This window comes from Triturus cristatus, chromosome 9 (genome assembly GCF_964204655.1).
Source record: "Triturus cristatus chromosome 9, aTriCri1.1, whole genome shotgun sequence".
NCBI lineage: Eukaryota > Metazoa > Chordata > Amphibia > Caudata > Salamandridae > Triturus > Triturus cristatus.
In genome coordinates, this window is record NC_140592.1 from 960,747,116 (window position 1) to 961,900,548 (window position 1,153,433).

General features: G+C 46.4%; 1 protein-coding gene across 1 annotated transcript; it reads left to right on the top strand.

The window, feature by feature from the left end:
• Positions 1–92,151: 92,151 nt before the first annotated feature.
• LOC146799152 (zinc-binding protein A33-like) lies at positions 92,152–622,564 on the top strand. Its single transcript, XM_085628053.1, has 10 exons — positions 92,152–92,193; positions 171,733–171,909; positions 219,743–219,817; positions 272,138–272,304; positions 272,587–273,033; positions 347,841–347,936; positions 384,916–385,149; positions 499,704–499,726; positions 593,973–594,100; positions 622,026–622,564. Exons 2-10 carry the CDS (start codon positions 171,780–171,782, stop codon positions 622,562–622,564), a joined length of 1,839 nt encoding a protein of 612 aa, XP_085484179.1. The 5' UTR covers positions 92,152–92,193; positions 171,733–171,779.
• The last annotated feature ends 530,869 nt before the right edge of the window (positions 622,565–1,153,433 follow it).

Genomic DNA, 1,153,433 nt, shown 5'->3' on the forward strand with positions numbered 1-1,153,433 from the left:
ACGGCGAGTACGCCTATGCCACAGTGTTTGAAAAAAAGTATGTGTCGCATTAGCCATCCCTGGACAAGTGTTTCGAGGTAGTTACCTCTCGTCAGCAGGGAGTAGGTAAGTGTAAAGGGGTGCCGCGTGGACTGCCAATAACGTAAAAACAGGTAGAGTACCTCTCATGGCGCGCAGGTGCTGGTCCAGAGCTCGTCAGCCCAAATGGCTCAAGGGAGCCTTTATATAACAAATGCGACACATACTTTTCTATACACACCGTGGCATAGGCGTACTCGCCGGGGAACAACCTTTACAACGCAACTTTTACAACGCACTACACTTACAATGAATTTTTTACAACGCAACATCCATTACAACGCAGGACACTACAACGCAGGACACTACAACGCATTTTTAAAAACTACCTTTACAACGCATTCTATTACAACGCATACTACCTTTACAACGCATACCATTACAACGCATAATATTACATTAAAACCCCTACACTATCCAACACTTACCCTACTGTTGCACCCCCTGGAGTTAGAATAGTAATTTTTACCCCTATACTATCCAACACTTTCCCTACTGTTGCACCCCCTGGAGTTAGAATAGTAATGTTTACCTCTATACTATCCAACACTTACCCTACTGTTGCACCCCCTGGAGTTAGAATAGTAATTTTTACCCCTATACTATCCAACACTTACCCTACTGTTGCACCCCCTGGAGTTAGAATAGTAATTTTTACCCCTATACTATCCAACACTTACCCTACTGTTGCACCCCCTGGAGTTAGAATAGTAATTTTTTACCCCTATACTATCCAACACTTTCCCTACTGTTTCACCCCCTGGAGTTAGAATAGTAATTCTTACCCCTATACTATCCAACACTTTCCCTACTGTTGCACCCCCTGGAGTTAGAATAGTAATTTTTACCCCTATACTATCCAACACTTTCCCTACTGTTGCACCCCCTGGAGTTAGAATAGTAATTTTTACCCCTATACTATCCAACACTTTCCCTACTGTTGCACCCCCTGGAGTTAGAATAGTAATTTTTACCCCTATACTATCCAACACTTACCCTACTGTTGCACCCCCTGGAGTTAGAATAGTAATTTTTACCCCTATACTATCCAACACTTTCCCTACTGTTGCACCCCCTGGAGTTAGAATAGTAATTTTTACCCCTATACTATCCAACACTTTCCCTACTGTTGCACCCCCTGGAGTTAGAATAGTAATTTTTACCCCTATACTATCCAACGCTTTCCCTACTGTTGCACCCCCTGGAGTTAGAATAGTAATTTTTACCCCTATACTATCCAATACTTACCCTACTGTTGCACCCCCTGGAGTTAGAAAAGTAATTTTTACCCCTATACTATCTAATACTTACCTTAAATGCAATTTAATATTATGCGTTGTAATGGTATGCGTTGTAAAGGTAGTATGCGTTGTAATGGAATGCGTTGTAAAGGTAGTTTTAAAAAATGCGTTGTAGTGTCATGCTATGTAATGGAATGCGTTGTAATGGATTTTGCGTTGTAAAAAATGCGTTGTAAGTGCATGCGTTGTAAAAGTGTGCGTTGTAACGACATACATCCGTACTCGCCGTCGCCACTACATTGACCACAGTTCCTTGGGGCAAATTGCTGGTGTGACGAGCAGAGTGCGACCAACTCGATTTGATTTATTTACGGCTCCCTTGAGCCAACGGGCTGACGAGCCTTGGACCTGCACCTGCGCGCCATGAGAGGTACTCTACCTGTTTTAATTACTTTTTGGCAGTCCACGCGGCACCCCTATACACTTACCTGCTCCCTGCTGACGAGAGGCAACTACCTAGAAACACGTGTCCAGGGATGGCTAATGCGACACACTTTTCTATACACACCGTGGCATAGGCGTACTCGCCATCACCACTACATTGACCACACTTCCTTGGGGCAACTTGCTGGTGTGACGAGCAGAGTGCGACCAACTGTATTTGATTTATTTACGGCTCCCTTGAGCCAACGGGCTGACGAGCCTTGGACCTGCACCTGCGCGCCATGAGAGGTACTCTACCTGTTTTAATTACTTTTTGGCAGTCCACGCGGCACCCCTATACACTTACCTGCTCCCTGCTGACGAGAGGCAACTACCTCGAAACACGTGTCCAGGGATGGCTAATGCGACACATACTTTTCTATACACACCGTGGCATAGGCGTACTCGCCGTCGCCACTACATTGACCACAGTTCCTTGGGGCAACTTGCTGGTGTGACGAGCAGAGTGCAACCAATTGTATTTGATTTATTTACGGCTCCCTTGAGCCAACGGGCTGACGAGCCTTGGACCTGCACCTGCGCGCCATGAGAGGTACTCTACCTGTTTTAATTACTTTTTGGCAGTCCACGCAGCACCCCTATACACTTACCTGCTCCCTGCTGACGAGAGGCAACTACCTCGAAACACGTGTCCAGGGATGGCTAATGCGACACATGCTTTTCTATACACACCGTGGCATAGGCGTACTCGCCGTCGCCACTACATTGACCACAGTTCCTTGGGGCAACTTGTTGGTGTGACGAGCAGAGTGCGACCAACTGTATTTGATTTATTTACGGCTCCCTTGAGCCAACGGGCTGACGAGCCTTGGACCTGCACCTGCGCGCCATGAGAGGTACTCTACCTGTTTTAATTACTTTTTGGCAGTCCACGCGGCACCCCTATACACTTACCTGCTTCCTGCTGACGAGAGGCAACTACCTCGAAACACGTGTCCAGGGATGGCTAATGCGACACATACTTTTCCATACACACCGTGGCATAGGCGTACTCGCCGTCGCCACTACATTGACCACAGTTCCTTGGGGCAACTTGCTGGTGTGACGAGCAGAGTGCGACCAACTGTATTTGATTTATTTACGGCTCCCTTGAGCCAACGGGCTGACGAGCCTTGGACCTGCACCTGCGCGCCATGAGAGGTATTCCACCTGTTTTAATTACTTTTTGGCAGTCCACGCGGCACCACTATACACTTACCTGCTCCCTGCTGACGAGAGGCAACTACCTCGAAACACGTGTCCAGGGATGGCTAATGCGACACATACTTTTCTATACACACCGTGGCATAGGCGTACTCGCCGTCGCCACTACATTGACCACAGTTCCTTGGGGCAACTTGCTGGTGTGACGAGCAGAGTGCGACCAACTGTATTTGATTTATTTACGGCTCCCTTGAGCCAACGGGCTGACGAGCCTTGGACCTGCACCTGCGCGCCATGAGAGGTACTCTACCTGTTTTAATTACTTTTTGGCAGTCCACGCGGCATCCCTATACACTTACCTGCTCCCTGCTGACGAGAGGCAACTACCTCGAAACACGTGTCCAGGGATGGCTAATGCGACACATACTTTTCTATACACACCGTGGCATAGGCGTACTCGCCGTCGCCACTACATTGACCACAGTTCCTTGGGGCAACGTGCTGGTGTGACGAGCAGAGTGCGACCAACTGTATTTGATTTATTTACGGCTCCCTTGAGCCAACGGGCTGACGAGCCTTGGACCTGCACCTGCGCGCCATGAGAGGTACTCTACCTGTTTTAATTACTTTTTGGCAGTCCACGCGGCACCCCTATAAACTTACCTGCTCCCTGCTGACGATAGGCAACTACCTCGAAACACGTGTCCAGGGATGGCTAATGCGACACATACTTTTCTATACACACCGTGGCATAGGCGTACTCGCCGTCGCCACTACATTGACCACAGTTCCTTGGGGCAACTTGCTGGTGTGACGAGCAGAGTGCGACCAACTGTGTTTGACTTATTTACGGCTCCCTGAGCCAATGGCCTGACGAGCCTTGGACCTGCACCTGCGCGCCATGAGAGGTACTCTACCTGTTTTAATTACTTTTTGGCAGTCCACGCGGCACCCTATACACTTACCTGCTCCCTGCTGACGAGAGGCAACTACCTCGAAACACGTGTCCAGGGATGGCTAATGCGACACATACTTTTCTATACACACCGTGGCATAGGCGTACTCGCCGTCGCCACTACATTGACCACAGTTCCTTGGGGCAACTTGCTGGTGTGACGAGCAGAGTGCGACCAACCGTATTTGATTGATTTATGGCTCCCTTGAGCCAACGGGCTGACGAGCCTTGGACCTGCACCTGCGCGCCATGAGAGGTACTCTACCTGTTTTCATTACTTTTTAGCAGTCCACGCGTCACCCCTATACACTTACCTGCTGACGAGAAGCAACTACCTCGAAACACGTGTCCAGGGATGGCTAATGCGACACATACTTTTCTATACACACCGTGGCATAGGCGTACTCGCCGTCGCCACTACATTGACCACAGTTCCTTGGGGCAACTTGCTGGTGTGACGAGCAGAGTGAGACCAACTGTATTTGATTTATTTACGGCTCCCTTGAGCCAACGGGCTGACGAGCCTTGGACCTGCACCTGCGCGCCATGAGAGGTACTCTACCTGTTTTAATTACTTTTTGGCAGTCCACGCGGCACCCTATACACTTACCTGCTTCCTGCTGACGAGAGGAAACTACCTCGAAACACGTGTCCAGGGATGGCTAATGCGACACATACTTTCTATACACACCGTGGCATAGGCGTACTCGCCGTCGCCACTACATTGACCACAGTTCCTTGGGGCAACTTGCTGGTGTGACGAGCAGAGTGCAACCATCTGTATTTGATTTATTTTCGGCTCCCTTGAGCCAACGGGCTGACGAGCCTTGGACCTGCACCTGCGCGCCATGAGAGGTACTCTACCTGTTTTAATTACTTTTTGGCAGTCCACGCGGCACCCCTATACACTTACCTGCTCCCTGCTGACGAGAGGCAACTACCTCGAAACACGTGTCCAGGGATGGCTAATGCGACACATACTTTTCTATACACACCGTGGCATAGGCGTACTCGCCGTCGCCACTACATTGACCACAGTTCCTTGGGGCAACTTGCTGGTGTGACGAGCAGAGTGCGACCAACTGTATTTGAAGGCCCATTTTGTGTACTTTCCTGGGAGCCATTCACATCTCTTTTCAGGTTCAGCAGGTTGACAGGTGAAAGTTGGGGATTAACTGAAAAGGCTACCAGAGGCATTCGGCAGAAAAAATATTGACTTTGTAAAGTCACTATTTCTTAAATAGTTATACAAAGTTTGACATTAAGTTCGATTTTGTTTAACTATAAAAATTAGTGTTTGAAGAATGTTCCTACCTAGTTCCTATCTGATGTTAGCTTTACTAAGTGTAATAAAGTCAATCCAGTGTTTTCTAAGTCACAGCGAATAACAGGGTTTGGGTTTTTTTCACTGTAAGGAAATGTAAAAACATTCAATACATATGTCCTGCTTTTAAATACTATGCACCCTGCCTTAGTGCTGGTAAGGTACACTTTAGGGGTGACTTACTACTATTAAAAAGAACGTTTAGGCCTGTTAAAAGTCCGATTTTAAGAGGCAGAAATGGCAGTTTTAAAATTGCCCGGCTAGGCTGCTGTGGCATGCTTCACATGGTCACCTTAGTGGTGGCACATTAAGGTCTGCCGCCCACTAGTAACATTTATTTACAGATCCTGGGCACATGAGGTACCATTTCAGTGACATAACGAAACCTGAGGGGACCTACCTGAATGGTACATGGAGGGGCCCTCCTCCAGACTCAATCAGGAGCTCTCAGGTCAGGGTACTTTGCTGAGGGGTCCCCTGGAGCTCTGGGGGCTCCTGCAACGTGGGGGCCACAGGGGCCTATGTTAAACCTCTGAACCATATACTAGGGATTTTTATGTTTATAGATAAATGTGCCAACTATGGATTTTAACCATATCAACAGGCTTTTACAGATTAAAGTGCATACATTGGTGCCTGGTCAGCAGTGTCCCAGTGAACAAAGTTCATAAAACTAACAGCATCGGTCCATAAAAATGGAGTTGATCAAGTAGAAAGTGCTTTTTGGTTTTTTAACAAAAACCTATTACAAAAATTGTTCTACCCTTTGGGCTTCTGTCAAAAACATTCAGCAATTTCCGATTATATGAGTCTAGCTACTAGTGGCGGCTCGCAGAGGTAATGCTGTGGGGCGGTGATGCGGGCGGGGTGGGGGGGTAGTGGAGTCCGACATAGGATGACAAAGATTAAAGTAAATAAATAAATAAAACCACTTATCTTGCGCTTGCCGCATCGCTGAGTCAGCGATGCAGTGAGTGCAAGGTAAGTGGTTTTATTAATTTATTTACTTTAATCTTTGCCATCGTATGTCGAACTCCACTACCCCACCGCCCCTCCCCCGTCCTGCCTCACCGCACCACAGCATTACCTGTACAAGCGGCAACTGCGAGCTACACCAAAACTTCCAAATGCATTTCCCCATCAAGGGCCTCATCACAAGTTCCTTGGAATTAAGGTGCAGGTATAGAAGGGGTGGGTAGCATGACCTATTCTCTATTCCAGTCAAAATCACAGCACCCTAATCTGGGCATTAGTAGTTATTTGCCACAGAATGGAGAATAACTCAGGGACAGAGGAATATTGGTTCTAATTCTGTATATTGTTTAAGCCTGGGCAAAGCACTACGCTACGCTTGCGTAGTTTCCGAAGTTCGTGCTACTTCGCACTACGCGAACTGCACGTAGCACAGTGCGAACACGCGTAGCGTAGTGTTGCGTAGTGCTGCGGTCATTTTTTGCTTGCTCGCGGTCCTCAACATCAAGTTGGCGACCGCGAGCAAGCAAAATGACATCCCGGCGAGCCTTTTTCCTTGTTCGCGATCAGCAACTTCAAGTTGGCGATCGCGAGCATGGAAAATAAACCTCCCGGCGAGATTCCCAACGCGAGGAGGTCAGGTTTCTCATTGCGAGTGGTCGCGTATGCTCGCGACCGCTCGCGATGAGAAACTACCAGTTCGCGTTGAGAAAGCTGAAGCTCGAGTAAAAATCTACTCGAGCAGCAGAAAACTACAGCTCGCACTGTGCAAGATGCCATTTTCAATGATTGCACAGTGCCGGTTGCTTGTCCGCACTGTGCAATCATTGAAAACGAAATCTGGCACAGTGCGAACAAGGTACTACGCAGTTTGCGAAGTGCTACGCGTAGCTCGCGTAGTGCGAACTTCACTTTGCGTAGCTTCGCGAAGTGCTACTTCGCGAACTACGCCCAGGCCTATTGTTCCCACTTCCAACAGAAATAACAGGTGCAGATCAGCACTTTCACCTCCTCTGCAGAAAATATGTTAAATGGTGCTGAAGCTATTTTCAGGGAGGCGGAATGCACGGGTGAGGGGAGGTTGAGTAGATGAGTGGAGAGCCAGGGGGCAGCTTTGGGATGTCACATGTTGTGCAGCAGAATGGCATGCAGGGCAGGGTACAAGAGTGTATGCAGCCCCACTGTAAAGCACAAGTCTCTGGGCCCAGGATTTTCAGGTCTATTATTGTCAGAAACTGTGATCGTAGGCCCAGAAGCACTGTAATTAAACATCAGAATGGCATAGAGGGCACAATGACAAGTATCAGAGTAAAATATTTCACATAAAGCATGCAATGTTGCACTCATTATAAAACAATGCAACATTTGCACTTCTTGTATTTAACGGAATTAACTATTCTTTATTTTTGGACTTACTCAGGCACAATATGGGTTAGTTTTGATTACATGATGTATATTTTTATTATTCCACTAGGAAGAACTGTAACATTAAATAATTATGAATGAGAATTATAAATGCTGTTATGAGAAGTGTTTTCTAAGTAACACTAATTTGCATGACTAATTAAGCAAACCATTTTCATGCCACAAAAGGAATCATTATTCCCACCATGTTTGAGTAGCATGCAACTATGTAATGATTTTTCGAGCTGCCAGCAAAGCTTTCCCTGTCCATCATTTGTGGACATTCATGTGGTCCGGGTGAAGGTATTACCTAATTATTACTAACTTAATACCTAAAATCCAGCAATCAGCAACTGAAAGGATACCAGTTAACCTTTGCAAATTTTCTCCCACTGCACTACTTATGGGGCAATGCTTTTACTAACTAACGTTTGATCAATTTGAGTTAGAAACATTTTTAAATGGAGAATCATGTGATGCATGTGGTACATTTCTTAAGACTTAAGGTAACAAAACAGATACAATCTAACTTACAGTGGGTGGAGGAGTGTGCAATATATTCCTTTGCTTACCTTTCAGCATACGCCATTCCTTTATGCTCAAAATTCACCTCTGTGCTGAAACAATTCTCACCTACTCATTCCTAATTGTAACAGAGAGGTATTTGTAAGGCTCCATCTCCTCAAGGCTCAGTGTGTTAACTGCTTTCAGGTCTCCTTGTTAAAGGCCAGATTTATCAAGTTGTTGCGTTGCCCTTGCGTCATGCAAGGCAGCACAAGGGAGACGCAAAACCTAGGTGAGATCAAGGCACGCCAACCCACCTTGCATTGCCGTGAGAGACTTGATAAATCAGGAGTAATACAAGGCAGCGCAAATCACTGCCTCGCGTTAATCTGCCTCAAAAAGGCTTTCCATGGTTGAGTGTGAGGTTGCCAGATTCCACCCATGGATTTTGGCGTATTCCCAGATTTACCATTAGTGGTAGACCTGGGAATGAGTCAAACGGCTACGCCTACCCAGTTGATGTGTAACAAGGAGAAATATCTTTATTTCTCCTTGTTTTGAGGCAAATGCCACTGAGGATTGTTTTTGTACAGGCAGGTGCCCCGTCCTGCCCAAAAAGAATCCTGGGGTTAACGCTTCGAGGCCAGCAAGCGTGGACGCTGTGCAGTTTTTACCTGGCTCCTGGGGAACTTGCGAGTGACTCCTGCGCTGTGTGGACGCCGTGTGGACGCCTGGTTCCCCTGCCGCCTCGCGCCACCTGAGGCTGCAGCAGGGTGGAACCACAAGCCCCAGCATTCCCCTTTGCCCCGCCCACTTCCGCCGGACTACGCGCCCGGAGGTGCTACTTATTCAGAAGCTCCCTCGGTGGAGCGGGGGGTTAACGCTTCGAGGCCAGCAAGCGTGGACGCTGTGCAGTTTTTACCTGGCTCCTGGGGAACTTGCGAGTGACTCCTGCGCTGTGTGGACGCCGTGTGGACGCCTGGTTCCCCTGCCGCCTCGCGCCACCTGAGGCTGCAGCAGGGTGGAACCACAAGCCCCAGCATGCCCCTTTGCCCCGCCCACTTCCGCCGGACTACGCGCCCGGAGGCGCTACTTATTCAGAAGCTCCCTCCGTGTCGTGGGATCGCGCGTGGGTCGGCGCCGGGAGAAGCCCGGGACAAGGGCGGGACCGTCTGTGGCCGTCAGGGGCCGGAAGAGGCCGGGCTGGGCTACCCCCCTTAGTTGTTAACATCTGGACTTCGCTAAATACACTGAAGTAATCAGGGTGCTTTAATTTTGTTGTGGCTCTACGACACCTCGCTGTATGTTGTGGATGTTGAGGTGTTGCGTTACGCTATTTAGGTCTGTGCCCGCATATGTTATATACGTGTTCTTGTGATGTGTAGTTGGCCTCTGTTCCCTGCACATAAAGGTCCTAGGAATATAGTATTAGCTAATAAGCATTCAATTCCAAGGCATTTCACCACGGTATATAACAACTTTTAATTTGTATTTAACTTTTATATTGGTGGTATCATTTCATAGTAAGTGCTATTTTAAACGGTTGCTACTGTTTTAGAAATGTTATTATATTATTTTGATTTTCATTTTTGGGCAGCATGTCTAAAACGACTGGGACCCCTCGTTCAACTGTGTCTACACTTGATAATTATTTAGTCAAAGTCGTAGACAAAATCAACAAGGAACGCAGACTATCCCTAGGTTTGACTAGCAATCGTAGTCCTGAGACTACAAGCCAACTAGTTTCGGTCGAGATACATTCATTTGATGACAGCCAAGCATCGGTACTTACAGTTTCCCCATCGAGGGTGGGTGTTTGTGTAACAGAGTCTACTCCGGTTCCCTTGCCTGATATCGATTTGCCCATGGATTCTGATATTAGCAAGTCTCCTAATGTCACTGTAGTTTCAACCCCTGTACCCCCTAAAACACATAGAGTGCTAAGATCAGGCTTACATGTTAACAGATATGTTCAACCCTAAAAGGGGGGCCGCAAAAGCAAAAAGAACACAGTCACTAATGTCGGCTCCCCTGAGCATACCTGTCCAGACATTGGAGATAACCCTACCCAAATGATCCTAGCACCAGCTCAGCTCGACATGTTAATCGGTATGATTGATAGCAAGCTAGACAAAATTATCATACCGCTCTTAGATAAACTCGAGGCTGTATCCAGGGAAGTGAACAGATTGGGTGAACTGGTGCAACAGGGATTTAAATCCCATAACAGCTCCCCATCGATCGCTGCGGAGGGGGAGACCGGGGATTTAATGGGCCAACTTGTGCATCAATCTAAAACCTTAAAAAGTACCGGTCAAACATGCATGGGTTCTATTTTTCCCACTCAGTTAACTAAAGGGATTATTCCAAGTAATGATCGGCGGGGGTTTGCTGGTAATGCTACACAATGCGCCCCCGGGGATACATCTAGTGCTACTCCAGCTAACGGTGCCCCGACTAATATAATTACTCATGACACGGGGAACACGAATAGGTCTTCAAGAAGAGGGAGGTTTAATGATAATCGCCTCCCCCAACCTAATCTGCCACCCGACTGCGCACCTTATGTGGCAGTTTTGACCAACGTGCCAGTTATCAGACAGGACGGGCCTAATTGTACTGTGGAATCCCATGATTCCCTTAAGAATAAAACTGTGGCTTGGCTCAACCGTGAATGCGGTTTTCCTGTGGCTATGGCGGATCAGACTCTGGTTACCACCAGAACAAATTGGATTGGAATGTCCCCTAAAAACATTCCTGGTGATTGTGTTATCATAAATTTTAGTAACCCTCACCTAGCAATGACAGCTCTGATTCGCGCCACGTCCCGTCCCAGCACTGACCAGGGTATCGTACTCCGTCCCCTTGGCTTTTTCTATAGGCAACATATTGAGCACCTCCCATTGCAGCGGAGGGGAGGGATAATGAGGGGAGACGAGGGCCTTAGTCTGTTAAACACCGAGGTAGCTACTGCTAACCGTTATCAATGCCTCAGTGGATTGGACCAAAATGATTGACAGGAGAAGGGTGCTGCCCCAGGCCCTACAGAAGAACCTCCAGGGAACCTAGGCTTGTTGACAATTGGCCCGAAAATTTGTTTATCAGGGTTGGTGGCGGAAATCCCTGTAGTCTGTCTGCCCCTAGCCGTAATGGGAAATATACCGGATAACCCTGTGTCAGAAGACGAGATTTTAAATGTTGCCCCTTCTCAACAGGATAGCTTTGGTATAAATTTGGGGACAGGTACCCACACCTCATCTGAGTGTTACATTGTAAGTTGGAACATTGCTGGGATCCGATCAAAAACAGATAGTCTGGGGTGGATGGAATTCTTGGATCTTTTTGACATTATTTGTTTACAGGAAACTTGGTGTACTGATTTTAAAGGTTATAGTGGTTTTAACTCATACCAGCTTCCTGCTATTGGCTCGGTTTCAGGTAGAGCCAAGGGAGGTCTACTTGTTTTGATTTCAGTTAAAGCCCCTTTATCAGTTATTAATTATGTACAAGTTGGGGTTTATTCCCAGATTTTATGGCTGCAAATAAAAGGAGGTAGGAACATTCTTTTAATTAATTTTTACAATAATTGTTTTAATGACTCCAGGGATCAGCCGGTCAAAGACCTCTCCAAAGCACTAGAAGAGTTGTATAAGGACTCCAATGAAGTCTTTGATTTGCTCCTGGTAGGGGATTTTAATATTATCACCTGCCCTTTCTCTGAAGATAATGTTTGCGGATTAGTGGACGCTCACGAGGATGGGATTCTCCATTTTAAACACAATTATTATGGAGATGCCCTAAATAATTTCCTCGCCTCATATAATATGCACATTATGGATAACGAGAAAAATGCACAAGGGGATACTTGTCCCACCTTTTCAGGCCGGGGTATGAACTCTGTAATAGATTTTATCTGCATTTCCACGGGCCTGGAGGTTTTGCTCACGGCCCCAAAGGTAATAGATATTCAATTAAGTGACCACAACTGCCTGGTAGTAAAGGCTAAGTTGTGGGAAAAGGATGATGTTAGTATCCCGGGCCGCATTATTAATAGTATAGAGGCAGAGCGCCCTAATGGTATAAGACTCAGGTGGAAGGGGGATAAGGCAGACATTACGTCTGATTCCATCATAACCAGTTCCCTGGTACATATTACCGCGATTCTCGAAGATAATTTATGTACTTCTTCCTCAATTGAACATTTTATTAGTATTAATGCGGCCATTAACCTAAAACTCACAGGTACCCGTAAACATAAAGAGGACCAACCGCGGGGCTGGTTTAATTCAGCTTGCACCTCGGCCCTGAGGGTGCTGAAATCTGTTCTATCTGTCAAACCCAGAGATAAGGGACTGGTCATAGATCTAAGAGCCAGATACAGCGAAACCCTTAAAAATAGGAAAGTGGAACTTCGGCAAGAGGCCTGGGAAAATTTGTCCATGGCAGCTGAACTGAACAATTGTTCCCTATTCTGGAAAACTGTCAACTCCCCATTTCTTAAAGACGACAAAATTCCAGAACTAACTTCCTATGTTATGCAGGCGGATTGGATTACGCACTTTTCTAAAATTTTCCAGCCTGATGGTGGAGCGCAAATTTCAGGGAAACAATGGCCGCATATCCCATTAAATTTTACGGTTCAAGAGGTTTTAGACAGTATACGGGACAGTAAGGGGGGGAAAGCACAAGGCCCAGATGGGGTCCCAATTGATGTGTATAAATTGGTCCCAGAAATTTGGGGGCCTCTGCTTACTAATATTTTTAACGCAGCTGTCAGAAATAAGATGCCCCCGACATGGGAAGAATCCATTTTAATCCCAATATTCAAGAAAGGTAATCGCGGGGAAGCCAAGAATTACCGACCAATCTCCCTGTTGGACTCTTCTGTTAAAGTCATGAGCCGAGTGCTCATGGTGAGATTGGAGGAATGGGCCGAAGAAAATGGCATCTTAGCCGAGAGCCAGTTTGGCTTTAGGAAGGGTTACGGAACGATAGAGCAATGTTTAAATTTAGAACTGCTGGTTGGTAAATATACCCTGGCAAAGACTGGCACTATTTACCTTTGCTTTGCGGATCTCAGTAGTGCTTTTGATCTGGTGGACCACGGCATTCTTTGGGAAAAGCTGTTAGAAATGGGGGCCCCAGAGGGTATTATCTTCTTTCTCGCACGCCTATATTCTAAATTAAGAGCCTGTGTCCGTTTTGGGTCACAAGGCGAATGTACACCTATGTTTAAGATTGGGCGTGGAATTCGTCAGGGTTGCGTGCTAGCCCCATTGCTTTTCATTCTTTTTATCAATGAAATTGAATCCTTCCTTAAATCTCTGGCAGTGGATGCTCCCAAAATTAATAATGAATATGTTCCCGTGTTACTCTACGCGGATGACGCGGTTTTAATTTCACGTACACCATACGGTCTTCAATTGCTGTTGGATGGTTTTATGCAATTTATCAAAAGCAGAAAGCTAGTTTTAAACAAATCCAAAACCTATGTTATGGAATGCGGCCATAGGATTGGAAAGAAACAACCCTCTTTTTTCATAGAGGGTCAAAAGCTCCAGGTTGTTGATAACTTTTCATATTTGGGGGTTACCTTTTCAAATAAAAACACCTGGGCAATTGAACTTAAGAATGTACGGTCTAAAATGGCCAGGAGTGCCTTTGGTATTTTTACTATGGCCACCAAATTAGGAGACAGGCGGATAAACGACATGCTGAAAATGTATCAGTCACGGTGTGTCTCAATTGCATTGTACGGAGCAGGCATATGGGGCTATGCCCCGGCAGGTTCTCTTCAGGTTGAAGAGAACGTATTTTTGAAAAAACTTTTGTGTCTGCCAAGCTCTGTCTCGAACACCTTAGTGCATAACGAATTGGGTATTTGCCATCTCTCCGATTTGACCCCCCTTAGACCTTTGCTCCTATGGCGCTCCATTTGGATTAAAGAAGAGACTTCCTTGTGTAGAGCTATCATTTCTGACTGTCTTACTTTGGACCATTTTATAAGGATTCCGTGGTTGAAGTATGTTATTGATAGCTTTCGGGTGGTCTTTAACATCGACATCCTAGCGGATCATCACGGGGCAGATATGTTGTCTAAAACTGATCTCAAGCAGTGTTTTTTACAACAGGCTGCTATTAAGAGACATCAGAACAGCTCCAATCTTTCATCTTATACCTTTTATCATGATTTAAATGAAGTTGTGGGCTTTCAACCCTATCTGTCTCAAATAACTTGGAAGGCACATCGGTTTGTGTTGACCAGATTTAGAATGGGAGTTGTCCACAACCTTGTTGCCTTCCCGATTATGAATTTACATCCTGTTGGTCCATGTTTATGTGATAACTCCACCTCCCAAAGCACTGTGCACTTTCTTCTGCTTTGTCAATTGTATAAACACTTCCGGATAGCTTATCTGAAACCCTTGTTTTTAAAATTTGAAGTCAGAACTATACGTGACTGTATGTGTCTACTTTTTAATTTACATCATCCGGTAGTATGTTTTTATACGGCTACTTTTCTTCTTAAATCCATTAATGCTAGGAAAAGTATGCTTTTTTAAATGTTTTTTTTTTTTTATCCTGATGAATTTTTCTGCCTCTGTATTTATAACACATTTTTGTTGTATTGTGTGCTTTTATGAACTTACTTAATGTTCGAATAAAGGCTTATGAAACAAAAAAAATGAATCCTGCCTACAATGCAGGCACATTTGCATCATGACGCAAAGTTGACTGTGCTTGGCTCTAGGCAGCCAAAAGTGCTCCAGCGCTAGGAAAGGACAGGAATGTGCTGTATAATGATAAATATGGCACATTCCTACCCTTTCACGCAGTGCAGCAAAGTGGCATCCTTCGCTGCACTGTGTGAAAAAAATTATAACTACATAAGCCTGAATGGATAAGCGCCATTGTCATTGTTTTGTTTTTTCACAATAAAATGATGACACACACTACATAGGTCGGCTTTAAAAATAATGGCTACATTATAATTTTATCTATGTAATTAAAACATTTGAGGAGTGCAAAAGAGGAGTTGGAAGATATTTTTACTTTGCCCTTTCAAATGCATTGCATTTTCCAGCATGGAACTCAGCTCTTGTGCATGTCCTGTTCATCAAAGGCTTAGTAAGAGGGGGAATGAATCACCCGGGGGCCGACTCTTTCTGTGGATGCTCTTTGTTTTCTTGGAAAATAGAGACAGATGCTCAAGTGCTATATTTTCTTCATTTGTTGCAGGAGGATTAACTACATTGGCAAAATTGTCTATTGCCAACAGTGGCTGCTGTGGGTTATATTATATATATAAATTACGAAATGAAAGCAGAGTGAATCGAATTCTTTTTGCTATGTTTGTGTTCAAATGTGAAGAAGGGGAGAGATTACAAGATGCTGCAGCCTAAGTGGTGAAGAGGAGCCGGCACACGCCCGCGGTCAGTCACAGGCCTTATCTAGGCGGTGGCTAGGCAAGGGAGCCAGAAAGCCACTGGGAAGGCAGGATATTTTCATCCCAGGGGCTCAGGAATGACTGGGTATAAGCCTCTAGACAGGTCAGAATGTCCAACATCAAGTCACATCCAGACAAAGAATGGAACACAGTAGACATAGGCAGAATATGTTGCACATTAAAATGGAAGCTTTTGGGGGTCAAGTATTGGGAGGCAAAATCATTTCTTACCAGCACCAGAAGGTGTGAACAGATCGGTTGTACTTATCTTTCACTGCTCAAACGGCGTAATCATTTACTGGTTGCCAGTTTCAGTCCACATCGTTTTGACACAGCCATACCAGTTTCTTTGGACCTTGTTTTAGGTACTCAACCAAAAACTATTTCCAGAGTCCGCAAGATATAACATGCTATTCCGAAGATCACAAAATGTGTCAAGCAGCTGTCCTTGGACTTAGGTTCACAACACTAAGTTTATTTAATTTTATCTTCGGTGGCAGTGATGAAGCATGCCCATTCACATACTTAACAACTGTTTCTGCATATCAAGACCCCCTTCTTACCTCTGATCAGCCTGTTTTCTATCAATCGATGCTTATCGGCCTACCATCTGTACTGCCTACACTTGGACCAACATTGTTGTTCTCTCCCATTCCCTCTGAACCTTCCTCCACTCTTTGATCAAGTTAACAGAAGCTAAATGTCTCCCACTTTTGCTCTCCTGGGTCTTTTGACTGCCACAGCTGGCTTTTAAAACAGCAACTATTCCAGTCACATGAATGTTGGCACCTACTCGAACCTGCCTTCCACAGTCTGCTTCCAAACCTGGAGCTCAGAGTGAGAGAATGCCACTACCATTCAGGAGGGATTTCTCTTTCAAACGAGAGAGAGAGAGAGAGAGAGAGATACCTACAGTCTTGCAATGACCTGCTATTGCTCTGTTGGGTACCTGACCCCTGGCAATTGAGTGCCACCAAAAGCACATGGGTACCATCTGTCTAAAGATTTTGTCAACCTGTCAGAAGTATGGCCATTAAAAGCATATTCTGAATATTATTAACATTATTTACCTACATTCCCAGAACAGTGGTGACTGGAAAAATGTTGCCCATCCTCGGAATTATGCAGCTCAGCTTTGGCATAATGGTGGAAATCCATGCATATTGTTGGCATCCTTGACATGTTGTATATTATTGACCCGGGCATAACGCTAGAAAATGTCTGCATATTTTGGATATCATTGTTATGATGATGCCCACATTTGTAATAATGCAGGGCAGAGTTAGCATTGTGGAAAGCATCTGGAACAAATGATGGCCCTAGGATTATGATTGTGGTTACTGACACAGTGGTCATCTTGCACAATATGGAAGCCATCTCCGGTAAAAAGGTGACTCAAGCAAAATGGTGCTAATGCCGTGACATACTGAACGCATCTTTGGCATTTGGAGTACTATTCGTGGAATGAGGAGGGGAAGTCCCAGTCATGGCATTCCTCCCATAAAACTGAAGGATTATGTCTGAAACCTATTAAACATTTTGTGGTTTCTACTATTCGTGGAATGAGGAGGGGAAGTCTCAGTCATGGCATTCCTCCCATAAAACTGAAGGATTATGTCTGAAACCTATTAAACATTTTGTGGTTTCTATAAATAGTTCCTGCCTATTCAAAGAAAATCTTATTTAATATTTCTGTTAAGTTCACTTATTAAGGGAAGGGAATGCGTCACATGCTGCATGCAATGCAGTGTTAGGTATGTCATCATTAGGGCAAGTGGCTAACTACGCAAAAACAAGGAGGTACAGTCTTCAGCTTCGAAGGCTTGACCTTTCTGAACCCCCATTTGTCCTTTGTACAATAGGGCCCAATCATACTTACAATTAGATGGATCCCCACTGGAGCAGAAGGAAGGGAGTTTTTTTGAGCCCTGATGGCTAACATAGCAGATGGCCCGCTGACGAAACCGTGAAGTTCTAAGCATGAAGTTCAAGATGGCGGCTACGAGAATGACTGTGAGGAGAGAGGGCAACCACCAGTGAGGAAAGACCTGATTGCAAGGCACAGATGACCCAAGATGACATGGGAATAAGAGAGTGACATGACCTGCTTTAGGAGGATCACAAGCAGAGCAGTGTTTTGAGACGGCGACTGAACCACTTACGAAGCATGCAATCAAAACATTCAGGAAATATTTGGGAGGGCGGGGTCACCTCTAGTATTTAGTGATCAAAATTCCCTTTCTATCACATTGTCCTGTCCGAAATCGTGTTCTCGGGCTATAGCCATAGGGGATATGAATATCCTTCCGAGCAGCGATGGCCTCAGGCTAGCATGGAAGTCTGCCAGTCTAAATGATGTACAAAGTAGGCTCTGTATAGATCATTTGGGCATGTTCTACGATTGCCTGAGGCTGACTTATAACTCACGAGTAGCGTGGATTCTTTTGTTGCTCTAGGGCACAACATAAAAATGTATCATGAAGCCAATAACAACTATCAAGCCAGTTGCCCAGATGTGTGTAGGGAGGCTGCCACCTGCATAGTGATCTTAGGGCAACCCCTCAGGACTCGGTGGCAGTGGCCTCTTGTAGAAGATCCTACAAACTAGCTCTTCATAAAGGAAGGTGGAACGTAGGGAGGACGTTTGGTCCACCAGAAATGCTGGGTTGTTTTGGTATGCCATTAATAACAACAAACTATTTAAAACCAACTCCAATCTTATGTGTGCCAACATTAGTGCAGATATTTGGGTGGGCCACTTTAAATAAGTATGCCCAATTTAGTCACCTGGGAGACAGACATTGGTTTGCACTCTTTTCCACTGGATATTGATTTTCATTGGTTGAAGTAGCAAAGTCATTCATGAAAGTCTCCTGCAAAAAGCCCTGGGGCCTGATGGAGTACCCATGGATTTATATAAGTTGAAGGTGGAAGCGTGGGCACCATTTCAAACAAATGTTGCCAATTGAGCCAGTGAGACCAGCCAGCATTAAACCATTATTGGCACCGCCTGTAAAAAGGGAACAGGGCATACCCTTGCTGTTACAGGCCGATATCCCTTCTGGACTATTCAGTGAAGTTCATTGGCAGGGTTAGTCTCAACCGAATTATGTCATGGGTCAGAGACAGTCATATTTTCTCTGATGTTCAATATGGCTTTGGATATGGCCTGGGCATTCAAGAGCAGTGTCTCAATTTATATCTTTTAATCAACAACGATACCTCGGCCACAAGGGGCCCCTTTTTCCTTGCCTTAATGGATCTGGTCTGCGCCTTTGATAGCGTAGTCAGACCAAAATTATGGGACACGCTGGGGTCAATGAGGATCTATAGTACTGGTGTGGTGTCTGGTTTACGTGTCCTTCATTTTGACCTCAACGCCTCAGTTCAATTTGGGCTAAATGGTGAATGTACTGAGAGCCTTGACCTGGGTCGAGGGGTCCGACAGGACTGCGTCCAAGCCCCAGTCCTATTTCTTTTTTATATTAATGGCCTTGGCTCAGCCCTGGCTGACAAGGGAAGGGACATGCCAACCATAAATGGCCACTGTGTCCCTGTCCTTACACATGCAGATAATGCGGTCCTAATGTCCCGAACACTGGCCTCCAGTTTCAGTTGGAACCTTCTGCTGGTTTCATTGATGGTTTGGGCTTGAACACAAATCTAGCCAAAACTTTTGTTATGTCCTGAGGTGCAAATATCCTAAAATATAGATGTCTCGCTATTCGGCAAATCCCTATTTTAAGAACAAACCTGCTGCTCCCATTGCAGAGATTTATACAAAGAAGTGTGTGACCATCTTTACTTCTGGCACCGTGGGGGTTCGAAACTGTTTAACATTTGCAGGACGAGGAAAACAGAGTATGTAGGCGCATCTGGGTGTATCGCCAATGTCGCCAGCATATTATGTTCATGGGGAACTTGGTCTATCGTATATACAGACGGTGTTAATCGGGCCGGGGGCTGATGTTATGGTGCTCCATTTGGCAAAACCTGGATGCTTCCCTGAATAAGGAGATCATCAGGGGGTGGCTTTCACATGATAAGGGTCTCCATATTACCTGACTCAAGCATGTTAGGGACACCTGCATCACGCTAGGTAGACCCAACATCTTTTCCTCGCCTGCTGACCTCGCTGCCAGGGTCAAATCTGGCTTAAATCCAGCTTTGGTGAACTCAGAAGAATGGAAAGAGAACTGTCAGAGCTGAGGAAGCCTGCCAAGTGGCACAATCCACTTCAGGGCTGGAGCCATACCTGGCTAAGGCCCTGAACGCCTGGGACAGGGCGCATTTATCCGGATTTAGGTTGGCCCAGATCAGATGCCAGCTTTCATTTCCCCTGGGCCAGTTTGTACTGACGTTTATCCTGGACTGTCCCTGTGATGAGCACTCTTTGCAAGCCATGGCACATTTCGTTTTCTTGGAGGTTTTATCATAGCTACACAAGAACGTTTTTCTTTTCATTTCTTAGGGGCACTACATTTTCTCGACATATCCCGGCACTGCTATACTTACAGATGCTCCCCACACCTGAGCTCTGAGCAGGTGTGGTCACCTTTCTCAAACACGTGCTGCGGTACAGACACTCACTATTGTTTTAGCTGTCTGAATTTTCCTGCTAACTTACTGCTTACATTAAATGTGCTAACCCATTTTTAAGAACCATAGTTTTTTCCTTTGCCTGTTCATTTTCTGTGAGTTCTCTATCAATGTACTGCTCTTTTTGCCTTGTTGGTTTGCTGATGCATAATTTCATGCTGCTGAGACATGGTGACTGGCCAGTATGAATTATGGTTTCTGCCTACTTGTGTGGTCATCGACACCAACCTTGCACACTACACTTTCGTGGATGGTGCACGTTTCATGTACTGACTTTTTGTTAAGTATTTTGATACAATTTGAAACTGTTTGTTTTTATAATCTTTAATGCATTTTATGTGTTTGTGCTTTTATGAGTTGCACACACATATGCACCGAATAAAGCTATTGATCGATTAAACTCCCTATGATCTGGCACCTTTGTTTTAGTCCTTAACATATCCTAGTTATGCATGCTCCCCAAAAGGAGGTCTCTAGTCCTAGCAGACCCATCCACCTACAGACCAATCTTGAAGGGTCTATTCCATGGAAAACTGATTGAACGATCAGAGTTAACTTAGTTCTGCAACTACCATAAAGAAAACACCTTTGTCTCTGATCAACAAACTGGGATCTGCCCTAGAAGAGACACAGAATCTGCTCTAAACTCTATGTAGAACGTTAAATACAATAGTAGACAAGGCTGGAGTCATAATACTTCTACTTGATCTGTCCACCGCATATGACACAGTCCACCACCACGTTTCATAAAGAGAAGTACCCCTCTACATTATAGGGCACAGGGTATAACAATCATCCAACAAACTATGCTCCCCTTACAGCTAAAATTCGACCCAAAGTTATCTTATAACAGTACAAACAAATGTTTTTAAAAATTATAATCAGATGGGCATTACAAAATACTTGTATATTAATGAAGATCAAAAATACAGAATTTATTTTTGTGTCAATAATCCCCATAAAACATTCCAACATACTTTTTCATATCATAGCACAAGTATATATTATAAAAATGCCATATAAAAAATCATTTACTCTCATACCAATACAATTAATCACAGGATTCACAATAAATACACTTCAAAAATAATAATGAGAGTCTGAACTGTTGACCTGGCATTGCAGTCGGGCTATAGACTCACCCCTCAACTTCAGGACAAGGTATAACAAAAGCTTCCATGTCTCTTAAGTAATGTTTTCCATAATAAACTGATAAAAAAACAACAGCACAACAAAACCTTTTTTGTATTACACCGCTCATAAACTAAAAACCTAGCATATCGATAGGGCATTAGTGGTCCAAAAAAGTATTTTACTATTTGAATTTATATTTATGCATTTTAGAACATTCTCTTAACTTTCTGTTGTCTTATTTATTCACCCCATATATGTTAGAGAATCGATATGGTATAGTCAATAAGCCTGTCATCCACTGCAGATTGACTGATTTATAAAAACATACTCTAATGTATTCAGCCGTGCAGCTACATTCATGTGTTGTTCTATGGATCAATGAGATCTGTAACACACTTATTGGACCTCTGGTTTCCTATATTAGGGATCTTGCAACTTTAACATATCATTTTCTATACCTTAACAATCCGTGCTGTTTGGGGCATCATTACAACTCTCTATTTGGATGGGTTCTATGATAACTCCTATTCCCTAATGACTAGTCCATGAATTACGGGGCGATACTATAAAATGTGCACTTCAATTTCTGTTACCGAAGTCAAACAATACCACCTATTATTGCATTTTATCCTTAATAATCCCTTACAAGTGGCTTAAAAGTATTATACACATTTTGGTTGACCTAAACTCATTGTGCCCTCATGTCAATAAGAAAACTTTTTTGTTGCTATATAAAATCTTTGATTAGTCAGCTTCGGCAGTGTATCGCTTTGTTTCAAGCTGTGGTAATAATCCCATATCAATATCTAGTGCTTGAAATATAAACATAACATTTTAGTGCTTCCATTCTCCAGGGTTGCTACATTTGAAGAGCCTATCATGGAACACAATGGTTTGTTAGGAAAGGCGTCTCAACATTAACCTGGGTACATGTCCCCAATGTGCTCACAGCTTCATTAGCCACCGTCTTTTGTGTCAACACGATTTTGCAAGTAGCTTCAAGCAGCTGAATTCATATCTCTGGTTGCCACTTCTATGCAAATGAAAATTCGTCCCTGCAAAATAGAAATAAATTGTTCTTTTCCTATCCCCAAATCAAACAAGGAATGTCCAGTCCACCACCACTTCATCCCCAAGAGACCACTCTTTCAAGTAATTTTGAGTTGAGGCTTATGTTAAGGCTCAGTCATTACTAAAGCCCCCCTTGATGTCTACCTCACATAATATTGGATCTCAAATACTTTATCCTAACGTGCTACAACTATGTAAAAGATGCTTAGAGCATATTAAAGCTGAAAATTCCAAAAGAACTTGACAGCTCACAACTACACCACTGTCTCTGAGTGGCTGGCCAATTGATGCTGAAGAACCACACTAAAATTCATTTTAAATTAAATAGACATCCAAATAAGCAGCAGCTAGATCTTCCAAAGCTCACGATCTGGCACCAGGAACCTGGTTTACCGACCTAGACAAAAGGAGAAACTTGGGATTGCAGTTGTTCATCTGTAGGCCAAGACTAAACCATGTCAATAAATGTACTTTCTACATCATGTGCACTTTTTAGAGGAATTTTCTGGCATCGGGATTCCTGTTGAAGCTCCAGGCTACCTCCATCCTCATTCTGTCACAGCTTAACCAGGCAAACTGCCTCTATGTGTAGCCAAATTCTCCTAGCTACAACGATTACAAAGGGTTCAGAATGCAATAACAAGACAACTTTTACACATTCGTCTGGCTTTTCACTATCAGATCGTCAACTTTTAAAGACCTTGTGCATTACTCGTAAACCATCCAAGGCAAATCCTAGTTTTTATACAGGTATAGACCAGAACCAATCACTGTGTTGTAGATTGACACCCCACCGGACTTCCTCCCCTTACAAAAACAAAAGCGTTGGAGGAATCTCCTTCTCTATACAAATTTTAAAACTTTGAAACTTTCTTCCAGCAAAAATTAGAAACTAAAACCGCTGGGAATGCAAGAAGGCAGTGTATACTCCATTCTTCCCAAGCTGAAGCCGCAAAACCTAGACCTTACAATATGGACAATGACTCACCAAAATGTGAGGGGTTGCAGAAGTGAAATCACATGACCATTCACACCCTTGATACCAAAGGAAGTGACATCATATTACCCTTCAACCAGTGATGTAACAGAAACTGATGCCACAAGACGGGCATTATCAAAGAAGTGACATCATTGATGTTAAGAACTGAGCAAATAGTGCTGGGTCACTACGAAAGCATTTTAAGGAAGCAGAGAAATGTCTGCTTTAGTCACAATCTATTTATTATTTAACTAGAGTGCCGCCAAGTTATGTCAGGGGTCCAACCATCACCTACTAAGGTAATACTATCATATGCTATTATAGCCTAAAATGCCTATTGTATGCTCATACATTAATCAACATTGCCCTCCTCCCATAGCAGCATGTTTCTGCAATTCATGGAATTCATAATGCAAATATTCTAGTATCTAAATCTTGCATTGTTTTGATGTAAATCTGCTGCCTTTGGAATTGATGACAATAAAATAACTGTATGGTATGTAATGTATCATTTAATAATGCGAATAAATAATAATATTGAGACTGTATAAAAGAACACAAGCTACTAAAGGCTATTTCAGGCTCAATGGAATTAAGAAAGCTAATGAAGCATGTAGCAGAACTTTGGAAAGTACACGCCAACAATCAACATCTCTGTGATTGCATTCCCAAGTGTATACCCAACCACCAATGTCCAGTGCAACCTCATTATGTGCTGTCTCAGTCTCCAGTACTTTTGCTCCAGAAACTTTTTTCCACATCCATAAAGGCAAGGAATCTCAAAAGGACCTCTTCACTTTTGTGAATGGGACTTAGGCATAGACTTAGTTCGCGGAGTTTTGCTACAAGGAACTCCGCGAAGTTACAAAAAGCTTTGATAAGTTCGGCGAGTGGCAGAGTGCAGTGCGAACTGCAGTTTGTGCTGGTATTCCTGCAGCTTGGGTAGAAATTCTACCCGAGCAGCAGCTCGCGCTTGCAAACTTACCGTTCGCGATCGCGAGCGGAGAAAAAACTCCCCTGCACATCACAAAGCAGAGTTTTCTGCACTCCGCGGAATACAGAGTGCAGGAAACTCCGCAAACTCCGCGAACGGAGCGAAGTTCACCGCCCAAGCTTAGCTAGTACCCCCTTTGCGAAGTTGGTAACTTTTCAGTGGTTTGCGACTAATTGCAGTTGTAAACCATTGATGCATTGCACGCCACACTGCAATTTGGAAAGGGATGCCTTAAACAGGCCAATTCCATGCTATGATTCAGTATCCATTTCTTAACCCATTTTGCAATTTGGTAACCCTACGCAAAATGGGTTTCTCCTGCATTGCACCCAAGGCATGGAACGACTTCCCTCAACACATCAGAGCCTCATCCTCAATTCTTGAGCTGAAGACCTGGCTCTTCATATAAACTCCTTGGGGACCACACACCTACAGATCAGCCCAAGCAACTGGATATCCTCTCGTTTAGAGTGCACTATACAAATCATAACATAACATACCATAACACACCATTGCATAACAAAAAGGTATTCCTCATACGCAAACCCTGTGATTTTACTAATCACAGGGTTTGTCACTACAAAATTACATGGTGCATCTCACCAGTAGTCTCTACTTGTTTCCATATGGTTTACATTTGTAGCACTTTGAAAGTTCAAACGGACACTTGTGTTATGAATCTGAAAATATTAATGTTACAATGCAAAGCATTAAGAAGACGAATTTCTGTGGATAGTACCCTTTTTGAGGACACGCAGCATATGTTAATCATTGATATGTCTTCCATGAAGTTTCGTCATCCAGAAACTGTAAGCTGGGGTACCATCAACCAGTCAACTGTTGAAACACAATTATAAGGCTTTTTCGAAAGAAACAGGCATTGGCAAAGACAACTGGGCTCCCTATGTGAGAGCTATTTACTTTGCCAATGTCTTTTAGCCATGTTGTACAGCATCGTCGGTGCTCTCTAGCATGGCTACAATTTAGTGGCGTATAATAGGGTGGTACAAAGCAGAGTGGCGTACAGGACAGTAGAGTAGAGTGGAGGGGTACGGCAAAGAGTGATGTGGAGTGGCATGGGGTAGAGTGTATAGGGTAGAGTGGCACTGAGTTCAGTAGAGTAGCATACAGTAGAGTGGAGTAGCATGGAGGCATACATTAGAGTGGTGTAGAGTGGAGAGGAGTAGAGTAAGGTAGCACAGAGTGGCATGGAGTGGCGTTGAGTGGTGTAGAGTGGCATTGTTTGGACTGCTGTGAAGTGGTATAGAGCAGAGCAGCATAGAGGAGAATGGCATAGAGTAGAGCAAAATTTCATGGAGTAGAGTGGCGTGGAGTGGCGAAGAGTAGAGTGGGGTGGTGTGAAGTAGAGTGGAGCCACGTAGAGTGGGGCAGAGTGGAGTAGAATGTCATAGAGTGGAGTAGATTGACATGGAGTAGAGTGGAGTGGCAAAGAGTAGAGTGGCAATGTGTGGAGTAGAGTGGAGTTGTTTAGAGTGGCATTCAAAAAATGGCTTAGAATAGAGTGACAGAGTTTAGTGGCATAGAGTGGGGTGAAGTGAAGTACAGTGTGCGAGTGGCATGGAGTAGAGTGGCATACAGTGGAAAGGCATAGAGTTGAGAGGTGTAGAGTGAAGTGGTATAGAGTGGCATAGTGTAGATTGGTGTGGCATACAGCGGAGTGGTGTAGAGCAGAATGGCTTAAAGTAGAGTGGCATAGAGTGGAATGGTATAGAGTTGTGTGGCACAGACTGGCATAGAGTGGTGTTGAGTGAAGTGAAATAGAGTAGGGTGGCGTAGAGAGATATAGAGTGGAGTGGAGTAGAGAGGCCTAGAGTGGAGTGTTTTGGAGTGGCAAAGAGTAGAATGGTGTGGCAAAGATTAGAGTGGCATAGAGTACAGTGGAGTTGAGCAGAGTGGTATGGAGTAGAGTGGTGTAAAGAAGAGTATCATGGCATAGAGTAGTGTGAACTGGCATAAAATAGAGTGAAGAGGCATAAAGCTGAATGCTTAGAATAGAGCAGCATAAATGAGAGCGGCATAGAGTAGAGTGGTGTACAGTGGAGTGGGGTGGCTTAGAGCGGCATAGAGTAGCGTAGAGCGGTGTAAGGTGGAGTGGCATAGAGTGGAAGTGAGTGAAATGGCATAGTGTATAGTGACAAAGAGTGGAGTGGTGTAGAGTGGAGCAGAGTCACGTAGAGAGGAGTGGCACAGAGTGAAGTGGCATAGAACATAGAACAGAGTGGAGTGGCATAGAATGGTGCAGTTGTAGGTTTAAGTAACTAAAGCGTCAATAAAGCAATTTACTATTGGTAGTGAAAGCACTGTTTAGATTTCATATATGTTTCACACTCTGACTTTTTCCTGAATTCTCGATGCCATGCTTCTTCCTCTTACCAAATTAGCTTGGCCTTATCTGAATCTTTAAATTTGGGTTAGTGAAAAACATTGTGCACCTTTAGGAACAACTGCATAGAAGGCACATACAGCTGCAAAGGCTTGCGGTTACTGTTTACTGGCTACTTCTTAGGAGGCCAACATATATTTCATAGCCTCTAGGAATATGAAAAAAGTAATGGGCTCTAATGCTTGACTTAATCTCAGTCATTGGTAATTACACTATCCAGCCTTACCTGGCAGAGCTACAATGAGCAGTCCCTCTACCTCAAATCATAAAACAACCACCTAATCTGTGTAGCTTAGTATATACCATGCCCAGTGAACACCAGCACCCACAATGACTTCTCTTCCTAGCAAGGCGATGGGCCAGTTTTGGCCAACTATAGTACTAAGGCCAAAATTCAAACAGAATTACCTGAAGGTGCTCAGCCTTTTTACATTTTCCCACTTTTCTTTATATAAGTGAAATAAGGCACACATTAGAATTGAAAGTAGTTCACACAGAATCGCACAATTGTGTTGAGGGAGAATGCAACGTTATGCTTATTATTCTATAACAAACAGTAACTTACAACCATACCACATCTCCTCCCTGCACACTCAGGACCCTTTCAATCACCAGAAACTCACTATTATATTTGCTCATAGAACCCTTGATAAACCTCCATCAACCAGAAGTCAACCAGTAGCTGTGCCCAGAGGAACTGCAGTCCCTGTCCTGTGTGGCCAAAGGTTGGGTATTGCCCCATGTAGCATCGTAACCACACACCATAGTTTCAACATTTTTCTAAATGTTCCCTGCTATTGCAAATGAGTCAAGATAAGGCTAACCAGGATGTAGAGGGATTTATCAAGGATTGGACAATTGTGTTCAGTAAGGAGCTATTATTACAGCTACCTCTGTTCCGCTGGTCATACCATTTACAATTGCAGAAATACCTAAGTAATAGTATCCCTGCCACAAATATTACTTATAGACCTTAAAAACAGAAATGATACACAAGGCACTATATAAAGACACATGTAATATGATGACTAACCCTTATGTTCATGACCTACCCTGTGTGGATGGACTGAGACCTGGCCTGGCATGATCAAAACCCTTTCACAGCTGTCCCATTCAATTTTGCCTTGGTTATCATCATTGCCAGACCAAGGCAGCTTCTCTAACTTTAAAGCATTTTTATGGCACACACATAACAAAAGAGAGCACAGTACCATAAGAGTGACCACACTCTTTTAAGAACCGTGAAGTAAAGGCCAGCTTAAGCTATTTCCAGCAGGTTATGGCTTTCTATTTTCTAAACTCGTAATGAGCCCCTTAATGAGCCCACTGCGCCCTCAGAAGGGGGCCTTCAAATTTCAAGTAACTTTTCTTTGTTATCTTTAGTTTACCTGGTGGGCCTGGATAAGCAGGCACCAGGGAACACAGCACAATGCAGGACCGTCACAATACTGTATTCAGAGTTCACCTGCTGAAGTTGACGGGCACATGGCTCAGTTTTCTCACAGAGATACAGAGGATGTCTGAGGCTCATGGGAGCCCTGTTTAACTTAAATTCTTTACACTTCTTTTGTGATCTCTGAGGCCAGGGGTCGAAAGAGCAGTAACAGGGGTCACAAGAAGCAAGCCAGGGCTCACAACTGCGACCCTTGACAACCCATCAATGAAATCCATTATTTACAATGGATGCTCCTTTCCTGCTCCTACATACAATTTGCAAGGCATATTCTACTGCTGGTCACATAACGGCTGTTCCCCTGCCCAGTCTTGAGTGGACCCCTGAGAGCACCTGTAAAACCTTTAGAATACCTGTCCGTATGACTTGCTTCTGTGCCCTCCTGAACCTGAATGGACTCTTCCGACATAAACTATGTCTAATGTACTTGATGCCAGTCCATGTGTATTGCTCCCTGCAGATCATAGTTGCAATTCTAAGGCATATACAAAGAATTCTAGATAACAGCTACTCTTTTGCCACTCCTGGGTGGACTTGTCAGATGTATATTATGACTGGTTACATTATGGTCCTTTCTCTGCCGTATGTCCGCTTCAGAGCATATATATATAGATTTATAGATAGGTAACAGGGAATTATGAGGAAGGTCACAGAGGCGTTCTGATTGACAAGAGTGATGTCACTCAGAACCCCATGGTGAAAAACATCCCCGTAATGTACTTTTTCCTCATATATAATTTTGTGATATGTATGGCCCCCAAAATCATCTAACCCTGCCTTCAACTGTTGCGCAATGGTAGAGGAGTAATGGAGGAGCCCTGTATAACATGGCCTCAACTATATATCTCTGTTCCAAGGGTTAAAAAATTATCATCCTTGACCAACCCCAACCAGCTTCCCTAACTTTCTCCCCCCTCCTGCTGCTGTGCTTTCTGTCAAACCTCGCCAACATCGGACTGAAACAACTCATCACCACACCAACCCACAAGGCAGGACACACCCTCGACCCCATCTTTGCAGGAGGAAACAGCATCCACTTTAATCACACCACGCAACCCCCATTGACCGACCACCACTGCGTACACTTCCTCATCGAAAAACCCAAGCCACTCAAACCCGCTCCGCCCCCACGAAGGAACTGGAGCAGAGTCATCGAAGAGCAACTCAACTTCATCCTCTACCCCAACGCCCCTACTGCTGCAACTGACGCCAACCTCACAGCCACGGAATTCCACACATGGATCTCCAACTGCATAGACAAGCTTGTTCCTCTACGCAACTCCGACAGACAGCGCCCCAGGAAAGCCATCTGGTTCACCACCGACCTCCAAGAAGCCACACACACTTGCAGACGCCTGGAAAAGAACTGGAGAAACAGCAAGACACCAGAAAACTACACCACCTATAAGGATACCATGACGGAATACCACCAACGCATCAGAACCACCAAAAGGACCTTCATCCACAACAAAATCCTCCCCAACACCAGCAACTCCTAGGAACTCTTCAGAGTCATCCAGGAATTCACCACCCCTTCCCAGGACCTCTGTGACAAGCTCGGATCCTACTTCCACCTGAAGATCAAACACCTCTACAACAACTTCAACGACCATACGCCTGACTCCGCACCATCCTGCCCTCTGGCAACGCCAGCCAGCCCACCATCTCCTCCTGGACACCAATCACGACCGAAGAGACCGCCTCGACCATGAAAGGCATCCACTCAGGGGCCCCCACAATCCCCTGCCCACCGCACTTCTACCACAGGGCCACCATTGCGCCCGAACTACAATGCACCATCAACACAACCTTCGAGACCAGCACCTTCCCCGACGACTGGAAATGCGCAGAAGTCAGGCCCCTGCTCAAGAAGCCCTCAGCAGATCCAACGGATCTCAAGAACTACCAGCCCATCTCGCGCCTCCCCTTTGAGGTGAAAGTCGCCGAGAAGACCATCAACACAGAACTGACAAGGTTCATCGAAGACAACGCCATCCTTGACCCCTCTCAATCCGGATTCCGCAGCAACCACAGCACCAAAACCAGCCTATTCCCTGCCACAGATGACATCCGCACCCTCCCTGACCAGGGCACACCGCAGCCCTGATTCTGCTCGACCTGTCAGCAGCATTCAACACCGTCTCCCACCGCACACTCGCCACCAGACTACACGACGCAGGCATACAAGAGACTTTCGGGTGATTTGTGCGCTTTATAAATGCCCCTTGATTTGATTTGATACGATACAAGGAACCGCCCTCGACTGGATCCGATCGTTCCTCACCGGCAGAAGCCAAAAGACCAGACTGCCACTCTTCCTCTCCGAACCCATGGAAATCAACAGCAGAGTCCACCAGGGATCATCACTCAGCCCAAGCCTTTTCAACATCTACATGGGCCCCCTCGCAGCCATCGTCCGACAGCATGGCCTCAACATAGTACCCTACGCCTACGACACCCAGCTCATCCTCTCCTTCACCAAGGACCCCACCACCACCAGACTCAATTTCCAGGAAGGAATGCAGGATGTCGCAGCCTGGATCAGCAACAACTGCCTAAAGATCAACTCGGAGAAGACAGAAGTCCTCGTCCTTGGAACCTCCACACCGGCATGGATAACATCTGGTGGCCCGCCACTTTCAGCAGCCCACCGACCCCCACAGACCACGCCAGAAACCTCGACATCGTACTCAACTCCTCCCTCTCCATAAACCGACAGGTTAACGCCGTCGCCTCTAGCTACTTCAACACCTTCTGCATCCTTTGCAAGACTTTCAAATGGATCTCCCCCCTGAGTCAAGGAAGACAGTCACCCACGTACTCATTACCAGCAGGCTGGACTACGGAAACGCCCTCTACGCTGGCATAAACCAGTCTCTACTCCGCAAGCTACAGATGATACAGAACACCGCCGCCAGACTCGTCCTCGGTATCCCTCGACACAATCACATCAGCCAGCACCTACGGAAGCCCCACTGGCTCCCCGTCGAGAAGAGAGTCACTTTCAAGATACTCACCCACGTCTACAAATGCCTACACAACGCCGGGCCCCAATACCTCAACACCAGAATCACCCTCCACGTACCCAAAATAAACCACCCATCAGCCAACCTCGTCCTCATCGAAACCTCACGCATCTGCAGAGCCAAAGAAGAGGGAAGATCCTTCTCCTACATCACGCCCAAGACCTGGAAAGAGCTCCCAATCGACATTAGACGTGCCCCCTCCCTGAACACCTTCAGGAAGGCTCTCACGACCTGGCTTTTCGACTGAATGGAACTACTATCCTCCCCCCAGCGCCTTGAGACCCTCAGGGGTGAGTAGTGCACTTACAATTCCCTGATTGATTGATTGAAAGCAGACAAGCAGAGCTGTTCTGACAGGCTCTCAGAGAACCCCTGTCAGCCTGGCCTGGATGGAATTTCTGATGTAGCAACAGCGGTTAACATGTTTTGTTATAAACTGCTGCTACGACATAGCAGTGGGTTATGAGATTCAGAAACTGATATAAATGAAAGAGGCTCTCTATGAGAGCCATACATAAAAATACAGTTACATTTTAAAGAGTCGAATTGTGATCAGTAAGGCTCAGTCCTATGACTTGTTGTACAATGAACACTCCAATAGGTTGTTCCTGTGCCACTCTTGCATGAACCCCTGATATCATATCCTATGGCAGGCAATATAATACCCATTCCCATGAGTTGCTTCCAGTTTCTCCAGGTGGACTACACAGAGCATTTACCGTGGCGGGATGTATTATTACCCAGTCTTATAGGTGGTCTATTTTGTTCCTGGGTGTGGATTTCCCAGAGCACATGCATGGCTGGCTGTATTATTACTGATTCCTGTTGGTTGATGGCTGGCTGCATCATTTCTAAGTCTTATTGGCTGTCACTTTTGCTCCCGGGTTTGGACTACCCAGGGCATATGAATGGCTGGCTTTATTATTATTGATTCCTATTTATTGATCCCTTCTGCTCCTGGGTTGAATTCCTGAGCATATACTACAGCTAGTCTGTGACAGCAGTTTCTTTCTATGTACAGAGATGATCCCTGGGCTGGTAGTCATCTCCACAGTGTCCATCAGGGTAGTGGATGTAATTCCTCTGCCACCCTTACAGATGGCGTACTGTAACTGTAAATCAGGCCCCTTGTCTTCTAAGATGTTGGAGCACATTGTTTGATCTCTTTTGTTTTTAAAGTGCTTCAGTTCCACAACTTATCAAAAAAGAAACAACATAGGACAAAAGTGTAAAGAAGCATTGTCACAGCCTCTAGGTCTGGTGTTGTCTGTCAGGCTTATGGCTTTGTGAAAGCTTTTTTTGTTCTTTCGTGGGTTTTGTAAAATGCTATTGTTGAGGAAGTTACAGTGCCCTCGTCAGTCTAAAAAACATTGGGGAAAAAGCAAAGATTTTGGGGGGTCTAAAAAAAAACACATTGCCATAGTGGTCCCTGGCACTAAAAGGTACTACTTTGTTTGTGAATGTTGTTACTCACAATAAAGTTAGCCAATGGCTGAAGTGAGATGACCCCATGATGTATGCTACGTTGGGCAGAACAAAACACCATAACAGATGAATGGATGAAGAGGGCTGGCTGAAAGCAGTGAGTATATTATTTCATATAATTTTAGTAAAATTCTTGGCTAATGCCAGACCCCAAAAAACGTCTTTTGTAATCTGATTTCAAGAGAACAATTACAAAAATATAGTCTAGTGTCATAAATTATTCGTACGACAATGCTCTATGGATTTAAAACATATGCTCCATATTGAGTAGACTTCAGATCTAAAATGGTGATCCTGATGGATACATTCAGACTTTTATCTTTCTGAGGTAGGTTTTCGGTGATATAGGGACCAAGTGCTGCGACATAAAGTAGGAAAGGGGGAATTGAAATCAGAAAAAGAATGAGTGTCTGATTGTGTCTGCCTGTTCTTGTTATATCTACTCCTGCATTTGTTCCCCTGCTGTCCTGCTTGCCACTGAATTTGTTGAATGCCTTTAACTTTTTGAGGGCTACTACTGTCATCTACTGGATATGCCTGCCTGTGGCAAATCCTGTTAGGCAAACGTCTGTAACACAACCAGGGATAGGTCCTTGAATAAGAAGTGGGGAGACTAACCAAGTTAGGCAGTATGCAAGTGACATGTCAAATGACACCACGGCGAGTGACATCACACGTGGCATCATAAAAAGTACAGAAAGAGCAGAAAGTACATCACATCTCATGCCTTACAGGAAGTGACTTCACAGGAAGTGACATCAGACATATGTTTAGTAGTTCTATCACAAGTACATTTGAGCACATTACAAGAATTAGCAAGTGAGATTTTGCGTTGGGCTTGTGTCAAAAAAATAAACACAAGGAGATGATGTACGGATTGCTGAAACTTTTCAAACACTCACCCCCAGTCACAGGTCTGGGTTGAATACATCATCATTCTTTAGCTCACTTTGCCACCCCAGTTCAGACACAGCTATATGCAAATCAGTCTTGACCCTGTGCCTTATGGGAACAGTCCAGGACAAACTGCCAAGCAATGTCGTCCCTTAACCAGAAACAAGTATCCTGGGATAGCTCAGTTGTTTGGAGCAGGATCTCTGGGTAGACTGAGAGACAGCTTGCCCATGTGAATGCTGTATATAAAATGTAAGTGTAACATGAAGCACACCTCTGTTGCCTGAAGCAAGAACCACTACAATCAGATTCTCATAGTGCAAACAAATGTGGCAATTGCTAGAATTGTGTCTGTGGAGCAGCAGTAAAGAGTAGCAGCAGCCCTTTCCTTCTGTAGGAACTGCATCACTGTGTCAGGTCTTTCTAACTCCTGTGCCATCAAAGTAGTCCAAGGGCTATCAAATTCAGTATAACTCTGAGCATAATAGGTGACCAATACAAAAGCGTTACTCAAGGAAAACACACCTCTTGTGCACAACATGCCACATTGATTCAATGTGTACATCACACTTTTTATTGAAATTACTACAGACATTTCAGAATGACCTTTACAGAGAATGTAGTAATTCTCACAGAAGGCGGTCTGAAGAAACTGGTAACAAAAGACACATTTTATCAAGCACATTGCCTACCAAAGGTTTAACACTAATACATTTTAGTGCTTTTGACACTGTATGTGCTGTGGGTCTAAGGAGAGAATTCAAAGCTTGTTGTTATAATGTAAGTTATTACGAGACACTATTTCAGTTTTCTTTCGAAGTGACATAGTCACAGGACAAAGCACTACCTTTGTGGCTTACTGCATAGGTAAAGCTAAATTATGCATTCCAAAGGAGAACTGCTCAATGTGGCATGCTAACAACAACTATGTTATGTCTGTGATAATGCAGATTCATGGCAGGGCAAATGACATTTTATACTAATGCCAACTGAGTGGTATTCAGTTTATTTCTGTAGGAATGAACGATGAATCAGGAATCAAGCCTGTCACTTGCCAGTCATACACCCCATCCAGGTGTGTTAACCCACTAAGCTCAGTTTTGTATGACTTATGCATGAGTGCATCCTATAACAGGCATATGTTGCAACATCCTGATGCGAAGACAGTAAAGATACCTTTGGCCAACAATCGGGCAAGAGCGCCTTTCTTGACATTTAATAATAAAGACTTAATGAGCACGTTATCCTGCCAGGAAGGAACTGTCCGAGAATTGGCAAAAAGGGCCGTTTTGAAATAACTTTACGAAAACTTGTTTAATGTGGTTTGTACTGAAATCAGTTCAAACTGCTAGTTACTTCATTTCTCTCAACCCCTCCTTTAAAGTTCTGTATAAGTAGTCTATAAACATCGTCAAATCCAAAAAAACATATTTTTCCTAACAGTATTGGGTTTGTCCAATATGTATAAAATACACTGTTTGTCACTATTTTGTTGTAATGGTTCTGAGGATGAGACAGCTCCCAATACTTTGAAGTATTAGCTCCTCCTCCATTGCTTACTGTGTCAGCACCCCCAAAGTTCTGTTCTAGTTGCGCCCCTGCCTCCAAACAATAAGAAACACAACCAAGTATGCTATTGAGAGGTTACTTTGACTTCAGTCAATGAGAATCCCAAGAAGCAAAAAAGGCTCCAGAACCTGAAAGTGCTTGGGACAAACATATGGGGGGAATAAGACGTGCAAGTATTCTGCACATAATATAACATACAGGTCTAGCCAGGTTAGTCCGTACAACCACACTGATGGTTACGGACAGACTTGGTGAGTTGCATGGACAGCACCAGTGTTTTGGTGTCTCCACACAATGAATCCAAACGTGCCCACGCCACCCTGACGTGCTCTTTTCCGCGTGTTAGTGCTGTCCCAGGCACAGAGAGGCACGTGGCGCTCGGGGCTTGGCTGAAGTGGTTAACACTTGAACAGTGACCTACCAGTCTCTGGCAATGTAAAGACACTCACCATGGAAATGTAGTGAAGCAGCACTGAAATTACTCTTCTTTATGGAGAGTAGCATGATTGATTAAATAGAGTAGAAACTATGAAAACCATAGAAACCTACACATTCCTATGGCTTCCGTAGGAAAATATAATAACTTACCCACCCTAGATAGGGTAGGGAGACTGTTTATGACCCGGCATGCTAGCCAACAGAAACCTAACGAGTCCGCCACCTGTAATGTAAAGGGCGAAGTATAAGTTCTGCAGGGCAGGTGAACTACCAGTTGTAAGAGGATGCTAAAAACATCAGCATGGAATCAGACATTGGGACTGACCATTGTGCTAAAAATGGGGACATGCAAGAAAACAGCAAAAAGGCAGCACGGAAAAGGTGAATCCATCTCGTTAAGAAAAGACAAGTTAAGGCTACTTCAAAAATGTAATGCAGGGGCTTGGGATTGGTTTATGGTGTGTGTGTTTCCCTTATCCGAAAAGAAATACATAATAGAACAATAAAGCTAAGAGTGGTGCTTTGTCGAGAATGGCTTCCACAATATGCCAGAGGTATAACACTGGAGCATATCAGAGGAATACATCTTGCTCACATTTGTTTGCAATAACACAGAGAGGCAAGGGATTGTATCCCAGGGGAGCAGCAGCAGAACATTGCAGGCATTACCATTAAGCGAGGTACGGTAGCAGGCAGCCGTAGGGCACCGCCTAGTGCTGCTGTGAAAATTCCAATACATGAGTATTTCAGAAGCAAAAAGATATACTTGCCTTGAGCACACTAAATCATTGCCCTCTTCCTGCAGCTAAACATAAAAATGTGAACTCTTACAAAAGTTCCGATTTTTGTCCAGCATACATCTCAAAAACAGTCAATGATGAGGGGCTTAGAAATTAACATGGTGAGAATTTCATGTCAGGTTTGTACTTGCATGGGACACTGAGGGGTGGTCATCGGGAGGAGATCTGAAAAGTTCTCAGACTCAAAAATGCTGCAAGTAATTAAAAACAGAAACACCCGAACTTGATTAGTTTTAAAGCGTTTTAACATCCCATTACAAGAGTGTCAACCTATTCCTCCAAAGTGTCTGTCTCGGAGGGGCTAGACTAGTACCACTTAAAAGACATACCGGGTGTCTTGCTCTGTGCACACCCGTGGCACAGTGTGGTTGCTGGCCCAGCCAAGGTGAAGTGTGTACCACACTCAAGATGATCTGGACCACTTACAGCTGCACTTTCCCCTGCAGTTCACCCTGACACCCCTTACTTGCTGAACACAGGACGAATGTAGACTGTGATGATCTTCTCGCTTTTGGATGTACCATCAAATGGACACCCTTGAGTAGGAAATTATCAGAAGTAGAGGGCAATAGCTCAGGATAAATCTGATGGAGCTGCCAACTTTATTAAGGCCAGAGTGTGCTGATTTTGACCCACATGTACATGGTGGCAATAAATGTTGCACACAAGAACGTACCTGAACATTCCTATTCTTTTGACAAATTGTGGGGTTGGAGACATAACAAATATGGTAACATTTATTTAGCTGAAACCAATTTGGATCAAAACAAAATAATAAGGTTGCCCCGTTTGCCAACTTCGCTGTTCCCCTGCCACATTTATAGGCTGAGGAATTAGTGGGTTCCTACGAGTGGTGGCTGGATGTGGAAAGACACCTAGAGGCCATTGGTCTCTCTGCCACTGAGCCATTGTGACGCGGCAACAATTGTCCCACCCCGTTGAATTTTCAATTGTTTATCAGGCATGAGAGCACAAAAAGGGGTATGGTGGTCCTGGGTGGGGAAAACAATCAATGTCTCTGAAGTGCAGGAAAAAAAGAGTCTGATTGTCTGGGCCATTGTTTTTCTGAAACAAATTCCACCACCATACCTACATAAAATAGGTTGCAGGGGCATTTTATTAGATATACCACATTCTCACTGTTGTAGTTCGCTAGGTTTTAAGGACCCATGGTCTGTCTATGTGTATGTCGACTGTTCGAGAGCTTCCACGCGAGAGCACTGAGAAAGAATCTCCTGGTGGGTCAGTTCCTCCGCGTGAGGAGGAACTGTTCATCGCTAGAAACATACAACTGCAACAGTGAGAATGTGGTATATCTAATAAAATGCCCCTGCAACCTATTTTAAGTAGGTATGACACTCCGTAAAGTCAAAACAAGAATCAGTGAACACCGGAGCACTATCAGGTGCAAAAAGAAAAACACAAAATGAATACAACATTTCTTGGAGCTAGGAAACTGTGACAAAGACCTAGAGTGGGTAGTTTTGGAGAAAATGCACCCTAGCATCCCAAATATACAAAGGAAATTACACATTCGTGATCAGAGATGGGTTTACCGCCTGAAATCATATGATCAGGGTCTGAATGACGAAATCCCATGGCTCCACATGGTCTAAAACGTCTTGAAGCAGACAGAAGGATTGCCCCCTGGTAAAATACATGACATGACCCACTGGACTGTATATGTTTATTTGCCTCTATGACATCCTCACCACATATAATATTCAGTCCGTTTGGAGGATTTAAGGCTCTGCAGCATCTTAGCATCAACTACAGAAATATAAACCCTTTTTCTCTCCACCACACAATAGGGTGCTGTGTTATCCCAGGACTCTGGCACTTCATATGTCCGCGGATTGTAGCACATCCCCATAGTCCTTACAGCTATTTAAGGTGTATTTTCCCCTCCCTTTCTAAAAACATCTGGCTAGTGAGCCTATATTAATGTGGAAGTTCATTTCCGTTTCCACGACAATTGCATATTTTTCAAAGTGTTCCCCTCCGGCTGCACTACACATGCGCACCTTGCACTGAGGACTCTAGCTTTCCCAGTGCATACGCGGAACCAGGAACACTCAGCTGGTTGCTGCGAGCACGCATGATCGCTGTGGCCCTCTCTCTCACTATGATACGCCTCCAGGCAGCGAAAACAGTGTTTCCCTCGCGTTTGACACAGCGACTTTTGGGGCTCCGCAAACCAGTTGATTCAGCAGAGCATCATGAAGCGCTACAACATTACAATGGCGATCGATCACAGGTGCAGCTCATTTAACCACTTGAGAGGCGCCCGCCCGTACTTTAATCATTCAATTACCAGTATATATACCTATATATATACCTATATATATAGCGGGGAAGCATCGAGGACGGATGATAGGAGCACCGCGAGAGATGCACCTTGAGGCAGTAAGGGGTTGCATGGATGCCTGATTAACAAACTGGGAGCTATTTTCTCCATAGTCTGTTTGTTTGAATGAATGCTTCATTGTAATCTTGCACAAATACATGTTTTATTTACTTTTGCTTTGTGATCTCTTTCCAACCTGGTCTTTAGAGAGTGACTACAGGGGTCCCTCAAATCCTCCCTTCCCATGGGACATCAATACCCCTCACCCTGGGTAAGAATGCGAGCTGGTCTCACATCTGTTTTTATCTTTTGAGCACCACATATGTATCGATACGCGTGCTCTCAACCACATGCGCCTCAATGTACTCCACGCATGTTTTCAGTCTGATTCTTTCCTTGCCAGTGTGAGTCAAATTTTTCTCTTATGCTGAGTTATATTTATCTTTACAGGTTTTTCTGAAATTTGATGGTAGAGTTGGACCAAGGTCAACCTACCCAAGTGGATTAATCTTAGTCTCTTAGAGACAACATAGCAGCCCTTTTCTATCACGCCCTGATGAATGCCATGGACCCTCCTGGCCGATACGGCAGAAACATGTTGGCAACACGGTTGGAGATGGGGTACTAATTCCCCCAGTCCCCACTTTTAGATTTTAATACCAAGCACATTCTGCATTATTAAAGTTCCCTTGCAGTCATTTGCATCGGTTTTTAACATCACTCACTCACTTTCTTAGCACGGGCCCCCACTTTGTTATAGACATGCCTCCCTGTCTCCCGGTGTAGGCCCGCTCTTTAACAAATGCAGTTTTAAAAGAGCGAGGACTGCCGATGATGAAGCATGACACCAGGTGGTGTGTGAGGACAGTCCTTACATTTTTTTGATATGTCCAACACCACATAACTTATCGGCATAGTGAGCCTCATATCTCACTAAGAATCAAACACCTAGTCAGGGTAGCTTCTTGTTGTGTGATACATGTGAATTGGAGGCCAACTTCCCCTGACTGCCCCGTAACCTCTTGTTCCCTCCCCTTTTGAACAAAAGAGTTTTTGTGCATATATGCACTCTCAAGTAGCCACGTTCATCAAAAGGGTCTCACAATTGGTTGACCCTTGAAAAAAATCCTGCTTCTAATGTCACCAAAAATACAGTTGATGGGAGAATCTCCAGTACTGAAGCAGGACTGCCAAGCTTACTGGGGTGGAAAGCATAAAGGGCTGTCCAGGAATTGTATAAGTGCAGGGCAGCCCAGCTTCTGACAGCCATGCAGAACAGTTTGATCCCAATAAAAAGCATCATGAAAGTTTTGATTCTCTTGCAAAAGCCATATATTTTCCAAAGCTTTGACAAGTAATATGTGAAGACTGAGAAAAAAACACTATGCAACTTCGCACACCACCAGCTTGTAGGGGAGTGTTCAAGACAATCCTGCAAGATGAGCCACTAACTAGGAAAAATTGCACTCTCATGGTCTGAATTCAAATACAACTTTCCATCATCCCAGAAGCCTGTATAAGGTGATGCACTTCAGCAAACTATCTAAAAAAGCTATGCAGGCTGTAACTGGTTTTGATGGAAGCCTTACCCACATTCCTCATGATCACACACTTAGGGGTAGTCCACTAGAACCAGAATGTATCTACCTCATTCTCTTAAAATATTCACAGACCAAATAAATCTTCAACTCATTTTTCCACCGCCTAAGTGGTATATGTACGGGAGATAAAATCTGCTGCACAATTTACATATTATTTCTGCCAGAAAGGGGCACATAGACCTTCAACGCACCTTCCAAATATGTATTGATATCTGGCCACTATTAAGTAATTCATTCCAGGTTTGGTAATATTGTGTCTAACATGCCTTACATGAGTTCACTTCACATTATACTCTGTTATGATAAACTGGGTTATTATTTGACTTGGGTGTGAGCCCTGGTCAAGCAGCGACCACACTCCTTGCCAGGGTAAGGCACAAGCAAACCCCAAATTAACCTGTGTTCAAACCCCTGATATCTTGACACGGAGCAGTCAGGCTTAACTTAGAGGCAATGTGTAAGGTATTTGTGCAACATCTCAAATAGTAAAACAGTGAAAATACCACGTAAAAAGAATGCACGCCACTTTAGAAAAATAGAGCTTAATTTAATAGCTAAAACTAGAGCAAAATTACAAAAAAAACGCAGCTTTCTTAAACTGCCTGGAACAGATCAAAATCAAAAGTTCAGGCCAACCTCGATGGAGCTTGGGTCAGATACAGTCCCAGATTAGTCCCGTTGATGGTTTACCTTCTCAAGTTTTGTGCCAGAGTCCCATTGGAGAGGGTCGCAGGGTGCAAGGAGAGTGTCAAGGGCAGTGGTCGGCATGGCACAAAGAGCAGGCTGGGCGTCGGGAGGGGTAGGCTTGTGCTTTGCGGTGGCCAACGATGCTTGCTGTGCAAACAGATGGGCTGCTGGCAACTCACACTGAATTTCAGTGCAAGCAGCATGTTCTCGGTGCAAACGTGCCTGTTCGTGGTCATAAAGAGCCCAAAAGCTTAATTTCAATAGCCCATGAGCCACACCACAGGTCCAGTATCTGAGAGGCACTACTTGGTGGTAAGGAACATGCAGCAGCTGGGCTAAGGAGCTGTTGGGGAGCCTTTTATGTCCCTGAGGCCCAGATCATGAGGCCAGCAAACTAGCCGCTGGAGTCACTCTGGGGTCATGGATTCAAGATGAAGTTAGAGGTCCAGTTCTTCTTCAACAAGCAAGAGGGCAGCAGGTCAGCATCGCAGGGCAACAACTCCTTTAGAGCAGCAGTCCAGCAGAGTGTCAGTCTTTGTAGCAGCAGCACAACAGTCCTTTCTGTTAGAGTATCCACAGGTCCAGAAGGATACTGAAAAGTTGGTGTCAGATTCTTTTTTTATACACAGTTGTGCCTTTGGATTGGGGAGAACCTTATAGTGGCATGTCTCTAAAGTGCACAAATGCCCTGCTTTTCTTGGCCCTAGCTCCAGGCTGACTACAGGAGGTAAGAAGCCCTTTGTGTGGAGGCATAACACATCCAATTCAAGTGTGAGTAGGGCTGTGCCCAGCTCCTACTTTTCAATCCTGCCAGTGATAGCCCATCCAGTCACAACCAAACTCTCCATTGTGTGTGGCTGTCTAGGAGGAATAGGCAAACCCCAAACTACACTCAATTGTGTTTACCTAAGACAGGCTGCAGGCACCAAATGGCTAAGGCAAGAAAATGGCAACTTTCTAAAAGTGGCTTTTTCACAATTGCAACTTAAAATCCGACTTCACCATAAGTTAGGATTTTAAATTGTGATTCCAGAAATATCAAACATGAAGTGATTACCTATTCCCATTTGGAAATTACATATATATAATATAATAAAGTAACTCCAATGTTATCCTATTAGAGAGGTAGGCTTTGCAGTAGTAAAAACAAATGTAAAGGGTTTTCACTAGCAGGACATGTAAAACTCAAAATCACATGTTCTACTTTTCAAATATGCTGCAACATGCCCTTGGGGCTTTCCAAGGCCTACCTTAGGGTTGACTGATGTATTTCAAAAGGAAGGTTTGGACCTGTCATAAGGTTTACTTTGCCAGGCTGAAATAGCAGTTTAAACTACACACACACACGCTCAGCAATGGCAGACGTGAGAAATGTTTAAAGGGCTACTTGAGTGGGTGACACAATCAGTGCTACAGACCTACTAGTAGCATTTAATTTACAGGCCATGGGCAGATGTATCACCACTTTACTAGGGACGTACATGAAATTAAATATGCCAATTGAGTATAAACAAATGTTATCATGTTTTCAGCAGAGAGCACAAGCAATTTAGCACTGGTTATTGTAAAATGCACAGAATCCTAAGTTCAACAAAAACGAATTCAAGAAAAGGTAGAGGGCAAAGGCAAACATTTGGGGGATAACCCTGCAGAATGGGCAAGTCCAACATCTGTCAAGGAACTGTAGTGAACATGATTGCTTCCCCCTTAACAAGTTACCTCCCGACCAGTGAAATGCAATCAAATCTAGTTACATTTTTGTGGTTGTGGGCTCCCCGTTAACCACAGGTCACCAGCAGATCGTCCTTCTTTTCCAAGATCGTTACAATCTGCGCCATATATTACCCTGAAAAAAAACCTAAATAATACCTGCCTTACCATCACAATCTGTGAAAGCCACAACTATCTCACTATTAATAGCAGCCACATTAGAAGCTTTCCATGTTTAACATTGAACTTTTTTAAGGTTGTCGCAAAGCTAATATATTTCTTAATGCTGTCAAAAATATTTGGGTTCTTCACAGCATGCCACATAGTGCCCTTTATTTCTAAGTCTAAGTAGTTGTTCCTTCTTATGGAAACTATCAATAAACTATCCCCAGAAGGAAACTGATTGTTAGTTGACTTGGTGAAGCATGCAGTGCGAAAAAAATCGTTATACCTTGATTTTTAGGTTACGCCTGCACAGCACTTGCCATGTGCTTGAGAAATCTACTGTTTTTAATATAAACTTTAAAAGGATTTTCATCACATCTCCTCCATTTCCTTGCTTCTCATCGATTCCTGAGCACGTCACTTACCTCTACTCCATTTCTATTGGCTGTAGCATATTTTCCTGCAAAAATGCTTGTTACTCGTCTACTTCTCTTATCAGTTTCCCACCACTGAAATACTGTTAGCATCTGCTTTGGTGGAACTATATTTTCCTAACGTTTTGCCTTTTACTCTTGCAGCCTATTTATATAACAATTTGTCACTGGGAGAAATTAAGTGATTTGCCTAGAATCACTGGGGCATATTTTAAAGAACGTGTGATAATCATCGCAAAAGTAACTTAACGCAACCTACAACATTGCAGTCTACCTCAGGAAATGTACTCCGTGTTAACCATGTATTCACAACACGGCGGTACCATGCGATATTCACCAGATAACGCGTCAAATGGGCGCGTAAAAATCAATGCCATGCCGCAAAAATGCAAAACACGAACGCAAAAAAAGCTGCGATGAGGCCAAGCATAATACAAAAAGCTGCGAAAAACAGCTACAGGACTGCAAATCCCACGCGTCCGGCGGGAAAATGCACTATAAAAGCACAAAAACACACCAGAAACAACAAAAAGTGGCAGCACCATGGATGCACCCTGAGCAAGCGCAGAGGCCAACGCGAACCCCACAGACCACCAGCAAGGTACAACGGGGAAGGCCAGGGAGAAGAGGAAGAGGAAGATGGGGTGCAGTCTGCAGCAACACATGACCAGCGTCACGGAGGTGACAGAACACTACCAGCAACTGTCCCACAATCAGACTACATGGAATGCAGCTGGAGTGTCGAGGAAGCCAATGGAGGAGGTCAAGAGGCGCTGGCATGACGTGAAAACCTAAACCTGGCACAAACCCGCCGCCAACAGGAAGGCAGCAATGGCGACAGGAGGTGGGAGTCCTGTGTCACAGGAGGAAATGGAGGAAATGGAGGCCAGTCATCAGTGTGGAGACAGTGCAAGGAGTTGGGAGTACGGACACAGCTCGAGAGGACCTGACACAACAACAACTGGGTGAGTAACAACCAGGGACTGGGGGACGGGGGGAGATGGGCACAATGGCACACATGCACAATCAAGTATAGCACAATGCACACCCACAATGACCCAGGATAATGTCCCTCATCCCTGTGGCACACTGCAGCACACACACATTGCAATCACAGCACATCCCATGACAATGTGGCACAAAGTGCAACACCGACACTGCAGAACAGGGGACACAACTGGGTCCACTCATGAGCAGAAACAGGCCAATCACATTGGACAGTGCAGGGAACTGTGAGATGCATATGCATGGTTACAACCTCACATCCGTCATGTAGTCCGAATGTCCACTCTCCCCCCCAAATTAACAGCACCGCCCAAAGTCACAATATACATTGTCACACAGTCTGCATGTAAACAAGAACAATGCACACACATAAATGTCAACACAATGTCAACATGCATCTCCCCTTCACATTGCAGAGGGACACACAACACTTCCAGCAGAGCACAGAAGACCACACATCAGTGATGCCAGAGACGACCACCACACCTCCGACACCAACGCCCTACAACAGCTCATGGACTTCTCAGACAACCCTCCCCCAGGAACAGGCAGCCAAGCTACATAGAGAAGACCCCAGACCTTGCACAGACCACACAGCAGGAAGCACCCGCCACAATGGCTGGCTCCCAACACTTCACCGAGGCACACATTGCATTCCAATGCCAGGTGTCAGAATGCCAAAAGGGGTTGGCCGGACAGGTACGGGTGTGGTCCAAACCCATGAAACACAAACAAGACCACATGTGTGGTTGTCTAAGTCCCATCAGGGACCACCTACACCCCACAAAGGAGACCCACACCGCGACAGATACACATGCATGTGCACATGTCCTGCAATGAACCACGCCCAGAGACACGGAATCATCATTCACACCCCGACGCAGGACCTCCGTAAGACGGCCCAGTCCACTCCTCATCCGCATTGAGTGGCTGACAAAGCTACAACCCAAGGTCTTACCCGCTGCCTGCGGTAACATGTCTGCATCCGCTGTACACAGCACAATGTAATGTCGTAGGGCAAGGGCCCTCATGCATACAACAAGACCACAGGGACACACGCATATGTCACGTTGAACTGGCTACGGGCAAGTGCGCCTGGCCCCTTTATTGGCAGGGCCGCATGTGTAGTGACGCCTCTGCTGGATGTCTGTGGGGTAAGTTCAAGCCAGCCCACATGGAGTGATTGGTGCTGGCAATAACTTGAACAGTGGACACAAGTGCAATGGAAACAGAAAACACCTGCATAACAGAGTCAACTGCTGAGCAATATGGAGGGAGCCGGAGCAAGGACAGCGGTCACCCAACAGTCAAACAGAAGTGTCCATGAGCTGCAGTGCACTGAGGTTGGGGCACTAGAGATGAGCGCACTCATTTGAAGAAATTGCTAGGATTGTGTCGGGTTAGTCCTGATGAGATGCAACTTCCTCATCAACGTCGCAGGTCTCCCACTCTGCCTGAGGTGCAATTGCTGCACAACCTCTCCACAGCACAAAACTCAATCAGTAAAGGTCCATGGGTTGCGATGCACTGAGTCAGTGGCACCTGGAGTGCTGAGCAGGGGATCAGGAAGATGATGGCATCCACAGCAGGCCTGAGCAACTCCGTTAGTCTGCCAGTACCACTGTTTCGACTCTGGCAGATGGTGGATGGAGTTGGCCCTTGCAATGGTGGTGTGTGCCTCCTGCGGTGATGCGATGTCTGGGCTGGTCAGGACTCGATTTGATGTGTGAGGCCTGGTAGTCCCCAGTTGAGGCCGGAGGCAGCGGGCAGAGCAGGGCCCCATGCACATGGCGTCGATGACCCCAAGACCACCGTCACAGAGGTCATCCAATATTCATTCAGACAGGGTCCCTGACATGAGCTGCACAGAGTTAGTGGCCCGGGATGCACAGCTGTCGGCATAGGCACCCCACCATGGGACAGTGACTTGCAGTGCACTGAGGTAGGGACACACGGACTGGGCGTGTCCTCGTCAATGTCCGAGGTGAATGTGGCAAAGGGTTGCGGGGGACAGTGGAAGGTGTCCTCCAGGGCATGATGCAGAGGCCTGATGTTATCCGGAAGCAGCAAATGGAGGAGTGGAAAGCAACAGCCTCGTTGCCACTACCAATTTGGTGACAGCCACATGAGAATGAAAACTACCCCCTAGTTCATAGACTCAGACTGCACCAATGTACAACCAGAGAGTGTCCATGAATGTCGGGGAACATACTAACAGGCACATGCATCAATGTCAAAACCGGTCGCAAACAGGCAGATTCTCAGAATCTGCCCCTTTGCGACCGGTATTTTTGCATTTGGGATGCATCATCCCAAATGCACAAATCATAACTTAAGGAATCTCTAAATTCCGATTCATTAAATTGCGATTGCATTTAAGGAATCCCAAATTGAGATTCCTTAAATGCAATGCATGAAAGTGAAAAAATTAGCGATTTCGCTGATAAGGGGAGCAAATTACCATGAAGTTGAATTTCATGGTAATTTGCAAAAACTTTGAAAAAAGCACTTTTGTGCATTTTTCAAAGTTTCATGTTGCGCACACACATGCCCTTAGAGCATGTGTGTGTGCAACATATGTGCACAGATCAATTTCAGGGGTGCAATAGGGTGTCATTTTGACACCCTTGCACCCTTGAAATTGCATGAGCAATTTGCGAGTACCTACTGGTACTCGCAAATTGCTCATGCAATCTCCAATTAATTCCTATGGGTCTGGAGGCCCATAGGAATGAATGGGACGGCATTCCTTAATTGCGACTCGCAATTTGCGAGTCGCAATTAAGGAATTTGTAGGAATCGCTATTTTTATAGCGATTCCTACATGCATAGGCTTTTGCAATTCCTTAATTGCGATTCCTTAAAAATCGCAATTAAGGAATCGCAAAAGTCTTTGTTGATGCATGTGCCAGTTAGTGGCACCAGGGCTGGGAGTGGGTGCTGTCTGCGATGATGCCTGTGCACTGATATGAACTCCGCCATTGCAAAATCAAGACTCTGTGACCTACAGGACCGCAGTGTAGGCCGGAGGTAGCGGTCAGCATTGGCCCACAGCCACGTGTCGTTGGCTCGCGATGCACAGAGTTAGTGACACCAGGGCAGTTGTCGGTAGTGTTCGATCACCTCCGTAATGATGATCCTATTTCCTCCGGACTGCAATGCATCATCCTCTTATGCCTCTCCTTGCGTGCAATGATATGTATTCTGCCTTTAAATAATCAATGTCCTGTTCGAATTCTGTGACCTACTTGTGCGCAGTGTAGGCCAAGAGCAGTAGTCCGTGTAGGCCCACTGACGCACAGACTTGGTGGCACCACATCGAAGGGAGTATAGTGACATAAACTCTGCCTTAAATAATGTTCACTGCCATGGATGGTGTAATCAAGACTCGGTTCCAAATGTGTGACCTACTTGTCTGCTGTGCATGCTGGTGGAGTACGTCAACGAGTAAGGAGTACAGCGGCCTGTGTTGCGGAGGCCGTGATGGACTGAGGTGGCTGCCACAGTCGCAGGCCTCGGGCTTGGAGATTGCACTGGCACGTGGTGGGCCCCCTTCGACACACGCCGGGGCCGGCAGGTGGGCATTGAGGCCTGGGTGCGCAGGGGCGGACAGGACTGGTTCGGGGACCAGCGCCCTGGGGTGCAGCAGGCACACAGGATCACTGGCAACTCCGCTCACGGCATTGGCCTTGTGGCGGGGTGAGAGGCTCCGCCCTGACAGAGACGTTGGACATTCCCGATGAGGCCCACGCCCAGAGTTACGTGCCTTTTATTCACACCCCTACGCTGGCATGTCGTACGCCGGGCCAGCCCACTCCGCTCACGCTTACGGGGGGTACGAAACAAGCTACATTTCTGCGATCTTCCCCACTGGCTGGGGTAACATGGTTGCGTCCACTGTCCACTACACTCCAAACACCAGCAGTCTGTGTCATCATGGATGTGTGTCATCTGCATACTGCAGTCTGGCCAGCACATCCACGCCACACTTGGCATTGTGTACAGTCTCATTCATGGGTCGGTTGCCTCCTTCGCACATGCCTGGTCCCCACCTCTTCCGACATTCTGCTATTGTGTGGCTGAGGTGCCATGCCGTTGATGGCTAAAGTACATGGCTGGCCCAGGTTCCCACAGTGAGTTGTACTGTCGTGTCTGGTGGGTGTGCATATTGTATGTGAGTTTGTGACGTGTGCATTCCCAGTGTTGTGAGTTGCATGATTGTGGAGTTAAGGTGTGTGGTGTGGGCATGCGGTATTGACCAATGAGCAGTGCATTTCTGTGTTTGGAATCCTGGTGGCGCAGGTTGATGATGGACTGTTGGAAGGTGTAGGAATCATGCACACTGCCAGGGTGGTTTGCGGCGGCATTGGTGGAGATTCCCAGGTGGTCCACTATTGCCTGCACATTGGTGGGATACGTGCGCTTTCTGTTGCGCTTCTTGTGTGCAGTGTTGCCAGGGGCCACTAGTAGGACATGTGTGCAGTCAATTGCCCCCTGACACGTGCGGGAAGTCAGCTGTGACGTATCCACCTTGCTTGGTCTCCGGCTCTTCCTGCGCAGTGTGTGGGAAGTATAGATAGTGGGGTACCAAGCTGATGGTGTCATCTATGACCGTTGTGAGGGACTTAGATTGCCCTGGCTGTGTGACTCCTCCATCTCAGGCGATGTTGGTTGGAGGGTACAAGAGGCGAGCACCTGCAGCACGGCCAGCAGCTTTGTCTGAGGTGGGATGTTGGTTGTCTGCTGTGTTGGTACCGTCAGCCTGTGGGCAATGGTGGTCAGGATGTGGTAGAGGGTTGTCCCTTTGGGTATGTAGTGGCTAATGACATTCTCTGGTGTTAGGTCTGTGTGGTTGGTGCATTTTGGAAGGGTCGCTGTCTTTGTCTGCGCTGCCTCAGTATTGGTCGGGGGGGAGGTGGGTGTCTGGGGTGGTGGGGTGGTGATGGGAGTGGTGCGTGTTGTGGCCCTCTTGGGTGTCCCGCACGCATGTTCAGTGGCTCCATGGCACCTGTTGTTCTTCAGGTGTGGGTCTGGGCTGTGCTCCCTTTTGTAGTGCAGGCTGCCGTCCGACTTTGCACCAGGTCAGAGCAGGTGTTAGTTTCCTGCTGCTAACGTGCCTTATTGAATGTTTTGTGATCTTATCGCCGATCCGTCTGGTCGTTGAGAATGTTGTGAAGTGGTGTTGTCGCAGCTTTTTGCACGGGAACGCCTAATCTGCATCTCATTAGCGATAGTTGCCGGGGTCATCTGTGGCGATGTTTTTTGCGGCTGCTATCGCGGGTAAACTGGTGTTATGGAGGGTTGACACCAGCTTGTGAATGGGCCAATATGTTTATCGCAACTTTGGGTGCGATAAAGTGCTATTAACTCGGCGATAGCTCCTTGAGAATATGGCCCATAGGATGTTGCCCGGAGCACTAAGACTCGACCGGGATTCCCACCACTGGAGTCAACAGCTCTGGCCACTGCACCACATCCTCTCCACTGCTGTGTTATATTTCAGGGAGCTATTATCTTCTTCCAGACAAAGATTGATGAAAACAGCTCTTTATTCAATACATAGGCGAAACCGATTCATTAGCAATGCTTGTTTTATGCTGGAACTGTTTTTCATGTAACCAGTCAACAGGTTATTTTGGCCTTTTAATTTGTTCTGTACAGCTGCACTGTTTCCACTTTACCCGGTGTGTTTCCAATGGTCACATTAGGGTGGGCATAACATCCATGGAAGGCCGTCGCATCTAGTAGAGGTTAGCACTATAGATGTGTCGGGTAGGGGATAAAGGAACAAGTGCTGCGAGGATCCCCACCCAAGTAGGCAATTGATTGTCATGTGACTCGGTGAAGCGTGCTGTGTGAAAACAATTTTTATACCTTGATTTCTCAGTGCTGGAACGGTTTTTCATGTAATCGGTCAATGTGTTAAATTGACATTTTAATTTGTTTTGTACTGTTGCACTGCTTTGTCTTTACCTGGTGTGGTTGCATCAGGTTGAGAAGAGGATCCATGGGAGCAGTAAGGGCCATCCCATCTAGTAGTGGTTTGCGCTCTAGATGTGTCAGGGAAGAGATAAAAGAATGAGTATTGTGCAGACGCACTACTGGTGACAAAATCACGTCAAAGGCAAGCTTGTCTGCACCCGTCTGCACCTGATCTATGCTCAGTGCCAGGAAACCTTGTCCTCTGGACTCCAACAGGTACTCTGCTGCTGACCTACATAACCTAGACCCTGGTCGCATCAAAAACTGCTGCCTCATGTCTCCCTAATCCACAGCGGGACTGTTCCCTGTCTCCACTGTTGCTCCACCTCCACTCCAGGAATGAACCCCTCCGCAGGATCCTGCACTTTGCCATCCTTGCATCAACACCAGACCTCTCTGCAAACATGCCACCAAAGTCGGAGACATCATCTCCACCCTCACCCCCAACATGACCTTCATTACAGAGACCTGGCTCACCCCCGCATTGACCCCAGACATCACCATGGCAACACCCATGGCAACAAGATGAAACACTGCACCAACCAACATGGAGGTGGTATTACCATCATACACAAGGAATCGATCAACTGCACCATCACCAGCAACAAAATCAAACAGATCATGGAACACATGAATTTCCAGCACCCCACTGACGATAGCACCAGCATGAAAGGCACATTTGCATACAGACCGCCAAGACCACGGACCGGACTCAGCATTTCCATCGCTGAATTCATCACCCTGCTCACCATTGAACAGAACACTATGTATTCCTGAGAGGCCTCAACTTCCACTTGGCAGCCCTATGGCACTACCTCCACCGACCTCCTGGAAAGATTAGACAACATCAGAATCAATATCAACAACACCTCAGAACTCACCTGGTTGAACCACTCCATTGTACACTTCAACCTCACCGAAGCTGCCCGCACCAACCACAACAGCCACAGCGCCCCCTTCCGCAGCTGGTCCAAGGTCACCCAACAACAATGGACAGATGCCCTCAGCACCACACATCTCAAAGACACCACCAACATAGATCAGGTAGTACAGAACTTCAACAACTGGATAACTAGCACTGCCGACCTAGTCACCCCAACAACACTAGTCAAGACACACAGACCCTCCAAACAAGCCAGATGGTACACAAAGGAACTCAGCAGGTGCAAACAACTGGAAAGAAGATGGCGCACCAGCAGGAACCTTACCGACCGAGCCTCCTTCAAAACAGCCCTCAATGACTACCACCACAAGATCAAAGCTGTAAAGAAGAAGGCCCTGACAAACCAAGCGCCAACCAAGCCAAGGAACTCTTCACCATCATCAGAGAGTTCCCCTGACCGTCCACCACTGAAAACGTGATCCTCACCTCACAGGAACTTTGCAACGCCCTCGCTGATCAATCCAAAAACAAGATAGCAACTATCTACAAAAACTTCGATCCCCAGCCCTCCAAACTCCTCAGCTTCCCATCGACCACCACCGCAGACCACCCAATCACCACATGAGTACAACTCAGCACACCGAACAACACTACTCTGACGACCTCAATTCACTTGGGATTACCTACCAACCCCTGCCCCACTGACTCTTCAACCTCATAAGAGACAAGATCAGTCACCAACTCCCCACCATCCTAAATGCTTCAATAACCGCAGCCACCTTTCCAGACACCTGGACACACGCCGAGGTTGGACCCCTCCTCAAGAAACCCTAGGCAGACCCCAGTGAGCTCCAGAACTACCATCCCATCTCTCTTCTTCAGTTCCCGGCCAAAGTCCTGGAGAAGGCTATCAACCGCCAACTCACCGGACACCTGTAAAAAAAATAACCTGCTGGACCCTTCCCAATCAGGCTTCAGAACCACAGCACAGAGACAGCTCTAATCGCAACAACCGATGACATGTATACCCTAGTCAACAACTGAGAATTAGCCGACTGATTCTGGTTGACCTCTCAGCAGCCTTCGACACAGTCTCCCACCACACACTTGTCGATCGATCTCCCATCCAGATTGGTATCACAGATGATGCGCTCAGATGGATGGCATCCTTTCTCATGGATTGCACACAGAGAGGCCACCTCCCTCCCTTCACATCGCAACCTAAGCACACCATCAGCGGTGTTCCCCAAGGCTCAACCCAACCTTGTTCAACATCTACATAACACCACTCGCAGACATCATCAAAGAGCACAGCATCAGCATCTTCTCCTATCTTGTCTCACCCAACCCCACCACTACAAAGACCAACTTCCGCAACTTTATGAAGAGCATCTCAGCCTGGATGAAAGACAGCTGCCTGACCCTCAAAACAGACAAAACTAAAGTCCTGATCTTCTGGAAACACATCGCCCTCTGGAACGACTCCTGGTAGCTGTCGGAACTCAGATACACCCCCACATTGAAAGACCATGCCCGCAACCTCAGCATCATTCTCAACAGTGAACTCTCCATGAAATATCAGGTCAACGCCGTCTCCTCAGCCTGCTTCACCCCGTTCAACATGCTCTGCAACATTTTCAAGTGTCTCCCTACCAGCACCAGGAAGACGGTAATGCAGGCCCTCATTATCAGGCACCACCACCAAACTCATGCAAAGACTCCAGACTTTCCAGAATGCAGCCGACAGACTGATCCTCAACCTGCCCAAAAGAACCCACATCACCCAGCACCCGAAGAACCTCCAGTGGCTCCCGGTCCAGAAGAGATGCCATTTCAAGCTCCTGACCCATGCCTACAAAGCCCTGCATGATCAAGGACCCACCTATATGAACAGCCACCTGCACTTTCCACTGACCCACCAGGAACCTTAACTCTGCTCTCCTTGCCCTTGCACAGATCTCTCGCATATGCTGCTGTCGCACTGGAGGGCACTCCTTCTCCCATCTTTCCACCAAAGCCTGGAACAACCTCCCCATCCGCACCACTCCCTCGCTGACCCACTTCAGGGAAAAGCTCATGACCTAGCTCTTCGACTGAAAGCGCCTGTATATCCTCTCGGATGGCAAGTGGTGCTCTACAAAAAAAACCGATTGATTGGTGCACTGCTGTTGCGCCATCCATGCCTGTCCACACTTGGCTGGGGACAGAGTCAAGGCATTATGCAAGTTTACGGTTATATTCAGCGGCATAATTGTAGAGCTGGAATATGTTAAAGTGCTACATCCCCTTCTGAGGTCTTACAAATACTTAACACCATGGGATTACAGAAACACCGTGTGATTGGGCCTAGTGGTCCTGGGATAGGGCCTTGAGTGGAAATAATTTAGGAGAGAACACTGAGGATTTTGCAACTACGAGATCATTGGTAAAACACAGTCTAGAAAGTATTGTCTTCTGTGCATCCCGATGTCCTACTATTAACAGCAACCTGGTTCACACACACGTTGTGCATGGCTGCCAAGGTGTCAGATTACTTATGTGTGACATTTTCAGAATATCACTGTAATTATGAGTGACATTCATCAACAGTGAGTGACACTTTCTCAAGCAACAGAGATGAGGGAAACATATAAATATCAGAAATTACACCCATTTGAGCGATGAGAAACTCTAAGAAGATCTTCAAACTGCTGCAAAGCACCAGAAATGGAAGGGCAGTCCTAGTCAACAGGTGCCAAAAGCAATTCCACACACTTCTGCTTTCTCCCATGCACATATCTCTTCTAAACATCAACTCTCTTCTTCAAAACGCCCTCATACACTTGCAAATCTCCTCTCATCCTACATTTTACACCTGCTTGCAGTGCAGTACCGTAGATAATTGATGCCGCTGTCTCCAGTGTAAAATTGCCAGTCTATGCTACATCTTACCAGAGTGATCATTAAATCCAAACGCCTTCCTGTAAACCAATATTATAAGAAGAGTGGCGGGGGACCCAAAAAGTATGCTGCACCTATACCGTAATATTCCACGGTGTTTGTTTACAGTTCCCAAAGTGTACATTCTGCTGTTTGCACTCCATGTAAGCACCGTCTGCCAAGAGATGCCACAATAAACTGGGGAAAATTAATTAATATAAACAACAGACGTGCACCACATATACAACAAATACGAATGATTCATCACTCTAGAGTCGATAAGGTGATTTGTCTTTTTCTTTATTGTCTTTTTTGAAAGATTACTTCACATGTCTACAGCAAAAAAAGTCATCCAACGTGATTCGTCCATATAAAAATGGACTTCTTCATGACACAACAGGAATAAGAAGTTTCGTTGTATGGTTCAGTCTTGCACCAAGTGCAATAAGTCTACTAGAACGTCAATCCAGATATGAATATTCTTAATATGTTACATCAAGGTATTATGAACAGAAAAAAAATCTCTTCCATCACATGTTCCATTGTCCGTGTGCACTAGATTATTTTTTCTCAAGTAGATTGAAGAAAATGGGGCAAGTCCACCCAAAATGAAGAACTTCATTTGGTGCTGTTCAGAAAACCAAAAAGAACACCCTCAATAATATGTGATAATACATTTAATGGGAGAACAGCAGCACTTCTGAGTAGCGAATAGGTACTGTTGATAATAAGTGCCAGCACTTTTTCTATGTTTCCATTTAAAGTTCTGCCTGTAACATTTCATAAGTATACATCACCTGTCCAACCACAGACATCACTCTGTCAGCACTGATTGCTTGCCCCTTCTGGATAGGCAGCATACCAACTGTCTGGACTACCGTGTTCTGCTAAGTTGCCAATCGCCTGAACTGATGTGTGGTACTTGGCATGGCTGGCTGTGAGTGTCGATTTTAGAGGCACTGCCAGAAGGATACTCATTTTTGAATGGCAAACCCCACAAAAGGTAAAGAAGGGGATAGAGTGGAGGTGGTTTTAAAGAAAATCATGGAATGCTAAAAAAGTACAGATTACCCCAATTGATGACTAGAACTAATGCTCTTTAATCTGATGCATGAGGTTGTTTTGAATTTCCTAGTGGTCAATCCGTTTCCATATTGCAGGGCGATTTCTGTTACTCTTACAAATTGATATGCTCATTGATAATTGATTATATTTATTTAATATAATTTATATTGATTATTATGGGTGACTTTAACTACTGGGCATAGGATAGTGATTCCTTCAAAGAAAGCTCACAATGTATGGAGCTCATGACCTCTATGAGATTGATGCAACATAAAAATTGACCTGCCCATTAAAAGGGCCACGTCCTTGATCAAGTGTGGACCTTTGAGTGTGTGGTGGGCAACTGCATCATTGAAAAATGTGCCTGGTCTAATCACCACATTTTACAATTTGATCTATCCATCCCTGGTACTAAGAGGAACTGAACACAGATGCCCAGAACTATTAGAGAATGGGGAACATGGATAAGGAGGAAAAAGGTGGAGATGTAAGAGACGTTTTTAAAATGATATAAATAAATACGTCCCCTCCTTTTATAATTTGTTGAATAATACCGGACAGAGATTGCCCCCTATATAAAAAAGGTTTGTAAGAAAAAAGGCGTTCCCCGCCTTGATTAACTTAAATGAAACCAAGCATGAGTTAAGACAGTTTGAGTGGAAATGGGGCTTAACCTAAGCAACTGAGCTAAAAGAGATGCATAAGAAAGGTTGATTGAACTACAAAAACCTGATTATTCAAGTTATGCAGGATTTTATTTCTAGCAGGATTTGCGAAGTCCACAAACCACAGATTATGCAGGATCTCTCCCCAACCAATAGGATCAGTCATACAGTGACTACTTCACAATCTTGCTGCAATGATTTTAACAAGTTTTTGTATGGAGAAGATATGTTTTATTAGAGAATTTATTATAGATAGTCTTTTAATTAACTATACAGAACCGGTCGAGGTGACTGATACTAAGGCCATATTAGATAATTATGCCCCCTTGAAGGAAGACTCGCTAATATGGCTGATGGCCAAAATAAAATCAGGGTCGCCTAATGATCCCTGCCCTCCTAGAATTATGCAGGTTATAGCCCCTGCATGAACTGAGCCACTCATCTTGGGGCTCAACACATCCGTGCAGTCAGAAATAGTACCTGACATGTTTAAGAAAGCTGCAGTTGTTCCTCTACTGAAAGGGCCAAAGGACGATCCCAATATATTGAAAAACAATAGGCCTATGTCTCTACTGCCTTCCAGCGCTAAATGTTTCGAGTCCCTTTAGCACAGGAATTAGATATCCATATGCAGATCTCGAATTTCTTGCATTCTCAACAAGCAGGTTTCCACCCTAAACACAACATGGAAACCGTTGTAGTTTCAGTAATTGATGACCTAATGAAGGACTTGGATAGAGGAAAAGTTATGTTCTATTCTTGCTTGATCTGTTGGCGGCCTTTGAAACGGTTGGTCATGGGATACTACTTCATTGTATCCGGGCAATGGGCATTTCTGGAATAGCGTATGAATGGCTAAGCACTTTCATCTAACATAACTCAAGCAGTGCATCTAGCACTATTGATAGCCCTTGAGGTGAATGTCGACTGTAAAGTGCCTCAAGGTTCAGCTCTCTCAATTTATTTGTTTAACATCTGCATACAGCCACTGATAATGGAACTAGCCAGAAGAGGGTGCCACATTTTTAGTTATGCATATTACTGCCAGATCTTACTATGCTTAGAGAGAGAGGAGATGTCTCAACTCCACTTCCAACACTCTATGCGGTTCATCTGCGGGTGGATGAAGGTGAACCTTTTAAAGCTAAATGTGGAAAAGGCAAAAATTGTAGCCTTCATCAGTTACCCAGGACTCTAGTGAGAGCTTCATTGGCCCAGGATAATAGGCCTGCCTCCAACACCTAATGTGGCCGTTAAATTTTTGAGCATAATAATTGATCGTAAATTATCCCTGCGACCGCAAATTAACCATGTGTTCTTGAAAGGGGTATTCACCCTTTGGATAGCAAGGAAACTTACTTAATACCTCTCCTCAGAAACCATGAAAACAAGCATGTCAGCAATGATTGGAGGAGGAATTGATTATGCTAACAGAATTTATCTGAGATTACCAGACTGTGACCTAAGATCTCTACAGATACTTCAAGGCCCCTTACAAATCACACCTTGCCCTGCTGCTAAAACAATTGCATTGGTTACCAGTAACACAGTGAATTCAATTTAAAGTCGGCTGCTGAGTCCTTAAGGCTATTCATGGCTTAGCCCCGGACCCTCTAATTAAGCGCATGTTAAGATACATCCTGTTCAGGACTCATGTCCATCTACGACCAATCTTCTAGCGATACCTAGGTTATGAAAAGCTAGAATAGGAGGTTGCAGATTTTCAGTTTTGGCCCCCAAAGCATGGAATTCACTTCAGACCTCTGTTTGGACAACAACATCACTAGAACATTTTAGATGGGAGTTGAAAATGTGGCTATTTGAGAACGCCTTTGGTTTCTAAATATAGCAGCTGACAGAACACATGTAATGTCTCCTTCTGAGGGCTAGCGCCATGAAACCTGTGGGTGAACATGCACTTTATAAGTCAGCATAACCATATCTCAGAGCAGTATTCTGACAGGCAGAAAAAATGTAACCTTATTTGATGCTAACTTTTAGGTTTAGAGACATTAAGAATAGCATGGATAGCACTCTTCCTCCGCCTAACACAATCAAGTCAGATGCTTTACCAGCAACACATTATTTACCCTTAATGACATATGCACTGAAACCAACTTCCCTCGCCCATGCCAATAAAGTTGAAAATCTGGTCATCATACCATTTATAGTAATGCAAGTCTATTGGTTGTGGCCACGTCTCTAATGTTCTTCAATCTCCATGCAAAATATTATTATAGCTACATAGGCCAATAAGAGGTGCCAGCACAAGAGTGGATCAATACATTCAATCACCTCACATTAAAGTCTAAATTTACTAAGGGTCTAGTGGGAACTTCTGCGGTGCTGCACAATTTTAAAAGGAGCAGGATGGCTTTCGTAAATGTAAGTGAATTAGGGCAATTCTTTGTGTATTATATCCTATGCCACTTGTAAAATGTGGATGGGATTTTCGTCGCGTTTGTAATGGAGTAACCCATCTTTCAAACGCTAAATAAGGAGGTGGTGGGGAGATAGGTACTTAGTGTGGGAAGAGGACACAACAGAATCTGCACTAGGTTATCTGCTCTAGATTCCTTGGATCATGAGGGGGGACTTCCAGGTCATGACTGGCAGCAGTACTTTGTAAACAATTCACTTTACTGAGAAAGGTGTCTGGCACCTTCTTGTGTTGTATATGCTCCTTCACTGTCGCTATTAGTTTGTTCACTGCAGCATCTGTTTTTCACATTTGTTTTATTCCTTATCTGCTTCCTCATTTGCCTGACATTTGTCTGAACTTCAACCTTCTTAAAGATTTCGACCTGGCTTGGGTTACTCTGTTAATCTCCTGCTTCCATTTACCTTTCGTCCAGGTATGCTTTCAACCTGGAGTTCATAATTTCTGATATCATCTTACTTACATTGGCTTGGATTCACCATGGCCCACCTAAGGCTGAAGTAATGAGCATAAATATGGTTATTTTTCCTATTTATTTCCTCTTTACATCTGTAGTGCATTCGGCAGCACACATACAAAGAGGAAACAGCCTCCAATGATAGCTTTTGTGCAGGAATATCAACCTTCCTGAACAAACAATATCCTGACCATAAGGCAGGCACCCTTGCACTCTAGTGCAAGAGTGCACGCGTTGGCACTAGGCAGCACAAATTGTGCCAGCGGAAGAAAGTAGCAGAACTGCACCATTTATTTAAACATATAACACAGTTCTGCTTTCTCCCTTTCATTTAACGCAGCAACTGTACTTGCTGTGCTGCAGTGCATGAACTCTTTATAAAAATGCTCCCAAATGGAATAGATTACATTTTATGTTCAATATTTATGTTGCCTTTTTAAGGGTTCTTCTCCTCCCACCTTGCCTATAATGCTTATACAGTGCATGAATTCTTTATAAAAATGCTCCCAAATGTAATAGACAACATTTTATGTTCAATATTTATGTTGGCTTTTTAAGAATTCTTCTCCTCCCACCTTGCCTATAATGCTTATACAATATACTTTTCGTGACATATCTATATTCAACTCACACAGACACAAACAAGAGTACATACACACATGCACGCACACACATCAAACCCCCCTCTACTCACCAGAACTCCAAACTCTCCTATTTCCCTTCTCTCTCCTTAGCTCTAAATAATTGATACAAAAATTTGCATTTAGTAATTACCTATTAGTCCTGTCATAAGTATCCAAGCGAATTGAAGTGAATGATTGTTCTCACAAACAAATTTGAGTCTCACAGCTGCAAGTAACACATGGCCCACTTTAATCTAGAATAGTGACAAAATTGATTAAAGTAGCTAAGGAGGTAAGAGGTTTGACTTCCTCAAGATAACTTGGATACCGTGGTCTCGTTAGACCGGATTACTCCAGACGAAATCCACTAGTATTTTGTGTGCCTTCACGGAATGTACATGGCTTTTCACCATTTGGTTTCCCACAAGAGGAGAAAATGTTTTGTATGGACCTCCTACCAAAGGGAATATGTGGTAATGGGGATCCATGAACACAGAACCGAAATTTTGTAATGCAGCAGATGATTCGTACATTAAGCTAGGCATCTTTAAAATCTAATAACCCCTTTCTCGATCTTAAAGTTCAGCTTTTTCAGAAACAGTTTCACTTTTTTAGGGACAGCATCAGGTAAGCATACCAACTAGGCCTGGTAACGGTTGCAATGAATTACCATTTACCCTTCAAAACAATCCTTCTTCTCGTTGCATTACATATTAAGTCTTTGATTGAGGTACATAATGATAGCATCTTTCTGGTGTTCAAGGAGATGGCTTGTGAGGACTCACTGAATTCCAATGATAGTAGTTTTCCATGATCTGCAGATGCAAATAGTCTGTTGCAAATTGTTTCCATGTTGGCATGACATGAGAAATGCAATCTGCCTGCCTGAGAATGGCATGGTGCTATGCAGGGTTTGGGAAGACACACTTAGGAAATACAAACAAAGCCATGTTGTTTCACAAAATACTACAATCCAGCCCTCTGGGTCGAACGACATGACTCAGAGAATACATTTATCTTATCTATCACGTTCTTAAAAAGATCTTGAGTGTGATGACTAAGCAAACTTATTCAGAAGCATGGAAGGCACGGCAAGAGTAATCTATTTGCATTCTGAAACCTACATGGTCTCATCTACAGGTGCCTGATGACTGAGATTATTGACCCAAAAGCTGATAATGGAACCCTACGGACATCAAACCTGACTCTATCTGGTCAGATAAACAGGATCGGGAACCCATCCATACCGTTGTGGATTCCTTCCTAACCACAGGTTTCTGTGCAATGTTTATTTGACCATGACCTACGGCCTCACTCCAGCTTTCCTATTTCTTATCCTATCTCTTCTCATTAATTTATACAACTTTGCTTACATGGAGGTACCACAGAAGTCCCTTTTGAGCTTCTGTATGGGCACCCAGTGAGAGAATCTCTCAGTTCGGTCAAGGAAGGATGGGGGACAGCTCCCAGGAAAACTCCCCAGGATGTATTTCGCTACATACTGGCCTTCAGGAACCAAACTTCATGGTTCAGGAAACTCGCTAAGGCAAACCTGGGAGCAAGGCAGGAGGAGATGCAAAGCTAGTGGGACCGGAATGCCACAATGGTGGAGTTTCAGCCTGGCCAGAATAAGTGGGTCATGGCTCCAGTCGAAATTTGTGCCTCGCAGGACAAGTGGACTGGACCTTTTGAGGTGGTAGAGCTCAAAGGTAATGTCACCTACCTGGTGAATTTGCAGACTCTCAGGCACACTTTGAGGGTCCTCCATGTAAGCCGCCTCAAGCATCACTTTGAGAAGTCCGAAGTGAGCATGCTCTTGACGACAGATGATGGGGTGGAATCGAGAGTGAACCTCTCCCTTACCTCCTGTCTATTAAGGACAACTATGGGTCAGTGGAAGGTGTGATCCTCTCCTCTGCATTGACCCCAGAGCAGCAAAGTCACTGTCACCAATTGTGGGAGCAGTTCGCCACGCTGTTCTCCCTGACCCCAGGTGTTACTCCCTGATGTACGCATGACGTGGACACTGGTGACAGCCCTCCTGTGAAACAAAAGATTTACAGGTTGACTGACCGGGTCAGAACCAACATCAACGAGGAGGTCTCTAATATATTGGTGTTAGGGGTGATAGAGCCCTCCCAACAGTCCTTGGGCCAGCCCAGTGGTCTTGGTCCCAAATGCTGCTGCACCTGTTGCTACTCCTGAACTGCGGTTCTGCGTGGACTACCCTGAGCTCAAACATGTCACCAGGACTGACGCGCACCCCCTCCCCAGAGCTGATGAGCTCATTGATTGGTTGGGAGCTGCAAAGTTCCTCAGCACGTTTGATTTTCCGTCTGGGTACTGGCAGATTGCCTTAACCAAGAGGACCAAGGAGAGGTCAGCATTTTCAACCCAACAGGGGCACTACCAGATTCGGGTGATGCCCTTTGTGTTGAGAATGCCCCTGACACCTTTCAGAGGTTGGTCAACCAGGTGTTGGCTGGCCTGGAGGATTTCAGTGCCACCTAACTGGACGGCATTGCAGTGTTCAGTTCCAGCTGGGAAGAACACTTGCAGCAACTCTGGGAAGTGTTGAAGGCTCTGCAGAGGGCAGGCCTCACGGTCAAGGCCAGTAAGTGAAAGATTGGGCAGGGATCTGTGGTGTACTTAGCACACCAGGCATGAAGTGGCCATGTGGCCCCCCTACAGCCTAAGATTGACAACATTCTGGCTTCGGAGCCCCCCAAGACCCAGACAGAGGTGACAGCCTTTTTAGGTCTCACTGGATACTATTGGAGGTTTGTCAAGGGCTATGGCACCATTGTTGCCCCCTTGACAGAGCTGACTTCCAGGAAGCAGTCCAGGAAGGTGATCTAGACTGATGCCTGCCAGAAAGCTTTTGATGCCCTGAAGGCAGCCACGTGCATGGCGCCCATACTCAAGGCTTCCGACTTCTCCAAGGAATTCGTAGTGCAGACTGACGCTTCAGAGCATGGTGTGGGAGTGGTGCTCTCACAACTGAACGATGAGGGCCTAACCAGCCTGTCGTCTTTCTTAGCACGAGACTACTCTCCAGGGAACAGAGATGGAGTGCCATTGAGCGAGAAGTTTTTTCTGGGGTCTGGGCACTGAAGAAGCTGAGACCCTAACCTAGTTTGGGACTCACTCCTGAGTTCAGACAGACAACAGGCCCCTCAGATGGTTGATACAGATGAGGGGTGAGAACCCAAAACTGCTGAGGTGGTCCATCTCTCTACAGGTAGAGCACCGCCCTGGCACAGAACATGCCAATGCTGATGGTCTGTCCAGGTATTTCCGCCTTAGTGAAGAAACTCCAAGGAGGTTGGGTAGTTCTCCCTACTTTCAGCTGGAGGGGACATGTGTGAAACCTGGCATCTTTTGGCATGTTTACCCTGTTTTTTTGCTTTCTGATCTCCTGGTTTTTAGTCTCTTTTGCTGGTTCAGTGTTTCAGCACACCTTCTCACTGCTGTCCAGTGTTGAAGTGCAAGTGCTCCTATTGTAAATCGTATTATGGATTGGTGTTTCCATGTTCGGCATATTTGATTTACTGGTATGTCCCTAGTAAAGTGCACTGAGAGCGCCAGGACCAGTAAACCCACACGAGCAGCCATTCACAGGGTTTTCAGACCTGCCACTGTAGTGTCTGCAAGCAGTTTTTACTGCCATCTCCACTTGGCAAGTGCACTCACTTGCCAAGCCCTAACCTTCCCTTTTATCACATGACAGTCACCCCTAAGGTAGGCAGAAGGTACCCCTATGGGCAAGGTGCAGTGTATTTTAAAGGTAGGACATGTAGGGGTGTGTGTGACATGTCCTGATGGTGAAATACGGTATATTTCGTTTTTCACTGTTGAAACGCTATCTGTCCCATAGGATGGAATGGGGAATACTCTGTAACATTTAACGAGTATATCTTCCCATTGGGACAAGTTAGGGAAATGGAGTTCAGTATGCCTTAACTCAGAAGGTAGAAATGCATCTTTTAGTGAAGATGATTTTTATGTTCTGTGTTTGAAAACAACACTTTTAGAAAGTAGGTATTTTGTTGCTTAGCCATCCTGTGTGCCTCTCCTGTGTTGTGGATTGACAGTCTAGCTTTGGAGTGACAGGAGCTGGGGATGTGCATTCTCTTCAGACAGCCACTGGGGGGAGGGTCGAGGTGTGTACTGCCTTTCCTGGATGAGTCAGGGTGGGGCAGAATAAACCTGGGCTGCATTCAGAGTAGTGGGAGGAGATTTCCTTGCATCTGAATGGGCCTAGTCTGCCTTGGACAATGCTGTCGCCACCTCCTACCGGGAAGCTGGGCAAGAGAGGACCACAATGGTTTGGAGTGAGCACAGGCACTCTCTGCCCAAGAGAACAAAGAGAAATGCTGTATAAATAGTGGGACCCAGACCCCAGGACTTGAGATCTCGCTTGGATCAAGGACACTGCCAAGAAGAAGAGCTGGAACAACTGCCAGGAGGAGTATGGCCCCTTTGCTGTGTTGTTGCTTTGTTGGGTTGGCCTGCAGTTGCTGCTTCTGCCTTGGGCAAATAAAGGACTCGACTGAACGTTCTTTACTTGTTGCTGAGTATCTCCATGGGCTTGAAATAGAGCTTGCCTCCTGTTCATGATGTGTCAGGGACAGCAAAGACGTCACCTACTTTTGGGTACCACCTCTTGAACCGTGAGTTTCAGCTGCTACAGAGGGAGAAAGCAGGTGACATTTTTGCTGGCTCCGTGTCCTGAAGGCACTTCAGAGCGCACCGCCGTACTTTGCACCACAACCCTGGTCTCACCGACCACAGCTGGCGCCACCGAGCCACTGCTTGCACTGTGACTTGTGGGTACTGCACTCTGCACCGCCTCGCTTCACTCCCCCACCCTGGTCTCACGGACGACGTCGCCTGCCCACTGACCTCAACACCCGTGACAGCACCGTGGTTTGGGGGCACCGCTTGTAAGTCACACGATGCACCGCCCCATCCCCCAAAGGTACTGGCAACAAGTCAGCTGACACTCAAGCCGGGCTGCACCAACACAGTCAGCTGTATCTGTTGGATTTTGTTCTTTTCAGCACTGTGGTAGCCCTGGAAGGAGTTATCAACCTCAAGGAACTGCATTTTAAAGACATTCATGCAAAGTGCACATTTTTGATTACAGCATGTTGGCTTTTCATCATTTTGGTCTTGTTTGCACAGATAATATTTGTATTTTTCTAAAACTGGTATAAAAAACTGTAGTGTTTTTACTGTACTACTGTTGGTTATGTGCGAATGCTTTACACACTGCCTCGGAGATAAGCCTGACTGCTCATGCCAAGCTACCAAGGGGGTGAGCAGGGGTTATTTTAGGAGTGTATCCCCCTTATCCTGACTAGAAGGAGGGTCCCAATTTGGACAAATTTGCAATTACCAGCTAGAGACCCCCATTTCTAACATGGTGCCTCCCCAGTCCTGAACCCTTCGGAAGTGGGCCTAAGGTGCTTCCTCTATGCCAGCCTCCAAGGATCCAACGGAACAGACGAATCTCCTCGGTTGCGCGCCACAACCCAGAGCAGAATTGATGTATCACTGCTGCTGCATATATTGGTACAGCCCATGAAGACCCACACTCCATCCCAGCCCACCGCCCGATCGGAATCGCTGCTACGCAGAGCACCCTCGGCAAAGGCCCTCACATCCCTTGTTGGTGGCAGCCTCGAAGAATCGGTGGCTGCATCGCAGCCTCCCAGCTCCTCAGAACTGATACATCACCCCGACTGTCCTCGCTGCTAGACTTCACATTGCAAGCCCTCGTTGATGGGCAATCCCGACGACACAGGTACTCGCACCACAGCTTTGCGGCACATCCGAACCGAAGAATCTTTGACCCGGATCCTCACACTGCTCCACAAACCAACATTTATTGTACTTTGTTCAGTGTGCTTAACTGGTTCCCTGTAACTGGCCCACGCTCCATCACAGTTGGCCTGAATTAGTGACTTAGTCCCGGTCCGGCATGACCAATTATCCACAGTGGTGCTTTTTTTGACTAAAATCTTTAAAGCTGATTAACTTCGGATTTACTGATTGGATTTCTGTGGTTTTGGACTTGTTTCATATATTGAAAGTTACTTTGTTTTCCTAAATTAACGTGGGATTGTTTTGTGGTGTGTCTTCACTGTGTTACTGTTTGAAGCATTGCAAAAATACTTTACACATTGCCTCTGAGTTAAGCCTGACTGCTCTATGCCAAGCTACCTGAGGGCTGGGCACAGGTTAATTTAGAGTTTGCTTTTGATTTCACTCTCATAAGGATTGAGGTTACTGCTTGAGAAGGTTTTCACCCCCCTCTATCAGTAACCTGATTTCTTACAGGTATGAAGATTATTGAAATAATGCTTGAAATTTTCACTTTTATTTTCTCATATATGTTTTATTACAGGTTTGTATGTGTACTATTCATTGGCCCACCTTTCCTACTCACTATTCCGGAAGACAGTGATAGTAGAGACGGTAATTTTGAATTCAGCATTAAAATGTGCCATGATGACAAAATTAGCCATTACATTAACATATGTATGTCAATAAATTTTATTTAAGTATTGAACCATCTGGTGCAAAATGTGGGAGATTTAGAAAACACATGTATTTGTTTTGAATATATTGTAATAGCTGACAACGTTGCTTGGCTATTGCTATCTTGTCTGCACACTTTCAACAAAGACTGGTTTGTCTATGGATCTATGTAGCACCTCTTTCAAGCTTGTCGTCACTAAGTGGGGATTCTTAACAAAGCGAGCTCAGAATCTAGAATTTACTTTCTTGTATAGGTATTCAAAGTTATTCTATACTCTTCCCACAAACTATGAACCTGCAGCATTATCAGATTTTGAGTTTCTGTCATGTGCCTTCCGCTTGATGTGTTTATGAAGAAAACCTATAAAACAATAATGTAAAAGATGGGGGTTACCACTACATGTTCATTAAAAACAGGGCAAATTCTTGCCTCTTTGCCTTGCGATATCTCATTTACCTTTTTTTTATAAACATGACCAGCCATTCAAGTCGGTGAACAAGCAGCTATTTTTCTTCTATACTCTCTGAAGACAACAGTACCAATGGAACCCCTGCTAATTTATTTCTCTGAGTCAAAATATAAACATTAACTTAGTTTTGGTCTAAAACTTGATTATATAAATGTTCATGGTGCAGCTTTCTGAGCCTGCAGAAGACTATAACATGTTTCATGGTTTATTTGATTTAACTTCAAATTATTCTTGTTGTCTTGAATTCATTCTCAATGGTCTAGTTTGCTTTTGTGATGGATTAGATCCTATTTGGATATTTCATTAATTGACGTCTTAAGGGTTGGATGTGTGTTTTAATACATTTAAAGGAACCTCTGTATATATTTCATTACCCAAGGTTTGATTATTATAGAACACAAGATAGGCAAAGGCCACTTTTGGGGAAGGGTGTTAAAGAGACTATTGGTGCTGGATGTTTATTTGCATTGATTCGTTGAAGGCAGTGCAGGAGCAATTTAGAGATTATAGGTATGAAGAGCCAATAGAGGTAAGTCTTTTCATGCTGCTATGATAATAGTAGCTATTGTTTTGTTCTTAGATCTTATTAGAGATATTAGCTTAATGGAGTTGCAGCCCACACCCATGAAGGATTGATGCTGTGCATGTGTTGTCTTGTATCCTAGGCTTTCAAGGAGTAAAGTTTCTTACTTCTGAAGCCTCTTTTGCCACCACATTATAACAGAATGTTGGAGATAGGAGGTTAATTAGATGTTTCCTTTGTAAGACAAACACCCCAGTATAAACTTTTGATGTAAAGACCATAAGCCCTGACTTCATCTTGAGCAGGCTGAGACTCCATTTTCTTTATTGTTCCATAATCATCCGCATATCTCCCCTTGACGCAGATGTCATCTGTCCCTATATTTCCAAGAACCTGTGAAAGTGTCAAGTTACTCAAACAATGACATTGATAAGACACCTGAATGTGACCTAAGTCTGTAATTGGTGTCTAGTTATCTCTATTTCGAGGTTAGACAAGGACAATAGCCAAAACATTGAAGTCTAAATTGATTTGTTTTCATGTTATTTGTTTAGAAGAATGCATCTTTTTTTTAACGGAGTTTAATATAGCTCGAACTTGACCCAGAGGTTTCAGCGCGCTTTACACAAGCACCAGTTGTGTTATTTGAGGACACATTTTAATTTTTGTTAGGCATGTAGAGATTAAGTGATTTTCCCAGAATCACAGGATGTTGCGCTTCTTTGCAGAGCCTGGCACCCGGTTCCCCAGATTGGATGTCAACTGCCCTAGCTGTTAGGCTGCATCCTCTCCCCTATCTTTGACTTGCATCTTGAAGCACTTTGGTTATGCCAGAAATTCCTAAGGTTACGACAGAAATTCCAACGTTAGAAAGGTACAGTATAAATCTTCTTAACTACTTGTGAGGAGAGGTGTCCGTGCCACAACTCTTGCAAGATACTTCCAGATAAGAACTCAATTGTAGCATATGAGGAGGTCAGCCAACTGACCACTGGAGTCAACTTCTTTGACCTGAGTACAAGTGAAAGCACGGCCAGCTTTTCAGGTCTCCTCACAGGTCTCAACAGCAGGTGCACTCCTTCTTTTGTCTTCAACAGGTCAAGTGTGTTCTGAAGAGGGTACTCAGTGGTGAGACATTTATGTCTCACACTAGCTTGTGGGTGGGGTGACTTTTGTCCCCTTCCTAACTAAAAGTGAAAAGTTCACATGGGGTGACTCTATCCACATTTGCAGCAGTTCCTGTGTGTTCTATTGCAAACAGTCTGTTAATGCTCCTCTCAGCCTAAATACAAGATGGTGTAATCCTTCTTCCTTGGCGCAGAGCTGTATGCCACCCCAGGTGTATGGTCCCTCCTGTGGGGGTAGCTCCTCTCTCACTAGGACTGATGCCTGCCAGAACGGGGGAACAAATAAGGGCCCTACCCATATGTCAGCATAACATTTGGTTGAGACAAAGTAGGGCTCTTTAAAGTTAATCAAGTTCCTGGGCATAGACCAGATGGTCCACCAACCAGAGGAACAGAACACCTACCTGCACCCAGGGCTGTTGCCCCAGCTCTGAAATAGGTTCTCACCTCATCAAGGGGGCTATTCAGCTCCCGGGAGACAGTTGGAACTCATGCAAATGGGTCTCTGAGGCTTAAGACAGGAGAAAGTCAACTTTCCAAAAGTACATTTTCCAACATATTTATTACAAATCTGATTTTACCAGTGTATTAGGCTTATAATACATGTATTTAAAAGTCCAAGCATGAAATGTATAGCTGTCTCCTAGCTGGAGATAAAATGATCAGATATGATACTGTATTCCTAATATTTTCCTATCTATATATATTCCTAGCTCGAGTGTGTGAGCAGGGTATAATATGTTTTCATTCCCTTCTGCAAAATAGACTGAAGCGTGTGAGAATGCTGAACGTCTGTCTCCACAGCATGTCACCATTGTAAAGGAGCATTTTTATTAAAGCAGGTGTTGGATTCTCTTCTAAACAATTGAAATCTTTTTTTTCCAAATTTTATGTAACTCTCAAAACTCACTGCTTTTCCTAATCGCCCACTGTGTCATGCAGAAAATGGGTTTTACTATGTCCGAGAACGACTAGTTCTTGTTAAGTGATGGTCAGTCAGTGTGTGAGTGACCCAGAGTGATAGCATACACAAGTGAGTATGTGAGATTGGTAAGAGTCGACCACTGATGGCAAGACAATGATTCTGCAATTGCCTTTAGACATGTGAACTCGCACTACTGCTCTCTTTAAGCAGCACATGTCAACGGCAGCAAAATGAAGAGACAGTAAATAGTTCTGACCTTCACAAATAATGTCCTTATAGATTATATTCAGCCTCCACGATTCCCACCTTTCTCATCTGTACAGACAGTACCTATAATATTTACTCCAGAATGCTAAAGCAAGTAATTGTTTTAAGGGTCAGGAAACTGAGTTCTCCCTCACTTTGTACTGTCTATAAACAATTCAGCTGTCCACCGTATGATCCTATGTGATTTGGATGATATTCTGGCTGGAAAATAAGAAGTAGTATATACTACCACTGTCATGGCTTAGCCATAGCTCAACTCACCCTTGATGCAAGCATTTTTCAGGATTTTTGAAGGATATCTTGCTTTGCAACTTGATGTATTTTTAAACTTTACAAGCTTCACCATAGGCAATACTTTAAAAACATGCAGACAAAAAGAGTCAGTTTAGGTGGCCCGTTGCCGTAGTGGTAAAATGATATAGTTGACACTCGGAGCCACCAGCAGCAGACGGTAAATTGCACCTGCACTCTGCAATTGCTCAATGTGGCAAGTTTAGTCTTCCAAGGGGCAGAACCTCCGCTGCGGGGAATCACCAGTGGGTGGCTACTGTAGTCACTGAAGGATAAGGGATGTCATGAGGGTTATATTTCATGACTTTACCAGTGAAGTTGTTAATTTGCCCACTCCTAAATTGCATATCTCTGCTCATTGAAGGTAGGATAATACTTTTTTTCTGTTAGTGTATGCTGCTTCTCAGTGCTATCAGCTTTAGAAGGCAGGAGAACTGGAGACATAACCTACACCCCCAAACCGACCACACAGGGAACTCCCCTTGTCAAAACATTTCTCCAAGGCCTAGTAAACTCCGAGACATGTGGGCAATCCTTGTAACACACAGCCTCAGGAACCAGGTACTTCTATTTATGCTTTGTCCCTAAGGGAGTAGTGAGGGCGAGAATGTCAGTGCTTACTCTTGAAAGTATGTGAACGGTAGAACATTTGAGTACAGATAACACTTCAGTGGGGTGGTGCACTATGACTATATATTTTCAGGCAGTGCTATAACTTTATTTAAAACAAAAGACTTTTATGCTTTAAGGTTTAAACGAGTACCAGCATAATGTTTGTGTTCAGCCTCACACTAAGTTATTTTCACCATTATAAATATGGATGATCTGGCTTTCCAAATAAGCAGGGGCCCTTGTACACATTCACAATGTCTGCAAATGCAGATTAAACAGTCATCTTGTACAAGCGCAGTGTCTGGTCTGCAGACCATAGACATGAATTTTGGGTGAGTAATACTTTACAGGAGGACATATTTTTTGAGGGCTTAATATTTTTTAGAGGGCGTGCCGGTACTTGTTAGATCTTTGTGTGCTCTTTTGATTCACACATATTTCTACAGATAGCCATGTGTGATTGTGATTCCGACATACATACTCTGTTTCTGGCCATGTGTGCCTCAGATGCCTTTAGTCAGAGTTCCTTTTGATGGAAGGCAGCCTGCAGTGCGATAGTATATGTAGGAAGGTGGAGTATTATGTGATAATGCTGGGTGGGCTTCATCCGTGCAATACTCTAACAGACTCCAAAGATGGTCCTTGGATTCACAATAATAAATCCTTAGCTCAGTCCTTGTAGAGTGGCAAAAAGCAGTCAGCTTTACTAGAGGAACATGTATTAGGCATTTCAGAGTAACAACATGGATGATAAGTAATTGACACGACTCGCTATAAATGCGACACCAATTTAGAAAAACAAAGTATGTTTTTATCTTAATTTAGACACCCTAAAAGTAATAACTGCAGCAAGACCCTCGTAATCCTGTTTTATTCAACAAATCATGCAGTTGCATGGACTCTCCTTGGCCATCACTTCTGATGATGGGCTGCAATCCATTTCACAATTGTGGCGTGGTCTTTACACATCATTGGATATTGATGCTTGACTTATACACTTACTAACTCTATCTGAGAAGGGCTGAGGTTCGCAAAGGCCTATGATGTGCTTTGAGTTCACAATGTTCTGTGGTGTTTGTCCTCAAGTGTCCTGATTAGTGTAACTCCATCTAGCTATGAGATCGGTCCAAATCTGTTGTATGCCTGGCCTATGGTAGTGCTGCCATTCTTTTTTTTTTTTTTTTTTGAAACCGTTTATTACAAAATTAAAAAAATATACAAAGATGGGCCTACAACCTTCAGGCCGGCCGCTAGCAAACAGGAGCATATGGTACAAACAATAGCGCGCATGCTGCGGCAAAGGGAAATGCACAGGAGTTAGCAGCGTTGATAGCCACACCATCCGGACCCCACATAACGGTTTCTTTTTGATATAAATAACAACAGGAAACAAATCCACAAGGCAACCCACAATCGGAAACAGCAGCATGTGCTCCCCTAGAAGGGGGACCCTACCAATCCATAGGAGTATCAAGGGGGGGAAAAGGTCAGGACAGGGACTAGGTGGACTCAGTGCCCGGTACCGGGGCGATAAACCGGCTAAGGGGACGGGGCCGGAGACGGATCGGGCAATAACGGCGGGGTACAGATTCCCCCGTGGTAGGCATTCCAGGGGCCCCATACTTTCACCCATGTCCCAGGCTTACCTCTCGCAACATACACCACCTTTTCCCGAAACATGCACCAGTCCATGTTGTCCTTCCAGGCCGAGACAGTCGGCGACCTCTGGGAACCCCACAGTTGGGCGATGTCGCGTTTGGCCACCATATATCCCAGAGTCACCCACCACGTCTGTGGCGCCGAGTAGTCGGTTGGTTCCCACACATTCAGAAGGCATCTCCTCGCTTCAGGCAGCAGCGACACACGCGTAACCACCGGCAGGACCTCATGCACACCACGCCAGAATCGCTCCACCTCCGGGCAGTCCCACAAAATATGAAGAAAGGTCCCCAAAGAACCACACCCACGCTTACACAGCCCGTCCACAGCATAGCCCATACGCAATAGCCTCGCCCCCGTGATGTAGACCCTATGGAGTATCTTGAGCTGGACGAAGCGAAGGCGGGCCGGTATGGCCACCTCTTTCGGGGAGGCCACCGCAGAGACCCAGTCCTCGTCGTCCAGCTCCAATCCGTCGGCAACCCATGCCTCACGAAGGCTAGTTAGCAATCCCGCGCGGTCATTAATAAGTTTTTTATAGATTAGTGAAATCGTGCTTTCCGGTACATGTCCATCTAGCACTCTGTCCTCCAGAGGGGAATACTCCGGGATGGAGGCAACATCCGGGAAGACGGAGCATAGCGCATGACGGATCTGCATATACCGAAAGTACTCCCTGTCCTGCAACTGGAATTCCGTCTGCAGCATCTCGAACGCTTTGAATCCCCCCCTAGTCCAGAGATCACCCACCCTGCTGATGCCTATCATGTCCCACCTCTCGAAGCCCTTCGAAGTCCACAGGGTGCCCAACTGCTCAGATGCGTATAGTGGCGACGCCCGGGTCAAACGATATTTCCACCCCATCGCTACATTAGCCGCGTGCCACACTCGTACCATGACACGCGTGGGGCCCGTCAGACGTGCGTCGAGCGAGCTGGAGTAAAGCGCTCGGTTATAATCACCACCCGGCAGTAACATCTTATCCATTTCAAAGGCCGGGTTTAGAGCGGGCCCGTACAGGCCGTGATTAATCGCAGCCAGCTGGGAGGCCCAATAATACCGTTTGATATCCGGGAGGGCAATCCCCCCGTCATACCACGGGAGCGTCAGCTTCGCCAGGGCGATACGCGGTCTCCCTTCCCAGAACAGGCGGCGTTGCAAACTCTCCACTTCGCGGAAGTAGCGCGCCGGGACGACGTCCATTGTGTTCTGCAGAGCGTACAGGAAACGCGGCAGCGACATCATCTTAAACAATGCCGCCCGGCCGAGCGGCGAGAGCGGCAAGCGCCTCCAACATGCGACATCCTCCTTCAGGCGCTGGAGGGGGGGGAAGCAAGTTCTGACTATATCGGGCCTCCGCGTCCAGGGTAATGAAGACACCCAGGTACCTAAATCCCCACGGGGCGATCTGGATAGGACAGCCCCGCGGAAGGACAGGAGCCTCCCCGGAGAGAACATACACGCACGATTTAGCCCAGTTGATGACAAGGCCGGAGTTATGGCCAAATGAATGCAGTACGTCAACCAGTACTATCAGTGATTTACGTGGGGAAGCCAGGTACAGGAGAATGTCATCAGCGTATAGGGATACGCGGTCCTCATACTCGGGGGTCCAGCGGAGACCACGGATAGAAGGATGCCACCGCAGCCACTCCGCCAGGGGCTCCAAGGCGAGCGCGAAAAGGAGCGGCGATAACGGGCAGCCCTGCCGCGTGCCTCTGCCCAGCTCGAACGGAGCCGATACTCTACCGTTCACGACCACCTGTGCCAGCGGGCCAGAGTACAACAATTTAACCCAACTGATAAACCCAGGGCCAAACCCAAATTTCGCGAGCGTCGCCCAAATATATGGCCATTCCAGTGTGTCAAACGCCATAGTGGCGTCCAAGGACGCCAAGATGGCCGGCTCCCGTATGTACGGGACACGTGCGAGCACCCCATGCAAACGCCGCAGGTTAAGCGCTGTGTTGCGATGGGGGATGAAGCCGGACTGATCCTGGTGAATCAAGTCACACACTACGCCGACCAGCCGATTGGCCAACACTTTGGCAAGAATTTTGGGCTCCGCATTCAATAGCGAAATGGGCCGATAGGATGTGACTCGGTCCCGCGGCCTCCAATCGTTGTGGATAACCACAATTGTAGCCAGACGCTGGTCTAGCGGGAGGGAACCCGTCGAGTGGGCCGCAAGGAACATAGCACGGAGATGTGGTGCCAGCGTATCCGGTCGCAGTTTATACAACTCGATGGGAAGACCATTAGGACCCATGGCCTTGCCGGAAGCGACCGAGCGTATGGCGAGGGCAATTTCTTCAGAAGTTGGAGCGGCGTCCAACGACACTCTGTCCTCCTCCGAAAGGGAAGGCAGCGCGATATCTCTGAGCAGGGCATGGGAATCCTCTTCAGAGCGGGAGGACACCGGGGAATACACCCCACGGAAATAGTCTGCAAAGCAAGAAACAATTTCTTCCGGTTCAGTGACACACACACCATTCTGTTTCTCAATCAAAGGGACGACTCGACTCGCTCTCTCCTTTTTGTCCAGCCACGCAATCAATTTACCAGCCTTATCACCCACATCATACAGTCTCCCCTGTTGCTCTCTACTGAGGCCCCTGGCCGCCTCCGTGACGAGGGCCTTATAGGCCGCTTGCTTGAGTCGGAGAACATGTAATTTATCATCCGTCACCCCACATTCTAGATCACCCTCCAACTCGGTTATCTCAGCTTCAACACGGGTCACCTCCTCCTGCTCGCGCATCCGGGAGTGGGAAATAAGGGACAGGGCCTCTCCCCGGAGTACCGTCTTGAACGCCTCCCACAGTGAGACCGCCGATGACACAGACCCCACATTCTCGTCAAAGTAGCGCTTAAGGGATTTAACCAGCTCCGCGCGAATGGTGGGGTCACGCAGGTACCAGGGATTAATCGGGACCACCCTACCCTCTCCCCTCGGAAGAATATCAAAGCGCAACAAGAGCGGGGAGTGGTCCGAGATACCCCGTGCCAAATGGCTCACCTCTCCCACCCTCCCCACATGAGCCGCCGGAACCAGGACATAATCTAGCCGTGAGAGACTACCATGAGCCCCGGAATGGAAGGTGTACTGTAGCTGCGTGGGATGTTTCAAACGCCAACAATCCACCAGCCCCAAGGTATCCAAGAGGCCAGGCAACCACGCCTGGGCCCGGGGGAGATCCCTAGGGGGGTGATGGTCCACAGTTCCGGAAACCACAGCATTAAAATCCCCCCCCACCACTAGAATCCCCTCCGGAAGGCCAAGGAGGAGGCGCCCCAGGTCCGCAAAGGTGGTCGTCTGCAGCCCCGGCGGGACATATACTGACACAAAAACGACCACTCTGCCCTCCATTCTGCCCACCAAAACCGTGTAACGTCCCCTGTCGTCATGGAGCTCCTCATCAATCTCCAACGGGAGCGAGTTCTTAACCATAATGCCCACACCCCTTGAACCAGACGTGAAGCCCGAATGGGCCACAAGGCGGTAGCCCCGTCGATTCATAGCACGAAAGGAGTTGCCAATGAGGTGTGTCTCCTGCAGAAAAACTATATCGGGCGAAATTCGCTTCAAGAACTGCAGGACCACACCTCGTTTTATCCTGTCCCCCAGTCCATTAACATTCCAGGACAACAAACTCAGTCCCCTACCCCCATCATAAACAGAAGCCATCACTCGTCCCCCAGAGAGCACTTTAGAGATAACACAATGATACATTTGCCTTGTGGTGTAAACGAACAACACCCCACCCCCAACCCACCCGCCCCAACAAAACTCCCCCCTCCCTGCACCCCTGCATGAGCCCGGACAGCCCCCCCAACTTGCAGTGTGCCTGTCGCCCCTATATAATGAAACTAGCTAGACCCCCTAGAGGAGGAAAGAGTACCCCTTCCAGACCCCACACAACCTCCATGGGAGAGGAAAAAACAAAGACAGAAGCTTGGTCGAAAGTGGCATCATAGTCGTCCAGAGTGAGGACCAATATCAACCCCTCAGTCCCGATCCAGTGGGCCGTCTCCTCCCGCCGCCCCCCCCCCCGCCATCTCGATCACGATCCCCAGACAGAGTGTCCAGCCAGTCTCCGACCGCTTCGGGACGATCAAAAAAGTGCGTGCGACCATCCACCTCCACTCGCAGCTTGGCCGGGAAGAGCATGGCATATTTTAGGTTCATGTCCCGAAGTCGGCGCTTGACGCCCAGGAAGCTCAGTCTCTGCTTTTGGACCGCTTGGGTAAAATCAGGGTAAAAGTTCACCTCCATATTTTCCAGCTTAATCGGCCCTTGCAGTCTGGAGGCTTGCAAGATCGCGTCCCTGTCCCGAAAGTTAAAAATCCGGGCAATGAGAGGTCGCGGAGGGGCTCCGACCTTCGGCCTTCCCCCGGGAACTCTGTGGGCCCTCTCCACGGCAAAAAATTTACTCAGTCCCCGAGGCTGGAGATGGGTAGCGATCAGGTCTTCCACAAATAGATCCGCCGCCGCTTCCTCCCGTCCCTCGGGTACCCCAATGATGCGGATGTTGTTCCTCCGGGCCCGACTCTCGGAATCTTCAAGGCGACGATCCATAAGTGCACTCGCCTGACGAAGTCGGCGCACCTCCGTTTGTAGGGCGTAAGGCCCGATGCGGTTTGGGCCAAAGAATCAACCCGGTCGTTGGTCTTGGAGAGATCAGCCCTCACCAGGCCAACATCCACGAGGACCGCGTCGATCTTATGTGCCAGGGTATCGAACCGCTGGCCCACCGAGGCCTTCATCTCGGCAATGGCGCCCATGACGTCTTGCAGAGTCAGATCCGTGGGCAAGTCAGAAGGGCCCTCAGAGGACTTGTGTGGTCCGCCAGGAGATCCCTTCTGGAGGGTATAGCGGTCCATGATGTTGGCCTGATGTACGGCGCCACGCCGGGTCGACTTGGTCTTTGATCGATCTCCATCTTGTTTCGTGGCCATCGCCACAGTTCTCACACTCGCACCAGCGACGCCGTAGAGGGCAGGCAATCGGGGCCACGAGCTCCGGGGGGGGGCCACCCCAGATCGGCGGGGTGGGTCACAGCCGGCAGGCAGGGTCCCCCAGCGAGGCCACACCAACACAAAGAGCTCCGCGATCTCACTCGCAGAGAAGGCGAGGGGATGCGAAAGTGAAAGCGAAAGTGCGGGGTACGCGACTCGCCAGGCCCAGCCCGCCGTTGTTGTTCACTTTGCCACCAGGTCACCCCCCAGCGCAAATCCGGGGTCCGGCGAGGAGAAGGCCGCAAACTTCAATCGGTGCTCACTCCGGCACCCGAGGTCCGATTTGAGAACGGGAAACGGGTACCACCTCAGCTCAGGCTCACCAACACAGTCCCCTCAACCGAGGCAGGATGAATACAGGATAAATGTAGGAGGTTGTGGAGGTCCTCGGGAGCCTCGCACCTACGCGGCCATCTTGGTTGCGCGCTAGGCTCCTCCTCCAGTGCTGCCATTCTTGAATGCATAATTTAGTGGACACTAACTCTTGTTTGGCAGCTCAGTAATTCCGCTCTGTCAGCAATAATCTTATGATAAAATTGGGAACTGGGTGCATGTGTTGTTCTGTTGTGCTATCACGTTGTGACAAAATATCACCCACAGCTACCGGGGAGGTATCCGCCTCCCTGGGAGAAGACTGCGTGGGGTCTGGATGTCTGAGTGCGGGGGCCATGATGCAATTCTCACTAACTAAGTGAAATACATCATTGGCCTCCTGGGACCATTCAGAAGGTACATTCTTTCTATCAAATTTGTCCACAAGAGAATGCTCTGTCTCATGCTCAGAAAGCACGTTATTATAGCAATGCATCCGACATTAACGAGATCCCAAGCTGACTAGATGGAGGGACCAGTCAATAGAGGGATTGTGAAACTGAAGCCAAGGGAGCCCTAAAATAGTAGCAAAGGTAAGTGTGTCAATGAGGTCAAATGTCGAGGTCTCAGTATGCCATTTCTCACATACTAAGGATAGCGGAGTAGTTTGGTATATAATCATCCCAGAAGAGAGCCTGGAGCCATCTACGTCTCTAATGGGCTCTTGTGCACTCCTAACCCATGGAATATGTAAAGAACTGGCCAAGGCTAGATCTAAAAAATGTACAAGCATGGGTAAAATATACCTCTGTTGGTGTGCAATGATAAGGGTAAGTAGTATTGTTAAATGCTGCAGAACTTTGTGTGAGATATTAGCCACGTAGATGGGGTTCGGTTCAAGAATCATACCCGACTGAGTGACCCATATGCTAAATGGAAACTTTAGTTTCTTGTGCATTGTGTCAGAAGTAAAGATGCTAGCCTTTCGATTTTCTTTCAGTTTAGCAAAACATTCTTGTGCAACATGCCCTCTTTCACTGCAATACAATCAAAGATTTAATTTATTTTTAGTTTCTTCATACTGCGGTCAAAGGACCACACAAACCCTCAATCTACATGGGTTTTGTGTGATCCTCTTTCTTAGAGTATGACTCTTTTCACTCAGACCAAACTACTGGCAGTCTGGGCTCCTCTCAGGAATGTTCCATTAAACTATGGACAAGCCTGACAACTAATTTAATGAACTCTGAACAACTCTGAACAATCTGAAGGTACATCTACAATGTGCACCAGGAAATCATTTGAGTCATCCACTAACCCCTTATGAAACAGGGGAGTCCTATTTTCCTCTGGCCACTGGGTTTCCGTAACTAGCCTACATAAAGCAGTAATGTAGGTAAGGAGGTTGTTACTATCCTGAAAGAGTTTTAGCAACTCATTTTCACTGGCCTGGACAAACATGTTCATAGCAAAGAGGCAACACATCACCTCCTTAAACCTTTCAATATCATGCAAAATAAGGTCATTACTTTCAATGAGTGGAATAGCCCAACCAGCAGCTGTACCCCCGGGATAGGATATGATCAATTTCTTCAGTCGGGCCAAGGGCCCTTGTACTGCAGCAGTAACTGTGACAGTAACAGGATTAGCATTTCCAATAGTGGAGGTGCTTTTTAGGTTTGCCAAATCGCTAAAGTGTGGGTGTGGTGGAATGGGACGTGTGCTCTTGGTAACCGCCCCAGTCCCCACCTCAAATGACTATGGTGAAGGGCAAGAGTGACACCTGACCAACTCATCCTTAAGCGACTGATTTTCCTGCAGCAAAGACTGAACATCTTACTGTACATTCCTTAAAGCCCTTATTGACTTCAAAACAGTTGAGTGTCCTATGGAAGGCCTGGGCAAGGTCCTGAACTTGTATTGGGTGATCCTTGTCATCTGGGCAGTGGAAGCATGCAAGGCTTGGCCTTCTGTCATGCACTAATGTGGTTCGAACTGCCGAAACGAAACTGGAGCCGATGCTGGACCTACTTTCCCACCCAAAGGCAATGCAAGTCGAGAAACCGAAACCTTAGAACTCGCACTGTCCTTCTGGAAAAATAGGGGTTGGTGTAAAACAAGGAAAGAGAGACTTGCGGTACTGGATCTAATAAGCAGCTGTGCGACTCTGCGCAAAAGGAGTGGTCAATTCTGAGACCTTCTAAGTTTGCAAGGTAAATGTGCACTGGACCAGAACCTCTAGCTTTGCATGAGGCAATGCACTGGAAGTAACAATAGGAGGCAGTTACCATCCATGCACCTACAAGTCTTTACATACAATAAACTCGTATTAACTTTAGTTACTCAAACTTACAAGTTTCAGCAGCAGCTCGACATAAGAGCAGAAGTACCAAAATCCTAGATTGCAGTTTAGCATTCCTAGGAATACACTTCAAAAATAGATTGGAGTTACTGGCACCACTAGGAATAAACTTGAAACACAGATTGGAGTTATTGGCACTCCTAGAGATAAACCTGAAGCACAGGTGAAAGCGACTTGAGCTCCTAAGGATACAGTTGGGAGCAACAGGTTGGAGTGGCTTGCACTCCTAGGGATACACTCAGAACACAGGGTGGGATACAATGTTGATGTATAAATCAAAGACTCTGAAATGCTTTCTCTTGGGACTACTGTTCATCACAGTACCACCGGACTAAAGTCTTAAATCCTTGAGTGGTGACAGTTCTAACATCAAGGTTGTAGGGAGGGTCCAGGGTATAAACACACTAGAAGCGCTGGAGTGATTCACAGGGAGGAAAAGTCTATAGTCTTTGAAGACAGGAATACTTAGGCCAATTTTACTACTGTCGGAGTTCCTCAACTTGTCCTAAGTTTGAAGACGATCTCAAAAGCCTTGACTCAGAGATGCGGGAGGTCTGGGGTAGCTGAGCAGGAGGAGTGAGGAGGAAGACGTTGAAGGAGCAAGTGCCACAGGAACCACTGGTTTGGGTGGACTTGAAGGTGACTGGGGTGCTTCTTAGTTCCGGAAGGATTGTTCAAGTTAGAAGCGTGTTCCTCAGGGAGCAAGTCCAAGCCGCAATTCTGGTTCGGGTAGGGTTTATATACCCGCTCGAAGGATCTATGAATATAGCTAGATCACGTGCATCACGTGGGGCACATGGCCGTCTGGAAGGTTCTCAACCTTGGGGAAAACACGTGTTAGTACACTCTCTATGACCATACAGAATGAGCAGGTGCAACTTGTTGATCAGAACAAAATAAAATAAACTAATGTATAATTTTTGCTCAAACATGCATAGTGGAAAACAACACCAAACCCCTATTAATAGGAAGAGCAAGGCTTGCCATTGGCTCACAGGATTCTGGGGAGGATTGCAGGGACTCAATAGAAAACCCCACCAAGGCCCTAGGAACAGCAAGAGTAGTTAGGGAAGTGGGGGCATGCTTTCAGGGGTTGAATCGTTATGGAAATTATGGGTGCTGGGAAATTATCGGTCATGAGGGTGCTGGGGAAGCACCAGTCATGAGGGTGCTGGAGAAACATTAGCCATGAAAAAAGCTGGGGGTGCATCAATCATCAGTGAGCTGGGGGAACACTAGCCATGAGGAATGCTGGGGGTGCATCAGTCATGAGGGAATCGATGACACACTAGCCATGAAGGATGCTGTGGGTGCATCAGTCATGGGGAGTGTTGTGGGAACACTGGTCATGAGGATGACGGGGAAGCATTAGTCAGGAATATCATAGCGTGCATAGGGCACCATAGGTTAAAGGAGGGGTCTCCAACCGTTTCTGTAATAATAGCTAATTATGGTCAATGAAAAGCATCCCAAGCTACTAATACTGTTAGAGATGTAATAGTTACCTCATCAGACAAGACTACTCTAGGGGCTTCCAGATGCAAAAATAACAAGCAGTGATCATTGAATAACATTGCAAACTGGGCGTTCACAAAAACATGCTCTTTTCAGCACTTCCACTGCTTCGATCATCTTCAAACTCACTGGGACACTAGTTCCAGTGATTCCCAACAATCTCAGCAAGGATTACAAAACTCCATCCACTGGAACGGGGACGAATTTTCACCCAAACATGCCCCCCCACAAACCCACGAAAACACCCCAAAATCAGCCAAATCTGGAAACCTTCCCAACACCATTATGCACGAACCTGAATCGGGCCCTGAGCCCTAGACTCCGGGAACCCTACCAAATTTGAACCCTAAGCCCTAGAAAATCAGCCCAAAACCCAAAAACATGCCCTAAACCCTAAACACCACCCCAAATACCTACAACCTAACCCTAAACCCTAGACACTGCCCCTGAACCCTAAACACCAACACTCAACACCCAAAACACCCCAATCCCTAGCCCGCAGCCCTAAACCCCAAAACACCAGCTACCCTTCCCAAACCCCTAACACACAATCCCTACAACCTTCTTGTCCCTGGTGTTATCCTTCTTTTGCCAGGCACAAAGTTCCCGCTGGAATAAATGGTGAGCAGTTTCCAGGCTCTAAAAGACCTAAAATATTAAGAAAGGGCCATTTTTTTTTTTTCTGCATATTTATATAGCGCGAAGTCGACCCGAAGGTATTGGAGCGCTTTACATAGCACTGTATTTACATTTCACATTCAGGTACGGGGAGATTAGGTGATTTGCCCAGAATCACAGTATGTGGACACGACCTCGAGGCTCGAACCCTGGTTTCCTGAACCAGAGGCGGCAGCGTAGCCGACGGACCTAACCAATCAGGCAGGTCAGGAGCAGTACTTGAACAATGTGGGTGCTCTGACCAGGTTTTTCTTGTTTAAACTTGAGTTTAGCTTCTTAGAGTAGAACATCCCATAATATCCAGGGAACTGAGGATATAAGTCTCCAGGACTTTGACAGGGCAGTGCAAACATTATTAGACTCATAGAAGGGATGCTTGCAGCAGAAGGGAGAAGCTTGCAGCAGAAGGAGAGGGGGCAGTGGACTACAAGCCCCAACAACATTGCCAGCAGCAGGCCGGCAACCCAAGTCATTTCCGTGCCAGGAGGTGCATAACCTCTGTTGCGTTCTCCCACTCAGTGCTTTAAATGGGAAATTAGAAGTGCCGGTGCTCACTAAGACTGGGTATGTGTTTAGGGGCGTATCTGGGCGTGTCTGTGAGCCAGGAATTTAATAATAGCCACATAGGTAAATGCTGATTGTCGTGTAAAGCGCTTAAATGCCCATGGGCCAAATTCGCGCAAAATCAAACTGCCTCCTTACATAAGAGACGTGGCAAGCATCAGCTTCTATGTCATAGGTGCAGAGCCTAATTTTTGGCAGTTTGATATTGCACGAATTTGGGCCATGGGCATTTAAGCGATTTACATGCAATCAGAACATCTGCATTAAAGCTTACTTTTTTAAGATCCCTGGTTAAGGGAGTTCTCCAGAACCACAGAATGATGAGCGGACAGCGGGATTCGACCGACCCTGGTTCTTCAGTTCCACTCTCGGCACCTCTGAACATATCCTCATTCTTGTTGGGATGCCAATGAGAACCAGAGCTGCAACTAGAGTCAAATTTCAAGGGGGGGGGCGTAATCTCTCAGCAATAGACAGCAGAGATGCAGGGGCTCACGAAGGAGTGAGAAATAACAAAGCCTCGTTAAAAAGCAATTGGTCTTCTAAAGACGTGTGAAGTACTCGGGTGCGGCTGTGTTCGCACCCAGTAAGCTGTCTCATCCCGGGCTGCCACACGACGGGGGAGGGTGGGTGGGGTGTCTGAAACCCTTTGATCCCAATGGGCTTGCTCGCCTGATGAGAACCTAACACTGCAGGAGCAACCCAGCGCAGACATACACAGGCTGTTGCCAGCCAGAGCAGCACCTCAACACGCACCATCTGTTGCACGTACCAGTACTTCAGGGCCTGAGCCCTGCTGCTTCATGGAGTACCGGTACTCTCTTTACCCGAAAATAAGTTCCGGTACTCAGGGGGAGAAAATGGAGAAGTGCCGGTACTCAGTACCGGTGAGTACCGGCCCATTTAAAGCACTGCTCACACTGTGAAGGATGTGTGTGGGCCGTGCACAGGGCAAAGCCCAGGGCAAGGGCAGGACCATCTGCGCCCATTATATTCCGGAAGAGGCCTGACTGGGTTACCCTCCTGAGAACTGCTTTCCTGGTCTTACAAGGTACTGTGCGCTTCTGAGTGGCTATCATAGTGCCTCCCTTTTTATGTCCATCTAGCGGGCCGGAGGATATTTATCTTTTATTGAGTGTTGATTGGAAATGGGTTAAAGGAATGTTGTTGCTGACAGCGGGGTTGGAGAGGGACAGGCAAAAACCAACAAGGAAACGCAGGTGCAAAAGAACGTTGGGGGCAATTGTGTGCTTGACCGTATTGACAATTTACTGGAAGAGTGTGAGCAGTGCTTTAAATGGGAAAAAATAAGTGCCGGTACTCAGTGCTTTAAATGGGAAAGAATAAGTGTGGGTACTCATTAAATTGAGAGAGGGTCGTGGCTAGTAGGCGGGGTTAGAGGCGGAGTTAGACATGATACATGTTGTCCTCGCATTGTCCTGGAGAGTGGTCTCACACTTTCCATATGTGCAGATTACAAACCCTGAATGAGTCAAGCCATCAACAGTACTTTTAGCACTTTCAGGCTAATAATTAATGTGCTCTAGGATGAGAGAGACTCTGGCACTTACACCGGTTGCGCAACAGAACAAAATATGTGAGAAATGTATCAATTCAAACAAAATGTGTTAACTTCTAATACAAAATGAAGGTGAAACACCAAATGTTCATGATTTCTTGTTTTGTAATATTTGCAGCTTCCTCATATCATAATATTTCTAATGTACCTACTTGGTTGCATCTGGAGCAATCCTTAAATATTCAAGTGTGCACACAAACAAGCATTCCACGCATTTCTTTTCAAATACCTCCTGATTCTGTTCCTCCCAAACACACACTCTCTGTTTTCACATCTCTAAGCTCGAGATCCCTCTCGCACTCACCTCTCTACCGTTAGTAGCTAATTCTGTTCCACTCTCGTTACCCCAACTGCATCCTATCACTCTCTCTCATCACTGTTTCTATTTCTAATGTGCCCTCTCCGTGCCTCTCTACCTCTTTCCATAACCGTCTGGATGTCTTTCTTATCTCTGTACGTGCTTACCCTTTCTGCCTCTCCCTTTTCCTACTTTAAATTCTCTGCTCCTTCCCCCTCACTCTTCACCTTCACACACCCCCATTTACCCCCCTCTCCCCTCGGCAGTAGACCCTACGGCCGGAGAGCTTGCACTGGCAGGCAGTGAACACTGCAGGGTTCCGAGTATGTGCAGAGTCCAGCAGGGTAGAGGTCATGGGGAAGAACAATACTGGCCTCCAATGGGAAGGTTAGTGACCTTCCCCACCTTGCCTGTGCACCAGGGAGGCTTTAAGCCATCTTCATCACCTCATCCCCGCCCTTCATGGACTCAATGTCCCAGCGGGCGGGGTGCAATCGCAGGGACAAGTAAGTCATGAAAAAGACAGTCAGACTCCAGTGGGGGGCCAAGGGGTGAAAATGGCCCATTCCTCCACGGACCCAGCATCGATGCCTGGCTCCATCTGGGTAGGAAGGGAGAAGAGGCCCTCTTGCCCCTGCGCAGGCCTCCAGGCAAATAATACATACGGCAATGCTCAACATGCTGCCAAACAAACGGCACGCAGCTGACCCTCAGGCACCAGTCCAGCGCCCACCTTATTAATCTGACCCCGAGTACCGGTACTCTCCTTGACAGTGGAGAAGTGCCGGTACTCGGCTCGGTAAATTTAAGAAGTGCCGGTACTCAGTACCGGTAAGTACCGGCCTATTTAAAGCACTGAGTGTGAGGAAATTCTAGACCCCAGCTATAGCCCGGTATGTACCCCTTTCATGCACAAGTCATAGAGTACAAAAACGCATCCCCTCTATGTTCAGGAAACACAATACACAAAGCAGTAGGCCTAAACAATCAATGCTACTTGTTACTGTGACAGCAAATTCAGTTACTCCTACACTTCACGACTCATCCGAAATGGACCTTATTTTTAATAATATATTTACACCCCTCCAATGTTTGGCTGATGACTCGACAGGCACTGAGCGAGGGGAGGTGGCGATATGTGTTGGGAATGCAAGGGGTGACCCAGTTCCCATTGGGATAGCCCCGCTTGACTCTAATGACCTGCTGATCATTAGCGACCTGGGAGATGAAGTTAATGTGCAGAGATCCCGAACAGGAGAACTCACAGGGCAGGTCAAGCTTATTTTTGCAAGAGGTGGGGGAGACACCAAGCAGTATACTCAGATCAGCAATCTACCCGATAAAGGACCACTTCCTGCCCATGCAGTGTCTTGGCATTCCCCCCCTAGAGTTGCCCCTGTATGCAGTAAGTGTAGTTATTCTGAAGTCACCTCACACAGGGAGCCCCCGGCAACCAGAATAGTGCAACCACACAGAGGAGGGTCATCATATGCTAATGTCCATTTGCCTAGGAGCCACATGGGTCCTAAACCAATGGTACAGGAGGGCCAAGATCTGCCGGCCCTTAAAAGCATTTTCATGATTAATGTGCCTAAAGTTGCCACCCACCAGAGCCATGAAGGAGAGAATTCCCTTATAAATAAAACAATTCACTGGATCCGCCACGTGGGAGGTTGCAGATCAGTGATAAGGGAAGATATTCTGTGAGCTAGAAGGCTTACCTGCCTCAAAAATCCTATGGATTGTATTGAATTGTGTTTGACAGATGGGAAGTTGGCCCATAATTTAATTTCCTTGGAAGCCATATTTCCATCCCCCAAACCTCAAAGCCCTCTGTTTCCCAGCATCCATCCTCTTGCTTCATATTAAGGACAATAATCTACCCTAGCAGCCAAAAATTGACTGCAGGTCCGAGTCGGTCGTTCGCCCTTAGAGCTTCCATCGGTTCTCCCTCCAAAAGGCAACCCTCTCATTCCAATACATAGCTAGTTGGATACGGGTAGCACTGAAACCATCTTGAACCAACAAACCTTGTCCAAAAGGGTCTTAGTTGCCACCAATCTTGAGACGTCTACAGGAGTATCATTTCCAAGCCTTTCACAGTTCTATGTTCAGGAACGAAGTCTACAGGCTATATCTAGATCCGCCTCCGAGTGCTTTCCTGAAGCCTCATGTACGCTCCAAATGGTGTTGTGGAATGTGGCTGGGGTAAGGACAAAAATGGCCCTTCCACATTGGATCAACTACATCGGAACTCTCCATATCTGTATTCTACAGGAAAGCTGGAGCACAATCCCCATACATGTCCCAGGCTACGTAACGTACTAAGGACCCGCATGTTCCAATAAACCAGGGTCTACCGCTTGGGGTCTGTTAATTGAGGTTAGTATTGCGCTACACTATATAATTTGCGAGCTGCCCACCAACAGCCCGTTCTCATAGGCTTCCAACTTAAAGGCAAGAATGGTGCCTTTCTTGACATCTATAATGTATATGCCAGAGGAACTGGGGGGGTAGGAGGTCTGCTACTTTACAAGAAATCGAAGAACTCCTGGACGAGAGGGCCCCATTGTGCCATGCCTGTTTTTTTGAGCAGCTGGCCAAATGCTTTATTGATACCTCACGACCTGTAAAAACTAGCCAATCTGTAAGATCCCAGTATGCACGATTTAATCGCAAGTGCAGGCACCTTAAACAGCAATTATCCTTGGCTCTTAGGTCGAAGAACACTCTCATAGTGAGAAGGTCTTATAAGTTAGCCCAAACGAGAGCCAGAAGGGAGTGGGACGATGGGACGATAATTAGTGGAGGTTAATTGGGGAGGCATGCACCTGCAAAGACACGAAAAAGTTCTGCTTGCTAGTTACGGGGGGGGGGGGGGGGACAACAGTCATAATTGGTCAAGCTATATTTTGACTTAATCTAATGTAGTAGCTGAGGGTGCCAGCATACCAACTTCTTGGAAGGGAGCAAAGGTAATCCCTATATTTAACAAGCATTGGCATAGCCAATAGGTCTAGCTTTTGGGACCTTATAAGTATTTAGTTATGCAGCACAATATCCTTTGTGCAACAACATAAACTGTTGCATGGCTAAGCACTTATAAGGTCCCAAAGGCGAGACCTATTGGCTATGCCAATGCTTGTTTGTACAGCAGAGTGGTCCAGCAGCAATCTGCTGCTGTTGGGCCTTTAACATTTTTGTTTTTTTTATTAAATGAGATATGGAGGTGGGTGACAGAAAGTGATGTGTAGGGTAGTGGAGAGAGCGGAGACAGTATACAGTGGGAGGTATTCCCACTGTATACTGTTTTTGTTGAGATGCCAACTGTTGGTGTTTTGTGGGAGCAGATAGGATTTACAGATGGTGCTCAGCGGGAGTGCTGTCTCCACATTTGTGGCTGCTTCTGACGCGAGCCAGGCAGAACTAAAGAAAGGTGCGCTGCCAGTATTATTCAAGTTAAAGCGATGTTATAAGCGGCATCTCGTGAACCAAGCCACACAGAACAAAAGCAAGGTGCGTGGCGATAATAAAGTTAAAGCACAGCATTGCGTGCTGCCAAAAATTCTATTTTAGTTAAATAAAGGTTGAGTTGGGCGCGCCGCCCAAATGAGACCAAAAGCCCTGCCGTCATGTTAAAGATGAAGCACGGTGTGCAGCGATGTTCAAATAAAACAGATTGGTTTAATCCAGGCACTCTTACTGAGCAGTACATGCTAAGGAGGAAACATGTAGCTGTCGTTAGATACCAGTTGTTGCTATTGGGTGGAAGTGGATAAGATTTCCGGCTGGTGCTTATCGGGAGTTCTGGCTCCACGTTTGTGGCTGCTGCTATAAGGGGCATCTTCTGACGAGAGCTGTGCAGAACCAAAGAAAGGTGCGTGGACGCCGTTATTAAAGATTAAGTGCGGCATGGCGCGCTGCCAAAAATAAAACATAGATTGTTTTAATCCAGGCACTCTCACTAAGCAGCGTATGCTAAGGTGGAAGTGTGTAGCTGTCTTCCTGCTGCTATAAGCGGCATCTCCTGACGCGAGCTGTGCAGAATCAAAGAAAGGCGTTGCCACTATTATTGAAGTTAAAGCAGTGCTGTAAGTCGCATCCCTTGACGTGACACATGCAGAACAAAAAGGCGCACGGCTCCCATTATTAAAGTGGAAGCATGTCAAGGCCTACTGCTAAAAAACACAAGCATTGGCCCCGCGGCAGTAAAAGTAACGCCGCGCAGCCGTGAAAGCGAAAGTCATCGCGATCACTCTGAAAGCGAAAGTGATCGCAATCGCGATGACGTGCTAAAGCACACTAGGGATGCACGCGTGCGCGTGAAAGGAAGCTGGTGGCCGCTTTGGTAGCACTTTCAAAAGCAGATACTAAATGTCTCGGCCAGACCAGCACATGCGCTGGATCAGGCGAGACCTAAAAAGGACGATAGATCTCTACCTTCTAATTAAAGACCTATTAGTCGTATTGACCTTATTCAAAAGGTGTTCTCTTGAGCACCTTTAGCTAAATTTCAGGACTGGATTATGGAGAATGACATCTTAACTGCCTACCAAGCTGGCTTCGGGCAAAAGTTGGGTAGCATTGATCAGGTATTTTGTTTTCTTCTCTTGTCTTGGAAGACAGTGCTTATAAGCCAAGGGAACCTCTATGTAGCATTCATTGATTTAAAGACCACCCTCGACCTCATCCCAACGAACAAGTTATGGCAAGTTTGAAAAGATATGGGGCTACCTTCAGGGATTTTATCTCAAGTCTTTTGTCTCCATGAGTTAAACTACGCCAGGGTGCGTTGGGGCGGACAAGGCCAGCTGAATAGTGTTGTACAGTTTTTATCACAGACCCCGGCTGATGCCCCTAAGCTGGAGGGCGGGGGGAATTGTGACGCTCCTCTTTGCAGATGATATGTTGTAAGTATCTAAATCACCAGGAGGGCTCTAGTTGCTCCTAAATCGTTTTATGGACTTCTGTGACAAGCGAGGTTTAGGGGTCAACACGTCAAAGATGAAGCTTCTATGAATGAATCCTCACAAATCTTATCGAGGGAAACTACCCCTTGGAGGTGTTGCATTTGAAAGGGTGAGTACTTTCAACTACCTGGGCATTACACTTTTAGAAGATATTTTTGGGAAGTCCCATATGTCTAAATCTACCATGAAGCATTGGAAAATAGCAGGTATCTTGACTAACTAACATAGCACCTCATTTAGTAAACCTGTGGAAGCCGCTCTTCAGATTTATGAGTCAAAAGCTGTAGGCGCAGCCCTTTATGGAGCTGAACTGTGGGGTTTTGAAAGGTTGGATGATCTCTCTAAGTCTGAAAAATTTTTGTTTAGGTGCTTGCTCTCACTCCCCGGAGTACCCCTCTCCATCCATTGAGGCTAGATCTGGGCAGGTATCCCCATTGCAGAAAATGCCAAGCTATGTATGTTATTGTTCTGGCAGTGCATTAGATCCACCCGAGCTGCTTTTTTATGAGAACCGCCTTGGGAAAGTTAGTGCATTGGACACATATAACAAGATAGGCTGGATAAGAAATGTGAAACGCCTACTGGCTGCAATTTGGTTGGAGGGACATTGGGAAGCCAGGGACCCGTCACTGCTTCCTAGTAAAGATCACGTAAAAATACATTATTGGGACTGGGTTCGCTAGGCCATCCGTCGTGGGGACGCCTAACAATGGAGTTCATGGATTTCAAATTGATTCGTTCCCTTGAACCTTATTTAGATATTATTTAGTCACCGTTAGATTGAAAAAACTCTATATGCAGTTCAGGTTTGGTACTCTTCCTTTCAATTCCCTTACAGGTACTTCGCACCACCTCCCTGCTACTTCCCCGTATAGCCCCAGTTGTACCTTAGTGATTGAGTCAACAGCCCATGTATTTTTTGTTTGCTCCACATACTCATTCCAGAGAGCTAAATGGCTCAAACCAATATGCAAACAGCTGGGTACACGTATTCATGGCGAAGGTCTCCGCATTCTCAGATCATACCCTTATTGTTAAGGAAATTATTTATAGGATTTTATCTGCAATGCACCTGAGAACTGTGGCAACATACCGGTCTATGTAGTTCTCTTAGGAGCAGGCCAAGGTTCGGCTTGTTTTGGCCTCCTTTGTGCACTAAATGGCCACTGTATACACCTATTGTATTGTTGATTAATATTTGACTGGTGTTTTATAATGCAATTAATGCTATTCCTAAAGTTTTTATTGTATTTATACGAGCTGCTTTACACCCTGTACTGTAGTACTACAACATTTTCTGCAAAGTGTAGTTTGTGAATCAGGTTGTAACTGTTATAAGTAAAGATGAACGTGATGAGTATGTGGTGATGATGGAGAGTGTTGAGCAGTGATGGGTAAGAATGTGACAGAGTGAGGGTGTGAAAGTGGTAAGTTTAAGTTCTTGCTTTTTGTTCCAAATATGGGGAGTGATTGACTGTAATGTACTGCGACATTTACATAGCGCTTACTACACCTATGTGGGTCACTGCAGCCCTCACCTAGATGGGAGCTTTGCCATGTAGGATGTGTGGTTAGAAGGGTGCTGCCTTTTTATTAATCCTGAAGGGTGCTGCCTTTTTATTTATCCTATGTGGGAAGTGTTTCCATGTTGTGCATGATGACCACCGGGGTGCGGTTATCGTGTTATGCAACAGGAACACTAGGCTTATTAGTGTGGCGGGTGAAGTGGTTTATGGGATTCAGTAAACTGGCACGTTTCAGCAGCTCTGCAGCTTCCTTCAGGATATTTCTTATGAGCATAGTCTACTTAGGTGGTTACTGCACAAGGCTGAACAACGTGATATTTTGTTTAAACTTTATGGCACTGAACAGGCCTGGTAGGACAGAGGAGTGGTGGGGAGATCTGCTGGGATGGGCTTTGTGACTATTATCCCATATCTGATTGTCACTGGGAGATGTAAAGTAGTGGTCATGGTATGTAGCTAGCTGGGAGCTGCAGTGGTGGATTAGATACGTCTTTCGATTGGCCAGCATTATTGGCTGATCTCGCAAATGATTCCATGACTGCTTTGCTGGTTGTGGATAGTTTATGGCCTAGTACTGTAGTGGGTGAGGGACAAGACCCGTATCAGATGAGTCCAATGTGAGTATAAGAGGCTTAAGCAGTGTAAGGCAGTTATTTTGCAGCATGGAAGAGATGCAATGGGCTGATAGCTGCTGAGTGTTATGGTATTAGAATTAGAAGACCTTCCACCTCACACTGTGGGGAGCTGAAATCACACATAGGCAGGAAAGACGAGCTGGACACCACTGCACAAAGTGACTTACCAGCTTGTCTTTGGAGGCAGTAAGTAGCCAATGTCCATTAAGAGGTGTGAAAACACCCAAGGATATCGGAGACAGCCTCAGTGTCCCTTCGCTTTTTTTGGGGGGGGGGGGGGGGGGTTGAGGTGATGCCGGGCTTGGTGGAGGGCAGAGTGCCTCTTAGGTAGATCTTTGCAATAGACCCCTCCCCTTCCTCACATGCTGACATTTATTTCTAAGTTGGCAGGTCCGAATTTGTGTGGGTAAGAAGGGTTGTAAAATAAATTGACATGATTATATAAGACTCGTGCAAGCCATAGCCCAGCCCTTCTTAAATAATGTGTTCATGAGTGATGGCGGGAATGGGTGCTTCTTTCTCTTTGCCTGTTTTATACAGTGCTGGGATAGAGTTGTAATGGTAAAGCAGAGATTTGGAAAACAGGGAAATTTCATTTGAAAGCTGTGACAGATCAGTACCTGCAGGGCGTGCCAGCCAGCTAGCGCCGAGACACAGACAGAACCTGAACGCAACGCGCAAGGAGTCTCGTCAACGCTGACAGACCAGCGTATAATAGATGCTATTGCCCTCGCCCCCCGATGGATTAAACACGCCTCTTTTCTTTCCGAGCATACGTAGAAGGGCAAGGGTTTGCTGCTGGGAGTCTGCATGTATAAGCCCGCCCCCCGTCCGCCACGTGACTACCCTGACTGGGTCTGCTAACTTTTGGGGCCTAGAAGGAGACGTTGGTTGGCTGTCACGTGTTTTTAAAGGTACGTTTATGTTATGTCTGAGGTGTTTTTTCTGTTTTTTCGCCAAAGTTGTGACGTACCAAAAAGATACGTTTTGCATTAGAGCTCATATATTTGCTAAACTTTGCAATCTGTGAAAACACGAATCTATGGTTTCCCGTGATTTTTTTGGGGGGGTTTAGCAGAAAGGTGAATCAGTCAAAATGGTAGCAGAAGACTTAATGAATTTGTGATAGTGTTGCAATTTAACCATGTTTTGTCTTTCGTTGGTTTAAATTATGCATAAAACAAGTCAAAGCAATATGTCATTGTAAGCATTGCTAAGCCAATAGGTCTCGCATGTGGGTGAACTAAGGGTTTTATAATTTTTTTTAGCCACGTTGTACTACAGTGCAGGTGCTGCGCAGCATGGCAAAAAAAACAAGCATTTGCAATGCAGTAGGCTTCGCATTTGCGAGAGTTTAAGCTATTGGCATTGTAAATGACAATGCCTTTTGTTTTTTTTTTTTAAACCAACACATAAATAAAAGACATAGTCATTTACAATGCAAATAGTTTAAACTCTCTCAAATGCGAGATCTATTGCATTGCATATGCTTGTTTTCGTTGCCTCCTTAGTCCTGTTTATCTGATTGTAAAACGAGTACTACAATCCCAAGACTCAAAGAAAAAGCATAGTCTGAAACTGGTTGTCACGAATGGACCTGGAAATTTGGCAGCTATGGCGGTCTGGACTTATCAAACAGGGGTGGGTTTTTGGCGTCATATCTTATTAAATGCAGCAAAACAATTGTTTATATATTTTTGCACAAACTTGACGCGTATTTAAGTTCTCTCATTACTGGTAGTCATTGAAAGGTCAGTTGCTATCATGTTAGCCGTCAGTTGTTAATCAAAGTGCAGCTATAGAAACTTTTAATGTGGTGAGACTGTACCCGATTTCATTAACTATCAAGAGGCTTTTATACAGAGCGGTTACCAAACCACACGAAATCAGGACGCCATCTTTCCACTCTTGTAGCCATAGTCCTCATTATGCTGCAGGCTGCATACCCGCTATTCACCTTGCCATAGTTGCTGTGCATTGAATGTTTCCCTTTTAGCCTCTGTGCACAAGTGCCAGAGAATGCCCATTCATTAATTAGTGCCCAGGTAACGGGAATTTTGCCATTGTGCGGCTGCAGCGTTTTTCGCATAATTATACCACGTATTTTATCGTTTGCTGCATTATTTGCAGTTTTTAACATAAAGATGAAACTGTTCAAACGCTACTAAAAGTACAGCGACATGTATTGCAGCGCAGTTGAAGACTCTGTGCAAAGCTTTACTGGTCACCCTCTGGTTTCTTATTGCTTAATTTTGGGGTTAAACTGGTACTAATGAGGTGCAACCAATGCCCAGGCAGTGTTAACAAGTGTAACAAGCATTTGCAATGCAATAGGTTTCGCATTTACGCGAGTTGAAGCTAATGGCATTGTACATGACAATTCCTTTTATTTACGTTTAAAAAACCAAAACATAAATAAAAAGCATTGTCATTTATAACGTGGCTGCCCGCGGCCCACGCAGGGGGCCCCTATAGGAGTGCGGCTGCCTTAGTGCCACATGAGGGCACACAGCGACAGTTTAGTGTTATGGGAACCCCCTAGGGTCCGGCATGCCACCGCGCCATTTCCGGCACGCGGTGAGCAGGTATAAGTTCCTCCCCTGCCCACCTGGCGCTCTCTTTCCTGACAATCCTGCATGCCATTTCCCTCATATATAGGGTTTTACCCTCCCCCAAAATTTGTAAGCACCGATTGGTTAGTGCCACGGTGCAATTTGGCTCATCAGGTGAGCAGGCAGCAGAGGGGCTGCCTGCCCTTAGATCGCCCGTAAGCTGAACATGATGTTGGCATATTTCGGTATGCAAATAAACCTGCAGCAATTTGCTCCACAAAAAGGTGTCTTGTGTATTTTTTTCATCAGGAGATTGCTATATGTGTGATGGGGAGTATATTGCCGATATTGGCATTATGCCAATAGCTCAAACTCGCGTAAATGCGAGACCTGTTGCATTGCAAATGCTATTCACTATTGCAAGGCTGAAAGCTACACACAGCTACAATCTTTATACCTGATGTCCTCTGCAATAGCGCCAAGTACGTGAGGTGTCCGTGGAAAGAGCTGCGCGGCAATGGGAGGCAGCCTCTGCCTTAACTGTGTGATTACGGTGGGCTGAAAGCCCCCACCTACCCATAGCCATGGCTGAAATTGTCCCAGGAGCCTCTAAATTACATTTGCGGGGGAAGGCTGGGTCGGAGCTACACGCATGCGCGCTCCATCCTGTGCCTCACGCTTTCACGTTGTGAAATCGGCATGGAGAGGGTTGTGAGGCCGCTTCGGCTGCCCTGGAAAGACCAGGATCCTAATGTGTGCGCAAAATAAAAGCCTAACAAAAGCAAGGCGCGGGAAGCTATTCTTAAAGCGTCCTTCACTGCAAAAAAAAAAATATATATATCTGTGTGTTTTGTTAAATTATTTTAAAAAGAAGATGCGCTGGCACCATTACTGATGTGCCACGTTGTAAGAAAAAAAAAACCATACAATGTTAACATAAACAGCACATCGTGCGTGCTTCTGCAGCTAAACAAAGAGCCCATTAATTAAGTAAATGGTCCAGTCCTCATGGGAGGTTACAAATGCAGACAAGGCGGTACTAAGGAGGGACTAACAAGCCTATTCATGAATCAAAAGCAAGCATTTACAAAGGAAAGTTACAGGAGCAATTTGAAAATATGGGCGTGAAATGGGCTGAACTCCTATTCCATACCTCAATATAGCATGCCTCGCAGAGCAGCGCGTGCACTGCTCAGGCTCGACATTAAAATGACAATATAATGAAGTATTACAATCATAACATGTGCCACAGAAATTGCCTTTTCTGGCTGTCTGCATCATTTGGCCTTTCCTTGCCGCCTAATTCCAGTGGCCCTGCAGCATAATTTGGCCCATCCCTGACGCATAAATCCAGTGGCCCTGGTTACTGTGCACATAATTCCTGCCTTGAAGTAACACGCCTCAGAATGCCTACCATAATTTTAGATGAGATGAGAAAGGATGCGTCAATCTACTGTTCTATAGCTCGTGAACGTACAGAGGCACTCTTTGGGCAATGCTGCGTGGACCTGGGCTGAAAAAAGCCTGTTTGCAGCGTAGGCCATTCCACTGACAGGGCTCTACTGGTGGACATGTGGCCATGCTTGTTCAGAGCTGTCTACAGCCATGCAAAGCCCTGCCCGGCCTTCTCCAGAAGGGACAAAGAAAAGGAATTCTAGGGTGTAGTCATACCAGTCCTGTGTGCCTCAGGCTATTAAGGGTGGGTCTGTGTTCTAGAAGCCGTATGTTCTATACCATATGTGTGGAGTTTTGTTGGTCCCGTAAACGGATTCAGACGTCATGGATCTGAATAATTTCCCTTAGGCCTTCGTGAAAGAATGGCAGACACAAATGTTCTCCCCTCACTGCTGGACTCTTAACACCCTATGTTTATTTCCATTCTTGTTGTAAACTTTTATGTTTCTTATATCTCAGCACTCTGAAGTTATCAGAATGCTCATGTTTAATTCACATGATCTGGACAAATTCACTTCCCCAAAGTCGCTGCTGCTCAAAGCCTTTCTTGAATTGTTCTATTCACATGAGTTTATAGGGGCTGCCCGGTCAATGATGTCATCACAGGGCTCAAACTCAAGCTGACGTCATCAAACAAAGGAGCTTTCTGGAATACATATCTTTATGATTGTTAGAAGTGCAGGATAAAGAGAACAGTGTGTTTTCCTTACACCAGATTGTACTTTTAAAGTGACATACAATGCAAAGATTGCTGTTCTCAGAAGTCATTCCGACCTCTGCCTAATATATAGAGAGAAGGACGTCAAACGTGACCGAAATTGTGGAGAGCTGATATTATATTGTATTTCTTTTCATTTAATTTGAGAGCCTTTTCATAGCTTGAGGCTTGCTGAGCGCTCTACATAGAACAGGAGTAGGTTGTGGCACTTGTCAGAGGTTGTGGGGGGCTGAAGTCTTTTCAGAAAGTTAGAAGTGGAGGGACTAGAGTCAGAGGTGTCCACATGGCTTTCTGAAATCCAGTGCCTATTGTAGCTTCAAGTGCAGGGGGGATCACTGTCCAGGGAAAGCTGATGGGCAGTGCTGCTCTAGGCCAGTTGGAAACACACCAGGGCTCAGCATACTTGAGTTTAAGAGACTATTCAGAAAAACACCTACTTACGTTATGTGCCAGCCTGCCTCAGGTCACAGCTATAAACCAATGCGGTGGTCCTTTCACATCAATAGGGAAGGCAAAATGTTGCAAATTAAGAAATATGTGAAAAAAAGACTAAGGAGGTAAATTTCCAAATTCAGAGATTTTCGCCAAAATAGAACGGAAGTGTTCCTTGTAGCTTTTCTGAACAAAAATGTCCAAAACTCTGTCACTGGAGGCATCATCAAATCCAGTAGGTTGGTGCTTGCTTTGGAACAGTTTGAAAAGCCACAAGATTTTGGGTTCTGTAAAATCTTTAGGAATTTGTGCTCTCTAAATCACCCAGAATCTAAAATCTGCCTAGCTTTATTTGTCCTTAATTCTGGTGGTTTAAATTCTGTCCTCATGTCTGGTACCTTTCTTAGGCTGCAGCTGGGGCCCGGGGGAGGGGGCATCATAGCTTAGGTCTCTGTCCTGCACAGTAAATGATATATGGATTTGCGCAGCGGAGGAAGGTAAACACAGAGGGCCAACCTTGAAATGGGATTTATTCTGGTTTTACTGGGGTGCCGACACACAAGAAACGAGCAGGAGTCACAGTAGCCGGAGGCAGCAGTAAAAAAAGCCCCAGTGACAGAACTGTGGCATTAAGAGGAGATGAGAGGAATAATATTACATTTGAATGTAAGCAGCTAGGCAACTGAAGCTAAACACTGACAAACAGTAACAGAGCAAGACACCAAAAAAAAATGGTCTCCCAAAGAACAGATAAAGAACAAAAGCATAATGAAACAGTACTAAGCCCCTACTCTGTGGGAGGAACAGATGAGAGAAAGGAGGGACAAAGAGGCAGAAGCAAGCAGGGATTTTTAAAGGGCACTGTCATGGACAAATAAAAAGCAATGGCAAGAAAGGTGATAGACTTGAAGCCCACAGACTGATTGCAGCAGGTCTCGAAGAGAGCTCATGCACTGTCTATCTCGACCTAAAAAAAGGGATATGATGCAGCCAACTCTGACTGTGAGGGCCAATGATCCTGTTTTTATAGTATGGGGTTATTCTCTACTTTGAGAAAAAAAATATATAATTTACGTCCAAGCTGGAGTTCACCATTTTGGCCCACATAAAGAGGCCATTCAAGGTTGGCCAGAGGTAAAAGGAGATGAGGGTTACATAATTGGATAGTATAATGTAGGCTTTCATTAAACAGTATTGTTCGGTATGGTATGTCATTTTATAGTATGTTATGCTGGGGGCTATTGTATGTTAAGGTACGGTCTGTTATTGCATTTTATGCTAAGGACTGTCATATTGTATGTTATGGTAGGGCCAATGGCATGGTATGTTGTGGTATTTTTTTTAATTGTATAATACGGTGTTCTTTGGTCTGGTTTTGTATAATATGGTATGATGTGGTATATGATGGTCTGTTTATTGTACAGTATATTATGTTATGGTGTGTTATTGAAGTGTACAACCTATGAATTGCTAACAGCACACATACACTTGCATTCAGGCAAGCACCTACACCACCATTTGATACAATTTAAAAACATGTAACTTATGTTGCCTTTCTCAAATTGGGTAGGAAGGCTGCATTACAAGGAATATGATCAAAAGGAGGATGTGTCGTAAACAAGTGCACGCTTGGTGAATGCTGCAACATGTAACTTTTTTAATATAGTTTTTTAATCCTCATACCACCGGAGGCCTCTGCAAGTCTCAAACCACTCGATCTATCCGCCCTGCAGTCTGCTGCATTCACCCAGGGTCACAACAAAGAACCGGACCATCGCCTCTTACAGCGCCTAGGTGAATTTTATTATTGGAATGCTTGACATATCCCTTGGTTCCTGTACCATTTTGAGAAAACAGCCCATATATCAGAGGGATGTCCAATTTCAGACCCCAGATCCGAGCGCCAAACCCAGTCACCCTAACCCAGTTGTCCACCTTCTGGGGTAACAGATCGGTCCTCACCTTGCAGAACTCCCTCCTTGCAGTGAGTACCAAGTAGAATAATAGCCCTCTCTGCTGACATCTCAGAAGTTTGTGTTATCTCATCAACTCTCAGGAGCGCCAGCATGGGGTTCATAGCAATCAACACACCAAAGATACCTTGCAAGATAAGTTCAATTCCTCCCCAATAGTGCTTTAACCCGGGACACTGAAGAACAGCATGGAAATCATTGGCTTCCACACAGCCACATCACTTACACTTAGGGGGAGGAAAAGGGGCAATCTTTGTGATTTTAGCAGGTGTCCTGTAAAGCAGAGTGATAGTAAAGAAATGGTTCCTCTTTAGATTCGCTGGTTTGACAACCAAGTACAAGAGCCTCAAAGAGTTACTCCAAGCCGGGTAGAGATCCATCTCTTGAAAGGCTCCTACCCAGACTAAGTAGGGAGGCGGTCTTCTTGCCCATGGTCAAGAACTTTCAATACCAAGCTACAACCTCCTTACTCTTAGCTCTTGCGTCGTGAAGCGGAAATTCCAAATCCCATTCGCACCTCATCTCCTGCTGGAAGTCTACGAACCAGGAAGATAGCTGTACAAATTCAAACCTGGACAGGCTATCTCCAACTTTTGCTTTTATGGCTTCCCATGGATGCAACCCCTCAGATTTATTTTTTTTGTAAACCTTTTTATTGGATTTCACAGTTTTTGTATAGGGAATATAACGGGTAATAGTATTTACCTAGCATAACATTCATTGTCAACATTTTCTGAATGGATAACTCCGTGTCCATGGAGGAGGGTGCCGCTCTTCGTATATGGGGCAGGCCTAGATGCATGCTTGTTTGGGGATGTCGGGGGGCCTTATGGAATAACCATTTCCCAGGAGCGAGTGTTGGACCTATGCTGTCTGTGTGTAACGGTGCGCGGGGACGATCCATATGTACAACCAAACTAGGGAGATATAACTCAGGGAAAAGGGGGCGGGGGATAGGGGCGTTGCTCCTCGCAGGGCCATAATCAGCAAGCGATGGTTTCCCATCAGCCCTAGCGGGGTGATCTACTCAGGGCGGTCAAGGGGGTGGCCTAGTACGGGGGGTCTTGTGGGCTTGTGAGGGTCGGGGTGTACTCGGACCAGACTCCATCTGGGTGGCCTGTGGAGTCGCAACCGGGGCGGCCTGTGTTTGTGCAAAGTTATGGAGGAGCAGTGACCATTCCATTGATGTGGGGTTTCGTTGCGTGTCGCGCGCCTCTTTCTGTCTGATGATGTCCTCCTCGGCCGTGCCCCACTTCTTACCCGTTCCCCACCATGCAGCTATTAGGTGACCGTCCGGTGAGCGCCTGTGCATTGTGATGCTTCGCTTTGCGAGGAGTATAGCTAGTAATGCAAACCGGTTCTCTACCATTCTCTGCTTGTGTCGCTTAAAGATAGCTAGGGCGCATGCCTCCCGAGTGGTGAGTCCTGCCAGGCCTGTGATCGTCTGTAGTGTTGTGTGCACTGTTGTCCAGAGTGCTTGCTGTGTGGGACAGGTCCAGAACATGTCGATGAATGGGGCTTCAGGGGTGTGGCAGCGGGGGCAGTCAAACTGTGTCGCTGGGAAGAAGCGCTTAAGCTGCGCCGGCGTGAGGTATGCACAGTGCAGAATGTTAAATTGGATATTTTTGAACCTTTGATTGCAGGACACTTTTTTGTGGTGTTCTAGTGCAATGTCATCAGATCTGCCCAGATGGTAATGCCAGGCCTCCTTAATGGGAGACTGAGACCGTCTTTCAAACATAGTGGGTTCCAGGAGAATCCCGTACTGGGGCGAAGTCAGAGTAATACCCTAATCCAAACATTCTGCTGCTCTTGTACCATAGAGATAACGCTGATCTCAAAACCTTTACACCAAGGTTCTTAAAAAATCTGGGGGCCCCAAACTTGTACAGGAAACCCACTTCGCTGAGTCCCCTCACCATTTCACTCTTATCAAGTTTTCCTAACAACATTTTCATTTTTTAAACTGGAATGCTGCGCAATACAAATTAAAATCAGGAAGAGCCAGGCCTCCCTTATCAAGCCTCTGTCTTAGATTTTCCAGGCCAGCCTGGCCCCCTTATCAATCCAGATGAAACTGACAACCTTTCCCTGGATCTTGTCGATGCTAGATTTGAAAAACGCCAGAAGAATACAATTGAAAAGATACATCAGCTTGGGAAAGACCTCCATCTTTATTAAATTCACGCGGCCATAAATTGTTAGTGGCAAGTTCTTCCACCTAACAAGAAGGCAATCTGTATCTCTAGCTACCCTTTGCAGATTATGCTGGGGTATTTCATCCACCCTATTTACAATTGAAATCCCCAGATATCTAATGCCAGGGCTAGTTCTCCCACTCCAGTCTTGGATATTCCTGCACATCACTTCAGTTTTGGAGGGATTTGCTAAATACCCAGAGAAGACCCCAAATTCTGCAACCAGGTGTTCTACTTTCGCAATAGTTAAAGCCGGGTCTGCCGTATGAATCAATAGGTCATCTGCATATAATGCGACCTTACTACTGTAGGATGAAGAGCTAAAAGGAACAACCTGGGGATCTGCTCTCAAAAGCTGTGCCAATGGCTCAATATAGATATCAAACAAGAGGGGTGACTGGGGTACCCCTTGAAGTGCTGAAACTAGGAGTCAATATACTATTAAGAAGAATCTTGGCCGATGCATCTGATAGTGCATCTGAAGGGTATATATGAATCCCAGGCCGAATCCCATAGCTCTCAGTACCTCCAACACACCGGATCGAATGCCTTGGCCGCATCTATTGCGATAATAGCCAAGGGGGCCAAGCAGTTTGTGGCAAGATCAGCTGTTGTGTCAACTCCTGAATTTGTCTCTTGGGAACAAAATCCTTCTAATCTAAGTGTATCAGATGTGGGGCAAACTTTGCCAATCTCCCTGCCAGAATGCTCATAAAGATTTTATAGTCTGCATTCAGCAGTGAGATTAGATGATAGGGTTCTTACCGGGTTTTAAAATCAGGACTATAGTGGCCTCTTTCCATGTACTAGGAATACGCCCTCCCTGCCGATAGATTGAATTAAACAGGCTCTACAGAACTACAGCCAGTTCTTAATTAGGAGTTTATACACTTCGGGCGGCAGAGCATCAGGGCCGGCAGCCTTCCCATTCTTACTCTGAGATGGGTAAGAACGGTTCTCTTCCTTGGTGATAGGAGCATCAAGCCCCTCCCTACCCTCAAGTGTCCGTCTTGGCAATTGTACCTTCTCCAGCCAAGCTTTAAGTGAGTCTTGATCTGGGTGAGCCTCCTTCGTATATAGTTTAGAGAATAGGGATATAAGGCAGGCTTGCATTTCTTCCATCTTATTAGTAACATTGCCCCTGGGGTTAACTGCCAGCTGTCTGATGAAATTCATGACCTATCAGCTCTGGCTTTCCATGCTAGTAATGCCCCTGTTTTCTCACCGTATTCAAAATTCTTCATATAGCCAGCTTGCCATTGCTTCCTACACTTCTGATCTAATTTGATCCTGAAATCCTGACTCACCTCTTCTAACTGCCTCAGTAACTGCTCCTTTCTAGCACTTGTGCGAGAGCACAGCCGCAACAGATCAGCCTTTAAAGATCCTACTTTGTCTTCCAGTCCCTTCATTTATAATCTTACGGTCTTTGTTTTAATATGCGCCAAATTCTGTAACACCCCTCTAATATATGCCTTGAAGGCATCCCAGATTACATCTGGGGAGGTGGACCCTATATTATCAAGAAAGAAGGTTGTACTTGCTCTCTTTAGTGCTTCCCCTACCTCTAAGTTAAAAAGAGTAGCTCTTTTTAGCATCCATTTAGGCCTCGGCAGTCCATTATACCCTTTTAACGACATATTGAATGCAGCATGATCAGAAATGTGGTCATTTAAGATGCTTATCGTTGTTATAGCATCCACTATGGTCGTATCAGAAAAGAAATAGTCTAACCTGGAGAAATATTCATACTTTTTGCTGTGGAAAGTAAAACCTTGACTGGCTCCAATCCTGTGACTCCAGACATCCAGTAGGGCCAAATAATACAGCATATTTTTAAGAGCCTGTCTTACATGGGGGCGTGGACATGTCTCTTCGGAGTAAACCTTTCCCATTTTGGATTGAGAAGGACATTAAAATCCCCCCCGATGAGAATTGGGAATGTAACCTCCATCAAATTCCATTCAAGATTATATAAATAGCGAGGTTCATCAATATTAGGCCCATAAAAGACCGCGCATACCAGCTTGGCGTCTCTACAACCAAGAGTTGCTACAATCCATCTCCCGGAGTTTTCAGTCTTAGAAGATTTTATAACACATCCAGCCCCCCTCCTAATCAAGATTGCTACATCTGTGCAATGCTCTATCTGCTCAGAAACCACAAAGTTCTCTATCCAATTTATTTATTATTTATTTAAGGAGCTTATAAAGCACACGGCTACCTCCAACGGGGGTGTCCCGGCGCTGTAGACTACATACAAGAAAAGGAGGAGTTAAGGTTTAGAGAACAGCCAGGTTTTTAATTTTTTACGAAAAAGAGTCTCAGAGGAAGGGAACCTCAGATCAAGGGATAAGGTGTTCCAGAGCTTAGCAGTCATGACTGTAAATGCTCTACCACCCATTCTAGATCGGCGGAAGCGGGGAACAGTAAGAAGGCGTAGAGAATTGGATCTCAAAGATCTGACAGATTGAGAGAGAACAAGTCTCTTTCTCACGTAATCCGGGCCAGACCCATTAAGGGCCCGGAAAGCAATAATCAGCATCTTGAACTGAATACGAAGAGAGATGGGAAGCCAGTGAAGCTTCTTACGGTAGGCCGCAATCGACTGCCGGTATGAAATGTTGCCAATCAGCCTAGCCGCAGCGTTCTGAACGATCTGAAGGCGTTCAATTAGATACAAGGGGGCACCGGCATAAAGGCTATTAGCATAGTCCAAGTGAGATGTAATCAACGCGTGAATGACTGTTCTACGGGCCTCCAAAGGCAGATAAGGAAAGATCTTTCTGATCATACACAGTTTTCCGAAACAGGCTGTGGTGACCTTATTAATCTGAGCTCTACAAGAAAGAGTGTTATCAAATTGAAAGCCCAGATTACGAGCAGATTGGCCAGGGATGGGAGGGGGGTTAAGCTCAGTTGGCCACCAAAGAATAGCAGGAGGGATAGTGTTCAGATTAAAAAATAGGACCTCCGTCTTGTCAGTGTTAAGTCGAAGATGATTGGAAGTCATCCAAGAACAAATATTGCTAAGACAATGGCGGAAACTGACAAAGCTGGAATCCGAATGATCTCTAAAAGAGAACATAAGCTGAGTATCATCAGCGTACGAGACCACACGGACCCCCCAAGACTCTACCACCTCAGCCAGGGGGGCAAGATAGACATTAAAAAATAGAGGGCTAAGAGCGGAGCCCTCCGATTCGAAGGGGTTAAGAAGAACCTTCTGGGATCGACCAGTAAGAAAGGAGGCAATCCAAGATAAGGCGGAGCCGCCCAACCCAATCTGTCTCAGACGATCCAGTAAGATAGCGTGAGACACCGTATCGAAAGCTGCAGATAGGTCGAGCAAGACCAGCATGGCCTCCTCGCCCCTATCTACAGACTCCCGAATCGTCTCGTCCCAATGACATTTAGAATGGAGAGCCCTACCCTCACTTGCAACTAAATTGGGTTCCTGTAATAAAATGACATGGGCCTGGCTTTCTTCCAGGTATCTCACTATTATACTCTACCTATGCTTCACCCTAAGACCGTTAACATTCCAAGATAAGATGGCTAGCTCATTAACTCCCCTCATCTAGGTAATTTGACATTGATACTGCACACAACTGCCACAACGCTATACTCGTATGGTATTGAGGATTTCTTTTTTTTTTTTTTAATTTCCCACTGCTTTCCACCCCGTGCCCTACCCCCATCCCATCCAACCCCCAAACCAAACCCCTTGCCCCCTCCATCCGCCCCCACCCTGGGGATCCCTAACTAGATTTTTAGGCATTAATGCCTAGTGGTCTTCTCTCAGAGGGAACCTGACATAATGGAAATGAGACCTATACCGGGTCCTGCTTTACCCATTGAGCCTACCCTTCCTAAGTCATATCAGGGACCTGCTCCTTTCTTAATTGTATCTTCCAGTCCATCTACTTCCTCAACCCATCGAAAGTTATACATGTGATTATTCTATATAATCCATAATGAAGCTGGGAATTTCAGCTGTGCTCTAGCCCCAAGTTTGTTTAGCTCCTTCATCCTCTTCCTCAGCTCCCACTGTCTCTGAGCGGTGGTATGGCAAACATCTGATCCTATAGAGAAAGAATAAGCACCTGTTGAGTAGGAGGCATCCCTTAGTGCCATGGTCAAAATCGCCTCCTTAACAGTATATGAGAGAAAATTGATTACGATTTTCCTTGGCTTATGCCTTCTGGGATTTCTTTTGAAGGGTTCTTGATGCACCCATTGGATTTCAGAGGCAAGATCGATATCTGGTCTATTTTTCAAGAGTGTGCCCTGCAACAATGAGACAACAAAGGCTGTGATATCCAAGTCCTCCATGGATTCAGGAACATTGAGAAGTCTAAGATTATTTCTACGAGAATGGTTTTGGACCCTTTTTAGGACTTCTCTCAGCTCCTTATTCTATTTGGTCAGGCGACTTACGCCTGCAGTATTCTCATCCATAGCCTGTTTCATATTCAACATTATGTGTTCCAGGACAACAGTTTGAGCAAGCTTCTGAGCTAAGGCTGCGCAGGAGGCCTGGATATCCACCTAGTTCTGTTCAGAGACCTTAAACCTGCTCCTCATCTTTTCTTTTAATCCCAGGAGAATAAAGGCCAAAGATTCCTTCACAACAGCCTCAGAACTCCTGGCATCCAACTTCTGCTGCCCCCCCCCCATATTCTGCCCATCCAGGGGTGTTAGGACTTCAAACCTGTTAGATGTTGGAACTGACACATGGAAAGAACTGTTAGGGCCAGCTGATAGACAATTTTGGGCCTCGGGATGGGACAGAACTTCTTAAATTGTCCTCTACAACTATATTGCCATTCTGTTCCATGCTATATGATTTCGGCTTATAGCTCCTCCTGCGCTGACCCAATAGTTAAAGCCAGAGATGCAAGGGCCTTGGAAAATGACTTTAGAGCGGGGGCGACTTTCACTTTAGATTGGGGCAATTTGCTTTGTCTGCCCCTGCCCCGCGGACTCTTACCAGTAGCAGCCTGTCCCGCTCTCTCCAATTTGGTAACAGAACCTCTCTCGCTCCTTGCCGGTGCAGACAGTGGTCTGTGGCCCTTGGTATGAGAAACTGTCTTAGGGGCTATCACTCCAAATAGGGGGGCCGACACTAACCGTGATATTGGGGTAATTGAGGTTCCCCTAATATGCAGAGTATATCTGCAAACTTCCCCCCAGGGTTGTCAGTCCTGGTTTGCAAACTATTCCCCTCTCCATAGACAGAGGAGACCGCCACGCCTCTATAGAATCCTCTCTAACCCAAAAGAAGTCCTCTAATCTCCATACCTTTTTCATAGTGGCTTTGCAGCAAACTTCTACCTCCTGGGGGCAAATAGGTTCCTGACCCCCAGGAAAACGCTGCTGCCAGCTCAACACCAACTCCAGCCGATCTCCGTCTTGTGCTGGCTCCACCTAGGCTGCCTGAATCAAGGCAGTGGCCTCCTGGCAGTGATGTAGCTCCTTCACGCTTTCCTCCAAACCAGAACCCACAGAGAGGAAGAGCTCCGCCTGCTGCAATCCCCATTGGCGACGTTGGTAACACAAACTCCTGGGCCCCCACCCAACAGAATCGGGAACCGCAAAGCTTGGAGACAACAGAGCTGGCAGATAAGGGTAGAAGAGGGACCCGTTCAATGAGGATTCCTCACTTCCCTCCAAGGAGACCACGACCGGTTTGAAGAAAACAAGCCCCAGCTAGGCCGGCAGAGATACAAGGGTTCGCTCTCCTGTAACAAAAGGTTAGAAGGAAGTTGGCACGGAAGCTGCAAAATACAAAGACAACGTTTATTAACCCTTAAGCGTGGTCCTACAACCTATACAACACTCTTCAGTATTGCATAGAGTAGTACAAAGAACTTGCGTACACGGTCCCCTTTTATACACAACAGAGGGGCTCATAAGTGGATGGATACATCATGAAGCAAGAAGTATTTCCTATTATGGACATTTTCGATACAGAACCAATATGTGGGCGGAGTAACCAATTTCCTGAGCCCGCGAAAACATGGTCAAGCAAGGACTAACTGATAACAGATGTGGTCAAGTCTGGGCATGCGCCAGGCGGACAAAGGAGCTATTTATAGACTGTTACTAGGCAGATTACAAGAGCAACTAGCGAGAAGGAAGGACTCTTCTCGTGCACCGCACGTGGAGACATGACAATACAAAATGGAGTCCAGACATTAGTCAACATAAGACAACAAACATTTCCTAACTAAGGAGAGTTAATGTCTTTAGTGAATGCTTAATCATATCGCTGTTTTAGTTTTCAACAGACGACCCTTTCAGCATTTACTGAAGACATTCGGCCTATTAGGATAATCATCAAATATGTCAATTTTCATCATCTCTTCCACCTCTTTGGTTAAATGTTTCTGATTGGTGACATTGGCGATAGTTTTCTTATCAGTAATACAAAATGACACACATAAAGTACAGAGTAAAGGACCACATTGGACACAGATGCAACAGGAAAACAGAACTGCTACAATAATACAGAGACCAGTTAAAACCTTCCATCCCCATGTAGTGATCAATGCCCAAAACCGTCCGGAAAAGGACCAAGTGCCATTTTCTGTATGGATCTCAGCCGCAATTTTATGCAATTTATTAATAGCATTATAAACTGATGGCGTATGATCAGGAATGAACACACAACAACTACTTCCAATAATTTTACATGCTCCACCTCTATCAGCTAACATAACATCTAATACCATGCGATTCTGCAATGCAACAATTCTAGTAATTTGTAATTCTTCCGTAAGATTCCCAAGAGCAGCAGCAGTTTGATTTGTCACAGCCTCTACAACTCTTGTCAATCTTCGAACCTTCCTACTATTTAGGGCAGCTCCAACAAAGAAAAACAATCCTAAGTTAAAATCAATATATTGTTGCAAACTCGTATCAGTTTGATCGACATCATCAATAGATAGAGTACGTCTATACCTATTTACAGTCACATTATTCAACAACTTCAAATCTTTATGATAAGATGCAGGTGCCAAGAATACAGGAGGTAATAAGAATGCTACATAACATACTCCAGACCAACCGGCTGGCAAACGATAATAACCTTTATTCCCACATACGAAGTATGTGTTATGGGATGCTAAGAAAGTACTGTTATTCAATCCATCAATGTTCAGGATAATGATACAGTCACTAACACCAACAGGAATATAACCCACACTCTGGATACACAGGTCCGCTTGAGCTTGTGCCACTTGAATCACAAATTGTTCCTTCCCTACAGTGTCTCTAGTGTTCGTGAAAATGTAGGGGATCGATTCATTGTCTGGTCGATACTCTTCCCATTCCCATATTGTCCCATTCGCTTGTGGATAGCCATCCTTATCTTGATGACATTCCCTATTAAGTCTAAAAAGTAATCGTCCCACTGTAGGTTTCCGTGTGGCAAAAAGCAAAGTGTACCATGCTCTACAGGAGCCATTATGAGAAAAAGGAAGAGGTATGAATGGCGTTCCTCCTTTCTTCTGATGAGCCGGCATCATACCACATATCCAACAGTTCGTAGCATTCGTAGCAACTTGGGTATGATGCAACATCTGGATGAAAGTGTTATTCAAATAAGACTGATGATGCTTCAGTTCTTGATACGGAAGGGTATAAAAGTAGTGCTCCTCAGGCACTGGAGTAGTCAAAACAAGCAACTCCCGGGCCGGAGTCACATCCTCAACAAACCATGTAGCTATACCCACAATAGCTACTGTAATAATAAAGCCTGTCGCGCAAAGAATCTTCTTCTTTTCCATCTCAGAGTAAAAAGTCAATATCTTCCTGGAACTAAAAGGTTGTCAGAACTCTTCCCCTTAGGCAGCGGTTGATTTCTTCACCAGCGGGCCAAGACGGGTGTCGCTACACTAATGCAGGGCTGATTCCCCCCCCCTTGCCTCATTGGCTCTCCGTTTCACTAACCTAAGGGCCGTTCTGACAACGTATCCGGATACAGAAAAGGAAAATCACTTCCTCGGTCGAAGATGATATCTCCCTCCTCCGGGGATCACTTGGTCCGGGAAGAGCTCCGCAGGGTCGTTTGGTTCCACGGCACGGCCTTTCCCCGCAGTCAGGATTTCTCGATGGTCGGTCAACACAGCAGGATCCACCAATCCAGACAGCACTTTACGACAGTGCAAGGAGTGGATCCAGTTCTTCCGATTGGAAACTCGCACAGCTGTCCTTGTTGCGAGCAGAACTTGCTCAGGGCCGACCCATCTTGGTTCCAGACTATTCGCCCTTTGGAAGGCTTTTACCATCACCAAGTCACCGGGTCGGAGGTTATGGCCTTCACCTGTGGACCGATCAGGGAGCGCTTCTCGAACCTGTTGATGAATAGAAACCAAATTATCCGTTAACTGTGCTAGATAATCACTCATCATTACACAAGGCACATCATACATTGGTTGTGGTTTTGGTGGGCCCCAAATATTCATTGGGCGCCCAAACACAGTTTCATAGGGCGTAAGACCAGTCCGAGAATGCGGTATCGATCTGATTGACAATAATGCCAGCGGTAAAGCGTCTGGCCAAGTCAAAGAAGTTGAAGCTTGAATCTTAGCAATTTTTAGCTTCAATGTACCGTTATATTTCTCAACCAGTCCCGCAGACTGCGGGTGAAACACCGCATGGAACTTCTGCGTTATGCCTAGTCCTTTCAGGACATACTTAATGACATCTGCTACAAAATGAGGCCTGTTATCACTCCACAGCAATCTGCAAACCCCATATCGAGGGAAAAACTCCTTCAATAGCATCTTTGCTGTAGTCATTGCAGTATTGTCTTTCGTAGGGTAGGCCTCCACCCATTTGCTGAAGGCACAAACCACTACTAGAACATACATACAGATTGTTACAGCGCTCAAGCTGAATGTAATCCATCTGCAGAACCTCAAAGGGTGCAGTGGGTGTCACAAACCCTCCTGCTGGAGTTCATGTACCCTTTCCTGGGTTATACCTCAGGCAAATCATACAGGTCTGCACTACCCTTTTTGCCGTACTAGCGATCTCCGGATGCTCCCAAACTCGTGTGAGTAATTTGACAATTGCGGAAGCACCGACATGCGCTAGTCCAAGTGCCATCTGGACCATAGGTTGTACGAAAGCAGTGGGTAACTTCCATTTATCCATCTGCTTACTTCTCCAACACCCTTCATCATCTAATTGTCCATCATTGGACCATTGCTCCCGCTCCTTATCGGAAGCGGTCCTCTGTATCTCCAGCACTTCTCTCCTGGCATCGTGCCATCTTTCTGTCTGTGACTTCACAACATACATTGCAGTAGCACCAGGCTGCATCGCAGTCTCTCGCGCCACCCGGTCTGCTAAAGCATTCCCTTCTCCAACTTTATCAACCACCTTCTTATGGGCACTGCATTTAACTATAGCAATCTTCTTTGGATATGTTAATGCAGTCAAGAGGTTATGAACTAACTCCCCATACATTATCTGGGTTCCATGTGACGTTAGAAACCCTCTCTCCTTCCAGAGTAAGCCAAAATCGCGCGCTACTCCGAAGGCATAGCGGCTATCTGTATAAACATTCACACGCAATCCTGCACTGAGCTCACACGCTCGTGTTAATGCTATCAGTTCCGCTGCTTGAGCTGATTTCTGCGGTATGCGTGCTGTCTCCACTATTCTTTGTAATGTGGTAATTGCATACGCTGCTGAAGTCGTACCATCTGGTAGCTTCAGGCATGATCCGTCGACCCACAGTTCTCCATCTACATCTGTAAAGGGCTTATCCTGGAGATCAATACGACCCTTTGTCTGTTCCTCAGTCACAAGAATACAGTCATGTGTTTCTCGTGCTTCAGGCTGAGTTTCCGGAAATGGCAACAATGTGGCTGGGTTTAACGTTACACACCTCTTTAACGTAATATGAGGAGCCAAAAGCGTCAACTCATTTCCCGTTAAACGGGCACTGGTCAAATGCTGCGTCTTTGTCTGATTAAGCAGGGCATCAACAGCATGGGGGACTAATACCAACAGTTTGTGAGATAACACAATTCCCTCACTTTGACGTATTGACACAGCTGTCGCCGCAACCGAGCGAAAACAACCAGGCAATGCTCGGGCAACAGGATCAAGTACAGCTGAAAAATATGCACAAGGGCGCTGCTTATCGCCGTGCATCTGCACTAAAACTGATAATGCACATCCATCTTTCTCATGCACATACAGTGAAAAGGGCTTCGTATAATCAGGAGTCCCTAACACTGGTGCTGAACAAATGGCCTGTCGCAATTGCTGAAATGCAATTTTACACTCATTTGACCAGGGAAGAGGAATTAGTGTGTCCTTTGTCAAAAGGGCTAACAATGGTTTAGCTATGTGTGAAAACCCCAATATCCATTGCCTACAAAAAGAAACAAGACCCAAAAATGCCCGCACGTCCTTCTGTGTGGAAGGCACTGGCGTGTCCAAAATTGCTTGAATACGATCTGGCGTGAGTGCACGCCCCTCCTTAGACAAAAGGTGACCCAAATAAGTCACCTTTGGTCTACAGAATTGCAATTTCTTCTTCGACACCTTGTGATTGTGAGATGCCAAAAAGGAAAGCAAGGATAACGTACTTTTCTCACACAGCTCAGGGGTGTCAGCCGCCAACAAGATGTCATCGACATATTGTATAAGGGCGACACCCTCGGGCAGAACAAAGGAATCCAATTGCCTTTTCAATGCTTGACTGTAAATGCTAGGGCTCTCTGTGTAGCCCTGGGGAACTCTACAAAATCTATAAGACCTATTGTTCAAAGTAAAACCAAAAAGGTATCGGCTATCGGGATGAATAGGGATCGAAAAGAAGGCATTTTTTAAATCAATAACTGAAAACGTGGTCGCCGTTGGCGGGACCAAAGTGAGCAACATCGTGATATCGGAAACCACTGGATACTGAGGTATCACAATCTTGTTCACTACCCTTAAATCAATGATAAACCGATAAACCCTGGCATCCGTATCCTTCTTCAAAATGGGTAAAATAGGACTATTGCAAACATTATAGGGAACTTCTTCCACTACCCCCACTTTAATCAAATCCTGCACAATCTGAATGAGTGCCTCCTCCCCCTCCTGGGAAATGTGATACTGAGGGAGGCGCGGTAACACCGCACCCTCCTGGACACTAATATGGACCGGTGGAATCACCATCTGTCCCACATCCGTATCCGAAGTAGCCCACAAAGAATGAGGGAGGGAAGCTAACACAGTATCCTCCACGACCACACACATCCGGTCAGTCATCGGGTGATTATCATTTAATATCACACGTACTCCAGCGGGGAAGCAGCGGATCGTAGCTCTGAAGTGCTTGAGCATATCAAGACCCATAATGTTATCAGGCGTGTTCGGGGCAAGCAGAAACGGACAGGGTACAGAAAAGTGGTCAACATGGAAGGGAAGGGGTCGAGAAAGAGGGCTTCGAGAGAGTGTACCATCAAACCCTACCGACGTAACCATTAAGCCAGATGGGGGAGCCCTCGGAACCACTTGTTTAGATAGTGCACTACGAGTAGCTCCGGTATCAACTAGGAACCGATCAGTAGACCCCAAAACACTTGCTGAAACATAAGGTACTTCAACTGATTCCAACCCCCATCCAACGCAATCCTATGCATGCTGTGAATCATAGTACCCAGGGCGGTCATTCCCAGTCATCTGATACTGATTTTGCCGATCAAATACGTTAGGTCTATCTCGTTGCTGCACGCTAGGCTCAAAACGAGCACGATCACTGGAATGCCCTCTGAAGTTCGAAAAGCCCCCTCTACCTCGCGGTAGTCCCTGGCCACGTCCCTGACGAGATGCATATAATGCCGGACATTCTCTGGCCCAATGGCCCGACTGTTTACAATACGCACATTGATTTCTACTAATATCTGATCGTCCGGAAGGGGGACCATAAGATCCTCCTCTACCTCTGTCGACACCTCGACGAGGCGGAACATATACTTGTGCTAACATCACCTTTGTTTTCAAATCTTTCGATTTCTTCTCCTCCTGCCCCTTCGCTTCTTGTTCCTGACGCTCATAATACTGAGCCATAGTCAAGAGGGATGCCGGAGACGAGGTGGACCAAGAACTTTCACTCGCTTTTAAACGAGCTGGTATTCCCGGTAATAAATTTGCCACATATTTATCCACAAAAAGGTGGCGACCCGTATCATCGGTAAGTGACTGTCCGCTGAAATCATGAAACGTCTCCTCAAAGCGCGTAAAGAAATCTGAGACTGATTCATCAACCTTCTGTTTACATGACGCTAACATATTCCAGTCAATCTTTTTAGGGGGAATAATCGTTTTCAACTTAGTCAAGATAGCAGCAGGAAGATCTAAAATAATCCGCGGTGGTTTTTGCGCGGGTTTTCTTTCCCTATCCTCATCCTCAATCTCAGACCACCTAGCCTTAAAAGCGGGAACATCATCCACCTTTCGCACAGATCTCCACATATCAGGTGGTAATATGAGTCCAAAGAACAAATCTATATCTGCTAAAGTCATAGTACAAGAATTCAAGGCCCCTTCAACCTCTTCATAAAAGGCCGCTGGGTTCTTGCGGGGGTCAGGCAATGCATTCTTTAATGCCATAACATCAGCCCTGTGCCAGGGAGTATAGACCCAATTATACACAAAATATCCCTTAGCATCGGCGGAAGTAGTATCCGAACTAGTTCCCGCTCCTTTAGGAGGAACATACAAAGGTGCCGCCTCTCGCATCGGTTTAGCATGCACTAGTTCGCTCTTATCTGAGTGGGAGGTAGATGGCTGGTCATCGCCGATACGTGGATTCGACTGCTCCTGTTCCCCTGCCTTTAGGCGCGCTCTCTCTTTAAGGTCACTCACTGCGTCCCGTAATGCAAACAGCCGTCGAACCGCATCAGGTGCCTTAGAGGGAGAAAAAACACCGTTACGCAATGCTTTAGCATCCAATACTACATCATCAGGCTCAAAAACTTCTGAATATTTCCGAAAGGCAGAAATCACTTCATCAGAAAAGGCGCCCAGAAAATACAACTTCTCCCTGTCCTGCCACTGTTCCAAAGAATCCAATAACTCAGTAAGGGATAACTTGCCCTTCAATGCACGAAGAGAAATTTTCCGAAGCTCACCCATACGATCAATTGATAACATAGACCGCGTGTCTACCGTATCCGAAACCACTCCAGAATCCTGTGATCTCGGGGCAGACGCGCCAGCATAAGGGGGCGGAGAACGATCTAATAAATAAAAATCATCTTCAAGATTAGTAAGGACAGGATAAAGTGGCTGGCGGACAGCATACTGACCCGAGACTTGCAACCTACGCTCTTTCTCCTGTCTCTCCGCCAGTTCCCTTTCCTCCCGACGCTTCGCTTCCTGTGCTCTCACATGATCATTTTTCCGTTGTTCTTTGTCAAACAGCGCTTTCTCACGTTTCTCTCGCTCACGCACTTCCTTCACCCATAACCGTACACATTCAAACATGTCTTGCCGAGCACGCCGTTTACACATACACTGCTCCACATACTCAATCTTACGCATATCAAACGATCCATACAAAGGCCATCGCAACTAAGGATCCTTTTTGGTGTATTTCCTCCACACTGTGCTGTACATTATAGAGGAAAGACCATGCTTCACATACATATCCCTATTAGGAGTCCCCTCTGGGGGGGCTGGAGCAGATTCCTCGAGATTTAACCGGTTTCCAAAACAGCAGCACCACTTACGGAGTGCGCTGAAAGCAGGCATGCTCAAAAATAATGCAGAATATGCAGTATTATCAAAAAAATGGCACTTAAACTTTGTGCCGCTCAAATTGTCACAGTTCCGGAGAAATATCTCCACATTACCTGCCTATATGTGTTGCAACGCATATATTCTCACAATAATCAATACAAAATATGACCGGTCATCACAAATCAAACTCAAATAGCCAACACAGGCTTCAAAACTCGGAGCAAGTACCGTACAACGGTTCTTACAAATCAAGAGTGTCCAGATTCCAACTGCCAAGTTCTACAATTCGCCCAAACGGCTATCGCAGCAAACCGACAGAAGAGATCTCAGTCGAGGACCGGCGCCACCCAGAAGGTCAGTTTGGAAGTGGAGGAAGAAAAACCTCGGGATGCCAGGGCTAAAAGACGCCGCTGGCAGTGATCACATCCCCGGTCAAATTCCTCACCTTCGCCACGACCAATCCTTCGAGCATCCGAGTCGCCGATGAGCCCCGCGTGACGGGCGCCAATTGAAGGAAACCAGCCCCAGCTAGGCCCGCAGAGATACAAGGGTTCGCTCTCCTGTAACAAAAGGTTAGAAGGAAGTTGGCACGGAAGCTGCAAAATACAATGACAAAGTTTATTAACCCTTAAGGGTGGTCCTACAACCTATACAACACTCTTCAGTATTGCATAGAGTAGTACAAAGAACTTGCGTACACGGTCCCCTTTTATACACAACAGAGGAGCTCATAAGTGGGTGGATACATCATGAAGCAAGAAGTATTTCCTATTATGGACATTTTCGATACAGAACCAATATGTGGGCGGAGTAACCAATTTCCTGAGCCCGTGAAAACATGGTCAAGCAAGGACTAACTGATAACAGATGTGGTCAAGTCTGGGCATGCGCCAGGCGGACAAAGGAGCTATTTATAGACTGTTACTAGGCAGATTACAAGAGTAACTAGCGAGAAGGAAGGACTCTTCTCGTGCACCGCACGTGGAGACATGACAATACAAAATGGAGTCCAGACATTAGTCAACATAAGACAACAAACATTTCCTAACTAAGGAGAGTTAATGTCTTTAGTGAATGCTTAATCATATCGCTGTTTTAGTTTTCAACAGGTTAGCTGATATATACTTTATAATAATGTAATAAATTGTGTTGTTATGCGGCTCAGAAAAGACTGGCCATAGAAAATCTACTTACTGCAAAGTGAAGTTTTGAAAAATCTGGAAAGCAAACAACAAGCAAGGGGAGCAATGGGCCCAAGACGAAAAAGCAAAACCAAGGAGTATTAAAGCAGGTAAAAACGACAGAGAGCAGTATAGGAGCATGTAAAAAGAACATACACACATTACACACTCACAAAAAAAGCTACAATACGATTGCAAGCAGCGCGGAAGAGCACTATTCAAGAAATTAATCGGGTTTATACTTGCTCCTGGGAAGAAAAAAAAAACAATGAGATGAAGTGATGCTGGAATGTTCAGGTTTGCTCACCAATGAAAAGGAATACAATGAGAGTTACAATAAGGCTAACCGCTGCAAAGTAATAGCCGGGCTAGAAGCCCCATTTTATAGATTAACTTTATTTTTATTTTTAGAAACACTAGGGTGCCCATCACGATCCTGTAAAAACCGGGTACGAACCGTCGGACGGAGCATATTCTCCGTCCGACGCGTACCCGGTCGTCAAAATATACAAACATGGAATTACGATTCGCACGGAAACACCATTTCCGTACGAATCGTACAAAACCCCGACCGACGAAAATAAACGTACAAATGCGATCCGGGAAAGCGCCGACGTGACGTCGGGACGCACGCAGCCTGCCATTCACGAACCAGGAATTACGATTCACACCGACGTCATCCCGCACGGTGAATATTTTCCGGCTGCCAAAAACTGCCGGGAAATCAGGACGACGCGAACAAGGAGTACCGGTACGCGATGGACAGACAGGACGACGCGAACAAGGAGTACCCGTACGCGACAGACAGAGATGGACCCGAACCTACGTGTCATCCCGGCCCTCATAGCAGTCGACCTCCTCTACAGGTTCCGACGCAGACGCCGCAGAAGGTCAGAACAACAAAGGGAGGGGAGAAAAGGGGGGGGGTGGCAGGACCAGGGCAGGCCACAAAACCCCCACCAAAGTCACACAGCACACATGCCCTGGACATACCTGACCCTCAGGCCCTGGTCACTAGGAGGGGGTGGGGGCGTGTCCAGCTAAGCCAGCGACCGCCACAATGGAAGTTCTTGACGACGCGAACCGGCAACACAACCAGACAGGTACGTCCCGTACCCACGCCTTAAGAGCGTGGGTACGAGTCGAACCACGCCCACACCTACGTCACCCCAACAATGGCGGGACGGCTCGTACCTACGTGGCAAAGGCCTGGGTACGGCCCGCACAAGCATCACATAGCGTGGGGACGGATATGTACGACCCGTACCCCCACCCGCGTACGTATGGAGCGTACCTCCACCGCAACAGTGTAAGTACGACCCGTACCCTCACCCGCGGACGTATGGAGCGTACCCCCCACCCCAACAGTGTAAGTACGACCTGTACCCTCACCCGCGGACGTATGGAGCGTACCCCCCACCCCAACAGTGTAAGTACGACCCGTACCCTCACCCGTGGACGTATGGAGCGTACCCCCCACCCCAACAGTGTAAGTACGACCCGTACCCTCACCCGCGGACGTATGGAGCGTACCCCCCACCCCAACAGTGTAAGTACGACCCGTACCCCCATGGAGCGAACCCACACACGTGTATGGACTAAGCGTACATATTGTTAAATAGGAGGGGTGTGTGCCAATCGCTCCCAGCAGTCCCCAGAGTCAGGAGGGGTGGGTGCCTATCACTCCCAGCAGTGCCCAGAGACAGGAGGGGTGTGTGCAGAGTCCTCCCAGCAGTGCCCAGACGCAGGAGGGGTGGGTGCCTATCACTCCCAGCAGTGCCCAGAGACAGGAGGGGTGTGTGCAGAGTCCTCCCAGCAGTGCCCAGAGGCAGGAGGGGTGTGTGCAGAGTCCTCCCAGCAGTGCCCAGAGGCAGGAGGGGTGTGTGCCTATCACTCCCAGCAGTGCCCAGAGACAGGAGGGGTGTGTGCAGAGTCCTCCCAGCAGTGCCCAGAGACAGGAGGGGTGTGTGCAGAGTCCTCATATCAGTGCCCAGAGACAGGAGGGGTGTGTGCAGAGGCCTCCCAGCAGTGCCCAGAGGCAGGAGGGGTGGGTGCCTATCACTCCCAGCTGTGCCCAGAGACAGGAGGGGTGTGTGCAGAGTTCTCCCAGCAGTGCCCAGAGACAGGAGGGGTGTGTGCAGAGTCCTCCCAGCAGTGCCCAGAGGCAGGAGGGGTGTGTGCAGAGTCCTCCCAGCAGTGCCCAGAGGCAGGAGGGGTGGGTGCCTATCACTCACAGCAGTGCCCAGAGACAGGAGGGGTGTGTGCAGAGTCCTCCCAGCAGTGCCCAGAGACAGGAGGGGTGTGTGCAGAGTCCTCCCAGCAGTGCCCAGAGACAGGAGGGATGTGTGCAGAGGCCTCCCAGCAGTGCCCAGAGTCAGGAGGGGTGGGTGCCTATCACTCCCAGCAGTGCCCAGAGACAGGAGGGGTGGGTGCCTATCACTCCCAGCAGTGCCCAGAGACAGGAGGGGTGGGTGCCTATCACTCCCAGCAGTGCCCAGAGACAGGAGGGGTGGGTGCCTATCACTCCCAGCAGTGCCCAGAGACAGGAGGGGTGTGTGCAGAGTCCTCCCAGCAGTGCCCAGACACAGGAGGGGTGTGTGCAGAGTCCTCCCAGCAGTGCCCAGAGACAGGAGGGGTGTGTGCAGAGGCCTCCCAGCAGTGCCCAGAGTCAGGAGGGGTGGGTGCCTATCACTCCCAGCAGTGCCCAGAGACAGGAGGGGTGGTTGCCTATCACTCCCAGCAGTGTCCAGAGACAGAAGGGGTGTGTGCAGAGTCCTCCCAGCAGTGCCCAGAGACAGGAGGGGTGTGTGCAGGGTCCTCCCAGCAGTGCCCAGAGACAGGAGGGGTGTGTGCAGAATCCTCCCAGCAGTGCCCAGAGGCAGGAGGGGTGGGTGCCTATCACTCCCAGCAGTGCCCAGAGACAGGAGGGGTGTGTGCAGAGTCCTCCCAGCAGTGCCCAGAGACAGGAGGGGTGTGTGCCTAACACTCACAGCAGTGCCCAGAGACAGGAGGGGTGTGTGTAGAGTCCTCCCAGCAGTGCCCAGAGGCAGGAGGGGTGGGTGCCTATCACTCCCAGCAGTGCCCAGAGACAGGAGGGGTGTGTGCAGAGTCCTCCCAGCAGTGCCCAGAGGCAGGAGGGGTGGGTGCCTATCACTCCCAGCAGTGTCCAGAGACAGGAGGGGTGTGTGCAGAGTCCTCCCAGCAGTGCCCAGAGACAGGAGGGGTGTGTGCAGAGGCCTCCCAGCAGTGCCCAGAGACAGGAGGGGTGTGTGCCTAACACTCACAGCAGTGCCCAGAGACAGGAGGGGTGTGCGCAGAGTCCTCCCAGCAGTGCCCAGAGGCAGGAGGGGTGGCTGCCTATCACTCCCAGCAGTGCCCAGTGACAGGAGGGGTGTGTGCAGAGTCCTCCCAGCAGTGCCCAGAGGCAGGAGGGGTGGGTGCCTATCACTCCCAGCAGTGCCCATGAAACGCAAAGGGTGGAGTAGCCACAGATACCATGCCCACAAATTTCAGTCAGGTGCACAAAGACCCTGCAGTACATGTACCACATGTGTGCGAGGCTCGGAGTATTCGCATGCATAGCGCAGAAAAGAATACATGTACACATGAAGTCATGTCAATAGTCCACATACACAAGTACAATGACTACCAAGAATGCCACGAATGATGCAGGTGGAGACATCGCTCAGCATGCATGTGCAAAGTAGAAGGAGTCCGTCACACACCCAGCTAATGTACACACAGCTCTGCGCTAAATATTGGGAACACCCTGCAGGGAAGATGGCAGGGTACACAGAGGAAGGAATACACCTTTGGACAATTTCACCATGCAGCAACTGCTTACATGAACACAGAAACCTAGCTAACACCGTGTGATGGCACACAGATCCTAGGGTCCCCCCTATGACCAGCACACTACTACATTTCCCACACAACCAACACATGATCACCACCCAAAATCATGTAGCAGCCCCACCAACAGCAATATCAGAAAAGCAGTAGTGTTCAAAGGAAACAAAAATGGCTTTAATCCGCATGATCAAAAATTGTATGTTCGTAGAAAGTTCAATATTTACAAAGCCCATAGGGCAGTCCAGAAATCACAGCTGGATGGGGGACACAGTGGGATGCGTGTCCCCTAGCTTGCCTGCACAGTTACATTCCGTCGTCTTCCACAAGGGTGAGGGCATCATGTGGGGGTGAAGAAACAGGCACCGCAGGGACAGGAGGGTGAAGGGTAGGCGTCGTGGGTGCAGGGATGGAGGACTCCACCACAGGGGGTGGGGCAGGGCCAAAGGCGGAGGCCAGGATCTCGCTGCACACCTTAGCAAGGTCCTCCAGGGAATCCCCTGCACCCGAAGGAACCACAGGCCCCAAGGAGGGGGGGGGGGTCAGAGGGATGGGTCGCAGCGCCACTGGGGGAGGGTGTAGACAGGGGGGGGGGAATCAACCACCCTGACCGAGCACTTCCTTGACCGCTTGGGTGGTGGCGTCACTGTGGGGCTCAGGGACAGAGCGGCCATGAAGGAGTCTTTGGGGGAGATGTGGCCAGGAGAGCTGAGGGGAGGGGATTTGGAGGGACTGGATTGGGTGGAATGCGGACTCCCACTCTGGCTGCGTGTCACACGTTTGCCTCCCGACCCAGTGGGTGTGCCTACTTCACCCTGTGTGTGCGTGTCAGGAGGTGTGCGGTGGACCTTCCCTGCTGGTGTGGTGCCTGTGTGTGATGTGGTGGGCGCATGCTGACGTCTGGGTGTACGTGGGACAGGCATGGGAGTGGGAAGTGTGGATGGGGCAGGGGTAGGGGGTGGGACGTAGGGCTGCAGGAGACCCACTGCTGCAGTCAGTGTCGAGTCTATCGACCTCAGCAAGCTGCGTTGGTCAGCCTGCGATGAATGAATGCCCTCCAAGTATGCCTCCATGTTGTTGAGGACCTGGCTGTGGCCATGGAGGACATTAAGGATCGCAGCCTGACCAACCTGCAACTGCCGCTGGATGTCCACAGACTCGGCATTGGCGGCAGCAGTGGAGACAGGGGCAGGGGGTGCGGTGCCTGGCAGGAAGGAGACATGTGGTGACCGGGCACGTTGGGAAGGGACACGAGCAAGTGGGAGGTGGCTAATGGCAATGGAGGGGGCGGGGCGAGATGTAGTGCCGCTGTCAGCTGCTGGTGCAGCCGCCGCCCACTCGGAGAGATCATCCTCGGACCCGTCAGCTTCATACTCTGTTGTGTCAGTCGACAGGTTCCCGGCTTCACTCTCCTCCGCCTCAGTCCCACTTGATGTGCCAGCCCCGATGTCACCGCTGGCACTGGTGCTCGGTCCCTCTGCTCCGTCTGTGCCCATGTCTCCCTCCGTGTCCCCCGACGATGCTGTGGGCAGGGTGAAGAGACAGAAATTAATCATACACCTGTATACATATGTCACATGAGTCCAATCTACATAGGTCACAGTGCATAGCCTGAAACAAAAGAAGAGTTACATCTACAAAACAAGGTACATATGTAGGGCATGCAAGACACAGTTGTTTGACCCACCATGCCACCGAAAAACTATGGAGAGCATGACACAATAGCAAATGAGATGGAATGGAATTTTGACTGAGGAGCACGGCCCTGGGGACAATCCAGCACTGCATCTGCACCACACAGCGTGGCAGGAAATAGGGATGAGCAGGGACCATATCCAGGAACAAGAGGCACATGCAGCATAGGTTAAACTGAAAACATGCCCACCATGACTGGCACACTGCACCTAGAGTGCATGTCCAGACAAACATCACACACTGGCCAGTCCTAGCAAGGAGATATCAGGTTGTGACATGAAGGCCATGGCCGCACCACCCACCCCCTACATGAGACTATTATTTGGAGACACAGGAAGCACTTACATCCCTTAGTCTGGGTTAAATACACATGGGATGCAACAAATCAAGGTTGCACACAAAATACCCAAGATGCGCCTGTCCAAATAATCATGTACAAATGGGCATCATCAGATGATTGTAACAAGACACACAGGCAATGTCCACCGTGAGTATGAACAAGGAAAATCAGGTCAGTCTGTACAGTGGACCCTTGTACTACATTTCACGTCAATATACATTTGGCCAGGGGACAATGGCACAGAGCACAACCTATGCTGTAGACACAGAGATTGTCAACATATTCAGATTACACACATGATACCTAGGAAAATATGCCCCTGGGGACAGTAGTGGCCACACAACTCCATGCTCCTGAATGGGAATGACTGCAACACACGCTACCATCCCCGCACTATGCGTACCGCACACTCATGCACATCATGTCACAGGCCACCACATAGGACATGCGTGCTGTAAGGCCTCACACTTGAGAGACTAACTCCCATGTCTGGACTCAGCATTAGTGCCAACTGACATGGAACCCACGGGGAACAACCTTTACAACGCAACTTTTACAACGCACTACACTTACAACGCATTTTTTACAACGCACAATCCATTACAACGCATGACATTACAACGCATGACACTACAACGCATTTTTAAAAACTACCTTTACAACACATTACATTACAACGCATACTACCATTACAACGCATACCATTACAACGCATAATATAGTAATTTTTACCCCTATACTATCCAACACTTACCCTACTATTGCACCCCCTGGAGTTAGAATAGTAATTTTTACCCCTATACTATCCAACACTTACCCTACTGTTGCACCCCCTGGAGTTAGAATAGCAATTTTTACCCCTATACTATCCAACACTTACCCTACTGTTGCACCCCCTGGAGTTAGAATAGTAATTTTTACCCCTATACTATCCAACACTTACCCTACTGTTGCACCCCCTGGAGTTAGAATAGTAATTTTTACCCCTATACTATCCAACACTTACCCTACTGTTGCACCCCCTGGAGTTAGAATAGTAATTTTTACCCCTATACTATCCAACACTTACCCTACTGTTGCACCCCCTGGAGTTAGAATAGTAATTTTTACCCCTATACTATCCAACACTTACCCTACTGTTGCACCCCCTGGAGTTAGAATAGTAATTTTTACCCCTATACTATCCAACACTTACCCTACTGTTGCACCCCCTGGAGTTAGAATAGTAATTTTTACCCCTATACTATCCAACACTTACCCTACTGTTGCACCCCCTGGAGTTAGAATAGTAATTTTTACCCCTATACTATCCAACACTTACCCTACTGTTGCACCCCCTGGAGTTAGAATAGTAATTTTTACCCCTATACTATCCAACACTTACCCTACTGTTGCACCCCCTGGAGTTAGAATAGTAATTTTTACCCCTATACTATCCAACACTTACCCTACTGTTGCACCCCTTGGAGTTAGAATAGTAATTTTTACCCCTATACTATCCAACATTTACCCTACTGTTGCACCCCCTGGAGTTAGAATAGTAATTTTTACCCCTATACTATCCAACACTTACCCTACTGTTGCACCCCCTAGAGTTAGAATAGTAATTTTTACCCCTATACTATCTAATACTTACCTTAAATGCAATTTAATATTATGCGTTGTAATGGTATGCGTTGTAAAGGTAGTATGCATTGTAATGGAAATGCGTTGTAAAGGTAGTTTTTAAAAATGCGTTGTAGTGTCCTGCGTTGTAATGTCATGCGTTGTAATGGATTGTGCGTTGTAAAAAATGCGTTGTAAGTGCATGCGTTGTAAAAGTGTGCGTTGTAACGACATACATCCGGAACCCACAAGACCAGAACTGGACAGGGCACAGGCAAGGTCCCAAAACATGTTACACACCACCCCCACACATGATGCTGCAGGCATTGTACACATGGAGAAGGTGCCAGGCTACATAACCTTGTGACGAAGTGACTTCACACAGACCAGGGAACACATTGCAAGGAGGGGAAGGGAGGCAGGAGAGCACTGCAATTCTGTGGGTAACAGGATCTGCACAGCACCATTAAACCCTGGCAGTGCATCCATGGAACAGTGCACTTACAAATGCTGGTGAAACACAACAAACACACATGTACCTACCCCCTTCCTGCTGCTGCATCTCCTGTAAGCGCCTGTCCAAGTCTGGAAATACCACCGCCAGCACACGCTTGTGGATGTGGGAGAGACGGCGGCGCCCGCGGTTCTTATGGCTCTCAGGTGAGTCCCCCAGCAGGACCCGTGCGATCCTCCGCGTCCAGCACCGGATATCCTGCCAGCGTTTCCTCACCTGGGACAGGCTCCGCCTCCGACCATCCGCACTCCTTACGGCACTTACGGCGGTCAGACAGATCTGCTCCTTGGCAGAGGCGCCTACCTGTGAGGATGAACAAGTGACACTACATCAATACACCTGCAACATGTCACAGAGACACATATGGGAACAAATTAGCTGGTTACAACAAGGCATGTCATGCAGCCAACGCATTGCACCTTTGCCATAGGGACATACTCCTCTGGGGAAGGGCAAAAGCAGTACGTGCCAGTGAAAGTACACAGGTGGAATGAGGGCAAAGACACAATCAATTATCAAGGCTCACACTGTGCATCACACCCACCCCTCCTGTCTCTGGGCACTGCTGGGAGGACTCTGCACACACCCCTCCTGTCTCTGGGCACTGCTGGGAGGACTCTGCACACACCCCTCCTGACTCTGGGCACTGCTGAAAGTGATAGGCACCCACCCCTCCTGTCCCTGGGCACTGCTGGGAGGACTCTGCACACACCCCTCCTGTCTCTGGGCACTGCTGGGAGGACTCTGCACACACCCCTCCTGACTCTGGGCACTGCTGGGAGGCCTCTGCACACACCCCTCCTGTCTCTGGGCACTGCTGGGAGTGATAGGCACCCACCCCTCCTGTCTCTGGGCACTGCTGGGAGGCCTCTGCACACACCCCTCCTGTCTCTGGGCACTGCTGGGAGACATCAGGCATTCCCCCCCCCTGGGACCCCCCCTACAGTACATAGCATGTGTGTCACACCTGGACACAATGGCAGAAGTCACAGTCACAAAAAAAGGGACACAGTCTGTGCTAGTAGCTCTGCACTCACCTGATACCCTGGTCCGCCCATACAGCAGGGGTACTGTGGGAGGATCACATCCAGCAATGCCAGGTTCTCCTCCAGGGTGAATGGCTGTGACCTCTCCACAGACCTTGACATGGTTCCAGGGAATCAGGAGCAGCAGCAGTGTGGTAGAATCAAAATATTTGCAGGCAAGTGCTCCCTCATGGGACCTGGCTGCCTTATATCTGCCTTGCTGGCCTGTTTCATGCACAGGAGTACAGAGTGATTGGTCACTCACATTTGCATCCTATGTTTCCTCCAATCCCTTCAAACCTAGCACAGTCAGTGGGTTCTTATTGTGTTTTTTTCTTCAGCATGATGTCAACCCCACAAACACATTGCAACAAAGTAGATTCATTCCAACTGACTTCTGCTCTGCACCTTCCAGAACAAATTCAAACTTAAAAATTGGTCTCCATGACAACCAGCATGCATGTAGGCCTTAATACTTGTCCCTCATGTGTCCCCTATGTAAAATTGAGCTTCACCCACAGGTACGGTGCGTTCCGGGCCCCTAGGGCACCCCAAATGCATAGCAACGGCCCGTACACGCGTGCGTACGTTCACTATCACCATGGGTGTCCTCGCGTATGCGTACTCGTACTGGTATGGCCCGTACACACGCCTGTACGCTCACTATCACTACGAGTACGCATACGCGAGGACACCCATAGTGATAGTGAACGTACAGGCGTGTGTACGGTCCGTACCACTATGGGTGTTCTCGCGTATGCGTACTCGTACTGGTACGGCCCGTACACACGCCTGTACGTGCACTATCACCATGGGTGTCCTCGCGTATGCGTACTCGTACTGGTACGGCCCGTACACACGCCTGTACGTTCACTATCACTACGAGTACGCATATGCGAGAACACCCATAGTGATAGTGAACGTACAGGCGTGTGTACGGTCCGTACCACTATGGGTGTTCTCGCGTATGCGTACTCGTACTGGTACGGCCCGTACACACGCCTGTACGTTCACTATCACTACGAGTACGCATACGCGAGAACACTCATAGTGGTACGGACCGTACACACGCCTGTACGTTCACTATCACTACGAGTACGCATACGCGAGAACACCCATAGTGGTACGGCCCGTACACACGCTTGTACGTTCACTATCACTACGAGTACGCATACGCGAGAACACCCATAGTGGTACAGACCGTACACACGCCTGTACGTTCACTATCACTACGAGTACGCATACGCGAGAACACCCATAGTGGTACGGACCGTACACACGCCTGTACGTTCACTACCACTACGAGTACGCATTCGCGAGAACACCCATAGTGGTACGGACCGTACACACGCCTGTACATTCACTATCACTACGAGTACGCATAGGCGAGGACACCCATAGTGATAGTGAACGTACAGGCGTGTGTACGGGCCGTACCAGTACGAGTACGCATACGCGAGGACACCCATGGTGATAGTGAACGTACAGGCGTGTGTACGGTCCGTACCACTATGGGTGTTCTCGCGTATGCGTACTTACTGACCGTACACATGCCTGTACGCTCACCATCACTATGGGTACACATACGGCAGCACTCCCATAGTGATATGGGAACGTACACAGGCACTCTTAGCAGCAGTACGGCGGTTTTCACACATCACAGTGGTGACAGGCAGCACGCAGGAAGGAATAGGGCGGACATACTTGTCCATGGATGGACATCAAGGCATTGTCTGGGCAGTACTACATGTGTGGGGCACAGGTGTGACAGGCTGTGATGTGGCACATTACTCCTGAGTCGAGAAGGCACCAGATGTATGATGAGATGTGTACAGATGTAATGTGTCACGGTGCAATGTGTGCCAGGCATGCCCTTGACTCCTTTGACATGTGTGCATGTCGTACTGCACACTTGGGATGACCGACAGTGGCATGGTACGGACACCAACACACGGAAGTGTCCCCTGATGCCCGGGACAGGGGTTACCACACCTGACTTGTCACTACCCACGGTGCACGATGTGACTATGTCATGTATGTGTGGGGGTTTCCCATTAGGTTGATGTTGGAGCACCCTCAAAAGCTGCAGCTGTTGCAGCAACCAACATGTGTCTGTGTGTAGATTGACATTGCACACTGTTCCGCACACAGTGCCACATGTGGTATCGGATGTGAGGTGCGTATGTATGCATGGGACACGGAGTAGCGTAACAAGGACATGTCTGCATCCTCTCTATGAATGTGTGGTGAGTCATGACATGTGCACCTTCATGGCAAGGTGTTTGGGCTGTTCTAGTGTAATGTCATGTGACCTGTGGCTCTAGTGTTCCGCTACCAGTCTCTGCAATCGACATCCTACTTCTGCTGATGTGTGGGTGTATGTCACTCCTGTCTTGCGTCTGGCTGTTCACTTGCACTGGGACACAGCTAATCCCATGCCATGCATGTGGAGGTTCTCAATCTCCGTGTGTAGCTGGGTCTTGGTAGGAGTGTCACCTGCCAGCCATACGTGTCCAGGGCATGTGGCACATACCTGACTCCGTATGTCGCATATGTGTATAGACAGATTAACATGTGCTCAGGACAAATTATTTGTTGTTGTGGTGCACTCACTCTTCCTTGTCACTTCCAAATTACTGCAGAGCGCCGCCTCTTCCCCGACCAATTCCGGACTTGGCTGCCATGCGGGAGAATGATTGTATCCGGTGCTACCGCTTCCCCCAACGGTTGATTCTGGATTTGACGGCGAGACTGGCACCACACCTGCAACCGCTGCACAGGTATCTTACGGCACTGACACCCAAGCTGAAGGTAATGGCAGCCCTACATTTTCTAGCCACGGGTACCTTTCAAAATACCATAGCTCATGTTGGTGGCAGGTCCTAGAGCATGTTCTGCCGTGTGCTGCATGATTTCTTAGAGGCCATGTTGATTCACCTGGATGACTTCATACATTTTCCTACCCCTGAAATGTTGACTGGGGTCAAGCGTGGATTCTATGCCCTGGGAGGGATGCCCCATGTCATTGGGTCCATAGATGGGACACATGTTGCTTTGGTACCACCACAGGCACAGGAGGTAGCGTACCGGAATCGCAAGCACTACCACTCCATCAATGCCCTTGTGGTGTGTCTGTCCAACATGGTGATTTCCCATGTCTGTGCTCGTTTTCCAGGATCAGCACACGATGCCTACATCATGAGGCGTAGCAGGGTGCCTGAAATGATGACGCAGCTGCGCAATGAACGAGCATGTGTTGTTGGTGGGTACAGTCTGTCTGTCCTGTATTTTGCGTAGACTTCCAGCACGACCGCTTCTCCTGTTCTAACGATGTCCATGTGCTTCCCATGTAGGGGACGCTGGCTATCCCAACATGCCATGGCTGATCACACCTCTCCGCAACCCCATCACGCCGGCCCAGCTCCGCTACAACACCGCCCATGGCCGGACAAGGCGAGTGATAGAGAGGACGTTTGGCCTGCTGAAGAGCCGATTCAGGTGCCTACACAAGACCGGCGGCGCACTCCCATATGCCCCGGCGAAGGTCTGCAAAATCTTCATGGTCTGCTGCATGCTGCACAACATGGCAGTTGAGAAAGCTGTGCCACTCATCCTGGATCAAGATGACGAGGACCATCCACCCGTGGAGGACGAAGGGCTTGGCAATGGGGCTAGTGATGTGGAGGATATGGAGCCGCAAGAGGACATCCGGACTCGGCTCATACGTGACTTCTTTGCTTAGTGGTGAGTACCAGTGTCTGAGTGTGCACGCATTGGTCCCCGTGTGGCATGTGTTGTGATGTGTGTCTCCACCTGCATGTATGGCACGTGAGTCAGAGGTGTGTGTGGGTGTGTCACTGGAGTGATGGTGCCAGTGATGGTTGTATTTCCCCAGTCATAATTGTGACCTAGCATGTTGTCATCCATACATGTGTCGAGTAAATGCACATGCAAGTGGCTGTGCTTTTTGTGGCTGACTTCTTGTGTGTCTCTCTTCCCCAGGTACTTGCGCATGCCGTCTGCTGCTTGCATTGTTGTGGCACTGCTATTCCTCATGGACACGTCATCGTGTGCTGACTCAGCGTTACAGGCACGGACACGTTTGGAAGTCTCCTTAGGGTAAGGGATGCATCAGGGGTGTATTGGGTGTGGCAGTTGTTCACGATGTATGCACACTGCCCCTGTCGATGTTTGGTTCCTCTGCAGCCATGTTGCATCCCCATGGTACACATGACATGCAGCTGGGTACACCTGAATAGATGGTCAGACTTGTTGACAGTCATCAGTGATGGGATAGTGGATTGTGATGATGGCATCAATGTGTATAACACTGCCCTCGGACACATACGGTTTGCATTGGCTTGACATGCTGTGGGACTTCCACATCAGCGGATCAATGGTGTATGGCAGGCTCTCCGTGAGCAGCTGTGGGTGTTTAGCTGTTAGCCGACACTTGTGTGCCAGTTCCATGGCTATCACGCATTTGTGCTGCAGAAGGGGGGTGCCAGTGTTGGACCCACATGTTACTCCACATGAAGTGTTCATGTGTACTTCAAGTTGCCTCTGCAATCCCGAAAACATGACTAATAAAGGTGTCCCTATGCCTCCAAGGTGCCTCTTCTCAGTCAATGCTGGTGTGTTGCCACGGTGCATCCAGCATGTCTGGCATGGTTTTCCCTGATAGTGGCTATGTGTCTATGTGTCGAGTAGCAAGATGCAAGCTGTGTGTGTGGGATGAGACTGTGTATTGTGCATGATGTTCATGACTGTGTGGGTATTGTGACATGTGCCATCCCCATGCATCCAACGTTGGCCAGGCCCCCATTATCTGCATCCACCGGACTCAAGCTTGCAGGACATGGTTCTGCCACCTGTCTACACATACCTGGGTGCCCCCCAGGACACTGGACATGATCCCTGACCTCTGCGTATGACTGTTGCTGTACACAATATGTCTGTCAGCACGGTTGTGCGGCCACCCCCTCAGCTGGTTGGGCCCATCACGGGTGTGTATGGTGCTCCATGTCTGTCTTGCCTAATACACTGTGACCCGTGTGTCCTGTGCCAGACTCAGGCCCCAGGGTGTGGATGGTTGAAGTCAAAAGAGAACTCAGGCATGTTTAGACTTTACAAGACACATGTATGGTAATAATGCAACCAGCAGGCATCTTCTCTTCATGGTGTGACTTTTTATTTTAGTGGGGGGGGGTGGGGTATGACATGAGGGGCTTTCCGGGTGTTTGGAATCCAAAGTTCAGTAGGAGAGTTGGTGTCCTTGCCATTTGAAATCCTCAGAGTCCATGCCACAGTCTTTGTCAACATTGGTCAGACAGTGACCAGCAAGGCCATGTGGCAGAGAATGTCTTTTGATGCTGTGCTGCTGTTGCTCCAGTGGGCCAGGTGCCAGGCCAGGTGTCCTGGGAGATGGTGCTGTAGCGCCGACCCTCACGGTCTTTTCCGTGGATGACCCGCCCTCCTGCGGGGACCCTCAGAAGCAGGCCGTGACGATGTTTGGGATGCTCCATCGGATGTTTCCTCCTCCTCCTCCTGATCCCTCCCTGTGGGGGGTGATGTTCTACGCCTTCTGGCACAGGGAGGGTTGCCCATGTTGTCGGCCATCCGACGGAGTGTATCGTGGATTCCCGTGTACACCGTCACGAGCTCAGCCTGTCCGTCCTCCATCCTCCGTTGGTGTTGCAGTAGACAGGCATGTAGCTCCGCATGTTGCTGGGCCTGCTGGGTCTTGATCCCCTCGAGGACGGACACAACCTGGGCCAGGCCCGTGGTGTCCTGCTGGTATGTGTCCAGGATGTTTCGGACATGGGAATATACCGGATCCCCAGCCAACTGGTCAGGCTGGCGCCTCCGCCGTCCTCCACTCCCACCACCCCTGCCTACTTGCACCTGGCCTGCCCTTGTGGGCACATCGGGTCTCCGGGACCTCTGAGGGGTGGCATTGGCGTTGTCGCCTGCCTCCTCCTGGGTGCCCGGGACACCGTGTCCCTCCTGGCCAGCCTGGCTTCTTTGTGGTGGTGGGGCAGGGATCCTGGGTGTCTCCTGGGATGTGGCAGGAGTGGGGGTGGTGGTTGGCCCCGTTGTACCTGACGCAGGTGCTGCAGGTCGTTGGACACCAGAGGGGCCAGGTTGGTCGGGGTCGTCCACAGAGTGGTGAGAGTCGTCGCTGCCGGTGGGATCGGCCTCCCGCAGAGCCGGGTCCTGTGAGTCTTCCCCCCAGTGTTGGGGGGTGAACCACGAGGTTGACCTGTGTGTGAGAGAGACAATGTTAATTTTGGTCCATGCAACATCCATGTTTCATCAGTTTCAAAGTTGGAACATTTCCTCTGGGAATTTGGATCTGTCTTGCATTCCACTCACAGTGCACTTGTCCATGGGTGTGTCCCTTGGGCACAGCTTTGGCGCCTTTAACTATGTGTGGCACAGTCTTACTTGCTGCGTCAAGTGTGACTGCAGTCAGCAGTGGAGTGGGCAGGTGTGGCGAGCCGTGCATTGGCGCCTTCCGTGTTGCACTGTACGTGGGCACATGAAGTAGTTACACACACTTCTATCATGCAGGTAGCTGTCGTTGTGCTCGTGCACAAGTTGTGACATGGCCCTGTGTTTTGCCATGGAGGAGAGGGGGGGTGCTGGCACTGGCCACCCTTGTCTACATGCACACAGTCCACCTGCTGACGAGCAGACATTCCCACACACCCCATGGCTGATTTGCTCTCCCTGTGTCTCCCTCCCTCTCTGTCCCCCTCTCCCTCCCTCTGTGTGTCAGCCTCCTCCCTCTGTCCGTCTCCCTGTGTCTCCCTCCCTCTCTGTCCCCCTCTCCCTCCCTCTCTGTCCCCCTCTCCCTCCCTCTGTGTGTCAGCCTCCTCCCTCTGTCCGTCTCCCTGTGTCTCCCTCCCTCTCTGTCCCCCTCTCCCTCCCTCTGTGTGTCAGCCTCCTCCCTCTATCCGTCTCCCTGTGTCTCCCTCCCTCTCTGTCCCCCTCTCCCTCCCTCTCTGTCCCCCTCTCCCTCCCTCTGTGTGTCAGCCTCCTCCCTCTGTCTGTCTCCCTGTGTCTCCCTCCCTCTCTGTCCCCCTCTCCCTCCCTCTCTATCCCCCTCTCCCTCCCTCTGTGTGTCACCCTCTGTCACCTCAGCCCAGCTTCCTGGGCACACACTGTTAGCAGATCTTTGAATGGCCCTTGGCTTGTTAATGTGAGTTTGTTTCTGATCTCCAGGCACCCATTGGGTGTAGTGTGTGTCTCTGCGCTGCTGCTGTGGTGGTGTGTGCTGCCACTCTTTCACAATGTTGGCTGTTCATTAGCTGCTTTCATGTGCAAAACAGTGCCTTCCCCCCCATGTGTTAATGCAATGCGTCCGCCATTTGCTGGCGAGTCTTTCCTGTGTGGGGACACACTGTTTGTCTGGCTGTGACCTAGGCCATATGGGCAGAGGGCATTGTTGTCTGCTTCTGAGTTGCACTATGTGATTTGTTGGGCCCACCCTCCCGCCATCCGGGTTACCGTGTCATGTGTTGGTGTCTTCTGTGGCCTGTGACTTGACATTGTCCAGCTGGGTGCATGGGGCATGGTGGCGCCAGTGGCATGTGCGTGTTCATGGAGTGTGGTTGAGTCATGCGATAGCTTGGGGTGGTTGCGTGCCTGTGTGTGAGTTTGGTTGTGGATGACGTTCCCCCCATGTGAGGTGCGTTGTTTGTGTACTCACCCGGGTCTCGGAGTCCTCCTAATCCTCCACCGGCAGTATGGCCATCACCCTCTCCTCCCAGGGATGGTAGTGTACGGGTCTGCGGGACGGCCCTCCTCCAGTGACGTTGGCCTGGTTGTGTTCATCCGTCATCTTGGCTCGGACCCTCCTCCGCAGATCGTACCACCTGGCTTGGCATTCCTGCTTGTTCCTTCTGGTGTCCGCAACAGCATTCACAGCATCGACGATGGTCTGCCACATGGCTGTTTTTTCTGAAATGCTGGTCTGTCTGACCAATGTTCCAAAGAGCTGTGGCTCGACTCTGAGGATTTCATCGACAAGGACCTCCAACTCTCAGTTACTGAACTTTGGATTCTTGTTAGTGGGCATGGTGAGGGGTGTGGGTGTGGATGGTGGGGGGGTGGGTGTGGATGGTTGTGGGTGTGTGGGTGTGGTTGTGCAGGTGTGTGTGTGAATGTGATGAGGGGGTGTTTGTGAAGGTGGTTGTGTGAAGGTGTGCAAGTGTAAGGTGTGGTGAAGCTTCTAGTTTGGTGCTGTAGGTTGTCTGTGGGGTCTGGCAGCAGTGAGTCTGTTGCAAAGGCTCATGGTTTGTGTGTGTGGGCCCTTTTTATTGGTCCATTGGTGGGTGTGGCTGTGTTTGAAGTTTGGGTGGGTGTGTTATAAGGAGTGGTGGTGTTTGGGGCCTCTGTTTGTTTTTGGCAGTTGCAGGTCAGTGAATGTGTTGTTTTAGTGGTTGTTGGACATGTTTAGTGGCTTTGTGCCATTCGAATGGTGTATTCTTGTGTTGTTTTGGTTTGTCCTGGTTGTGTACGTGCGTTTTTAGCGTGTGTACGGGGTGTACATGGGCCATTTTGTTGTACAGTGCTGTCCTTGTGTGTGGCTTGGTACGACTCGTACATGCGGTTGTGATGTTGGGGCCTGGGGTGCGCTCCGTACTTAGGAGGTTGTGGTGGGGGTACGACTCTGACGTACACGGGTGTACATACACGGGTGGGGGTACGACTCTAATGTACACGGGTGCACATACACGGGTGGGGGTACGACACTTACAGGGGTGTACATACACAGGGGGTACGACACGTACAGGGGTGTACATACACGGAGGGGTACGACACGTACAGGGGTGTACATACACGGGGGTACGACACGTACAGGGGTGTACATACACGGGGGGGTAGGACACATACACCGGTGTACATACACGGGGGTAGGACACGTACAGGGGTGTACATACACGGGGGGTACGACACATACAGGGGTGTACATACACAGGGGTACGACACGTACAGGGGTGTACATACACGGGGGGTACGACACGTACAGGGGTGTACATACACGGGGGGTATGTCACATACACGGGTGTACATACACGGGGGGTACAGGGGTGTACATACACGGGGGTACGACATGTACAGGGGTGTACATACACGGGGGTACGACACGTACAGGGGTGTACATACACGGGGGGTACGACACGTACAGGGGTGTACATACACGGGGGTACGACACGTACAGGGGTGTACATACACGGGGGTACGACACATACACGGGTGTACATACACGGGGGTATGACACGTACAGGGGTGTACATACACTGGGGTACGACACGTACAGGGGTGTACATACACAGGGGGTACGACACGTACAGGGGTGTACATACACGGAGGGGTACGACACGTACAGGGGTGTACATACACGGGGGTAGGACACGTACACCAGTGTACATACACGGGGGTACGACACGTACAGGGGTGTACATACACGGAGGGTACGACACGTACAGGGGTGTACATACACGGGGGTACGACACGTACAGGGGTGTACATACACGGGGGTACGACACGTACAGGGGTGTACATACACGGAGGGTACGACACGTACAGGGGTGTACATACACGGGGGTACGACACGTACAGGGGTGTACATACACGGGGGTACGACACGTACAGGGGTGTACATACACGGGGGGTACGACACGTACAGGGGTGTACATACACGGGGGGTACGACACATACACGGGTGTACATACACGGGGAGAACAGGGGTGTACATACACGGGGGTACGACCTGTACAGGGGTGTACATACACGGGGGGTACGACACGTACAGGGGTGTACATACACGGGGGTACGACACGTACAGTGGTGTACATACACAGGGGGTACGACACATATATGGGTGTATATACACGGGGGTACGACACGTACAGGGGTGTACATACACGGGGGTACAACACATACAGGGGTGTACATACACGGGTGGGGGTACGACACGTACAGGGGTGTACATACACGGGGGTACGACACGTAAAGGGGTGTACATACACGGGTGGGGGTACGACACGTACAGGGGTGTACATACACGGGGGTACGACACGTACACGGGGGTACATACACGGGTGGGGGTACGACACGTACAGGGGTGTACATACACGGGGGTAGGACACGTACAGGGGTGTACATACACGGGGTACGACACGTACAGGGGTGTACATACACGGGGGTACGACACGTACAGGGGTGTACATACACGGGGGTACGACACGTACAGGGGTGTACATACACGGGTGGGGGTACGACACGTACAGGGGTGTACATACACGGGGGTACGACACGTACACGGGGGTACATACACGGGGGGTACGACACGTACACGGGTGTACATACACGGAGGGGTACGACACGTACAGGGGTGTACATACACGGGGGTACGACACGTACAGGAGTGTACATACACGGGGGGTACAACACGTACACGGGTGTACATACACGGGGGTACGACACGTACACGGGTGTACATACACGGGTGGGGGTGTACATACACGGGGGGTACGTCTCGAACGTTAGGGGGCTGGGGGGAGTCTTTTGCGCGTATGCGGGCACATGTCTCCATGGTTGCTATGGGAGTTCGGTGCGGACGGTGTTTTTTCCATACGGTTGTAACATCGGACGCACGGGATGGATCGTGATTCCTCGGTCGGACTTCACTTTTCACATTTGTACGGTAAATCGTCCGAGGACGTGTCGGACACATTTTCCGACCCGAGGACGTGTGGGGAATAATTCCCAATGCGATTCGTATGGACTTTTTACCATGCGAATCGTGATTGGCAGTTTGTACGGCACTTGTACGATTCGTACGGTAAAAAGACCGGATACGAGTCGTACGGGGAATTTTTTTAACGGATCTTGATCGGCACCTAGATCTTTGCAGGCGGCAGCACATTTGCGCTGTCTCAAGCGAGGTTTGAAAATGAATAAACACTAAAATAGCTATCGACATAGATACGGCGATCAGATGGCTCCATGTCACCGGGGCACCACTTTTCCATTTCTGGACTTTACTTATACATATCATTGTTATCAGGCATGTTGTGCCAATAAAAATGAGTCAAAACTATAACTCCCTGAATGTACTGATAAGTTAGATCAGAACCTAGGACTGGAAAAGTTGTTTCCTTATGAGTTGACATCATCTTGTCGCCCTAGCTACCAACATAGTTATACATGCAACTGTAGAACAATCCCTGGAATATTCAGAACACAGTGGGCTGTGAGCACTTCTAATTTAGCTGTCCTGGTCTGATGTAAAGACAGTGTAACAATGCCTTTGGTAAAATATGGATGTTGTGGAAGATCTTCAACTGACTTCTAAGCAACACTAGAGAAACCATCACTCACACCCTAGTGAATAGCAAGTTGGAATAGGAACACCCTCTACGCTGTGATACCCAACCAACTCACCAGAAAGGTTCAAACCTCGGACAACTTGACAGACAGACTCATCCTCCCACAGAGAACTCACATCACACCACACCTCAGGGAGTTCCACTGTCTCCTGTTAAACAAACTCGCTCATACCAAACTCCTCACACTCACATTCAAGGCACTATACAACTTAGGATCCACCCACCTGTACAGTCAGATCTTTGTCCACCAACCATCCAGACTTTACAGGACTCCTACTCGCACACATTGCATGCACACACAGAACCAGATCAGGAGGACCAGCATTCTTATTATCATTCCTAAAGCATGAAATGACCTTCCACTCAACACCAGCGGATCCTCCTCTCTTCTTGAATTCTGCAAAAAGCTGAAGACTTGGCTTTTTAATTAACCAACCAACCATAGGCTGGGCTAGGCACACACACCGTGGATCACTGACAGAATATCGACAACAACAATATCAACCTACAGAAATATCAGGACATAAATATAGGTGTCAACAATATCGACCTCCTATCTTCATAATGGTAAGAAAAAAAATATCGAGAAAAAAAATTGTAAAAGATATCGATGTATAAAATATCATTTTTTTTATATGTATAACAAATATTGTTAAATTAAATAATACATTTAACTTAAAAGAAACTATTTAATTTTATTTGTAAATGTTAACAATTATAAGTAATAAATGTAATGTAAAAAAAATTAAACATACATATATAAAATGTAATATATATATATATTTACTTAAAAACAATGAATAGTTAATTTTAATTAATTTTAAAATGTTATAAATATATTAAACAATGATTAATATATATATATATATATATATATATATATACCTATATATACACACATACCTGTAACATAAAATTAATTAGCAAAATTATATCATATATAAAAATATTTAATATGTTTTAAACTTACATTTTGCACTACATTGAGGACAACACTAGACAAAGTGTCAGAGAGCAGAGGTGTAAAAATTACTATTCCCACTCCAGCAAGTGTAATAGTAGGGAAAGTGTTGGATAACGGAGAAGTAAAAATTACTATTCCTTCTCCAGCGAATGCAACAGTAGGGAAAGTGTTTGATAGCGGATAGGTAAAAAATACTATTCCCACTCCTGCGAATGTAGCAGTAGAGAAAGTGTTGGATAGCGAAGGATTACAATTTACTCTTTCAACTCCAACAAGCGCAACAGTAGGGAAAGTGTTGGATAGCAGAGGGGTAAAAATTAGTATTCCCACTCCAGTGAATACAATAGTAGGGAAAGTGTTGGATAGCGGAGGGGATAAAATGACTATTATCACTCCAGCGAGTGCAACAGTAGGGAAAGTGTTGGATAGCGGAGGGGATAAAATTACTATTCCCACTCTAGCGAGTGCAACAGTAGGGAAAGTGTTGGATAGCGGAGGGGTATACATTACTATTGCCACTCCTGCGAATGCAGCAGTAGGAAAAGTGTTGGATAGCAGAGGGGTAAAAATTACTATTCCCACTAAAGAAAATTCAAATTTAAAAACAAACAAAATATCAATTACAAAACAAAAGCTAATAAAGAACCAAAAAACAAAACATATAAATATAAAAAATTACAAAACATAGAAACATATTATAATGTTAAAAAAATCTTAAAATCGGAAAGATTATTGTCATTTTTTTTTAAATGTACAAACATATACATATTTTGCAATAGAAATTATGTACAATCAAAAACATTAATTATTACATAAGTATATTTTTTTACCTAACCTATAACACCACACAATTTAAAAGACACATCTAAATAAAAAGAAATAGTGTACCTTCATGATTAACACAAATATTTATCAATTAAACAAATATTATTCATTAAAAAACACATTAAAACAGATTAAATAAATTGTACCAACCAAACGTTACCCCTATAGAACCAAAATCCACAAAAAAAAACAATGACCCAAAAAATGTATCCAGTAATAAATTAATATTAATGATCAAGTAATGATTAATTCATTTAAACTAAATTAGTTTCTACCCTCTATCCCAATAAACACCACAACACACACCTTAAAATAATTACACAAATTTCATAACTAATTTTACATTAATCAATTAATATCAACTAACCACAAATCATTAATTAATTTAAAGAAATGTACTTCCCACCATTTACCACTGTAAACTCCACAACTTACTTTTACATAATTGCCATATTCAAATTGTAATTAATTACCTTTAATTAAATAATTAATTATTTATAAATACATTACCTCCCACCCTATTCCCCTATAAACCCTACCACCCATTTAAAAAAAATTGACTGAATGAACCTAATTAACAAATGATTAATTAATAACAATTAAACTAAATATAAATAATTATTAATAAATTAATTCCTACAGTTAACACTATTAAAATAAAATAAATATATATATAAAATATTAATAACTATATTAACATTAAATTACTTCCCGCCCTATTCCCCTATAAACCCACAAGCCGCTATAGACCTAAAACGCAAACTTTAATTAAAATATAATAACTACTCAAAAATTAACACATATATTAAAAAACAAAAGCAATACTTAGACAAAAAAAGGGAGCACATACATTTAAAATGAATACTAAAATACATAACACTAACTAAAAAAACGATATTTTTTATTTTTGCAAACAATATTAATGACTTCAATATTTGAAAAAACAATATTTCTTACCTTAAACTCAATATTCTTGACCACGATATTCTTGCTGTCGATATTTCTGTGTCTTGATATTTGAAAGTCGGCATTAATGCAAGTCGACATTTCCAATTCGATATTCTGCCTCTATACCCACACCGTTCAGATTGTGGAGACCCTCATGGGTAATAGTGCTGTTTACAAAAGCACATAATCATGGTTTCTATCATCTGTAGCTGGGGTCTAAACTATGGTTGCCAACTTTCAATTATCACTTCTCTGGAATCTTTGTGCATGTCAAGACACTGTGCCCGCAGAGACATGAGAAGTCTTTTGCTGAAGAGCAGGTTGTTTTGCTGCTGCTATTGCTGTGCTTTCAAGCTGCTATTTTGCACTTTATTGGTCCAGGTCTTCAGCTGAAACCAGCTCCTGGATTGAAGCTTACCTATTTGACTTATTTAAACTTTTAAACAATTTTACCTTTGCGCCGCTTGTTGCATTTTAGATGCTTTAATCTCCCGCTGCAGAGTCACTGCATGGACTGTGACTAGAGGGAAGGCCCCATTGGGTGCCTCATAAGTTAGATTCCCTGAGTGATGGATTTGTTCTGTGCCTCACCTTAGGGGCATAAACAGCCACCATTTTAGTTAGTGCACCCATTGTTTGCACGCCTGCCCGGTATTTAATGTGCGACAAAGGCGCACCAAAGCTAATCCCATCTGCGCCTCTCTGCTCCTGCGCAGGACCAGGGGTCAGGACGGTTCAGTCCGATGCAGAAAGAATAAGGTATTTGTTATCTGAACTATGCCTACTGAACAGCAGTGGAGGGAAACGCTGTGACCATGCCGGCACTCCCTGGTACTAATAGTTTGTTATGTGGATATGCAAATTGGATTTTCGGAATATAAAGTTTAGCAAGGCAAGTATTAACATTTTAAAAATAGATTTTAATGGTCAGGACTGGCAATTATATTTATTGAACTGCAGGTCTTTCCCTAAGCATAGTCCAGCAAAAGGGGAGGTGGAATTGCCATCATTTATAAAGAGGAGCTAATGATAAAGTTTGAGCCAGTAATGCTGCCAGATAGTGAATTTGCCACTTTTGCTTTTGAGCTTTCTCCTACTTGCACCCTGTTAGGGATTTTAATATATCGTCCTCCTGGTCCCGCTACTCAATTTATACAGGCTTATCTTGATATAGTTGTCACGAATAGTTCCATAACTGCAACTATATAGTGCTTGGAGACCTAAACCTCCACTTAGATAACACTGGATGTGAGATCTTGAACAACCTTTTGATGGATTTAGCAGCAATTCAACAATCCCAACGGGTTAAAGCCCCTACCCATAAACATGGCCACCTACTTGACCCCATATTTTCTAACATGGATGAATTAAGTACAGGAGATCTTTATGAGATTGGTCTGACCATAAAATATCACCATTCCAAATACGAATCCCTAACACTACTAAGTACTTTTACTAACAATTACTCAAAAGGAAACTGGGCTAAATTGGATATAAATGCCTGGGAAAATCTTCTAACTAATACCATCCCTGGTACATCAGACAACATAGATGACAAATATAATAGCTTTCATGAATGGATTAGAAATGCTGGAAATACACTAGCTCTTCTCAAACTGGGTGTCAGTCATTGGAAAGGAGTGAAAGCACCATGGTTTTCTCAAGAACTTCAAGAATTAAAAAAATGAGCTAAAAAGCTAATAAGAACATGGATAAAAAATCTATATCATAACTGAGAAGACGAACTATAAAATAGCAACAACAAATTACCACCTTGCCATTAGGAAGGCCAGAGTGGACTTTGTTGCCCTCAAATAAATAGTGCAGCCAGTTCCTCGAAGGAAATATTCAATGTGGTAAATAGCCTTATGAAACCTGCAACCAAGATAATTGGCCCACCTCCACCATAAATAAGATGCAACATGCTGGCTAATTGTTTTGTTGAAAAAGTATATACAATCTTCCTTTCATTAGGTAACGCTCACATCTCTAATAGGACTTAATTCACCCAACATGAAACATTGAGTTCATTTCCAGAAATTACTTCTTTGGATCATGCACCCCCTGATATTTTGCTAAAAGGAGGAAAAGTAGTAATCTCTGTACTGACGGATATGTTCAGCTGTTCACTCAGTCTAGGAACGTACCTTAAAAAATCAATTGGCTGATTCAGAAAAATGTCAGAATTATCGACCAATAGGTCTCTTGCTGGGAATTTGTAAAGCCCTAGGAAAATATGTTAATAAAAGTTTGTCTTCATATTTTAAAAACAATAATATTTTGCATCCGTCACAGATTTGCTTTCAGGCAGGGAATAGTACCGCAACTGCTCTTATTGCGTCCACAGAAGAGTTGAAGGCTGTCTTAGATCAGGGTGGAACTGCTGCGCTGATGCTGTTGGATCTCAGTGTGGCATTTGATCCAGTTTCACATCAGGTGTTAATCTCTAGGCTAAAAGAAAGCAGAATATCTGGATCTGCTCTCAAGTGTCTAAGGGGCCCATTACGTAATGGTAAACAGGACCGACTGCCAGTGTTGCGGCTGTCCCGCTATGCCAATTAGGATGCGCCTGCCACCCTGGTGGTCGCATCCTGCATATTATGCATTGCGGCAGGCGGTGCTGTCAGCAGCACCTGCCGCAATGCACAATATGCATGTTGTGCATTGGCATGCACAACGTGACAGGCACTGCATACGCCAATGCCCCAAGTGCAGTCAGAAACCCCCCCACCCCCACGGGGGCCCGCAGCGGGCCCCCAAAGTGATCACCGCATGCCTTTCCTTGGCGGAGTATCCGCCATGGAAAGGCCTCTAAAAATGCAAATCTTAATATGGATGGCCGTGCCTTCAAGGCACCTCCACCATATTGAAGGCCTTTTCCGCCCAGCCGGAAATCCGACCGGCAGAAAAGCGGCGGACGGTCTTTCTGTCCGCCGCGGCGCCCCTCGCCATTCTAATTTGACGGGGGTGCAATAGGAGCATGTGGTGGGTGGATTGCCACCGTCGGGCCGGCGGTGAGCTCCGCTGTCCCGGCGGTGGCGATCCGCCCAATCTGCTAATTCGCCACTAAGATCGTTCGTGTCTAACCGAACCTTCCAAGTTTGTGAAGGGACCACTGTGTCCAACACTTACTCACTCAAGTGTGGGATCCCTCACTAATGCTTCCTGATATATGTAATGGTGCGGAAGTCAGAACGTAGCCTTAATCTTAAGGTGGAAAAAACGAGGTGTTGGTGGTAGGGAACAACCTCTCGAGATGGATGGAAATTAACTTGCGTGATTCTCTTGGTAATCACCCCACTCAAAAATCTGAAGTCAAAAGCCTTGGCATGTGGATTGACAGCAAAATGACAATGGCGACTCAAGCAAAAAAAGTGGCTACTACTTGATTTGGCATATTAAGAGCTTTAAGAAAACGGGTTAGATGGCCATCAGAGACCTCTCATAGACAGGTAATACAAGGTCTCTTTATGTCTAGCCATGACTACGGGAACTCTTTTTATTTGGCTAGGCCAAAGTCTGATATAAAAGACTTCAAGTTATTTAAAATGTTGCAGCACAAATTCTTCTGAAAAAACCCAGGTGCCACTCTGTTACCACTGCCCTGGCAAGCCAGCATTGGCTGCCTGTACTCAAGAGGACAATTCAACAAAGGAGAATGGATCACTTGTCCTGTTGATACCAGGGTCTAGGGTTCTAACCGTCTAAAAAACCTTCATTCATGTGATAGCCGTAGGAGCGGTATACCTTGGTTGTCCGCATCAATCTGTTACATGAACAGCATCATCATAGGGTCTTAGCCGTGCTTGCTTCCACCTGGAGGATGACTAACTGGTTATTTACAGTAGTGATCAGAAATGATAAAGGTGAGAGTGAAGTGAAGTTAAAATTGTCTCCATCCTTCTGATTTGAATTTATTCTGTCATGGATAGAAGGGCTACTATTCTATAGTACCTGTTTGAGAAACGTTGGCGGTCAACATGATTAAGCCCCTTCAGTGCCCGTTTGGGTTGGAGGGCTTTCTTCAGGACCACAAGGTTGCAAGGCATGTTTTTGTGACATACAATGGGAAGTTCTTCACTTACCCTTCTTCTCAGTGCGTCAATTAATTCACTAGCTTGTTATGGGTCAATGGTACTGTTAGACCAGGCACCTTGGCGTGGGTATCGCTTCCTTTTTTTTGCTGGTGTTAGATGCTTTGGGCACTGTGCCACTGCTATCCAGTGCCACAGTGCAAGTGATCCCTGTTGTAAATCGATGTATGGATTAGTGATTCCATGATTGGCTGGTTTGGTTTATCTGTCAGACCCTAGTACAGTGCACCAGGAATGCCCAGGGCTGGTAATCCAAATGCTGCTGGTGGTTTTGCCGCACTGGTTGTGCCACCCAGAGAAGAAGCCTGTTAAAGTGTGTCTAAGGCTTGCCATTGCAGAGCCTGTGTGCAGTCTGGTACTGCCATGCTTGCTGACTGGGCAAGTGCACCCACTTGCCAGTCCCTAAACCTTCCCTTTTCTTCATATTAGTTACCCCTATGGAAGGCCCAAGGGCAGGGTGCATTGTAAGTATAAGGTAGGACATGCCCTGGTGTGTGTGGCATCTCCTAATAGTGAACTACAGCCATTTATGTTTTTCACTATTGCAAGGCTACCTGTTCCCCATAGGCCAGAATGGGCAGTTTGATTATTACATCTTATATTCCTAACTGACTCAGGGAACATGGTAGAAATTCGAATTTAGTATGCCTGAACTGATAAAATACATCTTTTAGTGAAGTTGGTTTTAACATTCTGTGTTTGAAAATAACACTTTTAGAAAGTAGGTATTTTCTTATCTAACCATCCAAACCTGCCTCTGCTAGGTTGTGTATTCCTTGTCTGGAGTTTGAGTGACAGGGGCTGGGGGATTCCAGGAGACAGGGTGAGTCAGGGCTAAATAGAGAGAGCTGCATCTAGATGGGTGGGAGGAGCTGCACCTGGGACCTGAATAGGGCTGTACCTTCCCTCCACAATGCTGACTTCACCTCCAGTGGTGCGTCTGATGTCTCTGCCCTGCTCTCTGAAAGGAAAGAAGGAGTCATGTAAACAAAGTGCTCCAGGACTGACCAGAACTGGTTTTGACTACGCAAAGGCCTCTCTGCCTTCAGAGAACAAAGAGCATCTGGGTATAAATATTGGGACCCAAACCCAAGAACTTTAGATCACTTTGGGAAACAAGAAGTAACCTTTGCTGAGGAGAGCAACCAGAGAGACTGAGGAGAGACTATCCCTAAGCTTGAGGGATTGACCTGCAGTGGTTGCCTGACTGCCAAAGAGAGGAGAAAAGGAACTTTGTGTACTTTATTCAAACTTGTGAAGGATCTCTAGGGCTTGAGAAAAGATCTTGCCTCCTGCTGAAGTCCCAGGGACAACAGACTTCACCCACCAGCTCCCCAAGAGTTCTTTGGAAGTGCCTGCTGTTTTGCGAGGCTTTCCGAGGGAATGAGTGTCGCAAGGAGCTGGAAGCGCGACTCACGAGCAAGAAGCGTGTCACCGCACTGCTGCTGTTGCTTCACAACGAGAAAGCGCCTCGCATCACCGGAGAAGAGGATCGACTTCGCATCAGATGCCGCTGCATTACTGGGAAGCGTGTCGCAGGGCCTCTTGTGGCTCGCATCGCTGCTGGAGCATCCCGCACCATCGGAGAAGAGGATCGACGTCGCAGCAGACACCGCCGCATCACTGAGAAGCGTGCCGCAGGGCCTGTTGCAGTCCGCATCGTGTCGCATCAAGAAAAGACACCATCTTTGTTTCATTGCACCGGATCTTCATCGCATCACGGCGTTGCATGCCGCATCACCACAGACGCGCAGTAAGTAACCGACGCATTACCTCCCCTCGCAGAGATGAACCGACGCATCCCCTACGCAGCAGTAGGGACCCAACACATCACCGTTCTTGCGTGTAAGGAACCAACACATCACCTTCCCTGCAACACTTTCGTTGTATTACGTTACGCATCTTAACGTACATGGAACTCAAAGTGTCGCATTTTAACATCTAAAGAGAACTAAGCTAATTCTACCATTTTAGGTACAGTATTGTGGATTTTTGTTGTTTGTGGTCTTGTGATAAGTCTATATAAAGAATATTTATTTTTTATATAAAACTTGTGTGGCTTCCATCTGTAGTGCTGTCACTTGGTTACTGTTTGTGTTCACAAATGCTTTACACACTGCATCTGATATAAGCCTGCCTGCTCGTGCCAAGCTGCCAAGGGGGTGAGCAGGGGTTATTTTAGGAGTGTACCCCCTTACCCTGACTAGACGCAAAGGTCCCTATTTGTCAAAGGTACCTACCTCTGCCAACTAGAGACCCCCAAATCTAACATTGGTGTTCAGCAGTGAGGATTTGGACTTGTACAGTGATTGGTGAACACTACTAGTGAGTGCAGACCAAAACGCGACCACATACCTTTGGTAGATTGTTTTTTCTGGGACTTTCTATTTTTGCAAAGAACTGCCAAGTTTAACCACCATGGAGAAAGCAGCATCCATAGCATCTGTTGATTATGATTGGGAAGAGGAGGAACTGGAATGCTACAATGTCAAGCAGCAGAAGCACTTTTGCAGGAGATAAAAAAATGCAATGACCGGTCTCTCCAAGAAGGATGAGTACCAGAAGGCGCTAAGGGCCTGGGTCGCAGCAAGAAGTACCCCTGAGGATGAGGAAGGGGTTGAGAATGCAGAGGAGCACCTGGGTTGGCCATTGGGTCCAGGGGGAGGAAAGCAACTTCCCCAATAGGTAGCAGTGTTTCTGCCAAAGGCCTTTCTCCAGAGGAGTTGGAGGACAGGGACAGATGTAGGATGCATGAGATGGAGCTGACCAAGCTCAAGTTAAGTGGGCTGTTTGAATTGGAGTTGCAAACTTGGAAGTTGGCCCTAGAAGAAAAGAGGACGTAGTTTGAGAAGAGTTTGAGGGAGATGGAATTGAAAGCCTGGAGCTTAGAAATTACTCCTTCTGGTGGCAGCACACCGTCAATGCCTGTGGCCTATGAGTTGGCCATCTCTTCCCACCGGGTCTCTGAGAAGGATTGGGGAGCAGGGTTGTGGGGGCGGTTCCTTAGTGAGGGGCGGGATACACTGTTAGACTGCCCTCTGACTGCCATCATTCTTACAGCCACATGAAGGAAGCATTGATGTCCAGGTGTGGGTTGACTCCTGAATTGTATAGACAGAGGTTTAGGAATTGCAAGAAGGTGTAGTCAAGTACCTGGGTAGAATATGTAACTTTCTTTTGCAGAGCATTGGATGGTTGGGTGAAGGGTAGCAAAGTGAATGATTTTGAGGGGCTCTTTGATTTAATTGCAAGGGAGCACTTGTCAAGTAATTGTTTTCCAGAGCTATGCCAGCATCTGATTGATAGTAGGCTGACTAATCCTAAAAAGCTTGCTGAGGAGGCGGACCGCTGGGCGAGTACCCAGGTCCACAAGGGTCATGTGGGAGACTCAGCCAAGAGTGGGCAGGGTCCCCAACAGAAGAGTTGGGGGGACAATGGTAAACAGAGGGAGTTCCATAATGGGCCCCAAAGTAATTCCCAAGGGAAACAAGGGAAAGGTTCCCAGCCTCCCCCTGAGAAGAAGCACAGGGCCCCGACAGGTAACCCTGTTCACAAGGGACCCCTGAAATGCTACAAGTGTGGAGAATTGGGCCATAAGTCTAATGATCCCCGGTGCCTACAGTTTGGAAAGACAGCACCCACTGGTACTGTGCCCCGGCAGATTGCGAGTGTAGCCCTGGGGGCGGAGATGGGTGTCCAAGGTGGGTGGGGGCCAGCGGAGATGTCCCTTGTCTCTTTAGGAGACTGTGAGGTCGTCCCCAGGACCCAGCTGCCTGATAATACTAAGAAGTACAGGCAGTGGGTAACCATCAATGGCCATAGAGTGGAGGCTCTCAGAGACACAGGAGCCAATGTGACAGCTGTCAAGCATCACCTGGTATCTCAAGAGCAGGTTGTCCCCAATGCATTCTATCCAATTGTTGCTGCTGACAACACAGAGAGCCACTGCAAGGTGGCTCAGGTTCCCTTTGAGTGGGGGGGTGGTCTCTGGTACTCTTCAGGTAGCTGTGAGGCCCGCCATGCCTGTTGATTGTTTGTTAGGGAACGATTTGGAGCGCTCACCTTGGAAGGAGGTTGAGCGGAGTGCTCATTTGGAGATGTTGGGTCTGCCTGACCGGGCGTGTGTCACCACACGGTCCATGGCAGCCAGTAGGGGTTCTCAAGAGGACCTGGAGCCTGAGAGGGAGGCCCAGGTGCCTGCCTTAAAGAGAAGAGGCAGGTGGCGCGGGGAACCGGCCCCCGAACATCCCACGGCCCAGGACGAGGTAGACCCTGAGGGGGATGCCCTGGAGCCTACCGAGGAACAGGTAGCTGAACTGGGAGACCTGCCTGAGCTGACCGATTGGCAGCAAGAAGGAGGTCCCTCCAGGGAGGAGTTCTGTGAGAAGCAGAACAAGTGCCCTTCTCTTGTGGGTTTGCGGCAGCAGGCTGCAAACCAGGCAGCAGGTGATCAATCTGGATCACATTGGATCTACGGGGAGAATGGTCTCCTGTATAGTGAGCCTAAGGTTGCTGAGCCTGGGTCGGCCCGTGTGCTGGTGGTAGCCCAGTGCTTCAGAGCCTTCCTACTGGGGCTGGCTCATGATGTGCCATTGGCAGGACATTTGGGGCAGGACAAGACCTTTGAGAGACTTGTCACCCACTTTTCTTGGCCCCAAATGTGCAAAAGTTCAGACACTCATTGCAGGACATGTCAGACTTGCCAGGCAAGTGGAAAGAGTGGGAGGAAGCAAAAGGCTCCTCTCCAGCCCTTCCCTGTGGTCAGCACCCCCTTTGAACAGGTGGGTATTGACATTGTGGGGCCACTGGACCACAATACAACAATGGGCAACAGGTTCATCCTGGTCTTGGTGGACCATGCGTCCCGGTACCTGGAAGCCATACCTCTGAGGACAGTGACAGTCCCCGTGGAGGGACGGCCACTGATGGGAAGTTTCTCACGAGTAGGATTACCTAGAGAGGTGGTGTCTGACTGAGGTACCAACTTCAGTTCTAAGTATATGAAGTCCTTTTGGCAGGAGTGTGGGATAACCTACAAGTTCACCACTCCTTACCACCCCCAAGGAAATGGGTTGGTTGAAAGGTTCAACTGAACCCTAAAAGGCATGATTATGGGCCTTGAGGAACCTATGAGGCATAAGTGGGACGTCCTCCTACCATGCCTGCTCTTTGCTTACCGTGAGGTGCCACATAAATCCCTAGGGTTCAGCCCCTTTGAGCTTCTCTATGGCCACCCCGTGAGAGGACCTCTGAGGATGTATATAGCTACATGCTTGCCTTCAGGAACCAGACTAGGCATTTCAGGCAACTCGCTGAGGCGAATCTGGAAGCCAGCCAGGAGGAGATGAAGCGGTGGTACGACCAGAATGTCACTCTGGTAGAGCTTCAGCCTGGTCAAAGTGTGGGTCATGGCCCCCGTGGATCCTTGTGCCCTCCAGGATAAGTGAACCAGACCATTTCAGGTGGTGGAGTGCAAGAGTCCAGTTACCTACTTGGTGGACTTTCGGTCTCCCAGGAGCCCCCTGCGGGTCCTGCATGTCAACCGCCTGAAGCCCCACTTGGAGAGGTCCGAAGTGGGCATGCTCTTAGCGACAGATGCTGGAATGGAGGAGGAGACTGAGCCTCTTCCTGACCTGCTGTTGGCGACAGAGCAAGATGGGTCAGTGGATGGTGTAAACCTCTCTTCCACCCTGACCCCTGAGCAACAGAATGACTGCCGCCAGTTGCTGGGACAGTGTTCTGATTTGTTGTCCCTGGTCCCCAGTGTCACTGATTGGTGCATCCATGATGTGGATACTGGAGCTAATACTCTTGTGAAGCACAAAACTTACAGGTTGACTGACAGGGTGAGAGCTTGCACTAAGGAGGAGGTCTCCAAAATGCTTGCGTTAGGGGTGATTGAGTCCTCTAACAGTTCTTGGGCCAGTCCAGTGGTCTTGGTCCCAAAGGCTGCCGCACCGGGTGCCAAGCCAGAACTCCGGTTCTTTGTGGACTACCGAGGGCTCAATTCAGTCACGAGGACTGACGCGCACCCCATCCCCAGAGCTGGTGAGCTCATAGATCGGCTAGGGGCTGCCCAGTACCTCAGCACGTTTGACTTAACCTCTGGCTACTGGCAGATCGCCTTGACTGATGGGGCAAGAGAGAGGCCAGCATTCTTCACACCAGATGGGCACTACCAGTTCCGGGTGATGCCCTTTGGGATGAAGAATGCCCCTGCCACCTTTCAGAGGTTGGTCAACCAGGTGCTGGCTGGACTGGAAGAGTTCAGTGTCGCCTACCTGGATGACATTGCAGTGTTCGGCGCCAGTTGGGAAGAACATCTGCGCCACCTCTGGGAAGTGTTGATGGCGCCGCGGAGGGCAGGCCTCATGATCCCGGTAAGTAAGTGCCAGATCGGGCAGGGTTCCATGGTGTACTTGGGAAACCAGGTTGGGAGCGGCCAGGTGGCGCCCCTACAGCCCAAGGTTGAAACCATCCTAGCTTGGGGACTCCCCAAAACCCAGACAGAGGTGAGAGCCTTTTTAGGGCTCACTGGGTTTTACAGGAGGTTTGTCAAGGGGTATGGCAGCATTGTTGCACCCTTGACAGCGCTGACTTCCAGGAAGCAGTGCAAGAAAGTGATTTGGACTGACACCTGTCAGAAAGCTTTTGAGGCCCTGAAAACTGCTATGTGCACGGCACCCATGCTCCTGGCACCCAACGTCTCCAGAGAGTTTATCGTTCAGACAGACGCTTTAGAGCATGGTGTGAGGGCTGTTTTGTCACAGATGAATGAGGAGGGCCTAGATCAACCCGTAGCCTTCATCAGTAGGAGGTTACTTCCTCGGGAACAGAGGTGGAGTGCTATTGAACGTGAGGCATTTGCTGTGGTCTGGGCACTGAAGAAGCTGAGACCATACCTGTTTGGGACTCACTTCTGGGTTCAGACAGACCACAGGCCCCTCAGATGGTTGATGCAGATGAGGGGTGAGAATAAAAAGCTGTTGAGGTGGTCCATTTCCCTACAGCGGATGGATTTCACGGTGAAACATCACCCTGGTACAGAGCACGCCAATGCTGATGGTCTGTCCAGGTTTTTCCGCCTTAGTGATGAGAACTCCCAGGAGGTAGGGTAGTTCTCCCCACATTTCAGCTGGAGGGGACACATGTTAGACCTGGCACCTTGGCGTGGGTCTCCCTTCTATTTTTTGCTGTTGCCTCATGTGTTTTTGCTGGTGTTAGATTCTTTGGGCACTGTGCCACTGCTATACAGTGCCACAGTGCAAGTGCTCCCTGTTGTAAATGTATGTATGGATTAGTGATTCCATGATTGGCTAGTTTGGTTTACCTGTCAGACCCTAGTACAGTGCACCAGGAGTGCCCAGGGCTGGTAATCCAAATGCTGCTGGTGGGCTTGCAGCACTGGTTGTGCCACCCACATAAGCAGCCTTTTAAAGTGTGTCTAAGGCTTGCCATTACAGAGCCTGTGTGTAGTCTGGTACTGCCATACTGACTGATCAAGTGCACTCACTTGCCAGTCCCTAAACCTTCCCTTTTCTTCATATTAGACACCCCTATAGTAGGCCCAAGGGCAGGGTGCATTGTAAGTATAAGGTAGGACATGCCCTGGTGTGTGTGGCATCTCCTAATAGTGAATTACAGCCATTTATGTTGTTCACTATTGCAAGGCTACCTGTTCCCCAGAGGCCAGAGTGGGCAGTTTGATTATTACATCTTATAATCCTATCTGACTCAGGGAACATGGTAGAAATTCGAGTTTAGTATGCCTGAATTCAAAATGATAAAATACATCTTTTAGTGGAGTTGGTTTTAACATTCTGTGTTTGAAAATACCACTTTTAGAAAGTAGGTATGTTGTTGTCTAACCATCCAAACCTGCCTCTGCTAGGTTGTGTATTCCTTGTCTGGAGTTTGAGTGACAGGGGCTGGGGGATTCCAGGAGACAGGGTGAGTCGGCACAGGGCTGAATAGAGAGATCTGCATCTAGATGGGTGAGAGGAGCTGCACCTGGGACTTGAATAGGGCTGTGCCTTCCCTCCACAATGCTGGCTCCACCTCCTGTGGTGCGTCTGATGTCTCTGCCATGCTCTCTGAAAGGAAAGAAGGAGTCATGTAAACAAAGTGCTCCAGGAATGACCAGAACTGGTTTGGACTAGGCAAAGGCCTCTCTGCCTTCAGAGAACAAAGAGAAACTGGGTATAAATATTGGGACCCAAACCCAAGAACTTTAGATCACTTTGGGAAACAAGAAGAAACCTTTGCTGAGGAGAGGAACCAGAGAGACTGAGGAGAGACTATCCCTAAGCTTGAGGGATTGGCATGCAGTGGTTGCCTGACTTCCAAAGAGAGGAGAAAAGGAACTTTGTGTACTTTATTCAAACTTGTGAAGGATCTCCAAGGGCTTGAGAAAAGAGCTTGCCTCCTGCTGAAGTCCCAGGGACAACAGACTTCACCCAGCAGCTCCCCAAGAGTTCTTTGGAAGTGCCTGCTGTTTTGCAAGGCTTTCCGAGGGACTGCGTGTCGCAAGGAGCTGGAAGCGTGACTCACGAGCAAGAAGCGTGTCTCCGCACTGCCGCTGGCGCTTCACAACGAGAAAATGCCTCGCATTGCCGGAGAAGAGGATCGACGTCGCATCAGATGCCACCGCATCACCAGGAAGCGTGTCGTAGGGCCTGTCATGGCCCAGAAGAACCGTTGAGTCATCGCAGGGTCCCCGAAGTGCCTCGGATCGCTGGAGAAGAGGATCAACGTCGCATCAGATGCCGCCGCATCACCGGGAAGCGTGCCGCAGGGCCTGTCGCGGTTCGCATCGTTGCCGGAGTGTCCCGCACCATCGGAGAAGAGGATTGACGTCACAGCAGACGCCGCCGCATCACCGTGAAGCGTGTTGCAGGGCCTGTCGCGGTCCGCATCGTGTTGCATCAAGAAAAGACGCCATCTTTGTTTCATTGCACCGGATCTTCATCGCATCATGGCGTTGCGTGCTGCATCGCCATGGAAGCGCAGTAAGAAACCGACACATCACCTCCCCTCGCAGAGAAGAACCAACGCATCCCCTACGCAGCAGTAGGGACCAGGCGCATCACCGTTCTTGCGTGTAAGGAACCGACGCTTCACCTTCCCTGCAACACTTTCGTTGTATTGCGTTACGCATCATAAGGTACATGGAACTTTAAGTTTCGCATTTTAACATCTAAAGAGAACTAAGCTAATTCTACCTTTTTAAGTACAGTATTGTGGATTCTTGTCGTTTGTGGTCTTATGATAAATCCATATAGAGAATACTTATTTTTGATATAAAACTTGTGTGGCATCCATCTGTAGTGTTGTCACTTGGTTACTGTATGTGTTCACAAATGCTTTACCCACTGCCTCTGAGATAAGCCTGTCTGCTTGTGCCAAGCTACCAAGGGGGTGAGCAGGGGTTATTTTAGGAGTGCACCCCCTTACCCTGACTAGACGCAAGGGTCCCTATTTGTCAAAGGTACCTACCACTGCCAACTAGAGACCCCCTAATCTAACAGGTACCTATAACTTTCTCGGGCAGTTTAGGCTCCCTCGGGGGATGGGCAGAGTGGATTCACTTCTCTGTGAAGTCTACGTTGCAGCTTGTGCTATCTCCATCTGTCGTGCTCCGGTCCGAAGAGGATACATTTTAAAGTACTGTGAATTGGCCCACAAAGCGATGCATTATAGAGGTCCTAAAATGATCCAAAATCTGCTCACTCTATACACTCCTGCAAGAATGTTGTGTTCTATTAATCAACATTTGCTCGCAGTACCCAGGTTAATGAGAACCAGGAGTGGCAGCAGATCTTTTGCCTTCCTAGTGCCTAGACTTTAGAATGAACTGCCTCTGAAGCTAAGGCTGACTACCTCTCAATTAGCTTTTAGGAAAATGCTTAAAACCTTCCTGTTTTAACTGTTTTCTCAGTTTCTCAGGCATTTCTCAGCGCCGGAAAGCCCTCAAGGGTAGCCAGGCACTTAAATATATATGAATAGAAAATAATGGCGGTAGGACTGTGAGTAGCGTAGCATGTTTTGGGAGTTTCATTCTGTGTATCCTTTCCTAAATCAAGTTATCTTAAAACATCCAATTTGTTTATCTCTTGAGTAAGAGTTGACTGCTTGCTATGCTACTTTGGAGAGACAAGTTTACAAAAAAATGGAGAGACAAGTTTACAAAATGACCAAACTTTTCATCTAAATGGATGGAATAGTCTTGAGCCTGGAAACAACAATGGTAAATAACAGTGTATACCATGAATTGTGTTCCTAACTAACCACAGTGGACTCAACCTTATTCTGAAAGTTCTTAATAAAGGGATGCTGGATAGAGACAAGGATCCAAATCTTAAAATATTTTAGATAATCCCCCATAATGTTTCCTTTATTAATCCTGTAACATAGGTATGATTGAAAGTGGAAATGTGCAAAGTAGATGATAGGCAATGTATCCACTCTTTATTTGTGTTTGTATTGTATGTGTACAGGCAGCATGTTTCGTCCATATTCCTGCCCTTATATGTTAAAAGGCCTTTATCAGGACTTTGGTGCACGCTCCCTGTCTAACACACTCCGACCATGCTGCTACATGAGGTAAAGCCTCTCATGCCTTAACCTTCTTTTTTTATTTGAAATCCCTAGTATGGGCTAACGAGATGTCTTGGCCATGGCGAGGGACACCCCCCTTTAGTCATGCCATGGCCAAGACATCTTGGAAACCTATACCTAGGGTTTCAAGTAAAAAAAGAAGATTAAGGTTTAAGACCCTTTGCCTCATCTAACTACTATTGGGCTCCTTACAAATGTCTGTAGGTATCCTAGATATTTGGATAGGTCACCTCACCCACTTATATTGTGGCATACTTCATCATAGGTGACCTATTCTCACCTTCCATGGTGTGGATAGGTCACCTATAATAAAGCATGTCACAATACAAGTCGGTGAGGTAACCTATCCAGATATCTAGGATACCTGTAAACCTTTAGAAGGAGTCCAATAGTAGTTGCTCTTCTATTCCCTAGCATTTATGGTGCTAGTGTTTGACAGTACGTTAGCACTTTGAAACTGATTTAACCCCTTAGCTTCTGTGCCTTTTCTCCTCCCCTTTTTGACTGTTTGGGGTAGTTCACACTTAGGGTTCCATAACTTTTTTCCTCATAAGGTATCCACGTCAAATTTGCATCTCTTTTTTCCAACATCCGGAGAAGTCTAAAGATACCTAGGGTTTGGGAATTCTCTTGGAAGGAACTGAACTAGCCAAAATATAGCTGCATTCTGTTCTGTTATGGACAAAATGGGAAAAAAGTGCTGTAGAAGAAAGCGTCTGTTTTGTTTTTCGTGCAAATGGCATTAACAAAGGATTTGTGGTGCTACAATCACCATCTTCCCAAATTTCAGGAACAAGCAGACTTGACTCAGAAAACCAAATTTCTTAACACAGTTTTGGCATTTTACTGGGAGATAGCCCTTTTCAAAAAGATTTTGTGCTGTCAACCTCCTTTCAGTTTGTGGTGGAAATGGGTGCGAAACCAATGGTGGATTCTAGAAAACTACATATTTCTAAAAACTAAACAAAAATCTGAATTCAGCAAGTGGTCATTTGTGTACATCCTTCAAGGTTTTCCTCTGAAACTTAACAGTTGAAATAAATAAATATTAAAAGTGAGTTCAAAATAAACAGCCATTTGTGTCTACGCTTTCATCTGTAACTTCTTCTTACTATGTCAGGCTTTCAAAACCATTAAACTGTTACATCTGCTGGACCCTTCCGGTGGTGGCGGGATATATAGGGCTTGAAGGTTCTCTAAGAACCAGAGGCAAGAGCCGAGCTGCTCCTTCCAGCCATTTATATTGTACATTATAAAGAATGGAAAAAGGGTATGAAGGAACACTCTGGATTTCTGAAATGTACAACAGATACTTAGTTAAGGAGCAGTGGTTGTTTGTACATCTCTGAATTTATGGGGACCCTTACTGGCATGTGTTTCAGGGGGCATTTTGTAAAATATCTTCTGTGTTACACACTTGCTTACATTTGAAAGGCACAAACATAGAGATATTCAATTGGTACTAACAAATGTTTTACTATGCTTTATTCCCACATATATCCCAATAGAAATGGTACCCTGCTTGTCTGGCTGGGCCTTGTGTCTGCAACACAAAACCCCCCAAAATGTGACCTAGGAGACATCATATTTCACCCAGCAGAATACTTGTTTTTTTTGCAGTGTGAGTAGCTGTGGATTTTGGGCCCTAGCTAGCAGACACCTTGTGAAACCCACCAAACCGGCACATTTATGAAACCTAGACCCCCGGGAAGTCCATGGTAGGTTGACATTTGTAACTCTCACCAGGTTTTTTTACCCAGAAACCCATACAAAGCTCAAACTTTACCCAAAAAAGCCACCATTTTCCTTGCATTTCAGTGAGAATAAGTCCTAAAATCAGCAGGCAGTTACAAAGTTTTTACCACCCAGCATTACCCCAAGTCTCCCGAGCAAAACAGTGCCTCGCTTCTGTGGGTAGGCCAAGTGCCCTCGACACGAAAGGGTGCCAAACACCACATAGACACATCACATTTTTCCACTGAAAAAATAAGTGTTTTTTGCCATGTGGGTGGCTGTGGATTTTTCGCCCAAGCTCAGATGGCACCTAGGGAAACCTAGCAAACCAGCACATTTTTTAAAGCAAGACTCTCGGGGGAGTCCATGGTGGGGTGCTTTGTGTGGCTTTCACTAGGTTTTTATACCCAGAATCCCTGCACAGCTCAAACTTTGCCAAAAAAACAAATTTTCCTTTCATTTCTGTGAGGACAACTCCTGGAACCTAATGGCAGCCGCAACTTTCCTACCACCTACATTCCCTGAAGTCTTCTGAGAATAATGGTACCTCACTTGTGTGGGTAGGCTAAGTGCCTGTGACACAAAAGGGCACCAGACACACACATCACATTTTTTTGCCGAAAAATGGTGTGCTTTTTGTAATGTGGGTAGCTGTGGATATTTGGCCCAACATAGCTGGCTCCTAGGGAAACCTACCATACAAGTACATTTTTGAAAAGTGTACATCCGGGGTAGTCCAGGATGGGTTTACTTGTGTAGGTCCCTCAAAGTTTTCTTATCCAGAATCCATAGCAAACCTCAAAGTTAGCTAAAAAGTCACATTTTCCACACTGTACTGGTCTGCAAAGGTGTTAGGCAGGGTTGTGTGCTAGCACCCACCCTATTTCCACTTTTTAATAATGATATTGCTTCCAATTTGCTACAACTGAAAGCTCATATTACATCTTTGGCAGGCTTTAAAACTCCGATCCTCTGATTTGCTGACGACATCGTCTTGATTTCCAAAACACCGTCAGGCCTCCAGAAACATTTGGATCACTTTAACGAGGTCTGTGTGGATTGGGGCCTCGAAAATAACACTTCAAAGACCAAGGTGATGTCCTTTAAGCAGCATAAATCTTTCAAGAGCAAATTAGTCCTTGGAGGAGACCCCCTAGAACAAGTAGATTTCTTTGTTTATCTTGGGGTTACCATTACAGAGGGTATGTCTTGGCATCCGCACATTAGCAAGGCCACCACCAGGTTAAAACAGATCTCTGGTGCAATATTTAAAGAGTTTTCAAAATCCTACTCTAATCCCATTTCTCCTGCACTGAAAATCTGCAAAGTCAAGGGTTTGAAGTACAGGGCTGAGCTGTGGGGTATCTTCAAACATGATGACATCGTAAAATCTGAGAACAAATTCATTAGGAACCTGATTTCCCTCCCAACCAACACTCTGTTATACCCACTGTTCTGTGATGAATGAGTTACTAGGGCCACGCATAAAATTCGCCTGCGGCCCTTATTGTACTGGAGGCGCCTGGGGACCACTCCCAAGCTCGCTCAATATGCTGATAGTTTGAAGGACGTTATGAAGGCTGACCAATTTAGTTCAACTCCATATCTCTCAAACATGAAGTCAGCCCTGTATTCATTACCACTCCATGATTTGTGGGACGAAGCAAATACATCTGTCTTTCTATCTAAGACTGATTTGAAAACGAAATATTGGTCATTTGTGGAGGCTGAGGATGTTCGGGAGTCAGCCGCTGCCAAGCTAACAAGTGATTACATGGACATTAAGTCATGCTGAGGGCTGGAATTATTCTGGAATGTAGTGACGGTTGAACTGCACCAAAAACTTTATTTTTATTTTCGTATAGGCACTCTACCCCTCAGGTTGTTTATATCAGGCTGGAAGGGCGAAGGAGATAGCACTTGTCCTATATGTGATCACAGGAAGGAAAGTGTAGCACATTTTATATTTTTTGCTCAGGCTAGTTATACCCCAGCACAAATGGTTGGCACTGATTTGTAGGTCATTAGGTGTACTGAACTATCAAGATGCCCTCTGTATTTTTAGATCAGAGTGTTCCATGCCAGTAGTTATCTCTATTGCTAAATATTTGGGTGCAATGTGGGTGCTATGCAAAAAAGCACTAGGTCGCTCTCTCCCTTGATAACGTTATTTCTGCGTGTCCCATCTGGACTGTATTGGGGAATCCTTTTAACATTTCATTTTCAATTATATGTTTTATTTTTATTAGTACATGTGAATAATTATACATATTTACATTTATATAAGTATTTAGGTACTAATGCATGTATCATACTATTTTAGACATATGTTGTCAGTTTGATGAATTGTACTTTTATGGCCCAGGTGGTCGAAATAAAGACTTTTGAACTGTACATTTGCCACACGTTTCTGTGTGGGAAGGTTGTGGGATCAGTGGGCTGGCACAAATTTCCTACCATCCAGTGTTCCGCTAGGTCTCTCAATAAAAATGCTTCCTCACTTGTAATGTGGCGATAATGACATGTATGGTAGGTGTAGTAATTAGTTGTGAATACGGCATCCGTGTTGGGAAACCTAGCAAACCCAGACATTTCTGAAAACTAAACACCCAGGGAAGTCCAGCGAGGTGAGGGTTGTGTGGATCCCTTTACATTTTCTTTCCCTGAATACCCTGCAAAGTTAAAATGCTGAATAGAAAACACTAATTTTCCTTGAATTTCTGAGACATTAACTACAGGAATGGTCAGGGATCCACAAACTTCCTGCCTCCCAGTGTTCCGCCACATGTCCCGATATAAATGCTACCCCACTTGTGTGCTTGGGCCTAGTGCCTACGACCGGAATGGATCCCACGGGTGTCAATGGTAGTCCTTGCATGAGGACTACTATTGATCCTGTTGTGATCCATGCCTGATGAGGGCATGAGGCCCAGGCACAAAAGTGGGGCAGCATTTTTATTGCCACAAGTAGGGTGATGCAGAGTGGTAGGAATTGTATGAATTCCTGTGGAGTCCATAAGTTTTCATCACAGAAATGGAAGGAAAATGTGTCATTTCAGTCAGTGTTTGATGTTTGTAGAGCATTGTGGATAAGTAAGCCTTGTGAGATCCATGCAAAGCACACCACTCCCTAGGTCTGTCTAGTGTGTGATTTGTCGATTTGCGTATGTGGAGCGTCAGCACGGCCTCAAATACCACACCTACTCCTATTGATTACCTCTCAACATAGCGATTTAGGGCCTTTTTGTTTCATTTTCTCTTGGGCCACCCTCACCAGTGGGCTACCATTGTTACCAGGAGTCATGTGGGAACTCAGGCTGGTAGGAAACCTATGGCTCCATGCAGATTTCAAGTCTTTCTGTCACAAAAATGTGATGAAAATGTGTTTCTTACCAAAGTTTGACGTTTGCAAGGACTTCTAGGTAATATTACCTGGTGAGAGCCAAGCAAGTCATGCACCCCTGGACTCCCCTGGGTATTTAGTTTTCAAAAATGTGCACATTTGCCTAGGTTCAGACTGAGCTAGGGCCCACAATTCACAGCTACCCATAATGACAAAAAAAACAATGAGTTCTTAGTAAGGACCATCTTACCACCACAGATAATTTGTTAAAGTTAATCCACCAGTTTGACTCCAGAAATACTGGCTTCAAAGCACAATTACTTATAAAAATTTGTTAATATTGAAACCAAGACTTCTGAAGGTAAGCCATAAAGCCACTTCAAGGCACCAACCACTTTATGGTCCATTCATACGCCATTCAATAACTGCACACTTTCATACTGCCAGTCTCTGGCCCATTTCAACTGATTAGTGCACTCCCATCAACGTACCGCTGCCATGCAAAGGTCCATCCCATTCTTACACCACTGGATGGAATCAGGTTGACAGCATTTTACTACCTGTCAAGTAATCGCCGCCTCCTTTCTGAACATTACCAAACACATGCCTAGTGAACCTTTTCTAATGGCTCCCATGACCACCACATAATGCTCATGTCTTGCATGTGTCTATAGCGCACTCACTATGGTAAATCCAACTACTTCCAGTTTGTGAATGCAATTTTTAGATGTCTGAATATGCCTCCAAGGTGTCATTCCTCGAAACTGAGTGAGTATACCTACCTTTAAAACTAAGAAAATCATCCTGGGGAACACTGACGAAGTTCCCTAAAGAGAACGTCATAAACTATGAAGAATGGTAGTTCTTGACACATAGGGCAGTCTGTCGGAACGTGGTATATGACCCATCCACTGCTATATACAGTGCTGTGACTGTACTGCACTTAAAACACAGCAAACTGAACCTCTACTAAGTTCTGACAGAGGAAGAACATGGCAAGTAGGTCAAACATTTTACCCATACTTGTAGCATTGGGTGCAAAGTTCTCTGTAATGGTATGATTTTTTTGTAAAACGCACTACCACCCGAAAGGGTATCCTGTCGCCAATGCTAGAGCAGTTATGGTTGGTCAATGGAGTGACCTAATCAAAGAGCCAAGTGTTCAGCTTCTTGTGGAATGCACTCATTTGTGAGATGGTGCATATGTGTAGAAGCAGCTCATTCAGCCATTTTGGAGCAATTATGAGAGGTTTCTTCTCATTGCTCTGCTTATGCTGAGCAAAGGTGTCTGGAAAGTTTCTGAGCTTGGGCAGTAGTCATGGACGAGACACCATCTTTGCTACTGGCTAAAAGACATCCTTTTAAAACACTATACTACGTAAAAGACAGATTTGTTGTTCCAAAACAGTCAGTGGGTGTGTGTGTTTGAGACGTGTGCAAGAGTAAATAAAGACAGTCACCTTATCTTATCATCTTTCCTAAATCTGCAGTTTCTTCAAAAACACTAATAAAGACAAAAAAGACACAGTATTACTACACCTTGCCACATACCCATCATCACAGGCTTTAGCACTGGTGGCACCCAGTGGAACAATCATTTTTAGTGCCCCACTCCCCTTCCCCATTACCTCCTCCTTGATTTCCCTCACTACCACCGGGCAAAAGTGCCCCTCATCTCTCCATAGCCTCTCTCTCAGATACACTTAATTGGCTTCACCAAAAGGAATGTATATCTACCCAAACAAACTCTTTTCTAGCAAAAGTAGGAATAGAGAATCAAAGTATAAAAAACTAAACATGGTAACTTATTTAATGCAGTTAGCATGCACCTCTTTGATAACAGTTTGTAACAGTTACTGTCCACCATGCAATAACAGTGCAGCCATAAAGGCTACCACCCAGCATGGGTTACTGACATCTGTCAGAGCGCAGAAGAACCATACCTTTAGCTTGTCACTGACAGGGGACAGGGCTAATTTACAGACTTCTTTGGGTTCAGGTTGCCTGTTTGCTGTTTTAGAATGGCAGGGTCACCACTTCTGGTAGAGAGCACCCTACCTCCACCCTCTTTTCTGCCCGCTGAGTAGACACCAACTCAAGCGGAACAGCTGCCTAACTGGTCAGGACTTCTTTGGCGAGGTAGGGCTTTCACCAGTGCCAACTTCACGGTTCTTCCCTACTGGTGTAGAACCTTCATGGTTCACTGGAACTGCCGCTTACAGTTGCCACCTCTCCGACACTTTCTCTTATTCTCTTTGTATTGGAGCTTACCTGCACTAGCTGCAAGTTCAGCCCCTCAGAATCCTTGGGGGAGGACTGGCTCTGGACCAGTACATCACCTTGGCTCAGTCCAACCTCTGGGTGGTCATTCCTAAGGAGACAGTCAAGGTGGGGGTATTTACTGCCAGCTCCCCTTCTCCAACTAAGGGACCCAGCTATTTTTAGGGGCACTAAAGCCATAGGCCTAACGGTGATCTCCCCCGGGAAAGCCTTAGCTCTTTTTTTTCTCACCTGGGATCTACTGGTTGGAGAGTACCAACTTGTCATGCACAACAGTGTGACTGGCACCGGGAAGTGGCTGTGATTCCATTTGGTGGAAGTGCTTACTCCCCTCTGGAATGCTCAGCTCATTTTTTGGGTCCACTTCCCAGTTAAAGGCTAGGGTGACCTTCTCATCTAGGGGACTTCCTTCTAAAGCTACACTGGGAACCCCTGCAGATGTACAAGTGGGTTTGTTTTTAGGACAACCGGGGTCCCTGGCTAGGTGCCCTGTCTTGTTAGAATTAAGCCATCAAGCATTCTGGGGGTTCTAGTTCTTATCCTAGTACCCATTTGTGGTTTGTTAGGTGTCTCTGGGCCCACCCTCGTGGGCAGGTTTTTGGGGGCCTTCAGGGGACTCCTTACATTTATCTTTTTTCAGACTGACACACTTTTTCTTCTGGGAGCTCTTTTTGGCATCTGTTTTCTGGTCTCCCCTACCATACTATTATTGCTCACTCTGGTTCTAACCCAATAATCAGCCTTTTTCCCCAACTCTTTGGGAGAGACTGGTCCCAGGTCTACTAGGTATTGATGCAACCACTCCTGGAAACAATTACTGAAAATATTTTCTTTCATAACTGAATTGCAAAGCCCTTCAAAGTAATTCACATGGTTACCTATTAACCAGCCACTTAGTGTTTTTAGTGAAAAGTCAACACATTCCACCCAGGACTGACTGTGGGTTTTTCGAGTCTCCCTGAAACATATTCCATACTCCCCAGTGGTGAGTCAAAAGCCCTCAATCATGGTACCCTTCATGAGGTCATAAGACTCTGCATCTTTCTCAGGTAATGCCAGGAGTCTAGCCCTGCATTTTCATGACAATAGTTCCCACAAGAGAGGAGCCCAATTCTTTCTGGCTACATTCCTTGCTACATAGGCTCTCTCTAATGCAGTGATCCTTTTGGTGATGCCATTATCCTCTGAATAGTTTGGGACAATCCCTTTGGGGAGCTTTGAGTTATAAGAACTTCCACTCCCCCTATTTATTTGTATGCTGCCACCAGAGATGGGTCCTAGGCCCAACTCTTATCTATCTTTCTCTATAGCTAGGAGTTGTACTTTTAGAGCTGCCCTCCTGGCTAGTCTTTCCAGAGCAAACTCTTCATTTTACAGTGATATTCTGTCTTGGGATGTCACACTGTCGCTACTATTGTCAGTGTTTTGAACTTCTGCAAGATCAGAGTCGTCTCCTCGTTGCTCTTTGGTAGTGTTTTACCCAGTCTTGAGGCCCTAGGTTTACACATGCCTCTAAACTGTTTCATGTTTAAGGCGAGGTAAGGTGTGAGGTTGAGTTTCTCAACCTGTACTACCGCCTCTGCTTATTATGTTTTACTAAGTTGGTAACCTTTTTTTGGAGAGGAAAAAAAAAACTAATAACATTGGTTTCCTAACTACAGTAAGGTTTGGTCTTTTATAACAGTAGTACTAAAAGGGAACTAACCAGGGCCCTGAAAATTATTTTAAAATTTGAAAAAATAGTCAGTTTATAAAAATACAATTTAACTAAAGGAAATTTCTGTATTTATTCCTGTGGTCAGTGGGCCAGCAAGCTCAAAGTCGTAGACCACACCGCTGGCCCACCAATGTAGGAAACTATCTCTCTGTACAGTGTACTAAAATGAAGTACACTATGTAGAGTCTAGGGAATCCCAAATGGGTATGCAGAGGGATAAGTAGATAATACTAACTCTCTTTTTGTGGTAGTGTGGGCGAGAGGTTAAGCTCATTAGAGGGTAGTGCTAAGCATTTTTTGTACTCACAGAGTTTATAAATAAGACACACACTCAAGAATAAATCTGAGACCAATTTGTAAAAAATAATGTTGATGTTTATATGATTTTTAAGACCAAGAGCACAGTTCTAAGTTAAGTACTTTCGGAGATGCGATTTTCCAAGGTTCGCTAAATATACCACTTCTAGGGCCTCATGTAGGTAGCTAAATACCGGTCGGTAACGGCCGAAATTCGGTAAATATGCCGTTACCGACCGGTATTTAGTCAAGTGAGATGTAGGAGGCCAAAAAACATTTTTCGGTAAATATGAAGCGGTAAATACCGATTCATAATCACCGAGTTCTAAAATACCGATTCATATTTACCGAATACATATTTACCGAATCGGTAAATATGAAGTGGTAAATATGAATCGGTAAATATGAAGTGGTAAATATGAAGTGGTAAAACTGAAAAAGACATGTAGGTAAATTCGGTAATTAAGAAATCCTTGAAATTTGGTAATTAAGAGTCGGTAATTAACACTGAGTGAAAGCAGGTGGTAAGCATCAACAGAGCATATAAGCAATCCCAAAATGCAACAGCGTGGACAACATGGCCGCTCTGTATGTCATTGCAAGGCGCCTACGTCTACAGGCAGCAGGTCTGAGGATATGGAGACGGGAGGAACGCATCTACAGACAGCGCATCACACTCTTCCAACTGACTGACGCAGAGATACATGAAAGGTACAGGCTACACCCCCAAACCATCATGGACCTGATAAGGGACCTGCACCCACTCCTGGACCAGCCAACAAGAAGGGCGCATGCCATACCACCACATGTGCAGGTGCTCTGCAGCCTACATCTACTGGCATCTGGCAGTTACCAGGGGGTGATAGCTGCGGTGGGCGGTGTATCCCAGAGTTGCCTGTCCCGTTTCTTCAGGAAGTTCCTGGATGCCATGATGCAGAGAATGCACCACTACATCAGCTTCCCAAACACACAGGCTGAACTGCAGAAAACTAAAACTGACTTTTATCACATGGCACAGTTCCCCCATGTCATTGGCTGTATTGATGGCACACACATCCCAATCTGCCCACCAGCTGCCACTGAGCACATCTACAGGAACAGAAAGTCCACCCACTCCATCAATGTGCAGGTAATCTGTGATGCAGGGAACATCATCACTGATATTGTAGCGAAGTTTCCTGGGAGCACCCACGACTCTTACATGTTCCAGAACAGTGGAATCCACACACGACTGCTTGCCGGAGAATTTGGAGAGGGATACCTGCTAGGTAAGTAACAGTGACGCCCCATGAAACCTGCAAATCATAGTGTATAGAGCCATGTGACTGATGGTTCCCTTTTACTCACCTAGGCGACAGTGCATATGCCTGCCGGTCATTCATCCAAACTCCCTACCTACACCCATCAACCCAGAGTGAGAGACGATATAACGTGGCACATAAATCTACACGCAATGTGGTGGAGCGCACGTTTGGACTACTGAAAAGCAGGTTCCGCTGCCTCCACAAGAGCGGAGGCGCACGCCAGTACACACCCATCAACTGCTGCAAAATCATTGCCACTTGTGCAATGCTGCACAACCTTGCCACGAAGAGAGGTACAGAGGTGGAACTAACAGATTTTGTGGACAACGAGGATGAGTCAGGCCAGCCAGAGGCCAACGCAGCTGGAGTGCCAACTGCAATAGATGGGAGAGAGAGACGGGCAGAGATCACATGCAACTATTTCTGAGTAAGTAAGGGGACACAGCCAGTTGTGGTATGTCATGACGTAGTTTTAATGCGGCACTACGCCATTACAACAAGATCAAGCCAATCTGGCAACATTGCATATTTACAAGGGGTAAGTCCAGGGTTACGTCACCCATTAGGAATTGGCTACGCAGGGCTGCATCAATGTTTGCGCACACGCGCTGCAGTGTGGGATGGCACGGATTGAGCATCCTCACTACTGCCAACCCCAAGCCGCCTGCTGCTCCTGCGTGTTTCTGGGACGGGGGGTGTGATGCTGCTCCTGCTGCTGGAGTCGATGCTCTCCGCAGCATCCCCTGCAGCAGTTGTGGCCGCCTGACTTGTTAATAGCACCTCAAGTGCACTTGTGACCTGCACCATCCCCCGAGACACGTCGCTGCAGCAGTGTGTCAGGCCCTCCTGCATCGACACAGAGCGCCGGCAGAGTAGAGAAGTGGCAGTTGCCAGACGGTTGAGTGCCCTGGTGTTAGTGTCCCTCCTCTGCTGTTCCCGGCGCCGTGCATCTATGTCAGCATCTAATTTGCTGCACAACAGCTGGATTGACTGGGACATGTCCCGAATGCCCGCTGCCATTTCACCCATCCCCACTGCCATTGTGCTGATGTTCTTGTCCATGTTGACAAAAGTTGATTTCATGCCCCGTATATGCCTCTGGACTGACATTATTAGCTATTGGACTCCTGAGGCGGAAGCCGGGAGAATGCATAACTTTGTCTTTTAAACATTTTAAAACTGTGATAACGTGTTTTTATCACCTCCCCTCCTACCTGCACTCCTGGGCTTCTCTTGAACAGCGCTCCTCGCTGCAACGACCCCTCACCTCCAGACGCCATTCTCGAGCGCGAGGCGCGCCACAGACACGCCCACTCTGTTGGCCACGCCCCTTTCAACTCCCCGCCTCACGACCATAAAGATGTGTCTTGGTAGGAAGCGCAGCGGACGAGCGCAGCGGGCGCGACGATTGCGCGCCGAAGGCAAGCCCGTCTGCGCCCGTCCGCGACCGACCGGGACTAGGGGCCTTACACTCTGCCCCACCTATCACCTACAGCCCGGACCTACTTCGCAGCTACCAGGGCCCCTGGCCCATCACGATCAGTACCAGCTCTCGCATCTCTGCTCTTGGCATAGCCTCCCTCTCTCCCCTCCCTCACCCTCCTCCTATTCTGGACACCCTGCCTACGACCTGTAGACCTGCTCCTCCGCCAAACCTTAAAACCATCACAGCTTTCTACCTCAACACCCGTTCTGCTGTTGCCCACTCACATGAACTCTCGGTTTTGCTGGACTTACAGGCCCCAGACCTCCTCTTCTTAACCGAGACCTGGTTCTGCGATGACTCCCTCCCTGCACTCCTATCCACCCTTCCAGCCTCCTACTACGCCCTCAGGGCTGACCGCCCTTCGGGCAGAGCCGGGGGCGGCGTGGCAGTCATCGCACGCACCGATTTCCCTTTTCAAATTCTCCCTCTACCTAACATTGCTACCACCGAATTCCTGGTGATTCGCACAGTATCCACCTCCCCTCCTCTCACCTGTTTCCTTACTTATCGTCCTCCTCAGTCCCCCCTGCAGTTTCTCCCAGATTTTTTGGAGGTCTTGGCCACCATTGCAATCAACAACTCCTCCATCCTGCTCCTCGGCGACTTTAACTTCTGGCCTTCCGATCCTGCCGAATGTCTGTCATCTAAGGATTTTTCCGAAACCCTCCTCTCCCTTAACTTCACTCCCCATGTTCACTCCCCCACTCACATCAAGGGTCACCAGCTTGACCAAATCTGGTCCCTGAACTGCCCTGTGGAATCCTTATCTATCTCCCCTTGCACCTGGTCCGACCATCATTTGATTTCATTTCTCCTTCCTATCCTTCCCCCAGCTATGCCCCCCCGACCCAAAAACACCTGGGTCCGATCATGGGGCCGGGTCAATCTTGAGAATCTCTCCTCTCTCCTTGCTGATTCTCTCCCGCCTCTTCAGGGCCTCACCACCTTCTCCCAGGCTGACGCTATAGACCAGTGGCTCTCCCGCAGCTGCGACTCCGTTGCCCCGCTCAAGCGCATCACCTCTAAACGCGACAAAGACGCCAACCGGTGGTTTAACCAAGAGCTTAAAGCCACCAAACTTATAGTTCGCCGCGCAGAGCGGGCTTGGAGGAGAAACTACTGCCCCACTTTGAAACTGGAATATATCAATATCCTTAACCAGTACAAAAAAAGCATCCTGGAGGCCAAAACAGCTTATTTCTCCTCCAAAATCCTAGCAGCGGAGACCCAGTCTAAGGAGATCTTCTCCATCGTTCACAACCTGGCATTCTCGGACAGAACTACGCTTAAACCTGCCCCGTCAAATGATCTCTGTCTTTCTCTTAATAATTATTTCATCCAGAAAATTATCACCATTAAGGCCAACATCCCCCCACCTCCCCCTTCTTTTTTGGATCCCCAATGTCCCCCTCCCAAAGGCAAACTAATCACCTTTCCCCCTATCACCCGGGAAAACCTGACTACATTGGTGCCTCTGATCAAATCTGGCTCCCCTCTTGATCCCTGTCCTGCCCATATCCTCCGCCACATCTTTGTCTCCTGTCCAGATCCCCCCCTTCACCTCCTCAATTGCTCCCTCGCGCAAGGCATAGTTCCTAGCCCATTGAAGTCTGCGGTAATTGTGCCCATCTTGAAAAAACCTGGGGCAGATCCTTCTGTCCCTGCCAATTTCCGCCCCATCTCCCTCTTGCCATTTCTAGCCAAGGTGCTCGAGCGCCACGTCACCTACGCCCTGAGCTCCTTTGTGGAGAAACATGGAGCCCTTGCCCCCCGCCAAGCTGGTTTCCGCCCCGCACACTCCACGGAGTCCGTGGTCATGTCGGTCCTCGACACCCTCAGGGAGGGTATGGACACCAATCATCACCAGGCCCTTGTGCTCCTCGACCTCTCAGCCGCCTTTGATACGGTGGACCACAATATCCTACTTTCCCGTGTCAGGGCGGCGGGGATCGAGGGGTCTGCCTTGGTCTGGTTGTCCTCCTTCCTGAGCGACCGCACCCAGGCTGTTCGCCTGGGTGACTTTACAGCGGACTTCCGGAAAGTCCAGTGCGGGGTTCCTCAAGGTTCATCTCTCTCCCCTCTTTTGTTTAATCTATATATCGCCCCTCTTATCTTCTCTCTCCAACAGATGGAGGTCGCCGTATTTAATTATGCGGATGACCTCCAGCTGGTCTTTGATCTCTCCTCTCCTTCTGCTGTCCTCAACTTTCAAACTGTCATGCTTTACATCAGGGACTGGATGGGCCACAATCACCTCAAACTTAACCCGGACAAAACCGAGTTGGTTTTGCCGGGCGGCTCATCCAGCCCCAGGTCCCCCCTTTGCTGGCCTCCCTCTCTTGGTTCTCCTCCTGTCCCCTCCTCCTCTGTTAAAACACTAGGCATCAAGCTCAATTCCCAACTCACCCTCCCCTCCCAGGTTAGCTCTGTGGTATCTTCCTCTTTCCTTTCACTGCGTACTATCCGCAAGGTGTCCCGCTTCTTTACTTTTTCCGCTCTCAAACTTATTATTCTGGCCATGGTGGTGTCCCGCCTGGACTACGGGAACGCCCTGTATGCCGGTATTCCTGCATACAGTTTGCGCCGCCTACAACAGATCCAAAACCAGGCGGCCCGCCTAGCCTTCATACTTCCCAAATTCCACCACTCCACCCCACTCCTGAAATCTCTCCACTGGCTCCCAGTGCGGGCTAGAATTCAATTCAAACTCGCATCCATCACTTTCCTGGCCCGATTGGACCTGGCACCTGCCTTCATCTCCTCTGAGATTGTTCCCTATGTCCCCTCTAGGGACCTACGTTCTTCTTCTCAGTCCCTCCTCACCATCCCTCGCTTCCGGAGAAAGAAGTGGGGCGGCTCCAAATTTGCCATTCTAGCACCAATCCTTTGGAATTCCCTTCCCCTTCATCTCCGGGCCATCACCCTCTATCCCCAATTCCGTAAAAGTCTTAAAACCTACCTATTCACTAAATCCTTTGAATAAATGCCCATCCCTCTCTCCCTGCTCTTAACCCTCAGTCCCCTCTAGCTACAGCGCCAAGAAACCGCCGGTATACGTGCGCTTTATAAGTGCTTTTAAACTCAAACTCAAACTCAAACATGACTGCCTTTGTTTGCAGGTGCTGTTGTTTTAACATGTTGCCCTCGAGCCCCGAGAAGATCCCATGGCTGTCAATGTTTGCTGGTGGACTCTGCACACGCGACCTGCGGCGCCGTCTTGCACCCGTCTGTTCTACCTGTGAGGTGTAGGGCACAGTGGCATGGCTCCCATCCTGGGGCATAGTAATTTGCTCCGGGCCCCTGCTGTCGTCAGACGAGGTGTCTAAGGCTTGCAGCCTGGCGGCAGCACGCCTCCTCAATCTCACACATGCAGACGGTGATGTGGCCGGTGACTCAAACATGAGTGGCGATGCTGGCTCTGGGTGAGGTGATGCTGGCTCTGGTTGAGGTGAGGCTGGCTCTGGTTGAGGTGAGGCTGGCTCTGGTTGAGGTGAGGCTGCCTGTGTTAGTGGTGCGGCTGCCTGTGGCACTGCTCCCTGGGCTGAACTTGTGCTGGCCAGTGCTGATCTGTGTGGCCGGTGTGCCCTCTCTCCTGCAGCATGTCCTGTCCTGCGCGATTTCACATCTGTGGACAGAAATGCCACATCTGCTCAGTGTACCTGAAGGGCTGCATTGCAAGCATCACATTAAAATCATGTTACACTCTCACATTGTCCTCTGCCTGCTTGTGGCTAATGTGTGTACCATGCCTTGTTGTCCTGTGCTATTTACTTCATGGTTGGGGGTTCCCTGACTACATCTCCCAGAATGCCTTGCCTGTCTGCACTAACACATGGACTGGAGTGGGATACACATTTCACAATGGGGGATGTGGGATAGGGGTAGGGGGGGCTACATTACTGTGCATTCGTCTTACCTTGTTGGGTGGCGGCTCTGGCAGAGCTGTCGGCATCCCCAAGGCCCACGACGCTCTCTTGCTCGATTGTGGCCTCCACCAGCTCCTCCAGTTCGGTGAGGGCAGGTGCCCTGTTGGTTCCACCCCCAGTCTGGCTGGCCTCCTTCTGGATTTCCCCCATCTTCCTCTTGGTTACAATCCTCAGGTCATACCAGCGCTTTTTGAGTACCTCTATGTCCCTGTGGGTCACTCCCACAGCATTGACCTGCGCCTGGATACCCAGCCAAATATTGCGCTTTTCTGCCTCAGGCACTTGCAGGGACTGCCTCCCAAACAGCTTCTGGTGCTGCTTCACCACCTCCTCCACCAGCACCTGGAGTTCCTTGGGGCTGAATTTTATCTTCCTCCTCCTTTCCCCTCCATCTCTCACTGTCCTCTGAATCGACATGATGTTTTTGTGCTGCACAAACAGGCACTGGCTCCCTGCCTCTCCTCTGCACTCCAAGCCTCTCCAGAGTCTGTTAATAGTGTGCACCTGCCTGGGTGTGGCCACTTCCTGGTTGGGTGGGGTGTGGTTGCACAGGATTGGCTGTTTCATCCAGTCATGTGATTTTTTTTTCCCGATTCGGTAAATACCGATTCGGTATTTACCGATTCGGTAAATAACACTTCGGTATTTACCGATTCGCTAAATACCACCTCGGCATTTACCGATTCGGTAAATTTCGATTCCTGAATACCGAATGTTACCGATTCGGTAAATATTACCGAATTATTACCTACATATAACTTACCGATTCTTAAATACCGATTCGGTACGGTTCGGTATTTAAGAATCGGTAATTTTTATTTACCTACATGAGGCCCCTAATGTGCAATTCCGCACCATAGGAAACAATGGCGAAAAAGCTGAAAATGGATAGAAATTCAAGCAATGCTTTCATGAAGTTTACCTTCTCTTTTTTGGTCTATGTCAGGACCAGGAGAAGTTTGGGATCATTACGGATTGGCCGGGAGCAGAGTGCCGAAGTCTTGGAAGCGGGTGCGCACACACAAAGTGGGGGGGGCACTTGAAAATGCACTGCACAGGGGGACTTACAATTAAGCCTGGGGGCTCATATGTTTCTAAAAAAGGTATCACCAGTGGATCCTTTTAAACCCTGTCAGTGTCCGACTGACGCATTGGGGAGGCGGTGCATGTGTTGGCCTTTGTCTGACACATGCAATTAAGGGGAAGAAAAAAAGCATCAAGGACACATTTGTAGACCAGGACTCACCATGGTTTTGATTCATACATTCAGGATTGTTTAAGGACAGGTAGCTCTTTCGACAGCTCTCCAGAGCTGAGCTTGCTCTTGAAACTGTATTATGTGGGACTATTCTGTGCTGCAGCTTTTCTTTAAATTGACACTTATTTTATAGCTGAGAGAGAATGTATTCAAAGAGTGAGATAGTGAGATCTGGGCTCTCTGCCAGAATGCTTGAGGTGTCCCAACTAGCAGCTGCTATCATTCTTGCCTTTTACTGTAGGGGAGTTAGCATGGAAATGCATACGATTGGCGCACTGCAATTTCTAGACAGAAGCCACAATTACTGGACATACCTCCAAAATGTAGGACTGTTGTTTACACACAACTAGGATGCCAAGGATAACATCTGGAGCATAATATATTGCATCAATTGAAGTGCATCAATGCTTTTCTTATAGCTTAGGTATTCCCTAGCCCAAAATGATGGGCACCCAATGCACATTGGTACCTCTCTCATCGCAGAGTCAAATGTAGCCTGCCCTTCTTACGACCATTACCTCTCCCATTTGCCACATGTACTTGTATGTTTTATTTTCTCCATAAATCTGAAAAAGCTGCCCAGTTCCCAAGCTGTGCAACCTCCTGAGACAATTCTGATGCTTTAACCAAAAGCTTTTAGCTTATTTGTACTTTTAGCTGCACTTTTATCATTATTAGTATAGGACTATAAGACATATCAAAATGCTAGGATTGTCTGAAGATAAGTATTGGCATATGTTGTACATCATCATGTGCACAATAAAGGTGGAAACCAGTTCTTAGCAGGATAGGGTCTGTGTATTGTTTAAATGGTTCTGTTAGTGATATTGTACTTCCATTTGAGACATTTTGTACATAGTATCATAAATACTGTTGATATGTTTTGTACTGCTGGTGCTAGATGAATTACACAACATTCATCTAATATGGGACCTCCTTTAATCCCCCTTTTGCTTCAAACAGGTCTCAGACTCTGTAGTCTCTGGTGGAGAAGTTTGAAGGAGCTAAACATGCATCAGCCTCCAGAAGAGGGAGCCATCTCTAATAGCACAGGAAGTCTAATGAGCCAGGAAGAGCCCAGATGGACAGTCCACATTGGAGAGCAATGTCTGTGTTTCAGACAGGAGGATGATACCTGGTGTGAGTACAGTAACAACTACAAAATCCTTTAAGTGACCATATGCAGAGACCGAAGTGAGCAGCATGCTCTGGGACCCCATGCCATTACTATTTGTGTTCTTGCAAAGGGCAGGCCTCTTTTTTCTTAACTAAACTGTACCATACTCTTATCGATATGCAAAAGAGATCTTATACATTTCATTTAGTTTATCCTACTTCTTTTATGCTTTATAGATAAAACTATTACTTGCATGCAGTGTATAAACATTTATTGAAAAATATATAATAGAGACGTTTCTCAAAACAAATTCCATGAGAAAAGTATATGCTTTTGTTTGCGTGACCAATGTTGACTTATAAATGTATTTATGTATAAAAGGAGAACCTTCTCAGCTGAAAAGTGGGGCGTTTGAACTGACTATCTTTTGTGTGGTATTCCCCCAGATATTTGCCTTCTTTAACTGAAACTGTTTTTGTTGGCCATAGTACTCTGCACACTTTACTCCTGCTAATCAGTGGTAAAGCGCATGTTCTCTCCCTTGTAAACATAGTAAAATTGGCATATACCTAATTTGAACCAGTAATGTACTTATAAGTCCCTAGTATATGGTTTTACAGGTACTTGGGCCTGTAACGTACATACTACAAGTAAGTTACAGCACTCATTGTGCCACCCACTATAGTAGCATTATAAAACATGTCTCGAGGCCCACCTTGAAGCTTTTGTGTGCAGTTTTAAACTACTGTTTCAACCCGGATAAATAAAACTTTTGGTACGCAAAAATCTTTTTTTAGTACTTATAAATCTCCCTTAAGGTAGGTCTTAAATGCCCATAGGGCAGGGTGCATGGTATTTAAAAATTAGAACATGTATATTTAATGTTTTATATGTCCTAGCAGTGACAAATCCCCCAAAGTTGTTGTTCACTGTTGCAAGACTGTGTCTCCTGTAGGAAACCACTGGGTTACATTGTAACAATTGAGAATGCTTAAGTTCAGTTTGGCAGCAGTTGAAAAATGATAAAGGACTCATTTTAGTAGTAATCTGCAATCGAAATTAATAATAGTCAGATTTCATATTACAATTTTGAAAATTATACTTTTAGAAAGGTGTCATTTTCTTGCCTAAGACAAATGTGCCTTTCTGCAAGTGCCCAGTATTACTTGACTGTTGAATGCCTTCCCTGTGCTGAGACATGAGTTGCTGACAGACAGTGGACAAAATGCTTTGATGTGGAGAGGTATTTTTCCTTCTTGTGCATGATGGCATGGTGGCTGTTCCCAGCTCCTTCCTGCACCTCACATTGTGTCTATCCTTTCACTTACAGAAGTAGTTCACACCTAGGCCTGCCTGAGCCTTCCATTGTCTTCCTATCAGCTTGTCTCAAACCGGTGTGAGGTGACAGATGCCCCATAACTGGTTTTGTGTTACGACATAGGAAGGTTTGCCCATTATTCTAGCCACACTTCTGGGTGGGCTTTGGACGCTCTGACCAGGGGAAGAGAAGGGTTATGCCATGTTGGAATAAGGTAAAGAGCTCGACTGTGGGATAGCTTACAGTTAAACACACAGGAAATGCTACAAAAGTGGGTAGGGTCACTCCTGGGGACTTTTACACCATTGGTTTGGGGAGTAGCCTGGAGTTTTCCCTATCCCTAGTCTGGCACTGATCATAAATGTGGCATCCCAAGTACTCTCATCTGAACATTCCTTGACCTGTGAAGAACCGGAAAAAGAACTGCTGTGCTCTCTGAAGAAACTAATGGAAGATTATACCTGCTTGCCATCAACTTAGAACCCTACAAGTTACTCCAAGGGTCAGTTGGCTGACCACCTGTTTCACCTACAAGGACACACCAAGCTTCCAGATGTCTTTCTTACACCTACCCAGCTAATTAATTCCAGCTGGACCTTCCATCGACTATGCTGTTTGCCTCTCCTAAAGTGATTCTTGAACCACAATTGCTGTCCCCATAGTCCTGGACCCTTGGCTGGTGTCAAAGTGTACTCCTCCTAAAGTGTCCTGAAATCTGGAACTTAAAAACTTTTTGCCAACTTTTTCCTCTGAGATCTGACAGGGGACCGGGAGCAACCTGAAGTTGCATTTGTTCTGTGCTATAGATTCAGGTTGTTCACTCTGCGTTCTTCTCTACAGCAGCAAATTCAATCCAGTGAGACTATGTGAAGAAGGGGTCTGACCACGTGAAGCCCTCTTTGTAAAAGGTCTGCAACATTGCCTGCTGGAACAATCCAAGCTCCAAAAAATTGAATAAAGGCCTGATTCTGAGTTTGGTGGTGTGGGAGCAGGCCACCACACCACCGCACTGCCAAACTCGATGGCCCACCAGATTAGGAGTTTTCTCCTGGTCTGGTGGGCAGTCCGGTGGCGGCACCGCGGCGGTGCCGTGCTAAGACACATATGTGAACCTTAGCAAGTCAGCGCAGTGGAAGTGCCAAAGCCCTTTGCTGCACACATGGACTGTAGGGTCCAAGCTGTGCAGGAACAGGGGGTTCATGCACACAGGGGAACACACCATGTGCCCCCCTGAATGCATCCCCAGACCTTGAGGCAACCGGGCCCTGTAGGGCCCCCTCTGTTTCCTCATTGCCACACTTTTGATGGCGGGCTCACTGCGATGAAGTTTTGCAGTGAGGGAATTCATAAAATACTTGGCCATGGCACCCCGCCAGAATATTGGGAGTCTCTGACCGCCACTCCACCACGGAGGGATCATGGACCCCTAGCGGTTGTGGCAGTCCAAGGGTGGTCTAACCACCAAACTCGTACTAGGGCGGTCGAGCCGCCAAACTCATAATCAAGTCCTAAGTCCGAACGTAGAAATCTCCACCTGATGAAGGCGAGAGAAGTATTTGGCCAGTTAGGGACCTTCTCTGGCTGCGAAATTCAAATTCAAAATTCAAATATCATCGTATTCACTGAGAACTTGTCCAGCAGATATCCGAGGACACGGAGGCCTCTTCGGCCACAGCCTGCTGTCTTGACCCACTTACTTCCATCCCAGAGGCTAAGTCTGAACGTAAAGCTTATCATGGGGACAAACCTGGTTCCAGTATCCGACCCACACTCCATTGTGGTTAGCCTTAAACCTTATCTTTGTCCTGGTGAAGTGCAACCAGATGATGCTGTTGGCTCTATTTTGAACCTTAAACTTTAAAAAATATATATCTTTGCTTCTATTTATTGGATTTTTGTGTTTTTGGTGTCATTTAATTTATTATAATATTCTCTATCTTTCTAAAATGATTTGGGATTTTGCTTGTGTTATGTTTTCACTTAATTACAGTTTGAGTGAGGCACAACTAACTCATTGCCTCTAAGTTGAGCCTGACTGCTTTTGTGCCAAGCTAGCAGAGGGTTAAGCACAGGATTATTTAATGACTTTTGTGGGTCATGCTTACAACGATTGTGATTAATTATGGAGGTGGAATCTCACCCTGTCAACTAATACTCCAGTTCTTACATTGGTATTTAAATACAGTGCTATGCCACAATATACTATTGTTTCAATCTAGGAAGACCCAAACACATCCCCTATATTTCAGCTTGCTTTGCCAGCTATAGGCTTGTTCGAAGGAATGGCAACAAAGAGGATCTGGCACAGCATTGTCTGATCAAAGAGACGAAGCAGAGGACAAATTTGTGAACTCAAGAAAAGGCTGAGGTACAGTAGAGGAGACAGATGGTACTCAGGGGAAAACAGAGGTAGGTGAAGATGGAAATGACAAGAAGGACCAGAGGGGGTGAAGAGAGATGTATAGTTAGGAGAAGCAATAGGGACTGGGAAAAATGGAGTTCATACAGATACAGAAAATTACTGAGGAAATAAACAAAGCTGGAAAAAGATAGTGTGATGAGGAAGAGGAAGTTCGAAGATGGCTGGAGATGTAGGTTTGAAGAGAGACACGAACTGATAAGAGATTGAGGGGAGACTAAGGAAAGAAAAGGAATGGATGAGGGACATCAAATGTGAAGAGAAACTAACTGGTGGAATGTCTGGAGCTGTGAAGAAAATGCTGCTGTACCCTTTTAGTCAGAAAGGGCCTAGTACAACTGTTGTACAACTCAATTGTTGTTTAATTTACGGATCTAAAAAACAAGAGATTTAAGGCACATAAAGTAAATTTAGGGATTTATTAATGCACTTTTGATTCATGCACATCCATTCATAGGGAAAAAAATCACCATTTGTGTTTTTCCTTTAAAAAGGATGTGGATCACTCACCCACAGTAGGTGGCAAGTTTCATCATGGGAGTTACTCCTGACCAGCAACTGGGGTTGCTAGATGCTTTCAACATGAGCTCTTCTGGACGAATTGTTTAAAACATTTGAAGAGCTTTATTATATGTGTTTATCTGATTTCTTCCAGGAGGTTTTAGATCAAGGATACAGACACATTTAGCTGTCTGTTAGAGACCTATGTTTCTAATATATTACATATACTAAGAGTGGCGTTTGGGTCAGCCCCTCCTCATAACTGACAAGTTAACTGTCTATCACTAATACCCCCCCTGATTCCATGGCTTTCCTCCCTATTCTTGTTCGTGTCTTTAAAATAGCACTTTGTTTAATAATATTTTGACTGGATGATCTATCCTTTCACATCTGATATCAGGCCCAGCTTTGCACCACATATAGTGCATATGAGGGATTATATTCTCTTCCACTACATCCCTCTTTCTCTACTCCAATTAGTAAAACGCCTTTCACCCAGCATCCACTTGATCATCTAGCCCCCTTATTAATTTTTTGCTGCTCACTGCAGCGTTGGTGGGTGGCAATTTGAAAACTTTTTTGACCATTCCAGATTGCCGTCTGCTTTCACTGTCGACATCTTGAAATACTATTTTGTGTTATATTTGACCAAATCCCATTCAAAGAAGGCTGCAGTGGATTCAAGTGCACCCATGCAGCCATATATGGACAGGATTTGTTTAAAAATAACAAACCTGAATTTAAAGAAGGCCACTACAGATATTCCCCCAAGCAGACCAGCCTGCTCTTCTTCAGTTGTACCTAATAGGTCCTACTTCCCAAGTCTACTATCTCCTCATATCTTGCCCACCCCTACCATCTTGCCAAAGGTCCTGGAGCTATGACTTCATCTCGGCTTCTACAGGATAATCTGCTTGAAGTGGGTCAATAGCTTTACTTTAGGGCTCTGTTTTTCTGCTCTTATTTAAGTATTGTGCCATCAGTAGGCTTGTTAATAATAGGTGGGTGACATTGTTTTCTATGGGCTCAGTAGCTAAAACCTTTTGAAAGTCATTTTTCTTAATAACTGTATGTTGGATTTTTGTTGTTTTGTTCTTCTTAAGTTTAGATAAAGATACTTTTTTTTTCTAAACTGGTATGGTGTCCATTTGTGGTGTTATCATTGTGTTACTGTGAGTGTTGGTACAAATACTTTACACATTGTCTTTGGGATAAGCCTGCCTGCTCGTGCCAAGCTACCAAGGGGGTGAGCATGGGCTATCTAGAGCGTGTATCTCCCTTACCTTGACTAGAAGCAAGGGTCCCTATTTGGACAAAGGTACCTACCTCTGCCAAATAGAGACCCCCATTTCTAACATGTAGGGGCCGATTCCGATCTCCCTTGGAAGGGCTACGAATGCGATCCGGCCAGAAAAAGTATGAGCCGTACGCGTGTTCTCCGCCCGACTCGTACAGCTGTACGAGCGAGCAAGTTCGATACGAGCAATGGGAAATTCGCCGACCGAATCGTTTCCGGGTCCGAACCGCTCCGTACGTCTCGTCCGTAACCAAACCGTGCCATACAATGGAGGCGATTTCCGACTGAGCCAGTATGATGCACGCGTCAGACAGACGGATCGAGCCGAAGTTTCCGGCTCTCAAAAGGTCAGGGAAGCTGCCTTTAAGGGTCTGCGTCGAAAGGCAGGTGACCCCCTGTCACCTGCCTTACTCGGACACTCGGACTCGGACACAGGGGGAGACCCAAAGGTCTCCCCAACACAGGCATGTACGGTGCGGATGGCACGATGCGTACCCACTGTTGGGGGCGCCTTTGTGCGAAACCTACCCATTCAGTCCCCATGTACATATAGTACGACCGGATCCCATTGACTTCTATGGGAGTCTGACCGAACCGAGTTCAGCAGCATGCGGCTGCATTGTACTCGCTCGGTCGGACTGCAGGAGTCCGGCTCGGTCGGAAAGCACTCCAGATCCAGCTCGTTCGAAGAGCTTTCCGACCCGGATCAGAATTGGCCCCTTAGTTTTATGTTTTGCATGCCTTAACAGTGAAAACACTATAAGTGTTTTTTCAGTGACAAGACTAGACTCCCACAGGCTAACACTGGTTTACCTTATAACAATTTGTTTAATTGATACATTCAGTATGAGAGAAGCTAAAGAAATACTTCTTTTAATCTGTCCTGTCTTATTTATGCCTGGCACCAGCAAGTGGGTGGGGGTGAGGCCTAGGCCTGCCCTGACCAATAAGGCAAAGGTTCCAGGAGCCAACCATACTCATTTTTGAGGGAGTGGCTGTTTGCCTTACTGCAACCAGTTCCAAAATTCCAGGTGTCAGGACAATTTCAAATTTGTGAAAGTCTTCGGCTGGGGGGCACGGAGTAGTGTCATAAAAAAATCATTATTGTCTTCCCACATCAAGCACTACATCCAGTTTGAAGCCGACACTGTAACCACAACAAACCCAGAAACAGAAATCTGTAAGCCAAAAGCAGGGCCCTCCAGCAACTAGGCAGAGGATATGGAAAAATTGGCATCCTGTTGGTCTCTTTCAAGTGTACCCGAGTGTTACATGCTGCTCAACAGACCTGCTAATCACTGTCTGAGCTACTGCTGGAGAGCTAATTTAACAGCTCCCTGGAGCTGCAGGTAGGAAGAGGTAATTTCCTAAAAGTTAATTTTCCTTATTATTTAATAAAAATCATACTTCACCATAAATTTGGATTTTCAATAACTATTTACATTTATGATTCCATTATTTTTTAGCTAGTCCCTTCCCGAGTTAGACGTGTTAGCATTTTAATCTGCAGTCTGGTGTTCTACGTAGGACAGGTAGGTCTGCTACAATGAAAATAGAATTTTGGGCCTTGTCACTGTAGGGACATGGTAATGGCAATTTTCAATATGTCCTAAGTTTAAATACCATGCATTCAACCTAGTGGGCCACAAGGACGTACATAGGGTTGACTTACTAATTCTTAAAAGGAAGGTTTTTACCTGTTACAAAGCATTATTTTCAGGGCAGATTTTATACTACAGCAATATATTATTAAAGAGGATTACCAGTGGATTAAACAAAATATTTCAATGCGTTTGCCAGCCAGTCGTGAGGAAACCGAGACTTGTAAACCATTAGTTTGGGCGTACTTTTTAATACAGACAATCAACTCTTTGTAGCCATACCTAACCAGGTTCAGGACGAACGCATTTTTACCATTGATAAGTTTCTCTAAAGGCTGGGTGGCAGGTGACCTTTTTGGCCCCTGTGAGTGTGACAGATTCTCAGGGCAGTCCCTGTTGCATGTCGTTATGTTTTGTAATTTTTACACTCTCCCTAGGAATAAGTACCTGATTTTGATCTTGAGGGAGGCCAAGTTTACCCAATTGAGGCCGGCCATGCTTTTCCTTGCAATGGTGGGCATCGTTCATACATATGTGAGTATGGGGCATTTTTGACCAGTGTAGTTAAGATGCGAGGTGCCTGGCCATAATTAATCTTGATTTCACTGGTCTAACTTGTACCTGCGGATAGACTGCCTTGTGTTTTATGAATTGTGTAATGTAATAAGGTATTAGCTGATAGTTTGAATCAACTCCTACTTTTGTCTTTTCTTTTGCACTGTGATACGTAAAATGTATGCATTTATTTTATTGTGTTTTTGTTGTGTTTTTTTATAATTTATGGTTATTTATTAGGCCAAATAAAGGAAACGGTTTCTTTCTACAGGAATCAGGCTACACAGGGTACGCCTGTAGTCATGTTGCACTGCCACTGTAGTTGATGGACTATAGTTGCTGCAGCTCAAATGTGGGATTTAACTTCCTGGCCCAGGGTGCACTTTTTACTCCATATGCTAGGGACTTACAGGCATGTTATATAAGCCAATCAGCAATAACCAATTTAACCATGTTGAAAGAGGGAACACAGCTACTTTACAACTGGTTAGCAGGAGTAAAGTGCATGGAATTCTGAAGCCAGCAAATATAGGGCCCAGCAAAAGGTGAAAAATCTGGGGTGACCATACAAAAAGTCAGATTTGCTGCACTTGTATGTTTTGATATGGTTGGGAAAACAGGAACAGTTAGTTTAATTAAACACTTCAGCCAGGAGTACAACCAACAAAAATGGGTCTGAGAACTGTCTCAAAGCGGGGGGCGGAGCTTGCCGAGGATCATGGCGGACGCGTGAGCGCGTAGCTCCCGGCATTATCCCTCACACGATCCTTCAAACTATCCTTCATAGCACAGCACTCTGGCGAATCTACGAGGGGATCTCTCCCCGCACCTGACTGTCTCGCCAGGGTGCTCCGGCGGAGTTCGACGGCGCCGTGAAGCGGCGGAACGGAGAGCGGTGCTTTGCCAAGCGAGCTGGGCCGTCATCCCCGGCCTGTCTTGAGATCCTCCCCAGTGTGCGTCGCCTGACGTGCGGTAACCAGCGAGGGGGAGGACCCGTTCGGCTGGGAACATCGTCCGCGGAGGAGCCCGAAGAGCTGGGGTGCGGACAGCACCAGAAGAGACACCAGAAAAGACACTGGAGGTGCGTGCACCTACGGAGGGTGGAGGCTGAGTGGCACGGGGTTTGCCCCCCCCCCCGAGTCGCGCCTCGGACTACCAGGCAGTGGCTGGCTGGCGCGTACGGAGCCCTCGCGTTCCTGGGCCCACAGGTGACCCCCCCCTGCTGCATCTGTGACTTGGCCTCCCCCGGCCCTTTGGGAGGAATACCGGGCAGGCGCTCCCTCGCACGCTGCACCCGCATTGGGGTGGTCCAGGCACCGGCTGCCGCGTGGCGGAGCTGGGCATCAAGGCAGACGTTTGGTGGGCCGGCGCTGGCGCCCTGGCTGCGGCCCTACTGTGAGCCCCGAGGAGCCCGGAGGGGCGTTGGTGAGACCCGGTGTGCGCTCCTGACGCCTGCCTGGCCTGTGGGGAGCACTCTGCAGGCCGTGACCGGTTGCCGCCTTTGGGGCGCCTGCACGGAACCGGACGGCGACACACGGCGTTGAGGAGCGGGGGGAGCCTTACAGAGGCGAGATTGCTGCTCCCCGGGGGAGGCGGCCGGGAGGTGCCCCCTCGACATCGGGCAGGAGCGGGGAGCTGGGAGCGGACACGTGACTTGGATTCGGGGGCCCTGGTCCTCTGGCAGTCCGGCCGCATCGGAAGGCCCTCCGGTCTGCACCTCGGTGGGGGGCGGCAGTGTCCCCTCCCGGCCTCGTGGGGGTCCCCCGGCGTAAGGGCTCTCGGACGGATACCGGGATCGGCCGCGGAGCGGTGGGACCCTCGGGGGTGCGGACCCCCGGAAGCAACATGGGCAAAGGTGACAAGACCCAGCCTAAGTTGTCCTTCGACCCTCGCAGGACGAAAGGGCCCGATACCGCGGCTCATGTGACGCCGCCCAGTGGAGCTGCTCAGGAGAACGCCATGTGTGCAGACATTAAAGAAATGTTGGCGACGATAGAAAAGGGGTTGCAGGGCAGCCTGGCAGAGATAGGCACCAAGATTGATGCGCTCTCCTATCGCATGGACTGCATGTCGGAGCGGGTGGACAAGAACTCGGAGCGACTGGACGAGTCCGAGAAAAGAATAACGCAGGTGGAGGAGGCGCAGACGGAATGGGACTCAGACCGCAAACAATTCCGTAAACTGCTCCAGGTCATCCAGGACAAGTCGGAGGACTTGGAGGCCCGCTCGAGGAGGTCTAACGTCCGAATCACGGGAGTGGCTGAGTCGACACACACGGGGCGGATGGAGCCCTTTGTGGAAAAGCTGCTCCGCACCCTGCTGGGAGAGGACGTGTTCTCGCCCATGTTCGTCGTAGAGAGGGCCCATCGCTCGCTGGGACCTCGCCCCAGGCCGGGCGCCCCCGCGAGACCCATCATAGCAAAGCTGCTGAATTACAGGGACAGAGACACCGCCCTGCGGGTAGCGAGAGAAATAGGGAAGTTGCAATTCGAGGGCATGGATATCTCCATCTACCCGGACTTCACGGCGAGGGTACAGGAGGAACGGAGGCAGTTCGCCCCCTATAAGAAACAACTACACGAACTAGGACTGGACTACGCAATGCTGTATCCGGCGAGGCTACGGATCAACAGGCAGGGCCATTCGCACTTCTTCACGGACCCGAGAGAACTGTAACGATCCTTGAAGGAATGGTCCAGGGGTCAACGGAGTGGCCCGCGGGACCGCGCGGACAATTGCACTGAGGCCCCTGGTCTGGAGGAGCAGGACTAGACGATACGCGCCGGCCTTCTCCTGTGGGCTGCCGCCCGGCGCAGGCCTGCGGTCTCTACCTGGGGGCAATCGGGGCCCTGAGAGTGGCTCGTCTCCTGGACCTGTGTGATGGCGGTGGAGGTGGCGACCGCCCTCGAGGACGCCGCGGCCGCTGCTGGGTGAGATCTTTCTGACTTGTGGAGGGTGCCTAAATGTTATGACACTGGACTTGGGGGGGCTTGGGGGGAGGGGGTTGACTTGCAATTGCCGACTGCTGTCAGCACTACCCTCAGGGGCTTAATAGTTGCGGGGTTCCCATAGGGGCACTCCCATCCCTATGCTGCGATAGTCTGTTTTCGAACTTGCTGGACGTTGAAATAGATGTCTATTCAAGGGCTCCCTGGGCCGGCCTAGTTTGTCTCGCTAGAAGGAGCTCTACGCCCCTGAGAGGATTGCGGAGGAGTCCCCTAGAACTATTGTACGAGGGACAACACTAGCTCGAGCTGCGCTGGCAAGTGAGGGTGCCGGTGCGGGGGGCACGCCTCTACAGTGGTGTCCTGAACGGTTGGGACACTCGATCCCCGGTGGCCGCTGCCCCAGCGCTGTTTAGCAAAGGTAGCCCCCTTGGGGGCAGGTTCGGGGAAGATACTATATGTTTGTTGTGAGCAGGGGAGGGGGGGTTGGGACGGGGTCCTGTCTGGCCAGGTTGGGGGTGGTCGGCTGTGGGAGGGGGGTTGGGCAGTTAGGGAGTTGTTTTGGTGGTGGGGACTGGGTAACGCACGATATGCTGAGAAAAGAGTCTTCTGCTTTGTTCTTGCGCGCCCGAAGTGTGATGTCGGGCGATGTCTGGTGGGTGGGGTCCCCCGCTGGGTCTCCCCCTGCGGAAACTATGATGTGTGAATGCAGTGATGCCTGAGCATGGAGAGATGAACGGTGACAGCGCCGAGGTAACCCTTAGAGCGCTTACATGGAATGTGAGAGGATTGAATGACTTTCGCAAATTGCGGAAGGTATTGAATTATTTCAATAGGCACCACATCGACTTGGCGCTCATGCAGGAGTCTCACCTCCCACTCACCAGTAAACTGTTATCCCACAAAGGGCTGGCGGGAAACAGCTTGGCGGCGGGCTTTACCTCGCACTCTAGAGGGGTGGTCACATGGGTAAACCCACGATCCAAATTGACGTTACAGAAGCTAGCCGTCGACCCGGACGGCCGCTAGTTGATCGCTCGGTGTGCCGGCAAAGGGCATAACCTCATTGTGGTCAATGTTTATGGCCCCAACTACGATACCCCAGAGTTCTACGCCGCGCTTGCCGCACAGTGCAGGTATTACGCGCAGGCCCACATGGTGTGGGGTGGCGACTTTAACTTCACATTTAATCCGACCTTGGATCGCTCCTCGGGGCGAGTCCGCCGCCCAGCGGCGGCCGCCGTGTACATGCAGGCGGAATTGACCAAACTCGACATGGTTGATATCTGGCGATATACGCATTACTCTGCGTATCACGATGTGCATACCAGAATTGACTATTGGCTGGCATCCCGGACGCTCTTGGCGGTCGTCAAGGGATGCGAGGTCTTACCTCGTACTCTATCGGACCACTCCCCCCTTCTCATGGTACTGGCTGCCCCGGTCAAGCGAATCCCGCCGTTCACGTGGCGGATGCCGCCCTACTCCCTGTTGGACGAGGCATATCGGGGGGAATTGGCGGACGAGATCGACGCTTTCTTCGCGACTAATCTGGGGTCCGTGCAGAGCTTCCAAACGGTCTGGGACTCGTTTAAGGCCTATATTCGCGGTGTGGCCATGGCCAAGCACTCCGGTGTTCTTAAATCTATACGGCGGCGCCTGGGGGCCCTGGAGACGCAAATAGCGCAGTTAGAGGAGCGCCATGGAGGGTCCATGGACCCCGAAGTGGCGGCCCAGATTCAGACACTGGTCTCAGAATACAACAGCGAGGCGGACAGGGAAGTGCAGCACATGGGCAACTACGCCACAGCTCGCACCTACGGGGAGAGCGAACGCCCGGGCTCCCTATTAGCGGAGATACTCCGTAACACTAGGCGGCCCCTGATTGTCGACGAACTGGTGACTGCATCCGGGACGGTAATTACCGACGAGGCAGGGATAGTAGAAGAATTCCGGGACTACTATGCTGGACTGTATACATCAAAGTCCTCCCAAATGGAAGAGGAAATAGACGACTACCTCAGTTATTTAAAAATGCCCTTCCTGTCTAATTCGCAGAGGGAATTTCTGGCGCTGCCAGTACAAAAGGACGAGATACTGGAGGCTCTAGGGAGCATGAGGGCGGGGACCGCCCCGGGCTCGGATGGGCTGATGGTGGCCTTTTACAAGGCTTTCCAGGATAAACTTCTCCCACACCTCATGGCCCTTTTCGACGATATATGCCAGGAGGGCAGCATGCCTGACTCGATGCGAGAGGCGCTGCTAGTCACTATTCTGAAACCTGGGAGACCCTCGAATCTGTGCGGCTCGTACAGGCTGCTTTCCCTGATAAATGTGGACGCCAAGCTGTATGCGAAGGTCCTTGCTACGCGCCTGGCGCTACTGGTGCCGGAGCTCGTGGCCCCGGAACAGGCGGGGTTCATTCCGTCCAGGAACCTTACATATAACATTCGCACAGTCCTGGGGGCCATGCAGCATGTGCACCCGGGGGGTAGGGCCTTGGCAATCTTCCTCGACATGGAGAAGGCGTTCGACTCCGTCGAGTGGCCCTTCATGGTGAGAGTCTTGAGGAAACTCGGGCTGGGAGAGCCCTTCCTGCAGATGGTGGGTGCGCTATATTTTAGACCCACTGCCAGGTTGCGCATAGGAGACCGAGTCACGGACGCCTTCGCGGTATCCAGGGGTACCCGGCAGGGATGCCCCCTTTCTCCCCTCTTATACGCTCTGGTGGCGGAACCGCTCGCGTGCGCAATAAGAGAGTATCACCAATTTGAGGGTATTAATTTTCCCTCCTACAGGATCTGCATTTCCACCTACGCGGATGATACGTTGCTATACGTCCGCAACCCGGAGGAGAATCTCACTTCCGTATTGAGGGAGGTGGTCCGGTTTGGGGCTCTCTCGGGCCTCCAGGTGAACTGGACCAAGTCGTTGGCATTCCCGCTGACTCCGGTCACAGTGCCGTTCCCAATGGAATATCCCCTGCAGTGGACAACTGACCCCGTTCGCTATTTGGGGATTCGGCTGCACAAGGACCCGGAGGTCCTACTCCGGGAAAACTACAAGGTGGCCTACTCCAACCTTGTCGACGATGTGGAGGTGTGGATTAAACTCCCCCTGTCGCTGATGGGCAGAGTGGCCGAGATTTTTGTTCCTCTTCACCAACATCCCCATCGTGCTCTCTAGGGCCTTCTTTGCGCAGGTGACTCAGACCCTAGTTCGGCTGGCCTGGGGCGGTAAGCAGCCTAGGGTGCAGTGGAAGGTGTTGACGCTCCCCTACGAGCTGGGAGGGCTTGGGGCCCCAGACCTGGAAAGGTATTACAGGATAGCGCAGGCGGCCCACCTGCATACGTGGGTGCACGCCACCACAGATATACCGCATGTGCGGATGGAACGGCTATTCGCGGACCCGCTCCCCCTCCCGGCGACTGTCTTCCAGCCGGTGGACCGCAGGGTGGGAACGTTGGACTCCCTTAAGGCCACGATCCACGCGTGGCACGCGATCCGGAGGGCGCAGGATTGCGATTTACTGTATTCCTTACTGACGCGAGTGGAGTGGGCGATCTGGCTCCCCCCACTGAGGGAAGCTGGGGTGAGACAGGCACTGGGCGCCTTGGGCATCGTCAAACTGGCGGACTTGTTTCAGGACGGGGTGGTTAGGACGTGGGAGCAGATTGGCTCGACCCGGCCTGGAGCTACCCCGCTCCAGCGCTTCCAATTCCACAGGATTCGTAGTGCACTGTCGGCCCTGTTGGGACCGGGCTTGGAAGAACCGCCAGAGGTCCCGGAACTTACCTATGTCATCAAAACGGAGGCGCCGGCCAAACTTGTTTCGACTCTCAAAAAGCTCGAGGATAAACACCGGGCGCCCGAGTGCTCGGCGGCGCGACGGGGGTGGCAGGCCGACCTTCAAATGGAAATAACGGACGAGATGTGGACCTACTGCTGTTCTAGCACCAAGAAGGTGTCGTTAAACGGTAGGCACAGACTGATACACTTTAAGTACTTGCAGCGGGTCTATTACACCCCAGAGAGACTACACAGGTACGGACTTCGCCCATCGGCAGAGTGCGAACGCTGCCATTTCCCGGTAGCAGATTTCATACATATGGCCTGGCACTGCCCGGGTATAGCCCGATTCTGGACGGCGGTGTTCCTGGAACTGAGCCTGATACTTGAAACATACATACAACCTAACCCAGCGCTGGCGCTGCTGGGATACTCCAGGCCTCTCCCGCTGGCGCTGAGACGCCTGACGGACATGGCGCTGTTAACGGCTCGGCGCGTTGTAGGGGCGTGCTGGATGAGGGGGCCGCTGCCCACTAAGAAACGCTGGGCCAGGGATATGCTGTACTGTTGCACGCAGGCGGAGACATATAGTGAATTACTGCCCCCGAAGAGCCGCCCCAAGAACTTTTGGGGGCTGTATAGAACATATCTGACCGCTGGGGCCGACGAGAGGGCGGGCCAGGGAGAGACGCAGGACGAAGGACCCAATGCACACAGCGAGTCGGAGGGCGGTGTGATACTGGATCGCACTCCTGTGGACGCATGACTGGACGGCGGGTTGGCGAGACTCTCTAGAGGCGCGCCTGTGAGTGGAGGGGGTAGCGGGGCATCATCCGGAGGTGTTTGGCATGCTTTGGGTGGGGATGTGTGGGAGACGGAAGACTACTGCAGGGTTGCCAGCAAACTGAGAGTGGAACACTGCCATACCTGCTCACTGCTAGATACAGGGACGGCAGATAAGGCTGTATGCAGATGTGAGAGGGAGGAGACGACGTGCGTGGGGTGGGTGGGATGGGAGGGGGGTTGTTGGGACTTGTTTTACAGGAACTCAGGGACTGGTTCAGGTTAGCAGGGAAGGAGGAAACTGGTGGGATTGCCCCACATACATGCTGGTCTGTAGCGGGGTCTGGGGGCTGGTGCAGCTACTGGTGTCAGCAGCAACTGAAATGGGATCACCTTGTGTGTAGATTCTCCTGAAACGCCGCCGGTCCTCCGGGATGTCGGCTAAATGGCCGTGTAAGTGACAACTGCGCCCCCCCTTTCCCCCCCCCCTGCAGCTCAGGGGAGGTAACGCATGGCTACGTGACTTTATGACGCTCTGACCTGTATGTTTACTTTTGGCCAATAAAGGTTTTTGAAAACTAAAAAAAAAAAAAAAAAAAAAAAAAAAGAACTGTCTCAAAGCACAATCAGTTTGTGTGAATTTATGTACAGTTTTGGGTACAATAAAAGGACATCCAGCATTCCTTGTTTGGAAGAAGTATGTGGGCCTTCTCTGTGAAGTCATAAATGAAAAAAGGGGTTTCTGGTAAATGCAGGTGGGCCTCGACCTTGCGTGGACCCAATGTGGGCCAGTGGGTAATGTGTCGAGAGTGCCAGGATGAGGGACGTGTGATCACTATGTGTACTGTGTCCTACATGGCTGTGTGTTCCTAACTCCATGTGGCATCTATCTTTATGGTGTTCGGGAATGCATGCACCTCTCTGGTCATGGGTGCTTTATTGGGGCCAATTTCCCTGGGCCATTGTGGTGTGGGATGGACCTGAGTTTCCGTTTGCGCTTTTGTGTGCCTGGGTTGCAGAGACTTCTTGGTCACGTATTTAAGAGAGCTGATGATGAGAGAATTTAACAATAGCGGTGTAATTTCATGTGTATATGTGAGTGTACCATAATAAGCATTAGCATAATAAGCATTAGCATTGTTTTTATCAAATTCAACATTCCCTCCTCTAGTTGAATTTTCAGGTACATTATCAAACCCACACTTCATGACAATCACGTTCAGTCCAGTCAGCCACTAGGCAGCCAGGTAAACCTATTAAGGTACCATTGCCTTCTCAGGGGCACCTCCCTCCTCACGCATGTCTCTTTTTAAGCGGTGCAATGCTTGGATGGCAAGAATCAGTGTCCCATTATCCTGGTAATTACCAGGGATAAATATACAGCAGGACGCACAGATCTTGGTACCCGCGACTCCCTCCATTGCGGTCATTATGTCAAACACATATCGATGTTGCTTCACCAGGAGGCGGATGGCTCTCAATTCTTCCTTGATTGCATTAAGTCTGAGCTCAGTACTGGTCATTATCTTGAGAAGTTCCCTCCTGGTTATCATTAACCAGTGGGCATTAGCTTTTGAAATAAGTGTCGGAAAACAGGCTGAATTTGTATGGATTGTTCTTGTACTGAGCCAAGCCAAAATATTAAGCATTTATTTTCTCTTGAGCCTGATGCAACAAAGTAATCTTCTTCCCTAGCGGGTGTTGATGCAATTCTGACAGATCTTATTCAGGAATGACCAAGGTCAGGGTGTGTGTGATAACGAGGGAGCAGCTGAGTGGAAGCGAACTTGCCGCATTGCTAGTAATAATACATCAGCGTGGAGGTGCCCCATTGCATGTCCGAAAAGTGCAGCACTGTACCACAATTCTCATTTGTCTGAAACACAAGGAATTCAGTTTGAGTTTCTGTACAATTAAGGTTTGCCTCTTCTACTTTACCCACGTATATTTGTTCACTTTAGTGTCCTATATTTCTGAGGTATCTATGCTGTTATCAACCCTTGCCTGCGAGACTCGTTTCCCCTTGCATCATCCAGGTTGATGGCCGTACATTGGATCTCCATGTCTCGGTCCCATTTGTTATTAAAGAAGACAACCCCAGAAATGCTAAAGATCACTCTGGGGCCACAGATAGACGCAGGAGTGGACGTGTTCATGCATTAGTGTGGTTATTTTTCTACCTCTAAGAATCTCTTTTCTAGAAAGCCTTGGGGCCGAACGATACCCTCCCCATAGTGACTCTCCTGCGCATCCTATGTAGCTCTGTTTGAATGTCACTAGGCTCGGTGAAAAGATACAATGCTGTGGGATTGGTCTTGTATTGGGTCAGATTCACTACAACTCTGTTGGGTTCTACTCTGTTGGGTTGTATCTTGGCCTTAATCCTACAGAGATATAGGTGGAGAAGGCATTTTGCTTGTTCGGGGGCTACCTCTTGGGACAGGTAAAGCCTATCTGCGCCTACTACATGCGGTATCAGCGAACAGATATAACATGACTTGGTTGTTTTCTTGGAGCCTAGGCTGATAAGGTATCCCAATAAAGTAATTCTAGGTCTGGGAAATGGGGGAAAAACAATAAATCAAGAGAAAAAAACTCTTGACCTCTATTGCTTTTATTATATCTAATTAGTTCTGACCTGGGAAACACTATACGATGAAAATACTTGGTAAAATCAAGTTTGAAAAAAAATGTTTTCAGACATTCTGTAGTTCAATTTGATATCATCAATAAATGTATTACTTTCATATATTCATTGATATTGCAATATTTGTTGTATCATTACTTCAACATGTAACACTTATTTGGCACCAACGATACAAAACAAACAAAAGATGATATTTAGAACACCCATCCTGCACTCATTCATACATATGACAAACATACTTATCATATAATCCTTATATAACGCATCTCAGCACAAACACACAAACAACGGAAAAGGTGATTCGCCTACATCCTTTGAGATGTTGTTGGCTGAGATCACCTTAAAAATGGTCAACCTCATATTTCGGTTTGGACATGTTTTGTCAAAACACCTTCTTCTGGGCCACACTATTTGAGGAAACTTCTAAAGCTGGCCAGAGGGGAGTAAGCTATAAAAGATATATAGATCGACCAGTCAGAACATGCATGGGACAATCACTTTTTAAATAATCTCACTTCATCTGGGGTGTTTCATAGATAAATCAAGTGCTGCAGAGCAAGTATAATAGAGCAACGACACCGTGCTGTCATGTAGTTCATATAAATCTATATAGGATCTGCGCGTTTAGACAACATAGACTGTGGGATTGGTATTCAAACTGATTCCAGACACCCCCAACGGGTATGTTCTTCTGTATACCAGCTAGATCACAGCGTCACTATAAAATCTTCTTACCAAGGAGAGAATAGTTCCTGGCACCTATTGAACATGACAACCCTGTCCCATCAGGGATCATGGAAACAGTACAGTACTTTTTTCTCAGTCACTCGTGCTCACTTTGTCTCAGAGAGATACACAGAATAAACGGTGGGGACTTTTTCAATAAGTATTTATTTATTGAACCAGCGTCATTCTAGGGTAAAATAGGTGTGCTGACACAACCATAAAACAAACCGATATAAATGATTATAAGCACCAACAGAGTAAATGGATGGTAGATTTCTACCATAGTGCTAAATACAATGAATATATGCACGCATATAAATGCATGACAATAATAATACATACTCATACGATACAACCCTAACTAGATGTACCTAAGTGTACCTATTATGTATGTAGGTTTAGAGCCAAGAATCCACCTAGGATGAACCCAACCCCATTACCTGAAATAAGAGACTGTGGAACCCCATCTTGTTCTCTAGATGGACACCCCACGAGAGATGTCAGACTACAGCGAGCTGAAGTGTTTCGTGCAGGAACCGCAGCGTCTCGCGTCAGTGTGTCAGCATGAAAGTCTTTCTCCTCTGCCTGCCCCAGCAAAGATATGGTGTATATATACCCCAAAGATACCCTCAGCGGTTCTACCTTTCTGTGTCATGTCGGCCGAGAATGACGAAAGGGATGACCCTTATACATAGTTATTATGCAGCAGAGGGTAATCCTGCTGTAATTCTGAGAATTCTTATGCACAATTAATAAGGCTAGTTTTCTGGGGAACCACACAATATTTTATGCAGTACCTAACTAGGTAAAAGGTCAATACCAAAAACAGGTATGTAGTACAATGGCAGGGCAAAATGTAGGTGAAAAGTTAAGTGACCACACATGCCTATATTGGGTTACATTACAAACCATAACAGTGCCATCCCAAACAAGATTGTGCCACCACAAAAAAAGGATAAAAGAATATTAAAGAATAAAAGCTAGAGAAAATGTAGCACCACTAACATCCACTGTTGTCACCTCTGTGGTCCATTCAAAGCCTACTGTGAACCATGGGCGTGGCTTGGCCAGCTGCAAGATGGCTGAACTTTAAGTCGGCTCTGCCGATAATCCGGGAAAATCCTGCGGACTCTCTGTGCTGTCCTCCGGCACCGGGTCATTCTGACTCACCTCACCTTGGGACGTCTATTGCTGCCTCCTTGGGCCCCATCTGTGCCGGCACATCGAGATCTGTGGCTGGGGCCTAGAGCGGAGTGCGCTCGGCCTGGGCTGTAGCGGTATCACCGATCCGCCATCCTGTCGCAGCGGACCCTTGCAGACATGGACATCTTGCCATAGCTGACCTGCTACGTTGACACTCTGGGGCCCGGTGAGTCGCTAATAGCGTAGGAGCCTTGCGGCGGGGCTGGGGGCGCACTCGCCATACAGTCAGACCCGGGCAGGCTCTCTGCGCAGGCGCCTCTCTCCCCCTCTCGGTGCCCGTCATCTCAACCTGTTTGCTCTGGGTTTCGCGACGCAGGCGGTGTGCCCCCTGCGACTCCTCACCGCTCGCCAGCTCTGCGGGTGCGTATTCCCGGCTGCCCCTGCCTGCTCCCAGCAGCCAAGATCGAAGCCTGCACCCTCGCTTCCTGCTGCTCCGGTCCTGCGCCCTGTGCCACGTCTGCTGCTCACACGGCCTGGCGCGGCCATCTACCCTCGTTCCTGCTTTGTGCTGGATTCTGCTGCCTGTCTCGCCGAACCCGCTCATCGTACATTTCCTCAAAAACTGGGATATTCCTTGCCGGGCTATGCTCCACGGTGGATCGCCAGAGCGGACGCTCTAATCCTCTATTCCGCCATACCCAGGACTCCTCTGCCTGCCTGATCACACCCCGGGCCCACTGTGCTTACTCACCTGCCTTATCTGGGTCTCCAGCACTGGGGTGCCTCCAGTTCTGTGGGGAGCCGGTGTGGATCCTTTTGCTTGGAGCCTGTTGGCTCACTCACTGGACTGTTCAACCCCCCAGCCTGGCCTGATCAGGCTCTGTAACGCACTGCATATACTCGCGGCTGCTGCACTCCTCCCTCCTTGGTCTCTCCCGCTGGCCTGGCGATGGGAACCTTCGGGGCAGCCCGGCTGACTGCGTGGCACCTCACTTGCTGTGAACTGCCTGGCGTGCCGGACTGCTACCACCTCTACCACCCTCACTGGCACACTCTCTCCACTTTAGCCTCACCTGCCAATCCCAGTCTCCTCATACGCTGCTTCCCTTGCTCCCTGGCCCCTGATCTGAAGGGCGCACCAGCATCGGACCATTGGGCGGACTGATCCAAAACAACCAAATCTTGCGTTTGACCAACGCAAATCATCGATGCAGAAGAGGACAGTCATGGAACCTGGCAAACTACCCACACAGCCCGGGCACGACTCCACACGCGAGGACGATCTCAAAGCCATAATGCTGGATTTGAGGTCCACTGTCACCGGCATCATCGCCCAGCTTGATCAACTCTCCGCCCGCTTGGACACTGTTAAGGCTTGGGTGGACTCTTATGACACGCAACTAACCCAGGATGAGACGAGGGTGTCCGATGCGGAGGACGCTGTCGCCTGGGATCACCACACACTCCAACAGATGGACAAGGTCTTGGAGCTTATTAAATACAAGAATGAGGATTTGGAGGCTCGCTCTCGCAGGAGCAACCTCCGAATCATGGGTGTGTCCGAATCCTCCAACATAGCCAAAATGGAGGATTTTGTCATACACCTGATCCGTGACCTATTTGGTGAGCTTCTTTCTCCGGTATTTATCGTTGAGTGGGCCCACTGCTCTCTGGGTCCCCGGCCCGCTCCTGGCCTTCCTGCCCGACCCATCATTGCCAAGCTTTTGAATTTCCGGGACCGGGACGCAGCCCTTCGCGCTGCCAGAGAGAAGGGAGAGATTTGTCACAAGGGAAACTCGATCTCTTTCTACCCTGATTATACAATGGCGGTCCAGGCTGCCCGGCGCGAGTTTCTGCCAGCCAAACGTCTGCTGCAAAAAAAACGACGTATCTTACTCTTTGGCATATCCAGCCAAGCTGCGCGTCCGTCACGGCTCGCAGGTGCACACTTTCCTGGAACCGAAGGCGGCTATGGCCTACGCCAAGAAACTTAACAAATCATAGCACTCCACTCCTTCCAATTCTCAGGCGACCGCGAATGGCGATCTCCGTGACAATGACTGATAACAACCCTTGCTCATGTACTCTGACCCGCCACCTCCACACTCCCTGACTCCTGGACATGGCTGATCCTCTCTGTTGGTGGTACTTTCACATAACCTACACTCACAGCTCTATCCCTCCCCCCCCCCCCTTTTTTTTATGCTGCATTGACAAACTTTTGTATGGTATATGCTATTTGTGAGGATGGCGGTCCTCGGGCCCTGAGGTGGTATATTGGGTTTCTCTATCAGCCATCCATTGTCCGCTTATACCCACGGCTTGGCCACCCTGTCCTAGCGGCAGGGGCATACGCTGCACTGAGCCACGTCTCTGTGGGATGATTCCCCTTTTTCCTAATTTCGTTTTTTCCCTTCCCAGTTGTTTGTTCCCTGGGTGGGTGGGGTTGGTCTCACAACCTAATTGGGGGGTTGATGTGGGTTTTGGGGGGTCCTTTGGGTTTTTTGTTGCCACTCCTTCGAAGCTCGTTGTTATGCTTGTATATTGACCTGCTTTGCATCGTGCCATTTGCTACACTGCTCTCTGTACTGCACATCATATCCTGCGCTCCTCAGATTCCTCTTTTGTACCTGGCCTTATCCGGCATTCACCCTCTCGACATAGCTCCATGACGGCCCCTACACTCTGGACTTAAAAAGTCCACAGCCTGAACGATCATCGGAAGAGCCGCCTGGTACATGCCCACCTCTTTCGCCACAAAGTTGACATCTGCTTCCTTCAGGAAACTCACTTGCTCACCGCCTCCAAGCTCCAGTCTCTACTCTAGTTACTCCCGCGGGGTGTCTATCCTTTTATGTAGAGGTCTCCCCTGGTGCACCTCTAAGGCCATTACCGATTCCTATGGGTGCTTTGTCATTCTGCTTGGTGACCTACTAGCCCAGCCCCTGATTCTCCCAGTGAATTAATGGCCCCAACTTGATGACCCCGACTTCCTTGCACGGGTATGGCGACACATTTCATCCCTGGGCCCCACCGCATTGCTCTGGGGGGGCGATTTCAACACCACCCCCTCAGCATCCCTGGATCGCTCTGGTCCCCGCGCTTTGCACCCACGTTCCACTTCTCTCTTGCGTTTCATCGTGGATGATTATTCCCTGTTGGATGCATGGCGCCATTCCCATCCGGCCGTGCGTGAATGCACCTGTGTCACGGGCACCTCTGGCTGCTGGTCCCGCTTGGACCTTTGAATAACCACTCGCGATGCCTATGCATGGGTAACCTCGGTTGAGCACATAGCGCATACTCTTTCAGACCATGCCCCCGTGAGCCTCTGCCTGCTCCCCCCAAGTGCCCCTAAGCGTATGTTCACTTGGCGCCTACCCCCCTACTCACTTTGCGACTCGGTGTTTTGTGCCGAGATTCAAACTGTGATAGAAAATTATTTCGTACTTAATGCCGGCTCAGTGGATTTGCCTTCCATTCTTTGGGAGGGTTTCAAGGTGGTGGTTCGGGGCGAATGTATCTTCACATAGTCTGGAGTTTTGCGATCTATCCGCGGCACACTCGAGCACCTTGAGGGTGAGATTAGGGCCCTCGATTCTCTGCCCTCTTCTAACCCCCTCCACGACACTCTTGCTTAGCTCCGAGGTAAAATCTCCGAATTTGAATAGGAGGCCGACAGGGAACTCTCCTTTCTGGGTAGGGAGGCACGGGCGCGCCGCTATGGTGAGGGTAACCGCCCTGGCAAGACCTTAGCCAACCTTTTGCAGCGGCCCCACGCTGCCTCCTACATTACGGCGCTGCGGGACGGGGGTCCGGAATGCACTACCTCTCCCACAGAGATCCTATCGCGGGTCACCGCTTTTTACACTCAACTTTACACCGCTGGGACTGCGCCATCACATGATCTCTTGGATCAATACTTCGATACCCTTGAGCTCCTCTGGCTGGGCAATAGCCCCCGGGAATTCCTTGACAAGCCCTTCTCTAGGGAAGAAATCCTTGCCCCCATTAATAGTCTGCCCGGGGGTAAGGCCCCTGGCTCGGACGGCTTGCCTGCTTCTTTCTATAAAACGTTTGCGCCCCTCCTTGCCCCTCATCTTGCCGCAATGTATAACAACTCCTTCGAGTCTGGCCACTTCCCTCCTTCACTCCGCCAGGCCCTGCTGACACTTCTCTTGAAACCAGACAAATCCCTTGAACTTATGGACTCCTATCGCCCCTTATCCCTCATCAATACTGACAATAAGATCTTCGCCAAGCTATTGGCCTCCCGCCTCATGCCCCTGATTGCCCACCCGGATCAATCCGGCTTTATACCTGGGCGCGCAACGTCGCATAACCTCAGCACGATCTTTGCTGTACTTCATCAGATCAACGCCGCCCTACCGGCCTTGGCAGCTCTTTTGGAAGCCAACAAGGCCTTCGATACTCTCAAATGGCCTTTCCTTTTCTACCTTCTGCCCCGTCTTGGCTTTAGCCCGGTTTTTCTGCACAAAATCCATCTCCTTTATACCCTCCTGGTGGCTCAGCTCCGAATCAACTGTCAAATTTCGGAACCCATTTGCGTCTCGAGAGGAACCAGGCAGGGGTGCCCACTGTCGCTCATGATTTTCGCTGTGGCCATGGAGCCCCTTGCTGCCCGGCTTCGGCAGCATCACACTCAGAGGGGCCTGGGATTCGCGGCCTGTGCTCTGGTAGTCTCCAGGTATGCGGACGATGTTACGCTTTATGTCCGTCATCCTCAGGAGAACCTCGGCCCCATAATCCATGAGGTGGTGCATTTCGGGGGTCTATCCGGCATTCAAGTTAATTGGAGTAAGTCCATCCTCTTCCCCTTGACGGATGCCACTGTCCCCTTCACCCCAGACCACCCTTTAATGTGGGCATCAGGACCCACCAGATATTTGGGCGTTTGGCTCAGTAGGGATGTGGATGAACTTTGGAAAGCCAATTTTGGTCGTGCGGTCTACTGGCTTGAGACCAAAATACCCTTCTGGCGGCGCCTACCTCTATCCTTGGTGGGGTGCATTGCCATCGCTAAGATGGTAGTGCTCCCGAAATTCTTATATTTATTTCTGAACGTGCCTGTTCCTCTCACTGCCCACTTCTTTTGTGCTCTCCGTTCCCTCATCATCTCCCTCGTCTGGGCAGGACGTCAGCCTAGGATAGTGTATGATATCCTCACGCTCCCCCTCGTGTGTGGTGGGATGGGAGCCCCGGATTTTAAACTATACGCCATTAGTGCTCAAGCCAGCTTCCTCCACCTCTGGGTGCATCAGACGCCTTTTCAACCTCACGTGGCAGTCAAAGCCGACTTGGCGGCCCCCCTGCCCCTACAGACTGCCATCTATGCTCCCTGCCAAACAACCACACGGAGAAATTGACACGGTGGAGACCCTGTGCTGGGCCTGGGACGGAAATACTCTGGCTCGAACTTGCTTTCTGCCAGTGCCATGCCTATCGCATATCACCCAGCGTTCCCCTCGCTGCACACGGCTGGAATGGTGAAACGCGCGGTTGACATGGGTTTGACCACCTTATCTGACCTCTACCCCAACGGTAGTTTTTTCTCGCTACCGGACGAATCTGGCCCAATGAATACACTGCTTTTTATCAGCTCTGGGCATCTTGTCGGGATTTACACTCCACATTCCCGCAGCCCCCCCTTTCGATGTCTGCCCTTGACCTGACATTAGGCTCTGAAGTTAGGCTCTCGGCTCTATGCCACCACGCTATCGGCCTCTTCAATATCTGCTGAGCGCGCCCGCATGGCCTGGGGCGAGGACCTGGGCATTAATCTCTGGCTGTACTGCTGTAAGCAGAATAAACGTTTATCTCCCAACTACCGCCTGCGCCTCATACATTTTAAATATTTGCACCGGCTGTATCTCTCCCCTGATCAGCTATTTAGAATGGGTCTGGTCCTTAGTGACAGCTACCTCCGGTGCTCGTCTTCTGCGGCAGACTTCTCTCACCTTGCTTGGCTGTGTCCTCTGGTTCCAACATACTGGCGCGATGTATGCTCTATCATTACAGAGATCACCTCTTCGCCTGTCCTGCCAGATCCCAAGACCTGCCTGCTCTGCCTGGTGAGGCATTGCCCTGACACCACCTGCCGACTCACGGCCATGCTGCTAGTTCTCGTGCGTCGCAGAGTTGCTATACATTGGGGTCGGAGGCCCGCACCCAAGGTGGATGCCTGGCTCGAGGATGCTGCACGATGTCAGACGCTCCTATCAGAATTCTGGGAACTGACGCCCGTTACAGGTCGGCCGCACGACATCTGGGCCCCCCTTGTTTCATACCTTCTCTGCCGGAGCGCCTCTCCCTTTGCAAACTCTTCCGCGCTCCCCTCCGGCACCCCGCCCGTGGCGGCTGCCGGTGCTGGTCCATAGGTCCTCCCACCTGCCTGCTGTCACCCTCCCGCGCTTTCTACACCTATATTCCGCCCCGTTTGATATTCCAGCTGCCCTCTCCTGCTCCACACCTTGTCATATGGACCTAAATCCCACAAAGTGCCGTTAATGTCTTCCTGACTCTGTGATGTTTATGACTGATGTGATGTTTCTAAGTGCGCCTATCATTTGCTGCAGTGCTATTTTATTACCTTGTAAGCTGATGTGCATGATTTTCAATAAAGCCTACTGTGACCCAAGATGCAATATATTTGATATCGCATAAATGAGGTATTATAATTTTATGGAAAACATCCAAAAAGGACAGCAAATAACCAAACCCTACTAAAACATGCACTTCCCAACCATTAATGCACATTTTTTGTCTCTGCAGTATGACCGTTTCCTCCCTGAGACTTCTAAAAAGCTCACTCATGCCAAAGAATCATTCTTTGGAGGAGGAATTCTTTTTTATGGTCATGATCATGTGTGCCTCCATTGTATATGAACAACATGAGCCAATTAAAAGATTTCCTGTCTTGCCCACTATGCAGAAAAGACAACAATAAAGCCTGAATCAAAACTCACTGGGGACTAATGCACTTAAATAGAAGCGATATGGTGGTGGAGACAGAAAGAGAGACAGATGTTTACCTATTATTGAAACTTCCCTTCAAGCAATGTCTTTATGTAATATTTTGATGAGTCATCCTCACTCGTGTTGAGTGTTTCCGTCTTTACCGGCAGTGATTTTCAGCAGAGCTAATAAAGGAAGTTCATGAGAGATAGATTCTACACAGCCTTTCAGATGAAGACACATAACTTGTATTATGCAAAATGCATGCAATGTGCAATGTGCTCCCCCAGTGGCACCAGGTATCTTGACTACACGCTTAGTCTCAAAACTTCTTTTTGGGCTAGCTAGCTTTGGGCTTCTTTTTGACGATCTTTTGGGTGCTTCTCTAGATCTCACATGATTGGTTTTCTTACTTTATCGGGAAAATGAAGATGGTCAGAAAGCCGTCCTGTGGCCTCCGTGGTGTTCCTTCAGAATGGTGTGTGTGGGGACTGGTATGTTGGCTGACTGTTTAGGCCTGGCAAGGTGGTGGACACATTCCCTGCTCTAACACCGTATGGAGCTGTGATGGAAATTTTGCAGACTCCCTTTCTCTCCCTGGCGTGTGGTCAGCTAGCCCTCCCCGGGGGATCAGGAACAGAGTGGGGCCTAGACTTCTGCGGGCACCCTGAGATGGCAGACTCTAGCAAGGATACCCGATTGACAAATCATACAGCAGTCCTGACTTCCTGAATGCAAGTAAAGGTTTGAATTCTCTAATATTGTCTCATTGGTCCTTCTTTTGAGTTTTGGTATGGTAAATTTGTGGGGTGTGCATTAGATGGATGGCTCAGTACTTGGAGTTGTGTCTTACTGTATGGTTAAGTTCTGTGTTTGTGTGCAAAGGCATTGCCTCCCCAGACAGCTGCTTCTCCCTGCCGTGGTTGGGCCCCAGTCCCTGTTGGGTAGGGTGCCCTGGCTGTGGCTGCTGTTGCCACGTGCCTGCCCAACTACCTGATCCCTGTAACTGTTACTTCATGCTATTCCCCCTGCCTCGAGGGGTTCTGTGTAGGGGACCCCTGTTACTGTGCCTAAGAATCCTGCACAACTGCGGTACTCCTTGATAAGGGGGCTATCCTTTTCCTCAGGCAGGACCAATTCATTCCTGTGTCCACTAGGACCCTGTAAGGTGCATTGTTCACAAGTACCATGACTGTTGGATCTTCCTCTGATCGGTCTAGGGTGCACAGAAGGGAATAGGTGCCTTGGGATGCTTCTTCCACTTTTGACATGGATTCCCGAATCTCACCCTTGTTTAGCTGGGCTTACCATGTAGCTTCATTCTCGTATCAAGACCAAACAGCTCACTGCTCGGTAGGGGACCCTCTGGTTCCCTTCATTGGTGGGTTGGTATATCTTTAAGGGTGGTTTCCTGGCACTGGGGAGAACACCTTCATACCCACATGTGGCGGGGGAGGTGTGGACACTTTGCTTATCGGTTGTGGGATGAGATTATCGGTCTGGGCCTCTTTGAAGATGGCCTAGAGCTCCAAAAAAGCCTCTCTCCTGTCCGTCTTATTTCCTGTGTATTTTGTGCGAACGTGTGTCTTTATGATTTTTATTATGTTGGTGTTAACGTTTCCCTTTACTGGCCTAAGAATCTTGTGTGCCTTAGTTTGTGCATGCCATTCATGGGAATACTTGTGAAGTGTTTTTGCATTTGTGGGGAATCTGGTTTGTGTGTGTTTTAGTGGTGACTCCATGATGATGCATTGAGAACTTTTTAAGGTGCAAATACACCCTATCTTAACGGTTTTTTTTGGGGGGGGGAGGGGTTCTTTTTTATTAAGCTATACTTTGGTTGTGGGAACTATTATACATGGTGATTGTTAGTAGTAAATACTACCTACTATGAGCTCAAATACTAACTAAGAATGCTTCAATATGTACAGTTCACAAACAGAAAATGCATATGAAGGGTTACAACCAAGGAGAAAGTGCAGTTTATAACATTTCATGATGAATTGGCTGAAAAACAGCAGACTTTACTGTGGTAAGAGATAGCGATTTGTGGGAGAATCGCAACACCTTCATGCAGCACAGTGAGACATTCACAAAACCCAATACTCAGACAAAATGCAATTGCATTAAATTACAAGCATCAACATATCTATGATACCACAACAACAAATACCTTGCATTAATTTCAACACTACAACAATAAAAAAACGGACAGAGAAAAAATTATGATCTTTGTCAAAAATACCTTTGCACGCTCCTAGCGCCTGCTATCCTGTGTCCAGGAGAAGCCCTGCGCAGTACATGGGACTAAGTGAGCCTGATAGTCTGTCAATATAGGCTCCGCACAAAGAAAGAAAACAATATTTTTGTGCTGAAAAAAAATGAAAAACATGATGAACTAGAGGTCCCTCTTGGTCAAACACAAGCTACACCTGATCTCCTTGATCCAAATATTTCCCTAATGTCTGAATTGCTCCCTGCTTCACACCCAGGGGCTTAGCGTACCATCTGTGTCACACCCAGCGGTTCAAGTGAACAACACCTCTCAGTACTTTTAGACACCACTAGTGTTTCAGGGACCAGTAGTACTGAAAAAACCCCTTTAAGATTGAGGTGCTGGTCCTATATCACACGCAGAGCACATATGCACCATCTGTGTCATGCCCAGCGGTCCAAGCAGTAACCGTGTATCACACTCAGGCGGCAAACGTACCATCTGTATCCTGCCAAGCGGTCCAAGTGGTAACCCTGTATCACACCCAGGGACAAGAGTACCATCTGTGTCACGGCCAGGTGTCCAAGCGACTACCAACATCACCCTTCCTAGCCTGTTGTCTATCGAAGAAAGGTGACCTCCGCCGGATCACCTCCAAGGCCGCCTTCCACCTACTCAGTTCAGACACATAAAGTGTGGCTAGTATTCCAGATTTCTATAAATGACAGGGCGCTCAGGTAAAATTTCTTGTGCTTCTTCCTAGTTTGCCATACGCCAAATTCTGGAGACTAAAGATCAGATGTGGTTTGTTACCCTTCTGACAGCGGCTTCAGAATGAAACTCGCCACATATTCAGCAGAACTTTCAATCAATTGCGGTGTCTGTCCACCTTCCTTGATGCACAGATGTGAATCCGTCCAGGCAGGGTCCTTCTCCTTCAGCTGCAGTTGGCCTTGAGGTATCAATCTCTCCTATCTGGCTCGCCAAAAGGTTGCTCAAATATGAATTTGCCTTGAAAAATCAAAGGCAAGAGGCAGTTGGCAAAACAGGAACAGTTTGTTTAATTAAACAAATGGGCTGGGAGTACAATCTACAGAGACGCGTCTGAGGACTGTCTCAAAGTGCAATCAATTTATGCAGGCCTATATACACTTTTGGGTACAATGAAAGTACATCAGGCAATCCTTTTTTAGAAGAAGTATGGGGTCCTTGTCTGTGGAGTCAGAAATTAACAGAAGGGGTTTCTGATAACAAATGCAAGTGGGCCTTGACCTTGCATGGACACAACGTGGGCCAGTGGGTAGTGTCTCCACATGTCCAGCATGAGGGGTGCTTGATCGCTGCATGTTCTGTGTGTGCTGTGTCCTGATTGGCTGTGTGTTCCTAACTTCATGTGGCATCTAACTTTATGGTGTTTGGGAATGCGTGCACCACTCTGGCCATGCGTGCTTTATTGGGGCCTATTTCCCTAGACCTTTGTGGTGTCACTGCGCTTAGCTGGGGGATGGACTTGAGCTGAGTTTCCTGTTTGCGAGTTTGTCTGCCGGTAACGTGCCTAACATCTTCAGCACACCCCTTCCCACCTTCCCCTCTGGATGTTAGCAAACAGACCAGCAGCAAATCAAACAAAATAACATAGTCCCAATACTGGGTCAAACGATTGAACTTCGGTCGACCAAACTGCATGTTAAACAAAAACATGACAAACTATCCGGAAACAAGTGCTTTCGCTTGAAGGGTAGGCTGTTAACGTGAGATATGTGTATACAATTTGCAGTGGGTGGATTAGCCTAGGACGGGCCAGGCCACAGAACTTTCCAATTGACATTACTATGCTGTCTCTCGGTATGTAGCACAGTCACAGAATATTTTACACTAGCCGGGACTCAACACTAATAAACAGATTAGCTCTTTTCGTCAGGCATGCATACAGTACCTGAAAGCTGAGGAGCCTTTCCCATCCTAAATAAACTATTTTTAACCCAATGGGTCATTACTTAGCTGTGTGGACACTGAGGGAAACCATGCTACCCTACCCCCGAGTCAGAATACACCTCCTCCGAGGGACTGGAACTAATAGGTGGGCGGGGGTCCGCAGAGCAGTTGCAGACCAGAGGGCCTCCTGTCTGCCCTCCAAGACTACCTGTCGAGAATGGGGACCAGTTGATGTGCTCTGTGTCGTAATTCCTTTCCTACGTCTTTGTGGAAGCTGCTGCTATTTCCGTTGTGATCTTTCAGGGCGCTCGGTGTTCAGAGTTCCAGGAAAATTCCTGTCTAGCCAGTCCCACGCACTCTGCGACATGTTGAAGAAGAAGGAACGTTGGTTGTGAATAACTTTCAACTTGGCCGGGAATAGAGGAGCAAATGTGAGGCCCGCTACTGGCCCAAGCCTTGACCTCCATAAATTAAATCGTTTGCGTTGGACTAGCAAGGGGAAATCAGGGAAAATTGAAATGTTTGCTTTGTTAAACTGTATCGGGCCCTTGTCAAGAGCTGCTTGCAACAATTGATCCCGGTCCCTATAGTTCCAGATCCTGGCCCGGATTGGTCTTAGGTTCGCTCCTGGTTTGGGCCTATGTGTGGGGACCCAATGGGCATCCTCCACTGTGAAGAGCGCAGACAGGCCTGTGGGAGCCTCACTGGTTTTAAGCCACTCCTCTATTAATGTTGTTGGGTGTGGGCCCTCCGACACCTCCGGGAGACCCACTATTCTGAGGTTGTTGCGTCTGGCCCTCCCTTCCGCATCATCAGCACAGGCCTGTAAGGATTCAATTTGTTGGCGCATATGTCGTATTTGCTCGTCATGTTCCTTTACCTGAAGTACCATGGTGTCCAGCATCTGCTAAGAGGACTTAACTTTATCTGCCAGTTTTCTATGATCATCTTTTATCAAGTTAAGTTCCACCGAGATAGTGCCCAATTGCTGTGCAATTGCAAATCTGGAGTCCCGTATCTCTTGTAAGATCATGTTCAGTATCAGTGGGCGGGGTAGTTGAGGCCCCATCTTCCGCCAGTCGAGAGTGCACAGATGAGGTTTCTGAGGACGGCAAGCGAGATCCAGCCCTCCCGGCCCCTACAGCTGTTTTTGTCTTCCCTCTGCCCATTGTCGCCGGTACATGGACTGTTGTCTGATGTGGATCATCACCACGTACACGTCTCCAGCACCAAGGGGGGAGCCCTGATTCTCGCCTATCCCAGACTCTGTGGCTCGGGTCCTTCAGGCACCCCCACGCCCTGCTTCCACAAACCATTCAGGCAGAGTTCGATTCAGCCCTCAGGTCCCTACCAGGCCTTGGTTACAATGGAGAAGAGGGTGGAGGTGGAGGGAAAGCCAGGGCCCAGTAGGGCTCCGGAATGGTTCCCGTGGGTGGCTCAGTCCTCTTTTGTCTGGTTCCTAGGGGGGAGAAGGGGATACATCTGCTGCACTCACCCCCCGGCTCTCGTGGACTGAAGGTGTGCTAGTAGCTTCAACCGCAGGGAGGAGGGCTCCTGGACCGCCACAGCCTAAGCTGCCAGGTTCGCAATGTTGAGGCCCATGGAATACCCTTCATGTTTCAATACCTCCGTCTCCACCGCACCGCAAGGAAGAAGACGGTGCAAATATAGGGAAGGATCGGGTCCAGAGGGCTCCAAATTGTGTCTCGTGGGGGCCTCTCAGTCCACCTCTATCCGGCGCACAGATCCACACATAGCTGCAAGCCCCCTCCCTGAGCGAGAGGAGAACTAGCCAGTCGCACTCACCGTCAAGGTCTTCACGGGGACAAGACCGTATTATAGGTCCCACATTGCAGGGGGGGGGCTCCTGGGTTGCCCCAATCAGAGCCGTGCGGGTCGCAGTATCGCGATTTGCGGAGTCCAGGGCACTTTATGGGGCTGCCACCTCCGCTGTAGTCGGTCGCGGTGTCCGATCCTGGTAGACTGGGTCAGAGGGGGAGGCGGTCAGTCCGGGGCCTCAGGTGCTTGTTACGGGAGTTGTCTCCTTCTGTTGCTTATCTAGGCCCACATCCGGGGTCCTCATGTGCATTCACACAGCCAGGAGGATGGCACCAGCCCAGCGAGGGGTCGCAGGCAAGTCCGCTGTCTCACATTTCACTCCCACAGCCCCGCCTCGGTCCGGGAGAGCTCCGAGTCTTCGGCTGTCGACAGCTTCGCCGGGCACCGCTCATGGAGGCCACTCTTGATATGTTCTTGTTTTAGGCGTCATCTGGCATTCCGGCAGCCTTTCGAGATGGCAGGGACAGCGGATGATTGCTCGGATTAGACGCCCCGGGCCCAGAGTACGTCGCTTATGCAACCACCATCTTGGACTGCTAGCCACGCCCCTCTAGGGTGGCACATTCTTAATGATGAAATTAATGCGTGTATGGCATTGCCATTTAGTGCTATGGAGGAGTTGTTCAATAACCAACCATCAATGGACAATAAACAACAATTGCATGTCACTGAAATGGTGAACAACTGCCGAACCACGTACATGTGTGCAGAAATGAGTGATACATTAGGAAGTCTCATAGCAGATAATTGTTTTGTAGAAAAAGGCCAGTAACATTGAGAAAGATTTGTTACTTTTAAGGTGATGAAGGTATTCCTCAAAATTCCACTGCTAACACACAGAAATTCCAAGAGTCTCAGCACACTTTGTAAGGTGTCATTCTGCTTTTTTTATCACATGATGTAGGTTTCCATGTTCCAAAGGTAGCACAATTCTATGTGACCAGCAAACAATGTTTCCTATTTTCTATAATGTCACATCTACAACTTGCAGTGTCCATTGTTTTCTAGCTTGCTCTTTCTAATCTTGCATCTGGCCAATAATATGCACATTGTGTAGATGCCATAAAGTCCAAATATGACACTTTGATTATCTTAAAACAATAAGCCGCACTCTACCTGTGGCAATATAATTCCCCAGTTGACACTCTCTTGCCTCAGCTAGCATACATTACTATTTTGCATAAAGCCACAAGTGTGTACAACCTGAGGATTTGGTTATGCTCCAGTGAACGCAAAGCATGATATTTACTAGCATCTGGCCCTTGGCTCACTAGGCAGAGTCATGGGTGGAGTGAGAGTCTCTGGTGTTGATAGAGTGAAAGAGACGACTCAGTGGCACTATGCAATCCACTGTCCAGTCTTCCGTCATCTTTGTGAGAATATGTTTAGCACAACTCTGACCCAAATGTTTCCACGCAACCTTACCCAGATATGTGTCCGGAAGGTTATCCTGATCAGAGCCACTGATTTCCTGATGGAAGGTAATCAGATTAGTACTGACTGAGACAGAGAGGTCACCCATCTGAGTCATATTAAACCCTGGGGCCTTTACCAAATCTGCTGATAAACTAAGCCTTCTAGAAGGAACATAGACCTATATCTTCCTTTTGTAGAAAAGAACGCTTGCCTTGTTCATTTCTTGGAACTCAACAGAAGATCATGGAGCTAATGTACTTCTTTTTTGCAACCCATTGTAACCTTTTAGTATTGACACATCATGAGCTTGGAGAAAAGTCTAATCACAGTCTAAACAACTCAATGATGGCCTGTATCGTCTGGGAGTCCTCCATATATGTACACATTATTTAAGGTCTCTAGTTGAAAAACACAGTCTTAACTGTGATGGTTGCTTGAGGAGCCAGAGTGAGTGCTTAATGTATACATAAACCCCAAAGTTGTGATAAATGATAATGAAATCAGCGTATCCATTGATCAGGTGATTTTGCAATGTGTTTGCATTGTAAACACAGAGAATCTACACCACTGCGTCCTAATGCCAATGGCATCAATAATAAAAATATGGTCAAGATGAAAATAAACATTCAATTTGTATTCCGTGCAGAGGTCTCTGCAATCTCTGCTGGGACAGAACACACAGCACCAGTGGTGCCTCACCCAGTGAGTTGATGTTAGGGAGTAAACTCAGGGTAACAAATCCCACATCTTCAAGATAAACTTTATCTTCATTTGCAGCTTGAATTACACCTAGTGATGCAACAAAGAAAGATAAAATAAGGTCATAAAAGTTCACTCTTCTTGCACTCCTCTTTGTCAAGTTGCCCTTATACAGGTTAGACGTAATCATTAACGTCAAGGTTTCAGTCGTCACCTGCATTACTAGATGACATTGTCCTCACCTGGTAGTCATCAAGTTCTGACACCTAGAGGTGTGGTCTTGCCGTGCTGCAAGACGGCCGAGCTCAAAATCCTGAATAATCCACACAATATGGGACCCATCCACCTGCGGCGCTGAGGGCACGTCACTCCATGTGCATTGAGGAGATCACAGATACAACAGCTGCCCCATCTTAACATTGAGCCTGGCATGTGCCCGCCGGAGATCGCTGGGCTGTGGCCGCGGCCTACCTGGTCATGTGTTGGTGACGTGGTGAACTAGTGGACACAGATAACTGAACCCCCAATCTTGGTGGGGGAAGGGCCCGCTGTGACTGGGCTATCATCCGGGGTGCTTCCCTGGATGTGCTTGACTGCCTCACCGAGCACCTGCACTAGGAGGTGGGCCCATGCCGCGAGAGGGAGGGGTGCTCCGGACGTGGCCCCGGGGTGCATGCCAGCCTCCCTACCCACAGCGCTATCGACGCAGCATCATCAGCCCTGCACAGCCCCCCCTTGGGGCACACCAACAAACCTTGCATCCGGGGGCCTCTGGGACACCAGGCAGCAATCTCAGTGAGGTGCTTGGGCTGGACTGCTCGCCGTAGCCTGTGGCCTTGCCTCACCTCCGCTAGCTTCTGCAATTTCTACATGCCTGCGTGGAGAGGGCCCCATCTCGGCGCTGTGCCCGGCGTGTGCCTGACAGGGATCACTGGGCTGCGACCTGACTGGTGCTGGGCTGGTGGCGTGGTGACCCAGTTGAAACAGACAACAACAGGTGCATCATGTCCGAGGGAGAGCCCAGCTGTGGCCAGGCGCTTGCCCGGACCATTTCCCCTTGATGCGCTGGACTGCTTCACCAAGGACCTGCCGTGAGAGGTGAGGCCATGCCGCAGCAGACATGGCCCCGGGGTGTGCGCCAACCCCCTGCTAGTAACGCAGTTGGTGCTGTACCACTCACCCTGCACTGCTCCCCCTTGGGGGGACATCAACACGCTTTGCGTCCCAGGTCCCTGGGTGTGCCTGGTGGCAGTCTTGGCGGGGTGCCTTGCTTGGATGGGTCACAGCGGCCTGTGGCCTTGCCTCACCTCTGCCATCATTGGCCTTTTCTACACGCCCACTTGGGGAGGGCTGCTCCCTCCCCCCTTCGCTTGTGTAATCCATCGCGGCTGGGAAGCTGCAGATTGAGGTCCCCGCGGTGGGGGTCCAGCGTCTCACCTTCCGGGGGGTTTGTGCCACCACATGGACTGTATGGCACCGCATGATGTACTTCATCAACATAGGCTCACAAAGCGGCAGACTGGACTGAGCTGAGCCTTGGTCCTACTGGGCATAACCATCGTCAAATTTGAAGTTGCACTTAGCCCCTGCACGGCCCCATACAAACTAGCGACAGGGCACTGTCCTAGGAAGCTCGCTTTCTCTAAAAACCATGCAGCCACCCTCTTCTCAGGGTTCCCCGGATTCTTGCTAGAGTGGAGAGCTGCCAAATCCTACCCTTCCTCTGCTATGGGGAAGCCAGAGGGTCGCCAATCCATGCTCTCTTTCGATAGGAAACGCAGTGTCAGACAAGTGGAGCCCGAGGCTGAAAAAAGCATTGCCTCTGTACCCTCAGAAGATGGTGATGATCAGGAACTGGACCTAAAAGAAATCCTGTTGGAAGTAAAGTCAAGTTTAAAGAACATTGACGCCAAACTAGAAATACTTACCTCTCGCCTCGACAAGGTGAAATATAGAGTAGGTGCCCATGACTCTCGACTTGACTATATGGAGTCTTGAGTATCTCAAGCAGAATACAACCAACCTGTTAATGGTGAACACCTCCTGTGTAGTGCTTGACCTCATCAAACAGAAAAATGAGGACCTTAAGGCTCGATAGAGGCGTAACAACCTCTGAGTCGTGGGAGTGCCGGAACCTGTGTCCATCTCGAAAATTGAGGATTTCATGGATTCCTTGCTACGTGACCTCTTTGGTGTGGACCGATCATCATTATTTATTGTTGAGAGGGCACACAGGTCGCTGGGGCCTCGACCACCTCCGGGAGCTCTACCTTGTCCGATATTGACTCGTCTGTTGAAGTACAAAGACTGCGACGAAGGTGACAATATATCATTTTATCCTGACTTCACCAGGGCGGTGCAGACGACCCGTCGGAACTTCCAACCTGCCAAATGCCTGTTGCAACAAGCCAACATAAAATATGCCATGTTGTACCCTGCCAAGCTCAGAGTGTCGCATGACGATAAAACGCACCACTTCACTCACCCGAAACAAGCCATCAAGCTCGCAAAGCAACAAGTCAGGTCACAACACTCCCAGGAGGCCTCGGCTCGATCTTCGACGGAAGCACTACTTAGTGACAATGATTAGCCCCAAGCCACTCTTCTTTCCTCCTCCGTTCACAGACTAAAAAGGTGCCTTGGTGTGCAGGAATGGACTCTCCTAAGACTATTGAATGCTTCGTTTTTCAAATATGCTGTTCTCTACTGTCACGGAGTGCCACCATAGCACCATGTTAATGCTCTATTTGAATACTCGTGCTCCAGTCGCACCTCTGTGGCTGAGGGTCTCCTTACCGTGGCTGATGCTCGGCCACCCAGCCTTTCTGGAGGGTAGTGAACTCTGAGATTCCGCTGCCCCAAGGGATAAATCCCAGTTGTTATGTTGTGGGTTAGGGTGTCACAACCTAAGTGGTGGATTGGTGTGGGTGGGGGGGGTGGGACAGGGAAGCGATGATTGTTGCGGGAAAGTTAAGTACTGTTAATTGCATAACTATGTTGTTGGCTTATTGGCATACGTACATACCACTTCCACTGTTGCACACGCAAGCAAGGGCACGGCACATACCATCACATACTCAATACGGAATCCTCCATGGAGGGCTGCCGCCTCCCCCCCAAAATAAGGATGAATAGGGCAGCTATGGTTAAACTTATCACATGGAACATAAGGGGTCAAAATGATGGCAGGAAGGTCCGTCTAGTTCATGCTAACCTGACCCAAAGTCGACATCTGCCAGCTTCAAGAAACTCACCCAGTCAGTAACACCCTGACTACCTCCCTCACCAAGGGCTGGGGACTACCCTATTCGTTCACATACCCCAACTATGCAAGAGGGATCTGCATCCTCATTCGTAGGGTCTAGCCTGGACCACCACCGATTGCACTTGCGACAGTGCAGGTCAATATATCATATTGATGGGCACACTATACAATCATTCTATAACCTTTGCTGCCGTCTACTGACCCAATGTGGACGACTCATTTCTTTGCCAGTGTTTGGCACGTAATAGCTGGTGCTGTCCCGCAGACAATACTCTGGTGCTACGACTTCAATGTTCCGCTAATAGACACACTGGACTGAACAGGTGGTTCCAGGCAACCCCACCCCCAATCCGCCTCGACTCTTACCATGATAATTACGGACAATCACCTCACGGACGTCTGGCGGGACGCGCACTGCAACACGTGCGAAGGCACATGTATTTCACTGCAACACGGGCCATGGTCCAGAATTGACTATTGGCTGGCAACTAGAGATATATTGCCCTGGCAGACAGCAGCTACCAACTTGCCGCACACTCTCTCAGACCACACCCCAGTGCAACTGGTCATTCAGCCCCGCATGCGATCCCCAACATATTGTCTTGATGATTTCCACAGGGCGCTCTCAGGGACTCGGTTTTTAAAGAGGAAATACATGCAGTTATTCTTGAGTACTTTCAACACAATACCGGTTCTGTCGACTCTCCAGCCGTGCTCTGGGACGCTTTCAAAGCGGTCATAAGCGGCTCCTGTATAGCCAAGCCACACGGTATCCTTAAATCTACCCGTGGGTCGATCTCGAAGCTCGAGGCCGAAATCTCCGCACTTGAAACCCTTTGTTACAGTTTAAATTTACCCAGGCACTCTGGCCAGCATACGCAAAAAGATGTCACGTTCCAAGAGAAGGCGCAGAGAGAAACGCTCTTTCTGGGAAAAGAAACCAAGGCTCACAGTTATGACGAGGAGGACCGCCTTGGCAAAACGCTGGCCAAACTGCTCCAGAAGCCTTGTGCCTCATCCTACATCTATAACCTTTTTGACTCTGAAGGCTTCTCTACGTTAGAACTTCTACAAATCATGGTTGATTACTTCTTCCATCTCTACTTCCCAGCACGTCCAGAACTTCAGGCTTATTTCGGCACCCGCTAATTAGTATGGCTATCAGATGCACAGCGGAGGTTCTTGGACTCCCCCCATCACTGCAGAAGAAATGCAACAGCAATCGCCAGTCTCCCCCCAAGTAGAGCCCCGGGTCTGGATGAGCTATCTGCCGCTTTCTACAAGGAATATTCTTCAATTTTAATTTCCAAACTCCTGGATGTCTATCAAGATGCCCTAAAGGTGGGCTCTCTCCCTCCAACAATGCGGGAGGCTGTCATCTTCATACTCCTTAAACCTGACAAACCAGCTAACCAATGCAACTCCTATCACCCCCTGTCGCTCATTAACATAGACAATAATATATTTGCCAAAGTATTGGCAGTAATGATCAGACTGGACCAATCCGGTTTTATACCAGGTAGATCCCCAGCCCATAACCTTAGAACCATGTTTGCAGTCATGCATTACTTGCACCCCGGCAGTGACCGCCCTGCTTGATGCCACAAAAGCTTTTGATACACTGGAATGAGAATACCTGTTCCCACTTCTGCGCCGATTGGGCTTGGGCCCCAACTTTATTGCACAGATTCGTCTTCTCTACACCCAGCCCACAACCCGAGTGCGTCTCAGTGGGCAACTGTCAGACCCTTTCCCGGTCAGAGGGGGAAAGCGACAAGGATGTCTGCATTTCCCTCTACTTTTCGTCATCGCAATGAAGCCCCTGGCAGCACAAATCCGTCAACATCACATGAATGGAGAGCTAAGCTTCACAACCCTTGGCCTTGTTATATCCTTATACAAGGACGATATTACTGTTTATGTTATTCGCCCCTAGACCAACCTTTCCCCACTTATCCGCGAAATCATACGCTTCGGGGGCTTTTCCGGAGTTCAGATTAACTGGGCTAAATCCATGTTATTCCCTTTAACGGACACCACGGCTCCTTTCACCATGGACCATCCGCTCCAGCGGGCCAGCGGACCAATTAAATACCTTGGCATCCTTGTGAGCAGAAATCTTGAGGAACTTTGGCATGCCAACTTTGGTAAAGCCATGGCCTGGCAGGAAGACCAAGTTTCACTAAGGTCCAGGCTCCTTCTGTCCATGGTGGGGTGGGTTGCCTTTGCGAAAATGGTGGTGCTGCCTAAATTCCTCTATCTTTTCGTGAATATTCCCATCCCACTAACACAAGCCTTTTTTAAAAGCCTCCGCTCGAACCTCATCACGCTGGTCTGGGCGGGCTAACAGCCGCACGTAAAATTCGATCTACTAATGCTGCCAAAATCACAAGGAGGGATGAGTGCACCAAACTTACAGCTTTATGCGTTGTGTGGCCAGGCATACTTTTTACACTACTGGACTCACCCCACACTCTTTCAACCACATGTCACGGGAGACACTGATCAGGTTTCCCCCTGGCCATTATATACAGCCTTGTTACTCTCATACAAACCACCTGCCTCAGAGATAGACACTCCACAATGCATGTGCTGAGCCTGGATCGGGATGGCACGACATGCAGGAATCTTACAGCTTTATGCCCCATCCTTCCCAGTGGTGAGGCATCCCCTGCTACCCCCTCTACACGACAGGGGTGCAAGCACTCATGCCAGCAAGCTAAGTATTCATAACTCTGCTGACCTCTACCCAGACAATCATTTCCTTGCCCCTTCAACACAGGCCACCGCTACGTGTACCCCCCTAGATGCCTTTTTGTATTACCTATTGCATGCAACATGTAGGTTGCTCTATGACACTTTCCCAGCCCCCCAAAAAACACTCCTAGGATAAGACTATATATACACGATGCCCTCACCCCGTAAGCTTATAACATCCCTATATAATAACATGCAGAGAACAGCACTGGCAGTGGCCACGCCAGCCCAGGATGCTTGGGTACGCAATCTCGCCTCCCCCCTTACAGACGCTCAATGGACTTTCTGCTGTGGTCAACTCCTTGCTGAGAGAGAGCCGACACTGCCTCTCTCCTCCTTCGCGCTACTTTCCTGATTTTGCTCTTTGCACGGATATTTTTAAAACCAAGCTAGTTTTCACTGCTGCTCATCCATTTTTAAAATTTTATTGTTGTATGTACTGTATTGCTGTGTGTCATTGACATTGGGGGAATTGAACCGGGGGGCTGAAATCTTTGTATTGTGTGTGCCGCCATTTTTTCTCCAGTTAGCGCTCTAGACGCTCTGGAGGCCTTAAAACAGGACGCTGCGCTAGCGCGCAGCGGACGCGCGCAGCTGTCGCGCCGTTGGCGTGCCGTTGGCGCGCCTAAGGCAAGCCCGTCTGCGTCCGTCAGCGTCCCGTCGGCGTCCGGTGCGGGGACCGCTGCATCTCCCGCAGGAATCAATGAGGGCGAGAGTGCAAACAGGCTGAAATACAGTAATGATTTCCTTACTAGGATTAGAAACCCAACACCTTGCTGCACTTCCATCAATCTAGCCTCGGCATCAGATAAGCTGTTTTGTAATGTTTGTAATTGGGAGGCAGCATCTTTAAACATTCAAAACACTACTGATGAAGGGAATGAACTCTCTCCCAGAACACTTCCTCCATTGAGTAATGTAACTAGAGAAAAACTTAAAGCTCTTCTTATTAACGCCAGATCCGTGAATAAGCATGAATTTCACTTATACGACCTTCTTGTGGAGGCCAAGCCGGATCTTTTATTTATCTCAGAAACATGGCTCCACGAAGGATCTAACCCCACCCTTGCGAACGCCATACCCCCGGACTACAAAATTATTAGGAAAGACCGAATTGGTAATAGAGGCGGGGGGTAGCTCTGTTATTCCAGTGAACGATCTTGAAGGAGCAGAGGGATTAGGGGTTTATCTTTCTATCTCTGCTCACCAGTCTGTCGCAGGAATGGTCATATATAGACCACCTGGGCCGGGTCGTTTTTTAGAATCTATTGGCCAGGCCACAGCATCTATTGCCACTAGATATACCCATTGTATGGTTCTAGGTGATTTCAATCTGCATTTTGACCGGAAAGAAGATCCGTAGGTCAAGATGCTATGTGAATCTTTAAATATTTTTAATATGGCTCCGCATGTGTTTACCCAAACGCATGACAAGGGACATATTTTAGACCAGATCTTCTCCACACACAACATTGAGTTAGATAATCCTCTACCGATTGCTTGGTCTGACCACTTCCTGCTTACCTTTTGGTTAAATATAGAGCGTCATAAGTCCTGCTCTCTGAGTACCAAACTACACAAGGTAATTAGATCTTTTAAGGCCATTACCCCCGACTCCCTAGCAGAAATAATAATTCATCATCCCATCCCTGTGGATGGACTTCTCGAGGATGCAGCATCCGCACTAGAAAACTGGCTTCACAATTGTACATTACACCTTGCCCCCCCCTAAGGTTCATAGGGTCGCACGGGGAAATCCCTCGGCTCCTTGGTTTGTAAATGCCTCGAGCGCTCATGGAGAAAAAGCTATGACTCTCAGAGCAAACTTAACTACAAACAGGCACTTAAAACACACTATTTGAAGGTCCGTAATGAGAAGAAAGTGTTCTGGCTAAAAAAATTGATTCCGCTAATAACTGTAGCAAAGAACTATTTAAGATAGTGAAAGATTTTGTGTCCCCAAACGCTACCCAGAGTCCTTTTACACCCACTCTAGAATGGACCGTGAGCATGGCTGAGTTCTTTCATGACAAGATTAAGTCCATTCAGGATTCTTTTGACCTATCCTCATGTCGAAACTTGGCCGACGTTCCGGACTCTATAGGTTGTGCCAGGGCGGACGCCCTTGTGGAGTTTCCACCTATATCTTTGGACACTTCCCTTACCATCTTGAGTGCGCTTAAATCCGGGTCGCCTGTAGATCCGTTCCCTGCCACAATAATAGCATCTGTCGCCGTGGTTTTAAATCCCGCCGCCAACCAAGTTATGAATTTCTCACTAGCCACTGGAAAAGTTCCAGCTAGATGGAAACAAGGTAAAATTCTCCCTCTTCTAAAGAAGCCTTCTGCTGATCCTGCCGTTGTCAGCAATTATAGGCCTATAACTCTGCTTCCTTTTTTTGCAAAAGCACTGGAAAAACATGTTAATGCAGTCATTACCAACTATATAGAAGCTACAAATGCCCTCCATCCTGTCAAAAACACCCTTGATAGAGGAGGAAAAGCCGTTTTAATACTGCTCGATCTCTCGGCTGCTTTTTATACCGTGCCCCATGATCGTCTCCTTCAGAGACTGAGGGAATGTGGTCTTGGCGGCACGGTTCTCAGCTGGTTTTCCTCCTTTCTGAACAATCGTCAACAATCCGTTTGGTCCCCACCTTTCTCTGCGGATATTCCCCAACGTAACGTTGGAGTACCTCAGGGCTCTGTGTTGAGCCCGACTCTTTTTAATATTTATATGGCTCCTCTGGCATCACTCACGGAAAAATTTGGTGCTAAGATTATAACTTACGCAGATGACTCACAACTCCTGTTCACATATGGAAAGGATGAACCTTTTAATGAAAGTGGAATTAATGAATGTCTGTCCAATATCTTTGGCTGGTTTCATCGGAATCAGCTATCTTGTAACTCGGCTAAAACCGAAATTATCTTCTTTGGACATACTCCGGGGGACGAATGGAAAAACTGGTGGCCCCAGGACCAACCGTCTCCTCCTAGCTCTGTCACCACTGTGAAAAATCTTGGCGTCTTATTAGACTCGGATCTTTCTATGAAGTCGCAGGTGAAATCTGTGACTGGTACGGGCTTCAGGCTCTTAAAAATGCTGAGAAATTTTCTCTCACTTCTGCCTCTGCCCCATAGACAGACGATAGTTCAAGCCTTAATTATTTCTAGATTGGACTATGCGAATGTCCTCTACCTGGGCATCCCGAAATATTTATTAAACCGCCTCCAGCTGGTTCAAAACGCAGCGGCCAGGGCTATCTTGATGGTCGGGCCTAGGACCCATTTAGCTAATCACCTAAAATCGTTACACTGGCTTCAAGTAAAAAACAGAATTCATTTTAAGGCATTGGTTCTAGCTTTCAAGGCCTTACACGACAGTGGAGCCTTGTATCTTAGAAAGAGAATCACTCCCTACTGTCCGGGCAGGACGCTAAGATCTTCTACACAACTGCTAGAGGTGCCTACATTTTTCTTAGCAAGGAAGGGAGGACGCTCCTTCCAGGTGATTGTAAGTAGATTATGGAACGCGCTCCCCTATGTTCTCAGAAGTGATCTTGAACTTCTTAGTTTCAGACGTCAACTTAAGACGTGGTTGTTCCATCAATAATCTCTTACCTGTAGGAACGATAGCTTGTCGGATCTCTCTCTTCTCGAGGTATTACTCCAGCGCCGGGACACTCTTTTTGAGTAGCCATGCGCTCTATAAATCCCCCATAACATAACATAACATAACATAACATAACATAACATAACATAACTCGAGATGCTATCTTTTAACTACAGGCTGCAAATTATTCATTTTAAATTTCTGCACCGCATATACTGAAACCTTGCACAAATACACTGAATGGGGCCGTCCCTAAACTCCCACTGCCAATGTTGTCATTCACCACTGGCGGACTTTTCCACCTTGCCTGGAAATGTCCCATGATTGCCGCCTACTGGGCAGACATTTTTGGCATAATAGGGAAGGTCGTGAGTGTTCTGGTGCCCCTTTCTCCACTGCTGGGGCTACTGGGATATGTGGAAGATATACCCCGTGAATCCCGTAAACTTACTGCTTTACTGCTTATACTTGCAAAGCGCAGAATTGTAATGAGCTGGGGTGGAACACAGCCACCACAAGCCCAAGATTGGATCACAGACATCACATATTGTCATGAATACTTATCCAAATATTGTGCCCTGATGCCCCGAAGACCCGCCCCTGGAACATCTGGGAACCTTTCACTGCCTACCTTCGCCTAACGGACAACCCCCCCATCGGCCTAGATAGTAATAATGAGGAGGGTCCACTCCATATAATACCTTCCAATGCGAGTCCAACAGGGCATGTCGATTGTCTATGATACTGTACCATACTGACTTGTGTGTATTGTGCTGTTGCACTTGGGAAAGAAGGGGTGCGGCCCCACTGAGGTTTAGATGCTGCATACATTTGTGTCGTGTTTACAACTGTATTCCTCTTGTAGGTGCACTGCCCAACTTGCAATTCTTCAATTCCATGCCTGTACATTGCCAACCGTTCATAAATAAAGGTTAAAAAAACTAAAGTACAGACCCTTACATTGTGAACACTGTGATTCGTCTCCAGTTGTAGAAAATCTGATTATTGTACAGTCTCAGAAGAATACACATCTGTTTAAGAAGATGCCTGTGAAGAGATCCCACTCAAACTGTTGCGGGTCTGAAAGAAGGGAGCGGACACAGTGTCGAGATAATGAGGGTTTATTTAATCCGAAACCGCGTTTCTTATGTAGGGCCAGTCTGTCAGCTTTACTGACGTAAATGACAGTGTGATTCATTTAGTATGACAGTCTTTCAGTCTTTCAATAGGCTTCCGTTGCGCTTTTTTCCTTCCCTTGAAACTCTTCGCGTTATAAGTTGGGCCCCTTGATCTCCGGCATGGAAAGAAAACCAGATGGTTGTACTCTTGCTGGTGCAGGGAAGGGAGTGAAGGAGCACCCAGAAAAAAGAAACCGTGACACATGTCTATGTATAAGTGAAAAACCAAATGTGATCGGGTCAGGGTGCAAGCAGGAGTAAATTGAGGGAATCGGGTTACTTCCCGGTGTTTTCCCTCCTCCCGACCCACCCTGAGAACCGCTCTCGTACCTAGGATAGCCACGCTCCTCCAGGAGCGTGGCTGGACAGTGCGCGGTGATGGCGGTTCTCTGGCTTCTTCGGGTCTTCCGCTGCCTTTTCCACCCGACTCGGCTCTTCCAGACACGGTGTTCTACTCTCTGCGGTGGCGTTCCTCGGCTCTCCTGCTTCTTCCTCGTGGGTGATGTCACACCCTGACGTTGGTGAGGTCCCCCTCCTTATTGGGCCCGATCTGTTTATGTCGTCAAGGGGGCGGTTCCTTTGAGAAAGGTTTCCCCAGTTAAAGGCACCACTACGACAATACGCCGCGGTTTCCAGCACGGGACAGGGTGACGTAGACCATTCGTCCTGCTGAAAGGAAATAAGAAGGGCGGAGCGGGGTGTCATAGACAAGCAGTCAGGATGTAGTTCATCTTCTACATATGAGGACCCTTCTTCCTTACACAAACCAATAAATGTTATTATTGTGGGCGAGAGAAAGATCCCTCCTCCGGCTAATGTATAGCTGCACCAGACTGTACCAGTGCTGCCTCTTCTGAAACAATGGCCCAAAAGAACTAGGAAATATATTTTAGATTTCCATACCGCTACTAACCATATGATCACATTTTGGTTTACCAATTTATTCAGGAGAATTACATGTTAAAATGATGCCATGCTCCTACTTGTGCCTATGATAGCAATAACATCTGCAACAATACAATGTCACAGGAACAATATACATTTATTGACCTTTATTTTGCCTAGTCTGTGATGTACTGTTTTGTTATTGTGACCTTTCAATAGACAAAGACCCTGCCTAGAATGCATTACCTGGTCAAGAGAAGGGCAATTTCCATTCATCTAGTACCTAGTTTTACCAATGAGATGGGACTACACCCCCGGGCGTAATTGCAATCTAACATCTCTAAGAGACACACAACAAGCCCACAGTTAAATACAAAATAAAAGCATCACACAAACATTCAGTACAGTTACCCCCCTGGCACAAACCAACGTTTTATGATTTGCAATAAGCTTTGCTCTTTTTATCACCAAAGGCATGTTGTAGCACTGATCTGACTTACAGTATTTTATTTTCTGGCCCAAAGTGTTGTAAAGATTGTACCAATTAAGAACCTACCACAGATCCTTTGAAAGTGAGTTCCCCCCTTGCTCTGTAGTCATTCTTTACATTATTAAGTGTAATTGAAATACTGAACAAACGACCTGCCAACTCTGTTGTCAAGTGGGGACCCCTGTTCCTCTTGTTTGGCTCAATGCCACAGTATATCTTCCAGTGCTCTACATATTAGATCAATTATATAGTGGTATTCCAAGAAGCAATGTAGAAATGGCATAGGGGTAGAGTAAAGTAAATAAAAACTACGTATTCAACAATTAGCACTATGCAGTGATTAACCCCTTCAGTGCCCATGACGAGCTGGACTCGTCATGGGCTGCGGTGGCGCTGTGCCCATGACGAGTCCAGCTCGTCATGAACTCCGCCCGCTAATGCAAGGCGCGGCACTGGGCGGGGAAAGGGGCGGGCACCGAAGGGGTTAAAGAGGCGGGAATATGATTGGTTAATGAATTAAATACATTTGTATGTGTTGTACTGCTGATTTAGGGACTACTTGCCAGCAGTGAACCACATATGTGCAGAATAACTAACTCTTGCATGTTTATGCACAATGGAAAATGGGCCTGTGCCTTTTGCACAAACACAACTTCTGTGTTCTTTGCAGCTTGCCATGCAGTACCACTGTGAGTTGTGTCCATGAGCTGCTTGTGTCATCCTTCTCTGTATTCATTGACCCTTTCACAGTTTATTTTCCAGAGAAGGAGGCCTCATGGTGATAGTGGTCTTCTTCTGGTAGCATGGAGGAAAACCTTCATACTGACTGCTATTTAAAGTAATAAAACGTTTCTTTCTTTCAGATTTTGCAACCATTACTGTGATTCGACGTAATGAGGTGGATGGAAAAGTGGATTTTTATGTACACTTTTCTGGATGTAAGTATTGTGCAAACGTGAGTGTATTTAAAGATGAGAATAGATCCTTCTGAATCATATAATGCCATATTGACAAATCTCCTTGAGCACCTACATTCAATATAAGTGTGCAAATACATCCATGTGTTCAATTATATACACAAGAGTATTAGCCTTAGTAGCTAATCTGATCAACCCTTTTTCTTATTGGGGCTCCCCTAAAATTGATTTGCTTTTCTCTGCCACATACACTATATCCTTGTCTTTCTGCCTTTGAAATTCTATTCCAAGTTTTGTGTTAAATATTTTTTATCAAGGCTCTTAAAGGGGCTAACAAAACATGCAATCACATATCTCTACACAAAACAACATTAGATCCTCATTAAACATTAGACATAATAGCTCTATACCACACCTGTACAACAGCTACTAATTATTCATAAAACATTTAGAAAAAGTTACACTTTTCATAAAACACCACTGGAGAACATAAATAATTCTTGTGCACATGGTACTTCCCAAGCTCTGGTAACATTCTTCCATGATATTCCATACTAAAATACATTAATGTAGGACATATAAGCAAAGAATAGACCTGATCATGCACCCAGAGACCACATAATATGGAATCTTCTCTTTCATACTGGTATACAGGTTCATTTCCCTACTTTATTTTAAGTGGCATATCCTCTTTGTGTTAGTTTGTCAAAACTCTATATGCCACATGACTATCCCTGTATTTCAGATTGATTTAAGGCAAATTCATTATAGATAAAACACAAACCAGGCCCAAATGCAAGATTTTTTGCCAATGCTTGAAATCAGAAAAGTGCTGCGGATCTTGTGAATTCATTTCAGATACCCCTAACATGGCTGAATCTGCACTTTCTTTAACTCAGAGCAAAGTCCAAATTATTTTTACACAATTCTAAATCATCATTCAGCCCAGTAGGAATTAGTGCTCCCAATATTACAAATGTTGAATGTAATATCCAGCACCAAGCTTTGAAATATGTACCACTAACTTGTTTGAATTCAATTCAAGCCCTCTTCTGTTGGTATTGACATGTATGGTATAGTCTGTCTACAACAAAGTACATTTTTTTTGACTTTTTCAAATTCTGTCAGTCTTCCTTTGAGGCTCACATTCTACCCATTACAAAAAAGTAGCTGGGACCATTGACTCATATGTTGTTTTAAAAGACAGTATATCTTGTTTCCCTACAACAGTTTAAGGGTGTGGATAATCTCTCCAAGGAAGACACATAGGGAACAAAGATGAGATTTAAAAAGTGAATTTATTCTCGGAACAGGAATCCAGCCCTCCACCAAACTAACTATCTCTCCCATCAAGCTGTCATGTTACCCTCTCCTTTAATCTAGAACATGGAACACCTTTGACATGGGCACCAGAAAGATGCAACAAAGGGTGGTGCAGTTGATTCAACATGAATTGTCTTGGTGTGTTTGAGTTACAGGTGGGGTCATATTTAAATTCTCTGATAATTCTGTTGATGCTTTCACTAATAATTGTAAAGGAATGATGCACAGAATCGGGGAATCTGAGTCCTAAATGACAGGGGCCTTGAATAAATAAAGAAAAGCTTTGAAGGACTACATTCAAAGTCAGAAATCATAAATGTGTGCTCACAATAAGGAATCATGACAGAAAGCAAAAAATTGTTAATTAGATTTTAAACCAGCACCAGTAAAGCATAAAAATAAAGACAATTATGAGAGGTCATACCATCAGGGAATCAGTCATAGCAAAATATAGTCCAGTAATAAACTAGCTTAAATCTACTCAATTCGTAAGTCAAAGGAAAGTAATCAACAAGAGGACTTCCACGCTGTCTGCCTCTGAAAAAAAGCAGTAGACAGGTCAACGTTGAAACCGCTCAGTTCAAAGCAAGGAAGTTCTAATTATGAAGTCAAATATCACTCAGATATGAGGGCTGCTTAGCATCAAAGCAAGGAAAATCCTTAAGCATGAATCAGACAAGCAGAAAGGTGAACCTGAACAAGGAACATGTGATGTATTGATGTCATCTCAAACTGTATGTCAAACCCAATAAAGATTGTTTAAAAACAAATAATGAATCGGACAAACGTATGTAGAAATGAGCAAACGTTTTGGAACACAGCCCAGAAAGGGCATATTTTATAGGTTAAGAGACGTGAAAGACAACGCTCTTGACATGGCATACAGTGGTATAATCATGCGGAACTAACAAAGATACATGACATAAACTCTTAAACATTGTACAAACTATGCTACATAAATGAAGTTACTTTAGCAAATGTCTAAAACATGAATAAATCTTAAATACCAAAATAAATGAAAAGACAGTTGTGGCATGGGCTGCAAATTCTTGAATATTGCAACATATGAGAACTTCTCGAGAGGGCTTCATATGGAAAATAATAAAAGTGATTCTGAGGGGGAGGATCAGTTTATGGACAGATTGCTGACAGAAGTCAGACGACTTTTATATAATGAGGCACATGTTCAAATGCAAGTGAAAGACATAAGTGCAGGAGAGCTGAGTATCGGGAGAGATGAGATGGTATCCAATTCAACTTCACAAAGTGAAACAAAAGTGGTGGATGTTAATCCAATAAAACTCAAAGAACAATTGGACACAATACCAGAAATGGGAACTCATAAAGAAAAAATGTCAATGCATAATAAAAATGAATTGGCATTTATGGCTGCAGAAGCATGAAGATGGGTTTTTGTACATTTGAGAAACTTGAGGAATTGGCTGAAGAATTAAAAATGGATTTGAAACAAAAGAGAATAAGGGAGTCATTTGAGAAAGGGTTGACTGAAAATTAATTATTGAATCACAATGCCAAACTTTGCAAGAAAATCTCTTAGAATTATTAGGTACTTTTAAAAAATGGGAGCATGTGATGAGGTATTGAGGAGAATCGGTGAAACCACCTGCTAAGCCTGGAGTATTGCAAAAGAGTAAAAAGAAGAAAATTGAGAGTGGGAGTGATTTAAAGTGTGAAGTGGTTGTTGAAAAAGAGTTTCTGATGAAAGACTTGCATGGAGGAGCTTATGTGCATGTACCTCGATCAATGAGTGATCTGTACGCATTTACAAAGAGTTTCCTGAAGCTCAGAGAGGAGCTCGAGAAGTGATATGCAGAGGGGTAGGATTGAAACCAATTACTTTGGACAGGTTTAGATACTTTATTTTCAATGGCTGTGCCTCAAGGTTTTTTTAACTGGGTGTAGGACATAGTACATTGGCCAAAAGAGAACCACAGAGAGAAGCCCTCATAATAAGCCTTCTTCGGTTGTTTGGAAAAATGTATTCGGGTTATTGAGCATTTCAAAACAAATTTTTCCCACAAATAAGTAACTTGTTTATAGATCATGAGAGTGACACAAGATTCAAGTGAATCAATGCATGCATATTATGTGAGATTGATGCATATTTGCCAACAATATAGTGGAATTCAAGATCATATGAAAATAGCATTTCTGGATTTGTTTCAGCTTTTCTTTTGGGATTGCATCCAAAAATTAGTTTGCATATTCAGTAAAGCAGGCCCAATGTTGGATGAAATATTGGCCTACGCGAAGTATTGTAGTGATTGTTGTTATGGTAAAAGGAAAATGACGAGATTGATGGTGTGTGTTAGTAATTGAGGTTTCTGGGTGGCAGAGTATACACCCTGTCCAAGCAGGAGCCACAATCCTAGTCAGGGTAAGTCAGATACACACCCTAAATAAGCCTGCGCTCACCCTCTGGTAGCTTGGGACAAAGCCGTTAAGCTTGACTTAAGGGGCAATGTGTAAAATATTTGTGCGCACTTTAATTACAGTAACACAGTGAAACCACAACAAAAAGACTCCACACCACTTTAGAACAATAGAGAAGATTTATCTGAGTAAAACAAGACCAAAACGTCAAAAAGTAAAACTTGAGATATGAATTTTTAAAGGCAAGATGCAAAAACTGTGCTTCGAAGTCACTAGCGGTCAAACAGTTACTGAGGTCAAGAGGGACCAGTAGAAATCCAGGGCCCGATTCACAGTAGTAATCTGAGATGAAAGTCTAACTTTATGACTTTCGGTATTCACAATGGGCATTTACTACTTCTAAAGTTAGACCTATGGTCTAAGTTAAGACCAAAAGTCTAACTTAGACCAAAAGTCTAACTTTACTACTACTACACAACGCTTTGCGTGGGGACAGGCATAGCCTTATTCAAGTGCAAGTGTCAGAGACACCAAACTCCAAATTTGTATTTACTCCTAATTAGAAATTACACTTACAAAGTGTGTAAGGCAATGCCAATGCCAACCTAGTGGAGAGAAAGGCCTAGCAGTAAATTAAGAACTAATTTAGGCATATTTCACTACCAGGACATATAACACTTAAAAGTACATGTCCTACTTTTAAAATAGACTGCATCGTGCCCATGGGTCTACCTAGGGCCTACCTTAGGGGTGTGTTACATGTAAAAAAAAAAAGAAGGTTTGGTCTTGGCAAGTAAGTTAACTTAAAAACTGTGTACACAGGCTTTGCAATTGCAGGCCTGAGCCATGTTTAACGGGCTACTGAAGTGGGTTGCACAATCAGTGCTGCAGGCTCATTCGCAGCATTTAATTTACAGGCCCTGGGCAAATATAGTGCACTTTACTAGGAACTTGTAAGTACATTAAATATGCCAATTGTGGTTAACCCAATGTTACCATGTTTGGAGTACAAAGCATATGCTATTTAGCACTGGTTAGCCGTGGTAAAGTGCCAGCATCCTAAAGCCAGCAAAAAAATTGAAGTCAGCAAAACAGGAGGTCAGGTGGCAAACGGTCGGTGGAAACCATGCCAAGGATGCCAGGTCCAACTGTGGCTCAGAAAACGTTTTTCAAAAAGGGTGGGCAAGGAGGTCTTCAGGCACCTGTCTTTGGTGTGCAGTAAGGGGATGCATGAGACAATGGTGTACAATTTGTGCATGGTGGAAATGGTGGTCCTTGTGGTAAAAGTAGAGGATTTACTAACAACATCAAAATATGAATAATATACAGATGAGAAATTGCCCTTGCCACATCTGTGGGAAAAATGAACACTGGAAACAAGATTGTGTGAATCAGATGGGACAGAATGGGATGCTGCAGAATGTGGCTCCATCTATACCGGCTTCAGTGCCGAACATGTGGAATTCAAGGCAGTTCACTTGAATATGCCTTTAGCTCCAGTAATGTAACAGTCCATGCAAAGGGATGTGTTGGATTTCCAACATAGTTTCGGATTTAAGAAAAAACGTTCAGTGATTAATGATAATTTTCCACAATTTGCAGGTACACTCATAGTTTTTACATGACCAAGTTTGTGATAGTAAAAGACACACAATTGATGGATGGAATGCAGAACAAATCAAAACATTCACCCCCAGTCAAAAGGTCTGGGTTAAGTCCAGCCCGAACTGCCAAGCCAAGTCTTCCCTGGACCAGAAACGAGCATCCTAGGACCGGTTTCAGGGTATCACCCTTCATCAGCCAGGATAGCTTGAATCCAGTGGCACAGGGAGCCCGAGACCCACGTCTGGGCATGCCCGGCGCACTTAGAGCGAGAAAGCGAAAGTCACACAATTGATGGACAGAATGCAGAACAAATCAAAACATTCACCCCCCCCAGTCAAAAGATCTGGGTTAAATCCATCAATCTTTTGCTCACCATTCCACCTCAGTTTGGACCTGACCATATGCAAATCAGTCTTGACCCTGTGCCTCATGGGAACAGTCCAGCCCGAACTGCCGAGCCAAGTCCTCCTTGGACCAGAAACAAGGTCCGGTTTCAGGGTATCAAACCTCATCAGCCAGGATAGCTTGAAGCCAGTGGCACAGTGAGCCCAGGACCCACGTCTGGGCATAACCGGCCCACAATGGATTTAGGCCCAGATCTCTGTACAGGGGTGAATGTACGGCATTGTTTTGCATTCTGTCCATCAATTGTTCTTCTTGCATTTGTCACCCCGAGTGGGACGGGTATGCCCAGACGTTTGTCCCGTGCTCTCCATGCCACTGGATTCAAGCTATCCTGGCTGATGAGGGGTGAAACCTTGAAACCGGTTCTAGGATGCTTGTTTCCAGTCCAGGGAAGACCTGGCTTGGGAGTTTGAGCTGGACTGTTCCCATTGGGCGCAGGATCAAGACTGATTTCATATGTCTGGGTCCAAACTGGAATGGCATGGTGAGCAAAAAAAACGATAGATTTAGGCCCAGATCTCTGTACCGGGGTGAATATATGGCATTGTTCTGCATTCTGTCCATCAATTGTTCTTTTTGCAAGTTTGGGACAGTGGCGTGTTTGAGGGTGCTGGAGGAACGCATGCTTAGTGCAGTTCTAAAGGTAGACCAAAACAGCCATTTTTAGGAAGAATAAGTAAAAGGCAATCCAGTATCATTTTTAATTGATACAGGTAGTTCCCGCTCCGTGGTTAGACCGGTGGAAACTTCCAACCTACCCCTCTTTGGTAAAGAAGTGCAAGTTGTAGGTATTTCAAATAAACAAGTGACTAATCGTTTGTCAGCTAATGTTCCAGCATAAAAAGCCATGAATTCATAATTAGTGACACAAGTCTAGTTGGCTTGTTGTAACACAATGACAGCTCAGACAGGTAACCGCTGTGGAGAGGTGAGGCGGGACAGGGTGATAATGAAGTTTGACATACGACATGGTAGTGGAAAGTAAGTAAGTAAATAAAACCATGTTGCAGGGATTCTGCTTATACACAGAACTATGCGTAGAACCCCAGGACCTCAGTGAATTGTGGTGTACCAGAAACTCACCTCAGAACCCAGAACCCAGTATCCGGCTAGCATAAGTGTCCCATTCGTTATCCGAGATTTAGCTCGGCGGTCCCAATGAAAAGACAACCCAGAACAAGCGACTCAGTATACTCTCAGTAATGGTGGGAATCGGAAATACCTGTTCGTATATTATTCTCACATCAGTCCACAACAATAATCAACAGAGACACGGTGTAAATAAAAAGAGTTTATTTTTATAGACCACGTGTCCTAAGATGCAGTACTTTGGCTAATACAAGCAGACAAATGATTAAAATCAAAACCATCAACATCGTTACAATACCATAGAATATAAAAGGGGTGATCATGTTATAATGACAGTGGATACTACCACCTTCCCTTTACTAAGAAGCTAATATTATTATTAGACTAGTAGAAGGTCTCTTAGGCTTGAATAGGGGACCCCATACCTCAAAGATCAGCTTAGTGAAATCACATCACAGGAGCATCAGGAGTCTTCTCGCAGGAAGGCTCGTCTTCGGTCTGAATAATAAACATGATGTCTGTGATATTAAAAGCACCAACTTTCAGGTATTTGCAGCTGCTCGTGTGTTATGACTAAATAGTGGGTCGATCAACCTAGAGTGGAAAACATGCATTGTCTAACAACTCAGACTGTTTGTCACATCATGTGCAGACCAAGGTCGCTGCACAGAGCTCGGGATGGTAACAACAGATTGCTTTCGTGTGAGGCAAAACTCGAGTCAGCAGTTTGTTTAAGCAATAACATGTGAACGCAGTGTCGTGCGCAAAAGCAGCAAGATGGCTTTCTAACCTCCAACGCGGTTATGCTAACTTAACAATGTATGTACGTATTAAGGGAGTCCTTACTACATGCCCCCTTGATCGAAGCACTACTTAGTATGCAAGAAAAGAGAGAACGCAGAGTTCAAGTGCGACAGAGCAGAACAAGGCGTATTCAATTTAAAAAACAATGGTCAGTTCAGGCAAAGTCCGAGTATGAAAAAACCAAAAGTGGAAAGAAAAAACAAAAAACCTCAAACGTGCAGTGGGGGTGAAAAAAATGAAAAAACGCCTCACCGGGCAGAAGTGCAGACGCACAGGGACTGTTCAAGACACGTGAGGAAAACACAGTGGACGATAGTTCACTCAATCCATGAAAGTATATGCAGCATATGTGGCCACTGCTTCCAGCAGAAAATCATTGGCACGGCCACTGAAGGTTTCAGCCATCCAGTTAATCAAAGAAAAGGAACATACATGTTCTTCCATTAGCGGAGCCTCTAGCACCATCAGAGGGCAACCAGCGTGTACTTCCAAATAACTCATATCCAAGAAGTCATATGCCGCTCTCGCGATGTCCCAATTACCCAGGATACCATGCGCCGCACCGCAGGCCATAATCCGAACACCAGAACAGGCGAACTCGTGAGACACTAAGGCCCTCATCAGTCGATCATAATCCGGGTCCGGAGACACCATGTTGGTTAAGCACAAATCCATAGGCCATTCAAAGGGACAATCTAGGCAGTGGAAGACAGGTTGCACGCAGGTGAAGTAGGAATACCGGAAGGATAATCCATATGCCAGGCTCAAAGTCGCCAATGGCAGGACGCCATAGTATTCAAGCATCCTGTCACGAAGAAGTTGCAGACGGGACAGGCTGTCGTGTGGCACAGAAAGAGCAGCCATTCCGTAGGATGAAAAGTAAAAGTAGCACACCTGCCACTAGCGCCAGAATTAACGGGACACCTCCAAAGACGCTCGAGAAAATAGAATGAAAAAATGCCGGAATCACACCAAAAATAGTTTGGAAAGAGGTCACGAGGCCCGAGCCCACAAGTTTAAAAAAATGAGCCAGGCCAGTCGTGGACGAGGCATTGAAAATTGTTTGGATCAAAGCTCCAAAATGCAGGGGGAGGTCAGTATTCAAAAGCGCCTGTACCTCAGTGCGCGTATTTGCTACGTGAAGGACAAATGTTTCCCGGGAGGAAGTCAATGGCACCTCCTTTTGGGACAATAGCGCTCTTATTCTGCTCATCTTGTTGAACTCTGCTTTCAAGGTTGGAATCGAAGGCCAGATGGAGGCATCCAGCCTCCCATGCGGGGGAGGAAACAGAACATTATTGCAGCAGACAACCCTCTGCGATACAGTTACTATATATGGGATTCCCACTAACATCCCGCAGCAAGCTTCATTATTTAAAATCAAATAACTACCGTTTGCAAGCAGCGTGAAAGATGGCGTAATCACTGGTACCGGGATACCTTTGAAGACGCAGGCCAAATTCGGGGCGTGTACATTACAAGCACCGTGCAACTGAATGTGCCTACATACAACAGAATGATCAGGTGTCGTTGTACATTCCTCACCCTTCAGATAAACCTCAGTACCGTCCCTTGTACATCTATACGTAAAGGGGAGGGACCCGACTTCATGTATGAAAGCGGTACCCAGCTGTTCATATCTACCCAGAGCATAGTGTTTCATACAAGAGGTAAACTTAAAAAGTGCGAACGGGAGAGTTATCAATCCATGTAATAGCTACACTGCTGAATCTACTTCCGCTACAGAGAAAGGTAACGGCTCCAACTTCTCAATATGTAACAAGGAATATGAAGCATCTTTCATGGACATGAACTGCTGTTTATCAGTAAGGTTAAAGGGAAGAAATAACGATGTTGTATTCAGATAGTCCCAAGGGACCTTCCCTGCCTTCAATGTTTGTAATGTCCATGCAAACTGCATAACAGAATGCAACTGGTTTTGACCATGATACAATACAGACATATCATCATGCACAATATCAACAATTGAAGAAACAATATTATCTAATGTATAAATTCGAGAAGAAAGAGTGCTAATGCTGTTATCAATAACTGCTAATACTTTTTCCATATTAGCCTGATCAATAGCTCTCAATCGTGAAGCTGCCTCAATTTGCGACAGTTTCCATACTTCGTTGTAAATAGCATACGCCCATCTTTTGGATCTGCCACCCACAGGACCTTTAACAAAATCATTCAAATCTATTTTGTCATGTAATTTTGATAAATGAACTTTGACAGATGCCAAGGTGGAATGTCGCAGCCAGGACTGACATAATTTCCCTACAGAGTACGTAGTTACTGTATGTGACGACTCAAACCGTGGGTCTACGCGTTCCTGAGTATACCCCGGTTTCAGTCCCAGAAAACGACGTTGACAGGCTTCAGAACTGCTTTGCCAAATTAACCATCCCTCACTTTTAAATTTCGAAATATTGAAAGATGAATTAGAAACTAATGACTGCAAAGCAGGAAGGGACAGATCTGTGTGGTTATCCCAATTTGGGTAAGCGCCCAGATCCGGCACAGAAGGCGAATTTAGTTTTTTAGAAGTGGCCAATCCGAAACAGGTGGTTTGGAAGATGGTTGAATTTAAAAACAACATATGATTTGGTACTAGACAGGCACGGTGTAAAGCTTCAGTCCCCTGAACCTGCCACGGTTTGGAAACCCAAACCGACTTAAGATCAATAGTAGCCTTCCATAGATCATAACCTTTGATTGACAACTCATCCATAAAGGACTTAGAATAAAGCAATTTGGTGTGTGTCAGTCTAACCTTGGAGGCAGACTCAGGCTTAACTTTAAAATAAAAGGATGCCGGGGCTGAAACACTGAAATCAGTAAAATAAGTAAACTTATCAACTAATGTATGTGAACTGCCAAACGAGGGGGTGGGACAGTGTTCCCATTGGGTAAAATTTACAAAATTTCTAAATGTATTCGCGTTATGCAGGAAGTGATTGCCATAATGTTGAAAACAATACTGTTCTGCATAATTAGCCGCATTTTCATACAAATCCTCAGCATCAAAAGCGGCATAATATTTCAAATCTGAAAACAGTGCCTCAATGGCGTGTACATCCCAATCATCAGAACGTATGTTCTGTTTAACCACATCACCCATAGAAACACGAAATACATTAGGTACATTAATGACCTCTGTAGGCCCATGAATCTGAAATTTAACTGCATCCCATGCGATTCCATCCATGACGGGCCAGGCAGTAATATTCACAAAAGTCTGGTCCCTTTTCATGATGTGGGACGAGGAGTGGGGGGCCAAAGTTCCATCGATAAGTCTAATTGTCGATCTCTCTTTGAGATAGTGGCCATCCACCAAACGGAAAAAAACTATAACAAATCCAATGGACATAAACAAAAAAATACTGAAAAGCAGCAACCAGATGTATGTCCAAGGGGCTATCAAAAAATGTCTCTTAAACCAGCTTACAAAAACAGCAATGTTCGATGGGGGAGTTGAGGGCAAAGAGTTAGTGTCAAAGGAGAAACGGGACTGGCCAAGTGCTGTAGATTGTAAAACAGGCGAGGGTCCACGTGTAGGATAAGCATACTCAGTATCTTCGGGCAAACCACCAGCCGGTGGTATCAACAAGGGATCAGTAACTGATTGCATCTCGATGGCAACATCAGACAAGGTGTTAGAAGCAGGAACCAACATTGAATTTCTTTGCATCGTCTGGCATGAAACTGCGGGAGTCATACTAAGAAGTATCGGCCACTCGCTGAAGTTTGACATTGTCAATAGAGATGTACCTGTTTTCTTTGCGACCAGGAAGTGGAGGTAAAATGACTGTTCTTGTACCCTGCACTCCAAGCACTGGAACTGGTGCACGATAAGAGGGGCCGAACTCCTTCTTGTTCTCCACCTTCTCACGGACCAGGTCTCCAACTCGGGGTAGCCAGCCGACTACCGGAATCTGAACCTCAGCTTCAGATGTGGAGGGCAAGTGTTCTTTCGAAAGAGAGTCTCTGGCTTCTTGTAGAGTCTGCAAAACAGCACAGTGATCATCAACGTCAAAGGGTGCGGTCGACGCCGCAATGTCTAGACCATCAAGGTCTGGAACAAACATTCTGATTCCGAAGAGCATCATGTACGGGGTCCGCCCACCCAGAGACCTTCTAGGGAGATTATTAAGTGCACGTTGGACGTTCTACAAATGGGCTAGCCAGTTCCGGCCTGTGCCTAAAACACGTGCTGTCAATGATTGCTTTAAGTCACGGTTCATTCGCTCCACCACACTATTACCCTCAGGTCGGTAGGGGGACGAAAATTTGACTAGGACCCCCAAATTTCTCATAGCCTCCTTGTAAGCCTTTGAGGCGAACACAGGGCCCTGATCAGAATGGAAGGTACCACACGCAAAAGTTCCCACAAAGACACGCAAATCCCTGATGACAGTCCGCGAGTCAGCACTCCTTTGTGGCCATACCCAAAGAAAACGTGTGCACGAATCCACTGCAACCAAGATATACTTGTACGCAGTATCAGAAGAAAAAGGACCGCAGTGATCTAAATAAACACAACCAAATGGCTTATTAGAGATGTACAGCTGTGTCTGTGGTGGGCGCGCAACAGTAGAAGGTTTAATCTGTTGGCAAATGTCACAATCAAGAACATATGCGCGCGCTTGTTTATATAAACCAAACCACCAGTAACGTTGTTGTAGCAGAGATATTGTAGCTGACACACCGGCGTGGGCTGACGCCAACCCCTCGTGCGCAGCTAGGATCAGTGCTGGTCTGCAGTCCGCGTTGGGAATAATTCTGTCACCAACGTCGTTAATCCTCACTAACGGGACGTTATCAGGACTTAAATGATAAATATAACGAGAGGGAAAACCCTTCGGGTAATCACTACCCTTCTCTGTAGCAGCAATAGCTGCCAAGATGTCATCATCAATCTTACTTTTGGATCTTGTAACTGCTGCCACTAAGTATGTAGCCACTGCTGTTTTCGCTGCCTCGTCAGCTAAGCTGTTGCTGACAGCATGGACACCAAGTCGTTGGTGACCAAGAGTGTGAATAACATTCACGAGAGGGAGACGTTCTTTAAAGTCTGCCACTCGAACCCAAAGCGTTTTATGCTTAATTGTGCTACCTTTCGTGTCTCGATAATCATTCTGAGACCAGAAGTGTAAATTGTCATTGTAGGACTGGACACAGTAGAAGGAGTCACTCACTATAAGAGTAGTGACTCGGGGATCAGCAAACTCCAGTGCAAGCACCAGAGCCCGAAGCTCCGCTAATTGCGCGGTACAATCACCCAATGACTGCGTATGCACTGCATCAGATTGGAATTCACCATTTACGAATGTACCTACGACAATTGCGCAAGCCGCTGAATAAGCGTGCTTTGATCCAATTGCGGGCTGCGCAGACCCGTCAGTGTATATGACACAATGGTATTCTTCGAGCGGGCGCAAAGACAGAGGTGCCGGATGAACGAATTCATACTGCAAGTACTCTTGAGTCTGTAATGAGGCATCAAAGATGTAAGTGACAACTGGCGACGTCAGTGTTGTGGCCCATTGTATCCACCGTGGATGCAAAGCTTTAGAATTTGGTACACTTGCCTTAGTCACTGCCTCTAAGGCAGGATATGGTGTTACAACCAGAATCTGTTTCCCATGCGACAGTGCGCGTTCCTTGAGGATCGCCATCTGCACAGCAGTCAGAACTTTTTCGACCGTGGAAAAACGTAATTCAGCAGAGGTGTACAAGTGGGATTTGTACGCAATGGGGACTGTATCGCCCTCATTAAACGTCAAATACGTGAACCCCACGGCGCCTGGTACTATTCTTATTACCAGGTTAGTGCGGTTATCACGTGTCAGCAAGTATTGTGAAGCAAGAAGGTCAGCCTGTAAAGACTGTAAAATTGCAGAGTGTTCTAGCTGCCAGCTAGACTTCGAAAACGAAGGTTGTACCAAGGCGTAAAGCGGCTTGATACGCTGGGCATAATCAGGAATGTACGTACGGCCGAAATTCAGAAAGCCCAGCAGAGATTGTAATTTCTTCAGTGTCGTAGGAGCACTTAAGCGTGCACACTTCTCCAGAAAGTGGGGGGCTAACCCCTTACCTTCATTGTTGAGCTCGTAGCCCAAAAACAACACCGTATATTCTGCGATGTGAGACTTCGCAAAATTGAATTTGTAGCCATAGTCAGCAAAACTCACGATAATATTGTCGACTCGAGACAGATGTGGCATCAGCTCATCATCCGTAAGATAGATATCGTCAACATAGGAGTATGCATCGGGGTCAATTCTTTCTAAGAGAGAAACCACGCGAGCAGAAAAGACGCCAGGGCTATTTTTGTAACCCATGGCTAATCTTGTAAACTGTTTTTGTTTGCCGCCCGAAGTAAACGCCGTCCACTGGCTACTCAGTGTGAAAAGGTTGTGGCTAAAAAAGCCATTGGAAATGTCAAGTGTCGTTTTAAACCGTTTACGCACGAGACTGTCGACTAAAGCCGAGCTATGTGTATTTTGTACCGCGCAGGTCCGGCAATGGGAGTTTAGGTGCCGGTAATCCAAAACTAAACGGTACGAGCCGTCAGGCTTCGTTACAGTGAATAAAGGGTTATTCATAGGGGACACACATGTTTCAATAACACCCTGATATTCCAATTGTTCAAGGATCGCCGCGACGTGGGGTCTAGCTTCACGACGCATGGGATATTGTGGTTGAGGCTGGGGCATAGACCGCAATGGAATCTCATGGCAGGGGGACAATCGGTCCCATCCCACCTGAGTACGATACACCGCCGGCGCAAGCGCAAGCGCCCACTCCCCAGCATACACTTCAGCTTGGTCCTTAGGCACTGTGTGCGCAAAGGACGGGAGGATTACTTCCTCCTCTCTAGGAGCCTCTAAAATGAAAGCTGGAGGCCAATCTGCCTCCGCTAGGAGGATATCATAGGTGGTGGTCAGATTATCCCAAAAAATCCCTTTTATTGTACGTTGTATGTCACCCTCAATTAATAAGACTATGTCATAAAGTCTGTCAGGGGGAGCCACTCTGGTGTCAGCTGTTTCAACAGTAACCAATATATCAGTTGCTGTCACCGCCAGAAATGGACGCAGAGCTTGACGGACTATGGTAATTTCCGCTGCGCTGTCCAGTAGCGTCAGCGCCCATGTCCGGTTCCGAAGCTGTGTCCGCACTATCTGAGGCATACCTTGCCGTCAGAGCCGCCACTTTCTTCTTCTGAAACGGGGGTCTTTGTCGTGCAAATTCGTCCTGCTTGCCTTTACCCTCAGTCTGTTGGGGTTTGTCACGCTGTTGTGGAGCACCCCGACCTTTACCACCACCTCCGCCACCGGACTGTGTAGCCGATGTTTCCTGTGAAGAACGAGGAGAACGCTGTTCAGAAACCTGAAATCTATCAGGAGACTTAATAGTAGCACGATCGCGCAGATCATAAGTGCGTTCACTACTTGACTGTACGGGAGAGGCAGGCCGAGAGCCCTGTTTCTGTTGCTGCTGCTTTCCCTGTTGTTTAAACCGCCAATTTTGTTTTGGAAAACTTGGTCGGTCGTCCTTACCAGAGGCTTCTGCCTTACCCTGCTGTTTTAGATCGGGATTTTTGATTACAGGCTTAACTCCTAAAGAGCTACGACCCAAATCCCGGTATGCCTCTGCGATTATTTTCGCAAATTCCTGCGGTTTGTCCTCTTCAGCAACTCGCTTCAGTTCATTACGAACCTGGAAATGCAAAGCATCACCCTTAAGGTTTCCCATTATCATGGTAGCCACCAGGTCAAATTGTCCGAGGAGCCGCATCCCTAATTCTATCGCAGACTCCGCACCATGGTTCTCTTGAACACGTTTGATAACTGAGGGCAGCTGCAACATAGACGGAGTGCCAAAGCACTGCGCGTACGTCGCTGCAAAGACCTTGCCCCAATTTACACAATCATCTATGTGGGGGACAAAGTCTTTAGGCAAACTAATGGTGAGGATCCTGTGTTTCTCCACAGGAGATGTATTCGGGTATACCGCTTCTATTTGGTCAAATTTTTCAGCAAGCCAAAAGGGGAAATCATCCCTAGTTTGGGGGCGCTTGCCCATAACAGAATTAACCATAACAGGACTAATGACCACCGCGTGGTGGTCAGTAGGCTGCCCCGCAACAGCAGGTGCCCCCGCCTGCACATTGCGCGACACGTACTGCACTAACGCCCTATATACCGTAATAAGGGCAGTGTGTAGTACACGCAACTCAGCCACCGTCACCGTGAGGTAACGGGGATGAGGCGTAAATCCGGCTAGTACCGGCCAAGTGGCCCCTGCAATTGATAAAGGGCCCATTCTTGGCGGTATAACCACATGGGGAAGGGCGCCATTAAACCAAATAAGATGCTGCCAAGCAGATATTGGTATTTCCTGTGTCCTATACGGTGTATAGTTCGCTGGCACGGCAGCGGCAGTGTAAGAATGAAAGGTATTATCATCCTCACTCACCGCCGGAATCGTCACCCAAGAGTAGAACAACTCATAGGGATGAGCCGCATCGGCTCCCACCACAAAGATGACGTTCATACCAGTGTCCGGCACCCCATACTGCGTCAAATGACGTTTCAGAGCTTCACGGCTATGCGCCGCAATATCCACCGACATTAGGACAACACACACTCGAAGCTATCAGTAGCACAAGGGTTCAATAACCTTTTTAATGATCAAGCTTGAAGGAACCTATATCAATAGAACTAGATAGGTTTAAATCCGTCAGACTTGTTATCCGGAAACAAGAATGAGGGTGTTGTGGACTAATACAAGCACTACTAAGGCGTTTCAACTCATAGACCAAACGTTAGGTGCGCCATGTTGCAGGGATTCTGCGTATACACAGAACTATGCGTAGAACCCCAGGACCTCAGTGAATTGTGGTGTACCAGAAACTCACCTCAGAACCCAGAACCCAGTATCCGGCTAGCATAAGTGTCCCATTCGTTATCCGAGATTTAGCTCGGCGGTCCCAATGAAAAGACAACCCAGAACAAGCGACTCAGTATACTCTCAGTAATGGTGGGAATCGGAAATACCTGTTCGTATATTATTCTCACATCAGTCCACAACAATAATCAACAGAGACACGGTGTAAATAAAAAGAGTTTATTTTTATAGACCACGTGTCCTAAGATGCAGTACTTTGGCTAATACAAGCAGACAAATGATTAAAATCAAAACCATCAACATCGTTACAATACCATAGAATATAAAAGGGGTGATCATGTTATAATGACAGTGGATACTACCACCTTCCCTTTACTAAGAAGCTAATATTATTATTAGACTAGTAGAAGGTCTCTTAGGCTTGAATAGGGGACCCCATACCTCAAAGATCAGCTTACTGAAATCACATCACAGGAGCATCAGGAGTCTTCTCGCAGGAAGGCTCGTCTTCGGTCTGAATAATAAACATGATGTCTGTGATATTAAAAGCACCAACTTTCAGGTATTTGCAGCTGCTCGTGTGTTATGACTAAATAGTGGGTCGATCAACCTAGAGTGGAAAACATGCATTGTCTAACAACTCAGACTGTTTGTCACATCATGTGCAGACCAAGGTCGCTGCGCAGAGCTCGGGATGGTAACAACAGATTGCTCTCGTGTGAGGCAAAACTCGAGTCAGCAGTTTGTTTAAGCAATAACATGTGAAGGCAGTGTCGTGCGCAAAAGCAGCAAGATGGCTTTCTAACCTCCAACGCGGTTATGCTAACTTAACAATGTATGTACGTATTAAGGGAGTCCTTACTACAACCACTTACCTTGCGTTCACCACATTGCTCACTCAGCGATGGGGGAATTCCAGGTAAGTGGTTTTATTTATTTATTCATTTACTTTACACTATCCCGTCGTATGTCGAACTCCATTACCACCCCGCCTCACCGGCCCACAGCGTTTACCAGTGCGAACCGCCACGGTTGAAACAAGATCTCTAACTTAAACTAAATTGTTGAATTCACTACACACTGGGAAGGTGTCTGTGTTCAGCAAAGGATGATGATTTTGAGTTTATAATAAAATGACAAGTATTAAAATGTTCCCAGTTCTCACAGAAGAAAAGACTTACCTCTAGATTTAAGGCTTCCTATTAATAGGAAGGTTAGGAATTTTTCACAGAAAGAAATTGGCTTGATTAAAAATGTAGAGTCAGTGCAAATCACCGTAAAACTGAATGCAATGCATCTCCGCACTTCCCAATACACGCTTACTCAGGAAGCACAAGAGGGGATTACCCTTGTAATTAGTAAATATTTGAGCAGGGCATTCTTAAAGAAGTATTAGGGAGCTCATATAATTCTCTGATCATATGACTAAAGAATTGTAGTGGAAGATAGATTATAGCACAGGAACTGTGCAAAATGAGTGAATCCGTGTTGCCTAGTGGTACTGAATCTTGCAGTAATATTGGTTTAGATTGCTGAATCCAAGCGGTTTACTGTTGTAGACTTGTGTCAAGCATTTTTCTCAATCCTTCTTCGTGAGTATAGTCGGTATATTCTTGCATTCAGATTCCAAAATAGAATCCGTGTTTGCTCTTGAATCTCATGAGGGTATAAGGAAAGTCCTTCAATGTTTTCCCAAGTCCAGCGGAAGGATTTGAAAAGTCTAAATTTGCCCTGTGACTCAGTGCTAGTCCAACACATTGATGACCTGTTGGTTGCAGCCAAAATGAAAGAGGTTTGTAGACTTGAAACAATTGATTTGTTGAATCATTTTGCCAAAAATGGTGCTAAGGTATCGAAATTACAGTACTGTCAGGAGGAAGTGATTTATTTGGGACTCCGAATTGAGAAGGGAGTAAGAAAGGTGGCCAAAGAACGTATTTGTGCAATTCTGAGAATAAACCTAACAACACAGAAAAGTGAAGATGCTTCAAGGTTGGTTGACTACTGCTATAAGTGGATTCCAAACCTTTCCCTAATTGCGAAGCCTTTACAGAGTCTAGCTCTCAATGATGTAAAGGGCTAGGTGCCTAGGAACAAGAAATGTGATTTGAGGGGCCAGGTGCTTTGAGGTAATACATAGAGTTCAGACCCAGTTTAGTTAGTGCCCCTGCACTAGAACGAACGATAAATTACAAGAAATAGTTTATTTATGTTGTCATGAAAGAGATGGGTGTGCACACAGGAGCACGGGGGATAAAGAGGCCCATTGCATATTTTTCGGCTACACTAGATGAAGTGGCCGCTGCACTTCCAGGAGGTGTGAAGAACATTGCGGCGACTTCTTTGGCAATTGTTCAAAGTGAGAAAATTGTGATGGGACACATACTCATTGTGCTGTCTCCACACTCATTGGAGACATTGCTGACATGTACTCAGCACCTTACAATCACTTAGCTAAGTATGAGCAGATTATTCTACATACAGAACATTTCAATTAAACACTGCAATGCCCTGAATCATCCTCCAACATTTTTACCATTGCCAAAGAAGGAACTTGATGATAAAATAGATTAAAGTGACCATGATTGTATTCATGTGACAGAGTTGTGTTGCAATCCAAGAATGAATATTTAAGATGTACCACCTGAATTGGCTTATATGATTTTATTTGTGGATGGTTTTTGTCTGAGAGAGCATTATTGCACACTTAGAGTAACAAATTGCACAGTAGCATATACTGTGGAAACATCACACTTGTGTGTATTGTACTTTCAGCACGAGGAGCAGAATTCTTAGCTATTAGAACAGCATTTTGCATAGCCAATGGATTGAGTGTTGCAATATATACATGATTGGTTTTGCTGGCATTAGGACTCTGTGCATTTTACCGCTCCTAACTAGTGCTAAAGTACTTGTGTTCTCTCCTTAAAACATTATACAATTGGCCTACAACTGATTGGTACATTTAATTTACTTGTAAGTCCCTAGTACATGGTACTACATGGTACCCAGGGCCTATAAAGTAAATGCTGCTAGTGGGCCTTTAGCACCCATTGTGCCACCCACTAAAGTAGCACTTTAAAACATGCTTCAGGCCTGCCATTGTAGTGTATTGTACATTTTAAACTGCCAATTCAACCTGTCAAAATAAACTTTCTACATTGCCTCATAGTGAAAGGCACCTAAATTAGTTTTTCATTACTGTAAGCCTACCCTTCCCATGGGATAACATTGGGTTACCCTATTACATTTAATAAGTGTTAACCCTGTGATTGGGGAAGACCCATTAGGATGGTTTAAAAGCACAGCAAGCCTTGAGGGTCGAAATGCCGACAAATTGAATTACATTGCCTGTACCCAACATAAAGTGTCTGGCAATCAGACAGTAAAGCAATATCCCATTGTCTTTGGCAAGTGAGACACAATCATCTCAGACAGGCGCACCAAAATATATATATATATATATATATATATATATATATATATATATATATATATATATATATATATATATATATATGCACCCAAACCATTCTCAGTACTTCCTTCCGGCGAACTGACAGAAACGGACCACCAAGACAAGTCAATGGCAAGGTTCTTTTATTATTCTTTGTTCCTCATCTATATATATATATCTCCCCATATCCCCATCCGGTTGCTCGTGTTAGGGCCACGGACCCGTGGAGGGTGGTGCCTACACCGGGAGAGCACCCGGTTGTCAAATTCCCAAAAATCCATATCGCAAAGCGAGGTAAATGCACTCTCAGGAAACAAGAAGTATATCAGGAAGTTCTTCCGCGCTACATGTTTCGGCAGTGTGAGCAAGGCGTAACTGCCGAAACGCGTAGCGTGGAAGCTAAATAAACTTTCTGAAATACTTGTCATTGTTTTCTGAGAGTGCATATACCTCGCTTTGTGATACGGATTTTTGTTTTGGGAATATATATATATATATATATATATATATATATATCACTTCACAGCAACTCGCAATACACTCCCGCTTGTGCGCGGAAATCACCAGTGCAGACCAACTTGTGCAGCATTATTTTTTTATTTCTCAATCTCCTCTTGTGTCAGGACGCGTTTCGGCCGTCCAAGCGGCCTTGATCACCTGTCATATGTCATTTCAGATGTCATCAGTGATGTCATCAGTGATGTCACTGGCCATGTCATGAGTGATGTAATATGTGACGTCATCAGCAGTGCATTGGGGGGGCGTGAGTTATAGTTAGCTGAACTAACTATAACAAGGGAATTTCTAGGGTTTTGTACGAGGGAAATGTCCAGCTAACTATAAAGCCCCTGAAACCTATGGTTTTTTCAGTGAATTTCTAAGGTTTTTTAAATGCCAATTCCTAACTATAACGCCCCTGAAACCTATGGTTTTTTCAGTGAATTTCAAAGGTTTTTTAAATGCTAATTTCTATCTATATCAGGCCTGAAACCTCTGGTTTTTTCAGTGAATTTCAAAGGTTTTCTAAATGACAATTTTGAATGTATTAATTGTTATACTGATTTTTTTTATATCGATTTACTACATTTTTTAAACTATTTATTTTTTAGATATATTTTAATTGCATTATAATTACATTATACATTACAATACAAAATATACATTCTCAGAATTAATTATTTTAGTTTAAATACTTGGCAAATAGGCAACAGACTTTTAAGTTCAGTAGTTACAGTTGTTGCAATGGGCAACACAATTTCAAACACAAAGCAACATTGAGCTCCATATGAATTTCTAGTTAAATGCAATTAGTTACTTTATGGATTACTTTTCTAACCACAAGACTGGATCCTAGATTCAGTCCTTGGACATCTCCTGTAAACAGTTGAGTAAAAGCGCTTTGGTTACAGTAGTGATTTTTAAGGAATATTATTGTATTTTAAAAGTTGACACTTAGAAACTTTTCCCCATAGAATCACCAATGTTATCCTATGGCAGAAAATTCACTTAGCAGGTAAGTAGTGTTATCGTTACTTTTTCTTACTCAGTGGTGGATCCTGGATCCGGCACTCACCAACCTCCTGTAAACAGTTGAAAGAATGTGTTTACGTCATACAGACGATTTTTTAGGAATATTTTTAGTTTGTGAAAATAGACACTTTGAAAATTTTCTGGTGAAAACCACACAATGGATTCCTATGGAAGGAAATACAAGTTACTGGTAAGTACGCTTAGAATTACTTTTCAAGGTCAGTGCTGGGCTAAAAGATGCAGCCCTGTGTTCTCTCCTGATAACAGGTGAGTAAATCGGAATTCGTAGTTCGGCTGATTTTAGAGGAATATTTGTACAATGGTGAAGGAAGGGGGAGGGGCCTGAGGTGACGTGTGCAAACACGCCCTGTGGCGCGTTTTAAGTTGGGGAATTAATTCCTCTACAATCCTGAGGTCCCCTGGGGGCCAACTAGCCCACCAGGTACCTCCAGTATGCGCCAGGGAGCTGCATTGCAGAGAGGTATTCAGAGGCCACGCCCCTTTTTACAAAACTCTGCAACACAGCTCCGTGGCGCTTACTGGAGGTACCTGGTGGGCTAGTTGGTCCCCAGGGACCCTCAGGATTGAAGAGGAATTCATTCCCCAACTTAAAAAGCGCCACAGGGCGTGTTTGCACAGTATCACCTCATGCCCCACCCCCTACCTTCACCACTGTGGAAACGCATCCGTGGCGCGTTTTAAGTTGGGAGATTAAGTCCCCTTGAATCCTGAGGTTCCCTGGTGGCCAACTAGCCCACCAGGTACCTCCAGTAAGCGCCAGGGAGCTACGTTGTAGAGAGGTGTAAAAAGGGGCGTGGCCTCATTACACCTCTCTGCAACGCAGCCCCCTGGCGCATACTGGAGGTTCCTGGTGGGCTAGTTGGCCCCCAGGGACCCCCAGTATTGAAGGGGAATTCGTTCCCCCTCTGCAAATGCGCCAGGGGGCGCGTTTGCAGAGTGATGAAAGGAGGGGGCGTGGCCTCCTCCCGATCCCGTTTTTTTAATATTTCTCCTTTTTCTTCTTTTTCTTATTTTTTGGCCCTGGGGACCCCAGCCCCCAGGGCCTGCCCCCAATTTGTTTTTTTTATTTTAAAAAAAAAAAATCGGGAAGGGGCCGTGTGGCCCCCCTCCCGAGGCCATAATTTTCCCCGGGGACCCCATCCCCCGGGGCATGGCCCTTTTTATTTATTTTTTATTTATGTAGGGGGCTGCCATCCACCGGGGCCGTTTTTTTAAAATTATTTTTTTAATTTATTTTTGGGAGGGGGGCCGCGTGGCCACCCTCCCGGGCCACTACTGGCCCTGGGGACCCCATCCCCCGGGGCCTGGCCTTCACGTTGGGGACCGTGGGGAGGGTCCCAATCCCCCCCCACGGCCCTGCCGGCTCCCCGCGTCCTGCGGGAGCCGGCATTGCTTTTCCACATGGGGAGCAGCTAACATGCTGCTCCCCGTGTGGCCTGGAAATCTGACTTCTGCTGGGAGCTTTTTCATGCCTTCGTTAAATGCTTCACCGATACCTCATACTAATCCAAAGAGTCCAGCTTGATTTCACTAGGTGGATACAGAGGGAGAATAAAGAGCTCAAGAAGAACAAAAACAAAAAACAAAAAAAAACTTCAAAAGCTCACACTCTGAAAATGCCAAGAGCAACTCAAGGTGCTCCTGTTGAAAGTTGTGCAAATCATGAAACAAATAAAGATAAAAGCAAGGCAAGTGGAAGAAATCTGAAAATGGAAGCTTGATACAAGCTGATTAGTCTGAAAGTGTGAGAAACAAAATGAGCATTGCAGAGACAGTTTGAAGAAAAATAGCAAAATCAGCTGAAACAGAACTGGTTCTGAACGACAGAGGCTCTGGAAATCTTGGTCAGGAAATCAATAAGAATAAGAGTGCCAAACAAGATGTATTTAGCTCCTGAATGGACACATTTGAAAAGAATGAACCATAAGAAAGAGTCACTGATCTGAGAGACTATGGATTTCTGTTGTAGGAACATCCATGAATAGACATGAACTTAGAATAAAGTTTTACAACATTGAATGATTTCTTACTAGAGTAATGGTACTAAAATTTTTAATCTTTGAAAACACATTTTTGATTTTTCATAGTGTGCCTGCATAACTGTCTGGCATTAGAGTTTTAGAGGCTTTTTCTTTATGCTCATATATTTTTTATAGTAATGCTCACTTTTGTGGGAAATTTATTATGTAGCTTAGGTATCCAACTGAAGATAGCTTTGAGTCTGTATTGAAATTTATTAACTGAACTACTGAATTATATGCATGTATCAGCTTGCATCACCCTATTTTGGAAAACTGAAATTACTTCATATTTTCTTACATTCTTGGATAATTTATTTTTGTAATTTTCGCAGCTTAGTTAGAGTTTTAGTTTAAAAAAAAAAGGTTTTATAGAAAGAAGATGGCTGCTTGCAAACAAAAATTTAGCTTGGCTCTAAAATATTTTTTATAATTTTTATTTTACTAGTTTTAGTTGACAGGTTAGTGAGTCCATATTATCTGATTGGGTGAGGTTCAAATAACAAAAATAGTTTTAAAAGCGAGGTTTGAAATGTTATTGTGGGAAGAAGAAAAGGTCCAGAAAAAAGATGGGAAATATTGTTCTTGACAACATCAAATTATGAGACTATGATGAAATAAAGGCCTTGGAGAAGACAACGTTGAATGGATGGATGGATGAGATTTTGTAGTGTAGTGTAAGGTAGTTTATGATGAGTTCCAAAGTTAAAGTGGAGAGCTATTAAAGGGATTTTTTTTTATTAGAAAGTAATGTTTATTTTATAACTAGGATGCACATGTAATTTACTTGGCCTTTGCCTTTTTGCACTGGCATCCATTTTAAGGTTGATGAAGAAAATGCAGTGTTTACAAATTGCATACATTTCATAGTGTTGTTTTCTTGTAAAATGTATTTATCTTTGTGCTTTGGAAGGAATCTATGTCAAGATGTTCTTGTTTGTTGCAATATTCAAGTCTTATTGCTACCTAAGCCACAACTGCATTTTAATTCATTTTAAAATGGCTTATTGCTTAGTTTGCTTCAACAGGACAATATAATTTCCCTTCTTTGTAGGCTAAGCTTATTTTATTTAGCAACATTTCTACAATATTGATTGGTTTTTGTCTACTATCTTTTGATAGTACAGCCCTATGATACCACTTCCCCCCCGTGTCAAGTGCATTGCGTTTCACACTATACAATGTGACATTTCTGGGATGTACCAGACCTTTTGATCATTTCTACTAATGCAGACTCTATGGTAGTCTGTTTATTTGATTTAGGACCAGTTTCTCCCTGGTGTGCATGTGTAGGTCCTGGCTTGCAAGTTTGGACTGGACTGTTCCCATTAGAGCGGGCTCAAGACTGATTTGCTAATATAGCTGGGTCCACACTGAGGTGGCATGGTGTACAAAATAACGATGGACTGGGATGCACCCCTGAATAATTTTTGGACTGAACTGTTCCCCTAAGAGCAGGGTCAAGACTGATTTGCTGATATAGCTGGGTCCAAACTGAGGTGGCATGTTGTGCAAAATAACAATGGACTGGAATGCACCCCTGAGTAATTACCAGTGGCTGAAATTAATTTAGGAATTCTACCCATTACTTTTTTGTATACTTCAGATGTCCATGGGGCCATCAGTCCAAGGTTTTCACTGACCGAGACCGAAAAGCCTCTATCGACAGTAACATGATGGTTCACCAGACTCTAAATAGTATGGGCAAGCCAGGAGTTGGTGGACGGAGCATTTCAGTCTGCCATAATCCAGATAAGCTTTATAGGTGTACCCCTAGTTCAAAATGTGATTGATGCATTTCTTTGACTCAGCTGTAGTAGGAGAATGTTTCAAAAATTGTGGTTTTTACCTGGTGTCAATGTGTTTTTGACCAGTCTGGCTGGGACCCCTTCTAATCAGGACCCCAGTCACTGTACTGTCTCCCTAAATTGGACTATGGTACTTTGGTACCTTCCTAATTGGTTAGCCATGTACTCTTCTAAGTCCCTGCTATATGGTACTAAGGTAGCCAGGACATAGGCATATACCTCTTCCCTTCCCTACTCCCCTCCCCTGCGATCGGGTTATCCCTTGACTCTTCATCTAGTTCCACCAATTACTCCCTGTCTCCTCCCCTGACCCCCCCCCACTCTCCAATAGGCTGCACCCACGGGAGGCACAGGTCGACCCTCTTCTCTTCCCCTCCCCTGTGCCCTCCCCTCCCATTCTTCCCCCCTCACAGTATGACCCCCCTCATCACTTCAGCCTTACCTCTAGCTAACATGCTCCTCGTCCAATCTGCACCGTCCCGGTACTCCATTCTCATCTCCTTCCCCCTATCCCTACCTGCCACCCCCCTTTTTAGTTCACCTCTCCTCCAGCCTTCTCCCCTAGTTAACTTTCCTTACGTTCCCCTTATTCCCTCCTCCTCTCCGCTTTTCTACCCCCTCCTCCCCTAGCTATGTACCCCGATTTCTCCACAAACCCATTGCATCTCTCTCCTTCCCCCCACTCCTGCAGCAATGCTGTGCTACCCCCTTTCCCCCCTTGGTAACCCTTTTCCTCCCTCGGGCCAAGCAGAACCACTTCCTTTCTTAAACTTTCCTATCTCCCAACCCCCCTCACTCTGCCAGATGCCCGCTCCCTCACAGCCACCTTACCTAGCTGACAGGACCTCTCCAACCCCCTCCCCTCTTTTCCTCCTAAACCTCCTTCATCCCTATGACTCCACACATTCCTCCCCTCTCCTTCCGCCCCACTGACTCGCTCCTCTCCTATCTCCCCCCAATTATGTCCTTAATTTCTATCCTTCTTGCAACACCAACAAAGACAACTCTCCTTCCACCTCTAGTGCACCAACTCCTGCTCTCATCCACCACCTTTCCCCACCTCTGACCCCTGTACCCCTACTCCCCTCCTGTTCCCCCACCTCTCCCTGCCTTCCACCGCCAAGTGCACCCCCTCCTGTTTCCATCGAGCCAGCAAACATGCCGTGCTCTGCCTTACTCTCTCTGGAAAAGAAACAAGGCTCTCTTATCACCTCCATCTCCCAACTTGAAGCTACCATTTCAGTTTTAAGCTCCAAGATTTCCACTTTTCCATACACCTCAATTCCTTTGGAAAACACTCACCTTCCCACGAGTTGCACCTCGCCCCCACACCCCATAATAGCCACGCATAACCTGTCATCTGCAAACATCGCAAACTCACACATGCCCTCGAACGCCCCCCTTCTTCCACTTTCATCTCCAAGTAACCCTACTATCTACACTATTCCGACCATCTCCTCTGTCAGAACCACTCATCCACCTAAACCCTCCCGAGAACCCTCGTATAAGTACAATATCCCCATCACCCCTCATATCCCAAGTGCCCACGTCACCAAACAGTCTCGACAGAGCTGCGCTGTATGCTCCACAACTGCAGATCTGCAATAAAACACAAACTTGAAATCTCCGATACCATCATCTTGCACAATATTGACATGCTCTTCCTCACAGAGACCTGGTTCAACGATACTTCTCACTCTAGATTTGATCTCCTATCACCCACAGGCTATTCTATATTTAGAAATGACAGAATTTACAAAGTTGGGGGAGGTGTTGCAGTCATCTTTAGAAACTCCCTTCAACTTAAGGCTTTTCCTAACAGCACCTTCCGCACTTTTGAATGCCTATCTCTTGAGCTTCAATTGCACCACCGCTCACCTCTCAGATTACATGCTATTTACCACCCGCCTGGTAGCAGCCCTTCGTTTATGGAGGAACTCACTGACTTCATCAGCGACCAATACTCGCAAAGTGACAATCAGATCTTCGTGGGTGACTTCAATGTCCACTGGGGATCGCTTTAAGACACCTCTGCGAATTTGCTGGCCACCTTCCTCTCTGCAAACGATCTTATCCAACACTGCACAGAAACAACACATTTTAAGGGCTCAATCCTGGACCTTGTTATTTCTAAAGCTACCCCGATTCATGTAGACTGGTCTGACCACCTCCTCATCCCATTCTCTTTTCACCTATCACACTCTATAACTCTCGGCCAACCTAAGAGGGCTACTTCCTGGTTCCGTGACACTAAAAATATTGACCTCGGTACCCTCTGTGATTCTGCTTTGCTATCACTTCCAAGGCTAGACCCGAACCTAGATGTTAACAAACTCACCTCCCAATGCCTCACAGTCCTTGCAGTCGAAATCAATAATGCCGCTCCTCTCCAAAGCAAAAAGATAAGGCCTACTCCCTCAGCACCTTGGTTCAACAAATCCCTCTATGAAGAAAGGAAGTACCTAAGAGTCCTTGAGAAACAATGGAGACAAGCGCCCTCCACCGATAATTTGGCCACGCTTCGTTCAGCAAGATCCAAGTACCACAAGCACATCTTCCTTGGAAAAGCTTCGCACTTCAGATCCCTCCTCGACTTAGCTAAAAATAGACCCAATAAACTTTTCGACCTCATCAAGAACCCAAACTGCTCTCCCCCAACCTCCAAGTTGGAGGATTCTACTAAGAAAGCAGCGGAATTTGCTATATTCTACGACGAAAAAGTAAAATCACTTGTAGATCAGGTCATTCATCCTACCCCTACAGAGGAGCGCAAATCCTTAACCATTTGGCAGAACTTTGACCCCATCTCTGAAGATGCCCTCCTCAAATGCATCCTCGAAACAAAGCCCTCCAACCATTCTCTTGACCCCATCCCTAGTGCCATTGCCATTGACTTCTATACCCATTCCCTTTCCTATTGGACCACTCTGGTCAACCTCTCCCTCTGTCAAGGCTCCTTTCCTGTTTCATTCAAAACTGGGCAGGTCACCCCTCTGCTTAAAAAACCCACCGCTGATGCGAACGACCTCAACAACTCCCGCCCCATCACTAACCTACCTTTTCTTGCGAAAATCACAGAAAGATGTGTAGCGAAACAACTCTCTCGTCATATCAAGGAAAATGATCTTCTTGACAACTCCCCGTCCGGCTTCATTCAAAACTGCAGCACTGAAACAGCCCTGCTGCAAATGATTGATGATGCGCTGCGGATACTCGATTTGGCAGAGTCTTGTCTTCTAATTCTCCTTGACCTTTCTGCAGCCTTTGACACTGTCAATCACAACACTCTCCTTAACACTCTTCAACAGAGAATGGGCATGGAGGGCACTGATCCTTAAATGGTTTGCCTCCTTCCTCTATGATAGATCCCAAATGATCAAAATAGCGAACAGTCTTTCATCTCTGGCGGTCGGTCAAGGTGTTCCTCAAGGCTCTATACTTGCACCCACATTGTTCAATCTCTATTTAGAACCATTGGGAAATCTCCTTAGTAAATCCGGGATCCACTATCATCTCCATGCGGACGACACTCAAATCTACCTTAAGGTGGCCTCCACTCACGATCTCTCCATCCTAAGCTCTACTCTCGACTCCATTCAAAACTGGATGTTAACTCATCAACTGATTCTGAATCCCTCCAAAACTGAATTCCTCCTCCTCTCCTCCTCACTTTCTCCTCCCCCGGTTCAATCATGGATGGATCAGATGAATCTCATTAACAATAAACCCATCATTGTCGACAGCGCAAAATCCCTTGGTGTCACACTCGACAAAAAACTCAATCTACTCTCCCACATCGATTCCATTACAAAGTCTGCTCGATACCAACTGCGCCTTCTTTGGGGGATTCGTCGCTTCTTCCCGGAGCAAGACCTTAAAACCCTGTTCCAATCACTGTTTCTCTCCAGGATGGACTACTGCAATTCTCTTCTTACTGGCCTCCCCAAATCCCACCTTACCCCACTTAAGTCTGTTCTCCATTCAGCAGCTCGTTTCATATATGGGGCCAAAAGAAGCGACCACATCACACCCATTTTATCCACCCTCCGTTGGCTCCATCGAGGCAAGATATATCTACAAGACTGCCTGTATCACCCACAAAGCCTTGCACTCCTCCTCCCCCTCGCTACCTGGCGAACAAACTGAAACTCTCTGGAGGCTCCACACCATCACGTAATGCAGAAAATGTATTGCTTGAACCTCCCACTTTCAAGAAGGAAAGATCGATGGCCCAATCCTTTTCAGGCAACGCGGTGAGAATCTGGAACTCACTTCCGCCTCAGCTCCGGACCACCACCTTTTCCCAGGTCTTCAAAACTGACCTCCAAGCTCTCCTCCTTCAAAGACACCTCCAAATTTAATTCACGCCCTCTATTATCTGAAGGAAGTCCTTCCATTTTAGGAAATTCTGTTCTCCATGCCTATAGAAGTGCCTTCCCAGTGTGTTCTTGTGTTTTGAGTGTCTGCAATTTACTGCAGTATTATACCTCTACTTGTACTTTGTACTCTTTTGTAACATGCACACATGTCACCTTTCCTTTTGTAATGTATCGTTTGCTACCTCTTGTATTTTGTTTGCTTTTGATACATGCACAACTGCCACCATTGCCTCATGTAAAGTAACGTTTGTTTTAGTGTTTTGAGTGTCTGCCATTTATTGCAGTATTTTACCTCTACTTGTACTTTGCATGCTTTTGTAACCTGCACACATGTCACTTTTTCCTTCTGCAACGTATCGTTTGTTACCTCTTGTATTTTGTTTGCTCTTGATACGTGCACACTTGTCACTATTGCCTCATGTAACATAACGTTTGCTTTTGTAACATGTTCACTTGTAATTTTCTCCTCATGTATCATTACTGTTCCTATTGTGAAGCGCTCTGACACCTTCGGGTAAAGTCTTCGCTATATAAAAATGCATTAAATAAAAAATAAAAATAGGCACACTAGGGGTCTCCCATGGGCTGTAGCATGTATTGTGGCACCCATGAGAGGCCACTCAAACTGTGACTACAGGCCTGCCATTGCAGCCTGTATGAGCTGGTGCTAGCACCACTCACACCAGATATAAATCACCCCTGAGGACACCCCCGCGCCGCACGGCCACCAGCTGCTGCGTGTGCCTTCCAGCCTCTGCTTCGCTGCCCCGGCTCCGCCGCGTGACCACGCCCCCTGACTTCGAGCGGCGTGGTCTCTGCTCGCTTCTTGCCCTGTGCCTCTGCCTCTGACTGTATTGTGATTTGTTTTTGTTGTTAACTTGTACTTTTGTCCCCCATTCTTGCCTGTGTTGCCAGTTCCTTCAGCCGCCCCGTCTCATCCCTCCCCGCTCCCCGCTTCCCGCCACCACCGCTGACCCCGCCCCTTTTTTCTTTCTGTACCCTCCCCGCTCCCGCCTCCCAGCTGCTCCGCCCACCCGCGCACTTCGCCATATATGGCGACCGTGCGAACGCGCAGCGTGCACGCGCAGCGGGCGCGCCGATTGTGCGCCGAAGGTGCGCCAAAGGTAAGCCCGTCTGCGCCCGTCCGTGCCTGGCCCGCGCCCAGCGCCCGAACCCCTGGCCCACGAGGACCCCGACCGACCCGCCTGACGTACACCGCCGCCACCCTCATCGCACTCAACACCGGCAGGACCCAGGGATGCTATCGAGCTACCCCGAAGCACACCCACGGGCCCTTCAGCTGCCTCGCCTGTAAGTTCACCTGTATCCGGACCTGCCCGGCACCAGCACCTGCCAAGCCGAACACCAGCAGCAACCACCTCAAGTGTATCCTGCTCAACACCCGCTCCATCCACAGACACGCCATCGAACTCTGGAACCTCCTAGACGCCACAGCCCCTGACGTTGCCTTCATCACGGAGACCTGGATGAACGCCTCCTCAGCACCCGACATCGCCATCGCCATCCCAGAAGGCTACAAGATCACCCGGAGGGACCGCAACGCCAACCAGGTGGGAGGAGGCATCGCCATCATCCACAAGAACACCATCCGCATCACGACCAGCACTGACAACACCCCACCCTCCGCCGAACACCTGCATTTCCAGATTCACACCGACCCGAAGACCACCCTCAGAGGCACCTTGATCTACCGACCTCCGGGACCACGCACTCAATTCAGCGAGGACATCGCCGACTTCGTCAGCCCGCACGCCCTCCCCTCCGCTGACTACATCCTCCTAGGGGACTTCAACTTCCACCTGGAGAACAACAACGACTGCAATACCAGCACCCTGCTCGACAACCTCGCCAACCTTGGACTCAAGCAGCTGGTATCCACACCCACCCACCTCGCCGGACACACACTCGACGCCATCTTCTCATCCAGCAAAGACATCGCCTTCAGCCACGCCACAGAACTCCACTGGACGGACCACAGATGCATCCACTTCACCTTCAGTAGAACGACGATCCACCACCACCAGCAACAGGTTGCCCGAAGAAGCTGGAACAAGATCACAGCCGACCAGCTCGCCGCTTCCCTGAGCCAGCACCCTCCGGCCAGCTCAGCGAACCCCAACCAGGCCGCCGACAACCTCTCGAAGTGGATCAGCAAATGCGCAGACGAACTCGCCCCTCTGAGGATCCCGCCCAGCAGACCCGGCAATAAGAGAGCCCCATGGTTCACCGACGAACTCAAGAGCTCCAAGAAGAACTGCCGAGCCCTCGAGAAAGCCTGGAGAAAGGAACCCACGCCGGACAACAGGACCACCCTCAAGCTCGCCACCCGGAAACACCACCAATTGATCCGCACCGCCAAGAAAACTGCATTCAAGGACCGGCTGGACAACAACGCACACAACTGCAAGGAACTCTTCAACATCGTGAAAGAGCTCTCCAACCCCAACGCCGGAAACAACGACATCACCCCATCGCAAGACCTCTGCAACTCCCTCGCCTCCTACTTCCACAACAAAATCACAGACATACACAACAGCTTCAGCACTCAACCGACGCACGCCACGACCACAGCAACGCCACCCACCACCACCTTCCCCGCCTGGACCCCAGTCAACACCGAAGACACCGTCCACATGATGAACTCCATCCACTCCGGATCTCCGACCGACCCCTGCCCTCACCACGTCTTCAACAAAGCCGACGCTGTCATCGCACCCCACCTGCGGGACATCATCAACACCTCATTCGACACCGCCACCTTCCCCGAGAGCTGGAAGCACGCCGAACTCAGCGCTCTACTCAAGAAACCCACAGCAGACCCCACCGAACTCAAGAATTACCGCCCCATCTCTCTACTCCCGTTTCCAGCCAAAGTCATCGAAAAGACCGTCAACAAACAGCTGGCCGCCTTCCTCGAGACGAACGGATCCCTCGACCCATCGCAGTCGGGATTCCGTGCCAACCACAGCACCGAGACCGCCCTCATCGCCGCCACTGACGACATCCGAGCCCTGATGGACAACGGAGAAACAGCGGCCCTCATCCTCCTAGACCTCTCCGCGGCCTTCGACACGGTCTGCCACCGCACCCTAGTGCAGCGCCTCAGCAACGTCGGAATCCAGGAGAAGGCACTGGGATGGATCGTCTCCTTCCTCGACGGAAGAACACAAAGAGTCCGCCTACCACCGTACAAGTCAGAGGCCACCGAAGTCATCTGCGGCGTCCCTCAAGGATCCTCGCTGAGCCCTACTCTCTTCAACGTCTACATGAGCCCCCTCGCGGCCATCGCACGCCAACACAACCTCAACATAATCTCCTACGCCGACGACACCCAGCTGATCCTCTCCCTGACTAACGACCCCGCCGCCGCCAGAGCCAACCTGCTCGAAGGGATGAGAGAGGTAGCCGAGTGGATGACGACGAGCCGCCTGAAACTGAACTCAGATAAGACGGAGGTCCTCATCCTGGGCTCCTCGCCCTCCGCCTGGGACGACTCCTGGTGGCCCCCCGCCCTAGGCCCCGCACCCAAACCGACGGACCACGCACGCAACCTGGGTTTCATCCTGGACTCCTCCCTCTCCATGACCAGGCAAGTCAACGCCGTCTCCTCGTCGTGCTTCAACATCCTGCGCATGCTTCGGAAGATCTTCTGGTGGATCCCCGCAGAGACCAGGAAGACCATCACCCAGGCCCTCGTCACCAGCCGACTGGACTACGGCAGCGCACTCTACGCCGGAACCACCGCCAAGATCCAGAAGAGACTCCAGCGCATCCAGAACGCCTCAGCCAGACTCCTCCTCGACATCCCACGACACAGCCACATCTCCGGACACCTAAGAGACCTGCACTGGCTCCCGGTCAACAAGAGAATCACCTTCCGCCTCCTTACCCACGCACACAAAGCTCTCCACGATCAAGGCCCGAGCTACCTCAACAACCGCATCAACTTCTACGCTCCCAAACGCCACCTCCGTTCTGCCAGCCACGCCCTCGCCGCCGTCCCACGCATCCGCAGAGCCACTACAGGAGGAAGGTCCTTCTCCTACCTGGCCGCCAAGACCTGGAACTCCCTCCCGGCCGACCTGCGCCTGACCCAAGACCACCCCTCCTTCAGGAAGAAGCTTAAGACCTGGCTGTTCGAGCACTAGCGGCACCCCCCCCCCCCCCCAGCGCCTTGAGACCCTACGGGTAGGTAGTGCGCTCTATAAATGTCTTGATTGATTGATTGAAGACAGGGTGCTTGGTCACAAGTGTGAGGGTGCCCTGCATGAGCTGGACACGCCCTACAAACCCAGGAGTCGATTCTCCAGGCTTTGTAAATGTGGTCAGCCATTTTATACATATAGTGGGCATCAAGTCAATTACTACGGGCCTGATTCACAAAGGTAAACTGAGATGAAGTCTAACTTTACGACTCTCTGTATTCACAAAGGGCATTTACAAGTAGTAAAGTTAGACTTTTGTCTCAGATAAACTTAAGTTTTGGTCTTAAGTTTATTTGAAACCAAAAAGTTAAACTTAAGACCAAAACTTAAGTTTAACTGAGACAAAAGTCTAACTTTGGTGAATACCGAAAGTCATAAAGTTAGACTTTCCTCTCAGTTTACCTTTGTGAATCGGGCCCTTGATGTCTAACTACATATTGGCTGCTCTGTAATCGGTAATGTTTGGTATCAAACATGTTGGAATCCTACTCTAACACCAATTCCAGTTTTGGGTATAGGATCCCATGTACTGGGGGGCTCTCCTAGGGAGCCCCCCTGTATTCCATGTACCAGCCATTCAGTGTCTAACAGCAAGCTAGTGCATTCTCCAGTTGAAACCAGTTAAGGGAGCCAGTGGCTTCCGCTCTGGCGTGAAACTGGACAAAAAACATGGGAGTGTCCTCCCCTCTGTCCAGCCCCTCCTTTGGGAGGGCCCCCTGAATCATCCCAACCCTTTACTTTGGGTACTTAAGGGCTTACCTGTGGGTCGCTCTTCAGAATTGTTGTCGGACAAGATTCAGATCCGGAACCACTTCATTTTCAACTGTCTGGGCACTTTGGACTTCGTTTCACTTCTCTTTGGGACCCGAGACTGCATCTGGAAGGCTCCAGCTGCTCCTTCGCTCGGAGTCCTGCCAGTCATCTGCATCATGTGTGCCTGTGCTCCATCCATGTTAGTCTACAGGCCTATGGCATCAAAGACACCTTCAGGAACCTCCCTTGGAGTCAATCCCCTGCTTCTGCCAGCATTGCAACTTAGCTGACCGGTCTGCTTCTCTTGATGTCCTCCAGACTTCGCAAAGCCCAGCAACACAGGTGGTGGTTCTGCAATTTCCTTGAGGCCTGCACTTTCTTCTCGCTGAGTTTGAGGCCAGTATCCATCATCAGAACTGCTGGAACAGAACCTCTGTGCACTGCATCAACTTGCTGTTGTGAGGCTTGTTGATACTCTTCCCCAAAGATCTTCGGGCTCCAAGAAGCTTCAGCCTCCAGCATCTCTTGCTACCAAGATCTTTGTCCTCACCGCATTCTCTGCACTGAGGGCTTGCATAATTGGTGAGCTGCTTGTACCGACACTGCACCTTCTTTGTTCTCATTGTCTGTTGCTGCTGTCAAGGCTTGTTGGTGCTCCCACCGGACACTGGCACCCTGGCTCTCGACTTCCGACGTGGGACAGCTCCTGAACAGCTCCTGGTCCCTACTAACCCTCCTGCATATTCTGTCATCAGTGGTCATTGGTCTTCCCAGCAGCTGCCGGCACTGGTAAGTGCGGTGGGGTGGTGGGGCAGGGCGCAGTAGGGGGGAAGACGACAGACAACGGAATAGGCATTATTTATTTAACTATACCTATTCTGTCATCTGTTGACTTTCACCCCTCCCGCCCTGCCCGTCCACCGCCTTTCCGCATTTACCTGTGCTGGGAGCCGATGGGTCTTCCGTGCCTCCTGGTCACTCCAGAGTGGTATAGACTCTATCCCCTCTGCTTGCAGGTACTCCTCTTCAAGAATCCACCCTTGGTTGCCACTGGACTCTTACACATTCTTCGCCAACGGCGTCTTCACTGAAGTTCTCCATTGTGGCCTACCGCGGTTTCTGACGTCACTTTGCACCTATGCACCTGTCTTCCCTGGTGTAGGTTTCCTGGTTCCTGGGGTATCCACGGGTGGAGTGACTCTCCAACCTTCCATCTTTCACAGGGTTTCTTCAGGGTCCTCAGACAAGGGTCCTTCTTCTTGAAAACTGCAACCGTAACTTCCCCATTGACTTGCATTGAGTAGGCAGCTGTGTTTCCAATCTGTACATGGCCTCTGTAGGGTTCCTGGGTACTTACCTTGGGTGGTTCCTTTGGTCCCCAGCTCTTCTAAATCTTCTCGGTCCAGTCTCAACTTTAGTCGTATTCCACTTTATTAGTATATGGTTTGGTCTTCCCCTGGAGACCACTGTGTACTTGTGCTACTTATCTGTTCTACTTTTTAAGTATTGTGTGTATTGTGATTATATCTCCTTGTAAGAGGTATACCAATATGTTAGTGAGTGTGTATAATAAATACATATTTTTATAACTACACTATGTGGTTCTCTTTCACTTAACCTGCACTATATGGTTAGTACTGGTAAAACCAGCTGCTTTACACTCCTGGACTGAGCCTGAAGTCTGTTCTCCACAGCTACCACTTGGAGAGCTTCCCATGGTTGTCTAAATCACTAAAATCACTTTAAGGGTTGACTGGATTAGTGCAGGGTGCTTCACTTAAATAAGTGTGCTCCATATACTAAGCCAGCCTCCTACATTGGTGTGCAGTGGTTGGGATCTAAGCCTGCACTGTTTTACTAGCTAATCTTGGTGTGGATTAAAGGAAAAACCACCACTAGCATTAGGCACATATTAAATATTTTTGTAGACAAGCAAGTTCTACTGAACTTTTAGATTGGTTGTTAAGAGTCTAGCACAACCCTTTCTCCAATCTTAGGAAAGTTTAGTTTTCACTAGGGTAGGTAGGTGCAACACCACACTACACCTTGACAACCATGTCTTAGTTATGGAACCCAGTGGGTCCCAACCCTCAAGTTACACTTGTCCGTAGTTCAAGGAACCAAGGACCCTGTGTGTTAGAGATTGGAGTCTCTAGTTGGCAATGGTTTGAACCTTTGTCCAAGATGGGACCCTTCCTTCTAGTCAGGATAAGGGAGTTACACTCCTAAAATAACCCCTGCTCAGCCCCTTGGTAGCTTGGCACAAGCAGTCAGGCTTATATCGGAGGCAGTATGTAAGGCATTTGCACATAACCAACAGTAATGCAGTGAAAACACTACAAAAGGACACCACACCAGTTTAGAAAGATATCCAATATTTTACTTATCCAAAACAATGCCCAAAACGGTAAGAATCCAACATACCAGTACTTAAAAATATATACTTTGCAAAATATCCTTAAAATTGCAGAAATATCTCAAAAACACAGTTCTTTTGAGACGGTAGCTCGGTCTGGGCTACTGCGAATGCTAAAAACAACAGAGTCTAACAGTTCCAGGCCTGCTAAAGCGTGAACAGACCAGTGAACTTTACCTTTCTTGTTGTGGCTGGCACGTTGGTGCGAGCCGGTCAGGGCAACCGTTGCGGTTGCATTGCAAAATGGAAGCGGTGCAGGGTGTGGTGCCTTCACGATGCGATGCAGGTAGTGGCTCCATAACAATCATGCAGACAGCGTTGGTAAGATCAAGGCTTCGGTGTGAGGTGAGGCGGTGCTCGATGCAGTGCTGGCAGGTTGCGGTTTCAGATGACCGAGCCGGTTAGCAGGAGCTGGTGTCAGTTGGCCCAGACTGCTGTGTGGGACGAGGCGGTGCGTTGTGAAACTTACAAGCGATGCCCCCAGCCGCGATGCGGTCACAGGTGTTGAAGTCAGCAGGCAGCGACGGCATCGGTGAGACCAGGGTGGCGAAGTGAAGTGAGGCAGTGCGGATTGCAGAGCCCACTGGTGACTGTGCAAGCAGTGGCTCGGGGTGGCAGTGTCGATCATCGTCGTCGGTGAGTCCAGGGTTGTGGTGCGAGATGCGACAGTGCCTTCTGTGGTGCCTTTAGGACACAGAGCCAGCAATAGAATCGGTGACAGAGTCGGTTGCTTTTCCCTTCTCTGTGGCACCTGAAACAGCTGTTCCAGAAGTGGTACCCAAAGGTTGGTAAAGTCTTTGCAGTCCCTGAGACTTCAGAACAGGAGGCAAGCTCTACTTCAAGCCGTTGGAGATACTCAGCAGAAGAAAAGAAAGTTCAGTCCAGTCCTTTCACTGCTCAAGGCAGAAGCAGCGACTGCAGGCCAACCCAACAAAGCAACAATACAGGAAAGTGGCAGTACTACTCCTGGCAGCTCTTCTTCTTGGCAGCTTCCTTGATTCCAGTGAGTTCTCTTGATGTCTTTGGTTTCACTGAGAATTCCAACAGGAGGCAAACTCTACTTCAAGCCCTTGGAGAAAACTCTAACAGCAGATTGATGAAATTGCACTCCACTCCTTTCTCTGCCCAAGAAAGAAGTAGCAAACAGTAGGCCAAGACAGCAATGCACGCCGCAAAGTGGCAGTTCCTCCTGATAGCTTTTCTGGCCCCTCTGCTTGGCAGGTTCCTTAGTTCAGCAGTAATCTAAAGTTCTGGAGTCTGGGCCCCAATATTTATACTCAGTTTCTCTTTGATCTTTCAGGCAAAGAGGCTCTGTGCTCAGTCCAAACCAATTCTGTCCTCTTCAGTCTAGCTTACGGGCAGGAGGTGGAGACGGCATTTTCCAAGGCAGACAGGCCTAGTCAGGTGCAAGGTAAATCTCCTCCCCCCACCCTAAATGCAGACCAGGTCTATTCAGGTGCTAGTGAAAACTCCTCCCCTCCCACTATTATGAATGCAGAACAGGACTATTCAGGTGCTAGTGAAAACTCCTCCCACTACTCTGAATGCAGCCCAGGTCTATTCAGCCCAGCCCTGACTCATTCAGGAAAGGCAGGACACACATCAACCCCCCCCCCCCCCCCACAGTTGCTGTCTGAAAGAATGCACATATACAGACCCTGTCACTCCAAACCCAGACAGTCAATCCACAAACCAGCAGAGGCACACAGGATGGCTAAGCAAGACAATACCCACTTTCTAAAAGTGGTATTTTCAAACCCACAATATAAATATAATCTTTACTAAAAGATGCATTTTTATATTCTGAGTTCAGGCATACTAAACTCCATCTTTCCATCTTGTCCCAATGGAAATTTATATTTATAAGATGTTATAAATAAATTCCCATTCTATTCTATGGTACAGATAGCCTTTCAATAGTGAAAATCAAAATACACTGTATTTCACTATCAGGACATGTCACACACCTCAGTACATGTCCGACCTTTCACAAATACCGCACCCTGGGTGGGTGGGGGGACGCGACCTTGGGCCTACCTTAGGGGTGTCTTACGTGTAGGAAAAGGGATGGTTAGGGCCTGGCAAGTGGGTGCACTTGCCAAGTCGACATGGCAGTCACAACTGCATGTAGACACTGCTGTGGCATGTCTGAGAACCCTTTGAAGTGCTGATTGTGTGAGTGGCACAAACAGTCCTGAAGGCCCACTAGCAGCATTTGCTTTACAGGCCCTGGGCAAACACAGTGCACTTTACTAGGGACTTACTAGTAAATCAAAAATGCCAATCATGGAAACACCAATCCATAATACCATTTACACAGGGAGCATATGCACTGTAGCACTGTATAGCAGTGGTAAAGTGCCCAGAGTTCAAAAACCAACAAAAATAGGGTCAAAAACAGGAGGCCAAAAAGCAAAAAGTCTGGGGGTAAACCCGCTGAAAAAGACAAGTCTAACACTGTGTACCTCTAGCCAATTTAAGAGAAGTTGTTACCTCACCCCTAAGCACCTCTTACAGCTGTGTATCTTAGATAACCTCCAGAATCCTGATAAGTCAGAAGAACCGGACAAAGTGGGTGGGGATGCTCCAGAAGATAGGTCAGGAGGGGTTGCCCCTAGTGACTTTAATTCTGAACATGGCCAGGAGGAGTTTGATGACTTCACCCTGGTGAACTCTGATCCCCAGGGAATAGTACAGATTGTACAGAGGGTGTCCCAAATGTACCTTGTGATATCCTCTTTACCTTGCAACCCCAGGCACAGCAACCAAATGAGATTGCAAATTGCAGCACTACAGCACCAAGACCGCATCCGACCCTGAGTACAGCATGCAAAGCTAATCAACGCAGAGCGCACCTGGCAAACGGTATCCTCGATAGTCAGGTAGATGTCAAACAAAATGTTAGCCAAATCAGAGAACACCTGGTGCTCTTTACAAACTTTAATTTGTAGTACATTTTGTAGAAGTGTAATAATACTCTGCCCCCAACTCAGAGTCTCCACACACAGAGATGTATGTTTTATTAATAAATGTGGGTGGACAGAATGGAATGGGGATTTCATATGATTAAAGGGGAAGAGATTAGGGAGCAGTAGGGAGAGCTTTCGGGAGGCTAAGGGAGTATTTAGAGAGGGACATTGACATTTTAGAGAGGTAGGACTACAGTAGGAGGGCCATGTGAAATAGAGAAACCTGACACATGTATGGTCCTCTGCACGTCTTGATAGACTTGGGGGGCTCAAATTGCAAGGGCAGTCCCCTCCAAATGGCAACACAAGCAACCCCAACACACTGTTGGCCCGATTGAACCCCAACCATGTGATATAGTTTGAGTACCATAGAACAGTGAGCACAGAACCAATTTTGGGATATCTGGCATTTAGGGTGTCTACTGCAACAAACAATGCAGTAGAAATAGTGAAGCCCAACTGCTAGACTAATCCCCTTCCAGATGGAACTACCTGCAATCTCATGCCAGTTATGGCCTCCAAAGGCTTCCTCAGTGAGGTGTAGTTTTCCTACAGTGGCACACTGAGCAAAAGACTAAGGTCTAGGCATACCCCTCCCACTTAGGTAGTCTACAGCAACAAACAAACAGGTGGTGAAAGGAATGCTTTAATTAATCTCATGCACTAGCAATTGCTTGGACCACATTCCATTCCATCATTTATAGCCCACGTTGCCACTTTAAACTCAAAACTGCCCTAGCAAGTCAGTCTTGGTCCTGTTCAACTAAGGGCAGTCCAGCCAAAACAGGGAGGCATTGCCCTTTCCAGATGGGAAGGCAAGGAATCCCAGTCCGGTTTCACCCTATTTAGGCCTTGTCACTGAAGTGTAGCTTGAGTCCTGTGGTAGAGTGAGCACAGACCCACATCTGGGTATACCCAGCACACTTAAGGTATCCCCTGAAACAAATAACAAAATATTTGAATTCATCTCCGCCACTGTTGATCGCTTTGTCTCTGTTCCAGTCCATGGAATGCCTAGCCTTAGGCCCTGTGCTCACTGTGTCATAGGACTCAAGCTATTCGTCACAGACGACACCTAAATAGGGCAAAACTGGTCTGGGGTTGCTTGTGTTCCCATTCGGAGGTGTCTTCGACTGGCAGCTCTGCTGGACTTATCCTAGCAGAGCAGGAGAATGGCTGATTTGCATATAACTAGTCTCTTTTAGAGTGAACAAAAAAAGATAGACTGGATTCCAGCTCAAGTGAATCCCAGTGCTGAGATCAATTCAAGCATTCTATGTATCACCTTGTAGTCTGTTGCAGTAGACTCCCAATGTGGACAGATATACCCAGACGTGAGTCCAATGCTCACACTGCTACATGACTTTAGTTATACATCACTGATGGGGCCTAGGTAGGCGGAATTCAATTTAAGGTTACTTGTGTTTCTGTTTCAACTAGACCTCACCTTGCAGTTCAGCTGAAATGTTTCTTATTTGAGCACGGACCAAGCTTTCTGTACATATGGCTTGTTTTTGTCTACAGAGCCACAATGGGGAAAACAATGGGTAGGAATTCAGTCCCAGGTCATTACTAGTCGCTGAGATGAATTCAGTCATTCCTTCCATCATCCTGTAGTTCACTACATTTTTAAGGTGGGAACAGGCTAATTATGTTCTTGGTTTAGTGGAGCATCGTTGGGACTGAACACAGATTTGATTACATTTCAGTACTTGCACAGTACACTGTATTTGTTATTTAATTTGTCCTCAGAGAGGGTCCACATATTAAATTAAACATAAGAAATCAAATAAAGTTAGCCCACCAACGATCATCACATCCCCGGTAGGCACCATTAATTACATTAATTCACATAGGGTAACATATACAGGAAGAAAATATGGTCGCCACCCCTAAATGTACCAATAAATCCATCAGTGACATGCAAATATTTGTCCCTAAGTCGTAAAGATTCCTTTCTTCCTTTATTTTTAAATGCAACAGCTTCCAGTTTGAAGTAGTGGTGCATTGTAACACCCGTGGTTCTCCAAGGTGCCTAAAGAGCTTCAAACTGAGGGAGCTTATTCTCAAATATACAAATGAGATACAAATAGTTAAAATCCACATATTTCACCCTTAGGATAAGGTCAGCCATTAATGTCCCAAGAGAGCCTCTTGATGTCTCCTCCCAGGTATCAGGGGTTGGAAAGTTCTCAGCTCTTTTGTAAAAAAGTAGCAGAATTCTTCAAGGAGAAGATTCTGATTTTCCTTTGATCACTATTAGCACGGTAGAATTGGAGATAGTGCGGTCTATCAGCAAGGAAGGTTAGCCCCTGAGCCTTCCTACTTTGATGACTTAGCCAGAGTCTCCCCGTTGATGCTGCCTAAAATTAAAATCTTGTTAGAGGGCATTGCATCAGGTTCTCCCAATGAACCTCATCCCCCCAGATACATGTGGCTTGTCCCTGATTTTATGACAGAAGCATTGGAGAAGATCTACAGGGACGTTCTAAACTCAGCGGGGTACCCCCAGGGTTGGAAAGAGGTGATTGTGGTTCTCTTAAAGAAAAAGTCAGAGGGAGACTCATGTGATTGAAGAAACTTCTACCCTATTTCATTATTACCTGCTTCTGCTAACATCTTGGAATTAGCTAAGTACTCACTGGATCAAGAACTTCCACACCCTTGCCAAAATGGATTCAGGAAAAATCATAGCAATGAATCAGCGCTCGTATCAACCTCTAATAATATTCGGAGACAAGTTGATCAGGGAGGGGCGGCAATCCTGGTTTTGCTCGATCTTTCAGCAGCCTTTGACAATATCTACGTCACTATTGCTGCAGAGGCTGCGACAGGCAGGGTTGAAGGGGGTGACTCTTAGACTGATGGAATCTTTTCTGTGTAATATAACTATCACAGTCAGCTGTGGAGAATTCAGAGCTCCCTTTTCAGCTTCCCTGTGGGGTTCCTCAGGGGTAATCCTTAAGCCCCACTTTATTTAACTTGTATGTTTCCCCTTTAGCAAAACTGGTACGTTCTTTTGAGTTCCAGGTATCTTCCTACACGGATGATACCCAAATCATTGTGTCTATAAATGATGCCTGGGATAAGGTGGCGGACAGGTTCAGAGCTTGTAACTAGGAGATCGGCAGTTGGATGAGGGACAACTGGCTGAAAATGAATGGGGAAAAAACTGAATTCTTGGTGTTTGGAGCTGATAGCTCCATCTGGACCAAACGTTGGTGGCCAGAAACAGCTGGAGCTCTCCCTACACCTGTGGTTGCGGCTACAAATCTGTGTGTGATTTTTGATAACACCTTGTCGTTCGACACCCAGATTAATAGATTGATGTGTTCTTACTTCTGGAGTATTGGCATTCTGAAGAAAATATTGCCTTTTCTTACAAAAGAGTTGAGGGTGTCAGTGGTCATTGCTCTTATCACCTCCCGTGTAGATTACTGCAACACCCTTTATTTCACTGCCAACGACATGCTTTAAAGAAGCTTAAAATGATCCAGAATGTTGACAAATGCCTGTTTCTGGGCATACCCAAGTTCTCAGTTAGGGAAAAACGGAGGTCTTTTCATTGGCTGCCAGTAAGGAAGCGGGTGCCCTTTAAAGCCCTCTGTTTGACTCATAAAGCCCTCCACTATCAGGGATCGAGTTATCTCGAATCAACGCTGAATTGCAATGTCCCGAAGAGACCACTTTGTTCAGCTGATCAGTATATGGTAACGGTTCCTCGGTGTAGAAAAGTTAGATGGGTGAAAAAACCTTTACTGTGGCAGCTGCCAGGCTCTGGATGCCCTTCCGGGTGCATATCAGGTGCCTTAGCTTGCACCTGTGGTTTTGCAGAGGTGAAAACTTGGCTTTCCCTAGGTTAATCCCTCTTTTAGGCGGGTGGTCTTTTTTTCCTACGGTTGCTGAGTTGCGTTCTTGTCTCCAGTCCTCCCTCTTTCATAGTGCGTTGATGCCTGACTGGTCTAATGCGCTTTATAAATGCTACAAATAGTAACAAGCCAGGGGCCTAACGTGGGTGGAGACAGGCTTCTCTATTCCTGTGCAATAAAAATTCTAGCAATAACGATGAAACAAATAAACCTGTCATATTATTGCAATGAGATATACTGGATGTATACCAAGCATAATATCCGATACATCCACGTCCACCTTATCCCCTACCCTATTAGAGAGCCAAAGGCAAATGTCATCATAATTGCCTTGGATTGTAGAGTAAACAGTGAACATATGAACGATATTTGCCACCAGAAGGGGACATTTAGTGCCGCAAATACTACCTGTATACTCACCCGCCCATTTAGCTAAACGCTCTGGTGTGTAATATAATATTGAGAAAGTTTTATACTGTTGCAGCTTCAGCCTGGTTGAGATTAATTGTGTAAAAGATGTAGTAAATGCTGATATGATCATGGGGAAATCAACCTCTTGTCCTAGGAACTAAAACCATTTATAACCCAGTATTTCCAGATCAGTTTCCCTGGCTTCAGTGAAACACATGTATAGCCTACAAATGCCAATCCTATCTGCTTCCTTAAACATTAATTCCAAAAAATGATGCCCTCTGACTATACTGTGTGATCACCTGACTAGGAAATCAAATATCTGGAGATACTTAAAAAAGCTTTTAGCCGGAAGTGCAAAATCCCCTGTACATCAGAAAAGGAGTGGATTATGTTGGCGGAGAAGTAGTGAACAACAGTTTTAAGGCCCAGGTGGATGGGGGCGTGGCCTAACACCAATGGAGTAAGCAGCTCTGTTAGGAGCTCTTCGCGGCTGGGCCCCATCTGGCACCATAGTGATCTCTTCCAACCCCGCAAGAGCCCGAATACTCTGCTGTGTACTGTCGGAAAGGAAGCTACTTATCAGGGGACTTCTGTGACGATTACACACTCCAAAATTGCTGATGACGGAGGGTCTGGATGGCGGTCTATGTACTAAGGTGACGGCGATTGGAAGCTGCAACTGAGGCACAAAAAAGCTTGGAGAGAACTGGGCCGCCTGAAAAGGTAGTGTGACCTACCTTGAGAAGGTGCTGCCCAGCGAGGGGCTGTGATGGCTGCAGCGGAGAGCGACGACGAGGGCTGGAGTGGAGAACCCCTGGGAGCATAGAGCGAGGCCCAAGACCTGGATGAGCCGAGTGCCCGAAAGCACCTGGTTGCGTCGGGCAGCGGATGACTGCTGTGCTGACTTCGGAGGCAGTGAACCGATCAGAGAGGAACCTGGACTTTGGAATACGCGTTGAGCCCTGAGTGGGGACCTGGGCGGAGATCGGTAACGAAGAAAGAGGACGAGAGCTGGAAACTGCAGCTGGGCTCGAGAGACCTTAACGGGAGATGCAATGACGTGAGACTCTGGATTGGGCCCACCCGTAGGTATGAGCGGGAAGCACTGAGAGCAAAGCTTGCGGCTGCTGTGGAATCTACCGCCCCAGCGATGATACTAGAGCAGCTGCGGCTATATCTGCTGTGAGCAGTGGCCTTGTTGGTGAGGGGGCCGGAGTCACAGAAGCTGGGCCCTGAGTGTGACACTGACAATTACTGATGGCCCTCAGCCAATGCCCCACGTGAGGCTTTTGCTGCTAGGTAGGGAAGAGGGAGCCCCTGCTGAGAAGGGCCCAACGTCACCGGGAGCCACATTAAGGGATCCTACTTGTCTACTACATATCACCTCTGAGATCCCCTCCCTTACTTTACAGCCAGCTGGAGAGAGGGAAAGGAGGCGTGTCCCCCACTTCCCCCCTGAATCGTTCTACCCGCCTCGAACATTGACTCGCCAGTGCATGTACAACCTCCGCCACTACCTGTCAATGGGGAGTCTCCACAGACCTGGGGACTACTGTGCCACCCCATGAAAGGCTGCAAGACTGGCACCACACTAGGAGACACTGAGGAGGACCGGTTGATATAGCCAGCTAGGGGGACAGGCAGAAATATGCAAGTGAATCCCCCCCCCCCTCAAATAACCAGCTCCACAACCTTGCAGATAAGTGCACTACCTGGGACAGACCTTTGGTCACCAATACACATAACCGAGTGAAACCCCTAAACCTAGTCGAGAGAACGGAATTGGAGATCAGCCCTATACACCAGAAGGTGCACGCCCAGGTCACAGCTTTCGGAAATAATGGGTAAATCTACCAGACAAAAAGAGCTAGATTAGGAGAAGCAGCGCACGGATATGGCTGCAGAGGCTGCTGCGACCACCCGTCTACGTCAAGGCCTACACTGCAGGATATACTGCAAGCCATCACTGCCTCCAGAGAAGCTTCAGAATTCAAAATCGACACCATCAGCACTGACCTTACCTTGCTTAAGGATGATCATAAGAAACTGGCGCAGAGAGTTACCACCATCGAACGAACGCTGGTAAAGCTCCACCCGATTATGACCACGATACAGACAAGGCTCAGAGTTATGAAAACCAAAGTACAAATTTTAGAGAATAGAGCAGAAGGTGCTGTAAATCGGTCATGCCGAAATAACATCCGGGTGCAGATACAGTACAGTACATGGAACAATGGTTGAGGAAGATTGTGGCCCGAGGGTCTCTCAGTGTTCTTTGCCCTAGAAAGGGTCCACCGTGTCTCAGCTAGACTTCCTCTGCTGGGAGCTCCCCCACAACCAATATTAGCGTGACTTCTGCACTTTAAAGATCGAGATTATATCCTGGCCCAGGTGCGTTAGAAAGAAGAGTTGACAATGCGACAGTGCGCATCTTCCCTGATTTCTCCAGGGAGGTCCAGAAAAGAAGAGCATCTTATCATGAGGTAAAGCAGAAGCTGCGACAGCTTGACCTTCAACACTCAAAGCTCTTTCCAGCAACACTGCGAGTAGTAACTCCTGATGGAGCACAGTTTTTTCAATCTCCGCAAGAAGCATGGGATTGGCTAAAAGCTCAGAAAGAACTGAAATCAGATTCAGAAGGGGGAGAATGGCTGTGGCACATCAGCAGAGCAGAAGGAATCAAACTCAACGAAGCCGACCTGTGCCATCCTGAGCTGAGGCCAGCCTGGGACGCCGGAGAGCAATGGAGTTGATAGCACAGCTAAGTGGGGGTCAGGCAGTTGGGAAGGCATCGGAGTGGGGTTCCGTTCCCCAGGACTCTGAATCCGACCCAGAATCAAATCCTTCTGAAAGTTCAAGCTTGGAGATGCTCAAGGTCACACCGGGCACAGCAGACGACATCATATAGGACATTGGGTATCCGGTCAGAGATGAATGAAGAACTATGACCATGAATGCAGCTAAACGGCTCGCGCACAAGAACAAAAGACATGTCTTGAGCACCCACCCTGAACAGTGTCCCACACTAATGAATACTCAAGCCGGATTAAGGCCTGGTCGCTGAGGGACTGTGCAGAGCACCCCTATATGCTGCAGAACATCATGGAAGTCCTTCCACATACTGTATTGCACATAAATATGGTTTGGGCGAGTAGCATGTTGCTGCCTGTCACGGGGTGGGAGAGTTGGGGCAGTTGGTTCTTGTTTTTTGGGATGGGGCATAGCGAGTCACACAAGAACATACATGAACCTAGTTAGGCCACTGTTAGAAGGGAAAGTACGCCTACACACCAAGGGCGACGGAGGCCCTTTCCTCATACCTAAAATGCACATGACTAGTAATCAGGGTTATACATGGAATGTCAGAGGTATGCATACCATGGAGAAATGATACAAGGTTTTCTCCTACCTACAGAGGAGAAGGGTGCATTTTGCACTATTACAGGAGACACACCTCACTGATAAAGAAGGGCAGGCATTGAGGAAATGATGGGAGTATTTCACCATATATTCTGCATATGCTAGGGGTGTACTCGTATAGATAGGAGCTAGGGTCCCCTTCCAACTTATAGACACTGTAATAGACACAGAGGGCAGATATATAGCAGTGAGGGGTCGGCTAGAGGGTAAGGAGATAATCCTGATAAATATATACGCCCCAAATACCGATCAAAACCTATTTTTCGTGACATTATCGTGATGCCTTGACCCACTACTGATAGAAGCTACATTAATTGGGGGAGACTTTAATTGCATTGCCGAAACCCTATTAAACCGCTCACACCCTCACTTATGGGACTCCCAGACAACCCACACGGCCAAAATGTTTACTAATTGGCAGCAGCAGTGGGGGTTGACAGACTCCTGGAGGCGCCTAAACCCACAGAGCTGAGATTACTCCTTTCTTTCGGGCCTCCACGAAGTCCATGTTGGACTAGATATGTTCCTCTCCTCACTGGATGTGCACGGCTTAGTCAGCACAATTGAATATTTGCAGTGTACTATCTTGGACCACAGCCAAGTGCTCCTGCAGTTGCAATGGGCGCACCCTAGACCTTCAATACCGACATGGAAACTTAAACCTGAGACATTGGAGGACCAGGTCTTTCGGGGAACTATTAGAACCAAAATTACTCAATATTTTGTTGATGATGCCGGGACGGTGTCAACCCCCTAAATAGAATGGGAGACCTTTAAAGCTGTGGTATGGGGCTACCGTATTGCTGAATCCAAATGGGTAGGACAAACCCTACTGACTGATGTGGAAAAGGCACAGGGGTGACTACGGAACATAGAGCTAACACGACCGGGTCACTCCGAGGTTCAGCAAGAACTTCTAGAGGCCAAAGAAGAGGTAGCAACACAAGTGGAGAGGCTTTTCTGTTTTGACTATAAGAACTACATAGACAAAACACATGCCGAAAGAGATAGGTGGTGATCTTTGATAGCATGGTTGGCTAACCCAACTAAAAGAGGTTCCCCAATTCTAGAGTTAGAAAATGAGGATGGCAGCAGAGTTTATACACAGGAAGGGATTAATGAGATATTTGCGGGGTACTGTTCAGCCTTATGCACTAACGTGTCCTCTACATGGCCACAGGAAGAGTGACCCAGGAGATGGCTGCCGCTATTAAGCATATGATGCACAATAAAACCCCAGGCACCGATGGGCTACCAGTGGAGTTTTATGCCACATATTCTGCTGAACTAATCCCTCACCTTGCGAAGCTGTACGAGGCAGCTAGCGAGACAGGCTCTCTCCCAGTCACTGCAAGAGAGGCTGTTATAGTCCCCTTACTGAAGCCTAATAAAGAGACCCATGACAAGACGGCCTACCACCCGTTATCAATGTTGAACATTCATGACAAAATTTTGAGCCGGATCCTCGCCACCCGGCTATGGCCCTTCATGGCCATGCTGGTACATGAGGACCAAGCTTGATTTATCCCAACTTGTAGCACAGCTGGCAATATCAGACACCTGCTTACTGTTCTGGAGGCAAACATGGAGTACCAGGAGGCAGTAACGATTTTCTCTGTCGACATAGAAAAAGCATAGAAAAAGCATTTGACAGCCCAGAGTGGACATACTTGTATGAAGTAATGGCGAACATGGGGCTGGGGAAAGGTTTATAAAATGGTTAAGACTATTATACACTGATCCTACGGCCAGGGTGCGTACGGGGCGGACCATCTCATGGGGGTGGCTGGTAAAACGGGGCACCAGACAAGGGAGTCCCCTCTCCCCCCTACTATTCGCCCTGGCCGTGGAGCCCCTAGCACTGGCGGCCAAAATAGTACAAGCATATCGAGGACTGAATGTAGGGCAAGTGCCCTGTCAAATAGCGCTTTATGCGGACAATCTGCTGTTGTTTTTAGCAGGGGGAGATGAGGATTTGGTGGGGGCCTGGACCCTACTGGGTAGATTTGGAGCCGTTTCAGGGCTTAATGTGATCTGGCAAAAGTCCTGGCTCTTCCCAGTGACGCAGACAGGGCGTCCCCCGGGGGACCTCGGAAGCTGGGAGTTCACATTTATCATACTTGGACGGATCTCTATGAGGGCAACATTGGAAGGGCTGTATGGGGCCTGAGAGCATCTATAGACTGCTGGCAGCCTTTGCCGCTTTCTGTAGCTGGCAGAATTTTGCTCCTCAAAAAGATGGTGCCTCCCCGCCAATTGTATTTCTTGAACACACTCCCACTGTGGATTCCCGTTACCTTTTTCAAGGACCTGAATTCCCATTTGCAGGCTTTTATCTGGGGCTTGGGCACAGTAGAGTTGCAACAAAGCAGCATCCAACAGGAGCGAAAGGTATGTCGGCTCCTGATTTTGAGTCCTACTATATAGCGGCACAACTACAAGTGGTTGGTATGAAACATAGCTCTGGAAAGATGAAAAGCAGAACATTTAGAAGCGACTACGCCGCCATTGCACAGACTTTTACAGATATTCCTAAGGGTGAGTAGGCCCAATGGGAAAGACCCCCAGGTGCTTAAGGTACAGGCTAGATGCTGGAGTCGGGGACTACAAAAAAATAGGAGTGAGGATCCTGTACTTGCCAGACATCCAATCAGATATGCAACATGCACTCCTGCACGGGGAAACTGGAGGGGCCTGGGAGCCTGGATGAAAGCTCGGGTGACAAAGATGGGTGACCTCTATAGAGACAATGTGCTCCTACTGTTCGAGGAATTCCACACTGAGTTTGGGTTACCACGGGGGCATTTCCTGTTGCAGAGGGTGCTCACAACAACAATACGGAAACAATGGAAGATGGGCTCTACAGAACCCTCATCCGAACAGACCTGTTACTACATAGCCTGCAAGTACCATTAAAGCTATCTCCTGCCTCTATGGAACACTTCATGCAGATGGGTTGCGCCCACTGGAGGCATTACGTCTCCAGTGGGAAGAGGACCTGGGTACCCCAATACCGACAAAGGACTGGGACAACATACAAACGGGGATAGCTAAGGTATTCAGAAATGCTCGTTTTGGCTGGTAAATGGTTATGTCCTCCATAGGGCCTACTTGACCCCTCAGTGCATAAGCAGATACTTTCAGGTGGAAGGAGCAGCTTATCCCCGCTGCGGTGAAGTACAAGCGCATGTTCTACATATGTTATGGGCATGTTTGCACCTACGGGAATACTGGGAGGGAGTGAAACGTATAGTAGGAGAGGTCATTGACAAGGCGATCCCTTGCTCCCCAGCTCATTGTCTACTAGGGTGGTTTCCCCACAGAGCAAAAAACAAAGTCACTAGCAAATTTCAGGATTTGGCTATGGTACTAGCGAAACATGAAATAACCAGGAACTGGAAATCAGTGGGGGGCCCAAAAGTGACTACCTGGAAGGTGGAGCTCCTAAAATGGGCAGAATGTGAGTGAAGAATTCTGATGAGGGAAGCTAAGAGAGGGCTGAGACATTGACATAGCCGTGGCCAGGGAGACCCCTACATGAGTTAACACATCTAGATCTGGAGACTCAGGAAGCGGATGGGGGGATGTATAGAGCATGACCTCACTCCATGGACACAATGTTAATAATGGGACTACCCCAGTAGCTGCTACTCATTCTAAACCCCATAGACTTATATATTGACCCAATACTATATAACCTTCTACACTGCACGCTAGCTTGGGAATGCATATAGGCCTACACGTTATGTCTACACACTTCAACGTTGCTGTGGAGAGCTTGTGGGTGGGAGGGGGGAAAGTTTGAAGTTATAATTCTATTGTTTATAGACTTAATGAACAGCTTGGATGATACTCGCAGTGAACAATCCTACAGTGCTTACGTCAGCAGACTCACTATGCACCGTTGAAATGTAATATTGTTTGTAGACTTAATGAACAGCTTGGATGATACTCCCTGTGAACAATCCTACAGTGCTTACGTCAGCAGACTCACTATGCACCGTTGAAATGTAATGATATTATTGTAAATGCTTAATAAAATATGTGTAAAAAAAAAAGGTTTTAAAGCCCAGTTTATGCAATATCTGACAAATAGAGTTGTGAAAAATGGGTGGTAACACTTATTTTTATACACTAATGTGTAGGGGTGGATTAATTAAAAATTATAGTTTTTTTTACCCCAATCAATCCAAATCGACCAAGTATCCTGCACCACCTTAAATCAAACCTGCTTGAAATAATTGGGCCAAATCTGAAAAAACAGGTGCACCACAGGTGTCTCCAAGCTAATTTCAAAAATATAAACTATTTAATAAATTAAATCTGCTAGTTGATGAACTTTTAGTCTTAGTACGTGGAATGAAAAGTACGTTTAAGCTGTTGGAAGCTATTTATTTTTCTTTGTTAGCACTGTGTATGTTGACATTGTGATCATATACTGTTCACTGTTACAGAAAAGCTGTTTTAACATTCTGACCACTTTCCCTCCATTGCTTTGCATGGTGTCTAATGTTTGCAGCTGATCCTGCTGTTGAACAATGGGTGGATGCGAGTTGTCTTGTGCCAACGAAATATGTGGATGACATCATCCCAATTGAGGGAGGCCAGAACATGATTGAACCATTGCATCCCAAGAAAAGAGTCATGGTGGTTCCAAAGCAAGCACTACATTTCTGCCTTCAGGAGGTAATAATGGACTATGAATAATGATGGGCCTTCAGACAAGGGTGAGTGAGTGTGGCAAAGTGGCTGAGGATGTAGTTGAACTGAAAGGTCTTGTCTTATTTTGTTCATTGAATGTCTTGATTCCACTCTATATCTTCTGAAACATTTTATCACTTTTGATCCCAGACGTCCCATGTTATTTACTATTTCATATTGCCTTTTGGCTTCAAGATTTTTAATGTTTGGTTGTGCATATGATGATTTTGAATTTCTTAACTGAGCTGTTTCTAATACTTTGAACAGCAACCGAAGGTGGCTATGCAGAAGAGAGAATCAAATAAAACCATAACATTACAGACAGAGAAGAGTGATGTCTCAGAGGTGGTCACATGTCCCATCTGCCAAAGATTTCTCAGAGATCCAGTACTACTTGAGTGTGGCCACAACATCTGTGGAGCATGCATTGGTAACATCTGGAGTTTCAAGGAAAACCTGTCTTGTCCCAAATGTGGAACAATTTTCAAAGAGAAAAAGATTACAAGCAACAGAGCCCTAGCCAATCTGATTCAGAAAATAGTGGTTTCCTGCCTGCAGCATGGTGATGAGCTTGCAGTTTGCAAAGAGCACAGAGAGAAGATGAAGCTTTTCTGCAAGGAGGATGGGGAGCTAGTCTGTGCCTTCTGCTGCAATTCCCGGAAGGAACCGTCCCGCACCTTTCTGCCAATAGACCAGGCAGTAGATATGTACAGAGTAAGTCTCCACTTAGATAAGATGTCCAGTTTGTGTACAATGTTGATCCTTTATTTGTGTGAAATGATTTTGTTGCTGGTTGCATCGTGCTAGGGACTGATCATTGGAGTGCAGTGCTTGGGTCTGCAGGATGATTTCATTTTCTAATGACACTGCGGTCAATGGCTGACAAGAAATGCCTCAAAAGGTCTCATTATACTTGGGGTGAAGATCATCTGTTTTTGACAGTTCTATCCAACTAACATTAACAGGTAATGGGCTTTTGCATATTCATTGACTGTAGGTGAGATGAATTCTCAACCCGTATATCTCTCTTGGCCAGAGTTATCCAACCAGTAGATTGTGAGCTACTGTAGCTCTCCAGCTACCTCTGAGTAGCTCACCTGTGTGCAGCCCAGCTTATTAAATTAGAAAGCTTTTGCTTAGTTGAATTAATATACATATAAAAAATGGACATTATACAACACTAATAATATTAGTAGCTCTCAATGCGTTTCATTGGACATAAGTACATCTCAGTACAGAAAAGGTTAGCGACCCCTGCACTAGGCACTAGCAGATTGTTTCCCATTCAGGACATATGTCCTAGTATTTTTTAAAAGAGGCATTTAATTTACCAGCGATGGGAGTGCCTGTTCATCAGTCAAATTCAATACCTAACATTTAAACAATGTTGATGATCTGTCTACAATTGGACAATGTGTCAAACAGAATTTTAATCAGGGTCCTTAATGCTTGTGGCAAATGTTTGTACTTTGGTCTAGTGTTTTCATCTTCCTGGAAGTATGGCTCATTGATGCAGAAGATGGCTGCACCCTGAACGAGCTCTCTGCCAGCTGCCCCGAACTCTCCCACCCTACTAGCCACAGGAAAGGAGATCCAGGAGTGTTGGTGTGGGTCCCAGAATTTCCTGCGGCGATTGGAGCTACCTTAGGGGTGCAGCAGGGCCTCCCCGTCAACACTAGAGGCTGTAGCCATGGTGAACCCAGTGCAAGAAAATGGTGGCAAACGCCGCTGCGCTGCCGCACCGATTGCTCACTATCAGATGATCCTGACTGATGGCACAAAGCAGCATCCCAGAGAGACCCGAAGCGAGACCCACGAGTGAGGAGGCCCCCTGTGTGGCGGAACACAGTGCCGGCAGCGAGCTGACTTGTGATGGCAGCAGGTTGTGGTGTGGCTGCTCTCCACATGCTGGGACACGGCGGCTCCCTAGGGAGCTGGTTAGGAGGCCTTGATCACACTGGACCCAATCAGAGGTCTAGCTGAATGTAATAGTAGGGCCCTGGGGTGGCCCGGGGCCACAGAGAACATGCTGGCCGATTACTGGAACATAAGCTGAGCCCGAATGCATGATGGTTGCCTTCCCACAATTGACCAATGTGTCCTGGCCTCCTGGGGCTCACCGTGGGACATAAAGGTAGGACGAGGGGATTAAATATAGCTCCGGCCCACACAGTGTCCCAGCCGAAGCTCCTTCATTATTTAACTGTCGCTCCCTTGGGATCAGTGGCCTGCTCTGCAGGGGCCTCAAGTCAGTGGGAACAGCGCTGGGTGTTTGAGGCCCATGCAGCACTTCCCTGCCTCGTGCGTCAGGGCCTGTGAGTGGACCACTGATGGTGTGGGGTTCCCCCAACCACAGAGCACTTATAATGGTAGTATAGTACTGTGCTATTGCCTGGAATGGGTCTGCATCGAGGTGACGACTGTATTCTGTGAACTGCAGATGGACCATCGCCAGACCTGCAGGCCTGGCCTACTTGTGCCCTCTGCCTCTGTGGGTCTCCATGCACACCTGCAAAACGAGTATTCTTTAGCCCTGGACTTCCCTGTGCTGCTTGGCAGTGTGTTTATTGGGGGGAGGGCTCTTTTGCCTGTGCGGCGGCTGCTCAGCTGGGCGACTGGTGCAGTGTACAGGCCCCCTTTGAAAGTAAGACCTTCAATGGGGAAATGACACATTAGCCCTGGCAGGACACCTATTATTTTTGCACCTGATGCATCCACAGAGTTTCGACCCTGTACCCGGTGGGCTGCTTCACTGGAGGACACCTCAGCTCACCATAGCCAGCCTCAACTTCCTTTTTCGGAGCCTCCTACCCAAAGCAGCCTTACTCCACTCATGTCTACGTGGTAAACCATCCATGAACTTTTCTGGTGCTAATCTGTACAACCATGAGACCAACCTGCGCCCATGCCCAAAGGTTAGAAGGACTTGTAGTAGATCATGCGTCTGTGGTTCCATCAGCTCAAAAACTCAGCATGGCCGCACCCACAGTCCCGTGCTTGAGGAACTGAGCACCAGGAATACCACTCTCCTTATCAATAAATCCGATGTATGAATAGTGCACTTGGTGCCCATTAAATGCGACGATCCCATACGGCTGAGGACACATCAACCCAACCAGGAAACAGGGGGAAGGCATACATCATCCAGGAGTCAAAACAATCTGCAGATATTGTAGGAAGTGTTTCGCTGTGGAATGAAACCATTCTGATGATGATGAACAAGTGTAGCAAGGTGGTTATGCAGCCACCCGCCAATATTATGCTCAGAATGATGTAGTCATTTAATATCAATAAAAGTCTACATACTCCCACTTCAGAGCATTCCCCATCGGCGTGGGCACCAAAATAATGAGGGCCCCCCATGTGGTAGCCAGCAGGTGCCCTACTTCAACGAGTATGCATAAAGTGCAGCAAGTCTAGGTGTCAAGTCTACAGCATAAGTCTTCTAGAAATCGGCATGCAGGCCGTCTTTACCAGGGGTTTTGCCCCCGAAAGGTCCGCTATGGTGACCTTGATCTTTTAGTCTAGGATGGGGCCTCCCAGGGATGTCCTGGTCCTCAACACCCAGTCATGGAAGCAAAGACCAACCCAAGAATCAATCTAGAACCTCAGCCGAGCATTCTGGCTGTGCGCCATACATGTCCTGGTAGAAAGTTGTGAAAAGTCAAGTATTTCATTCTGGTGTCCTTGACTGTGCTTTATTTGGGTAGTGGAATGATTACGCTGGTCTTCTCAGTTCAACTAGGCCAGCAGCATACCCGCCGGCTCTCCCTTCACTTGCGAGCTGTCTAGGTATTACCTCCAAGTGAGGGAACGCAGTTGCTTTGTGTCTACCGTAATCTCTGCCCTTTGCTCCAACAATGTAGGGTGCAATGCTGGGTCTGTAATAAGGGAGCTCTCAATGCCTGCCTGATCGTTTTCCAGTGCCCTAAGCAATCCCACTGACTGAGCAATGCAGAACCCCCAGACCACCAACTTAAATGCTCGCATTTGATGACCACATTCCCCATTGACCCCGCATTTTCATCAAAGTAGTCACTGACGATAGTCGCCAGAGGTTTTCTGAACGTGTGTTCTAATAGGAATGAGGTTGTAAGCCTCCATGTGGGTATTGCCAAGATATATCTCCCCCATGCCAACCCAAGCAGTACTGGATTTTGGTCAGAGAGCATGTGTGCTAAGTGTTCTACCCCGGTGACAGCCCTATGAATGACTGGACTGCTCAGTCAGACATCCAGCAAACATGCAGGTAAGAGACTGGGGAGTAATATGTGTATTCCTTCCGGCATACATGTCTGGCTCGCCAAGCGTCCGATAATCACCAGTGGGAGCACCACCCTCGGAACTCAGCCAATAGTGTTACCAAAGGAGAGTCCAGGAGGGGTGGAGTAGATTGGTCCAGGCCTGCAATGCTGGGTCTGCATAGATGTTAAAGTCTCCCCCCAGAAGTATTGGTGTTTCTGGTGCAAGCACCAACAGTGAATCATAGAATTGTGTTTGATTAATGTGTGCCTTGTATACACTGCCTAACATTAGCACAGCTCCATTGAGATGCCTCCTAATGAAGACGTACCTCCCTGCTCTATCAATACGTTCAGATGTGATGTCCAAAGACGTACCTGGCCTAATCCATATCAGGGTGCTGCGAGCATATGTTGAAAAGGTTGTGGGATATATCCGATCCCTCTATCTCTATTGCAAAGCGTCAAACTCCCTGCCAATAAGGTACGTCTCCTGCATAGGAGCAAAATCTACCTTTCTCTGCAGCAGAACTCATATCCTGCACATTCTAGCTAATGAGGGTGTAAGGTGCACTTTGCAACATAGTGATACATTATTTATAACCTCTCCAATTCCCCTCCTGTGCCGCCCAACACTGCATAAATGACACTCTTTGGATGATAAGTCCATTTCATTGAATTTTGTCCCTTGCCACCAGAGTCAAACATTCCCAACTCCCAAACCCCAGGACAATTTGGAAACAACCACCAGTTCAGAATCTATAAACCAAGCGTAAACATTTGTCAAAAATACAAGCATGTACAATGAACTCCACCATTAAAGAGGAGTTGGCAGGGGCTGGCTTTTAACTCCGCTCAGCCAGCAGTCCCCCACCCCCACCACAGAACAGTTAAGCACAAATACTTGTAGAGGCAGCATCTGGGAGAAATAGCAGACTGCCCATAGGGTTCTCCAGATTGCTGGCCTCTTGTACCAATACAGAAACCATGAGCGCAAGTAGGGAACATCTTGCAGGTAGTGCATAGGACGGGAATGTTCACAAGTACACACGCCGTTGCGCCACATCCTAGAGGTCATCCGCCATGCGGGGTGTGATCAGTGGTGGAGTTGGGTCAACATCCCGCTCTCCCTCCGAGTCCGTGTCAACCCAGCTTGATCCAGATGTAAATCTGCTGTCAGAATGTTCCAGTGCACCATAGGAGTTGGCAGTCTCAAGCGCCTCCTGTTGGCCACGTGTAGCCTGATCTTCGCAGTTGGTTACGGCATCTGCATCTATTCCTGTTCGACTGCGGGGTCTATGCTGTGAAGCTCCATTTGTACCTGCCCTATGTGTTTCGAGCCATTCCCAGGCAGGTGTAGGGCTATCAAAGAAGAAGGCATTGTCATCCACCATAAGTTTGAGCCCGGCTGGGAACAGTAGCATATAGTTGACATTTGGCTCTCTTAGTTCATTTTTCAATTCGGTGACTGAAGCTGCAGTCCAGACAGCCACTGCTAAGTAGTACACCTGAAATCTGCTCACCTCACGAGAACATTGAAAGATAAAACACCCTATCACGGTAGTGCAGCAGGCGTGCCACCACTTGGTACTGCATTCCCTCTCCAGAGCAAAGAATTTTGACAAGACCTGCGGGGCCACCGTCGTCTCAAGACGTGTCTCCAAATAGCTAATCATATCCGAGCCTTTCACCTTTTCTGACAGACCAACTATCTGCACATTATTCCACCGACTGCGGCCCTCACCATCCTCAGCGAGGGTATCGACCCTCCTATTGAGGTCACGCACTTGTGTCTCTTTGTGCATCTATTCTCGGAAGGACCTCGCGGTGGCTGCCTCAGTCTCTGCCACCCTGACTCTAAGTTTTCCTGTGGCCATCCCGGGTGTCATCCCAGCTGATAACCTGGGCCACCACAAACAACTCGATCTTCTGCTCCAGGAAAGTCTCTGGATTTGTTAATGGCCTGCAGAATCTCTGCTACTGTAATGTCAGCAGACTCCCCAAACATGGGCCTTCCAATGCTAGAACCCATGGTGGACACCCAAAGCGCTGCGGTTTGACCCATGGTGATAAGGGCCAGCCCCAGGTGGAGACGCCACCAGGGGTGCTGTTATAGAGTCATTCATATCCATTCAGAGCTACGGTTCTGAATTGTATCCATCCCTCACTATTTGAGAAGATTTCATTGCTTATGTACAACCTAACTGCTGACTTCAGCGTGTACATGGTTATAAGAAACTGCCTATGCCTGCCAGGTTATAAGTCTTGGTTTTACGTTTATGTTTGTTTCTTTCACTGTTACCTTCTATGCAAGGTTCGGCTTATAAATTGACACCCAACCGGGTTGGAGAATAGAGCATACTGAATTTTGTGATCCGGTTTTGGATGTCTCCACTGTTCCGTTATCTGTAGGAGTTGATGGTAGTAGGCATTGTTGATAAAGAAATGTTTAAAAAAAATTGTGTTTTCATCTTCCACTATTTTTTTCAGTATAACAAAAATTTGGAATGTGTGGATTATATTGATTTAATATGGTTTGATTAAAACTTTGATATGCACAACTCTGTGTCCTTTTCTATATATTTCCAGTGAATTTGCTAGTTGATTAAAAGTCTTTCAGAGAAGAAAATACTTCAAAGCCTCATGGCAGTGTAATTTATCTCTTGAGGGAATCTTTTAACATGCTATTGCCATAATGTAGTAAATAAGCTTGCCTTTAGTGGTTGGTATAAAAATGTAGTTCTACTGATAATGTTCCTGGCCAATTATTGTATACTGAGTAAGGACTAAACATTTGAGTCCTTCAGCACTCTGATTAGTTTGATATTTTTTACATTTTCTACATATATATTGTAATTTTCCAAAACTACTTCGGTAGGGGGTTCTTTTGAATTCTTTTTTCTTTATGGATCAATTATTTTTATTTATACTGCAGTAAAGTTGTAACACAGCAAAGCGCCTACAACCTCAAGGGGAGGGCAGCGTGCAAAGGCCAGATAGAAATATATACACAACGTCTTGCCTACAAACCTGGGGCCTACAGCGGTACTGAAGCAAATAACTATAAGAAAACATGATAACCCTGAGTACAGACACCCCACGCCTCTATCCCTTTATAAAGTATAGTTAAGTGGTCAGTGGTGGGATTCGGTCATGTCAAAAGTCAACAAGTGTTAGGGCCGGTGTCTCCGGGAGTTTAGGTGAAGGTAGTATTCAATGGGGATCAGATGAAGGCAGACAGCTGAAGTAATTTCAGGGAGGTTGGGCATGTCAGTTCACTGAATTCAGTAGACAGAAGGCGTATGAAGGGAGCCCACTCTATAGCACAGTTGTCTGCTCTCTGGTACACAGTTAACAACACCTTTTCCTTGCCCAGGAAGAACCAGAGTTTGTGTAACCAAGTTGTGTACAGTAAGAACCAGAGTTTTGTGTAACCAAGTTGTGTACTGAGGCTCTGGTCAGTTCCCCATAGAGCAATGATCACCTGATGTGCCACAACTAAAGCTAAAGCCACGTGCTTCTCTTGACGTGAGTGGAGTGGAAACGCCTGTGGATTGTGAAGCCCATGGATCATGTATGCTGGAAACTTAGGATAGAGGTCTCAAACACACCATCAATGTCATCTAGCACCTGTTCCTAGATGCCAGTAAGTGTTGGGCAGTGCCATAGAAGGTGGAGCAGCGAACCTGTCCCCCCACAACCCCTCCAGCATTCCTTAGAGCGCTTAGAGTTCCAGGAGCCAATTCATGCGGGGGTCAATTAACAGTAGGTCACAATTTTGTATGCTGTTTCTGTACTGGACATGTTGAGTGCAGAGTGGCGGGCTTTATGAAAAATGTCAGTCCATTCTGCATCAGAGAGTGTTCTACCACTTTCCTCTTCCCTCCTCCTCTGTCCCGCAGAGTGAGTGGAAGTCTCCCCTTGACTAAGGATGGTATACAATGCAATGATGAGTTGCCTGTCGTTTTTCCTATGTATCAACCATTTCTAGATAGGAGTCAAGGGTCTCTTTGAATGGGGCCGGGCGAAAGGCTTCATCATCCAGTGGCGAACCTAAAGATATTTGATACAGTCCGCTTCTTCTAGACCATAATCTCTTTTTAATTGGTCAAAGTGAGTTATCCCTTGAGGGTCAGACATGCAGCCTATCCGCTTACAGCCGCCATCGTACCATTGTCAGAACTGGTCGGGATGAAGCCCTGGAGTGAGCTCTAGATTATTGAGGATAGGTGTCATTGGAGAAGGGAAGGACGTTAACCATGCTTTGGTCACCACCGCATCTCATACTTGGAACATAGAGCTTGTGACCGGAGAAGAGTAGAGTCCTCGCACCCTATGCCTTGAAGGAGGACAGGGTTCTTTCCAGTTATGGAAGCCTGCTACTGCCTGGTCCATGGAGCACCAATGCTTCTCAGTGAGCTACCTCTTCCATTCTACTAAGAATCCTAGCCGTGAGGCTAGATGCTACTGCAGTAAGGAGTGCATTGCGAGGTGACCCTCATGTGTTGGATGATATATAGGATGCTTGTGGAGGCAAGGTTTCTCCCCCCAAACAAACCCATTGATATTGGCTTACATTGAACGAAGTGCATGGTGAGGCGGGGTCAGCAGTAGGGCTTGGAAAAGGTAAAGAATACCTGACAATGTGGTCATTTTAATGGCAGCAACACTGCCCAGCCAAGAGTGTCCCAGGCGTTCCTAGTTGTGAATATCCAAATGGATATGCTTGACTAACATGTTGTAATTAAGTGAAGTGGTTTTGGAAAAAGAATTCACTAGTTTGATCCCAAGGTAGGGGATAGAGTCAGAAGCTCAGTCAAATGGAAAATGGACACATAGGAAATTTTCAGCTGGGTTGAGACAGATAGATTGAAGATTTTCGAATTTTGCATGTTGACTTTGAAGCCAGAGAAGGTTCCAAATGTGGGGTTCCGTGGCCAAGGCAGGGAGGGAAATCTGTGGGTTTGAGATGGCCTGGAGCACATCATCGGCATAAAGGTTGATGAGGTGCTGTTCCCACCCAAACCAGATACCAGTGATATCTGGGTGTGGTCATATGTGTTGTACGCGGGGCTCCATATACATGGTAAAAAGTAGGGAGAGAGGGGACAGCCCTGTTGTGTCCCACGGCGGACAGGAAAAGGCTGTGATGACAGCCCATTGACATGCACCACTGCCCTAGAGGAGCTGTAGATGCTTTTAATCCATCAAAGGAACCTATCTCCAAAGCCAAGACGATCCAGGGTCCTAAAGAGGCAGGGCCAATGGACGCTATCAAATGCTTTCTCTGTGTCGATTACGAGGAGAAGTCTTCCTTTTGTGCCCTTAACACTTTGTCGAGCAGATGATAGATGCATCTAGTGTTATCTCCACCTTGGCACGCTGGTATGAAGCAGCCTGATCTGGGGAGATCAGTTTTGGCATGAGGGGGTTGAGGCAGTGGGGTAATATGCTTGTAAATAATTTGGCATCGAGGTTTAAGGGAGATATGAATCGAGTAAGGATTGGGGCTAATTCTTGGCAAAAAGGTTTTGTAAAATGTAGAGAGGAAACCATCTGGCCCTGGGACTCCATGAGCTTGAGACGACCTATGGCTGAGACTACCTCTTCAATGCGTGCAGGCTTGTCCAGGGAGTCAGCTGTGTTGTAAAGTGTACTGTCATAGGATATAGTGTTGTAGAGTCGAGCAGAATGGAATGTGGTACAGAGTAGTGGCGTACAGTGCAGTAGTTTACAGTCAAGTGGCATATAGTGGCGTGCCATAGAGTGGGGTAGAGTGGGATACCATAGAGTGGAGTGTTGTAGAGTGGAGTGACATATATAGAATTACTAATAGTGGAGTGACGAAGACTGGAGTGGTGTACAGTGTAGTGGGGTAGAGTGTAATAGTGTAGAGTGGAGTAGCGTAGAGTGTAGTGTTGGAGAGTTGAGTTATGTACAGTGGAATAACGTACACTGAAGTAGCATATAGTATAGGGGAATACAGTCGAATGGTGTAGATTTGAGGGTCATAGAAAAGAGTTGCATAGAGTTTAATAGCGTAGAGTAGATTGGTGTAGAGTGGAGTGGCTTGGAGTGTAGTCAAGTGGAGTGGCGTACAATGGATTAGCATAGAGTTTAGTGGCATATAGTGGAGTTATATAGAGTGGAGAGGCAGAGTGTAGGGTGGCATACAGTGTACTGTGGTAATTGAAACAGATGTAGTTTGAAAGTGTCCAAAAAGATGTAGATGGAATATACATCATGAGGTGTAAATATTAATGTTTGGTAGTATGTATGAATAGTGAAAGTAGTGAAAAGTTATAAGTTGTAAATGTAGTTGTATATTGTGGTCCAGTATACCCTGGTATGTTCGCAGTATGTGTGGTACATGCAGATGACAAGTCAGTATGTGATTGCCTAATGGCTCAATTCACCAAACGATAAATGGCAGCCATGTATATTTATCAAAGTTTTTGAGAGTTGTACAGTCTGTGTTTTGCTGTTTTGTAAGGTAGGGTCTTACATATAGCTAAGTAGTAGTTTTCTTTGTTGTTCACTATCACAACTTTATTGCCACTTTATTATAGTGGTAATAGGTAGAGAAATGTATTTATATTTTTCTATATATTTTTCTTTATATTTTTATAGCAGTGTAGGGAGAACTACACATTTTTTTTAAGTAGTGCAAACATTTGTAGATATTATCGTGCTACTTTGTACACTGTTTTGTGTAAATTTAAATATGTTAGAAATACAAAATACACTGTAGTACACTATGACCCTCGTTACGATGGCTGTCAGTCAGACCGCCGACTGCCATCGTATCGGGCAGGTGACTGTCTGACGATGAGTAGGCGTCCCACCTGCCCTATTAGGATATGACTGCCATGCAGGTGGCTGTAATGTGCTTTTTTCCACTGCTGCTTGTACTGCGGCCCAGGAAAAGGGTCGCAGCACAAGTCACTGTAGAAAAAGGCACTTTATGCACATCCATGCACGGTGAGCCCTTCTTAGGGCACCCAAAGTCTCTTTCTGTCTGTCTTTCCATGGCAGTCAGACTGGCAGGAAAAGACCGTTGGAAAGATACATCTTAATCCCTATGGCAGTGCCTGCACAGTCAGCGCCTCCATTGTAGAGATAGGAGTCCGACTGCCCCCAGATGGGATCTTGGATCGCCCACGACCTCTGCGATCTGACCGGCAGTATTTTAATCTGGCTGTTGGACCAATGCCCAGGATGTCGAGCAGACCGCCACCGATGCCCTGTCGGTGGCGGTCCAGCCACAATCATAAAGGCCCCCTATTTTGTAAAATATAGTGTAGTACTGTATATTTTAAATTTTTTGTAACATATTGATTTTTTTTTCTTTAAATGCACCAGTACTCCCAAGGCAGTACCGCAATACATTTTTTAAAAATATTTAGAAAATTATAAATATTTTTCCTACATATTACCACTTTAGTAAAGTGGTAATAGGTAGGAAGAAAATACCAAACTTAGGGCACATGCATCAAACTGAAAAATAGCGATTCCTAAATAGTGAAAATTAAAGATTCGCTATTTAGATATCGTTATTTCCAATGCATGACCATTTTAGCGCTTAATTAACAAATCGCTAAAATTTGCTATCGCAAATAGCGAGAACGCATCTGGGACGCGCAAACAGAGAAATACCTAATTGCGATCTCGCTAATTGTGAAATCGCAAATAGCGAAATTGCTATTAGCAGAATCGCAAATAGCGAGTCGCTTTTGATGCATGCTGATGACATCACAACCAGGATGTCATCCAGCCCATGCATCATTCAGTGCTCAGAGAGAGTGAGAGAAGGAGGCTGAGTGCAGGAGGAGAGCAGGGCAACCAACCTCTTTGCTTGCAGACCTGTCTATTGTGAAAAATGGATCTATCAGCATCAGGGGAGAGTGGATCAACCAGGAAATGCAAGCTAAGGCTCAGTGAGAGAGAAATTGAAAATCTCATTGAGAAGGTAGTTAAGAACCACAACAAGCTTTTTGGAAAACTGTCTCTCACGGTACCAGAGTCAGAGAAAAGGAAAATGTAGCTCATGATCCAGAATAAAGTGAATGCAGTGGGGGTCACCCACCGCACAATAGACAACCTGAAAAAAACGGTGGTACGACCTGCGCAGCCGTGCCAAGGGGAGGATTGCTGACAGGCTGAAGGAGGCCAAGAAGACTGGAGGAGGACCAGCAACACTGCCTGGGAATACACCCATGGAGAACCTGATCGAGTCCACACTCCAGCCTGAAGCTGTGGTGGGAGTGACCCAGTTGGATACATCCGAAGCAGCTATTCCATCACAATGTAAGATGCATGCAAGTGTCCATTCCAAGAGACATATTAAAATGTGCACATCACCTCACGTCAGCTTAAGTGTACAGAAACAAACTCCAGTCCACATTTTCCTCCCACACCCAAATGCATTATGGGAGTTACAGGCAGGTTGGTAGGCAAAGACACTATAAGAACGTAAAACACGTGAACACTGTGTGACAGTCACTGATTTAATGAGACCCAAATTATGCTTAATGTGACACAACATTACCCTTAAAACAATTTAACATTGCACTGTTTAACATCACAGATGCAGCAGTAGGAGAGTCTGAGGCCAGTGACTACGGAGACACACAGGAGACTCTGGCTGTGGCTGACATTGAAACACCTGTAGTCCCACAAATCACAGCCTGTGCCCCCCCCTGTACGCAGGGCCACAGTTGCACCACTGCAGACCATGGAAACTCATGATGAGCCTGAACCAGCTCCAGAAACAAGCCAGCCTCGAGGTACCCACCCAACGACACCCCAAGCACAGGTCCGGCACAGCACAATCCAAAGCCGGAGGCGCAGATCAAGGTCACGCTTTACACCGCAGGAAGACCAATGTACAAATGTCTGGGGTGGGCTGGAGGGCCAGATGCTCAGGGTGCAGGGCCTGCAGGAAAAACATATGAGGTCAATGCAGGCCCAACGCAGCAAGATGGCAAATAACTTTGCAGTGATGAGAGGTTGCGTAAGTGAACTCGTAACAGCTGTGGTAGAAGGCAACAGGAAGTCAAATGCGGCCATGCAGGAGCTGACCAGGGTGATGCAGGAGGGCCAAGTGACAGAGAGAAGACGGCATCGCCTGGTAATGCAGCGCTTACAAGGCTATACTCAATCGAACAATCGCCTGAGCACCAACACTGCACTGCAGTTGGTCCGTTGCCATGCAGATAGAGATGGGCCATTGTTGTGGGGATGTGGCCAAGGCTCTGGGCCAGGTAACCAATGCTGTGGAACAACTCCAGGCTGCCACTGCTGGGGGTAGCAATGTGACGGGGGAAGAGGGGAGTGAGGAGGCCTCCAGCCTCAGTAGCCTATCTGTGCCAGTCCCCACATGCAGGAGGTGCACCACTCAGAGCGCAACTCCCTCCGGAGCCTCCATGAGGAATGGAGATGATGCTGGCGATAGGCGTCTGGGGGTGCGTGGCAGGAAGAGATCGACAGGCATGTCCAGAGCAAATCAACCATGGTGAGGTAACCATTGACATAAGTCCTATAATCATGTCATTGTATTTTTTTGCTGCGTGCAGTCTCTGTGCTACTTGGCACCTGCTATGTGTGCATCAACACAACATGATTTAATGTTAGTAAATACAGTACAGTATTAACATGCTGTGTCGTATCTCATCATTTCTCACCTCAGAAATAATGTTGTGTGATTTCTGCACGTCTCCTTCGCCCTTCTGCTGAGCTTACCCCATGTGCTGGTTGTAGTTGTGGCCCCTGCTGGTTGTCCTCCTCAGGTCCACTATTGGTCAGCTCAATGGGTATACCTCTCCTGGTAGCAATATTGTGCAACATGGCACATGCAACCAAAAATCTGCAGCAGGTCTCGGGTCGGTACTGCAATGCTCCCCCAGTCTTGTGGAGGCTGCGAAAGCGACTTTTCATCAGCCCAAAGGTGCGTTCGATGACCTTTTGTGTGGCGATGTGCGCTGCATTGTACCTCTGCTCATTTGGGGTGGCTGGGTTGCGGTACGGGGTCAGTATGTAGTTTCGCATAGCATATGCGCTGTCACCTACAGGGTAGTGAACAAAGGGTTAGTGACAGTCATGCATTGCCATTTATGTTTACCAAGCAGATGTCCTTCGCCAAAATCGCCCCTGAGCAGGTCTGTATGCCACTGTGTCGAAATATGTAGGAGTAATGTGTGCTTCCAGGGTATTGAGCCATAATGTCTGTTATGATATGGTTAGCATTGCAGACTACTTGTATATTGAGTGAATGAAAGGATTTATGGTTCCTAAAAATGTATTTATTCACTGCTGGGGGACATATGGTAACAGGCGTACAATCTATGCATCCTATTACATGTGGAAACCAGGCTACCTGGTAGAAGTCCAGTTTTGGTCTTATTCAATTCCTGTGGGGTTGTGGGGAAGGTAATGTGGTTGTGGATCCTTGTCATCATGGCGTTCAGGAAAGAATTGAAGATGCGTGAAAGGGAACTTTATGACACACCTCCAGCAACAGCTACTACCCCCTGGAAACTGCCGGACTAAAGTAGGTGTAGGGAACATAGGACCTGCACATGAGTGGGGATGGCATGGGTTCTACGAGTGTGGCGATGCAATAGGGGTTCCAATTCTGCAATTAGGTCAAGGATCATGTCACCATTCAGCCTGTACTTGTTGTAGATTCCTCCATCTGTTTGTCCCAACAATGTGATGTGCACAAAAATCTCCTGTATTCTTCTTTGCTGGGCTCCTGCATGGAGCCTCATCCTCCTTGCCATCAGGTAGAGCGCTGCCATTGTGAAAGGTTCAGAGGCCTCCTGGGTCAGTTTAAGTAGGTTTCTGATAATTTGCTCCTGTATGGCTGTTTTACTCATGCTTACCACCTGATTGTGATCCTCCTTAAATTGCACTTGCAAAATAGCGAATTTCATGAAAGTCGCTAATTGCGAATTTTCATGCATGTGTTTGCGAGTCTTTAATTGTGAGTCGCAATTTAGAATTCGCAGTTTGAGATTTCACAAATAAGTAATTGCTAAATACCTGTTCGCAATATTTGCGATTCCTTATTTTAGCGAATTACATGGATTTTCTCAGATTTGGGTTCATGCATTGGGAGTAGATAAATTGCGCTCACAAACAGGCTTTTTTAGCGATTCACTTATTTTGCGAGCGCAATTTAGCTTGATGCATGTGCCTGTTAATACTTACCTAGATCTGAAAGCATATTGCAGAACACAGCCAAACTACCTCTAAAAACAACATGGCTGCTTAACTTTTGTCATTAGGCAATTACGTAATGACGTGCCAATGCTATTTTTCACACTGTACTTCTGAGAAATACTGACAACAGATGTCACTAAGTTAAAATGTCATATAACTCATAAAATACTTACCCTGCTTAGCTGCTGTACCCAAAAGATCAGCTGCGCACCTTGATGTCTAATCTTGCCGAATTACATGTACATCCATTTAGCCGTTCTGACAAAAAGTCTATGTAAAATGTATTTGGGTCAAAACCTGTTTTTAGTCCTCCCTTTTTTCTTTGCACCCGTGACCAATCCAAAGGAATGATAGGTCTAGAAAAATTCATGGAGATTCATCAAACTGGTGCAAAGTTATTATGGGGCAAAAATACAAGGAATTCAAATCTCTGGTAACCCTTACTATAACTACTTCAGAGTGGATACCAGCATTCTGATATATATATATATATATATATATATATATATATATATATATATATATATATATATATATATATACCAAGCGCATCCTTCCACTTCCCAGCGGGCGAGGAGGAAAAGCACATGGACACCAGACGTGCTTCACAGAGATTTATTCAGAAGTTAGTAACGGCGCGGCATGTCATTACGCGTTTCGGCCACCATATATGAATGAAATGGCGTCTGGTCAAATTGGGAAAGGCTGTCAAATCAGCTGAAACGCGTCTTTGAAAGACAGAACTGCTGATATTTTGGAATGATTTAAAAGCCAGAACTACCAACTACCAACAAGCTGGTATCAACAGATTAAAAAAGATCATCTGGATGCTACCAGAGCCCACTCAGAGAACCGTAGTCCAGGCATTGATCACTTCAAGGCTAGACTACGGAAATGCTCTCTATCTGGGTTCAAATAAGGAGGTGACTCATAGGCTGCAGATGGTCCAGAACTCCGCTGCAAGGTTACTTTGCTGGGTTCCTAGAGCCACCTCTATCTCTGGCCATCTACGAGATTTGCACTGGCTCAGGGTGGAGAACCGAATCAAGTTCGAAGCCCTGAGCTACATGTTTAAAATCAAAATAGGGGTTGCCCCTCAGTACTTGCAATCTCTGGTCCGCCTATATGTCCCTCCTCGAAATCTCCGCTCCGTAGCTGTTGCGCCTTATAAATTTAATAATAAATAAAAAATAAATAAATATAAACAGTGCCGCCAGAGATTCAACCCTCAATGTTTTGCTGTTGGTTATAAATTAAATGGCAGAATAAATACCTGCAATGAGTGCCGGATTTTTCCATATGAAAGGTGAAGTTGTTTGAATATATATATATTACTTATTTCCAAAGTATGTCACACATGAAATGGCACTCCAGGTAGCGTTTGCAGTACTTTAATTTTTGTTCAGCACTATGACAGGTCAAGACGTCAGATGCGTTTCGGAATTCTCAGCCTTTGTCACGACATCTGCATTTACAGAACAGTGATTGACACCTGTTGACAAAGCTGCCATGGGCAAAGTGTAATTATTATTTTGAAAAGGTCCTCAATGTGATTAGATTTATTATGTACATTTATTTATTTATTTAAAGTTTTATATAGCGCGAACATGACCCAGAATGGTATCAGAGTGCTTTACAAACGGTTTAAGTAGACAAAGAAACAACTAGGGGAGAGAAATTAGGGAAACAGTGGTACAAAATACAGCAGGTGCAAGATGAAATTGAGGAGGAACAAGGAAGCAGGTTGGGAGAGACCGACACGTAGGGCAATAAACTACAAGAACAAACAAGACAGTATACAGTAACTTAGCGGCAAGAGGAGCACAGCATCTAGTTCAACGCATTGTTCATTAATAGATTTTTGACTTCCCTTTTGAAGGCAAGTGTAGAGGGAATCCGTCTTGTTTCCACTGGGAGGGAGTTCCAGATTTTCGGGGTGATGCCAGAGAATGTACGATTGTATGTTTTAAGCTTATTAAATTTCTTGGGCTTGAGCAGCAGTGTTCCCGTGCTCCTTGTGGACCGGGAGACACCAGAGAGTTCCAGCTTGTTTGTCAGGTAGAGTGGGGTGTTGAAGTGTAGTGCCCTATGGGTCATACAAGCGATCTTTAGTTGTATCCTTGCTTCAAAGGAAGCCAATTGAGCAATTTCAGGTCCAGATAAATGTGGTTGTTCTACTTAGAACCCGTGATGAGTCTAGTAGCAGCATTTAGAGATGCTCTGATAGGTGCTAAACTGAGTTTCGGCAGACCGCAAAGAGTCACACTGCCGTATTCTAGTCTGGAGATGATTTAAAGTCATCATGGGGAAGGAGGGTTTGAGTTTCCTTAGGATGCAGAGTTGGAAGTTCACTCCTTTGGTCGATGATCTAATGTGGTCTTGCATGTTTAGGTTTTTGTCAAGCACAACTCCCAGTGATTTACTGGAGTCCACGATGTGAGGTGTGCAGTTGAGGGCTGTGAGGTTACAGAGGAATTTCGCCACTGTGGGAGTTTGCCTAGCCGGTGCAATGAGGAGGAATACCGTCTTGAGGGTGTTTAATTTGAGATGGTTTGAGGTGAGCCGGTTGAGGGTTTTGAGAAGGGTTCCATTGAGGGAGTTGATGTCTTTGGGGGAGGAGATTTTCATGTAGAGTTGGGTGTCGTCCGCTTACATATGATATTGGATGTTGGAGGCTTTAAGAATTAAAGTCAGTGGTTCAAGGAAAAGGTTGAAGAGTGTGGGGGAGAGTGAGGATCCTTGGGGACACCAAGTGTGCATGAACTTGGGTTGGAGAGAGACTGGTTGGATTTGACTCTTTGTGTTCTGTTGCTGAGGAAAGAGGAAAACCATTTAAGGACCGTGCCGGAGAGCCCCATCCTGCGTTCCAAGAGGGAGAGAAGATTGTCATGTTTGACAGTGTCAAAAGCCGATGAGAGATCGAGCAGAATTAAGAGACAGGCTTCATTTTGGTCGAGTAAAGTGAGAGCGTCATCCACAATGTGAGTGATTGCCGTTTCAGTGCTGTGGCCTGTGGGCAAGCCCGTTTAGAATAGGTCGAGAAGCTGGAATTACTCAATGTGTTTGCGTAGTTGTTCATGAACACATTCCTACAGATGTTTTGCCAGGGTGGGTATGTTTGTGATTGGACGGTAGTTGTCCAGGTCAACAGGGTCAGCCAAGGGTTTTTTGAGAATAGGAAGAACTAGGCCCGCCTTCAAGCAGTTCGGGATCTCACCTTGCAGAAGTGAGGCGTTGATGATCTTAGACCAGAGTGGAGCTAGTCAGCCAATCATTTCTTTGAAGAAGTTGGGGGGAAGGAGGTCATTGAAGTCATTTGAGGGTTTAAGGGTCGAGAGAGTATTGAGGATGGCAATGTCATTGAGGGGAGTGAATTGACTCCATGAGGCCTTGTTTTTGAGTGAGACATCAAGAGTTGAGGGCAGGGGTGTGGAGACCGAGGCGTCAGGAGAGGGCGAGAGAGTGAGTGCAGCAGACCTTAGGTCTGATTTGATTTTTTCAGTTTTTTCGAGGAAGAATTTAGCAACCACATTGCAGTCTGGTTGCGGGCGAGACGGGTGCTGAGATTGGGTAGAGGTGTTGTTGGATTGAGATTTAATGAGCTCAAAAAGTAGTTTCGGGCGAGTTTTGGCTATGTCAGGTTGGTATTTGAAGAAGTTGGCTTTCGCCATACTAATGTGTTTGTTGTATGTACTTGTTTTGAGTTTGTAGAGTTTTTAGAAGATCCGTGGAGGGAGAGGATCTCCACTTATGTTCAGCTAGTCTCAGACTGCGTCTGTCAGCATTTAAACTGTCATTGAACCACGGTTTGGAGTCTTGTATGGGAATTCTTTTTAGTTGAAGTGGGGCCGTATCATTCAAGGCAGATAGCAAGGTGTTGTTATAGAGTTCAGTGATGTCTTGAACGGCAGACATGTTAGAAGGGGCGGAAGGTAGAGATTACATCGCTGTGTGAGCTCACTGACGCTTGTGTTATGGAGCGGTCTTTTCCAATGTTTTAGTTTCACTGGTTGAGCAGTTTTGTGGATCCATCTTTCAAGTATCAGAAAGTTGATAAAATGATGGTCAGACCAGTCACAGGGGAGATGAATGTAGTTGGGGTTGGCAATGATGAGATCCAGTGTCGAGCCTAAGTTGTGAGTGGGGCTGTCGCAGGATTGGGTCAGCGATAGGTCAGTTAGAAAGTTTTTGAGGGATGCAACCGACTGATCGTTCGGGTCATTCCAGTGGACATTGAAGTCACCAAGAATGATCTGGAGGGAGTGACGGCCAAGGTTGGAGGAGATGGTTTCCATAACTTGTTCGATTAGATGGAGGTTATCACCTGGGGGGTGGTAGAAGATGTGAAGGCTGCAATATGGTCTGTGTGTGCTAGTGATATCTATGCATAGGTATTCACAGGAGGAGAGAGTAGTTGAGGGGGACTGTATTGCTGTGAGAGAGTTGAGGAAGATACAGGCTATGCCACCTCCCAATCTCTTAACTCTGTCGAGTCTGATAATGTTGTGACTAGAAGGGACTAGTAGGTCATGCACAGGGCCAGATGAGTCATTGAGCCAGGTTTCTGTGAGGATAAGGAGGTCCAGATCTTGGGCAAGGATGAGATCAGCAAGGTCTGTGGCATGTTTCACCGCTGATCTGCAGTTAAGTAACATGCGTTTCAGGTGTGGTTTGTGCAAGGTGTCTGTGTGCATGGGTTGTGTAGTGGGGATCTGCAAGAGGTTATTGATGTTTGAGGAATTGGCGTTCAGACTGGGCGCTCTATGGGGGTTGGGCGTAATGGTTTGGATGGGTACAGCGCTCCCATGTTTAGGGAGTGACGAGTTAGGTGCATTAAGTGATGTGATGGTTAGGATGGGTTCCGAATTCCCGTGTCTAGGGAGTGACGAGTTAGGTGAGTTAAGTGGGGCTGTTTTAGCATGGACTGCGCTGGCTGAGGGAGGAGAGGATTACTCAAGGCGGAGGAAGAGTATATCAGCTTCTAATTATGGCGAGGTGTATTCAAGGAGGAGGGAGAGAATATCAGGTTCTGAATAAGGATTTATGGATCTGGTAGGTCTAGATGGGGCGGTAGGGTCGGGAGTGGTGTTCGAGTGTGGGGCAGGGGGTTTCAAGAGGGTCAAATGTGGGATCTCATGTGCTGTCAAGGAGGCAGTGAGAGGGGGATCTCAATTGTGGCCATGTTGGGGAAGATATCAAGGGCTAGCTCTTGGGTGGTCTTAATGAGTTTGAGGATGACAGATTTGAGAGAACGCAGTTCATGGTTTATTTTCTTGAGCTTAGACGCAGGATCAGAGTGTGAGTTATGGGGCACGTGAAGTGGAGTAGGAGGGTGGGACAATGGGGAGGGCGGAGGGGGGATCAGGGAAGGTGAACAGGGGGTGTGGGAATTCCACTGATGGAGAGTTCCCTATCCGATGTAAGAGTGCGCGAGGTGAGTGGGTGATGTAAGGGAGGTTAGGGGAAGGGATGTTAAATGAGTTCCTGTTGGAAAGTGGGCAAGCCCGCTGTCTAATGAGGGAGTTATGAGGGCAAGGGCTAGTGGGAGCGGGGGTTGGGGAAGTGTTGGAGAGGTGGTCAGAACGAGGGCTAACAGATGCACTGTGATTATTGGCCCAAGTCTGGTCAGGTCGTGGCAATGTGGGTGAGTTGGGGACACCTGGGGTTGGAGGAGCTATGGTCCCGTGTGTGTTGATTGGGGTAGGGGAGGCAGTCCTAGGCTGTGGTCCATAAAAGAGGGATCCAGGATCTCCTGAGATGGGGTAAGGGTGAGATGCATATCTTTAACATTTAAAGATAGTGGCTGATTCTCAAGTGGGCGAGTAGCCCGTCATTTATGTTTGAGGAGATAAGGGTCATTGAAATATGACGTGTTCTGGAAATGCAGAGGTCATGACAAAGGCTGAGAGTGCAAAAACACTTTTGACATCTTCTCCTGCCATAGTGCTAAACAAAACATAAATGAATGCCGTTCAGTTCAAACTCTCTATAGCATTGTTTGGCCTGGCCAAGAGACACGCACAATTAATATATTTATATATATTATTACTACAACATTGGTGCGTTCCATCAGCACGCATCATTGGAAATCATCCGCACACTCCACCTTTTAGAAGAATGGCTTGGTATGATGAAAAACATTAGCCAGAGAGAGTATAGTTACTATGCCAAAATTAATAAAACTCATCGCTTTAGGGAAATATGGGGAGTTTTTGCAACGGAGTCAGTTCCATAGATAGTAAGGAGCATTTTAACGCCTCAGTATTAAAAAACACTTACTCTATGTTTTGATTATTGCTGGAGCACCTAGCAATAAACATTTTATTTACATTGCCACTTTATCAATAAGGATTGAGTTACTTATATGCCAAGGGAATTAGTGTCATTTCATTATGGTCATATAACTGCAATTGAAGGGCTGTAATGCAACATATTGCATGATTATAAAATATTACAGAATAAGGGCCTCATAACGAATCTTACAGTCTATGGACCACCAGACTTGCATGGGCTCGGTGGTGGTAGTCTTCTGACCACCCTATTACGACCAGGGCGGTCAGGCCTCCCTGGGACCACACGGCAGTCTTGAGGCAGCAATATGCTTGGTGGGACTGCAGCAGTCTCGCCTAGCATATTGCTGCCACAGGGGCGCGGTGGCAGTGGTCTTCTGACCACCCTATTACAACCAGGGCTTTGAGGCCACCCTGGAACCACACGGTGGTCTTTAGGCTGGTCAATATGCTCGGCAGGCCCGCCGCAGACTGGCCAAGCATATTACAAGTTTCCTCTCCGTCACGGTTTTCATGGAGGTGAGCCCATCATGAAAACTGTGGCAGAGAGGAAACAAAGGGGGCATTATTAGTGCACTTGCCAGTAATAATAATAAGATATTTGCAGTTACATTTTATTGGTTGGCATTGATAACATGCTGAATTCATCCCTTCTTTCTTGCTCTTAATATGTGTTAAAAGGAAATGTTTGATTCTTTCACTCGGAAATGAATTTAGTAACATGTATGAAAAATTGTGGAACATAATCCCTTTCATTTACTGCATCTTTTTCCAAAAACCTTCTTAGACAGAAAGTTTTGTTATTTGGATTATCCCTGTCTTCTCTGTCTATGGTATAGCAGTTCCTGTTTTTTTTTATTTGTATAAGCTGATGGAACACGTTGTACTTGGGTTTGGCCATGACGAAGCCTGGTATTGGGTGAAATGCATTGCCGCAAATAAATCTTTATAGGATGAACTGTGGAGTGTGAGATCTTCCTTGTAATAATTTAAAGTTCTTGGATTTTTCTTTATATATTACGGGCCCTGCATCCGTATGCTCTGCTTGCACCAGCCCCGCAAGTGTGGATGAGGCTGGTTTCTCTGCAGGGTTTCCCTTAAGATATATATATAAGTGTGTTTTTTAAATCTTGTATCCTATTGTGTATATGTTTATATTCAGTGAAAAAACCATAGGTTTCACACACGTTATAGTTAGGAATTAGCATTTAAAAAACCTTAGAAATTCAGTGAAAAAACCATAGGTTTCACACATGTTATAGTTAGCTGGACATTTTACTCGTAAAAAACCAATGAAATTGCCCCGTTATAGTTAGTTCAGCTAACTATAACTCGCGCGCCCGCAATGCACTGCTGATGACGTCACATATTACATCACTCATGACATGGTCAGTGACATCACTCATGACATCACTGATGACATCTCAAATGACATCACTGATGACATCACTGATGACATCATCCAGTGAATGTGTGTTATTCTGAAAATTACATATGTTTTATATATGTATATCTCAAGGTCGATGGAAGAATAAATGGGTATATAAGTGTCTAAATGGATGATTTGTTTTTGAAAAATTGATTGTGTAACTGACTGATTAAGTGTATCTCTCACTTTGTGTATAAGTGGCTGCATGGGTTGGTGAGTAGCTACATGGGTGTCTATATAGGTTATTAGTTGTTTTTTTGAGTATCAGTCTGAGTGTCTGTATGGTACGGTGGGGGGTATTACGTAGTGCATAGATGCATGAATGAGTGACTCACTGTTTGTATGTGTTGAAGACAGCATGTGTGCAGGACTGTATGGGTGGATGAGTGTGTGTATGGGTGTGTTAGTGAGTGAATGACTGTCTCAATAGTGTCTTCAGGAGTAACTACATATGTTTTAAACTAGTATATGTGAGTATTGGTGTATATATGTGAGTATATATGAGAGGGAGAGATTGAAAGAGTTCCTGTATGAATAAGTATGTGTATCTATAAGTGATTGTTTAAAAGACTAAGTATGTGTTAGTTTCCGTAGAAGTAAGTATGGTGGTGTGTGTATTACTGTATATGCAAGTAAATGTATGTTTTATTCTTTATTAGCATGAGTGACTATGTGTGTGAGTAACTCTATGGATGAGTGGCATTGTGTAACAGGATGTATAGATGTATGAGTACATATGATGAGTGAGTACATGTATGAGTGACTGTATAGGACTGTTGGTGAATGAGTGGATGAGTATGTGGATCTTAGAATTACTGAAGAGGTTGTTGTAACTGGTATTGGTATGTCCATTGTTTTGAAATTTTTAGTCTCTATTTTTGAATGTGTGTATCAAAGCTTATATTAAGGTGAGAGGAGGTCTGCCACTCTATCACAAGGATGATGTCATCAGTGATGTCATCAGTGATGTCATTTGAGATGTCATCAGTGATGTCATGAGTGATGTCACTGACCATGTCATGAGTGATGTAATATGTGACGTCATCAGCAGTGCATTGCGGGCGCGCGAGTTATAGTTAGCTGAACTAACTATAACGGGGCAATTTCATTGGTTTTTTACGAGTAAAATGTCCAGCTAACTATAACATGTGTGAAACCTATGGTTTTTTCACTGAATTTCTAAGGTTTTTTAAATGCTAATTCCTAACTATAACGTGTGTGAAACCTATGGTTTTTTCACTGAATTTCTAAGGTTTTTTAAATGCTAATTCCTAACTATAACGTGTGTGAAACCTATGGTTTTTTCAGTGAATTTCTAAGGTTTTTTAAATGCTAATTCCTAACTATAACGTGTGTGAAACCCATGTTTTTTTCAGTGAATTTGCAAGGTTTTTTAAATGCTATTTTTTGTTTTTTTTCTTCATTTTTTTCAAACATATTTTTAATTTAATTTTTTACCTTTTTTAAAGACTATGTTTTTTTTTTTATATTTATTAAATATTTATTTTATATAAATTTTTTAAAATAAACAAGTGACATTTATTTCCAGATTTTTTTTTTTTTTTTTTTTTTTTTTATAGTACGCGTACCGTAAGCTCACGGTAAGCGTACGGTTTACGCACCGTCCGTAATCTATCTACGCTGCTTGCGTATAGTTACGTACTTTGCGTAGCGCGCGTACTGCGCGTGGGACGCGTGCGCGCTTACGCAACACGCGCACGTTACGCGGAAGTGCCGGAAATGACTGTTATGCGCATGCGCGCAAGCGCGTGTCTTTTTTACGCGCACGCGTACTTTTTGCCGTAAGCGTACCGTAAGCGTACCGTAAGCGTACGGTAGGTCATGTGATCTTGAAACACAACTTTTGATTGGTTGAAACTACTTTCAGTTCTAGAACTCTCCTACACCACACCCATTCCCCTCATTTCTGCTTGTGATCCCTTGGGAGAAGGAGCTGGTTTGTCTTTGGGATACGATGGCAGAACAGCAGAGCTCTTCTGAGAGTGAGGCTAGCACCAGCAGCACTGTCTTGAGGCAGAGAGCGAGGAAAGTAAAACCTTCTTATGTTTGGGATTATTTTACTTTTCCAGAAGGCCAGCAAAAGGTGAATGCACCCTTAGTTACTTGCAAGCTGTGTCAGCGTGTACTTTCTAGAGGTAATCCTGACAGGAAGTATTCCTTTGGGAATCACACCATGATGAGGCACCTCAAGGATGTACACAAAAGGACACATGCTCAACTTTTTGGAGGTAACTCTTCAGAAAGACGAGCCAGTACATCCACAGCAGCTCAGCCTGGACCATCACCTGCAGAGCTTACTCCTTCTTCTGCAGCTCAGGTGAGCCCTTCATCTGTGGGGGGAGAATCTCCTTTTGCTGGCCCTCTGGAAATGAACCCTCGATTTCGGAAGGTTGATATTCATTGCACATTTTGTAAAGCTCTAATTTGTTATAGGGAGACCAGTGTTTCCCTAGTGAATAACAAAATAGATCAGCACATTTGTAGCTTTGAATGATTTTCCCATGGTTCCTTTCCTCTGTCCCTGCATGAACACAACGGTTCTTTTAAGAGCCAACCTTATCTTTCATCTTTTTTTTACTTTTTTTTAAAAAAACTTTTTTTTTTTTTTTTTACCGTACGCGTACGGTAAGCGTACCTTTTTTTTTATTTTTTAAAAAAAACACTAAAAATCATTTTTCACATTACAAGGTCCTTGAAAGACTACAATTATTACTATTGACTTACCATACTCACTGAAAAAAATATTTATTCATTTGTTTTTTTAAAAAATAGTTTTTAAAATGGTTGTAGTTTACGAAAATTTTCTATATCGATCTGAAAAAAAAGAAAAAAGTATTAATATCTTTAAACCATTTTCACCAGAGCAAGACGCAATACATTTCTGCCTATAATTCTTCTATGCACACAGAGTCATGTTTTCACATAAGTGCCAAAACGAAATTTCTTTGCCAATTTGAAAGCACACTTACTGCTCTTTTTTTTTTGGGCCAAGTGAAAATCTCTTTTTACACTTTGAAATCACTTTTACAGACTGACACATTCTGAAACCTTTTTTTTAAATTTATTTAAATGCACATGTCCAAGCTGTTTTTTTTTCAGACCACCACCGTGTGTATTCTCTGTGACTGCCTACACTCCAGCAGGGGCAACCAGCCTTAGTGATGCTGAATGTATTTGCATTACAGACTTAAACCTGAAAACCCCACTCGCTTCTAATTACTGTGCATGACTATACATGGCAAGCACATGGGTGTGTGCTAAGCCTCTGCTTCTTCCCCCAAAAATTCGCTCCTCTTTTCCATCTACTGCAACTGTGAAATCACCAGAGCAAGACGCAATAAATTTCTGCCTATAATTCTTCTATGCACACAGAGTCATGTGTTCACATTAGTGCCAAAACGAAATTTCTTTGCCAATTTGAAAGCACACTTACTGCTCTTTTTTTTTTGGGCCAAGTGAAAATCTCTTTTTACACTTTGAAATCACTTTTACAGACTGACACATTCTGAAACCTTTTTTTTAAATTTATTTAAATGCACATGTCCAAGCTGTTTTTTTTTCAGACCACCACCGTGTGTATTCTCTGTGACTGCCTACACTCCAGCAGGGGCAACCAGCCTTAGTGATGCTGAATGTATTTGCATTACAGACTTAAACCTGAAAACCCCACTCGCTTCTAATTACTGTGCATGACTATACATGGCAAGCACATGGGTGTGTGCTAAGCCTCTGCTTCTTCCCCCAAAAATTCGCTCCTCTTTTCCATCTACTGCAACTGTGAAATCACCAGAGCAAGACGCAATAAATTTCTGCCTATAATTCTTCTATGCACACAGAGTCATGTTTTCACATTAGTGCCAAAACGAAATTTCTTTGCCAATTTGAAAGCACACTTACTGCTCTTTTTTTTTTGGGCCAAGTGAAAATCTCTTTTTACACTTTGAAATCACTTTTACAGACTGACACATTCTGAAACCTTTTTTTTAAATTTATTTAAATGCACATGTCCAAGCTGTTTTTTTTTCAGACCACCACCGTGTGTATTCTCTGTGACTGCCTACACTCCAGCAGGAGCAACCAGCCTTAGTGATGCTGAATGTATTTGCATTACAGACTTAAACCTGAAAACCCCACTCGCTTCTAATTACTGTGCATGACTATACATGGCAAGCACATGGGTGTGTGCTAAGCCTCTGCTTCTTCCCCCAAAAATTCGCTCCTCTTTTCCTTCTACTGCAACTGTGAAATCACCAGAGCAAGACGCAATAAATTTCTGCCTATAATTCTTCTATGCACACAGAGTCATGTTTTCACATTAGTGCCAAAACGAAATTTCTTTGCCAATTTGAAAGCACACTTACTGCTCTTTTTTTTTTGGGCCAAGTAAAAATCTCTTTTTACACTTTGAAATCACTTTTACAGACTGACACATTCTGAAACCTTTTTTTAAATTTATTTAAATGCACATGTCCAAGCTGTTTTTTTTTTCAGACCACCACCGTGTGTATTCTCTGTGACTGCCTACACTCCAGCAGGGGCAACCAGCCTTAGTGATGCTGAATGTATTTGCATTACAGACTTAAACCTGAAAACCCCACTCGCTTCTAATTACTGTGCATGACTATACATGGCAAGCACATGGGTGTGTGCTAAGCCTCTGCTTCTTCCCCCAAAAATTCGCTCCTCTTTTCCATCTACTGCAACTGTGAAATCACCAGAGCAAGACGCAATACATTTCTGCCTATAATTCTTCTATGCACACAGAGTCATGTTTTCACATAAGTGCCAAAACGAAATTTCTTTGCCAATTTGAAAGCACACTTACTGCTCTTTTTTTTTCGGGCCAAGTGAAAATCTCTTTTTACACTTTGAAATCACTTTTACAGACTGACACATTCTGAAACCTTTTTTTTAAATTTATTTAAATGCACATGTCCAAGCTGTTTTTTTTTCAGACCACCACCGTGTGTATTCTCTGTGACTGCCTACACTCCAGCAGGGGCAACCAGCCTTAGTGATGCTGAATGTATTTGCATTACAGACTTAAACCTGAAAACCCCACTCGCTTCTAATTACTGTGCATGACTATACATGGCAAGCACATGGGTGTGTGCTAAGCCTCTGCTTCTTCCCCCAAAAATTCGCTCCTCTTTTCCATCTACTGCAACTGTGAAATCACCAGAGCAAGACGCAATACATTTCTGCCTATAATTCTTCTATGCACACAGAGTCATGTTTTCACATAAGTGCCAAAACGAAATTTCTTTGCCAATTTGAAAGCACACTTACTGCTCTTTTTTTTTCGGGCCAAGTGAAAATCTCTTTTTACACTTTGAAATCACTTTTACAGACTGACACATTCTGAAACCTTTTTTTAAAATTTATTTAAATGCACATGTCCAAGCTGTTTTTTTTTCAGACCACCACCGTGTGTATTCTCTGTGACTGCCTACACTCCAGCAGGGGCAACCAGCCTTAGTGATGCTGAATGTATTTGCATTACAGACTTAAACCTGAAAACCCCACTCGCTTCTAATTACTGTGCATGACTATACATGGCAAGCACATGGGTGTGTGCTAAGCCTCTGCTTCTTCCCCCAAAAATTCGCTCCTCTTTTCCATCTACTGCAACTGTGAAATCACCAGAGCAAGACGCAATACATTTCTGCCTATAATTCTTCTATGCACACAGAGTCATGTTTTCACATAAGTGCCAAAACGAAATTTCTTTGCCAATTTGAAAGCACACTTACTGCTCTTTTTTTTTTGGGCCAAGTGAAAATCTCTTTTTACACTTTGAAATCACTTTTACAGACTGACACATTCTGAAACCTTTTTTTTAAATTTATTTAAATGCACATGTCCAAGCTGTTTTTTTTTCAGACCACCACCGTGTGTATTCTCTGTGACTGCCTACACTCCAGCAGGAGCAACCAGCCTTAGTGATGCTGAATGTATTTGCATTACAGACTTAAACCTGAAAACCCCACTCGCTTCTAATTACTGTGCATGACTATACATGGCAAGCACATGGGTGTGTGCTAAGCCTCTGCTTCTTCCCCCAAAAATTCGCTCCTCTTTTCCTTCTACTGCAACTGTGAAATCACCAGAGCAAGACGCAATAAATTTCTGCCTATAATTCTTCTATGCACACAGAGTCATGTTTTCACATTAGTGCCAAAACGAAATTTCTTTGCCAATTTGAAAGCACACTTACTGCTCTTTTTTTTTCGGGCCAAGTGAAAATCTCTTTTTACACTTTGAAATCACTTTTACAGACTGACACATTCTGAAACCTTTTTTTAAATTTATTTAAATGCACATGTCCAAGCTGTTTTTTTTTTCAGACCACCACCGTGTGTATTCTCTGTGACTGCCTACACTCCAGCAGGGGCAACCAGCCTTAGTGATGCTGAATGTATTTGCATTACAGACTTAAACCTGAAAACCCCACTCGCTTCTAATTACTGTGCATGACTATACATGGCAAGCACATGGGTGTGTGCTAAGCCTCTGCTTCTTCCCCCAAAAATTCGCTCCTCTTTTCCATCTACTGCAACTGTGAAATCACCAGAGCAAGACGCAATACATTTCTGCCTATAATTCTTCTATGCACACAGAGTCATGTTTTCACATAAGTGCCAAAACGAAATTTCTTTGCCAATTTGAAAGCACACTTACTGCTCTTTTTTTTTCGGGCCAAGTGAAAATCTCTTTTTACACTTTGAAATCACTTTTACAGACTGACACATTCTGAAACCTTTTTTTTAAATTTATTTAAATGCACATGTCCAAGCTGTTTTTTTTTCAGACCACCACCGTGTGTATTCTCTGTGACTGCCTACACTCCAGCAGGGGCAACCAGCCTTAGTGATGCTGAATGTATTTGCATTACAGACTTAAACCTGAAAACCCCACTCGCTTCTAATTACTGTGCATGACTATACATGGCAAGCACATGGGTGTGTGCTAAGCCTCTGCTTCTTCCCCCAAAAATTCGCTCCTCTTTTCCATCTACTGCAACTGTGAAATCACCAGAGCAAGACGCAATACATTTCTGCCTATAATTCTTCTATGCACACAGAGTCATGTTTTCACATAAGTGCCAAAACGAAATTTCTTTGCCAATTTGAAAGCACACTTACTGCTCTTTTTTTTTTGGGCCAAGTGAAAATCTCTTTTTACACTTTGAAATCACTTTTACAGACTGACACATTCTGAAACCTTTTTTTTAAATTTATTTAAATGCACATGTCCAAGCTGTTTTTTTTTCAGACCACCACCGTGTGTATTCTCTGTGACTGCCTACACTCCAGCAGGGGCAACCAGCCTTAGTGATGCTGAATGTATTTGCATTACAGACTTAAACCTGAAAACCCCACTCGCTTCTAATTACTGTGCATGACTATACATGGCAAGCACATGGGTGTGTGCTAAGCCTCTGCTTCTTCCCCCAAAAATTCGCTCCTCTTTTCCATCTACTGCAACTGTGAAATCACCAGAGCAAGACGCAATACATTTCTGCCTATAATTCTTCTATGCACACAGAGTCATGTTTTCACATAAGTGCCAAAACGAAATTTCTTTGCCAATTTGAAAGCACACTTACTGCTCTTTTTTTTTTGGGCCAAGTGAAAATCTCTTTTACAGACTGACACATTATGAATCCACCATGTGTAACTACAACAAAAACAATTCCCATTTCTATTATTCATTTCTTAAGTTACCACATACATCCCCTCTCAAACTGTAAACTCACCTTTAAATTTAGTTAGTTGTGAAAGAAATGTGTCACTCAAACAGCAGATTATCAGAGCCAGGATCTCTGTTCTGTACACCTCTCTTCTCTCAGCAGAACCAGATAATGGCAAACTTTCCCTCTATTTTTCCACACATATACATGTAAGTTTCAAATCTCAGTGCTTCCCCCTTTTTTTCAAATGTAATGACACATTTCTATTGGTTGAAAACCAACCCTTTTCCAAAAGTACCCTGCCCCCAACTTGACTTCTGCCTAGTACCCTTCCCCCAACTTGACTTCTGCCTGCTACCATAGCAACAGCTCATGGAACACTGCTGTGTGCAGTTAGGTCAGAAGTTCGACACACAATGTTTCAATTCCACAGAGCAAGAGTGCTTGACTTTTCAATCCTAACTGCAAATCCATAGTACTGTTCTTTGGTTACACATTTTTTTGTACCAATACAAAACATGCTTCTATTAATTTTCACATACAGCCTAGTTTTTATTCTAGAATGGTATGAAACAGCCAATCAGTTCTTTTTGTTTTGTAAAAAATATGTATGCCTCCATTTCCAAACTGTCTTTATTTTCATATTGCCATTCTACTGAAAGACACCTCCTGAGTGCATCCAGTTCTCCTTTGAAGATGTTCACAGTGTGGATTGTAGGGCACAGCTATGTCTTCTGGAGTGAAAAGTTTGCAGAGAAAACAGATATGGTGAGAGACCTTGCTTTGCCAAATGTAGACATTAAATGGATTGGTCAGAGAGGGTTAAAGTGGCACCAATTGATGCCATTGGTGAAATCCTTCATGCAAATCCAACACCCTGACCTCATAATAGTGCACTGTGGTGGCAATGACCTAGGCACTTTGACTGGGGTAGGTCTGGAAATGCTTATGAAGGACACCTTTGCACAACTGTTTACACTTTTCCCTAAAACTGCCTTTGTGTTTTCCAACATATGCCAAAGGCAAAAATGGAACTGGTCCAATCATTTCTGTCCACAGATTGACAAAGCAAGAAAGCACGTCAACAAATCTGTTTCTGCTTTCCTCCGTGACTATGGTATGGGTGCCATTTACCACAACAACTTGCGTTACGACATGCAAGACATTTATACAGGAGATGGTGTGCACTTCAATGATGAAGGGAACAGAGTCTTCCTCTTGAACCTTAGACTCTGCATCGGTACTTACTTGTAAGTACCACTAAAAAAATGACTCCATAAACACAACAGCTCTTTTTAGAGCTCCCTAATTTCTAAACTCTTAAATCTGATTTTCATTTATTTATTTTTATTTTTTTTACCGTACGCTTACCGTGAGCTTACCGTACGCGTACCCCGTGATTTTTTTTAAAATCAATAAATGTTTTTTTTGTACTTTTCTGTCCTTCTTTGACCCCCTTACAATTGTTAGGGGGTCTGTAACTCTCCTCATTGCCCCCTTTCTTTGTTTTCACTCTTTTTTTTCAGAGTGAAATACACAAAATGGCGGCCGCCGCTTCCTGGTTTCGGCCGATTCGAATGTTTACTAAGATCTAAGAGCCAATCAGAATCGCGCTCGCGCACGCCACCGTACGCTTACCGTAAGCGTACGGTAAGCGTACCGTAAGCTGGCTCAGATATATATATTGATTTAAAGGCTATTTTCTCAGAATCTACTGAACAGATTTACACCAAACCTACAAAAGGCACTTCCTTGACCTAGGGACTACCTCTCTGCCAAATTTCTAGTAATTCTGTTCAGCCGTTCGGGCTGTAGGTCGTTCTAAAGGTCCTATGGAAAAATGCATGGGAAAAACGCGTTTTGGGACCCCCCTTTTATCTCAGCCCCCGCTTGACGGATCCCCCCGAGACTTTCAGGGTAGGAGCGGAGCGTAGCGCCCCACCTATTTTGAGAAATTCGCGAGGATTCGTCGACCGGCGCCAAAGTTATTCAAAATAGAATGTTGAGGTTTTCCTATGGAAACGTGGTCCTAACTATAACTACCTACTGGCGACCGCCAGTAGGTAATATACACACACATGTATAACTATATATATATATATATATATATATATATATTACCTACTGGCGGTCGCCAGTAGGTAGTTATAGTTAGGACCCTGTTTCCATAGGAAATCCGCAACATTCTATTTTGAATAACTTTGGCGCCGGTCGACGAATCCTCGCGAATTTCTCAAAATAGGTGGGGCGCTACGCTCCGCTCCTACCCTGAAAGTCTCGGGGGGATTCGTCAAGCGGGGGCTGAGATAAAAGGGGGGTCCCAAAACGCGTTTTTCCCATGCATTTTTCCATAGGACCTTTAGACAGGGCTACAGCCCGAACGGCTGAACAGAATTACTAGAAATTTGGCAGAGAGGTAGTCCTCACATCAAGGAAGTGCCTTTTGTAGGTTTGGTGTAAATCTGTTCAGTAGATTCTGAGAAAATAGCCTTTAAATCAATATATATATCTGAGCCAGCTTACGGTACGCTTACCGTAAGCTTACCGTACGCGTACGGTGGCGTGCGCGAGCGCGATTCTGATTAGCTGTTACATCTAAGTAAACATTCGAATCGGTCGAAACCAGGAAGCGGCGGCCGCCATTTTCTCTCTCGCACTCTGAGGGGGGGCTGTAAACAAAGGCAAAAAACATATAAAGGGGCTGTTTAGACAGCACCCATGCACATAGCCATGTTAGTTGAGTCCTCAAAGATCCCCCAAGGCCAAAAACGGTAAATTTTTATTTTTTGAAAATTTCGCCGATTACGCTTACCGTACGCGTACGGTGCGCTTACGCAAAAAATAAAAAAAAAAAAAACACTCTCTGTGCATGGCATATTATTGTCATCACTTACAAATTAAATTTAACAGATTACCTATCACAAGGAAGCGCATAATATGTCTTCCATGTGCGCACGGTGCGTAACGTGGGCACGCGGTGCGCGTAGCGCACTGCGTGCCCACCTTGCGTGTACGGCACTAACTGCGTAAAGTGGGCGCGCGGTGCGCGAAGCGCACCGCGTGCTCACTGTGCGCGCACAGTACGCGAAGCGCACCGTGCGCGCACGGAACGAACTGCGTTAAGTGGGCGTGCACGCCACGAATGGCGTAAAGTAACTTAGCATTTAAAAAAACGTACAAATTCACTGAAAAAACCATAGGTTTCACACACGTTATAGTTAGGAATTAGCATTTAAAAAACCTTGCTAATTCAATGAAAAAACCATAGGTTTCACACATGTTATAGTTAGCTGGAAATTTTACTGATAAAAAACCAATGAAATTCCCCCGTTATAGTTACTGTAGGCAACTATAACTCACGCGACCGCAATCCTCTGCTGATGACATATGTGTCTTCATGAAAAAAAAATATTTGTAATATATGTATAGCTAAAATTTAATGGAAGAAGACATGGGCAAATAAGTGTCTAAATACAGTATTAGCATCAGCAGAGGATTGCGGTCGCGTGAGTTATAGTTGCCTACAGTAACTATAACGGGAGAATTTCATTGGTTTTTTATCAGTAAAATTTCCAGCTAACTATAACATGTGTGAAACCTATGGTTTTTTCATTGAATTAGCAAGGTTTTTTAAATGCTAATTCCTAACTATAACGTGTGTGAAACCTATGGTTTTTTCAGTGAATATATATATATATATATATATATATTCCTCTGTTATAGTTAGTTCTACTTACTATAACTCACACGCCCGCAATCCACTTCTGATGACGTCACATATTACATCTACTAGAAGATGTCATCAGTGATGTCATCAGTGATGTCACTGACCATGTCATGAATGATTTAATATGTGACATAAGCAGTGGATTGCGGACGCGCAAGTTATAGTTAGTAGAACTAACTATAACGGAGGAATTTCAATGGTTTTGTACGAGTGAAATGTCCAGCTAACTATAACACCCCTGAAACCTATGTTTTTTTCAGTGAATTTCTAAGGTTTTTTAAATGCTAATTCCTAACTATAACATGTCTGAAACCTATGGTTTTTTCAGTGAATTTCAAAGGTTTTTTAAATGATATTTTTAAAATGTATTTCTTGTTCTAATTTTTTTTACATTCTTTAACTACATTTTTTTGATCTACTTATTTTTAAATAATTAAAAATATATAAAAAAAAAAAATATATATATTTTTATTATTTTGTATTCTTTTAAATATACTTATATTATTTTTTTATTGTTTTTTTTCTTTTGGAGTCGCGCACCCAACGCGTTAGAATCGTGCATCCGACGTGTAGAAGTCGTGCACCAAACGCGCTGTAGTCGCGCACCCTAGAGGTTGGTAGTCGTGCATCCAACGCGTGCACACCAGGGGGCCGCGCTGAGAGCCGCGCTGGATGTGCGACTCCTAATTTTACCGTAAAAAAAAAATAGCCCCTATCACTAATTTTTCTTATCCCCGGGGACCCCATCACCCGGGGCTTATAAAAAACGTTGGGGAGCCCCAACGCCCCCACGGTCCCAGACGGCTTCCCGCGTGCCTCGGGAGCTGGCATTGCTTTTCCACATGGGGAGCTGCTGACATGCAGCTCCCCGTGTGGAATAGCAATATGGTTTGTATTTTGAAAGAGAGAGCAGGTTTCCCTGCTCACTCTTTCAAAATCCAAACCAAGTTTGCTATGGGAGGGTGGGAGACTCCCACCCTCTCATTGCAAACAACAGTGTCCTGGGGGTGGGCACCCCAGGACACTGCAAGAGCCGTGTCCCCAGGGCCCTCGAGGGCTCCAGGAGGGGGGCCATGCAGCCCCCCTCCTTCAATACATAAAGCCCCGGGGGTGGTGGTCCCCGGAGCTTGGGGGAGCTGTTGAGCCCCCCCCCCCACAAATTATACTGGGAGGGGCTTTTGAGCCCCTCCCAAATTATTTTATAGCCCTGGGGGGGTGACGGTCCCCGGGGCTGGGGGGCCCCTCTGTGCCCCCTTTAAATTTAATAATATTGCCCCTGGGATTTAGCCCCCTTGGGGCTAATTATAAATAAGCTCCTTTTTTTTCCGGCAGGATCCGCGCACCCTGCGTGCACTTTGCGGTTTAAAAAAAATAAAAATAAAAAATTGGGGGGGCCCTGGGAGTCCTTCTGGGACCCCCTAAGCAGGTCTAGAGGGTCAGGGTATTTCTACCCTGCCCCCTTTATATGTTTTGCACACTTATTGCACAGACTTCTTCAGCCTCGCTTCTACCGAGGCACAAAATGGCTGCCAAGAGTTCCTGGTTTTGAATGTTGACAACCAGTTGACAGCCAATTAGCATTCAGCGCGTGATCGGGAGGGTGCGCTCAGGGTGCGCGGATCCAGCGCGGCCATAGATATATATGTACATTTAACTGTAATTTTCTCAGGAGCTACTGAACAGATTGACACCATTTAAGCAATAGTCACGAGTCTGAACTGAGGACTACCTCTTTGCCAAATTTGGTGTAATTCTGTTCAGCAGTTCGGGCTGTAGCTGCGGCTAAAGGTCCTATGGGAAATTGCATGGGGAAAACACCTTTTGGGACTCCCCTGTTTTCTCGGCCCCTGCTACACGAATCATCCCGAGACTTTCAGGATAGGAGCGGACCGGAGCTGGCCAAAAGTTTTGAAAATTTTGCGGAGATTCGTCAATCGGCACCAAAGTTATTGGGAATAGAATGTAGCGGATTTCCTATGGAAAATAGGTCCTAACTATAACTACCTACTGGCGACTGCCAGTAGGTAATAAATATACATACATACGTACATATACCCCAAACCATTAACACTTTTTTTTTTAAATGCCAATGTAATTACAAATAAAAAAGTCTACAACATAAAAAATTACAATTTACTAAAAATATATTACGTATTAAAACATTAATAATTATAAATAATATACTTTATTTTAAATACACAAAGCATAAAAATATGAATGTAAACAATATAAACTAAATTAACCAACTCTTCCCATAATACATATTCTATTCCCACTCCAATTTCTGCAACAGTAAATAAAGCATTGGACTTAGTAGGGAAAAAATTGACTATTCCCACTCCAGTCAATTCCACAGTAGGGAAAGTGTTGGATTGCGGAGGGGTAAAATGTACTATTCCCACTCCAGTCACTGCAAAAATAGGGAAAGTGTTGGATTACGGAGGGGTAAAATTTACTAATCACACTGCACTCTGTGCAACATTGAAAACAGACTAATTCACTTCAATAAAATAAAATATTTGCAAAACTAAACGATTTTTTAAAAATAAATATATATATATATCTATAAACGCAATTGTAAATGCTCATGTAAGTATTGAAACATGAACTGGAAGCTGTAACCTTATTTTGAGTAATCTTGAATTAACTTAATTGAAATCCTACGAGTAATTTGCGTTACAATATAAAATACCAAAATGAATTAAGCTTTTCAGTGCCCATAAATTGTGTTATGAGAATGTATTAATTATGCGCATTGGTTTTCTAAATAACGTCATTGCCATTTTCGTATATATGTTTCCTATATGTATACATATATTTCCATGCTAAGTATGTTTACTATGTCCATGAACATTTACCCCAATTTCTGGTGGAATTTGCTGTAAAAAAAATCACTTGAAAAAGGCTACACGCCGAAACGAGTCATCTTGATGCACAATAAAGGAATTGTGCAGTCTCTTGGTGTGCCGCTCCTTGTGTTCTTCATTTGAGGCTTAACTGAGGACTTTTGTGAATAGATTACGGCAGCTGTCTCCATCAGCTGGCACCATACATATTCTGAATTATTACATAATATTATTAGAACCAAACTATGGGCCTCATTATGATGTCGGTGGTAGTCCCACTGACATACAGGCTGTCGGTTGTACCACCACAGTACAATTCAGGCGGTTGGACGATAGAGTTTAAGGAAAACACCGCCGCCTCTGACAGGATCTAAGATCCCGTCATGGCGGTGGTCGGAATCGTATTCCTACCATTGCGGCGGTGCCTGCGCAGGCACCACTGTAGGGATTGCTGTTTCTTCCTGACTGCCTTTTCATGGCGTTCCGACCGCTATGAAAAGGCAGCGGGAAAGGGACTTTGAGGGCCCTAAGCAGGCCCCCTTAGGGGCACTCATAGTGCCCCCCACACGTCGATGCACTGTGTGCCCTCACATGGTGCATGAATGTGCACAAATTGCTACTACGGCTTGTGCTGCAGCCCTTTTTCTAGGGAGCAGCACAAGCTGCAGTAGAAAAAAAACACTTTCCGACAGCCACCACGGCAGTCAAATCTTAATTGGGCAGTCGAACCACTGCCACCTGCCTTTCAGGCAGTCCCGGACCACCGTGAGGGCAAGTGGGAAACGATTGCCTGGTATCATAATGATGCCCTATATTCTCAAACTATTAACAACCAACACATACAGGTGCCGATTCCGATCTGTTAAAAATAATTTGCGTACGACCCGTATCCGTATTTTTTTACGTACGAGTCGAACAAGTATCGTACAAACGGGCAAGTACGATTCGTACGTGAAAAATAACTACGAATAGCGTCGGGAAAAGTCTACGAGAGTGCGTCGGAAAGTTTTTACGTCCGAATATCGTCGGGAAAAGTGTACGAGAGTGAGCCGGACATTTTTACGTGCAAATCGTAAAACACAAGTCCGAGCGCGCAAGTACGATCCCGACCGTCCGTCCGAATACACAATCGCACGTAAAATGGCCCGTACGGAGCCAACGCAGTAGCACACATGTACACAGGTAAACTTATGCCCGTGTACGAGCCGTACAGCCCCCCCAAATATGTCAGCACCGTACACCACCCTGTCCGCACTGTACCCCAGCCCCGCAACTGTACGCGCCGTACCCCCCCTGTACGCGCCGTACCCCCCATGTACGCGCCTTACCCCCCCTGTCCGCACTGTACCTCAGCCCCGCACCTGTACGCACCGTACCCTCCCATGTACGCGCCTTCCCCCATGTACGCGCCTTACCCCAGCATGTACGCGCCGTACCTCCGCATGTACGCGCCGTACCCCAGGGCTGCACGTGTATGCACCGTACCCCAACTGCATGTACGCGCCCTCCCCCCCATGTACGCGCCTTACCCCCCATGTATGCGCCGTACCACAGGCCCGCACGTGTACGCACCGTACCCCCACCGCATGTTCGCACCTTACCCTCCCCATGTACGCGCCGTACCTCCACATGTACGCGCCGTACCCCAGGGCCGCACGTGTACGCACCGTACCCCCACCGCATGTACGCGCCCTCCCCCCATGTACGCGTCTTACCCCCCCATGTACGCGCTGTACCTCCGCATGTACGCGCCGCACCCCAGACCCGCACGTGTACGCACCGTACCCCCACCGCATGTACGCGCCTTACCCCCCATGTACGCGCCATACCTCCGCATGTACGCGCCGTACCCCAGGGCCGCACGTGTACGCACCGTACCCCCACCGCATGTACGCGCCGCACTCCAACACCGTACCCCAGCACCCTCACCCAGCATCGCGTATATACAGATCGCACCTACGCGAAAAAGACTCTTACAGAACCAGGACACTGTAAAAAAGCACAAGGGGGGTCAATTCGACTCGCACAACACCACAAAACACGTCTACATGACAAAATACATCTCAATGACTGACCTGGCACAGCCAAACAGGCAAACAGAGGCCCCAAATCACAACCACCTCTTATAACACACCCACCAAAATTCAAACACAGCCTCACCCAAAAATGGACCAATAAAAAGGCCCCACACACACAACCCATGAGCCTTTGCAACAGACCCACTGCTGCCAGACCCCACAGAGAAACAACTCCACATTACTCATACCTTCACTACACCTTCACTCACACACCTTCACACAACCTCCTCCACAAACATCCCCCTCTTCACATTCACACACACACACCATCACATTCACACCCACCCACCCACAACCATCCACACCCACACCCATACCCCACAGCATGCCCACAGACAAGAATCCAAAGTTCACAACGGCGGAGCTGGACCTCCTTGTCAACGAAGTCATCAGAGTCGAGCCACAGCTGTTTGGAACATTGGTCAGACAGACCAGCATAGCTGAAAAATCTGCCATGTGGCAGAGGATTGTCGATAAGGTGAATGCTGTTGCGCCCATCTGAAGGACCAGGCATGAATGCCAAGCCAGGTGGTACGATCTGCGCAGGGCGGTCAAGAGGAAAATGAACGAATAATATGCCCAGAGTAACATCACTGGAGGTGAGCCGCCCCGCAGACCCATACACTACCATCCCTGGGAGAAGAAGGTGATGGCCCTGCTACCGCCGGTGGGAGTACACGGAGACAAAGGAGTCGCAGAGCCTGGTGAGTACACAAACAACTTACGTAACATGGGGGCAATGGGGTCCACACCACATATACACCAAATGCACGCAACTTCCCCCAAGCACTCACCGCACACAACCACACTCAAAAACCACGCTCATGCCACTAACGTCTCCATGCACCCTTCACGAATCAAGGCAAGGTCATGTCCAAGGCTACAACAACCACAAACACAAGACTGGATGTCCGGGAGGCAGGGAGGGTGGGCCACACGCAACACATTGTGAAAATGAGAGGCAGACACCAATGCCCTCAGCCCATATGGCATAGGTACATACCCATGCACAATGCACAGGGACTGGCAAAGTACTGTCAAGGTAGCTGACACCTAGCCCTGCTGTATGCAGCACAAGGCCCTCCTGGGACCACTGTACACTCAAACACCAACTTCACAAGCACAGGTATCTAGCACAGGAACTCAAACTCACTGTCATGCCAGCATGCACCATGAGGGGACAGACACATCACCTGGGAGACCCAATGACAACTCACACTACACACCCCCCCCCCCCCTAACACAAGCACACAGCCCCGGGCAGGCAACAGATTTACACACTCCCACAATGGATATGTGACACAACAAGACCAATCCATAGGCAACTAAGCATCATAGCCAACAATCTACGTGGACATTGAGAGGAATGCTAGGCACATCCAACTACCTGGAGGAACTGTATCAACTTGAATATGTATGAAACATAGATGTCGCATGAAACGCCATTAACATTGTCTCTCTCTCACACAAAGGGCAACGTCGTCGATCTCCCCCCAACACTGGGGGGGAAGAATCACAGTCCCAGGCTCCGCGTGAAGATGATCCCACCGGCAGCGACGACTCTCACCACTCCGTGGATGACCCCGACCAACCTGGACCCTCTGGTGCCCAAGCCCCTGCAGCACCTGCGTCAGGTACATCTGTGCCAACCACCACCCCCATTCCTGCCACATCCCAGGACACACCCAGGAGCCCTGCTCGCACTGAACAACAGAGCCAGTCTGACCAGGAGGGACAAGGTTCTCCGGGCACCCAGGAGGAGGCAGGCAACCCTGCAAATGCCATCCCTCAGGGGTCCCGTAGACCCGATGTGCCCACAAGGGCAGGCCAGGCTCAAGTGGGCAGGGGTGGTGGGAGTGGAGGCAGGCGGAGGCGCGAACCTGACCAGCCAGCTCAGGACACCAGTATGTCACACATACGCAACATCCTGGACACATACCGGCGTGACACCAGAGGCATCAACCAGGTCGTGTCAAGACTCTCAGAGTAGGGGTGGGCGGAATTTGCGGAATTAACCTTCGCAAATTATCGCGAGAATGTTTAAAATTATCGCAAACAAGCAGAAATATCGCAAAGATGCGGAAGTTTTTTTCCGGCATGTTCGCGAGATTTTCTGCATGGTTGCGGGTCGCCAACTTACCCATGTGGTTGCTTGCGGGCGCGGCCATCTTGTTTTGAGTTGTTCTCGCGGTGCATGATCGCGAGAAGAAAGACGTGATCGCGCGACGCATGACGTCACTACGGGCGCGAACTGTCGCGAGACAGCGCAAATGGCTAAAAACAATACAACATCTCATGGAGAACGCGACCGGATCAAGAAAACTTGTCGGCGAACGCAGGGATTCAGGTAAGGCGATCGCGCGCGCGCGAGAATGTATCATTTTACAGCGCGAGCAAGAAACAAATTATCGCCAAGCTGCGGAAACCGGAATTTTTGACATTTTCGCGCTCTCCGCGGAACGCAAAAATGTCAAATTATCGCAATTTCCGCGAACGGAACGAAATTTTTGCCCAGGCCTATCTCAGAGATGCAGGGGACCCTCGATGAGATTAAGGACCTGCAGGTCGAGCATCATGCCAGTCATCAACAACACCAAGGACGGATGGAGGCAAGACTGGCTGAGCTCCTGGCGGTGCACAGGGACATGAGCCAATCACTCCGTCAGATCGCCCAAAGCATGGGCAACCCTCCCTGTGCCACCAGGCGTAGACCAGCACCAGACACAGGGTGGGAGGAGGAGGAGGAGGATTCGTCTGATGGAGCGTCCCAAACATCGTCAAGGCCTGCATCTGAGGGTCCCCGGAGGAAGGTGGGTCGTCCACGGAAAAGACCGTGAGATCAGCGGACCATCCACATCTCCCAGGTCACCTGGCCTGGCACCTGGCCCTCTGGCGCAACAGCAGCACCTCATCCAATGACATTCTCTGCCACATGGACTTGCTGGTCACAGTCTGACCAATGATGACCAACACTGTGCCCTGGACTCTGATGACCTCCAATGCCAAGGATACCATCTCCCCCTGTGAACTTTGGATTCTATTCCCCCGGTAGAGCCCATAATTCCATCTACCATAACACGTACCCCACCACAAATAAATATATTACTTTGGTCATGAGACGTTCCTGTCATTTTGCATTATTCAACAACATATGTGTGTGGAAATGTCAAACTATGCCTGAGTGTTGAACTAACTCCAGCCAACCATACCCTGGGATCAGAGTCTGGTACAGGACACACATGGGTCACAAGGTATCATTCAATGTAGGCATGGAGCACAACACACACCTGTGATGGCCTCCGGCTGCTGAGGGGGGGCTTGCTAAACTGTGTCGACAGACCTATTTGGGAGATTATCATCAAGGCGTAGAGGTCATGGCTCATGTGGAGGTTCCTGGGGAGGGAGTCCCAGGTATGTGTGGCCAGGTGGGAGACCAATGTCCTGTATGCTGGAGTACGGTGGATGTGAAGAACGGTGGCCAGGGCAAGGTTGGATGCACGTAGATGGCCCAACGGGATCTAGGATGACAGACGTACAAGGTTGGTTTGGGGTCGGGGTTGTGGACTGCGTCCTGAGTGTGGGTGGGGAGTGTGGAGGTCATCCTGCAGCAGACAGTGATCCATTGCAGCTATCTATGGTGGACGGTGAGGTGGCTGGGGTGCAGGGTGTTGAAGCTGAGGTGTGCAGATGCACCCTGGATGTGGACAAATTTCCTGGGAGTTTGGATGTACTTGCTCCGTAGAGGGCAGGGCAGTATTTGACACGCATGTTGTCATGGACCTGGGGGATGGTCTGTCTTTTCTTGGAGTGGATCTATCTGTGGATCATGTGCATAATGCAGAGGGTGTTGCAGCATGAGGTACAGATGCTGTGGACTAGCATGGCAAATGTGAGCGAGCCAAACATGAGGCACACCATCTTGTGTGTGTGGCCACTGGGTGCTTGTGCAGGGCTCTTGCGGGTGGGACACAAGCACTTGACCCAGCTGGAAGGGGACAATCCTCAGATGATCACCTCAGTCCTGTACAAGTCCAGCCTCAGGTGGCTCGTGTTCAGCCATTCATCAATGGATCTCATGCATACACGCGTGAGTACGTGCCTAGCACTATAGTTGGGGGTACCGTAGTGCCTAGTGATACGGCACATACTCACGCGTGTACAGGCCGTACACGCGTGGGTACGTGCCTTATCACTAGGCCCTACGGTACCCCCAACTATAGTGATAGGCACGTACTCACGCGTGTACGGGCCATACACGCGTGAGTACGTGCCTATCACTATAGTTGTGTTACCGTAGGCCCTAGTGAGATGGCACGTACTCACGCGTGTACGGCCCGTACACGCGTGAGTACGGCCCGTATCACTGTAGTGATGGTGCCCTAGGGGTACGTGTGAAACGAGCCGTACCTGTGTGGGGATTTAAGAATTACAATGGGGACACATGAGGGACAAGTATTAGGGCCTAAATGCATGCTGGTTGTCATGGATACCGAGTTTCAAGTTCAAAATTTTACATCATGTGGTCTGGAAAAAGCAGTTGGCCACATTATACATTGTTGCAAAGTGGTTGTTGACTTGACATGATGCTGCAAAATCGAAAGATGCTAAGGCTGTCACTGGTGTATGTTTAAAGGGATTGCAGGAAACGTAGGATGCAAATGAGTCTGACCAATCACTCTGTACTCCTTTAAATGAAATAGCCCAGCAAGGCAGATATAAGGCAGGCAGAACCCATGGGAGGGCACTTGCCTGCACAACATGTCAGTCGATACCACTGCTGCTGTATTGTCTCCCTCTGGCACCATGTCAAGGACTGTGGAGAGGGCCCAGCCTTTCACCCAGGAGGAGAACGAGGCCCTTCTGGATGTGATCCTCCCACGGTACCCCATGCTGGATGGTCGACCAGGGGAGCAGGTGAGTGCTGACTCCACTACCTTTGCCTGTGCACCTTTTTTGTGTCTGTCACTTCTGGCATTGTGTCCAGGTGTGACAGACATGCAATGTTGGTTGGAGTGGGTCCCAGGGGGGGGTGGATGGCTTATGTCTCTCATGCAGGGCTTGATGTAGTTCATGTGTGCACTCCTCACTTGCATTGTGCTTAATGTGACATTCACTGCATAGTGCATGGCACATTCAGCCAGCCTAATCCTCTTGGGCATTCTTGTTCAATTGTCCTGCGGTGATTCAGTGGTCACCCCGGTGTGACAGGTGACTGCACACACAGATGTGTGTGTGAGTTGAGTGGAGCTGTGGTGAGAGTGGTGAGAGTGTCCAAATGATGTGTACGCCCCCTGGACATTGATGTGTGTGAATGTTTCTTGTCATGTGGGTGAGTGTCTATGTGGAGTGTTGCACCACAGCTGCATGGAGGAGGCAACTGCTCAATCCATCTGATGTGAGAAGTAAGCTGTGCTGTGTGTCTGACTTGCTGAGCTAGCCCCACACCTGTGACCCCCCCCTGGCAGGTAGCACATGTGCAGAGTGAGTTTTGCATCCGCTGTTGCCAATGGCAGGTGATCGATGTGTGCATGTGTGTGTCTGTGTACTCTGCTGAGGTTTCGTCAGTGGCCTGGGGGATGTGACTGCTTTGCGGTGCTGTCCATCAACCTTGTGTTGCTTGGGATGCACAGTGTGTGCCATGATCAGGGATTGTTTCGCACCCCTCATGCCACCTGTGTACTTACTATGCCATGTAGTGCATTGGTGCGTCCCCAGTGGAAAAAGTACCTATGACTAAGGTGCTATTACTTGCCAGCATACTATGCCCTGTTCAACAAATACAAGATGTTCAAATGTGTGTCTCTGTGACATGGTGCAGGTGTAGTGATGTCCCACTTTGTCATCCTCACAGGTAACCACCTACCAGAAGGGGAAGATCTGGAAGGAGGCCGTCAAGGCCATTCAATCGGTGGAGGGTCGCAGTCGGCGCCTGCCACAAGTGAGGAAGAGATGGCAGAACATCCGGTGCTGGACCCGGAGGATCGCCCGGGTCATGCTGAAGGAGGAGGCTCCTCGCAAGCATGGCGGGCGCCGGCGCCTGACCCACCAGATGAAGCGTGTCCTGGCGGTGGTCTTCCCTGACCTGGATAGGCGGATACAGGAGTTACAGCAGCAGGAAGGGGGTAGGTACATGTGTGTTTGTTGTGTGTCGCCAGCTTTTGTAGCTGCTCAGTCGCCTGGATACACTGCCAGGCTATATATGTGCAGTGCATATCCTGTTCCCCCAAGTCAACCTGTGCTGTTCTTCCTCCCTTCCCCTCCTTGACATGTGTTACCTGGTCTGTGTGTTATCACTATTGCACATGGTCATCTAGGCTGCCAGTTAATCAAGGTGCACACTGTTTTCAGCATCATGTGTCGGGGTGGTCTGCCTGTGCCCTGTCCTGTTCAGTCATTTGGGGGTGCATAATTGTTGGCACTGATGCTGAATCTCAACATAGGAGTGTGAGGTTTCAAATGAACAGACTTGCAGCATGCATTACCAATGTTGTGGCCTCAGACATGATGTGCATGAGTGAGATATATGCATAGTGCCGGGACGGTTGCTCCTGTTACAGTCAGCTCATTCCAGGACCATGGAGCAGTGTGCCCACTACAGTCCCCTGACACAGCCTGCCCTCCTACTCATGTGTGTCATCCAAAACTGTGCATATTCACTGTGGGTTCAGCATGGCTCTGCCTCTGTGGCATTGTTCCCTGGCCTTGTTAGTATTTTTCACATGTGTGATACATTTGCCCACTGGACAGGGATACACCAGTTTGCTTGTGTATACTCACACTGGGCAGTGCCTGTGTGGCTATTCACAACAATCTGTTGATGTTTGTTTGTGACCAATATGTTTTGGCAGCCCTACTAGGTGATGTAGTGTTAATGAAGCTAGTTTTCAAGCACAGATATTGTAACCCTGAATAAGAGGTGTCACTTCTTGATCGGTATCAGTCACATTGACTCAGGTATGGGTGGGTGTGTGCGGGAGGGGCGTACAAGTTCAACCCTGATGTTTCATTTCCAGTTCTGACTTGTGTGTGATGATTCGCAGTACAGAAAGTCATCGTGCAGTGCCCCCGTGATGTTGGCCAGTGCTTAATGTTCGTGCTTCATTGCCTGTGTCAGTTTTTGACAATCATGTATCCTGCTTGTACATTTTTGGCACCTGTGTGTGGTTCAGATGCTACACAGTTGTGACTTTGTGTGCTGACATCTGTGGGTACATTCTGGCTTGCCATTCGGGGGAACCCACAGTACAGCTAGGCTTTTTTGCTAAACAATTGCAGGCCCATTAGCTTATGCATTGTCCTGGGTGTGGACATGTGTGCCACTCCAGATGACAGTCAGTAGGTCATATGTGTAGCCAACTGTGTGATGAGGTGACGGATAGCCATGTGACAAATGACATTATTCAAGTTGTTACTCAGAGAAAATGTCCATTGGCACTCACTACACCTGTCAACATGTCTCAATGTTTCATATGCTTGACCGTGCTGTTTTGTTGTGAAGGACAATGATGTGCCTGCATGACAGATGTCTCCCAAGGAAGTGCACAAGACACCACCTTTACACTTTCCAGGGACACGCTGGCACATTTTAAAGTAAGGCACAGTTTGAACAAAACTTGTTTGGACTTCATACATATACATGTTCCCACAGTGTGGTAGCATTTGGGTTAGTCCTTGGTTGTTGCTGATACCAACTTACGAGTGTCAAGTAACCAGACCACCGTGGTGCCATGTATATGTACTTACTGATACGCCATTTCTGCCTAACAGTGGCTGATTTGAATGAGTCTGGCAGCTCAGACAATGACTGTGTACATGTAGTTTGGTGTGCACCTCCTTGTGTGACTTCTGCTATACAGACACATGTGTGTTGTGTTCACAGAGTGCCACATTCACACATGCTAGACATGTCCATTGTGTAAAGGGTTGTGATTCTCCAGGAGTCAAAATGTATTTCTTTGGGGTGTCAAAAGTACTCACAGGTCTGAGTGTGGGGACACCTTTTGCATTGGCATGTGGTATTTGGCCTTGGGTGCGACAATACTGTTTGGTTCACAGTGAAGAAGAGGTGGCATGCCTTCATAGTATTGCTCTGCTCAACTGATCCCAGACACTAGCTTCTCATGATCTTGTGATTTCAAGTTATTTGCTGTTGTGTCCTAATTTTCATTGTTTCCAAGTGGCATGGTGGGTCAACCAACTGGGGAGTGCAGGGCTTACATATGTGGGGAGTATCCTAGATGTTACTCATGATGCCTTTCCTGATATGCACTGTTGCCTATTTTGTTTGGACTCATGTGTCAGATGTATACAGGTGACTGATTTTTTCCTGTCTCTTCACCTTGCCCACAGCATCATCGGAGGACACCGAGGGAGACACCGGCATGGACGTGGAGGAGGTATCGAGCAGTGGTGCCAGCACTGCTGAGGAGTCGGTGAAATCTAGTGGCACGGAGGGCGAGGGGAGTGAGGCGGAGGACCTGGAGGAGGGATCGAGCAGTGGTGCCACCACTGCTGAGGAGTCGGTGGAATCTAGTGGCACGGAGGGCGAGGGGAGTGAGGCGGAGGACCTGCCCAGTACCAACACTGACTACGAGGCAGACGGGTCCGAGGCTGAGCTCCCAGAGGGGGCGGAGGCTGCTCCCATAGCTGAAAGCAGCAGTACATCTCTCGCCGCCCCCTCCATTCCCATCACCGCCCTCCCACTTGCTCAGGTCCCTTCTGTCCGTGCTAGGCCACACCGTGTCTCCTTCGTGCCAGGCACCGCACCCCCTGCCCCTGTCCCCCCTGCTGCCCTCACTGCTGAGTATGTGGACATTCAGCGGCAGTTGCAAGTAGGGCAGACATCGATCCTGACTGTCCTCCATGGACACACCAGACTGCAGACCCAGATGGTGTCGTACATGGAGGGCATGTCATCAGCGATGTCTGACCAACGGATGTTGCTGAGGTCCCTGGACTCGTCACTGACGGCAGTAGTGAGTCACCTGCAGTGCTGCCTCCCCCCCTACCACTGCCCCATCCACAAGTCCCACACCCATGCCTGTCCCAAGCACACCAAGACATCCACACACACGCACCCCACCAGACACAAGCGGCACACCACCACGTAAGGGCAAGCGCACACCTCCTGACACGCACACTCAGGGGGAAGCAGGCACACCCACTGGGTCAGGGGCACACAGGCAGGCACGCAGCCACAGTCCTCGTCCACATGACTCACTCCCCAGTCCCTCCGATGTCACTCCCCTTGGCTCCCCTGCCCCAGATTCGGAGAAGGAGGCCTACTTTGCTGGGCAAGGCATCAGCCCCACTAGTTTACCTGGCCGGAAACGGTCAAGGCACTCCACGGGTAGGGAAGTTAAGTCCCCCAGCCTATCCACCATCTCCCCCAGTAGCGCTGCAACCCATCCCTCCGACCCCCCCCCCCTCCTTGGGGCCTGTTGTTTCTCCAGGTGCAGGGGAGACGCTTGAAGAACTGGCAGAAGTGTGCAGCGCCAAGCTCACCTCCACCTTTGGTGCTGCCCCACCCCCTGTGGTGGAGTCGTCCGTCCCTGCACCCACCACACCTATCCTTCCCCCTCCTGTCCCTGCGGTGCCTGGTCCTTCCCCACATGATGCCCCCCCCCCCAGTCGCTGAACCAGAGGTTTAGTATGTGCAGGCAAGCTAGGGGAGACGCGTGGCCATGTGTCCCCCCCAAGGACTTCATATCTGGACTGGCCATTGGCCTTTGTACATAGTGTTCTTTACTACATCTTATTTTTTCATGCTGAATAAAGCATTTTGTTTTCCGTTTTGAAAAGTCTTGCATTCCATGTATTGATGTTGATGCTGAGGCTCCAGGAGTTGGGGTTGTGGGAATGTGTTATGTTTCATGGACATGTTGTAGTCTGCATCTCATGGGGTGGAACCTGGTATCTGCGTGCCCTCACAAGGTCTCTGCAAAGAATCTTTGGTTGTGTCTGCTCTTTGTGTTTGGAGACATTGTCCCTAGGAGTGTTCCTTCCTCTGTGGCACCTGACATCTCCCCTGCAGAGAGTTGCACAATTGTTGTGTTGCCCTGTGTCTACATTTCCTTTGTTGGTGATGGATCCCTTCAACTCTGGCCATGCCTGCTCAGCAATGTCTCCGGCTGCATCGTCTGTGCCATCCTTGGTACTCACTGTACTTGTGTATAGAGTATTTTGCCATGCCTTCATGGATGAATTGTCCCTTTTCCGCACAATGCATGTGTGTAATCCCAGCCTAGTGCACATATGGTACTTGTTCTGCTGGGTATTTGAACACCTGGCTCACAATTGTGGGCATTGTATCTGTGGGAACTGCACCCAATTCCTTCCATGACAGACAACATCTTGGTGGCTGGCCCAGCACCTGCACATTCCTATCAGTCCTGGGATGTGCGTGGCAGTGTGTGTTCTCTTTGGCTCTCTTAGTTTATTAGGCAGTGAGATGACTATACAGTCTTGTGGCATGATCTCAGTGTTTGTATTGTGCTGCATCTGCCAGGGGTGGGTATGCATTTGTTATTTGTCCTCACGCCCACATGTGGTGTGTCATGCAGTGGGGGAAAGACATCCATCCTCCTGGGAGTGGGACACTGCTGTCAGTGATGTGTTGTTATTGCACTATCATCATTGTCCAGAGTTAGGGATACGTACATACACCCATGGAGTTGTGGTCATCTGATAATGATGTACACCCCCCATGTCTCTGTCCACTGCTGGGAGTCCTCTGCACCCACTCATATATGTCTGTCCACTGCTGGTATTCCTCTGCACCCACCCCCATGTCTCTGTCCACTTCTGGGAGTCCTCTGCACCCACCCCCATGTCTCTGTCCACTGCTGGGAGTCCTCTGCACCCACCCCATGTCTCTGTCCACTGCTGGGAGTCCTCTGCACCCACCCCCATGTCTCTGTCCACTGCTGGGAGTCCTCTGCACCCACCCCCATGTATCTGTCCACTGCTGGTATTCCTCGTACAGAAATGGTATTTCTGTGCGAATCGTACTTGCGAGTTTGTAAGGTGTTTTTCCCGGGTACGAGTCGGACGGAGGAAACGCTCCGTACGACCATTTGTTCCCGGGTTTTACAGGATCGGAATTGGCACCACAATGTTACTTATAATTAAAAAGCACAACACAATTAAAACATACACTAATACATTACAATTAAAAAACGATATTTGTAAATTAAAATGTTTTTCCTACACACCCTCTACCCATACAAAAACAACAGTATACATCCTCAAAAATATTTTATTTGTTATACAATTCAACATAATTATCAATTAAATAGTTAATTATAATAATAAATAATTGTTAATAAATTATAATTAATTTACTTCACACCTTCACTCCCTACAAAACCTACAACCCACACCTGAAATCTAGCTTTAAAAGGACTTCTACAATTAACATAAATAATTATGAATTAAATAATAATAATTAAAATCTAAAAATTAATTATAATTTTCTTTCCACCCTATACTCCTACAAAACACACTACCCACTACAGAAACTTAACTTAAAAAACAATTCATTATACAATCAACATAAATAATTATACATTAAATAATTAATAATAATTACAAATGAATTATGAAATAATTATAATTAATTTACTTCCCACCTTGTGCCCGTATAAATCCCACAACCCACTACAGTACTAAAAATGAAAAAAAAACTATTAAATGAAATTCAAATACTAAAACTTTAACAATATTTATACACATTTTTTTAACATATACAAATAAAATATATAGTAAAATACGTGAAATAATAAAAAAAAATCCCTATTATTAAACATGATAATTTTAACATTGATATTAATAACATAGATATTTTTGTAATCGATATTTACACTTTCTATACTTTCTGTAGGTTTTAACATCGGTACTGCATACCTTAAAATCAATCTTCTTGCCAACGATATTCTTGCGGACAGTGTTTCTGTATGACAATATTTCCAACTCCATATTTCTGTGGGTCGATATAAAATTTTCAATATTTTGTCTGAATACCGATTCACAGCACAGGGGGGCTTATTATTGGTCAAACATAGGGAGTCTGCAAAGAAGTTCAGTAAAATCATTGACACTTCCTCTCTATCCCCTGAGCTGGCTAATTATCTTTAATCTAGCTCCGTAGGGATGTTGGATCATTGGGAAGATAAACACCTAGGTAGTGATGAGTTGAGTGCCAGCTCTCTAATCTTCCTGAGTTATACCCAGCCCGACGCACTGTTGTGTGCCACAATAGGTGGGGGAGCAAAGAGGGGACCGGGAACCCTGATGTTCCTATTATTTTACTTGATGACACAGGGGAGGGCCGGGCTGTCTTGGATACCTCTCCGGCAGAAAGCAGCAGACCCTCCATGGGAGGTCCTCATTTTTATGAATCAATCTATCAGAATAATCCAGGTAACCAATCTTCTGGGAGTATTCTACGCAATCTGGAGGCCTCGTAAGATTTTGTATTTTCAGATGTTATGAATAATCTTGAGAGTCCTGTCCTCAATACTCTTGCTTTTAGAGAAGACCTTAGGTGGGTCTGATCATATAGCATCACTACTGACTCCTATACTTTGTGCCCTAGCACCTGCAGGCAGAAAACAGGATGCAGCATCTCAGACAGATCCCAAATTGAGACAAGAAATTTGATATCCTAAAACCTATGCCCCTCACTCAATCCAACAGAATGGCCGATACTAGCTTAGCTTCTAAAGGCATACCTAGGTTGCCTGTGCATCTGACAAAAGTAGCAAAGACTGGTGAAACCATCAATCCCCCAAACAATTATACTAGGTGCCCAGGGCCAGAAACCTCCTTTAGCATGGAAGATTGTGAGTTTGTGCCAAGAGTTGGTGCCCAGTGGTGCCCCGACTCTGCACTGTACAACCAGGAAATTTCCAGAATTACAAACTACCAACAACAAAAGTAGAGGCCCTACTGTACAACCTGTGGTTTGCAAAAAGAAGGACAAACTCAAAAAAAAACAAAAAAGATTGACCTTAATTTTCCTGTATACTCTTCAAAGTGGGTATTTTCCAACTCTAAGGGACTCAATAAGGATGGCTCATCCCAAAGAGATAGCCTGGCCAGTACAGATACTACAGAAAACGCTACTGCTCATGAACTACCTCCTGTTCACTCTCATAAGTTTATAAATGACACCTCCCCTACAAACAAAATAGTAATTCCCCGTTGAATGATGATGATCAGGGCCCAACACGAAACATGTGAAACTTCTCGTTATGCAACCTAAAAGGAGAAGGACATTTAAGAGGGAACATCACCTTACAAAAGGAGTTGCTGAGGCCATTCAGTCAGTGGAACCTGAACAATCCCTAAGCAGAGTCCGGGTTCCAGTCTCATAGGGGCCCCTGGCCCAGCAACAAATCTCAACCCTCTGGCACCAATGTTTGCAAGGCCGGGAAGCATTGTAGGAGGTCAATTTGCAAAATGGACTCTCTGTCAGATAGTAATGTTTATGTAACTGACCGGAAAGCAACAGAATGCTGCCTGGAATTTATTGACATCTTCCCAGATATCCGCTCTGCAAAGCCCCTAAACAGATTTAGACTGTTAACTCTTTTCGATGCTATCAGCAATCTGGGTTAGGCTCAAGAAGGAACACTGTATATTCTTCAAAGCTCAGTCACATAGACAATTTCCATATTATGGGGGATGGATGTTCTGCCTTGTCCAGGTCTCGATCGAGAGGGTGATGTTACATCAGAACTTAATCAGGCACAAACAGCACCTTCGACTACAATCGCTTCTTGAACCATAAGTTATCAGCTCGGGTGATGAAGAGCAACTTACCAACCACAAACAGAGTAACTCACGGGAACCTGCACATTATAGCGTGCAGTAATTCCAGGACAATCAAGTTATTTAACCCTGAGTTCAGAGACATCGAGGCAGAGTGCAGAAATTGGTCATGGATAGCAGCAGTTCTGGCTCCCTGCCCTAGAGAGCTTACCAGGGGAAACCTTAGCTGAGTACAGATGACTTCGCCCTCTGTGTTTGCTTCCCTGACCCAAACGGGGTCTCTCAAAGTGTAATGAGTAGGGTTGGCAATGACTACTTGCATGTTTTATCTTGGAACATTTTGGGCCTGTCCAGCAAAACAGAGGAGGAGGACTGGATGGAGTTCAATGAGAAGTTTTCCATATGCTGTTTCCAGGAACCATGGGCCCTTGAGGGGGTAAGTGTAAATGGGTTCCTTGATAACTCTTTCCAGGCTGCTAAAACCAAGAAGGTGAGGCACTTGCGGGGGGGTTGAAGGGGTTACTGAGTGGGTGTTTAGCAAATTGAAATGTAGAATAGAGCAACTGGGGGTAGCTAAACTGTCACCCAAATCTCAGCATGTGAGGATTTGGCTTATGGGCCTGGAAGGTGATGTGGTTGACATACCGTATGTTTAACCTGTCCCAGGATGATTGTTTCCGGTCCAGGAAAGACATGGTTTGGCAGTTCGGGCTGGACTGTTCCCATGAGGCACAGGGTCAGACTGATTTGCATATGGTCATGTCTGAACTGGGATAGCGGAGTGAGCTAAAGAATGATGATGGATTAAACCCAGATCAGTTGACTGGGGTTGAGTGCTTGCAATGTTCAACACTCCAGCCATCATCTCCTTTGGTTTTGCTTTGTTTGCCCTAAGTTGGCAGGGTACACCCAGACGTGAGTCCCATGCTCCCTTTGCCACTGGATTGAAGCTAGCCTTGCTGATGACGGCTGATTAGCCAGAAATTGGTCCCAGGATGCTTGTTTCCGGTCCAGGGAAGTCATGGCTTGGCAGTTCGGGCTGGACTGTTCCCATGAGGCACAGGGTCTGACTGATTTGCATATGGCCATGTCTGAACTGGTGTGGCGGAGTGAGCTAAAGAATGATGATGGATTAAACACAGATCAGTTGACTGGGGATGGGTGCTTGCAATGTTCAACACTCCATCCATCATCCCCTTTGGTTTTGCTTTGTTCACCTTAAGTTGGCAGGGTATGCCCAGGCGTGGGTCCCTTGCTCACTTTGCCACTGGATTCAAGCTAACCTGGCTGATGTTGGCTGATTAGCCAGAAACCGGTCCTAGGATGCATGTTTCCGATCCAGGGAAGACACGGCTTGGCAGTTCGGGCTGGACTGTTCCCATGAGTCACAGGGTGAGACTGATTTGCATATGGCCATGTCTTAACTGGGGTGGTGGAGTGAGCTAAAGAATGATGATGGATTAAACCCAGATCAGTTGACTGGGGTTTAGTGCTTGCAATGTTCAACACTCCATCCATCATCCCCTTTGGCTTTGCTTTAAAATGAAGGGAGTCATCTCCTCTGCCATAGTACAGCATCACTCCAGTCCAGAGAGTGAATTGTTATTCCGAGAGTGCAGGGGTGTGTATAAACACCTTATAAAAACTAATACATTGCTACATCAATTAGCTCTCTGGGAGGAACTGAGGGGGGCCTCACATGGTAAGATACTATAAGGTTCTGGGAATTGGTAACACGGGTTGAGAAGGGGACAGTAAACATCATAGAAACCCATGTTGGTCCAGTGGCGTGGATTTGGCATTTTAGTACTCAATATGGCACTAACCCCATAGGACCATCTGGTGCTAAGCCACCCTAGGAGAGCTCTTGTATTGGTCCCCATGCAATCGACTTTCTGGTACCCGAGGTCTAGAGAGCACTAAAAGATATGAAGAGACACAAGCCTCCACGCCCTGACTTAGTGCCTATTGATATTTATTGTGAGGAGCCCCACTTGCGGGCCAGCAGCCTTACAAAATTGTTTAATGCAGCACTAGCCGGCAATGCCATGCCCCCTTCATGATGCTCTGCCATCACTGTGCCATTCTACAAGAATGGGCAATTGCGATAGACCATCCAACTACCATCTGATCTCCCTTCTGGATGGGCCGGGCAAAGTGTTAGCAGAAAGTCCTGCTTAATCACCTCCAGGGATGGATAGATGCCCATAATATCTTGACAGAAGTCCAAGCTGGCTTTCAGCCGCGAATAGGCACCATCGACCATGCACTCAGATTATATGTGATTGCCTATTAATTTGCGATAGTTAGGAAGTCATCACTGGCGATGAAAAGGTTACTTTTGTTTCATTTGTTGATATTCAGTTTGTAAATCTGTTCAACTATTGGTTAAGTAGTGTCAATGATTATCTTTTGATTTTGAGGAAAAAGTCTGTATGATACGTAGTATCAAGATCTGCTCATTCAATGTCTCGGGACTTAATTGCAGTAATAAAAGGCGGAGAATAGCTGCAGAAATACGATATATTCGACCTGATATTGTATGTCTACAAGAGACTCACTTATCTTGGGATAAAAGGACACTTATAGCAGACCTGGGTTATATGCTGATTGTTGCTTCTCAACAAACTAACAATACTAGAGGTGTTATGATTCTTTCTAGAACTGGATACTGCACGGTGGGCCGTAAACTAGCGGATAAATGGGGTAGGTGGGCTATATCAGAAATTACAGTATCTGGAATGGCTTTCACCATTTGTACAATATATGGTTCCAATTTAGATGAGGCCGAAGTTTTGCAGCAATTAAATATTGAACTTGCCGATTGGAAAACTCCGCTAATTATATGTGGAGATCTCAATATTCATCTGAATACCTGTGAGTTAATGGCTGGTCTAGAACATTATAATGGACGTAAACCACGAGTATTTAAGGCCTTATATGATTTAGTAATTGATCACGGTTTGATTGATATATGGAGTAAATGGTATTCTACTCTCCCGGGATATACTTTTTATTCTGCACCCCATAAGAAACTTGTCCGGCTAGATTATTTTTTCACGTCTTCAATTATACAACATCAGACTAAGATACAAACCTTCCCCAGAGTTACTTCGGATCATTCTCCTATATTACTTGAATGTTTTATTTTAAGGGACTTTAGAAACATAAGGAGCTTTTCATTTGATAGGAAGCTGTGCTTAGACGAACAATATAGAATTTACATGATGGAATGGATGACAGAATTCTTTAAAATTAATTTAGGTACCGCTCACATCTCAATACTTTGGGACACTTTCAAGGCCTGTTTTAGAGGAGAAGCTATAAATTTTGGTTTATATAATCAAAATAAATTACGGTCTCAAATGGGGGAGTTTTATGAATCACTAAAGGTTGCAGAAGTAGATCTCGCTAAAGCAATAAAGATACCGGACAATGTATCACAGATTACTGTAGTAGAAGCAAAAATTGCACAATGCAAGGCGACTATAACCGGGGTCTGGGCGGAAGAGATTGCTCGGAAATATTTAGTAAACAAAAGACATATTCATGAATATGGTGAATCCATAGGTCGCTCATTAGCGTTAAGATTAAAAATGAAAGTAACCTCTCGACTGATCTCTAAATTACAGGATCAATCCGGGATAGCACGAGAATCACCAATGGCTATATTAGATATTTTTCAACAATTCTATTCTGAACTTTATACTCAGCAGTCAAAGTCTACTGTAGTTCAAATTCCGGATGCCTGTATATTAAATCAACTAACTAAAATAGAGGCAGAAGTTCTGGATAGCCCCTTCACTATGGCAGAACTAGAGATTGCTGTTAAGAGCATTCCGAATGGTAAAGCTGCCGGCCCAGATTGCATTCCGGGGGAAGTTTATAAATGCTTTTTTAAGTCATTGAGGTGTGTGATGCTAGAAAAATTCAGGAGCGTTACAACAAACAAATGATGGACGGAATGCTGACAATGCATACATTCTCCCCCAGTCAAGAGATCTGGGTTAAATCCATCGTTCTTTTGCCCATTACACCACCCCAGTTCAGACATGGCCATATGCAAATCAGTCTTGACCCTGTGCCTCATGGGAACAGTCCAGCCCGAACTGCCAAGCCATGTCTTCCCTGGACCGGAATCAAGCATCCTAGGACCGGTTTCTGGCTATTAGCCGTCATCAGCCAGGATAGCTTGACTCCAGTGGCGTAGTGAGCACGGGTCCCACATCTGGGAATACCCATCCCACTTAGGGCGAAAAGCGTTACTACAAACAAATGATGGACGGAATGCTGACAATGCATACATTCTCCCCCAGTCAAGAGATCTGGGTTAAATCCATCGTTCTTTTGCCCACTACACCACCCCAGTTCAGACATGGCCATATGCAAATCAGTCTTGACCCTGTGCCTCATGGGAACAGTCCAGCCCGAACTGCCAAGCCATGTCTTCCCTGGACCGGAATCAAGCATCCTAGGACCGGTTTCTGGCTATCAGCCGTCATCAGCCAGGATAGGTTGACTCCAGTGGCGTAGTGAGCACGGGTCCCACGTCTGGGAATACCCATCCCACTTAGGGCGAAAAGCGTTACAACAAACAAATGATGGACGGAATGCTGACAATGCATACATTCTCCCCCAGTCAAGAGATCTGGGTTAAATCCATCGTTCTTTTGCCCACTACACCACCCCAGTTCAGACATGGCCATATGCAAATCAGTCTTGACCCTGTGCCTCATGGGAACAGTCCAGCCCGAACTGCCAAGCCATGTCTTCCATGGACCGGAATCAAGCATCCTAGGACCGGTTTCTGGCTATCAGCCGTCATCAGCCAGGATAGCTTGACTCCAGTGGCGTAGTGAGCACGGGTCCCACGTCTGGGAATACCCATCCCACTTAGGGCGAAAAGCGTTACAACAAACAAATGATGGACGGAATGCTGACAATGCATACATTCTCCCCCAGTCAAGAGATCTGGTTTAAATCCATCGTTCTTTTGCCCACTACACCACCCCAGTTCAGACATGGCCATATGCAAATCAGTCTTGACCCTGTGCCTCATGGGAACAGTCCAGCCCGAACTGCCAAGCCATGTCTTCCCTGGACCGGAATCAAGCATCCTAGGACCGGTTTCTGGCTATCAGCCGTCATCAGCCAGGATAGCTTGACTCCAGTGGCGTAGTGAGCACGGGTCCCACGTCTGGGAATACCCATCCCACTTAGGGCGAAAAGCGTTACAACAAACAAATGATGGACGGAATGCTGACAATGCATACATTCACCCCCAGTCAAGAGATCTGGGTTAAATCCATCGTTCTTTTGCCCATTACACCACCCCAGTTCAGACATGGCCATATGCAAATCAGTCTTGACCCTGTGCCTCATGGGAACAGTCCAGCCCGAACTGCCAAGCCATGTCTTCCCTGGACCGGAATCAAGCATCCTAGGACCGGTTTCTGGCTATTGGCCGTCATCAGCCAGGATAGCTTGACTCCAGTGGCGTAGTGAGCACGGGTCCCACGTCTGGGAATACCCATCCCACTTAGGGCGAAAAGCGTTACAACAAACAAATGATGGACGGAATGCTGACAATGCATACATTCTCCCCCAGTCAAGAGATCTGGGTTAAATCCATCGTTCTTTTGCCCACTACACGACCCCAGTTCAGACATGGCCATATGCAAATCAGTCTTGACCCTGTGCCTCATGGGAACAGTCCAGCCCGAACTGCCAAGCCATGTCTTCCATGGACCGGAATCAAGCATCCTAGGACCGGTTTCTGGCTATCAGCCGTCATCAGCCAGGATAGCTTGACTCCAGTGGCGTAGTGAGCACGGGTCCCACGTCTGGGAGTACCCATCCCACTTAGGGCGAAAAGCGTTACAACAAACAAATGATGGACGGAATGCTGACAATGCATACATTCTCCCCCAGTCAAGAGATCTGGGTTAAATCCATCGTTCTTTTGCCCACTACACCACCCCAGTTCAGACATGGCCATATGCAAATCAGTCCTGACCCTGTGCCTCATGGGAACAGTCCAGCCCAAACTGCCAAGCCATGTCTTCCCTGGACCGGAATCAAGCATCCTAGGACCGGTTTCTGGCTATTAGCCGTCATCAGCCAGGATAGCTTGACTCCAGTGGCGTAGTGAGCACGGGTCCCACGTCTGGGAATACCCATCCCACTTAGGGCGAAAAGCGTTACAACAAACAAATGATGGACGGAATGCTGACAATGCATACATTCTCCCCCAGTCAAGAGATCTGGGTTAAATCCATCGTTCTTTTGCCCACTACACCACCCCAGTTCAGACATGGCCATATGCAAATCAGTCTTGACCCTGTGCCTCATGGGAACAGTCCAGCCCGAACTGCCAAGCCATGTCTTCACTGGACCGGAATCAAGCATCCTAGGACCGGTTTCTGGCTATCAGCCGTCATCAGCCAGGATAGCTTGACTCCAGTGGCGTAGTGAGCACGGGTCCTACGTCTGGGAATACCCATCCCACTTAGGGCAAAAAGCGTTACAACAAACAAATGATGGACGGAATGCTGACAATGCATACATTCTCCCCCAGTCAAGAGATCTGGGTTAAATCCATCGTTCTTTTGCCCACTACACCACCCCAGTTCAGACATGGCCATATGCAAATCAGTCTTGACCCTGTGCCTCATGGGAACAGTCCAGCCCGAACTGCCAAGCCATGTCTTCCCTGGACCGGAATCAAGCATCCTAGGACCGGTTTCTGGCTATCAGCCGTCATCAGCCAGGATAGCTTGACTCCAGTGGCGTAGTGAGCACGGGTCCCACGTCTGGGAATACCCATCCCACTTAGGGCGAAAAGCGTTACAACAAACAAATGATGGACGGAATGCTGACAATGCATACATTCTCCCCCAGTCAAGAGATTTGGGTTAAATCCATCGTTCTTTTGCCCACTACACCACCCCAGTTCAGACATGGCCATATGCAAATCAGTCTTGACCCTGTGCCTCATGGGAACAGTCCAGCCCGAACTGCCAAGCCATGTCTTCCCTGGACCGGAATCAAGCATCCTAGGATGGCACAAACTGGAACTGCCCCAAATACATGGAATAAAGCATCAATAGTCGTGTTCAGTAAAAAGGGGAAACCACCAGAGCTACCTGGCTCTTATCGACCAATATCTTTGCTTAACTGTGACAGTAAGCTTTATTCTAAAATGATCTCGAACCGTTTATCCAAAGTCATTTCGTCATTAGTAACAACTACTCAGCACGGTTTTATACCTAAAAGAGGAACGGTCTCTCATATCAATAAGGTTATAACCCTATTTGATATTGCAGAAGTGGAAAAGAGGGACTTGGCATTGATACTGCTCGACGCGGAAAAAGCTTTTGACCGTGTAGAGTGGGATTATTTATGGGAAGTGATGAGAAGAATGGGATGGGAAAGCTTTTTTAACTGCAATTCAAGTTCTATATAAAACTCCTAATGCGAGAATCACTGCTATGGGCCTTAAATCCGATAAGATTAACATCACTAGAGGGACACGACAAGGGTGCCCTTGTTCACCTTTGCTTTTTGCGCTGTATATTCATTCTTTTATCATTAGTCTACAAAATTCGCTTCATATTAAACCGTTTGTAGCTTCAGGTGTCTCTCATTCTGTATTTGCATATGCAGACGACATCGCAATAACGACAACTGATCCTAGGGAAGCAATAGTCGAGATCGAATTTTTAGCCAGAACTTTTGGAGCTATATCAGGGTATAAACTAAATTCTGCAAAAACCCAAATATTATGTACAAAAAGCATACAGTTCTACGAATCTCGTGTAACAGAAGAGGTTACTTATTTAGGCATTAAAATCAGAACTCAAATGTCAGAGATAATTGACAGTAATTGGAAAGAGATCATACTTCAAATCAGACAATCGTTAGATAGATGGAGTCGACTTCAACTATCAATAATAGGTAGAGGAAATATCATTAAGATGAGTGTTCTCGCCAAAATTTTATATCTATTTCGTAGTATTCCACTTGAATTTTCTCACAAACAATTACAGCAATTACAAATTGTTTGTGGAAAATTCTTCTGGGCTCCGGGTAGAGTTCGAAGAGGTATGAAATGGTTAACATTACCAGAAGAAAGAGGTGGACGAAGCTTGCCTGATTTTTTAAGTTACTATTATGTTTGCTTTTTGCAGAAAATGAGTTATATTTTGACAGGTGACCCCCCGAAAAATGACGCGGAAGCTCCCTCTATTTTTTTTTTAATGTTGGGAGAGCATGCTAAAGGGTGTTTATTAAAGGAATTGGAGGGTCACTATTACAAGCACACTCGCTTTAAGGTATTGTCTTCAGCGTTTAGAGTATGGAGAAATATTAAGAAATTGATTAATTTTGGTAAAATCTCATATTACACACCTTTCGACGCGGATAAAGTACTCCCCTCAGTTTTCTGGGACAATAACGCAAAAATCTGGGTCAAAAAAGGGATCTCCAAAATTGGGGATTTATACGACAATAAAGCAATATTTTTAACATATGCTGAATTGGTAGAGAAATATCAGCTATCTCAATCCTCATTCTTTAAGTATCTTCAAGTTCGAGATTTTTGTTTTAAAAATCAGACTGCGGCATCTTCTAATAATATATTAGAAGGGATTCGTCTTCAAAAAAGGATTGCTCCACTTTATCAGGCTTTGATGGAATATAGACATGATGATATTCAAAAATATAATCAGTATTGGATAAAACATTTGGGAGACCCTCAAATTGATATATCTGAATCTTTAATATTGTCAAAAGAGATCTGTCTTGCCGCTAACCTAAAAGCTCAAGTCTATAAGACACTTTTTAGGCTATATTATACTCCTAAACGTATGGCAAATTGGGGAAACAAATATGATGGGAAATGTTTTCGATGTGGGGATTCAGAAGCTGATATGGCGCATATTTATTTTTACTGTATAAAACTTTCTCATTTTTTTAAGAGAATTGAATCATTTGTGTCGCTGCTACTGGCATGTCCTTTCAAAATTTCGCCTACACTTATGTTACTGGGAATTGGTCAAAAAACAGATAGACACTTAGTAGATCATAAGTATTTTTTATTTCTTGCAATGACTGTGGCACGATTATGTATTGCTTCAGAATGGTTATCATCTGATGCTCCAACTTTTGAAATTTGGAGATCCAAGCTGTATCGTATTTATGAAATTGAGTGGAATTTGTATGCATTGAGGGGAGCCCGGAAAAAACGTATTGGTCTATTAATTTGGGGAGCGTTAACAAATTTCTTAGAGAATGGTTGAATTTGGAAACAAGGGATTTATTTAGTAATTAAGTTTTGTATCCTTTTAATCAATGTTACTTTTCACTGCCAAAATGTCTACGTGATGTATTAATTTAAATGAACTGTCATGGATAATAAAAAAATATATAAAAAAAAAAAAGACCATCCAACTACCATCTGATCTCCCTTCTGGATGGGCCGGGCAAAGTGTTAGGAGAAAGTCCTGCTTAATCACCTCCAGGGATGGATAGATGCCCATAATATCTTGACAGAAGTCCAAGCTGGCTTTCAGCCGCGAATAGGCACCATCGACCATGCACTCAGATTATATGTGATTGCCTATTAATTTGCGATAGTTAGGAAGTCATCACTTTATCTTACATTTATAGATCTGAAAGCAGCTTTCGATTTAGTTGATATAGAGAAGCTATGGAGATCCCTGGTAGCTCCATGAGTAGATTCAATACTGGCGACGGCTATAAAGGCTCTCCACACTAGTAATATGTCCAGAATCAGGTATGGCCCAGGTGGGGAATGTGCTGAACCTTTCCAGGTTGAGAAGGGTGTTCGGCAAGGGTGCGTGCTGGCACCTTTACGTTTTAGTCTCTTTTTGAATGATGTAGCAGAATACTTAAATGAAAGACCCTTTAGCTGTCTCTGATATAGCTGGAAAAGGGGTGCTGTTACTACTTTATGTGTTTGATGCGGTATTGATGGTGTGAACAAAAAATGCCACTCATAGGCTATTAAAGTACTTTGAGAGATGCTGTGCCAAGTAGTCTCTGACTATTAATGGTAGCTAAACAAAGATTATAATATTAAGGCCATCTCCTAGTTTTAAGCAGAACCCCACAATTGAAAGTGTACCTTTAGAAATCGTCAAGCAGTTTGCCTACTTAAGTATCCGCTTTTCATGAAACTTATATTGGAGTAACTATGTGCAGAAGTCAATCTTAGTCCTGCAACACATGGCAGGTGCGGTACTGACATTTAGGCATGAGCCTGTGCCAGAAGAATTAGTGTCATTTTGCAAATATACAAGTAAAGAGCAGCTGCACTCTATGGGGTGGCGCTCTGGGGATATGCGAATGTGTGATCACTTCAAGTGGCTGAGCACAACTTCCTAAGAACTCTGCTGAGGTTGGGGCTTGGTACCCCCTTAGTGTTCTTTATGCGGAGCAAAAATGACAACCATGAGCGTAGGGGAAGTACATGGTCGTCTAATGTACAGAATATCTTAAACGTTCTAGGAATGGAATCCCTGTTGGCAGTCCCCTTTAAAACTAGGCAGGATACTGCTGATCTAATTAAAGAATGATAAAACATATATATGCAGACAAATAAGAGCCTGGGTTGAGGCCAGGGTCTATTGCATGCAATTATTTTAATAACACCGATGCTTCACCCACATTGAGTAGTCAGATGTGTTTTAGCCTGAATTAGAGAGAACGATGTACATAAAAAACAGGGGCCATATTGCAGAAGTGCCCCAGGGGAGCAACAGGGGTTTGCTCTTACATTGCGTGCTCCCAGGGCACATTGGTATCACAGAAGGGGCCTCAGAAGGCCTTTCCTCATTTGCATGGGGGCATGGCCCCATGCAAATGAGATAATCCGTTTGCCTCAGAACCTGCACCATATTATGGATGGGTCGTAGAGGTAAAAGAAGCTCTCAGGAGGTGCACTCTCAGTGCTCCCCCTGATTTCAGCCCTTTGGAGGGGAGAAAGGGGGTCCCATGGATCCCCCTGACATCTACTTGCAGACGAGTGCAGTCACTTACTGCACCCACCTGCAAGGGGGTCTCTAATCCCTTTAAAAGTGCAGGAGGGTTGCGGCCTGCACTGTGAAAATACAGAGCGGTTTCAAAGCAGCAGCTCTGTTTTTTGAGTTCGCTGCTGCCTTCGGGGCAGAGCATTCCATGTAATAGGGCGCACTTTCCCTGTTTGTACCTGGCGCATCTGTCTTAAGGTATGCCGGACGCAAACAAGGAAAGTGCGCTCTTTACATAATATGGGCTCCAGGTTGGGTATCTTGCCGACCGGCGACTACCTAACCTGAATCTTCAGGCTTGCTGCTGGATCTAAGTGCTGTGATTGTAGTTTTGGTGGGATAGATAATTCAACCCATTTTTTCCTGTTCTGAAGTAAATATGATTCCACCTGACGGTGATGGCTTCTCTCCCTCTTCAAATCTTATGAAGTTAGATGTGCTAAGTGGACAATGGCACTGTGCATTAGGTCGGATGATATGTACGTGGACCGTGGTTAATTCAGTAGCATCATTTCTATGGGTTGCGTGGCCTTGTCTGAGAGGACTGTCCACAGCGCTAGGGATGAGTTCAGCTTGATAAGATGCTCTGCATGCTCTGTATCATGTGCTGTGCGGCTAGCCCTGGTTCATACCGTGTAAATTACATAATCTGTATGCGTCCCCAGTGTTTTGGTTGCTGTTTTTAGTGGGATGGTAAAGTGTTTTATTCCAGGCACTTCGACTTTTATATATTTCATGAATTGATGATTGCTATGTTGGAATGCAATGCTGTGTCTAATTGTGATTGGGTTTTCCAGCATATTGCACTTAACGTGTTGTTAAGAAATGTGTGCTGTATTAATAGTGCTCTTAACCGCAGTTGTAACCACTGTATGGTTAAGAGCTGAAACAATAAACTTTGACTTTGATGTTAACGTTTAGGGCCAAACTTCATGTATTTGGTGCAGAGCAGACCAGCAAAGTCTGGAATGTGGCCAGGATGATGATAGTTAACTGATAATAATTCAAGGTTTCCGTTCGCTACTTTGAGGACCAAGCTACAGGCAACATTAGGTTTCAAACAAGACCTCATATCACGACTACATACAACATACAGAAAGGGACTTTGGGTCAGCCATCATCAGTCATTGGCCTGATTGTATTAGTCGCCTTTCAGCCTTGGCTTGCTTGGTTTCTGTGATGTGTTTGGATTTTCACAGATGTTTACAGATCCCCATTAGTAAGTAAGTAAGTAAGTAATTTATTATGCATAATTAATTAAAATCATTGCATATGGTAATCATACAAAAAAGAAGCACAATTTCTTAGTAATAAAACTTCTGTACATTTAAATTAAAAGAAATACTTTTCTTAAGATCAGAGAGTGTTATACAATTATAAAAAGGAACAGTTAATTCTTAAAACGTGCAAGTAAGAGAAATTTGCAAATCATCCGAAGACTAATCGCTGTTTCATTAAACTGATAGCAAATCTAATTGGATATTTAATCTTTTCTCTGTAATATCCAAAAATTTTGTAAGGCGACAGTTTAATTGAGTTACAGTTGGATTAAAACATAGAAGTATTGCTTGTCTGCAGGTCCTCACACCATGCTGAATAAAAAACGGTTTTAATAAGGATACCCTTATGTCCTTCAGTTTTTCACATATACAGATGATGTGGGTAATGTTCTCTTCACCTAGTCCACATAATCTACATTCATTGTTATGTCCGGTTCGTTTCCATGGCGGTAATAATGCTTTTATAGGTCCAACCCCCAATCTTAACTTCAGGAATTTTTGTTTTATATGTATCCTTATTCCTAAATTTAAATAGGATTGAGGGTTGCTATTCTTATAATTGCTTATAACTGTCCATCCATGAGTACATTTTGACAATGTTTCCTTATCCAGTGCGAGGGAGATACTCTTTGTTGTTTTTGTCACTAGTTTTTTAAAAACATTGTGGGATACTGAAGTGTTCCATAAGTTCTCTAGGCTCAGTTTCTTAATTGCATCTATAAGGTATTTATTAAATGGGGATTTATTATTCCGAGTTAGTTCTATCCATAAAAGGTCATTCAAAGTGCCTTTTTCGGCAGGTCTGATTTTGTGCCATGTTTTTACGTAGGATCCCATTCGCTCCACTGTTTGGTTTTGTACACCAAATTCCAGTCGAAGTTGGGCTGGAGAGACATATCTTGGAAGCTGGAATATCACACGATATGCTTTAGTTATGATATTGTTTAACGGTAAAGCGTCTCTCCCTCTCATTTGGTTACTCCCGTATGAGATTGTAGGCTGAAATTTGGCTCTCAAAATTTTTAAGAAAGGTTCAAGGGAGAGATTCGGTAATTAATTCTTCAGTGGTTTGAGTGTCAGGCAGGATGTCATACCTTTTTTCTTTAGGGACTCCAGCTGTGGTTTACACGAGTTGTTGTGATCCAGGAGGATCCCCAGATATTTGTAAGTGGTGGCTTGTTGTATTCTATGCCCATCCAGGTACCATTTTGGCGAGGATTTTTTATGGTAATTCACTACCATAATTTTGGTTTTTGAATTATTTATATTTAAGATATTTCTTTTTGAAAATCTATCAGTTGTGTCCAAAAGGCGTTGTAAGCCAATAGGGGTGCGGCTAATTAAAACTAGGTCATCGGCATAAAGCAGGTTTGTCAAGGTTTTTCCTCCTAATGATGGACTATGAGATGAACATTTATCCAGTTCTTCTTCCATTAGTAAGCACGAATGACGTAGTTCCTCTGTATGTTGCATGGTGTTAATTGCAGCTCCACTTACTTCGCTCTGCAGGAGCACATTTTGAGATGGAACTAGGGCTGTAGGGAAAACAGTGCACAAAATATTGAGGAAATAGTAAATGCAGCAGCAGCACGGGAGCACTGTTTAAATTGTAAAGGAAAAGGTGCTCTCCATCAACGCTCGACAACATAATTCTCCGGAAGTGATTTTGATTGCAGCATGATGGATTTCTTCGTCTTCAATTCTGCAGTTGCCCACTCTATCTGGCTTTTTGTCATTAGGGCAGATGTAAAGTCCAAATCACTAGCCACCCCCTCACACTTTTTAGAGTGCAATATTCAAACCCACAGCATTTACACACGTGTAGGTTGCCGCTGCTATGTACAGACTTTTCTGGTATATTACCAAAATTCAAAATGGCTGCTTTAGGCATGTGCGGTTATTGTTCATACATGTGGAATAACATTAAAGATGCGGTAGGGGGGCATTGTGTTGCCAGACTTTGGGGCATATTTACAAAGAAGTGACGGAGCACTGCGTTAGCCTTCTTGGCTTAACACTGCTTCGCCACTTCTGAAACGCAGGGCTCCACTGTTTTTACAACAATATGGTGCCACCCTGCGTTTCTCCCTCCACCTGCGCTAATTACAGCTGCCTAGTGCCAACGCAGGCATCCTTGCACTATAGTGCAAGGGTGCTTGCGTTGGGGGAAATGATTGTTTATGTGCAGGAAGGTGTCGTTTCCTGCACATAAACAATATTAAATGGCGATTTGTAACTTGTATGTGTGCTGTTTTGTGCAGCACACATAGAAGTTGCAACTCGTCATTTTTAAACTGAATAATCATGCATGGCATTTTCCTGTTTCTATATGTGCTGCACAATGAAGCACACATAGAAATAGCAAAAACAAGGAGAAATAAAGCATTTCTTCTCTTTGCGCCACACTAAGACAAATTAATTTTGGCGCTGCCCCATATTTACAGCACCCTTGTAAATATGGGTCAGCGTGAAAATCAATGGTTGTTGTGGTGGAATGCCCACCACAACACCCATTGCCCACCCATTTCACGCTATGTATAGCGTGAAAGTGTGTCTTATTTACAAGGTAGCATTAAGCCACGTTAAGTGGCTTATCTGAAAGAAACACGTTAGTTAGACCCCTCACCTTAGAATGTCCCCAGGCGTCGGGCTGGATCCGGAAAGATTTTTTGTCAGCAATACCCTTGCGCGTTGCTAGGCGTCGTCTGCGGCTCCGCGTCTGTCGTCGGCGTCGTGATCGCCGGGATGACGTCGTCGGAGTACTTAGACGCCGTCTTTGCGTGCTGGCGTCAGTTCTTTCTTCCACGCCAGTAAGCGCCGATCCGGGAAGGGCATACCCTTTTAGTCACTTTTTGACTAAACCTTTTTGAAATCTTTTGGTTTCATTTTCAGTCGACCTCGACTCTGGTGCCGATAGGGATGCCTGGCTTCAAAGCTTGTGACGCCTGTCACCGACTGATGTCGGTCATGGATCACCACCGCCGGTGTCTGTATTGCCTTGGGGCCGACCACGATGCAGAGTCGTGCCTGGACTACTGGGCCATGACTTCGAAGGCTAGGCGGGAGCGGTCCCGCAAGCTGCTCGAGTTCCGGCAGTCGGCTCTGTGCCGCTCAAGGTCCCGATCGAGGAGGAGGTCATGGGACCGGTCACGGAGCGCAGTCATCACTGCTCGTATGGGTCAAAGTCTTTGCGCTCAGGTAAGTCGAAGCACAGCAAGAAGTCAAAGAGGCGACATCGCTCTTCTGGCTCCCCTCGCCGGGCGCGCGACTCGGCTGAGGGTTCGAGTGGCACCACCCGCGCGGCTCCGTCGGAGCCGCAGGAGTCCCATCCTCCGGTCCCTGGGTCTGACGCGACTCCGGCGGAGATCAGGGACTTCCTCGTGGCCATGAGGAGCCTGGCTCCGCCGTCTGCCTGTGCGCCTTCGGGCCCTGCAGGCTCGACTGGGAGCCCTAGCGAGCCGGCGGCTCTGGCCCCGGCGCCGTCATCGACTCCGGTCCCGACGCCGCAGGCCCCCGCGGGATCCAGGCCTGGATCTCGGTCGGTGCCGGTCGACCTCACGAACCCTCCGCCGGCAACGACCCCTCCGTTGCCGCCCCCGGCGCCGCCTTCGGACAACACCGTTCCCCAGTTTAGTCCCGGGCCCGGCGTCGGAGCGGTGCCGCCCAGCGCCGTACCCGACGACGATGAGTGACAGGTTCATCTTCCGCCCGGCTCCGATCCTTCCACCTGTGTACCAGGAATCGGATGACGGAGACGACTGGGAGGGGTCTGAGGACCCTCTGGCATGGCAGAGCCAGTTATCTCAGGACTGGGTAGACGAACTGGGGAATGCCAGTGGTCTTGATACCTCCACTGACACTGGCTTCATCTCTCCTCCGTCCGTGGCTTCGGAGGAAGGTGCTACATTTTCTGTGGTGCTGCGCAAGGTGGCCGAAGCCCTTGGGCTGGAGCTGCCTGCTGTGGCCGTGAGGACTAATCTCCTCACTGAAGTTCTTCAACCGTCAGCAAGCTCCTCGGAGCCTCTGCTGCAGTTCAATGAAGCACTGGTTGACGTTCTGAAGGGCACCTGATCCAAACCCTCCACAGTTCCTCCTGTGGGCCGGAACATGGCCCGAAGCCATCGCCCTGCACTGGGTGACCCCAGTTTTCTGTCAAAGCACCCCACGCCAGAGAGCCTGGTTATCCAGGCCTCTACCTCCCAGACCTCCTTCCCGTCTGCCCCCCCGGATCGGGAATCCAAAAGGTTGGAACAGTTTGGGAAGAAACTGTTCTCCTCCCTTAGTTTGGGGTTGCGGTCTATCAACACCGTGTGCCTTTTGGACCGTTACTCCCACTCCCTGTGGGATACGGTGGAGGACGTGCTGCCCCAGTGTCCGCAGGAGGCCCGGACACGGCTCGCCCAGGCTCTTGCCGAGGGGCGGGAAGCGGCATGGCATGTAGTCCTATGTGGACTAGACACAACGGACTCGCTGGGCAGGGCAATGGCGATCACGGTGGCGATTCGTCGCCACGCCTGGCTGAGGTCCACGAGTTTCTCCGGGGATGTCCAGAGCACCCTCATGGACATGCCCTTCGATGACAGTCGCCTTTTTGGCAACAAAGCGGATAGTGCGCTGGAGCGCTTTAAGGACTCCAGGGCTACGGCTAAGTCCTTGGGCTTCTCGGCCCGCGCCCGCAGACTTCTGCTTTTCGTCCCTTTCATGGCCAAGGAAGGGGCGCTCCCTCACGTCCGTCTAGCCACAGGCCGCAGAACCAGCTTCAACGTGGTCGCGGACGTGGAATCCACCGCGGCGGAGCAGGGGGACAACGAGCCGGTCCGTCCACATCTACCCCGGCAGCATCCGCCTCAAAGCCCTCCTAGGCTGTGCTTTCAGGCCCATTCCACGCCAGTGGGAGGCAGAGTTCGCCATCACCTGCTCCACTGGTGTATTATCACATAGGACCAGTGGGTGCTGCATATCGTCCGAAGGGGCTACTCCCTCCCCTTCGAGGCAACCCCTCCAGCCATGCCACCGCAGAACCACCGCTTGTCGGGGGATCACTTGCAACTTCTGCAGGAGGAAGTTACGGCCCTCTTGGCCAAGGGGGCCATTGAGTGTGTTCCTGGCCCAGAAGTAGGTCGGGGTTGTTACTCCCACTACTTTCTGGTCCCCAAAAAGGGCAAAGGGGGCCTACGCCCTATCTTGGACTTCAGGAGCGTCAACGCCTTCCTCCGGAAGGAGAAATTCAAGATGCTCACCTTAGCTCAGGTTCTGGCTGCCCTAGACCTTGAAGACTGGATGGTAGCGTTGGACTTGCAGGACGCTTATTTCCACATCCCCGTCCTGCCGGCCCACCGGCGTTACCTGCGGTTCACGGTAGGCCACGACCATTTTCAATTTACCGTGCTCCCCTTCGGCCTCACCAGTGCCCCTCGGGTGTTCACGAAAGTGATGGTGGTGGTCGCAGCTCACCTGCGCAGATTAGGGGTTCCAGTCTTCCCCTATCTCGACGGCTGGTTATTGAAGGCTTGTTGAAGGCGGGCTCGCCCCAGGCAGTTGTCTCCCACCTCCAGACTATGGCCGACCTCTTGCATTTGCTGGGGTTCTCCATCAATGTGCCGAAGTCGCATCTGAGTCCCTCCCAGAAGCTTCTCTTCATCGGAGCGGTTCTAGACTCGGCGCGGTTCCGGGTCTATCCTCCGGAACAGCGGGTCCAGGATATTCAGGCTCTGATTCCCATCTTTCGGCCTGGGCTTCTAGGTCTGATGGCCTTCTGCATCCTGTTGGTGCATCACGCCAGATGACGGATACGGGCTCTGCAGTGGGACCTGAAGTTTCAGTGGACCCAGCATCGGGGTAACCTGTCCGACCATGTCTTGATCTCGGAGGGCACTGCAAGTCAATTGCAGTGGTGGCTCAAGGACCGCGATTGGGTCAGTGGCAGATCCCTCTCCCTACCCCAACCGGAGCAGGTGGTAGTGATGGATGCATCCCTCCTGGGATGGGGTAGCCACATGGGAGAGGCGGAGATCAGAGGCCTCTGGTCTCTGGCGGAGTCCCGGCTCCATATCAGCCTTCTGGAGCTGAGGGCGATACGACTTGCACTGAAGGCATTCCTTCCCTCTGTCCGGAGAAGTGTAGTGCAGGTGTTCACGGACAACACCACCGCCATGTGGTATTGCAACAAACAGGGCGGGGTGGACCCTTTGTCAGGAGGCTCTGCGCCTCTGGACATGGCTGGAACATCAGGGCATCACCCTGGTGGTTCAACATCTGGCGGGCTCTCTGAACGCCAGAGCAGACGAACTCAGCCGCCGGTGCATGATGGATCACGAATGGCATCTAAACTCGGACGTGGCGCAAGGCCTCTTTCAGCAGTGGGGAGAGCCTTTGTTAGATCTATTCGCCACCAAAGAGAAAGCGCAATGTCAGCAGTTCTGCGCGTTGGAGTTTCCAAGACGGCACTCGCTCGGAGACGCTTTTCGTCGCGAGTGGAGTTGTGGTCTGTTGTACGCCTTTCTGTCTATACCACTTCTGCCCAGAGTGCTGAAGAATATCAGGCGCGACCGGGCCCAAGTCATCCTGGTGGCTCCGGATTGGGCACGAAGATACTGGTATCCCGAGCTACTCAGTCTATCGCTCGATCCCCCGATCTGACTGCCTCTTCAGGAGGACCTTCTGTTGCAGCAGCAGGGGATGGTCCTCCACCCGAACCTGTCCAGCCTCTACCTCCATGCGTGGAGATTGAGCGGCGGCAGTTGATGCCATTTGACTTGCCTCCAGAAGTCTGTAATGTTATTCTGGCAGCCAGGCGTCCCTCCACAAAATCGGTATATGCCTGCAGGTGGAACAAATTTGTGGCATGGTGCACAGCAAAGGCTGTGGATCCCCTTTCCGCCCCTCTTTCTGAGGTTCTCCTCTTTCTTCTTTCCCTGACCCAGCAGGGCTCTGCTCTGGGCACCCTTAAGGGTTATCTTTCAGCTATTTCTGCTTTCTTACGACTTCCTGATCAGCCTTCTCTTTTCAAATCCCCTGTTGTTTCTCGATTCTTTAAGGGCATTACTCACATGTTTCCTCCTGTCCCTTTCGTAATGCCTCAGTGGGATTTGAATCTGGTATTGACCTATCTGATGTGCGCTCCCTTTGAGCCACTTCATAATTGTCCCCTTCGTCTTCTGACTCTCAAGACTGCTTTCCTGGTTGCCATCACCTCTGCTAGAAGGGTGAGTGAGCTCCAGGCTCTCTCTTCTAAGCCTCCTTTCCTTTCTGTCCATCTGGACAAAGTTGTTCTCAGGACTTGTCCTTCCTTTCTCCCTAAGGTGGTAACTGCCTTTCACATCGGCCAGTCTGCTACACTGCCCACCTTCTTTCCACCTCCGCATCCCTCAAAAGAGGAAGAGAGACTCCACTGTCTTTCTATCTGGACCGCACCAAACCGTTCCGGGTGGACGACCAACTCTTTGTTGGCTACGTGGGAGCTAATAAGGGGCGGGCGGAGCACAAGCGAACCATCTCTTGGTGGGTCGTTTTGTGTATCAAGGCCTGTTATTCCTTAGCTAAAAAGGAACCTCCTGTAGGGCTGAGGGCCCATTCCACTCGGGCCACAGCGGCGACCAATGCCCTGGGCCGGGGAATCCCCTTGCAGGACATTTGTCAGGCAGCAACGTGGGCCTCGCTGCACACGTTTGCCAAGCATTATTGCCTGGACAGCCAAGTCCGGAGAGACGGCTTCTTTGGCCGTTCTGTTCTCCAGGACTTTCTGGTGTGATCTTGGTTCTCAGACCCACCACCGGGGTTGGTATTGCTGGGGTATCTATTCTAAGGTGAGGAATCTAACTAACGTGTTTCTTTCAGATGAACAAATTAATTACCTTCGGTAACGATATATCTGTAAGAAACATTAGTTAGTTAGATTCCTCACCCATCCTCCCCGTTCTGCGAACCGATATCTAGGGTTGAGGCCATCCCTTTCAGGACCCTAGAATTTTTGGCACCAGTGTCGGTCTCTTGCATGGCTCTGCGTTCCTGGCGCGGAAAGCTATGTACAAGAACTGACGTCAGCGCGCGAGGGCGGCATCTAAGTACTCCGACGTCATCCCGGCGATCACGACACCGACGACGGACGCGGAGCCGCAGACGACGCCTAGCGACACGCAAGGGTATTGCTGACGAAAAATCTTTCCGGATCCAGCCTGACGCCTGGGGATATTCTAAGGTGAGGAATCTAACTAACTAATGTTTCTTACAGATATATCGTTACCGAAGGTAAGTAACTTGTTCAACACTGCTTTGTAAATAAGGCAAAGCCCGTATCGCAACAGGAAATTTTTAAAAAGTGACTTTCCTGCAGCGATAGGGGCTTGTAAATATGCCTCCCTGTTCCATGTGCGACACTCCAGGCACCTTATATTTGTAGCGGCTTCACCCTAGAGGCTGCTTCATGGCAAGCCAGTGAGTTCTCCTTTTGGACCTCCTTACCATTGCCATTTTCGCATCAGCACTAGAGTTGGGATGGCCGCTCTGCAGGTGAGAACTCCAGTTGATATTTGCTTTGCCCTTGCGTCCAAAGATGCACACCATGGGTCCACTAAACGAACACTAACAAAGCCAAAAGGTCTGACTTGTCACTGAAAATGCAAGCCAGGCATTTATGAAATCTTATTGTTCTTCCCTTGGGTAATCCTAGATGTCTGATGCTTACCTAATGGTGCCACTGAACTGAAAACTGCATGTCACACATGACGCACAACATAGAAGAGGCATGTCTGGGGTTGCTTGCGTTCCCTTACTGAGAGAACATAGTCTTGCCATTCTGTTTGTATTGTGTCTGTTGGGATTGGGCAGAGACTAATTTGTGTAAGAACTGTCCCTGCTTGTAGGTCCACAGAGAGCAAAAAATGAAGAACATAATATGACGCAGAGTAATTACCAGAGGCTGGGGTTCAGCGTTCGAACCATCACTTTGTTCTTTGGTAGTGCGCTTATCCCCTTACTCGTATCCTCAAGTCCCTCATTACACAATTATTTTGAGTTATTTTGCAAATATTGTACTTAGTCTGAGAGGTAGTTATAACTGCAATCAACAGAATTACTCTATTGTGGCCTCCTTTGACAAGCCTCCTAATGAGTCAACTGAAAAACGCCTCTTCTTATGTTCTTCCTCTCTACAAATGTATTGAAATGTTACAATATACATCACCCCTTGAGCTATGTAAATGTGCTTCACTGCTCACCCAGGGATTGGTTAAATCCAGTTATTAACACTGCCAATGAAAATGTATGAGGCAAAGTTACATTTGTTTTATTTATGTGGATCCTTTGCCCATTATTCGTTCTGAAAAGCTAACTGGATTTGTTGAGTCGATGGGACCAGCAATAGTCATTGTTTGTACTCTCAGTCCATGAGCCCCAGGAACTGGACATCTCTGTGCCCTTTATAAGGGGATTTACAGTCCTTTCAGTCCACCCAAGCTCTATATACACACACACCGATAAAATAAGATGAAATTAAATTCTCCAGACTCAAAAGTCAATGTGGATATTCCACCTTATGGATGCCACTGGGCTATAATATACTGTTCTTGATCTTAGTGGGTAATACTGAATTTTGACTTCACTTGACAGGACCACCACAGGATATACAATCCACAGCAGTATCTGTCACCGAACATCCTTAGGTAATGTTCTAGTCATTTTACTACATGTGAAGACAACTTCATTGATTCATGGAAAATCCCATTGTTTTAGTAAATAAAAGTACTGCTTGTTGATGGAAAATTTGTTTCCAGGAGCATATTTAATGGCTGTAATGTTTTGGCAGTGGCATTTGGACTGAATGGGAAGTGAATAAAAATGAATTTTAAAGGAAGTTTTGTTGACATTTGTAGGCACAGCTGAATGCTGCTGCACCTCGTGTGAAATCTCAGCTGGCAGAGCTACGCTCTTTGACAGCACAACAAGAACAGAAGATCTCGGAGCATAAGGTGAGTTTCATCAATTTGGTTTACATAATTATAACACAAGAACACTTTTAAACACATTAGACCTCTCATAATAGGATTGAAATGCAATGATGGATACAAATGCAACTCATTAGCCTCTATATGGCTCAAGTTATTCCATACCTGTGGAGTGGCAGAAATTGGTTTTCTTTAAAAAAAAAGAAATCTATTTTGCTTTGTGAATTTATTGTCATTTTACAAAATATTCACTGTTTCTACAGATGTGTCTTTTGTATTCCACATTTTCTTTCTATGTGTACTGCACAGCCAAGCCTATAGCAAGGTCCAGTCGCTCACTTATAGACCTACTATATCTAGGACCCTGTTTTATCATACCTATCCATACTCCTGGTGCAGTATTTATGGAAATAGGACAGCAAGTATGACCGCCATGAGACCGTCAAAGATCAGATATTAAATGTGCACCTTCGGTTGCCAGCAGGCTACATGGAGAGGATGCCATATTATTGTGCTAAGCAAGCCTTCCAATATCTTGTATCTGATAGAGACATCTAGCCACAGATTCCTTAACTTAGAATATATATCCCCAGGCGTCAGGCTGGATCCTGAATTTTTTTGTGCACTAGGGGATGGCGCCACACAACCCCGCCCTGACTTACATGACGTCAGCGAGGTCATATAAGTCCCTCCCGGCGTGCTGACGTCAGTTTCCTTTTTTTCCGCCTGCAACGCGGATCCGGAGTAAGCGGTTCCTCTGGCCTGTTTTCAGGCCCTTTTTCGACGCTTCACGTCTGGAACAGTGTGTGATGCCTTCAGGTTTTAAAACTTGTACTTCCTGTTCACGGCAAATGTCCGTGACGGACCCACATCTTATCTGTATGTGGTGTCTGGGCGAGCATCACGACTCCACGGACTGCGACGCCTGCCAACACCTCAAGCCGAAGTCCCGGCGGGAGCACCGGATGAAGCTTCTTTCAGCATGGCTGACCGGTCGGAGTCGTCTCGTCCCCCAGTCTCAACGCCGGCGGGCCTCTACTTTCCAGTTCCGCTGTCGATCACCCTCTGGGGCCCCGGACCGTCGTTAGCCACTTATTGGTAAGTCGCGGCGCATGTCGCCGAGGTCCTCAACCTCACTTTCATCTGTTGTCGGGGGCACTGGTTCCCGGAACATTCTGGACGTGCGCCCCCGACAGTCGCCCCCATCTATCCGCCCTATCCGGGTGCGAGGGTGACTTGGACCCAGATGGAGGCCTATGCCGCAGCTCTGCAGGTCTCCCTTAGGTCCTCTCCCGTCCCTGAGGCGTCCTCTGGGCCTCCGCTACTTGCGGGGTCCCTGACGGACTCACCGGTGGGTTCTCTCCCAGTGCTAAATGAGCCCTTGCCCTCCAGGGACGTCAGAGATGTCTTGTCGTCAGGGCGCAGCCCGGCTGGGTCCCCCTCTATGATCCATATGGTGTCGTCAAGGTGCAGCCCGGCTGGGTCCCCCTCTACGACCCATAGCACCCCTGCCGCGCCTCATAGTCCCGTGGGGCTCCCTGTGGCGTCGCAGGTGGTTGCTGGTGCTCAAAGCCTTACTTCGAGCACGCCTCGGCCTTCCTGGCAGGCGGCCACCTATCCGGAGCCAGGGTCGGCGCTGTTCCAGCGCCGTAAACTCGCCTCCCGGACTCCGCCGCCGCTTCTATCTTCGGAGTCGGCGCCAGGGTGGCGCCGGAGGCTTGCCTCCCTGGCTCTGGCGCCATCTCCTTCTTCAGAAGGGGAGCTTGTCATGGATTTGGCACTAGACGGGGCTCGATCGGCGCCGACTGAAGTCGTTTTGGTGCCGCATCGACGCCCGATTGTTGACTCTTCTCCGGAAGCATCTGGAGAGCGTTTGGCGTCGACTTCATGCCCGGCGACGCCAGATGTTTTCTTGCCTCTGCCCCCCTTAGAATATGTGGACCCCGCAGGATCCCCGCCTCCTCAGGAGCCCCCAGACCCGGCAGGCTCCTCGCCTCCTCAAGGGCACCATTAGGACCCTCATTCGTCAATGGGGCTCCCCTCAGTTGGGCATTGGTCGCACCCTCAGTGTCTTGGGAGGGTTAGCTTACAGCTCTCACCTACAGATGAGCTGCTGTCCCCTCCACGGAGGGCTACCGAGTCTGGAGCGGCTTTTCTGAGAGTAGTCTTCTTGGCCACTCGGATTTCGCAAATGCAACCCCCTTCAGCACCCTTGTCTGTGGACCCTCTACTTGATGTCATTCACCGTGGGTCAGGGAATGTGGAGCCGCTTCTGCACTTTGAAGCGTCTCTTAACGATGCCCTTTTGGGTACCTGGGTTCGGCCGGCTTCCGGTGATCCGGTGGCTCATTCTGTCTTGCACCGCCACCATCCTGCTCCACATGATCCACTTTGCTTATTTGTGCATTCTGACGTGCAGGGGTTTGTTTTGCAAACTGTCTTCCCTTCCTTGCCCCGGCTAATGCTTACTCCCTCCCGGGAGTCCAGATGGCTTGAGTCATGGGGTCGGAACATCTTTGCCTCCACTAGTGCTGCCCTACGGTCACTAAATACAGTGTGTGTCCTGGCTCGGGCTAGCTCTGCCCTGTGGAACTCTGCAGAGTCTCTGCTCTCCGCCACCACTGAAGGCGCTCGTGTTGACCTCCTTCATCTTCTCCGGGATGGCCGTGACCTTGCTGAGTTTACGATCCGCTCGGCCTTGGATACTGCTGATTCATTAGGCCGGGCTATGGCTGGTTCAGTTGCCTTGCGGTGCCATGCTTGGATGCGGGATAGCGTCTTCCCGGAGAATATCCAGGAGCAACTTGTTGATTTACCCTTTGAAGGGGTTTTGTTGTTTTATGCTCACGCTGAATCAGCTGTTCAGCGCCTCCTTGCGGGCTTTCGCCCTTCCCCTTAGGCCTGTATTCCTCAGGCGTTTGTTCTGGGATGGTACCTTTTCATTTACCTTCCTTTAGATGTGTTATGTGTTTTAGGCTGGCAGTAAGCCTCAGGTCTTCCTTTCGCATGGTCGGGGGTAGTTACCCTTTTATTTAGCATCCTTTGGATGCATTATGCGTTTTGAGCTGGCAGTTAGCCTACTGTGGCAGTGTTCCACAGATTGTTGTGCCTGGTCCTCTGACTGTGGGTTGCCCTAAGATATGTTCCCCATGTTGGGGTGTGCATACTCCGTGTGGGGTACTTGTATGCTATTATATAGCTCTGCTTTATATCAACTGGGCCTAAGGGATCCCTTGGACTCTATATGTCACCTGGTGCTCTTATCTGCCGTTGTACAGTGTTTAATGTTGTGCCTTGGCGCCTCTTCTATACGTCATGGGTCATCTTGCTTATTTTCCTCATTCTCCTCCTTGGGAGGTTTTCAAGGTGTTTATCACGCTTTCAGTGCGGCTACCGTCTGCCATTAATGCACTAGGTGTGTTCCTGTGCAACCATGTTGTATAGTCGTGGCCCGTTTACCCGTCTTTGTTATATATATATATAAGATCCATGGGTACTCTTCGTCCTATGTCTTTACTTCTCTTCGAGGCTGCAAGGTCTGGTCCAATGTCTCCATGTGTCAGGGAGCTTTTCAGTGATACATACAAATTGCCAATGAGGTCCCTTTTTGCGTTCCACTTACTGGGGTGGGTCCCCAGTTTTACACTGCTCCCTTCTCATTGTTCAGATACTGAATGTTATATCTCTTTCTGGACAAGGGTTACTTTCCTTCCAGTTGGAGGGTGTGTTCTAGAATTTTGATATTCTTCCTCTGTTTCTACGCCTTGGCACTTTGGTGCCTCTGCTGTCCCTTCCTTCGGATGTGCCTCCTTCATTGGGTATCACCCTATATTATATCAGCTGGGCATGCGGGACGGCTCTTCTGATGTCAGTCGTCCTAGGTCTACACCCTGCATATCTGTATTTCGTGTGTTGGTTCTCACCTTAGTCTTCAAGCTGCCTGGTCGGGCAGTCTTATGCTTATTTTAGCTATGCCACCTTGTGGTCTCTGTGACTGTTTGCTCTCTGCATGTTTCTGTGGTGGCCCGCACCAGCGTGCTTCAGATTAGTTACTGTTCGGCCCTGTCCCCCCTTTGGGACTGGGTGTGCACTTGGCGTGTTTCTTGTTTCCACCTGCGCTTCGAAAAGCATGAATTCTACCTCTTGACCTTTGGTTCTTGGCTGTGGCCTCTCCGACCTTCCTTCCGTGAACTAGCCTGGTAGGCTCTGGTTGCATCTCTTCATGTTTCTTCTCAACCTTTAGTAGGGGTTCACATAGTGCGCTATTAAGCTGAGAGTGGCCCTTTTTCCTCTCTCTCTTTCTTTTATTCTGGTATATGGCTGGTGCAGTTTCTATCTCTCATGCTTGTACAGCTATGGTCTAGCGCCATTCTGGCACTTTTACGGATGTCAGCATCCCGTTATCTCTAGCTCTTCCGAGCTAGTTGGGTTGCTGTCAGGCTGTTCCGCCACAGCCTCCCCCATTGTCCGTCATTCTGTTGCCGGCTCAAGTGCTTGGCTCTTTTTGTTGTTCTGTCACAGACCCACCTCCCCCGTGGGGTATGGCTGTGGTATCTATTCTAAGTTAAGGAATCTGCGGCTAGATATCTCTATCAGATGTACAAGTTACTTACCTTCGGTAACGATGTATCTGGTAGAGACGTTGTCTAGCCGCAGATTCCTTAACGCCCACCCAGCCTCCCCGTTCTGTGATGACCTTACCAAGTGTGGTTCTCCACTGGCCTCTTTCAGTTACCATTGTTTTTTCTCTCACGGGTGCTCACATTGTTGCGTCCCTTTGAGAATTGCCATATACAGCTGACTCTCTCCAAGGGGTTTCTTCCTGTAAAATGGTTCACTTTCACCAGGAGATTCATCTTCTTTTTCTTTTCTTCTCCTGCTGCCTTCCCTCCCTCCCACCTTCTCTATTGGGTCAGGGTTCTGGTCTCATCTACAGTCATCCTTTGGGTATATGTTGACCTCTGTCTCAGACCTCCAATACTATAAGGGCAGTGCCAGTCTTTATACCTTCCTGCAGTGGACTGTTGTTCTCTCTGTGCTCCGTTCTTGCTGGACAACACAGTTTCACATGGTAATGGCAGTCTATTTCTGTCTGTTGAGATATTCTTCCCTTGTTGCACTTGGGGAAGGGTCTAAGCTTAGCTTGCGGGGCTCTTTCTCGCAGCTTTTTCACTTATATGTGGGCAGTGTCTAATTCTGTCTTTTACGATGGTGTCTTGCACCACCCTCCTTCTTCATTCATGGATTTTCATTCCTCACACACTGTTCCCATACTTTCACAGTTTTTTGTTGGTGGCTCTGCGTTGTGCTGTGGAAAAGTTTCTCTGAAGAAAACTGACATCAGCTCGCTGGGAGGGACTTATATGACCTCGCTGACGTCACATACGTGGACGACGTCAGGGCGGGGTCGTGTTGCTCCGTCCCCCGGCGGGCAGAGGTGCTGCTGCAAAAAAAAATCCGGATCAAGTCTGATGCCTGTGGATATTCTAAGTGAAGGGATCTGCGGATAGACAACGTCTCTACCAGATACATCATTACCGAAGGTAAGAAACTCGTAAATCCAGAAGAGGGAAACAGCCCTCAGTTGAGGCATAACTTCTAAAGGAAAGGTAGGAGAAGGCTCAAAGAGATTCAATATGCTCTCCAATGTTTGTCTGTCAATAAGTTATCTGCAACTACACCACAACCTTCCAGTTGTGGATATATGCTAGAGCCACTGTTTTGAGTATAGTATGTTGATCTAGACTTCTCTTTTTTTAGCAATGGCTGTACCTCTGCCTGTATTTAGACATGTTGTATACAGAAAGCTTTTCCAATACATCAGTATTATATGTATGACAGAGCCATCCTTTGAGTTAACATTTCAAAAAGTTAGTTCTTAAACTGTAGTTATTTTCAATACAAAAAATATCAAGCCTACATATTGATTCCACATTTGAAGCAGACAATTTGTGTGCTGAAGTTAGGAAAATCGTTGCAATATTTGAAAATGCTGCCTTTTAGTTTTTTGGAAGGCACAGTTATGTGAGAGTTAATGCACATTCTGGTAATTTTTCCTTCGAGCGGTGGAATATTCCTCTTCATTTGGATGTTTTTTTTTCTTTTCTATCCATAAGGGCAGCAGTGCAGAAATGTACAGTCTGCCAGAGAGTTTGCTATTATGAGGAGGATGGAAATTATTTGAATGTTCTGTTTAACAGTTGTAAAACACCAGTGTTTCTTGAAAACGTGTCAAAAAGGAAGACAACACAGTTTTGTAACTTTCATTGTTGAAAAAATATTTATCAATGTTAAGCCTTTGAGTGACCTGCTGTAGTAATTCTTTTAGGTCCTTTACAGGTGTGATTGCTTAGCAGGTACCGGTAGGCCTTGAGCGTCTCTTTGCATTCTGGTCATTGTGGTAATTTTTACCTGAATTCTAATTTCTAAGAATACAATTGATGTGCTGTATCACACAAGAGCACAAATGTTTTTAGTGAAGTATTGTGTTTCTCCATTAAATGTAAGGATTTCAGTTTTATTGTCTAGCAGTTCTCTAAAGGACCTGTCTTGCTGAGTTCACAGTAACTAAACTCTCGCCTAGATCCTCTTGCTCTAAACCCGCACATACAGGCAAAGTCAACTGGAGAGGTACAAGCAAGATATGTCCTGTATTTCATGCAAGTTTATCCAAAATAGTTCAAACAATCATACAAGAATGCTCCTCCAAAGATGACTTGTATCCAATCACAAAGCGGCCGGTGTGTTTTGCTTTTAACAAAGAGCTTCATCAGAGCTGTAAATTACAGTAAAAAAGAGAAATATCAGTCGAGAGGAACAGACTGAGGAGAACGGAGGGGGCTTGACGGGGCAGAAGGTTCCCGGTGACTGAACATTGCGATGACACTTCAATACTTGGGTTCGATGTTTCTATTCAGTGCCTTATTCTTATATGCCCGGGGGTTGTGGGGTGCTTAGTGAGACTCTTTCCTCCTCTGGGGTTTCTTTTTGTAGGTTAGTCAATGGTAGGGCGACAGGCACACTGCAAGTTGGGGGGCTACATGGGCTCATGCAGGGGTGCAGGGAGGGGGGAGTTGTAACGGGAATGTTGGTGGGGGGGGTTGGGGAATGTTTGAATGTTTTACAAGGCAACGTAATGCTATATGACTGGTGGTTGGGGTCGTGTTCTCTGGGGGGAGGGGGTTGTGCGCGAGGCTGGGATGGGGGTAGGGGATTGGGAGTACTCTCATGGAATGTGAATGGATTGGGGGACAGGATCAAACGTGGGGTAGTGGTGCAGTTTTTGAAACGGCTCTCGCCAGACATTGTCTTTCTGCAGGAAACGCATCTAATTTGGAATTCTTGCCATGCTATGAATAGGCGGGGATATCGTCTCGCCGTTCACTCCGGTTTCACTTCTGGATCGAGGGGGGTGGGCATCTTGGTTAGAGCCTCTCTCCCGCTGGAGGTGGACGATATAATCCATGATGACAGGGGGCGGTATGCTGCACTCGTAGGACGGTGGGAGGGCAGAACTGTCGCGCTGGTTTCTGTGTATGTCCCACCAGGACTGCAGACTGTAACATTTGCTGATTTAGGGCGCGTGGTCCTGGGACTCCCGGGGGGGGTTCTGGTGATGGGGGGCGATTTTAATTCTGTTGTATCCGGTAGAGCGGATCGTCACCCTCCCAGGGATCTCCCTGGGGCGCAGACCTGGCTGAGTGGGTTTATAGATACCCTCGGACTTATAGACTGCTGGAGATTACTGCAACCGGGACAGGCGCAATACACTTTCCACTCAGGGGCTCATGGAAGTCTATCGAGACTTGATTATGTCCTTATGCCGGCGGCCCAAGCTGCGATGGTTAGGGAAGTAAGACAACTGGCCCAGGGTATTTCTGACCACTCCCCACTACTGTTGCATATGAAGGTCGCCCCCGGGGTTGAGGGGAGGGTAGCGCCGATTAACCCTTGGTACCTGCATAATCCTAAAATCCGGGCGGAACTGGTTAAGTCTCTCGAACACGATTTTAATGAAAATGTGGGGTCAATATCATCTGCTGTCTCATTGTGGGAAGCCTTCAAAACGGTGATCCGTGGGCAAGCCCTTTCCCTAATTTCCCACACCAAGAAAAGCAAGATTGAGGAGGTGGTTCGCCTTGAGAATGAAATAGCTGAGTTGGAAGGGGACCTGGAGCGGGGTGTTATGAATGATAAGTTGCACGTTCTCAGTCTCAAGCAGCTGGACTATAGAGCGTTGGTCACTGATGCTGCCAAGGTGATGAGTAGAGAGCAACAAGGGCACTTATACGATGTGGGGAATAAGCCTGGAAAGTTGATTGCATGGTTGGACAAGAAAGAGAGAGCGAGTCGAGTGGTACCGGTCATTGAGAGAGCGGATGGCGCGCGTGTGACTGACCCTGTGGAAATTGTTGAATGTTTCGCGGATTATTTCCGCGAAGTATACTCCCCAGTCTCGGATCGCTCTGAGGATGACTCTCAACTACTGCTGAGAGATATTGCTCTGCCGTCTTTGTCAGAGGAGGATAGGATACTGCTGGACGCGACGTTGTCGCCTGATGAGATTGCTTTGGCCATTCGCTCGGTCGCTTCCGGCAAGGCCATGGGTCCTAATGGCCTTCCCATCGAACTGTATAAACTGCGTCCGGACAAGATGGCGCCTCATCTACGTGCAATGTTCCTTGAAGCACGAGAAGTGGGCTCCCTCCCCTATGATCAGTGTCTTGCCACAATAGTCGTGATTCACAAGGAGGGATAGTCGTGGGATCGATGTATCTCTTATCGACCAATCTCACTGTTGAATGCGGAGCCCAAATTTCTAGCTAAGGTTTTAGCTAATCGTCTGATTAGGGTCGTTGGCGACTTGATCCATCCGGATCAGTCTGGTTTCATACCTCACCGTAACACGGCGCTGAACCTGAGGCATCTCCATGGAGTGCTCGCCAGAGCGGCGCACATACGTGAGCCGGCCATTTTGGCGTCTCTGGACGCGACAATGGCGTTTGACACTTTAGAATGGCGGTATCTTTGGGCGGCATTCGCGAAATTCGGTTTTGGCCCTGGGTTTATCGGTTGGGTGAAGTTGTTGTATGATGAACCACTGGCTCAGGTGGTAGTGAATGGCAGAGTGTCGACACCCTTTGTGTTGGGAAGAGGCACGCGGCAGGGTTGTCCATTGTCGCCTCTTCTCTTCGCACTCGCCTTGGAGCCTCTGGCTGCCTGGCTCCGATGGGAGCCCTCATTGCGGGGCATTCAGTGGATGCCTGAATTTGAGGACCGCATCTCTCTTTACGCGGATGACATTCTCCTGTATCTCACATCTCCCCGGCAGTCTTTACTTGTATTAGTCGATGTTCTAAACTCATTTGGTCGTAACTCCGGCTTGGTCATTAACTGGACTAAGTCATGCGTCTACGTTCTCTCGGGTGATGCTCCTCTCCTCCCGCGTGGCTGCCCTATCCAGATTTCGCAATCGGGGTTTAAATATTTGGGAGTCTTCATAACATTAGACCCTGTGGCCCGTTACAAGCGGAATTTGCTCCCCCCCACTTCAGCGACTAAAAGCTGACGTTTTGGGTTGGCGACGGCTTCCGCTTTCCCCGCTCGGACGTGCGGCGTTGTTTAAAATGATGTCACTACCACGATTCCTGTATGCACTACAAAACACGCTAGACGTTATACCGGCCCGCTATTTCCGTGAGGTGGAGAGTTTGCAGAGGCAATTGTTCTGGGACGGGCGATCGCGAATCGCTCTCACAAAATTGACACTCCCTTGGTATGATGGGGGTATTGCACTCCCCGATATCAAGCGATATTATTGGGCGTCCCAATTGGCGGCGGTGAATCACGGGATGTACGGACCGGCCCTGAACCCGGCGTTTGCGATGGATAAAATGTTATTGCCTGGTGGGGATTACAATAGGGCACTTTATTCAAAGTCTCCTGGTGTGCAGTTGACAGGCCCAACAAAGATAGCCGTACGTGTATGGCATGCTGCGATGGGATGGAAGGACCGCCTGACTCGAGCGACCCCGCTGTATGCTTCAGAAAGGGTGGGCTGTTTGTGGAAAACAAAAGGATTTGAGAAATGGGATATGATTGGCATATGTAAGGTGAGTGATTTTTGGGTGAAAGGGAAGTTTAAAACGTTTGACATGCTGAAAGCGGAATACAAGCTGAACGATAGGGAGTACTTCCGGTATGCGCAGGTCCGCCATGCGTTGTGTTCGGTTTTTCCTGATGCTACCGCTATCCCGGAATATTCCCCATTGGAGGACAGGGTGCTAGATGGCTACGTGCCTGACAGCACAATCTCCTTGATTTATAAAAAGCTTATCAACGACCGGGCGGACCTGTTGACCCACCTGAGGGAGGTTTGGGTAGCTGACGGTTTGGTATTAGACGATGAGGACTGGGTATCGGCGGTGGCCTCCCCGAGGGAGGTGGCAATTCCGGCTCGCCTTCGGCTCGTACAATTGAAGATACTCCATAGAGTGTATATCACTGGACTCCGCCTGATGCGCATGGGTCTCTCCGTGGATGGTCTGTGTAAGCGTGGCTGTGGTTTGCTGGGTACCTTCCTTCACGTCATATGGGAATGTCCTGAGGTGGCTCGCTTTTGGAGTCGGGTGCATGCGGTAATGGAAGAGGTCACCCACGTTGCTCTGTTACCAGAGGCTAGAAGGTGTCTGCTGAACGTGTGGGAGCCAAATGATTATGATGTGGCGCAGACGCAGTGGGCGGCTCTGGGGAATATGGTGGCTAAACGCGACATCGCACAGTTATGGGGTTCTCAGAGGTCACCCATGATCTCGGTATGGAAGGAGAATATGGACTGGTGCATGTTTAGAGAAAAGACGGTGTATGTGGCGAGAGGCAAACCCCGGAAATGGTCTAAGGTGTGGGGCGCGTGGAATTCTAATCGCGGAGACATCTGCGCCCCTCCTCTCGCGATAGTATCGTAGGCTCCTTTGTCCCCCTAGCTGAAGATTCCTAATTTGCTATGTCATGAGTATGTTACAGTTTGATTTTTCTCCACTCCCGGGCCCCCCCCCCTCCGCTGTCGCATACCATTCATGATTACTATATGGGGGGGACTTTCTTACCCCGGGAGCACATCCTGATACTTATAATTTCTATTGCCTTGTTTGTGTGAACTGTTTATAAGTTTTATATTAAAATTTAAACTGTTTCGATATTGGTATTCGAATACAACTGCAGCCTTCTCTTAGAGTGCGGACGGGCTAACGGGATCCTTTGATTGACATGTCTGTATATCGATGATCTAACTCTTCTCGTACTACTTAGTGGCCGGCCCAAGTGGTTGTAGGCCCATGTCTGTAACTCTTTGAAGTCAAATAAAGGTTTCTTTATAATAAAAAAAACAAAAAAAAAGACATATTTTATACATCGCTCATCCTTCAATCTAAAATATGGACACAAAATGCATCTCTCAAATTACACAAACTGCGTGTACCCACTAATTGGTTTACACAGTGGGGCAATTCTACCACAATAAATGCATAGAACTTATACACTCATCATATAATTTTTTTCCCGTTATTTATTACACACAATTAGCTAATTAGAAAACCTGAGTGTCACTCATCAGAAGAGAGAAATATTGGCAAAAGAGCATGTGCAGTAATCATTTGGCAAAGTTTTCTCTTCCTAGAGCCATAAATTGCACTGAACATTATGTCATCACACCATCCAATATTTATGTTCAGCAGATTTACCTCCTGTCACACTAATCATATTATCACTCATTTAGCCTATATAAACATACCAATTTAATTTGGGAATTCACCCATTCAACATCAGCTGTTCATGTGTTATTCTGAATCAATTATACATATTGCAGAGACACCATTCATTTACACAACATAACAAGCCTATTTACACAGTGGTGAATTCACAAGTCATCCGCTATTGTTGCATGCTCCCTTATTAGACTGTACTGTACAAGCAGATATTGTACATTGTTTATATCTAAAAATCTAATATCAAAACACATGATTCCTAATGATAATATAAAGCCTAAAATGCTTACCTACCATCAGTCAATATTGGTGTATTCTCACTCAAGAGTCCCAAGATATAAAGTGCTCATAAGTCTGTAAAATTGATTTCATGTTTAAAAAGTATATAATAAAGATAAGCTCTCTGTTTGCACACCCAGTTGCCAATTGTTAAACACACAGTCATTTGTAATTATAATTGACCAAGAAACATCCGCAAATCTATATCCAAACAGCTATCTCATAAGTTTGCTGTTTCCCAGTTGATAATATACTTTTACGCCAAAATGTATAGTACCAAGGCTAATAAAGTAGCAGCTATATCACTGTAACCACCCAATGTTCCAATCAGACATAATAAAGGTAGGAAGCCATCTAACATAAATACAACCAGCAGGCACATTTGTCAAGAAGAACTGATGTTTCTAAGCACATAATATATCATGAGCTAAAGATTTAACATTCCAGGTATTACTCTGTACAAACACAATATTGACTAATGTCTCAACCCTATACATTCTCCCAGACACCCAGTGGACGTGACTTTGTGACAGCAATGTTTCATCCACAACAGAGCATTAATTTATCCCACATGTCTCTAAATATCTAAAAGTATGTTTATAGCATTTTGTAGCATTTTGAATGGCCACTATATTGGATATGCCATTTACTCACTACACAAATGAATCGGAGGCCCATTGTGTCTCATACTTAGGTTAAACAAACAAAATTGCAGATGATTCAAGATCACTATTTTAGTTTGATAAAGAAAAACAAAAAAAGTATGGAGACACAATAATGACTAGCCTGATTAATAACCCTCATATAGACAAATTATTTCACGATCTATATTTATTTTTCAATGTGTAAAAAATGAAAATTGGATTTTATCTTGAGTGAATCTAAATGCTGTCAGTCATGACTGTCAGGCTGATAGCTGTTTGGATTAAAAGGTAGGGGATTAAAAAAAGAAAATAATTTTAGTTAAGAGGCATAAACAGCAGCAGATATGCACAACGTTGATACAAAAAAAATGCATGTTTTCCTAAAGGTGCAATGAGTTATAATTTGTGGGTGTTTATATCATTACAACCTATCAGGCATTCACGCATGAGTGCACATTTTTGGTTATTTGGTTAAATAAATGGAGAAATATACTAGTTTCAACTTCATTTTTTCACAAAACCCACGATAAATATGGATAAATATCAATGAAATTAGCAAAAAATAAATATGGATAAGTACCGGTGAAAATGTCAAAGAAATATATTCCATAGAACCAGGAGCCCAAATATAATTAAACTACCTTTAATTAATTCTAAACATGGCATTTGATCATTGTTAATGTACTATAGAAATGTGTTGGTTTTTTTTAACTTTAGATGGTAAATATTATTTTGTATAAACGTCAGAAAAATAATTTTTATTGAATATAATATATTTAATTTAATATATTTGCAAGAATTAAAAACGTGATTCTCAGTTAAAAAATTACTACTTTAGCTACTTTTGTTTTGTTCTACGTTTGAAATAAATACATACAATTAATTTACATTCATTTTTTACAAGAAAAATATTTTTTTCTAGTTTATTATATAGTTTAGTAAACATGTATTTTTCCCTATGCTTTAACATAAGGAGATCGCCACCTCAACTGAGGTATCTCCCTACTTATTAATGTCTAGGGAAGAGTAAGAAAAAGTTTATTTACAAAAACAAAATTGTGAAAATATTTTTATGGTAAATGCATAATGCATTTTTTTGTATTAAATGTCAAACAAAACGTAGGAGAAAAATAAAAAGAAATGCTATTCAGCACTATAACTTAGTTTTGAACTAAATCTATAATTTAATATATTAAATAAAATTCCCACCAAAAGTAAAAAAAACATGTTTTATTATGCATTACTACCACTAAAAGTGATTTACAGAATGTATTAAAGTAATATAGTTATATCTTGACAAACATGAATTTTACCTTATTTTATAAATTCAAAAAACTTAAAAATATTTTGTAATGAAATCATCAATGTTTTAGTTTAAGATATTTTTGTTAACATTATTTTATATTAGTAACAATTTCAAATAATGTAATTCAATTCAACATTATTTCCTATGGGGTTTTATTTTAAGGCACTACCTCCTTTAGTTTCTAGGGTACCAGTGGCTGCCATATGTGGTGCCTGCCTTAATGCAGCTCTGTTTTGGAGCTGTCTACTACCTTATTGGGTCTCTTTTGGCTGTATGAACTTTAGAAGTGCAGTTTATTAATTAATCAATTAATAATGTCAATCAATAAACTCCACCTTAACTCTGTAAACCCCTCCTTGCTCCTCTCTATATCCCTCCCATTTAGTAGAAAGTGTACCCCTTTTTCCCACCACATCCCTTGGACCCCCCACATTTACTACTTAGGGCCCGATAGCGATGTCAGAAAGACCGGAGTCAGTCCGACATGGCTTTGGAATTGGAACCAAACGACCTCCTGTCATCGGTTTCAGCCCAGCTATAAGGATGGGACCAAACCCTGTTAGGTGGCAATCCTATACTTTGCTATGAGAGCATGCATTCTGAATGGAATGCATGCTCTCATAGCGAAGAGCAGTGGTGCATTCCAAGGTGCCTGCCACCGGGTGCAGGGATCAACATGCCCCCTAGCTGCCATTCGGCAGCCTTGCACCCATGGGGGTCCTGCTTGGGGCCCCCAAAGACAGTTTCCCAATGCCATTCTGTGTTGGAAAGGCCAACAAGGAAAGGCAGTGGGGAACTGCCATTGTAATCCCTTGGCCGGAAAGAGCCGGCCGAGGGATTGCTGAAGGCCTTCTGGATGGGTTCCGTCGTCAGCAATTTGGAACTCCTGTTTGTAATAAATTCCAACCGACTCCATCAAAATGGGTTGGTTGGAAATTAATTACAAACAGTAGATTATGATGCAGTAAGGATGGCTCCGACTGAGGGTCGGAGCCCTTCCTTACCGCATCGTAATCGGGCCCTAAGTAAAATTACATATGTAAATATCCCTCCTTAGGAAGGATAGGAGAGGTGGAAGTGGACAGTTACACTCATAAGTTTGTAAATAGCATTTGGTGTAACATTTGAAGTACTATTATAGTTCCATTACACACACTATGAAATGGAGTTTGTGACTAGTCCCTTGATAACTCCAGTCATGAAAGTTGTTTTACTTGATTTTACCACTGTGCGACTCATAAGTCATTTTTATTGTTATAAGTTAATAAAAACTGTCACAATATTTCCAAATGCTGCATATTATAAAAAGGAAATTATTAGAATTCAATCATTTGTATGTTTTACCAATTTTCCAAGACATTTAATTTCCACTTCAATTATTAGTTTCATAGAATAATATTTAACAATCAACAAATTAAATATAAAATCATACTGTACTAGACAAGTATTTAGGTTTGTGTTGCATTAAACTTGTCGCTTTAACTACAAGTGCAATCTAAGTGGCATTGTGCATATGCATATCATTGTTTTATTACTACTAATTGTACAGAAATGCTACATAATAGGCACGATTACACACGTGTTAGTTTACAAACTACATATATATTTTGAATATAGGATAGTAGACTCTATGGTCCTTTCGTGACAGAGGACGGGACTCCCTCAAGGATTTAAGGCCAGAGACCTGCCAACTCCACCACCACCCCGGCAGTCGCTGCCTCCAAACCCTTTTAGTGTACCCTCACAATATCACGGGCAACAAGTTGGCAGCAGGCTTTTTTGGCAAGACAAGCCATAGAGAATGTGCTGACATCAGAAGTAGGTTGTGTTTGCTATTCCTGCTACTTTCTGGTGCTGAAGATAGAGGCCTCTGCATAATGCTAGGTCTGCACCTTCTCATCTACTTCCTGAAAAAAGAGACATTCAAAATGCTCATGTGCCTCTGGTCCTATCGGCCCTGGATCTTGGATACTGGATGGTGGTGCTGCATTTGCATCACACATATTTCCAAATACCAGACCTGCCAGCACACACACGTTACTGACGGTTCACAGTGGGCTAGGAGCACCTTCAGTTCTATGCGGACCCCTTTGGCCTTACCCATGTCTCTCAAGTGATCACAGAGGTGATGGCTGTAGTTGCAGCCCATCTGCGGATGTCAGGGGTTCCATCCTTCCCCTACCTCGACAACTGGCTGATGGCTCATCCCAAGCAATCGTCCCTCACCTTGTGACTACGGCAAGCCTCCGGCATTCGCTGGTGTCATATCTGACTCCCTCTCAGATGCTCCCATTCATCGGCTCCATTGTGGACAAGGAGCAGTTCTGCCCGACCCTCTGCAGCAGCAAGTCCAGAATATTCAGGCTATGATTCAGAGGTTTCAGCCTCTATCCCGGATTTTGGTGAGACTGACTCTGAGGCTTCTGATTATTTTGGTTTTCTGCATCTTGCAGGTAAAGCATGCCCCCTGGCATATGCAAGCTCTGCACAGGGATTCGAAGTACCAGTGGGCACTGCATCAGAAGAATACTGACCTGGTCAAGATATCGGAGGGGATTGCAAAAGATCTGCAATTGTGGCTAACAGACTGTGTTTAGGGCAGTAGAGACCATTCTCCCTTCCCTGCTCATATCTCACAGTGGTGACACATATCACTCATGGGTTGGGGCAGCTATTGGGAAAGAATGAGATTAGAGGAACGCTGGTCTGCGGTATAGTCTCAGCTCTACATCAACTTGATGAAGTTGAGAGCGATTCATTTGGCATTGAAAGCTTTCCTCCAATCCAGCACGGGTAAGCTTGTTCAGGTGATCATGTACAGCACTGCCGCCACGTGCTACTGCAACAAACATGCTGGACTGGGTAGTGGGCCCTGTGCCAGGAGGCCCTGTGCCTCTGGACATGGCTGGTCTGTCATTTTCCTGGCCGTACAACACCTTGTGGGCACTCTGAACATTAATGCAGATGATCTCAGCCATTAATTCCTTGCGGATCACAAATGGCATATACATCCGAAGTTGATGCAGGGTCTCTTCTGCGACTGGGAAGAACCTTAGTTAGATTTGTTCACCACTGCAAAGAAACTGTGATGCCAGCTCTACTGTGCTCAGGGACCCTTTTTTGTCTCAAGTGTGACACGGGATTCCTGTATGTCTATCTGTCGATACTACTCCTACACTGAGTACTGAAGAAGATCAGAACGGACTGGGACCAAATCATCCTAGTGTCTCATGATAAGGCATGGAGAGTATGGTATCCCAAACTCCTGAGCAAGAGCATCAGACGCTGATGAGGCTGCCTCTCTGGGGCTATCTGTCGCAACAACATTGCAGGGCCCTACATTGCAATCAGCTCATACTACACCTTCATGCATGGAGATTGAGATGCAGCAGATGAGAGTCTTGGATATACCTCCAAGTCTGTGAGGTCATCTTGGCATCCAGGCTTCCATTAATAAAGATCATATATGCCTTTCTTTGGAACAATTTTGTGGTTCTGTGCACAGTGAAACTTATTGATATTCTATATGCACCCTTGCCCAAAGTATTGTTGTTTGTTCTATTCTTTTGACCATATCAGCTTTCTAGCATTTGCCGGATCAACCCTTACTGTTCAAGCCATCTCTTGTGACACGTTTCTTGAAAGATCTTCAAAACATGTTTCCTCCAAGACATTTTGGTATGGCGAACCCGTTCTTTTACCTTAAAGTCACTGCAGGTGGGGGGAGTGGCTAACTGGCAGCCAAGATGGTCGCAAGAGAATAGAGCATGAGCAACTAATCCCCCTAAATCCGGCGTATTAATCCATTTCTGCCACAAGACATAGTAGTGCCTGTGAGCCCCAGCCTATTGTGAGGCTCTGGACTGAAGACAACACGGCCCGCCGCTCCGACTCGAAAAATCGGGCCAGGGATTGGGGTGCGCAAATGCATGGCGGGAGGAGCCCCGCGGCCGTTGGAGATCGAGACGGCTGGAGTATACGGCAAGAGGGTCGTCGGAAGGCCCTGCAGAGGTGGGATGCTGCTCTGCTGTTTCTCTTCCTCCCTCCTCCTTGCCTCTACTGCAGTCAAAATCTCACCAACAGCACGATGCATACGTGGTCTAGCGCTGAGCGCAGGCTGATCGAGTTTGGTCAGGCAGTGGGTGCGGCGTTGACAAGCAGAGGCCCAGGTCCCCAGACCTTACACAGGAACCCGCAGGAGCGGCGGAGGATCCGAGGAGCCACACCACTTATGTGCAACCACCCCAACCCCACCCCCCCCATGAAATAAGCAAACTCTGGCCAAAGTGTGTTGTGTGACCAGTGGAGCCCAGGAGTGGACAGAGTAGATAGAGGCACCTGTTTCCGCCCCTGAGACACTCTCTAATGTCGGCCCAGCGTGGGAGCACCTTTAGATGGGAGTGATTACTGTAAGAGCCGCTGTGACGCACCTGGACATTGGAGGGCCGGTATTGGAACTCCCAGAAGGCAGCTATTTCGAAATCGGCTGTGCAGAAAGGTGTGTGAGTGCCCTGGTCTTGAGAGGTGGATAGAGGGGGGGAGGGTAAAATACATTCCCTTAGTCTTTTAGAGGAACTGGAGCATACCCCGACGGGAGTATTACATGGGGATTCCATCCACGGCCACATAGCAACCACGGCTTAAAGTCAAAGATGTGCAGAAGAGATCGCAGAACTGTGAGTCCTGAAACAATGGCGACACAGAAGGATCTAAAGCTGTCACACCGAACAAAGCTGGACAAATATGCACTTTCTGAGGCAGAGGTGGCAGTAGGAAGCAATGAAACGCATGGTACCAGACAGCAAGTGGTGGATGGTGCCTGAGCGCTACAAGTTATCATGGAGGCCATGCAAGGAGTGCGCTCGACCCTAGAAACCAAAATAGACTCGGTCACAACCGAAGTGACACTAATACGTGAAGACCTGCGAAATTTAGGGGAACGAGTGAAAACCACTGAAGGCTCGGTCACCACACTGCAGCAATCTACCAAAACATTGGAGATAACGGTTAAAAAACTTCAAATGACAACTGCGGAATTGGAGGCCCTGCTAGAAGACTGCAAAGAATGCAGCATTTTGCGAATGTGCCGGAGAAGGCAGAGGGCCAGGCCATGGACATGTTTGTGGAAGCCCTGGTCCAGAGTCATCTACAACCCCGTGCTCTCTCCCGCTACTTTTCAGTTGAGCGTGTCCACCAGGTGCCAGGATGGCCTCCGAAACCGGATGCACCCCCTTATCCCATCCTGGCAAGAACCTTTAATCATAGGGGCAGAGACATAATTTTGCAGACAGCCCGCACGGCCCCCCTCTGTTAAAGTTTGAGAACTCCACAATAACTTTCTTCCCGGATTTCATGGTAAAGGTACAAAGAATGTGACGTTCTTGGAGGTAAATCGTACACTTCGGGATAAAGACATTAAATATGCAATGCTCTTCCTGGCCAAGCTGAGAGGTGGCGGAGGGGAAGTCGTGTTTTTTTGTAACCCCGGAGGAGGCCTGGGTGTGGATGGAGGGGTGGAGAACCCCTGGAGGCCACAGGCCTAATTCTCAGAGACGCACACAGAGTCATGAGTGTCGTCCAGATAGCCGTGGGCACATAGACAGATTGCAAAAGGAAACATACCGATAAAGCTATGCCACGTCGAGACTCTCAAGACAATCACTGAAATAAGACTTGTTCTAATGGTTCCGGATGGCCTCTTCTGGTTTGTAATGAGTGTAATAGAGGCTATCAAATATATTAATATTTTGCGGTGGAGCTGTGCGGTAAGATGTTAGTCAGTATTGTCCATGATCACCATTATACGGCATGATGCTTATAATTTGTTAGACTATAAGTAAGATTCTAATAGCGCTTAGTTAAATATTGTTTAATGGGCTTAACTGGTAGAAGACTGGGGGGGAGTAAGTTGATTGGCTAGGAACCATCTAAGCTGCGTTCCCCGACGCTGTGCTCAATGGGTAATGGGATACAGGCACTCTGCATAGTTGGAGGGGGGGCAGTTCTAAGTCCATATTGCAGGGAGGCAGGAAGGGGGGTCGAAATGGGTTTTTATGTAAGGAAGAGTTACAGAGTTGTTAAATTTTTACAGTGGAATTTTGCAGAAACTGTTTGCAGTGCATGGTTTAGATAGACACCATTGGAAAGACGAACAGTCTCACGAGTGTTCAGTGAGTTTGACGCAATGCCATTGAATGGTCCACAGGGTGGGGGGCGTGATGAGTTGGTCACAATCCCCTGTGTCCACAAAGAACACCCTCAGAAGCAGCTAGATGCCTGTTGACCCGATGTTAGCTCCACCACCCTGCAATTTTAAGATAATCTCGTGGAAAGTAAATGGGGTGGAGGACAGAATTAAGTGAGGCGCAGTCTTGCAATACCTGAAGCTTCAGGCCCCTGACGTGGTATTGTTGTAAGAGACTCACATACAAGGGACCTCCTATTGTGCTTTAATCAATCAATCAATCAATCAAAGCATTTGTATAGCGCGCTACTCACCCGTAGGGTCTCAAGGCGCTTGGGGGGGGGGGGGCGCTACTGCTCGAACAGCCAGGTCTTGAGTTGCTTCCTGAAGGAGAGGTGGTCTTGGGTCAGGCGGAGGTGGATGGGGAGGGAGTTCCACGTCTTGGCAGCCAGGTAGGAGAAGGATCTTCCTCCTGTTGTGGCTCTTCGGATGCGGGGGACAGCGGCGAGGGCGTGGCTGGTTGATCGAAGCTGGCGGGTGGGGGTGTAGAAGGTCAAGCGGTCGTTGAGGTATCTTGGGCCTTGGTTGTGGAGAGCTTTGTGTGCGTGGGTGAGGAGTCTGAACGTGATTCTCTTGCTGACGGGGAGCCAGTGCAGGTCTCTCAGATGTGCGGAGATGTGGCTGTGTCGGGGGATGTCCAGGATGAGTCGTGCTGAGGCGTTCTGGATGCGCTGGAGTCGTTTCTCGAGTTTGGCTGTGGTTCCGGCGTAGAGGAAGTTGCCGTAGTCCAGTCGGCTGGTGACGAGGGCCTGGGTGACCGTCTTCCTGGTTTCGGTGGGTATCCACTGGAAGATCTTCCGTAGCATGCATAGGATGTTGAAACATGATGCGGAGACGGCGTTGACTTGTCTGGTCATGGAGAGGGAGGAGTCCAGGACGAAGCCGAGGTTGCGTGCGTGTTCTGTTGGTTTGGGTGCGCTGCCAAGGGCAGGGGGCCACCAGGAGTCGTCCCAGGCAGAGGGTGACGATCCCAGGATGAGGACTTCCGTCTTGTCTGAGTTCAGTTTCAGGCGGCTGTTCATCATCCACTCGGCTACGTCTTTCATCCCTTCGTGTAGGCTGGTTCTGGCGGTGGCGGGGTCGTTGGTGAGGGAGAGGATCAGCTGGGTGTCGTCAGCGTAGGAGATGATGTTGAGGTTGTGTCGGCGTGCGATGGCTGCGAGGGGGCTCATGTAGACGTTGAAGAGGGTGGGGCTGAGCGATGATCCCTGTGGTACGCCGCAGATGACTTCGGTGGCCTCGGATCTGAACGGGGGGAGGCGGACTCTCTGTGTTCTTCCGGCGAGGAAGGAGATGATCCATTCCATTGCCTTCTCCTGGATGCCGATGTTGTTGAGGCGCTGCACTAGTGTGCGGTGGCAGACCGTGTCGAACGCCGCGGAGAGGTCCAGGAGGATGAGGGCTGCGGTTTCCCCGTTGTCGAGTAGAGCTCCGATGTCGTCGGTGGCTGCGATGAGGGCGGACTCGGTGCTGTGGTTGGGCCGGAAGCCTGACTGCGAGTGGTCGAGGGATCCGTTCGTCTCGAGGAAGGCGGCCAGTTGTCTGTTGACGGTCTTCTCGATGACTTTGGCCGGAAAGGGAAGGAGCGAGATGGGACGGTAGTTTTTGAGGTCGGTGGGGTCAGCCGATGGTTTCTTCAGTAGGGCGTTGAGTTCGGCGTGTTTCCAGCTCTCTGGGAAGGTGGCGGTGTCGAAGGAGGCGTTGATGATGTCCCGCAGGTGGGGTGCGATGACGGAGTCGGCCTTGTTGAAGACGTGGTGAGGGCAGGGGTCGGTTGGAGATCCTGAGTGGATGGAGTTCATCGTGAGGATGGTGTCTTCGGTGTTGACCGGGGTCCAGGCGCGGAGGGTGGTGATGGGGGGCGTTGTCCCGGTTGTAGGGTGCGATGGCTGTGTGCTGAAACTGTTGTGTATGTCTGCGATCTTGCTGTGGAAGAATGAGGCGAGCGAGTTGCAGAGGTCTTGCAAGGGCGTGATGTCGTTGTTTCCGCCACTAGGGTTTGAGAGCTCTTTGACGATGTTGAAGAGTTCCTTGCTGTTGCGGGCGTTGTTGTCCAGTCGTTCCTTGAATGCGGATTGTTTGGTGGTGTGGATCAGCTGGTGGTGCCTTCGAGTGGCGAGCTTGAGGGTGGTCATGTTGTCTGTAGTTGGGACTCTGCGCCAGGCTTTCTCGAGGGCCCGGCAGTTCTTCTTGGAGCTCTTGAGTTCGTCGGTGAACCAGGATGCTTTCTTGGTGCCGGGTCTGGCGGGGGGGGGTCTTCTGAGGAGCGAGGTCGTCTGCGCAGTTGCTGATCCATCTCGTGAGGTTGTTGGTGGCTTGGTTGGGGTTCGCTGATCTGGCGGGGGGGTTCTGGCTCAGGGATGTGGTGAGCTGGTCGGCAGAGATCTTGTTCCAGCTTCTGCGGGGGACCAGTTGCGGGTGGTGGTGGGTCGTGGTCCTTCTGAAGCAGAAGTGGACGCAGCTGTGGTCTGTCCAGTGGAGTCCGGTGGTGTGGCTGAAGGCGATGTCCTTGCTGGAGGTGAAGACGGGGTCAAGCGTGTGGCCGGCGTAGTGGGTGGGGGTGGTCACCAGTTGCTTGAGTCCGAGGTTGGCGAGGTTGTCCAGCAGGGTGGTGGTGTTGCGGTCATTGTTGTTCTCAGGTGGAAGTTGAGGTCCCCGAGGAGGATGTAGTCAGCGGAGGGGAGGGCGTGCGGGCTGATGAAGTCGGCGATGTCTTCGCTGAATTGTGTGCGGGGTCCTGGGAGTCTGTAGATGAGGGTGCCTCTGAGTGTGGTCTTGGGGTCGGTGTGGATCTGGAAGTGAAGATGTTCGGCGGCTGTGAGGGTGTCGTCGGAGTTGGTCGTGATGCGGATGGTGTTCTTGTGGACGATGGCGATGCCTCCTCCTGTCCGATTGACGCGGTCCCTCTGGGTAGTCTTGTCTCCGGCCGGGATGGCGATGGCGATGTCGGGCGCTGAGGAGGCGTTCATCCATGTCTCTGTGAGGTAGGCGATGTCTGCGGAAGTTGCTTCGATCATGTTCCTGAGTTCCCCGGCGTGTCTGTGGACGGAGCGGGTGTTGAGTAGGATGCACTTCAGGTGGTTGCTGCTGGTGCTTGGCGTGGTGGGGGCGGTGCGGGTCCGGAGGCAGGTGAAATTGCAGGATTGGCAGGTGAAGGGTCCGTGGGTGCGGTTTGGGGCCGCTCGGTAGCAGCCGGGGATTCGGCCGGTGTTGAGTGCAATGAGGGTGGCAGCGTCGTAGGTCTGGCGGGTGGGCTGACTTCTGCGGGGGCCAGGGGTTCTGGCGCTGGGCGCGGGCCAGGCGCGGACGGGCGCAGACGGGCTTGCCTTTGGCGCGGCCGCTGCGCGCGTCCGCTGCGCGGCCGCTTCGCGGCCTCCATAAGAGCGGGAGAGGGAGGGAGGAGCAGCTGGGAGGTGGGAGCAGGGCGGCCAATTGGGTGCGAGGGGGCGGGGCTGGCGGGACGCAGCGGCGGGAGAACGGGCGGCGCTGGGTGAAGGCGGCGAAACCAGGGATACAGAAGGAAAATGGGGGCAGAATCAGGGAACAGAATGTACGAATACAGATAGGAACCAAGCACTCGGGGTACAGAAGGCAACGGGGATCGCAGGCACACTCGGGGTACAGAAGGCAACGGGGGTCGCAGGCACACTCGGGGTACAGAAGGCAACGGGGGTCGCAGGCACACTCGGGGTACAGAAGGCAACGGGGGTCGCAGGCACGCTCGGGGTAGAGAAGGCCACGGGGCGGGGAGTCACGGAGGAGGCAGGACGCAAGGCTGAGGACTGCAGCGGAGGGCAGCGAGGATGGAATTCACACTGGAGCCGTGAGGCGGTGCGGGGAGCGACCTGCCTGGCGAGCAGGGTCAGAGGTCGCTCTCTCTACCGCTTCGCGGCCTCCATAAGAGCGGGAGAGGGAGGGAGGAGCAGCTGGGAGGTGGGAGCGGGGTGGCCAATGGGGTGCGAGGGGGCGGGGCCGGCGGGACGCAGCGGCGGGAGAACGGGCGGCGCTGGGTGAAGGCGGCGAAACCAGGGATACAGAAGGAAAATGGGGCAGAATCAGGGCATAGAATGTACGAATACAGATAGGAACCAAGCACTCGGGGTACAGAAGGCAACGGGGATCGCAGGCACACTCGGGTTACAGAAGGCAACGGGGGTCACAGGCACACTCGGGGTACAGAAGGCAACGGGGGTCGCAGGCACACTCGGGGTAGAGAAGGCAACGGGGCGGGGAGTCACGGAGGAGGCAGGACGCAAGGCTGAGGACTGCAGCGGAGGGCAGCGCGGATGGAATTCACACTGGAGCCGTGAGGTGGTGCGGGGAGCGACCTGCCTGGCGAGCAGGGTCAGAGGTCGCTCTCTCTACCGCTTCGCGGCCTCCTTAAGAGCGGGAGAGGGAGGGAGGAGCAGCTGGGAGGTGGGAGCGGGGCGGCCAATGGGGTGCGAGGGGGCGGGGCCGGCGGGACGCAGCGGCGGGAGAACGGGCGGCGCTGGGTGAAGGCGGCGACGCCAGGGATACAGAAGGAAAATGGGGGCAGAATCAGGGCACAGAATGTACGAATACAGATAGGAACCAAGCACTTGGGGTACAGAAGGCAACGGGGATCGCAGTCACACTCGGGGTACAGAAGGCAACGGGGGTCGCAGGCACACTCGGGGTACAGAAGGCAACGGGGGTCGCAGGCACACTCGGGGTAGAGAAGGCCACGGGGCGGGGAGTCACGGAGGAGGCAGGACGCAAGGCTGAGGACTGCAGCGGAGGGCAGCGAGGGTGGAATTCACACTGGAGCCGTGAGGCGGTGCGGGGAGCGACCTGCCTGGCGAGCAGGGTCAGAGGTCGCTCCTTTAAATAGATGGGGATATAAGCTGGTTGCCATGCTGGTTACACCAGAGGTTCAAGGGGGGTGGGTATTCTCCACTGCAAATCATTCCCTTTCAAGTGCAAACTGTGAAACATGATGCTTTGGGTAGGTTTGTGACCCTGACAGGATACTGGGAGGGCAGGTCAATAAATATTACGTCTCTCTATGTACCACCTAGACTACATTCATCTGCCCGATTTAGGGTCGCACATATTTAATCTGCCCGAGGGCGACCTGTTAATAGGAGGAGACTGTAATGCAGCCCTCAACGGGGACCTGGATAGAAAACCACTAAAACAAAGAGAAGCCTCTGGGAAAGCCTAGAAGAATTTCTGAGAGCGATGGGTCTAGTGGATGTCTGGAGAGCCTATAATCCCTCCACCACACTTTCCACTTTGGGGCACTTGGAAGTCTGTCCCTTATAGACTATATTTTTGGAGGAGCTGGCCAACTCCCAATGTTCAATGATGTTGACTTTCTCCTGCGGGATATCTCCGATCATTCTCCAATGATTGCATGTTATGGCTAAGGCCCCTCCACCAAGCGATAACAGATGGTACTTCATCCCTGGTATCTAAAGATACCGACTATACGCGAAGGTCTGATTGAGGCGACCTCAAATTATTTCAAGGAAACTGAAGGATCAGTAGACTCAGCCCAAACAATGTTGGAAGCGTACAAGACAGTCATCAGGGGGCACAGAGTCTCTATGATGGCATGTCATAAAAAAACAACTGATGGAGGTAGAAAAAGACATTAGCAAGCTAGAGCACAAACTAACTCTGTGAGACTCCCGAGACATTACACATAGGTTGCAGATTAAACAGAAGGAATACAGAGACATTGCTGAAGAGGCGGCTAAAGCGCATTACCGAGCCACCTAACATCAGGTATACAAGGTTGGTGACAGGGCAAGTAAGTTATTAGCATGGTTGGACAGGTGAGAAAAAGCCACTAGATGGGTGTTTGAAATTAACTCAGAAGAAGGGACATTAATTAGAGACAGGCAAGGGATAGCGGAAGCCTTTGCAGAATATTTCTAACAGATCTATACCCCAACAGGGGCTTCCAATTACACTGGGGCACGGGAGTTGTTTGCCACCCTTGCTCTTCCCTTTCTAGAGAATACAGATAGAGATGGTCTAGAATATGACTTGACAGACAAAGAAGTGGTGCGGGTGATTGGGGCGCTACAATCTGGGAAGGCAATGGGCCCGAGTGGCCTACAAATTGAATTGTATAAACTAAATGCATCCACAGTCGCCCCGTATCTGGTGAAGATGTACGAGGAGAGTGTGGCCAACGGTATCCTGCCTGAAAGTCAGAGAATGGCCAATATCGTAGTTATACATAAAAATGTGAAGCCCCCTGAACATTGTGGATCCTACTGGCCCATATTCTTTTTAAATCCAGAGGTACAAATACTGGCCAAAAGTCTGGCTACATGTTTGTCCCCCCTACTTAACAAATTGATCCACCCAGAATAATCCGGCTTTATGCCTGGTAGAAATACCGCACCCAATATGCAACATCTCAGTGGTGTTCTGGGCAGGGCAAGGGCTTTTAGAGAAGAGGCGGTGATAATGTCCCTAGATGCCAAAATGGCATTTGACATGATCAAATGGTCTTTTCTGTTCGCCGTGCTGGAGCGATTGGGATTTGGGGGGAAGTACTTGTCGTGGTTGCACCTTCTCCACTCTGAGCCCCTTGCAAGAGTGACAGTGAATGGTGGACAGTCATCAATTTTTAAATTACAGAGGGGGACGCGACAGGGCTGCCCACTTTCTCCACCAATATTTGCATTGGTAATAGAACCCTTGGCAGTCTGGATCAGAAGAAATCCCCTCATCAGGGGATTTAATTGGACAGAGGAATGGGAGAGAGTTTCCTTTATGCTGATGATATTTTGCTTTATCTGGCCAAACCATATTCCTCAATACATATAGTGTTACACATATTTACTCTTTTCCAAAAGTACTCAGGGTACACTATTAACTGGGATAAGTCACTCATATATGTTCTGAGTGGGAAGGGCACAAACCTTGAGTTGTGCAGTTGTGGGAGGGCACAAACCTTGAGTTGTGCAGCTAGGAGATTAACCAATGGGTTCGGGTACCTGGGGATCTACTTCACTGCGAGCCCAACAGTGTTTTACGATACAAATTTGGCATCCCCACTATGGGGACTGCAGGAAGACGTGCAACATTGGAAGACCCTGCCTCTCACGTTATTGGGTAAGGCTTCCCTGTACAAAATAAGGGCACTTCCCCAGTTCGTCTACATCCTGCAAAACATGCCATATCTTGTGCCAGCCAAGTATTTTCAATCCATAGAATCAGATATAATGGAATAATGGTATCCCTCGTATAGCACTTACCAAACTTATGAAAAGCTGGTACGATGGGGGAAAAGCCCTCTCGGCAATTCAGAATTACTATTGGGCATCTCAATTGATAGTCACAAATCATTGGGTACACTGGCCACAAATAGTACCTGCCTACAGGATGGACAGACAATATGACCCCAGGAAATTACTTGAGAGCAATCTATGGGGAGAGAAAGAATGCACCAAGACACACACCAACCTCAACCACTATCACTTTATGGCATGCGGCTTCAACTGCGCTGGGGTGGAAAAACAAATTAACACAAGCCACTCCACTCTTGAAGTCAAACCAACTAGGGTTGCTAGCCAAATATCTGAGGTTTGATAAATGGGACCTAATTGGCCTTTCTAGGATTGGTGATCTCTGGGCAGGGGGAAAGTTGGTCCCCTTCAGTGACCCTGCATAGGGACTACAAACTAGGGGAAGGAGACACTTTTCGATACCTTCAGGCTTGCAGCGTGTTGGAAAAGGCAGACCTCAAAGTTACTGAACTCCCGGTCTCCTCACCCTTGGAGGATAGTGTGAAATTCAAGAAGAGTTCACAAGGGCATTTGAATATCACAGGGAAACGTTGTAATCTTCAAAGATCTTTATTATGCTTGACAGCAATTGACCTCAGCCACAGCTCACACTGTCGGTGCCCGCCGTCTCCTCGCAGGGAGCTTGACTTAGAACCTTCGGTGCAGCAACATTCTAAAGCATCTCAAGAAGGGTAAGAACATTATGACCCAGAGGGGAGTGGTGCGGCAAAAGGACAGTCCTCTCCTAAAACAGAAGGTACCACACATCCCCCTCCTCTACAATTAAAACAGAAGAGAATTAGCAAGGCATAGAACAGGAAAACTCTGGATTACTTATCAACGTACTGTTCCAAAAATTTGGGAAGACAGGCGAGTGAGTGTTGATCTTCCCAGCAGCAGTTGACTCTCAAGACATGGCAGAATCCAGCTTGCCTGACTACACACTTTTAGGTGTGTCCCCATGTGCTGTGGGAACATTGAAACTCTCCACTCTGCCCAGATTCCAGATTTGCCCATCCTGAGTCTTGACAGCATTTCTGAACAGTTTCACAATTCTTATGAACTCTGACCAGCTCAGTCTCCCTATCGGGGCTCTGATCTTAACTAGGTCACCTGCTTTGAATCAAATCTCTTTTACTGCATGAGTTTTGTCAAACCTCCTCTTCCTATCCGCCATGGCCTTCCTTTCTCTGTCCCTCCATGGTGTCTTATTTTGGTTACAGTGGTCCACCCCTTGTACTATTTCATCCACCCTGGTACCAATCTAGAGTTGGGTTTTATAGCTCTCAATAGCTCAAATGGTGTCATTCCCGTGGTTTGATGGGGAGTTAGCCTGTAGGCCTCCAGACGTTTGAAAACCTCATCTTTCCAGTGCAACCCACTGGCCTTAGCTAACTGGATGCTATCTTTGATGGTCTTGTTGAATCTTTCAGCCATCCCGTTGCTCTGAGGATGGTAGAGAGCACACAACTTGTGTTTGATCCCATTGCACTCAAGGAATTCCCTCAAACTTTTAGAGCAGAGCTGTACCCCATTATCCGTCAGAATGCTGCTGGGTAGACGCTCATGAAGGAACACCTCCAGTAGACACTCGATGACTGACTTAGTTGTGATTTCTGGCACAAACTTTACCTCAGGCCACTTGGAGTATAAATCCATGAGTACTAGTATGTATGGAGTTCGTTTTCCCCTGTTAATGATCCGACTATATCAAAAAGCTACATCAGCCCACGGACCTTACGCTGGTGACCTGCAATGCATGGGAGGTGTGTGTTGTTTAAGTACCTTATCACCGGCGGAGCATGATACATACTCTCTTACTTTACTCTCTATCTCCAAATCCATATTTGGTCACCAATAATCCAGGCATAAGCTCTGCTTAGGTTTGGTAATGCCCAGGTGGCCCTCATGAGTCAAGTTGACCAGAACCTCTCTCAAGTTTCCTGGAGGAACTAACTTTGCACCACTGAAGAGACAATTGTCCATGGCAGAAAGCTCATCTCTGACCATCCGGTATGGCCTGAGAGACTCTTCCCTTTTGTCTAGATGAGACCAGCCAACCTTGATCTTCTCACATACTCTTTGAAGAAGCACATTTGCACTCAACTCCTCCTTCCATCGTTGTTCATCCACCGCCCCTTGAGTGATGACACACACGTTCTCACTCCTCATCTCATTGTCCTCCACACCTTGCCTGTTTTCATCCTTGATCCCTACAGGAGTTTCTTCCAAAAGCCGCGAGAAACAGCGGCTAAATTCCTCACCCCTGGTACATATTCAACCCCAAATTTGTATTCTTGTAGGCTCACTACCCACCTCCTGATCCATCCTGCTCGAGATGGCATCCAACCCTTTCTTGGCAAAGACTGTGACCAGGGGTTTATGGTCTGTCCTTACGTTAAACTTAGTCCCCCCACAAAATCTCTGAACTTGTTAGTGGCCCAATGTACAGCAAGAGCCTCTTTCTCGATAACCGAGTAGTTGTACTCTGCCTGGCGTAGGGAACGAGAGGCAAACGCTATGGTCTCTCCCCCCATTTCACCTTCTTGGGTCAGAACCACACCCAACCCTCTGGAGCTAGCTTTAGTAGTTAGGATGGTCCTCCTACCGGGAACAAAAGCTTTAAGATTAGGTGCCTCGGCCAGTGCTTTCTTAGTGTCATCGAACTCCCTTTGGCATGCCTCACTCCAGTCAAACATTACCCCTTTCCTGAGAAGATTACAAATCTGATAGGTGCGTCTGGCAAAGTTCTGAACAAATTTACTGTAAAATTCAATCAACCCCATAAAGTACTTGATCTCCTCTTTGCTTATGGGAGGGGTTATATTAAGGATGGTGTTTTGCAACTCTGTCTTGGGAAGAACCCCTTCCTCCGTTACCTTATGTCCCAGAAGTTCTATTTCTGAGCACCCAATCCTACATTTCTCCCTCTTCACGGTAAGGCCTTCCTCTAGGAATCTCCCTAGGACTTGTCTGGGCTTACGTTCATGCTGTGTGTTGTCTTCTCCAAAGATCAGAACATCATCCTGGTAGCATAGAACTCCCGGAATCCCCTGTAGAAGGTTGCTCATGATCCTTTGGAAGATGGCTGCGGCCAAAACAAGTCCAAAAAGGCATACATTTGAATTTGTAGGCCCCCATAAGTGTGACAAACGCTGTGAGGTCTTGTGACTCTGGGTGTAGTCTGACCTGATAATAGGCTGATGTTAGGTCACGAGTAGAGAAGACCTTGGCACCAGCTAGTCTGCTCTCCATTTGAGAGATGTTGGGGAGGGGAAACTTGTCTACACTCACCTCTCTGTTTAGCGCCTATGCATAAGCGCACCGCCCCATCTCCTTTCTTAGCTACTACTATGGGTGCCAATCACTCCTTGCCTCCACCGGTTCGTTCACTCCCAAACAACACAGTTTCTCCAATTCCTCTCTCACAGGTTCCTGCATGGAGATAGGCAGACTTCTGACCTTGGCTGTCACTGGTTTTGCGTTCTCTTTGACTCTGATTTTGTGCGCATAGTTTTTAAGACAAATGCAAAAAGAACAATTGATGGACAGAATGTAGAACAATGACATACATTCACCCCATTACAGAGATCAAGGCCTAAATCCATTGTTGATATGCTCACCATGCCATTCCAGTTTGAACCCAGCCATATGCAAATCAGTCTTAACCCGGCGCCCTCCCTGGACTGGAAAGAAGCATCCTAGGACCGGTTTCGGGCTTTCAGCCCTCATCAGCCAGGATAGCTTGACTCCAGTAGCATGGAGAGCACTGGACTCACGTCTGGGCATACCCGTCCCACTCGGGGTGACAAATGCAAAAAGAACAATTGATGGACAGAATGCAGAACAATGTCATACATTCACCCCAGTAAAGATATCTGGGCCTAAATCCATTGTTTTGTTGCTCACCATGCCATTACAGTTTGGACCCAGCCATATGCAAATCAGTTTTGACCCTGCGCCCAATGGGAACAGTACAGCCCGAACTGCCATGCCAGGTCCTCCCTGGACTGGAAACAAGCATCCTAGGACCGGTTTAGGGCTTTCAGCCATCATCAGCCAGAATAGCTTGACTTCAGTGGCATGTAGAGTACCGGACCCAGATCTGGGCATACCTGTCCCACTCAGGGTGGCAAAAGAATGATGGATTTAACCCAGATCTCTTGACTGGGAGGACCTGGTTTGGCAGTTCGGTCTGGACTGTTCCCATGAGGCACAGTGTCAAGACTGATTTGCATATGGCTGGGTCTAAAGTGGGGTGGCATGGTGAGCAAAAGAACAATGGATTTAACCCAGATCTCTTGACTGGGGGTGAATGTATGATTTATTCAGAATTCCGTCCATCATTTGTTTGTGTAGCTCTTTTCACCCTAAGTGGGATGGGTATGCCCAGACATGGGTCCCTTGCTCACTGATTACAAGGAAAAGCGATGTAGTGCACACCATTTTTTCCATGTCTTTAACTTCAAGGTACTCGTGTCAATGGTTTGAACTGTTTGCGTGCAGCCTGGAAAGCGTGATCTACCCTGGCACCACGCACTAATGAAATCTCAGGGCTGGAGCGAGGTTTCACTCCTTTTTCATCCACACTGCATCCTCCATAATTATCACAAATGTACCAAAAGCTTGTCCATATACAAAAACAATTTAATTCCTTTGCTTATTTCTTTCTCATTTCATATGCGTGACACTAATGTGTTCCAAAGTTTCTCATGCAGCAGATATGCCAATCCAGGCTTTTTTCTGGAGCATGAAAGAAAACATAAATCAACCTCAGTCATCAATCCTATAATACTCAATGCATTTTGGTCTGTTAATAGCCCTTCTTCAGGGGTTCACTACAAGTAAAAAACATTGTCATTAGATTAAATATTCAGACCTCTATGCATGCAAATGTAATACTTGTAACATTGTGCACAGAACTAATACCATGTTTTGCAACTGACCTGTAACCAGCGTGTCCCTCTAAAAGCGTAACAGCACGCTACGAAAATGTACCTGAACAAGCCCACCAAACTCCCATCACCCTGCAATGTTTTACCTCCCTGTTTACGTTTGAAATTGCCAAGACATTCCCCCTCAACTAGTGTTCACACCTCCTTCTAATTACACAATGCCTGCGTATAAAAACAACATAAACGTACTCTTGTGGCTTCATGACCTCTTTCAGTGTGAACTTCTTCCCGACACAGTCTTCTCCTTTGAAACAGTGTTCCATTCGCTCATAACCTCCCCCTTTTTTCGCTCTTATGGCGTTGCTCAACCCTCAAAATCAACCAATCGCAACAACCAAACTACTTCGGTACCTACTCCTGATGACTACCAACCCCATGATTCCCTGCTTCTATCACTTAATTAAACCAAACCTACTACTCTCTCAATTATACGTGATTTCACTAACCCGTTCCCGGTTGGCAGAACCTCCCCAAGCAACTCAATAAAATACCCCGCCCTTCCTGCTGATGTTATCTAACATGCCAATTCTTCGATATTACAAATCTTATTTGCAAACTTGAAAATGTTGTTAAACGTATTTTACAACGTTCAAAAATAAAAGTATAATGTCACTTGATATTGGTATATACATAGACCAAAATTGAAAGTAATATGTCACTTAATATTGGTATATACATAGTCCCAGAATAAATCTGTCTATTTAATTATGTAACAAAGTTCCTTAACTTCCATTCCTGGGATGTGATGGTATTATATCGTCTCACATGTGAATTAGTTTCCATGTTATCTTCTTTGCAGATGATCCTATGGGTGCATGGACAAGCTTTTGTTATATTTGTGATAATTATGGACGATGCTGTGCGTCTGGAAAAGGAGTGAAACCTCCTGATATCCCTTGCTCACTGTGCCACTGGATTCAAACTAGCCTGGCTGATGAAGGGTAATACCCAGAAACAGATCCCAGGATGCTTGTTTCCGGTCCAGGGAGGACCTGGCTTTGCAGTTCGGTCTGGACTGTTCCCATGAGGCACAGGGTCAAGACTGATTTGCATATGGCTGGGTCTAAAGTGGGGTGGCATGGTGAGCAAAGGAACAATGGAATTAACCCAGATCTCTTGACTAGGGATGAATGTATGATTTATTCAGCATTCCGCCCATCATTTGTTTGTGTAGCATAGTTCTTAAGAGAGCCCAAATGTTCTGAGAACACCTCTTTGAACTCATCTTCAATTACCCCACATGTTTTGCCCACCTCTTGTACCAAAGTTTGTGGGTTCTTATTTGGATTGAGATAGATGCCCAGACCCTTCTGTGCTTGCCACCCCAGTATGTTGTCTCATTTACTTGACACATAGACCTTGGTTACAGCAACTCTATCCTTATAGCCAACCGTACCCCAAAAGAAACCTCTCATATGTATGGGTTGACCACCATAGCCCCCCAGCCTGACATCCATTCTTTGGAGTTTCAACTTGCCTCTTGACACCTTCTCAAATTCCTCTGCGAAAATAATGGTCAGTTTGGAGCAAGAGTCAAACATGGTTTCAATCTCTGTAAATAAAATAAACTTCCACTAGATCGAGTCGTTGTTCATTTACTGGCCTGTGGAAGTGACAACATGTTCTTTCAAGTGTCATAAGGTAGAAGGTGAGTCTTGTTCACAGACAGACACCTTGGTTCACATGAAAGGGTTGAAAGTACCTAAGCACACTGTCAGGTGAATGTAGACTCCACGAAGAAAGCGAGAGCAGAAAAGGGGAAAATTTGTGCTTCTTAGGGGGCGAATGTAACCCCCACCTTTCAAAAGTACATTCCGGCTCAAAGTAAACTCGCTGTGCCAGTCAGAGTGACCGTCAAGATCTTCTGAGACCCAAACAGATGCAAAGCTGTGCCAGTCAGCGCAACCATCACTCCCTCGATGCAAGGTATAGTGTGAAGGACGCCTCACCAAATGACGCAAAATGGAATGCTGTGCAAGTCAGGTTGACCGGCCAGTGCTTTCTCCACACCACTGCTCTAAAAACACAGAGAGGAGACAAACTGAATGTAGAGGTATCCTCAAAACCCTGTTTCCTGTTCTGTGGAGCATCTATTTTCCAAAATGACCCGGCAGTTCAGGCAACCGCTTCCAGCTGTATTAAATGCCCAATACCCAAAACTCTTTTCTCCTCAGAATGCTCTCTCCTCATTCCACTTAAAAGCTATCACTGGGCTCCAAAACAGCAGCGGGAATGCAAGCTGAAAGGATGGACTACAGCAGCGCTCAGAAACAGGTGCCGAGAGGAAAAGCTGTTTAAATAGAATAGCGTAGCAGAGAATGGAGAGTGAGGCACTACAAAATACCTGCCATTTACTAAGCATTCTCCGTCATGCGACAACCGGGTTTTCCTTGTAGTGCTGATTTTTTAACCATTGACAGTTCAAATTAAAAAAATCGCGCAAAAGTTACGAAGTATATATCCAATTTCACAGTAGTGAAGGGCACTTTGGAATTTTTTCACGGTGCCGCAGCCCTCAAACAGCCATGAAAACGGCACAGGGCTCTAGGGTACTTACTCCAGGTACCACAGCCAGCCTTCCACTCTGCAGTGAGTTGATATGTCTCACTCATAGTACAGCCGCACACACAGACAGCCTCACAATCACCAGGGGCTCCTCCATAATTACTCACGGCCCGCAGCCTCACAATCTTTAGAGATCGAAGTTCCTCGCTTGTTGAGGTCAAAATCCGCTGTCACATGAACTTTCCTGTGCCCGTCCTCAGTCGCCAGCGTGAAATTCAAGAAGAGTTCACAAGGGCATGTGAATATCACAGGGAAATGTTGTAATCTTCAAAGATCTTTATTATGCTTGACAGCGATTGACCTCAGCCACAGCTCACACCGCTGGTGTCCGCCTTCTCCTCGCAGGGAGCTCGACTTAGATCCTATGATGCGGCAACATTCTAAAGCATCTCAAGAAGGGTAAGAACATTATGACCCGGAGGGTAGGGCTGCCTCAAAAGGACAGTCATCCCCTAAAACAGAAGATAAAACAGATAGGCTGTTAGATGCTATATGAAGGAGAAGGCGATATCGCTGACATATAGGAAGATATTAAATAACACACCTGACAAACTGGAGAAAGTACACTCCAAATGGGCAGAGGATGTAGGGGATATGAGTGGAGGAGAGTGGCAAGAGGTGCTGGCATCCCCCGGGAATTGGCGATACGTTCCTGATTCAAATTGATCCAATTAAAGATTTTACATATAGCATACTACACTAGTATAGCACTAGTTAAAATGGGTACACTAAATTATCTGTTGTGCCCGAGGGGCTGTGGTCATGTGGAAAAGTTTATACATCAGTTGTGGGATTGTCCAGTTCTTAGAGTTTACTGATATAAAGTACCATTGAGTATGCTGACAATCTGTGGGAAAACAGTGGAGGTCTCACCCAGGTGGTGCCTCCTCAACATGTGGGATGCTACAGGCCTTACAGTGATGGGGATAACCTGAGTCTCCCTTGGATGTATGGTAGCTAAGCACAACATTGCGAGGACCTGGAGGGGAGTAACTGGGCCTAAATCCCAGGATTGGGAGACAGATATGGATTGGTGCATGTAGGCAGAAAGAGTGGTTTATGAAGGAAGTGGTTGCTTACAGAAATGGTCCATGATTTGGGGGGAATGGAACAAAAGTAAAGGGATGATATGCATGCCGATTGATGGCCCTTCCAACCCCGAGGACAAATAAGGGTGGAAGAGGATGTTGAAACTTACATGAAAACAACAGGATTGTGTAATGTAAACTTCAGAGCTGTACCCATGCACTGGATTACATTGATGTTGAATGGAAATGTACTGCAATTGTTCATTAATAAAAATAATACAAAATAAAACAAGTCACTGCAAGCCCTTAGTATCTACACACTGGTCAGTCAGCTTCCGGCATGGCTCTGTGCTTCTGGCAGGGAAATAGTCACAGAAAGAAACCAATATTGGTGCGCAGTGGTGGCACCTATATAAGCATTGAGCATGTCACTTCCGGCATGGCTGACCCAGAGCTAATCGGCACAACCTTCCGGCAGAGGTACTGCTCAGGATTTTCTGGATGTAGTCTGATGCCTGGGAAATATTCTAAGGTAAGGAATCTGCGGCTAAAGAGAGTCTCTACCAGATAAGGAGTTAATGAAAGGTAAGTAACTTGTTCTTAATAAATACTAGTCTTGCTATGTTAAAAACAAAATCAATAACAGTTCAAATAAATAAAACTTAACAAAGTTGTTCTATAAAAGCTGTAGTAGCTTAATATGACTGAAAGTTCGAGAAAAAAACTTTTTATAACTGACTGGGAGTGAGGTGTCAACTGTTGCACCTTGCAGAGTTCTGGACAAGAGGAACTTCTAAGCATTTTATAATAATATTTCTAGTGTAGGCATACATGGTGATTTGTAGAGAATAATATAAAAAGTGGAAACTTTGAAGAGCAATGCTATATAATAGATAATATGGAATAATAATCCAGTAGTATTCAAAGCTGATGTGGCCATCTTTTATTCCAGACAACTCTCTCAGATATGAAAGGGCATATTTCAGAAGAGTTTAGCAAGCTCCATGCTTTCCTGCATGACAGAGAGAAGGACTGGATACAACAGCTCAACGAAGAAGGCAATGCCATTCTAAAGGAGATGGAAGAGTACCTGCACAAAGTAAGGGAAGAGCTTCAGGACATGGAGAAGACACTCCTTACCTTAGAGTCTAAGCTGGAGCAGCAAGATGCTACGCTCTTCCTCAAGGTTAGAAGTAGTCTATATACAAAGTGCATAACAGATGTCCGCTATGCCTGTTAATGTTTGGATTGTATTCACTTTCATCTTTCACAGCTCGATCTCGGTCCCTTTAAGTTATGTACTCGGCTTTAAACTTTCTTTTCATATCTATATATTTATTCATCTTTAGTTTTCTTTGCCTTATGTGTTTCTCTCTTGTTTTGTATATTTTGATTGAGCTCCATCAATGCCCTAACTTCAGGGATTCACAAACAATCATCCCAAGGAGTCCTTGAGGTACTTTTTGCTCACAATGTAGGGTCAAATCAGTACTAATGTAGGAATCACCAATTCAAATGCAATAATGTAAATAACTGTTTAAAGCAAGATTGATATTTAAGACTAAAACTTAATAACATATTACTACTCAAAGTACAGGAGTGAAAATGGGAAAAATAAAAGTAGACAATTGTTTTGTGATACAAATATAGAATAGGACTTTAACAGTTTATAGTATCTTCTTAACAGCGGTGAAGAGTGAATATCCATCCAATGTGTTGATCTTCACAAGAGTTATTACATCTGGCAAAAAAACAGGGTACAAGCGAAGGGTCCAGAGTACACCATCCTACTGTTCTCTGGTTCAAAAGCACACATAACACATTCTAAGGGAGAACACACAGTTAACCAATGAATATCATTACCCTACTGATACCTTACTATGACCTATGCAGTTCATGAATACACATACCACGGTAGAAATCTAGATACCACAACAGCTTTTTTCATGGGGCAAGGACTAATAGAAGGCTACTTGACAAGAGTATGTTGTTGGGCTACAGGTGTAGTTTTGGATTGATGGGAAAAGTTACCTTTTGTCTTAGGTACTGATCATAAGCGGTCTGGATAATTTCGACTGCTGTCCAAACTCTATTAGTGTGGTGGGTGGAATTATGTGTTATGCAGACTTTATCATAAAGGCTTTCACCATTTTTCTCTGGGTACACATCAACATGTAACACTTGCTGGAGTTTACCCAGCAGATACCTGGATATGTGGTTTTGGGTGTGGAGAGCACCAAAGTTAGCATGAAGGGCCTAATTTGTAACTGGTTAGAATTACGTCTCAAAATAAAAAATAGTCCACGGGGTATTGGATTTTATCAGGTGGTATAATTATAATCAACCCCTCTGGGGCACTCATAATCATGGTCTAAGAAAATACTTGAAGCTCATTTTGGGTGCCCGAAGCTGCCCGTACTTATTTTTCACATAAGTTCTGTATGCACCCCCGGTTTCTTTTCTCAGCACCAGGACAACCCATTTTGGAGCATTTACGCCCTTTAATGAAATAAAATAAAATCATTTGGAGACAGAGGCAGAAAATTGTTCCAAGTAGGTGATTTTGTCTTTGGTAGCCAGAGCAGTTATATTCTAACTCATTTCCAAAGCTACAGGTTTCACTAGAACTCTCCTCTGGGTACACATCACAAGCTGGAGGTCAAAAAAGGTAGGCTAAAGTTGAATCTTTGCAAGAGCCTTTTTATGATGGATCTTGAGAAGATAAGTTTGTGTACAAACATTTCTGTCAACTTTTATCCTACAGTTAAGGATTTTGTGGCTTTTTGATCAAGCTCTTCTTGAAAGTAACTTTTAGAGCTCTAATAGACCTTACATCCTTGGTGTGCTCTTCCCCTGAACATTTTGCTTTCAAACCTCCTGGTTTCTGAAATTGTTTTTGTTGACTTTAGGACTGCACACTTACCACAGTTACCCAGTGCTCAAGTGCTTGTGCTCTCTCCTAACATTGTAAATTATCCTACACCTGATTGGCACATTTAATTTACTTGTACGCTTTTAATAGAATGGTATAACATGTATCCAGGGCCTGGAACTTAAATGCTAACAGTGGGTCTGCAGCACATATTGTGCTGCCCACTAAAGTAGCACCTTAAGACATGTCTCTGGCCTGCCACTGTTGGCTGTAGGGTAGTTTTAAAACTGCCATTTTGACCTGGTGAAATAAACCTTTTTCCAGGCCTAAACCTTCCTTTATACTACATATAAGTCACCCATAAAGTAGGTCATTGAAGCTGATATGGCAGACTGCATTCCTTTTAAAAAGCAGGACATGTTTTCTTAAGGTTATATGTCCTGGTAGTGAAAAACCTCTAGATTTGGTTTTTCAATACTGTAAGGCCTATCACTCCCCTTGGATAGCATTAGATTACCTTATTATATTTAATAAGTGCTAACACTTGAATGGGAGTAGATAGGAATGTCATGTTTAGAACCAAATAATAAATGATAAAGTCAGATTCTAGTTCACAATTCAGAACATGTCACTTATAGGCATTTTGCCAGTGTCTTAGGTCACATGACTGTGAATGGCTCTGCGTATTCCTGCCACAGACAGTGAAAAAAAGGGGACTAGGTGTTGGCAGAACTGGCCATCCTGCCAGGATGGTTGGGGGTGAAGTTATTCTCTGCCCCATCAAAACTTCGAAGGGCTTTCCTCCAGCACACACAAAGGAACCTAATGCTAGTCTTTTGTCACCCCAGACTTCTTGGATCTTTGACAGATGAAGGAAACTTTTCAGAACCAGATGTGGGGCAGTATAGGGAAGCCCCCACTTCAGAGGCTTGCACCAGGTATAAATGTTGGACCTGCTGAGCCACTCGTCAGTACAATCCTGGGCCTGAGGACACTACAGAAGAAGGAATACGTGGCTTCTCAGAGGACTGCCTGCTGCTTGGGGCCTGCCTTTATACTGTAGTGAAGGCAGCAATTTAGATGCATACAGTGCTATGTTAGCATAAGCGCGTTAGATGTTAGAAAGCCATCTTGCCGCTTTTGCACACGACACTGCAGAGACATGTTATTATTTGAAAACTGCTTTCTTGCCTTTTCTTCACATGAGAACTGTCTGTTGTTCACATCCCTAGACGTGCACTGCGACCTTGGTCTGAACATTGTGTGCAAAACACTCTGAGCCGCCAGACAATGTATGTTTTTGAGTTCAGGTTGATCGGCCCACTCTCTAGCCATAATATGCACACAGCTGCAAATACCTGGGTGTCGAGAGCCTTTAATATTACTGTTTGCATGCGTTAGAAACACATTCCGGAGAAGAACATTTCAAGGCGCAGAGCAAAGCTGATCCTGTGATGTGATTCACCTAAGCTGATCTTTACGGTAGGGGGTTCCCCATTCAAGCCTAGAGACCTTCTATTAGTATAATAAAAATAGCCTACTAGCGAAGGGAAGGTGGCTGTATTCCACTGTCATTTGTAATATGATTTCTCCCTTCATTTTCTATGGTATTGTAACAATGCTGATGGTTTTAATTATAATCGTTTGTTTGCTTATGTTAGCCAAAGTACTGCATCTTAGGACACGTAGTTTATAAAAGAAACCTTTTAAACTTTACCGTGTCTCTGATTACTCTTGTTGTGGACTGATATGAGAATAATAACGAACAGGTATTTCTGATTACCACCATTCCTGAGAGTACTCTAAGTCGCTTGTTCTCGGTTGTCTATACATTGGGACCTCCGAGAAAATACGGATAACGAATGGGACACTGATGCTGGTCGGATAGGTGTTCTGGGTACTGAGGTGAGTTTTTGGTACACCACAATTCACTAAGGTCCTGGTTTCCTGCGCATAGTTCTGTGCATGATCAGAATCCCTGCAACAATACCTATAGGACTGCCCTTCTGCTTCCACAGGCTAGGCTTGTTGCTTGAGACCTGCCTTGTTCCTCAGAGGATTGCCCTGCTTATCGAGGCCTGACTTGCTGTCTGAGAAGGAAGTCTGGGCCTTCTCTTTTCATTCCAAGCTAACCTACGTGACTCCAAGGGTCAGTTGACTGACCACCTCTTCTGAGCTACAGGGACACAACAAGCTCCAGAGGCCTACCTGCAATTGCTCACCTGACCTGTTGCAACTAGACCTACCTGAGCCCCACTGGCCTTTGCTAGAGGGAGCCCCTGATCCCTAAGAGGTACCTTCCCAGGTCCTGGGCCCTTGGCTGGCATCAGACCGTACTCTTCTACAAGAAAAGGTGAAATCCTGAAATTTTGGGGTCTTTGCAATCACGAACAGGCCCATTCATGCCAAGGCTTTGCTGCCTACGATGACTGCCAACGCGGATCTCCAGTGAATCCGACTCTTCAAGCTACAGCAACCGGCAGCGACGACCGGCAACATGAGATCTGCACTGCACACTACAGCAACTGCCCGCCGTGACTGCCATCTTGAAGCTCCAGCAACGACTATCTGCCACAAGACCTTCATGCCACAGTGGCGACTGTTCGCGATGCCAGTCCTGCTCTTCGCGCTACAGCAAAGATCTTCCTCAACACTCTACCTGCTGCTCGCTGCTTTCCTCTCCAGGATCTGGACTCTTCGTGCCAGACTTTGGACATTGAAAAGGTAACTTTTTAAGCAGGATCAATCTGGCCCCTGCTTTTGGCCTATACTTCCATCATGATTGATCTCGACTTGTCACTTTTCCCCTGTCTACCACAACCAGATGACTGTGAGTGGCGCTTTGTGCTTTCAGGCAGTATAACTACCTAAATCTTATAAAATTGAATATCTCCTGCTCTAATGATTTGATTATTGTCATTATGGTCTCATTTCATCTATTAAAACGTAATTCTTTTTTTCTAAATTGGTTTGGGATTTTTCTTGTTTTGTTTTTTTACTTTATTACCGTTTGTGTGCTGCATCAATGCTTTATGAATTGCCTCTAAAGTAAGCCTGACTGCTTTTATGCCAGGCTACCAGAGTGCTAAGCACAGGTTAATTTAGTGACTTTTGTGGTTTACCCTGACATGGGTTGTTGTGGTTGTTGCCTGAGTGGGGATTCCAGCCTCCTCAACCAATAACCCCATTTTTTACAAGCTCTCTATAACACAAATGCACTGTAGACTCTTCAACAGGATTCTCTAGCACCAGCTTGCTCACTGCTAGTGTTAAGATACCCTTGAGCAGACATATATGTTGCTATGTTGCGTTATAATATGTTTAATATTATTTTATGTTATTTTATGTGTGATGGTAAACCTTTTTATATTGCATGCATTCTTACATTATTGCGGTGTAGCAATGTTAATATGTCCTTTATCTTGTCACCATTATTTTGAGTATTCTGTCATACACCGGACCATGTTGGGTTTGTTACCTCAGAATTATGTGTGTGATTTGGTCTTTGTTTACAGTGTCTGACAGGTTGATGGGCTATGAATTTTAGCTGGGGTGCACAGATATTACTAAGGTGCTTAGGTTATTTGGCTTGCCTATTGCCAGTTATGTATGTTTATGTGATGAGTAACTAGTATCAGGTAGGTGTAAGGATACTGTTTGACATGTTATTTTGTTAGTTGGTGAACTGATTATCGGGTATAGTGTTTGTTGTTGTGAGCTTAGTGATAATCAAATACATGACACATCTCTGCTGACGTGGATGTGTGTCTAGGTGTTCTCTCCAAACTATTGTGCTGCATATTTCCATGGGTTATTTTTCTTAGTAGTAAGTGCTGTTGTGATAGCCAACTGTATGGCATGTCTGATTTCTTCCATGTATGGTCAGTATTCTGTCTAATGTGATCTATAGGATGTTGAGTTGGTGGTAGGTTCTATGGGGAACATATATTTTAAAAGACATATTTGTGCTATATTTAAAGTGTGCGTATTATCTATCTGAAGTGGACTGTTTGTTGTTTACTTTTGGAAAATGTGGAATTCTCACTGCCAAAAGTGAAAAGATGGCATATCGATTATTTCATTTTTAAATAACCACTGAAAAAGTTAGAGGGAATGTTAACAACACTTTCACCTAAGCAGAGGACAGGGGAGATGTTGTTTCAGTGCGGGTGTCCCATGACACTCCCAGTTACAACTGTTGTGGGACTATGCATGGATATCATCATGAAGGAAACCAGGGAGGTTCGCACTGGATTTGTGTCTCAGCCGAGCCACTATTGTGGTTCTCTCTTTTACTTGTCATGATGGGAGTCATTGAAGTTACAATTAGAGGATCTAGTCAGTGGTTTGCAAAGGGTGAGTTTAGTCCTAAGAATATGCGCCATAAGATGGAGTGAAATCTAGGGTGTCTCAAGAGTGAAGGTAAGAAGGGGGTAGGATGCTGCCAGAGAATGTGAATATAGAAGCCTTTGTACAGTAAGCAAAGGGTGCAGGGATAACATTACCAACCTTTGGTTTTGATTGTTTTAGTATGTCCAGGCCAGTATTCATTGACCTGGGCATACTAGAACTTGGCCAGAATGAACGAGGCGGTTGATCCAAGTGTAGGCCCTCTGTCGGTTCTGTCATTGGGTTTACTATCACGCATTGGTGACGTAGGCGAATTGGTGGGGAATCGGTCATCTGATTTAAAGTGCTAGATCTGCCCCTTTTCCAGTGGTATCAAACCCATGTAATATTATCATGGAGCAGAATGGCAGTCTTGCTAAAAAGCCTGTGGAATTCTGTTTCATGCTGATAGAAAACTCCTAGTGGGTCAAGGAAATTCGAAATGGACGCTCTAGAAATGTAATACTAACTTGATTAATTAATAGAATGCATATTAGGAATGAGTCAGTGTGGCCGGCCGCTCAAATGGGACAGTTTTCCATGGGTGTGCAAGTAAAGGCAAATTTTCAAGTCCTAGAGTCACAGGGCCGGGCAAAGATGTGCAGAGTAAGTGACGTTTTACACCAAGTTGGCTCCTGCCATAGCAGAACAAGCAGTGGTAAGGCCAATATGTCTGGGATTGGCTTTCAGCCTTCAGGGTATAACAATGTTTCTTTTGTCTTAGATTTTGCAAAACTTTACTGTAGGTGAAGCTGCTGGGTCCTCGTCAATCTAAGAAAATAAATTGGCTAAAAGCAAAATATGTTAAGAGTCCAAAAAAGGCTCCCAATGCCGTAGTACTGCCTGACACTGAATGGAGTTACTTTGTGTGTGCATGTGCTACTTATGAAAAGAATGCCATCACTCACAGTGCAGTTAGCCAATAGATAAAGCGGGCTGACATTTTACCCTGTTCTGTATGAGGTAGTGGGCGGCAAAAAAATGTGAATGACCCAGTGCTTAATTTGCTCCTGTGGTTTCGAGCCCTTTATTCTCAACACCTGCTCTAAGGGCTGTCTACCACATGCTGGCGTTGTCTTTCAAATATTGAGGTGAACAGACCCTGTTTAATATTTCAATATACATTAAAAATGAATAATTTCTGCCACCTATGCCATTCTTATAGCTTTGGGGGCCTGGAATTGTCTGAATGGCCACACTTGTAAGGTGTGATGGTTAGTAGTTGTGTTAGTACTGTCACTGGCAGCTCTGGCTGGGGCGATTGGGGGTGCATGCTGCAGGGGCCTCCATAGAAAGGCCCTGGCACTTACCTTTTTCACATTAAGTACTGGTACGATATGCTATTTATTACCATTGTTATTACCATTGTTGAGGGCAGGTGGCAGCATAATCCACTCGCCGCTTCACCTCTGGTGAATCAAGGCTCTCCACAGACTCAAGAATGTTAGTAAATATTATTTTGCTCTCTGTGCACCTACATATATCAGTGCTTATTATGACAGTGATTGTTGGTGGGGCCCACCAGCTCTCTTTTTTGGGGAGCAGCACTTATTTTTCGTTATCAGACATTGACCCAGAGCAGAATGTAATAGGTGTAACATTTGCAAGAGTTTAAGCTATTGGCATTGTAAATTACAATGCTTTTTATTGATATGTTTTGATAATTAATACATAAATAAAAGGCAAATGCCAATAGCTCAAACTCTTGTAAGAAACCTGTTGCATTTTAGAGAAGCGGCCGCCATTGTCCCGGGCTGCTTGGAAAGTGAAGGGTGCATGAATGTTGCAGGGAAGCATGTTGTGCCTGCAGTACAAGAAAATCATTAAAGAAAATAGAGCTTACAGACTAAATAAGACGTACTGTTTAACAACCGAAGTAAAAGGGGCAGTCCTCATGGGAGGTTACAAATGAAGACAAGGCGGTGCTAAGGAAGAGCTAACAAGCCTATTAACGAATCAGAAGCCAGCATTTACGAAGGACAATGATTCAAGCCAATGACACATATGGACGGAGTGTCCATACTCCAATACAGCATGCCTGACTGAGCAGCGCATGCACTGCCTAGGCTCGACCTAAAAATACATGAGCGGGAAAGACAAGGAAAAAGAAAGATAAAATAACTATAAGAAAGGGTGAAGAGTTGAAAAAGAGTGAGATAAAGGGGCATGGAGCGTCTGGTGGTGGGTTCAGGAGCTATGAGGTCAAGCTGCTTTGGGATTTGCCACGCCAACGTGCAATAGCAACAGCCCCGTGCTTCAGAGCTAAACTTTGGAACCCAGAACTATTCTTTTACAAATTAAGCATTGGAATGACCTAACAGCAGACCAGAGTTTAGGAAAGATGCTCAAATTAAAAAATGTGAAGAACGAATTTGACTAATGATTTTTTCCCACCATTCCTTAGGAAGAACGAAACAACATTGTAACTGTTTGTTTAAAATTAATTGGTGACCTTATTGCTATTAAACGTTAATGTGCTACAATCCCATGTAATATATGTAACACCTGCTATTTATTCAGCATACAAAAGAAAACAATCTCTGGGCTCAGTACTGATATTGAGCTTCTTATAAAGAAAGCATAATTTACCTAGCTATGATCAAACGTTTAAGCAACTCATAGATTTTTACACCCTACCTTGGTGCAAGATTTGCTTTCCTTTGACATTTATTGTGTATATTCCAGAATCCTCACTCTGACAAGACGTTTGAGAATTGGCAGGAGTCACCAAGGCAATTCACATACATAATAACATAAAATAGAGAGCTATGAACATGGTACCAGAGAGCATGTGAATCATTCTAACTAATTGAAGACAACAAATTGTGCAGAAGAAACAGAGTATGCCGAAAAAAGAGCCCCTCAGAATATTATTAATTGAACTACCTAATTATGATTCAATTACATGCCCATGTAACAGGAGCACAATAAGCTGTTTGCTTTCAGTTAAGCGGAGATGAGGCTGGAGAACTTCATTCAGCGCTTGAACACTTACGACTCCATTTATAAGTGTGCAACTAAACCGTGAATACATTCTGCGAATTATGTATAAATATGACCCATGAAGCTTTAAGACCTTAAAAGTTGCGTATGAAGTATAAAGCCTTAAAAATGGCACATGAAGATAAAACTGCTTCCCTTATGAGTCCAATGAAGTAGATTGTTGAGCACTCTCTTACAAAATATACTTTCTTGTTCTCTCTCACACTCACTCAAGCACTCTTTTATGCTTTCATTTGTGAACCAGTCAATCAGAGAGTTTAGGGCCGCATTTAGAGTTAGATGGAAAGAAACTCCTACAAATTCTGGCTGAAATTCTAAGTACTGTGTAAAGCCCACCAGCTGAATTTCCTCCAATCTGTCACTAAGGTGGTGGAAGTAAGGACGAGGGATCACAGTCCATATTTATAGTGTCCTTCAGACCCTGGAGGATTTTGAGCCCTCCCCCAATTTTAAATTAGACTTCTATTTTTTAAATAGGTGCACGTTTTCTAATTCTGTACCGATGGAACCATGGGCTCCATCTTGAGGGCCACCAGGATCCTGTGCATTTCTAGTCTGAAGGGAATCATTTAGCTTTCTCTGAAGGAAAGCCTTTTCCCCCATTGGCGCAGACAGTGTGAACCCTGGAACATACCAGGAGTTGGCCCTGGGGGAAGGGGGGGGGTTACGTTCTCCAGGGTCATCTTTGGCTTCAGGAGGACCTCCTCTAATCTTCACTTTAGCCCCAACAAGGTGGTGGTGTCCTGGGCCCGGGTTCTGCAACGGACCCCCTGCATTATATTTTCTGAGCCCCAGGGAGGTGGTGGGCCCCGGGGGTTGCAGTGGGTCAGTGTGGCCCCCCCCCATTAATGAAACTTATAGCCCGGGAGGTGGTGGTCCTCTGGGCTGTGGGGCGTACACGTGAGCCCCACTGCTTTCAATATACATAAAGCCCCGGGGAGATGGCAGATCCCAGGGCTGCAGGGGAGGACATAAGGGCCTCCCTCGTACTTATTTAATAAATAGCCTGGGGAGGTGGCAGTCACCGGGGCTGTATGGGGCTGCGCAGCTCCCCGTATACTATTACATATGCCCCTGGAACTTGCCCCACTCGGGGACTTTTTTAAACACAAGTGCGGGAGGCTGCGAAAGTGGTTTTTTTTACTGCAAATTTGTGAATTCGTCTCAACCTCTCAATAACATTTATTAAAAACACTTTTTTTCCATTTCTTGGAGTTCAGCGTATTCCTACACTGCTCCCTTCTCTTTATTTTCAATTTTTTTTGGGGGGGGGGCACTCGGTGAAGCCTAGTCTCAAGATGGCTGCCATCACTTCCTGTTGGCTTTGTTGGCTGTCAATCAGACGTGAGCATTTCCCCACACAAGCTTGTCTTTTTTCGCAAAGACTTCGCGGACAGAGATGTCACTAACTTTTTCTCCTTAAATTTCTCAAATACTACTGAACAGATTTGCACAAAATAACAAAACACATAATCTGCATAACAACATCTAATAGTCTGCCAAATTTGGTGTCATTCCATCCAGCGGTTCGGGCTGTAGGTTCGACTATGCGTTCTATGGCAATTAAAATGAGAAACACACTTTTTTTTTAGCCCCCCTTTTTCTCGGGCACCTGCTTAATGGATCACCCTGAAACAACAAGACTTACTATGACACTTTTGTGGGAAAACTTCTTGACGATTCGTCAACCAGCGCCATACATATTTACAAGAATGGGGAACAATTGACAAGATAAGAAGTTGTATGTTCTGTTACTCTAGTAGTAGCAGCAGGAATAAAAATCATTGTGAGCAAACACTAGGCTTCCAAGTGTACTCATCCATTGGAGGGCAATATTGGTTGAGTAATTCAAGCCCTTCGTTTGAGTATGTAGTACTCTACCTATCAGTTGCAGGACGAGTTGTATTGTTTAAAATGATCTTACTACCCGACGTTTGTACTACTTTAGGGAGTCCTACCAGAGTGGATCCCAGGGGCGATGTTTAGTGAGATTGAGTCACTGGTCATCTCATTTCAATAAAGATGGAGCCTCAGGCTTGTTGCGCTGACTATATTACAGAGACTGGTGGGGGAAGGAGGCCTAGCAGTTTCTGACTTTGAAACTTAATATTTGGCTGCACAACTCCAGTGGCTAACACAGTGGGTGACGAGCAGATGGGCTCCTGGATGGGAGATGGGGCCTGGTGTACCCGAACTCTGGCATTTAATTAAAGTGTTGATCCGGATTAAGAGACCTACTTGAGCTGCTTCCACAGAGGTTAGGTCCTGAGGGGCTGATGGACCAGGTTCTTGGAAAAAAAACAAGTGAGGGTCTCATATACACCTGACATACCACTTAAGACACTGGAGGTCCTCCCGCATGGGGTAAATTGGGAGAGGCTTTCAGAATGGGTGGCTGCAGGAGCGACACCATTGTGGGATTTGTATAGAGACAGGGCGCTTCTGCTGTTCGCGGAGTTCTGAGTGGAGTATGACCTACACCCTAGTTGTTTCTTGCTCCATAGTGCTGTGACAGCTGCCATACATTAACACTGAGGGGCGGTCTTGGTAGAATTCCATATCACAAAAGTTGCACTTATATTACAACATCATCGGGGACCTTTAATGCTGTTACCTGCCTCTAAACGGCGATCTTGAAAGACATGATGCTACCCCTGGGCACACTTCGCACCCGCTGGGATGGAGTCCGACGAATCCCCATATTGGAGAGAGACTGGGTGACCATACTACAGAGGGTACCCTAAGTATCACGAAATGCCCTGCTTTAAACTCCTAAACTTTTATGTATTGTATAGGGCCAACTCCACGTCTGGGAGGATTAATAGGTTTTTTCATATAGTGGATGCAAAATATCAGTAGTACGGAGAAGTGGGAATAACATTTTACATATGTTATGGAACTGGCCAAGTCTTACAACTTATTGGTAAGAGTTCACTGCCATGGTTGCGGATATTGTAAACAGAGAGGTGCCATGCGATCCACCCCACTGACTCCAAAGTCGGGTAATTCAATGACATAGCCTTTATACTAGCGAAGAGAGAAATTACAAGAAACTGGAAAACAGTGTAGGACCCCGATTAATGGTGTGGCATAGAGAGGGGGAACAATGGGCAGACTAAGAAGGTGCGGTGCTACTTTGGGGGACTAGACGGGGCGGGTATCTCTTGATGTAGCCAGAGCCTGGGAGGCACTTGTGGAGGCAATGAAGAATCCAGAGACCTCCCCATCTGAGGTATCGATGGCACTCCCTAGAGCACACCCACTATCTGAGTAACTGGAACCCCAGTTGAGAGGACCCGGGTCAAAAGAAGGATGAAAACCTGTATATAAAAGGGTGATTTGATTGGTATTTGGCGCTACAAGACTTGTCCCACTACTATACGTTAACAACTTGATATGATCTTTATATGCAGTGCTTAAAGAGGAGAAAGTGAATCGACCTTCTTTCCCTAACCTGATTAAAAAATTCAGACAATGAACATACACAACTCTAGCACACGTGATCGTGGTACAATGATATAAATTACAGTCCAGTATAGAAACAAAAGAACAGTTATTTTCTTTTTGTTCTTCTTCAATCTCTTTTTTTGCTATTCAGCTCTTAGCCTCTTCCTTTGTTTTTATAGCCAGCCAACACGTGTTTTGTGAGTGTGGGAAATACCTCATAACTTCTTCAGGGCTGCATATAAGGTGCTAAAACAATCCAAAGTAACCTGCTAACAGTGTCTAAATCCAACCCGGCCGGCAAGACAATTGGTGTATAATCGTGTCTCAAACACTTAATTCAAAATATGTCCACAATCGTGTTGAAGTAGTCCCTTCAGCAGTAAATAATCTCCCCAACTTCAATATCCAAGTATCATCTCCCAAAAACTTGGTGTACACGCCAACTATCATTCCCAGCAGTGAGTGTCCGCTTCCAATTTATTGCCTGTAATATCCCTGGATATCTGTATCTTCATAATTTCATAATCAAAAAGTGTAGTCAATCATTTGTATAGCAAGTGTGACTATGCGACGGATATCAGGACAAAAACCACACTGGATCATATGTTCAGATTACCGACTAGCAGATCTATATACATCTGTGGCTAACATTCCACCAAAACTAGGGTAGTTTAGGGGGATGGCTGAGGGAGGAGGGTGGGTATTAAAGGGAGGAAGGATTGAATTGTCATTGCATCAGCTATTATCTTATGTGAAATAGAGACAGAGGTGCATATCATAGCTGGCAATATATACGCAGGATGTAAATCAATAAAGTTCATTTAAAAAAAGGCTGATCTATGTCTGGAACATCCTCTTCTTGCTGAATTATAGAATGCTGACTGCCTTCAGCGTGCGGACCACCATCAGCTATCATTAGGTATGCCATTGTGAAAACTCTGTTTACGTTGCCATTCACGTCAGATGTAGTGGTAGGTGCAGTGACCCATGGGGGCCTCAGAAGTGCCCCCCATCGAATGGACATTGTTTATTTTTCTATTTTTTTTAAAATTTGTTTATTTAGCTACAACAAACTCCACTGCTATACTTGCAGAGTTGGTCCCTCTGTCACCCCAGACTAGTGTGTTTGGGGCAATAATCCTGTAACAAAATATATATTTGGGATATATTTGAGATTAGAAAGATGTATTTGAAGAAGTTTGGGGTTTTAACGTTTATATAAATTGGGTGGCCTTGCTTGCCTGCCGTTATTTCTGTTATCAAAACTTCTCTATCAGGGGTTGAATTTCTAAAGTATTTCCTCTAACTGTAAGGAAGACAGTCGCTCATATCACACCAACTGCCCCAAAATGTAGATGGGTTCAAAAAGGGTTATGGTGTGTGGCACTTGTGAAGTTAACTATTACCTATTTTACTTTTTTTACTTGTAGGTCAAAGATGCCACAAAAAGTCAATTTAGTGAAAACAATAACTACAAAATCTACATTTTTGTAGATGAAGGCTCCCGTAAACAAAAGGTGTTAGCTGAAATGTTACACTTAGGCAGCTTTTTGCAATCATTAGAAGAGTTGGTGTGTCCTCTTCTGATCAATTTCAACATGATTACAATTTGTAAATATCTGAGGTCTTGGTATGGTGAGATTAAACATGCACTTGAATAACAGAAAACAATCTGATGCGCTGCAGGCCATGAGCAGTCAGTGTTTATATTTTAAAGTGTGTGTCACACTCAGAGAAGGCGCTGTGTCATCAGGGTTGTTGCAGTGTACTTCAGCTTCATTAAATACTAATGCGAGATATTTGAACATCACCATTGTTGGGTAAAAGAGTCACCAATGCTTCATCCCTGAATCAATTTGCCACTGCTTGATTGTGATACTTTGGAGATAGGACATTGTTTACCTTATCAAGTTAACTTCAAATCAAGGTGTGTCACACAAACAAATCAAATATAGCAGAATTTATGATGGTTTTTTTTTTTTTTAAATACATCTTTGCAACTTGCTAACGGCCTTAGTAAAATATAACCTATTGGAATGGGCACTGTGAGTCATTGTTTGTCTTGCTGTATCTAACCAATGGCAAATTTCTTCTCAATGTCAGTCCTATAAATTGCCTGGATAAAGTTTTTAAAATCTTTTTCGAGTACAATGGGCAATGTATGCCAATTTGGATTCATTGCAATTAGGGTACATAGCTTGAATTAATAACAGTCCTTATTGAAACCAAGCACTGTGTGGCTAGCTACGGATGATGCAGGAGAAATGTGCCCACAAACAGTTAACTGTGTAGATCTGATTTATGAAAGAACTTCTATTAGGCAGGACCCAGAAAGTCATCAGCTCTGTTACAAATTGGAACTATTATCTGGGCCTCTCTGAAGCATATAGGTCGACCTTGCACCTTTTGGGGGTTGTGCCACAGCAATCTTTGTAGACCCTTACTGCATCTACTCTCATTGATACCTAATACATGTGCTGCAGGTATACAGAATGGTTATGTATGGCAAAAAAATGTTGATTGTTTTTATTACTATTACCAAAGCATGGTTACAGTGGTTACATGCATGTAAGCATTTCCACACTCTATAGCTGGGTCTTCAAACACAAATTTGAGAGTGGGCCAGACTACCTTTTGGGCAGTGTAGTGTAGAAATTCAGTGTTCCCTGTTTCCTACCAAAGTGCTCACTATTTTAGAGGTTTACATTTTCCAGCTTCATTTGGAAGTACCTTGGCATAGACGTGCCCATGTGAAGATGTGCTAAACAGAGAAGGAATTCATTGTTTTGTGTGTGGCACACTCGGGTTATTCTGTATTTACAATCTGCCTCCACCAAAACAGTTAATCACATACTGTATTACAAAAAGTGCTGTGTGACCCTTTGTGTTAATGGAGAAAGCAGCTTCAGCAGGGCAAACATAAAAACTGCTATTTAACCAGCCAGCATAATTTTGTAGTAACTCCAGCATCTTTATCAATTGTTTACCGTCTACTCTCCCTATCACTATGACATATCCACCTTGTCTGTCAATTTTAATGTGTATTGCCTCAAAGGGGACTCCTGCCATATTCTAAATCAGGGTGCCCCTTGCAAAAGCAGAGTATTCTGTGGCATACACCTGTCCTCTCCAGAGACACTGTAAACACTGCACTTCAATTTTTGTAAGGTGTGGCTCCTGCAATATAGAGTGAGAGTACAAATAAAAACCTGCCACGCTGTTTGGAGTTTCACTTGCAGGCAGAGTTTGCCGGGGCTCCCGTTGCGTTGGGAAGGCGGAGTGTGTCTGCATTCTCCAAAATCGCAGCTGAACAGCACTATGCAGTTATTGAGTTTGTTCTCGCATGCTAAATCACACGCGAACAGCACCACGAGGTCCACATGGGCTCGGCCATCTTGTTTTTCTGCTCTCTTTTATGGTCTGGGCCTAAATTGTATCTGTCCTTAATCTTTGCAATCCTCCTCCTTTATTACTTTTCTACCCCTAATTTCTATTTTTCTATAATTGTGTGTCTCTTTGTGTTTGTGTATTTTATGATCTTGTGTAAATTCTTTCAGGATTTTTTGCTTTCTGACTTTAATTCCCCTTCTTTCCTTATGTCTTTCTTCTTTACTTTTCCTTTGTTTTCATTCCTATTATTTCCCCACCCAGCGCCATGGCAGAGGGGCGACATCCTTGTGGGTGGCTCTGCTGCCCAGGTGTGAAGCCGCGGGAGGAGGTGGCAGCACAATTTCTTTGGTGCAGCACCATTTCCCCTCTATACTGGCAGCAGACGGCAGGCCCGATAGCTGCAACCCCCTACTGTAGCGTGGGTGGTGCTGCGAAATTGAGGAATGGTATGCACCACCCAGCAGCTGAAGCACCACTGGGCGGACATTCTGGACCAGGAACAAGACCTACTCGACTTGCTAGATGTCGAGATTCCGATGCTCGGTGAGTATTATTTATTTGTTGTGTTTATGTTCTAAAATGCTAACAGGTAAGTTATGTTTAGTTTGCGCTGGTATATTATTGTGTGATCATGTGTCTTGTTTCTGCTTGTCAGGTGCTCAGCGCTACCTAATCGCACTCATTAGGCGCTCTCTTTGGCTGATTAATTAAGAAAGTATTGCAGACTGTTCTTCTGTCACTATATTGAATCACTGAGCGGCACGTTCTCTCTGTGACTTTGTGTATGTAGCTCTTACAGTTCCAGATTATTTAATTGAATTCACAGTGATGTGAAGTATGCATCAGTGCATTGCAAAAAAGGAGACCGAGTTGGCTTATCAAGGGTGTTGAGAAATGGGAATAGATAGAATCAAAAATCATTCACTGCAGTACATTAGTTCCAAATGTAGTTTTAGTTAAGGAGATGTGGATTAACAAAACTCGATAGACTTGAGTTGAAACTAGTAGTACTATTCGTGATCTGTTTTAGCAACTGCGTTTGCTTTTCATAAAAAAATTTCTGGAGATTATTAACTGAATCACTAATCTATTTTTATTTATCTTGTTAATTTCTTTCATCAGCACCCCAGGGCAGGAAGAGGGACATTTCTAAGGGTCAAGGAGAAGCTGGCCAGCCGCCACTGTCTACCAGCGCTGCTGCTGAGGGCTCTGCTGATGCCAATTAGTCGTTTTATGATTGTTGTGGACTTCTTAGGGTAGAATCTTGGAGTATTGAAATGTTGATGTTGTCTATCATGGAGATTCAGTTAGCAGGCTCAAGTTGTTGAGAAGGCTTTCCTTTTCCTGCTTATTCCTAGCTCTAACACAGTTCATTTCATGAGATAGTGGCCATGGTCATCATGGACTACCCCCTCCAATGTAGTGTGCTGCAGACTCATTCATTTATATTATAGCTACAGTATACCAGCCATGACAGTGCCTCAACACTGAAAAAGAAGTATGAGGTCCCACTCCAATTGCATCTGTCAACCAACACCATATGTCTTTCATTGAGCATTATACCACGCCTGGCTTGTCTAACTTTTTGTACCAACCAATTCAATTGCCCAGAGTGGTATTTTGAAGATACTGACGTGCTAACTGAGCTCTAGTGCTACATTGCAGTTGTATTTGGGGTTGCGTATCTGGGATCTAAATTATGTGTAATGTTTTATTCCAACCACACAGTGCCCCTTCAGGATGAGATGGGTCAGTTTGAGGGGGAGAAGCAGCAGCAGGGATGGGCACTGGTAAGTCACATAATTTCTTGTAATTACTATGCTCACTAGCTATTGCCATGTCGTTGTCATCCCCACCCCCCTCAGCTTTACCAGCCACAGCAGTGGTTGAGCTATTATGGCCTCTTCTATATGCAACGTATCAAAATGTCACATAATAAGCTTTGATGGCTTTAAGGGAGACATGAAAGAACGGAAGGTTACGCAAAAGAAAGGAAATGGTATATGAGTGAAAGGGTGGGTGGGTGAAAGGGTGCCTGGGTGGTACAGGGATGGATGGGAGAAAGGATGGTTTGAAGAAAGGGTTGCTGTTGAATTGGTGGATAACGTATGGGACATTTTGGTGAAAGACTGGATGGGAGAAAGTAGAGCTTAGTCATGGTGGCTATGGGTGAATTAGAATGAAAGGATGAAGGAATATTTGGATTGTTTGGATGAATAAGCAAAGCCGCACTTCCTCTCATGAGGAGCATGCTGCTCACCTACTTTGCTTACTTTGTTTATGTAGGGTTATCCGTATCATTCAAAGCTATGGTTTTAAGTGTGGAATATTTATTTGTATTCTTTGTTCTATTCTCTTGAGTCGCCGTATTTGTTATGTGAGCCAGATCTATCCTACCTGTCATTCATCATCCCCCCTCCCTGCCAATGGCATTTTTGCCAACTATGACCGAAGTGCAGTATAGGTCATTCAATTTGTGACTGCAGTGTTGGCTGTATAATGTGTGTCTGCTTCAGTTAATGCAGCATTTACAATGTTTTCAATGCATTGCAAACCGAACACACATGGTATGTTGTCCATTTACCCACTCATTCACCTCTTAGCACTTCACTCCTTTATTTTTTCCTAAGTTCTTCTGTCTCAGTCTACCAAATTGGAAAATCCATTGTTGGCATGTGCCACATTTAATATGATACCCATGTGAAGTGATTCCAGAATATATTTCATGGTTTCCGATAACAGATTTAATTGACACTTGTTTACATTTTTTCCTTTCGAATTGTACCATGACTGACTAAGCCAGAGATGATGAATTGATGATCAGTGTAGTGGCCCCTCTATTATATAAATTAAAAAAAGCTCTACACTACCTGTCTAATCCCTCTACCCTACCCTACCCTACTTAGTTACTACCTGGCAAATTAATTTTTGTTGGAAATATGTGGTGGCGGGTGCAGCCACTGAGTAAAGTGGGAGTAGGTGCATGATTTAATGTCAAGTTTGGCATATGGGATACACAGTGACGAATGTGCCAAATAATATCTGTATAGCCTGTTAATTTCCTTGAAGTGCAGTCCATTAGATTAATTTTCCTCAACTTCTACTTACGGCAGACAAGATAATATGTTAATATCCGCATTTCATACATGAGTTGTGTGACTGACGTAGTATCTTATTTATCATTCATCTGCCTCTTTGGATACAGGGTAGAAAGAGAAATGCATTTGGCGAAGAGCAGGAATTAAAAATAGATAATCGTCAACTACAGCTGCAGACAGTAGCAAACTAGCAGAGGCACTGGCTAGCAATGATCACGGCTTCATTATTTTAGCATCACACAACTCATGTACTCATTAATGAGAAGTCATTTATTTTTCAACTCAAAGTGTCTGACTCTGTTTATAGTTACCTAAAAAGCTGGTAGAAAAAAAGAACTAATCAAATCACTGTTTTTTAATCCTGTGATTTTATTCTCTGCCTGTTAATACTTTTCTGCCACACAGTCAGTGCTTTTTAGGTCTCGCGAGCCAAAGGCTCGAAGAGACATTTTGTATGTGGGATTTTCAAAGTGCTACCCACAGTTTTGGCTGGCCTAAACCTTGAGTGCACGATCACATGCACGTGCTCCCACTCCCCTCTCCCTTCTCTATAGCTTTCTTTCACTTTAGCCGCTTTGACTCTTGCATTCCCCCCTCCCTTCTCACCCAGCCCTTTGATGCTCTGCTCGATTACTTTCACTTTCCCCGCTACAAACTTTCCACTCCCCCCTCCCTTCTCTATAGCTTTCTTTCTCTTTAGCCACTTTGACCCTTGCATTCCCCCCTCCCTTCTCACCCAGCCCTTTGATGCTCTGCTCGATTACTTTCACTTTCGCCGCTACAAACTTTTCAAGCCTTTTACCGCCTTTGATTTTCTTTTATTTTGCTGAGCCTTGATTCATACGCGCTTGTGATTTCAAGGGAAGTCTTACCCATCTTCAACTAACAGCATGCAGCCAAGCGTGAAGGATTATCGCTTGTACTTTCATTTCATATCATCTACAGCGCGTGTCCTCTAACGCATGTAAATAAATGTAAATGCAGACAAACGGTAAGGATAATCGCTTGTGCTTCCATTCAACTTTGTCTTCAGCACGTGTGTTTGTCAGCGCGCAGCAGATTTTCATGTTTCCTCGCTCATGACTATACATCGACGCTTGCATCATGTTTCTCCATCTCTCCCTTCCTCCTATGTTGTCCTTAGTTAACTTTACATCACTCTCTGCTCCTTCGCCACACACTCATTTGTCCTCAGTGTATCGCCTTCACGCTTTGCTTCCACTGATAGCATAACATAACATAGTATAGCATAACAAAACAAAGCATAGCATAACAAAACATAACAAAACATAGCATCACAAAACATAGCATAGCATAACAAAACAAAGCCTAGCATAGCAAAACACAACAAAACATAGCATAGCATAACAAAAAATAGTATAGCATAAAAAACACAAAAAAATAGCATAGCATAACAAAAAATATCAAAACAAAGCATAGCATAACAAAGCATAGCATAACAAAACAAAGCATAGCATAACAAAACATAGCATAGCATAACAAAACATAGCATAGCATAAGAAAAAATAGCACAGCATTACAAAACTCAGCAACACATAGCATAACAAAACATAGCAAAGCAAAGCATTGCATACCAAAACACAACAAAATGTAGCATAGCATAACAAAACATAGCATAGCAAAACAAAACATAGCATAACAAAAAACAAAACATAGCATAGCATCACAAAACATAGCATAACAAAACATAGCATAACAAAACAAAGCATAACAAAACAAAACACAACAAAACAGCATAAAACATAGCATAACACAACATAGCATAGCATAACAAAATATAGCATAACAAAACATAGCATAACATAACAAAACACAACAAAACGTAGCATAACTAAACACAGACACAGGGCAAAATGCAAAGTACTGTGGTGGGGGAGGGAGGGGAGCGCGCACAAGCCCAAAGACGTGCAAGCCCGCTCCATTCATCAGCTTTTGGATGTTATAAAATCCACAGTAGTTTAATACACCATAACATAGCATAACATAACAAAACATAGCCTAGCCTAACATAAAATAAAGGCATAACATAATAGAACATAGCCTAACATAACAAAACATACCATTACATAACATAATAAAACATAGCCTAGCGTTGCATACCATTGCATAGCATACCATAACTTAACAAAACATAACATAACATAACAAAACATAGCCTCGCCTAACATAACATAACAAATCATAACATAGCATAACAAAACATAACATAGTATAGCATAACATAACATAGTATAGCATAACAAAACAAAGCATTGCATAACAAAACATAACAAAACATAGCATAGCATCACAAAACATAGCATAGCATAACAAAACAAAGCCTAGCATAGCAAAACACAACCATTGCATAGCATACCATAAATTAACAAAACATAACATAACATAAAAAAACATAGCCTTGCCTAACATAACATAACAAATCATAACATAGCATAACAAAACATAACTTGGTATAGCACAACATAACATAGTATAGCATAACATAACATAGTATAGCATAACAAAACATAGCATCGCAAAACAAAGCCTAGCATAGCAAAACACAACCATTGCATAGCATACCATAACTTAACAAAACATAACATATAAAAACATAGCCTCGCCTAACATAACATAACATAACAAATCATAACATAGCATAACAAAACATAACATAGTATAGCATAACATAACATAGTATAGCATAACATAGTATAGCACAACAAAACATAACAAACATAGCATAGCATCACAAAACATAGCATAGCATAACAAAACAAAGCCTAGCATAGCAAAACACAACAAAACATAGCATAGCATAACAAAACAGTATAGCATAAAAAACACAACAAAAAATAGCATAACAAAACAAAAGTAATAAAACAAAACATAGCATAGCATAACAAAGCATAGCATAACAAAACAAAGCATAGCATAGCATGACAAAACATAGCATAGCATACCAAAACATAGCATAGCATAAGAAAAAATAGCATAGCATAACAAAACTCAACCCATAGCATAACAAAACATAGCAAAACAAAGCAAAGCATTGCATAACAAAACACAACAAAACGTAGCGTAACATAACAAAACATAGCATAGCAAAACAAAACATAGCATAGCAAAACAACAAAACATAGCATAGCATCACAAAACATAGCATAACAAAACATAGCATAACAAAACAAAGCGTAGCATAACAAAATACAACAAAACAGCATAGCATAAAACATAGCATAGCATAACACAACATAGCATAGCATAACAAAATATAGCATAACAAAACATAGCATAACATAACAAAACACAACAAAACGTAGCATAACTAAACACAAAAGAGCATAGCATAACAAAACAGAACAAAACAGCATTGCATAACAAAAAATGGCATAACAAAACAAAACATAGCATAGCATAACAAAGCATAGCATAGCAAAACATAACATAGCATAACAAAACATAGCATAACAAAATACAACAAAACATAGCATAGCATAACTAAACAAAACATAGCATAGCATAAAATATAGCATAACAACGCATAGCATAAGAAAACATAGCATAGCATAGCAAAACAAAACATAGCATAACAAAACATAGCATAACAAAACATAGCATAGCATCACAAAACATAGCATAGCATACCAAAACATAGCATAACAAAACAAAGCATAGCATAACAAAACACAACAAAACAGCATAGCATAACAAAACATAGCATAGCATAACAAAATATAGCATAACAAAACATAGCATAACATAACAAAACAAAAAGTAGCATAACTAAACACAAAATAGCGTAGCATAAGAAAACACAACAAAACAACATCGCATAACAAAAAATGGCATAACAAAACAATACATAGCATAGCATAACAAAGCATAGCATAACAAAACATAACATAGCATAACAAAACATAGCATAGCATAACAAAAAACAACAAAACACAACAAAACATAGCATAGCATAACTAAACAAAACACAGCATAGCATAAAAAAACATAGAATAGCATAGCATATCAAAACATAACATAGCATAACAAAGCATATCATAGCATAACAAAGCATAGCATAGCATAACAAAGCATAGCAGAACACAACACAACAAATCACAGCATAGCATAACAAAACATAGCATAGCAAAACAAAACATAGCATAACAAAACAAAGCATAGTATAACAAAACACAAGAAAACATAGCATAGCATCGCAAAACATAGCATAGCAAAAGAAAGCATAGCATAACAAAACACAACAAAACATAGCATAGCATAGCAAAACACAACAAAACATAGCATAGCATAACAAAACATAGCATAGCATAACAAAACACAACAAAACATAGCATAACAAAACACAACAAAACATAGCATAGCATAGCTAAACAAAAAATAGCTTAGCATAAAAAACATAGAATAGCATAGCATATCAAAACAAAACATAGCATAAAAAGCATAGCATAGCATAACAAAACATAGCATAGCATAGCAAAACACAACAAAACATAGCATAGCATAAGACAACACAACAAATCACAGCATAGCATAACAAAGCATAGCATAACAAAACATAGCATAGCAAAACAAAACATAGCATAACAAAAAGCATAGCATAACAAAAAACAACAAAGCATAGCATAGCAAAACATAGCATAGCATAACAAAACACAACAAAACATAGCATAGCATAACAAAACACGACAAAACATAGCATAACTAAACAAAACATAGCATAGCATAACAAACTTGGAATAGCATAGCATATCAAAACAAAACATAGCATAAAAAAGCATAGCATAGCATAACAAAACATAGCATAGCATAGCAAAACATAGCATAGCAAAACACAACACAACATACTTTCACTTTCGGCCGCTACAAACTTTCCACTCCCCCCTCCCTTCTCTATAGCTTTCTTTCACTTTAGCCGCTTTGAACCTTGCATTCCCCCCTCCCTTCTCACCCAGCCCATTGATGCTCTGCTCGATTACTTTGACTTTCGCCGCTACAAACTTTTCAAGCCTTTTACCGCCTTTGATTTTCTTTTATTTTGCTGAGCCTTGATTCATACGCGCTTGTTCCGATTTCAATGGAAGTCTTACCCATCTTCAACTAACAGCATGCAGCCAAGCGTGAAGGATTATCGCTTGTACTTTCATTTCATATCATCTACAGCGCGTGTCCTCTAACGCATGTAAATAAATGTAAAGGCACGATCAGACAAACGGTAAGGATAATCGCTTGTGCTTCCATTCAACTTTGTCTTCTGCACGTGTGTTTGTCAGCGCGCAGCAGATTTTCATGTTTCCTCGCTCATGACTATACATCGACGCTTGCATCATGTTTCTCCATCTCTCCCTTCCTCCTATGTTGTCCTTAGTTAACTTTACATCACTCTCTGCTCCTTTGCCACACACTCATTTGTCCTCAGTGTATCGCCTTCACGCTTTGCTTCCACTGATAGCATAACATAACATAACATAGTATAGCATAACAAAACAAAGCATAGCATAACAAAACATAACAAAACATAGCATAGCATCACAAAACAGCATAGCATAACAAAACAAAGCCTAGCATAGCAAAACACAACAAAACATGGCATAGCATAACAAAAAATAGTATAGCATAAAAACACAACAAAAAATATCATAGTATACCATAACAAAGCATAGCATAACAAAACAAAGCATAGCATAGCATAACAAAACATAGAATAGCATAGCATATCAAAACAAAACATAGCATAACATAGCATAGCAAAACATAGCATAGCATAGCAAAACACAACAAAACATAGCATAGCATAAGACAACACAACAAATCACAGCATAGCATAACAAAGCATAGCATAACAAAACATAGCATAGCAAAACAAAACATAGCATAGCAAAGCATAGCATAACAAAAAACAACAAAACATAGCATAGCATCGCAAAACATACCATAGCATAGCAAAACATAGCATAGCATAACAAAACACAACAAAACATAGCATAACAAAACACAACAAAACATAGCATAGCATAACTAAACAAAACATAGCATAGCATAAAAAACATGGAATAGCATAGCATATCAAAACAAAACATAGCATAAAAAAGCATAGCATAGCATAACAAAACATAGCATAGCAGAACAAAACATAGCATAGCATAACAAAACATAGCATAGCATAGCAAAACACAACAACATAGCATAGCTTAACACAACACAACAAATCACAGCATAGCATAACAAAGCATAGCATAACAAAACACAACAAAACATAGCATAGCAAAACAAAACATAGTATAACAAAACAAAGCATAGCATAACAAAACACAACAAAACATAGCATAGCATCACAAAACATAGCATAGCATAACAAAACACAACACAGCATAGCATAGCAAAAAATAACAACAAAACATAGCGTAACAAAGCATAGCATAACAAAACACAACAAAACATAGCATAGCATCACAAAACATAGCATAACAAAACACAACATAGCATAGCATAGCAAAACAAAACATAGTATAACAAAACAAAGCATAGCATAACAAAACACAACAAAACATAGCATAGCATCACAAAACATAGCATAGCATAACAAAACACAACACAGCATAGCATAGCAAAAAATAACAACAAAACATAGCGTAACAAAGCATAGCATAACAAAACACAACAAAACATAGCATAGCATCACAAAACATAGCATAACAAAACACAACATAGCATAGCATAGCAAAAAATAACATAACAAAACATAGCGTAACAAAGCATAGCATAACAAAACACAACACGTAGCATAGCATAACTAAACAAAACATAGCATAGCATAACAAAACAAAACATAGCATAGCATAACAAAACATAGCATAACAAAACATAGCATAACAAAACATAGCATAACAAAACACAACAAAACATAGCATAGCATAACAAAACATAGCATAGCATAACAAAGCATAGCTAAACAAAGCATAGCATAACAAAACATAGCATAACAAAACATAGCATAACAAAACATAGCATAACAAAACACAACAAAACATAGCATAACAGAACATAACAAAACATAGCAAAGCATAGCATAGCAAAACAAAACATAGTATAACAAAGCATAGCATAACAAAACATAGCATAGCAGAACATAACAAAACATAGCAAAGCATAGCATAGCAAAACAAAACATAGCATAACAAAGCATAGCATGCCAAAACACAACAAAACATAGCATAGCATTACAAAACATAGCATAGCCTAACAAAACATAGCATAGCCTAACAAAACAACACATAGCATAGCAAAACACAACAAAACATAGCATAACAAAACAAAACATAGCATAACAAAACATAGCATAGCATAACAAAACAAAGCATAGCATAACAAAACATAGCATAGCATACACATAGCATAGCATAACAAAACATAGCATAGCATAGCATAACATAACATAAGAAAACATAGCATTAAGTTTGATAAACTCATAGTAGCGGGCTAGCTAGCTTTAACGGGCAGTGAGTGTAAGCAACTCCGTAAACCCAGAAGCAGTCACTCGGTCACCTTTGCTCTTGTATTGCAGTGGCTTCTTTTATTAAACAGTGCCCATATTTATACTGTTATCACTTTACTTGTGCAAATTTCAGGGCTCACAAAACTTTGATGAATCGAAATTCACAACAGAGGCTGTTAAGTTCGTGCTATTTAGAACCCTAAGGATAAATAAAAAACATTGCCATTTACAATGTGAATAGCTCCAACAAACACAAGACCTTTTTCAAAGTACAAAACATTGCCATTTACAATACCAATAGCTCCAGCTCCAACAAATGCGAGACCTATTGCATTTCCAATGCTTGTTTATAATTGACAAAATGTATGGGTAAAACATAAAATTTGCCTTGTGACTCTCATAATCACAATCACATCAAATATATTTCTATGGCCCTAGGGGGGCAGCAATGTACTGGTACTGTGCCACCCAGTAATTGAAAAGAATTGTTTGCGCAGAGCATTATTTACAATTTGTCTTTTTTGTTTTGTCTCAATATAGCTGCTCCTGCTGGTCCAGCCAGACCACCCAACAGGCAGGATATATCGGTCCATTTGCGACAGCAGAGGCTGGAGCATATCCAGATGGAATACTGGCAGCTAGTGGTCCAGGAAGAGGTGGAGGAGGAGAAGGAAATGAATGCACAACAGCCGGACCCCAGTGCAGCCGGTCCCCCTCAGCCTCCTGGCCATCCATTGCCGGCGCTGACGCCAGCCAACTGCTGCCACCCCCCACCACACTGGCAACAGGCCATTGCTGCGCCGCATCCTGCAGCAGCTTAACACCATTGAGGGCCAGCTCACCACGATGGAGCAGAGCCTGTACCAGCTTCGGACTGACTTCCAAAATGCCTTCTTCTAGCCCTTTAAAAAAAATTTGTTTCAGTGGGACAAATTTGCTGTTTGTTGGGGTTGGGTGGAGAGTGTGGAAAGGGAGTTGGGAGTGAAGCGACTTTTTCTGGGACATTTTGAGTTTTGGGGCTTAGGTGACTTTTGTTTGAGGAGAGGGGTGGTCATGTTGCTTGGGTGGAGAGGGTGGGTTTCTTTGTAAATAAATAAAGGGGAAACTATTTTGTTCAATATAAATTTATGCCTGAAGTAGTTTTTTTTACTTTTACTTTGTACCGCTGCCTTCAAGTCGTTTTATGCAGCTCTTGTAACTTAAGAGAGAGCATAGCACTTAGTTATAGAGTCATGGCTTATACTTCTCTAACTATCTTGACCATTATGGGGAATGCTGCCATGATGACCTATTTTGTGTACAACTATTTAGATAGGAAACAGCAGCAGTTAATTTATTTTTTACTCAGATAAATTGAATCCATACTAGTTGTCTTACCTGAATATACATGCAGCAATAACAGGGGAGGCATCACAACTTCACAAGCAAGGTCCCACTGCGAGTTCCACCAATTTGTGACCACCAACTGTAGGACTGATCAGAATGATTGATCGATTATCCATCATAGGCAACTAAATGGACGTAGAAAGACTGACTAAATGGGTTATACATTTATCAAAGATTTACAAAAAACTAGCACCACCTTAGTACTGTGTTTTGGCACTGTGAGAATGCCTGATTGTGCTAAAATAGAGAAAATAGCAATACTAGTAAGATTTGGACAATGTGGAGCTAGCAGTATTATTTGTAAATTTCTCAAGTTATAAAAAATGATCTCAAAATCTGGAGTGGACAAGCCTAGGGAGCCGTTTACGGTTAGGCAACACAAGGCTTATGATGATGTTTGCGATTGATGTTCTTCATGCTATAGCTAAAAAAAATATGGATAATTGGTAATGCGATGGTTGGTAATGGGCTGGTGAGGGCTACTTCTTAGAAGATTCTACAGTATGTTGGTGTTGCTTTCACCACATTCGCCCCCCCAAGTGTGTGATCCATTAATGGTATAATTTAAGCCCCTCCTCAAAAAATCATACAGATCGGGAGAAGAGGGTCAGGGTTTTGATGAATGGATGGGCAATGGGATTTGGGAAAAGGTTTGACAAAGACAAACCCTACAACACAAGGCCAACATTCATATGGGCAAAGATCAGCAGCACATAATTTGCCATCAATCTGTTGGTAGAAGGAAACAAAGGATTGAGAATCACAGAGAACAGATAAATGCATTGCAAACAGTCCTTCTGTCCCAAGACCCAGTTTATCAGATATCTAAATGTTCTGTCTTCTAGGTTGGGGAGTGACCCTACCCACCCACTTCTCTTAGTTAAAATGATTGGAAGAAAAAAAGGATATTGTATTGTAAAATTAGGTGGTGCAGCTGTATTCTCCTTGGAAATGTCCACTCTTTGGGGCCTGTCTGCACTGGTCTGGTAGGTAAGCAGGCGTGTTGTTGAGCTCAGCTATCTTTTGCCTTTTGAACATGAAGGAGACTGGAAGAAGGCCTGCGAATTGTAAAAGAGACACTGTATTTTAGAGTCAAGGAGAAGGATAGAAGAAAGGTAAGCTTCATGAGGAGTGTATCAAGGAGACTCCGAGGCAGAGCAAAAAAAATAAAAAGGGGACTCAGGGTATCACGTTTGCACCAAGTCCAACACAGAAACACAGAGCAGCAGCTCATAAAAGCACCTCTCTCTATTCCACACAGCTGAGTATTAGGCCTCAGTCTCTTTGTTTACCTTTAAACTGAAGTCAATTCCCCAAAACGTTTTGCTTCTAGCTGTTGATGAGGTAGTCCTGTAGCTCTCACCCGGAGTTCTTCCATGATTCTCCTCCTGACTCCGAGTAATGCCATCCCAGACCAGTCATAATCATCATCATTAATCACAATGACCCGAGCAAGATAGCTTTATGAGTACACTGCTGTTGAAGAAAATTAGAGAAACAGAATTGCAGTATTCTGCATAGGCTTTTGTTTGTTAACTAAATTGACTGTTCTGGTCTCTGAAGAACCAGAAAAACGGACAACACCCTCCAACCAAATCTGGCTACTCAAATCTGGCTACTTGTGAAAGGGCAGATCACCTACAGGGAATAAATATGAGCACCCATCACGCAAGCCCTAAACAATGCAAATCAATAATCACCTCAAGATATTCCTCATATTACAGTTCAACATGCCCTCCCTCACTGTCTGCCACCACGTGAATCATCAATCAACTAAAATCATCCCTCATAAAATCAGTCACTCACCATTGCAATAGTTACCCCATCCAATCCAAGTTGGGTAGTTCAGGTATTAGGTATTCAATTATCTTTGATGCAGTCACCACATTGGAATTTGGTATTGGTAGGCAGTCTTGTAGATAATAAATGATTTTATGTGGCAGCCCTTCTAGTGCTAAGTAATAGAAAAAGGTATAGGCATCAGGCAGAAGGCATTCAAGGGGGCACGCATTGTCCCCAGTGTCATGAAGAAATTATAGAGGCTTCTTCAACACACATTAGTCCAACTGCATGCCAGAAATATATATGTGACTAATAATAAAAAGGGTGGGGCAGCATACATCTGACACAAAAATATTAATGTTCCTCTTGCTAATTTATGGTTTGTTTTTTTTTGCAAAAAAATAACTAAGTGTGAGATTTTATTTTGAAGTTGTATGGGGCACTGGTATACTTAGTCTGGGAAGTAGAGTTCATCCTCAAACTCAGGTGGTTCACCCAAAAGTTGTTCAACTAACACATTTGATTCAATTGGCCCAGTCACCCTCCTCCTCCTCCTGTGCTGCTGTGTCAGGAATGGTGTAATTGTGTGGGACAAAATATTGATTAGTTTTGATCATGGTCAATCTCTACATTTTGACGCGAGAGATTGGTCCTTTTAACTGTGACAACCACACCAGCTACATAGAACACATGTTCTGCAGATACACTGCCAACAGGACAATCTAGATACTTTATTGCCAGTCTGCTGAGCTCTGGCCATTGACACATATTCCTATACCAATACATCAATAGATTTTGATCCACGTAGACCTCTTTTGGATCATCCAGATACTCCTGGAACATCCTGTTCATGGTCATTGGTGCTGTCACTTGCTCAACCTGTTTTCCCATCGCCTCTGCACTGGACTTGAGCACTGCCAATTGAAAGCAATACAATGCAGGTGCTGGGTCCTCTCCTTCTGTTGCTGTTGTTGCCGGTGTTGTCATTGATGGTGTTGTTGGCTGCTGTGAGACAAGACTAACGTCTCTGGAAGTTGAAGGCGGCACCCCAGAACTAGGGGTTGGGACTTGAAGTTCCAGATGTTCTTTTTCCATGTCTCCGGCTTGCTTTCCAATCCACCTTTTGTATTTCAAAACATCCCTTTTAGAAAAACCAATAAAAGTGGGCAGAATGTATTTGTACCATGGATCAAGTAGTGTGGAACAAATGTACTCTTTGTACTTGATGATGTCATGGTGCAGCCTTATATTAGAAGCCAAGCGAAGGACTAAGGTCTCAACCAAGGCATGCGCTTCTGTGTTTTCATTCACACCTGTGGGGGTGAACCTTCCAGACACCTTCTTTACCTGGTCTTGTAGGGGATGTAACAACGGGATTGTTTGGCCCATCGTACTGCCCGCCTTGCTATCTTCCTGTGTGAAAACCTCAAAAGAGAGTAGAATCTGTGTCAGGCATTTGACTAAGCCCCATTTGTCTACATCAATGGTCACAGCTTCCCCAACTGCCCTCCTCCTCTTTGAATGTCATAGTAATTGATCTTTTTGTAGTGCTCAAAAAGATGTTGCAACATGTAAAAGGTGGAGTTCCAAAGTGTTGCCACCTCCTGTATAAGGGCTTTAACAAATGCTCTATTATTACGCTGAATAATCCGCAGCTGCTTCCGGGCTTTAAAAGAATGGCTGAAATGCATGCAGTTTCTTCTGCAGGTAGTGAGTATGTTGCTGACTTTGTCTTCCTTTTTGAGGAAGTCTTGCACCAACGGGTTGATGCAATGGGCCAAACACAAGATCCGGAAATAGCCTTCGTCTGACATGGCCTTGACTATGTTACTGCCGTTATCCATGGCAACAAATCTAATTCTAAGACGTCTGGGTTGCAGCCATTCATACACCTTACAGTTAAAGTTCTCCAACATGTTTACAGCTGATGTGATTTCTCCATCACGAACATGGCCACTGTTGCAAGCCGCTGAGCCTTCTTAAAACTTTCTTCAGGGCCAAGATCTGAAGATGTCTTTTGCTTTACCGCTTTAAAAGAGATACAGTGTGCAGTGATGCACATGTAATCAGTCGCCTGACAACTGGTCCACATGTCTGTCATCAGGTGTATGGTGTGAACAACACTTTGCTGCAAAGCTTGTCCAACCAACTGCAGAATATCGTGATGCAGTGCTGGAACTGTCACTCTGGCAAAGCACGTCCTACTTGGTAGCTTACATTTTGGGCAGATGGCTGACACAAATTCTAAGAATCCCACTCCTTCCTCCAAAGAAAAAGGGAGTAGGTCCAGCGCTAACATTTTAGCCAGCTTCCTATTGTACAAACGTGCGGTTGGGTGGTTTCGCTTGTAGGGCCCCTCCTGCCAAAACATGCACGTAATAGTAGCTAGGATTTTCTTCTTTTCTTGGGGCGCCGACACAGGTGTATTTTGAGAAATAGATTCTATTAGTAGACTCAATGGGCGTCATGCTCTTGGGGCAGTTACTGTATGCCGTGGTGTCTCCATCTCACTCTGAGTCTTCTTGTGGCATTTGTGAAGTCACTGAGGTGAGTTAATCTGCTGGCACACTGCTGGGGAACAGGGCTGCTTTGTGTGAAGATGTCACCCTATTCTTCCTCATCATCACCTTCCACCATGATTGGACTTGTAGCTGATGTTTCCCGTCCCTCCTCACCATTATCAAACATATTCAGCAATGTTTTTATGGTGCTCCTCCCACTTGATTGTGTGTTTTTTTGTCAGATGGGTCGTCTGGCCACCAGTACCATAATGTGTATCACGTTTATCTCAACGAAAATTTGTGTTTGTCGAGGTAAGCAAGGTAATGTAGTGAGTTCTCTCTGAATACGTACAGGCATTGTTAAGTTAGCATAACCACGTTAGATGTTAGAAAGCCATCTTTTTGCTTTTGCACACGGCACTGCGTTTACATGTTATTTCTTAAAACAAACTGTTGACTCGAGACTTGCTTCACACAAGCGCGATCTGTTGTTACTATCCCAGGCTCTGCGCAGCGACCTTGGTCTGTACATGGTGTGACAAACAGTCTGGGTTATTACACAATGCATGTTTTTCGCTCTAGGTTGATCGGCCCACTATTTAGCCATAACACACGCGCAGCTGCAAATGCCTGAAAATTAGTGCTTTTAGTATCACAGACATCATGTTTATTATTCAGACCGAAGACGAGCCTTCCTGCGAGAAGTCTCCTGATGCTCCTGTGATGTGATTTCACTAAGCTGATCTTTGAGGTATGGGGTCCCCTATTCAAGCCTAAGAGACCTTCTATTAGCATAATAATAATATTAGCTTCTTAGTAAAGGGAAGGTGGTAGTATCCACTGTCATTATAATATGATCACCCCTTTTATATTCTATGGTATTGTAACTATGTTGCTGGTTTTGATATTAATCATTTGTCTGCTTGTATTAGCCAAAGTACTGCATCTTAGGACACGTGGTCTATAAAAATAAACCCCTTTTATTTACAACGTGTCTCTGTTGATTATTGTTGTGGACTGATGTGAGAATAATATACGAACAGGTATTTCCGATTCCCACCATTCCTGAGTATGTACTGAGTCGCTTGTTCTGGGTTGTCTACACATTGGGACCGCCGAGCTAAATCTCGGATAACTAATGGGACACTTATGCTAGCCGGATACTGGGTTCTGGGTTCTGAGGTGAGTTTCTGGTACACCACAATTCACTGAGGTCCTGGGGTTCTTCGCATAGTTCTGTGTATCAGCAGAATCCCTGCAACATGGCGCACCTAACGTTTGGTCTATGAGTTGAAACGCCTTAGTAGTGCTTACATTTAGTCCACAGCACCCTCATTCTTGTTTCCGGATAACAAGTCTGACGGATTTCAAACCTACCTAGTTCTATTGATATAGGTTCCTTCAAGCTTGATTATTAAAAAGGTTATTGAACCCTTGTGCTACTGAATACTTGAAGTGTAGCTTGTCCTTATGGCAATTAATATTGCGGCGCATAGCCGTGCGGCCCTGAAACGTCACTTGACGCAGTATGGGGTGCCGGACGCGGGCATGGACGTCATCTTTGTGGTGGGAGCCGATGCGGCTCACCCCTTTGAGTTGTTCTACTCTTGGGTGACGATTCCGGCAGTCAGTGGTAATGATAATACATTTCATTCTTACACTGCCACTGCCGTGCCTGCTGCCTATGCGCCTTATAGGACACAGGAGATACCAATATCTGCTTGGCAACATCAGATTTGGTTTAATGGCGCCCTCCCCCATGTGGTTATACCGCCGAGAATGGGCCCTTTATCAATTGCGGGGGCCACTTGGCCGGTACTAGCCGGATTTACGCCTCATCCCCGTTACCTCACGGTGACGGTGGATGAATTGCGTGTACTACACACTGCCCTTATAACAGTATATAGGGCGTTAGTGCAGTATGTGTCGCGCACTGTACAGGCGGGGGCGCCTGTTAGTGCGGGACAACCTAGTGATCGTCACGCGGTGGTCATTAGTCCTGTTATGGTCAATTCTGTTGTGGGCAAGCGCCCCCTCACAAGGGATGATTATCCTTTTTGGCTTGCTGAAAAATTTGACCAAATAGAGGCGGTTTATCCGCATACAACTCCTGTGGAGAAACACAGGATCCTCACCATTAGTTTGCCTAAAGACTTAGTTCCCCATATAGATGACTGTGTATCCTGGGGTAAGATTTTTGCTGCGACGTACGCGCAGTGCTTCGGCACTCCGTCTATGTTACAGCTGCCCTCCATCATTAAACAGGTTCAAGAGGACCATGGAGCGGAGTCTGCGATAGAATTGGGGATGCGGCTCCTCGGAGATTTTGGCCTGGTGGCTACCATGATAATGGGAAACCTTAAGGGTGATGCGTTGCACTTTCAGGTTCGTAATGAACTGAAGAAGGTTGCTGAAGAGGACAAGCCGCAGGAATTTGCTAAAATAATCGCAGAAGCATATCGTGATTTGGGTCGTAGCTCTTTAGGAGTTAAGCCTGTGATCAAGAATCCCGATTCTAAGCAGCAGGGTAAGGCAGGAACTTCTGGTAAGGATGAACGACCCTTTTTTCCAAAACAAAAGTGGCCGTTTAAACAACAGGGCAAGCAGCAGCAGAAACAGGGCTCTCGGCCTGCCTCTCCCGTACAGTCAAGTAGTGAACGCACTTATGATCTGCGAGATCGTGCTACTATTAAGTCTCCTGATAGATTTCAGGTTTCTGAACCGCGTTCTCCTCGTTCTTCACAGGAAACATCGGCTACACAGTCTGGTGGCGGAGGCGGTGGCAAAGGTCGGGGTGCTCCACAACAGCGTGACCAACCCCGACAGACTGAGGGTAAAGGCAAGCAGGACGAGTTTGCTCGACAAAGACCCCCGTTTCAGAAGAAGAAAGTGGCGGCTCTGACGGCAACATATGCCTCAGATAGTGCGGACACAGCTTCGGAACCGGACATGGGCGCTGACGCTACTAGACAGCGCAGCGGAAATTACCATAGTCCGTCAAGCTCTGCGTCCATTTCTGGCGGCGACAGCAACTGATGTATTGGTTACTGTTGAAACAGCTGACACCAGAGTGGCTCCCCCTGATAGACTTTATGAAATAGTCTTATTAATAGAGGGTGACATACAACGTACTATAAAAGGGATTTTTTGGGATAATCTGACCACCACCTATGATATCCTCCTAGCGGAGGCAGATTGGCCCCCGGCCTTCATTTTGGACGCTCCTAGAGGGGAGGAGAAAATCCTCCCGTCCTTTGCGCACACGGTGCCTAAGGACCAAGCTGAAATGTACGCTGGTGAATGGGCGCTGGCGCTTGCGCCAGCGGTATATCGTACTCAGGTGGGTTGGGACCGGTTGTCCCCCTGCCATGAGATTCCATTGCGGTCTATGCCCCAGCCTCAGCCCCAATATCCCATGCGTCGTGAAGCTAGACCCCACGTCGCGGCGATCCTTGAACAATTGGAATATCAGGGTGTAATTGAAACATGTGTGTCCCCTATGAATAACCCTTTATTCACTGTGACGAAGCCTGACGGCTCGTACCGTTTAGTTTTGGATTACCGGCACCTAAACTCCCATTGCCGGACCTGCGCGGTACAAAATACACATAGCTCGGCTCTAGTCGACAGTCTAGTGCGTAAACGATTTAAAACGACACTTGACATTTCCAATGGCTTTTTTAGCCATAACCTGTCCACACTGAGTAGCCAGTGGACAGCGTTTACTTCGGGCGGTAAACAAAAACAGTTTACGAGATTAGCCATGGGCTACAAAAATAGCCCTGGCGTCTTTTCCGCTCGCGTGGTTTCCCTCTTAGAAAGAATAGACCCCGAGGCATACTCCTATGTTGACGATATCTACCTCACGGATGACGAGCTGTTGCCGCATCTGTCTCGAGTCGACAATATTGTAGTGAGTTTTGCTGACTATGGCTACAAATTCAATTTTGCGAAGTCTCACATCGCGGAATATACAGTGTTGTTTTTGGGCTACGAGCTCAATAATGAAGGAAAGGGGTTAGCTCCCCACTTTCTGGAGAAGTGCGCATGCTTGAGTGCGCCAACGACACTAAAGAAATTACAATCTCTACTGGGCTTTCTGAATTTCGGCCGTACGTACATTCCTGATTATGCCCAGCGTATCAAGCCGCTTTACGCCTTGGTACAACCCACATTTTCGAAGTCTAGCTGGCAGCTGGAACATTCTAAAATTTTACAGTCTTTACAGGCTGACCTTCTTGCTTCACAATATTTGCTGACACGTGATAACCGCACCAACCTGGTAATAAGAATAGTGCCAGGCGCCGTGGGTTTCACGTATTTGACGTTTAATGAGGGCGATACAGTCCCCATTGCGTACAAATCCCATTTGTACACCTCTGCTGAATTACGTTTTTCCGCGGTCGAAAAAGTTCTGACTGCTGTACAGATGGCGATCCTTAAAGAACGCGCACTGTCACATGGGAAACAGATTCTGGTTGTAACACCCTATCCCGCCTTAGAAGCGGTGACAAAGGCAAGTGTACCAAATTCTAAAGCTTTGCATCCTCGGTGGATACAATGGGCCACAACACTGACGTCGCCAGACGTCACCTACATCTTTGATGCCTCATTACAGACTCAAGAGTTCTTGCAGTATGAATTCGTTCATCCAGCTCCTCTGTCTTTGCGCCCGCTCGAAGAATACCATTGTGTCATATACACTGACGGGTCTGCGCAGCCCGCAATTGGATCAAAGCACGCCTACTCAGCGGCTTGCGCAATTGTCGTAGGTACTTTCGTAAATGGTGAATTCCAATCTGATGCAGTGCATACGCAGTCATTGGGCGATTGTACCGCGCAATTGGCGGAGCTTCGGGCTCTAGTGCTTGCACTGGAGTTTGCTGATCCCCGAGTCACTACTCTAATAGTGAGTGATTCTTTTTACTGTGTCCAATCCTATAATGACAATTTACACTTCTGGTCTCAGAATGATTATCGAGACACGAAAGGTGGCACAATTAAGCATAAAACGCTTTGGGTTCGAGTGGCAGACTTTAAAGAACGTCTCCCACTCGTGAATGTTATTCACACTCTTGGTCACCAACGACTTGGTGTCCATGCTGTCGGCAACGGCTTGGCTGACGAGGCAGCAAAAACAGCAGTGGCTACATACTTAGTGGCAGCAGTAACCAGATCAAAGAGTAAGATTGATGATGACATCTTGGCAGCTATTGCTGCTACAGAAAAGGGAGGCGATTACCCGAAGGGTTTTCCTTCTCGTTACATTTACCATTTAAGTCCTGATAATGTCCCATTAGTGAGGATTAACGACGTTGGTGACAGAATTATTCCCAACGCGGACTGCAGACCCGCACTGATTCTGGCTGCTCATGAGGGGTTGGCGTCAGCCCACGCCGGAGTGTCAGCCACTATATCTCTGCTACAACAACGTTACTGGTGGTTCGGTTTATATAAACAAGCGCGCGCTTATGTTCTCGATTGTGACATTTGCCAACAGATTAAACCTTCTACTGTTGCGCGCCCATCACAAACACAATTGTACATATCCAATAAACCATTTGGTTGTGTTTATTTGGATCACTGCGGTCCTTTTTCTTCTGATACTGCGTACAAGTACATCTTGGTTGCAGTGGATTCGTGCACACGTTTTCTGTGGGTATGGCCACAAAGGAGTGCTGACTCGCGGACTGTCATCAGAGATTTGCGTGTCTTTGTGGGAACTTTTGCGTGTGGTACCTTCCATTCTGATCAGGGCCCTGCGTTTGCCTCTAAGGCTTACAAGGAGGCTATGAGAAATTTGGGGGTCCTAGTCAAATTTTCGTCCCCCTACCGACCTGAGGGTAATAGTGTGGTGGAGCGAATGAACCGTGACTTAAAGCAATCATTGACAGCCCGTGTTTTAGGCACAGGCCGAAACTGGCTAGCCCATTTGTATAACGTCCAACGTGCACTTAATAATCTCCCTAGAAGGTCTCTGGGTGGGCGGACCCCGTACATGATGCTCTTCGGAATAAGAATGTTTGTACCAGACCTTGATGGTCTAGACATGGCGGCGTCGACCGCACCCTTTGACGTAGATGATCACTGTGCTGTTTTACAGACTCTGCAAGAAGCCAGAGACACTCTATCGAAGGAACACATGCCCTCCACATCTGAAGCTGAAGTTCAGATTCCGGTAGTCGGCTGGCTACCCCGAGTTGGTGATCTGGTCCGTGAGAAGGTGGAGAACAAGAAGGAGTTCGGCCCCTCTTATCGTGCACCAGTTCCAGTGCTTGGAGTGCAGGGTACAAGAACAGTCGTTTTACCTCCACTTCCTGGTCGCAAAGAAAACAGGTACATCTCTATTGACAATGTCAAACTTCAGCGAGTGGCCGATACTTCTTAGTGTGACTCCAGCAGTTTCATGCCAGACGCTGCAAAGAAATTCAATGTTGACTCTTGCTTCTAACACCTTGCCTGACGTTGCCATCGAGATGCAATCGGTTACTGATCCCTTGTTGATACCATCGGCTGGTGGTTTGCCCGAAGAGACTGAGTATGCTTATCCTACACGTGGTCCCTCACCTGTTTTCCAATCTACGGCGCTTGGACAGTCCCGTTTCTCCTTTGACACTAACTCATTGCCCTCAAGCCCCCCATCGAACATTGCAGTTTTTTTCAGCTGGTTTAAGAGACATTTTTTGATTGCCCCTTGGACATACATTTGGCTGTTGCTTTTCAGTGTTTTTTTGTTTATGTCCATTGGATTTGTAATAGTTTTTTTCCGTCTTGTGGATGGCCACTATCTGAGTGAGAGATCGACAATTAGACTTATCAATGGAACTTTGGCCCCCCACTCCTCGTCCCACATCATGAAGAGGGACCAGACTTTTGTGAATATTACTGCCTGGCCCGTCTTGGATGGAATCGCATGGGATGCTGTTAAATTCCAAATTCATGGGCCTACAGAGGTCATTAATGTACCTAATGTATTTCGTGTTTCTATGGGTGATGTGGTTAGGCAGAACATACGTTCTGATGATTGGGATGTACACGCCATTGAATCACTGTTTTCTGATTTGAAATATTATGCCGCTTTTGATGCTGAAGATTTATACGAAAATGCGGCTAATTATGCGGAACAGTATTGTTTTCAACATTATGGCAATCATTTCCTGCATAAAGCAAATACGTTTAGAAATTTTGTAAATTTTACCCAATGGGAACACTGTCCTACTCCCGGATTCGGAAGTTCACAAACACTGGTTAACAAGTATTCATATTTTACCGATTTCAGTGTTTCCAACCCGGCAGCGTTTTATTTTAAGGTGCTGCCTGAGTCTGCCGCAAAAGTTAGACTGACACACACGAAGCTACTTTATTCTAAGTCCTTCATGGACGAGTTGTCAATCAAAGGTTATGATGTATGGAAGGCTACTATTGATCTAAAGTCGGTTTGGGGTTCCAAGCCGTGGCAGGTACAGGGTACAGAGGCTTTACATCGTGCCTGTCTTATACCAAATCATATTTTATTTTTAAATTCATCCATCTTCCAAACCACCTGTTTCGGATTGGCTACTTCTAAACAATTAAAGTCACCTTCTGTGCCAGATCTGGGCGCTTATCCCAATTGGGATAACCACACAGATCTGTCCCGCGCTGCTTTGCAATCCTTAGTTTCAAATACATCTTTCAATATTTCGAAGGTTGATAGTGAGGGTTGGTTAATTTGGCAAAGCAGTTCAGATATCTGTCAACGACGTTTTCTGGGACTGAAACCGGGATATACTCAAGAACGTGTAGACCCTCGGTTTGAGTCGTCACATACTGTCACTACATACTCTGTGGGCAAGTTATGTCAATCTTGGCTGCGACATTCCACTTTGGCGTCTGTCAAGGATCACTTATCACAATTACATGACAGAATAGATTTGAATGATTTTGTTAAGGGTCCTGTGAGCGGCAGACCCAAAAGGTGGGCGTATGCTATTTACAACGAAGTCTGGAAGTTGTCACAGATTGAGGCGGCTTCCAGATTGAGAGCTATTGACCAAGCAAACATGGAGAAGGTTTTAGCCGTTATAGATAATAGCATTAGCACTCTCTCTTCTAGGATTTATACATTAGATAATATTGTTTCGTCAGTTATTGATATTGTGCATGATGATATGTCTGTGTTATATCATGGTCAAAACCAGTTGCGTTCTGTTATGCAGTTTGCGTGGACATTGCAGACGTTAAAGGCAGGGAGGGTCCCTTGGGACTATTTGAACACTACATCGTTATTCCTTCCCTTTAACCTTACTGACAAGCAGCGCTTTATGTCCATGAAGGATGCTACATATTCATTGTTACATATTGAAAAATTAGAGCCATTGCCCTTCTCAGTAGCGGAGATCAATTCGGCTACGTGGCTAGCACACGGATTGATAACTCTCCCTTTTGCGCTTTTTAAGTTTACGTCTTGTATGAAACATTATGCTTTAGGTAGATATGAACCGCTAGGCACCGCTTTCATACACGAGGTTTGGTCCCTCCCCTTTACGTATAGATGTACTAGGGACGGAACTGAGGTTTATTTGAAAGGCGAGGAATGCACCACGTCACCAGACCATTCCTTGGTTTGTAGGCACATTCAATTACACGGCGCGTGCAATGTACAAGCCCCGAATTTGGCCTGCGTTCTGCGAGGTATCCCAGTGCCTATGATTACCCCTTCTTTCAAGCTGCTTGCTAACGGTAGTTATTTAATTTTGAATACTGAAGCTTGCTGTGGGATGTTAGTGGGAATCCCATACATAGTAACTGTCTCGCAGAAAGTTGTCTGCTGCAATAATGTTCTCTTTCCACCCCCGCATGGGCGGCTGGATGTTTCTATCTGGCCTTCGATTCCAACCTTGAAAGCAGAGTTCAACCAGTTGAGCAGAATAAGAGCCTTATTGTCCCAAAAAGAGGTGTCTTTGACTTCCTCTCGTGAAACATTCGACCTTCACGTTGCTAATACGCGCACAGAGGTACAGGCGCTTCTGAATACTGACCTCCCCCTACATTTCGGCTCTTTGATCCAAACTATTTTCAATGCCTCGTCCACGACCGGCCTGGCTCATTTTTTTAAACTTGTGGGCTCGGGTCTCGTGACCTCTTTCCAAACTATTTTTGGTGTGGTTCCGGGCTTTTTTCATTCTCTGTTCTCGAGCATCTTTGGAGGTGTTCCGCTACTTCTGGCGCTAGCGGCAGGTGTGCTGCTTTTCCTTTTCATTCTACGAAATGGCTGCTCCATCTGTGCCACTCGGGCACCTGTCCCGCCTGCAGCTTCTTCGGGATAGGATGCTTGACTTTTATGGAACTCTGCCGTTGGCGACTTTAAGCCTGGCGTATGGATTGTCCTTCCGGTATTGCTACTTCACCTGCGTACAGCCTGTGCTACACTGCCTGGATTGCCCTTTTGAATGGCCTTTGGATTTGTGCTTGACCAGCCTGGTGTCTCCGGTGCCGGATTTCGATCGACTAATGAGGCCCTTAGTGTCTCACGAGTTGACCTGTTCTGGTGTCCGGATAATGGCGTGTGGAGCAGCACATGGGATCCTGGGTAATTGGGACATCTCTACAGCTGCCTGCAACTTCTTGGCTATGAGCTATTTGGAAGTACATTCCGGGTGCCCTCTGATCGTGCTGGAAGCTCCGCTGATTGAAGAACACGTGTGTTCCTTCTCGTTGATGGATTGGATGGCTGAGACTTTCGCTGGCCCTGCAAATGATTTTTTGTTGGAAGCGGTTGCCACATATGCTGCCTATACATTCATGGATTGACTGAACTATCGTCCTTGGCACCTGTCGCTCCTGGACAGCACCCTGCCGCGGCATTTATTTTTTTTGCTTTCTCCATGATGGTTGTTTTGAGTTTTTTTTAATTGATTATATTTTTTTTCCGGACACCACAGTTTCCCCTGTTGCTTTTCAATTTTTTTCGTTTCAGACTTTAACTCATTCTGAACGTTTGAATTGGTTACGCCTTGTTCTGCTCTGACGAAACTGAACTCTGCGTTCTCTCTTTTCTTGCCTACTAAATAGTGCTTCGATCAAGGGGGCGTGTAGTGAGTTCTCTCTGAATACGTACAGGCATTGTTAAGTTAGCATAACCACGTTAGATGTTAGAAAGCCATCTTTTTGCTTTTGCACACGGCACTGCGTTTACATGTTATTTCTTAAAACAAACTGTTGACTCGAGACTTGCTTCACACAAGCGCGATCTGTTGTTACTATCCCAGGCTCTGCGCAGCGACCTTGGTCTGTACATGGTGTGACAAACAGTCTGGGTTATTACACAATGCATGTTTTTCGCTCTAGGTTGATCGGCCCACTATTTAGCCATAACACACGCGCAGCTGCAAATGCCTGAAAATTAGTGCTTTTAGTATCACAGACATCATGTTTATTATTCAGACCGAAGACGAGCCTTCCTGCGAGAAGTCTCCTGATGCTCCTGTGATGTGATTTCACTAAGCTGATCTTTGAGGTATGGGGTCCCCTATTCAAGCCTAAGAGACCTTCTATTAGCATAATAATAATATTAGCTTCTTAGTAAAGGGAAGGTGGTAGTATCCACTGTCATTATAATATGATCACCCCTTTTATATTCTATGGTATTGTAACTATGTTGCTGGTTTTGATATTAATCATTTGTCTGCTTGTATTAGCCAAAGTACTGCATCTTAGGACACGTGGTCTATAAAAATAAACCCCTTTTATTTACAACGTGTCTCTGTTGATTATTGTTGTGGACTGATGTGAGAATAATATACGAACAGGTATTTCCGATTCCCACCATTCCTGAGTATGTACTGAGTCGCTTGTTCTGGGTTGTCTACACATTGGGACCGCCGAGCTAAATCTCGGATAACTAATGGGACACTTATGCTAGCCGGATACTGGGTTCTGGGTTCTGAGGTGAGTTTCTGGTACACCACAATTCACTGAGGTCCTGGGGTTCTTCGCATAGTTCTGTGTATCAGCAGAATCCCTGCAACAGTAACTCTTTGTTAATTGTAAAAAAGTCACAAACTGGGGAGGAGTACCTTTATACTGGGCCACTGCCAATGTCTGAAGAAGAACTGGATGTAGGTGGGCATGTCGTTGATTGCCTCTCTGCTTCTCCTGAGGCAGGGGTTGGTGTAGGTCTCCTCTGGGGATTTTAGAAAATATGGGAGCTGGTGGAGGTGCTACCTGTGCCACATCTACCTTGTCATCATCATCCTCCTCTTCATCCCCTTCCATAAGTCTAAGGGGCATATGTATGAAAGGAAAAATTAGTCGCAAACGCTGCGAATCGCTAAAAACAGCGTTTGAAACTGATTTTTCGCAATTCCATATGTATGACACACTTCCACACAAAAAACTAAGAAATCGCTAAATTAGCGATTTCTTAGGCTGCGAAACATTCAAACTACGATTTTCCTTGCGAATACTTAATTTGCGATTTCTTAGCTTAGCGAAAATCGCAAACAAGAAATCACAAACTAAGAAATCGCAAGCGCATGTAAGAAAAATTCGCAAATTGCGATTTCACGAAATTCGCAATTTGAGAAATCGCAATTAACACCAATTGCTTGCAGGTGGTAAACTGGTGCAAGGTACATAAACCACCCCACAATGCAACAGACCCACCCACAATGGCAGCAATGTTTGTGATAGCCGGAGGCTGCGTATTCGGGCCCTTGCTCAGAGGAGAATGAGACAGGAACGTATATTCAGGCTGCGCATCACTCTGTTCCAGCACACTGAAGAGGACATCTATGACAAGTACAGACTGCACCCACAGACCATAATGGACCTGATTGAGGAGCTGAAACCCTACTTGGAGCACCCTACACGCAGGACACAAACAATTCCCACACATGTGCAGGTCCTGTGCTCCCTGCACCTCCTGGCATCAGGGAGTTTTCAACGGGTAATAGCAGAGGTTGGTGGGGTGTCACAGAGTGCACTGTCGCGTTTCTTCCATGCCTTCCTAGATGCAATGCTGCAGAGGCTCTCACATCACATTTACTTCCCCACCATCCAACAGGCATTACAGCAAACAAAACTGGACTTCTACCAGATTGCACGTTTCCCCCACGTCATTGGCTGCATTGACGGGACCCATGTGGCCATCACACCCCCAGCAGCAACTGAATATGTCTACAGGAATCGGAAATGCTACCATTCCCTCAATATACAGATTGTGTGCAACGCTAAGTATCTCATCACAGACATCGTACCCAAATACCCCGGCAGTACACATGACTCTTTCATCTTCAGACACAGTGGAATACACAGACGTCTGAGTGCTGGAGAGTTTGGGGAGGGGTACCTGCTAGGTAAATACATGGCACACATCAATACATCCACTACATCACTTGAGGGGGGGGGGACATTGACTTACCTATTCTGTTTGTCCATGCAGGTGACAGTGCCTATGCAGTGCGCGACTTCATCCTGACCCCATATCTGGATCCTGCAAATGCAAGTGAGAGGAGCTACAACAGGGCACACAGATCTACACGCTGCGTCATTGAGCGAACCTTTGGAATCCTGAAGAGCCGCTTCAGGTGCCTGCATAAAAGTGGAGGCGCACTGCAATACAGCCCTGAGACCTGCTGTAAAATCGTGGCAAGCTGTGCAATGCTACATAACATGGCAATGAGGAAAGGCACCACAATTGATGTGACCGATACAGACACATCGGATGACGAGCGCTCTGCTCCCCCTGCCAGACCTGCAGCAGGAGTTGGGGCAGCTGCTGGACGCCAGAGACGGACAGAGATCACACAAAACTACTAGGTGAGTAATGATGAAACGAGACAACAAAGCCTGATGATGTGTCAAGTGTTTAATCACACTTCACATGAAAGAAATAGTAGCTGTCCCCAGCACATGTTGTGCACACAGTGCAGGTAAGGCACAAGTAATTGAGCAAACAGCATTTTCGGGTTAATGCACCCGTGTTGCAGTGAGTGTCCCCGCAGATGTTCACCTCCTTCGGTGACGTCCAGGCTGAGTGCCCCCCATGGTGTTCCCTCGGCCTGCACCCTGTCTGCCACTGCGGCGTCTTTCCCCTGGCAAGGTGGGAGTGAGGCTGCTGCGACTTGAGGTGTCCTCACTCTCGGCAGAGGCCATTAGTGCGCTGCCACCAGCATTGGCTGTCTGCAGCTGCTCCACAGCAGTGGTTACCTGCGCAAGCCCTCAGGCAATATCCTGGCAGCAAAATGCCATGTCGACCTGCATTGTTATGCTTCTGCGTGGAGGGTGCTGGTGGTGGTGCAGAGGCGGTTCACGGCCTTTGTGTAAGTGTGTAGGTGTGCATTGGCACGTCGGCCAGCCCTGTCATTGGCAGCTTGGGTGTGCCTCAAAGTGGCACAGAGCTCATGGATTGCCCCTGCCATGTTCTTCTGGTCCTTGTGTATGCGGCATAGCTGCTGATTAATTGACCGCAGTGCTTTTCTTTGCAGGCGCTGTTCCTGCAGCATGCTCTGTTCCAGGCCTGAGAACACGGACCCTTCTGCTTCAGTCGCAGTGCTGCTCCTGGGCCTTGATCTGGATGTCTCCTATGGTCTTATCCTTGCCGTTTGTGTGTCATGACTGGGCGTATGTGACACACCCTGACTCCCCTCTCTCCTGTCGGTGTCATCCCCTGTGGCAGGGAATTCGTCCTCAAATGGAGGCAGTGGGGGCACATGTGCGCGCTTCCTGCGCTGGATTGGCTGCTGCTCTGTGTCATCGCTGGAGTCCGCAGGGTCTGCAGGCTCCTCTCCCTCTGCGCTGTCTTCTTGTGCCATGCCATGTGCTGTGGATGTAAAGGGGACTACATGAGTTTGTGTTATTGTCTGCAAGTGGCAATCAATAAAGTTACAACTTTTTTTTGGCTAATCTCTGACACTGTATCATTCACTTATCCCCAACCCACATGTTGCATTTAATTTCGTTAGTGTCATGGACACACAGTCAGACACAGTACTACGAGTCCCAAGATGCATTGCTGGGTGTGCTGTAAGACCTGGCCTGGATTGACATTTTGGGAGTTTACTATGCGCATTTGGGGAAGTGTGCAAGGGATGGGGAGGAGTGCAGATTGATTTTGCATGCATCTTATCTTGACTGCTGGATGCAGGGTTGGAGCTGTCTATGTCAGCCACACCACCAACGCTCTCAGGCAGGAGAGTAGACTCCACGAGCTCCTCATGGGGGGTTGGCTGCTCTGCAGTGGATGGTCCTCCTCCAGTCTGATTGGCGTCCTTCAGTCTGGCTGCCACCCTCTCCTTGGACCTCTGGCGCATGTCGTACCACCGCTTGCGCAGCTCTTCGATGGTACGTGTGGTGACTCCCACTGCATTCACCTTACTCTGTATTTCTAGCCAGATTTTCCTCTTCCTGGCCTCTGGGACACGCAGTGCCTTCTTGCCAAAGAGGAACTCATGGCTGCAGACCATCTCCTCAATGAGGACCTCCTGCTCCTTTTCAGAAAACTTATGTTTTCTCTTCCTTTTCTCTGCATCCTTGCCCTGCTGTTGTTTGGTGGAATCCATTGCTGGTTGCACTCTCCTGGGATGCCTCCTCACACTCCCCAAGCAGCCTCTGGGTGTGGCTCAGGTGAGCAGGTGCAGGAAATCACTCCAGTTTCCTGTTTGTGATGTCATCAGGCCGCACCTGGCTTGCAGATTCCCATTTTTGCGATTTCTTAATTTGCGAATTTCGCTATTAAGAAATCGCGAAGCGGGTGTCTGAGAATTATTTGTGAGTTTTAAAGAATCGCAAATGATTAGCGATTAATTTTTTACATCCCGTTTAGCGAATCTGAATTTGCGAATCGCAAAATATCGCAAATTAGGATTCGATAAACGGGAGTTTGATACATATGCCCCTAAGTCTTTCTGGAATTTTTCTTTTCCCATTCCTCTCTTGGTGTCTCCTGGTCTCTGTCGGAGTCCACTCCATGTCCCTATCATCATCAGAAGTGGTGCTTGGAGAAGCTGGTGTAGTAGTCCCCTTCATTTTCCTTGCTGGAGATCTGGGAGCCAATTATACTTAAAGAAGAGGTTCAACTTCTTCCTCGGATTGAAGCTCAGCCTCTTGTTCTGCTCCAACATCATACTATGCTGGCTGCGGCTCCTATACAACTTGCTGAAACCATTCTGTACTACTTTGCGAAAGGGACAAATCCAATTCAACATCACTGCTTGTTGGCATCTACATGATTGCAATGGCTCCCTCACTGTCAGACATGGTCCTGGGCTTAGGTTGGGGGGGTGGTGCTGTTGATACAGGAGTGCTGCTCTCAGCTTACTCGTCGGAGGCCAGTGCGGCAGGCACAACATTCCTGAAGAAGGTTGAGGTCAGCGAGTGGTAGAAATCTGCTGCTTCCTCTCTCCACCAGCCACTTTATTGCCAGCACCTTTCTTTGGGGCCAGCTCTAAGCTGTCAGTTGGCAGTGGCACTTAGCTTCACAACAAGCTTAAGAGATTACCATGTTGCGTAATCAGTTGTCACGTTGTGCACAGGTCTTCTGTCTAGCAGTACTGTGGATGATGTCTCTTCTTTTGTACACCTAAAAGCAAAAAAGCAAGAAGAACATCGGTGAAACATCACATTGTTGCAGTTCAAGTAGTAGCACAAACAATATCAATTATTGTGGTGTCTTAGCAATAATACAGTCTAACTATCCATTAGTACAACCACACGAACAAACTTTCATTCAGGAAAGATCAGATGTAACATTTTGCTTTATGTGCAACATGGTCGGAGGTGGGCCTCTGCGATGTGCCGGTGATAATGGAATAATCCATAGACAATGAATGATGCTGTGCAGTGCACCTTTATCAGTCATGGGTTGATGCCAAGTGTTAAGAAGATGGCAAAACAAATGTTTAGATAAAAATTAAAATAATTACAATCAACAAACTGAAAATAATACAAAAAAATGTCAATCAGAAAAATTTAAATAATTAAAAAATATATATAATTAAAAAGATTACATTACAAAACTAAAAAAGCTCAAATAAAAAAAATCAAGAAAAAAATTAAAGATAAGTGAAAATATCTGCAAGCATATTAATTTATTAAACTGCTATCATTGTCAACCATCCATGCAAGCCTGTGGCAAAGGGCCACACTGGGTGGACGCACAAAATGGCTCACAGCCAGCGCAACAAGGTCATCAATAACAACTAACACTGAGCAAGATGGCATGGTCATAATTTCAGAGAGCATATGCAGGCTTATGGCAAAAGCAGTGGCTAGCTACACAAAATGACTGTCACCCACATGGTCACGACTACAATAACAACCAGCAAGAAGGCATAGTCACAAACAGAAAAGTCATGCAGGCCTATGGGGAAAGCACACTGGCTGGCTACACAAAAAGGCCGCCAACCAGTTAGTCACAACAACCAATAGGGAGGCATGGCCACAAACAGAGAAGACATGCATGCCTATGGCAAAAGCACACTGGCTGCCTACACAAAAGGGCCGCCAGCCACAAAGGCACAACAACAACAACCAGCAAGGAGGCATGGTCACAAACAGAGAAGACATGCCGCACCCATGGCAAAAGCACACTGGCTGGCAACACAAAATAGCCGCCAGCCACATAGTCACAACAACAAGCAGGAGTCCTGGAAAACAAAGAACACATGCAGGGCTAGGGTGGGCTATAAAAAATGGCCCTTAGCCACATGACATGGGGAACAACAAAGGCAAATGGTGGGCTGTGGCAAACACACATACACACACACTGGCAAGAGGCATGGTAACACAGAGAACACTGCATTAATTCAGCAAGGCCAAAAATGAAAATGAACAGGGCTAAAAATGTTTACAATAAAACACATCCTCCAAAGACATTACTCAACCTATACACTTTTTGCAGGATGAAAAAACGTGAATTACTACTAAAAAAAACAGTTTGTATTTTAATCCAATGTCATCCAATGTCATCCATGGCCTAAAAGGTGTTTCAATTCAAAAGACACCATAGAAACAATTGTTTCATGCACCGACGAATAGTATATATACTGACTCGAAGGCCCATTGGCAGACTAGGCCACGAAGTGAATTGAATCAATATTTCCATTTTATTAAAAAACTGGGAGAAAATGTAGTAAACTGTCAACATTTTTTCTTCACAAAAGAAGAAAATTTTAATGCAAAAAAATAACTAGGCCCCTACTAAAACTGTAGGCCACCCACCACAATATTCAAAATCGAATAAAAGTACTAATAAATCCAGATGCATGCCCCCAATCAAACAAACAACACCCTTTACACCAGTTTTTCAATGTACTTGCCATGCAAGTGAACGTGCAGGCTCGCTGGAGCTCGCACGCGATGTGAAAAGTCCAGCGCGCACTTGCAAGCAGTCCGAGACTCTTGGCAGTCACGGTTGAGAGCCAAAAGAAAACTCGAGCGCATGAACGGAAAAGAAACTACACTTTAAACCCGAATTCAAGAATTCCGCGTTCCTCCATAGAGCGTGGAGTGCCTGAATTCCCCAAAATCCACAAGGGGAGTGGAGTTTACCAACCGGGCTTACCCAAGATCAGACAAGCCACAGACTCTTATGCCGGAATTTCCTAGTCCCCTTCTATCTTCTGCTACTTGGGGATAAAATTTTACCCCGAGTTGGAGAATTTGCGGAATGATAATCTGGGAGAAGCGATACATTCATTATCGTGCTGTGAGACCATTTGGCGATCGCTGAGGCTTCCCCACATGGCGAGGATTACACTTGCCAAAATAATGATGTTCCCCCAGTTACTTTATTACTTCACCAATCTCCCCGCATGGGTACTGTTAGACCTGGCACCATTGGCGTGGGTCTCCCTTCCATTTTTGCTGTTGCCTCACATGTTTTTGCTGGTGATTAGATGCATTGGGAACTGTGCCACTGCTGTCCAGTGCCACAGTGCCAGTGCTCCCTACTGTAAATGAATGTATTGATTAGTGATTCCATGATTGACGGATTTGGTTTACTTGTCAGACCCTAGTATAGTGCACTGAGTGTGCCCAGGGCTTGTAAATCCAAATGCTGCTGGGGGGCTTGCAGCACTGGTTGTGCCACCCACAGAAGCAGCCTTGTAAAATGTGCCTAAGGTCTGCCATTGCAGAGCCTGCGTGCAGTCTGGTACTGTCATGCTGACTGGGCAAGTGCACCCACTTGCCAGTCCCTAAACCTTCCCTTTTCTTTATATCAGACACCCCTATGGTAGGCCCAAGGGCAGGGTGCATTGTAAGTATAAGATAGGACATTACAAGGCTACCTGTTCTCCATAGGCCAGAATGGGCTGTTAGATTATTACATGTTTATATTCTTATATAAGTAAACAAAAGAAGAGTGTATCCATCAAGACTAAATAGGTGAAAAAAGTGTGAAGAAAAGGTGAATCACTGTGTTTTAAAAGAACCCTCACTCACCAACCTAGTTGGTGACATGCTTCATCATTGGGTTCCCACCGGAGAAACCGAATGTCTCCCCGGTGTGCTACGACGCCTGATTTACAGCGGAGCTGGTTTCGTCTTGATGGATACACTCTTCTTTTGTTTACTTATACTAGCCCTGGGGGACTAAGAGTGGCTCCAAATAATTTCCCTCTATCTCCTGTTGTTAAGTTATATGTTTATATTCTTAACTGACTCAGAGAACATGGTATAAATTTGAGTTTAGTATGCCTGAACTCAGAATGATAAAATGCATCTTTTAGTGAAGTTGGTTTTAACATTCTGTGTTTGAAAATATCACTTTTAGAAAGTATGTATTTTCTTGGCAAACCTTTCAAGCCTGCCTCTGCTAGGTTGTGTATTCCTTTGTCTGGTTTCTGTGAGTGACAGGGCTGGGGGATTCCAAGAGACGGGATGAGTCAGCCCAGTGGTGAATAGAGAGATCTGCATCTAGATGGGAGGGAGGGGTTACACCTGAACCTTGAATAGGGCTGTGCCTGCCTTCCACAATGCTGGCTTCACCTCCTGGGGAGCGGCTGATGTCACTGCCCTGCACAGTGAATGAAGAGAAGGAATCCTGTCAACAAAGTGCTCCAGGGCGGCCCCCGTGGTAAGACGAGCACTGAAGGTAATTTCTCCTGAGTGGGATTCCCTCGCGAGGTAGTGTCTGACCAGGGAACTAACTTCATCTCTAAGTATATGAAGTCCCTGTGGCAGGAGTGTGGGGTTACTTACAAGTTTACCACTCCTTACCACCCCCAAGGAAATGGGTTGGTTGAAAGGTTTAACTGAACCCTGAAAGGCATGATAATGGGTCTTGAGGAACCCATGAGGCGCAAGTGGGACATCCTCTTACCATGCCTACTCTTTGCATACCGTGAGGTGCCACAGAAATCTCTAGGGTTCAGTCCCTTTGAGCTTCTCTATGGACACCCAGTCAGAGGACCTCGGAGTCTGGTCAAAGAAGGCTGGGAGCAATCTCCCAGGAAACCTCCCCAGGATGTATATAGCTACATGCTGGCCTTCAGGAACCAGACTAGGCGTTTCAGGCAACTCGCTGAGGCAAATCTGGAAGCCAGCCAGGAGTAGATGAAGCGATGTTATGACCAGAATGCCACTCTGGTAGAGCTTCAGCCTGGTCAGAAAGTGCGGGTCATGGCCCCAGTGGAGCCCTGCGCGCTCCAAGATAAGTGGACCAGACCGTTTGAGGTTGTGGAGCGCAAGAGTCCAGCTACCTACTTGGTGGACTTGTGGTCATTGATCGGGTAGGGGCTGCACGGTACCTCAGCACGTTTGATTTAACGTCTGGGTATTTGCATATCGCCTTGACTGATGGGGCAAAGGAGAGGTCAGCATTCTCCACACCAGATGGGCATTTCCAGTTCCGGGTTATGCTCTTTGGGATGAAGAATGCCCCTGCCACCTTCCAGAGGTTGGTCAACCAGGTGTTGGTTGGACTGGATGAGTTCAGTGCCGCCCATCTGGATAACATCGCAGTGTTCAGCACCAGTTGGGAAGAACATCTGCACCACCTCTGGGAAGTGTTGTTGGCACTGCGGAAGGCAGGCCTCACGATCAAGGCGAGTAAGTGCCAGATCGGGCAGGGTTCCGTGGTGTACTTGGGACACCAAGTTGGTAGCAGCCAGGTGGCGCCCCTACAGCCCAAGATTGAAACCATCCTGGCTTGGGACCCCCCAAAACCCAGACAGAGGTGAGAGCCTTTTTAGGACTCACAGGGTACTACAGGAGGTTTGTCAAGGGGTACGGCAACATTGTTGCCCCCTTGACAGAGCTGACTTCCAGGAAGCAGCCCAAGAAAGTGATTTGGACTGACACCTGTCAGAAAGCTTTTGAGGCCCTGAAAGCTGCCATGTGCAGGGCGCCCGTGCTCCTGGCACCCAACTTCTCCAAAGAGTTTATCGTTCAGACATACGCTTCAGAGCATGGTGTGGGGGCTGTTTTGTCACAGATGAATGAGGAGGGCCTAGATCAACCTGTAGCCTTCATCAGTAGGAGGCTACTTCCACGGGAACAGAGGTGGAGTGCTATTGAGTGTGAGGCATTTTCTGTGGTCTGGGCACTGAAGAAGCTGAGACCCTACCGGGTTGGGATTCACTTCCGGGTTCAGACAGACCACAGGCCCCTCAGATGGTTAATGCAGATGAGGGGTGAGAATCCAAAGCTGTTGAGGTGGTCCATTTCCCTACAGGGTATGGACTTTACGGTGGAACACCGCCCTGGTACAGAACACACCAACGCTGATGGTCTGTCCAGATTTTTCCGCATTAGTGATGAGAACTTGCAGGGGTAGGGTAGTTCTCCCCACATAGACCTGGCACCATTTGCGTTGGTGTCCCTTCCATTTTTGCTGTTGCCTCACATGTTTTTTCTGGTGATTAGATGCTTTGGGCACTGTGCCACTGCTGTCCAGTGCCACAGTGCAAGTGCTCCCTACTGTAAATGAATGTATTAATTAGTGATTCCATGATTGACTGATTTGGTTTACTTGTCAGATCCTAGTATAGTGCACTGAGTGTGCCCAGGGCTTGTAAATCCAAATGCTGCTGGAGGGCTTGCTGCACTAGTTGTGCCACCCACAGAAGCAGCCTTGTAAAATGTGCCTAAGGTCTGCCATTGCAGAGCCTGTGTGCAGTCTGATACTGTCATGCTGACTGGGCAAGTGCACCCACTTGCCAGTCCCTAAACCTTCCCTTTTCTTTATATCAGACACCCCTATGGTAGGCCCAAGGGCAGGGTGCATTGTAAGTATAAGGTAGGACATGCCCTGATGTGTGTGGCATGTCCTAATAGTAAATTACAGCCATTTTCGTTTTTCACTATTGCAAGGCTACCTGTTCTCCATAGGCCAGAATGGGCTGTTAGATTATTACATGTTTATAATCTTAACTGACTCAGAGAACATGGTAGAAATTTGAGTTTAGTATGCCTGAACTCAGAATGATAAAATGCATATTTTAGTGAAGTTGGTTTTAACATTCTGTGTTTGAAAATACCACTTTTAGAAAGTAGGTATTTTCTTGCCTAACCTTTCAAGCCTGCCTCTGTTAGGTTGTGTATTCCTTTGTCTGGTTTCTGTGAGTGACAGGGCTGGGAGATTCCAAGAGACAGGATGAGTCAACCCAGTGGTGAATAGAAGAGATCTGCATCTAGATGGGAGGGAGGGGTTACACCTGAACCTTGAATAGGGCTGTACTTGCCTTCCACAATGCTGGCTCCACCTCCTGTGGGGCGTCTGATGTTTCCTCCCTACAGTGTGAAAGGAAAGGAGAAGTCTGGTAAACAGAGTGCTCAGGAACTGGTTTGGACTGGGCAAAGGCCCCTCTCCCCTCAGAGAACAAAGGATTTTGGGGTATAAGTAGTGGGACCCTGATCCCAAGAAATTAGATCACTTTTGGAACAAGAAGAAACCTTTACTGAGGAGTGGAACCTGAAGAAACTGAGGAGAGACTATCCCTAAGCTGAAGTGCTGCTTGGGGGATTGGCCTGCAGTGGTTTGCCTGACTGCCAAAGGAAGGAGAAGAGACTTTGTGTGCTTATTTCAACTTGTAAGGATCTCCAAAGGCTTGGAACAGAGCTTGCCTCCTGCTGAAATCTCAGGGACAACAGACTTCAACCCCCAGCTACCCAGAGTTCTTTGGAAGTGCCTGCTGCTGTTTGGGCCTTCTGAGGGACTGCGTGTCGCAAGGAGCTGGAAGCGCGACTCAACAAAGCCGAAGCGTGTCGCCGTCGCTGCTGCTGCCGTCGCACTTCTGAACAAGGGTGTCACCACTGGAGTTGTCGCATCGCACCGCATTGAGAGAAGCGTTTCGCAATGAAGAGGAAGCGTGTCGCCGTGTCTGCTGCCTGCCATCGCACTTCTGAACAAGGGTGTCACCGCTGGAGTTGTCGCACTACACCGCATCGAGAGAAGGGTGTCGCAACGAGGAAGAAGCGTGTCGCCATCGCTGTTGCTGTTGTCGCACTTCTGAACAAGGGTGTCGCCGCTGGAACTGTCGCATTGCACTGCATCGGAGAAAGCGCCTCGCATCCCCGAGAAGCGTGCCGCCGTCGGAGCTGCTGCTGCCGCATTTTTGAACAAGGATGTCACCGCTGTAGTTGTCGCATCGTGCGGAAGCTTCACGCATCGTGGGAAAAGAGTGTCGCAGTTGGAGCTCTTGCCGTCGCACTTCTGAACAAGGGTGTCGCCGCTGCAGTCCTCGCATCGTACCGAGAACTTCTCGCATCCCCGCTTCCGGTCAACCAATCAGGGCTCTCTTCCTCCTCCTAATACACCCACGCACGCTGTTCCTGGTAGCTGCCGCACTGATGGATTATAGCTCCCCGCATCGCCGGAAACCTGGTATATCGACTACACATTGGTGAGTTTCTTCTTCTTCCCCTTTCGCCCACTAGCCCTTAAATTAACCCAATGCCGCGTTTAGTTAACTGCCCATCTCCTTCCAACAGATTACTATCACAGACGACTACTCAGCCCTGCCGGCAATTCTGCCATGGACTCTAGTTTAGGCTTAACAAGCCTTCTTAACAACGGTGAGTCTTGCATCAATTTCTAAATATCCCTCTTATCCGGATACTCTCCTGGATGCACCCTAATTCTTGGTTAGCATGTTTTTTGTATATAGACCACGCCGCTGAATCCACCGCCCTCGGGGTAAGTTTCACGCATTGGATTCACCCGTTATCACTCGTCCTCTTCCTTTTCTTTTCCATCACTCACTACCATTCGGGCTCTCTCCCTAGCACTTCCCCATGCACAGTATATCGTCTCCATACCCAGCCAATGATTCCGACTGGCACACTCCTGTTCGAAGCACATCACTCGCTGTATTAACATTTGCTCCTCCAATGACTGGCATGGTTATTAAAGCTCACTTGATGTTTGCTATTAGTTATATGTTGCCACACTACTACTCAACAATGTAATGTAATTTATATTCAAATGTTTATACTCGACGCATGTGATTTGTTGTCATAACTCGGTTTTTATGACTCTGCAATTGCTTTCCTCCTTCGCTGATATTACATTCAGCATTTTGGGCATATTATCACGTACGGGTTTGCTAGTTGTCAGACTTTTAGACTTTTAAACTTTGACTTTCCTGAGTAACTACTGCCCTAACTGTAAAACTTGTTTCTTCCCCCTTTTTTCTTTCTCTCCAAGGTTATTCAGGTTATACTTTACAGGCAAAATTATTGTTGTCATGATGATGATCCTTATATTCTTTTAATAGGATTGAAACGCCGTCGACACTTGAAAACACCCTATATGTCTGAAAATATTAATTGCGATACATAAGGGTGCTCTATGAATTGTTTGTTGGTTCATTTCCTAAATTGTGTTACTTGCAACAAACCATCTTTCTTGCCTGAACCTCTTGTCCCTGTTTTTCTGTTTCGCTGTATGTACTGGACACAGGCTTGTGTCCCACTTTGTGAATTTCTTTGATATTTTTGGCATATCATTATATCAGTAAAATTTATGACCACTGTCCAGCTGGACAAGTCTTTAAAAATAAGTACTGATTGGGTCCTTATTCATTGTTGTGGAAGTGCAACGCATGGTAAGGTACATTGACTCAAAGTGTCGCATCTTAAGAACTGAACTAAGCTAAAAACTACCATCTTAAAGTAATAGTATTGTGTATTTTTGTCGTTTATGGTCTTGTGGTAAATCTATATAAAGTATCCTTATTTTTTATATAAAACCTGTGTGGTGTCCATTTGTAGTGTTGTCACTGGATTACTGTATGTGGTCACAAATGCTTCACACACTGCCTCTGAGATAAGCCTGTCTGCTCGTGCCAAGCTACCAAGGGGGTGAGCAGGGGTTATTGTAGGAGCGTACCCCCTTACCCTGACTAGAGGCAAGGGTCCCTATTTGTCACAAGTACCTACCTGTGCCAACTAGAGACCCCCAAATCTAACATTGGTGGTCAGCGGTGAGGATTCTGGACTTGCATTTGTGACTTATGTATAGTGATTGGTGAACACTACTTAGTGAGTGCAGACCATAACGCAACCACATACATTTTGGTACATTTCCTTTTTGAATTTTCTATTTTTGAAAGATGCCAAATTCAGTTGTCATGGAGAGAGCAGAATCTGTATCCTCTATTGATTTTGAATGGGAAGAAGAGTGGCTAGAAAGCTACAAAGTATCCCAGCTGAAGTACTTCTGCAAGAAATTTAATTTTTCCACCTCTGGGTTCAGAGTGAAGGAAGAATTCTACAAGGCGCTGAGGGCCTGGGTAGAAGCAAGGAAAACCCCTGAAATTGAGGAGGGGATGACCATGCAGATGTACAGCTGGAAGGGCCAGTGGGCCAAGGAGGAAGGAAAGTACCTTCCCCCGCAGGTAGCAGTGCTTCTGGCAGGAGTCTGTCTCCAGAGGAGTTGGAGGATAGAGAGAGATCTAGGAGGCACAAAATGGAGATGACCAAGTTCAAGGTGAACAGGCAACTGGAGTTAGAAAATAGGAAATTAGACATAGAGGAAAAAAGGTTACAGTTTGAGCATGACAAGGTTTTGAGGGAGTTGGAGTTTAAAACCAAGAGTTTAGAGGTTACTCCCTCTGGTGGCAGCGTACCGTCAGTGCCTGTGGAAGCTAGAGTATACATTCCCAAAGATGTGGTGAAAGAATTTTATAAAAATGATGATATTGGGCAGTGGTTCAGAGCCTATGAGGTACCCATGTCTTCCCACCGGGTCCCTGAGAGAGATTGGGGAGCGGGGTTGTGGGGAAGGTTCCTTAGTGAGGGGCGGGACACACTGTTAGACTTACCTTCAAATGTCCACAATTCATACAGCCATATGAAGGATGCATTAATGTCTAGGTATGGTTTGACCCCTGAACTCTATAGACAGAGGTTCAGGAAATGCAAGAAGTTAGAAAACAGTACCTGGGTAGAATATGTCACTTTCTTTTGCAGAGCATTGGATGGTTGGGTGAAGGGCAGCAAGGTTAATGATTTTCAAGGTCTCTTTGATTTGATTGCATGGGAGCACTTGTCTGATAATTGTTTTCCAGAGCTGCGCCAGCATCTAATAGATAGCAAGCTGACTAACCCTAGGAAGCTTGCCGAGGAGGCAGACCGCTGGGTTAGAACCAGGGTCCATGGGAGACTCAGCCAAAGGTGGGCAGGGTCCCCAGCAGAAGAGTGGGGGGGACAAGGATAAACAGAAGGTGTTCCATAAAGGGCCCCAAAGTAATCCCCAAGGGAACCAAGGGAAAGGTTCCCAGGCTCTCCCTGAGAGAAAGCAGGGGGTCCCAACAGGTAGTCCTGTTCCACAGGGGCCCCTGAAATGTTACAAATGTGGGGACCTGGGTCATAAGGCGAACGATCGCAGGTGCCGCCTATTTAGAAAGACAGCACCCACTGGTGCTCCGCCCCGGCAGATGGCTAGTGTAGCCCTTGGGGAGGAGATTAATGTCCAAGGTGGGTGGGGTCCCGCAGAGATGTCCCTTGTCTCGTTAGTAGACTGCAAGTTAGTCCCAGGGACCCAACTGCCCAGGAACACTAAGAAATATGGGCAGTGGGTGACCATCAATGGCCACAAGGTGGAGGCTCTTAGAGATACAGGAGCTAGTGTGACAGCTGTCAAGTGTCACCTGGTGTCTCAAGATCAGATTGTCCCTCATGCATTTTGCCGAGTTGTTGCCGCCGACAACACAGAGAGCCATTGTCCAATGGCTCAGGTTCCCTTTGAGTGGGGGGGGTCTCTGGTACTCTTCAGGTAGCTGTGAGGCCTGCCATGCCTGTTGACTGTTTGTTGGGGAACGATTTGGAGAGCTCGCCTTGGGGAAAGGTGGAGAAGAGTACTCACCTGGAGATGTTGGGTCTGCCTGACCGGGCGTGTGTGACCACCCGGTCAATGGCAGCCAGGAGGGGTGCTCCAGAGGAGCTGGATACTGAGAGGGAGGCCCAGGAACCTGCCTTAGAGAGAAGAGGCCGGGGCACGAGAAACCCAGGAGGAGGTAGACCCTGAGGGGGATGCCCTGGAGCCTACCGGGGAGCAAGTAGCTGAACTGGGGGACCTGTCTGAGCTGACCCATTGGCAGCAAGAAGGAGGCCCCTCCAGGGAAGAATTCTGCAGGGAGCAGAAAGAATGCCCTTCTTTTGAGGGTTTGCGGCAACAGGCTGCAAGCCAGGCAGCAGGTGATCAGTCAGGATCACATTGGATTTACTGGGAGAATCGTCTCCTTTATAGTGAGCCTAAGGTTGCTGAACCTGGGTCAGCCCGTGTGCTGGTGGTACCCCAGAGTTTCAGAGCCTTCTTACTGGGGCTGGCTCATGATGTGCCGTTAGCAGGACATTTGGGGCAGGACAAGACCTTTGAAAGGCTTGTCACCCACTTTCTTTGGCCCCAAATGCGCAAGCATTCATACACCCATTGCAGGACCTGTCAGACTTGCCAGGCAAGTGGAAAGAGTGGGAGGAAGCAGAAGGTTCCTCTCCAGCCATTCCCTGTGGTCAGTACCCCCTTTGAACGGGTGGGGATTGACATTGTGGGGCCACTGGACCCCAAGACAGCCATGGGCAACAGGTTCATCCTGGTCTTGTTGGACCATGCCACCCGGTACCCGGAAGCCATACCTCTGAGGACAACGGCGGCCCCGTGGTAAGACGAGCACTGAAGGTAATTTCTCCTGAGTGGGATTCCCTCGCGAGGTAGTGTCTGACCAGGGAACTAACTTCATCTCTAAGTATATGAAGTCCCTGTGGCAGGAGTGTGGGGTTACTTACAAGTTCACCACTCCTTACCACCCCCAAGGAAATGGGTTGGTTGAAAGGTTTAACTGAACCCTGAAAGGCATGATAATGGGTCTTGAGGAACCCATGAGGCGCAAGTGGGACATCCTCTTACCATGCCTACTCTTTGCATACCGTGAGGTGCCACAGAAATCTCTAGGGTTCAGTCCCTTTGAGCTTCTCTATGGACACCCAGTCAGAGGACCTCGGAGTCTGGTCAAAGAAGGCTGGGAGCAATCTCCCAGGAAACCTCCCCAGGATGTATATAGCTACATGCTGGCCTTCAGGAACCAGACTAGGCGTTTCAGGCAACTCGCTGAGGCAAATCTGGAAGCCAGCCAGGAGTAGATGAAGCGATGTTATGACCAGAATGCCACTCTGGTAGAGCTTCAGCCTGGTCAGAAAGTGTGGGTCATGGCCCCAGTGGAGCCCTGCGCGCTCCAAGATAAGTGGACCAGACCGTTTGAGGTTGTGGAGCGCAAGAGTCCAGTTACCTACTTGGTGGACTTGTGGTCATTGATCGGCTAGGGGCTGCACGGTACCTCAGCACGTTTGATTTAACGTCTGGGTAATTGCATATCGCCTTGACTGATGGGGCAAAGGAGAGGTCAGCATTCTCCACACCAGATGGGCATTTCCAGTTCCGGGTTATGCCCTTTGGGATGAAGAATGCCCCTGCCACCTTCCAGAGGTTGGTCAACCAGGTGTTGGTTGGACTGGATGAGTTCAGTGCCGCCTATCTGGATGACATCGCAGTGTTCAGCACCAGTTGGGAAGAACATCTGCACCACCTCTGGGAAGTGTTGTTGGCACAGCGGAAGGCAGGCCTCACGATCAAGGCGAGTAAGTGCCAGATCGGGCAGGGTTCCGTGGTGTACTTGGGACACCAAGTTGGTAGCAGCCAGGTGGCGCCCCTACAGCCCAAGATTGAAACCATCCTGGCTTGGGACCCCCCAAAACCCAGACAGAGGTGAGAGCCTTTTTAGGACTCACAGGGTACTACAGGAGGTTTGTCAAGGGGTACGGCAACATTGTTGCCCCCTTGACAGAGCTGACTTCCAGGAAGCAGCCCAAGAAAGTGATTTGGACTGACACCTGTCAGAAAGCTTTTGAGGCCCTGAAAGCTGCCATGTGCAGGGCGCCCGTGCTCCTGGCACCCAACTTCTCCAAAGAGTTTATCGTTCAGACATACGCTTCAGAGCATGGTGTGGGGGCTGTTTTGTCACAGATGAATGAGGAGGGCCAAGATCAACCTGTAGCCTTCATCAATAGGAGGCTACTTCCACGGGAACAGAGGTGGAGTGCTATTGAGTGTGAGGCATTTTCTGTGGTCTGGGCACTGAAGAAGCTGAGACCCTACCTGGTTGGGATTCACTTCTGGGTTCAGACAGACCACAGGCCCCTCAGATGGTTAATGCAGATGAGGGGTGAGAATCCAAAGCTGTTGAGGTGGTCCATTTCCCTACAGGGTATGGACTTTACGGTGGAACACCGCCCTGGTACAGAACACACCAACGCTGATGGTCTGTCCAGATTTTTCCGCATTAGTGATGAGAACCCGCAGGGGTAGGGTAGTTCTCCCCACATTTCAGATGGAGGGGACACGTGTTAGACCTGGCACCATTTGCGTTGGTGTCCCTTCCATTTTTGCTGCTGCCTCACATGTTTTTGCTGGTGATTAGATGCTTTGGGCACTGTGCCACTGCTGTCCAGTGCCACAGTGCAAGTGCTCCCTACTGTAAATGAATGTATTAATTAGTGATTCCATGATTGACTGATTTGGTTTACTTGTCAGATCCTAGTATAGTGCATTGAGCGTGCCCAGGGCTTGTAAATCCAAATGCTGCTGGAGGGCTTGCTGCACTGGTTGTGCCACCCACAGAAGCAGCCTTGTAAAATGTGCCTAAGGTCTGCCATTGCAGAGCCTGCATGCAGTCTGATACTGTCATGCTGACTGGGAAAGTGCACCCACTTGCCAGTCCCTAAACCTTCCCTTTTCTTTATATCAGACAACCCTATGGTAGGCCCAAGGGCAGGGTGCATTGTAAGTATAAGGTAGGACATGCCCTGATGTGTGTGGCATGTCCTAATAGTAAATTACAGCCATTTTTGTTTTTCACTATTGCAAGGCTACCTGTTCTCCATAGGCCAGCATGGGCTGTTAGATTATTACATGTTTATAATCTTAACTGACTCAGAGAACATGGTAGAAATTTGAGTTTAGTATGCCTGAACTCAGAATGATAAAATGCATATTTTAGTGAAGTTGGTTTTAACATTCTGTGTTTGAAAATACCACTTTTAGAAAGTAGGTATTTTCTTGCCTAACCTTTCAAGCCTGCCTCTGTTAGGTTGTGTATTCCTTTGTCTGGTTTCTGTGAGTGACAGGGCTGGGAGATTCCAAGAGACAGGATGAGTCAACCCAGTGGTGAATAGAAGAGATCTGCATCTAGATGGGAGGGAGGGGTTACACCTGAACCTTGAATAGGGCTGTACTTGCCTTCCACAATGCTGGCTCCACCTCCTGTGGGGCGTCTGATGTTTCCTCCCTACAGTGTGAAAGGAAAGGAGAAGTCTGGTAAACAGAGTGCTCAGGAACTGGTTTGGACTGGGCAAAGGCCCCTCTCCCCTCAGAGAACAAAGGATTTTGGGGTATAAGTAGTGGGACCCTGATCCCAAGAAATTAGATCACTTTTGGAACAAGAAGAAACCTTTACTGAGGAGCGGAACCTGAAGAAACTGAGGAGAGACTATCCCTAAGCTGAAGTGCTGCTTGGGGGATTGGCCTGCAGTGGTTTGCCTGACTGCCAAAGGAAGGAGAAGAGACTTTGTGTGCTTATTTCAACTTGAAAGGATCTCCAAGGGATTGGAACAGAGCTTGCCTCCTGCTGAAGTCTCAGGGACAACAGACTTCAACCCCCAGCTCCCCAGAGTTCTTTGGAAGTGCCTGCTGCTGTTTGGGTCTTCTGAAGGACTGCGTGTCGCAAGGAGCTGGAAGCGCGACTCAACGAAGCCGAAGCGTGTCGCCGTCGCTGCTGCTGCCGTCGCTCTTCTGAACAAGGGTGTCGCCGCTGGAGTTGTCGCACTGCACCGCATCGAGAGAAGCATCTCGCAACGAAGAGGAAGCGTGTAGCTGCTGCCTGCCGTCGCACTTCTGAACAAGGGTGTCGCCGCTGGAGTTGTCGCACTGCACCTCATCGAGAGAAGCGTCTCGCAACGAAGTGGAAGCGTGTCGCCGTATCTGCTGCTGCTGTCGCACTTCTGAACAAGGGTGTCGCCGCTGGAGTTGTCGCACTGCACCGCATCGAGAGAAGGGTCTCGCAATGAGGAAAAAGCGTGTCGCCGTCGCTGTTGCTGCCGTCGCACTTCTGAACAAGGGTGTCACTGCTGGAACTGTCGCATTGCACCGCATCGAGAAAGCGCCTCACATCCCCGAGAAGCGCGCCGCCGTCGGAGCTGCTGCCGTCGCATTTCTGAACAAGGTTGTTGCCGCTGTAGTTGTCGCATCATGCGGAAGCTTCACGCATCGTGTGAGAAGAGTTTCGCAGTTGGAGCTGTTGCCGTCGCACTTCTGAACAAGGGTGTCGCCGCTGCAGTCCACGCATCGAACCGAGAACTTCTTGCATCCCCGGAGAAGCGTGCCGCATCTGGAAGATCTTCACGTCTTTATTTCTTTGCACCAGAACTTTGCCGCATTTCCATCGCTGCGACATTGCTTGTCGTGGAAGCGCAACGCATGGTAAGGTACATTGACTCAAAGTGTCGCATCTTAAGAACTGAACTGAACTAAGCTAAAAACTACCATCTTAACGTAATAGTATTGTGTATTTTTGTCGTTTATGGTCTTGTGGTAAATCTATATAAAGTATCCTTATTTTTGATATAAAACCTGTGTGGTGTTCATTTGTAGTGTTGTCTTTGGATTACTGTATGTGGTCACAAATGCTTCACACACTGCCTCTGAGATAAGCCTGTCTGCTCATACCAAGCTACCAAGGGGGTGAGCAGGGGTTATTGTAGGAGTGTACCCCCTTACCCTGACTAAAGGCAAGGGTCCCTATTTGTCACAAGTACCTAGCTGTGCCAACTAGAGACCCCCAAATCTAACAGGTACCAACTGCATTGTTCCAGCAACTAAACTTTCTTCTTCAGGAGCTCATATGGGATGGAGGACACAATTGAGTGTCCTTAGAAACCCTCTGGTTTCCAATTTTGGAAGTGGGCATAGGGATGCCGAGTTTTCAATTTTATCTTCTGATCACAAAATGGCTTGAGTGAGTGAATCAGGCAGAGCTGGGACTCATAGTGGTGAACCTAACAAGGAGGCATTACTGGTGACACTACGGCGGAAGGTGCATGTGAGGGGGAGCGATGGCTTGTTACTGTCCACAGCTCTCTGATGCTGGCAGATATGTGTCTTGCGAACACTAGATTGCCAGTTATTTGCTCCAGCCTTCCCATTGGAAGGACTATCTAATGGTACCCCTAGATGTTTTTTCAGCGACTCATTGGCTGCCTGGACGGAGGTGGGTTTGGTGACAGCGGGTGATTGCTATGAGGCTTCCACTTTTCTCCCATTAAATGTCCTTACTGACACATATAGCTTACCCCAGGACAGTTCCTTACATATTAGGCACCCACCTGATCATTCACAGTGCTCTGGGATAAGGGGGCGGATTAACCTCAGACGCTTGCTGTATTACAATTATTGTTGTCCATGGAAACAGGTAGGCATTAGTGAAATGGTTTTATGATGTCCTTACTGGGATGGTCAGGAAGCCCCTAGGTGTTCTCAAAGCGAAATGGGAAGAAGTACTAAGGATATCCCAGACTGGTAATGGACAAAATAATAGCATACCTGTTAGAAATTGGGTTTCTGGTTGGCTAGGGTATGCACCTAAGCCAGGCAGAACCTACCACTCCAGTCAGGGTAAGGGAGTTACACACCCAAGATAACCCCTGCTCACCACCTTAGTAGCTTGGAACGAGCAGTCAGGCTTATCCCAGGGGCAATATTCTGTCATTGCAAGGCATAAAATGACACATATTATAAGGGCTGGAAATGCAACAGTTAGGTTAGGGTGTGAAAACACATGAATCACCAAACATCACTGTACATAAATCTCCAAATATTATCTGCAGTATATACTACATCAGAACATGAATACCAGTAATGCAGAAATCATGAAATACCGCCAGAAACATGTAGGGTGTAGTGCCCCTGCACTCCTGTTAGGTTCTAAGTGGTAATTAGGCTCCAACCTTAGGGCATACCAGCACCTGTGTGCCTTTAATGGGGAATACTGTAGTTTTTCTATTCCTCACTCAATGATGCGGGGGGCCTCCATCGAGGACTCTCCCCGTAATTTACATAAATACCAAACAATTGTCCATAAGGTATGAGCCAACATGGAGTGGGGGGCGGGGTCTTGGGAACATCCATACTGTAGAAACAAGCTTGCTTGGTCCCTCGTCTGCAGAAAAGCCAAAGGCAGCAGTTGAAAACCACATTGTAGACATACTAGTCCGGAGGCCTCTGAGGTCTCCTTTGACCTGCACGATGGCCGAACCATGGGGTGGGGGCTCCTCTTGGATGATGGCTAGTGCGTCTGCGTGTCCTGAAAGTGGAGATGCTACACCCGGACCCTGGTTTCCTCTGGGATCATTTCCCGGAAATGCTGGGCCACAAAGCTTCTCCCGTTTGCCTTGGCAAAGTCACATCAGTGAAAGGTGACTCGGTGTGCAAGGCCTGTGCATCCTGAACACTGCAGTGATCTGCTCGTAGGTGTGGCAACATCACAGGGACCCCTGGAAGACTCTTGCATCCTTTGAACGTGGGATCAGCCCTGCAGTGATCTTGCCAGGCAGCAGTAACACAATGAAGCGCCCACCATTCAAGAAGCAAAACAGAATGAAGCACCCAACACACTGATGGACAGAAGGTCGCTCATCACAGGTTTCCCTCTGGGGCAAGAGAACAGTCACAGAGCACAAGCCAGGAGCAGACTACAACACTCATCCCTTACGGAGTTCCTAGGAGACCACTTGGAGGCACACGAGCAGGGAACAGGCAGCAGGCCGGCAAATTAGGCAGTGCAGAGTAGTAGTCCCTCCTGCAGCCCAGAAGGCAGCAGGCCACACAACAAAGCAGGCAGTCCAAACGGCCCTTTTTCAGGCAGTCCAAATGGAGGTTTCTCCTGCCAGAAAAGCAGTTCCCTGGCAAGGTACAGCATGTAGAGCCAGCAGCGTCTGGTTACAAGTCCCACGCAGAGTCTAAATACATGGATTCAGAGCCCCTGTACTTATACTAAAAATTTCTTTGATGTGGAGGTAACTTCAAACAAACTTTAAAAGTGCACAACACCCCCATTCAATCACAGCCCTGGCTATAGACACACTACAGAGGCGTGGAGACGGCATTATGTGAGGACAGGCACATCCCTATTCAGGTGTCGTGGACAACTCCTCCCACCACTCCAGCTTAGGAAGACCCATCAGCATGTTGTTGGTTCATCAGGGTATGCTGGGCACACCTCATCTCCCTTTGTGTGACTGTCTGGAGTGAATGCACAAACAGCCCCTGTCAGTCTAAATCATGTTGGTTGGAGTCAGGCTGCAAAGCACAGAGTCATAAGCACATAGAAATGACAACTTCTAAAAGTGGCTTTTCTAAAATAGTATTGAAAAATCCACCTTCATCAATAAGCAGGATTTCTCACCACTATTCCAAATATGGCAACACTGCCGCTTTTAGATTATAAATTACCACTGAACACCTATCAGGGAATTCCCAATTCAAACCTATGAGAGGAGCAGCACTCACAACAGTAAAAACCAGATAGGCTGTTTGTCACTACCAGGACATGCCACACAACAAAGCCACATGTCCTACCTTTTTGGCACCCTGCCCATAGGTCTACCTGGGGCCTACCTAAGGGGAGAACTACATGTAGTAAAAGTGCAGTTCCAGATTTGGCTAGCAACTTTAAATGCCAAGTTGCTGTGGCGGTAAACTGTGCGCGCAGGCCCTGCAGTGGCAGAGGCCTGAGACAGGTTTGAAAGGCCACTTCTGTGGGTGGTGCAAGCAACGCTGCAGGCCCACAAGTAGCATTTTGTTTACAGGCCCTGGCTATATAGGATACTACTGTACAAGGGACGTACAGTTGATTAAATATGCTAAACAGGTGCAAGCCAATCATACCAAAGTAAAGTGCCCATGTCCTAAAGCCGACAAAAACATGTCAGAAAAAATACAGGAGGAAGGCAAAAAGATTGGGGATAACTATGCAAAAAGGGCCGTGTCCAACAATACCCGCAGAAGGTATGCATAATACTCACTTCAAAGATATTCAGTTTAACTACATCTATCAAGCCTACCTCACCCCAAAGAAAATAGCTGCAATCCATGGGGGGGAGGCTAACTGCTGCCCCCGTTGTGCACTGGCGGAAGCGGATTGCTGTCATATGACCTGGTCATACACTCATACACAGGAGTTTTGGGCAGCAGTGGTGCATAAATTAAATATGACACTTAAATGCAACATGCCGTGCATCTTAGAGGCATGCTTATTACCCCAATAAATGTTGCCTACCAAAACCCAAGACAGTGGGAAGTAGATTCCTAGATTTAGCGCTCATACTGTCTAAAATTCAGATTGCCATAATATGGAAATCGGCTGCTGGTACGGTAGCAAAACAGAATGAAGCACCCAACACACTGATGGACAGAAGGTCGCTCATCACAGGTTTCCCTCTGGGGCAAGAGAACAGTCACAGAGCACAAGCCAGGAGCAGACTACAACACTCATCCCTTACGGAGTTCCTAGGAGACCACTTGGAGGCACACGAGCAGGGAACAGGCAGCAGGCCGGCAAATTAGGCAGTGCAGAGTATTAGTCCCTCCTGCAGCCCAGAAGGCAGCAGGCCACACAACAAAGCAGGCAGTCCAAACGGCCCTTTTTCAGGCAGTCCAAATGGAGGTTTCTCCTGCCAGAAAAGCAGTTCCCTGGCAAGGTACAGCATGTAGAGCCAGCAGCGTCTGGTTACAAGTCCCACGCAGAGTCTAAATACATGGATTCAGAGCCCCTGTACTTATACTAAAAATTTCTTTGATGTGGAGGTAACTTCAAACAAACTTTAAAAGTGCACAACACCCCCATTCAATCACAGCCCTGGCTATAGACACACTACAGAGGGGTGGAGACGGCATTATGTGAGGACAGGCACATCCCTATTCAGGTGTCGTGGACAACTCCTCCCACCACTCCAGCTTAGGAAGACCCATCAGCATGTTGTTGGTTCATCAGGGTATGCTGGGCACACCTCATCTCCCTTTGTGTGACTGTCTGGAGTGAATGCACAAACAGCCCCTGTCAGTCTAAATCATGTTGGTTGGAGTCAGGCTGCAAAGCACAGAGTCATAAGCACATAGAAATGACAACTTCTAAAAGTGGCTTTTCTAAAATAGTATTGAAAAATCCACCTTCATCAATAAGCAGGATTTCTCACCACTATTCCAAATATGGCAACACTGCCGCTTTTAGATTATAAATTACCACTGAACACCTATCAGGGAATTCCCAATTCAAACCTATGAGAGGAGCAGCACTCACAACAGTAAAAACCAGATAGGCTGTTTGTCACTACCAGGACATGCCACACAACAAAGCCACATGTCCTACCTTTTTGGCACCCTGCCCATAGGTCTACCTGGGGCCTACCTAAGGGGAGAACTACATGTAGTAAAAGTGCAGTTCCAGATTTGGCTAGCAACTTTAAATGCCAAGTTGCTGTGGCGGTAAACTGTGCGCGCAGGCCCTGCAGTGGCAGAGGCCTGAGACAGGTTTGAAAGGCCACTTCTGTGGGTGGTGCAAGCAACGCTGCAGGCCCACAAGTAGCATTTTGTTTACAGGCCCTGGCTATATAGGATACTACTGTACAAGGGACGTACAGTTGATTAAATATGCTAAACAGGTGCAAGCCAATCATACCAAAGTAAAGTGCCCATGTCCTAAAGCCGACAAAAACATGTCAGAAAAAATACAGGAGGAAGGCAAAAAGATTGGGGATAACTATGCAAAAAGGGCCGTGTCCAACAATACCCGCAGAAGGTATGCATAATACTCACTTCAAAGATATTCAGTTTAACTACATCTATCAAGCCTACCTCACCCCAAAGAAAATAGCTGCAATCCATGGGGGGGAGGCTAACTGCTGCCCCCGTTGTGCACTGGCGGAAGCGGATTGCTGTCATATGACCTGGTCATACACTCATACACAGGAGTTTTGGGCAGCAGTGGTGCATAAATTAAATATGACACTTAAATGCAACATGCCGTGCATCTTAGAGGCATGCTTATTACCCCAATAAATGTTGCCTACCAAAACCCAAGACAGTGGGAAGTAGATTCCTAGATTTAGCGCTCATACTGTCTAAAATTCAGATTGCCATAATATGGAAATCGGCTGCTGGTACGGTAGTGCCACGGTTGGAAGCCGCTGTTAAAGAAAGGGGCTCTAGCAAAAGATCATGCACTTAGAAGGAAGGAGGCCCGAGGGATGCGGAGACGACCCATTGCGCCCCTCTAGTTGGAACTGCTAGACCATTTGACCTCCCAGAGGACCAGATTTGTTCTACTTTCAGTGCTTTAGGGTCTGATACTGAAGGTGGGATAGCTGCCTGACAGCCTCCCCTGTAATACCGTAGATGTCTCAGGTTGCAAGTGGCACAAGTGGCGACATCCTTGGGTAGAATTGGTGTGCGCCTTGGGTTTGCCAATGCCTAGTACTGCTGACATAAGTGAACCATCCTCTAAGCATATACTCCTCAATTGTTTGAAATGTTTGTTATGCTTTGTACTCTTCAAGGTACATGTAGGGCATGTGTATGTACAACTGATTTAACTGCTAAATGATAGTAGAATAAAGTCATATTGTACCATAATCATATACTGGTCTCCCTCCCCATGGGCATTTTGACAAAGTAAAAATTTGATATCACTTAAATATGTGATTTTATAATAATGAGGAAAACGTAATAAACTAATTTTCAAAAAAACATTTCCTCACTTCATAGCTGGGTCCCCCAACTGAAATTTGAGAGTGGGCCAGTCTACTTTTTGGATTGTGTATTGTATACATTAAGTTTTTCTTGTTTCCTATCAAAGTGCTAACTGGTTTACATTTTCTGTCTTCATTTGCTGGTGGCTTGGCACTGGCATGTCCCTGTGAAGGTGTGCTAAGCAAAGCTGGAATTCCTTGTGTTACATGTTTCACATCCAGGTGATTCTGGATTTACAGTGTGCCCCCACCAAAACATCCAACCACATACTGTATTACAGAAGGTGCTGTATGTCCTTAAGTGCTAATGCAGGAAGCAGCTCCAGCAGGGCAAACATAAAATACTGCTATCTAACTAGACACCATATTTTTGGAGTACCTTCAGTATCTTTTACACTGTCTCAGTTACCACAGATATAATGTTTCACTGAAAAAGGAGGCTCTAAAATGGGATGATTGCATATTTTAATTGTTTAGTTAGCAATTAGCAAAGGGCTGTAAAACCTACCAAATTTTGTTTAATGATTTGTTTAGAACATTGCAGATTTAAAGTCAGTTGACGTTCAGTTGACTATGACACATCACCTGAAAACAGATGCATTAGTTGTGAAGGCACTAAGTGATAACGAGGATATATCAAGTTAATTTGCCATAGACTGAAGTATCAGCTTTGTCAACTGTTAGACAATTGTATCTGTATTACAGAATATATTCATACCTTTAGTGCTTGTAGCAGATGTTCTTTAGTCAGTAGCCTGAAGGGCTTGGCAAGAGCTTTCAGGAGTGGGTAGGCTACCTGTGAAAGTTGGGGGAGAACTGTAGTATGCTTCAGTGTGAGGCATGATTAGAGATCTGAGCTTTGAACATCGGTTTCATGCCTGTCAAAATAACATCTTGATGCAAATGAAAATGTCTTAGTAATTTCTGTGATATCCATATGAGCAACATCCCAAACACACAGTTAGATCTGGATATAAGAGCAATGTGTATCCCTTCCTCAGGGCTACAGTTAGAAAATTGAAAATTGTAACAATTGTTCTCTACGCCTAAGTGTACCTTAATGCCTACATTTGTGAGGTTTTTGGGATCCCGAAGGGATTAAGGTGCCCCAAGTGTCTCATTTGTAGTGAAGTTTGTCATTTGCAAATCCTTCTACTTGTCTGCATTTTATACTCCAAGAATGTAATGTGCTAGTCGTTAGTTAAATCAGTTTAGTGACTCTTGATTCTGGAGTTCTGAGCATGCATAGAACTTTGTCTGCGCAAAGCATGATTTTTGTTCTTCTGTGATAGCTTCTCTAACTTTGTTGAAGGCATTCCGGTGTATAGCTGCAACAAGTGGTTCTAGGGCTAGAAATACGAATAGGAGGAATAAAGTGCAGCCTGCCATTTTGCCCCTCAGGACCTCAAAAAGATCAGATAGAAGCCATCAGCAAATAACTGCTTTCTGGCCGGAGGGTGACAGTTTGACGCTTACTTTGAAATGGGGCAGATATCTGCATGTATAACTGTTTGTAATAAATATCCTCACTTGACATGGTGAAATACTTTCTCTACAGGAAAAGTGGGAGCTATCCTTTCACCTAGATCATACCCAACTTTCCACTACAGGTGTAACAATGCTCTCATGTTATTTTTAGATAAGCAACCAGACACAAATCCCAGCCAGGGGTCCTGAATCAGGCAATAAACATGCATTCTCTGGCAGGTAGTACCTTGGTCAAATGAATTCTGTTGGTAATGAGTAAATATATCAGGAGTTGGACTGCATGATGTAATGGATCTTTGCCTGAATTAGGAATTATTGGGATTGACCCTAGTATGATGTACAGTAAGTAATAAGTGAAATCCACTTCTTTGTAGACCCTGTGCAGCATCATGGAAATTTGAAACTTGTCTGGTTTTTTACAGTTCATTGGGATGACAGTTGTGGACTGGGCCCTTCTCTGTGCCCCTGTCCTTTATTACTTTGCAGTTGTGTGGGCAGGAAGGTTGTGGACAGATAAGACGAGTTCTGTCCGTGCTGTATTATCACTTTCACAATTGTATAGTTTTTGCAGACAGTGGAAAATGCCTTCATAATATGTTAGCAGCTGCCAATTTCTTATCTTTCTTTTCCAGAATTACTGACTGTTGGGATTGGAGAAGATCTCAATATTGTAATTGACGTGCACTCCTGCCCAGAGTGTCCCAACTGTACTGATGTCTGCATCTCTAATGCAGATTTTAGTTGTTATACCCAAACACGGATCAGACATGTGTTTAATGAAATAGCACTATCTCGCTGATTGCGGACTTGGACCGGTATGGTCATCAAAATCGCTATCTTCATAGTGGTGAAAGGCTATTGCCTTTACCAGGAGTCAAGCAGCACAAGCGGGGTGGTGGAAGCATAATGTGTAGTGATCAGTAGGAGTACTTTATACCTATGTCACTTTATTGAGGCCTAAAGGCTCAGTCATTTAATTTTCTGCTGCTGTTTGCTCAACTCACTCTTGGCCTTACAACGGTTTGGTATGTATTGCTGTAAAGTGCATATGTGATGTACATTTCCTGTGTGTATGTGTGCCTCTGAGTGTTACAATACATGGCTTACTCTGGGTTCCATTTTAGGGACCCTGGGCTGCATGGTGGAAGATGAGTAGAAGTAGAGGAATCGCCCAGACAGATGTGTGCATTGCTGCATTTCTTTTTTTTAAAACTCTTTTTATTGAACAGAGAGAATCGATACCATGCATACAAATAGGAGGAGTAAAGCTTCTTTACAGTATAGTTACATCTGAACATTGAATTATACAGGTGGTGAAGATTGATTCAGAACTCAGGGCGTTAAAGGGTCCTCTGGAGAGGGAATCATAGGCGGAACACAAATGTCACCCCGATATTTGTTCCATTTGTTCCAAATTGCAGACCACTTTTTGGGGCACCCACGCATTGTGTAAATTGTCTTCTCCCTAAACATGCACCAGTCCATGTCTGCCCTCCATTTATTGAGTTGAGGCGGCATTCCGGCACCCCTGAGCTGGGCTATATTCCTCTTAACCAACATTAGGCCCAGTGTGACCCAGATTTTGTCTTTACTATTTAAGTCTGTGGGTTCCCACACATTTAAGAGACAACGTTTGGCTTCAGGTCTAAGGCTTACTCCAAGAACCTCTTTCATGCACTTGTGTATCTCCTTCCAGTAACTCTGAATGCACCTGCATTTCCAAAAGATGTGCATGAATGTGCCCTCCTGCCAACACTGCCTCCTGCACCTCCTGTCATTCACCCTTCCCATGCTGACAAGCTGAGACCCAGACACATACACTCTATGGAGAATCTTTAGCTGTACCAGACGCAGCCTAGAGGAAATTGCAACCTCTTGTGGGCAGGAGATCACTTCCTGCCATTCTTCGTCGTTCAACTCTATTCCATCCCTCACCCACCGGTCCCTAATCAGTCTGAGGGGATCAGGCATATTGTTGATTAATTTCTTACATGTTAGGGAGATCGTTTTCGTAGGCATATAGCCATCCAGCAGCCTGTCTTCCAACGGCGAGCACTCTGGGGGAGAGGCACCTTTGGGTAACTGCGCCAGCAGGGCATGTCGCCCCTGCAAATAGCGAAAATACTCCGTATCTGCTAGTTCTTACCCAGTCTTCAGGGAGGCAAATAACGCTACCCCTCCCCCTTCCATAGATCCCCTATCTTTGAGATCACGATCAGATCACATTTTACGAAACCCTTTGAGGTCGTCAGTGTGCCTAGTTGTTCAGTGTCCCACAAGGGAGTGGCTAGTGTGAGCTTCTGTTCCCATCCCAGGCTTCGATTTGCTGCCTGCCAGACTTGTACTGAGTGTTTAGTTGGCCCTGTTAATGGGAACTTAACGCGTTTTAGAGTAGAGGGCCCTGTTGTAGTTACCCCCAGGAAGCAGCCATCTGTCCATTCTATACCCCAGGTCCTCCCAGCATCGGTATGTGCAGTGGTTGATTGCGGCCAGGTGAGCAGCCCAGTAGTAGTTCCTTATATCTGGAAGACCGATCCCTCCCATCATACCAGCCAAAACTAGCTTCGGTAAGGCTGTTCGGGGTCTACCGTCCCAAAGGAGTTCCCTCTGGAGACTCTCTACTTCCTTAAAATAGCATGTTGGGATCAGGTCTGGGTAGTTCTGCAAGGCATAAAGGAAACGCAGCAACAACATAATTTTGAAAGGTGCTGCCCTACCCAGCAGGGAGGGAGAGAGCGTCCTCCAATGTGCAATGTCTCGTTTCAGTCCCTGTAAGGGGGGAGCAGGTTTCGGTCATATTGAGTCTTGGGGTCTGCCGAAATGAAGATTCGCAAGAATTGGAAACCCCCTTCAGCCACCTGAATTGGACATTTTTTTGGCAGGCGCGGAGGATCACCACTGAGGAAGTACAGACTTCGCCCAGTTGATTGTATAGCCAGAGTATCTCCCGAAGCTGGCTAATATATCCAGGGCTGCGTTGATCGATGACCTGGAGAAAGCCAGATATGGTAGGATATCATCCGCATATAGGGAGATGCAGTCCTCTCAGGTCTCAGACCACTTGAGACCCCGTTTAACTGGGTCTCTGTAGGTCCACGCCACCAGGGGCTCGAGGGAAAGAGCAAACAGCAGCATTGACAACGGGCTCCCCTGACGAGTTCCGCGACCCAGTGCAAACACCTTAGATTTCTTATTGTTGTCCATTATTTGCGTCAAGGGTTCGGCGTACAATAGCTGCACCCACCCTATGAACCCGGACCCGAAGCTCATCGTTGCCAGGACTGTGAACAGGTATGACCACTCAATATTGTCAAAAATCATGGTGGCGTTCAACGAGACCACCACTGTATCCTCGTGGATCGTTCCATGTCTTCCCAATAGCCCATGTAATCTCCTCAGGTTCAATGCGGTGTTTCAGTTGGGCATAAAGCCTGATTGGTCAGGGTGAACCAGTTTACTAATAACCTGGGTCAAGCGACTCGCCAATAGCTTGGCCAGAACCTTGGACTCTGCTTTCAGCAGGGAGATGGGTCTGTAGGATGAACACCTATCTCTAGGTTTACCGTCTTTGTGTATTGTAACTAGAGTTGCTACCCTTTGATCCCAGGGAAGCAGACCCAGTTTCCTGCTCTCTTCAAACAGCCTGCATGTACGGCGCCATTGCGTCTGGTTTGAGCTTGTACAGTTCAATCAGCAGGCTGTTTGGACCCAGTGCCTTCCCGGGCTGGAGATTTCTGATAGCCTGCGCGATCTCGTGATTAGTAAAGGCGCTATCCAGTGACTGCTTCTCCTCTGGAGACAGGGTTGGGAGTCGGATGTCTGAAAGCATTGCTTGTGAGTCTTCCTCCGACAAGGAGGAGCTTGCCCGATATACTTGCCAGTAATGCTTGGCAATCTCGTTGACGATCGCCTCCGGATCTCTTATTTCCCACCACTAGCATCCGTAAGTTCTGGCACTAATTGACTAACGTAATCAACAGGAGGACAAAGTTCCTATGTCAGGGTGCAAAAAGTCACCCATGCATCAGGGTGCAAAAAGTCACCCGTGTAATAAAATGAGAAGGAGAGAGGAAAAGAGACGAAAAAAAGGAAAGAAGAGATCCTAGGTATGGAAGACCCAAATGTGAGAGGGAAAATGATTCTACATCCTCTGCTGCCCTCACACACCCCAAGGGGTGGCATGCTTCATCATCGGGCGTTTGCTCCTCGTAGGGCCGGCGCTGCAATTCCCTACGGGTCCCCCGAAGGGTCACTTTATCGGAGATCTTTTGGAGGATAGCCGGATGGTGCATGAGGGTGTGTGGGGAGTGGTTCATGGAGAGGGTAATGAAAATACGTGCAGTGTAAAAGTATAGATGAAATGTAATCAAGGGTAAACATGCAGCGATATAATTAGTTAGTATACCCTTGGCAGTCCACAAAACTGCTAAAAAAAGTTATTGACCCAAAAAGGCCTATTTGCCAAGTTGTCAATATACAAGGCCAATTCCTTCTTGTCCAACCATGCTAGGAGCTTCCCGGCCTTATCGCCCAAATCGTATATCCTGCCCTCCTTTTCCCTGCCTAACGTTTTGGCCATATCAGTAGCCAGTAACTTGTATTATTCCCTCTTGAGTTTCAGCTCATGCGTTACCTCCTCCGTGGCCGCTCCCTCACTCTCGTCCTCCAGGCGGAGGATGTCTGTTTCCACACGGACCAGGTCTTTCACCTTCTCTTTTGGCACTCCAGCACAAGCAAGAGCTCCTGCCCCCTCAGCACTGTCTTGAACGCTTCTCAGATGGTTTGATGCGAGTTCATGGAACCTATGTTTTCTGTGAAATACTGATCCATGGCCTGAAGCAGGGCCTTTTTGACCACTGGGTTCCGAAGATACCAGGGGTTGATTGGTGCGACCTTCCCTACCCTTTTTATCATTTAGGACTGCCTCCACCCAGATAGGAGAGTGGTCTGATATACCCCTCGCTAAGTGTCTTACGTCGCGTACGCTTTTCACCTGGGATGCCGGCATAAGAAGGTAATCTATGCATGAAAAACTGTTATGTGCCCCTGAGTGAAAAGTGTATTGGAGACTGTGGGTGAAATGCTCTCCACACATCTATCAGGCCCATTGCTTCCCCAAATTCAAGAAGCCACTGTTGTGAAGGGCCAGTGTTTCATGGGGGATGAAGGTCTAGTGTTCACAATACCACTGCATTAAAGTCTCCGCCCGCTATGAAATATTCCTCTGGGAACAAAAGCATGACAGCCCCTAGATCCTTAAACGAATGGCCCTGCAGGCCCGGTGGAACTTATATGGACATCAGTGTCAGCGTTATCCCCTCCCACTACCCTGTGATAGCTGCATACCGACCCATATGGTCCGTCCAAGTGTGTTGTATAGACAGTGGGAAGGACTTCTTAAGCATAATGCCTACCCCCCTGGATCCCGTGGTGAAGCCAGAGTGTGCTACCAGTCTGTAACACCATCTATTCAGTGCTTGACAAGAGTTACCAACTAGATGCTACTCCTGAAGGAACACTATGTCCGGGGAGTGCCGCTTGATGAGCTGCAGAACTATGCATCGCTTAACTTTGTCCCCTAAACCATTAACATTCCAGCTCCGGAGTCTTATGTTTTTATCCCACTGCGTATTCATCAATGCACATGCGAACCGTTGATTCCTCCTTATTTCTATGGAGATATAGTATCGTCATCTCTGAACGTACATAGAATGACCCCCCCGACCCAACCCCCCCTCCCTGCTCCCCTGCACTCTAGGGGTCAAACTGCCCATCCAACAACTATGCAGAGTGCCAGTCGCCCAAACTTTTAACTAGTAGAAGTAAACTGTGGGGTGAACATCTCCGCCACCCGACCCTCCCGTGTGCACTACAATAAACACACTCCGAGATGGGCCTTACATCACCAATAGGTTACCGAAGAGTAATTAGTGCCAGCGTCCAGGCCAGTCATCAGGAAACCAACTCCACCAGCCCTCCCCTGCCAAGAAAGCATACACAAATAGATCTGGCAAGACTGTTCAAGAGTACAGTACTTTCACAGCAAATGTTACGAATGTAGTCTGGCAGCAGGCACCCTCGTCTGGCGTTGTGCTCTTTCGCGCCCTGCAACCCTCCAACCAATCATTAGCCTCTTCAGGGCGCTCAAAGAACCATGATTTGCCCTCTGCCTTCACCCTCAGCCGGGCTGGGAACAGTATGGCGTACTTCATGCCCTTGTATTGCTGCATTTCTGAAGATGGGTGGGACTCACTGGAGAGAGGGAGAGCCAGGCTTTACCAGTGCACTTCAAAGGGTGCTCTTTAATTCAGAGAGAGCTCACATGGGAAGGCCTGGGAATATCTCTGGAAGGAGATGGGGCTGGTAAGAGAATCATAAAGAGTGTGGCTGATGCCCTGGGCTAACCTTTTGTTATTCATATTACTGTGGCTGACATTCATATATGAAGTCCTAATCACTCCCGTGGTGTGTGTTCTGGGTCAGCTTGGAGACACTGCTGCTGTGACAGACTCGTTTCTGGAGGAAGAGCGAGCAGAGAAACGGGCACTTCAAAAGGAAGCAGACCCCCACTATAAACTTCAAAGACACATACTCTAAATCTCATTTGGTGTTGGGAAGTTGACTATAAGAAGGGGAACTTGAGACCCCAAAATGTATCAGCTGTGAAATATCCAGTTGGGCTGTGCGAGGAGGAGAAGCTCCGCAAGACTTCTGCCTGTGACAAAACTGGGGACCAAGCCCTGCTAGTCTCCCATGGTGGGTGAGGGGACATCATGAAGGGAATCCACCTGCCCTGGAGCATAAGCACCTACCTGCTTGCCAAGACCATTGTGCCCTGTCAAGAAGAGGAGATCATTGAAGGGTGGGAGATCCATTGGGAAATCCTGAACAGTGAATTCCTTAGCAACGTGTGAGAGACGGCTGTTGCACCAATCAAAACATGTTATGTGCTAGTTGTTAGATAAATCAGTTTAGTGAGAATCTTGATTCTGGAGTGCTGAGCATGAATACGATTTTGTATGCTCAAAACATGATCTTTGTTCTTCTGTGTTAACGCCTGTACCTTTGTTGAAGGCATCCCAGTATTTGCAGGGAATGTCGGCACTCCTCGTATAGTAGAGGAGGGCCACCTTGAAGTGTGCCTTAATAGTTGCTGCACCGAATGGGTCATTGCTTATGTGCATTGATGATCTGATGATCCTGTATACCAGAATGGGCCACCGGTACAAGACTGTTATAGTGAGTGGACTGTAGCCTGTGTGTGGTAGAAAGCCAGCAACCCCTAAAACAATGAGAGGCCACAGTGAAGAGATTGCCTTGCTGAGTGGGTTGTAGCCCATGTTCAGTGGTGAGCCAGCAACCCCATATTCCAGGAGGGGTCACTGTGAAGAAGTCTACTGTGCTGATCGGGTTGGAGCCCCTGTGTGCAGTGGGGAGACAGCGACCCTGTATTTCATAGGGGGCCACCAGGACCAAGCAAGAAGTGTGATCAGGTCAGGATCATCACGTGATTAGCCTGCACCTTGACTGAGAAGCAGAATCAGAACTTTCACACTTCCCTACCCCCCAGCTTGAAGGACTTAGAAATAACCATGACAGCTAGAGTTAAGAGGTAGTGAGACTCAGCAAATTGCCTAAGAAACACTAGAGCCCTGACCTGACTGTAGAAAGTGTGTTGGGTCCCTTTGTGGCCGTACCTGGAAAAATATACTTCTTTTTTCATCAAGTAAGTATTTGACTGGGCAATCATTTATTGCTGCAGCACATATTTTGAGTTGTGAACCGGTATCCACCTGATGTAACTACCTCCTACCCCCGAGAAACCTTGAACTCCTTGGCTCATGCTACTACTAAGAGTCAAGTGTTGAATGGGTACTTGGTCCAGTTGTTCAGTACCCATAATAGACTGGGCCCCTGGACATCAGTAGTAAAAGGACTCAGCCCCCATGGCGGGGCACTGTAGCTCCTGCTTTTCCTGTGGGCCTCTTAACGGGGTTCTGACACCGACATTGCCACACTATCCGTCATTTAGGCAGCTTTCAATTTTCCTGCAGTGTTCATATTTTTTTTACTTCAAGTGGGATAATGGATTCTCAGCTTTTGATGTTACCATGGTATTCAGGTTCCCGTTCACTCCTTCAACGTCATTTAGTAGCTGTTAGGAGGGTTTCTGCACATAGTCTCTCATCATCTTACATACCTTCCTTTTGAAATACAGCTGTTCCTCCTTGGCCTTCCTGCTGGACAGTGCAGAGTCTCTCATCAGTTTGCCTCCAATGTACACTTTTACTACCATCAAGAGCATCTGATCAAATCTTACTGATTTCTGACTATCTTCTTTAGATATGACTTGGATCATTTGAAATTTGTGGGTTTTATTTGGCCATTTTAATGTAGTTGTGCCTAAAGTCGCATATTGACTTGACTCTAAAGAGTATGGACCACTAGATAAATGTCCCTTTTCTCTCTGAGCCGTGTAGCTATCCGTTGGTTCTAAAGGGCACAGATCTAAAAGAGGGTCTCACCAACCCTCACTTGGGAGTAGCCCATGAAGATGGACTAGCATACAGACTAATTTGAACCTGACAGAGGCGATGCTGGGGAATTTCTATACATGTGATTCCTCTGTTTTGTTCTGATACATCAATGACCACCACAAAGATATATTTTACAAATCTTTATTTCACACTAAAATAGTCCTTAAGAGATATAAAGTGATTTGTAAAACAGCACATGCTAGTATTGAGAATGTAAATAGATACTAAATGCCTAAAATTTTATTAGGACTAAAAAGAGCCTGCATTTGGTTTATTGGTCAATCTACTCAAAATATAAAGACCCTTCGCATGTCAATACGTGTTCAGAGTTCATGGTCGGAATGCTCAAATTAGTTTTCATTCACTGTTTTCATTCACTGTTTCCCTCTGAAACTGTATCAGTATCTTTGTCCACAACCTCATGGGACATCAGGACAGAGCATAAAAAGCTTTACTTGTTTGATGTTTTGAGCAAATATGGTGCCCTGACTTCACCTGTGATAAAGCATGCATATAATATTGCAGTATAAAAGTAATGACAAATATTAATATGTTAAGTTACTCATACATTATGCAACAACTCAAAGTCATCATGCATCAACAAAAACCTTAATATTATGAATTCTTTAGTTCATAACCATTCTATCGTTACCTTACCAAAAATACAAATCACAGGCAGGCCATTGGTCATTAAATTTGACAATTGGTGACAATGTAGTGCCCATAAAAAGTCAACAAATAAATAAATAAATAAATGCATTAGAACTATCCTCCTGGTGAGTCGTGCAATTTACAAATATCGATGTAGAACATAAAATACTCTGATTGGCGGACTGGCTAAGGGGGCGAGGGATCCCACGCAGTGTGCTTTGTCCATGCCTGACCTTTGCTCTCTTCAGAGAAGTAATGAACACCATGCCAGCCTTTTCAGTCAGTGCTTAATTTGTGCCAGTGTTTGCCGGCACGCGGCACCAGCACTTATGTTTTTTAGACTATGCACATATTATGACAGCCCACCACATTGTGGCACTGCCACTCTATTTTTAAAAGAGCATAGGAGTGTTTACCAATCCGACATCCCATTACAAATGATAACAAGCATTGAAAATGCAATAGGTCTCGCCTTTGATAAAGTTAAAGCCATTTGCTTTGCTAATGGTATTGTATAGCAACGCAAATGGCTTTAACTTAATAAAAGGAGAGACCTATCGCATTTTTAATGCTTGTTCTATTGATTGACAATAATAAAAACATAATTTAGGGTACTCTTCAGTGGATCCAGCAATATCCAGTAACTGTGAGCTAAACAAAACAAGCATTGGCATAGCCAATAGGTCTTGCTTTTGGGACCTTTTAAGTATTTAGTTATGCAGCACAATATCCTTGGTGCAACATCAACCGTTGCATGGCTGAACACTTATAAGGTCCCAAAGGCGAGACCTATTGGCTATGCCAATGCTTGTTTATGTTGGCCAATGGCTTCAGGATGCCTAAATACAAAAGTAAGAAAATGGTGCCTGGGTATCACCAACTAACACAAAATGTGCCTTCAATATTGTTAGATCTTTTTTTTTTTTTTTTTTTTAAACGATCGAGTCGATTGATGACCTTGTCATAGAAGAAGATGTGGGATAGCCCATTATATTTAAGCATGGCAAAGGTAAATCAGGAGTGTTCCTGACATACAAGGAGAACATTTTACTGCATGTGACAGGCAACAGAGTTGTGCAGTGCACCAGCAGCTGAGATGGGGCTCCTATCTGAAGTTGAAGGGATAGCTTGACAGTTATGCTGAACACTAGCAACAGAGCTGTGTAATACTGGAGTATGGTCAAGTGTTCATACTTGTTTGCTAAGTCACCCTAAATCATATTTTCAAGACCTGTCTTTTTACTCAACCTGCTTGATTCTGATAAGGTAGTCTCACTTTCAACATTATACGTATGAGATCAAATAAACTGCGATGGGTTGTTGGTTAAAAATGGCAGACTAGTGGGTGACTATGGTTGTATTAATGTGCAACCGACTGCTGGTTGCTCAGTCCTGACTCAAGCTAGCGATGTCACCTTGTTACATGGTATCAAAATGACATATTACAAGGACTGGGCTTCAGTGATAGTATTCATTGCCCCCAGCTAGTTATACAATAAACTGAATGGTAGGAACCCAAGACTGCAAATCTCCCTACATATTAAAACATCGAAGAAACACTCAGGAATGAAGGCTTGGTTGGTGTCCTGACGGTTGTGAATACGGTGGAAACCCTGTATCTGCCAACTTTACAGATGAAGTGAATCCAAAAATTTTAAGAAAGTCATCATCTCCTTAAAGTGAGTGAAAAAAAGTAATTACAGAGTGTGGAAAGTTTGCAGACAGGCAACCCTATTGCTTATTAGGAGGGTGAAGACAATGAGGCTGAATTTAAAGGTGTCCAACCCAACCACCGCCTGATAGAAAACCAGTTATGGAAAATGTGTTAAAAGTCTGCAAAGGCGGCAAGATTAAGCTACCACGCAGTTGAGAGATACCCTGTGCACACTGTCTTTTGGTGGAAGGTGAATCCACCTGCCGTGAGCAGAAGAGTTTTCTCAGCTTTGTGCAAGTCCCATTGTTGTACCTCTGTACTCTCCACGTGTCAGACGCGTACTCGCAAAACAAATCCGCCTTCAAAGTCAACGCTCACGACGCATTGCCTTCTCCAACACCAACAGCGACACTTCACTGCTGTACGCTAAAACGCAAATAAAATGGTTTAAAACAGGTTACTACTTACCGAAATGGATAACTTTCGCAGGACAACGCTTCTATCTCTTGTGCACGTATTCGCGCATGGGCCAGTGGTTACTGCCCCTCGCAGCTGCTCTTTAGCATATATTAGCATATGCATCGTGCTTATTTGCATAGATAGCCTGCCTACGCCACCATGTTAGAATCCCAATCTATAGTGAGTACGGAGCATTAGAGGAAAACCCTTAGAAACAACACAACATCATGTGACGTATGCCAATAACGTCTTAGTTGCCTGCGTGCTGAGTGCTTTTACTTTGTACGAGCGGGAACAATAATGCTGGTGATTAGTTTCTAGTAGAAACAGTAACCCAACCATGCGACTTTCATCTTACGTTCAAGTTCTGTGACTCAAGTTACAGTTACTTTAAAGAGGGATTCAGGCAGCGACCCTAGTGGTTGGAGCTGCATTTCGTGCAATCCAAACAGCCAAGAAATCGGACCAACTGAAAGGTATCTGGTGACATCTCTAAAAGTGATTTTTTAGTGAAGGGTGGGGGGCTTGCCATGGCGTTTTTGCTCGGCTTTCTCGCCTGCTAAAAGGTTTCTTGTCTTTATGGGGCCATGTGTTTGGCCCCATAAAGATAAGAAACCTTGTGCGACGAACGCAAAGCAGGCGAGGCCGTCCAAATGGGATGGCCGAAAAAGCCGAGCGAATACGTCACATGGAGCTCTTTTCCAATGGCTGGCCACCGTTTAGCATAAATGGTGACGCCAGCCAATGGAAAAGAGGGGCGGGGCTTAATGCCCCTTACAGAAAATACTTAATATCATTTACTCTAGCCAGCGAGTTTGCGCATGCGCGCAGCCTACGCCAGGCGAGACCTAAAAATACTAGAGTGACCAGGCCATTCTTATACCCTTAGGTCACCCAGTATAACCCAAATTGTCACTTTTGTAGGAGTGTGATGATTAGTAGGTGGTGTTAATACTGGTGTTTGGTAGACTTGACAGGGCTGTAGGTGGTGCAAGCTGCAGAGGTTCCCGAGGAACATTTTTGCACGTGTGATGTGTTTTTTCAAATTAAACAGTTTTCAGTACATAGAGAACTAAAAGGCCAATGTTTTTTCACGCTGAACCAGCAATCTCAGTTGTATTTCAGCATTTATTTTTAAAACAAATTGCAGAGGCTGGCAGGACATTCTTCCTCCCAGTGGCTAACACCATTAAACTGTTAAAATAGGCGTCTGAGAAGCAAGGTGCAGGGATTTGATTCCCTGCTAAAACCTTTTTCTGGTTGAAAAACTGCCGTATTTATTGTTTTCCTTTTATAAATTGTAGGTTGAGTTCGAGACATCATCTTCTCTGTGTCTAAAAATGCTAAATAAGGTGGTATGTGCTTTTACAGATTGTGTTTCTATACAATGTTTTTATTTTGAACTTCCTGGTATGATAAGTTTCATACATGTTGTTAGGTTATTATTGTTTGTCTTAGTAAAATTATCAATCAAAAACTGTAAGTCTGAAACAAATATGTTGTAACGGAAAGTCCTATGACGAAATAAAAATGTAAGTTCCTTGGTGCTTCAAACTAGTAGGAACCGCAGTAGATCTAAGTATATCTAAACACACGTTATTTTTATTGTGCATTCAGTGTGAACACGGGGTGTCACTAAAGAAAAACACCGTTTTTTTATTGGAAGAGACAGGATTTCAACAGAGGCCATATAGGTGTTATCAACACAGAAGGGTTTATAGTCAAGGTTCGATTAGCGATGTAGTGAGGGGAGGCAATAGAGTACCATGCACAGAAACGGTTGTACTAGATTTCATAGAAAAACAAATGTATAGAATGGAATTTCTGAGAAACCATTCACCTAAACTGTTAAATACAATTTTCAAAATGAATGCCGTTTACCATTTAGTAGAAACCAGTTAAAGGAAGCTATTCGTTTTTCAAAGTTGTTTTACGTGCATTTTTGAAAAGGTAGCAATGTCATTAATCTTTAAAATGGGTTCTCTATATTGGTTTTTCTACAAGATGCGTATGAATCAATTTATTCCACTCTACTACAATTCTGAATCTAGTAACTGAAAGATGTTTCACTTAAAAAAAAAAAAGAGAATTAACATCTAACCCGTCTTTCCTTTGTGCACAGGTCTCTTTTCATCTCTGTGTATCTGCTGCCTTTCCCTTCCTCTTTGTGCTCTCTCTCCTCCTTCCTCCTCCTTTTATTTATTCTTTGGGGGCCCTCTTCCATCACTCATTTTTTCTCATGTTTCTTTTTTCCAATTGTTTGGAAGCACCCTATTTTACCCTCAATTCTCCTCTTAACACTCTCCCGACACTACCTTCCTCCCACTGTAATACACATTTGAAGTTAAACAATGTTGTTATGTAATCAGGATTAAAGACTATTCTTGGTTTTTCTATTATATTTTAGGGCCTTATTAAGACTACAGTGGTCCATTGGACCGCCGTAGTCATGGTGGTGGTCCGTGGACAGCCAGACTGGCAGTACACCTTCCATATTTCGTCTTTGGCGGAAAGATTGACACAGAACCACCGCTACCTCCAGGGATCTGCGATCTCTGGCGGTCTTGCATCGATGTGAGGCTGGAAATATGCTGGCAAATATATTGCTAGTTTCCTTATTGCCACAGTTTTCATGGCAGTGCGATCACCTTGAAAAGCTTGCCGGTGAGGAAACAAAGGGGGCTCTACACTGCCTCTGCACCAGGGGATGCATACATGGGGGCACATGATATGGCCCCTTGTCTGCATGCACACCAGTTCATACAGGGCATGAACGTGACAGTCCATGCCCTACAGGAATGTGCAATGGCGTTCCCATTGCGATGTCTTGCTTAGGCTCACATATGAGCTTTTGCATGGCACCGCCCTGGGCCAGCCGCCGAAGGACCGTCCGACCTGGATTCCAGGCGGAATCCGGTGGGCAGTCCCAGCATGATGGCCAAACTCATAATAAGGCCCTAAGCAAACTGTATTCTGATTAATTTGTTTATTCCACTAAATGAATTTTCAGTTTTTTGGTTTTTAATCATGGGTGTCTATTTTTTTCTTCTATGAAATGACATGCTAGAGAAGGAGCATTTTCGTCCCCCTCGCCCTCTAGGTCACTGGAGGTTGTTGGCTACCCTACCTGGAGCAGGACTACCTGCCAAATTGTGAGATCCCCACCAGGGAGGCCAGGTCGCTGTGCATTCAGTGGAGCCACCAACACGGTTTCTCACTGAGGGCAAAGAGCTATGCCAAGCAGGCACCAAGCTTAATGGCAAATGTTAGAAATGGAGATCTCCAGTTGGCAGTGGCCTGCACCCTGTCCAAGTAGGGACCCTTCCTTCTATTCAGGATAAGGGAGTTAGTTACACACCGAGATAACCCCTGCTCACCCCCTTGGTAGCTTGGCATGAGCAGACATGCTTATCTCAGAGGCAATGTGTGAAGTATTTGTACACAAACACACAGTAACACAGTGAAAAAACTGCAAATGGACACCACACTAGTTTAGACAAGTGAATATCTTTATCAAAACCAAACAAGCCCAAAACAACAGAAATTCAACATACATTTCCTAAAATATCACTTTTTAAAGGTTTCAGCAGTTCTCTCTATAGATGTGAGTGTTTTTCGCAAAGAACCTTATGATACATCAAAATTCACCAGCCGCAGATGAGTTAGGTGTGGGAAAATACAGATATGTGTTGATTTCTGAGTCCGCAGGCAGGAGAAGTGTTGCGACGAATCAGGATTGTAAGGGGAAATGATGCATTGAATCCTGGACGGTTCTGGTCTACGGGTGTCGAACGTGTTGCACAGGTATGATGCTTGGGAAAGTCCAGGCGCTGCGGGTCGAAGTGAAGGCGATCCATGTGCTGCATCGATTTCTGCAGTCGCACTCAGGTGATGTGTTGATTTTTCCAGGCGCACAGCATGGCTTGCATTAGAGTCGGAGTGGGAGTTTCAGACTTCAAAAACCTGTTGCTCCTGACTTGGCTGCGGCATCTTCTCGGGCCACACACGGTAGCTGCATCGATCTTTTCAGGTGCACCCTGGCGATCCATGTGTTTTTCAGCCACAGAGCACTTTGTCGCAGGAAAAACAGAGCTAAAAGGGCAATGCATAGATTTTCACCAAGAGAAACAGATAAACCAACATCCAATGGCCCAGAACTGGACTTTGGCACCACAAGGCATGTTCTGAAGTTCAGCAGTGGAGTTCAAGGATTCTGTAAATGAAATATTTGTGTCCCTGAGACTTCTTAACAGGAGGCAAGCTCTAAATAAAACCCTTGGAGAATCTTCTCAAGCAGGATACACAGCAAAGTCCAGTCGTTGTCCTCTCTAGCAGAAGCAGCAACTGCAGGCCAACCCAGCAAAGCAACACACAGCAAGGGGGCAGTGCTCCTCTCCCAGCTCTTCATTTCTCTTCTTGGCAGAGGTCCCTCTTGATCCAGAAGTGTTTTAAACTTCTAGGGTCGGAGCCCCAGTACTTATACTAATTTTAGCCTTTGAAGTCAGCACATCTCAAAGAAAGTCTCTCTGGCGTACCAGAACCAGTTCTGTTCTGTCCTGGACAAGCACACAACAGGAGGTGAAGACAGCATTGTGAAAGGCAGCCACAGCCTATTCAGGAGTTAGTGAGAACTACTACCACCACTCTGGCCCAGGAAGACTCATCAAGATATGCATCAAACACCTCAGCTCCCCTTTGTGTGACTCTCTAGAGTGAATGCACAAACCAGACCATGTCAGCTGCAAACCAGACATTGATTCCACAGGCAGGCAGAGGCACAGGATGGTTAAACAAGAAAATGCCCACTTTCTAAAAGTGACATTTTCAAACACACAGTTTAAAAACCAACTTCACTAAAATATGTATTTTTAAATTCTCAGTTCGGGGAATCTAAACACCAAATCTCTATCACTTCCCAATTGAAAGTGTCACTTGTAAAATGTTACAAAAAAGCTCCAATGCTAACCTAGGGGGCAGATAGCCTTTCAATAGTGAAAAATAAAATGCACAGTATTTCACCATCAGGACATGTTAAACCCACCACAACATGTCCTACCTTTCACATACACTGCACCCTGCCAATGAGGAGACCTTGGACCTACTTTAGATGTGACTTACATATACAAAAAGGGAAGGTTAGGGCCTGGCAAGTGGGTGCACTTGCCCGATCAACATGGCAGTTAAAAACTGCGGGCGCAAACACTGCAGTGGCTGGTCTGAGACACATTGGAAAGGCTACTTGTGTGTGTGGCACAATCAGTGCTGCAGGCCCACTTGTAGCATTTGATTTACAAGCCCTGGGCACACGCAGTGCACATTACTAGGGACTTATGAGTAAATGAAATGTGCCAATCATGGATAACAAATCTGAATCACAAATTGCACTGATAGCATATGCACTTTAGCACTGATCATTAGTGGTAAAGTGCCCATAGTCCTATGGCCAACAAAAAGAGGGTCATGAAAATAGGAGGCAAAAGGTTTGGGGATAAACCTGCAGAAAGGGCCAGGTCCAAGAGCAAAGAGCTGTGTTCTTCAAGAAGAAGTGGTGGTCACAGAAAGGCAAAATGAGTGATGCAGTCCTGTTATAAATAGCACGAGGTGACCGCCATTGAACCTCATTTGTCAGACGGTCCACCATGTCAGAGGTAATGACTCTGGAGTCATCTGAGGTTCTGCTGTCAGAAGCCCTGCAGTTCCCACATCTCACATCTCAAAACGGCATGGGAATATCACAAGTTTGGCAAGCCTGTGCACCTGACATTTTGAAAGGAGATGCACCTTTCTAAATGTCTCTCAATCTATAAATATCCGTCTTAACTACATTTATTACGTTTCTGTATATATTTTTACTTCTCATTAGAGAAATATTCTCTTTACAAGTAAGACTGGGCAGAGATTTTCACCCAAATTTTAAATGGAGATTTAGCTCAAATTTGCATTTTGCCTAAGTCAAAAAACAACAGCACAGGCTCTTTTTCAATAAAATGTAAAAACATTCCATACAGTATTGCGTTTTGTATTTTGCTGTGTCTTATTCTTTCTCCTTGATGAATTATATTTTAAGCGGACAGAAAAGATTATAGACATTCTAATTGAGAGGAATCCAAATAGTTAGGGCTTGATTCACAAATATAACTTTTGAATAATATGCATTTTGAGCAAGTTTACTTCTTTTTGGCTAGACACAAAATGTGAGGGTAAACGTAGATTCAAAGGATTTTGTGAATAGCTAAAAAGTAGTACATTTACTTAAAAGTGTAAATTACTAGGCACCTCCAGCCACCGTAGCCAGTGAAACTTACCACTGTGCATCCAGCGAACCTTGCGGAACCGAATGAGGCAAAAAAGAGGGGAGTACGATGCCCAGATGGCAGCGGATGGTGTGCGTGCTGACGAGGGACAGGCCTAACTGGTGAGACAGTCAGCTGCTGGAACAACAGACCCCACACACCTCAACACCGCGATCCTTCGGCACCATGAACGGCGCCGATCGGTGCACGGTCTCCCCGCTCACAGAGATCTCCAGGTCGGCTGCTGATTAACTCTTCAGCGACAGTGAGTGGGGAGCGAGAGATGCGTGCCACTTTGCGGCGAAGAGAGAGCCATTAGCACATGAGCCTGGGAGGTAAACGCAGGACCTCCGGGCTACCAGAGGGGCATTGATGACCTAACGGGGCTGAGGAAGTGCGGGGCAAGAACTGTGAATCACCGGCAGCATAACTAAAAAGAACCGCAAAGCCCGTGCAATAAGCCTGACCCTAAGATAGCGCCCGCTCAAGACGAGAAGTGAACAAGGAAAGGCCCGAGGTGCCGAAAAGGACAGTATTCACTGCAAAAGCATCAAGAACACTATAAAAAATAAACGCTGGGCACCTCCTCACCCTTTGGACTGACAATAAGACAGCGCTTCCCTCCTGGAAAATGTGGCATGAATATACAATATACTGCTAAGCTGAGGGTGGTAGGAGGACCATGGAGCACAGGCACTAGAAACGCAGGGCAAATGTGATCCCCAAGAGTGGGACTAATTAATGAGCAATAATGCAGGAAGACAGAGGAGCTACTTATGATCCAGAGGTGCACCACAGAATCGGCCCAAGGTGACAAATCGAGCCCTACACTGAGGGGTCCACGGCAAAATCCCACCACACCCAGAGGAGTTGCCAGAGCAGCTCTGAGCATTAGCATCGCAGGCAGATTACACACCTCACTGAAACAGAACCTCCAGCTATGCCCGCACGCCATCCTGACACACACAGGCACAATAGAGAGCCTCTCTATGCTGCCCATAAAACAGAGCAACAGAGTCTCCAAATACTTCACCACCACGACCGCTAAAGAGATACAACCAACTACAGGAGGGGAGAATAACCTGGCGCTAACCAAAGAAGACCTACTTGCCTCGCTGTTGGAATTTAAACAAGAACTAGAGAAGAACTCAAGGCGGACATGTCCAAATCTCTGCAAATGCTCAAGGCCGACCTCAGTGGCAGACTAATCACACTCCAACAGGATGTGGACTCAGTGGGAGCTAGGGTGATGGACGTAGAAACCAAAACTGCAGACTTCGATCTACAAATGGACCAGATGGCAGCAACCACGCAGGGTCTTCAATCCCAGCTACAAGTGGTGCTTCTGAAAATCGAAAACTTAGAGAATAGGTCCATACGTGACAACATTTGAATCCGGAACCTGGAGGAAGGTGCCGAGGACCCCAGCCTTGAGACCTTCATAACGGGTCTCTCCTCTGAAACCCTAGGAACAACAGCTGTCAAAATCAAGCTGGAATGAGTGCCCAAGGTGGGGAAGCCCATCCAAGGAGAAAAGCGACGTTCAAAAGACATCCTGGCAAAACTCCACTTGTTCAAAACCAAAGAGGCAATACTACAAGCAGACAGGAAACTGGACACAGTGAAGTTTCAGGGATTCACGTGCAAACTGTACCAAGACATAGCGCAGGCCACCCTCATGTGCCACCAACAATTCAGGCCTGTGACAGAAAAACTCATACACAACAACATTAGATACTGCTGGACCTATTCTTTTGGCTTGGGCTTCGAATTCCGGAACAAAGCATGCCACATCACTGACGTGAGAGAGGCGCTCAAGCTACTGGGACTCCCGATACTGTAGAACAACACCGGCTTGGACAGACTGGAGCACCAGAGCAGCTCCCCCACAGGTGCTGGGAAACAGGATGCATGGCAGGTTCGTCATCCTCCCAGAATGCCCCCTCCAAACGTCAGGGGATCTGGAGATTTCTTACCGATCAACACTACAATATATTGGCACTGCAAGAGACCCACCGCAAGAGATCCGAAGACCATAGACTAAAACACAAGTCATTCCTGTTGATATATAAATACTCTGCTTCTACAAAACATAGCAGAGTAGTCCTCCTCTTTCACTCTTCTCTAAAGTTTCAACCAGAAGGCTATAAAACTGACAAGGAGGGGAGGTTGGTACTAGTAAAGGGCTGCATCCGGGGAAGCTATGTACAATTGCATCAGTTTATGCCCCCAGCACTAACCAGGTGGCATTCATAAACAAAACTCAGTCCTTGTTGGGGGGATTTGCTGTGGGAGACATAATCTTGATGTGGGCGTTTAACCTCACTTGTCACTCAGGAACTGACAACACACACCCACACAGATCCCCCATTGGGAGCTTCCCGAAAAACCTGAAACAAGCAATTCGAGAAATGGGTCTTCGAGATACCTGGAGGAAAGCACACCCAGAGGACAAAGATTACACTTTCTTCTCCCACATCCACCGTACCTACCCTAGACTAGACTACATATTTATGAGTCAAGCTTTAACTATACAAGTCAGAAACGCCACCATACACCCCATTCTCATTTCTTACCACGCTCCGGTTTCCATCTCATTGGAGTGGAACAACCCCACACCCAAATTTAAGAGATGGTTCTCCCCAGCATACTGGCCTGTGACAAAACACATACAACACACAAATAACCTCTCGGGTCTGAGCAACTTTAAAACATGAGCATGAAAAGAAGAATACCGTAATCAAACTGTGTCTAGAATGACAGTGCCCTAATAAGGAAAGGAATCCCTTTCAGGACGAATGCCCTCACTCACCAGAAGGTGACATGCTTCATCATTTGGGCTTTCTCCTCTCAGTGGGAAAACCTAGTCCCACTGAGGGCTACAACCACCGCACTGAGAGGTGGGAGCTCAGGGATGTTTTATATGGAGATTTAGGATACTCAGATCCCAAAGACGAGCACTTGTGTGATGCGAGGGCGCAGCGCAAAAGAATTAAAGATGTGTAAATGTGATCTAAAACTGGCTAGTGCTAGTGAAAAAATGATTTTTTATTGGCTCATTAGCCCTGCCAGAAATAAAAACAGTGCAAAGCAGTTACTATTGAAAACTGCTTGGTGGCAAAAGGTCGACATGTTTCAGCCAATAACCTTCTCGAGAGTATGTATGGCTTTCATCAGGACCAAAACAAAGCTGCTGCTAGGAAGTGTTGCACACGTGCAAATAAAGTTTGAAAAAAGAAACCAAACCAGTTAATGTTCTTGCGGATACAATCTCGCTGGAACTTGTCTAGAAGCAAAACAAAAAGACACAGATAGAAGCAAAGTAAGTATTCATACCTTTTTTTTTTATAGAAGGCAGTAATGATTTGAGGCAGTGGTATATCGGTCTCAAACATAGTTCATCTTACCAATCTATTTTAAAAGCTCAAATGATAAAGACTCACCCAATTTGTGGGACAAGTAGGCCCACCTCAACCTGGTTACAACTCAGGAAAGCGAGCCCCGCTCTGCAAAGGTAAGCAAGCGTAAGCTAATCAGTACAATTTGCTATTTTGTTGGTGCTAGGAAATGTGAAAAATATCGATATTAACCAACAAAGTAAATCAGAATGGAAGGCATACAGTCTCGTATATGTAACACTAATTGAATCCAAAGGATCCAACTCATGCATGGACAGAGCCAAGGGAAAATAATATATAACTTAACCCCTCATCGATGTTCTCAGAGGGGATCAACATGAGGTAAACTAGGCGACTGAAAATTCAGAGTAACATTTATACCAAATTTCCACCATCAACAAACACATCCTTCTCTAAATCGAGAACAAAAGCAATGTATCCATAGACTAAACCTAGCACAGCACACGAGCCGAGCAAACTCGAAACCACTGTCAACTGACACTAATATCACTGCACTCACCTCTCCGTCGGTACTCCGTCGTAGTACTGAAGTTGTAACCGGAGGTACCGACGGGGTGGTGGAACTGGAAATAAATACCCATCTCACTTAGGCTCCAGGAAAAGGTACGAGGACCCCATAGGTGTCTGACAGTAATGCTTGTCCCCATTCAGGCGTTAGCTGTGGGGGGGAATAGTGTGCTCAAAGAACGCATGCGCGTTGTGGTGTCAATATGTCGCCAATCCCATACGGCAATTTTTGGAAAGCCCGCAAATGGGAAGCAATCATTGGGTAAAAAATAAATAAAACCCAGCCAGAAGATGTGTTTTTTTTAAAAAAACCCGGTAAGGGTTGAAAACACGAGCTTTATTAATATAAAGCTACAACAGGATTCCAGAGTAAAAAGCACGGGGCCAAAATGCATCAATGCTTATATGGTTACAGAATTACCAGTAATGGCAGAAATCTTTCGCCATTATCCCCCATCAAGATTGGAAATCATTCGCAATATATGGCGAAACCATATTGATGGAAATCAACAAAAAGGTCTCATATTCAAAATCATGATCTTAGAAAAGATCAATACACTCATGGTTCTTATATATGCCTGGTTTAAAATACTTGACCAATCAAATACTTATTGATATTGCGGATGGCCAACTGACTGTGATACAGAGCACATAATATTAGAAAGACAGCCAGGGGATATCCTCATTGAGCCCTGAAATGTCGCTTTTTAAGCGGAACACCCACCGCTGTTCTTTTCTGAAAAGAAACTTCGAGATGTCTGTAATATGCTGAGGAATGGGGGGCTGCTCCAAAATCGTCCAACGCAGGTCATCTGCTTGGTGATTAGGATCCAAAAAATGATTTGTCATTTTCGTTGCCCTCCTCTTACACCGAATGGTGCTCTTGTGTTCAAGGATTCTAGTTTTCGCCTTGCGTGTAGTCATACCCACATACCGCATAAGACAGGGGCACGTAATGAGATAAATAACATTGTCACTGTTACAATTTGTATGTTTCTTCAGAGACCAGGGTTTTCCAGTGCTGATGTCCACTTCTGTCATATGTGAAGTCTGCGGACAAGCCGCACATGAGCCACAGGGATAATGTCCTCTCACCGGTGGCAACCCCCATAGTGACTGTTGTTCACTGGCACTGTGCGTGATTCTTGGTCTAGTATGTACAATGTGATCTTTTATATTTGCACTTCTTTTGAAAGCAAACAATGGAGGAGCTAAGGCCTCTATACCAATGTTAAGGATCTTCCAATGTTTTAGAATACTACTCTTGATCTTATTAGAGTGAGTGTTATAAGTATTCACACATGTGAGTCTACCTGAAGGTTCTTTGGGACTGGACAAATCAATCAAAGCTTCTCGATTATTGTTTGCAGCTCTTTTACGGGACATGCGTATGACTTTGTTGGGATAATTACGCTCCTTGAGTTGGGTGCTTAGAAGTTTAGCATGCTCATTGTATTTGTCAATGGATGAACAATTCCTCCTTATCCTTAAAAATTGGCCAAAAGGAAGGTTCTCCCTAAGAGATTTTGGATGGAAGCTTTCAAAAGATAATAACGAATTACGGGCTGTGGGTTTGCGATACAGTTCTGTACCCAGCCCTCCGTTCTCTGGAAAAATGCAAATATCCAAAAATGGTAAACTGATATTCGAATATTCAACTGTGAATCTCAGGAAATTGTTTTGTGTGTTCAACCAGGTATGAAAAGCTGTAATAGTGTCTGATGATCCCCGCCAGACTACGAACACATCGTCGATGTATCGTTTCCAAATACATATATGGCTTCTGAAGGGATTCTCTTCTCTAAATATAATGGGCTGCTCAAATGTGTGTACATACAAATTCGCTAGGCTGGGCGCAAAAATGCTGCCCATAGATGTACCCGATATTTGTAAGAACAAGTCCTTTTCAAATCTAAAGAAATTCTCCTTCATTGCCATTCGTGCACATATCATTATAAAATGAACTGGAGTGATGCTATCTCTTGGTTTTGATTGTAACAGCATCTCGACTGTTGCTAGCGTTTCATCTTGGGGTATAGAGGTATACAACGCCTCTACGTCAAATGAAACCAAAAAATCTTGCTCAGGATCAAAAGAAATGTCATTCAGGTGGCGCAAAAGGTGTTTTGTATCTTGGAGATACGTAGGCATCTCTAGCACCAATGGTTGCAAAACGAAATCAACAAAGGTTGATAGGGGTTCCAACAAGGAACCTATACCAGAGATGATGGGTCTCCCTGGAGGCGGTAATTGTCCTTTATGCACCTTTGGGAGCACATAAAAATAAGGTACAATTGGATGTGATACCGCTAAAAATGCTGCCTCATGATCAGTAATCCAGCCGTTGTCTATGGCTTCATCTATCATCCCTTTGATCTCGCTTGAAAGGCGATTGGTAGGATCCAATTTCAGGGGTCTATAGGCATCTCTGTTGATCAATTGACGCATACATTCTGCTCTATATGTGGTGCTGTCTAAAATCACGATGGCACCCCCCTTATCCGCAGCTTTTATCACAATGGTTTCATCCTTGGCCAGCTCTTGCAATGCGTTTTGTTCAGATTTTGGAAGATTGTGATAATGCCTTATATCGTGTTGGAACAATTCCTCCACATCTTGAAGGACCGCTTTTTCAAAAGTTGCGACCTGCACAGGTATCAGATGTGATGGAGGATTGAAAGTTGACCGTGGTCTAAGGCCAGTGTTAGTGTTTTCTTTAGGTAAGTCAGTAGTATCTTTTGTGGAGAAAAAGGAACGTAAGCGTATCTTGCGGAAGAAGCCAGCCAACTCCTGTCTGATCAGAAAGGCATCACCAGTATTTGTGGGGACAAACCCCAAGCCTTTCTTTAACACAGATATTTCAGTGAGATTAAGCTGACGCTTACTTAGATTCATGATCAAGTCGTTTCCTTGCTGGTCCCTGGTTGTACCGGAGGCTGGACCATGCTGCGTAATGTCCTGGGTGCTACTGATGCATCCCAATGGACTGATGCCCGTTGGTTTCTTCTGCGACCTCCTGACCTTCTTGGGTCAAACCCTAAAAAAGGCTGGGGGGGAGTATCATACTGTTAAATGATTGGAGTGGGTACATGGGTGGTTGAAATGGTGGTTGTGGTGAATACCCAAAAGGGCCTGGTGGCCACCATTGTTGTTGCCCATGACCATACTGGCCACCTCTTTGTCCTCTATTCCTCTTGTTGGTGTTGCTGGGTCTAGAATCCTCAAACGAGGTTGTATCCGAATCAGTCGACCCATCTTCGCTAGCTGATGTGGAGTAGTTTGAACCATATCTCCTTCCTTTATAATTAAACTGAGGAGGGACATAGGTGTCACTAGTATATGGGTATATTTTTTCAAACTTGAATTTCTCAAGATCTTTTTTGAATTTGACTATCTTGCTTGCCAAAACTGAATCCTTGAATTCCTTGTTATTTTTGTTTGTTTCTTCAGCCTGTTTTTTGTAGACAGAGGAAACCAGAACTGACTTAATCTGTGTCTCCAATGTCTGGATTTCAATCAGTATTGTGTCCGCGATGCGTTTTGCGGTGCTGATTATCAGAATAAGCCAGTCTCTGGTGCACCGCCAAGCAATCAAAGACCAGTCTTTAAGAAATTGCTTGTCCTGTAAAAATAGGCGGGGAGTGTTAGTCACAATCAGACCTGTTGGTGCGCAATTTGCTCTAAGATACTCGGTCATGATTGCCCCGTGTATGTATGTGCGTGAGTGTGACCTTTTAAGGACCAATAAATTGGGCCATTCGTCAGTGGAAGCTGTCCCAATGCTGGGTGTAATTTCCAAAATGCTAGGTGTCGATAGTATATCCCTAGCCATGGCCTCATCAAAAGCCAAAACTAAAAGTTATGCCATTATAAAGACTGTAATGCCCCTTCTGACAATCCAATCGTCGGGAAAAACTCTATAAACCACAAAACCAAACAGCTACCGTCAGTGCACCAGTGTGGTGAACCGGAAAGTAAAGGACCCACGGCCGTTGGGACGTTGTGAGGGGCCAATGTCTGACTTTGATGGCTGCCCTTAACAAACAGAACGGTTCACCCTAGAAGGGGAATTGAGAACTCTATAACACACCCATAAAGCTAACCCCACACTAGCCCATTAAGGAAAGGTCACAGCCCTGAAAGGGAAACTAAAGGTGATTTAATCTAATAGGGCAGAACTGACACTACTATGCTTTAAGCAGACATCGTACGAGCAAGACAACAAGGTGGGGTTCCATTTAGAGCCACAACTAAGAATAAAAAAAGAGGACTATATTGGAGACATACAAGAGCCCTCAGGAGCTCAGATGCGGGAAAAGTTAGGAAAAGCTTGAATATTCAGAGACTTCTATAGTACACATTACTCAGCTGACCAGTCCAACACAGACACAATCAGATTACCTTAGCACTGTGGAGCTCTCACAAGTCACCCTAACTCAGAATGAACAACTGGGAGAAGCTATAACTGATGAGAAGGTATGACAGTGAAGAACCACACCTTTTGGACCTGGCGGCGCAGGGTACGCCTTAATCTCCTGGGTTCTCCTGCTCAGCTACACAGAGACACGGGACACTCTGTCGGCGTAAAATATTCAGATTTATTAGCTGCAGCTAGTACAGTTGTCCCAGAAGTACACAAGGTAGGTTCTCAGGAGACTGCCACTTCACTCTGTGGTGCACAAACTTTTATACCATATAGGTAACATATACATTAACCAAGTATACACCCAACACATACAAGAAAGAGCCAATAAGGAAAGTTGGAAAACAGGACAGAACCAATAGGAGAGATTTGAAAACAAAAGTGTCAGATGACTCGAAGAAACCTCTCCTCCAACTGTGTTTGTCACCCTCCCTCAAACTAATTCATTAACGGATTCGTAACAAACTTGTAGGTGGCGAGATACGTTTGTGTGTGTTGGAGGACAGTTGTGAAACGAGAGAATGCTAGCAGAGGACAGTGAAGGCCAGACGATAAGATAAAGTCAGAGAAGAATAGTGTGAACCAACAGATAGTTGAGACGGGGATTAGAAAAAACCAGACCGGGATTAGTGTATTCGGCCAGTCCTAACACCAGCTTTGCAAATAGAGGCAGAAGGGCTATTTTAACATGAAGCTGCAGAAAAAGCAGAATAGACTTTGTTCGCCGTGCTGCCTGAGTGATGGCAACACAAAATGGCGGCGGAGCACAAAATGGCGGGTCGATTCGATCGCGATCGGAAATCGAAGTTCCTCAGACCCTCCTTTTGCCAGAACTCAGGCAAGATAGACTCATGTTAATCTGAGTCAATGTCGATAGCCATGAGGTCATCGAGCTGTTGCTGTAACACCACAATCATTCTTATGTTTTCTGTTCTTGGTGATTTAGTTTTAGGGATGCACATAGTAGCACATAGGTCACAGATGGTGGGACCACAGTGCATACAAAGGCAACAGGAGAAAATAATGGTCAAAATTATTCCAAGAAATGTTAATGCTTTCCAACCCCATTTGGAAAGTAGTCCCCAAAACCACTCCGAAAAGGACCAATCTCCTTTGTCCTGATGAATTGACTCAGAGATTATATGCAACTTGGAGATAGCTTGGTATACTGTCGGAGCATCATTAGGTATGAAAATACAGCAACTTGACCCGATCAATTTGCACACTCCACCACGATCCTCAAGAACAAAGTCTAAGGCAACTCGATTTTGTAAGGTCATGAGACGGTCCGCCTGTAGTTCTGCCGTGGTATTACTTAAGGCTCCTACAGTGATGTCTATTGTGGTCTCTACGACACAGACTAGTTGCCTTATATTTTTGCTGTTGGCCATTGGACCCCAAAAAGGAAAAAACCCTTTGAGGAAATCTCCTCCCTCTTGTCCTGCTGTGGTTTTTGAATCAATAATCCCTCTGCCATATCTGTTTCGATGATGATTTGCGGAAGCGGTGTAGGTAGGGGGAAGAAGGAAAGCTATATAACAAGTACCGGAGAAACCCGTTGGCAACCATGTATAAGCCCTATTATAGCAAATGAAATAGGTGCCTTGAGATGGCACTAGAGGAGGCGAGTTTTGAGAGGAGTAGACATATGTGTGGGAACAGCTATTTCTTTGAGTAGTGTCACCAGACTGACCATTTATCGGTAAACAGAAATTGCTTTGATGTGGTATAGTCCAAATTGGTGAAGACTTTCCTTTTTTAACTTTATCACTAAGGCTAGCGACATATTGGGTGACGTTCCAGTTAGTATATGCTTTCCTTTCATCAATGGAAATGTTACTATTTTCCATGATTTTAGCCATAGCTACCATTCCCTTAATCAACGAACTATGACTAAAATCCGGATCACTAACATGTGAACTAATGGATCGTCTAAATTTGCTTTGATAGGCATTGGAGAAGATGACAAAATAAACCCAAGCAGAACCTTCATAGGAGAACGGAAGAACTAAATATGGCATTCCTTTCTCTGTGGTATGTGGCATAAGTCCACACACCCAACAGTCAGTCGTATTGACCACTAATTGGTGTTGATGCAACAACTGGACAAAAGAATTGTTGTAATATTCAGTTCTTCTAATGAGTTCATGTTGAGGAAGGGTATGAAAGAGATGTGGAGAGACAGTAGAAGAAGACGAAGAGGAACTTTTTGCTGCTGAACATAAATGATCCAACCTATAAACGCCAAAGCAATACACAATAGTATAATAATACATAAGGTTATATAAAATCGACTGTACATTAATTTACAGGATTCTTTCTTCATTTCATCCTTTTTCTCTCTTTTGCCTAGTGTAGCTTCCATCTTTCTAATGGATGCTCACGGCAATCTTCCTCGATCACTTAATTATGATTATCTGCAGGCCTATTGCCACTACTCAGGTCACAATCAAGACTCCTACCGTGACCCTGCAACCGGGACAGAATACTACACAAGGGGGAAAAAAAAAATCTTAAGTGTTCTTTGGTCTAGGTCTCAAATTGTAATGTTCTTTTCCGGGTGTGCTTTGATCTTGGAACAATGTTTGTGGATTGGTCTTATTCAAGCGACAATGTGGTGGTATTGCTTCTTGAAGAATGTCGTCGTCTTCTTTCTCAGACAATGTCCCATTCAGGCGTGCATCGCTAAAAGGTACGAATCGTGGAACCTTCTCACTCTCAGAGTCACCAATGCCCCCGCGCACCCATTGATCGTAGGGTAAAGGCAAAGGCACTTTCTTACAATGCACGCCGTGAATCCAATTTTTCTTTCCTTCGACTTTAACTGCTGTTCTCGTGGTCAGAAGTACTAAACGAGGCGTCCTCCATCTGGGCTCCAAATTTCTCGTTCTTTGGAAATTTTTGGTGCAGACCCAGTCACCTGGTTGGATGGAATGACCTGGGTCTGTGGGAGCCTCTGGTAAAGCACTCTGAACCTGTTGATGAAGAACACGCAATTTAGTCGTAAGATCATGCAAGTAGTCAATCAACATTGGATATGGCAAGTCTGAGTATTTCTTAGGGCGAGGGACTCCCCATACATTAGCCGGGCGTCCAAAGAGCACTTCGTAAGGGCTAAGTCCCAAACGAGAGTGTACTGCAGTTCTGGTGGACAGAACAGCTAATGGCAAAGCATCGGGCCAATTTAGTCCTGTACTAGCCTGAACGTTTGCTAACTTCAGCTTTAAGGTTCCGTTGTAGCATTCTACTAAACCCGCTGACTGTGGATGATTTGCCGCATGGAACTTTTGCTTGATACCAAGACCCGCACAAACTTTTTGCAAATTCGCTCCCATTGTCACTCCAGACAATGCGCGGCAAACCAAACCTGGGGAAGAATTCTTTCAGTAGAATTTTAGCTGTGGATAAGGCTGTGTTGTCTTTTAGAGGGTATGCCTCTATCCATCTTGAAAAGGCGCATACTACCACCAGAACATATTTGAGGTTGTTGCATCGCTCCATATGAATATAATCGATCTGCAACACCTCAAATGGGTATGTCGGAGGCGCAAAGTGACCTGCTGGAGTTGGGGTTCCCTTTCCCGGATTGTACATCAAACAAATAATACAATGTTTCACTATATTGTCTGCACATTTTGGGATTTGTTCATTTTGCCACACTGGAGCCAAAAGCTTGCATATACCTTTTGCACTCAAGTGGGCTGGACCATGCGCCATAGTAACCACTGGGAGCACATAGGCATCTGTTAACAGCCAACGTTGGTGTTCAGATAATTCCACCCAACAACCCATCTCATCCAACATTCCTGTACTTTCTCTCCACTTGCTCACCTCTTTCTCTGTAGCCTCTTTCTGAATCACGTTTACACTTTCCACTGTATCCTCATACATTCCTCTCTCTCTAACCCAATTTGCAGGACCCGCCACATACATTCGACTTGCAACATCTCTCGCTGTCTTTTTCGCTACTTCATCTGCAAGTACATTTCCTCGACCAACATCATCTGTAATCTTTTTGTGTGCACTACACTTTACAATCACTATTTGGGTGGGTAAGGCAAGTGATTCAAGGAGATCAGTCACTAACTGACCATGTTGTATTTTAGGTCCATGGGAAGTAAGGAAACCCCGTTCTTTCCAAAGACGCCCAAAATTAAACGCTACACCAAAAGCATACTGACTGTCGGTGTACACGTTTACTCTTTTTCCTTTTGACAACACACATGCTCTTGTTAAAGCTATCAATTCTGCTGCTTGAGCTGAATTATGTCTAATACGTGCTGTTTCCACAACTGTATGTAAAGTAGATACAGCATAGGCTGAAACTGTATCTCCATTAGGCATTTTGAAACAAGAACCATCTACCCATAGAAATCCATCTGGATTCTCTAGCGGTGTGTCCTTCAAATCAATTCTTCCTTTTGTCTCTTCCTCAGTACGAAAGAAACAATCATGTTGCTCCTCAACACTTTTCTCATCTGGAAGAGGTAACAGAGTAGCTGGATTTAGGGTACTACATCGTTTGATGTGTACGTGACTAGCCAAAAGCGTCAGCTCGTATCCAGTTAAACGAGCACTCGTAAGATGCTGCGTTTTCGTTCTGTTCAGTAAGGTATCCACTGCATGCGGCACCATGAAAATAAGAGTGTTATCCAGCACTATTCCAGCAGACTGTCGGATAGAAATTGCTGCTGCCGCTTTGAGGCAACTGGGCAATGCTTTAGCTACTGGGTCTAACGTAGCCGAAAAATATGCACATAGTCGCTGTTTGTCTCCAAATCGTTGTGTTAAAACTGACAATGCACAACCTTCTCTCTCATGAACATAGAGCGAAAAAGGCTTACTGTAATTAGGAGTACCCAATACAGGAGCGGAACACAGAGCAGTACGTAAGTCGGTAAAACTCTTTTGGCACTCATCAGTCCATGGAAGGGGCTGAGGCGCATCTTTTAAAGTGAGTGCCAAAAAAGGCTTGGCCATCCAAGAGAAGTTAGGGATCCACTGCCTACAATAAGAAGTAATACCCAGAAAGGCACGTACCTCCCTTTGTGTGAATGGCACAGACATTTGCGTAATTGCCTGAATTCGTTCTGGCGTTAATCGTCGTCCCTCCTTAGATAGGAGATGACCCAAATAAGTAACCTCTCGACGGACATATTGTAATTTGGAAGGTGAAACCTTATGATTCAGATTAAACAGATGGCGTAATACGGCAGAGATTTAATTTTGCCGATCAATTTGATTGTGTTCTGAATGTATTTATCTTTGTACTCACTTCCTTCCAAATTCTACACTTTATCACTCACCTCCTTACTCCTCCTCCCCCTTTCTCTGGGCACTGTTATGATACCAAAAATGTTGCCTTTACTATGAACCTCAGTAAAACTAATTATAATTGTTCAATGTGATTAAATGGGCATTTGAACTTCTTTAAAAGGTTTCTTGGTGCATTGTTTTTCTAAATGCTTTGTATTGAATGATTCTGTATGCTGGGACCACTGTTCTCATACTGCTCTATACCCAGGTCCCAGTGACTTTATATGGGTTTACCCTTTATTTTGACTACTTCAGAGCAGGTGCTCACCTGCGAGGTTTCTCTTGGTGATTTATCACCCTAATAAGATGGCAGAAAGCGAGACTCTTTCCTACACAGAGGATTATATCAATCGGTTGTTACAGGATCCTGCTAATCAATTCTTATCCTAATATTGACTTTACTCTTAATGACAAGGTGGCATGTTTGGAACGTCTTGAGAAAAAGCTAATACGTACCCGCCTTCATGGCCATTTACTCAGTAAATACCTTCAGGCTAATGTGATACCTGTGGGACTTCAGATAAAAAACGAACCAGCAATTTTTGTTGACATACCCAAATTTAAGGAAGGCTTCAGTTTTGTTGCCAACAACGCCTCGCGCCATTGGATGGTTCTGGGAGTTGAAACTGCAGCTGAACAGGTACAAACACTACTGAGAGAAATTGCTTCCCTCAAACAGGAGATTGCAGCGGATTCTACCTTAACCAATGCTAAGGAGGCCCTGGTCAACTTGACCAAAACCTTAAAAGATTTCGAACTAACAACTCAGAGCAAGAAGTTGGATAAACTTGCTAAGGACATTCGCTTTTACGAGAAAAAGAATACTTACCCTTACCTTAACGAGGATTACTACAAGCAAGATACCCAAGGGAGATTCACAGGCAGGGGTAGAGGCTCTTACAGAGGCAGAAGAAATTTTACTACCTTCTCAAACTCTTCTCTCAGCTCTGGTAGTGACAACGAGCAACCATCCACCAGCTCTGACCAGAGCTATCACGACAATTGGTATCCTCCACAAGTCTACTACCCTCCTTCTTTTTTAGAGGAAGGCCAATGGAGACCCCCCAGAGGACGAGGTACCTGGCAGAGGGGGCCACAGAGAGGCCGCCAATCCAACACTACGAACTGGGAGAGGGGCCGGGCATCTGCAGGGAAGCAGGTGCGTTTCCAGACGGAGAACCACGGAGAAATATCAACGAGAAGAAAAGTATACAGATGGTAGAAAAGGAGAACCCATTGGTGAATATCTCATCGTACACACTATCTGAAGACGAGGAACGCATTCTATCCAAAGGGCTTTCTTTCATACCCACAGCTCATCCAAATGACTTTGATACAAGGGTTGAACTGCATGCCTTCTTCAGGAAGATTCGTTTGAGATACTTCTTTAAAGATTCCCTGTCTACTTTACCACATTCAGTTACAGGATTGAGGGTCCCCTCCACCTTTGTTCCACCCACCAATGCAATGACCAGCAAAATCTTGGCATACGAGAGCATGGTATTAACTGACGTCATGAAATTACTAGCAACTCGCAAATACACCATCCCGAATACTAGTAAATTGGAAAGGGCGGCCCTTACCAAATTGAAGAACAACAAAGACATTGTTATAAAGGCTGCCGACAAAGGCGGGGCCATCGTTATCCAGGATACATCAGCGTACAAAGATGAAATTTTGAGACAGCTCCAAGATGGAGTTAGTTATTCTAAACTACGATCCGACCCAACTAATGACCTCGCAGAGGAAATCCTACAAGTCACTTCTGAAGCTTATGGGCAAGGTATTCTGAGTAAACTTGAGTTTGACTATCTCAACCAGAAACATCCCCGTTTACCTACCATATACACTTTGCCCAAAATACATAAAGATCTCCACAAACCACCTGGACGTCCAATCGTGTCAGGATGTGGCTCCATCTTGGAACCTTTATGCAAGTATGTGGATGTTTTTCTGAAACCACTGGCGGAGAATACAGAAGCTTATTTAAGGGACACGATGCAGACGATCAACCTGGTTGATCAATTAGCCTTTGATTCCAACGCCCAGTTATTGGTGACCTGTGACATCGTGTCCCTGTACACCAGTATTCCCCAGATACCTGCTTTGGCCGTGATTAGTGAAGTTCTTGACACACGACCATCCCCTATGAGAGTTCCAACAGAGTTTATAATCTCACTCTTGACGATTGCTATGAATAAGAATTTCTTTGTTTTCCAAGGAGACTACTACGTCTAAACTAAGGGCGTAGCCATGGGAGCAGCCTTTGCTCCAGATTTAGCAATAATCTATATGGATCATTTTGAACGGTTGTTCATCTTTAATAATAATCCATTCTCTGGCAAGATCAATTTGTGGAGACGCTACATCGATGATATTCTCATGATTTGGAATGGTGACGCGGTGGATCTGGCGGACTTTCATGAATGGCTTAATCATTGCAACGATAACATTCAGTTCACCATACACTCTGATGCCAATGAACTTGCTTTCCTGGATATCAAGATTTACAGTGAGGACAACAAACTCCACACAACACTGTACCGAAAACCTACCGAACGCAACTCCCTACTAAGATACAACAGCCACCATCCGCGTGGCTTAAGGGATAATTTACCTTTTGGCCAGTTTTTGAGGATCCGCAGAAACTGCACAAAAAAGGATGACCATTTTAAAGAATCTGAAGATCTCAGTAACCGACTAACAACTAGGGGTTACCCGAGGAGGCTGGTCAAGAAAGCACGTAAGAGGGCTTGGTATAACCCGAGAGAAACTCTGCTAACACCCAAGGTCAGACAAGACGCGTCATTGCAGAGAATGATTTGTGTTACTACCTTTTCAACACGGAGCAACGCAATCAAGAAAGTGATTAATCAACACTGGAAACTGGTAGCCGATGACATCGACCAACACGTTCCACCTATGCATTCTTTCAAGAAAGCCAGAAGTGTGAAGGACTATGTAGTCCAGTCTTTCCTTGAAACAACAACAGCACCAACCATCCAAGAACTTTGGAGCCTGCCCCCAGTGATGGGGCATTTTAAGTGTGGTCATTGTAAGGCCTGTGAAACAACTGTCACGACAAAAATTTTCTGCTACAAAGAACATTTGATCACTTTAAGCTCATTTACCAATTGTAAGTCTACAAATGTAATCTATGGTATCAGTTGCCCATGTGGACTACTCTACATTGGACAGACACAACAGAAGGTCAAGTCCCGCATTCTGCAACACCACAGCCGTATCCGGTGTAATGTAGTGGGTGCTCCCCTTGTTGAACACTGTGTCTTAAAAAATCACAAGCCTGATGATCTTAAATGGTTGGTGTTAGAAAAGGTAAAAGTGGGCCCCAGGGGCGGCAATCTTTCAGCTATCCTTAATGTAAGAGAATCTAAATGGATGACCAAATTGGACACTGTAATTAATGGATTGAATGAACTTGATGGTAGCTACGCCCAGTTAGCAGTCCTTCGAATCTAACTTCCATGTTCCTTTTACAGATATGTAATACCTTGCTGTATCGCCTCCTAACTTCAGAATGAAACCCCCTTTAATCATTGGTTGTCATTTTACACTAATGTTTACTTATGTCATTTACTTTCTGTATGAACTATTTTACTATGTGGTATGACAATATGTAAACTTTACCAGACATTTGTTAATCTTTGACTGATATATATACGCTGCATAATGACAACTTATACTTTTTGTTGCCTTCACTAGTATATACATACCCTTAGCTCATGTTTGATGGTTTTACTTGAGTCACACTAGGCCTTTCTTTTACCATTTAGAGGAATATGCCAACCACGGAACTCTGTCCACCGTTCCCGTTATTCCTCCAACCAAAGTCTTTTTTCCATTACGTTAAGCAACCGGCATTTAGCGCCAGCACAGTAACGGAGATCACGTGATGATCTCGCGTCTTAAGTAAACCCACGATCATTCGGCTCGCTTCCCCTTTCACCTTTCAAACGGGACCGGAGAAGCAGGGTAAGAGCATCCTGTTAGCTCCCCGTTAATTTACTGTTGTATTGCTCTGTGCAGGTTGTCTGTTTATTCGTCTGGCGACTGTACTGCTTTCCCTTATTTGCTGCGTTGCCCTTAGATTTAAGCCGCTCAGTATTAGATTTTATTCTTGCGCTGGTCCAAGCGGTCCTTCATCGAATTATCTTCAGTGACGGGACCGGTTTGGGTATTCTTCATCATGCTTAGTACCCTCGGTTTCGCATTCTTCCGAGTACGATACCTTCGTGATCTTGCTGGCCACGCGCGTATTAAAGACACGAGTTTTTCTCAATAGCTCACCGTAGCTGGACCCCTGTGCTTCAATTCATGTTTTGTGACTTATGCAGGTCCTCCCTTACTTCCGTTTGCTTAATCCTCTCCCTCCCTCCCCTCCTCCTCAGATTAATTCCCTGACGGCGAAACAGCGGCGATTAGTCCCCAGCTGCCTTGTCCATAATGAATTGGAAATTATTCCGGGAGTGCTGAATACTGAGAGCCTCCGGATTTAACTCAACAGCAAAGCCTTTCTGCGGCATAGTAAGTTATGCGCTTAATCCTTGAGCGCCTTTGTTTGGTAATTTATCTCCACTTTATCCACTAATTTACCCATTCGATTTTAGGTGGATACCCCTCTTCCCGCTTCTGTTGTTACCTTCTGGGAGGTTGATACCCTCTACCTTTGACGAACCTTCGACGTCTTAGAGTCCTGTCTTTTGACAGATAGGGTAACTTTTGTTAATTATTGTAATTAATTTCTTCCCCGTTCTTATAGATTCATTAGCCTTATGCTCGTTTAATTTTGTTTTTTAGGTGCCCACACCCACCCCCCCTCCACATGCACCCCAGTCCTGATGAAGACCCCATCCCGTAAGGTCGCAATGAGTACATACATGCCTTAAGGGGTCGAAACGTCGACACAACATCTTTGCCAATATTATCACTAGTTCAGGATGTACTGTGATCCTCTCTATATATATGGCTTTTCTCAGAATTGTAGATATTTGAATCATGATTTGATCTGGATGTAAATACGGCAGAGATTTAATTTTGCCGATCAATTTGATTGTGTTCTGAATGTATTTATCTTTGTACTCACTTCCTTCCAAATCCTACACTTTATCACTCACCTCCTTACTCCTCCTCCCCCTTTCTCTGGGCACTGTTATGATACCAAAAATGTTGCCTTTACTATGAACCTCAGTAAAACAAATTATAATTGTTCAATGTGATTAAATGGGCATTTGAACTTCTTTAAAAGGTTTCTTGGTGCATTGTTTTTCTAAATGCTTTGTATTGAATGATTCTGTATGCTGGGACCACTGTTCTCATACTGCTCTATACCCAGGTCCCAGTGACTTTATATGGGTTTACCCTTTATTTTGACTACGTAATAATGCAATGGTCACATCTTTAAAAATATCTTCTGAATCAGCAGCGATTAACAAGTCATCCATATATTGGATACGAGCAGCACCAGACGGCAAATAAAAAGCATCAAGATGACATTTTAAAGCTTGTCTGTAAATAGAGGGACTTTCACAATAGCCCTGAGGTGCGCGCTTAAACCGGAAGCTTCGGCCTCCAAGAGAGAAGCCAAAAATGTCCCTACTCTCTTCTGCAATGGGAATACTAAAGAAGGCATTCTTTAGATCGATGACAGAAAACCAAGTCGCTGTAGAAGGTATCATTGTCAACAAAGCAGTGATATCTGATACTACTGGAAACTGTGGTACAACAATTTTGTTTACCTCCCGGAGATCAATCACAAAACGATATACAGGTGGCTGAGAAGGATCAGTGCGTTTAAAAACAGGAAGAATAGGACTATTGCATATGTTACCTCTCGTTTCCTCAACCACACCCTTCTGAATCAAATCATGAATGATTTCCAAAAGCGCTTTCTCACCTTCAGTGGAAATCCTGTACTGTGGAATGCGTGGTAATTCAACATTAGGCTTAAGAGTGACAACATAAGGTGGAATCTCAAGACAACCCACATCGTTCGGACCCGTGGCCCAAAGCGTTGCTGGAAGAGAAAGCAATTCAGGTGGAAACTGATCTTTGGATAAATACATTGGAGAAGTCAGTTTTTGTCCTAGGGTAAGATGTACACCAGAAGGAGAACAATATATCGTAGCATGCATTCTTTTCAATAAGTCCAAACCCAACAGATTCTCACCGCAACCATTTGTCAAAAGAAGTGGAGCTTCCAAATCATAAGGGCCAATTGAAATAGGCAAAGGACAAGAAACAGCGTTACGAACAGGGGCGCCAGAAAATCCTACAGAAACATTCGTTAAGCCAGATGAAGGTGCCCCAGGGAGTTTGGAATGAATGATAGAACTTCTCATCGCACCAGTATCTAGAAGAAATGGCTCTGAAATACCCATTGCAGTGACGTTAACATAAGGTCCATTCTGATCTACTGGAATCGACACAACTCCCTTACTTTGTTCATGGCTGTCCTAGTTAGTATGAAGACTTTCATTTCTGTTTTCAATATAATGATCTTCGTTGTAATACTGAGTAGACCTAACATTTTGCGGATCAAAGTAATTCACAGAATTGGGAGAAGGAAGAGTACGCTGTTCTTGAGTCAACACACCTCGACCTCTACCTCTGTTTGCTGACTGAAGGCCAGCACAACCTCGTGGAGCGGATACTGCTCCATTGCGCTGCAATAGAACCGGACAACTATTCTTAAAATGACCTTCTTCCCTACAGTAGGCACATTGATTAGGTCCTAACAAAGGTCGCGAAATATATGGCTCAGATTTTTGATACAACCTCTAAAAATGCGGAGGCTGTTGAAACTGAGGCTGAACATAGCGAGGAGAACCTTCGTTTTTAATTCTTTCGTCTTTTTCTCTTGCTTTTCTTTCTCTTCTTTATCTCTGTTTTTATAATATTGTGCAGTAGCCAATATCTGGGCAGAAGAAGAAACAGCCCATGAACTTTCAGCATCTTTCAATTTGTATGACAACTCGGGAAGTAAATTAAATACGAATTGGTCTACGAATAATCGCTGTCCACCCTCTGTAGCCATATCTTGACCACTGTGATCAATAAATGTCTCCTCGAAACGAGTAAAGAAATCAGAGACACTCTCGTCTTTCTTCTGTTTGCATGCTGCTAATTTATCCCAGTTAACTCTCAATGCAGGCATCATCGTTTTCATTGATGTAATAATCCTACCAGGGAGTTCTGAAATCAAAGCTTCAGGCTTTGCACCACCCACTTGGTCTCTATCTGTGGCAGTTATAACATCCCAAGTAGCACCTAATTCCTGTGCGTGATTCTCCTTACGAATCTTAGCCCATATTGTCTGTGGGATTACATTTCCCATCAACATGTCAATATCAGCTAAATTCATGATGCAAGCATCAACTGTTTGTAATAATTCTTTATAATAACCCGCAGGGTTCTTACGAGGATCTGGTAAAGTCTGCTTAAGGGCCAAAACTTCAGATCGTTTCCATGGAACATGTACCCATATACGTTGAAAGTGAGCAGGAATAACTGGATTAGCACCTACTGCTGCAACCTCTTCCTTCCATACTGGAGGAACCTCTCTCATGGGATAATTTTTCAGTGTTAGTCTAACCAACGGATCAGAATCAAGGGAAGCCTGAGAGGACAATAAGGATCTATAAGAAATAAGTGTCCTCACAGCTTTCTCAACCTTAGAACCCACAACAAGTCCTTTATCAAAATCAGTTTGAATATCTAACAGATCTTGTGGGATCGGACTCAAATTCACATCTTCCCATTCTTTAATGAGAGTATCGCACATTGCATTAAAAACATATCTTTGTGTAGGCGCATTCCATTGTGAAAAAGTAGGCATAATATCAGGCACACTATATTGGGGACCCCTCTTGATCCATTTACGTGCGAGAGAGTCCAACCTTTCTCGTTCTTCAAAATCTGGGAACTGACTACGAGATTGTCTTTGAACAAAAGCCGGAGACACATTTAAAGCTTCAAGGAAAGGAGATAAAATACCAGTGACGGTATCCGTAAGACGCTTACGTACAGACGTAGAATTAGACATAAGAATTGGAGACAAACTATTGGGAGAACTGACAGGAGGAGAACCGACAATTGCAGGAGGAGCAGAAGGTAAAGGAGATCTAAGATCAGAAGATGAGGGCAAAGAAGTTGAAGTTAATGGTAAAACTGGCAAAGGCGGTAATCCTGGAGGAGGCAAATGCGGAAGAGCCGGAACAGGCGGAGGTACCGCTGGCAGCTGAACAGGCTGTAACAATTGGGGTGCATTGGCACTTTGTGCATAGGGCGGAGGCAACCTCAATAAATGGGACATTAGGGGATCTTCTTCTATATCTTTCTTGTTTTCAGAAGGGGAAACAGGCAACACCGGATAGCATTTATCTATCGCCATGCGATGCTGTCTTTCTGAGATTTCAGTCGCATTATCAATTTCATCATCTTTGAATTGTTGAGCAGCCTGTATAATCGTCATACCCTGTGCTTTCCTATCTCGTTTTGCCTGCTTAATTTCTTTCTGTTTGGCTTCCTTACGCCAAAGGCGGAAAGAGTCAAACATTGCCGGCCGGGCTTTTCTTTTGAATAGAACTGTTTACAAATTATCTAGCACATTAGAATCGAAACTACCATTTTCCTGCCATTTTAAAACACCATCTTTCTTCGTGTATCGGGTCCATGCCTCATTAAAGGCAATGGGGCCAACACCATGTTTCGAATAGAGCTCATATGTGGGAGTTCCAACCGAAGGAATCGGACAAGAGTCCTCAAGTCGGGAATCCCTATTACAACCTAAGCAACAAAATTTTCCAAACTTAGTCAGACCAGGCATCTCGCGATTTTACCTGGCTGTTCACAAACTTCAAGGGGGTAAAACTCAGTTTACGCAGCACAAATGCACTTACCCTCGGTTTCAGTTATTGCAATAGCCGAATCTAAGGACTAGGAGTAAACAACTAAGAAAACGAAGGACAAAATTGTGGGCGCGACCCACGAAAATATTTAACTAAGGACGTCTTCTTACACCAACAGAGGCCCGTCTATTGTCTCGCTTTACCATACATCATCAAAGAAAGGGCCAAGGCAGGGCGGCAGTCAGGGCAGCAGTCGTTAGTAGCCGTCAGGAAGGAGTAACCGCGCTGCAAAAGACCTTCGGACCACTTTCGACATACAGGGGTCGCTTGACGTGGCTCGCGAATCCTCCGGAATTTTCTTGTGGGGTTCCTCACGACCTTCAGGCAGAACCGGTACCACCGAAGCCACCCCACATTGGGCGCCAGTTGAAGAACCAGAACCTTTTGGACCTGGCGGTGCAGGGTACACCTTAATCTCCTGGGTTCTCCTGCTCAGCTACACAGAGACACGGGACACTGTGTCGGCGTAAAATATTCAGATTTATTAGCTGCAGCTAGTACAGTTGTCCCAGAAGTACACAAGGTAGGTTCTCAGGAGACTGCCACTTCACTCTGTGGCGCACAAACTTTTATACCATATAGGTAACATATACATTAACCAAGTATACACCCAGCACATACAAGAAAGAGCCAATAAGGAAAGTTGGAAAACAGGACAGAACCAATAGGAGAGATTTGAAAACAAAAGTGTCAGATGACTCGAAGAAACCTCTCCAACTGTGTTTGTCACCCCTCCCTCAAACTAATTCATTAACGGATTCGTAACATACTTGCAGGTGGCGAGATACGTTTGTGTGTGTTGGAGGACAGTTGTGAAACGAGAGAATGCTAGCAGAGGACAGTGAAGGCCAGACGATAAGATAAAGTCAGAGAAGAATAGTGTGAACCAACAGATAGTTGAGACGGGGATTAGAAAAACCAGACAGGGATTAGTGTATTTGGCCAGTCCTAACACCAGCTTTGCAAATAGAGGCAGAAGGGCTATTTTAACATGAAGCTGCAGAAAAAGCAGAATAGACTTTGTTCGCCGTGCTGCCTGAGTGATGGCAACACAAAATGGCGGCGGAGCACAAAATGGCGGGTCGATTTGATCGCGATCGGAAATCGAAGTTCCTCAACAGGCATTAGGGGGGCTGAAGCTACACAAAACTCCAGTCCCAGACAGCCTGACAACACAATTTTACAAAACTTTCAGCGCAGAATTATTCCCCCCAATTGACTACCCTTTTTAATCACACTACAGACTCCAAGCAGGTGACCCATACCATGTGTGAAGCACTTCTCACTGTGATCCCTAAACAAAGGAAAGATCCACAACAATGTAGTTCTTATCACCCCATAGCACTCCTCAATTTAAATTGCAAACTACATTCTAAAATACTGGCCACTCGATTAGAGAATTTGATGCTGGGACTGGTCTATCCGGACCAATCCAGCTTCCTCTAGGACAGACAAACACATGACAATGTGCGTAGAGTAATATACTTAATAGCGAAGACTACTAAAAAGCAGATCTCCGCAATACTGCTCGGCTTAGACGCCGAGAAGACATTTGATCGGTGGACTGGCCCTTCCTTTTCCAGGCCCTTCAGAGGTTCGGTTTCTGTAAAGCATTTATAAATATGATACGGGCTAACTTTGCCGCTCCAAGTTCTAGAATACTGATCAACGGGGTGAGTTTGGATCCTTTCTTATTGAATAGATGGATTAGACAGGGGGGCTCACTATCCCCACTCCTCTTTGCTCTTAGTATTGAACCCTTGGCCGCAAAAATAAGAGAGAACCCGACGTTCAGGGGTATCGACTTTGGTCCAGATGAACATAAGATCTCACTGTTTGCCGATGACATCCTATTGACACTTACCGACCCGCAGCGGTCCCTGACATCACTTTGGGAGGAGCTGAGAGGTTTCGAAGAGGTGGCTAGTCTCCTCATTAACCTACTCAATTCCTTTCTCCTTAACCTGATATTATCATACACGGAGATGGGCGCCCTAGTGGCTACAACCCCATTTCAGTGGGCCAAGAAAGAACTAACATACCTAGGTATAAAACTGACCCCCAGGTTCTCAGGGCTATTTGAAGCTAACTATCCGCCTCTCCTACGTCACTCACTAGCTGATCTTAAGAGATGGGCACAGCTAAACATGTCCTGGATTGGTAGAATACACACCATCAAGATGACTTCTACTGACCACCTACCCCTCGTGGGTGATAGCATTACACCTCTTCCAGTTCTAACCAGTGACACCAACTCCACTAGAGTACACTGTACACTCCAGGGATATGTCCGTACCCCCATGCCATCCATGTCTCCTGATAAGCCAAGTTAATTGGTTTCTTATTTTTTGCTCTGGTTGTAATTGTAATGTATTGCTAAAAGCTCTGTTCACTGGATCTTGGCTCACAGGAAGAGGGAGGGAAAGGGGAGGGGACAGTTTAGTTTGGGGGATGTTGAAAATATGTTTTATAGCCATTAATGTAATACTTGAAAATGTATTTGAGGAAGAGTACACCTGGATTATCCGACAAACACTGTACAAGGATATGGATACCCAACGGCTATAAAAGGGGACAGTGATTGAATGTATTGCCATGTCTGATGCTTACTGCTTTGAAAAATCAATAAAAATAAGTTTGACAAAAAAAAGTGTAAATTACCCCAAGGTGTATAGCACCCGGGCCCTTCAATTTGGTGGAGAGTTACACTTTTGAAGCAAATGTGTACTCAGAATTTGTGAATAGCTAAAAACTAGTTAACCTAAAAAGTGTAAATTACTCAAAAGTGTAAGTTAACTTCGGGAATCACCCCTCTACCCTCCTCTTATTCACAATTTGAAAATGACTCAAAGTGTTGTGCAGAATGACGTTGCCAATTATGTTTATTCTATCGTGTTTCAAAGAAAATATATTGGCACCACATCTTCCACAGCAGATATGTGTTTGGAGGGTACTTTGCAAGATGTTTCTTGACTAAATGAATAATAGTTTTGGCCATCAGTGCTTATGCATGGACTGGTGATTTATTCATATACTTATATAAAACTACACCAAGGTCAGTAATAATGACCAATAATTATATTGCCTCCAATATATTGTCTGATATCACTTCATCATTGCAAGTATATTCTTACATTTACATTGTTTGTTCAAATTACTATTGTATTCCTCTTGTAATATTTACCTCTGCTTATTTTTCAATCTAGTGGTTAGGTCGATACAGTGGATGTAATATTTTTTTCACGTGATATAACAGTAGTTGGGGATATGCCACATGGATCTATCTATTGTGTTTTCTAACCTTTATTTTTTTTTTTGTCCTGGTACCAGATAACTTTACGAATTTAAATGTATCATCTGTGAAAGACTTTTAGACTTCTAACTATTGTTTTCTTCTATCCCTCTGACAGGAAGTGAAATCATTTGCAGAAAAGTAAGTATGGCTCCATGTTTTCATTCTGTGATAGTTAAATTTCTGTGTGGTGCGTACTTAACTTTAAGAAAAGTGGTCATTCTGACATGCAGGAGATTTAAAATATATTTTTATAAAGATCCATCTTCGTAACTAAAATGAGTGAACACAATAATGTTAAAATTTTGAGCTGGGGCACAGTTGCAGTATATTTTGTGAAAAATTAGTACTGCTTCAAACAATAATGTTCATTTTCTTAGTTATTGTGATTTTTTTAGTAATTGTGAAAAGTCACATTTCTGTTACAAAAATGCAGGTAGGATTTTGCTTTTCTTTACTTTCTTACTTTTAATAGCAGCATAGTCAATATTACAGATTTTCAGCAACCTCAATTCTACACTACTCTGAGTCAAGGGGTTGACATTCAAAAGATATGCTCAACATGTGATCAAAAACCTCCAATCACAAACAGTGTATAACTCCCTTCTACCCTGGGCTGCACCTCTTTTTTTTATATTGGAATGTCGCTTTCTCAGAGAGGCCTAATTTCCAAGATCACCTTCCAAGTTTTCAAAGACATTTAATGTGGGTCGGTTCCTAGAAAAAGGAAACCACTATTGTGCATCACCTATCCATCTGAAGGGTTCAGACATATTTTTAAATGTTCACCAAGATTGTTTTAAACTGTTTATTGATGAGTATAAAATATTATGGGTGTAACAATTCATTCCTTTGCATCTCAATATTAATGTAATTTGTCCTTCACAATAGCTTGGAAAAATCATCATTCCACATCAAGGTACATAGTGAAGTATAATCCTTCCTAAAAGTTTCTCTCTGCAGATAAAGCCTTTTCATCAGTAGGTCAGAAATATACTTTTCTGAATCCATGCTTCCATTTGCTGCTTTTAGAATGTGATCTAATTTGGCTCATTGCATTGTACTTTTGCTATATACACCAGTCCCTACATTCATCTTCCTAGAACAAGCAATGGACTTGGTGCATAAGATTTTGGTAATGAAATTAGTAGTGATCTCTGACCATAGCACATGCAGTTTTTCATGGTGTGAATTTACACACAACTTCAGCTCATGTGGAAAAATGGGATTGAATGGTGTTGAGGTGTTTGTTTTAGTCCACCCGACAATGTTAAACATAACATGTTTGAATGCTAATGCCATCAACGTTGATTACTTTTACAAATGATGTCCTCATGCATGAAACCAGCCTGAAGAGCTTAGTCATTTTATGGGAATGCTGTATGCCGTATAACACCTTATTTATAAAAACCAATCCAAAAACCACTTCAAATTCAAACTTACACTCCAGGGTATTGTCAGCAAAGCTCCAAAGGACGTTGTCCCAATAGCTTTCCATCAATTTTGTTATTATGTGCACACCCAAAATTCTTTTCAGAGGCACACGCTTTGACTTCAGCTGCAAAGGTAACTAGACATTTCAGAACATATTCAAGATCCACTGAAACACGAATGCAACAACAGTCCAGACATCAACTCGCTGATGTAGCCCATTCTGATCTATAACATCCTTCGTCACAGGTGCCCGCAATACAAGTAGACAGGTGATAGCTGAGATTGAAAGTGCTGTGCTACACATTTTCTCCTAGTCATCAATTCAGCCTGCAAAGCAGTCCACCAATCATTCCAGAGTGTGCTATGTCCTGATGGTTTTCAGAATTTCCACACTAAGGAGCAGCAGTATCAGGAGATCTCAAGATAGTGCTAATAGGATTGGAAGCCATACTTGCGTGTTCAAACGAGGTCAAGTCACCACTGTTGTTGCATTCTGTCTTCTGGCTTGTACCATGGACTGGTAAATCATTAAAGAATGAATGAATATGTAATTCGTCCCTTACCCTTCAATTCTTGCGGAAACCATTCAGAGCTGTTCTTTCTTGGTCCTTTCACAAAGTGAAAGAGGCTAGTATCTGTGCCTTAACTGTCACTGCAGAAAGATCCCTAGAGAATGGACATCAATGCTCCTTTGGCTGTTTCATGGTGTGAATTTATACACAACTTCAGCTCATGTGGAAAAATGGGATTGAATCGTGTTGAGGTGTTTGTTTTAGTCCACCCGACAAAGTTAAACATAACATGTTTCAATGTTAATGCCATCAACGTTGATTACTTTTACAAATGACGTCCTCATTCATGAAACCACCCTCAAGAGCTTAGTCATTTTATTGGAATGCTGTATGCCGTATAACACCTTATTTATAAAAACCAATCCAAAACCCACTTCAAATTCAAGCTTACACTCCAGGGTATTGTCAGCAAAGCTCCAAAGCACGTTGTCCCAATAGATTTCCATCAATTTTGTTATTGTGTGCACACCCAAAATTCTTTTCTGAGGCACACGCTTTGACTTCAGCTGCAAAGTTAGCTAGACATTTCAGAACATATTCAAGATCCACTGAAACATGAATGCAACAACAGTCCAGACATCAACTCACTCATGTAGCCCATTCTGATATATAACATCCTTCGTCACAGGTGCCCGCAATACATGGAGCCAGGTGATATCTGAGATTGAAAGTGCTGTGCTACACATTTTCTCCTACAGTCATCCATTCAACCTGCAAAGCAGTCCACCAATCATTCAAGAGTGTGCTATGTCCTGATGGGTTCTCAGAATTTCCACACTAAGGTGCAGCAGTATAGGGAGATCTCAAGATAGTGCTAATAGGATTGGAAGCCATACTTGCATGTTCAAACGAGGTCTAGTCACCACTGTTGTTGCATTCTGTCTTCTGGCTTGTACCAGGGACTGGTAAACCATTAAAGAATGAATGAATATATAATTCGTCCCGTACCCTTCAATTCTGATGGAAACCATTCAGAACTGTTCTTTCTTGATCCTTTCACAAAGTGAAAGAGGCTAGTATCTGTGCCTTAACTGTCACTGCAGAGTGATCCCTACAGAATGGACCTCGATGCTCCTTTGGCTATTTAGCTTCCTGGGATCTAGCATCATGTTGTTCATGTTCCTTAATTGTTGTGACTTCAAATCTTCTGTCATTTTTTGCTCTCTCTGAATGTATCCTGCTGTAAACATTATGTCTGATCTGCCAGAAGTGCCACAAATCTGTGGCTAACTCAACAGGCATCCAAGGGTGAGTTGCCTACTGACGATTGAGGTTCCATACTGATGAAACACCATCTATACAAAGTAAAGGACAGCACCATACCGTGCACCTTAACCTTGGAGGGGCAGCTAACAGTGCCAGGCCAGGCCTGTACAGTTTCTGTTCTTGAGTGACCACCCACCCCCTACGGATATGTCTCAACAGCATCCGCACCAGCCTGATCTGCTAGTATCTGACACTGTCATTACATCTTCTATGATACCATGTGTTTCAACAACCACATGAGCAACTGTCTTACATCTTCATCCAGCAAGATGTTATCTGCACAGGGCAAACATTTCAGTAAGTGCACAATTGTTTAATCTCTGCTGTGCCAAGTACTGTCAAGGTTTCATGAAATATCACAATCGTCGAACCCTCTCAGAAAAATATTGACCTATCTTTTTGTGTCACTGAACCGCTTTGTAGTAAGGATGAGGGTTGCATCCTCCCAATCAGTAACAGAGCCCCAAAATGTAGTTTTCCTTTTTAGCTCTAAGTCTCACTGTCTATAACAAATCCTACCTACTTTAAGAGAGATGAGATTTTCAGTTTTTCTTAGACTTCTAACGTGGACACCATGTCCTTAAATTACACTGTCACTGTGACACCACAATCTCTCAAATGCACCAACCTTCAGGTTAACACAGGAAAAGTGTCTGGTAGAGAGAAACACATGGGTAAATGTGGGTGCTCCTGTCCCGGAATGTCACAGAATTCAGTCCTTAATCTCTCTGCAGTTTGCAATGCCCAAACATCACTGGTGAGTGTAACCCATTTTCCAAAGAATCATCCCAACTTTTACTTATTCATGGTCTTAATCTAATTTCTCTCCCTGAAAGGTTAATTTACATGGAATTATTCTTTTTGTCCTTGTTGATGAATCTGAAGGAAACTCATACCATGTGATCTGCGGCTATTATATCGAGCTCAGCCAACACCAGATCTTGAAAAAAAAATTCTGAAGGAAGAGGGCACCTGTTCAAGCACTTAAAAGCTTTTTTCATACTTCCTAAGTTCCTTCACAATGTGATGCACTACTGAATATCAGCCCCCAGAATATTATGGTACAAGAATATTGAAGGACAGAATATTTTTTTAAAAGTACATATAGGGAAGTATAGGTTTACTATTCCTAACTCCACATATACATAACTTGCAAAAAAAAATAATAATAATAATAATATATATATGTATATATATTATCTACTGGCGGTCGCCAGTAGATAGTTATAGTTAGGACCGTGTTTCCATAGGAAATCCGCAACATTCTATTTGGAATAACTTTGGAGCCGGTTGACGAATCCTCGCGAAATTTTCAAAATAGGTGGGGCGCTCCGCTCCGCCCCTACCCTGAAAGTCTCGGGGGGATTCGTCAAGCGGGGGCTGAGAAAAAAGGGGGTCCCAAAACACGTTTTCCCCATGCAATTTTCCATAGGGACCTTTAGTCCAAGGTACAGCCCGAACGGCTGAACAGAATTACTTGAAATTTGGCAGAGAGGTAGTCCTCAGGTCAGGGAAGTGCCTTTTGCAGGTCTGGTGTCAATCTGTTCAGTAGTTCCTGAGAAAATCAAAAGTAAAATCATATATATATATGTGGGCGGAGCCTAACCACACATCTCATCCTGAGATCTGATTGGCTGTCAGCACTTCATCCAAGAAGTGTTGGCAGCCATCTTGGGACCAATATACATGATAGCACCTCATTAAAAAGCATTGCAGTTAATAGAAGGTTTTAAGACTTTAGTTACATTATAAATCATTTGTTGATGGTACTATACTCATTTTAGGAATTGTGGTATGTTCTAAGGTGATTTCACCATGTGAAAAAGCCTTCTGCTGGGATATCATGATTGAGAGAAAAATATTTTCTCATGCTTTTCCCACAGAGGTTTGGAAGGTAATCTATAAGTTAAACTGAGAGCTTATTTTCTGTAAATTCACATTATCTTTCTCAGTCATGTGAGAATGAAGTCTGACATTCTCAGTAAAACATGTACATCCAACAAGGGCAGAGACTGTCAGTTGATTCCTTTGTGTTCTACTGCAGCTTCCCAGAGTGTTCCAAAGAACAACTAGAGCGCTAACAGTCCTACTTATGATAAACGTATGGCACACCTGAAGCCATCTTGCTTGGATTAAAGTGGTAACTCTTAAAACATTTAATTTAAAAAGGAACAAAATGAGGGGATTCATTTTTCCATAAAAAGTATGATTAGTGCTGCGGAAAGAAAAATTAGGGCACATTTTGAGTGACTTCTCAAATCCTCTTCTATTTCATTAAAAAATTCTGACATGCAGACTGAAACATGCACTTTCAATACCAGCAGCAGTTTTCCCTGGTGAGCAGTAGCTTTACTACAGTGATTTAATGAGCAAAAAGAGTGCTAACATTCTGAATTTATGGCAAATGTGTGACACATCTGAATGCCTTCTTGATGGAATCAAAGTAAGAAACTGAAAGTATTTCCTACTGAGGAGACTGCAGTAAATGAGGAAATTAGGAAACTTCATAACAAATAAGTCTCCCAAGATGGTGGCCACCAGAGACAAAAGAGCCCAAATGTAGCCCAAATATCACCCAGATGTAGCCCAAGTATAGCCCAATGACAGAATGTCCCAGAGTGTTCTTAAAAACAACTAGAGCGCATACTGTCTTCATTATGACAAAAGTATGGCACACCTGAAGCCATCTTGATTGGAATAAACTGGTAACACTTAAAACATTTAATTTAAAAAGGAACACAATGAGGGGGTTCATTTTGCTATAGAAATTATGATTAATGCTGAAGAAAGAAAATGAGGGCACATTTTGAGTGACTTCTCAAATCCTCTTCTATTTCATTTAAAAATTCTGACATGCAGACTGAAACATGCACTTTTAATACCAGGAGCAGACTTCCATGGTGAACAGTAGTTTTGCTACAGTGATCTAATGAGCAACTAGAGTGCTAACTTTCAGAATTTATGGCAAATGTGTGACATATCTGAATACCTTCATGATGGAATCAAAGTAAAAAACTGAAAGCATTTCTTACTGAGGAGACTGCAGTACATGAGGAAATTAGGAAACTTCATAACAAATAAATCTCCCAAGATGGCCACCGGAGACAAAAGAGCCCAAATGTAGCCCAAAATCACCCAGATGTAGCCCAAATATAGCCCAATGACAGAAGTGTGCAAAACACTTATTATTTTGTGTTTTTGCAGTGTTATATGGTGCAGACTTGTCAGGTATTGGAGTGCTTTACATGAGCATTGGTTACATCACACCAGAACAAATTCATTTTGGTTGTAGACATGGGGAGACTAAGTGATTTGACCAGAATCACAGAATGTCGAGCTGAAGCAGAAACTCCAACCTGGTTCCCCAGTTGCCAAGTCTGCAGTTCTGGAAGTAACACCACATCCTCTCCCCTAAGTGCAAAATTGAATCAAGTGGTCAACTGGATAAAAAAACATAAAGATAACAAATAATTTAAAAGTGCTTTGTCGCTATTTGAAAACTCAGAGAATATGTACTTATTTTAGTCTTTTAGAGCGCTAACCATAATTGTGATGCCAATAAGACCCTCTCATATATGTAATTTCGAAAGGAAATGCTCTAGGTATTACAGTTTTGATTACATCAAGATGACGTCAGGCGTTCCACACTTTTGTAATAAATATAGAATGTCAGCAATCTAGTTGTTCATTAGGATACTGTTGAGAGGCAGAGGCCAGGGGCATGGACTCTGAAAATTGGAGGCAGGTAGGAGGGTGCAAAGGCAACAATTTAACCACACTGAGCAGGCAGGAAGGGCCGTGGCAGCACAAAAGACTATGGAGGGCAGTGGAAAGGGGGGCAACAAACCAACAATACAGGACTTGCAAGAGAGGCTGTGGCAATGTAATAGACCATTGTGGGCAGAAGGAAGAGGCAATGGTAGTACAACCATACATGCCAACAGACCCGATTCAGCCAGGAAACGTCCAATGTTTTTAAGCTCAAATGGGCTTTATTTGATCTGTCTCCTGTCTACAATCTCCTCTTTTTCAATGTAACTCAAAGGGGAAAATCAATACCCCAGTTTTTTTTCAAAATCTCCCTCTTACCAAGTTCAAAATGTTCGCAAGTATGGTACATTGGATCATGGAAGGAAATGGGGTAGGGACATGGACTTGGATAACAGAGGACAGGAGGGACATGGAGAGGTGCACCAAACTGACCCTGCAGGGCAGGCATCAGGGTTTGCAGCAGCACAATACACCACACAGGGCATGCGGGACGGGAGTGCAGCACAACAATCCATAGAAAGCAAGAGGGAGGGGACAGGACCATGCACATGGACAACAGAGAACAGAGGGGCAAGAGGCAATGGTAGCTAGCTGACCATAATGGACAGACAGGAGAGAAAGCTGCAGCATAACAGACCATAAAGGGCAGGAGGGATGGATCAGGGGCATTACAATGGAACAAACAAGCCAGGAGGGAGGGAGTAGGGGTCTGCACATGTAAACAGAGGGCTGAGGGCAAGGGGGCAGGGCAGGAGCAGCAAGATAGCCATGGTCAGGCAGGAGGGGCACTAGAAGCAAGACACACCGTGAAGAGCAACAGTGAGACTGTGATGGTATACACACAGACCATGGAGGGAAGGTGGGAGGTGGTCAGGGGCAGCTAACTGACCACACAGGGAAGGTGGGAGGGGCCATGGCAGCACAGAAGACCATGCATGGCAAGTGGGAGGGTTAGTGGCAGCACAATGGCTTTGATGGGCAAGAAGGAGGGTGCAGGGGCATGCACAAAGGACGATGGAGGATAGAAGGGAGGGTCAGGACCTGTGCACAGACAAGAAAGTTCAGGGGAAGGGGCCTCACAACAGACCGCACGGGGCAGGCAGGAGGAGCAGTTGCAGCACAACAGACCAGGGAGGGCAGAAGGGTGTGGCAGTACAATGGACCATGTAGGACAGGAGGAAGAGGATAGGGGCATGGCATGTGGACAGGCAGGGTGGAGGTGGCAGGGACAGGTTACAGTCATCTGACAATGCTAGGCAGGTGAGAGGGGAGTGGCAGCTCAACAGAACACTCAGAGTAGATAGGAGTGGCAGGCCCATCGAACATGGTGGGCAAAAAGGATGGAGCAGGGGCATGCACAAAGACATCGGAGGGCAGGGGGAAGGAGAATAGGGGCAGGAAGCTAAGCACAGAGTTTAAGCAGGAGGTCAATGATGGGGCATAGAATTGGGCAATGGAGGGCAGGAGGAGTGGACTGGTACATCATACTAAATTGAGGGCAGTGGCAGCACATCAGACCATGCATAGCAGGAGGGAGGAGGCTAGTCCATGGATTCACACAACAGAGGATAGGGAGGAGGGGGATGGGGCAGCAAGCTAACTGTTCAGAGAAGGCGGGTATTAGGAACTTTATTGTTTTTAAAACGTGTGTCTGTGCGAACTACTTAAAATATGAACATGTATGCAGCATAATCTCACTTTTATTCAGGAAGAAGAGGACGTTTGTGACTGTGACTCCGGGCTCACTTGGCAGAAACACCCCCTGACCCTCCACCCCCTATCGCAAAATGTAATGCCCGTGAAAAGGGTAGGTGAACACAGTGTTACATAGAACATAGTCCTGAGAGCACGATTGAACATGAAAACTAGATATAGTGTATGGTATAAACTATGCACCAAAAAGTGTGATATAAGATGAACCGGGCGTGAAATATAATATGCAATACATTGTGCGCAATGACAGATTCATTGGAGAGCGCGAGATAGCACAGGCACTAGCGTGTGCTATGCGATATGCGCCTTGCAGTGTAATATGCACAGGGCAGTGTTGTGTAACCTAACTAGTCTCTAAAGTTGTAATATAAAATATGTGCTGGGGAGTGTAATGTTGCATATGCACTGTGACAAAGATATGGATCCCAGATTGTAATATGTATGGCATAGCACTGTGCGTTATAACATACGCATCGAGGAAGGCACGTTAGATGGGGCAATATAACCCATGCGAAAACAAGTGTGGCATGACATATTCACGGGGTGGTGTTACAGTGCACATGGGCTAGAGAGTGTCATAGCATATGCACTAGCTGGTGGAATACAACACAGAGGTGTGTGGCACTCGGCAGGCAATGGTGGGTGTAACACAGCATTGGGCTCTGCCAGGAGTGCGCTGTGACTCTCAAGTGATGTTCGTCCCCTTTCCAGAGAGTAAAATAAAAAGTATTACATATCCGGCAGTGGATGTGTGTTTTATTAACCATGAGGGGGGTTTCTTGCATAGTTTTGGTCGAATTTTTGTAGAATCCCCTTTGAAAGGCTTGGTGTGCATGTGTATTAAATGTGCCCGTCAATAGCTACCCATGTTTGTATAAATAAACGACAAGGGTGTCTACCGGGATTAGGCACGGTAGGGCATCAGACATGTCAGAGCTTCACGAGTGGTGTAAATACATTCCACATGGATTCATTGTATGCATAGTCGCCTTTTAATGAATATCACGCAAGTCGTCATGGTGATAGGTACGTACGGTTTGTCCAGCATGTCCTAGGTGTGTCTATAAATATATATTTTTAAAAATATTAAAAAACAGTGGCCGGCCCTGGGGATTGGGGTCATACAAATATAATTAGGAGACAGGCCCTGGGGGATGGGGTCATCAGGGCCAATAAATTAGAATAAGAAGGGGAACCACACAGCCCCCCTTCTTAAAAAATTAAAATAAATAAAAGACTGGCATCGTGCCGGAGGCCACGCACCCTCCTTGCAGCACTCTGCAAACGCGCCCCCTGGCGAGTTGTAAGTTGGGGAATTAATTCCTCTTCAATACTGAGGGTCCCTGAGGGCCAACTAGCCCAACAGGCATCTCCAGTATGCGCCAGGGAGCAGCGCTGCAGACAGGTGTTCTGAGGCCAAGCCCCTTTTTTACACCGCTCTGCAACGCAGCTCTGTGGCGCTTACTGGAGGTACCTAGTGGTCTAGTTTGACCCTAGGGACTCTTAGGATTCAAGGGGACTTAATCTCTCAACTTAGAACAGCCACAGGGCGCGTTTACACAGTGGTGAAGGGAGGGGACGGGGCCTGAGGTGACGTGTGCAAACACGCACTATGGCACGTTTTAAATTGGGGATATAATTTCCCTTCAATACTGAGGGCCCCTGGGGGCTAACTAGCCCACCAAGTGCTTCCAGTAAGCGCCACTGAGCTGCATTGCAGAGAGGTGGTCCAGGCCGTGCCACTTTTTACACCTCTCTGCAATGCAGCTCTGTGGCACTTACTGGAGGTACCTAGTGGGCTAGTTGGACCCTAGGGACTCTCAGGATTCAAATGAACTTAATCTCCCAACTAAAAACGGACACAGGGCGTGTTTACACAGTGGTGAAGGGAGGGGACGGGGCCTGAGTTAACGTGTGCAAAAACGCCCTGTGGCCTGTTTTAAGAGGTAGTTTTAATCCCCCTGCCCTATTATATACTAGGGGCTTACAGAGGAGGTCATGCTAATCACAGGGGGACCCCAACGCATAATGTTCCCTAGTGTATGTAGGTGTTTTCACTATATTCTAAGTGTCTTTTAACATAGCACTGGCTCTAGGACTGGTTAGTCAGACTCAGTTACCACCAGTATCTGTCTGAAAAAGTTGAGGGTACAGGATGATTTTGCAACAAGGATTCTTTCTGCTCTTCTTTTTGTTCTTTCTGCACGATATCCTTCTTCCTGCACTTATCTTCGTCTTTGAGGACTTCTGTTGCTTCTTTCTGCACTTCTGTTTTTTTCTTTCTGTGCATTTTTTCTTCTTTCTTCACATGTCCTATCTCTGTAGGCATAGTTAGAAATTAGCATTTAAAAAACCTTTGAAATTCACAGAAAAAAACATAGGTTTCAGGCACGTTATAGTTAGGAATTAGCATTTAAAAAACCTAAGAAATTCCCTGAAAAAACCATAGGTTTCAGGGGTGTTATAGTTAGCTGGACTTTTCACTTGTACAAAACCATTGAAATTCCCCCGTTATAGTTAGTTCAGCTAACTATAACTCGTGCGCCCGCAATGCACTGCTGATGACGTCACATATTATATCACTCATGACATGGTCAGTGACATCACTCATGACATCACTGATGACATCTCAAATGACATCACTGATGACATCATCCTTGTGATAGAGTGGCAGACCTCCTCTCACCCTAATAAAACCTTTGATACACACATTCGAAAATAGAGACTAAAATTTCAAAACAATGGACATACCAATACCAGTTACAACAACCTCTTCAGTAATTCTAAGATCCACATACACATCCACTCATTCACCAACAGTCCTATACAGTCACTCATACATGTACTCACTCATCATATGTACTCATACACCTATACATCCTGTTACACAATGCCACTCATCCATAGAGTTACTCACACACATAGTCACTCATGCTAATAAAGAATCAAACATACATTTGCTTGCATATACAGTTATACACACACCACCACACTTACTTCTACAGAAACTTACACATACTTAGTCTTTTAAACAATCACTTATAGAAACACATACTTATTCATACAGGAACTCTTTCAATCTCTCACTCTCACATATACTCACTTATATACACCAATAGTCACATATACTAGTTTAAAACATATGTAGTTACTCATAAAGACACTATTGAGACAGTCATTCACTCACTAACACACCCATTCACACACTCATCCACCCATACAGTCCTGCACACATGCTGTCTTCAACACATACAAACAGTGAGTCACTCATTCATGCACCTATGCACTACGTAATACCCCCCACCGAACCATGCAGACACTCAGACTGATACTCAAAAAACCAACTAATAACCTATATAGACACCCATGTAGCTACTCACCAACCCATGCAGCCACATATACACAAAGTGAGAGACTGATACAGATATTTACATATTTAAACTATACTCACTAAGCCATGTATTGACTATGATACACTTAATCAGTCAGTTACACAATCAATTTTTCAAAAACAAATCATCCATTTAGACACTTATATACCCATTTATTCTTCCATCGACCTTGAGATAGATATACATATATAAAACATATTTAATTTTCAGAAAAACACACATTCACTGGATGATGTCATCAGTGATGTCATTTGAGATGTCATCAGTGATGTCATGAGTGATGTCACTGACCATGTCATGAGTGATGTAATATGTGACGTCATCAGCAGTGCATTGCGGGCGCGCGAGTTATAGTTAGCTGAACTAACTATAACGGGGGAATTTCAATGGTTTTGTACAAGTGAAAAGTCCAGCTAACTACAACACCCCTGAAACCTATGGTTTTTTCAGTGATTTATATATATATATATATATATATATATATATATATATAGAAAATCCAAAATCCGTGAGAATTTCACAAGTAATGGGACAGCACACCAGGAAACGGCACAAGAACTTTATTGTGCAAATGCCCAATGGTTTCACCACTTGTGGGATGTGCAAGGCAGATCGGAATGGTAAAAACTGTAAAGAATACATCACTGGTACAAATCAAAAACGTCCTATCAAACACATAATTAATTGCAATAGCGATTTTACTGTCTATATACTGGAGTGCCCCTGTGGCCTCCAGTATGTGGGCAGTACCAAATTACCCCTCAAACAGAGAATCCTACAACATTTGCGTGCCATCACGAACCGTGACCAGAACTACCCAGTAGCACGTCACTACTCTGAAATCCATCACAGTGACAATAGCAGCTTACAATTCTTTGGTGTTGAAAGAATCCCCAGACACATACGAGGAGGGGATCGGGAAAAACTCCTAAGAATACTTGAATCCAGATTTATTTTAGATCTGGATTGTAAGGCCCCCAAGGGGCTTAACAGTGGGGAAGAACTCGCAACTCACATAGGTAATTAGTCCTCTGGAACAGTGTCTCAGTAGAAACATGATCACTCCTAATTATGTTTGGGATTTTAACTAAGTACGATTTTCATTTTCTAACATTCACTTTTAATTAGACAGGGACACGGGAATGTACTGAATAAATGGTATTCCCATTTGGGATGTTATGGTAGGATTTACCTCTATGATGGATGCACCTTTTGGGACCAAAAGGGCATCCATTTACAATTCTAGTCATTCCTTGATACCCTTCCTCTTTCACTGATTTATTCATTATTTTTTTCACACATTGCACTTTCCCATCCATCATTCTTAGAATATCTAGCACGAAGTAAAGGATGCTTCCTGTTTTGCCTGCTGGGTTGCATATCGAGTGGGGGACAATTGCAGTACACACATGGGGAGGAACTGTTTGAGATTCTTATCTATTTAGATTTCTAAGTTAGATAATTGCAGTGCAGAGTTATTTGATCCTAGGCTATTCCATGAAGGTTAACCTTTAGCGATCAGTGGTATTTCGAGGTTACGATTGATGAATTTGCTATTTCAGCCTTAATCAATTCTTGTACTTTCTGAAATTGTATTGTACATATCTTGTCGTAATCATGACACGTATCAGTGTTTTGCAGTTGCTGTTGTTATCTTGGTTTATCTCATTCGAACAGCACTATTTATCTACTGAGGGCAATAGCCGGGTCATATCACTCATATACATGAGTACGGCCATTTAGTCTTTAATTTTAAAAAAGAACAAAAAAACCCCGATATGCACTGCATCTGTAATCATGTTGTTCGCAATGACCTCTGTGATTTTTTTTTTTTTTTGTGCCGTGTCTGTTGCTTTAATCTTTATTGTTCCCCCACTGAAATTGTCAACAAGGTTCTAACAATGAGCGATACAATTTGCGCCTTTATCTCCTCATCTGCAATTGCAGTATGTGTATATATGTTCTGTATTATCATGTATTCTCTTTTGGGAAACATTAATTATGAATTGTAGTTGATCCAGGTTGCGACCACTGGAAACCCAATGTGGAAGTATTTTGTTTATGTCTATGAACCTTATGCAAGTATTTCTAAAGCCCGTGGGCACACAGGAAGTAACTTGACAAAGGCAAACGCCGAAACGCGTCGTCCTTTATACGCTAGTGCACAATAAAGTTCTTGTGCCGTTTCCTGGTGTGCTGTCCCATTACTTGTGAAATTCTCACGGATTTTGGATTTTCTATATACAAGGTGGCGGCTGCTGCTACCGACTGCATCAACGTCGTGGGCAAGGGGACTGCTCTGGCAGCAAGCTGACGAGCGGGCAGATTTTTACTTTCTCCCGCAAATTCGATGTGTACAGATCAAAGGCTGGAGGTCAACAAGGGCAATCACACAAAACCGCCCCTACATCCAATATGCAAGATGAAACAGCTTCTGATTTGAGCTCGGCATTGGAGAGCGAGTCAGAAGCGGAAGGAAGAACAGATCGTATACAATCGAATACCATTAAACCAACTCTGGGGGAGGAACTTGATTACATGAGAAGGAGTAGACGTGAAACACTAAGACCCCGCAGTCAACCGGCAAAAAACGACGAACAATATCCAGAAGGCAAAGGAGAAAAGCAAGGCAACGCCGCCTACAACAAGCATCCAAACAGGGGGAGAGGACGGCGAGGAGCATGGAGGAACAGGCAGTAAATAATTTCCCTCCTACCTCATCAACAGCCAAAACTATAATCAATCTGGCAGATATCAACTTAACCCAGGCAGAAAAGCAGTTACTATCTCTAGGGTTGTCTTACTGTCCGCAATCTGACTTTGATTACCCGACGACCCGCGTGGATGTGTATAAATTTATTCGTAAGTTGAAACTTAAAAAATTCCATGAACTCAAATCCCGGTCCAGAACGGAAACCACAGATGTGGCTATCAACGCCAACGAAACTTGTGGACTTTTGGTCGCAGACTTAGAGACCCTTGAAAATCTGAGGGACTTGGCGAAGGAATCGAATATATCTGCGGGCACATCAAGCCAAATCCTGTCTGCAGAATACCTTGCAATGGATCGATCATTGGAAACCGATACTAATCTCAAACCTACTACTCCTTTCAAAGTAAAGTCTAAATTCATGCCCATTATGTCTCGTGATTCCATTGACGTCTTTAATGAACAGGTCGTGGCTCAAATCAAGAAATTGAACATTAACATCAATAAGCAAAAAAGGAAAATGACCAACCATGAACGACAATACAACAAACTTATGACAAAACTAAAAAAAGAAAACAAAATAGTTATCAGAAACTCCGACAAAGGGGGAAACATTGTACTTTGGCCTATGGATAAATATTTGGAAGAAGCTTATTCTCAGTTGAATGATGTGCAATGTTATCGTAGAAGTACAACGGCAAAATATAAGACTATGATAAATCAATTTCATTCAAAACTATTGGCCTGGAAAAGTGTGGGACTGCTATCCATGGAAGAGTTTAAATACTTAAAGACAGAACACCCACAGACTCCATCCATGTACTTTATTCCTAAGGTCCATAAGAATATTCAGAAGCCCCCCGGAAGGCCAATAATATCAGCTATCAACGGGCCACTTGAACATATGTCCCGCTATATTGACTTTTTTCTCCAAGACCATGTGAAGAAACTAAAATCATTTGTGCAGGACACTGGGGATTTTATCAAGAAAATCGCTAACATCCAATGGCAGGAAGGGTATTTTCTTTTGGCCTTAGATGTATCCTCACTGTATACATGCATTAGGAATCAGGATGGGCTAAAGGCAGTTGATCATTTTCTGACTAACAGACCGTTGCATTATGTACAACACAATAAGATGATAATGGACATGTTGGGGTTCTGCCTAGAGAATAATTTTTTTATGTTTAAACATCAAATGTTCCAGCAAATTCAAGGTGTGGCTATGGGGGCCAGCTTCTCCCCTAGCTACGCATGCCTGTTCATGGGCTGGTGGGAGGAGCTGGTCCTCATGAAAACATATGAGCAGACCTATAAAGAAAATATTGTATGCTGGTTACGTTACATAGACGATCTCTTTATTGTATGGAAGGGAACCCAGGATAAAGCAATTGAATTTGTTAAGTCACTGAATGACAACGATGTAAATTTGCAGTTTACATCCACTATAAGCAACAAAAATATAACTTTCCTAGATGTTCAAGTGAATATAACAAACAACAGTATGAACACTTCATTACATCGTAAGGAAACAGCAGGGAATACTCTGCTTCATGCCTCTAGCGCCCATCCCCCGCATCTAATACATAGCATTCCCTATGGGGAAATGCTTCGAATACAGAGAATTTGTAGTGAGAAAGAAGACTGCTACATCAAGCAACAGGAATGCAGACAGCGATTCCTTGATAGAGGATACACAAATGCATCAATCAAAAATGCGATTGATAAATCTAACAGGCTTGCTAGACATGAGCTCACACAAAGCGTGAAAGCAAGTAAGGAAGATGAACAGACTCATGCTGAACCCACCGGACTTATTCTGACTTACTCAAAGCAAGAGCAGCAAATAAGAACTATAATAAGAAGAAATTGGCCAATAGTTCATGATGACCCCATAATTGGTACACTTTTGCCTAAACAGCCTGCTATCACATATAGAAGAGCGGCTACAATGGCCAATATTCTAGTTAAGAAAAACCCTGAGGAAAGTGAGAAAGTGGGATGGTTGGTGGCAAGGAAGGGCTTTTTTAAATGTTCTGTATGCAAAGCATGTAACTATGCTTTCAATAGAACCACCTATCAGACAGCATTTAGTGGTGCGACAAGAGAGATCAGACAACATTTGACTTGTCGCACTGAGTTTGCAGTATATGTGTTGCAATGCTCCTGCAACCTACTGTATATAGGTAGCACGAAGTTGCAAGTCCATAAGCGCATATTGCAGCACATTAGAGCCATCACCAACAGTGACACAAGCTATCCTGTAGCTAGACATTTTAAGGCACATCATGAAAATAACTTAAAACATCTTCAATATTTTGTGATTGATGCGATACCCCCACTCGGCAGAGGGGGAGATCGGGAACAAAAACTTAGGCGCCTCGAAACACGCTACATTTTAGAGTTAGATACCAAATTTCCAGGGGGTCTGAATACTAGCGAGGATTTGCACACATACCTTGACTAGAAATTGCGCATTAATCTGATTTTGGCGTTTTAGTTGCTCCTGCAGGCATTGTCAGGAAATGAATATTAACCAGTGGGCAGGTGGTGACATATGTTAGAACATGGATTTGTGGGTATGAACCAATGATTTTAAGCATCATGTTTTTGAAATAATTGGTATTAGTATTTAATATTTAATATTTAATATTTAATATTTAATGTTTTTTTTATATTTATATGAAAGAAGTTATTTTTAAATACCTACTTTTTATGTTCTGCATATTTTACCACCATTATATGAATCTATGTCTCTCCTTTTTACTTCACTGATTTTAGAGTTAATATCTTACTGTTGGTTGATTGATTTGAATTGGTACAGACAATAATGATGGATTGATTGTGCTGGTATTTTACCTACTATGCAAGGAGAGGGTTTGTTTTAACGGATCACATGTGTATATTTTAGAAGTCAATTATTTATATTCATATCTATTTATTTATTTATTTATATACTTGTATATTTCTTGATTCCACACATGTATTTTCGACTGCCCTTTGTCAAAGTATACCCAAACAGAGATTAGATACATTTGGCAGTCATCCAATCTCCTACAGTACATACGTTGTCTGTTCATAATACCACACCAGTCTCAACCAGCAAATGCATGGCACATGAACATCTCCAGTCCACGATATAATCTATCATAAGAGTCAGCTCAGACATCGAATAGTCTGTGACATAAGAAAACAAATTTTGTGACTATTATTTCAACCAAATGCTGAGGGAGGTTATATAGTCTCACAGTCCCTCAGCACAAGTTTTTAAGCACTTTTTGCACTTATTTGCACTTAAAATAAAAAAAATTTTAACACCGGTTCCTTCACTAATTTTCAAAACATTTATTACACGGGTATATTTTAGTTTCACACAGGTCCCATGCAAAACAATCTACACAAGCAATCGGAAAACATATAGGTATTAGGCATTTAAGCAATTATTTAATCATTTGATAGGACTCTATGAAGGTATATGAGTTTACCAATAATTGACATGACAAGTGGGTAATTTTATAAAAGGCTTGTTAGCGATAAAAAATTGTAAAACCTATAAGTCTGTCTTTTAAAATTACACATTGTTGTAATGTTTTAATGTTTTCCATGTTTACTCACCATGTGACCATGTAATTTCACTTTAAAAATGTATCCTCCCCGTGTAAGCGCTGTCATGTGATCAAGGCAGAGGAGCTGCCGAAACGCGTCATGGTGGAAGGTGTGCTTGCATATTAAAATCTACTAAGCACCAAATTGGGTCAATTCTCGCTTTTTCGAGCAGCTCAACAAGGAGAAATAGAGCGAGCGTTCTGCTGATATATATATATATATATATATATATATATATATATATATATATATATATTACCTACTGGCGGCCGCCAGTAGATAGTTATAGTTAGGACCTATTTTCCATAGGAGCTCTGCAACATTCTATTCCCAATAAGTCTGGCGCCGGTTGATGAATCTTTGCAAAATTTTCCTAACATTTGGCCAGCTCCAGTCCGCTCTTATCCTGAAAGTTTCGTGGTGATTCGTCAAGCGGGGGCTGAGAAAAAAGGGAGTCCCAAAACGCGTTTTCCCCATGCAATTTCCCATAGGACCTGTTGACGCAGCTAGAGGCCCGAACTGCTGAACGGAATTACACCAAATTTGGCAAAGAGGTAGTCCTCAGTTCAGACTTGTGCCTTTTGCATAAATGGTGTAAATCCGTTCAGGCGCGGACAGCCGGCATCTTGTGCATCATACAGGTAAGCGGGGGACGTGCCGGAAGGCGCGACTAATGCGTTACCAGTATTTTGTGTGAGTGCCAGCTAGCCCCAAATCTTGTGACTCCGAGTTGGGTGCAGGGTAATCCAAGCTGACAATACTTCGAGGCTCAACTGTTGTACAGGGAGAAACAAACGTTCTCCAAGCCGATAGTATAAAGCAACCGCCACAAAATTAAAAATAATTCTTACACACAGTGATAATGGCAACCGACGCGCTAAGAGAGAGGGAAGAGGCAGCAGCAGCAATGTTCAATGACGAACTGGTCCCACCAGGAAACTCAGTCACCCAGAATGCACCAGCATTAACTAAAAATGCAAGTCTAAGGGATAAGTGCAAATCATTAGAAAAGATGATGAGAAATGAACAAAAACGCTGGTGGGAAGCTAAGTCATTACAACGATACATTGATGTGGGGCGGGTCCCCAGAGGTCTGAGAATACTTATTGCCCCCAGCTATGAAACACCGGACCGTGAAATGATGCGGGAGTGGGCAGAGACAAATTTGGAATCTTCACGCAAACTATTATTTATTTTGGTGAAATATGCTGAACGAGACTGTATTAAGCTGGCGGAGGATATCGCCACCCTCAATAAAGAACTGGAATCAATGGAAGGACAGGATGAAGTTGAAAAACTCAAAACTGACATGAAAAAAAGACTCAAAAAGGAAGAAGACATAATCAGAGAGAGAAAAGCGTTCAAATTCCACCGGGACCGGTGTGACTATGAACAAGGCAAAATCTTTACGTTCGCAAGGAAGTTTGAAGCATTGAAGGCCGATAAAACTGTCACTGCAGCGAGCCAAAGACACGGGACGGAAGCAAATATGACGCTACCGGATCTAACCTCTGCATCAGAGTTGAGCTCAGCTGTAGAAAGTGGGTCTGAATCTGAATCAAATATGAAAGCCAAACAAGCAGCAACACGCAGACACTCACTAACAGAGGAGGTGGATTTTTTATGTCGCGAGCGCCTCCAATCGCTCAGACCAAGAAAGCAACAAGCGAATCCAAAGCGAGGCGAAACATCAAACGAAGAGAGAGAAGGAAAGCAAACCGACGAAAAAACAAACAAAAGACCACCAAGACGTCAGCAGAAGAAATTCTGGAAAAAATAGGGGCTGTAGATCCTCTAACAACCAGCGACAAAACCGTAATTAATTTAACTGACGTAATCCTCAATACAGCAGAAAAGCAACTACTTGCCTTAGGTCTGTCATTCTGTCCCGAGAGTTCATTCAACTATGCCAAATCACGTGTAGATATCTACAAAAGCGTTAGAAAACTCAAGCTTTTAAAATATCATGCACAAGCCAAAAAGAAAGAGAAAATTGTTGCAACACAGATCAAAATGGATAAACAACTTGCAGAAACTGTTCCTCCAGAGTCTACCCAAAATGAATCCAATAATTTGGTGGACACTATTTATGACTTGATTCACGAAAATGACCAAATGGACAGCAACACCAGTGGTGAAACAATGACAGCTAACATCAAACTATGTCAAACCCCCTTCAAGCCACCATCAAAATTCTATCCGCTCATGATAAAGGACCCAATAGATAGTTTTCAGGAACAAGTCATCAAAGACTTAAAACAACTGAACAAAACTACAATCAAAGAAAGAAATAAAAATGTAAAAAATAAAAAAGAGCTCCAATATCACCAGCTAATGACGAAGATAAAAAACAACAAAGAAGTGGTCATTAGAAATGCGGACAAAGGCGGCAACATTGTACTGTGGAAAAGAGATGATTACTTGGCAGAAGCAATGCGCCAACTCAACGATAAAACTTGCTATGGCAATAGCAACAGAATGATCTTCAATTCAATACAGACAACGTTTAAAACGAAACTGATAGGGTGGCGTGATACTGGCCAATTAACAACAGATGAATACAAGTATTTATGGAATGCGAATCCCACTATTCCCATTCTATATTTCATCCCGAAAGTGCACAAAAATGAGAAAAATCCCCCAGGAAGACCAATAATATCTGCAAGGAACAGTATATTTGAAAACACCTCAATCTATATTGACTTCTTCCTACAGGAACATGTCCAGAAACTAGCATCGTATATCAAAGACACAGGAGACTTTTTGGCTAAAATGGCAAACTTTCACTGGCACAATGACTACTTACTGATCACCCTTGACGTGACATCCCTGTACACCTCGATCAAGCACAAGGATGGCTTACGAGCACTACAATATTTTTTGTGGAAAAGAGGAACTCAATACTCTGACCATACTAAAATGTTAGTAAATATGGTAGAAATGTGTTTGTTGAACAACATATTTATGTTTCAAAATGCTATGTACCAACAGTTACAGGGAGTAGCCATGGGAGCCAGCTTCTCCCCCAGCTATGCCTGCCTACACATGGGCTGGTGGGAGGAGCTGGTTCTCAAAATTAACTATATGGAAATTCTAGAAACCCACGTGAAATGTTGGTGGAGATTCATAGATGACGTCTTTCTGGTATGGCACGGCACTGAAGAGTCAGCACTAAAATTCATTGAATCTATCAACATCAATGATCTAAATCTTAGCTTTACCGCCAACATTAGCAGAACCAATGTGGTGTTTCTTGATGTGGAACTTGTTGTTAACCAAGATAAATTAGACACCAGACTCCATAGAAAACCCACGGCAGGGAATGCTATTCTCCATGCCAAAAGCGCACATCCAAAACACTTAGTGCAAAGCATTCCTTATGGGGAGTTACTGCGAGGTAAACGCATTTGCAGTAACGTCAAGGATTTAGAAACAGCACACATGGAATGTTTAACCAGATTCAGAGAACGAGGTTACAGCAAAACATGTCTGACTAAAGCTCTAAATAAAAGCAATCTGAAAACAAGGGATAATCTGCTTAAGCAAAAAGACAAAGAGAGCAAAACAGATGCATCAGACAGCAAATTTAGATTTATCTTGGAATACAACCAACAAGAGTCAAAAGTACGCAAAATTATCAATAAGAATTGGTATCTAATCAAACAGGATCCAGTCATAGGAGATACAATCCCTAAAAAACCATCCATAACATACAAAAGAAATACCTCAATGAAAGACACTCTGGTGGACAACGATCCCTGTGGCCTTACAGCCAAGGGATCATGGCTAGCTCAAAGGACTGGATTTTACAAATGCAAAACATGCAGGGCTTGTCAGTTTGGGGTAACAACCACCGAATATGCAACCCCCTTCGGTGGACCAAACAAACAAATTACAAAGGCCCTAAATTGTAAAACTGAATTTGTTATTTATGTGTTAGAATGTCCTTGTAAGTTAAAATATATTGGCAGTACCATCTTACAAGGACACAAGCGTATACTCCAACACATAAGGGCCATCAAAAATCATGATCAGGCATATCCGGTGGCCCGTCATTTTCATGAGCAACATGACGGAGATCCAAAGGATCTTAAATATTTCCTATTGGACTCAGTCCCCAAAAACAAACGAGGAGGTAACAGGGAAAGAACCCTGCGTATCCTGGAAATGAACTATATTCTGAATCTAGATACCAAACAACCAAATGGACTCAATAGCTCTGATGAACTTCATGCTAGTCTGTAAGATTAATTAATATGGTCCACCAGCATTGACACCAAATAAGTAAGTAAAAATGCTCCTCAGATATACACTGTGGAACATTTTGAGTGAAATGATAAACTAACACTGTAAAAAAAGATATAACAATATTCGCAACAAGAGACCCCAGTAACTAAAATATTGGATATTTGAACCACTATAAAAGTTACCGTCATTATTCCAACCATTTTACCTACTGAAATCTCCCTCCCCAAGTGAACTGTTTTTAACCACTTTTTTTAGATCAATTTTAGGCACTTAGCACTTTTTGTACCAGCACTTAGTTTTCAGACACTTATGGGTGTTTTTTTATTCAATAAACACAATAACATCATTAAAGTTGATTTGATTAGCAAGTAAAGACACTAGACATTGCTTAGAATACAGCCTCAGACTAAGGTGTATGAATCATCAACGCCCAGGCTTAACAATATCCTTTTAGAATACCAGCAAAGGTAAACCATTACATGGAAATGATTAAAAGCAAATCATCTATCTAGTTCAGCCGATACTCAGTATAAATTCTAACATAGAGAATAAAATGAGTATTTTAGGCGGATCGAACAAACAAGGATTTATCCTGTGATGTTAACTTTTATGCATGTATTTATTTATTTATAATAATAATTTTATCAGGCAAAGTGACGCATTTAATCACCATATATATAAAAAAATGGCTTTTACGGATTTTTTAAGGATGTATTTTAAACATAAAATCGTGCTTTATTTGCATTTTATTAAGTATTTAATTATTTATTTATTTATTTCTTTATACAAATTGCAAATTTGCACACATTGCCTTGCACCTTATGTTTATCATCAAAACGAAATCTGAAACCTCAATTTAAATGATTTTAAATTGTGATGACAACAAATAAGCAATGTATATTGATGTCTTTTACTAGCCTTGAATTATTGTTATCGATGATTTTAAGATACAAGCACAATTGTAACACATAAAGTTAATGTGGGGAAAAAAACGAAGCAAAAAGGGAAAAAAAAAAAACTGGAAAAAAAAGTGTGTATCCTATAAAAAGCATGCCTATTGGCAAAGGCGCGTCATGTGATCAAGTCCCCAGGGAGGGACGAAACGCGTAATGGCTGCCGCTCCTGTTGTGTAAACTTTGCAAATAAACTGAGCGGTATTACAAGGATTCTGTGGTCCGTGCTCTTTGTCTCCAGTATCCAGTATCCAGATGGAAGGAAATGCGGTAAAAGAGTATTAAGGTGATATATATATATATATATATATATATATTACCTACTGGCGGCCGCCAGTAGATAGTTATAGTTAGGACCTATTTTCCATAGGAGCTCTGCAACATTCTATTCCCAATAAGTCTGGCGCCGGTTGATGAATCTTTGCGAAATTTTCCTAACTTTTGGCCAGCTCCAGTCCGCTCCTATCCTGAAAGTTTCGTGGTGATTCGTCAAGCGGGGGCTGAGAAAAAAGGGAGTCCCAAAACGCGTTTTCCCCATGCAATTTCCCATAGGACCTGTTGACGCAGCTAGAGGCCCGAACTGCTAAACGGAATTACACCAAATTTGGCAAAGAGGTAGTCCTCAGTTCAGACTTGTGCCTTTTGCATAAATGGTGTAAATCCGTTCAGTAGTTCCTGAGAAAATTAGAGTAAAAAAGAAAGATATATCTATGGCCTCGGAGGATTCGCGCACCCTATGCGCACCCTAAACCTACCCTCTGCGAACCGAGCGCGCACCCTCCCGATCAGGCGCTGAATGCTAATTGGCTGTCAAGTCTCTGTCTACATTCAAAACCAGGAACTGTTGGCAGCCATTTTGTGCCTCAGTAGAAGCAAGGCTGATTAAGTAAGGGAAATAAGTGTGTGAAAGATGTAAAGGGGGCAGGGTAGAAATACTCTGACCCTCTAGTGTTGCTTAGGGGGTCCCGGAAGGCCCTGGGGACTGCCACACCCCAGGGCCGGCTCCTACAGTGTCCTGGGATGCCCAGCCCCAGGACACTGTTGTTTGCTATGAGAGGGCGGGAGTCTCCCGCCCTCCCATAGCAAACTTCGTTAGGATTTTGAAAGAGAGAGCAGGGAAACCTGCTCTCTCTTTCAAAATCCAAACGGTATTGCTTTTCCACACGGGGAGCTGCATGTCAGCATGTCAGCAGCTCCCCATGTGGAAAAGCAATGCCGGCTCCCGAAGGACGCGGGGAGCCGGCTGGGACCATGGGGCCGTTGGGACTTCCCCCACGGTCTCCAACATTTTTTTTATAAGCCCTGGGGGATGGGGTCCCCGGGGATAATAAACGCGTTGGGTGCACGATTTCTCTAGCGTTGGGTGCGCGGTTCCTAACCCGTTTAGTGCGCGGATCCAAGGGAAAAAAACAGAAATTTTTGGGAGATAAACATCAAGCTTAAGTGTTTTGTTCTTGAGTGGCTCTAAAAAGAGCCGTTGTGTTAATTGAGAGTTTTTGGTACTTATAAGTAAGTACCTATACAGAGTCTAAAGTTGTTGAGAAAGACTCTGTTTCCTTCATCAGTAAAGTGTAGTCCATCTCTCCTATACATCTCTTGCATATGAAAGCGCAGATTGTTATTGTAAATGGACCCCATTCTATAGTCTCGGAGAAAAGCAGAAACAGATTTATTCACATGTTTCCTAGCTTTCTCAATTTGTGGACAAAAATGATTGGACCAGTTCCATTTCTGCCTTTGGCATATGTTAGAATACACAAAGGCAGTTTTGGGAAAAAGTGAAATCAATTCTGCAAAGGTGTCCTTCATAAGCATTTCCAGACCTACCCCAGTCAAAGTGCCTAGGTCATTGCCACCACAGTGCACTATTATGAGGTCAGGGTATTGGATATGCATAAAGGATTTTACCAATGGCATCAATTGGTGCCACTTTAACCCTCTCTGTCCAATTCATTTAATGTCTACATTTGGCAAACCTAGGTCTTTGTGAATGCCTTTTTTATCTGTATACCTTTGGCTCCAGCAAATATAGCTGTGTTCCACAATCCACACTCTAAGCATCTTGAAGGGGATTCTTATTGGTTAACAAAAACTGATTGAAAGGAACATTATATATGATAAGCTGATATGTTGAAAAGTCAAGCACACTTGCTGTTTTGATTAGCAACATTGTGTGCTGAACTTGTGACCTGTGTGCTCAGTTCAGTGTTCCATGACCTGTTTCTATGGTAACAGGCAGAAGGCAGATTGGGGGTAGGGTTCAAATTTATGTCATTTGGAAAGGGTTGAAATGTTTAACCAATAGAAATGTGTGTTAGCTTTTGAATTTATGTGGGAAGGAAGTTGATTTGATGTTTACATGTATATGTGTGGAAAATTAGAGGGAAACTTTGCCATTCTTTGGTTTTGCTGACAGGTGCACAGTGCAGAGATTCTGTATAAGAAAATCTAGTGTGTGACTGATATACTTCTTAATCTACAAAACAACTTGAAAGGTGAGTTATTTAATTGTGAGGGGATGTATGTTGTCTATTTTGATTTTAATCAAACTAATGTGTTTCTCCTGCTAAAGTGCAGGGAGTACTTTTTTTTTCTACAATCTTATCGTCAGTGTGTGTGCATGTAGAAACTATTCTGTGATAAGCATTTGTGTTTTTCATGTGTTTGCAGACAGATAACTGTGCTGTTTTTATATTTTGGTACAATTACATAGCAGTCATTGCTTATGAATTTGTAAAATGAGTCATGTTTCTACACTTAAATGTAGTATTTGTAGATTAAGAAATGTGTTTTGGTATAGTGGAAGGGATAGTGTTGTTTGTCTAGAATCACACAGTGAGTCTGTGTGCATTTAGGAATCATTTTAAGAGAAGCATTTTGGTACTAATGTGTAGTAGAAATTTTTCTGTAATGTGTGCAGTCACCTTAGATCTTGTAGACTAGTAAATGTATTTTGTACAAGGGATAGTTTGCTGTCTACAATCACACTGTGAGTCTGTGTGTATTTGGGTAACCATTGTGAGAGAAGCATTTGGTAACATCATGTATTTGCTTGCAGATAACTGTTTTAAACCCCGTCCAGTTGTCAAATTTTAGTAGCATTAGAAGCCAGTCTTTGCTTATGCATTGATAAAATGACTCAGGCTTTGACACTTAAAGTGCAGTACTTAAATATGAAGGTTGTGTGCAGTACCCTTACCCCTTCCAGACTAGTGAATGAGTTTTGGTAAACTCCTAGGATAGTGTTGCTTGTCTAAAATCACACTGTGAGTCTGTCTGCATTTGGGTAAGGATTGTGAGAGAAGTTTTTGGTAACATTGTGTATTTGCTGATAGATAACTGTTTTAAAACTGGTCATGTTCTCAAGTTTTAGTAGCATTAGAAACCAGTCTTTGCTTATGCACTGATAAAATGAGTCAGGCTTTGACACTAAAGTGCAGTACTGAAATATATAGATTGTCTGCAGTATCCTTACCCTTTTTAGAGTAGTGAATGAGTTTTGGTAAACTCTTAGGATAGTGTTGCTTGTCTAAAATCGCACTGTGAGTCTGTGTGTATTTGCGTAAGGATTGTGAGAGAAGCATTTGGTAACATCGTGTATTTGCTGACAGATAACTGTTTTAAAACCTGTCATGTTGTCAAGTTTTAGTAGCATGAAAAGCCAGTCTTTGCTTATGCATTGATAAAATGAGTTAGGCTTTGACACTAAAGTGCAGTACTTAAATATGTAGATTGTGTGCAGTCCCCTTACCCCTTCCACAGTAGTGAATCAGTTTTGGTAAACTGCTAGTGATAGTGTTGCTTGTCTAGAATCACACTGTGAGTTTGTGTGCATTTGGGTAACCATTGTGAGAGAAGCATTTGGTAACATCGTGTATTTGCTGACAGATAACTGTTTTAAAACCTGTCATGTTGTCAAGTTTTACTAGCATTACAAGCCAGTCTTTGCTTCTTCATTGATAAAATGAGTCAGGCTTTGACACTAAAGTGCAGTACTGAGATATGTAGATTGTGTGCAGTACCCTTACCCCTTCCAGACTAGTGAATGAGTTTTGGTGAACTCTTAGGATAGTGTTGCTTGTCTAGAATCACACTGTGATTCTGTGTGCATTTGGGAACCACTGTGAGAGAAGCATTTGAGTACTTGACATCTTTGCATATGCATAACTGCTTAAAAACCTTTCCTGTTCTCAAGTTTTGGTAGAATTAGAAGGCAATCATTGCTTATGTATTCACCCAGGAACTGTCCTTGCAATACTGTAAACATTCAGTTAATATCCAAGTAGTAACGGAGTGAGGCAGGCCTTAGCAGATGCATTGATTCAAATGCTTATCCACTATGCATGCAGTCCTCTAATTATCTACACAGTTCTGTTTCACACCTTTAATTCCACAGTCAGTATCCATACACTTCCAGCAAGCACCCTGTCACACCCCTTGTACTCCTCTAGTGACCCATTCAGCACCATGTACTAATCCATTCTCTGCGCCAAAACCCAAACACTTATAAATTCACCCAGGTACTCTCCTTGCAGTACTCTAATGATTCAGTCAGTACCTAAGTACTCATGCAGTGAGCCAGGCCTTAGCCCATGGACTGCTTCAAATGTCTGTCCAGTATGCGTGTAGGCTTCTAGTCACCTACACATTTGTCTTTTGCTTTTTCAATTGACTAGTCAGTATCTAGAAACTCCAGTAAACACTCTTTCAGTCCACTTCCACACCTCTACTGACTCATCTGGCACTATGTAATAATCTATTCACTGCACCAAAACACAAAAACTTAAAAAGATTAACCCAGGCATTCTCTTTGCAGTAGTGTAATGATTCAGTCAGTACCCAGGTAATCATGCAGTGTCTGAGGTCTTAGCTCATGGACTGTTTAAACGTCTATCCACTTTGCATGCAGGCTTCTAGTCACCTACACACTTGTCTTTGGCTTCTTTAATTAACTAGTCTGTATCTATATACTTCAATAAACACCCTGTCACTCATCTTGCACACCTCCAGTGACTGATCCAGTACCATGTACTAATATATTCACTGCGCGAAAACCGAAAAACTTAAAAGTTTCATCCTGGCAGTCTCTTAGCAGTAGTTTAATGATTCAGTCAGTACGTAGGTACTCATGCAGTGAACTGTGCATTACCACATGGACTGCTTCAAAGGTCTGTCCGGTATGCATGCAGGCTTCTAACCTACTATACACTTGTCTTTAACAGCTTGAATTCTCCAGTCAGTATGCATGTACTTCCAGCAAACACCCTGTCACTCTTCTAGCACTCTTCCAGTGACTTATTCAGCACCATGTAGTAATCTATTCACTGCACCAAAACACAAAAAATTAAAAAGGTTAACCCAGGCACTCTCCTTGCAGTAGTGTAATGATTCAGTCAGTGCCGAAGTAATCATGCAGTGTCTGAGGTTTTAGGTCATGAACTGTTTAAACGTCTATCCAGTATGCATACAGGCCTCTAGTCACCTACACACTTGTCTTTAACTTCTTTAATTAACTAGTCAGTATCTATATACTTCAATAAACACCCTGTCACTCATGTTGCTCTCATCCAGTGACTGATCCAGTACCATGTACTAATCTCTTCACTGCGCCAAAACTGAAAAACTTAATTTTTTTACCCAGGCACTCTTTTAGCAGTAGTCTAATGATTCAGTCAGTTTTCAGTACTCATGTAGTGAATCATGCATTACCACATGAACTGGTTCAAATGTCTATGCAGTATGCATGCAGTCTTCTAACATACTATACACTTGTCTTTAACAGCTTAAATTCCCCAGTCAGTATCCATGTACTTCCAGCAAACACCCTGTCACTCACCTTGCACTGTTCCAGTGAATTATTCAGCACCATGTACTAATCCATTCACTGCGCCAAAACCCAAACACTTATAAATTCACCAAGGCACTCTCCTTGCAGTACTCTAATCATTCAGTCAGTACCTAAGTACTCATCCAGCGAGCCAGGCCTTAGCACAGGGAGTGCTTCAAACCCCTATCCACTATGCATGCAGTCTTCTAACCACCTACACACTTTTCTTTCACACCTTCAATTCTCCAGTCAGTATCCATACACTTCCAGCAAACACCCTGTGACTCCCCTTGCACTCCTCTAGTGACCCATTCAGCACCATGTACTAATCCATTCACTGCGTGAAAACCCAACCACTTATAAATTAATCCAGGCACTCGCCTTGCAGTACTCTAATCATTCAGTCAGTACCCAAGTATTCATGCAGTGAGACAGGCCTTAACACATGGACTACTTCAAACCCCTATCCACTATGTATGCCGTCCTCTAACCACCTACACACTTGTCTTTCACGCCTTCAATTCCCCAGCCAGTATCCATACAGTTCCAGAAAGCACCTTGTCACTCCCCTTGCACTCCTCCAGTGACCCATTCAGCACCATGTAATAATCCATTCACTGCGCCAAAAGCCAACCACTTATAAATTCACCCAGGCACTCTCCTTGCAGTACTCTAATCATTCAGTCAGTACCCAAGTACTCATGCAGTGAGCCAGGCCTTAGCAAATGGACTGCTTCAAACGCCAATCCACTATGCATGCAGTCCTCTAACCACGTACACACTTGTCTTACACACCTTCAAGTCCCCAGTCAGTATTCATACACTTCCAGGTAGTTTGCCGTGACCCAAGTGTTACTCTATGGACTGTTTCAAATGTCTATCCAGTATGCATGTAGGTCTCTAGCCACCTACACACTTGTCTTTCACACCTTCAATATCCCAGACAGTATTCATACAGTTCCCGCAAACACTCTGTCACTCCCCTTATACTTCTCCAGTGACTTATTCAGCACCATGTACTAATGTATTTACTGCACCAAAATACAAATACTAATAAATCCATCCTGGCACTCTCCTTGCAATACTCAAAACATTCAGTCAGTATCCAAGTACTATTGGACTGAGACAAGCCTTAACATATGGATGCATTCAAACACGTGTCCACTATGTATGTAGGTCTCTAATCACCTACACACTTGTCTTTCACCCCATAAACATCCATGTCAGTATTCATACACTTCTAGCAAACACCCTGTCACTCACCCAGTGTGTCTCCTTATAGTACTGTAATCATTCAGTCAGTTAGCATGTAGTGTTTTAGTGAGGCAGGCTTTAGGGCATGAACTGCTTCAAAGTAGTATGCACTATGCATGTAGTGTTTTAACCATCGTCACACTTGTGCTTCAGGGCTATTTCTTAGTCAGTTTTTTATATAAAATGTGTTTCTACAGTAATAGAATAGTATACATTTGAAAGTTATTAATATGCATTTATTTGTGATTCTTTGTTACAGATACTGTTTTTCAACGTTAAAATAGAGAAACCATGCCAGAAAAAAAAAGAAAAAGAAAAGAACAGAGACAGGAGAATTACTTGAAGAAACATCAACCACAAGTATTGAATGAACAAAATAATGTGGCTAAAAAGAAAAAATCTTCTGGTAAGATCACAAAGCAATTTATTGAAAATAGTTGTAGGACCAAACAGAATGCTGAAACCACTGAGAATGCTTCAACTAGAAAAATAAATCAAAATAAGAGGAAAAGCAAAAAAGCAAATGGACAGTCAAAGGAGACAAAGTATGGTAAAAGAAGGCAAAATCAGTATAAGGAATTAGGCAAAAAAATAATTTTACAAGAGTGTAGTACATAATTTGCTGAAAGATGTGAAGAAATATAAAAAGAGAGCTCTATTTTATCAAAAGAAGAAGCATAATGAAAACATTGTTGAAAAGGCTTTTGAAGTAAAAAGGAAACTATTCATTTTAGTATTAAACAGAATTCGATCACTAGATAAACCAATCCATTTAATGAAGGCCAAAAGTAGGAGGAAAAAAGTAATTAATAGAAAAAAAGAATTGTGATGTTTTTGTGGGAGAATAGAAACACCGTTCTAGTTCAGAGCCTTTCTTTAATGAAGAGAGTTATTTACAGAGCAAAAAATGATTGTATGGAGTTGACACCAGTGGTAGAGGTTATGAGGTTAGAGATGGTTGTCCAATTGAGAAAGAAAAAAATGGTTGAAAGAAATGCAGAAGAAGTGATAGCTGATGAAGTTCTAGGGAGACGTCCTAAACACTCTGTGTACACTTGGGATTGCAGTAGTATTTGTAGTGTACGACAGGAATCTATTGATAAATTATGTAGTTTTTTACGAGCATATAGTAAAAAAGTGTTAAACAAAAGATTAAGGTGTTGCAAGGACTAGAGCCTTGCAGAGTGAGAAAAAATACTGGTTTGCAAGGTCATTCTCTGGCTTGTCTTTCTAGGAAAGTTTGTCAAAGTGTTTTTCACCATTTCTGGATGCTGGCAGTACATCATACTCAAATGCGGAAGTTAGTGAGAAGATTGTATTATGTGAAAAGTCCAGCACTAAAGTTAAATGAGTTGAACAGTGCTCTTTTGTGTGGCTCAGTATCAGATGTGAAGAAGGTTTGTGATGATATTGAGTTTTGTTACTTTGGCCCTCAGCAAGAGAGTGCAGAAACGGACACATTAGTAGAACAAAATGTTGAAGACAATGTAGCACTCGTAATTACAAAAAATTTGAGGATGAAATCACAAAGTTTAAGGTAATTTCAGGTGAAAGACCAAGGGCCTCATGTAGGAAGCCTAATACCGGTCGGTAACGGCCGATTTTCGGTAAATATACCGTTACCGACCGGTATTTAGGCTTTTGAGATGTAGGGGGATCATTTCATGATTCGGTATTTACCGAATCGGTAAAATTACCGAATCGGTAATTTTACCGATTCGGTAAATACCGAATCATGAAATGAGATGTAGGGGGAGTGTGTGGTGGGTGTGGGGATTCGTTATTTACCACCAACTAAAGGTTGGTGGTAAATAACTAATAGGTGTAAAAAAGCATTTTTGTGCACATTTAAGTGTGCAATGTGGCAGACATACATGCCCTTAGGGCATGTATGTGCGCCACATGTGCACACATGGCCGAATCAGGGGTGCAACAGGGTGTCAATGTGACACCCTGCCACCCTTCCATGTGCTCCCCCCATTACCGAATCGGTATTTACCGAATCGGTAATGAGGCATACCTTCCCATCAATGGGAAGGTATGCCTCATTACCGAATCGGTAAATACCGATTCGGTAATTACCGAATTTCTGCGAATCGGTAATTTTTACCGCATAAATTCCTACATAGCATTTACCACTTCATAAATACCGAATCGGTATGATTCGGTATTTATGAAGTGGTAAATGCCAGGCCACCTACATGAGGCCCCAAATGTTTCTTGTATTTTTTGTCGGTGAACTCACTATAAAAATCAGACTAGGGGTGTCAATCTGTATTTAAACAGTGAAATAGAAGATAATGATAAGTGGATGGAATTTGCAACTTATTTGTTGGTAGAGGATTGTTTTGATTTGGGATCTGAGCAGCGTATTTGCAAATATTGTTATAACAAATTAGATGAGAATAAAATGCCTGCTAGAGCTGTTCATAATAATCTAGAGTTGGTTGCTATTCCTCCAGAGCTGATAGATTTAAATACGTATGAGTCTATTCTCATTCAATGTGTTCACCCATTTCAGGCTATTGTTCGTATGGAGCCTAAAACAGGTAAATTACCTCCATCAGAGTTGAAAAGAGGGTTGAAAGGAAGAGTTGTGTATTTACCGTTAGATTTAAGAAAAAATATTGAAACTATTGGTGTAGACCATGCAGAAAATGAGCCACTATTCATTCTAGTTAATGGTGTTCCTAGTAAGAATAAGAAAATCTGGCAAGAGTTAGTGGATGTTAGAAAAGTGCAAAAGGCATCATTGTATCTGTTGAAAAATAATGAATACTATAGAAATGTGTTTGTAGGAGAAGAAGAAATAGATTTAGCAGAAGATACTGAAACATTAAGTGGACAAATTGAAAAAGTGGACATGTCCAGATGTGAAGAAATCTATGAACATTACAGTGTACATCCACTTCATTCCAAAGAGGTGATGGGGAATACGATTGAGTTGTTCCAAATGAAAAAAGCAACAGGAAGTCCCATGAGTGTATGAGAGATTGGAAGCTCGTTGTTTCCCGCAGTTGTTTCCAACAGGAAAAGGTGGATGATATGATGAACGTCCTGTGCAGATTCCTGCATCTGAATATCAGACAACAAGATTATATGCAGAATATCCAAGATTTCGAAAATGTATCCCTTATATGTTTCATCTTCTGTGTAAAAGTGACTTGTCTGGACTTTCATATGCAGTAAATCACATTTTAAAAATTGGAATGCATCTGCAAAATGTAACTGCAAAGGATTTTATGGATAAAGTGCATCAGAGAGATGATCATTTAGAATCTCAGTTTATTAATCTGATGGCATGTCAGCGTGGGACTAATGAATATTGGTACCGTCGTCATGGAGAACTGAAATGTATGCTACGGAACTTGGGAACTCCTACATGGTTTGTTACACTAAGCTGTGCTGAGTATGCTTGGGATGATTTACTTGAATTTCTTCGAGAGGCAAATTCCAATATAAAAAATATTGAATACAAGACACCTGGAGAATTGTGCTCTTTGGATCCTGTTAATGTATGCAGATATTTCAATCATAGATTTGAAGCTATGATGTCTTTCATCTGCAAAAAAAAGAATCCTCCTCTTGGAGAAGTTGTGGATTTATTTTGGAGAAAGGAGTATCAAGCAAGAGGTGCTCCTCCTATACATATGTTATGGATCAAGGACGCCCCCAAATTTGGAACAGATTGAGAGGAAACTGTTTTGTCTTTTATTGAAGATTATGCCACATGTGCTGTACCCAATAGCAGAGAAGATAAAAACTTTAAACAACAAGTCTTACGATTCCAAAGCCATAGGTGTGGAAAATACTGTTGACGAAAGTACAAGTTAAAGGATAAGTTCTATACCAAATGTCGTTTTGGATTTCTATGTCCTGTATTATCCAAAGGAAGAGTGAACAGTTTTATGTCAGCTATGCGACATACCATTACAAGAAAGTCTCCGAAAAATACCTACAACTTAAGAAGAAGCGAAGAATCGAAATACATAAATGACTACAATCCAGTTATTTTATCCATGGTGAACACTAACATATATATTCAGTATGTTGCGGACAATTCCATTGCTGTTGCTCGATATGTAACGTCCTACATTACTAAATCAGAAAAGACTGAATTGAAAGAAATGTGGGAAGAGATTTCTCACGAGAAGACTCTAAGTAAGAAATTATATAGTTGAGGATGATTTGTCTAAGCAAAAAAAGGCTACTGAGTTTTTGAGTAGTAATAGAGATGATGTGCTTTGGCCAATGGCTGATATGGAAAATCGATCTCGCCGCAATAACTTAAGAATAATGCAGATTGCTGAAGGCGACGAAGGACAAGATCCACGGAAGTTTATAGTAGATCTTTTCCAGAAAGCGTTTCCTAGTTTAAGCAAATGGGATTGGGACCGAGAAATTGAAAGGGCACACAGATTCCCTTTTAATATTCAGTCTCGTCCCGGGCAAAACCTAAGATCAAAACCAAGATCGATTCTGGTAGCTTTTAATAGCTTCCGAGCTAGAGAAGATGTTTATTTGCAAACTCGTCTGAACAGTAAAACCATGGCGGAAGGATTTACTTTTTTCACGGTACCTGATTATTCCAAATATACAATGGATGTTCGCTGGCAATTGAGACAGTTGGTGGACTTATTTAAAAAAAAAGCGCGCAGGCTTATATTATGAACCCCGTAAAACTTAAAGTAATTTACAACGAAAAAATGAGATTCTTTACCAATGTCGCCCTAGCTAAAGAGTATCTACATTCTTTGAAGGACCGCTAAATGGATATTGTTTTTTGTTTTCTTTTTATTTCTGACACGGAGCATTTTCATAATAACGTATGGATGCGATACTCTATGATATATCATGTTTAGTAATGTCTTGGGAGTTAGCCTTTGATTAGGTTAGAGAGTCAAAGATCTCTAATTTAGATAGACTCTGGTGGCACATAGCAGGAAGGGGTTTCCCCCATGGTATTGTTTTCCTTTGTAACAGAATAAATAGAGCTGTCGGAATCGACAGAGGGGCTGACGCTCATCTCCATCCATAGGACTGGGTCCTAAAGCCTCGATTAAGGGAGGGGGGAAGGGGACACCGGGGTTGGGGCGGGGGAAGAGGGGGAGGGGAAGGTGGTGGGCTTGGGGTTGGGTTGGGAATAAAGGGAAAAATTCCTTGGCGGTTCCAAATGGTAGCTATGAAATGAATATTTTTGAACGATGTACTTATGAGACGAAATTAGTCTTGTATAATTTTCAATCTGGTTGGAATAATACTGTATCTTGGATATTGATTTTGATATTGAGGTTTAATGTCTCGCAATATAAAAATTTGTTCTTTTAATGTATCGGGGCTCAATTCTAGTAATAAAAGACGGAGAATAGCTGCAGAAATTCGCTTTATCCAACCTGATATTCTCTGCCTCCAGGAAACACATCTCTCTTGGGATAATAGGTTTCTTATAGCGGATCTTGGCTATGTGTTGAATGTAGCCTCTCAACAAATCAACAATACAAGAGGGGTTATGATCCTTTCTAGACCTGGATATTGTATAATGGGCCGTAAACTAGCTGATAAGTGGGGTAGATGGGTTATAGCTGAGGTCACAGTACGGGGCAGGGTTTTTACAATCTGCTCAATATAAGGCTCTAATGCGGATGAAGCTGAAGTTCTAGAATTATTAAATATAGAGTTAGCTAATTGGAGAGCTCCGTTAATCTTATGTGGAGATCTGAATATTAATTTAAGCACCACGGAACTAATGAGAGGTTCAGCATATTATCAGGGACGGAAACCTCGGGTTTTTAAAGCCTTATATAATCTAGTTAATGATCACGGCCTGGTGGACATATGGAGTAAAAAATATCCCTCCCTTCCAGGCTACACGTACTACTCTGCACCACACAAGAAACTCGTTCGATTAGATTACTTTTTCATATCTTCAACTATTCATACACACATAAGGATACAAACTTTTCCCAGAGTTACTTCGGATCATTCTCCTCTCATGATTGATTGGTCATGTTTGGCCGAGATAAATACTATGAGAAATTTTTCATTTGATAGGAAGCTCTGTCTTAACGAATATTATCGAGATCATATGACGAAGTGGATGAAAGAATTCTTTAGTATTAATTTAGGGTCAGCTAATATTGCAATAGTTTGGGACACATTTAAAGCCTGTTTTAGAGGAGAAACGATAAAATTTGGATTATACCACCAAAATAAATTACGATTACAAATGAGGGCGTTTTATCAGCAATTAGAGCTAGCGGAAGTTGGTCTCGCTAAGGCTTTTATAAAAAACGATAATTTAACTCAAATATCGCTTATGGAGGAAAAAATTGCACAATGTAAAGCGACTATAACAGGAGTTTGGGCCGAAGAGATTGCCTCTAAATATTTGACGAATACGAGACATACCTACGAATATGGCGAATCCATTGGTCGATCCTTAGCCTTGAGATTAAAAATGAAGTCTACTTCTCGTACGATCACGAGATTACGGGACCAATCTGGGGGGATCCGGGAAGATCCGACGGAAATTTTAGAAGTGTTTCACCAATTTTATTCGGAACTTTACACCAGACAATCAAACTTCACTTCGGTCCAGATTCCTGATGCCGCTGTTGTAAATCAATTAAAAGATGTAGAGGCAGATACTCTAGACAGCCCTTTCACTATGGAGGAATTAGAGGAGGCAGTTAGGCAAATACCAAATGGAAAAGCAACCGGCCCCGACTTTATCCCTGGGGAAGTATATAAATGCTTCTTTGAGCCACTGAAGAATGTATTGTTAGCAATGTTCAGGAAGGCACAAACGGGGATAGCACCAGATACATGAAATGATGCTTCCATAGTTACTTTCAGTAAAAAAGGGAAACCCCCTGAACTACCTGGATCTTACCGTCCTATATCTTTGCTTAATTGCGATAGTAAGTTATATTCCAAAATGTTAGCTAACCGTATATCTAAAGTCATATCCTCACTAGTAACTATAAATCAGCATGGTTTTATACCTAAAAGAGGAACGGTATCTCACATTAACAAAGTTATTACTTTATTTGATTTTGCAGACGTTGAAAAGATGGATTTAGCTTTGATATTGCTTGATGCTGAAAAAGCTTTCGATCGTGTAGAGTGGGTGTATTTATGGGAAGTGTTGAGAAGCATGGGTTTTGGGGAAACTTTTCTAACGGCAATTCAGGTATTATATAATGCACCAATTGCTAGGATTACAGTTATGGGTTTAAAATCTGAAAAGATCAACATTACTAGAGGAACAAGACAAGGGTGTCCCTGCTCCCCTTTGCTTTTCGCTTTATATATTCACCCTTTTATTATTAGTTTACAGAACTCCCCATATATTAAGCCTTTTTCAGCTACAGGCATTTTATATACCGTATTTGCTTATGCAGATGACATAGCTATAGTGACTACTGACCCCAGAGAGGCCATGGTGGAGATCGAATTATTATCTAAGAATTTTGGAATAATGTCTGGGTATAAGTTAAATGCTGAAAAAACCCAAATTCTCTGTACAAAGAACATACAATTTAATGACTCTCGGGTTACAAATGAGGTTACTTATTTAGGCATTCAGATTAAAACCCAGGTGCAAGAGATTGTTGAAAGTAATTGGGAGGTGACTATAACCCAAATTAAAGATTCATTAGACAGATGGAATAGACTTCAATTATCAATAATTGGAAGAGGGAACATAATTAAGATGAATATTTTAGCCAAAATCTTGTATGTATTTCGAAGTATACCTCTGGAATTTTCACCCAAGCATATACAGCAATTACAAAATATATGTGGGAAGTTTGTGTGGTCTTCTGGTAAACCTCGTAGAGCCATGAAATGGCTCTCGTTACCGGAAGAAAGAGGAGGCCGGGGCTTGCCTGATTTTCTCTGTTATTATTATATTTGCTTTTTACAAAAAATGGGCTATCTATTGACAGGAGAATCTCCAAAAAATGAGGCGGATGCCCCTTCTATCTTTTTTTTACTTTTAGGAGAACAGGTGAAAGGTTGTTTATTAAAAGAACTAGAGGGTAACTACTACAAACATACAAGATTTAAGGTATTTGCTGCAGCATTTAAAGTTTGGAGAAACGTTAAGAAAATGATTAAACTAGGTAAAATCATATATTATACCCCATTTAATGCTAATAAAATACTTCCCTCTGTGTTTTGGGATGACAATGTTAAGATTTGGATTAGAAAAGGGATTTCAAGAATTGGTGATTTATATGACACAAATGCAAAATTTCTAACTTATGCAGAATTAGTGGATAAATATCAGCTTCCACGGACGCTATTCTTTAAATATCTTCAACTTCGCGACTTTTGTTTGAAAAACCAGATTGACGCTCTCCCTAATAACTTAATTGAGGGGATCCGTCTGCAAAAAAGAATTGGCCCACTTTATGCGATTTTAATGGAACATAGGAACGATGATATTCACATATATAACCACTATTGGATTAATCAACTGGGAGACCCTCAAATTGAAATAGTGGAATCATTATGCTTCGCTAAAAAAATCTGTCTGGCAGCCAATCTAAAAGCTCAGGTTTATAAAACGATTTTTAGGCTATACTATACTCCTAAACGTATGGCAACTTGGGGAGATAAATACAATGGTAAATGTTTTAGATGCGGAGATCAGGAAGCTGACATGCTCCATATTTTTTATAACTGTGCAAAACTTTCGCATTTTCTTGCTGATATTGAAAGATTCTTATCGCTGGTACTGGCTTCTCCTTTGAAGATTTCCCCTTCACTTATGATACTGGGCTGCTGTCAAAAAACATACAGTTATCAGATCTTAAAAGAACACCGATATTTTTTATTCCTTGTAATGACGGTTGCCCGGTTATGTATTGCAACAGAATGGTTATCACCAGAACCTCCTACTTTTGAATTTTGGAGAGCGAAGCTATATCGTATTTATGAAATTGAAATGCATTTGTATCTCTTGAAAGGAACAAGGAAGAAATGTCTGGGAATGTTAATTTGGGGTGCCCTGATGAATTTTCTCTCTGATAACACTAGTACATCGTAGTATCTGTGATTCGGTTTTTTTTGTGGTCTGCTGCTTTGTCAAGTCATGTCTTTTTTTTCCCTTTTCTGAAGGTAGCTATGTATGTTTATAATAATGGAACTGTCATGGAAATAAAAAAAAAAAAAAAAAAAAGAAAGAAATTATATAGTTTCAGTTTGAAGATGTTATCGCATCGTGAAATTGGAGCATATGAATGTTCAGATTGGTTATCATCTGCAAGTTTATATTCGAAAAGTAGAAGAATCATTTGGGTGAGTCTAGGTCTTGCAGGAATGCGAAATCGGGTACTGAATTCTGTTCAAGAAATTGAATATTTAGCAGAAAAAGAACCAGAAAGTTTAGGTATTTTGAAAACGAATATGTTGGACACATATTACAAAAACAGAAGTCATCATCTTGTAAACATGTGTCTCTATGAAGTGCTGCAAAACTACTCTTTTAAACGGAATACTACAGAGAACATCAATGATGGAAAATATGCAGTGATTGGTTCCGAAGGATGTCTGGTGAAACAAAGGAACGGAAATTTAATTAATCACAGGATACTGAGTTGCGACACTGCTGACAAAAAGGAATTTTACTATTTAGCCCTTTTGAAAATGTTCAAACCGTGGCATTCAGAACTGGAATTACTTGGAGATTTTCAGAGCTATGAAGATTCATTTAATGCTTGTAAAGATAGCATACAGTGCAGTGCTTTAGCAAATTATGTGAAAATGTTGAATGATGAAATTGATCAAGAAGCTACAGTTGCAGCTGAGATTGCTAGAGACAGTTCTCAAGACAGTCAAAGTTCTGCTGCACTGAGTCAAGATCCACTTGGACAACCAATTGTTGAAAATGAAGCAGCAACTGCTATGAATGAGGTGGAAACATCAATGTATCAACCTCAAGAAGATGTAATATAGTTAGGAAACTTGGAAGAACAACTAAATGTTGAACAGAAACAAATATATTAACAAGTGAAAGAGCACATTGACCATGGATTACTTCATGAAAAGAAAGGGTGCTCATGTACATCATTTCAACCTATCCGAATGTATGTGAGTGGTCACGCTGGAACAGGAAAAAGTTTCTTAATTAAAGTAATTACAAGTTATCTGCAGAAAACAACTGAGTCGCATTTGTCTTGTGTTGTCACTGCTCCAACTGGGTTGGCAGCACATAACATTAAAGGAATTACTTTACATCGTTTACTAATGCTACCAGTAGAGCATGAGAACAAATTGGAATACCACAAGCTATCTGGAGAAGCTTGTTGTGAAGTTTCAAGAGTCCTGAAGACAATGAAACTTCTCATTATTGTTGAGGTGAGCATGGTCTCAAACTTGATGCTTGCCTTTGTGCATTTAAGAATGCAGCAAATTCTTAAAACAGAGTATGACGTATTATTTGGAGGAAAACACGTCTTAGTTTTTGGAGATCTACTGCAACTGACTCCGGTAAATGGACATCCGGTATTTAAAACACTTGCACATAAAGATACCAGAAAGTCACTTGGTAGTGTTAGTAATGTGAACATTTGGACTTATTTTGAACACAAAGAACTGAAAATAAATATGCGACAGGCAAATGATGCTGAATATGGAAGTATTCTTCAAGATATAGGAATTGGAATTCTTACAGAACATGGCAAACAAGTTTTGGAGAGTCGATTACTTTGCAATGTGTTTCCAAATGAAAATGTAGTTCCTGCAAAAGTGTACATGAAAATTGCAGAAAATAAATCAGTGATCTGCTTAATGCCAACACTGCGCGAGTGTTCCATATTCAACGAAGAACTATTGAAACTGGAAAATGAAGAAATTATAAAAATGGAAGCCATCGATAAAATAGAGCATGAAGGAATCACTATTATTTTGACGGGAAAGTTGAAAACAAAACTGGATTCTTTAGGATGAAAAAAAATCTAAAACAGCTGGTTTAGAAAAGACACTATATGCATGTGTAAACTGTCGGGTAATTTTAAGGCGTAATTTGGATGTAGAAAAAGGTTTAGTTAATGGCGCAATGGGAAAAGTGGTGGATTTTGTTAATTATCAGAAAAAAGAAGGAATTGAATTTAAAAAAATTAAATTTGATCAGATTGAAGAAGTTAAAGAAATTGGTCGTTGCTCAGTTCGTTTTTTGCTTGTTAAAGATTTATATGTTCGTAAGAAACAATTTCCATTTTCTCTGGCATATGCAGTGACTATTTTTTAATCAAAGGAGGGACACGGGGCCAAGTTTATAAGGTCCTGCTCATAGGCACCAAGGAGAGTACTATGTAAGAGATTGAGCTGTTCCTGATTGGTAAAGACTGTGAAGAGGGGGGGAGAACAGGTCTTTCTTCAAAATACCCTCACACACCCCAAGGGATGTCATGCTTCATCATTTGGGCATTTGCCCCTCGTCAAGCCGGCGCTGCAATGCCTGACGGGCTCCCGAAACCGGGGCTCTTTTTCGGGTATCTTTTGAAGAAGCCGTAGGGTGCGTGTGGGTGTGAGGGCTGGGTAGTGCTAGCCCCGAGCGAGGGTAGGACGATTGCAAGTTGCCCGCCTACACTTCTACCGGAGCAACCAAGGTGCTCTGGTTCAATCCATGTCAGCTGGGCCTAGGTTACGAGGGGTCTTTAGTATACCCCAGTACCAGTTCTTTAGTATACCCCCTACCGCTTCTAGCAACTTGACTTTATAGTGTTAGACGGTAGTGCACTCACTACACTACTTCACATTGGTCCTGACGAAGTGCCATTGACCCCTTATGGGGCAGCTAGGGCACGAAACATGTTGACCACTTCTATCACATACTAGCCCTTAAGGAACATTACTCCTAAATAAAGGCTTCTACTTAGTTTTTAAACTAGGCTAGAGCTACCTCAACAATAAACACTTGAATTAAGTAGGACGGCTCTATACCTATTTTACTCACCTCAAACTTTGTGCACTACCCAGCCCTCACACCCACACGCACCCTACGGCTTCTTCAAAAGATCCCCGAAAAAGAGCCCCGGTTTCGGGAGCCCGTCAGGCATTGCAGCGCCGGCTTGACGAGGGGCAAATACCCAAATGATGAAGCATGACATCCCTTGGGGTGTGTGAGGGCATTTTGAAGAAAGACCTGTTCTTCCCCCCCCCCTTCACAGTCTTTACCAATCAGGAACTGCTCAATCTCTTACATAATATGCAGTGACTAATCATAAATCTCAAGGAATAAGTGTAGACAGTGCATTGGTGAACATTGGATCTAGAGTATTTAAAGAGGGTATGGCATATGTTGCTTTGTCGCGAGTCAGAACATTATCTGGTTTGTTTTTGATTGATTTTGATGAGACAAAGGTTACTGCAGCTGCAAACTGTGTAAAAGAGTATAATAGGTTAAGAAGGGTGTATGCTCCAAATTTAGGTCAATATCCTGTATTTGAAAAGCGTGTGGTTGGTCAAAAAAGAAGGTTTGAGAATATTTGTTCTGAAGGTGTCGAGAAGGGAAAAAAACAAGATAATGTTGTGATTGCAAGTAAAAAGAAATCGGAGACTGTTAAAGAGATTGTTGTTTATCAGTTTGAAAATAGTTCAGGTGTCAACTGCTATGCTAATGTAGTGGTCAATGTTGTTTTTTATCTTGAAGGTTTGCAAGAACAAATTATGCAGAATCGGCAAAAAAGATTTTGTTCTCTGTTGCATTCTGTTTATGAAAAATTGACAACAGATACAAGTAAAATACAATCTGTTTCAGATGTTCGTAATCTTTTGGATGTGTGTTCTGGTTCTACACAATTTACACAAAATATCCAACAAGATGCTCAAGAATTTTTAACCTCTTCAGTGCCCATGACGAGATAGTCTCGTCATGGAGCACGGTTGAGCTGTGCCCATGACGAGACTATCTCGTCATGAACCCCACCCACTAGTGCAACGCCCGGCACAGGAGGGGGAAAGGGCGTGGCACTGAAGGGGTTAATGTATATGTTTACCATTTTTGAAAATGAAGGTGTAGAAATAAAAAATATTTTTGGCCTTTCTTACAAATGGGAACATCATTGTGAAAATTGCATGTATACATGTACCACTAATGTAGACACTGAAAGATTTCTGTATTTAACATTACCAGACTGTAAATCAGTGTCTTTCAATAAATTAGTTAAAGGTGCAAATCAAAACATGGAGTGTAGCCAATGTAAATCAGAAATGTTATCCACATTATTTTTACCAAAATATGGACAATACATAATTTTAATGATGCAACGTTGTACAGCTAATGGAAGAAAATTGGATACTTTAATAAAGCAATTTGTAGCAACACAACTATCAATATCAGGAAGGACTTTTGTAGCAATTGCAATAATTTTCCATGATGGTCCGTCCACAACATCTGGACATTACACTGCCTATCTAAAATGTGACAAAGGCTGGACACTTTGTAATGATTCCCAGTTGGTTTTCAAACAATGTTTGCCTAGGGAATTACCAAATTCCTACCTAATATTTTTCAAGTCAAAGTTTTAGGAAGATAATTGACTCTGAGAAATTTATTATTATAATTTAATAGGAATATCATTGGACAATTTACATAAAAAGGAGTGCAAAAATACTATTTGGCCTCAAGGAAAGGTATATGTTTGAATTATGGACTTTTTTGTGCTCATTGACTCAGTGAATATTTTAAAGCAACAGCATTTACAGTTTTATTAAGTTAAACGTATAAAATGTTGTTAGCCATAAGCATTTCATATATGTGTGATTTGTATTTTCTGGTATTTTACTGAGAATAGCATGTTGTTTTTTTTAAACAATCTTTTTGATTGTTTTTTTTTTGCCCACTGTTAAGTGATGAGTACGATTGAAATCACTATTTGTAGTGAAATTCAATATATTCTGCAAAAAAGGCAAACAAATTACTTTGTTGAAATTATGCTGTGTTGTAAAAAATGTATTATTACATGTTATAACTATTTTTCTTTTCTTTCACAGATTCTAATTTTAAAATAAGCTATTTACATCAATTTACATTGCAAAGAAAATCTGAAAAAAATGTATACCATTTTTAATTTCTATTACTGTGAAGGTAAGTTTAACTAAGTATTAATATGCAGACTGGGGAGATCTGCAAGAAGCTACAAAGTTTGAACACGTTTTTAAAAACACTCTGTTTATACCTATGTAGTTTTGAAATCTCTCTGTTATCGGATATCATGTGACCTCCAAAAAACAGATTTGAATGGTTCATAATATTTCCCATTGTACCTACTGAAGGACCGCAATCATTTCAATCATTCTTCTTTGAGCATCTTTGCAGACAAAACTCTGTGCTTACCTTCTATCATTCGCAAGCAATTTTTAAAACAGAAATATGTCACTTTTTGTAACATAGTTATTGCGCAAGACACTCTTTTTTATATTTACAAAGAGAGGAAAAGGCACTCTGTGTACTTTTTCTACTCCATGTAAATACAACCTCATCATACACAGGGTGTTCTATAAATGTTGTTGTGCATGATTCCTCATAGATCAAGACACATCTCCAGATTTATCATAAATCATAAATCTCGATATGTGTGTGAATGCTGCACCATTCTCCAATTGGTGTAGGAAAGCACAACAAGGAGAATTGTTTTCATTTCTCCTCATTTTTAAATCTTCAATGCATGCTAAAATGTTCAGCATACATTGAAGGAGAAAAATGCGTTTTCTGATTGTTTTTGTGCAGGAAGGTGTGTCTTCCTGCAGAAAAACAAACAGCACATGACACAGATATCCTTGCACTATGGTGCAAGGGTGCCTGTGTCACCATATGGCAGCAATGTAAGCAGCCGTGCAGAGAGAAGCATAGATTTGCAACATATTTATGTACATATGTTGCATCCCTGTGCTTCGGAAGTACTACAGCACACTGCAGTTAAAGAGGTTACTGTGTGATGCTGCAGCACTTCCTCATAGTTCTGCACTTATACATTCACCATACGCTACTAATGCATTCATTCAGTCAATTACATACTACACATACATTCATCTAAACTTTCACACACTAACAAACAAATATAGCTCTTTTTTTTAAACCAGGAAAGTTAGTTCTTAGAAGAACTTTTCTTTTTCTTCTTTTTTCTTTTATATTGTTTTGGGGGGTTTTTGAACAATTTTTTTTTTTGTGGTTTTTCTTGAAAAAAAAAGGAAAAAACAGAACTGGAGGAACAAAACAATGAACTTCAGGAAAAAAAATAAAAACTAGCAATGGTGACTCTCTTGCTTGCGGCAGATGAGATCAATTGACTGCTCTCCATAGCATAAAACAGCATTGCATTTTATGCAGAGCACTTTCAGGGATTGAAACTGTGGACGGATGTCCAAATTTTGTACAGAAGGATCCACCCTGGAAGTGCTTGGCTGCAATGGATCTGAAGGAGCAGGAACAACTCTCATTCTGCGGCATTCCTCCCGAGCAAGGTTCACCGGATGAAGGGTCCTCAGATGCTTCATCATACTGGCAGTTCTGCAGGAAGATTTTTTGTTTGGATCCCCACGGGACAGCACTCTCTGGCAGATCTTGCAGGTCACCAAGGTGGCATTGGTTTTCGTTTGCCCCACAGGATAGGTGAAAAATGTCCACACCACAGATGAAAAACGTGGTGGCTCTTCCAAAAAATCATCCTCAGATGAATGAGGAGATCCTGGAGATGCCTGCTGCCCTGAAGCCATTGTTTGTAAAAAAAAAAGTTTGAGCTAAGTGTAAACTTAGTCAAAAAAGCTTCTTCTCTGCAAAGAGATGCTCCTCCAAAGAAGGTCAAAGAAGAATGATTGAAATGGGTGGGGTCTTTCAATAGTTAGAACAGGAAGTGTAATGAACCAATCAAATCTCTTTTTTTCAGGTCACATGGGATCCACGCACCGTGCGCATAGGCAGCACGCACCCAGCGCGCATCCATGAGTGATGTAATATGTGACGTCATCACTAGTGCATTGCGGGGGCGCGAGTTATAGTTAGCTGAACTAACTATAACGGGGGAATTTCTAGGGTTTTGTACGAGGGAAATGTCCAGCTAACTATAACGCCCCTGAAACCTATGGTTTTTTCAGTGAATATATACATATATGTGTGTGTGTGTGTTTATGTATATATACTGTCAAAAGGAAGAAGGGTACGAAGTTCCTTGGTGCCTTAAAAATCCTGGTCAGAGACCTAGTTATAGTCAGATGAGGCAGGTTGACCTGTCAGTTGAGGAGTGGGAGGAGAGGAATTCCTCTTTTCGGAACTAGTGCCCTCACACACCCAGCAAGCTAGGTGTCATGCTTCATCATATGGGCCTGCTCCTCATCGGGTCGGCGCTGCAATACCCGTCGGGCACCCATAAAGGGGCTCTTTATCAGAGATCTTTTGTTTCTTGCCGTTTGGTGCCATCAGTGTTAGGGCCCTAGTGTGTTTGGATATAGTGGTGAGTAGAATGATTAAAACATGTCAGGGGTCCTATGAAACCAACTTTATTCTAGCAGGGTCCCTGCCTGATTAAAAAGGAGGGGAAAAGCAACTATCTGACTATAATGGGTCATGATAAGGGCGCTCTACTCCTGGTGGGTCAACATGCTTCTCGCCTTTTTGTCTGGGGGATCAGTGGCGATTCTTCAGGACCTTAATGTGAAACTTATCTACACCCAGTGGTACGGTGAGAACCTACCTACCACTTAGTGGATCAGCGGGAAATGTGCCTGCGAGTTCAATGGGCAACCTGCAGGGGAGATACAAAATTTCAAAAACAAGATGGGTCTTAAATACAATTGTGAACATATACAAATTATAGTTAGGCTCACATTTCACTTGTACAAAACCAGAGAAATTCAGCAGTTATAGTTGCTTGAGCTAACTATAACTTACACCCCTGCAATGCACTGCTTATGACCCCACATATTACATAATTCATGACATGGTCAGTGACATCACTGATGACATCTCAAATGACATCACTGATGACATCATCCCATAACTGTGTTTCATAAATGTTTCTGAGACTTAAACATATATACAAAGCTACAGCGTAAGTTAAATTATTTTTCTTTCGGTACTAGTAATTAGCCATACTGTACTTAACATATCCCATCTGAGTGTCTGAGTGACTATCTGTACAGTGTGTGAGTGGATGTCTGAGTGGCTGTATGGGTGTGTGAGTGACTGTATGGATGTGTTAGTGGGTATGTGAGTAGCTGTATGGGTGACTGAATGGCTTTATTGAAGAGTTTGTGGGTGTATTAATGGCTTTATGGGTGAGTTACTGGCTGTATGAGTGGCTGCATAAGTGTGTGATTCAGTGTGTGAGTGGCTGTATGGGTGAGTGAATGGCTGTATGGCTGAGGCAGTGGTTGTGTGAGTGGCTGTAGGAGTGAGTGAGTAGCTGAGTGTAAGCGGGTGTGTGAGTATCTGTATGGGTAAGTGAATGTCAGTGTGAGTGAGTGTACAGGTGACTTTGTAGTTGTCTGAGTACCTGTATGGGTGAATGAGTGGCTGTGTGAGTTTCTGTATGGGTGATTGAGTGGGTATGGGAGTGGTTGTTAGGGTGTATTAGTGGGTGTGTAAGTGCCTGTATGTCTGTATAACTAGATTTGTGAGTGGCTGTATTGGTGAGTGAGTAGCTGTGTGAGTTTCTGTATAGGTGATTGAGTGGATGTGAGTGGCAGTATGAATGAGTGGATGTGTCAGTGTCTCTATGAATGAGTGATTGGTTGTGTGAGTGCTGGTGTGGATCTGTGAATGGGTATGTGAGAGGTTGTGTGGGAGTGGGAGTATGAGAATCTATATGGGGATGTCAGTGGGTATGTGAGTTGTTCTGTGGATGAGAGTTCTTCAGTGCTGTCGTCAGCTATGTCACTGACCATGTCAAGAGTATTGTAATATGTGAGGTCATAAACAGTGCATTGTGGGGGCATAAGTTATAGTTATCTCAGGTGACTAGAACTGCTGAATTCTGATGATTTTGTATGAGTGAAATCTGAGCCTAACTATAAATAACTATTGGTTATTTCAGTGAATTTCTAAGGTTTTTTAAAATTCGATTTCCTAACTATAACGTCCCTGTAACCTTTGTTTTTTTCAGTGAATTTATACTGGTTTTTTTATGTTATTTCCTAGCTGTTAAGTCCCTGTCACCTTTGTTTTTTATTTAATTATTTATCTATTCTTAAAAATATTTTTATTGAGTGAGATAACAGGAACAAAAACAAATAGCAGTCAGATTCTCTCTCTCTCCCACCCACATTTTTTAAAATATCTCCCCATACCCATACCTCCCCCCACCCTTCCCACAGTTTGTCCATTAAACTTTTTGTGTGGGTTTTACTACTCTTTGGGTTTTCTTATTCATACTGAATCTTAAAGTAAAGATCAGATATGTTTCCCTTATCCAGAGTCAAGTCTTATACAACCAATGTTTGTTTCCTGGTTCAAATTCGCTTAAACTACATTTTCTAGCAGCATCTTTAGGTTATCACAGTACCCTCATCGGCCATCCATAAATTGCATGAGCATATCTTGTCAACTATTTAAGCAGCCCCCTAATAAAGTAAAAACGTTTTTTCTAAAGTGTGTGCATGACCTATCTAAGCCAACCATAAAGTGCATGTGCATACATTATTAACTGTATTAACAGCCCGATAACAAAAGTGCAACTTTTCAAAAGTGCCTAAATGTAGTTTCTAAAACTTCAGTTTTCTAAAAATATTTCTTGTTTTCATATTCGTGCAGTATTCTGAAACACACATTATGTACAATACCCAAATGATACAAACCAATTTCTTCAAATATTTCTTTTTCTGGTTCCACTAGCTTGGAACAAATTTTACCACTGCCGCTTTCAGTTATCAATGTGCACTTAATACTAAAAATAAGAATCTAACAGCCTAGATTATTTGCCATCCTTAAAGTGCCTGTGCCTATCTTATTGTCTATTTATTCAGCCCCTTAATAAAAATGCAAAAGATTCTACAATTCATACAAGATGAAGAAGAGCTCTCAATGTTGCCATAGAAAATGATAGGGGCCATTCCTATAACATGTGTAAATCCATTTGATCCCTCCAATTGGCAAAATAATACCATATTTCTACCCCTTTCTTTTAGGCCTTATACCCTCTCCGATTATATATAGCTTTCTTGAGGTTAAACGTGCTCAACAGGCGAGCTAGCTATTGATGAAACACTGCCGGAGTAGCATCCAACCATGCTGAAGCTACGCATATTCTATATATTGTCATTGCAATACAAATAAATACAAATAAAAGCCCTACCCCTTTTTTTCCAGGTCAGTTATACTAAGCATGATTACCTGGGGGTTACTTTCAGTTGTATCAGCAGTATCTCTTGTAAAAGTACCTCTATTTCTTTTTTAATCGCCCCCAGCTCACTACAAGTAGCAAACATATGCATTAAGTCCACTTTATAAAGCGCACACCTTGGGCAAAACAGCCCTTTCCCCTCGCCCCATTTAGCAATCCGATACAGGTTGTAATATAGTTTTGTAAAACTGCGCTTGAAGGTCACTAAGGTGTTTAACCCCTTGCATGCCCGCCCCTTTCCCCGCCCAGTGCCGCGCTTTTTATTAGCGGGCGGAGTTCATGACGAGCTGGACTCGTCATGGGCACAGCGCCACCGCAGCCCATGACGAGTCCAGCTCGTCATGGGCACTGAAGGGGTTAAAAGGCCTCTTGAAAGTCTACATCTGAAATTCCCAACATCCCTTGCCACTTGGATGAGTATTTTCCCAGATCATTTTTCATATAGTTGTTCAGCATTTCATATAACAGCCCAATCCTTGGTAGCTCAGATCGCCTTAATCTTTCCACTAATAACTCTCAAAATTCTCCTTACCTCCTTCCTTCTTAAGCAAAAAATCCCTAACCTTTAAATATTAAAAAAATTCTCTATTTGTTAGCTCGAATTTCCCTTTCAGTTCTTCAAATGACATTAGACCACCCGTGGAGAAAAGGTGTCCGGCCTGAGTTGTAACAGCCTTTATCCTTTTCTCAAAATAGTGATCATTAAAAATAGCAGAAAGGTCTTTATTTTGTACAAACGGCGTATAATAATTTAATTTCCCTAGTCTTAACAAGCGTTGAACCGAGGACAATACCTTAAAGGCCATGAGCAGTGTCTTGAAGCGCACCCTTTTATAATATCCAAAATCAAGTTGACACCATATACACCCTCTTACCTCGTGGCCACTCACTTGTACATAAGGGAAGATATCACTAGTTATTCCCATCCCCGGGCTCGCGTTCAAAAAGGCTATATATTGTTTTATAGAGGCTGCCCACCAGTATAATTTGAGGTTGGGTAGGGCCAGTCCACGACGCTCTTGGGTAAGGATAGAAATTTAATTGTCCTTCCAGGTCTAGAATATGCCCAAATGAACAGTGCAAAAATGCTTTCAAACTTTTTAAACCAGGAGTTCAAAAATAACAAGGGGATTGCTCTTGAAAAGTATAAAACCTTGGGAAAAAATACCATCTGAACTATATTTACTCTACCAATTAATGTAATGTGCAGATGGAGGCCCACAGAAACTGCCAGGAGACCCTATCGAAGGCTTTTTCAGCGTCTAAAAACAATTGCGGCCACAGGGTCTCCTGTCACTTCCCTCACATCAAATAGCGTGATAATCTTTCTGATGTGTTCTATGGTTCCTCTACCCAGGATAAAACCATGTTGATTCAGGGAAACAGTTTTATGTATAACTATTGACAAACGAGAGGCTAGTGTTTTAAAGTAGACTTTTACATCCCCATTTATAAGAGTAATTGGTCGAAATTATCCCAATTCTTCGCTAGGTTTATTTCTTTGGGGAAAAATAGTGATCTTAGCCATGGCCCATGATGCTGGTGGATTCATCCCCTCTGTAATTTGTAAAAACAAGGTTGTCAGGATTTCTTTCAATTGATCTTGACAAACTTTATAAAACTCTGTAGGGATCAAATCAGGTCCAGTCGCTTTCCCTCTTGGTAAACTAGCCTCTTGGTAAAGTAGCTATGGCTACTGCAATCTCATTCCAAGTTAATGGTTGGTATAACTGGTCACCCTCTTCTGTTGATAAGAGCACCTCAGGATTTTGCTCCAAATATTTCCCTTTCCATTCTACCCTCCTATTTCCCCCCCCCCCGCCCCGGTCCTCTGTGTATAACTTCCGACAACATTCCCAGAAAGCGGCTTAAATTTCATTTACATCTGAAACCAAGCCTAGCAGAGGATCTTTTATTTCCTTAACTTCATTCCGAGTAATTTCTTGCCTTGCCCTAACCGTGAGAAGATGCCCGACCCTTTTTGCTGCACTCCTACATCTCCTCCCGATGCACAGTAGCTTTGTCAATGGCTTTCCTCAACAGTTTCTCCCCAATTGCTGCTTTAATTATTGCGACCCCTAGGCAAGCATCCTCTGTACTTTCTTTGAATTGTAATTAAATTACCTTCAGCCAGGGCCAAGCTAGATTGCAGGGAATGAATGTCCACCTTTTCTAGTTTATTTTTTCTTATTGTGTATTGGGTTGTTTCTCCCTGTATCCCTGCTTTTATGTGTCCCAAACTGTGCCAAGAGAAGCGGTCCCAAGATTCCTACCCAAAAAGTCCGGAATCCATTTCTTCATGTGCTCCACATAAGCCTTATCCAACAGCAGAGCTCTTTCAAAAAGATTTTTCCTGAACAACCCTCCCCTGCATCTCTAAAATCAGTGGGTTATGATCTGAAAGATATCTGGGAGCACTTTCACGTGTGCTTTTCTATCTAATCGATTGCAAAACAAAAAAATAATCTAGCCTCACATGTTTCTGGTGAGGGGCGGAGTAATATTTAAAACCTTGTTCCTTAGGTCTCATATTACCCCAAACATCGCACAGACCATTCTCTTGGCACATATTACAAATAGCTCAATAAACTTTTGGTTTCTTACCAACAAATGGTTCACCCTGATCCCAGCCACTGGCAAGATTGATATTAAAATCCCCACACATCTCTATAGGAAGTTTCCAGTGCGATAATTCATGTGTCAGCCAACCCAATAATTCAGGGTCATCAACATTGCTGCCACAGAGAGAACATATCGTAAAATTAGGAAAGCCGCGGGCTCTACAGCTGGCAATAACCCAGCGCCCGGCTGTATCAGCCCTAACAAGGGGAAAATTAACAGCTTTATTACGGGCTACAATTGCTACTCCCTGTGTGTGTGTGCCTTGGGTTGTCACTCCTATAATACTTTATCCCAAGTATTTTAAAAGATCTTTTTGTCTATCTTCCACATGAGTGTCTTGAAGACATACTATGTCAGCCTGTAGCTATTTTAGCCCTTGGGATACTATTTGTCTTTTTTTTTTTAAATCATTCAGACCGCATATATTGACCGTTGCAATCCTTAACTTACACCTTTTTAAATGTTCTGATTTTACCCTCAACTGGAAATCTCTTTACTTCATCATTGCCAGCCACACAGTCCCTGTACAACTTCCCTCATCCAAAGCCCACACTATACATCTCCTGTCCTCCCCCTCCCCACAGCAGTGCCCCCCACCCCTCCCAAAAACCTAGGCAATCAGGCATAGCCTGAGCAATGCGAGTTTGATAAACTGCCCCACCGTCCGACCTTGTAAATCAAAAAAAATAGATTATGATTAGTGACTATTCATCTTTGTTCACTGTTCATCATTGTTGTCCCGGATAACCCCATAAGCAATTGCACTTCATATCTTCGAGGGTTCCCCCCTTTTTCTTTCCTTGGTATTTCCTCCATGAAGCCCTGCGTTGAAATCTCAGATAACAACATGCGAGAGGTTCCTTTAAATTTAACTTTAAACCTAGCCAGCTTTTTCAAGAAGCCCTCTGCCCCTGCTTTTTTAAAGGGATTTATTAGCTGTCTTAGCCGCCCGCACCGTTCAACAGTTACATTGGCAAAATCCGGTTTGGTTAAAAATGAAACTCCATTATAGGATTTTGGAAGGTTAGGTCGGGCTTGATCGTAGACTAGTTGTTGCAGCAGGAAATTTCCATAGAATACCAAGAAAGCCCTGGGTCTTTCTTGGGGCTGTTTCTTCATCATCCAGGGTACCCGGTGGGCTCATTGAATCTCACTATCCCAGTCCAGCTTCACTTGTTCGGGGAAGGTATTCTTCAGCAGGTTGACAATATATATTCTGGGATTGCTGCCTTCCACCTCTCTGGGATCCCCAGGAATCTAAAGTTGTTTTTACGCTGTCTGTTTTCCTGCTATTCCAACTTGAGCATGAAATCCAATAGAAGACCCCCCGTCCAGTTCTGGCCAGTTTCCTGTTCTTTTAGAGATTTGATCTCCACCTCGAGAGTCTCTGTCCGCACTTCCACAGAAGCCAATCTTTCTGCGATGTCCCCACATTTCTTATGTATTTTCCGAATTCTGGCTTGTACTTTTTTATATCCCACTCTAGCCCTGCGCCCATCTGACCTCACTTCTTCTTGCATTTGCTGAATAGATCAGAAAATCTTGGTTAGAGTAAGTTCTTTTACCCAGTTCCTGAGGCGGAAGCCGGGAACTGGAGGTACTCTGTAATTTTAACATTTAACTGTGTGGTGTCACAAATTCGATCTTTTGTATTTTTAAAGGACCTAAGCCTCATACCTTTCTTAGCGCTCGCGCACAGCTGATGGATTAGCTGCTTCGCGCCCTTCCTGGTTCTTCCAGCCTGCCGCCGCCATCACCACCGGCGTGCACGCTGACTCCGCCCCTTTCTGAGGCCACGCCCCCCGCCCAGTGTACATAAACAGCCGATTCTCGAGCTGCAACGGAAACCATTTGACCCAGTTCCTGAGGCGGAAGCCGGGAACTGGAGGTACTCTGTAATTTTAACATTTAACTGTGTGGTGTCACAAATTCGATCTTTTGTATTTTTAAAGGACCTAAGCCTCATACCTTTCTTAGCGCTCGCGCACAGCTGATGGATTAGCTGCTTCGCGCCCTTCCTGGTTCTTCCAGCCTGCCGCCGCCATCACCACCGGCGTGCACGCTGACTCCGCCCCTTTCTGAGGCCACGCCCCCCGCCCAGTGTACATAAACAGCCGATTCTCGAGCTGCAACGGAAACCATTTGACCCAGTTCCTGAGGCGGAAGCCGGGAACTGGAGGTACTCTGTAATTTTAACATTTAACTGTGTGGTGTCACAAATTCGATCTTTTGTATTTTTAAAGGACCTAAGCCTCATACCTTTCTTAGCGCTCGCGCACAGCTGATGGATTAGCTGCTTCGCGCCCTTCCTGGTTCTTCCAGCCTGCCGCCGCCATCACCACCGGCGTGCACGCTGACTCCGCCCCTTTCTGAGGCCACGCCCCCCGCCCAGTGTACATAAACAGCCGATTCTCGAGCTGCAACGGAAACCATTTGACCCAGTTCCTGAGGCGGAAGCCGGGAACTGGAGGTACTCTGTAATTTTAACATTTAACTGTGTGGTGTCACAAATTCGATCTTTTGTATTTTTAAAGGACCTAAGCCTCATACCTTTCTTAGCGCTCGCGCACAGCTGATGGATTAGCTGCTTCGCGCCCTTCCTGGTTCTTCCAGCCTGCCGCCGCCATCACCACCGGCGTGCACGCTGACTCCGCCCCTTTCTGAGGCCACACCTCCCTTGATCTCCCATAAATGTGCCTATACAAGACGCGCAGCGGACGAGCGCAGCGGGAGCGCCGTTTGCGCGCCGAAGGCGCGCCTAAGGCAAGCCCGTCTGCGCCCGTCCGCGATAAGACCGCGACAGGCGCAGGAAACTCTGCCCATTTTACCTCCCGCATTTCCTACCATTCTAACGACCTCCTGCAACTACAGGTCACTAAGCAGTGTCCATGTATACTCGACCCAGCCACACTTTCTGGCCCAGTCAGTTGCAAACAATGCCACTGGACCACCGGGCTCATCTTAGCGGTCCCACCGGCCAACATGCCTCTGGCCCCTCGGCCCCCCTTCAAAGGCGGCCTGATCAACGCGCGCTCCATGTGCAAACACAACCAAGATATACACGACCTTATCTTGGAGTCTGACCTCGACTGCCTCATGATAACTGAGACATGGCTAACAGCAGACAGTAACCCTGATATTGCTGTCGCTCTTCCCCTGGGCTACTCACTCTTCAGGGAAGACAGAGCCAAGGGCCGTGGCGGAGGTGTTGCAATCATTCTCAAAGACACCTTCTCTTGCCACACCTTTAGTCTTGAGTCCCTAAAAAAGACTGAAGGATTAGGTTTCTCCATTAAACTTAACGACCACACTTCATTCTCAGGCGGACTCATTTATCGCCCACCCGGCAACACTTCTGAATTCCTCGACTCACTGCATGACTCGCTAGGACAACTTTTACTCAGATACCCTTTCTTCACCCTCCTTGGAGATTTTAACCTCCATTTAGAATCAACTACAGACATTCATACCATCAATTTCGTACACACCCTCGATATATTCGATCTTAAACAACTTGTTACCTCACCCACCCACTCCATAGGTCATACCCTCGATGGAGTCTGCACAAACTTCTCTCTCTTGACCACACTATCGCCCTTGCCCCTGATCTGGTCTGATCACCTCTTGATCCCATTCCACATCCTTAACGAAAACCTTTCCAACCGCAACAAATCTGCTTCCCTGCCCGCCAATCACATCAATTGGAAAAAGGTCCAGGATAACATTACTCTCAATCCGTTAATACAAATTCAAGCACCTACCCTCTCAGGTAATATTGATACCGATGCCGATCTTTTTCACAACTGGATCACCCAAGAAATAAATTCCAGAATCCCGCCCCCACGTCCCCGCACCTCCCGGGGCAAAACTAAACCCAACGCCCCCTGGTTTACACCAGAACTCGCTAATGCTCATCTGCTTTGTAAAAAAGCAGAAAGAAAATGGCGGAAGGCCTACGAGGTTACTTATCGTTCCTCCTATATCGCAACTAGGAAAAAATACCTTTCGGAAATTAAACTGGCAAAGAAAAACTACTACACCAACGCCATAAAAAACGCAGGCCAAAAACAAAAGACGCTGTTTGCGATAGTCAAATCATTTACTCAACCCAAGGCTCTGTTGCCTGAAATCCCACCCTCTCAGAAACTCTGCGATCAAATTTCTGACTTCTTCGAGGAAAAAATTGCCTCGATCCAAATCAACTTTCCCCCCCCTGCCACTCTCCCAATCCCCCCCCCACTGGTCTCCCAAAACTGTACGCTAAGCCGCTTCTCCCTTGTCACGCTTGAGCAGTCGAAAAAAGCCATCCTGGCCTGTAAATCGGGCTCCCCGTCCGATCCTTGTCCTCCCAAGATACTTCACCAACTAATCAACGAGGTTAACCCGACCATCAACAACCTAATCAACTCCTCGCTTAGCTCAGGCACCGTTCCTAGCCGCTGGAAAAAAGGAATCGTCAAACCCCTTATGAAGAAGGCGAATAAACCCCCGACGGATCTCACCAACCTCCGCCCAATCTCGTTACTCCCGGCCTTGGGAAAAATCACGGAACATCTAGTCCACAATGAACTGAAACACTATCTAGATGAAAACAACCTTCTCCATCCTCAACAATCTGGATTCCGCCCCAAGCACTCGACAGAAACCGCCCTCATTGAACTGTCTGACACTATAAAAACCCTGCATGATCAGAGAAAAAACTCCATCCTCATCCTTCTCGATCTAACGGCGGCGTTTGACACTGTCTCCCACACTATCCTTATCAGCAGACTCAGGGACATCGGCATCTCTGACTCTGCCCTTTCCTGGATCTCCTCTTTCCTCTCCGACCGTTCCCAAGCCGTTTCTTTGGGCCCATTTCACTCCAAAGACAAACCTGTCTCCTCAGGTGTCCCGCAGGGCTCCATCCTGAGCCCTCTCCTTTTCAACGTTTACCTCATTCCCCTCCTTAATCTAATAGAATCTTTCGGCATACCTGTTACCTCCTATGCCGATGACACACAGCTCATTGTGCCATTAGACAAACTATCCACCAAAGCTGAACTCAACCTAAAACACTGCCTGACTGAAGTATTTCGTTGGATGGACAATAACCACCTGAAATGCAATTCGAGCAAAACGGAAATCCTTCCGATCGGTACTAACATCTCCTTTTGTCCATCACTTTGGTGGCCTGACAATTCTGTTGCCCCCCCCCAGACAGTTTCGTCAGCCAGGAACCTCGGCGTTACCTTTGACTCCGACCTCTCCTTCGATCAGCATGCCAGAACCGTCGCAGGCAAATGCTTTGGAATGATCAGATCCATGAGAAAGTTTTTTGACTTTCTTCCCATCGATGCCAGAAAGACGGTGACAGTAGCACTCATTATCTCGCGACTGGACTACTGCAACGGCTTGCTCGCAGGAGCTAAAAAGAAAACCATCCAAAAACTGCAGAGCGTACTACACACAGCCGCCCGTCTTGTCCTGGGCCTTCCCCGCAGATCCTCTATTTCTGCAGCACTTCGCTCACTTCACTGGCTCCCCCTTCACAAAAGGATTCTCTTCAAGATCCTGATTATAGCCTTCCGTGCCTACAACAAAACTGGCCCTAAATACCTCACCAAACGCTTCCCCCACTACCTGCCCAGCCGTCACCTTCGCTCAACCAACGACAACCTCATTCTTCTCCCCAAATACAATCTGAAAACGAAGGGCGAGAAGACCCTCAGCTTCCTTGCAACCAAAGCCTGGAACAAACTACCCAAATCCCTCAGACAACAAACCCAGGAAAAACCGTTTCGAAAACTGCTAAAGACCTGGATCTTTAATCTCCCGGACGATCACTCCAAAGCTTCCATCTAATCCTCTTGCACTGGCTCACTTAGGTTCCCTAGCGCCAAGATGCTCCCTCCGGAGCGAACGTCGCGCTCTATAAATACCCCACAAATATACAAATATACAAATATTAATTGAGAGTCCACCTCTACCTCTTCGATTGGACACTCCTTTGATCTGTCCTCCTGCTGTATGGGCCACATGTCCGAATAATCCCACTTCAGCTGTTTGCCGACATGCCATTTCTGGCTGTCTTTCCTTTTTCTTCCCCGGTGATCTTCTTCCACTGTATTGTTTGCATTTGATCTCCAGAGGGGGTACTGTCCAACTCCAGAGGCCCCTCACTGCTAGTAGAGGTACCTTCCTGCCCAGATGGGTCCGATTAGTCAGTCAATGAGAAGAAGTGCTCGCCTACCACGTCAGGTGATAACTCCCCTCTGCACCATTGTGCCACATTTTTTTGCCCCCAGTTTCTTCTTCCCCCTCTTCATTCAGAGTCTCTGAGCAGAGGGGTAGTATTTTTATGAGGATATCTACTTCTGTTGGGCTCACCACAAGTTCCCCCACACAATTCGAACTTTCCTCTGTCCTGGGTGGGGGAAGTACCATATTCTTACTTGCTTTGAGGTCTGTTGCAGAGAGGTTTGCAAACACTGTCATGAGAGTGGGCTGTGCCGATTCCTCCTCTGTCTGTCTTCCTGGCTTCACTGCTTTTTAACCTCTTCTGTGCCCATGACGAGATGGTCTCGTCATGGAGCACAGTCGCGCTGTGCCCATGACGAGACTATCTCGTCATGATACCCACCCACTAGGGAATCGCCAGGCACAGGAGGGGGAAAAGGCCTGGCACTCAAAGGGTTAAAGCAGGGCTCTCTCTTTCTTCTACCCATGCCTGCCCGCTGCTTCATTTCCGTGGAACCCCCGGTCGCTCCGGTCAGGTTGGGAACCAGCGGTAGTGCGGGTAGTGTGAGCCCGCCCCCTGCGGGTACCGCAGCTCGGTTCCCCCCAACTTGCCTCCTCTCGCCGCCATCCGCTGCATTCTGTGCACCCGTCGGCCCCACCCTCGGGAACCAAAGCCTCTCACTATCATGCTAGTGAACAATAGGGCAACCCAGTATCCCCCAGAAACTGGGCATGGATATGAAAAGAAAAACAGTGGTTCTGTTGGGTGTAAAAACTATTTCTTAAGTAACAGATCAAATCACAGAGTTATTCATCAAATACTCTATTCTGAGTTCAAGGAACACATAAAAAGCACGAAAACAAAAGCATTGGTGGGTATTGTCTTATTTTATATAAATTGCATCATTTATAAATACTCAAACCTTTATAAAAGCTGTCAAACACGAGGTGAAGTGTAAGGTGATACATGACCAAGTGACATATTGTGCTCAGTGATAAAGCTGGTGCATATTATTTACAAAAAGTGACTAAAATATGTACAAGTGAAACAGAAGGGAAGAAACTGAAAACTAATGACATTTGCAGCTTAAACAAATTTTTCTTTTGTGTGCAAAGCCTTGATCTGGACCAGGGAATGTCATTGACGTTTCAACCCAAGATCAGCACTAATGGGTAGTCAATGCGGGTCTTCATCAGGAGAAGGAAGGGGGAAGGGATGACAGCCTGTGAATAGGGAGGTGCATAAATCAGATGTGTTCCATATACTAAAGTTTTTGTGGTAGGCAACTCAAGTGGTGGCAGACAACCCACCTACAGATGCCTAGTTAAGCATCAAAGGCACATAAGGATATGCGCCACCTTATCCCCATTGTGGCAATTCTAAAAGGAACAAGGAAGGGAAAGCCAGGGTTCGTAAATTGTGAGAATTCCCTTGAAGACCTGCCAGCATTGGCGGTCATTACAAAGCAATTTCAGGTGGTTTGACAACTCACCGAAATCCATATGTATGTGGAGACGATGAACGAAAGAGTTGTATGATGCAATTGCCCAAGAGTCTTCTTCAAGAGCGCACTCGGGCGCTTACAACATGGTGATAGAACCGAATGAGGATTGAGAATGGACCCACCAATTTAACCCCTTCAGCGCTGGGCGAATTCCGCCGCGGTGCTGAAGGGTTCGAGCGCGGACGGGCTCATGACGGAACGGTTCCGTCATGAGCACAGCTCAACCGTGGCTCATGACGGAACCGTTCCGTCATGAGCATGGAAGGGGTTAACCATTAGGGATGTTTGGGGCTGAGATGCCAAATGACTCACCCAATTCAGTGTACTGGCTAGCGCGGTGATGATTAGATCCGCTTGGTAGAATGCTCACGTTCTGGTGCTCTCTCGAGGAGGATGTGACTAGAGGCGCGGTTCTGTTGACAAACCAGGGGGGGAATAAAATTAGACCCACTCGTCCCAAAATTAGACGGGAGACACATGCACCAAAAGGACGGTCCCTCTGAATTCACTCACCTCGGGTAATTAATTGAAGTACTTCCGATCGGCAATGGCGTGCTCCGGCATTAGTCCTGGCAAACCGGTATGAGTCAACACAGAGTCTGCATGGCAGACCACATTTATGCCAGTCAACATGTAATTGAAGTGCACGTTAATGTCGCGTGGAGCAGCCACTGAATGCTGGCTTGCCTGGTTGCTAAGCAACCGACTCGAATGCCATGTAGGGCGCATGAATCGTGAGGAGCACGTAAAAGATGATGAATGGAGCTTGCTCGCCTGGTTGCAAGGCAATGGATTTTAAGGCCGTATAAAGCGCAACCTTGGGATGCGTAAAGGTTTTTAGGCATTGGAATCTGGTTTCCATTATAAGCTAGTTGTTAACAAAATACCTATACATTACGATGCTCACGCAGTTTATATAAAGTCAAATAGAAAGAAAATCATCATAACTGTCATAGAACAAAACAGTACATCATGGTTGACTTAATCAGACTCAACATTGGAAATCAGTATTTACAATATTTACAGTATTTTCTGACAGTACGCCATTGTAGATGTGACCCATATCAGTCATGTAACATGTATTAATACAGATGCGGAAGACAAGCGTTGTTGTCATTTATGCCAGTATTTCGTGCAATCTTACACATATCATCTATGATACATAAACATGCTGGAAATGTTCTTGTCTGATTTGGCCACAATACGCAGAACTTATAGGTTGGGTGTTCATGCATGATGTAATTCTGCAGATGTAGTAATTGTGACTAATGCAACATTAGTGATCCTCAAACAAGATACGTCTGATTCTGCCACATCAAACGTATATTATATTGGCCACTCAGATGTTAAAGTTGGCCCATTTGTCTCGAGGTCTCCTCTATTTCATTGAGACCCTCCATTACTGTATTGAGGGAATGGACCCACCTACATTTCTTGTGTTAAGAGCCATTGAGATAGACCCACCTCTTGGATGGGGACAGATTTTCTCTATGACCCACCATCGAATGCTGTCTGGGGGATGGTTATGTGTCACAAAATGACTGGCTAGCGGAGCACCTTGCATCTTTCCCTACTCATGTACTGTAATATTCTTGCCTTAACTTTCTGGGTAGTCTGTCCCACATATAGTAAACCACATGGGTAACGGATGGAGTATATCACGTTGGTGCTATTGCAATTGGAAAAGTGTGGTAGCTTGTATGTTCTGTTATTATGTGTGAAAGTAGCTCCTTCATTGCACATGGGGCACGCTTTACATTGGCCACATTTATGATGTCCAGTTATAGGCGGTAGACCTAAATTGCTCCTGAGGTCCAGCAGTTTCGGAGGTTGAAGGTATGCCTTGACCACATTATCTTTGATGTTCCTGCCCCTTTTAAAAGCAAAGATAGAGTCTTCGTTACTATTGAGTTTACTAGCATCCAGATTCCAATACTTTTGCACAACCTTTTTTATATCATTGCTTTTTTTGTATTGAATGTTGTCACACATACAATGTTTTCAATCTTCGTAGCTCTCTTTCACCTTCAGTAGCTGGTCACGGGGACAGTACCAGGCACGTTTACGTGCACGTTTCAATAGTCCTACAGGATACCCTCTCTCTTTCAAACGACTCGTAAAGGTTCCTGCTTCTTTGAAGAACTCTGTCCTTCGTGTGCAATTCCTCCTGAGTGCTGGCCATACGGTAAATTGTCCCTCAGATTTCGGGGGTGATGCGATTCGTATTTGAGCAATGTGTTCCTTTCAGTGGGTTTGCGATAAAGGTCACAATACAAAAGGCCTTCTTCTACTCGAAATGTCAGGTCTAAGAAATCTATAGCCTCATTGTTGCTTGTCATGGATGTCCCTTGTTCTGGTATTTAGCCAATTATGGAATTCCTTCAGCTCATTATCATTGCCTGACCAAATCATTATGACGTCGTCTATATAGCGTTTCCACACTGTAATCTGGTTTATATATGGATTGTCATGGCTGTACAGATGTTCCTCCTCATAGTCATCCATGAAGACATTAGCTAGGCTCGGTGCGTAGGTAGCCCCCATAGCAACGCCTTTGCACTGGAAATAGAATTGATTCTTGAAATTAAAATAGTTCCTCTTCATTGCAATTTCCAGCAATGCAATCAGAAAGTCAGTTGGTATCCAATGCGGTCTGGTGCGTTTATCAAATACGGTTCTGACTACATCCAATGCCTTGTCTTGGGAGATAGATGTATAAAGTGAGGACACGTCAAGGGTCAGAAGTAGTTGAGTCTGAATATCATAAGGTTGACCCTCCAACAGTTGTATGATATGCATTGTGTCGCTTACAAAAGATTTGGTTTCAGGGACCCAAGGTTGCAAGAAATAATCAATAAACTGGTTGAGTGGCTCTAATATGGACCCGCAACCAGAAACAATAGGTCTCCCTGGTGGTTTCTCCATCCGCTTGTGTACCTTCGGCAGCGTGTACAATTTAGGGATCCTAGGTTCTTTTTTATTCAAGAGGTCACACTCAGGTTGGCTCAGGAATCCCTCCGATAGTCCATCTTCAGTTAGCTTCTCTATCAGGGACTTAAGTTCAGTAGTTGGGTCCCTGGGAGTGGGGCAGTAGCTTTCCAAGACCCCCAATTGTAGTTCTATTTCTTCCACGTAGTCAGCAGTGTTCTGTAAGATGACTGCACCACCCTTATCTGCTGCCTTGATAACAATGGGGTCATTGGTGCCCAAGGATCGCAGTGCCAATCTTTCATCCTTGCTGATGTTGTGCTTTATATATTTTCTTTTGTCCAAAAGTGGCATGGTTTCTTGGTGGACTATCTTCTCGTAGGCTAATATTTTCTCACTCATCAGGTATGCTCCTGGTGTAAAGGTGGATGGAGGTCTGGAAGTTGTAGCAGCAGCTGTAGGATTATAGGTGTTTTTACTGAAGTAATACGTCTTATTTTCCTGAAAAATCTCTGCAGCTCGAGTTTGACCTGAAACAAATCTGGTGCCGCTGTGGGTATGAATGACAACCCTTTCGAAAGGATCTCTCTCTCAGCTTGAGACGTTTTGTGGTTTGAAAGGTTGATTATTGGATTCATGCAATTGGTCTTAGGGAGAATATCGATGTGTTGCACGTCCTGGGTCAAACTCGATGTCTCGTTGGTATTAATTGACATCAATTCTGTGTTGGTCACTGTTTGTGTGTCTCTTGTAGTGGGGGAAGAGGTGTCAGTAGTTGACGTGTATTCCCTACATAACTGGGTATCGCTGCTATTCACGAAGGGAGTGTATTTTCTCACCATCTGTATGTATGTTTGTCTGCCTGTTGAGATCTCCTCATGTGTTTCTGGTTGGTAGAAGCGAACACGTGAAGGTCCCTGCTGGGTATTCCTGCCCTTGTTCCAGAACCACTGTTTTTCTTTACATCTCACTATCACACAGCAGGTACACGTTGCTGTAAGCTGCCAAACAGTCAGCAGCAACAGCAAGACGTCCAGCACCCAGGTTGCCACGTCCGGCCTGAGACTGAGCAGTCCAAACAGTCGCAGGTCAAAACATTGATCTATCAAGGGAGATGGTAGGCTCACTACAGTCAATCACATGCCATCTTTGCCTCGTCACCTTTGGTTTTTAAGTGAATTTCTGAAGTTATTTTAATTTTATTTCCTAACTGTATCCTGTAACCTTTGAGAATCGGTATGTGAGTGGCTGTATAGTTTGGTGAGTGGTTGTGTGAATGGCTGTATGGGTTTGTATGGGTTTGTGAGTGATTGTGTGAGTGGCTGTATGGGTCTGTGAGCAAGTGTGTGAGTGGTTTTTTGGGTGTGTGAGTGGCGTATGGGTTGGTGAGTGGCAATATGACTGAGTGGGTCAGTGAGTGGGTGTAAGAGTGCCTCAGTTGGTGTGTGAGTGTGTCTTTGAGTGTCTCAGTGGGTCTGAGAGTGGGTGTGACAGTGTCTCAGTGGGTCTCTGAGGGGGTGTGCGAGTGGCTTTGTGGGTCTGTGAGGGTGTGTATGACTGTAAGAGAGTGTGTGTGTATTTAGGGATTTGTGGTCATTGGACCAACCCCCATGGGACTGTACCTTAAAGGATTTGATACTACAGCTGTGGTGAGGGATTTAAATCTTTTGCATGACCACCACCTCCCTGACTATGTAAATACGGGGGTCCGTTGCCGACCCCTAGCCCCAGGGACCACCACCTCCTCGGGGCTATTTTCACAAAGGGAGGGGGCCTGCGTGACCCTGGGGACGGCTGCCCCGAAGGAAAACCTGCTCTCACTTCCAAGAAGCAAAGCAGAATTGCTTTTAGGCAAGGGGAGCTGCTTGGTAGCAGCTCCCCTTGCCCAAAAGCAATGCCGGCTCCCGCAGGAGGCGGGGAGCCGACTGGGACTGTGGGGGCATTGGGACTCCCCCACGGTCCCCAACTTGAGGGCTGGCGCCCGGGAGGAGGACTACTTAGCCCACCTCCCCTTTATTTAATTTATAATTTAAAAAAACACTGGCCCTGGGGGATGTGGTCCCCGGGGCCATAATAGGCCCAGGGAAGGGGGCCACACGACCCCCCTCCCTTATACATATATTTTTTTTTTTAAAGGCTGGCCAGGCCCCAGGGATGGGGTCCCTGGGGCCATAATTAGCCTTATGAGGGGGCCATGCAGCCCCCCCTCCCAAAAGAAATCCAGGCTGGCCAGTTCCTGGGGGATGGGGTCCCCGCGGCCAGAAGTGGCCATGGGAAAGAGGTCATGCGGTACTTAAAAAAATAAAAAAGACGCAATGCCCCAGGGAATGGGGTCCCAGGGGCCATTAATGGCCTCAGGAGGGGGGCCACGCAGTGTCTCTCCAAAATGTGTGTTTTTTTTAAATGCTGGCCAGACCCCGGGGGAATAGGGTCCCCGGGGCCAATAAAGGCCCAGGGAAGGGAGGCCACTTGGCTCCTTTCCTGTTTTTATATATTGTTTTTAAAAAGCCCAGGCCCCGGATGATGGGGTCCCCATGGCCCAAAAAATACTAAAATTAGGGGGGCCACCCAGCCGTCTTCTAAAAATATATTTTTTTAAAGAAAAGCCAGCATCTCGCTCGAGGCCCTGCCCTTTCCCTACACAACACTGCAAACGCGTCCCTTGGTGCGTTCTAAGTTGGGGGATTAAGTCCCATTCATTCCAGAGGGTGCCTGGGGGCCAACTAGCCCACCAGGTACCTCCAATAAGCCCCACGCAGGATGGCTGAGAGGTGGTCCGAGGCCACGGCCCTTTTTACACCACTCTGCAAACGCGCCTCTTGGCGTACTGCTGGTGGGGCGATGAGGTCCTCTTGTGTCCTGAGGCCCTCAGAAACAAGTGGACTTCATCCCCCAAACAGCAGTGCTCCAGGTTCTGCGTTTGCAGAGTGGTGTAAAAATGGGACGTGGCCTTTGAGCACTCTCAGCAAACCAGCTGTTTGGGGCTTACTGAAGGTAACAGGAGGGCTAGTTGGCCCCCAGGGACCTTCATGAGGAAAGGGGACTTCATCCCCCAACCAAGAGCTTGCCAGGAAGTGCGTTTACAGAGTGGTGGAGAAAGGGTGTGTGGCCTGTGTCTACCTCTCAGCAATCCCACTGTTTGGGGCTTACTGGAGTTAAGAGGTAGGCTAGTTGGCCCCAGCAGCGAAGGGGACTTCAATCCCCATCCAAGAGTGCGCCAAGGAGTGCGTTTGCAGAGTGGTGGGCAAAGGGGGCGTGGCCTGTTATGAGAACTTAGCAATCCTGCTGTGTGGTACTTACTGGTGGTAATAGGAGGGGTAGTTGACCCCCAAGGATGTCCTTGGGGGCCAACTACCCCTCTTGTTACCTTCAGTAAGTCCCACACAGTAAGATTGCTAAGACATCTTCGGAGGCCATGCCCCCTTTCTCCACCACTCTGCAAACGCGCCTCCTGGCAGACTACGGGATGGGGGATGAAGTCCACTTTGCTCCAGAGGGACTTTGGGGGTCCTCCCGGTACCTCCTGTAAGTCCTATGCATTGGAGTTCCTGAGCGCTGGTCAGAGGTCCAGAACCCTTTCTCCACCACACTGCAAATGCGACTACTAGTTAAAGAAGCATTTGCAATGTAATAGATTTCGCATTTGCAAGAGTTAGCACTGTTGGCATTGTAAATCTAAACATTTTGTACTAATGTTTTTTGGTGTAGTGTGGATGTATGTTGTGTGTAGTGGAATTATGTGGTATGTTGTGCAGTGAAATTATTTGAATAGAAATTATGTGGTATTTAGTGAATAGAAATTATGCGGAGTGGGAATATGTGTTTTGGAGATTAATTATCTGTATTGGAGTCTGTGTTGCGGAGTGGTAACCTCAGGTTTAGTCTTCCTCGTTTCCATAGAAGCTAAACTATAAACTCAATGATACACAAAAAAAGAAGAAACCACTGAGGAGCACTTCTGGACCTATTCGGAGGTGTGAGCAGGTCCACTGGAATTATGTGACTGTTCGACTGCACCAATTTTCACATAATTAAACATTTTCCTCATTTGCCAAATATTCCATCATCTGCTGCCTAATCTGCAGATTTGAACCAAAAAAAGCCTTGTTTCTAGCTCGAACGGCTCAAATGTTCCTAAAAATGCAGCTTCACATGTTACAGCGTGGTGGAAGGCCCTTTGCAAAGCTGGAATGGTCATGTGTTGCTAAATATGGGTGTTAAAATTGTACTAATGGTGCATAAACCGCTCTTCTTTCTGTGCCTCTCTTGCGTCTTTCTGCATTTCTCCTGCATCTTTCTGCACATTTCTTCCTCTTTCTGCACCTCACTGTCTTCTTTCTGCATTTCACTTGCCTCTTTCTGCACTTTCCTTGCCCCTTTCTGCATCTCGCTTGCCTCTTTCAGCACCTCTGGTGCTTTTTCTCCAGATCTCTTACCTCTTTCTGCACCTCTCTTCTTTATGCACCTCTCTTGCCTCTTTCTGCACCTCACTTGCCTCTTTCTGCACTTCTCTTGCTTCTTTCTACACCTTTCTTGCCTCTTTCTGCTCCTCCCTTGCCTCTTTGTGCATTTCTTTCTGCACTTTCCTTGCCTCTTTCTGGACCTCTCTTGCCTCTTTCTGCACTTCTCTCACCTCTTTCTGCACTTCTCAAGCCTCTTTCTTAACCTATCTTGCCTATTTCTGCACCTCAAGTGCCTCTTTCTGCAATTCTCCTGCCTCTTTCTACATTTATCTTGCTACTTTCTATGCCACTCTGGCCTCTTTCTGCACCTCACTTGTGACTTTCTTATCTTTTCCTGACTCTTTCTGAACCTTAAATCTTTTATTTCTGTACCTCTGTTGCTTCTTTCTGCACCTCACTTGCTTCTTTCTGCATCTCTCTTGCCTCTTTCTGCACCTCTATTGCCTCTTTTAGCAGCTCTGTTGCTTCTTTCTGCACCCCTCTTACCTCTTTCTGTACTTATCTTTCCTCTTTGTGCACCTTTCCTACCTTTATCTTGCCTCTTTTTGCCTCTATTAGTTCTTTCTGCAATGCTCTTGCTTCTTTCTGCACCTTACTTGTGACTTTCTTATCTTTTCCTGACTCTTTCTGAACCTTAAATCTTTTATTTCTGTACCTCTGTTGCTTCTTTCTGCACCTCACTTGCTTCTTTCTGCATCTCTCTTGCCTCTTTCTGCACCTCTATTGCCTCTTTTAGCAGCTCTGTTGCTTCTTTCTGCACCCCTCTTACCTCTTTCTGTACTTATCTTTCCTCTTTGTGCACCTTTCCTACCTTTATCTTGCCTCTTTTTGCCTCTATTAGTTCTTTCTGCACTTCTCTTACTTCTTTCAATATGCCTGCGGCTTCTTTTAGCAATTCTCTTGCCTCTTTCTGCACTTCTCTTCCTTCTTTCTTTAACCCTCCTGCCTCTTTCTGTACCTTTCTTGCCTCTTTCTGTACCTCTCATGTCTTCGTGCACCCTCTTTTTGCACCTTTATTGGTTCTTTCTGCACTGCTCTTGCTTCTTTCTGCACCGCACTTGCCTCTTTCTGCACTTCTCTTGCTTCTTTCTACACCTCTTTTGCATCTTTCTGCACCTCGCTTCTTTCTACACCCCTCTTGCCTATTTTTGCACCCCTTTTTTCTCTTTCTGCATCTCTTGCCTATTTTTGCACCCCTGTTCCCTCTTTCTGTGCCTTTCCTGCCTGTTTCTGCACCTCTCTTGCCTCTTTCTGTACCTCTGTTGCTTCTTTCTGCACCTCACTTGCTTTTTTCTGCACCCCTCTTGCCTATTTCTGTTCCCCTTTTTTCTCTTTCTGCACCTCTCTTGCGTCTTTCTGCACTCCGGTTCCTTCTTTCTGCACCTTTCCTGCCTGTTTCTGCACCTCTCTTGCCTCTTTCAGTACCTCTGTTGCTTCTTTCTGCAGTTTCGTTGTTCTTTCTGCACCCCTCCTGCCTCTTTCTGTACTTGTCTTGCCTCTTTGTGCCCCACTCCTACCTTTTCCTCACCCCTCTTGCCGCAGTTTGCACCTCTGTTGATTCTTTCTGCACTGCTCCTGCTTCTTTGTGCACCTTACTTGCCTCTTTCTGCACTTCTCTTGCTTCTTTCTATACCTCTGTTGCTTCTTTCTGCACTTCTCGTGCTTGTTTCTGCACCTCTCTTGCGTCTTGTTCCACCTCTGTTGCCTCTTTTTGCACTTCTCTTGCTTCTTTCTACACACCTCTTGCCTATTTGTGTACCTGTTTTTTCTCTTCCTGCACCTCTCGTGTGTCTTTCTGCACCCCTGTTCCCTCTTTCTGCACCTATCCTGCCTTTTTCTGCCCCTCTCTTGCCTCTTTCTGTACCTCTGCTGCTTCATTCTGCACTTCTCTTGCTCTTTCTGTACCCATCGCTCCTCTTTTAGCACCTGTTGTATCTTTCTGCACTTTTCTTCTTTCTTTCTGCACCCTTCGCGCCTCTTTCAACACCTGTTGCTTCTTTCTGCACCCCTCCTGCCTCTTTCTGTACTTGTCTTGCCTCTTTGTGCCCCACTCCTACCTTTTCCTCACCCCTCTTGCCGCAGTTTGCACCTCTGTTGATTCTTTCTGCACTGCTCCTGCTTCTTTGTGCACCTTACTTGCCTCTTTCTGCACTTCTCTTGCTTCTTTCTATACCTCTGTTGCTTCTTTCAGCAATTCTCTAGCCTCTTTCTGCACTTGTCTTCCTTCTTTCTGTACCCCTCCTGCCTCTTTATGTATCTTTCTTGCCTTTTTGTGCACCTCTTATGTCTTTGTGCACCCCCTTGCCTCTTTTTGCACCTTTATTGGTTCTTTCATCCTCCCTTGCCCCTTTCTTTACCTCTCTTGCCTATTTCTGCACCTCAAGTGCCTTTTTCTGTAATTCACTTGCCTCTTTCTACATTTATCTTGCCACTATCTATACCACTGTGGCCTCTTTCTGCACCTCACTTGCCACTTTCTTATCTTTTCCTGACTCTTTCAGAACCTTAGTCTCTTTTATTTCTGTACCTCTGTTGCCTCTTTCTGCACCTCACTTGCTTCTTTCTGCATCTCTCCTGCCTCTTTCTGCACCTCTATTGCCTCTTTTAGCAGCTCTGTTGTGTCTTTCTGCACCCCTCTTGCCTCTTTCTGTACTTATCTTGCCTCTTTGTGCACCTCTCCTACCTTTATCTGCACCCCTCTTGCCTCTTTTTCCACCTCTATTGGTTCTTTCTGCACTGCTCTTGCTTCTTTCTGCACCTTACTTGCCTATTTCTGCACTTCTCTTACTTCTTTCAATATGCCTGTTGCTTCTTTTAGCAATTCTCTTGCCTCTTCCTACACTTCTCTTCCTTCTTTCTTTAACCCTCCTGCCCCTTTCTGTACCTTTCTTCCTCTTTCTGTACCTCTCATGTCTTCGTGCACCCCCTTGCCTTTTTTGCACCTTTATTGGTTCTTTCTGCACTGCTCTTGCTTCTTTCTGCACCTCACTTGCCTCTTTCTGCACTTCTCTTGCTTCTTTCTACACATCTTTTGCATCTTCCTGCACCTCGCTTCTTTCTCCACACCTCTTGCCTATTTTGTGGCCCTTTTTTCTCTTTCTCAATCTCTTGCCTATTTATGCACCCCTGTTCCCTCTTTCTGCGCCTTTCCTGCCTGTTTCTGCACCTCTCTTGTCTCTTTCTGTACCTCTGTTGCTTCTTTCTGCACTTTTCTTGCTCTTTCTGCACCATTCGCTCCTCTTTCAGCACCTGTTGCCTCTTTCTGCACTTCTCTTGCTTGTTTGTGCTCCTCTCTTGCGTCTTTCTGCACCTCACTTGCTTTTTTCTGCACCCCTCTTGCCTATTTTGGCACCCCTTTTTTCTCTTTTTAAACCTCTCTTGCATCTTTCTGCACTCCTGTTCCCTCTTTCTGCACCTTTCCTGCCTGTGTCTGCACCTCTACTGCCTCTTTATGTACCTCTGTTGCTTCTTTCTGCAGTTCCGTTGTTCTTTCTGCACCCTTCGCGCCTCTTTCTGCACCTGTTGCTTCTTTCTGCACCCCTCCTGCCTCTTTCTGTACTTGTCTTGCCTCTTTGTGCCCCACTCCTACCTTTTCCTCACCCCTCTTGCCGCAGTTTGCACCTCTGTTGATACTTTCTGCACTGCTCCTGCTTCTTTGTGCACCTTACTTGCCTCTTTCTGCACTTCTCTTGCTTCTTTCTATACCTCTGTTGCTTGTTTCTGCACCTCTCTTGCGTCTTTTTCCACCTCTGTTGCCTCTTTTTCCAACTCACTTGCTTCTTTCTACACCCCTCTTGCCTATTTGTGCACCTCTGTTTTCTCTTTCTGCACCTCTCCTGTGTCTTTCTGCACCCATGTTCCCTCTTTCTGCACCTATCCTGCCTTTTTCTGCACATCTCTTGCCTCTTTCTGTACCTCTGCTGCTTCTTTCTGCACTTTTCTTGCTCTTTCTGTCCCCTTCGCTCCTCTTTCAGCACCTATTGTATCTTTCTGCACTTCTCTTCTTTCTTTCTGTACCCTTCGTGCCTCTTTCCGCACCTGTTGCTTCTTTGTGTACCCCTCCTGCCTCTTTCTGTACTTGTTTTGTCTCTTTGTGCCCCACTCCTACCTTTTTCTCACCCCTCTTGCCGCAGTTTGCACCTCTGTTGATTCTTTCTGCACTGCTCCTGCTTCTTTATGCACCTTACTTGCCTCTTTCTGCACTTCTCTTGCTTCTTTCTATACCTCTGTTGCTTCTTTGTGCACTTCTCGTGCTTGTTTCTGCACCTCTCTTGCGTCTTTTTCCACCTCTGTTGCCTCTTTTTGCAACTCACTTGCTTCTTTCTACACCTCTCTTGCCTATTTGTGCACCTCTTTTTTCTCTTTCTGCACCTCTTGTGTGTCTTTCTGCACCCCTGTTCCCTCTTTCTGTACCTATCCTGCCTTTTTCTGCACATCTCTTGCCTCTTTCTGTACCTCTGCTGCTTCTTTCTGCACTTCTCTTGCTCTTTCTGTCCCCTTCGCTCCTCTTTCAACACCGGTTGTATCTTTCTGCACTTCTCGTCTTTCTTTCTGTACCCTTCGCGCCTCTTTCCACACCTGTTGCTTCTTTCTGTACCCCTCCTGCCTCTTTCTGTACTTGTCTTGCCTCTTTGTGCCCCACTGCTACCTTTTCCACACCCCTCTTGCCGCAGTTTGAACCTCTGTTGATTCTTTCTGCACTGCTCCTGCTTCTGTGTGCACCTTACTTGACTCTTTCTGCACTTCTCATGCTTCTACCTATACCTCTGCTGCTTCTTTCAGCAATTCTCTTGCCTCTTTCTGCACTTGTCTTCTTTCTTTCTGTACCCCTCCTGCCTCTTTCTGTTCCGTTCTTGCCTCTTTCTGCACCTCTTATGTCTTTGTGCACCCCTTGCCTCTTTTTGCACCTTTGTTGGTTCTTTCTGCACTGCTCTTGCTTCTTTCTGCACCTCTCTTGCAATTTTCTGTATCCCTCGTACCTCTTTCTGCACCCCTGTCCCTTCTTTTTGTACCTTTCTTTTGCTGTTTCTGTACCTCCCTCCTCTTTTGGCACCTCTGTTGCTTATTTCTGTATTTCTGTTGTCTCTTTCTGCACCCCTCTTGCCTCTTTAAGCACCCCTGTTGTTTCTTTCTGCACCTCTGACTTAGAGGTAGTTTTTATCCCCTGCCCTATAATGTACTAGGGCCTTACAGGGGAGGTCATGTCAATCACAGGTGTACCCCAACCCATAGTGCACACGTGTGTATGTAGGTGTTTTCATTGTATTCTAAGTGTCTATTAGCATAGCGCTGGCTCTAGGCGTGGTTAGTCAGAGTCAGTTACCACCAGGGCACACGATGACTTTGTACAAGGCTTCTTTCTGCACCTCTGTTGGTTCTTTCTGCATATTTCTTGCCTCTTTCTGCACCTTTCTTTGTCTTTCTGGCCTTTTGTTGCCTCTTTCTGCATTTGTCTTGCTTCTTTCTGCGCCTTTCTTCCTCTTTCTGCATATGTCCTACCTATGTAGGCATAGTTAGAAATTAGCATTTAAAAAACCTTTGAAATTCACTGAAAAAAACATAGGTTTCAGGGACGTTATAGTTAGAAATTAGCATTTAAAAGACCATAGAAATTCACTGATAAAACCACAGGTTTCAGGGACGTTTTAGTTAGTTGGAGATTTGACTCGTACAAAACTTGAGAAATTCGGCCGTTATAGTTAGTTGAGGTAACTATATCTTGCGCCCCCGCAATGCACTGCCGATGAGGTCACATAATACATCACTCATGACATGGTCAGTGACATTACTGATGACATCTCAAATGACATCACTGATGACATCACTGATGACATCATCCATGTGATAATCTGATGCACCTCCTCACACCCTAATATAACCTTTGATACACCTACTCTAAAATGCAGGCTACCATTTTAGAAACCAAAGACACACCAAATACCAATGACTACATACCCACTCACTGATTCTTAGTTCTACACACACAACTACTCATTCACCCATACAGTCTCTCATACATGCAGTAACTCATCAATACAGCACTATCATATGCACTCATACACCTATACAGACACTCACACACCACCACTGACCCATAGAGTTACTCACACACATAGTCAGTCATGCAAATAATCAATCACACTCCCATTTACTCACCTACACAATTATACACACACAACCTCACTTATTCATACAGATACTAACACATACTTACTCTGTTATACAATTACTGACACAAGCACACACCCATCCATACAGCCAGTCTCACAATCACTCACTCTCACATATAATCATTTATATAGTCCAACACTCACATATACTGCCTTTCATATATGAAGTTACTCACACATGTACCACTGAGACATCTAAACACTCACCAACACACCCATACACACTCACCCACCCATACAGCCCTTCACAGGTGCACACTTGAACCCATACACCCAGTGAATCACCCACTCACACATCTATGCACAAAGTCACACACCCCCACCCACCCACACAGACACTCAGGCACCCATACAGATACTCAGACAAGCAATCAATAACCCATATATACACTGATGTAGCTACTCACCAACCCAAGCAGCCGCTTACACACAAACTGACAGAATGATGCAGACATTCACACAGTTTAGTCACTAACTCGTGCATGCAGTGAGACATGTTTAATCACTCTCTTATACAGTCAGTAATACACCTACTAAATCATCCATACAGACACTCATACACCCACTCATTCTTCAATACACCTTGGCGCATATATATATATATTTATATATATATATATATATATATATATATATTGCGCTCAAAGCTCCGTCTTATTCTCTTCACTCTCGGTCGGGTGCTTTCAAAGCGGTGACGGACACCGCGTGTGATATCAAGCTCGTGGTACCAAAACAGAATACCAGCACTCACGGGAACAGTTGTCCTCAGTTTATTGCAGGACAAACCTCATGACAAAACGCGTTTCGGCTGCCGCCTTTGTCAATTGTGCTCTGCGTGTGCGTTTGGTAAACATAAATGCTTTACAAATGTCATTGAAATAAACATAGGACTTCCATCAGTCCTAGAATGGCAGCCATTATTAAACATGCAAAATCTACCGTTTGTATAACATGTACTAATGTTTTCAAACTTAAACATCACGCCCTGAATGGGCTTTCTCAACAAGTTGAAAAACAAACTTATAAACATAGGTACAATCACACCCTGGATGGGTTACGGCTGCCCTCTAAGTTTAGAGTTACATATATATCACAAAAAACAGATTCATTCTTACAGTGCCTACAGATGAACGGCCATTTCCTCCCCGCTATTTAAACCAAAAGGCATCCTGGTCTGATTGTCAATTATGTGTCTTGATTCAAGTCTTCTCAGTTGAAGCTGTCTATCACCCACTCTTACACTGGATGGTACATGATCCATACAGAAAAAACTTAACAGATCCCTGTTACTCTGATGAAATTTCTCAAAGTGTCTTGCCACCGGGTAATTTACATCCTTATTATTGATGGCCCTCAAATGTTCTAGGATGCGTACCTTAGTGGGGTGTATAGTACTCCCTATGTAGCGCAAGCCACACGGGCAGACCAGACAGTACACAGTGAAGCAGGTATTGCAGTTCAATAACTTGTTGATTTTTCGGGGGTGGTCTGAACCAGGTACACTATAATTAGTAACCTTTCTGCTATTCTTACATGCTCTGCATTTCGTACAGGGAAAAAAGCCTGTAATTTTCCCAAACGGTGATGTTTTACTTTCTTTACTACAGTGGCTCTGGACTAGATCGTCCCGCAATGTCCTCGCTCTTCTAAATGTAATGAGTGGAGCTTTGGGTATATCTTTACCAATTATGGGATCTGCTTTCAAAATATGCCAATTCTTTATACTGGTTTTATTTTTTTCCGAATGGCAACTTCGAGCATGCAACACGGAGTTGCCCGCGGTGGGTTTCCTGTGCAAACGAGTGCACAGTCTGCCCTCCGCGGAAAACACCGTGAGGTCCAGGTAGTTCACAGATTCTTTGCTTATTTCCCCTGTGAACTAACTATAGTTACCTCAACTAATTATAACGGACGACTTTCTCTGGTTTTGTATGAGTGAAATGTCCAACTAACTTTAAGGTCCCTGAAACCTTTGGTTTTTTCAGTGAATTGCTACGTTTTTTTTAAATGCTAATGTCTAACATTAACGTCCCTGAAACCTATGGAGGAGACATGATCTAGCCACAAATTCCTTGCTGATACTCCCCGCACTGCGAAAAGGTTCTTACGGTCAGGGTTGATACCTATCTGGGTTCTAGTTGTTCTAAACAAACCACTGTCAGTGCACTTCATGGCTCTGCACTCCTGGCATGGAAAGTCATGAAAAGTAACTGACGTCAGCTCACCAAGGTGGCGCCTATAAAGCTGATGCGGAGGTCACTTCTAGTGCAGACAACTCCAACGTCATGTGGAGCTGATCAACACCACCTCCTAACGCACCAGGATATTGCTCGAGCAAATGTCTTCTGGATCTTCCTGATGCCTGCGATATTCTAAGGTAAAGAATCTGTGGCTAAATCATGCCTCTAACAGATAAGATGTTACCGAAGGAAAGTAACGTGTCCAATTGTGCCAAAGCACTGAGATGTGCCATCATTAGACTCTGTAGTGACCCTTTCCCACCTCCATAAGTAATGGTGCGGATCAGTATATAGGGGAATTCCCTGCACTCTGAAGTCGGTTCCTCTTTTTCTCACTCTGATGTGGATCCGGAGCTCCGCACCGGAGCTTTGTTGGTTCTTCAATGACTTTCAAAAGTTATTTTTGGTAACAGCGTGCTTGGGATTTCTCTCCAAAAGCTATTGGCTTCAAACTTTGCTGCACGAACAGTAAGCAGATGTCGGTCTTAGAATTGCATGATGTCTATCTTTGGTGTTTTCAGATATAAGCATAATTCAACGTCATGCGACAAATGTGCCCTGATGATACCATAGGCCATGAGGGAGTGGGAGGCAAAGATGAACGTTGACACCCACAAGAAACGAGGCCCATCATACTCCATGCTGCAGGCCTATTTCCACTTCAAGACTTGTACCAGTTTATCGGACCTTTGGCAGGTCTAAGATGAAATCAAAGGACAAAAGTTGGCACAAAAACAAGAAATTCAGACTGGAGACCTCTCAACTACAGACCACTTCTGGGACAGATTATGCAGTCAGCACTCAAAAAGATTCCACTCTGCATCAGATGTCTGACTATTACCACATTCTGCAGCCAAAGCACAATGAATTTCCTTGACCACTCTCGGCCCAGCAACAGGTAGAGGCCTTCAATGAGACAATGCTAAACTTTTCCAGATAGTTAAGGGACCTTCTAGTGAACCATTGGGCATCATAGATCCTCTTGGGCTCCAGTCAGCCTTCTGCCAGTGGGACCCTCTCTGGCTCTGAATGACCCAATTAAGCGTCTGACAACGTGACCTGCTGGCAGTGGCCTGTGCCTCCACTCCCTTGCCAAATGTCACACTGGTACCAGACTGACCAGCGCCTACCCCGGAGGCACCAGTTATGCATCCAACACCGATCTCAGATCTGGAGCCCCGTCAAGCTAGGTATAGACCAGCTTACAAAGGCACAGTCAGTGGAGTACTCCGGCAGTGCCTCTTCCTCCGTGCTAATATATTTAGTGCGTGTAGGACTTATTGGCTCATACATAGAGGACTGTCAGACTGCTCCCCACAATGAGGTTGATGAGGAGGATGTGGCAATTGGGTGCCCCACACTATTCTAATAATAGGATGTATTTATACCTTCAGAATGCTAATGACCTTTATACCTCACCAGAGACAGATTCGATCCTACCTCCAAGTACAGGGCTCCAACACCCCAGCAGTATGAGTCTAGGAACTGTAGTTGACAACTGAAGAATCTGAAGCCAATCTGTGTACATAATTCTTGCAGCCTGGCCTTTCAGCTTCAAAGCCTTTGATACCTTTCAATGAAGTGCTATCCAAGACTCTGATGGCAGCATGTTTGAAGCCTTGCTTGGCCTGTAACTTGTGCCAGTGGTAGGTGCTGTAGGTGCTGTAGGTAGGTGGAAGAAGTGTGGCGCAGCGGCCATGGTGCCTGACTCTGGACTACAGGGTTCACGGTTCGATCCCTGGCGGCAAGTTAGCCCAGGACCATGTGACTCTGGGCAATAGCTTTCTTAATCTTCCCGACGGCCCCCAGCTCCGGGACACCACTTCAGAGGTAGCTATGCGCTTTACAAATACTGGTATTTCATTTTTCATTTCATGTTGCAGATGACCCGCCTTGTTGACACACCACCCAACACTAAAATGTCTCATAGTAGAGAAGTGTGCTATCAAAGTAAACCTGAATGCCCTTCCTAATTCCCCACATGAGACCGAATTGGCTAAGACCAAATTCTTTTCTACATGACACCGTGTTTGATGAATGTCTCAACACCAGTACCCTTTTGCCTAACTCCAGATCAAATCCTTCTTGAAGATATTGCCTCTGAAGACTGTTGCACCACCAATTCTCTTTTGTCGCAGCTGCAGACAAATCCGTTTTCATGAAGATGCTGGGCTGTATTCACAAAGGTAATTGTACACATGTAGGTTTACTTATGTGTAAGTTTACTCTTGCGCCTAGCTGTATATATATATTTTTTTGCTTATTGCATTTCCAAGTGTAGATTTACAACTATGTTTCTCAACCTCTAGAAGAGTGGTTTGAGGAATCCACGACTGAATTTATGAATGTAAAATAACTACCAGTCTTCAAGTATCAGATTATTATCGAAGCAGTGAAGACTGCCATCGAACACAAATCTGCTCCTGTATGATACAGAGAGTGATAGTTAATATCATTTAATGTTTGGTGATGCTAATCCATCATCTTCGTTAGGCAAACATAAAGTGCATAAGACAAACGTAATGTGCTTCTTTGCCAACAGATGTGGAAAATAGACCCTCGATGTGTTAAAGAACTTTGAGTATAAAACTCAAGTATGATGGAAAATACAATTATGAACAAAGGAATGTGACGGATCAGGACCTGTTTTTGGTGTATCCGCCCTCTTTTTGCCACCATTTTGCCTAGTAGATGATGGTTTTCTGACTCTGATTGTGCCGTGGGCTCTGCTTTGGATCTTCTTCTACTGGGACATAAATGTCCAACAAAAGTAATGAGCTATGGATCTATTGAACAAGAAACCCATATCCACCAATTTTTACTGTCATTTTCTACTTTATAGATCTAAAGCTTAATCATTCTTAAAAAAATATTTCTACCCCTCTGTGGGCTACTTCATTAGATGCATAGAAACTCTGCCCCGCCTTACTCAATAGCAAATTAATCTGCTGTAATTTGGTGTCAATCCCTTAGGTTTCTGGTAACAATAGAAGTGATGGGGTATGGCTTAATTGCCAAAATTTAATTGCTTCACACTTCAGCAGTCATTTAGACCATTAGCGTTAGTCATAGGTTATTCATTTACTGGCCTTATAAAACCAAGTCTATATATATTGGTATGTCATATTTTTACTAAAGAAAAACAAAAATGATTAATGTCTAAATATTGTCTCTACATTCGCCAATGAAATGTTACATTTTTCTCTCCTCATAATTTATCCCGTCTGTCCACCTTATGATCATTGCTGACATCTGTTGGTTACTCATAATGCTTATCATATGTAATTCAATTAAACACTCTTACAATAATAACTTCTTATTTCATATACCTCTGTAGTGCTCTCAGTGGTAGGTATTAATATTACCCAAATCAGTAGGACTTATTTTACATCAGAAGGTTGATTGACTGAGTCCTGCCAGAATTTGGATTTATGATATGTGTGTTACACAATGAATCCTTGGCCAGCTACAATACATCACTAACTTATCTACCATCTATCTACTTATCTATGTTTTCTCTCTGAATGCCCCAGTCTGGCATTTTTAGGAACACTAATTGAACACCTTGCAGGTGACTTAGTTTGCAGAATGTGCTATGTAAAAAAGGCTGTGAAAATCCCAATATGTTAGGTTATGTTATGTTAAAACGTTTTCTAAAGTGAAAAGCTTGCACCAGCTGGAGCTTCCCATCACTAGGATTGCTATAATGACAGAAACAGGAAGGATCAGGAGGTGATCAGGATTACAAGGGATCTCAGAGAGGGAGAAAACGACGAGTGACCAGATAAGGTCTAGTGAAAACTAGGAAGGATAACTTAGTCAATACAGGCAGGTTTTGAGATTTTTACTAAAGGGGGCCTCAGCTGGTTCTAATCTTAAATGCAGGAGCAGAATGTTCCATAATTTGGTGGCGCAAACACCAAAAAGAGTGGCCATCATACGGGCCTTCCTTGCCCTCGGAATACCCGCAAGTCCTGGGATCTGAGGAAGCGGCCAGGTAATTAGGGCCTTACCAGGTCACGCAAATAGCAAGGTCCGCTGTTGTGAAGGATTTTGTGGCATAGGCACATGGCCTTAAAGTAGATACACCTTTTCAGGAGGAGCCAATGAAGCGCGGCCAGAGCCGGCAATAGATGTCCTCATCTTGGAAGGTTAAGAAGAAGGTGGGTGGCTGCAATTTGCACTCTTTGCAGCTTCCAGATCCTGTATTTGGACACTTCAATATACAAACTGTTGCAGTAGTCCAATCTCGAGACAACAGGGCCTGTGTAACAGCCTTCCTTGTGGACAGGGGAAGCAGATCGAAGATTTTAGCGATCATTTTCAGTATGGCAAAACATTTTCCATCCAGCCAAAAGATGTGGACATCAAAGGAGAGATATACATCAAACTATTTTACAAGATTTTTAACTTTAAGCTGGGAATTTGGGAAGGAGCCTAGCATCTGCTGCCACCAAGCTTAGGACCATTTTGAAGGTTGTTTTCCCCAACTATGAGGATCTTGGTTTTGTTTGCATTCAGTTTAAGGCAGCTGGAACTCATCCACTGGGGTAGAAGCGCGCTGCTGACTCACCCTCATCCTGGACAAGAGTAATAGCTAGTTGAGTGTCATCGGCGTACGATACCATGGAGACATTGTGTTTGCTGATGACATCTGCCAGGGGGCGAATATATATGTTAAATAACATAGGGCTTGGCATAGAACCTTGCGGCACCCCGTGGGGCAGAGAAAACACTTCAGAGGTGTGAGGGATATTTACTACCTGAAAAGTACGCCCTTGAAGGAAAGAGGCAAAGCATTTAAGAGCTAGGGAGAATACCTCACAGCTGTACAGTCGTTTTAGTAACATGCCGTGAGAGATAGTGTCAAATGCCACACTTAAATCCCACATGTTCAAGGTGGAGGCATGGTCTTTATATGCCACAGCTCTGAGCGATTCTGAAGCAAATAGCAGTGCCAATTTGGTGCTGTATTGAGCACTGAAACCAGATTGAGACTTGTGCAACAGGTTTTTGTCTTCAATGAAATGAGTCAGTTGAGCGTTGATATGTTTTTCAGCAATCTTAGTGTAGAATGGGAGAAGAGAGATAAGTCTGAAATGGTCCGGTAAATAAGGTCTACGGATGTTTTTTTGAGGAGATGCTTAACAATGGCGTGCTTCCAGCATTTAGGCAGCATACCTTATGCCAGAGAGATGTTGAGTAGGTTGCTCAAACCTGGCTAGATAGATTGCATGGCTAATTTCAGGATCTTAGGGGGTTCATGGTCCTTGGTAGAGCCTGATTTAACCTTGGTAACCAACTCTTGTAGTTCTACCGGAAAGGGACGGACGAAGCTGGAAAGACCCCCCATGCCGGCTTGGTCTTCCCACCAAGCTTCCTGACTACTAAACTCCTTTGCAGATTCTGGGAGTAATTGGGCAATGGAGTTACAACTCTCTAAACCATGGCGACCCGATGTAACTCTGTCAGGGAGTTGATGATAGAATTTAATTCCCTTGCGTAGTGGTGTAGAAAGTCCTCCTGGAGGTATGAATGCTTTTATGATAAGTTTTCAAGGCAGCATGATAGTCCTGTTTACCAGCGGCAATCTTCACTTGCACGGTCAACAGGGTCTGCAGTTCCTAACAAGTAAAGTCTGTCTGCTCAGGTCAGTTAAGTACCACAGAGTCTGCAGGGAGAATTACTCTGTAGGCACAAATGCCCTCACACACCTAGATAGGTATCATGCTTCATTATTATGCCTTTGCTCCACATCAGGCTGGCCCTGCAAAGCCCGATGGGCACACTCAATGGGGGCCTCTACCGTAGATCTTTTTATAAGCTGTATGGTGAAGTGTGGGTGTGTCGGTATAATTGTAGATTTGTGTCTTAAGTGAACATGTGAAAGTGTGAACTACAAACAGGACAGGGGTGTGAGAAGTTGGCCTGATATATGCTGTGCACTAGTTCTGGTGGGCACCTTGTATCATTCCAAACAACCCCTTATGGTGATTGGTTAAAGACAACCTTTATTGAAAGCTATCCTAGTGGTAGCTATGGAGAGCAGCCTTCAGGCTAAGTCTTGAAGGAATGTAAAGCAGCTTGTTTTACCAGTCTATAATCTCTTGAATGATCAAATGAAAGGACAACCACACCAGGTATATATTTAAAATATATGTATTTAAGATGAAACACACCCCTCTAGTCACTTTATGAGACTGGATTTCTAAGTGCTTAATTTACAAGTTAGTAATCAACAGTAATAGCACAAATACACGTTTGGGCCCTAGGGGTGTACCAATCCATATATCAATAAAGTGGTATAAGAACCACGACTGAACTAGACACAAGGCCTAGAGCCTGTAGAATCGCTGGGACCCCAAGGAACCACCCAAGGTAGGGACACAGGGGACCCACGGGGGCCATGTGCAGTGTGTGAACACAGCCGCGTGTTCCCGTTAGCTTCTATGGGCAATGTCGCAGTTGGAAATTTAAAGATTAGGGACACTTAGAATTGAGTCAGGACCAAACTCTTTTGGACTTAAGAAGTTCTAGGGCTAGCACCCACGGGAGCACTGGAGTACTCGGGTTACCTCACCCAGGGAAGCCTGGTGCATAGGTGTCTTTTGGTGTCGGGTCGCGTCGTCGATTATTATGGAAGCTGGCGAAGAACTGCTGCTGCCGTGAAGAGGAGACGTGTCCGAAGGGATCCAAGCCTGGATCTAGGATGGAAGGAACCTGAAAGCAGAGGGGACAGAGTATGGGTCACTTGCCAGTGACCGAGGGCAGGATGGACCAATGCTCACAGATGTTGGGTGCTTCAGTTGAGTTGACGGGTGTCTTGACTCTTCAGCCACGAGGTCCAGGAGGCATCGACAAAGTCCACAAGCCGGATTCGAGCTGTCCCACGAAGTGTTGAGTGCTGCGGTGTCGGCGACCAGATAGGACCCAACAAGCCTTAGCAACGGCAAGCCTCTTGGAAAGAGAAGAAGGATGTCGGTGCAGACCAGCAAGGTCTGAGGGACTCACCCAGCGAGGGTAAGTCAGGGCACATCTGGAGCAACCAGGGAAGCCCAAGTAGAAGAGGAGTTGCCTTCGTGGGGACCTACTAGCCAACTGGCTAGCGATCGTGAAGGAGCCTCGAGCGGTCGCACTGGAACCCGGCCCACGAGTCACTCGTGGAGTGGAGGCCAGAGATCTTCGGTGCAGTCAGTGCTCAAGGCTGGGGCTACTCGGAGCCCAAAGCAGAACTTCAAGGATAAACAGGAATTCGATGAACCAGCAATAGTACGCGGTGCCTAGGGGTCACAGTTCCTCATCACTCACGATAGCCACGGGCCTCAGCTTTGCTGTGGACTCAAGGTAGCCTCAGGGAAGTCAGGAAATCCACATCTGGTGATGCAGAGACTTTGGCGTCCACCTGGTGCTTCGGAATTGCAGACCGGACAGTTGCTTCTTTGGTGCCTGCCAAGCATGGGAGTCACTCCTTGACTTCAAGGAAGATTTCTTCAGTCTTCTAGTCAGGATAGAACATCGAAGGTCCAGGATACATATTGCAGAGTTTCGTCCAGGGTAATCTAAAGTCGCAAGGACTGGGTTACCATGCTTATACTAAGTTTGGGGGTTGGACATACTCTAGGGACCCAACTATGGGAGGGTTTGGAAAGAGGGGTGGTTACCCCCATTTCCTTTGTCCAGTTTTGCGCCAGAGCAGGGGCAGGTAGCCCCTGCAACCGGTTTGAACTCGACTATGCACAGGGACACCAAGTGTGCCCCCAGTGCAGGACTTCAAAGCACCATAGAGTGCTCCCACCCAGCCCCAATACACATCTGCCTGTCTGGGGAGGTGGTTACACCTTCCTGGGACAGGAAACCTATTGTCCAGGCCTCCCCTGCTGAAGTTTCGGTCAGCAGCAGGAGGCCAGACCTGTGTCTGTAGCAGAGGCATCCATTTTGTGATGCCAGGGCTGTAGAAAGTCCTATCCGGTTAGACCAGTGTGAACATGTCTCTCCCTCTAGAAGGGTGGAATGCTACCCCCGCCGCCAGAACTGGCAGTGGGGTAGTATTCCAAAGCGTTTGACACCAAACACAACATATTTCCATGCATCCATCCCCAAGTTAGCATTTACCGCGAGGTTATAATGCACTTAAGAGTATATGGTCAGGCTGCACCACAAACCGCATCAGAGCGCTGCAGAGGGGCTCTGCTCATGCAGGGGCACCCTCTCACATAAAAATCAAGCACTCTGCCTTCAGGATTGTTAAGGCCTGCCATAGGAGTGACTAATAGGTTTTATATGTGTTTGCAATGATAGTGATATAGGTAGCCTATACCACTGTAAGGGGTGCAAGCACACCCTTAACCAGGCTGCAGTAGCAGACCTGTGGTGCCATTTTGGAGTGATTCCCAGGGGTGGCATAAGACATGCTTCAGTCCCTGGTAGGCCTCTGAGGTACCTATGCCCTAGGTACATAGTATACCATATACTAGGGGCTTATAAGGCACTCCAGAATCCAATTAGATATGTACCTAATGTACATGGAAACCATTTTAGAGAGGAAGCAGCTAGGCTGTGGTCCTGATTAGAAGGGCCACAGCCGGACTAAGGTTGAAAAACAGTGAACCACCAGCAAAAAGTGGGGGTACCCATGTGAAGCAAATCCTACTCTCCTACACAAGGGGGTACTCCTCAGAATTATTTTAATGACTGAGTCCTTCTGCTTGTGTTAAAATCCGTGGTGCTATCTACTAGAAATGATTATCTGAGATAGCTACAGGTTGACATGTTTCAAGCCTAGTTCAGTCATGTAAATGATCTAGTTGACAAAAACCGGTCAAGCTAGTGACCTAAGATATGTGTCGGGCTGGTGACCCGCTGCAATAATTGAAGGATATCAAGATCTTTTATGATAGAGGCTGCCAAACTGCAGTTGGTCCCTCAAAATGAATGTTCTAGTCTCCTATTACCACCAGGTTATTATAGCGTAGAGCATTAGAGGGGAAACAATCAGCTAATCACAAAGCAAAATTAGTAGGAGGATTAGGGGGTCAGTAAATAAGAAACTCAGCCATTGAACCAGGTGCCGGAAAAGGCCAAGGTAAAGAAGGAGGCCTCACAATCTTTCAGCTCTGTGCCTATGAAAGTGCAACTGATGTAATGTTTCAAAATGATCGCAATACCCCTGCCTCTTTGAGGGGAGCGATCCTTCCTGAGAAGTACACAGCCCTCAGGAATGGCGCTAAGGATGTCAGGGCCAGAACTGACCGATAGCCAGGTTTCGGTTAAAAACAGCCCATCTGGGTTAGAATCTTTGAGAAGGTCAAAGATCTCAGGCTCATATTTGGCCAGGAAATTGCAATTGAGAATGATACATTCGGCCTTGAGCCCACTCGGTGTTGACTAAGGGATAGGAGGACGAGCCCCAAGCTGCTTAATGAATGTGAACCAGTGGTAAGGACACCCGGAGATTCCTCCAGAGATGTCCAAACTGAGGAGTTCTCCAGATGAGTAGTGTATAACTGAGGGTCCTATCCTGGCAGGGGTCCTGGGCCCCTTGCACCGTCCAGTCGCGCACCGGCCATTCCTAAATAGCCCGCCTTCCAAGGGGGAATGGCTACTGTGTCGGCGACCAGAGCCTAGCAACAAAGGATGGACAACAGACCTCTAACCAGAGCCCAGCAGCCCTATACCTTATAGGAAGTCTACACTACCTGAAAGAGAAGTACTGGCGAAAGTTAAAATAAGAAAAGGAAAATAAGCAAAAGAAAGGGAAACCAATAAGGTATTAAAAGCGGCATTAAAAATGCATTTTAGCTGGGTGGTCGTACAACTAAGCCTCCAACCTTCTGTAGGAGACTGGCACCTCCATGTGCAATAAGCGCTACAAGGAAAACAAAGCAGCCAATATGTACATGAGCAAAGCGTGCGAACAGGTAGAAATATTGCTCCTAGCAGTTTACAATCTGTCTTTAATGAATTAAGGCATGTAAAGAGCACGTGTACATTATTCCAATTAAGTCAAACCAAACTTGTTTTAAACTGTACATGGTTCTGCTTGAGAAAATAAACCAATCCTTACTATTAACGAAGGGGAATCAGAGGGCCACCAATTCTGTAGTGACTCGGAGGAGAACCAAAGCTACAGGGTTAGAGAGAAGCACTTAGACTATGGGGGGCTATGAGGAGAACAAATGTGCCTGGGGTTCAGTGGGCCCGTATGGTGGTATGTAAATAAGGGGCTACAAAGGCTGCTTCTTGATTGCTGTACTCTGCTGGGTATGTACAGGTGGGATAATGTAACTCAGCCAGCCGCAGATCCTGTGAGTTGATGCTTCATCAAAAAGCATCTCCTCAAATGAAGTTTTGATATGTACCTTCAGGCTGGTGTCTAGCCTCCCAGAGCCCTCCTTCTCTCCGAGATCCTGTGATGTTCCTTCAATAGCAATAGGCAAATGCATCTTTGTGTAACACCAGTATCATAGAACAGGGAGACAATTCACAACAATGGCATCCACATTATAAAGAAGCATTTCCAAATGCATTCCAGCAAATACAAAAACAATGAAGCAATTGAAAAAACAAATACAATAATAATGACCAAACAAGAACGGTCTGTAAGTGCACTGTAATACGTCAGGTCTCATTTTCCTGTAAAATAATGTTTTGTGTTTTCGATGTACCATTTTTATTCACAAATATTTTTTTCTTGGAAAAAAACACCTGATAAATAATGTAATGCATTAATTTACTTATTTCATCATCCTTCAAGTAAGATGGGTAACAAGCACAATGTGTTGCTTTTAGTAGGGAATGATGCTTTTTTCAGGTTGTCTTTTGCAGCCCAAAATAGTCCCAGCTAGCTGCTAATGCTCTTGTAAACAATCTACCTCTCTCCTAGAAATTGGGTTTCTGGTTGGCATAGGTATGCACCCTGTCCAAGAAGGAACTACAATCATAGTCCGGGTAAATCAGATATACATTCTAAATTAACCTGTGCTCACCCTCTGGTAGCTTCGCACAGAGCAGTCAGGCTTAACTTAAACGGCAATCTGGAAAGTATTTGTGCAACACTTCAAAAAGTAAAACAGGGTAAGCACCACACAAAAAGATACCCCACCTCGTTAGAAAATGAGAGCTTAATTTAATGAACAAAACACAACCAAATCAACAAAAATTCAATAAGTAGAACCAGTGTTATGAATTTTTTAAGTTTAAACAGAAATGTTGTACTTAAAAGCATAAAGCGCCAACCGGGGCTATCTGGTTGCGCTGAACCGGGTCAAATCCAAATGTTGGGGCCTAGCGTGATGAAGTGTGGGTCAAATTCAGTGACCAACTTTGTCCTGCCTCAAATTACCTTGTTTGCGTTATGGATGAAGCTCTGATGCGAGGGGCAGGGGAGGCGATGCACCGTTGTCGATCCTTTGGATGTCGGAGTTGCATTGGTTCTGAGCCGCACGAACTCGGAAATGTGTTGAAGCTGTAGGGGATACCCAGACCACAATGCACTGTACTTGATCCTTGCAGCAGCTGTGATGCATCGTCGTTGAAAGGAAATGCTCCAGTTCAGAGCGGCACAGCGATGGTGATGCATGGATTTTGTCAGTTTCACTACTTTATACCCACTTCCAAGGGCCCAGGACTGAATTGGCACCACTTGGCAGAGCAAGACTCTCAGATGGCAGAGTCCATGTGCTGTACATAGATGGGTTGGATGACTTTCATGTCCCTGAGACTTCAAATAGGAGGCAAGCCAGCTAGACCTTGGAGTCACTTTGGTTCTGTGTTGGGGAGATGCAGGTCCAGTCCTTCTCACTCCCAGGCAAGGAGGGCAGCAGTTTAGCAGAGCAAGAGTCCAGCAGAGTAGCAATCCAGCAAAATGGCTGTCATTGTAGCAGAACAGCAGTCATTCTTCCCAAGTAGCCACAAGGCAAGCAGTGTACTGAGTTGGTGGTGTCAGGGGTCAGTACTTATTCCCATTTGTGTCTTTGAAGTAGGGTAGACTTTAAAGATAGGCCTTTGAAGTGCACAGAGTCTCTGCCCTGGCTCCAGACTCACTACAAGGGGTATGCAGCACTATGTGTGGAGACGAGACACAGCCTATTCAGGTGTGTCAGCTCCTCCCTCCCATCCTGCCCAGGATGACCCATCAGGATGCGGTTGGCCCATCAATCACACCTAAATATCCCTTAGTGTGTGGCTGTCTAGAAGGAATGCACAAAGCTCAGCTGTCACCCACTCTAGACATGTACTCAGATACAGAAGGAAGGCACCAAATGTCTAAAGTAAGAAAATACCAACTTTCTAAGTTTATTGACACAATAGGGCAACCCAATTATGACCAAGGAATTGGTAGGGTACTACATTTATATTTAAATGCATCCTTGAACACAATTTTTTCTTTCTTCTATTGTCTGGATCACATCTGTGATAGTTAATAACTGTGAGAACATATTGTTAATATAAATAATTCCTCAAGGAATTTTTTGTGCATAAACTTTCGAAAAGTGGCATTTTCAGAATTACAGTTTAAAATCTTACCTCACAATAAGTTGATTCAGCGAGGGTACATTCCATCTTTGCCATAAAGAAAAAGGAAAAAATAGACAAAAAATAGACATAAAAAAACAAGAATGTAAACATCTGAGATACCTCCTCAGTATAACAGTAATGCAAATAAACTCGGTCACATTATTGTACCCAGTTTCTTATCGGCTCCCATATCGAGGCCCCCAATTTTTTCTTTGACATGCCTTTCAGTTTATACAATGCCGATTCCATGTTATATATTGAGATAACCCTAGCCCTCCAGTTAGCGAAAGACGGGGGCTCCGAGTCCAGCCACTGAGAAGTTATACATAGCCTCAAAACCGACATACAAATGAGCTTAAGGTCTCTGTAAGGTACCGCTCGCCTACCCACCTCTGTACCAAATTCAATACCAAACAAGACCAAAGTTGTTGTCATAGATATCGAGATACCCAAGGATTGCAACATAAAACACTCAATATCTAACAAAAGTGGTTGAAGTACAGGACATGAAAAGAACATGTGTACCGAATCTGCCGCTTGAAGTCCACATCTTGAGCATTTATCCCCCCTCCCCGTCTTCCATTTTGCGATCTTTGCAGGGGTATAATACAGATTGAACATTGCCATATACGATTGACTTTTAAGGCTACCAGAAAGCAATATAGAGTTAGCAGTTTGCGTTACCAGCTGTAAATCAAGATTAGTTACCAACAATTTCTCCTCCCATATTGCTTCCTGTCTAGCCATATCATCAGAGTGTGTTAACATAAGTTCAATATATATTTGCCCTATTTTACAATTCCCTTTCAATAAATCCAAGATTCGAATCTGTAGAACCTGACATCTCCCCCCCGTAATTGCACCCTGCAAGAAACTTCTCAGCTGTAAGTATTTAAAAAAATCAGACTTTCTAACCCTGAATCTCTCTTGGAGTACTGAAAAAGAGACCATTTCCCCCTGCTCCAACAGGTCCCCAATTAATTTAATGCCGTACTGTGCCCACCTCCGCATAATCGAGTCCTGGAATACCGCAGGTAATAGGGCAATCGAATCCAATGGGGTATACCATGTAATAATAGGGATATGGAGCTGCTTACATAGCCTCTTCCAAACTAAGTATGCTGCCTGAATAATTTTGAATCTAGTCTTTTTGTAGTAACTTGGCTCCAGTACTTTCAAAAGTAACCCTTGCGACAATTTGCCCAGAGACCATTCATATATTGAGGGCGAGAAAGCGGGATCCAGAACCGCCTTCTCCCCACAGACCAGGACTCCCATAAATTGAAGTAGCGAGGCAGAATAATATAAATAAAAATTTGGAAGTGCCAGGCCTCCACGTTCCTTTGGCAAATAAAGCCATTTGATTGCTCTTCTAGAACGGCAATAACCCCAAAGAAATCGTGAGCACATTTGTTCTATTTTAGTGAATATAGAGTTTGGAAAATAAATTGGGATAGCCCGAAAAAGATAAAGGAACTTCGGAAAAATCGACATTTTCAATACATTTCCCCTTCCATATAGAGAAAGATGCAACCGGTTTAATCGCTCCAGAGTCTTATTCGAAGATGCAAGCATCGGTTCCACATTAATCCTTGGGATATTTTGAATTTGGGGTGAGATGATTATACCCAGATACGTTGCCTCTGAGACTACCTTTATCTCTGGGGGTAATCCGACCTCCGTATGCAACACTTGTTTCTTCCGTAAGTTTAATTTGTAGCCGGACACTGCTCCAAACTGCCTAGTAATAACCTCGATTCTCTGCAGCGCCCTAATCATATCAGTAGACACAACCGCAAGATCATCGGCATATGCTAAAACTTTGACTGAATGTAACTGCGCCGTTGCGGGTCTAATTTCCATGTCAGTCTCTAGTCTATAAATGAGAGGGTCTATAAACAAAGCGAAAAGAAGTGGGGAACAGGGGCAGCCCTGCCGGGTGCCCCTGTTAACCATAAACCTCTGTGACTCCTCTCCCCCCAGCCGTACTGTTGCGCCCGGGGTGATATACATTGACTGTATTGCCCGTATAAACTCGTTCGGAAAGGACTTCCACCTCATCACTGCCCATAGGAACTCCCAGGAGACCCTGTTGAATGCCTTTTCGGCATCCAACAGGGCCACCCCTACTGACACCCCAATCGTCTGAGCCCAATCAAAAACAGAGATAAGTCTTCTAACATGGTCCGTAGTCCCCCTTCCAGCGATAAAGCCATGTTGCTGTAATGAGACTAATGGAGTAATAGCTCCCCGTAATCTCTTTGCCAGACATTTCGAGTAAATGTTATTATCGGCGTTAATTAGAGAAATTGGTCGGTATGAGGAGAGCTCATGGGGATCCTTTCCTTTTTTTTTTAAAACTACTATTACTATCTGAGACCAAGAAGCTGGGGGAACCCCATCAAACGCCCCTTGAAATACTGAAGTCATTATCCCCTGTAAGGCCTTCCTAAACTTAATATAAAACTCTAAGGGGATCATATCTGGGCCCATCGCCTTTCCTGATGCTAACGACAGCATAGCAGTTTCGATCTCCTCCCAAGAAAGCGCTTCAGGCAATACATCTTTATCCATCTCGTCTAACCCCAAAACCATCATTTTATCAAGATAACTCTCTGGTCTTGCAACTGGCTCTGCAGTGTATAATCTTTCGTAATACTTTTTAAAAGAGTCTTGGACCAGAGAAGGGGTCTTTACAAGTTTCCCCTCGATGTCTTTTATTTTGATTATCCTAGAGTGAACCTCTTTTTGCCGTAACCTATTAGCAAGAACACTCCCGACCCTCTCTCCATATTCATAACATTCATTCCTATATACTTGATACTTGGCCGCTGCCTCATCTGTATAACCCTGATATATTTTCGCTCGGCAAACTGCAATTTGCGCCTGGACCTCCTTAACCCTAACCCCGCTATTTATTTCTTGGACTAATTTTTGCTCCAGCTGAGAGAGGGATGCTGAATCATTTATAGTCTTTAACCGCTCGGTTTTTCGCTTCCTGGCAACAAATCTAACTGTCTCGCCTCTCACCCTGGCCTTCAGTGCATCCCAGACATTATCTCTCCTGGCTGACCCTATATTCACCTGAATAAATTCGGGTATCCATTCCTTCATCCAGTTACAATAATCTTCATTGAAAAGAAGCCTTCTATCGAAAGACCATTTTGTGGTCCTAGGTGTTAAATCAGTATATTCAAACTCCAACACCACCGGATTATGATCCGATATAATTTTAGGAAGGATCTTAATAGATGCACTCGATAGAATTGCATCGGAGACTAAGAAATAATCTAGCCGTACCATCTTTCCATGGGGGCAGAAAAATATGTATACCTATCTTGGCCTGAGTTAAGTTCCGCCCAAGCATCATACTGCCCTTGATCTTGAACCAACACTTGCAGGCCCTTAAATCCTCGTGGCTTCCTTCCCATATAAGATTCACCCGTTCTAAAGTTAAACCGTGAATGAAGATGAATATTTAGATCACCACATATTATCATAGGTTGTGAATACAATTACAGTTCTGTATTAATCACTTGAAAAACCTCCGGGTCATCTAAATTTGGCCCATATACTGAGCACAGTGTAATAACTTGCTGGGAAACCACTACCTCCATAATAACCCACCGTCCCAGCTTATCAGTTTTGTACTTCCTAACCTCCATCAATCCCTTCTTGGCAAGTATTGCAACTCCTTTAGTGTTAACTGACTGGGATGTGCAAGCTAATAATTCCAAACCGAGGGAGTTAAGCCAGGCCCTATTGGACCACGCTATATGCGTTTCTTGCAGAAATAACAGGTCCCATGAGCATGAATATATAATTCCAGCTAATACCCGTCTTTTCCTAAAATCATTCAGCCCACAAATATTCAGAGTACAGCATATTAATTTCCTCATCCGAAGTCCTTGTCAATTTCAAGATTTTGTCTCAGAGATTTGGCGCAATAAGGTTCCTCCCGCCAAATAACTTTAGACCAACAACTTACTAGACCACTATATAGCTGATATCTTTTAGAGACTAGCTCGTTTTATTTACTCTTAATCCGTATACCTGCTCGCTTTACCAGGAACAGATTGAAATGAACCCTGGAATCTTTACACCTCGCTGAATCTTTCACACCCTCCACCATTACCACCCCTCCCCCACCCTCCCAGGCTGCCCCAGACACCCCCCCTGCACTTCCTACCCCCCGCCCCCCCTTATCCCCCTCACCCCCCTCATAGAGCATTGGGAAAATCTTCCCTGATGATGGTTAAGCTCAATGCCCTCACCTCCGCCTCGGCAACCTTACAGACATAGTAAAAACAAAAAGAAAAAATCATAATTCAGCAAATAGCACCCTGTAATCTCAGTGTTAAATCCAAAATTATCCCTGATTGTCCATACCTGTTAGTAAATTGTGATTCCCAATTGGAAATGACACTAATAAGATGTTATAGGCTAAACTCAATGATAACCTATGGGAGAGATAGGCATTGTAGTGGTGACTTATATGCATTAAAAGGAAAGGCTTGGGCCTGGCAAGAGGATTAATTGCTAGGTCAACATGTCAGTTCAAAACTGCACACACAGGTTCAGAAATGGCAGGCCTGGTACATGTTAAAGGGCCACTGAAGTGGGTGGCCCCATCAGTCTTGCAGGCCACTTAGTTGCATTTAAATTACCAGCCATGGGCACATGTAGTGCACTTTACTAAGGATTTATAAGTCAATTAAATATGCCAGTTGTAGATAAGCCAATGTTACCATGATTAAAGCATATAGCACATGCACTGTAGCAGTGGTAAAGTGCCCAGAGTTCTAAAGCCAGCAGAAACAAAATCAGCAAAAACAGGAGGTCTGAAGGCAAAACAAAAAGCCTGGGGAAACCATGCCAAGGATGCCAGGTCTAACACACATCCATTGTGATGGAAGCACTCTCTGGGACTTAGAATAGTACACCTAATGGCCAATATCATGGTGATAAAAGAGAAATACTCATTAGGGATGGTCCGAAATGGTATTGACTCTGTTTGAAGCAGTGGTTGAAGGTGGATATTTGAAAGCAACAAATTGCTGAAGGGGCTGAGGCGATTGACATTCATTGTGTATTTATTAAAAGTAGGCCTGGGTGGTGAACTCCGCTCCGTTCGCGGAGTTTGCGAGGTTTTCTCCACTCCGCGGAGCTCACGGAGTGCAGAAAACTCCACTTTGCGCAGTGCAGCAGAGTTTTTTACTCACTCGCACACGGTAAGTTCGCGAGTGTGAGCTGCTGTTCAAGTACAGTTTCTACCCGAGCGGCAGGAAGACCGCACTGCATTCCGCCACTTGCGTAACGCTGCAGAGTTTTTTTGACACTTTGCGGAGTTCCGCGTAGCTAAACTCCTCAAACTACGCCCAGGCTTATTAAAAGTAAAAGTTCCTGGCCTGCATCACACCTAGGAAAACTGACTCTCTCTTCCTTCTGTTGTGTTAATATTGTAACAGCAGATGTAAACCTGGCAGTTTTACACATTATGCTAACAGCTCCTGCACTTTGTACGTAGCACTTTGAAATGTGATTGTACAAGTCAGCTCTTAACTGTTAAGACGTCTTACATAATGTATTCATGGGCAACGTTACAAGCTGTTGGATTGTATTGTGACTACAGGTGCTGCCAGGATGAAGTTGAATGCACCACTGCGAAATCTGTGGTCTCAAAGGAACTAAACTGTGGCTGCTTTAAGGGTCCAATTCAGTACACAGTATGGAAGGAAATGAAGTCTGCTGTTAGCCCAGGTAATTAATACAGAGCTTCCTTAAGCAAATGATTACCATATGATGATGAATGTTAATATTAACCTTGTATCAAATATATCATTTGTGCTGCATACTCAGGTGTGAGGTAAAGGAATTTGTGTCAAAGGTACAGAAATGACTGCCTGTAAAATCTCTGCTGTCAGCATGGTGATGTAGTGACTTGAAAACACATGAAATTCTTAATGGCTTAACAGATGCTTGACTTTACAGTATGCATGCGTAACTAATTTTCTGATAAAAGTGGATTGAACTTAACAAACACAGTTTATGCCCCGGTTACTTTACCGGTAATCTTCATTACTCCGAGTCCTAGTCTTCCTCGCCACAGTATTTAACAGTGAGCATTCTGCTCCTACAGAAACTCAAGTAAAAAAGCTACATACTAGTCTCCCCATCCCTCCAATATGGCCCCCAGTGGCAACAACCAATCAGATAAAAGGACACAAAAGTCCCAACACGACCTGAAAAACAAAGCTGTAGACATGTAGCCACCAAAGAGGGCCAGGAGGGAAGGGAAACTATACTGTGGCGAGGAAGACTAGGACTCAGAGTAATGAAGATTACCGGTAAGTAACTGGGGCATTACCTCCTTGTCCATCTTCCTTGCCACAGTATTTAACAGTGAGCTGATACCAAAGCAACAACAGCTTCATGTAAGAAACACAACCCATACAAGGAATGCAGTAGAAAACATATTTTTTTTACAACAATGGAAAGAGACACACATCTCAAGAAACCACAGAGTCCAGGACCAAAGAAGCAAAGGCCACGGAAGCGCCGCCCCCAACCTCAAGCCTGTAATGTGACATGAAGTTATGAGGAGAAGACCAAGTGGCCGCCCTGCAAATATCCTCCATGGAAACACCTTTAAAGGTGGTCCAAGACACAGCAACAGAATGAGTAGAACACCCCCTAATAGGATGAGAGGGAACCGCAGACTGAGTATCATAAGCCAAAAGAATAGCCTCCTTAATCCACCTACTGAGAGTGGAAAGAGTCGGCTTCTGTCCCTGTCTAGCCAGACCAAAAGTGACAAATAAGTTGTCCACCTTAAAAAAGGAAGTGGTGCGAGCCAAATAAATGACCAAGGCGTGCTTAACATCCAAAAGATGCAACAGAGATTCCTCCGTCGATGAAGGAACAGGAACGAAGACAGGGATGACAACCTCAGCAGAACGATGAAGGAAAGAGGCCACCTTAGGGACAAAAGTAGGATGAGCACGCAACAGCACCCTATCATCCAGAATCCGTAAAAAGGGAGCAGAATGTAGGATAGCACCCAACTCCTCAACACGCCTGGCAGAAGCAATGGCCATCAGAAACACCACCTTGAGAGTCAAAAATATTAATTTCACCAATTCCAAAGGTTCAAATGGAACCAACTGCAAAGCCCTCAACACCAATGGAAGGTCCCACAGGGGAGGAGACAGCATTGGGCGGGGACGTTGAAAGCCCAGAGACCTAAAAAGACGAGCCACCAATGGCTCCACAGACACAAAAAGTACCCCATGAGAAGCCTGAATGGCAGCACACTGTCCACGGAGGGTAGAAAGGGCCAAACCCAAATCAAAACCTTCCCTCAAAAAATCCACACCCGAGCAGGATCTAAAGAGTCAGCAGACCAACTCTGGCGAAGACACCAACCAGCAAAGCTCACCCAATGTTTAGCGTATGACTTCAAAGTTGAGGAATGTCTGGACTGTTGTATAAGTCCATCAACTGTAGGAGAGTAGGATCTGCTTCACATGGGTACCCCCACTTTTTGCTGGTGTTTCACTGTTTTTCGACCTTAGTCTGACTGTGGACCTGCTAATCAGGACCACAGCCTAGCCACTTCCTCTCTAAAATGGTTTCCATGTACATTAGGTACATATCTAATTGGATTCTGGAGTGCCTTATAAGCCCCTAGTATATGGTATACTATGTACCTAGGGCATAGGTACCTCAGAGGCCTACCAGGGGCTGCAGCATGTATTATGCCACCCCTTGGAAGCACTCCAAAATGGCACCACAGGTCTGCTACTGCAGCCTGGGTAAGGGTGTGCTTGCACCTCTTATCGTGGTATAGGCTACCTATATCCACATATATATACAGACGCATATAAACCTATAAGCCACTCCTATAGCAGACCTTAACAATCCTGAAGGCAGAGTGCTTGGTTTTATGTGAGAGGGTGCCCAAGCATGAGCTGAACCCCTCTGCAGCTTTCGCAAATACTTCCTTATGGCTGTTCTGTGATACAGCCATACCATATACTCTTAAGTGCATTATAACCTCGCGGTAAATGCTAACTTTGGAATGGCTGCATCAAAACATGTCGTGTTTGGTGTCAAATGCTTTGGAATACTACCCCCCCCCCCGCCAATTTTGGTGGGGGGTAGCATTCCACCCTTCTAGAAGGAGAGACATGTTCACACTGGCTAAACCCGGTAGGACTTTCCTGAGCCCTGGCATCACCAAATGGATGCCTCTGCCACAGACACGGGTCTGGCCTCCTGCTGCTGACCGAAACTCCGGCAGGGGAGGCCTGGACAATACGTTTCCTATAGAGGGGAGGTGTCACCACCTCCCCAGACAGGCAGATGTGTATTGGGGCTGGGCAGGAGTACTCTCTGGTGCTTTGAAGTCCTGCGCTGGGGGCACGTTTGCTGTCCCTGTGCATAACCCAGTTCAAACCGGTTGCAGGGGCTACCTGACCCTGCTCTGGCATGAAACTGGACAAAGGAAATGGGTGTAACCACCCCTCTTTCCAAGCCCACCCATAGGTGGGGCCTTAGAGTTAGTCCATCCCCTAAACTTACATTAAGTATAGGAATCCAGTCCTTAGGACTTTAGATTGCCCTGGACGAAACTCTGCAACATATATCCTGGACCTTCGACGTTCTATCCTGACTAGAAGACTGAAGAAATCTCCCTTGGGGTCAAGGAGTGACTCCCCTGCTTGGCAGGCACCAAAGAAGCAAGTGACCGGTCTGCATCGCTGAAGCTCCCGCCGGACGCCGAAGTCTTTGCATCACCAGAGGTGGATTTCCAGACTTCCCCTAGATTACCCTGAGTCCCCAGCAAAGCTGAGGCCCGTGGCTATCGCGGGTGACATGGAACCGTGACCCCTGGACACCGTGAACTTGTGCAGCAACATTATTTTCCTGGTCCTCCTCGAAGTTGTGCTTTGGGCTCCGTGTAGCCCCAGCCTTGAGCACCTCCTGCACCGAAGATAGTTGGCCTGCACTCCACGAGTGACCCGTGGGCCAGCTTCAAGTGCGACTGCTTGAGGCTCCTTTGCGATCACTAGCCCTTTGGCTAGCAGGTCCCCACGAAGGAAACTCCTTTTCTGCTTGGGCTTTCCTTGTTGCTCCAGACGTGCCCTGACTTACCCTCGCTGGGTGAGTCCCTCAGACCTTGCTGGTCTGCACCGCAGTCCTTTCTCTGAATTCCAGTGACTTTCCGTTGCCAAGGCTTGTTGGGTCCATTCCGGTCGCCGACACCTCAGCACTCGACAGACTTCGTGGGACAGATCGAATCCAGCTCGTGGACTTCGTCGACGCCTCCTGGACCTCGTGGCTGAAGAGTCAAGACACCCATCAACTCACCTGAAGCACCCGACATCTGTGGGCATTGGTCCATCCTGCCCTTGGTCACTGGCAAGTGACCCAGACTCTGTCCCCTGTGGTTTCAGGTTCCTTCCATCCTAGATCTGGGCTTGGATCTGTTCGGACAATTCTCTTCACAGCAGCAGCAGTTATTTGCAGGCTTCCATTCAAATCCACGACGCGACGCGACACCAAAAGACACCTATGCACCCGGCTTCCCTGGGTGAGGTAACTCAAGTACTCTGGTGCTCCCGTGGGTGCTGGCCCTAGAACTTCCTATGTCCAAAAGGGTTTGATCCTGACTCGATTAGAAGTGTCCCTAATCTTTAAATTTCCAACCGCGACATTGCCCACAGTCCCCGTGGGTCCCCTGTGTCACTACCTTGGGTGGTTCCTTGGCGTCCCAGCGATTCTACAGGCTATAGGCCTAGTGTCTATACCAGTCGTGGTTCTTATACCACTTTTTTGGTATATGGTTTGGTACGCCCCTAGGGCCCAAACGTGTATTTGTGCTATTACTGATGATTGCTATCTTGTAACCTAAGTACTTCGAACTCCAGTCTCATAAAGAGACTAGAAGGGTGTGTGTTAACATAAATACATATATTTTAAATATATACCTGGTGTGGTTGTCCTTTCACTTGATCATTCAAGAGCTTATGGACTGGTAAAAGGAGCTGCTTTACATTCCTTCAAGACTTAGCCTGAAGGCTGCTCTCCATAGCTACCACTAGGATAGCTTTCAATAAAGGTTGTCTTTAACCTATCACCATAAGGTGTTGTTTGGACTGATACAAGGTGACCACTAGAACTAGTGGACAGCATATATCAGGCCACCTTCTCTCAGCAACCTCCACAGAAAAACCACTATGGATCAGGGATTCCCTCTCAAGAGCCAAACCTGCAGACCCATGGATCTAAACACCGGAAGAGTTCTCTGTAATACAAGGAACCGGACAACAGATCGTGCGACCATACGCCCTGAACTGAGGCATCGTCCAGAGTAGCCCCCCAGCCCAACCCGCTGGCATCCATTGTGACCACACAAGAAGAAACAATCAGAAACAGATGACCCCGGGACAGATGAACATCAACACTGGAACCCCTTGTTTGAAATCCTAACCACAGGGGCGCCAATGAGACAAAATTTGGTTCACAATGGGATATAAGTGAAGACGAGCCCACGGAACCACCGACAAGGAGGCGGACAGAAGGCCCTGGACCCTCAACCACATTCTCACAGGAGGAAAAGTCTCTGATAACAGGGATTGAATTGCAGACACCAGAGTCAATTTCTGTGCAGGAGGTAGGAACACCAACCCCAACTGAGTCTTAAAGTGAGCCCCAATGTACGTTAGATCCTGAGAAGGAAACAGGCAGGACCTCTTCTGATTCACAAGAAAACCGTGCCCCTGCAGGACCCGGCAAACCTCCCGGACATGGAGCTCCGCCTTTGAAAGAGAAGAAGCAGAAATCAACAAATCATCCAGGTATGGAAAAAACATAATACCCCTCCCATGTAAATGACCCATCAGAGGGGCCAGAACCTTAGTAAAGACCCGTGGGGAAGTACACAAGCCAAAGGGAAATACCTGGAATTGAAAATGCTGACCCAGAACACAGAATCAGAGAAACTTCTAAGAGTTCGGGTGCACCGTTACATGGAGATAAGCATCCAGTAGGTTGATGGAGGCCAGAAAATCCCCCTGACTGATCAGAGGGAGGATCACCTGTAAGGATACCATCTTGAACTTCAGGGGAGGAATGATCAAATTCAACCATTTTAGATCCAAAATAGGTCTGAGGTCCCCGGTGTGCTTCTCTACCAGGAATAGAATAGAGTACACATCCGGTCTCTGTTAATCCATGGGTACTGGAATCACAGCGCCCTTTGCCACCAGACAATGGATGCCTTCCAACAGAGTCATCATCCTCAGAGAGTCCCTGGGGCAAGGAGTGTCCCGAAAACAGTCTGGGGGAGTCTGGACGAATCCAAGGAAAAAAACCTTTCGACACTACTTGAAGAACCCAGTGATCCGAAACCATATGTTTCCAGGCTTCCAGAAAGAGAGACAGCCGACCCCCCACTGGACCCACTCCCAGAGCAAACCAGTCATGACTTGGAGGGGGCAGAAGAGGTAGAAGATTTGTCAGAGAACTGGGACTTGCCAAAGAAGGAGCACCCCGGCCAGGCCCCATTCCACGAAAGGACTGATGAGCCCGTCCCTGACAAGCAGGACCAAAGGCCCTACGAGCCCCAAAAAAGCGGGAACACCCAGCCCTCTCCGGAGCCAGCAGTTTTCGATCCTCCGCTGACTTTTTGACCAGATCTTCTAAGGGGTCACCAAACAACTTCGCCCCAGAAAAAGGAGACTTCATGAGCAAACCTTTCTGCGCAGAATCAGCTTTCCAAGAACAGAGCCACAATTGGCGTCGAGCAGCCACAGAAGAGCCTGCAGTAGAAGCCACTGGCCCCAAAGAGTCAAAGGAAATATCAGAAAGCAGACAAACCTGCTGTTCCATCAGAGCGAGTGTGGGAGAAATGTCCTTGCCCTGGTCAAACAACTCAGCCAAGGATTGAAAATCCTTAAGCAAAGATTGGATGACATAGGAGAACTAGGCAGGAACCCTAATGGAAAAATTGGCAGTGGAAAAAGTGCGCTTCACCGCCGCATCCACCTTTTTATCAACTGGATCAGCCGTGGAAGCATCCTCTGAAATAATAGTCCCTTGAGACGACATGCCAGCCATCAAGGAATCCACCTTTACAGAGGCAGGACACTTAACTGCAAAGTCCTGCAAGGGATATCGTTTTGACAGAAACCGGGGAAAATTATTCTTATCAACATCCTTCCATTCAGCCTCTAACACCCTCAGAACCGATGAGTGATGAGGCAAAGACTCTGGCTCCTTCCTTGATATTGCGCAAAGAAAACCGCGTCCTCCACATGCACCTCAGACTTCGGAAACAACAGGTTGGAACGGATGTGTTGAAGAATATCACTAAGATCTGACCCCTGCACAAAACTACCTTTAAGGTCCACATCGTCCTCCCCCTCCAATTCATGGGAAGGACCAGGATCACATCTGGCCCTCTTGGGAGGAGGAACAGAGTCCTTGTCACTTAAGGCAGCCACCACCGCAGCATTTATCATCTGTTGTATCAATGCAAGAGAAGGGACTGCATCCTGAAAACCCAGAAGAACCCTCTGTGGCAGCAGAAACCACCTCAGCATCAGCCTCCATCACAACCAAATACCAAATGACCAGCAATACCCCTATGGCAAGCAGGAGTGCATAAAAAGTGTACCATCACCATGGAAACCAATTGCCTCAGGCCTGAATCGGCACGCCTAATCAAAGACTTCACCACATGAGCCCCAGAAGAAGCGCAGCAAACCATGTGCCGATCCATATCAAAGATGGAACTAAGCCACCCCCACCACGTTACAGTGAGAGAATAAGGGGGTCGCTTATGACCGGGAGGCTGGAAGAAGCAATGTATGGCGAGTCCACTAAAGCAGGACTCGGTACAACCCTGTGACAAAGGACGTGGAATTCAGGGAACCTGTACTGGCCCAACCGCACCACCGGAAAGTAAGGGAACAACAATATACGCCGAGTCCGCTAAGCAGGACTCGGAGTACAATAAATAAAAAATGTAAGCGTGAGGAAGAGAACCCGCTACCGAACCACTCGGTAGCCAAGAAAAAAAGAAAACACGTCGAGTCCGCTAAGGCAGGAGGTGAACGTGAAACATGAGAAAGAGACGCCGAGTCCGCTGAAGCAGGACTCGGCCTCTGCATATACAAAGGCATGGCAAATCCCTGCGTCCGCTAGAGCAGGACAGGGGAGAACGCCCAAATGCCAAACAAGGGAGAGAAAACAAATAAAACACAGGAAACAGTGCCTCCCCCTCAAGAACGGGGTCCAAGAGTCCGCTAAAGCAGGACTGCTGCCCCCAACATACCTGACAAACAGGAACATGAACAGTACTCGGAGTAGTGCAGAAACAAAAAACAGGTTGTGTTGGGACTTTTGTGTTCTTTTATCTGATTAGTTGTTTCCACTGGGGGCCATATTGGAGGGATGGGGAGACTAGTATGTAGCTCTTTTACTTGGAGTTTCTGGAGGAGCAGAATGCTCACTGTTAAATACTGTGGCGAGGAAGACGGACGAGGAGGAAATGTCAGCTGATTGCCACCTCACATGTGGAGGCCTACCCAGAACCATTGAAACAGAATCCAGAAGAGCAAGTGGTAAAATGATTCTCTGTAAAATACATGCTGGGTGCAACATAACAGATAACTAGCACCAACAAGACACATGGAGTGACATGAGAAGAAATCACACCTGGGGATTTAATAGTTGCCTGAGGTAGCATTGCAAACTATTGGTTTTTGTCCACTGTGCCACTCTAAACAGGGACCTGTGCAATGTAGGGTGTTACATCAAAAACACAAAAGATGATGAGCGAGTACTTGCAAATATTCTGACCCCAGGGTAGCACTCTAACCAATAGGTTTTTCACTTACTGAGCCACTATAGAAAAAGGCCCGCCTTAAGCACCCTGCTCCTCATGGAAACACTTCATCCCAACATTCCCGGACATCCTCCTCCAGAAGAGAATACAAGGAACCCCTCAATAGTTTTAGCCTTATTTGGTGCCATCAGTGAGTTATATCTTTCATCCAATGTGAAGTGAGGAAGGGGTTTGGCGATTAGGTAACTGGCAGAGTGAAAGACAGAAGCACATAGATTGTGCACTGCAGAGACTTGGAGTACTGGCAGACATTTGGAAAGGATGCAAGAGGTGCGCATACATGAGGAATGGAGCATTGGCAGATATTTTTAAACTTGCATGAGGGTCAGCACAGCAAGTTGGTAGTGCACAGAAACTATATGCTTAATGTAATCGAACCTCTGCTGCCTGAAAGAGCCTGAATGATCTGTAAGCAGTGTTCCCTCCAAACAAAGTGAATGTTCTGTTGAGTGTTGGGCCTAGGCCACAGGAGTGGGCCAAAATATTTAGAGGATTAGCACCTGGAGGAGTGTCTGACTGTCTTTGGGAATGGCTGGGCTTGGCAGAGCCCTGAGTAGGCCAGAGTATATATCGGGATTATTCAGTCTGATAGTGAATGTCTTGGGTGAGGAAGCCTCGAAGAAAAGCTGGTGCTTGATACCACTAGTGATGCTTCCCTTATAGTCCATGCCTGGAATAGGTTCCTGCAGGGTTTGGGATAGGACGCATTGAACAGACCTTTAAAAGGACAGTTGGGAAAAAGGCCTGTTCTGACCTGAGCTGATGGTAGTCTTCCCCTTGACTGGCCTATTCCCCTTTACTCTTCATTCCGAAGGACTCCTAGACCTGTCAGTAGCACACCTTATATGACTCTTGGAAAAGAGTAGTAAGTGTCCAGTCTTGCAAGTCACCTCTCCAAAAAGACTGCCATGTCAGTTGATAAGTCATGAGCACTAGGCAGTCTCATACTTGGCTTAAGTAACTTTGGAGCAAAATATAGTGTCTCATCCCTACAGAGAGTTGTAGGAAAGTACCTATGACATCAACCAAGAGTCGCACACTGTCCAATCGATGTGAATGCCGTTCATACATATATGTTAGTGAGAAACTTCTGCCTGATAACACTATAGGGAAAAGAAGATTGGGTGACCTGGTTGGATTATTCTGTGGAACAACCAAGGGAGGTCAAGTGTCACTTTATTACCACCACCCTACATCTTATCTATGTTCAAACAGTAGTAGGGCAGGTCTGGGTCAGTGCCCACTGGATAAATGGTAGATTTTGTGTTTCTTTTGCCTGGTTGCAAGGGCTCTAAAGGCAATTTCATTACATCCACATTAAATGTTCTACTTGAGCCGACTAATTTCCAATGAAACTATTTTGCACACAGTGTATGTGCTTATTTGGGGATTAACAGTTTCTCGACTGTGAAAACACCAGACAGAGACGATAGGCAGGGTTTGAGTGTGCAAGAAACCAAACATAGGGCACTGTACGCTGTGTTCATCCACCACTGAGGCAAAAAAAAAGCCCACTCCTAACAAATATCATAGGCTGTGCCACTTTAAATTTCACCTGTGGTAGAAGGAAATTATGTCCTGGTCTCTCTTAATCATTGGGTTGGGTGTTACTTGCGTAATTTGCTTTAGCCTAATTATGAAAAGTTACAGAAACATTACACATGATTATGCAGACTTACGCGTGGATCGTACACCAGCATTAGGACTATTTTCTTAGCCTAAAATGCACCCTTGGATCCAAAATGCGCCAGAGGATGCAACAGCAGTAGCCACTCATGCTTGCTAAGTTCATTGTTCCTGTGCTCCCATGGTAGCTTTTTTTGTGCCAAATTACTCATCATTGCACAAACAGGTGTAATTTTCAGTAATTTTGCATCAAAAGAGTAACATGAAATTACCAAAATTACTCCGATTACTCTGGCATAATTAAAATTTTGCCCTGGCCTATTAGTCATTCTACATGTAGCGAGTGCGGAGTAATAATGAACTACATACTTAAGCTTAGGGCAGACTGTTATAATTTCCCTTTGTAAACATTTCCTTTATTTCCTTCCTCTGTTTTAGAATGTTATTTATAGTTGGTACGTTCCCAGCTGAACCCTACCAGATTATCATAGTTCTGTGTCCCATGGAATTCCTGAATCTCTGGGAGTGCAGGTTAGAATGTTGAGAGGTTAGTTAGCTGTGACGCTTGTGTGACCGTGGATGCTTTTCTGTTCGGAACTCTTAAATGATAATAAAGATTTCTTACCCACGCTGATTCCTAGACCCTGAAGGGATGGAAGCTGTATAACCTCTTCTTTTCTCATTTATCCTTTTCTAATTAAATTCTGTGTAGTATTAGAGTAGGGAGTCCCCACCTGCCAACCCGTAGAATTGGGTAAGCGGCTGCTGTTCAAGCCAACTAAGGAGTCGGCTCTGAGGTCGCAATAATGTCACTGGTGAGTGAGCACCGCCACTCTGATGCCTCCTTACGTCGAATGGAGACTACATGTCCAAAAATGGAAAGCAACTTTTCTTGCATTTATAAGCAGCACTGCCCTGCCCGAACAGTGAGGTAATTTCAGTTGTTCTGTATATTGTACTATTGTTGCGGATTGTCTCCTTGTGTAAAGATGAATCATCAGGTGACAGCTTGTAGATAAAGATATTTATTCAATTATAAGGTCGACACACCATAACCAGGTGGGCTCAGTGCGAATAACAAAATGCCTACCAACCGTAATCAGCAACTGTCATAAACTGTAATAGTAAAACGTCCAGCTGTCAACATTCCAGCTGGTGTAAACAGCCTCGCGCAAGGAAAGGGTAGCGCGTGGGAGAGGGGAGGAGGAGAGAGAGGAACATGCAAGGGTAAGCAAGAGACACAACACATCTCCTTTCCTTATTTATTATCAGATAGAAAAAGAAAGAAGAGATGGATGGAATACAAGCAAAAATATGTAACTACAAAGCAAATGCATACAAAGTCTTTGTATTTGCTGGGTTTAACCAAGCTACGACCAAATCTACTGGTGCTGGCCACTTCTTCCAAAGTGACTCTTTCCGTCACAAGTTCATGACCAGATGCCTGGCTGTCTCTTGGCCCTAAAGAGCTACTAGTCGCACTATTGACAGGATCACTCTTCTCATCACTAGGCTCCAAAACGTCTTGGTCATCCACGGATGTGGTAACACTACTATTGCCAGGGGATGCCTCAGAGGCACTTGTGCTTTGCTCTCTGATTTCACCAATGGGTTCAATGATATCACGTTCCTGACCGTCCCTTGTACAGTGCTCAATAGATGGTGAAAATATGCTATCACCTTCTCCGTCCGAATCGGATGTTTCTTGGTGCAGCCATCCGTACTTGTCTAGCACAACCCTCTCATCCCCTACATCCTTTTGTTTTTGTTCGTTAGTGTCTTTTTGGACAACCTCCAATTTTGAACAAACCGACAATGCGGAGGCATGCCACACCTTGCCATCACTGAGGAGCGCTGAGTTACAAAACACCTTTTCTACATTTAACGGCTCTGAAAACCTACTTTGTCCTTTGACAATGTGTCCACTCCTTTTTACTCTCACTCTGTCACCTTCTTTAAGGTTGATTTTTTTGCAGTTATGCTTGCTGTCAAACTTTACTTTACTCAGATGTTGTGCCTCTTGGATTATTTTTCTGACGGTTTCCGCTGACCACTCAGATTTCTTTGCATCCTTGAGCCATCCAACATTATCTTTTGAGATGGGTGTCCTGCCTCTCATAATCTCAAACGGACTTATCAAAGTTTTCTCTCCAGGAGTGATCCTGTACCCCCAAATCATTTTGTTCACTTCCTTCCTCACTTGCCATTGTTGTTTGCTAACTGGATGGTGCCTTTTATCACCCTATTAAACCTTTCTACGGCCCCATTGCCAGCAGGGTGGTAAACGGAAGTAGTCTTGTGTGTAATACCATTCCTGACAATGAATTTTTTGAAAATGACTGACATGAACTGACTTCCGTTATCACTTACTATAGTTTTCGGTATACCCTCTCTCGTGAATATACCGTCCATAAATGTGATAATGTCCATAGCATCCACCCTCCTGCAAATCTTTATTTCTGGCCATTTTGAAAAGTGATCTACTAAGACCAGTATGTGCACTTGTTCCTCTTGCCATCTTACAGGACCCATTATATCAATTCCTACTCTCTCCCAAGGCATGTTTGGACACTTCAACGGTGGTAGAGGGGGTCTGAGAGTCGTTTGAGTCTCATCTGAATTTTCGCATTGTATACAGTTCCTTACAGCTCTCTCAATTTGGTTATCGCACCCTGGCCACCCATACCAATTCTTAATTCTCTGTTTTGTTTTGATAATACCTAAGTGACCCTCGTGGCAAATATTGACAATTCTTTCTCTTAATGTGATAGGAGGTATCACTTTACCCTGTCTTAAAACAAGGTCGTTCTCCACAGATAACTCATTTCTCAATTCCCAGAAAGGCCTTAGCTCTCTTTTCAGATATTTCTTCTTAGGCCATCCAACAACAATGAGTTTACTAACTTCTTTTAGTGTTACATCCTTAAGATACTCTTTTTTCCAGTCCTCTTTTGGTATGCTAGGGAATTCTTTGTTGATGCTAGCAACACAGAGTTCTTCTTCCTTCACCCCTTTTTCCACATTCTGCAAAGGCAACCTGCTAAGAAAATCTGCGACCACATTTTTGGTTCCTGGCAAGTATTGTACCTCATAATTGTAATCTAACAGTTTTATAGATAATCTTGCCAACCTGGGTGAAGCATTATATAAACCTTTCACAGTAAGTACTTTAGTTAATGGTTTGTGGTCACAACGCAAAATGATCCCTTTTCCCCAAATGTACTGCCGGAAATGTTCCAGCCCCCACACAAAAGCTAAGGCTTCACGCTCAATAACTGAGTATTTCTCCTCAGTGGAAGTTAAAGAGCGGGATGCAAATGCAATGGTGACTTCCTTACCGTCGCTCTCAACTTGTGTGAGGACTGCACCAATTCCCTTTCCGCTGGCATCTGTAGTGACCACACAGTCAAGATTGGTGTCAAACCCTTTAAGAGGTGGAGCGTCACAAATTTCCTTTTTAAGGCTTTTGAAACTGTCTTCGCAGTCTTGAGACCATTCAAATTTGTTCTTATTTTTTAAAAGGGTTCTAATGCTGTAAGTTTTAGAGTAGTACTCCACCAGTCCCAAAAATGCTCTGAGTTCTTCCTTGTTTTGTGGAACTGGGGCACCCTTGATAGCTTTGAGTAGTTCTTTCTTAGGTTTTATTCCTTCTTGAGTAATTTCATGACCCAGGTAGGTGCCAGTTTTATTACTGAACCTGCACTTCTTGTACTCTGCTGTCATGCCACTTTTTTCCCAAATTTTAAGTACCTGCACCAACCTGTTGTCATGGTCAATCTGATCTTTTCCCATAATCAGAATGTCATCCTGAAAGATGAGTAACTTGACCCCTTTGAACATTTCATGCATTAGCCTCTGGAATAACGCCGCTGCCGACGCTAAACCAAAAGGTACCCTTTTGAACCTGAAACAACCGAATGGTGAAACAAAGGTGGTGAGGTGTCTGCTTTCGGGATGCAAAGGTACCTGGTGGTAAGCAGCGGCTAGGTCTATAGTCGAAAATACTGTCATATCTTTTGTGAGAGACAACATCTCATTAATTCTTAGAAGAGGGTATTGGTCAATAAGAATATTTTTATTGAGGTCACGCAAATCTATGCACAACCTCAATTTTCCATTGGGTCTCCTAGCGACCACCAGAGATGCGACCCATTCAGAAGATTCTGTGGTTTCGATTATTTCTGCTTCAAGTAGCTTATTAATTTCAGATCTTACCTCCTCCCTTAGTGTTAATGGAATTTGTCTTACCTTGTGCAAGCAGGGCACAGCATCCTCTTTGAGTTTTATTTTGTGTTGGAACCCCTTTAATTTACCAATTTTCCCATTAAAAACTTTGGGGAAACTGTTAACTAAGTTACTGCCAGGTAACACCTCCTGTTGCGTGACTAGTACATGTTCAGCACTGTTCGGGTTCAGTGTAATCCCTAGTTTTCCCTGGTCCTTCCATCCAAGCACCTAAGGGCCAGTGGCAGCGACATACAACTTGCTGCTAGTTTTTCTCTCCTTAAATGAAAATGTAAGTTCCTTGAAACCCATAAGCTCAATTGGTTCGCCCTATCTCAATATTAACACCTCCTATTTCAACTAGGCACATGCGTTTCTTTTTTTTGCATTTCTCTTCTCCCTCACTTACTGTTACCTCTGTTACATTTAGTACACACAAGTTGCAGTCCGAGTCATCCGAGGAGTCTTGCTCACCCTCCTCCTCATCCTCATCCTCAACAAATTTTACTTTATCTTTAATTTTCCTTTTGCAAGCTTTTTGAAAATGACCAATGACACCGCATTGAGTACATTTGTTGTTCCTTGCCGGACACTTCCAGTCGTTAGCTAAATGCTTACTGCTACCACAACGGTAGCATTTTAATTGTTCATACGTTCTAACATTCCCTTTGAATCTTTGTACGTCCTTCACTTTGTTTTTGTAAGTGTTCTTGGTTCCACTTATTTTTGCCACTACACTTGCTTCTTCAGCTTTGCACTTATTCTCATTAATAACTTCCTTAGCACAACGACTAGTCAGTTCTGCCTTCTTAACAATATCAATAACCTGTTGAAGAGGTTTCTCTCCTTTAGCCCATAATGCGTCCTGTATGTTGGGATTGGCAGCGCACATTACTATCTGATCCCTTATTAAGTCATCGTGCATGTTTTCAAATTTGCATGAGAGTGCTAAGTTCTTTAACGCAGATACGTAGTCATCTATGCTTTCCTTCTTACCTTGTTTCCTTCTGTAAAATTTATATCTGTGTACTGCAACACAAACAGTTGGTTTATAATAACCATCTAAGTCCTCCATCGCTTCATCATAAACATTTCTCTCTTCCCCTACTCTCACCTTTTTCGTAATATTGTTGTACACCTTAAGTCCTCCAGCACCTAAACAGTGTAACAATATTTTTTTCTTTTCCTCCTGTTTGAGTGGTTCAACATCCTTATCAAACGTAGAAATGTAGTTACAAAAATATTCCTTCCACTCCTCCCATTTCACTGGTGGTACCCCTGTACCCTTCAAAAACGCTTCTGGAGGCTGCAAATTGTATATGTTCCCTGAGGCCATCTTAAAACTGTGCGCACGAATATATATGTTTATGAAAAGTCACAGTGCCTAAGGACCTTAAGAAATTTCACAGTTCCTTATTTAATATCCAACAGGGTTTATAGAATTTACTCAATTAACTTCACACCTGCGTGTTCAATAGCGCTTCCATATAGTCAGCATGTGAGTCAGAATATCCCTTTTATAAGGAACAGTTCGCGTGTGAACATCAGACTTCCAAAACGCTCCGGAGTGCTAACGGTAGCTTGGAGCTTTGTTTACCTATTTTTTTTCATTTATCAAAGATGGCCGCACGCACACTTCCTGTTACGTGAGAGAGGAAAATAAACTAGAACGGCACTTCCACATCCAAGATTGCGTCGCTATCCTCTGACATCAACGACGCTTCAAAACGACTGCGCCACAACATCTGAGGAGAATTCAAGTCGATGCCTTATTTCGCTACGATAAGGTTAGTTCACGTAGAATAATACATAGAATCACCTGTGGGTATTGCGGCAGGCTGCACGGCTCGTTTTCAAAATCGCTGGGTATCGATATCATCCAACACTTCGTAGACATGCACAACACTAGACAGTGGATTCACCTTCGCTAGTAGTGCTTTCCCCGCTTTAGATTCAATGCCGCCGTACCGCTACAACCAGGATTTCTTCTTCTTTAGATATGTTCTTTTTTTTTTTTAAAAGGTCACACCACGGACTCCAGTATAAGTACAACTAATGTCATATCCATTGTCTCCGCTGCACTTATCTTTTTCGCACCGCCTCCATTTTCACCACACATCAATACAACTTGCCGTAGATACAGCTAAATCTTGTTCCAAAGCAAGACGATTTCTTAATATGTAAAGCTTCTTTATGTCAAAGTACCGTCAATACTCCTTAATGTTCATTTATAATTATATTCCAAGTTTCATGTAAATCTTCAATCTCGTGGGTTCCTCTGTGTGCCGTCCAAATACCTTGTCGCCAAAATGTAAAGATGAATCATCAGGTGACAGCTTGTAGATAAAGATATTTATTCAGTTATAAGGACGACACACCATAACCAGGTGGGCTCAGTGCGAATAACAAAATGCCTACCAACCGTAATCAGCAACTGTCATAAACTGTAATAGTAGAACGTCCAGCTGTCAACATTCCAGCTGGTGTAAACAGCCTCGCGCAAGGAAAGGGTAGGGCGCGGGAGAGGGGAGGAGGAGAGAGAGGAACATGCAAGGGTAAGCAAGAGACACAACACCTTGGTAACACTATGAGAATCTAGTCCTTGTTCTCCATTGATACCCTACCTTCCAGTGTCCATCGTGGATCATGTGAATTCCTGTGCTGACCACCTCTTCCCAAATAGCCTTATATATCCTTGCTCCCCTTCAAGTAACCCTCTCAGCCAGGGGCATTCTCACTGTATGAGCATACAATTGGATGAGCTGCCACTATTCAAGCCCACCAAGAGCCCTGATGCTAGTTTCTCCGTAAGCAGACTACCTTTAGTGTCTCCGAACTATAGGCCTTGTCGCTGGTGTTTTTTCATCCCATAACTCCCTTCCACCTTTTAACTCTCCCCTCACCCTTAATGTCCATTGAAAGCCATTGGGGTGACTATGCATAGAGGGGAAAGAAGCATACTGACATACATGTGAGTTTAGGCAGCAGCACCTGCATTATGACCTAAGTTAAATTGTTGCTCCTCTTTCGGTTGGTCTCCTCCCAAGTCATCTATTGGAAGCCACAAGTCCTTCCTCTCTCTCTCCTTCTAACACTCCAAAGTGCTTACCTTCAGATTTCCTACTATTCACTATCTCAATTTCACCTAGAGACTCTTAATATTCTTGCCAGGGCATCCAGGTAAAGTGTGGCCCAGTTTAGGGGGACTTCCAATGACAGCTTCACTACTTTGGCTTGTTTTGCCATCAGAGGGCTAAGGCCAGCCGCGGTCGGTAGTAGGAGTAACTGCAGGGCGGTGACGTGGGGAGGGGGAGGGGCAGGGTGGGGGGTAGTAAACTATGGATTACAGAGGTTTAAAGGTAAGTTAACATTTAAATTAATAAAACAAATTTCGTTGCGTGCACGCCCTGCAGTTACTCCTACTACCGACCGTGGCTGGCTAAGGCTCCTGTCCTCCCTTTCCTCTCCCTACACCCTGATTAGCTCAAATTTCCAACACCTCATCAGTGTTCCCTCTCACCAGCTACTTGACCACCCTTTGTTTTCTATCCCCACTTATTCATATACTTGGTCTTGACATCTTTCCTTATTACTGCGGCTTCCCCAGTCATACCCTGACAATCCTGAGTATACCATATAACCTCTGATAACATTGATAGTTTTCTGAAAGTTGTTTCTTCCACTGCTTGCATTGTCTTGCTCCATGGTGAACCACACAACCTACTATAACGTTGGTGTTTTTCAGGAGGCTGACTCTTCCATTCGTTCAACTGTGTCACTCCTGCGTGCAAATATAACCTCTGATAACTTTGCTGGTTCTTTTTAAGGTGCATCCTCTTGAGATTTAACTCTGTAGAACCTGGGATATTTCGATAGACAGTAATAGCGTTGTTGATGATAGTAAAGTGCATTTGCCAGTGGTTGCACTGTGTCACTCCTTAATGAGCCACATAATGCTAATAAATTTGGGATTTTTAGGAAGCTGTTTCTTACACTACCTGCTCCTGTGCCACTGCAGAGTGGACCGTGTAGTTATGATAAATTCAATAGTGTCACTTGGTTACAACCCTGCCACCATTGATTGAACCTCCTAGACTCTAGTAAGTTTGATGATTTTTTGGAAGCTGCACCTTCCTCAGTTGTATTCTGTCTCTCCTTGGTGGCCCACATATGTTATTATAACTGTAGTGTTTTTGAGGAGTCTGCGTGTACCGCTGTTTTCTCCCAGTCAATCATTTACTGATCATGTAGTCTCAGAAAACGTTAGTATTTTTGAAAGCTTTGCCTATCTTTGGGTACATCCTTCTACATCTGGGTGGGCCACACAGCTTCAGATAATTTTGCTGGTTTTTATTTCTTCGACGGATTGTAGCCATGTTGTTCCTGAGTGGAAAAAAGTAGCCTCAGATAGATGTATTTGATGCCTGACTGCACCTCTGTATATATTCTGTGGACTATACCACTCTATTGAGGAGCACGTAGCATCTGAAAAGGTTGATGTTTTACCTGGCTAAACCATGTTACCCCTTGGGCGATCACATAGCCTCTAACTTGGATGGCTTTTAGGAATCTGCATGTTCCTGCTGCTGCTGCTCTTAGGTGGATCACTTAGTTAGTTGTAACGTTGGGGTTTAGAAGCGGCATCTTCATTTGGTTGCATCTTTCTCACTAATGAGTGGATGACAGCCTCCGTCATTTATGTTAGGATGGGACAGTACACCGTCCACTGATTGTTCCTCTGTCACTCTTGACCAAATAACATTGAAAGGCACCCAGCTGCCGTTTGTTTCCTGCATGTGGACCAAGATGAGGTTTGAAGTTGGTATACGAGAGCTAATATGATTGTTAGAGGTAGTATGGTGACAACACATCACTATTTACAGGTAAGTAAGAAAGTAAAAGATTTATAGAGCGCACGAATGCCAAGGCATCTTGGCACTAAATGTAAACTGTAACATGTACTGTTTCAGGGAGGGAACTGTTTCATTTCCCTTTGAGGGGAATAGCCAGGTCTTTAGCATTTTCCTAAATAGGGGTCTGCTAGATTGTAGCCTAGTAGTAAGCAGCAATTTGTTCCAGAGCTTAGCCATCCGATAGGAAAGGCTTCTGCTCCCCAACCAGGCCTTTCGAATTTTGGGGATCCGAATTACTCCTATATTGGCAGATCTAAGGTTCTGCTGCGGGGAGTACCATCAGAAGAGTTTCTGCATGTCTGATGATCCGCCACCATATAGTGCTTTATGCTCCAGGTAGAATCTTTAATCTGATGCGCTGCTGGACCAAAAGCCAATTGACCTCCCTGATGCTGCTGGAAATATGGTGGTATTTGGAAATGTTAAGCAGCACCCGCACTGCGGTGTTCAGTAGAGACTGAAGTTTGACTAGTTGGTTCTTGTCAATGCCCAGGAAAAGCGCACTGCAATAATCAATTCTCGAAATAATTAATGCAACTACTACAGTTTTCCATACATCCTGGGGAATAAAAGGCAGAATTTTGCACAGGATCTTTAGTAAAAAGAAGCAAGAGGAAGTCAAGAGGTTGATCTGACCTGTAAAGTTCATTTGGTCATCGAACATGAAACCTAAGTTCCTAGCCTTTAACGACGGGCCAGGACAGCCTCCTGCCTCTGCTGGCCACCATAGTTGATTCCATAGATGTGGCCCTTTTCCAAACTCCATGACCTCCGTTTTATCTGTATTTAGTTTGAGATAGTTCAAATGCATTCACCCCATCATGTGCTTCAGACAGTTGTGAAATCTCCCAGCCACAGTTTCAGTCGAAGAAATAGATATAACTATCTGAGTGTCATCAGCATACGAGACCAACAATAAACTGTGAGCTTTGATCAGCTTGGCCAGAGGAGTGACATAGATGTTAAACAAGGTCGTCTACAATGCTGAACCTTGGGGGACTCTGCATGGGAGGGAGAACCTCTCAGATTTAAAGTTGTCCCAGCACACCATCTGTTCCCTAGAGGCAAGAAAAGAGGTGAGCAGAATTAGGGATGTCTCTTTATTTCCTATTGCCTTCAGCCACTGCGTTAATACCAGATGGTTAACAGTATCAAACCCTGCTCTTAGGTAAAGTAGGATAAGGACGGCTCTTCCCCCACAGTCCAGCTGTTTGCGTATCTCCTATGTGGCCATAATAAAGCGGATTCTATGGAGTCACGTGGTATGAAGCCATGTTGGGTGGAGTCTGAAAGGTCATTAGAGTCGAAGTAGTAGGTTAGTTCTTTATTGATTGATTTTTCTAAGATTTTGGCCATGAGAGATAAGCAGGATATAGGCCGATAGTGTTTTACTTCAGTGGGGTGTAGACAAGGCTTTTTTTGGAATTGTCCTAATGCAGGCTTTCTTCCAGGAAGCGGGGAAAGTCCCTGACATAATCACATTGTTCAGAAGTGGAGCCAAATGAGCACTAACATTGTCCGAGGCCAGATGTAGTTTGGCGGGATGACAGGGGTCTGTCAGGGACCCTGATTTAATAGATAGTAGCAGGTAATTTACTTTGTCCACGGGTGGGGGCAAAAAACTGCCAGTTGGCAGTAAATAGTGTAAGCGATAATATCCTCTATTGGTGACCTTATGGCCTTGTTTGGGGCACGCTCTGCAAGTTTGTTGTAGACCGTTAGCACTTTGGTCTGGAAGAAGTTGGCCACTTTGTTACAGAAGGCTTGATTTGGTGCAAATTGATTCTCCTGCTGCAATTTGGACAAGGCGGTGACAGTTTTAAAAAGCTCTCTAGAAAAGTTTTTTGACGCCTCTATTTTGTTTGTGAAATAGTTTATTTTGGCACTTTTGATAGCTTTCCTATATACAGCTAGGGCTTGTCTATAGACAAGTTTACCCTGCTTGCTGTAATCTGCCCTCCACATGCGCTCTAATCGCCTACATTTCGGTTTTAGGAGTTTAAAAGATCTGAATTATACTGGGGGGCTGAGGCATGATTTCTTCGTCGTATATTTGTTTTTCCCGGGGCTAACCGGTCAATTGCTGATCTAATCCACCTATCAAGATTGAATGCAGCCTTGTTGTTGTCTAGGACTAGCATGGGAGGGTTTCTATTAAAGGACTCTACTAGATCCTTTTTATTAATTTTATTCTTTGGTTGAGACTTAGCAGGGGGTGGCCTATTTGGCGGAGGCACATTTCTCTCTGGGCAGGAGAGTTTGAATGAAATGACTTTATGGCCCAACCAAGTAAGGGGAGTATTTTATCCAATGTAATGTTGGAATTCCGAATCCCACCGTATTATCTTGTAAAGTAAATGTATCTGCGTTATTTTCGCATTCAAGGTGAAAGTTAAAAGTCACCAAGTATCGTGAAGGTAGGAGAGTCTAGACATGATTCCATAAATGTCTGTAGTGATTGTATAAACTTGGGTTTCGGTCCTGGCAGCCGGTAGAAGAGTAGACCAGGTAAGGACAAGGTGTTAGTAAGTTTAATGTTGAAGGTCACAGCTTCTACTCCTAGCTGCTGATTAGACTCAAAAGTGGCTTTAAAACAGAACTGGTATATAATTGCTATGCCACCACCCTTTTTATCTATCCTGTCTATACTGGCCAATTCATAGCCTGCCGGTAGCACTATAATTCAGTCGGACTCAAACGTTTCATTAGCCCAGGTTTCCATTTGGAAAACCTAATCCGGGTTCGACGTCTGCATCAGTAACTCAAACTCATATTTGTGCTTGATCAAAGATTTAGGGGCCGATTAGGATGGCGGTGCTGGGACCGGCCGCCAGTGGTGCGGCGGTCCTGCACCTGCAATTAGGATGCCACCGTGGCGGTGGCATCCTCCATTCCCAGCATTGTGGCGGGCGGTGCTCACAGCACCGCCCGCCACAATGCTGGGAATGCACTGTGTGCATTGTCATGCACAAGGTGACAGGCCCCCACCATGGAAGGCCATGCACCACTGCCACCGTATATAGCCCCTTTTCCGCCTGGTCGACTGTTCAACCGGCGGAAAACCGGCGGCCGGTCTTTCCGTCCGCCGGGGTCCTGTCCGCCATACTAATATGGCGTGGGGAAATGGGTGGCGGGCGGGGAAGGATGTAGGGCGAATCGCCACCGCCATGCGGGCGGTGGCGATCCGCCCTACATCCTAATTGCCCCCTTAGTATTCAACAAAATACCGTTTAGCGAGTTCCCTGCAGGATCATTTTACCCTTTAAGGGATTAGAGGCCATACGTATCAAGCTCAATTGCAGTCACAAATGCTGAAATTCGCAGAATTTCACCGTTCGCGATCGCAATTTAGCAGTGTGCAATGTATCACACAAAAACCCACTCGCAAAATAAGGAATAGCAAAATTTGCGATTCCCTATTTTGTGATTGCATTTAAGGAATCACAAATTGCGATTCCTTAAATGCAATGTAAGAAGCACAAAAATAGTGCGATTTGGCCTTAAAGAATTGCAAATTTCCACCAACATCAAGTTGGTGGTAATTTGCGGTTTTCTTTAAGAAAACACTTTTTTGATTTTTTTAAAGTGCCATATGTCGCACATAAATGCCCTTAGGGCATGTATGTGTGCAAAATGTGCACACATGCATATTTCAGAGGTGCAACAGGGTGTCCTCTTGGCACCCTTGCAACCTTGAAATTGCATTCTCAATTTGCGATTCTCTAATTGCTAATCGCAAATTGAGAATGTCTTCCTATTCATTCCTATGGGCCCCCTAGCCCATAGGAATGAATGGGAAGGAATTCCTTATTTGCGATTCGCAAATAAGGAATATGTAGGATTCGCAATATTTTTAGTAAGTCCTACATACATTGTATTTTGTGATTTTCTAATTGCGATTTGCAAAAAAAAATCGCAGTTAGAGATTCACAAAATTGTTTTTTGATACATATGGCCCAATGTGAGGGCACAGATGTGGAGGTGGCTCCAGTGACTTCAGTGGCTAAGTCAAATGAATTATTATCCCACTTAGGAGGACTAGGAACGGGTGTGATTGTGGGAGTGTTTGTTATATTCCTGATTGTTAAAGAAAAGTTGCAGGAGTTACACAGAAATAGAAGGATGTCCCTTTTCACAACCTCTGTATGGGAGTTACAGCACTTACCATTATTGTAGGCCAGTAGCTGTTCCCTAGTGTAGACATGGCAGGGAAAACTGGTGCATTCCGGGCACTGACTGGCACAGACACGCTTGCCATTGGCGCGCCAGAGGCGCACCTGCTGTGTGCGTCCACTTCGCGGAACACGTCAGCATGCTGGTTTTATCCCCTGCGTGCTGAAAACAACTAGCATGCCAACCTTGTGAAGGGCGGGCCCGCTCTTAAATATGGGCACCGCAGGTCGAAGGGGAAACGCCAAAGCAGTCTGTCGGGCTGTAAGTATCAAAGCCAAAGTGCAATTGTGCAATTTTAAAAAGATTTAAAAATACTCGCAGTCATAGCGTAAGCAATTTCAAACAGTTTCTGTGACCAAGTCAAATACACACGTTACAAGCTGCGCGATCGCGTCAGCATGCTCGTTTTATCCCCTGTGGGCTGAAAACAACCAGCACACCTACCTTGTGAAGGGCAGGCCCGCGCGGTCGAGTCGCATGCTTGTTTTATCCCTTGTGTGCTGAAAACAACTAGCACGCCGACCTTGTGAACGGCGGGCCCGCTCTTACATATGGGCACAGCAGGTCGAGGGGGAAACGCCAAAGCAGTCTGTCAGGCTGGAAGTATCAAAGCCAAAGTGCAATTGTGCAATTTTAGAAAGATTTAAAAATCCTCGCAGTCATAGGGTAAGCAATTTCAAAAAGTTTCTGTGACCAAGTCAAATACACACGTTACAAGCTGCGCGATCGCGTCAGCATGCTCGTTTTATCCCCTGTGGGCTGAAAACAACCAGCACACCTACCTTGTGAAGGGCAGGCCCGCGCGGTCGAGTCGCATGCTTGTGTTATCCCTTGTGTGCTGAAAACAACTAGCACGCCGACCTTGTGAACGGCGGGCCCGCTCTTACATATGGGCACAGCAGGTCGAGGGGGAAACGCCAAAGCAGTCTGTCAGGCTGGAAGTATCAAAGCCAAAGTGCAATTGTGCAATTTTAGAAAGATTTAAAAATCCTCGCAGTCTCAGCGTAAGCAATTTCATACAGTTTCAGTGACCAAGTCAAACACACACGTTACAAGGGAACTGTAAACTTATGTTATTTAGACAATCTTATAACTTGTCTTCTATCTGTACCCTTTTGGCAAATCAGTTGCACTGCAAACAGTGGCCAGTTTTACAACATAATATTAGTAACGTATTTTTATTATTTTGCTTCAGATCACATTTCTGCACTTTCTAAGCGCTGCAAAACGGCTGTTATTGTTATCAGATACTGAGTTTGCTGAACTCAGATTGATAGAAGGCTGACTTGCATTTCTCCTTCTCAGATTTAAGTTTGATTTATCTTTCATTCTTTTCCACATTGATCTTTTCAGTTCCTTGGATTGAATTGCTCAGTTTCATATTGCACTGTATTAAACATATATAGCTGTAGAGTTTGTACAGTACGCTAAGGCACAAAGGCAAGCCCGTCTGCGTCTGTCCGTGATTCGACCGCGACCAGCGCCAGGAACCATGGATCTCCCACCATCCACTGCTACGACGCCTCCACCCTCCTCGCACTCAACCCCGGTTGGCACAACAACTGCCAGCAAGCCACGCCAAGTTCGACCAGTTCTCCTGCTGCAGCTGCCGCCAGACCTTCACAACAGCCCTGGGCACCAACACCACCAAAACCAACACCACTGATGTCCTCAGATGCATCCTCCTCAACGTGCGCTCTACACACAGACATTCCATGGAAATCTGGAACCTCTTTGACTCACTCTCACCCGACGTCGCCTTCTTCACGGAAACCTGGACCAACGCCTCCTCGGCCCCCGACATCGCCATCGCCATCCCGGATGGGTACAAGATCCAGAGAAAAGACCACCCCAACCACCCGGGAGGAGGCATTGCCATCGCACACAAAAACTCCCTGCGTCTCACCACATCCAACGACAACTTCCCTGCCGCCAAACACCTACATTTCCAGGGCCAGACCACCTCTAACTCCACACTCCTCAGCACCCTTGCCTACAGACCCCATGGACCCCGAGCTCTCTTTGCCAACACCAGCACCGAACTCATCGCACCCCACACCATCACCACCATGGACTACATACTTATAGGAGACTTGAACTTCCACCTCGACAACCTCAGCGACCCCAACTCCGCAGCCCTCCATGACAACCTCGCCAACATCGAGCTTAAACAGCTGGTCACCACACCTACACACAAGGCAGGACACACTCTCAACCCCATCTTCGCTGGAGGCAACAGCGTTCACTGCAGCCACAGCACGCAGCCCCTCTGCGTACACTTCCTCATCAACAATCCCAAGCCACCCAAACCCGCTCGTGCCCCCGCGCTGGAACTAGAGCAGAGTCATTGAGGAACAACTCAACTTCATCCTCAACGGCAACACCCCCTCCGCTGCAACGGATGCCAGCCACGCAGCCATGGAACTCCACACCTGGATCGCCAACTGCGCAGACAAGCTCGCCCCGCTGCGCAACCCCGACAAGCTCCGCCCCAGGAAAGCCGCCTGGTTCACCACTGAGCTCCAAGAAGCCAGACACACCCACAGACGCCTGGAGAAAATCTGGAGAAACATCAAAACACCTGAAAACCACACCGCCTACAAGAATGCCATGACAGATTACCACCAATGCATCAGATCCACCAAGAGAACCTTCATCTACAACAGAATCCTCGCCAACTCCAGCAACTCCAAGGAACTTTTCAGCGTCATTCAGAAATGTACCATGCCCCGCAGCGAAGCAACTGACATCATCCCCTCCCAGGACCTCTGAGACAAGCTCGGCTCCTACTTCCACCTGAAGATTAAGATCCTGTACAACAATTTCAACAACCACACACCTGTAGTCAGCCCACCCAGCAGCAACACCAGCCAGACCACCATCTCCGCCTGGACTCCGATCGCGACCAAGGAGACCGCCGCAACGATGAAGGGCATCCACTCTGGGGCTCCCATAGACCCCTGCTCACCCCACATATACCACAGAGCCGCCACCACCATCGCACCCGTATTACAACAGACCATTAACACCACCTTCGTGACTATCTCCTTCCCCGACTACTGGAAACGCGCAGAAGTCAAGCCCCTCCTCAAAAAGCCCTTAACAGACCCGACGAACCTCAAGAACTACTGGCCCATCTCGCTCCTCCCTTTCGCAGCGAAAGTCGCCGAGAAGACCGTCAACGCAGAGCTGACAAGGTTCATCGAAGAAAACGCCATCCTCGACCCTTCCCAATCCAGATTCCGAAACAACCACAGCACCGAGACCACCCTACTCGCCTCCACCGACGACATCCGCACCCTCCTCGACCAAGGCCACACCGCAGCCATGATTCTACTCAACCTGTCAGCAGCCTTCAACACCGTCTCCCACCGCGCTCTAACAGCAAGACTACACGACGCCGGCATACAAGGCACCACCCTCGACTGGATCAGATCTTTCCTCACTGGCAGGAGCCAAAGAATCAGAATACCACCCTTCCTCTCCAAACCCACAGAAATCAACTCCGGGTCCCTCAGGGATCATCACTCAGCCCAACTCTCTTCAACATCTACATGGCTCCCCTCACCGCCATCGTCCGACAACACGGGCTCAGAGTAATCTCCTATGCCGACTCAGCTCATCCTCTCCCTCACCAAGGACCCCACCACCACCAGACTCCACTTCCAGGAAGGAAAGCAGGACGTCGCAGCATGGATGAGCATCAGCTGCCTTAAACTCAACTCGGAGAAGACAGAAATCCTCATGCTCGGAACCACCCCCTCAGCATGGAATAACACCTGGTGGCCTACCGCCCTCGGCACCACCCCTAACCCCACAGACCACGGCAAGAACCTCTGCATTGTACTCGACTCCTCCCGCTCCATGAATCGCAAAGTCAACACCATCACCTCCAGCTGCTTCAACAACATCTGCATCTTCCGTAAGACCTTCAAATGGATCCCCCCAAGGCAAGGAAGACAGCCACCCATTCACTCATCACCAGCAAACTGGACTACGGAAACGCCCTCTGTGCTGGCATCAACATGTCTCTACTACGCAGGCTACAGACCATTCAGAACACCACCGTCAGACTTATCCTCAGGATCCCTCGACACGACACGACACCTACGCAAGCTCCAGTGGCCCCCTGTTGAGAAAAGAGTCACTTTCAAGATACTTACCTATGCATACAAATGCCTACACAATACTGGACCCCAATACCTCAATGACAGAATCACCCTCCATGTACCCAAACAAAACCTCCGCTCCACCAACCTCCTCCTTGCCAAAACCATGCACATCCACAGACCCAGAGCAGGGGTAAGATCCTTCTCCTACATCGTGGCCAAAACTTGGATCGAGCTCCCCACAGACATCAGACGTGCCCCCTTCCTGAACACCTTCAGGAAGGCTCTGAAGACCTGGCTCTTCAACTGACCCCTCCCCCCTCCCCCCCCCGTCCCCCAGCACCTTGAGACCCTCACGGGTGAGTAGTGTGCTTATAATCCCCCTGATTGATTGACATAAAACATGTACTCTTCAGAAAGTGCCCTTAATGTTCAAGAATGCCTCCCACTATGAGTGGATGTTGCAAAGTGGTAACGAGATATACAAACAAGTTTTAAAATAGTCACAGTTAAAATAGTATGGAGAATATACAACTAGATTCTCATTTGAGTTTGCAGTGTTACTGAAAGACAGAATGGATCAGTGTAGATGTTTTTTTTTATTATAGTCTACTGTGATAGTGTACAACATGAGGTCTGAAACATTGTACTCCTGGCTTTAAATGACGTAGAATTAGAATTGTGAGTTCGACCACTATTTTGAAGCTTTTTTATATGTTTTTTAGGTATTGCAAGCGTGAAGCTGAACCCTGATACTGCCCACCCTAATCTTTTCATTTCTGAAGACAGGACCAGCGTGAGATACATCAGTAGCAAGCGGCTGCTGCCTGACAACCGGCAGAGGATAAGCCGCCGCTTGGGTGTACTGGGGCAAGAAGCTATCTTGTCAGGGAAGCATTACTGGGAGGTGGTGGTAGGACACATCTCTGGTTGTGATATTGGTGTGGTGAGTGAATCCATCTACAGAAAGGGTTACTTCTCATTTTGCCCGATGGATAGCTGCTGGATTCTGTCTCTCCGGAACGAGACCAAGTTTGTTACTCTTGACTCAGGCACCCAGATGTTGACTCTAAGTGGGAGACCTCAGAGGATTGGAGTATACCTCAACTATGAGGAGGGGCAGTTGTCTTTTTACAATGCTGAAAGAATGTCTCACCTATATACTTTTCGATTTCCCTTTGCTGGAAATCTCTACCCTTATATTGGGCATGCCAATTTAGCAACACATGGAGTCCCACTTCAGATCTTTTGTCTCAAAATATAGACAGTGAACATTTTCCTGTTTTCGATCGTTCTACAGTTTTCTCAGCATGTAAATCATTTCATACAGAAGCCTCTTACATTTCTAAGCATTTTTATAACCAACTGTTTCTTTTGTTTACAGTTTTACTGTGCAATGTTAAATAAATATGTTAATAGAATGTGTTTGTGTCTCTGTTTACTCGTTATAGTAAATGTTTATCTATAAACATATACATGAATTAGGGATTCAGCATTATCGACTCTGTAGTTGGAGCCATGCTGAACTGTTTTGGTAAATTTAATGACTATCCCTAAAGAGAAGGAGGGAGTTTTGATAGGCAAACTTGTAAAAACGTATACTTCCAATGAAGTATCCACAAGATGAGAGACTACTGAAGTGGCCCAAAAACGTCTCAAGGTAGCTGAGGTTATCCCACATTAATCCTCAAATATCAGCATGATATTCATCAAGTAATGTAGGGAAAAATGCTGCCTTTTTTAGGAAAGAAATTGTTCTTTCTCTGCCTTCCGTTGGCACCCAGAAGTGTGGATGTGCCCGCTTTCCAACCTTCCCTCTGTTGCCATACTGCTATTCGTCTATGTGGTGCCTTCTTTTCCCCTCTACTTCTCACATCCCCCCTCAACTCCTTGCAGTATTGTTGTGCACAGCTCTCTTCTTTCTGCTTGGTCTCATTGTCTTTGACCTTTTTCAGGCTGCCTTCAGAGGCCACAGGTTGGTGATTAGCTAGAGAGAGTTGGATTTTTTTGTTTATAGAGTTGCATTTTTTTGTTCAGATTGGGAATCTACTATTTAAGTCTTGAACTGACCTTTGCCCTACGTGCTGGAACTCTGCCTCACATTGTAAGTTGTGTTGTAACAATTGTCTATTGGACCTTCACATAGTTACTTACAAATCCTAATTGAACCTTTGTTTCTGTTTAGTGCCTAAACTTGTGGTATTTTTTATAGCTGCCTAAACGACATTTAAACGGTATCAGATTCCCTTGGTTCTAGTCATATAAAGGTACAGTGCCACTAATATTGAGTGATTCTTGGAATTTTTCAGTGTCTGTATGATGTTTCCATTAATTTGAAATCCATATAAAAGAAAAAAAACTGCTTGCAAATGAAATGTATGTGAGAGCGGATAGGAATAGTAGCCCTGTGTTCTATTTAGAACAAAAGATCTGACGCTCGTGAAAGACAGCAGAACAAGCAAGAGACACTTCCTTTGACGGGCCAACCACTGTGATTACAGCCCATTAATGTCTCTTTTGTCACTGCCCTCATATCCCTATCCTCTTACCTCCCTCCATTCACCATTAGTATCAAGAACAGTTTGGAGGTGTGGAGCACAGTTGATGGGAATGAGGCTGGTGCACTACACGCCATTCCAGCACCCCTACTCAGGTCTACAGGTTAGTGGTGCCTTGAGCCAGACAAAGAAAACTTACACTTGCTCCCGTGCATCAAGGACTGCCACAATCTGTCATCACCAGCCCCCACTCAAATAGACTGTCCATGAATGATGTCACTGGATGAAACAGATACAGCCTGTGACAGTAGATTTTACAAAGCTCAACGTTTTAATGAGATGACTAACGAAGTACAAATGAAATAGCTAATAACAAAACAGAACGTTTAGGACGGGTAATAACTTTTCATTTTTCTTATTTTCACTTGGAGTGGGGGGTGTTTGGAGGAGAAGACAGATGTGGGTCTGACCTGTGCTTATTTTCGCCGTTGATTTCAGGTTGGCCACTTTTTTAGGGGGACTGGGACTGATTTTTAATCATCAGAATTTGTCCCAGAACAAGAGCGACAAAACCTGCAATAGGCGAAAAGAGGAAGAAGATGAAAAAGACAATGTCAAAGCGAGAGAGCAGTGATGAAATGCAGCCTACGCGAGTGATCTATAGAGGTAGAGACAACATGCTGTTATTCGGATACCCATACATTTAGCAGCGGCGCCAGTGGGCATCTGAAAAAAGAAGGGCCTCACACCAATTCTTTTATAAACTAGGCACTAGGACTGATAGGCACTTACTGAGTCAGCCGGCTTGCAATAATGTTAACTGTGTACCAGCCTCGACATGCAATACTCATACCATTTAAATTATTAGTATATTGAAGCTTAAGCTATTTCATTGTTAATTTCTGTGTAGATTACTTCAAGTGAATCTTGCCAAAATATGGGACACAGGCCCAGAAAGGAGAACAAACTGTGCGGATTCATGAGGTTATTTCCCTATTGCTTAGGAAATTACTTATAATTGTGCTGTAATGTCGAAAGTCCAAAATACGAATACATGTAGTGTCGGTACTTTCTGGCGTGGAGTTATTTGATGGTATTCTACAGCATCTCCCTAAAATGACGGGCCATGGTATATGTCACCGGTGATGTTCTGCTAATCTTGAAGAAGATCGATAGCCTTTGGTTTTTATAATAGCACCAGAACCTTCCTTCCATGCTAGTTCATTTTTCAGCTTCTGATTGCGTCTGTACAGACTCAAGTTGATTTTGTGTATTTCCGATGACTTGGCTGAGGGTATGTAGAAGCACTTCGATCCAGGAAGTGAGGGTATGCAATGGATGACTCAATTCACATTCATGCTGTGCAGGCACAATAATAAGTCTGCCCTCTTTTGTGTTACACTAAAGAAATTGGCGACAGGTGAATATACTTTTGAAAAAATTTGGCTTTTTAATGTTACAAGACACAATGAAATAGGATAGGGAATTATAAAAGTTTAAAGTACCCGGAACAGAAGTGTACCGTTGCCGTGAGGGACCACAGCACACTCGCTGGAGATCCACACTTCAGATACAAACTACTCTTTGTTCTCGGAAAACTCACTGCACACTTATTTACTGGATCACAATTACTGTGGTGTATCTTTTCTTTTAAACTTGTCCACCATTAAGTGACAATTACCTCGGCCAGCCGGGTCGGAATTATCACCGGCGGAGCGACTACTAAAATCTCTTATCTTAAAATTTAGCCCTCAGGAAGTCGCAGGATTATTACCATTGGCGACGAAACATGTGTTGGCTGGTTTCTTTTGCTTACTTAAAGAAGGAATAAAGACAAAGAACCAATTTACCTATGATAACATTGACTTTTCTTCTGAATCAACTTAAATTGTACCAATATCGCTTTACTGTATAATTACTTTACGTGTGCCCAGGACTTTGACATATAAAGTAGATAACTTCTTGGTGAAGCAATACCTGCATCCCAGTGCTGGAAAATACTTTTGATGCACTATTTCTCTCAGACACACAGAAAGTGATAGGAGAAATGCATGCAATAAGTCTAACCACTGCCAATCGCTCAGGGTAGCTCTCCAACCCATCGTTCTTTTGCCCACCATGCCGCCTCAGTATGGAACCAGTCACATGAAAATGTTCCAATAGGAACAGTCCAGCCCGACCTGCCAGGCCAGGCCCTCTCTAGGGAACACAAGCAACCCACGCTCACTGTGCCACTGGAACCAAGCACTACTCCCAACTGTAGAGCTCCAATCAGGGCGAAACCAGTTTTGGGTTACTTGTGTTCTGGTTTATGGTGGTCCTGGCCTGGCAATCAACATCACTTTTTGATCATTGAAAAAGATCAGTGATTAAAAAGGTAGCTCTGGTGATGGCCTCTATAATCAGTCAGTTACCCCGAGGGCACTGCAGCATATTACCCTGATCTAGAGAGACCTAACGCATCCTAAATTAATGATTGTGGCTAATTAATTGAAGTTCCTAGCTCACTGCAAGGCCACATCGATCAGGAATGTATACTGGATGTAAATCAGTTTTAGGTTCACCAAGTGCAAGGAACTGATAAGACCTTGATGGGTCTAAGGGATAGCTTTTATGGGATATTGACCTATGCTGTTTATCGGTCTCAATTTGCCTAAACGTTTTTCCTGGATTTAGTAGTCAATTATTCCTGACAATGCAGAAAGAATAACTAGATGTGTTGTGAAGAGCAACAACTGGAGGTTCATCTTTTATGAAAGCAAAAGTGGCAATGTTGTCCTCTTCTACTCTCATTCACTCTTACTAAATTGGGATGCAAATGGGCCAGCACTAGCTACTTATCTAGTATAATACACTAACAACTACCAAAAGCATATTTCTGTATGTATGAGGAAGAGCAATTGGTACTTGCGTGGGTTAAATTGTGGGACTCCCTGATAACACTCCCTTCCATTAACAATGTCAGTAGTTCTCAACCAAGCCCCCCTAACCTCACCAGGGTTTTGAAAACCCCACAGGTTATTTTGACTACAACTTTTACATGAAAAAACAATTGTCAGAGACGGTATGTTCATGAAATATCTAAGCAGGCATAAAACCTTTAATAGTGGCTCAAAATAAGGGGACATTGCAGAGAGCAATTGTATCATGAACTTGAAAGATTTGCATTCAGTTTAATCAGGCCTTTCCTGCTGGTGTAGTAAAAAAAGGTCTTTATCAAACACCACAGGCTGCCAGTGAACAGGAAAGTAAGGCTCAAGACACTTTGCCATGCCCACTGTGCTTTTTGAAAGGCCTTGGCCTGCTGTGTCACCCCTATTCGAAATAAGGATCTAACATTCCTTTGTTCTCACCGAGGTTCAAGAGTATGAATCAACTGGTCGCTTTCTGATTGGTCAATGAAAGTGCTCTGCAATTACCTGGTTATCATATTCGAGCATCCTCAAACACATATAGTATCAGTCTTACTGTAGGCTCTCCACAGTGAAGTATCCACAAGAAAGATATACGTAATACACCTTGTCATTAACATAAAATTATGATAGAATTACGGAATATAATATCTTCTAATCAGTAGAAAAGACCACGAGAGAGGTCTTGGTGGCAATATTTTTGTTGGCCCAAGCCAGGAAAACACCAATCACGAAGTTGACAATTTCATGATTCATGTTGGGAAATAAATACCCTAGGTATTTAGGAGGCTATGGCTAACCCTTAACCCTCACATTCATTGCTTGTGCATTTAATGATAAGGGACTTTGAGAGGATCTGGATTATGGACTGCTCCCACAAAGTTGAGTAGCCTATTTACAAAGAATTAAAAGTCGTCTTTGAAGGGAAATACTAGACATACCCCTGGTATTTAGGGCAAAAGCAGTAGGCAGAGAAAATGCGAGTAAAACCATTAAGCAGAACCACAGTACCAAAATAACATTACATTCAGAAAATGAAACTGCTAAATTCACAAGCCAATATAGTAAAATGTAAAAAATTTAATAAGTAATACAACAAGTAGGTGAGAGAAGCAGAGTGAAGTCTTGACGAGGCAAGCGCGCACTAATTATTGCCCATTTCACCAGCAAACGATAATGAAGGGTCCACATAGACCCCCGTTTTGAGGCATAATACAAACCTTGCGCTGAGACTGTCCTGCATTATTGAACATTCAAAAGGTAATTCTCGATAACTGTAATGTGCTCTCTACAACAGTGTGACTACAGACTTCACTCTCCGCAGGATGAACCATGAACCTTTTTCTGAATATTACATATGTACGTGGTGCGTTTATGTCTCTGTCTGTGTATATATTTGTGTGTGTGTTAAAATACTCACAAATGTTTTGATCACTTGATTATTTTTCCGATTGGGCTTCTCACTAGGTGTGCCACTTGTCGTGTCATGCTTCTACACCAAATAACGACCGACACCGTGTTCTTGTTACCAACTCTTTATTTCTCTACCTTCCTCTTCTCTGTCCCTACTCTAACTGCCGTCCCCACTCTCGCTCCTCCTTTTCCTCCCCTGCCCGGATACTCCGCCCCTCCAACTACTAGACCGTCACACATGCACGACTGTACATCTCCCCCTTTGTTAACAACACAAAGAACATGAGTCTACATCTCCTCAATTAGCCGTTTCGGTTGTCGAATTGTGTGTCGTGGTCTGAGGGACCGGCCTTCTGCCGCCGCTCTGGGGGTGCCCCCATCGTCCTGTTCCTGATTGGCGGTGCACTCAATTCGTTTCTTGGTCTGCTCAGCTCTCGGCGTCGTTGACTGCAGCTCAAGGGCTTCCTGCAGGGCTGCATTTCTGAAAGTGGGACACGTTCCGCGTGATGCGCCTATTGTCTGATTCCGCAGTCAGCATGGTGCCCTTCTGTCGAGTGACTGTCAAAGGTTCCGCCCTAAACCTACTGTCCGTCTTTTTGCTCTGCTCTTGCTTGACCACCACACAATCCCCCTCTTGAAGAGAGAGAGACCGGGCTCGCCTCCTGCCGTCCGCATACGCTTTCATGTTCTCTTTGCTGGCTCTATCGGCAACCATCACTTCTTGATGGATGCGACTTGGAGACACTGGTCGTAAGGCTCCTTCCCATGTAGGTATCCGTGTTCGAACGGGGCGCCCTAGCATGAGTGTTGCTGGACATTTGCCTGTGGTGGCATGAGGGGTTGTTCGGTATGATCGGAGCACGTCGTTGAGGGCTGTTTGCAGGTCTCTTTTGTTGAGCGAGGCCTGCTGGAATGCCTTCTTGAGGGTGGCCATGAACCTTTCGACAGTGCCGTTGGCTTGTGGCCATAGTGGCGTTATCCGCCGGTGTCGCACATCCATTAGCTTCATGAAGTCACTGAATTCCCGCCCGTTGAAAGGAGGGCCATTGTCTGTTTTCAGTTCCTTAGGTACACCCCAGGCTGCGAAGACCTCATCCAGCACAGTAATGGTAGTGGCTGCACCGGTAGATTACACAAACTGGGCAATGGGAAATCGGGAGTATTCGTCGATGACTACCAGAACGTATTTGCCCGACTGCATTGGGCCGTAGAAGTCCATGGCTAGCTCGTGCCACACTCCCGTTAGCAGTGGCGTCATTTGCAGTGGAGCCGGGGGATCACCATGTCCTACCACCTGACACTGCGGACAGTCCTTCAGGGTGCGTTCCACCATTGTATCCAGGAACGGGAAACAGACGCGCTCACGGAGGGCCCTCTTGGTCGCAACTACGCCTCGATGGCTTTCATGAGCCAGGTTGATGACTCCTTGGCGCAGTTGCCTGGGGATGACGATTCGGTGGTCTCTTAATAGCAGACTCTCAGTGGTGATGGACAGTTACTCGTTCACGTTCCTGAACGCCTGCAGTTCCTGACGCATTATCGGATCACTCCCTTCATGGGGTTCCTCCTGCCGCCATCGGTGCGTCTGCACCCTGCGAATCACTTTTTGCAGCATCTCGTCCTGTGAGGTGGCTTGTTGGATGACCTCCAGAGGAACAGCCGGTGGTCTCGCCTGGTCCACCACAAAGTGGATGTACTCCTCAGCGACAGACGGTTTGGGGAGTTGAGATGCCTCAGGGTGGCGCGACATATAGTCGGCGGGGTTGGCTGATTTCCCCGGCTTGTGGACAATGGTGAACGTGTATTCCTGCAGTCGCAGTCCCCAGCGTTCAATGCGAGGTGGCATTTTCGAGCGCGGATTCCCAAAAATAGTGACGAGCGCTTGGTGGTCCGTCACCATGGTGAAGTGCTTTCCGTAGATGAACACGTGAAAGTGCTCGCAGGCCCACACTACCGCGAGGCTCTCCTTTTCAGGTTGAGAGTAGGCTTTTTCCGTGTCGGAGAGACTTCGGCTGGCATGTGCTACTATGTGACGCTGATCAGTGTCATTGTCATATTGGGCTAGGATAGCACCTAGGCCGACAGGGCTTGCATCTACTGTAATTTCAGTCTTGCGGTCCGGGCTGAAGTATGCCAGACTTTCAGCTGCTCCTACAGCTTGTTTTATTTCCTGGAAGGCTCGCTCACACTCGGAAGTCCACTCAAACGTCCGTCCTTGCTTGGTCAGTGCTCGGAGTGGGTGGCTGAGCGTGGCATAGTCCTTAATGTACGTTGAGCAGTAGCTCGCCATTCCCAGGAATGATCGCACATCGCTGACATCTCGTGGGCTCGTGGTGTCGTTCAGCGTGCTCACTTTGTCCAGGTCGGGCTTCATCCCGGCTCCCGAGAAGATGTGCCCGAAGAACTTCAGTTTCGATTGATGAAACTCGCATTTCTCTTTATTGAGCGTTAGATTTGCTTCCAGAAGGGCGTGGCAGACTCGGTCTAGGGCCGTGCCATGATCCTGGACACTTGCCCCATATACCAAAATGTCATCACTGTAGTTCAGTGTGTTGGGGATATGATGAATGGTTTGGCGAATGGCTTCTTGGAATATCTCAGCGGCTGATGAGATGCCGAAGTTCAACCTCTTATACCTAAATAGCCCCAGGTGCGTTGCGAACGTCGTGATATACCTGGAGGTCTCATGGAGTTCCAGCTGGTGGTACCCTTTGTTAAGGTCTAGCTTGGAGAACACTTGCGCACCGTTTAGCGCAGCTATCATGTCGCTCAGGTGGGGGCCTGGGTGACGCTCTCTCTCAATGGCGGTGTTGGGCATCCGCATGTCCACACACAACCGGACCTTTCCCGGAGTCCCCTTCTTTGGGACAATTACCACTGGTGACACCCACGGCGTGGGACCCTCTGTGTGTTCGATGATGTCAGCCGTTAGCAACTCTTGCAATTCATCTTCCACAGCCTGTTGGAGGTGAAATGGCACTTTCCGAGGGTGCTGGGCAACCGGCTGGACCTGTTCGTTGATGTGGAGGCGGATCCGGCCTCTGTTCATTTTGCCAAGTCCCATGAATAACTTCGGGAATTTGTGAACGATGTCGCTGTCATTGCTGAGACGGTATAGGATCTCCACCAGCCGTAGTCGTTCGGCCGTCGGCAGACTAAGAAGACAGTCAGCCTCCGGTCCTTCTATGACATGAATCACGGCCGGGATAGATGTTGTCTGGTGTCTCAGCGTAGTTGAAAACTTCCCGAGACAGGGAAGTGGCTTCCTGGACATCCAGGTGTAGACACGGACGTGTGCCGGGCTCAGTCGAGGATGAGGGTTCATTATGTTGTACTCCGTCACTGGGATGTAGTTCAGTGACGCCCCACTGTCCATTACAAATTTTGTGTTATGTTCACCGACGCTGATGTCCAGTCGGGGATACTTCTTGAGCTGATCAGGGTCAGCGATCATGTTCGCATACTCCACCGAGTATCCTCGTTCGTCTGATGTTGATCTAGAGTCTCGAGAGAGTGATCTCCTCGACCATCGCGAGATCCGTGACTCCCTGCTGGAGTGCGATAATCTTGATGACGACTTCGGGCGGTCATGCACCGCTCTCGCATGGTGCCGGCGAGTGTCGCTCCGCGACGTCGCGGGCGAGTTCCTTTCTTTCTCGCGGCGATACTCTCCGCACATGGCTTCAAAGTGACTGCTCCGACCACACTTGCGGCACTGCTGTCCCATGGCCGGGCACACTCCGGAGTGTGGGAAGTCATACCCGCATCTGTAACATTTTCGTGCTGTCGCCTTCTTCACGTGATCATATCGTCTGTTCTTCCTCCCTGAGTCCGGTCGACGGTGCCTAGAGTGACGCCGCCGCGATGATGGCCGATCGTGTCGCCCGCGCTCCCTGGACTCTCGGCGAGAGCGACCGGTTCGCACCTGACATATCTGTTCTCGGCGTTCCGTACGTCCGGCTTCCATGGTCTTGGCCTGTTCCTCGGCCTGGTCATGCACTCTGGTCAGTTCTTCGATTTCGTCTAGGGTGTGACTTTTTTTTAGCAGTTTTCTTCGGAGGGTCTCAGACTGACAGCCGTCAATGACACGCAGCCGTATGGCATCATCTGTTGAGAACGCTTCAAAGTTGCAGTGGCGTGCCAACCGTCGTAGTCGAGTTATGTATGTGCCCACCGCTTCATCTTTTTCTTGGTGCGCCCGCTGGAACACGTACCTCTCGTAGTCTACATTTTTTTTGTGTAGAAATTTCTTATCCAGAACTTCCCGTACCTTTGCGTACGTCCCTGCATCCGCAGCTGGGATTTCCTTGATCATTTTGCTGATGTCTTTCCCCACGAGGTTGCGGAGCGCAATCAGTTGATCCTCATCACCGAGTACCTTGGAGCCTTTGATGTAGTCCTCAAAGTCTTCGATCCATTCTTCCCAGCGAGGGCCCATGCTACCTCCGACCACGAGCGCCAGAGGCTCTGGCGGGCGCAGGTGCGACAGTCCCATGACAATGGGTTTCGCTTCTTGGCGTGCCGGTGATCCCTGGTTCGACATCGCGCCTCACGTGGGCTTGTCTCAGCTCACTTTTGTCCGTATTTGTCTTTGCCCGGGCTAGTTTGGTGTATTGGTTGCCTTTGCTCGTGCTTGTTCAGCTCTTCACTCGTCTTTGCTTGGGCTTGTTGCAAAGTTATCTTGCTTTTACTCGTGCTTGTTTATTTCTGTGTTTGTCTTGTGCTTGTTTTTGCTCGTGCTTGCTGCTTGTCGTTGCTCGTGCTTGTTTAATCCCCTTTTGGTGGCTCCTGGGCGCCTGACTTCAAGATGGCCGCCTGTCCGATTTAATGGGGGTGTCCTTGGATAGCTGCCTGGTTTCAAGATGGCCGCCGGAGCAGCACCACACACAGGGCCTCACACGAGGCTCAACCGCTCTTCTCTCACTAATTGTATTGCTCTGAGAGCCTCACTCACCGGCTCCGTGAGGTCTCAGTCGACGTCAGGCTTCGCTGCTGCTGCTTCCCCAGGACATGCGCGTCTTCCACTTCACGCTGGGGGGGGGCTCTCACACGGCGGGTCACTTTTACGGAAGGGTCCAACCAGGGGGGGCAGGGTTTCGCTTTCACCCCGCTCTCTCCGCTCCTTCGGGATGTTGAACACGGTCCAGGTGGCTCAAAGTGCAACGCGCGTAGCGTTGCTTCCGACGTCTTCTTCCGCTTCTCGCTCTCGGGCGGGCTACGTCGCACGTTGGGGTTCAGGAGAGCATGCCGCTCATCCCATCCTCGTCGCCAGCTGTCGTGTCGTGCTTCTACACCAAATAACGACCGACACCGTGTTCTTGTTACCAACTCTTTATTTCTCTACCTTCCTCTTCTCTGTCCCTACTCTAACTGCCGTCCCCACTCTCGCTCCTCCTTTTCCTCCCCTGCCCGGATACTCCGCCCCTCCAACTACTAGACCGTCACACATGTACGACTGTACACCACTGACTGCCACTAGCTTGTTGACAACGAGTCACGAAATGTTTTACTTCACCCTGGAGGTGCTCACAGGGTACAGGGTATCAATGATATCGGGGGCTTTCACTTGTAACTTTGACCCTGAAACTAGGAAGGTTTAATTTTCTCCCAGTATTCAATAGTATGAACAAAAGACAGGTGGTACAAGTATATGCACCTTCCTATTAGCATGCAAGTTTAATGTTTTGTTAAGTGTACAACAACAGGAGTGGAACCAAGTGTTGCAATGAATGAAGGAAATAATTAAATGCGCTAGGTCCGGAAAAATAACCAATAGGGGTAGGCTAGAAACATGTCGTCCATTAGGCGATAGGAACTTTATTTCCCTTTTTCTTGATATCCTTCCCCTGTTTTTTAACCATACTGACTAGGGGTCGGTCTAAAATAATCATAACCCACCAGCCAGGTATTTTTAAAGATTCTCTCTTCCCCCTTCCCCGCTCCTATCTCACAGACCATCTTCTCTCTCATAGTCAATAAAAGTGCTCCCGCATAATCTGTAGGTCGCAGAACGCTCCATTCCACAGCGGATCCTATGATGAAGCATGCCACCAAGGGGTAACCCTGATGGGTGAGGGTTTCACAAAAAAACTTGTGTTTTCTCCTAGGCACAAACTAGACTTTCCTAAAATGTGTTGGGTGTTTTTTTCTGTGTTATGAATCGTATTTGGAGGGCGGCCCCAGCTCTTATACTCTAACTCCCTCTTTATTTATGTTTTCATAAGTAATACAACGCCAAACTGCTAATAATTGGTGAAGAGAACAGGCAATATGAATTTTCAATATAAATGTCAAAAAGCGCTGAAAGGGAATAACAAGAAGATTAAGTTCTATGTTCGTCTAAGCAGCATAAGTGACCTCGGCCCGGATGAAATTTGATCCCAATCATGATGGGGTGTGTGATGGGTAAATCCAAGCTGTTCACCTCAGTCAAACCGTGTTGCCTTCTCAATTAATCTGTCAGGTGGAAGGCCAAATCCTCCAGAGGGGCAACTCAAGACACAATAGCAGGGGAGGGTTCTATGAGGCTCACTGACGCCCTCGTTTGTTAGACCAAAAGCTCTGTTACAAATGTGAATCTATAACTGCTCATGTGAAATCACCACTTGCAAACCCTAGGCCTCCTTTTTCTGCTGACCTCCTGCAACAATCATTCATTTCACTTTCGCGACCGTGAAAACCTCCATCAGTTCAATGCAGGATACAGTGGTCTAGGAGTGCCTTACAAGGCTCGAAATGATAAAATTGGGGTCCTACTGAAGCCTTGGGTTTCAGCGCCTAGTGCTCAGTGAAAAGAACTAGACAGCCATAGTTATGAGTAGGGGTGGGCGGAATTTGCGGAATTAACCTTCGCAAATTATCGCGAGAATGTTTAAAATTATCGCAAACAAGCAGAAATATCGCGAAGATGCGGAAGTTTTTTTCCGGCATGTTCGCGAGATTTTCTGCATGGTTGCGGGTCGCCAACTTACCCATGTGGTTGCTTGCGGGCGCGGCCATCTTGTTTTGAGTTGTTCTCGCGGTGCATGATCGCGAGAAGAAAGACGTGATCGCGCGACGCATGACGTCACTGCGGGCGCGAGACAGCGCAAATGGCTAAAAACAATACAACATCTCATGGAGAACGCGACCGGATCAAGAAAACTTGTCGGCGAACGCAGGGATTCAGGTAAGGCGATCGCGCGCGCGCGAGAATGTATCATTTTACAGCGCGAGCAAGAAACAAATTATCGCCAAGCTGCGGAAACCGGAATTTTTGACATTTTCGCGCTCTCCGCGGAACGCAAAAATGTCAAATTATCGCAATTTCCGCGAACGGAACGAAATTTTTGCCCAGGCCTAGTTATGAGGTGCACTGTTCGCAGGTGTCGCCTTGCTTCCTTTGCCCACATTTTCTCACTGCGTTCAGAATTAATCACTCAGGAAGGGTATGATTGGGAACTGCAGCCAGGCAGGGTTCTACAAGGACAAATACCTACGAAAGCTTTGTTTTTTGCAGCAAAATAATCGTTTAAACAAATCGGGAACAGAGTGGAAGAAATAGGAAAACCTTGTCTCCCAAGGGTATGCCTTTCATAGGGTTTTGTAGGTAGCCCTGGCACCTTGAACTGATCTGCTAGAACTGAGAAAGTTGAAGTAGGAGTAACCACGATGAAGAAATATCTTCATCATGGTTACTCCTATAGCTCCAAGACTACGAGGGCCAGCTTCTACCAGCTATACCAGTGTACAGAAATCAGCGAGAGACGTGCTCAACTACTCCCTGCCAATCTATGGAATCTTCTGCACACATGCCATTTTTTTTCCTTGATTTCTGAGGAAGTTCAGCTAGTTTAAACCTAGAAAATACTTACTCTACCAAGCTGAGAATAGCAGGTTTCTCCATCCTCGTATCTTCTTCTTCAGAATCTAATCATGTCCCGTGCAATAGTCTGGGGGGTGGGTGTCTTTCTTATAGTAGTTTCTGGCTAGTGCTAGATGATGGCCCTTGTGCCTAGTCTAACAGTGCTTCCACAGCCATTTGATCCTCCTTCCACAGCACCTCCTATAACTATTTTGTTTTTAAACTGATAACTTGCCAATGGGATATATATTCTTTATTCGCACTTCCTGTAGCTTTATTAAACCATAATTCAGAAAACCCTTTTGTGGTGGGATTTCCAAGATGGTTGAAGGCCTTCTCAGCTGGTTGAGCTCTTCCACATCACCCATGGGCTGGCACATTAAAAATAAATCCTAACTTCTCTAAGCCAGCAGAAAACTCTTGTTCTAGTTGTAGGTCCTTTCCTGGAGCCAATCTGGTAATAATCACCATTAAAGGCATGGCCACACCAGAGCCCTGTTATAGTATAACCATTATGTCCCTCTGCAGTGATTCATGATATAAGTAGAGATAGACTCTGTGATTACCATTCATTGGTCTATCTGCCAGAAATCTTCCTAATCCTAAATAAATCTTGTGTCTGTCAGGAGGACCCATTTTGATGCCATTAACATCTCCCATATACACTGGAGAAGCCAGATTACGGCCAATGTAGCAGGTGAAAGGTTGATAGACCCGGTTTTGAAGTTTACTAATCAATTAGATTTGTAATAAATAACAGATTACTATATAGATGGGTTTTCGAGTCCTGCCCTAAGCTGTTTCTTACTTAGAGTAGGCCTCTGAAAATTGCTCCGGGGGTGGAACCGGGGCGTTAAAAAAAATGGCCCACTTCCAGTAACACTCCTGCAGAACCTGGCGCTGACCTTCACTCTTCCGCAGTCCTGCATGCAGACAGACAGGAAACCCAGGCTGCATGAGTGCTGAGGACTGCAGAGTCAGGCAACTGCACCAGAGCCGCAGTGACCATACCCAGGCAGCTGTAGAATCCTGTGTGGCCCGTGCACAGCAAGGACCAAACATAGGCAATGCTCTGCCATCGGACCGCAGCCGGTGTGCACCAAATTAACCTGCTGTGCAGGCTCATCCTGCTGTTGCACACTGCAACAAGGCACAGGGCTTGCCATGCCTGCATGTCAAACACCCCCTCCTTTCTCCTCAAGGGGAGTCATGGTGCCATGCTGGCTAGCGATTGCAAGCGGACCGAGTGGGCGACTGTGGGCCCACCCTTCCTTCACCCGCACACAAGGCAGCACGGAGGTGAGGCAATGCCCTAACTTGAGGGTCCCCCCTTGCCTGGAGACAGCAGTGAATAGCTCTGGTGCTTGATCTTGTGCCTACTCTTGCCCTCCGAGGAGGCCCGAGTGGTAAAAGGCATGCTTCTGGGCTGTGGCTCTGGTGGTGTCGGCTGTTCTTTTAAGTTGGAGGTTATGAGTGTGCGTCTATGAACACAAAGTTGATGCACTGAGGTATCACCCCCCCTGCCCTTACTGACTCAGCGGACTTCCGTGGAGTAAGCCTTCTTACGAGACTATATTGCTACTCCTAAGACCCTTTGGGACAAGGGAGCTGACTGTTGTATTCTTGCCACGCACCACCCTTGGGGGAGCAGTAAGTGCCCACCTGGACGCTATGGTGCTTTCCCGCTGGGACTGACAGTAGAGGCCTGGGTCATACATCTTCATCCCTTGTCCTGATGTCTTACAGACCTCTATTAGCACACAATAAACGCCCCAATTTAGCAGCCAGACTGCATATTTCTCCATTGTCACAAAAACTGTGATTCAACGGCTGCACTGGTCATAGACTGTACCTGGTACTTATATCTGCTGTTTCTTTGAGTGACAGGACACAATCCATAGAAAGTGAGAGACCTAAGCACAGGCAGGGCCACACGCTACAGATGGCCACGTTCTGGCTGAGATTTGCCGCCCTAACCCACTCTCTTAGGGAGAAGATGTGGGTCTACAGGAATTGACTTTGCGCTGTACAAGGCCAACAATGGACCCTCGCAGTAATACAGAGGGTGGTCAACAATAGCCTATCAACACTCTCCTCCTCTCATGCAGTCCGTGTGCCAACCTCCCAATGGATGAGGAGATCAGACCGTAGCCTGCGGAGGTCAAGGCCGTCGAGCCCAGAGGGTCACACTCTCACTCCGCTCCCATTTGCAGATGTGCAAAGGTAAGGGAACACGTCAGCTCCTCTTCGTGGAAGTCATGGCAGAAAGGATCTCTCAACTCAGATGTAATAGCTGACATCATCCTTGAAATATTGATGAGGGAACTTACCTACATCCTGACCACTATGGATTCAGTTCGAGAAGATCCAAAGATGACGGCCTGTGATCCGAAATCTCTGAGGGCGGACCTGAGCACCTTTCAGTCACAACTGATGCTACTGAATGGGAAGTGACCACCTTGGAGGACCGAGTGGGGACCCTGTAAAGAGACCCAAACATGGTACCAGAACTTTGATGACTGCAGACAAAATTGACTGACATGGAGGATCTCAGTCTAAGAAATAATGCCCACTTTACAGGCATACCGAATGGTCTGGAGGCAGGGTACATGGAGGGATTTTTCACCTCCTTGAGAACGGAACTCACAGGTCTTACATTTCCCCTCTTTTAGAAGTCTAGGAAGGGCACTGAATACGTTCCCGAATCGAAGGTCAGTGCTCGAGTATGTCTTATCATAGCTTGTTTTCTCCGTCACCAGCTGGTCTTGCAGCTCATCTCGGCTGCAAAGCAATGCAATTGCTCTTTCCTCACCCCTATGTCAAGGGATTTGGATCTGCAGACTTCTTTCAGGACATTATGGCCTAAAAGAAAAAAAATCTGGACCTACAACCGCAGCTACAGAATCTGAGGATATGATACAACCTTCCAGAGCCGGCCACAATGCTTCTCTCAATCAACAGAAACCACAGAGAATTCCTTGAACAAGAGGATTTAGATCACTTTCTTGACATGCAGTATGTCAGAGACATGGGGATGTAGAGCCAATAGTGTGCTCTACCTATGCCATCTACACGCGAAAAGGCGGGCTCCCCATACATGTTGGACTAACAGGATGACTTTGACCCGGAACGGCGCAGGCTGGAGAATGCGCTGAACCAATGGGAGAGAAAGGACCAGCGGGAAGATCTCTATTAGGGACAGAGACAAGTCCAGGTCCCCTATAAAGGCCTGATAAAATATTTGTGCAGACCAGGACGGTGCGTCAAGGTGACTGTTGCTGCTGTTACTGCTATGCAGGCAGCCTGCAAACTGGTAAAATCTGTCCATTTATATTACCATGTGCATCCAGGGAGGTGGGACTATATAGTGGTGCTCCTGCCTAGGTTGAAGGGAGGTGAAGATCTACCTATTGCTTTCCGTAAGCTCTCGTTGGCAGAGCACACCGGGTCATCTCTACCATGAACTCCAGATTGAATATTTTGCCCATATGTTAGGGGGGACCTTCTGAGTGAATGAAGCAGTGCACCCGAAGCTTATGGGTCTATTGCACTATGCCTTGAACATTGGCGCTGGGGAAGCGGAGAGGGGAGTGGTAGCTCCCCATCCAAAAAAGGTCCGTTCCTTAGGGAGGTATGCCCACCATAGAGATATTAGTTCCAGTTGAGTTGCTAATTTCTCCCATCAATCACTTGCTTGTTTATTTTCTTTGCCACCCATTGTGCCTACACTTTACGGTGCCCTGTTGGCCGCTTCTATCAACACCCTCTCGGATATTGAAATTGCTCAAAGTCTATACCTACAGGCGGATTTCTGCTTTCCTGCCCTCTTTCTTTCTTTCTTTCTTTCTTTCTTTCTTTCTTTCTTTCTTTCTTTCTTTCTTTCTTTCTTTCTTTCTTTCTTTCTTTCTTTCTTTCTTTCCTTCTTTCTTTCCTTCTTTCTTTCTTTCTTTCTTTCTTTCTTTCTCTCTCTCTCTCTTTCTTGTATTTCCTCCATTACTCTCAACCAGAGGTCTTAGTCTATTTGCAGCATATAGTAGGTTGACAGTTAATTATCAGCTGACCTTCCATCCCGCCCATTTCAAACCCATACATCACGCACTTGAAGTCACAGCCTCCACTACACTACACTCGAGCACAGGACCAGACATGGCCATTTTAAGCTTCACCTCATGCTGCCATTCAATGTGAATGGCTTTGCAGACTACATCAAGAAAAAAAGGTCCTTGCCTTTCACACTACTAAATCCCATCACATTGCCCTCCTACAAGAGACCCATCTATCGCAGGTGGAATTGGACAAGTTGCAGAGGGACTGGGTTGGGCGGGTTATGAGTGCCAACTACTCGGGTGGTGGTGCAGGTTCGGCAGGGGCACTGCTAGGCGCAATCTCAGAAGAAAAGCCGTGCCACTATCCACTTCAAGAAGTCATTACATGCATGATACAGAACACATGGATGGACCAATAGGGAGGTACGCTTTCATGAAAATCAACACAATAGAAAGAACTGTGGTGGTAGGCTTCATATATGGCACAAAGACTGATAGGGTAATTTACTTTGCCTCACTCTCATGCCTTTTTACTGACCTCGGATGCACACAGACTGTGGTGGGTGGAGATTTGAATCTCGCTCTAGACCCCCCTACAGGGACCATTCGGGCTCGTCTGACAATTGTAATGCCAAAAACCGGGCAGTGCTCGCCAACCTCATAGCAGACCATGGCCTTATTGATCCCTGACATTGGACACATCCAACTGACAAGGAATGCAGCTTTATGTCCTGCATGCACGGAATGTGCTCCAGGATTATTCTTTTGTGAACCACCAATCTCTGCCCCTTCTGACAGTGTGAAATCATAGAAGGGGGCATAGCAAACTATGCACAAGTACAACTAGAGCTTGAACCTGGCCATGGAAAATCAGCCACTAAATGCTTGGAGCTCAATATGCCATGCTATACAGCGCCCGCTGACAAAATGACACTGTCCTCAAATGTGCACCAATATCTGGCCAACAACGAAAAGTCTGTTTTGTCAGCACAGGTGCTATGGATGATGGGTAAAGCGGCAGTGCGCAGGAACCTGATCAGGGACTCCACCCATAGGAAGGGACTTGCGAAGGAGCCATAACAATGTCTAGAACAAACAATTCAGATGCTAACTAAACAGTGCACTAGACATCTAACTCTCCATTTATTATACCATCTTCAGAGCATTGTATGTTGAAACCATGTAATCCCCAACCATGCATGCCTGAACAACGCGGTCTTAACAACGACCGTGTCTTAACCACGCATGCCTTTACAATTAATTTAGTGTAATGGCATAATTAGTAATGGCATATGCGTCGCTAAGGTTCAGGTTAAAGCTCTGCCTAGCCCCCGGCTTGAGCCCTAAAACCCAGCCACCAAGTTCTACCCCGACCCCAAACCGAAAAACATCCCAGCCCCCTGCCCTGACTCCTAAAAACGGAGCCCAGCCCTAAAAACAAACCCCACCCATCCCTAAAACAGCCCTGCCCCCCTTTGCCCTGAGTCTTGAAACCCGCCTCAAACCTTGCAATTCGACTCAAAACCCGCCTTGAGAACTAAAACCATGACCCAGACCTAAAAAACACCCCGGCCCCCAACCCTGAGCCCTAAAACTGCCCCCCCTGGCTTCAAAGTTGACTCAGACCCCCCTGTCCTAAGCCCTAAAACCTTGACCCACAGATTTAAAAAACACCCAGCCCCCCACCCTGAGCCCTAAAACCGTCTCCGTAGCCATAAAAAGTACTCTGCTCACCCACCAATATTTTATTATTGAAAAATAGTAAAATAGAAAAATCGTACTCACCAAGCCATTCCTCATCTGGGCAGAATGTCACCTCCTACCCTCTGCCCAGTCTGCAACACCTCCGTCCCTCCACTGAGAGTCTAGACCGCTAAAAACCAATAACATCTAAACCACATATATGCGTGTTAAAGGCATATTCGTGGTTTAGACGTGAGTGGTACCGCCTGCATGGTTTAACCATGCGTAGTTAATGCTGCGTGGTTAAGGCTTTTTCCCTCTTCAGAGAGTGAAATTCAATGTGAGATAACAGCGGAGGAGATTCTGGAGAAAAATATCCCAAATGACCCAGGAGACGATGGGTATTCCACTAAGTTCTATAAAAAAATAAGCAGCGATTGGCACAGCTGCTCTACTAGGCCTTTAAGGAGTTTGAGGAAAGAGTGGGACTGCAGAGGGAATACTACAAAGCTATCATAAGACTAATCCTGTATGCAGGCAAGGATCGGACAATATGTGCAAGCTATAGGCCTATTTCCCTGTTCAATAATGATATAAAGGTGCTGGCGAAAGTCCTGGTGACTAGGTTCAAGAAGGTTTTGCTGAGCTTGATACATGAGTCGCAGCTGGGCTTTATGCCGGGACAGTCGTCCAGGAACCACATGCGCACACTGGTGAACATTGTCTGGCAGATGAGAGCGGGCCACAAGGACAACCTCATCCTCTCCTTTGACGCTGGGAAGGCATTCAATTGAGTGAAGTGGGGATACCTCTTTCGGACACTGGACAGGGCTGGAATAGGCCCAGACTTTATAGTGAAGGTACAATGGCTCTATACTACTCCCACTGCCCAGATTGATTGTTTGGGCACATGATGCAAACATTTGACATTCACAGATGGATGCGTCAGGGATGTTCATTAGCCCTGTTTCTGTTCCTGCTGGCCCTGAAGACACTGCCCAAGGGCAGTCTAAAATACAGCTGTATGCGGACAACATACTATTGATGCTTCATAACCCCGAACCCTCCATACCCCCACTTATGTCGCTATGGGGCAAATGGTTTGATTTCAGAACAAAGACCGAATACATATTGGGCTTTAAAGATTACTAGGTTTAGTTAAGCTAACTATCTAGGACTGCTGGTCCTCTTTCCTTCCTCAAAGCAGAGTAATGGCCAGACCTGTAAGAGAAAGGAAATGGAGGGAGGCCTATGAAATGATAAGTACATTTTGCATGAGTCCCTGGTCAGCCATACAATGCACTGCATAGGGATCAAATACCCCCGTTTCAGAACAAAGATTGAACACATATTGGGCTTTAAAGAATACTAGGTTTAGTGTGGCTAGCTAGGCAGGAATACTGGTCTGCTTTTCTCCCTCAAAACAGAATGATGAGCAAGCCAATTTATCTTTGGCAACTGCATTACTGGCCCATGGTAGAAACCTCAACATTTCGGGGGTTTTCAACTGTACTGTGGAGTGAGACACCCAAATGTATCTCATTTGTTGTAATTTTACATACAAATTGGCTATAAGTTGCTGCCTCCAAAGCCCAATTTTAAAATATGGTTAGTTGCTACAGACATTCGGGGTAAATACCTCTGAGTAGTTTGAATGTGGACACATGTAAATGTATAACAAATAAAAAGGAGCATTCGATTCTATACAGGATTATTTGTTCCAAACTCAACATATGGTTAAACTGTTCTCCAGCAATAGATCAAGTAGTCATGATGTGATGGAATAAAGGTTATTCAGGAGACTTGCAAGTTGCTTTGAATCCAATTTTATTTAAAAAATGCCAATTTGGCAGAAGCAATCCATTCTGCCCAGCCAACGTGTTTCGTCCCAGTGGGACTTCATCAGGGTATGATCAATATCCCAGTGTTGTCATCCACCCAGTGTTGGCTCCTGATGTTTTCTCATAGACTCATGACTAGGCGTGAACTCATAGGACATTCGAACCAGGAAACAGAAAGGATGAAGATAAGATGGGAGCGCAACACTCGATCTAGTGGTACAAAATTGTATCCATGAGTATTTATCAGACAGCAACAGGTGCCAACACTGGGTGGATGACAACATTGGAATATTGATCAAGCCCTAATGAAGTCCCACTGGGACGAAACACGTTACCCGGGCTGAATGGATTGCTTCTGTCAAATTGGTATTTTTTTTATAACATTGGATTCTAAGCAACTTGCAAGACTCCTGAATAACTTTTATTCATCACATCATGACTTCTTGATCTACCGCTGGACAACAGTTTAACGATCTGTTGAGTTTGGAACAGATAATCCAGTATAAAATTGAATGCTCTTTTTCCTTTGTTATTTCTTGACCTTGTGTTGTGGTGGCCTCTTGGCAATGGGGTCAAAAAAGTAGAGCATTGGATAAAATGGGAGGCTCATGAATATTAATGAGCCACTCGCAATGTGCGACCCCATTGGGAATGGCCGGCTCTCCGAGGGATGGTGGCCTGCTGGGCTCAGCAGACCACCATGTCTGGGACTGCTTTTCAATAAAGCATTTTTTTTTTTAAATGCAGCCTGTTTTCCTTAAAGGAAAACAGGATGCATTTTTTTTAATTTTTTTTTTAAATGAAACGTTTTCGTTTCATTTTTTAAGGGAAGGTAGTGGTCCCTGAGACCACTGCCTGCCGTTAAAAAATATCTTCGGAGCCAGTCACAAAGGGGAAGGAGTCCCCTTGGGACCCCTTATCATTTGCGACTCCATTACAACCCTCTTGAAGAGGCTGGTAATTTGCGAGTGTTTTGTGACCGCAATTGCGGTCGCTAAACATTCATACATGGCTTGTGAGTCGCTATTAGGAAGGGAACACCCCTTCCCAATAGCGAGTCACAAAACCTTTTTAGCGAGTCGCAAATAAATTGTGACTCGCTAAATAGGCTTTGTACAAGGCCCAGTAGGTTTTTGCAAGCACAAACGGGTCGCAACTACCATTGCTTCTTGATGCTGCCCTAGATTTACAAGGCTGAGGCAGTGCCAAAAACTAGCACCAATAAATATGTGGTTTTAGCATGGCGATACGAGGAGAAATTATTCATTTCTCCTCGTTTTTTTGCTCTTTCTATGTTTGCTGCATTCTGCAGTACACATAGAAAGAGAACTTGCCATTATTGATTGTTAGTGTACAGGAAGATGTCCCTTCCTGCATATAAACAATCGCCCCAGCAGCACGCTTGCAACATAGTGGCAGGGTGGTGGCGCTGCTGCAAGGAAGCTTTTTTTGCACCAGCGCTAGGGGAAACACAGGGAAGTGCCATATTCTTGCAAATACAGCACATCCCTGCGTTTAAAAAGTTCAGAGCGCGGCATTGCCAGATTTGGCGTAGCACCTTGCTCTGACATTTATTTTGTAAATATCCCCTCAACATTCAAAAAGTAGGGTTGATTCCTGAAGATCCTTTGTTGGCTGCAATTCTTTATGATAAACAAGTGGAAACCGTATTACGTTTCTAAAAAGGATGGAAATATAACACCAAAATGATGTCCAAATAGTGTTTTGTGTTTTACATGTGAATGAATGGCTTTAATTCTGTACAATACAGGAGTGGAAGTCACATTATGTTTTGAAAAAGCTGGATAGCTTCCATTTTCTGCCATAAGCATGTTAGAATAATGCTCTCACATGTAATATATAATGCTGTCTTTATAGTGAAAAGTTTGTTTAATGGACAATTCTTAAATAGGATGGTTGTTGGGTACTCCTGGCATCAGACTGAGATTTAGAGGATGTTCACATGCACAGGAGAGAGCTCACTACAGGCTATAACAACACGCCAATTTTATAATCCATAAAACTAATATTTCTTATGGCATCATTTTTTAAGAATATGGCAGTCACTCAGGACAACAGATTCCCATTTCTCTTCTCAGAATAGTCCCATCAGGTCACCTGTATAGCAGCAGAAATGCTCAGCTACCGAAACAATGTGAACAGATTTATCCTTCTCTGTTTTGTTTATAGCTTCTGTAATTCCTTCTACAGACTGCCAGTGTTCTTTATGAGTCGTCCTTGTGCCTCTGCGTCGATATGTGGCGGGGAGCCTCTGGCCTGGGATGTGTAGGCTCGGCTGCTCTCATTTCATGCTGTGCCGGCTGTCGGCTCTGTGATCAATATGAGCCTAATGGGGTTCAGATACCTCTCCCTGGCCCTCTCTGTGTGCTGACAAGACTCACCAGCCCAGAGTGGCACCTTTGACCTTTCATATGGGCCACCTACTGGGTGCTCGCAGTTCGATGAAATGAGTTGTCCTTGACATTCGTCCTCCCACCGTCTCCTCTTGCTTCTCTGCACAGCTGCTGCCATGTAGAAGCTGAGTGAGATCCCTTTAAACACGCCTGACGTACCTGGCCTTATTGGAGGCGGCGTCATGACAAATGGCGCACACGTCAAGACACACTGGCTAGTGATATTGCCCAATGTATAAACATCTGAATTATCCGTGAAGTCATTGCCTCGTTATAGACAATGATGCTAAACACATTGAAAAGTATTAACATTGTATGAAAATATGTGGCGCATTTGTGTAGCCCAAACATAGCCAATAGGAAGCGAAATGTAGCCACAGGAAATGATAAAGTCAATGAGTGATTGGAAAGGGTATCTGTTAGAGTTCATTTGTCACCGCCAGCAGCGAACTGGGTTATATGTAGGACAGGAGGACTTCTGATGTTCTGCAGTATATATGCCTTCAATTCAAATTGCTTAGTGCCTCATGTACAAAGATAACATTCACAAAATGTGTTTATAAATTATGTACTGATGTTTAGCAAATGCAATCTGCTTTTGCAAACTGAGCTTGTATGATAGGTTGGTTCACAAAATACTAAAGGCTACATGTACATAGTTTTTTTCCGGGTGCAAACGGTCTGATTCTTCTAATCGGACCTTTTGCGACTGGATAAAAGCATTTTCCTATGCACCAAACCCATTGTACGGTTCAATAACATATTACCTAACCGCAAAATGGGTTGGCGATTTGGTATTAGGAAGGGGTGTTTTAAGGGCGTCTCATCCTAATAGGGACTTGCACTCTTGCAGTGCTATGTATGAATTTTCTGCGACCAAAATGTGCAATTACCGCCTGTTTCAAGTAGTTGATAAACTATTTGCAAACAGGAAGGGGGTCCCAGGGAACCCCGTACCCCTTTGTGAATGCGTGCAAAAAAAAAAAAAAAAATCAGAGGAGGCAAAGGACCCACGGACCCCTGCCTGCTTTAATAAATGAAAGTGAAACGTTTCCTTTTTCTTTTTTAAATGAATCCCTTTTCCCTTTAAGTAAAAGGAGCTGCATTAAAAAAAAAAAACTGTGATTTTCTATTGTAAAAAGTTTCAGAGAATTGGCAGTGGTCCTGTAGACCACTGCCCACTCTTCCTGAAACTGTTCTAAAGATTCACAAAGGGATCTGAAGCGGACCTCTTTCCTTTTGTGGCTCAGATACTTCCCCATTAAAGGTCATGGGGCCAGATGTCTGAAAGTCCATTTAGCGGTTTCCTAATTGAGAATTTTTGCAATTTTTGCAATTTGCAATTAGGAAATTAGAAAACAGCCAGATTTAGTGATTTGAGGGTATATGTATGAAGCCCATTTCCCGCTCGCAAACGGGCCGATTCTCGGAATCGGCCTGTTTGTGAACGGGAAAAAGCCTTTTGGGATGTATCATCCCAAAAGGCCCTTGCAAAATAGGGAATCTCAAAATTTGCAATTCCTTTTTTTGCAAAAGCATTTAAGGAATCGCAGATTGCGATTCCTTAAATGCGATGTAAAAAGCACCCAAGTTGTGTGATTTCTCCGTAAGAAATCGCAAATTACCACCAACTTCAAGTTGGTGGTAATTTGCGATTTCTTTGAAAAATGCACGTTTTTGCATTTTTCAAAGTGTAATGTGGTGCACATACATGCCCTTAGGGCATGTATGCGTGCCACATGTGAGCACATTTCAGGGGTGCAACAAGGTGTCCTTTAGACACCCTGGCACCCTTGAAATTTCATTTCTCAATTTGCAATTCTCTAATTGAGAATCACAAATTGAGAATGTCTTCCTATTCATTCCTATGGCCCTCTAGGCCCATAGGAATGAATGGGGAGGTATTCCTTAGTTGCGAATCGCAATTTGCGATTCGCAATTAAGGAATATATAGGATTCGCAAAATTATTTGCAAACCCTACATACATACATTGCGTTTTGCGATTCTCAAATAGCGATTCTCTAAAAATCGCTATTTGACAATCGCAAATGTATCCTTTGATACATATGCCCCTATGTATTAAGTCAGATCACTAAATAGGTAATTCCAAATTGCGATTGCCAATTTGTTCGCAAATTGCTAATTCGGTCGCAAATAGTGACCACTTTATAAACAAGCATTCGCAATAGGTCTCGCATTTGTGAAAGCTAAAGCACTTGATGTTAAAAATGGAAATGTTCTTTACTTTTGCTTTGTGTATGTAGTGGAGTGATGATGTTTAGATAGCGCTAATGCCTCGTGACACTGGAGAACCAGAAAATGGGAAATATGTTGTGAGGGAGGGAGACAAAAGTAATATGTAGAATTATATGCTCCTGAAGCCACAAGATTTTAAACAAGACTATGTATTTCACAAACAAGACACATAATCCACAACCTACTGCATAATCTCAGATTACAACAACAAATACATCGTATTTTAAACGAAAGCAAAAATAAAGCATGACACATGGTGCTGGGCGCTGGCATGTTCTCTCCAAAGTTTAATCTGTCACCGTACAGTTGCTGATTGTTGAATTCAAATACTAAACTGGTACAAAGGAGGTTAATCTTTTCCCCAGCCAGTAGTTTTTGTCAAAGATATTGTTTTTAGTAAAGCGCTCTCACCCACGACCTGCGCCTTATATGTGCAATAAAAAAACTTTTAAAATAAACATAGATGCACAGATAGACACACTCAAACGTGCAAACACAGACACAAAGAAAAACGCATACACAAATGCTCACCACATAGACATGCACACATTTGGAAACAGCCACCTGTAGCCGCATACACAGATAGATGCAACCTTATAAGCATACATACACCCATACACTTATGCACACATTGTTGGACCCGGCCTCGTAGAATGGCCCTCCGTGCCCCCGCACCACCGAAACCTGGTGCCTGCAGCCCTAGCACGCGGCCCAGCCGACCTTTCCCACCAGGACACCTGCACCAACCCCGGACATCCCCGTCCATGGCCTCTCTCCCTTCGGCCACCCCGGGCCCGCGTGCCCACTCCCTGCAACAAGATGGCCGCCCGGCTCCAGCGCAACCCGGGCCTCGAGGCGCCACTCCGGCTGGAGGACATCACGCTTCCAGGGGATGAGAGAGGGAGGAGCAGTTTCTATCGCACCTCTGAACTCCCCTGGGACGATGGGTTTCGATCGGCCCTCCGGCCTCCCTGCGGGTTGGCTCCGTGCCTGCTGGGTGTCTGGGACTCCTCCCGACCCGGCCCTGAAGGGATCAAAAGACAATAGCAGGAAACCCCGACAAGCGGCCCCCAGGTGACAAGACCCCTGCCTGCGCAGACTCCGGACATCAAAGCGGGGTCGACCTATAACAAGGGGTGCTCTGGGACTGTCCGCCAGATTCGACGCTGGAACAACGAGAGCCTGCTGACGTGGTCGCGGCTCCTGGAACTGGAACTCACCTGAGCCCTGCTGAGTGACTCGCGGCTCCCTGAAGATCGTAAGACCTCCGAACGTGTACCTGAGCCCTGCTGAGTGACTCGCGGCTCCCTGAAGATCGTAAGACCTCCGAACTTGTACCTAAGCCCTGCTGAGTGACTCGCGGCTCCCTGAAGATCGTAAGACCTCCGAACTTGTACCTGAGCCCTGCTGAGTGACTCGCGGCTCCCCCAGACTCTCACGGTCCCGCCGGACCCCGACTCCGACCACGTATCCCCCAGCTCGAGGATTGTGAGCTGTGCGCCGGATACGTCCCTGCTTTGAACCGTCACCAGAGACAGTCCCGCTACCCCCTACCTTTCCGAGACTCTTGAGCCCGTGCTCACCTTGTACATATTTGCAGTGATACCTATTTGATAAAGCTTGTTCTGAGAATACCCCGTGTGGTCTCTCTGTGTCGTGTGGTGCCAGAAGTACGATCCTAGTTGCGAGATTCCTCCCCCTGGGGAATCTCTCGCCAGTGCCCGGCTACAATACTACACGGGTGGGACTCAGGGAAGTCAGGACCCCTTTCCGGGCTCCTCTGAGGTCGCCGTCTAACATTGGTGGCAAGCGACGGGATTCGGGCCCATCACCTAGAGATCGTACAGTGAACAACGGACGCACGACCAACAAAGATGGCAGAAGGAAGAGCCATGAGCTCCGCAGAAACCAACGCCAACAGAGTGTTCCAGGTGGAGCATCTGGAAGAATACACACACAAAGAGCTAAAACAATTTTGCAAAGAACTTAAAATAGCTACCACTGGCCTCAACACTAAGGAAGACTTGCAGAAAGCACTGAAAACTTGGGTGGAGACCGGGGCATCCCGCCCGGAAGGCACGGGGGAGCGCCCCGACGAAGCCGAACCCCCTCCAAGTGAAAGCAGCGACAATCAGGTGCAAGGCATTGTACCAGACGGGGGCCTATCCCCGGGAGAACTCGCGGACAGAGAGAGAAGCCGCAGTCATGAACTCGAGTTAGCCAAACTCAAAATCGAGGGCGAATTGAAGTTAGCGGAGAAAAAGCTAGCGGTAGAGCAAATGCGTGTACAAGGCGAACTGGAAGAAAAGAAGCTCCAACGGGAGCACGAAGGAAGAAAGCTCCAACTAGAGCACAAACGCAGCTTAAAAGAACTCGAGCTCAAGGCCCGAAATGAGGACGGGAGGCCCTCGGGGAACCGAGAGACGGCCCCCCCAGCGGAACAGAAGGTCCACATCCCCAAGGATGTGGTCAAAGAATATTATAAAAACGATGACATTCAGCAATGGTTTCGGGCCTACGAGGTCGCCATGACCTCCCATCGGATTCCACAGAAGGACTGGGGGGCGGGGTTGTGGGGGCGGTTTCTGAGCGAAGGAAGGGACACCCTGCTCGACCTACCCCTCTCCCTGCAGACCTCCTACAGCCACATGAAAGAGGCTCTCCTCACAAGATACGGCCTCACCCCAGAAATGTACCGCCAACGGTTCCGGGACTGCAGGAAGATCCCGGGCACCACCTGGGTGGAGTATGTAAACTTTTTTAGTCGGGCCTTCGATGGGTGGGTCAAGGGCAGCAAGGTCACCACCCTTGCCGAACTCACTGACCTCATGTTATGGGAACATCTGGCTGCGAACTGCTTCGTAGAGCTACGTCAACATCTGCTGGATAGCAAGCTCACAGATCCCCGGAAGCTGGCTGTGGAGGCCGACCGCTGGACCAACACCCGGGTCTCCCGGGGCATGGTAGGAGAATACCCCAGAACCAGTCAGGGACCACCCCGCCAGAGAGGGGGAGGGAACCAGGGAGGGCCGAGAGAGTCCCAGCCTAGCCCCCCGAAGACACCACCTCCACCTTTCCCGGCGCCCCCCCACCAGTAACAGGGCCCCCGGGAGACGAGGACACCGGGTGACGTCACATGTTTTCGTTGCCAGAAACCCGGGCACTACGCCAATGACCCAGAGTGCCCCATGGCCACCCAAGTCACCCCTGCGAGACAGATGGCCAACGTAGCCCTGGGGGAGGAGGTTGAGGAAGCCGAGGAGTGGGAACCCGCCGCTATGGCCCTAGTGTCCCTGGGAGATAGGGAAATGATCCCTGGTAGCCTCCTACCGTCCAACACGCAGAAATATGGGCAGCTCGTCAAGATCAATGGCCACCAGGTAGAGGCCCTGCGGGACACCGGGGCCAGTATCACCGGTGTCCTCAGGCACCTAGTTCCCGAGGAGCAGATCCTCCCCAATGTCTTTTGCCCCGTAATATCTGCAGACAATAGGGAAAGTATGTGTCAGGTAGCCCTGGTGCCATTTGAGTGGGGAGGGGTGATAGGTAAACTCAAGGTGGCCGTAAGAACCTCCCAGCCGGTCGACTGCCTCTTAGGGAACGACCTGGAGAGTTCTCCCTGGAAGCACGTAGAACGCAAGCCCACCTAGGAATGATGGGACTCCCCGAGTGGGTGTGTGCCACCACCCGATCTATGACAGCCCGACTCACTCCCCAGAGAGAAGGCGAGAGCCCCCCGGTCGAAGAGGCCCGCACCGTCCCCGCCGAGGGTCCTCCCGTTCCCCCATCAGAAGGGTCCGTCGCCAGCGACGAACCCGCACCATCCGACCCCGCCCCGGTCCCCGAGTTGGGGGAACTACCCGAGTTGGCCCATTGGCGCCACGAGGGCGGGCCCACCCGGGAAGAATTTTGCCGGGAGCAAGCCACCTGTCCTTCCCTGGTCGGGCTGCGGCGCCAGGCCGAGGGCCAAGCCGCAGGTGACCAGACCGGAACGCACCGAATCTATTGGGAGAATAACATCCTGTATAGTGAGCAGAAATCAGTGGAGCTGGGATCCGGACGGGTACTGGTGGTACCCCTCCGCTTCCGGGATTTCCTCCTGGGCTTAGCCCACGATGTCCCCCTCGCTGGTCACCTGGGTCAGGACAAGACCTACAGCCGTCTCGTGACCCATTTTTATTGGCCTAAGATGAAAGCAGCGGTAGAGGCACACTGCAAGTCCTGCCCCACGTGCCAAGCCAGTGGGAAGAGTGGGGGGAAGCGCAAGGCTCCCCTCCAACCCTTCCCGGTCGTCAGTACCCCCTTCGAACGAGTCGGAATCGACATCGTGGGGCCACTGGACCCCCCCACCTCCCAAGGTCACCGTTTCATCTTGGTCCTAGTGGACCACGCCACCCGCTACCCAGAGGCTATTCCCCTGCGCACCATTACGGCCCCCGTGGTGGGCCGGGCCCTGATGGGGATCTTTTCCAGGGTGGGTTTTCCCCGCGAGGTCGTGAGCGATCGCGGCACTAATTTTATATCAAGGTATATGACGTCCCTGTGGCAACAATGTGGGGTGTCCTATAAGTTCACCACCCCGTACCATCCCCAAGGGAACGGCCTAGTAGAGAGGTTTAATAGGACTTTGAAAGGGATGATCGCTGGCCTAGAAGAGCCCCTCCGGCGTAAGTGGGACGTCCTGCTCCCCTGCCTCTTGTTCGCTTACCGGGAAGTCCCCCAGAAGTCCTTAGGGTTCAGCCCGTTTGAATTACTCTATGGGCACCCCGTCCGAGGTCCCCTCAGTTTGGTTAAGGAAGGGTGGGAGGCAGCACCCCAGACCACCCCCCGAGATGTGTTCCAATATGTCCTGGCCCTCCGGAACCAGACCAGGAGGTTCCGAGAACTGGCCGAGGCCAACCTGGAGGCGAGTCAAGAAGAAATGAAGCGCTGGTACGACCAGAATGCTACTCTGGTCGAGTTCCAGCCGGGCCAGCAGGTGTGGGTCATGGCCCCCGTGAAGCCTGGCGCTCTCCAGGACCGATGGACTGGGCCCTACAAAGTGGTTGAGAGGAAGAGCCAAGTCACCTACTTGGTGGACGTCCAGTCGCCTCGGGATCCCCTCCGGGTCCTGCACGTAAACCGCCTCAAGCCTCACTTCGTGCGGACAGAACTGAGCCTCCTGCTGGCCACCGATGACGGGGCCGAAGATGAGTCGGATCCCCTCCCGGACCTCCTGTGTGTCAAGGAGCAGGATGGCTCCGTGGAGGGAGTGAACCTCTCCCCAGCCCTCACTGCCCAGCAACAAGCGGACTGCCGCCAGCTCCTCAGACAATTTTCTGACCTCTTCTCCCTGACCCCCCGGGTCACTAACTGGTGTGTTCACGATGTGGACACCGGGGACAGCCCGCCGGTGAGACACCGAGCCTACCGGGTTCCTGACCGGGTCCGGTCCTGTATTCAAGCCGAAGTCTCGAAGATGTTGACCCTGGGGGTGATCGAGCCCTCTGACAGTCCCTGGGCCAGCCCCGTGGTCCTGGTTCCGAAGGCAGCAGCCCCCGGTGTCGCCCCCGAGCTCCGGTTCTGCGTGGATTACCGGGGGCTCAATGATGTTACCCGAGCCGATGCCCACCCCATTCCACGAGCCGACGAGCTCATTGACCGACTAGGGGCCGCCCGGTTCCTCAGCACTTTCGACCTCACCTGCGGCTACTGGCAGATTGCGCTCACCGAAGGGGCCAAGGAGAGGTCTGCTTTCTCCACTCCCGATGGGCACTACCGCTTCCGCGTGATGCCCTTCGGGATGAAAAATGCCCCGGCCACTTTCCAGAGACTGGTAAATAGGGTCCTGGCCGGGCTAGAACAGTTCAGCGCGGCCTATCTGGACGACATCGCTGTCTTCAGTTCAGAGTGGAGTGAGCACCTCCAACACCTCCGGAGAGTGCTAACCGCCCTGCGCCAGGCAGGCCTCACCGTAAAAGCCAGCAAGTGCCAGATCGGGCAAGGATCCGTAGTCTACCTGGGGCACCAAGTCGGGAGTGGCCAGGTCGCTCCTCTACAGCCAAAGATCGACGCCATCCTGGCCTGGGACCCACCCATCACCCAAACGGAAGTCCGGGCCTTTCTGGGACTCACGGGCTACTACCGCCGATTCATTCGGGGGTATGGCAGCCTGGTCGGCCCTCTCACTGAACTCACGTCTAAAAAACAGCCAAAGAAGGTGCAATGGACGGCTGCCTGCCAGGAAGCTTTCGATGCTCTAAAAAAGGCCATGTGCACGGCCCCCGTCCTCCAGGCTCCCGACTACACCAAGGAGTTCATAGTCCAGACCGATGCTTCCGAGCATGGCATTGGGGCCGTCCTGTCCCAGGTGAATGATCAAGGCTTAGACCAGCCCGTCGCCTTCCTCAGTCGGCGGCTGCTACCCCGAGAACAGAAGTGGAGCACCATAGAGCGCGAAGCCTTTGCCGTGGTCTGGGCACTCCAAAAACTACGACCCTACCTGTTCGGCACTCATTTCAGGGTCCAAACTGACCATCGGCCCTTGCGATGGCTCATGCAGATGCGAGGAGAAAACCCCAAGCTACTGCGGTGGTCAATCTCCCTCCAGGGAATGGACTTCACCGTAGAACACCGCCCTGGTACGGACCACGCAAACGCTGACGACCTCTCCCGGTTCTTCCGCCTCAGCGAAGAGAACCCCCCAAGGTGATGGGCAGTTCTCTCCGGCTTTCAGCTGGGGGGGACGCGTGTTGGACCCGGCCTCGTAGAATGGCCCTCCGTGCCCCCGCACCACCGAAACCTGGTGCCTGCAGCCCTAGCACGCGGCCCAGCCGACCTTAACCACCAGGACACCTGCACCAACCCCGGACATCCCCGTCCATGGCCTCTCTCCCTTCGGCCACCCCGGGCCCGCGTGCCCACTCCCTGCAACAAGATGGCCGCCCGGCCCCAGCGCAACCCGGGCCTCGAGGCGCCACTCCGGCTGGAGGACATCACGCTTCCAGGGGATGAGAGAGGGAGGAGCAGTTTCTATCGCACCTCTGAACTCCCCTGGGACGATGGGTTTCGATCGGCCCTCCGGCCTCCCTGCGGGTTGGCTCCGTGCCTGCTGGGTGTCTGGGACTCCTCCCGACCCGGCCCTGAAGGGATCAAAAGACAATAGCAGGAAACCCCGACAAGCGGCCCCCAGGTGACAAGACCCCTGCCTGCGCAGACTCCGGACATCAAAGCGGGGTCGACCTATAACAAGGGGTGCTCTGGGACTGTCCGCCAGATTCGACGCTGGAACAACGAGAGCCTGCTGACGTGGTCGCGGCTCCTGGAACTGGAACTCACCTGAGCCCTGCTGAGTGACTCGCGGCTCCCTGAAGATCGTAAGACCTCCGAACGTGTACCTGAGCCCTGCTGAGTGACTCGCGGCTCCCTGAAGATCGTAAGACCTCCGAACTTGTACCTGAGCCCTGCTGAGTGACTCGCGGCTCCCTGAAGATCGTAAGACCTCCGAACTTGTACCTGAGCCCTGCTGAGTGACTCGCGGCTCCCCCAGACTCTCACGGTCCCGCCGGACCCCGACTCCGACCACGTATCCCCCAGCTCGAGGATTGTGAGCTGTGCGCCGGATACGTCCCTGCTTTGAACCGTCACCAGAGACAGTCCCGCTACCCCCTACCTTTCCGAGACTCTTGAGCCCGTGCTCACCTTGTACATATTTGCAGTGATACCTATTTGATAAAGCTTGTTCTGAGAATACCCCGTGTGGTCTCTCTGTGTCGTGTGGTGCCAGAAGTACGATCCTAGTTGCGAGATTCCTCCCCCTGGGGAATCTCTCGCCAGTGCCCGGCTACAATACTACACGGGTGGGACTCAGGGAAGTCAGGACCCCTTTCCGGGCTCCTCTGAGGTCGCCGTCTAACACACATACTCAGGCAGGCAGGAACACAAACAAACACAATCACTTATGTGCACATAGGCATGCACATAAAGAAGCATGCACATACATATACAGCATTACCAAGAGGAGATACCTTTGCACACTCAGACACCCATGCACATATATTCAAGCAGACACACCCAGGGGCTCCTACATACATGCGCACATGTTCACACTTAGACACACAGGCATGAATGCACACATATACACGCACACACTTTTGTGTCTCTTGTCTCACCCCTGTGAAGTGGCTTGAATGAAATATTTATTTTAGATATTTGGAAAATGTAAGCATTTGAAGTGCTCAGACGGGGGCAGCGGATAGATGGAGATAAAAGGCAGATAGGGTGGCGGACATAGAAACAAGAGACAGATGGAGATAAAAGGCACATAGGGCGGCAGACGGAAACAAAAAACAGAGATGAGTATGTGAGATGGCGGAGAGTGATACGGAAAGCACAGACGGGAGAAATAGAGATACAGATGTGAAGAAACAAGAGATATTAAGGACAGTGTGCAAGATGGGGCAACATGGGTGGATGAGTAAGGAAAGAGAGCAGGAGAGAAAGGGGAGAATGGGATGAAGACAGAGGCAGGGCCGCCTTTACGGCAGTGTGACTGGTGCGGCCACACTGGATGCTGACATGTGGAGGGGAGCGCTGACCTCAGGGGGAGGCACTTTGTTTATTAATATCTTATGATTGGAGAGATGAGGGGAACTTTTGCCCAGTGGTAGTGAGAGAATCCGACGAGGGGGTCATTGGGTATGGGGGTGCCAAAAGTGGTTGTTGCACCGGGCGCCACCAGCACTAAAGCCAGCCCTGGACAGAGGTGAGAAAGAGAGAAAAGGGAGAGAGATAAAGATATAGAGATGAGTGGATAAGGTGACAGAGAAGGAGGGAGAGATAGATGGGGCAACTTGGGTGAAGGAGAAAGACGAGAGAGCAAGAGAGTCAGGGAGGAGAGATAAGACAACGGGGTGGGTAAGATTAAAGATAAATAGAGAGGGAGTGAGATATTGTGTGAAAAGTATGGGTGGGTTAAATTAGAGAGAGGGCGACAGAGGGATGAAAAGAGAAGGGAATGGATAAGGTGAGACAGACAAAGAGGGAAGAGAGAGAGAGGCGAGGAGACTAGGGTAGGGAAACGTGAGAGAGAACGAGCTAGAGAAAAGGAGAGATTGGGATACATTGGTGGACTGGAAAATTGGGAGAGAAAGAAGGAGGATGGTAGAGCGAGATTTGGAGAAAGAGAGACACTTAGAGAACTCGAGAAAGTGAACGAGAGTTAGGGAAACAAGGTGTGCTGAGAGATAGAGACACGGATCAGCTAGAATAAAATGCCTGCACAGAGCATGGAATGTAGTGTGGTGAGCTGCAGATGAGGTATGACAAGTGAGAGTCAAAGGCACAGAGCCACTGCACGTTTCTACCAAATACTGCACCACGGCAGGATCTGAATCTACAGCTGAGTTTTTATTTCTCCTTTAGGTTTTTAACATGCACGTACGGCCAATGATATAGACGTTCACCACCTGTGTTTTGGGAGGGAATTTGCTGAAACTATTTTCTGCAGTGCAATGTTATCAAGGCAGTCCTCTGGTGGGAGTTCCCGCCCTTGTAGAAGAACTCTCACATATCATTCCATGCACACAGAGTACGATTAACAGCAGATACAAACATACACCAACATGATACACACCACTCACAGCAGAAATGCAAAATCAGTCAGGCATCAGATGCACACACAGACGCACGCACACACACACAAATACACATTAGTGCATTCAGATAACCCAATTAGACATGAGAGAGAAAGAAAACCCAGATAAACCAACTAGACACGAGAGAGAAAGAATAGGATGGCATACAATGAAAACATATTAATATCGCCCAGATGACATTTAAACTGAAAGAGGCTAAGATGCTCTTCGGCAGGTAGAAGCACGTTCAGAAACTGAACTTGTTTTACTGACTATCATATAACCCAGAAAACAAATCAAGAGTAAGTTCCTGCGTCTATTTTTTTAAATTACATTTTAAGCAAATTACGTTGAAATGTACACTTCGCCATGTCTCAGTCTTGGTATGCTCCACATGGCAGGCTGCAGAAGCGATGCTGCCGATCCGCTTCCTGGCACTGCACGTCTTCCGTGTTGTACCCCTCAACAAGGCAGGCGGCAGCAGCAGGGACCCGGCGGCGGCGGCGGCGGCTGAGCAGCCTCCACTGATCCCGGGCTCATCTGGGTGTGGGCTGGAGGTGGCCAAACTGGTGATGTAAAAGGAAAGCCACATCATGCGGCGTTTATGTGCTAACCATAGTGCCAATATCGGCAACTGTTGTCACATAACACATAGTAAATACATAAATAAACCACACAACACTTTTTGTAAGTGGAGAAATATTGCTGCAGGTTTATTAGCATAAACAATATGCAAACATGGTGGGTTATCTTACGGGCGATCTGATCCCAGGGCAGGCCAACCCCTAGCAGCCTGCCCGTCTGATAAGCCTAAATTACACCATGGCAGTCGCCGATTGGTGCATACCAAACCTTGGGAGGGGCCACCCCTCCCATCCGTGGACCACCAGTCCACGTGCTTACTCACGCCCCCCCCCGAAAGAGGTGGGCGGAGCGTATGCTGGCAGCCCCCGGTTGCTCAGACCCACAACCGCCCGTAGGACTAACGGGGCGCCGTAGTTCTTCCAGGGGACACTCTAGACATCCCTGGGTATCCTGGCTTAGCACCACGCTGTGCTGCTGCATGAAGTACCCCTTGGTATCTGCAGACTCTGGATCGCCCTGTAACTCCTCCTGCAACACAAAATAACATGTTAGAGAGCCTAACCCCCCTCCTTGTACCTCCGTCTGCTGGGTAAGCGGAGGGGTGGGCAAGGCGAGACGAGAGGGACAAGAGGGCGAGGAAGGGGCGGGCACAGCCTAAATACCCTTGCCCCCTCCCCCACCGCCGGAAGTAACCATTCGCCGGACGTCTTCCCCGGCTGAGCCCAGGGACTAGACCGGCTGCCCCCAGTGCCTTCATGCGGCACTAAGGCGGCCACCCTGTTAGGGGGGCTGCTGCGCAACCCCCCGGAGCAGCCTTGCATAGTGCCAATATCGGCAACTGTTGTCACATAACACATAGTAAATACATAAATAAACCAAACGACACTTTTTGTAAGTGGAGAAATATTGCTGCAGGTTTATTAGCATAAACAATATGCAAACATGGTGGGTTATCTTACGGGCGATCTGATCCCAGGGCAGGCCAACCCCTAGCAGCCTGCCCGTCTGATAAGCCTAAATTACACCATGGCAGTCGCCTATTGGTGCATACCAAACCTTGGGAGGGGCCACCCCTCCCATCCGTGGACCACCAGTCCACGTGCTTACTCACGCCCCCCCCCGAAAGAGGTGGGCGGAGCGTATGCTGGCAGCCCCCGGTTGCTCAGACCCACAACCGCCCGTAGGACTAACGGGGCGCTGTAGTTCTTCCAGGGGACACTCTAGCCATCCCTGGGTATCCTGGCTTAGCACCACGCTGTGCTGCTGCATGAGGTACCCCTTGGTATCTGCAGACTCTGGATCGCCCTGTAACTCCTCCACAGCCTTGGGAGTGGCCACCGTCACTACCAGGGCCCCCCACCAAGGTAGACCTATTTCCTTCCAACCTGCTGCAGCCAAGGCTTCCCCTAGGTCCAGTAGGTCCAGTCTATTCGCAACCCGCAGCTGCCAAGCCTACACCAAGGTCAAGTAAAATACATGCCTAAACTAGAGAGGTGCACCCCATCTCCCTCCAGGCACCCTATGGACTTGGCGTGTATAAGACCATGCCTGATGAAGCCAAGACCTCCTTGCTCTGCGCAACTGCACATGGCTCCCGGTAGGCCTTTATACCTACCGCATACTGATACCGGGCTTCTCCCAGGTCCAGCCAAAACAAGTCCACCCCCAACCGGGCCGGCGGCCAGCGTGCACCATCAGGACAGGTTCCCCCATCCTTTCTAAACTCCCCCGTGGATTTGACTGAAATGACCATAAACCTAAAATAGGCGATGGTCCAAAGTTGCCTTTGCATGGCTAAAGAACAATCCCTTTGACAAGACACTCCTGCCTGGCAGTGCCCATGCGGGAGGAGGTAGGAGTTGGCAAGCCCGCCTTACTTCCTCTTTCACTCCGTTGGAGTACGCCCATCGTATTCCATCAGTCACCACCCAATGTAAAGCCTTGCCCTCCCAAAATTCTGCTAGTATACCAGGGAGAGACAGGACAGAGTGACCACAGAGGAGAACAACATGTACAATTCTTCTCTATTTGAATACTGGGAAAGCCAATTGTTCTTCTGTTGATTTGTAGCCCAAAAGTGTTACCCCGGTGTTTCCCTTAATCGAATGGACCATGAGCCCCGTTGGAAGGCCCCCCACAACCTGCAAAGCTGCCAGGCAGTGCTGGAGGGCGGGAGAAGTTACCCGGTACCGATACTCGCATCAAAGGTACGTGTTTCGTCGAACTCAAGGGCGGGCTACTAAGTGAGCAACCAGGCTCCGCCCTAGTATCCAGAGGTCAAACCCAAGCCCCTCCAAGTTCTGCTGCTTCACCTGCCTGTTAACACGAATCCCAGGGCAGACCACCGGCCTATAACCCATGCTTGGCCATGCCTGAGCTAAAATGCCTCTGAACAGCATGACAACAGGCTAACCACCAGCATCGTGTTCTGAATGTTTCTGACACTGCCAAGAAACATGCGCATAACTAAAGCAACTGGCACCATGCCATAAAAGTAACAATTCAGCCTTCTATGAAACAAAACGTGCCCTTGTGGTGCTCCGAGTAGTGCTCCCTCCAAGCCAGCAGCCCTACCCAGGCAACCAACACCCTCTTGGCACTGGCACACCCCCACCCCAGCTGCCCTAGAGTGCCTGGTCGTGTGTAGACACAACCTATGTTTCAACACTGACGTTATACCGGGGTATGATGACAAATCTAACTCTACTGCTGAGTGCCCGATGCACAATCGCAAGTATGCCTTTGCCTGCTCAGAGTCTGGCTGCAAAGTTGGATGACATTGACACCCCAGCCCAGTGAGGTTCTGGACTTTTTAAGAGTCCAGAGGTGTCAGGGAAACAACACCCAAAGACCCCTGAGTTCCTTCCTGCCTTGGTGCACAAATAAACAGAGACGCGGGCTTCTCGATGGTGGCGTCAAAGACCAAGGTTTATTTACTGCAGGGACACAGAAGTCATAGGAACCACACAGAGGCAGAATCTACGAGTTCGATTTGCAAGAAGTGGGTTGCTCCTTACTTAAATACACGAAATATGTCTTTAGGCAACATTACACAAATATTTCTCATGCCCAACCCGGTATCCCAAACAGACAATAAACATACATCAAACAATAATTAGTCGTAGGTTTTCGGTATTCGATCAAGTCTCCTTGTCAGTTTTCCATTCTTTGCCCGATCCTCCCCATCATAAAAATCGTAACCTCCCCATTGTAAAAGCCCAGAAGGAGAGGAGCAGAACCAGGTGCAAAGGATAGAAAAATAGGATAAGAGGTGTTTATGGATCGTAAACGGGCATGGCTACCGTATTCGGCCTCTCAATCAGGACAATGGACACGAGAACCAGTATAGCAGGATTGGCCTCAGGCAGGGGAGGCAGCTTGATTCTGCCTAGTCACGCAGCGTCAGCTTTCTCGGGGTTTGAGCTTACGTGTCCTTAACAAGGTGATTCTGCCGGGGTCATCGCTCGTCCATTGACTATGTGAGGGCAAGAAACAAAATGGATGCCGTATCTAAAATGGATGCCATGATTTAGCAACAGAATGCCCTATTTCTCAGTGAATTCATGCTCGTTGCGCAGCGAAAACACTGTCATGCATATAATGGATCATTTACGGTTCATTGGTACCAAAATCGTGTCAGTACTACGATATCGAATACACGGGTTCGGATCGCTACAGAACCTCAGACCGTCCTTTTGCCCTTACATAGGCAATAACTCACTCTATATCAGAGTCCATCTCTATGTTCATCAGGTCACTGATATGCTGCTGGAGCATTATTCTATCTCGTGGCGTATCTCCAAAAACAGGTGGTCTTCTTACGCATGTTGAAACACAAAGGCCACACAAGGCAGGACCACACTGAACAATGAGACAGCATGAGAATAAAAATACCAATGCAACACCAGTGACTATCAGAACCTTCCATCCCCATGCAGATAACAGGCTCCAGAACCATCCCATTAGTGACCAGTTACCTTCCTCTACATGAATAGAGTCAGAGATTTTGTGTAACTTAGAAATAGCCTTATATACCGTTGGCGCATTTTCTGGGATAAAAACACAGCAACTCGATTGGATCATCTTACATACCCCACCTCGATCTGCAAGTAATACATCAAGGACCATACGGTTCTGTAACGTCATGAGGCGATCCGCTTGAAGCTCAGCTGTCAGGTTACTAAGGGCACCCGCAGTTTCGGTAATAGTGGATTCAACTACCCGTGTTAGTTGACGTAATTTTCTACTGTTGGCCATAGGCCCCCAGAACGGAAGGAAACCTTTGAAGAAGTCTCCTGCCTCTTGGCCAGCAGTATCTTCCTTATTGAAGACACCTCTCACAACTCTAGTTTTGTGATAATCCGGTGCAGCAGTGTATGTCGGAGGCAACAGTTGAGCGATATAACATGAGCCTGAAAAGTCAGCAGGCAGCCATGTATATGCTCTGTCTTGGCAAACAAAATAGGTGCCCTTAGCAGCTAAGAATGCAGGGGAAGACTGTGACGGGAAAACGTATGTTTTGGTACAGTCGCTCTTCCCTAGTCGAGCTTTTGGATTCCTCCCATTTCCTTGCAAACAGACCTGACCGTGGTGGGGTACGACCCAGATCGGAGTCGAGCTTTTACGTTTGTTCTCACCCAAAGTAATGCCATATTCCGTAACGTTCCAACCCATGTAAACTTGCAATTCATCCTTGGGAATAAACGGAGTGTTATTGACATCTCTAACCATGTCAGTAATTCCTTTTACCAAGGCTCTATTAGCGGAGTTATACCTAGTGGAACGCGGAGGTCGTGGGGGATAGGAATCTAGGGCATAGGCGAACATGGTCTGAAATGCCCAGAATGATCCATTATAACTAAAGGGCAGAACCAGATAAGGGATACCCTTGTCCATGGTATGTGGTATCAAGCCACACACCCAGCAGTTTGTTGTGTTAACCACTAGTTGATGTTGGTGTAAGAGCTGAATGAAAGTGTTATTTATAAACTCGGAGCGTCGAGCTTGCTCATGTGCAGGAAAAGGATGGAAAGAATGAAGAGAAACAACAGTCGGAGAAACAGAAACATGGGGAGATACTGTAGATGTAACAGGTGCAAAGTTCAATTGAATACCAAAAATAATTCCGCCTGCCAGAGTTATAAAAACAATCAGTAGTGTCAGAGCACATTGCATTAGAAAACATTTGCTATACAATATTTCATATAATTTTGTCTTGCGAGCATTTATGACGTAAGCCCGTCGCAGTTCAGGAAGCTCCATCTTCTACAACCGTTCGCAACGGATGGTTTGTACCTGTTAAAAAATTGCCTCTGTCTACCATGGGAGTTCCCAAAATAAACAGAAGAAACCGACCTTGTGTCTGGTTCCCTGCACGTTAAAACAAGGCACACGTTACGACCCTACGGTAACCCAGATGGCAAGGTGAGAGAACAACAAAAACAAAAAGGATAAAAATTATAGAGCGAACTTCCTGACTGAATGGAATGCGATAAGATCAAAACAGTTTTCAAATAGAAAGGTAATTATGCAATGTCATTGGTTCATAGAATGAGAACGTAGGTGATATCTGTATTTCCCGGGTCTTGTCTGATTTTAAACAATTGTTCTACAGGTACAGTAATGTTCGAGTCCACAGGTGACGAATGTTCGCCTTGTATGACACTCTGTTCAGGGTTCGAAAGCACAGTTCCTGGTGGGGTATCAGAGGTCTGTGTTTCAGTTCGTTTGTCCGGTATGTACTCTGCATCACTGAAGGGAATGAGCCTAGGAACAGGTTCTGTCTCGGATGCACCAAATCCCTGTCTAACCCAGTTGTCGTAGGGGAGTGGGAGAGGGACACGCTTCGTATGGCTAGCGTGCACCCAATTCTTTCTTCCAGCTAGGCGTACAGCAGTTCTTGTTGCCAGGAGCACCTGGAACGGGCCCACGAATCTTGGCTGGAGGTTCCGGGTTCGTTCAAAATTCCGCACCACAACTTGATCACCGGGTTTCAATGTGTGGCCTGGACTCTCTGGCAGTTTAGGCAAGGATTCGAATACCTGTTGATGAATAAGGCTCAATTTAGCAGTCAGATCAAAAAGGTAATCAATCAACATAGGATATTCGATCTGTTTGAATTCCTTTGGCCTAGGGACTCCCCAAACATTAGCAGGACGACCGAACACAATCTCATATGGGCTAAGCCCTACTCGAGAGTGTACAGTCGCTCTGGTGGACAGTAAAGCTAAAGGCAGTGCGTCTGGCCAAGATAGACCAGTGGAAGCTTGAATTTTAGCAAGTTTCAGCTTCAAGGTACCATTGTACCCTTCAACCAAACCTGCTGATTGTGGGTGATTCGCACTGTGGAATTTCTGGACGATTCCCAGACCCGTACACACACTCTTCATAACTTTCCCTACAAACTCACTCCCATTGTCCGACCAAACAATCCGTGGCATACCATATCTGGGGAAGTACTCTTTGAGGAGGATTTTGGCAGTGGACATAGCAGTGTTATCCTTTAATGGATATGCCTCAATCCATCTTGAAAAGGCACAGACTACCACTAGGACATATTTAAGATTGTTACACCTGTCCATGTGGATAAAATCCAACTGAATCACTTCAAAGGGACAAGAAGGGCGAGCAAAATGACCAACTGGGGTTGGGGTTCCCTTGCCAGGATTATGCATCAGGCATATCATGCAATTTTTCACCACTCTTTCCGCACATTTAGTAATTCCATCATTCTTCCATACTGGAGATAACAGTTTACAGATCCCTTTCGAACTAATGTGCGCCGCTCCATGCGCCATAGTGACTACCGCAAGTACATACGCATCAGGTAACATCCAACGTTGCTGCTCAGACAAATCAACCCAACATCCACTCGAATCCATTTTACCCGTTTTCTCCCTCCATGCATTCTTCTCATTTTCAGTTGCTTCATTCTGGATTGCCTTCACACTTTCAATCGTATTCTCACACATTCCTGATTCAGTAATCCATCTTGCAGACGTTGCAACGTACATTCGGCTCATCATGTTCTTGGCCGTCTCTTTGGCGACCTCATCAGCAAACGCATTCCCACGGCCAACATCATCCGTAATCTTTCGATGTGCACTGCACTTCACAATCGCAACTTCATTCGGTAGGGTCAGAGATTCCAATAGATCACTGACTAACTGTCCATGTTGGATCTTAGTCCCATGGGACGTGAGAAAACCTCTTTCTTTCCACAGACGTCCAAAGCTATGTGCTACGCCGAAGGCGTATTGGCTATCAGTAAACACATTCACTCTCTTTCCCTCAGCTAAAACACACGCTCTTGTTAGTGCAATTAATTCTGCAGCCTGAGCAGAATTCTGACTCACTCTTGCGGTCTCCACAATCGTACTCAAAGTCGTAACTGCATACGCGGCCGTCACATCATCATTCTGTAGTTTAAAACATGACCCATCGACGTACAAAGTGCCGTCTGGATCTAGTAACGGAGTATCTTTTAAGTCAATCCTACCTTTTGTCTCTTCCTCAGTTCTAAAACAACAATCATGGGGCTCTGAATCACTCGACTCTTGAGTAGTCGGCAACAGCATTGCTGGATTCAATATGTTGCATCGCTTGATCTGAATGTGACTTGCCAAAAGTGTCAGCTCATAGCCTGATAGTCTAGCACTGGTGAGGTGCTGAGTTTTCGTTCGATTCATGAGTGTGTCCACAGCATGTGGAACCATGACTACTAACATGTTGTTCATGACTAGTCCAGCAGACTGTCGAATAGACACTGCAGCTGCTGTGGTAGCTCTCAAACAACTTGGCAATGCTTTGGCTACCGGATCTAATGTGGATGAGAAATATGCACAAGGCCGCTGTTTGTCACCAAATTGTTGCGTTAATACACTCAATGCACAACCTTCTCTTTCATGGACATATAAAGTAAACGGCTTACTGTAGTCAGGAGTACCCAGCACAGGAGCTGAACACAGCGCATCACGTAAGTCGGAGAAGCTCTGTTGACATTCATCAGACCATGGCAAAGGGCTCGGAACACCTTTTCCAGTCAGGGCTACCAATGGTTTTGCCATGAGAGAAAAATTTGGGATCCATTGCCTGCAGTATGACGTAATACCCAAAAACGCACGCACTTCTCTCTGTGTGCTTGGTACAGTCATCTGTGAAATTGCTTTGATTCTCTCTGGGGTCAACCTTCTTCCCTCCTTTGACAAAAGATGACCTAAGTAGGTCACTTCTTGGCAACAATATTGCAGTTTAGAAGGGGAAACCTTGTGATGTAAGTCGGACAAATGACGTAATAAAGAAATTGTAGCTGTTTTGCAAGTTTCCTTGTCATCGGCGGCCAGTAAAAGATCATCTACGTATTGAATCAGAGCAACACCAGGAGGAAGTACAAGAGCATCTAATTGACTTTTCAGTGCTTGGCTGTAAATTGAAGGGCTCTCACAATAGCCTTGTGGAGCGCGCTTGAACCTGAAACTGCGACCTCCTAAGGAGAAACCAAAAATGTCTCTACTTTCCTCGGCTATCGGAATGCTGAAAAAGGCATTCTTCAAGTCGATCACTGTAAACCATGAGGCTGAGGCGGGAATCAACGTCAATAATGCAGTGATATCTGGTACCACAGGAAACTGTGGAATCACGATTTTGTTAACCTCTCTGAGGTCAATCACAAATCTGTAGACTGGAGGTTTGGAAGGGTCAGTGCGTTTTAAAATCGGCAGAACAGGACTATTACAGACATTTCCTCTAGTTTCCTCTATCACATCTTTCTGTATTAAGTCTTTCACGATCAGTAAAAGTGCACGTTCGCCTTCATTTGAAATCCAATACTGTGGGATTCGTGGGAATCTAACATTCGCTTTCAGACTTACCACATAAGGGGGAATTTCCAAAAGACCTACATCGTTAGGACCAGTCGCCCAAAGAGTAGCAGGGAGAGAACGCAGCTCCGGTGGGAGCTTATCCATCGACATGTACATTGGAGAAATGACTCTCTTGCCTAATGTGAGCTGCACTCCCGAAGGAGAACAGTACAGTGTCGCATGCAGGCGTTTCAACAGATCTAAACCAAGCAGATTCTCATTACAACCGGTTGTTAGGATAAGGGGTGCTTCTAGTTCGCATGGCCCAACAGAGATTGACAAAGGACTAGAAACAGGATTGTGTACAGGGGCGCCTGAGAAACCTACTGAAGTGTTCGTTGAGCCAGACAAAGGTGCGCCAGGGAGTTTCGCATGCATAATTGAACTTGTTGCCGCACCAGTATCCAACAGAAACGGTTCGACCACACCTGATGTAACTACTGCGACATAAGGTCCACTCTGATCAACTGGAACTGATACTACTCCCTCTCTTTGTCTGTGGCTGTCCTAGTAATCACTTCTTTGAATCTCTTCATTATTTTCATAGTAATCCTCAACATGATACTGTGAAGATCTACCTAGTTGCGTAGGTTGTAAATTTCGCTGATCGAAATAATTTGATGGGCGATCAGCCTGTGGAGTCATTGTACCACGTCCTCTACCTCTAGGAGCTTGCATAAACCCACCATTACCTCTCTGAGCTGGGACACCACTGGTCTGTGCGTGGAGTACTGGACACTCGTTCTTATAATGGCCCTCCTTTTTACAATAGGCACACGGATTCCATGCTAACTGTTGTCGAGGAAATCCATAATTAAATCTTTGGGACGTCCCTTGTTGGAATTGTGGCTGGTGCTGAAACTGGGGTCGCTGCTGTGAATCTGACTGATTCGAGCGAGGCGGGTACGCTTGTTGCAATAGTACTTTAGTCTTCAAATCTTTTGTCTTCTTTTCTGACTTTTCCTTCTCTTCTTTCTCTCTATTCTCGTAATACTGAGCAGTTGCGAGTATCTGTGCTGTCGTTGACACTGCCCATGCACTCTCAGAATCTTTTAACTTGTTACTAAGTTCAGGTAGTAAATTAAACACAAACTTGTCGACAAACAACCTCTGACCTCCCTCAGTACTCATATCTTGCCCACTGTGGTCTACGAAGGTCTCTTCAAATCTAGTGAAGAAGTCAGAGACGCTTTCATCCTTCTTCTGCTTGCATGCTGATAGTTTATCCCAATTTACCCGTAACGCTGGCATCAGCGTTTTCATTAGGTTAATTATTCTGCCAGGTAAAGCAGCAATCAGAGGCTCAGGTTTAGCACCACCAACTTGTTGCGCGTCTGCCGCTATAATAGCTGGCCAATCACCCCCCAGGGCGACTGGGTGGTTCTCTTGCCGGATCTTGGCCCATATAGGCTGTGGCACTTGATTGCCAAATAGCATTTCAATGTCTGCCAAATTCATGACACACGCTTGAACTGTCTGCGTTAACTCTTTATAATAACCAGCAGGATTTTTACGTGGGTCCGGCAACGCTTGTTTTACTGCTAATACTTCGGCCCGCTTCCAAGGGATGTGTATCCACACTCTATGGAAATGTGCCGGAGCAGCTACAACATTATTAGCCGCATCAGCTTGAACTGCTTCGCGCCATATGGGTGGAACTTCCCTCATTGGATATTGACCTCGTCTTTTCCTAGTAATCGGTGAACCATCAGAAGCCCTTGGTGCTCGAAGAGGAGAATCATCCCTATAAGCTAAAATCAGTTCTATTGCATCCCTTACTTCTGAACCTACCACCATTCCTGCGGCAAACTTTTGCTGAACATTTATCAAATCTGAGGGGACAGAATCTAAGTCATCATCATCCCATTCCTCACGCACAAGAGAACACATCACGTCAAAAACATAACGTTGAGTTGGTTCATTCCATTGCATAAAGGTATCTAACACTCTTCGTGCATCATACTTCGCGGCTTTCGACATCCACCTAAGAGCTGTCGAATCTAACATTTCTCATTCCTGGGGACCAGGAAGCTGGCTACGTCTCTGCGTAGAGTCAGAAACGGGGGTCCCAATTAAAGACCTGTAAAGAGGAGTTAAGATATTAGTTACAGAGTCGGGTTTTTTCCGACGAACAGAAAGCGGAGTCAGAATGTTTACAGGGTTTGGGGACAAGGCAGCTGGAGCAGATGAAATAGTAAGGGTGGGAGTAGTAGGTAAAGCGGTTTGCGAAACGACAGGCAAAGGCGGAATAGGCGACCCAGGAAGAGGGGGTGCCGAGGGAACATTAACCACAGGAAGGACAGGAGCTGGAATCAAAGGAAGTGGAGCACCTATTCCAGGCTGACCAGCAGCTGGCTGTACAACAGGTAGTAACTGTGGTGCTGTAATACCCTGTGCATACGGAGGAGGTGATCTCAACAGGTAAGACAACAGAGGATCCTTTTCAGAGTCCTCTATTGGCTTAGCAGGACAAGATGGCAAGACAGGGTAGCATTTATCAATCGCCAAATTATGTTTTCTATTCGCCATCTCCATTGCTTTCTCAGTCTCGTTGACATGCAACTGCCTAGCAGACTCCATTAAAGTCAACCCTTTCTCTTTCTGTTCCTTCCTCGTCTTCCTAATTTCTCTCTATTTGGCTTCTTTACGCCATACGCGAAAAGAATCGAACATTGCCGGCCGGGCTTTCTTTTTAAACAACTTCATTTCTAGATTGTCTAGAATTTCAACTTCAAAGCTACCATGCGGTGGCCAACTAAGGACACCATCTTTTCTGGTATAACGGACCCATACTTCATTATAAGCAATAGGACCTACACCATGTTTACAATAGAGCTCATATGTAGGAGTTCCAATCGGAGGAACCGAACATGAATCCTCCAACCGGGAATCCCCGTTGCAACTTAACCAGGACAGGAAACAATTACTACTGCTAGTCCTTATAAACTAAGGACAAATTCCAAAAAAAATGCGCGAAGAACTTAGGCCTACCAAATGAACCAATACTAGGACAAAGATTATCTTAACAAGAGCAACCAATGATAATCTACGATTTCAAAAACAAACGTATCCAGAGAGCAAAACAAGAGCAAAAGGAACAACCAAACTGAACGCAACCCACTTAATACTTAACTGAAATGTGGAAGACGTCACCAAGGAGAACCCGTCTACGTCTCGCCGTACTAAGGTCTGCACCTTGGGTCCAAGACAGGGCGACAGTCAGGGCAGCGGTCCTCTGTAGCCGTCTGGGAACGGGAACCCTCGTGGAAGAGATCATCGGGCCACTTTTACGACATACAGGGATCGATGAAACGGGGTACCTCCCTTCGGAATCTTCACACGAAGCTCCTCGAACTTTTCAGGCTTTGGACCGGTACCGGATGACGTCGCCCCACGTTGGGCGCCAATTTGAGGTTCTGGACTTTTTAAGAGTCCAGAGGTGTCAGGGAAACAACACACAAAGACCCCTGAGTTCCTTCCTGCCTTGGTGCACAAATAAACAGAGACGCGGGCTTCTCGATGGTGGCGTCAAAGACCAAGGTTTATTTACTGCAGGGACACAGAAGTCATAGGAACCACACAGAGGCAGAATCTACGAGACTGTTCGATTTGCAAGAAGTGGGTTGCTCCTTAAATACACGAAATATGTCTTTAGGCAACATTACACAAATATTTCTCATGCCCAACCCGGTATCCCAAACAGACAATAAACATACATCAAACAATAATTAGTCGTAGGTTTTCGGTATTCGATCAAGTCTCCTTGTCAGTTTTCCATTCTTTGCCCGATCCTCCCCATCATAAAAATCGTAACCTCCCCATTGTAAAAGCCCAGAAGGAGAGGAGCAGAACCAGGTGCAAGGGATAGAAAAATAGGATAAGAGGTGTTTATGGATCGTAAACGGGCATGGCTACCGTATTCGGCCTCTCAATCAGGACAATGGACACGAGAACCAGTATAGCAGGATTGGCCTCAGGCAGGGGAGGCAGCTTGATTCTGCCTAGTCACGCAGCGTCAGCTTTCTCGGGGTTTGAGCTTACGTGTCCTTAACAAGGTGATTCTGCCGGGGTCATCGCTCGTCCATTGACTATGTGAGGGCAAGAAACAAAATGGATGCCGTATCTAAAATGGATGCCATGATTTAGCAACAGAATGCCCTATTTCTCAGTGAATTCATGCTCGTTGCGCAGCGAAAACACTGTCATGCATATAATGGATCATTTTCGGTTGATTGGTACCAAAATCGTTTCAGTACTACGATACCGAATACACGGGTTCGGATCGCTACAGAACCTCACGAGGGCGAGAATGGCAGCTTTGCAGTATCTGGTGCTATAGACGGTCCCCGTACCCTGATGGAACAGAATACAATTCCCTTGCTCCTGTTGAGCACGAACCCAAAACCAACTCTCACCATGGTTCAATACCTTCCTGTTGCTAATCATTTCCTAGCAGGATGTTGACAAATCTATGTTCTGCAATGGCGCCACTTCGCAGCCTGCACCATTCTGCCAGTGACGAAAAGACCTTTGTCATGCTACCTGGCCTAATCAATCTTGCCCTGTTTTGGAAGCGCCCGCTTCAGCCCTAGAGCAAACAATTTACCAGTAACCCCAAACTGGCCCTGATGCGAGACAAACCGAGCCAAGGCACAAAAGTGAGTGTACTAACTAATAGCAGGTCTAACAGCGTCAACAAGCATCTTCAGCTTACAATATGCGTGATGGAGTAAAGGGTATCCAGTGAGAATCAAGATGACAGCTTTCCAACTGACCAACCGTGGTGGGAACCACTCCTTTATATTCTAGGACAATTGGTCCCAGTTCACCTGTCACAGCCTGATGTACGTGACCTAGGTACATGGTCCCCTTGCATGGCGGCATGCCATTGAGACCAACCTCCAGTCCCCGATAAGTACCACTATCTGCCTACGCTACCCTCTTGCCTGGCGTTCCTTCATGCCCAGATATACCATGCGATTAATGCTCTCCTCAGTCACTTGACCCGACCACACCTTGACGAACAAACACAGCAAGAGGAAGCGGCCTGTGACCTGCCCCAAGACTCTATGAAATCCTCCTAACGAATGGTGTGGGAGCTCGCCACCACCTCTGTCCCAGCCTACCAGCCCCAAATTATTTGGACCCCTATTGCTCCAAGAATTGGAGGGGGGGGGAGGAGGATGGGCAGTCCTGTCTAGAGATGTGCGTAATGGAGGACATGCGCCCTAGAGTACCTGTTGTTTGGTGCAAATAACAGTACCACGAGTACCTGATGTGTTTAATACTATTAACAGTAGTGACAACTCAATCAGCACAGGGCTAGGTGCCCCCCCCGTCTTACAACCGTTTGGACAAACAGGGAGATAAAAGGAAGGCTATCCCCAGCCAGACACAAAAAGACCCACCACGTGGCTGTGCCCAAAACCACCCTCCCGTGTCAAACCGATCCGATGGAAAGACAACAAGAGCCTAACGCTCTCCACCCGCGGATGACCCCAGGAAATAACCAATCGTTTAACAGTCGGGTAAATAACAACGGACATCCTTTCAGCATCTGAAGGCCTAGCCATTTCAGAGGTAACCTGGCACCCCAATGCCAGGCATCAGAGCAGGCCTCGGCACCTGTGGAGGATGTGATCTTGGCCAACTACCGTGTGACCAGGGCCCGCGATGCATGCTTTCTTCATTATCGCTGAAGCACACGTAAACCACCCTAGGTGTTCCTTTCCGCTAGGTCGTCCTACCCAAAGGAGCGCCAATGACGACCAGGTAACATTAACACTCACTCAACACTAGGCGTAACTCTTTGCATAGCCTATGTGCTGGATGCAAAGTTGCCGGGCGGGCCGTCAGAAGACCAATTAACTACAACGAAACAGGAGGAGCCTGAAGGCATTGCACCTGAACCAGTGCTGTGCCTGAAAATGACAACCGATATTAGAACCGATGCTACCTTCCTGCTTACGAAAGCATAACAAAGGGGCCTAAGAACCAAATCACCAGCCCTTCGCTACACGCCTGGTGTTACCCCTAGCAGCACTTATCAAGCAGAAACCATTCTGTATTTTACAGCGGCGCACCGACCCCCCCACTGCCATCACCCAGAGGGTTTGGGAACAACGCTTGCCACTGCACGATTGTGTTACCCCAAGTGCGTAGAGCCTCGTTTAAACATGAGCAGCTGCAAAAGTATTCCTAGCTGAAACTAAGTGACAACAGAGGGACTCGGACCAATGTATTCGGAAACTGAAGATGTAAAGCCTATCGAACATACCTCCTCACCTATGCACGAGAGGAGAATGGCGCAACCTCGCTGCCCGCCCCACATCTCCGCACGTTCAACCCCCAGTCCTAGTCGCCCGGTGCTAGCATGTGCTTACATAATTATCTGTCTGCTCCAGGCCCTTTGCTACGCCCTGGAGGATGTGGCTGTGAGGGACAATAATGCAGCTGGGTCGAGTAAAACCGCACCAAGAAAAGGCAAACGATGTGGCACAATACGTGTACCATCTTGTAATGGTATACTTAATTATTTTCACATTTATTAAGACTTGGTACACTTTCTGGGCATAGGTTGCACTTCATAAGTACCAGCATAATACCTAAATACCGCAATAAGCTATAGAAAGGTGACCAGTGCAGCTTTGCAGGGCTTTCCACTGCTTGGCAACACGCTATAAAATTCGAGCCACGGCCGCCACCAGCATGCCTCCCTCAGGGGCCCCGCCCTGCACCACGGAGGAACACAACGTTGCGTGTGGGGTGGGGAATGGTGGGCAGCTAACCGGATGCGCGCACGGCCGCCCCGACCAGGTGGGGACAGGGCAAACTGGGCCCCACCCAGTGCCTCTACCTCCCTGCTGGACCCCCCAGTGGAGCCGTCCTCAAGGCCCAGCAGTCCCGCTCAGGCCCGCCGCCGCCGCGGTGGGACATCTCACACAACCACGCAGAGACAATCAAAAGTACGCGTGCGAATCGGTATACAGGAAATGTTACCCAAGCCAACGAACTCAAAGTGTAGGAACCCCCCGACATCCCTACTGGTAGGCAGCATAGCCACGCAGAGACAATCAAACGTATGCGTGCGAATCAGCGTACAGGAAAAGTTACTAAGCAAACAAACTCAAAGTGTATGAACCCCACGACATCCCTACTGGTAAGCAGCATGTCCCAAGATTGCTTGGTGTGGAGAAACACAAGCTCAGAGTCGATTTCTAGCTATATCAACCCTTTTTGCAATATCAATCAATGTTCTAACAATGTATGCCTTGCACGTCTTCCGTGTTGTACCCCTCAACAAGGCAGGCGGCAGCAGCAGGGACCCGGCGGCGGCGGCTGAGCAGTCTCCACTGATCCCGGGCTCATCTGGGTGTGGGCTGGAGGTGGCCAAACTGGTGATGTAAAAGGAAAGCCACATCATGCGGCGTTTATGTGCTAACCAGGTAGCCATGAAAGATGAACAGGCAGGTCAATGCCTGTACTTTCTTCTATGTATAGTGTGGTGGTTTAATTTTTGAGCTCCAGTTCTTACTGCAAGACAGGCATTCTTCGTTCTCGGAACTATGCTTTTCATTCTGACCCCATTCATATTCATTAGCTCTATATTTAACATGCATATTAAAGGCTCTCTGGATGCCCAATAATGAGACACAGCCAAAAATGAGTTACACTGCTTTTATCCTGTTCCACTTGTGACATTGAGAATGGGAGACTATTCAGTGTGTGAGTGGAAGCAGTAAGTGAACAATATAATAATCGAACCCTCTCTACCCACTTTAAAACGTGAGACTGGAGGCACGGTAAAGACGGAGTGATTTCGTTTTACCCCCACTCCCGATAGAGTCTGTTTCCATTTGTAGGGGCACTGTGGGTTCCTCGCCCCGTCAACGGCCACCAGGTGCAGCTCTCCCGGGTCAGCAAACAGTAAAAGATCGAACACTGCCAGTGAACTGAGTGAGGGGGTCAAGCCCCCGCCGTGGTCTGGATTCTGGCAGCGAATTCTCGAGGAGGGGTAAGCCCCCGCCGTGGGGGACGTCATTCCAACCCTCTGAAATCCGAGAAGCTGCAGTGATGCAGGGTGGAATCACCGTTCTGACTCTGGCTGCTGATGCCCTGCCAGTGAAAACAAGACCTCTTGACAACAGACAACATTTAAATAAAATCATGTGGCCTGTATTGGTATCTAAGCATGCATGCTGTATTTTCCCCAATGTTTCCATTTATCTTAATGTCACGCCCACTTTTGTTGTTTTGCACTACTTCATTTAGGTGCGGTGCTGAAACAAAAGTGCAGCGTCCATGTAGATAAAACGTATGTCTGTGGCTGCGAGTGAAGTGGGTGTCATGGCAATAAAAATGTAGACCCACAAGAAATACTTAAAGACCTACAGCGTAAGTAAACTGTAGTTGGCTGGTGCTCCTGGCTTAAAAACAGAAGTCGTGTATCGGGACTACCAACCAATCAAGATCCAGGAAATAAGAGTGATACAAGACTGAACCAATAGAAAGCAGCAGGCGGGATTACACGCAGTATTAGTGATTACAGCGGCTGCATGCTGATGCGTGACCTAAAAATAGCAATTCTGCTTCTTAGGTCAGGGAAATGACCCCTGGAACAGGAATTGCAGGTTCACAGCAGCCAGCAAGACTGGCAGAGTGAGGCAGGAGAGCAACAGAGAACAGGCAGTGAATAGAGGACTCCAAATACCAGTCATCCAACACCAGAAATTGCAAGGTGCAGGGAAAGGAATCAGTGGGATGAGGAGAAGCCTGGAGATTCTCACAGAGGAGTGCTGCAACAACCATGACCTCCTATTTGGCTGGGCATCCATGAACGTTTCAGAGTCTCAGAAGCTTAAGATATGAAGGAGATGCAGCATAGAATAATGCGGTGGGGTGGGCAAGCGTTCTGTCGAAGTGATTTGCAAGAGGTGGTACGACATCCGTTCCCGCACCAATGGAAAGATTGCAACATGGCTCAGGAGGCAGACCCTCCACTGCACCCCCACTCTTGACACTGGAAGCAATGGTGGAGGCCACCCTGGAGCCAGTGTCTGTCGTTGTATTTCCCAACCTGGACACATTTGCGCCTGTACCCAAACAAAGTAAGGTTCAAAACTTTAATATTCGCAACATTTATGGGCTTGAACCTAGTGTCTTCATGCATGTAAAACAGACGTATCTCAATGTGATAATTCCATGTCCAAAATATCCCACATGGTGCAAATGGGAATTGTAATCATAGACGGTAACAGTATAGTCAGTGTAAGAAGGTTGTAGAAAATTTATAATATGACAAATGAGATTGTGTATCGCATGTTACATATTTTAATGGTATCTCCAATATCCAATTAGATGCAACTGGGGAAGACATTGAAGGGCCAATCGGTGAAGATGAAGAACAGGTTGATGGAGGAAGAAACTGTAGTGCTTGAGACTGTGTCCACTACATTTCATGCCCACTTCAGCAGTGTGTCCTTCTCCCTACAGCTACCATCAGTAGAGAGTGAGGGTGCCATACAGCCACCCACTCCAACCCTCCAGCCAGTCGTCAGGTTCTGGCAGCAGTGCTCCATCCTGGATGGCCGTAGGCGCTGTCACACATCACAGGCTTCTGGCGAATGTTAAACAGGTGGTGTTTGGTGGGCTGGAGGCATCAACGCTGCAGGTTCAGCACCTGCTGCACAAACAAATTAAGATGGTTTACCACAAATTGAAGGTGATGCAACAGTCCATCACAGTGGGGTTCAGAACAGTGGCCAATCAGTTGGCTGACACAAAAATAAACCTACTAACTGGTGCAATAGTAAAACTGTGTACTGACATGTTGGAGGACAGTAGCACTCAAACGCACAGGGAGAGAAGACTGGAGGGTGGGGATAGGCCACTTTAGTCGGGATGTCTCCAGAGGCCTTGGTCAGATCCCAGCTGCAGTGGAGGCAATCCAGCCAGCACATATTGCCACTTGTGTGGGTGCAGAGGCTCCTGACCTTGGGGGGGCCAGTGTCAGGAACATCTCTGTCACCAAGGAACGTGTGCTGCAAAGCAGTACCAGTCGCACACCTGCACCTCAACATGGTGGTACTACACAAACCAGACACACGCCTAGAAAATGAAGGGGGTGCACCACTCAGGGAGTGGAAATATTTATTTTCTTTATGCAATCAGAGCTGTAACCAATGTACATGCTGACTACATGGTGTAAGATTTTATAATGGCAGCTTGTCTGTCGACTGTTTGGTGACACCTGCCATTAAAGATAGCAGGAGTCGCAATGTCCACTTGATCACAGTCCTGGTGCATAGATATGCAGTATTGTATCACCTTTCATTTGGGGTAGCGGGAGAGAAGTAAGGTGTGAGGATCCATTAGCATAGGGCAGGCACACTGTCACCTGAAACACATACATTAATGTGAGTAAATGTAAATTTTATGCAGATAGGGCACTTACATATCTAACATTTGCATTACATGCTAGTACAAAATAAGTATCTGTCATTAAACTCCCCACTTTCCAGTCATCTATATATTCTGCTGTGCCTAAACATGCATATGTCATGGGTACTCCCTGGATATTGTGATACAAAGTAATTGATTTTGTTTTGAGCATTGTAAACCACTTGTATATTAAGGAAAATTCGTATTTTTCCGGTTCCTGAAAAGGTATACATGATTGGATGGGGGACATATGTGCACATGTGTTCCACCTATACACTCTATGACCTGGGGAAATGTAGCAATACGGTAGAATTGCAGTTCTGTAATCTGCATTTCCTCCGTATTCCTGGGCATGTATATTTGGTGGTGGATATAGCTATGGCATGGTATTGAGGAAAGAGCTGAAGAAACAGCACACTTTGCGACACCCCACCTACAACAGCTACCACATCCTGATAATTACCAGTGACTAACAGGTGTAACGACCACAAGACCTTAACATGGATGGGAAAGGAATTGCTGCGCAGAGCACTGCTTTCTAGGTGTGTCTTTAAGAGGGCAATTAAATCCAAAATTACAGTGCTACTTTGCCTCTATTTGTCACAAATGTCTTCCTCTGTTTGGTCAAAAATTGTCAGCTTGACTCTAGATATCCTCTATTGTCTCCACCTCTGCCTCGGCTGAGCAGCGAGTATGCGTATCCTCCTTGCTATCTCATACAGGGCAGCCATTGTAGACAGCCGTGGTGCATTACTTTTATAGTTTGCACCAATTTACTGACGCTGCAATGCCCAACGAGCACCCGCAAAAGGGCTCTTTGGGGGAGATCTTTTTGTTGAAGCTGATTGGTGCGTGTGGGTATGTGGAATAAGTAGTGTAGTGAGTGCAGTGTGGTATTGAAAAAGATTTATGGAGACCCTATTGTCTAAACTTCATTCCTAGGGCTCACTAACCTCGCTAGGGCATCTTTGTTTTTAGTGAGGTTAGTGAGCCCCAGGAATAAAGTTTAGGTAATAGGGTCTCCCTAATCCTTTCGCTGGTGCCCGTCAGGCATTGCAGCACTGGCCCGACGAGGAGAAAGCCCATATGATGAAGCATGACATCCTTCGGGGTGTGTGAGGGCACTTTTGTACAGACCTGATGACTCTCACTTACACTTAGGAACTGCATACCCTTCAGTTGTATTTAGCAAGAGCATTTTCTCATAAGTGTCCATACTTCCAGTATGTCAAAGCCTGCATGGTAAATGTAATGCTTTTAATGGAGCAGGTAAAACAACATTTTGTATACCTTCTCTATTTTGCATGAAAATACTAATGACATAATCAATTTATATATTAATTTGAATTAACTGTGTGCTGTGATTATTAATCAATAAAGTGCATTTTTTATAAACACAAATTACACTTGGTATGAATTGCTATCTGTATGGCAGAATAACTTAAATACTAAATGTGGTACGCCTATTAACATTAGGAGGTGTGGTATTAGAAAATTGCATGATTTATGTTGCTTTGGTGACGTTTGCGTTCCTGTTGGGACCAAATGGTGAGTATTATTACTTTAAATGTCGCTATAAGCTAGTTAAATACTAATATATAATGGGATTAATGTGGGTTTAAACATTAGAATCTTAATTTCCATATATTAATTATGTTTTATGTTTGTTTCGCTTAAGTTAGCATTCGGGCCTGCCAGGCCATGATATTCAAAATGAAGTTCGCAAGTGGCCACCGTCTTGTGAGCGCGATGTCTACTGCGCAGACTCGGATGGCTCCGAAGATCTCCAGGCATCCTCAATTCAGAGCACAGTGTTCCTGGTCAAGGATAGGAACATGAAGGACTGCCAGATTTCAGTCAGTGTAAATGGAATTCTTTCTTTTTGAAGTTTCCAGTGACACGATGTGCTAGCGCCACCCTCCTCTCTTTTCCCATCTCCAGCTGCTTGGCGTGCGCTGTGGCCCGTGCTTCCGTACGAGCCATCGTCAATATCTTTTCCAGCGTCGTTGGTTCCTTCAGAATGCGTGCTTGGAACTCCACTGATTGGCAACCTTCGATGATGCGCAATCTTATTGCTTGCTCATTGTCAAATTTGTCAAATTCGCAGTATGTGACCAGTTTTCTCAGTCTCGTTGCAAAGTCGTCCAGGCTTTTTTCTCCTTGCTGGCATGCAGTGTTGAAGGTGTACCTCTCAAAGTCAACGTTTCGTTGGGGGTCAAATTTCTGTGTGAGACACTGTATCACTGCCTTGTAATCTGCTGTTTGATCCGCGGGGAACGTTAACAACAGATCTTCTATTTCATCCCCTGCAAGGTTTAAAAGTAGGTGCAGTTGCTTGCTATCCGGGACATCCGTGGCGCTCATGTAGCGCCCAAATTTCCTGATCCATCTTTCCCACCTGATGCCTGCTTGCGGCTCCGATAGGCTGAATGGTAAAGGCCTGCGGAAGATTGCTTGCGTGCTCTGCTTCTCATCATTGTCGCTCATTTTCTTTCCTTGGTGCTCTCCTACTCTTCTTCCTCTTGTTTCCTTTATTTCTTCGCTTGTTTCCTCTTTATTCATTTGTTTCTCCCTTTTCTCTTTTATTTCTTTATTTCTTCCCTTGTTTCCTCTTTATTCTTTTGTTTCTCCTTTTGTTTTCTCTTTCTTGTGCCTTTTTTCTCTCTTTTTCTCTTCTTTCTATCTATTTCAGAGGCCGCCTGACTTTAAAATGGCTGCTGCTCATTTCTGCTTTCTTATTGGCCGGATCCGCCTGACTCTAAGATGGCTGCCATAGTCTTGCGAGGTTTCTTTGTCCCTCTTGCTTTGCCTGACCTCTTAAAATGGCCGCCGCTTGCTTCTGCTTTCTGATTGGCCCCATCCGCCTGACTCTAAAATGGCCGCCGTAGTCTTGCGATAGTTTGTTTAAACGAAGGCACGTCTTCTGCTTTAATTTGTAACAAGCACTCTCGGGTGTCTGCCTTTCTCTTCGCTGGCAGACGCTTTATTTCTTTTTCATGCGCGCAACCTCACAGTGCCTCTTACTGATATTTCGGCGGTCGGGGTGGGCTCCCGCGTCGCTGTTTCTGTGGCTTCACATCTCGGACTAGGGTGGGCTCCTGGCTTCGCTTCTTGGTCCTCACTGCCACTCGCCACGATATTCCGCGTGACGAGGGTGGGCTCCTGGTTCCGTCGCGCTTCTTTTTCGGGGGACAACAGCGAACCGATCCACTTCTGTTCTTCTGATCCCACCTTCGTCGCCAGTTGTCGTGTCTTGGTGGTCATAGACATGTCGTAGACAGGTACGGATTTATTGTTATCTATGTACATACAGAGCTGTGCCCACGCATGTCTGGTCAGTCCTGCCCTCATCTGGAGTGTGTCCCTCCCACACCCCTGACCGGATGTGGTGTCTGTTTCCCGATGTCCTTCCAGTACCCTGCAGGGTCCTAGTGCCTTGCCCAGGTCACTACAGGAGCAGTGTAGTCTCCACATGTGTTTTATCTCCAGGGAAACGGTTAGCTATTGCTTGTTAGAAGGGTAAGGTAGAGGGAAGTGCTACTTTATCGGCGAATGAAATAATTCCGTGGTAGGGCAGAGGTAAGCGCTGTTCTCGAGAAATACGGAATTCTTGTGTAAAAGGTCAAAACTATTCCTTTGGTTTAGCGAAGCGGACAATGGTGGTGTTTTTATGGCGTTACTAACAGAGTTTGAGTGAAAGAGAACGTAGAGAAAGTTTGCCGATTAAATTTGCAAAGGAGGGGTCAGCAGAAGCAGGAGTAGCAAGGAAAGCTGACGTCAGAAAGACTGCGCTGATATTGGTCAGCCTTTAAGAGATGTAAACGCTCCGGATTGGTGCATTAGTGTACGCCACGCTAGGAGTGGAGAAGTGATAGGGTGACGTAAACGCTCCGGATTGTGCGTTAGTGTGAGTCGCGCTGGGATCAGAGAATTACAAAAGTGACATAGACGCTCCTGATTGGTGCATTAGTGTGAGCTGCGCTGCAATTGGATAAGACCACAGAATAGTCGTAGAGGAAGTCTAGTGATACAGAATAAGAAAAATGACGTATTACGATCCACCAGAGAAAGAGAAAAAATCATGGTTTGGAAAAATTAAGAATTTATTTAAAAAGGATAAGACAATTGTGACTAGGGAAGGACAGATACTACCTCCACCGAAATCGCCTGCATCCTTTATGGTAGCGAAATATGGGTAACATATGTGTATTTGGTTAGATAATTGGGTAAAGTATACCAAAGAAGATGGTGGAGTATTAGCATTTCCTGAAAATGGCTCCTTTAGTTGAGCAGTAATATGGAATTTAAGAGAAAGAATGATGAGATTAGAACCGAGACCTAGACCTACTCAGTTTGAAGCATTAGAATGGGAAGAAGAAATGTATGAAAGAGAGCGACAGCGGAGTGGCGGAAGGTATAAATATATGTTTGGAAGACCGTGTGGACAGGAGAATCATGATGACAGAATGAGGAGATGGCGAAGTGCAAATATGGCCGAGGGCATGTTCCCTATGAGAAATGCTGAAGAGGCTAGTAGTAGAAAGTGTACAGAGAAAAGAAACAATACAGGATGAGAAGGCTACAAGTATGGTGTGAATGAGTCGGAGGAGGATGTACTCGAGGACATGTTTTATAAAAATTCTCTCCATACCAACCAAATTCAACATTGTTGACACCAAGTGCGCCGGTAAAAGAGGCACCACAAAATATAAAATTTGAGCCGATGCCACCTGAGGTAGGAAAAAACAATCCCTTTAGAGAATCAGAAAATACACAGCCCGGTAGAATGACAAATGAAAACTCAGCTGAATTAGCCAGAACATCCCTGGAGTTAACTGAAAAGATTAGGGAATGGACCAAAAATATGGAAGCTGTAACTGTTCCTGTTACAATAGGACCAGTGATGCCTGTCTTTGATAAACAAAAGGATAGTGAGCATTGTCTAACGATCCCTTACAACAGTAATAAACAGGCTGAAACGGGGAAAAGGAATTCAGGAGAAAATCCATGGGGACAATTGGTAGGAACTTCTGGGTTATGTACTCCTAAAAATTTGACAGTGAATCAGAGTCCAACAAATAAAACATTAATGACAACAGAATCAGTACCAGAATCCCCAAAGAGTCTAGAACAAGTGAGGAATGAAATAATCCCCGTAGGTCCCACTTCTGATGAACTAAGTGAGTGGTTAAGGAGCTTACAGCAAAAAGATGCTGAACCTCGACCTTTAGATGTGGCAAAATTAAAAACAACTTTGGAAGAATTGATAGTAGGGACTATTCCCACAGAAAGTTAAAAGCATATCAGGATGAAGAGCTAATGTTTCTATGTAAAAGTATAACATGGAGGGCGAGAAATTTGCATGAAAAAGTGGAAGAAGCGGCAAGTGAAATGGGTATCGATGTTGAGAACATAAAGTCATTACAGAAACCTTACAGAGTAGACTTTGCTGAAAAAGACATTGAGAATTTGAATACCGCAGGAAGAGTGACTCAAATTACAGAGCTGATTGTTTTACCAAGGAAATGGGGCGATGTAGATAAATGGAAGAGCAGGTGGTTTCGGAAACGAGACGATGTAACAGACAAAACGTTTTCAGCTTTCCCAGTAAGAGAAAAAGAGAAAGTGGTAACTGAATGTCCCATGAGGGAGATCCCAGGAGGAGGCTATGTGCATGTTCCCTGGACTAGGCAGGACATTTTATCATTCACCAATGATTTTCCCCGTCTTAGTGAGAAGCCGGTGGAATGGTACAGGCAGGTAGATAGGTTTGTTAAATTATCAAAAGTACTATGGATAGATTTGAACAGTCTATTTGACATAATTGTGCCAGAAGATCTATGGGCAGAATGTAAAATTACAATAGGTTGGCCTACTCAGGAATACCCTAGAGATCCTAAAACAGGTGCCCCTGATCCAGAGGTAATGAGAAAGTATGAACAGGTAGTTACCTTCTTGAAAAATAAAGTACCTCCAAAAGAAACTGATTGGGTAAAAATTGATAGGACTCACCAAGAAGTAAAATAATCTGTAGATGCCTATTATGAAAGATTGTTGTTGGCTTTTAAACAATACAGTGGTGATGAAAATTTGAGTGAGAAAGATTTAAGTCATTTTATATATCGATTTGTGTACGGGTTGCGCCCTGAAGTAAGCGAAATGATTAAACAGCATACTGTGGATTGGCAAAATAAAAAGATAGACGAAGTATTGCAAAATATTTTAGTGATGAGATTGAAGACAAGCAACGTAAGTTAAAAGAAAAGGCCACGTGGGCTCAGGTTAAAGTGGCAGAAAGACAGGAAGCCCAACTGATTGAACAGGCAAATGGCATGAGCCATATGAAACAAAAACCCAAAATTGGGAAGGGAAAAGGACAGATTAGTATAGAAGAAGCCAAGAAGAAATGGCCATGTCATAACTGCGGAAAGGTAGGGCATTGGAAATCCGAGTGTAAATTACCCCCAAGTGCTAATGGCGATAATGCATCATTAAATTCACAGGTGCAGAATGAGGTGAGTTGTCAACTGCAGCGACAGCAGCAGGTTATTGCCCAACAGGGTCAGGTGCCAAAACCACCTTTTCCACAGAGCGTAAACCCTCAGAAGTACAGTAATGAGACAGGCTTCTACACCGAATAACAGGTAACTAAGCTGCCGCGCGCTAGTGCTATTTCGTAGTATTGGCTGCAACGAGATGAAAGTGAGTCAGAAGAGAGTTATTGACGGTGCCGAGGAGAGGAAGAAGAGTGCGGACTTGGCGCAACTCTGGAAGTAGACCAGACAGGCCCTTTAGTGGATGGAAAGATAAATGATGACAACATTACTTTCCTAGTAGATACTGGTGCTACTCGTTCAACTGTTAGATCGGCTGATGTTAAAAATCTTTCTCTCTCGGACGACACAATCCAAGTAGTTGGAGTCTCAAACAGATAGATAAAAACGTATCTTACTGAACCAGTTAAGGTTAAAATAGGGAAGTTTTCCAACATGCACCGCTTTGTTGTGTGCGACACCAGACCTGTAAATTTGTTAGAGAGGGATTTGTTGTGTAAGATGAACTGCACAATCTTCTGTACTCCTGATGGTATAGCTTTTGAAACTCCTGATGAGGATGTACTGTACAAAATGACAATGGCCAATATGGAACCTGAGATTACTGAGGCATTTGCTATATTTGACCCAGAAGAATTGCCTCAAGAATTAAAGAAAACAGTGAAAACGGAGGTATGGGATTTCACAGGAGAAGATGTGGGACTAATGAGAAATCTACACCCTGTAAAAATTACTGTAAAAGAAGGAATAAGTTACCCAAATATTCCTCAGTATAAATTGACCCCTGAAATAATTGCAGGAGTGACTCCTATAATAGACAGAATGATTGAACAAGGTATTTTGAGAGAAATAATGAGTAGTCCATGCAATTCGCCAATTATGGGTCTGAAAAAGCCTAACGGAACTTTCAGAATAGTGCAAGACCTGAGAAAGGTGAATAAGATTGTTGTATCATGTTGTCCCATCGTGCCAAATCCTTCTGTGATCCTATATCAGATTCCTCATGATGCAGAATGGTACACAGTCATTGATTTGTGTCATGCTTTCTTTTCCATCCCATTGCACCCTGACTGCCAACAGATTTTTGCGTTCCGGTGTGGCGAACGTACCTTGGCATGGTGCCGAATCCCACAGTGGTATACAGAAAGTCCATTGATATTCAATCAGATTCTGAAAAAGTCCCTAGAAGATTTAAAAATGCCAGAAAGTTAGGTACTAGTCCAATATATCGATGACCTACTGGTGGCATCGAGAACTCGAGAAGCCTGTGTAGTGGATACTGTTGCATTGCTGAATCACTTGGCAGATGGAGGACTTAAAGTATTCCCATCAAAATTACAATTTTGTCAAAAAGAAGTACAGTATTTAGACCATAGAATTGAAAAGGGGCTGAGAAAAGTGACTGCAGAAAGGATCAGGATAATCAAAGGAATGAGAGCACCAATGACTCAAAGAGAGGTGAGAATGTTTCTTGGAATGGTTGGGTATTGCCATCAATGGATCAACAATTTCACACTGATTGCAAAACCTCTGGTACATTTGACAAAGAGTGATGTAAAAGACCCCATTGAATTGAATAAGGAGGAGTTGAAGGCTTTTAAACAATTGAGAGATGGTTTGTGTGAAGCCCCAGCTCTTGGAATGCCTGACTATGAAAAGAAGTTTGAGCTCTATTGCAGCAAGAGGAATGGGGGTGCACTTTCTGTACTGGTACAGAAGCATGGAAAATTGAGGCGACCAATTGCATATTTTTCGGCTATACTAGATCCTGTAGCTGTAGCATTGCCTGGTCGTTTGAAAGCTGTAGCGGCTACCTGTAAGAGTTTGGAACAGAGTGAAGGAATTGTGATGGGATACCCTGTGAGAGTGTTTGTGCCTCATGATGTGGCGATCTTTTTAACTAGGAGTCGCACCCAGTTTATGACGCATAGTCGTCTAACTAAGTATGAGAAGGTCATTTGAGGTGCAACCAATGTGAGCCTTGTAAGGTGTCTCAATGTGAACCCATCGACATTGTTACCTGATGCTGAGAATGTGGAAGTCAGGGATGACGTGGATCATGATTGTCTGGAAGTGCTTTATTTTTGTACTAAGCCACGCCCTGATATAAAAAATGTGCCTCTGAAAGAAAGTGACTATGTGATGTTTGTAGATGGGTCATGTTTGAGAACAGACAAAGGGATTTTGAGTGTAGCATATGTAGTATGTACTGTAGCAGCTGTACTGGAGGCATCTTGCCTGAAGGGAGTGAAATCAGCCCAGGTTGCTGAACTATTTACATTAACAAGAGCGTGCAAGTTGGGAAAGAATCTGAGAGTCACTGTGATTACTGATAGTCAGTATGGCTTTGGTGTGGTGCATGACTTTGGGCAAATTTGGTCCCAAAGAGGGTTCTTGACATCGAGTGGAACTCCTATAAGGAATGCTGAAGTGGTTGGAAAGTTGCTTGAGGTGATACAGCTGCCTAGGCAATTGGCAGTAGTAAAATGTGCTGCACACTCGAAAACCGCTGACTATGTATCGGCAGGGAACGAGTTTGCGAATGACATGGCGCAATATTGTGCGCGCAACCAGAATTCGGTTAATCGAGGCAGGGAAAAATAAATGAATTCATGTCCCTTGCTTTTTACTAACACTGTGAATACATGGGAGGAGGTTTGGCAGTTACCAGAAGAGGCAGGAGATGAGGAAAGGAAACAGTGGATAAAATCAGGATGCACTCCCCGAGAGACAGACCACGCTTGGGTTTATCGGGATGGAAGACCAGTCATGCCTGATAGCATGGTCTCTACCATGGCACGGATGTATCATGGACAAGCACATGTAGGAAGGGATGCTATGATTAGGCTTTTTAAACAGACATGGTATAATGCCAAGTTTAGACTTGTAGCTGAGAGCCTGTGTCAGAGATGCCTTATATGTCAGCAATACTATCCTGGAAGAAAAACAGTGGTGAGCCTAGGAACGATAGGACGGGAAGGAGGGCCTTTCACCAGAATGCAGATTGACTTCATTGAAAAGCCCCCCTGCAATAGACTAGCATGGTCTCTGCCATGGCACGGATGTATCATGGACAAGCACATGTAGGAAGGGATGCTATGATTAGGCTTTTCAAACAGACATGGTATAATGCCACGTTTAGACTTGTAGCTGAGAGCCTGTGTCAAAGATGCCTTATATGTCAGCAATACAATCCTGGAAGAAAAACAGTGGTGAGCCTAGGAACGATAGGACAGGAAGGAGGGCCTTTCACCAGAATGCAGATTGACTTCATTGAAATGCCCCCCTGCAATAGACTGAGGTATGTTCTAGTGGTAGTTTGCCTATTTTCACGTTGGGTGGAAGCATACCCGACTAGGAGTGATGGAATTACTGTAGCAAAACTACTATTGAGAGAATTCATTCCCAGATTTGGTTTTCCAGTCACGATTGAATCAGATAGAGGAAAGCATTTTCATAATGAAATCATGAAATTGACTTGTGAAGCATTAAATTTACAGCAGAAACTGCATTGTGCTTATCGCCCAGAGGCTTCTGGTGTGGTAGAACAAATGAATGGCACCAATTAAAATAGATTGGGGAAAATGTGTTTAGCCACAGGTTTGAAATGGCCTGATGTCTTGCCTCTAGTGCTCAAGACTTTTGCATCTATCCCTGATAGGAATACTGGACTGATTCCCCATGAAATAGTAATGGGAAGGTCAATGAGACATGTTTTCATTCCTGTCAACAAACTATTGCCTATATCTGATGACTTGGTGTTGGATTATTGCAAGGGGTTGGCTGATTCCGTTCATTCTGTGTTTCTTCAGGTTGGATCGGATGCAACCACTTTTGAAAAGAAGCCAGCTCATGATTTAAGTCCAGGAGACTGGGTAAGAGTTAAAGTGCATAGAAGAAGAAATTGTCTGGTCCCACGGTGGGGAAAACCACATCAAGTAATCTTGACCACGACGACAGCTGTGAAATGTGCCAGAGTGAAGAATTGGATTCATGCTAGTCATACCTTGCAAATTCCTAATCCAACGAATAACACTGAAGAAGAATACTTTGAAGAATCTGATACCAGCTCCGAGTCAGATTCAGAAGAAGCAAGAACAGGACCAACTCCTGGAAGGGGGGAGTTAGAATCAAGTCCAGTTATAGCACCAGAGAATCTACCATTAAGAAGGAGATTGGAGATTTCTGACACTAGCTCAGAGTCAGATACTGAACAAGTACAAGTACCTGAAAGTGTAAAAGAAAACAGTGAGGAAACTGTCAAAGAAATTCTCGATAAAGAAGCTCCACATGTAAAAACGAGAGAAATTCCACATGAGGTCACAGAAGTAGAAGGTGAGGTACTAGATACAGAGAGTAAGGGTAAGATTGTTGCGGAAGACCCCCGAGGAGGTGTAGGGAAACAACACATCCAGGTAGAAGAAGGGACAGTTAGTCAGCAGGAAGATTGCGTGGAAGAAACACGAGGAGGGATAATATTAGATAGAGAACAGAAAGTTGTGGAGAAGAAATCTATCGAAGGTAAGAGTCAAGGTGGAACTGAATCTGAGGACAGTGAAGAAGAAGTACAAGAAGGTCGGGTCTTGAGGAAAAGAGCATGGAGAACGGAAAGAAGTGAAAAGGGAAGTAAGTTGAAAAGGCCAGCAAAGGAGGAAATTTGGCCAAACAAGATAAAAAGATTAAGATATCGATTGACATGAGTAAATTAATCTAGAGTAGAACAAGTGAATGAGGTGTCTAGCCAAGAAAAATCAAAGGACACTGATCTGACACCCTTGGAGAAGGGAAAACGGATTAAGAAACCCAAGCAGAAGTATAAGTCACCAGAAAGGACGTACGTGGCACTTCCTGAAGTACAAGAGGAAGCAGACAGCCAAGGAAGTCTAGGAGTGACAATACCAGAAGTGGTTGAGGAAGACGAAGATTCGGAAATCCTGAGAGTTATCTTGTCCGACATCGGAGAAGAGACGGATGTTCAGGAAATTCTGAACCAAGACTGTGAGAACAAAGAAAAGAGTGATCAAATGCCAGATTGAAGGGATGAAGGTTTCACAGAGAGATTGAATTACTAAGCAAGGGACATACCTGATAAGAACCAAGTAGGCGCTTAGAGCCTTGGGTTTAGACATAACTAGTTGTGAGTAGACGAGGCTAAGTCAAAAGACAGTGGTAATTTCCGAAATGGCCAACACAGAAGGTAGAAAATCTACATGTGTGTTCCTTCGAAGATGGTGCAAAGTGTTTGGTTGTTGTACAGGATTATTAATGCTTCTGTGGAGTGTGTTAGCTTTATTAGTTTCATTTAAAGTAACGTTTGAAACGATAGAAGGTCATAGTGAGAATAAGTCTCATATAGAAAAGACTCATGACACTCATCCAACTAGAATAATAGATAGAACTTATTTACATAAGGATAGGTCCATAACTGATTTTTCTAACAACGTTTTCACAAAGTTGTTATATGAATATGTAAAAACTATGGATGTGAGAGATTGTTACGTCTGCATGCATTTACCTGCATCAGTGTCTGAGGGAGTTACATACCACCACCTTCCAGTGACATATGGAATAACATGTAGTGTATTAGCAAGTTTGTTTTATAAAACAGGGAAACTAGAATATTATTTTTCTGATGTAGATACAACAAATTTAAAAGTACCTGTAGTTCCTGAATTGAATAAGGTAAAACCTGGTAAAGTTTTAGCTGAATTTTTCTTAGAAACTAGAGAATTAACTTAGCAGTATTTAAAAATAATCTCACTTGTAGTCTGAAAAGGGAAGAGAATACTTTTTTAGATAAGGTAGAAGAAAGGCGAATCAAGATGCAAAGGAAGATACCTGAGGGAAAGGGAGAAAAGACGGTTTGGGACGTTGAAAGAGAAAAACACTTGGGTGCTGATTACGAACCGGTAAAAACCGGGTACGAACTGTCGGTCGGAGCGTTTTCCCCGTCCGACTCGTACCCGGTCGTAAAACTTTACAAACATGGAATTACGATTCGCACGGAAACACCATTTCCGTACGAATCGTAAAAAACACCGACCGACGAAAATATACATACGAATGTGATCCGGGAATGCTGCGACGTGACGTCGGGACGCTTTCAGGCAGCGTTTCATGACCCAGGAATCACGATTCGAACCGACAGCAGTCCGGACGGCAATATTTCCACGGCACCCAAAAAGTGCCGGAAAAGCGAAGTACGGCGCGAATCGACCAGAGTAGGTGGCCCGGTACGCACCGTACTCCCCCCCAGCCCCCGTACGCACGCGCCGACCCCCCCCCAGCCCCCGTGAGTACGCGCCGACCCCCCCCAGCCCCCGTACGTACGCGCCGACCCCCCCAGCCCCCGTATGCACGCGCCGACCCCCCCAGCTCCCGTGAGTACGCGCCGACCCCCCCAGCCCCCGTACGTACGCGCCGACCCCCCCAGCCCCCGTGAGTACGCGCTGAACCCCCGTGTATGTACACCCGTGTACGTGTCGAACCCCCCGTGTATGTACACCCGTGTACGTTCGAGTGGAACCCCCCCGTGTATGTACACCCGTGTACGTGTCGAACCCCCCCGTGTATGTACACCCGTGTACGTGTCGAACCCCCCCGTGTATGTACACCGGTGTACGTGTCGAACCCCCCCGTGTATGTACACCCGTGTACGTGTCCAACCCCCCCGTGTATGTACACCCGTGTACGTGTCGAACCCCCCCGTGTATGTACACCCGTGTACGTGTCGAACCCCCCCGTGTATGTACACCCATGTACGTTCGAGTCGAACACGGGGGGTACGACTCGAACGTACACGGGTGTACATACACGGGGGGTTCGACACGTACACGGGTGTACATACACGGGGGGTTCGACACGTACACGGGTGTACATACACGGGGGGTTTGGCGCGTACTCACGGGGGCTGGGGGGGGTTCGGCGCGTACGTACGGGGGCTGGGGGGGGTCGGCGCATATGTACAGGGGCTGGGGGGGGTCGGCGCGTACGTACGGGGGCTGGGGGGGGTCGGCGCGTACGTACGGGGGCTGGGGGGGGTCGGCGCGTATGCGGGCACGTCTCCATGGTTGCTATGGGAGTTCGGTGCGGACGGTGTTTTTTCCATCCGGTTGTAACATCGGACGCACGGGATGGATCGTGATTCCGCGGTCAGACTTCACTTTTCACATTTGTACGGTAAATCGTCCGAGGACGTGTCGGACACATTTTCCGACCCGAGGACGTGTGGGGAATAATTCCCAATGTGATTCGTATGGACTTTTTACCATGCGAATCGTGATTGCCAGTTTGTACGGCACTTGTACGATTCATACGGTAAAAAGACCGGATACGAGTCGTACGGGGAAATTTTTTACCGGATCGTAATTGGCACCTTGAAAGGAGAAACTAGTTATGGCTATGGCTTTAGATTGGCCTCAGAGAGGGAAATTGTGTATTAGAAGAAATGAAACTGTGTATGATAACTATTTAATAGGTGCAAGGGATTGCCATGATACATATAGAATCATGGGAGGATGGGGATTTAAAGGAGGAAATTATCCGGTATTCCCTGGATTATATTTTATCGATTACCGGGCCATTGGTACGGCACATGTTATCTAGGCCTGGTCTTCCCAAAGATATTTCATGTGGGAAGGGGAAAAGATGGTATGCATGAGATAGGTAGACAACTAACACGTAGAAGGAGGGAAAGTTGGTCAGAAATTGTAGGGGATATTATTGGAGCACTGACACCAGCCGTTGGAATATCTATGAATGCACGCAAAATTAGAAAATTGTCTACAGTCTCCAGCAGTGCTTGTCGATAAGCACTGCTGGAGGGTTTTTATTAGTAAATACAGAAATGGTTGCCATGCGAGCCATGGTGATGCAAAATCGACTTGCCCTTGACATTATTTAGGAGGGAGGAGTTTGTGGAATGTTGAGGGTGCAACATTGTTGTGCTTATATTCCTGACGAGAGTCATGATTTAAAGAAATATATTCGAAATATTATGGACTTGCATAAGGAGATTGTTCCATTGAAGGTTGAGAGTGTATGGGAAAAGATTGGGAAAGGGTTTTCTACTATTCAAATCTTTTTAATAAAACTAGGTAGTTCATTTATTGGTAAGATTCTAATTCCAGTTACCTGCGTGATATTATTAGTATTAATTCTGAGGCTAGGATGATTATGTATCAAAAGAAGAAAATTACAAAATAACACAAAAAGCGAAGTTGCAAAGAAAAGAGAGAAAGAAAGAAAGGAAAGAGAAATGGAAGACATAGAACTGGAAGAATAGAAAGAGAATATGTATAAGAAAACAAGAGAGGAGGAAACAGGGGAAACAATCATGTGACATAACAATACTTAAGAGAACTGAATTCATTTCCGTGAAACTTTTATAAAATTTAGGGGAATTTGTGGTGATATTAAAAATCACCAAAGGGGGGATTGATGGAGCAGGTAAAACAAAATTTTGTATACCTTCTCTATTTTGCATGAAAATACTAATGACATAATCAATTTATATATTAATTTGAATTAACTGTGTGCTGTGATTATTAATCAATAAAGTGCATTTTTTATAAACATAAATTACACGCGGGATTAATTGCTATCTGCATGGCAGAATAATTTAAATACTAAATGTGGTACACCTATTAACAATAGGAGGTGTGGTAATAGAAAATTGGATGATTTATGTTGCTTTGGTGACGTTTGCGTTCCTGTTGGGACCGAATGGTGAGTATTATTGCTTTAAATGTCGCTATAAGCTAGGAAAATACCAATATATAATGGGATTAGTGTGGGTATAAACATTTGAATCTTCATTTCCATATATTAATTATGTTTTATGTTTGATCACTTAAGTTGGCATTCGGGCCTACCAGGCCATGACATTCAAAATGGAGTTCGGAAGTGGCCACCGTCTTGTGAGCGCGATGTCTACTTTGCAGACTCGGATGGCTCCAAAGATCTCCAGGAATCCTCAATTCAGAGCACAGTGTTCCTGGTCAAGGATAAGAACATGGAGGACTGCCAGATTTCAGTCAGTGTAAATTACCCGAAGAAACAATAGTCACTAATAATGAAAAATCAACATTGTTGCATGAATGACATAAACTGAGGATATGACCAAGCTATTTCCCTGAGATCGCAAGACTCTGAGAAAGGTGGACCACATTACAATTTTTGCAGGATTGGCCAATCACAGTTCTTCTCAGTTCAATAAATGTCTCATGTTACCCAGAATTTTATTATAAAAAGGGTAGTAGAATAGGGAGGGGTTAGCTAAGTGCGTCCTGAGGGAAGAGTGCGTTCCAGAAGGGTGTCCAGAATTTGCGTGATCGACTTGCTTGCACGATTGCTTGGTCCTTTGGATATCTTTGGGACTGTGGCGTGCTGAGTGAAGAAACTTTTCGGACATTTTGAATCTTGGCCTGCATTCGATTGGTACGATTTATCAAAAGAGATTTGAATTATGCAGAGCTAACAGAATTAGAAAAACGACCCCCGATAGCAAGAATAGGTAAATATAAATGTCATGCTTAATTGTGTTGATTAATTAAATTGGAACTTTGATTGACAGAAATGCTAACATATGCAATTAAAAGCAATTAATTAGATAAACTACACATTGATCAACAGAGAATGAGTTTGTGGTTCTTTAAATAGGGCATTGAATAAGAATTCCGAAGCTTTAATGTGTTTTAGCTGGTTCTAAATCACCATCAACCAGTCGGTGAGCAGCCAAAATATCGAAACTAAAATATCTACCTACACTAATATCGAGTTTTAAATATCGAAGGGACAGAATATCGATGTCAATAATATCTATGGACAGAATATCGATCCTAAGGTAAGTATTTTAATATCGATGTCAGTAATATCGAAGTTAGTAATATCGACATCAAATATATCGATTTTACTAATATTGATGTTACTAATATCGATATTTATACTATTGTTATGTATTTTATTATGTATTTAATATGTATGTGTTATATGTTTTTAGTTAAGTGTTCTACTGGTTTTAACATATATGTATAACATTTTTTATATGTTAACAATGGTTTTTTGAGTCAATTTTGTGTTTTAGTACCGTAGCGGGTTGTGGGTTTATAGGGGAATAGGGTGGGAAGTAATTTAATTATATGGAATTAATTATACATTTTAAGGAATTATAAATTGATTTTAATAAATTTTTGCGTTTAAGTTCTGTAGCGGGTTGTGGGTTTATAGGGGAATAGGGTGGGAAGTAATTTAATTGTAATTAATTAATAATTTATTTTCATTTATTGGTATTGATGATTATATTATTGTTAATTAAGTATTAATTGGTAATTAATTTTTATTAATTGGCAATTAGTTTTAATTAGTTGATTAATTGATAATTATGTTAAGTGTATTATGTTATTAGTGGAATGTGTTGTGCGTTTATAGGGGAATAGCGTTGGAAGTAATTGAAATCTAATTAAGTAATTATTAAATTAGTTGTTGGGTATTGATAATTAATTAATTGGACAAGAATTATTAATTGGTAAATATTTTAAATTATAATATTTTGGTTATGAAAAATAATTAATTGTTGATTAATAATTAATTGTGAATTAAATATAATTAAATATTATGCATTGATATTTCTAATTAATATATTAATAAGTAATTATTAATTGGTAATTAATGTGTAATATTTATTATTTTGGCGTATGAAAAATATTTAATAGTTCAATATTTTTTAATTGGTAATTAATGTTTCATAATTATTATTTTGCGGTATATATTTTTTTAAATGGTTAAATATATTTTAATTGGTATTTACTTTTTATTAATTCATATGTTTTTGGTTATGAAAAATATTTTATCGTTTAATATTTATTATTTGGTAACTAATATTTATTAATTATTATTTATTGGTATTTATTATTAATGTATTGTTAATTAATTATTCTTTGGTAGTTATGTTTGTAATAATTATTTATTGGTATTTGTAAATAATTTTGAGTTATTTAATAACTAAATCACTAATTATTTTAAATAATTATTTTATTTATAACTATGTTATTTTTAACTTCTACGCTATCCAACACTTTCCCTACTGTTGCACCCTCTGGAGTTGGAATAGTAAATTTTATCCCTACGCTATCCAACACTTTCCGTACTGTTGCATTCTCTGGAGTTGGAATAGTAATTTTTACCCCTACGCTATCCAACACTTTCCCTACTGTTGCACTCTCTGGAGTGGGAATAGTAATTTTTACCCCTACGCTATCCAACACTTTCCCTTCTGTTGCACTCTTTGGAGTTGGAATAGTAATTTTTACCCCTTCGCTATCCAACACTTTCCCTACTGTTGCATTCTGTGGAGTTGGAAGAGTAATTTTTACCCCTACACTATCCAACACTTTCCCTACTGTTGCACTCTCTGGAGTGGGAATAGTAATTTTTACCCCTACGCTATCCAACACTTTCCCTACTGTTGCACTCTCTGGAGTGGGAATAGTAATTTTTACCCCTACGCTATCCAACACTTTCCCTACTGTTGCACTCTGTGGAGTTGGAATAGTAATTTTTACCCCTACGCTATCCAACACTTTCCCTACTGTTGCACTCTCTGGAGTGGGAATAGTAATTTTTACCCCTACGCTATCCAACACTTTCCCTACTGTTGCACTCTTTGCAGTTGGAATAGTCATTTTTACCCCTACGCTATCCAACACTTTCCTTACTGTTGCACTCCCTGCAGTGGGTATAGTAATTTATACTTGTACGTTATCCAACACTTTCCCTATTGTTACACTCCCTGGAGTGTAAATAGTAATTTTTAGCTCTACGCTATCCAACATTTTCTTTACTGTTTTTTTTTGGAGCTGGAGTAGTAGTTTTATTGTCGGTGCTATTTAATATTTTTTGTATTATTTTAGCTAATGTAATATATAATTAATTTTAACAATATTCAAATTAAATGTAATTTTTTAAATGTGTTATATATAATTATTTAATTTTTATTCATGTTGTTGTTTTATGTGTATGATGTATTTGTAATTTATAATAATTTTTAACAAGTTATAAGTTATTAAAACAATTATTAAAATGTATTATTAAGTAAGTATATATATTATATATTATATGTATATGTTTAATTAATGTTTTATTACATTATATATATTAATTATTACTTTTAAACATTATAACATATATTTAATTATGTTTATTTTATTTATAACTATTATTTGGTTTATTTTACATATTTTTGTTTAACTAAAAAATACTTTATATTTTTAATAACGATATTTTTGACATTCTATATTTTATTTTCGATATTTTTGTACTTACCATGTTGTAGATAGGATCTCGATATTCTTGTCATCGATATTTTTGTGTCGATATTTTTGTAGGTCGATTTTCTGTCCGTCGATATTCTGTCAGACATTCCAACCAGTCCAACTAATTGGTCCATCGACCAAGTGGTGGAGTGCCTTGATATTAAGGTTAGGATTCTATGGGTATTGATGTATTTATGTAAAATATTGTAACATATTTGCTTCCCTATAGGTAATAAGGTACCACCCCATGTCCAGCGGATGCATCGTCCTCCGGTGTACAGATTCGGATGAGACGTGCGAGTGTTGGTGTTATGGGCCCCACCAATGAATGCGTGTGTGAATGAGTAAGTGCGGTGACGGATCTGTGACGCAGGGAGGATCTGTAAAATTTCGCCCCTTTCTGCTGGATCACTTTCATAAGTCAAGAATTATCTTGAGTATGCCTTGGCCATCAGCAGACTCACATGCAGAAAAAATGCCAGCAAATACACTCTTACTCACGTACACTCTCTCACCCACTCGTCCTCTCTACCCCTCTTATTCAAAATGTTTTCCCTTCATTCACTCTAACACACTCACATTCTCTCACTTATTGTCACTCATTGTCACTCCCACTCACTATGACTCGCATAAACATACTCACAAACTCACTGTCACTGATTATTACTCTCGCACACACACACACACACTGGCCCTTTCACACGTACACTCTCTCACCCCCTCTTCCTCTCTACCCCTCCCATTCAAAATGTTTTCCCTTCATTCACTCTAACACACTCACATTCTCTCACTTACTTATTGTCACTCATTGTCACTCCCACTCACTATGACTCGCATAAACATACTCACAAACTCACTGTCACTGATTATTACTCTTGCACACATACACACACACACACACACACACACACACTGGCCCTTTCACACGTACACTCTCTCACCCACTCTTCCTCTCTACCCCTCTCATTCAAAATGTTTTCCCTTCATTCACTCTAACACACTCACATTCTCTCACTTACTTATTGTCACTCATTGTCACTCCCACTCACTATGACTCGCATAAACATACTCACAAACTCACTGTCACTGATTATTACTCTCACACACACACACGCACACACTGGCCCTTTCACACTCAATGATCCCAAACAATAGTGTGCTACTTTCCTTCAAAAAGGATTTAGTAGGTCCCTTAGGCCCCTGGGCCTTGGTGTAGCTGCACTCGTTGCACCATTGATAGCTACACCACTGACTCACTTCTCATCACTCTCACAATCTCACCTTACTCACTCCTAAATCACTAACTCCTTTGCACTCACTTGAACATATTCATTCTCACATCCCACTCCCACTGATTCTCACTCACTTTTACTCTTATTAACACTCTCAAACACACTCACACTCAAACTTCTGCACCCAAATCATTCACCATCATACTCACAAACACATTCACATATGGACTGAGAAATAAGAGTTCATTTACTTACGATGCTTCCTGCACTCACATTGCAGAGGCTTAATGCCAGCAGCAGGGCAGGAATCCAATGCTGGACAAAGGAAGCAGTACACCATCATTCCCAACAAGAAGCAGGATACAGCTGCATAATTAAAAGAGTGAAGGCACATCTCAACCCTTCTCCCAACTTTTTGATTGGAATGGAAGCATAGCCCTATCAGAAGCTTGGACAGTACGTAGGTTCCTGTCCTGTACCTCTGTATGGCTCCTCATTAGCCTCAGAATGCACTGAAGTGCTCCCAAAAGCCTTATTATGCTACAAACACAGTGGTCCCTCACAAGAAGGATAGGAGAGAAACAATATATATAGAAATGCATTGAAATCTATATTGCGTTGTCCAGCCGGACAAGAATACTTTTACAATTTAAGAGTTTGAGACAAAACAATAAAGTGGAAACACAAACTCTGCAGCAATCAGAGTACGAACAAACAGAAAGGCTCAGGCATGGCTTAATGCGTAGAAAATAAATCATCAAATTGGCAAGCTGCTATGAATGAATTCAATTCACAGTTATGCCCATTCATTTATAACACGTTGTCTCTTGTCCTCTCTTGTGACTTTATTGTTTTGTCTTAAATTCTTAAATTATTAAAAGTATTATTGTCCGGACATTGTGATGCAACCATATCATTAATTAGGAGAACAGTACGCATTTTGTATGAGTATTACATTCATCTCTGAAACTCTTTATGGACTAAAGCGCCCTCACCGCTTCAGATGCCAATAATATGACATTGCATGGTGAGTATTGAACGTTGATAAGGTCTTGAGTGAAACAATCGAGTCACAAGCTTGATAGTATTTATGTCTTAGCTTGCCAAATTGAAATTAAATATCAAAATCATGCTGAGGTAGAAGCATTTTTCAGGCATTTTTTGTGTCTTTCCTCTGAGCCTAAAACAAAATACTAAGGGCCGGATTATGATTTCACTTGCAGAATGGGCACATAGTGCAGTCAAAAACATCCCTTTTTCAATGGAAGCTTGTGCGGTGGGCAGAAAACGCACCTCGCTGTGCCTGCCACACTGTTCTGGTGCCCCCCTGGGCAGTATGAGGAGGCCACGGAGGGATGGGGGCCCTGCCAGGGACCCTAAAAGACAATTTCCGACACCAGTTCCATGTCAAAAAAGCTGTTATGGAATTGCTGTTGGAAAGTGCCATCATAATTCCACTGGCGGAAACGCCGTCCTTAAGGAATTATGGGGCCTTACTGACTGCCTGATGGGCCCCTTGAGCCCGTCGGATTGGATTCTCCGGCCGGTTTAAACTCCAACTGCCGTCATCATTATACAGCGGGCAGACTTTATACCTAGAATGTTAGTTGGAAATCCTCCAACAAGTGGTCGGAGGCTTTCCGACCGACATAGTAGTTAGGCGTTTCTTAACTGAAGCCCTTCTCCCTCTTGACCAAGGCATGCAAGAAGCACATGCACCTTTTGTGGACCATGTAAATAATGATTACAAAACTTTCCAAACTTTCGACATGTTTGCGGACTGAAATCTCATGTTTTTCCGTGTCCATGCTTCAGTTGCTCATCCAGTCTATGTTTTCTTTTTGCATTCTAACAGTTGTCTTGTTTATCATTTTATAAATATAAGGTTATAAGTATCACAATGTGAAGGAAACTGCTAGCTGGATAAACTACTATCTTGTAAGCAGGAAACTTGAGTACTGTGACTCAACCAGGTTGCTACAGGAGCAATTATTATTAAGATTGTTAGACTTCATGTCATGAATATGCGCTTCACACTGAAGCTTTCGAAATTTATGTTAGCATTGACTGGCCAAAAAAAGTGTCCGTCCCTGAGCCACAACCAATCGGGATTTTTTAAGCTGGCAGCTCACCCCTGAGGGTCTCAAAGTGCTGTGGAGGGGAGGGGGGTGTGAGCAGCTCTGTAGGTTATTCGAAGAGCCAGGTCTTGAGGTCCTTTCTGAATTGGTGCAGTGTCTGGCTTCATCTGATGCGGAGGAGGTGTTCGTTCCAGGTCTTGGCCGTGAGGTAGGAGAAGGATCTGCCACCTGCTCTAGCCCTGTGGATACGGTGGACCTTGGATAGGGCTAGGTCAGCAGAGTGAAGGTTTCCCTTGAGGGCGTAGAAGGAGATTCATTTGTTGAGGTATTGAGGTCTGGTGTTATGGAGGGCTTTGTAGGTGTGTGTGAGCAGTTTGATGGATATTCTTTTTTCAATGGGAAGCCAGTGGAGGTCACAGAGGTGTTGGGTGATGTGGTCATGTTGCGGGATGTCGAGGATCAGTCTAGCTGCGGCGTTCTCAAGTGCCTCATTTTAAAGTTGTTCACAAACTTGTGAATATGGACGTAGTCTACCTTTTTTAGGTGTTGCCTTCCCAGCAGTTGCGCTGTGCTTGTGAAATCTGTGGTATTTAATATAAACCATAAAAGGGGCTTATATCCTGCCCTTACTTTTCATTGCTTTGTGTGCTTGCCACTTATTTGTACTCTGTTTATATTGGCTGTGGCATTCAAGTTTCTGTTGTTCCTCATGTGTTTCTCTTATTAGGTGCCGATCACGATCCGGTAAAAAATTCCCCCGTGCGACTCGTATCGGGTCTTATTACCGTACGAATCGTACAAGTGCCGTACGAACTGGCAATCACGATTCGCATGGTAAAAAGTCCATACGAACCGCACTGGGAATCATTCCCCACACGTCCTCGGGTCGGAAAATGTGTCCGACACGTCCTCGGACGATTTACCTTACAAACGTGAAAAGCCAAGTCCGACCGAGGAATCACGATCCAACCCGTGCGTCCGAGCGTACAACCGTATGGAAAAAACACCGTCCGCACCGAACTCCTATAGCAACCATGGAGACATGTGCCCGCATACGCGCCAAACACTCCCCCCAGCCCCCGTACGTCCGACACGTACCCCCCGTGTATGTATACCCCCACCCGTCTAGGTACACCCCAGTACGTTCAAGTCGTACCCCCACCCCAGTACGTGTCGTACCACCGTCTATGTACACCCCAGTACGTTCGAGCTCCACCCCCACCCCAGTACGTGTCATACCCCCCGTGTACCTACACCCCAGTACGTTCCAGTCGTACCCCCACCCCAGTACGTGTCAAACCACCGTCCATGTACACCCCAGTACGTTCCAGTCGTACCCCCACCCCAGTACGTGTCGTACCACCATCAATGTACACCCCCCCACCCCTGTACGTGTCGTACCACTGTCAATGTACACCCCAGTACGTTCGAGCCCCACCCCCACCCCAGTACGTGTCATACCCCCCGTGTACCTACACCCCAGTACGTTCCAGTCGTACCCCCACCCCAGTACGTGTCGTACCCCCCGTGTACCTACACCCCAGTACGTTCCAGTCGTACCCCCACCCCGGTACGTGTCGTACCCCCCGTGTACCTACACCCCAGTACGTTCCAGTCGTACCCCCACCCCAGTACGTGTCGTACCCCCCGTGTACCTACACCCCAGTACGTTCCAGTCGTACCCCCACCCCAGTACGTGTCATACCCCCGTGTACCTACACCCCAGTACGTTCCAGTCGTACCCCCACCCCAGTACGTGTCATACCCCCGTGTACCTACACCCCAGTACGTTCCAGTCGTACCCCCACCCCAGTACGTGTCGTACCCCCCGTGTACCTACACCCCAGTACGTTCCAGTCATACCCCCACCCCAGTACGTGTCGTACCACCGTCAATGTACACCCCCCCACCCCTGTACGTGTCGTACCACCGTCAATGTACACCCCAGTACGTTCGAGCCCCACCCCACCCCAGTACGTGTCATACCCCCCGTGTACCTACACCCCAGTACGTTCCAGTCGTACCTCCACCCCAGTACGTGTCGTACCACCGTCAATGTACACCCCAGTACGTTCGAGCCCCACCCCCACCCCAGTACGTGTCATACCCCCGTGTACCTACACCCCAGTACGTTCCAGTCGTACCCCCACCCCAGTACGTTTCGTACCCCCCGTGTACCTACACCCCAGTACGTTCCAGTCGTACCCCCACCCCAGTACGTGTCGTACCCCCCGTGTACCTACACCCCAGTATGTTCCAGTCGTACCCCCACCCCAGTACGTGTCGTACCACCGTCAATGTACACCCCCCCACCCCTGTACGTGTCGTACCACCGTCAATGTACACCCCAGTACGTTCGAGCCCCACCCCCACCCCAGTACGTGTCATACCCCCCGTGTACCTACACCCCAGTACGTTCCAGTCGTACCCCCACCCCAGTACGTGTCGTACCCCTGTGTACCTACACCCCAGTACGTTCCAGTCGTACCCCCACCCCAGTACGTGTCGTACCACCGTGAACCTACACCCCAGTACGTTCGAGCCCCACCCCCACCCCAGTACATGTCATACACCCCGTGTACCTACACCCCAGTACGTTCCAGTCGTACCTCCACCCCAGTACGTGTCGTACCACCGTCAATGTACACCCCAGTACGTTCGAGCCCCACCCCCACCCCAGTACGTGTCATACCCCCGTGTACCTACACCCCAGTACGTTCCAGTCGTACCCCCACCCCAGTACGTGTCATAGCCCCGTCTACCTACACCCCAGTACGTTCCAGTCGTACCCCCACCCCAGTACGTGTCATAGCCCCGTCTACCTACACCCCAGTACGTTCCAGTCGTACCCCCACCCCAGTACGTGTCGTACCACCGTCAATGTACACCCCCCCACCCCTGTACGTGTCGTACCACCGTCTATGTACACCCCAGTACGTTTGAGCCCCACCCCCACCCCAGTACGTGTCATAGCCCCGTGTACCTACACCCCAGTACGTTCCAGTCGTACCCCCACCCCAGTACGTGTCGTAACACCGTCAATGTACACCCCCCCACCCCTGTACGTGTCGTACCACCGTCTATGTACACCCCAGTAGTTCCTGGCGCACCCCCAACACAACCTCCTAAGTACGGAGCGCACCCCATGCCCCAACATCACAACCGCATGTACGAGTCGTACAAAGCCACACACAAGGACATCATCGTACAACCAAATGGCCCATGTACACACCGTACACACGCTCAAAACGCACGTACACAACCAGGACAAAACAAAACAACACAAGAATACACCATTCGAAAGGCACAAAGCCACTAAACATGGCCAACAACCACTAAAATAACACAATCACTGACCTGCAACTGCCAAAAACAAACAGAGGCCCAATACACCACCACTCCTTATAACACACCCACCCAAACTTCAAACACTGCCACACCCACCCATGGACCAATAAAAAGGGCCCACACACACAAACCATGAGCCTTTGCAACAGACTCACTGCTGCCAGACACCACAGAACCAGACTACAAGCTACACCACACCTTACACTTGCACACCTTCACATGACCACCCTCACAAACACCCTCTCATCACATTCACACACACACAACCATCCACACCCCCCCCCAACATCCACACACCCCCCACACCCACACCATCCCCACCCACACCCCTCACCATGCCCACTACCAAGAATCCAAAGTTCAGTCACCGAGAGTTGTAGGTCCTTGTTGATCAAATCCTCAGAGTCGAGCCACAGATCTTTGGAACATTGGTCAGAAGCACCAGCCAGGCAGCCAAAACAGCCATGTGGCAGACCATCGTCGATGCTGTGAATGCCGTTGCGGACACCAGGAGGACCAAGCAGGATTGCCAGAACAGGTGGTACGATCTGCGGAGGAGGGTCAGAGCCAAGAGGCAGGAGGAACACGACCAGGCCAACGCCACCGGAGGAGGGCCCTCCCGCAGAGCCGTACAGTACCATCCCTGGGAGGAGAGGGTGATGGCCATACTGCCGGTGGAGGCAGTTGAAGGATTAGAAGGACTCCGAGACCCGGGTGAGTACACAAACAACGCACCTCACATGGGGGGAACTGCAACCACAACCAAAATTACTAACAGGCACGCAACCACCACAAGCCATCGCATGACTCAACCACACTCCATGAGCAGGCACATGCCACTGCTGCCACCATGCCTCATGCACCCAGCTGGACAATGTCAAGTCACAGGCCACAGAAGACAACAACACATGACACGGTAACCCGGATGGCGGGAGGCTGGGCACCAAAAATCACATAGTGCGACTCCAAAGCAGACAACAATGCCCTCTGCCCATATGGCCTAGGTCACAGCCAGACAAACAGTGTGTCCCAACACAGGAATGACTTGCCAGCAAATGGCGGACACCTTGCATCAACACATGGGGGTGAAGGCACTGTTTTGCACATGACAGCAGCTAATGAACAGCCAACATTGTGAAAGAGTGGCAGCACACACCACCACAGCAGCAGCGCACAGACACACATCACACCAAATGGGTGCCTGGAGATCAGAAACAAACTCACATCAACAGGCCAAGGGCCACTCAAAGATCTGCTAACAGTGTGTGCCCAGGAAGCTGGGCCAAGGTGACAGAGGGTGACACACGGAGGGAGGGAGAGGGGGACACAGAGGGAGGGAGAGGGGGACTGAGAGGGAGGGAGACGGACAGAGGGAGGAGGCTGACACACGGAGGGAGGGAGAGGGGGACACAGAGGGAGGGAGAGGGGGACTGAGAGGGAGGGAGACGGACAGAGGGAGGAGGCTGACACACGGAGGGAGGGAGAGGGGGACACAGAGGGAGGGAGAGGGGGACAGAGAGGGAGGGAGAGGGGGACAGAGAGGGAGAGAGACACAGGAAGACGGACAGAGGGAGGAGGCTGACACACAGAGGGAGGGAGAGGGGGACAGAGAGGGAGGGAGAGGGGGACAGAGAGGGAGGGAGACACAGGAAGACGGACAGAGGGAGGAGGCTGACACACAGAGGGAGGGAGAGGGGGACAGAGAGGGAGGGAGAGGGGGACAGAGAGGGAGGGAGAGGGGGACAGAGAAGGAGGGAGACACAGGGAGAGCAAATCAGTCCTTTGGTGTGTGGGAATGTCTGCTCGTCAGCAGGTGGACTGCGTGCATGTAGACAAGGGTGGCCAGTGCCAGAACCCCCCCTCTTCATCATGGCAAAACGCAGGGCCATGTCACAACCTGTACACGAGCACAAGGACAGCTACCTGCATCATATAAGTGTGTGGATCCACTCCATGTGCACATGTACAGTGCTACAAGGAAGGCGCAAATGTATGGCTCGCCACACCTGCACACTCCACTGCTGACTGCAGTCACACTTGACGCAGCAAGTAAGACTGTGCCACACATAGTTAAAGGGGCCAAATTGGTGCCCAAGGGACACACCCATGCACAAGTGCACTGTGAGTGGAATGCAAGACAGATCCTAATTCTAAGAGGAAATGTGCCAACTTTGAAACGGATGAAACATGGATGTTGCATGGACCAAAATTAACATTGTCTCTCTCACACACAGGTCAACGTCGTGCTGCACCCCCCAACACTGGGGGGGAAAACTCACAGGACCCGGATCTGCAGGAGACCGATCCCACCGGCAGCGACCACTCTCACCACTCTGCGGACGACCCCGACCGACCTGGCCCCTCTGGTGTCCAACCACCTGCAGCACCTGCGTCAGGTACAACCGTGCCAACCACCACCCCCACTCCTGCCACATCCCAGGAGACACCCAGGATCCCTGCCCCAACACCACAATGCAGCCAGGCTCGCCAGGAGGGACACGGTGTCCCGGGCACCTAGGAGGAGGCAGGCGACAACGCCAATGCCACCCCTCAGGGGTCCCGGAGACCCGATGTGCCCACAAGTGCAGGCCAGGCGCAAGTGGGCAGGGGTGGTGGGAGTGGAGGACGGCGGAGGCGCGAGCCTGACCAGTTGGCTGGGGATCCGGTATTTTCCCATGTCCGTAACATCCTGGACTCATACCGGCAGGACACCACGGGCATGGCCCAGGTTGTGTCCGTCCTCGAGGGGATCAAGGTCCAGCAGGCCCAGCAACATGCGGAGCTAATAGCCTGTCTACTGGTACACCAACGGAGGATGGAGGACAGACAGGCTGAGCAAGTGACGGCGTTCCAGGGGATTCACGCTACACTCCGTCGGATGGCCGACACCATGGCCGACCCTCCCTGTGCCAGAAGGCGGAGAACATCACCACCCACAGGGAGGGATCAGGAGGAGGAGGAGGAAACATCCGACGGAGCATCCCAGACGTCGTCACGGCCTGCTGCTGAGGTTCCCCGCAGGAAGCCGGGTCGTCCACGGAAAGGACCGTGAGGGTGGCTGCTACATCACCATCTCCCAGGACACCTGGCCTGGCACCTGGCCCACTGGAGCAACAGCATCACAGCATCAAGAGACATTCTCTGCCACATGGCCCTGCTGGTCACTGGCTGACCAATGTTGACAAAGACTGTGGCATGGACTCTGAGGATTTCCAATGGCAAGGACACCAACTCCCCTACTGAACTTTGGATTCCCTAATCCCGGAAAGCCCCTCACTTTGTCCCCCCCCCAATAATAAATCACACTATTAAGAGTAGATGCCTGCTGGTAGCATTATTACCTAACATGTGTCTTGTACAGTCTAAACATGCCTGAGTCATCTGTTCTCTTCAACCATCCACACCCTGGGGCCTGAGTCTGGCACAGGACACATGGGTCACAGTTTATTAGGCAAGACAGACATGGAGCACCATACACACCCGTGATGGGCACAACCAGCTGAGGGGGTGGCCGAACAACCGTGCTGACAGACACATTGAGTACAGCAACAGTCATGCGCAGAAGTCAGGGATCCTGGCCAGTGTCCTGGGGGGCACCCAGGTATGTGTAGACAGGTGGCAGAACCATGTCCTGCAAGCTTGAGTCCGGTGGATGCAGAGAATGGGGTCATGGACAACGTTGGATGCATGGGGATGGCACATGTCACAATACCCACACAGTCATGGACATCATGCCCAATACACAGTCTCAGCACACACACACAGCTTGCATCTTGCCACTCGACACATTGACACATAGCCACAATCAGGGAATACCATGCCAGACATGCAGGATGCACCGTGCCAACACACCAGCATTGACTGAGAAGAGGCACCTTGGAGGCATAGGGACACCTTTATTAGTCATGTTTTTGGGATTGCAGAGGCAACTTGAAGTACACATGAACACATCATGTGGAGTAACATGTGGGTCCAACACTGGCACCCCCCTTCTGCAGCACAAATGCGTGATAGCCATGGTACTGGCACACAAGCGTCGGCTAACAGCTAAATACCCACAGCTGCACACGGAGAGCCTGCCATACACCATAGATCCGCTGATGTGAAAGTCCCACGCCATGTCAAGCCAATGTTAACCGTATGTGTCCGAGGGCAGTGTCACACACATTGATGCCATCATCACAATCCACTATCCCATCACTGATGACTGACAACCAGGCAGCCCATCTATTCAGGTGTACCCAGCTGCATGTCGTGTCCCATGGGGATGCCACATGTCTGCAGAGGAACCAAACCCCGACCGGGGCAGTGTGCACACATCGTGAACAACTGCCACACCCAATACACCCCAGATGCATCCCTTACCCCATGGAGACTTCCAAACGTGTCCGTGCCTGTAACGCTGAGTCAGCCCACGATGCCATGTCCATGAGGAATAGCAGTGCCACAACAATGCAACCAGAAGATGGCATGCGCAGGTACCTGGGGAAGAGAGACACACAAGAAGTCAGCCACAAAAAGCACAGCCACTTGCATGTGCATTGACTCGACACATGTATGGATGACAACATGCTAGGTCACAATTATGAGTGGGGAAATACTACCATCACTTCCACCATCACTCCAGTGACACACCCACACACACCTCTGACTCACGTGCCATACATGCAGGTGGAGACACACATCACAACACATGCCACACGGGGACCAAGGCGTGCACACTCAGACACTGGTACTCACCACTAAGCAAAGAAGTCGCGTATGAGCCGAGTCCAGATGTCCTCTTGCGGCTCCACATCCTCCACATCACTAGCCCCATTGCCAAGCCCTTCGTCCTCCACGGGTGGATGGTCCTCGTCATGTTGATTCAGGATGAGTGGCACAGCTCTTTCAACTGCCATGTTGTGCAGCATGCAGCAGACCATGAAGATCTTGCAAACCTTCGCCGGGGCATATGGGAGTGCGCCGCCGGTCTTGTGGAGGCACCGGAATCGGCTCTTCAGCATGCCAAACGTCCTCTCTATCACTCGCCTTGTCCGGCCATGGGCGGTGTTGTAGCGGAGCTGGGCTGGCGTGATGGGGTTGCGGAGAGGTGTCAGCAGCCAAGGCATGTTGGGATAGCCAGCGTCCCCTACATGGAAAGCACATGGATATCGTTAGAACTGGCGAAGCGGTCGTGCTGCTCGGCCAAACAGAATACAGGACAGACAGACTGTACCCACCAACAACACATGCCCGTTCGTTGCGCAGCTGCATCATCATATCAGGCATCCCACTACGCCTCATGATGTAGGCATCGTGTGCTGATCCTGGGAAACGAGCACAGACATGTGAAATCACCATGTTGGACAGACACACCACAAGGGCATTGATGGAGTGGTAGTGCTTCCGATTGCGGTACGCCACCTCCCGTGCGTGTGGTGGTACCAAACCTACATGTGTCCCATCTATGGACCCAATGACATGGGGCATCCCTCCCAGGGCATAGAATCCACGCTTGACCTCTGTCATCTGTTCAGGGGTTGGGAACTTGATGAAGTCATCCAGGTGAATCAACATGGCCTCTAAGAAATCATGCAGCACACCGCTGAACATGCTCTGGGACATGCCACCAACATGAGCTATGGTATATTGAAAGGTACCCGTGGCATGGAAATGTAGGGCAGCCATTACCTTCAGCTGGGGTGTCAGTGCCGTGGGATACCTGTGCAGCGGTTGCAGGGCCAAGTCCAACACAGGTGTGGTGTCAGTCTCGCCGTCAACTCCAGAATCAACGGTTGGGTGAAGCGGTAGAGCCGGATGCTGTCATTCTCCTGCATGGCAGCCAAGTCTGGAATTATCCGGGCAAGAGGCGGTGCTCTGCAGTAATGAGGAAGTGACAAGGAAGAGTGAGTGCACTACGACAACAATTCATATGTACTGAGCACATGTTAATCTGTCAATACACATATGCTACATATGGAGTCAGGTATGTGCTACATGCCCAGGACACGTATGGATGCAAGGTGACACTCCTTCCAAGACCCAGCTACACACGGTGATTGAGAACCTCCCCATGCCACGCCATGGGAATAGCTGTGTCCCAGTGCAAGTGAACAGCCCGACGCAAGACAGGAGTGACATACACCCACACATCAGCTGAAGTGGGATGCCGATTGCAGAGACTGGTAGCGGAACACTGGAGCCACAGGTCACATGACATTACACTAGTCCAGCCCACACACCTTGCCATGAAGGTGCACATCTCATGACTCACCACACATTCCTTGTGAGGATGCTGACATGGCCTTGTCACGGTACTCCGTGTCCCATGCATACATGTGCACCTCACATCCGATAACACATGTGGCATGGTGTGCGGAACAGTGTGCAATGACAATCTACACACAGACACATGGTGGTTGCTGCAACGGCTGCAGCTTTTGAGGGTGCTACAACATCAACCTGATGTAAATCCCGGACACATAAATGACATAGTCACATTGTGCACTGTGGGTAGTGACAAGTCATGTGTCATGACCCCTGTACCGGGCATCATGGGACACTTCCGTGTGTTGGTGTCCGTGCCATGCCAGTGACGCTCACCCCAAGTGCGCAGTCCGACATGCACACATGTCAAAGGAGTCAAGGGCATGCCTGGCACACATTGCACCCTCACACAGTACACCTGTACACATCTCATCATACATCTGGTGCCTTCTCCACTCAGGAGGCATGTTCCACATCACAGCCTGTCACACCTGTGCCCCACACATGTAGTAATGCACAGACGATGCCTTGATGTCCATTCCTGGACAAGTATGTCCATCCATGGACAAGTATGTCCGCCCTATTCCTACCTGTGTGTCGCCTATCACCACAGTGATGTGTAAAAACCGCCGTACTGCTGCTAAGAGGGGCTGTGTATGTTCCCAAATCACTGTGGGAGTGCTGCCATATGTGTACCCATCGTGATGGCGAGCGTACAGGCATTTGTACGGTCCGTACCACTACGAGTACGCATACGCGTGCAGACCCATAGTGATAGGGCCGTACACACGCATGTACGCTCACTATCACTATGGGTCTGCACGCGTATGCGTACCCGTAGTGGTACGGACCGTACACACGCATGTACGCTCACTATCACTATGGGTCTGCACGCGTATGCGTACCCGTAGTGGTACGGACCGTACACACGCATGTACGCTCACTATCACTATGGGTCTGCACGCGTATGCGTACCCGTAGTGGTACGGACCGTACACACGCATGTACGCTCACTATCACTATGGGTCTGCACGCGTATGTGTACCCGTAGTGGTACGGACCGTACACACGCATGTACGCTCACTATCACTATGGGTCTGCACACGTATGCGTACTCGTAGTGATAGTGAGCGTACATGCGAGTGTACGGTCCGTACCACTACGTGTACGCATAAGCGTGCAGACCCATAGTGATAGTGAGCGTACATGCGTGTGTACGGTCCGTACCACTACGGGTACGCATACGCGTGCAGACCCATAGTGATAGTGAGCGTACATGCGTGTGTACGGTCCGTACCACTACGGGTACGCATACGCATGCAGACCCATAGTGATAGTGAACGTAGGCATGCATGTACGGGCCGTTGCCATGCATTTGGGGTGCCCTAGGGCCCCGAAACGCACCGTACCTGTGTGTGATTCTCCAAATTACATAGGGGACAAGTATTAAGGCCTACATGCATGCTGGTTGTCATGGAGACCAAGTTCAAATTTCGAAATTGTTCTGTAAGGTGCACAGCAGAAGTCAGTTGGAATTCTTCTACTTTGTTGCAATGTGTTTGTGGGGCTGACATCATGCAGGAGAATGAAACCGATAGAGAACCCACAGACTGCTAGGTTTGAAGGGATTGGTGGAAACATAGGATGCAAATGTGAGTGACCAATCACTCTGTACTCCTGTGCATGAGACTGGGCAGAAGGGCACATATAAGGCAGCCAGGTCCCATGAGGGAGTACTTGCCTGCACATCTTTGCATTTGTCGACCAAGCTGCTGCTACTGATTCCCTGGAACCATGTCAAGGGCTGTGGAGAGGACACAGCCATTCACCCTGGAGGAGAACATGGCTCTGCTGGATGTGATCCTCCCACAGTACTCCATGCTGTATGGGCGACCAGGGTATCAGGTGAGTGCATAGCCCACTGCCACAGACTGTCCCTATGTTGTGACTGTGACTTCAGGCATTGTGTCCTGGTGTGACACACATGCCATGTACTGTAGGGGGGGTCCCAGGGGGGGGATGCCTGATGTCTCCCAGCAGTGCCCTGATACAGGAGGGGTGTGTGCCTATCACTACCATCAGTGCCCTGAGACAGGAGGGGTGTGTGCCTATCACTACCAGCAGTGCCCTGAGACAGGAGGGGTGGGTGTGGAGTCCTCACAGCAGTGCCCTGAGACAAGAGGGGTGGGTGTGGAGTCCTCCCAGCAGTGCCCTGAGACAGGAGGGGTGGGTGTGGAGTCCTCCCAGCAGTGCCCTGAGACAGGAGGGGTGGGTGTGGAGTCCTCCCAGCAGTGCCCTGAGACAGGAGGGGTGGGTGTGGAGTCCTCACAGCAGTGCCCTGAAACAGGAGGGGTGGGTGTGGAGTCCTCCCAGCAGTGCCCTGAGACAGGAGGGGTGTGTGCCTATCACTAACAGCAGTGCCCAGAGACAGGAGGGGTGGGTGTGATGCACAGTGTGAGCCTTGATCATTGATTGTGACATTGCCATCATTCCACCTGTGTACCCACTATTGCACGTACTGCCTTTTCCCTCACCAGAGGATGATGTCCCTATGACAAAGGTGCAATGCGTTGGCTGCATGACATGCCTTGTTGTAACCAGCTAATTTGTTCTCATATGTCTTTCTGTGACATGTGGCTGGTGTATTGATGTGGTGTCACTTGTTCTTCCTCACAGGTAGGCGCCACTGCCAAGGAGCAGATCTGGCTGACCGCCATCAGTGCCGTGAGGGGTGTGGATGGTCGGAGGCGGAGCCTGTCCCAGGTGAGGAAACGCTGGCAGGATATCCGGTGCTGGACGCGGAGGATTGCACGGCTCCTGCTGGGGGACTCACCTGAGAGCCACAAGAACCGCGGCCGCCGCCGTCTGAGCCACCTCCACAGGCGTGTGCTGCCGGTGGTCTTTCCAGACCTGGAGAGGCGCTTACAGGCGATGCAGCAGCCGGAAGGGGGTAGGTACATGTGCGTTTGTTGTGTGTCACCGGCATTTGTAAGGGCACAGTGGCATGAATTCACTGGCAGGGTTTAAAGGTGCTGTGCAGATCCAGTTTGCCCCAGTATAGCGCTGCGCCCCTGCCACCCTTCCCCTCCTTGCAATGTGTTCCCTGGTCTGTGTGTAGTCACTTCTTCACAAGGTAATGTAGGCTGGCGCTTTGTCCACGAGAACAATGACTGTAGCATCATGTCTGGGGGTGGTGTGTAACAGGTTGTGGGACCTTGGCTGTGCACTGTCAAGTTCACTGCATGTGGGTTCCATGTCAGTTGGCACTGATGCTGACTCCAGACATGGGAGTTGGTCTCTCATGTGTCATGCCTCACAGCGCGCATGTCCTATGTAGTGGCCTGTGACATGATGTGCATGAGTGTGCGATACGCATAGTGCAGGGATGGTGACGTGTGTAGCAGTCATTACCATTCAGTAGCATGCAGTTGCGTGCCCACTACTGTCCCCTGGGGCACCTTATCCTCAGTGTTGTATGTGTCATCATCAACGTGGACACTCTCACTGTCTACAGCGTAGGTTGTGCTCTGTGCCATTGTCCCCTGTCACCATGTATATAGACGTGCTATTATGTACAGGTGTCCACTGTGCAGCCTGACCTGATTGTCCTTCTTCATACTCACAGTTGCCAGTGCCTGTGTGTCTTGTTATACTCATCTGAGGATGGGCACTGGTACCTCATTATTTGTACAGGCGCACCTTGGCTGTTTGGCGTCCAATCTTGCTTTTTGCCTGCCCCTGTGTTTATCACCCAGACTATGAGATGTTGGTGCCACCTGTGTCTCAACAATTTGCCTCGTGTGGGGGTTTGTTGGGGCGGGCAATGCCTATGTGTCAAATCCGGATTTCTACTTGCTGGGTCTGGCCAGTGTGTGATGTTACTGGACACACACGCAAGGTGCAGTGACCGAGTCATGTTGGGCATGTTTGCAGCATTACCTATGCAGCATGTGTCTCAAGTTCATGGATATGGTCCCTGGTCATCGGTATTTTCGCCAATGCTGTGTGGTGCAGATGCAGTGCTGGATTGTCCCCAGGGCCTGGGTGCTATGTCAGACTCCGTTTCCTGTCTTTAGCTATTGTCTCATGCTCTCCATGGTATTTTAGTGGCATGGTGGCTCAACCAACTGTGTGTTTCATGCCCTACATCGGTACCTTGTTTTGAAGATGTTAGGGATCTTCCTTTTCAGGCTATGCAATGTTACCTATGTCGATTGGACTCATGTGACTGATGTGTACAGCTGTCTGATTAATTTATGTCTCTCCACCCTGCCCACAGCATCGTCGGGGGACACAGAGGGAGACATGGACACAGGCAAGGCGGAGGGACCGAGCACCAGTGCCAGCCGTGACATCGGGGCTGGTACATCGAGTGGGACAGAGGTGGAGGATAGTGCTGCCGAGGACCTGTCGACTGGCACGTCAGAATACGAAGCTGACAGGTCCGAGGAGGAGTTCTCCGAGTGGGCGGTGGCTGCACCAGCAGCTGACAGCGGAACAACACCTTGCACCGCCCCCTCAGTTCCCATCAGCCGCCTCCCACTTGCTCGTGTCCCTTCCCAGCGTGCCCGGTCACCGCATGTCTCCTTCCGGCCAGGCACCTCACCCCCTGCCCCTGTCTCCACTGCTGCCGCCAATGCTGAGTCTGTGGACATCCAGCGGCAACTGCAGGTTGGTCAGGCTGCAATCCTTAATGTCCTCCATGCCCACGGGAAAACCCTCACCAACATCGAGGCATTCTTGGAGGGCATTCATTCTTCGCAGGCTGACCAACGCAACTTGCTGAGGTCCATAGACTCCACACTGACTGCAGCAGTGGGTCTCCTGCAGCGCGACCTCCCCCCACCTACCCCTGCCCCATCCACACTTCCCACTTCCATGCCTGTCCCACGTACACCCAGACGTCGGCATGCACCCACCACAACAGACACAGGCACCACACCAGCAGGGAAGGTCCACCGCACTCCTCCTGACACGCACACACAGGGTGAGATAGGCACACCCACTGGGTCGGGGGGCAAACGTGTGACACGCAGCCAGAGTGGGAGTCCGCATTCCACACAATCCACTCCCTCCAAATCCCCTCCCCTCAGCTCTCCTGGCCACATCTCCCCCAAGGACTCCTTCATGGCCGCTCTGTCCCTGAGCCCCACAGTTCCACCACCACGCAAGCGGTCAAGGAAGTCCTCGGTCAGGGTGGTTGAGTCTCCCCCCCTGTCTCCACCCTCCCCCGGTGGCGCTGCAACCCATCCCTCTGACCCCCCCCCCTCCTTGGGGCCTGAGGTCACTTCGGGTGCAGGGGACTCCCTGGAGGACCTTGCTAAGGTGTGTAGTGCCATCCTGGCCTCCGCCTTTGGCCATGACACACCCCCTGTGGTTGAGTCCTCCATCCCTGCACCCACAACGCCGCCCCTTTGCCCTGATGTCCCTGCGGTGCCTGTTGCTTCCCCCCCCCCTGATGCCCTCACCAGTATGGAAGACGATGCCATTTGACTGTGCAGGCAAGGTAGGGGACACACATCCCACTGTGTCCCCCATCCAGCTGGGAATCATTGACTGCCCTATGGCCTTTGTTAAAATTGAACTGCCTGCGATCCACGGACATTGTGCTCATGCTGAATAAAGCTTAATTTTGTTTTCATTATCACACTCCTGCTATGGTGGTATTGGTGTTGGTGGGGCTGCTACATTGTTTTGGGTGGTGTTTAAGGCTTTGGGTGTGTGGGATTTGTAGTAGTGTTCTGCCCATTGGGGCGACCCTGGGATCTGTGTGCCATCACAAGGTGTTGGCTAACTTCCTTAGGTCATGTCAGCAGTTACTGCATGGTTCAATTGTCCCAGGGTGTATTCCTTCCTCTGTGTACCCAGATTTCTTCCCTGCAGGGTGTTCACAATGTTTAGCGCAGAGCTGTGTCTACATGAGCTGTGTGTGTGACGGAGCCCTTCTACTTTGGCCATGCATGCATGGCCATGTCTCCACCTGCAACAATCATGGCATCCTTGGTGATCACTGTACTTGTGTGTGGAGTCTGTTGACATGAGTTCATGGGGACATGTTCCCTTGTAGGCAGTATGGATGTGGGTAATTCCGGCCTCACACACATGTGTTACACCAATCCTGTCTCTGGGCACTGCTGTTGGTGATGGGCCCCCACCCCTCCTGTCTCTGGGCACTGCTGTTAGTGATGTGCCACCACCCCTCCTGTCTCAGGGCACTGCTGGGAGGACTCCGCACCCACCCCTCCTGTCTCAGGGCACTGCTGGGAGGACTCCGCACCCACCCCTCCTGTCTCTGGGCACTGCTGTTAGTGATGGGCCCCCACCCCTCCTGTCTCAGGGCACTGCTGTGAGTGATAGGGCCCCACCCCTCCTGTCTCAGGGCACTGCTGGGAGGACTCCACACCCACCCCTCCTGTCTCAGGGCACTGCTGGGAGGACTCCACACCCACCCCTCCTGTCTCAGGGCACTGCTGGGAGGACTCCACACCCACCCCCCCTGTCTCTGGGCACTGCTGTTAGTGATAGGCCCCCACCCCTCCTGTCTCAGGGCACTGCTGGGAGGACTCCGCACCCACCCCTCCTGTCTCTGGGCACTGCTGTTAGTGATGGGCCCCCACCCCTCCTGTCTCAGGGCACTGCTGGGAGGACTCCGCACCCACCCCTCCTGTCTCTTGTGGAAATATGGATTTTTCTGGTCAGTTATGTCCCCTATCTTGGACCCCAACGGTTCTATGTGCATGTTACAAGTACATGTATGTTCGCTCCAGGTCCAGTTATGAAGACGCAAACACATGTGCGTCCACCGTCAACATGTCCTATGTCAGATCCGCCATGAATAGGCCGGATATTCCATTCCTAAGTACGAAAGGCCACCGGCTTTATATGGTTCACTTATGCCATTTTACAGTCCAGGCAAGTAGGCCCTGATTCTGTCATCAAACTCTTCTTGCCTTCTGCCTCTGAAAGCTCCAGTCTGAGCCTGCATCCGTGACCATGAACTTTGTCTCGTTCTCTGCGCGGCTCACAAAGCCTGACATCAGCTTATTCTCTGCCAAGAACTGTATTTCACCTTCGAGTTATCTGCTTCCCCCTCAGCCAATGCATTCCTGCCTAGTAGTTTAAGTAAACATTCTTCCAGCTACCGAGCAAAGGGCCCGGCTTCTCTGTCTTTATACAAGTAATTCATAGCCCTGTTACTATGGAAGATTCCTGCCCTCGCATCTAGTGTAGACACTTAGACGCTTGTACACGCACGCACAGTCAGTATAGAATAGATTCTGCCGAGAGTCCTTCTTTTGTGGATAACATAGTTCTTTAAACATAGGATGTTAGATATGATTTGGGATTAGGTTGACTTGACCCCCCAGACTTTCCGTCTCCACATGTAGAGCTAAACGTCAAGTCCCCTTCACCCCCTAGTTGCACGTCAATCACACGTCATGCTGCTGCGCGCGCATCTATGCCAAGTATTATCTTATAGATCCACCTATATATGACATCATAACCAATTATGTTTCTTTTTACTCCTTGTTACACCCATTTTCGGTTACGCATATGAATCGTCATTTTCCTTGTCAATTGTTACGCCTACCGTATTCGCTTAATTGTAATGTATGTTCTATAAAGGTCATTTCTTGTCAATAAAGTATGTACTTCACTTCCTGAACCTCCGTGGTGATGGAACTTGGAGCAACCGATTATAATCGATCATTGGAATAAAACCCATTCCGAACCTCTAATACCACGGATTCTGCCTCTTATTTTACTGAGCTATTTTATTATGTTTCTGTATCAAATTAAGTCCCGGTAAAGAATTTCATTTACCACATGAATGGCGCCCGAATAGGGACACTTTCTCATCTCACGCGCCGGCGGTGAGTTGCAGGCCCGGTCTCCTGCCACAGCTGGACGGACAATAACGCGTACCAACAGGATTTCCTGTATCTCCCTCCGGTCAAGCGGGGGCGACTGAGGCTGCGATCAACACCCAGACGAGGCGGTGAGAAGTGCGAAGTATCCCGACCAGAGCCTAGCTGAGAGAGCAAGATCCGAGGTATACAGAGGCCCACCAGTTCAAAGTCGAGTCCAGTTTCCGACGAATCGAGTCGAGTCCAGTCCGGTCCAAGTTCAGTTTCCGAGGCCTTCCGTTTCCGAAGCTACCCGGTGAGTACCATTACTGGGGAGGCATTTCTGACGTGCACATAGGTTGTGCCGGTCAAGACGGGTTTGGGTACACAAATCCGGTCTGCACTGTTTTAGCAGTGTATATGTACTGTTTAGCAGTATATCAAGTATTCCGAAGTATCTAGTTATTGTCAAGAATTATGCTTGGTGATTAGTTATGCAGACGATCATCATTGTTGGTTATTTTAAAGGTTGAAAAAAAAAAAATTTTTAATGTTTAATGGTTAAAGTGTTAAACGTCCTGCATATTGTGGTATGAATGGTTGTTCATTATTGTGTTTTTGTACTAAGTGTGTTCAAGATCAAGTATCAGATCAGTTCTCAATATGCCGCTCTTTTCAAAATTAAGACAGATCACAACAAGAAAAGGGGTACTCGAAGAAGCCGTTCCTATTCCTCCTAGGGACACTCCAGGGTACTTCATGTATCATAAACATGGCTTAGACGCTATATTATTTCTTGATTTATGGGTAGACTACACCAAGGAATTACCAGAAAGTCAGAGGTGGCCCACAGCGGGGACCTGGGATGCAGAGTGCATCATGAAAGTCGAGGAAGAGTTATGGAAAAGGAAAGTCAGACAGTCACAGAAAGATGCCGTTGAGTTATGGCGTAAAGAATCTCATAGACGTACAGAAAAAGCACGTAGACAGGAAGAGAAGAGTAAAGAGAATTCCAATAAAGTTCGAGAAAATCTATTAATTGAGGAAGGTATCCGAGTGAAATCAGAACAAGTAGACAGACAAAGAAATGCCCTTATGAATGGTATGTATCCCCTTCTGGCCGAAGGATTACCTAAGGCTACTCCAGAGATACCGAAAGACTTGCCAACCCCATTATTTCCAATAAAGGTACATCCTAAGGGGCATCCTAGAACCGCAGAAGATGTTTTTCTTTCCTCATATTTAGATGACGCAGCTCCCGAGTATGCTAATTCCGCCCCATATAGACCGCATATCAGGGAGGTTCAACGCCAAGACCCAGTACCAGTATCCCTACAGCAACAGATCGTGTCACAAGTCCCGGCAAGCACATCTGTTTCTACATCTGTTCCCACAGCTGCTTTTATAGCTGTGTCCACACCTATAGTTGCTGTGTCACGTTCAACGAATCCTTTCACACCCGACACCCCAGATGGGGCTACGGGAGGTGCTACCAACATTTTTTCTACGCCACCCAGAATAAATAAACTTACGTTTCAAGAGTCAGCACATTCACGTACCCCCAAACTCATAAATGCCCGTACGCTTAAGGAACTTCTTATAGATTGTAGATATGACCCTGTGCCCGGCAAAGAGGACGAAATGATCATGGCATCATTGCGTATCAGACGAGCCGCAGTGTATTTAGGGAAGTTACCAGGAATGACTGCGCATCTAGATAAAATATATCATTTTGTCCAAACAGGGCGAGATCCAGAATGTATTAACAGAGCTATGGAATACCAGAAAGTGGAGATACAGGGAGAACTGTTACGTTTCCTCATAAATTGTGTGATCAGAAATGAAGACCGACCGGGGGTAGACCCGGAAGCAATGCAAATTCTTACTAGATGGAGCCAGAATATATCAGAAGGTAGACATGATAAACAAAATTGTATAATAGCCATGGGCCGAAAGATCCGTAAAGAAATCGAACGCCTGCACGAAGAAAGGTTAGCGGTAGACGAGTTCGAACAAAACGAGGAGGAAGGGTCTGGACTGCCCGCAGGACAGTCAGACACCATAGCCTATGTAGGTAGAGGAAGATCTTGCAATAGTAATAAATGTCCTATTAACCCGATACGTCCGATATGTCCAGATAATAACAGGAATTTCCAAATACCTATAATTAACGTCAGGTCTAACGAGCATTCGTTCCAAGCCGCCGACAAACTACTCCGGGAACGAAGGGGTTATCATTTCCTCGATTCTATGGATGAACAAGATTTAGCTAGGGCAGCTGTCCATTGGGTGGACAGTCCCGGAAAATATAGTGATGATACAGTAGCACGCACATTTTTTAATCTCACCCCAGATGAACAGCGGTTAGCTGGGATTTATATGATTCAACAACTCCTCATACTATATCAGAGTCAGCATTCGGACCCTGGTCCCTTACCTGACATATTGACTGAATTGCTCATGAATAGATGGAGAGGTTCAGGTACTAAATTAATTAAAGAAATTCTAGAATCAAGAAAGCAGTATATTTTTTTTGTATGTTCAGAACGTGTCTCATTGCCCATCAAGGAAAGAACCACGTATTACATGGATAGACAGAATCCTTTACGAGAAGTGCACCCAATAAAAGGCGAGGACAATGAGTTTAAACGCGTATTTGTATATACGCCCATATCGAAAATAGAATTGTTAGAAATGAAGAAAGTGGTACCAAGTCATGACAAGGATCCAGCGGGTTTTCACCGAGAAATTAAAGACATGTTACTCATGGGAGAGTATACCTATCCCGACATTATGACAATATTAAAGGTATTGATGCCTGCTGGCATTTATGAAAAACTCAGGGAAAAAGAGTGGGAGGTAGGAGACCAAAAGATAGAATGGTCGGTATTAGAAGCAGAAGAAAAGGCCCGAACTGCAGGAGCAGGACTTGGGGATAAAACTAAAGCACTACCAGGTTTATTAGTACAGGTACTGCCACGTTTATTAACTACGAAAAAGGAAGATTGGGGTGCAATCTCTGCCTGTAAACAGAAGCAAGATGAAGACACTAGTGATTACTATGCCCGATTTGAAAAATGTTTTGGTATAAATAGTGGCATAAAAGCAAGTAGCGAATCATACCCGCATCTGTTTGTAACAAAATTAGTAGAAAATGCCCTACCCCAAGTAAAGAATAGAGTATTAAAATTCGAGAGTACCTGGCAAGGTAACACTCCATCACAAATGTTACAAATGTTACAATACCATCACAATAGAATTAGAGAGGAACAAGAACATGAACACAGACGCATGAAAGACACGAAAATGAAAATGCTAGTTTCTCAGACAGTTCCAGCTGAAGGACATAAAAAGGGTATGACGCATTCCGGTGATTCAGCAGGACCTGTAAAAGGGACATGCAATTATTGTAAAAAGCCAGGTCATTACGTACACGATTGTCCAGTTTTGAAACATAATATCACCATAGGTAAAACACAAGAAAGACCACGGCCACCTAGACAGGATCAGAATGAACAAGGAGCTCCGCAGCATGCACAGTCCATGCCAGCTCCACCACAGTCTGTACAGTTTGTGCCGGCTGCACCAGCGCTGCCCGTTGCTGCCACACAAACCACGACACGACAACTGTACCAGACCGCACAGTATGACTATCCTGATTATCAACGATATGCATGAACCAGCCTAGAGAGGGAAGTTGACTTACCCCTTATCGAGATTCCTGTAGATCAAGAAGGACCTTATGTACATAGTGAATTATTAGGCCAAGACAGAAAATTTTTACTCGATACAGGGGCAAGTCGAACAACCATAAAACGTAGTGAAGTTCCAGGGGCACCCCTCTCAGGCTCTCAGAATATTTCCCTTGGTTTTTCAGGAAAACCTATTGTTAATGACGTATCACAGCCTCTTCCACTTACGATAGGACCTCTGACCCGAACTACAGATTTATTGCTTACTAAATCATGTCCAGAAAATCTGTTAGGAATAAAAACACTGAAGGCTCTAGGAGCCATAATATGTTGTTCTCCGGAAGGAGTAAGATTGTTTTTACGTGATTTTAAAGGTCATTATGTGTCTAGAGACATGGATCCCCGACTACAGACTTTATCAACACATCTATGGGCACAAGGCCCTACTGATGTCGGTTGCATGAATATTACACCGTATCGAGTCACATTAAAGGCAGGAGTGGTACTACCACGAATGCGACAATACAAGTTACCACCAGATGCTGTAGTGGCTTTACTGCAAATCATTGACGAGCTCATTGCCCAAGGAGTAGTTGTAGAAACCGACTCCAACATATGTAATTCACCGATAATTCCGATTCTTAAACGAACAGATCCAAAGGCCCCGCCAGTATATCGATTGGTTATTGATCTGCGCGAATTAAACAAATGCATTGTGCCACAATTTCCTGTGGTCCCTGATATCTCGTCATTACTGACAGCTATTGATTCCGAAGCAACATTCTTTACTGTAATCGATCTCAAGAATGCCTTTTTCAGCGTCCCAATAGATCCGGAAAGCCAATATTTGTTCGGATTTAGTTTAAATGGGCGTAGCTTTAAATTCTCACGCGCACCTCAAGGATTTACAGAAAGTCCCAGCATCTATAGCCAAGCACTGAAACGAGAACTCGACAGTATCCACATGCCAGTTAACACTGCTCTGCTTCAATACGTCGATGATCTGCTGATCACCGCAAGAAGCGAACCGGAATGTGAAAAGGCATCACTGACAGTTTTACAATTTCTAGCCGAAAAGGGGCACAAGGTGTCCCCTTCTAAGCTGCAATTCTGTGTCCAGCGAGTTGTTTATCTTGGACACTCGCTGTCCAAGGAGGGAAGGCAGCTTACACCCGACCGCATTCAGTTAATAGCTAACATGCCAATACCCAAGACACAAAAGGAGGTACGAGCTTTCATAGGCCTCACTTCATATTGTAGGCAGTGGATCCCTCAGTATGCATTTCTAGCAAAACCACTCATTCAGTTGACAACACAGGAGGCAGCCACATCGACTGTCCTCCCTTGGACTCAGGAACATACACAAGCTTTTGAAAGCCTAAAGAAAGCTTTATGTCAAGCACCTGTTTTAGCAACGCCATGTTACAGAAAACAGTTTACACTTTTTGTTACAGAACGCGAAGGTACTGCCTTGTCAGTACTCACACAGGAACAAGCAGGAGCACACAAACCATGTGCTTATTTTTCTAGTACATTAGATCCCGTAGCTCAGGCTTTGCCTGCGTGCCTGAAATCAGTGGCAGCGACAGCTTTAGCAATCAGACAAAGCGATGCCATAGTGTTAGGACATCCATTGATAGTTCAAGTACCACATGCAGTAGAGGTTCTTGTAAATAGAACGCAAACACAACACTTGACTATAGCGCGACTTACAGGGTACGAGCTTACATTGTTTCAGCCACATATAGAAATCAGACGCTGTAACACATTGAATCCTGCCACACTTTTGCCAGTAACCGGAACAGACCCACTATCCCATGACTGTATTGAAGTTATTACTATAACGACGAAACCTAGACAAGACTTAACCGATGTCCCATTGTCAGATCCAGACCTGACATTGTACGTAGATGGTTCATGTATGAGAACAAATACAGGAGAGTTAGTGGCTGCTTACGCAGTCACAACAGATACTGAAGTCATTGAAACAAATCGCATAAATACTTTGTCAGCTCAAGCCGCAGAGCTCATCGCTCTGACACAAGCCTGTATTCAAGCCACGAATAAAAAAGTTAACATATACACTGATTCACGTTATGCATTCGGAGTTGTACATGACTTCGGCGTGCTGTGGCGAGAGAGAGGTTATTTAACTTCCCACGGTGCCCACATTCAGCATGGACCCCTCATTCATGCCTTATTAGATGCAATACATCTACCCACTGCAATATCAATTATGAAATGTAAGGCTCATACGAAAGTCACTGATATCATTTCTCAAGGCAATGACCTAGCCGATAGAACAGCTAAACAGACTGCTCAAGCTCAAACCTCCGACATGACAAAGACAATAGTCCCGATGCCGACACATTGTATGACAGTTAAAGATCCTACTCTTGACGTAATTGACATACAGACACATGCTACACCAGACGAAATAAAGAAATGGACTGAATTAGGAGGGATCCAAACGGACCAAGGATGGATGATGAAGGAAAAATCTGTGTGGTTCCTTCCTGATTCAATGGTCCAAGTTATAATTAACACTATACATAGTCCAGCACATCTAGGAGAAAAAGCTATGCTAGATAGCATTCAACACATTTGGTTCAATAAACATTTACGAGCAGCAGCCAAACAAAAGGTCCGTACCTGTATGATCTGTTGCCAGTTCAACCCAGGAAAAAGCGTTCCCATAGAACAGGGTGGATTTCATCCTCCTAATCACCCGTTTGAAGTACTCCAGATGGATTATATCCAGATGGAACGATGTCGAGGATTCAAATTTGTCCTCGTAGTTGTTTGCGCTCTGTCCCGTTGGACGGAGGCATACCCGGTTTCAGATTACACTGCCCCGACTACTGCCAAACAGTTGGTTCGAGAATTCTTCCCACGATACGGTTTACCACGTGTTGTTCATTCAGATAACGGCCAGCCGTTCTCATCCGAATTAATGAAACATGTTTCACTTCTGTTAGGATATCAGTGGAAATTCCACTGTGTCCGACACCCCGAGGCAGCAGGTCTCGTAGAAAGACATAATCAAACCCTGAAAATTAGATTGTCCAAAATATGCAGGGAGAAAGGTGTCGACTGGGTAGTAGCACTACCAGTTGCACTCTTTTACACAAGAATGGTAGCACACTCTCGAACAGGGCTATCCCCGTATGAAGTGATCTTCGGCAGACCACCAAATATGTGGGGGACGCCTATGCCACGCAAAATAACTGATATTGACTGTAATATGCTGACAGATTACTTGGCTTCCTTGATGTCTGCACTACAATCTTGTCGTTCACAGGTAGCTGCAGCCTTTCCCGACAACACTGAGGTGAAACCCCATGACGTAGTTCCGGGGGACCTTGTGCTTGTGAGAAATTTCGACCGAAAGACTCAGCTGGAGCCCAGGTGGAAGACACCCCAGTTGGTCCTGCTGACCACAAGGACAGCCGTGAAGATTGAAGGCAGAAAAGGATGGATTCATTCAAGTCATATCAAGAAATTTCATGGACTTCCTGCAGATCTAAATAGCCCACCTCGTGTGTCTTCACCAATTGACTCAAAACTACCTCTGGCTGAGGCCGACAGTAAAGAACTCTATAAACTAAAATTAAGGCCTAGACCGTCGGACGATTTGATTGTTTAAGTCCTCTCCTAGGTGAAGCGGTTGAATCTGTCTCCGACATGTATCCCCTAGACCTGAATCATGGACAGTCGCGAAAAATAATGAAACGACAGGCGTATTGTAAATCACTGCGTAGCCATTGCATAGTGACATTATTAATCTTGTTTTTCTTAAGTCTTTTAATAATTACTGCAAGTATATTGTTGCACATATATTACCCTATTGCCAGAAATGTTTACAATGTTACTGCTGAACATTCTTTTAGTGACCTACCGCCGCATGAATTGTCTTATAGACTTGCGCTGCGCAATAACACTTTCATTAGTATGTTACATCATTCCCATCAGACTAGTAATGCTACTAATTGTTGGGTGTGTGGCCGGCTCCCTCCCTATCAGAATTATGAAGGAGTCCTGCCTTTCTTTCCACATCCGTTTACACATAATGGCTCCTGTGGAGCATGGTTTAGTTTAATCAATTCCATAGACTCAGACACAGCAGTTTATCAAGACCATTGGGTATGGGGAAATCTGAACCTCGTTTTATTCAAAGTCTGTTACCCTGACAAGGAGGGTCGCCCCAAAAGAACAGGAACTGATCTAGAAAATGAAGTATATGGATTAGGTAATTTTACACCTAATCTCATGATTCTAAATGTCGAATCCGAAGTTGAACTAGTTCTACCCACCATGTCAGTATTCCCAGCGAAAGGTGAATTGTGTGTAAGAAAAGTTGGTTCCATACATATGGGCCATAGTAAATGCACTACTATAGTAGAATTCAGTGATCAAGGCAAATCTTCATTTAGAGCTTATCGCCACTCCTACTTTATATGTGGTCAGACTGCATATATGCGTCTACCTCTAGATTGGGATGGTACCTGCTACATTGCATTTCTTTTGCCACCTGTTTTTTTTGCTCCTCCTGATTATCACAGAAATATTCATTTAGTAAATAGTAGAGTAAGGAGAGATCTCCCGATAGTCGATTACACGGAAAAGTACGTAGATTTTAATAAAGGCATCTTTCCCTATATAGGTACCGTTACTAATAGTAAGCTGATACGTAGATTGACTAGAACCCTTGAAGCAGTAGTGAACGAAACTATTTCCGCCTTAGGCAATTTAACAGAAGAGCAGTCTGCTATGCGGATTGTTGTGCTTCAAAATCGTCTTGTCCTTGACGTCATCCTGGCTGATAGGGGCGGAGCTTGTAGGGTCATCGGATCAAGCTGTTGCGTATTCATACCAGAAAATTCGCCATCTGTATATAAAGCCATAACTCGCCTTCATAAGATTGTAAGCCAGATACACCAGAACCCAGGCACCTGGACTTGGTCCGGTTGGTTTTGGAGTGTATTATCTACCTTTGGATGGAAGGTCCTATCTTTCCTAGGTATTGGCCTTCTCATACTATTCAGTTGCTGTCTATGTCTACAATGTGGACCAGCGATTTGTGGTCTGTGTGCCACATCGTGCATTCCACATCAAGATTTTCATTCAAGATCCCGGAAGAAGAAAGAAGAACAAATGATGCTATGTGAACAGATCAATGGATTAATGAAGATTGATATCTCTTGACGGGCAAGTAGGGGACAAGGAGGGAATGTGGAAATATGGATTTTTCTGGTCAGTTATGTCCCCTATCTTGGACCCCAACGGTTCTATGTGCATGTTACAAGTACATGTATGTTCGCTCCAGGTCCAGTTATGAAGACGCAAACACATGTGCGTCCACCGTCAACATGTCCTATGTCAGATCCGCCATGAATAGGCCGGATATTCCATTCCTAAGTACGAAAGGCCACCGGCTTTATATGGTTCACTTATGCCATTTTACAGTCCAGGCAAGTAGGCCCTGATTCTGTCATCAAACTCTTCTTGCCTTCTGCCTCTGAAAGCTCCAGTCTGAGCCTGCATCCGTGACCATGAACTTTGTCTCGTTCTCTGCGCGGCTCACAAAGCCTGACATCAGCTTATTCTCTGCCAAGAACTGTATTTCACCTTCGAGTTATCTGCTTCCCCCTCAGCCAATGCATTCCTGCCTAGTAGTTTAAGTAAACATTCTTCCAGCTACCGAGCAAAGGGCCCGGCTTCTCTGTCTTTATACAAGTAATTCATAGCCCTGTTACTATGGAAGATTCCTGCCCTCGCATCTAGTGTAGACACTTAGACGCTTGTACACGCACGCACAGTCAGTATAGAATAGATTCTGCCGAGAGTCCTTCTTTTGTGGATAACATAGTTCTTTAAACATAGGATGTTAGATATGATTTGGGATTAGGTTGACTTGACCCCCCAGACTTTCCGTCTCCACATGTAGAGCTAAACGTCAAGTCCCCTTCACCCCCTAGTTGCACGTCAATCACACGTCATGCTGCTGCGCGCGCATCTATGCCAAGTATTATCTTATAGATCCACCTATATATGACATCATAACCAATTATGTTTCTTTTTACTCCTTGTTACACCCATTTTCGGTTACGCATATGAATCTTCATTTTCCTTGTCAATTGTTACGCCTACCGTATTCGCTTCATTGTAATGTATGTTCTATAAAGGTCATTTCTTGTCAATAAAGTATGTACTTCACTTCCTGAACCTCCGTGGTGATGGAACTTGGAGCAACTGATTATAATCGATCATTGGAATAAAACCCATTCCGAACCTCTAATACCACGGATTCTGCCTCTTATTTTACTGAGCTATTTTATTATGTTTCTGTATCAAATTAAGTCCCGGTAAAGAATTTTATTTACCACACTCTGGGCACTGCTGTTAGTGATGGGCCCCCACCCCTCCTGTCTCAGGGCACTGCTGTGAGTGATAGGGCCCCACCCCTCCTGTCTCTGGGCACTGCTGTTGGTGATGGGCCCCCACCCCTCCTGTCTCAGGGCACTGCTGTGAGTGATAGGGCCCCACCCCTCCTGTCTCAGGGCACTGCTGGGAGGACTCCACACCCACCCCTCCTGTCTCAGGGCACTGCTGGGAGGACTCTGCACACACCCCTCCTGTCTCTGGGCACTGCTGGGTGGACTCTGCACACACACCTCCTATTTCTGGATATGTACGCTTGGAACATACACGGTGTGGGTGCGCTCCATGCATTCGAGGTGAGGGTACGGGTCTAGTTACACTGGTGTGGTGGGGGTACGGTGCGTGAGTCCGCGGTTGGGGGTACGGGTCGTACTTACACTGTTGGGGTGGGGGGTACGCTCCTTGCATACGCGGGTGGGGGTACGGGTCGTACTTACACTGTTGGGGTGGGGGGTACGCTCCTTGCATATGCGGGTGGGGGTACGGGTCGTACTTACACTGTTGGGGTGGGGGGTACGCTCCTTGCATACGCGGGTGAGGGTACGGGTCGTACTTACACTGTTGGGGTGGGGGGTACGCTCCTTGCATACGCGGGTGAGGGTACGGGTCGTACTTACACTGTTGGGGTGGGGGGTACGCTCCTTGCATATGCGGGTGAGGGTACGGGTCGTACTTACACTGTTGGGGTGGGGGGTACGCTCCTTGCATACGCGGGTGGGGGTACGGGTCGTACTTACACTGTTGGGGTGGGGGGTACGCTCCTTGCATACGCGGTTGGGGGTACGGGTCGTACTTACACTGTTGGGGTGGGGGGTACGCTCCTTGCATACGCGGGTGGGGGTACGGGTCGTACTTACAATGTTGGGGTGGGGGGTACGCTCCTTGCATACGCGGGTGAGGGTACGGGTCGTACTTACACTGTTGGGGTGGGGGGTACGCTCCTTGCATACGCGGGTGAGGGTACGGGTCGTACTTACACTGTTGGGGTGGGGGGTACGCTCCTTGCATACGCGGGTGGGGGTACGGGTCGTACTTACACTGTTGGGGTGGGGGGTACGCTCCTTGCATACGCGGGTGAGGGTACGGGTCGTACTTACGCTGTTGGGGTGGGGGGTACGCTCCTTGCATACGCGGGTGAGGGTACGGGTCGTACTTACACTGTTGGGGTGGGGGGTACGCTCCTTGCATACGCGGGTGAGGGTTCGAGTCGTACTTACACTGGTGTGGTGGGGGTACGGTCCGTGAGTCCGCGGGTGGGGGTAGGAGTCGTACTTACACTGGTGGGGGTGGGGGTACGGTCCGTACGTCCGCGGGTGAGGGTTCGAGTCGTACTTACACTGTTGGCATGGGGGGTACGCTCCATGCATACGCGGGTGGGGGTACGGGTCGTACTTACACTGTTGGGGTGGGGGTACGCTCCATGCATACGCGGGTGGGGGTACGGGTCGTACTTTCACTGTTGGGGTGGGGGGTACGCTCCTTGCATACGGGGTGGGGGTAGGGTCCGTACATATCCGTCCCCACGCTATGTGATGCTTGTGCGGCCCGTACCCAGGCCTTTGCCACGTGGGTACGATCCGTCCCGCCATTGTTGGGGTGACGTGTGTGTGGGCGTGGTACGAATCGTACCCACGCTCTTCAGGCGTGGTACGGGACGTACCTGTCTGGTTGTGTTGCCGGTTCGCGTGGTGACGGACTTCCGTTGTGGCGGTCGCTGGCTTATCAGGACACGCCCCCACCCCCTCGTGGTGACCAGGGCATGGGAGTCAGGTATGTCCAGGCCATGTGTGGTGTGTGACTTATGTGGTTGTTTTGTGGCCTGCCCTGGTCGTGCCACCCCCACCCCACCCCACCCCACTTTCCCCCCTCCCTTAGTTATTCTGACCTTCTGCGGCGTCTGCGTCGTAACCTGTAGAGGAGGTGTACTGCTATGAGGGCAGGGATGACTCGTAGGTTCGGGTCCATGTCTGTCCGTCGCGTACTGGTACTCCTTGATCGCGTCGTCCTGTCGCGTACGGGTCCTCCTTGATCGCGTGGTCCTGTCGCGTACGGGTCCTCCTTGGTGGCGTCGTCCTGTGTGTCCGTCACGTACTGGTCCTCCTTGTTCGCGTCGTCGTCTGTCCGTTGCGTACTGGTGGTCCTTGTTCGCGTCGTCCTGATTTCCCGGCAGTTTTTGGCTGCCGCAAAATATTTACCGTGCGGGGTGACGTCGGTGCGAATCGTGATTCCTGGGTCGTGAATGGCTGGCTGCGAGCGTCCCGACGTCAGGTCGGCGCTTTCCCGGATCGCATTGGTAGGTGTTTTTTTGTTCGGTCGGGCTTTTTTACGATTCGTACGGTAATGGTGTACCCGTGCGAATCGTAATTCCTTGTTTGTGAAAATTGACGACCGGGTACGCGTCGGGCGGAGATTGTGCTCCGTCCGACGGTTCGTACCCGGTTTTTGCAGGATCGTGATCGGCACCACTGTGTTTGTTTTGTACATCCCTCTTCACTTGTACTAAAGAAAGCTTTCCCATTGACATTTATCTTCCTCAAGTTGTTCCTTTTCCTCTTTAACCCACCAGAAATATATTTCCATCTAATGTGGTGATCACTGCTAGCCAGTTTTGATTTTATTTAAAAGCTGGAACCTACAGCCTTAATGGAAAATCAAATAACTGTTTACTTGCAAGAAATGTGAAAATACACTTTTCCATGACCACCTTTCAGTTTGAAAATACAAAAACAAGAAAAAAATTAATTTGTAAAACAAAAACTGTTCTTGTTCGGACCGCCTGTTCTGGTTTAAGAAACATATGTTATATGTATGTTTGGAATGTCTTGTTATGTCTGTGGGTGTGTCAGTGAGCGAGTGCCTGCATGAGTGACTGTATGAGTGAGTGAGTTAGTATGTGATTTCCCCTTAGAAGTGAGTGATTGACAGTGTGAGTGACTCTATGGGTAACTGACTGTGAGTGTGTGAAGAGTGACTGATTGGGTGTGCGAGTGGCTGTATGGGTTTGAGAGTGGGTGTGTAAGTGTCTGAGTGGGTGTGTAAGTTGGTGCATGAGTGTCTGAGTGGGTGTGTGAGTGGGTCATGAGTGTCTGACTGGTTCTGTCAGTGGGTTTGTGAGATTGTGAGGGGATCTGTCTGTGGGTGTGTAAGTGTCTAAGTGTGAGTGGGTGCATGAGTATCTGAGTGGGTCTATGAGTAGTTGCGTGAGAGTCTGAGTGGGTGTGTGAGCAGGTATAGTGGACTTTTGCAATATTTACATTCACAAAGCAATCATCCACCCAGCTTCCAATAGAGTATCCCATATAGGGAATTTCTCCATGACAAGCAAAATTGCAGTTCTTAGAAAAATGATCACAGGTATAAGAAGGACATGACTCTAAGGTGCCGATCACGATCCGGCAAAAACCGGGTACGAACCGTCGGACGGAGCATAATCTCCGTCCGACGCGTACCCGGCCGTCAATTTTTACAAACAAGGAATTACGATTCGCACGGGTACACCATTACCGTACGAATCGTAAAAAAGCCCGACCGACCAAAAAAAACCTACCAATGCGATCCGGAAAAGCGCCGACCTGACGTCGGGACGCTCGCAGCCAGCCATTCACGACCCAGGAATTACGATTCGCACCGACGTCACCACGCACGGTGAATATTTTGCGGCAGCCAAAAACTGCCGGGAAATCAGGACGACGCGAACAAGGACCACCAGTACGCGACGGACAGACGACGACGCGAACAAGGAGGACCAGTACGCGACGGACACACAGGACGACGCGACCAAGGAGGACCCGTACGCGACAGGACGACGCGATCAAGGAGGACCCGTACACGACAGGACGACGTGATCAAGGAGTACCAGTACGCGACGGACAGACATGGACCCGAACCTACGAGTCATCCCTGCCCTCATAGCAGTCCACCTCCTCTACAGGTTACAACGCAGATGCCGCAGAAGGTCAGAATAACTAAGGGAGGGGGGAAAGTGGGGTGGGGTGGGGGTGGCAGGACCAGGGCAGGCCACAAAACAACCACATAAGTCACACACCACACATGGCCTGGACATACCTGACTCCCATGCCCTGGTCACCACGAGGGGGTGGGGGCGTGTCCTGATAAGCCAGCGACCGCCACAACGGAAGTCCGTCACCACGCGAACCGGCAACACAACCAGACAGGTACGTCCCGTACCCACGCCTGAAGAGCGTGGGTACGAGTCGTACCACGCCCACACACGTCACCCCAACAATGGCGGGACGGATCGCACCCACGTGGCAAAGGCCTGGGTACGGGCCGCACAAGCATCACATAGCGTGGGGACGTATATGTACGGACCCTACCCCCACCCCGTATGCAAGGAGCGTACCCCCCACCCCAACAGTGAAAGTACGACCCGTACCCCCACCCACGTATGCATGGAGCGTACCCCCACCCCAACAGTGTAAGTACGACCCGTACCCTCACCCGCGTATGCAAGGAGCGTACCCCCCACCCCAACAGTGTAAGTACGACCCGTACCCTCACCCGCGTATGCAAGGAGCGTACCCCCCACCCCAACAGTGTAAGTACGACCCGTACCCCCACCCGCGTATGCATGGAGCGTACCCCCCATGCCAACAGTGTAAGTACGACTCGAACCCTCACCCGCGGACGTACGGACCGTACCCCCACCCCCACCAGTGTAAGTACGACTCCTACCCCCACCCGCGGACTCATGGACCGTACCCCCACCCCAATAGTGTAAGTACGACCCGTACCCTCACCCGCGTATGCAAGGAGCATACCCCACACCCCAACAGTGTAAGTACGACCCGTACCCTCACCCGCGTATGCAAGGAGCGTACCCCCCACCCCAACAGTGTAAGTACGACCCGTACCCCCACCCGTGTATGCATGGAGCGTACCCCCCACCCCAACAGTGTAAGTACGACCCGTACCCCCACCCGCGTATGCATGGAGCGTACCCCCCATGCCAACAGTGTAAGTACGACCCGTACCCCCACCCGCATATGCATGGAGCGTACCCCCCATGCCAACAGTGTAAGTACGACTCGAACCCTCACCCGCGGAAGTACGGACCGTACCCCCACCCCCACCAGTGTAAGTACGACTCCTACCCCCACCCGCGGACTCACGGACCGTACCCCCACCCCAACAGTGTAAGTATGACCCGTACCCTCACCCGCGTATGCAAGGAGCGTACCCCCCACCCCAACAGTGTAAGTACGACCCGTACCCTCACCCGCGTATGCAAGAAGCGTACCCCACACCCCAACAGTGTAAGTACGACCCGTACCCTCACCCGCGTATGCATGGAGCGTACCCCCACCACACCAGTGTAAGTAGACTCGTACCCTCACCTTGAATGCATTGAGCGTACCCCCACCGTGTATGTTCCAAGCGTACATATCCTGAAATCGGAGGTGTGTGTGCAGAGTCCACCCAGCAGTGCCCTGAGACAGGAGGGGTGGGTGTGGAGTCCTCCCAGCAGTGCCCTGAGACAGGAGGGGTGGGTGCCTATCACTAACAGCAGTGCCCTGAGACAGGAGGGGTGGGTGCCTATCACTCCCAGCAGTGCCCTGAGACAGGAGGGGTGGGTTTGTGAGATTGTGAGTGGATCTGTCTGTGGGTGTGTAAGTGTCTAAGTGTGAGTGGGTGCATGAGTATCTGAGTGGGTCTATGAGTAGTTGCGTGAGAGTCTGAGTGGGTGTGTGAGCAGGTATAGTGGACTTTTGCAATATTTACATTCACAAAGCAATCATCCACCCAGCTTCCAATAGAGTATCCCATATAGGGAATTTCTCCATGACACGCAAAATTGCAGTTCTTAGAAAAATGATCACAGGTCTAAGAAGGACATGACTCTAAGGTGCCGATCACGATCCGGCAAAAACCGGGTACGAACCGTCGGACGGAGCATAATCTCCGTCCGACGCGTACCCGGTCGTCAATTGTTACAAACAAGGAATTACGATTCGCACGGGTACACCATTACCGTACGAATCGTAAAAAAGCTCGACCGACCAAAAAAAACCTACCAATGCGATCCGGAAAAGCGCCGACCTGACGTCGGGACGCTTGCAGCCAGCCATTCACGACCCAGGAATTACGATTCGCACCGACGTCACCCCGCACGGTGAATATTTTGCGGCAGCCAAAAACTGCCGGGAAATCAGGACGACGCGAACAAGGACCACCAGTACGCGACGGACAGACGACGACGCGAACAAGGAGGACCAGTACGCGACGGACACACAGGACGACGCGACCAAGGAGGACCCGTACGCGACAGGACGACGCGATCAAGGAGGACCCGTACGCGACAGGACGACGCGATCAAGGAGTACCAGTACGCGACGGACAGACATGGACCCGAACCTACGAGTCATCCCTGCCCTCATAGCAGTCCACCTCCTCTACAGATTACGACGCAGACGCCGCAGAAGGTCAGAATAACTAAGGGAGGGGGGAAAGTGGGGTGGGGTGGGGGTGGCAGGACCAGGGCAGGCCACAAAACAACCACGTAAGTCACACACCACACATGGCCTGGACATACCTGACTCCCATGCCCTGGTCACCACGAGGGGGTGGGGGCGTGTCCTGATAAGCCAGCGACCGCCACAACGGAAGTCCGTCACCACGCGAACCGGCAACACAACCAGACAGGTACGTCCCGTACCCACGCCTGAAGAGCGTGGGTACGAGTCGTACCACGCCCACACACGTCACCCCAACAATGGCGGGACGGATCGCACCCACGTGGCAAAGGCCTGGGTACGGGCCGCACAAGCATCACATAGCGTGGGGACGTATATGTACGGACCCTACCCCCACCCCGTATGCAAGGAGCATACCCCCCACCCCAACAGTGAAAGTACGACCCGTACCCCCACCCGCGTATGCATGGAGCGTACCCCCACCCCAACAGTGTAAGTACGACCCGTACCCTCACCCGCGTATGCAAGGAGCGTACCCCCCACCCCCACAGTGTAAGTACGACCCGTACCCTCACCCACGTATGCAAGGAGCGTACCCCCCAGCCCAACAGTGTAAGTACGACCCGTACCCCCACCCGCGTATGCATGGAGCGTACCCCCCACCCCAACAGTGTAAGTACGACCCGTACCCCCACCCGCGTATGCATGGAGCGTACCCCCCATGCCAACAGTGTAAGTACGACCCGTACCCCCACCCGCGTATGCATGGAGCGTACCCCCCATGCCAACAGTGTAAGTACGACTCGAACCCTCACCCGCGGACGTACGGACCGTACCCCCACCCCCACCAGTGTAAGTACGACTCCTACCCCCACCCGCGGACTCACGGACCGTATCCCCACCCCAACAGTGTAAGTACGACCCGTACCCTCACCCGCGTATGCAAGGAGCATACCCCCCACCCCAACAGTGTAAGTACGACCCGTACCCTCACCCGCGTATGCAAGGAGCGTACCCCACACCCCAACAGTGTAAGTACGACCCGTACCCTCACCCGCGTATGCATGGAGCGTACCCCCACCACACCAGTGTAAGTAGACTCGTACCCTCACCTCGAATGCATTGAGCGTACCCCCACCGTGTATGTTCCAAGCGTACATATCCTGAAATCGGAGGTGTGTGTGCAGAGTCCACCCAGCAGTGCCCTGAGACAGGAGGGGTGGGTGTGGAGTCCTCCCAGCAGTGCCCTGAGACAGGAGGGGTGGGTGCCTATCACTAACAGCAGTGCCCTGAGACAGGAGGGGTGGGTGCCTATCACTCCCAGCAGTGCCCTGAGACAGGAGGGGTGGGTGCCTATCACTCCCAGCAGTGCCCTGAGACAGGAGGGGTGTGTGCAGAGACTTCCCAGCAGTGCCCTGAGACAGGAGGGGTGGGTGCAGAGTCCACCCAGCGGTGCCCTGAGACAGGAGGGGTGGGTGCCTATCACTCCCAGCAGTGCCCTGAGCCAGGAGGGGTGGGTGTGGAGTCCTCCCAGCAGTGCCCTGAGACAGGAGGGGTGGGTGCCTATCACTAACAGCAGTGCCCTGAGACAGGAGGGGTGGGTGCCTATCACTCCCAGCAGTGCCCTGAGACAGGAGGGGTGGGTGCCTATCACTCCCAGCAGTGCCCTGAGACAGGAGGGGTGTGTGCAGAGTCCTCCCAGCAGTGCCCAGAGACAGGAGGGGTGGGTGCCTATCACTACCAGCAGTGCCCTGAGACAGGAGGGGTGGGTGCCTATCACTCCCAGCAGTGCCCTGAGCCAGGAGGGTGTGTGCAGAGTCCTCCCAGCAGTGCCCAGAGACAGGAGGGGTGGGTGCCTATCACTCCCAGCAGTGCCCTGAGACAGGAGGGGTGGGTGCCTATCACTAACAGCAGTGCCCTGAGACAGGAGGGGTGGGTGCCTATCACTCCCAGCAGTGCCCTGAGACAGGAGGGGTGTGTGCAGAGTCCTCCCAGCAGTGCCCAGAGACAGGAGGGGTGGGTGCCTATCACTCCCAGCAGTGCCCTGAGACAGGAGGGGTGGGTGTGGAGTCCTCCCAGCAGTGCCCTGAGACAGGAGGGGTGGGTGTGGAGTCCTCCCAGCAGTGCCCTGAGCCAGGAGGGGTGTGTGCAGAGTCCTCCCAGCAGTGCCCAGAGACAGGAGGGGTGGGTGCCTATCACTCCCAGCAGTGCCCTGAGACAGGAGGGGTGGGTGCCTATCACTAACAGCAGTGCCCTGAGACAGGAGGGGTGGGTGCCTATCACTCCCAGCAGTGCCCTGAGACAGGAGGGGTGGGTGCCTATCACTCCCAGCAGTGCCCTGAGACAGGAGGGGTGTGTGCAGAGTCCTCCCAGCAGTGCCCAGACACAGGAGGGGTGGGTGCCTATCACTCCCAGCAGTGCCCAGAGACAGGAGGGGTGGGTGCCTATCACTCCCAGCAGTGCCCTGAGACAGGAGGGGTGGGTGCCTATCACTCCCAGCAGTGCCCTGAGACAGGAGGGGTGGGTTTGTGAGATTGTGAGTGGATCTGTCTGTGGGTGTGTAAGTGTCTAAGTGTGAGTGGGTGCATGAGTATCTGAGTGGGTCTATGAGTAGTTGCGTGAGAGTCTGAGTGGGTGTGTGAGCAGGTATAGTGGACTTTTGCAATATTTACATTCACAAAGCAATCATCCACCCAGCTTCCAATAGAGTATCCCATATAGGGAATTTCTCCATGACAAGGAAAATTGCAGTTCTTAGAAAAATGATCACAGGTCTAAGAAGGACATGACTCTAAGGTGCCGATCACGATCCGGCAAAAACCGGGTACGAACCGTCGGACGGAGTATAATCTCCGTCCGACGCGTACCCGGTCGTCAATTTTTACAAACAAGGAATTACGATTCGCACGGGTACACCATTACCGTACGAATCGTAAAAAAGCCCGACCGACCAAAAAAAACCTACCAATGCGATCCGGAAAAGCGCCGACCTGACGTCGGGACGCTTGCAGCCAGCCATTCACGACCCAGGAATTACGATTCGCACCGACGTCACCCCGCACGGTGAATATTTTGCGGCAGCCAAAAACTGCCGGGAAATCAGGACGACGCGAACAAGGACCACCAGTACGCGACGGACAGACGACGACGCGAACAAGGAGGACCAGTACGCGACGGACACACAGGACGACGCGACCAAGGAGGACCCGTACGCGACAGGACGACGCGATCAAGGAGGACCCGTACGCGACAGGACGACGCGATCAAGGAGTACCAGTACGCGACGGACAGACATGGACCCGAACCTACGAGTCATCCCTGCCCTCATAGCAGTCCACCTCCTCTACAGATTACGACGCAGACGCCGCAGAAGGTCAGAATAACTAAGGGAGGGGGGAAAGTGGGGTGGGGTGGGGGTGGCAGGACCAGGGCAGGCCACAAAACAACCACATAAGTCACACACCACACATGGCCTGGACATACCTGACTCCCATGCCCTGGTCACCACGAGGTGGTGGGGGCGTGTCCTGATAAGCCAGCGACCGCCACAACGGAAGTCCGTCACCACGCGAACCGGCAACACAACCAGACAGGTACGTCCCGTACCCACGCCTGAAGAGCGTGGGTACGAGTCGTACCACGCCCACACACGTCACCCCAACAATGGCGGGACGGATCGCACCCACGTGGCAAAGGCCTGGGTACGGGCCGCACAAGCATCACATAGCGTGGGGACGTATATGTACGGACCCTACCCCCACCCCGTATGCAAGGAGCATACCCCCCACCCCAACAGTGAAAGTACGACCCGTACCCCCACCCGCGTATGCATGGAGCGTACCCCCACCCCAACAGTGTAAGTACGACCCGTACCCTCACCCGCGTATGCAAGGAGCGTACCCCCACCCCAACAGTGTAAGTACGACCCGTACCCTCACCCGCGTATGCAAGGAGCGTACCCCCCACCCCCACAGTGTAAGTACGACCCGTACCCCCACCCGCATATGCATGGAGCGTACCCCCATGCCAACAGTGTAAGTACGACTCGAACCCTCACCCGCGGACGTACGGACCGTACCCCCAACCCCACCAGTGTAAGTACGACTCCTACCCCCACCCGCGGACTCACGGACCGTACCCCCACCCCAACAGTGTAAGTACGACCCGTACCCTCACCCGCGTATGCAAGGAGCGTACCCCAAACCCCAACAGTGTAAGTACGACCCGTACCCTCACCCGCGTATGCAAGGAGCGTACCCCCCACCCCAACAGTGTAAGTATGACCCGTACCCCCACCCGCGTATGCATGGAGCATACCCCCCACCCCAACAGTGTAAGTACGACCCGTACCCCCACCCGCGTATGCATCGAGCGTACCCCCCATGCCAACAGTGTAAGTACGACCCGTACCCCCACCCGCGTATGCATGGAGCGTACCCCCCATGCCAACAGTGTAAGTACGACTCGAACCCTCACCCGCGGACGTACGGACCGTACCCCCACCCCCACCAGTGTAAGTACGACTCCTACCCCCACCCGCGGACTCACGGACCGTATCCCCACCCCAACAGTGTAAGTACGACCCGTACCCTCACCCGCGTATGCAAGGATCGTACCCCCCACCCCAACAGTGTAAGTACGACCCGTACCCTCACCCGCGTATGCAAAGAGCGTACCCCACACCCCAACAGTGTAAGTACGACCCGTACCCTCACCCGCGTATGCATGGAGCGTACCCCACACCACACCAGTGTAAGTAGACTCGTACCCTCACCTCGAATGCATTGAGCGTACCCCCACCGTGTATGTTCCAAGCGTACATATCCTGAAATCGGAGGTGTGTGTGCAGAGTCCACCCAGCAGTGCCCTGAGACAGGAGGGGTGGGTGTGGAGTCCTCCCAGCAGTGCCCTGAGACAGGAGGGGTGGGTGCCTATCACTAACAGCAGTGCCCTGAGACAGGAGGGGTGGGTGCCTATCACTCCCAGCAGTGCCCTGAGACAGGAGGGGTGGGTGCCTATCACTCCCAGCAGTGCCCTGAGACAGGAGGGGTGTGTGCAGAGACCTCCCAGCAGTGCCCTGAGACAGGAGGGGTGGGTGCAGAGTCCACCCAGCGGTGCCCTGAGACAGGAGGGGTGGGTGCCTATCACTCCCAGCAGTGCCCTGAGCCAGGAGGGGTGGGTGTGGAGTCCTCCCAGCAGTGCCCTGAGACAGGAGGGGTGGGTGCCTATCACTAACAGCAGTGCCCTGAGACAGGAGGGGTGGGTGCCTATCACTCCCAGCAGTGCCCTGAGACAGGAGGGGTGGGTGCCTATCACTCCCAGCAGTGCCCTGAGACAGGAGGGGTGTGTGCAGAGTCCTCCCAGCAGTGCCCAGAGACAGGAGGGGTGGGTGCCTATCACTACCAGCAGTGCCCTGAGACAGGAGGGGTGGGTGCCTATCACTCCCAGCAGTGCCCTGAGCCAGGAGGGGTGTGTGCAGAGTCCTCCCAGCAGTGCCCAGAGACAGGAGGGGTGGGTGCCTATCACTCCCAGCAGTGCCCTGAGACAGGAGGGGTGGGTGCCTATCACTAACAGCAGTGCCCTGAGACAGGAGGGGTGGGTGCCTATCACTCCCAGCAGTGCCCTGAGACAGGAGGGGTGGGTGCCTATCACTCCCAGCAGTGCCCTGAGACAGGAGGGGTGTGTGCAGAGTCCCCCCAGCAGTGCCCAGAGACAGGAGGGGTGGGTGCCTATCACTCCCAGCAGTGCCCTGAGACAGGAGGGGTGGGTGTGGAGTCCTCCCAGCAGTGCCCTGAGACAGGAGGGGTGGGTGTGGAGTCCTCCCAGCAGTGCCCTGAGCCAGGAGGGGTGTGTGCAGAGTCCTCCCAGCAGTGCCCAGAGACAGGAGGGGTGGGTGCCTATCACTCCCAGCAGTGCCCTGAGACAGGAGGGGTGGGTGCCTATCACTAACAGCAGTGCCCTGAGACAGGAGGGGTGGGTGCCTATCACTCCCAGCAGTGCCCTGAGACAGGAGGGGTGGGTGCCTATCACTCCCAGCAGTGCCCTGAGACAGGAGGGGTGTGTGCAGAGTCCTCCCAGCAGTGCCCAGACACAGGAGGGGTGGGTGCCTATCACTCCCAGCAGTGCCCAGAGACAGGAGGGGTGGGTGCCTATCACTCCCAGCAGTGCCCTGAGACAGGAGGGGTGGGTGCCTATCACTCCCAGCAGTGCCCTGAGCCAGGAGGGGTGTGTGCAGAGTCCTCCCAGCAGTGCCCAGAGACAGGAGGGGTGGGTGCCTATCACTCCCAGCAGTGCCCTGAGACAGGAGGGGTGGGTGCCTATCACTAACAGCAGTGCCCTGAGACAGGAGGGGTGGGTGCCTATCACTCCCAGCAGTGCCCTGAGACAGGAGGGGTGGGTGCCTATCACTCCCAGCAGTGCCCTGAGACAGGAGGGGTGTGTGCAGAGTCCTCCCAGCAGTGCCCAGAGACAGGAGGGGTGGGTGCCTATCACTCCCAGCAGTGCCCTGACACAGGAGGGGTGGGTGTGGAATCCTCCCAGCAGTGCCCTGAGACAGGAGGGGTGGGTGTGGAGTCCTCCCAGCAGTGCCCTGAGCCAGGAGGGGTGTGTGCAGAGTCCTCCCAGCAGTGCCCTGAGACAGGAGGGGTGGGTGCCTATCACTAACAGCAGTGCCCTGAGACAGAAGGGGTGGGTGCCTATCACTCCCAGCAGTGCCCTGAGACAGGAGGGGTGGGTGCCTATCACTCCCAGCAGTGCCCTGAGACAGGAGGGGTGGGTGTGGAGTCCTCCCAGCAGTGCCCTGAGACAGGAGGGGTGGGTGCCTATCACTAACAGCAGTGCCCTGAGACAGGAGGGGTGGGTGCCTATCACTCCCAGCAGTGCCCTGAGACAGGAGGGGTGGGTGCCTATCACTCCCAGCAGTGCCCTGAGACAGGAGGGGTGTGTGCAGAGACCTCCCAGCAGTGCCCTGAGACAGGAGGGGTGTGTGCAGAGACCTCCCAGCAGTGCCCAGAGACAGGAGGGGTGGGTGCCTATCACTACCAGCAGTGCCCTGAGACAGGAGGGGTGGGTGCCTATCACTCCCAGCAGTGCCCTGAGCCAGGAGGGGTGTGTGCAGAGTCCTCCCAGCAGTGCCCAGAGACAGGAGGGGTGGGTGCCTATCACTCCCAGCAGTGCCCTGAGACAGGAGGGGTGGGTGCCTATCACTAACAGCAGTGCCCTGAGACAGGAGGGGTGGGTGCCTATCACTCCCAGCAGTGCCCTGAGACAGGAGGGGTGGGTGCCTATCACTCCCAGCAGTGCCCTGAGACAGGAGGGGTGTGTGCAGAGTCCTCCCAGCAGTGCCCAGAGACAGGAGGGGTGGGTGCCTATCACTCCCAGCAGTGCCCTGAGACAGGAGGGGTGGGTGTGGAGTCCTCCCAGCAGTGCCCTGAGACAGGAGGGGTGGGTGTGGAGTCCTCCCAGCAGTGCCCTGAGCCAGGAGGGGTGTGTGCAGAGTCCTCCCAGCAGTGCCCAGAGACAGGAGGGGTGGGTGCCTATCACTCCCAGCAGTGCCCTGAGACAGGAGGGGTGGGTGCCTATCACTAACAGCAGTGCCCTGAGACAGGAGGGGTGGGTGCCTATCACTCCCAGCAGTGCCCTGAGACAGGAGGGGTGGGTGCCTATCACTCCCAGCAGTGCCCTGAGACAGGAGGGGTGTGTGCAGAGTCCTCCCAGCAGTGCCCAGACACAGGAGGGGTGGGTGCCTATCACTCCCAGCAGTGCCCAGAGACAGGAGGGGTGGGTGCCTATCACTCCCAGCAGTGCCCTGAGACAGGAGGGGTGGGTGCCTATCACTCCCAGCAGTGCCCTGAGCCAGGAGGGGTGTGTGCAGAGTCCTCCCAGCAGTGCCCAGAGACAGGAGGGGTGGGTGCCTATCACTCCCAGCAGTGCCCTGAGACAGGAGGGGTGGGTGCCTATCACTAACAGCAGTGCCCTGAGACAGGAGGGGTGGGTGCCTATCACTCCCAGCAGTGCCCTGAGACAGGAGGGGTGGGTGCCTATCACTCCCAGCAGTGCCCTGAGACAGGAGGGGTGTGTGCAGAGTCCTCCCAGCAGTGCCCAGAGACAGGAGGGGTGGGTGCCTATCACTCCCAGCAGTGCCCTGACACAGGAGGGGTGGGTGTGGAGTCCTCCCAGCAGTGCCCTGAGACAGGAGGGGTGGGTGTGGAGTCCTCCCAGCAGTGCCCTGAGCCAGGAGGGGTGTGTGCAGAGTCCTCCCAGCAGTGCCCTGAGACAGGAGGGGTGGGTGCCTATCACTAACAGCAGTGCCCTGAGACAGGAGGGGTGGGTGCCTATCACTCCCAGCAGTGCCCTGAGACAGGAGGGGTGGGTGCCTATCACTCCCAGCAGTGCCCTGAGACAGGAGGGGTGGGTGTGGAGTCCTCCCAGCAGTGCCCTGAGACAGGAGGGGTGGGTGCCTATCACTAACAGCAGTGCCCTGAGACAGGAGGGGTGGGTGCCTATCACTCCCAGCAGTGCCCTGAGACAGGAGGGGTGGGTGCCTATCACTCCCAGCAGTGCCCTGAGACAGGAGGGGTGTGTGCAGAGACCTCCCAGCAGTGCCCTGAGACAGGAGGGGTGGGTGCAGAGTCCACCCAGCGGTGCCCTGAGACAGGAGGGGTGGGTGCCTATCACTCCCAGCAGTGCCCTGAGCCAGGAGGGGTGGGTGTGGAGTCCTCCCAGCAGTGCCCTGAGACAGGAGGGGTGGGTGCCTATCACTAACAGCAATGCCCTGAGACAGGAGGGGTGGGTGCCTATCACTCCCAGCAGTGCCCTGAGACAGGAGGGGTGGGTGCCTATCACTCCCAGCAGTGCCCTGAGACAGGAGGGGTGTGTGCAGAGTCCTCCCAGCAGTGCCCAGAGACAGGAGGGGTGGGTGCCTATCACTACCAGCAGTGCCCTGAGACAGGAGGGGTGGGTGCCTATCACTCCCAGCAGTGCCCTGAGCCAGGAGGGGTGTGTGCAGAGTCCTCCCAGCAGTGCCCAGAGACAGGAGGGGTGGGTGCCTATCACTCCCAGCAGTGCCCTGAGACAGGAGGGGTGGGTGCCTATCACTAACAGCAGTGCCCTGAGACAGGAGGGGTGTGTGCCTATCACTCCCAGCAGTGCCCAGAGACAGGAGGGGTGGGTGCCTATCACTCCCAGCAGTGCCCTGAGACAGGAGGGGTGGGTGTGGAGTCCTCCCAGCAGTGCCCTGAGACAGGAGGGGTGGGTGTGGAGTCCTCCCAGCAGTGCCCTGAGCCAGGAGGGGTGTGTGCAGAGTCCTCCCAGCAGTGCCCAGAGACAGGAGGGGTGGGTGCCTATCACTCCCAGCAGTGCCCTGAGCCAGGAGGGGTGTGTGCAGAGTCCTCCCAGCAGTGCCCAGAGACAGGAGGGGTGGGTGCCTATCACTCCCAGCAGTGCCCTGAGACAGGAGGGATGGGTGCCTATCACTAACAGCAGTGCCCTGAGACAGGAGGGGTGGGTGCCTATCACTCCCAGCAGTGCCCTGAGACAGGAGGGGTGGGTGCCTATCACTCCCAGCAGTGCCCTGAGACAGGAGGGGTGTGTGCAGAGTCCTCCCAGCAGTGCCCAGAGACAGGAGGGGTGGGTGCCTATCACTCCCAGCAGTGCCCTGAGACAGGAGGGGTGGGTGTGGAGTCCTCCCAGCAGTGCCCTGAGACAGGAGGGGTGGGTGTGGAGTCCTCCCAGCAGTGCCCTGAGCCAGGAGGGGTGTGTGCAGAGTCCTCCCAGCAGTGCCCTGAGACAGGAGGGGTGGGTGCCTATCACTAACAGCAGTGCCCTGAGACAGGAGGGGTGGGTGCCTATCACTCCCAGCAGTGCCCTGAGACAGGAGGGGTGGGTGCCTATCACTCCCAGCAGTGCCCTGAGACAGGAGGGGTGGGTGTGGAGTCCTCCCAGCAGTGCCCTGAGACAGGAGGGGTGGGTGCCTATCACTAACAGCAGTGCCCTGAGACAGGAGGGGTGGGTGCCTATCACTCCCAGCAGTGCCCTGAGACAGGAGGGGTGGGTGCCTATCACTCCCAGCAGTGCCCTGAGACAGGAGGGGTGTGTGCAGAGACCTCCCAGCAGTGCCCTGAGACAGGAGGGGTGGGTGCAGAGTCCACCCAGCGGTGCCCTGAGACAGGAGGGGTGGGTGCCTATCACTCCCAGCAGTGCCCTGAGCCAGGAGGGGTGGGTGTGGAGTCCTCCCAGCAGTGCCCTGAGACAGGAGGGGTGGGTGCCTATCACTAACAGCAATGCCCTGAGACAGGAGGGGTGGGTGCCTATCACTCCCAGCAGTGCCCTGAGACAGGAGGGGTGGGTGCCTATCACTCCCAGCAGTGCCCTGAGACAGGAGGGGTGTGTGCAGAGTCCTCCCAGCAGTGCCCAGAGACAGGAGGGGTGGGTGCCTCTCACTACCAGCAGTGCCCTGAGACAGGAGCGGTGGGTGCCTATCACTCCCAGCAGTGCCCTGAGCCAGGAGGGGTGTGTGCAGAGTCCTCCCAGCAGTGCCCAGAGACAGGAGGGGTGGGTGCCTATCACTCCCAGCAGTGCCCTGAGACAGGAGGGGTGGGTGCCTATCACTAACAGCAGTGCCCTGAGACAGGAGGGGTGTGTGCCTATCACTCCCAGCAGTGCCCAGAGACAGGAGGGGTGGGTGCCTATCACTCCCAGCAGTGCCCTGAGACAGGAGGGGTGGGTGTGGAGTCCTCCCAGCAGTGCCCTGAGACAGGAGGGGTGGGTGTGGAGTCCTCCCAGCAGTGCCCTGAGCCAGGAGGGGTGTGTGCAGAGTCCTCCCAGCAGTGCCCAGAGACAGGAGGGGTGGGTGCCTATCACTCCCAGCAGTGCCCTGAGACAGGAGGGGTGGGTGCCTATCACTAACAGCAGTGCCCTGAGACAGGAGGGGTGGGTGCCTATCACTCCCAGCAGTGCCCTGAGACAGGAGGGGTGGGTGCCTATCACTAACAGCAGTGCCCTGAGACAGGAGGGGTGGGTGCCTATCACTCCCAGCAGTGCCCTGAGACAGGAGGGGTGGGTGCCTATCACTCCCAGCAGTGCCCTGAGACAGGAGGGGTGTGTGCAGAGTCCTCCCAGCAGTGCCCAGACACAGGAGGGGTGAGTGCCTATCACTCCCAGCAGTGCCCAGAGACAGGAGGGGTGGGTGCCTATCACTCCCAGCAGTGCCCTGAGACAGGAGGGGTGGGTGCCTATCACTAACAGCAGTGCCCTGAGACAGGAGGGGTGGGTGCCTATCACTCCCAGCAGTGCCCTGAGACAGGAGGGGTGGGTGCCTATCACTCCCAGCAGTGCCCTGAGACAGGAGGGGTGTGTGCAGAGTCCTCCCAGCAGTGCCCAGAGACAGGAGGGGTGGGTGCCTATCACTCCCAGCAGTGCCCTGAGACAGGAGGGGTGGGTGTGGAGTCCTCCCAGCAGTGCCCTGAGACAGGAGGGGTGGGTGTGGAGTCCTCCCAGCAGTGCCCTGAGCCAGGAGGGGTGTGTGCAGAGTCCTCCCAGCAGTGCCCTGAGACAGGAGGGGTGGGTGCCTATCACTAACAGCAGTGCCCTGAGACAGGAGGGGTGGGTGCCTATCACTCCCAGCAGTGCCCTGAGACAGGAGGGGTGTGTGCAGAGTCCTCCCAGCAGTGCCCAGACACAGGAGGGGTGGGTGCCTATCACTCCCAGCAGTGCCCTGAGACAGGAGGGGTGGGTGTGGAGTCCTCCCAGCAGTGCCCTGAGACAGGAGGGGTGGGTGTGGAGTCCTCCCAGCAGTGCCCTGAGCCAGGAGGGGTGTGTGCAGAGTCCTCCCAGCAGTGCCCAGAGACAGGAGGGGTGGGTGCCTATCACTCCCAGCAGTGCCCTGAGACAGGAGGGGTGGGTGCCTATCACTAACAGCAGTGCCCTGAGACAGGAGGGGTGGGTGCCTATCACTCCCAGCAGTGCCCTAAGACAGGAGGGGTGGGTGCCTATCACTCCCAGCAGTGCCCTGAGACAGGAGGGGTGTGTGCAGAGTCCTCCCAGCAGTGCCCAGAGACAGGAGGGGTGGGTGCCTATCACTCCCAGCAGTGCCCTGAGACAGGAGGGGTGGGTGTGGAGTCCTCCCAGCAGTGCCCTGAGACAGGAGGGGTGGGTGTGGAGTCCTCCCAGCAGTGCCCTGAGCCAGGAGGGGTGTGTGCAGAGTCCTCCCAGCAGTGCCCAGAGACAGGAGGGGTGGGTGCCTATCACTCCCAGCAGTGCCCTGAGACAGGAGGGGTGGGTGCCTATCACTAACAGCAGTGCCCTGAGACAGGAGGGTTGGGTGCCTATCACTCCCAGCAGTGCCCTGAGACAGGAGGGGTGGGTGCCTATCACTCCCAGCAGTGCCCTGAGACAGGAGGGGTGTGTGCAGAGTCCTCCCAGCAGTGCCCAGACACAGGAGGGGTGGGTGCCTATAACTCCCAGCAGTGCCCTGAGACAGGAGGGGTGGGTGTGGAGTCCTCCCAGCAGTGCCCTGAGACAGGAGGGGTGGGTGTGGAGTCCTCCCAGCAGTGCCCTGAGCCAGGAGGGGTGTGTGCAGAGTCCTCCCAGCAGTGCCCAGAGACAGGAGGGGTGGGTGCCTATCACTCCCAGCAGTGCCCTGAGACAGGAGGGGTGGGTGCCTATCACTCCCAGCAGTGCCCTGAGACAGGAGGGGTGGGTGCCTATCACTCCCAGCAGTGCCCTGAGACAGGAGGGGTGTGTGCAGAGTCCTCCCAGCAGTGCCCAGACACAGGAGGGGTGGGTGCCTATAACTCCCAGCAGTGCCCTGAGACAGGAGGGGTGGGTGTGGAGTCCTCCCAGCAGTGCCCTGAGACAGGAGGGGTGGGTGTGGAGTCCTCCCAGCAGTGCCCTGAGCCAGGAGGGGTGTGTGCAGAGTCCTCCCAGCAGTGCCCAGAGACAGGAGGGGTGGGTGCCTATCACTCCCAGCACTGCCCTGAGACAGGAGGGGTGGGTGCCTATCACTAACAGCAGTGCCCTGAGACAGGAGGGGTGTAACACATGTGTGTGAGGCCAGAATTATCCACATGCATACTGCCTACAAGGGAACATGTCCCCATGAACTCATGTCAACAGACTCCACACACAAGTACAGTGATCACCAAGGATGCCACGATTGTTGCAGGTGGAGACATGGCCCTGCATGCATGGCCAAAGTAGAAGGGCTCCGTCACACACACAGCTCATGTAGACACAGCTCTGCGCTAAACATTGGGAACACCCTGCAGGGAAGAAAGCTGGGTACACAGAGGAAGGAATACACCCTGGGACAAGTGCACCATGCAGTAACTGCTTACATGAACAAAGAAAGTTAGCCAACACCTTGTGATGGCACACAGATCCCAGGGTCCCACCAATGAGCAGCACACTACTACATATCCCACACACCCAAACCCTTAAACACCACCCAAAACCATGTAGCAGCCCCACCAACACCAATACCAGCATAGCAGTAGTGTGATAATGAAAACAAAATGAAGCTTTATTCAGCATGAGCACAATGTCCGTGGATCGCAGGCAGTTCAATATTCACAAAGCCCATAGGGCAGTCAATGATTCTCAGCTGGATGGGGGACACAGTGGGATGCGTGTCCCCTACCTTGCCTGCACAGTCAAATGGCATCGTCTTCCACACTGGTGAGGGCATCAGGGGGGGGGGGAAGCAACAGGCACCGCAGGGACATCAGGGCAAAGGGGCGGCGTTGTGGGTGCAGGGATGGAGGACTCCACCACAGGGGGTGGGTCAGTGCCAAAGGCGGAGGCCAGGATGGCACTACACACCTTTGCAAGGTCCTCCAGGGAGTCCCCTGCACCCGAAGGGACCTCAGGCCCCAAGGAGGGGGGGGTCAGAGGGATGGGTCGCAGCGCCACCGGGGGAGGGTGGAGACAGGGGGGGAGACTCAACCACCCTGACCGGGGACCTCCTTGACCGCTTGCGTGGTGGTGTAACTGTGGGGCTCAGGGACAGAGCGGCCATGAAGGAGTCCTTGGGGGAGATGTGGCCAGGAGAGCTGAGGGGAGGGGATTTGGAGGGAGTGGACTGGGTGGAATGCGGACTCCCACTATGGCTGCGTGTCACACGTTTGCCCCCCGACCCAGTGGGTGTGCCTACCTCACCCTGTGTGTGTGTGTCAGGAGGAGTGCGGTGGACCTTCCCTGCTGGTGTGGTGCCCGTGTCCGTTGATGTGGGTGCATGCCGACGTCTGGGTGTACGTGGGACAGGCATGGGAGTGGGAAGTGTGGATGGGGCAGGGGTAGGTGGGGGGAGGTCGCGCTGCAGGAGACCCACTGCTGCAGTCAGTGTGGAGTCTATGGACCTCAGCAAGTTGCGTTGGTCAGCCTGCGATGAATGAATGCCCTCCAAGAATGCCTCGATGTTGGTGAGGGTTTTGCCGTGGGCATGGAGGACATTAAGGATCGCAGCCTGACCAACCTGCAGTTGCCGCTGGATGTCCACAGACTCTGCATTGGCGGCAGCAGTGGAGACAGGGGCAGGGGGTGCGGTGCCTGGCAGGAAGGAGACATGCTGTGACCGGGCACGCTGGGAAGGGACACGAGCAAGTGGGAGGCGGCTGATGGGAACTGAGGGGGCGGTGCGAGGTGTTGTTCCGCTGTCAGCTGCTGGTGCAGCCACCGCCCACTCGGAGACATCCTCCTCGGACCTGTCAGCTTCGTATTCTGACGTGCCAGTCGACAGGTCCTCGGCCGCACTATCCTCCACCTCTGTCCCACTCGATGTGCCAGCCCCGATGTCACGGCTGGCACTGGTGCTCGGTCCCTCCGCCTTGCCTGTGTCCATGTCTCCCTCTGTGTCCCCCGACGATGCTGTGGGCAGGGTGGAGAGACAGAAATTAATCAGACAGCTGTACACATCAGTCACATGAGTCCAATCTACATAGGTAACATTGCATAGCCTGAAAAGGAAGATCCCTGACATCTACTAAACAAGGGACCGATGTAGGGCATGAAACACACAGTTGGTTGAGCCACCATGCCACTGCAACACCATGGAGAGCATGAGACAATAGCTCAAGACAGGAAACGTAGTCTGACATAGCACCCAGGCCCTGGGGACAATCCAGCACTGCATCTGCACCACACAGCGTCGGTGAAAATACCGATGACCAGGGACCATATGCACGAACTTGAGACACATGCTGCATAGGTAATGCTGGAAACATGCCCAACATGACTCGGTCACTGCACCTTGCGTGTGTGTCCAGACAAACATCACACACTGCCCAGACCCAGCAAGAAGAAATCAGGAATTTACATATAGGCATTGCCCGCCCCAACCAACCCCTACACGAGGCAAATTGTTGAGACACAGGTGGCACCAACATCTCATAGTCTGGGTGATAAACACAGGGGCAGGCAAAATGCAAGATTGGACGCCAAACAGCCAAGGTTCACCTGTACAAATAATGAGGTACCAGTGCCCATCCTCAGATGAGTATAACAAGACACACAGGCACTGCCAACTGTGAGTATGAAGAAGGACAATCAGGTCAGGCTGCACAGTGGACACCTGTACAAAATAGCACGTCTATATACATGGTGCCAGGGGACAATGGCACAGAGCACAACCTACGCTGTAGACACTGAGAGTATCCACGTTTATGATGACACACACCACTGAGGAAAAGGTGCTCCAGGGGACAGTAGTGGCCACGCAACCACATGCTACTGAATGGTAATGACTGCAACACACGCCACCATCCCTGCACTATGCGTATCGCACACTCATGCACATAATGTCACAGGCCACTACATAGGACATGCGCGCTGTAAGGCATGACACATGAGAGACCAACTCCCATGTCTGGAGTCAGCATCAGTGCCAACTGACATGGAACCCACATGCAGTGCACTTGACAGGGCACAGCCAAGGTCCAAAAAGCTGTTACACACCACCCCCACACATGATGCTACAGGCATTGTTCTCGTGGACAAAGCACCAGCCTACATTACCTTGTGAAGGAGTGACCACACACAGACCAGGGAACACATTGCAAGGAGGGGAAGGGTGGCAGGGGCGCAGCGCTATACTGGGGCAAACAGGATCTGCACAGCACCTTTAAACCCTTCCAGTGAATTAATGCTACCGTGCCCTTACAAATGCCGGTGACACACAACAAACGCACATGTACCTACCCCCTTCCGGCTGCTGCATCGCCTGTAAGCGCCTCTCCAGGTCTGGAAAGACCACCGGCAGCACACGCCTGTGGAGGTGGCTCAGACGGCGGCGGCCGCGGTTCTTGTGGCTCTCAGGTGAGTCCCCCAGCAGGAGCCGTGCAATCCTCCGCGTCCAGCACCGGATATCCTGCCAGCGTTTCCTCACCTGGGGCAGGCTCCGCCTCCGACCATCCACACCCCTCACGGCACTGACGGCGGTCAGCCAGATCTGCTCCTTGGCAGTGGCGCCTACCTGTGAGGAAGAACAAGTGACACCACATCAATACACCAGCCACATGTCACAGTGAGACATATGAGAACAAATTAGCTGTTTACAACAAGGCATGTCATGCAGCCAACGCATTGCACCTTTGTCATAGGGACATCATCCCCTGGTGAGGGAAAAAGCTGTACGTGCCATAGTGGGTACACAGGTGGAATGATGGCAATGTCACAATCAGTGATCAAGGCTCACACTGTGCATCACACCCACCCCTCCTGTCTCAGGGCACTGCTGGGAGTGATAGGCACACACCCCTCCTGTCTCAGGGCACTGCTGGGAGGACTCCACACCCACCCCTCCTGGCTCAGGGCACTGCTGGGAGTGATAGGCACACACCCCTCCTGTCTCAGGGCACTGCTGGGAGGACTCCACACCCACCCCTCCTGTCTCAGGGCACTGCTAGGAGTGATAGGCACACACCCCTCCTGTCTCAGGGCACTGCTGGGAGGACTCCACACCCACCCCTCCTGTCTCAGGGCACTGCTGGGAGGACTCCACACCCACCCCTCCTGGCTCAGGGCACTGCTGGGAGGACTCCACACCCACCCCTCCTGTCTCAGGGCACTGCTGGGAGACATCAGGCTTCCCCCCCCTGGGACCCCCCCTACAGTACATGGCATGTGTGTCACACCAGGACACAATGCCAGAAGTCACAGTCACAACATAGGGAAAGTCTGTGCCATTGGCCTATGCACTCACCTGATACCCTGGTTGCCCATACAGCATGGAGTACTGTGGGAGGATCACATCCAGCAGAGCCATGTTCTCCTCCAGGGTGAATGGCTGTGTCCTCTCCACAGCCCTTGACATGGTTCCAGGGAATCAGTAGCAGCAGCTGGGTCGACGAATGCAAAGATGTGCAGGCAAGTACTCCCTCATGGGACCTGGCTGCCTTATATCTGGCTTTCTGCCCTGTCTCATGCACAGGAGTACAGAGTGATTGGTCACTCACATTTGCATCCTATGTTTCCACCAATCCCTTCAAACCTAGAAGTCTGTGGGTTCTCTATCGGTTTCATTCTCCTGCATGATGTCAGACCCCCAAACACATTGCAACAATGTAGAAGAATTCCAACTGACTTCTGCTGTGCACCTTCCAGAACAATTTCGGATTTTGAACTTGGTCTCCATGCCAACCAGCATGCATGTAGGCCTCAATACTTGTCCCCTATGTAATTTGGAGCATCACACACAGGTACGGTGCGTTTCGGGGCCCTAGGGCACCCCAAATGCGTTGCAACGGCCCGTACACGCATGCCTACGTTCACTATCAGTATGGGTGTCCTCGTGTATGCGTATTCGTAGTGGTACGGACCGTACACACACATCTACGCTCACTATCACTATGGGTCTGCACGCGTATGCGTACTCGTAGTGGTACGGCCCGTACACACGCATGTCCTCTCACTATCACTACGAGTACGTATACGCGTGCAGACCCATAGTGATAGTGAGCGTAGATGCGTGTGTACGGTCCGTACCACTACGAGTACGCATACGCGTGCAGACCCATAGTGATAGTGAGCGTAGATGCGTGTGTACGGTCCGTACCACTACGAGTACGCATACGCGTGCAGACCCATAGTGATAGTGAGCGTAGATGCGTGTGTACGGTCCGTACCACTACGAGTACGCATACGCGTGCAGACCCATAGTGATAGTGAGCGTAGATGCGTGTGTACGGTCCGTACCACTACGAGTACGCATACGCGTGCAGACCCATAGTGATAGTGAGCGTAGATGCGTGTGTACGGTCCGTACCACTACGAGTACGCATACGCGTGCAGACCCATAGTGATAGTGAGCGTAGATGCGTGTGTACGTTCCGTACCACTACGAGTACGCATACGCGTGCAGACCCATAGTGATAGTGAGCGTAGATGCGTGTGTACGGTCCGTACCACTACGAGTACGCATACGCGTGCAGACCCATAGTGATAGTGAACGTAGATGCGTGTGTACGGTCCGTACCACTACGAGTACGCATACGCGTGCAGACCCATAGTGATAGTGAGCGTAGATGCGTGTGTACGGCCCGTACCACTACGAGTACGCATACGCGAGGACACACATTGTGACAGGGCCGTACACACGCATCTACGCTCACTATCACTATGGGTCTGCACGCGTATGCGTACTCGTAGTGGTACGGACCGTACAAATGCCTGTACGCTCGCCATCACGATGGGTACACATACGGCAGCACTCCCACAGTGATTTGGGAACGTACACAGGCCCTCTTAGCAGCAGTACGGCGGTTTTTACACATCACAGTGGTGATAGGCGACACACAGGTAGGAATAGGGCGGACATACTTGTCCATGGATGGACATACTTGTCCATGGATGGACATACTTGTCCAGGAATGGACATCAAGGCATCGTCTGTGCATTACTACATGTGTGGGGCACAGGTGTGACAGGCTGTGATGTGGAACATGACTCCTGAGTGGAGAAGGCACCAGATGTATGATGAGATGTGTATAGGTGTACTGTGTGACGGTGCAATGTGTGCCAGCCATGCCCTTGACTCCTTTGACATGTGTGCATGTCGGACTGCACACTTGGGGTGAGCGTCACTGGCATGGCACGGACACCAACACACGGAAGTGTCCCATGATGCCCGGGACAGGGGTTATGACACCTGACTTGTCACTACCCACAGTGCACAATGTGACTATGTCATTTATGTGTGGGGGATTTACATCAGGTTGATGTTGTAGCACCCTCATAAGCTGCAGCCGTAGCAGCAACCAACATGTGTCTGTGTGTAGATTGTCATTGCACACTGTTCCGCACACCATGCCACATGTGGTATCGGATGTGAGGTGCACATGTATGCATGGGACACGGAGTAGCGTGACAAGGCCATGTCTGCATCCTCACAAGGAATGTGTGGTGAGTCATGACATGTGCACCTTCATGGCAAGGTGTGTGGGCTGTCCTAGTGTAATGTCATGTGACCTGTGGCTCCAGTGTTACGCGACCAGTCTCTGCAATTGGCATCCTACTTCTGCTGATGTGTGGGTGTATGTCACTCCTGTCTTGCGTCTGGCTGTTCACTTGCACTGGGACACAGCTATTCCCATGGCGTGGCATGGGGAGGTTCTCAATCTCCGTGTGTAGCTGGGTCTTGGAAGGAGTGCCACCTTGCATCCATACGTGTGCTGGCCATGTAGCACATACCTGACTCCCTATGTAGCATGTGTGTATTGCCAGATTAACATGTGCTCAGTAGACATGAGTTGTTGTCGTGGTGCACTCACTCTTCCTTGTCACTTCCAAATTACTGCAGAGCGCCGCCTCTTGCCCGAATAATTCCAGACTTGGCTGCCATGCAGGAGAATGACAGCATCCGGCTCTACCGCTTCACCCAACCGTTGATTCTGGAGTTGACGGCGAGACTGGCACCACACCTGCAACCGCTGCACAGGTATCCTACGGCACTGACACCCCAGCTGAAGGTAATGGCTGCCCTACATTTTCTTGCACGGGTACCTTTCAAAATACCATAGCTCATGTTGGTGGCATGTCCCAGAGCATGTTCAGCGGTGTGCTGCATGATTTCTTGGAGGCCATGTTGATTCACCTGGATGACTTCATCAAGTTCCCAACCCCTGAACAGATGACTGAGGTCAAGCGTGGATTCTATGCCCTGGGAGGGATGCCCCATGTCATAGGGTCCATAGATGGGACACATGTAGCTTTGGTACCACCACACGCACGGGAGGTGGCGTACCGCAATCGGAAGCACTACCACTCCATCAATGCCCTTGTGGTGTGTCTCTCCAACATGGTGATTTCACATGTCTGTGCTCGTTTTCCAGGATCAGCACACGATGCCTACATCATGAGGCGTAGCGGGATGCCTGATATGATGATGCAGCTGCGCAACGAACGGGCATGTGTTGTAGGTGGGTACAGTCTGTCTGTCTTCTATTCTGTATCGCCTACCAGCACAACCGCTTCACCACTTCTAACGATGACCATGTGCTTCCCATGTAGGGGACGCTGGCTATCCCAACATGCCATGGCTGATCACACCTCTCCGCAACCCCATCACGCCGGCACAGCTCCGCTACAACACCGCCCATGGCCGGACAAGGCGAGTGATAGAGAGGACGTTTGGCATGCTGAAGAGCCGATTCCGGTGCCTCCACAAGACCGGCGGTGCACTCCCTTATGCCCCGGCAAAGGTCTGCAAGATCTTCATGGTCTGCTGCATGCTGCACAACATGGCAGTTGAAAGAGCTGTGCCACTCATCCTGAATCAACATGATGAGGACCATCCACCCGTGGAGGACGAAGGGCTTGGCAATGGGGCTAGTGATGTGGAGGATGTGGAGCCGCAAGAGGACATCCGGACTCGGCTCATACGCGACTTCTTTGCTTAGTGGTGAGTACCAGTGTCTGAGTGTGCACGCCTTGGTCCCCGTGTGGCATGCGTTGTGATGTGTGTCTCCACCTGCATGTATGGCACGTGACTCAGAGGTGTGTGTGGGTGTGTCACTGGAGTGATGGTGCCAGTGATGGTAGTATTTCCCCAGTCATTATAATGACCTAGCATGTTGTCATCCATACATGTGTCGAGTAAATGCACATGCAAGTGGCTGTGCATTTTTGTGGCTGACTTCTTGTGTGTCTCTCTTCCCCAGGTACCTGCACATGCGGTCTGCTGGTTGCATTGTTGTGGCACTGCTATTCATCATGGACATGACATCGTGGGCTGACTCAGCGTTCCAGGCACGGACACGTTTGGAAGTCTCCATGGGGTAAGGGATGCATCTGGGGTGTATTGGGTGTGGCAGTTGTTCACGATGTATGCACACTGCCCCTGTCGATGTGTTGTTCCTCTGCAGCCATGTCGCATCCCCATGGGACACGACATGCAGCTGTGTACACCTGAATAGATGGTCTGCCTGGTTGACAGGCATCAGTGATGGGATAGGGGATTGTGATGATGGCATCAATGTGTGTGACACTGCCCTTGGCCACATACGGTTAGCATTGGCTGGACATGGTGTGGGACTTCGACATCAGCGGATCTATGGTGTATGGCAGGCTCTCCGTGTGCAGCTGTGGGTATTTAGCTGTTAGCCGACGCTTGTGTGCCACTTCCATGGCAAACACGCATGTGTGCTGCAGAAGGGGGGTGCCAGTGTTGGACCCACATGTTACTCCACATGGTGTGTTCATGTGTACTTCGAGTGGCCTCTGCAATCCCGAATACATGTCTAATAAAGGTGTCCCTATGCCTCCAAGGTGCCTCTTCTCAGTCAATGCTGGTGTGTTGCCACGGTGCATCCTGCATGTCTGGCATGGTATTCCCTGATTGTTGCTATGTGTCAATGTGTCGAGTTGCAAGATGCAAGCTGTGTGTGTGGGCTGAGACTGTGTATTGGGCATGATGTCCATGACTGTGTTGGTATTGTGACATGTGCCATCCCCATGCATCCAACGTTGGCCAGGCCCCCATTCTCGGCATCCACCGGACTCCGGCTTGCAGGACATGGTTCTGCCACCTGTGTACACATGCCTGGGTGCCCCCCAGGACACTGGACTGGATCCCTGACCTCTGCGCCTGACTGTTGCTGTACTCAATGTGTGTGTCAGCACGGTTGTTCGGCAACCCCCTCAGCTGGTTGGGCCCATCACGGGTGTGTATGGTGCTCCATGTCTGTCTTGCCTAATACACTGTGACCCATGTGTCCTGTGCCAGACTCAGGCCCCAGGGTGTGGATGGTTGAAGACAAAAGATGACTCAGGCATGTTTTGACTTTACAAGACACATGTTAGTTAATAATGCTACCAGCAGGCATCTACTCATCATAGTGTGATTTATTAGTGGGGGGGGGGGGGGGGGCAAAGTAAGGGTCTTTCCGGGATGTTTGAATCCAAAGTTCAGTAGGGGAGTTGGGGTCCTTGCCATTGGAAATCCTCAGAGTCCATGCCACAGTCTTTGTCAACATTGGTCAGCCAGTGACCAGCAGGGCCATGTGGCAGAGAATGTCTCTTGATGCTGTGATGCTGTTGCTCCAGTGGGCCAGGTGCCAGGCCAGGTGTCCTGGGAGATGGTGATGTAGCAGCCACCCTCACGGTCCTTTCCGTGGACGACCCGGCCTCCTGCGGGGAACCTCACCAGCAGGCCGTGACGACGTCTGGGATGCTCCGTCGGATGTTTCCTCCTCCTCCTCCTGATCCCTCCCTGTGGGTGGTGATGTTCTCCGCCTTCTGGCACAGGGAGGGTCGGCCATGGTGTCGGCCATCCGACGGAGTGTAGCGTGAATCCCCTGGAATGCCGTCACTTGCTCAGCCTGTCTGTCCTCCATCCTCCGTTGGTGTACCAGTAGACAGGCAATTAGCTCCGCATGTTGCTGGGCCTGCTGGGCCTTGATCCCCTCGAGGACGGACACAACCTGGGCCATGCCCGTGGTGTCCTGCCGGTATGAGTCCAGGATGTTACGGACATGGGAAAATACCGGATCCCCAGCCAACTGGTCAGGCTCGCGCCTCCGCCGTCCTCCACTCCCACCACCCCTGCCCACTTGCACCTGGCCTGCACTTGTGGGCACATGGGGTCTCCGGGACCCCTGAGGGGTGGCATTGGCGTTGTCGCCTGCCTCCTCCTGGGTGCCCGGGACACCGTGTCCCTCCTGGCCAGCCTGGCTGCATTGTGGTGTTGGGGCAGGGATCCTGGGTGTCTCCTGGGATGTGGCAGGAGTGGGGGTGGTGGTTGGCACAGTTGTACCTGACGCAGGTGCTGCAGGTGGTTGGACACCAGAGGGGCCAGGTTGTTCGGGGTCGTCCGCAGAGTGGTGAGAGTGGTCGCTGCCGGTGGGATCGGGCTCCTGCAGATCCAGGTCCTGTGAGTGTTCCCCCCCAGTGTTGGGGGGTGCACCACGACGTTGACCTGTGTGTGAGAGAGACAATGTTAATTTTTGTCCATGCAACATCCATGTTTCATCATTTTCACAGTTGGCACATTTCCTCTTGGAATTAGGATTTGTCTTGCATTCCACTCACAGTGCACTTGTGCATGGGTGTGTCCCTTGGGCACCACTTTGGCCCCTTTAACTATGTGTGGCACAGTCTTACTTGCTGCGTCAAGTGTGACTGCAGTCAGCAGTGGAGTGGGCAGGTGTGGCGAGCCATGCACTGTACATGTGCACATGGAGTGGATCCACACACTTATATGATCCAGGTAGCTGTCCTTGTGCTCGTGAACAGGTTGTGACATGGCCATGTGTTTTGCCATGGTGAAGAGGGGGGCTTCTGGCACTGGCCACCCTTGTCTACATGCACGCAGTCTACCTGCTGACGAGCAGACATTCACACACGCAACACGGCTGATTGGCTCTCCCTGTGTCTCGCTCCCTCTGTGTCCCCCTCTCCCTCCCTCTCTGTCCCCCTCTCCCTCCATCTCTGTCCCCCTCTCCCTCCCTCTCTGTCCCCCTATCCCTCCATCTCTGTCCCCCTCTCCCTCCCTCTCTGTCCCCCTCTCCCTCCCTCCGTGTGTCAGCCTCCTCCCTCTGTCCGTCTCCCTCCCTCTCTGTCCCCCTCTCCCTCCATCTCTGTCCCCCTCTCCCTCCATCTCTGTCCCCCTCTCCCTCCCTCTCTGTCCCCCTCTCCCGCCATCTCTGTCCCCCTCTCCCTCCATCTCTGTCCCCCTCTCCCTCCCTCTCTGTCCCCCTCTCCCTCCCTCTCAGTCCCCCTCTCCCTCCCCCCGTGTGTCAGCCTCCTCCCTCTGTCCGTCTCCCTCCCTCTCTGTCCCCCTCTCCCTCCCTCCGTGTGTCACCCTCTGTCACCTCTGCCCAGCTTCCTGGGCACACACTGTTAGCAGATCTTTGAGTGGCCCTTGGATTGTTGATGTGAGTTTGTTTCTGATCTCCAGGCACCCATTGGGTGTAGTGTCTGTGTCTGTGCGCTGCTGCTGTGGTGGTGTGTGCTGCCACTCGTTCACAATGTTGGCTGTTCATTAGCTGCTGTCATGTGCAAAACAGTGCCTTCACCCCCATGTGTTGATGCAAGGCGTCCGCCATTTGCTGGCAAGTCATTCCTGTGTTGGGACACACTGTTTGTCTGGCTGTGACCTAGGCCATATGGGTAGAGTGAATTGTTGTCTGCTTCTGAGTTGCACTATGTGCTTTTTTGGGCCCAGCCTGCCGCCATCCGGGTTACCGTGTCATGTGTTGTTGTCTTCTGTGGCATGTGACTTGACATTGTCCAGCTGGGTGCATGGGGCATGGTGGCAGCAGTGGCATGTGCGTGCTCATGGAGTGTGGTTGAGTCATGCGATGGCTTGTGGTGGTTGCGTGCCTGTTGGTGATTTTGGTTGTGGATGCCGTTCCCCCCTTGTGAGGTGCGTTGTTTGTGTACTCACCCGGGTCTCGGAGTCCTTCTAATCCTTCGACTGCCTCCACCGGCAGTATGGCCATCACCCTCTCCTCCCAGGGATGGTAGTGTACGGGTCTGCGGGAGGGCCCTCCTCCGGTGGCGTTGGCCTGGTCGTGTTCATCCTGCCTCTTGGCTCGGACTCTCCTCCGCAGATCGTACCACCTGTTCTGGCATTCCTGCTTGGTCCGTCTGGTGTCCGCAACAGCATTCACAGCATCGACGATGGTCTGCCACATGGCGGTTTTTGCTGCCATGCTGGTGCTTCTGACCAATGTTCCAAAGATCTGTGGCTCGACTCTGAGGATTTGATCAACAAGGACCTCCAATTCTCGGTTACTGAACTTTGGATTCTTGGTGGTGGGCATGGTGAGGGGTGTGGGTGGGTATGGTGGGGGGGGGGTGTGGATGTTGGGGGGTGTGTGGATGGTTGTGTGTGTGTGTGTGTGTGTGAATGTGATGAGGGGGTGTTTGTGAGGGTGGTTGTGTGAAGGTGTGCAAGTGTAAGATGTGGTGTAGCTTGTAGTGTGGTTCTGTGGTGTCTGGCAGCAGTGAGTCTGTTGCAAAGGCTCATGGTTTGTGTGTGTGGGCCCTTTTTATTGGTCCATTGGTGGGTGTGGCTGTGTTTGAATCTTGGGTGGGTTGGTTATAAGGAGTGGTGGTGTATTTGGCCTCTGTTTGTTTTTGGCAGTTGCAGGTCAGTGAATGTGTTGTTTTAGTGGTTGTTGGACATGTTTAGTGGCTTTGTGCCATTCGAATGGTGTATTCTTGTGTTGTTTTGTTTTGCCCTGGTTGTGTACGTGCGTTTTGAGCGTGTGTACGGTGTGTACATGGGCCATTTGGTTGTACGGTGCTGTCCTTGTGTGTGGGTTGGTACGACTCGTACATGCGGTGGTGATGTTGGGGCCTGGGGTGCGCTCCGTACTTAGGAGGTTGTGTTGGGAGTAGGACCGGAACGTACTGGGGTGGGGGTAGGACTGGAACGTACTGGGGTGTACATTGGCGATGGTACGACACGTACTGGGGTGGGGGTAGGACTGGAACGTACTGGGGTGTACATTGACGATGGTACGACACGTACTGGGGTGGGGGTAGGACTGGAACGTACTGGGGTGTACATAGATGGTGGTACGACACGTACTGGGGTGGGGGTAGGACTGGAACGTACTGGGGTGTACATAGACGGTGGTACGACACGTACTGGGGTGGGGGTATGACTGGAACGTACTGGGGTGTACATAGACGGTGGTACGACACGTACTGGGGTGGGGGTACACGGGGGTACGACACGTACTGGGGTGGGGGTAGGACTGGAACGTACTGGGGTGTACATTGACGGTGGTACGACACGTACTGGGGTGGGGGTAGGACTGGAACGTACTGGGGTGTACATAGACGGTGGTACGACACGTACTGGGGTGGGGGTAGGACTGGAACGTACTGGGGTGTACATTGACGGTGGTACGACACGTACTGGGGTGGGGGTAGGACTGGAACGTACTGGGGTGTACATTGACGATGGTACGACACGTACTGGGGTGGGGGTAGGACTGGAACGTACTGGGGTGTAGGTACACGGGGGTATGACACGTACTGGGGTGGTGGTACGACTGGAACGTACTGGGGTGTAGGTACACGGGGGGTATGACACGTACTGGGGTGGGGGTACGACTGGAACGTACTGGGGTGTAGGTACACGGGGGGTATGACACGTACTGGGGTGGGGGTACGACTGGAACGTACTGGGGTGTAGGTACACGGGGGGTATGACACGTACTGGGGTGGGGGTGGGGCTCGAACGTACTGGGGTGTACATAGACGGTGGTACGACACGTACTGGGGTGGGGGTACGACTGGAACGTACTGGGGTGTAGGTACACGGGGGTATGACACGTACTGGGGTGGGGGTGGGGCTCGAACGTACTGGGGTGTACATAGACGGTGGTACGACACGTACTGGGGTGGGGGTAGGACTGGAACGTACTGGGGTGTACATAGACGGTGGTACGACACGTACTGGGGTGGGGGTACACGGGGGTACGACACGTACTGGGGTGGGGGTAGGACTGGAACGTACTGGGGTGTACATAGACGGTGGTACGACACGTACTGGGGTGAGGGTACGACTGGAACGTACTGGGGTGTACATAGACGGTGGTACGACACGTACTGGGGTGGGGGTACGGCTGGAACGTACTGGGGTGTACATAGACGGTGGTACGACACGTACTGGGGTGGGGGTACACGGGGGTACGACACGTACTGGGGTGGGGGTAGGACTGGAACGTACTGGGGTGTACATTGACAGTGGTACGACATGTACTGGGGTGGGGGTAGGACTGGAACGTACTGGGGTGTACATAGACGGTGGTACGACACGTACTGGGGTGGGGGTACACGGGGGTATGACACGTACTGGGGTGGGGGTAGGACTGGAACATACTGGGGTGTACATTGACGGTGGTACGACACGTACTGGGGTGGGGGTAGGACTGGAACGTACTGGGGTGTACATAGACGGTGGTACGACACGTACTGGGGTGGGGGTACACGGGGGTACGACACGTACTGGGGTGGGGGTAGGACTGGAACGTACTGGGGTGTACATTGACGGTGGTACGACACGTACTGGGGTGGGGGTAGGACTGGAACGTACTGGGGTGTACATAGACGGTGGTACGACACGTACTGGGGTGGGGGTACACGGGGGTACGACACGTACTGGGGTGGGGATAGGACTGGAACGTACTGGGGTGTACATAGACGGTGGTACGACACGTACTGGGGTGGGGGTACGACTGGAACATACTGGGGTGTACATAGACGGTGGTACGACACGTACTGGGGTGGGGTACGACTGGAACGTACTGGGGTGTACATAGACAGTGGTACGACACGTACTGGGGTGGGGGTACACGGGGGTACGACACGTACTGGGGTGGGGGTAGGACTGGAACGTACTGGGGTGTACATTGACGGTGGTACGACACGTACTGGGGTGGGGGTAGGACTGGAACGTACTGGGGTGTACATAGACGGTGGTACGACACGTACTGGGGTGGGGGTACACGGGGGTACGACACGTACTGGGGTGGGGGTAGGACTGGAACGTACTGGGGTGTACATAGACGGTGGTACGACACGTACTGGGGTGGGGGTACGACTGGAACGTACTGGGGTGTACATAGACGGTGGTACGACACGTACTGGGGTGGGGGTACACGGGGGTACGACACGTACTGGGGTGGGGGTACGACTGGAACGTACTGGGGTGTACATAGACGGTGGGACGACACGTACTGGGGTGTGGGTACACGGGGGTATGACACGTACAGGTGTGGGGGTAGGACTCGGACGTACTGGGGTGTACCTAGACGGGTGGGGGTGTACATACACGGGGGGTATGTGTCAGACGTACGGGGGCTGGGGGGAGTGTTGGGCGCGTATGCGGGCACATGTCTCCATGGTTGCTGTAGGAGTTCGGTGCGGACGGTGTTTTTTCCATACGGTTGTGAGTTCGGACGCACGGGATGGATCGTGATTCCTCGGTCGGACTTGACTTTTCACGTTTGTACGGTAAATTGTCCGAGGACGTATCGGACACAGTTTCCGACCCGAGGACGTGTGGGGAAATGTTCCCAATGCGGTTCGTATGGACTTTTTACCATGCGAATCGTGATTGCCAGTTCGTACGGCACTTGTACAATTCGTAGGGTAAAAAGACCGGATACGAGTCGCACGGGGGAATTTTTTACCGGATCGTGATCGGCACCTATGAGTTTAAATCAGGCAATATCCGGGTAATATTCTAGAGCTTGCTAGTGCAAAAGCAGACAAAGTAGGCAGAGATGAAGCGAGAATACGGACAGAGAATACGGACCCACTGTACAGGGGATGCAACAACAAACATGAAACAGTACAAAAGTTGACTTGTCACATTGTAACTGTTGAGTACTGTAACTGAGTATTGAAAATTGTAGCAATTACTCAGATAGTGTAAAACATTGTGTTAAAATGTCAATATAGTGGTATATTAGAATTGCAGAATCTGCTGCATACTCCTGTATACTATGGCTGCTCTTTCCATGTAATTTGGCCAATTCTGCAGCATTACTTGGTCCTCTCTACTGAATAATTCCAGTGGTCCTACATATGGTTCACAAAATTGTTACCATTTCTTTAAAAAGTTTATGGTTACGTCCACATCCACAGTGCTCAAAATTGGCAGGTATTATTAAGTGCTGAGTAACTTCTTGTTTTTCCCATTTAATGAGGAGAGTACCGGCACTTCTCAGCAGGGCTGGAATACTTTTAATGAGACAGTGTAGCCAGAACATTTATGTTTCCATTTTAAGTACTATTCATATTTTTATTTTTTGGTTTAGTTGTGTGGAAAGGGTTAGCAGATGGCCCTGTTTCACTCAAAGCAAGGTCCCTTTGCCTTGTGCTTTCATTTACGTACTAAAATAATACTTCAGTCTACTTTATCTGATATAAGACTAAAACTACCAAAATGAACCTGTGGGGTGGGGGCTCTTGGAGACCATAAACTGAAAGCGTTTTTCTAAACACTGTTTTTCAATTGTTTCGTTAGCCATAAGTCAAACAAGCTATTGTACCCAGTAGTAGAAAATAAACATAACTACTCTACAATTACACAGTTTTTATAATAGTTCTACAGATTGATAACTATTTAAATAAGCCCCAGATCATAAGGAATAATTGCTGTTGAATGAGTATCATGCACAGGCCAAACTATTTCCCAGGACCATCTCTCGTTTTTAATTTTGTCATTTGAACAGTCTTAATCAAATACGTTATTTGGATTAAGAAGAAGGAACTGCACTGGAGGTTAAACCTGGAGTGATTTTATGTATGTCAAAAGGTCTTCCATTTCATGCACTCTCAGTCAATATGCACCATATATTGTTAATAACTGTGTGCTGTGTTTGAGCCTTTTAGGAGATATATCATTTGTTCATGTCATTGTTTGGGTAAACACTGTGGGCCTGATCGACCAAAAGGCGAAAAAAGTACACATACATCACATTATGCTACAGAAAATGATGTACAACAAACAGGTTGGATTGCAAATGCACCTTCTTTGCCAAAACTAAGAAAAGCCCACAAAGTGCCAGTAATACAATCAACAGAATTCCTAGTAGATGGCAAGTGCAATCGAGCAAAAGAAAATAATTGATGCTAAATGCAGTAACATCAGGATCACAGAACAATGCTTTGACAGGAGCTCCTGCAAAATCTGAACCATACTTAACATATATTTTCTACACTCCCCATAAATTTGCAAGCACCATCAATTTATATTACATTAATAAACACACTGCTCAAACAGATACAGGTAACATGATCAAAAGTATCTTTTATTTGGTTCAGCTTAAACACAGTATGCAAAAGCACAAAACAAATGAATATTGCAGCAAGACAGTTCACCTTTCTCAGGGTTCTGTGACAGTCCAAGGTTAATAGGCAGTGTTCGAAATGGGGTTTCTGGTTGGCTAGGGTATGCGTCTAAGCCAGGCAGAACCCACCACTCTAGTCATGGCAGGGGAGTTACACACTGAAGATATCTCCTCCCCATCCCCTTGGTAGCTTGGCAGAGCAGTCAGGCTTATCCCAGAGGCAATGTGTAAAGCGTTTGCGCAACACACCCAGTCAGCAGCGAAACACTAGGCACACCACAAAAGAGACTCCACACAAGGTTATATAAAAAATAGCCTTTGTATTATCCATAAAAACACATTAGAACACAATCACATATACATTACTGTGCCACTAGGCACATGTCCTGTGGCGGTCTACTTTGTTGTTTAAATTTTGGATTTTCAGCCAGCTCCCGGTTCACACTCTCATTACTCTACCACCTCTGATATACGGGTCTTATTCCCCTGAAGCTAGGCCCTGACTCTCATTGTGAATCTCCCATTTCTATAGTTTAAACTAAGGTTTTTTGCTACTCGATCAGCCAGTGGGTTTAAGGGGGCCTGCTCCACAGCTAGGTCAGGCACCTGATTGTCCAGGTATATCTTCCCAAAGCCTCTTGGGTTTCTCGTGAGTCCTGCTTGGAAATGTAATGGTCTATGCCCTCTCGCCCCGATTACACGGGTGAGAGTCTGGTTCCTGCTTTTGAAGCAAGGGTCTATGAATGATCTCGCTTCCCCAAACACAGCAATCTTGACTCTGACTCCTAAATCGATTGGTGAGCGCCTGGCCATATATCCCTGGCCTCCTTGGCACCATCTACCTTTGCCCCCTTCACATCCTGCAGTAACTGATCTGACTGACATGCAGTTCTTCAGCTCCCTTCTCCCCTTTGTGTTTACCCTTTTCTGCTTTCTTTGATGATACCACCACCTCTCTCCCTCAGGTTGGTTGGCGTATGTACCTGTGGCTAGAAAGGCCCAGACAGAAGTGGTAACTCTTTTTACCTAAATAGGTAAGTGCCACTTTACATCACCTATCTATTATAAGAGTGATTTTGCCATGTATAGCACAGTCTATCTAATGGCCAAGTTGTCTGATTGTGGCACTTCTCAGCACATGCACTATTGTTTTTTCTCTTTATTGTAGGTTCCATCGGTGAGCCAACTGAACACAAGGATCTCTGGTTCACTATGTAACACCGTTGTTCTATAATGATTTTCTTCTAATTTCTGTTTGTGCACACTTTTTGCAGTAGCTGTTTTTTCTGATCCTGACGCAGGCCATGATACATTGAGATGTCACCAAAGGCTGAAACACGTTAATCTGATTTTGTTAATGTAGCTGTCTCTAATGTTGCCAATCTCATTACTCAGCTTATTGTTTTTAATCCTGTCACAGTGTAGCTGAATAAAGTTTGCTGATAGCTAGCTCTGTAGGCAGTTTTAACTACGTTCACATACACCTCAGCATTGCACATCACATTTATTCATACACCACGCTCACATAGGGTTTTTAGGATAACCTATATGCTGAAAACATCCCTGAGCTCCTCCCTCGTAGAGAGGGGGTTGTAGCCTGTGACACGAGGAGGCACCCCTAAGATGAAGCATGACACCATTTGTGTGTGTGAGGGGAACCGTCCTTAAAAAGGGATATTACCCTCCCTCGCCCCTTGTTTTGGTGCATGGTTTTTGTTGTCCACATACTTATCAGACTTGCACCCCGGACCCATGGGCTCATTGTGTGGTAGATATTACGAGTGGGGAGTGTGCCCATGCAAGTCTTTAAATCTCCTCTAGGCCCCCCTTTTTTGTTTGTGACATTGTACGAGCAGCGGCTCAGCTGCGGGCCTCTATCTCATTTTTTCTCTCTACTTCTTGTCTGCTCCCCCACACTAGGTGAGCTACTAACAGAACACATTCTCGACATCATTGCAGAACGCCCTAGCTTACCCTTTGACAATGCAATGATGCTAGATATCCTCACAACACCTAGCATATTAGATACACCACTGACCCAAACCATTATGACATCTGATGACTGGAATAAATTGCAGAACCTTAGACAACTTCATATAAGAACAACTACACATGGGTCCATCATGATTGAATATCTGAGAGGCAATTGTGTGCCAACAGGCCTCATAGTATCTAATGCTCCCAGAGTCTTTTTGGATAATAAGATCTTCCTTAAATACTGGACCCTCATTGCATGGCAATGCACGAGGGACTGGCTTATTTTGATTATCAATACCGCTAGGTACGTGGCTGATACCATTCTAATTGAAATCAAAACTTTGGAATCTGAAATCAGAACAATAGTCAGTGCCACACTCATGGCACTAGTCAGTGCCCATACACAGATGAGTCATTTAACCCCCCGATCTTCAACAGGGGTGGTAGACACCATGGGTCTAACTATTCCTCCTCAGATAGAGAAGAGGGATCGAGTGACTCAGACAATGGTGCTGATACAACACTCAGAGAACGCAGAATCGAGGCAACAGAACCTGGCGTGGCTCACGGGGTGGACCCCAACCAAATCAGTGGTGGTCACCCACACCATGGGGTTATCCTTGTGTTCCAGCATTTGGACCTGGACCTCAAGGCCCCATTGATTGCTTTTCCACCACAACAAGGTTACATCCAGTCTTTTTTAGGGCAGTGCCGCGGCCGTACCCAAGAAAGTAGAAGATCCCAACAACAGGTCCACTGGAGCCCTCCGACTTCCCCTCCGAACACCAGGAGTATGACGAAGACAGGACAGCGGGCAGGCCCAAGCAGGGATCCAGCCTCATAGTAGATCTAAGTCAACGGTCCTTAACTCCAGATGAAACCACTGTCCTTGAACGTGGCTTGGGTTTTGTCCACACGAATTGTGGAGATCCCTTTATACTCCAACAAGAGGTCCATCAATTCTTTCGAAAGATCAGGCTTAATTTTTTCTTTGTAGAAAAGACTCCCATGGAAACCAATCAAGTCATAACCAATACCAATCTACATTCAAAATCTACTTTCAATCCACCAAGCGGCTCGATACCAGTGGAGGTAGCGACCTTTGAGAAGGCTGTCCTCAAAGACCTGGACTCGAAATCATCTACGCCACTAAGGACCTTTCACAATGTTCCAAAGCGGGAGCAACAAGCCTTAACCACTCATAAGATGGATAAGACAATTACAATAAAGCCGGCTGACAAGGGTGATGCTACTGTACTCATGAATACCACATCCTACAGGACAGAATGCTTATGTCAGCTAAGTGTGATTACTTCTTACCTCCCACTATACCAAGATCCCACAGAGAGGATTATGGAAAAAATCACCCCAATGCCCAAAGAGGCACAGATAATGGATGGATCACATATAAGGAAGCTGAGTTCTTGTGCACTAAAGAACCAGTGACTCCCTATTTTTATGTTTTACCAAAAATTCATAAACCTCAGAGACCACCACCTGGGAGACCTATTATTTCAGGCATCGGTTCCGTCTTGGAGCCGTTATCTCAGTTTATGGACTTTTTCTTACGCCCCATAGTCCGGATGATGCCAACATTTTTACAAGACACAAAAGATGTCCTCCGGCTACTCTGAGGGATAGAATTTGATCCAGACACTGACTTCCTAGTGTCTTTTGATGTGAAGTCACTTTATACGTGAATTCCTCAGGACCAGACTCTGGCCACGATTGAACATCTGTTGACTCTCCACCCACCAGACACCATTACACCAATTTAATTCATTATGAGATGTGCCACTATGGCAATGAAAGACAACTTCTTATTTGAAACACAACTCCAGGTGTCCGGTACTTCTATGGGGAGCACCTTTGAGCTGAGTCTGGCCAATCTCTTTATGCATGTGTTCGAACAAGATGTCATCCTATCAGCTGACAATCCCTTCCAGGTCTACAGTCATCTTTGTAAGAGATAAGTTGACGACATTTTGTTGGTCTGGAGAGGTAACGAGACAACTCTCCACACTTTTCACAATTGGTTAAACATCCGCAATGACCATCTCAGGTTCGCATTTGAATATAGCAAGGACAAACTTGCCTTTTTGGATCTTTCTATCTATCCATCAGGGGGCCATTTGGAAACCGAACTCTACACAAAACCCATGGCCTGCAATACCCTGCTTCATAACGAAAGCTACCACCCTAGATAGCTTTGTGAGGATTTTCCTTTCGGCCAATTTCTGATGCTGCGGCGGAATTGTTCAAGTACTGACAAAAACAGGGAACACGCCCAGACCCTAAGTAATAACCTGGATAGACATTATCCCAGGGCTCTAGTGAAGAAATTGGCTAAATGTGCATTCAACAATAACAGAGATGCCTTACTGGATAATCCACCCAATAGACCAACACAAACAAGATTGGTGTGCGTCAACACCTGTAGTTCCCTGTCTAACATGGTGAAGAAATCTATCCTGTGAAATTGGAACATTCTTAATAAAGGCCAACTTACATTACAGAAACCCCTATTTGCCTTCAAACGAAGCACTAACCTCAGTGACACTCTAGTGCACACAAGACCTTCAACAAGAGTTGCACCGAAACCTAACACTCTTTGGCACTTACCATCCGTTCAGGGGCATTACCCCTGTGGGTCCTGTTCGGTCTGTGCCCAGACAAATGCCACCAAACCTATTGACATTGGCACCACAAGACCTTGGGAGTTGAAGCAACATACCAATTGCAGTAGCGAGCAGTTCATCTACCTCATTACCTGCCCCAGTGGGCTTAGATATGTAGGGATGACCATACGCAAAATACGCATACATATCCAGGAACACAAGAGCACCATTAGATGTGCTAAACAAAATACGTGACGGACCAAGCACTTTTCTGAAATGCACCATCAGGCTGATTCACTCACCTGGACAGTATTGGACAAACCCAATTTTGGAGCTACAACACCTGACCTTACCCTGAAACTCCTACGGATCGAGCAGCGATGGGTCTACAGACTCAATACTTCCATAGTGGGACTCAATGACGATATCCCATGGCTTGCCCTGACCTAGAATCTCCACTGGTTGGCCTTCTTGCCACCATGTCTTCATAGTTATAGCACGCCTTGTGAGATTCCCTCTCCCTCCGTCGGGCAAAGATTTCTGCCTCATTTAGGAGGGGAGTCCCCCTTTTGTACACCATACTTTAGGGACTGTCTATGTCATTGCTATTTTTATAAGTTTGCAATGTCATGCGTCCGTGCAGCCACTTGGTTAAAAATTGTTTTACCAAAAATTGTTCCATCAAAATTGTTTTACCTAATATAATTTTTTTTATCTCATCTCGAGCCTGATCGCATGTATTGCACATGTCATCGCTACAGCAGGTCCATGCAAGTTTTTTCGAGTTTGGCCTAGCCATCAGCCTGGTATTATAAAGGCCGTGAGTTCTTCTTTTTGTTCTCTCCTTACTGTTAAACGTACCCAAACAAACCTTTCTAATTGGTTTTACATTCGGCAAACCGGGATACCACACTTCCCATGACTCCCGGCACTACGGGCAATTTAGGAAATCCCGCTCGTGCAGCAACTACATTTCCCGACGCAGGCCGACCTTAGATTACGATTACTAATGCTCAGATCACGAGTTCCGGCACACTAATAAATATGGCGCGTCCAGACAAGCCAAACATCCTGCCGGTCGGACGTATGCCTTGGAAGACCACGCACTGCTTGAGCGGTAAGTTCACTACTCCTTTAACAAGCACTTCTCAGGAAAAGACCATTATTATTTCTGAGGCTCTGTTTCCTCTTTTCCCGGCACAAGGATCCTTTTCAGTTAAGGGGATTGGTCCTGTGGCGGTCTACTTTGTTGTGTCAATTTTGGATTTTCAGCCAGCTCCCGGTGCACTCTCTCGTTACTCTAGCAAGTCGCACCTCTGATATACAGGTCTTAATCCCCTGGAGCTAGGCCCTGACTCTCGTTGCGAGTCTCCCATTTCTTTAGTTTAAACTAAGGTTTTTTTACTACTCGGTCAGCCTTTGGGTTTAAGGGACCATGCTCCACAGCTAGGTCAGGCACCGGTTTGTCCATGTATAGCTCCCCAATGCCTCTTGGGTTTCTCGTGAGTCCTGCTTGGAAATTTAATGGTCTATGCCCTCTCTCCCCGATTACTCAGGTGAGAGTCTGGTTCCTGCTTTTGCAGTAAGGATCTATGAATGTTCTTGCTTCCCCAAACACAACAATCTTGACCTTGACACCTAATTCGATTGGTGAGCGCCTGACCTTATATCCCTGGCCTCCTTGGCACGATCTACCTACGCCCCCTTCACATCCTGCCGTAACTGATCTGACTGACATGCAGTTCTTCAGCTCCCTTCTCCCCTTTGTAAGACTGTTTTTGCCATGTATAGCACAGTCTATCTAATGGGCAAGTTGTCTGATTGTGACACTACTCTGCACATGCACTATTGTTTTTTCTCTTTATTGTAGGTTCCATCGGTGAACCAACTGAACACAAGGATCTTTGGTTCAGTATGAAACACCGTTGGTCTATAAAAACTTTCTTCCAATGTCCATTTGTACACACTTTTTGAAGTAGCTGTTTTCTCTGATCCTGACGAAGGCCATGATACTTTGAGAGGTTACCGAAGGCCGAAACATGTTGATCTGATTTTGTTAATGTAGCTGTCTCTAATGTCAACAGTCTCATTACTCAGCTTATTGTTTTTAATCCTGTCACAGGGTAGCTGAATAAAGTTTGCTGATAGCTAGCTCTGTAGGCAGTTTTAACTCACGTTCACATACACCTCAGCACTACACATCACATTTATTCATACACCATGCTCACATAGAGTTTTTAGGGTAACCCATGTGCTGAAAGCATCCCTGAGCTCCTCCCTCATAGAGAGGGGGTTGTTGACGTAAGGAGGCACCCATATGATGAAGCTAGACACCTCTGGTGTGTGAGGGAAACCGTCCTTAAAAAGGGATGTTCCCCTCCCTCGCCCCTTGTTTTGGTGTATTGTTTTTGTAGTCCACATACTTATCAGACTTGCACCCCGGACCCTTGGGCTCGTTGTGTGGTAGACTTGTCATGACTTCACAAGGATTTACATAAATCACTAGGCCAATCGGGCCACTGTCATAATCATCACAATTAGGCTGACCAGTAACTACTGGTTAGATTGGACTGAGCACAATATGTTATGCATATACATAATCATCAGTGCACCTTAGTACAGACTTGCAGCAGGGCATGCATCATAAATACATCATGCCCACTTAAGACATATGCAGATCAACATTAGGGTGCCAACCTTGGCAATTAGCCCAACTTGCATGTGAACATCAGGCATAACCATGTTCACTGAGCCTGATCCGCAATGTGAAAGGAAAAATGGATGCCAAAATCCAGTAGTCCCCAAGGTACAAGGAACCCTCCTGGCAGTACTGGTACTCCCCAGCAGGGGTGCGGGTGAATAGTTTGACCCTCCCCAGCATGAGGCCTCCAAACTAGCCCCCAGGTGCAGCCAGGAATGCCGTAACGTCGGGACAACCGCCCGAGACATGAGAGCAGAGACCCAGCTACACGGAGAGCCAAGGAAGGAAAAAGTGATCCTCACAAGCCTTACTCACCTGGACCTCCTTAGGCATTCCGGTTCTCCTTTGTTGAGACATACTGGCAATGGTTGCCCACCTCTCCCAGCTCAGGTACCAAGCAAGGCTCTCCTCTTCCTCATCGGAGCCCCGCCCACACCAGGCTCAGCCTCTGCCTGAATTCCGGTTGCTTCTCTCTTTGGCAGAAAGTCTCTGGCAGGTCAGGGCCTTCTGCCCTGACTCCTAGACCGGTGGTGGCCCGCGACCATGCAGTGCAGCCGCTCCGCTGTGAAGACAAAAGGGGAAGGATAAGGAGCGAAGTCTCTGTCGGCTCTGCTGTGTCCGTCTTTCTTTTGGAACTCGGCCCCACCCACATCCAGGCTTAGCCTCTGCCTGACTTCCGGCGGCTGCATTGGTGCACGAATGCTAGAGGGAGAGCGCTCTGTTCCCTCAGTTCTCCCCTCCCACTTGCCAGCCACAAAGGAGTGCTGTGCCACCCACTCTGCTGGGCAATGGGACAGTGCTCCGCTCTGGTCACATAAAGGAAGCCAACTCCTAGGGCAACAGGATGGATTCTGGTGCTCACCTAGCCTGTTTCTGAGGTAACAAAAATAAAGCATTCTTCTCGGCAATCAGGAAACAAGGTACTTCCCTGTACCTCACTACGAGCGAATGCAGGCACGTGACGCACTCTCCATCACTGCGGTTCCTCTTGTTGAGGACCAGAGAACAGGGCACAGGCAGGCCAGCATGCAGGGCCTCCCAGCAGAGGGCAGTCCCTCCAACCACCCAGCAGGCAGTGGCTGAATCCCACTGCGGTTCCTCCTGGCAGAGTGTTCTTCTTCATATCCAGTTCCAAAAGTTCAACAAACATAAGGTCACAGACACAGTACTTATAGTAAATGTCTTTGTTCTCCGCTGGCACCGGGCTCTGAGCCCAGTCCAAACCAGGTCTGGGGGCATTTTAAAATTACATTTGCAAGTGTACAACACTCCCCATTCACAATGTAAGGCTTGGCTCCTTGGGGCGGAGCCATCATTGTGAAAGGCAGGCACAGCCCTGTTCAGGTGCAGGTGCCGCTCCTCCCACAACTCCAAATGCAGACCAGGCCTATTCAGGTGGCAAGGGAAACTCCTTCCGCTAACCTAAATTGAGCCAAGGTTTATTCAGTTAAGCGCTGAGTCACCCAGGCAGGGCAGGACACACCTCATCCCCCCAGGGACCAGCTGGAGTGAATGCACATCCCCTCTCTCCTGTCAGTCAGAACCAGACAGTCAAAACTCATCAGGCAGGCACAAAGACACATAGCCCACAGAAATGCCCATTTCTAACAGTGGCATTTCTAAAATAGTAATAATAAATCTGCTTGCACCAATAAGCATGATTTATCGCTACTATTCCAAACATATCAAACTTGATCACGCTACCCCTCTCAGATCAGGAATTACCACTGAAGCACATATCAGGGAATTTCCAATGCAAACCTATGAGAGGGCAGCCTCACAGCAGTGAGAAACCAAATAGGCTGTTTTCCACTACCAGGATATGCCACACAGTTAAGGCACATGTCCATCCTTCTACCTACACCGCACCCAGCCCATAGTGCTAGCTACGGCCTAGCTAAGGAGTAACTGATTTTATTTTATTTTTTTAAATATTTTTATTATCATTTTTGCAACAAACAAAAATCACAGCACATCTCATTACACTTATTTGATCGACAGTAGTTGTGCTGTCCAGTTGTAGGACGTACATCCAGTACTCAGAGGGGGTATCTGTCGTTACAGTCCACATATCTTCCCTATACTCTGACGCCAGGGGGAACTGGGGAGAATAAAACTGGGGATGCATTGTAGGGGGGAGCTTAGGTGTGACTGATATGTAGTAAAAGGGGAGTTGCAGACGTGGCAACCACTTTATGCGGCATGTCACAGTGGCAGTAAACTGCGCACACATACCCTGCAGTGGCAGAGGCCTCAGACAGGTTTGAAAGGCTACTTTGGTGGGTGGCGCAAGCAGCTCTGCAAGCTCACCAGTAGCATTTAATTTACTGGCCCTGGGTATATGGGATACCACTGTACGAGGGACTGATAGGTAAGTTAAATATGCCAAACAAGTGTAGACCAATCTTACTAAGTTTACCATACAGAGCACATGCACTTTAGCACTGATCATCAGTGATAAAGTGCCCAGAGTCATAAAACAACCAACAACAGGTCAGAAAAAAATACAGGAGTACGGCAAAAAGTTTTGGCATGACCCTGCAAAAAGGGCCAAATCCAACAGGCAGTATGAGCTTCATTAAATGAATCTCAATCTAATCCCTTTCGAATTATAAAATCCGCACTGGTTTCCTGGCTTGGAAGATTTCCCCTCTGGACTTCACCAACTGAACATAGGCAAAGTCTTTGGGTGCACAACTAGGCAAAGCATGTGGGAATCTGTACAAAAAAATATATTTCCTGCATGTAGTTCCCCAATACCTGGAAGAATTTCTTTGCTTCATATGTAGTAACCAATGCCATCAGCATTGGTAACTCTGGGGTGGGAGGAAATACTAGACCACTTATGGCCTGACTTCTAACAAACCCCATAGCGTTTTAGGAGCTGCAGTTACCACTAATTCAGAGCTGCTAACATTTACCGCGTGAGAGGAGATGTGGGACTTCGGAGAAGATGGAGATTTGTGCAGAGAATTAAAGGCACTTCAGGCCTTCCCACTACCAGTCTTTTAATCCGAAATAAACAAAAGTTGTTTGGGTGTTATCAAAACCTGTAATGAACATTGGCTGTCCAAAGCCTCAAAAAGTAAGCTGAAAACGCACCCAGTGTAGATTATACACACAATTATAAAACATAAGCTCAACAATTAAATTAAATTGGTTATCCTGATGCATGAAACTTCCAGTAAAAATACCAATAATAGTGCTACAGGAAACTTGAGGCCCTGGACCATGGCAAATCCAGGGCTACATAAAACTTTGTGAAAACAATCCCACACTAAGTAAAGGCAACATATGCTCAGGGAACTTTCATATTTTGGACTGTATTGACAGCTTTCGAGAACATGTTGTTTCGCTGTGGAAAGGTCAAGAAATCATCAAAACGCTCCTCACGGTCTTTGTTAGACCTATCAGCCTTAGGGTGGTCTTCCCCAAAATGTTTCCCTGTTGCCTCCAATTTTTGCTTGATTTTTCCTTCTTTTAGCCTTAGTACTCTGTGCTAACCAGTGCTAAAGTGCTTATTCTAGCACCGCTAAAAATGACTTGATTGGCATCTAACTGATTGGTATATTTATTTTACTTGTAACTCCCTTGTAGAGTGGTATACCATATGCCCAGGGACTGTATAAATTAAATGCTACCAGTGGACCTGCAGCACCTATTGTGTTACCCACCTAAGTGGCACTCCAAAACACGTCCCATGCCTGCCATTGCAGCTTGAATGCAGAATCACACTACTATGTTGACTTGCCATTTAACTCCCCTTGCCAAGCCTTAAACTCCCCTTTTATTACATATATCACCCCTAAGGTAGGCCATAGGGCATGGTGCTGTGTAATGAAAAGGTTGGACATGTACCTTTAAGTTTTACATGTCCTGGTAGTGAAAAACTCCTAAATTATTTTTTCAGTCTGTGATGCCAACCCCACCCTTAGGTTAACAATGGGGATTCTATATTACATTTAATAAGCTGTAATTCCTAATTGATAGGAGGCAGATATATCATGTTTGGTACCTATGTAATTGTAATAATAATCCCTCTTTAATCGTTAAGTCGCATTTTTCATTACATTTTTTGAAAATGCCACCATTTGTAAGTTGTTGCTGACAGCTAGACTTTGTGAACTCCTCTCAGTCACACAATAGTGGGATTAGATGTGCCTCAATGGGCCATCAAATGGCAGGATGGGGCAGAGGTGAGCACAGCCTCACTTGCACCTGAATAGGCTCTGTGGAGTCACGGAATTCCATGCACTTCAAAGAACCTTTCCAGAAATGTCTTCCAATTCCCAGAATAAGGACACCAGGGTATTAAAATAGAACCTTCCGACCCACTCTTCAGTACACTTCTGAACCTATGGATCCTCTGCCAGGGAGAAACACTGCTGTGCAGCTGAAAGGACTGCTACTCTGCTGGACTCCTCCTTGCTGTGCTCCCATGCTGCCTGCTGCCCTCTGCCTTTGGGAAAATGACTGTATCTGAACCTCTTGAACCCAGAACCCAGAGTGGCCCCAAGGGCTAGTTGGCTGGGGCCAGGGACAGAATATCGAGAAAAAAATATCAAATTGCAAAAATATCGGGGCAAAAATATTGTGGGTCAGGAATATCGCCAAACAAATTCTCGTGGCCAAGAATATCGATTGCAGGTAAGTAATATTGATTGAAAAAATATTGAAGTGTTTAATATCGTTTGCAAACAATATAGTTGTTAAAAACATCAATTTTTTATTAATGTTATGTATTTTAGTATATATTTTATATGTGTTTAATGTTTGTTTTTTGTATAAGAATTGTTTGTATTTTTATTATATGTGTGAAAAGTTTAGTAGTTATTAATTTTTTGTTACTTTAATTTTGTGTTTTTAGTTCCGCAGCGGGTTGTGGGTTTATAGGGGAGTAGGGTGGGGAGTAATTTAATTATATAAAATGTATTGATTATTTTTTGCAGTTATTCATTTTTTGTTTTAAATTAGCATTTTTAGTTCCGTAGCGGGTTGTGCGTTTATAGGAGACTAGGGTGGGAAGTAATTTAATTATATAAAATGTATTGAATAATTTTGATTTATTAATATTTGTTTAATTGTGATGTTCTAGTGTTAAATGTGTAAATTAATTTATTATTAATTATCTAATAATTAGTTGTTAATTTAAATTAATTAATAGTAATTAATGATGGTAATTTTGTAATTAATTTTAGGTGTGTGTTGTGGTGTTAATAGGTGTTAATGGTGGGAAGGAATTTATTTTTTATTGATGAATTATTAATTAATTGTTAATTTAAATGAATTAATGAGTAATTATGGTATTTGTGTAATTCATTTTAGGTGTGTGTTATAGATATTATAGTGTTAAAGAATGTGTACTCAATGAATGTTTATTTTTTTATTATTAATATTTTTTTATTCATTATTAATTATGTTAATTATGGAAATAAATTTGAATAAAAATGTTGAAGTCTTTTTTTATTGGTGTGGTGTTATAGGGTAGGAAATAAAATAAATACATTTATGTTTTAAATAATTTGTTTGTTAATATTTAACCCTTTTAAATAAATATTGTTTATACATGTTTTTATTAATTTATTTTATATAATATTTGCACATTTTTGTTATATGTAATTAACAATAAAATATGTGTTGTTTTTATAGGTTTAATATATTTAATCGTATATTTTTAAAATATTGTTTATTTATTTGTAAGATTATTTAATTTTTTTACATTGTTTAAATGTTATTAGTAATTTTTCTTTCTCTGCTATCCAACACTTTCCCTACTGTTGCACTCACTGGGTGTGGAATAGTTATTTTTACCCCTCCGCTAGCCATCATTTTCCCAACTGTTGGACTCATTGGAGTTGGAAATAGTAATTTTTACCCCTCCGCTATCCAGCACTTTCCCTACTGTTGCACTCATTGGAGTGGGATTAATAATTTGTACCTCTCTGCTACCCAGCACTTTCCCAACTGTTGCATTCACTGGAGTGGGAATAGTGATTTTTACCCATTCGTTATCCAGCCCTTTCCTTACTGTTGCAATCACTGGAGTGAGAATAGTAATTTCTACCCCTCCGCTATCTAACACTTTCCCTACTTTTGCACTCTTTGGAGTGGGACTAGTAATTTTTGTCTCTGCTATCCAACACTTTGCCTACTGTTGCACTCACTGGAGTGGGAATAGTGCATTTAATTATTTCGCTATCCTACACTTTCCCTACTGTTGGACTCACTGGAGTTGGAATAGTAAATTTAATTATTTCACTATCCAACACTTTCCCTACTGTTGTTTTTATTGTATTGCAAAATGTACATTTTAATTTTGTTTTAATAGTTTAACGTTTTAATTAATTATACAACATCTCCATATTTAAAACTGGTAATATTCTCATACAATACCCTGAACACCACCTCTCCATCTTTGAGCACCATTTCCAGACTCTGTCCTTCCTTATATCCAAACCTTCGCCTAACCCCCCATCTACCCAACCTCTCGACGCCCTTTTGCACTCTCCCTCTCCCTCGACTCTAATCGTCCCTCCCCTAGACATCTCAACTGCTAATGCTGTCTCCCAAATCTCAACATCCAATTACTCAGTCTCTCCTGAGACCCTCCCTCCCCCCGGCCATCCCAACTACACCCTCCGTCTCCCAAACTTATTCGCTCTCCAATGACCATCTCCCTCCAACCCCTAACGCTATTTCAAACCACACTCCTACCGGCTTGCCCCCCTTCCTAGAACCCCCAAATTCTCCTCACCCGCCCCCTTTCTCACCCTCTCTGAACTGCATTCCTCCCCTACACCCGCTGTTGTCTATACCCACTCCCCTCACGGCCTCTTATCATCTCAAACCACATCTCCTGACTATATGAATGTCCCCTCCTTCTCATCGGCCCTCTCTGCATCCAACATTTGAGCACTCCTCTTATCCCCCTTCCTGATCTGTCTCCATCTCCTCACACCAGATTTTCTCCCCTGATCAACAATGAACACATCATATCCTCCACCTATTTCAAAAACCACGTTCTCCCCTATTCCTTTAACCCAGACTCTGTCCAACATAGAACACAATCTCTCAACCTTGACGACTGAACTCACATGGCTGAGAGAAGATTTCAACTCCCTCTACTCCAAGTCCCTCTTCAATCGCTCTAACTCCTTCAGCTCTGGCTCACAACGCATCTCTAATCCTAAACCGTGGAACACTACACCCCTCGGCTGCCGTACCCATAGGCCTCAGCTTGCATCGAGCCATCTCACCTCTTCCGACTTCCTTGACCTCTGCAACTCTTACCTTCCAAATTCCTCAATTAATGTTCCTCACTCCAACCTTCCTGTTATCGTGGGGACCAGCAGAATCCCCTCCTCTCCAGTCTCCCCCAGACCTCCACCCCAATGTTCCACCATCCATTCACGCCTCCCCCAAAGACTTCCCTAAACCCCTCGCCTGCATGCTCATGAACAGCTGTTCGGCCATCCAACATGCGATCAAAATATCAGAAACTACGCTTAGCGAAGCTATTGACATCGCCTTCCTCACGGAAACCTGGCTCAATGACCACTCTACGTCCAGCCTTGACTTACTTTCCCCCCTGAGTTACTCTATCATCAGAAAAGACTGAACTGAGAGAATAGGGGGTGGATTAGCGATTCTCTTTAAAAACAAACTTCAAATTTCCCTTGTCAAGAACTCTGACTGCAATACCTTTGAAAACCTTGAAGCAGAACTTAAGTTTCAAGGTTATCTCCAATTCGACTGCATAATATCTACCACCCTCCTGGTGACCCTCTTCCCTTCTCTGAGGAACTATCTGACCTTCTTACTCAATCCTCACTCTCTAACTCAAAAAATCTCTTCCTTGGAGATTTCAATCTCCACTGGAATGTGACTTATGCCCCCTCAGTCAACCTCCTCACTAATCTTCTAGAGATCAGTGACCTCAAACAACTCTGCCATTCTCCTACCCACACCAAAGGGGCCACTCTTGACGCCATTGATGGAGCGGGTAGTACCAAAATGTTGTATTCCCCCCCCTATTCTGCATGTTTATACTAATAAGAATAATCTATTAATTGTAATAATATTAATGTGTTTGTTTGACATTTAATCAACATTACTAATGTACAAAATACACGTGGGACTTGCTAAATGCATGACTACATAATTTGTAATTAACATATGTACACATACTAATACTAGAAAAATAGAATATCGCATGATATGTGTCGCTTTTGTGACGTTTTCGTAAGGTTGCACTAGATGTTATGTTATGTTATGTTATGTTATTTTCATTTATACAGCGCACAGCTACTCGGAAGTGTCCCGGCGCTATAGACCCCGTCCTGGCTATCCCAGATGACATCAATGGGTGAATATGAACGCTTTAAATGTCGCCATACGCTAGATAATTACAAGCACATAGGGGAATTAGTGAGGGTTTAACATTTTATTCGTTATTTCTATGTATTAATTACTTTTTGTGTTTGTTTCGCTTAAGTTGTCCTTTGGGCCTAAAACCAAGATGGCCGCCAAACTGACACAACATGATGGCCACCATTCCAAGGGGTTTCTGGCGAAGTGCGCCTGCGCCACAACATGTATCAGTGGCCTCGACATGACCCTAGACTCGCTCTGCCCAAGCAAGGTCACGATGGGAAGCCTGCCAAGCATTTTTACAATGGACAGACACAAGGAACCGGATGGATCATGTATAATGACATAACCTCCTGAACTGTGTGAAACCTATCCGGACGATCCCAACCAACCAATAGGATGAGCCCAAATTTTGTAAAATGTATCTTCTAGACCTACTTTCATTATAAAATGACGTTAGAATAGAGAGGAAAGCTGCTGCTCTCGTACTTTCCCTTTCGCTAACGAAGATGACGGTGACGCTACGCGACAAGACTGCTGCGTTCTTGAATCTTTGACAGACTAAATGCTGCCCAATTTCTTGATGTACTGAGGACTTCCTAAAATCTATGAGCACTGATCGATGCTTGCACGTCTCTGGTCCTTGACCCAGTCTTTGGGACTGTAGCGTGCTGCATGAAGAACTTTCGAATTCTGACTAATTGACAACCAAATTTGATGACTTAGAGGACGACTGATAGCCAGATTAGGTAAATATGGTGTTCTGTGATTTGCGTAATGATTAATAAATTTACTAGATGGAACTAAATTCTTGCATTAATTAGATAAACAAAAATATTGATTAACAAGAAAATGTGTTTGGTCGTTTATTGAGAGAGGATAGATCAGGATCTTTGAGTATGTTTTAGCGGGACTAAATCATCATACCAATCCAACTAAATGATCCATTGATCACGTGGGAGGAATATCTTAATGTTTAGGTTTAAGGTGTGTAGATATAAGAATATTAGTGTATAGATGTGTAAATAATTATCTCTCCATAGGTCATAAAGTATTCTTTCCATGTCAGTGCTTGGAACATTCATCTCTCCTGTAAGTGCAGACCAGTAAGAAGTGAAGTGTGAATGTTAGAGTTATGGGCCCCACCAGTGATTGAATGAGTGAATGTGTTAACGTGATGTCTGGTCTATGATAAAGGGAGGATATTTGGTACGGGTTTTGCCTTGATTCCCGTTACCCAGGTGTTGCAGGGATTCTGCTTATGCACAGAACTATGCGCAGGAACCCAGGCCCTCAGTAAATTGTGGTGTACCAAAAACTCACCTCAGAACCCCTTATCTGACCAGCATCAGTGTCCCATTCGTTATCCGAGGTTTAGCTCGGCGGTCCCAATGTATAGACAACCCAGAACAAGCGACTTAGGGGCAGATTTATGAGCACCTTGCGCCACTTTTGCATCACTTTTAACATGGGAAAAGTGACGCAAAAGTGGCGCAAGGGGCTCATAAATCTGCCCCTTAGTGTATTTCTAAGGAATGGTGGGAATCAGAAATACCTGTTCGTAATTATTCTCATATCAGTCCACAATAGAATAAACAGAGACACGGTAAAGTTTAAAGAGTTTATTTTATAAACCTCGTGTCCTAAGATGCAGTAGTTTGGCCAACATAAGCAGACAAACGATTAAAATCAAAACCATCAGCATAGTTACAATACCATAGAGAGTGAAAGAAGTAATCATACTAAAATGACAGTGGATCTAAGCCACCTTCCTTTCTCTAGCAAACTAATAGTATTATTATTAGACTAGTAAAAGGTCTCTAGGCTTGAATGGGGAACCCCATACCGTAAAGATCAGCTCAGTGAGATCACATCATAGGATCAGCTAGGCTCTGCTCCTGGGAAAGCTCTTCTTCCGAATGTAATGAAAACATGTAACACTGCAATATTAAAAGCACCCGACTTTCAGGTATTTGCAGCTGCGTGCGTGTTATGGCTAAATAGTGGGCCGATCAACCTGAACCCAACAACATGCACCGTCTAGCGACCCCGACTGTTTCTTTACACTGTACAGATCAAGGTCGCTGCTCACTGTTTAGGATGTGAACAACAGACAGTTCTCATGTGAAGCAAAGTCGAGTAAGCATTTCTCAATTAAATAACATGTGACTACAGTGTTGTGTGCAAAAGCGGCAAGATGGCTTTCTAACATCTAACGTGGTTGTGCTAACTTAGCATTGTACATATATAGATAACGATCTTCACTACACCCCCCTTGATCGGACCACTAACCAGTAGGGGCGCACTTGCAAGAACGCAGAGTTCAAGTTTGATAGAACGGAACCAAGGGTATGAACTGTAAGTCCATATAAGGTAAGTGAAAAAGTTCAAAGAAAAAAAATAAAGAAAAAATTTAAAAGGAGTGAAAAAAACCCCCATGTTAAGGATAAAAAAAACATCATTGAAGGACGTAGGACGAAATAAAAGTGCAAAAGTCAATCCATCAATGTATAAGCACAATAAGTTGCAACAGCGTCCAAGAGGAAATCATTGGAATGTTCCGCAAAATTATCTGCCATCCAGTTCAGAACGGGGAAGGAACACACATGCTCCTCAACCACCGGAGCCTCCAGAACCAGTCGAGGACAACTGGCGTGCTCTTCAAGATAACTTCTTGCTAAGAAGTCAGTCGCAGCCGTTCCGATGTCCCAATTCCCAAGGACTCCATGTGCTGCTCCATAGGCCATAATCCCGACGCCAGAACAGTCCAACTCATGAGTCACTAAGGGGCTCATCAGCCGATCATTATCCGGGGCAGGAGACACCGAGTTCGACAGACACAAATCCAGAGCCCATTGAAACGGACAATCTAGGCAATGAAAGACGGGCTGCACACAAGTAAAGTAGGGAAACCGGAAAGACAATCCAGAGGCTATGCTTAGAGTTGCCAGTGGTAAAGTGCCATAGTATTCAAGCATCCGGTTACGAAGATGGAGCAGCCGGGACCTGTTGTCGTGTGACGCAAGTTGTGCATCCATAGCGCAGTGTGCAGATCAACAAAAGTATTCCAGCTATGAGGGCGAGAAGTAAAGGGAGACCTTCGAAGACGCTGGAAAAAATAGAATGAAAAAATGCCGGGATCACACCAAAAATAGTTTGAAAGGAGGTCACGAGGCCGGAGCCCACAATTTTAAAAAAATGAGCCAGGCGACTTGTTGACGAGGCATTAAAGATAGTCTGAATCAGGGTCCCAAAATGAAGTGGGAGATCAGTATTCAAAAGCGCTTGCACCTCAGGGCGGGTGTTTGCTACGTGAAGGACGAATGTTTCCTGGGATGAAGTCAACGCGACTTCTTTTTGAGACAATAGAGCCCTTATTCTGCTCATCTTGTTGAACTCTGCTTTAAAGGTTGGAATGGAAGGCCAGATGGATACATCGAGCCGTCCATGCGGGGGCGGGAAAAGGACGTTATAACAGCAAACTATTCTCTGTGATACAGTCAATATGTAGGGAATTCTCACCAGCATCCCACAGCAAGCTTCATTATTTAATAGCAAATAACTACCGTTAGCAAGCAGTGTAAAAGACGGTGTTATAACTGGCACAGGGATCCCTTTCAGGACACAAGCTAAATTAGGGGCGTGCACATTACATGCCCCATGCAATTGAATGTGCCTACACACAACAGAGTGATCCGGAGTGGAAGTGCACTCTTCACCTTTCAAGTAAATCTCCTTGCCGTCTCTCACACATCTATACGTGAATGGGAGTGACCAAACTTCGTGCTGGAAGGCAGTACCAAGTTGTTCATATCTGCCTAGAGCATAATGTTTCATGCAAGAACTGAATTTAAACAGGGGGAACGGTAATGTGATCAACCCATGTATAAGCCACACAGCGGAATTCAATTCAGCAACAGAGAAAGGCAAAGGTTCTAATTTCTCAATGTGTAGTAATGAATATGTAGCATCTTTCATGGACATGAACTGTTGTTTCGCAGTTAAATTAAAAGGAAGGAACAAAGATGAAGTGTCCATGTAATCCCAAGGGACTTTCCCTGCCTTTAACGTTTGCAACGTCCATGCAAACTGCATAATAAAACGCAATTGATTTTGACCATGATACAATACAGACAAATCATCCTGCACAATGTCTACCACAGATGATGCAATATTATCTAAGGTATAAATTCTGGAAGACAGGGTGTTAATACTATTATCTATTATAGCCAACACCTTTTCCATACTGGCTTGATCAATAGCACCTAATCTGGATGCAGCCTCAATTTGTGATAACTTCCAAACTTCGTTGTAAACAGCATACACCCATCTTTTGGACCTGCCAACTGCAGGACCCTTAACAAAATCATTCAAATCTATTTTGTCGTTTAATTGTTCTAAATGAAGTTTAACCGATGCTAAAGTGGAATGTTGCAGCCAAGACTGACATAACTTCCCTACTGAGTAGGTAGTTACAGTGTGAGAAGATTCAAAACGGGGGTCTACACAAACCTGTGTATACCCCTGCTTTAAATCCAAAAACCGATGTTGAGAGGAGTCCGAACTCGTCTGCCACACCAACCACCCTTCCGGATTCAATTCAGAAATATTGAAGGATGTGTTGGAAACATATGTCTGCAACATAGCAAGGGACAGATCCGTATGATTACCCCAATTAGGATAAGCACCCAGACCCGGAATGGAGGGAGAATTTAATTTTTTAGAAGTAGCCAATCCAAAACAGGTGGTCTGAAAAATGGACGAATTTAAAAATAACATGTGATTCGGGATAAGACAAGCACGATGCAAAGCTTCTGTTCCCTGTACTTGCCACGGTTTGGAGCCCCAAACCGATTTAAGATCGATAGTAGCTTTCCATAGATCATACCCTCCAATTGCCAACTCGTCCATAAAGGACTTGGAATACAACAATTTGGTAAATAACAATGTGGTAAATAAAATAAATATTACCGGACTGAATTTCATGCGGAATCTTAAATTAAAGTAAATAGCTCAAAATAACAAGAGGCAGAATCCGTGGTATAAGAGGTTTTCTAATGGGCTTTATTCCATTCAAAATGGCCGACTCGAGTGGCGGCCTTCAGGTTCCGTCACCACGAGGGTTCAGGAAGTGAAGTACAATAACTTATTAACAGACATACATTTTTATAATAAGTGCATTACAATGAAACGAATGTAGAAGGCGTAACATTTGATAAGAAAAATGACGTAACAGTGACATAATCGAAACTAGGCGTAATAAGGAATAAAAGAAACATAATTGGCTTGCATTATCAGACATAGGTGGATCTATAAGATAATACTTGGCATAGATGCGCGCGCAGCAGCATGACGTGTAATTGACGTGTAACTAGGGGGTGAAGGGGACTTGACATTTAGCTCTACATGTGGAGACGAGAAGTCTGGGGTCAAGTCATCCTAATCCCAAATCATATCTAACATCCTATGTTTAAAGAACTATGTTATCCACAAGGAAGAGACTCTCGGACAGAATCTATTCTATACTGACTATGTGCGTGTACAAGCGTCTAAGTGTCTATATGAGATGCGAGGGGCAGAAAACTTTCCATAGCAACAGGGCTATGAATCACTTGCATGAAGACAGAGAAGCCTGGCCTTTTGCTTGGTAACTGGAGGAATGTTTACTTAAACTACTAGGCAAGAATGCATCGGCTGAAGAGCAAAATAGATAATTCGAAGGTGAAATACAACTTCTTGGCAGACAGGCGAAAACTGGCCGAGGCAGGCACCGTTAGCTGCACAGAGAGTAGGACAAAGTTCATGGATACAGATGCGAGCTCAAGCTGAAGCTGTCAGAGACAGAGAGCAGGGAAAGGCTTTGAGGACAGAATCGGGCCTACTCGCCTGAACTGTAAAAATGGAGTAACTTGGCCATATAAAGTCGGTGGCCTTTTATACTTAGGAATCGAATATCCAGCCCATTGATGGCGGATCTGACAGAGAACATGTTGACGGTAGACACACATATGTTTGCGTCTTAGAAACTGGAACTGGAGGGAACATACATGTACTTGTAACATGCATATAGAACCGTTGGGGTCCAAGATAGGGGACATAACTGACCAGGAAAATCCACATTTCCACATTCCCTCCTTGTCCCCTTCTTGCCCTTCACGAGACATCAATCTTCATCATTCCATCGATTTGCTCATGGAGCATCATTTCTTCTTCCTTCTTCTTCCGGGATCTTGAGCGAAAACCTTGATGTGGAATACACGATGTGGCACACCGACCACAAATCGCTGGTCCACATTGCAAACATATGCAACAACTGAAAAGCATAAGAAGGCCAATACCTAGGAAGGATAGAACTCTCCATCCCCAGGCTGATATCACACTCCAAAACCACCCGGACCACGTCCAAGTGCCTGGATTCTCGTGTATCTGGCTTACAATCTTATGAAGGCGTGTTATAGCTTTATATACAGATGGCGAATTTTCTGGTATGAAAATGCAGCAGCTGGATCCGATGACCCTGCAAGCTCCGCCCCTATCGGCCAGGATGACGTCAAGGACAAGACGATTCTGGAGAACAACAATTCTCATCACTGATTGTTCCTCTGTCAGATTGCCTAGGGCGGCTATAGTCTCGTTTACTACAGCTTCAAGAGTCTTGGTGAGTCTGCGTATCAGCTTACTATTTGATATTGTACCTATATAGGGAAAGATACCTTTATTGAAATCTACATACTTGTCCCATGCCGTCTCAGTATAATCGACAACTGGGAGATCTCTTCGCTCTCTATTGTGTACTAAATGAACATTTCGATAATAATCAGGAGGAGCTAGGAAAACAGGTGGCAGAAGGAATGCTATGTAACAGGTACCATCCCAATCTAGAGGCAGACGCATATATGCCGTCTGACCACATATAAAGTAAGAATGGCGAGAAGCTCTAAATGAAGATTTGCCTTGATCACTATATTCTACTGTAGTAACGCATTGGCTATGGCCCATATGTATGGAACCAACTTTTCTCACACATAATTCACCCTTTACTGGAAATACTGACATAGTGGGCAGAATTAGTTCAACTTCGGATTTGACATTCAAAATCATAAGATTAGGCGTAAAATTACCTAATTTATACACTTCATTTTCTAAATCAGTTCCTGTTCTACTGGGGTGACCCTCCTTATTAGGGTGACAGACTTTGAATAAAACTAGATTTAGATTTCCCCATATCCAATGTTGTTGATAAACTGCTGTGTCTGGGTCTATGGAATTTAATAAACTAAACCATGCTCCACAGGAGCCATTGCGTGTAAATGGATGTGGAAAGAAAGGCAGAACTCCTTTGTTATTCTGATAGGGAGGGAGTCGGCCACACACCCAACAATTGGTCGCATTACTAGTCTGATGGGAATGATGTAACATACTAATGAATGTGTTATTGCGCAGCGCAAGTCTATAGGACAACTCATGTGGCGGTAGGTCACTAAAAGAATGTTCATCAGTTATATTGAAAACACGTTTAGAAACAGGATGATATATGTGCAAAATCATACTCGTAATAATTACTAAAATACTCAATAAAAACAAAATTAATAATGTCACAATACAGTGGTTACGCAGTAATTTACAATAAGCATGTCGTTTCATTATGATTCTGGACTCTGCATCATTCAGACCTAAGGGATACATGTCGGGACAGATTCAACCGCTTCACCTTGGAGAGGACTTAAACAATCAAATCGTCCGACAGTTTAGATCTGGACCTGAGTTTCTGTTTATAGCACTGAGAGTCATTTTGTTCAACAAAAGGAAGTTTTGAATCAGTCTGTGAGGGAGTGCAGGGCACAGTGTCTATATCTGAAGGTAGTCCATGAAATTTTTTTATATGGGTGGAATGCACCCATCCTTTCCGTCCTTCGATCTTCACAGCTGTTCTGGTCGTCAGCAGGACCTGCTTAGGCAACTTCCACCTAGGATCCAATTGGCTTTTCCTATCAAAATTCCGAACCAGGACAAAGTCCCCGGGGACCACGTCATGGGGTTTCACCTCAGTGTTGTCAGGAAAAGCTGCGACCACCTGTGAACGAGAAGATTGTAGTGCAGACATCAAGGAAGCCAGGTAATCTGTCAGCATATTACAGTCAACATCAGTTATTTTACGGGGTATAGGCGTCCCCCACATATTCGGTGGTCTACCAAAGATCACCTCATACGGGGATAGCCCTGTTCGAGAGTGTGCTACCATTCTCATGTAGAATAGCGCAACTGGTAAGGCTACTATCCAGTCCACACCTTTTTCCTGACATATTTTGGACAATCTGATTTTTAAAAGTTGATTATGTCGTTCCACGAGACCTGCTGCCTCGGGGTGTCGGACACAGTGGAATTTCCACTGATATCCCAACAAAAGTGAGACATGTTTCATTAATTCGGATGAGAAAGGCTGGCCGTTATCTGAATATACAACACGTGGTAAACCGTACCGTGGGAAGAATTCTCGAACTAGCTGCTTGGCAGTAGTCGGGGCAGTGTAATCTGATACGGGATACGCCTCTGTCCAACGGGAGAGAGCGCAGACAACTACGAGGACATATTTGAATCCTCGACAACGTTCCATCTGAATATAATCCATCTGGAGGACTTCAAAAGGATGGTCAGGAGGCTGAAATCCACCCTGCTCTACGGGAACACTCTTTCCTGGATTAAACTGACAACATATCATACAGGTACGAACTTTTTGTTTAGCTGCTGCTCGTAAATGTTTGTTGAACCAAATGTGCTGAATGCTGTCTAGCATAGCCTTCTCTCCTAAATGTGCTGGACTGTGAACTGTAGCTATAATGGCTTGAACCATGGAATCAGGGAGAAACCATACAGATTTCTCTTTCGTCATCCATCCTTGATCTGTCTGGATCCCTCCTAGTTCAGTCCACTTCTTTATTTCTTCTGCTGTGGCATGTGTCTGTATGTCAATTACATCAAGTGTGGGATCCTTAATTGTCATACACTGTGTTGGTGTCTGAACTATTGGCTTTGTCATGTCTAATGTGCGATTCTGAGCAGTCTGTTTGGCTGTTCTGTCAGCTAAATCATTGCCTTGAGAAATGATATCAGTAACCTTCGTGTGTGCTTTACATTTCATAATTGATATTGCAGTCGGTAAATGAATCGCGTCTAACAGAGCATGAATGAGGGACCCGTGTTGAATATGTGTTCCATGAGAAGTTAAATAACCCCTCTCCCGCCAAAGCACTCCGAAGTCATGTACGACTCCAAATGCATAACGTGAATCAGTATATATGTTGACTTTCTTGTCCGTGGCTTGAATACAGGCTTGTGTTAGAGCAACAAGTTCTGCTGCTTGGGCTGACAAAGTATCTATACAATTTGTCTCAATAACTTCAGTGTCTGTTGTGACTGCATATGCGGCAACTAAATTTCCTGTACTTGTCCTCATACACGAACCATCTACATATAACGTCAGGTCTGGATCTAGCAATGGAACGTCTGTCAAGTCTTGTCTAGGTTTCGTCTTTATTTCAATGATTTCAACACAATCATGAGCTAGTGGGTCTGTTCCAATTACAGGTAATAGTGTAGCAGGATTCAATGTATTACACCGTCGGATCTCTATGTGTGGTTGAAACAATGTCAGTTCATAACCAGTAAGTCTTGCTATGGTCAAGTGTTGTGTTTGTGTTCGGTTCACAAGAACCTCTACTGCATGTGGTACTTGTACTGTCAATGGGTGTCCTAATACTATGGCATCGCTTTGTCTAATTGCTAAAGCTGTCGCTGCCACTGATTTCAGGCATGCAGGCAAAGCCTGAGCTACGGGATCTAATGTACTGGAAAAATAAGCACATGGCTTGCGTGATCCTGCTTGATCCTGAGTGAGTACTGATAAGGCAGTACCTTCGCGTTCTGTAACAAAGAGTGTAAAATGTTTGCTATAACATGGTGTTGCTAAAACAGGTGCTTGACATAAAGCTTCCTTTAGGCTTTCAAAAGCTTGTGTATGTTCCTGAGTCCAAGGGAGAACAGTCGATGTGGCTGCCTCCTGTGTGGTTAACTGAATGAGTGGTTTTGCTAGAAATGCGTACTGAGGGATCCACTGTCTACAATATGAAGTGAGGCCTATAAAAGCCCGCACCTCCTTTTGTGTCTGGGGTATTGACATGTTAGCAATTAACTGGATGCGATCTGGTGTAAGCTGCCTTCCCTCCTTGGACAGCGAGTGACCAAGATAAATAACTCGCTGAACACAGAATTGCAGCTTAGAAGGGGACACCTTGTGCCCCTTGTCGGCTAGGAAATGTAAAACTGTCAGAGAAGCTTTTTCACATTCTGGCTCGCTTCTCGCGGTGATCAGCAGATCATCGACATATTGAAGCAGTGCTGTATTGACTGGCATGTGGATACTGTCAAGTTCTCGTTTCAGTGCTTGGCTGTAGATGCTGGGGCTTTCTGTAAATCCTTGGGGAGCGCGTGAGAATTTAAAGCTGCGCCCATTTAAACTGAATCCGAACAAGTATTGGCTTTCCGGATCTATTGGGACGCTGAAAAAGGCATTCTTGAGATCAATTACAGTAAAGAATGTTGCTTCGGAATCAATTGCTGTCAATAACGATGATATATCAGGGACCACAGGGAATTGTGGTACAATACACTTGTTTAGTTCACGCAAATCAATAACCAATCGGTACACTGGTGGAGCAGTAGGATCAGTTCGTTTAAGAATCGGAATTATCGGTGAATTACATACATTGGAGTCTGTTTCTACAACTACTCCCTGGGCAATTAGCTCATCAATGATTTTCAGCAAAGCCACTACAGCATCATGCGGTAACTTGTATTGTCGCATTCGTGGTAGTACCACTCCTGCTTTCAGTGTGACTCGATAGGGTGTAATGTTCATGCAGCCAACATCCGTAGGGCCTTGTGCCCATAGATGTACTGGTAAAGTCTGTAGTCGGGGATCCATGTCTCTAGACACATAGTGACCTTTAAAATCACGTAAAAACAACCTTACTCCTTCCGGAGAACAACATATTATGGCTCCTAGTGCTTTCAGAGTTTTAATTCCTAACAGATTTTCTGGGCATGATTTAGTAAGCAATAAATCTGTAGTTCGTGTCAAAGGTCCTATCGTAAGTGGTAGAGGCTTTGATACTTCATTAACAATAGGTTTTCCTGAAAAACCAAGGGAAACATTTTGAGAGCCTGAGAGGGGTGCCCCTGGAACTTCACTACGTTTTATAGTTGTTCGACTTGCCCCTGTATCGAGTAAGAATTTTCTATCTTGACCTAATAATTCACTATGTACATAAGGTCCTTCTTGATCTACAGGAATCTCGATAAGTGGTAAGTCAACTTCCCTCTCTAGGCTGGTTCATGCGTAACGCTGGTATTCAGGGTATTCATACTGTGCAGTCTGATACAGTTGTCGTGTTGCGGTTTGTGTGGCAGTAGCAGGCAACGGTGGTGCAGCTGGCACAAACTGTATGGGTTGCTGTGAGGCTGGCATGGACTGTTGCTGAACTGGCACGGACTGTCCATGCAGCATAGCTCCTTGTTCATTCTGATCTTGTCTAACTAATCGTGGTCTCTCCTTTGTAATGCCTGTAGCTATATTACGTTTCAGGACTGGACAATCGTGTACATGATGGCCCAGTTGTTTACAGTAATTGCAGGTTCCTTTTACAGGAACTGCAGAATCACCAGAATGTGTCACACTCTTTTTGTGACCATCTGCTGGTACTGTCTGAGAAACTAGCATTTTCATTTTTGTATCCTTCATGCGTCTATGCTCGTGTTCTTGTTCATCCCTAATTCTATTGTGATGATACTGTAACATTTGTAGCATTTGCGACGGAGTGTTACTTTGCCAGGTACTCTCGAATTTCAATATTCTATTCTTTACTGGAGGTAATGCATTTTCCACTAATTTTGTCACAAATAAATGTGGATATGAGTCACTACTTGCTTTTATACCACTATTTATACCAAAACATTTTTCAAATCGAGCATAATAATCGCTTGTGTCTTCATCTTGCTTTTGTTTGCAGGCTGTGATTGCACCCCAATCTTCCTTTTTTGTAGTTAATAAACGTGGCAGTACCTGTACTAGTAAACCTGGTAATAGTTTAACTTTATCCCCGAGCCCCGAACCTGCAGTTCGGCCCCTTTCTTCCTCTGCTAATGCTGTCCAGTCTATCTTTTGGTCTCCCACTTCCCACTCTTTTTCTTTCAGTTTTTCATAAATGCCAGCAGGCAAAAGCACCTTTAATATCGTCATAATATCAGGAAAGGTGTACTCTCCCATCAGTAACATGTCTTTAATTTCTCGGTGGAAACCCGCTGGGTCTTTATCATGGCTAGGTACTACTTTCTTCATTTCTAATAATTCCATTTTTGATATGGGTGTGTAAACAAATACACGGTGAAACTCATTGTCTTCGCCTTTTATTGGGTGCACTTCTCGTAAAGGATTTTGTCTATCCATATAGTACGGCGTTCTTTCTCTATGGGGCAGCGAGAGAGAATCCGGACTTACAAAAAGGACATACTGTTTACGTGACACTAATATCTCTTTAATTAACTTGTTACTAGAACCTCTCCATCTGTTCGTGAGTAGTTCTGTTAATATATCAGGTAAAGGACCAGGATCAGCATGTTGGCTCTTATATAATATGAGGAGTTGCTGAATCATATAGATTCCAGCTAAACGTTGTTCATCTGTACTGAGATTGAGAAACGTGTGTGCTACGGTCTCATCACCATATTTTTCAGGACTAACGATCCAGTGAACGGCTGATCTGGCTAATTCTTGCTCATCCATGGAATCGAGGAGGTGGTAACCCCTTCGTTCTCGTAGTATTTTATCTGCGGCTTGAAACGAATGTTCAGGAGACTTCAGATTTATTACAGGCGTTGGATACGTTCTGCTATTATTTGGACATACAGAATGTATGGGATCAGAAAAACATCTAGTATTTTCACAGGATCTTCCTCTGCCTACATAGGCTATGGTCTCTGACTGTCTTGCAGAGTCCCCTGATTCGGACACTTCATCTTGCTCAAACTCGTCTGTTCCCAATCTTTCTGCATGAATACGTTCTATTTCTTTACGGATTTTTCGGCACATGGCTATTATACAATTTTGCTTATCGTGTCTCCCTTCTGATATATTCTGACTCCATCTTGTAAGAGTAAGCATTACGTTCATGTCTACCCCCGGACGATCTTGATTTCTGATCACACAGTTTATGAGGAAACGTAACAGTTCCCCCTGTATTTCTACTTTCTGGAATTCCATAGCTCTGTTAATACATCCTGGATCTCGTCCTGTTTGAACAAAATGATATATGTTATCCAGATGCGTAGTCATCCCTGGTAACCTTGCTAAATACTCTGCGGCTCGCCTAATACGTAATGATGCCAGGACCATTTCATCCTCTTTACCAACCACCGGGTCATATCTACAATTTACAAGGAGTTCCTTAAGCGCACGTTCACTTACGAACTTAGGTGTACGTGAATGTGCTGACTCTTGAAAGACAAGTTTATTTATTCTAGGTGGTGTAAAAGTACTGCTAGCACCTCCCGTGGCCCCATCTGGGGCGTCGGGTGTGAAAGGGTTCGTTGAACGTGACACAGCAACTATGGGTGTCGATACCCCTGTAGAGTCGACTGCGGAAACAGATGCGGAAACAGATGTGCTTGCCGAAACTTGCGTCGGGACTTGCTGTTGCACGGGGACAGATACCTGATCCTGACGTTGAACCCCTCCGCCAGACGGTCTATGTGGTGTGGCGTTAGCATACTCGGGGGCTGCATCATCTAGATATGAGGAAAGGAAAACGTCTTCTGCGGTTCTGGGACGCCCTTTTGGATGTACCTTAATTGGAAATAATGGGGGTGGCAAGTCTTTTGGTATCTCTGGAGCAGCCTTAGGTAATCCTTCGGCTAGAAGGGGATACATACCATTCATAAGAGCATTACTTTGTCTATTTACTTGTTCTGATTTCACTCGGATACCTTCCTCAATTAATAGATTTTCTTGAACTTTATTTGAACTTTCTTTACTCCTCTCTTCTTGTCTACGTGCTTTTTCTGTTCGTCTATGAGATTCTTTACGCCATAACTCGATAGCGTCTTTCTGTGACTGTCTGACCTTTCTTTTCCATAACTCTTCCTCCACTTTCATGATGCACTCTGCATCCCAGGTTCCCGCTATGGGCCACCTTTGACTTTCCGGTAATCCCTTGGTATAATCTACCCATAGATCAAGAAACAATATGGCATCTATGCCATGTTTATGGTACATGAAATGTCCTGGAGTGTCTCTAGGAGGAATAGGAACTGCTTCTTCAAGCACCCCTTTTCTGGTGGTAATCTGTCTTAACTTCGAGAAGAGCGGCATATTAACAACTGATCTGATACTTACTCTTGAACTTACTTAATACGAGAAACACAATAATGAACAGTGAACAATGAACAGTCATTCATACCACAATATGCAAGACATTTTCTGAATACTTTAAACATTAAACATTAAACATTTAATAATGGTCGACAATGATGACAGTCTGCTTAACTAATCACCACGCTGAATTCTTGACAATAACTGAATACTTCGGAATACTTGATATACTGCTAAACAGTACATATACACTGCTAAACAGTGCAGACCGGATTTGTGTACCCAAATCCGTCTTGACCGGCACAACCTATGTGCACGTCAACATGCCTCCCCGGCGATGGTACTCACCGAGTAGCTCCTTGAAACGGAAGGCCTCAGAGAATGGACAGGACTCGATAACTGCGGACATCGGACCCTCTGGACGTCGGAATTTCGGAAAACCTGGTGGGCCTCTGTATACCTCGGATCTTGCTCTCTCAGCTAGGCTCTGGTCGGGATACTTCGCACTTCTCACCGCCTCGTCTGGGTTGATCGCAGCCTCAGTCGCCCCCGCTTGACCGGAGGGAGCTTACAGGAAATCCTGCTGGTACGCGTTTATGGTCCGTCCAGCTGTGGCAGGAGACCGGGCCTGCAACGCACCGCCGGCGCGTGAGATGAGAAAGTGTCCCTGTTCGGGCGCCATTATGTGGTAAATAAAATAAATATTACCGGACTGAATTTCATGCGGAATCTTAAATTAAAGTAAATAGCTCAAAATAACAAGAGGCAGAATCCGTGGTATAAGAGGTTTTCTAATGGGCTTTATTCCATTCAAAATGGCCGACTCGAGTGGCGGCCTTCAGGTTCCGTCACCACGAGGGTTCAGGAAGTGAAGTACAATAACTTATTAACAGACATACATTTTTATAATAAGTGCATTACAATGAAACGAATGTAGAAGGCGTAACATTTGATAAGAAAAATGACGTAACAGTGACATAATCGAAACTAGGCGTAATAAGGAATAAAAGAAACATAATTGGCTTGCATTATCAGACATAGGTGGATCTATAAGATAATACTTGGCATAGATGCGCGCGCAGCAGCATGACGTGTAATTGACGTGTAACTAGGGGGTGAAGGGGACTTGACATTTAGCTCTACATGTGGAGACGAGAAGTCTGGGGTCAAGTCATCCTAATCCCAAATCATATCTAACATCCTATGTTTAAAGAACTATGTTATCCACAAGGAAGAGACTCTCGGACAGAATCTATTCTATACTGACTATGTGCGTGTACAAGCGTCTAAGTGTCTATATGAGATGCGAGGGGCAGAAAACTTTCCATAGCAACAGGGCTATGAATCACTTGCATGAAGACAGAGAAGCCTGGCCTTTTGCTTGGTAACTGGAGGAATGTTTACTTAAACTACTAGGCAAGAATGCATCGGCTGAAGAGCAAAATAGATAATTCGAAGGTGAAATACAACTTCTTGGCAGACAGGCGAAAACTGGCCGAGGCAGGCACCGTTAGCTGCACAGAGAGTAGGACAAAGTTCATGGATACAGATGCGAGCTCAAGCTGAAGCTGTCAGAGACAGAGAGCAGGGAAAGGCTTTGAGGACAGAATCGGGCCTACTCGCCTGAACTGTAAAAATGGAGTAACTTGGCCATATAAAGTCGGTGGCCTTTTATACTTAGGAATCGAATATCCAGCCCATTGATGGCGGATCTGACAGAGAACATGTTGACGGTAGACACACATATGTTTGCGTCTTAGAAACTGGAACTGGAGGGAACATACATGTACTTGTAACATGCATATAGAACCGTTGGGGTCCAAGATAGGGGACATAACTGACCAGGAAAATCCACATTTCCACAGTGTGTCAGTCTAACTTTAGAAGCAGACTCAGGCGCAACCTTAAAATAAAAGGAGGCCGGGTTTGACACACTGAAATCAGAAAAATAAGTGAATTTGTCCACTAACGTGGCGGAGCTGCCCAGCCTAGGGGCGGGTCAGTGTTCCCATTGTGTGAAATTTACAAAATTCCTAAACGTATTTGCTTTGTGTAGGAAATGTGTGCCATAATGTTGATAACAGAATTGCTCATCATAATTTGCAGTATCTAAATACAAATCCTCAGCATCAAATGCAGCATAATATTGCAAATCAGAAAACAGTGCTTCTATGGCTTGAACATCCCAGTAATCTGAGTGGATGTTCTGCCTAACGACATCACCCACAGAAACACGAAATACATTTGGCACATTAATTACTTCAGTGGAGCCATGAATTTGAAATTTTACAGCATCCCAAGCGATCCCATCACGTACAGGCCAGGCAGTAATGTTCACAAAAGTCTGGTCCCTTTTCATAATATGTGATGAGGAGTGGGGGGCCAAAGTTCCATCAATAAGTCGAATTGTAGATCTTTCTTTCAGGTAGTGTCCATTGATAAGTCTAAAAAACACTACCACAAAGCCAATGGACATAAACAAAAAAAGACATATGAGCACTAGCCAAATGGAAGTCCAAGGGGGAATTAAAAAATGTCATTTAAACCAGGCCACAAAAATCGAAACTTTGGACGGGGCAATGGAAGTCATTGAATTAGAGTCAAAAGAGTCTTGTGAGTGGGCAACTGTGGTGGATTGTAAAACAGGCAATGTAATATCCGCAGGATAAGCATACTCAACGTCTTCAGGCAGACCACCAGGTGTCGGTGGCAATAAAGGACCAGTAACTGTATGCATCTCGACGGCAACATCCAGCGCGGTGTTAGAAGCTCGGGCCACAACAGAATGTCTCAGCATTGAAGGGCAAGAAACCGCCGGTGTCATACTAAGAAGAATCGGCCACTCGCTGTAGCTTGACATTGTCAATAGAGATGTACTTATTATCCTTACGACCAGGAAGTGGAGGTAAAATGACTGTTCGAGTACCCTGTACTCCAAGCACTGGAACTGGTGCACGATAAGAGGGGCCGAACTCCTTCTTGTTCTCCACCTTCTCACGGACCAGATCACCAACTCGAGGTAGCCAGCCGACTACCGGAACCTGAAGCGTAGCATCAGATGAGGAGGGTACGTGTTCCTTCGCTAGACTGTCTCTGGCTTCTTGAAGATACTGCAATACAGCACAGTGTTCATCTACGTCAAAGGGTAAGGCTGACGCCACCATGTCTAGACCATCAAGGTCCGGGACAAACATTTGTACACCAAAGAGCATCTTGTATGGGGTCCTCCCACCCAGAGACCTTCTAGGGAGATTATTAAGTGCACGTTGCATGTCATATAAGTGGGCTAGCCAGTTCCGGCCAGTACCTAAAACCCTGGCTGTCAAAGATTGCTTTAAGTCACGGTTCATTCGCTCCACCACACTATTACCCTCAGGTCGGTATGGGGACGAAAATTTGACTTGGACCCCCAAATTTCTCATGGCTTCTTTGTACGCCTTAGAGGCGAACGCAGGGCCCTGATCAGAATGAAAGGTACCACATGCAAAACTTCCAAAAAAGACACGCAAATCCTTTATGACAGTGCGAGAATCAGCACTCCTTTGTGGCCACACCCACAGAAAACGTGTGCACGAATCAACTGCAACCAAGATGTATTTGTACGCAGTATCAGAGGTAAATGGACCGCAATGATCTAAATAAACACAACCCATTGGCTTATTAGATATGTACAACTGAGTTTGTGGTGGGCGCGCCGCAGTTGAAGGTTTAATCTGCTGGCAAATGTCACAATTAAGAACATAAGCTCTGGCTTGTTTATACAAACTGCACCACCAGTAACGTTGTTGTAGCAGAGATACAGTAGCTGCAACGCCGGCATGCGCGGACGCCATGCCCTTGTGAGCCACTAATATCAAAGATGGTCTGCAGTCCGCGTTGGGAATCAATCTGTCACCAACGTCATTAATCCTCACTAATGGGACGTTATCAGGACTTAAGCGATAATGGTAACGAGAAGGGAAACCTCTTGGAAATTTCGTTCCCTGCTCTGTAGCAGCAATAGCTGCCAAGATGTCATCATCGATCTTACTTTTGGATCTTGTAACTGCTGCTACTAAGTATGTTGCCACTGCTGTTTCTGCTGCCTCGTCAGCCAAGCTGTTGCCGGCAGCATGGACACCAACTCGTTGGTGACCAAGAGTGTGAATAACATTCATGAGAGGCAGACGGTCTTTAAGATCTGCCACTCGAACCCAAAGCAGTTTATGCTTAATAGTGCTACCTTTGGAATCATGGTAGTCATTCTGAGACCAAAAATGTAGATTGTCGTTGTAAGATTGAACACAATAAAAGGAGTCACTCACTATAAGGGTAGTGACTCGGGGATCAGCAAACTCTAGCGCTAGCACTAGCTCCGCCAACTGCGCGGTACAATCACCCAATGACTGCGTATGCACGACATCGGACTGGAATTCTCCATTCACGAAAGTACCGACCACAATTGTGCAAGCCGCTGAATAGGCGTGCTTTGATCCAGTTGCCGGTTGCGCAGAACCGTCAGTGTAAATGACACAATGGAAATCCTTGAGCGGGCGCAAGGACAGAGGAGCCGGATGAACAAATTCATACTGCAAAAACTCCTGAGTCTGAAGTGCCACGTCAAAGATATATGTGACGTCAGGCGATGTCAAGGAAGTGGCCCATTGTATCCACCTTGGATGCAAAGCCTTAGAATTTGGTACAATAGCCTTCGTCACCGCCTCAAGGGCAGGATACGGTGTTACCACCAACATGCGTTTACCTTGCGACAGCGCTCGTTCTTTCAGAATCGCCATCTGCACTGCCGTCAGAACTTTCTCGACAGCTGAAAATCGCAGTTCAGCCGAAGTGTACAAGTGAGATTTGTAGGCAATGGGGATGGTGTCGCCCTCATTGAACGTTAAGTATGTGAAACTAACTGCGCCTGGCACAATTCTTATGACCAGGTTAGTGTGGTTATCACGCATCAGTAAGTATTTTGAAGCAAGAAGATCAGCTTGCAATGACTGCAATATAGCTGAATGCTCTGGCAGCCAACAAGATTTGGAAAAAGTAGGTTGTACCAAGGCATAAAGCGGCTTGATACGCTGGGCAAAATCCGGAATGTAAGTTCGACCGAAATTCAGAAAGCCCAGTAGAGATTGCAATTTCTTCAGTGTCGTAGGAGCACGTAGGCACGCGCATTTCTCTAGGAAGTGCGGAGCCAATCCTCGACCTTCATTGTTGAGTTCGTATCCCAAGAACAACACTGTATATTCCGCAATGTGTGACTTCGCAAAGTTGAATTTGTAACCGAAGTCTGCAAACAAAACAATAATGCGATCAACGCGACGGAGATGCGCTTCCAACTCGTCATCTGTGAGATAAATATCATCCACATACGAGTACGCATCAGGGTCTATGCCCTCTAACAGAGAGACCACGCAAGCGGCAAAGACTCCAGGGCTGTTCTTATAGCCCATTGGTAATCTTTTGAATTGTTTTTGTTTGCCACCCGAGGTGAACGCCGTCCACTCACTACTAAGAGAGGACAGGTTATGGCTGTAAAAGCCATTGGAAATGTCAAGTATGGCTTTAAACCTTTTTCTCACGAGACTATCGACGAGAGCCGAACTATGGGTGTTCTGTACTGCACAGGTCCGGCAATGAGAGTTTAGGTGCCGGTAATCCAAAACTAGGCGGTACGACCCGTCAGGCTTCGTCACAGTGAACAAAGGATTATTCATAGGTGACACACATGTTTCGATTACTCCTTGATATTCCAATTGTTCAAGGATTGACGCGACGTGAGGTCTAGCTTCGCGACGCATGGGGTATTGGGGTTGAGGTTGGGGCGTAGTACGCAACGGAATCTCATGGCCGGGAGACAATTTATCCCAGCCAACCTGATTTCGATATAACGCAGGTGCTAGCACCTGAGCCCATTCCTCGGCATACTTTTTAGCTTGGACCTTCGGCACCGTGTGCGCAAAGGACGGGAGATTACCTCCTCCCCTCTAGGAGCATCTAAAATGAAAGCCGGGGGCCAATCTGCCTCCGCCAAAAGAATATCATAGGAAGTGGTCAGATTATCCCAAAAAACCCCTTGAATTGTACGTTGTATGTCACCTTCAATTTGAATGACTATATTATACAGTCTCTCAGGGGGAGACACCCGAGTATCAGCAGTTTCAATATTCACGAATATATCAGTTGCTGTCGCCACCAGATATGGACGCAGTGCTTGTCGCACTACTGTAACTTCCACCGCGCTCTCTAGCAGCGTTAGTGCCCATGTCAGGTTCTGAAGCTGCGTCCGTACCATCTGAGGCATACCTCCCTGTCAGCGCAGCAACTTTCTTCTTCTGAAACGGGGGTCGTTGACGCGCAAATTCGTCCTGCTTGCCTTTGCCGTCCGACTGGCGGGGCTGCTCACGACTTTGGGCACCCCTTCCTTTCCCACGGTCTCCGCCACCGGATTGTGAAGCCGATGTTTCCTGTGAAGAACGAGGAGAGCGTTGTTCAGAAACCTGAAATCTATCAGGTGACTTAATACGAGATCGATCGCGCAGATCATATGTGCATTCGGTAGACGACTGTACCGGTGAGGCAGGACGTGACCCCTGTTTCTGTTGCTGTTTCCCCTGTTTCTTAGCTCTCCAACTTTGTTTAGGAAAATTGGGGCGTTCGTCTTTTGTAGACGAACTCACCTTAGTTTGCTGTACTATATCAGGAATGATCACAGTCGGTTTCACACCCAAGGCACTACGACCCACGGTCCTATATGCCTTCGTAATTACTTTAGCGAACTCTTTGGGCTTGTTGGCGTCATCCATGCGGTCCATCATATTTGCAACTTGGAACTGCATGGCATCTCCTTTGAGGTTGCCCATCACCATGGAGCATACCACATCGAAGCTGTTGACAAGCCTCATTCCCAATTCAAAAGCAGCCTCCGCACCATGATTTTCCTGAACCTTTTTGATGACGGATGGTAGCACAGACATAGACGGAGTGCCTTAGCACTTCGAATAGGTCGCGGCAAAGACCTTACCCCAGTTGTCACAATCGGCCATATCCTGGACTAGGTCTTTAGGCAAAGTAATGGTGAGGATCCTGTGTTTCTCCACAGGAGTGGTATGCGGAAAAACCGCTTCCAGTTGGTCAAATTGCTCAGCAAGCCAATAAGGAAATTCATCCTTACTTTGGGGGCGCTTGCCGACCACCGAATTAACCATAACAGGACTAATAACCACCGCGTGGGGGTCCGTAGGTTGTCCCGCAACAGCAGGTGCCCCCACCTGCACGTTGTGTGACACGTCGTACTGCACTAAAGCCCTATCTACTGTGACCAGGGCTGTGTGTAGTACCCGCAACTCAGCCACCACCACCGTTAGATAGTGGGGATAAGGTGTAAAGCCGGCCAGCACCGGCCATGTGGCCCCTGCAATAGGCAACGGGCCCATTCTCACCGGTGCAACCGCATGGGGAAGGGCGCCATTAAACCAAATAGTATGCTGCCAGGCAGAGATTGGAATTTCTTGTGTCCTATATGGGGTATAGACCGCAGGCGGCCGTGTGGCTGTATAGGTGTGAAACGTATCATCGTCATCCACCGCCGGAAAAGTCACCCATGAGTAAAACAACTCATACGGGTAAGACGCATCAGCGCTCACCACAAAAATAACAGCCATCCCATCATCTGGCACCCCATACGTCGTCAAATGACGGCGCAGAGGTGCACGACTATGCGCGGCTATATCAACCGCCATTAGGACACACTAAAGAGTATCAACGATATCAACAGTAGCACTGGGGTTCAGAAAAAATAACCTTTTTAATGATCAAGCTTGAAGGAACCTATTAGACGAAACACAGGTAGGTTAAACCGTCACTCCCGTCAACTGGAAACTAGAGTGAGGGTGTTGTGGACTAATACAAGCACTACTAAGGCGTTTCAAATCAATAGACCAAACGTTAGGTGCGCCATGTTGCAGGGATTCTGCTTATGCACAGAACTATGCGCAGGGACCCAGGCCCTTAGTGAATTGTGGTGTACCAAAAACTCACCTCAGAACCCAGAACCCCTTATCCGACCAGCATCAGTGTCCCATTCGTTATCCGAGGTTTAGCTTGGCGGTCCCAATGTATAGACAACCCAGAACAAGCGACTTAGTGTATTTCTCAGGAATGGTGGGAATCAGAAATACCTGTTCGTAATTATTCTCATATCAGTCCACAACAGAATAAACAGAGACACAGTAAAGTTTAAAGAGTTTATTTTACAAACCTCATGTCCTAAGATGCAGTAGTTTGGCTAACATAAGCAGACAAATGATTAAAATCAAAACTATCAGCATAGTTACAATACCATAGAAAATGAAAGGAGTAATCATACTAAAATGACAGTGGATCTAAGCCACCTTCCTTTCTCTAGCAAACTAATAGTATTATTATTAGACTAGTTAAAGCTCTCTAGGCTTGAATGGGGAACCCCATACCCTAAAGATCAGCTCAGTGAGATCAAATCACAGGATCAGCTAGGCTCTGCTCCTGGGAAAGCTCTTCTTCCGAATGTAATGAAAACATGTAACACTGCAATATTAAAAGCACCCGACTTTCAGGTATTTGCAGCTGCGTGCGTGTTATGGCTAAATAGTGGGCCGATCAACCTGAACCCAACAACATGCACCGTCTAGCGACCCAGACTGTTTCTTTACACTGTGTACAGGGTCGCTGCTCACTGTTTAGGATGTGAACAACAGACAGTTCTCATGTGAAGCAAAGTCGAGTAAGCATTTCTCAATTAAATAACATGTGACTACAGTGTTGTGTGCAAAAGCAGCAAAAGCGGCAAGATGACTTTCTAACATCTAACGTGGTTGGGCTAACTTAGCATTGTACATATATAGATAACGATCTTCACTACACAGGTTTCCGCGCTTCATCAGTTTTTCTGGAAGCAGAGATATGGTTTTTATTGTTTTGGTTTGGTGATTATTGCTTGTACATTGCTTACTAATTATTGATTATAGATTGGTATTGGTTTATGTATTAACACTCTATGTGAGTCGCGTCAGGTTCTATGTTGTTTGCACGACTTCTGGGATGTAGGAAGTCGGAAGTTTGTAACGGTTCCGTAGTAGAGCAGAGGTAAGCGCTGCTCTCGGGAAAGACGGAATTGTTGTTGCCCGTAGGTACACGGGGAAAACGTGTGACAAATAAAGTTGCACGATGCATTGTCTGGGTTCGATTCGGTGACATCGTCGTGTGTTGCCATTAGAGATATTCTTGTATGAGAGAAGTGCATGGTAGCGAAGGTCACCTGTGAAATTTTGGTCTTAAGTAACAGGAGTCCAGAAGGTACTCTGATAACGCTTATCACTGAAAAGGTAGTAGGTGTTCCCTTAGCTTGCTAGAAGGATAAAGTAGAGGGAAGTGCTACTTTGTTAACGAGTGTCATAATTCTGTAGTAGGACAGACTGTTCGCTGTTCTCAAGAAAGACAGAATTCTGTGTGAATGTACTACATTTTCTGTGTGTAAGTGCGTGAATGGAATAGCATTCGGGTTAATTACGAAACTCTGGTTTTATTTCTCAGGAGCATTGCGTCTCCAACTAGGTGTCTTTATTCTGGAGAATCGGTTAGCCGATGTTTGTTAGAAGGGTAAGGTAGAGGGATGTACTACTTTATCAACAGAAGTAACGATTCTGTAGTAAGGCAGAGGAAAGCGCTGCTCTCGGGAAAGACGGAACTCTTGTGAAAAAGGTCTTTAACTATTCTTTGGTTAGCGAAGCGGACAATGGTGGCGTTTTTATGTCGTTACTAACAGATCTGTGAATTTAAAGAACGTAAAAAGCTTACCGAGGGAATTTTGCAAAGGAGGGGTCAACAGGAGCAGGAGCTGTGCCAGTGAGAAAAGCTGACGTCAGAAAAGCCACGCTGGGATTGACTAGTCAGTGAGAAACGTAGATGCCCTTGAGTGATGCACTAGTGTATGCTGCGCTAGGAGTGGAGAATTACAGGGTGATGTAGACATCGCTGATTGGTGCGCAAGTGTGAGACGCGCTGGGATTGGAGAATTGCAGAAGTGACGAAAACGCTCCAGATTGGTGCGTTAGTGTGAGTCACGCAACGATTGGTCAGAACAACAGAAAAGTCGTAAGGAAAGACTAGCGATACACGAAAGACAAAAAATGATGTATTACGATCCACCAGAAAAGGAGAAAAAGTCCTGGTTTGGAAAAATTAAGAAGTGGTTTAAAAAGGACAAACCGATTGTGACTAGGGAAGGACAGTTTCTTCCCCCACCGAAAACCCCCACATTCTTTATGGTTGCGAAATACGGATTTCATACTTGTATTTGGTTAGACAATTGGGTAAAATGCACCAAGAATGACGGAGTCTTGGCATTTCCAGAGCATGGTTCGTTTAATTTAGCAGTTTTGAGAAATTTGAGAGAGAAAATGATGAATCTAGAACCGAGACCTAGACCAACACAGTTTGAAGCACTGACAGAATGGGAAGATGAGATGCATGACAGAGAAAGACAGAGGAGTGGCGAAAGGTATAAGTACATGTTTGGTAGATATGGGCATGACACTCATGATGAGAGAATGAGAAGGTGGCAGAATGCAAGTATGACTGAAGGTCTGTTTCCTGTGAGAACTGCTGAAGAAGTTGGAGGTAGAAAATGTAGAGAAAAGAGACATAGGTGCCGATCACGATCCGATAAAAAAATAGCCCGTACGACTCATATCCGGTCTTTTTACCGTACGAATCGTACAAGTGCCGTACAAACTGCCAATTACGATTCGCATGGGAAAAAGACCATACGAATCGCATTGGGAATTATTCCCCACACGTCCTCGGGTCGGAAAATGTGTCCGACACGTCCTCAGACGATTTACCGTACAAATGTGAAAAGTGAAGTCTGACCGCGGAATCACGATCCATCCCGTGCGTCCGATGTTACAACCGTATGGAAAAAACACCGTCCGCACCGAACTCCCATAGCAACCATGGAGACATGTGCCCGCATACGCGCCCAACACTCCCCCCAGCCCCCGTACGGTCGAGTTGTACCCCCCCGTGTATGTACACCCCCACCCATGTATGTACACCCGTGTACGTGTCGTACCCCCCCCTGTATGTTCGTGTCGTACCCCCCCGTATTTACACCCGTGTATGTTAGAGTCGTACCCCCCGTGTATGTACACCCGTGTACGTGTCGTACCCCCCCCGTGTACGTTCGTGTCGTACCTCCCCCGTATTTACACCCGTGTACGTTCGTGTCGTCCCCCCGGGTATGGACAGCCGTGTACGTGTCGTACCCCCCATGTATGTACACCCCTGTACATGTCGTACCCCCCTGTATGTACACCCCTGTACGTGTCGTACCCCCCGTGTATGTACACCCGTGTACGTGTCGTACCCCCGTGTATGTACACCCCTGTACGTGTTGTACCCCCGTGTATGTACACCCGTGTACGTGTCGTACCCCCCGTGTATGTACACCCGTGTACGTGTCGTACGCCCCCCTGTATGTACACCCGTGTACGTGTCGTACCCCCCCTGTACGTTCGTGTCGTACCCCCCCGTATTTACACCCGTGTACGTTAGAGTCATATCCCCCATGTATGTACACCCCCACCCGTGTATGTACACCCGTGTACATGTCGTACCCCCCCGTGTACGTTCGTGTCGTACCTCCCCTGTATTTACACCCGTGTACGTTCGTGTCGTCCCCCCGGGTATGGACAGCCGTGTACGTGTCGTACCCCCCGTGTATGTACACCCCTGTACGTGTCGTACCCCCCCCTGTATGTACACCCCTGTACATGTCGTACCCCCCGTGCATGTACACCCGTGTACGGGTCGTACCCCCCATGTATGTACACCCCTGTACGTGTCGTACCCCCCGTGTATGCACACCCGTGTACGTGTCGTACCCCCCGTGTATGTACACCCGTGTACGTGTCGTACCCCCCCCCTGTATGTACACCCGTGTACGTGTCGTACCCCCGTGTATGTACACCCGTGTACGTGTCGCACCCCCCTGTATGTACACCCGTGTACGTGTCATACCCCCGTGTATGTACGCCCCTGTACGTGTCGTACCCCCCCTGTATGTACACCCCTGTACGTGTCGTACCCCCGTGTATGTACACCCGTGTACGTGTCGTACCCCCCGTGTATGTACACCCGTGTACGTGTCGTACCCCCCCCTGTATGTACACCCGTGTACGTGTCGTACCCCTGTGTATGTACACCCCTGTACGTGTCGTACCCCCCGTGTATGTACACCCGTGTACGTGTCGTACCCCCGTGTATGTACACCCGTGTATGTGTCGTACCCCCCCCTGTATGTACACCTGTGTACGTGTCGTACCCCCGTGTATGTACACCCGTGTACGTGTCATCCCCCCCCTGTATGTACACCCCTGTACGTGTCGTACCCCCGTGTATGTACACCCGTGTACGTGTCGTACCCCCCTTGTATGTACACCCGTGTACCTGTCGTACCCCCGTGTATGTACACCCATGTACGTGTCGTACCCCCCGTGTATGTACACCCGTGTACATGTCGTACCCCCCCTGTATGTACACCCGTGTACGTGTCGTACCCCCCGTGTATGTACACCCGTGTACGTGTCCTACCCCCTTGTGTATGTACACCCGTGTACGTGTCGTACCCCCCCTGTATGTACACCCGTGTACGTGTCGTACCCCCCGTGTATGTACACCCATGTACGTGTCGTACCCCCCGTGTATGTACACCCCTGTACGTGTCCTACCCCCCCTCTACGTTCGTGTCATACCCCCGTGTATCTACACCCGTGTACGTTAGAGTCGTACCCCCACCCGCGTATGCATGGAGCGTACCCCCACCACAACATTCTAAGTACGGAGCGCACCCCAGGCCCCAACATCGCAACCGCATGTACGAGTCGTACCAAGCCACACACAAGGATAGCACTGTACAACAAAATGGCCCATGTACACACCGTACACACGCTAAAAACGCACGTACACAACCAGGACAAACCAAAACGACACAAGAATACACCATTCGAATGGCACAAAGCCACTAAACATGTCCAACAACCACTAAAACAACACATTCACTGACCTGCAACTGCCAAAAACAAACAGAGGCCCAAAACACCACCACTCCTTATAACACACCCACCCAAAGTTCAAACACAGCCACACCCACCAATGGACCAATAAAAAGGGCCAACACACACAAACCATGAGCCTTTGCAACAGACTCACTGCTGCCAGACCCCACAGACAACCTACAGCACCATACTAGAAGCTTTACCACACCTTACACTTGCACACCTTCACACACACACACCTTCACAAACACCCCCCTCATCACATTCACACACACACCTGCACAACCACACCCACACACCCACAACCATCCACACACACCCCCCCACCATCCACACCCACACCCCTCACCATGCCCACTAACAAGAATCCAAAGTTCACTAGCCGAGAGTTGGAGGTCCTTGTCGATGAAATCCTCAGAGTCGAGCCACACCTCTTTGGAACATTGGTCAGACAGACCACCATTTCAGAAAAAACAGCCATGTGGCAGACCATCGTCGATGCTGTGAATGCTGTTGCGGACACCAGAAGGAACAAGCAGGAATGCCAAGCCAGGTGGTACGATCTGCGGAGGAGGGCCCGAGCCAAGATGACGGATGAACACAACCAGGCCAACGTCACTGGAGGAGGGCCGTCCCGCAGACCCGTACACTACCATCCCTGGGAGGAGAGGGTGATGGCCATACTGCCGGTGGAGGCAGTCGAAGGATTAGGAGAACTCCGAGACCCGGGTGAGTACACAAACAACGCACCTCACATGGGGGGAACGTCATCCACAACCAAACTCACAAACAGGCACGCAACCACCCCAAGCTATCGCATGACTCAACCACACTCCATGAACACGCACATGCCACTGCCGCCACCATGCCCCATGCACCCAGCTGGACAATGTCAAGTCACAGGCCACAGAAGACACCAACACATAACACGGTAACCTGGATGGTGGGAGGGTGGTCCCCAAAAATCACATAGTGCAACTCAGAAGCAGACAACAATGCCCTCTGCCCATATGGCCTAGGTCACAGCCAGACAAACACTGTGTCCCCACACAGGAAAGACTTGCCAGCGAATGGCGGACGACTTGCATCAACACATGGGGGTGAAGGCACGTTTTTGCACATGACAGCAGCTAATGAACAGCCAACACTGTGAAAGAGTGGCAGCACACACCACCACAGCAGCAGCGCAGACACAGACACTACACCCAATGGGTGCCTGGAGATCAGAAACAAACTCACAGCAACAATCCAAGGGCCATTCAAAGAACTGCCAACAGTGTGTGCCCAGGAAGCTGGGCTGAGGTGACAGAGGGTGACACACAGAGGGAGGGAGAGGGGGATAGAGAGGGAGGGAGACACAGGAAGACGGACAGAGGGAGGAGGCCGACACACAGAGGGAGGGAGAGGGGGACAGAGAGGGAGGGAGACACAGGGATACGTACAGAGGGAGGAGGCCGACACACAGAGGGAGGGAGAGGGGGACAGAGAGGGAGGGAGACACAGGGAGACGGAAAGAGGGAGGAGGCCGACACACAGAGGGAGGGAGAGGGGGACAGAGAGGGAGGGAGACACAGGGAGATGGACAGAGGGAGGAGGCCGACACACAGAGGGAGGGAGAGGGGGACAGAGAGGGAGGGAGACACAGGGAGAGCAAATCAGCCTTGTGGTGTGTGGGAATGTCTGCTCGTCAGCAGGTGGACTGCGTGCATGTAGACAAGGGTGGCCAGTGCCAGCACCCCCCCTCTCCTCCATGGCAAAACACAGGGCCATGTCACAACCTGTGCACGAGCACAACGACAGCTACCTGCATCATTGAAGTGTGTGGAACAACTTCATGTGCCCACGTACAGTGCAACACGGAAGGCGCCAATGCACGGCTCGCCACACCTGCCCACTCCACTGCTGACTGCAGTCACACTTGACGCAGCAAGTAAGACCGTGCCACACATAGTTAAAGTCGCCAAAGCTGTGCCCAAGGGACATACCCATGCACAAGTGCACTGTGAGTGGAATGCTAGACAGATCCAAATTCCCAGAGGAAATGTTCCAACTTTGAAACTAATGAAACATGGATGTTGCATGGAACAAAATTAACATTGTCTCTCTCACACACAGGTCAACGTCGTGGTTCACCCCCCAACACTGGGGGGGAAGACTCACAGGACCCGGCTCTGCGGGAGGCCGATCCCACCGGCAGTGACGACTCTCACCACTCTGTGGACGACCCCGACCAACCTGGCCCCTCTGGTGTCCAACGACCTGCAGCACCTGCGTCAGGTACAACGGGGCCAACCACCCCCCCACTCCTGCCACATCCCAGGAGACACCCAGGATCCCTGCCCCACCACCACAAAGCAGCCAGTCTGTCCAGGAGGGACAAGGTTCTCCGGGCACCCAGGAGGAGGCAGGCAACACCGCAAATGCCATCCCTCAGGGGTCCCGGAGACCCGATGTGCCCACAAGGGCAGGCCAGGCGCAAGTGGGCAGGGGTGGTGGGAGTGGAGGACGGCGGAGGCGCCAGCCTGACCAGTTGGCTGGGGAACCGGTATATGCCCATGTCCAAAACATCCTGGACACATACCGGCAGGACACCACGGGCATGGCCCAGGTTGTGTCCGTCCTCGAGGGGATCAAGACCCAGCAGGCCCAGCAACATGAGAAGCTACATGCCTGTCTACTGCAACACCAACGGAGGATGGAGGACAGACAGGCTGAGCTCGTGACGGTGTTCACGGGAATTCACACTACACTCCGTCAGATGGCCGACAACATGGGCAACCCTCCCTGTGCCAGAAGGCGTAGAACATCACCACCCACAGGGAGGGATCAGGAGGAGGAAGAGGAAACATCCGATGGAGCATCCCAAACATCGTCACGGCCTGCTTCTGAGGGTCCCCGCAGGAGGGAGGGTCGTCCACGGAAAAGACCGTGAGGGTCGGCGCTACAGCACCATCTCCCAGGACACCTGGCCTGGCACCTGGCCCACTGGAGCAACAGCATCACAGCATCAAAAGACATTCTCTGCCACATGGCCTTGCTGGTCACTGTCTGACCAATGTTGACAAAGACTGTGGCATGGACTCTGAGGATTTCAAATGGCAAGGACACCAACTCCCCTAGTGAACTTTGGATTCCACACACCCGGAAAGCCCCTCATGTCAAACCCCCCCCCCCCCACTAAAATAAAAAGTCACACCATGAAGAGAAGATGCCTGCTGGTTGCATTATTACCTTACATGTGTCTTGTAAAGTCTAACCATGCCTGAGTTCTCTTTTGACTTCAACCATCCACACCCTGGGGCCTGAGTCTGGCACAGGACACACATGGGTCACAGTGTATTAGGCAAGACAGACATGGAGCACCATACACACCCGTGATGGGCCCAACCAGCTGAGGGGGTGGCCGCACAACCGTGCCGACAGACATATTGAGTACAGCAACAGTCATGCGCAGAGGTCAGGGATCATGTCGAGTGTCCTGGGGGCACCCAGGTATGTGTAGACAGGTGGCAGAACCATGTCCTGCAAGCTTGAGTCCGGTGGATGCAGAGAATGGTGGCCTGGCCAACTTTGGATGCATGGGGATGGCACATGTCACAATACCCACACAGTCATGGACATCATGCACAATACACAGTCTAATCCCACACAAACAGCTTGCATCTTGCTACTCGACACATAGACACATAGCCACTATCACGGAAAACTGCCAGACATGCCGGATGCACCGTGGCAACACACCAGCATTGACTGAGAAGAGGCACCTGGGAGGCATAGGGACACCTTTATTAGTCATGTATTCGGGATTGCAGAGGCAACGCGAAGTACACATGAACAGTTCATGTGGACTAACATGTGGGTCCAACACTGGCACCCCCCTTCTGCAGCACAAATGCGTGATAGCCATGGAACTGGCACACAAGTGTCGGCTAACAGCTAAACACCCCCAGCTGCTCACGGAGAGCCTGCCATACACCATTGATCCGCTGATGTGGAAGTCCCACACCATGTCAAGCCAATGCAAACTGTATGTGTCCGAGGGCAGTGTTACACACATTGATGCCATCATCACATTCCACAATCCCATCACTGATGACTGTCAACAAGTCTGACCATCTATTCAGGTGTACCCATCTGCATGTAATGTGTACCATGGTGATGCTACATGTCTGCAGAGGAACCAAACATCGACAGGGGCAGTGTGCATACATCGTGAACAACTGCCACACCCAATACACCCCTGATGCATCCCTTACCCTAAGGTGACTTCCAAACGTGTCCGTGCCTGTAACGCTGAGTCAGCACACGATGACGTGTCCATGAGGAATAGCAGTGCCACAACAATGCAACCAGCAGACGGCATGCGCAAGTACCTGGGGAAGAGAGACACACAAGAAGTCAGCCACAAAAAGCACAGCCACTTGCATGTGCATGTACACGACACATGTATGGATGACAACATGCTAGGTCACAATTATGACTGGGGAAATACAACCATCACTGGCACCATCACTCCAGTGACACACCCACACACACCTCTGACTCACGTGCCATACATGCAGGTGGAGACACACATCGCAACACATGCCACACGGGGACCAATGCGTGCACACTCAGACACTGGTACTCACCACTAAGCAAAGAAGTCGCGTATGAGCCGAGTCCAGATGTCCTCTTGCGGCTCCACATCCTCCACATCACTAGCCCCATTGCCAAGCCCTTCGTCCTCCACGGGTGGATGGTCCTGGTCATCTTGATCCAGGATGAGTGGCACAGCTTTCTCAACTGCCATGTTGTGCAGCATGCAGCAGACCATGAAGATTTTGCAGACCTTCGCCGGGGCATATGGGAGGGCGCCGCCGGTCTTGTGGAGGCATCTGAATCGGCTCTTCAGGAGGCCAAACGTCCTCTCTATCACTCGCCTTGTCCAGCCATGGGCGGTGTTGTAGCGGAGCTGGGCCAGCGTGATGGGGTTGCGGAGAGGTGTGATCAGCTATGGCATGTTGGGATAGCCAGCGTCCCCTACATCGAAAGCACATGGACATAAGCAGGACAGGAGAAGCGGTCGTGCTGGAAGTCTACGCAAAATACAGGACAGACAGAGTGTACCCACCAACAACACATGCTCGTTCGTTGCGCAGCTGCGTCATCATTTCAGGCACCCTGCTACGCCTCATGATGTAGGCATCGTGTGCTGATCCTGGAAAACGAGCACAGACATGTGAAATCACCATGTTGGACAGACACACCACAAGGGCATTGATGGAGTGGTAGTGCTTGCGATTCTGGTACGCGACCTCCTGTGCCTGTGGTGGTACCAAAGCCACATGTGTCCCATCTATGGACCCAATGACATGGGGCATCCCTCCCAGGGCATAGAATCCACGCTTGACCCCAGTCAACATTTCAGGGGTAGGAAAATGGATGAAGTCATCCAGGTGAATCAACATGGCCTCTAAGAAATCATGCAGCACACGGCAGAACATGCTCTGGGACATGCCACCAACATGAGCTATGGTATTTTGAAAGGTACCCGTGGCTAGAAAATGTAGGGCTGCCATTACCTTCAGCTTGGGTGTCAGTGCCGTAGGATACCTGTGCAGCGGTTGCAGGTGTGGTGCCAGTCTCGCCGTCAAATCCAGAATCAACCGTTGGGGGAAGCGGTAGCACCGGATACAGTCATTCTCCCGCATGGCAGCCAAGTCCGGAATTGGTCGGGGAAGAGGCGGCGCTCTGCAGTAATTTGGAAGTGACAAGGAAGAGTGAGTGCACCACAACAACAATTAATTAGTACTGAGCACATGTTAATCTGTCTATACACATATGCTACATACGGAGTCAGGTATGTGCCACATGCCCTGGACACGTATGGCTGCCAGGTGACACTCCTACCAAGACCCAGCTACACACGGAGATTGTGAACCTCCACATGCTATGGCATGGGATTAGCTGTGTCCCAGTGCAAGTGAACAGCCAGACGCAAGACAGGAGTGACATACATCCACACATCAGCAGAAGTAGGATGTAGATTGCAGAGACTGGTAGCGGAACACTAGAGCCACAGGTCACATGACGTTACACTAGGACAGCCCACACACCTTGCCATGAAGGTGTACATGTGATGACTCACCACACATTCATAGAGAGGATGCAGACATGTCCTTGTTACGCTACTCCGTGTCCCATGCATACATACGCACCTCACATCCGATACCACATGTGGCATGGTGTGCGGAACAGTGTGCAATGTCAATCTACACACAGACACATGTTGGTTGCAGCAACAGCTGCAGCTTTTGAGGGAGCTCCAACATCAACCTAATGTGAACCCCCCACACATATATGACATAGTCACATCGTACACCGTGGGTAGTGACATGTCAGGTGTGGTAACCCCTGTACCGGGCCTCAGGGGACACTTCCGTGTGTTGGTGTCCGTGCCATGCCAGTGACGCTCATCACAAGTGTGCAGTACGACATGCACACATGTCAAAGGAGTCAAGGGCATGCCTGGCACACATCGCACCGTCACACATTACATGTGTACACATCTCATCATACATCTGGTGCCTTCTCGACTCAGGAGTCATGTGCCACATCACAGCCTTTCACACCTGTGCCCCACACATGTAGTACTGCCCAGACAATGCCTTGATGTCCATCCATGGACAAGTATGTCAGCCCTATTCCTTCCTGTGTGCTGCCTGTCACCACTGTGATGTGTGAAAACCACCGTACTGCTGCTGAGAGGGCCTGTGTACATTCCCATATCACAATGGGAGTGCTGCCGTATGTCTACCCATAGTGATGGTGAGCATACAGGCATGTGTACGGTCAGTAAGTACGCATACGCAAGAACACCCATAGTGGTACGGGCCGTACACGCGTGCGTACGTTCACTATCACTATGGGTGTCCTCGCGTATGCGTACTCGCAGTGGTACGGCCCGTACACACGCCTGTACGCTCACTATCACCATGGGTGTCCTCGCGTATGCGTACTCGTAGTGGTACGGACCGTACACACGCCTGTACGCTCACTATCACCATGGGTGTCCTCGCGTATGCGTACTCGTAGTGGTACGGACCGTACACACGCCTGTACGCTCACTATCACCATGGGTGTCCTCGCGTATGCGTACTCATAGTGGTACGGCCCGTACACACGCCTGTACGGGCCGTTGCTATGCATTTGGGGTGCCCTAGGGCCCCGGAACGCACTGTACGTGTGTGTGAAGCTCAAATTTACATAGGGGACACATGAGGGACAAGTATTAAGGCCTACATGCATGCTGGTTGTCATGGAGACCAAGTTTTAAGTTTGAATTTGTTCTGGAAGGTGCACAGCAGAAGTCAGTTGGAATGAATCTACTTTGTTGCAATGTGTTTGTGGGGTTGACAACATGCTGAAGAAAAAAACACAATAAGAACCCACTGACTGTGCTAGGTTTGAAGGGATTGGAGGAAACATAGGATGCAAATGTGAGTGACCAATCACTCTGTACTCCTGTGCATGAAACAGGACAGCAAGGCAGATATAAGGCAGCCAGGTCCCATGAGGGATCACTTGCCTGCACATATTTCGATTCTACCACACTGCTGCTGCTCCTGATTCCCTGGAACCATGTCAAGGTCTGTGGAGAGGTCACAGCCATTCACCCTGGAGGAGAACCTGGCATTGCTGGATGTGATCCTCCCACAGTACCCCCTGCTGTATGGGCGACCAGGGTATCAGGTGAGTGGAGAGGCTACTAGCACAGACTGTGTCCCTTTTTTGTGACTGTGACTTCTGCCATTGTGTCCAGGTGTGACACACATGCTATGTACTGTAGGGGGGATCCCAGGGGGGGGGGAATGCCTGATGTCTCCCAGCCAGTGCCCAGAGTCAGGAGGGGTGGGTGCAGAGTCCTCCCAGCAGTGCCCAGACGCAGGAGGGGTGGGTGCAGAGTCCTCCCAGCAGTGCCCAGAGACAGGAGGGGTGGGTGCAGAGTCCTCCCAGCAGTGCCCAGACACAGGAGGGGTGGGTGCCTAACACTCCCAGCAGTGCCCAGACGCAAGAGGGGTGGGTGCAGAGTCCTCCCAGCAGTGCCCAGACGCAGGAGGGGTGGGTGCAGAGTCCTCCCAGCAGTGCCCAGACGCAGGAGGGGTGGGTGCAGAGTCCTCCCAGCAGTGTCCAGACGCAGGAGGGGTGGGTGCAGAGTCCTCCCAGCAGTGCCCAGACGCAGGAGGGGTGGGTGCAGAGTCCTCCCAGCAGTGCCCAGACGCAGGAGGGGTGGGTGCAGAGTCCTCCCAGCAGTGCCCAGACACAGGAGGGGTGGGTGTAGAGTCCTCCCAGCAGTGCCCAGAGTCAGGAGGGGTGGGTGCAGAGTCCTCCCAGCAGTGCCCAGAGACAGGAGGGGTGGGTGCAGAGTCCTCCCAGCAGTGCCCAGAGTCAGGAGGGGTGGGTGCAGAGTCCTCCCAGCAGTGCCCAGAGACAGGAGGAGTGGGTGCAGAGTCCTCCCAGCAGTGCCCAGAGTCAGGAGGGGTGGGTGCAGAGTCCTCCCAGCAGTGCCCAGAGACAGGAGGGGTGAGTGCAGAGTCCTCCCAGCAGTGCCCAGAGTCAGGAGGGGTGGGTGCAGAGTCCTCCAGCAGTGCCCAGAGACAGGAGGGGTGGGTGCAGAGTCCTCCCAGCAGTGCCCAGAGTCAGGAGGGGTGGGTGCAGAGTCCTCCCAGCAGTGCCCAGAGACAGGAGGGGTGGGTGCAGAGTCCTCCCAGCAGTGCCCAGAGTCAGGAGGGGTGGGTGCAGAGTCCTCCCAGCAGTGCCCAGAGACAGGAGGGGTGGGTGCAGAGTCCTCCCAGCAGTGCCCAGACGCAGGAGGGGTGGGTGCCTATCACTCCCAGCAGTGCCCAGACGCAGGAGGGGTGGGTGTGATGCACAGTGTGAGCCTTGATAATTGATTGTGTCTTTGCCCTCATTCCACCTTTGTACTTTCACTGGCACGTACTGCTTTTGCCCTTCCCCAGAGGAGTATGTCCCTATGGCAAAGGTGCAATGCGTTGGCTGCATGACATGCCTTGTTGTAACCAGCTAATTTGTTCTCATATGGGTCTCTGTGACATGTTGCAGGTGTATTGATGTAGTGTCACTTGTTCATCCTCACAGGTAGGCGCCTCTGCCAAGGAGCAGATCTGGCTGACCGCCGTCAGTGCCGTGAGGAGTGCGGATGGTCGCAAGCGGCGCCTGTCCCAGGTGAGGAAACGCTGGCAGGATATCCGGTGCTGGACGCGGAGGATCGCACGGGTCCTGCTGGGGGACTCACCTGAGAGCCATAAGAACCGCGGGCGCCGCCGTCTCTCCCACATCCACAAGCGTGTGTTGGCGTTGGTATTTCCAGACTTGGACAGGCGCTTACAGGAGATGCAGCAGCAGGAAGGGGGTAGGTACATGTGTTTGTTGTGTTTCACCAGCATTTGTAAGTGCACTGTTCCATGGATACACTGCCAGGGTTTAATGGTGCTGTGCAGATCCTGTTACCCACAGTATTGCAGTGCTCTCCTGCCTCCCTTCCCCTCCTTGCAATGTGTTCCCTGGTCTGTGTGACGTCACTCCGTCACAAGGTTATGTAGCCTGGCACCTTCTCCACGTGTACAATGCCTGCAGCATCATGTGTGGGGGTGGTGTGTAACAGGTTTTGGGACCTTGCCTGTGCCCTGTACAGTTCTGGTCTTGTGGGTTCCATGTCAGTTGGCACTAATGCTGAGTCCAGACATGGGAGTTAGTCTCTCAAGTGTGAGGCCTTACAGCACGCATGTCCTATGTGGTGGCCTGTGACATGATGTGCATGAGTGTGCGGTACGCAGAGTGCGGGGATGGTAGCGTGTGTTGCAGTCATTCCCATTCAGGAGCATGGAGTTGTGTGGCCACTACTGTCCCCAGGGGCATATTTTCCTAGGTATCATGTGTGTAATCCGAATATGTCGACAATCTCTATGTCTACAGCATAGGTTGTGCTCTGTGCCATTGTCCCCTGGCCAAATGTATATTGACGTGAAATGTAGTACAAGTGTCCACTGTACAGCCTGGCCTGATTTTCCTTGTTCATACTCACGGTGGACATTGCCTGTGTGTCTTGTTACAATCATCTGATGACGCCCATTTGTACATGATTATTTGGACAGGCGCACCTTGGGTATTTTGTGTGCAATCTTGAATTGTTGCATCCCATGTGTATTTCACCCAGACTAAGGGTTGTAAGTGCTTCCTGTGTCTCCAAAGAATTGTCTCATGTAGGGGGTGGGTGGTGCGGGCATGGCCTTCATGTCACAACCTGATATCTCCTTGCTAGGACTGGCCAGTGTGTGATGTTTGTCTGGACATGCACTCAAGGTGCAGTGAGCCAGCCAGTCATGGTGGGCATGTTTTCAGTATAACCTATGCTGCATGTGCCTCTTGTTCCTGGATATGGTCCCTGCTCATCCCTATTTCCTGCCACGCTGTGTGGTGCAGCTGCAGTGCTGGATTGTCCCCAGGGCCTTGCTCCTCAGTCAAAATTCCATTCCATCTCATTTGCTATTGTGTCATGCTCTCCATAGTTTTTCAGTGGCATGGTGGGTCAAACAACTGTGTCTTGCATGCCCTACATATGTACCTTGTTTTGTAGATGTAACTCTTCTTTTGTTTCAGGCTATGCACTGTAACCTATGTAGATTGGACTCATGTGACATATGTATACAGGTGTATGATTAATTTCTGTCTCTTCACCCTGCCCACAGCATCGTCGGGGGACACGGAGGGAGACATGGGCACAGACGGAGCAGAGGGACCGAGCACCAGTGCCAGCGGTGACATCGGGGCTGGCACATCAAGTGGGACTGAGGCGGAGGAGAGTGAAGCCGGGGACCTGTCGACTGGCACAACAGAGTATGAAGCTGACGGGTCCGAGGATGATCTCTCCGAGTGGGCGGAGGCTGCACCACCAGCTGACAGCGGCACAACATCGCACCCCGCCCCCTCCATTGCCATCAGCCGCCTCCCACTTGCTCGTGTCCCTTCCCAACGTGCCCGGTCACCACATGTCTCCTTCCTGCCAGGCACCGCACCCCCTGCCCCTGTCTCCACTGCTGCCGCCAATGCCGAGTCTGTGGACATCCAGCGGCAGTTGCAGATTGGTCAGGCTGCGATCCTTAATGTCCTCCATGGCCACAGCCAGGTCCTCAACAACATGGAGGCATACTTGGAGGGCATTCATTCATCGCAGGCTGACCAACGCAGCTTGCTGAGGTCGATAGACTCGACACTGACTGCAGCAGTGGGTCTCCTGCAGCGCTACGTCCCACCCCCTACCCCTGCCCCATCCACACTTCCCACTCCCATGCCTGTCCCACGTACACCCAGACGTCAGCATGCACCCACCACAACACACACAGGCACCACACCAGCAGGGAAGGTCCACCGCACACCTCCTGACACGCACACACAGGGTGAAGTAGGCACACCCACTGGGTCGGGGGGCAAACGTGTGACACGCAGCCAGAGTGGGAGTCCGCATTCCACCAAATCCACTCCCTCCAAATCCCCTCCCCTCAGCTCTCCTGGCCACATCTCCCCCAAAGACTCCTTAATGGCCGCTCTGTCCCTGAGCCCCACAGTGACACCACCACGCAAGCGGTCAAGGAAGTCCCCGGTCAGGGTGGTTGATTCCCCCCCCTCCACACCCTCCCCCAGTGGCGCTGCGACCCATCCCTCTGACCCCTCCCCCTCCTTGGGGCCTGTGGTTCCTTCGGTGCAGGGGATTCCCTGGAGGACCTTGCTAAGGTGTGCAGTGAGATCCTGGCCTCTGCCTTTGGCCCTGCCCCACCCCCTGTGGTGGAGTCCTCCATCCCTGCATCCACGACGCCTACCCTTCACCCTCCTGTCCCTGCGGTGCCTGGTTCTTCCCCCCCACATGATGCCCTCACCCCTGTGGAAGACGACGGAATGTAACTGTGCAGGCAAGCTAGTGGACACGCATCCCACTGTGTCCTCCATCCAGCTGTGACTTCTGGACTGCCCTATGGGCTTTGTAAATATTGAACTTCCTACAAACAAGATTTTTGGGTTCATGCTGAATAAAGCAATTTTTTTATTTTCCCTTGGAACACTACTGCTTTGCTGGTATTGCTGTTGGTGGGGCTGCTACATGGTTTTGGGTGGTGTTCATGTGTTGGGTGTGTGGGAAATGTAGTAGTGTGCTGGTCATAGGGGGGACCCTGGGATCTGTGTGCCATCACACGGTGTTAGCTAGGCTTCTGTGTTCATGTAAGCAGTTGCTGCATGGTGAAATTGTCCCAAGGTGTATTCCTTCCTCTGTGTACCCTGACATCTTCCCTGCAGGGTGTTCCCAATATTTAGCGCAGAGCTGTGTGTACATTAGCTGGGTGTGTGACGGACTCCTTCAACTTTCACATGCATGCTGAGCGATGTCTCCACCTGCATCATTCGTGGCATCCTTGGTAGTCATTGTACTTGTGTATGTGGACTATTGACATGACTTCATGTGGACATGTTTTCTTTTCTGCGCTATGCATGCGTATACTCCCAGCCTCGCACACATGTGTTACATGTACTGCAGGGTCTTTGTGCACCTGACTGAAATTTGTGGGCATGGTATCTGTGGCTACTCCACCCTTTGCGTTCCATGGGCACTGCTGTGAGTGTTAGGCACCCACCCCTCCTGTGTCTGGGCACTGCTGGGAGGACTCTGCACCCACCCCTCCTGACTCTGGGCACTGCTGGGAGGACTCTGCACCCACCCCTCCTGTCTCTGGGCACTGCTGGGAGGACTCTGCACCCACCCCTCTTATGTCTGGGCACTGCTGGGAGTGTTAGGCACCCACCCCTCCTGTGTCTGGGCACTGCTGGGAGGACTCTGCACCCACCCCTCCTGTCTCTGGGCACTGCTGGGAGGACTATGCACCCACCCCTCCTGTGTCTGGGCACTGCTGGGAGGGCTCTGCACCCACCCCTTCTGTCTCTGGGCACTGCTGGGAGGACTCTGCACCCACCCCTCTTATGTCTGGGCACTGCTGGGAGTGTTAGGCACCCACCCCTCCTGTGTCTGGGCACTGCTGGGAGGACTCTGCACCCAACCCTCCTGTGTCTGGGCACTGCTGGGAGGACTCTGCACCCACCCCTCCTGTCTCTGGGCACTGCTGGGAGGAGTCTGCACCCACCCCTCCTGCGTCTGGGCACTGCTGGGAGGACTCTGCACCCACCCCTCCTGTCTCTGGGCACTGCTGGGAGGACTCTGCACCCACCCCTCTTATGTCTGGGCACTGCTGGGAGTGTTAGGCACCCACCCCTCCTGTGTCTGGGCACTGCTGGGAGGACTCTGCACCCACCCCTCCTGTCTCTGGGCACTGCTGGGAGGACTCTGCATACACCCCTCCTGTGTCTGGGCACTGCTGGGAGGACTCTGCACCCACCCCTCCTGTCTCTGGGCACTGCTGGGAGGACTCTGCACCCACCCCTCTTATGTCTGGGCACTGCTGGGAGTGTTAGGCACCCACCCCTCCTGTGTCTGGGCACTGCTGGGAGGACTCTGCACCCACCCCTCCTGTGTCTGGGCACTGCTGGGAGGACTCTGCACACACCCCTCCTGTCTCTGTGCACTGCTGGGAGTGATAGGCACCCACCCCTCCTGTCTCTGGGCACTGCTGGGAGGACTCTGCACACACCCCTCCTGTGTCTGGGCACTGCTGGAAGGACTCTGCACCCACCCCTCCTGACTCTGGGCACTGCTGGGAGGACTCTGCACCCACCCCTCCTGTCTCTGGGCACTGCTGGGAGGACTCTGCACCCACCCCTCTTATGTCTGGGCACTGCTGGGAGTGTTAGGCACCCACCCCTCCTGTGTCTGGGCACTGCTGGGAGGACTCTGCACCCACCCCTCCTGACTCTGGGCACTGCTGGGAGGACTCTGCACACACCCCTCCTGTCTCTGGGCACTGCTGGGAGGACTCTGCACACACCCCTCCTGTCTCTGGGCACTGCTGGGAGTGATAGGCACCCACCCCTCCTGTCTCTGGGCACTGCTGGGAGGACTCTGCACACACCCCTCCTGTGTCTGGGCACTGCTGGGAGGACTCTGCACACACCCCTCCTGTCTCTGGGCACTGCTGGGAGTGATAGGCACCCTCCCCTCCTGTCTCTGGGCACTGCTGGGAGGACTCTGCACACACCCCTCCTGTGTCTGGGCACTGCTGGGAGGACTCTGCACACACCCCTCCTGTCTCTGGGCACTGCTGGGAGTGATAGGCACCCACCCCTCCTGTCTCTGGGCACTGCTGGGAGGACTCTGCACACACCCCTCCTGTGTCTGGGCACTGCTGGGAGGACTCTGCACACACCCCGCCTGACTCTGGGCACTGCTGGGAGGACTCTGCACACACCCCTCCTGACTCTGGGCACTGCTGGGAGGACTCTGCACCCACCCCTCCTGTCTCTGGGCACTGCTGGGAGGACTCTGCACCCACCCCTCTTATGTCTGGGCACTGCTGGGAGTGTTAGGCACCCACCCCTCCTGTGTCTGGGCACTGCTGGGAGGACTCTGCACCTACCCCTCCTGTCTCTGGGCACTGCTGGGAGGACTCTGCACCCACCCCTCCTGTCTCTGGGCACTGCTGGGAGGACTCTGCACCCACCCCTTCTGTGTATGGGCACTGCTGGGAGTGATAGGCACCCACCCCTCCTGCGTCTGGGCACTGCTGGGAGTGATAGGCACACACCCCTCCTATTTAACAATATGTACGCTTAGAACATACACGTGTGTGGGTTCGCTCCATGGGGGTACGGTTCGTACTTACACTGTTGGGGTGGGAGTAGGCTCCATACGTACGCGGGTAGGGTACAGGTCGTTCTTACACTGTTGGGGTGGGAGTAGGCTCCATACGTACGCGGGTGAGGGTACGGGTCGTACTTACACTGTTGGGGTGGGACATATACGTACGCGGGTGAGGGTACGGGTCGTACTTACACTGTTGGGGTGGGACGTATACGTACGCGGGGGGGTACGGGTCGTACTTACACTGTTGGGGTGGGGGTACGCTCCATGCGTACGCGGGGGGGTACGGGTCGTACTTACACTGTTGGGGTGGGACGTATACGTACGCGGGTGAGGGTCCGGGTCGTACTTACACTGTTGGGGTGGGACGTATACGTACACGTGTGAGGGTATGGGTCGTACTTACACTGTTGGGGTGGGACGTATACGTACGCGGGTGAGGGTACGGGTCGTACTTACACTGTTGGGGTGGGGGGTACGCCCCATACGTACGCGGGTGAGGGTACGGGCCGTACTTACACTGTTGGGGTGGGGGTACGCTCCAGGCATACGTGGGTGGGGTTACGGTCCGTACGTACACTGTCGGCATGGGGGGTACGCTCCATGCATACGCGGGTGGGGGTACGGTCCGTACATATCCGTACCAATGCTGTGGAATGCTTGTGCAGGCCGTACCCAGGCCTTTGCCACGTGGGTACGAGCCGTCCCGCCATTGTTGGGGTGACGTAGGTGTGGGCGTGGTACGACTCATACCCACGCTCTTAAGGCATGGGTACGGGACGTACCTGTATAGTTGTGTTGCCGGTTCGCGTCGTCAGGCACTTCCGTTGTGGCGGACGCTGGCTTTGCTGGACACGCCCCCACCCCCTCGTGGTGACCAGGGCATGGGGATCAGGTATGTCCAGGGCATGTGTGCTGTGTGACTTTAGTGGTGGTTTTGTGGCCTGCCCCTGGTCTTGCCCCCCCCCCTTTCCCCCCCTCCTTTAGTTGTTCTGACCTTCTGCGGCGTCTACGTCGGAACCTGTAGAGGAGGTCGACTGCTATGAGGGCCGGGATGACACGTAGGTTCGGGTCCATGTCTGTCCGTCGTGTACAGGTCCTCCTTGTTCGCGTCGTCCTGATTTCCCGGCAGTTTTTGGCAGCCGGAAAATATTGTCCGTGCGGGATGACGTTGGTGCGAATCGTAATTCCTGGTTCGTGAATGGCAGGCTGCGTGCGTCCCGACGTCACGTCGGCGCTTTCCCGGATCGCATTTGTATGTTTATTTTCGTCGGTCGGGGTTTTGTACGATTCGTACGGAAATTGAGTTTCCGTGCGAATCGTAATTCCATGGTGGTATATTTTGACGACCGGGTACGCGTCGGACGGAGAATATGCTCCGTCCGACGGTTCGTACCCGGTTTTTGCAGGATCGTGATCGGCACCTATGTAGAATCAGGAGGGTATGGAGTGCATGAATCAGAAGATGATGTTATTGATGACATGTTTTATAAAAATCCACTTCCGTATCAACCAGAATCTGAAATGTTGACACCAAGTGCCCCAATGAGAGAAACTTTACGAATCATTAAGACAGAACCAGTGTCCCAAGAATTATGGAAAAATAATTTCATTAGAGAGGTAGAGAGAAAATCGGATAATGAAATAAATGGTGAAAATTTGGCAGAATTAGCCAAAACAACTTTAGAATTAACTGAAAAGATAAGAGAATTGACCAAAAATGTAAAAGCTATAACTGTTCCAGTGACTATAGGCCCTGTGATGCCTATTTTTGATAAACAGAAAGATAGTGAACATTGTTTAACAGTTCCTTACAACAGTAAAAAACAGACTGAAAAGCTAAAGCAGAGCCTAAATGAAAATCCATGGAGACAGACAATGAGTATAATTGAGCCAAACGTTTCGAACAACCCATTTATAGGTCCAAATATAGCAGAAAGAAATACAATTACAATGGAATCAGTATTAGAGACTCAAAGGGACTCAGAACGAAGTAATGTAGAGAAACCAGTAGGTCCAACTTCAGAAGAATTGAGCGAATGGTTGAGAAGTTTGAAGAGAAAAGACAAAGAATCCCAATCAATAGATGTGGCCAAATTACGAATGGTACTAGAAGAGTTAATAGTAGGAACTATCCCCACAGAGAAGTTAAAAACTTATCAGGATGAGGAATTACTGTTTCTGTGCAAAAGTGTAACATGGAGAGCAAAAAATCTGCATGAAAGACTGGAAGAAGTAGCAAATGAAATGGGTATAGATATTGAAAAGGTGAAGGCTTTACAAAAACCATATCGAATAGATTTTACTGAAAAAGATATTGAAAATTTGAACACCACAGGACGAATCAGTCAGATTAAGGAGATAATAATTTTGTTGAGAAAATGGGGAGATGTAGATAAATGGAGAAGCAGGTGGTACCGAAAACGAGATGATGCCACAGAAAAAACATTTGCAGCGTTCCCTGTGAGCGAAAAGGAAAAGGTAGTAACAGAATGCCCCATGAGAGAAATTCCAGGAGGAGGATATGTACATGTTCCATGGACTAGACAAGATATTTTGTCATTTACAAATGATTTCCCTCGACTACGCAAAAAGCCTGTCGAGTGGTATAGGCAAGTGGACAGATTTGTGAAATTATCTAAATTATTATGAATTGATCTAAACAGTCTATTTGACATAATAGTACCAGCAGATTTATGGACAGAGTGCAAACTTATGATAAATTGGCCAACACAGGAATACCCTAGGGATCCAAAGACAGGAGCACCTGACCCAGAAGTCATGAAGAAATATGAACAGGTTATTTCCTTTTTGAAAAATAAAGTACCTCCCAAAGAGACAGATTGGGTGAAAATTGACAGAACTCATCAGGAAGGTAAGGAGTCTGTACATGCCTATTACAAAAGGTTGATTTTGGACTTTAAACAGTTCAGTGGTGATGAGAATTTCAATGAAAAGGATTTGAGTCATTTCGTATACAGATTTGTATATGGACTACGTCCAGAAATTAGTGAGATGATCAAACAACATACTGTAGATTGGCAAAACAAGAAAATAGATGAAGTATTGAGACATGCAAAATATTTCAGTGATGAGATTGAAGCCAAACAGCGTAAATTAAAAGAGAAAGCTATGTGGGCACAAGTAAAAGTGGCAGAGAGACAGGAAGCTCAGTTAGCGGAACAAGCGAATAATACAGGACCCAGATCAAAATTCACTCCTGGGGAAGGTAAGGGAAATCTGAATATAGAAGAAGCTAAAAAGAAATTCCCATGTCATAATTGCGGTAGAGTAGGGCATTGGAAATCCAAGTGTAAATTTCTCCCAAGTACTAATAATGAAAATGCATCATTGAATCCACAGGTGCAGAATGAGGTGAGTGGTCAACCGCAGCGACAGCAGCAGGTTGTTACCCAACAGAATCAGGTGCCAAAACCGCCTTTTCCACAAAGCAAAAACTGACAGAAATACAGTAATGAGACAGGATTCTACAACGAAGAACAGGTAACTAAGCTGCAGCTCGCTAGCGTTGTTTCGCAGTATTGGCTACAACGCGATGAGAGCGATTCAGAAGAAGGTTATTGACGGTGCCGAAGGGAGGAAGAGGAGTGCGTACTTGGTGCAACTCTAGAAGTAGACCAGACAGGCCCATTTGTAGATGGAAAAATAAATAATGAAAGCATTACTTTCCTAGTCGATACTGGTGCTACTCGATCAACTGTTAGGTCAGCTGATGTTAAGAATCTTCCTCTCTCGGATGAAACGATTCAAGTAGTTGGTGTATCCAACAGACAGATTAAAACTTATCTTACAGAACCAGTGAAAGTTAGCATAGGGAAATTCTCTGAAATGCACCGCTTTGTTGTGTGCGATACAAGTCCTGTGAATTTGTTAGGTAGGGATGTGCTGTGCAAAATGAATTGCACTATATTCTGTACCCCTGATGGGATAGCATTTGAAACCCCTGATGAAGATGTGCTTTTATAAGATGACTATGGCAAACAGGGAAATGGAGGTTACCGAAGCCTATGCTGTATTTAACCCTGATGAATTACCTAAAGAATTGAAACAGACCGTAAAAGCAGAAGTCTGAGATTTCACGGGAGAAGATGTGGGACTAATGAGAAATGTAGACCCAGTAAAAATAACAGCGAAGGAAGGAATAAGCTATCTGTAGGAAGGTGGATATCTGACTATGGTTACCCCCAACTTTTTGCCTAGTGTCTAGCTGGTTTTTCGACTTAGTTGGCCTGAGATCCTGCCATTCAGGGTCTCAAGCTGTCTGCTCTCTCTTTAAAATGGACTCCATGTACCCTAGGTACATAACCAATTGGTAAGGATCACCTTATTGGACCCTGTACAGTGTACCCTAGGTACCCAGGGCATAGGTGTACCTTAGGCCTCCCAGGGGCTGCAGCATGTATTATGCCACCCCTGGTCTGGCCTTCCAATCAGACACAACTGGCTGATCACTCAGCTGGGGCAAGGTCGTGTAATCACCCCTTGCTTAGGTGTAGTATTCCTATACCTACCTTATATATAGACACATGTGTACCTATCAGTCACTCCTATGGCAGGCCTTAACAATCCTGGAGGCAGAGTGCTTGGTAACATGTGAGATGGTGCTCTAGCATGAGCTGAGCCTGTCTACAGCTTTCGGAACCATGTCCTTATAGCTGTTCTATGATATAGCCTACCATATACTCTTAAAGTGCCTTATAATCTTAAACGGTTATGGTAACTATGGTTGGGCTGTATCAAAACATGTCGTGTAAGGTGTCTAACACTTTGGAATAATACCCCCATACCATTTCTGGTGATGAGGATATTATTCCCCCCTTCTAGAGGGAGAGACATGTTAAAATCCTACTTTGCTGTGTAACCTCTGACCAAAGCCTCAGCATCACAAAATGGATGCTGCTGCCACAGACACAGGTCTGACCTCCTGCTGCTGGGAGTGATCCCAGCCAGGGAGGCCTGGACAATAGGTTTCCTGCTTGGGGAGGTGCTAGCACCTCCCCAGACAGCCTTTAGTGTATTGGGGCAGGGTGGGCTGAAAGGAATGAGACATGCCTGGGGCACACAAGGTGTTCCTTGCATAGTCCAGTTCAAACCGGTGCTGGGGCACTCCAGCCCCAGCTCTGGCGCGAAACTGGACAAAGGGAAGTGGGTGTAACCACCCCCTCCCAGGTCCCACCCATAAGGCGTGACCTAGCAGGTATCCCAGCCCCCCAGATTAGTATAAGAGTGGGAGTTGGGCCTCAAGACTTTAGATTATACTGAACCTGCAAAACTGAACAGAAACTCTGGACGTTCGACATTCGACGAAAGAAGAAGACTGAAGAATCTCCCTTGTAGCCAAGGAGTGGCTACCCTGTGCAAACAGGCACCATCAAGAGACTACCCTTTGCTTTGCGACCGTTCTACGAGGAACCGACTGCAGAGCCCGACCAGAGCCTTGACTTCCAGACTTCTCCAACCCTCATCCACATCTGCAGCAGAGCTGAGATCCGTGGAGGCGACGAGCGACGTGGGACCGGCTACCTGGGAAAAGTGGCTAGTAACTTACAGCGCAGCTTCTGAGGTACCCTCGAAGTTGTGCACCGGGGATTGAGAAGCCCCAACCCCAAGCACCATCTGCACCGAAGATCAGCCCCCCACACTCCACGAGTCCTGCGTGGGGCCCTTCAGCATTTTCCTGCTTGCCGCGTCTGTCCGGTTGCTTGCCCGCTGGCTAGTGGCCTCTGTGACGATGCACCCTGAAATCTTCTGCGCTGGTTTGGCTCCTCCAGACTGGCTCCCGCTTCCCTGCAAAGAAGAAGCACCCCAGACCTTCCTGGTCTGCACCAGAAGCAAGTCCTTCGTTCTTCGTGGGTTCCGCTTGCCAAGGCTTGGTGAGTCCTAGTCCAACTTCGACGCCGCCGACAGCAAGAGCCTTCGTGGGACAGCTCGCCTCCTGGTCCTGGTCGTCCTCGACGCTTCCTGGTCCTCCTGGCTGCAGCGACAAGCTTCACCTTCACCTGCAACTCTTCACGACATCGCCTGGTTCCTTCCTGGTTCCACGTGGTCACTGGCTAGTGACCTTGACTCTGTCCCTTCTGCTTGCAGGCTTCTTCTCTTCTTGATCCCAGCCTTGGGATCCACCGGACACTCTTCACTGACTGCCTGTCAGCATCTTTCTTCAGGCATCCATAGGAGTCGACGACGAAAACGACGCATCTTCACCCCTATGCACCCGCAGCCTGTGGGCTAGGTAACTTGGGTACTCCGGTGCTCATCAGGATAGTGACTATCCTAGTGTCTAGTTTTCAAGTCTCAACTTCCTAGGTACTCCGGAAGTGTCCTAAATCTACCGTTTTCTAAACTGTACTATTACTATTGACTTTTACGCATTACGCGTGAGTGTTTCCACTCTGCACACGAATCCCGTGGGCCTCCCACTTCCTAACCAACGCTAGTGTAGTGTAGCCCCAGCGATTCCCTAGGCCTAGGCCTACTCTATTTCCGTGACAGTGGTTCTTATACCACTTACTTAGTATATGGTTTGCGTGGCCCCTAGGGCCTAACTGTATTACTTACCTGTGTGACTTACTGTATGCATTAATAAGACTGTGTTGTACTTACCTCTAATCTCATAAAGAGTGCTGAGGGTTTGCTTAGAATAAATACACTTTATTTTATATATATATCTGTTGTGGTGTCCTTTCATTTGGTATTCAAGGGATTATATATGATATCACAGCTGGCTTCACATGCCATTCAGAGTTTAGCCTAAGACTGCTCTTGTCCATGCTACCACTAGGATAGCTGGTCTATAAGGTTGACTTTACAACCAATCACCATAAGGGTATTTGGACTGATATAAGGTGTACACTAATAACTAGTGACATCATACATCAGGCCAACTTCTCACATTGGTGAGCAGCGGTTGGGATCTGAGCTTGCTGTTGTAATACCATTGTAATCTTGAGATACTAAATTGAAAGATCACACAGATATTGTCTAGGTACATATAACATAGATTATAATACTTAAGTCCTACTGGACTTTGTAGTTGTAGGTTGAAGGGAATAACACACCCTGACTACAACTACTAGAGAGGTTTAGTAGAAACAACTAGTGTAGGTAGGTGCACACACCACACCCTCACTAGATCATGCCTCTGGGAGGAGATCAAGTAGATGCTCTCTCAGGAGGGGCAGGTCTGCAGAAGACCCCCTCTAGGTATGATACCTTAACATTCCAGGAGATGAGACATTTGTGTACCTCCAGAGGAATAAAACAGGGTTCAAACCCTACCCTTAGACAGCTAGTGGAGCTTCTGGAGGCCTATGATGCTGAAAGAGCTGCCAGGGATGGTGCCATAGCTGTAGATAAGGGTCTACCCACCACAGATGAGTCAGATGGGACTTCAGAGGAAGAGGGAGACAGCCAGGGGCAAGTAGGAAGACTTAGCCAGGCTAACCTAAGTTTACATGGGAGTTTGCATGGGGTCCCCCCATACAGACCCCCAAGTAGGCTTTCACAGAGAAGTAGGAGGGACAGATCCCCTTCAAGGGAATCCATCCACTCCCATGTCTCTAGCATCTCTAATGCTTCCTCTCACAGGGGAATGACTTCCCCTGAGAGAAAGGAGCATGAAGCCAGAATGAGGGAAGCTAATCTGAGGATTCAGAGGGAAGAACTTGCCCTTGCCAAAGAGAAGCTTGCTCTGGCTAGAGAGCAAAAATTGTGTGGGTCAGAACCCACTGGTGGCAGCAACATTCCTAGAGATAGGGATAGGTCTTATGACCATAGAAACCTAAGCAAGATAGTGCCCCCATATCAGAATGGGGATGACATCCACAAGTGGATGACTGCTTTGGAGAGGGCCTGCAAAGTACAGCAGGTACCCCAGAGTCAGTGGGCAGCTATCTTGTGGCTCTCCTTTTCTGACAAAGGTAGAGACAAGCTCCTCACAGTCAGTGATGAGGATGCTAACAATTACAAAGTCCTGAAGAGTGCTCTGATAGATGGGTTTGGCTTAACCACTGAGCAATATAGGTTGTTGTTCAGAGACACCCAGAAGACACAGACACAGGACTGGTCTGATTTTGTGGATTGTGCCACTAAGGCTTTGGAAGGTTGGTTAACTGGCAGCAAGGTGCAGGACTATACAGGATTGTACAACTTGATTATGAGGGAGCAGATCCTTAGTAATTGTCAGAACCAGCTTCTCCATCAGCACCTGGTAGACTCAGATTTGACCTCTCCCCAAGAATTGGGAAAGAGGGCAGATAAATGGATCAGGACCTGGATTAGGCCTAAAAATCAGGGTGGTGACCAAAAGAAGGATACCACCAAGCCTCAAGAGAAGGGTGGGGATAAAGCAAAAGAGAAATCTTCCTCAGGGCCCCAAAACTCCACACAGGGTGGTGGGTTCCAAGCTCCCTCCTCTACCACAGTTAAAAAGCCTTACTGCCATGTGTGTAAAACACCTGGGCATTGGAAAACTGACAGCAGTTGTCCACAGGCTAAAAACAAAACTGTTCCTCCAACTACTCCTGTCACACCACCTATTACTGTCAGCAGTAATCCCCCAGGTGGTGGGAGTGCCCCCAAAAATTTGGTTGGGTTTTCTTGGGGAACACAGGGGGATCCTGGCTTAGCCAATTCCCCTACAGCAGCTACTCTTGTCTGTGATGGTGGCATGGGGTTTGCCAACTTCACTGCCTGTCCCAACACTTTGGGTAGGTACAGACAGGAACCCTACATCAATGGTAGAAAAGCTGAGGCCTACAGAGACACTGGAGCTAGCATCACTATGGTGGCCCATAGGCTAGTTCCCTCTGAGCAGCTTTTGCCTGGTTTCTCATACCAGGTAACTAACATTGATGGCAAACAGAACAGTCATCCCATGGCAGAGGTATGTCTCAGCTGGGGAGGTGTCACTGGCCCTAAAAGGGTGGCAGTGTCTCCAACCTTGCCTGTGGACTGCTTGCTGGGGAATGACTTAGAACTCTCAGCTTGGGCTGGAGTTGAACAAGACACCCATTCTAAAATGGTAGGCCTTTCCAAAAAGGGTAGTGGGGTTGTGCCAGTCACAACCCCTGTCCAAGTAGCTTTCCTCCCTGAAAAGGTTGGAAGGGCAGTGGTAGCCACAGCCCAGGCACAGACAGACTCCCCTGTAGAAATTGGCAGAGCTGTGACAGTCACAGCTCAAACACAAACTGAGTGCCTTCCTGAAAAGGTTGGCAAGGCTGTAATGGTCTCAGCCCACACTCAGACTGATATAGGTGTAGTGAAGCCTGAAACTATGGATCACTCCACACAAACAGAGAGTAGTGGGGAGGAAGAAAAGTCTCCCTCTCCCCAGACATTAGGAAGAGGTCAGCCTCCTCAGGGATCTGACCCCCCCCCCCTTGTGAAGGAACTGCCCCAGAGGTAGCCAGGCCTGGCCTGGCAGAGCCTCTGATGTCAGTGGCCCCTTCCAAGGTGGGACCCAGTCTGGTGCAGGTAGCCTGCCTCTCTCTACCCTGCCTCAGTCAGCCCAGGGCTGCAGAGGTCAGGGAGGCCAGTGGACCCCAAGAGGGCCCCTGTCCACAAGAACCCCCAAATCAAAAGAATGAGGATTGCCTGGCTAGTAGCCCTAGCCAGGTGATGGGTAAAAACATTCCTGAGGGATCCCCTTTACAGGTAGTTAGGGACCTCCCCCAGAGGGATTCTGTTGGGCACAGGCAAACCTGGGACCTTAGGGCCCCAAACCTGACCTGTCCCTCCAGTAAGCCCACAAAAGGGACCCAGCCTCCAGCTTTAGGTAGCCAGAGGCTGACCCTGAGAGCACAGTGCAACTCAGTTAGAGAAAGAAAGGCATCCATGGTGGAGGATGATTGGAGGAAGCTGAGGCCTCACTTTGAGGACACTCACTTCAGTACTCCATCTCAACACCAGCCTTTTACTTTGCAAAGACACACCAAAGGTAGAGATTCCCTATGGTGGAGACCCTATGATATCTTTAGGATGAGGGATTGCTTAGTGGACCATGAGACAGGGGGTAACCATGCCAGTGCTGGTTCTTCCTTATATGGCCACTCAGGCAATAGAGGCCTACCTTGTCAAGGCCAGCCTTATCTCCTTTCGTTTGGGGGGGGGGGGTTGTGTAGGAAGGTGGATATCTGACTATGGTTACCCCCAACTTTTTGCCTAGTGTCTAGCTGGTTTTTCGACTTAGTTGGCCTGAGATCCTGCCATTCAGGGTCTCAGGCTGTCTGCTCTCTCTTTAAAATGGACTCCATGTACCCTAGGTACATAACCAATTGGTAAGGATCACCTTATTGGACCCTGTACAGTGTACCCTAGGTACCCAGGGCATAGGTGTACCCTAGGCCTCCCAGGGGCTGCAGCATGTATTATGCCACCCCTGGTCTGGCCTTCCAATCAGACACAACTGGCTGATCACTCAGCTGGGGCAAGGTTGTGTAATCACCCCTTGCTTAGGTGTAGTATTCCTATACCTACCTTATATATAGACACATGTGTACCTATCAGTCACTCCTATGGCAGGCCTTAACAATCCTGGAGGCAGAGTGCTTGGTAACATGTGAGATGGTGCTCTAGCATGAGCTGAGCCTGTCTGCAGCTTTCGGAACCATGTCCTTATAGCTGTTCTATGATATAGCCTCCCATATACTCTTAAAGTGCCTTATAATCTTAAACGGTTATGGTAACTATGGTTGGGCTGTATCAAAACATGTCGTGTAAGGTGTCTAACACTTTGGAATAATACCCCCATACCATTTCTGGTGATGAGGATATTATTCCCCCCTTCTAGAGGGAGAGACATGTTAAAATCCTACTTTGCTGTGTAACCTCTGACCAAAGCCTCAGCATCACAAAATGGATGCTGCTGCCACAGACACAGGTCTGACCTCCTGCTGCTGGGAGTGATCCCAGCCAGGGAGGCCTGGACAATAGGTTTCCTGCTTGGGGAGGTGCTAGCACCTCCCCAGACAGCCTTTAGTGTATTGGGGCAGGGTGGGCTGAAAGGAATGAGACATGCCTGGGGCACACAAGGTGTTCCTTGCATAGTCCAGTTCAAACCGGCGCTGGGGCACTCCAGCCTTAGCTCTGGCGCGAAACTGGACAAAGGGAAGTGGGTGTAACCACCCCCTCCCAGGTCCCACCCATAAGGCGTGACCTAGCAGGTATCCCAGCCCCCCAGATTAGTATAAGAGTGGGAGTTGGGCCTCAAGACTTTAGATTATCCTGAACCTGCAAAACTGAACAGAAACTCTGGACCTTCGACATTCGACGAAAGAAGAAGACTGAAGAATCTCCCTTGTAGCCAAGGAGTGGCTACCCTGTGCAAACAGGCACCATCAAGAGACTACCCTTTGCTTTGCGACCGTTCTACGAGGAACCGACTGCAGAGCCCGACCAGAGCCTTGACTTCCAGACTTCTCCGACCCTCATCCACATCTGCAGCAGAGCTGAGATCCGTGGAGGCGACGAGTGACGTGGGACCGGCTACCTGGGAAAAGTGGCTAGTAACTTACAGCGCAGCTTCTGAGGTACCCTCGAAGTTGTGCACCGGGGATTGAGAAGCCCCAACCCCAAGCACCATCTGCACCGAAGATCAGCCCCCCACACTCCACGAGTCCTGCGTGGGGCCCTTCAGCATTTTCCTGCTTGCCGCGTCTGTCCGGTTGCTTGCCCGCTGGCTAGTGGCCTCTGTGACGACGCACCCTGAAATCTTCTGTGCTGGTTTGGCTCCTCCAGACTGGCTCCCGCTTCCCTGCAAAGAAGAAGCACCCCAGACCTTCCTGGTCTGCACCAGAAGCAAGTCCTTCGTTCTTCGTGGGTTCCGCTTGCCAAGGCTTGGTGAGTCCTAGTCCAACTTCGACGCCGCCGACAGCAAGAGCCTTCGTGGGACAGCTCGCCTCCTGGTCCTGGTCGTCCTCGACGCTTCCTGGTCCTCCTGGCTGCAGCGACAAGCTTCACCTTCACCTGCAACTCTTCACGACATCGCCTGGTTCCTTCCTGGTTCCACGTGGTCACTGGCTAGTGACCTTGACTCTGTCCCTTCTGCTTGCAGGTTTCTTCTCTTCTTGATCCCAGCCTTGGGATCCACCGGACACTCTTCACTGACTGCCTGTCAGCATCTTTCTTCAGGCATCCATAGGAGTCGACGACGAAAACGACGCATCTTCACCCCTATGCACCCGCAGCCTGTGGGCTAGGTAACTTGGGTACTCCGGTGCTCATCAGGATAGTGACTATCCTAGTGTCTAGTTTTCAAGTCTCAACTTCCTAGGTACTCCGGAAGTGTCCTAAATCTACCGTTTTCTAAACTGTACTATTACTATTGACTTTTACGCATTACGCGTGAGTGTTTCCACTCTGCACACGAATCCCGTGGGCCTCCCACTTCCTAACCAACGCTAGTGTAGTGTAGCCCCAGCGATTCCCTAGGCCTAGGCCTACTCTATTTCCGTGACAGTGGTTCTTATACCACTTACTTAGTATATGGTTTGCGTGGCCCCTAGGGCCTAACTGTATTACTTACCTGTGTGACTTACTGTATGCATTAATAAGACTGTGTTGTACTTACCTCTAATCTCATAAAGAGTGCTGAGGGTTTGCTTAGAATAAATACACTTTATTTTATATATATATCTGTTGTGGTGTCCTTTCATTTGGTATTCAAGGGATTATATATGGTTTCACAGCTGGCTTCACATGCCATTCAGAGTTTAGCCGAAGACTGCTCTTGTCCATGCTACCACTAGGATAGCTGGTCTATAAGGTTGACTTTACAACCAATCACCATAAGGGTATTTGGACTGATATAAGGTGTACACTATAACTAGTGACATCATACATCAGGCCAACTTCTCACACTATCCAAATGTCCCTCAATATAAATTGACACCTGAGATAATTGAAGGAGTTACTCCTGAGATTGAAAAGATGATAAAACAAGGCATTTTGAGAGAAATAATGAGTAGTCCATGTAATTCCCCGATTATGGGACTGAAAAAGCCTAATGGAAAATTCAGGATAGTGCAAGATTTGAGAAAGATAAACAAAATCGTTGTATCGTGTTGTCCCATTGTACCAAATCCATCTGTGATTTTGTATCAGATTCCCCATGATGCAGAATGGTACACTGTGGTTGATTTATGCCATGCTTTCTTTTCTATTCCATTGCACCATGACAGCCAGCAAATTTTTGTGTTTCGTTTTAGCGAACGTATTTTGGCTTGGTGCCGAATTCCACAGGGGTATACAGAAAGCCCCTCAATATTTATTCAGATATTAAGGAAATCCTTAGAAAGTCTAGAGATGCCCGAGAATTCAGTATTAGTCCAATATATTGATAACCTTCTTGTGGCGTCGAAAACTCGTGAAGCTTGTGAAATAGACACTATAGCCTTGCTGAATCATCTGGCAGATGGAGGACTTAAAGTGTCACCATCAAAGTTACAATTTTGCAAGAAAGAAGTACATTATTTAGGCCATAATATTGAAAAAGGACTGAGAAAGATAACAATAGACAAAATCAGGATCATAAAAGGAATGAGAGCCCCCATGACTCAAAGAGAGGTGAGAACGTTTCTTGGAATTGTTGGATACTGTCGCCAGTGGATAAGCAATTTTTCCCTGATTGCAAAGCGATGTGAGAGATCCAATTGATTTGAACAAAGAGGAATTGCCAGCTTTTAAACGATTGCGAGATGGTCTGTGTAAAGTGCCAGCATTAGGAATGCCTGATTATGAGAAGGAGTTCGAGATGTATTACAGTGAGAGGAATGGATGTGCACTTTCTGTTCTAATACAGAAACATGGAAAACTGAGGAGACCAATTGCATATTTCTCATCCATGCTAGACCCAGTAGCTGTAGCCTTACCTGGGTGCTTGAAAGCAGTGGCTGCTACCTGTCGGAGTTTGGAACACAATGAAGGAATCGTGATGGGATATCCTGTGAAAGTGTTTGTACCTCATGATGTGGCAATCCTTCTAACAAGGAGTCGCACTCAGTACATGACACATAGTCGGCTGACTAAGTATGAGAAAGTCATATTAGGTGCAACAAATGTAATTCTTGTGAGATGCTTGACCATCATTGCCAACAATGACTTGGCTTCCCTCTCCAACATCATCCCAAATCGACTTGTCTGACCATCACCTCATTCTGTTCTCAATCGCCACCATGGCTCCAACCCCCACCAATAACATAAAAGCCACAAAATGGACCAGAAATCTTAATCACATCCCCCCTGGTGAACTGGAGTCTAAACTCGAAGCACAACTTCTTCTCACCCCTATCTCCCTAAATGCTAACAAACTTACCAAGCATTCTAACAAAACTGTCATCGATTTCTTAGACCAAATTGACCCGTCCAAACTAAAAACCCTAAGAACCATTCCATCTAAATCGTGGTTCAATTCTAATCTCAATGACGAAAGACGTGCACTTAGACTTGCAGAAAGGACATGGAGACAACACCCTTCCCTCGCCCATCTTGCCCTCCTCATATCTGCCAGAGCTACATACAAGAAACACATTTTCACTGAAAAGGCTTCCTTCTTCCACACACAACTCGATCGTACGAAAAATAGACCCATAGAGCTGTTCAACATAGTTTGAAACCAAACTTCATCTGCCCCTCCAAAACTGACGGCCACAACTGATAGATGAGAATAAATTGATAACTTCGAAAAAATTGCCAAACTAGACCAATCCTTCCTTGCATCTCAGATCCCTCCTTATCCCCTATCTATTGCCGACTCTACTGCTCAACCTCCCTCCCTATTAACTCTCCCCCCCGATTCCTTCTACCGCCTTCCTGCCACTACCCCTCCGGATACCAGCCTTTCTATCTCACAGCCTAAAAACAACGCCTCCTGGCAAAATTTCCACCGCTTAACTGACCTTGAAGTCTCTGACATCATCTCCAAACTTAAACCGTCCTCACATACCAAAGACCCTCTCCCTGCTAACCTTGTCCAGGAGCTTAAGCACTTCTTTGCACCTTATTGGACCTCTATAATCAACTCCTCTCTTACCGTAGGATGTGTCTCTGCCTCCCTCCAGCTCAGACAAATCACTCCCATTCTTAAGAATCCCAATGCCGACCCCAACAACCTTAATAATCTCCGCCCCATCTCCAACCTCCCCCTCATTTCCAAAGCCCTGGAAAATTGTGCCCTTCTTCAACTGGAGAAACACATTGACACCTTTAACCTACTCGACTCCTTACAATCCGGCCTCCGAAAACACTGCAGTTCAGAAACTGCCATACTAAATATTGTTGACGACATTCACTACTCCCTAGATCAGGGGTACTCATAGTACGGCCCGCGGGCCGCCAGCGGCCCGGCAAGCCTTTCTTGGCGGCCCGCGGACCTTGCAGCAAACACAGACTCTGCTCTGTGGGGGCCTGGGATTCAAGCGATAGTCAGAGTGGAGCTGCTGGGGCGCTAAGAGGTGAAATACAACAAAGCCTCGTTATCATACAAATGGTCTCTTAAAGACCTGTGAAGTACTCGGGTGGGGCTGTGTGTGTGCCCTGGAAGGGAAGCTGCCTCAGCTGCCAGGGGCATAACGCAGCCCCCGTGGTGCGGGGGCCCCCACGCTCCAGGGGCCCCCTCACTCTAAGCGAGGGAGACGGCTGCGCCTGGAAGCAATCCTCTTCAGCCTCCCCAAGTCCCCATAAATTAAGCTGTGCGCGCACACACCACGGTGATGGCATCTAAGTCTCCGAGTCTTCCCTCTCATTCTATCTCCCTCCTTAATGAAAACCGAGACTTCAAGAAAGGGTATTACCCTCTCTTTCCTCCTTTCGTTTATTTGCTCCCCTGTGAAATGGATCCAAAAAAGAATAACATTTTTGCTGGAAACGTTGTCTTTCTCTGACACAAGTGCAGCCTCCGGGTGGAGAGAAATAAAACATTCCAAATGTGAAAAATAAATAACTAATTAAAGCAAGACAGAGTGGTTGCAAGGTGTCCAGATTGATTTATTTACACCTAAACACATTAGTGCCACTTTACAGTGTTTGCCAGTGAAGTGATACTTTTGTTTACTCCTCTCTCTTTGAACAACATAGTTTTCCCTGTGTGGGAAAGTGCACCTTGCCTGGAGGTACTGAAATACCTGCTTGATGGGTGAATTGGAAAACAAAATGTGTACAGCGACTGTGTGTTTACGCATGTGGTCTTTTTATACCATACTGCCTATGTTTTGAAAGAATATAAGCAATGGGCACTGAAACGGGTCCCTTCCGGGCCCTGTAGTCATGGCCTTACCTTTCATGCAAAAGCACTCACTAATTTCAGAATAATGAGTGTAAAAGGAAAAAGGTAACCATGACTGAGAGGGAGGGAGACAGGGAGAGGGAGGGAGACAGGGAGAGGGAGGGAGACGGGGAAAGGGAGGGAGATGGAGAGGGAGGGAGAGAGGGGAAGAGGGGAAGAGGGGGATGGAGGGAGGGAGAGGGAGGGAGGTAGAGGGAGAGAGAGAGAGGGGAGAGAGGGAGAGAGAGAGGGAGGGAGAGAGGGAGGGAGACAGGGAGGGAGGGAGACAGAGGGGGGAGACAGAGAGGGGGAGACGGAGAGGGGGGAGACAGAGGGAGACAGAGAGGGAGGGAGAGAGAGAGGGAGGGAGACGGAGAGAGGGAGACAGAGGGGGGAGGGAGACAGAGGGGGGAGGGAGACAGAGAGGGGGCGAGGGAGAGAGACGGAGAGGGAGAGAGACGGATAGAAGGAGAGAGGGAGGGAGACGGAGGAGGGAGGGAGATGGAGGGAGGGAGACGGAGGGAGAGAGAGGGAGACGGAGGGAGAGGGAGGGAGACGGAGGACGGAGGGAGACGGAGGAGGGAGGGAGATAGAGAGAGAGAGAGATATGTGTATGCCGGGTCCGGTGGCTCAGTGGACGAAGGCGTCCGCTGCAGGGACCTGTGTTCCACCTCATGGTCACCTTTATTTTTTTTGGTGCTCTAGCCCCGCCCCCTCCCCCAATGACCCCGCCCTCAAGGTGCGGCCCTCGGCCACAAACCACACTGTAAATTTGGCCCCCAAGAGAAAGTTTGTGAGTACCCCTGCCCTAGATAATGGCGAGACCTGCCTACTCATTCTCATCGACCTCTCTGCAGCATTTGATACTGTTAACCACACTGCCTTACTTAATGTGCTCAAAGTTCGATTTGGCCTTAATGGCCCTGTACTGAAATGGTTCTCCTCCTACCTCCAACATAGAACACAACAAATCAAAATCTACAACTGCCTCTCCAACTCCACACCCATCTCCCTTGGTGTCCCCCAGGGTTATATTCTCTCCCCCTCTCTCTTTAACCTCTTTATGGAACCCCTTACCTTCATTCTAAAACAAGCTGGAATCAACTACCACCTCTATGCTGACGACACCCAACTTTACTATAATATTAGATCCCACTCTGATGTACTACACCTTAACAACACCCAGGCAAAAATCCAATACTGGTTCCACTCCAGTGATCTCACACGCAACCCTAATAAAACTGAAATCATTCTCTTCTCTCCTAAAAATAACCCTCTTCCTATCCAAACATGGATCTCTGACCATAATGCCCTCAACTGTCTGCTCTCCCTTTCCAACTCAGTAAAATCTCTTGGCATCACCATTGACAGAAGCCTAACTCTCCAGGACCACATAAAAAACTCGGCTAAAGGAGCACTCTTCTCTCTCCGTCATCTCAAAAAAATTAAACCCTTCATTCCAGCGGACGACTTTAAATCAGCTGTCCAATCTCTAGTCCCCTCGAGGATTGACTATGGTAACGCTATTCTCTCTGGAACCCCTAAAGTTCACCTTGCCCCACTGAAATCTGTGACCATCCTAGCGGCCAGATTAATCACTGACTGCAAACGCTTTGACCACATCTCCCCAACCCTCAAAGCCCTTAAATGGTTACCCTTAGAAGGCCGATCCTCCTACAAGATTGCATACATTACGCACAAAGCCCTTCATCAAAAGGCCCCGCTGTATCTCACTGACAAACTCAACAAGGCGGGCTGCTCCCGACCGTTAAGAAGCACCTTGTTCCACCTCTGTTAACAAAGAAAGCCACACATTCTCGCTCTTTCTCCGGACACGCCCCTAACATCTGGAATGCCCTCCTTAAAGACATGCGTTCTAACCCCTCTTATATCAGCTTCAAAAAAGACTTCAAACTGCACCTGCTCAATAAATATTGGGGTCCATAATCCCTTTCCTTTCGCTATGCTTTTACTCTCTCCCTTCCCCCTCCTTTCCCCTCCCCTCCCCGCCCTCCCCTTTACTTTCCCACCTCCCTCCACACGCCCTCCCGTTAGTTTCTTCCTCCCCTTCCTCATTCTATTCTTCTTCGCCCTTACTCTCGCCTAACCTCCCTCCTACCTCCTACCTTCTAGCCTTCCTTCATCTCCTGTTATTGTTTAATAATTTGATTACCTGTACCCACCTTATTTATGCTGATTGCTCCTTCTTGCCCCTCTGACATATGTAAATTGTATTATGTTATTTGTTCTTGGTATTCCTTACTGTTTGAACCCTACATTAGGAACAATTGTTTACTCCTGTACTATATCCATACCCTTGTAAAGCGCTCTGATAACCCCGGGTCGAGCCAGCACTATATAAGACCTTTAAATAAATAAATACATATACAATGTTTTTTTTAGTTTTAAATTATTGATATATGTATATATTTTATTTTTATATAATTTAAAAGTTTAAAAATTAAATGAAGATAATAGTTAATAAATCATTTTAAAGTAAATATATTTATATGTATAAAATATGTTTGCATGTTTATATTTTTTAATGAAGTTTATTTTTCATATTTAGGTAAAATGTATATTACATTTATTTCATTTTGGTAAAGATAATATTAATATTTTATATATTTATTGTATATTATTATATTTATAAATCGATATTTTTTACATCTATATTTTTAACTTCGATATTTTTGATTCAATATTTTTGTACTGACCTGTTAGTATAGGGAGTCAATATTCTTGCATTCTAGATTGTTTTCCGATATTTTTTGCATCGATGTTTTTGGCATCAATATTCTATCTGTGAACCAGTTGGCTGGCCTCCTGATCTGAAGCCTCAGGGACATAACAGGCTTCCAACTACCTTGCACCTGGACTCTACCATCTCCGATTCTACCATGCCAACTGGTGCCACCCAAGTTCTGGACCTTTGGAAGTGGGACTAAAGTTGGACTGATACATTTCCTCTGCAGCATAGATTTGACCCGTCACAAAGACCCACATTGCATTGCAGCTGCATCGCTCCAACTGCGCAACGAATCCTCAGCATATGCCCTCTCATCCCTTGTAGAAGGCAGCTTCGACAACAACGCCAGACTCCTCACACTCGCAGCTCTTCGGATCCCACTCATTGCCTGTACTGCACACCGCATCCTCAGCATTGGACTACTCATCGCAAACCCCGTTGACGGGACTGTCGACGATGATGCAGTGACTTGCATCGCAGTCTCACCCATCACGGAACCTTTGCATCGCTTCGGCTGTGCGATACATCTTCGACACAGATATTTGCAACGCTGAGCAAACCAGGATTTAAGGGACATTGTTCAGTGGACCTAACTGGGTCCCTGTAACCCACCGACGCCTCATAATGGTCGGACTGAAGGTGTGACTTTTTCCTGAACCTGCGTGATCAAGAATCCACAGTTGGTGCTTTGTGCTTTTGGTGCTATTTTTACAAAAAGTCTTTAAAATTGAATATCTCCAATTCTACTAATTGGATTTTTGTTGTTTTGGTCTTGTTTTATTTATTAAAGACAGGTTTTTTTTCTAACTTGGTGCTGAATCCTTTTTGTATGGTGTTTTCACTTTATTTCAGTTTGAAGTGTTGCACAAATACTTTACACATTGGTGCCGATCACGATCCGGTAAAAAATTCCCCCGTGCGACTCGTATCGGGTCTTATTACCGTACGAATCGTACAAGTGCCGTACGAACTGGCAATCACGATTCGCATGGTAAAAAGTCCATACGAACCGCACTGGGAATCATTCCCCACACGTCCTCGGGTCGGAAAATGTGTCCGACACGTCCTCGGACGATTTACCTTACAAACGTGAAAAGCCAAGTCCGACCGAGGAATCACGATCCATCCCGTGCGTCCGAGCGTACAACCGCATGGAAAAAACACCGTCCGCACCGAACACCCATAGCAACCATGGAGACATGTGCCCGCATACGCGCCCAACACTCCCCCCAGCCCCCGTACGTCCGACACGTACCCCCCGTGTATGTATACCCCCACCCGTCTAGGTACACCCCAGTACGTTCCAGTCGTACCCCCACCCCAGTACGTGTCGTACCCCCCGTGTACCTACACCCCAGTACGTTCCAGTCGTACCCCCACCCCAGTACGTGTCGTACCCCCCGTGTACCTACACCCCAGTACGTTCCATTCGTACCCCCACCCCAGTACGTGTCGTACCACCGTCAATGTACACCCCAGTACGTTCGAGCCCCACCCCCACCCCAGTACGTGTCATACCCCCCGTGTACCTACACCCCAGTACGTTCCAGTCGTACCCCCACCCCAGTACGTGTCGTACCCCCCGTGTACCTACACCCCAGTACGTTCCAGTCGTACCCCCACCCCAGTACGTGTCGTACCCCCCGTGTACCTACACCCCAGTACGTTCCAGTCGTACCCCCACCCCAGTACGTGTCGTACCACCGTCAATGTACACCCCCCCACCCCTGTACGTGTCGTACCACCGTCTATGTACACCCCAGTACGTTCGAGCCCCACCCCCACCCCAGTACGTGTCATACCCCCCGTGTACCTACACCCCAGTACTTTCCAGTCGTCCCCCCACCCCAGTACGTGTCGTACCCCCCGTGTACCTACACCCCAGTACGTTCCAGTCGTACCCCCACCCCAGTACGTGTCATAGCCCCGTCTACCTACACCCCAGTACGTTCCAGTCGTACCCCCACCCCAGTACGTGTCGTACCCCCCGTGTACCTACACCCCAGTACGTTCCAGTCGTACCCCCACCCCAGTACGTGTCGTACCACCGTCAATGTACAACCCCCCACCCCTGTACGTGTCGTACCACCGTCAATGTACACCCCAGTACGTTCGAGCCCCACCCCCACCCCAGTACGTGTCATACCCCCCGTGTACCTACACCCCAGTACGTTCCAGTCGTACCCCCACCCCAGTACGTGTCGTACCCCCCGTGTACCTACACCCCAGTACGTTCCAGTCGTACCCCCACCCCAGTACGTGTCGTACCCCCGTGTACCTACACCCCAGTACGTTCCAGTCATACCCCCACCCCAGTACGTGTCGTACCACCGTCAATGTACACCCCCCCACCCCTGTACGTGTCGTACCACCGTCTATGTACACCCCAGTACATTCGAGCCCCACCCCCACCCCAGTACGTGTCATACCCCCCGTGTACCTACACCCCAGTACTTTCCAGTCGTACCCCCACCCCAGTACATGTCGTACCCCCCGTGTACCTACACCCCAGTACGTTCCAGTCGTACCCCCACCCCAGTACGTGTCATAGCCCCGTCTACCTACACCCCAGTACGTTCCAGTCGTACCCCCACCCCAGTACGTGTCGTACCCCCCGTGTACCTACACCCCAGTACGTTCCAGTCGTACCCCCACCCCAGTACGTGTCGTACCACCGTCAATGTACACCCCCCCACCCCTGTACGTGTCGTACCACCGTCAATGTACACCCCAGTACGTTCGAGCCCCACCCCCACCCCAGTACGTGTCATACCCCCCGTGTACCTACACCCCAGTACGTTCCAGTCGTACCCCCACCCCAGTACGTGTCGTACCCCCCGTGAACCTACACCCCAGTACGTTCCAGTCGTACCCCCACCCCAGTACGTGTCGTACCCCCGTGTACCTACACCCCAGTACGTTCCAGTCGTACCCCCACCCCAGTACGTGTCGTACCACCGTCAATGTACACCCCCCCCACCCCTGTACGTGTCGTACCACCGTCTATGTACACCCCAGTACGTTCGAGCCCCACCCCCACCCCAGTACGTGTCATACCCCCCGTGTACCTACACCCCAGTACTTTCCAGTCGTACCCCCACCCCAGTACGTGTCGTACCCTCGTGTACCTACACCCCAGTACTTTCCAGTCGTACCCCCACCCCAGTACGTGTCGTACCCCCGTGTACCTACACCCCAGTACGTTCCAGTCGTACCCCCACCCCAGTACGTGTCATAGCCCCGTCTACCTACACCCCAGTACGTTCCAGTCGTACCCCCACCCCAGTACATGTCGTACCCCCCGTGTACCTACACCCCAGTACGTTCCAGTCGTACCCCCACCCCAGTACGTGTCGTACCACCGTCAATGTACACCCCCCCACCCCTGTACGTGTCGTACCACCGTCAATGTACACCCCAGTACGTTCGAGCCCCACCCCCACCCCAGTACGTGTCATACCCCCCGTGTACCTACACCCCAGTACGTTCCAGTCGTACCCCCACCCCAGTACGTGTCGCACCACCATCAATGTACACCCCCCCACCCCAGTACGTGTCGTACCACCGTCAATGTACACCCCCCCACCCCTGTACGTGTCGTACCACCGTCAATGTACACCCCAGTACGTTCGAGCCCCACCCCCAACACAACCTCCTAAGTACGGAGCGCACCCCATGCCCCAACATCACAACCGCATGTACGAGTCGTACAAAGCCACACACAAGGACATCATCGTACAACCAAATGGCCCATGTACACACCGTACACACGCTCAAAACGCACGTACACAACCAGGACAAAACAAAACAACACAAGAATACACCATTCGAAAGGCACAAAGCCACTAAACATGGCCAACAACCACTAAAATAACACAATCACTGACCTGCAACTGCCAAAAACAAACAGAGGCCCAATACACCACCACTCCTTATAACACACCCACCCAAACTTCAAACACTGCCACACCCACCCATGGACCAATAAAAAGGGCCCACACACACAAACCATGAGCCTTTGCAACAGACTCACTGCTGCCAGACACCACAGAACCAGACTACAAGCTACACCACACCTTACACTTGCACACCTTCACACGACCACCCTCACAAACACCCTCTCATCACATTCACACACACACACAACCATCCACACCCCCCCCAACATCCACACACCCCCCACACCCACACCATCCCCACCCACACCCCTCACCATGCCCACTACCAAGAATCCAAAGTTCAGTCAGTTCAGTTGGAGGTCCTTGTTGATCAAATCCTCAGAGTCGAGCCACAGATCTTTGGAACATTGGTCAGAAGCACCAGCCTGGCAGCCAAAACAGCCATGTGGCAGACCATCGTCGATGCTGTGAATGCCGTTGCGGACACCAGGAGGACCAAGCAGGATTGCCAGAACAGGTGGTACGATCTGCGGAGGAGGGTCAGAGCCAAGAGGCAGGAGGAACACGACCAGGCCAACGCCACCGGAGGAGGGCCCTCCCGCAGAGCCGTACAGTACCATCCCTGGGAGGAGAGGGTGATGGCCATACTGCCGGTGGAGGCAGTTGAAGGATTAGAAGGACTCCGAGACCCGGGTGAGTACACAAACAACGCACCTCACATGGGGGGAACTGCAACCACAACCAAAATTACTAACATGCACGCAACCACCACAAGCCATGGCATGACTCAACCACACTCCATGAGCAGGCACATGCCACTGCTGCCACCATGCCCCATGCACCCAGCTGGACAATGTCAAGTCACAGGCCACAGAAGACAACAACACATGACACGGTAACCCGGATGGCGGGAGGCTGGGCACCAAAAATCACATAGTGCGACTCCAAAGCAGACAACAATGCCCTCTGCCCATATGGCCTAGGTCACAGCCAGACAAACAGTGTGTCCCAACACAGGAATGACTTGCCAGCAAATGGCGGACGCCTTGCATCAACACATGGGGGTGAAGGCACTGTTTTGCACATGACAGCAGCTAATGAACAGCCAACATTGTGAAAGAGTGGCAGCACACACCACCACAGCAGCAGCGCACAGACACACATCACACCAAATGGGTGCCTGGAGATCAGAAACAAACTCACATCAACAGGCCAAGGGCCACTCAAAGATCTGCTAACAGTGTGTGCCCAGGAAGCTGGGCCAAGGTGACAGAGGGTGACACACGGAGGGAGGGAGAGGGGGACACAGAGGGAGGGAGAGGGGGACTGAGAGGGAGGGAGACGGACAGAGGGAGGAGGCTGACACACGGAGGGAGGGAGAGGGGGACACAGAGGGAGGGAGAGGGGGACAGAGAGGGAGGGAGAGGGGGACAGAGAGGGAGGGAGACACAGGAAGACGGACAGAGGGAGGAGGCTGACACACAGAGGGAGGGAGAGGGGGACAGAGAGGGAGGGAGAGGGGGACAGAGAGGGAGGGAGACACAGGAAGACGGACAGAGGGAGGAGGCTGACACACAGAGGGAGGGAGAGGGGGACAGAGAGGGAGGGAGAGGGGGACAGAGAGGGAGGGAGAGGGGGACAGAGAAGGAGGGAGACACAGGGAGAGCAAATCAGCCCTTTGGTGTGTGGGAATGTCTGCTCGTCAGCAGGTGGACTGCGTGCATGTAGACAAGGGTGGCAGTGCCAGAACCCCCCCTCTTCATCATGGCAAAACGCAGGGCCATGTCACAACCTGTACACGAGCACAAGGACAGCTACCTGCATCATATAAGTGTGTGGATCCACTCCATGTGCACATGTACAGTGCTACAAGGAAGGCGCAAATGCATGGCTCGCCACACCTGCACACTCCACTGCTGACTGCAGTCACACTTGACGCAGCAAGTAAGACTGTGCCACACATAGTTAAAGGGGCCAAATTGGTGCCCAAGGGACACACCCATGCACAAGTGCACTGTGAGTGGAATGCAAGACAGATCCTAATTCCAAGAGGAAATGTGCCAACTTTGAAACGGATGAAACATGGATGTTGCATGGACCAAAATTAACATTGTCTCTCTCACACACAGGTCAACATCGTGCTGCACCCCCCAACACTGGGGGGGAACACTCACAGGACCCGGATCTGCAGGAGACCGATCCCACCGGCAGCGACCACTCTCACCACTCTGCGGACGACCCCGACCGACCTGGCCCCTCTGGTGTCCAACCACCTGCAGCACCTGCGTCAGGTACAACCGTGCCAACCACCACCCCCACTCCTGCCACATCCCAGGAGACACCCAGGATCCCTGCCCCAACACCACAATGCAGCCAGGCTCGCCAGGAGGGACACGGTGTCCCGGGCACCCAGGAGGAGGCAGGCGACAACGCCAATGCCACCCCTCAGGGGTCCCGGAGACCCCATGTGCCCACAAGTGCAGGCCAGGCGCAAGTGGGCATGGGTGGTGGGAGTGGAGGACGGCGGAGGCGCGAGCCTGGCCAGTTGGCTGGGGATCCGGTATTTTCCCATGTCCGTAACATCCTGGACTCATACCGGCAGGACACCACGGGCATGGCCCAGGTTGTGTCTGTCCTCGAGGGGATCAAGGTCCAGCAGGCCCAGCAACATGCGGAGCTAATAGCCTGTCTACTGGTACACTGTTAGAAAAGGTAGATGGACCGGGAGGGTCGGCCGGGGTCAGGAGGAGAGGTCTCCGGGGAGAGCCGTCTCCAGCGATCGTACAGACAAGTAACTTCCCCCCCACAGACAGATATCACACACGGATAAGGTTCAGTGATCTTTATAGGCACTTATTTAAGGTACGGTAAAATGGTACAAGGAGGTCTGGACTCAGGGGTCCCCTCGATTAGAGTCTCGTAAGGTAGGGAAGGGGGTAGCGGGACAGTCTATTTACCAATCAGGTAATTCGGATGAGATGGTGATGAGCTCACAATCCTCGAGCGTGGTGGTTAGGTGGTATGGGCCGCGGCAGCGCCAGCAGGTCCCGGTGCGGAAGGTCGATACAACGGGCCGCGGCAGCGCCAGCAGGTCCCTGGAAGATGAACGGTCCGCGGCAGCGCCAGCAGGTCCCGGTGAGGATGGTCGTTACAACGGGCCGCGGCAGCGCCAGCAGGTCCCAGGAAGATGAAGGTTGCAGAGGGCCGCGGCAGCGCCAGCAGGTCCCGGTGAGGATGGTCGGTACAACGGGCCGCGGCAGCGCCAGCAGGTCCCAGGAAGATGAAGGTTGCAGAAGGCCGCGGCAGCGCCAGCAGGTCCCGGTGAGGATGGTCGGTACAACGGGCCGCGGCAGCGCCAGCAGGTCCCAGGAAGATGAAGGTTGCAGAAGGCCGCGGCAGCGCCAGCAGGCAGGACGATGGTTCACAAGAGCGGGCTACGGCAGCGCCAGTAGACCGTCAGGGTTGAGTTCACTCGGTGTCTCTCGACTCCAGGATACAACTGCCTTCCTGCTCCGGAGCTGCCTCAGTTATAGGGCTGGTGCCCTTTGATGTCCGGACCCTCGCACTTGGAGGTCGGAGGGTCCGGGATGAAGGTGTCCAGACACCCAGCAGGGGGTGGAGCCAGTGCCCGGGGGAGCTGGGAGCGATCGGCACCTGGCGGGGGAGAGCCCTTGACACTTCGGTCTCCCATTGACCTGCCAAGTGGTCCGCTCACCTCCTGGGTGGATAGTGGTGCCGGGATGTCGGGGCCGGCCAGGCCCGGGGTTAGGGTCGAGGGGAGGCCAGGCGGCCGCGTGGTACAGGGTCCAAGATGGCGGCTTGACCCGGCCGGGAAAGCCGGTGGGGCTGGACCCCGTGATGAGTAGGGGTCCGAGGGCAGAGGGTCCGTCGGGGGACAGGGTACAGGTGCTGGTCGCGGGGTTATGCCAGGTGGCCCGGAGTCCTGGCCTTGTCGAGCGGGGAGGGCGCGAGCCGTCTGTGAGGCCTGTCCAACATGCGTCCCCCCCAGCTGAAGGCGGGGAGAGTCACCCATCCCCTTGGGGACTCTCTTCGTCGAGGCGGAAAAAGCGGGACAGGCCATCCGCGTTGGCGTGGTCTCGGCCCGGTCGGTGCTCCACAGTGAAGTCCATTCCCTGCAGGGAAATGGACCAGCGCAAGAGTTTTGGGTTCTCCCCCCGCATCTGCATCAGCCATTGCAGGGGTCGATGGTCGGTCTGTACCCGGAAGTGGGTACCGAAGAGATAGGGCCGGAGCTTTTTGAGGGCCCACACCACTGCGAAGGCTTCCCTCTCGATGGTGCTCCAACGCTGTTCTCGGGCCAGGAGACGTCGACTGATGAAGGCCACCGGCTGGTCCTGACCTTCGGGGTTCAACTGAGAGAGGACGGCTCCGATGCCGTGGTCGGAGGCGTCGGTCTGCACCACAAACTCCCGACTGTAATCGGGGGCCTGGAGCACCGGGGCGGTGCACAGGGCGGCCTTCAGCTCCTCGAAGGCCGCTTGACAGTCCGGAGTCCAATTGACCCGCTTTGGCTGGTTCTTGGATGTGAGACCCGTGAGGGGCCCCACGATGCTGCCGTATTCCTTCACGAACCGCCGGTAGTAGCCGGTGAGCCCCAAGAAGGCTCGGACCTCGGTCTGGGTGACGGGGGGCTGCCAGGCCTGGATGGCAGCAATCTTAAGTTGTAGGGGGGCCACCAGCCCGCTCCCCACTTGGTGCCCAAGGTAGGTCACAGACCCTTGGCCAATCTGGCACTTGCCGGCCTTAATGGTGAGGCCGGCCCGCTGGAGGGCTTGTAGGACCTTTTGGAGGTGACGGAGGTGGTCGGACCAGTGGCGGCTGTACACAGCGATATCGTCCAGGTAGGCAGCGCTGAATTCTTCAAGCCCCGTCAAGACCTGGTTCACAAGGCGTTGGAACGTGGCGGGGGCATTCTTCATGCCAAAGGGCATGACCTTAAATTGATAGTGGCCATCGGGGGTGGAGAAGGCCGACCGTTCCTGAGCCCTGGGTGTGAGGCCGATTTGCCAGTAGCCCGCCGTTAGGTCGAAGATACTAAGGTAGCGGGCGGCCCCCAGCCGGTCGATCAGCTCGTCTGCTCGGGGGATGGGATGAGCGTCGGTCCGGGTGACAGCGTTCAAGCCCCGGTAGTCGACGCAGAATCTCAGTTCAGGTGCGGTGCCGGGGGCAGCGGCTTTGGGGACTAGTACGACCGGGCTGGCCCAGGGACTGTCCGAGGGCTCGATGACCCCGATCGTGAGCATCTTGGCCACTTCCTCCTGTATGCAGGCCCGTACCCGATCTGGTACGCGGTAGGCCCGGTGCCGGACAGGGGGACTGTCCCCGGTGTCTACGTCGTGCAAACACCAGGGGGTGACCCCGGGGGTGAGGGAGAACAGGGCAGCGTACTGCAGCAGGAGGTCCCGGCAGTCCTGTCGTTGCTCCGTAGTGAGGGCGTCAGAGAGCCGGACCCCATCTACGGACCCGTCCTTCTCTTGAGTCTTCAGGAGATCCGGGAGGGGCTCGGAGTCTTCTTCTGTGCCACTGTCCGTAGCCATCAAGAGGCTTAGTTCGGAGCGCACAAAGTGCGGTTTGAGCCGGTTGGCGTGGAGGACCCGAAGGGGGTTCCGGGAGGTCCCCAGGTCGATGAGATAAGTGACGGGGCTTTTGCGCTCGACCACTTTGAAGGGCCCCGTCCACTTATCTTGCAGGGCACACGGTTCGGTGGGGGACATTACCCATACTTGCTGCCCCGGCTCGAATTCCACGGAGGAGGCATTGTGGTCATACCACCTCTTCATGTCTTCCTGGCTGGCCTCGAGGTTCGCCTTGGCAATCTCCCTGAAGCGCCGGGTCTGGTTTCGTAAGGCCAGGAGGTATTTGAAGACGTCTGGAGGGGTCGTTAGGGGGGCCAACTCCCAGCCCTCCTTCACGAGGCTGAGGGGCCCTCGCACAGGGTGTCCGTATAGGAGTTCAAAGGGGCTAAAGCCGAGGGACTTCTGGGGTACTTCTCGGTAGGCGAAGAGGAGGCACGGGAGCAGTACATCCCACTGGCGACGGAGAGGTTCTTCCAATCCCCCAATCATCCCTTTGAGAGTGCGGTTGAACCGCTCCACTAGTCCGTTTCCTTGGGGGTGATAGGGGGTCGTGAATCTGTATGTGACCCCGCATTGTTGCCAGAGGGACTTCATGTACTTCGATATGAAGTTCGTACCTCGGTCGCTGACGACTTCTCAGGGGAAGCCTACCCGGGAGAAGATCCCCATCAGGGCCCGGCCAACCACTGGAGCGGTCACGGTCCGTAGGGGCACCGCCTCGGGATAGCGGGTGGCATGGTCCACTAGTACCAAGATGAACCTGTGTCCTTGTGCCGTGCGAGGGTCCAGCGGCCCCACAATGTCTATCCCCACCCTCTCGAACGGGGTGGTGACCACCGGGAAGGGTTGTAGAGGGGCCTTAAGCTTCCGGCCACTCTTCCCGCTTGCTTGGCATGTGGGGCACGATCGGCAGTGGTTCAGGACGTCATTCCTCATTTTTGGCCAGAAAAAGTGGGTCACCAGTCGACTGTACGTTTTATCTTGGCCCAGGTGCCCAGCCAGGGGGACATCGTGGGCTAGGTTGAGTAGAAAGTCTCGGAAGCGGAGCGGTACCACCAGAACTCGACTGGCCCCCAGCTCGGCGATTCTTTGCTCGCTGTAGAGCAGGTCGTTATCCCAGTAGACCCAGTGGGTTCCGGTGGTGTCCCCGGCGGCTTGGGTGCTGGCTTGTTGGCGAAGTCCCTCGAGGGAGGGACAGGTCTTTTGCTCCTGGCGGAACTGTTCTTGGGTGGGCCCCCCTTCTTGCCGCCACTGAGCCAGATCCGGAAGGTCCTGGGGTTGCGCGTTTTCTTCGGGGGCCGGGTCTGGGAGGTCGGCCTCGCCGTTGTCCTCTACGGGGGCAACCGGGGGCGGAGGTGCCGGCCATTCGGTTTCTTCTGATCGGGGGGCGGCCCGGCCGGCCATGGATCGGGTGGTTATGCAGGCCCAGTCCGGGAGGCCCAGCATCCCCAAGTGCTCTCTTCTCTCGACGGTGGCCCACGGGGAACTCTCGAGGTCATTCCCCAGGAGGCAGTCCACGGGGGCATCGTCCCGGACCGTCACTTTCAGTAGGCCGGAGACCCCTCCCCATTCAAACGGGACGCAGGCCATCTTGCACATGCTTTCAGAGTTATCTGCCGAGCGGACGGGGCAGAGAATGTTCGGCAAGATCTGCTCGGGCTTCACCAGGTGACAGCGGACGGCCGTCACGCTGGCGCCGGTGTCGCGCAAGGCCTCAGCTCTCTGTCCATTAATGGTCACCCACTGACCGTATTTCCTGGTGTTGGCGGGTAGGGGAGCCCGCGGAACCATGTCTCTTCCCCCTAAGCATGCCAGGACCATGGCGGCCGGTTCCCACCCTTGCTGGTCCGGCTCACACTCCTCGGGACCCTCCAACGACTGCTCCTCCCCCAGGGCAGCGGCAGCTACCTGGCGGGGTTTGGGCGTTTGGTTCAGCGGGCAGTTCGGATCGTTGGCGTAGTGGCCTAGTCGCTGGCATCTGTGGCACGTGACGTTGGCTCGGTACCCAGGCCGCAACGGGGGGTTGCCCCGGCCGGCCGGCGGCGGGGTGCTGGCCACGGTTGTTGCTGGCAAGGCGTCTCTCTCCCCCGCCCCTGGCCTCCTCCTCCTCGAGGACGGTGCTGGCCTTGGTTGCTTCTGTTCTGGTCGTGTGGCCCTTTCCGGCCCACTCGGGTGCTCTCCCACCGGTCAGCTTCGGCGGCGAGCTGCCGGGGGTCAGTCAGCTTACTGTCGAGTAGGTGCTGCCGGAGCTCGACGAAGCAGTTGTTTGACAGGTGTTCCCATACCATGAGGTTGAAGAGCTGTTCGTAGGTGGTGACCTGACTTCCCTTGATCCAACCCTCGAAGGCCCGGCTGAAATAGTTCACGTATTCCACCCAAGTGGTACCTGGGATCCGGGTGCAATCCCTGGACCTCTGGCGGTACATCTCGGGCGTGAGGCCGTAGCGGGTGAGGAGGGCAGCCTTCATGTGGTCGTAGGACGACATTTGGTGATCGGGGAGCTGCAGCAGGGCATCGCGACCCTCGTTGATAAATCTCCCCCAAAGTCCGGCTCCCCAATCACTCCGGTCGATCCGGTGGGAGGTCATTGCGATCTCATAGGCCTTAAACCATTGTTGTATGTCGTCTTCTCGGACATACTCGCGGACCACATCCTTGGGGATGTGAACTTTTTTCTCAGTTGGTCCCGGGGTGTGTGGTCTTTCAGGCACCCCCAAGTCCTTATGCTGTTTGCGCAGTTCTATCTCTGCCAATTGGCGCTCGTGCTCGAGCGTTATCTTTTTCTCTTCCAGCTCTCTCTGTCTCTGTTTTTCTTCTCGCTCCTCTCGAATCCGCATATGCTCGAGGTTGAGTTTCTGTTCAGCCAACTTGAGCTCCCCATCCATCTTGAGTCGTGCCATCTCTAATTCGTGCAGTCTGACTCTGTCTCTTTCTCGTATCTCCTCCGGTGAGAGGCCCTTTCCCCGTTCCTCGGGAGTCGTGGCGTTCCCCTCTGGTGTAACGCTGTTTTGGTCTGGTGTGACGCTGCCTTGGTCGGAGGGTCTTGCGACCCCCGTTTCTGTCCACGACTCAAGGGCGTGCTTTAGGTCATCCTTGGTACTCAGGCCAGTGGTAGCAATGCCAAGTTCTATGCAAAATTGTCTCAGTTCGCGGTGGTTGTACTCCTCTAGTTTCTCCATTTGGAACTTCTCGGTGGAGCTGCTATCTTTGGTCGACATCGTGCTTTGTCGTGGGGTGAGCTACTCTCTGTACGATTACGCGTTGATTCGGATCGCGCCGCTGGCCACCAATGTTAGAAAAGGTAGATGGACCGGGAGGGTCGGCCGGGGTCAGGAGGAGAGGTCTCCGGGGAGAGCCGTCTCCAGCGATCGTACAGACAAGTAACTTCCCCCCCACAGACAGATAATACACACGGATAAGGTTCAGTGATCTTTATAGGCACTTATTTAAGGTACGGTAAAATGGTACAAGGAGGTCTGGACTCAGGGGTCCCCTCGATTAGAGTCTCGTAAGGTAGGGAAGGGGGTAGCGGGACAGTCTATTTACCAATCAGGTAATTCGGATGAGATGGTGATGAGCTCACAATCCTCGAGCGTGGTGGTTAGGTGGTATGGGCCGCGGCAGCGCCAGCAGGTCCCGGTGCGGAAGGTCGATACAACGGGCCGCGGCAGCGCCAGCAGGTCCCTGGAAGATGAACGGTCCGCGGCAGCGCCAGCAGGTCCCGGTGAGGATGGTCGTTACAACGGGCCGCGGCAGCGCCAGCAGGTCCCAGGAAGATGAAGGTTGCAGAGGGCCGCGGCAGCGCCAGCAGGTCCCGGTGAGGATGGTCGGTACAACGGGCCGCGGCAGCGCCAGCAGGTCCCAGGAAGATGAAGGTTGCAGAAGGCCGCGGCAGCGCCAGCAGGTCCCGGTGAGGATGGTCGGTACAACGGGCCGCGGCAGCGCCAGCAGGTCCCAGGAAGATGAAGGTTGCAGAAGGCCGTGGCAGCGCCAGCAGGCAGGACGATGGTTCACAAGAGCGGGCTACGGCAGCGCCAGTAGACCGTCAGGGTTGAGTTCACTCGGTGTCTCTCGACTCCAGGATACAACTGCCTTCCTGCTCCGGAGCTGCCTCAGTTATAGGGCTGGTGCCCTTTGATGTCCGGACCCTCGCACTTGGAGGTCGGAGGGTCCGGGATGAAGGTGTCCAGACACCCAGCAGGGGGTGGAGCCAGTGCCCGGGGGAGCTGGGAGCGATCGGCACCTGGCGGGGGAGAGCCCTTGACACTTCGGTCTCCCATTGACCTGCCAAGTGGTCCGCTCACCTCCTGGGTGGATAGTGGTGCCGGGATGTCGGGGCCGGCCAGGCCCGGGGTTAGGGTCGAGGGGAGGCCAGGCGGCCGCGTGGTACAGGGTCCAAGATGGCGGCTTGACCCGGCCGGGAAAGCCGGTGGGGCTGGACCCCGTGATGAGTAGGGGTCCGAGGGCAGAGGGTCCGTCGGGGGACAGGGTACAGGTGCTGGTCGCGGGGTTATGCCAGGTGGCCCGGAGTCCTGGCCTTGTCGAGCGGGGAGGGCGCGAGCCGTCTGTGAGGCCTGTCCAACATACACCAACGGAGGATGGAGGACAGACAGGCTGAGCAAGTGACGGCGTTCCAGGGGGATTCACGCTACACTCCGTCGGATGGCCGACACCATGGCCGACCCTCCCTGTGCCAGAAGGCGGAGAACATCACCACCCACAGGGAGGGATCAGGAGGAGGAGGAGGAAACATCCGACGGAGCATCCCAGACGTCGTCACGACCTGCTGCTGAGGTTCCCCGCAGGAGGCCGGGTCGTCCACGGAAAGGACCGTGAGGGTGGCTGCTACATCACCATCTCCCAGGACACCTGGCCTGGCACCTGGCCCACTGGAGCAACAGCATCACAGCATCAAGAGACATTCTCTGCCACATGGCCCTGCTGGTCACTGGCTGACCAATGTTGACAAAGACTGTGGCATGGACTCTGAGGATTTCCAATGGCAAGGACACCAACTCCCCTACTGAACTTTGGATTCCCTAATCCCGGAAAGCCCCTCACTTTGTCCCCCCCCCCCCCACAATAATAAATCACACTATTAAGAGTAGATGCCTGCTGGTAGCATTATTACCTAACATGTGTCTTGTACAGTCTAAACATGCCTGAGTCATCTGTTCTCTTCAACCATCCACACCCTGGGGCCTGAGTCTGGCACAGGACACATGGGTCACAGTTTATTAGGCAAGACAGACATGGAGCACCATACACACCCGTGATGGGCACAACCAGCAGAGGGGGTGGCCGAACAACCGTGCTGACAGACACATTGAGTACAGCAACAGTCATGCGCAGAGGTCAGGGATCCTGGCCAGTGTCCTGGGGGGCACCCAGGTATGTGTAGACAGGTCGCAGAACCATGTCCTGCAAGCTTGAGTCCGGTGGATGCAGAGAATGGGGTCATGGACAACGTTGGATGCATGGGGATGGCACATGTCACAATACCCACACAGTCATGGACATCATGCCCAATACACAGTCTCAGCACACACACACAGCTTGCATCTTGCCACTCGACACATTGACACATAGCCACAATCAGGGAATACCATGCCAGACATGCAGGATGCACCGTGCCAACACACCAGCATTGACTGAGAAGAGGCACCTTGGAGGCATAGGGACACCTTTATTAGTCATGTTTTTGGGATTGCAGAGGCAACTTGAAGTACACATGAACACATCATGTGGAGTAACATGTGGGTCCAACACTGGCACCCCCCTTCTGCAGCACAAATGCGTGATAGCCATGGTACTGGCACACAAGCGTCGGCTAACAGCTAAATACCCACAGCTGCACACGGAGAGCCTGCCATACACCATAGATCCGCTGATGTGGAAGTCCCACGCCATGTCAAGCCAATGTTAACCGTATGTGTCCGAGGGCAGTGTCACACACATTAATGCCATCATCACAATCCACTATCCTATCACTGATGACTGACAACCAGGCAGCCCATCTATTCAGGTGTACCCAGCTGCATGTCGTGTCCCATGGGGATGCCACATGTCTGCAGAGGAACCAAACCCCGACCGGGGCAGTGTGCACACATCGTGAACAACTGCCACACCCAATACACCCCAGATGCATCCCTTACCCCATGGAGACTTCCAAACGTGTCCGTGCCTGTAACGCTGAGTCAGCCCACGATGCCATGTCCATGAGGAATAGCAGTGCCACAACAATGCAACCAGAAGACGGCATGCGCAGGTACCTGGGGAAGAGAGACACACAAGAAGTCAGCCACAAAAAGCACAGCCACTTGCATGTGCATTGACTCGACACATGTATGGATGACAACATGCTAGGTCACAATTATGAGTGGGGAAATACTACCATCACTTCCACCATCACTCCAGTGACACACCCACACACACCTCTGACTCACGTGCCATACATGCAGGTGGAGACACACATCACAACACATGCCACACGGGGACCAAGGCGTGCACACTCAGACACTGGTACTCACCACTAAGCAAAGAAGTCGCGTATGAGCCGAGTCCGGATGTCCTCTTGCGGCTCCACATCCTCCACATCACTAGCCCCATTGCCAAGCCCTTCGTCCTCCACGGGTGGATGGTCCTCGTCATGTTGATTCAGGATGAGTGGCACAGCTCTTTCAACTGCCATGTTGTGCAGCATGCAGCAGACCATGAAGATCTTGCAAACCTTCGCCGGGGCATATGGGAGTGCGCCGCCAGTCTTGTGGAGGCACCGGAATCGGCTCTTCAGCATGCCAAACGTCCTCTCTATCACTCGCCTTGTCCGGCCATGGGCGGTGTTGTAGCGGAGCTGGGCCGGCATGATGGGGTTGCGGAGAGGTGTCAGCAGCCAAGGCATGTTGGGATAGCCAGCGTCCCCTACATGGAAAGCACATGGATATCGTTAGAACTGGCGAAGCGGTCGTGCTGCTCGGCCAAACAGAATACAGGACAGACAGACTGTACCCACCAACAACACATGCCCGTTCGTTGCGCAGCTGCATCATCATATCAGGCATCCCGCTACGCCTCATGATGTAGGCATCGTGTGCTGATCCTGGGAAACGAGCACAGACATGTGAAATCACCATGTTGGACAGACACACCACAAGGGCATTGATGGAGTGGTAGTGCTTCCGATTTCGGTACGCCACCTCCCGTGCGTGTGGTGGTACCAAAGCTACATGTGTCCCATCTATGGACCCAATGACATGGGGCATCCATCCCAGGGCATAGAATCCACGCTTGACCTCTGTCATCTGTTCAGGGGTTGGGAACTTGATGAAGTCATCCAGGTGAATCAACATGGCCTCTAAGAAATCATGCAGCACACCGCTGAACATGCTCTGGGACATGCCACCAACATGAGCTATGGTATATTGAAAGGTACCCGTGGCAAGGAAATGTAGGGCAGCCATTACCTTCAGCTGGGGTGTCAGTGCCGTGGGATACCTGTGCAGCGGTTGCAGGTGTGGTGTCAGTCTCGCCGTCAACTCCAGAATCAACGGTTGGGTGAAGCGGTAGAGCCGGATGCTGTCATTCTCCTGCATGGCAGCCAAGTCTGGAATTATCCGGGCAAGAGGCGGTGCTCTGCAGTAATGAGGAAGTGACAAGGAAGAGTGAGTGCACTACGACAACAATTCATATGTACTGAGCACATGTTAATCTGTCAATACACATATGCTACATATGGAGTCAGGTATGTGCTACATGCCCAGGACACGTATGGATGCAAGGTGACACTCCTTCCAAGACCCAGCTACACACGGTGATTGAGAACCTCCCCATGCCACGCCATGGGAATAGCTGTGTCCCAGTGCAAGTGAACAGCCCGACGCAAGACAGGAGTGACATACACCCACACATCAGCAGAAGTGGGATGCCGATTGCAGAGACTGGTAGCGGAACACTGGAGCCACAGGTCACATGACATTACACTAGTCCAGCCCACACACCTTGCCATGAAGGTGCACATGTCATGACTCACCACACATTCCTTGTGAGGATGCTGACATGGCCTTGTCACGGTACTCCGTGTCCCATGCATACATGTGCACCTCACATCCGATAACACATGTGGCATGGTGTGCGGAACAGTGTGCAATGACAATCTACACACAGACACATGTTGGTTGCTGCAACGGCTGCAGCTTTTGAGGGTGCTACAACATCAACCTGATGTAAATCCCGGACACATAAATGACATAGTCACATTGTGCACTGTGGGTAGTGACAAGTCATGTGTCATGACCCCTGTACCGGGCATCATGGGACACTTCCGTGTGTTGGTGTCCGTGCCATGCCAGTGACGCTCACCCCAAGTGCGCAGTCCGACATGCACACATGTCAAAGGAGTCAAGGGCATGCCTGGCACACATTGCACCCTCACACAGTACACCTGTACACATCTCATCATACATCTGGTGCCTTCTCCACTCAGGAGGCATGTTCCACATCACAGCCTGTCACACCTGTGCCCCACACATGTAGTAATGCACAGACGATGCCTTGATGTCCATTCCTGGACAAGTATGTCCATCCATGGACAAGTATGTCCGCCCTATTCCTACCTGTGTGTCGCCTATCACCACAGTGATGTGTAAAAACCGCCGTACTGCTGCTAAGAGGGGCTGTGTATGTTCCCAAATCACTGTGGGAGTGCTGCCGTATGTGTACCCATCGTGATGGCGAGCGTACAGGCATTTGTACGGTCCGTACCACTACGAGTACGCATACGCGTGCAGACCCATAGTGATAGGGCCGTACACACGCATGTACGCTCACTATCACTATGGGTCTGCACGCGTATGCGTACCCGTAGTGGTACGGACCGTACACACGCATGTACGCTCACTATCACTATGGGTCTGCACGCGTATGCGTACCCGTAGTGGTACGGACCGTACACACGCATGTACGCTCACTATCACTATGGGTCTGCACGCGTATGCGTACCCGTAGTGGTACGGACCGTACACACGCATGTACGCTCACTATCACTATGGGTCTGCACGCGTATGCGTACCCGTAGTGGTACGGACCGTACACACGCATGTACGCTCAGTATCACTATGGGTCTGCACGCGTATGCGTAATCGTAGTGCTAGTGAGCGTACATGCGAGTGTAGGGTCCGTACCACTACGTGTACGCATAAGCGTGCAGACCCATAGTGATAGTGAGCGTACATGCGTGTGTACGGTCCGTACCACTACGGGTACGCATACGCGTGCAGACCCATAGTGATAGTGAGCGTACATGCGTGTGTACGGTCCGTACCACTACGGGTACGCATACGCGTGCAGACCCATAGTGATAGTGAGCGTACATGCGTGTGTACGGTCCGTACCACTACGGGTACGCATACGCGTGCAGACCCATAGTGATAGTGAGCGTACATGCGTGTGTACGGTCCGTACCACTACGGGTACGCATACGCGTGCAGACCCATAGTGATAGTGAACGTAGGCATGCATGTACGGGCCGTTGCCATGCATTTGGGGTGCCCTAGGGCCCCAAAACGCACCGTACCTGTGTGTGATTCTCCAAATTACATAGGGGACAAGTATTAAGGCCTACATGCATGCTGGTTGTCATGGAGACCAAGTTCAAATTTCGAAATTGTTCTGGAAGGTGCACAGCAGAAGTCAGTTGGAATTCTTCTACTTTGTTGTAATGTGTTTGTGGGGCTGACATCATGCAGGAGAATGAAACCGATAGAGAACCCACAGACTGCTATGTTTGAAGGGATTGGTGGAAACATAGGATGCAAATGTGAGTGACCAATCACTCTGTACTCCTGTGCATGAGACTGGGCAGAAGGGCACATATAAGGCAGCCAGGTCCCATGAGGGAGTACTTGCCTGCACATCTTTGCATTTGTCGACCAAGCTGCTGCTACTGATTCCCTGGAACCATGTCAAGGGCTGTGGAGAGGACACAGCCATTCACCCTGGAGGAGAACATGGCTCTGCTGGATGTGATCCTCCCACAGTACTCCATGCTGTATGGGCGACCAGGGTATCAGGTGAGTGCATAGGCCACTGCCACAGACTGTCCCTATGTTGTGACTGTGACTTCAGGCATTGTGTCCTGGTGTGACACACATGCCATGTACTGTAGGGGGGGTCCCAGGGGGGGGATGCCTGATGTCTCCCAGCAGTGCCCTGATACAGGAGGGGTGTGTGCCTATCACTACCAGCAGTGCCCTGAGACAGGAGGGGTGTGTGCCTATCACTACCAGCAGTGCCCTGAGACAGGAGGGGTGGGTGTGGAGTCCTCCCAGCAGTGCCCTGAGACAGGAGAGGTGGGTGTGGAGTCCTCCCAGCAGTGCCCTGAGACAGGAGGGGTGGGTGTGGAGTCCTCACAGCAGTGCCCTGAGACAGGAGGGGTGGGTGTGGAGTCCTCACAGCAGTGCCCTGAGACAGGAGGGGTGGGTGTGGAGTCCTCCCAGCAGTGCCCTGAGACAGGAGGGGTGGGTGTGGAGTCCTCCAGCAGTGCCCTGAGACAGGAGGGGTGGGTGTGGAGTCCTCCCAGCAGTGCACTGAGACAGGAGGGGTGGGTGTGGAGTCCTCCCAGCAGTGCCCTGAGACAGGAGGGGTGGGTGTGGAGTCCTCACAGCAGTGCCCTGAGACAGGAGGGGTGTGTGCCTATCACTACCAGCAGTGCCCTGAGACAGGAGGGGTGGGTGTGATGCACAGTGTGAGCCTTGATCATTGATTGTGACATTGCCATCATTCCACCTGTGTACCCACTATGGCACGTACTGCCTTTTCCCTCACCAGAGGATGATGTCCCTATGACAAAGGTGCAATGCGTTGGCTGCATGACATGCCTTGTTGTAACCAGCTAATTTGTTCTCATATGTCTTTCTGTGACATGTGGCTGGTGTATTGATGTGGTGTCACTTGTTCTTCCTCACAGGTAGGCGCCACTGCCAAGGAGCAGATCTGGCTGACCGCCGTCAGTGCCGTGAGGGGTGTGGATGGTCGGAGGCGGAGCCTGTCCCAGGTGAGGAAACGCTGGCAGGATATCCGGTGCTGGACGCGGAGGATTGCACGGCTCCTGCTGGGGGACTCACCTGAGAGCCACAAGAACCGCGGCCGCCGCCGTCTGAGCCACCTCCACAGGCGTGTGCTGCCGGTGGTCTTTCCAGACCTGGAGAGGCGCTTACAGGCGATGCAGCAGCCGGAAGGGGGTAGGTACATGTGCGTTTGTTGTGTGTCACCGGCATTTGTAAGGGCACAGTGGCATGAATTCACTGGCAGGGTTTAAAGGTGCTGTGCAGATCCAGTTTGCCCCAGTATAGCGCTGCGCCCCTGCCACCCTTCCCCTCCTTGCAATGTGTTCCCTGGTCTGTGTGTAGTCACTCCTTCACAAGGTAATGTAGGCTGGCGCTTTGTCCACGAGAACAATGACTGTAGCATCATGTCTGGGGGTGGTGTGTAACAGGTTGTGGGACCTTGGCTGTGCACTGTCAAGTTCACTGCATGTGGGTTCCATGTCAGTTGGCACTGATGCTGACTCCAGACATGGGAGTTGGTCTCTCATGTGTCATGCCTCACAGCGCGCATGTCCTATGTAGTGGCCTGTGACATGATGTGCATGAGTGTGCGATACGCATAGTGCAGGGATGGTGACGTGTGTAGCAGTCATTACCATTCAGTAGCATGTAGTTGCGTGCCCACTACTGTCCCCTGGGGCACCTTATCCTCAGTGTTGTATGTGTCATCATCAACGTGGACACTCTCACTGGCTACAGCGTAGGTTGTGCTCTGTGCCATTGTCCCCTGTCACCATGTATGTAGACGTGCTATTATGTACAGGTGTCCACTGTGCAGCCTGACCTGATTGTCCTTCTTCATACTCACAGTTGCCAGTGCCTGTGTGTCTTGTTATACTCATCTGAGGATGGGCACTGGTACCTCATTATTTGTACAGGCGCACCTTGGCTGTTTGGCGTCCAATCTTGCTTTTTGCCTGCCCCTGTGTTTATCACCCAGACTAGGAGATGTTGGTGCCACCTGTGTCTCAACAATTTGCCTCGTGTGGGGGTTTGTTGGGGCGGGCAATGCCTATGTGTCAAATCCGGATTTCTACTTGCTGGGTCTGGCCAGTGTGTGATGTTACTGGACACACACGCAAGGTGCAGTGACCGAGTCATGTTGGGCATGTTTGCAGCATTACCTATGCAGCATGTGTCTCAAGTTCATGGATATGGTCCCTGGTCATCGGTATTTTCGCCAATGCTGTGTGGTGCAGATGCAGTGCTGGATTGTCCCCAGGGCCTGGGTGCTATGTCAGACTCCGTTTCCTGTCTTTAGCTATTGTCTCATGCTCTCCATGGTATTTCAGTGGCATGGTGGCTCAACCAACTGTGTGTTTCATGCCCTACATGGGTACCTTGTTTTGAAGATGTTAGGGATCTTCCTTTTCAGGCTATGCAATGTTACCTATGTCGAATGGACTCATGTGACTGATGTGTACAGCTGTCTGATTAATTTATGTCTCTCCACCCTGCCCACAGCATCGTCGGGGGACACAGAGGGAGACATGGACACAGGCAAGGCGGAGGGACCGAGCACCAGTGCCAGCCGTGACATCGGGGCTGGTACATCGAGTGGGACAGAGGTGGAGGAAAGTGCTGCCGAGGACCTGTCGACTGGCACGTCAGAATACGAAGCTGACAGGTCCGAGGAGGAGTTCTCCGAGTGGGCGGTGGCTGCACCAGCAGCTGACAGCGGAACAACACCTTGCACCGCCCCCTCAGTTCCCATCAGCCGCCTCCCACTTGCTCGTGTCCCTTCCCAGCGTGCCCGGTCACCGCATGTCTCCTTCCGGCCAGGCACCGCACCCCCTGCCCCGGTCTCCACTGCTGCCGCCAATGCTGAGTCTGTGGACATCCAGCGGCAACTGCAGGTTGGTCAGGCTGCGATCCTTAATGTCCTCCATGCCCACGGGAAAACCCTCACCAACATCGAGGCATTCTTGGAGGGCATTCATTCTTCGCAGGCTGACCAACGCAACTTGCTGAGGTCCATAGACTCCACACTGACTGCAGCAGTGGGTCTCCTGCAGCGCGACCTCCCCCCACCTACCCCTGCCCCATCCACACTTCCCACTTACATGCCTGTCCCACGTACACCCAGACGTCGGCATGCACCCACCACAACAGACACAGGCACCACACCAGCAGGGAAGGTCCACCGCACTCCTCCTGACACGCACACACAGGGTGAGATAGGCACACCCACTGGGTCGGGGGGCAAACGTGTGACACGCAGCCAGAGTGGGAGTCCGCATTCCACACAATCCACTCCCTCCAAATCCCCTCCCCTCAGCCCTCCTGGCCACATCTCCCCCAAGGACTCCTTCATGGCCGCTCTGTCCCTGAGCCCCACAGTTCCACCACCACGCAAGCGGTCAAGGAAGTCCTCGGTCAGGGTGGTTGAGTCTCCCCCCTGTCTCCACCCTCCCCCGGTGGCGCTGCAACCCATCCCTCTGACCCCCCCCCCTCCTTGGGGCCTGAGGTCACTTCGGGTGCAGGGGACTCCCTGGAGGACCTTGCTAAGGTGTGTAGTGCCATCCTGGCCTCCGCCTTTGGCCATGACACACCCCCTGTGGTTGAGTCCTCCATCCCTGCACCCACAACGCCGCCCCTTTGCCCTGATGTCCCTGCGGTGCCTGTTGCTTCCCCCCCCCCTGATGCCCTCACCAGTATGGAAGACGATGCCATTTGACTGTGCAGGCAAGGTAGGGGACACACATCCCACTGTGTCCCCCATCCAGCTGGGAATCATTGACTGCCCTATGGCCTTTGTTAAAATTGAACTGCCTGCGATCCACGGACATTGTGCTCATGCTGAATAAAGCTTAATTTTGTTTTCATTATCACACTCCTGCTATGGTGGTATTGGTGTTGGTGGGGCTGCTACATTGTTTTGGGTGGTGTTTAAGGCTTTGGGTGTGTGGGATTTGTAGTAGTGTTCTGCCCATTGGGGCGACCCTGGGATCTGTGTGCCATCACAAGGTGTTGGCTAACTTCCTTAGGTCATGTCAGCAGTTACTGCATGGTTCAATTGTCCCAGGGTGTATTCCTTCCTCTGTGTACCCAGATTTCTTCCCTGCAGGGTGTTCACAATGTTTAGCGCAGAGCTGTGTCTACATGAGCTGTGTGTGTGACGGAGCCCTTCTACTTTGGCCATGCATGCATGGCCATGTCTCCACCTGCAACAATCGTGGCATCCTTGGTGATCACTGTACTTGTGTGTGGAGTCTGTTGACATGAGTTCATGGGGACATGTTCCCTTGTAGGCAGTATGGATGTGGGTAATTCTGGCCTCACACACATGTGTTACACCCCTCCTGTCTCTGGGCACTGCTGTTGGTGATGGGCCCCCACCCCTCCTGTCTCAGGGCACTGCTGGGAGGACTCCGCACCCACCCCTCCTGTCTCTGGGCACTGCTGTTAGTGATGGGCCCCCACCCCTCCTGTCTCAGGGCACTGCTGGGAGGACTCCGCACCCACCCCTCCTGTCTCTGGGCACTGCTGTTAGTGATGGGCCCCCACCCCTCCTGTCTCAGGGCACTGCTGTGAGTGATAAGGCCCCACCCCTCCTGTCTCAGGGCACTGCTGTGAGTGATAAGGCCCCACCCCTCCTGTCTCTGGGCACTGCTGTTAGTGATAGGCCCCCACCCCTCCTGTCTCAGGGCACTGCTGTGAGTGATAAGGCCCCACCCCTCCTGTCTCTGGGCACTGCTGTTAGTGATAGGCCCCCACCCCTCCTGTCTCAGGGCACTGCTGGGAGGACTCCACACCCACCCCTCCTGTCTCTGGGCACTGCTGTTAGTGATGGGCCCCCACCCCTCCTGTCTCAGGGCACTGCTGGGAGGACTCCGCACCCACCCCTCCTGTCTCTGGGCACTGCTGTTGGTGATGGGCCCCCACCCCTCCTGTCTCAGGGCACTGCTGTGAGTGATAGGGCCCCACCCCTCCTGTCTCTGGGCACTGCTGTTGGTGATGGGCCCCCACCCCTCCTGTCTCAGGGCACTGCTGTGAGTGATAGGGCCCCACCCCTCCTGTCTCAGGGCACTGCTGGGAGGACTCCACACCCACCCCTCCTGTCTCAGGGCACTGCTGGGAGGACTCCATACCCACCCCTCCTGTCTCTGGGCACTGCTGTTAGTGATAGGCCCCCACCCCTCCTGTCTCAGGGCACTGCTGGGAGGACTCCGCACCCACCCCTCCTGTCTCTGGGCACTGCTGTTAGTGATGGGCCCCCACCCCTCCTGTCTCAGGGCACTGCTGGGGGGACTCCGCACCCACCCCTCCTGTCTCTGGGCACTGCTGTTAGTGATGGGCCCCCACCCCTCCTGTCTCAGGGCACTGCTGTGTGTGATAGGGCCCCACCCCTCCTGTCTCTGGGCACTGCTGTTGGTGATGGGCCCCCACCCCTCCTGTCTCAGGGCACTGCTGTGAGTGATAGGGCCCCACCCCTCCTGTCTCAGGGCACTGCTGGGAGGACTCCACACCCACCCCTCCTGTCTCAGGGCACTGCTGGGAGGACTCTGCACACACCCCTCCTGTCTCTGGGCACTGCTGGGTGGACTCTGCACACACACCTCCTATTTCTGGATATGTACGCTTGGAACATACACGGTGTGGGTGCGCTCCATGCATTCGAGGTGAGGGTACGGGTCTAGTTACACTGGTGTGGTGGGGGTACGGTGCGTGAGTCCGCGGTTGGGGGTACGGGTCGTACTTACACTGTTGGGGTGGGGGGTACGCTCCTTGCATACGCGGGTGGGGGTACGGGTCGTACTTACACTGTTGGGGTGGGGGGTACGCTCCTTGCATAAGCGGGTGGGGGTACGGGTCGTACTTACACTGTTGGGGTGGGGGGTACGCTCCTTGCATACGCGGGTGAGGGTACGGGTCGTACTTACACTGTTGGGGTGGGGGGACGGCTCCTTGCATACGCGGGTGAGGGTACGGGTCGTACTTACACTGTTGGGGTGGGGGGTACGCTCCTTGCATACGCGGGTGGGGGTACGGGTCGTACTTACACTGTTGGGGTGGGGGGTATGCTCCTTGCATACGCGGTTGGGGGTACGGGTCGTACTTACACTGTTGGGGTGGGGGGTATGCTCCTTGCATACGCGGGTGGGGGTACGGGTCGTACTTACACTGTTGGGGTGGGGGGTATGCTCCTTGCATACGCGGGTGAGGGTACGGGTCGTACTTACACTGTTGGGGTGGGGGGTACGCTCCTTGCATACGCGGGTGAGGGTTCGAGTCGTACTTACACTGGTGTGGTGGGGGTACGGTCCGTGAGTCCGCGGGTGGGGGTAGGAGTCGTACTTACACTGGTGGGGGTGGGGGTACGGTCCGTACGTCCGCGGGTGAGGGTTCAAGTCGTACTTACACTGGTGTGGTGGGGGTACGGTCCGTGAGTCCGCGGGTGGGGGTAGGAGTCGTACTTACACTGGTGGGGGTGGGGGTACGGTCCGTACGTCCGCGGGTGAGGGTTCGAGTCGTACTTATACTGTTGGCATGGGGGGTACGCTCCATGCATACGCGGGTGGGGGTACGGGTCGTACTTTCACTGTTGGGGTGGGGGGTACGCTCCTTGCATACGGGGTGGGGGTAGGGTCCGTACATATCCGTCCCCACGCTATGTGATGCTTGTGCGGCCTGTACCCAGGCCTTTGCCACGTGGGTACGATCCGTCCCGCCATTGTTGGGGTGACGTGTGTGTGGGCGTGGTACGAATCGTACCCACGCTCTTCAGGCGTGGGTACGGGACGTACCTGTCTGGTTGTGTTGCCGGTTCGCGTGGTGACGGACTTCCGTTGTGGCGGTCGCTGGCTTATCAGGACACGCCCCCACCCCCTCGTGGTGACCAGGGCATGGGAGTCAGGTATGTCCAGGCCATGTGTGGTGTGTGACTTATGTGGTTGTTTTGTGGCCTGCCCTGGTCGTGCCACCCCCACCCCACCCCACCCCACTTTCCCCCCTCCCTTAGTTATTCTGACCTTCTGCGGCGTCTGCGTCGTAACCTGTAGAGGAGGTGTACTGCTATGAGGGCAGGGATGACTCGTAGGTTCGGGTCCATGTCTGTCCGTCGCGTACTGGTACTCCTTGATCGCGTCGTCCTGTCGCGTACGGGTCCTCCTTGATCGCGTCGTCCTGCCGCGTACGGGTCCTCCTTGGTGGCGTCGTCCTGTGTGTCCGTCACGTACTGGTCCTCCTTGTTCGCGTCGTCGTCTGTCCGTCGCGTACTGGTGGTCCTTGTTCGCGTCGTCCTGATTTCCCGGCAGTTTTTGGCTGCCGCAAAATATTCACCGTGCGGGGTGACGTCGGTGCGAATCGTGATTCCTGGGTCGTGAATGGCTGGCTGCGAGCGTCCCGACGTCAGGTCGGCGCTTTCCCGGATCGCATTGGTAGGTGTTTTTTTGTTCGGTCGGGCTTTTTTACGATTCGTACGGTAATGGTGTACCCGTGCGAATCGTAATTCCTTGTTTGTAAAAATTGACGACCGGGTACGCGTCGGGCGGAGATTGTGCTCCGTCCGACGGTTCGTACCCGGTTTTTGCCGGATCGTGATCGGCACCATTGTCTCTAAGCTAAGCTTGACTGCTCTGTGCCAAGCTACCAGAGGGTTGAGTGCAGGTATATTTTGTGTTTGCTTGTGTGTCACCCTGACAAGGATTGTGGTTGCTGCTTGACCAGGTCTCACTCCCCAGTCAGCCAACAACCCATTTCTCACAATTCCTAATGTATTCTACCAGGTTGCAGTAGTGGACAACTGCGAGAGTCATTATTCCATTACTCTGGTCCCCTCTGAATTGGTGGGGGTCTCTGGTTTCTCAAGGGTAGCTGTGAGTCCAGCCATGTCTGTCGATTGTCTGCTTAAAAAAGACATGGAGCACACCATCCTGATGGAGGTGGATCTCCAGTACCACCTGGAGATGTTATGGTTGCCTAAGTAGGCGTACCTGATCACATTGTCCATGGCAGCCCGAGAGGGAAATCAGAAGGACCTAGAGCCTGGAAAAATGGGCCAGATACCTGCCGGAAAGCTGAAGGTCAGGAGGCATGGGAAATCCACTCTTGAGACTCCCAATGTCCGGTAGGAGGCAGAACCTGAAGGTGACACCTTGGGACTTACACGCAAAGACATTGCCACCTTGGGGGACCTAACTGAGCTGGTTGGCTAGCAAGCTGAAGGGGGACCAACCAGTGCACAGTTCTACAAAGTCCAGTGAGAGTGTGCTACTACTGAGGGCCTTCGGCAGGAGACCCAGGCAGCGGGTGACACCTCTGGTTGATCTGTTGAGAAAATGATCTCCTGCATAGTGAGCCTAAGGTTCCTGAGCCTGGTGCAACCTATGTGTTGGTGGTCCCCATGTGCTACAGGGCCTTCCTATTGGGTTTGGCTCATGATTTATCCCTGACAGGGTGTCTAGAGCAAGACAAGACCTTTGTCAGACTTGTCACCCATTTTTACTGTCCCAAGATGAGAGTGACCACAGATATGTCTTGTACTACTAGCCAGGCCAGTGGGAAGTGAGGGTGAAAGTGTAAGCCTACTCAGGTTCCCTTTCCTCTCGTAGGAATGCCCTTTGAGAGGGTGGACATCAACAATGTTCGGCCCTAGGACCTCAATGCTGCTCTAGGCAACAGTTTGATCCTGATATTGGTGGACAATGGCACCCAGCAACCGGAGGCTATACCCCTGAGGACATTTACTGTGCCTGCAGTGGCCAGGGCACTGATGTGAATCTTTACCTGAGTGGATTTTCCCAAGGAGGTAGTGTCTGACTGGGGCACCAATTTCATATCAGCGTACATGAAGTCCATGTGAGACAACTGTGGGGTAACCTACAAGTTCTTCTACCTTACAATCCCCAGACCAATGGACTTGTTGAGAGATTCAACAAGACCCTCATGGGCATGATTATGGGGCTGTCAGAGCATTTAAGCAGAAGTGGGCATCCTGTTGCCATGCTTAGTATTTGCTTGCAAGGACATGCCACAGAAGGGAGTTTGATTCAGTCCCTTTAAGCTCCTGTATGGCCCCTCTGATGTGTACAGGCCCCAGCTAGGCCCGCAAGGCACAAGGGTTCGCTCTCCTGTAACGGAATCTATAAGGAAGTTGGCACGGAAACTGCAAAGTACAAAAACAAGGTTTATTAACCCTTAAGGGTGGTCCTACAATCCATACAATACCCTTCAGTATTGCATAGAGTAGCACAAAGAACTTGCGTACACAGTCCCCTTTTATACACACCAGAGGGGCTCATAAGTGGGTGGATACAACATGAGGCCGAAGAACATTACCATTTATGGTCATTCTCGATACTGAATCAATACATAGGCGGAGCCAACACACTTCTTGAGCCCGCGAAACACATGGTCAAGCAAGGCTAATTATAACAGATGTGGTCAAGTCTGGGCATGCGCCAAATGGACAAGAGAGAGCTATTTATAAACTGTTACTAGGCAGATTACAAGAGCAACTAACACAAAGGTCGGACTCTCCTCGTGGCGAACACGTGGCAGCATGACAATACAAAATGGAGTCCGAACTTCGGTCAACATAACGGAGAAAACATGATCGAAAGGAAAAGCATTAATGTCTTCAGTAAATGCTTAATCACATTGCTGTTCTAATTTACAACAGACGACCCTTTCAGCATTTACTGAAGACATCCGGTTTCCAAAAATCATCATATATGTCAATTATCATCATTCCTTTAACCTCTTTAGCTAGACGCTTCTGATGAGCAACATCGGCAATAGCTTTCTTATCCGGAATGCAGAATGAAATGCATACAGAACAGAACAATGGTCCACATTGAACACACATACAGAAAAAGAACAGAATTGCTATAATAATACAGAGACCAGTCAAGACCTTCCATCCCCAGGCAGTAACCAATGCCCAAAACCATCCAGAAAAGGACCAAGTGCCGTTTTCTGTGTGGATTTTAGCTGCTATTTTATGCAACTTGTTAATGGCGTTATAAACGGATGGCGTATGATCAGGGATGAACACACAGCAACTGCTTCCAATAATTTTACAGGCTCCACCTCGATCAGCTAGCATTACATCTAATACCATACGATTCTGCAATGCAACAATCCTAGTTATTTGTAACTCTTCCGTAAGATTCCCAAGAGCAGCAGCAGTCTGATTTGTCACAGCTTCTACCACTCTTGTTAATCTTCGGATCTTCCTACTATTCAAAGCGGCTCCAACAAAGAAAAACAGTCCTAAGTTAAAATCAATATACTGCTGCAAGCTGGTATCAGTTTGATCCACATCATCAATCGATAAAGTACGTTTATACCTATTTACAGTCACATTATTCAACAATTTCAAGTCCTTATGGTAAGATGCTGGTGCTAGGAATACAGGAGGTAATAGGAAGGATACATAACATACCCCAGACCACCCAGCCGGCAAACGGTAATAACCTTTATTTCCGCACACAAAATAGGTATTATGGGACGCTAGGAAGGTACTGTTGTTCAACCCATCAATGTTCAAGACAGTTAGGCAATCACTGACACCAACAGGGATAAAACCCACACTCTGGACACACAGGTCCGCTTGAGCCTGTGCCACTTGGATCACGAATTTGTCCTTCCCCACAGTGTCTCTGGTGTTCGTGAAGATGTAGGGAATGGATTCATTGTCTGGTCGGTACTCTTCCCACTCCCAAATTGTCCCATTCGCTTGTGGATACCCATTCTTGTCTTGATGGCATTCTTTATTAAGTCTAAAAAGCAATCGTCCCACTGTCGGTTTCCGAGTGGCAAACAGTAAGGTGTACCATGCTCTACAAGAGCCATTATGAGAGAAAGGAAGTGGTATGAATGGCGTACCTCCTTTCTTCTGATGGGCCGGCATCATCCCACATATCCAACAGTTCGTAGCGTTTGTAGCAACGTGGGTATGATGCAGCATCTGAATGAAAGTGTTATTCAAATAAGACTGTCGATGCTTCAACTCTTGATACGGCAATGTATAGAAGTAGTGCTCCGCAGGCACCGGAGTCGTCAACACAAGTGTTTTCCGAGCAGGAGTTACCTCCTCTACAAACCATGTTGTTATCCCAACAATAGCTACTGTTAGCATGAACCCCAACGCACAAAGGATTTTCTTCTTCTCCATGTCAAAGGAAACAATACCCTGATATCTTCCTGAAACTAAAAAGTCTGTCAGAACTCTTCCCCTTGGGCAGCAGTTGATTTCTTCACCAGCGGGCCAAGACGGGTGTCGCTACACTAATGCAGGGCTGATCCCCCCCCCTTGCCTCATCGGCTCTCCGTTTCACTAACCCAAGGGCCGTTCTGACAGTGTGTCCCGGTACTGGAAAGCTCACTTCCGTGGTCGAAGATGATATCGCCTTCCTCCAGAAGTCGCGTGGTCCGGAAAGAGCTCCTCAGTGTCACTTGGCTCTGCAGCACGGCCTGTCTCTGCTGCCAGGATTTCTCGTTGATCGGTCAGCACGGCAGACTCCACCAATCCGGGCGGTACCTTTCGACAATGCAAGGAATGGATCCAATTCTTCCGGTTCGAGACTCGCACAGCCGTCCTCGTTGCAAGGAGGACTTGCTCAGGGCCCACCCATCTCGGTTCCAAGCTGTTCGTTCTGTCAAAGACTTTCACCATCACATGGTCACCAGGCCGGAGACCATGTCCTTCACCGGTAGACCGATCAGGGAGCGCCTCTCGGACCTGTTGATGAATAGAAACCAAGTTATCGGTTAACTGTGCCAGATAATCGCTCATCATTACACAAGGTACATCATACACAGCCTTAGGCCTTGGTGGACCCCAAATATTCATTGGGCGTCCGAATACCACTTCATACGGCGTAAGGCCAGTTCGAGAGTGCGGTACTGATCTAATTGACAATAACGCCAGTGGCAGGGCGTCTGGCCAAGTCAAAGACGTTGAAGCTTGGATTTTGGCTATCTTAAGCTTCAGTGTACCATTATACTTCTCGACTAGGCCTGCAGACTGAGGGTGAAACACGGCGTGGAACTTCTGAGTGATGCCTAGACCCTTCAAGACATACTTTATAACATCCGCTACAAAGTGAGGGCCATTATCACTCCACAGAAGTCTACAAACGCCATATCGGGGGAAAAACTCCTTCAACAGCAGCTTCGCAGTAGTCATTGCAGTATTGTCTTTCGTAGGGTACGCTTCAACCCATTTGCTGAAAGCGCAGACCACTACTAGAACATACTTCAGATTATTACAGCGCTCGAGCTGGATGTAATCCATCTGCAGAACCTCAAAGGGTGCAGTAGGTGTCGCAAATCCTCCTGCTGGAGTTCGAGTACCCTTTCCTGGGTTATACTTCAGACAGATCATACAAGTCTGCACCACTCTCTTTGCCGTGCTAGCAATCTCTGGATGCTCCCAAACTTGAGTAAGCAATTTCACAATTGCGGAAGCTCCAACATGTGCTAGCCCATGTGCCATCTGAACCATAGGTTGTACGAAAGCCGTGGGTAACTTCCATCTATCCATCTGCTTATTTCTCCAACAACCCTCATCATCCAACTCTCCCTCGCTAGCCCATTGCTCCCGCTCTTTATCAGAAGCGGTCCTTTGCATTTCTCGCACTTCCTCCTTCGCATCACGCCATCTTTCCACCTGTGACTTTACTACATACATGGCAGTAGCACCGGGCTGCATCGCAGTCTCCCGTGCTACTCGATCTGCTAACGCATTCCCTTCTCCAACTTTATCAACTATTTTCCTATGGGCGCTACACTTAACAATGGCAATTTTCTTTGGGTATGTCAATGCGGTTAAAAGATTGTGAACTAACTCTCCATGCATTATCTGCGCCCCATGTGACGTTAGAAACCCTCTCTCCTTCCAGAGTAGGCCGAAGTCGTGCGCTACTCCGAAGGCATAGCGGCTATCTGTGTAAACATTCACACATAATCCTGTACTGAGCTCACATGCTCGTGTTAATGCTATCAGTTCCGCTGCTTGAGCTGATTTCTGCGGTATGCGTGCTGTCTCCACTATCGTTTGTAATGTGGTAATTGCATACGCTGCTGAAGTCGTACCATCTGGTAGCTTCAGACAGGATCCATCCACCCACAGTTCTCCATCTACATCTGGAAAGGGCGTATCCTGGAGATCAATACGACCCTTTGTTTGTTCCTCAGTCACAAGAATACAATCATGCGCTTTCCGCGCCTCAGGCTGAGTTTCGGGGTATGGCAACAATGTTGCCGGGTTTAGTGTTACGCACCTTTTCAACGTAATATGAGGAGCCAAAAGCGTCAACTCATATCCCGTCAAACGGGCACTGGTCAAATGCTGCGTCTTTGTTTGATTAAGCAGGGCATCAACAGCATGGGGGACTAATACCAACAGCTTGTGAGATAACACAATTCCCTCGCTTTGGCGTATTGACACAGCTGTCGCCGCAACCGAGCGAAAACAACCAGGCAATGCTCGGGCGACAGGATCAAGTACAGCCGAGAAATATGCACAAGGGCGCTGCTTGTCGCCGTGCATCTGCACTAAAACTGACAATGCACATCCATCTTTCTCATGCACATACAACGAAAAGGGTTTTGCATAATCAGGGGTCCCTAACACTGGTGCTGAACAAAGGGCCTGTCGCAATTGCTGAAAAGCAGCATCACACTCATCTGACCAAGGGATTGGGATAGGTGTATCCTTTGTCAAAAGGGCTAACAATGGCTTAGCTATGTGTGAAAACCCCAATATCCACTGTCTACAAAAAGAAACGAGGCCCAAAAATGCACGGACATCCTTCTGTGTGGATGGTCTCGGTGTATCCAAAATTACTTGGATACGATCCGGTGTGAGTGCACGTCCCTCCTTAGACAAAAGGTGACCCAAATAAGTCACCTTTGGTCTACAGAATTGCAATTTCTTCCGAGATACCTTATGATTGTGGGAGGCTAAAAAGGAAAGTAAGGATAGCGTGCTTTTCTCACATAGCTCCAGGGTGTCAGCCGCCAACAAGATATCATCGACATGTTGAATGAGGGCGACCCCCTCGAGTAAAACAAAGGAATCCAACTGTCGTTTCAAAGCCTGACTGTAAATACTAGGGCTTTCTGTGTAGCCCTGGGGAATTCTACAAAAACGATAAGATCTATTGTTTAATGTGAACCCAAAAAGAAATCGGCTATCGGGGTGAATGGGAATAGAAAAGAAGGCATTTTTCAAATCAATCACTGAGAACATGGTCGCCGTAGGCGGGACCAAGGTAAGCAACGTCGTGATATCGGAAACCACCGGGTACTGAGGTATCACGATCTTGTTTACCTCCCTCAAATCAATTATGAACCGATAGACCTTTGCATCCGTGTCCTTTTTCAGAATAGGGAGAATCGGACTGTTACAGATATTATAGGGAACTTCTTCCACTACTCCCACTGCGATCAAATCTTGCACAATCTGTATGAGAGCCTCCTCGCCCTCCTGGGAAATACGATACTGCGGGAGGCGCGGCAACACCGCTCCCTCCTGGACACTAATGTGGACCGGAGGAATCACCATTTGTCCCACATCTGTGTCCGAAGTCGCCCATAAAGCTCGAGGGAGGGTGGCCAGCAACGCATCCTCTGATATCGTACACATCCGCTCTGACCGGGGGTAGTTGTCATTTAAGATCACCCTCACACCCTCAGGGGAGCAGCGGATCGTAGCCCTAAAGTGCTTTAACATATCAAGGCCCATAATGTTATCCGGTGTATACGGAGCAAGCAGAAACGGACAGGGCGCAGAAAAAGAATCAACCTTAAATATAAGGGGCTGTGAAAGAGGGCTTCGGGAGAGTGTACCGTCAAACCCTACCGATGTAACCACTGAGCCGGATGGGGGAGCCCCCGGAACCAAGTACCTAGACAATGCACTACGTGTCGCTCCTGTATCTACTAGGAACTGATCAGTAGAACCTAAAACCTCAGCCGATACATAAGGACCCGTCTGATCGACCGGCACCTCAACTGATTCAGACCCCCATCCAACGCATTCCTATGCATGCTGCGAATCATGATATCCCGACCGATCGATCTCCGACACGTGATACTGGTGCTGGCGATCGAAAACATTTGAGCTATCTCGGTGCTGCCCAGCAGTATCGAAACGAACATGATCGGTAGAATTCCCTCTAAAGTTCGAGGAACCCCCTCTACCTCTCGGGCCACCCAGAGTATGCCCCTGTCGCGAGGCACGCAACACTGGGCAATCCCTGGCCCAATGGCCCAATTGCTTACAATACGCACACTGGTTCCTATTCAAATCAGATCGGCCCGAAGGGGGACCATAAGATCCTCCCCTTCCTCTATTATTACCCCGTCGGGGCGGGCCATAAACTTGTGCCAACATTACCTTAGTCTTAAGATCTTTCGATTTCTTTTCCTCCTGGCCCTTCGCCTCGTGCTCCTGACGCTCATAATACTGAGCGATAGTCAGAAGGGCCGTCGGCGTTGCGGAGGACCAGGAACTCTCGCTCGCTTTTAAACGGGCCGCAACTGCCGGTAACAGATTAGCCACATATTTGTCCGCGAAAAGGTGGCGGCCAGTGTCGTCAGTAAGCGACTGGCCACTAAAATCATGAAACGTTTCCTCAAAGCGCGTGAAGAAATCTGCAACTGACTCGTCAACTTTCTGTTTACATGCGGCCAACATATTCCAGTCAATCTTTTTAGGGGGGATAATCGTCTTCAGCTTAGTCACAATAGCAGCAGGGAGATCTAAAATACTCTGCGGCGGTTTCTGCGCGGGCTTCCTCTCCCTGTCTTCATCCTCAAGTTCAGACCACCGGGCCTTAAAGGCAACTATATCATCTACCTTTCGTACAGATCGCCACATATCCGGTGGTAGGATAAGGCCAAAGAACAGGTCTATGTCTGCTAAAGTCATAACGCAAGAATTCAAGGCCCCCTCAACTTCTTCATAGAAGGCCGCTGGATTCTTGCGAGGGTCGGGCAGGGCATTCTTCAATGCCATAACATCAGCCCTATGCCACGGAGTGTAAACCCAATTATACACGAAATATCCCTTAGCATCGGCGGAGGTGATGTCCGAGCTAGTCCCTGCTCCTTTAGGAGGAACATACAAAGGCGCTGCCTCTCGCATTGGTTTAGCATGCACTACGTCATCCTTATCTGACTGGGAGGTGGATGAGTGGCCCCCTGCTGCAAACGAATCCGACTGCTTCTCCTCCTCCGTTTGTTGGCGTGCTTTCTCTCTAAGGGCCAGCACCTCGTCCCGCAAAGCAAACAACCGCCGAGCCGCCTCAGGAGCCTTAGGGGGAGAAAAAACACCATTACGTAATGCTCCGGCATCCGAAGACACTTCGTCAGGCTCAAGGACACTAGAATATTTTCGGAAAGCAGTAATTACTTCATCCGCGAAATGAGACAGAAAATACACCCTCTCTCTATCTTGCCATGACCCCCAAGTATGGAACAACTCCTCCTTAGACATCTTGCCCTTAAGTGCACGGAGGGAAAGTTTCCGAAGCTCAGCCATATGCTCGGCCGATAACATGGACCGTGTGTCTACCTTACCCGAAGCCGGGCCAGAATCTTGCGGCCGCGGAGCAGATGCGCCAACATAAGGGGGCGGAGAGCGATCTAGCAAATAAAAATCATCATCAGGATTATTAAGGACAGGATAAAGTGGCTGGCGAACAACATATTGACCCGAAACTTGGAGCCTACGCTCTTTCTCTTGTCTGTCCGCCTGCTCTTTGTCCTCCCGACGCTTCGCTTCCTGTGCTCGCACATTATCACTCTTTCGTTGGTCTTTATCATACAGCGCTTTCTCACGCTTCTCTCGCTCACGCACTTCCTTCACCCATAATCGCACACACTCAAACATATCCTGACGAGCACGTCGCTTACACATACACTGTTCCACATACTCAATCTTACGTATATCAAACGATCCATACAAAGGCCATCGCAACTCAGGATCCGTCTTCGTGTATTTCCTCCATACTGTGCTGTACATTATGGAAGAAAGACCATGCTTCACATACATATCCCTATTAGGCGTCCCCTCTGGGGGAGCCGGAGCAGATTCCTCGAGGTTCAACCGGTGTCCAAAGCAGCAGCACCACTTACGGAGTGCGCTGAAAGCAGGCATGCTCAGAAATAATGCAAAATATGCAATATTATAAAAAAAATGGCACTTAATCGTTGCGCCGTTCAAAGTTACACAGCTCTGGAGAAATCTCTCCACATTACCTGCCTATATGTGTTGCAACGCATATATATTCACAAAGACAAATCCAAAATATGACTAGTCATCATCAATCAAACTCAAATAGCCAACCCAGGCTTCAAAAACTCGGAGCAAGTACCGTACAACGGTTCTTACCAATCAAGAGTCCAGATTCCAACTGCCAAGCTCCACAATCGCCCAAACGGCTCTCACGGCAGGACCGACAGAAGAAGTCTCAGTCGATGACCGGCGCCACCCAGACGGTCAGCTCGGAAGGGAAGGAAGAAAAACCTCGGGATGCCAGGGCTAAAACGCCGCCGGCAGTGATCACGTCCCCGGCCAAACTCCTCACCTTCGTCGCGACCAGTCCTTCGAGCATCCGAGTCGCCGATGAGCCCCACGTGACGGGCGCCAATTGATGTGTACAGGCCCCAGCTAGGCCCGCAAGGCACAAGGGTTCGCTCTCCTGTAACGGAATCTATAAGGAAGTTGGCACGGAAACTGCAAAGTACAAAAACAAGGTTTATTAACCCTTAAGGGTGGTCCTACAATCCATACAATACCCTTCAGTATTGCATAGAGTAGCACAAAGAACTTGCGTACACAGTCCCCTTTTATACACACCAGAGGGGCTCATAAGTGGGTGGATACAACATGAGGCCGAAGAACATTACCATTTATGGTCATTCTCGATACTGAATCAATACATAGGCGGAGCCAACACACTTCTTGAGCCCGCGAAACACATGGTCAAGCAAGGCTAATTATAACAGATGTGGTCAAGTCTGGGCATGCGCCAAATGGACAAGAGAGAGCTATTTATAAACTGTTACTAGGCAGATTACAAGAGCAACTAACACAAAGGTCGGACTCTCCTCGTGGCGAACACGTGGCAGCATGACAATACAAAATGGAGTCCGAACTTCGGTCAACATAACGGAGAAAACATGATCGAAAGGAAAAGCATTAATGTCTTCAGTAAATGCTTAATCACATTGCTGTTCTAATTTACAACACCTCTGTCAGAGGACCTCTCAGCCTTGTGAAGGAGAAGGTAGTAGCAAGTTCACAGGAACCCGCACCCCGCCCCTCCCAGGATGTAGTCAGCTACATGTTGGCTCTCTGGACTCAGGTGAAGTTCTTTGAAAGAAGGCCACCAAGAAACTGGAGGCCAGATAAGAGATTATGAAACTCTGGCATGACCAGAAGGCCACTTTTGTTGAGTTTCAGCCTGTTCAGAAAGTGTGGGAGATGAAGCTAGTGGAGCCCCACGACCTGCAGGATTGGTTGTCCAGGGCCTATGAGATGAAGGAGGACACCTACCTGTTAGACCTCAAGACCACCAGGAACCCTGTAAGGGTCCTGCATGTCAATCCCCTCAAGCCCCATTTTGAGAAGCCCGTGGTTACCATGCTTCTGGTGATGGATGATGGGGTGGAGGTGACAAGTTTCTGACCTCCTGTCTTCCAAGAGGCAGGATGGGTCAATGGAGGGTATATTCCTCTCCCCTACACTGACCCCAGAGCAACAGAGGGACTGCCCCGTCTTGCTGGGGCAGTTTGCCTCTCTTTTCTCACTACCCCAGGGCACATCCCTTGGTGCATCCACAATATTGACACTAGGGACAGTATGTCAGTTAAGGATAAAATGTTCAAGGTTGTCTGATAAAGTGATAGCCAGCATCAATCTCTCCAAGATGTTGGAGCTAGGGGTGATTGAGCACTCCAACAGTCTTTGGTCCTGTCCAGTGGTTCTGGTACCAAGGCTGCCCCACTGGGTGTCACACGATAACTCCAATTCTGTGTGGATTACAGAGGGCTCAAGTCCCTAAGACTGATGCCCACCCTATCCCCCAAACTGATGAGCTAATTGATCGGTTAGATGCTGCCAAGTTCCTTAGCAAGTTTTACTTTACATCCAGGTAATGGCAGATCGCCATTACTTAACTTTGGGTTAATGAATGCCCCTGCCACCTTCCAGAGGGTGGTCAATCAGGTCCTGGCTTGTTGGAGAACTTCATTGCTGCATACCTAGATGGATTTACGGTCTTCATTTCTGGCTGGGAGGAGCACCTGTGCCACCTCAGAGAAGTGCTTCAGCCTCTACAGAGAGTCATCAAGTCGGAGGAGGCAAGGTACAGCCCTTCCAGGCCACACTTCAAACCATCCTGGCTAGGGAACTCCCAAGACCCAGACAGAGGTGAGGGCCTTCTTGGGCCTCACTGGGTACTAGAGGAGATTTTTCAAGACATATGGCACCATTGTTGCTCCCTTGACAGAGTTGAATCCAAAGAACCAGCCCATACCGATGATCAGAACAGGGGGTTGCCAGGCTGCCTTTGACACATTGAAGAAGGCCATGTGCATGGCAGTTGTGCTCAAGGCAAATAAATTCTCCCAGGGGTTCATTGTGCAGACAAATGCCTCAGAGCATGGCATAGAGGCCGTGCTCTCACAGGTAATCAAAGAGGGCCTAGATCAACCAGTAGCCTTCATTAGTAGGCGGTACCTTCCCAGGGAACATGGTTGAGTGCAATCGAATTGGAAGCATTTGCAGTGTCTGGTAACTAAAGACATTGAGACCATACCTGTTTGGCACTCACTTCCAGGTTAAGACCGACCACAGACCGCCTCAGATGGCTAATGGAGATGAATGGTTAGAATCCCAAACTGTTGAGGTGGTCCATCTCTTTACAGGGAATGGACTTTACAGTGGAGCAACGCCCTGGATCTGACCATAGCAATGTTTATGGTCTGTCCAGGTTTTTCCACCCTAGCAATGAGAACTTCTATAAGGGTGGGTAGTTCTCTCTGCTTTCAGCTGGAGTGGGGGACAGATGTTGGACCTGACATCCTTGGCATGGTTTCAATTCAACATTTTTGCTTTCCAGTCTCTTGTTTTTTCTTCATTTATGCTGGCTTCAAGACTCTGCTAACCAGTGCTAAATTGTGTGTGCTCTCTTCTTTAAACATGGTAACATTAACTTAAACTTAATAGGCATACTTAATCTACTTGTAAGACCCTAGCAAAGTCATACTACATGTACCCTGGGCTTGTAAATTCAATGCTACTAGTGGGCTGGCAGCACTCATTGTGCCATTCACTTAAATAGGTCTTTAAACATGCTTCAGGTGGCCATTGCAGCCTGTGTGTACAGTTATAAACTGCCATTTCCACCTGGCAAAATAAACCTTTTCCCAGGCACAAACCTCCATTTTTAATACACATGTCACCACTAGGGTAGGTACAAAACATCCCAGAGGACAGAGTGCAGAGTATTTAAAAATGTTCCAAATCCAAGGTGGTGGATCTTTTCCATGAGGCCTTCACTGAGGTTGATCGCACGGGCTCCTTGGGATTAGTTTCCAACAGGGTGCTGATTTCGGTACTTCCCAAACCAGGAAAAGACCATCTTCTTCACAGCAGTTAGCACCCCATTTCACTACTCAGTGGAGATGTCAAGATACTGGCCACTACTCTAGCTACCCACTTCAAGTGGGTTCTCTCCTCTCTTATTCACCATTTGCAAGTAGGCTTCGTCCAAGGCTGCTCATCATGTAACCATATTTGCACGTTGGCTCATGCAGTCTGGCTTGCAACGGATCTTCTGGATGAGGCCTTGGTACTGTTGTTGGATGCTGAAAAGGCATTTGATAGGATGGAATGGGACTAACCGTTTGACGCACTCCAGAAATTTGGCCTTGGTGACGACTTCATCTCCAGAATGAGGTGGCTCTACGATTCCCACCTAGCACAGGTCAATTGTGGGGGCTTTCTTTCTGATCCGTTTCTAGTCTGTAGAAATCTCCCCCTGCTATTTCGTCTTGTGATTCAGCCTTTAGCTGCTTCCCTATGCCAATCAGACTAGCTCATAGGTATCCCCACGCACAGAGGTCTCTAGACACTGTATTTATATGCAGATGACATTTTACTCTCCCTATCAGCCTTACCTTTACCCATTACCACGGTGATAAAGATCATTGACGCTTTTGCTGCAATATCCGGCGTCAAGGTGAACTGGGGAAAGAATGAGGACTTGCAGCTGTCACAAATCACCACATGTGCCCACACTGATGATTATCAATTCCAGTGGAAAGATTCCCGCCTTAGGTACTTGAGCATCCTAGTTAACAGAGGCCTGAAGCACATAAAGACAGATAGCCTGAACCCACTTATGGATCAAATGTGATTGGACTTCACAAAATGGTCCCACATAAATCTCTGTCTTTGGGGATGGCATCATCAGTGAAAATAGTAACCCTCCCTGAATCACGTATGTTTTGAGCATGCTTCCCCAACTAATACCCCTCTCGACCCTCCATCAGATAGACAAGACCATTAAGGCCTTCATCTAGGCTTCAACCAGACCTTGCCTGGCAATCCGGAACCTTATTGCCCATAGATCAGCAGGAGAACTGGGCCTGCCCACTGTGGAGAATTTTCGTCTAGCCTTAAACTTGGCACAAATGACGCACATTCACTCTAGTATCCAAGACCCCCCGTTCTGGGTTGCGATCAATCGCAGAATCCAAGAAACCTCGTCGGGACCACAGGTCCTCTATCATCCTGGCCCAGCTGCCGGATCCCCGAGCCCTGTTCTGAAAGCAATGTATGCCACCTGGATATGGGCTCACAAGTTCCTTTCGGTTGATGTGCATCTCCACGACAAGACTCCCCTCTGGAAAAATACAGGTATTTGCAAGGGGGCCCTTCTTGCCGAGAAGGAAGACTTGGCCCGCACCCTTCATCCCAATCTGAAGTGACTCCAAAGGTCAGCTGACTGACCTTGTGTTTTGATCTACAGAGACATAACAATCTCCAGAGACTCCCTGCAGCTGCCCGGTTGACCAACTGCCTGGACCTGCCTGAGCCCTGCTGGCCTCTGCTGGAGTGAGTTCCTGACCTCCTGACCTCCAAGTGGTTCCCATCAGGTCCTGGACACTTGCTGTGGCATAAGTTGAGTTCCTCACCAAAGAAAAGAAGAAATACTGACGTTTAGGGCTCTTTGCAGACATGAATGACTCCATTCATGTCAAGATCTTGTCGCCCACTAATGTGAAGTTCCAGCAAACACGACTCTTTGTGCCACAGCGATCATCAATTTCACCCAAGATTTGCATAGCCCGCCTCAGCATCGAAAGCTAGCTATGAACGCTAATGGGAAGTTCCAGCAATGACTGTCCATGACGCCTGACCATATCTTCGAGCTACAGCGACTCTGTCTGTGATGTCTGCCCTGCTCTTTGCGCTACATCTACGACAAACCGAAAAATTCTCCTGCACCTCACAGCCACTTCCGCCATAAACAAAAGTCTTTGCGCTGGACTTTGAAGGCAACGCTTTCAGTGTGACTAACTTGGCCCCTGTAATTTGGTACGTGCTTCATCCTGCTCGGAGTGAACTGGGCCTGCCCACTGTGGAGAATTTTCGTCTAGCCTTAAACTTGGCACAAATGACGCACATTCACTCTAGTATCCAAGACCCCCCGTTCTGGGTTGCGATCAATCGCAGAATCCAAGAAACCTCGTCGGGACCACAGGTCCTCTATCATCCTGGCCCAGCTGCCGGATCCCCGAGCCCTGTTCTGAAAGCAATGTATGCCACCTGGATATGGGCTCACAAGTTCCTTTCGGTTGATGTGCATCTCCACGACAAGACTCCCCTCTGGAAAAATACAGGTATTTGCAAGGGGGCCCTTCTTGCCGAGAAGGAAGACTTGGCCCGCACCCTTCATCCCAATCTGAAGTGACTCCAAAGGTCAGCTGACTGACCTTGTGTTTTGATCTACAGAGACATAACAATCTCCAGAGACTCCCTGCAGCTGCCCGGTTGACCAACTGCCTGGACCTGCCTGAGCCCTGCTGGCCTCTGCTGGAGTGAGTTCCTGACCTCCTGACCTCCAAGTGGTTCCCATCAGGTCCTGGACACTTGCTGTGGCATAAGTTGAGTTCCTCACCAAAGAAAAGAAGAAATACTGAAGTTTAGGGCTCTTTGCAGACATGAATGACTCCATTCATGTCAAGATCTTGTCGCCCACTAATGTGAAGTTCCAGCAAACACGACTCTTTGTGCCACAGCGATCATCAATTTCACCCAAGATTTGCATAGCCCGCCTCAGCATCGAAAGCTAGCTATGAACGCTAATGGGAAGTTCCAGCAATGACTGTCCATGACGCCTGACCATATCTTCGAGCTACAGCGACTCTGTCTGTGATGTCTGCCCTGCTCTTTGCGCTACATCTACGACCAACCGAAAAATTCTCCTGCACCTCACAGCCACTTCCGCCATAAACAAAAGTCTTTGCGCTGGACTTTGAAGGCAACGCTTTCAGTGTGACTAACTTGGCCCCTGTAATTTGGTACGTGCTTCATCCTGCTCGGAGTGAACTTGTGACTTTTTCTTGGCCTTGCACAACCAGAGAGCTGCCAGTGGCACTTTGTGCTTTTAAGCGCTGTACTAACCTAAAATCTTTAAAATTACATAGCTCTAATTCTACTGATATAGGGGCTTATTTAAAAGCCACTTGCGCCGCCTGTGCGTCAATTTGTATGTGATAAAAAGTGGCGCAAGGGGCTTGTAAATAAGCCCCTTAATGTTTGTCATTTTGGTGTCAAATATTTTATTCAATTTTACTCTATTTTTCTAAGTTTGTGTGGGATTTTTCTTCTGTTGTTTTTTCACTTTAATACTGTTTGAAGTGCTGCAAAAATACTGTACACATTGCCTCAAAGATAAGACCGACTGTTTTTGTGCCACAGGTTTAAGCACAGGTTAATTTGAGGTCTGCTTGTATTTCACCCTGACAGAAATTGTGGTCGCTGTGGTTTCACTCCCTCAACCAGTAACCCGGTATGCAGACAGAATATTGAGTTGGAAATGTCGACTTACACAAATATCGAGTTGGAAATATCGTGATACAGAAATATCGACAATAAGAATATCGTGGTCAAGAATATCGACTTTAAGGTAAGAAATATCGTTTGTAAAAATATTGATAATTAATATCGTTTGCAAAAATATAGTTGTTTAAAATATCGATTTTTTAATTAGTGCTATGTATTTTAGTATGCATTTTAAATTTATGTGATCTATATTTTTGTATAAGTATTGTTTTTTTGGTATATGTGTTAAATTTTTAGTAGTTATACATTTTATTTTAATTACATTTTGCGTTTTTTAGTTCCGTAGCGGGTTGTGGGTTTATATAATAAATTAATGATTATTTTTTATTTAGTAATATTTATTTTATTTAGATTTTATAGTGTTAATTGTGGGAAGTAATCTATTATTAATTCATTATTAATTGGTTAATTATTATTAATTAAGGAAGTGGTAACTAATTATTGCAATTGTATTATGTTTTTTAGGAGCAGGTTGTGGGATTTATAGGGGTAAAGCGTGGGAAGTAATTTAATTACTATAAATTAATGATATTTTGCAATGTATTAATATTTATTTAATTTAGATTTTATTGTGCATATTGTAGGAAGGAATATATTATTAAGTAATTATTAACTGGTTGTTAATTATTATTAATTAATTGGTAATTATGTTAATTGTGTCATTTATTTAAGAAGTGGGTTGTGGGGTTTATAGGGGTAAAGGGTGGGAAGTAATTTATTTTTTATATAATTAATAATTATTTGTTAATTAATGCTAATTAATTAAATTTTAAATATGCCTATTGTGTAATTAATTTTAGATGTGAGTTGTGGTGTTTATAGTGGTAAAGGGTGGGAAGTAATTTATGTTTAATTAAGTAAGTAGTTGTTAATTGATATTATTTATTATTTTAAAATTAATTATGGAAATTGTATAATGATTTTTAGGTGTGGGTAATGGGGTTTATAGTGGTAGAGGATGGAAAGTAATTTATGTTTAATTATTAATTAGTTTATCATTAATATTATTTCATCAATTGATAATTAATTAGGGTAATTGTTTATTTTTTTGTGTGTGAGTTTTGGTTTTATAGGGGTAGCGTTTGGGGAGTAAATTAATTTTTATCTGTTTTAATTTGTTTTTTTATTAATAATATTTCTTTAATTGTTAGTTAAATGTATTAATTATGGAGGTACATTTTTTTTAATTTGGATGAGTGGTGAATTGTGCGGTGTTATAGGTTAGGAAATAAAAAACATTAAATTTATGTAATAATTAATGTTTTTATTTCTAAATAATTTCTAAATAAAAAGACATTTGTTTGTAAATTATTTATTTATTTATTTAATATATTTCTTGGTATTTGTCATAGCTATTTAACATTAAATTTTTTTTCTATTTTTAGATTTTTTAAATATTTGTATATATTTTTCATGTTATTTATTTTGTTAATATTTTGTGTTGGTGATATTTTGTTTGTTTCTAATTTTGAACTGACTGGAGTAGTAATATTAACTTTTATCCAACACGTTCCCTATTGTTGCAGTAGCTGGAGTGGGAATAGTATTTTTACCCCTCCGCTATCCAACACTTTTCCTAGTGTTGCACTAACTGGAGTGGGAATAGTATTTTCTACCCCTCCACTATCCAACACTTTTCCCACTGTTGCACTCACTGGAGTGGAAATAGTAATTTTTACCCCTCCACTATCCAAAACATTCCCTACTGTGGCACTTGCTGGAGTGGGAATATTCATATTTATTCCTCCGCTATCCAACACTTTCCCTACTGTTGCACTCACTGGAGTGGGAATTGTAATTTTTACCCCTCCGCTATCCAAAACTTTCCCTACTGGTCCACTCACTTGAGTGGGAATATTATTTTTTACCCCTCCCCTATCCAACACTTTCCCTACTGTTGAACTAACTGGAGTGGAAATAGTAATTTTTAACCCACTGCTAGCCAACACTTTCCCTACTGTTGAAGTCACTGGAGTGGCAGTAGTAATTTTTACCCCTACGCTATCCAACACGTACCCTACTGTTGCACTCACTGGAGTGGGAATAGTAATTTTTACCCCTCCGCTATCCAACACTTTCCCTACTGTTGCACTCACTGGAGTTCGTAATAGTAATTTTTACCCCTCCGCTATTCAACAATTTACCTACTGTTGCACTCCCCGAAGATGAAAATGTAAGTTTAAAGACTTTTAAAAAGTTTAATGTTTTAATTTATAATGTAATGTTTCTATGAGATTTTATGTTATTGGTGTATGTATATATATTTATTTGTGAATGTTTATATATACAATTAATAAATAAATAAAAATTAATAGTTTATTAATTGTTTTAAAGTAAATATATATATTACATTTTATAAACGCATGTTTACATTTTTTAAATTACATTTATTTGTTATATTTTTTAAAATGCATATTCAATCTAATGTATTTTTTAAAGTTAATTTTTTTAATAATATATTTAAAATTATTTTTGATACATATATTAAAATCGATATTTTGTACAACTATATTTTTTACATCAATACTTTTTTCGATATTTTTGTACTTGCCATTATAAATATAGGATGTCAAAATTTTGACCGATATTTATTACTCAATATTTGTGTATGGGGATATTTTGGGGGTCGATATTCTGTTTTTTTCTCCGTATCTTTATTGGTTTTACAACATAAAACTTTAACATTCCTGTAACACATCCCGGTATCAAGAACATAAGCGTTGGAGTTACTCATAGTCACACAAACCAACAACTTGGTGCTTTCTGGCATATTTTTGATAAGAACACCATTGCATGAAGTTTGAGTACCATTTTGAGTGTAGCTGTTTACTGAAGGCACCTCCAAGTGGTGGGATTTTTAATTATACACTGAACTGGTGGTGATGTATACCAAACAACAGGCTGATTGAGAGTTGTGTTGGCAAAACTGCCACCCATAACTGTGGGAACGCCCTCTGTATACTGGTGGTTGAAAGTACACAGTAATTTGAGTTTGGTGCTACTGCCATTGTGGGAGTAGACCCAGTGTTTAATTTTTAAAACAAAATAAGTGCCGGGGCTCTCGTCAGGAGGCAGCTTGCACCAGCTCATGTCCCCTGTTAGCTCCATCTAAAACAGAACCGACTACTAACCATGAAAGTGGTGAGAGGACATGGTGTAATGGCCAGAGCTGCAGACTTTGGAGCTGGGGAACCAGGTTCAAGTCTCTGCATTGGCTCAACTTTCTGTGATTCTGGGCAAATCACTTAATCTCCCCGTAAATGAATGTGACTTTAACTGGTGCTCATGAAAAGTGCCGGTGTTAATGATTAACACCGGATTTAGCCCTGTAAACCACCGGCCCAAATTAAGCACTGAGTAGACCACTGCTAAGGCCGGCAGTGGGCAGCGGTATTATTCCGGCAAAGTATTTTCTTGTCCATGTTATATGGTGAAATATACACAACCAATTATGGGTTTTGACATTGTACCCCAAAGAGTTACATTGTCAGTCCCCCATATATTATCTCCCTAAAATTCTGAATGGTAATTCCCAGCATACTAAGAAGATAAAACTCACACCTGTGTGAAATTTGGTACCGTTTCCTTCCATGATGGTCTTTCACAGTGCCTGCCGTGCCAAACACTGTGTCCGAGCAGCCACTCTCAATTTGATGGCTGATTTGCAATTACCTTTGATGACGTTATCACCAGACCTTGGTAATGAAATGGCGGACTCTGAGAAGTCTTTGCCGAGAGGATGAGGATGTCCACCCTTGAGGAAACTCAAAATAGGGTCAATCTGCTGTTTTTGGCAGATCCATTGCCCCCCCCACTCCTGTAAATCAGAACCAATAGGCTGAATTGGGGTAGGACTCTTGGAGGACAGGCTCAAGGCTGGGGGAAGGAGATGTGACAAGGTTCTTTAGAGTTCAGACACATATGGATTGGGTGTGGAAGTAAGGGGCATTGGAAATGTGAGTGCCTTGTTAGAGCAGTTGTATAAAAGGACCATGCAAAGGCCGTCAAAATATCTCATCTGTTGGAGACAATAGCAGTGACATTCTTGAGTCACAAAGCCTGTAAAGGTTGTCAGAAAGGAAGTGTTCCTGTCCCAGGAATCGCTTCAATGGAGAGAGCATAATTAAATAGTTTGTTATAAACTAAGTATTCGCGGATCACGGCTCTAGAAATGCAGGCTGGAGCTGTGGCGAGAGGTTGCTAGTGCGGGAGTGTTTCAGTCACTGAGATCTCCTGCGGACGGAAACTGTGGAAATAGTTTCTCTCCTCTGTGGCCTGTCCTTTTACCTCCACTGGAGGAGATTGGCTAAGACTGCGAGCAGATGTAACCTGCTTCTGCTTTTCGTTGACCCCTACCAGTAAACTGTGGGCTTCCTTGGGAGATGTACAGGAAATAAAACAGCATTTTTTGCTGCTGTGTTTCTTTTAAAAAAAAATTCTTTTTATATAAGGTATATACAATAAACACAAGGCTGTTATATGGGTTAAACCACTGTTGGGGTAAACTCAAAATAGTACAGTACATTTTGTGCGGATCACCATTTGCTGGCTTTGTTTTGATAGATAAGTAAGTATAAGGAGGAAAAGTATATGAAAGTTAGAAATAAGCGGAGGAAGAGGATAGGACAGACAAGTAGAGAGGTATACCATCCTGACTTAAATGGGGAAGCCCTTAATATCCGACATGTCAGTTGCGTTTTATTCCCCACCTAGCGATGTGGGTACGTCCTTGTGCGTTACAAACAAGAGTCTTTGGGTCGGTTTCCTATGGGGGCTCGTACGGGTCCAGGGCCTTTTCCAAGACTTCCCACAGTCCCCTTGATGACACTTTCCAGGGAGAATAATGTAGCGCCAAGCAGTCTGCTCCTCTGAGGTGGATGACCCAGTTGAGCCAGCCTTTGTAGGTAGTTTTGGTGGTGTCCTTCCAGTTCGTTAGCACCAGTTTGACGGCAGCTGTCAGGAGTAGGTCCATTAGCTCCCTCTCTCTGTCGGAGGGGAGGTCGGTTCGAATAAAAGCTGTGGTAAGCGAGGCAAAATCTCTAGTAAGTTTGCATTTAAACACACTATCTATGAAGTCAAATACCCTTCCCCAGAAGACCTTGAGTGTTGGGCATTGGAAGATGAGATGCTCTAGGTCTCCCTTCCCTATGTTACAGTTCCAGCAGACGGGATTTTCTCCGAGATCTAGGGGCCGGTTCCGATCCTGGAAAAAATTTCCCCGTACGAATCGTATCCGGATTTTTTTCCGTACGAATCGTACAAGTACCGTACAAACTGGCAAGTACGATTCGTATGGGAAAAAGTCCATACGAATCGTATTGGGAAAATTCCCCCACACATCCTCGGGTCGGAAAACGTTTCCGACACATCCCCGGACGATTTTACGTACAAATGTGAAAACTCAAGTACGAGCGCGCAAGTACGATCCGTACCGGGCGTCCGATGTTACAACTGCATGGAAAAAACACCGTATGGACCGAACTCCCATAGCAACCATGGAGACATGTGCCCTATATACGCACCGAACCCCCCCCTGCCCCCGTATGTACGCCCCGAACCCCCCCAGCCCCCGTATGTACGCGCCGAACCCCCAGCCCCCCCGTGTAAGTACGGACCGTACCCCCAGCCCCCGTGTAAGTACAGACCGTACCCCCAGCCCCCCGTGTAAGTACGGACCGTACCCCCACCCGTGTATGTACGGAGCGGACCCCCAGCGCTACGGGGCTGGGGGTACGGTCCGTACTTACACGGGGGGGCTGGGGGTACGGTCCGTACTTACACGGGGGGCTGGGGGTACGGTCCGTACTTACACGGGGGGCTGGGGGTACGGTCCGTGCATACACGGGTGGGGTTACGGTCCGTACTTACACGGGGGGCTGGGGGTACGGTCCGTACTTACACGGGGGGCTGGGGGTACGGTCCGTACTTCCGCGGGGGGGGCTGGAGGTTCGGCGCGTACATACGGGGGCTGGGGGGGTTCGGGGCGTACATACGGGGGCTGGGGGGGGGTACGGCGCGCTCCGGCCCCCTATTCCGCTGGCATCGCGGCGTACTTAGCTTTTCTGGCACTTTTTGGGTGCCGGAAAAATATTGCCGTCCGGACTGCTGTCGGTTCGAATCGTACTTCCTGGTTTGTGAAACGCAGCCTGAATGCGTCCCGACGCCACGTCGGCGCTTTCCCGGATCACATTTGTATGGATATTTTCGTCGGTCGGTGTTTTTTACGGTTCGTACGGAAATGGTGTTTCCGTGCGAATCGTACTTGCATGTTTGTAATGTTTTTTTCCCGGGTACGAGTCGGACGGAGAAAACACTCCGACCGACGGTTCGTACCCGGTTTCTCCAGGATCCGAATCGGCACCTTAGTGTGTGTAAGCGGTCTGGGGTCCAGAATGTTTTTGTGGAGTAACCAGAGTTTTGTTTGCGCTAAGACTGGTGTGATCTTGTTTCGGGTGGCCGGGGCCCACAGGGTATTCCACTCATGTTCATTTAGTGGGGGGTGAATATGCTTATCCCAGTATTCAATTGTTTTGGTGTTAAGCTTGGTAGTTTTAGGGCGTAGTATTTTGTATATTTGCGAGACTTGATGGCCTATTTTATTGATATTTGCTACACAATGGGAGATCGAGGGTTGGGCGCTGGCTAGTTTTGATTCTGATTTAGATCCTTTAATGCTGATCTCCATTTTCTTGTCGAGCTTTAAGATCTCTATTTTAGTGTTTCTAAAGATCGGTTTAGATGTGTGTGGGTATGTGTTTGTTGTTAGTAGGGCTAGTGGGTTCGGGCTGTTCAGAATGGCTTTTTCCACCTGTAGACAGACTGGTGTGTAATCTGGTGCTTGGGCTATCCATTGTGTTTCTTGTTTAGCTAGGAAGGCTAGTTGAAAGAGCTTAAAATCAGCAAGGTTCACCCCCCCCCCTTGTGGTTTCGGTAGTGTCAATTTCCATATACTAATCCTAGCCTTCTTATCGCGCCACAGGAATTTGGTGAACATTTTAACTATTTTCTGGTGGAAGTTGTCTGTTAGGAGCATTGGGAGCATGCCTGACAGGTAGTGTATCAAAGGCGTGATCATCATGTGTAAGGTTTTGATTCGGCCCCACCATGTCATGAATGTTGGTGACCAGGTATCTAATTGTTTCTTTACTTTGTCCTGTAGGAGTTTCTCATTGTGGCGTAGGGTGTATATCAGGTCATTGGCAAAATAAATTCCTAAGTATTTGATGTGGCCTGTCTGCCAGGACATGCCTGACTCTCCTAGCATGTCTCTGGAGCAATAGATGTTTAGAGGTTTGCATTCTGATTTTTCATTATTCAGCTTGTATCCTGAAAGTTTGGAGTATTCCTCTATTGTGGACATTAACGCCTTTATTGAGGGCTTTGGCTGTTCTGTCATTATTAGAATGTCATCCTCGTAGGCTGCAAGTTTTACTATGGACCCGTTAATGTCGACCCCTTTTATGTTGTCATTGAGTTTTATGTCCTAAATGAGGGGTTTGAGAGCCAGAAGGAAGAGTAATGGCGAGAGCGGGCATCCCTGTCTGGTTCCTTGTTGGAGCCTGAATGGGTCAGAGAGGGATCCGTCTACCGTAATACGGGCTGAGGGAGTTTGGTAGCAGGCCATTGCCATCCTGATATAGACCTCCCCTAGGTTAAAGGAGTGCATGCATTGTTCTAAGAAGGCCCAGGATACTTTATCGAAGGCATTCTCTGCGTCAAGTGCTATGGCCGGTTTTGGTCTCGTGGAGACTTGTTCTAGCACATAGCATAATAGGCGTGTGTTGTCGCAAGACATACGGTTACGCATAAAGCCGATTTGGGCGTCACTTATTAATTTGGGTAGGACCGTGTTCAGCCTGGCTGCTAGGACTTTGGTGTAGATTTTACAGTCCACATTGATGAGGGATATGGGTCTATAGTTTTTCGGTGATTGATGGTCCTTAACTTCTTTTGGGATAACTATTATAGTTGCTTCTGTCATGGATTGTGGGACCTTCCCTGAGGTTGCTGCCTGGTTGAAAACCCTTGTCATGATTGGGGCTAGATGTGGTAGGAAGGCTTTATAGAAATCCGCATTGTAACCGTCTGGGCCGGGGGCCTTATTTCTTTTTTAAAGACCTAACTGCCATTTCAAACTCTGTGCAGTTAATTTCCTGACCTAATCTAGCTGTGTCTGCGGGATCTAGTTTTGGGAGTCTGTCTGTCTAGATATCTTGTGCATTCTTCTTTGTTGAGTATCTGGTCTGATTTGTATAGTTCTGAGTAGAAGTCTTGGAATGTCCTGAGGATTTCTTTGTGTCTTTTATGTGTTTTGCTGTTTGAGTCCGTGATTGTTGAGATCGCTACCTGGTTACGTTTTTTTTAAGGTATGATGCTAATATTTTGCCTGCTCTGTTGGATTCGCAAAGGTTAAGTGCTTTGCATTTGCTGAACCACAGTCCTGCTCTTTTGCTTATGATTTTATTGTATTCATATTTGTGTTGTGTTAGGGTGTTCAGGAGTGCGTTGTCATTCTTGGCTTTTATGTGCTCAAGTTCTAACCTTTTTATCTCCTCCTCAAGTTGGTCTACCCTTAAGTTTGACTTTTTGTTTATTCTTGCCTTAATACTGATTATTTTACCTCTGATCGTTGCTTTTAGGGTCTCCCATATTGTATTCGTACTGGTTTCTGGGGCATCATTGTGGAATAGGTATTCCTCTATGGCTTCCTCGATTTCTTTTCTGTTGCCTGGGTCTGAAATGGTTTTGTTCCTGAAGCGCCACCTTCTAGGGACTGCTTCATTGTGACAGCCACTTAATTTTAGGCTGATGGCTGAGTGGTCGGAGACTAGCCTTGGTGCAATCGCGGAGTCTTCAATCAAGTGTGTGTGTCCCCTGAAATTAAAATATAGTCTATCCTTGTGTATGACTTATGAGGATTGGAATAGAAGGTATAGTCTCTAGTGTCAGGGCGTTGTAGTCTCCATGCGTCTTTGAGGTTGAATTTGGCGCAAAGTTCTGAGGTGTTGCGTGGGAGTTAGTGGGCTGGTAGTGGCAGGCAGACTGTCTGTCTATTACATGAGCTAGTGGGATGTTGAAGTCACCTGCTACAATCATGAGTTCGTCTTGTGGGATTTTGTCTAATGTGTCAGAGACTTCGTTCCAGAATGTAGGGTCATCTGTGTTGGGACCATATATGTTCGCCACATGGAGCCTTTCTTCCTCTCTAGAGAGGTTTGTTATGAGAAGTCTGCCCTCCTTGTCGTGTATATGGGCGTCTATCGCGATCTTGGACCTCCTGGATACTAGGGTCATGACCCCCCTCTTTTTTTGTCTGCTGGGGAACTCGCTAGCTGCGCTATCCAGTTTGCCCTGAGTAGTTTGGCGTCATCCTCGTCTAGTTTTGTTTCTTGTAGTAGTATTATGTCGCTTTTTGTCTTTGCTAGGTAGTCCACTATCTTCCTTCGTTTGATGGGGTGACATTGAGGGATGTATTCTTGAGGTCTGCGGCTAGGGTGAGGGTTTTATTATTAGTCATTTGGTGTATTCTCATGCGGTTGTTCTATGTGCCCAACACTCAGGGTTCTGCGCTGCTTCTTGTCCCCTATGTATTTGTATTGCATCCTTTTGTTGTGGTTCGGATCGCCTGCTCTAGTAAATCGACATATGCATTGGTATACACCGGAGCAGTCTAGCGGTGAGGTGGGCTGCGACCGATCGCTCGATTGCACCAGAGACGGTTTGCCACTGTAACGGGCTCTGAGCAGTCCTGGATGTCTCCCGCGAGTTCTATGTTCAAGATGGAGGCAGGCACGAAGTGTCTCGGAGGGTGCGCCTCCATTGCCTGACCCCCGCTCGAGGCTTGTGGGGACCCGCCCCAGTCACGAAGGACAGGACCCGCCCCGGACGCGAGGGACCAGTGCAAGAGCGGGTAAGCCTGCATACATTGCCCGCTTGTGAGGTCGTGGTCAATGGTTTGCGACCCCCCCCCATCACTCGCAGCCGGTCAGCGGTGATCGCATTGCCCGCAATTCGAGCTTTGAGGCAATTGTTCCTTTGCCCAATTTGTGGACTCTTGGAGTGCCGCTCTTTCGTTTCTTTGCTGCAGGGGACACTACAGGGGGTCCATTTTGTAACCCATTTTGGTGACTCTCGCCAGATCCCATGCAGACAGTGCAGGGCGTGGAAAGAGTGAAAGGACTTCTCCCCTCAAGAACCTACAAGGAAAGGGAAAAAGGACCAACCCCATTCAGAGTACATAGAGAGAGACATAGGACTGCACCCTCAAGTAAGAGTGATAGGACCACAAATACAGCGGACATCTTATACTGGCTTTAATGTCCATAGGATTGGGCTATTTACGAGCAGACCCTAGATCAATCTTTGGAAAATTAATAAAATTCACTACAGCACCCTATCTAATTACATCCGGTTCAACTAATAGGCACGTCCTTCACCTCACGCTCCCCCCATTCCCACTTCCTCTCACTCTTCTCCCTTTCCAATCTCCTCTCTCCCTAACAGGGTACTTATCCTCTCGCAACCCTAACCGCACAGGACCGGCTCCGTCAATAGACTCCTCATTAGACCCCTCATCATCCCCATCTCACGCTGCACATCACCCCCCACTATTAGTGCACTCCCCTACCTGTCTACCCCTCCTTTAAGCGCCAATAGCACGATGGAGCGTGCAGGTCAACATACTTATAATATCAAATACCCCCCTAACCTCTTGAAAAAAGCAGCCAAACGTTTCAAACACTCGCTGCTAAAAACTTACCCTAAAACCCCAATATCAGACCCCCTACTACTCTACAAATAAAGGCCCTTTATCCAACGACATTATTTTTTACACAAAGAGGAGAGCCCAATGGAGGGCCTTTTACGCCCTGTTCTCTGTTTCCTCATCCAGGAAAACAGCACACGGTCTCAAGATCGCTATCAGCCCCTCCCCACTTAACAATGCATCAGCCACAATCACCATTTATCATAATGGGACCATCCTTATGCAATCATCCGACCGAAACCTAACCCTACTCGACAACATCTTTCTTCTCATCAAAGATAAAGTCCTTAATCCCTCTCCCCGCCACAGACACCCCTATTTCCTTAACTCCCCCAATCCCCATGCCGATCACGCCCCCCACGTCCACGCCGATAACACCCCCAGGGCTTTTTCCTACGAACCTATCCTTCCATACCCCCACCTCAATGCCAGGAGACAGCCCTCTGATACATACCTCTCCCCCTTTGGCTATGCCCCTCTCCTCCTCCCCGGACAGCCTTATAGCTAGATCACACTATGCAGACTCAGATCAATGCAACCCTCCCATCTACAACCCAATCCCATCCACAACACTATTCTCAATGCACACCCCTCCGACACATACCTCTCCCCCTCCCACTTTGGCTATTCCCCTCTCCCCTTCCCCGGACAGCCTTACTTGTAGACCCCGCCACGCAGCCTCAGATCTCTGCCACCCTCCAATCTACACCACAAACCCATCCACCCCTACCCTCCCCCTAGACCAAACAATTAACACGCCTCCTACACCAGACCCTAGACTTGATGTAATCCTTCTCTCACTACAATTTATCAAGGATGACCTCCGAAAGCTACGGAACTTGATCGGGCAACAACACATGATTAGACGATATGTCGATGATAAGACCTGGAACCATCACAGCAACAGCCCCACTCTCCAACAACAGAGGCATCTACGATCCTCTAAGTATCCACCCCTAAGATGGAGAACAGTACCTAACTGCAATTCCAATACCCAACTGTGCCACAGGATAAATACTCTAACTGCTAATGATATACACTCCCTACTCCTTTCTTACGATCCCTCCAAACCCAGCCAATCCACAGCTGACCCGTTCAATCTGATTAAACCCTCCCAAATTGAAACCATACATCACACGACACATAGAGGCCCTACTCACAACAACAGAGGGATAACCCTGGAGAATCTGCTGCAAGCTCCACTAACACTGGATCCTCCTTCCACCACAAAGCCGCGTCTCAAATGCATTCTACTAAACTGCAGATCAGCCTCAAAACACGCAGCTGACATAGCGGACCTAATACTCACTAGGCCTGGGCGAAGCACTACGCTACGCTCGCGTAGTTTGCGAAGTTCGCGCTACTTCGCACTACGCGAACTGCACGTAGCACAGTGCGAACACGCGTAGCGTAGTGTTGCGTAGTGCTGCGGTCATTTTTTGCTTGCTCGCGGTCCTCAACGTCAAGTTGGCGACCGCGAGCAAGCAAAATGACATCCTGGCGAGACTTTTTCCTTGTTCGCGATCGCGAGCATGGAAAATAAACCTCCCGGCGAGATTCCCAACGCGAGGAGGTCAGGTTTCTCATTGCGAGGGGTCGCGTATGCTCGCGACCGCTCGCGATGAGAAACTACCAGTTCGCGTTGAGAAAGCTGCCGCTCGAGTAAAAATCTACTCGAGCAGCAGAAAACTACAGCTCGCACTGTGCAAGATGCCATTTTCAATGATTGCACAGTGCCGGTTGCTTGTCCGCACTGTGCAATCATTGAAAACAACATCTTGCACAGTGCGAACATGTTACTACGCAGTTCGCGAAGTGCTACGTGTAGCTCGCGTAGTGCGAACTTCACTTTGCGTAGCTTCGCGAAGTGCTACTTCGCGAACTACGCCCACCCTTAATACTCACTCATGATCCCGACCTCCTATTCCTAACTGAAACATGGCTAAATGAGTTTTCCACGCCGATCCTAGACATTCTGATTCCCCCGATCGTGACATCACCAGACTAGATACACCCGAAAGACCAGGAGGTGGCATTGCCTGCATTCACCGGAGCACTCTTTCAGTGAACAGCTCACCCTCATCTGATCTATCCTCCTGCGAATACCTCTGCTTAGAGGTCACAAGTAATAACAAACCAATTTGCTCATTGCACATATTCTATCACCCGCCAGGCGATAACATCACCTTCATCGAGCAATTTATGGATATCGTGACCACTCACACTGGTCAACATAATATCCAAATATACCTTGGCGATTTCAATCTGCATTGGAACAACCCTAACGACCCGGCAGTAAATAGCCTCAAAACATTCCTTTCCGCCCTTGACCTCACCCAAATCTGCAATAGCCCCACACATGTCAAGGGCTCAACCCTTGACTTGGTTATTGCCAAACCAGAAGCTATACAGCTTAGCACAATCCTCCCATGTGATTGGTCCGATCACCATGTTATCACCTTCTTCATCAAGGAATCAGTCAAATTACGCTCAGTACAACCTGCGAGACCTAAAATATGGAAGAGGATTCTGAAAAAGCCCCATATAGACCTTTCCACATCCGCCAGCGTCAACATCCTGCTCCCCCCGGAAGACCTAACGGATGTTCAAGCTTTGACACAACACTACCTTAACCCCATGTCCTCGATCTTAGATACAACCGCACCTCTACAACTGAAAAGGATGTCCACAAAAGATTCCAAACCCTGGTATGACGGCAGACTCAATGAGGACAGACGAACCCTGAGATTAGCCGAAAGGCGCTGGAGGTCTTCGCCTTCCACAGCTCGTCTCAATCTGCTCCGCTCCACCAGAAACTCGTACTATAGAAAGATCAGACACTCAAAAGCAAACCTTTTTAAAAAATCAGCTAGATCAAGCCACGAACCGACCCAAAAGACTATTTGAACTAGTCAAATCTCAATCCAGCAGCTTAGCTCGCCCTCCTCAAGTTGGTCAAGGCTCGACACCCAGCTCTGAAGAATTTTCCTCCTTCTTCACGAAAAAAACTGAACTCCTGAAAACGGATCTCCTTAAGTCCTCATTGGCTCAATCTACCACTCCGAAGGATTTGTCATCCCATATTCTAGCAGCCCCACTCATTGGCTCATCTAAGCTCGCCCTCAAACATAACGCATCCTGGGCCACCTTCACAACCTATAGCGAAGAAGCTATTCTAAATACACTCACGTCCTTGAACCCCTCCAACCACTTCTCAGACCCTCTTCCTGCAAACTACCTCAAAGATCTCATACCGGCGCTACTGCCACTTTGGACAAAGATTATCAATGCCTTCTTAGTCCAAGGAACCATTCCTGAAATTCTCAAAGCGGGACAAGTCACCCCCATCCTAAAAATAAACTACAGCTGACCCCACGGACCTAAATAACTACTGACCAATTTCCAACATCCCAACTCTGGCTAAACTCCTAGAAAAATTTATTCTCAGCCAGTTAGATAACCACATCACTAACTTCCACCTGCTCAATAAATTCCAATCTGGCTTCCGGGCAGGACATAGTACTGAGTCGGCTATGACTCACATAGTAGATGATGCACTAAGAATCCTAGACCAGAACGAAACCTGCCTACTTATCCTGCTTGACTTATCCTCGGCCTTCGGCACCGTCAAACATGAAAATCTTCTAGCTCTCCTGCATTACAGAATGGGCTTATCGGGGTCAGTAGTAAATTGGTTTACCTCTTTCCTCCTGAATAGATCCCAAAGGTTCAAGGTCAACCAATCTCTGTCCACGACCGTCCCAGTCACATTAGGAGTTCTGCAGGGATCTTCCCTCTCACCTACACTGTTTATTCTTTTAATGGAGCCACTCACCGAGATTCTCGGCTCATCAAATATCCACTTTCACATGTACGCAGACGACACGCAACTATACTTAAAGATAAATTCTCCAGATGACATCAAATCTCTCAATCTAACTTTACAAAATACTCAGTCATGGTTGACTGAAAACCACCTCAAACTAAACGCCCTGAAAACTGAATTCTTACTAATCAGCCCACCTAATCAACCATCCAACATACACGAATGGCTTAAACAACTTACAGCATTCAACTGCCAACCTCTTATAATTGACTCAGCAAAATCTCTGGGAGTAACTCTGGACGGTAACTTAAACATGCAAAAACACATTAGTGCCGTAGCAAAAGGAGCAAACTTTCAGATGAGCACTCTGAGAAAATTAAAACCCTTCCTCCCAGTAAACGACTTCAAGATGGCAGTCCAAGCACTAGTAATTCCCAGACTAGAATATGGTAGTGCAACTCTCTGTGGACTACCTAGATCTACAACTGCCCCCCTAAGAGCATCACTCAACTCAGCGGCCAGGCTCATCACAGGCTCTAAAAGAAATAGCCACATCTCCCCTGACTTCAAAGCGCTCAATTGGCTACCCTTCGAAGCAAAAATTCAATAAAAAAATCGCCTGCATGACGCATAAGACCATCCATCACAACACACCGAATTATCTGGCCCAGAAACTGGAGCTTTCATGTGGAAACAGATCATCCAGGAGCGCCAGTAACCTTCTTCTGAAGCCTCAAAGGTTTGCCAAGAAGAAAACATATAACCGCGCTTTCTCTGGTATTGCTCCAAGGATCTGGAATGCACTACCCCAGAAATCAGACTCAACCCCTCAACTGTCTATTTCAAAAAAGAAGTCAAATCTCTTCTCATGTCAAAATGTACTTAACTATTGATGCAGACTCTTAGAACAACCAGCTGGAACATAAGACTTTATTCCGAAATACTATGTTTCCCTTGTATATTGTCTCCTTTGTTAACTACTTCTCTTGTAAAGCGCTCTGATACCCGCAAGGGTCATGTTCGCACTATATAAAACCTTCAAAATAAAATAAATAAATAAAATACAGAGTGTGAAAAGAAGAAAGGGGTAGAAACTAAAGAGGATAGACATCTGAGGTATATTAGTGCGCCTCCCTCCCTCCTGAACCCTCCTCCCTCCCGCACCTCCCTCCCCCTTCTTCACTAGATTGTGGAAGGTGCGACGGCAGGATCGCCATTGCGCCTCCCGGAGCAGTGTTGTCTTGTACAGTCAGTTTGTAAACTCCAGTTTCTTTTATACCGTAGGTCTGGTCTTGGTGCGCTCGGTGTTACGTATGAGATAACCAAAGTAAAAGGATACGTTGTAGTCCCTGAGATTTCCTTTTATCTGCTTCGGTCTTCCCCTCCGCATTAGTGTTACGGTGTGTTGGGTGTTCGGTAGTGTCGCCCGTGGGTGTGAGGTAGTTGTTGCTGGTTTTGCAGGTCAAGACTTGTTCCTGGTGTGGACATCATTCTCTGTGAGGTAGGGATGTTGTATAGGCCTTGGCGTCCCCTTGATCCAAGTATTTTATTCACGAGACCGCCCCTTCGGTGTTGGGATCTGGAGAGGGACCTCTTTTCGCTGAGCCTTGGATCGCGGTGTCCATGGCTTGGGCTTCTGGTCCGTCTAGGTGGCGGTTCAGGTCTTGAGGGTCTGTGAAGAAGTGGTTTTTCCCGTTGTCTATTATCTTGAACTTTGCCGGAGCTACAAACGAGAATTGGATGTTTCTATTTTTGAGTCTCTGGTGTAGGACTAGAAAGCCTTTCCTGGTGTCCACCGTGGGTTTTGAGTAGTCCTGAGTTAGGATGATCTTGTGACCCTTCCAGTTGATCTGGTGATTTCTGCATGCAAAATTAAAACTGTCTTAGGTGCGTTGTGATCTCAAGGGTTTGCATATGATAGGGCGAGCTTATTGGGATGCCGATGACCTGAAGGCAGGGACCCTGTACGCCTTGTCCAGTTCGAATTGTCGGGTGAACTTTAGATTGGTGAGCTTGGGGATCAGGTCTCTAGCAATGTGGAGCAGGACCCCGCCGTATCTTCTGCTCCTTCTGGGATCCCGAGTATTCGTATGTTCCCTCTGCGGTTCCTATCTTCGCCGTTTGCTTTTGGAGGAACCCCGTTACCTCTGTTAGTGCTTTCACCTCCTTTCTCGCATTGTGGGAAGAGTCTTCTGTGTCGCTGATCCGCTGCTCCGCTGCTGCAAATCTGATTTTCACTGAGTTTAAGTCGGCTCTTACTGCCGCAATTTCTGGTTGGATTGTGTCTGTGGTAAGTTTTGTGGATTTCGCCAGGTCATGCACCTCCGCCAGTTTCTTAAGTATCGTTTCCAGGGTGCTATTTATATCAGATTTTTGTTTGATCGGCGAGTCCAATGTCGTTAGTTCTCCTTTGCTCTTCTTCATTTGCTGTTACAGCAGCCTCATTTCTCTGTCCGCCATGTTCCTTGTCGTTCTTTGCTTGATTTTATCTTCTCTGTTTTCTTGGTGCCTCCCCCATGTGCTGTTTGTTTGATTTCTTTTGTCTCTGTCGTACCCCCGTTCTTTCTTGTCTCTATTTTGCTTGAGCCCCCCGCAGGGCCTGTATTATGTTCTGTGGCATATTTGGCTTATTCCTTTGGCTGCCTGTGACTTTAGAGCCTAGTCACTTCTTAGCTTGTTGTATCCTCTGTTTGCTATGAGCCACTCTGTCTTTTCAGTTGGCGGCACTTGTTTAGTAATACTCGCCCATGGTGGTAGCCTGTGCTCTCTAGCAGTTGTATGCTGCCCGGTTGCTACTTTCTGGTGTGGCTGGAGGGTATTTGCTGCTGTTGGCTCTCCTTGTGTTGTTTTCGGTTATTTAGTGTGTTACCCCCCTTTCATGCGGTTTTTCTTTGGCCTTATTTGTCCCTTCTTTTTATTCTTATTCAAACCCAGCCTGTTGCTTTTGTGTGTCCAGCGAGCATTCCTAGATGTTGTTTAGGTTCCTCCTCAGGTGTTCTGGGCTGTGGCGGGTTGCGCGCTTGCAGCGTCTCCGTGACCTTTCCTCTCCCCTCTCTTCCGCGTCCTTCTTGGCAACGTTTTTTTTTGGTTCTCTGGTCTAGGGATCCCCCGCTTTTCATCCCCCTTGCGTGTGTTTTGGGGGGTTAGGGTGTAAAGCCTTTGGGGCGCTTGAGGGTCAGTGCTGCTGTGTAGTGGGCTACCCTTGGCAGGCTGGGCTGTTTGTTGTGAGCGCTTTTATGAGGTGTGAGCTTTTCGAGAGGCGACGATAGGGTGTGTTCACTCTTGTAGGTTTGGAGATCCACAGTGCCCCGCTGGTCTTACTTTCACATCTGTGGGCACCATTTTGTGTCCCCTCACTTGCACTTAGCCCCGTCTTTCTTCCGATCTTTTTTAATATTTTAAGCTTGTTCTTGGGCGCTTTTGTCGACGAATCGGAGGGTGGCGGGATGTTGGGTTAATCTTTAGTCGGCGACTTCTGAGAGGGAAGCGCAGGGAGAGAAGGGAGTGCACCCCCGTTGTCCGGTGCTCACTTTACCCTCAGCGGTTTCGGTTTCGCGAAGTGCAGCACGGGGTGGGGGGGTCCCCTTTGGTCTGGTTTTGTGGGGGTCTCATTTGATTGCGGCAAGTTAGTCTTAGGACCGCAGTCCGCCCTCAGCCTCCGGGCGCTCTCTAGGTTTGCGTTTGCGCTGTGACGCTGTATTAGGGACCCCAGCCGGCGCTCACCTATAGCGTTGTTGTTGTTGGGCGCTTTCGTTTTTTTCCTTTGTCTCGTCCTTCCTTGGTGGCGCTGTCCTCGTTGTGCATTTTGCTGGTCTTGTGTGGCGCCTTTCGCCCCCTTCGTCTATCGAGCTGGTCCGATCATTTTAGTTTCTCTTGTTTGGGCGCCATCTTACCTCTCGCACTCTCAGATTGACTCGCTTTTCCGCTAAATTTTACTCCCTTTCTGAGCCTTCTGTCTTGTGCAGGTCGGCAGTATTCCGTGGCGCAAATGTTCCGACGTCCGTGGGTACCTTCTTTTGGTATTTGATCTCGGGTTTACTCGGAGTATTTATTTTCGTTAGCTCCGTTGCGGTGCAGCGTCAGCCATTAGCTCCGCTGTCCAAGCCACGCCTGGGGGTCGATATATATCAGTGAAACCCTATTTCCAACACCAAGGCTGCTTATTCTTGATACCACCTCAAACCTCGTTAGTCCACCACCAGAAACTCCTTGCTTCTTTTTCTCATTCTTACACATTATTTTTTATTCGTACTTTATCCTTTTGTCACTATTTTCTGTGTCTCTCTTTATCTTTATATCTACCTTAAGTTTTCTTCGTTCTCTTGCCCTTGATCGAAGTCTGTTGAGGAAAACAATAAGAACAGGCCCCCAAAAATCTGTGCCAGTGGGCCCCACTTGCAATCACGGGCTCAAATTAAGCACTGGTTGGAACCTAGGAGACTTATTTGGCTTTTAATTATCTTTCAACACACATGGCTAGTCCACTATCAAATTAGCCATGGTCAATCTACATGTCCTATCAAAAATGTGCCCCTGCTAAGGGCAACAAATCACAAAATGAGACAATTCATTAGTAATGTAGATACGCCAATACTGTTAGATTATCTACTTCAATCTATCAAGCAAATGTATCCAGAAATTCCTGCAGGCTCAATATAGGGCCATCAGCATCATCTTTGGACTGGGGAAGAATAACCATGCTTCAGCACTCAGATCCTAACTCACCTGGTTAACTATAGATCACCAGATGCAACTCAAAGTCGTGTGCCTAATTTAGAAAGCAATTATTGCAAAAGTGCCGTACTGCCTAAGAAGCAGCTACCAATTCCACCGACCTACCACTCCTTAATGCCCCAGGAATGATTGCAAACTGATCAGTCCCCGATGGTGGCCGTCCACATTTGGAGGCAGATCACTGAACCCAGGAGAAGCAAAATTATGGAACAGGCTTCCAAGGACATCAGAATGATCAACAGCCTCGCCAGTTTTAAGCGACGTCTAAAATGATTCATGCTCAACCAGCAAATGTCATTGACTTGTTTTCCCTCTTCACTATTATGTTTCTCCTTCCTTCCTCCTTTTGAAAGACTTCTTTCTTCTTTTCCTATTCATTACTGCTTCCTTCTATATCAACCTCTCGCCTGCCTCCTTCTCTTTTTGTATGAGTTAGTGATCCCCACCTTCTTCGTCGAACCTTTCTCAAGATGGTCTTTCAAGACGTGATTTCCATTTCGTTCCTCCTCCCAGCTCTGCTTCTTTTATGGCCTCGTTGGTGTACTGAATACTTATTGACACTTCTGATGCCTCTCACGCTGCTATTTCTTTCTCTTCACCTTTATGCTGAGCTTTCAAGAACAAGTTTGATTACTATATCTACATCTACATTCTTGCTTATTGTATGCTGCGCCTAGAAACAGGGCCCATGGTGCCTGATGTGCATGACAAATAATTTATAATCAAAATCCGACACCTCGTTTTTTTAAATGACAAATATAGCAGATTAATTTTGTACTTTAAGTAAATGATAAACGCTTTAGTCTTAGACAGCTGTGAAGCAGCTTTAAACACCTCAGAAGGATGAATGGCTAAAAAACCCAGGTGGGTTTCAAACTTGTATACATAATAGACATAGAAGTATGAGCATCAGCTGATGACGCCAGTAAAAAAAAATTTACCCTAATGAAAACAATAGCCTCTGCTAACTCTGTGGCCTAATGTCCTGAAGGTGTGATGGGATTCCTATTACCTGGACGAGAAGGCACTTTCTGTCAGCAACCCCTTCCAATCTGTCACTCTGCTTCTGTGTCGGAGCTGCCGTGCCCAGTATCACATCCTGGTTGGTTAAACAGGTATTAATTACAATTTCTGCCCAGCACTTCCAACCAAAGCTCCATTAAGCGACGAGAAGGAAGATGTCACAACGAGGTGTTAATTGGACAAGAGGCGAATGGCATCTTTTTAATGGCGGCTGCACGGGCTGTAGAGAATAATAATAAAGTAGCTGTTAATATCCTAACCAGCCATGTTAGGAAACAATCAGTGCCAAAAAACATTGTTTTGCTTTAGCGTGTGGGTCAGGATTTTGTTAAAATGTCCTCAGCGTGGAGGCCATCAAAAGAGGAAGTTCAGGCCAATTCAGTATTCTTTGTACGTGGGTTCACTGAAAATAGCAATATGTGGATAAGGCCCTCAGTTAGATAGGGCCAGAGGTAGGAAGATACAGATCCCAACAAGCGTTTGCAATGCAATCGGTCTCGCCTTTGGTACCTTATAAGAATTTAGTGATGCAGCTTTTTATCCTACATTAGTGCAAGGTAGATCTCCATGGCTATAAATGTATCACTGTGGGTAAAATCTTTGCAGCTTGTGTCCTGGATCACTGAAAAGACTGGGCCTTTGCAAATAAAGTGATCCCCGAGACACAGGCCAGATTTCGCTCTAAGCACTCGACACTGGATAACATAGCTGTACTTGAGACAAGTGACATTAAATGCTAAAATTTTATATTGTGCTTTTATCGATTTTTCGACCGCGTGCAATAGTATAGATAGACCGACATTGCGGAGAAAAATGGAGAATCTGGGAATCCCTTCTGATCTACTCACAATAATAATCTCCCTACATACAGCTACTTGGTGTAGAGTCCAGATGAGGGGAGATAAAGGTCTAACTAAACCATTTCCTACGAAGAATGGGCTGAAGCAGGACTTCTCTTTAGCCCCCTTACTATTCTTTATTTACTTCAGTGACCTTCCTGGGTGCTTTTCCCAAATTAAGAATTTCCCTCCAAAGTTAGCTCATGTCGATATACACTGCTTAATGTAAGCAGATGACATCATCATACTCGATCGTAATCCTATTGGCCTGCAAAGAAATCTGAACGAATTGAGTCAATATGCAACTGAAAATGTTCTGGTCCCAAATATATCTAAAACTAAAGCTCTCCCTTTTAATGGCAGAAGGAAACCTTTATCTTTCACTTGGTCACTGGGAGGTAAGCAAATTGAGACGGTAAAAGAATAAGTATATTTGGGCCGTATTTTTAAGCATAATCTACAAGATACAGCCCAGCTTCAACATCTAGAGCGGAAGGCAGAATCACATGTTGGGGCATTACTGAGATTTTATCATTCAACGGGGAATAGACACTTCAATTAGTTGTTGGAGGTCTAAGGCATGAAAATCTGCCCAATATTATCCTATGCCATGGAATATACACAAATCAAAACATGGCAGCAGATAAAAATAATGCAAGGTAGTATACTACGAAAACTGGTAAAAGTTTCCCAATCTGTCCCAGTTCAAGCTCTTTGTCTTGAGCTATCTATAACGGGAATATTCGCATTAGTGATATCTCTTATATCATAAGGTGGGCATATATTCTTTTGCATGCGGCACCAGACACATTGAGATATTTGATAAAACTGGAGACTTTTAGAGAAGGGGCGTTCCGATACCCTTTCAATAGGAACCTGTTAAAAGCCCTTGAGGCCTCACAATGCACTTTAGCACTTTTGCAGGATTTGTCTCCAGCTCATCTGAAGCTCTTTTTAAAACATATGGCCCCAAGAATCAGTTATGATAGGGATAAAGAATACTGTACTCAACTAAAGCATTATAAAATCTTTGCTGAGAAAATACTATTTAAAACACCTCAGCCTTACCTACAGTTCCAATTAGAGCATGGGGCAAGACATTTTATCCTCCTCTTACAATTGGGCTTTCTCCCTTTAGCTACTTTTTTAGCTAAGTGGGAAGGTACAAATAATTCTAAAGGCATATGTGATCTATGCAAAGGCGGCCAAAAAGATCTGCATCATGTTTTATTAGTTTGCCCCAAACTGAGATTGGTAGAGGCTAGACAATGGTTTATATCGCCTATTCAGTTAAAATACAATGTCAGGTTAGCTCAAGATCTAAATATGCTGTGTAACTATCCCGCAAATGAATTTGTATGTTATAATTTTTTTTTTTTTTTAATTAAAGTTTTTTTATGTTATTTTAAAAACGTTTAATTTGAGTATTTCTATTAACTCTATGTTGTATAAATAGTATTAATCAATCACTTTTAATTAGAAATTCAACAGTTTATCCAAACCCCAAGATTAATAATTTTTAAATATCTGTATTTGTTGATCTCTTGTGAGGTCTGAAACAAATAACAATTTGGAATTGTTTGTATCACTGTGTAAGTGATTGTCAAATAATCAGTTGGAGTCACCCAATGGGGCTTTGTGCATAGAAGAGCTGTGTAAGAGGCAGAGTAGAACATATCAGTAGAAGGTGACAGAGGACAAACTAAAAAGGGAGGGAGTGGGGACTGGGCCTTGTGTACCACAGATGGGGATTTTCAGGTCATGGAAATTAGGTATCCACACCGCAGTACCCCTTCAAAACACACCACAACACAAACGATAATCTGTGATCCAGCATCAACTTAACCTATCACTATGGTCTATGTGCAGGGTCAGAGCTACAAGATGCCCCTGATACACTAACAGCATTTGCTATAACTTGCTCCAGTGCTCCTTGGTCTCTACATCACCTTATAACGAATACTGAAATAAATGGAAACTTAAACTACGGCTGTAGTACAAGCATCACATCACTTATATGCAACTGTATGCAGATAGCCTCAGAAATCCTCTACCTGCTTTGAAGGCTGAGCACAGGGGACGTCACTCAATTTGCTCATTAAAACAACACTGAACAGCAGTGATTTAATGTTTCGTTTTCAATCTAAAATAAAGCAGTCACATTTTGAAACCAATAAAATGCATAACCTGAAAAAATGTACACTCAGATATTTCCTGCTCTGACCAGAATATTCAGAAGTATTACAATATCACCAAAGTGGGTGTATAAAATCTGACAGTCGCATTTTCTCCACAAAAGCTACAAGTTCAGTATCTATCTATCTATCTATCTATCTATCTATCTATCTATCTATCTATCTATCTATCTATCTATCTATCTATCTATCTATCTATCTATCTATCTATCTATCTATCTATCTATCTATCTATCTATCTATCTATCTATCTATCTATCTATCTATCTATCTATCTATCTATCTATCTATCTATCTATCACACGCAGTGAAATGCCTTGAAGTTAAATAATTAAAGGCTAATAAAATGCAGAAAAAAAGCACACTTTCTTGGCAACCAACAATTCCGTGCAATCAAACATAAGTAGTAGAACAGATGACATTCATGAGTAATACAGAATGCTGCATTCAGCACACAGCACAATATCTGATCACATTTCGAAAATGTGTTTAATTAATGTGGGAAGTCCTATGCGCAGATAAGATAGGACAATTATTAAAATATATTCTAAGTAGTCTACTAAAGGGAAGGTCAAGTGCAAACGTTGTACTTGTTCAACTAAGAAAAACATGAAGCAACTTTATTCACAATGTAATCTCAGAGACAATTTACCCTTTGGCCAGTTCCTTAGGCTACGGAGGAACTGCATAAAAAAACATGATTTTTGTCGAAGAATCGGCTGACCTAATGATCCTCTTGACCAAAAGAGGCTACCCGGTGAGCCTACTTTAAAAAGCCTGTAAACGGGCTTGGTTCTGTCACAGGGAGTTCCTTTTAGAACCCCCATAAAACATGTGGCCCCTGAGCAGGAACGTTTGATTTGTGTTACAACATAGTGCACAAGAAGCAATGAAGTAAAAAAAAATCATTAATCGTCATTGGCATCTTGTGGCTGATGAGGTAGGAATCACTGAACCTCCGATGCATGCGTTCAGGAAAGGCAAAAGCGTAAGAGACCATGTGGTGAAATTTCTACTCCCCACACAAACCAGGGATAACCAACTGTCACTTTGGAATATACCACCGGTTAAGGGGCATTTTAAGTGTGGCAAGCGTTAGGCTTGTTCAATGACTAACAGGATTAAATATTTCATGCACAATGATTACACCCACACATTGCACGATCACACCAATTGAAACGAATAGGACACGTTACAACGCAAACCTTTACAACACAGTTTTTACATCGAAACATGCATTACAACGCACAATTTTACAATGCATGCCATCACAATGCATTTTTAGAAACTACACTTACTACGCATTCCATTACAACGCATACCATTACAAAGCATAATACTTTTAGGGCAACAGTAGTGTAAGTGTCGGATAGTGTAGGGGTAAAAATTACTATTCCCACACGAGTGAGTGCAACAGTAGGGTAATTGTTGGATAGTGTAGGGGTAAAAATTACTATTCCCACTTCAGTGAGTACCACAGTAGGGTAAGTGTTGGATAGTGTAGGGGTAAAAATTACTATTTCCCATTACTTACCTTAAAATGTGTTTTAATTGCATGCTTTGTAGTAGCATGCGTAGTAATGGCATGCGTTGTAGTGACATGCTTTCTAATGGCTGCGTTGTAATGGTATGCAATCTAAAGGATGTTGCCTTGTAATGACTGAGTTGTAAAGGTAGCGCGTTGTAATGACTGCGTTGTAATGGTTGTTTCCCATTGCAACACTATGGGGGTAATACATGCTATATCATGTCCCTGCGACTTCCTATACATTGGGCAGACTGCACAAAAAGTAAAGGTGCACATACTGCAGCATTGCAGTAGAATATGATGTAAGGTTCAAGGAGCACCCCTTGTGGAACACTTCACCATGTTCGGACACCAAACAGAGAGTCTGAAGTGGTAGAAAGTAAAGAGAAAGTAAAAACCAATCCCAGCAGTGGGAACTTCGCCAACACCCTTAGGGGCCGATTACGATCCTGGAAAAACCCGGTACAAACCGTGGGTCGGAGCTTTTTCTCCGTCCGACTCGTACCGGGTTGTAAAACTTTACAAACATGCAATTACGATTCGTTCGGAAACACCATCCCCGTACGATTCGGAAAAAAGACCAACCGACAGAAAAATACATACAAATGTGATCTGGGACACCGCGGACGTGACGTCCGGACGGAGTTAGGCATGTTTTACGTACCAGCAATTACGATTCGCACCGATTGCAGTCCGGATGGGAAAATTTTTACGGCACCTAAAAAGTGCCGGAAAAGCTAAGTACGCAGCGATGCGAGCTGATTAGGGGGCCCGGTACGCGCCATACCCCCCCCCCGCCCGCCCGTATGTACGGAGCGTACCCCCCAGCCCCCCGTATGTACGGAGCGTTCCCCTCACCCCCATATGTACGGAGCGTACCCCCGTACCCCCAGCCCCCCATATGTATGGAGCGTACCCCCGTACCCCCAGCCCCCCGTATGTACGGAGCGTTCCCCTCACCCCCATATGTACGGAGCGTACCCCCGTACCCCCAGCCCCCCATATGTATGGAGCGTACCCCCGTACCCCCAGCCCCCCGTATGTACAGAGCGTACCCCCCAGCCCCCCATATGTACGGAGCGTACCCCCGTACCCCCCAGCCTCCCGTATGTACGGAGCGTACCCCCACCCCCATATGTACGGTGCGGACCCCCAGCGCGTAGCCCCACCCCCGTATGTACGCGCTGGGGGTCCGCACCGTACATATGGGGGTGGGGGTACGCTCCGTACATACGGGGGGCTGGGGGGTACGGGGGTATGCTCCGTACATACGGGGGGCTGGGGGGTACGCTCCGTACATATGGGGGTGGGGGTACGCTCCGTACATACGGGGGGCTGGGGGGTACGGGGGTACGCTCCGTACATACGGGGGGCTGGGGGGTACGCTCCATACATACGGGGGGCTGGGGGTACGACGCGCCCATCCGCGGGGGGCTGGGGGTACGGCGCAAACATATGGGGGGCGGGGGGGGGGTTGCTATGGGAGTTCGCTCCGGACGGTCTTTTTTCCATACAGTTGTACAATCGGACGGATGGGACGGATCGTAATTGCGCATTGGGACTTCAGTTTTCCCATTTGTACGTAAAAATGTCCGGGGACGTGTTGGAGACTTTTCCCGACCCGAGGACGTGTGGGGGAATTTTCCCAATGCGATTTGTATGGACTTTTTCCCATACGAATCGTAATTGGCAGTTTGTACGGCGCTTTTACCATTTGTACGGAAAAAAGTCCAGATTCAATTCGGTTGGGGAAATTTTTTCCAGGATCCTAATCGGCACCTATGTGTTAGAGAATGTAAATGGATATACACCTTTGATACTATCCTAAGAGGATTGTTTTTCATATTTCACATTTTATTAATTTATGTTTTTGGTCAATAAAAACCGTTACTCATTCGTTCATTACATTTCATAAAAGTTGATCATAACTTATGTTTCTGATGACTTTTAAAACAAACTTATACATCCATTTTAAAAATAAGTATACAAAATACATTAATACTGTTCTTGTATGGCCTCAATTTGAAAGACTAGCTACTCTGTTCATGGTAGTTTTTCTCAGTGCTTTATGTAATCCGATTATGCAATATTCAAGAGCTAGTTCTTAAAGTGCTATTATGCAGAGGTGCATTTTAATTCAAGTGTCTTCTTTCTTGTTATCACAGGTTTAAAAGTGTGTTGTCTTTATTCTTCTCTTTTAATCGCTCTTTTGACTCAAGTTTCTGTAGATTTGACCTTCAGTTCTTTAGCTCAACGAAATTACTGTTTTATCCTTGTACGTTACATAAACCCTTTCTTAAGGTGCAGATACGATTTGCTTCCCAGCTATGGTTTTTTGTCAAGGTGCTGAGGCCCTAAATTGATTGCTCTAATGCTTTCATGTTTATTTTTTTAAAATGTACTCCCCGGCATATAAATGGTATAGAGGAGCCACTCAACCAATGGGTTACTGCTTGCCTGCATGTTCTTATTTCTAGTTCTCTAAAGATTCTTTTCAGCATTATCTTTCTTTCTGTCAGGTAACTCGGGCAAACACAGAATATGTGTGCAAGAGTTTCTTCCTTATATTTGCATAAACGGCATTCTTTGTTCGATGTCTGATCCTGCCAGGATGGCGTCAGGTCTTTTATTTCCCATTTTCCAAAACAGTACTAAACTGGAGTTTTATTCTTAATGAAAAGTGTGCTGTAAAATAATCCTCGTGCCGTAGTTTTTTGTAAGAATTAAGCACTGTCCAGGCATGATGTCTGAGTGCAAGGCTTGTCTTAGCTGTTGAGTATGAAAGATGCTTGTTAGAAGCTTGTATCACTTTATAAAAAAGCCTGTTTCCCAATAATTGCACTCCAGGCGTCTTCTATTCCAACTTCCTCGATAGTCTGTTTTAGATATAGCCCTCAAGAATCGTGTTTCTTTCGTTGTAGTTGCTCCTCTATTTTCTTCCAGCACATATGGTTGATTGACCCTCTTTCTGACACACGTAATCTCCAACATAGTTTTATAAAGGCTCCTTTGCATTGGTATTTTTGATTCAGCAGCCCAAACTCCAAACGCACCTGTGCTGGAGATGTAGTTTTCGTGATCCTGAACACAGATTTGTATACTCTGGTTTGGATTTTATTTAAAATGCCTTCTGTGCATCCTTTCAATGTCTCCATACCATAAGTCACTGTTGGCATTGACTAACCACTCATCACTGTTAAAAGATGGTCAAATGAAGGACAGCTCAGTTTCTTTTTTAACGTTCTGAAGCCGTAGTTTAAGGATTGCGCTTTTGCCTGCATTGTTTCTATGTGTTGTTTTCCTTTCATTTGATGCTCCACGATAAATCCTAAGTATTTGTATGTCCTAACGTCCTCAACTTTGTTCCCTTCTAAGAACCAGGTGTACTTCTTGATCTTCGAGTCTAACAACCGCACCACTTTAGTTTTCTTCAGATTTAGCTCTAGCCCATTTTTATCCATGTATGTTTTTAAGGCGTCCATACTTCGCTGAAGTCCTATTGGCGTTTCACTCAATAAGACAATATCAACAGCGTACTGTAGATATTATGTTTCTTCTTGACCCAGTATGGGCAGATGAGGGTTGACGTTCCACATAGTTTGAGCTAGATCTGCTAAATATATCCTGAAGAGGCATGGGGCCAATGTACATCCCTGTTTTAATCCTTTATTTGTGTAAGCTTTGTTCGCTACACTCTTGCCATCACCAATTTTGACCTGGGCCCAAGTTCCTGTATATAGCTCTTTAATTGCCTTTAAAAGGCTATTCGGTACACCCCATACAGCCATCTTTTTCCACAAGTCCTCCTGTGGCACTCGATCAAAGGCAGACTTCAGATCTACATAGCAGGCATATAGCTGTGTTTTCCTTGATTTAGCCTAATCTGCCAACAGTGTCAGGGCTGTTAGATTTGTTAGGGTCCCCATTTCTGCCCTAAACCCTGTTTGTGGTCGGGGCAAGATGTTATTTACTTCTAGCCACGATTTCAGGTGCTGCAGAAAACAGGCTGCATAAAGCTTTGCCTCCACATCCGTTAATGCTATGAGTCTACAGCTTGTTGTTAATCGAGGATTTACGCTTTTATATATGGTCTGAAAAATGCTGCCTTTCCAGGAATCTGGAATGGAGTTCGTAATATATAGCTCATTAAATAATGGGTCAAAGTATTCTGCCCAATGAGTTGGATTTTCTTCAAAAAGAGCGTTGGGTACACCATTCGGCCCTGCTGCTCTCTCTGATTTTAGATTCTTTATAGTTTTTTCTAGTTGATTGATTTCCACGGCCGGTGTGAGGTTTTCAAAGCTGCTTGGTATATTATTTTTATCCCTTTTATCATTTGGTGATGTTACCAAGCGTGTTGATGTTTGGCATATACTCGTATTTCTGTCATTCACCATGTGATCTTGCATTCCTTTTTCCTCGGTCCTGGCATATATTTCCCATACTTGTTTTTCCTATGTAGCAGCTTTTATACCTGCGTTTTGGTCTCGTGTGTGCCCTACAGACAGGCCATTTATCAATCGCCAGAATTGTTTACTTTCTGTTGTCGGCTTGCTAGGAGCAATTTGATCCACAGATCCGTTTGATATCTTAATTTTGCTTCCCAGCAGTTTTTCTTATACTGAGATTTCAGTTCCTGTAGTCTGTTTTTATCACTTCTTTTCCCTTGCTTAAGCTGTTTCATTAGAGTTCCGCTTTCTCGTAAAATTAGCATTTTTTCTCTGCGCAGTTTTTGGCTGTACCATCTTTGCATTTTTGTTCCTTTGTTTTGCTTTCTATTCCCATTGATCCAACATATCTGCCTTTTTATTGTGAATTTTTCTAGTAGTGTGTTTATTAATTGTTCCCCTGCTATTTTTAACTCCCCTTCTTTTATTTGTTCATTTTTCTCCCATGTATGTTTATTTGTTTATTGTAGCCGGGGTCCCAGCATGTGTATATACTTCCTTTAGTACCCTCTCTATCCCTGTACCCCTACATTTCAAACTTTTTAAATTATGTGTTACAGGAGACAAGAGTAGGTTGTTAGATGCATGATGCAGCTCTGTCATATACTTTATTCCAGTAATCTGTGGAAAGTGATCACTCTCCATACGAGGACAAATTTGAAAGTGACATGCTCGCTGCATTGCGGCTTCATTTACTAGGGTGTGGTCTATAGTTGAACTCTTATTCCCTCTAAAAAATGTAATAGCTGCCGGTTTGTCTTCTGTTATATATCCGTTCAGGAGCCTCAATCCCATCTTTTCAAACTTGTTTTTATAAATATTCTCTTTATGGAGCTGATTCTTTGTCTCCGTGTGTTTACTTAGGTTAATGTTGAAGTCGCCTGACATTATGTAAATTGCCTGTTTATATTGCCTGTGAATTGTTTTGAATGTTTTGTATAGAATCTTTATCTGTTTCTCTTTTAGATCCTTACTTGGGTGGATATAGACATTCATGACTATAATGGCTGGCTGATATAATTTTTCCCAATTTCTAAATGTTCTAGTTGCCATTTGAACCTTGTCGAACAGTAGAGTGCTAATCCTTCTTTTGAATGTCCACATTTTTACGTTTTCTCTGCAAATACGTAATTGCTTGTATATCCACTAATTTGTATTGGCTCTAGGCACCGTGTTTCCTGCATCAGAATTATATTGTGCCTTTGGAGAGATACTGCAGGAGATTCTCAAGCCCATGAACATTCCAGGAGCAGATACTCAGATGGTCTCGCTCCCTTGTTGATTTGGTAATCTTCTTGTCAGGACTGAGTTATTGGTTGCCTGGTGTACTCCCCGGATCCTTCCTGGATTATTGCCCTGTTGATAAAGTTCTTCTGATCTTCCTGCTTTACCTTTTCTCTACAAGGGTACTTGATAATCCTTAAGTTTAACTGCCCCGAATTTGGCCTGCTCCTGTAGCTCCCCTTAAGATAGAGGTACCTCTTTCGTTTTCAGGCAGTAATGGACCTGGGTAGCAGGGTGGGGTCAATTATTTGTAACTCTATCCCCCATGCCCTGAAAATACTGTGATTATTAATGATTTGCACTATTATTTCCTTTGAGTCCCAGTTGGTCATTGTTGCTTCTCTATGGCTTCTGCAAGGATGAGGCACAAATTCCACTGATGTCAAATACGTGGATTTGATGTGGCCGAGGTCTCCAATTTCCTTGATTAATTTTAATATTGTGCCTCTATTCAGGTAATCAAATGGTCCTTGGGAAACAGAGTTTGGTATTAATAGTAGCTTGTTTTCACTAAACTCCGTTTTTGTTTTTTGCCTCTCTAAATTACTATTCCCATGGGGTTTTGTTGTCAAATTCAGTGACAATCTTGCTGTCATTTGTTTCCTTCCTCCTGTCAGCCTCTGATTTTGTTCCTCTATTTGCCTTTCCTTCCTCACTGTAAAATGATGTTCATCCTTATGTATTATTACTCTCTGTTCTTCTCTTACTCCCTTTTCTATCATACTTTTGTATGTTATAGCCTTGTGCTTATTTTCTTTTGTCTGTAGTACTGTTGCACCACCCGCTGAATTATTCATAGCTTCTCTTGCTAGACCGGGGTCCAATTCCTCCTGAAATATCACTTCTGAGCAAGTTGCATGTTGTTCGTTCTTTACAGTGGGTAGGGTATTGCACCTACGATCCTGTGATGCTTCCAGTGTGCCTTCTTCCACCTTTTTGTGTGTCTCCACCTCAGTTGTCTCTTTATTTTTATTTTGATTGAACAATTGCCATATGTGTTGTTGTAGCTGTTTTCCCTTATTTCCTGCTTTTCTTTGTCTTTTCTTTTGTGTAATGATTTGTTCTTGCTCTTGTGCTTGTACTTCCGCTCCTATCTCTCCACTCTCCCTATTTAACTGGTCGATGTTAGGTGTTGTATGGAGATTGAGCGATTTTTCATTTATTGCTTTTTCTAATCAACTCCCTGTTAATTGTCTAAGGAGAGTGAGTTCTTCAGCTCTATGCAAGTTACTTAAACACTGTTTTCTATCATTTATCCATGCTGATTCTTCTATTTCGTGTTCGTACACTCTTTGTCTCCTATATACTCTTGCTGCTTGTGCCCTAATTTCTGTCAATATTTCTGTAAGAAGTGAGGTGACCCAATCACATGTATCTCCTAACGTTTCACAACGGCATGTAACTTGCTGTATATAGTTGTGTTTTTGGGCTCTCTCAATCAGATCATTTAATGCCTGTAATTGTTTATCGATACCCACTATATGTACTGCCAAGATGTTTAGCAGTTACACCTGAAGGTCCTGTTAATCTGCCTGGTGGAATATGGCTGTCGACATTGCGTCCATAGTTGTCAGCAGGGCCCCCCAGGTGTTGTCCTGATCCTTCTCAGCTCGATCCTTATTCTCTTTGTTAACCATGGTCAGTGCTTGGCTTTTGCCTCCGACCTCTTGTTCCTTTTGCCCCCTGGTCCTTTGTAAGGATTTAGATGGTAATAGCGATGATAGTGGCGATATGCTCCCAACAATAAATCGCATTTTTGCCTGCAGGCTTTCACTGTCTGTTGTAAAGGATTTTAAACTAGTTAAAGATATGGCTTCCTCTCCCCCGACCTCCCTATAAGGGATTAATGTAAAGTCTTCTAGTAAGTTGTCCTTCTGTTGTCTGATCTCTTGTTTTTCAGAGATCGTTCTTGTGTCCCTGGTGTTCTCTTTTGGGTACAGGGTTATTCAGTCATATCTTTTGGCCTTGAGCAGTAGTCCCAACCTTGTCGATGAGTGGACTGGGGTTGCACTCAAGTTTCTAAATTATGTAATTCTGCTTGAACTATTATTGAATTTTTTTGGTCACTCCTCGCAAATGGAGATCAAATGTTTTTTCTTGCTTATGTTCCTCCAACCGGGGGGAGTTTTCACTTACCAAGTCTGATTGAAATACTTCCAGCTCAATTGGCTGTTTGACCTGCTGATCAACCATCTGATCGACCCTCTTTGAATCTAACGAGGAATTTTGCAAGGGGTTTGGCTCTGTTGTGCGCTTTGAAATTAAAAAGGCAGTTATCTTATACCCTTCCTTTTTTTTCTATATCTTTTACAAATCTCCTTCTTGGTGCCCTTTTTCGCAACGGGGATTGTTTCGGGTTTCCATTGCTTTGAGACTGCCCCGATTCTGAAGTGGTGTCAGACTTTAGTAACTCTTGGCACGATATCTTAGTTTGTCTCTTCTTTTCCTGGGTTATGCACCCTCTGTCTCGGCCTGAACGCATAACTGGGGGGCTGTCTTGGGTTGTATTGAGCTGTCTTGGGCTGTCCTAGGCAGTTGTGAGCGGCACTGGTATGTCTGGCTGTCCTGTGCAGCACTAGTATGTCACTAATTTGGACCCAAATAACAGTCCCAAAATAACAATTCCCCCTCCTCTGTACCTCTTGCTCCGTCTGCATCTGCTCCGCTTTGTTGATGGCTGGAGTCTTATATGTACGACAAAGGGAAGGAGAGTGAAAGGTGGGCTATTTTTATAGAGGTCCTACACATAGGCCCTAAGTAACTGTATCAACAAGAGATGTGTAGTTCCTACAGGAAGGGAAGTCAAAGGGGAATAAAGTATTCCATACCCAGACTTTAACCTAGTGAATGTAGGTGCACAAGGGAAGGGAATCCCTTAAGGGTGGAACTAAAACCCTCACACACCCAGCAAGCTAGGTGTCATGCTTCATCATCTGGGTTCTGCTCCTCGTCGGGTCGGCGGTGCAATACCCGACGGGCACCCATACAGGGGCTCTTTGTCGGAGATCTTTTGTTCCCTGCCGTATGGTGCATGCGTGTGAGGGCCCGGGAGTGTAGATGTAAGTGACTTAAAAAAGGTTGGTTAATCTGAAATAAAAGTTTATTGGCTCAGTCAACCACCTAATTAAAAGGAGGTGAGTGGCGTAAAAGCTATATATGCTCACAAAGAAGGAGTGGCTAGCTACGCTCAACTTTTCTGGTCAACATGTTTCGCGCCCAGTTAGTCAGAAGGATCTCGTGGCGCTTCGTCAGGACCTATAATACTAAAGTGAAATGTGCTCAAAAAAACTATCTACAGTGTGGTGAGAAAAACAAGGGTGAAAACTAATATGTTGGTCAACCCTTAATAGGCGCCCCTACCTTATGTATTGATTTAAAAGGGGGTCACCTAAGGAAAGAAAAAAAATTGGAAGAAATATGAACCAAAAAGCCACCCTTGGCAACTGTAAGGCATTATAACACAAAGGTTAGTCAATCACCACTAGTCTAGTAAAGTAGTGATCCATTTAATATACTCCAGATTGTAAATTGTACTGGATTCCTACCTGTTTCCTAATCAATGAATAAATATATGACGTAAGACAAGGTAGGACAAGGTAAAAAGCGGTTAAAACAAGCAGTATAGCAAGGTTCTGGTTGGAAGCACAACCATTGTTTCAATTATAGACAATAAGTCATGGTTACGCATGGACTCACCATTTCATATTATAAAAAGCTCATCATCAGGTGCATGGCGCGTCAACAGGGGGAGAAACACATTCGTTCCCTATGGTATAATGGTGTTATGGAGAAAGGTAGAGGCATAGAAAGATATCACATCCACAAAGTCACAAGAGAGAGATCTCCATCTTAAGTATCTCAAAAACATATTATTTGAGCGTGTGACACCTCTCGTGTGCAATGGTACTCTGATCTGTAACGTGGTTGACCAGGTGCAATGAACCGGGGGTGGGGCAGAGATGTGCAAGTCCCGACTGGTTCATAAAAAGGCTATGATCAATAGTAGTGAGTCCAAGTGGACGATTCTGACTCAGTGTGTGCCTGAATTAGACTTAGCACTTCTTAGCAAAATAACCCTGTGTAATTGTGCGTATCAAAGTGGTCACATGCGAGCAATCCAAACGTGTCCCGATGGTGGACAGTGATCCGAAAATAGGTTCGAATATACTACATGTGTCTAGAGTGCCCCAACTAGACTCTGGTATTGGAAACCCACCCTCCAAACTGAGCATCGAGACACCCATGGTGTACTTACTTAGTAAACATCCCCTGGAGGTGAGTAAACCTGCCCGCGTCGCCGAACCCGGAAGCTGGACAGTGGGTCGGTGACGCTATTATTTATTCAGGCCAGGATAGGTTGTGAGCCTAACACGTGATTGGTAGCGGACCAATCACTGACTTGATAAAAATTCTGATCGGCCAATGGTTGGAGCTGTGTGACGTAGATGCGTCTGTAGCAATGAGAAGTAAATAAATGTATATCATGCCGGGATCAAGATCATTTATCATGGGCGCCATGTTGTAATGGGCAGAATGTGGTGCATACCACGTAGTGGGAATGATATAATTGCCCGTGACGTAGATGCGTCTGTAGCAATGAGAAGTAAATGAATGTGTATCATGCCGGGATTAAGAAGGTCATTAATCATGGTTGCCATGTTGTAATGGGCAAAATGTGGTGCAGACCACGTAGTGGGACTGATATAATTGCCCCTTTAGCGAAAGAGGCTAGTCATGTGTGTATGCTGTTAGTGACAAATGTCTCTCAAATAAGAACCCCACAGATAATGTTTTTTGTAGGTGGTTCATACCCGACCTAGTGAGTAAGGAGACCAAAATCGGTGGCCATGATGTAATGGTGTGGGTCTGTAATACCAAGAAGGTTAATAAACGGGTTTATGGCTCTATTACTGTCATGAGTAAAGTACAAAATATATATATTGAATATATATAGTGATGCCCGCATCAATCTGTACTATGGTCGCTGAATCTCAGACTCACGGTTTGTCGTACAGAGGTGGGTCAATGTTAAAGACCAAGTATCAGTAGGAACATAAGGTGGTACATGTGCTATCCTGCCCTCTCAACATTATCGGCCGGAAAGACTCCTATCGATTAGATATCGTTGACCAAGGTATATCATCGTTGAGGCCAAGTCTATCCAACGAGAGGCGATGTACCCAGCGTTGTTCTAGCCTAAACAGGGAATGTTGAGACATGCCAGGCTGGCTTTCAAGGACAATCCAGCGTAGATCAGTCGGGCTGTGTTTGCATGCAAGGTAATGACTGTAAAGTTTCGTGTTGGTTTTACCACATCTAATGTTGCTTTTATGTTCGGTGATGCGTGTTTTCACAACTCGTGTCGTCATCCCTATATAGTGGAGACCGCATGGGCAAATTAGTAAATAGATACAGTTAGTGGAATTGCAATTTGTATGTCTTTTGAGGGCCCATTCGAAAGTGTCAGTGAGGCGAATAGATTTTGCCACAATAGTTTGTCCGCAGCAGGAGCACCCTCCGCAAGTGTAATGCCCCTGTACAGGGGGAAGATTCCAGAGGGTGTTATGTGCCGAACTTATTTGTTTCTTCGGTCTCGTGTGTATCAGGGTGTCCTTCAAATTGTTGGTCCTTTTAAAAGCGAACCGTGGTGGGGGAATCATAAGTGTACCTGCGGATAGTATTCCCCAATGTTTCTTTATCACTTTTTTGAGGTTGTTGGACTCTGGTGTGAAGGATGTTACACATGTGATGATCTCTCTGGTGTCTTTTGTTCTTACTTCCAAAAGTGCCTCACGGTTGTTATTTCTGGCCCTCTTCATTGAGTTGTAAATCACTCGGGGAGGGTAGCCTCTTTGAGTCAAGTTCCCTGAGAGAATGTTGGCCTCAATTTTGTAGTCTGTGACAGAACTACAATTTCTCCTGAGTCGAAGGAATTGGCCAAAAGGCAAATTATCGCGCAGGGCTTTAGGGTGATGACTGTTGTAGAGGAGTAAACTGTTCTTATCAGTGGGTTTTCTGTAGAGAGTGGTACTTAACCCTGTGGGTGTCAATCTGATGTTTAAATCCAGGAAAGGGATATCTGAGTCAGAGATATGACTAGTGAATTTCAAAAACTGATTTTTGGTGTTGATCCATTCACAGAATTCGTGACAGGTTGTTAAATCCCCTTTCCATAGAATCATGACATCATCGATGTATCTTTTCCACAGGGTTAGGTTCGGCCCAAAGGGGTTGTCCACGTTCATTATCACTGTCTCTTCAAACGCTGCCATATACAGGCAGGCCACACTGGGGGCAAAGGTACTCCCCATCGAAGTACCTTGGGACTGATGGTAAAGGTTGTCTTTAAATGCAAAATAGTTCTCTGTTAGAGCTAATGTTGCCAGATCCATGATAAATGTTATGGGAGTAGGAGATATCCATTCCCTTTTCTGTAGGGCCGCCTCTATCACCGTCAGAGTAGCTTGTTGCGGGATGTTGGTGTAGAGAGCCTCTACATCAAGGGTCACTAGGAAGTCAACATTTTCGGTGTTCTGTATTCCCTCAATCATATTCAAAATGTCAGTAGTGTCCCTGACGTAAGAAGGTGTCTCTTTTACCAAGGGTTGTAGGAAGTAATCACAGAATTTAGATAAAGGTTCCAAGAGGGAACCAATACCAGAGACAATCGGTCTGCCAGGGACTGGGGTGATGCCTTTATGTACCTTAGGTAATGTATAGAAATAAGGTACGACAGGTTTGGTAGTGATAAGAAAGTCTGCTTCTTTTTTCGTGATCCAGCCATTGGCTTCGGCCTCCAAGATCTTACTAGCTATCGTTAAACTTAATCTCGGCGTAGGATCGGTGTCAATAGGTGTGTAATATTTCCTATCCCCAAGTTGTCTTAGACATTCTGTTTCATAATCACTAGTAGACTGGATAACTGTCGCCCCTCCCTTATCCGCCTGTTTGATGGTGATAGTCGTATCGGCTGCTAGTGTTCTGGCCGCTTCCCTTTCTTTGCAAGTAAAGTTGTTGTATACAGTAGTTCTGCTCTGTATTTTGTCCAGGTCTTTTAGTACAGCCTTCTCGAAGGTAAGGACCTCCGAGGGAATCATGCTGTTTGTCGGGGTAAAGGTGGAAGCCTTATGTAGGCCAGTGTCACTGTGTTCAGTAGCCGGTTCGTCCTGAAAAAATGCTTTGAGGCGTATTTTTTGAAAGAAATTCTGGACCTCGCAGATCAATTCAAATTTATCTACTCTAGGAGTAGGTACGAAGCCCAGACCTTTCTTTATTACATCCTCCTCTGTGTTACTGAGGGGTCTATGGGAGAGGTTGATAACTAATCCCTCTGACCCCTCCTTCTGCTCCGAGTTTCCATTTGTGGCTGGGGTTGGGGTTGATCTTGCCACTGGACATGGGGGGTAGTTTGCTGTTGTCCTCGCCTTCGCCCTCTTCCTCTGCCCCAGCCTCTGCCTAAAAAAGGTTTCGGGTTGTTACCAGGATAGAATTGTGGCGGGTACTGAGGAAACATGGGATATTGCCAAAACGGAGGTTGAGGGGGGACAGGAAACATAGGACCACCCTGGTTTTGATATGACCGTGGGTTGGTCTTTCTCTGATTTTTGTTGTTCCAACTCCCTGTACTAGATCCACTAGATGAACCTCTTCTGCTGTGATTAGAGTCCTCATCACTTGAATAGTCTGTCTTGTTGGAAGTATAATCTGCTTTCAGGTAAGCAAATACTTTCTCTTTGTCAAATCTGGTGATATCTTTCTGTAGTTTCGTTATTTTTTGTTTTAACAAAAACTCCCTACTTTCAGCAATCTCCTGATTAATCTCTGCTAATTTGGTTTTAAAAATAGCAGATTGAGTGACAGGTTTCATCGTGCTTTCAAGATCTTGAATGCGTGTAAGGATGCAGTCAGCCAACCTCTTGGCTGTCCCTATGATAAGTACCAATAAGTCCCTGGTGCATTTCCACGACACCAGGGACCATTCTTTCTTGAACAATGGATCATCCAGGAATAAACGGGGTACTAAATTGACGATGAGACCATTAGGGGCGATGTTGGCCCTAAGGTACTCAGTCATCATGGCCCCATGTATGGTTATTTTTAACCATTCTTTCTTCAAAGTTGTTAAATTCGTCCAGTCGTCCGACTGGGAACCTGAAGCTATGCTGCTGTCGGTAACCAAAAGTGATGGTGTTCTTAAAATATCAGACACGGCGTCTTCACCATAGCTGATGCCTAGTTCCCCTTCCATAGTTATTGGAGGGACAAATGGTCCTCTTAGAGCCAGATGGCACTATAGGTAACCTTGAGAATAAACTCCTGCGGGGGACTCCCGCGCTAGATATGTACGACAAAGGGAAGGAGAGTGAAAGGTGGGCTATTTTTATAGAGGTCCTACACATAGGCCCTAAGTAACTGTATCAACAAGAGATGTGTAGTTCCTACAGGAAGGGAAGTCAAAGGGGAATAAAGTATTCCATACCCAGACTTTAACCTAGTGAATGTAGGTGCACAAGGGAAGGGAATCCCTTAAGGGTGGAACTAAAACCCTCACACACCCAGCAAGCTAGGTGTCATGCTTCATCATCTGGGTTCTGCTCCTCGTCGGGTCGGCGGTGCAATACCCGACGGGCACCCATACAGGGGCTCTTTGTCGGAGATCTTTTGTTCCCTGCCGTATGGTGCATGCGTGTGAGGGCCCGGGAGTGTAGATGTAAGTGACTTAAAAAAGGTTGGTTAATCTGAAATAAAAGTTTATTGGCTCAGTCAACCACCTAATTAAAAGGGGGTGAGTGGCGTAAAAGCTATATATGCTCACAAAGAAGGAGTGGCTAGCTACGCTCAACTTTTCTGGTCAACATGTTTCGCGCCCAGTTAGTCAGAAGGATCTCGTGGCGCTTCGTCAGGACCTATAATACTAAAGTGAAATGTGCTCAAAAAAACTATCTACAGTGTGGTGAGAAAAACAAGGGTGAAAACTAATATGTTGGTCAACCCTTAATAGGCGCCCCTACCTTATGTATTGATTTAAAAGGGGGTCACCTAAGGAAAGAAAAAAAAATTGGAAGAAATATGAACCAAAAAGCCACCCTTGGCAACTGTAAGGCATTATAACACAAAGGTTAGTCAATCACCACTAGTCTAGTAAAGTAGTGATCCATTTAATATACTCCAGATTGTAAATTGTACTGGATTCCTACCTGTTTCCTAATCAATGAATAAATATATGACGTAAGACAAGGTAGGACAAGGTAAAAAGCGGTTAAAACAAGCAGTATAGCAAGGTTCTGGTTGGAAGCACAACCATTGTTTCAATTATAGACAATAAGTCATGGTTACGCATGGACTCACCATTTCATATTATAAAAAGCTCATCATCAGGTGCATGGCGCGTCAACAGGGGGAGAAACACATTCGTTCCCTATGGTATAATGGTGTTATGGAGAAAGGTAGAGGCATAGAAAGATATCACATCCACAAAGTCACAAGAGAGAGATCTCCATCTTAAGTATCTCAAAAACATATTATTTGAGCGTGTGACACCTCTCGTGTGCAATGGTACTCTGATCTGTAACGTGGTTGACCAGGTGCAATGAACCGGGGGTGGGGCAGAGATGTGCAAGTCCCGACTGGTTCATAAAAAGGCTATGATCAATAGTAGTGAGTCCAAGTGGACGATTCTGACTCAGTGTGTGCCTGAATTAGACTTAGCACTTCTTAGCAAAATAACCCTGTGTAATTGTGCGTATCGAAGTGGTCACATGCGAGCAATCCAAACGTGTCCCGATGGTGGACAGTGATCCGAAAATAGGTTCGAATATACTACATGTGTCTAGAGTGCCCCAACTAGACTCTGGTATTGGAAACCCACCCTCCAAACTGAGCATCGAGACACCCATGGTGTACTTACTTAGTAAACATCCCCTGGAGGTGAGTAAACCTGCCCGCGTCGCCGAACCCGGAAGCTGGACAGTGGGTCGGTGACGCTATTATTTATTCAGGCCAGGATAGGTTGTGAGCCTAACACGTGATTGGTAGCGGACCAATCACTGACTTGATAAAAATTCTGATCGGCCAATGGTTGGAGCTGTGTGACGTAGATGCGTCTGTAGCAATGAGAAGTAAATAAATGTATATCATGCCGGGATCAAGATCATTTATCATGGGCGCCATGTTGTAATGGGCAGAATGTGGTGCATACCACGTAGTGGGAATGATATAATTGCCCGTGACGTAGATGCGTCTGTAGCAATGAGAAGTAAATGAATGTGTATCATGCCGGGATTAAGAAGGTCATTAATCATGGTTGCCATGTTGTAATGGGCAAAATGTGGTGCAGACCACGTAGTGGGACTGATATAATTGCCCCTTTAGCGAAAGAGGCTAGTCATGTGTGTATGCTGTTAGTGACAAATGTCTCTCAAATAAGAACCCCACAGATAATGTTTTTTGTAGGTGGTTCATACCCGACCTAGTGAGTAAGGAGACCAAAATCGGTGGCCATGATGTAATGGTGTGGGTCTGTAATACCAAGAAGGTTGATAAACGGGTTTATGGCTCTATTACTGTCATGAGTAAAGTACAAAATATATATATTGAATATATATAGTGATGCCCGCATCAATCTGTACTATGGTCGCTGAATCTCAGACTCACGGTTTGTCGTACAGAGGTGGGTCAATGTTAAAGACCAAGTATCAGTAGGAACATAAGGTGGTACATGTGCTATCCTGCCCTCTCAACATTATCGGCCGGAAAGACTCCTATCGATTAGATATCGTTGACCAAGGTATATCATCGTTGAGGCCAAGTCTATCCAACGAGAGGCGATGTACCCAGCGTTGTTCTAGCCTAAACAGGGAATGTTGAGACATGCCAGGCTGGCTTTCAAGGACAATCCAGCGTAGATCAGTCGGGCTGTGTTTGCATGCAAGGTAATGACTGTAAAGTTTCGTGTTGGTTTTACCACATCTAATGTTGCTTTTATGTTCGGTGATGCGTGTTTTCACAACTCGTGTCGTCATCCCTATATAGTGGAGACCGCATGGGCAAATTAGTAAATAGATACAGTTAGTGGAATTGCAATTTGTATGTCTTTTGAGGGCCCATTCGAAAGTGTCAGTGAGGCGAATAGATTTTGCCACAATAGTTTGTCCGCAGCAGGAGCACCCTCCGCAAGTGTAATGCCCCTGTACAGGGGGAAGATTCCAGAGGGTGTTATGTGCCGAACTTATTTGTTTCTTCGGTCTCGTGTGTATCAGGGTGTCCTTCAAATTGTTGGTCCTTTTAAAAGCGAACCGTGGTGGGGGAATCATAAGTGTACCTGCGGATAGTATTCCCCAATGTTTCTTTATCACTTTTTTGAGGTTGTTGGACTCTGGTGTGAAGGATGTTACACATGTGATGATCTCTCTGGTGTCTTTTGTTCTTACTTCCAAAAGTGCCTCACGGTTGTTATTTCTGGCCCTCTTCATTGAGTTGTAAATCACTCGGGGAGGGTAGCCTCTTTGAGTCAAGTTCCCTGAGAGAATGTTGGCCTCAATTTTGTAGTCTGTGACAGAACTACAATTTCTCCTGAGTCGAAGGAATTGGCCAAAAGGCAAATTATCGTGCAGGGCTTTAGGGTGATGACTGTTGTAGAGGAGTAAACTGTTCTTATCAGTGGGTTTTCTGTAGAGAGTGGTACTTAACCCTGTGGGTGTCAATCTGATGTTTAAATCCAGGAAAGGGATATCTGAGTCAGAGATATGACTAGTGAATTTCAAAAACTGATTTTTGGTGTTGATCCATTCACAGAATTCGTGACAGGTTGTTAAATCCCCTTTCCATAGAATCATGACATCATCGATGTATCTTTTCCACAGGGTTAGGTTCGGCCCAAAGGGGTTGTCCACGTTCATTATCACTGTCTCTTCAAACGCTGCCATATACAGGCAGGCCACACTGGGGGCAAAGGTACTCCCCATCGAAGTACCTTGGGACTGATGGTAAAGGTTGTCTTTAAATGCAAAATAGTTCTCTGTTAGAGCTAATGTTGCCAGATCCATGATAAATGTTATGGGAGTAGGAGATATCCATTCCCTTTTCTGTAGGGCCGCCTCTATCACCGTCAGAGTAGCTTGTTGCGGGATGTTGGTGTAGAGAGCCTCTACATCAAGGGTCACTAGGAAGTCAACATTTTCGGTGTTCTGTATTCCCTCAATCATATTCAAAATGTCAGTAGTGTCCCTGACGTAAGAAGGTGTCTCTTTTACCAAGGGTTGTAGGAAGTAATCACAGAATTTAGATAAAGGTTCCAAGAGGGAACCAATACCAGAGACAATCGGTCTGTCAGGGACTGGGGTGATGCCTTTATGTACCTTAGGTAATGTATAGAAATAAGGTACGACAGGTTTGGTAGTGATAAGAAAGTCTGCTTCTTTTTTCGTGATCCAGCCATTGGCTTCGGCCTCCAAGATCTTACTAGCTATCGTTAAACTTAATCTCGGCGTAGGATCGGTGTCAATAGGTGTGTAATATTTCCTATCCCCAAGTTGTCTTAGACATTCTGTTTCATAATCACTAGTAGACTGGATAACTGTCGCCCCTCCCTTATCCGCCTGTTTGATGGTGATAGTCGTATCGGCTGCTAGTGTTCTGGCCGCTTCCCTTTCTTTGCAAGTAAAGTTGTTGTATACAGTAGTTCTGCTCTGTATTTTGTCCAGGTCTTTTAGTACAGCCTTCTCGAAGGTAAGGACCTCCGAGGGAATCATGCTGTTTGTCGGGGTAAAGGTGGAAGCCTTATGTAGGCCAGTGTCACTGTGTTCAGTAGCCGGTTCGTCCTGAAAAAATGCTTTGAGGCGTATTTTTCGAAAGAAATTCTGGACCTCGCAGATCAATTCAAATTTATCTACTCTAGGAGTAGGTACGAAGCCCAGACCTTTCTTTATTACATCCTCCTCTGTGTTACTGAGGGGTCTATGGGAGAGGTTGATAACTAATCCCTCTGACCCCTCCTTCTGCTCCGAGTTTCCATTTGTGGCTGGGGTTGGGGTTGATCTTGCCACTGGACATGGGGGGTAGTTTGCTGTTGTCCTCGCCTTCGCCCTCTTCCTCTGCCCCAGCCTCTGCCTAAAAAAGGTTTCGGGTTGTTACCAGGATAGAATTGTGGCGGGTACTGAGGAAACATGGGATATTGCCAAAACGGAGGTTGAGGGGGGACAGGAAACATAGGACCACCTTGGTTTTGATATGACCGTGGGTTGGTCTTTCTCTGATTTTTGTTGTTCCAACTCCCTGTACTAGATCCACTAGATGAACCTCTTCTGCTGTGATTAGAGTCCTCATCACTTGAATAGTCTGTCTTGTTGGAAGTATAATCTGCTTTCAGGTAAGGAAATACTTTCTCTTTGTCAAATCTGGTGATATCTTTCTGTAGTTTCGTTATTTTTTGTTTTAACAAAAACTCCCTACTTTCAGCAATCTCCTGATTAATCTCTGCTAATTTGGTTTTAAAAATAGCAGATTGAGTGACAGGTTTCATCGTGCTTTCAAGATCTTGAATGCGTGTAAGGATGCAGTCAGCCAACCTCTTGGCTGTCCCTATGATAAGTACCAATAAGTCCCTGGTGCATTTCCACGACACCAGGGACCATTCTTTCTTGAACAATGGATCATCCAGGAATAAACGGGGTACTAAATTGACGATGAGACCATTAGGGGCGATGTTGGCCCTAAGGTACTCAGTCATCATGGCCCCATGTATGGTTATTTTTAACCATTCTTTCTTCAAAGTTGTTAAATTCGTCCAGTCGTCCGACTGGGAACCTGAAGCTATGCTGCTGTCGGTAACCAAAAGTGATGGTGTTCTTAAAATATCAGACACGGCGTCTTCACCATAGCTGATGCCTAGTTCCCCTTCCATAGTTATTGGAGGGACAAATGGTCCTCTTAGAGCCAGATGGCACTATAGGTAACCTTGAGAATAAACTCCTGCGGGGGACTCCCGCGCTAGATATGTACGACAAAGGGAAGGAGAGTGAAAGGTGGGCTATTTTTATAGAGGTCCTACACATAGGCCCTAAGTAACTGTATCAACAAGAGATGTGTAGTTCCTACAGGAAGGGAAGTCAAAGGGGAATAAAGTATTCCATACCCAGACTTTAACCTAGTGAATGTAGGTGCACAAGGGAAGGGAATCCCTTAAGGGTGGAACTAAAACCCTCACACACCCAGCAAGCTAGGTGTCATGCTTCATCATCTGGGTTCTGCTCCTCGTCGGGTCGGCGGTGCAATACCCGACGGGCACCCATACAGGGGCTCTTTGTCGGAGATCTTTTGTTCCCTGCCGTATGGTGCATGCGTGTGAGGGCCCGGGAGTGTAGATGTAAGTGACTTAAAAAAGGTTGGTTATCCAATGATATCCAATGATGTCTGATGGTCACAGCCGGAAAACTCGCAGTGCACATGATTCACTGATGCTGCTTAGGCATGCAGCTCTTCAGGCACTCCACAAGTACTTTGCTCCGCTCTCCAGCAACAGCACGGCTGGTGAGGAATAAAGGCAACGGGACCACTGTGGGGGGGCCGAGACTTAGTCACGCTCAGTCGCGCATGGCTGCCCGCAACTGGATGATGTTTTTGTTGGGACCCCCACCGTGAAAGTAAAACCTAGCGGGAGCCGCGAGGACACGAAGCAGCAATTCGGCGTCCTCCTCGGATGCTCGCTCACTTTGCTTGCAGTCGACGTGAAAACGTGGAACAGGAATCCTCAATGTGAAGTCAACTTCTCCAATCCAAGAGGACTGAATGAGTATGAGGAAATTGCCCGGCAGGTAGCCATTTTAAATAAGGGCTGAGTTTTTTTATCCATTGCATTTCTTCAAGCTGTACACATTTCCAACCTAGCTTTACTGTTCATAAGCTTCCCTCCCATGTATAGAGTTTCTAACCTTTAATTCACTATATCAAACACTGTATTTAGTCTTGATTATTAATAGCAGTCTCAATTTGTCTTATATGTAAACATTATATTCATGCCATATCCTGTGTGCAGTTTTTTATTTCACTTTCATGTATCATACACTGTCCTTGTTGTTTTCCACAACTACTATCTCGTTTCTGTTAGGAATGAAAATGATACAATTGCACCTTGTTTTTATAAGTTCGATGTATATAGTTGCTTTAGTTAACATGTATCTATAGGACTTGTGCCTTTTGTTCCACTATTTGACTGACAATTTGGTGTACAATCACCCGTGAGCAAGTACATCCCGGGCTTCTAATGAGTCTCTGTCCCGGCTGCCGACCATCAGGCATTGTATTCGTTTAATCACCTGGCATTAGGCAGATCCCAGCTATTTAGCTCTACTTAAAAAGATACGGAGTCTGTTTTCTAATATTCCCCCGGTCCTTTTTAGGTCTCGGCTCGAAGGCTGCGCTTGCCCAGTCTCGCTCCGAGATTTAATGACTTGGAGAAGAGGGGCTTGAACCCGCCCCTCTTCTCCCCTCTTCTCCATTGGCTGGCCTCTTGAATGCTGGCCAGCCATTGGAGAAGAGGTTTGTCTCTCCGAACAGGCCCCCTCCTTTTCGGATTCGGGGGCGTGTTTTTTGCTACTTTTCTAATTATCTCCTCCAGCCAATGGCAAGAGGAGAACACGCCCCCGAATCCGAAAGCGCCGCTGCCTTTCTCCGAGGCATTTCTGCTTCGCCTCGGAGAAAGGCAGTGGTGTGCTTGTTACCTACTCAGGTCCATTCACTCTACCAAACCCTCACTTTTCTGCTCTTTCCCAAGGAACTTTCCAGTTTCAAATTCAGACTAATACCCCCATCGGCCCAATCCCTTAAATCGCAGCGGCACTCAGTGATCCCTCATGTTTCTGTGGTCCAAAGATCGGATACCTACCCCGCATCCCGAGGCCATTTTGAAGCTGTAGTAAACTGGCTCTAACACAAACAATCGCCAGTAAAAGGAAAAACCAACGAGACTTCAGACAGCCGCAAGAGCGTCCTACTTCTTGCTCCCAGTAGGCATAAAAAAGGGACTGTCAGAGCCGAACAACGCCTCCCACCTAGTAGATTGAACTGTATTGTCGATATTTGGCCATTCAAGTTTAGGCTCTCCAGTTGTAGTTTATGAAAGTAAACTGTCGCTTTGCCCGAATGCTGCAAGTAAAAAAATATACGTCAAAATTTGAAAAATGGTGTTCTTTAGTGATATAGATCTTCATAATTCTGAAGTCATGGATTTTCCAAGTTTACGCTGTGCGATACTATAAGGAACTGTTATAATAATCATAGAATGTTGTCGTTTAATTTGATTCACAGGAAATTTCCAAAACAAAATACAGATACCTGAACACATTACAACACTCTTGCATATCGCATAGGAAGATGTACGTTTCTTTCCTGGAAAGTTGTTCTTTACAATAATAAGTATATACTCTCTGTCAAGATGGCTACCAGCCTATCCGCCCGCTTTGTCTCGGTTATCCTTGAACTTCTTTGGCTCCAGATAGAGGTGAAAAGTCAGCAGACAGCCGCAGTCTGAACACGCAGCTGCACGATTTTACTATTAAGTAGCTCGGCCCTGTAACAAAATCGGCCGAAAACCGGCCCTGGCACAGAGCTCGGCGGCTCCCTAGGGGGCCGGCCGAGCACTATGCCAGGGCCGGTTGTGGTTCTCAGTCCGGCCCTGTTAAGTAGTGGCCACCCATCACGTACAGCAGGGCAGTCGGTTTCTTAGTTTGTTGGCCACCGTTTTATTTGCTTGGCTCCTGTTATTCTGCTTTGGATCTAATGTGTACCTGCTTCTCTTTTCTGTTTTTTTTGGCTGCGGAATTTCTTGTTTGTTCCCGCACTCTGTACTTCTGGTTTCTCGTCTCCTGTATTTTCTCCATCGTAGTTTTGCACCGTGTGTTTGTGTTACCAGCCCTGCTTCTTTATTCCTCCTATAGTGGTTTTCTGCTACGTAGTTTCTTTTTTTTGGATTCCTTACAGTCACTTTTTTACGTGGCTACAACTTGGCAATGGCTCGCTTAGCACTCCCCTTGCATTGACATTTAAACTGTTAGGCTTTTATCACTGCTTTGTCTCTCAGTAAGCAGATCCGCTCTGCAGTTAGCAAAGCACGGATTATGTTATCTTTGAACGTCTTTTTTTCTGAGTAATTTGGATGTCAAATGTTCTACAAGTCAAGCGGTAAATACTCAGATCATGAACTCTGTAAAGGCGCTTTCCGTGAAAGCTTTGGTTGCCTTTTCCAGTAAAAGTGTGCATTTCATTTGTACGCCTATACGCTGCATGTCCTACCCTCCCAATTACCAGGTGAGCCGCTTTTTTCTGGGAAATTTTCTGATCCATTTTGACATTGCATATCAAAACTATGGTGATCTTACTGGTTTTTCCAATTGTAACCCATTAAAGTGAAGCAACCATTCTAGGATGGCGCTGGTCTGTGTGTACAAAGAACACTTGTATGCGTTACGACATCGCACAATACTGCATGCCAGATGTTTAACTCAAATTTCACAAATAGAACCAGAATTTCAAATTCATTTATTTATAATACGCGGACTGATCATTTGTGTTGAAAGCGAAGTTTTCGAAATTATGATGGTCTATTTATCCTACAAGTGGTATCAGAAGTGGCTTGTAGTGTTTTATTCCAGTTGTACTATGGGGCTATTTATAATAACGAGCAGTCATATATGGAAAGGAATGGTAACGGCCATTCAGTGTTACTCATGGGCCCAAAAAATAGGAATGAAACACCTTGCGGTCGAAGGCTTCTTTAGTCGATATAAAAAGAGATGATGAATGCTTTAGATCACAAGCAACACATTCTTATTGATTTCACTTTTGAGAAATTACCAATCTCATGTGTGTATGTATGGTTAGGTATCTGTATATCGTAAACCTGGTTAGGAAGCAGCTGTGTGTGGTATAGGATATATTGAGAAATGTAGATGTGTGTATAAATAATAAGAGATTATCTGGAGGGAGCAGTCAAGAGTAAGGAAGCTTATGCCTCTTGGGTTTTATATCTAATGAGTGCAGTACCTGCATACTTTAGCAGTAACATAAGGGGTTCCCGTTGAAGAAGTTGCTTTTAGTTATTGTCTGAAGTGCATGGGTGTTCTGTGAAGAGGCTGAAGGTGCTTTTGGATATAATTCCATGTTTAAAATATTTGTCTTCAAAAGGCTACATAACTCTCTATACATCACTACTCCCCTCTATCTATATCACTACCTCACTATCTCACTACTTCTCTCTCTAAAAAGATCACTACCTCACTCTCTCACTACCTCACTCTCTATATCACAACTTCACTCTCTCTCTAACTCACTACATCACTTACTCTATATCTCTCTACCTCACTCTTTCTATCTCACTAACTCACTTTCAATGTCTCTTTCACTACCTCTCTCTATCTCACTACATCACAACACCACTCTGCTTACATCTCACTACCTCACAACATCCCTCTCCCTCACTACATCACTGTTTCACTACCTCACTCTCTCACTACATAACTCTCTCTACCTCACTACTCCACTCTATCTCACTACCTCACTATCTCACAACTTCTCTCTCTCAAAACATCACTACCTCACTCTCTAGCTCACAACCTCACAACTTCACTCTCTCTCACTCACTACCTCAATCACTCTCTATCTCACTACCTCACTCTTTCTATCTCACTAACTCACTTTCACTCTCTCTTTCACTACCTCTCTCTCTATCTCACTACATCACAACATCACTCTATGCTTATATATCACTACCTCACAACATCCCTCTCCCTCACTACCTCACTCTTTCACTACCTCACTCTCTCTATCTCACTACCTCACTCTCTATCTACCTCACTCTCTATCTCACTATCTCACTCTCTATCTCACTACCTCACTCTCTATCTACCTCACTCTCTCTCACTACCCCACTCTCTATTTCAATACCTCACTCTCTCTCTCTATCTCACTACCTCACTCTCTCTCTGCTAATGCAATAGGTATCACATATGCAAAAAAAAAGCTAATGCCAATAGAAATGACAATGCCATTTATTTAGGGATATAAAAATAATAAAAAAATAATGAGCAATACCAATAGCTCTACCTATAATATTGCCGAGACTATTGCATTGTAAATGCTTGTTTATCATAGGCTCGGAACCGAGCGTGCGTCGTCAGTAAGAAGTGGGGTTTCTAACATGACCTGCACGTGAGACATGCACGCCTCTGGCATCCTTTAATTAGAGATGCTTCACTCGTCGGCCTGTCTCCTGACAGACATAGACGGATAAGGAGTCTTGTGTTTCAAAGGCAATCACTTTTGCAAGGATGTTTCTTTGAGGCCCACAGTGCCTGAGTTCACCACCCGTACTGTTTTTCAGTATTGCAGGACAGATACATTTTTGATCTTATTTAATTTCTAGAGTACACAGGGTGAGAACGCTGAGAACCCCTGCATTTATTGCATTTTAAGCCAGCACCACAGGTGCGGCTTTAGCATCACAGTGGAGTAGATGCTTTGCTAAGCTTTCCTTTACCGCACTACGATGCGGGTAAGGGCTCTTTAATTTTCTCATTTTTCATTTATTGATCTAATTTTCAATTGGTATTCTGACATCCACCTCCATTTGTTTACAGCCTATCCTTTCCCAGGAGTTGTGATAGGGCCCACCAATGACTGGCATCTGAAATAGGTCAGTAGCTCATGCACCCATAGGACACAATTTTGGATATGCTTTGCAATACATCATTTAATGTTACCCTCATCCCTCTAGGTTTCCCCCACATTCCCTTGTCCTGAGGAAGACCCGCAAGCGGAGGATACGATTACCCCCACGCAATAAGTTGGGTTGAAACGTCGACATATACCCCCAAATCTGGGCTTGTAACATATTTCACCACTCCTCCGTCCAACAAGCAGATGATGACTCTCTGCAACTTAAGAACTGTAAAAAAGATGATTACATAAGGATGTACTGTGGACAGGCCACAATACACTGGTGTATGTTCTTTCAATAACCAGTGTGAACTGTAAAATTGTTGTAATTATTCCCGCTCAAATTATCTTCACTTTTGAAGCCTCATTCATTTCCCCATCTGCTGCACTCAAGAGCACTTCTCCTTCACACCACCTTTTTCTGCCTCGGGAACCTTCTAATTGGTATATATTCAGTATTTTTTCTGTGTGTTTCATTTAAGAATAAAGCTACAAAGTTTTATATAAAAAAAAGTGGGTGCGCCCTTCTCTTTCTCATGGTGCATGTTTGATTATGATACTTTGATATGTAGTAATTATGGTATGCTGATTCCTTCAAGCAAAGAATTGTACTCGAATTGTGAATTCTCTTGACTCAATGCACGCTAAATAAGACTAGGACCAACTGTTATTTATACTATGCAGTCAGAATACAGCACAAAATCTGATCACGTTTCTTAAATGTGTTTAATTAATGTGGAAAGTTCTATGCCAGAACCTGTTTCACCCTTATTAGTGCTCTTCAGCCACGTATATCTTGGCTCCAGTGGAACAGTGAGCCTGAGACTTATGCCTGAGCATATCAGGTGCACTTCAAGATCCAAATACAAAAACAACAAGGTGATGGCTGGAATGCTCGAATTAATCTCAGCCACAGGCAATTTCTCGTGCTGCTTCTCAACACACTGTTTTTCATCAACCTTTCCACTGCAGTATGGACCCTGCCATATGCAAATCAATCTTGTCCTTGCTCCTCATGGGAACAGTCCAGCCCAAACTGTCAAGCCAGGTCCTAGCTGAAATGGAGCACAAGTAACCCAGGATTGGTTTGCACCCTTATTAGGGCTCCTCGGCCAGGTATAGCTTGGTTCCAGGGGCACAGTAAGTCGGGCACCCACATCTGGGCATACCCTGTGCACATAGGGCTTCAAATGCAAAAACAACAAGGTGATGGATGGAATGCTAGAATGAATCTCAGCCACTGGCAATCGCTCTGGGCTGCATTGCAATCCATAATTTTTCACCCACCTCCCATACACTGCTTAAGATATAGATAAGCCACCCCTAATTCAGGCTTTAAGCCCCAAGGAGGGATGGCAGAATCTCATGTGTGGGCATATCCCTATGAACAGATATGCCCCTTCAATGCCCAGTCTATTGTGGGATGTTGTAAATGAACAGGTAAGCCATCAAGAGTACATGGGGTTGATACTTGTCAATGTGAGTTTCCAAGCTCTATGATGGCTTTACTGATTTGGTACCAAACATCTTATCTTAATAAATCCCCACTGATGCCAGTGTCGGATTTATTAATAGATTCACACAGGAGACCCTTTTAAAGGGTCCCCTGAAAACCTGCTAAGCACTGGTGTGGTTCCTGGCTTGTTTTCGCCAGTCTTTCACTACCAGACATCTTTCTCTCCTCCTGGGGTGAGAGCCAACAGTCTCAGAGGACAGAAACAAAGCGTGATCTGTGTGGAGGTGTTTCACATCTCCTCCAGGACAGGATGTCCTTCCTGAGTGGGAAGCTTCAAAGGCTATGCCACCTTTGAAATCCAACCCAGGAACCTCCAGATAGTGGTGGAAGCAAACCCCCTTCCCTGCTCCACTTTTGGCAGGAGGAAAGGTGGGAAAATTAGTTAGATTAGGAGGAGGGTCCCCACTTAGCCTGCACCACCTCTAGGGTGGGGCAGGTGATGTGAACCCCTCTTCTGAAATTCTACCATCTTGAGATGGTGGAAAACCAACCTATCAGGACTAGGGTAGTGCCTCTTCTCACAGGAAGTGGACACTAGAGGGTGTAGACACTCTAAAGGTAGGTAGCCCTTTGGCTACTAACTGTCTTCTCCCGTAACCCACCTAAATTAAGTATTTAGGTGGCACATGAGACCTGAACATCAGATTCGACAGACAGGAGAAGACCAGGACAAACAAGACCTGCTGCTCGAAAACGGAAACCCTGGTGCAGAAGACAAAGGCGCCAAACCCTGCCTGCTGCTACTAGGACTCGACAATCGCTGCTGCTGTATCGTCCTGAACCTGAGAGGACTCCAAGAGCCCTGGACGACCTTCAGAATTCAAGAAATCACCAAGAACCTCCTTTGGAGTGAAGGTATCATTCCCCTGAACACTGCAGGCCCCACTCCCGTGAAGTCCAGTTTGTCATTATGCTGCTCCCCAACTACCTTGATGTAACACCGAAGCAAGAAGAGGTAATACTGCTGCAGAGGGTCAGATCTGTCTCGTCACCCGGGGGACCCCTTCCCTTTTGCGAGTCCATTACCATCCTCTTGAAGAGGGTGGTAATTTGCGAGTGTTTTGGGACCGCAATTTTGGTCGCATAACATTCATACATGGCTTTGGGGTCGCTATTAGGAAAGGAATGCCCCTTCCTAATAGCGGCACGCAATTTCTAAATAGCAAGTCACAAATAAATTGCGACTCACTATTTAGGAATTTCACATGGCCCTGTGACATTTGCATGCGCAAATGGGTCGCAAACCCGTTTGCGCATGCAAAATAGGGTTGTACATCTGGCTCTATATATTTTAGAGAGAGAAATCATACAGTCACCGTGGCTTGATGTAAAATTTAAACTGAGCTATCCAATAAAAAAACAGAAAACACAGCATGTGGTAAAATGACTTGCTCTACATCTATTGAATAATCCTTTGTTATGCCCTACAACAGAAAACAAAAGCACCTTCAAAAATATGAACAACACCTCCATTCAGCCAAATGCAATTGCCTTCAATTAGATAAGCTGTGCTTTCTTCCATATGACCATTAGACACATAAAAAAAACTGTAGTAAATACAGTGCAAGCAGGACTGGAGAGCTAACTCAGTTTTGTACAATTAATGAAATCCTGTCACATTCGAAGCCCCTCAGTGCACAGGCAGAGAAATCATGATAGTGCGCCCTGCCCATTACTCAAATCTGAAATTACAATTGAAGCTCAATTAGGCCCACTCTTGTCAATTTTAAGAATTTTGCAATATAAAAGAAGTGGAAACAATACAATTTGTTTCTTTTATGTTAATAAAGCGATAGGATTATTATTGTTTTTGTTCAGTTGGATGCCATTTGACTCTGATGTGTTGATGTCACATGCCGCTCAACACAAACTTCGTGAAATTGCAGCGAGTTGCTGTGAGGCGTCTCCCGGACCCAGCCCCAGGCTCCGGACTCCCGAATCTGGTCTCGACCCCTGGTCCAGATTTTGATCATAGCAGACCATAGAGAGAGCCTGAAATTTGAGGTACGTGCATTGGACTCTTGAAGAGCGATGGAGCAGGGAGTGCAGGCGAGGCCCCAGGGCCATGGTTCTCCCAAGATAGGCATGGAAGTAGTTGGTGGTAGGCCGGTGCAGCTTGCTCCTACCTCACTGTCCCTCGCACTTTCAATTGCAAAGCCCACAAGCCTCTTTTTGGGGCTCTATTGTCATTAACATGGCCATCTTTGTTGGAGCTTGATTGGCCACCTGAAGGAAGGAAAGCACTTGGACTCCTGGAGCTTCAAGGGCTAAGCACTTTGAGCACCAGGGGGGGTGGAGTTAAGCATCTCCCTGCCATCCTTCTTTGCTATACTGTTTGTACAGATGCCGTATTAACGCCATTATCTGCTGAGAGGCAGGACTCCTGAGGTGGAAAGCAAGTGTGGATGGACATGGGCTGCAGCTTTCCCAGAGGGGTGCGTGGTTTCTTGCAGTAACTCTATGTATTTGTGTCTTTGTGCTTCGTGGCTCCTGGTGCTCTTTTATTTGTTGATTTGCTGCCGTGACTTACTGGTGCAGGTATCCAGCTTGGCTGCAGGCTCCTGGTTGTGGGTCATGGATAGTGACCTGGATAAAGACCTGTTTTTTGTAGCCCTGAGGTGGTGTCCAGTGAGAGAAATAAATGGCCGCAGACTTTGATTGTCACTGCTGGAACAAACTTAACCAGTTGTGAATGGCACATATTAGTGTAAGAATTTAGGCTACCCACATGGAGTATCGCTGTAGACTGATCAACGCTAATCAGCGAGGAGAAGGGCGAGGTGTGGTGAGAAGTCCTGATCTGGACAGCGAAGGTGTTGGCCACTGATCATTTCGGTGACCTAATGTGATAATTGGACCACTGGTAAATTTGTGAGGTGTATACGTGACCCTCCCCTGTTGAATAATTACAAAGCCAGGAACCAGGGGAACGTGAGGTGGGGCTGAAAGCAGTTATCTAGAGTAAGGGACAACAACAGTGGTCTAGTGGTCCTAAGGACTAAATAGAGCCCCTACCAGCGGCCTGCACCATGATGGCAAGGAAACCTAGATTTGGTTGAATACTCTATTCGAGACAATGCCGAAAATGAAATCCAATACATAAACAAACAAGGCACCTCATTTTGGAGCTCTAATGGGGGCTAGAATTAAATCAGCATTTTTCCAAAAACTGTCTGAAGAGACCCCCTGCTCCAGCATAGTCCCAGTACAGACAGAAATGAAGGAGTGGCCACAAGTTGGTGATGATACATAAATTGACCTAATAGAAGATGTGGGAGTATTGCAGAACTCCATTGAGCTACTTCAGGAACAGCATAGGATGGAGGAAAATGTATCCAAGAGTGATCATCCTATGTGTATTACTGTAGCAGAAATTCAGGATTTACAGGGCTCTATAGTACTGGACTACACATTACTAGACATTTTGCCTTTTAAAGTGAATGAGGAAGTAATAAATAAAGAATCAGTGTTATTGCCTGAAGCACCTGATGCAGCGCAAAAGCCGGGGGAAAGGGTGAAAGAAAGCAAATTTACAACTATCCTCCCTGCGTCGCAGACCCGTCGTCACACTAACTCATTCACTCAAGCATTCATTGGTGGGTCCCATAACACCAACACTCACACATTCTCTTTCACAGGTCTACACACAGGAGAGGGTGAAGGGGAAAAAGATGGTGCGCTGGACATGTGGGGGAATACCTTATAACCTATAGGGAGAGAAAAGTTATCTTACATAATATACATTAACATTCACCACCTATAGATTCCTAATCCTAAACATCAAGACACTCCGCCCACTTGGTCGACGGACCAATTAGTTGGATTGGTTGATGGTGATTTAGAACCAGGTAAAACACATTTAAGACTAGGGGTGGGCGGAATTTGCGAAAGCGACTTTCGCAAATTATCGCGAAAATGTTTAAAATCTCCGCAAACACGCAGAAATATCGCGAAGATGCGGAAGTTTTTTTCCCGCCCGTTCGCGGTATTTTCTGCGTGTTCGCGGCTCGCCAACTTACCCATGCGGTTGCTTGCGGGCGCGGCCATCTTGTTTTGACTCTTCTCGAGGTGCATGATCGCAAGAAGAAAGACGTGATCGCGCGACGCATGACGTCACTGCGGGCGCGAACATGTGTCGCGAGACAGCGCAAATAGCTAAAACAATACAACATCTCATGGAGAACGCGACCGGATCGGGAAAACTTGTCGGCGAACGCGGGGATTCAGGTAAGGCGATCGCGCGGGCGCGAGAATGTATTATTTTACAGCGCGAGCAAGAACCAAATTATCGCAAAGCTGCGGAATGCGGAAATTTTGACATTTCCGCGCTCTCCGCGGAACGCGGAAATGCCAAATTATCGCAAATTCCGCGAACAGAACGGAAATTTTGCCCAGGCCTATTTAAGACTCAAAATCTTTTATTCTCTTTAACGAAAAACCACAAACTCATACTTTCTGTTAATCATTATTTGTTTATCTAGGTTTTCATTGTAATTAATATTAGCATTTGTCTCATTCAAGTTTAGAATTTCTAGATCAATTTATTCAAATCACAGAACATCATATTTAACTATTCTGGCTATCTGGGTTTTCTCTAATTCATTGGCTCTTGCATAACCAAATTTTAATCGTCAATTGTCTGAATAAAGCAGGCCAAAGCTCAAAGCCCGAAAGTCCTTTGCTCAGCACGTTACAGTCCCAAAGATTGCCAAAGGACCAGAAGTCATGCCAGCATCCGTCATCGCCTGTGGGGTCAAAGAGGGTGTGCAGTCATAGTAACCGCCAAATGTGGATAGAGTAGCCAACCCCTCCCTATGCTACTACTCTTTTATAATAAATTTTGGGATAACATGAAACATTTTTGGGTGGAGATTGTTCGTGATTGGCTAGTGGCAAACGTCCGATTTTTGGTCAGTCCAGGTTCACATGGATTTTGCTGATACGTTTCCGGTGATGATTTAATACTGATTTTGCAAAGTTTCGACTTCTACTTGTATAATTCCATTGTTCATTTATACCAGTTTCTAGCGTTCGAGGTCTTGGCAGTCTACCAATAACCTATCCTTGACGGGGAGTGTATAGAGGTTGTTAGGAAGTTCACAGAGCCATCCGAGTCTGCGCAGTAGACTTCGCGCTCATGAGACGGTGGCCACTTCTGAACTCAGTTTCTGCTGCCTTTTTCTGATAGGCCCAAAATGTCAACTTAAGCGAAACAAACACAAGAGAATAATTAATACAAAGAAATGATGCTTCTAATGTTATACCCTTATTAATCCCTTTATATTTTAGTATTTCCCTAGCGTATAGCGACATTTAAAGCAATATATTCACCTTTACGGTCCTCCACGAAGATGCAAAAATCACATAAGCAACATATATCATGCGATATCTAATTACCACATATACTAATATTAATATGCGTACGTATTTTAGGTATTAGAGTTATTTTGCCATGCAAATTGCAAGTTCCCACGTGTAATTTGTGTATGCAAAGAGTTAGTTTAATATATCACAGCACACAATTATTATATTATGATAAGTAGGATATTCAATTAGTACTTTCATGCAAAATAGAGAAGGTATACAAAATGTTGCCCTACCTGCTCCATCACACCCAAAAGGTCAAAAAAATAATTTGAGATGTTTTCTAGTCCACCAAGTCATATAGCTTCTGTGTTATCAAATATCTCAGGGTCATTTGATTTGGTACTGAACTTGCTTCGTAATATCCCATCAGATTATGGGTGTCTCTTTTCTATAAGCCTTGAATGTGTTTTGTAATCAATGTTGTGTTTATTAGAAGAGACAGCGGATAGTTATGATCATATTTTTGATATTCTATCAGTGATACTTAAGGAATTACCTTTGAGAGCAGTTGGAGAGAGTAGCTTTGTGAGTGTCAAAATCTTCGGTATATGCTGTAGTAGGGAAATGGGAGTCCAAACAGGGAGCTCTGAAAAGGAATGCAAAATAATAGAAATTTTGGGAGACCTATCTCAGCTGGAACCTTTCCTCAGAAAACAAGATGTTCCAAGCCAAATGGGCACTAGTAAGGGGGAAAAACGTCTAGCTCTAATATAGGGTAAGAAGGTTTTTCCAATATTTAAAAATGTGCAAAAAAGTAAGAAGTTAGAACCTATTTGTAACATAGGTATTAGAAAGAGTAAAGGTAAACCCCATAGGTTGAAAAAGAAAACAGCAAGCAGGATCATATTACTAAAAGTGGCGCCACAAGAAGAGTCCCTTGTTGGGCAAACAGCTGCAAAAGTAGGCCCTGAGGATGCCCAGGTTTGGGTGAAACCTTCATGGGGGGGGGGGGGGGCATTGGTGTCCTCGTGTGATGAACTGGAACAGCTAGGCAGTAGAGTGGGTTGTGCAATTAATAGACATTTCTACCGATATAGAATGTGTTTTTAACTGGTCATACATTTTATCCCATTTTGAGTCTAACCCAAGATTGTCAAAAATTTATTGTAAGGATGTTTTCTAGGTGGTTCTCCCGAAGGCAAGGGATGTGGTAGCATCATGGCCATGTGCCTCGGCTTACTTTTATTCCTGGATCATGGCGGATGAGATCATGGACTCAGTGGATGAGCTCTGTAGGTCTGAATTTGATATATACAATTCATTTATTATTAGGCCTGTTCCCCCTGTAATGTTAGCGACCCAGGAGAAGACCCCAGGGGTGGGTGGGAGTAGTATTGCATCAATCTAAGTACGACCCCTCACTGGGGGGTCAAGGGCCTGCCAGTCTGTGGAGTCCGATAATATTTAAATAGTGAAATCTGAAAAGGGAAGGCAGATTTTTTCAAACGGTGAAAAAGCAGCAAAGCAAGATGATAATGCATGTGAATGGATTGTGGGTCATTAAATGATAAAAAAATGTGTTTCCTAGATAGCCATTTCCAAGACCCTGATGATATAAGGGCTAATATGGTGTCATGGAACATTGCAGGTCTAAAAAGGAATCCAGAATCATTATGGGTGGTTATTGAGGATAGAAATGCCATGATCATTGTATTGCCGGAGACCTGGGAAGAGCACAAGATGGTGATGAGTGAATATAAAGTTTTCAACACTAGTGCAGTTAAGCGCAAGTTTGGCTGGACCGCAGGATCCCTTGCTGTAATGATTGGTGTAAATTATGAGATTGAGGGGAGCGTTTTGATTCAGGAATATACTATTTTCCTGACAGTCTCAGTGAGTGGTATATTACCTGATAAGCAGGGTAAAAGGGAGGCAAAGGGGTGCCCTGGTTTCATATTAATTAACTTTTACTTTTACTTTAACTTTTACTTACCTCTGAACAAAATATTGGATAACCAGTTGAAGGAGTGGATAGGGAGAGTTAAAATTTTCCAAAGGCTCCTATCCTTCTATGGGAGATTTTAATGCTAAAATCCCATTTAATACAGCAAAGGATGAGTTTCAAAGGGAGAAATAAAATATCCTGGGTATCCCGTACCAGCATTTGGAGCATCACCAGGGTGGTGGAAGAGGGAGGAAATGGACCGTTGCTTGACAAAATCTAACTATTGTGAATGGCAAATGTGTAGGGGACCAGCCTGCCCAGTGCACCTTCAATAATAGAAGAATGTCTACACCATAGATTGTTATGATCTCTACTAAATGTTTTGGCTTAGTTATTGACCTTGTAGTAGGTGACTTACCTGGCAGTGATCATAAACCTATACTTCTTACACCTGAAAGAGATGTTCGCTTAAGAGATCATTGGCAAAATAGTCCTTCAACATATAACTCAAACAAGTGCAGATTACTTTGTCGCTACAGCTAATGGTACAGGAGTATGATATATTAATTGCCTCCATAAGCAAAATGGCAGTAGAAGACACAAGGAATGGTAGGGGCTGGAAGGATCTGGTGAACTGGGGCAAAAAACAACCTACAGTATTATTAAATAAGAACATAAGGGAGGCTTTTAAGAGAGGTGGGGCAAATAGGGATCATGTAATTAAAGGGTACAAGAAAATCTATAGGAAAGAGCTCAGAAGAATTGTCTGGAAAGAGAAGGAGAATATATGGACTAAAGCAATCGCCTCTATGAGAGCGGGAAATACGAAGGGCTTTCAGAGCATAGTAAACAGTGCTGTTGGTGACCAAAAGTATTGTAGCATCCCTGGTACCGGAAGAAACTTGGGTGAGCTATTTATTGGAATTGTACAATATTATAGAAGCAGAGAAGGAAGGAGTAGGGAGCGGGCAGGCAGGGAATTAGAATCCAGGGTATGAAGTTAGCCACTGGATTCCGTCAGTAACTGAGATAGACACCATCATAAAAGGCTTAAAAAGCTCCACAGCCCAGGTGCCTGATGGCATCTCCTCTGATATAATTGAATGTAACTCAAATCTGTGGGCCCAAGTTCTAGTACTGGTATTTGGAGCAATAATAAACAGACAGGGTATTCCAGGAACCTGGAAAGGCAGTATACGGGTCCCACTTTCCAAAAAAGGGAAGCAGGACCTACCGTCTAATTACCGTATGATCACGCTACTCGATAGTCCCAGTAAGATATATGCAAAACACCTCCTAGGGTTTTTAGAGGACTGTGTATGCAAAGCTAATATTCTTCCAAGAGTCCACATTGGGTTTCAAGAAAGCTATTCAACAACGAATGACTGTCTTATATCAAATCTTTTAGCTGAAAAATATGCCTTTAAGAAAAATCAAACAAAGTATGTGTCATACATTGATTTGGCAACAATGTTTGACACAATATATACTAGGACCCTACTCTGGGAGAAGATGAGGAAATTGGAGTGCCCATCAGGCTTATTAAAACTGATTATTAAACTCCACAAAGGTTCATGGACCAGCAGTTAATTGGGGGTAAATGGAGCATTAACAAGAAACATTGATACCCCTAATGGACTGATGTTTTCCATATACATAGCAGACGCTGTGATAGAATTAAACGTAGTTTGACCATTTCTACCAAAACTTGGCAATGAGTTAACTTCAGTAATGTTTTATGCTGATAATATGGTTTTGCTGGATCTGACACCGGTCAGTCTACAGATACAATTGGATGCATTCGCTGAGTATAGCAAGTCCATTTTTTTTTAAATAAATGCAGCAAAGACTGAGGTAATGGTTTTTATGAAAGGGAGGATTCAGAAGAAAAGGCATAAGTGGTGGCTAAATGGTGACCCAGTGGAAGAGGTAAAGGAATTCACGATCTTCGCCTTCTTTTTAGATACAATCTTAATTTTACACTACATATTGATATTCAGGAGGGGAAGACTATGGCCATTGTAGGTGCATTATATAGGATGGATGCTGCATTGGGCCATAAATCCGCCGAAGTGTTCAGAGAGACATATCATGCTAAAATTGTTAGTCCACTGCTGTATGGGTGTGCGATGCTACCTGCAAAATACATAAGAAGGATCCAATCCATAGAAATGAATGTTTGGAAGAAATGGCTGGGCCTACATAGAGGGACTGTAAATAGTGCCCTGAGGATCGAATTGGGCTTCACTAATGTACTATTTAAGTATAAACAATGGCTCCTTAACTATTAGCTCTATCTTTTAGAGCGGAAGTGAGTTCCTTAAGGCAAATTATAAAATCCTGCTTCCAGGAAATGTATGCAAACAGGTGGGTGGCTAAACTACTGGATATTAAGGTATCCCTAGATGTTGCAGTACCGGAGAAACTCCAAGGGTTGTCTGTTATACAGCAGAACAAACTGTAAACCATTTAGTAAAGGATGGGATCGAGGAAGAGCGACTTAGAAGATGTGTGTAAAAGAGATAATCTGTTTAATCTAGAGGATGTAAGGTATTGGGGGCATATTCACCCTTATCTGTGAGATATAAGGAGCACCCATATAAGGAGGTTGGCACTGAACGTTAGATTTGGGCAGTTGAGCAAAAAAACTGTGCATTTAGGCCCAGATCTCTGTACTGGGGTGAATATATGACATTGTTCTGCATTCTGTCCATCAATTGTTCTTTTTGCATTTGTCACCCCGAGTGGGACGGGTATGCCCAGACTTGGGTACTGTGCTCTTCATGCCATTGGAGTCAAGCTATCCTGGCTGTTGAGGGGTGATACCCCGAAACCACTCCTAGGATGCTTGTTTCCAGTCCAGGGAGGACCTGGCAGTTCGGGACTGTTCCCATTGGGCGCAGGATCAAAACTGATTTGCATATGGCTGGGTCCAAACTAGAATGGCATGGTGAGCAAATAAACGCTGGACTTAGACCCAGATCTCTGTACTGGGGTGAATGTATGACATTGTTCTGCATTCTGTCTATCAATTGTTATTTTTGCCTTTTAGATTGGGGCAGGTACCAGCTTTTATACGATGGATGTTGGTTTGGATACAGATACGTGTCCCTTCTGCCTAAGGGGACCAGTGACCTTTCTGCACTTACTTATAACTTGCTCCTGTTTTGCTGCTAGTAGCAGAACATTGTTGCTACCGACCTTTAGATGAACTAAGATCCATCATACAAAGGATATCATGCAATCCATTTGAAGATGTAACAATATACCTTTGTGTTATGCAGTAGGGAAATTCTTGTCTGTTGTTTGTGATCAGCTAATTAAGTAGAAAGGCTCGCTACATTAGGAATATGGAATGGGTATATTGGGGTTATGTTTTTTATTTTAATATAAGAAAGGGAATTCAACAGTATTTTGTATAATAGCATATGCATCTTGTACCTTTTTTCATTATTTTGCACATAGGTAATAGCATTTTTGCCCATTGATAAGTGATCGGTTTTAGTATAGAATGTTTTGACTAAATGCCCATGGTCTTTGATGATTGTAGAATTATAATTCTTACTGCATTATTATTGATTATAGATGAATATAGAAAATGGTTTCTGGACAAGTGTTTATCCAGTGTCTATCTTGCTCACGTTCTCAAAGAGATAAAAATAATGGTATTTATAATACTATTGATCTAGTCAGCACCTTTGTGGATTGTATTTTGCACAAAGATAATATTAACCCTGGTTGGAAATAAGATAGAAAAAATATTCCTCCAGCAAGGGGGCCAAGGTCCATTGAGATAAGCTACGGATAGGAAACAGGAGATATTTTAATATTTTTTAGATATTGATCGGGTAGAGGGAAATGTGAATATTTGTTGATTTCAAATGCTATTATGTGGGTGGGTAAAGTATTCTAGCAACAATTTTTCTATTGTAAAAGTATACGTTTTAAAACAACCTTTTTTGTATTATGTGTGCATATGAACTGTTTGTATTACCTTTTTAGGCATGATATCAAACTGTTAATACCTCTGAAACTAAAACTGATAGAATTGTTAAATGTGAAATCTGCTTCCACAGGGGGAATCCTGTGCACCAACAGTTTTAGCTGTCTGTTGTTCTCATAAATGTTTTCAGCATTTCATGTTAACAATGTTTTGTGACACCTAGGGGCCGTTTACGATCCTGGAAAAACCCGGTACAAACCGTGGGTCGGAGCGTTTTCTCCGTCCGACTCGTACCAGGTTGTAAAACTTTACAAACATGCAATTACGATTCGTACGGAAACACCATTTCCGTACGAATCGGAAAAAAGACCAACCAACAGAAAAATACATACAAATGTGATCCGGGACACCGCGGACGTGACGTCCGGACGGAGTTAGGCATGTTTTTACGTACCAGCAATTACGATTCGCACTGACTGCAGTCCGGATGGGAATATTTTTACGGCACCCAAAAAGTGCCGGAAAAGCTAAGTACGCGGCGATGCGAGCTGATTAGGGGGCCCGGTACGTGCCGTACCCCTCCCGCCCCCCGTATGTACGGGGCGTACCCCCACCCCTGTATGTACGGGGCGTACCCCCAGCCCCCCGTATGTACGGGGCATACCCCCACCCCTGTATGTACGGGGCGTACCCCCAGCCCCGTATGTACAGTGCGGACCCCCAGGGGGTACGCTCCATACATACGGGGGGCTGGGGGGTACAGGGGTACGCCCCGTACATACGGGGGGCTGGGGGGTACGGGGGTACGCCCCGTACATACGGGGGGCTGGTGGGTACGCTCCGTACATACGGGGGCTGGGGGGGGGGGTAAGGCGCGTACCGGGCACTTGTTTGGACATCTCCATGGATGCTATGGGAGTTCGCTCCAGACGGTCTTTTTTCCATGCAGTTGTACAATCGGACGGATGGGACGGACCATACTTGCGCATTGGGACTTCAGTTTTCCCATTTGTACGTAAAAATGTCCGGGGACGTGTCGGAGACTTTTCCCGACCCGAGGACGTGTGGGGGAATTTTCCCAATGCGATTCGTATGGACTTTTTCCCATACGAATCGTACTTGGCAGTTTGTACGGCGCTTTTACCATTTGTACGGAAAAAAGTCCAGATTCAATTGGGTTGGGGAAATTTTTTCCAGGATCCTAATCGGCACCCTAATGTCGGAGTTACATACATCAATAAATGTAGTAACATCCCAAGGGGGGAATTGGTCACATGATCAAAGTTCAATTTCTCACAGCAAACAATGAGCCAAATTAATGGAGAGGTTACATTGTGCGCTCACTCTGAAGCCTGAGCTAAATACCATCATACGGTAAGATTAATTCATAACATCATTACAAATCTCCACACAGTATATTAGTGGCTTTTCGTCTGCCAACATATGGGAGCTTGTGGGTCCAAAATGCTAGGTGGAGATTTCACTCTCCCTGCTCTATGGAAACCACTTACTAGTACCCTCACAGTCAATTGTTACTAGGCATTGATGCTGACTTTCGCCTTGTGTATATGGCAGTATTAATTATTGGGCAGGTGTGTATGAGGCCAGCAGAAAGGTGCTGGGCATGCTGATGATGGAGGTGTCAAACAATATGATGTCAGTATTTCAGGTGATTTATGATGCTGTGATCTCTGGAGAATTGGTGTCAAACTGCTTGCGACTTTTGTATGGCATCAGTCATTCACTGCAAAGCACTGCTTCAGTCTCAGTGACTGAAAACCATTGTAGACCCTTGACATTTATCAATAACCAAGCGTAAGGCAGCATTGGGATTAACCTTCTTCATTCCCTTCCTCAGCAAAGCATGAGATCTCTTTAAATAGGTGTCCTAGGCTACTCTTCTTTCTTCCTGCAGTGGTAGTTGGGTGTAGATCTGGTGCCTTTTCTCCGGTCCTTTAGTCCCTGACACCTTAGCCTCAGTTTGCTCCTCATGCTTCCTTCTGTCCCCATACCCAAGTCATGAACCTTCAAATTCACAGTTGCCAACTTAACAACCACCTTAGCAACAGCCCAGTAACAGTGTAAGTTGTGTGATTAATTTGCTGAAGATGGTTTTAACATCCCTTTTCCTCCCCTTGGTGTAAGATACACATCTGAATTCTAAAACCTCTTCCTTATACATGCTGTGCTGATCGCTGACATACTGTTGTATGGTCGGATGTAAACTGTGATGGGGCCTTGCAGTGTCAGCATCACATCTGGGAAATAGAGGCAATGGTGCCCTTTGAATGGACATCTGGGGCCGTATTATAGAAGTGCCCCGGGGCACAATGGGCAATTGTGCATGCTCTGTGCGCCTCTGGTGCACTTTGGTATACAGAAGGGACCACAGATGCTTGTGCGTTCCCTTCTGTAATACTGAAAGCGCTGGTGCACATACAGCGCCAGCACTTCCTAAAGAGGGTGTTCCCTCATTTGTATGTCAAAGAAGCACTCAGGAGGCGCACTGACAGTGCACCACTGTCAGTGCGCCCCCTGATTGTAGCCCTCTGGTGGGGTAAAAGGGGTCTCATGGACCCCCAGATATCCCCTTGCAGGCGGGTCCAGTCACTCAGTGCACCCATCTGCAAGGGGATCTCTAATCCCCTTTAAAAGTGCAGGCAAGTGCAAGTGGAGCGATTTCAAAGCAGCCTCTTCGCTTTTCACCTGAAGGAGCTGCCCTGGGAACAGCGCCGGTTTGTGGCTGCCCTGGGCGCATCACATCGCATTCACCATAATGCATTTTCCTAGTTAGCGCAAACTAGGAAAATGCTTCGCATACATAATATGGTCCCAGAATGCTTGATGCTCAACTGCATTTCTACAATTGGACGTTGTGCTCACTATTATTTTCATGACCCTCAATTAATTGGTAATGAAATGGGCTCTGCTGAAGGGGTGTCTATCACTTGGGGAAAAAAGACATATGGTGAAAGTAGCTACAATTTGGTGATAGCATCTAAGCCCTATAAGAATCATTATCATTTACTGTTTGAAATCAAACTCCAAAACAAATAACTGTTTGTGGTAGGAATTTGACTGTTTTCACCTTGGTGGAAGTTCGGGTGTCATGCGATATAGTCCAACAAGAACAAACGAGTACAAGAGAAACACAATCTGCATGAAAATAAATTATTTCCCAGATTTCCTATATTAGCCTTAACTTGTCTTGCATGCAGTTGAAAAGTTAATTGCTTACGTACTGTGCTCCGGGAGATCCGGGCTATGCCATGAATAGATGGCTGCTGCCGGGTGGGACGTACAACAGAGCCCTCCAGCCAATCCCAAGAAACTCCCCTTGACTGGGCTCAACTCACACTCCATCCAGGTATGGCATGCGGTCAACAAAAGTTTAGGTTGGGACCGTACACTGACGCTTGCGACCCCCTTGTGGTACTTGGATCAACTAGGTAGTTTACACTCCTCCAAAGGTTTTGATAAGTTGGACCTCATTGGTATCTCTCGGGTGTCCGATCTCTGGGTGAAGGGTGGCATGCTCAGCTTTGGCCAGTTGCAACAACAGTACGAGCTCACAGACTCGGAGTTCTTTCGCTACCTGCAGGTCCGACATGCGCTAACCATGACCCTAAAGAAGGGCTCCCCCCTCCCCGACTCCACCCCCTAGAAGATAGGTTGTTGGACGGGCTGCTTCCACAGAAAGCTATCTCATTAACCTACAAGAAGCTTGTCAACAACACACCAGATCCCCTGGATAAATTGCATGAGTCGTGGGAGAGGGATGGCTTGCTACTTGATGACAAGGAGTGGAGAGAGGAGGTGGCCTACCCCAGGGAGGTGGCGATCTTTGCATGTCTCCGTCTGGTACAACTGAAAATTCTCCACAGAACTTACATCACTGGGACCCAGCTGGTCCGCATGGGGCATGGAGAGAGTGTGGACTGCAGACGACAGTGTGGACAAGTCGCCACCTTCATGCATATTCTCTGGCAATGTGAGCAGATTCGGAGATATTGGAGGGGGATACATATGGTCATGAGTGAGGTTCTTCATAAGGATATTCGCTCAGAGGTTAAGAGATGTTTACTTAATGTGTGGGAGCCCACTGACTTGACAGGGGCGGAGAGGTTGTGGGTCACTCTGGGCGCCGCTGTCACAAAAAGAGACATTGCCCAGCTATTTGGAGAGCTTTCACCCCCTACTCTTGCCACGTGGAAACAAAATCTTGATTGGTGAATGTTTAGGGAGAAAACTGTCTATGTGGCAAGAGGCTGCCCCCAAAAATGGTCCCGAGTGTGGGCCAAGTGGAACGCTTACAGGGGAGATATTTGTGTTGCACCGACGGCCCCCCTTGGCAACGAACCTGAGTCCCCTTAATGATTCTTCCTGACTCACGTTCTGTTTCCTGTAATCGCTTCGTTTCCCAAATGAAATGTCGTATTTATTATGCCTTATTTTCCTTTTCATGTGAAAAAAAATGAATAAAAAGATAATGAAAAGAAAAGTTAATTGCTCTTTGTTTGCAGGCACAGATTATCTCAAGCAGGATTTACAAGATGATTACTTACCATACGATGGTGTTCACCAAAAAAAAAAATAGACATGGGAACTTGGGAGACACAGATGGCTTATATAATCACAGAAATACATAGGATGGGTGCACAAACGTGTTTGTGACGAAATGTACTTGTAGCTAAAAACAGAGAGCTAGTCTCAATCACCCAAGCTATTAGCTTGAATCACGTGTGAACTGCAGATTCGCACACGAACAAAGTTAAGAAGTTTGAGAGGTCAAATTAAACCATGTATTTCGGTAAAGTCCCCGATATCCAACTGCTGAGCCTACGTGTGTGCGATGGCCAGATTTTAAAAAGCACACCGACTTTATAGATAAAAACTGTAAGGCAAAATCTAAAAATGTAAATGCATATTTTTGACCTAATTTTAAGATAGTGGGCCCTTTCTAAACAAGATGATAATGTTAAAATCCACACTGTAACTATTCTAACTCTCGATCATGACCCAAAAGATGCCTTGAGCAAAACACTCCGCTTACTAGACCACTTTTTATTCATGAAAACATAGATGTTTACCAATGACTTTCCAGGAGACACTGTTAAAAATGGATCCCCTACCTGGAAACAAATCATGCTGTTAAATTGTACATTAAAATCACATTATCATCGCAGGATAGATAGCATAATTATGCAGCAGCAAGGGCAGTTAATCGATAAACTGCAAAGTGCACACGAAGTAATTGAAAAAAGTGACTTTCAAGTGGTTAAAGCGTCAGAATAAAAAATAACATTTGACCAGCAAAACAGTGTATTTGCAGGTGTCTAGTGCTACCTTGAAATAGGGATGGGCAAACAAAATATTTCATATTGATTAAAATTGCAACAGATCCTGATGGATTGGGTGTAAGTGAAATGGAAGAAGTTTCGATCGATCCTCGTTTTGACCTGAGTTTCAAGGGAAGGAGGCTGCAGTTATATAGAAGAAAAGGGAAACGCGAAAATGGAGTGGTTGTAGATTTATGCAGCTACGTTCCTTAAGGAACAAGTCTGCTCTGGGTAAAGGCAACGAATTAACCACTTGGATAGGACAATGGGCGAGGCCACCTGTTATGGAACTGAATTATCACAGACTTTTTTCAGCCACTAGACTAAATGGAGGTTTAGGTGTTCTTCTGTCCAGGTTATTTGGCAGCACTGTCTTTGCAGAGTATGTGCTGCTACCCAACCAATGCCTTGCACTGTGAAGGATATACTAGTCAGCAGACCGCTCAAAGGATGCTTGCAATCATTTCCAGTAATCCTGCCTCATCAAGATGCAGGATGGAGGACTCCAGCAACCTTTCCTGAATTCAAAGATGGAATTGTGCTAAGAAGCTGAAGAACCGCATCTTTCAATTCGCTTTTGCAGTGTGCCGGTATTACATCTCTTTTACTAGAAGTATTGTAATTTATATATCTGTTGTATTGTTCTACTAACATTTCCTCTAAGTTGTTATGGCCTAGTACCACTCTCAGGTGTGCCCAATTTACCTGGTCAAATGCTTTCATGACATCTTCTGCTACAACTGCTAAGTTCACTTTGAATGTTGAGGCAATGGCAATTGCACCAATCAACCCATGACGGTGTAATTGTAATTGTTTATTTGTTTGGTTGCATAAGTTAATTAAAACCATTGCTTTACAATAAAACATTAAAAAATAACATCACAATTCATGGAAGTAAAAAGGAATCTCGGAAAGTGCAATAGTTAAATGCCAGCGTTTGTCTAAGGGCTTCTTATCATATTTTCAATTGGGCGTTGCCTTTTGGCTAGTCCCATAAGAGAATGTCACCCTACTAGCTCCTTTAAGTCACCAAGGCTACTTTGGTTTCTGTTCTTTTCGCTGATGTTCATTTTCTTGTCAAGTGCTTGTGCTTTGCGACTGTGTAGGGGAATGTTCTTTCGCGGGCCTTTGTTTAAAATAATCCAGTATCAGCATTTTAACAGTTCGAGGGCTAGGTCGGGAGGCCAAGCCAGGGTACATAGCACCTCTGATAGTTTGTACAAATCTTCGCAGCGGGCCAGGAAATAAGATTCTTTTTGTGTGAAGCATAATGCAGAGGCCTACTGGCAGGTGGTTCTCTCAAGCAAAGATCTCTCAGAAGGATCCTCCTTTCAGTTGCTAAGGTCGGGCAGCAGCACAGGAGGTGTAGCCATGATTCTCGTTTGTATTCACACAGGCGGCATGCTTATCCTCTATTTTGGTTCGCCCAAGTCCGGTCAAAGTCCGTAATTGGGTGTGCCAGCAGTCGCATGTACATAATCTCTCTTCTGCCTTAGGGCTAAGAAGAATGTATGACGTTACAACGCATACATTTACAATGCATGCCTTTACAACGCAGTTTTTACATCGCAACATCCTTTACAATGCATTCTTTTACATCGCATGCCATTACATCGCATTTTCAGAAACTACCTTTACCACGCACTCCATTACATCGCATTATACCTTTACAACGCATACCATTACATCGCATTTAAGGTGAGTGGTGGATAGTATAGGCATAATAATTACTATTCTAACTCCAGTGAGTGCAACAGTAGGGTAAGTGTTATATAGTGTAAGGGTACTATGCGTTGTAATGGTATGCATTGTAATGACTTGTGATGTAATGCCTGCGTTGTAGTGACATGCATTGTAATGACATGGGTTGTAGTGACATGCGATGTAATGGCTGAGTTGTAATGACATGCGATGTAAAGGATGTTGCGATGTAATTACTGCTATGTAAAGGTAGTGCGATGTAATGACTGCGTTGTAAAGGTTGTTTCCCGGTTAAGAAGGGTGGAAAAATAGGGTTGAGGTTTATTTATTAGATGTGAATCTTTCAGCGGAATCAGTAAGGGTAATGATTTTAATGTTGCCTGGTCTTTCTGTAACGAAACTTGTTGGACTAGTTTATTGATTAGCGTTTTCCAGGTAGAGTAGGAAATGCAAGGCAGAGTGTTTGCTGATTTGTTTATTTCAATGGAGACCATGGCTTTCATGAGCTGCTTATTTCATGGTGATCCAGGTTTTTTCAAATGTGTCTCTGAGGCAACTTTTTAAAGAATCTCCCGGAGATTTTAAGATTCGAATGTAGGGGCAGATTTACAAGCCCTTGCGCCACTTTTGTGACGCAGCGGCGGCGCAAAGCCAGCGCCATGGTGCGGGGTACTTATAACGTGATGCATCTGGAAGATGCATCACGTTGTAAAGCCCTGCGCCACATGTAGGTGTTCCGGAGCGGGTGGGGGCGTTCCGGCGCAGGAACGCCTCCTAAAAGTGGCTGAGTGAAATCTACAAGGCCATGCTGCATCAAAACGCTGCGCCTGCTTGAAGCAGGCGTAAGGATTGATGCAGCATTTTAAAGATAGGGCACCCCGAGCCTTGCTGGAGCTGCGTCGCGCTTGCGATGCAACTCCAGCAATGCGCCGCCTTTACGGCAGCAGATGCGTCACGCATCTGTCCATTTTTGCCCCATGGTGCGCCGCATTGTAAATCCGGCACATCCATGGTGGCGGAGCCGTGACCCACAATAACTGGCGCATCTCTGCTGATATGCAGGGATGCGCCAGTTATTGTAAATCTGCTCCGTAGTATTTTAAGAAGTCGACCTCAAGGGTTAGTGATTGTTTGACTGACCCGAGCTCCAACCTAAGTCGTGTCCTTGAAAGGTGTTTTGGTATTTGAAAAATTCTTTTGTAGGCCACCCACTGAGCCTGCTCTAGGGTTTCCGAACAAGCGCCCGGGAATGCTTTATGCCCATACGAGAGTGCTGGGAGAAGAGAGGCTTGAGTGACCTTTCTAATGGCCTCTGCTGACGGACTATTTACCTTGTTGTTCAATTTTATTAAACGATACGTTATGGCCGTTGATGTATTTAATCAGATCCTTTTTATGAACGATGGATCTTGCTGTTTCTGTGAGCCATATCCCCAAGTACTTATATTTCTGCACTCTTAATTATCCTGGAGCCAATTGTGCATGTGATAAGTTTTTTTAAGTTTTGGTAGCCTAGTACTATGATCTTGGTCTTATCTGAGTTGATAGTAAGGTAGTTGGATGTGCAGTATCAACCCATGAGTTAGTTTGTGGATGTGTCTCACTGTCATAAACTCTTTTGATTTCATGTACCAAATATCCCATAACCCTGTTTAATCTCTTAGCTAGAATGTTTGTGAACAATTTTATAATCATTATTTAGTAAGGATATTAGCCTATTTGATTCACAATGCTCTCAGTTTTTATCAGGTTTGAGGATTAGGGTGATAGTTGCTTCCTTCCAGGATGGAGATTGTAAGGTTTGTTTTTGTCTTCCACGTTAGTAGCTTGCCACTCTTCTCGCCATATTCAACATTAGTCAGTTTACTGGCTTCCCACCTCTTCCTTACTCTTTCTGCCATCAATACTCCAATTTTGTTTCTGTTTTTCTACAGTTCAACATTCAGTCTTTTGATAGGTTCATTTGCATTATTTTTTACTTTCAGTTGTTCATCTAGTTTTCCCATTTCCTTCTCAATCTGCCTACATTTATCCCTATATACCCTGTTTCCATGCCATGCTGCTTATTTTGCCCCAAATACAAGCTTCATAAGCATCTCACGCAAGGTTTAGGGGGGCAGAGCCTTCCTTATGTCTACAAAATTCTACTGTATCTGCGATGAGGTTCTCCACCATGTTGTTATCCATTAGTAAACTCTGTTTCAGTGTCCATCTGCTCTGCTACTGCCTCTTTGGGACCATGAGCTCTAAGAACATGGCTGAGTGATCTGGTAGATATGCTAGTATATGATTAGCATTGTGGACTTCCTCTGTTAGGAAAGTATCTGTCAGAAAATAATCAATCCTGGACACATGCTATAGTTTCTTATTCTGGAAAGTGTATTCTGTATTTTTCCTATTTCCTTCTCCAGATGTCACACATACCTAGCTCTGATATAAAATTTTAACAGCTTATTTCATATTTTGCACATAAATAAACTCCTTCCTGCAGGATTTATCTTGGACATTATTGATCAAAACATTGAAGACCCCAGCCACGATTACAGGAGTGTTACTCTATAATAATTTCAAGCAAACTGCTTTTATCGAGGATATCTCATTTACATTTGGGCCATAATATCCCACTAATCGATATCCTTTCTTCAGTATTCATAGATTAGCTATTATCCACTTCCCATTCAGATTCATTCTCCATAATTGTTGCATGGGTATTCATTCTAACATCTATAGCTACTCCCTTTGTGCATCCCACTTGATCCGTGGAAATCACTTGATGACTCAATTTTTGTGATTTGAAAAGGTTTACACTTTTTATGCATTAAATGGGTCTCTTGGAGTATAAAAATGTGTGCTAGGGAGTCTTGTAAACATTGCAAGATTCTTCTCTGCTTACCTTTGTTCAAAGGCCATATATGTTCCATGACATGATTTTGAATAATACATCTTTACCTCTCTCTCTAAGCCTTGCATTGTTTTATCGCAAACATGACCCTTGCGGGTATCAGAACGCTTTACAGATGTTCAGAAAGCAGAGACATAGACACAAATAAGCCTCCCCAGTTATGGGAGGGGTCCCCATAATATATAGATACAAATGGATATGATAGTACAGAAACAATTACAATAGGAAAAACAATAACCAAAACCATAACAGCGAGGAGTAATCATGAGAGTAGTTGACGAGTCAAGAGAGGTACGGGGGAGGAGATCCTATGACCTAGGGCAGAAATGTGTTCATGAGTAGCACTTTAATGTCTTTCTTGAAAGAAACAGTTGAGTGATTCAGTCTAGTTTCAGGGGGAAATGAGTTCTAAATTCTCTTGGCGATTCCAGAGAAAGCTTGGTTGTTGGTTTTCTTTCTATAGAATCTCTGTGGTTTCAGCAGGAAGGTGCTGGAGCTTCTGGAGGATCTGCAGCCACCAGAAAGTTCCCCACCAGAAAGTTCCATCTTCTGAGCAAAGTATCTTGGGGGTATTGAAAAATGGGGCTTTATGGGTCATGCAGGAGATTTTTAACTGAATTCTTGCTCCATACGCTAGCCAATTGAGGGATTTTAACTCAGGGGTGATGTGGTTGTTTCATTTGATCTCGTGATGAGTCTTGCAGCAGAGTTAAGGGAGTCCCTTAAAGGAGTTGCTTTGGATCTGGGCAGGCTGCAGGTGGTTGCACTGCTATAGTCTAACCAAGAAATTACTAGGGTTTGCACTGCAGATTTGAAGTCATTCTTAAGGTGTTCATTTAGATGTTTGCACATTTAATGGCAGCAGTTATGTGCTTTTGCATGTTAATGCTCTTGTTGAGTATTACTCCCAGTGATCACATTGAATAAATAACTTGGGGCAAGCATTTGAGGGCTGTGTGACTGAGTGGCTTTTAGATAGGGCCTGGTTAACCTTGAGTTCTATTTAGGAGAAACCAGTTTAGGACAGACCCAGAAAAGCCCATGTTATGCTCCAGTAATTCTGAGAGAAAGAAAGCATGGGTAACTGAGCAAAATGGTTCTAGATATGTTACCACAATTCCTGGGGATCAGGGTTGCCATGTTCAGTGGCTGCCAGAACCATTTGCTACCCGCTAAGAGTTAGGGGGGCTTATGGTGGCACTGTGAGCTAGCTGGCCTCTATAGGATGACATATCCTGAGGGGGTGCATGGAATCAGTCTGGCACCATCCCAATGGTTATGCTGGCCACAAACGAGCAGTTCCTACCATAGGATGGAAACTACACAACACTCTTGCCTACCTATTGGTTGGGGTTGTTCCACAAAATACAGCAGCAAGTTAGGTCTGTTCTGCCTCTGATGCACCCACATATAGCCTACTCTAGTACAGTGGAAAGGAACCCTCCTTCTGCCCCCCCTCGCTGTAGGGAAGGCAGCCATCCTCTTGGGAGTAGGCCCCTCCCACCTTTTTTTAGACAGTCCTCCTGAGCATTAACTGATTTTGTCCACCGATCTAGGGGTCAGTGTCAGCCAAACCTCTACATCATTTTCAGAATACTCAGTGTCCATCTGTGCTGTCTCAGTCCGATTCCTCAATCTCTGTTGTGGAGTGGTTCAGTGCCATCACCTGTGCCACTGCCCACACCTGCTTAGCTGCCACTTGTCTTGGGTCTTTTGCATCTGGATTTCCATCTGACCCACCCCTCAGTGTCAAGACAATCCTCGCGCAGTAGCTCCAAGACTTTTGACTGTAAGCATAACCAAGCCACCAACAGAGTGGCGAGGGAGTGTGTTGTGCTGTATACAACCACTCTCAGTTTTGGGTAGGGGTTGAGGAGTGCATACTCTAGCTCCAATTGACTCAACTGCTTCTTGACTCCGGAGTAAGAGCACCAGAAGTGGTCTACCTTGTCTAGTGTGTAATCAGGGAATATCATTACTGGCGTGCAAATAAATTGCCAAGGACCTTCAGCACATTTGTGTTGTAGGATAAGATCGTGGTCTCTGTAATTGCGGGGTTGCACCAGCACCGGTTAAGGAGGAGAGCCTGGCAGTGGATTGGGTCTAGAATCCATTTCTCCAGGAAAAGTTCCATCCATGGCACCTCAGCTTTTTCAGACAGTCCAATGATCTGAATATTGTTGCAGCAGGAGAGTCTTTCTGCATCCTCCACGCGATTCTTCCTCTGCAGTGCCTTCATTTATGTCTGTAGTTCCACAGTTATAGGACGTAGGGCTGAAAGAAAAGATTTAGTGTTATCTACTCATTTTTGATGATCTGCACAAAGGTGGCCCACATCCAATGACACCACATTGATCTTCAGCTCAAAGGCCATTCTGTAGTCCCTTATGGCTTGTAGGATCATGTTGAACTTATTGGTGTGTTCTTCCAGGGTAGGGCTCATATGTGCCAGGGTGCACATGCTGGCACTGGGACCAGGAATGGCATTTGCACTACCTGTCAAGCATGGTGGTTTGTCATTTTTGGGTTTCACCATATTATGCGGGGCAGGTCACATGCACTGGCCAGTAAAGCAGACAAGTGTGAGTCGGATTCCCTTCACAGGGTCAGGCATGTTAATGTATGGTCGCTTGTGGCCCTCTCAGAAAAGGTTCCGCTGTCCCTCCTTCACTGTGGCTTCCGTGGATTGATTAAGTATGGTCTCCCGACAGAAGGAGCCATCACTTTCCTGGCCTTCAAGACACATCCCCCTTCCACAGAACCAGGGAGTCCCCACTGCGGGTCGTGGTCAGTTCTTGTCTTCTCAAGTTCTCATTGCGGGAGTAGAGTATGGCTCTGTAGGCTAATTCCTCTGTTCCATCGGTCCTTAGGCCTCCATGTGTAGGGGCCATCCCCCTCGAACGATCCCTTCTAGCAGGTCAATGGCCCCAGTCCCATGAATCCCACCAGTGGCAATCTCCTTGTGAGCCACATCAATCGCAGTGCTGCTGCTGTCTTATGGCTTGCTCGTATGCCGGTGAGTGCCATAGCCCTACTAACTTTATCAGGGTGTCACCACATTAATAAAAGTAACCAAATGTTATACTTTGGCAATGTATCACCATTGGAATGAATGTGAAATTCCATCAGTATGGAAAAACATAGAAACAACTTGACGCGATCTCTGCACTCCAGAGCCAAAAAGCAAAAGCTTCAGCTTTGGGAGTGCATAAATCAATGGCAAAGCTCTCTCAGGGTTATGAATCAAATCTTTCCTGAGACTTCTGGCAAGTTCTTAGTGGTAAGGAATAGGAGAAGCACCTGATTGAATCAGTAAATGCTCCTCTTGTGGAACCTTTTGTTATGATTGAGACAGCCGATGTCAATATGAATAATGATACATTCACGTATAAAAATGAAATTGCATTTTTCTTGACAAATTCACCCGTTATGAACTCCACAGGAGATTTCAATGTTCGTCTCCCTCGGGTGAATGCAGCATGTGGTATGTTGACTTTTATTGATTTGATTGCCAGTAGTAATCCACAAGGTGAGGAGTTAGCTACATTTCTTACTCCACTTGACTTGGGCAGTGTTTTTGAGATTGTTGTGCTGAGTGCGTGCACAATCCCCACTTTTAGTTGCAGAGGTAGTTCCTCCATAATTGATTATATTTTTGTTACACATAGCTTTTAGCTTGGAGGATTTACTTGCTCATGGTTCATTGGTCCCTTCCTACTTCAGTGATCATACCCCTATTGAGATGTCGTTATTTATTCGAAGGATAGGTATAGGGTGGACGTTGGAGCTTGCAATCTACAACACTCAACCGAAAATGTGAAGTTGGTTTGGAGACTAGGGGACCATGGTAAATTGTTTGAGTCTATAATTGGAGCAAATCAGAGGGTGGTGGAGCAGTGTCTAACTAAAGAGGTCAATGATGGCTTAGTGGTGGATGCCTTTATCACATTATGTGATAGAGTTAGAATGGCTCTATACAAGCCATTAAGACCTCTGCAGAACTCCCCTAGATGGTATAACACTGAGTGCTCAGTGGAAAATAGGGCATTGAGGGCAGCATTGGCCTCTAAGCATAGGGATCTGGCCCTAGTGCTGAAAATGCTTAAGCACTATAAAGTAATCACCTCCAAAAGACGGCAGGAGGTAATTATAAGTCAATGGGAGATACTAGTACAGGCTTTAGCATCGAATAATAGCAGATCCTTCTGGCTCACTATATCTGAGCTGAAGCATAAAAACAGGCCCCGTAGTACCATCTCATGTAACATCCCTAGCAAACTATGGGGGGAGCAATTTAGTAAAATATATGCTCCACCTCCAATGTCTATAACTTTTGACATAGACCTTCAACTTGTTAAACAGTATCACTTCTTCCACTTCCTTAACGGAAGTGGAAGAAGCTATTAATCAAAGTGCTGGAGATAAGGCGCCAGGGCCTGATGGTGTCCTCATTGACTTGATGAAAATCAATATTATATTTTGTGCGCCACTCCTTATGAATGTTTTTAATAGTCTTGCATATTCTCTACTTGCTGTATCATGGGCACATCAATTATTGTACCCATTTTTAAGAAAGGGGACAGATTATCTCCAAAATGCTGTCACCCTATTTCTTTAATTAATACCAATGTTAAAAATTTGTGGTGAACAATCTATAACAGGATCAGAGAATGGGCTGATGATGAATCTGTGCTATACCCCTGTCAGTATGGTTTCAGGCACAAAGTTGGAACTATTGAGCAGTGTCCCAATCTGAACCTGGTTTAGGAAAGTATACAGTTGCTTAAAAAAATCTCCTCTTTACTTAGCATTAATGGGCCTCTCATCAGCCTTCGACTGTGTATAAGACAAAATTGTGGTCTTTGCTTGAAGATCATGGCTTGGATATTGTTTTAGTCCATTTTCTGGAATATTTACATAATGATATGAGGACGAGGGTTCATATCAGTATGCAAGGTGAGGTATCTGGAGATGTAGGTATACATTGGGGAGTAAGACAAGGGTTTGTTTTGGCTCCCCTTCATTTTTCCTTTACATTAATTAGCTTTATCTGCTTCTAGTGCAGTCAACACACGATGTACCAAAAATTAAGGAAAAGCCACTACTGACATTACTATATGCCGATGACGCACATACCTTGAGGGCAGTGCGTCATGTTGTGCATGCTTTTGTGGACTTCAGGGCCTCACTCGATCTGCAGATCAACTTTACAAAATCTCATATTGTGTCTTGCGAGCTGAAGCTGAAGGTTATTCCTATGCCAAACATATCTATTGGCTCTCAGCATCTGAGCCACACCAGTACTTTTCTCTGTGGGATTTTTCTTGGCTCAAAAGTCTTGGTTGGCTAACACTGTGCACTGCAGCATGAAATCTGCAATGGCCAATGGTTCCATGTGTAGCCTCCCCCAACCTGTGGGGGGTGGCTCCCTTAAGCCTCTACTGCAGAATTATAGTGCGGAATGCGTATCCATTGCCATGTACAGTGCCAAGGTTTGGGGCTTTTCGAATTGTATGGCTATACAGTGTGAGGAAAATAGATTTTGCAGAAACCTTTGTCTGTTCCCATCTCTGCCTTCCACTATATTTGCCATAGAGAGCTTAGTCTTACCCAGCTGATTGCATTAGGGCTCTAAGACCCAGGCCCGAGGTCATTGAAATACAGGTCAGAGGTGGAGTGGCACGTAGCCGGCAAACAAACTCATGAACAGGACATTTCAGATCAATCCCACAGATAGGCGCAGGGACTCCACAATGGTTCAGGAAGATTGGTGCCAATAAAGCACACATGGGCGGAGGGGTACGCGCATTCCCAAAACACAATAAAGTCAGATGCCACGTGAAGTTAGAAACACTTAGCCAACGAGGACACATCACACACAGTACACGCAGTGATAATGTACTACCCATGCCGGACATCTGGACATGTTACCCACTGGCCAAATTGTGTCCATGCAAGACAGAGGCCCAACTAGATTCTGCATCAAATACATTAATTTATGGGTCCAAAGAACGAGGTTCACATTTTCTTACCAAAAAGGATCACCAGTACTATTTTATGACATTCAATTAATTGTATAAAAAACCATCTCCGTCTAAAGACTCGATGCCTGTAACTGTTCCGGCCATACTGTTTAATTAAACAAACTGTTCCTGTTTTGCCAAATGCCTCTTTTTTTTTAAGATTCTTCATGTTCAAGTAACATTTTGGCGAGCCGCCACGCGCTGATTGGTACCTCGAACCTGAATGCAGTCAAATGAAGGCGATCCCGCCCGGAAGAATTCCCATTTGCGCATCATGGAAGGTAAGCAGACTCCACAATTGATTGGATGTTCTGCTGAATCCGTATGTAACAGACTACATCAGAATCTTAGTAAAGCATGTGGCATATGGCAAACTAGGGAGAAGCATAAAAAGATAGCCTGAGCACCCTGCCACTGAGAGAAATCTGGCATTTTACCTATTTTATATGTCCTCGCTGAGTAGGTGTAAGGTGGCCATGGAGCTGATCCTGTGGAAGTCACCTTTCAATAGTCAGCATGCTAGGAAAGGTGAATATTAAATTGTATAGCCCTTTATTGCTCCCAGGATGCTATTTTTGTGGTAAAGCTATCCTGACTGGGCGGAATAGACACCTCAATCTTATTTATTAGTCTAAAAAGGGTTTCTCAGTGCGACTGGTTTCTTAACACCGTTGGTATCTGAAAGGAGTGAGAGGTGTTGGTTGCTTGGACCGCTATGCGTGAAACAGATGGTACGCTTAGGTGTTATACAGGGTGGGATTCAGACATTTAGGGAAACAAAATTTGGACCTGGGAGATTAGGTGTAACTTGTGGTTCCTGAGGTTTTTCTTTTATCCCTATTGCTCCCATCCCCATGCTCCTAGTACCCTCTCTCCTATAAAAGCCCCCTTCTCCCCTACTCTTCCTTCCATTGGGGAACCCTCCCCAGCCCCTATTGGACATTTCTATTGTCCTATAGGACACCCACAGCTTGACTAACAAAACCATTTCGTGAACAGTGACCGAGAACTAAAAAATAAAAAAATAAAACAACTTAGTAGCAAATTTGAATGTTAGGGAAGGACTCTGTAATCTATTTTAAAGCAACAGTTTCTTCAATCTGGAACTGTTGCTGTCTTTGAATATTTTAATCTTAGTAATCAACTCATCAACCTCTCCACAATTTTTCAAATTATACATTTTGTTATCATACATTACGTTTAGGCTGAAATTTTAGTTGAACTGTGACCCCCAGCTTTTTTAGATTCAACTATTTGTTTAGCCAGCTCCCATTGTCTCTCTAAGGTCACTCGAGATACATCTGATCTTATTTCAAAACTGAAGCCTTTTGTGGTTAAAGATTTTGATATTTGAGCTTTTGATAGAATCTGTTCCTTAATTGAGTATGTCTTAAAATTCACTAAGCTTTTCCGATGTTTCTTTCTGTTGGTATTTCTCCTATAGGAGTCACAGTGTTTTCTCTGAATATCCCCTGCTAAATCTAATGTAGTGTCTCCCAGAGTCCACTGCAAAACATCTCAGGTCTTCCCCTTCTGCCCCTCATTTAGAAGCCTCAAGTTATTTTTCCTGGAATTGTTTTCTCTTGTCTTTAATCTTTCTGAGATTCAATTCTCTTTTTGTTGCATCAGTGAAATTTCTTTTTTATTTTTGAGAACTGAGTTTTTAAGCTCCCTGACGTCTTCCTTGAGGAGCTGCTTTCTGTAGGCTAAGGCATCCAACTTCTTTTTTTCAAGACACTACAAGCTTCTTGAATCACTGATACTGTGAATCTTTACCTGATTTCCGATGTTAAGGATATAAACATACCCTCCAGTGTTATGGGTGTATTTAATGGTTCAAGGAGTATGGTTTATTAAGGAAGGCCTATAGAGGCCACTGAGGGAACGTCAACGTTCCGTACACCTTCACCATCTACTATGTTGATCTCAGCTTCTTTATTCAAACATGCAACATCCTGCTCCCACCTCTACTGACCTGTCTGCGCCATCCACTTCTACCAGCGGTTGGAATCTGTTCACTACCGGCATGTTCAATATACTATCCGTGGAAGCACCTTCACCATTTTCAGAGCTGCACTTTCTGGGGGAAGTGGCATCATGTCAGACTCGTCTCCTTGAATTGCTCCTTGGACTCAGGGCGCCCCCCTTAACTGGGATGCTCCAATTTTTACCACACTTGGAAGTGGGAACATGGCGGACACTTGGAAGGGGGAACATGGCAGCCCGCTGGAGGCAGGCCGCAGGACACGCTTCACGATCTTGGCAAGGACGTACCTGTGTGGGTGATAGTGAGTAAGTAGCAAGTTTAGGGGAGGGCGTGCGGTGGTACTCTGATGAGGGGGCCATCAGACAGCACATCGGTCATGGCTGAAACCTAAGCTGACAGAGTTTGGAGATGCCTCCCTGGTGCAAAAAAACAGCACACCTAGTGAAATTACGTGGGCAGCTGACTGGTGAAGTCAGCGGTACTGTCAGCAGCGGTATGGGAGCGTGGGTGCGAGCGGCATCAGAAGTGCAGCGCGGAAGACACGGGGAAGTGAGTATCTCCTTCCGTGCTGCTGGTGGCTGAGACAGCACAGTTGAGGGGGCAACGCTGACCTTGAGTCAACCCAGGGGGCTGAGAACTCGGGAGAATAACATTCTGCAGACGGGCATGCTGGAGCATTCAAGCAGGGCAGATGTCATTTGCCCTGAAGAATCCATCCACGCAAAAGGTAAAGAAGAACGTGGGGTATTAGAAAAGATAAACAAAAAGCAATGCTCTGAAAGGGGTTTGTAGAGATGCTTTAAGAAGTGAAGGAAGTGAGGGCAAAAAGGGGGCAAGGGGCGCATATACCTCAAACAAAGACTTGCAAACTGAGGCTTGGGGAGGTAGGTAGGAGGATCTTAATTGAGATTGATAACTCAGCTAAGCCAGATAAGCAGGAGAGTGGGAGAAGCAGGTCATATTCTAAAACATTTAATCCAAGCAGCGACTTGAAGACCCTGAAGAGGATAACAATAACACCATTAGTGAGATCTTTTTTCAAAGCACTCCATAACAAGAGTGAAATTATATGCATGTGTCTTGTGGATGATGTCACTTGTTGATCACTAGTCAATACCATTCTTTATGGTCTTCAAAGAAAGTGTGATCCACAAGCCAGATTTAAAGGCTTAAAAGCTAAGCACACAAGAACTTGCTTTCTGCGCGGATGTTTGCCATTTAGCCACCACCACTGCCAGACCAAATTTTTGTCTGTAACTGGAAAATGTTCACAATTTGTATAAACAGAATTAATATGGCCCCAGAAGAATATCAGATCCTAACGTGGTGTTTATATCACTTGTGACCTTCTGCCAGAAGGCGCATATGGTGGGACATCTCTGATATGTGTTTTGCAGTTTTGCAAAATACAGCCCAGTTTTAGACTCCTTATAATCCTCTCACCAAAGCTCTGTCGAAGAGGCATTTAGCCCCCTCAAGGTGTGGAATCTGGAGACTGTAAGCCACCAACCACCTGAACATTTTATGAGGAAGGTGTTTTCTAGGCATTTATTTTTGCTGTGAGAATACATAATTATTTGCTTGTTAGTGAGCTCTATGTGTGTATCTTGAAGTTTTTATTGGAATTAATATCTTAAACTAATCCAGATAATGTGTATAGATGTAATACAAAAACAATCACAATAAAGCAATGAAAGTAATAAAGAAGCAAAGTATTAAAAAGTATTGCAACATTGTGATGGTGTTTCAGTAAAACCTTGCATTAACTGATGGAACCCATCTTTGGTACCCGACCCCTCCCTTGTAACCACTAGTGAAGCTGTGTTAGTTCCAAAATCACTCATTTGAGTTTTTGAGGTGGCCTCAAGTCAACATTCCTTACCTTAGCTGAACAACAATTCTGTTGTTCTGTTCTTTGAGGAGGTCTCTCTCTGACTCACTGTCTTAGTTTTGGCATTCCCCAAGGTGATAAGGTTGAGCTGGCTTCAAGGAGACAATGCCTTTCACTAAGGATGTTTGCAACTCAGCTTGGACGATCTTTCAGTCTCCCAGAAAGCTAAAGATTTGCACTTTTCTGATTATTTTTTAAAGAAAATGCCTCATGATGAATTATGTACAATGCTAGAATTACCATATTCATTCTGTTGCACCTTTACCATGTGCTATCACACGTTTTAATGTCAAAATATATGTTATACATGTGCAATCAACACTAAATGCAGCACACATTTATAAATGAAAAATGTGCACTCACGTGTATATAAGAAGCGCAATGGGGCAGAAAATGCAAAGATCACATCTTCTTCACCCAAATTGGTACAAGTAAAAAATATCTCTCCCACAACACAAGCACTGACCTCGATCTCAGGGCTAACTGTATGAGGCTTTGTAAGAATGTTAAGAATGCTCATGAAGATCCTAATAATATACAGATAGACCTCATTTAGCCACATGCATGCTCACAACTCTTATCAATCAAACCAGAATGAAAATGAGAGTACCACTCTCATTCTTTCATAATATAGGAGATTCATAAAGCAGCTAATGGAACGGAGTACATGGATAGAGTAGAAAAAGTGGAACCCATCCTCCACATCTAACTGCTGTAATTTAATGGTGTGTAGCGTGTTGGTTAGATTGAAGGGGAGGAGAGTACCAAGTAGGCAGGTTCTTAGATACCTGTTTTGTGTTAAATACATATATTTTCTTTCAATCAAACTGTAAAGGGCTCAGCATGAATAGAGTCAAATCCTTCTCTAAAACTGGCAATGTGCTATTGAAACATTCCATAATTTTAGCGAACCCTTTAAGGCTCTGACTATGAAAGCAGCTGATGATTCCCCCCCCCATGTTGATAAGATTAAGTGCAGAATAAGAATGTTTCACTGTCAATGTATGATCTATTTAAACCTTTCAATGTGTTAAAACCCTACTTTGATCACCTATGCAGAACTGTAATTGCTAGCTCAAACTTCAAGTATATCATATCACAACAGTTAGGAGGGATTAACAATTTAAATAGATGAGAGAAACTTCACCCTTCATCTCTAGGGGTTTAGGAAGTTTTAAGCATATTATCTATTGGATATATTGGAGTTTCTTCTTTGGACATATATGTCTGTAGAAAAACTCACTCAAAGTGTCACTTCAAATGGATTAATGGTGATAGAAAGAGAACTGCCTGCAGTATGAACACATACAAAAGGGTGGCCATCTTTGAATGGTGTTCCTTGGCTTGACCGTGCAACTAGAACTGAGAGTGGACCAGTCACGGCTCGCACAGGTGAGCACGGTGAGGTGGGGCGGGCAGGGTGTGGGGGTAATGGAATTTGACATACGACGAGATGGTGAGAAGTAAATAAATAAAACCACTTACCTTGCACTACCCGCATTGCCAACTCGGCGATGCGGCGAGCGCAAGGGAAGTGGATTTATTTATTTATTTACTTCTCACTATCCTGTTGTGTGTAGAATTCCACTACCCCCAACACGGCCCGCCTCTGCCCCACCCGCCTCACCGCCCCACTGCGCTTACCTGTCCGAGCTGCGACTGGAGAGGACTCTACTCCCTCATAAAATCTAGTTACGGTATCCATCAGTTGTGGCCATATTGCAATAGGCAAACACCGTTTATCACCCTTCCTATTTCAAGGACTCTTAAACTAGCCTAGGGAGAAAATAAATACATAAATAAATAAATACAAATAAAAAAGAAACACTGCAGGGAGCAGGGTAACCCTGCAGACGGCACGTTTGAAGCTTTTAGGGCAGTGGCTCCACTGACCTGCTTCTATTTGTCGCTCAATGATGGTAAAGGTTGTGCCCTTTTCTCTTTTTCAAGAGCATCCAACATTGGCCTCACTAATAAAAAAAGATGTCAAGCCACCACAATTCAGATGCTTCCTCTCTATCCCCCTGAGTAATTAACTCATTCAGAATCAACAACCCTCCTGACATCCAAAAATGGATAAAAAAATGTAAACACAATATTCTAAGGAGCAACCCTGAAACCCTCATATCGGACTCCAATGTTTGCTACTCAAAAGAAACTATTAAGACCAATTTGATTTTCCACACAAGATGCACAGCAAAGTGGCAGAATGCATTATGAACACTCAAAGCAGTATTTGTTTGTTTATTAACAGTTTGCTATCATGCCTAAAAAGACAATGCAAACAATTCATATGCACACATAATACAAAAAACACAAATCTTATTTGAAAACGTATAATTTTCCAACTAAATATTTTTTGTTTTGTTACTAATATACTAATATATTTGACCCACATACAAGCATTTAAAATCACCAAGTATTAATTTTAACCCCGGCCTTTCAATGTCTAAAAACATTTAAAATCGCTCCTATTTCATGATAAAACAACAAACTTTAAACCCCTACCACAGGAACATTTCTTCCCTATTATTTCCGTACATGGTAAACATATTTATACAAAATACAGTCCTCTTGGGTGAAAGCTAGACCGATAGTTTCATTGATGTGAGTATTTTTATCTCTTAGACAAGCAACCAAGATAAACATTAGATAAAAGGAATCACCAAGTGAAAATAACTGTTTCTTAATAATAAAGGAGATACCAAAATTCAACAGTCCTCTCTAGATCATACGCCTTTAGCTACGACAGACATTACATTTTGTTTTACTACAAATAATAATTTATGAATGTATAGAGGGTGCTTTTTCCCTTTTAGCAAAATTAGACAAGAAAGTGCAAAGTGCGTGTACTATTACCATTAAGAAAATTTACCTTGACTCACAATACTAGTTCTTATGTTGGGAATACAACTAAAACATAACAACCTCCATTTACCCATTCCATATCTGTAATGCAGCAAGCCTTTTTTTCTAAATTAACTGATAGTGAAAAACAGCCAAAATGTCGCTATTGCATAACACATGGGTATATTATCACATCCTAAAATTAATTGCAGGAGACCCTTAGTATGCTGGATCTGAGTCGATCTGAAGGTCAGTAGCAGCAATGTTCTTCTACTAATTGTGAAACTAGAGCAAATTATAAGTAAATGCAAAATGGTCAGTGGGCCACTTAAGCAAAATGGACACATAACTTTATCCTTCCAAATTTGCTGAACCAGCTTCCATCGTATAAAAGCTGATACTTGCCCCAATCTAACCTTTAGAGCCCACCTTCTTATATGGGTGCTTTATTTCCTGCAGGTAAGATGGAATATGCTCCCCATACCTTACATCCTTTAACTACAAAGAAGTCAGAGCCACACAGAACATCCTCTATGGTCTCAAACTCATCATATCTCCCACCCCCTCATTCTAAGCCAAAGGTATCATCTCAATTTACAAGAATGGCAACATTCTTATCCAAGCAGCAGACTATGGCCTACAAGCATTTGACTCACTTTTTATTGACCTGAAAAAGCAAGTAGTAGCCCCAGCAAAACATCCCAGTTACCAATTGCAAACTCCGACTCCTATCCATCACCTTGAAACTTCTAACACCTCCCAGAGAACTACACCTGGCTATTGTAACCCTGTAATGCACACATCTTCACAGAAACTCCTACCAGAACCTTCTACAAACAGCCCTCTCAGCCTTAGGGGAAAAAACTCGACAACAGGAAATGGGCCAGTGCCCAAAAAACATCACCCAGGCAAAGAGCAGTTGTTAGAAATAAAACTAAAGACAGGTTCTCAAAAAAACAAACAGAATGATAACATAATTTGTCATTGCCCAAAACATAACCTTCCTTATACCAAATCAATGATAACCTGCAGCTACTCAGGGAAGACAATAAACAGATCAAGAAGAAAGTCACCACACTTCTACTAACAATAGAGAAGAGGCACACACCCAACACCAACTGGACTTACTACCTATCTAGCAGAAATCGTTTTAACACCAGCAGACTCACTACCCCTGAGACAACAAGCTTCACCGGCAAGAAGAACAAACAATCACCTCTGAGAAGAAGAGATAAACAATCATCTAATATACTAACAGGGCACAAAAAAACCTCCCTTGACACAACATCCAGCATACCTATCATCATGACATCCAACTACAAAAGCCGGAGACACAACCCTCTACAAGTCAATCACAATAACTTGATCTCAATTGCTATGAACACTGTGCCTACCACAGTAGTTCACAAAACAGTGACAAACCTGAAATGCATGCTGCATAATTGCAGATCAGCTGCAAGACATGCACCCAATATAGCAGATATGATTTAAGTGACTGGTCTGGACATTCTCTTTCTAACTGAAACCTAGCTAAACCCGACAGCAGCTCCAACACTGAACCTTCTCATCCCCCTGAATTTTGTCATTTTATGCTTAGACCACACATTAAAGCAAGGGAGAGGTATAACCATAATTTACAGAAACTACCTTACCTTACTTTAAACTCACTCTTGTTAGAAAATACTTCATTGTTTGAACTCATGGGAGTCAAAATCAAGCTAGAAAATAAACTAAAAGTGAAAGCACTCCTGTTATACCATCCACTGAGTGACAACACTGTCATCCTGGAGCAACTCATGGAAATTAAAACAATCAATGCCACCTCACTCTCTAATAAAATATTATTAGGCGATCTTAACCTACAATGGAACAATGACAAAGACCTTACAATGACTGCACAGAGTAACATGCGTCGGGATCTCAACATGATTCAAGCAAGCAAGGGACCGACCCACAACAAAGGTGCCACGCATGACCTCATCATCGCTAAAACAGGATCAGTAAACATAATAGATATTGCCCCTACAGACTGGTCAGGCCATCATATAATTTCCTTCCAAATAACCGCTCATGAAACTAAAATCAAAGGTCAAACGAGAAGGGAAAAAATGTGGGTGAGGGATTACAGAAGTGTAAACAGAACTGACAGATCTGTGCCAAACCTCCTAGGTACAGCGGACCGACCAAACATCGGCTCAAGACTGATTGCGTCTCTACAACTGCAGCATGACCGACACAGTTCAGACAGTTGCTTCATTACATTTAAAAAGGCAAAAGATAAAACCTTCAGTACCGTGGTTCAACCAAAACATAAACAGGGAAAGAAGACAGCTAAGACATCTGGGACGACTATGGAGGAAGGATCCAAACATTACCCATCTGTTGGATAACCATTCCCTTGCCATTCTGAACAGCTGAGAATGCACAGAATCTCATACAAAAGAGCTATCTGAAAGGCCTAAACAACGGCAATCAGATATCAAATAGAGAGAGCAAAAATAGGCCCAGAAAACTCTTTGAAATAATAAAATAATAATCAGGAAAACTCGCAGAACTCACAACTGTAAACAACTCGACAGACATCTGCAATGCCACCTCAACTTTCTTAAAAAACTAAATCGCTACTATAAGCAAATCTATTCCTAACCAAACTAGTCCCCTACCTGGGGAATCCACCTCAACTGTCCAAAGGAAAAAAGGAGCCTTCTGGAACAGTTTCAGATCTCTTTCTGAGAGGGAAATCCCAAAAAACATACAGTCAATGAAACCTACCACAAATGTCAATGATCCCATTCCCTCCCACCTACTGAAAGAGATCCTCTAATCTGTCACTCCCTTATGGACAAAAATTGTGAACACATCTCTCCAACAAGGATCCCTCTCAGAATGTCTGAAGATGGGCCAAGTTTCTCCCTTCTAAAAAACTGGGCTCGGACCAAAACAAGACTTACCTTCCAACCGGTATCCCTTAGTCTTTCCTGGCTAAGTTGGTAGAAAAATGTGCCCACATTCAGCTTTGTGAACATATCAAGAATTTTGACCTATTAGATAAACACCAATCAGGTTTCAGGCCTGGACACAACACTGAGGTTGCCATTCTAAACATCCTTCAACGAAAGAAAAACAATACTAGACCAAAAGAAATTCTGTCTCTGAATTCTTTTGGATTTATCAGTGGCATTTGACACAGTCAGCAAGAAACGTCTCAGAGAAACACTTGAACTCAGAATGGGCATTGCAGAAGTCATCCTTAACTGGTTTACCTCCTTGCAGAACAGACAACAAAGAGTCAAAATTGGAAACACCCTATCCAATATAGAGGACATTGACTAGGGTGTTCTGCAAGAATCTACAATTTCACCAACAGTCTTTAAACAATCAAAAACCTTGTACAACATGTATGTAGACAATACTCAACTCTACATCAAATCTCCTCTCAAGGGGATATCCAGAGACTGGGTGATACCCTGAGGAAAACAGAGGACTGGCTAGATCACAACCACCTAACACTAAATCCTCTGAAAACTGAATTTATTATTTTCTCCTCACCTATTATATCCCAACAACCCCAGCTTTGGTCTCACATATGTTCAAATCGCTAAACTGCACTTCTACCATCTGCAACTCAGTAAACATTACACTAGATTCTAATCTTAACATGCAAGATCACATACAAGCTGCTGCCAGAAGCGCTAACCTACATCCGAACTTTCTAAGAAAACTCAAACCTTTCATACCACCAGGGGACCTCAAAACAGCGGTGCAATCTCTTGTTCTCTCAAAACTGGACTACGGGTATGCCACACTCAAAGGCCTGCCAAAAGCATGCTTAGCCCCAGTGAAAGTGACAGTAAATGCAGCAGCAAGACTCCTAACAGGCACACGTCATTGTAATCGTATCTCCCCTTCACTCAGAGTCCTCAACTGGCTCCCAGTTGAAGCTAGGATACAACTGAAGGTCACATGGATAGAACTCAAACCTCTACACAATTCCGGTCCTAAATACTTGGCAAATAGTATCAAACTATCAGGAGGTAGAAGTGTCTCAAGAAGCTCAAAATCCCTCATACTCGAAGCAGCCAGATAAAAAAAAAAAACACACACAGTCGCTTGTTCTCCAGATCTGCCACAAGGATATGGAACACACTACCATCACTACTTGATCAATTCCCTCACTCAGGCACTTCAAGAAGGGAGTGAAAGCCTTACTACTAGAAAAACATGTGACGTAAGAGAACTCAGTGAAAATGTCATTTAATTTTTTGTAGATTGTTTCTGATTGTTTGTACCTTGTTCTTAGAACTCTATGGACAACGTATCATAAGTATCAGGTATTCGTAATGTATGGTAATGCCAATTAGCACTCTCTTTGTACAGCGCTCTGATACTGTGATGTTCATGTTTGTGCTTTTTAAAACCGCTGAGGGAACCCAGAGTTCTCTACTCCCATCTCTTTACCAAAAAACCATTGATAAGTTGGGAACGTATTTTACCACACTGGATTATTCTGATTCTAAAAAGCCACCTAGGCCTTCCAATCCATGGTACTCTAATACTTGTAGAGAAAAGAGACGCATGCTGTCTATAGCCCTCCAAAGTGATGATACTCTTCAGGTTAGATTGGCCAGAAAAGAGTATTCCAGGGCAATTGAGCAAGCCAAGCGACTCTGGGAAGAAGCGCACTGGCAAGATCTTAAAAATGCTTCTTCTCGGAAGGACGCTACATTGTTCTGGAGTCTTATTCACAAAGGCAGTCAAAGGGGTGATGTGTTAACTAACCATATAACGGAACTACAGTGGCATTCACATTTCTCTGCCCTTTTTAGCGAGGGTGACAGCTTTTTGTCTATAAATGTTGAAGGACCCTCGCCACCTCTGATGGTCTCTCCTTTAGACGAACCCCATGAGGTGGATAGCCTAAATGCCCCTTTCAGGTTTAGCGAAGTTTTCTCCGCAATTGAAGGGTTAGCTCCTGGTAAGGCGGCGGGGCCGGACGCCATTCCTGGCGATCTCCTCCTTCACGAACCTAAATTATGGGCCGACCTCAATCTACCTATACTTAATCTTGTTGCCAGGGGTCACCCTGTTCCAGATTCCTGGAAGGGTGCAGAAGTGGTTACCATATACAAAAAGGGGAATAGGGAGGATCCTGCCAACTACAGACCAATTAGTTTAATTGACGTAATCCAGAAGGTGGTTGTTAGGGTCCTTCTTATGAGGGTGAGGTCATGGATGGACGAGGATAATGTGCTTTCGCACTTCCAGGCGGGTTTTAGACAGGGGGTGGGCACGATGGACCAGGTCTTCCGGTTTTATATGACTTACTGGAAAACAGTGGTCATTGGTAAAGGCAGTTTATACTTGGCCTTTATTGACCTCAAGACCGCGTTTGACCTGGTCCCTCGTGCCAAACTTTGGTGGATACTGTCTGATTTGGGTTTTCCCCCTATGTTACTTGACATCATCAAGCGTCTTCATGAGGAGAATTACGCAAGAATTAGGTGGGGAAACCAGGGCCAGTTGACAGAAAGGGTTGCAGTGAACAGGGGTGTACGCCAGGGTTGTGTGTTGGCTCCAACCCTGTTTTCCCTCTTTATAAACGGGGTAGTCGACTATTTAAAAGAGGTTCCATCTTATGCCCCTTCCCTGGCAGGAGAGAAATCTCCTACCCTCCTCTTTGCCGATGACACCCTTTTGATGTCCAAAACACCAAGTGGTCTGCAAATGCTATTAGACAGGTTTTGCCAGTTTTGTGCTGCACAGGGCTTAGTGATTAATACTACTAAAACTAAGCTCATGGCACTATCCCCATCGAAACGCTTCAGGAATGACATCACACTGAACGGCACGTTATTAGATAGTGTCGATTCCTTTGACTATTTGGGTATCCGGCTCAATAACAAGATGAAATGGAATAGTCATTTAGCCAAAATGCTCATTAATCACAAGATGGTGGCGGGGGCTATTTTACACGAACAGCGCCTTTCTTTTAGCAGATTAGTTTCTCCGGCACTCACAGTCTATGACGGAAAAGCACTACCCTCAGCATTATATGGGGCCGAGTTATGGGGGTTTGAGAACATCAGCGAGCTGGAGAAATCAGAGAATAATTTTTTAAGAAGTCTGGTTTCTCTTCCACTTTCTACCCCCTTGACACCACTTCGGAAAGATATGGGCAAGCGATCCATTAAAGACATAGCCAGACTGCGACCGCTGCTATTCTGGGTCCGTCTGAGACAAACCCCTGAATTAGCCAGCTATGCCAATGCCTTGAATGAGATCATCCATATAAATACAGGCAACAAGATCAAATGGATCCATAAATTAAAACAGCTGGTCACAGAAATTGGATTTGGAGAGGCTTGGTCTAGACAGATCCCACCGACTAAGCAAATTATAAAAAAAGTATACTGGGACTGGTTCTGGGGAGTGGAAGCCAGAAACACTAACCGTGGAACTCTCACAGAACAATTTCTAGAGCACAAGCTCTGTGGATCCCTCTGTGGATCCCTGCACCCGGTAGCAGGCACCTTGGGGTGCAGCCCACAGGGTGCAGGGATGAACTGCTTCCCTGCTTTCCACGATGCAAGCATGCATTCCGCTCAGAATGCATGCTTGCATTGTGATGTATACGAGTGCGACCGAACCCTGTTCGGTCGCATCGTACTGGCAGGGCCGTAACCGACGACAGCAGGTCGGTCGGTTACGGCTCCTGACCGATGTCGGACGGACCTGAGTCCGTCCGACATCGGAATCGGCCCCTTTGAGTCCTGAAGAAGTTGGAATTGTGTGTGAAGGCTTAGCAGTTTCTACTTGCAGGGTTCTTCAGACAGCTCCACAAATTACCAAAAACTAGATGTATGAAGAGTTAGTAATTCGGTAAACAATTGCAAACATATTATTGACTGCATAAATTCCCTTTTCATATGTAGGAAAGGCTTTGTTTTCGTTTTTCTGTGAAAAGACAAATTACCAAATACAGCCGCAGGCTGTGCAGGTAAGAGCAGTAGGGCGTCGGAGCCGGCGGGGGAGGATTTCAACAGACGACAACGATGAGGGAAAATTAATTATTTTTTTAATTTTCCCTCGTGGTCGTCTGTCCAATCCCCCCAACCTGGCCTCATCACTCTTACCTGCACAGGCCACGGCTTTTTTGTGACTACAAATAGTGATTCATTATTATCAATTTCTTAATAGCGAATCGCTATTTAAATATATGAAGGATTTGCAAATAGTGACTAGTTGCAGAATTCTCATTTTAAATGTGCAATTTACCACCAACAGAAAACAGATAATAATCAAATGCAATCTCAGTAAATAGCTCCCCAATTTAACAGCATTTATTACAATGGCTGCTCTGTGTGTGATGCTAGTAGGAGGTGGATACAGGCTGGACTGCAGAGGAGGAGAAAGAGACAGGCAAGGATTTTCAGGCTCAAGATAGCACTTCCATCAAACAGAGGATGATATCTTTAATAAACATAGGCTTACCGGTGTGTTTATTTTAGACCTAGTAGCAGAACTAAAACCACAGCTAGAGAGAAATGCTGTCGGGAGCAACTCAATAAAAACCCAAGTGCGAGTATTATGTTCACTGCACCGCTCATCCTCGGGGAGTTACTAAGGTGTGATTGTTGCAGCCGGTGGAGTTTCACAAAGTGCTTTACTCAGATTATTTTGCTTTTTTCTGGCAGTGAAAATGCCGATTTCCCAAAACAAATCACATGTTGCCCTTGAAAGTAAATCCTGCTGTTGCTGTGCACTGTATACCATCTTTTTACACTGCTCGCGCCAGTGCAATACACTAGTAAATCTGGGTCTTCTTGTCTCTTTGTCTAATGGTTTCTGGCATCAATTTTGGGGAGCTTAAAAAGCTGATACGTGGTCATGTCTGCATTATAGTTTTTGCAAATCAACTCATGGGTGTCATTCTGGCCTTCTGTTGACAGTACCATTGAATGTCCAATTTTGACCTCTGAACTTAAATTGCAAACCCTGAAGAATAAAGAATTAGCAAGAAAGTGCACCACAGTTCGTGCATTGTTGAGAGATTACAGTGGGGTTATGTGAGAAAAAAAAAACAGCTAAGTGATATTTAACTTTAGCTGAAGAAGTTGAGTTGAGGAATTTAAACAAATGTCTGCTAATTTGAGTACAAAACACTTAATAAAATGCCATGAATGCAGGAAAATAGCAGGTTCAGGTGAAAAGTTAAAAAATAAAGTTAACTGCTCTCAGAGGAACCAGAAGAAAAACAATCAATTGATCAGAATTATAGAACGTATAAATCGCATAGGAAAGGTAAAGATAGATAGAGTTTTGCAGTCAGGGTGATGCACCAAAGATTTGACTAAGTACAGCAGCTTCCAAACGTGCGCTTCTCCACTTTATTTGGAGAGGGGAGAAACCGCCATGTTTCCAGTAACAGAGCCCATGCTGGCTCCACTATCAGAAACCTTTGGCTGATGGCCCGACTACCGTTGGGGCAGATGGTCAAAGTCACTCAGACCGCCTGTCCTATTGATGGTAAACTTTTCAAAATTTAGGGAAATCTTGAAAGAATCAACAGAAAGTAAGTTTAAAGACTCCCCGCATTGGGAGTTTGAGAAAACAAACAAAACCACACAAAAATGCTGTGTGGGTGCGTTGAACATGGTGGCCATTCAGAAACCGTCAGTGCCTATAGTGCAACTACTGTGGCATTAGCTCTGATGAAAGCAGAGACCTTAATCTGTCTGACAGAACTCTCTTAGTATGGGGGGCTGTATTCTGCAAGGGCAGCGGAGTATATCCCTCTAATAGCAGAATGCAGTACCGCTGACTACTAAATCCTCTTGTTGGACTTTAATGGCAATCGGCCAACTAACTAGTTCTGGCTAGATATAAAGCTAGAAATGGTCAAAGATTTAAATTTGACTTATTGATTGAGAGGGACAAAAATATGTCCAACAAGATGAGGCTGAGTTTTCAGGGTTTGAGTTGCTTACTTGTCTCTGTAAGACGAAGAAATATTTAACACCTAGGTGAGGAATAGTGAATAAAATACCGATTTGCAAGTCAAACCATCATTATATCAATATAACTAACTTATGACAAAACCAGAAAAGCCACTATGAAGTTATGAATCGGTTAATTAGGCCCCACAAAATAAAATGTTGGTTCACTTATAGCTTCGTCTCATTTTTAAGAATTTGCACAATCCAAAAAGAAAGCATGATTGTAAATTGATCCTGTAAAATTTTTCATATTTTATTGAAGGTGAGGAATGTTGCACTACTCATCGAAATTCCCACAGAAACGTTTGCAAATGATATTGCAATAGTTACTGGAAACCAGTGCTAGAAAGAACGGGGATCCAGCCAGATTCCAAATCCGGCAGGTATTATTAAGCCAGGTCGGGGATCCATATGACCCCAGTAAAATATATGCTGTGTTTGTCCCAGTGTAATTTACCAACACAACTCAGCATCACTCGCATATTGCCTGATTTCTGTTTGGGACATCAACAGGCGGCAAGAGGGCTTTCTTATTTTAGATTTCAGCTGGGCCAAAAAGAAAGGTCCATCATCCCTCCTTTAGTTCGGGTATCATCCAGGCTGGGATGTATCTGTAGACTAACACCTAGATGCCACTGCAATGGAGGAAACAAAGGCGCACATCTTGTTATCACTAAGGGTCTGATTACGAGTTTGGTGGTGCAGGAGCGGACCACCATGCCAGCGGTCTGCTTCCACACCTCCAACCCGTGGTCGGATGCCTGCAAGATTCGGAGTTTCCCGGTATATTACAGGCTGTTTTGGGCATTCCCAGGGCGCTACCTCTGAAAATGGGCACTGCAATGGGAATGCCAAAAATAGTTCCAGCATGGCATGGGCTGTAAAGTCCATGCATGTGTAGGAAGTGTGGTGCAGGCACACAGGGGGGCACCTGTTGTGCCCCCCTGCATGCACCCCAGGGCACAGAGGCACAAGGGAGCCCTGTAGGGCGCTCTTTATTTCCTCTTTGCCACAGTTTTCATGGAGGAGGAACTGTCAAGAAAACTGTGGCTGAGAGGAAACTTGTAATATACTTGTCGGGACCGCGGCCTCTAAACTGCTGTGCCACTGCCAGGAAATGGCGGTTCACTGGCGGCATACGTGCTGCAATGGCAGTCTGACCGCCCTTCTTGTAATGGGGTGGTTGGAGCACTGGTTCAGCAGTGGCTAGACCACTGAGCCTCTGTGAGTTTGGCTGTCCTCGGACTCCCAGACTTGTAATCAGGGCCTTAATAAGTCCCTAAAAGAAACTACGATCTTGATGCAAGTTGTCGACTTTGTTCATTCTACGAATATAAGAGATATGCATGCACCATAAGAAAGTGAAATGTCTCAGTCTGAATGAGTATTTACACGACTAACAATTTAAATGGCACTTACTAATTTGTTTATGTAATTCTTTTATAGTGCTATGCATCCCAATAAAGGGTATCAGACCATTTTATATGATGCACACATTATACATTGACAATAAAACAAGTATGCAGATCAATGTACAGGGTGTTTCATAGGCAATGAGGGTTTCAAGGTGTAGGAGTCACACATCCTCTTTACAGGTAAGGATTATATGTTAAGAGAGCATTGCCAGGAGAAACACAAAAACAGTGTTTAAAACATAACACAGTGCTTGGAGTTGTCTGTACCAATAAGACTTTATTACCATCCAACAAAACCACTTTTAAGGCCTTATAAATAAGAAAATATTGAGAGAACACAATAAGGTTCTAAACCCATGACTTGCAGATTGTATGCTCGTCCTTCATGCCGGCTTATCGCTCACTGTGCTATATTAGAAGGATTGAAATGTATGAACTGGAATTAATAAAAGGATCTTGTGTCATAAGTAGTAAACCATTTAGCTATCTAAATAGCATAGAATCTGTCATCTACATGTTGCAATACAGTTTGGTGGAAACACATAAACCCTCCATGCTACTTTATGAGTCAAACCGTGACTAGCAAAAATAATGATCTCGTCAGCACGTGCATTAGCTACCAAGGGTATCTTACCATTATTATTATTCCCTGAGATATACTAGGCACACAAAGTTCTCTGCAGACTATCCCTAACCCCATTAGATATTTTAAAACGGAGCCTTAGCAACCAATTAAGCCAGATGGACTTTAATCTCACATTTCTCCTTGTTAACAATTTCTTTGATTCAGAGATGTTAAAAACATAAATGTATCAGTGGAATGCCAGACTGCTTTTCATGACTCCACCCCTTGTGACTCCTTCACCCTCAATTTATGGGTTCCTGGAGTAAAGGCTTTCCAATTCCAGCAATGCTGAAAACAATGAAACCAAACGTCTGCCAGAGATTAGACCTTGGTCTAACCCACAACCCTCTTTTGAGATTATATATAAAACCATGGGGCATATTCTCAAGAACGTGTGATAACCATTGCAAAAGTTACTTAACGCAACCCTCAACATTGCAGTCCATCGTGGGAAATTTACGCCGTGTTAACCAGGTATTCACAACACGGCAGTACCATGCGATAGTCATCACATAACGCGTCAACTGACCACATTAAAATCAGCGCCACGCCGCCAAAATGCGAAACACGAACGCCAAAAAAGCTGCGATGAGGCCAATCGCGATACAAAATGCAGCAAAAACCAGTGGTAGACCTGCAAATCCCACACGTCTGGCGGGAAAATGCACTATAAAAGCAACAAAAACAACACACCAGAAAGAAGCCAAAGTGCGTAGCAACATGGATGCACCCTGGCCGAACGCAGAGGCCAACGCGAACCCCACAGCCCCCACAGACCACCAGAAAGGAACAACAGGATCAGGGAAGGCCAAGGAGAAGAGGGAGAGGAAGACAGGGTGCAGTCCGCAGGAAAACAAGACCAGTGTCACGGAGGTGACAGAACACAACCAGCAACTGACCCACAATCAGACTACCTTGAATGCAGCCGGAGTGTCGAGAAGGCCAATGGAGGAGGCCAAGAGGTGCTGGCATGACGTGAAAATCTAAACCAGGCACAAAGACGCCGCCAACAGGAACACAGCAACAGTGACAGAAGGTGGGAGTCCTGCGCCACAGGAGGAGCTGGAGGAAACGGAGGCCACAGTCAACAGTGCAGAGACGGTGCAAGGATTCGGGAGTGCGGACACAGCTCTGGAGGACTTGACAGAACATCAGCAGGGTGAGTAAAGACCAGGGACTGGGGGACGGGGGGAGATGGGCACAATGGTACACATGCACAAATAAGCAGAGCACACTGCACACCCGCAATGACTCTGGATCATGTCCCTCATCCCCGTGGCACACTGCAACACACACACATAGCAGTAACAGCACATCCACATTGACGACAATGTGTTACAATGTAGAACCCCGACACTGCAGAACAGAGGACACAACTATATCTGCACACGCGCAGAAACAGACCCACTACATCTGACAGAGTTGGAAACTGTGAAATGGAAATGTACGCGTAAAACTTCACACCCGTCATGTAGTCCAAATGTACACTGTCCCGCATCTAAATCCTGCACCTCCAAAACAGTGACAATGTACATTGTCATACAGTCTGTATGTAAACAAGATAAATGCGCCAACACACATGTCAACACAATGTCACCATGCATCTCCCCTCCACATTGCAGAGGGACACACAAAACCTCCAGCAGAGCACAGAAGACCACACATCAGTGATGCCGGAGAGGACCACCACACCATCGACACCGACGCCCTACAGAAGCCCATAGACATCCCACGGAACCGACCACCAGAACCAGGGCAGCGAAGCTACTAAGAGGAGATCCCAGCCCCTGCAACAGACCACACAGCATGAAGCACCCAAAAGCACGGCAGGCTCACAACACTTCACCAACCCACACATGGCACCCCAATGCCAGGTGTCAGAACGCCATAAAGAGGTGGCCCAACAGGTGCGGGTGTGTTCCGAACCCATGGAAGGTGAACTAGATCACATACGTGGGTGTCTATTACCCTTCAGGGACCACCTAGACCCCACAAAGGAGACCCACACTGCCATAGAGACACATGCAGATGCACATTCCCAGTACAGAACCACGTCCAGGGGCACGCACATCTCAGTCACACACCCACGTTGGCTCTGCGTACGACAGCACAGTCCACTGCCCTTATGAATTGTGTGGGTGACAACAAAGCTACATGTCCAAGCTCTAACCCGCAGCCTGCGGTGACATGTCTGCATCTGCTGTACACAGCACAATGTAATGTCCTAGGGCACAGGGCCCTCATGCATACAACAAGATGACAGGGACACAAGCAGATATCATGTTGAACTTGCTACGGACACGTGTGCCCGGCCCCTTTATTGGCAAGGCCACATGCACAGTGACACCTGTGCTGGATGTGTGTGGGGTGAGTATAAGGCAACCCGCACGGAGTGCTTGGTGCTGGCAACAATTTGAACAGTGGACACCAGTGCAATGGAAACAGAAAACACCTGCATAACAGAGTCAACCGCTGAGCAACATGGAGGGAGCAAGTACAGAGGTCACCCAACAAACAAACAGAAGTGTCTGTGAGTTTCAGTGCGCTGCGGTTGGGTCCCCAGAGCTGAGCGTGCTCATGTGAAGAAAATGTCTAGGATTGTGTCCCTTCTGGACATTCCTGATGCAGCTGCAGTGGGGGGGGGGGGGTTGTCACACCTGCATCATCTTCCTCATCCCTGTCCCAGGTCTCCCACACTGCCTGAGGTGACATTGCTGTGTGAGCTCTCCACAGCACATAACCAAAACAGTAATGGACCATGACTCATGGTGCACAGAGCTAGTGGCACCTGGAGTGCTGAGGAGGGGATCAGGCAGAAGATGGCATCCGCGACAGGTGCGGGCAACTCCGTCAGTCTGCCAGTACGACCGTTTCGACACTGGCAGTTGGCGGTTGGAGTTGGTACTGGCAGTGGTGTTATGTGCCTCCTGCGGTGATGCGATGTCCGGGCCAGTCAGGACTCGATTTGATGTGTGAGCCCTGGTGGGCCGCGTTTGAGGCTGGAGGCAGCGGACAGTGCAGGGCCACAGACACATGGTGTTGATGACCCCAAGGCCATCGCTTCAGAGGCCATCCAACATCTCAGAAGAAGGGGTCCCGGACCTGACCAGTACAGAGTTAGTGGCCCGAATACACTGCGGCCGGCACAGGCACCCCACCATGGGACGGTGACTTGCAGTGCAGTCAGATGGGCCACGCGAGCTGAGCGGGTCCTCATCAATGTCCGAGGTGTATGTTGCGGAGGGTTGCGGGGGACAATGGAAGGTGTCCTCCAGGACATGATGCAGAGGGTGTATGCTATTCGGAAGCAGCAAATAGAGGAGTGGAATGTCACTGCGTCGTTTTAGCCACAAAGTCAGTATCACCGACATGATGGCGACGACAACCCCAAGTCCATGGACTCAGTCGCCACCAAAGTTCAACCAGAAAGTGTCCGTGGGTCTCAGGGAACAGGCTTAGTGGCACCGGGGCTGAAAGGGGATGCAGTCTGCGTTGAGGCCTGTACAATGACATCAAGTCAGCCATAAATAAATCAAGACTGAATTCGAATAGTGTGTCCTACTTGACCGCAATGGAGGCCTGAGGCAGCGGTCAGCGCGGGCCAGCGAGCTCCTCCTGGAACTCTAACACACGACGTTGACATGACATTTGGGGGTGACTTGTGGTTGAAGAGCCAAAAGCACCAGAGCCGAGTGGGTGTTCAGTAGGCGACAATTACGTGTCCTGCCTGGTACGGACTGGATTGGCGTGAGGCCTGCTGGACTGCAGTGTAGGCTGATGGCATAGTTATCAAGGGCTCACAGACACGTGTGGTTGGGATGCCAGGCACAGACTTGGTGTCACCACATCGAAGGGAGTATATTGAGTTAAATCTGCCATACTTGATGTTCTCGGCCATAGTGTGATCAAGACTCAGTTACAACTGTGTGACCTACTCGACTGCAGTGTAGGGCCGAGGCAGCTGTCAGCAGTGGCCCACAGCCACGTGTCGTTGGCTCGCGACGCACAGAGTTAGTGACACCAGGGCAGTTGTCGGCAGTGTTCGGTCACCTCCATAATGATGATCCTTTTACCCTCCGGACTGAAACGCGTCATCCTATTACACCTCTCCTTGCGTGCAATGATATGTACTCTGCCATTGACAAATCAAGACTCAGTCCCACATGTGCGAACGACTCGAACGCAGCGTGGGCCCACGGACACCTGTGGATGGACTGCTATGCACAGACTTGCTGCACCCCATCGATGGGAGTATATTGAGATTATATCTGCCATAATTGGTGTTCTCTGCCATAGTGTGATCAAGACTCCGTTCCAAATGTGTGACCTACATTTCCGCTGTGCATGCAGGTGGAGTACCTCAACGAGAAGGGAGTACAGCGGGCCGGTGTCACGGAGGCCGTGATGGTCTGAGGAGGCTGCCAGTTTCGCAGCACTCTGGCTTGAAGCGTGCATCGGCACGTGGAGGGCCCTCATTGACACACGCCGGTGTCGGCAGGTGTGCATTGAGGCCTGGGTGCGCTCTGCCTGGCAGAACTGGTACGGGGCCCTGCGGCCTGGGGTGCAGCAGGCGCACAGGAACGCAGGCAACACCGCTCACGGCATCGGCCTCGTGGCGGGGTGAGTGGCGCCACCCTGGCAGAGTCGTTGGGCATTCCAGAAGAGGACCATGCCCAGAACTACGTGCTTTTTATTCACACCCCTACACGTGCCCGGCGTGCGCCGGCCAGCCCACTCCGCTCACACTTACACGGGGGGACATAACAAGCTACATTTCCGGGATCTTCCCCACTGGCTGGGGTGACATGGTTGCGTCCAGTGTCCACTGCACTCCATACACCAGTGGTGTATGTTGACATGGATATGTGTGTGGTCTGCATACTGCAGTCTGGCCATCGCTTTGACGCCACACTTGGCATTGTGTACATTGTCATTCATCGGTCAGTTGCCTCCTTCGCACATGCCTGGTCCCCGCCTCTTCCCACAATCTGCTATCATGTGGCTGAGGTGCCATGCAGTTGATGTGCATATGTGCATGGCTGGCCCAGGTTGCCAGAGTGAGTTGTGCTGTCGTGTCTGGTGGGTGGGCATGTTGTTTGGCATGTTGTATGTGAGTTTGTGACGTGTGCATTCCCAGTGGTTACTTGCATGGTTGTGGAGTTGAGGTGTGTGGTATGTTCATTTGGTACTTGCCAACGAGCAGTGCATTTACCTAGGTGCCAGCCAGGAAGCGCTGGGTAATGATGGGCTGTCGGAAGATGTAGGACTCATGCACTCAGAATGGATGGTTGGCGTCGAGTTTGGAGGGGATTCCCAGGTGGTCGACTATTGCCTGCACAGTGATGGTATGCATGTGCTTTCGGTTGTGGATATTGTGTGCAGTGTCACCAGGGGGCACAAGTAGGACATTTGTGCATTCAATTGCCCCCTGACACATGAGGGAATCCAGCTATGGCTTTGAAAGGCTTGCTTGGTCTACAGCTGTTTTTGTGCAGTGTGGGAGAAGGATAGGCAGTGTGGTACTAAGCTGATGATGGCATCCAAGACATTTGGGGGGGCTTGGATGTGGCTGGCTGTGAGACTCCTTGGATTCTGGCAGTTGTTGGTTGGCAGGTTCCAGAGGCCAACAGTTGCGGCACAGCCAGCAGCTTTGTCTGCGGAGGGATGTTGGTTGTCAGCTGTGTTGGTACCGTCGGCCTGTGGGCAATGGTGGTCAGGATGCGTAGGATGTATGTCCTCTGAGCCTGTGGTGGGCAATGACGTTCCCAGGTGTTGGGTCTGTGAGGTTGGTGTATTTTCTGCATATCGCTGTCTTTGTCTGCTCTGCCTCCGTGTTGGTCCGGGTGGGTGGTGGGGGGGCCTGGGGGTGAAGGCCGTGTGTGTTGGTTCCCTATTGGGGCTCTGGGCTGCATGTTCAGTTGCCCGGGTGTTTCTGTTGTTCTTCATGTTTGGCCTTGGGCTGTGCTCCCTTGTCTGTTGCAGGTTGTTGTCCGACTTTGCACCTGGTCAGAGCAGGTGTTAATTTAATGGTGCTAACGCGCCTTATTGCATGTTTTGTGATGTTATCGCCGATGTAGCTGGTCATTGAGAATGTTGCGGAGTGGTGTTGTCGCGACTTTTTGCACGGGAACGCCTACTCTGCATCTCATTAGCGATAGTTGCCGGGGTCATCTGTGGCGATGTTTTTTGCGGCTGCTCTTGCAGGTAAACTGGTGCTATGGGCTGTGAGCACCAGCTTGTCAATGGGGTGATAAATTTATCACGACTTTGGCTGCGCTAAAGTGCTGTTAACTCGTCGATAGCTCCTTGAGAATATGGCCCCATATGTGTTAACTTTAAGTATAAGGATCTAAAAGATATATTAGTGCATTAAGTGTGAATAGGTGAACACATGTGATTTGACAGACATTTTCGTTTGCAGATCATGCCATGAAAATGGTAAGTCAATTTGTGAAACATAATGCACACTTTCGGCAAACATTCACTCTAATGATGCCCCAAAATGCATTTGCCTGCAAATTGACCTTCAGAATCACAAATTGAAAAAAAAAAAAAAATAAAGCGATGCAAGAGGTTGTCATTACAGAACATGGCTGCAAGTCACATCTAGAGGACTTCATCCCCAATCATGTACCAGTAACTACTGCCCCTGTGATGAACCAATAATCTTCATTAGTCTGAGCTCAAGTCTTCCCTGATACAGTCCTTACCAGTGAGATTCCATCTCTATCCTGCAGAACCTCTTCCCTAGCTCTCAACATGGCTGCCACTACTTATCAGTTTGTTGAAAAGGGAGGATCTATTACCTCACATCCTGTACATTTTACACATTTCCCACGGAGAAAACAATACAGATAATCATTCACATCTTCGGCAGGGAGGGTGGGAATACATGACTGTATAGGGGAAGACTTGGACAGGGAGTAATACCAGCAAGAAACTGGAGCATTACCTCCTTGCCAATTTTCCCCACTACAGTCCTTACCTGTGAGAGAATACCCAAGCAGAAGTAAATTGATTATAAAAGCAATACCAAGAGAGTAAGTGAAGATGCAAACCAAACTCTTTAATAAAATTCACTATTTATAACACTGCTGTAGCTCACATGTCTGAAACAGCTGATAAGACACAATCCTCAAAAAGAAAATCCTTCTCCCAACTGAACACTGTAATGAGAAAGGAAAGTGTGATGGGTTTACTACATAGCAGCACAGCAAATGTCTCTCAAAGAGGCCCCTCTCAAGCCAAAAGGCTGACAGCCCTCTAGTCCATCTTCCTTCAATCACAGATGGAAGGGGAGTTTGAGACAGGTCATAACACAAAGCTATGGTAGATTTGATCCATCTAGACAGGGTTTATGTAGAAGGATGGGAACTCCTATCAGGTAAATGAAAGGTGACAAAGAGAGCATCTACCTTTCTAAAAGGAGCTGTGCTGACTAAATAGATACAAAGCGCTCTATGCAAATCTAGTGTATGAAGAGCCTCTTCCTCCACTGAGGAGGGCTCCAGAAAAGAACAGGAATGGCAGTATCCTGGCTGCAATGAACAGATGATGGGAACTTTAGGCAAAAATGAAGGCCTGTGAATGTAGGGCCACCTTGTATGGAAACAAATGAATAAAAGGGGAAACTGAAAGTAACCTGGTTCTTCGATCCAAAGTCTTGAGCATACGGCGACAAAAAAAACCTTTTTGTGTTAAAAACTTGAGATCTGCCGTTTGTAATGGGTCAAACAGGGAGACAGTGAGAGCTCGCAGAACCATAGCAAGATCCGAAGGAGGACCCGGGAAATGTACAGAGGACGTTGTAGGAAAAAGCTCCTTAATAGGCGTGAAGCTAACAGGCCACGCCTACCTTAACTTCACCCCTAAATCCTGAATTGCTGCTCACTGAGCTCGAGTGGTGGAGACTGTCAACCCTAATCTAAAACCATCCTGCATGAAATCCAAAATCCTAACCGGATCACACAGAGAAGCCTGCAAGCCTTTTCCTAGGCACCTTCTCTCAAAATTCTGCCACTACTGACTGTAAGACTTTTGTGTAGTAGGCCTACGGGATTACTGAACAGTATTTGCGACTTCCAAAGAACACCCTTCAGCTAACAAGATTTCCCATTCAGCTGCCAAAATCCGAGATTCAGCTGTCTGAGCGGTGCTTTCGACAACTGTGATTGACTCAATAGCGATGGCTGTAGAGGAAAAACCATGGTTGGGACATAACCAGTTACATCAATACTGGGAACCATGGGCCCAAACTAACTTTGTTACAACCAAAAGGACATGGGCTTGATCCTCTCAAGGTTTTTGTAACACCTGAGTAATCAAAGGGATCGGTGGAAAACAATAACGTACACTATGAGGCCACCTCTCTGAGAATGATGTATCTATTGCTCAGGCTTCCCTTCTGGGAACCAGAAAGCAGAAGTGAGGCAGAAGAGCATTGTCCTTGGTCACAAATACATCCAACCATAGTTGTCTGAACCTTAGACAGATTTCCTGAAAGACTGTGTGTAACAAACAGATGAATACCGCAGAGGGGAATTTCCTGCTAAGTCATTCTGCAGGCCCGTTCTCTCTCACCAGAAGAAATACTACTTTGAGAGACTGGAGATGGCACTTTGCCCTTGTAAAATCTCCCTGCAAACGGGATAGAGTGAAAAAAGCATTCCCCCCTGGCAATTGATAAATGCCACCATTATTTGGTTGTCTGATTGAATGCATACAGCCTGATGATGGATCTGAGGAAGAAACGTTACCAGAGCCTAACTCTCTCCAATTTGTGGAAGACTGAGCCTCCTGCTGTGTCCACCTGTTCTGAGCTGTGTAGGACCTCAACACTGCCCCCCACCCCAGTTTGCTGGCATCCATAGATATCACCGTCAGAGTGAACTGACACAGCTCATTTCCTCTGGTCAGATTTACTGGATAGAACCTCCACTGGAGATCCTGCCAAATTTCTGGTGTCACAGAAATCAGAGTCTCATAATTCTAAGAGAGAGGATTCCAATGGGACAGCACACAATGCATCAAAGGATACAGATGAAGGCAGCTCCAGGGGACTATAGCTAAAGCCAAAGCCATCTCCCCCTCACTCTGCAACCACAGTCTTGCTGAGGCCTGAGGTTGTCTTAATAAGTCCTGCAGATGAGAGACCAGTCTTTGTTCTCTATTGTGAGAGAGGAGTACTTCCCCTATGTACATACAAAAAATGGCCAGATGAACTGTAGTTGCTGAACTGGTTGTAGGTGAGACTTCTTGGTATTGTGGATAAACCCATAATCATGAAGAAGTTTGAACAATTCCTGCACATATTTCTCCACCTTAGACACAGTAGGAGACTTGATTAGCCAGTCATCAAGATACGGATACACATGGATACCTCAAGAATGAAAAATACCCACTAACTAAGCCAAAAACTTTGCAAAACTTCATGGAATTAACATTAGTCCAAATACTTGGAATTGAAAATGCTGGAGGCCCACTATGAACCGAAGATACCTCTGGAGAGCTGGAAAGATGGAAAGATGTAGGTAAGCATCCTTCATATCCAGAGAAGTCTAGTAGTTGCCTGGTTCCAGAAGTAAAAAAATACTTTGGAGTGTTGTCATTTTGAAGGAGCAATGAACAGGGAACTTGTTTAGCATATTCAGATCCAGAATGGGGCAAAGGTCGGCTGATGGTTTTTGCACCAAAAAGAGGATGGAGTAGAATCCCCTGTTCTGTTCCTAGGCTAGGACCAGACAAATAGAATTCTTTGCTTATAGGGCCTGTTCCCCTTATTACATAGCCTGATTTCTTCTCAAGTCATTAGGTGTTGGCAGAAAATGGTCTGAAAGCAAGTATGCAGACTCCAGGTGATACCCTTCGGACACCAAATTGACTGCCCATAGATCATCAACTGTCTGACTCAGTAATCCTTGAAAACGTATAGATGACCACCCATTGGCTGCAGTTGTTCATTGTCAAACATTTAATGGACTTGGGGTAACAGAGGTGCCATCTGCTTGGGATTGGGATTTATTTAGGTTTGGAGCCCACCCCCTGCCATGACCCCTAACTCAAATGGCTGTGATACCCCTTTCCCTGTTGCTGGAGGGAAAGCCCCTTTATACCCAAATCCCCGGCCTTTAGGGAAAGATCTCACTGGAGGTACCAATTTATTGTTTTGCACAGTTCATTTTTATGATGTCCTCTAACAAAAAGAGAACAACTATCAAAAGACAGTCTCATCAGTAGGGCTTTCTGAGAAGAGTCCGCCTTCCAGATCCACATCCATAGGTAACGTGGTCTGCCACCGCTGCCCTAGGTGTACATCCAACAAGGGCAGACTGTCAGTTGATTCCTTTGTGTTCTTCTGCAGCTTCCCAGAGTGTTCTAAAGAACAACAAGAGCGCTAACAGTCCTACTTATGACAAATGTATTGCACACCTGAAGCCATCTTGATTGGAATAAAGTGGTAACTCTTAAAACATTTAATTTAAAAAGGAACAACATGAGGGGGTTCATTTTGCCATAGAAAGTATGATTAGTGCTGCAAAAAGAAAAATTAGGGCACATTTTGAATTCTCAAATCCTCTTCTATTTCATAAAAAAATTCTGGCATGCAGACTACAACATGCACTTTCAATACCAGCAGTAGACTTCCCTGGTGAGCAGTAGCTTTACTACAGTGATCTAATGAGCAACTAGAATGCTAACATTCAGAATTTATGGCAAATGTGTGACACATCTGAATGCCTTCTTGATGGAACAAAAGTAAAAAACAGAAAGTATTTCCTACTGAGGAGACTGCAGTAAATGAGGAAATTAGGAAACTTCATAACAAATAAATCTCCCAAGATGGCCACCAGAGACAAAAGAGCCCAAATGTAGCCCAAATATCACCCAGATGTAGCCCAAGTATAGCCCAATGACAGAATTTCCCAGAGTATTCTTAAGAACAACTAGAGCGCTTACTGCCTTACTTATTACAAAAGTATGGCACACTTGATGCCATCTTGATTGGAATAAACTGGTAACACTTAAAACATTTAATTTAAAAAGGAACACAATGAGGGGGTTCATTTTACCATAGAAATTATGATTAGTGCTGAAGAAAGAAAAATTAGGGCACATTTTGAGAGACTTCTCAAATCCTCTTCTATTTCATTAAAAAATTCTGATATGCAGACTGAAACATGCACTTTTAATACCAGCAGCAGACTTCCGTGGTGAGCAGTAGCTTTACTACAGTGATCTAATGAGCAACTAGAGTGCTAACATTCAGAATTTATGGCAAATGTGTGACATATCTGAATACCTTCTTGATGGAATAAAAGTAAAAAACTGAAAGCATTTCCTACTGTGGAGACTGCAGTAAATGAGGAAATTAGGAAACTTCATAACAAATAAATCTCCCAAGATGGCCACCTGAGACAAAAGAGCCCAAATGCAGCACAAATGTCACCCAGATGTAGCCCAAATGTAGCCCAATGACAAAAGTGTGCAAAACACTTATTTTTTGTGTATTTGCAGTTTTATATAGTGCAGACTTGTCAGGTATTGGAGTGTTTACATGAGCATTGGTTACATCACACAAGATCAAATTCATTTTGGATGTAGACATGGGGAGATTAAGTGATTTGACCAGAATCACAGAATGTCGAGCTGAAGCAGAAACTCCAACCTGGTTCCCCAATTGCAAAGTCTGCAGCTCTGTAAGTAACACCACATCCTCTCCCCTAAGTGTAACATTTAATCAAGTGGTCAACTGGATAAAAAAACATAAAGATTACAAATAATTTAAAAGTTCTTTGTCGCTATTTGAAAACTCAGAAAATATGTCCTCATTTTAGTTTTTTAGAGCACTAACCATAATTATGATGCAAATAAGACCCTCTCATATATGTAATTTCTAAAGGAAATGCTCTAGGCATTACAGTTTTGATTAAATCAAGATGACGTCAGGCGTTCCACACTTTTGTAATAAATATAGAATGTTAGCAATCTAGTTGTTCATTGGGATACTGTTGAAAGGCAGAGGCCAGGGGCACGGACTCTGAAAATTGAAGGCAGGTAGGAGAGTGCAGAGGCAACAATTTGACCACACTGGGCAGGCAGGAAGGGCAGTGGCAGCACAACAGACTATGGAGGGCAGGGGCAACAAACCAACAAAACAGGACTGGCAAGAGAGGCTGTGGCAATATAATAGACTATTGTGGGCAGAAGGAAGAAGCAGTGGTAGTACAACCATACATGCCAACAGCCCCGTTTCAGCCAGGAAACGTCCAATGTTTTTAAGCTCAAATGGGCTTTATTTGATCTGTCTCCTGTCTACAATCTCCTCTTTTTCAATGTAATTCAAAGGGGAAAATCAATCCCCAGTTTTTTTCCAAAATCTCCCTCTTACCAAGGACAAAATGTTCGCAAGTATGGTACATTGGATCATGGTAGGCAGGAGGAATTGGGGTAGGAACATGGTCTCGGATAACAGAGGACAGGAGGGACATGGAGAGGTGCACCAAACTGACCCTACAGGCCAGGCATCAGGGTTTGCAGCAGCACAATACACCACACAGGGCATGCGGGATGGGAGTGCAGCACAACAATCCATAGAAAGCAATAGAGAGGGGACAGGACCATGCACATGGACAACAGAGAACAGAGGGGAAAGAGGCAATGGTAGCTAACTGACCATAATGGACAGACAGGAGAGAAAGCTGCAGCATAACAGACCATAAAGGGCAGGAGGGACGGATCAGGGGCATTACAATGGAACAGACAAGCCAGGAGGGAGAGAATAGGGGTCTGAACATGGAAACAGAGGGCCGGGGGCAAAGGGGCAGGGCAGGAGCAGCAAGATGACCATGGAGGTCAGGCAGGATGGGCACTAGAAACAAGACATACCATGGAGAGCAACAGTGAGACGACTATGATGGCATACACACAGACCATGGAGGGAAGGTGGGAGGGGGTCAGGGGCAGCTAGCTGACCACACAGGGAAGGTTGGAGGGGCTATGGCAGCACAGAAGACCATGCATGGCAAGCAGGAGGGTTAGTGGCAGCACAATGGCTATGATGGGAAAGAAGGAGGGTGCAGAGGCATGCACAAAGGACCATGGAGGATAGAAGGGAGGGTCAGGACCTGGGCATAGCCAAGAGAGTTCATGGGAAGGGGCCTCACAACAGACCGCACGGGGCAGGCAGGAGGAGCAGTTGCAGCACAACAGACCAGGGAGGGCATAAGGGTGTAGCAGTAAAATGGACCATGGAGGACAGGAGGAAGGGGATAGGGGCATGGCATGTGGACAGGCAGGGTGGAGGTGGCAGGGACAGGTTACAGTCATCTGACAATGCTAGGCAGGTGGGAGGGGAGTGGCAGCTCAACAGAACACTCAGAGTAGATAGGAGTGGCAGGTCCATGGAACATGGTGGGCAAAAAGGATGGAGCAGGGGCATGCACAAAGACATCGGAGGGCAGGGGGAAGGAGAATAGGGGCAGCAAGCCAAGCACAGAGGCTAAGCAGGAGGTCAATGATGGGGCATAGAATTGGGCAATGGAGGGCAGGAGGAGTGGACTGGTACATCATGCTAAATGGAGGGCAGTGGCAGCACATCAGACCATGCATGGCAGGAGGGAGGAGGCTAGTCCATGGATTTAGAAAACAGAGGATAGGGAGGAGGTGGATGGGGCAGCAAGCTAACTGTTCAGAGAAGGTGGGTATTAGGAACTTTATTGTTTTTAAAATGTGTGTCTGTGCGAACTACTTAAAATATGAACAAGTATGCAGCATAATCTCACTTTTATTCAGGAAGAAGAGGATGTTTGTGACTGTGACTCCGGGCTCACTTGGCAGAAACACCCCCTGATCCTCCACCCCATCGCAAAATGTAATGCCCGTGAAAAGGGTAGGTGGACGCAGTGTTATATAGAACATAGTCCTGAGATCATGATTGAAAATGAAAACTAGATATAGTATATGGTATAAATTATGCACCAAAAAGTGTGATATAAGATGAACCGGGGCGTGAAATATAATATGCAATACATTGTGCGCAATGACAGATTCATTGGAGAGCGCGAGATAGCACAGGCACTAGCGCGTGCTATGCGATATGCGCCTTGGGGTGTAATATGCACAGGGCAGTGTTGTGTAACCTAACTAGTCTCTAAAGTTGTAATATAAAATATGTGCTGGGGAGTGTAACGTTGCATATGCACTGTGACAAAGATATGGATCCCAGATTGTAATATGTATGGCATAGCGCTGTGCGTTATAACATAGGCATCGAGGAAGGCACGTTAGATGGGGCAATATAACCCGTGCGAAGGCAAGTGTGGCATGACATATTCACGGGGTGGTGTTACAGTGCACATGGGCTAGAGAGTGTCATAGCATACGCACTAGCTGTTGGAATACAACACAGAGGTGTGTGGCACTCGGCGGGCACTGGTGGGTGTAACACAGCATTGGGCTCAGCCAGGAGCACGCTGTGACTCTCAAGTGAGGTTCGTCTCCTTTCCAGAGAGTAAAATAAAAAGTATTACACATCCGGCGGTGGATGAGTGTCTTATTAACCGTGAGGGGGGGTTTCTTGCAAAGTTTGGTCGAATTTTTGTCGAATCTCCTTTGAATGGCTTGGTGTGCGTGTGTATTAAATGTGCCCGTCAATAGCTACCCATGTTTGTATAAATAAACAACAAGGGTGTCTACTTGGAGAGTACCCACCTGCGGGGGCGCCGGGATTAGGCACGGTAGGACGTCAGACACGTCAGAGCTTCACTAGCAGTGTAAATACATTCCACGTGGATTAATTGTATGCATAGTCACCTTTTAATGAATATCACGCAAAATCGTCATGGTGATAGGTACATATGGTTTGTCCAGCATGTCCTAGGTGTTTCTATAAATATATATTTTTTAAATATAATAAAAAACAAAGGCCGGCCCCGGGGGATGGGGTCCCAGGGCCATAAGTGGCCTGAGGAGGGGGGCAATGCAGCCCCTCTCCTAAAGAATAATTTAAAAAAAAGGCCATGACCCGGGGGTTGGGGTCCCCGGGGCCTTGGGAGGGGGGCCACGCGGCCCCTTCCAAATGAATTTTTTTCAACAAAAAAACATTAGGGTGCAGGCCCTGGGGGATGGGGTCCCCAGGGCCAATAAATTAGAAAAAGAAGGGGGGCCACACAGCACTCCTTCTTAAAAAATAAAAATAAATAAAAGACCGGCATCACACCGGAGGCCACGCCCCCTCCTTGCAGCACTCTTCAAACGCGCCCCCTGGCCAGTTGTAAGTTGGGGAATTAATTCCCCTTCAATACTGAGGGTCCCTGAGGGCCAACTAGCCCAACAGGTATCTCCAGTATGCGCCAGGGAGCTGCGTTGCAGACAGGTGTTCTGAGGCCACGCCCCTTTTTACACCTCTATGCAACGCAGCTCTGTGGCGCTTACTGGAGGTACCTAGTGGGCTAGTTTGACCATAGGGACCCTTAGGATTCAAGGGGACTTAGTCTTTCAACTTAGAACAGCCACAGGGCGCGTTTACACAGTGGTGAAGGGAGGGGAGAGGGCCTGAGGTGACGTGTGCAAACACGCCCTGTGGCGCGTTTTAAGTTGGGGAAATAATTCCCTTTCAATCCTGAGGGACCCTGGGGGCCAACTAGCCCACCAGGTGCTTCCAGTAAGCGCCACTGCTCTGCGTTGCAGAGAGGTGGTGCAGGCCGTGCCCCTTTTTACACCTCTCTGCAATGGCGCTTACTGGACGTACCTAGTGGGCTATTTTGCCCCTAGGGACCCTCAGGATTCAAGGGGACTTAATCTCCGAACTTAAAACAGCCACAGGGCGTGTTTACACAGTGGGGAAGGGAGGGGACGGGGCCTGAGTTGACGTGTGCAAACACGCCCTTTGGCGCGTTTTAAGTTGGGGAAATAATTCCCCTTCAATCGTGAGGGACCCTGGGGGCCAACTAGCCCACCAGGTGCTTCCAGTAAGCGCCACTGCGCTGCGTTGCAGAGAGGTGGTCTAGGCCGTGCCCCTTTTTACACCTCTCTGCAACGCAGCTCTGTGGCGCTTACTGGAGGTACCTAGTGGTCTAGTTGGACCCTAGGGACCCTCAGGATTCAGGGGGATTTAATCTCCCAACTTAAAACGTCCACAGGGTGTGTTTACACAATGGGGAAGGGAGGGGACGGGGCCTGAGGTGACGTGTGCATACACGCCCTGTGGCGCGTTTTAAGAAGTAGTTTTAATACTCTGCCCTATTAAATACTAGGGGCTTACAGAGGAGGTCATGCTAATCACAGGGGGGCCCCAACGCATAGTGTTCCCTAGTGTATGTAGGTGTTTTCACTGTATTCTGAGTGTCTTTTAACATAGCACTGGCTCTAGGACTGGTTAGTCAGACTCAGTTACCACCAGTATCTGTCTGAAAAGGTTGAGGGTACAGGGTGATTTTGCAACAAGGCTTCTTCCTGCACTTTTCTTCGTCCTTGAGGACTTCTGTTGCTTCTTTCTGCATTTCTTTTTTTTCTTTCTGTGCATTTTTTCTTCTTTCTTCTTTCTTCACATGTCCTATCTCTGTAGGCATAGTTAGAAATCAGCATTTAAAAAACCTTTGAAATTCACTGAAAAACCATAGGTTTCAGGCACGTTATAGTTAGGAATTAGCATTTAAAAAACCTTAGAAATTTACTGAAGAAACCATAGGTTTCAGGGGCGTTATAGTTAGCTGGACTTTTCACTCGTACAAAACCATTGAAATTCCCCCATTATAGTTAGTTCAGCTAACTATAACTCGCGTGCCCGCAATGCACTGCTGATGATGTCACATATTACATCACTCATGACATGGTCAGTGACATCACTCATGACATCACTGATGACATCTCAAATGACATCACTGATGACTTCACTGATGACATCATCCTTGTGATAGAGTGGCAGACCTTCTCTCCCCCTAATATAACCTTTGATACACACATTCAAAAATAGAAACAAAAATTTTCAAAACAATGGACATACCAATACCAGTTACAACAACCTATTTAGTAATTCTAAGATCCACATACCCATCCATGCATTCACCAACAGTCCTATACAGTCACTCATACATGTACTCACTCATCATATGTACTCATACACCTATACATTAAGCCTGGGCAAAGCACTACGCTACGCTCGCGTAGTTTGCGAAGTTCGCGCTACTTCGCACTACGCGAATTGCATGTAGCACAGTGCGAACACACGTAGCGTAGTGTTGCGTAGTGCTGCGGTCATTTTTTGCTTGCTCGCGGTCCTCAACGTCAAGTTGGCGACCGCGAGCAAGCAAAATGACATCCCGGCGAGACTTTTTTCTTGTTCGCGATCAGCAACATCAAGTTGGCGATCGCGAGCATTGAAAATAAACCTCCTGGCAAGATTCCCAACGTGAGGAGGTCAGGTTTCTCATTGCGAGTGGTCGCGTATGCTCGCGACCGCTCGCGATGAGAAACTACCAGTTCGCGTTGAGAAAGCTGCCGCTCGAGTAAAAATCTACTCGAGCAGCAGAAAACTACAGCTCGCACTGTGCAAGATGCCATTTTCAATGATTGCACAGTGCCGGTTGCTTGTCCGCACTGTGCAATCATTGAAAACGACATCTGGCACAGTGCGAACAAGGTACTACGCAGTTCGCGAAGTGCTACGCGTAGCTCGCGTAGTGCGAACTGCACTTTTTTGCGTAGCTTCGCGAAGTGCTACTTCGCGAACTACGCCCAGGGTTACACAACGCCACTCATCCATAGAGTTACTCACACACATAGTCACTCATGCTAATAAAGAATCAAACATCCATTTACTTGCATATACAGTTATACATACACCACCACACTTACTTCTACAGAAACTTACACATACTTAGTCTTTTAAACAATCACTTATAGAAACACATACCTATTCATACAGGAACTCTTCCAATCTCTTACTCTCACATATACTCACTTATATACACCAATAGTCACATATACTAGTTTAAAACATATGTAGTTACTCATAAAGACACTATTGAGACAGTCATTCACTCACTAACACACCCATGCACACACTCATCCACCCATACAGTCCTGCACACATGCTGTCTTCAACTCATACAAACAGTGAGTCACTCATTCATGCACCTATGCACTACGTAATACCCCCCACCGAACCATACAGACACTCAGACACTCATACTGATACTCAAAAAACCAACTAATAACCTATATAGACACTCATGTAGCTACTCACCCTGCCATGCAGCCACTTATACACAAAGTGAGAGACTGATACAGATATTTACATATTTAAACATTACTCACTAAGCCATGTTTTCACTAAGATACACTTAATCAGTCAGTTATACAATCAATTTTTCAAAAACAAATCATCCATTTAGACACTTATATACCCATTTATTCTTCCATCGACCCTGAGATATACATATATAAAACATATGTAACACATATGTAACACACATTCACTGGATGATGTCATCAGTGATGTCATCCGTGATATCATTTGAGATGTCATCAGTGATGTCATCAGTGATGTCACTGACCATGTCATGAGTGATGTAATATGTGACATCATCAGCAGTGCATTGCGGGCGCGCGAGTTATAGTTAGCTGAACTAACTATAACGGGGGAATTTCAATGGTTTTATACGAGTGAAAAGTCCAGCTAACTATAATGCCCGTGAAACCTATGGTTTCTTCAGTGAATTTCTAAGGTTTTTTAAATGCTAATTCCTAACTATAACGTGCCTGAAACCTATGGTTTTTTCAGTGAATATATATATATATACACATATATATACATATATATAATATATTCACTGAAAAAACTACAGGTTTCAGGGACGTTATAGTTAGTTGTATATTTCACTCGTCACATATTACACCACTCATGACATGGTCAGTGACATCACTGATGACATCTTAAATGACATCACTGATGACATAATCCAGATTCTGGGTGATTTTTTTAAATTTAGGAATGTTATTATAGATAAGCAAAGGTGTATTGAAGAATGAGCGGGTGTATGAGTGTCTGAATGGATGATTTAGTGGGTGCATGACTGACTGTTCAAGTGAGAGATTAAACATGTCTTAGTGAATGCATGGGTGAATAACTAATTTGTGTGAGTGTCTGTATCAGTCTGTCAGTTGGCGCATGGGTTGGTGAGTAGCTACATGAGTGTCTATATGGGTTAATGATTGGTGTCTGATTACCTGTATGGGTGCCTGAGTGTCTGTGTGGGTGGGTGGAGTGGGGTCTAACTCCCTACATGGATGTGTGAGTGGGTGATTCAGTAGGTATATGGGTTCATGAGTGCATCTGCGAGGGGCTGTATTGGTGAGTGAGTTTGTGTATGGCTGTGTTGGTGAGTAAATGGATATCTCAGTGGCATATTTGTGAGTAACTACATATGTGAAAGGCAGTAGATGTGAATGTTGGAGTATATAAGTGACTATATGTGAGAGTGAGTGATTGTGAGAGTGGCTGTATGGATGAGTCTGTGCTTTTGCCAGTGATTGTATAGGAGAGAATGTGTTAGTATCTGTATGAATAAGTGAGGTGGTGTGTGTATAACTGCATTGGTGAGTAAATGGCAAACTGATTGAGTCTTTGGGTGACTGACTAGGTGTGTGAGTATCTCTGTTGATGTATGTGAGTGTCTGTATGGGTGTATGAGTGCATATATCAGAGGCTGTATTGATGAATGACTGTGTGTATGAGTGACTGTATCCATGAGTGAGTGGAACTGTGTAGAACTATGAATCAGTGAGTGGGTATGTACTAACTGGTGTGTCTATGGTTTTGAGAATGCTAGTCTGTAATTTAGAGAGGGTGTATGTAAGGTTATATTAGGGTGTGAGGAGGTGATCAGATATTAAGTGGATGATGTCATCAGTGATGTCATCAGTAATGTCATTTGAGATGTCATCAGTGATGTCATCAGAGATGTCACTGACCATGTCATGAGTGATGTAATATGTGACGTCATCAGCAGTGCATTGCAGGTGCACGCGTTATAGTTAGCTCAACTAACTATAACGGCTACATTTCTCTGGTTTTGTATGAGTGAAATGTCCAACAAACTATAAAGTCCCTGAACCCTGTGTTTTTTTCTGTGAATTTCAAAGGTTTTATATTGCTAATTCCTAACTATAATGTCCCTGAAACCTATGGTTTTTTCAGTGAATTTCTAAGGTTTTTAAATGATAATTTCTTACTATAACAAAGTAGTCACTTTGCAGAGTGGTGCAGAAAGGGGGCTGGGCCTCTGACCAGTACCCAGATATTCCACTGCGTAGGACTTACAGGAGGCACCAGGAGGGCTTCCTGGACCCCAAAGTTCTTCAGAAGTAAAGTAGACTTTATCCCCCAACCCGTAGTGTGCCAGGAGGTGAGTTTGCTGAGTGGTGGAGATAGGGGGCGTAGCCTCCGAAGACCTTTTAGCAATCCCACTGTGTGGGACTTATTGGAGGTAGCAGGAGGGGTAGTTGGCCAACCTTGGGGGCCAACTACCCCTCCTATTACCTTCAGTAAGTTCTACACAGCAGGATTTCTAAGTTCTCATAGCAGGCCACGCCCCCTTCGCTCACCACTCTGCAAACTCACTCCCTGGCATGCTCTTGGTGGGGTATGTGGACCCTATGCGAATCCCGCTGAAATTTATTTTGAAAAATTGGGTTTTTGGCCCTCAGGTGAGACCCCCTGAGCAGGCCTAGGGAGTAAGGGTGTTTATACCCTGCCCCCTTTTCGTGTTTTTTGTCAATTTTTCTTGTGATTTGGCTTACCGAGTCACAAGATGGTTGCCAACACTTCTTGGTTTGAAGTGTTGGCAGCCAATCAGAATCAAGCTCATGATCAGGAGGGTTCGCGGATCCACTGCAGTCACCAGATACCGATATTTATTTATTTTTTAATTTCTCAGGAACTACTGAACAGATTTAAAGCAAAGAGTGCACTCTGGGCAAAGAGCTATCTCTCTGCTAAATTTGGTGTAATTCTGTTCAGCTGTTTGGGCTGTAGCCGCAATAAAAGTTTCTATGGAAATTATCATGCGGAAAACACGTTTTGGGACCCCTTTTTATTTTGGCCCGCTTGACAAATCACCCGAAACTTTCAAGACAGGAGCTGACTGGAGCGTGCCATCAGTTTTGAAAATATCGCGAAGATTCGTCAACCGGCGCCAAAGATTTTGGCAAAAGAAAAAAGCGCTTTTTGAATAGAAACAAGGTCCTTCCTATAACTATAAGGCACTTGCGGGTAAAAAAACGTGTTTCGGCTGTAGACACATCCTTTGTCAACCATAAAATGCACTAATTTTGGTTTGCATGTTTCTAGCAATGTACAACTTTTTATTACATAAAGAGTATTCACATCAGCTCTTTGTTAGTCTTGTGTGCACTTTAATTAACTTCCTGGAATCTATGAAAGTGTCACAGATCGTATTTCCCTTGTCTATTTTCAAGTGTATGGCAGCCTCTCATGATGCGTTTTCAAGTGAGTCAGTAAGCACAGAAATCTCAGTTGTTTAACTGCCTGCTGCCAGCCACACTTTAAATTCTATTAACACGATTGAAATGAGCATTCTTTGATTCCACAATCCAATGTCACATAGCAGCACTCACCTTAGTTTCACTGTTCAAACTGCTAGAAATGTTTCTGTTAAAAGTGCTGAAAGTTCCTTATGAAGTCCCTGTGATCCACAGCTCAGCAAGTGCCTTGAACTATGCCCGTATCCGAAAGTGCCATAAATAAATGTTAGGGGAGTACTGCAGAGCTTAAATCCTAAGAACTGGAACCCGTTTCGGCTTGAAAACGCACCTTGAGAGACTGCCATACACTTGCAAAACCACAAAACCCAGAGTGCAGTCGCCAGTAGATAGTTATAGTTAGGACCTTGTTTCTATTAAAAAAAGCATTTTTTCTTTTGTCAATATCGTTGGCGCCGGTTTACAAATCTTTCTAAAGTAATGACTCACTCAGGTCAGCTCCTGTCCTAAAAGTATCAGGGTGATTCGTCAAGTGGGGGCCGAGAAAAAATGGGGAGCCCAAAACGCATTTTCCCAATGTTAATTTCCATAGGAAATTTTGGAACAGGCTTCAGCTCGAACTGCTGAACGGAATTACACCAAATGTGAAAAAAAATGTAGCTCTTGGTTCAGAAAGCGTCCTTTTTTTAAATGGTGTTAATCAGTTCAGTAGTTTCTGAGAAAATCAAAATATAAAAATATTGATATCTGAGCACCGAGGAGGGTTGTGTTGGTAGCCATCTTGTGACTCTGTAACGGAGAGACAAGAAAAGATGAAAAAAAGATGAAAAACTAGAAAAGGGGGCAAGGTAGAAACACCCTCACCCCCTAGGCCTGCTCAGGGTGTCCCACAAGGACCCTAAGCGTCAAAAAAAGCTTTAAAAAAAAAACAAATCAGCTGAATTTGCGCTGGGCGCCTGAATCCGACCGACAAAAGAAAACAAAACTGAAGCACTGGCTCCCGTCCTTCGTTTTGCTTAAGCCCCCGGGTGGGCCAGGTCCCGGAGCAATGTGGAATTATATAATGGGGGCCCCTGCAGCCCTGGGGACTGCTACCTTCCCAGGGCTTGTAAAGTAATGTGTGGGGGGCCTCTGCCCCCCCACGCTGCCCCAGGGACTGTCACCTCCCTGGTGCATTCATTATTATTGGCGGGGGGTCCTTAAATTAATGTAAAAAAGTGTGGGGGGTTCCTGCCCCCCCACACTGCCCCGGGGACCACCACCTCCCTGGGGCATACGCTAATTTAAATGCGGGTGCCCCCAAAGCCCCTGGGACTGCCACCTCCCCGGGTCTTTGTGGTTGAAGGGTGGGGGGCAGCGCGACCCCCCTTCTGGAGCCCACGATGGCCCTGGGGACCACCCTGCGATAGCGCAGGTTCTCACTTCAACGAAGCAAAGCAGAATTGCTTTGGGGCAAGGGGTGCTGCATGTTAGCAGCTCCCCTTGCCCAAAAGTAATGCCGGCTCCCGCATTAGGTGGGGAGCCAGCTGGGCTGCTCCCATGGTCCCCAACATGAGGGCTCGGCCCCCCTCCCCTTTATTTTAAAATTAATAAATGGCAGGGCCCTGGGGGCTGAGGTCCCTGTTGCCAAAATCAGCCTGGGTAGGGGGGCCCCCTACTTAAAAAAATATTTAACATGGCCAAGCCCTAGGAGATGGGGTCCCTGGGGCAAATAGTGGCCAGGAAAGGGGGGCCATGCCACCCCCCTCCCCTATAAATATATTTTTTTTAAAAGAGGCCATGCCCCGGGGGATGGAGTCCCTGAGGCCAAAAGTGGCCCAGGGAAGGGGGGCCACGCTGCCCCCATTCCCTATAAATATATACAAAAAAAGAGACCAGACTTGGGAGGCCCCCTTCCCGTTGATTTTTTTTTTAAAGGGTCAGGCCCTAGGGGATGGGGTCCCCAGGGTCCCAAAAATACTAAAAGAAGGGGGGAAATCACTGGAGGCCCTGCCCCCTCCCTGCACCACTCTGCAAACGCGCCCCCTGGCGCGTTCCAATTTGGGGAATTAAGTCCCCTTGAATACTGAGGGTCCCTGGGGCCAACTAGCCCACCAGGTACCTCCAGTAAGCGCCACACAGCTGGATTGCAGAGAGGTGGTCTGAGGGCACGCCCCTTTTTACACCACTCTGCAAACCCGCCCCTTGGCACACTGCTGGGTGGGCGATGAGGTCCTCTTGTGTCCTGAGGACCTCAGGATACAAGTGCACTTTATCCTCTGAGCAGCAGTGAGCAAGGAGGCGCGTTTGCAGAGTGGTGTAAAAAGGGGCATGGCCACGGACCACTCTCAGCAATCCAGCTCTATGGGGCTTACTGGAGGTACCTGGTGGGCTAGTTGGCCCCCAGGGACCGTCATGAGGAAATGGGACTTTATCCCCCAACCAAGAGCGTACCAGGAGGTGTGTTTGCAGAGTGGTGCAGAAAGGGGGCAAGGCTTGTGTCCACCTCTCAACAATCCCACTGTGTGGGGCTTACTGGAGGTAAGAGGTAGGGTAGTTGGCCCCTAAGGACACCCAGCAGTGAAGGGGACATAAATCAATATCCAAGAGCACGCCAGGGAGCGCGTTTGCAGAGTGGTGGGCAAAGGGGGTGTGGCCTGGTATGAGAACTTAGCAATCCTGCTGTGTGGTAATTACTGGCAGGTTATAGGAGGGGTAGTTGGCCCCCAAAGATGTCCATACAGTAGGATTGCTAAGACGTCTTCGGAGGCCTTGCCCCCTTTCTCCCCACTCTGCAAACGCAACTCCTGGCAGATTACAGGATGGGGATGAAGTCCAATTTACTTCTGAAGCCCTCCTGTTACCTCCTGTAAACCCTACGCAGAGGAATTTCTGAGCGCTGGTCGGAAGCCCAGCACCCTTTCTGTACCACTCTGCACATGTGACTACTAGTTAAAGAAGCATCTTTCTACACCTCTGACTTAGAGGTGGTTTTAATCCCCCTGCCCTATTATGTACTTGGACCTTACAGGGGAGGTCATGCAAATCACAGGGGTACCCAACCCATAGTATACCTTAGTGTATGGAGGTGTTTTCACTGTACTCTAAGTGTCTTTTAGCATAGCACTGGCTCTAGGCCTGGTTATTCACACTCAGTACCACCAGCACCCGCCAGCAAAATGTTGGAGGTGCAGGATGACTTTGCTACAAGGCCTCTTTCTGCTCCTCTGTTGGTTCTTTCTGCATATCTCTTGCTTCTTTCTGCACCTTTCTTTGTCTTTCTGGACTTCTGTTGCCTCTTTCTGCATTTCTCTTGCTTCTTTCTGCACCTTTCTTCCTCTTTCTACATATGTGCTACCTATGTAGGCATAGTTTGAAATTCACATTTAAAAAAACGTTTAAAATTCACTGAAAAAAACATAGGTTTCAGGGCCGTAATAGTTAGAAATTAGCATTTGAATTTTTTTTGAAATTCACTGAAAAAACCATAGGTTTCAAGGACGTTATAGTTAGTTGGACATTTTACTCATACAAAACCAGAGAAATTCGGTTGTTATGGTTAGTTGAGCTAACTATAACTCGTGCCCCCACAATGCACTGCTGATGATGTGACATATTACATAATTCATGACATGGTCAGGGACATCACTGATGATATCTCAAATGACATCACTGATGACATCACTAAAGACATCATCCAGTGACTATGTGATTCTGTAAAGGTGAAATATGTTTATATATATATATATATATATATATATATATATATATATATATATATATATATATATATATATATATATATATAAATATATATTCGCAGAAAAAACCATAGGTTTCACACATGTTATAGTTAGCTGGACATTTCACTCGTAAAAAACCATTGAAATTCCCCCGTTATAGTTAGTGCAGGCAACTATAACTCACGCGACCGCAATCCTCTGCTGATGCTAATACTGTATTTAGACACTTATTTGCCCATGTCTTCTTCCATTAAATTTTAGCTATACATATATTACAAATATTTTTTTTCATAAAGACACATATGGCATCACATATGGTTTTTTACGAGTGAAATGTCCAGCTAACTATAACATGTGTGAAACCTATGGTTTTTTCTGCGAATTTGCAAGGTTTTTTAAATGCTAATTCCTAACTATAACGTGTGTGAAACCTATGGTTTTTTCTGTGAATTTGTACGTTTTTTTAAATGCTAAGTTACTTTACGCCGTTCGTGGCGTGCGCGCCCACTTCACGCAGTTCGTTCCGTGCGCGCACGGTGCGCTTCGCGCACCGTGCGCGCACAGTGAGCACGCGGTGCGCTTCACGCACCGCGCGCCCACTTTACGCAGTTAGTGCCGTGCACGCACGGTGGGCACGCGGTGCGCTACGCGTACCGCGTGCCCACGTTACGCTGGATGGGCCATGTACGCACGATGTGCTTCGCGCACCGTCCGCACACGGAGGACATATTATGCGCTTCGTTGTGAAAGGTTATCTATTAATTGTTATTATAGCGTATATGCCATGCACAAAATGTGCCCTTCGGGCACCTTTTGCACACAGGGTGGGGAAAATGTGGATATTTTTTTGTTTTTATTTATTTTTTACCGTACGCGTATGGTAAGCGCAATCGGCGTTTTTTCAAAAAAAAAAATTTGAATTTTTGGCCTTGGGGGTTCTTTTGGGACACCCTAACCATGGCTATGTGGTTAGGAGCTGTCTAGCCTGCCCCTTTTCATGTTATCCAACTTTGTTTTTCCTCCCCCCCTCAGAATGCGAGAGAGAAAATGGCGGCCGACACTTCCTGGTTTCGACCGATTCGAATGTTTACTAAGATCTAACAGCCAATCAGAATCGCGCTCGCGCACGGCACCGTACGCGTACGGTAAGCTTACCGTAAGCGCACGGTAAGCGCACGGTAAGCTGCCACAGATATATATATTGATTTGAATGCTATTTTCTCAGGAACTACTGAACAGATTTACACCAGACCTACAAAAGGCACTTCCTTGACCTGTAGACTACCTCTCTGCCAAATTTCAAGTAACTCTGTTCAGCCGTTCGGGCTGTAGCTGTGTCTAAAGGTCCTATGGAAAAATGCATGGGGAAAACGCGTTTTGGGACCCCCCTTTTTTCTCAGCCCCCGCTTGACGAATCCCCCCGAGACTTTCAGGGTAGGAGCGGAGCGTAGCGCCCCATTAGTTTTGAAAATATCGCGAGGATTCGTCGACCGGTGCCAAAGTTATTCAAAATAGAATGTTGAGGTTTTCCTATGGAAACAGGGTCCTAACTATAACTACCTACTGGCGACCGCCAGTAGGTAATATATATATATATATATATATATATATATGCCAAGGTGTATTGAAGAATGGGTGGGTGTATGAGTGTCTGTATGGATGATTTAGTAGGTGCGTGACTGACTGTATAAGTGAGTGATTATTCATGTCTCACTCAGTGCATGGGTTAATGACTAAACTGTGTAAAGGTCTGTATCAGTCTGTCAGCTGGTGTGTACGCCATTGCATGGGTTGGTAAGTAGCTAAATGAGTGTGTATATGGGTTATTGATTGATTATCTGAGTCTCTGCATGGGTGCCCCTTGATATTGTCGATTAGTAAAATGGACCAGCTCGGACACGCATTGGGTATTTTCGCTGTGAGAAATACATTTTCATATATATATATATTTTCACCTAAAAAACCATAGGTTTCAGGGCTGTTATAGTTAGCTGGACATTTCACTCGTATAAAACCATTGAAATTCCTCCGTTATAGTTAGTTGTACTCACTATATCTCACGCGCCCGCATTCCACTGCTGATGATGTCACATATTACATCATTCATGACATAGTCAGTGACATCGCTGATGACATCTCAAATGACATCACTGATGATCTCACTGATGACATCATCCAGTGAATGTGGTTTGGTTCGTTAGTTAAATATGTATGATATGTATAGCAATCTGCCTTGAAGAATGAGTGGATATATAAATATATTGGATAGTGACTAAACTGTGTGAATATCTGTATCACTTTGTCAGTTGTTGTGCAAACTGCTGTACCAGTTGGTTACTAGCTATTTGAAAGTCTATATTAGTTGTTGATTAGTTAACTGAGCATGTGTATGGGAGAGTAAATGCTTGTGTGGTTCGGTGGGGGTGTGTGACTGCCGAAAGATGTGTGAATAGTTGATTCAGTAGGTATATGAGGTTAGACTACATGTTATAACAGTTGTTTGGGTGAGTGAATATCTCTATGGGTGTGCTGATGAGCAAATATATCTCTTAATGGTACATGTCCAACAAACTAGAAAAATAAAAGGCAGTGTATGTGACAGTTGTTGTATATAAATAAGTATACATAAGACTCAGTGATTGTATTAGTGACTGTATGGATAACTGTATACTTGTAATAGTGATTTTATAACACACTAAGTATGAGTTACTATCTATATGAATAAATGAAGTGGTGTTTGTATATGTGTGTAGATGAGTAAATGTAAGTAGGATTCGTTGTTTGCATAAATGAGTAGGATGACTGCATAAGTGAATAGGATGTGTGCTGGTGTGTAATGTCGATATAGGTGTATAAGTATATTTGATAGTGTTCTATTGATCATTGACAGCATGTATGAGTGAATCTATAGGTAAGTGATTAGATGTGTGTGTAGATCTAGGAATCACTGAGTGGGTTTTTAGAAACTTGTATTGGTGTGTCAATGGATTCAAATCTGGCACTCTGTATTTTACAGTGAGTGATGAAAGGTTATACTAGTGTATGATGAGGTGTATGATTGTCACGTGGATGATGTCATCAGTGATGTCATTTGAGATGTCATCAGTGATGTCATCAGTGATGTCACTGACCATGTCATGAATGACGTAATATGTGACATCATCAGCAGTGGATTGCGGGCGCGCGAGTTATAGTGAGTACAACTAACTATAACTGAGGAATTTCAATGGTTTTGTACGAGTGAAATGTCCAGCTAACTATAACAGCCCTGAAACCTATGGTTTTTTCAGTGAATTTCTAAGGTTTTTTAAATGCTAATTGCTAACTATAACATGTCTGAAACCTATGGTTTTATCAGTGAATTTCGAAGGTTTTTTAAATGATAATTTTTAAATGTAATAAAAGTTATATGTATTTTTTATACTGATTTTTAAAGTTTTTTAACTGTTTATTTTTACGTTTTATTTTTTAAAATTACATTATATATTTTTAATATAAATGGAAATAAAAATGTTTTTTTAAATATTGAAACTGAAATATTGTTTTTTTTGTTGAATGTTTAAGTGCAGAACTATAAGTGTGTTGGTCAATGTTAGCCTATGGAAGGAAATTCAAGTTACTGGTAAGTACGGTTAGAATTACTTTTCAGGATCAGTACTGGGCTCAAAGATGCAGCACTGAGGTCTCTCCATGTTCATGGGAGTACTATTAAACAGGAACAGGGGTGGGAGCACACCGCTTCACCTCCCAGCAAGGTTCGCCTCTGGCATTGTAGTAAATGCAGTTTCAGTTACTTGCTTGCTTCAAGAGTGTTGGAGTGTTTCGCCACAGTTGGCGCAGATAGTGCTGATCACTAGACACGTGTTTCTGGTTCTTTAACCGTCATCAGTAGAGATTACAGTCTTTGAAATTTGGGGTTTGCTGAGTAGGCTACCAACATCTTTCACAGGTCAGGTACCTCTCACAGGCATGCGGGTGCTTCATTCACAAGCTCATCAGCTCAATGACTCACTGGAGAACTATTAAACAGGAACAGGCGTGGGAGCACACCGCTTCATCTCCCAGCAAGGTTCGCACACTGGCATTGTGGTAAATGCAGTTTCAGTTACTTGCTTGCTTCAAGAGCGTTCGAGTGTTTCGCCACAGTTGGCGCAGATAGTGCTGATCTCTAGACACGTGTTTCTGGTTCTTTAACCATTATCAGTAGAGATTACAGTCTTTCAAATGTGGGGTTTGCTGAGTAGGCTGCCAACATCTTTCTCAGGTCAGGTACCTCTCACAGGCATGCGGGTGCTTCATCCACAAGCTCTTCAGCTCAATGACTCACCGGAGTACTATTAAACAGGAACAGGGGTGGGAGCACACCGCTTCACCTCCCAGCAAGACTTGCACCTGACATTCTGGTAATTGCAGTTTCAGTTACTTGCTTGCTTCAAGAGTGTTTGAGTGTTTCGTCACAGTTGGCACAGATAGTGCTGATCTCTAGACACGTGGTTCTGGTTCTTTAACCGTCATCAGTAGATGTTACAGTCTTTCAAATGTGGGGTTTGCTGAGTATGCTGTCAACATCTTTCTCAGGTCAGGTACCTCTCACAGGCATGCGGGTGCTTCATCCACGAGCTCGTCAGCTCAATGACTCACAAGAGTAATATTAAACAGGAACAGGGGTGGGAGCACACCGCTTCACCTCCCAGCAAGGTTCGCACACTGGCATTGTGGTAAATGCAGTTTCAGTTACTTGCTTGCTTCAAGAGTGTTCGAGTGTTTCGCCACAGTTGGCGCAGATAGTGCTGATCTCTAGACACGTGTTTCTGGTCCTTTAACCCTTATCAGTAGAGATTACAGTCTTTCAAATGTGGAGTATGCTGAGTAGGCTGCCAACATCTTTCTCAGGTCAGGTACCTCTCAGAGGCATGCAGGTGCTTCATCCACGAGCTCGTCAGCTCAATGACTCACAGGAGTACTATTAAACAGCAACAGGGGTGGGAGCACACCGTTTCACCTCCCAGCAAGTTTCACCCCTGACATTGTGGTAATTGCAGTTTCATTTACTTGCTTGCTTCAAGAGTGTTTGAGTGTTTCGCCACAGTTGGCGCAGATAGTGCTGATCTCTAGACACGTGTTTCTGGTTCTTTAACCATCATCAGTAGAGCTTACAGTCTTTCAAATGTGGGGTCTGCTGAGTAGGCTCCCAACATCTTTCTCAGGTCAGGTACCTCTCACAGGCATGCGGGTGCTTCATCCACCAGCTCGTCAGCTTAATGACTCATGGGAGTACGATTAAACAGGAATAGGGGTTGGGAGCACACCGCTTCACCTCCCAGCAAGGTTCGCCCCTGACATTGTGGTAATTGCAGTTTCAGTTACTTGCTTGCTTCAAGAGTGTTTGAGTGTTTTGCCACAGTTGGCGCAGATAGTGCTGATCTCTAGACAAGTTATTCTGGTTCTTTAACCGTCATCAGTAGAGATTACAGTCTTTGAAATCTGGGGTTTCCTGAGTAGGCTGCCAACATCTTTCTCAGGTCAGGTACCTCTCACAGGCATGCGGGTGCTTCACCCACCAGCTCGTCAGCTCAATGACTCATGGGAGTACTATTAAATAGAAATAGGGGTGGGGGCACAACGCTTCTCCTCCCAGAAAGGTTCGCCCCTGGCATTGTGGCAAATGCAGTTTCAGTTACTTGCTTGCTTCAAGAGTGTTCCGCCACAGTTGGCGCCGATAGTGCTGATCTCTAGACACGTGGTTCTGGTTCTTTAACCGTCATCAGTAGAGATTACAGTCTTTCTAATGTGGAGTTTGCTAAGTAGGCTGCCAACATCTTTCTCAGGTCACGTACCTCTCACAGGCATGCAGGTGCTTCATCCACTAGCTTGTCAGCTCAATGACTCACCGGAGAACTATTAAACAGGAACAGGGGTGGGAGCACACCGCTTCACCTCCCAGCAAGGTTCGCCCCTGGCATTGTGGTAAATGCAGTTTCAGTTGCTTGCTTGCTTCAAGAGTGTTCGAGTGTTTCGCCACAGTTGGCGCAGATAGTGCTGATCTCTAGACACGTGTTTCTGGTTCTTTAACCGTCATCAGTAGAGATTACAGTTTTTCAAATGTGGGGTTTGCTGAGTAGGCTGCCAACATCTTTCTCAGGTCAAGCACCTCTCACAGGCATGCGGGTGCTTCATCCACGAGCTCGTCAGCTCAATGACTCAAGAGAGTACTATTAAACAGGAACAGGGGTGGGAGCACACCGCTTCACCTCCCAGCAAGTTTCGCCCCTGGCATTGTGGTAAATGCAGTTTCAGTTACTTGCTTGTTTCACGTGTTCAAGTGTTTCGCCACAGTTGGCGCAGATAGTGCTGATCTCTAGACACGTGTTTCTGGCTCTTCAACCTTCATCAGTAGAGATTACAGTCTTTGAAATTTGGGTTTTGCTGAGTAGGCTTTCAACATCTTTCTCAGGTCTGGTATCTCTCTCAGGCAAGCTGGTGCTTCATCCACGAGCTCGTCAGCTCAATGACTCAAGAGAGTACTATTAAACAGGAACAGGGGTGGGAGCACACCGCTTTACCTCCCAGCAAGGTTCGCCCCTGTCATTGTGGTAAATGCAGTTTCAGTTACTTGCTTGCTTCAAGTGTGTTCGATTGTTTCGCCACAGTTGGCGCAGATAGTGCTCATCTCTAGACATGTGTTTCTGGTTCTTTAACTGTCATCAGTAGAGATTACAGTCTTTGAAATCTGGGGTTTGATGAGTAGGCTGCCAACATCTTTCTCAGGTCAGGTACCTCTCACAGGCATGCGGGTGCTTCATCCACGAGCTCGTCAGCTCAATGACCCACTGGAGAACTATTAAACAGGAAAATGTGTGGGAGGACGCCACTTCACCTCCCAGCAAGGTTCGCCATTGGAAATGTGGTAAATTCAGTTTCAGTTACTGGCTTGCTTCAAGAGTGTTCTAGTGTTTCGCCACAGTTGACGCAGATAGTGCTAATCTATAGACACGTGGTTCTGGTTCTTTAACCGTCATCAGTAGAGCTTACAGTCTTTCAAATGTGGGGTTTGCTGAGTATGCTGCCAACATCTTCCTCAGATCAGGTACCTCTCAAAGGCATGCGGGTGCTTCATCCACAAGCTCGTCAGCTCAATGATTCACAGGAGTACTATTAAATAGGAAAAGGGGTGAGAGCACACCGCTTCACCTCCCAGCAAGGTTCGCCCCTGGCATTGTGGAACATGCAGTTTCAGTTACTTGCTTGTTTCAAGAGTGTTCGAGTGTTTCGCCACAGTTGGCGCAGATAGTGCTGATCTCTAGACACGTGTTTCTGGTTCTTTAACCGTCATCAGTAGAGACTACAGTCTTTCAAATGCAGCTTGATGAGTAGGCTGCGTACATCTTTCTCAGGTCAGGTACCTCTCACAGGCATGCGGGTGCTTAATCCACGAACTTGTCAGCTCAATGACTCACAGGAATACTGTTAAACAGGAACAGGGGTGGGAGCACACCGCTTCACCTCCCAGCAAGATTCGCACACTGGCATTGTGGTAAATGCAGTTTCAGTTACTTGCTTGCTTTAAGAGTGTTCGAGTGTTTCGCCACAGTTGGCGCAGATAGTGCTGATCTCTAGACACGTGTTTCTGGTTCTTTAACCGTCATCAGTAGAGATTACAGTTTTTCAAATGTAGGGTTTGCTGAGTAGGCTGCCAACATCTTTCTCAGGTCAGGCACCTCTCACAGGCATGCGGGTGCTTCATCCACGAGCTCGTCAGCTCAATGACTCAAGAGAGTACTATTAAACAGGAACAGGGGTGGGAGCACACCGCTTCACCTCCCAGCAAGTTTCGCCCCTGGCATTGTGGTAAATGCAGTTTCAGTTACTTGCTTGTTTCAAGTGTTCAAGTGTTTCGCCACAGTTGGCGCAGATAGTGCTGATCTCTAGACACGTGTTTCTGGCTCTTCAACCTTCATCAGTAGAGATTACAGTCTTTGAAATTTGGGTTTTGCTGAGTAGGCTTCCAACATCTTTCTCAGGTCTGGTATCTCTCTCAGGCAAGCTGGTGCTTCATCCACGAGCTCGTTCAGCTAAATGACTCAAGAGAGTACTATTAAACAGGAACAGGGGTGGGAGCACACCGCTTTACCTCCCAGCAAGGTTCGCCCCTGTCATTGTGGTAAATGCCGTTTCAGTTACTTGCTTGCTTCAAGTGTGTTCGATTGTTTCGCCACAGATGGCGCAGATAGTGCTGATCTCTAGACACGTGTTTCTGGTTCTTTAACCGTCATCAGTAGAGACTACAGTCTTTCAAATGCGGAGCTTGATGAGTAGGCTGCGTACATCTTTCTCAGGTCAGGTACCTCTCACAGGCATGCGGGGGCTTAATCCACGAACTTGTCAGCTCAATGACTCACAGGAGTACTGTTAAACAGGAACAGGGGTGGGAGCACACCGCTTCACCTCCCAGCAAGATTCGCACACTGGCATTGTGGTAAATGCAGTTTCAGTTACTTGCTTGCTTTAAGAGTGTTCAAGTGTTTCGCCACAGTTGGCGCAGATAGTGCTGATCTCTAGACACGTGGTTCTGGTTCTTTAACCGTCATCAGTAGAGATTACAGTCTTTCAAATGTGGAGTTTGCTAAGTAGGCTGCCAACATCTTTCTCAGGTCACATACCTCTCACAGGCATGCAGGTGCTTCATCCACTAGCTCGTCAGCTCAATGACTCACCGGAGAACTATTAAACAGGAACAGGGGTGGGAGCACACCTCTTCACCTCCCAGCAAGGTTCGCCCCTGGCATTGTGGTAAATGCAGTTTCAGTTGCTTGCTTGCTTCAAGAGTGTTCGAGTGTTTCGCCACAGTTGGCGCAGATAGTGCTGATCTCTAGACACGTGTTTCTGGTTCTTTAACCGTCATCAGTAGAGATTACAGTCTTTCAAATGTGGAGCTTCCTGAGTAGGCTGCGTACATCTTTCTCAGGTCAGGTACCTCTCACAGGCATGCGGGTGCTTAATCCACGAGCTTGTCAGCTCAATGACTCACGGGAGTACTATTAAACAGGAACAGGGGTGGGAGCACACCGCTTCACCTCCCAGCAAGATTCGCACACTGGCATTGTGGTAAATGCAGTTTCAGTTACTTGATTGCTTTAAGAGTGTTCGAGTGTTTCGCCACAGTTGGCGCAGATAGTGCTGATCTGTAGACACGTGTTTCTGGTTCTTTAACCGTCATCAGTAGAGATTACAGTTTTTCAAATGTGGGGTTTGCTGAGTATGCTGCCAACATCTTTCTCAGGTCAGGCACCTCTCACAGGCATGCGGGTGCTTCGTCCACGAGCTCGTCAGCTCAATGACTCAAGAGAGTACTATTAACAGGAACAGGGGTGGGAGCACACCGTTTCACCTCCCAGCAAGTTTCGCCCCTGGCATTGTGGTAAATGCAGTTTCAGTTACTTGCTTGTTTCAAGTGTTCAAGTGTTTCGCCACAGTTGGCGCAGATAGTGCTGATCTCTAGACACGTGTTTCTGGCTCTTCAACCGTCATCAGTAGAGATTACAGTTTTTGAAATTTGGGTTTTGCTGAGTAGGCTTCCAACATCTTTCTCAGGTCTGGTATCTCTCACAGGCAAGCTGGTGCTTCATCCACGAGCTCGTCAGCTCAATGACTCAAGAGAGTACTATTAAACAGGAACAGGGGTGGGAGCACACCGCTTTACCTCCCAGCAAGGTTCACCCCTGGCATTGTGGTAAATGCAGTTTCAGTTACTTGCTTGCTTCAAGTGTGTTCGATTGTTTCGCCACAGTTGGCGCAGATAGTGCTGATCTCTAGACATGTGTTTCTGGTTCTTTAACCGTCATCAGTAGAGATTACAGTCTTTGAAATCTGGGGTTTGCTGAGTAGGCTGCCAACATCTTTCTCAGGTCAGGTACCTCTCACAGGCATGCGGGTGCTTCATCCACCAGCTCGTCAGCTCAATGACTCATGGGAGTACTATTAAACAGAAATAGGGGTGGGGGGCACAACGCTTCACCTCCCAGAAAGGTTCGCCCCTGGCATTGTGGCAAATGCAGTTTCAGTTACTTGCTTGCTTCAAGAGTGTTCGAGTGTTTCACCACAGTTAGCGCTGATAGTGCTGATCTCTAGACACGTGGTTCTGGTTCTTTAACCGTCATCAGTAGAGATTACAGTCTTTCAAATGTGGAGTTTACTGAGTAGGCTGCGTACATCTTTCTCAGGTCAGGTACCTCTCACAGGCATGTGGGTGCTTCATCCACAAGCTCGTCAGCTCAATGATTCACGAGAGTACTATTAAACAGGAAAAGGGGTGGGAGCACACCGCTTCACTTCCCAGCAAGGTTCGCCCCTGGCATTGTGGTAAATGCAGTTTCAGTTGCTTGCTTGCTTCAAGAGTGTTTGAGTGTTTCGCCACAGTTGGCGCAGATAGTGCTGATCTCTAGACACGTGTTTCTGGTTCTTTAACCATCATCATTAGAGATTACAGTCTTTCAAATGTGGAGTTTCCTGAGTAGGCTGCGTACATCTTTCTCAGGTCAGGTACCTCTCACAGGCATGTGGGTGCTTCATACACGAGCTTGTCAGCTCAATGACTCACCGGAGTACTAATAAACAGGAACAGGGGTGGGAGCACACCGCTTCACCTCCCAGCAAGGTTCGCACCCTGGCATTGAGGTAAATGCAGTTTCGGTTACTTGCTTGCTTCAAGAGTGTTCAAGTGTTTCGCCACAGTTCGCGCAGATAGTGCTGATCTCTAGACACGTGTTTCTGGTTCTTTAACCTTTATCAGTAGAGATGACAGTCTTTCAAGTGTGGGGTTTGCTGAGTAGGCTGCCAACATCTTTCTCAGGTCAGGTACCTCTCAAAGGCATGCGGGTGCTTTTTCCACAAGCTCGTCAGCTCAATGACTCACAGGAGTACTATTAAACAGGAACAGGGGGGGGAAGCACACCGCTTCACCTCCCAGCAAGATTCACACACTGGCATTGTGGTAAATGCAGTTTCAGTTACTTGCTTTCTTTAAGAGTGTTCGAGTGTTTCGCCACAGTTGGCGCAGATAGTGCTGATCTCTAGACACGTGTTTCTGGTTCTTTAACCGTCATCAGTAGAGATTACAGTTTTTCAAAAGTGGGGTTTGCTGAGTAGGCTGCCAACATCTTTCTCAGGTCTGGTACCTCTCACAGGCATGCGGGTGCTTCATCCACGAGCTCGTCAGCTCCATGACTCACAGGAGAACTACTAAACAGGAACAGGGGTGGGAGCACACCGCTTCACCTCCAAGCAAGGTTCACTCCTGGCATTGTGGTAAATGCAGTTTTGGTTACTTGCTTGCTTCAAGAGTGTTTGAGTGTTTCGCCACAGTTGGTGCAGATAGTGCTGAGCTCTAGACATGTGTTTCCGGTTCTTTAACCATAATCAGTAGAGATTACAGTCTTTCAAATCTGGGGTTTTCTGAGTAGGCTGCCAACATCTTTCTCAGGTCTGGTACCTCTCAAAGGCAAGCGGGTGCTTCATCCACGAGCTCGTCAGCTCAATGACCCACTGGAGAACTATTAAACAGGAAAATGGGTGGGAGGACGCCACTTCACCTCCCAGCAAGGTTCGCCATTGGAAATGTGGTAAATTCAGTTTCAGTTACTGGCTTGCTTCAAGAGTGTTCTAGTGTTTCGCCACAGTTGACGCAGATAGTGCTAATCTATAGACACGTGGTTCTGGTTTTTTAACCGTCATCAGTAGAGCTTACAGTCTTTCAAATGTGGGGTTTGCTGAGTATGCTGCCAACATCTTTCTCAGATCAGGTACCTCTCAAAGGCATGCGGGTGCTTCATCCACAAGCTCGTCAGCTCAATGACTCACAGGAGTACTATTAAATAGGAAAAGGGGTGAGAGCACACCGCTTCACCTCCCAGCAAGGTTCGCCCCTGGCATTGTGGAACATGCGGTTTCAGTTACTTGCTTGCTTCAAGAGTGTTCGAGTGTTTCGCCACAGTTGGCGCAGATAGTGCTGATCTCTAGACACGTGTTTCTGGTTCTTTAACCGTCATAAGTAGAGATTGCAGTTTTTCAAATGTGGGGTTTGCTGAGTAGGCTGCCAACATCTTTCTCAGGTCAGGCACCTCTCACAGGCATGCGGATGCTTCATCCACGAGCTCGTCAGCTCAATGACTCAAGAGAGTACTATTAAACAGGAACAGGGGTGGGAGCACACCGCTTCACCTCCCAGCAAGTTTCGCCCCTGGCATTGTGGTAAATGCAGTTTCAGTTACTTGCTTGTTTCAAGTGTTCAAGTGTTTCGCCACAGTTGGCGCAGATAGTGCTGATCTCTAGACACGTGTTTCTGGCTCTTCAACCTTCATCAGTAGAGATTACAGTCTTTGAAATTTGGGTTTTGCTGAGTAGGCTTCCAACATCTTTCTCAGGTCTGGTATCTCTCTCAGGCAAGCTGGTGCTTCATCCACGAGCTCGTCAGCTCAATGACTCAAGAGAGTACTATTAAACAGGAACAGGGGTGGGAGCACACCGCTTTACCTCCCAGCAAGGTTTGCCCCTGTCATTGTGGTAAATGCAGTTTCAGTTACTTGCTTGCTTCAAGTGTGTTCGATTGTTTCGCCACAGTTGGCGCAGATAGTGCTCATCTCTAGACATGTGTTTCTGGTTCTTTAACCGTCATCAGTAGAGATTACAGTCTTTGAAATCTGGGGTTTGATGAGTAGGCTGCCAAAATCTTTCTCAGGTCAGGTACCTCTCACAGGCATGCGGGTGCTTCACCCACCAGCTCGTCAGCTCAATGACTCATGGGAGTACTATTAAATAGAAATAGGGGTTGGGGCACAACGCTTCTCCTCCCAGAAAGGTTCGCCCCTGGCATTGTGGCAAATGCAGTTTCAGTTACTTGCTTGCTTCAAGAGTGTTCCGCCACAGTTGGCGCCGATAGTGCTGATCTCTAGACACGTGGTTTTGGTTCTTTAACCGTCATCAGTAGAGATTACAGTCTTTCAAATGTGGAGTTTGCTAAGTAGGCTGCCAACATCTTTCTCACGTCACGTACCTCTCACAGGCATGCAGGTGCTTCATCCACTAGCTGGTCAGCTCAATGACTCACCGGAGAACTATTAAACAGGAACAGGGGTGGGAGCACACCTCTTCACCTCCCAGCAAGGTTCGCCCTTGGCATTGTGGTAAATGCAGTTTCAGTTGCTTGCTTGCTTCAAGAGTGTTCGAGTGTTTCGCCACAGTTGGCGCAGATAGTGCTGATCTCTAGACACGTATTTCTGTTTCTTTAACCGTCATCAGTAGAGATTACAGTCTTTCAAATGTGGAGTTTCCTGAGTAGGCTGCGTACATCTTTCTTAGGTCAGGTACCTCTCACAGGCATGCGGGTGCTTAATCCACGAGCTTGTCAGCTCAATGACTCACGGGAGTACTATTAAACAGGAACAGGGGTGGGAGCACACCGCTTCACCTCCCAGCAAGATTCGCACACTGGCATTGTGGTAAATGCAGTTTCAGTTACTTGCTTGCTTTAAGAGTGTTCGAGTGTTTCGCCACATTTGGCGCAGATAGTGCTGATCTCTAGACACGTGTTTCTGGTTCTTTAACCGTCATCAGTAGAGATTACAGTTTTTCAAATGTGGGGTTTGCTGAGTATGCTGCCAACATCTTTCTCAGGTCAGGCATCTCTCACAGGCATGCGGGTGCTTCGTCCACGAGCTCGTCAGCTCAATGACTCAAGAGAGTACTATTAACAGGAACAGGGGTGGGAGCACACCGCTTCACCTCCCAGCAAGTTTCGCCCCTGGCATTGTGGTAAATGCAGTTTCAGTTACTTGCTTGTTTCAAGTGTTCAAGTGTTTCGCCACAGTTGGCGCAGATAGTGCTGATCTCTAGACACGTGTTTCTGGCTCTTCAACCGTCATCAGTAGAGATTACAGTCTTTGAAATTTGGGGTTTGCTGAGTAGGCTTCCAACATCTTTATCAGGTCTGGTATCTCTCACAGGCAAGCTGGTGCTTCATCCACGAGCTCGTCAGCTCAATGACTCAAGAGAGTACTATTAAACAGGAACAGGGGTGGGAGCACACCGCTTTACCTCCCAGCAAGGTTCACCCCTGGCATTGTGATAAATGCAGTTTCAGTTACTTGCTTGCTTCAAGTGTGTTCGATTGTTTCGCCACAGTTGGCGCAGATAGTGCTGATCTCTAGACATGTGTTTCTGGTTCTTTAACCGTCATCAGTAGAGATTACAGTCTTTGAAATCTGGGGTTTGCTGAGTAGGCTGCCAACATCTTTCTCAGGTCAGGTACCTCTCACAGGCATGCGGGTGCTTCATCCACCAGCTCGTCAGCTCAATGACTCATGGGAGTACTATTAAACAGAAATAGGGGTGGGGGGCACAACGCTTCACCTCCCAGAAAGGTTCGCCCCTGGCATTGTGGCAAATGCAGTTTCAGTTACTTGCTTGCTTCAAGAGTGTTTGAGTGTTTCACCACAGTTAGCGCTGATAGTGCTGATCTCTAGACACGTGGTTCTGGTTCTTTAACCGTCATCAGTAGAGATTACAGTCTTTCAAATGTGGAGTTTACTGAGTAGGCTGCCTACATCTTTCTCAGGTCAGGTACCTCTCACAGGCATGTGGGTGCTTCATCCACAAGCTCGTCAGCTCAATGATTCACGAGAGTACTATTAAACAGGAAAAGGGGTGGGAGCACACCGCTTCACTTCCCAGCAAGGTTCGCCCCTGGCATTGTGGTAAATGCAGTTTCAGTTGCTTGCTTGCTTCAAGAGTGTTTGAGTGTTTCGCCACAGTTGGCGCAGATAGTGCTGATCTCTAGACACGTGTTTCTGGTTCTTTAACCGTCATCATTAGAGATTACAGTCTTTCAAATGTGTAGTTTCCTGAGTAGGCTGCGTACATCTTTCTCAGGTCAGGTACCTCTCACAGGCATGCGGGTGCTTCATACACGAGCCTGTCAGCTCAATGACTCACGGGAGTACTAATAAACAGGAACAGGGGGGGGAGCACACCGCTTCACCTCCCAGCAAGGTTCGCACACTGGCATTGTGGTAATTGCAGTTTCAGTTACTTGCTTGCTTCAAGAGTGTTCGAGTGTTTCGCCACAGTTGGCGCAGATTGTGCTAATCTCTAGACACGTGTTTCTGGTTCTTTAACCGGTATCAGTAGACAATACAGTCTTTCAAATGTGGGGTTTGCTGAGTAGGCTGCCAACATCTTTCTCAGGTCAGTAACCTCTCACAGGCATGCGGGTGCTTAATCCACGAGCTCGTCAGCTCAATGAACTCACAGGAGTACTATTTATTTATTTATTATTTATTTGTGTATTTTATAAAGTGCACAGCTGCCCCAACGGGGCGTCCCGGCGCTGAGAACTTCTGGAAAAAGAAGAGAGGGCAGGGGACCTATCTAGGAAGAGAAAAGGAAGGTCTTCAGAGATTTACGAAAAACTAATTCTGATTGGCAGGTGCGTAAAGCTAGCGGGAGCTTATTCCAACGCTGAGAGGCACAAACCTCAAAGGTTTTTCCACCTGCACGAACTCGTTTGAATCGCGGAGTGTCGAGAAAAAATAGAGAGTTGGAGCGCAATGTCCTAGAGTGGGCATATGGTTGCAGAATGTTTTTCAGATGAGCCGATCCGGTGCCTTTTGAGGCTCGAAAGGCGAGCGTCATGGCTTTAAAGATACTTCTTTTCGCAATGGGTAACCAGTGCAGTTTGCGGAGAAGTGGGGAGATATGGTGTCTAGCAGGAATTCTCTCCACAAGTCGAGCAGCGGCGTTTTGGACTGTCTGAAGTTTATGACATAAGCCTGCTGTGATGCCAAGATAGAGGGCGTTGGCATAATCAAGATGGGAGATTATCAATGCCTGGATCACAGTCTTACGGCAGTCCGCGGGTAAGTAGTTGATAAGGCGTTTAATGGTCCTGATTTTGGCGAAACAGGAAGCTGCAACTGTTTGTACCTGATTGCTAAAGCTAAGACGGTTATCCCATCGTACCCCTAGATTTTTCACCGAGTCCTTTGGAATAGGTGCTTGGCTCAGGTCATCTGGCCACCACAGACTGGAATCCAAAGGGGATGGTGAGTTGAAAAACAAGACCTCCGTTTTTCCTGCATTAAGTCGGAGAGAGTTGGCATCCATCCAACTAGAGATGTCTCTAAGGCATGATTTCAGCGGATCAAAGGCAGAAACAGAGGGGGTATCAAAAGTAAAAAGAAGCTGGATATCGTCAGCATAGGAGGTGGATGTAATCCCGGTCTGGGCGATTAGCTTGGCCAAAGGGGTGAAATAAACATTAAAAAGGAGCGGACTCAGGAAAGAGCCCTGGGGGACTCCCCATTTAAGTGGTCTGGCAAGGGAGGTGTAGGGAGGGGTAAAAACCTGCTGTGTGCGACCCGAAAGAAAAGATGAGAGCCATCTCAGCACAGTACCTCCTATACCCAGATCCTCAAGTCTTCTCAGGAAGATCTTTTGAGAGACGTTGTCAAATGCTGCTGATAAGTCCAACAGCACTAACACCGCCCTCGACCCCTGGTCAAGCGTCCACCTCACCGAGTCCGCCATTTCAATAAGGGCCGACTCCGTGCTGTGGCCTGACCTGAAGCCGTGCTGGGAGTCGTGGAGAAGTCCATTGGATTCAATGTAGTTCGCCAACTGAGAGTGCACCAGCTTTTCCAGAATATTTGCGGGTGCAGGCAGGAGGGAAATGGGACGGTAGTTGCTAGGTTGGTCTGGATCCAGGTTAGACTTCTTGAGGATAGGGACCAGAGAGGCATGTTTCCATTTAGCAGGAAAACAACCCAGTCTGAGGGAGCTGTTCCAGATGTGGTTCAAGTAAGGGTTAAGTAGAGGTGCGAGTTTTTTGTATTGCTTGGCTGGCCAGGGGTCATTAGGCGAGCCTGATTTCCATTTAAGTAGCTCTGCCATAGATTCGGCTTCCGAGATGGCTGCAAATTCGGTGAGAGTGGACAATAGAGGCGTGAGAGTAGTAGGTTTTTCTTCCCGTCCTGCTGTATTGAGGGTAGGGAAGGAGGAGTAGATGATTTCTATTTTATCCTCAAAAAATTGGGAAAGTTTATCACATAAGGACTGTGAGGCAGGCTGGGTGCGGGTCAGCGCGTTAGGATCTGTGAAGGATCTAACTATGTTGAAAATCTCCCTTGCACCATTACTGGCGAGCATAATTTTGGAGGCCAGAAAGTGTCGTTTGTGCTCTACAATCAATCTCCGGTATTCTTTAAGGGCTAATTTATACGAGATTTTACTATCCATGGTATAGTTCTGTCTCCAGAGGTGTTCAAGAAATTTGCAGGAGGCCTTTTTCTGCCTGAGCTCGTCAGAGTACCAGGGTGCAGAAGGTGCAGCCCTGTAAGTTTTAATGGGTTTAAGGGGGGCCAGAGCATCTAAAGCCTGCCTGACCCAGGTGTCCAGGTGGTCGATTTGTAGGTCCGGATCAAGTGACGAGCAGGGTTGAGTATTTTTTAAATATTCCAGGAGCGTTTCCGGGGTAATGCGACTCCAGTTTCGACCAGATGATTTAGGAGTGATAACGGGTCTGATATGACAAAAGATGTCGATCTCAAAAGGGATAAGGAAGTGGTCCGACCAAACGACCGGGATAGGGGGGGTCACCCGGATAGATGGTAGGTTGGAGCAGATCAGATCCAGAGTATGACCCGCTTTATGTGTGGGTAGGGATATTAATTGAACTAGGTTGCATACTGCAAGCGTAGAAATGAAGAGATTACTGTGCGGGCATGAGTCGTTATCAACATGGAGATTGAAGTCTCCTAAAGCAGTAAAATTAGCATATCGTGTGCTAAGCTGAATAACATAGTCAGCTAAGGCCGGTAGGTGAGAGGAATTGGAATGTGGGGGGCGGTAGATGAGAATTCCAGACCAAGAGAAGGAAGGGGAGATTTGAACAATGAAAGGCATGCCTTCTATACAATCGATTTGATTAAATGGAGGGAGGGTAACCTCCCATTTGGAGTTATGAATTAGAGCGATACCACCTCCCGGTGTGCCATTAGGTCTATTGGCACAGATAATGTTGTAACCCTCAGGTAAGGCTAGAGTGATTGCAGGATTTGTAGTGTCGTTCAGCCATGTTTCAGTTAAAAAGAGCAGGTCCCAGTTGTTATCTCGGAGGGACTGCCAGATGTCAATGGCATGTTTGCTCAATGATCGACAATTGATCAGCGCGGCTCTGAGGGTCAGGGCTCCATGGGTAGAAGGAGGGTTCAATGAGTGTATAGTGTTGATGGTATGGTCTAAAGCAGGAAGGGAAAAATTACAGACAGAGCAGGAAAAAACCTCACTCCGGCCGTCTGAGGTAGGAAGCGGGCAGGTCCCACATAGGGGGGGTCTCGCAGACATCAGTTCAGTCCGGGAGTAAATTACGGAAGTATGGCTAGAGAGTCGGGGAGGGAGACCGGCCCCGGTCGCGTCCTGATCGCGGACGAGCGCAGACGAGCTTGCCTTAAGCGCGCCTTCGGCGCGCAATCGGCGCGCCCGCTGCGCTCGTCCGCTGCGCTTCCGGCTCAAGTACATATTTATGGAAATGAGACAGAGAGAGAGGGCGTGGCCTCGGGGTGGGTGTGTCCCAGTCAGGGCGTGGGGAATGGCGGTTAACGAAGATCGTCAATTTCGCCCTGAGCAGCGTTCGTTATGCTGTGCGAAAAGGAACCTGCACACTGCAGCGGAATAACAGAGGAAGTGAGTAAAGTCTTTAAAAGCAAAGTTTTCGCCGATGGTTAAAATAGTAGTATTAGATCAGTCTGACTACTCCCGGCTGAGCCTCAGGAGGTTCCAGAAATTAACTGAACTCGTACCAAGCAGGCGCGTCTTTTATCAACGCCTTGCAGGGGGCGTGGCCTCGGGGTGGGTGTGTCCCAGTCAGGGCGTGGGGAATGGCGGTCAACGAAGATCGTCAATTTCGCCCTGAGCAGCGTTCGTTATGCTGTGTGAAGAGGAACCTGCACACTGCAGCGGAATAACAGAGGAAGTGAGTAAAGTCTTTAAAAGCAAAGTTTTCGCCGATGGTTAAAATAGTAGTATTAGATCAGTCTGACTACTCCCGGCTGAGCCTCAGGAGGTTCCAGAAACCGGAACAGGAACGGGGTGGGAGCACACCGCTTCACCTCCCACACAAGTTTCACCCCTGACATTGTGGTAATTGCAGTTTCATTTACTTGCTTGCTTCAAGAGTGTTTGAGTGTTTCGCCACAGTTGGCGCAGATAGTGCTGATCTCTAGACAAGTGTTTCTGGTTCTTTAACAGTCATCAGTAGAGCTTACAGTCTTTCAAATGTGGGGTTTGCTGAGTAGGCTCCCAACATCTTTCTCAGGTCAGGTACCTCTCACAGACATGCGGGGGCGTCATCCACCAGCTCGTCAGCTTAATGACTCATGGGAGTACAATTAAACAGGAATAGGGGTTGGGAGCACACCGCTTCACCTCCCAGCAAGGTTCGCCTCTGACATTGTGGTAATTGCAGTTTCAGTTACTTGCTTGCTTCAAGAGTGTTTGAGTGTTTTGCTACAGTTGGTGCAGATAGTGCTGATCTCTAGACAAGTTTTTTTGGTTCTTTAACCGTCATCAGTAGAGATTACAGTCTTTGAAATCTGGGGTTTGCTGAGTAGGCTGCCAACATCTTTATCAGGTTTGGTACCTCTCACAGGTATGCTGGTGCTTCATCTACCCGCTCGTCAGCTCAATGACTCACGGGAGAACTATTAAACAGGAACAGGGGTGGGAGCACACCGCTTCGCCTCCCGTCAAGGTTCGCCTCTGGCATTGTGGTAAATGCAGTTTTGGTTACTTGCTTGCTTCAAGAGTGTTCGAGTGTTTCGCCACAGTTGGCGCAGATAGTGCTGATCTCTAGACACGTGTTTTTGGTTCTTCAACCGTCATTAGTAGAGATTACAGTCTTTCAAATTTGGGGTTTGATGAGTAGGCTGCCAACATCTTTCTCAGATCTGGTAGCTCTCAAAGGCATGCGGGTGCTTCATTCACAAGCTCGTCAGCTCAATGACTCACTGGAGTACTATTAAACAGGAACAGGGGTGGGAGCACACCACTTCACCTCCCAGCAAGTTTCGCCCCTGACATTGTGGTAATTGCAGTTTCAGTTACTTGCTTGCTTCGAGAGTGTTCGAGTGTGTCGCCACGGTTGGCGCAGATAGTGCTGATCTCTAGACACGTGTTTCTGGTTCTTTAACCATCATCAGTAGAGATTAAAGTCTTTCAAATGTGGAGTTTGCTGAGTAGGTTGCGTACATCTTTCTCAGGTCAGGTACCTCTCACAGGCATGTGTGTGCTTAATCCACGAGCTTGTCAGCTCAATGACTCACAGGAGTACTATTAAATAGGAACAGGGGTGGGAGCACAGCGCTTCACCTCCCAGCAAGTTTCACCCCTGACATTGTGGTAATTGCAGTTTCATTTACTTCCTTGCTTCAAGAGTGGTTGAGTGTTTCGTCACAGTTGGCGCAGATAGTGCTGATCTCTAGACACTTGTTTCTGGTTCTTTAACCGTCATCAGTAGAGATTACAGTCTTTCAAATGTGGGGTTTGCTGAGTAGGCTGCCAACATCTTTCTCAGGTCAGGCTCGTCTTAGAGGCATGTGGGTGCTTCATCTATGAGCTCGTCAGCTCAATGACTCACTGGAGAACTATTAAACAGGAACAGGGGTGGGAGCACACCACTTCACCTCCCAGCAAGGTTCGCCCCTGGCATTGTGGTAAATGCACTTTCAGTTACTTGCTTGCTTCAAGAGTGTTCGAGTGTTTCGTCACAGTTGGCGCAGATAGTGTTGATCTTCAGAAACGTTGTTCTGGTTCTTTAACCGTCATCAGTAGAGATTACAGTCGTTCAAATGTGGGGTTTGCTGAGTATGCTGTCAACATCTTTCTCAGGTCAGGTACCTCTCACAGGCATGCGGGTGCTTCATCCACCAGCTCGTCAGCTCAATGACTCACAGGAGTACTTTTAAACAGGAACGGGGTAGGAGCACACCGCTTCACCTCCCAGCAAGTTTCTCCCCTGACATTGTGGTAATTGCAGTTTCATTTACTTGCTTGCTTCAAGAGTGTTCGAGTGTTTCGCCACAGTTGGCGCAGATAGTGCTGATCTCTAGACAAGTGTTTCTGGTTCTTTAACCGTCATCAGTAGAGATTACAGTCTTTGAAATCTGGTGTTTGCTGAGTAGGCTGCCAACATCTTTATCAGGTTAGGTACCTCTCACAGGTATGCTGGTGCTTCATCTACCAGCTCGTCAGCTCAATGACTCACGGGAGAACTATTAAACAGGAACAGGGGTGGGAGCACACCGCTTCACCTCCCGGCAAGGTTCGCCTCTGGCATTGTGGTAAATGCAGTTTTGGTTACTTGCTTGCTTCAAGAGTGTTCGAGTGTTTCGCCACAGTTGGCGCAGATAGTGCTGATCTCTAGACACGTGTTTCTGGTTCTTTAACCGTCATTAGTAGAGATTACAGTCTTTCAAATTTGGGGTTTGCTGAGTACGCTGCCAACATCTTTCTCAGGTCTGGCACCTCTCAAAGGCATGCGGGTGCTTCATTCACAAGCTCGTCAGCTCAATGACTCACTGGATTACTATTAAACAGGAACAGGGGAGGGAGCACACCGCTTCACCTCCCAGCAAGGTTCGCCCCTGGCATTGTGGTAAATGCAGTTTCGGTTACTTGCTTTCTTCAAGAGTGTTCGAGTGTTTCGCCACAGTTTGCGCAGATAGTGGTGATCTCTAGACATGTGTTTCTGGTTCTTTAACTGTCATCAGTAGAGATTACAGTCTTTGAAATTTGGGGTTTACTGAGTAGGCTGCCAACATCTTTCTCAGGTCTGGAACCTCTCACAGGCATGCGGGTGCTTCATCCACGAGCTCGTCAGCTCCATGATTTACGAGAGTACTATTAAACAGGAACAGGGGTGGGAGCACACCGCTTCACCTCCCAGCAAGGTTCGCCCCTGGCATTGTCTAAATGCAGTTTCGGTTACTTGCTTGCTTCAAGTGTGTTCGATTGTTTCGCCACAGTTGGTGCAGATAGTGCTGATCTCTAGACACATGTTTCTGGTTCTTTAACCGTCATCAGTAGAGATTACAGTCTTTGAAATTTGGGGTTTGCTGAGAAGGCTGACAACATCTTTCTCAGGTCTGGTGCCTCTCACAGGCATGTGGGTGCTTCATCCACGAGCTCGTCAGCTCAATGACTCACAGGAGAACTATTAATCAGGAACAGGGGTGGGAGCACACCGCTTCACCTCCCAGCAAGGTTCGCCCCTGGCATTGTGGTAAATGCAGTTTCGGTTACTTGCTTGCTTCAAGAGTGTATGAGTGTTTCGCCACAGTTGGTGCAGATAGTGCTGAGCTCTAGACATGTGTTTACGGTTCTTTAACCGTAATCAGTAGAGATTGCAGTCTTTCAAATGTGGGGTTTGCTGAGTAGGCTGAACATCTTTCTCAGGTCTGGTACCTCTCACAGGCATGTGGGTGCTTCATCCACGACCTCGTCAGCTCAATGACCCACTGGAGAACTATTAAACAGGAAAAGGGTTGGGAGCACACCGCTTCACCTCCCAGCAAGGTTCGCCCCTGGCATTGTGGTAAATGCAGTTTCAGTTACTTGCTTGCTTCAAGAGTGTTCGAGTGTTTCGCCACAGTTGACGCAGATAGTGCTGATCTCTAGACACGGATTTTTGGTTCTTTAACCGTCATCAGTAGAGATTGCAGTCTTTCAAATGTGGAGTTTGCTGAGTAGGCTGCGTACATCTTTCTCAGGTCAGGTACCTCTCACAGGCAAGCGGGTGCTTAATCCACGAGTTTGTCAGCTCAATGACTCACGGGAGTACTATTAAACAGGAACAGGGGTGGGAGCACACCGCTTCATCTCCCAGCAAGATTCGCACACTGGCATTGTGGTAAATGCAGTTTCAGTTACTTGCTTGCTTTAAGAGTGTTCGAGTGTTTTGCCACAGTTGGCGAAGATAGTGCTGATCTCTAGACACGTGTTTCTGGTTCTTTAACCGTCAACAGTAGAGATTACAGTCTTTCAAATTTGGGTTTTGCTGAGTACGCTGCCAACATCTTTCTCAGGTCTGGTACCTCTCAAAGGCATGCGGGTGCTTCATTCACAAGCTCGTCAGCTCAATGACTCACTGGAGTACTATTACACAGGAAAAGGGTTGGGAGCACACCGCTTCACCTCCCAGCAAGGTTCGCCCCTGGCATTGTGGTAAATGCAGTTTCAGTTACTTGCTTGCTTCAAGAGTGTTCGAGTGTTTCGCCACAGTTGACGCAGATAGTGCTGATCTCTAGACACGTGTTTTTGGTTCTTTAACCGTCATCAGTAGAGATTGCAGTCTTTCAAATGTGGAGTTTGCTGAGTAGGCTGCGTACATCTTTCTCAGGTCAGGTACCTCTCACAGGCAAGCGGGTGCTTAATCCTCGAGTTTGTCAGCTCAATGACTCATGGGAGTACTATTAAACAGGAACAGGGGTGGGAGCACACCGCTTCACCTCCCAGCAAGATTCGCACACTGGCATTGTGGTAAATGCAGTTTCAGTTACTTGCTTGCTTTAAGAGTGTTCGAGTGTTTCGCCACAGTTGGCGAAGATAGTGCTGATCTCTAGACACGTGTTTCTGGTTCTTTAACCGTCATCAGTAGAGATTACAGTCTTTCAAATTTGGGGTTTGATGAGTAGGCTGCCAACATCTTTCTCAGGTCTGGTACCTCTCAAAGGCATGCGGGTGCTTCATTCACAAGCTTGTCAGCTCAATGACTCACTGGAGTACTACTAAACAGGAACAGGGGTGGGAGCTCACCGGTTCACCTCCCAGCAAGATTCGCCCCTGACATTGTGGTAATTGCAGTTTCAGTTACTTACTTGCTTCGAGAGTGTTCGAGTGTTTCGCCACGGTTGGCGCAGATAGTGCTGATCTCTAGACACATGTTTCTGGCTCTTCAACCTTCATCAGTAGAGATTACAGTCTTTGAAATTTGGGTTTTGCTGAGTAGGCTTCCAACATCTTTCTCAGGTCTGGTATCTCTCTCAGGCAAGCTGGTGCTTCATCCACGAGCTCGTCAGCTCAATGACTCAGGAGAGTACTATTAAACAGGAACAGGGGTGGGAGCACACCGCTTTACCTCCCAGCAAGGTTCGCCCGTGTCATTGTGGTAAATGCAGTTTCAGTTACTTGCTTGCTTCAAGTGTGTTCGATTGTTTCGCCACAGTTGGCGCAGATAGTGCTGATCTCTAGACATGTGTTTCTGGTTCTTTAGCCGTCATCAGTAGAGATTACAGTCTTTGAAATCTGGGGTTTGATGAGTAGGCTGCCAACATCTTTCTCAGGTCAGGTACCTCTCACAGGCATGCGGGTGCTTCACCCACTAGCTCGTCAGCTCAATGACTCATGGGAGTACTATTAAATAGAAATAGGGGTGGGGGCACAACGCTTCTCCTCCCAGAAAGGTTTGCCCCTGGCATTGTGGCAAATGCAGTTTCAGTTACTTGCTTGCTTCAAGAGTGTTCCGCCACAGTTGGCGCCGATAGTGCTGATCTCTAGACACGTGGTTCTGGTTCTTTAACCGTCATCAGTAGAGATTACAGTCTTTCAAATGTGGAGTTTGCTAAGTAGGCTGCCAACATCTTTCTCAGGTCACGTACCTCTCACAGGCATGCAGCTGCTTCATCCACTAGCTCGTCAGCTCAATGACTCACCGGAGAACTATTAAACAGGAACAGGGGTGGGAGCACACCGCTTCACCTCCCAGCAAGGTTCTCCCCTGGCATTGTGGTAAATGCAGTTTCAGTTGCTTGCTTGCTTCAAGAGTGTTCGAGTGTTTCGCCACAGTTGGCGCAGATAGTGCTGATCTCTAGACACGTGTTTCTGGTTCTTTAACCGTCATCAGTAGAGACTACAGTCTTTCAAATGTGGAGCTTGATGAGTAGGCTGCGTACATCTTTCTCAGGTCAGGAACCTCTCACAGGCATGCGGGTGCTTAATCCACGAGCTTGTCAGCTCAATGACTCACAGGAGTACTGTTAAACAGGAACAGGGGTGGGAGCCCACTGCTTCACCTCCCAGCAAGATTCGCACACTGGCATTGTGGTAAATGCAGTTTCAGTTACTTGCTTGCTTTAAGAGTGTTCGAGTGTTTCGCAACAGTTGGCGCAGATAGTGCTGATCTCTAGACACGTGTTTCTGGTTCTTTAACCGTCATCAGTAGAGATTACAGTTTTTCAAATGTGGGGTTTGCTGAGTAGGCTGCCAACATCTTTCTCAGGTCAGGCACCTCTCACAGGCATGCGGGTGCTTCATCCACAAGCTCGTCAGCTCAATGACTCAACAGAGTACTATTAAACAGGAACAGGTGTGGGAGCACACCGCTTCACCTCCCAGCAAGTTTCGCCCCTGGCATTGTGGTAAATGCAGTTTCAGTTACTTGCTTGTTTCAAGTGTTCAAGTGTTTCGCCACAGTTGGCGCAGATAGTGCTGATCTCTAGACACGTGTTTCTGGCTCTTCAACCTTCATCAGTAGAGATTACAGTCTTTGAAATTTGGGTTTTGCTGAGTAGGCTTCCAACATCTTTCTCAGGTCTGGTATCTCTCTCAGGCAAGCTGGTGCTTCATCCACAAGCTCGTCAGCTCAATGACTCAAGAGAGTACTATTAAACAGGAACAGGGGTGGGAGCACACCGCTTTACCTCCCAGCAAGGTTCGCCCCTGTCATTGTGGTAAATGCAGTTTCAGTTACTTGCTTGCTTCAAGTGTGTTCGATTGTTTCGCCACAGTTGGCGCAGATAGTGCTGATCTCTAGACATGTGTTTCTGGTTCTTTAACCGTCATCAGTAGAGATTACAGTCTTTGAAATCTGGAGTTTGATGAGTAGGCTGCCAACATCTTTCTCAGGTCAGGTACCTCTCACAGGCATGCGGGTGCTTCACCCACCAGCTCGTCAGCTCAATGACTCATGGGAGTACTATTAAATAGAAATAGGGGTGGGGGCACAACGCTTCTCCTCCCAGAAAGGTTCGCCCCTGGCATTGTGGCAAATGCAGTTTCAGTTACTTGCTTGCTTCAAGAGTGTTCCGCCACAGTTGGCGCCGATAGTACTGATCTCTAGACACGTGGTTCTGGTTCTTTAACCGTCATCAGTAGAGATTACAGTCTTTCAAATGTGGAGTTTGCTAAGTAGGCTGCCAACATCTTTCTCAGGTCACGTACCTCTCACAGGCATGCAGGTGCTTCATCCACTAGCTCGTCAGCTCAATGACTCACCGGAGAACTATTAAACAGGAACAGGGGTGGGAGCACACCGCTTCACCTCCCAGCAAGGTTCGCCCCTGGCATTGTGGTAAATGCAGTTTCAGTTGCTTGCTTGCTTCAAGAGTGTTCGAGTGTTTCGCCACAGTTGGCGCAGATAGTGCTGATCTCTAGACACGTGTTTCTGGTTCTTTAACCGTCATCAGTAGAGATTACAGTCTTTCAAATGTGGAGTTTCCTGAGTAGGCTGCGTACATCTTTCTCAGGTCAGGTACCTCTCACAGGCATGCGGGTGCTTAATCCACAAGCTTGTCAGCTCAATGACTCACGGGAGTACTATTAAACAGGAACAGGGGTGGGAGCACACCGCTTCACCTCCCAGCAAGATTCACACACTGGCATTGTGGTAAATGCAGTTTCAGTTACTTGCTTGCTTTAAGAGTGTTCGAGTGTTTCGCCACAGTTGGCGCAGATAGTGCTGATCTCTAGACACGTGTTTCTGGTTCTTTAACCGTCATCAGTAGAGATTACAGTTTTTCAAAAGTGGGGTTTGCTGAGTAGGCTGCCAACATCTTTCTCAGGTCTGGTACCTCTTACAGGCATGCGGGTGCTTCATCCACGAGCTCGTCAGCTCCATGACTCACAGGAGAACTATTAAACAGGAACAGGGGTGGGAGCACACCGCTTCACCTCCAAGCAAGGTTCACCCCTGGCATTGTGGTATATGCAGTTTTGGTTACTTGCTTGCTTCAAGAGTGTTTGAGTGTTTCGCCATAGTTGGTGCAGATAGTGCTGAGCTCTAGGCATGTGTTTCCGGTTCTTTAACCGTAATCAGTAGAGATTACAGTCTTTCAAATCTGGGGTTTTCTGAGTAGGCTGCCAACATCTTTCTCAGATCTGGTACCTCTCAAAGGCATGCGGGTGCTTCATCCACTAGCTCGTCAGCTCAATGACCCACTGGAGAACTATTAAACAGGAAAAGGGTTGGGAGCACACCGCTTCACCTCCCAGCAAGGTTCGCCCCTGGCATTGTGGTAAATGCAGTTTCAGTTACTTGCTTGCTTCAAGAGTGTTCGAGTGTTTCGCCACAGTTGACGCAGATAGTGCTGATCTCTAGACACGTGTTTTTGGTTCTTTAACCGTCATCAGTAGAGATTGCAGTCTTTCAAATGTGGAGTTTGCTGAGTAGGCTGCGTACATCTTTCTCAGGTCAGGTACCTCCCACAGGCAAGCGGGTGCTTAATCCACCAGTTTGTCAGCTCAATGACTCACGGGAGTACTATTAAACAGGAACAGGGGTGGGAGCACACCGCTTCACCTCTCAGCAAGATTCGCACACTGGCATTGTGGTAAATGCAGTTTCAGTTACTTGCTTGCTTTAGGAGTGTTCGAGTGTTTTGCCACAGTTGGCGAAGATAGTGCTGATCTCTAGACACGTGTTTCTGGTTCTTTAACCGTCATCAGTAGAGATTACAGTCTTTCAAATTTGGGGTTTGCTGAGTACGCTGCCAACATCTTTCTCAGGTCTGGTACCTCTCAAAGGCATGCGGGTGCTTCATTCACAAGCTCGTCAGCTCAATGACTCACTGGAGTACTATTACACAGGAAAAGGGTTGGGAGCACACCGCTTCACCTCCCAGCAAGGTTCGCCCCTGGCATTGTGGTAAATGCAGTTTCAGTTACTTGCTTGCTTCAAGAGTGTTCGAGTGTTTCGCCACAGTTGACGCAGATAGTGCTGATCTCTAGACACGTGTTTTTCGGTTCTTTAACCGTCATCAGTAGAGATTGCAGTCTTTCAAATGTGGAGTTTGCTGAGTAGGCTGCGTACATCTTTCTCAGGTCAGGTACCTCTCACAGGCAAGCGGGTGCTTAATCCTCGAGTTTGTCAGCTCAATGACTCACGGGAGTACTATTAAACAGGAACAGGGGTGGGAGCACACCGCTTCACCTCCCAGCAAGACTCGCACACTGGCATTGTGGTAAATGCAGTTTCAGTTACTTGCTTGCTTTAAGAGTGTTCGAGTGTTTCGCCACAGTTGGCGAAGATAGTGCTGATCTCTAGACACGTGTTTCTGGTTATTTAACCGTCATCAGTAGAGATTACAGTCTTTCAAATTTGGGGTTTGATGAGTAGGCTGCCAACATCTTTCTCAGGTCTGGTACCTCTCAAAGGCATGCGGGTGCTTCATTCACAAGCTCGTCAGCTCAATGACTCACTGGAGTACTGTTAAACAGGAACAGGGGTGGGAGCACACCGGTTCACCTCCCAGCAAGTTTCGCCCCTGACATTGTGGTAATTGCAGTTTCAGTTACTTACTTGCTTCGAGAGTGTTTGAGTGTTTCGCCATGGTTGGCGCAGATAGTGCTGATCTCTAGACACGTGTTTCTGGTTCTTTAACCGTCATCAGTAGAGATTACAGTCTTTCAAATGTGGAGTTTGCTGAGTGGGCTGCGTACATTTTTCTCAGGTCAGGTACCTCTCACAGGCATGCGGGTGCTTAATCCACGAGCTTGTCAGCTCAATGACTCACGGGAGTACTATTAAACAGGAATAGGGGGGGGGAGCACACCGCTTTACCTCCCAGCAAGTTTCACCCCTGACATTGTGGTAGTTGCAGTTTCATTTACTTGCTTGCTTCAAGATTGTTTGAGTGTTTCGCCACAGTTGGCGCAGATAGTGCTGAGCTCTAGACATGTGTTTCAGGTTCTTTAACCGTAATCAGTAGAGATTACAGTCTTTCAAATCTGGGGTTTGCTGAGTAGGCTGCCAACATCTTTCTCAGGTCTGGTACCTCTCAAAGGCATGCGGGTGCTTCATCCACGAGCTCGTCAGCTCAATGACCCACTGGAGAACTATTAAACAGCAAAATGGGTGGGAGGACGCCACTTCACCTCCCAGCAAGGTTCGCCATTGGAAATGTGGTAAATTTAGTTTCAGTTACTGGCTTGCTTCAAGAGTGTTCTAGTGTTTCGCCACAGTTGACGCAGATAGTGCTAATCTATAGACACGTGGTTATGGTTCTTTAACCGTCATCAGTAGAGCTTACAGTCTTTCAAATGTGGGGTTTGCTGAGTATGCTGCCAACATCTTTCTCAGATCAGGTACCTCTCAAAGGCATGCGGGTGCTTCATCCACTAGCTCGTCAGCTCAATGACTCACCGGAGAACTATTAAACAGGAACAGGGGTGGGAGCACACCGCTTCACCTCCCAGCAAGGTTCGCCCCTGGCATTGTGATAAATGCAGTTTCAGTTGCTTGCTTGATTCAAGAGTGTTCAAGTGTTTCGCCACAGTTGGCGCAGATAGTGCTGATCTCTAGACACGTGTTTTTGGTTCTTTAACCGTCATCAGTAGAGATTGCAGTCTTTCAAATGTGGAGTTTGCTGAGTAGGCTGCGTACATCTTTCTCAGGTCAGGTACCTCTCAAAGGCATGCGGGTGCTTCATTCACAAGCTTGTCAGCTCAATGACTCACTGGAGTACTACTAAACAGGAACAGGGGTGGGAGCACACCGGTTCACCTCCCAGCAAGATTCGCCCCTGACATTGTGGTAATTGCAGTTTCAGTTACTCACTTGCTTCGAGAGTGTTCGAGTGTTTCGCCACGGTTGGCGCAGATAGTGCTGATCTCTAGACACGTGTTTCTGGTTCTTTAACCGTCATCAGTAGAGATTACAGTCTTTCAAACGTGGAGTTTGCTGAGTAGGCTGAGTACATTTTTCTCAGGTCAGGTACCTCTCACAGGCATGCGGGTGCTTAATCCACAAGCTTGTCAGCTCAATGACTCACGGGAGTACTATTAAACAGGAATAGGGGTGGGAGCACACTGCTTTACCTCCCAGCAAGTTTCACCCCTGACATTGTGGTAGTTGCAGTTTCATTTACCTGCTTGCTTCAAGATTGTTTGAGTGTTTCGCCACAGTTGGCGCAGATAGTGCTGAGCTCTAGAATTGTGTTTCCGGTTCTTTAACCGTAATCAGTAGAGATTACAGTCTTTCAAATCTGGGGTTTGCTGAGTAGGCTGCCAACATCTTTCTCAGGTCTGGTACCTCTCAAAGGCACGCGTGTGCTTCATCCACGAGCTCGTCAGCTCAATGACCCACTGGAGAACTATTAAACAGGGAAATGGGTGGGAGGACGCCACTTCACCTCCCAGCAAGGTTCGCCATTGGAAATGTGGTAAATTCAGTTTCAGTTACTGGCTTGCTTCAAGAGTGTTCTAGTGTTTCGCCACAGTTGATGCAGATAGTGCTAATCTATAGACACGTGGTTATGGTTCTTTAACCGTCATCAGTAGAGCTTACAGTTTTTCAAATGTGGGGTTTGCTGAGTATGCTGCCAACATCTTTCTCAGATCAGGTACCTCTCAAAGGCATGCGGGTGCTTCATCCACAAGCTCATCAGCTCAATGACTCACAGGAGTACTATTCAATAGGAAAAGGGGTGAGAGCACACCGCTTCACCTCCCAGCAAGGTTCGCCCCTGGCATTGTGGAACATGCAGTTTCAGTTACTTGCTTGCTTCAAGAGTGTTCGAGTGTTTCGCCACAGTTGGCGCAGATAGTGCTGATCTCTAGACACGTGTTTCTGGTTCTTTAACCGTCATCAGTAGAGACTACAGTCTTTCAAATGTGGAGCTTGATGAGTAGGCTGCGTACATCTTTCTCAGGTCAGGTACCTCTCACAGGCATGCGGGTGCTTAATCCACAAGCTTGTCAGCTCAATGACTCACAGGAGTACTGTTAAACAGGAACAGGGGTGGGAGCACACCGCTTCACCTCCCAGCAAGGTTCGTCCTTGGCATCGTGGTAAATGCAGTTTCAGTTACTTGCTTGCTTTAAGAGTGTTCGAGTGTTTCGCCACAGTTGGCGCAGATAGTGCTGATCTCTAGACACGTGTTTCTGGTTCTTTAACCGTCATAAGTAGAGATTGCAGTTTTTCAAATGTGGGGTTTGCTGAGTAGGCTGCCAACATCTTTCTAAGGTCAGGCACCTCTCACAGGCATGCGGATGCTTCATCCACGAGCTCGTCAGCTCAATGACTCAAGAGAGTACTATTAAACAGAAACAGGGGTGGGAGCACACAGCTTCACCTCCCAGCAAGTTTCGCCCCTGGCATTGTGGTAAATGCAGTTACAGTTACTTGCTTGTTTCAAGTGTTCAAGTGTTTCGCCACAGTTGGCGCAGATAGTGCTGATCTCTAGACACATGTTTCTGGCTCTTCAACCTTCATCAGTAGAGATTACAGTCTTTGAAATTTGGGTTTTGCTGAGTAGGCTTCCAACATCTTTCTCAGGTCTGGTATCTCTCTCAGGCAAGCTGGTGCTTCATCCACGAGCTCGTCAGCTCAATGACTCAAGAGAGTACTATTAAACAGGAACAGGGGTGGGAGCACACCGCTTTACCTCCCAGCAAGGTTCGCCCGTGTCATTGTGGTAAATGCAGTTTCAGTTACTTGCTTGCTTCAAGTGTGTTCGATTGTTTCGCCACAGTTGGCGCAGATAGTGCTGATCTCTAGACATGTGTTTCTGGTTCTTTAACCGTCATCAGTAGAGATTACAGTCTTTGAAATCTGGGGTTTGATGAGTAGGCTGCCAACATCTTTCTCAGGTCAGGTACCTCTCACAGGCATGCGGGTGCTTCACCCACCAGCTCGTCAGCTCAATGACTCATGGGAGTACTATTAAATAGAAATAGGGGTGGGGGCTCAACGCTTCTCCTCCCAGAAAGGTTTGCCCCTGGCATTGTGGCCAATTCAGTTTCAGTTACTTGCTTGCTTCAAGAGTGTTCCGCCACAGTTGGCGCCGATAGTGCTGATCTCTAGACACGTGGTTCTGGTTCTTTAACCGTCATCAGTAGAGATTACAGTCTTTCAAATGTGGAGTTTGCTAAGTAGGCTGCCAACATCTTTCTCAGGTCAGGTACCTCTCACAGGCATGCAGCTGCTTCATCCACAAGCTCGTCAGCTCAATGACTCACCGGAGAACTATTAAACAGGAACAGGGGTGGGAGCACACCGCTTCACCTCCCAGCAAGGTTCTCCCCTGGCATTGTGGTAAATGCAGTTTCAGTTGCTTGCTTGCTTCAAGAGTGTTCGAGTGTTTCGCCACAGTTGGCGCAGATAGTGCTGATCTCTAGACACGTGTTTCTGGTTCTTTAACCGTCATCAGTAGAGACTACAGTCTTTCAAATGTGGAGCTTGATGAGTAGGCTGCGTACATCTTTCTCAGGTCAGGAACCTCTCACAGGCATGCGGGTGCTTAATCCACGAGCTTGTCAGCTCAATGACTCACAGGAGTACTGTTAAACAGGAACAGGGGTGGGAGCACACTGCTTCACCTCCCAGCAAGATTCGCACACTGGCATTGTGGTAAATGCAGTTTCAGTTACTTGCTTGCTTTAAGAGTGTTCGAGTGTTTCGCCACAGTTGGCGCAGATAGTGCTGATCTCTAGACACGTGTTTCTGGTTCTTTAACCGTCATCAGTAGAGATTACAGTTTTTCAAATGTGGGGTTTGCTGAGTAGGCTGCCAACATCTTTCTCAGGTCAGGCACCTCTCACAGGCATGCGGGTGCTTCATCCACAAGCTCGTCAGCTCAATGACTCAAGAGAGTACTATTAAACAGGAACAGGGGTGGGAGCACACCGCTTCACCTCCCAGCAAGTTTCGCCCCTGGCATTGTGGTAAATGCAGTTTCAGTTACTTGCTTGTTTCAAGTGTTCAAGTGTTTCGCCACAGTTGGCGCAGATAGTGCTGATCTCTAGACACGTGTTTCTGGCTCTTCAACCTTCATCAGTAGAGATTACAGTCTTTGAAATTTGGGTTTTGCTGAGTAGGCTTCCAACATCTTTCTCAGGTCTGGTATCTCTCTAAGGCAAGCTGGTGCTTCATCCACAAGCTCCTCAGCTCAATGACTCAAGAGAGTACTATTAAACAGGAACAGGGGTGGGAGCACACCGCTTTACCTCCCAGCAAGGTTCGCCCCTGTCATTGTGGTAAATGCAGTTTCAGTTACTTGCTTGCTTCAAGTGTGTTCGATTGTTTCGCCACAGTTGGCGCAGATAGTGCTGATCTCTAGACACGTGTTTCTGGCTCTTCAACCTTCATCAGTAGAGATTACAGTCTTGGAAATTTGGGTTTTGCTGAGTAGGCTTCCAACATCTTTCTCAGGTCTGGTATCTCTCTCAGGCAAGCTGGTGCTTCATCCACAAGCTCGTCAGCTCAATGACTCAAGAGAGTACTATTAAACAGGAACAGGGGTGGGAGCACACCGCTTTACCTCCCAGCAAGGTTCGCCCCTGTCATTGTGGTAAATGCAGTTTCAGTTACTTGCTTGCTTCAAGTGTGTTCGATTGTTTCGCCACAGTTGGCGCAGATACTGCTGATCTCTAGACATGTGTTTCTGGTTCTTTAACCGTCATCAGTAGAGATTACAGTCTTTGAAATCTGGGGTTTGATGAGTAGGCTGCCAACATCTTTCTCAGGTCAGGTACCTCTCACAGGCATGCGGGTGCTTCACCCACCAGCTCGTCAGCTCAATGACTCATGGGAGTACTATTAAATAGAAATAGGGGTGGGGGCACAACGCTTCTCCTCCCAGAAAGGTTCGCCCCTGGCATTGTGGCAAATGCAGTTTCAGTTACTTGCTTGCTTCAAGAGTGTTCCGCCACAGTTGGCGCCGATAGTACTGATCTCTAGACACGTGGTTCTGGTTCTTTAACCGTCATCAGTAGAGATTACAGTCTTTCAAATGTGGAGTTTGCTAAGTAGGCTGCCAACATCTTTCTCAGGTCACGTACCTCTCACAGGCATGCAGGTGCTTCATCCACTAGCTCGTCAGCTCAATGACTCACCGGAGAACTATTAAACAGGAACAGGGGTGGGAGCACACCGCTTCACCTCCCAGCAAGGTTCGCCCCTGGCATTGTGGTAAATGCAGTTTCAGTTGCTTGCTTGCTTCAAGAGTGTTCGAGTGTTTCGCCACAGTTGGCGCAGATAGTGCTGATCTCTAGACACGTGTTTCTGGTTCTTTAACCGTCATCAGTAGAGATTACAGTCTTTCAAATGTGGAGTTTCCTGAGTAGGCTGCGTACATCTTTCTCAGGTCAGGTACCTCTCACAGGCATGCGGGTGCTTAATCAACAAGCTTGTCAGCTCAATGACTCACGGGAGTACTATTAAACAGGAACAGGGGTGGGAGCACACCGCTTCACCTCCCAGCAAGATTCACACACTGGCATTGTGGTAAGTGCAGTTTCAGTTACTTGCTTGCTTTAAGAGTGTTCGAGTGTTTCGCCACAGTTGGCGCAGATAGTGCTGATCTCTAGACACGTGTTTCTGGTTCTTTAACCGTCATCAGTAGAGATTACAGTTTTTCAAATGTGGGGTTTGCTGAGTAGGCTGCCAACATCTTTCTCAGGTCAGGCACCTCTCACAGGCATGCGGGTGCTTCATCCACAAGCTCGTCAGCTCAATGACTCAAGAGAGTACTATTAAACAGGAACAGGGGTGGGAGCACACCGCTTCACCTCCCAGCAAGTTTCGCCCCTGGCATTGTGGTAAATGCAGTTTCAGTTACTTGCTTGTTTCAAGTGTTCAAGTGTTTCGCCACAGTTGGCGCAGATAGTGCTGATCTCTAGACACGTGTTTCTGGCTCTTCAACCTTCATCAGTAGAGATTACAGTCTTTGAAATTTGGGTTTTGCTGAGTAGGCTTCCAACATCTTTCTCAGGTCTGGTATCTCTCTCAGGCAAGCTGGTGCTTCATCCACAAGCTCGTCAGCTCAATGACTCAAGAGAGTACTATTAAACAGGAACAGGGGTGGGAGCACACCGCTTTACCTCCCAGCAAGGTTCGCCCCTGTCATTGTGGTAAATGCAGTTTCAGTTACTTGCTTGCTTCAAGTGTGTTCGATTGTTTCGCCACAGTTGGCGCAGATAGTGCTGATCTCTAGACATGTGTTTCTGGTTCTTTAACCGTCATCAGTAGAGATTACAGTCTTTGAAATCTGGGGTTTGATGAGTAGGCTGCCAACATCTTTCTCAGGTCAGGTACCTCTCACAGGCATGCGGGTGCTTCACCCACCAGCTCGTCAGCTCAATGACTCATGGGAGTACTATTAAATAGAAATAGGGGTGGGGGCACAACGCTTCTCCTCCCAGAAAGGTTCGCCCCTGGCGTTGTGGCAAATGCAGTTTCAGTTACTTGCTTGCTTCAAGAGTGTTCCGCCACAGTTGGCGCCGATAGTACTGATCTCTAGACACGTGGTTCTGGTTCTTTAACCGTCATCAGTAGAGATTACAGTCTTTCAAATGTGGAGTTTGCTAAGTAGGCTGCCAACATCTTTCTCAGGTCACGTACCTCTCACAGGCATGCAGGTGCTTCATCCACTAGCTCGTCAGCTCAATGACTCACCGGAGAACTATTAAACAGGAACAGGGGTGGGAGCACACCGCTTCACCTCCCAGCAAGGTTCGCCCCTGGCATTGTGGTAAATGCAGTTTCAGTTGCTTGCTTGCTTCAAGAGTGTTCGAGTGTTTCGCCACAGTTGGCGCAGATAGTGCTGATCTCTAGACACGTGTTTCTGGTTCTTTAACCGTCATCAGTAGAGATTACAGTCTTTCAAATGTGGAGTTTCCTGAGTAGGCTGCGTACATCTTTCTCAGGTCAGGTACCTCTCACAGGCATGCGGGTGCTTAATCCACAAGCTTGTCAGCTCAATGACTCACGGGAGTACTATTAAACAGGAACAGGGGTGGGAGCACACCGCTTCACCTCCCAGCAAGATTCACACACTGGCATTGTGGTAAATGCAGTTTCAGTTACTTGCTTGCTTTAAGAGTGTTCGAGTGTTTCTCCACAGTTGGCGCAGATAGTGCTGATCTCTAGACACGTGTTTCCGGTTCTTTAACCGTAATCAGTAGAGATTACAGTCTTTCAAATCTGGGGTTTTCTGAGTAGGCTGCCAACATCTTTCTCAGGTCTGGTACCTCTCAAAGGCATGCGGGTGCTTCATCCACGAGCTCGTCAGCTCAATGACCCACTGGAGAACTATTAAACAGGAAAAGGGTTGGGAGCACACCGCTTCACCTCCCAGCAAGGTTCGCCCCTGGCATTGTGGTAAATGCAGTTTCAGTTACTTGCTTGCTTCAAGAGTGTTCGAGTGTTTCGCCACAGTTGACGCAGATAGTGCTGATCTCTAGACACGTGTTTTTGGTTCTTTAACCGTCATCAGTAGAGATTGCAGTCTTTCAAATGTGGAGTTTGCTGAGTAGGCTGCGTACATCTTTCTCAGGTCAGGTACCTCCCACAGGCAAGCGGGTGCTTAATCCACCAGTTTGTCAGCTCAATGACTCACGGGAGTACTATTAAACAGGAACAGGGGTGGGAGCACACCGCTTCACCTCTCAGCAAGATTCGCACACTGGCATTGTGGTAAATGCAGTTTCAGTTACTTGCTTGCTTTAAGAGTGTTCGAGTGTTTTGCCACAGTTGGCGAAGATAGTGCTTATCTCTAGACACGTGTTTCTGGTTCTTTAACCGTCATCAGTAGAGATTACAGTCTTTCAAATTTGGGGTTTGCTGAGTACGCTGCCAACATCTTTCTCAGGTCTGGTACCTCTCAAAGGCATGCGGGTGCTTCATTCACAAGCTCGTCAGCTCAATGACTCACTGGAGTACTGTTAAACAGGAACAGGGGTGGGAGCACACCGGTTCACCTCCCAGCAAGTTTCGCCCCTGACATTGTGGTAATTGCAGTTTCAGTTACTTACTTGCTTCGAGAGTGTTCGAGTGTTTCGCCACGGTTGGCGCAGATAGTGCTGATCTCTAGACACGTGTTTCTGGTTCTTTAACCGTCATCAGTAGAGATTACAGTCTTTCAAATGTGGAGTTTGCTGAGTAGGCTGCGTACATTTTTCTCAGGTCAGGTACCTCTCACAGGCATGCGGGTGCTTAATCCATGAGCTTGTCAGCTCAATGACTCACGGGAGTACTATTAAACAGGAATAGGGGTGGGAGCACACCGCTTTACCTCCCAGCAAGTTTCACCCCTGACATTGTGGTAGTTGCAGTTTCATTTACTTGCTTGCTTCAAGATTGTTTGAGTGTTTCGCCACAGTTGGCGCAGATAGTGCTGAGCTCTAGACATGTGTTTCAGGTTCTTTAACCGTAATCAGTAGAGATTACAGTCTTTCAAATCTGGGGTTTGCTGAGTAGGCTGCCAACATCTTTCTCAGGTCTGGTACCTCTCAAAGGCATGCGGGTGCTTCATCCACGAGCTCGTCAGCTCAATGACCCACTGGAGAACTATTAAACAGGAAAATGGGTGGGAGGACGCCACTTCACCTCCCAGCAAGGTTCGCCATTGGAAATGTGGTAAATTTAGTTTCAGTTACTGGCTTGCTTCAAGAGTGTTCTAGTGTTTCGCCACAGTTGACGCAGATAGTGCTAATCTATAGACACGTGGTTATGGTTCTTTAACCGTCATCAGTAGAGCTTACAGTCTTTCAAATGTGGGGTTTGCTGAGTATGCTGCCAACATCTTTCTCAGATCAGGTACCTCTCAAAGGCATGCGGGTGCTTCATCCACTAGCTCGTCAGCTCAATGACTCACCGGAGAACTATTAAACAGGAACAGGGGTGGGAGCACACCGCTTCACCTCCCAGCAAGGTTCGCCCCTGGCATTGTGGTAAATGCAGTTTCAGTTGCTTGCTTGCTTCAAGAGTGTTCAAGTGTTTCACCACAGTTGGCGCAGATAGTGCTGATCTCTAGACACGTGTTTCTGGTTCTTTAACCATCATCAGTAGAGACTACAGTCTTTCAAATGTGGAGCTTGATGAGTAGGCTGTGTACATCTTTCTCAGGTCAGGAACCTCTCACAGGCATGCGGGTGCTTAATCCACGAGCTTGTCAGCTCAATGACTCACAGGAGAACTATTAAACAGGAACAGGGGTGGGAGCACACCGCTTCACCTCCCAGCAAGGTTCGTCCTTGGCATCGTGGTAAATGCAGTTTCGGTTACTTGCTTGCTTCAAGAGTGTTTGAGTGTTTCGCCACAGTTGGTGCAGATAGTGCTGAGCTCTAGACATGTCTTTCCGGTTCTTTAACCGTAATCAGTAGAGATTGCAGTCTTTCAAATCTGGGGTTTGCTGAGTATGCTGCCAACATCTTTCTCAGATCAGGTACCTCTCACAGGCATGCGGGTGCTTAATCCACAAGCTTGTCAGCTCAATGACTCACAGGAGTACTATTAAACAGGAACAGGGGTGGGAGCACACCGCTTCACCTCCCAGCAAGATTCGCACACTGGCATTGTTTTAAATGCAGTTTCAGTTACTTGCTTGCTTTAAGAGTGTTCGAGTGTTTCGCCACAGTTGGCGCAGATAGTGCTGATCTCTAGACACGTGTTTCTGGTTCTTTAACCGTCATCAGTAGAGATTACAGTTTTTCAAATGTGGGGTTTGCTGAGTAGGGTGCCAACATCTTTCTCAGGTCAGGCACCTCTCACAGGCATGCGGGTGCTTCATCAACGAGCTCGTCAGCTCAATGACTCAAGAGAGTACTATTAAACAGGAACAGGGGTGGGAGCACACCGCTTCACCTCCCAGCAAGTTTCGCCCCTGGCATTGTGGTAAACGCAGTTTCAGTTACTTGCTTGTTTCAAGTGTTCAAGTGTTTCGCCACAGTTGGCGCAGATAGTGCTGATCTCTAGACACGTGTTTCTGGCTCTTCAACCTTCATCAGTAGAGATTACAGTCTTTGAAATTTGGGTTTTGCTGAGTAGGCTTCCAACATCTTTCTCAGGTCTGGTATCTCTCTCAGGCAAGCTGGTGCTTCATCCACGAGCTCGTCAGCTCAATGACTCAGGAGAGTACTATTAAACAGGAACAGGGGTGGGAGCACACCGCTTTACCTCCCAGCAAGGTTCGCCCCTGTCATTGTGGTAAATGCAGTTTCAGTTACTTGCTTGCTTCAAGTGTGTTCGATTGTTTCGCCACAGTTGGCGCAGATACTGCTGATCTCTAGACATGTGTTTCTGGTTCTTTAACCGTCATCAGTAGAGATTACAGTCTTTGAAATCTGGGGTTTGATGAGTAGGCTGCCAACATCTTTCTCAGGTCAGGTACCTCTCACAGGCATGCGGGTGCTTCACCCACCAGCTCGTCAGCTCAATGACTCATGGGAGTACTATTAAATAGAAATAGGGCTGGGGGCACAACGCTTCTCCTCCCAGAAAGGTTCGCCCCTGGCATTGTGGCAAATGCAGTTTCAGTTACTTGCTTGCTTCAAGAGTGTTCCGCCACAGTTGGCGCCGATAGTGCTGATCTCTAGACACGTGGTTCTAGTTCTTTAACCGTCATCAGTAGAGATTACAGTCTTTCAAATGTGGAGTTTGCTAAGTAGGCTGCCAACATCTTTCTCAGGTCACGTACCTCTCACAGGCATGCAGGTGCTTCATCCACTAGCTCGTCAGCTCAATGACTCACCGGAGAACTATTAAACAGGAACAGGGGTGGGAGCACACCGCTTCACCTCCCAGCAAGGTTCGCCCCTGGCATTGTGGTAAATGCAGTTTCAGTTGCTTGCTTGCTTCAAGAGTGTTCGAGTGTTTCGCCACAGTTGGCGCAGATAGTGCTGATCTCTAGACACGTGTTTCTGGTTCTTTAACCGTCATCAGTAGAGATTACAGTCTTTCAAATGTGGAGTTTCCTGAGTAGGCTGCGTACATCTTTCTCAGGTCAGGTACCTCTCACAGGCATGCGGGTGCTTAATCCACGAGCTTGTCAGCTCAATGACTCACTGGAGTACTATTAAACAGGAACAGGGGTGGGAGCGCACCGCTTCACCTCCCAGCAAGATTCACACACTGGCATTGTGGTAAATGCAGTTTCAGTTACTTGCTTGCTTTAAGAGTGTTCGAGTGTTTCGCCACAGTTGGCGCAGATAGTGCTGATCTCTAGACACGTGTTTCTGGTTCTTTAACCGTCATCAGTAGAGATTACAGTTTTTCAAAAGTGGGGTTTGCTGAGTAGGCTGCCAACATCTTTCTCAGGTCTGGTACCTCTCACAGGCATGCGGGTGCTTCATCCACGAGCTCGTCAGCTCCATGACTCACAGGAGAACTATTAAACAGGAACAGGGGTGGGAGCACACCGCTTCACCTCCAAGCAAGGTTCACCCCTGGCATTGTTGTAAATGCAGTTTTGGTTACTTGCTTGCTTCAAAAGTGTTTGAGTGTTTCGCCACAGTTGGTGCAGATAGTGCTGAGCTCTAGACATGTGTTTCCGGTTCTTTAACCGTAATCAGTAGAGATTACAGTCTTTCAAATCTGGGGTTTTCTGAGTAGGCTGCCAACATCTTTCTCAGGTCTGGTACCTCTCAAAGGCATGCGGGTGCTTCATCCACGAGCTCGTCAGCTCAATAACCCACTGGAGAACTATTAAACAGGAAAATGGGTGGGAGGACGCCACTTCACCTCCCAGCAAGGTTCGCCATTGGAAATGTGGTAAATTCAGTTTCAGTTACTGGCTTGCTTCAAGAGCGTTCTAGTGTTTCGCCACAGTTGACGCAGATAGTGATAATCTATAGACACGTGGTTCTGGTTCTTTAACCGTCATTAGAAGAGCTTACAGTCTTTCAAATGTGGGGTTTGCTGAGTATGCTGCCAACATCTTTCTCAGATCAGTGACCTCTCAAAGGCATGCGGGTGCTTCATCCACAAGCTCGTCAGCTCAATGACTCAAAGGAGTACTATTAAATAGGAAAAGGGGTGAGAGCACACCGCTTCACCTCCCAGCAAGGTTCGCCCCTGGCATTGTGGAACATGCAGTTTCAGTTACTTGCTTGCTTCAAGAGTGTTCGAGTGTTTCGCCACAGTTGGCGCAGATAGTGCTGATCTCTAGACACGTGTTTCTGGTTCTTTAACCGTCATCAGTAGAGACTACAGTCTTTCAAATGTGGAGCTTGATGAGTAGGCTGCGTACATCTTTCTCAGGTCAGGTACCTCTCACAGGCATGCGGGTGCTTAATCCACGAGCTTGTCAGCTCAATGACTCACAGGAGTACTATTAAACAGGAACGGGGTGGGAGCACACCGCTTCACCTCCCACACAAGTTTCACCCCTGACATTGTGGTAATTGCAGTTTCATTTACTTGCTTGCTTCAAGAGTGTTTGAGTGTTTCGCCACAGTTGGCGCAGATAGTGCTGATCTCTAGACAAGTGTTTCTGGTTCTTTAACAGTCATCAGTAGAGCTTACAATCTTTCAAATGTGGGGTTTGCTGAGTAGGCTCCCAACATCTTTCTCAGGTCAGGTACCTCTCACAGGCATGCGGGGGCGTCATCCACCAGCTCGTCAGCTTAATGACTCATGGGAGTACAATTAAACAGGAATAGGGGTTGGGAGCACACCGCTTCACCTCCCAGCAAGGTTCGCCTCTGACATTGTGGTAATTGCAGTTTCAGTTACTTGCTTGCTTCAAGAGTGTTTGAGTGTTTTGCCACAGTTGGCGCAGATAGTGCTGATCTCTAGACAAGTGTTTTTGGTTCTTTAACCGTCATCAGTAGAGATTACAGTCTTTGAAATCTGGGGTTTGCTGAGTAGGCTGCCAACATCTTTATCAGGTTTGGTACCTCTCACAGGTATGCTGGTGCTTAATCCACGAGCTTGTCAGCTCAATGACTCACAGGAGAACTATTAAACAGGAACAGGGGTGGGAGCACACCGCTTCACCTCCCAGCAAGGTTCGTCCTTGGCATCGTGGTAAATGCAGTTTCGGTTACTTGCTTGCTTCAAGAGTGTTTGAGTGTTTCGCCACAGTTGGTGCAGATAGTGCTGAGCTCTAGACATGTCTTTCCGGTTCTTTAACCGTAATCAGTAGAGATTGCAGTCTTTCAAATCTGGGGTTTGCTGAGTATGCTGCCAACATCTTTCTCAGATCAGGTACCTCTCACAGGCATGCGGGTGCTTAATCCACAAGCTTGTCAGCTCAATGACTCACAGGAGTACTATTAAACAGGAACAGGGGTGGGAGCACACCGCTTCACCTCCCAGCAAGATTCGCACACTGGCATTGTTTTAAATGCAGTTTCAGTTACTTGCTTGCTTTAAGAGTGTTCGAGTGTTTCGCCACAGTTGGCGCAGATAGTGCTGATCTCTAGACACGTGTTTCTGGTTCTTTAACCGTCATCAGTAGAGATTACAGTTTTTCAAATGTGGGGTTTGCTGAGTAGGGTGCCAACATCTTTCTCAGGTCAGGCACCTCTCACAGGCATGCGGGTGCTTCATCAACGAGCTCGTCAGCTCAATGACTCAAGAGAGTACTATTAAACAGGAACAGGGGTGGGAGCACACCGCTTCACCTCCCAGCAAGTTTCGCCCCTGGCATTGTGGTAAAAGCAGTTTCAGTTACTTGCTTGTTTCAAGTGTTCAAGTGTTTCGCCACAGTTGGCGCAGATAGTGCTGATCTCTAGACACGTGTTTCTGGCTCTTCAACCTTCATCAGTAGAGATTACAGTCTTTGAAATTTGGGTTTTGCTGAGTAGGCTTCCAACATCTTTCTCAGGTCTGGTATCTCTCTCAGGCAAGCTGGTGCTTCATCCACGAGCTCGTCAGCTCAATGACTCAGGAGAGTACTATTAAACAGGAACAGGGGTGGGAGCACACCGCTTTACCTCCCAGCAAGGTTCGCCCCTGTCATTGTGGTAAATGCAGTTTCAGTTACTTGCTTGCTTCAAGTGTGTTCGATTGTTTCGCCACAGTTGGCGCAGATACTGCTGATCTCTAGACATGTGTTTCTGGTTCTTTAACCGTCATCAGTAGAGATTACAGTCTTTGAAATCTGGGGTTTGATGAGTAGGCTGCCAACATCTTTCTCAGGTCAGGTACCTCTCACAGGCATGCGGGTGCTTCACCCACCAGCTCGTCAGCTCAATGACTCATGGGAGTACTATTAAATAGAAATAGGGCTGGGGGCACAACGCTTCTCCTCCCAGAAAGGTTCGCCCCTGGCATTGTGGCAAATGCAGTTTCAGTTACTTGCTTGCTTCAAGAGTGTTCCGCCACAGTTGGCGCCGATAGTGCTGATCTCTAGACACGTGGTTCTAGTTCTTTAACCGTCATCAGTAGAGATTACAGTCTTTCAAATGTGGAGTTTGCTAAGTAGGCTGCCAACATCTTTCTCAGGTCACGTACCTCTCACAGGCATGCAGGTGCTTCATCCACTAGCTCGTCAGCTCAATGACTCACCGGAGAACTATTAAACAGGAACAGGGGTGGGAGCACACCGCTTCACCTCCCAGCAAGGTTCGCCCCTGGCATTGTGGTAAATGCAGTTTCAGTTGCTTGCTTGCTTCAAGAGTGTTCGAGTGTTTCGCCACAGTTGGCGCAGATAGTGCTGATCTCTAGACACGTGTTTCTGGTTCTTTAACCGTCATCAGTAGAGATTACAGTCTTTCAAATGTGGAGTTTCCTGAGTAGGCTGCGTACATCTTTCTCAGGTCAGGTACCTCTCACAGGCATGCGGGTGCTTAATCCACGAGCTTGTCAGCTCAATGACTCACGGGAGTACTATTAAACAGGAACAGGGGTGGGAGCGCACCGCTTCACCTCCCAGCAAGATTCACACACTGGCATTGTGGTAAATGCAGTTTCAGTTACTGGCTTGCTTTAAGAGTGTTCGAGTGTTTCGCCACAGTTGGCGCAGATAGTGCTGATCTCTAGACACGTGTTTCTGGTTCTTTAACCGTCATCAGTAGAGATTACAGTTTTTCAAAAGTGGGGTTTGCTGAGTAGGCTGCCAACATCTTTCTCAGGTCTGGTACCTCTCACAGGCATGCGGGTGCTTCATCCACGAGCTCGTCAGCTCCATGACTCACAGGAGAACTATTAAACAGGAACAGGGGTGGGAGCACACCGCTTCACCTCCAAGCAAGGTTCACCCCTGGCATTGTTGTAAATGCAGTTTTGGTTACTTGCTTGCTTCAAAAGTGTTTGAGTGTTTCGCCACAGTTGGTGCAGATAGTGCTGAGCTCTAGACATGTGTTTCCGGTTCTTTAACCGTAATCAGTAGAGATTACAGTCTTTCAAATCTGGGGTTTTCTGAGTAGGCTGCCAACATCTTTCTCAGGTCTGGTACCTCTCAAAGGCATGCGGGTGCTTCATCCACGAGCTCGTCAGCTCAATAACCCACTGGAGAACTATTAAACAGGAAAATGGGTGGGAGGACGCCACTTCACCTCCCAGCAAGGTTCGCCATTGGAAATGTGGTAAATTCAGTTTCAGTTACTGGCTTGCTTCAAGAGCGTTCTAGTGTTTCGCCACAGTTGACGCAGATAGTGATAATCTATAGACACGTGGTTCTGGTTCTTTAACCGTCATTAGAAGAGCTTACAGTCTTTCAAATGTGGGGTTTGCTGAGTATGCTGCCAACATCTTTCTCAGATCAGTGACCTCTCAAAGGCATGCGGGTGCTTCATCCACAAGCTCGTCAGCTCAATGACTCAAAGGAGTACTATTAAATAGGAAAAGGGGTGAGAGCACACCGCTTCACCTCCCAGCAAGGTTCGCCCCTGGCATTGTGGAACATGCAGTTTCAGTTACTTGCTTGCTTCAAGAGTGTTCGAGTGTTTCGCCACAGTTGGCGCAGATAGTGCTGATCTCTAGACACGTGTTTCTGGTTCTTTAACCGTCATCAGTAGAGACTACAGTCTTTCAAATGTGGAGCTTGATGAGTAGGCTGCGTACATCTTTCTCAGGTCAGGTACCTCTCACAGGCATGCGGGTGCTTAATCCACGAGCTTGTCAGCTCAATGACTCACAGGAGTACTATTAAACAGGAACGGGGTGGGAGCACACCGCTTCACCTCCCACACAAGTTTCACCCCTGACATTGTGGTAATTGCAGTTTCATTTACTTGCTTGCTTCAAGAGTGTTTGAGTGTTTCGCCACAGTTGGCGCAGATAGTGCTGATCTCTAGACAAGTGTTTCTGGTTCTTTAACAGTCATCAGTAGAGCTTACAATCTTTCAAATGTGGGGTTTGCTGAGTAGGCTCCCAACATCTTTCTCAGGTCAGGTACCTCTCACAGGCATGCGGGGGCGTCATCCACCAGCTCGTCAGCTTAATGACTCATGGGAGTACAATTAAACAGGAATAGGGGTTGGGAGCACACCGCTTCACCTCCCAGCAAGGTTCGCCTCTGACATTGTGGTAATTGCAGTTTCAGTTACTTGCTTGCTTCAAGAGTGTTTGAGTGTTTTGCCACAGTTGGCGCAGATAGTGCTGATCTCTAGACAAGTGTTTTTGGTTCTTTAACCGTCATCAGTAGAGATTACAGTCTTTGAAATCTGGGGTTTGCTGAGTAGGCTGCCAACATCTTTATCAGGTTTGGTACCTCTCACAGGTATGCTGGTGCTTCATCTACCAGCTCGTCAGCTCAATGACTCACGGGAGAACTATTAAACAGGAACAGGGGTGGGAGCACACCGCTTCACCTCCCGGCAAGGTTCGCCTCTGGCATTGTGGTAAATGCAGTTTTGGTTACTTGCTTGCTTCAAGAGTGTTCGAGTGTTTCGCCACAGTTGGCGCAGATAGTGCTGATCTCTAGACACGTGTTTTTGGTTCTTTAACCGTCATTAGTAGAGATTACAGTCTTTCAAATTTGGGGTTTGCTGAGTACGCTGCCAACATCTTTCTCAGGTCTGGCACCTCTCAAAGGCATGCGGGTGCTTCATTCACAAGCTCGTCAGCTCAATGACTCACTGGATTACTATTAAACAGGAACAGGGGAGGGAGCACACCGCTTCACCTCCCAGCAAGGTTCGTCCCTGGCATTGTGGTAAATGCAGTTTCGGTTACTTGCTTGCTTCAAGAGTGTTCGAGTGTTCCGCAACAGTTTGCGCAGATAGTGGCGATCTCTAGACATGTGTTTCTGGTTCTTTAACTGTCATCAGTAGAGATTACAGTCTTTGAAATTTGGGGTTTACTGAGTAGGCTGCCAACATCTTTCTCAGGTCTGGAACCTCTCACAGGCATGCGGGTGCTTCATTCACAAGCTCGTCAGCTCAATGACTCACTGGATTACTAATAAACAGGAACAGGGGAGGGAGCACACCGCTTCACCTCCCAGCAAGGTTCGTCCCTGGCATTGTGGTAAATGCAGTTTCGGTTACTTGCTTGCTTCAAGAGTGTTCGAGTGTTCCGCAACAGTTTGCGCAGATAGTGGTGATCTCTAGACATGTGTTTCTGGTTCTTTAACTGTCATCAGTAGAGATTGCAGTCTTTCAAATGTGGAGTTTGCTGAGTAGGCTTCGTACATCTTTCTCAGGTCAGGTACCTCTCACAGGCAAGTGGGTGCTTAATCCTCGAGTTTGTCAGCTCAATGACTCACGGGAGTACTATTAAACAGGATCAGGGGTGGGAGCACACCGCTTCACCTCCCAGCAAGATTCGCACACTGGCATTGTGGTAAATGCAGTTTCAGTTACTTGCTTGCTTAAAGAGTGTTCGAGTGTTTCGCCACAGTTGGCGAAGATAGTGCTGATCTCTAGACACGTGTTTCTGGTTCTTTAATCGTCATCAGTAGAGATTACAGTCTTTCAAATTTGGGGTTTGCTGAGTAGGCTGCGTACATTTTTCTCAGGTCTGGTACCTCTCAAAGGCATGCGGGTGCTTCATTCACAAGCTTGTCAGCTCAATGACTCACGGGAGTACTATTAAACAGGAATAGTGGTGGGAGCACACCGCTTTACCTCCCAGCAAGTTTCACCCCTGACATTGTGGTAGTTGCAGTTTCATTTACTTGCTTGCTTCAAGATTGTTTGAGTGTTTCGCCACAGTTGGCGCAGATAGTGCTGAGCTCTAGACATGTGTTTCCGGTTCTTTAACCGTAATCAGTAGAGATTACTGTCTTTCAAATCTGGGGTTTGCTGAGTAGGCTGCCAACATCTTTCTCAGGTCTGGTACCTCTCACAGGCATGCAGGTGCTTCATCCACGAGCTCATCAGCTCAATGACCCACTGGAGAACTGTTAAACAGGAAAAAGGGTGGGAGGACGCCACTTCACCTCCCAGCATGGTTCGCCCCTGGAATTGTAGTAAATGCAGTTTCAGTCACTGGCTTGCTTCAAGAGTGTTCTAGTGTTTCGCCACAGTTGACGCAGATAGTGCTAATCTTTAGACACGTGGTTCTGGTTCTTTAACCGTAATCAGTAGAGATTACAGTCTTTCAAATCTGGGGTTTGCTGAGTAGGCTGCCAACGTCTTTCTCAGGTCTGGTACCTCTCACAGGCATGCGGGTGCTTCATGCACGAGCTCGTCAGCTCCATGATTTACAAGAGTACTATTAAACAGGAACAGGGGTGGGAGCACACCGCTTCACCTCCCAGCAAGGTTCGCCCCTGGCATTGTGGTAAATGCAGTTTCGGTTACTTGCTTGCTTCAAGTGTGTTCGATTGGTTCGCCACAGTTGGTGCAGATAGTGCTGATCTCTAGACACATGTTTCTGGTTCTTTAACCGTCATCAGTAGAGATTACAGTCTTTGAAATTTGGGGTTTGCTGAGAAGGCTGACAACATCTTTCTCAGGTCTGGTACCTCTCACAGGCATGTGGGTGCTTCATCCATGAGCTCGTCAGCTCAATGACTCACAGGAGAACTATTAATCAGGAACAGGGGTGGGAGCACACCGCTTCACCTCCCAGCAAGGTTCGCCCTTGGCATTGTGGTAAATGCAGTTTCGGTTACTTGCTTGATTCAAGAGTGTATGAGTGTTTCGCCACAGTTGGTGCAGATAGTGCTGAGCTCTAGACATGTGTTTACGGTTCTTTAACCGTAATCAGTAGAGATTACAGTATTTCAAATGTGGGGTTTGCTGAGTAGGCTGAACATCTTTCTCAGGTCTGATACCTCTCACAGGCATGCGGGTGCTTCATCCACGAGTTTGTCAGCTCAATGACTCATGGGAGTACTATTAAACAGGAACAGGGGTGGGAGCACACCGCTTCACCTCCCAGCAAGATTCGCACACTGGCATTGTGGTAAATGCAGTTTCAGTTACTTGCTTGCTTTAAGAGTGTTCGAGTGTTTCGCCACAGTTGGCGAAGATAGTGCTGATCTCTAGACACGTGTTTCTGGTTCTTTAACCGTCATCAGTAGAGATTACAGTCTTTCAAATTTGGGGTTTGCTGAGTACGCTGCCAACATCTTTCTCAGGTCTCGTACCTCTCAAAGGCATGCGGGTGCTTCATTCACAGGCTCGTCAGCTCAATGACTCACTGGAGTACTATTACACAGGAAAAGGGTTGGGAGCACACCGCTTCACCTCCCAGCAAGGTTCGCCCCTGGCATTGTGGTTAATGCAGTTTCAGTTACTTGCTTGCTTCAAGAGTGTTCGAGTGTTTCGCCACAGTTGACGCAGATAGTGCTGATCTAGAGACACGTGTTTTTGGTTCTTTAACCGTCATCAGTAGAGATTGCAGTCTTTCAAATGTGGAGTTTGCTGAGTAGGCTGCGTACATCTTTCTCAGGTCAGGTACCTCTCAAAGGCAAGCGGGTGCTTAATCCTCGAGTTTGTCAGCTCAATGACTCACAGGAGTACTATTAAACAGGAACAGGGGTGGGAGCACACCGCTTCACCTCCCAGCAAGATTCGCACACTGGCATTGTGGTAAATGCAGTTTCAGTTACTTGCTTGCTTTAAGAGTGTTCGAGTGTTTCGCCACAGTTGGCGAAGATAGTGCTGATCTCTAGACACGTGTTTCTGGTTCTTTAACCGTCATCAGTAGAGATTACAGTCTTTCAAATTTGGGGTTTGATGAGTAGGCTGCCAACATCTTTCTCAGGTCTGGTACGTCTCAAAGGCATGCGGGTGCTTCATTCACAAGCTCGTCAGCTCAATGACTCACTGTAGTACTATTAAACAGGAACAGGGGTGGGAGCACACCGGTTCACCTCCCAGCAAGTTTCGCCCCTGACATTGTGGAAATTGCAGTTTCAGTTACTTACTTGCTTCGAGAGTGTTCGAGTGTTTCGCCACGGTTGGCGCAGATAGTGCTGATCTCTAGACACGTGTTTCTGGTTCTTTAACCGTCATCAGTAGAGATTACAGTCTTTCAAATGTGGAGTTTGCTGAGTAGGCTGCGTACATTTTTCTCAGGTCAGGTACCTCTCACAGGCATGCGGGTGCTTAATCCACGAGCTTGTCAGCTCAATGACTCACGGGAGTACTATTAAACAGGAATAGTGGTGGGAGCACACCGCTTTACCTCCCAGCAAGTTTCACCCCTGACATTGTGGTAGTTGCAGTTTCATTTACTTGCTTGCTTCAAGATTGTTTGAGTGTTTCGCCACAGTTGGCGCAGATAGTGCTGAGCTCTAGACATGTGTTTCCGGTTCTTTAACCGTAATCAGTAGAGATTACTGTCTTTCAAATCTGGGGTTTGCTGAGTAGGCTTCCAACATCTTTCTCAGGTCTGGTACCTCTCACAGGCATGCAGGTGCTTCATCCATGAGCTCATCAGCTCAATGACCCACTGGAGAACTATTAAACAGGAAAAAGGGTGGGAGGACGCCACTTCAACTCCCAGCATGGTTCGCCCCTGGAATTGTAGTAAATGCAGTTTCAGTCACTGGCTTGCTTCAAGAGTGTTCTAGTGTTTCGCCACAGTTGACGCAGATAGTGCTAATCTTTAGACACGTGGTTCTGGTTCTTTAACCGTCATCAGTAGAGCTTACATTCTTTCAAATGTGGGGTTTGCTGAGTATGCTGCCAACAGCTTTCTGAGATCAGGTACCTCTCACAGGCATGCGGGTGCTTCATCCATGAGCTAGTCAGCTCAATGACTCACAGGAGTTCTATTAAACAGGAAAAGGGGTGGGAGCACACCGCTTCACCTCCCAGCAAGGTTGGCCCCTGGCATTGTGATAAATGCAGTTTCAGTTACTTGCTTGCTTCAAGAGTGTTTGAGTGTTTTGCCACAGTTGACGCAGATAGTGCTAATCTTTAGACACGTGGTTCTGGTTCTTTAACCGTCATCAGTGGAGATTGCAGTCTTTCAAATGTGGAGTTTGCTGAGTAGGCTGCGTACATCTTTCTCAGGTCAGGTACCTCTCACAGGCATGCGGGTGCTTAATCCATGAGCTTGTCAGCTCAATGACTCACAGGAGTACTATTAAACAGGAACAGGGGTGGGAGCACACTGCTTCACCTCCCAGCAAGATTCGCACACTGGCATTGTGGTAAACGCAGTTTCAGTTACTTGCTTGCTTTAAGAGTGTTCGAGTGTTTCGCCACAGTTGGCGCAGATAGTGCTGATGTCTAGACACGTGTTTCTGGTTCTTTAACCGTCATCAGTAGAGATTACAGTCTTTCAAATTTGGGGTTTGCTGAGTAAGCTGCCAACTTCTTTCTCAGGTCTGGTACCTCTCAAAGGCATGCGGGTGCTTCATTCACAAGCTCGTCATCTCAATGACTCACTGGAGTACTATTAAACAGGAACAGGGGTGGGAGCACACCGCTTCACCTCCCAGCAAGTTTCGCCCCTGACATTGTGGTAATTGCAGTTTCAGTTACTTACTTGCTTCGAGAGTGTTCGAGTGTTTCGCCACGGTTGGCGCAGACAGTACTGATCTCTAGACACGTGTTTCTGGTTCTTTAACCGTCATCAGTAGAGATTACAGTCTCAAATGTGGAGTTTGCTGAGTAGGCTGCGTACATCCTTCTCAGGTCAGGTACCTCTCACAGGCATGCGGGTGCTTAATCCACGAGCTTGTCAGCTCAATGACTCACGGGAGTACTATTAAACAGGAATAGGGGTTGGGAGCACACCACTTCACCTCCCAGCAAGGTTCGCCCCTGGCATTGTGGTAAATGCACTTTCAGTTTCTTGCTTGCTTCAAGAGTGTTCGAGTGTTTCGCCACAGTTGGTGCAGATAGTGCTGAGCTCTAGACATGTGTTTCCGGTTCTTTAACCGTAATCAGTAGAGATTGCATTCTTTCAAATCTGGGGTTTGCTGAGTATGCTGCCAACATCTTTCTCAGATCAGGTACCTCTCACAGGCATGCAGGTGCTTAATCCACGAGCTTGTCAGCTCAATGACTCACAGGAGTACTATTAACCAGGAACAGGGGTGGGAGCACACCGCTTCACCACCCAGCAAGGTTCGCCCCTGGCATTGTGGTAAATGCAGTTTCGGTTACTTGCTTGCTTTAAGAGTGTTCAAGTGTTTCGCCACAGTTGGCGCAGATAGTGCTGATCTCTAGAGACTTGTTTCTGGTTCTTTAACCGTCATCAGTAGAGATTACAGTCTTTGAAATTTGGGGTTTGCTGACTAGGCTGCCAACATCTTTCTCAGGTCAGGTACCTCTCACAGGCATGCGGTTGCTTCATCCACGAGCTCGTCAGCTCAATGACTCACGGAAGTACTTTTAAACAGGAACAGGGGTGGGAGGCAATGATATCCTATGGAAGGAAATTAAAGTTACTGGTAAGTACGGTTAGAATTACTTTTCAGGATCAGTACTGGGCTTAAACATGCAGCACTGAGGTCTCTCCTGATAACAGGTGAGTAAATCGGAATTCGTAGTTCGGCTGACTTTAGAGGATTATTTGTACGTTCCAAAAATCGACACTTCAAAACTTTTCTGCTGAAAACCACACAATGGATTTCTAACGAAGGAAATACAAGTTACTGGTAAGTACGCTTAGAATTACTTTTCAGGATCAGTACTGGGCTTAAACATGCAGCACTGAGGTCTCTCCTGATAACAGGTGAGTAAATCGGAATTCGTAGTTCGGCTGATTTTAGAGGAATTTTTGTACGTTCCAAAAATCGACACTTAAAAACTTTTCTGCTGAAAACCACACAATGGATTCCTATGGAAGGAAATACAAGTTACTGGTAAGTACGCTTAGAATTACTTTTCAGGCTCAGTGCTGGGCTAAAAGATGCAGCACTGGGTTCTCCCCTGATAACAGGTGAGTAACTCGGAATTCGTAGTTCGGCTGATTTTAGAGGAATATTTGTAAGTTCCAAAACCCCACACAGAAACTTTTCTGCTGAAAACCACACAATGGATTCCTATGGAAGAAAATACAAGTTACTGGTAAGTACGCTTAGAATTACTTTTCAGGGTCAGTGCTGGGCTAAAAGATGCAGCACTGAGTTCTCTCCTGATAACAAGTGAGTAAATCGGAATTCGTAGTTCGGCTGATTTTAGAGGAGTATTTGTAAGTTCCAAAACTCCACACTTCGAAGAATTTCCAAGTGAAACCAGTCAATGTTAGCCTATGGAAGGAAATTCAAGTTACTGGTAAGTACGGTTAGAATTTCTTTTCAGGATCAGTACTGGCCTTAAAGTTTCAGCGCTGAGGTATCTCCTGATAACAGGTGAGTAAATCGGAATTCGTAGTTAGGCTGATTTTAGAGGAATTTTTGTACGTTCCAAAAATCGACACTTTGAAACTTTTCTGCTGAAAACCACACAATGGATTCCTATGGAAGGAAATACAAGCTACTGGTAAGTACGCTTAGAGTTACTTTTCAGGGTCAGTGCTGGGCTAAAAGATGCAGCACTGGGTTCTCTCTTGATAACAGGTTAGTAAATCGTAATTCGTAGTTCGGCTGATTTGAGAGGAATATTTGTAAGTTCCAAAACTCCAAACAGAAACTTTTCTGCTGAAAACCACACAATGGATTCCTATGGAAGGAAATACAAGTTACTGGTAAGTACGCTTAGAATTACTTTTCAGGGTCAGTGCTGGGCTAAAAGATGCAGCACTGAGTTCTCTCCTGATAACAAGTGAGTAAATCGGAATTCGTAGTTCGGCTGATTTTAGAGGAGTATTTGTAAGTTCCAAAACTCCACACTTCGAAGAATTTCCAACTGAAACCAGTCAATGTTAGCCTATGGAAGGAAATTCAAGTTACTGGTAAGTACGGTTAGAATTTCTTTTCAGGATCAGTACTGGCCTTAAAGTTTCAGCGCTGAGGTATCTCCTGATAACAGGTGAGTAAATCGGAATTCGTAGTTAGGCTGATTTTAGAGGAATTTTTGTACGTTCCAAAAATCGACACTTTGAAACTTTTCTGCTGAAAACCACACAATGGATTCCTATGGAAGGAAATACAAGCTACTGGTAAGTACGCTTAGAGTTACTTTTCAGGGTCAGTGCTGGGCTAAAAGATGCAGCACTGGGTTCTCTCTTGATAACAGGTTAGTAAATCGTAATTCGTAGTTCGGCTGATTTGAGAGGAATATTTGTAAGTTCCAAAACTCCAAACAGAAACTTTTCTGCTGAAAACCACACAATGGATTCCTATGGAAGGAAATACAAGTTACTGGTAAGTACGCTTAGAATTACTTTTCAGGGTCAGTGCTGGGCTAAAAGATGCAGCACTGAGTTCTCTCCTGATAACATGTGAGTAAATCGGAATTCGTAGTTCGGCTCATTTTAGACAAATATTTTAAACTTCCAAAACTCCACACTTAGAATTTCCAAGTGAAACCAGTCAATGTTAGCCTATGGAAGGAAATTCAAGTTACTGGTAAGTACGGTTAGAATTACTTTTCAGGATCAGTACTGGCCTTAAAGATTCAGCACTGAGGTGTCTCCTGATAACAGGTGAGTAAATTGGAATTCGTAGTTTGACTGATTTTAGAGGAATATTTGTAAGTTTCAAAAATCGACACTTTGAAACTTTTTCAGCAAAAAGCAGGCAATGATATCCTATGGAAGGAAATTGAAGTTATTGGTAAGTACAGTTGGAATTACTTTTCAGGATCAGTACTGGGCTCAAACATGCAGCACTGAGGTTTCTCCTGATAACAGGTGAGTACATCGGAATTCGTAGTTCGGCCGATTTGACTTCGGTCCAGTATATATAGAGCCACTTTCCTACACCATCCCCTTCCTTCACCACTGTGCAAACACGCCCTGTGGCGCATTTTAAGTTGGGGAAATAATTCCCCTTCAATCTTGAGGGTCCGTAGAGTCCAACTGGCCCACTAGGTACATCCAGTAAGCGCCGCAGAGCTTCGTAGCAGAGAGATGTAAAAAGGCGCACGGCCAGCACCACCTCTCTGCAACGTAGCGCAGTGGCACTTCCTGGAAGCACCTGGTGGGCTACTTGGCCCCCAGCGTCCCTCAGGATTGAAGAGGAATTTTTTCCCCAACTTCAAACGCACCACAGGGCGTGTTTGCACACGTCAACTTAAGCCCCGTCCCCTCCCTTCACCAGTGTGTAAACGCGCCCCATGGCGCAATTTAAGTTGGGAGATTAAGTCCCCTTGAATCCTGAGGGTCCCTAGGGTCAAACTAGCCCACTAGGTACCTCAAGTAAGTGCCAAAGATCTGCGTTGCAGAGAGGTGTAAAAAGGGGCGTGGCCTCTGAACACCTCTCTGCAACGCAGCTCCCTGGTGCATACTGGAAGTACCTGGTGGGCTAGTTGGCCCCCAGGGACCCTCAAGATTGAAGGGGAATTAATTCCTCAACTTAAAACGCGCCACAGGGCGCGTTTGGACAATGGTGAAGGAAGGGGGCTGGGCATGAGGTGACATGTCTGCAAACAAGCCCTGAGGCACGTTTTAAGTTGGGGAATTAATTCTTCTTCAATCCTTAGGTCCCATGGGTGCCAACTAGCCCACTAGGTACCTCCAGTATGCGCCAGGGAGCGACATTGCAGAGAGGTGTTCAGAAGCCACGCCCCTTTTTACAACACTCTGCAACACAGCTCCGTGGCGCTTACTGGAGGTACCTGGTGGGCTAGTTGGCCCCCAGGGGACCTCAGGATTGAAGAGGAATTAATTCCCCAACTTAAAACGCACCACAGGGCGTATTTGCATACATATCACCTCAGGCCCTGCCCCCTACCTTCACCAGTGTGCAAACGCGCCCCATGGTGCGTTTTAAGTCCGTAACGGACCCCCTATTTTAAATATTTAGTGCCCCGGGGAGGTGGCGGTCCCCGGGGCATGTGGGGGGGCTCAAGCCCCCCCACAAATATGTAAATAAAGCCCCGGGGGTTGGCGGTCCCCGGGGCTTGGGGGGGCCTTTGCGCAGGTCCTTTGAGATGTCATCAGTGACGTCACTGACCATGTCATTAATGATATAATATGTGACATCATCAGCAGTGCTTTGTGGGCGCGCGAGTTATAGTTAGCAGAACTAACTATAACGGAGGAATTTCTATGGTTTTGTATGAGTGAAATGTCCAGCTAACTATAACACCACTGAAACCTAAGGTTTTGTCTGTGAATTTCTAAGGTTTTTTAAATGCTAATTTCTAACTATAACGTCTCTGAAACCTATGGTTTTTTCAGTGAATTTCAAAGCTTTTTAAAAATGCTAATTTCTAACTATAATGTCTTTGAAACCTATGGTTTTTTCAGTGAATTTCAAAAGTTTTTTAAACGCTAATTTTTAAGTGTAATAGTAGTTATACCTATTTTTTTGCACTGATTTTCTACAGTTTTTTAACTGTTTATTTATAAATATTTTATTCATTATATAACATTATATTTTTTTCTGAAAATTGCAATAAAAAATTACAAAAAATTAAAACTGAAATATTGTTTAATTTTTTTGTTTTATTTTTTTAATTTTAATATATTTATATTATTTTCTTTTAAAAAAATAAATAAATCAAACATTTTTTCGGAGTCACGACCCAAAGCGTACACATCACGGTGGGTGCACGGATTCTAGCCGCCATTTGAGAAACGTCGTGAAGGATCCGCGTACGGTGTGCGACGGCTGCGTGTTTTTCAGTTTCATCATATACATTTAATATTACGTGATGTGCGCGATTGGTATGAGACCAGTCCGCGACTCCTGCTCCCGCGCATTCACGACACATGCGCATTACGGTACGTGATGCTTGCGCAGTGGCGGGGACCCGCGTGACATCATATACGTGCTGGGGCACGCTGGGTGCGCAACTCCCGTGAAATTTTTTTATGTTCGAAAATTATATGTATGTGTATTTTTAATATACATATTAGGGCAAGAGACTATCTAAGATATTCATAAAAATAAAATATTTGTACTTATAATAAACTTATATTATTTCTAAATATATTTTCGCAAAGTCGCAAAGATTTCATTGGTTCATAACATTTCCCACTATAACTATTGAAGGACCCCACCCATTTTAATAATTCTTGTTGGAGCATCTTTAGAGAGACATCTCTTTTCCTACAAGAACCCTTTTTGCTTGTTTTTTTTTGGTGTTTTTCAAAAAATATCCTGTCAAGTGGCAGTGAAAAAAAATACTCTTGTGGCACTGCTTCTATGTACAAGCATCTCCAGAGCACACATCCTCACAATCTTGCTCGGGAGGAAATGAGGCGAGCTGCTTTGAAACCCTCACCTGCTGTGGCAAGTACATCTGGAGTTTTTTTGTTTTTGGAATGATAAGTAATTCCAAATGTTTCCTGTTTTATTTGTTCTTTTTTTTGTTCATTTTTTGAAAAAACACACAAAAAAATACAAAATTGTTAAAAAAAAATAAAAGAAAAAATACAAGAGAAAAAACGTTCTTATCAGAACTACCTTATCTGGTTAAAGAAAGAACTATAATTGCAAGGTAATGTGTGAAAGTTTGGTTGTATATATGTATACAGCATGATTGACTGAAAGAATGCATTAGTAGTGTATGGTGAATCTATAGGTGAAGATTTATGAGGAAGTACTGCAGCGTGACACTGCAAGCTCTTTAGCTGCACTGCACTGTGGCACTTCCGAAGCACAGGGATGTGACATATGTACATGAATATGTTGCAACTCTATGCAAGGATGTCTGTGTCGTGTGGAGATTGTTTTTGTGCAGGAAGGGAAACCTTCCTGCACAAAAACATTCAGTAAAGGCATTTTACTATTTCAATGTATGCTGTGGAATGCAACATGCATTGAAAGAGAAAAAATGAGGAGAAATGAAAACAATTCTCCTCGTTGCGCCTTGCTACACCAACTCTAGGATGGCGCAGCATTCACACACATCTCCAGATTTACGATTTCTCATCAATCTGGAGATGTGTCTTGTTCTATGGGTGTTGCGTGGGAACACCCACAGCAACACCTATGGGACGCCCCTTCAAAGCAAAGTTCTGTGTATGAAGGGGTCGTATTTACAAGGAGAGGAAAAACTACGCACGGTGGCTTTTCCTCTCCTTGTAAATATGAAGGAGTGCCTGGTACCATCACGACTTTACAAAAAGTGACTTACTGGTGGCGCAGGGTGCTTGTAAATCTGCCCAATAAGTGCCTAGGTATTGGCAGACTGATACAATAAGAACATAGTGCTGGATGGGTGATTGAAGAATTGCATGAGACTGACAGGAGGTATCCTACTCTGCATGGGTACTACTTCAATATTTAATGGAGTGGACCAATAGTATGCATCTGCTTAGAGATTTGTAGGGATTATGCACAGAATATTTTATGTGTACTTGTGTTGGTGCCTAGGTCATTTTATAAGAATACCACTAGTAACTGGAATGATGACAGTGCTGCAAACAGAGTGAACACTTAATTTATAAGTGCTTACGTATTGGTGGAGTGATAGGATAAGTAGATAGTGGTAGATAAGTGATTAAAGAAGTGCATGGGACTGACTGGACGATTCCTACACTGCATGAGTATTAACTGGGTATTTAGAAGAGTGTATCAATAGTATGTAGCTAGTTAGAGGTCTGCTTGGATAGTGCTCAAAATATTATAGATGTACTTGTGTTAGTAGCTAGGCCATTCCATAAGTTCATGACTATTAACTAGAATAATTACAGTATTACAAACAGAGTGTATAGTGAATTTATAAGTGCTTACGTATTGGTGGAGTAATAGGATAAGTAGATAGTGCTGGATGGGTGATTGGAGAAATGCATGGGACAGACAGGAGGATTCATACACTGCATAGGTACCAACTGGGTATTTAGAAGAGCGAATCAATAGTTTGTAGCTGGTTAGAGGTGTGCCTGCATAGTGTAGAAAATATTGTACCTGCACTTGTGCTTTTGACTACGCCATTCCTTAAGTATACGACTAATAACTGGAGTAATTTCAGTGTTGCAAAGAAAGTGCGTGTTGAGTTTATAAGTGCTTAGGTATTGGTGGAGTGATAGGATACACAGATAGTGCTGGATGGGTGAATGGAGAAGTGCATGGGACAGACAGATAGATTCCTAGACTACATAGGTACTAACTGGGTATTTAGAAGAGCGTATCAAGAGTATGTAGCTGGTTAGAGGTCTGCATGCATAGTGTACAAAATATTGTACCTGCACATGTGTTAGTGGCTAGGCCATTCCTTAAGTATATGACTAATAACTGGAGTAATTCCAGTGCTGCAAAGAGAGTGCATGCTAAATTTATTAGTGCTTAGGTATTGGTAGAGTGATAGGATACGTTGATAGTGCTGGATGGTTGAATGGAGAAGTGCATGGGACAGACAGAAGGATTCCTAGACTGCATAGGTACTAACTGAGCATTTAAAAGACTGTATCAAAGCTGTGTAGCTGATTAGAGGTCTGCATGCATAGTGCACAGAATATTGTAGCTGTACTAGTATTGGTGTGTCTATGGTTTCGAGAATGGTAGTCTGTATTTTAGGGTGTGAGGAGGTGCATCAGATGATCACGTAGATGATGTCATCAGTGATGTCATTTGAGATGTCATCAGTGATGTCATCAGTGATGTCACTGACCATGTCATGAGTGATGTCATATGTGACGTCATCAGCAGTCTATTACTTTAATCCAAAAAGCTGGCGGACATATTGGCCTGGTCACAATGTGAAAATTCAGGAATTGATACAATAAAGAAAAGAAAACAAGTGTTAGTATGCACACAATGTCATTTCAGCATATCTTGCCCCGTGACCGCTATACCTATATGTTCGTCAACGTGACTTATTCATCATAAACATACTTAGAATTGCAAACATCAACATAAACAATGGACTACACATTACTTTAAAGTGAAAGGCTATCGGCCATATTAATCTGGGCACATTGCGTATTATAATGGTTCTTACACGAAAGAAAAGGAAAAAAAGGGGTGTTAATATACACACATTATCCCTAAATAAAGTTCTAGCGATTATAGTGCCATTCCATTCACTGCTCATTTGACATGTCATGAGTGATGTCATGAGTGATGTAACTGACCATGTCATGAATGATGTAATGTCTGAGGTCATTAGCAGTACTTTGCGGGGGCGTAAGTTATAGTTAGCTCAGGTAACTATAACTGCTAAATTTCACTGGTTGTGTATGAGTGAAATCTGAATCTAACTATACTGTCCCTGTAATCTTTGTTTTTTTCAGCAAATTTCTACTTTTTTTTACGTTAAGTAAGATGCATATCACAATGGATGGTGGGGGGTTGGAAGCAGGGCCTGGCATTGTGCTGCCCCCACCCAAGCTTGCTGCTCCTGCTGTCCCTCCTCCTAGCCATCCATTGTCCAAGTCCATGTCCCTGCTCCCTTATTACAGCACTGTGTGGCCGTTGTTCTGCCACTGGCCTTCCCGCCTTCTCTGAATAGTTAGCTTGCTGCCCCATCCACCTCCTTCCTATCCTCTGTTTTCTGAATCCATGGACTAGCCTCCTCCCTCCTGCCATGCATGGTCTGATGTGCTGCCACTGCCCTCCATTTAGCATGATGTACCAGTCCACTCCTCCTGCCCTCCATTGCCCAATTCTATGCCCCATCATTGACCTCCTGCTTAGCCTCTGTGCTTGGCTTGCTGCCCCTATTTTCCTTCCCCCTGCCCTCCGATATCTTTGTGCATGCCCCTGCTCCATCCTTTTTGCCCACCATGTTCCATGGACCTGCCACTCCTATCTACTCTGAGTGTTCTGTTGAGCTGCCACTCCCCTCCCACCTGCCTAGCATTGTCAGATGACTGTAACCTATCCTTGCCACCTCCACCCTGCCTGTCCACATTCAATGCCCCATCCCCTTCCTCCTGTCCTCCATGGTCCATTTTACTGCCACACCCTTCTGCCCTCCCTGGTCTGTTGTGCTGCAACTGCTCCTCCTGCCTGACCCGCATGGTCTGTTGTGAGGCCCCTTACCCTGAACTCTCTTGTCTGTGCCCAGGTCCTGACCCTACCTTCTATCCTCCATGGTCCTTTGTGCATGCCCCTGCACCCTCCTTCTTGCCCATCATAGCCATTGTGCTGCCACTAACCCTCCCGCTTGCCATGCATGGTCTTCTGTGCTGCCACGGCCCCTCCCACCTTCCCTGTGTGGTCAGCTAGCTGCCCCTGACCCCCTCCCACCTTCCCTCCATGGTCTGTGTGTATGCCATCATAGTCTCTCTGTTGCTCTCCATGGTGTGTCTTGCTTCTAGTGCCCATCCTGCCTGACCTCCATGGTCATCTTGCTGCTCCTGCCTCCTTGCCCCCAGCCCTCTGTTTCCATGTGCAGACCCCTCTTCCCTCCCTCCTGGCTTGTCTGTTCCATTGTAATGCCCCATATCCTTCCCTCCTGCCCTTTATGGTCTGTTATGCTGCAGCTCTCTCCTGTCTGTCCATTATGGTCAGCTAGCTACCGTTGCCTCTTTCCCCTCTGTTCTCTGTTGTCCATGTGCATGGTCCTGTCCCCTTCCTATTGCTTTCGATGGATTGTTTTGCTGCACTCCCGTCCCGCATGCCCTGTGTGGTGCATTGTGCTGCTGCAAACCCTGATGCCTGCCCTGTAGGGTCAGTTTGGTGCACCTCTCCATGTCCCTCCTGTCCTCTGTTATCCGAGTCCATGTCCCTACCCCAATTCCTCCTGCTTTCCATGATCCAATGTACCATACTTGCTAACATTTTGAACTTCGTAAGAGGGAGATTTTGAAAAAAAACTGGGGTATTAATTTTCCCATTTGACTTACATTGAAAAAGAGGAGATTGTAGACAGGAGACAAATCAAATAAAGCCCATTTGAGCTTAAAAACATTGGACGTTTCCTGGCTGAATCAGGTCTGTTGGCATGTATGGTTGTACTACCACTGCCTCTTCCTTCTGCCCACAATGGTCTATTGTATTGCCACAGCCTCTCTTGCCAGTCCTGTATTGTTGGTTTGTTGCCCCTGACCCCCTTTCCACTGCCCTCCGTACTCTGTTGTGCTGCCACTGCCCTTCCTGCCTGCCCAGTGTGGTCAAATTGTTGCCTCTGTACCCTCCTACCTGCCTTCAATTTTCAGAGTCCCTGCCCCTGGCCTCTGCCTCTCAACAGTATCCTAATGAACAACTAGATTGCTAACATTCTATATTTATTACAAAAGTGTGGAACGCCTGATGTCATCTTGATGTAATCAAAACTGTAATACCTAGAGCATTTCCTTTAGAAATTACATATATGAGATGGTCTTATTTGCATCAAAATTATGGTTAGTGCTCTAAAAAACTAAAATGAGGAAATTGTTTCTGAGTTTTCAAATAACGACAAAGCACTTTTAAATTATTTGTTATCTTTATGTTTTTTTATCCAGTTGACCACTTGATTAAATGTTGCACTTAGGGGAGATGATATGGAGTTACTTCCAGAGCTGCAGACTTTGCAACTGGGGAACCAGGTTGGAGTTTCTGCTTCAGCTCGACATTCTGTGATTCTGGTCAAATCACTTAATCTCCCCATGTCTACAACCAAAATGAATTTGCTCTTGTGTGATGTAACCAATGCTCATGTAAAGCACTCCAATACCTGACAAGTCTGCATTATAAAAAACTGCAAAAACACAAAAAATAAAAAGTGTTTTGCACACTTCTGTCATTGGGCTACATGTGGGCTACATCTGGGTGATATTTGTGCTACATTTTGGCTCTTTTGTCTCTGGTGGCCATCTTGGGAGATTTATCTGTTATGAAGTTTCCTAATTTCCTCATTTACTGCAGTCTCCTCAGTAGGAAATGCTTTCAGTTTTTTACTTTGATTCCACAAAAAGGTATTCAGATATGTCACACATTTGCCATAAATTCTGAATGTTAGCACTCTAGTTGCTCATTAGATCACTGTAGTAAAGCTACTACTTACCAGGGAAGTCTGCTGCTGGTATTAAAAGTGCATGTTTTAGTCTGCATGTCAGAATTGTTTAATGAAATAGAAGAGGATTTGAGAAGTCACTCACAATGTGCCCTAATTTTTCTTTCTTCAGCACTAATCATAATTTCTATGGCAAAAATTAACCCCCTCATTGTGTTCCTTTTTAAATTAAATGTTTTAAGTGTTACCAGTTTATTCCAATCAAGATGGCTTCAGGTGTGCCATACGTTTGTCATAAGTAAGACAGTACGCGCTCTAGTTGTTCTTAAGAACACTCTGGGATATTCTGTCATTGGGCTATACCACTTGATTAAATGTTGCACTTAGGGGAGATGATATGGAGTTACTTCCAGAGCTGCAGACTTTGCAACTGGGGAACCAGGTTGGAGTTTCTGCTTCAGCTCGACATTCTGTGATTCTGGTCAAATCACTTAATCTCCCCATGTCTACAACCAAAATGAATTTGCTCTTGTGTGATGTAACCAATGCTCATGTAAAGCACTCCAATACCTGACAAGTCTGCATTATAAAAAACTGCAAAAACACAAAACATAAAAAGTGTTTTGCACACTTCTGTCATTGGGCTACATGTGGGCTACATCTGGGTGATATTTGTGCTACATTTTGGCTCTTTTGTCTCTGGTGGCCATCTTGGGAGATTTATCTGTTATGAAGTTTCCTAATTTCCTCATTTACTGCAGTCTCCTGAGTAGGAAATGCTTTCAGTTTTTACTTTGATTCCATCAAGAAGGTATTCAGATATGTCACACATTTGCCATAAATTCTGAATGTTAGCACTCTAGTTGCTCATTAGATCACTGTAGTAAAGCTACTGCTTACCAGGGAAGTCTGCTGCTGGCATTAAAAGTGCATGTTTCAGTCTGCATGTCAGAATTGTTTAATGAAATAGAAGAGGATTTGAGAAGTCACTCACAATGTGCCCTAATTTTTCTTTCTTCAGCACTAATCATAATTTCTATGGCAAAAATTAACCCCCTCATTGTGTTCCTTTTTAAATTAAATGTTTTAAGTGTTACCAGTTTATTCCAATCAAGATGGCTTCAGGTGTGCCATACGTTTGTCATGAGTAAGACAGTACGCGCTCTAGTTGTTCTTAAGAACACTCTGGGATATTCTGTCATTGGGCTATACTTGGGCTACATCTGGGTGATATTTGTGCTACATTTGGGCTCTTTTGTCTCTGGTGGCCATCTTGGGAAACTTATTTGGTATGAAGTTTCCTAATTTCCTCATTTACTGCAGTCTCCTCAGTAGGAAATACTTTGAGTTTTTTACTTTAGTTCCATCAAGAAGGCATTCAGATGTGTCACACATTTGCCATAAATTCTGAATGTTAGCACCCTAGTTGCTCATTAGATCACTGTAGTAAAGCTACTTTTCACCAGGGAAGTCTGCTGCTGGTATTCAAAGGGCATGTTTCAGTCTGCATGTCAGAATTTTTTAATGAAATAGAAGAGGACTTGAGAAGTCAAAATGTGCCCTAATTTTTCTTCCTGCAGCACTAATCATAATTTCTATGGCAAAATGAACCCCCTCGTTGTGTTCCTTTGCAAATTAAATGTTTTAAGTGTTACCACTTTATTCCAATCAAGATGGCTTCAGGTGTACCATACCTTTGTCATAAGTAAGACAGTTAGCGCTCTAGTTGTTCTTTAGAGCACTCTGGGACATTCTGTCATTGGGCTATACTTGGGTTACATCTGGGTGATATTTGTGTTACATTTGGGCTCTTTTGTCTCTAGTGGCCATCTTGGGAGACTTATTTGTTATGAAGTTTCCTAATTTCCTCATTTACTACAGTCTCCTCAGTAGGAAATACTTTCAGTGTTTTACTTTGATTCCATCAAGAAGGCATTCAGATGTGTCACACATTTGCCATAAATTCAGAATGTTAGCACTCTAGTTGCTCATTAGATCACTTTAGTAAAGCTACTGCTCACCAGGGAAGTCTGCTGCTGGTATTGAAAGTGCATGTTTCAGTCTCCATGTCAGAATGTTTTCATGAAATAGAAGAGGATTTGAGAAGTCACTCAAAATGTGCCCTAATTTTTCTTTCTGCAGCACTAATCATACTTTCTATGGCAAAAGTTACCCCCTCATTAGGTTCCTTTTTAAATTAAATGTTTTAAGAGTTGCCACTTTATTCCAATCAAGATGGCTTCAGGTGTGCAATACGTGTGTCATAAGTAGGACTGTTAGTGCTCTAGTTGTTATTTAGAACACTCTGGGAAGCTGCAGTAGAAAAACAAAGGAATCAACTGACAGTCTCTGCCCTTGTTGGATGTACATGTTTTACTGAGAATGTCAGACTCCATTCTCACATGACTGAGAAAGATAATGTGGAATTTACAGAAAATATGCTCTCAGTTTAGCTTATAGATCACCTTCCAAACCTCTGTGGGAAGAGCATGAGAAAATAGTTTTCTCTCAAACATGATTCATGATATCCCAGCAGAATGCTTTTTCACATGATAAAATCACCTTAGAACACACAACAATTCCTAAAATGAGTATGGTATCATCAACAAATGATTTATAATGTAACTAAAGCCTTAAAACCTTCTATTAACTGCAATGCTTTTTAATGAGGTGCTATCATGTATATTGGTCCCAAGATGGCTGCCATTACTTCTTGGATGAAGTGCTGACAGCCAATCAGATCTCATGATGAGAGGTGTGGTTAGGCTCCGCCCAGATATATATATTTCTTTTTCCATTAATATTTTAAAAACTACTGAACGGATTTACACCATTTAACCAAGAGGCATGACTCTGAACCAAGGGTTATCTTTTTGCCAAATTTGGTGTAATTCCGTTCAGCAGTTCGGGCTGTAGGTGCGACTAAAGGTTCCTATGGAAAATTGCATGGGGAAAACATGTTTTGGGACCCCCTTTTTTCTCGGCTCCCACTTGACGAATCACCCAGAGACTTTCAGGATAGGAGCGGACCGGAGCTAGCCAAAGGTTTTGAAAATTTCTCGAAGATTCGTCAACTGGCGCCAAAGTTATTGGGAATAGAATGTTGCGGATTTCCTATGGAAAATAGGTCCTAACTATAACTAACTACTGGCGACCGCCAGTAGGTAATATATATATATATATATATATATATATATATATATATATATATATATATATATATATATATATATATTCACTTAAAAAACCATAGGTTTCACACATGTTATAGTTAGCTGGACATTTCACTCGTAAAAAACCACTGAAATTCCCCCGTTATAGTTAGTTCAGATAACTATAACTCGCGCGCCCGCAATCCACTGCTCATGACGTCACATATTACATCACTCATGACATGGTCAGTGGCATCACTCATGACATCACTGATGACATCATCCTTGTGATAGAGTGGTGGTCGCGCGAGTTATAGTTATCTGAAGGACCCCCTTTGTCAGGGGGTCCTTCAGGGACCCCCTGACAAAGGCTAGGGGGTCAGGAACTCTCTACCCTGCCCCCTTTTCACGTTCTCCACCTTTTTTTTTCACTGTCACACACAAAACACACAAAATGGCGGCGGCACTTCCTGATTTCGACCGATTCGAATGTTGACTGACATGTAACCACCTATCAGAATTACGCTCGCGCACGTTATGGTGCGCGCACCGTGCGCGCATGGTGCGCGCTTATAGATATTTATGTACTTTTAACTGCAATTTTCTCAGGAACTACTGAACAGATTGACACCATATATGCAAAAGGCACATGCCTGACCTGAGGACTACCTCTTTGCCAAATTTCAAGTAATTCTGTTCAGCCGTTCGGGCTGTACCTTCGACTAAATGTCCTAGGGGAAAATGCATGGGGAAAACGCGTTTTGGGACCCCCCTTTTTTCTCAGCCCCCGCTTGATGAATCACCCCGAGACTTTCAGGGTAGGAGCTGAGCGGAGCGCCCCATTAGTTTTGAAAATTTCGCGAGGATTCGTCAACTGGTGCCAAAGTTATTCAAAATAGAATTTTCAGATTTCCTATGGAAACTCGGTCCTAACTATAACTATCTACTGGCGACCGCCAGTAGATAATATATATATATATAGTAAATTACAACTTAATTTCATCGCCATATATATATCACTATATATCCCATTGTGCTGTGTCAACCATGACCCTATGACTAACATAACCTGGTATTCCTTTTCTAAATTGTAGGGTATATACAAGTGCACTGTCCCAATTTATTTCCCGATAGTAAGTGTACATATTGTGCAGTAATTGAAATGGGATAACATCACAGAACTCCTGGTGACAAACCTCTGTCTGAGGACCAAAACCTGCCCAAGATACAAATACGTACACATATATTTGATAAGAGAATAATAACCCGTCATCACTGCAACACATGAACAACTAAATAATTGGAATACTATCAACACATATGGGTGGACATAGTTTAAAAGAGCTAAGGGTTTTTGCACATACCCCCTTGGGTATTAAATCGATGTACTGTAATTGTCCAAAAATGTTTTTGACATGGGGTAACTTAAATGGTTGTACTTAAATGTTAACTACAATAACCAGAAGCCTTATGGCCGGAATCAGTGACATCAGTAGTCACATGTCCTGGCATCACAATGTTTTTATTGGTTGTTTTTTGAAAGAGAAAAACTGACCGTGAACAAGCTATCGGTAGATAGCGAAACGCGTTGGTTATTTCCCGGTTTGGTTTGGGATTTGATGGCTTAAATAAAGAAGTTTTGGAACATCAAACAAGGATCTGTGTGTGCGTTCCGACTCTCCTGCGAAGGAATTTGGTTGGTGATTAATTGACGGCTTTGGCTCGGCTGGGAACTGCACCGAAAACAGAGGCGCCAGGGGTCCATACAAACGGAGTTAATTTCGAGTGGATATATATATATATATAAATTCACTGAAAAAACCATAGGTTTCACACATGTTATAGTTAGCTGTACATTTCACTCGTAAAAAACCAATGAAATTCCACGTTATAGTTAGTGCAGGCAACTATAACTCACGCGACCGCAATCCTCTGCTGATGATGTCAGATATTACATCACTGATGACATATGTGTCTTTATGAAAAATAAATATTTGTAATATATGTATAGCTAAAGATACAGTATTAGAATCAACAGAGGATTGCGGTCGCGTGAGTTATAGTTGCCTGCACTAACTATAACGTGGAATTTCATTGGTTTTTTACGAGTGAAATGTACAGCTAACTATAACATGTGTGAAACCTATGGTTTTTTCAGTGAATTTGCAAGGTTTTTTAAATGCTAATTCCTAACTATAACGTGTGTGAAACCTATGGTTTTTTCAGTGAATATATATATATATATATATATATATATATATATATATATATATATATATATATATATATTACCTACTGGCGGTCGCCAGTAGGTAGTTATAGTTAGGACCCTGTTTCCATAGGAAATCCGCAACATTCTATTTGGAATAACTTTGGCGCCGGTCGACGAATCCTCGCGAAATTGTCAAAACTAATGGGGCGCTCCGCTCCTACCCTGAAAGTCTCGGGTGGATTCGTCAAGCGGGGGCTGAGAAAAAAGGGGGGTCCCAAAACGCATTTTCCCCATGCAATTTTCCATAGGACCTTTAGACACAGCTACAGCCCGAACGGCTGAACAGAATTACTTGTAATTTGGCAGAGAGGTAGTCCGCAGGTCAAGGAAGTGCCTGTTGTAGGTCTGGTGTAAATCTGTTCAGTAGTTCCTGAGACAATAGCATTTAAATCAATATATATATCTGTAAGCGCGCTCCGTGCGCTTACCGTGCGCTTACGGTAAGCTTACCGTACGCGTACGGTGCCGTGCGCGAGCGCGATTCTGATTGGTTGTTAGATCAAAGTAAACATTCGAATCGGTCAAAACCAGGAAGTATCGGCCGCCATTTTCTGTCTGTCGCACTGAAAAAAAAAGGTTGATAACATGAAAAGGGGGCAACGAAGAGAGTTGCAGACCCCCTAGTGTTCGTCAGGGGGTTCACGAAGGACCAAAAAGTATGAAAAATAAATGTAATAATTTTTAAAAAAAATCGCGGGGTGCGCGTACGGTAAGCTTACCGTACGCGTACAGTAAAAAAAAAAAAAAAAAAAAAAAAAATTACAATCACATTTAATATATAAATCTAAGGACCCCCAAGGGAGAAAAAAACAATTGATATTTTGAAAAAAATGGCGAGGCATGCACGGTACGAAATGCGCAACGTGGGCGCTCGGTGCGCAAAGCGCACCGAGCGCCCACAGTGCGCGCACGGTGCGCAAAGCGCACCGTGCGCGCAAAAATTAAAAATAAATACATAAATTAGCATTTAAAAAACCGTACAAATTCACATATTACATCACTCATGACATGGTCAGTGACATCACTCATCACATCAATGATGACATCTCAAATGACACATTGTGGATTGCGGTCGCGCAAGTTATAGTTACCTGATCTAACTATAACGTGGAATTTCATTGGTTTTTTACGAGTGAAATGTACAGCTAACTATAACATGTGTGAAACCTATGTTTTTTTCAGTGAATTTGCAAGGTTTTTTAAATGCTAATTCCTAACTATAACGTGTGTGAAACCTATAGTTTTTTCAGTGAATTTGTACGGTTTTTTAATTGCTAAGTTATGTATTTATTTTTAATTTTTGCGCGCACGGTGCGCTTCGCGCACCGTGCGCGCGCTGTGGGTACTCCAGATCGACCGCCAGTAGATAATATATATATATATATATATATGTATATAAACCCTCAGTGCAAAATTTGAAGCTGCATTTGCTCTTTTCACTGCACCCTGCACTCTTTTATCAATCGGGTCTTGGGGAGAGGCATCTTCAGCCACGTTGTTGCCCTATGATGAAATCCCTGCCATAAGGTTTCAAACTTTGACCACTCAGAATACTCCTAAGAAAATGTAACACAGGGTAATGCCTGGCCAGAAAATGAGGGAAAAATTGTTTGTCCACATCCCTCCATTCATGATCCAGTACTTGCTTAATAGCTGCAGGCATTAGAAGAGAGTCTGGTTCAGGGCTCATGTATTTGGGCAATGTAAGACCTGGCATCCTTGGTATAGTGTTGCCATAACTTCAACCAACCTGTTTTGCTGACTTTGCTTTTGCTTGCTTTAGGACTCTGCCCACTATATCTCCATTAACCAGTGCTAAAGTGCTTGTGCTTGTGCCTTAAAACATGATAGAATTGGCTTATACCTAATTGGTATATTTAATTTACTTGTTAGTCCCGAATAAAGTGGCATTACCCATGCCCACGGCCTGCAAATGAAATGCAATAAGTGAACCTGTTATATGATTGCTACTGATCTAGTAGGACAGTGTATTTAGAACAAAAAAAATCATAATACAGGGCCTGAGTCTTCCTATAGAACCAGTAAATTTTGGTCTGTTTGTCCAGTTCTTAGCATTGCATCTAAACTCTAAACCCAACTGAGTTATAGATGTTGTTAGTAACCTAGAACTTGACCCCGATGAACAGTTCTGAACCTTTGGTTTGCCACTCATGCATGTGCATGTCCTGAATCTGGTGCAACCTGTGTGTTGGGGATCCCCAGTACTACAGGGCCTTCCTACTTAAGTTGGCTCATGATGTTCCCCTGTAAGTTTATCTTGGGCAGGACAAGACCTTTGCAAACCTTGTCACCCACATTTATAGGCCCCAGATGAGGATGGCCTCAGGACCGCTCTGCAAGTAATGCCATACCTGCCACTCCAGTGGCAAGTCAGAAGGGAAGCGCCCTATCACCAACATCCCGACTCCAACAAAGCTTTTAGAGAAATAACTGCACCTGCAACTTTGCAACCATATTGATCAATTCCAATCCCTCTATCATCATCAATTAGGGTTCAGAACAGGACAGAACAATGAAATAGCCCTTGCTCACATTGTTGATGATGCTAGATGAGAACAATCCCTGCCATCGTATTCTACTTGATCTCTTCTCTGCTTTCGATACAGTCAAATATAATAGTATGATTAACCTTCTTGAAAAGAAGATGGGGCTATCGGGTCCTGTCCTAAAATGGTTTGCCTCTTTCTTTCAAAATAGAGCACACAGAATTATGGTCAATCAAACCCCATCTGACATCACACCAGTCACAACCAGAGTTTTCCGAGGGTCAGCCTCTCACGCACCTAATTCAACTTGTTCATGGAACTTCTCACAGATCTTGTGAATCTCTCTAACATCCACTACCACATGTATGCTGATGACACTCAGGAGCCGATTACGATGTTATAGGGAAAGGCTCTGAATGGAATTCGGTATCTCAGAATCCGATTCGGAAGTCTAGTTTCCGACCGAATCATACACATTTCCAAACAACCGATTACGATGGCTGGAAACCGTTTGGGCTGTCCGATTCTGTTCCGAGAGGCATTTGGACAGCCCGAATCTTTCGGACCCGAATCGTACAGCTCTATGGACACAGTTTCCGAGCGAGCAATTACGATGACCGATTCAGACAGCTGTTTTGATTCGGTCTGCCTGACACTAAATGGCTGTTAGAAATGTGTCTTTGAGGGTCCGTTGCAGGCCCCCTTCACCTGGAGGCAACCGGTTGGGGACCATGGGTGTACCCAAGGGACCCCTCTTTCCAACCATGTACAATGTGGCAGACACCATTGAGTGCCTGCCACAGGGTGCAAGGCTTTTCCTAACCAACCCTTTTTTCAACGGGAGCCTGTGTTCTCGTTTGGAACACAGGGTCCCATTGAAGTCAATGTGAGCCCGACCGAACAATGTTGGGAAGCATTGTAATCGGTCGGTCAGACTCGCAGAACCCGATTCGGTCAGAAATGACTCCGAGAACGATTTGGCAGGAACAGTTTCGGAATTATATCATAATCAGCCCCTCAACTGTATTTGAAAATGTTCTCTCCTGATGATATCAAAATGCTTAACTGCACCCGACAGAAAACCCAACAATGGCTGACCCAAAATCACCTCATGCTTTAACACCCTCAAAACTACATTCCTTCAGATCACCACTCACAATCACTCTGCCCCTATTGAAGAATGGCTCAAGCAACTCACTGCACTCAATTGCACCCCATACGTGAATGATTCCACTAGTTCACTAGGTATAGAAATGGACAAACACTAGAATATTCAAGAACAGATCAGGGCTACCACAAGGTGAGCCAACTACCATGTAAACATACTAAGGCAAATTAAACTTCTCTTGCCCCCAGATGACTTCCAGTTAGCAGTCCAATCCCTGTTTATCTCCCATTTGGATTATGGCAGCACTCCTCTTGCTGGTCTACGTAGAACAAATCTAGCTCCCCTAAGAGCCACTTTTAACTTTGGGGCTAGGCTGAATACAGGATCCAGAAGACTCAACCACATTACACCTGACTTCATCAATCTAAATTGGATCCCGTTTGAAGCCAGAATCCAATTGAAGATAGCTTGCATGACAATCAAGGTCCTTCACCACAACACAACTGTCTACCTGGCTAAAAAACTTGACATATCCGGTGACTGCCGCTCCTCAAGAAGCTCTAACTCCCTACCGTAAAAGCCACAAAAAGACTTACAACCGCTCCTTCTCTGGTCTAGCCCTAGCACTTGGAACACACTACTACCAGAACCTAGGACAAACCTCTCCCCTATCTTCTTAAAAAAAGTAGAAATGTTTCTGATGAGTAGATTCCTTCACTAGTTTTCTTAATCATGCAGCCTGATCTTTTTCATGCGGACTACTCTGGATCATGGATCCTCCAAGCTGTTTTTGATATAATGTATCCATATTTGTATCTGTAGTTATATGTGATTTTGTTTCTTGCAAAGACCTGACTGCAATATTTACAGCAATGTGACACCCTATAGGGTCATGTTTGTAATTTATAAAATTCTACAAATAAAATAAATCAAATTCACTGTCATTGGCACTCCCTTTGATCAGGTGGCCATCAACATTGTTGGGTCTTTGGACCCCAAGATAGCTCTTGGCAATGGGTTCATCTTAGTCTTGTGGATCATTCCATATGGTACCCAGAGACTAAACCTCTGAGGTCAGTGACTGCACCTGCAGTGGCCAGGGCACTGATGGTGATCTTTGCCCATGTGGGGGGTCCCAAAGGAGGTGTTATCTGACTGAGGTACAAACTTAATATCTGCGTTTATAAAGTCCACGTGGAAGGAGTGTGAGAGAACCTATAAGCTTTAAGTCAATAACTTCCTAGGCAATTAATGACTTCAAAGTGATGATACTAAAGAAGTGTCAAATTAGGGTAGCCACAGCAAATTAAAAAATTATACAGTAGTATTTATTATTGACATTACTAAATATCACATGGGTAACCACATTTTTCAGCAATAAAATACACATCAACGATGTATAGTCATTCAATACAATAATTCTATTAAAAATTTCAGCAATAATACATAAATGAGAGCACTGTTGTGGCGAAACAATAGTCTTCTATGCGCGTTTCGGCGAAAAGTACGCCTTCGTAGGGAAAAGCCACAATTCCTGTAATTTAAAAAAACACAAACTCAATACTGTCTTACATCAATATTATTTCAATTACATATTCAACATGTTGTGACTACCTCCTCTAGTTGACACAATTATACTTTTACTCTGTGTTGTTGTGTACATCTACATTATGCATTCTCTATTTGTGAATTTTTCTATTAAGGTGTAGGCGTAGATTTCCAGGGAAGAGGGTAATAAGAAAGGGTTAGATGAGCACTTATTTTAGAAAAAAGAGTAAAGAATACAGGGGTGTATAGATAAAGAAAATTGTGGAGTAGATATATATTTCTATAATGAAGGCTACCCTAATTAGACACTTCTTTAGTATCATCACTTTGAATTCATTAATTGCCTAGGAAGTTATTGACTTATTGCATATTGCCCTGTCCTAGGAATTGTATTTTCTTATACTCAGGGGGTCCGAGATAATAACATAACCTATAAGCTTTCCACACCCTACCACCCCCAAACTAATGGGCTTGTTGAAAGTTTCAATAAGTCCCTAAAAGCCATGATCATTGTCCTATTGGAGCCCTAGAGGTGGAAGTGGGATGAACTCCTGCAATGCCTTTTGTTTGCATACTGGGAGGTAAAGCAAAAAGGGCTTGGATTAAGCCCCTTTGAACTACTGTACAGGCACCCTGTAAGAGGACCTTTCAGCCTGGTGAAGGAATGGTGGAGGGAAGCTCCCAAGAAGGGGCCCCAGGATGTGGTCAGCTACATGCTGACACTCTGTACCCAGTTGAAGCGCTTCTGAAAAAAGGCCAAAGAGAAGTTAGAAGCCAGCAAGGAGGTCATGAAACTATGGTACTATTAGAATACCACTCTGGTTGAGTTTTAACCTGACCAAATAAATGTGGGTGGTGGAGCCTAGGGCTCTATAAAACCGGTGGTCTGAGCCCTATGAGGTGAAAGAGTGAGGTCACCTACCAGACTATCAAGGCCAGTAAGTGCCATATAGGCCAGGGTTCAGTGGTCTACATGAGACACCAAGATGCAGCCCCTCCAGTTCAAGATCAAAACCTTCTGACTTTGGAACCCTCCCTCCCCCCCAAGACCCAGACAGAGATGAGAGCCTTTCTAAGCCTCACTGGATAGTAGAAGAGATTTGACAAGGGGTATGACTTCAAAGAAGCAGCCTAGACAGTTGATCTGGACGGAGGGGTGCCAGAATGCTTTTGGCACCTTAAAGAAGACCCATCTTTTTAAAATAATTTTTTTATGCTTTTGGACTTGATGGAAAATTCCTTGGATTCGGTCCTCTGCGTGTTGAATGGTAGCTGTCGGATACCCGCGTTGTGTGAATCTAGTCTTAATCCTGGAAAGTTCTTCTTTAAGTTTATGTGGGGTGGATGATATTCTCCTCATAATTAAACAAAAAATGCCCACCAACCGAATAGTCTTCATCTCCAAATTTTCCACCAAGTCCAAGAGCATTAAAAACATGATTTTAAAAAGATGGGACCTCTTAACACAGGAACCCGACTTTGGCACGTCATTTAATCAACCACCACTGTTTGCCTTTCAAAGAAGGTACTAATCCCAGTAAAAAACTCTCGCAAAGAGAAGTCTTTTGGATCAGGAAGCTTAATTCAATGATGCCGTACGGTCTCAATGACAAATTGGACTTGAGCTGTTTTCTGTAAATCAGTCATTCTTTTGAAGAGTTGCACACACCAGCCAGTCTAATCACATCAGTATACACATCAGCACTCCATGCCTCTTGGGCTCGGAAAAACTTCTTAACAGGGAAGATCCGGTGAGAACGCCATTCATTCTCACGACCGGGCAATCCTTACCTCGAGGGTTACGGTTTGGAACGCGGTAAGCTGCCATTTCTTGTCCGCGTTAGTGCATATGCTCCGTGAACCTGCGTAGATTTTGCCCACATTTTGCTTTCTCGCATTTTCAGATTACATGTTTAAGTTTCAGAAAATATCAGGTAACTCATTTCTCGTACATGGTGTGTTTTTACACTTATCGTGCTCCCGTTTTTCTTCAGTAACACTTACGCATCAGTGTCGTTACTTTTTCAGACTTTTGTTGTACTGCTTAGTTCCACAGGTAAATCCAGCGGTACCCTCTGTCCACACTACAGACATTTTTATCTCTTGGACCCTTTTATTTACACGCTCACTGGGTGCACTTATAGCCATGCACTCAGACTTTTCTGGTAGATGCCAGTAGTTCACTTTTCCAGCTTTCACTCATTCACATCATTTCAGCAAGTGTAGATCATGACTCTTTTCCTTCATTCTGTTTCCAATCTGGTGATGGCAACTTTTCTATTCAATCCCACCATATAGTAAGGAGATTGCAAACCCTTTTTGGTGGTCCCACGCTTTTGGGTTATGATATATAATTTAATTCATGAATATTGTTGACAACAATGTTGTTGCATGTTTGTGACATTCATCTGCATATGTTTTTTTATTACAGTGGCCCCTGAGGAAGGGACTTCCAGTTCCGAAATGCATTGGGCTATTTAGAATTGTTGTGTTAGTCACAAGCATTGTAATCTTGTAACTTTGAACAATGTACTTACCATGAATGGATATATGTACAGTTATAAGAAACAAGCAATTCCATGTATGCAACTTGATGCACCTGTTTTTTGAACGTTTTATTTGCATTGTATAATAAGAAAAATTGCTGAACAAAAGCTATTTTTGGTTGAAGCATTATTCATAATTTATTTGAAAACACATGATTTATTTCGTTGAAATCTGATCAGATTGTTCGAACCTACAATGTTTCTGCACGCAGTTTTTCAAGGGAATGCTCGCTTGATTGTGTCATATTCAGTCATATGTGGGACAGGCAGCCCGCAAATATTGCGTAGCACATTAAAACACATTCTTCTAAAGTAGATAAACTATTTCATCACTGTTACATTAGTTTAAACTGTCTAATCACAGGTGTGCACCGCACACATATTATTCTATCATAACAAACCATTTGCCAGGCCCAAACCTTCCCTTTTAATACATATATTTTAGCCCTTGGGTAGGCCATTGACTGCCCAGAGTGGAGAGTATTAAAAAGTTGGGTGTATATTTTTTGTTTTACATGTACTGGTAGTGAATAACTCTTACATTTGTTTTTTTACTACTACAAGGCCTGCCTCTCCCATAGGATAGCATTGGAGTTACCTTATTACATTTAATAAGTGATAATTTCCAAATGGGAGGAGGTCACCAGTTCATGTTTGGTGGAATTGTAATGAGAAATGCTCTCTCATGGGGAACTTAAGATTTTAAATAACAATTTTGAAAATGCCACAATTAGAAAGTTGGCACTTTCCTGCTTTTGCCATTTACTGCCTGTAACTTTTTCTGGGTAACATAAATGGGGGCAGTTGACAATTGGGCTTTGTGCTTTCCTCCTAGATGGCCGCACTCAATAAAGAGCTTAGGTGTGTCTAAATGGGCCATCACTGACACTTTGGGAGGGAGGAGCTGGGCACAGTCCTACTTACACTTTAATAGACTGTGCCCTGCCTCCACACAAAGGGTTGTAAACCCCCTGTAGTTAGTCTGGAGCCAGGACAAGGTAGACAGGATGCCTGAGCACTTCAAACACTCTAGAAACTTCTCCCACTTCAAAGGAAGCCCCAGGTATAAATATTGGACCCCAGACCCCAACCTCTGGATCTGTGGATACTCTGCCAGGAAGTAGGACTGCTATGCTGCTGACAGGATTGCCACTCTGCTGGACTGATGCTTTAAAAATTGCTGCCCTGCTATTGTCAACTGCTGCCCTCTTGCCTGGGTGAGAAGGACTGGACCTGCATCTGTTGCACCCAGGACCCCAGAGTGATTCCAAGGGCTAGTTGGGTAGCTTTCTGACTAGGGCCTAAGGGACAGAAGGCGCCAACAACCTTCAACCCAGCACATGGACTCTCCCATCTGTGAAGCCTTGATGACGATGCAGGTTCTCACATCCCAGCCTTGCAGTTCTTTAGAACCAACATATCGCTTGGCTAAATGACTACCTGTGTTTCTTTTTTCTGAGGATTTCCCTCTGGTAAGTTTTATTTAGGGTCATGCGGTACATGTGGGCTGGTGCCATCTTATAGTCACTCATTCGTCAAAGATCTGGCACCTCCATTCTGCTGTTCTGCCGGCAGGACGCACGAACAGGATCCCCCTAATAAAACGTCTCAGAGGAAAATCCTCTGAAAAAAGAAACAAAGGTAGTAAGAGAGGTGAGAGCATTAGTCCTCACATTTTGCACATAGTGTGTGCTAGAGTAATAGGCAGGGACAATAATGAGACAGCCCTGACGAAGGCCCCAGACCCAATTCGGCTCTTGGTGAGGGCTGAAACATGTTGGCAGAAAAGTGAGGATATAATTGAACAATAGCCTTTCAATAGAACCCTCAATATAACTGGGTGAACATATACCCCAGTACCCACGGAATAAAATAATAATTAGGGTATACCTTGAGGTACATTTAACATATCTCCTTTCTGGGTGTCTGCATATCCAGTTTTTTTTAATCTAAGAAATCCTATTACCAATCATGGTTGTGTCCGCCCTGGTAGCATCATCTGACCAGGGTATGGATAGGCGCCAATGATGAAGCATGTCACGATAGGTGAGTGAGGCGTCTACTCCAAAATCTTTGGATACCCCATCAGAAGGAGACTATCAAGCAGAGAGTACACCTGTCATCCTATTATCAAGAAGAAATTGGATACAGTTCCAAACAACCCCTGTTCAATTAGTTGCCTCTGTGATTTATAAGTCTTTTGGGTCTTAACATGGTTTTCATTTAATTTTAGCTTTGATTTTCATGTTTTGTAACCATTCTCTAATTTTTATTTGTTGCAACATTTTTGGTGTTCCTCGCATTTTGTCACGTGTCCCATGTGCCATTCACCTTTTGCATGAGCACTTGTGCACACCAATGGTTTGATTACATTTAACATACATTACAGCAGTACTGATATATTATTTGTAGTTTGTATTTGCAGATTCTCAATATAGACTTCTTTCTCTTCTTGAAAACATTTGTTTTTGTCCTCCTGTCTTACTTTTGTTGCAATTGTTTTTTGCATTTTATTTACTTGTCTGCAAATACTACCTGTTGAGACATTGTTGTTTGTTACGCATAAATAATTTAAACATTGCCTCTGAGTGAAGCCTGACTGCTCTGTGTAAAGCTATCGCAGGCTTGAGTACAGATTAGGTTGGGGTTTGCTTGTGTCTCACCCTTTCAAGGAGTGTAGTTGATGCATGAATAGAGTTTCACCCCATCAAACAATACCCAATTTCTCACAGAAAGGAAATCCTCTTCCGCCACTGCAGTCTATTAGGAGAGAAGAGCTAGAATTTTGCTTATGTTTGAGGTAATATATCCTCCCTTTGCTACTGCCTGATTGGTAGTGGCAGCCATGTAGAGAGGATTTTGATGTCAACTGGTAAATGGGTTCTGCAGGTGGAGATGGAATCTCACAGGTATGGACTGAATCAGGGAAGATTTGGACTTGGAGTAATGAAGATTATCAGTTCATAACCGGGGCAGTAGTTCTCTTGATGTGAGTTGCAACCATGTGTTGTGACAACAACCTCTCATCTCAATGAAGTGTGGGCTCCCGCGCTTTGTTAGTAATCAGCCACTGGGTGGGCCATGTCCCAGGGGCATTTTCATGATAGAGGAGGAGGATGCTTACCCCCCCCCCCTCCTGGGGCTTATTAATGCCCTGTGGACCACCACCTCCCTGGGGCATATTTATTTAATAATCAGGGGGCCTCATGGACCTCCCTGGGCCTCGGGGACCACCACCTCCATGGGGCCACATGCCAAAATTAAAATTAGGGGCCCCTCGAACCCTCATGCTTCGGGTATCACCACCTTCCTGGGGCTAAGTCATTGTTATGGGAGGGGCCTTTCCAACCCCCCTGGCTCTGGGGACCACCACCTCCCCAGGGCCATGATAAGTTTTTTTTTTGGGGCCTCAGAGACCCCCCCAGGGCAGGCCCTAAAAATTAGAAAGGAGGCGGGCCGCATAGATGGCCATGTGTACCGCCACTGCCCAGGGCCAGCTTCTGCTATGTCCTGGGTTCCCCGGACATAGCTGATTGCTGTGGCTTGGTGGAAGCCTTACCGCTCCTCCAAGCCACAACAAACCAGGTCATGAGTGATGTAATATGTGAAGTCATAAGCAGTGCTTTGGGGGGACGTAAGTTATAGTCAGCTCAGTTAACTGCTGAATTTCACTGGTTTTGTATGAGCGAAATCTGAGCCTAACTATAATGTCCCTGTAACCTTTGTTTTCTTCAGTAAATATATATATATATATATATATATATATATATATATATATATATATATATATATATATATATATATTCTGTCAGACGAGGGAAGATTGACAGTCACCAGTAAGTAGTTATAGTTAGAACCTAGTTTCCATAGGGAAAGCATTTTATTGTTTTACCAATAACTCTGGCACCGCTTTAGGAATCTTCGCAAATTGTTTAGAATTAGTACACCAGTCACTGCAGTTGCTGTCTTGAAAGTTTCGGGTTGATTCCTCAAGGGGGGGGGTTTGAGAAAACACTTTTTTGCCATTGCCATAGGTTTTTTAACACTACCATAGCCTGAACGGCTAAATGGAATGACACCAAATTTGGCAGAAATGTAGCTTTTGGTCCAGAAGGTGTTTTTTTTTAATTTATTTTGTGTAAATCCGTTAAGTAGGTTTTGAAATTTAAAAAAAAAAACAAATGAGCTTATCTAGATACGTGGACCCTCTGTGGATCCTCCTACGGTAAATCTGCAGCTCCATGTGCCACAGCATGGTCCTTATTGGCTGGCTGCAACCCAAGAGAAAAGTTGTGGCTGCTATTTCATATACAAGGAAATGGACTTTGGGGCTGAAAGTTTAATGTAAACTAAATTAAGGGGTCAGATGAGAGTATTTCTGGCCACATATATGTGTTATAAATGTGGGGAAAGCATGTCTAATGGGCAGTATTATTCCAGAAAAATTGTTTGTTGCCATCTGTGAGATTTGTGGCGCTGCCGTGGGGCTGAGCTTGCCCTCTCTAATAAATCCCCAACAGATCTGCGAATATATACACCCACCCAGAAACCCATCCAGACACTCTCACATCCTCTGTGATCCTAAATAGACACTCTCACACCCACATACCCACACAGACATTCTCACACCCACTGTGCCAACCTGACAGACCCACCCACATCTATTCTGATACCCATACACTTTCACACCCACTCACATATAGACAGACACTCTCATACTCACTCTGTAACCCCTAAAAACACTCTCATACCCAGTGACACACTCAGGCAGACAGTCTGACACCCTCCCACAGACTGACAGAGGCAGTCAGACATCCACACATAGACTCACTCAGATTCTCACACACCCACTCACAGACTCAGATACCCTTACACACCTAATCACAGTCACACATTTTCACTTGAACACCGACTGTTAGACTGATGAACCACTCACATATCCAATAAGACAATCTGTACTGTTACTGGTGTGTATTGGATGGGCACTTTTTGTTTGCGAATACACAACAGATTAGCCAATCCTCATGTGATTCAATAAATTGGAACTGAAATCTTTTTTTAAACTGTCTTTTAGTGAAAGGGTAGGCTCTGAAAAGCATCTTTGTGTTTATGATGTGCAAGTGATAACTACACATAATACAGGATGCAGTCTTTGAAGTTCTTGAGGAATACCCTGTTGCCTTTCTCTGTCAAGTAAACACCATCATTTCTATATACCCTCCATGTCAAAGCCTAAATTGTTGCTATAGATAGAGTCCATGTTGTGATCTCTGAGGAATGCAGAAACTTTTTTATTGACATGTTTCCTGGCTTTGTCTATCTGTGAATAGCATTTGTTTGACTACTTTAATTTCTGCATTTGGCAAATGTTAGCGAACATCAAGACGAAGAAGAAGAAGAAGATGAAGAAGAAGACAAAGAAGACAAAGAAGAAGAAGAAGAAGAAAATGCTTTATTTGTTGATGACTAAAAATCATTACAAACAAGATTAAAAACACTTTGGGTTGTGACAGGAACTTGGGTATATCATTTAGAACTGACTGGAATCACATCATTCTTCAACAAAACACTTATGCTACTTGGTATTAATAAATAATATTATGGTACATTATAAAGTGCGCTTGTGCAGTGGTTTACATCTAAGATCAATAATGAAAGAGCACAGATTAAATCGATCTGCTGTCGCATCTTTAAAAAAAAAGCTCATAAAATGGATTTTGTTGCGAATAATATCCGAGAACATTTTAAAATGGTTTCATATTTTGCGCCACTCACAAAAGTCCTGACTCTGAAGAAATGATACTAACTTTCACAAAGAAACTGCCTCCCCGACCCCCTAATTTAAAATAAACATATATCAAAGTACCAGGATTAAAGTGCAGTAGATACATTGTACCTGTGCAAAATCTTGCAACTAGGAGCATTAATTGAGAAGCACTTGAACTAGACTTACATTTAGCAGCAATGGTTAAAGTGTGGTCGTGTGGCGTCTAACATCAAACAGCAATCTAAGCAATAGATTAAAAAGGATAATTTGTCCTTTTCAGAACAGACCCTCACCAACGAAAAATTGATTTGGTATTAGGTTTATGTCCAGATGCTACAGGCAGAAAAATCTTTTAATCGTTTAAGGGTCATTCACATGACTTCTAGAACAATTTTATGGGATTAATTTTTTTTTTTTTTACTAAAAACGTTATCCTGTAAAACTGGTCATCAATATTTTAGGCATACAACAGAAATTAGGTGTCATGCTCGGAGAGTAGCTTTTTTCTGCAATGAGGACAAACTTTACGAATCGTAGGGTCAGGCTAGGTTTATTCCCAGAGAGACAATTTATTATAGCCGGCCGACATGTTCTCACCCCTAATTCGTTGAAGGTGGATTTTAATAGAGCTTTCCTTTCTTTTAACAACTGAGGGCAAGTGGTTACAATATGCATGAAAGATTCTTTATAAAAACCACATAGCCTACAGTTGTTTGTAGGCCAGGTTCCTTCCCATGAAGGGATTCCACCCTTTACGGGGTATCTCCCAAAACGTAACATGATAAATCTATCCCTTAAAAATGGTTTTAAGTGGGTTGTGAGATACGATTGTGGTTTAAATTTAGTAAATGAGTTAATAACTGTCCAGGAGTGGCTCTTTTTGGCGAGCTCCTTCTTGTCAAGGAGAATGGATAGGGAGTTGGCTGATCGATTTATTATCTGTTTGAACACCACTTTGCTCTTTGCTGCATCCTTAAGGGGCAGAGACTTGCATATATTTAGGCTCTCCATTAAATATACTCTCCAGCCCTTGGCATGCTCATACCTCCTTATTTCCTGCAAACATTGGTTCGCAAGGGTGCCCTGGTCTAAACAAGAAAAAGAATGTAGGGGCATATTATCAACGGCCAGCGATAATTATCGCTGGTCGTTCATAGTGATAGAAAAATTATCGCCAGCTATCGCTGAAGATCATCGCCATGATAACGCTATATTTACAACGCATAGCGCTATGGCGATAATATTTCTGCGATAGCGGTGTTTTCAATGGAATATCGCTGGTTTTCCAGTGATGTTCCATTGAAATCAGCGATAACATTGCTGATAGGACCCTGTGTCCTATCAGCATAATCCATATCCCATTAAAAGTATGCCTTAGTCAGGAATTTAACAGGTGTTAAATTCCTGAGTTAAGGCTGAGGTAGCGCGATTTTTTTTATCGCTGCACCTCCTTGTTAATATCGTGAAGCTGCCTTCACGATATTAACATGTGTTGTTTTCACAGCCACGCCTCTTTTGCATCTCATTAGCGATGCGAGGCGGGGCTGTGAAAAAACGGGCTCTACATCAAGGAAACAAGCGCTAGCGTGTCCTTGATGATATTGCGATATAATTATCGCCGCATTTCGCCCAAAACCGGACGCTAAAGCGGCGATAATTATATCGCCAGCCCTTGCTAATATGCCCCGTAATGATTTTAAATAGACGGATTGTCTTATCAGAGATTGTTTTTTCAGACCATATTCTAATCTGACTTTGGCATGCCCAATATACCTTGGAACCCTAAAGACAGATTTAAAAATGTTTATTTTTAGATTATCAAGGATTTTTGCATATTTACCTTGAAAAATCAAAGAATCATAAGCCAAAGTGGGAATCAATTTTGCTTTCATAACCTTAAGTAAATGCTCATGGGTTGGACATGCCAACGTATCTCTCAACATTCTAAAAGCAAAGGACAACGCTGTAGCTTTAGCTTTTAGATTCAAAACAGTGTATGGGCAGTGTGCCATTTATTGAGCAAACTTATCCTTCATTAGGTTGTCTAGTCCAACCCCAGTAAGTGTGGATGTTGGCAATCAGAAATGCTTTCACACAAATGCAGCAACTGATGCCACTTTAACCCTTTCTGGCCAGCCCAAGTAATGTCCACATTAGGCAAGCCCAAGTTCTTGTCAATGCCACTCTTTCCTTCCCACTCTCTAGCCAAAAGCACAAAGCTATGGCCCACAAGCTACACTCTCACCATTTTGAAGGCAAGGAGGAGTAACACACAGAAGGCTGGAGCTGAATGAGACAGTTTTCAAAATAAAAGACAGCACCCAATTAAAAATTACAAATTGATTGGATGGTGTAAATATGGAGGTAGCTAAAATTAGGTAGTGATTTTGAGAAAAAAATAACTAGATTTGTGATTGGCACCGGGATTTTTTTTTAAAACATGTTAGGCTATTTGGGATATATTTCCAAACAGTCAACCACTTTTGCTATGGTTGAACTTGAAGCTAGTATGCTGCTCACTGAATGTGTTGTGAACTTTTGACCTACTGATGCAAGAGAGTGTTCCAAAGGCAGTTGCTATGGAAAGTGAGCTAAAGCAGTGTGAGAGGGGAAGGGTTCCGAATAGATTGTGGTTTAGACACATACCTTATAATGGAGGAGTTATTTTTCTAAACCAGTACTAACTTATATAGACGCAAACTTATAGTAGTATGGCTTAACAGGCTGCCGGATAAATTTGTGAATCCACCACAAAATTAAAAGGGGGCCACGATGAGCATTGTGGATGCTTCGTGGATTTGTGGAAAAAAACAACCAAATTGGGCTTCTTTGTAGGAAACATGGTACCGGTTAAAGAAATACTGACCATTTGGAAGTGGTATAACAAAAATGAAAGATGAAAGGAAGACTGTGATTTATTAACTAGAGCACCATAAGTAAGAGCACATGGTGAGGGGTAGTCATTTTATCTGCTTCTGTACAGAGACAGGAGGTGGTTTACAGGTGTTATGTCTTGGGATTTCACATGAAAACAGATGTTACCAGACATAGAAATAAAACAGCAAAGAGCTTGTATCGGTATTTTAATTAGTTTGTAGAATATAAAAGTATATTTAGAAATAAATAGTGAGTGTATGTAAGCTGAAAGAAAATGTATAGCTTCTAGACACTATACTAGAAGGAAAAATAGAAGGGTGCTTAGATGAGAACATTAGCTAAAAATACAGTGAGCAGGAAAAGGAAAAGAGGAGTTGGTATATGAATGAATATTAAATGTATTATGTACGTATACATGAATGGGTTTGAAATTAGATGTGGGGGCTTGCTTATAGTTTGTAATTTGATAGTATGTGATGTGAATATGCATTACAGTCAGGCAAACACTTACAGACCCAGTTACACTTACAAAAGTAATTATGTACCCAACACTCATAGAGCCAGACAGTGAATGCTACACATCCATAAGACCATTCAAACACCCATTTACTCACCTGTAAATCCAAGTTTAGGTACTAGTTTGCCCTTACAGTTTGGGAGGACCTCAGTAGAATGCAATCTGCACCACAGTTTTAATAAGACTGCTTCAGCATTCTTGAGAAGGGACAACCCTGATTGTAGTTGACCTTAGAAACAGGGCCCTTATGGGTTCTGGCTCTGAGAAGGAGGAAAAGGAATAGATAAATTGCTGGGCAAAGGGTCCAGAGGAGAGAGGGGACCGCCCATACAGAGAGAGTTCCCTACTGGATTTGATGCCGAAAGTAGTGTCTCCTTCCAAACCCAGTCCTCTGAGGAGGTCAAGGACAGATTGGCTGAGAGGGACCTGAGACTGCAGCTGGCACAGGTGGATGCAGAGGAGAGAAAAGCTGAAGACTGAGAGAGCCTTGGAGGAGAAAAGGGTATTTTTGGCTCATGAAGTGACTGTCAAGGAGGTGAACTTGAAGGCCAAATACCTGTTAGGATCTAGCAAAAATGGTAGGGAGCAAAACTAAAGCGTCCAGTGCAGAACAAAGAGTTAACATACCTAGAGACTTGAGGCCTGGCTGTAAAGGGGGTGATTTCAACAGGTTGTTTCAAGCATATGAAGAAGCTCTGGAGGTACAGAGAATATCTGAAGAGGATTGGGGAGCTGGCCTTTAGAGTCATATTTCTGGAGATGGAAGGCATGCCTCAATGACCCTAAAGAAGGGCGAGAGGTTGAGGTATCCTATAATGAAGGAGGACCTTGTCAGTAAGTATGAATTTACCGCAGAGCAGTGCAGTTTGAAATACAGGGGTAGTTAGAAAGTGCGTCACCAATGGGGAGCTAAGAAAATAATATAAAATTTCTTATGACAGTACTTTGGACTGATTATGAATGAAAACAGTAGTTGCTGCTTTAATGTTTTTTCTTCAGTGTCTTTTGGAATGGCCCAGGTAATATACTGTTCTATGAAAGAAGGTACAGACTCATCTGTATTCCAAATTTAGGTGCATCTTTTACCACAGCATATGAACATGAGGAGCTCCTCTTGCCTGACACTCTTTTGCAAAAAGAAATCAGTAATTTCTCTAAGAAGTGGGTTTTTTGTTGCAGAGGAAGGACAGCATAGTTTTAATTCTTTGCTTAAAGTATCTGCAAACATTTGCTGGATCCAAAGAACAAAGTTTTCCTGGTGTCGTGAATTTGATACCTTTATTGTTACCGTTTCTTTCTGTCATAAAGTCACATAGGTCATCGTATGGGTATTCTGCACTGCTCAGAATTAGAAACCAAGGTTGTGTTCCTAAATTTCTCCATCCTGCAATTAGTTAGATACACATAGTATGCAGTTTTCTTTTTTGTAAAATCTTCATGATTGTTTTTTCCCCACTGTTTACGCTTTTGGTGAACGAGTGTAGAACTTGAGAACAGTAAAAAAGGTAATATGCACCCACAGAAGACATTTGTACCGTGAGAAGCGTGTGGCATTTTGCACAGGGAGTAAGCATTTCACTTACATTTTTGAATTCAGGTGATATTATACTGTAGTTGATGATGGTGGTTCTACCAAGGGCACTGTTCAGGTGGACTGTCCTGCTACACCTACTTTGTCCTTGATGATAGTTGTGGCCCCTTTCTAGAATTGTATTTAAGTGCTTCCTCATGGAAGTTGTCCCATGTAAATAATTATTGGTAGTGCCCGTGGATAACTGCTTGTATTGCGGTACAGATATTAATCTGTAACCTTTTTTTCCCTTTATAGTATTGTAAGATGCTTCAAAACTGCTAAATAAGTTATGTTATGTTTATTTGGTAATTGTTTGTTTTAAATTGTTTTGTAATGTGTTAATAACATTTATTTGTCAAGTTTTGTAAATTTATTTTTAGCTTACTGGAGGAAACAGGAAGGGTAGTTGGCCCCCAATGACCCTCAATAGCCAAGGGGACTTCCTCCCCCTACTAGTGGTGTGTCAGGAAGTGTGTTTGCAGAGTGGTGGAGAAAGGGGGCGTGGCCTGCTACCAGATCTCAACAATCTTGCTGTATGGGACTTACTGGAGGTAATCCGAGGGATAGTTGGCCCCCAAGTATGTCTTTGGGGCCAACTACCCACTCCTATTACCTCCAGGAAGTCCCACACAGCAAGATTGCTGAGAAGTTGTTAGAGGCCATTCCCCCTTTCTCCACCACTCTGTAAATGTGCCTCCTTACGCACTACTAGTTGGGTTATAAAGTCCACTTGGCTCCAGAGGAACCTTGGGGCCCAAGAAGCCCTCCTGGTATCTCCTGTAAGTCCTATGTAGCGGAAATCCTGAGAGCTAGTCGGAGGTCCATCCCCCTTTCTCCACCCCTCTGTAAATGTGACTGCTAGTTATAAATCCTTAGAAATTCACAAAATAAAACAAAATTTACAGGGACGTTAAAGTTAGGAACTAGCATTTTTAAAAAACGTCGAAATTCACTAAAAAAACAAAGGTTTCAGGGACATTTTAGTTAGGGTCAGGTTTTACTCATACAAAACCAGAGAAATTCAACTGTTATAGATACCTGAGTTAACTATAACTTGCGCCCCCGCAATGCGCTGCTTATGACCTCACATAATACATCACTCATGACATGGTCAGTGACATCACTCATGACATCACTCATGACATCATTGATGACATCATCCACAGAACCTCTGACACTTTCTGACACACCCACTCACACCCCAATATGACCATTCACACCCCCATACCAGTACTTACACAGCTACTCACTGATTTATAGATCAACACACTTAGTCACTCACACACCAACTCACTCACAAATACAGCCATTGACATATCCACTCATACACCCACTCACACACTGAGTCTGTCAGCCATAGAGTTACTCAAACATCTGCTCACTAACCCATACAGTCAGTCACACAGCAACTTACTTGCCCTTACAATTACACACACACTAACTTACTCATACAGGGCCCGATTCATAAAGGTAAAATGAGATCAAGGTTTAACTTGACGACTTTCAGTATTCACAAAGGGCATTTACTAATTGTAAATGCCCTTTAAGAATACCCAAATTCGTAAAGTTCAACTTTTGGTATAAACAAAGGGCATTTGTGAGTAGTAAGTGCCCTTTGTGAATACTAAAAGTCATAAGGTTAGACTTTTGTCTCAGTTTACCTTTGTGAATCGTTCCACAGATACTAACATGTACACACTCACCTATACAGTCACTGACACAAGCACACACTCACCCTTACAGCCACTCTTACATTCACTCACTCACCCATTCAGTCACTTACTTACCCCATCCCTCACCTATACTCCCTTTCACATATCCAGCAACCCTCTTAATGTCCCTTCATGCCCACACCACAACAGCAGTCAGATGTTCACAAGGAGTGGGCCTCACTGATTATTTCAGCTGTACTAGGAGGGTTCGTCAAGGTTGTATTTTCACGGTTTTTAAATGTATTTTATATATTAACAGCTTAGAAGCCACCCTGACCTCGTTACAGACCGAGGGCCCTTGATTGGGCAGGAAAGCAGTGCCAGTCCTATTATATGCCAAAGATGCCGTGTTAATGGCACATACACCGATGGGCTGCCAGGTCCTGATCAATGGATTGGTTTCCTTTATGAACGGGCTGGACCTATCTGCCAACTTCACAAAATTATATGTTTTGGAAGTTGGCCCTCGGGCGACTTTTTCTAAGGATTTCAAGGCAGGAGCCCACATTTTAGTCAAGGTCCCAGCCTTCTCTTACCTGGAATTTTTATTTGATGCAAAACTGAACTGGACACACCTGATGGAGGAGATATGCATAAATCCATAGGAGTCATTATTAACTAAGCCCATAGATTAGGAGCCTGGACCCCGGAGGTGATTCCAAAGCTTTATCAGTCATTTTATATCTCCAAGGTCTTGTACGGAAGGAAGGTCTGTGGGTACACAGCAGTTGAACTACAGACCGCACAAAACAAGTTCCTGAGATGAATCTTGAAGGATCCCAAGGGTACTCCCTTCCGTTCACGAAGAACTTGGAATTAACTTTATAGTCAAACTGGTGGCAGTAAAGCCCTTGCTGTGCTGGGTGAAGATTTAGTCTAGCATTGAGGCCAAGATTAACTGCTTGATTATTGTAGATTGCCTATCACTAGACCACGCACTCAAAATCTGCTGGTCACGGTATGTTAAAGAGTCCCTTATGGCCCTAGGCAGGGTTGACATTTTTCTTAAATATGACATAGTGAAGCTTCGGGACTTGACTATAGTAAAGGAGTTGTTTGTTAAACATGGCGCTTTGTGAAATTAATGAGCTTATTAAACCAGCTGTGAGAGGGCACGTTTTGCTAAAATTAGTGCAGGGCCTGGAGAAATACCTATCTAACAAGCGCTTCTGATAGATTTTTAATCACTTGTTTTAAATATAACCATCTCCATCATCTCCTCGCATCCACGGCTGGTTTCTTTTTACATGCAAATGAAAGAGGCCCCTGTGGCTGCGACAATAGGTCTCCACAGGACTCCCTTTATTTTGTCCTCCTATGTAAATATTTTACTTACCCCAGGAGATTGTTTCTTAAGCCCTTTTTAAAAGCTATGAGATTTAGACAAGCTGGTGTTGCCCTCACGTATTTGCAGCTTTTGCCTAACGACTATACGCTCTTGGTCATCACGAATTTCCTGAGAGCAGCATTCAGATACAGAAAATCCAGACGGCTGTTTGGACTTTGGGATTTTGCACAATACTTTTAATGAATTTTAACTGTAATGATGACTTGTTTTATAGCATGTTTTCATTTTTTTCCTTATATTTTATGGTTGTGACTACTGCTGAATAAAGATTATTATTATTATTACCCAGTTATTCACCCATATACCACTGACACATGCCCTGACACATGCATTCACTCAAACCAACACAGCCAAACACACACTCACTCACCCATACAGCCCTTCACACAGACTCTCCCCAACCCATAAAGCCACTGACTCACCCACTCACTCATCCATACAGGCTGTCACAATCACCCTCACTTACCCACGCAGACACTCAGACACCCATAGAGGTTTTCAGACAACCAATTACTCACCTATACAGAAACTCATGTACCCACTCACACACCCTAACAACCACTTAGATGCCAACTGATACAGACATTCACATGAGCAGTCACTCACCCATACATTCACTGAGCCATCTAATTTTTCACTTATACAGTTAGTCACACACCCACTGAATCATCCAATCAGGCACTCATATAAACTCTGATTCACCAATACACCTTGGTATATATATTTATGTCTCATAAACTTTTTAAAAAACAATAAGTGGATGATGTCATCAGTGATGTCATTGAGATATCAATGACCATGTAAAGAGTGATGTAATATATGAGGTCATAAGCAGTGCATTGTTGTGGCGCGTGTTATAGTTAGCTGAGCTAACTATAACTGCTGAATTTCTCTGGTTTTGTATGAGTGAAATGTTAGCCTAACTATAACCTTTGTTTTTTTCAGTGAATATATATAATGAAATGCCATGATAATACAATATAATACAACATACCACAATAAATGATGACATGTCATGTGATATGCTATGTTACGATACGATATGATATGATTAATCTGCAATTAAGCTCAATAACTTAATAGTGAAATTCATTAGCATTTACATATTACTTGTCTTCGACACAGGTATTTTTATTCATGTCCTCAAAGCTCTTCAGTGATTTTATTGGATCATAAATATAGGGCTCCGGCTTTTATGGTATTTATTTTTTAAACATTTCCATTTGTATTTATCTTTATTTATTTTTCGGCCATTTTATCTGTATTTATCCATATTTACTTTGTGTGTTGCGAATAAATGAAGTAGTAGCTTGTATATATTTCCACAGTTGTTTAAGCAATAAATGTGCACTCTTACTTTGATGCCTGTCAAAGATTGACACATTTATCAGCCAAATAAAATAAAACTTTAAAGCCAAGTGAAAATATTTGAATAACACCACAAACATATGTTAAGATATACAGTTATTTAAGGAAATGTAATGTGTTTATTTTAACAAGATATGCTCTCAATCTGCACGACTATCGACTGGGCCTTTATGAACAACAACAAGGGGAAGTCACTGAGAAGGTGCTCAATTTTCTGTATTTTGCCACTTTTAAAAATAAATATAGACTAGAAACACAATTTTATCAGTCTATATTTATCTGTAAACATCAGTAAAAATGGAAAACTGGGAGCCTTAATCATAAATCATGGTAATCTGTCATGTTATTGACTATTTTTCAGATTTCCTGACTGTTGCTTGATCCATTAATCAGCTCATTAGTCCATCAATTAATTTATCTATACATACATTTATTCCACTGTTAAATCAGTTATCCATCCCTTTCCGCTAGACATTGATTATCCATTCCATTCACCCATCTACCCATGTGTTTCTCAAAAAACCACTTACAGGGGAACTTATTTACTTTAAAATACCAGAATTTCCTTGTTGATCACCAAACCTTTCCGGTGCATGATTCTGAATGTCTCTCACAAGTACTTCAGCTTCCCTGGGGGATGGTTCTTCAATCAAATAAAGTGCTCTGATTAAAATAAAGTGCCACATCGTACTATTGGAATGGAAAAGTATGGTGCTACAAATCCATTAGACTAACATTCACAAGCATGAGAGCTTGACAGCCTTTAACAAACGCAATTTGATGTGGGTGTGTGAAATTATTTAGGTTTGTGACATTCCCTTTAAACACAATAACAGCAAATACACACCTGCAATTACACCATTCTAAAATATACAAAGGAACAACTAAAGCAGGAAATGTACTGCCGTGCATGAAACTCAAATAATAGCACTTCATGTGCAATAGCAATTTGGTTTGATACTTCTGTCTTTAAAGAGCAGATTGATTCTCAGTTAACAAAAGCACACCGTTTGGATAATGCGTTTCTCATGAGTGCTCCAGGCATCAGCTGCATTTAGGCAGTCATTTACCACTGCAATAAAATAAAAATTCTTCTTTTGTGGGATTGTTATTCTCCTTCACTACGTAGAAGAGGAAAGGAGTTTGATAATCCACACAATATGGGATCTACGAAATTGAAAAAGTCAAAATTTGGACAGAAAGCCATCAACAAAAGATTCCAAGGAAAGCTGGAAAAACTAAAACAGGAATGTCATCAATTGGAACACCAATCTCAGAAATCACTTACGGGGAGAATAAGACTAAAAAAGACACACAAGGGCTACCACGAAGCAATTAAAAGAGCCAAAAGGGTGACTATTCCCAAACGTGCTAGCAAAGCCCCAACCCAAACAAAAGACATGTATAAGATCTATAAGGAACCCCACAGCAAATTTACGATGACCTTGTGAGTTTGAGACAAAAAAATTAAAAGTTCCAAGCTCTACCTCACTTATACATGTACCATCACTGAACTCTCTTATCTCTCTTGTCCCAATCGATTGCAAGATGACCAGATGCTACCACCAACACAAACAACTCAAATCGCTTAACATGGAGGTGGAGCCCTTTCCTGCAGCCAGCACAACCAATCAATCAATCAATCAATGGCATTTGTATAGCGCGCTACTCACCCGGAGGGTCTCAAGGCGCTGGGGGGGGGGGGAAAGTTACTGCTCGAACAGCCAGGTCTTGAGTTGCTTCCTGAAGGCGAGATGGTCCTGGGTTGTCCGGAGGTGGATGGGGAGGGAGTTCCATGTCTTGGCCGCCAGGTAGGAGAAGGATCTTCCTCCGGCGGTGGCTCTGTGGATGCGTGGGACGGCGGTGAGGGCGAGGCTGGCAGAGCGGAGCTGGCGGGTGGGCTGGTGGAAGGTTAGGCGGTTGTTGAGGAGCTTGGGGCCCAGGTCATGGAGGGCCTTGTGTGTGTGGGTGAGGAGTCTGAACGTGATCCTTTTGTTGACAGGGAGCCAGTGAAGGTCTCTCAGATGTCCGGAGATGTGGCTGTGACGGGGGATGTCCAGGACGAGTTGAGCTGAGGCGTTCTGGATCCGTTGGAGTTTCTTCTGGAGTTTGGTGGTGGTGCCGGCGTAGAGGGCGTTCCCGTAGTCCAGCCAGCTGGTGACGAGGGCTTGGGTGACCGCCTTCCTGGTCTCGGTGGGGATCCATCGGAAGATCTTTCGAAGCATGCTCAGGGTGTTGAAACACAAAGACGAGATGGCGTTGACTTGTCTGGACAGTGAGAGGGAGGAGTCCAGGATGAAGCCCAGGTTGTGTGCGTGGTCCGTTGGCTTGGGGGTGGCGCCCAGGGCAGGGGGCCACCAGGAGTCATCCCAGGCGGAGGGTGATGACCCCAGGATGAAAACCTCCGTCTTGTCTGAGTTCAGTTTCAGGCGGCTGTTCTTCATCCATTCGGCGACGTCTTTCATCCCTTCGTGTAGGCTGGCTCTGGCGGTGTCCGGGTCGTTGGTGAGGGAGAGGATGAGCTGGGTGTCGTTGGCGTAGGTGATGATCTTGAGGTCGTGTTGGCGTGCGATGGCTGCGAGGGGGCTCATGTAGACGTTGAAGAGGGTGGGGTTGAGCGATGACCCCTGTGGAACGCCGCAGATGACTTCAGTGGCCGCTGACCGGAATGGGGGGAGGCGGACTCTCTGGCTTCTTCCGGCGAGGAATGAGGTGATCCACTCAAGGGCCTTCTCCTGGATTCCGGCGTTGTTCAGGCGTTGTACCAAGGTGCGGTGGCAGACAGTGTCGAATGCTGCGGAGAGGTTCAGGAGGATGAGGGCCGCTGTTTCCCCGTTGTCCAGTAGGGATCTGATGTCGTCTGTGGCTGCGATGAGGGCGGTCTCCGTGCTGTGGTTGGCTCGGAAGCCGGACTGCGAGTGGTCGAGGGAGCTGTTGGTCTCAAGGAAGGCGGCTAGCTGTCTGTTGATGGTCTTCTCGATGACTTTGGCAGGAAAAGGGAGGAGCGAGATGGGACGGATGTTCTTGAGGTCGATGGGGTCAGCTGTAGGTTTCTTCAGCAGGGCGCTGATCTCGACGTGTTTCCAGCAATCCGGGAAGGTGGCGGTGTTGAAGGAGGCGTTGATGATGTCGCGGAGGTGGGGTGCGATGATGTAGTCGGCCGAGTTGAAGATGTGGTGAGGACAGGGGTCCGTGGGGGATCCGGAGTGGATGGTGTTCATTGTGCGTGTTGTGTCTTCGGTGCTGACTGGGGTCCAGGTGCGGAGGGTGGCGGTGGGGGGCGTCGGTTCGGTGGTGGGGGTCATGGTAGGAGGGCCGAAGATGTTGTGTATGTTGGCGATTTTGTCGTGGAAGAAGGCGGCGAGAGAGTCGCAGAGGTCTTGCGAGGGAGTGATGTTGTTGTTTCCAGCATCGGGGTTAGAGAGCTCTTTGACGATGGTGAAGAGTTCTTTGCTGTTGTGGGTGTTGTTGTCCAATCGTTCCTTGAAGGCTGTCTTCTTCGTGGCGCGGATCAGTTGGTGGTGTTTGCGGGTGGCGTGCTTGAGGGCAGTCATGTTGTCTGTGGTCTGGTTGGTGCGCCAGGTATTCTCCAGGGACTGGCAGTTCTTCTTGGAGGTGATGAGTTCGTCGGTGAACCAGGGGGTTTTCTTGCTGCCGCGTCTGCTGGGGGGGTTCTTCAGTGGTGCAAGGGCATCAGCGCAGTTGGTGATCCACTGAGTGAGGTTGTTGGCGGCTTCGTTGGGGTCCGTTGAGCTGGTGGGGGAGTTCTGGCTGAGGAAGGTGGTGAGTTGGTCATTTGTGATCTTGTTCCAGTTCCTTCGAGGGGCTTGTTGCGGGTGGTGGTGGGTCGTCGTTTTTCTGAAGCTGAAGTAGACGCAGCTGTGGTCGGTCCACTGGAGTTTGGTGGCGTGGCTGAAGGCGACGTGCTTGCTGGATGAGAAGACTGGGTCAAGCGTGTGGCCGGCGTAGTGGGTGGGGGTGGTTACCAGTTGCTTGAGTCCGAGGTTGGCAAGGTTGTCCAGCAGGGCGACGGTGTTGCGGTCCTTGTTGTTCTCCAGGTGGAAGTTGAGATCCCCTAGGAGGATGTAGTCGGTGGAGTTGATGGCGTGTGGGCTGACGAAATCTGTGATGACTTCGCTGAATTGTGTGCGTGGTCCCGGTGGTCTGTAGACGAGGGTGCCTCTGAGCGTGGTCTTGGGGTCGGAGTGTATCTGGAAGTGGAGGTGTTCGGCGGAGGTGAGGGTGTCATCTGAGTTGGTCGTGATGCGGATGGTGTTCTTGTGGGCGATGGCGATGCCTCCACCCGTCTGGTTGACGCGGTCCCTCCTGGTGATCTTGTATCCGTCCGGGATGGCTATGGTGATGTCGGGCGCTGAGGAGGCGTTCGTCCATGTTTCCGTCAGGAAGGCGATGTCTGGTGATGTCGAGTCGAGGAGGTTCCAGAGTTCGACGGCGTGTCGGTGGATGGAGCGGTTGTTGAGCAGGATGCACTTCAGATGGTTGTTGCTGGGGCTCGGTTTGGCTGGTGCGGTGCAGGCTCGGAGGCAGGAGAATCGGCAGTCAAGGCAGGAGAAGGGTCCGTGGGTGCGTCTCGGGGTGGCGTGGTGGCAGGCGTTGTTTTGTCCGGCGTTGAGTGCGAGGAGGGTTGTGGCATCGTAGGTGAGTCGGGTACGCCGGCGGCGACACGGACCAGGGAGTCTGGCGCTGGGCACGGTCCAGGCGCGGACGGGCGCAGACGGGCTTATCTTTGGTACACCTTCGGCACTCAATCGGCACGTCCGCTGCGCGCGTCCACTGCGCGGTCGCTCAGGCAACGTCATAAGTAAGGAGCCGGGAGGGAGGGTCAGCTGGGTGGCGGGAGTGGGGCGGCGAATGGGATTGGAGGGGGGCGGGGCCACAGGGAGGCAGCGGCGGGAAAAACTCGGCAGGCAGCGGCGGGAAAACTCGGCGATGCAGGAATCAGGAAGCTGGAGCGGGAGAGTGGAGTGATCTGGCCTGGAAGAGGCAGCGGTCACACTGCAGCAGTCCCCTAGGTCCCCTTAAGTAAGGAGCCGGGAGGGAGGGTCAGCTGGGTGGCAGGAGCGGGGCGGCGAATAGGATTGGAGGGGGGCGGGCCGCAGGGAGGCAGCGGCGGGAAAAACTCGGCAGGCAGCGGCGGGAAAACTCGGCGATGCAGGAATCAGGAAGCTGGAGCGGGAGAGTGGAGTGATCTGGCCTGGAAGAGGCAGCGGTCACAACACATCAACTATTTTGTTGGTCAAGGGAAATCTCCACTGCCAGTTGAAAAATTCTATAATTATGCCTGTAACACACCACACCTGCAACAGCTGGTCGATCACTAACTTGTTCTTATTACCACTCTCAGATAGTTAGACCTGGGAACGACAGCCTGGCTATGGGGTCCAAGGTCTATAAAATGGTCACTGACTGTATATATTAAGGACAGTTGGTACAGTCTCTGGATTAGCGACAGTTCACAGCATTTTATACAGACCCCAGCAGTGGTGCTGCTGCTGACGTCTTAAAACACGATAGAGTGACAGTGCTTGCAAACTAGAGAACACGGTGTTGACACGGATTCTAGATTGTGTTTCTATCGGCAATAACCAGTTTTAGCTCCTCCGCCACTGTTGATGGGATGGGATGGGACCATGTGATCATAATGCCAGACAACTGCAATGTTGCTGATCAGTGTTTTCTGCTATCATTAGAAAGAGGACCATACTTAAAGTTGGGCAGAACTGTTGATAGGCCATTTTAGTCATTACACATATAAACAAGCTTCAAAATGGTACATACCAAGCTTTAAAATGCACATAGCACTTATGTCGCTAACTTTATGCACCAGAAAAAACTTTAAAAAAGACTCACTCCAAAGTATGGTGTATCTTTCTGCAGTAGAAGAAAATAAAATCACATTTTAAAGATAAAGAAGAAAAAGCAGAAGACAATGACACTTGAAAAGATCAATGGAATAAGAAGAGACCAAGAGCTCTAGGTACATATGCATGTTTTTTGTTAATAATTTTGGGGGAAAACATGAAGCTGACGAAAAACAAAATAAGGCAGCCTCTATGTCAGTTGTAAAAAGCACACATTTGAACATACCCCATGCATACAAGACCAAATAATGCAATCATCCACAATTATTACGTGATATGACAGGTCAGCAATCTATAATGCAAATTTGTAGCATATGAATGGTTCTTATCCTCTGCTGGTTACTTCAACATTCAGGATATTTATGCAACATGGATTGATCATGAACTACTATGTACAAGCAAATTTAAAGGCATACTTTTCTTTTTCCTGGTCAATCCAAAATAGGCAATCATATAAAATGCTACGGCATCACAAATTTACAGGATGTATGCTTTGAAAACTGTTTCGCACTCTTTTTTTTTTCCAAACTTGTGTTTATTAGCATTTTCCATGTCAATGCAAAAAAACATCAAACATAATGGAACACTGAAGCATTATCAGATACATATACATATCAATAACACATCTAGGATGAGATGCCCCAATCAGTCTTTACCGGGTGGGAGCCCTTCATCCCCATAACTTCAAATATCACATCTTGCAGTTTTCAGTAGGTCCGCCCCGGACTCCCAGGCCCATCATAAAAATCTTGAAATTATAGGGGCAGATTTACAAGAAAGTGCTGCATCGCACCACCACAAGTCCTTTGGCTGTGCCATGCTGCTGCACTTTCAGAGCACAGGAATGTGACATATTTACAATGATATGTCGCGTTCCTGTGCTCTCCCCTGTGCTGGCGCACAAACAGCTGCCATGCGCAGGCCCCCTTTCACCATGGTGCAAGGATGCCTGCATCATGGGGAGATTGTTTTTGTGCAGGAAGGGGCAGCTTCCCACACGAAAACAAAACTACAGGCATTTTCCTCTTTCAATGCGTGCTGGGGTGGCACAACTTGGCATGGTGGCACACACAGATAGCAGAAGTGCTGGGTTCACCGCCCACGATCTCTAGGATCTGACTCACGCGTTTACCAGCAGCCGCAATCCCTCAGCCACCAGTGCAGCCATTTCTCAGTGTTTTGAATTCATGCGCGTCCATCCGCTATTTTAATTAATTAATTAATGCTCTATTTCGTTTTTTTTCCCCTCCCCTCATGCTCCCCAGCACAGGTCATTCATGAACCTAGTGCCAACGCATTGACGTAACAGTACCTCTATTGATCTTTGGACCTAAGGCTTTTAACCCTTGTGAGTACTTGACTCTTGACCCTTTGTAATATACATACCAACCATTGGTATTTTTGATGTTAGCTATTCCTTTCTGTTTCTGTCTCCTTTATCCCGTAGGAGCCGTACAGGCCCACGTACCATTAATTTACAGCAGGAAGGGTTCTTGCTGATGCCGGTAATTCTTTTTCAGAATACGCTTTTTACGTCATTTCTTCAGACACACCCCCGTAATCGCTTATCATTATGTCTAGGTGCAACCAAGCTCCCCTCAAACAACCCACCGTCCTGATGAAGACCCCGTCCTCAAGACACACAGTTCGCTTAGGGGTCGAAACGTCGACTTGTTCCCTCAGATCATATCGAACTTGATGACAGTGAATAATTAACTGCATCGCTCTGTTTATGATTTTGCATTTATTGTCTATGCCAGAAATCTGGTTGGATAGGTTCCTACTATTGTATGTTGATGTTTTTACGTATGCCATCTTTCCACTGCACAACCACTTGCACTTATCCTACTCCTCACCAATTATCACCCCACGTTATTTGCACCTATATTGTCTCAAATTTGTTGATTGTCTAAAATACAAATGTTTGCATTAAATCCTTGATCTGTTGACAAATATCTTTCAAATCGATTAAATCAGTAACCTTTATTGTATGATATATATATTGGTGTTGTCATATTCTCTCACATTTCTCCATATGTTGGTTGTCAATACAATGTGAATAATTTCCACTGTGACTATCTTTTTGTGTACCAGAAGGGGTAATAGGTGCGCCAGAAGGGGACAGCTGAAAGATGGGTAAAACAGGCTGATCATATCTTCTGGAAGAACACAGGACCACTTCCGTTTTAGAGTTGTTAGTTGTAACCAGTTCTTCTTAAGCCACTTCGCGGTGCTAGTCATACACACGTGAAATCTTTCCAAGGAAATGGATTCATTCCCTTCCAAGGAAAACACGAGCTGGGTATCATCCGCGTAATTCACCACCTCCACTCCAAAAGATCTAAGCGGAATGAGAGGCTGTAAATAGATGTTAAAGAGCACAGGACTAATCCCTGAGCCCTGCGGGACCCCCTGTCGTAAGGAAGACTTGATAGCGGAGAACGGCTGAAGGCACACTGTCTGTGTCCTGTCTGTTAGATAAGAACAAAGCCATTCAAGGGTGCGACCAGTCACACCCTGGTCTTTAAGTCACTCCAACAGTATACCGTGGTTTACAGTGTCAAAAGCCGCTGACATGTCCAGCAGCACCAAGATCACTGACTGGCCACTGTCCGCCCGCATCCTCATATCATCAAGCACGGTAACAAGTGCTGTTTCAGTACCGTGCTTGGGCCGAAAGCCAAATTGCATCTCGTCAAGGAGCGAATACTCCTCAAGAAACTGGGATGGAGACTTACTGACGATGCGTTCCAGAATTTTAACAGGATATGGCAATAAAGAAATTGGCCGATAGTTGGCCACACACCCGGGGTCAAGCGTGTTTTTTTTAGAAGAGGACTCACAACTGCTTCCTTCCAGTTTTTAGAGACCTCCCCGATACTCAAAGATAGACCACAGATCTTTCGTAAATAGGGAAAGAGCTCGGCCCCGTATTCCTTCCAGATTCTGTGGGGGAGGGGGTTCAGGGGGGACCCAGAGGAGACACCCCTGGCTAAGGTATCAAATGTTTCCTCATCCGGAATGCAAAAGCAATCCAGAGTATGCTTTAAAATGTAGTAGTGTTTTAAAATGGTAGGGTTGCTGGGCTTAGAGTCTGATGAGGGCAAAGAACACTGCTCAGTGTTGTGTGGAAATATGGATTTTTCTGGTCAGTTATGTCCCCTATCTTGGACCCCAACGGTTCCATGTGCATGTCACAAGTACATGTATATTCCCTCCAGTTCCAGTTATGAAGACGCAAATACATGTGCGTCCACCGTCAACATGTCCTTTGACAGATCCGCCATGTATAGGCCGGATATCCCATTCCTAAATATGAAAGGCCATCGGCTTTATATGGTTCACTTATGCCACTTTTCAGTCCAGGCAAGTAGGCCCTGATTCTGTCATCAAAACTCCTCTTGCCTTCTGCCTCTGAAAGCTCCAGCCCGAGCCTGCATCTGTGACCATGAACTTTGTCTCATTCTCTGCGCGGCTCACGAAGCCTGACATCAGCTTACTCTCTGCCAAGAACTGTATTTCACCTTCGAATTATCTGCCTCCCCCTCAGCCGATGCATTCCTGCCTAGTAGTTTAAGTAAACATTCTTCCAGTTACCAAGCAAAAAGGCCCATCTTCTCTGTCCTCATGCAAGTAATTCATAGCCCTGTTACCATGGAATATTCCTACCCCCTCGCATTCAGTGTAGACACTTAGACGCTTGTACACGCACGCACAGTCAGTATAGAATAGATTCTGTCCGAGAGTCCCTCTTTTATGGATAACATAGTTCTTTAAACATAGGATGTTAGATATGATTTGGGATTAGGTTGACTTGACCCCCCAGACTTCTCGTCTCCACATATAGAGCTAAATGTCAAGTCCCCGTCACCCCCTAGTTACACGTCAATTACACGTCATACTGCTGCGCGCGCATCAATGCCAAGTATTATCTTATAGATCCACCTATGTATTACATCATAACCAATCATGTTCCTTTTTACTCATTATTACACCCATTTTCGGTTACGCAGACCAAACGTCAATGTCCTTATCAATTGTTACGCCTACTGTATTCACTTCATTATAATGTATGTACTATAAAAGTTACTTCTTGTCAATAAAGTATGTACTTCACTTCCTGAACCCCCGTGGTGATGGAACTTGAAGCATCCGATTATAATCGATTATTGGAATAAAGCCCATTCCGAAACTCTAACATCACGGATTCTGCCTCTCATTTTACTGAGCTATTTTATAATGTTTCTGTATCAAATTCAGTCCCGGTAAAGGAATTTTTATTTACCACATGATGGCGCCCGAACAGGGACACTTTCTCATCTCACGCGCCGGCGGTGCGTTGCAGGCCCGGTCTCCTGCCACAGCTGGACGGACAATAACGCGTACCAGCAGGATTTCCTGTATCTCCCTCCGGTCAAGCGGGGGCGACTGAGACTGCGATCAACACCCAGACGAGGCGGTGAGAAGTGCGAAGTATCCCGACCAGAGCCTAGCTGAGAGAGCAAGATCCGAGGTATACAGAGACCCACCAGTCCGAAGTCAAGCCCAGTGTCCGACGAGTCGAGTTGAGTCGAGTCCAGTCCGGTTCAAGTTCAAGTTACTGAGGCCTTCCGTTTCCGAAGCTACCCGGTGAGTACCATTGCTGGGGAGGCATTTCTGACGTGCACATAGGTTGTGCCGGTCAAGACGGGTTTGGGTACACAAATCCGGTCTGCACTGTTTTAGCAGTGTATCTGTACTGTTTAGCAGTATATCAAGTATTCCGAAGTATTCCGAAGTATCTAGTTATTGTCTAGTTATTGTCGAGAATTAAGCTTGGTGATTAGTTATGCAGACGATCATCATTGTTGTTTCAGTTAAAGGTTTAATGTTAAAATGTTTAAAGTGTTTAAGTATGTTCTGTATATCGTGGTATGAATGACTGTTCATTATCGTGTTTATTGTATTAAGTCTGTTCAAATTCAAGTATCAGGTCAAAATCAAGTATAAGGTCAGTTCTCAATATGCCGCTCTTTTCGAAATTAAGACAGATCACTACCAGAAAAGGGGTTCTCGAAGAAGCCGTCCCTATTCCTCCTAGGGACACTCCAGGGCACTTTATGTATCACAAACATGGCTTAGACGCTATATTATTTCTTGATTTATGGGTAGACTATACCAAGGGATTACCAGAAAGTCAGAGGTGGCCCACAGCGGGGACCTGGGATGCAGAGTGCATCATGAAAGTCGAGGAAGAGTTATGGAAAAGAAAAGTCAGACAGTCACAGAAAGACGCCGTTGAATTATGGCGTAAAGAATCACATAGACGAACAGAAAAAGCACATAGACAGGAAGAGAAGAGTAAAGAGAATTCCAATAAAGTTCGAGAGAATCTATTAATTGAGGAAGGTATCCGAGTGAAATCAGAACAAGTAGACAGACAAAGAAATGCCCTTATGAATGGTATGTATCCCCTTCTGGCCGAAGGATTGCCTAAGGCTACTCCAGAGATACCGAAAGACTTGCCACCCCCATTATTCCCAATCAAGGTACATCCTAAGGGGCATCCTAGAACCGCAGAAGATGTTTTTCTTTCCTCATATTTAGATGACGCAGCTCCCGAGTATGCTAATTCCGCCCCACGTAGACCGCATACCAGGGAGGTCCAACGCCAAGATCCAGCACCCGTATCCCTGCAGCAACAAATCGAGTCACAAGTTCCGGCAAGCACATCTGTTTCTGCATCTGTTCCTACAAGTACTTCTATAGCTGAGTCCACACCTATAGTTGCTGTGTCACGTTCGACGAATCCTTTCACACCCGACGCCCCAGACGGGGCCACGGGAGGTGCTACCAATATTTTTTCTACGCCACCTAGAATAAATAAACGTATTTTCCAAGAGTCAGCGCATTCACGTACACCCAAATTCGTAAGTGATCGTACGCTTAAGGAACTTCTTATAGATTGTAGATATGACCCGGTGCTCGGTAAAGAGGACGAAATGATCCTGGCATCATTACGTATCAGACGAGCCGCAGGGTATTTAGCGAAGCTACCAGGAATGACTGCGCATCTAGATAAAATATATCATTTTGTTCAAACAGGGCGAGATCCAGAATGTATTAACAGAGCTATGGAATACCAGAAAGTAGAGATACAGGGGGAACTGTTGCGTTTCCTCATAAACTGTGTGATCAGAAATCAAGACCGACCGGGGGTAGATCCGGAAGCAATGAAAATTCTTACAAAATGGAGCCAGAATATATCAGAAGGGAGACACGATAAGCAAAATTGTATAATAGCCATGTGCCGAAAGATCCGTAAAGAAATAGAACGCCTACACGAAGAGAGATTAGAGACAGACGAGTTCGAGCAAAGCGAGGAAGAAGGGTCAGGACTGCCCGCCGGACAGTCAGACACCATAGCCTATGTAGGTAGAGGAAGATCTTGTAATAGGAATCAAACTAGATGTCATACTGACCCAATACGTCCAATATGTCCAGATAATGACAGGAATTTCCAAATACCTATAATTAACATAAGGTCTAACGAGCATTCGTTCCAAACCGCCGACAAACTACTCCGAGAACGAAGGGGTTATCATTTTCTCGATTCTATGGATGAACAAGATTTAGCGAGGGCAGCTGTTCATTGGGTGGACAGTCCCGGAAAATATAGTGATGAGACAGTAGTACGCACATTTTTGAATCTCACCCCAGATGAGCAGAGGTTAGCTGGGATTTATATGATTCAACAACTCATTATACTATATCAGAGTCAGCATTCGGACCCTGGTCCCTTACCTGACATATTGACTGAATTGCTTATGAATAAATGGAGAGGTCCAGGTACCAAATTAATTAAAGAAATTCTAGTATCTAGAAAGCAGTATATTCTTTTTGTATGCTCAGAGCATGTCTCATTGCCTGTCAAGGAAAGAACGACGTATCACCTGGATAGACAGAATCCCTTACGAGAAGTACACCCAATAAAAGGCGAGGACAATCAGTTTAAACGTGTATTTGTATATACGCCTATATCGAAAATAGAATTGTTAGAAATGAAGAAAGTAGTACCCAGTCATGACAAGGACCCAGCGGGTTTTCACCGAGAAATTAAAGACATGTTACTCATGGGAGAGTATACCTACCCCGACATCATGACAATATTAAAGGTGTTGATGCCTGCTGGCATTTATGAGAAACTCAAGGAAAAAGAGTGGGAGGTAGGTGATCAAAAGATAGAATGGTCAGCATTAGAAGCAGAAGAAAGGGCCCGAGGTCCAGGTTCGGGGCTTGGGGACAAAAAGTAAAGCACTACCAGGTCTACTAGTACAGGTACTGCCACGTTTATTAACTACGAAAAAGGAAGATTGGGGTACAATTTCAGCCTGTAAACAGAAGCAAGATGAAGACACTAGCGATTACTATGCCCGATTCGAGAAATGTTTTGGTATAAATAGTGGCATAAAAGCAAGTAGCGAATCATACCCGCATCTGTTTGTAACAAAATTAGTGGAAAATGCCCTGCCCCCAGTAAAGAATAGAGTATTAAAATTCGAGAGTACCTGGCAAGGTAACACTCCAACACAAATGTTACAAATGTTACAGTACCACCACAATAGAATTAAAGAGGAACAAGAACATGAACACAGACGCATGAAAGACACGAAAATGAAAATGCTAGTTTCCCAGACAGTTCCAGCTGAAGGACATAAAAAGGGTATGACACATTCCGATTCAGCAGGACCTGTAAAAGGGACATGCAATTATTGTAAAAAGCCAGGTCATTACGTACACGATTGTCCAGTGCTAAAACATAATATCGCCATAGGTAAAACACAAGAAAGATCACGGCCACTAAGACAAGATCAGAATGAACAAGGAGCTACGCAGCATGCCCAGGCCATGCCAGCCGCACAACAGCCAATACAGTTTGTGCCAGCTGCACCACCGTTGCCTGTTGCTGCCACACAGACAACAACACGACAAATGTATCAGACTGCACAGTATGAATATCCGGAGTATCAACGTTACGCATGAACTAGCCTAGAGAGGGAAGTTGACTTACCCCTTATCGAGATTCCTGTAGATCAAGAAGGACCTTATGTACATAGTGAATTATTAGGTCAAGATAGAAAAATTTTACTCGATACAGGGGCAAGTCGAACAACTATAAAACGAAGTGAAGTCCCAGGGGCACCCCTCTCAGGCTCACAGAATATTTCCCTTGGTTTTTCAGGAAAACCTATTGTTAATGAAGTGTCACAGCCTCTTCCACTTACGATAGGACCTCTGACCCGAACTACAGATTTATTGCTTACTAAATCATGTCCAGAAAACTTGTTAGGAATAAAAACGTTGAAAGCCCTAGGAGCCATAATATGTTGTTCTCCGGAAGGAGTAAGGTTGTTTTTACGTGATTTTAAAGGTCACTATGTATCTAGAGACATGGATCCCCGACTGCAGACTTTACCTACACATCTATGGGCACAAGGCCCTACTGATGTTGGTTGCATGAATATTACACCATATCGAGTCACACTAAAGGCAGGAGTGGTGCTACCACGAATGCGACAATACAAGTTACCACCAGATGCTGTAACGGCTTTACTACAAATCATTGATGAGCTTATTGCCCAAGGAGTAGTTGTAGAAACAGACTCCAATGTATGTAATTCACCGATAATTCCGATTCTTAAACGAACAGATCCTACAGCTCCGCCAGTATATCGATTGGTTATTGATCTGCGCGAGTTAAACAAATGTATTGTGCCACAATTTCCTGTGGTCCCAGATATCTCGTCATTATTGACAGCTATTGATTCCGAAGCAACATTGTTTACTGTAATTGATCTCAAAAATGCCTTTTTCAGCGTCCCAATAGATCCGGAAAGCCAATATTTGTTCGGATTTAGTTTAAATGGGCGTAGCTTTAAATTCACCCGCGCACCTCAAGGATTTACAGAAAGCCCCAGCATCTATAGCCAAGCACTGAAACGAGAACTCGACAGCATCCACATGCCAGTTAACACTGCCTTGCTTCAATATGTCGATGATCTGCTGATCACCGCTAGAAGCGAACCCGAATGTGAGAAAGCATCACTGACAGTTTTACAATTTCTAGCCGAAAAGGGGCACAAGGTGTCCCCTTCTAAGCTGCAATTCTGTGTCCAGCGAGTTATTTATCTTGGTCACTCGCTGTCCAAGGAGGGAAGGCAGCTTACACCCGACCGCATTCAGTTAATTGCTAACATGTCAATACCCAAGACACAGAAGGAGGTGCGGGCTTTCATAGGCCTCACTTCATATTGTAGACAGTGGATCCCTCAGTATGCATTTCTAGCAAAACCACTCATTCAGTTGACAACACAGGAGGCAGCCACACCGACTGTTCTCCCTTGGACTCAGGAACACACACAAGCTTTTGAAAGCTTAAAGAAAGCTTTATGTCAAGCACCCGTTTTAGCAACGCCATGTTACAGAAAACAGTTTACACTCTTTGTTACAGAACGCGAAGGTACGGCCTTGTCAGTACTCACACAGGAACAAGCAGGAGCACACAAACCATGTGCTTATTTTTCTAGTACATTAGATCCCGTAGCTCAGGCTTTGCCTGCATGCCTAAAATCAGTAGCAGCAACAGCTTTAGCAATCAGACAAAGCGATGCCATAGTGTTAGGACATCCATTGACAGTTCAAGTACCACATGCAGTAGAGGTTCTTGTAAATAGAACGCAAACACAACACTTGACTGTAGCGCGACTTACAGGATACGAGCTTACATTGTTTCAGCCACATATAGAAATCAGACGCTGTAACACATTGAATCCTGCCACACTTTTACCAGTAGTCGGAACAGACCCACTAGCCCATGACTGTATTGAAGTTATTACAATAACAACAAAACCCAGACAAGACTTAACCGATGTCCCATTGTCAGATCCAGACCTGACCTTGTATGTAGATGGTTCATGCATGAGAACAAGTACAGGAGAGTTAGTAGCCGCCTACGCAGTCACAACAGATACTGAGGTCATTGAAACTAATCGTATAACTACTTTGTCAGCTCAAGCCGCAGAACTTATCGCTCTGACACAAGCCTGTATTCAAGCCATGAATAAAAAAGTCAACATATACACTGACTCACGTTATGCATTCGGAGTTGTACATGACTTCGGCGTGCTGTGGCGAGAGAGAGGTTATTTAACTTCCCACGGTGCCCACATTCAGCACGGACCCCTCATTCATGCATTATTAGATGCAATACATCTACCCACTGAAATATCAATTATGAAATGTAAGGCTCATACGAAGGTTACTGATATCATTTCCCAAGGCAATGATCTAGCCGACAGAACAGCTAAACTGATTGCTCAAACTCAAACCCCCGATATGACAAAGACAATAGTCCCGACACCGACACATTGTATGACAGTTAAAGATCCTACTCTTGACGTAATTGACATACAGACACATGCTACACCAGACGAAATAAAGAAATGGACTGAATTAGGAGGGATCCAAACGGACCAAGGATGGATGATGAAGGAAAGGTCTGTATGGTTCCTTCCTGATTCAATGGTCCAAGTCATAATTAACACTATACATAGTCCAGCACATTTAGGAGAAAAAGCTATGTTAGACAGCATTCAACACCTTTGGTTCAATAAACATTTACGAGCAGCAGCAAAACAAAAGGTCCGTACCTGTATGATCTGTTGTCAGTTCAACCCAGGAAAAAGCGTTCCCGTAGAACAGGGTGGATTTCATACCCCTAATCATCCTTTTGAAGTACTCCAGATGGATTATATCCAGATGGAACGATGCAGAGGATTCAAATATGTTCTCGTAGTTGTCTGCGCTCTGTCCCGTTGGACGGAGGCATACCCGGTTTCAGATTACACTGCCCCGACTACTGCCAAACAGTTGGTTCGAGAATTCTTCCCACGATACGGTTTACCACGTGCTGTTTACTCAGATAACGGCCAGCCGTTCTCATCTGAATTAATGAAACACGTTTCACTTCTGTTAGGATATCAGTGGAAATTCCACTGTGTCCGACATCCCGAGGCAGCAGGTCTCGTAGAAAGACATAACCAGATACTGAAAATTAGAATGTCCAAAATATGCAGAGAGAAAGGTGTCGACTGGGTAGTAGCGTTACCAGTTGCACTCTTTTACATGAGAATGGTAGCACACTCTCGAACAGGGCTATCCCCGTATGAGGTGATCTTCGGTAGACCACCGAATATGTGGGGGACGCCTATACCACGCAAAATAACTGATATTGACTGTAATATGCTGACAGATTACTTGGCTTCCTTGATGTCTGCACTACAATCTTCTCGTTCACAGGTAGCTGCAGCCTTTCCCGACAACACTGAGGTGAAACCCCATGACGTTGTTCCGGGTAATCTTGTCTTTGTGAGGAATTTCGACCGAAAGACTCAGCTGGAGCCCAGGTGGAAAGCACCCAAGTTGGTCCTGTTGACCACAAGAACAGCAGTGAAGATCGAGGGCCGCAAGGGCTGGATTCATTCAAGCCACATCAAGAAATTTCATGGACTATCTTCGGATATAGACATTGTGCCCTGCACTCCCTCACAGACTGATATAAAACTCCCTTTTGTTGAACCTAACAAATCTGAAAATTACAAACTAAAGCTTAGGCCCAACCAGTCGAGCAATTTGATTGTTTAAGTCCTCTCCAAGGTGAAGCGGTTGAATTGTCTCTGACATGTATCCCTTGGACCTAAGTAGAGAAAATACCCGAAAAATGTTGAAACGACAGGCGTATTGTAAATCACTGCGTAGCCACTGCATAGTGACATTATTAATTTTGTTTTTATTGAGTCTTTTAATAATTATTACAAGTATGTTGTTGCACATATATTACCCTATTTCTAGACATGTTTATAATGTTGCTGCTGAACATTCTTTTAGTGACTTACCTCCGCATGAATTGTCTTATAGACTTGCGCTGCGCAATAACACTTTCATTAGTATGTTACATCATTCCCATCAGACTAGTAATGCCACCAATTGTTGGGTGTGTGGCCGACTCCCTCCCTATCAGAATTATGAAGGAGTCCTGCCTTTCTTTCCACATCCATTTACACATAATGGCTCCTGTGGAGCATGGTTTAGCTTAATTAATTCCATAGACTCAGACACAGCAGTTTACCAAGATCATTGGGTATGGGGAAATCTGAATCTAGCTTTACTCAAGGTCTGTTACCCTGACAAGGAAGGTCGCCCCAAAAGAACAGGAACTGATCTAGAAAATGAAGTATATGGATTAGGTAATTTTACACCTAATCTCATGATTCTAAATGTCGTATCTGAAATTGAACTAGTCTTACCCACCATGTCAGTATTCCCAGCGAGGGGTGAATTATGTGTAAGAAAGGTTGGTTCCATTCATATGGGCCATAGTAAATGCACTACTATGGTAGAATTCAGTGATCAAGGAAAATCTTCATTTAGAGCTTCTCGCCACTCCTACTTTATATGTGGTCAGACTGCATATATGCGTCTACCTCTAGATTGGGATGGTACCTGCTACATTGCATTCCTTTTGCCACCTGTTTTCCTAGCTCCTCCTGATTATTACAGAAATATTCATTTAGTACACAACAGAGAACGGAGAGATCTCCCCATTGTCGATTACACTGAGACGGCATGGGACAAGTATGTAGATTTTAATAAAGGCATCTTTCCCTATATAGGTACTGTTACTAATAGTAAGCTGATACGTAGATTAACTAGAACCCTTGAAGCAGTAGTGAATGAGACTATTTCCGCCTTAGGCAATTTAACGGAAGAGCAGTCTGCTATGCGGATTGTTGTGCTTCAAAATCGTCTTGTCCTTGACGTCATCCTGGCTGATAGGGGCGGAGCTTGTAGGGTCATCGGATCAAGCTGCTGCGTATTCATACCAGAAAATTCGCCATCTGTATATAAAGCCATCACTCGCCTTCATAAGATTGTAAGCCAGATACACCAGAACCCAGGCACTTGGACTTGGTCCAGTTGGTTTTGGAATGCGGTATCAGCCTGGGGATGGAGAGTTTTATCCTTCCTAGGTATTGGCCTTCTCATACTATTCAGTTGCTGTCTATGTCTACAATGTGGACCAGCAATTTGTGGTCTGTGTGCCACATCGTGCATTCCACATCAAGATTTTCATTCAAGATCCCGGAAGAAGAAAGAAGAACAAATGATGCTATATGAACAGATCAATGGATTGATGAAGATTGATATCTCTTGAAGGGCAAGTAGGGGACAAGGAGGGAATGTGGAAATATGGATTTTTCTGGTCAGTTATGTCCCCTATCTTGGACCCCAACGGTTCCATGTGCATGTCACAAGTACATGTATATTCCCTCCAGTTCCAGTTATGAAGACGCAAATACATGTGCGTCCACCGTCAACATGTCCTTTGACAGATCCGCCATGTATAGGCCGGATATCCCATTCCTAAATATGAAAGGCCATCGGCTTTATATGGTTCACTTATGCCACTTTTCAGTCCAGGCAAGTAGGCCCTGATTCTGTCATCAAAACTCCTCTTGCCTTCTGCCTCTGAAAGCTCCAGCCCGAGCCTGCATCTGTGACCATGAACTTTGTCTCATTCTCTGCGCGGCTCACGAAGCCTGACATCAGCTTACTCTCTGCCAAGAACTGTATTTCACCTTCGAATTATCTGCCTCCCCCTCAGCCGATGCATTCCTGCCTAGTAGTTTAAGTAAACATTCTTCCAGTTACCAAGCAAAAAGGCCCATCTTCTCTGTCCTCATGCAAGTAATTCATAGCCCTGTTACCATGGAATATTCCTACCCCCTCGCATTCAGTGTAGACACTTAGACGCTTGTACACGCACGCACAGTCAGTATAGAATAGATTCTGTCCGAGAGTCCCTCTTTTATGGATAACATAGTTCTTTAAACATAGGATGTTAGATATGATTTGGGATTAGGTTGACTTGACCCCCCAGACTTCTCGTCTCCACATATAGAGCTAAATGTCAAGTCCCCGTCACCCCCTAGTTACACGTCAATTACACGTCATACTGCTGCGCGCGCATCAATGCCAAGTATTATCTTATAGATCCACCTATGTATTACATCATAACCAATCATGTTCCTTTTTACTCATTATTACACCCATTTTCGGTTACGCAGACCAAACGTCAATGTCCTTATCAATTGTTACGCCTACTGTATTCACTTCATTATAATGTATGTACTATAAAAGTTACTTCTTGTCAATAAAGTATGTACTTCACTTCCTGAACCCCCGTGGTGATGGAACTTGAAGCATCCGATTATAATCGATTATTGGAATAAAGCCCATTCCGAAACTCTAACATCACGGATTCTGCCTCTCATTTTACTGAGCTATTTTATAATGTTTCTGTATCAAATTCAGTCCCGGTAAAGGAATTTTTATTTACCACAGTTGGACAACTGAGGATCAGGTTCTTCCACCGCTGTTGGTGGATCAAAATCCCTAACTATCTTGTTGATTTTATCCTCCAGATAGGAAGCTAATTCATCGCATAAAGCTTGAGTAACAGGAATATTGTTATTAGCACAATCAGGTTTAGACAGACTCTTTACTAAACTGAATATAGCTTTGGTGCTGTTAGCTGCTAGAAGAATGGTATTAGCAAAATACTCGGCTTTAGTTTTCGCTATAGGGTTTTTGTACAGATTAAGTTAATTCTTAAAAGCATTTGTATCTGAATCACTATATCCTTTTCTCCAGGCTTTTTCGGCCACTTTACAACCCATCCTGAGTGCTCGCAATTCCTCGTTAAACCAGGGGGCTGAGGGTTTCTCACTCGATTTTATCTTCTTTGCAGGAATATGCTTATCAAGCCTGTCTCGGATCTGCACACAGTGGAATTGGTAATTCCAGTCCACCAACCTACTGGGGTCCAGGCTGTCTAAGTCATTCCAATGCAAGGAATTTTTAAGCGTACTCAATGTGACCCATTCTCTGCCCAGCCAATATTGTCTCTGATGATAGACACACATTAGGCAGAGTAAGCCTAAAATTTACCAGACTGTGATCAGTCCAGCACAGTGGTAGAACATCTGTAATTGTAGCCATGTTGGAATTAGCAAACAGTAGATCTAATATATGTCCACCCTGGTGCGTAGGTTGCAACACCAGCTGGAGTATATCGAGGCTTGCGCAAGCTTCCGACAATTCCTTAAACGCCGTGTCCAGCTGGCCATCCGCCCACAAGTTGAAATCACCCAGGATGATCAGTTTAGAGTGTGTCAAGGCCAGGTTACACACCATATCAATCAGGGCAGAGCACTTAGATTTAGGTCCTCCTGGGGGTCTATAGCAAAGCATACCGGTTAATAGATGACCGTGAGCTTCCCTTAAGGAAAACCCCAGGAGTCTGAACCCTTCGGCCTCATCTAATTCAAAAGGGGTGAAGTTCCATTTATCTTTGAAGATTACTCCCAACCCTCCTCCTCTCCCTGATATACGGGGTTTGTGAAAAACATTATAGCCAGGGGGGGGGGGCGGGGCAAGCAAGTCCTAGTTTAACTAAAGAATCAGTGTGGGTCCAGGTTTCTGAGATAAAAAGTAAGTCCAGGTCGTGACATTCCAGCAGGATGTGTATTTCCTGAAAGTGTTTAACTAGAGACTTGGCATTCACAAGACCGCACATTACCTCAATCAGCAAGCCATCAGTACGCAATGCCTGGTCCCCCTCCCTCCCAGCCTTGACCCCTACCTCGGACTTCTGCCCGCCAAGCCTCATAAGTTGGTCCTTGGAATAACAAACACTAGCAGAGCGTGGGGGCTGGAAGAGCGATCCGGCAGATGTTGCGGAGGAATAGGGTTTGTGGGCGAACCTGATGTTACCCTGAAGATAAGTGTGCTCAGCAAACCCCCATCAAGCAGAGGGAACTCCACTAGAGAGCAGTGTGGATCAGAATGGAAACTCTCAGTGCGAGAGGTTACAGACTCACTCTGGCCAGGAAGGAAGGATTGAGATATCAGCTGAATTTTTCGATGGAAGTATTCCGCCAGATTGTTACAGCGCGCTTGTAAATCCTCTGGGTTGGGGGGTTTTTGCGGTATGGAAATAAGAGATTTGGCAATCCTGAATATCTCCTTAGGAGAGTTGGCAGCTGCACTAATCCTGTTCTCATAAAATGCGGATTGCACGATTTTAATTTCGGCCTTGTAGTTTCTAATTGCCTCTCTATAAACATTTTTCCTCTCGTCCGCTAAATTCTGTTTCCAACTCCTTTCAAGTTTCCTACAAGTTTGCTTGAGTTCTCTTAATTTGAGGGAAAACCATGGTACCGGTTTTTGTTTAAATTTCTTATGGAAAAGTTTCTTTGGAAGTAGTGAATCTAATGACTTTTGTATCCAGGAGTTCAAATTACTGTTAGCCTTTTCAGGGTCTGGATCAGGGATACTCATAGTACGGCCCGCGGGCCGCCAGCAGCCCGGCAAGCCTTTCTTGGCGGCCCGCGGACCTTGCAAACATCGTACCCAGACATGCCAACCCTCCCCATTCAGGCGGGAAACTACCGATTTCACGTGCACTAACCCGACGTTCACAGCAATTCATTTCCTTCCTGTTTTTATCGCGCCCTTCAGCTTGCCAGAAGGCCTCACTGAGACAAGCCGCTCTAAAATTACTGACAAGACAGGCAAGGATTGATTTACCTCCAAGGAGAATTCACCACAGGCTGGAGCCTCGGAAAAGCTAATAGACCCGGGGCACGGCCACTCACTTATTTTGGAAATCTGATTCTTTTCTCAGGGGTTGGAGGCCTGTGAAAGACCAGGCCCTTCCCTTCTGCAGGAAGGCTTTGGGGCGTGGGATGAGTGGTGCAAGTACTTTCAGCACTCCTGGCAAAAAAGAAATCTGCCTGCTGGAGTGCCCCTTCCACATTTACAAAAACCTGATTCCTCAGGGGTCTCAGCTGACAGGGCTTGCATTGTGTAACGTGCTAATTCTTCCAGCAATAATCAGAGTGGCGATGCAGGGGCTCTAGAAGGGGTGAAAAACCAACAAAGCCCCATTAACAAGTGAATGGTCTTTTACAGACCTGTGAAGTACTCGGGCCGGGGGTGGCTGTGTGTGTACCTGGAAGCTGTTTCAGCCCGCTGGGCTGCCACAGGTTGGGGGGGGATTTGTATGCACTGCCAGCAACCTGCCAGGCCAGTGCACAACACTTGCATCACCCTCTCTCTGCCTGCCACTGCGCTCAATGCTTCTGAAAGGTAAGGAAAAAAAACGTGCATTATGCGTTTCAAATGTCGGATTCTGCAGCAACACACCTCCAACGCCCATGACAGTAACCCGATTCAAGGCCCCATTCTCCCGATTTTTTTTCAGAGAGGGAGGGAGAGCGAGGGAGGGAGGGAGACGGAGGAGAGAGGGAGACGGAGGAGGGAGGGAGACGGAGGATAGAGGGAGAGGGAGGGAGACGGAGGGAGACGGAGGACGGAGGGAGACGGAGGGAGACGGAGAGGGAAGGAGAGGGAGAGAGGGAGAGAGGGAGGGAGAGAGAGAGAGGGAGGGAGGGAGACGGAGGAGGGAGGGAGGGAGACAGAGAGGGAGGGAGACAGAGAAGGAGGGAGACGGAGGACAGAGGGAGAGGGAGGGAGACGGAGGACGTAGGGAGAGGGAGGGAGACGGAGGACGGAGGGAGACGGAGGGAGACAGAGGACGGAGGGAGACGGAGGGAGATGGAGAGGGAAGGACAGGGAGGGAGGGAAGGAGAGAGAGAGAGGGAGATGGAGGAGGGAGGAAGGGAGACGGAGGGGGAGGGAGACAGAGGAGGGAGGGAGATGGAGGAGGGAGGGAGACGGAGGAGGGAGGGAGACGGAGGAGGGAGAGAGGGGGAGAGAGAGGGGGAGAGAGAGGGAGGGAGACAGGGAGGGAGGGAGACAGGGAGGGAGGGAGACAGGGAGGGAGGGAGACGGAGGAGGGAGAGAGGGGGAGAGAGAGGGGGAGAGAGAGGGAGGGAGACAGGGAGGGAGGGAGAGAGAAAGGGAGATGGAGGAGGGAGGGAGGGAGACGGAGGAGGGAGGGAGACGGAGGAGGGAGGGAGACGGAGGAGGGAGAGAGGGGGAGAGAGAGGGGGAGAGAGAGGGAGGGAGACAGGGAGGGAGGGAGACAGGGAGGGAGGGAGACAGAGAGGGAGAGAGAGAGGGAGGAAGGGAGACGGAGGAGGGAGGGAGGGAGACGGAGGAGGGAGGGAGACGGAGGAGGGAGGGAGACGGAGGAGGGAGGGAGACGGAGGACAGAGGGAGAGAGAGGGAGACAGAGGACAGAGGGAGAGGGAGAGAGACGGAGGACAGAGGGAGAGGGAGGGAGATATAGGACGGAGGGAGATGGAGAGAGACGGAGAGGGAAGGAGAGGGAGAGAGGGAGGGAGAGGGAGAGAGGGGGAGGGGGACAGAGAGGGAGGGAGACAGAGAGAGAGGGAGACAGATGTTTTGAAAGGTTTTTTTTTTTTACTCTAGCTCCGCTCCCCACTGATCCCGCCCCCACTGACTCCACCCCTACCAGTGCGGCCCTCGGCCACTAACCACACTGTAATTTTGGCCCCGACAGAAAGTTTGTGAGTACCCCTGGTCTAGATCAACAATGGGGTTAGTGGCGGCTAACATTGTAGACCACTGACTGGCGGGGAGATTTGACAATTTCCTTTCCAACAGAGGAGCAGCACTCTGTGTGGAAGAAGGGACTGTAGTTTCCCATACCAGGGGAACTAATAAATGATCAGTCCATGGGAGAGGGAGGGGGGTGCCTACTGACAGACTCTGAATGTTACTGAGCACAGAGTCAAGGAGATGACCCTTAATGTGCGTGGGGGCAAAGCCCTTCTGCACAATTTGGAGAGCTGAGAGGCTGGTTAGTAGGTCTGTGGCCAGATGGTTAGACGAGTCATCCAAGTGGATGTTAAGATCCCCTAGTACTGTGAAATTGGCTGGGATTAGTGCTGATTCGGCAACAAAGGTCGGGAGTGTACTAAGGAATTTTCCTATGGGTCCTGGGGGCCGATAAAGTAGCAGACCAGAAAAGGTGCTAGTAGATGAAAATTCTAAAGAAAAACTCATGCTTTCACAGTCAGGTAGCTCCTCAGTAGAAGACCGGCAACAGAAGTTGTCTTTAAAAATTATGGCTAGACCGCCACCTCTTCCCGTCTTGCGATCCACTCTATGAATTAGATACCCCAATTGCAAGATCTGAGTAATAGCTGGATCCGCTTCCTCCTGTAACCAAGTCTCAGTCAGGAATAAAGCGTCAGGTTTGAGATCTTCGATAAGGAGTATCAGTTCAACTGAGTGTTTAGGGAGGGAACAACAGTTTAAAAGGAAAGAATTAAATGGAGGAGCAGACACCTGGACTTCCTTTCCATGAGGTTGAAATTTAAAATTGCAATAGGGGCATCTTAAGGGACTGTTGGCCGGGGACATCGAGTGTAGACATTTGGTGCCCGGGGTGGTTCTTAAGTTCAACAGTGTCTGCGCACTGTAAGTAGGAGTATTTTTCTGAAAACTACCAGGGGTCCTGGCCCCTGGTCCCGGCCGAGCGCGGACGGGCGCATACGGTCTTGCCTTTGGCACGCCAACGGCGCGCCCGCTGAGCGCGTCCACTGCGCATGTGCATGAGCAGGAAGCTAAGTAGTGCTGGGGGCGCCTGAGGTTGGTGCCAGAGGTCCAGTATTTATACCTGGTACCCACTTTGAAGTAAGAGAAGCCTCCAGAGGATTTCCTGCTTCCATGCCCTGGCCCCAGATTGTCTGGGGTCACAATTGACTAGTGTCAAACCCCTTTGTGAGAGTGCTCAGGCATGGCCATTGTGAAGTGCAAGAGTGGAAGGTGAAAGCTCCTCCTACTCATGAACTGAGACTGGCCTATCCTGCCCTTTGTCTTACTGTCTGGTAACAATAAATAGACATCTAATGGTTGGGATAAGAAAATGCCACCTTTCTGCCTTTCTAGTGTGGTAATTTCACAATTGTGATAAAAAAATCCAACTTCATCATTAATTACGGGGTTTTAATTACAATTCTTAAGACACTTAACTTGATCTGTCTACCTGCTCCCAATTTGAGATTGCAGCTTATTAAATGTAATAAGGTACCTCCAATGTTATCCTATGGGAGAGGTAGGCCTTGCAGTAGTGGAAACAAATGTATGAGTTTTTCACTACGAGGACACGTAAAACTTAAAAGTGCATGTCCTTCTTTTTAAATCTTTTTAAATTCACTGCACCCTGCCCTCTGGGCTGTTCAGGGCATACCATAGGGGTGACTTATATGAATTAAAAAGGAAGGTTTAACTGTACACACAGAGCTGCAGTTGCAGGCCTGAGGTATGTTTAAAGGGCTAGTGGGTGGCACAATCAGTGCTGCAGGTCTACTAGTAGCATTTAATTCACAGGCCCAGGGTACAGTTAGTTCCACCTGTCGTGTAGTTCCTGGAACCCTCCAGGACCTGCACCTTTTGGATGACCTAAACGGATGTGGTCTTGGTGTGCAGACAGACTCTGGACACCCCCAGATGATGAGTCAGCCGTTAGACCAGCTAGCTCTACGGTGCCACTGTCACCCCACTGTATTCTACAGTGGTGTATGTAGTTTCTGGCACTGAACATGACAACCTTGATTCCTCTGGTATCGTGGAAAAAAGTATGGTATCTTTTGCTCAGTTACTCATGCTTTTCTCAGAATACACATAGAATGACTATTGGAACGGTAACAATAATTATTTATTAGTCAAGTGTCAGTCTAGTATGAAACATATTCGCTGCGACAATAAAAAGACAGGAGCAGACAAATGTGATCGCTAGGACCAATATCGTAATTAGCAGATACATTTCTACCATAGTGCTAAGATGAATAAAAGAAGATTATATAAAACAATAGCATGGCGTACTACTACGGTGTGTAACCTACCTTAATGTACCTAGTCTAGATATGTGGGTGAAGCCTGTGTATGTAAGTATTAGGATATACCCTATTGGAGCGAAGAATCACACGGGGAAGTGAGGTTCTGGACTTTTAAGAGTCCAGAGGTGTCAGGGAAACAACACCCGAAGACCCCTGAGTTCCACCTGTCTCGGTGCACAAATAAACAGAGACACGGACTTCTCGATGGCGGCGTCAAAGACCAAGGTTTATTTACTGCAGGGACACAGAAATCATAGGAACCACACAGAGGCAGAATCTACGAGACTGTTCAAATTTGTATCAAGTGGGTCGTTTCTTAAATACAAGAAAAATGTCTCGGGGCAACATTACACAAATATTTCTCATGCTCAGCCCGGTATCCCAAACAGACAATAAATAAATATCAAACAATGATTAGTTGTAGGTTTTCGGTATTCGATCAGGCTCTCTTGTCAGTTCTCCATTCTTTGCCCGATCCTCCCCATCATAAAAATCGTAACCTCCCCATTGTAAAAGCCCAGAAGGAAAAGAGCAGAGCCAGGTGCAAAGGATTGAAATGTAGGATAAGAGGTGTTTATGGATCATAAACGGGTAGGGCAATCGTCTTCGGCCTTTCAGTCAGGACAACGGACACAAGAACCAGTATAGCAGGACTGGCCTCAGGCAAGGGAGGCAGCTTGATTCTGCCTAGTCATGCAGCGTCAGCCTTTCTCGGGCTCGAGCTTACGTGTCCTTAACAAGGTGACTCTGCCGGGGTCATCGTCCGTTCATTGACTATGTGAGGGCAAGAAACAAGATGGATGCCGTAACTAAAATGGATGCCATGACTTTACAACAGAATGCCCTATTTCTCAGTGAATTCATGCTAGTTGCGCAGCGAAAACACTGTCATGCCTATAATGGATCATTTGCGGTTCATTGGTACCGAAATCGTGTCAGTACTACGATACCGAATTCACGGGTTCGGATCGCCACAGAACCTCAGACCGTCCTTTTGCCCTTACATAGGCAATAACTCACTCTATGTCAGAGTCCAGTTCTATGTTCATCAGGTCACTGATATGTTGTTGTAGCATTACTCTATCCAGTGGCGTATCTCTGGAAACAGGTGGTTTTCTTATGCATGATGAAACACAAACGCTACATAAGGCAGGGCCACACTGAATAATGAGACAGCACGAGAATAAAAATACCAACGTAACACCAATAACCATTAGAACCTTCCACCCCCATGCGGATAACAGATTCCAGAACCATCCCATAAGTGACCAGTCACCTTCCTCTACATGAATGGAGTCGGAGATTTTGTGTAACTTAGAGATGGCCTTGTATACTGTTGGCGCATTATCTGGGATAAAAATGCAGCAACTTGATTGGATCATTTTGCATACCCCACCTCGATCTGCAAGTAACACATCAAGAACCATACGGTTCTGTAACATCATGAGGCGATCCGCTTGAAGCTCAGCCGTTAGGTTACTAAGGGCACCCGCAGTTTCGGTAATGGTGGATTCAACTACTCGTGTTAGTTGACACAGGTTTCTACTGTTGATCATAGGCCCCCAGAACGGAAGGTAACCTTTGAAAAAGTCTCCTGCTTCTTGGCCAGCAGTATCTTCTTTACTGAATACACCTCTCACAACTCTTGTTTTGTGATAGTCCGGTGCAGCAGTGTATGTCGGAGGTAACAGTCGAGCGATATAACATGAGCCTGAGAAGTCAGCGGGCAGCCATGTATATGCTCTGTCTTGACAAACAAAATAGGTACCCTTAGCGGCTAAGAATGCTGGGGAAGATTGTGACGGGAACACGTATGTTTCAATACAGTCACTCTTCCCCAGTCGAGCTTTCTGATTCCTCCCATTCCCTTGCAAACAGACCTGACCTTGGTGGGGTACGACCCAGATCAGAGTTGAGCTCTTACGTTTGTTCTCACCCAGAGTAATGCCATATTCCGTAACATTCCAACCCATGTAAACTCGCAATTCATCCTTGGGAATGAACGGAGTATTATTGACATCTCTCACCATGTCAGTGATTCCTTTTACCAAGGCTCTATTAGCAGAGTTATACCGGGTGGAACGCGGAGGTCGTGGAGGGTAGGTCTCTAGAGCATAGGCGAACATGGTCTGAAATGCCCAGAATGATCCATTATAACTGAAAGGCAGAACCAAATAAGGGATGCCCTTGTCCATGGTATGTGGTATCAGGCCACATACCCAGCAGTTTGTTGTGTTGACCACTAGTTGATGTTGGTGCAAGAGCTGAATGAAAGTGTTATTTATAAACTCAGAGCGTCGAGCTTGTTCGTGAGCAGGAAAAGGGTGGAAAGAATGAATAGTACCAATAGTTGGGGAAACAGAAATATGGGGAGATACTGTAGACATAACAGGTGCAAAGATCAATTGAATACCAAAAATAATTCCGCCTACTAGAGTTATAAAAACAATCAGAAGTGTCAGAGCACATTGCATTAGGAAACATTTGCTATATAGTATATCATACAGTTTGGTCTTGTGCACATTTATGACTTTAACCCGTCGTAATTCAGGAAGCTCCATCTTCTATAACCGTTCGCAACGGATGGTTTGTACCTGTTAAAAACTTACCTCTGTCTATCCTGGGAGTTCCCAAGATAAACAGAAGAAACCGACCTAATGTCTGATTCCCTGTAAATTAAAACAAGGCACACGTTACGACCCTACGGTAACCCAGACGGCAAGGTAAGAGGATAGCAAAAAAACAAAAATTAAAAAAAAAAAACAAAAAAAAAAAAACTTCCTGACAGTACGGGATGCAATGCAATCAAAACAGTTTTACAGTTTCCAAACATAAATGTAGTAATGCAATGTCATCAGTTCATCACATGAGAACGAAGATTGTATCTTTCCAGGTCTGGTTTGGTCTTGAAATAGCTGGTCCACAGGTGCAGAAATGTTCGACTCCACAGGTGACAAATGTTCACTTTGTGCAATACTTGGTTCTGGGTTCAACGGAACGGTTTCTGCTGAAGTGTCAAAGTTCTGCGTTTCAGTTCGTGGATGGTCCGTTAGATACTCTGCATCACTGAAAGGGATGTGTCTAGGAACAGGTTCTGTCTCGGATACACCAATTCCTCGTCTAACCCAGTTGTCATAGGGAAGTGGAAGAGGGACACGCTTTGTGTGGCTGGCATGTACCCAATTCTTCCTGCCGGCCAGGCGTACTGCAGTTCTGGTTACAAGGAGGACTTGGAACGGGCCCACGAATCTCGGCTGAAGGTTTCGGGTGCGTTCAAAGTTCCGCACCACGACCTGGTCCCCGGGTTTCAATGTGTGGCCTGGACTCTCCGGCAGTTTAGGCAAGGATTCGAATACCTGTTGATGAGTAAGGCTCAGTTTAGCAGTCAGATCATAAAGGTAATCAATCAACATTGGGTATTCAATTTGTCTAAATTCCTTTGGCCTAGGGACTCCCCAAACATTAGCAGGGCGGCCGAACACAAGAGTGTACAGTCGCTCTGGTGGACAGTAAAGCTAAAGGCAGTGCGTCTGGCCAAGAGAGACCAGTGGAGGCTTGGATTTTCGCAAGCTTCAGCTTCAGGGTGCCATTGTACCCTTCCACCAAACCTGCTGACTGTGGATGATTCGCACTGTGGAATTTCTGTACAATTCCTAGACCTGCACACACACTCTTCATAACTTTCCCTACAAACTCACTTCCGTTGTCTGACCAAACAATCCGTGGCATACCATACCTAGGGAAATATTCTTTGAGGAGGATTTTGGCAGTGGACATGGCAGTATTATCCTTTAATGGGTATGCCTCAATCCATCTTGAAAAGGCACATACTACCACTAGGACATACTTAAGATTGTTACACCTGTCCATGTGGATATAATCCAACTGAATCACTTCAAAGGGACAAGAAGGGGGAGCAAAATGACCAGTTGGGGTTGGGGTTCCCTTGCCAGGATTATGCATCAGGCATACCATGCAGTTTGTCACCACTCTTTCCGCACACTTTGTGATTCCATCATTCTTCCATACTGGAGCTAACATTTTACAGATCCCTTTCGAACTAATGTGCGCCGCTCCATGCGCCATCGTGACTACTGCAAGTACATACGCATTGGGTAACATCCAACGTTGCTGCTCAGACAGATCAACCCAACATCCACTCGAATCCATTTTACCCGTTTTCTCCTTCCATTCATTCTTCTCATCTTCAGTTGCCTCATTTTGGATTGCTTTCACACTGTCAATCGTATTCTCACACATTCCTGATTCAGCAATCCATCTTGCAGACGTTGCAACGTACATTCGGCTCATCATGTTCTTGGCCGTTTCTTTAGCGACCTCATCAGCAAACGCATTCCCTCGGCCAACATCATCCGTAATCTTTCGATGTGCACTGCACTTCACAATCGCAACTTCATTCGGTAAGGTCAGGGATTCTAATAGATCGCTGACTAACTGTCCATGTTGGATCTTAGTTCCATGGGACGTGAGAAAACCTCTTTCTTTCCAGAGACGTCCAAAACTATGTGCAACGCCGAAGGCGTACTGGCTGTCAGTAAACACATTCACTCTCTTTCCTTGAGCTAAAACACACGCTCTTGTCAATGCAATTAATTCTGCTGCTTGGGCAGAATTCTGACTCACTCTTGCAGTTTCAACAATCGTACTCAAAGTCGTAACTGCATACGCGGCCGTCACATCACCATTCTGGAGTTTGAAACAGGACCCATCGACATATAACGTGCCGTCTGGGTCTGATAACGGAGTATCTTTTAAATCGATTCTACCTTTTGTCTCTTCCTCAGTTCTGAAACAACAATCATGGGGTTCTGAATCACTCGACTCCTGGGCAATCGGCAACAGTGTTGCTGGATTCAATATGTTGCATCGCTTGATCTGAATGTGACTTGCCAAAAGCGTCAGCTCATAGCCTGATAGTCTAGCACTGGTGAGGTGCTGAGTTTTCGTTCGATTCATGAGTGTATCCACAGCATGTGGAACCATGACTATTAGCATGTTGTTCATGACTAGTCCAGCAGACTGTCGAATAGACACTGCGGCTGCTGCTGTGGCTCTCAAACAACTTGGCAATGCTCTGGCTACCGGATCTAACGTGGATGAAAAATATGCACAAGGCCGCTGTTTTTCGCCAAATTGTTGCGTTAATACACTCAATGCACAACCTTCTCTTTCATGGACATATGGTGTAAACGGCTTACTGTAGTCAGGAGTACCCAACACAGGAGCTGAACACAGCGCATCACGTAAGTCAGAGAAACTCTGTTGACATTCATCAGACCATGGCAAAGGGCTCGGAACACCTTTTCCAGTCAGGGCTACCAATGGTTTTGCCATGAGAGAAAAATTTGGGATCCATTGCCTGCAGTATGACGTAATACCCAAAAACGCACGCACTTCTCTCTGTGTGCTTGGTACAGTCATCTGCGAGATTGCTTTGATTCTCTCTGGGGTCAACCTTCTTCCCTCCTTTGACAAAAGATGACCTAAGTAGGTCACTTCTTGGCAACAATATTGCAGTTTAGAAGGTGACACCTTGTGATGTAAGTCTGACAAATGACGCAATAAAGAAATTGTAGCTGCTTTGCAAGTTTCCTTGTCATCAGCGGCTAGTAACAGATCGTCTACGTATTGGATCAGAGCAACACCATGAGGAAGTACAAGAGTATCTAGTTGACTTTTTAATGCTTGGCTGTAAATTGAAGGGCTTTCACAATAACCTTGTGGAGCGCGTTTGAATCTGAAACTGCGTCCTCCTAAGGAGAAACCAAAAATGTCTCTACTTTCTTCGGCTATCGGGATGCTGAAAAATGCATTTTTCAAGTCAATTACCGTGAACCATGATGCCGATGCAGGAATCAACGTCAATAATGCAGTGATATCTGGTACCACTGGAAACTGTGGAATCACAATTTTGTTAACCTCTCTGAGGTCAATCACAAATCTGTAGATTGGAAGTTTGGAAGGATCAGTGCGTTTCAAAATCGGCAGAACAGGACTATTACAAACGTTTCCTCTAGTTTCCTCAATCACATCTTTCTGTATCAAGTCCTTTACAATCAGTAAAAGTGCTTGTTCACCTTCATTTGAAATCCGATACTGTGGGATTCGAGGAAATTTAACATTCGCTTTTAGACTTACCACGTAGGGCGGAATTTTCAATAGACCTACATCGTTAGGACCAGTTGCCCAAAGAGTATCAGGGAGAGAACGCAGCTCCGGTGGGAGCTTGTCCATCGACATGTACATCGGAGAGATGACTCTTTTGCCTAATGTGAGCTGTACTCCCGAAGGAGAACAGTACAGTGTCGCGTGCAGGCGTTTCAACAGGTCTAAACCAAGCAGATTCTCATTACAACCAGTAGTTAGGATAAGGGGTGCTTCTAGCTTGCATGGCCCAACCGAAATAGATAAAGGACTAGACACAGGATTGTGAACAGGGGCGCCTGAGAAACCTACTGAAATGTTCGTTAAGCCGGACAAAGGTGCGCCAGGGAGTTTTGCACGCATGATTGAACTTTTTGCCGCACCAGTATCCAACAGAAACGGTTCGACCACGCCTGAGGTAGCTACTGCGACATAAGGTCCACTCTGATCAACTGGAACTGATACTACTCCCTCTCTCTGCCTTCGGCTGTCCTATTGCTCGCTTCTATGGATCTCTTCATTATGATCGTAGTAATCTTCAACATGGTACTGTGGAGATCTACCTAATTGCGTAGGTTGTATATTTCGCTGGTCGAAATAATTCGATTGGCGATCAGCCTGTGGTGCCATCGTACCACGCCCTCTACCTCTAGGAGCTTGCGTAAATCCAACATTTCCTCTCTGAGCTGGGATACCACTAGTTTGAGGGTGTAGTACTGGACACTCGTTCTTATAATGACCCTCCTTTTTACAATAAGCACACTGATTCCATGCTAACTGTTGTCGGGGAAAATTATAATTAAATCTTTGAGCCGTCCCTTGCTGGAATTGTGGCTGCGGTTGAAACTGAGGTCGCTGCTGTGAATCTGACTGATTCGAACGAGGCGGATACGCCTGTTGCAACAGAACTTTGGTTTTTAAATCTTTCGTTTTCTTTTCTGATTTTTCCTTCTCTTCTCTTCTTTCTCTCTATTCTCGTAATACTGAGCAGTTGCAAGTATCTGTGCTGTCGTCGACACTGCCCATGCGCTTTCTGAATCTTTTAACTTATTACTAAGCTCAGGTAATAAATTATGTTATGTTATGTTATGTTATTTGGTATTTTTATAGCGCACAGCTGCCCCAGCAAAGGGGCGTCCTGGCGCTTTGACAGATGCTATAACATAACACACAATAAAAGGAAATAAATCAACTAGATACCGGGAACAGGAAGGTTTTAATCGCCTGCCTGAAGGTGAGTAGATCTTCAAGAGCACGAATGTGTACAGGGAGCGAATTCCATAGGCCTGCCGCTAGCACCCTAAAGGAGCGGCCACCCATTCTGCTCAGCTTGAAGCGTGGACAGATGGCCAGATGAAGCCCCTCCGATCTCAAGGATCTCGAAGGCATATAGGGTGTAAGAAGAGAAACAAGTGCCGGCGGCGAAAAAGATTTCAGAATTTTAAAGGCCAGGCACAGCGCCTTGAACTTAATTCGCTGTTAAACACAAACTTATCAACAAACAACCTCTGACCTCCCTCGGTACTCATATCTTGCCCACTGTGATCTACGAAAGTCTCTTCAAATCTAGTGAAAAAGTCAGAGACGCTTTCGTCCTTCTTTTGCTTACATGCTGATAGTTTATCCCAATTTACTCGCAACGCTGGCATCAGCGTTTTCATCAGATTAATTATTCTGCCAGGTAAGTCAGCAATCAGGGGTTCAGGTTTAGCTCCGCCAACCTGTTGTGCATCTGCCGCTATGATAGCTGGCCAATCACCTCCTAAGGCGACTGGGTGGTTCTCTTGCCGAATCTTGGCCCATATAGGCTGTGGTACTACATTACCAAATAGCATTTCAATGTCTGCCAAATTCATGATACACGCTTGAACTGTCTGCGTTAATTCTTTGTAATAACCAGCAGGATTTTTACGAGGATCTGGCAATGCTTGCTTTACCGCTAGTACTTCAGCTCGCTTCCAAGGGATATGTATCCACACTCTCTGGAATTGTGCCAGAGCAGCTACAATACCAAGGGCCGCATCAGCTTGAACTGCATCACGCCATATGGGCGGAACTTCCCTCATCGGATACTGACCTCGTCTTTTCCTAGTTACCGGTGTACCATCAGGGTCTCTTGTCGCCCTGAAGGGGGACTCATCCCTATAAGCTAAAATCAATTCTATCGCTTTCCCTACTTCTGAACCTATCACCATTCCTGCGGCGAATTTCTGCTGAATATTTATTAAATCAGAGGGAACTGTATCTAAGTCATCATCTTCCCATTCTTCACGCACAAGAGAACACATCACGTCAAAAACATAACGTTGAGTCGGTTCATTCCATTGCATAAATGTGTCTAACACTCTTCGTGCATCATACTTCGCAGCTTTCGACATCCACCTAAGAGCTGTCGAATCTAACGTGTCTCGTTCCTCGGGACCAGGAAGCTGGCTACGTCTCTGTATAGAGTCAGAAACGGGGGTCCCAATTAAAGACCTGTAGAGAGGAGTTAAGATATTAGTCACAGAGTCGGTTATCTTCCGACGAACGGAAAGCGGAGTCAGAATGATAGGGCTTGGGGACAGGGCAGCTGAAACAGATGAAATAGTAAGGGTGGGAGTAGTAGGTAAAGCAGTTTGCGAAACGATAGGCAAAGGCGGAACAGGCGACCCAGGGAGAGGGGGTGCCGTAGGATCAATGATCACGGGAAAGACAGGAGCTGGATTCAAAGGAAGTGGAGCACCTATTCCATGCTGACCAGCAGCTGGCGGTACAACAGGTAGTAACTGTGGTGCTGTAATACCCTGTGCATACGGTGGAGGTGAACTCAACAGGTAAGACAACAGGGGATCCTTTTCATGATCCTCTATCGGCTTAGCAGGACAAGATGGCAAGACAGGGTAGCATTTATCGATCGCTAGATTATGTTTTCTATTCGCTATTTCTATTGCTTTTTCGGTCTCGTTGACATGTAGCTGCCTAGCAGACTCCATTAAGGTCAACCCTTTCTCTTTCTGTTCTTTCTTCGTTTTCCTAATTTCTCTCTGTTTGGCTTCTTTGCGCCATACGCGAAAAGAATCAAACATTGCCGGCCGGGCTTTTTTCTTGAACAACTTCATTTCTAAATTATCTAGAATTTCACTTTCAAAACTACCATGCGGTGGCCAACTAAGGACACCATCTTTCTTGGTATAACGGACCCATACTTCATTGTACGTAATAGGACCCACACCATGTTTACAATAGAGCTCATATGTAGGAGTTCCAATCGGAGGAACCGAACACGAATCCTCCAACCGGGAATCCCCGTTGCAACGTAATAAAGATAAGAAACAATTTTTACCCTTAATCATGATTACAAAGACAAATTCCAACCAAAATGCGCAGAGAACTTAGGCCTACCAAAGAACGAACCAATACCAAATACAAAGATTATCCTAACAAGAGCAACCAATGATAATCTACAAATCCAAAAACAAACGTATCCAAATGACCAGACTGAGCACTACCCAATTAATACTTAACTGAAATGTGGAAGACGTCACCAAGGAGAACCCGTCTACGTCTCGCCGTACTAAGGTCTGCACCTCGGGTCCAAGACAGGGCGACAGTCAAGGCAGCGGTCCTTTGTAGCCATCTGGGACGGGAACCCTCATGGAAGAGATCGTCGGGCCACTTTTACGACATGCAGGGGTCGATGAAGCGGGGTACCTCCCTCCGGAATCTTCACACGAAACTTCTCGAACTTTTCAGGCTTTGGACCGGTACCGGATGACGTCGCCCCACAATGGGCGCCAATCTGAGGTTCTGGACTTTTAAGAGTCCAGAGGTGTCAGGGAAACAACACCCGAAGACCCCTGAGTTCCACCTGTCTCGGTGCACAAATAAACAGAGACACGGACTTCTCGATGGCGGCGTCAAAGACCAAGGTTTATTTACTGCAGGGACACAGAAATCATAGGAACCACACAGAGGCAGAATCTACGAGACTGTTCAAATTTGTATCAAGTGGGTCGTTTCTTAAATACAAGAAAAATGTCTCGGGGCAACATTACACAAATATTTCTCATGCTCAGCCCGGTATCCCAAACAGACAATAAATAAATATCAAACAATGATTAGTTGTAGGTTTTCGGTATTCGATCAGGCTCTCTTGTCAGTTCTCCATTCTTTGCCCGATCCTCCCCATCATAAAAATCGTAACCTCCCCATTGTAAAAGCCCAGAAGGAAAAGAGCAGAGCCAGGTGCAAAGGATTGAAATGTAGGATAAGAGGTATTTATGGATCATAAACGGGTAGGGCAATCGTCTTCGGCCTTTCAGTCAGGACAACGGACACAAGAACCAGTATAGCAGGACTGGCCTCAGGCAAGGGAGGCAGCTTGATTCTGCCTAGTCATGCAGCGTCAGCCTTTCTCGGGCTCGAGCTTACGTGTCCTTAACAAGGTGACTCTGCCGGGGTCATCGTCCGTTCATTGACTATGTGAGGGCAAGAAACAAGATGGATGCCGTAACTAAAATGGATGCCATGACTTTACAACAGAATGCCCTATTTCTCAGTGAATTCATGCTAGTTGCGCAGCGAAAACACTGTCATGCCTATAATGGATCATTTGCGGTTCATTGGTACCGAAATCGTGTCAGTACTACGATACCGAATTCACGGGTTCGGATCACCACAGAACCTCAGAAGTGCTAACCCCTCACCTGATTTTTCTGAATGAAAGACCCCGTCTCTGCATCGAGGATGGCACCCCACAAGGGATGTCAGGTCTCTGCCTGTCAAAGGATCAGCCTGCAGAGTCTCGGTCCAGCCTGGAAGAAATTTTCCTCTGCTCTGTAAGGGAGAGTGAGGGTATTTTATACTAAAGTGGTCACTCCAGGGTTTCTACTAAAATCAATAAGTTTTGAGTACATTACCTAGTCCTCTTCTAATCCTTTTCTACACAAACATGATCATTCACAGCTTGCTGTTGGCCATGGATGAAAAAAGTGGTGAACCCTTAATACAGAATTTATGTACGTCAGTTACAGGGATTAAGATAGGGTACCAAGAACCTGATGTCAGAGAGACAGAAGTAAGCTATTAGGTAAAAGGTCACCTGCGTAGGACCATTTTGTCATGTGGATGGGACAAAATGTATTTAATTGGTATGTACATGATGGGACGATCCTAAAGGACATGACACCCACCCCTCATCAAATGGTCACCAAGGTCAGCAACGTTAATGATAGAAAATGCTAAACAAATACATAAAATCATGTATATTAAAACATACTAAAAAAAAACTTTAAAAAGTCTTCAAAATGTTCATAAAAGCAAGGTCTATAGCGAAAGCGTTCTTCCCTAGAAAAGCGTTCATAAAAGGTCCTCTATGTGTTTGAATATATCATCATAGTTTTTCTGAGTACCTTGAAGGCCACTATGCTCAGTAAGAGCAGAGAAGAAAAAAGAAACTCAGTTCGACCTTCAATTTGGTACATATTTAAAAATTGTCCAAATGGTTCCCAGCACAGGAGAGGCCAGATTGTTTCAGAATCCTGCGCTGCAGACTCAATATCACTGAACATGTCAACCGCAGGAGGCTGTCCTTCTAGTACCTCCAGTATAATATCAAGTGAGCAGAGATGGTCATCACTGATTCCCACTGCAGCGGTCGGAGAATAATTAGATGCCTGTGTGCCTGAGACTGATGCCTGCGCAACCATAGTAGAGCCTATCTCCGTTCCAACAGGAGCTGCAGTATCCCGTGGAGGCTCCAGTAACACCCTCATCAACATGGGAATGCGCTGTGGACAACGGTGCACCTGTGCGCGCAAAAGCACCAGGAGCATATCTATGCCTGGCGGCGCAACCGATGGAAGTGTCACACAGAGGTCCAACATGCGTTCGAATCCGCAAAAGAGGCAGTGGAATACTGGCAGAATGCAGTCAAGCCAGGCCTGTCTTTGACAGTAACCAATGCTCACTCAGCTCTCGAAGCCGAGGTATACCCCAGGAAGAACACCAATCACTCACGACAAGGTCGCTCGAGCAGTGTTCTCTACATGTCTCGAGTGATGATGACATCCATTGCGAAGAAATAGAATGAAAACCAGGATGCCCCCCACTGAAAGCAGGACCAAAGGAAGACCTCCAAAAATGCTTCCAAGTACAGAGTGTATGAGTGATTGAATCACTCAGAAAATGGTTTGAAAGGTAGTTAGCAGACTTGATCCAATGCTCTTAAATAAGTGTACTATCCCATGCATATCAGACATGTTAACGATACGATGGACCATTTCTCCGAAATGGAGTGGGAAGTTCGTACGGACCGGAGCCAGGATCTCTGCCAAAAGCCTTGCAACTTGGAGATCAAAGCTCTCTCGGGCTGAAGTTAAGGTCACATTTTGCTGAAACAGCATGGCTTTCAGTCTGCTCAGAGAATCAAACCCTATGTTGGAAACATTCAGTGAAGGCCACAGTGGTGCCTCCCTAATTGTGCGAGCTGGGGGAAACAATACTTGCTTACAACAAATAACCCTGGAGCTTACAGTCACTAGATAAGCAATGCCTGGTGTCATTCCAAAACAGCCTTAGTCATTTAGCATCAAGTAACTCCCATTGGAAAGTAACTCAAAAACTGGATGAATTACAGCAGCTGAGGAACCCTTCACGTAGCAGGACAAGTTGGCTATTGATGCATTATACACCCCGTGAAGCAACACTTCTTAACACACTAAAGACCCACTCAAGGCCTTTTCGCAGTTCAAACCACTCAAGAAAACGTCATTGTCCTAATTCCTGCACCTATATGTGTAATGCAACTCCCAGGTTTCTTGTATGTACCCTTCACCCAACGCTTCATACCTGTCTACTGGGTAATATTTCAGGCAGTATTAGAATTGGAATGTCGTGATTGGCAGTGTGATATAGCCATGGACTAACTATTCCATAGACGGTGACTCTGCTACAGTAAAAGGTAACTTCTCTAGTTTTTCAATGAACAGCATGGTGTACTTCACATCACTGCATACCATGGTTAATTGTCTTTCAGTCAGATTGTAGGCCGAGAACAGATTTGTGTCTTTAATGTATCGCCATGAAACGTGGCCAGAACACAATTATTGAAGCGTCCAGCTTAATAGCTTAATAGCATAATAGCGTGCAGCTGAGATTGCCCATGTTTAGGATAGACAAATCATGTTCCATTGTGTCGATAGCTGACGACACAATGTTGCCCAGTCAATAAATACGAGACAAGAGTGTGGTCATGCTGTTGTCCACCACAGCTAAGGCCTTTTCTAGGTTAATTCTATCGATTTCTCGAAGTCTCTCCACAGCTTCCTGTTGTGAGACTTTCCAGACTTCATTGTAGATGGTATATAGGAAGTGTTTCCTACGTGGTTTCTTGGGACCTAACAAGAAATGCCTAAGATCCGTGTTGTCTGACAGAAGGGACAAGTGTTGTTTCACCTGTGATAGTGTTGAGGTCTTTAGCAAATCTAGGCACAACTTCCAGACACTATAGGAAGTCACTACCCCTGGAGTGTGTACATAGCGTGGGTCGGGCTTATGGGTACTAAACCCTTCGGTGGTACCCTTGAAACTTGAGTTACACATATTCCTGTCTACAGGCCAAACCAACCAACCCTTCCAATCGGGAGATGATGAATTGTATGTATTTGTACCATGAGTCCCTTCACTTGTTACTGTGTTATTTGAGACACCCTTAATAGATGTGGGTGAAGGGATGCTCGGTTTTTTCAGGTCTTTAATGTGTTCAAATCCATAACAGGTAGTCTGTTGCACTGTTCTGTTCAGGAAAATCAGTTGTAACGATATGAGGCAAGCTCTGAATAAAGCCTCAGTTCCCTGAACCAGCCACTCTCTTGTCCCCAGATAGATTTTGTGTCTATGGTGCCTCTCCAGTAGTCGAAACCCTGTATAGACAGTTGGGAGATAGAATGTGCTGAATATATCAGTTTTGTGTTTGTTAGCATAATTGTCTTCGCAGTTGCATTAGTCTGTGCAAGTTTATAGTAAAACGATTCTGGGTCTGATGTATTGAACCCTGAAAAGTATGCCAATTTTTGTGCGAATGTGGCAAAACTACCATTTGGTGGTGTCGGGGAAATTTCCCATTGATGGTACACATTAGCAGTGCATGGTACACTTGCTCTATGCAAAAAATGATGACCATAATGCTAGAAACAAAACATGGTACCGTAGTTGTAGGAAGCTGGCTCTGTATATACTATACCAAAATCAGGTATAGTGTGCACAGAGTCCAGTGGAACCCCAAAGTTAGGCAGAGGTAAAGTTAGATAGCACCTCACTCTCTATTTGTGGTAGTGTGGTCGAGAAGTAAGCCAGTATCAGAGGACAGTATTAAGCATTTGTTGTACACACACAGTCAGCAAATGAATTCACACACTCAAAGATCATTTTTTTTTTAAATAAATCTTTTTATTAACATACATGGTCATATTAGCTTCAATACAGAGGAAGTAGCAAAATCTTGCATCATGGAGACAATAGGTGAAAACAATAATAGTAATACATCATAAGGAAAATCTACGGGGAGGGGGGATCATCATAATTTACATTACAAGGCGGTTGGCATATATCCCCAAGGTAGGAGTTCCACAAGCCCCAAATGCAAGGCCATTTTTTAGGACAGCCCCTAGCCACATATACTGTCTTTTTCCTGTGCATGCACCAGTCAAGGTCTTTTTTCCAGGCCTCCACTGTGGGTGGGTGGGATGCTCCCCATAACTGTGCGATATTCTTTTTGGCGAGCATTAGAGCCAGAGTGACCCATTGCGTCAGAGAAGAATTAAAATCTGTCGGCTCCCAAACATTCAGGAGGCACCTACGGGCTTCTGGGTGGAGGAGTGTGGTGAGTACTGCATTGAGAGTGTCATGTATTTTCCGCCAGTAGGGACGAATAAGGTCACACTCCCAAATAATGTGCATAAATGTCCCCACTTGGCCACATCCCCTTCTACGCTTCCCCTCGTCAGCTCTCCCCATCTGCACCATCCGGGGTCCTGTCGTATACCCTATGAAGGATTTTGAGTTGTAACAGTCTAAGTCGCGCTCGAATAGCAACGACTCTTGGAGAGGATATTGCTCCCTGCCATTCTTCGTCTTCCATCTTGATACCATCCCCGTCCATCTTTCCCGCAATGCTTGGAGAGGGTTTGCCATATTATTTATCAGTTTTCTATATATCAGGGTGATAGCTTTTTCGGGCAGGTGACCATCAAGTACCCAGTCTTTCAGTGGGGAAGATTTGGGAAGGATGGTACCCTGCTGTGAAGGGATCACAATGTGTGTCGGGTCTGCGAATATAGCGAAAGTGTTCTGTATCAGCAAGATCAAATTGCTGTTGCAGGGTGGTGAAAGACTTAACATCCGATACATCGCAGAGGTCTTTGATGTGCAAAATTCCAATAAGGTTCTATTTGTCAAACCCTTTTGATTTCCATAGGTTACCGAGCTGTTCTGAGTCCCACAGTGGAGGTGCTAGCGTCAGCCGGCGATCCCAACCAAGGCATTTAGTAGCGGCATGCCATACGTGGACTGAATGTTTGATGGGGCCAGTCAATCTAGAGCGTTCAGGTTTGGAATAGAGAGCTCTATTGTGATTTCCCCCGGGAAAAAGCCACCTGTCCATGGCATTTTCAGGGTCACCCGGCCGAGTGTAGATGACTTGATTTATGGCTGCTAGGTGTGTTGCCATGTAATATTTTTTTATATCTGGGAGGCTAATGCCTCCGTCATACCAGTTCAGGGTAAGCTTGTTTAAGGCAATACGCGGCTTGCCATTCCACAGCAAGTCTCGTTGAAGGCCCTCTACCTCTTTAAAATAAGACATCAGAATGGGATCCAAAGAATTCTGTAGGGCATACAAAAAATGGGGCAAGGGCATCATTTTAAAAAGGGCTGCTTTACCCAGTAGGGAGAGAGGGAGAGACTTCCAGTTAGTTCTATCCTTTCTCAGCCTGATCTGGGGTGGCAGTAAATTCCACGCATTCCGAAGCGATGGGTCTATGGAGAGGAAAATGCCTAAGTACTTGAAGCCCTCTGTGTTAATTTGTATAGGGCAGCCCTTCGGTGATATAGGTGGATCTCCCGTCAGGACGAACAGGGACTTACTCCAGTTAACGGAGTATCCGGAGTATTTACCAAAAACCGCCAGGATATCTACGACTGCTATCAGGGACTTTCTTGGGGAGGCCAAATAAAGTAGGATGTCATCTGCATAGAGTGAGATGGGGTCTTCCCACTCCGGGGACCAGTGCAGCCCCTTTACAACTGGGTCCCTACGCACCCACGCCGCCAGTGGCTCTAAAGCCAAGGCAAACAAGAGAGGGGACAGTGGACACCCCTGGCGTGTCCCACGGCTAAGTACGAAAGTGACCGACTTTTTATTATTAACCACTACCTGTGCCAAAGGCTTGGCGCATAAGAGCTGCACCCACTGGATATATTTCGGGCCAAACCCCATTTTTCCCAATACTGCCAAGAGATAGGGCCATTCGATAGTATCAAAGGCCATGGTAGCATCCAGGGAGACTATTATGGCTGGTTCTTGGATTGTGGCGACTCTACCCAGTACCCCATGGACTCTACGCAAGTTAAGAGCTGTATTACGGTGTGAGATAAAGCCAGATTGGTCTGGGTGGACTAGGTTTCCAATTACTTTGATCAAGCGGTTGGCCAAGAGCTTAGCCAGAATCTTAGGTTCAGCATTCAAGAGAGAAATCGGTCTGTACGACGCACAGTCAGTTTCGGGTTTCCCTTCCTTATGAATAGTGACTATGGTGGCAGTCCTCTGATCTCTAGGAAGTGACCCCCTTTCCCTGGATTCTTCAAACATGGACCACAGATGCAGGCCAGTTTGTCAGGTCGAAGTTTATAGAGCTCGATGGGAAGACCATTAGGACCGGAGGCCTTTCCTGAATATAATGATCGGATCGCTTTTGCTATCTCATCATTCGATATTGTGCTCTCCAGAAAGTCACAGTCCTCTGCCGAAAGCTTGGGAAGTACAATGTCTGTCAAGAGTGCACAGGAGTCATCTACAGTATAGGGGGTGATGGCAGAGTAGACAGTACTGAAGTGGTCGGCAAATTTATCCACAATGTCTTCCGGATCCGTAAGAGGGTTGCCTCCTCCAGTGTGGAGTTCAGGCACCAGTCTGCTCACCCACTTTTTTTTGTCGAGCCAGGCTAATAGTTTACCTGCCTTATCCCCTAGGTCGTATATTATTCCCAGTTTGTCTCTTCCCAGGGTCTTGGCCTTTTCAGTCACTAATGCCCTATATTCTTGCTGTCGGAGCTTCAGATAGTGAAGTTTGTCTGGTGTGATTCCCGATTCCAGGTCAGTCTCTAGGCGACTGATCTCAGCCTCTACGTTAGCGGTATCTTTTTGGTTTTCTTTCTTTGTTCCAGAGATCAGGGACAAGGCTTGACCCCGGATCACTGTCTTAAAGGCCTCCCACAACATCTGAGAGGAGGTCACAGATCCGCTGTTATCTATAAAATAGTGGTCTATGGCTTTGATGAGCTCCCTGCAAATTTTAGGGTCACAAAGATACCATGGATTAATAGGGCCCTTCCCACCTGTCTGTAGTTAAGGACTAAGTGAATCCATACCAGAGAATGGTCAGAAATACCGTTGGCTAGGTGTTTAATCTCATGTATATGGGTGGCCTGAGATGCAGGAACTGAAAAATAGTCTATGCAAGATAGGCTACCATGCGCCCCCGAATGAAAGGCGTGCTGCACTTTCCCTGGGTGATAAATCCGCCACCCATCCACCAACCCCATGGTCTCGAGGAATTCAGGAAGCCAGCATGCAGCTGCCCCCGCCTCCCGGGGGGAAAGTCGGTCTAGTTCGCCCGAGACCACTGAATTAAAGTCACCCCCAAGTATTAGTAGGCCATCTGGAATAGCAAGCAGGGTGGTTCCAAGATCTTTAAAAGTGGTGGCCTGTAGGCCCGGTGGCACATAGATTAACATAAGAGTGATGGGGTGCCCCTCCCACATGCGCAGAACCCTGATGTATCTACCCTGATTGTCCTTCCAAGTGGCGTGTACTATAAGTAGGAAGGATTTTCTCAACATGATACCAACTCCTCGTGAGCCTGAAGTGAACCCTGCGTGTTCTAACATGGTGTATCCCCATCTATGCATTGCCTTACATGCTTTACCGATCAGGTGAGTTTCTTGAAGCATGACAATATCAGGGGCGTGGCGTTTAATATATTGGAGAACTACACTGCGTTTGATCTTGTCCCCTAGCCCGTTGACATTCCAGCTCTGCATCTGAACACCCTTGCCCCACTGTGTAGCCATGAAGAATTAGAAAAAGTCATCACATCCTCTGTGAGCGATACCATACATGCTGCATGTAAAAACTACACCAAAAAACAAACAAAGTTCCCCCTCCCAACAACCCCCCACCCCGCTGCCCTGCAACCTGGGAATAAAACAGCCCTTCGAAAACCTTGCAGAGTGCCTGTCACCCTAGCGAAAAACTAAAAGTAGTGGAGAAATGGGGGTGGAGCACTCCGTTTCTCTGCCCCCAACCGAGCGTAAGTGTATATTCCCAACGGGAAGGCACATACCAAGTTCATAAGAGTCAACAGCGATGGAAAAGGATCTCCTCTTTTGTCCACATTAATATGGCAAACTGCCACCCAACCCAGCCCAACCTTAAGCCCAGATTACCCAACTTAGTCTCAACTGCAGACTAGGCCTCGTCATCCGGGAGGTTGTGAAGTTTCTTCTACCCTGCCCCTGCGGTTACGCGGGCTCCTGACTTCCCTGTTAGGAATTGCCATAGTGTCCATTTAGTGTTCAAGGGAGGTTTTGACACCGGTAATAGCATCCATGACATCCTTCAACTTCCTGGTCGTCTTCACCCTGTTCACCCAGGGAGGTGCCTCTGGACTGTCGGCTCTGCAGCATGTCGGTGGGGGATCCCCCCCGCCGCAGTACAGGGGCTATATCTCAAGGCCCCCCTGCTCCTTACCACACCTCCAGGCAGACAATGCCGGGCCTCTGCTGCATTATGGGGCTCAGATCTTAGGTGCCTTAGCGCGATCTCAACTGTCTCCCTGGGCGTCCGCAGGCATACGGTTCCAACGTCCACCGATCCCAGAAAAATGGCGCTCAATTCCCAGGCGCTTAGTTGCGATTGCAGCCATCACTCTGGGTGTCCGCAGGCCCCCGGTTCCATGTTTGCCAATCTGCATGAGGAGGTTGTGTTTACCTCTCTCGTCTTCAGATGCTCCTCGTGCTGTCACCTGGGCCCAGCACCAACGCAGGAGCTGGGCGGTACTGGTACGCTTCAGTCACGGCATCTGGCGGCACTTTTGTTCCCGGCATCTGCGCTGCCAATAGGCCCCTTTCAGATAACTCCTGTAACTCTGGCCACAAATGTCCGTTGAGACCGGGGATTGCCAGATTTGTTGCTGTCGGACCTCCCGTTCATGTTTTTGGCTTTAGGGAAAGCAGATCAGGGTGTCGGTTAGGCGTGGGGGATTCAGGGTTACGGAGCTTCTACTCTAGGTGGCCATCGCAATTCGATGCTTGGCCACGCCCCCAAAGATCAATTATTTTTGTATAAAAAATATTCTTTTAGTTATTTTATTTTGTAGAACCAAGCAAGCCTGGCAGAGGCAAGCAATACATACTTTATAGTAGTAATACAGTCTGTATGCAGTTTGAATTGTATTTGTACACGCACTTTGTTTTGACTTACAGTATGGTTGCAGAGAAATGCAATACTTGGTAAATACAGTACATAGACTTGATAGGGCTTTTCAGTAAAATACCAGGTAAGATACTTTTTTCGATTACTTTTCTTACTCAGAGTAGTATACCTGGATACTACTCTGGGACATTTCCTGTAAACAGGTAAGTAAAATTGTTTTGGTTAAATAGTACAATTTCAAAGAATTTCTTTAGGTTTTCAAACTCCACACTTAGAAACTTTTCCAAGAAAAACAGCCAATGTTATCCTACGGAGGAAAATAGTGTTATCAGTTTTGAGGTAAGTATGTGGTAGTAGGAGTTGAGGTTCTGGAGGTAGACTCAGGGTCAAGGATGCACTCTAGTTACACCCTCAGCGGCACTAGGATGGCCGGGTGCAGAGTGCTGAGGCCCAATGTTATCCAGTGGGGGATAGGAGTCCTCCGGTTGGTGGCTTCTGGCGAGCAGGCCACTTGGTTGTGGGAGCAAAGCTCCCAAACTTTAGCTTGGAGCAAATGGGGTAACAAAGTAGCACCAAAGGTGCACTGTCAACGACACTAGGGCGGCCAGGTGCAGGGCGCTGTTTTGACGTCGGGCGCCCTGTTGTTTGCAATGGGGAACCTCCAGTTTCAAAAGCCACTGCAGGCTTGGGGACGAAGGTCTTCTGGGTGCGTACACTACTTCGAGAGGTAAGTTGGGAAGTTAGGGGTTGGTTAGGCACCGTCGGCTTGGCCACCCAAGGCTGTGGGGCATCGGGTGCAGGGGGGCCTTTTGTGGTCATATCTTCTTACTAGCTTCTGGTTGTGGTTTGGGGGACCTTCTGGATTTAGGCTGCAGGTGTCTGCTGGAGGCTTGAGGCAGGTCAAGGGTCACTGGATCTTGGGTCAGGATCGCCGGGTGGACCCCTCGTGGTGTTTGCCCACTCGAGCTTGGTCCGTGGGCAGCGGGTGCAAAGTGGGGCGGATTTGCGGTGTCTGGCCTGAGCCAGAGGTTGCAGATGAACAAATCCAGTGTTCACGGGAGACAAAGTCTTTGTGGTTAAAGACAGGCAGGTCCTTCGGGGTATTCGAGGTTGCTGGCTGCAGGACGCACTGGGATTTCTCAGAAGCAGGTTCGAGGTAGAGACAGGCCAGTAGGGTTGGTGCCAAGTCAGTGGGCGTCTTCCTCTTGTTAGCTTTTGCACGGCTGTTCGGTCCTTCTTCTTCTTCTCTTGTAGTTTCTTCATGTCTGAGGAAGCAAGGTTCAGGGGTGCCCCTAAATACTAGATTTATGGGCATTACAGGTAAGTGAAAGGTAGGGAGGGACCAATGGGTCCCTTCCCTAGGGAGGGCACACCCCTTATTATGTCCCCCTCCAGTGGGAGGGAGCATGAGCCTGTCCCTGGTTGGCTGAGTCCCCCATCTGCAAGATGGGGGGACTGAGAGTGGTGCTTCACCTCACCTCCCCCACCTGAAGGGTGGAGTTGGCAGAGGTGGTACATCTCTCTTCTTCACTTGTTTTTCCCGCGGGTTCTCCCACCCAAAGTAGGGTTCAGAACCAGTGGGTAACAGTTGCTGAAAGCAGCAAGTGGCCTGGGGAAGCTCACAAAGGCAGCAAGCCTTTGAAACGTCCCCTTCGTGAGCCCTGCCCATCCTGGGGGAGGAGGCTTGGCACCTCATCCCAGGATGTGCATTGTTTCAGGCCCAAGAGAGAAGCAGACTTTCGACCCCAGGGTCCAGAAACATGTCTGGTGGTGGCAGCTGAAAGCAGCCACTCAGCCTGGACACTAGTGGTGGGTTCATTTTCAGTGTGTGCCATGTACACTCTCCACTTTGTTCTGCATCAAAACACACGGAGGCAGTGTGTGAGTGTAATGGTACAGGACCTCTTTAGGTGGCACAATAAGTGCTGCAGCCCTTAGAGGCCTTCTCTGGTCACAGTGACCTAGGTACCTGTGGTACCAATTACCAGGGGCTGACCTGTAGCCAGAGATGCCAATTGGGTTTAGGCTTCAATGCGGTTTTAGGGAAAGAACATAGGCCCTGGGCACCTGATTAGAAGGAGCCCAGGGCACACTAAGTCAAAGCACATCAGTAATTCAGCAAAAAGTGGAGGCAACCATGCGGAAAGAGGGCACTTTCTCAAAGTAGTCAGTTGTATCCTCATGCAATTCCCTGTAAGAAAATGTAGCAGACTGTTCTAAATCTGCAAGCATGGTATTTACAGTTTCAATGTCCCAATCATCAGAGAGTGTACTGGGGGTACTGAAATCATTTAAAGAAATTTTAAACAAATGTGGAATTTTTAAATGTTCAGTGGGACCAAATACGTCATATAAAACTTTATCCCAAACTATACCATCAGGTATTGGAATTGCTGTAATGTTCACCAAGGACAGGTCTCTTTGTTCACGGTGTGATGACGTATGTGGCTTCAGGACCAAGGTCACTGATTGGACTGCAGAGCATTCTGAGAGATAATGTCCCTTCAGAAGCAGAAATAAGACAATTACTGTGCTGATCCAAATTAACAGGTACACTACCCCTACTGCAAACCAAATATGCAACCAAGGTGACACTAAGTAAGTCTTTTTGAGCAAAAGATAGAATTGTAGAAGTTTCTCTCTCTTTGAAATGGCGCTTGATCTGAAGAGGAATCATTGAAGTTGATGAAGCCGCCAGATGCTGTTCGATCTATCTTTGGTAGCTCTGCAGGTTTTGTAGAACTGGCAGATGTGTCGATTGAAGGCACAATAATGTAGACATCATTGTTGGGGTGAATTGCAACATTGCATGGTTGTTTCTTCTTGATGTTTTTCAATTTCAACTGGTGTGATTTGTACTAAAATTATTCGTTACTCCTTCACATTGTGTAGGGGAGTCTTGAAAGGTTAGTAGGATTTACATCTTAACTTCCTGTATAGTAGCAAGAGGAGATCTGCGGTTACTCAGGACCCCATGCGGCCTACTGTTGAGAATCGGCCACATGATGCGGTTTGATCAGATCAACGGAGACAAATCTTTTCTCTTCTTTGCCGGCAAGGGGTGGAAGAAGCACTGTTCTTGTTCGCACAGCCGCCTGGACAGGTACAGGTGCTCTGTAAGATGGCCCAAACTCTCTTCTCTCCACGTTCTTTTCCCTGACCAGGTCCCCAATCTGCGGGACCCAGGCAGATCTTGCTGGAACTGGTTGCACTTCCCCAGTGGCGTTGCGTTTGACTTGCACATTGCTTTGTAATGCCCGGAATTCATTGAGTTCCTGTAAAACAGCCAAACTGTCATTCAGTTCAAATGGTTTTGCATCCGTCACTTTGCTGGCACAATCGAGATCAGGTACCCACATTCTCGTCCCAAACAGGATTTCATAAGGGGTACAGCCTCCCAAGGATTTTCTTGGCATATTATTGAGTACCCTCTGGACCCCATAAAGGTGAGTGACCCAACTACCACCCGCGCTTAATACCCTTGCTGGTAAGGATTACTTTAGGTCCTGGTTTTTCCTTTCCACCACCGAATTTCCCTCTGGATGGTAGGGGGAGGAGTATGGCAAGGCCACACCCATACTTCCTATGACTTCCTTGTAAGCCCTATAGCTACACACAGGGCAACGGTTGGAATGTAACATGCCAATTGCGTATGTCCTGATGAAGATTCGTAATTCCTTTATCACAGTTTAAGCATCAGCCGAACACTGGGGCCAATCCCATAGGAATCTAGAGCATGAATGCACCGCCACCAAGATGTACTTATAAGCCTTGTCTGAATGTAAGGGGACGCAGTGATCCAAATAGACACATGCAAGATGTCTGTCTGAAATCAGTAGTGGTGTTTGTGGTGGACTGTGAATGGTGGATCCCTTCATCTGATGGCAAATATCGCACTTCAGGACATAGTCCTTTGTCTGTTTTGTCAGCCTCGACCACCAGTAATGCTGCTTCAATAATGAAATTGTTACAGTGACTCCTGTGTCTGCAGAGCTCAGACCCTTGTGTGCAGCTAGAATTAAACGTAATCTGCGATTTTTGCTTGATATTACTCTATCCTCCACTCCTGGAATTTGAGCCTATGGTGTATTGTGTGCATCCAACTTGTAGGAGTACTTGAGTGGAAAGCCTTTTGGCAGTACTGCAGAGCTGTTCTTTGTGGTATTGATAGCTACTAGTATACCTTATCTATTCTCGTGTGTGAACGAGTGATTGCAGCAACAGCAGCAGTTTGCACTGTCACCTTGGCGGCTTCATCAGCCTGTGAATTCCCTTCAACATGTATGCCAACACGCTGATGACTCAAGGTGTGAATAACTTGAGCCTGTGGCAGGCATGCTTTCAGCTTTGCCACTTTTTCCCATAACAATTTATGTTTTATCGTGCCACCCTTGGCGTCTTTAAACCCATTCTGGCCCCCTGTAGTTAAGATATTCATTGTAAGATTGCACACAGTGAAATGAATTGCACACAATCAGTGTGGGGAATTCCTGTTCTGTACACTGTAGTGCTAGTATCAGGGCTTTAAGTTATGTTTAAAATCTCCCAGAGATTGCGTGGTTGTATTGCTGGGATGGAACTTACCATCCCGCATACGACCTTTCACTATAGCACACGCAGCGCTATCTTGCTGTTTACTTCCAATGGTAGGTTGAGCAGAACCGTAAGTGTAAATGATGTATTCATACTGATCTAGAGGCAAGATTTCATTCGGGAGAAGGTATTCTTGTTCGTACTGCAGAAATGCTTGAGTTCTCAGTGTAGGATCGGATCTGTATTCTACATCTGTTGCTGTTAGAGAATTAGCTCATTGTTTCCACTGTGGATGCAGTGCCTTTGCATTTGGAATGCTGGCTTTTTTTACCGCTCCTAAAGTCGGTATCGGGGTTACAACTATGATGTATTTCCCTGTGCTAGTGCTCTTTCTCTCCCTACAGCAGTCTGTACTGCCGTCAGTATTGTTTCTGTTGCTGCAAATCGATTCTCAGCATTCATGTACAAATGAGATTTGTATGCGACTGGAACTGTCTCACCCTAATTGAACATGATATAGGTATACCCTGATATCCCAGGGACGACCCGTATTACCAGTTTGCGGAATTTTACTTGTGTCTGCAAGTGTTTTGAAGCTATCATGTCAGCTTGAACTGAACATAGAATGTCTGTATGTTTTTGAGTCCACTTGTTTGCTGTAAAATCTGGTGTGATTAGGTCATAGAAAGGTTTGACTCTTTCTGCGTAGTCATGAATGTATGTTCTGCTGAAATTTAGAAATCCTAAAATGGATTGTAAACCCTTCAGAGTCTTTAGAGGCTGGATAAGTGCGCATGGTTCTAAAATATTTGTGGCCTGGCGTTTGCCTTCACTTGACAGCTCATATCCCAAAAATAGGATGCTGAGATGGGCAATTTTGGGATTTGTTTCAAATTAAATTTGTAGCCCAACTTGACGAAACCCACAATTATGTTGTTTACCCTGCACAAGTGTTCAAGTAATTCATTGTCCATCAGATAAATATCATCTACGTAGGGCACTGCTTCCTCATCGAAAGTTTGTAATATCTCTGACACTCTTGCCGAGAATAACCCAGGGCTGTTCTTATAGCCCTGGGGCAGACAACAAAATGGACGCTGAGTGCAGAGGGCAGAAAAGTCTGTCAAATATCTGCTTTCAGGAGCTATATTTTGGCAGAAGAATCCATTTAAGACATCTAGTGTTGTTTTGTATTTTTTCTGCACAATGTCATTCATTAATGCGGCACTATGTTTGCTCTGAACTGCAAATGTTTCTGTGCAAGTGTTCAAATGTCATCAATCTAAAATCAAACGATATGTGTTGTCGAGTTTCATGGCGAGAAACAAAGGGTAATTAATTGGTGATGTGTAAGTTTCAATCACACCTTGGTATTCAAGTTGGTCTAGGATTTCTGTGACCTGTTTCTTCACCTCATTTTTAGTAGGATACTGTCTGTGTGGATTTGGAGTAGTGTTTAATGGGATTTCATGGTGTTTGGACTCGACGTCCCACCCTACATGGTTGCAGTATAATACAAAAGCTAGCATTTGCACCCACTCCCGCATGTATGAGTGTTTTAAGGAAAAAGGAACAAGGTTGAAAAAAGCAGGCAAAATTACACTTTCACCTGTTTGCCAATCCATTATAGATTTAGGTGGCCAATCTTTTTTTGCTAACAGGATGTTGATTCCAAATGTCAAATTTTCCCAAAAGAGACCTTTCATTTTTCTTGAGATGTCCCCCTCTATTTGAAGATTAATTTCGTGTAGACGGTGTGGGACACTCACTCTTGTATCAGGTGTTTCCACCGTGATTAATTTATTCAATACTGATGTCACAAGAAATTCCTTCAGGTTCTGGTGAGCTATTGTTACTTCTGCCTCGCTGTCTGGCATCGTCAGAGCCCGTTCCCCGTTCAGAAGCTGAGTCCTCAGTAACCAGGGCATTTCTAATTTTTAAGCCGGCTACTTTCTTCTTTTTGAATTGAGTCTTTGCTTTATGTTGCTCTTCCTGTTTGATGATGAAATGTTAAATGTGATGTGTTTTCCTTTTTCCCTTTGGTCGATCTTCAGTTTTTTGTTCTGATCGTCCTTACCTCTCTGACTTTTTTGATGAACCCTGAAAGGAACGAAAGGAACGTGAATCAGAATCCTGATAATTGTCAGGTTTCCTAATGTTATCACGATTCCTAAGGTTATTCCTCTTTTTAGAGGACTCCCATTGGGGAGACCCACCCCTTGATCATGATTTTTCCCCATTATTATTAATATTATTATCATTATTATTAATATTATTATTTTTGGATTGATTATTATTATCCCACTTCTTTTAAGAAGAGGTGGGTGGTTGCTTTGAGTTATCCTTATCAGAACTACTCACCACTTGTGGTTTCCCTGGTTTGGCTCCTGTTAGAACCGGCGGTCTCTAGTTGGCAGAGGTATACACTTCTGACAAATAGGGACCTACCAACTCTAGTCAGGGCAAGGGGATTACACACTCAGATAACCCCTGCTACCCCCTTGGTAGCTTGGCAGAGCAGACAGGCTTATCTCAGAGGCAGTGTGTTAAGCATTTATGACCACATACAATAATAAAGTGAATACACTACAAATGGACACAACACAGGAGTTATTATAAAAATAGTATTTTTATATAAGGCTTAGCACAAGACCAAATAACGACAAAAAATATACCACAATCTTAATAAATACTCTATGGAAGGAAAAATAATAGTTCAGGTAAAGTTTCTTCTTAGGAAATAGTTCTTTAGCAACAAAAGTAAGTATTCTCCTTGAAACACAGTTCTTGGCAACAATGTGACCCCCACAGGAGTCACACGACGTCGAGTTTACGATATACCCAAGGTTCGGCGTCGACCGCGAGGAGCGCTACGTCGAGCCTGGAGTCGCAACAGAACCCCCAAACACAGTACCTTTGGAAATGAAGAAAACGATGATCCATGGCGTCGAGATGTCGGCGTCGAGGTCGGCGTCGGTCGTGCCTCGGATTCGGGTCGATCCGCAGCGGCGTCGAGAGGTGTCGGGCCGGAGCAGCGCTCACGGCGTCGAGAAGGGCGTCGAGTCGATGCGATCAGCAGCGGCGTCGAGACGGGGTCGCTTAGAGCTGGAGCCGATACTCACTACTCACTGGCGTCGATACCGGCGTCAAGACGGGGTCACTTGGAGCTGGAGCCGAACTCACTACTCACTGGCGTCGCTACTGATCAATCAATCAATCAATGAATTTGTAAAGCACGCTACTCACCCGTAGGGTCTCAAGGCGCTGGGGGGAGGGGGATCCGCTACTGCTCGAAGAGCCAGGTCTTGAGCTGTTTCCTGAAGGAGAGATGGTTCTGGGTCAGTCGAAGGTGGGTGGGGAGGGAGTTCGATGTCTTGGCCGCCAGGTAGGAGAAGGATTTTCCTCCGGTGGTGGTCTTGCGGATGTGCGGGATGGTGGCGAGGGCGAGGCTGGCGGAGCGGAGGTGGCGGGTGGGTGTGTAGAATGTGAGGCGGTTGTTGAGATATGTGGGTCCCATGTCGTGGAGAGCCTTGTGTGCATGGGTGAGGAGTCTGAACGGGATCCTCTTGCTGATGGGGAGCCAGTGCAGGTCTCTCAGCTGGGGAGAGATGTGGCTGAAGCGGGGGTGTCCAGGATAAGTCGTGCAGAGGCGTTCTGTATGCGCTGGAGTCTTTTCTCTAGTTTGGCTGTGGTTCCAGCGTAGAGGGTGTTTCCGTAGTCCAGTTGGCAGGTGACGAGGGCCTGGGTGACCTTCTTCCTGGTGTCGGTGGGGATCCACCGGAAGATCTTTCGGAGCATGCGCAGGGGGTTGAAGCAGGATGACGAGACGGCGTTGACCTGCTTGGTCATCGTGAGGGAGGAGTCCAGGAGGAAGCCCAGGTTGCGAGCATGGTCCGTTGGCTTTGGAGCGGAGCCCAGGGCAGGGGGCACCAGGAGTCGTCCCAGGCGGAGGGGGGTGTTCCCAGGATGAGGACTTCCGTCTTATCTGAGTTCAGTTTCAGCCGGCTGAGCTTCATCCATTCCGTAACGTCTTTCATTCCTTCCTGGAGGTTGGCTATGGCTGTGGCGGGGTCGTTGGTGAGGGAGAGGATCAGCTGGGTGTCGTCGGCGTAGGAGATGATGTTGAGGTTGTGTTTGCGTGCGATGGCTGCGAGGGGGCTCATGTAAATGTTGAAGAGGGTGGGGCTGAGCGAGGATCCTTGCGGGACGCCGCAGATGACTTCGGTGGCCATGGACCGGAACGGGGGAAGGCGGACTCTCTGGGTTCTGCCGGCGAGGAACGAGATGATCCATTCCAAGGCCTTTCCTTGGATTCCGATGTTGCTGAGGCGCTGTATCAGGGTGCGGTGGCATACGGTGTTGAAGGCTACCGAGAGGTCCAGGAAGATGAGGGCAGCTGTTTCCCCGTTGTCAAGCAGGGACCTGATGTCGACGGTGGCTGCGATGAGGGTGGTCTCGGTGCTGTGGTTTGCTCAGAAGCCAGACTGCGAGGGGTCGAGGGATCCATTGGTCTTGAGGAAGGCGGAAAGTTGTTTGTTGATGATCTTCTCGATGACTTTGGCCGGAAAGGGGAGAAGCAAGATGGGGCGGAAGTTCTTGAGGTCCGTGGGGTCCGCGGTGGGTTTCTTCAGGAGGGCGCTGAGCTCAGCGTGTTTCCAGCTCTCTGGGAAGGTGGCGGATGCTAAGGAGCTGTTGATGATGTTCCGGAGTTGGGGTGCAATGATGGAGTCGGCTTTGTTGAAGATGTGGTGTGGGCAGGGGTTG

Excerpts from the sequence above, each read along its gene's own strand:
- LOC146799152 (XM_085628053.1), top strand. The coding sequence starts at position 171,780 with ATGCATCAGCCTCCAGAAGAGGGAGCCATCTCTAATAGCACAGGAAGT. Across the intron at positions 171,910-219,742 it reads ACAGGAGGATGATACCTGGT|ATTTTGCAACCATTACTGTG; the intron begins GTGAGTACAGTA and ends TCTTTCTTTCAG. Across the intron at positions 272,305-272,586 it reads TACATTTCTGCCTTCAGGAG|CAACCGAAGGTGGCTATGCA; the intron begins GTAATAATGGAC and ends TACTTTGAACAG.